The 1153433-nt window shown below is 49.3% G+C and overlaps 9 protein-coding genes, 2 non-coding genes and 6 pseudogenes across 15 annotated transcripts; 8 read left to right on the top strand and 9 right to left on the bottom strand.

Annotated features, from left to right (window-relative positions):
• Window positions 1-138, bottom strand: part of LOC142458592 (ATP-dependent RNA helicase DDX18 pseudogene) — a 1457-nt pseudogene extending 1319 nt beyond the window's left edge.
• Window positions 139-37558: 37420 nt separating this feature from the next.
• On the bottom strand, window positions 37559-37686 carry LOC142460486 (U8 small nucleolar RNA; annotated as a pseudogene).
• Window positions 37687-107280: 69594 nt separating this feature from the next.
• MAP2K3 (mitogen-activated protein kinase kinase 3) lies at window positions 107281-149142 on the bottom strand. Its single transcript, XM_075560926.1, has 12 exons — window positions 148921-149142; window positions 127537-127603; window positions 127090-127138; window positions 119959-120072; window positions 119507-119626; window positions 118547-118663; window positions 117796-117847; window positions 117050-117177; window positions 116621-116698; window positions 111358-111497; window positions 108828-108873; window positions 107281-108363 (listed from the first exon to the last, which is right to left on the bottom strand). The coding sequence occupies exons 1-12, from the start codon at window positions 148967-148969 to the stop codon at window positions 108280-108282; spliced, it is 1044 nt and encodes a 347-aa protein (XP_075417041.1). The 5' UTR covers window positions 148970-149142; the 3' UTR covers window positions 107281-108279.
• Window positions 149143-164151: 15009 nt separating this feature from the next.
• On the top strand, window positions 164152-181157 carry LOC142458591 (histone-lysine N-methyltransferase EZH1-like; annotated as a pseudogene).
• Window positions 181158-217027: 35870 nt separating this feature from the next.
• Window positions 217028-235489, top strand: NATD1 (N-acetyltransferase domain containing 1). Its single transcript, XM_075560925.1, has 3 exons — window positions 217028-217287; window positions 226925-227043; window positions 231399-235489. Exons 1-3 carry the CDS (start codon window positions 217182-217184, stop codon window positions 231513-231515), a joined length of 342 nt encoding a protein of 113 aa, XP_075417040.1. The 5' UTR covers window positions 217028-217181; the 3' UTR covers window positions 231516-235489.
• Window positions 235490-248743: 13254 nt separating this feature from the next.
• Window positions 248744-310354, bottom strand: USP43 (ubiquitin specific peptidase 43). The gene is made up of 16 exons (XM_075559571.1): window positions 309836-310354; window positions 303586-303717; window positions 294612-294715; window positions 290008-290100; window positions 286258-286393; window positions 284328-284463; window positions 283113-283227; window positions 280302-280413; window positions 270242-270345; window positions 269416-269493; window positions 268182-268308; window positions 267745-268093; window positions 263380-263538; window positions 259728-259892; window positions 254726-254730; window positions 248744-250346 (listed from the first exon to the last, which is right to left on the bottom strand). The coding sequence occupies exons 1-16, from the start codon at window positions 310352-310354 to the stop codon at window positions 249282-249284; spliced, it is 3399 nt and encodes a 1132-aa protein (XP_075415686.1). The 3' UTR covers window positions 248744-249281.
• Window positions 310355-317516: 7162 nt separating this feature from the next.
• Window positions 317517-382276, bottom strand: CFAP52 (cilia and flagella associated protein 52). Of its 2 annotated transcripts, none has more exons than XM_075560919.1 (14): window positions 381110-382276; window positions 359578-359777; window positions 358544-358680; window positions 353764-353892; window positions 346288-346387; window positions 345637-345753; window positions 343495-343595; window positions 340736-340906; window positions 338269-338417; window positions 337460-337605; window positions 335793-335944; window positions 328066-328168; window positions 319289-319400; window positions 317517-317895 (listed from the first exon to the last, which is right to left on the bottom strand). In XM_075560919.1, the coding sequence occupies exons 1-14, from the start codon at window positions 381177-381179 to the stop codon at window positions 317720-317722; spliced, it is 1863 nt and encodes a 620-aa protein (XP_075417034.1). In that variant the 5' UTR covers window positions 381180-382276; the 3' UTR covers window positions 317517-317719. The 2 variants fall into 2 exon arrangements, with proteins under 2 accessions (XP_075417034.1, XP_075417035.1); XM_075560920.1 differs by having other exon boundaries at window positions 381734-382275.
• On the bottom strand, window positions 357142-357268 carry LOC142460608 (small nucleolar RNA SNORA33; annotated as a pseudogene).
• STX8 (syntaxin 8) lies at window positions 381335-674531 on the top strand. Of its 3 annotated transcripts, XM_075560921.1 has the most exons (8): window positions 381342-382019; window positions 398405-398504; window positions 404450-404544; window positions 411570-411680; window positions 442254-442378; window positions 458559-458651; window positions 562758-562859; window positions 674356-674531. In XM_075560921.1, the coding sequence occupies exons 1-8, from the start codon at window positions 381805-381807 to the stop codon at window positions 674421-674423; spliced, it is 909 nt and encodes a 302-aa protein (XP_075417036.1). In that variant the 5' UTR covers window positions 381342-381804; the 3' UTR covers window positions 674424-674531. The 3 variants fall into 3 exon arrangements, with proteins under 3 accessions (XP_075417037.1, XP_075417038.1, XP_075417036.1); XM_075560922.1 differs by lacking the exons at window positions 562758-562859; window positions 674356-674531 and adding an exon at window positions 465015-466176 and having other exon boundaries at window positions 381335-382019; XM_075560923.1 differs by lacking the exons at window positions 562758-562859; window positions 674356-674531 and adding an exon at window positions 466231-468510 and having other exon boundaries at window positions 381336-382019.
• LOC142460354 (U4 spliceosomal RNA) lies at window positions 406158-406294 on the bottom strand. The gene has a single exon (XR_012786570.1). It is a non-coding gene; the product is annotated as a U4 spliceosomal RNA (small nuclear RNA).
• Window positions 601211-601323, bottom strand: LOC142460496 (small nucleolar RNA SNORA70; annotated as a pseudogene).
• On the top strand, window positions 623484-624351 carry LOC142458084 (small ribosomal subunit protein uS5 pseudogene; annotated as a pseudogene).
• A 6610-nt stretch (window positions 674532-681141) lies between the features above and the next one.
• On the bottom strand, window positions 681142-894798 carry NTN1 (netrin 1). Its single transcript, XM_075560918.1, has 7 exons — window positions 894437-894798; window positions 892903-893984; window positions 753282-753470; window positions 734360-734509; window positions 733036-733089; window positions 693358-693432; window positions 681142-684861 (listed from the first exon to the last, which is right to left on the bottom strand). The coding sequence occupies exons 2-7, from the start codon at window positions 893918-893920 to the stop codon at window positions 684533-684535; spliced, it is 1815 nt and encodes a 604-aa protein (XP_075417033.1). The 5' UTR covers window positions 893921-893984; window positions 894437-894798; the 3' UTR covers window positions 681142-684532.
• Window positions 894799-899449: 4651 nt separating this feature from the next.
• Window positions 899450-899556, top strand: LOC142460372 (U6 spliceosomal RNA). The gene has a single exon (XR_012786584.1). It is a non-coding gene; the product is annotated as a U6 spliceosomal RNA (small nuclear RNA).
• Window positions 899557-1021139: 121583 nt separating this feature from the next.
• PIK3R5 (phosphoinositide-3-kinase regulatory subunit 5) lies at window positions 1021140-1057550 on the top strand. Of its 2 annotated transcripts, none has more exons than XM_075559136.1 (18): window positions 1021140-1021245; window positions 1024035-1024135; window positions 1028814-1028882; window positions 1029547-1029685; window positions 1043482-1043551; window positions 1047680-1047854; window positions 1048315-1048468; window positions 1050066-1050149; window positions 1050422-1051142; window positions 1051239-1051413; window positions 1052087-1052209; window positions 1052692-1052817; window positions 1052993-1053086; window positions 1053219-1053295; window positions 1056005-1056098; window positions 1056174-1056256; window positions 1056770-1056882; window positions 1057004-1057550. In XM_075559136.1, exons 1-18 carry the CDS (start codon window positions 1021143-1021145, stop codon window positions 1057149-1057151), a joined length of 2649 nt encoding a protein of 882 aa, XP_075415251.1. In that variant the 5' UTR covers window positions 1021140-1021142; the 3' UTR covers window positions 1057152-1057550. The 2 variants fall into 2 exon arrangements, with proteins under 2 accessions (XP_075415251.1, XP_075415250.1); XM_075559135.1 differs by having other exon boundaries at window positions 1052689-1052817.
• A 34342-nt stretch (window positions 1057551-1091892) lies between these two features.
• On the top strand, window positions 1091893-1141768 carry PIK3R6 (phosphoinositide-3-kinase regulatory subunit 6). Its single transcript, XM_075559134.1, has 19 exons — window positions 1091893-1091905; window positions 1099520-1099603; window positions 1100104-1100195; window positions 1101679-1101747; window positions 1103542-1103674; window positions 1103824-1103893; window positions 1104179-1104362; window positions 1110870-1111035; window positions 1114935-1115021; window positions 1116002-1116425; window positions 1117343-1117421; window positions 1118790-1118912; window positions 1126212-1126322; window positions 1128965-1129055; window positions 1129684-1129754; window positions 1130258-1130348; window positions 1132971-1133086; window positions 1140819-1140931; window positions 1141612-1141768. Exons 1-19 carry the CDS (start codon window positions 1091893-1091895, stop codon window positions 1141766-1141768), a joined length of 2274 nt encoding a protein of 757 aa, XP_075415249.1.
• Window positions 1141769-1147562: 5794 nt separating this feature from the next.
• Window positions 1147563-1149314, top strand: MFSD6L (major facilitator superfamily domain containing 6 like). The gene has a single exon (XM_075559570.1). The coding sequence runs from the start codon at window positions 1147563-1147565 to the stop codon at window positions 1149312-1149314; it is 1752 nt and encodes a 583-aa protein (XP_075415685.1).
• Window positions 1149315-1153433: the final 4119 nt, after the last annotated feature.

The raw sequence follows: 1153433 nt of genomic DNA, 5'->3' as shown, positions 1-1153433 counted from the left end.
AGCGTGTGTCTTTCCTAGCCCGCAGAGTGTTTCCATTGACTAGATTAGCTGGGAAGTAAATGAAGTCTCTTCACATACACCCATCCGTTCCAGGGGCAGGCTGGGCACTTCCCCATCATCTTCCTCATCATCTGCCATTCCCACTTTCATTTCTGCTTCTGCCAGAGCCTGGATATCACCTTCTTCCAACCCCTCTTGGTCTTCCATTTTTGTTTGTTTGGTTGGTTTTGTGTCACATCGGGGGCATCCTCTATTTTTCCTTGTTCATATTCAATTCCAAATTGGGAGGCTCTGTTTTCTCTTCCCTATTGGATAAAATGGCATATTTCTTGGGAGATTTTAAAGGTTTCCTTTTTCCCACGGATCCCAAGAAGCCTGCCTTCGTAGACTGTGTTAGGGGGTGTTTATATTTTTCACCTCCTATTGTTTGCTAAGGCACGTCTCCATTTTCAGCTCTGACACTGCACACGCCCGATACCCTCTGTGGCTTTAGGTTTCACTGCCAAACATTAGGGCTCTGCCTGTCAATCTTGCGCAGGAGGCCCCGCAGCCTGAGTTCTTTGAACTTTGTCCTAAATGGTTGACTATTCTTCCTCGGGAAGTGAGTGCAGCCAAGCCTGAAGGGTGACTAAAGTCAGGCCTCGAGGGTCTCACGAGTCTCCAGTCAACCAGTAACTCTGATCTCTTTCTCGTCCATCATTTTGTTCCACATTTTCTCCCATGCTCCCCAGGACCTCCTAACATAATCCTTTCCAGAGCGGTTGGCAATGGTGGCCAGGTGCTCTTTAGGAGTGTGGTCACTAGTGTTCATGTGGTCCATTGGACTAAGTGATTCACATCTCTTTCAATTTTTCATCCCTCTTCTTTGCCATTGATAGGGAGAGACCAATAGTTACGCCTTATATGGCTGTGTGCGAGCTTTTAAGACCCCAATCACTACTCACCAATAGGGATGTGGAACTCTGTGACCTATGTTATGCCAATTGACCTTGGTATGCACTGAGACTACAGTCCCCGGTGCCCAGTGATTTATTTCCTCAAGGTATTCAGTTGTGGCAGTTACATAATCTACTGTCAACTTGCAGAAAGGGGTGGAGTCTAGCCTGTCAATCAGGCCATAGTCAATGAGGCCTCTTCATGGACCTGGCCTTCTCCTGAGAATTCTGGGAACTCCTGTCTTCCTCCCTGGAGGCAGGCATATTCTCTCTGCTTCATCTCCCTGCTGATAAGCCACATGGAGCTATGCTGATGGAGTCAGAGTCCTGGAGCTGGAGGAGCCATGTGGAGACCCATGCCAGTGCTGAAATGCTTCCACCACCACTGGATCCACAAGGCTTTCCAACCACTAGCCTGTGATCTTCCTGCACTCAACATCATTGCATGTATTGTGTGAGTCTGAAGAGGAATTTATAGACTGGTATCGGACATATGGGCTAATATCAGACTTATGGACTTAACCTGAACTGGGCTGATATATTATCTTACTACACAATTACTCTTTATATAAAGCTCTTTCTTATACACATATGGGTGTCCATGAATTTGTTTCTATAGTCAACCCAGACTAGCATGTCAGTTATGTTCAAGAATTTTCAATAACTTTGCCTCCTGTATGCTCCACCACATGTTTGGCTGTATTTGTGCAGGTAAATATATACATCTAGATGCCCTCTGTCAAACCTATGTCTGCCCATGGGGATTCTCCCACTCCTGTTCAGTCTGTGTGTCTATCCAAGCATCTGCTGCTAGGTCACCATTCTTGCAGGATAGTGTAGATAGGAGGGTTTGCCTCCCTTGCCCTTCATTCTTGCAAACCCCCCCATGGTCTTCCTCTGCCTCCATCATTTTACATCTCAAAAGACATTGACTAAGATACAACCTAGGCCTGCAGATTTTACCTGGCCCCATTAACATCACAGAGGTTAGGATTTATAGCACATTGAATCACTGCCTCAGCCATAAACTAGGGAGTGATGTCATACTGAGAATCCTGGGATAGCTAAGTGGACACATGCTTTGGGGGAGGTCATAATCTAACCCATGACAGCATCCATTTATCAATCGGCACTCATCCACACACCTGTCTTCCTGTCCATCCAGTTTGTTTCTCCGTCATTTACAGCATCAGATTTCTCACTCACTCATTTCTCATCTCCATAGATTGTTCTAGTTTTGGGACCCAACCTTCACAGCCAAAATCCCCTCTCTGCCTCCCCCTGCTGACAAATTCAACCCCGAATTTCAAACTTAGGAGGGACATGGCCCTCTGCACTGTTCTCAGTGAAGGTCCTAGAGCTCCTGTGCTTGAAGAAGAGGGTGGAGGAGAAAGGGGTGGTCACCCACCTTCAGCCCTTCAAACTCGTCACCAGCCTAGCCCCTGGGGCCATCTCAGAGCTGGCAGGGTGCGCTGCAACCAACCAACCAACCAACCAACCAACCAACCAACCAATAGTTGCTGGATATCAGGTGCTGTCCCGGATGCTGGGGACACAGCAGTGAACAAAGCAGACAACAAGCCCTTTCCCTGGTGGAGCTGAAGTTAGTGCAGGAGGTTGAGAAGAGACAAGCTGAGTGGAAGGTTAGGATAGGGCAGGGTTATGTAAGAGGAGAATACCAGGAAGAAGTGCCGGATTCTGAGTTGGCTCTGAAACCTTCACCAGAGCCGTCACCTTATGAGTATAGGTTTGGAAGAGGTTAGAAAGGAGGAGTCGATGTGGCTTTAACAGAGGATGTGAGGTGAGAGGATTGGGAGCTGAGGTGAGAGGGGTAACGAGAAGCTTGAGGCCATGGAAAACGTTGGCTTTGTGTCCAGAGGAAGTGAGACTGGAAGAGACTCAGCCTGAACTGCCCAAAGGGAGATATCAGGAGAGATTTCTGAAGCAATGATGTAAGCACAGATCTTGAGTCTCTTTAATGCTTTCCCAAGACCCTCTTGGTGGCTGGAAGCTCTGACTGTGGATCCTGCCATCTACTTCCTAGGATGTGTTTCTCTCTTGGACAGTGATGTCCACAGACAGAGTCAACATCGGTTCAGATTGTGGCACATCCCCAGTTCCCAGCCTGGGACATGGCACACAGAAGAGGCCGGGGGAATGCGTACATAAACAAGGAGGAGTGCGGAACAAATGATGTAAGCAAGAGAATGAATGGCTAAGAACAGAGGCAAGTCTTTGCGCTTCCTCTTCCTTCTCTCCTCCCCAGCCACACAAAACAAAAGCTCCCTGAGACCTTGCCTAGGCTGAAGCTTTGTCCTTGACTTTCCCACCCCTAGCAAGGAAATCTGTCCCTGCCAACCACCTCCCCTGGTGACGGACATTCAAACACTGCACCAATATAGTAAGGCTGATGTTTCCAGAGGCAGCATGTGGAGGGACACTGGTACTAAATTTAAGCAGACTCCTGGCTCAGTCTCTGAGACAGCTGGGATTTCGATCAGCTGCATGGGACAGCTATGAGACCTCCCTAAGTGGTCAAAGCAAAGAGGGGATTGTTTTTCTCCAGTAAGAAGAAGGCCTTTTGGACTTCCCAAGGGAATCAACAAGATCCCGGGGTCCTCTGAGGCTCATTCCTTTACTGCCCTCAGCCCCTGGCTTTCAAACTTACCGTTCCAAGGAGCTGGCCACATTTCCAGGCACTGTGCCCGAGACCTATGAAAGAAGAAAGGCAAACGTGCATAGCAGTGCAATCTGTCCTTTTGCATCTCAAGATGGTAGCTTCTTGTCTAGGAGACTTCTGCTTCCGGCCCACTGGTCACATAATGCCCACTGCAGGAGAGGCTGGGACTGTAGTCTTTCAGTCACCGTCCCTTTGCTGGACGGTCAGCAAAATACAGGACGGTCAGCAAAGAGCAGAAGGAGGGTCAGGGCAGACTAGCTAGCTAAGGGTGATTCAAGGATGGAGTAGAGGTGTTTCAAGCACAAGCAGGGGATCTCACACACACACACACACACACACACACACACACGATTTGTGGTAGCTAGGTTTTATGTCAACTGGGCCAGGTTTCTCAGTAGTTTGGCAGTAATCCCCCATGACATAATGTAACGCAACCTCATCAACTCCATGCTGGGAGCTAACATAACATAATCACCTCTGTGAGCAGTCAGTAGCTTTGGTGGCATGCAGTTAGGCCACAGCCTCGATGCAATTGCAAGAAAGACTCCTCAGGGTGTAGTCTGCTCCTTCTGAAGCAGACTCCGTGGCCAGGCTTCACTTGGGTTGGGTCTGGCTCTTGCATCTGGTTCATCAGCCTCCTACCATCTTGCTTGCTGAGCCCAGACGCCATCAGAACACTGCCGATCTGGAGTTCATTTGGCTCTTACCACCACCAATCGAGGTCTTCCCACTTCATCTTCTTGAGTTCTGATGCATCAGCACTCAGAGCTCCAGAAGTCACGAGAAGCCTCCAGCTTACCATCTAACCCATGGATTTGAACTAGACTGGACTTTCCTGCTTCCACAACTGTATGAGCCATGTCTGGATACAAATCTCTTTTAAACATAGAAGTGCCATTGGCTTTGCTTCTCTCGAGAACCCAGTCTAACTCATGCTGCATACACATACACTCACACAGTAACATACATACGCATATGTTCTATTGAGGCTCTCTCTCCAGAGAACCTGAGTGATGCCGATGGGAGATCAGGCTTAGCGAGACAATTATATTTGCTGTCAATGAGAATCTCAGCTCCTAGGGGCCGAACTGGATGCCAAGCTGGGCTGAGACTCTTGGCCCAGTCACCCTTCTGATGCTGCCTGGTCTTCAGAAATCAGCTGGTGGAGGTGTGGGGTCACTGCGCCCCTTCAATGCAGGGTCTGGTGGGCTCCCAGGGCAGGCTGGAGAAGTCTTCTCCAGAAGACTCCCAGGAAAGGCCTATTCCCATTACCACTGCCCAGAGAGGCTCCCACAGCCAAGGGGTTCTGGAAAAACACATCGATCACCCGCCCAGCTCAGCTACTTACTGTGAGCCCTCAGGCTGCCTCCCAACCACCTGAATCCCAGTGGCTCATCTGAAATGGGGAGTGATCCTGTGTTAGACCCGGCTGACTACAGCAACAAATCCAGTGGCATCGTCTATGTGTAACAACGAGCTTTCTATCAAGAAAGCCTCCCATCCCCCAGATCAAGTCCTTAAGTCCGATACTAGTCCATAAGTCCAATTCAAGCCCATAAGTCTCTCTTCAGGCTCATGAAGCCACATGCAACGATGCAGGAAGATCACGGGTGGGCCGGTGGGTGCAAAGTCTTGTGGATCCAATGGCAATGGATACATCTCCAAGACCCGTGCAGGTCTCACATGGCTCCTCCCCAGGAAGGTGAAGGCAGAGAGAGAGGAGGGTCCCAGGACCCTACTTATGAGAAGGTCCCACCCACAAGGAGGTACCATCAGGCTGTGACCTGATTGACAAGCTAGACTCCACGTCTACACTTACTTATCTTCAAGTTGACACGAAAGTATAGAACTACCGTAGACTCTGACCTCCCAGAGTCATGCTATCACTTTCTCATGGGCTCAGCTGTGGGGCAGTGGGGATAGCTCCAGAAAGGGGCCCCAGAGTGCGGACAGGTCTGGTTGGGGGCTTGGGGCACGATCTTGGCCTCTGTGCTGACATCTAATAAACAATAATTGGCCCGTGCTGTCGGGTGGCTGCCAGCAGGAGGGTACACCTCACACAAAGGTTTTCAAATCCCTCAATTCCCCAGCTCCAGTCTATGGATCAGCAAACGGAAGCAAACAGCAGCACTGACCCGGGCGGCCAGGCCTGCTTAAAGCTCTTCACTCTTGCTGGCTGGTCAATAGCTTCCTCGGAAGTGCTTCTCAACCTTCCTCATCCTGCGACCCTTTCATAGAGTCCCTCCTGTGTGGTGACCCCCAAACCATAAAATGATTTTTGTTGCTACTTCCTAACTGTCATTTTGCGACTGTGACGAATCGGGCAACCCCTGTAAAAGGGTTGTTTGACCCCTGTAAAAGGGTCGTTTGACTCCCCCCCAAAGGGGTCGTAACCCATAGGTTGAGAACCGCTGTTCAAGAGCAAACAATGTGGTAAGAGGAGCAGCAAACTATCATCCTGGGGCATTTACGCACGGGAGTGAATGGACACTCGGGAAGCACAGCATGCCTAGAACAGAGGCAGGTCATCCTCCAGGGCCCACACTCCTCCCGTCAAGCCTTTTCAGGAAGATTTCCATGACTCAGCAGAGAGGACGCTGCCCCCTTCCTTGTCCACCCTGAGGTCTCCTGCAGTGCTGTGCACAGAGGGTCATGGGGAACATGTTTACACTGGGACTACTTCAGGTCTAGCTGCTGAGTCCATGACCCGAGGCCCACTTTCTCCCAGGAAAGCCCACTCACAGCTCCCCTGCCCGCCCCCCTGACCCCCTTCCCCCTTGCCGATCCCTCTGTTGTAGCCACACTGGCCTTCTGCCTACGAGGGACTCTCCAGACATGAGCGAGCCGCCTGGACCGACCAAGGCCTCTGGAGGTGGGGCCGCCAGACCTGGCCGGCAGTGGTCCTGTTCTTGCCCCATGTGGAGTGAGAATCAGTTGTTCCAGCATCAGGGGAACCCCACTTTAGCTCGGGAGACCCTCAAGCCTGGCACTCTCTGCTTAGTAACTCTTCTTCTGTGACGGGACAAGCAGAGAGCAGAGAGGTCCTTGGCCAGGACACTGCCTTGGTTACGTTCTTGGGGGTGGGACAGGACCCTCTCATCGCAGGGAAGGCGCTCAGGTTGCTCTTGGCTTCTGGAGTTGGGCTGGTGAGACATGGGTAAGGTGTGAGCAAGAGCCCGGGGTCCACTCTCTGGGGCAGACAGTCTAGGAGACTACTCAGTGGAGTAGTATGGGCTCCCGAAGGGGGTTACTCACATTGTAGGCTGGGCTATTCAGGAACATTTCCACCCTTCCCGTCCCTCTGTTCCTTCCCTGCCTGCCTTGGGGACTGCATTCGAGGAGATGACAGCCCTAAACTTCCTCAGGCCCAATCAAGGCATGGCGTATCTCTGAGCCTCAGTTTCCCCACGCGGATCAGGGTTTCTCAGTCCCTCGGGGCTGTTCTTGTGAGGCAGGTCACTCCACCCTGGGATGGGAGAGAGGCCTAGCTGGTGTGGAAAGGAGGCTTGCCCAAAATAGCCAGCAATGGCAGGATGATGGAAGCAGTGCGGGGCCGGGTGGCAGGAGCCCGTAATTGATTGCTCTGCAGCAGACATGAATAAAACATCACCCCCTCTCTGCCTAGGGTTCATTTTTGTTCAGGGGGACAGACTTGTCTGTGAGGGAGAGACCCTCCGTCTTCCCTCCCTCACCACCCCTGACTTGGGTCTCCAGTATCCAGAGGGCACACAGAGACTGTCCGTGCGATGACCCGCTCTGTCCTTCCCAAAGCCAGAACCCTCACTGTTCCGAAAGCCCACCGAACCCTCATCCACTTGACCACCCTGTGCCGTCTCCTTTCCGAGAGGCCTAAGGAAGCCCTCCGCCAGGCTGTTGAAGCTATCTCTATGAGATGTTCCCTGTCAATGCATAGCTGGGATATTTCCCTGCCAATCCATATCCTACATCAACTTAAATGATGCCCCGATCAATTGGCAGGGTCGCTTCCCGTCAGAAACACCCACTCCCTACTCTAAAAATCAGACACCAAAGTCCATCTTCTCCATCAGACTGATGAACACCACACATCAGAGAGAGCACTTTAAGGCCTAGGAAAGTGGAAGCTTGCAAGCAGCCATCCAGGATACAAGAGTTGGTCTCAATTCCCTCGATGCAATATAGTAAAAGGAGGGTCCAGAATAGGAAAAGGATGTGGCATGTGTGCCTAACTGCCTCCATGAAAAACCGTCTCCTTTGCTATGAGACCAGAGTCGGATGGTGTCTAACTACTGAACATTTTGATCAAAGATTCTATAGAAAAAAAACTAGATCAAACGGGGGAAATGTAGTACAGAAAGTGAAACTCTCATGGACTCCAGATTTTCTGGAGCCGTGAGGTTGGATAAGTATCCAAAATTACTGTCCTAATATAATCTTTACGCCTTAAATCCAAAGTATCCCCTGAAGTCCTCATAAAACTGACCAATCGTGTCACTTAACTGGCGTGTGTGTGTGGATGGGTGTGGGTGTAGGTCTTTGTTGAGCATTACTCTCTTCTAAGATCTCTGTAGAGGGGATCAAATTGACAAAGCCACTCAAAGGCTAGCTAGGAGCTTAGAAGACTTGTGCTGATGAGTAGAGGAGCGTCTCAGAAAAGGAAGGTGAAAAATGTGAAAACTCAATGAATGACATCAGTGTCATTGAGTTATGCAGGTGGAAATTAAAGTGGGGTGTGATTCTTTTGTTCCTACTGTGTATATTCTCTGAACGACAGCAACAGAATGGAATAAAGTGGCTTATTTTTTAAGAACGGAAAGAAAAGTTCCATACACACGCTGCCTATGTTTAGAAGTCTTTACAAATCCCTACACAGGAATTTCAGTGGCTGCCTCTGGGGAGGCTGGGGACTCATATGGGACAACCCTGACCTCCCGGTAAATTCAGGACACTGTGCACACCTTGGCCATTGAAACGGCAGCATGCAAATACACCTACTAACCCCCAACCCTGGAGTTTCATCAGGTGACCCAACCCCTGTGGCAATCATGAGGTCACATCAAAGATGCAGGCTCACGATGCTCAATGGTAGCACCAACTCACAGCGACTCCTGTTGCAAGCAAAACTGCCTCGTAGCTTAAATGCTGAGCTTCGTAGTTCAAGGCTATGGATGACAGTGAAAGCCAAAATTCATTTGCAGGGTCCCCACCATCCCAATGGGTTAAGTCTCCCTTGAACTCTTTTGAACCATTGACCAGAGAGGTGAATTGTCTTGTCCTCAGACAGTGTGCATTGGAAAGTGGATTACTGCGGATATAGTTAGGTTAAAATGGAACATCTTTCCTTTTAACCCATTTTTAACTAGCTCCAGTTTTTATTCGTTTCTGCTTTCTTTGGTGTTTTATTTTGTTGTTGCTGGTGGAGGATGAGGTAATTAGTTTATTGTGCCAACCTGGTTGATAAACACATGTGGAGTTAATTGAAGGGTGGAGAGATAAATGGCTCAGTGAGCCTCACCTTTCTAGTTCTCGGGTCTCTTGCTTTGTGATGGTCGGACCAGGGTGAAGCTGCCTTAGCCAGTTCCCTGATTCAGCTGGCAAGGCTCACTTCCTGCAAGACATCCCCAAGGAGAAGCTGCATGGACCTACCCTGATGCAGCCCTGGGGCTTGAGCAGCCGTGTGGAGACCCCTGTCAGCGCTGAGATGTTTACACATTCACTGACTCAGCTTTCCTCCTGCAGTCGGCATCATGGTGTGTGTTTTGTGAGCTGGAGGAGGACTTTGTGGATTGGTGTCCGACATATAGCTTAATGTTGGACTTGTGGGCTTGGGCAGCACTGGGTTGGGATGTTTTCTTGATGTGCACTTAACCTTGATATAAAACTCTCTCTTATACATGAGTTTCTGTGGAGTTGTTTCTCTAAAGTACTCAGACTAACACAGAGGGGTTTTGTTTGTTGGTGTGATTTTCTCTATATAAAATCCAGAATAAGCAAGTCTCTAGAGGTCATAACTAGATCAATAGCTCCTCAAGGGCATGCTGGGCAGGTTTGGGGGGGAAATCGAGAGTTAATAATAAGGGGTAAAAGAATGAAGAAATGATCTAAAATCAAGTGTGATCATCATGCGACTCTTTTCCATGTATGTAAATCATAGAATCCTGTGGTACACTGATGTGAAGTCAATGAAACGGAAACAACAGGCAAACCAAAGCTCCCTCGTAGAGTGTTCCAGGAGTAGTGGAATGCAGGGGGTTCGAACCGCCAACCTTTTGAGCAGCAGCCACAGGGGCGGAGTTGTTGAGCATCAGGGCAGAAGGAAGGAAACATGGGGAGTAAGGGGCTGGGTGAATAAACCAGAACCACAGCCCCACGCAAGTCACACCTGTCCGGGTGGAAGGGTCATTTGCATAAGAAGGTTTTCCCCAGGAGTTCCTAAGTGAGAAAAGCAGTTAGCAAGTGCTATGGAAAGAAACAGGCCTCTAAACGCCTCGGAAAATGTGGGAAGGAAAATGCCCAAATGTTAACGAAACGTATCCCTGGACCAGGTCTTCAGCCTCTTCTTTTTGCCTTCTCTAAGCTTTTGAGAACTGTATTGCTGGTGGAATTGAGGGCATATTTATTGCCCCTCCAACCTGTTGGGACCACACAGCATCCCAGAGTTTGCCTGGCCATGACTCAGAATTAGCAGTGTGTGTGTCTCCCGGTTTGCATGCCTATGCATGTGACTGCGTGTATATTTGAGTGTGTGTATGTCTGTGTGTACCAGTGTATGACTGTGTATATATCTATATGCATGTATGTGTGCATCTGTGTGTGTGTATGTATGTACATGTACCTATTTCTGTGTCCTCACTGCTGGCTCCTCTAGGGCATGGCCTTATCACCAGGCTGCCCCCAACACAGTCTTGGCACAAGAAAGTCACCCCTGTCTCTCCATCAGCCTACACTCAGGCCTGCTACCCTGGAGCTGGCCGTTCGGCTCACATGGGCTGCTGCTCTCTGTGCTCCGAATCAAAAGGACCCCCCAAGGGGGCTCACATCCTACCCTCCCAGCTGACCCCCACACAGACATGCTGTTTGTGGGGAAGGTGGACGGAGCTCTCTGGGAACTTAGGAAAGGCCAATAGCCCAGCAGTACACCATGAGGGGCAAGATCAGAGGTCCTCAAACTTTTTAAACAGGGGGCCAGTTCACCGTCCCTCAGACCGTTGGAGGGCCGGACTATAGTTTAAAAAATATATGTGAACAAATTCCTATGCACACTGCACATATCTTATTTTGAAGTCAAAAAACAAAACAGGGCAAAAGCACCCAGCGGGCCGGATAAATGTCCTCGGCAGGCTGCATGAGACCCATGGGCCTTAGTTTGAGGACCCCTGGTCAAGATGGTAGTAGCAAAGTGTTCTGGGGGGTAATAAATGATTTAAACTATTGAATACACAATTGACGATTGACATGTAAAACCTCTACCCAACTCACAATTTAAAAAAAAATTTTAAGATGGTAGCGACAGTGAGTCTTGGTTCTACCTGCCACCCACCCACTTTTGAGAACTTGAGAAAGAAATGTGGTTTCCCCACTTGTAGAATGGGCTCTTTATGTCCCATTTTATGACAGAGTTCTGAGCTTCTGGGAGAAGAGGAAGGATTAAGGACCTAGGAAGGGGTGGAAGGCAGAGCATAGCTGAGGGTCAGGTGGTATGTGACCACAGGCAAGTGGATCAGCCTCTCTGGGCCGTGGGTGGTGGGATTCCATCAACTCATAGGCCTTTTTGCAGTTCCTGGAGCTGTTAATGTAAGAAGAGCCAAGTGGGACACAAGCCCCTGCTCAGGCCCTGCATGGCAAGTCACAGAACAGGTCTCTGTGAGCCCCCACCCCAACACCTGACCCCAAAGAACAGGCTTGATTGAAGAAGTAAGTCAGGTCCCGTCGAATGGGAGAGCTCCTTGTCTGTGTGAGCAAAAACGAGAAGGTATCCTGGGTCTGGGCCCAGGCCCCAAAACCATGGGGAGGGGAGCCGGCGAGGAAAGAGAACGCAGGTGCCCCGCATGGCACTCCTCTCTGCCTCCAGGAGCAGATATCAACATGCACCTGAGGGAGACTGGTGTGTCAGAGATGGCCCTCCCAGTCCCTTTGCCCCAGATGGATCTGCATCAAGCCTGAGCAGTGGGCCGCGGGGGCATCTGACCCCTGTCTTCATTGACAGAGCCCTTGGAAGTGAACATTTGACCTTGTTTGGGGAAATACGGTTTTCCTTGCCGTTCCTATCAGTTAAGTGCAGGCCATACTGAAGTAGGATGTGTCCTAATCCCTCTGACACCCGCAGGGGGAAGACAAACATCATCTGAAGATACAGGCAGCAAAGGAAGGCCAAGGAATGCTGGGGCCCATCAGAAGCCGAGACACATTCTCCCTCAGGACCTCAGGAGGAATGGGCATGGCCAACACCCTTGGTAGGTTCCTAACCTCCAGAACTGTAGCCCAGAATGTCTGTTCTAATTAACCCCCAGCTTAATGAACCAGCCACCATGGGAAAATACGGTAGGTCAGAATGTTGCCTGTGTACATGGCTGGGCAGCATAATGGACACAGATGTAAAGCCTAAGAGCCAGGACAGACTACCTACCATGTTCAGATCCCACTACTACCACCCATTCCCTATGTGGCTGCAGCAAGTGGCTCCTCCTCCCCGTGCCTCACGGTATCTATGAAGCAGCAGATAGTGCCAATCAGAGTACTCAACCCATGGGTTAATTGTGAGATTCAAATCACCAGCAGATGTGGACCTTACTCCCTACTATTATCAAGCTCTGTCCATTCAGGAAGAAATCAGATAGTGTTTGTCCTGAGGAAGCTCACGATTTGGCCACAGAAAGAGGCTCAGGGTCAGATGGTGGCAATCCGTGCCATCAGGACGTGGATCTCAAGTGAACCACCAGGAATTAGCAGCATGAAGCTGCTGGGATGGAAACATTCAAGAGAGATGGACCAATCAGATTCTGAGGGGGTGGGGCACGGGGGGAAGCGCAGTTCACTTGGGAGTGCCCGCTCAGCAGGGCTGTCTGATGGAGCTGGAGCCACAGAAGAGGTGTGGTTCTGCTGGAGGTCCAAGTGGGGAGATGTAATAGTCTGGGTACTTTAGAGAAACAAATCCACAGAAATTCATGTATGAGAGAGAGTTTTATATAAAGGTTAAGTGCCCATCAAGAAAACATCCCAACCCAGTGCTGCCCAAGGCCCACAAGTCCAACATTTACCCATATGTTCAACACCAATCCACAAAGTCCTCCTGCAGCTCACAAAACACACGCCATGATGCCGACTGCAGGAGGAAAGCTGAGTCAGTGAATGTGTAAGCATCTCAGCGCTGGCAGGGGTCTCCACACAGGTGCTCCAGCACCCAGGGCTGCATCAGGGTAGGTCCATGTGACTTCTCCTTGGGGATGTCTTGCAGGAAGTGATCCTTGCCAGCTGAAACAGGGAACTGGCTAAGGCAGCTGCACCCTGATCCGACCATCAGAAAGCAAGATACCCGAGAACTGGAAAGGTGAGGCTCACCGAGCCATCTATCCCTTCGCCCTTCAATTTACCCCACATGTGTTTATCGGCCAGGTTGGCACAATCAACTAACTACCTCAGCAGAGAAACATGCTTCCTCCCATCTCCAGACTCCGCCCAGTGATGATGCTGGGAAAGGAGATGGAGGGCAGGGAGGCTATAACTTAATTCCTCACCAGGGTGGCATCCCCACTGTCTGCCAGCACCTCTACCGTAGGCCATTTCTTGCCATTTGATGCATAATAGATACACAAACTATTTGCTGAGTGAGAACTGAATGAAGGTTGGAAGGGGAAATGAATGCAGAAGAAAGGAAGAAAGGGTATAGTTATCCACTAATGTTGTTGTTAGTGCCATTGAACCAACTCTGATGTGCAGGGACCCGAAATACAGCAGAAAGAAACACCACTGGGCCCTGCATCGGCCTCACACTTGTTCTCATGTCTGAGGCCATCGTTGAAGCCACTGTGTCCATCCATCTTGTCCAGGGTCTTCCTCTGTTTCACTGCCCTCTACTTTATCATGCATGATGTCCTTCTCCGGGCACTGTTCTCTCCTGATCACCTATTCAAAGTATCTGAGGTGAAATTTCACCATCCTGGGACTTAAGGAGCATTCTGGCTGTACTTCTTCCAAGACAGATTTGTTTGTTCTTTTGGCAGTTCATAGTATTTTCAATGTTCTTCACCAGGACCATAATTCAAACGCATCTATTTTTCTTCGACCTTCCTTATTGATTCCATGTGCAACATTCACAGGTCTATGAGAAGACTGGAAATATGGCTTAGGTCACAGCAAGTTAGTCCTCAAAGTAACATCCTTACTAGTCAACACTTTAAGGGGGTTTTATGCAGCAAATTTACCCAATGCAATGCTTCACTTGGTCTTTTGAGTACTGATTCCTTGAGCATTGACTGTAGAACCAAGCAAGATGAAAACCTCGACAACTTCAATCTTTTCTCCATTTTTGATGATGTGACTTATTGATCCAGGTGTGAGCATTTTTGCTTTCTTAACATTGAGTTGCAAACCCTACTGAAGGCTACAATCTTTGATCTTCGTCAAGGGCTTCAAGTCCTCCTCACTTTCAGCAAGCATGGTTTTGTCACTTGCATATGGAAGGGTGTTAATAAGTCTCCTTTCAATCCCGAAGCCACATTCTTCACTAGATAATTCACCTTCTCTGATTATTCGCTCGGCATGCAGGTTTAATAAGTATGGTGAGAGGACACATCCATGATGCACACTGTTCTTGACTTTAAACCATGCAGTATTCTCTTATTCTGGTCCCACAGCTACCTCTTGAACCTTACACAGGCTATACATGAGCACAGGAAAGCATCCGCAATTCCAATTGTTCTCAAGGTTATCCACAGTGGTTTTTTTTTTTATGGTCCATACAGTCCAATGCTTGGTATAGTCAATAAAACACAAGCAGACATCTTTATGGTATTCTCTGTTTTGAGCCAAGATCCATCTGACCTCAGCAATGATAACCCTTGTTTCACATCCTCTTCTGAATCTGACCTGAACCTCTAGCAGTTTCTTTTTTAACATTTTATTAGGGACTCATACAATTCTTATCACAATCCATACATATACATTAATCAATTGTATAAAGCACACCTGTACATTCTTTGCCCTCATCATTTTCAAAGTATTTGCTCTCCACTTAAGCCCTTTGCATCAAGTGCTCTTTTTCCCCTCCCTCCCCGCTCCCCCTCCCTCATGAGCCCTTGATAATTTATAAATTATTATTTTGTCATATCTTTCCCTGTCCAACATCTCCCTTCACCCCCTTTTCTGTTGTTCACCCCCTTTTCTGTTGTCCATCCCCCAGGGAGGGGATCACATGTAGATCCTTGTAATCGGTTCCCTCTTTCCAGCCCACTCACCCTCTTCCCTCCCCATATTGCCCCTCACACCCCTGGTCCTGAAGGAATCCTCTGCCCTGTATTCTCTGTGCCTCCAGCTCCTATCTGCACCAGTGTACAACCTCTGCTCTATCCAGACTTGCAAGGTAGAATTCGGATCATGGTAGCTGGGGGGTGGGGGGGAGGAAGCATTTAGGAACTGGATGAAAGCTGTATTCTTCATCGGTGCTACATCACACCCTGACTGACTCATCTCCTCCCCAACCCCACTTGACCCCACTGTGAGGGGATCTCCAGTGGCCAACAAATGGGCTTTGGGTCTCCACTCTGCACTTCCCCCTTCATTCACTATGGAAAGATTATGTTTTTTCTGATGATGCCTTACACCTGATCCCTTTGACACCTCGTGATCGCACAGGCTGGTGTGCTTCTTCCATGTGGGCTTTGTTGCTTCTGAGCCAGATGACCGCTTGTTTACCTTCAAGCCTTTAAGACCCCAGACACTGTCCCTGTTGATAGCCTCTAGCAGTTTTTTATCGATGGACTGCTGCAACCATTTTTGGAGGATCTTCAGCAAAACATCACTTGCCTGTGATCTCAAGGATATGGCTCTATAATTAATCTGTACATTCTGTTGGGTCATCTCTCTTTGGAATGGGCATAAATATTGGTCTCTTCCAGTCTGTTGACCAAATAGCTGTCTTCCCAGTCCTGCCAGGGCTTCGTCGGCTTGTGGAAACATTTCTCTTGGTATTCCACCAAGTCCTGAAGCCTTGATTTTGGCTTTGAACTTCTTCCTTCAGAGCCATAGGTTCTTGCTCATATGCTACCTCCTGAGATGGTGCGATGTCGACTAGTTCTGTTTGGTACAGTGACGCTGTGCATTCTCTCCACCTCCCCATCTTCTTCAGATGGTTCCTGCATCATTCAATATTTCGCTCACAGAAACCTTCAATGTTGCAATGTTGAATTTTTTCTTGAGTTCTTTCAGTTTAAGATATGCTAAGTGTGTTCTTTTTAATTTTGTTTTCCATTGATATGATTTTAATTCATGGGATCTTTGGTAAGGCCTCTCGATGCTTGCCTCATCTCTGGACAGGAAGCAAACTGCCAAGGGAGTTTCTAGCTTGGGCCCAGCACAAGCCATGTCTTCGTGCTTCCTTAAGCCACGGAAAAATCTGAAACGGGGAGTGTGGTGCTGCTCCTCAGTGGGTCTCAGCAGCACTGGGGGAAGTTGGGCTGGTTAGCAGCATTGAGCCACTTCTGGGTCTTGAGATAGAAACCACGGTGCTTAGGATCGACCGGTCTCGCTTCGGTTTGGGCATGCCCTGCAGCAAGTTGCCGGTGTAAAAGTAGACCTCGGGCCAGTGGGTGGACACTCCGAGGACTGTCCCACTCCAGCATGGTGGACTCCGGCACAGACATGGCGGTGGGAACTGTTAGAGTCCTCGGGGGACCAATACCTCTGTCCTTGACTTCGCACGAGAAAGAAATTCACACTGAAGCAGGGTTTGTGATCCAAGTGGCTTTTTACAAGCATAGACGAGCTTTCTGGTTTTACAGTTAAGTGACATGGGACTGCACCCCCACACACGTGGTGACCTGAGGCCCGAGAGAGACTGCGGCATGGCAAAGCAGAAAGAGGGGAAGCAGCCAGAAAAAGAGAGGGTGGTCTCCAAGTTCCGGCTTTTGGGGGCCTTTTAGCTAGGAAGCACGGTCGACGGCACTGGCTGACCCATTGGCTGAATTAAGCCCATCTGACCTGGTTTGGGCCGACCCACGTGTAATGGCTCAGGGCCCTGATATGGCCCATGCCCTTTAACCTTTACAGGCTTCCAACATCCTGTCGGGGGGCCCTAGGTGTGGAGAGGAACAACCCCCTACCTTGCTACCTAACAGAAGCAGTGATGAGGAGTCCTGGGGGGTGTTCTAAGCTCTACTGGCTTCCTCGGGTCAAATGCAGTTCCTTGCGCTGGTGCCATCTCTCCTGGAGGGATCAGGGTTTCATCCACAGGCAAAAGAGCAGCTGCTTCTATAGTAACTTTCTGGTCATGTATTTGTTGAGCCCTGGCTGCCAGTTTGCAGTAAGAATGGTTGGTCAGATGCACTGACTGGCCTGAGCGCTGTCGTTGACCACAAGCTCCCACCATGCAGCCTGAACCTCACCCAGACCTTCAGCTCGCCAGAGGAATCCTCCTCACTATGGGAACTGACCTGAGAGAACTGGACACCGTTTGGGAGACCTTGAAGAGTTCAAAGGACCTTATCCACCATTTAGAAGACTGTTTGGATCCACTGTTTGTGGCAGTTACATAATCTCCTGTCAGCATTCGAAGGGGTGGAGTCTAGCCTGTCAATCAGGTCACAGCTTGATGACCTCATTTGGAGGCACGAAGGAGATAGCTCCCTGGAGGCCAGATGCACACACTCTGCTTCGTATTCCTGTTGACAAGCCAGATGGAGCTATGACGATGGAGTCAGAGCCCTGGTCCTGGAGGAGCCATATGGAGACTCACGCCAGCGCCGAGATGCTTCTACTGCCACTGGATCCACAAGGCTTTTCCCCTACTGGCCTGGGATCTTCCTGCATTCGGTGTCATTGCATGTGTTGTATGAGTCTGAAAATGAATTTATAGACTTGTGCATATGGGCTAATATCAGACTTATGGACTTGGTCTGGACTGGGCTGGGAAGTTTTCTGAATATGCACTTGCTCTTTGATATAAAGTTCTCTCTTGCACACATATGAGTATTTCTGGGTTTGCTTCTCTAGTCCTCCTGGACGGGCACAGTTGTTGGCGGCCATGTTGTGCTCCTTCCCATCAATGTGAATGTTCCTTGGGCATTCCGCTGGGCCACCCTTCCAAGCGCTGCTTCAAAGCAGGGCTGCTTTGGGAGGTACCCTTCCAACTCAGCAAAGCCAAGCAGCACATCCAAGGCTCTCCTTGCAGGGCTGTGGTGGTGTAGCCCCAGGAGATAATGTCCACTCTCGGCTGGTCTAACTGCAGAATGAACTTCCCTACTCTTCCTGTCCCGCGAGGTCACTGACGCCCTGGAGGAAACTCCGTGTGCCCCTACTCCTAATCCAGCCAGCTCCCCTGTCCTTTCTTTTGCGTTTTCTAATTCTAAGTCTTTGCACATTTCATTATCACAGTTTACTTTGTCTTCTTGAACTGCTCTTTGAAAATTTCTGTTCAGCTCTTTGACTTCATCATTTCTCCCATACGTTTAAGCTCCTCAACAATTAAGAGCGAGTTTCAGAGTTTCTTCTGACATCCACTTGGATTTTTTTTCTTTCTTTATTGTCTTTTCAATGACCTTTTGCTTTCTTGATGCATGATGTTCTGGATATCCTTCCACAGCCTCTCTCATTAGTGTTCAATGTACTCCCAGAGCCTTCTGCCATTAGGGTGCAATGCTTTAAACCTACTCTCGAGAGGGTCTCAAAATTCAGATGGAGTAGACGCAAGGTCGGCTCATGGGCTAGCTTTCATTTGCTTCAGCTTCCACCTGAACTTGCATGTGAGCAATTGATGGTCTGCTCCACAGTCAGCCCCTACCCTGATTTTAGTTGCTGATGTTGAGCTTCTCCATTGTCTCTTTCCCCAGATGTAATCCATGTTACTTCTGGTATTTCATCTGGAGAAGTCCACGTGGTTAGCTGCCTATTTTGCTGCTGAAAGAAGGTATTTGCAATGAAGAAGTCATTGGTTTTTCAAAATTCTATCATGTGATCTCTGGCTTCACTTCGATCACCAAGACTTTATGTTATAACGAATGCTCCTCTTTGTGTCCAACTATTGCATTTCAATCACCAATAATTACCAATCCATCTTGATTGCATGTTTTATCAATGTCAGACTGAAGATATTGAGAAAATTCTTCAATTTCTTCATCACTAGCTTTAGCGGTTAGTTCACAACTTTGAATAACAGTTGTATTGACTGGACTGCAGTAAGCCACGTTGGTGTCACAATGCTGCCTATTAAGACAGGTGCTTGCTTTCCCACAGCTGCAGCAGATGTTCCCGGGGGCCACTGGTCAGGCTGGAATGCAGATCCTCTGGGGCAGAGGGCCATCTCTGAGTGCACTCCTTGTCCTTGTGATAGTTGGGTTTTGTGTCAACTTGACCGGGCCAGGATTCTCCCACGATGGTCCTAACATGATGTAATCTCCATGATGGGATGTTCTGTGAGCAGCCAAGCAGTTGTGTAAAGAATAGGGTGGAGTTCATAGACTTGATATGATTAAAATGACATGTCGTCGGAGATATTGCCTATTCTTATGTAAGCTGACACTTGTATAAGTTGGTGAAGCTTGCTCACATCTCGCGAGTCTGGATCCTGCATCTGGCTTATCGACCCATAGTGTCTGGGACCTATCAGCAGCCTGCCGTGTTGCCAGCCAATATTGATTCATCCACCTTTGTCTCTACCGGGACATGATCTTCTTGCTCCCTGGTTCCGTGATCCTGGCAGCAGAACCAGAAGCACAGGAGAGAACAGTGGGTTTCCCAGCCCATAGAGTGAGAAAGCGGAGTGCCTTTGGAGAGGAGGCTTACTTGTGGAGCGGGGTACATCCGGGACATTTTTCCGTGGAGCTAGTCTTGCCAACCCATTGAGCTACAGCGAAGTAACTTAAGGCTGAGGCTTCCTGGCATGGAGTGGCATGCCTTTGGACATTTATTGATAGTGCTGTGTTTTTATAAAATTGCCTGAGCAAGATAGAGGCCAAGGAACCAAGTAGCTGAGAGGCCAAGAGCCAGAGAGTGTCATGGCTGTGGGCATGGCTTAGAAGATGCTGCCATGACTGAACTGCCAAGAACCGTTTCCTGAGCATTTCTGATCCTAAATGATAACTTGTTCACCTCCCGTATGCAAGGACCTTCAAAAAGGTCCCAGAAAACCTTCGTTGCCTTTTAATTCAAATTTCCCCAAGCTTTTTGAAGTCCCCTGGTGAAGCCCAGAATCGTGAGCATGGTCTAGGAGTTCTGTATGGCCACTGCCATGGTTTAGCAAATCCAGCAGAGAAGCAGAGAGCGTGCGCCAGAGAGGGACGGTTTGTGTCGGACCGGGTCACCAAGGTTACAGGGAACGCATATCTGGCCTCTGGCTCAGGAATTAGTCTTGGGCTCAGGTTGAGTTTGATCCTACCGGATGTCATCCCCACAGCATTTTCACACAAGTCGAGTATGCTTCCATGTCCGAGCCTTGGTACTTGCTGCTTGCCCTGCCTGGACTTCTCAAGGCACCTCATGGTTCACTAGATCAATTTCTTCAGGCGTCCCCTAAGCTTAAGATGACCCATCCCAGAGGTGGAAAGGGGGAGAAGTGACAGGAACAGAGCCCCACCTTTCCCCGGGGGCTCTGTATGGAGAACCCTGTGGATGAAGGAAGACACAGAGAAAGAATGATGACGTCAGCAGTGACTAGAGATGGCGAGAAGCGACGACGGCAGAACCAGGAGACTGCTGGGAGTTCAGCAGCAGACAGCGGGCCTTCCTGGCCCACGGAGCAAGAAATGTGGGTAGCTTGAGGTGAAGCTAACTAGTAGAAAATGGTGCCTCTGGGTACTTCACAGAGAGAGAGAGAGAGAGAGAGAGAGAGAGAGAGAGAGAGAGAGAGAAGCTTTTGTAACGCTTGCCCATGCTGGACAAAGGGTGGGCTGAGGAGCAGAAGGACTGAGAAGTTTCCCCAGAGAACCACGTCCTAGGCAGTCCTGAACTCGGATTTTAGCCTGTGCCTTTTCTAGTAAGACGTACCACTGTCTGTGAATGCTGCATGGTCCTTGCAATGAACCATTGAAGCCAGCCGAGTAGAGAGGGCCATGGGAGGGGCAGCTGGCGTTACACTGATTAAAAGGTTGGAGGGCGGAGTACATGTGACCTTCACCTCATAGGAATCAGCCTTGATGTATTTTTGCAGGTAATGGCACGCCAATGCCAATACCTGCCCCCCCCCACTGTGAGGTTAGAGCAGGCCAGGTGCCTCCCCCAGGCCTTTGTGATAGCTCCCACTGCAGACCAGGTGGCAACCTTGGAAAGGCTCAAGTTTCCAGCAGTCACTCACTGGAAGCTGCCTTGGCAAGGCCAGGGCCCAGGTCAATGAGCAAGTTCATTGTTTGTTTCATAGACAGAGCTGCTCATGGACCACCATGAAGTGGAGCTAGGGTCCCCCAGGAAGGAAAACTAAGCGCCACTGTCCCCATTCACGCCCAGAACCTCAACCTGGCAGGAAGGTGTGAGTAAGACTGCCGTCTGCATGGCTGCCAGTTGGTGGGTTTCTTACCCATTTCCTGGGCATTTCCGAAAGCTCGGGCAGACTCAGGTGAGCCAGGGAGCATCCGGAAGTGATGCCTTCCTCTGCAGGGTGGGGGTTGCGATGACCTCTCCCAAACAGACACCCCGTGGCAGCTGTCAGGGCTTCAGACTGCATCACCCGGCAGCCGAAAGCTCTCCCGGCCGTGGCTTGTGTAGCACACTTCTCACTGGGCACACAGAATTCATGTGAGGCTGACACTCCACTGTCATAGCCACTGCACTTTGTGTATGCCTAGACTTCTCATCTCCTGCCCCACCTCCCAGGAAAGATGGCTTCTTTGGGGGCACAGGTTCCTGCATAGGAACATCACCTGCATATTTTCTTTTCATTTTGACTAAGACCGGTTCCCCCACTATCCAAAAGTAGGATGTCCCGATGAAACCGATTGTAAGCCAAAATGATATCTAGGAAAGAAGCCGTGCCATTCCTGTCTATGTGAAGACACTGAGCATTCCCAGATTGGGTCAGGCTGAGTTTTCTGGAGAAACGGAATAATAACATTCATCGATGAAGAATAAAGAACTTTATCTCATGAAACCAACCCAGCCCCCAACTCAGGTCCATGGTCAGATGCTAGCTCGGGACCCTCAGGCTCACACAGCCGCTGGCCAGTGTCGTGGGAGCTGGAAGATTGCAGAGCAGTGGGTGCCACCAAGTCAGATGGAGCAAGTCTGCAGGAACACGGGTGGGTGCTGACAGCTCCCCTCGTCAGCAAGCCACATGGGCCACCAATCCCGGCCAGGCAGTACAGGACCCAGTCACGCAGGAAGCCAAAGGCAAGAGCGGGGACAGTTGTCTACAGCATCTCCTATGGAAAGGCCACGTCTCCCAGGAGCCTTCATTTGGTTGCAACCGACTTTCACACAGGTGCAAGGTCACATAAAATCTAACCATCCCACAGATCCCCAAAAGAACCTACCAGGTCTACCACATCGCACATAACACCTAAATAGTACTAACCTATGGTGCCCGTGGATGGTTTAAAGCTACGGCAACTGAACGCTGAGATGCTGAGCATGGTCTCAGGGAGGAGCTTGGCCGGCCCACTCTCGATGCTCACGGGGCACTCTGCATCTTCAGCCACTCAGTGCAGGACAAGGCGAAAGGCTGGTTTCCCTTTCGTCCATGTTTTCATAGAAGCAAAAGTCCTGTTCGGATGTCTTGATGTTAGTGAGTCAGGGGCAGCCAGGCCTGATTTTGCTAAGCTTTGCTTTCTTGTGCTGCACAATGTGACACTATATTTTTACAGATCACGAGTTTAAGGCGACTGAGGGTTGAATTCTTTTGCCACCAGTTCCCCCACAGCACGTGCTCACCTGTCTCCACGTCACATTTTGGAAATGTTCACCATATAGGGCAAGCGTGATGCTCTTATGTCCTGGAAGCCAAATTCTTCGTGGGTCGCATTTTCTTACCACATTCATGCTATTGCAGTCAGCTGGAATTGAACCAGCAATATATCTGAGGGGTGACTATATTGCTATGGGTCTTTCACTAAAGGGAAGTGGTGTGAAGCCAACAAATCGCTCCATGGGATTAGCTGTACTTTTTCACAGTCAACATTCTCTTCCATTGTAGTCGGGTTATCCTGCTTCTGGTTTTTCTATCCCCTTATCTTCTCATCTGTGCTTTAAGATAACTGATGACTTTTGGGTGTGTAGGTTGTTTTTTGTTGTTTTGTTGTTTTATTTTACATTCAAAGATATGTTGGGACCTTTCTTGTCCTTGTACACAAAATATAATTTGAAAACCCAAATAACTCTCTTGACTTTATCTACTTGTACAGGGGAGACTCTGTGGCGGTTTTCTTAGTCACAAAGAATGCACAAATTTCCCCATTCTTGAGGATCACAGCCCAAATCAAAGCCACTCTGCCACTGGGGATCCTTAATATCCCCATTCTTATAACATGAGGCAGGCGTCCTCAAACCACAGCCCGCGGGCCACACGCGGCCCACAGAGGACATTTATCCAGCCCGCCAGGTGTTTTTAGCCCATTTTTTTTGTTTGTTTTTTACTTCAAAATAAGGTATGTGCAGTTTGCATAGGTATTTGTTCATGTTTTTTTTATAACTATAGTCTGGCCCTCCAATGGGTCTGAGGGACAGTGAACTGGCCCCCTGTTTAAAAAGTTTGAGGACCCCTGACCTAAGGTATGCACTGAAAGCCTGGAAAACTCGTTTGACTTCAGGTCTTGTGTTATCCTGATGTGTCCAGTGAGACAAACCAGTGACACTCATCTATGTACAAGAAAGACCTTGACATCAAGATGCAACTTGACACTGAGAAGGGTAGTCAAGTCAGCGGAGCGGCCACACGACTGTCATCATGACCATTGTCAGAGTCTTAGCCAGCAAGGTAAACAAGTCTTTAAAATACCAGGGACCACGACCCAGCAATTCGATTCCATACCCCAAAGCTCATATAGCCAACACTCACTGAAGCACTGCTCACAATAACCAAAGGTGAAAGTATTGATCTGTGGATGAGTGGCGAAACAAAATGTGGTCTAGCCATCCTATCATGGAGTATTATTCAGCCACGAAGAGGAATAATGTTCTGGTACATTCTGAGATGTAGATGAACCTGGAAAACATTGTGCTAAGTGAGAAAAGCCAGACACAAAAGGACAACTATGATACAATCTCATGTATGCGTGTATGAACTATCTAAACCAGGAAAGTCCATGGATACAGAAAACACATTTGTAGGAGCAGGGGTGGTGGTGGTGGTACACAATATTCTTTAGGGGTGATGAAAATATTTAAGGACTAGAGACAGTGGTTACACAACACTGTGAAGGTACGAAATGACTGAATGATAAAATAGCTAGGCTGTATGAATATTATCTGATGTGACTTTTACCTCAATAAAAAGAAAAATAAAAAACGCCAAGGACATTGCAGGACCAAGGTGGGAATACCAGCGACATAAAAATGGTCTGGAACCGTTGGTTCGAATCCTCGCTGGGCATCTATTGGTATGTGGCCTTGGCAAATCACTTCCCTTCTCAGAACCCTAAGGTCCCCTCCCTGTTTCACAGATGTGCCCAGGGACACAGGCCCGCCCAGAATGCGAGCTCCACCAGAAATGTCACACACTTCCTCCCAGCCCTTGCCCCATTTAGGATAGACCAGTGGTTTTCAATCTTCCTCATGCCATGACCCTTTCATACAGTTCCTCATGTGGTGACAACCCCCAACCATAACATTATTTTCATTGCTACTTCATCACTGTAATTTTGCTACTGTTATGAATCGTCCTGTAAATATCTGATAGGCAGGATGGATTTTCATTGTTACACATCGAACATCATTAAAGCATAGAGGCTCATCACAAAAACAATATGTAATCATATATAGTGAAATATTTATTTCGAATGACAAATCAATGACATTTTGTCGGGCAGCATGGTGTGGCGTGGGTGACAGTCTTCACACCGGGTACTCGTATGTGGGCGTATCTGCATGTAGGTGGACCCGCCTGGAGATGGACAGAGGCGCAGTGTCTCAGTCCCTAAGACCATTGGAAATATGTGTTTTCGATGGTCTTGGGCAATCTGTGTGAAAGGGTCATTCGGCCCCCAGGGGGTTGCGACCCACAGGTTGAGAACCGCTGGGGTAGACAGTGGCAACTCCCATTCTGCATCTGGGACACCAAGCTGGGGGGCAAAGGAATTTGCCTAAGGTTCCAGATGGGGTGTAGCTCAGCGAGGCTTTCAACCTGGGCATGCTGGTCAGGGGCTGCCCTTGACCGCCACCTGTGAGGGGGGTACTGTATTTACTGTTGAGGGTCCCGAGGGACAGGGAGGTTATGCACCTTGCACAAGAGTACACAGCTAGGAAGGGTGGGTTGGACTTGAACCCGTGCAGACTGGACTTCCTAAACCCCCGAGCCTTCTGGTGTTTGCGTGGGTCAGCGGCAGGTCCCTGTGCAGCCTCACTCCTTGACTGTGGAATGATCTGTCCTCTACGGTGGCTCTTTCCTGTCGCACCTGTCTCACTCACCTGGAAAGTGGGAGGCCCTGCCCTTCCTGCGACAAGGCTTTGCTCCCTCTGTCCAGGGAGGATCAAGCACATCCAAGCCCTCCCCACCACCACCACCCCACCCCCACTGCCTCTGGCCTCTCCTCCCTTTGATCTGTCTGTCTTGCTGTAGAGAGAGCTATTCATAGTCAAGATGATGCAAAATTTATAAAGCGTGGCTGGCAGGGCCGAGTCTGCCCATATTCAGGGGCCCTGCTGGGTCCCCACCCCCACCCGGGAGGCTCTTTCAGTGCACGTGCGTGCGTGCGTGCGTGCGTGCGTGCGTGTGTGTGTATGCGCGATGGCAGTTTCCCTTTCTGTTCTCTCCCCTAGCCACTTTCTTCCTGCCTCACCATCTTGCCAGACGCTCTACACTCTTGGGAAGATCCCGTGTAGCACAGAGACTCCAAGCCCGTGTGTGTCATTAGCCCCAGTGCCCTCTCCAGCTGGCTCCACCCGCAAGCCCTGCTTCCCTTACCCGACGGTAGGGAGTAACACAGCAGTCCACCCCTGGAAAGACCTCCCCTCACAGAGAACACACGCCGGTCTCAGGTCTGTGCCGGCTCATCTCATCCTCACCACAACCTGCCACGGAGCTGCCGTCACTCCGCTTTACAGGTGGGCAGACTGAGACACGAGAGGATGGCAGAGGCCACTAGGGCTCAGTGACGTGAGGGGACTTCTTGGACAAGGGTAGAAAGCTGGGCAACCGTGGAGTTGGGATTCCAGTACCCATCAGTGTACTTCACCTGCTCTGGGGGACCCATCCTCCATGCCTATCTTCTACCCCAGGGAAGGTTCCAGGTGCAGAGGTAGATGACTGACCTCCACCCCTCCCCAGGTGAGGAAGGAGGCCCTGAGAGGAGAAGTGGGCCCCTTGAACGACCCGAGCATGTCTCCGGCTCCAGCTTAGCTCTTGGCTCCTAGTGGCTCGCGAAGTCACAGCTGTGGTTCCGAGAGAGCCCAGGCTCTCTCTGCCAGCCCCCAGTCTGGCTCATGTCTCCACATGGCCACTGTGGCCCTTGTGGGGATAGCGCTGGGTTTGGGAGGGGGAGAACACGTGTGTGATCCTTGCTGTATGACAGGTGCTCCAGCCAGAGGGCTCATGCTTAAAGCTCTTGTTTTCATATCTGAAATGCTTCTCAGAACATTCTTAGGGCTCTGATGATTTGCAAAGGTTTATCTCCTCCGGGACAGTTATGGTAGACTTAAGTCTTGTTGTTGTTGTTGTTGTTGTTGAGTCGGGAGGGAGCACATATTGTTCTTATCCCCACTTTGTAGATGTACAGCCCTGGCTGTAACCCACACCATGGCCAGGCCAGTGGCTATCGTGAGGGGGTGCTCAAATGCCTACAGGCTCAACTGACCAAAAGAGGGGCTCATTCTCTCCAGCAGGATGTCTGGTGGAGGTGCCATGAGGCTCTGTGAGGACATCTGTCTACCCAACCACCGCATCCAGGCTCAGGGCGTCTCAGACCTCTGCTTAACAGCCATCATTCACGAGAGGCGGTGGAAGGACAGCAGGGCCACACGGAATGGTGGGAGAGCTGCCTGGCCAGGCCCAGATTGAGCGCTGTGCAGTGAGCATACACTGTGTACCAGAAACGGTTTCCAATGCTTTGTATGGATCAATTTAGGGAACTCGAAAGTCAACTCTAGGAGCAGGAATTGTCTGTGTACTCACTCCTCAGATGGAGAAACTGAGGCGGGGGTGGTTAGGAATTTGCCCCAGATGTGTCATCCTCCCATCCACACTGGCACCAGGCACTTTGGGTCCCAACTCTCTCTCTCTGGATGTAGGAGCTGTGTGTAATGGAGCAGGAGCTGACTGGCACGCACCACATCCCCAGCTTACAGGTAAGGCTGGTGAGATTCCAACCAGACAGACCGAAGTCTCAGTCTCCCAGGCATGAAGGATCCAGGGTGACAAGTGCAGGAGTTCAAACCCCTCTGTTGGCCCGGGAGATATGCCTCTAGCACAGTGGTTCTCCACCTTCCTCATGCCACGACCCTTCCATACAGCTCCTCATGTGGTGGTGACCCCCAACCAGAACATTATGTTTGTTGCTACTTCATCACTGTCCTTTTGCTTCTGAAAGGAATAGTCATGTAAATATCTGATAGGCAGGATGGATTTTCATTGTGATAAACTGAACATCATTAAAGCATCATGATTAATCACACAGCAATATGTAATTATATACTGTGAAATATTTACGTGTTTTCTGATGGTCTTAGGCAGCCCCTGTGAAAGGGTCGTTCGACCCCCCCCCCAAAGGAGTCGTGACCCCCAGGTTGAGAACCGCTGCGCTAAGTGTTGTTAGGTTTCTGAACAGAGTTGACCTCGGTTCCTTGCTTCACACGTTGAAAGCACTCACGCGGCAGAAGCGCTTTTGTAATCCAAGTGGGTTTTTCTGGAAGAAAGGGAAGTTTCGGTATGACAGTCTTGAAAAGATACATGCTATTTCTGGAAAGCTTGCCGGGCCGCATGGAAGCCTCCGAGGTTCACAAATGGGTGCGGAAAGCAACATGGAAAGCACACCAGAACGGGGAGCATGAGGGCCACAAGTTCAGAGCTGGGGATCATGGAGGCCGGGAGGCCAAGAGCCTCTGGACCCTGCGTAGGCCCAGAGTGAGTCCTCGGGGGGCACACAGGCTTGGGGGAGACACCCCCACCCTCCGCCAGCAACTGAACAGGAACAGAGTTTAAAAAAAGAGGGGGGGCTTAGCCTTCCCACAGCCAGGGTATTTCACAACTCTGGCTGGGCAGGCGTGGTTGAAAGTATTGGCTGATCTTATTGGCTGTGTGTAAATGGACCTGGCTGGTGTCATGGTTCTGGGTGGATGTAGTTTTTAGGTTTCCCCTGTGCTAGGGGGTGCTAGTCTATGCCTGCTCAGTTTGGGTCGTCCCATGGGTGCCCAATGTGTGCCTGATCTCTTTCCAACCCCTGGACTGCGCGCCCCTTTGCACTTATTGGAGAGAAACCTCGTTTGGCGCTGATCTAGCGACCTAATGCTTCCATTGTCGCCCTTGGAGAATGATTGTGGGCTGAAGGACACACAGCCCCTCACACAGCAGCGGCGTTCAGCGAGGCCCGGGAAGGGGCCGTTGGTAGTGCTGTTATTGCTGCTTCTGCAGCAGCACAGGGAGATCTATGATGCCCTTTCTGCTCTGGCCCTCAGACAGGATGATGGTGAATTCCAGCAGCCGGGGACTCACAGGGGCCCTGAATGCCCCTTACACAAGACAGATTCAGAGCCTTGGAGTTGAGATGTGCCACTCTCCGACGGGAGGGTCTGGATAATAGACCCCGAACTGCAGGCACGTAGAGCGTCTGGGTGCGATCGGCCACGAAAGACCAGCTGCCCTCGCTTCTCCCTGCATGCCTCTCGTCATGGCATCTTTTTCCTTTGCTCTGGCGAGGTCACAGGGGATGCTGAGGAAGCAACGTTTCCAGCATGAACGTAACCCAAGGCAGAACATGGCTCTGCCGGCTCCTCAGCCCCTGGTCCCTGGAGCATTCCCAGCACGACAGTAGGGACTCTTTTCAGAGTCCCAGTGGCTGGGGTGTGGATCCCCGGTCTGCCACATTCCATCTGTGTGATCCCGGGTCAGGTGACTCACTCTGTGCCTGGATAGTCCATCTACATCCTAACCTAGTAGATGATCACAGCATCCGCGTGGGAGATGAGTGTGCAGACAAGCTGGCCTGGTGCCCATCAGCCTGGCTCGTGAGGTCCGCCAACTCTGTGGGCCATGGAACCGGATATCTCTGCCGCCAAGTCAGCCCCCTCTGTGACCTTGAGCCGGCCACTTCCCTTCTCTGTGGGTCGATGTCCTCATTCGCAAGCAGGGTTAAGGAAGTTGTGGTAAGAACGAATAGAGATCATCCAGGACCAACGAACCCAGTTGCCGTCGATTAGAGTGGCCCACGGGGACCTTGCATGTGCCAGAATAGAACTGTGGGCTGCAGAGTCTCGATGGCTGTGACTTCCAGTAGCAGATTGCCAGGCCTTTCTTCTGAGGCACCTCTGGATGACCTCAAACCTCAGACTTATTTTTGGAAGCAGCCCAGTGTTGAGCTGTTTGTGCCAGAGACTCCAGCAAATGTTGCTGTTGTTGTTGTTATTGTTGCTGCCATTGTGCACGATGCGGGAAACACCAGAAGCCCATCCACGGCTTCCTACATGCAGGGCCCCAGCCTGAGTAGCTTTGAGCCTGTGGCTCTTGTCAGTCTCTCCTGGTGAGAGAAGCAGGCCTCGCCTCAGACTGGCACGGAACAGAGGCGGGCATGCCTCCTACAGTCCTTTTCCATCACAGCCGTTACATGATATAACAAACCCAAGAGGAAAGGGCAATTGCTAGCTGTACAGAGGCATCAATAGCAGAGCCAGAGCTAAGTGGGAGCTGGGGACAGACAGCACCCACCAATAATGGTCTCACACCTCCACATTTCTTAAATAGACTGCTTATTGGAACACTCCCACTGTCTGGATTTGGGGAGCTCCAACGGGTCCTCCCATTCCTCACGGCCCCATCCCCACCTGAAGTTCACTGGTCACACATACCTAGGCACCTCTGGGGGGCAAGGGGATAGTCTGGGAACTTCTCACCTGCTGGCAATGAGCCAGACGTGCTTGGATTCCAAACCTCAACCGACCCTGGGCCATGTGACTTTCCTATGACACAGATTTGTGCATACAGCAATAGGACACCGATGGTTTATAAAGCCCTTTACAGTTTATTCTTACCTGCTACTTCCATGACCTCATTTCTGGGTTAGGTCTATTGACTCCCAGAACCTGAGAAGCCCTCCCGGGATAGCCAGTGGCTGACTGTGGCTGACGCCTCTTCCGTTTAGAGGATCCTTCAGAACAGAAACCAAACAAGATTTCTCTCCGTCTGTGGGCCTAACAGAAGGCCTGGCATGTGTTGGGGCAGGGGGAGAGGGATACGCAGAATATGATAATATGTGTTGAATCAATGTATAATTGATCTTCACCGTGTGTAGAATGCAAATGTGGCCATAAATTCCATGAAACCAATCCCAGTGGAGGTAAAATCTACTCCCCGGGTCTTGAATTAGAGAGCTCACATGGACAATACCACAAGGGTTTGTGAATACTAAGACCATGTCTCCAAGGGCCTGTCTCTTCCCTCTGCTGTCATGTAGACTGGGCTGGAGCTGCCTGCTGGAGGGCAAAGTACAGATTGGTCCAGGGGTCCCAGCCAGTGAACAAGTCCAGCAAGAAGAGCAGAGTCCAGCCCAAATTTCCAACCCAGAGAAGTATGGGCTCTTGTTTTAGACCCTTGACTTTAGGAGCTATTTGTCCCGATGCAACTGCCATCAGCTATGACACCATCCCCCCATTTTCCAGGGGTGGAAAACAAGGTCTTTAAGGGTCAAAACTCAAGATCTCATCTCCAACTCTCCTGAGACTGCTCGTAGCACGCACACTTCTTCATCAAGGGGAATCAAGGGTCACAGCATAAGAAAACAGAAGTCCCCGCTGAGGGATGGTGACTTGGACAGCATGTCAACACTTTGTGGTTGCATCCTTAATCATGATGTAACTTTGCAATGGTTCTCCAAAGAATGAAGTACTTCGGAATAACCTACACAGAGAGGGGAGGGGGAGTACACAAAGAAAACGACAAAATACTACTGCAAGAAACAAAAACTGACCTTCATAAATGGAAAGACATCCGTGGTCATGGGCTAGGTGAGTTCACATTGTGAAATGTTAGAATTGTGAGACTACTCTGCTGAGGCTTACTGGTGGGCTGGAGTGCTTCGTGATGCTTGCCTGAGCAGGGAAGGGGGCCAGCTGACTCAAGAGGCCCAAGGAGCTGAAGGGTGGAAGGGCTGAGGGGTCAAGGAGCCAGGAAGCAGAAGCTGAAGAGACAAGGAAGAAGTGAGAGCTTAGTCTCAAAGTGTGGGGCCATTACTTCTGGGGTTTCTGATGGTGGGGCCACAGCCTCCTAAGTTTCAAAGAGTCAGATCTTCAGCGAAATTCTGGAATGTGGTTTGTGAGTGCCAAGGAGGTTGGTCTAGATGCCCTTTCCAAAGCTAAGGAGGTGGGGCTGCCATGCCCAAGGGGCAAAATCATGGGGCCTATTGGAGCCTAGGAGATGGAGTTGGCATTCCGGGTTGGCATGAATAGAATGGGACAACCCAAAAGCCAGGGAACAGAGGTGCAATGCACCAGACCAGGAAGGTGGAGCTGAAGCCCAGCAATGAAGGGGCTCCATTCAGAATCCAGAGCTGGTCCATAAGTCCTCTTTAACGTGTTGAAAAGCAAGGAGGTCCCTTTGAGGACTAAGATGCACTTGACCCAATTCAAGCTCTTTTCAGTTGCCTCGTTTGCGTGTGAAAGTTGGACACTGAATAAGGAAGACCGAAGAAGAATTGATGTGCTGGAATTATGGTGCTGGGAAAAAATATTGAAAGTATCATGGACTGCCCAAAGAACAAACAAATCTGTCTTAGAAGCAGTACACCCAGAATGCGCCTTAGAGTCACTGATGAGGAGACTCCATCTCATGTAGTTTGGAGAGACCAGTCCCTAGAGAAGAGCATCGTGCTTGATAAAGCAGAGGGGCAGTGAGAAAACAAGGAAGGCCTTTGAGATGTATTGACTCCATCACTGAGACAATGGAGGCAATCATAAGAGTAATTGTGAGGTTGGCACAGAGCCCTGTGGTGTGTTGTCCTGTTTGTACATAGGATCGCTATGCATCAGAGTTGACTCAATGACGCCTAACAACAACATGATACCAATGAGTCAGGGTTAGAGGTATTTATGTTAATGAGGCGGATACCAGCTACAACATTCTGCTGTATCTTGAGTCCGTCGCTTTTGATCTATAACAGTGAGCAGAGGAGGGACCTCAGTAGAACCAAGAGAGAAGAGTCAGGAGTTGAATGTGTCCTTTGGACCTGGGGTCCCTGTCCTAAGAAGGACTCAGGAAAAGAACTAGTCACATCGAGATCTCCCAAGGAATAGCAGACCCGGAGATGTTGAAAGAGGTGGACCTTCTGCCAAAGCTATCGAAGAGATGGGGGGGGGGGGGGGGGGGACGGACATACAACAACTTCCTTTATAGTTGATGCCCTGAATCTGGACTTCTAGTTTCTTAAACTAAAAGAGAATAAGTTTTTGTTTGCTAAATTAATTCACTTATGCTATGTGTTAATCTGGGTACTTTAGAGAACAAATCCACAGAGACTCATGTATAAGAGAGAGTTTTATATAAAGGGTAAGTGAACATCAAGAAAACATCCCAACCCAGTGCTGCCCAAGCCCACAAGTCCAACATTAATCCATTAACCCACATGTCCAACACCAATCCACAAAGTCCTCCTCCAGCTCACAAAACAGATGCAATAATGCCGACTGCAGGAGGAAAGCCGAGTCAGTGAACATATAAGCATCTCAGCGCTGGCAGGGGTCTCCACACGGCTGCTCCAGCACCCAGGGCTGCATCAGGGTAGGTCCATGTGGCTTCTCTTTGGGGATATCTTGCAGGAAGTGAGCCTTGCCAGCTAAAGCAGGGAACTGGCTAAGGCACCTGCACCCTGGTGCGACCATCAGAAAGCAAAAGACCCGAGAACTAAAGAGGTGAGGCTCACTGAGCCATTTATCCCTCTTCCCTTCAATTAACACCACATGTGTTTACCAACCAGGTTGGCACAATAAACTAACTACCTCGTGCTATTTCTATTATAGTAGAATTGGGGGGGTGGGACACAGAATAAAAATAATAGGGTAAAGCCAGAAAAACCAGACAAAGGTAGAAATGACACCAACTTAAAGGCTTATTTTAAAATAAGTAGCCATCTAAGTGAAGCATCAACTAAGTCCACATGGAAGAAGTACACCAGCCTACGTGATCCAAGGATTGTAAATAATATAATCCAAATCTAAGGAAGGAATGGTATCAGAGCTTAAATTGTAAACACTTGGTTTGCAGCAGTCTGTGGATGGCAAAGGAAACCCAAAATCTATTTATAAGGTCCACACATGGGTTTAGCCTTCAGTGAATCTTCTCTGAATCATAGTTGAAGAACGTAACTAACCCTGTTATAGGGCTGAGAGCATTATAAAGTTAATTATGGCACATGTAGTTATGCTAAAATGTAATAACCTTAGCATTTAATCTCCCTCTTGACCCACTTTACAGCTGTTTGTTTTTATAAAAAGTAAAGAGGATATAGGTGTGGATTAAACCCCGAGTGGATCCCTCTGACCACAAAGCAGGGGTGTAACTAGCCGAGACAACATGCAGAGTGCATTGGAAGGTGGACGGTTGCAGGTGCAGTTAGGTTAAAATTTAGCACCCTATCATTTCATATCCCTTATGGTCCATTTAAATTTGTTCTCGTTTTCAATATTTTCTGCTTTCTTTTCTACTGTGGTTTTTATCTGTTTTACTGTGTTATTGTTGTTAGTTTTGTTTGCTTGCTTGCTTTTTCTAGATATGAAATCCAGGGTAGGTGAATCTATAGATTGATAATTGCGTGGGGGTGTGGCAGAGGAAGTTGTGGGGGATGAGGGGCTAATAACAATGAGCCCAAGAATGAAGAACGTGCTCTGAAACTGATGGTGGTGATGATGGTTCTTGATGTGATCGAACCATCGAATTGCATGATTTGTGAATGATAGGCCAATAAAACTGTTGGGGGGAAATGACACTAAGTAGTACACAAGAATAAGGGACAATTTTTTAAAGCCACAACATACACAATTTAGCAGCAACAGGAATAAACAAAAAATTACATATGTAGTTCCATGGGTAGATGTGTGTGTTTATATACGTATAGGTAAGCACGTCTGGGGGCACAAGTAGAGGTTTTTTGCAAGTCGATGTATATACAGTTTGTGTGTGCTGCATATACTTGTTTATCTAGATATAAAATAAAACACATAGTGAACACAATTGTGTGTATTTCCTAGACAACCAAATACCTTGCAGGACTGAGGTGCTCTTAGGATCAGAGTCTTGTGGGGCAGTAGCAACTGGTATTAAAAACTTGTAAATGGGATTCTGGTTAAAGAAGTCTACATATAGACACATGAATGAGAAAATTTCTCTACAATAAACAACAGAGAAACAACACAAAAGGAAATCCACATTCCTGGAATCTTGGAAGACAAGATAAAAGATAAGAATCTGAAGCCTCCACACCCCAGAGATGTGGGTTTGGGCAGAAGAAGAGGAGAAACAGGTGAATTTGCTGTGCCTAGGAGGCAAGTGAAGAAGCAGGTAGCCAGCCCTCTTTCTCCAAGGATGCTGAGTGCTTGAAGGAGATGCAGGTCCCCCACCCCCCATTCACGGGTGAATTGGGGCCGCAGAGCATGCCTGAACCTGTGGAGTTAACAAGAAGTGATGTCCATGCGTCCCTGCCACCCTCCTGGCATGCTGATGCCTTTCCAGTGCACAGGTATTCCACCAATGCCCCAGCACTCTGGGAGCATGCCCAGTGACACCCTGGTGCTCCCACTGCAGCGCCTGCCAATGAATGCCACCATTGCCTCAACCCAGCCTGCACTCCTGCCTCCACTGGCCCAGACTGGGCTCTTGCTGCTGCAGGCCATGCACCTGCTACCCACAGACTGCTGTCATGATTCTGAACTACACGTCTACCACACCCATGCGCCCATCTTGACAGCTCGACAGTCCACAATCCCACGGCTGCTTGTGCTCCTCAACTCTCTACAACTGAGGGAAGAGTGTGCCACATCGTGCCTGAAAGTCCTGCCAACCTCTGCCTACAGCTTCTCCTGTTCTCTGGGCCTGTGTGAAATGCCCACCCAAAACAACTGAGCTTTTTAACTTAAAGTCTGTTTATTTCTCTTCTTCTTCTTCTTCTTTTTGTTTTGTGGTTTCTGTTACTCTTTTTCCATACCATTTGGTGCAGTCAACTGCCTCCACATGAACCAGCCATTTACCCACACCTAACAGATGCACCATCATATCACACTGACTGCAGTCAGCCTTAGCCCACAGGGAAAAAACAAACAAACAGGAAAACGAGGCACACAAAAAATGAACAACAACCAGATACAGAGAAATTCTCTAAAGAAGAAAAGATCCTGGAACCACCAGGAAAAAATCATAAGAATGATATTCAGGTATTTTCATGGATGAGGGAAAAGATTGACAGAGCTACAGAAAAACCAGAAACAATAACAAAAAATATATAAATTCAGAAGTTTAATACTAAGACAACATATTAAAAGATAAAAGTAGTAGAATTGGAGCGATGGGACATCAAATTAGTGAGCTTGAAGACATATCTCTCTACTCCAATCTATGTGAAAAACAACCAACAAGAACAACAAAAAGGCAAAAATCTGAAGGAAGCTTCAGAATTATGTGGAATATGATCAAGAGGAACGACCTACATCTTATCAGGATTCTGAGATAGGAAGTCACACACACCAAAAAGAAAAAAATCCACAGAGAAAATAGTACAATAAATCCTAGGAGAAAACTTTCCCAATACTATAAAAGTGGAGAAAGTAACTATTCAAAAAGCTTAGAGAACCCTAAACAGGATAGAGTTCAAAAGAAAATCATTGAGATATATCATAATCAAATTCTCCAGTATCCACAACGGCTGGAGCCAAAGTGGGTGAACAAGTAAATGTGGTGAAGAAAGCTGATGGTACCTGGCTATCAAAAGAGATAGTGACTGGGGTCTTAAAGGCTTGAAGATAAACAAGCGGCCATCTAGCTCAGAAGCAACAAAGTCCACATGGAAGAGCACACCAGCATGTGTGATCGAGTGGTCCCAAAGGGATCAGTTACCAGGCATCAAAGAACAAAAAATCATATCATTGACTGCACACCTCCATGATAGGATCGCTGAAGACAAATGGGTGCATAAGCAAATGTGGTGAAGAAAGCTGATGGTGCCCGGCTATCAAAAGAGATAGTGTCTGGGGTCTTAAAGGCTTGAAGGTGAACAAGCGGCCATCTAGCTCAGAAGCAAATAAGCCCACATGGAAGAAGCACACCAGCCAGTGCGATCATGAGGTGCCCAAGGGACCAGGTATAAGGCATCACGCAAAAAAAAAAAAAAAAGATATAAGTGTGTGTATGTATGTGTATATATGTGTATATGTATATATGTATGTATATATGTATATATATATCATATTAAATGAAGGGGGAAGTGCAGAGTGGAGACCCAAGGCCCAAGTGTCGACCAATGGAGATCCCCTCATAGAGGGGTTTAGGAGAGGAGATGGGTTAATTAGGGTGCGAGGTAGTATCGATGAAGAACACAGCTTTCCCCCGGATCCTGGATGCTTCCTCCCCCCAACTACCATGATCCGAATTCTACCTTGCAGGGCTGGATAGAACAGAGGCTGTACACTGGTGCATATGAGGGTTGGAGGTACAGGGAATCCAGGGTGGATGATACCTTCAGGACCAAGGGTGTGAGGGACGATGCTGGGAGAGTGGAGGGTGAGTGGGTTGGAAAGGGGGAACTGATTACAAGGATCCACATGTGACCTCTTCCCTGGGAGAGGGACAGCAGAGAAGGGGGGAAGGGAGACTCCGGATAGGGCAAGATATGACAAAACAACGATGTATAAATTACCAAGGGCATATGAGGGAGGGGGGAATGGGGAGGGAGGGGAAAAAAAGAGGACCTTATGCAAGGGGCTTAAGTGGAGAGCAAATGCCTTGAGAATGATTGGGGCAGGGAATGTATGGATGTGCTTTATACAATTGATGTATGTATATGTATGGATTGTGATAAGAGTTGTATGAGTCCCTAATAAAATGTAAAAGAAGAAAAGAGAAAAAAATGATTAGGGCAAAGACTGTACTGATGTGCTTTATACAATTGATGTATGTATATGTATGAACTGTGAAAAGAATTGTATGAGCCCCAATAAATTGTTAAAATAAAAAATAATTTTAAAAAAAAAGCTGCCAAGGTGCTACAAGAAACTTTCTAAAAAAAAAAAAAATTCTCCAGTATCAATGACAAGCAGAGACTCCTCAGACCAGGAGAAAAAAGGGGGAAAAAAGCAGTTATCGACAAAGGAAACCCAATTAAAATGAACTCAGTTTTTCAGCAGAAACCATGTAAACAAAAGGATAATGGGATGACATCTAGAAAACTCTGAAAGACAAAAATTGCCAGCCAAGAATCTTTTTTTTTTAATCAGACAAGAGCAAACAGGATGTTGCGAGTCCTGCTCACGTATCATCACGTATCATGAGAGCTCCGATCATCATTTTATCTCTGTTCTCCAAGAGGAGGAACAGGTAAGGATTAACCTTACTGACGATCCAGCCAAGAATCTTATATCCAGCAAAACTATCAAATATGAGTGAGAAATTAGGCTTTTTCCAGATGAAAAGAAATTAAAAGAATTTGTAAAACCAAGATCACCTTTACAAGGAGTCTTTGGGCAGAAAATCAATAATAATAATAATAACAGGTATAAATGTGAGGTCAACATACAAGATATCAACACTCAGAAAGCAACCACTCAACAAAAAACAAACTTACAAGACGAAAAATAGGAAAACAGATATCACACCTCAATGAACACAAATATAATGAAAAATTAGAGGAAAGTGTAAATATAAAATATTTGGATGGAAAAGAAGACAAAAGCAGTTCACAGGCAAGAATAGACCATCTTATGCTTGGCAAGAAAATAATAAATAACAAGGTAATGGCAAAGAAAATTAAAACAAACTTCATCAAGAGAGGAAAACCACAAAGAGCTAGAAAAAAATAAAATAAGAGCAAAGGCATAAAGGACAAGAAAAACCATAAACCAAAGGAATTCAGCACAGAAATTTAGGAAGAACAAAGAAAGCAATAATGCCACCAAAACATACACAACAAAATGACATCAACCAACCCATGCATATCGTAACAACACTGACTATAAATGGATTATGTCCACCAGTCAAGAGACAGAGGGACGCAGACTGGGTAAGAAAACAGAACCCAGATAAACAAGCGGCCATCTAGCTCAGAAGCAACAAAGCCCACATGGAAGAACACACCAGCCTGTGTGATCAAGTGGTCCCAAAGGGATCAGTTATCAGGCATCGAAGAACAAAAAATCTTATCATTGGCTGCACACCTCCATGATAGGATCGCTGAGGACAAATGGGTGCATAAACAAATGTGTCGAAGAAAGCTGATGGTGCCCGGCTATCAAAAGAGATAGTGTCTGGGATCTTAAAGGCTTGAAGGTGAACAAGCGGTCATCTAGCTCAGAAGCAACAAAGCCCACATGGAAGAAGCACACCAGCCAGTGCGATCACGAGGTGCCAAAGGGATCAGGTATAAGGCATCATCAGAAAAAAAAAATCTTATCATAGTGAATGAAGGGGGAAGTGCAGAGTGGAGACCCAAAGCCCATTTGTCGGCCACTAGAGATCCCCTCGCAGAGGGGTTTCCGGGAGGAGATGAGTCAGTCAGGGTGCAATGTAGCACCAATGAAGAATACAGCTTTCCCCCAGTTCCTAAATGCTTCCTCCCCCCCAACTACCATGATCTGAATTCTACCTTGCAAGTCTGGATAGAGCAGAGGTTGTACTCTGGTGCAGATAGGAGCTGGAGGCACAGGGAATCGAGAATGGATGATACCTTCAGGACCAGGGGTGTGAGGGGCGATATTGGGAGAGTAGAGGGTGAATGGGTTGGAAAGGGGGAACCAATTACAAGGATCTACATGTGATCTCCTCCCTGGGGGATGGACAACAGAAAAGGGGGTGAAGGGAGACGTCGGACAGGGCAAGATATGACAAAATAATAATTTATAAATTATCAAGGGCTCATGAGGGAGGGGGAAGTGGGGAGGGAGGGGAAAAAGAGGACCTGATTCAAAGGGCTTAAGTGGAGAGTAAATGCTTTGAAAATGATTAGGGCAAAGAATGTACAGATGTGCTTTATACAATTGATGTATGTGTATGTATGGATTGTGATAAGAGTTGTATGAACCCCTAATAAAATGTTTAAAAAGAAAGAAAACAGAACCCATCATCATGCTGCTTACTGGAAACACTCCTTAAACACAAAGACCAAAATAAACTAAAAATCAAAGGGTGGGAAAAATATACCAAGCTAATGACAATCCCCCCCTCTCAAAAAAGGCAGCCATGTCAATATTAATCTCTGATAAAATATATTTGAAGGTAAAATCCATTATGAGACAAAGAAGGACACTATATAACGATCAAAAGAACAAGAGGACAGATGTAATTATAATAAACACATACACACCCAATGAAAGACCCTCAACATACATGAATCCAACTCTCACAGAGCTGCAGAGCTAAGTAGATAATATAGCAATAATAGTAGGAGATTTCAATACATCACTCTCAAGGAAGGACAGCTCCCTGGGAAAGAAGCTTAATACAGATGCTGCACGACTAATAAACTTGACCTCCTAGATGCAGACAGCACGCTCCACTCAACAACCGCACAGTATATACTGTTTTCCTGTGCACGTGGGACATTCTCTAGGATAGACTGTGTGTTAGGACATGAAGCAAACCTCAATGCATGTTAAAATACAGAGATTTTACAAGCCATTTTCTCAAACCACAGGGCTATAAAATAAGAAATCAACAGCAGGAAGAGCAAGAACACAACAACAACAAGCAAATACATGGAAAGTGAACAACATATTGCTTACAAACTAGTGGGTAACCGATTAGATAATGAATAAAAGGTTTAAATGTCTTAAAACAAAAGAGAACAAACAAACAACATACTAAAACCTTTGGAACACAGAAAAAGAGTACACAGAAGACATTTTACCCCAATAAACATACACATGAAAAACGAAGAGGGGGGTGGGGGGTTGGGGGGAGCTGATAAAAAAGAAGAGCAAACCAAAATCAATATTATAAACCAGGGGTCCTCAAACTTTAAACAGGGGGCCAGTTCACTGTCCCTCAGACCCGTTGGAGGGCTGGACTATAGTTTAAAAAAAAACAACTATGAACAAATTCCCATGAACACTACACATATCTTATTTTGAAGTAAAAAAACAAACCGGGACAAAAACACCCGGCAGGCCAGATAAATGTCCTCGGAGGGCCGCATGTGGCCCGTGGGCCGTAGTTTGAGGACCCTTGCAAAACCAGCACCTTCAACAACAATAACAAGCACAACAAAATAAACCTTCCATCATCAGGAGGGAAAAAATACCCAAAGATTGGAGCAGAAATAAACTAATGAGAAAACAGGAAAACAATTTTAAAAATCTAGAAGTTGGTTCTTTGAAAGGATAAACAAAATTGGCAAACCACTAGCAAATTTAACAACGTGAAAAGGAGAAGGTGCAAACACCAAGAATAAGAAATGAAAGTAGGGACAGCCAGGGTCAGGGCCAGGAAAATAAAAAATAAATGAATGAATGAAAGTAGGGACAGCACAACAGAACCAAATGAAAATTTTAAGATAATAACACATTACTATGAAAGACTGTATGTCAACAAATTTGTAGTTGGAAATCCATAATATCACATGTAGATATTGTGCTACACAATCATGTAAATGAGACTTAATGGTCAACATTTACCCTAGACCAAAGGTGAAGAGGTAAGAGGGAAACAAGGAAGCTAGACAAATGGAAACAGAACAACCAAAATGGAAATAATGAGAATTCTGACACCCTGAATAATAGTCCTAAAAATACTTTTAAAGAGAACCTCATGTGTTATGTAAAAATTTCCCAAAGTTACAATAAAATATTTTTAAATAAGGAAGCATCAGTGAAGATACAGTTAAGCCAAGGATATTGTCTAATTGCTTCTTACATTTTGCTCATTGATCCAGCTGGCAGCCTGACCCCCACCAAAGTAAGGGGACTGCCTGTACCTCTTCTTGGCTGACTTCCTAGAATTTAACAACAGCAGCGCCATATTCAACGTACATTCATCTTCAAGGCCCAGCCAAGTTGGTGCCTCTCTCACTGTCCCCTGATTCCAGGTTAAATCTCTTTCCAAAGCCCGAGCCCTAGCTTCAGGTGCAGCCCTGAACTAAAAAAGCCCCTCTCCCAAGCCCTCTGCTGCCCTGCCTTCTCCCTCCATTCCTGTGCCCTCGGTTCTCCGTGTGTGAGCCAGCTCCCCTGCCTATGCACTCCCACGCCCTTGTACCCCTTCCATATAGGCCATCTCTCTATAGGTACTTGACAAATATGTGCAGAAGTGCCATGCCCATACCTAGACGTTCTGACTCAAAGTGACCCTGGGTTTCTGAGGCTGTAAGTCTTTACCGGAATAGGAGGCCCTGTCTTTCTCGTCTGCTGACCTTGAGGTGAACGGCTCAGCTTGTGACTCCTATGCCTCCAGGGCTCCTCGAACGATACTGAGACACAGGAAAATTAAACTCAGGGAGTCCAGATGACTTCGTCTCTCCAGGAGGTTGCAATTCCACTGTACTGAGATCCGTTCCAGCTGTTCCCAAACAGCCATGCATTCCAATCTCTTGCTGGAATCTAGGGTGGCAAGGGAGCTTTGGAGGCTAAAATAACAGTTTCCTGGGCCATACCCGGGCCCTCAAATCAGACTCGATGGGCAAGGGGCTCTGGAATTTGTATTTTAATAAGGCCGATGCCTCTCTTTCCATGAATTCTACACACAGAGGGCTGGGAATGGATGGGATGGGATAGGCCTGGTGCTCGGTCTACAGCCTGTTCTATATGGCGGGACTCTCCCTCACCGCTAATGAATTTGTTTCATTTGTATGGTGTGTGTAGAGGTACTAGTAGTTTGGGAAACAATTTGACAGCATCTGCTAAATCTAAGAGCCATGGTGGCATAGTGAGTTGTGCATTGGATGGCTCACCACAAGGTCAGCAGTTTGAAACCACCAGTGACTCTGTAGGAGGAAGATGACTCCGAGACCACAGGGTCAGTTCTACTCTGTCCTATAAGGACCACCATGATTCAGAATGGACTCGCTGGCAGTGAGTTTTTGTTTTGTTTTTAAATCCACATATAACTGTGGACTCAGCAATGTCAACCTTGAGTGTGAAACCAAGGGAACTGAAGACAGACGCCCACCAGAAGGTGTGTACCAAAATGAACACAGCGGTTCATTCAGAAAAGCCCAAACCAGAAGGCACCCAAATTGCCCATCGAGAGGAGTGGGTAAATGAGTCCATCCCCTGTCAGTGTTGTTGCGCTATGATGGCTTGCATGTTCTGATGATGCTGGATGCTATGGCACCAGTATTTCAGCCCAGTAGGGTCACCATGGTGCACACGTTTCTGTAGAGCTTCCAGACGAGGCGATTCCAGAAAGAACAAGCAGAAGGCTGGCGCTCGGCTGTCCACACTCAGCCAAGGAAACCACTGTGGATCACAGTCGAAGGTCATATGACTTGCTTGCTTCAGACATGGCTTCAGGAGAGATCGATCACTGGAGGAAGATCCTGTTTGGGGAAATCGAGTGCCAGTAAAGGTGAGGGAGACCCTCAGGGAGATGAACCAGCACAATATCCACAACAATGGACATGAACATGCAAGCAACTGTGAGGACGATGGAGGGCAGGGCCACATTTCATCCTGTTGTCCGTAAAGTCTTTGTAAGTCAGAGTGCTATTTGTCTGTCTGTCTGACTGACTACCTGATGACCTCCTATTCAATCAATGGGACACTCGGGGTATTCACAAACTACAAATCCCAACAACATGGATAAAGGACTCTCACAGACATTATTCCAAATGAGAGAGAGCATATGCAGAAATACACACTGGGTGACCCCGCTGATGTGTGAAGTTCAAGAATAGGCAAACATTGTTACAATGTTTCTCAGACTGGTGTTGCTGGAGGTGTCACCTAGGGGAACCTGCCAGTCTGTCTAGGTTTTATTTTTGACTTGGGTGATATCTTGTAGTGCATACACACATGCTCTATCATGCACAAGTGTTGTTCCTAAGCTCCGTACACTGCGTTTGTGTCCTCTTATGAGTTCTGTTACAGATCACTGGAGGTGAGGAAAAGATGCTAGGCCTGGAGTCTTCAGATCTTGGTTTTGAATCTCACAAGTCTTGGTCAAGTCATATCCCCTCCCTGGGACTCCAGTCCCTACGGCAGCGGTTAGGGGAGAAATCCCCTGCTAGTGGAACTACCAACAGCCATGTGTCCACAAATGCCCACGCACTGAGCCTTCCTGCTGACTTCCAAAGCTGGCACGAGGGCAAGTCTGCGCACACCAGCGATCACAAGGGCTCCAGGGTTATTTTTTCCCTCCTGGCCACTCTCAGTCAAGGCATCAAGGTCCTGCCTGGACACCCAGTCATGCTGGTCTCCTCCTTGTTCCCCCAGTGAGCTTTGCCGCACCTGACCATAGGCCCTTTGCACATGCCATCTCTGAGTCTCGACTTAATACTCTGTTGGCGTCTCTAGGCCTAGAGAGGTTATCTAAGTCCTCCTGACCCACCACTATCCCTGAAAGCATGCCTGATGACTTCTTTTGTCTCTGATGTCTGTCTGTCCACCCCACTTGGCTGCCTTTCATGAAGGCAAGTCACTCATGCCTGTGTCTCCAAGACAGTGCCTGCCTTACAAAAAGAGGGAGGGAGAGTTGAGTTGGATACATGTGGGTACAAATTGCCGTAAAAATGAGCTTCATCACTCAGAAACTTCTGAGCCTTACCAGCAGAAATGGAACAGACAGGGAGAGCTTGACCTACAAGGTGGGGGTGGGGGTGGGGGTCCCCCGAGAATAGGCTCAGTTTTCTGTTTGAGCCAAAGAATCTCAGTAGCAGCAGCTCTCTAGATGCCACCCCTTCCTGGAGGGAAACATTTATGCGCCCACACTCTGAAGCCAGACAGCCTGGACCCAAGTCCTTGCTCTGTAGCATTACTTAGCCTCTCTTTGTCTCAGTTTCCCCAGGCATAGAGGGATGACAATGGTATGAGCCACCTCATGTGGATGATATTCCTGCTCAGAGCAGCCAGTGCACAGGGAGGACCATAGGGCCGGCCCTACCACGAGACACAATGACCCTCACTGACCCCTAGCACTTAGAGGGATAACACTGGAGGCACAGTGCGAGAATTGTGCCCGATCTGATCCCACCACTCTGGGGTGAAATCCCAAGGCTGTGTAACAGAGCAGCAAGGGGAGCAAAGCAATGAAGTCCCTGCAGAACACCAAAAATAGACTTTGGGGCCAGGGCATGGCACCCTGTCAGGCTCAACTGGAAAACACCCCTAAAGGTCAACAAACAGACCTTGAACAATTTATAGGCTCTTTTTTCTTTTTGTCATCAGGTTTTGTTGCTTTCTTTTCTTTTGTTGCTTTGTTGTGCTCTAGTTTTTTGTGCATATTGTTATTTCTGCAGGTCTATCTAGATAAGTGAGGCAGGATAAACAATCTGGAGGAGAAAAGAATGGGACCCACAATTCCGGGGGGACATGGGAGAGGGGGAGGTGGGGAAAAGGAAGGGGGAAAGGGAACAACAAGTGATCCAAAATTAATGCTGAGGAGGGCGTAGGATGCCTGGTAGGGCTTGATCAAGGGCAATGTAACTGAGAGGAAATGAAAAAATGATTAAAAAAAGAAAAGTAGCCACCTCATGCCGTCACTACAAAGGTTAACAGAGTTAGTCTATAAAGTGCAGAGGACAAAGCTGGCTACACTCAGCACGGCACACTTACTGGTCGGTGTCTTTGAGTACGTACTATATTGACTATGGAAGAGCGAGCCATGGAGACTCAATGGTTAAGCTCTCAGCTGCTAATCAAAGGTCAGTGGTTTGAAGGCACAAGCCACTCAGAGGATGTGGCAGTCCACTTGGGCAGTCGACTTGATGGCACGGGGTGTGGTTTTGATGTTTATCGTGGCAGACACTGGGAGGTGATGCAGATGCAAATGAGGAGGCTGAGGCACATCAAAGTCACCGGCCCAAGGTTCCACTGCTTGTAAGTGGCAGAGTCTAGGCACAAACCAAATCCTGGGGCAACCACTATGGAAAATGACATGGAACTTCCAAAACAAAAAACAAGAATAAAAACTAGAAGTAGAAATCCTTTATGACCCAACAGCCCCACCTCTAAGTATATGTCCAAGAGACGGACAAACAGTGACACAAACAGACAACACATGCACCTAGGTTCACGGCTGCATTCTCCACGATAGCAAAAAGATGGAAACAACCGACGCGTCCACCATCAGATTGTGGAATTGACATGCAACGGGCTAGTACTCAGCTGTGAAGAGTGAGTCATGAAACATTTTACAACATGGGTGGATGAGGAGGGCATTTATTCTGAGATAAGAAATGACGGATATTTTATCATGCCACTGTTTTTTAAAAAGCAAGGGCAGACATACACAGAGAAGGCATTCTTTGATGGCTATCGGGGACGAGAGGTGGAGGGGAAAATCACTTCCTAATAGTAGACACTCGTGTTTAGTGCTTTCAGTGTGTTTTGCCTCACTCAAAACGCATTGTCTTCAAGTCAATTGTGGCATATGTGCGCATGCTCATACCTGTACAAGGAAGTTTGTAATGTCTGTATATGTTTGTGTGTTCTGCATAGATAGAGAGAGAGAGAGAGAGAGAATAAAGCACATCGCAGGTACAGTGACAGGTTCCCTGGACATATCTAAACAACTCAAGCCACTGGTTTGCTGGCTTAAAAGGCTGTCTCATGGGAAATCTTAGTCCACTGACATAGCAGAGTTCACAAAGTTAATGTTTTACACTCCAGATGGTGAGTAGCATCTGGCGTCTTGCAAGCTTGTGAGCAGCTGTCTCACAACTCTTGGTCTGGACTCATCCAGAGCAAGGAAATGAAGGAAATTCAAGACTAACAGCCACGTGATCCAGAGTCTCTTTTAGTGCCTAACTGCCACTACAGATCATTCTGACCAGAGACACGATAGAAGGTCCCAGATAGAATGGTAGAAAAATGTAGAACAAAACTCACCTGTTTTGCTGTCTCTCTCTCTCATCCATCCATCCATCACCTCTCTTCACAAAGGAAGAGGGCCTGCGTGGAGAGGAGAGTGGGAAGGGAGGGTGTATGTTTGAACCCTCATCCCCATCTCCCCATCTCTATGATGGCAGCGAATAATAAAACCTAAGCATGCCAAAGACAAACAAAACAAAACAAAACAAACCCTCACATTTCTAAAAAAAAAAGACCTAACCTCCTAGACTAATGGAGGCTAGAGAAACCTGCAAGACTAGTGTCTTAAAATACTTTTGAATTTGGGACGCAGTCACTCCTGAAGGTCACCTTTCAGCCAAATAGATTGGCTTATCAAGTAAACAATATTGCCCATAACTACCGCATCCCCAAACATTCGCCCATAGGAAACTGAATGGCAACACTCACTCGAAAGCAAAGAAGAGAAGGCAAGGGCTGAAAAGGAAACTAGATCTATGGAAACGGAACAAACAGAAGGGAAATTAAGGGAATGCAGACACATTGCAAAATTGTAACCAATACCACAGAGCAATTTGTATGAAAAATGCAGTTTAACAGCCTGTGTGATCACGAGATGCCGATGGGATCAGGTATCAGGCATCAAAGACCCAGAGCAAAAAAATCATGATGTGAATGGCAGGTGGGGGTGGAGGCCCAAAGCCAATCTGTATGCAATTGGACATCCCCTTACAGAAGAGTCATGGGGAGAAGACAGACCAGTCAGGGTGCAGTGTAGCACCGATGAAACGTACAAATTTCCTCTGGTTCTTTAATGCTTCCTCGCCCCCGCTATCATGACCCCAATTCTACCTTACAAATCTGGCAAGAGCAGAGCATGTACATGGGTACGGATAAGAGCTGGAAACACAGGGAATACAGGACAGATAAAGCCCTCAGGACCAATATTGAGAGTAGCCACACCAGGAGGGGAAAGGGAAGGTGAGAGGGGGTGAGAAATGGGGAATGATCACAATGACCTGTCTATAACCCCCTCCCAGGGGGACAGACAAGAGACAAGGGAGTAAAGGGAGACATCGGACAGGGCAAGACATGAAAAAAATATATAAATTATCAATGGTCCATGAGGGAGGAAGAGAGAGGGATGGAGGGGGAAAATGAGGAGCTGATACCAAGGGCTCAAATTTAAAATGCTTTGAAAACGATGATGGCAACATATGTACAAATAAATGTGCTTGACACAATGGATGGATGGATTGTGATAAGATTTGGATGATCCCCCAATAAAATAATTTTTAATGCATTTTAAACACCATGAGATCTAAGTGGCTCCTGGCTTCCACTGCTGGGCTGGCCATTCTGAAAGGGATCATAAGAGAGTGGATAGACTGCTAGAAACTCAAAATTGTTTTTAAAAAGGCCAGGGTTACTGATCTGATCAAGACTGGTGGAGCCCCCAAGACACCCTTACAGCCTAGAACTAAACTCACCCACAGTTAAACAGACAAACCTATCAGGTGAACAGTAGCACCAGAGAGCACACACTCCTTAGGACAGTCAGCCACAGAAATCAGGGATAAAGCTCAGAAGGCGGGAAGGGATGGGAAAGAAAGTCCAATGGAAATGATACCCACAGGGCAGCAGTGGGAAGAGTGCTGTTACATTGTGGGAATTACAATCAAGGTCACAAAACAAAAGGTGTAGGAATTACCTGCCAACCTAATTTGCTATGAAGCTTTCACCCACATCACAGTTGAAAATGAAGGAAAAATCAGAGGCTACTTTTCAAAGCCTAAAATGTTTGTTAGTAAGGGATGTGTGTGGGCGTGTGTGTGTGTGTGTAGAATATTTGAAAATTTCCATCTAGAAACCAATTGATTTTGGTCAACTCCTGGCAAATCTTTCGGAACCTGGTGCTGCGACAAACCATTGTGTATTCACTTTAAGTTCTTTTCTAAATATTACTTTCTATCTAAATCTACTTCCTATCTTATTTTCCCTTCTTTTTATAACCTTTGATTTGGACATAATTATTGACGGCACAAGAAGAGGAAAAAAAATACAAAGGGGTCCTGAGTACCCATCACACGTTTCCCTTTGTCAACATCTTACATATCTGTAGTATATGATGAAAACTACCAAATAGCTATCTAGCTGTAGTCTTTATATTTTTATTTCTTTGTATGCTGCACTGTATTAATGATCATTTTTGAATAATAAATTTCCAATATATCGGATGTGGCTCTTCTCTTCTGCCCCAATTAGCAAATCATAGCTGACCATTGTGCTTGTCTAGAATTATAAGTTTATTTTGAAATTCTGTAGGTCAACACAATCAAAAGTGTTGGAAGATTTGGGCCTTTTGTACTTATATTGTTTCATGTCTTCCTGACCTAATAAACCTGTACGTTTGTAGATAGATAGATGCTTTTTAAATTGTTAAATGGGGACCTAATTTGCTGTGTAAAACTGTCACCCAAAACACAATAAGATTGAAAACAGAAAGAAAATCCAGTCCTAACTCCAGTGCCCGGTGCCTAGTGGCTTGGTAATCCTTTGATCATCAGGCTGTGAGATACTAAGCAGGTGGCCACACACCTCTGAGGCTCAGTTTCCCTGTCCACCTGTTGCCCCACATGGCCCCACTCTGACCAGCTCACGAGACCACTGGCGCAACAGAGCTGGCCAGGAGCTGCCCTCTCTTCACAGCTCACCAGTCACTGGACCAGGTAGCTGCTTTTCCCACCAGCCTCACCCGTTCATCTTCATTGACCACGCACATGCCAGCACCGTCCTCTCAGCTCACAGCCAGCCCTTGGTTAAAAATACACTCAAATGATATTTCTATTGATTTTCCTGGAGTTATGTATGTGCTTGGCCTGCCTGACTTCGCAGGCTGGCGCCCAGCCCCAGCTCCAAGGCTGGGCGTGCCTGCTGTGAGGCCATGGGAGCCTGACTTGGAACACATCCCTCTTCCCCGCAGTGGGGGGCCCTTGCCTCGTGTGGCCTTCTCTCTCTCTCTCCCCTGTGCAATGAGCTAACTCCATAGTTCCCTGAACATCACACCTGGAACTGGGCTCCTCCACTCTGACCCGTGGGGCTCTAGGGGCCAAAGGCCTATCAGGAAAGGGCTCCGGAAGAGAACAGAAGATAAAATCGGCCTTTTGCTGCCTTGACCACTTGCTGGGAGCTCTCGCGTGGAGGCCCTCCGCTAGAGAGAGCCAAAACTTTTAACGAAAGCAGGATGCCGGAACCAGAGGATCTTTGGAAACATCGGAGAAGAGACTTGGCTCTCGGGAGCACCCAGGGTGGCCAGATGGTCTTGGAAAGAGCAGCCTCACGAACAACAGGTTCCAAAGGTGAATTCTCTCCAGCTTGCCTCTTGGGCAAGGAACCTAAAGTGCTGAGATTGTAGAAGTCCTCATTACAGCCCCCATAGCCTTGCTCCTGGGGACCTGGAGAGCCTCAGCCATCTCTGTCTTCCCTTTACCAGGATCCTGGTCTCATTTGGCTAAAGACCGGATGCCCACCTTCCAGAGCTGTGCCGCCCGTCATGGGGGTCACCAGCTTCATGCAGCTGCTCCAACGAGAATGAAAATTAATATAAATTCAGGCCCTCAGGCTCACTAGCTGATGGGGTCTCATCCAGCGAGACTCTCACACGGTGACCCGGAGGGGCAACGAACCTGGATGGAAGAAAGACACAGAGACATGGGGCAAGACAAGTGCTGATCAAGCCCATTTATTTTGCCAAAACTCTGGGTATATATTCGCAACAGAGAAGGAAGTGGGAGGCACATATTCCAATGAAGCACACTGTGTAACAACCGCACACTGTACAACAACCGATCAGCCACATGTTCCCCATAAGGTACAAAGGGTGCGCAACAGTACTCAAAGACGTCCGTGGTGACGTCTGCATGCAAATCAAGGCTTACCAGGTGAACTTATCACGATGTTCCTAACATGGTATATCTGCAGTTCAATGGGTGCTCAGTACTTTGACTAATGGCAACACGGTCAGTTATCGCAACTGCTCATGCTACTGAGCACGTAGCTTGGAACGTGGGGGCAAAGTTGGGCAGGAAACAAAGCCTTGCTGTTAGAAAGCGGCCAAGTTTCTGCTACGTGTCTGAGGCCAGGGTCTTAATGGCTATTGGCTCCCAACAACTAGCTATATTTCAAGTGACTAATAGTTCACATACCACTGCCACTGAGTCGATTCCAACCAATAAGGACCCTGGACAACAGGGTCGACCTGCCTCTGTGGGTTTCCAAGACTGTAACTCTTTACGGGAGTGGAAAGCCTCATCTTTCCCCTGGGAAGCTGCTGAGGGTTTCAAACTGCTGACCTGTGGTTAGCAGCCCAATACATAACCACTGTGCCACCAGGACTCCCATAGGTGACGTAATGACAGGATATTTTCATTTTCACAGAGTCTTCTTAAACCCTGGTTGGATTTTACTGGATTTCTATGTGTTGAACTTACATAGATGTCAGCGACTCTTCGATGTTTCTTATAACATTTGCAGATGAAAGATATATTGTGTTCCAAGTGTAAAGACAGAGCCATTAGAAGATAAAGAAGTCTGGGTGCCTGTGTAAACTTTATTCTAGAAAGAGCTTCCCAAGTTCAACACCAAAGACAGAAGCCACAAAAGAAGAGACCGACTTGTTTGAGGACAAAACAGTTAAACCATTTGTAATCAAAAGCATCCAAAACAAGATTTGAAATGCAAAGTAGACACCGTGAAACATTTAGGCAGCATATGAGGCACAAAAGGGCCTTAGGGGTCAGGTAAGGAAAAGATAATAGACAAAGAATATGACGACGTAGACACAAAGTGAGGAGTTCAAATACTAAACCGTGCTCTCACACTGGTAATTGGATTGATACACATCAAAACCAAATGTAATTCTCTGCCATCAAATTTGGGGAAATTTTTTTTAATCATTTTATTGGGGGCTCGTATAACTCTTTTCACAATCCATACACACATCCATTGTGTCAAGCACATTTGTACATCTGTTGCCATCGTCATTCTCAAAACATTTGTTTTCTACTTGAGCCCTTAGTATCAGCTCTTTATTTTCCTCCTCCATCCCTCATGAACCCTTGATCATTTATAAATTATTATTATTTTGTCCTAACTTACACAGCTCGACATCTTCTTTTACCCACGTATCTGTTGTCTATCTCCCAGGAAGAAGGTTATATGTAGATCCTTGTAATCTGTTCCCCTTTTTCACCCCACCCTTCCTCCACCCTCCTGGTATTGCCACTCTCACCACTAGTCCTGAAGGGATCATCTGTCCTGGATTCCCTATGTTTCCAGTTCCTGTCTGTACCAGTGTACCTCCTCTGGTGTAGTCCGATTTGTCAGGTAGAATTGGGATCATGATAGTGGGGGGGGGGAGCATTTAAGAGCTAGAGGAAAGTTGTATGTTTCATCATTTCTACCCTGCACCCTGACTGGCTCATCTCCTCCCCTTGCCCCCTTCTGTAAGAGAGTTGCCTACATAGGGGGTTTGGGTCTCCACTCTGCACTCATTTTCATTTACAATGATATGATTTTATGTTCTTAGATACCTGATACCTGATCGCTTCAACAGCTCGTGTTCACACAGGATGGTGTGCTTCTTCCATGTGGGCTTTGTTGCTTCTGAGCTAGATGGTTGCTTTTTTTATCTTCAAGCCTTTAAGACCCCAGATGCTATATCACTTGGAAATTTTTTAAAAGAATTTATTAGGGGCTCATACAACTCTTATCACAGTTCATACATATACATACATCAATTGTATAAAGCACATCTGTACATTCTTTGCCGTAATCATTTTTTTCTCCTCTTCTTTTTTTTACATTTTATTAGGGACTCATACAACTCTTATCACAATCCATACATATACATACATCAATTGTATAAAGCACATCCATACATTCCCTGCCCCAATCATTCTCAAATCATTTGCTCTCCACTTAAGCCCTTTGCATCAGGTCCTCATTTTTTTCCCCTCCCTCCCCTCTGCCCCCTCACTCATGTGCCCTTGGTAATTTATACATCGTTATTTTGTCATATCTTGCCCTATCCGGAGTCTCCCTTTCCCCCCTTCTCTGCTGTCCCTCTCCCAGGGAAGAGGTCACATGTGGATCCTTGTAATCAGTTCCCCCTTTTCAACCCACTCACCCTACACTCTCCCAGCATCTCCCCTCACACTCTTGGCCCTGAAGGTATCATCCAGCCTGGATTCCCTGTGCCTCCAGCTCCCATATGTACCAGTGTATAGCCTCTGCCCTATCCAGCCCTGCAAGGTAGACTTCGGATCATGGTAGTTGGGGGTAGGAAGCATCCCGGATCGGGGGGAAAGCTGTGTTCTTCGTCGGTACTACCTCGCACCCTAATTAACCCATCTCCTCTCCTAAACCACTCTATGAGGGGATCTCCATTGGCCGACACTTGGGTCTTGGGTCTCTACTCTGCACTTCCCCCTTCATTTAATATGGTATATATATATATATATATATATATATATATATATATATATATATATATACATACATATATACATATACACATACATACACACACACACACATATATATATTTTTTGCATGATGCCTTATACCTGGTCCCTTGGCACCTCGTGATCGCACTGGCCGGTGTGCTTCTTCCATGTGGGCTTTTTTGCTTCTGAGCTAGATGGCCGCTTGTTCACCTTCAAGCCTTTAAGACCCCAGACACTATCTCTTTTGATAGCCGGGCACCATCAGCTTTCTTCACCACATTTGCTTATGCACCCATTTGTCTTCAGCTATCCTATCATGGAGGTGTGCAGTCAATTATATGATTTTTTGTTCTTTGATGCCTGGTAACTGATCCCTTCGGGACCACTCGATCACACCGGCTGGTGTGTTCTTCCATGTGGACTTTGTTGCTTCTGAGCTAGATGGCCGCTTGTTTATCTTCAAGCCTTTAAGACCCCAGTCACTATCTCTTTTGATAGCCGGGCACCATCAGCTTTCTTCACCACATTTACTTGTTCACCCACTTTGGCTCCAGCAGTTGTGTCGGGAGAGTGAGCATCATAGAGTTCCAATTTAATAAAAGAAAGTATTCATGCATTGAGGGAGTGTTTGAGTAGAGGCGCAAGGTCCTTCCGCCACCTTAATACTTAACCTATAAATATAGACACATAGATCTAGTTCCCCATCCTCCTATATATATTTGCATGTACGTGTCTTTGTCTAGACCTCCATAAATGCCCTTTGACTCCTAACTCTTTCCTCCATCTCCCTTGACTTTCCTCCTGCCCTACTACCATGCTTTGTCACCACCTGGGCTAGAGTATACCTCTTCTCTAAGCAACCTTACCCTTGATCATTTCCCACCCGGCCTGCCACTCCCCCCTCTCTACCATTTGGGGTCCCATGTTTTTCCCTTGTCCCTGTGTTTGTTAACACCACTTCCTTACCCCCCCTACCCCCCCACCCCAAGTCCCCCCGGAACTGTCGGTCCCGTTGTTTTTCCTCCAGATAGTTCATCCAGCCTGTCCTATTCAGACAGACCTGTGGAGACACTAACATGCACGAAAACAAGACAGAGGAAAACAAAGCAACAGTATACAACCAGACAACAAAACAACAAAAACAAACCACTGACAAAGAACAGAACAAAACAGTTCACAAGAGAAAAGCTTATAGTTAGTTCAGGGATCGTTTGCTGGCCCTTAGGAACGTTTTCCAGTCTAGTCTGTTGGGGCACTACGCCCTGGCCCCAAAGTCCACTTTAAGCATTCCCTGGGGACCTTGCCACTCCATTCCCTTGCTGTTCCGCTGCACTCCCCCAGTGCTTTGCCTCGGTGTGGTGGGATCAGGTCAGGTGCAATTCCCACACTGTGTCTCCGGTGCAGTCCCCTGTATCGCCCTTAGTCACTGATTGGCATCATTTCTCATAGTGGGGCCAACCATGTTGTTCTCTCTGTGGACTGGCTGCTCTACTCAGGAACATCATCCTCATGGCCTGGTGGGCCAGGCTGTGCTCCACTCTCTCCTCCTGCCCCTTCGTCTGCTCCCGTGTGCTCTGATCAGATATGTCCATCTCCCGGAGCTGCAGAGTCAATGTCATCCTTTGGAACAAATTCTTTTCGGGGGAGGGGCAGGAATCCACTTAATTTATGGTGATGGGGCCAGCCTCCCAGACCTCTCCACTGGTTCCCTCCTCCGGGAACCAGTGCAACCAGTGCCGGGATATTGCATTCACACCTTGCGGCACTGGATTGAAGTCTGGTCCCACTTTCCCTGTGGAGATATAAACAATACCCTCCCCTTGGGTGGATTAATGCCCCATGACCCCACTACCCTTTTCTTCCTTATATTCATCCTTTTGTTTTCCTTTCCCCCCCTCCTCCACCATTGTCTACCATGTACATCCCTGGTTTTGGTCTGGTCTCTTCCATACTACAGTCTTCACCCCACAAATGCTTGTATACAGTAGCTTTTCCCCTATGCCACTTTTGCTTTTTAAAAAATTTTTTAATTCTTGCCTCAGCGGGCTCATGTTGTACTTGTCCTTTTGTGCCTGACTTACCTCGCTTAGCATGATTTCCTCCAGTTCTTCCCATGCCGCTATGTGCCTCATACGTTCATCACTGCTTTTTAGTGATGCGTAGTACTCCATTATATCTATATACCACAGTTTTTTAATCCAGTCATCAGTTGATGGAAATTTGGGTTGCTTCCAACTCCTTGCAATTGGGAACTGTGCCGCAATGAACATTGGAGCACAGATGTCTGGCCTTGGTTTGTTTCTTGCCTCTTCTGGGTATATGCCCAGTAGGGGGATTGCTGGGTCATATGGTAACTGTATTTCCATCTGTTTTAGGTATCGCCAGATTGATTTCCATAATGGCTGTACATACTTACAGGCCCACCAGCAGTGGATGAGAGTTCCTGTCTCCCCACAGCCCCTCCAACACTTGTTGCTTTCTGATTTTTTGAATTGGGCTACCTTTGAGGGTGTCAGGTGGTACCTCATTGTTGTTTTAATTTGCATTTCTCTTATGGCTAAAGATCGGGAACATTTTCTCATATGTTTGTTGGCCATTCGGATTTCTGTCCCTGTAAAATTTCTGTTCAGGTCCTTTGCCCACCTTTCAAGTGGGCTATTGGTTTTTTTCTTTTTGGAATCTAGCAGAGTATTGTAAATTTTAGTAATAAGGCCTTTGTCTGATGTGTCATTGCTAAAGATGTTTTCCCAGTCTGTGGACTCTCTTATTACTCTCATGGTGAATTCTTTAGATGTACACAAGTGTTTTATCTTCAGTATATCCCATTTGTCAATTTGTGCCTCCTCTGTGTTTGTGTCCTTCCCTATTTCTGATCGCCTGTGTATTCCCTGCGCTAAAGTTCTCAAGTTGGTCTCAATTCCCTCATTGATGGCCCTAATAGTTTGGGGTTTAACCTCAAGGTCTGTGATCCACCTTGAGTTTATTCTTGTGCATGGAGTGAGATAAGGGTCTTGCTTCATTTTTCTACATGTTGATATCCATTTTTTCCAGCACCACTTGTTAAAGAGGGCATCTGCTTCCCATTTGATATTTTTGGGACCCTTGACAAAGATCAGCTGTGTGTATGCTGATGCTTTTATTTCTGGGTTTTCAGTTCTTTTCCATTGGTCTGAGTATCTGTCATTGTATCAATACCATGCAGTTTTGAGAACTGTGGCTGCATAGTATGTGCCAAAGTCAGGTAAAGCAAGCCCTCCCACGGTGTCCTTCTTCTTGAGGAGTTATTTGCTAATTCTGGGCTTCTTCCCTCTCCATATGAAGTTGGTAATGAGTTTTTCCATTTCTTTGAAGAAAGATGATGGTAATTGTATTGGGATAGCATTAAACTTATATAGAGCTTTTGGCAGAACTGACATCTTAACTATATTAAGTCTTCCAATCCAAGAGCATGGAATATTCTTCCATTTGTTGAGGTCGCTCTTGGTTTCTTGTAATAGTGTTCTATAGTTTTCCCTATATAGATCTTTTGTTTTTTTAGTCAGGTATATCCCTAGATATTTCCATTTGTGTTTGGCTATTGTGAAGGGTACCACCTTTTTGATCTCCTCTTCTGTGGTCTTATCCGATGTATATAACAGTCCAATGGACTTCTGTTTGTTGATCTTGTATCCTGCCACTCTGCCAAACTCCTCTATTGCTTCCAGTACTCCCCGTGTGGAACTTTTGGGATTTTCCATATATAAAATCATATCATCTGCAAATAACGATAGTTTCACCTCTTCCTTCCCCAGACAAATACCTTTGATGTCACTTCTTTGCCTTATGCTGTTAGCTAAAACCTCCAGCACGACATTAAATAGGAGTGGAGATAAGGGGCATCCTTGTCTGGTTCCCTTTTTCAGTGGGATTGTGTTAGTCTTTTCTCCATTGACTATGACTTTGGCTGTTGGTTTTTCATATATAGCTTGTATTGTCTTGAGGAACTTTCCTTCCATTCCTATTTTCGCTAGTGTCTTAAACAGGAATTGGTGTTGGATGTTGTCGAATGCTTTTTCTGCATCTATTGATATTATCATGTGATTCTTATACTTTTTCATGTCAATGTGACGAATAATACTAATGGTCTTTCATATATTGAACCATCCCTGCATCCCTGGTATGAATCTCACTTGGTCATGGTGAATTATTTGTTTTATATACTTTTGTATTCTGTTGGCTAGTATTTTGTTAAGGATTTTTGCATCAATGTTCATTAGGGATATTGGTCTGTAGTTCTCGATTCTTGTGGGATCCTTGCCCGGTTTGAGTATCAGAGTTATACCAGCTTCATAGAAGGAGTTTGGGAGTTTGCCATCTTTTTCTGTGTTCTGGAAAAGTTTGTGTAGGATTGGTATTAGTTCTTCCCTGAATGCTTGGTAGAATTCTCCAGTGTAGCCATCTGGTCCAGGGGATTTTTTTGTTGGTAATCCCTTGATAACCTTTTCTATTTCTTCTATTGCTATGGGTCTGTTGAGATTCTTGATGTCCGCCGAGGATAGTCTAGGGAGGGATTGTTTTTCTAAGAATTTGTCCATGTCTTCCAAATTGTTGAATTCATTGGAGTACAATCCTTCATAGTATTGTGTAACTATCCTTTTGATTTCATTAGGGTCTGTTGTAATGACCCCTCTTTCATCCCTTATTCTTGCTATTGAGATTTGTTCCCTCCTTTCTTTGGTTAGGTTTGCCAATGGTCTATCAATCCTGTTTATCCTTTCAAAGAACCAACTTTTAGCGATATTAATTTTTTCCATAGTTTTTTTATTTTCCCTCTCCTGAATCTCAGCCCTGATTTTTAGAATTTCTTTTCTTTTGCTATTAGTAGGGTTGTCCTGCTGACTCAGCTCTAGTTTTTGTAAATTTTGTGTCAGTGTATCCGTCATGCGTCTCTCTTCCTTTCTTAGGTGTGCTTGTATTGCTATGAACCTTCCTCTGATGACTGCCTTTGCTGTGTCCCATAAGTTTTGGTACGTCGTGTGCTCATTTTCCTTCGTTTCTAGAAATTTCCTGATTTCATCTCTGATCTGCACCAGTATGCACTCCCTTTGCAGTAGAGTTATTCATCCTCCAATTATTTATTCTTATTTTCTTTGTCTTCCTTTTGTTGATTTCCAGTCTTATGGCACAGTGGTCAGAGAGAGAGGTCTGTATTATTTCAATGTGCTTAAATTTATGTAGATTTGCCTTATGCCCCAGCATGTGGTCTATCTTCGAATATGTGCCATGGGGACTTGAAAAGAATGTGAAATTTTTTTGTATTTGGATGAAAAGCTCTATAAATATCTATTAGGTCAAATTGTCTAATTGTGGAGTTTAGCTCTCTAGTCTCCTTGTTGAGTTTCTTTCCCTGTGATCTATCTTTCTCAGTGAGTGGTGTGTTGAAGTCACCCACTATAATTGTCGAGTCTGTGATTTCTTTCTTAATCTTTTGGAGTGTTTGGTTGACGTATTAAGCTGGTCTCTCATTCGGGGAATATATGTTTACAATGCTTAGTGGTTCATTGTCTATCATTCCCTTGAGCATTATATAGTGTCCCTCCATATCTCTTTTTATGGTTTGCACTTTAAGGTCAATTTTATCCGAGATAAGGATTGCAACCCCTGCTTTTTTTGTATTGCTGTTTGCTTGGTAGGTCCTTCTCCAGCCTTTGATTCTCAGCCTATTTTTGTCTGTAGCCTTGAGATGTGTCTCCTGTAGGCAGCAAATTGATGGGTTGTGTTTTCTAAGCCATTCTGCTAGTCTCAATCTTTGAATGCCTGAGTTCAGGCCATTGATATTCAGGGTTATTATCTCCATGTGCGGACTCTGTGATGCCATTTTATACCTTTTGTGTTAGGAGTTTTCCTACTTTCCTTTCTCATTAGTGTGTGTTTTGTGTGTGTATCATTCTTGACTTCTTTCCATCCTTAAGCCTTTGCTATCTTGGGTCTGTTTTCTCTTTGTTGTGCTCTGGGTGAGGTTGTTCTATGTGTTGGTCTCTTATTTGTGCTTGGTGAGTGTTGTTCTTCTGCCCATACTGAGTCGGCGAGGATCTTTTGTAAGGCTGGGTTTGTTGTAACGTATTTTTTGAGTTTTTCCTTGTCTGGGAAGACTTTTACTTCTCCATCGATCTTGATCGATAATTTGGCTGGGTAGAGTATTCTTGGATTTGCGTTGTTTTATTTCAATTTTTGGAATATGTTACTCCACTCTCTCCTTTTTTTCATAGTTTCTGCTGATAGGTCTGAGCATATCCCTATGTGGGAACCTTTATATGTGATTGCTTGCTTTTCCCTAGCTGCTCTCATGATTTTCTCCTTTCCCTCAAAGTTTGAAAGTTTAACTATTATGTGCCTTGGTGATTTCTTCTTGGGGTCCCGTCGTGCTGGTGTTCTTTCAGCCTCCTGGATGGTTGCTTGGTTTTCATTCATTAGGCTGGGGAAGTTTTCCTCCAAGAATTCTCTCGCTATTGTTGCAGATGACTTCTTTGTTGTGTCTTCCTCCGGTAGGCCAATAATTCTAATGTTGTTCCGCTTCATAGCATCAGACATAGCTCTTAGGTTTTCTTCGGCTTCTCTGATGCTCTTATTAGATTTTTGTTCACGTTTATTAAAGTCTGCTTGGCTGTCCTCCACGACACTGATGCGGTTCTCTGATTCCTCCAATCGATTCTCAAGGAACACGATTCTGCTATTGTTTTCGTTACCTGCTCCTCAAGCTCCTGTATTTTCCTTTGGTGTATGTCTTTTATCTCCTCTATCATTTCATCCTTTTTCTGTATTGTTTCCCTCATATCCTGCATGGCTCCAAGCAGCATTCTGAGAGTTTCTTTGTATGGCATCTCAATGTCTGCTTCTTCTATGTATGTTGCTATGTTCAGGACATCTTCTGCCTTTGTCTTTTGTTTCTCCTGTTTTTTCATTGAGGTCGTTGGGGGTGATGGCTGTTTGTGTTGAGTTGTTTTTGAGGGACCAGGTGCCATTTTCTAGTCTCTCTCTGGAAGACTTGTAGGAATGCTTCTTCGAACTGCCTACAGCTGATTTTGCTAGGTTATTAACCTACCACTTTATCTTCCTGTGGCTTCCCTATCAGGGGAGTGCCCCAGATCCTGCCCCAGTGTTGCAGAGGCTGGGCTAAAGTTCCCGCTATTGGTTTGAATATTGATAAGTGTTGGCTGAGCTGCCTTATGTCCCCAGGTACACAGGCAGGAACTCCCGGGTGAGAAGTCTGAGGAGTATCCCCTGGAGAGCAAGCAGGCCTTACCCTAGCCTTGGGCTATCTATGCAGGGTGGCGCTCACCTAGCTGGGTGTGACCCACAAGCAAATGCCCTAGGGCAATGGGAGTGGCCGTAAGTCCGCAATGGAGTGTGAGAGAGCAGGGCAGGAACAAGGGGGGGGGGGAGAGAAATCAAAAAGTGAGACTAGACTGTTCAGGGGTACTGGGAAGCGAGGGAAGCAAAAGAAACTATGTATCTGAGTCCCACACCCTGCCTGTGGATCTGCAAGGGCTTACTCCCTGCCCCAAGCCCCAGCGGTAGTCCACAGCTGAGCCCCAAGAAGGGTCGCAAGAAAACTGCTGAGCAGCCCCCAGAGAAGTGGGGGTACAGAGAGCAGAGATGTTAACAGACGCCGCAGTGTAGCTGAAGCTTGATCCCTGCCTATGGAGCTGTGGGGGTTTGGGTTTAGTCCCTGCTCAGACCACGCGGCGCGGCTGCGGCTGTGCCTTGAAAAAGCCCCTGCGCAGTCCTCCAAGGCTGTGTGGGAATATAGAGCAGAGACACAAACAGAAACAACAATGTAGCTGAACCCCGATCCCTGCCAGTGGAGTCGCCAGCGTCCTGTCCCTGCCCTGAGGCAGATAGGGGAAAACTGTGGCTGTGCTGAGACCAAGCCCTGCTACAGGCTCCAAATGGTCCCGGCTTGGGCAGATCCGGCAGCTGGACTAGGGTCGAGCCCCAGCCGGCTTCCACTGAGGTAAGCCAAAAGCCCCCAGCCCCTCAAAACCCCATGGATCTGTGCCTACTTATCTTTATGATGCACCTCTTGCGATCCAGTGGCGTTGAATTTCCCTCTGAGCAACTCTCCTGGGCTGGATTCTGCGGAGTCCCTCTGGTGTGTGTCACTCCGTCACCATCTTCCCGGAAGTCGCACTTGGAAATTTTTAAGACAATGAGTGATTTTCACATATGTCCAGTGCAACCATCTAAGAAGGCAATTGTGTTAGGCAGGGTTCTCTAGAGAAACAAAAACAGGACACTTATGATTTTTATATATCTAAAAGGATAGGTTTATGCAGCGAGAAGGAATATAACAGCTAATGAGTCCACACAGCAGCACAGAGGGCTCAGTTCAACTCATTTTCTTGGAACAGATAATATACTGGGCTGCCTTGTCCACGGTCAAGGAAACAGACAGCAAAGTCTTCTCTCAGGCAAGACAAGCAGCAGACAGCAGTGTGGGTCAGCAACAGTCAGTAGCACTGGAGCTTAGTGAAGCAGGCCCTGATGGGATAGCACACCCAAGCAATGCACGGTGACAGGATCCACCAGCCTCAAGCTCAAGCAATGCACACACCAGCAGCGTGACAAAGCAGGTCTTAAAGGAGCCTCAAGCTCTTGTGACATGATTGATGGGTTGGCTTGACCCACCAGTAGTGTAGCTCACATGTTGAGACAGAGAACTAGCTAAAGCAGCAGCACACTGGTCTGATCACCAGGGAGCAAGAGAAAGATAGGAAGCCAGTCATCTTCATTTATCTCAGTCACCCTCCAATCAAGCTCTGACCTCATCAAACTCTGCCCATATGTTCCTATTGGCCTATTTGGCACAATAAACCTATCACAGCAATATATATATATATATATATATATATATAGTCTTCAAAAAATATAATACTGTAGTAATCTTGTTTCTAGGAATTTTGATGAAGAAAACAATCAGAGATTTGCACTAAAATTTATCTGTAAAGGTGTACCACCATGTAAATTATCAGGGAAAATGGAAGTTACCTAAATATTCATTTGGATGGGGACATGCTAGCAGTTGTGATTGTTTGCTGTTAGTTGTCATTGAGTCAACTGTAACTCAACCTTACGTATAACAGAACAAAATGTTGCCCAGTCTTGTAATACTATTTTCGTGATTGCTGGTCTGTTAGAGTCTATTGTTTTTAGCCATTGTGTCCGTTCATCACATTAAGGGCTTCCCTAATTTTCTCGGATGCTCTGCTGAACATAATGTTTTTCTCCAGCACATGGTCCCTCTGGATGAAAAAGCGGGTTATGAGCTCATAGATTGTTATGTTGTTGTTGCTGTTAAATACCAACCCATAGCAAGGCTATTCACAACAGAACAAGACACCACCTGGTCCTGCACCATCGCCACAACTGTCCCTGTGCTTGAGCTCATCGTTGGAGCCAGTGTGTCCGTCCATCTTGCTGAGGGTCGTCCTCTCCCTCACCGCCCCTCCACTTTACCGAGCCTGGTGTCCTTCTCCAGGGACTGCCTCTCCTGACAATGTGTCCAAAGGAAGTGAGACGAAGTCTCGCCATCCTTGCCTCTAAAGACCACGCTGGATGTGCTTCATCCGAGACAGACTGGTTTGTTATTTTAGTCGCCCACGGTGCTTTCAATGGTCTTTGTCAGCACCACAGTTCAATCACATCAGTTCTTCTTCGGTCGCCCTCATTCAATGCCAGGCTGGGGGCAGAGGCATCAGAGTCCTGCTTTTCGACACTCTAAAGAGGTCTGTGCAAAATGACATAGTAACTTTGAAAGCAGTTTAACCATTTCTTCTGAAATCAAATATACACTTACCACACAACAACTGTACTCCCAGGTATTTACCTAAAATAAAGCTAAACGTAGGAATGACCCCGCATAGTTCACAAAGACAATGTTCTAGACCCTGTTTGGGTGAGGAGTGACTGGGGTCTTAAAAGCTCATGAGCACCCATCTCTGTTCAATTACTGGTCTCTCACTCACCAGAGGAAAGAAGAGTGATAAAATTAAAGACACGTGTAAACCATTTGTTCAACGGATTGTGAAAACATCAATCTCCACAACTCTGAGACCAGAAGAACTAGATGGTGCCCAGCTTCCAGCACCAACTGCTCTGGAAAGGATCGCATTAGAAGGTCCTGGATAGAGTGAGAGAAAATGTAGACACAAACCCCAAACCACAAAAGAAATCAAGCATACTGGTCGAACAGAGACATCACCCACCCCCGTAAGACTATGACCCGTAGTCATTCTCCACATCTGGAAATGAGCTCACCCTTGCAGCATTTCTCAACCCTGTGGGTCGCGACCCTTTGGGGGGTCGAAAGACCTTTCACAGGGATCGCCTGATTCATAGCAGTATCAAAATGACAGTAGCACCTGGAAAGTTGAGAACCACTACAAGGAAGCGGTCATTGAACTGTAGAATTATGTGACATCTGGAATGTGTCCCAATAAAACTGTTTGAAAGAGGAAAGAAAGAAATGCCTGCGATCGCTATAAAAAAAAAATCTAAAAAGGGAGGGGGGAGCGGGAAGGGAGGGGGAAAAAGAGGACCTGATGCAAAGGGCTTAAGTAGAGAGTAAATGCTTTGAAAATGATGAGGGCAAAGAATGTACAGATGTGCTTTACACAATTGATGTATGTATGGATTGTGATCAGAGTTGTATGAGTCCCCAATAAAATGTTTTTAGAAATAAAATAAAGTAAAAAATCTAAAGGACTGCATTTATGCAAGGGCAAAGTTCAGATGGTTAGGAAAGAAGGGGGAATGGAAACAGGAAAAGCAGAGAGGAAGTGGGATAAATGATGGGTGTTGAGGGAATTGCAATGGATGGGTTGAAGCAAAATGTATGTTAATTGTTGAGTGTAAAACTATGATCTGTCCTGTAAACCTTCACCAAAGCCATAACAGAACATTAGGAGCAAAGGGTGAACACGCAAAACTTGTACATAAATGTTCAGAACAGTTTTATTCACAAATTAGAGACCATGATTGACCAAAATGAGAGACAATACAAAAGTCCATAAACTTGAAAATTGATAAATACATTGTGATCCAGCCTTATAATGGTGTGGTACTCAGCAATAAAAAATACATTTTTATTAATCTCAAAAGCGTTATGCTAAGTGAATAAATCAAGAAACAAAAGGCTGCACTTACTATGATTCCATTTATCTGACATTCTGAAAACAGAAAATTATAGCAACAAAGCAAATCAGCATTTGCCAGGGGCAATGGAAATTGATTTTAAGGAACCAGAAACACGGGAAAGAAGCGTTTTCCCCTTGAATGGGTTTGCACAGCTGCATGAGCGTAAGCAAAAAAGGACAGCGACTAGGGCTCCAGGCCACCCATGTCCCGATCTATCACAAATAAAATGCATCCGAGCATGTTCCTGAATAGCTACAAGTTCTTAGAGTAATACACTTATTCTTAATCTCATTAGTATGCTTTCAACAACAACAACACAAAACCCAATCATTAACAACAACAACAACACAAAAGGCCCAATCAAAATAGTGGCTTCCTAGGGGACCTGCTGGGTTAGTTAAAGTCAAGGCAGAGAAGTCATCTCTGACGTGTATGGTGGATATTGGGGTGGGGGCGGGGGATCTTAAGTAGTACTCTTGATACATTTTCTCCAAAAACACAGGATGAGCTTATAATAAAGAAATTTGAAGAAACTTGAAAACTGCATTGATGAGGAAAACACCAAGAAAATTGCACCAAACAACTTTTTTTTCTATGTCAAGAATGCACCTACTTATTCTTCATGTGTAGCAAGGACTGTCCTACATGAATTTCACTGGGACATCTTACCCCTTCCCAAGAAAGAGTGATCAAATTAAAGATACATGGAAATAATTAGTCCAAGAGAGCATGCAAACTCCATTCTCCACAACTCTGGAACAAGAATTGGGTGGTGCCCAGCTACCACTACCAACTGCTCTAACAGGCTAACATGAGACAGTCCGGGTATGGTTCCCTCCTCTTCATCGTGATTCAATCAGAACTTTCGATCAAGTATCAGATGAGCACCATCTAGGTTTCTTTCCAGGACTTCGAGCACTTCATGAGCCACTTTGTGTAGAACATATTCATTGGCTTCGTCTCTTTGGTACTCCTCTAGTCAGCTAGAGATCATTCACTCTACCTTAGCTAGCCACTTGCAAGCTTTTAAGATCCTACAGAGAGGAGCAAATCCTAATGGCTCAAGTAGAAAATGTCTCGGAAATGATGATGGCAACACATGTACAAATATGCTTGATACACTGATGTATGGAACCTTATAAGAGTTGTAAGAGCCCCCAATAAAATGATTTTTTAATGAAAATTTTTAAAAATATCCTAGACACAAACAGTTCCAAACTCACTGCCGTCAAGTCAATCCTGGCTCATGGCAATTCTATAGGGCAGGACAGAACTGCCCCTGTGAATTCCTGAGACCAAGTCATTATGGGAAAAGAAGCCTCAGGGGGCGGCTAGCGGTTTCAAGTTGCTGACTGTGCAGTGGGCAGCCCACTTCATAACACACTGCGCAACCACGGTGCCTCTACCAGAGAGCTGTTTAACAACAACAACAAAAATTAACCGCCATCAAGTCTGTTTGTGACTCATGGCAATCCCACAGGACAGAGGAGAACTGACCGTGTGGGTCTCCAAGACTGTATATCTTCCCAGGAGTGTAACCTCATCTTTCTCCCACGGTACGGCTGATGGTGTTAAACCTCTGACCTTGTGGCGAACAACCCAACACATAACCCATTACATCAACAGGGCTCTTCGAACAGTGTAATCAATAGCTCCATAATAATACATAAAATTAAAAAGGGGTAAATGTGTAAGCCAAGAGTTGAAAGGCTTTTTGGTCCATGAACCTACATTTTCTAACCAGGGAAGCATTAAAAGAAGATGTAGTATATATTGCATCGCTAGCTTGAGGTTCTGTTAGAACCGTGTCTCAATAGAATGCCACTTTTATGTCATTAATATAGACGTGAGAGTTTGTTTTACCAGAGTAGAGACTTCTCCTTGGGAAGCAGGTAAATAATCAAGAGCTAATCTATTTGATAATGTAATTATTTGTGTGTTTTTCAGAGGGAGGACATAGCATCACCTAGATTATAAACAGACTTAATTTGTCTGACTTAATTTCCCATCTAATTTGTTTATTGTTTAATCTACACAGGTTAAACCAATTTCAGTAACGAAGGCCATTCTAACTGTTACAGAGAACACTAATTAATGCTCCCTTTGTCGATGGCCTGATTGATCCGTTGTTTGGGCTTTTTCAGACTTCTAAATTTCACTTTTGAGTAATCACTCGTGTATAGATGCCTACAGAACATAATAAACAATGTAACACTGAACCGTCCAATCTTCAAATAAAAAATGCACACTTGTCTGTAGATTATCCACCCCTCAAAAAATGTCAAATATTGGGGTACGTACATACCATGGAGTACTACTCATCTCGAAAAAGCAGTGCTGAACGCATGAAGCCCTTCACTGCATGGGAGGAACTGGAGGAAATCATGCTAAGTGAAGTAAGCCAAGCACAAAGAACAAGTACAACATGAGTCCACTGAGGTAAGCTTTAAAAAAATGCAAATGTGGCATAGGGAAATGGCTACTGTGTACAAAAATTCCTGGGGTGAGGACCAGGTAGTATGGCTGGGCCAGACCAAATCCAGAAATGCATATGGTAGTCAACTAACAAGGAGGGGGTGGGGGAGAAAAGAAAAAGGAAACAAATGGGTAACAGTGGGAAGAGGGCACTAACCCACCCAAGGGGAGGGTACTGTTTTTATCTCCACAGGGAAAGAGGGACCAGACTTCAACCCAGTGCTCCAAGATGTGAATGCAGCATGCCAGCATGCAGTAGGGAACCAGTGGAGAGGTCTGAGGGGCCGGCCCCAATCCCAACTATGTGGACACCTGTCCCTCCCCGCAGAAGAATTTATTTCAGAGGACAGCACTGAAGCTGTAGCTCAGGGAGAGGGACATGTCTGATCAGAGCACATAGGAGCAAATGAAGAGGGAGGAAGAGAGAGTAGAGCACATCCTGGTCCACCAAGCCTTGAGGATGATGTTCCCGCTCAGAGCAGCCAATTCACAGAGAAGACCATATGGCCAGCCCCACTATGAGACATGACATCCCTCACTAACCCATAGTCCTACAGGGGACAACACTGGAAACACAGTGTGGGAAATGCACCTGATCTGATCCCACCACACCGAGGCAAAACACTAAGGGCATGCAACAGAACAGCAAGGGGAACAGAGAAACAAAGTCCGCAGGGAATACCAAAAATAGACTTTGGGGCCAGAGCTTGGCACTCCATCAGATTCGACTGGAAAACACTACTAAAGACCAACAACAGTCCTTGAACTCACTACAGACTTTTCTTTGTTGTTGTTGTTTTGTTTTGTTGCTTGGTTTTGCTTTGTCTTGTTTTTGTGCATGTTATTATTTCCGCAAGTCTATCTAAATAAGATAGGCTGGATGAACAATCTGGAAGAGAAAACAATGGAACCAACAATTCCGGGGGACATGGGAGAGAGGGTGGTGGGGGGAAAGGAAGTGGTGTTAACAAACCCAGGGACAAGGGAACAAGTGATCCAAATCGGTGGTGAGGAGGTCTGGTAGGGCTTGATCAAGGGTAATGTAACCGAGAGGAATTACTGAAACCCAAATGAAGGCTGAGCATGATAGTGGGACAAGAGGAAAGTAAAAGGAAATAGAGGAAAGAGCTAGGAGGCAAAGGGCATATATAGAGGTCTAAATACAGACATGTACATATGTAAATATATTTATATATGAGAATGGGGAAATTGATCTATGTGCATATATTTATAGGTTTAGTATTAAGGTAACAAATGGACATTGGGCCTCCACCCAAGTACTCCCTCAATGCAAGAATACTTTTTTCTATTAAACTGGCATTCCATGATGCTCACCTTCCCGACATGATCGCTAAAGACAAAGCAGGTGAATAAGCAAATGTGGTGAAGAAAGCTGACGGAGCCCGGCTATCAAAAGATACAGCATCTGGGGTCTTAAAGGCTTGAAGGTAACAAGCAGGCATCTGGCTCAGAAGCTACAAAGCCCACATGGAAGGAGAACACCAGCCTGTGTGACCACAAGGTGTCGAAGGGATCAGTTATCAGACATCAAAGGGAAAAAATCATATCATTGTGAATGAGGCAACTGGACATCCCCTTACAGAAGGGTTGTGGGGAGGAGACTAAACAAGCAGGGTGCAGCGTAGCAATGATGAAATATACAACTTTCCTCTAGTTCCTAAATGCTTCCTCACCTACCCCTACCCCCCAACACATCACCCCAACTATCATGATCCCAATTTTACCTTACAAATCTGGCTAGACCACAGGATGTACACTGGTACAGATTGGAACTGGAAACACAGGGACTCCAGGACGGATGATCCCTTCAGGACCAGTGGTGAGAGTGGTGATACCAGGAGGGTGGCAGGAGGGTGGGGTAGAAAGGGGGAACCAATTACAAGGATCTACATATAACCTTCTCCCTGGGGGGCGGACAACAGAAAAGTGGGTGGAGAGAGACATCGGACAGTGTAAGATATGACAAAATAATTTATAAATTATCAAGGGTTCATGAAGGAAGGGGGAGTGGGGAGGAAGGGGGAAAAACAAGGAGCTGATGTCAGGGGCTTAAGTGGAGAGCAAATATTTTGAGAATGATGAGGGCAATGAATGTACAGATGTGCTTAACACAATTGATGTGTGTATGGATTGTGATAAGATTTGTATGAGCCCCTAGTAAAATGATTTTTTTAAATGTCATCAAGACCAGGATGAAAACCAGAGTTCACTATACCATTGGCTAAACTAATGATACTATAAATAGAATTATCTTATGCCCCATGGGGATGATTAATCATAATCTCTATCATACAGGGATAATGATGTCTCCAAAGTGAACCAGAAACCAGAAGCATATGAATGGATTTGGGGCTCGCACTTAATCATAGCCTGACACTAAGAACAATTACTTCTTATGACATGGCCCTGCTCAATACTCACCCTCAGGGGGAGATCACCGACAATATTGGTGCTCTAATAGCAAAGTGTGGTGAAGAAATCAGACGGTGCCCAACTATTGGAAAGAAAGTCTGGGGTCTTAAAAGCTTGTCTTTCTAAGAGAAGCGCCAACTAAGTCCACACAGCAGAAGCACACCAGGCGGTGTCATGCCAGGACGGAAAATAATAAAATCTAAATCTAAAAGAGGGGACAGTATCAGAGCTTAAACTCTGAACTCCTGGTTTGCACCCGGTATGATGACAGTGGCACCCCAAAGTCCATATGCAGGATTAACCCTCTCTGGAATCCCCTCTGATCATGTCAGGGGTGGGAATCGCCTCGCTGTCAGAGAGCACTGTAAAGTCCATACGGCAGCTGTGGTTACAAAATGGAATACTTTCTCATTAATCACCCCTTTGAACCATTTAATGTTTTTTTTTTCCATTTTAAATATTTTGTGCTTTTCAATTGAAGTTTTTTAGCTTTGTTTTGTCATTATTGTTTTTGTTTCTTATTTGTGTTTTGTCTGATTTTCTCTTTAGAAAATCCAAGATAGGTAAGTCTATAGAGACACTAACTGAATTAACAATTACCTAGGGTTGTGGCAGGGGAAGTCAGGGGGAAATGGGGAGCCAACAACAAGTATCAGAGAAAAAGAAAATGTTCTGAAATTGATAGTAATGATGACTGCATTACTCTTCTTAATATGATTGAACAACAAAATTACATGATAAACTAATGAAATTAGCACGATCCTTTAATTATGATGCCCATATCTATGTGGAAGCAAGGAGCTTGTTAGTGTGCTTATTTTTATCTCACATATGTTTAACAATCAGGTTTGTGAATGGAACCATGAATCATTGGCTTCTGACTTCATTTTTTAATAAATAATAATTTATCATGATTAAACCCCCCCCCCCCACAGAATTCAATAGCCTATAGGAGCTTGCTGTAATTCACCAAAATAAAATTTCTCAACACAACCCCCCTTCTCTTGATCAAAAGACAATCTCGAAGCAATTTTTTCTTTTTTTAAATCATATTATTGGGGGCTCGTACAATGCTTATCACAATCCATCCATCCATCCATCCATTGTGTCAAGCACATTTGTACATTTGTTGCCATCATCATTTTCAAAACATTTTCTTTCTACTTGAGCCCTTGGTATCAGCTCCTCATTTTTCCCTCCCCCTCCCTCCCTCATCAGCTATGCTGATGGAGCCAGAGCCCTGGAGCTGGAGGAGTCATGTGGAGACCCATACCAGCAAGGAGATGCTTCCACCACCACTGGATCCACAACACTTTTCACCCACTGGTCTGTGATCTTCCTGCATTTGACATCATTGCATGGCTGTGTGAGTCTGAAGAGGAATTTACAGACTGCTATCAGATAGATGGGCTAATATCAGACTTATGGACTTGACCTGGACTGGGCTGGGATATTTTATCAACATATAATTGCTCTTTATATAAAGCTCTATCTTATACACATATGAGTATATATATATATAAATCATGTGTATAACATACAAATCCTTGGATTTGTTTCTCTAGTCAACCCAGACTAACACAAGGGTCAAACATGATAGTGGGGCAGGAGGAAAGTTGGAGGCAAAAGCCATTGATAGAGTGTGTTAGTTTGGATAAACTAGAGAAACAAATCCACAGAAACTCATAGGTATAAGAGAGAGTTTTATATAAAAGTTAAGTGCACATCAAGAAAATATCCCAACCCAGTGCTGTCCAAGCCCACAAGTCCACCATTAGTCCTTATGTCTGACACCAAACTACAAAGTCCTCCTCAATCTCACTAAACACACAATGATGCCGACTGGAGGAGGAAAGCCAAGTCAGTGAATGTGTAAGCATCTCAGCGCTGGCAGGGGTCTCCACACAGCTGCTCCAGCACCCAGGGCTGCATTGGGGTAGGTCCATGTGGCTTCTCCTCAGGGATATCTCGCAGGAACTGAGCAGCTGCACCCTGGTCCAACCATCAGAGAGCAAGAGACCAGAGAACTAGCAAGGTGAGGCTCACCGAGCCATTTATCTCTCCCCACTTCAATTAATCCCACATGTGTTTAATGGTCAGGTTGGCACAATAAACTTTAACTATCTCAAGTTCAGAGAGGAGACTCAAAGCCCATCTTTAGACAATTGGACATCCCCTCACAGAAAAGTCACAAGGAAGGGTCATGTGAGTCAGCCAGGGTGCAGTATAGTACCGACAAAACACAGAACATGTCTCTAGCTCTTTGATGCTTCCTCCCCACCACTATCATGATCCTAGTTCTACCTTACCAATGTGGCTAGACTTGAGCATGTACACTGGTACAGATAAGAGCTGTTGACACAGGGAATCCAGGACAGATAAATCCTGCAGGAACAGTAATGGGAGTAGCGATATTGAAGGTAGAGGGCAGAGGGGGCGTGGGGGGAAGAAAGAGGAACTGATTGAAATGATCGATGTATAGCACCCCTCCCAGGGGGGTGAATAACAGGAACATGGGTGAAGGAAGATAGCAGACAGTGTAAGATATGAAAATAATAACAATGATAAATAATTTATCAAGGGTTCATGAGGGTGGGATGGTTGGGGAGGAAGGGAAAAAAGAGGAGCTGATACCAAGGGTTCAAGTAGAAAAAAAATGTTTTGGAAATGGCAATGGCAACATATGTATACAAGTGTGCTTGATACAATTGATGGGTTGTTAGATGGATTGTTATAAAAGCTGTAAGAGTCCCCAATCAAATTATTTTTAAGTGGTCATCATAGAAGCTTGGGTTCATTAAGAGAAATAATATTTAAACTTCTGTGAAGTTGCCAGTTCTCAGGAGAGCTTTCGTTGCCTGCATGTTGCCTTCATGAAGGAGAGACTTATACTTTGAAGATGCTGTTAGGTGGTGTAGAGTCAGTTCTGACTCATAGCGACTCTGTGTACAACAAGGAAACACAATGCCATCCTCACAATTGTTCTATGCTTGAGCCTACTGTTTTGTCTACTGTGTCTGTCCATCTGTCCCGGGCCTTCCACTTTTCCCCTTTCCCTCTGCTTTACCAAACATGGTCTCTTTCTTCCTGTTAACATGCCCAACACATGTAAGACAGTCTCTCCATCCTTGCCTCTAAGGAACATTCTTTGACTTCTTTCAAGTCAGGCATAATTGTCCTTAAAAAAAAAAAAAGCTTTATTAGCACTTCATCTACATATCATACAATTCAGTAGTTCAGTCATAACAAGAAAACTTATACAATCATTACCACAATCAATTTTAAAACATTTCCTTCTTCGTTGTACTCACTGTTATTTGCGTAAGTCCAATAACTTTTCAGTACTTTTATTAGCACCTCATCCACAATTCAACAATCCAATCATATCAAGAAGAGTTATACGATTATCACCAGTCAATTCTAGGATATTTTCTTCTTCTTTGTACTTATTGTTATTTGTCTAATTATTTTTTCTAATTGTGGCAAAAATATACACAACAAAACATTGCCCAATTCCACAATGTCTACATGTATAATTCAGTGCCATTGATTATATTCTTCATGTTGTACACCATTATTGATAATCTTTTTCCAAATTATTCCACTACCATTAACATAAACTCAGTGCCTCCTAAGGAACAACTCTTTCTCTTTCACCCATGGTGACAATGCTAAGTTTGGTTTCTTTTCTTTCTTTCTATCTTTTTCCATAGTTTTCTTGACATAGTATTCACAAATCATATACTTCCATCTTTAAGGTGCTTGTAAAGGGCTTGTATGCACATCATCACACTCTGTCCCAGTGCACCCCACATACACACTCTCATTGTTTGCTTCCCAAACCCCCTCAGCTTTCCCATGCCCCAACGCCCCCTCCCCCACCCGCCAACATCCCAGGTAAACCATTGCATCAGTTATTATCTCTGAGCATCCACTCCTGTGTTCCACACACTGTGAAGCCCAATAGAAGCAAGATAAAAACAAAGACAGAAAATGCAGCAAGAAGAAAATAATAATGTAAAGAAAAAATACAAATAAAGCGTAAGAAAGAAATGGCCATTGTCAATATTTAAAAAGCTAGAGAAGAAATTGCTGTTGTGGAACAAGCGAAGAGATACTTGAGCCCAGAGCAAATTCAGGCTGAGTCAAGAGGGAGGGCAAATGACCAAGTATCATGTGATACCATGGCTCGAGTCACCGTAATCGAGTTTACAATAATCTCTGTCTGATAGTAAAGCTGCTCGAGCCCCTCCTCTGGGGCCAGAGGGGATCTGCCAGAGGCATCATCTGACTCGATGCTCTGCAGATGGGTTTTGGGCTCCCACTGTCCTCCATGGCCTTCTACAAATCGGTATGCACAATTTAAGCTCTGGTACTGTTCCCGTCATCATATTTAGATTTTGTTATCATCATTTTTGGGTCACACAGGCTGCTGTGCCTCTTCAGTGTGGACCTAGTTGATGTCTCATTAGATGGCTGCTTGCTTGAATACAAGCATTTAAGACCTCAGACCCCATTCCCATTGATAGCTGGGCACCGCCTGCTTTCTTCACCACACTTTGCTGTAGCTTCCTCATCTTTAGTGATCGCTTCATGAAGGTGAATATCAAGCAGGAGTATGTTACAAGAAGTAACTGATCTTAGCTTGGGGCTAGAGTTAAGTGAGAGCCTGGGATCCATCAGCTGGTCCATGGGTTTTGAGCGACTCTGATTCACTTTGGCAGTCGTATTATGACAAAAACAAAAATGCACAAGAACAATAAAAAAACAAGAGGCAGAAAATTTTAAAAACCAAAGAAACAAAGCAGAAAAACATTGTTAATCACACCCCTGGGATATAGGCGATTGCTTTGATAACATCAATAATTTTTCCAGTGACATAGAATTGAAGACACTGTTGACATGAGAAGTTTACGTGCGTATACACCAATGACAAGCTGCGATCTATGAGTTGTTGCTTTGTATAAAATAATTTCTTAATTTAATGAAGACTGAGCATGATAATGGGACAAGAAGAAAGAGCTAGGAGGCAAAGGGCATTTATAGAGGTCTAAATAAAGGCATGTACATATGTAAATATATTTATATATAAGATGGAGAAATAGATCTATGTGCATATATTTATAAGTTTAGTATTAAGGTAGCAGATGGACTTTGGGTCACCCCTCAAGTACTCCCTCGATGCAAGAACACTTTGTTCTATTAAACTGGCATTCCATGCTGCTCAACTTCTCGACACAATTGCTGAAGACAAAGTGGGTGAATAAGTAAATGTGATGAAGAAAGCAGATGGTATCCAGCTATCAAAAAATATAGCGTCTGGGGTCTTAAAGGCTTGCACGTAAACAAGTGGCCATCGAGCTCAGAAGCAACAAAGCCCACATGGAAGAAGCAAACCAGCCTGTGTGATCATGAGATGCTGAAGGGATCAGTTATCAGGTATCAAAGAAAAAAAATCGTATCATTATGTGCTCACCTCCCTGATATGATTGCTGAAGACAAATGGGTGCATACGCAAATGTGGTGAAGAAAGCTGATGGTGCCCGGCTATCAAAAGATAAAGCGTCTGGGGTCTTAAAGGCTTGAAGGTAAACAAGTGGCCATCTAGCTCAGAAGCAACAAAGCCCACATGGAAGAAGCACACCAGCCTGTGGGATCACGAGGTGTCGAAGGGATCAGGTATCAGGCATCATCAGAACAAAAATCCTATCATTGTGAATGAGGGTGAGTGCAGAGTGGGGACCCAAAGCCCATCTGTAGGCAACTGGACATCCCTTTACAGAAGGGTCGCAGGGAGATGAGCCAGACAGGGTGCAGTGTAGCAAGGATGAAACATACAACTTTCCTCTAGTTCCTAAACGCTTCCTCCCCCTACACCACCCCCACTATCATGATCCCAATTCTACCTTACAAATCTGGCTAGACAAGAGGATGTCCACTGGTACAGATAGGAACTGAAAACACAGGGAATCCAGGGTGGATGATCCCTTCAGGACCAGTGGTGAGAGTGGTGATACCAGGAGGGTAGGGTGGAAGGGGGGAACCGATTACAAGGATCTACATATAACCTCGTCCCAGGGGGATGGACAACAGAAAAGTGGGTGACGGGAGATGTCAGACAGTGTAAGATATGACAAAATAATTTATAAATTATCAAGGGTTCATGAGGGAGGGGGAGCAGGGAGGGAGGGTAAAAATGAGGAGCTGATGGCAGGGGCTTAAGTGGAGAGCAAATGTTTTGAGAATGATGAGGGCAATGAATGTACAAATGTACTTCCCAATTGATGTATGTATGGATTGTGATTAGAGTTGTATGAGCCCCTAATAAAATGATTTTAAAAAATAAAAATACATAATTTCTTAATTTATTGAGGTCTGTTTACACCGAACTTGCAGATTGGTGCTGGGGAAATTTTCCTGTATCACTTCTTACAAATGCAGATCCTTGACTAACATATTAGAACCTGTCATATTAATTTTTATTGAATATATGGCGGTTCTGTGTCCACTTTCATTGGACACCCACTAAGCCAGGGGCCCCACCTAAGGTCTCATGACCACTATATCCACAGTCATGGTGTGACACCCTCTGCTTCCTCTCCCATCAGGATATTTCAGTCCTAAGTCCAAAGGTAACGGTAGCTTTGAGGCGAGGCTCAGTTTGTTCCCTTGGGCTTTTATGCGGAGTCCTTCTGGTGTGGCCCTTGGATGCTGTGTTGCCTAAAAAGCCATCATCTTAGATCATCGCGGTGCTTAGGCTGTGGCATGGGTCATTGAGGGTTGGGTAGAAATATATTTGTGGTGTGTATCCTGGAACATAAAATTGGGTTTACTGTCCCCTTAGTTTCCCTAAAATTATTCTTTAGCATCCCTTCCCGATGTGAGGTTGGTCCTCCCCATTTACCCACCATACTCACCAACAGAAATATCAGTGTCTACTCTAAAGTGTACACAGTCCCCTCCCCAGGTCTGAATCTGGTTTTCCAGTAGGTTCTCCTCCCATTCCTGTGGAGGGCCTGTTGATTGTCCCAACCTTGTCTCGTTGCTGTAGAGCCTCAAGTGGTTGGCCTTCTCCATTTTCCCACTTCTTAAAAAGGGATATCAGCCAACGTGAGGTCTCCTCTTTCAAGGTGTTTCTTATGAAGTACACATAAGGGGAAGTGATGTATGGTTCATGGCAGGTAGATAGTCTTTCGACCCTTTTGTTTGGGAAGTAGTTTCTAAGAGTTCTTTAATTGGTATTGAGTTAGTTAGTTTATTGTGCCAACCTGGCCGATAAACACATGTGAGGTTAAGTGAAGGGCGGAGGGATAAATGGCTCAGTGAGCCTCACCTTTCTAGGTCTCAGGTCTCTTGCTCTCTGATGGTCGGACCAGGGTGCAGCTGCCTTAGCCAATTCTCTGCTTCAGCTGGCAAGGCTCACTTCCTGCAAGACATCCCCAAGGAGAAGTCCCATGAACCTACCCTGATGCAGCCCTGGGTGCTGGAGCAGCTGTGTGGAGACCCCTGCCAGTGCTGAGATGTTTACATGTCACTGATTCGACTTTCCTCCTGTAGTCGGCATCATACTACGTGTGTTTTGTGAGATGGAGGAGGACTTTGTGGATTGGTGTTGGACATATGGGTTAATGTTGGACTTATGGACTTGCGCAGCACTGGATTGGGATGTTTTCTTGATATGCATTTACCCTTTATATAAAACTTTCCCTTATACATGAGTTTCTGTAGATTTGTTTCTCTAAATTACCCAGATGAACACAGTGTTTCTCCGTATTGTAGTGAACACATACAATATTTGCAGTTGACTTACTTCACTCAGCATCGTGGTATGCATGCAGTCATTCAAATAGAACGGGGGGGTTTGCATGGTTTAGAATTGGGAAAGGTATGTATTAGACTGGTGTTATTTCATTACATTTATTCAATCTGCATGATGAACTAATAATCCCAAGGAACTAGACTACATGAAGGAGGCTGCAGCGCGCATTCGAGGAAGACTCGTTAGCAACCTGCAGTACGAGGAGCCTTGAACATGTACTGATGAAGATCAGAGACAACCGCCTCCGGTGCGGGTTACAAGTCAAGGTAAAGAAAACAAAACTCCCAGCAACTAACAGATGACATCACGACGAATAGAGGAAGATTGGGTTGTCAGGTTTCATTTTACTTGGATCCACAACCTACCCCGTGGAATCTCTCTCACTGCCGTGGAGTTGATGTCGACTCCCAGCGATCCTATGTAACAGGGTAGAACTGCCCTCTGGGTTTCCAAGACAGTAACTCTTCAGAGGAGCACAAAGCCTCACCGTTCTCGTTCCTTCAGAGCAGCTGCTGTTTTCAAAATGCTGACCTTGAAGTTAGCAGCCCGATGTTGCCCTCTCCACCACCAGGGCCCCTGACTGACTGACTGTCATGCGGGCTTCCTAAAATAATCCAGAAGCACTTGTGGCATATCGGTTCCGACCAAGAGATGGCTGCCAGGAACGCAGCAGTTAAGAAACCAAACCTTGATCCGCATTGGGCAATTCCCATTGAAGTGTGAAAAAGCAAAGAAGTCACCAAGAGGAGTAAACTGCACTTGAACTAAGCCATCGTACTTTTCATCTCTTATGCATGCAAACGATGGCCGATGAATAAGGAAAGTGAAGGGACAAGGAATACTTCTGGACGGTGGTGTCGGTGACGTGTGTTCAGTTCCAGCGGACTGTCCTTGAAGACATCTTATCAGATACTCCTTAGACAGCAAGAGTTCGTCCCATCCACTTTGGACGTATTATCAGGAGGGACCAGACCCTGGAGCGAGAGATCAACAACAGCAACAACAGAGGAAGACTGTTGGATTGATTCAGTGGCTGCAAAAATTTGCTCAGAGGTAGCAATTGTAAGGATGACCCCAGGACCAGTATGTTCACCCATGACACTATTAGGGGAATTGAAGCCGCAAGCTTTTCGGTTAATAGCCAAGTCCTTAATTGTTGCACCATTGGGGCTTCTTACATGCAGGGGATAAAAGAAGTTAAGTGGAAGTTCTAAGTCCCCTGTTTTGATTACAAGTGCCTGTGGAAATTAATGGTATAGTGTAATAACTATCCCAATGCACCTCTAGCACCAGATTGTGGTTTCTCTAAAGATCATTGATCACAAAATACTATTTATCATTAAAAAGACCAAAAAACTCCTTGGGAAAAAATGGATAATTCCAGGTCTGAAGCAGGAAGCATATCAGACACACCTGGAACATCTTGCCAAACCAGGTTTCAGAACCATTTGAAGATTATTAAGATCATGTTAACAGGCCTCAAGAGTTATCCTATAAAATGGAACCATTTGACTCTCAACCAAGAAGAGTGATTGCAACCCTCTGGAACACACAAAATATTTTTGCAACAATGAGGTTGTAACGACTTCTTAACATTTCTATTCAAAAGACCAAATCAAATAGATAACATTCCTTCCATTTATAGATGGCACCACCAGATAACCAAGGAGTGGATGAGGGGACGTCTCTCTCTCTCTAGAAGCATTTTAGCTGCACATGAGGATGGAAGGATGGAATTAGAATATTGCCCCATTTACAGACATGAACAAATTCAGGCATCGTTAGCTGCTAGCACCAGAAAAAGAGAAATAACAGGATACCAGGCCTCCTGATAAGAATTCCAAAGGATGAGTGAACTACACAAGCCTCCACGACACTGAGACCAGAAGAAGTAGTTGGTGTTTGCTGACCACTATTGATGGCTATCAAAGGAAACATATTAGAAACTCCTGGCTAGAGTGGGAGCAGAACAAAGATCAGAGTCAACCCACAAAAGATCAGGCTTACTGATTGGATAGAGACTGGTGGAACCCATGAGACTAGAACCCTTAGTCACCCTTCAGGCTTGGATCTGAACTCACTTCCGAGGATCAATGGGCACATAGTTCTGTGCTCTTCTATCAAGAGGTCTCATGTCTTTTTCATAAGAAATCAACTTTTCTGTGCCTATAGTCACATGCAGAGAGAAAAGTTGGAATTTATATAAATCAAAATGGTAGCCATACAGTCTTTGCACTTCAGTTCTCTTGCCTTGAGGGTACACAATGAATGGGGAGCAGGGACTACCAAATATTTACGATTTCAATGCCCTCCTCGTTTTCTTATGACATCTATTAATCTGGTTGGCATGGTTCTGCTTTTGTTATTGAAAGTTTTGCCCTATCAAGAATCCCCATTGTGTGTGTAAACAGTTGTGTTAGACCAGGTTGACTAGAGAAACAAATCAAGTGGCATTCACATACATGTAAGAGAGAGAAATTTTTATCAAAGAGCAATTGTATATTGAGAGAACATCCCAGTCCAGATCAAGTCCAAGTCCATAAGTCCGATATTAGCCCACATGTTCGATATCAGTCTATAAATTCCTCTTCAACAAAAAAGCCCACATGGAAGAAGCACACCAGCCTGTGCGATCACGAGGTGCCAAAGGGACCAGGTATAAGGCATCATGCAAAAAAAAAGATATATGTATATATATGTGTGTGTGTATGTATGTGTGTGTGTATACCATATTGAATGAAGGGGGAAGTGCAGAGTGGAGACCCAAGGCCCAAGTGTCGGCCACTGGAGATCCCCTCATAGAGGGGCTTAGGAGAGGAGATGGGTCAGTCAGGGTGCGAGGTAGTACCGACGAAGAACACAGCTTTCCCCCAGATCCTGGATGCTTCCTCCCCCCAACTACCATGATCCGAATTCTACCTTGCAGGGCTGGATAGGGCAGAGGCTGTACACTGGTACATATGAGGGCTGGAGGTACAGGGAATCCAGGTGGATGATACCTTCAGGACCAAGGGTGTGAGGGACGATGCTGGGAGAGTGGTGGGTGAGTGGGTTGGAAAGGGGGAACTGATTACAAGGATCCACATGTGACCTCGTCCCTGGGAGAGGGACGACAGAGAAGGAGGGGAAGGGAGACTCTGGATAGGGCAAGATATGACAAAATAACAATGTAAAAATTACCAAGGGCACATGAGGGAGGGGGGAGCGGGGAGGGAGGAGGGAAAAAAAGAGGACCTGATGCAAAGGGCTTAAGTGGAGAGCAAATGCTTTGAGAATGATTGGGGCAGGAAATGTATGGATGTGCTTTATACAATTGATGTATGTATATGTATGGATTGTGATAAGAGTTGTATGAGTCCCTAATAAAATGCAAAAAAAGAAAAGGGAAAAGAAAGAAAGAAAAGAAAATGATTCGGACAAAGAATGTACAGATGTGCTTTATACAATTAATGTATGTATATGTATGGACTGTGATAAGAGTTGTATGAGCCCCTAATAAAACATTTAAAACAAACAAAAATAAATAAATAAAAGGATTACGCCCCCCCCCCCAAAAAAATTCCTCTTCAGATGCACGTTGCCACTTGCAATGTTAGTACATGCAGGAAGATCACAGGCTGGTGGGTGAAAAGTCTTGTGGATCCAATGGCAGTGGAAGCATCACAGAGCTGTCACCAGAGGTCTTGGCTGCATGACTAGCTCAGGTCTAAGTGTAGCTCCAATTGTTCACAGGAAGACGAAGGGAGAGAGAGAGAGAAAGAGAGAGAGAGAGACAGAGAGAGAGAGAGAGAGAGAGAGAGAGAGAGAGAGAGAGAGAGAGCGAGAGAGAGGCCCGCCTCCAAGGAGGAAGTGTAGAAGTTCTCAGAAACCTCGTGAGAAGGCCACACCTACAGGGAGGTATCAGGCTGTGACCTCACTGACAGGCTAGACTCCACCCCTTCACTCTTAATATCAAGTTGACACAGTTTATGTAACCACTACACTAGTGAACAGTCACTTAAGAGTTTAATCTGTACAAGCTAACTGTTCTTTATTTTGTAGTTTGTAGTGGCCTATACCTGTATAATTTGTCTGTCTCAGGAGTGGTTTAAACTCTCTGCCATTGACTAAATTAATGACATTATCAATAAAATCACCTTATGCCCCAGAGGGATGATTGATCATGTTCTCTAACATAAAATGATCACCCAGTTTAGAGAATGCTATTGATGATAGTGGAGTCCGTTTGCAGGGTTGCCACGTGGATTAAGCCTGAGGTGATTCCCCTCTGACCATAATGCAGGGGTGTGACTAGCCTGGCTATCAGACAAAGAACACTGTAAAGAGGATTATGGCCAGTGTAGTTAGATTATATTGTAATACCTTATCATTTGATCTCTCTTTGACCCATTCTAAAGATTTTTCCGGTATTAATATTTTATACTTTTTTATTGAAGTTTTTAATGTGTTGTCTAGTCATTGTTGTTGGTTTTTTATTTGTTTGCTTCCTGTCTGTGTTTTGTATGATTTTCTGTATATGAAATTGTATTAGTCTGGGTACATTAGAGAAACAGATCCATAGCAACTCATGTATAAGAGAGAATTTTATATAAAGGTTAAGTGCACATCAAGAAAACATCACAACCCAGTGCTGCCCAAGCCCACAAGTCCAACATTAACCCGTATGTCCAGCACCAATCCACAAAGTCCTCCTCAATCTCATAAAACACACACTATGATGCCGACTGCAGTAGAAAAACCAAACCAGTGAACATGTTAGGATCTCGGTGCTGGCAGGGATCTCCACACGGCTGCTCCAGCACCCAGGGCTGCATCGGGGTTGGTCCATGTGGCTTCTCCTTGGGGATGTCTTGCAGGAAGTGAGCTTTGCCAGCTGAAGCAGGGAACTGGCTAAGGCAGCTGCACCCTGGTCCGACCATCACAAAGCAAGAGACCCGAGAACTAAAAAAGGTGAGACTCACCAAGCCATTTATCTCTCCACTCTTCAGTGAACCCCACATGTGTTTATAAGCCAGGTTGGCACAATAAACTTTAACTAACTCAGAAACACAGATCAATTAAATCTAGAGACAGAAGCTAGATTGATCATTGCTTAGGGGCGTGGAAGAGGAGGATGGGGGGAAACCGGGAGTTAACCATAATGAATATGAGAAAATGCTCTGAAATTAATTTTGGTGATGACTGCACAAGTTGTCTTAATATGAAATATACATGAAGTCTGTGGCAGTAAAACAATTTTTAATGGTAGCCATAAAACATCCTTACAATGTGATTACATGTACATTTCCTTTAAAATTAATATATTGTAACACTTTTCAATGGACCAACAGTATTTTAAAGTTCAAGGTGAGGAAGATTAAATTAAGCTAGTCCACCTTGCCCACAAGGAAACAGTCTATCCTGTGCTCTGCAGGTGGACAGGTAGATTGGAACAAACAGGCCAGGTATCCATTTAACTGTACAAACTAGAGCCCACTTCTCTTCTGGAAATCTTGTCTAAGAAAATAACCTAGAATCTAAAATGTCAACCAAACTGTCTTCACGAGAATGCATTTACTGGACTGAAAACTTGGAATCACATGCCACATCCAACAACAGGGATTTGTCCATGTATTCGTGACAATGGAATATTAGGTAGCCATCAAAAGTGGTCATTATAAGGAAGAACATCGTCTGTCTGTCTAGCCATCTGAGTTACACACACACACACACACACACACACAGACTGTACCTCAAACTTCCAGGCAGCAATAAATCTGCTAATAATGAGTTCACCCGCTCCGTACGTGCTGCATTCACTTAGTATGACTGAGCCAGACACAGGAGACATTTACACAGTGCTGGCAAACTGAAAGTTATTATTATAGTTTATAGAAAGCAAATGAGAAATAATAGAAACAGATTACTTATTGTGAACCAATCCTACCTGTTCCACCCCCACCCCCTGTACTTGTTGTAAGAAAACCTGTTTATGTCTTTAAGAAGGGAGCTAAGACCAGGGGATGCACACTGGTACAGATAGGAACCAGAAACACAGGGAATCCAGGGCGGACGATCCCTTCAGGACCAGTGGTGAGAGTGGTGATACTGGGAAGGTGGAGGGAGGGAGGTGGGGTGGAAAGGGGGAACCAATTACAAGGATTTACAGATAACCTCCTCCCTGGGGGATGGAAAACAGAAAAGTAGGTGAAAGGAGATGTCAGACAGTGTAAGGTATGACAAAATAATAATAATTTATAAATCATCAAGGGTTCATGAAGAAGGGGGGAACAGGAAGGGAGGGGGGAAATGAGGAGCTGATACCAAGGGCTCAAGCAGAAAGCAAATGTTTTGAGAATGATGATGGCAAAAAATGTACAAATGTGCTTGACATAATGGATGGATGTATGGATTGTGATGAGTTGAATGAGCCTCCAATACAATGATTTAAAAAAAAAAAAGGAGATAGCTAGTTTAGCTTTCCCCAACTCACCCATTCCCATACCCCTAGCACTTAGCCAATGGGCATGGTTCAAGGCAGGTGCTGTGGTCACGTCACTGCTGTTTCTTGCCCCCATTCTTTTTCAGATGAGTGTGCAGGGACCAGGGGCAGCCAGCACAGGCACTCGCAGACCCTGCCCTGCCCTGCCCGGGCAGATGTTACCGTTCTCACGAGTGTGGTCTACAGCAAGTCTTCTTCACGGGCCCGGACTTCCATGGCTGCCCTCTTTGGGGGACCTCCTTATCAGAGACCCCTAGCTCTGTCTCTATGGGCCCACAAGCCCACCGTCTCTCTTCATCTGCAGTGTTACTGCCTTCAACCAATTGGGACGCCATGTTTCTGGACCTAGGAGTTTCTCCTAAACAGCAAAGCTGTCACGTTGACAACTAAGATCCAAGCTATGCTGTTTTCAGCTGCCTCACGTACATGCGAAACCTGGGCGGTGCAAATGGGGAAAAATAATAATTGATAAATTTGAATTGTGAGGTTGGTGAAGAATGTTGAATGGATATGGATGGATAGAAGCATAAACAAATCTGTCTTGGAGAAAGTACAGACAAGGTGCTCCGTAGATGTAAGAACTTGCCCCCATTCTGCTTTGCCTTTTTTAACTCTTTCCGTCTGCCTCCCTGGGGAGACCCTCGGGTGTACCAGCTCCACCTTCTCTCTGTAGGAGACATTCACTGGAAATTGAGGGAGGTGGTTTCATACCGGGAGCTGGTACACCACAGGCAGCAACTCTCTACTTCTGGCCCCTGACCCCCTCATGAGCTTGCTTCTGGGTGCTCTGGCCCACCAGGTAACTTCAGAATAGTTCTCGGCTTCCTGCATCTCCCCTGTACCATCCTGGTCTCCCCAAGAGGAGCTCCCTTCAGAGACGACAACACACACACACACACACACACACACACACACACACACATATACACGATATTTTCTTAACAGAGACAGGTTTCCCTAAAAGAATTATGACTCGGCTTTAAAGCAACATCCTGTCCTCTCTATTTGTGGTGGGAACTGATAGAAGCCCCCAATTTCTACTCCCTCTTCTCCTGTAGTCATAGCACCCAAAGTAAACCCACAAGCCAATTCCAATGCCCTTTAAGGCTGAATAGAACTACGTCCAAGGCTGTCGATCCTTATGGCCGCAGACTGCAAAAGTTTTCTCCCAGAGTGGCTACTGGCTTCTAACAGGCAGCCATCGGAGCTAGCAGCCCACTGCTTCACCACCGTGCCACCAGGCTCCTGCAGCCATGCAAACCCCCCAGTTTTGAGGTGGGTGCCTGATTGCCTGAATAAAAACTACACTTCCCAGCCTCCCTTGCATCCAGGGATGACCATGTGACTGAGTCCTGGCCAAGGGAAGGCGAACAGAGGAATGTGCCACTGCTGATCTTGTTCCCATCCCGCTGCCCAGAATGTGGATTTGAAGGCAAGGTGTGCATCTTGGGTCATGTGGGCCAAGGCATAAACCCCGCGGAAGGGAAGGACAACGAGAAAGCAGGCCCTGGACCATGTGGGAGTTGTGGACTGCTGGCCGGCAGGCAGACACCAAGGGAAATAGATGTCTGTGTGACTGGGATTTTGTAGCTCAGGGAGTCCCACGAGGCCCTACCCCTGAGAGCCCCCCACGCACGGTGTCCACTGTCAGTAGGCCATCACTTTATCAGAAGCAGACCCTGCGCTGAGTGCTCACAGGCTTGTCGCTTACAGAGAAGGGACTCCCAGCAGAAACCAATCAAAGGGAATAGGAAGGAGAAATGGAGAAAGCCGGTCCAGGATTGAGTGTCAGTCCTGGCTGCCGCCTGACTCAGAGAGGGGCTATGGGATATAAATTAAACCATGACTTTCACCAACAGAGTACAAGCCCCGAGGGAACTCTAACGCCTGCCAATAGCCTTGTGAGCATCGCCCGATTGAACTCCGCCTGCCCTCCCCTCACTCGTGCCTCCAGATAAGATGAATGACAGGGACATGCTGCCCCACCGCAGGGTCCCTCCCCACCTGTCTCCACAAGCCTTTGTCTCTGCCTCCCGGAGACTGCTGGCAGACATCATGGGACCTGAAATTCGGTTACCCAGTTTTTCAGATTTAATTTATAATACTTCTCTATGGCAGCACAAGATAACGAAGACAGAAAGAATTTGGCACTAACCAATAGATGCCGGTAAGAAAGACCTACAGTGTGGGCGTATTTTTGGAAGCGGGTACGAGGTAGAGGCTGGAGCAGCTTTAAGGGCCTAACAGGAAAAGCCCAGATTACCTCAAAGAGACTGTCGGTGAAACTGTGGACGTCAAAGGCAATTCTGATGAGGGTTTAGATTTGCAGGGGTCCTCAAACTTTTTAAACAAGGGGGCAGTGCACTGTCCCTCAGACCCGTTGGAGGGCCGGGCTATAGTTTTTTTTTTTTAAACTATGAACAGATTCCTATGTACACTGCACATATCTTATTTTGAAGTAAAAAAACAAACAGGGCAAAAACACCTGGGGGGCCGGGTAAATGTCCTCGGTGGGCCGCATGCGGCCCGCTGGCCGAAGTTTGAGGACCCCTGGTAGAAGGAAGGCAAGGGAGCAATAGGGAAAGCTGCTACAGTTTTAGAGAATACATATAAATGTTGCTAGAATGTGGAAATAAAATGTACTTCTGATAAGGCTATTTTAAAAGGCAATGATGAGCATGTGATTGGACAATGGGGGAATGGAAATGATTTTATGCAGTGACAAAGAACTTGTCTCAATGATATTCAAATGTTTGGTGCAAGGTAGCACTTGTAAGTAATGGACTCGGAGGACGGCTGTTAAGGTTTCTAAGCAAGATCTTAAAGGGCCGGTACCATTTCTCCTCGCTGCTCAAAGGAAAATTGGAGAGGAACGATGGACTGAAAAACGGACTGTGATAAATGAAAACAAACCTTGGGAAATTCTATTATAGAAATTAAAAATATATGCCCTGGAATTTCCAGGTCTGTGGCAACACAATAGTTCCCGAGAGAGTCGAAGCCTGTGACTGCTGGATCTGAATCCAACTACCAAACGTCATGTCCTTCAGCTCAGAGTGAAGGGGACCACGACAGAAGGAAAGGCAAGAATGCCGTCTGCCTCTTAAAATCCCACAGGCAGGAAGCAGGGCAAAGGAACCCACCATCGCGGGAGCAGCTCAAAGCCAGCTCACCTGTTGGAAGGAGCATGGGATGGAGGGCCGTCGAGATTCCACAACCCACCTCGGTCTTGGTATCGAAACCTCCCAGGTTTAAAAGAGTCGGATCTTGGCCAGTTTAGTTTGGAGTGTGGGGTGGTTCTAGAGCAGGGGTTCCCAACCTTCCTAATCCACCACCCTTCCATACAGCTCCTCATGTGGTGGTGACCCCCAACCAGAACATTATTTCCGTTGCTGCTTCATCACTGTCCTTTTGCTGCTGTTAGGAATCGTCCTGTAAATATCTGACAGGCAGGATGGATTTTCATTGTTACACATCGGGCATGATTAAAGCGGAGTGATTCATCACAGAAACAATATGTAATCATACCTTGTTTAATATTTATTTCTAATGACATGTAAATGAAATTTAGTCTTGAAGCATGATGTAGCATGGTAAACAGTCTCTATGCCGGGTGATGTGGGCATATCTGCATGTGAGCGGACCCGCCTGGAGATGGATAGAGGAGCGGTGTCTGGGTTCCTAAGACCATCGGAAATAAGCAACCCTTCTGAAAGGGTCATTTGACCCCCAAGGAGGTTGCGATCCACAGGTTGAGAACCGCTGTCCTAGAATAAAGGGTTGCCATCAAGAAGTGCACGGGCTGAGGCCACTGACCCAAATTAAGGAATTTCCATGCCCCAGGACATAAAAATGGGATATGCCAGGGCCAAAGGGGAGGGTCACTCCTCAGATGCACTTGAGGGAGCAAAGATAGAGCCCAGGGTCCATAGGGCTCGCACAGGAATACAGAGCCCGTGGCCACCAGCCTGGGTCTGGCGAGCAGATCCCCTGCCTGCTTGAGTTCAGGGAAGACAGGACTCTGTTCAAGCTCTGAAAGATTGTGTAAACTGTTCTGCTGGATTTGGGATGTGCTTGGGACCCATTATCCTTTCTTCTCGCCAATATTTCTCATTTGTAATAGAAACATCTACATTGTACATTGGAACTAGATGATTTATCATCTAGATTTCACAGATTAATAAACGAAGAGCAATTTTGCACCAGGGAGAAAGCACCTAATGTCCCACCTCTATTTGATTTAGATGACTTATAAGATGAGGATTTGAATTTGATGTTGATTTCAGACTCCTGGGATGATATGACGGAGTGCAGGTGTTTCGTATGAGGAAAGCATATGAATTTGAGTCAGGGTGGGAGGTGGGGAGAGCAAAGGGTGAGTTGTCATAGATTGAATTGTATCCCCCCAAAAAATGTGCTATAAATCCTAAACTTTATCTTGGTTTATCATCCCATTTTGTTGTATTTGGTACATTAAAGAGACAGGATCCATGTTGGGTGCGTCTTAAATCAATCTTTCTCTACATGTAAAAGAGATGGCACCATTGAGAGAAGCAGAGATGGGGTCAAAGAGATGCCAACTCACATAAAAATCCCCCAGGAGCAGAGGGTCAAAGAGGAGAAATACTTTCCTCCAGAGCTGACGAAGAAAGGGCCTTTTCCCAGCGCCGGCATCCTGACATTGAACTTCCAGCCTCCTAAACCGTGGGAAAATAAATGTGGTTGGTTAAAGCCACGCACCTGTGGCGTTTCTGATAGAACAGCACTCGGTAACTAAGCTGTCCAGTAAACCAAGCTGATGTTTGTTCAGAGCAGGCGGTCGGCCACCAACATGGCCCTGAGAAGCTAGAGGACCAAAGAGGGGCAGTAGCAATGCTCAAGGTCACAGGCGGGAAGGGGAGGAAGAATGTTACAGAAAAGCTTAACTCTGTGACGCTGAAGGAGTAGGCCATCGATGGTGTGGGGAGCCAGGAGCATGTGTCCCTGTGGGCAGGGATCTCAGGTCACAGTGACTGAGCACCACAGCATACTGACAACTGGATACCTAGTAATCCCTTCCGTCCCCACCATAATGCTTGGAGGTGCTGCCTCCTGAGACAAGAATGTGGGTGCAAATAGCATATTGGGGAGATGAGCCCAAGAAACACCCATGAGAAAGTATAGATGAGAGGCAAGGAAGGGAAGGATCCAATAGTCATCAATACATTATCAACATACCACTGGGGACAACTGAAATCCAGCCCTGCTGGGGAGCCCTGGGAGGAAGCATGGAGTATGCACACACAGACACCCCCCCCCCACACACACACACACACCACGGCTTGTTCATTTCCTAGCTTTTCTGACCTGCTTCTCACTCACATGTGGGAGAAAGACTGGGCTTTCCACTCCTGTGAACAGTTACTATCTCGGAAACCCACGGGAATCACGCTGAGTCGGCACTGACTCGATGGCAGGGAGTCTGGGCTTGGTTTTCTCATTGTCATAAAGCAACAAGCGCCGCGGCAGAGTGGGGTTATGGGGCCAACGCACCTTGATGTGGTGGGGCAGAGATCCGTTGTCTGCTACAGACAGGCACGTTCATTCTCTACAAACGAAGAAGCAGGCTCACCTGGGAGAAGTCTAGTGATTAAGGAAATCCTGACACCCAAACTCTTTCCACAGCCTGAGCTTCTCCCTCTGCATGCTGAGCATACCAATTCTCCCTGCCACTGAGTCGATGGGGGGCATAACAACCCTGCAGGGCAGGGTAGAACTGCCCCCGTGGGTTTCCGAGACCGTAACTCTTTGTGGGAATAGAAAGCCTCATCTTTCTCCTGCAGAATGACTGGCGGTTTTGAACTGCTGACGTTGAGGATTGCAGCCCAATGAGTAACCACTATGTGTGGTTTGTCCTTTTAACAAGTAAAATAATGAAACCCTGGTTGTGTAGTGGTTACACATTAGGCTGTGAACTCCATGGTCAGCAGTTCAAAACAAGTAAAATATTTGAATGTGTGTTAGCCCAGTTGACTAGAGAAACAAAGTCATATCTGTATATAGATATAGGTATATATATCCATATAGAGATATATGAAAGAGCTTTTGTGCTAGTCTGGGTACTTTAGAGAAACAAATTCACAGAAACTCATGTATAAGAGAGAGTTTTATATAAAGGTTAAGTGTGCATCAAGAAAACATCCCAACCCAGTGCTGCTCAAGCCCACAAGCCCAACATTAACCCATTAACCATATGTCCTACACCAATCCACAAAGTCCTCCTCCATCTCACAAAAACACACAATGATGCCAACTGCAGGAGGAAAGCTGAGTCAGTGAACGTATACGCATCTCAGCACTGGCAGGGGTCTCCACATGGCTGCTCCAGCACCCAGGGCTGCATCAGGATAGGTCCATGTGGCTTCTCCTCAGGGATGTGTCTTGCAGGAAGTGAGCCTTGCCAACTAAAGCAGGAAACTGGCTGAGGCAGCTGCACCCTGATCCGACCATCAGAAAGCAAGAGACCGAGAACTAGAAAGGCGAGGCTCACCGAGCCATTTATCTCTCCGCCCTTCAACTAACCCCATGTCTGTTTATCGACCAGCTTGGCACAATAAACTAACTATCTCAGCTTTATATCAAAGAGTAATTGTATATTACTATGTTAGTCTGGGTAGACATAAAGAAACAAATTTATAGACACTCATGTGTATAAGAAAGAGCTTTATATACATGAGCAATTGAATATTGAGAAAACATCCCAACCAATCCAGATCAAGTCCATAAGTCCAATATTAGCCCATATGTCCAAATCCAATCTATAAAGTCCTCTTCAGACTCACGAAACACATGCAATGATGCCGAATGCAGGAAGATCACAGGCCAGTGGGTGGGAAGTCTTGTGGATCCATTGGCATTATAAGCATCTAAGGATCTCAGCGCTGGCAGGGGTCTACATGGCTCCTCCAGCTCCCAGGGCTCCGGCTGCATCAGGGTAGCTTCATGTGGCTTCTCATCAGGAATGTCTCACAGGGAGTGAGCTGAGAGAGAGAGTGTGTCTCCCACCTTCAAGGAGGAATATCAGAGTTCCCAGAATCCTCAGGAAAAGGCCATGCCCACAAAGAGGGATCATTGACTATGACCTGATTGACAGGCTAGACTCCACCCTTCATTCTTAATCCTCAAATTGACAAATGATTATATAGCTACTACAATGACTCTTTGATATAACTATCCCAGCCCAGTCCAGATCAAGTCCCTAAGTCCGACATTAGCCCATAAATCTGATACTAGACCATAAATTCCTCTTCAGAGCCACGCAGCACGTGCAATGATGCAGACTGGTGGCAGCATCTCCGGGGCTCTCACGGGTCTCAGCGTGGATCCACGTGGTTTGTCAACAGAAACTGAAGCAGAGAGAGAGTATGGCCCACCTCCAGGGAGGGAGGAAGTTCCCAGAATCCTCATGAGAAGGTCACGCCCACAGGGAGGCATCATCAGGCTGTGATTGACAGGCTAGACTCCACCCCCACACTTATTTATCAAGTTGACATGAAATTGTGTAACTACCACGCACTGGCATGAAGCTTTTTAAGTTGACAGTATATCCTGTCTACTAGGCACCCTGAACCCACTTGGGAGAGAAAGTTCTCTGTCTTCCAGTGTCTGCAAGGCAGGTCCAAGGGCCAGCCGTCATCCTGAATGAGTGTGTGGGAATCAGGGAAGTCGGGGTCAAGAGCTGTGGATCCTTTCACTCTCCCGCCTTTGGAACCAGCTCCCGAGGTTTGAATCCAAGATCTACCCCATACTCGCAGTGATCTTGGACAAATGGGCTGACTCCCCTGTGTCTCAGGGTCATCAGATGTACACTGAGAACGGTAAGAGAGCCCACCTGTGAGAGCTTTCGTGAGACTTCAACACAGCCATCTCTGTGACGGGCTTGAACAGGCCTGGCACAGAGGATGCGCTCAGCAGAGGCTGGGTCACTTCTGCCCTCTCTGGGGTAGAGCCAGGCCGGAGGACCGCTAGAGCACAGGCGATAGCCACCCCGTAAGACTGAAGCCAGGCAGCGGCTGCCCAATGGGCAGGGAAGGCCTGGCAGAGGCAATAAAATTGGGTTTGTTGGGAGTATTTGTTTGTTTTAACATAACATAAAAATTAAACATTTTTTTCCACATAACATAAACGTCACCATTTCCAAGTGAACGATAAGGGATATTTACTACCTGTACAGTGTTCGGCGACCATACCGCTGTCTCGTTCCGGAGCGTTCTCCCCAAAATGAAACCCCACGACCATTAAGTACTTGCTGCCCAGGCCCTCTCCCCTCCTGCCACCACCAGCCTGCTTTTTGGTCTCTGGGGGCTTTGCTCTGATATTCTGAGCATTTCATGTCTGTGGAATCATCCAATACGTGGCCTTCCATGCCTGTCTGCTTTCACTCGGCGTGCTTCTGAGGTTCGCCCATCTTGCCCCACTTCCTAGTGCTCCATTCTCTTTGTGCTCCAGAATATCCCTTGGTTGGGATGAACCACAATTTCTTCCTCCCTCCATCCCTCCACTGATGGGCATGTGGATTGTTCTATTTTTTAATGTATTTATTCTGTATGTCCCCGAGACTCTATTTGCTGTTGTTGTACAAATCCACATCCACAAAGGGCCCACACAGTACAGCTATAGAGCTTTCATCTCTAGGGGCCACTGCATTGTTGTTGTTGTTGTTGTTTGGTTTGTTTGCTGGAGAAGCCATGTTGGTTATCATCAACTATTTCCTTCGGTCGAGATATGAGCCGCCGTGGGAAGCAGCGATTGATCGGGAGACCTGGTCCTCCCCCTTCCTGCAGGTCCCTTTTCTCTGCTCATTGAGCGCCCCTATGCAGGTGAGCTGCGCTGGGGCCTCTTGGCTCCATCTCACAACCACAAATGGAACCCTGGGCAGTGGAATATGAGGACCCAGTGGCTCACATAGGAGGTCTGGATCCCTGACCAGGTTCTGCCCTGTTCCACTCAGAGGTCCAGAGACCCCAAGAAGGACAGGCCTGGCCTGTCTGCCACAGCGATCCCTGAAATCTCTCAGTCCCTCACCAGTGGCTCCAGGCGGAGAGAGCAGGTTTCAAGGGCAAACCCATTTTACCTTGGCGCGCCCTCGGGGGACCTACAGGGCTTTTGGTTTAGAGGCCACTCTGAGACGGAGGATGGGCTTGAGTGCACAGAGAACGCCTTCCCTGGCTCGCCGGTCCCTCCTGGGAACGGCTCAGAAAGGAACAGACCCATTAGCTGAGCACGGCTGAGGGGCCTTTGCCCTCCGCTGGGCTTGGTTGGGATTCACTCACAACCCTGTGATCAGTGTTGTCCCCCACCCCCACCCCCCACCCCCACCGCCAATCGGCAGGTTAGAAGCCGAGTCTCAAGAGACGTAGGGCAGCATCTTCAAGGTCACACAACCTGGGAGTGACCAGGAAGACCCAGGGCCATCTGACCCAAGATTAGAGAGTGGGACAGGGTAGAGAATATAGCTTCAGAGCTGAGGGATTGGGGGACCAGGAAGCAGGACTTTGGAGGCACAAGGACATTTGCCTGGCGCTTCAGACCGGCAGTTCTTGCTATTCTTTGTGTAAATCAGATTCCATTCTCTACTTAAAACCTTGCCACCATCTCTCTTTGCCCGCGGCTCTCTGAGCCCTCTGGGTCTGCACTGGCACAGGCTTCCCACCCCCTCTGGCCTTCACTCAGCACGTCCGAGATGCAGTCAAATACTTAACAGGGCCCTGCTAGCCATGATCCCTCCAGCCATAACCCCTTAGGCGATGTACCGTGATGATCTCATTTTGGAATTTTGGAAGGAATGTTCTGTTGTGCTAACGTACAGGACAGCTAACTAAGAAGGTCAGCAATTCAAAACAACCAATCCTCCAAGGGAGAAGGTAAAGCTATCTAGCCCCCTAAAGAGTTACCATCTGGCGGCGGGGAGGGGGTGCAGAGATGGAATAAAAAAGAAAAAAAGAAAATGTCCTAAACTGACTGGGTAATGATTGCCTAATTCTTCGTGATATGATTGAACTATTGAATTGTATGATATATGGATTATGTGCCAAGAAAACTGTAAAGAGAGAGAGAGTGTGTGTTACACTCTTGGAAACCCACAGAGGCAGTTCTACCCTGTCCTGTAGGGTAGAATCGAAATAGACTCGATGGTAGTGATTTTTCAGTTTTAGTAGAGGGTGTAAACTAAGCCACCACCTTTTGTTTCCTTGGAGGTCTGGTTTGCTAAGGACAAGAACTATAGCTCCTTCAAAACTTCTGTGCATTTAAGAGCCATCGCAGAAGCAGGAACACAGAGATGCCAGCACCCTTGAACGTGGACCGTGTTTGCGACCTCTGAACGGGCAGCGGCAGCGGCCAGAGGCTGTGACCAGGAGATCGGGAGACAAGGCAAAGGAGCCAACATTATGGAGACTTGCTGAGACCTGCGAGAGCCCCTCTCTCTGTGTTCTCACCCTTTCTGTTGACGAGACATATCGAGTCACGCTGAGACCTGCAAGAGCCCTGGAGGTGCTTCCACCGCCACTGGATCCACAAGACTTTGCACCCACTGGCCTGTGATCTTCCTGCATTTTGCATCACTGTATTTGCTGTGTGAGTCTGAAGATTTATGGACTAGTGAGACCTATGGATTTGATCTGGACTGGGCTGAGATGTTTTCTTAATATTCAAGGACTCTGATATAAAGCTCCTTCATATATATATATATATATATATAAATGGTGGGGGGGACAAGGAGACATGAAACAAAAGAGCAATGTGTAAGGTATGTGTAATGAGCAATGTGTAAGCAGTGGGTGGGCTTCCAGGTCCCTTCCCCTGCACAAAGAGAGACCCAAGGGACCATGTGGCTGCGAGGCTCAGGACCAGAGAGATGTGGCTGCAGGCTGAGACTAGGTGCTGCTATGGACCAATGACTATAGTCTTGCTGTTGGCTGATCCTGACTTGTGGCAACTTTACTTCCCTAATGAACCCCCATCATGGTGAGCTCTGTGTGGCCACTGACATGAATGACCAAATCCAGCGGAGGGGTAGAGCGTCATGGGAGGAAGGGTTGTCAGAGAAGGGTGAAGAAGGATGGAAGGTGGTGTCTGTCTGGCCTCTGCCTTGTGGCAATGGGGAAGCCAGAAGTGCTTTTCAAAGTCTGTACTGTGCACTCCATGCTCCCCAGCACGGAGCAGAGCCCCTCATCCTTCCTGCTCTGCTCACTGTGTCTGGGGGGGTGGAGCGGGGGCAGGCGGGAATTCTTAGACATTACACTTGTGGGTGCCTCTCCAAAGCTCAACCCTCCCTCACGAAATCATACACCTTAGTGTTCATATCTCTTATGAAGAAGGAATTAAATTCAAACAACTTAATGACTTAATTTAACCACTTGGTTTTTTGGTGTTTTTTTTTTCCATTAACTGCATTTAATTAGAATCATTTGATTCATCAACTACGGCGTCCCTGGGATTTTCTCCTGAGGGAGTGATTAGAAGGAAAGCTGGTTGGGAATTTGGATCTGCGGAGTCTTGTCGTCGTCAGTAAGGGCGCCGAGGGCTGACCAGAGCTGAGTCCTGCCCTAGAACTCTCTCCTGGAACCCGGCCTGGCGCACCGGAGGTGCTTGCTCCGGTGATACGGCCAGGTGCTCGGCCCACTTAAGCTGTACAGGTTATAGAGCATCTGCTATAGAGCAGCCACACTCGGTCCCTTTCCCCTGGCTCTGTGGGCAGTGGGGAACCATGGGGGATTCGGGAGCTGAATGAGAGAAGTTTCTGGGCCTGTGCCCTTTCATGCAGCTCCCCGGCCTTCAAGTAGAGAATGGCTCCCAAGACTCTGTCCCCGCCTCCAGCCTGAGGTCAGGAACCGAGCTTCCCATGGCTAGCACCTCAGGTCAAGAACAGGGGTAGGGCAGGACCTGGACTTCTGGGTTTCCCTCGCTGGTTGACCTCGGGTGGAGCCTGTTGCCCTGAGCCTCTGCCCTCCAAAAGAACCATGGTCTTGGAAGCTCTGGCCACCCCAGATGAGGGGACATGTGAGTTCTGGTCAACAGAGTCGTCCAGGGTATATATGGACCCTCCCACCTGGCTTCAAAGGGACTCACAGCAGCTGGCACATGAGGCAGAGAAACAAGCCCTTGGTGTGAGCCAGGGGCTCCTTGCTGCGGGGCCTTAGGAAGATAATCCCTAGAGTAGCTGGTGGAACTCAGACCCAGACCTGGAAGCACATCGGGAAGGGAGGGAACTGGGTTGACCCACTGTGGGTGAGTCCCTGATGGCCCTGTGAGCCCAGGTGAGGAAGTGACATGGACCTGCCTGTCGAGATAGAGAAAAAACCCAAGACTGAGCTGGAGGTGAAAATCACTTGTCTGGTCCCTGTCTGGTCCCATCGTGGCCCACAGTGACCCAGGTATGTTTAGAAACTAGAACCCTATGGGGGTTGTGTTGTTTGTGTACAGTGATGAAGGCCTTGCCTGGACTTGCTGCCCTGAACTTGCCCTCAGAAGGACAGCCAGCTGGCAGGGTGAGGGCAGGCTCCCAGCTCCAGTGGCACTGGCCTTGAGCGAGTCCTACCCCTTCTCAGAGGTGCAGAATCCTCCCTCCATGCAATGAGGGGGTGGGCTTCCTCCTGGAGTGCCCTTAAAGGACCAAGACCCCAGAGTACGCACAGTACAGCACCAGCTCCCCAAGCCCTGGCGAGGCCTATCTCTGGGGCCTGCTGCCAGGTGTCTGCCTTGGCTCATGGGCTCGTGGGCTAGAGGGCCACTCCTCCTGTACCTGTTCTAGATGTTGGCACCACCAAGCAAGGCAGAGCCATGCCCCAGAGCGCTTCCAGTTGGGTAGCAGAGGCAGCCATGGACAGGGGCTTCCACAGCAGGCTGGTGTCAATGAGCCCAGTGATGAAACGATGGCTGAGTGGTCAGGGAGTTCTATAAGGAGGTGGCATCTGGGCAGAGGAAAGTCAGCCAGGACTTAAGATACAGCACGGCTGAGGCTAAGGAAGCGTGTGTATGAATGTTTCCTGCCCCCCACTATCATGACCCAGTTCTACCTTACAAACCTGGCTAGACCGGAGAGCACACATTGGTACAGATAAGAGCTCTGGACACATGGAATTCAGGACAGATAAACCCCTCAGGAACAGTGATGGGAGAAGCAATATCATGAGGGTAGGGGATTGTCAGGGAGGAGGAAGGGGAAAATGGGGAACCCATCACAAGATTGGACATATATCACCACCACCCCCAAAAAGCGACCAATGACAGGAATGTGGGTGAAGGGAGATAATGGGCAGTGTAAGATATGAAATAATAATACCAATATATAATTGATCAAGGATTCATAAGGTTGGGAGGGTAGAGGAGGGAGGGGAAAAAGAGGAGCTGATACCAAGTGCTCAAGTAGAAAGGAAATGTTTTAGAAAGGATGATGGGCACATATGCACAAATATGCTTGATACAATGGATGTATGGATTAATATAAGAGCTGCAAGGGCCCCAATAAAATGATTTTTTTAATGTGTGTCAGAGAGAGAGAGAGAAACAAAGAGAGGAGAGAGAGATAGAAGGTCACAGAGGACCAGATGGTAGAGAGAAGCGGGTGGGAGCCACAGCGAGGTTTAAGGAGGGACCCGAACTGACCCTCTGTGGCTTCCAGAGGGGAAGTCACCAGATCCTCTCTCTGAAGTTGCTGCCCTTCTCTGACCAGACCTGCTTTCTGCATTTGCAATGCGGTTGAAGGAGGAGGTTCCTGCCTAGAAGGGAAGCTGACTAAACCAGAATGCCTGCCCTCTGTCAGTTACGTGTCGGAGACACAGTGACCCCCGTCAGGAACAGGCGCATCCCCGCCCCTGCTGCTGGTGGGAAATGCTGACTTTCTGCCTCAGCAGAGGAGCCAGGCCACCCCCCACCCTCACCGCCACCCCAAGAAGGTTGGGATGAGGAGAGAGGACCCTGCTCCCTGGGACAAGGACCGGGGCGGGGGTGCTTCACTGAGATCACGGACTTTATAAACTGCCAGGGGCCGTGTAAATTCTCCCGTGGATGACTGAGCACCTCTTGTAAACACGGAATGCCCCATGCATGGCGACTGGCCCGGCCCAGAAACAACAGTGTGGGCAGCGATGTGTAAACAGTAGGCATATTTGCACACTGTAAAGTACCTTCTCATCTGCCAAGTACACAGGAATTAGCAAACGACTTGGCAAACCACCAAGTCCCTTATAACCAGGAGGTCGCTGCAAACGAAATGACTTTGTAAATTGTGCTTTGGAAACGGTGGAGTGCTTCTAACTGAAAAGTTCCTTGTAAACGATAGAGGAACTTGCAAACGGTAAAAAGCACTTTGAAGCTGTCGGTGTTTGGCAAATGGTAGAGTGCTTTGCAAACGATCGAGCCCTTTCTAAATGGTAGACATCTTTGTCAGCTGTAAAGGGCTGTGCCCCTCTGAGAAGCGGAGTGCACCGGGCCTCACGCCTTGTCAACCTAAGATAGATACAGGTCTTCGGAGTGGCTGCCGCCTGGATCACAGGGGACAGGCAGGCTGGTGCGCTCCAGTGCTGGGGCAGAGTGGCGCCCCAGCCCCAGCGCAGGTCCCCCCGCCCCTTAAAAACCAGCACCCATCCCTGTCCCCACATCCCACTCCACCACAGTGTGTGACAGTCTCTGGCCATCCCCAACTCTCTCAGGATCAAGTCAAGGTATAAGAGTCCTGGAAGGACTCAGTTCCATTCACAGGGACTCTGGAGTCTACAATAAGGTCCCGGCGCTGCTGCCCCCAGTGGCTGCAATAAGAAAAGACACCCTGGGCTGATGGAAACTGACACCCACAGGGTAGCTGATTCCCTCTCTCCCTTCTGCATTTGTGTGTGTATGGGGGGGGGGGAGGGGCGTGTCTAGGAATCCTGAGCGTGCTCTAGGATTCTAGTGGCTGGCATTCTAGGTCTCGATTCATCCCAATGTGGCAGGTGCAGTGGCGGCTCAACTTTCCAAAACAGGGTAAATCGCTCAATATGCTGGCCCTGGATGGAGGTGGGGAGTCAGGCACAGGAGGATCTAGGGGTGAGCCCTCCAGGCCAAGGGCATAGCCATTTGCAAAGGCCCTGTGATGCGAGCAGCCTGCATGTTGGAGAGGGCTGGCTGGAAGCAAGAAGTAGACTTGCTTCTGTCTCAGCTGAGGGTGGGAGAGTGTGGGGCAGCCACAGCAGGGGCAGCCCTCATGGAGACCCCTGCTTTCCTTCCGGGATGAAGAACAGGAACCCTGTTCTCATGAGGTTGGGCAACTCCCCACGGAAGCACCTCATGCTGCGGTCCCAGGCTGTGAGCCCTGCAGGTGACAGCTTCCCCGCCCATTCCCATGAGCAAGGCTCTCCTCCTAAGGCCAGGTGCGGATGAAATGGGCACAGGGGCTCCTGACGTGTTCTCCCGCGGTAAGAGGAATGCTGGACATGAGAAAACTAGAGCCCTAGCAGACACAAATTCTTTACGATATTAACAGCCCCTAGACCCAACTATGCCGGAAGCCAAGCGAAGTTCTGAGCAAATACGTGCCCTTCGGCTTTCGGCTGCTAGAGCAGTTTCCGTGCCAGCCCAGGCTTCCTCATAGAGCCAGATAGAAACCTGAAAAGGGGGCATGAACACGCTGCCCCCCAACCCCTGCCAAGCCCTATCCCAGGTGTACTTCCTGTCCTCAAACCTCCATGCTCCATCTGTGGTAAGGAATTAGGCACCATCTCCATGGGTACTAGATTTCTGGCAAGGTGACATACTTGGTAACTCATGTCACCCAGACCCTTGACAACCAAGACATGAGAGACCAATTGAAATGGGTGATCATCCCTGGATCCTCGAGTTGTGGAGGAAAGGACAGAGGAGCGGATGGGAAAGGGACAAGAAGAAGCTGGACAAAACAGCAAGAGAGAAAGCAAAGGAACAGGGTGCTTTGTCGGCTTGTCGACACACTATGTCCATTTTGAACTTTTACAAGCGCTTTCCATGAAAACATGGCAAAGATGCTCATACTGACAGGACGAATAGCCACCAGGAAGATGCTATCTTGCTTTTGTTCCCCACACCCTCCTGCTAATCAAAGGCATGTGACCATTCCACCCAGTGGCCAGTGACACTACCCTACTGCACAGGCCCTGCTCTGCCTGAAGTCAGAGTCATGCCCTGTGGATAGGGTGCCCGGGGCACCCCTCCCATAGGCGGCAGAAGCAGGCGGTGTGTGCCTGAGTACATTCCAATGTACAAGAATCAATTCGATACAAATACAACACCACAGCTTGTCAGGGACAACAGTTTCAGTTTGCAGAGGGAAAAAAAATAGGATGGTGCTAACAAGTGACCAAGATACAGAGCAACAGACCCTTCTGGGAAGAATTGCCCAAAAGAATGCTAGGTAGGTACTTCCGAGGGAGAGGGGAATCAGGAAGCTGGAGATGAATGGATAAAAGCAGAGAGATAACTTTAGAAAAATTTACAAAAACAATGCACTAGCTGACAAAATAAATGAAAAATCAAGAACCATAAAGATCAAGCTGATAAATAATAAGAATTTGGAAGTAGAAGATGCCTTTAAAAGAGGAAGGGGAAGAACCAAATCAGTGGAAAGTAAATCTCTTAATACTAATCTAGAGGGACCAGGAAAAATAAAACCTTTTTTAAAAAGCCTAAAAACTATGTGGAATGGCATCTAGAAGAATAATTTATGGGTGATCAGAATTCCAGAACAGGAAGGGATCAAAGAGAAAAAAATTAAGCACAGAGAAAATGTGGGAGTTGTTGGAAGAAACCCTCCTTATACCTTCTACCTGCAGATAATAGAATCTTCCACACCGAAGCCCCAAAGACACAGGACAATTCTGGAACTACTCCACTCAGCCACACACAGGCTGCAAGATCCACATACAGAGATCAGTTGGACTCCTTCACACTAACAGTTCCGAGCAGGAAATCGATAGCGTGTACAATGGCCATCCAAAAGATTAAATACTTAAGAATAACTCTAAAAATAGAAACAAAAGACCTATTCAAAGAAAACTGAATGTGCTAGTCTGGGTACTTTAGAGAAACAAATCCACAGAAACTCATGTATAAGAGTTTTATATAAAGGTTAAGTGTACATTAAGAAAACATCCCAACCCAGTGCTGCCCAAGCCCACAAGTCCAACATCAACCCATATGTCCAACACCAATCCACAAAGTCCTCCTCCATCTCACAAAAACACACGCAATGGTGCTGACTGCAGGAGGAAAGCCGAGTCAGTGAATGTATAAACATCTCAGAGCTGGCAGGGGTCTCCACACGGCTGCTCCAGCACCCAGGGCTGCATCAGGGTAGGTCCATGTCGATTCTCCTCAGGGATGTCTTGCAGGAAGTGAGCCTTGCCAGCGGAAGCAGGGAACTGGCTAAGGCAGCTGCACCCTGGTCCAACCATCACAAAGCAAGAGACCCGAGAACTAGAAAGGCGAGGCTCACCGAGCCATTTATCCCTTCGCCCTTCAATTAACCCCACATGTGTTTATTGGCCAGGTTGGCTCAATAAATTAACTCACTGAAAAACACTATTATAAGAAACCAACCTAAATGGAAGACAACATTGTGAAAATGTCAAAACTACCCTAGCACCCTACAGATACAATGCAATCCTGAACCAAATTCCAACATCACTCATTAAAGGATGGAAAAATGAATTAACCAACTTTAAACAGAAAGGAAAGAGGCCCAGGATAAGCAGAGCACTCTTGAAGAACAAAGTAGGAGTCCCCCCACCCCCACCCCACACCTGCCACCTCCAGATCTCAAAACCTAGTACACAGCCATGCTAGTTAACAACCTGGTGCTGGTAGAAGACAGACACGTAGACTAATGGGACAGGATGCATAACCCAGAAATAAATCTATCCACTCACCGATGGCTGGACTTTTACCAAAGGCTGGAACACATGACACAGAAAGACGTGGTGCTAATCTGCAAAAAAAAAATCCACAGGGCTCCTATCTCCACCCAGGAGCCCTGGTGGCATCGTGGTTATGCATTGGGCTACAATCAGCAAGGCCAGCAGTTGAAAGCCACCAGCTGCTCCAAGGGAGAAAGACTGGGCTTTCCACGCCTGCAAAGACTTACAGCCCGGGATACTCAAAAGGGCAGTTCTACCCTGTCCTGTAGGGGCGCTATGAGTCGGCATTGACTTGATAGCAGTGAGTTTGGGTTTTTTGGTGGTGGCTGTTTTAGAAATCATTTTATTGGGAGTTCTTACAGCTCGTATAACAATCCATACCTCAGTTGTATCAAGCACATTTGTACATATGTTGCCAACATCATTTTCAAAATATTTTCTTTCTAATTGAGCCCTTGGTATCAGCTCCTCTTTTTCCCTGTCTCCCCCACCCTCCCACCTTCATAAACTCTTGGCAAGTTATAAACTATTATTATTTTCATATCGTACACCATTCGCTGTCTCCCTCCACCCATGTTTCTGTTGTTCATCCCCCTGGGGGGGGTGCTATATATCAATTACTATGATCAGTTGCCCCTTTCTCCCTCTTCTCCCCTACCCTCATCATATTGCTACTCCCGTTACTGTTTGAGGTAGTTAGTTGATTGTGCCAACCTGGCCGATAAACACACGTGGGGTTAATTGAAGGGCGGAGAGATAAATGGCTTGGTGAGCCTCCCTTTTTAGTTCTTCGGTCTCTTGCTTTGTGATGGTCGCACCAGGGTGCCGCTGTCGTAGCAGATCCCTGCTTCTGCTGGCAAGGCTGACTTCCTGCGAGACATCCCTGAGGAGAATAGACATGAACCTACCCTGATGCAGCCCTGGGTGCTGGAGCAGCCCTGTGGCGACCCGTGCCAGCGCTGAGATGTTTACACATTCATTGACTCGGCTTCCCTCCTGCAGTTGGCATCTTTGCGTGTGTTCTGTGAGATGGAGGAGGACTTTGTGGATTGGTGTTGGACATATGGGTTGATGTTGGACTTGTGGGCTTGGGCAGCACTGGGTTGGGATGTTTTCTTGATGCGCACTTAACCTTTATATAAGAACTCTCTCTTATACATGAGTTTCTGTAGATTTGTTTCTCTAAAGTACCCAGACTAACACACTGTTCCTGAAGGCTTTATCTTCCTGGATTCTGTGTGTCCAGAGCTCTTGTCTCTACCAGTGTACATGTTCTGGTCTAGCCAGATTTGTAAGGTAGAATTGAGGTCATGATGGGGTGAGGGTGGGGGTGTAGTAAGCATTAAAGATAGAGGAAAGTTGTATGTTTCAGCAATGCTATACGGTACCCTAACAGGCTCGTCCCTTCCTTGGGACCCTTCTGTGAGGGGATGTCCAATTGTCTACAGATGGGCTTTGGGTCTCTACTCCGACCCCCCTCATTTGCATTATATGGTTGTTAATTTGGAGTCTTCTGATGCCTCATACCTGATCCTGTTGACGCCTTGTGATCACACAGGCTGGTGTGTTCTTCCATGTGGGCTTTGTTGCTTCCCTGCTAGATAGTTGCTTGTTTAACTTCAAGCCTTTTTTTTTTTTAACAATTTATTGGGGCTCATACAATTCTTATCACAGTTCATACATATACATACATCAATTGTATAAAGCACATCTGTACAGTCTTTGCCCTAATCATTTTTTTCTCTTTTCTTTTTTTACATTTTATTAGGGACTCATACAACTCTTATCACAATCCAATCCATATACATACATCAATTGTATAAAGCACATCCATACATTCCCTGCCCCAATCATTCTCAAGGCATTTGCTCTCCACTTAAGCCCCTTGCATCAGGTCCTCTTTTTTTTTTTTCCCCTCCCTCATGTGCCCTTGGTAATTTATACATCGTTATTTTAACTTCAAGCCTTTTAAGACCCCAGACACTATATCAGGGCACCATCAGCTTTCTTCACCATAATTGCTTATGCACCCATTTTCTTCAAAGATTGCGTAGGGAAGGTGAGCATCACAGAATGCCAGGTTATTAGAACAAAATGTTCTTGCGTTGAGAGTATTTGAGTAGAAACCAAATGTCCGTCTACTACCTTAATACTTAACATTTAAATATATGTACATAGACCTATATCCCTATCATTATATATTTGCATATGTTCGTGCCTATATTTCTACTTCTATAAATGTCTTTTGCCTCTTAATTCTTTCCTCTTTCCTTTTTTTTTTTTTATTATGCACGGACACTTCTCTCTTTCCCTTTACTTTCATCTGTCCCATTATCATGTTCGACCTTCGTTCAGCTCTCAGTAATTCCTCTCGGCTAAATTGCACTTGGTCAACCCCCACCAGGCGTTCTACGCCCTCTTGCCATTGATTTTAGATCTCTTGTAGTACCCCATTCCTTGGGTTTGTTGCCTGCCCCGTCTTCCTTACGCCCCACCTCCTCCTCCTCTCCTCTATCCCCACGGACCCATTGGACCCCTTGTTTTCTCCTCAGGATTGTTTAACCTGCCCATCTATAGAGATAGACATGCGGGGGTGGAAGAAAAGGGGGAAAAAGGGTCTATAAATAGTTTCAGGTCTGTCTGCTGACCCTATGAATGTTTTCCAATTGGGTCTGGTGAGGGCCACGCCCTGCCCACTGACTCAGAGGCCTGTCTGGGGATTCCTCAGGACTTCATTGCTTTGTTCCTCCTGCTGCTCTGTTGCTTTCCCGCCGTGTTCCGCTTCAGTGGGGGGGTGGGGAGGTCAAACCGGGCACCATTCCCGCACTGTGTCTCCAGTGCTGTCCCCCCTAGGGCTGTGGGTCGGTGAGGGGATGCTGCGTCTCCTGGTGGGGCCGGCCCTCCAGGGTCCTCTGTGCACTGACTGTTCCAAGCAGGACTGTCGGCCTTGAGGCTTGGTGGGCCAGGATGCTGTTCTCTCTCTCTCTCTCTCTTGCTATGGGCAGACCTGCCCACTCTCCCTTGGTGGTTGTTGTTGTTATTGTTTCCAGGCATAATCCAATTTTTTAAAAAGAAAAAATAATCATCTTATCTTATTACTAAATATAACAAATGGCAAGCCCTAGGGACAATGAGTTCAGGATTCTCTCATAAATGATTAACTAGTAAAAGTACTTTAACAAATGTGAAGCCATCATTCTGTTTCCCTAAGGGGCAGGGGGATGGGAATGGAGAGGCCAATGGGAAGCGGCACAAGACGGTGGGCAGGGCAGAGACACAGCTGTGCATTCAGTACAGGATTTGGGCCACTTTTCCACAGCATGGTCATCATTTCTGGTATCATCTTTTTGTTACACCCACAATAAAACCCTAAGACACAACTTTGCTAAACCTTCATTTTCAAGTTTTCATAAATCTATGCTATTCTAATGATAAAGCTTCCATGTTTCCCATGCCCATAGACTAACATCATAGACTAGTGAGTTTGGTTTCTGGTTTATCTCAATCCACATATGGAAATGAACTCAACATGGATCAAAGACCTAAATATAAAACATAGAGCTATAAGATCATCCCTGGGGAAATAGGGACAAAGTTCGGGGTCCCGATACATGGCAGGAATGCACTAACAAACAACTGAATATCGGACCATTGGGTGCATCCACATGATTGCGTCAAAAGAGAACCCACACTTTCAGAAAGACATTTTGGCAATGGCATATTGGCTCATCGGCTAATCTCAAAAACTTGAAACATGCAATACCTCAACAACACAAAGACAAATGATCCAATTTAAAAATAGGCGGAGAACATAGATAGTTCACCAAAGAAAACATCAGGCAGCCAACAACACACATGATCTACATATAACCCCCTCCCAGGGGAATGGACAACAGAAAAGTGGGTGAAGGGAGACATCGGTTGGTGTAAGACATGAAAAAATAGTAATTTATAAATTATCAAGGGTTCATGAGGTGGGGGGTGGGGAGAATGAGCTGATACCAAGGGCTCAAGTAGAAAGAAATTTTTGAAAATGATGATGGCAACATGTGCAAATGTGCTTAACACAACGGATGGATGGATGGATGGATGGATCGTATAAGAGCTCTAACAGCTCTAATAAAATGATTTTAAAAAGGGAAAAAGAATCGAGATTTTTAAAAAAGAATCCGCCTGGCCCAGCACCCCTCTCCTTAGTACCCGTCCTAGAGGAGGACGCGCTGGGGCATGGATTGACTAGGCGCCCCCGTGCTCACTGCAGCAGTATTCACGATAGCAAAAGGGGGAACCCCCTACTGCCCATCAGTGGAAGAATAAACAAACCCACAGTGGAAGGCCCATGGGGAGAATTCTGCCCTGTCCTCTAGGGTCGCTGAGTCGGAATCCACTCGATGGCAGTGAGTTGAAGTGGTAAGTAGATGGTGTGCAGACACGCAGGCTGGGAGGATGTGAATACGCCCACGGATCCGTACACATGTACAATAGAGGATATTTGTTCATGGATACTTAGCTTTGCGGCAAATAGATCCTCCCCGCCAAAAGGGGACACCAGGAGGTTTTATGGCTTGCTGGTAGGGAACTGGGCTCAGATTTGTCCATGGAAATAGGTTCCGTGGTGGTGGCTGGTATTCCCATCTGAGCCTTTCTTTTCCAAAGCCCCTGTCCGCATGCTCACAGGCCACACCCACAGGGCTCCCTCGGCCTCTGGGCCTCTGCATGTGGCCTCGCTGCCTGGAGCCCTTCTTGCCTCCCACTCCCGGCCCAGAACCCATCTCTGAAACGTCAGTTCAAGCATCACTTCCTCTCACTGCTTTGCACCGGCTTGTTGAAGTTTGGAACCCTGGATGTTCTCATTCATGATCAACATTCATCAAGATCCCCCAGGAGACTCTGGGATTCTTGGCTATACTAAAAATCATAGGATTCATGAGATCTAGAAGAATCACGGGCAACATGGAAGGAGCACAGCAGCCTGTGTGGTCCGAGGTGGCGACGGGACCGGTATCAGATTGAAAATCATTATATCGATGTGAAGGAGAGGGGTCGGAGTGGAGACCAAAGCCCACCTGCAGACAATTGGACAACCCCTCACAGAAGGGTCATACAGAAGGGACAATTCAGCCAGGGTGCAGGTTAGCACCGAAGAAACACACAACATTCCTCTGGTTCTTTAATGCTTTCTCCCACCCCATCATGACCGCAGTTCTACCTTACAAGTCCTGCTAGACCAGAGTACGTATATTCGTACAGCTAGGAGCTCCCAACACATGGAAACCAGGACAGATAATCCCTCAGACGCAGTAATGGGACTAGTGATACCATGAGGGTAGGGGGAGGATGGCGGGGGGAAGGGGAGAAGTGGGGAACCGATAGCAACGGTGTATATATAACCACCCACCTACCAGGGGGAAGAACAGAAACGTGGTAAAGGGATCCAGCAGATGGTGTAAGATATGAAAAAGGAATAATAATATATAATTTACAAGGGTCCACAAAGGTGGGAGGGAGGGCAATGGAGGGGAAAAAAGTTGATCATAGGGCTCAAGTAGAAAGATAATGTTTTGAAAATGATGATGGTAATATACGTACTAGTTTGCTTGATATCATTGATTTATGGATTGTTATATTATCTGTAAGAACCCCCAATAAAGATTTTTAAAAAAGAATCACCAGGCAATCCTGTTACAATGTAGATTCTGATACATGGGAGGTGACAATGCAAATTCCCAGCAAAGACTCACACTGGAATGAACGGGTTCAGAGCCAGCCTTCCGCACACCAGGTTCCCTCCATAGTTGCTGCCACGCAAAAGCCAGGTGACCCCTCCATGGTCACGTGGAAGCCAGAGTTGGGGGTGCAAAGCCTCCAAAGCCTGGCACTGTGCCTGACAAACTGTGTGGCTTTGGGGAAGTTGCTTCCCTCCCTGGGCCTGGTCCCCCTTGACCTGGGTCAGCACCACAGCACAGTTGCCGTTGTGACCTACCCCTGTGGGGAAGGCAGGAGACGAGCCACTCTCCCAACCCCGAGCTCTCACCTGTTCTGGCAGCCAGATGGCGCTGCACGCAGTTTCATGTGCATGTCCACCACGGTCTTGGTTGGTTGGGCAGAGGGCCCTGTTGCTGACCGTGCTGCCCAGTCTTGCCCTTCAGGAGCCACACATTCCCCAAAGGGTCTCTGTCTCACACAGTCTCACACAAGCTTTTGTCCAACTTTTTGAAATTTTTTTTTATTAAAACACCAAGCAGGAAGATAGCCCCGAATGGGCAGCCTTTTTTGCAAAAATTACATGATGGGTGATAGATAGATAGATAGATAGATAGATAGATAGATAGATAAATAGATAGATAGATAGATGGATGATAGATAGAGATCCCCCCCCCTTTTTTTAATAAAACACGAACTCAAGTCTACAGCTTCTATTCTGCCAGTCCCACTTGCCCATGCTGGATGGCAGCCTTGGGGCAGAGGTGACAAGCCTGGCCCACAGCTCCCTGAGAGGTCGGGAGAGAAGCAGCGAGCTCTGTGGGGTCCAAATCATGCAAGAGGAAAACAACCAAACCCACAAAGCAAAAGAAACCACCCACAGAGGTTACGTGGTTTGTGTTAAAAAGTGAAACGCTGCCCTCTAGAGGTGGAAGTCAGCAACGGGGGGGCCACGGGAGGCCACGTCTGCCAGTGCTGGTTGAAGGCCTTGGGCAGTCCGTGGGGCTCATCCTGTCAGGTCCCTTACAATGCTGGGCCAGCAGGGTGGGCCCACGTGTGCAAAGTCTATTTCGTCAAGAGATAAAAAAATATACAACTCGGTGGCACTGGAGACTGAGCCAGGGCGGCAGCTGTCCGTACCGGCCACCAGGGACCACAGTGTCCAGATGGGGACTTCAGCTGAAACACTACGTCCTTCTGTATCCAGGGGCTCAGGGGCTAGAGATGGGGGTCCTTGGAGCAGCAAGGACGGAGGCACTGGTACTGCCAGGGGCCTGAGGGCCCAGCTGGAGGGCCCTGACAGACAGGTGTTTGGAGCATCTGGAAGACAGGGACAGCTGGTTGCATAGCCAGGCCAGAACAGACCCCCAGCTCCTGCCCAGGCCAAGCGGCAGTAGCTTATAGACCAGGGTCCGCACTGCCCCAGCAGACAGGAGGTCAGGCGCTCTGAGGGCTGGGGTGTGGCCGTGGTGGTGTTGGGGAAGAGGGGTGTCCAAATCCCCACCCCTATGAGTCCTCTCCTAGGATCTCCTTCACGAAGGCAGCAACGTCCGTCTTCTTGGTTTTGTGCAAGGTGAAGAAAGGGTGTTCCTAGGGGGTCACAGGAGGAGGGCCATTAGCCGAGGCTAGGAGCTGGTCAGTCCCTGCTTGCTCTTCAACCCAGGATCCCCTTGCCCTGTGGACAAACACCTACTACTCATCTTTCATGGGCGTCTGTCCCTGAAGCCCGTCCTGAGTGATGGGGACAAGGTTGGGGGTGCTCCTGGCACCTGCCAAACGAAGCTGCTCCACGCTGGACCATCCAGCCTGCCTTCCTTTCTTTATCCTTCCCAACCCAGTACGAACAGCACTGACCCCTCACTGTAAAAGGAGTTCTTTCCCTCCTTCAGCCCCGCTGCACCTCCTGCACGCTGCAGAGCCTCGTGTGCGGCAGGGAGCCCCTGACCGACTCGTCCATCGATAAATGAACAAGGGTGCCTACCTCCAGGGACAGGGACAGCCCTTCTCCACAGAGACCCCAAAAGAAAGCAGGCAGGCATCGGCCCCACACTCACCATCAGCTCCAAGTAGCTCATGCGCTCCGTGGGGTTCTTCCTCAGGCTAGAAGAGACAAGGGCAGGCTAAGGCTGGGGGTTCAGAGCAAGTGAATGCAGCATCCCCAGGCAGGCCGGCCTGACTGGGCAGTGAGGGGGCACACCATACTGCTGGGTTCAGGGAGGGATGAGGGGCACATATGGGGCTCCCAAGGACAGAGAGGAACCTATGGTGCAAACAAAAGACCCTGGGGTGCATTTCCTTGTCCCGGCAACAATCTAGGGGACTGCCACAGGCAACTGCTGGTGGTGAAGAAGCACACTTACAATCTCCGCTTCTAGACTCTGGGAGGACAGTCCTCGCTGTGCGGTCAGCGAGGCTCCAAAGGAACCAAGGTGGGGGGGGGGGGGCTGGGGGCAAGTAGCCACTTGCCCGGCTCTTTGGCTTGTCTTAATTTCTTCTTTTTCTTATTTTATATCATTTTATTGGGGGCTCGTACAACTCTAATCACAATCCATACATCCAACCGTTGTGCCAAGCACATTTGTACATTTGTTGCCATCATCAATCTCAAAACATCTGCTTTCTGCTTGAGCCCTTGGGATCAGCTCATTTTTCCCCCTCCTTCCCTGTTCTCCCCTCCCTCGTGAACCCTTGATAATTTATAAATTATTATTATTTTGTCATATTTTACACTGGCTCGTCTTAATTTCTGATCAGAAACCAAGACTATCAGTTTTCCTACAATATATGGAAATTTTTGTGTTGGTATTTTGTGGTGATATTTTTGTCTCCCCAGTTTCACTTCTAGTCGCAATCTTATTTTATAAATGTCTCACCGTATATACTCGTATATAAGCCGAGTTTTTCAGCACTTTTTAAATGGACTTTTTGTGGTAAAATTGGGTGTCTCGGCTGATATTCAGGTCAGCTTATACTCGAGTATATACGGTAACTCAAGAGTTATGTATAAGAACTTCTTGTGGGTGAGGGGAAACAACAGACAGTGTTAAGACACAAAATAACAGTAATACTATATAATTGATCAAGGATTCACAAAGGCGGGACAACGGTGGAGGGAGGGGAAAAAAGAGGAGCTGATACCAGGGGCTTAAGTAGAAATTGCTTTGGACATGTTGATGTCAACATGTACAAGTGTGCTTAATACTATTGAATGATGGATTGTTATAAGATTTCTGTAATTTCCAGGTAGCTTTTCTTTATCTACTTTTATTGTTTTGTGGTCAGAGAACATGGCCTCTATGACCTACCTTAGGGTACAGATGTGGTCCATTAAAATAACCCTCTGGTCATAATCCTTTATGTGATGCACTATGAATTCTGGCCTCCACATCAGTCGCTAGCGCCTCATTTTGGAGGGAGTTCTGCTGTGCTAATGTTATTCTAATGGACAAGATGAAGGTGGGATTAAGTCTCCACCATAGTAGAGGCTAAGCACCCAGCCTGGGGGTAAGGCCTGAGGCAAGGCAGAAGCCACACCTCCGCCAAGCCGTCTCAGAAGCACAGCGAAACTCCAGGACCGTGGAAGAAGAACCACCTGTGCGGGCACCTGGGAGATAGGTCTCTGCATGGTGGAGAGGCTGGGATCGGAGCACTGAGGCTGCGGCCTGCAGCCCGTGAAACAGAAGCCCAAGCCCCAGGCCAGGGCTGAGGCTAGGAGACCAGGAGAGAGGGTCAACTCTGAGGCAGAGGGGGCAAGCTGGCTTCTGAGCCACGGAGGCGATAGGCCAAGAAACCACATGGCTGAGAGGCTGAGGACCAATGGCTACATCCTTACTGCTGACGGATCCCGCCCTGTGGTACCCGGTCGCTGTGCCTAGCCAACCCTCTCTAAGGGTAAGCACTGCTGTGAGCGCTGGGTGGCCACTGCAATCGACGAGCAAACCTCGGATAAAAGTACAGTCGGGTCTCAGGAGGAACCGCGGGAGACAGGCGGGAAGGAGGGAAGGTGGAGGCGGGTTTGACCTCGACTTGGTGGCACTAGAGAAGCCAGAGGAGGTCAGACTGCCCCACCCCCACCCCAACTGTTTTCTCAGGATAATGTCCTTGGGAAGCCCAAACATGCTGAATGTCCCCAAGAAGCCTATGGGCATCCATGAAGCTGGCACATGCTCAGCGTCAGGGAGAGCAGAGGTGTCTGGTATGTTTTTCAAATCACGCACATGTTTTTATTTTGGCCTGCTGCTTCTGTCCATTGTTGACCTGGTTGTTATTACACTCTCTTAAGAAGCCTGGCGGTGGGCTGCTAACCCCAAGGCTGGTGGTTCAAACCCTACCTCCCTGCAGGAAACAGATGCCGCTGCCGGCTCCCTCCCCTCTTCAGGGTTGCTAGGCGTCAGAATCAACTAACTGCCGTGGGTCCGGTTGGCTTTGGGTTTTACAGTTCTGTCAAGTCCTCCTTACACTCTCACACTTTCTGTCTCACACATGTCAGCACTACACTGTTTGGGGTGTGGTGCTAAAAGAGGAGACGGGGTCCAGGTCCAGAAAGGGTGCAGGGATGGGGCGGCTGCCGGACAAGAAACTCACCACTGCGCAGTAAAATCCACAAACTCGGAAGAGAAACGGTCCGCTGGGAGTTGAGGGGACGGCTCCTCTACCACCTGCTTCAGCTGCTGGAACGGGGTCCCCCAGGACTCGTAAGGGAATCGCAGGATCGCCATCTCTATCTGCAGAGGGACAGTGGCACCAAGGTCAGCATGGCCTTGGCCACCAGATGTACCCACCCTGCTCCTAAAAACAGGGTGCAGCGCATGGTGAGGACCTGCCAACCCCGGGCTGGCTCCCGGGCCGGGCCCCCGTACAGGCCACGGGGCTGCCTTGACTAACTTCTCTGAGGCCACAGCATGGGACTAGAGAGGAGAGCCAGGCTACTGGCCCCCAGCTCCTCTGACCCACTGGATTACAAGTGACCACTTTCCCCATCGTGGGCTTTAAAACCACTCTGAGGCAGAAGGGTGTTCGGTAAGGCCCCAGGTTCCTCTATCTGGAACGGTGGACAAGCTGGCACCCCTGGGCACCTCCGGCAGGGACCAGCAGACAGAGCCATCAGACCCGGCACCCACAGGCACGCCCTCCCCAGCTTCTCCCGAGACAGACATGGCAACCGCTGTCTAGCTGGGCTGTCACTCTGAACATCAGCAGAGGCAGGTGCAAAGTCGCATGACTCTCGCAGGTACGTCTCCCCCACGAGCCACCCAAGGGCTACTAGACAGGAAAGCACATCAGACTGGAGATGTCTACCTGGCCCCACCCCCCCTCCTCAAAGCCCCCACCTGCTCGTGTCCTCCACCCCTCCTACGGGATTTCTTTCCATTCCTGTCCTCATGACTGCTTCCCCCTGACCTCTTGGCCACGCTGGGTCTCATCTTCCCTGTGCCTGCTGTGGACACGTCTAGGCACTCAGCCCGAATGCCACCAGAGCCAGCATCGTGCAGTCTCTCTGGGCTCCCATTCTGATGGTTACTGGGAAGATAATGGGCCCCAGGGGCTACCCAGTTCAACTGGAATAACACAGTCCACAAAAATAATGTTCCGCACTGGGGTTTTCACGTGGCCGTGTAAGGTGCATGTACTGGCTCCTCCCTGTCCACAGACGAGAGGCGGAAGGACAATCAAAGACACGTGGAAACAATTCATCCAGCGAACTAACTGATCTCCACAACCCGGGTACCAGAACTAAGTGGCACGTGGCTCCTACTGCCAACTGTAGATCTGAAAGGGATCCCGTCAGAAGGTCCCAGAGGCCCACAGTCTCCAGAGACACCGAGGCCAATGGACATCCCATAGTTCAAAAGACAACGTTGTGGATCGGACATCTGTGAGTCGAGGCGGGGGTCTTAACAACTCATTAGCAGATACAGCTAATGTGCCACCACTGGCCTCTCCCGAGTGAGGAAGCGGAAGGAAAACGGACACAGTGAGTCCACTGGACTGATGGACAGGAAACATTGGTCTCCAGGATCCTGAGGCGAGAACTGCTGTGACCGGCTGCTTTGAAAAGATCACGTTAGAAGGACCTGGACGGGGGGGAGGGGGGGGCGGGTCGGGGGGGAGGGAATATGGAATGAAACTCAAAATCCCAAACAGAGACAGGCTCACTAGCTGGGTAGACATTGGTGGGACTCCCAAGACCGTATTAGCCGGTAGTCATCCTCCAGGTAGGGAAATAACTGATCATTTATAACCCACAGGGCTGCACTGGCCCAACAACCGTGTTCAGAGGGTCGGGAAAGGAGAGGTGGAAGCAGGAAGCACAGGGAGGAAGAGGGACACGTAATGGCCCTTCGAAGGGATGGCAGTGTGTGAGCTGAAGTAAGATGTATATGGATTACTAAATGTAAAAGTGATCATCAGCTCTGTCGATCTTCATTCATAACAAAAAGCTAAAAAAAATGACAGTCCTGGATAGAGTGAGAGGAACATGGGAGCAAAACTGAAAATCATAAGAAAGACCAGGCAGTGAGGAGTGGGATCCCTGAGATGACAGCCCTCAGCCACCCTCCCGGCTAGAAAGGAGCGCACCAAGCAACAGGCGACTAGCGGAATGCTACAGGGAGTGCAAACACCTCCGCAGAGCCAGCCGCCTGCCGCCAACAGGGCAGCCTGTCTGAGGACAACTGTTAGGAAGGGCTGGGAAAGGAGGCATGAAACCGGAAACACAGGAAGGAAGTGAGATGCGATGAGACAAAATGCACACAAATTGCTGAGTGGGAATGCTTATCTGCTCTGTAAACCTTCGCCCAATTCACAATCAAAAGATTTTACAAACTTGGAAGAGAATGACCTTGGTGAGCCCAGCCAGTGCGTGGAGGAACACAGGAATGACAGCCACAAATACCGCAACAAGCAGCAAGGGCACGGCTCGGACCACGGCACGGGCATGCCTGCAACTAGAGCAGCAGCCAGCCAGTGACCCTGAGGCAGGAGTGCCTGTCTTCCTGTTGGCCCACAGGCTCCTCTTCAGGCAAGACACAAACACGCATGCGCAGTGCAGCAATATGCGGTGAGGTGTGCATAGGAGCATGCATGCGGTGCTTGTGTGTGTGTGTGTGTGTGTGTGTGTGTGTGACTATCCTGCCTGTATCTTTGCACATCACTGTGGCGGGGGTACATCTGGGATTGCATGTTTGCCTGTGTGTGGTGCGTTTCTGTGCACCTATGTATCCACAGGTGTAAGGATCGTTGCACATAAACGTGGAGTGTGTACATTTGTGATTGTGTGGTGGTCTGCATGGTGTGCGTTTCTATGCACTTGTCTGTGTATCTTTGCATGTAAGCGTGGCGAGTGTACATCTGTGTACATGTATGTCTGTGTGTGGTGTGCTTCTGTACACCCATGTATCTGTATGTATATGTATCTGTGCACATAAACATGGCGTGTGTACATCTGGGATTGTGTGTATCTGTGTGTGGTGCACTTCTGTGCACCTATGTACTTGCATGTGGATTTTTTTTGCACATGCATGTGTGTGTACATATGTGTCTTAATATGGTACATTTCTGTGACCTAGGTATCTATCAGTGTATGCAGTTTCATGCCAAAAACCTCCTGAAAGAGGAATGTTTTCTAACAATGCCCACTGATCCCAACACGCGGGAGGGAGGGCCACCAGAGAAGGAACCAGCGTCTGCCAGTGTTTATACGAAGGGAAGCCGAGAACTGCCTAAACCTTTGACCAGACAGGCTGTGCTTGGAAGCGCTCAGAGAAATCACCCACAGAGATGAAGCAGGCAAGGGGGGACACACGGCGCTCAACAGCGCGCAGAGAGGACTCTGCACAAGAGCGGGGACAGGCGGGCAAGGATTTCTCACTGCTCTGTGCATGGTCACAATGACCATAAATATGCACCGCGAGCGCTGATAAATCTTAGCGAGTACCCCGCTTTGCAGGTCCCGGGCCCGCCAACGAGGAGAACCCGCCGCACCCCTAAACATCCCGAGCATTCACAGCAATACAAGCATAATCAACACTTGTTCAACACCGATTCTCGGCCAGGAACCTTCCAAATCTCCTACTCCCAGCAGCCAGCGGCCTGTGACTCAGGGAGCCCCTGTGTCAGTGGAGCTGTGCTCACTGGGGTGTACAGGGAATAAGTGTTCAGAAGTCGATCCCGGCAGGTCTTTCCACGCGGTGATGTGTGCAGCTTGGCCCCACCCACGGGCTCGGGAAAGAGGCATTGAAGGGCCAGAACAGCCACGCTCTAGAGATGGTATCATGTTACTTGGAGAAGGCTAACTGGGCGCAGGCTCGTGAGGCAACAAGAAAAGGTCCGGAGGGAATTTAGGATGGGTGGGGCGGGCAGGAAAGTGATTCCTTAGTAGAACAACAATGGTCTTTTTTTTTTAATTCCTCTTAATTTTCCACTGCCTCATTCTAGCTCATTAATCCCATAAGCTGGAAGGAAAGGCTGATCTGTGCGATGAATTATTAATATCCCAAGATGGTCCCCACCACCTTCCCCGTGCTCTGCAGGCCGGACCTGCCATGCCACCCACCACAGGGCAGGGTCCAGCCCCGTCCTTGAGTCTGGGCCATCCTTGGACCGCACAATGAAGTAGACGTGGTGCTGGGCCAGGTCCACTGCCAGCCCGGTGGAAATCTGTGGCCAGCACAGAGCTCCTACGTCCCGATCCCTTCCTGCTGAAAGGAGGCTCCAACCAGCCACATTACGAGGCCACGCGAAGGGGAACGCTGACTATAAGGTCACGCATGTGACAGTTTTTGTTTACCGGCGGAGCCTCCTCTCCAATCCCAAAGGGGTGGAGTGTGGGGGGAACTCCTCTGGGGCTAGGATCTCTAGGGCAGGGCCGGTGCTGACACCCCCAAAGCTCTACGGGGACACACACCACTCAACCGCACCTGCTGCAATGGGACAGACGGCCAACCTCAAGGAGACGTGGTGGCAGAGCGGGCTCTGCATTGGGCTGCTAACCACAGACCCACCAACTGCTCCACGGGAGAAAGAGGCGGCGTCTGTCTCCCATAAAGACGATCGCCTCAGAAACCCATTGTCAGTCAGACAAGACTCCATGGCGGGGAATTTGGCTTGAGTTTGCCTGACCCTGGCCGGGTGGAGCACCCACGCAGCCTTCCCTGCCCCTCCCCACCCACTCTCCACTGCTGCTAGAGCAAGCTTCCAAAATGCAAGCAGGATTCCCCTGACTGGTGCGAGGGCCGGAAAGCTCTAGGCAGGACAAGAGGCCCGCCCAAGCTTGGGGCCATACCAGTGACTTAACTGACCCAGAGACAAGTAAGGTACAGAGAGGGGGCACCCCATGGCTCGGTCTTGACAGGCATGTACCAGCCCACCCCTACTTGCCCCAGGGTGGCATTCCAGAGTCTGGATGGAGAAGACCAACAAATCTACCCCACGTACAGCACACTCCCCGGCAGGAGTGAAAAGACCGTCCTGATGGGGCTTGGCTGAAGCAGAGCAAAAGCAAGCCCACGCACGGAGGAAGCGCTCGTTCCGTTTCCTGTGGCGAGCTGCACTTTCTGAACAATCACTGCTCGCTCCTGGGGGTGCTCCCGGTGAGAAGTGGGGAGTGGGCAGAGCTCCTTCTGGATGGCACGGTATTTCTGTAGTGGCTGAATGTCACCGTTCAGGAAGGGAGGATCGTGTCACCTGCACGTGTCCTTAAACACGTGGCCATCTCAACAGCACCTGTCCTCAGAGTCTGAAGCAACCGTGAGTTCTCACTAGAACCTCAGCGCTGATCCGAGGAGCTGGTGGATGCGGGCACGGCCCCCTAGCCCACCCTGAGCAGCAGGGGCGGAACCCCTCTTACCATGGTGATGCCGAGGCTCCAGACATCAGACTTGACGTTGTAGCCCTTCTGGTTCAGCTCTGGGTTGATTCTTTCCGGCTGTTGGGGAAACAGGGAGTCGTGATCGTTTGTCCCCGGGTATAAGGGGCTAGAGGGGTCACCTGTGGTTCTCTGAGCCTTTCTCCTCATCCCCCAAATTAAGGATCCCACTGGGCGACAAGCACAGAGGCTAGGGCCAGGCAGAGCCAGGGTCCTACACTGCCTACAAGAGGGGCTGCGCACCCACTGCCCCAGCGCTGAGAGGAGCAGCAGCCCCACAGCACGTGGAGGCAGCATCTCCCCGAGTTCGGCCCACATGGTCCACTAGTCACACAGGGGCAGGTGAGGGAGCAATAAGGACATGTGAGGCAGGGGTAGTACGCCCCAGGCCAGGTGAATGGCAGGACTCACAGCCATGTAGGGCTTGCAGCCTGCATCCATGGTCTTTGCCACGGAGTCCACCAAATAGCCACTGATCCCAAAGTCGCACATCTTCACGTGGCCTTCCTTGTTAATGAGCACGTTGGAGGGCTTCACATCTGCGGAGACAAGGCAGGTGGTCTTAGCAGGCGTCCACAGGGCCCTCCCTGCTGCAGGGTGGCAGCACATTTGGGCCAGACTATACCAGGCCCTAAGAGCCCAGTGGGCAGACATCACTGATAGCCCATCCACAAGCGAGGGTCTTAAGTGTGTCGCCTGCCCGTGTCACAAAGTGGACGGTGGCACAGCTGGGTCAGGAGCCAGGTGCCTTTGATTTTACTGCCACCGGGCTCTGGAAGTTAGGAGTCCTCCCAGCAGCACTCATGTAGCCCAGGAGACCCCAAGATGGACAGGGTGCCCAGGTAATGCTGGGCACCACAGGTAGCACAGCCAGAGGAGAATGAGACCTGGACTGGACATTGGGCTCGGAGCCTGACACCCCACACCCCCCAGCCCCCCGCACATCACATAGAAGCCTCTCTCGGCCTGTTTGCGCACCTAGAAAACGAGAGACGCCCACCTGCCCAGGGATGTGGGGACGACGACAGACACCAACGGATCACGCGTGCTCCTCCCCACCATGAGACCCCACCCCTCACCTCCTGAGCCCCCCTCGGAGGCCCTTGCCTCATCCTGCTCTGTGCGGGCCCCTGGGGGCCCTCCCTGCCCACACGCACCTCGGTGGATCACGGAGAGTTTGCTGTGCAGGTGCTCCAGCGCCCTCACGATCTGCATTGGGGAAACAGACAAAAACAGAGCCATTGCATTACCCCCACTCAACCCGAGCCGGTGCCCTCTCCACAGGCGCACACACTCGCGCCTGAGACCCACGCCCACGCCTACCCCCAGCCCCTGGAGTCCCAGAGCCACCACGGACCCTTGGTCGCCTCCGGCTCCTCTCCCCAGCCCTGAACACACCAGGAGGGACGACCAGTCCCTCTCCTGCTGCGGCTGCACTCGCTGTCCGACGCCCACTCCCCGCAGGCAGCCTATGTTCCCGATGCTAACCTCTCCCCATTCGGCTCTGCTTTACCGGCCTTCCTGTTCTCTCATCCCGAGTCTACCCCTGTGAACTGCCCCAGGGCGCTCACAAACACGCAGTTCCTTCTGGGAAAACTTCCTAGTCCTGGGAAGATCAGGGAGGAGTCCTGGGGGTTGGGGTCAGGGGAGGAGGGCAGGGGCTGCGTGCAGAAAAGCTAAGGGAAAGGCTGGCGATTTGGGCCCACGAGCCGCTCCAGGCAGACCCCTTTTCAGGTGACATGCCATGTCTAGGTAGCCCAGGACCTCCTCAGAAAGCACCTCTGGTACAGGTGAGGCCCGACAAGTATTAGCCCAGATTCAGCTGATGCAAGGTGGGGCCAGCTCTCAGTACCCACTGCGGGGGGGGGGGGCGCACACAGAGGGGGAGGGTCCCGCATGATCACTTACTGACACCGCAATCTCCCCCAGAATGTCCTCTGGGATCGTCATGTTCTTCTCCAACACCTTCCGGTAGAACTTATCCAGGGAGGTGTCCATAAGCTCCATGCAGATCCACACGTCCCCCTGGAGTGGGAGACGCTCAGGCTGTACCCTGACCCCTGGCAGCCCAGCCACGCCCACCAGATGGAGTTCCCCCCTTCCTCAGCCTTGGCCAGCACTGAGCCCCATAACAGAGTCCTTCACCTTGCTCACAAACCGTCTCCATTCCCCCACCTGGCCTACACTCAAGTCTCCCCGCAGCTCTGCCGCCTCTGGGCTCCCCCATCAGGTCCCTAATTCTACAGCATTCTCCAGGGAGAAGGAGAATGCGTCCTCCAACAAGACTTCCGGGGCCAGCTGAGCCAGTTCAGCTGTGGCACGTGGTCCTGCAGCCTCTCTCCCTGCAGCTTCTGGGCCTGCACCTTCCCTCCCTCTGCTCAGATGCAGGATCCTACCCCGTAATGTCTCTGTTCGTGGACCCTGTGCTGACCACCCCCCTCGCTTGAGCGCAGACCCAGGACCTGGCCCTCTAGCCCTGCCCACAGCAGGCCCTGCACCCCTCAAGCCCACACCAAGTCCCTCTCCAGCGCCCCCTGCAGAGTACTTGCTGCGGACCAGGCCTGTGCTATGTCATCTACTGAGGAGGGCAGCTGGAGAAGGAAGTGGTCATTACTGGCCAAGTTTTACAGATGGGGAAACTGAGGCAGAGAGCCATAGCCAGAGGGGAAGCCAAGAATCTAGCTTCTAAGAACCAACAGGTTTTGTCTCTGAGAGGCCAGGGACCCATGCGCAGTAGGTTTTCTACATGGGCAAAATGACAGTCGGTTGCAGGCTGGACAGACGGTGGGGTCAGGGGGCCTGTGAGTGGTCCACCCTCCCCTCTCTCTCTCCCCCCCGCCCCACTACACCCACCAGCCAAGGCCATACCTCTCTGAAGAGGGCCCCATAGAAGGTGACGGTGTAGAAGCAGTCAACTGTCCGCATGTTGATGTCCAGGTCCATGAGCAGCCGCTTTTGCTCCTGGGAGTTCACGGTGGCTCGGATCCGCTGCAGGGGAGGAATGAGTAGGGCTCAGGGGGCCAGCCGCACTGGCCAGCAGCGAGTCCTGACAGCCACTGCCAATTGTCCTGAGAAGCACTGTCCCATCAGTGGCTCTGATGTAGGACAACCACTCAGCTGGGAGCCAGTCACTCATCCACTGAATGAAAGCCCAGGGGTCTCAGAGTCTGGCGCATCCAAGCAGCCCTCCTAGGCAACTCCTGCTCCACTACCCCCACCCCACCCCACCCCTCCTCCTTCAGGAAACCCTCCCAGGCGACCCCAGCTCCAGTACTCCCCAGCAGGGCAGGGCAGGGATGGGGGGGGGGCGGTGTGCTCACTTTCACGGCCATGATGGTGCCACTCTGGGCATGTCGCACCTTCTCCACTACCCCATAGGCTCCACGGCCCAGCTCTGAAATGGTCACCAGGTCATCCGCCTCCACCTCGAAGTTCTTGAGGGAGAGAAGAGGGTGAGAGGGCTGATGGCAGAGCCATGGAGATAAGTGGCACCAGTTAAAGAGCTGCCCCGTCAGGTCTGGGCTCAAAGCTCTCCCTGGTCATGCCCTGGCTGCATGGCCCTGCGAGGGTAACTCTGCCTCTCTGAGAACTACAGGGGATGCCTTCAGCACCACAGGCACCAACACCGACCTGCCGCTACCAGGCTTAAAGGTAAGCTAGCCCGTGAAGGCACCGCCTGGTGTGGGAGGCATGCCCCTCCCTCTTCCCTCCAGTCCTCACTCAGGCCTTTAAATGAAAGCATGCCTTCAACTAACAGTTATTGCGCAGCTGCAGCACACAAGCCCTACTTTAGACCACGGGGCGACCACGGGACAACCACGGAGGAGAAGAAAAGGTCCCGCCCCAATGGAGGCTGCCCCTCTGGAGAGAGAGAGATGGAGAGAGAGGCGGCGAAGCACTGGCGAGTGTCAGTTATCACTGCTAAAGGGCAGGGAGATGGGGCATCAGTGCAGCCTGGCAACTGTAAGGAAACAGTGCAAACTGCCCTTCTTGGTCCTTGGCATTCCCACAACACCCCCTGCAGGCGCATCCACCAAAGAAGAGAAGCCAGTCTGCAGAAGCTGTACATGGTCCATTCTGTATGATTTTCCTGGAAAAGACAGTACTATAGAGACATTGAGGAGGCTCTGGGTGGTGCTAACAGTTCATGTGCTTTGCTGCCAACCGGAAGGTCGGTGGTTTGAGTCCACCCTAGGCATCTCAGAAGAAAGCTCTGGCAAGCTATGCCCCACGAGAGCGTACACCAAAATATGAGACGCCATGAAAGCATGCAGGGAAGGTCTTCGAAACACACACACTCTCCATGAACTCAGGAAGACGGCAGTAACCTCAACAGACCCGTAACACGTGAAAGGTAATCCCAAATCCCCCCAAAATGAAAAATCCTAGACCATGTGGCTTCACTGGGGAATTCTACCCAACATTTACAGAAGTGACTTCAATCCTGCTTTAACTTTTCCAAGAAATAAAAGAGGAGGGGAGGGAATACTACCTGGCTCATTGGAAGGCAAGCTTTCGCCTAACATCCAAGTCAGAAAAAGATATCACAAGGGGAAAAAACAAAACAAAAACTCTGTAGTCCACTATCCCTCATAACATAGATGTAAAACTCTTCAACAAGATATGAGTAAACTGGGCCCAAAAACGTATGATAAGGATTTGATAGTACATAATGATTAAGTGGGATTTATCCCAGGAACAGGAGCATGGCTGAACAACCGAAAATGACTGCAACCCATGACACTAACAGAACAAAGGGAAAGAACATGACTACTTCAATCGATGAAGAAAAAACATTGAACAAAATTCCATCCTTTCATGACTAAAAAAAACTCAACAAGATGGGAATAGATAGGAAATCCTTCAATGTAATAAAGAACATTTCTAAAAACCTACAACTAACATCAAAGACCGAGCTTTCCCTCCAAGATCGTGAAGAGGAAAGGGATGCCCCCTCCACTCAACACTGTCTGGAAGGACGAGTGGCTGGGGAATGAGTAAAGGGACGAGTGGGGTCCACGTTGAAGGGAGAAGAAAGACCATCCTTTACTACACGACATGGCCTTTCACGTAGGCAATGCCAAAGAAGCCACAAGAACATCACGAGATATAATTAACAGAGTCAGCCTGGTGGCAGGGTACAAGGTCAACCCACCAAAATCAGTTTGCTTTGCTTGTTACACCTCTGAAAGTGGAGAAGGAAATTCGGGAAAGATAATATTTACGACGGCATCTGAAAGAGCAGAGTGGCTGGGTGTACAGTTAACCAAGGTGAAAGACTTGTACACAGCAAACTGTAAAACCACTAAAAAAAAAAATTAAAGAAAAGCTAAGTAGGGGCCGGAGTGCGCAGCCTGGGAGGTCAACAGATTCTTCTGCAACCATGCGAGCGGGACCACAGTCAACTGATATTGCACAGGGTTGCTAAGATTATTCAGAGCTGAAGACTATTCAGTGTCTACAATCGACGGTGGTGAGAACAATTAGGTTTCCACATGCGGAAGGAAAATCAGGATACACGTCTTACACTAAACACAAAAATCCATTCCAAATGGATTGAGAAACAAAATTTTGAAAACTGAAACCATGAACTTCTTAGAAGAAAATGCAGGGGCGACACGGTGGGACCCAGTTTTTAGCCACAGGCTACCAGACATGACAAGCATGAGTAGCAAATGGCAACGTAGATTCATGGGAAGAGGCACTTATACAAATTAAATACAAAGTATTTAAGCTACAGATCGGGAGGAGAACTCTGGGAACCAAACAAGAGCTTAACTTCTACAATATAAAAACGTTTCTGTAACTTAAGAATGAAAAGACAACCCAGCCAATTTTAAGATGGTCAACTTTTGCGCAGAAATTTCACCAGAGTGGTCACTCGGGGAGCCATTCTCAATTCCGGCTCACGGCACCCCCATGTGTGCAGAGGGGAATGTTTACGACTGTGGCCTTTCAGGAAGCAGATTCTGAGTTCATCTCTGGGGCAGTAGTCAAAAATATAACAGCTACTCAGCTTAGGGACTCCAAATGGCCACTAAGCAATACCATTAGCCATTAAACCACTGCTCTCAAGTAGATTCTGCCTCATAACGATCATAGAGGACAAAGTAGAAGCTCCCCATAGGGCATCCACGACTGTGCCTTATGAGAGCAGACTGCCACGCTTCCCATCCATGGAGTGGATTTGAACTGCCAACATTCCATGAACAGCCGAGTTCTTAAACACTGCCCACCAGGCTCCTTTCCTTTAGCCATTAAAAACGGCAATGATTTAAGGGGGGGTGCAGGGACAACTGACAGTCGTGAGAAGGCGGAGCAATAGGAACCTCATTAAATGCTGGTGGGAATGTACAAATGGACGGGAAAACCGTCTGCTGGCTCCTCAAAACACTGAACGCAGATCTGCCACGTGGCGCTGCGATGCGACTATTAAACACACACCCATCAGACAAAACGGACACGTGTCCACTGCAGCACACCACAACAGCCAAAGGGCGAAAGCAACGGAAATGTCCACCCACAGATGGACAGAGCTGAGCGTTCACGGTCCACCTTTACTGTACACCACGGACAAGGGGAGGCACGAGGACGAGCCACGAGAACAGAACACGCAGAATAGAAAAAATGAGAATTCTGGCACACTGAAAACTCTAGCCAATGCCACCGAATATTCTGCATAGCACTTGTTAAACGAGAACCTAACTTGCTCTGAAAAATGTCTCCAAAGTCAGAAGATAAATGACAGCTGAGCAGACAAAGTATGTTATGTACATAAAACGGTATGTTCGTCATCTTTACAAAACTGTGACATTCTGATATCTGCTACACCATGGTTAAACCTTGAAAACTTTATGGCGAATGAAATCAGTCACAACAGGACAAATGCTGTCTGCTCTGACTTAAATGAAATCAGCACACACATAAAACAAAGATCCGTCTCGGAAGAAGCACAGCCAGGGTGCTCCTGAGAGGCAAGGATGGGGAGACTTCGTCTCCTGCACTTTGGACCCGTTGTCAGGAGAGAGCAGTCCCTGAGGAGGACATCACGCTTGGTAAAGTGGCAGGGCGGTAAAAAAGGGAAAGACGTTAGACGAGACAGAATGACACAGCGGCTGCATCGGTGGGCTCCAACGTAAGCACATGGGAGGATGGCACGGGAGCTGGCAGGGTTTACGTTCTGTTGGACGCAGGTCACGATGACTCAGAGCTGACTCAATAGCCCCTAACATAATGCGGGGAGAGGGTACCACCTGTCTGCCATCAGTTTGCTGTACAGTGGAGGCTTGCATGTTGCTGTGATCCCGGAAGCTGTGCCACCAGTATTTCAATTGTAAGGTAATAATGTGACTCCAATGTTTGTACCAACTACTGTAGTCAAAGATAAAGAAATTGAAGAATTCTACTGACTTCTTCAATTATTCAGCCTGAGATGGATTACACATGTAATCAAGATGCACTAATAATCTTTGGCGACAGAAATGCAAAAGTTGGAGGAAACAAAGAGGAGGGCTCGGTAGCTGGAAAACATGGGCTTGGTGACAGAAAGAAACTGGAAATCTCACAATAAAATTTTACAAGATCAATGACTTCTTCATTGTAAATTCCTTTTTCCCAACAATAAAAATGATGGTTAAACACACAGACCTCACCAGATGGGATACACAGAACCACATCTGTGGAAAGAGACAAGGGAGAAACTCTGCACCTCATGTGCAAGTTCAGGTTGAAGCTGACGAAAATTAAAGTCAACAAGAGCCACAATATGACTTTGAGCACTCCAACATGAATTTAGAAACTATCTCAAAGATAGACTTGACACAATGACCAGATGAGTTGTGAAATGACATCAAGACTATCAGACATTAAAAAAAAATTTAAATAAAAATAAATTTATAAAAAAGACTACCAGACATGAAAAAAGCAAAAGGTCATTTAAAAGACAGAAAAGAAAAAGACAAAACAGATTTTAGAAGAGACTCTGAAAATCGCTCCTGAACATAGAGAAACTAAAGCAAATGCAAGAAATGATGAAAAGTTAAACGAATTTTTCCAAGGTCAGAATATCTAAGTAGTCTAATAAAATGTGCAGAGACCTAAGTTAGAAAACCAATGAGAGTTGGAAATTTTGATGCACTTTTCAAGCATCAAAAGAAGGTGGAAGGAATACGCAGAGTCGCTGTACTAAAAAGAACGCGTTGGCATTCCACCATTTCAAGAAGTAGCCTGAGATCAAGGGCAGAGGCTCTGAAGAAAGACGTACAGGCTGCACTGAAGGCACGCCTGGCCAGATGACTGGGAGCGCTCCGTATTTGAGTCCATTCCAAAGGAACGTGACCCACTAGAGTGCAGAAATAATCACACGCTATCGTGACTATCCCATGGAAGTAAGATGGTGCTGAAGATAACTTAGAAACAGTTGCAGCAGTTCATGGGCGGGGGCTGCCAGAAATTCAAGCCAGACTCAAAGAGGACAAAGAAGGAAGAAATCCATTGCCGATAGCAGGTGACTGGAAGCAGAGATCACCGGGAAGATGTTCACTTGTGTTTCATTGACTGTGCAAACGCATTCGAGGGGGTGGATCACAACAAACAAAGGATAACAAAGGATAGGAATTCAGGACACTTCTCTGTGCATCGATCAAGCAGCAGTGGAGGGCACACTGAGTGATCTAGAATCAGGAAAAGAGGACAGCGGGTTGTGCCCCTTCCCTATTCTCATTCCGTCTGCAGGCTGAGCAAGTAATCCAAGAAGCTAGACTTTATGAAGAAGAATGCAGCATCAGGATTGGAGGAAGGCTCATTAAGCATCTGTGATATGCAGCTGACATCGCCTTGCTTGCTGGAAGTGAAGAGGGCTTGAAGCACTGACTGATTAATATTTAATAACCACAGCCTTCAGAATGAGTTATAGCTCAACATAAAGAAAACAAAAATCCTCACGACTGGGTCAAAAGACAACTCTGATAAAGGCAAAGAGGGTCAAGGATTTCATTTTAATTGGATCCACAATCACTACTAGTTGAAGCGGCCGTTAAGAAATCAAACGACAGATTGCACTAGGCAAATCTGCTACTTAAAAAAAATCAAAGATGTCGTGTTGAGGCCTACGCTACAGCGGGCTCAAGCCATAGCATCTTAATTGCACCCTATGGAAGCTGGACGATGAATAGGGAAGACCACACAAGAATGGAAGCAGCTGAGCCACGGTATGGGCCAAGGATAGTGAATGGGCCACGGACAGCCAGACGAACCAACAAAGCTGCCCCGGAGGAAGGAGAGCTAGAACGCTCCTTAGAAGAGCAGAGCATGGCCAAGACTGCATCTTCCAGACTCTCGACACGTTAGTAGGAGGGGCCCGTGTCTGGAGCAGGGCATCATGCTTGGAAAAATGAAGGGGCAGTGACCCAGAGGAACGCCCTCCACGCGATGGGCTGGGACCGTGGCTGCGACAATGGGCTGGACATCACAGAGTGGTGAGGGCGGGGCAGGGCTTGCTGTTGTGGGACACAGAAGGACCTACAACAACGGAGTGGGGGTGACGAGTTGCTTAGGAGACATTTGACATTTGAAGAACAGAGTAGTGCATGGTTGCATAATTTGAAGGATGCCGTCCATGCCACCGACTGCACATGGGCAAATCGGTGAGAGGAGGTGTGCTTTCTCGGGAATATTTCCGCCTCAATAACCAGAGAGAGCCCTGGGAAGCACAATGCTGCTCCGGCACCTGCGGGCCGACCCCGAGTCAGCACAGAGCGAATGGCAACTGGTTAGAGACAATAGAAAGGTCAGAGGTGCCCAGGCGCTCGCTTAGGAAGAGGCGGGAGGGGCAGGCAGAGCGAAGAGCACAGGGTGGGCAGGGCAACTACTCTGCAAACTACCTGACCTGGTGCACGGGCCCCAACCCCTAGGCCCGTACGAGACACAGAGTGAACCCTGGTGTAAACTCTGGACTGTGCTGGATCCTGTTGCCACAACCCTGGTTCAGCAATGATGGCAGATGAAGGAATGCTAAGATGTTCCTACTGGAAACTCTGCAGGCGGGAGAAAGGCTACGGGGGGACCTAAAACCGCTCTTAAAAACTAACTAGTCTATATGCTGGAATAAATAAGTAAGGACACGGGTCAAAAGATCGCTAATCCTGCAGGTCTGGCTGGGGCCCAGCAGTCTGCATACTTTACACACAATCTTCACAGAAGACACGGTGCAGACAGGTGACCCTGTGGACGCCCCTCTGGGAACTCAGGCAGGAAAGGCCAGCAGCGACCCTGAGCTCCCAAGGGCGGCAGGAGACTAGTAGGCTGCTCCCGTGACATGGGAGAGCCAGAGAGGTTGAGCTTGGCACTAGGCCCAGTCATAATCCCCACCCAGTGGCCCCACACACTTGTCAGCTGGAGACATCACGTTCCGGGAAGGGTGGGGCCTGCCAGCGGGTGCTCCCAGCACTCACCCGGTCTCCTATGGTGATGAAGGTCCGGGAATCAAGGTTCCGGGGGGGCCTGTTGGGAGGAAGCAAACCCCGTGAGGTCAGAAAATCACACACCACCACCACCACCACCACCCCCCAAGAGAAGCGCACACGTGCCTGGAGAAGGCCCCGGCTTTTCCCAAGGCTTGGGGGGGGGGGGGCGTCTCACTCCTAAAATCCCCTCCTTCCAGCAGTTTTGAGCCTGAACTGCCTCCGTGGGGTCATAAAGCCAGAGCGGTTCCCACGTGGCTGAAGCCCACCCAGCCACCCGCACAGGGCCTTGTCCCCCTCCTCGGAGGGAACTGAGAGTGGGCGATGCCACTCATGAGCCTGCAGTCAGGAGGGTTGGTGCCACACAGGACAGCTACCGGCGGTGGAGGTATGCCCCTCTCCGGACTGAACCCCGAGGAGAAACAGAAACCTACTCACGTGGGGTTGGGCACTGGGGGCTTGAATGTACAGGATATCCACAAATCCTTCTTCCTCCGGGATTTTCCTAAATGAGTGAGACGGTGGGGTGTCTGGTCAATTGCTCAGCCAGTCGACACACCCAGTCCTCCCGAAGCTGGGCAAAGCTGGCAACAGGCAGAGCAAGGACGGGCACCGTGAAGGCTCCGATCGGTACTGAGCCGAGTCTGATTTACTTTTCAAGAGTTTATTCTGTGGTTGTTTCCAACAATATACGCAGCAGAAGAGACGCAAGTTTAACACAGTTTCCACGTGGACAATGCAGAGACAGTGCCTCCGTTCGTTCTTTCAAGCTGTTCTTTCCCATTTAGGGTCCTATCTGATCTTTAGGGAGTTGCGGCTGCCCGCTGGACCCCGCACAGATGGCTCTTGTCAAAGCACGAGGCGTAAGGCACTTTCTTGACTCCAACTCGAAAGCTCACTATTGTGGAGTCACTGTGGGCTCAAAGCAGCCCTACAGGACACGCTGCCCTGTGAGCGGCTGAGGCTGCAAATCTTCACAAGGGCAGGGCATGGCTGGGGGGTTCAAACGCCTGACCTGTTGTTAACAGCCCAACCCATAACCCACGGGGACTTCTTGTTCGCTGAACTCAATCTCGCTGACACGAACTCAGCTCCAGCTCACAGCGACCCCACACACTCGAACTGCCCCTCCCCCCCACCGGTTGTCCGAGATGGCAGCTCTTTCGTTTTTTGCCCAAACAACTAAAATCATTTATTTATTTTTAATCATTTTATCACAATCCATACATACATCAATTGTGCAAAGCACATTTGTACATTCATTGTCCTCATCATTCTCAAAACATCTGCTCTCTACCCAAACCCCTGGCATCAGCTCCTCATTTTCCCCCTCCCTCCCCTCTCCCCTCCCCCATGAACCCTTGATAATTTACAAATTATTATTTTGTCATATCTTGCCCTATCCAACGTCTCCCTTCACCCACTCCTCTGCCGTCTGTCCCCCAGGGAGGAGGTTATACGCAGATCCTTGTAATCAGTTCCCCCTTTCCACCCCACCCTCCCTCCATTTCCCAGTACCTCTTACAGGTATCAGAACGCTCCACAGTTCAATCACACCACGCATATTGTACAACTGCTGCCACAATCAGTTTCAAAGCAGTTTCTTTCTTCTTGAACGCCTTCATAACAGTGTCCCTCTATCCCCTCTCTCCCTGACCCTGACCCTGCCCCCCGCCCCCGGAACTTCTATTATTAGTGGGTTTTGCCATATCTGATACCATGCAATTTGTCCATTCACATACAGCTCTGTTGTTCACGCCCCTCGGGCGGGTTATACCGTCATCAATGCTGTCAGCTCCCTACCGCCTCCTGTCACCACCCCCACCTCTTTCTGCAACCTCGGAGAGCCATTATCCCTCCTGCTATTTCTGAAGGGTTATCTACCCGGCTGTCATGCATCAAACGATCGTGATCAATGAGGTAAAGCAAATAAAAAACCTAACAGTGAAGGCAGGAAATATGAAGGGACTAGAGGATAGTTATGTGGGTCATCAGTGCTGCACTGCACCCTGGGCTCATCATCCTTCCGTGTGGCCGTTCAGAGAGGGGCTGTCCAATTATCTCACAGGTGGCCTTGGTCTCCACTACATCCACACCCCTTCACATCAATTTGGTTGTTGGGTTTTGAACTTCTGATACCTTGTCCTGTCGACACCCCATGTTCACGCAGGAGACTGAAACTCTTTATAGGAGTGGCCAGCCTCACCTTTCTCCCAGTGGCTTCCAACTGCTGACCTTGTCCCCTAGTGATGAACCACACACTACACCATCAGGGTTCCTCCTTCCTAACTATGCTCACTTGGTTTTAAGAAGACTTCAAGAACTGACCACGTTGAAAGGTATACCATTAGAAGGTCCTGGATAGAATGAGAGCAAAACATGGACCAAAACTCAAAATCGTTTATATTTATATATATATACACACACATACACATATGCTACGTTCACTCATCAGAACAGACTGGTAGGCACCCCAAGACCATGACCCTTAGTCATCCTTCAGGCCTACACCTGAACTCACCCCAAAGCTCGATTTTTCAGCCCACAATAGGCAGGTGTATAAGATGAGTAATAACACCAGAGAGGAAAGCTAATTAATCAACCATTTGAGATCAAAAAGGTACCATCTGCCCAGGGACCAATTCCGGAGACAGGAAGGGTCAGGGAAGAAGGAGAATGGAAACAGGAAGCACAGGAGGACGTGAAGCAGGTCCATTGCAGGGAGTGCCCCCAAGGACATGAAACGACATGCGGGTGAACATTTGAATGGAAAAGGGAATGGCTCTGTAAATCTTCATCTGATTCACAATATAAAATTTAAAAAAATAATTAAAATAGAAGACAGTGACAACTTCAGCAGAAGTTTTCATTTTAAAGATAACCTCAGAGTCATAGTTTCAAGGTTTTATCCAGTCTCCGGGGCTCCAGAAAGTCTGGAATTCATGATATTATGTTCTTTGGCTCCTCTGTAGATTCTTTGATCAACATGTTCAGTAGTGGCAGCCAGGCACCGTCCAGTTCTGGGCTCAAGGTCAAGGAGGCAGGTGTTCACAGAAGCAGTTAGACACGAGCACTCCTTTTCTCCTCTTATGCTTGCCTCTCCTTCCTCCGCTGCCCCAGGTGAATAGAAACAACTGCACTTTGGATGGCGGCCTATAGCTTCTAAGACCCCAGGGCACCACACAACAAGCGAGGAGGTAGTACAGAAGCACTCTTCCCGATGCTAGGTCCACTGACTGCTGTCCATACCCTTAAACCTCCCAACCAGGGAACCCAAGCCCACCAAGTGTTTTGTTGTACATAAGCAGCCTGAGTTAGTTAAAGTGTATTGCACCAACCTGGCCGATAAACACATGTGGGGTTAATTGAAGGGCGGAGGGATAAATGGCTCAGTAAGCCTCGCCTTTCGAGTTTAGGTTGCTTTGTGATGGTCAGACCAGGGTGTAGCTGCCTTGGTGAGTTCCTACTTCCGCTGTCAAGGCTCACTTCCTGCAAGACATCCCTAAGGAGAAGCCACAAGGACCTAGCCTGATGCAGCCCTGGGTGGTAAAGCAGCAGTGTGGAGACTCCTGCCAGCACTGAGATGTTCACTGACTCGGCTTTTCTCCTGCAGTTGGCATCATTGTGTCTGTTTCGTGAGATGGAGGACTTTGTGGATTGGTGTTGGACATATGGGTTAATGGGTTGATGTTGGACCTGTGGGTTTGGGCAGCACTGGGTTGGGATCTTTTCTTGATGCGCACTGAACCTTTATTTAAAAGGCTCTCTTATAGATGAGTTTCTGTGGATTTGTTTCTCTAATGTACCCAGACTAACACACAGCCTCAGCACTACTCCCACCACCACTGGGACCATCAATATAACTTTCAAGAATCCAACTTTTTATAGGTGCACAACTTAAGGACGGCAAGAACATTAACTGACGGTGGATTAAAACAACGTTTCTATCACCATGTTGTGGACTGAATTGGGCTCCCTTACGTGTGTGTTTGTGTGTTATAAATCCTAATCCTATCCTCTCTCCTGTGGTTAAGGAGCCCTGGAGGCACTGACAGGTAAGCACTGGACTGCTAACCACAGGCAGGGTTCAAACCCACCAGCTGTGCATCAGGCGAAGGATGAGGCTGTCTGCTCCTACACAGATCTGCAGTCTTGGAAAGCGATACAGGGTCACTCAGGGTCAGCAATGATACCATTGCAGCGGGCTTGTTTGTCTGTTTTTATCCTGCAGTGCTAATCCCATTTGGGAATGAGCTGTCTTTGCTATGCTCATGTGCAGGATTCATGTGGAATGTGCTTTGCATGGATCTTTCTTGAGATAGGAAAGAAACAAATAAGCAAGTGAATAAGCAGGGCTGGGGAGAAGAAAGATGCCGAGCCCATGGAAATCACCCAGGAGCAGCATCACAAGGAGAGAAGGCGCTTCCTCCAGAACTGAGACCGCCTTCCCCAGAGGCAGCACCCTGAACTCACGGTCCACGCCTCCCAAACTCTGGTGAAAATACAAGGTCTGTTTGCTAAAACCACCCACGGATGATATTTCTGCCACAGCAACACGAGGGCCCTAAGACAGCCACACTCAGTGCTCAACAAGTAAGGTCGATCCCTACTCACCGTGTCCCTAAAGGACAGGACAGAACTTACTCCGGGGCTCTCTGAGAGACTGCACACTTTTATGGATGTACAGAGAGAGCCTTGCCTCTCTCCTGTGGAGGAGCTGATGGTTTCCAACTGCTGACCTTGTGCTTAGAGCCCACCAAGGGATCCACTATGCCACCAAGTGATCTACTACACCACCAAGCGATCCACTACACCACCAAGGGGCCCACTACGCCACCAAGGGACCCACTACGCCACCAAGGGACCCACTACGCCACCAAGGGACCCACCGTGCCACCAAGGGACCCACTACACTGCCAAGCGATTCACTACGCCGCCAAGGGATCCACCACACCACCAAGGGATCCACCACACCACCAAGGGATCCACTACACCACCAAGGTATCCACCGTGCCACCAAGGTATCCACTAAGCCACCAAGGGATCCACTACACCACCAGCATTCCTGGAGCAGTCACGACACCCCCACCCCCTCCCTAGGCTCCACTCCCTTCCACTTTGGTAACCATGGCTAATAAACATTTGTCTTTTTACATTTGCCTTGCCTTTTCTCTTGATGTACATGTGGTCATATAATGTTAGCCCTTTTGTGATTGTAAGCGGAGTCTGAAAATGTGAGTCAGGTAAGGAAACAGCTGAGTAAGGAGCTGGGACAGAACGTCTGAAGGGTTGGGTGAGGGCCAAGGCCAGAAGCCAGGGCTGTGCCCCAACTGAGCTTCCTGCACACCAGCTGGAAGAGAAGGCCACAGGCCCCCGGCTCAGGCCAACACCCACAGGTTTCTACTGCACACACTCGGGAGCCACCCTGGCCACGGAGCCCTAGGGAGTAGACCCAGGCAGGTCTGGGACCAGGTCCCTGCCTCCCATAGCACTCACCCTCATTTATCACACTAATCACAGGAGGGGGCCTAAAGTGGGCCACCATTCAGGCCCTGACTCCTCACCACTCTCAGTATCCCCATCTGTCTCGCTGGATGACTGAAGGTCTTGAGCAGACATGAGCTGGGGTCCCTAACAGGCAGGCAGCACAGTAGTAGGCACTGCGTTATTCCCTAGGTGTACCAACATGTTGGGTGGGCACCCTACATGGCAAAGTTCAAGGGTCTCCCCAGCCAGATGCACAGGTGGGGGCACTCTGACACTGACCATGGTGCGGCCAGCCCTGCTCCTCTTTCAGCTGCAGCTGCTCCACCTGAGAATCAAATCGGCAGCCTGTGAGGCTGGAGTTGCTGAACCGCATTGTACAGCTGGGCATTCCCATCCTGACCCTGGACACTGTTAGCTTCCTCTGAGCCAGGCTGGGAAAGTGAGGGTCTTGGGGTGCCTGGGAGACCTCACTTCACGTGGGCAGGGTAAGTCAACCAGGCCTGAGACTTGAACCCTCGGGCCTTATCTTGCCCTTGCCCACAACACTTCACATCTCAGGTGTCTCCCTTGGCCTCAGTTCCCCCTTCTGTGAGGACCATCCCCAGCTGCTTGCTAAGAGAGGGGAGTCCAGCAGGGTCCACACAGTCCCATAGGGGGTGTCATGGGGGAGGGGGACTAGAAGCCCATTGAGGACAAGGAGACTGAAGCTCCCAGAGGGGGAGTCTGGGGCCAGGAAGACCATGAACCCATTCACCTGGAGACCACTCCATGCCTTCTTCCCTCCCACCCCACCAAGTTCTACCATTTGCCAGCCAACCTGTCCAAGAGCACCAGAGATGATGCCCTGCTCCCTCCCCAGGTCATGAAGAGTTTGACCCCTGAACTGGCACCCTTGCTCACTAGGGACTGAGTGAGCTTGTCAGCGACCCATTGTCCACCCCTGCAGAGCTAGCCAAGGGGACTAAGCATGGCTCAGCACTGTCCCCGGGTGGCCCTGGAAGGAGGAGGCCATCAGTTGGGGAGCTGAAAAAGGAGCTGGCAAAGAGCTGGCCAAGGAGGACATGCAGAGTCCCAATCCCAGCTCCAGGAGGTGTGACTGTGCCCAAGGTCACTTAGCATGGGTGGCAGAGGAGAAGCTAAAATACTCCCCCCAACCACCATTCACACCAACCGTCTGTCACAGGAGCCTCCGTCTCCACATTCATTCCAGCCACCAGGCCTGTGTGTGACATGCACCGGGGCCTCTGAGGCTGGCGCAGGCGGGGCCCCTCCCACGTCTAAAATGCACAGGGCAGGCCCAACACCTGCGGGTGATCAGACGCACCTCCTTTCCTACGTTGAAAAGGCATGTCAACTTTAGTGAAGACAAGGCCCAGATCCAGCTGTCCTGAACCCGGAGGAAAGAGGACAGACTCAGGGATGCACAAGCCAGCCTCTCCCATGAGGGACTGACTCCAGAGACACCCAGAGGCCAGTTCCCAAGGCTGCGTGCAGAGCCTTCGCACTGCCAATATCTGCCCTGGTGGCCAGTCAGAGCCTAACCACAGTGTGCCACCGAGGTGGGCTGAGAGCTGTGGGTGCTAGCCTCTTCACCCGCTTCTGCCTACTCATTAAAGACTACAGACAGAAGCCTACTCATGCCATGATGGTCACCAAGCCTGTCAGAAGTGACCCGCAGGGCCCTGCAAGCTATCAGAGGGAGTGGGTGAGGCAGAAACAGGCTGCAGCTGCTATCACTGTTTGCCAGAGAGAGGGAGGCGGAGCCAGCTGGCCAGGCCACCCAGAGCTACTCAGGTGTGCCCACATGGTGACGGTCACCAAAACAAACAGATTCAAAGGCTGCCACCAGCAAGCGGAGGCAAGCATCGACCTCAACGCACAGGCCATCCAAGCACCTGGGGTGTCGCCAGGTGTCCTTGTGTCTTTGTGCTTGCACAGGCCTGGAGCTGCCTCGCGGAGAGGAGGCAGAGGCACTGAGCGAGAGAAGAATGCAGCAGCTGATTCGAAGCTACAACGATGTCCCCATGGGCGGGCAGGGGTCTCAGCAATCACACAGCCCCTCTCCCCAGCTCTCGTCAACTCAGACTGCACTGTCCTTCAGTGAGACACCTTCCTTTCCACCTCAGGGCCTTTGCACAAACTTCCCTCTGCCCAAAGCACTCACCCCTGGTATGCTACTCTTTGCTCCTGTACTCAGCGAGCCTTTTCCTGACAACTCAGCTCAGGCAGCCCACTGAGTCACCGAGGGAGTCCCCTTCCGGTCCCACGCACAAGCTATAGTTGCAGAGGCCCCGTCTCAGATGCACTGTCTTTGCAGGCCACCTCTGCCACAGGCCAGCTGTGTGCCCCTGTCGGGCTGACGCCGCGGTCCTGAGGACAACAGTGTGTCACCCGGGCTGTGAGGTTATTGACAAAGTGCTGTGAGTCGGCATCCACCCAATGGCAGTGAGTTGGAGGTGTTTGAGTTTTGACTCACAAAATGGAGTCTGGTGGCCTGGACTGCTAACCGCAAGGTCAGAAATCCGAAGTCACCAGGCACTCCGCGGGAGAAAGGTGAAGTGTTCTACTCCGGTAAGGGTGACAGTCTCGGAAAAACACAAGGGCAATTCGCCCTTGCCCCGCAGGGTCGCTGACTTGAGGGTGGTCAGTTTGGGGTGCGGGACTCACCAAAGACATGGCCGGCCAAGGGCAACCTGAGAGTCCTGAGAGGGCCCCGGGTTCTCAGTCCAGCGGCCCCTTCTTTCCCCACTCTGCAGCTCTGTGCCTTCACAGTCTCGGGGTGCTGGAGGCGTTCAGTGGAAATGACCAAGGCCAGCTCACAAGTGTCTGGTGGCCAGCGGACACGAAGATGCACCAAAGATCAAGTGTGAACAAAGCCAGAGGGGCTTCCCCGCCCCTCGAGGGTCCGAGTTCCTGTGGCTGCGCTGTCGTCCTGGGGCGGGAGGCGGGGAGCTTGGGGCACGTCGTGTTCAGTGGCTGCATCACTCAGTTCCACGGCCAACATCAACCTGCCCCTCAAGGCTGTCCCGAGCTCCTACTCTGGAGTATTCAGTGCTTCCCACAAGCGCTGCTTTCTCTGGAAAACCCAGAGCCCTGAGTGTTCCTAAGAAATGGTTTGTCCTCGGGCCCAAAGTACCTCTGGGACCAGGCTCTCTGCGAACAGGACGCAGCAGGGCCTTCCCCATCCACTCAGGCCCGGTCCACACACCTCCGCCCCAACACACTCAACCTGTCCTGAGGACAGGTACAAAGCAGCTAACCGCGTCCTCTGCACCAGTGGGGCGGCGGAGACCCCGAAGAAAAGAAGGGAAGCCTGGTGTAGGGCCTATCACCTTCCTAATGTCATGACCCTTTCATACAGTTCATGTTGTGGAGACCCCCAACCGTAAAATTATTCTTATTGCTACTTCATCACTGTCATTTTGCTACCGTTATGAATCGGGAGACTCCTGTGAAAGAGTCGTTGGACCCCCAAAGGGGCCGCGCCCCACAGGTTGAGAACCGCTGGTCCAGGTGCACAAACAGCTCCCGCTCCGTGGCTGTGCTGGGCTCCAGCCCGGCTGAATGCTCTGTCCTCGCAAACCCAGACTCAGTTGTCACACAGCAGCCCCACTGCGCAGGCTCGCTGGTGGGGCAGAGCCCCAGACGCAGCCCTCGAGCCCCAGTGCCCACTTTATAAGGCAGGACCACTGAGGCTCAGAGGCAAGCAACATCCCAAGGACAAGGCCCAGGCCCCATCTGCCTAATGCCTACATCATGCCCTGTGACGTCCTTCCTGAGACCCTGGGCTACCTCCAGTGTCAGCAAGGCGACAGAAGGAGCCCCTCAGAACGAGGCTGCCCCAGCACTCTGTACCCTCCCCACCCCCGCAGAGGTCCCGGGGGTCTTGCATAGGGGACTGAGGGCGCAGACGGAACTCTATTCCAGCTCTGGAACACGCCCTGCCCAGTGTACACCAAGGTGGACCCATCCCCCAGGTGAATGTCTCTGACCTAGACGGGTCCTCCTCTCCCCCACCCCCACCCCCCAGCTGCCTGCTACTCACCTGGCCAGCCAGAGCGCCTCCCCGACCCTGCTTTCCAAGCACAGCTTGGATGGGAAGCCCCCCTCGGGCAACATCACAGCGTCCAGTCTTTCCACATGCCAAGCCCACAGCCCTCCCAGCAAGGAGGCCCTGGAGCAACAGTGGTCCTCAGGCTAAGCCTGGCCCCTGGAGACACACAGGCGATGTCTGGAGACAATTTGGTTTTCACAACTGCGGGTACTCCTGGCTAGTGACGGGTGCTGCTAAACACCCCACAAGTCACAGGAAGGCCCCCAGAGCAAAAGATGATCCCAGAAGCCAGCAAAGGAACCTAGACGCACAGGGGAGACAGACTGACAGCAAACAAGGTCACAAAACTGACTCAGACAACACTCCCAGGTCATCCTCGGGGGGCTGTGTGCCAAAGGAAAAGGGTGCTGAGGAGGGGCCGGGCAGGTCCCCTCTGAGGAGATGTGGCCGTCATGGAGGCGAGGAAGAGGGCATTCTAGAGAACAGAGGCGCGCACAGGGGGCAGCTGTGCAGTCCCAGAGACCAGCGGGTGCCTGGGCCTGGCGCAGGGGGTGGCAGACAGGGGATGGTGCAAGAACACACTGCAATAATGGAACAATTCCCACAATGGTGGGGATTCAAAAAAGCAGGGCACAGGGTCCCCTCCGCAGACAGGTGCACCCACCTCTCGCATCGTTCATTTCTCTAGAAGGGTCAGCACAAGGATCCCCATGAGTTGCAGGTTAAAGATGCCCCAAATCTCCAACGTTTCCAAACAGCTGAACCAATCCATCGTCTCTGAGATCAACTCTCCGTCCTCCCTCAGTGAGCTCTCAGGTCCTCTTGTGGTTAAATGCCATCAAGCTGGTTCTCGCTCAGAGTATCCCTATGTACAACAGAATACAACACTGCCCAGTCCTGCCCATCCTCACCACCTCTCCTGGGCTTGTGCTCAGAGCTGCAGCCACTGGTCGACCCTCTTTTTCAGGGACCCTCTACGGTACCAAGCACGACATCCTTTTCCAGGGACTGGTAACAAGTCCAAAATTCATGAGACTCTCACTTCTTTTTGGGGGGCTTTTTTTTTAATTCTTAAATACTTTTACTGGGGGCTCTTACATCTCTTACCACAATCCATACATTCATCCATTGTGCCAAGCACATTTGTACGTATGTTGCCATCTTCATTTTCAAAGCATTTTCTTTCTACTTGAGTCCTTGGTATCAGCTCATTTTCCCCTCCCTCCCTCATGAACCCTTGATAAGTTATAGACTATTATTTTCATATCTCACATCATCCTCTGTTGCCCTTCACCCACTTTTCCATTGTTCGTCCCCCTGGAAGGGGTTATATGTTGATCCTTGTGATCGATTCCCCCTTTCTCCCCCCATCTTTCCCTCATCCTCCTGGTAGCTCTATGCTCATTGTTGGCCCTGAGGGGTTTATCTATCCTGGATTCCCTGTGTTGCGGGTTTTTGTCTGTAGCAATGTGCATTTGTAAGGTAGAATTGAGGTCATGATAGTGGTGGAGAGGAAGCATTAAAGACCTAGAGGAAAGTTATGTGTTTCATCAGTGCTATACTGCACCCTGACTGGCTCATCTCTTCCTTGTGACCTTTCTGGTGGGATGTCCAATTGTCTACAGATGGGCCTTGGGTCTCCACTCTGTGCCCACCCCCCATTCACAATTGGTATGATTTTGTTCTGGGTCTTAGATGCCTGATAGCTGATCCCATCAACACCTCATGATCACACAGGTGTGCTTCTTCCATGTGGGCTTTGCTCCTTCTCAGTTACATGGCTGCTTGTTTATCTTCAAGCCTTTAAGACCCCAGACACTATCTTTTGATAGCCGGGTACCATCAGCTTTCTTCATCACATTTGATTATGCATCCATTTTGTCTTCAGCAATCATGTTGGGAAGGTAAGCATCACAGAATGCCGGATTTTTAGAACAAAGTGTTCTTATGTTGAGGGAGTACTTGAGTCAAGGCCCAATGTCCATCTGCTACCTAATTCTTAACATATAGAAGATGTAAGTACATAGATCTATTTCCCTCTGTTATGTATCACTATATTTACATATGTACCTGCCTGTATTTAGATCTCTATAAATGTCCTTTGCCTCCTGGCTCTTTCCTGTGTTTCCTTTTACTTTCCTCTTGTCCCACCATCATGTTCGGCTTTCATTTGGTTTAGTAATTCCTCGCTGATACATTGCCCTTGATTAAGCCCCAGCCAGAGACATTCACTTCTTCTTCTTCTTCTTCTTTTTAATCACTTTATTGGGGGCTCCTACAACTCTTATCACAATCCATCCATCCATTGTGTAGAGACACTCCCTTCTAAGGAGCATTCTGGCTGTACTTCTTCCAAGACAGGTTTGTCTGTCCTTCTGGAAGACTGTACGTTCAGATATCCAGGATTGATTCATCTACAGTCTTCCTTATTCTTTGTGCAGCTTTCACATGCATGTAAGGCAACTAGAAAATGCCGTGCTTGGGTCAGGCGCACCTTAGTCCTCAGAGGAACGTCCTTGATCTTCAACACTTAAAGAAGTCTTGTGCTGCCCATTTCCCCAGGCAGGGCGTCCTTTGACTTCTTGGCTGCTGCTTCCATGAAAATTGAACGTGGTATCCAAGCAAATGAAATTCCTGATGACAGCAATCTTTTCTCATTTATCAATGATGTTGTCTGTTGGTCCAGTTGTGAAGAAGTGTGTTTCCTTTACATTGAATTATAATCCATACCAGGGTCTGGAGTCTTTGATTTTCACCAGCAAGTACTTCAAGTCCTCCTTGCTTTCAGCAAGCAAGGTGTGTCTGCTTTATGACAGGTTGTTAATGATCTCCTTCCCCTCCTGATGCCACATTCTTCCTCTGATAGTCCAGTTTCTTCCTCAGACAGTCCACATTCTTCCTCAGATAGCTCAGCATACAGACAAAGGGTGGTGACAGAATGGAACCCTGATGCACACCTTTCCTGATTTAAAACCACTCAGCATTCCCTTGTTCTGTTCAAATAAGATGTCTTTTTTTTTTAATAACTACGTCTTGATCCATGGGCAGGTACCACATGGGCACAATTAAGTGTCCCAGAATTCTCTTTCTTCCCATTGTGGTCCATAGTTTGTTATGATCCATATAGCTGAATGTTTTTACATAGTCAATAAAACACAAGTAAACAACTTTCGGATATCTCTGCTTTCAGCCAAGATCCATCTGATGTCACAATGATGTGATATCCCCCATTCCACATCCTCTTCTGAATTCAGCTTGAATTCTGGCAGCTCTCTAGGTACTGCTGTGACCATGTTTGAATGATGAGATGATAGGCTGGTGACAAGTTCCATGAACCAGGAGTCCAGTGAAGAAGAGCCAGGATGCAGAGTGAGTGAGAGAGAAAGAGAGAGAACTTTACCAGAACCTTCCTATATACTGGACGGATGCAGACTAACCACCAAAGCAACTAATGGTAGTGACTTGAGTCACACTCTCTAGCAAGGTGGCAAGTCAAGATACATCCCATCCTGATCCTACTTCAGTAACATAATGAACAACTCACTCTAAAATGAGATAATAAACAAAGGCATTAAAAACAAACAAATGAAACAAAAACTCTCTGCCACCGCGTCAATTCTAGCCTATAGAGCAACCTAGGGAGCAACCCAAACACCGTACAATCGTATGGGTGCAGACAGCCTCATCTTTCTCCCTCAGAGCAGCTGGTGGGTTTGAACCACAGAACTTATCCCAAGATTTACAACATATCACCAAATTGAGGGCAATAGCTAGAAATAGCATATTAAATAACTTACCACCCACTGAGAAGCTTTACCAAGAGCCGGGGACATCCCTAGTGCATCTGGCCAGACCTCCCTGGACTGAGCCTTCCGGGAAGCCAAAGGCTGGGCCGTGTCCAGCCTATGCAGCCTATAGTGACCTGCTCTTGATGCTGAAGGGCCTATGACTTCCCAAGCCGCTTCTTTGGAAGACAGCTTAAAGTCCCGAACAACCTCACTTCCCTTGGCCCAGAAATTCCACCTCAGGGAATTCATCCTTCGATGACAACTAACTCTCACGAGACGCAAAAAATAAATAATCATTACCGAGTGAGTGCCAGGCCTGCATTAATCACTTTAATTACATCTCCTATGAACTTCTCAGAGACTTTTGTGAGTCAGGTACTAGCATGATCTCCACTTTACAAATGAGGAAGTGAGGTCCAGGGGTTGTGAAAGCAACAGATCGAGAGAGTACTGAATTGGCTATGGGCTGGCTCAAGCCCTCGAGGGGATGCCGGGCAGTAACCCCTCGCAGGGAAGGGGTCATCTCCAAGACACAAGAAGACAAAATGGCAAAGCGTGTGGATGAAAATGCTCTTCTCTGCACAGAAGCTGCAGCCAACAGGAAACTGCTCGTGATGTCTAACCGCCTGTAGCACCTACCGCTTAACTCATCTGACGTCAGGCCGGTTCATGGTGGGCCCATGTGCGTCTGGGTGGGTTCAAACTGCCAGCCCTTCAGCTAGTAGCTGAGTGCTCAATCACTGGCTCTGGCCGCGGTTATGCAGAGCCTCTGAGTCATGCTGACTCAGTCTCCCTACGGACAACAGAACAAGACACTGCCAGCCCACCAGGGCCCCCACAATTCTTACGTTTGAGCCCCCCTGTCGTGGCCATCTCCTCGATGGTCTCCCTCTTTTTCGCTGACCTTCTACTTTAGCAAGTCTGGTGTCCTTTGCCAGGGGCTGGTCTCTCCTGAGAACACATCGAAAAGGATGTCAGATGTGTTCTAGGAGTGGAAGAAATGGGAGGTATGGGCGCCAGAGACCTGAGCCACTATGTCCCCCTCTTCAGGCAGCCATTTGACCTACAAGATTTAAGAGAGGCTGAATGCTACGGCTTAGGGTCCTGATGACCATGAGGGTTCAATCGGAGAGCATCTGGCCCAATCGAGGGCGTCTCGGGGATGGGGCTCATGCAAGGGCTCACTGAGGGCCAGACTGTGGTTGCCCAAGTCAGCGCAGCCCACCCAGCAGTGCATGCAGCCCCCAAGAAGGCCTGGGCATGCACCAAACAGCAGATGCACCGTCCCTTCACAAATGCTGCTCCTGTTTCTGCTATCAAGAACACTGAGATACCAATGGCCAATGGGAGGCAGCCATGAGGGGGGCTCCAAGTCAGAACTGGGCACCCCTGGTAGCCTTACCCCAGAATATATCCACCACTTCCCACCCTTAGCATCAGGCCGGAGGAAGGGACTGGGAGGGGGGGGGGGGTGACGCATCAGTTGTCCAGAGAAGGAGACAGATTCTGAAGTTGAGCTGGGACTGACTAGGTCAGAGAGCAAACAGGGCAGATGGGCCAGTCCCTCATGCTAGAAATTCTGAGGCCACCCAGAGAGCCTGCCCACCCCATCCAGGGCCAGCCACCCAGACAAGTCACCCCCAGCACACCCCCAAGGCGTGGTTCTCAGCCTTCTCATATCTGGGGTGACCCTAACACCTCACCTGACACTGCAGACCTTCCCTGAACTGACCCAAGGGCCTGAAGTGTCACTGCGTCCACAGGCTCCAGCAAGCCTCGGTTATCATAACAATGGGGTGCAGACAAGGAAAGCTGGGAGCGTGGGTGCAGCATGTGGGCCAGGCACCGTACACCTCTTAGGCCAACACTTACGCAAACAAGCACCTGCACATGCTGAGCCAGCCCTGTCATCGGCATTTCCCTCTACCACCTCACAGGTGCCTCATGCCAAGCCTGGCATCACCCGCACCGTTCATGAAGAACCTGAGGCAGGGTGAGGTTACAGCAAAACGCTCATGCGCAGAGAAGGCCCTAGATCCCTGGGTTGCCTGCTCCCAGCTCGTTCCAGCCCCACGACAGCATTGTCCACATGCATTGCTGCAAGCACGGCCAGGGCCACAGGATTGGGCATAAGCGTACCATGAGCACACGCCACAAGACTACAGTAACTAGTTAGGGACTGCAGTGGACGAGTGTATGGGGAAAGATGCAGGTCTGGGGGCTTCAAGGCCACAGTCACACTCCATTGCTTGACCTGTCCTGGGTATCAGCATAATTCATAATTATGCATAATTCACTTTATTTGGACTTTATAAAAATATAGAAATACCATAAGCCAGGCACTTTGTATTTGATGCACAATTTTTATTGTTTTCAAATAATTAAAACCAGTTCCCTTTTGAATATATTAAAAAGTATATATATACATGCACGTATAGAAACATCCTGAGTATTCTTTTGGCACCTGTCATGTATTTACAATAGAAAACAAATAAATAAATGGGTTGCCCTATGCCAGGGCTGGGTTCAACCAGGTGGCAGAGCAGAGGCAGCCAACACAGGGAGGGCCAGCTAGGTCACTGGAGGTAGGAGGGGCCATGGGAAGGGCAGCCCCTGGGATGCCAGCTCAGCCTGTGGCACCTCAGAGAAGACTCGGGGCAGGGTGATGGGGCTGCTCCTGCACCCAGGACTGAGGGGACAGGACGGGACAGAAAGGAGCACCCTCAGGCTACTGCTCCAACCTGGCCCGAGCGAGCCGATGCCCGGACAAGAAGTACTGCTGAGGGCACATCAACACGTGGCAGGGTCTTGGGAGGCTGCGGGTCCCAGGTGACGGGCTGGGCTCCAGCCAGGCCTGCCCAACTCCTACCTCCTAGGAGGGGGTTCCTGCTGGGATGTCCTCCTGCTCAGCTAGACTGGAATCTTCTGACAAGAGATGGCAGCTGCAGCTCTGCCCCATAGCCTGCCTCTCCTCCCAACCAAGGCCCACGGAGTCAGGGGTCACCAGCACGCCTGCAGCCAACCCAAGGCAAGCATTCACTGTGTTGCCCAGATGCTAGAGCTGAGCAACCAACAAGTACGGATGGGACCCATTGCAGGCACAGTCAGGTACTCCAGTGCACTGGGTCCCCATGGACCCACCAGGAAGACTCATAGGCAAGAGCGGGAACCTCCTGGGTCCAGAAGATAGCTGAAACATCAGGAGCCAGGAGCATGGGACAAAGTGGTCGACTTCCCAACCCACGGGGCAAGTCAAGCTGAGTGCTTGTGGACACAAGGTGCAGAATCATGGGGAAGAGGCCCTTGAGCCTGGCAAATTCTGGCTGCCATTGAAGAATCCTGCCACGAGGTGTGTACCCATCGGGCTGCTACCTTCAAGGTCAGAATCCTACCACCAGTTGCTCACAGAGAGAACGACCCTGAGCTACAGTATTGAAAACCCACAGGGGGACAGTTCTACTCTGTCCTAGGGTCATTGGGAGTCGAAATCAACCTGACGGCAGGGAGCGGGAGACCTCATGCCTACAAGTCTTGCTCATTCATTCCCTGCAGGAAGAGGAGCAGCCCAACCGTTAAAAAAAAAAAAAAAAAAGAGCCGATGGCGCCTACGTGACAAACACTCTCTTGTGTCCCCTACTACACTCCTGCAGGGCCAGTGAATGATCGTGCAGCTCTTCCAGCCAAAGTCTCTAACTCCCACCAGACGGCCTTGTCCTGCGTGGGTCTGATAAGAAAGGAGGGGGTAAATACTGATAGGATAGACTTGTGAGTAATTTCAAACAGGAGTCCCGAGTCCCGAGGGTGCTATCCTGTTGTACCAAGAGCCAGGAGCAGAGTGTATCCGAAGCAGAGCGTGTCCCCTACACCCAAGATCCCTGCACAGGGAACCTCCTGGATCCAAAAGACAGCTGTACATCAGAGGAGCCACAGCAGGACCAGCAGCCAGCGCACAGAACAGAGGGACGGACTTCCCAACCCACAGAGCAAGTCAAACTGAGTGCTGTTGTGCAGGTGAGGCTGGCTTGTGGCGGGAGGTGCCTCGGGCAGTTGATCTGGAAAGCTGGCCTTGCTGACCCATGGAAGTAGAGCCAGAGTGCCTTTGGGCTGAAGTTCACTAGAGTGGGTGCCTCTGAACCCTTAATTCAGGGAGCTCATTTGCTGACCTACAGAGCTCGCGGTGAATGCCTCTGAGCTGAGGCTTCCAGAGGAGTCGTAAGCTCTTTGGACATTTATTAGCAGAACTGAAAGAATTTTGCAACAGGTCCTGATAAACAACCCTCCTGAGCCTTTCTCGATGGCAGCACAACCTGCTAACTTCCTTAATCGACCCTGGATCGTGAATGTTGTGTATGGGTTCTGGGTAGCCACTGCCATGGATATTGGAAACCAGAGATGTAAAATAGAGAGCATTAACACTAATTAGGCCAACGGGCTGCCAGGGAAAGGCCTTTAATCCCGATTCACAGGTGACGAAAGGGAAGGTCAGAAAGGACACAGCTTGCTCAAGCAAGGAAGCAGCAGCGACGCACAGCAGGATTTGAACCCAGGCCCATCTACTCCAGAGCCCAGGCTCTCACCCCAGTCTGTGCAGGCACTGTGCTCCCCAGGCTGAGTTTGCCCAGAGCCTGCCCTCAGGAAGTAGGATCATGCTTTTTCATCATCAGTCTCGCAGCCACCAGCAAGGCAAGCAAGTGGGCCCCCTGCCCATTCTGCAAATGTGGAAACTGAGGTTTTCCAGCTGCAAGCTGAGCCATGCCGAGGAGACGTGAGCCGTTCACAGTGAGCAGAACCCTGCCTTTGACTTCATGTCGGGGATGTGCACCAGGCCCATGCGTTCCATCACTGTTGGAGAGCCCAGCCACCACAGGACATGGTTTCCTCTGCACAGCCTCTGCTTCTGGCCACCCTGACCTCCCGGTAGCTGTAGGAGCCGCAAGGAGTCTTCTGGACAAAGGCCTGTCAACACCCACTGACTGCCACCTGCGTGGTGAGCAAGAGGAAGCAGTCTTGCCTAATAAAGGAAACCCTTCATGGGCGAGGCAGGCATGGTGAGAGGGACAACCTAGGGGTCCCAGTCCAGCGGAGGCCCAGGAAGAGACTACCTCCAAGCCAAGTGCCAGCCTACTAGGCCAGGCACAGAGTCCCTCTCCCACCGGGCCCTTCAGGAACAGCCAGCCAGCTGGCATGCCCAAGGGGTGAGTCATCAGGCACTGGGCGCTGACTCACTCACCGGAAGCTTCCCGTTGCCCCAACCTCTCCCCACACCAGCGACTAAAAACTTTGCTCCCTTCAGCCCCAGGCTGGGGCTGGCTGATAGTTTCCTGTGCGTCACACCAGGGGTGGGGGAAATCCCATCGGACACCCTCCTAGCCATGGGGACAGCAGCCATGGGCCACGGCACTCAAGGTGCTCCCCTCAGCCTCCAGTCCTCGCGGGGAAGCTGGGGGGTGACAGGGAGGGGCTCCTCCAGGGCAGCACTCGGAAGGCGGAACTCAGATGCCTGTGGCATGAAGAGAACAGGACACGTGGGTGCCCACACATGACATGGAGACAGCACACTGGGTCGTGCTACCAAGTGTGTCCTTGCCCACTGGCCCTAGAGCCAGCGGCCAGAAAGATGGCGATGCGTGGAAGAAGTGGCACGGGCACAATGGGGCCAGGGGCTGGGAGCCTTCTGCCCCGGTGGAAAGCCCTCCATCTGAGGGCACTGAGATCATCTCCGTGGCAGGAAGGGAAGATGGAGACCCACTGCAAGGAAGACCCTCAAAGCATCTTCAAGGTCAAGTGCCAACCTCTTCTTGCTTTGTTCTAACCTCTCTGAGAAAACCGAGGCTAGGGGTCCTGTGCTTAGGCGGAGGAGGACACTGGGTCAGGACCCCAGCTCTGTGGGTCCAGCTCAGTACCTGCCCTGCCGGGCCTCAGTGTTATCCTCTCTTGAATGAGTCGGGCTGCAGTGAGCACACCGTGTGCCAACTGTAAAGAGTTTGCATGCTTTCGCAAAAATGTGGCCTCTGCCTCACTCGATCCTCCAGCTCCTGAGCTGGCCGGGAGGAGATGCTGGCTGGCACAACATCCAGCACAGGAATGGGGTGAGCAGGCGAAATGACAGAGACATGAGGTCCTGGGTAGAATTCTGGCTCCAAGCCCAGCAAGGTATGTAATGCATCTGGATCTCAGTGTCCTCATCTATGAAATGGGACAGGGGGCTGCATGCCATAAGTGACAGGATGCATGGCACAGGGAATGAGCCTCAGTAAGTCTTATAATTTTTGATGAAAGAGCACTACATCCTGTCCCAGGCCTGAAGAGGCTGTCAGGGGGAGACCTCTGACCTTCCAACCAGCCCACGCACATTGCCAGTTCTTGAATCCACAGGTCAGCCAACACCCCAAGCCAGAAATACATCCTATCCTGGTCCCTACAGGAGCCCAGAGGTGGGGGGGAGCACGCCAGGTCTCAAGTCACACAGCACAAGAACCCAGCAGGGCCCCCACCAACCATGGCCTCTGCCTTCATAGCCTTGCACCTAACTCCTGTTTTGTATTGACGGGGGACCCCAGTATGCCACAACAGTGCCAGTCCAGACCCCTAAGCCAGAAGGGGGCATGTCTTGCTGACTGGCTCCCAAACTCCACAAGGACTGTGCAAGGCATGCCCCTCCCCTGCCACCTCCTCCAGTGAGTGCCTACTAAGTTACTCACAAAAGTTGGGCAACGGTCAGGGATCCAGCCTCCCACTTATGTAAGATATAATTACCTTGACCACCCAGTCAAGCTCGGGACCACAGCCACCCCGAAGCCTCTAGCAGAAGGGGTGGACAAGACCACACCCACCCCAGGACCCCAAACAGCCTCCCATGGCCCAGTCTCTTCTGCGCCTGGGCTCACTAAGTGCTCCTGTGGGAGGGAGTCCTGGTGATGCTGAGGTAACACTGTTTGGTTACTAACCAGAAGATCAGCGGTTCAAACCCACCAGCTAGTCCACAGGAGACAAGCATGGCAGTTTACTTCCGAAAAGATTTAGTCTCAGAAACCCTCCGGGGCAGTTCTACTCTGTCCTACTAGATCGCTATGAATTTAAACTCAACAGCGTTGGGTTTTTAACTGCTCCTGTGACCTGCTTCACTCCGCAGCTGCAACTCAAACATAGGTACGTCCTTGCCCCTGTATGGTTATGATCATTCCAAACATGAAAACAGTAGCAATCGATATACACATAGTCCCCACCCCACCCCCACCCCTGCCCTTCCTGCACACCTCCCATGTGCTGGGCACCACACTGAGCTCTTCACACACACACTGGACGGTGCATTATCTCTCAACACAGTCCTGAGGTCCACGAAGGGACAGTGCCATCTCACTGAGGCCCAGGGGACCTGCTGGGGTGCGGCAGCCCATTCATTACAACTACGTCCGGTTTGGAAATCTCACTCACACACCCCAGCCTACTGAGATTCTAACACGTCAAAAACATCCTTTCCTATCCTGCAAAAAAAAAGAAAGAAAGAAAGAAAATCCCCTTTTGCTTTCCAGTCCTGTCCTCCCCACTCTGTATGACAAATCCTACTGCTGCCTCTGCGGCTGCTGTGGCCAGGTCACCACATCAAAAATTTCCAGGAACTTGGGAAAGGCAGAGCAAGCCCCTTTCCAGGTAAGCACCTCCGTCTGGCAGCTGGCCCGGGACTCATGGGCCGCCAGGCAGAACAGGCCTGGCAGCAACAAGCCTGGCACCTGGCTGAGGCTGAGCCCCAGGCCATGGCCCAGTGTGGAGTCCGGCACACAAGCATACAAAAGGGGCAGAGCGAGGAAGGGCTGCACACCAGAGAGGGAGGGCCTGAGGGCAGCCACGAAGGACCAAAGAGCCTAGAACAGTTAGAGGGTTCAGGGCTGCAGGGTGGGGTGAGGAGGGTGGGGTGCGTGGGGGTCTGGGGGAAAAGCCGTGTGCAGTTGGCAGGAATAGGGCCCACAGGAGTGAAGCTGCGTGGGAGAGAGGGCAGTTCAGAGCTAAGGGGTAGCCAGGGTACCTGCCAGGAGTGGGGATAAAAAGAGGTCCCAGCAGGGGAACGGGTCCAAATGCGGGAGGCGGATCAAACTTAAGTTACAGCTTGGACACAGCCCAGGAAACAAGGGAGAGCAGAGTGTGTCCCACATAGGTTCCACTAAGGACCCCAGCCTGTCCGGCCAAAATACAGACAGCCCTTAGGCCTCTATCGTGGGTCAGTGAGGACTCCAAATTCCCGACAGGAGAGATCAGAGTGTGGTCCCTGCCTCGGTCAGCCCCGGGAGCTCCAGGGTACACCCCAAGACCCACTTCGGGAGTCAGAGAGAGTCCAGCGCACTGGGATCTGGGACCAAATAAGAGTTCGGGGGCTGAGGCGCTGCCCAGATCCGGATGGGAGGTCCCCAGGGAGGCCAAGGTGGCAGGGCAGGACTGGGCTCTGCCGGGGGTGCTGGGGGGGCAGCGGTTCCACTTCTGGGCCCGGCTGCGTCCTACCTTTGGGCGGAGGTGCACTTGCAGGCTGGCTCGGGGCTGGAGACTCCATGGTTGGTAGGGTCCGGCGGCGCCGTAGGTGGGGCCTACTCCAGGGGGCAGCGGGCTCGACCTGGGCCGCGAGAACTCATGGCTGCGGGCAAGTGCCCCGGGCGCGACTGGGTAGCTGAGTAGGGCTGGCAGGAAGCGTTCGCAAAGAGCCGCACAGGAGCCAGACTGGGCAGTGCCACGGAGACCAAGCCTGACGGCGCCCGACGTAAGCCCCGCCCCGCACGCCGATTGGCTTCCTGTCTCAGGAACGCATCCGGCAGCCTATCAGACTCCACATCCGCCCCCGCCCGTCCAGCCCAAGACCCCGCCCACCGCTTGCTCAGAATTAGAGCCTGCCCCCTGCCTGTCAAGCCGGCCCACCACCCGGGAAACTCGGCCCAGCTGGGTCCCGCCCACTGTCAAGCCCCGCCCACTTCCCCGAGGAACATCCGAGCCCCGCCCCAAGCCCGTCCGGCTTTGGCCCCGCCCCGAGCGTCGAATGGCCAAGAGTGGGAGGGGAGTCCAGGAGCCTATCAAACTGTAAGCCCGTCCCTGTCCGTTTAGCCCGAGGCCCGCCCTCCATTCACCCAAAGTCAGGTCCTGCGCTCCGTCTTTCAAGCCCTCCCGTCACCGGGGAAACGCGGTCCAGTGGAGCCCAGTTCCCCCTCAGGTCAGAGCCGGACCCCGCCCACTACCACTCACAAGCCAAGCCCCGCCCTCCCCACCCCCACCCCCAGGAACAAATCTGGCATTAGGCCCCACCCACCTGCCTAACACTGGCCGTTCGGGGGCGGAGCTTGAGGTGAGTCTTCCGGAACACCCCCCCCCCAAGATCTCTGAACTCGGCCGGCCAGTCAGGCTGGAGCGCCCCCCACACCCTCACCCCAGCAAGGAGCGAGCTTGGCGTGGCGGTAAGAGGAGCAGCTCAAATGTACACCCCGCGGATAACCTGGGTTCGCCTCCCGGCTGCACCTTTCGTGGGTGTGTTTGTTCACGGAGTGCGTCCACGCACATGCACCTACACACTCTCTCCCGTGGACTCAGCCTTGGCGGACAGAGTGGGGTGCCCCGAAGTGCCCGCCTCCCTCTCCCTGGTCAACCTCTCCCCAGAGGGAGGCCAATGGCATTCAGTGGGTGGCACATTGTATCGAGTGCCCAGGAGGTCTGCTTGCTAGAGGCTCCCTGGACCCCTGTGGGGCAGTTCTCCTCTGTCCAGACAAAGGTCACTGAGGCAGACGGAACCTGCTAAGGCAGTGGGTTCACTTTGATGATTTTGGTTACTCAATCGCCCTTGGCCTGACCCCCTTCCCCCTCCCCTCTTTGGTGACTAGATGGACCCTTCTCCCTTAGGCTCCCACTTGGAACCTCAGGGAATTTCAGACACTGTCAACGAATCTGGCCGTGAAAACAAGTGACTCAGGATGTAAAGCGACAGGCTTAGAGAAGCAGAGGTCAAACGGGTCAGTCCCTTCCCTGGACTTGGCTTGGGTGTAGACTTGGATTGTTGAGAACCTCATGTGAGTCCGGCAATGGGGAAGGTAACCAGGTGACCGCTGCTTGCCCTGTTGTAAACTGGGTGACCCCACAGGGCTTTTCCTACACAATGGTGGGGAGAGTCAGATGTGATAAGGGGACATGTGAAACCTACTTACAATTAGCACTGTTCTTTGCTGGCCTTTCTGGCTCATCTTTTCCAAACAGTGGGATGGGAAACCTTGAGCTCTGGGCTCAGTCACAGCTTCAGATCCCCCACTCTGGAACCCACACAAGTTGTTGCACAGCTAAATGCCCCCATCTCTTGTGGGACAGTCCGAACTCCCTAAGTGCATGCCATGACCTCATGCTTGAAAGTGCTTGACTCCGAGCCTGGCAGACACTGAGCCCATGGACACACTGAGCCCCCTCCTACAGGCAGCCATCTAGGCCTACTAGGTGCTCAGGTGAGCAAGACCCAGAGGATGCTATTTCTAATGGGCTGCTTGAGCTAGTTGTTTCACCTTGAGATTTGCTGTTAACCCATCAGCAACTTGAGCATGCAGCAGTAGCTCCCTCCCTCCCCCCCTTCAACCTACTCGGGTGGTTTTTTTCATGCAGGTTCTGGCTAAGGGCCTCTGCTTGCTATCCTCCCTGCCTGTTACATCTTTCCCCCACGCCTTCCTCTGTCTCTCTGGAGGTCTCTCCAGTCGTTGCGTGATGTCAGTGTTTGTTCTCTGCCCAGCACCCACCCTGCTGATGCTATTTCTCTTTCCTCTGTCTTTGTTTTGTTTAGATTTTCATTCTGGCTCTCCTTCGAAAGTGGGCCCCTGACCCCAGCACGTGTTGTCTGTCTCACTCCTTGCTGCATTCCTGGATCATAACCCCGGCCTGGCACACATTGGGTGCCCCAGAACTATCTAAGGAATGAGCAAAGGAAGGAAGGAATTCCACAGCCATCCAGGGAGTGATTCCAGTCCCGTGTGGGCCTGCAGGACACCAAATGAATCAGACTGGGCCCTTGCATTCAGAGAGTTTATGGATTAGTCAGAGAGCCTGACAAACAGCCTGAGGATCACAAAACTTCACGTGACGTGCTATAAATAGACACATGAGTAGGATGCCAACAAGTTATCAGGAATTCACCTGGGGTGAGATCAGTCAAGGGAGGCTTCTCAGAGGAGGTGACTCTCAGAGTAGACTTGCGAGGGCCAGGAGGAGCTCAACAGACAGAATCAAACTAGAGCGCAGCTAGGAAGAGCAGCTGAGCATGGCCAGGGCTCCACGTGAAGTCAAGGCACCGTGAGAACCAGGCTGGAGTGTGAGGTGGGGTGGGTGTGTTCGAGTGGTGCCCCCTGGGAAAAGCCAAGGATCTCCTTTTTCTCTTGTCGGCCAGTTCCAGCAACACCGGGGGACCTGCTTCTCAGTAGCTGAGAGGCTCCAGGGAACCTCAGAACCAGAAAGGCCATTTGCTTGACAGGGGCCACTGCAGGCCTCTTACCCCAATTCCTAGAAGAAAGATTCCAAAGACTCCTCTCAAAGGGAAGAAACTCAGGCTCATAATGAGAAGGGGTATGAATCGCACCTCATGCTGAATCATTCCCCAGTGGCCTCAGCATCAGCCCAGGTCTAGGCTGGGCTGGAGTTCTGGGCTGAGGGAAAGTCAAGGTTTAGTCTGGAAGAGATCAGAAGCTAGTGGGAGCCTCTTACTCAAGGATCAGGGTCTAAAGTTGCAGAGCAAGGAGGAGAAAATCACATGGGAATAAAATGCCAGGGAGGGCAGAGGTTCCCCATCTTTAGATTAACTGTTGCCATGGAGATAGCCCCACCCACTGTAGACACGTTCACAGCCAAGAGGTGTTGCGGGTCCTGAAGCCGTCTGCATAGAGGCTGATATGCTTACGCCCACAGCGGCAGCCACTGTGTCTCTTCCCACCGATGGGCTCATCTGCCGGCGTTGAATTGGAGAATATTCTGTTAGCTGTGAGATTTTCACTGGGTAAGGTTTGGAAGCAAATCGCCAGGCTTTTCTTCTGAGGCCATTGCAGTTGGGAAGTTCTGCGGAAGCATGCCCATCACTGCGCTGGTATTTGAGATCCCATGGCATCTCGTTTTCAGCATCACCACAATACTCCAAACCACCACAGGGTGACAAACTGGCAAGTTTGCGGTGGATTGCAATTGTGACCCTCCTTTAATCTCTAAGGTTGGATGCATAGAAGTTAAATGACTCTGTGCAAGTGAAATCGCTACTGCACTATCAAAACAATCAGTGTCAGGCGCCTTTGTGGACCTCCTCCTCTTGACTCATCAGCTTGTCAGCTGCATGTGCACAGTGGCTTCGTTTGGGTCACCACGGGCCCTAAAGCCATCCATGGCACTCAGTAGATGCCAGTGGAAAGGGAGAGGCTCCAAACACCCCGGTACAGTCCACACAAGTATCACCTATCTCCATCTGTTCTGTTTAGGGAGAGAAGACAGAAAGCTTGGCTTCAGGGGCCACCTCATCTTTCCAAGCCTAGGGCCAGCACCACCTCCTCCAGAAGCGCTCTCTGCAATGCAAGGTGGGACAACTGCTCCCTCCTCCCTCCTCCCTCCTCTCCGGAAGGCCTGGACCTAGGGCCTCAAACAGAGTAGAAGAGAGCACTGGGGGAGGAGGGGCCCTTTGGAGTGGGATCCTGACTCCATTATCATTATGGATTGAATTGTGTCTCCCTAAAATATATGTTGTCTAGCCTAACCCCTCAGCCGGTGGTTAGAATCCCTTTTGGAGATAGGTTGTTATGGTAGTGAGGCAGACTTAGCCTAGGGTGTATTTGAGCCCATCTCTTTTGAGATTAAACAAGAGAACAAGAGTGGGGATAGATCTCCAAAGAACCAAAAAGCAGAGGCTGGGGAGACCAAGACCAGACCTTTCCCAGGAGCCAGCAGAGCAAGCCTTCCCCCAGAGGCAGCACCCTGATCTAAGCCTTCTGGCCTCTTGACCCCTGAGAAAGGACATTTTTGTTTGCTAATGTCACCCACTTGTGGTATTTCTGTAGCACTAATAACCAAGAGAACCATTCACAAGTCTGTGCTAGGAACTGAATCTTTTTCTTATCTGGAAAAAGAATTTAAATGGACTTTAAAAATAAATAAACAAATGGACTTTAAAGCGGTTAGGGCCTGTTGCTGTATATTTTTTATCACAATTACCCCCCTCTACACACACACACACACACACAGAGAGTTAGGTTGAGGCCATGTCTGGAATGTAGTTGAAACTCAAATACTAATAATAACAAAAACAAAAACCGGACTGTTAAGGCTTGCGCTGGCCTGTGGGTTCCTCAGAAGGATGAGCCTCTTCAGGGGCCTGAACAAACCAGACACAAGGCAAGAGTGGGGAGAGGGACTCCCCAGAAAACTGGGGCAGACAGGTTTAGAGAAGGGAAGAAGGGATCTCAATCAGTGGAATCAGAGAAGGCTTCTTACAGGAGGGAAACTTTGGGTTCAAAATTAAGACGATAACAAGTGAAAAATGGCTCCACCTTCATTCCCCACCCACACCACCACCACTGGGGTATCCTCCTCGAATTCAGCCATTGTACCATTTATTTTTACCTTTTAAATTTGTGATAAAATACTTATGACATCAAACGTTCACTACCATCAAGTTGATTTATAGTGACCCTAGAGGACACAGTGGAGCTGCCCCTATGGGTTTCCAAGACTGTAACTCTTTACAGGTAGAAAGCCTCATTGTTTTCTCAGGGAGTGGATGCTGGTTTCAAACTGCTGACCTTTTGATTAGGAGTCAAGCACATACCCCACTACGCCATTTTAACCAGATGTAAGTGTACAGCGGAGTGGCATTAATTACACTCACTATGTTGTGCAACCATCCAAAACCAAACCCTTTGACCTTGAGCCAATTCCACAGTGACCCCACAGGTAACAGATGAGAACTTCCTCGGCTACAGTCTCTGTAGAACCAGACCGCCACACCCATCGTCCACGGTACTTCAGAGTGGCTTCAAACCACCCACCTTTAGGTGAGGAGCCAAGCACATCCCATTCGTACAACCCAGGGACATTCACCACTATCTAATTGCACAACTTTTTCATGACCCAAATGGAAATTGTCTTCCCCTTAAGCAACAATTACCCATTCGTTCCTCCTCTCAAACCCTATTAACAACTCATCTTTCTATATGTATTTGCTTATTCTTGATATCATACATATATATACATATATACATATATACATATATGTGTGTAATAATATATCTATTCTTTGGTGTCTGGTATATTCCACTCAGCATACTATTTTCATGGGTCATCCAGGTGGTAGCATGTATCACAACCTCTTTTTCGATGACCATACACACTCCTGTGAGTGTGCGATACTGTCACTGTTTATCAGAGCAGAAAGCCAAGTCTCTTTCCTGCTGGTGGCTTCAAAGGGCCGTCTATTATTCCATTGCATGGATATACTATACTGTGTTCATCCATTTATCAATTAATGGTCACTTTAGCCCTTCCTGTCTACTGTGAGCCCTGCTGCAATGAACATTGAGTACAAGTATCTGTTTGGGTTGGGTACATACTCAAGGAAGGAATTGGTGAGTGTGTGTGTGAATGTGAGTGTGTGTGTGTGTGTGTGTGTGTGTGTGTGTGTGTGTGTGTAAGCACAGGTCCAGCTAGTGCAGTCTCTGGAAGAAAAACCTAGAGGCTGGGCATTTTAGCACTGTAAAGGAGCCTGCCTGTCAGCTACTAGCTCACAGTGATGCAGCTATCTGAACTAAACCACGGGAAGAACTGCAGGGTGCCTTCCTAGTGTCTCTTGCTCTCCATTTTAAAAATTGTAAATTGGGCAAAGGTTTACTGAGCACTTTCCACTCAACAGTTCACACATGTGCTTCACGTCCTGGAATTCAGTTCGCAATGTTATACCGCGTATCCCACTTTCTCCCTGTGTTTCCCATCCCAGCTCTCCTTTATGTCCTAGGGTTTTATTGGCATCTAATTCACATATCATCCAATTCAGTAGTTCGATCACATCAAGAAGAGTTGCACAGTCATCACCACAATCAGTTTCCGAACAGTTTCTTCAGTTGTGTACTCATCATTATTAGGCCCCATTCTCCCTGCCCCCTAGCCTCCCCTGTCCCCAAAGGACTATTAACCCTGTTACTTACTGTCTCTCTACATCTACCCAGAAAAACATAAAAAGCAAACAGCAACAAAACCTAACAAGAATAACAAAGTAAAGCACATAAAAACTTCAATTGAAAAGAAAGTAGAGGATCTGGTTTTTAATATATCTTTTTTGTCTTTATTTTCAAACGGGTTTATCTCTGTTATATTTTGTTATTGTTGGTATCCTTCTGGACTCGCTGTTCTGAGTTTTTCTATGCTTTTTTGGTATATGAAATCCAGGATGGGTGACTACAGAGAGATAATGACTAAATTAAGAATTCCTGCGGGGAGGGCAGAGCATGGTGCTGGGGAGCTGACATCAAGGGCTATCAGAAGGGAGAAAATGTTCTGAGATCGCTTGTGGTAACGCTTGCACAGCGCTTCTTAAGATGACACTTATTGAATGGTGGGATGTCTGGGTTATGCCTTAACAAAGTTATTGGGTTAAAAAAGAAAGCAGAAAAGATTAAAAACTAGAACACATTTAAATGGATCATAAGGAAGATCAAATGATAGGGTGCTGCATTTTAACCTAACCCCACCTGCAACAATCTGCTTCGGAATGCACTCTGCAATGCCAGGCTGTTCACATCCCTGGTCAGTAGTCAGAGCGGGTTCCTCAGGGGCTTAATTCACGTGTATTTACCCTTCCCTTTTTAAAAATTATTTTTACTGAAACGGCTTTAAAATGGGTCAAAAGGGAGAGCGAAAGATAAGATAATACAGTGTGACCTAACTCGGTCTGCCGTAATCAACTTTACAATGCTCTCTGTCTGATAACTCAGCTATGATCCCAGGGAATTCTCAAGTGACTAAATCCATGTGAGGACCCCATGAATGTTGGACTTCCACAGCCATCCATTACTCTATGCAAACCAAGTGTTCACAAGTGCAGCCCTGACGCCACTCCCTCCTTTAGATGTGGACGATGTTACATGATTTACAATCTTTGGAACACACAGGCTGGTGTGCGGCTACCATGGAAACTTAGTTGCTGCCTTCTCCTTCTTTCCTAACCTTTCCTAACGCCTTCTGAACTCTGGCCTGGGGCAAATGCTTCTTCCCCTTATCATCTCAAATAGTTGACTTTCTTAAGGACCTGTCTATGTATTGTTTGGCTGAAAATTGAGCCGCAGGGGCCAGTTCAGTGCAGTGCCAGGCCTGCCGGTATCGAAGAACCATAGTCTGGAGGGTTCTACCAGTGTCGTTGTGACCAATAAGCCTAATCTGGTTTTAGTGTTGTTTTAAATGGCTTTGAGCTCTAGACCACATTGCCCTCTCACTCTATCTTGGAGTATGACTTTGGTTTCCCCAAGAGGAGGATCCTGAGCACCCAGGTTCATTCCCTCAAGGTATTTGGAGATAACGTAGACATTTTCATGACTCTGCCCCATATGCTCTCCCTTCATGGACATGTTTGCAGCATAGTAGATACATATGTAGAAATGCCTTGTCAAACCCATATCATGTGGGAATTCTATGCCTAACTTTTTGGGAAACCACCACACAGTTTCCACTGTAGCATTCCCATCGGCAGCACGTAGAGCCAGGAGGTGTGCGGAGGCTTCATAGAGGGAATAGGTCTACAGGCTTGCTGTAGTTTATTGTGCCAGCCTGGCCGATTAACTGAAGGGCAGAGGGATAAATGGCTTGGTGAGCCTCACCTTGGTTGTTCTGTGCCTCAGTTTAAAGGGGTACACTACCTGTGGAATGCCTAGCCTGTGGACTGTGTCGCTGTAAGTTGAGGTCCCTTTAAGCCCACACGATTGGAATGTTCATCTCTGGAGCTGGGGACTGACAGTTGATGACAGTTGGGGACCTGCCTTGCTGTTTGCTGCCTGGGTATATATAGCCCAGCTCTCTCTACAGCAGGGGACTGGCACCTGGCAGCTCTCAAAACTTGAAGGACTGCTAGTGTCTCACTGCTTTATAATTTAACTGTTAATTTCTTGTATTATCTATCTGTACATTATTTAATGGTTTATTTCTCGAATTATATATCTATCTTTATAAATATATTTATATATAATTACTAGCAATCTGGTTTGTCTCTCTAGAGAACCCTGTCCAATACATTTTGGTACCAGGAGTGCTTCTAGAGAAATAAACTATAAATACGGATTTCTTAAATTGGTTTTCCAACCTATTTAGTCTTGACGGGGATACGTCTACTACCCGTCCTAATCCATGGTGTGAAATAGCAAAGATAATACCTAAAGTAGCACCTAAAGTAGATGATGTGCTGAATAAAGGAGATGCTCTAGGCAATTGTATATTTGATATTTTCCAGTAGTTTTGTGATAATGACAAGTATAGGGAAGCTGGTTGGCTGGTCCTTCGTACAATGGAAAGTATTATTAAGGAGAGGGATGATCTCAGAGCCTCAAAAGCGCGCCTCACGTGCAGACTAACAGATTTGAAAACTTCCATCTGTGCTACAAAGGAGAGCCTTCTCTCCTGTAGTAAAAGAGCTGACATTGCTGAGAACCAGGTCCAGAGTCTCATTATACGAGTGGCTGAATTACAACGGCAGCTGATTTGCAGATCTAGAGTAGTGTCTGAAACCAAAGTAAGGCCATTAATTGGGAAAAGTTGGGACCCTGAAACATGGGATGGGAACATATGGGCTGATGATCCAGAAGAAGAGGATATTGAGCCCTTAGAAACGCCTGAGCAGATTAGCCAAACTATTCGAGTTGATATACCAGGTGGGGCTGCATCAGTAGCATTACCTGAGGAAGAGGCCTCGCAAGATACTGCTGAGAGCACCCAGGAAACACCCTCACCAGCCATTATTTCCGCTAGACCTGTCACTAAAATTAAGTCTCAGAAACCTCCTAAAGGTGAGGTTGAGAAGATTATCCAAGAAGAAGTGCGCTACACACATAAAGACCTGCTTGAGTTCTCAAATACGTACAAGCAAAAGCCTGGAGAATACCCCTGGGAATGGTTACTCAGGGTGTGGGATACTGGTGCACGAAATGTAATATTAGACCGGTCTGAGTTTCTGGATATGGGACCCCTAAGCACAGACTCTTCTTTCAATGTCTCTGCGAGACAGGCTAAAAAAGGATCTAAGTCTTTATTTGGCTGGTTCAATGAAGCATGGACTGCCAGATGGCCTAGATTAGACCAACTTGAAGTACCTGACCTACCTTGGTACACTGTAGAGGAAGGCATCCAAAAGCTTAGAGAAATCGGTATGTTAGAATGGATCTATCAAGATATTCCCATAGATCCAAAAAAGGGGGTGTCCTGAAGACAGACCCTTTACCACAACCATAAGGAACAAGTTTGTGAAGTGGGCCCCAGCATCTCTTAAGACTCCTGTAATTGCTATTCTATGTGCACCGGGATTAACAGTGGGCACTGCCCTAAGCGAACTCCGACATTTGCCCACAATGGGGCTGATTGGTCCCCGTGATGGTAGAGGGCAGGTGTCAGCACTGAATCAACAGAGACAGGGTGGGCGTGGTCATAATAGACAACAAGTTTTCAATAATAATCAAAGCAACCTGTCTCATGTGGAATTATGGCATTGGCTACTTAGCCACCGTATCCCTAGGAATGAAATAGATGGGAAGCCTACTAAATATTTACGTGATCTGTACAGGCAAAAGAATGGTAGATCAGGTGAACGGCAGAATAGACAGTCACGATCGCTCAATCAATTCCCAGACCTGAGCCAGTTTACAGACCCACAACCCCTTGAATGAAAGGGAGGTCGGGTCCCTTGTAAGGAGGATCCTGCTACATCACTGAAGGTTTATACTGTTAGTCTTTCTTCTAGCCTTCCTCAAAGGGACCTGCGGCCTTTCACAAGAGTGACTGTTCATTGGGGGAAAGGAAATAATCAAACTTTTCGGGGATTACTAGACACCAGCTTAGAACTGACACTAATTCCAGGAGACCCAAAATGTTTCGAAGGCCCACCAATCAGAGTGGGGGCTTATGGAGGTCAAGTTATCAATGGAGTTTTAGCTCAAGTACGCCTCACTGTGGGCCCAGTGGGCCCCCGGACGAATCCTGTGGTTATTTCCCCAGTTCCAGAATGCATCATTGGAATAGACATACTTAGTAACTGGCAAAACCCCCATATCGGATCCCTAAAATGTGGAATAAGGGCTATCATGGTAGGAAAGGCCAAGTGGACACCATTAGAATTGCCATTACCTAGGAAAATAGTAAACCAAAAGCAATACCGCATTCCTGGAGGAATTGCAGAGATCAGTGCCACCATCAAAGACTTGAAAGATGCAGGGGTGGTGATTCCTACTACATCCCCATTTAATTCACCAATTTGGTCTGTAAAGAAGACAGATGGATCCTGGAGAATGACAGTGGATTATCGTAAACTTAACCAGGTGGTGACTCCAATTGCAGCTGCTGTCCCAGATGTGATTACATTGCTTGAGCAAATTAATACTTCTCCTGGTACATGGTATGCAGCTATTGATCTGGCTAATGCCTTCTTCTCCATGCCAGTCTCAAAGGACCACCAGAAGCAGTTTGCCTTCACCTGGCAGGGGCAACAATATGCTGTCACAACTCTCCCCCAGGGGTACATCAACTCTTCTGCCCTTTGCCATAATTTAGTCCGAAGGGACCTTGACCACCTGTCTATTCCACAAAATGTCACACTGGTCCATTATATTGATGACATTATGCTGATTGGACCCACTAAGGAGGATGTATCAAAGACTCTAGATTCATTGGTACAATATCTGCGTACAAGGGGTTGGGAAATTAACCCAACAAAGATTCAGATACCCTCAACATCAGTAAAATTTCTAGGGGTCCAGTGGTGTGGGGCATGTCGAGATATTCCTACTAAAGTGAAGGATAAGCTATTACATTTAGCTCCCCCAATGACTAAAAAAGAGGCACAACGCCTAGTGGGCCTCTTCGGATTTTGGAAGCAACATATTCCTCACTTGGGTGTTCTACTTCGACCTATTTATCAAGTGACATGAAAAGCCTCCATTTTTGAGTGGGACCTAGAACAAGAAAAGGCTCTTCAGCAGGTTCAGGCTGCCGTGCAAACTGCTTTGCCACTGGGATCATATGATCCAGCTGACCCAATGGTGCTAGAGGTGTCAGCTGTAGATAAAGATGCAGTGTGGAGTCTTTGGCAGACCCCTATTGGTGAATCACAGCGTAGACCATTGGGATTTTGGAGTAAAGTCTTGCCATCCTCTGCAAACAACTACTCCCCCTTTGAAAAACAGCTATTGGCCTGTTACTGGGCCTTGGTGGAGACTGAACGCCTCACCATGGGCCACCAAGTCACCATGAGGCCTGAATTACATCATGAACTAGGTATTGTCTGACCCACATAATCATAAAGTTGGATGTGCGCAGCAATACTCCATTGTTAAATGGAAGTGGTATATACGAGATCTGGCCAAAGCAGGACCTGAAGGAACAAGTAAGCTGCATGAAGAAGTGGCCCAAATGCCAACAGTCTCCACTCCTGTCACATTGCCTCCTTTCTCCCAGTCTGCACCTATGGCCTCCTGGGGAGTTCCTTACCATACTTTAAGTGAAGACCAAAAAAGTCATGCTTGGTTTATGGATGGCTCTGCACGATATGCAGGTGCCACTCGTAAATGGACAGCAGCAGCACTACAGCCCCTTTCTGGGATCTCCCTAAAGGACAGTGGTGAAGGGAAATCTTCCCAATGGGCGGAACTTCGAGCAGTGCACCTGGCCGTTCAGTTTGCATATAAGGAAAAATGGCCAGATGTGAGATTATATACTGATTCATGGGCTGTGGCTAATGGCTTGGCTGGATGGTCAGGGAATTGGAAGGACCATGATTGGAAAATTGGTGGCAAGGAGGTGTGGGAAAGAGGTGTGTGGATAGACCTCTCTGAATGGGCCAAGAAAGTAAAGGTGATTGTATCTCATGTGAATGCTCACCAAAGGATTACCTCTGAAGAGGAGGACTTTAATAATCAAGTGGATAAGATGACACGCGCTATGGAGACTGGTCCTCCTTTTTTCTCTGCCACTCCTGTTATCACCCAATGGGCACATGAACAAAGTGGACATGGTGGCAGGGATGGAGGTTATGCATGGGCATAGCAACATGGACTTCCACTCACCAAGGCTGACTTGGCCACTGCCACTGCTGAGTGTCCCATTTGCCAGCATCAGAAACCAACATTAAGTCCAAGATATGGGACAATTCCTCCGGGAGATCAACCAGCAACTTGGTGGCAGGTTGACTACATAGGACCACTTCCATCATGGAGGGGACAGCGTTTTGTTCTTACTGGAATAGACACCTACTCTGGATATGGATTTGCCTTCCCTGCACGTGATGCTTCTGCCAAAACTACTATTCGTGGACTTACAGAATGCCTCATCCACCGACATGGCTTCCCACATAGCATTGCTTCAGATCAAGGAACTCACTTTACAGCAAATACAGGGTGGCAATGGGCCCATTCCCATGGAATCCACTGGTCGTACCATGTTCCTCATCATCCTCAAGCTGCCGGCTTGATAGAACGATGGAATGGGCTCCTAAAGACATAATTACAGCGCCAACTAGGTAGCAACAACTTGCAGGGCTGGGGCAATGTTCTCCAGGAAGCTGTATACGCTCTAAACCAGCAACCAATATATGGTGCTATGTCTCTAATAGCCAGAATTCATGGGTCCAGGAACCAAGGGGTGGAAGCTGGAGTGGCACCACTCACTATTACTCCTAGTGATCCCCCTTGCAGCATTTTTGCTTCCTGTCGCAGCAACCCTGTGTTCCTCAGGCCTGGAGGTCCTGGTCCCGAAGAAAGGAACTCTCCCACCTGGAACCACAGCATGGATTCCACTGAACTGGCAGCTGAGAATGCCCCCTGGGCACTTTGGACTTCTCATGCCTTTGGATCAACAGGTCAGGAAGAGTGTCACTGTACTAAGTGGTGTGATTGATCCTGATTACCAAGGAGAAATTGGACTGGTGTTACATAATGGAGGTAAAGAAGAATATGTCTGGAATCCAGGAGATCCCATAGGCCGACTCTTAGTGTTACCATGCCCTGTTATGAAAGTAAATGGTAAGTTGCAGCAACCCAATCCTGACAGGACTTATAATGACCCAGATCCCTCAGGAATGAAGGTCTGGGTCACCCCGCCAGGCCAAAAACCACAGCCAGCTGAGGTGCTTGCTTAGGGCAAAGGTAATACAGAATGGGTAGCAATATAAGATAGTTCTACCTATCAATTACGACCACGTGATCAATTGCAAAAGCGAGGCTTGTAATTGTCAATGTATTTTCTTTGTATGTGATTATTGCATATATTTCCTTTGTTCAAGTATGTTATATCAGATATAATTTGACTCAGTGTGTTTTCATTTATATGTATGATAGATGATTGATGATAAGTATAAGTGTGATTTCATTAATATCTGGAAATTATATAAGTATGTATGGGTAAAGAATTATGTACAGGTGCCAGGCTGGCAAGGGGTGGATTGCTATAGTTTATTGTGCCAGCTTGGCCGATAAACACAAGTAGGATTAACGGAAGGGCAGAGGGATAAATGGCTCGGTGAGCCTCACCTTGGTTGTTCTGTGCCTCAGTTTAAAGGGGTGCACTACCTGTGGGATGCCTAGCCTGTGGACTGTGTCTCTGTAGGTTGAGGTCCCTTTAAGCCCACACGATTGGAATGTTCATCTCTGGAGCTGGGGACCGACAGTTGATGACAGTTGGGGACCTGCCTTGCTGTTTGCTGCTTGGGTATATATAGCCCAGCTCTCTCTACAGAAGGGGACTGGCAACTGGCAGCTCTAAAAAACTTGAAGGACTGCTAGTGTCTCACTGCTTTATAATTTAACTGTTAATTTCTTGTATTATCTATCTGTACATTATTTAATGGTTTATTTCTCGAATTATATATCTATCTTTATAAATATATTTATATATAATTACTAGCAATCTGGTTTGTCTCTCTAGAGAACCCTGTCCAATACAAGGCTCCAGCCCATAAGGGCTGTGCGTGTGGGTTTCGTGGTAGGTGACGGCTGGGCTTTTGTCCCAAGGCCTCCACCGAGCCTCCTGTCCAGCTCAGGAGTGGTCTGTCTGCAACCCCCCCCCATAGTCAGCTGACTGGCTATGATAAATAAAAGTTATAAACCACAAACATTACCAAGGGCCCTGGGGATCTTGGAATCTGAGCTGAGGAATATGAGTCTCATCTACAATGACAAAATATATATAGTATTAGTGGTTATGATGATAAGAGCACTCACTCTGGGGGCTTCTATGAGAATGTCTATTCCAAAACCATCCTGGGAGAAAATATATTTGTAAAATAAAGAGCTGATAAAAGGATTGTACCCGAAATATACAAATCATTCTTGCAATGCAATAATAAGAAAACAAACAACCAAATAAAAACCGTGTCAAAGACTCGGACACTTCCTCTCAGAAGATGCAGGATGGCAGCTAAGTACATGGAAAGATGCTCAGCATCGTGAGTCATACGGACAATGCCCATTAAAACCACAGGGAGCTCTTCCTCCACACGTGCTAGACTAGCGCATGTTGGAGACACTGCTGATGCCGAGGGCCGACAAGGACGTGCAAGAGCCACAAGCCGAGTACGAAAGTAACGTGGTACAGTCCTTCTGAAAGACAGCTCAGTCATCACTGATAACGTTCAGTTGACGTACGCCACACAATCCAGCCATTCCCCACCCACTAGAAATGAAAACGGTTCCCAAACTTATTTGGCCTAGCCCACCCCATTTTCAGAAAAAAAAAAAAACTGCTCATAGCCCCTTTGATCATTAAACTCGTGTACCAAAGTCCACCGTCCTGGGTAAAGTGGCGGTGTCTGCTTTTGCAGCCCACCCCTGGACTATTTCAGAGCTGCCTTGGGCGGTATTGCTTACTTTGGGAAACACTGATTTATACCAAAAAATCTTGTATGTGAATGTTATTAGCATATTTATTCCTAATAACTAAATCCTGTAGAGAACTCAACTGTCTGTGAACTTACAAATCAATAAACAATAAACATCAGTAGAATACTACTCAGCAAGGAAAAGGGAATGAAATTCTGACACGTTGCATCCCGGGTAGATCTAAAGTGCATGCTTAGCTGAGTGAAAGAAGGCAGACCACAGGGCTGCCTTCAATAGGATTCCATCTACATGACATTCTGGAAAAGAGAACTGCATGGACCCCAGAAAACCATGGTTTCAAGGGGCTGCGGTGGGATAAAAGAGCTAACTGCAAAAAGGAATCTGTGTCGGTTAGAGGAAATATTGTACACCATGGTTGTAGTAGTTATGCATTCCCCCCTCCCCTCTATTTTCCCCTCTTTGTTTTTTTTAATCGTTTTATTAGGGGCTCATACAACTCTTATCACAATCCATACAGACATCAATTGTGTAAAGCACATTTGTACATTCATTGCCCTCATAATTCTCAAAACATTTGCTCTCCACCCAAGCCCTGGCATCAGCTCCTCATTTTTCCCCTCCCTCCCCGCTACAGCCCCCCTCATGAGCCCTTGATAATTTATAAATTATTATTTTGTCATATCTTGTCCTGTCCAACGTCTCCCTTCACCCCCTTCTCTGTTGTCCATCCCCCAGGGAGGAGGTCATTTGTAGATCCTTGTAATCAGTTCCCCATTGCCAACCCACAATGGTATACATTTTTCAAAAGCCATCAAACTGTGCACTGAAATGAAATAATTTCATTGTGTGTAAATTATACCTCATTAAAGTTGGGAATAATTTTTTTATTAATCACTTTATTGGGGGCTCTTACAAATCTTATAAGAATTCATCATTCAATTGTATCAAGCACACTTGTACATATGTTGTCATCAACATTTCCAAAACATTTTCTTTCTACTTGAGCCCTTGGTATCAGCTCCTCGTTTTTCCCCTCCCTCTCCCACCCTCCCACTCTCATGAATCCTTGATCAATTATATATTATTGTTATTTCCTGTCACACTGTCCATTGTCTCCCTCAACATTGGGAATAATTTTTGCTGAGATAATTTTTTTAATTACTGTTTCAGTATATTGACAGGGAACTGCCAGAAATTCAAACTGGATTTAGAAGAGGCTGTGGAACAGAGACTATCATTGCTGATGTCAGTTGGATCTTCGTTGAAAGCCGAGAGCATCGAAAGATGTTTACTTGTGTTTTGTTGACTATGCAAAGGTATTTGACTGTGTGATCATCACAGACGATGTATAATATTGAGAAGAGTGAGAATTCTGGAACACTTCATTATAGTCATTCAGAACCTGTTCAGAGACTGAGAGACGGTTGTCTGGACAGAACAAGGGAATACTGAATGTTTTAAACCGGCAGAGATGCGAGTAAGGATTGTGACCTTTCACTGTATTTAATCCGTAGGTGCAGGGGGAAAACCTGAGAAGTTGTACTCGATGGAAAAGAATACAGCATTAGAATTGAAGAAAGGCTCGCTAAACAACCTGCAGTATACAGAGGACACAGCCTTGCTTGCTCAAAGTGAAGAGGACTCGAAACATTTGCTGAATATCAAACAGTACAGCCTTCAGTATGGAGTATAAGTCAATGTAAAGAAATCAAAAATCTTTTTAACTGGGCCAGTAGGCAACAGTCCAATAAATGAGAGAAGATTAAAGTTATCAAGAATTTGGTTTTATTTGAATCCACAATCAGCACCCATAGAAACAGCCATCAAGAAACTGACCCGAGTATTCAAGAAACCGAACTAAGTACTGCATTGGGCAAATGTGCTGCACAAGACCCCTTTTGAGGATGGAGGAGCAAAGCAGTCAGTGTTAGAGCTAAGGGGAAGTTGGCCCAAGCTAGGGCTTTACCCATTGCCTCATCTGTGTGTGGAAACTGGACGGTGCAAGGAACGCTCGAGAAAAACTGATGTGCATGAATGATGGTCTTGGCAGAGAATATTGAAAGTATCCTGGGCTTCCAGTGGAACAAACAAATGTGTCTCCGAGGAAGTACAGCAGAAATGCTCCTTAGAAGCAAGGATGGAAAAGCTTTTTCTCACCTACTTTGGACATATCACCTGGGAGGACCATCATGCTGGATAAAATCGAGTCAATGAGAAAGAGGAAGACCTTCAATGAGATGGCTTGGCACAGTGGCCGCCACAATGGGTTCAAACAACCGTAGCAACAACTGTGAGGATGGCCCAAGACCAGGTTGTGTTCCTTTGTGGTGTGCCTTGTGTTGCCAGGCATCAGAACTCACACAACGACACCTGTCAGCAACCAAGCATTGGAGTGAGGGGTAGCCTGTTCAGTGAAGGAACAAATGCCCTGAACCAGTGGGGTCATGCAGAGGAGTGATATGATTGGACCAAGGCCAGAGAAGAAGTGCACAGTGGGGTTGAACTGTGGCAGCACCAACAGCCACGTGCTCATCTTCTTTACCCTGTCTTTGCAGTGTCTACAGATCATCCACTGGTGGTTGATGTGCCTCAGTTTCCCATGCTGTAAAATGAGCCAGGCCAATAAGACAGATACACTCAGACATAATGTCGTTATTCAGTGGGGCTGCAGGAGAACACACAGCTGTGTCTGACTCAACTTGGGCTGGGCTGGGGTTTATCAGATAGGAGATATTTGATATTGGGCTTCAAAGGATGAATAAGAGTTTGCCAATAGGATGGTGGAAAGGGATGTTAGGTAGACTAGCTCAGGGTTGGGGAATGTCCATTAACACATGCCCAGAGAGCCAAGCCACGGGAACAAAGGAGTGGCGCACTGCACATGCTCAGAGGTTCAGGTTTCCCGCCTGTAGGCATGGGTAGGCGGCTAAACCTGAATTGGCCCACCTAGGCTACCTTGATTGGCCCACCTACGCCAGGTGAATTCAATTCACCCAATGGGGTCGATCAGGGGTCGTTCACCATGCCTCCCCGTGGAATCCTTGAAAAGGCAGGAACCTAGAGTCAAGAGGAGAGAGAACTTTGTCTGTGTGACGCTGAGCAGCTTCCGCCAGGCTGCATGGTCGGGAGGAGTCCTATGGGTGCTGTGTAAACCTGAAACTTCTAACTCTCATAAAACTCACTTGGATCACGAACCAGGCTTCGGCGTGAATTCTTTCTCGCGTGGAGCCAAGGACCGAGGTATAGATCTAACTCCAGAGAGATCTAACAAGGACATTCTCAATAAGGGACCAGAATATTCCAAATACCTCCCCAGTTGCCCTACCTCTTTCTTCCTGAAGTTACACCCATTAGTGTGTCCTTAGACTGCCTTGCTTGTATCAAATCTAACAGGAGAGGACTCTGGCCTCTGGGGGACCTAGAGGGGATTGAGTTATTAATCATCATGGTGGGTCTCAGTGGGGCTGGGCCAGGGGAGAGAAAGGCTAAGGGAAGGGACAGTGACCCTGCAGGGCAGCTGAAGGCATGTGATCCACTGCATGTAAGACAGAGGTGAGATGCCTTTTCACATAGTACTTCAAGAACTCCTCACCTTGATGCTGGACTCTGGAATGACTGCGTTCATTGTTCAGAGGAGGGAACAACAGCACAAAGATGTCAGGTGAGCCGCTTAGGGCCTCAGGGCAAGTCTGGGACAAAGCTAGGCCTGCTGACTCCAAAGCCAGTGCTCTTGCCCTGGAGACAGACTCTCTCTGAGACAGGAGACTCACTTTCCACAGACCCACTCTCCTAGATTTGGGTGTTACGGGGATTTTTTGGTTGGCTGTTTTTCACATAATATGAAAGGCCTGACTTGAACCAATTCATACACTCAAGTTCCCATAAGCAATAAAATAGGGTCATAAATCGGGGCTTGTAAAAATAGTTGCATAGGGATATCTGACATCTAATCCCACAAGGAGGGGAAGTCAAGGTCAATATCAGCTCAGCCCAAGGTTGATTCCTACAAGCTGGAGGTAGTTGTGTTGGGTTTTTTTTTTTTTTTTTGGAGGTAACTTTTACGGTTCTGATACCAGCTTCGCATGTAGAGGTACATCTGTGGCAATTAGTTCAAATTGCTGAATGATTTCTCAAAGCTGATCATGGAATCGGGGATGGCCAATAGAAACTACTCAGTGGCACTCCTCACCCCCTCAAGTGACACCCAGGGTATGTGTCATACCTGCATACCTTAGATATACCTTCAGCACCCTGGCATTCCCGACTTCTCTGCTGGGTTTCCATCATTCATTGCAGTGGCTACACAGAACGCAGTTCTGGGCTTTACTGGGGAAGTAACAGGTTATAACTCAGGATCAGAAATAACTCAGAATACAGGTCTTCAATCTGGACAGCCTCTTCTCAGCTGTGTCCGCAAATAGACCTAGCTCTCAACCCCTTAGGCCCCCAAACACTAGGTGTGGTCACTTCTCTATTTGGTATATAATTGTTATATAAAGTTATATAATTGCTATTTGAAGTGTTACATAATTTTTAAGTTTTCCAAATAAGCACTCGGGCACCTCACTCCACTAGTAAAACCTTGACTCCAAGACCCTAATCTCTCACACTCTACCATTCACTCCAGCCCCTGGCACCACCTTGCTTGTGAACCAGTAAGCCCATCAAGGCATCCCATGCTAGTCCCTTGGTTCTGATCAGGTTCTTCACATTCTTCTTCATCCAATCTAGCTTCTCTGATGATTTTCTGAGCATACAGATTGAACAAGTACAGTGAAAGGATACAATCCTATGGCACACCTTTCCTGTTTTTTTTTAAACTATGCACAATTCCCTGTTCTGTCGGTACAACTGCCTCTGGATCCATGCACATATTCCTCTTGAGCACAATTAAGTGTTCTGGAATTCCCATTCTTCTCGAGGTTATCCATAATTCGTTATGATCCACACAGTCCAATTCCTTGGCATAGTCAGTAAAACACAAGGAAACATCTTTGTGATACTCTCTTCCTTCAGCCAAGATCCATCTGACATCAGCAATGAGTGCCAATAAATCATGTGCAAACTCAGCCCATATTTTTGTAACTGCACTTTCCTCACTTCCACTCAAGACCTCAGGTGGTCACCACAAGAACACACAACAGGCTGAGTTGGCATTGACTCAATGGCAGTGAGTTTGGTTTGGTACTGACCTCTCTATGTTCTAATAATATCCACTGCAATGGCTACACCAAACTCACAGACAAAAAAAAAATCTATGGTTAAAAAGTTTATTAAGGACACTAACAAGTTGCAATGGCAGTGAAAAATGTTCAAGGCTGAGCTGTTTATGAGGACATGTCACAAAGTTCTTTCAGGTCTGCCAATAAATGTCCAAAGGGGCACACCATGCTCCACGGCATTCAGTTCAAGCCCCATGTGTCCTCAAGGCCAAGTTCCCCAGTTAAGTGCCCAAAGGCACCCTACTCCGCAAGTCAGTGTCATGCACAAAAGCACTCAGCTTTACTTACTCTATGGGTTGAGAAAGTTCATCACTCTCTTCCATGGTCTGCCTCCTGGTTCTGCTGTGGCTCCTCTGAGGTTACAACTGTCTTCTGGATCCAGGAGACAGGGATCGTGGGTCTAGACTAGAGGGTGCTCTCCACTGCTGGCTCTTGCTGGTAATTAAAGTCCTCCTCTGGCTTCTCAAAGGGCTCATTCGATACCCAATAAGCTGACACGCCACGAATTCTTGTTTGCAATTACTCACAGGTGAATCCTATCAGTATCTTAAGCTACCTTTTACCAGACCGATACAAGAAAGGGTCGTTTGGGGGGATGAAGAGACTTTGGCTAGAAGAACCACATTAAATAAATCCTTGGGCCACACTCACCAATTTCCTTTAGCTGTTTGTCCTGGAAAGGGATTCTGCTGGACACTGACTTTTCATGCCTGAAGGCACCCACTTGCTCAAAATTCAAAAAGCAAAAGACCTTTTTTTGTATTTCTTGCAGGTCCTTCCTTCAGTGCAAATTTCCTACTCTCCTTCTAGTTATCAGAGACTCTGCATGTTTTATCACTGTAAATTTCCTTATAGGAAAGTTTTCTGAATGAGACTGGGTTTTCCATCTAAAGCCCCAGGTCTCTATACACAGGGCTGCTGCATTCAAATCAACATTGTGTTTCTTTTCAAGCAAATCTATTTTACGTATCCATTCAAGTCTTGGCTGAAGGTGCAGTTACATGCTCTCAGTGTATTATCTACAATATCCAATATTTGTTTCCATCATACAGTCAGAAGTCTGTTTTAAAACATTAGACCCAAACCAAACTCATTGCCAGCAAGTTGATTCTGACTCACAGCAACCCAATAGGACAGGGTAGAACTGCCCCAGTGAGTTTCCAAGACTGTAACTCTTTCTGAGAGTAGAAAGCCTCATCTTTCTCCCATGGAGGGGCTGAAACTTTCAAACTGCTGACCTTGTGGTTAGCAGCCTAACATGAAACCCACGACACCACCAGGGTTCCCTGTATATTCAATACCCAGAGTACATTCAGATCAATGAAACATCCTGGTTACATCTTTTCCACACCTTGAGACATGTTTCTTTGCACCTCTGGATGGATAGAACCAGAAATCTCTGGCCTCCCCCCTCCCGTATACCATCTTATTTAATCAGCCTGGCTTTTGCCCCCAAGACTTCTCTCCCCTCAGCACCTCTGATTTACCTTTTAGACATTACAGATAATAGAGTAAGCATCCTAGAATCCAAAGTTCTACTTCTCATGCTCTCTGTTTTTCTTTAAAAATCCCATGCTTTCATATGTCTGGAGCCGCTGCAATGAATTCCACTGTGGATGCCAACGCTAGAAACAGTGAGTGTGTGTAGTCGATGGCAGTGGCAGGGGTGGTAGGGCCCAGCTTGACCTCATCTAAATTCATGAGGGGAGGGGTGGGGCTAGTGAAAACAGACTCTCGCCTAAGCTCTCCAAGCCTCTGTTTCCCAATCGTGCAGTGGGACCCAATGCTTTGTTTTGACCCGAATGACAAGGTGCAAACTGGGGGCCATTTCTGGCATCTACAAAATGTTTGGTTTGACCTGCAGTGTTCTTTTTCATGATCTGATTTTCCTGTACATTTTAAAAACACCCAATTGTGAATTAAGTGAGGGTTTACAGTTCAGATCATCATTTTTTAATTCAACAATTTAAACATCTTATCAAACCTCCCAATAACTTCCTCTGGTCCCCCTTTTTTCTATCTTCTTTCCCTTAAAGAATATTGTCAAACAAACAAATGAACAAAAGAGAATAGTTGCTTCTCCTTCACCCCGCTGGCATCGACCTACTCTAGCCCTTGATCCTCCTTCCCGGCCTTCTGTTCCCACCTCTGGGAGCCACCAAAGGCTATTTTTTTCATCTTTTTTTTTGTTTTTTTTTGCTTTTTAATTGGGGGCTCTTACAGCTCTTTTTAAAACATCATTTTATTAGGGGCTCATACAACTCATCACAATCCATACATGCATCCATTGTGTAAAGCACATCTGTACATTCGTTGCCCTCATCATTCTCAAAACATTTGCTCTCCACCCAAGCCCCTGGCATCAGGTCCTCATTTTAACCCCCTCCCTTCCCCCTCCCCACTCCCTCAAGAACCCTTGATAATTTATAAATTATTATTTTGTCATATCTTGCCCTGTATGACATATCCCTTCACCCACTTTTCTGTTGTCCTTCCCCCAGGGAGGAGGTCACATGTAGATCCTTGTAATCGGTTTCCCCTTTCCAATCTACCCTCCCAGTATCACCACTCATACAACTGGTCCTGAAGGGATCATCCATCCTGGATTTCCTGGGTTTCCAGTTCCTATCTGTACCAGTGTACATCCTCTGGTCTAGCCAGACTTGCAAGGTAGAATTGGGATCATGATAGTGGGGGAGGAGGAAGCATTTAGGAACTAGAGGAAAGTTGTATTCTTCATCATTACCATATCGCACCCTGACTGGCTCGTCTCCGCCCCGAGACCCCTCTGAAAGGAGATCTCCAGTGGCCTACAAATGAGCTTTGGCTCTCCACTCCGCACTCCCCCCCTATTCACTATGGTAAGATTTTTTGTTCTGATAATGCCTGATACCTGATCCCTTAGATATCTCATGTTCACACAGGCTGGTATGCTTCTTCCATGTGGGCTTTGTTGCTTCTGAGCTAGATGGCCGCTTGTTTATCTTCAAGCCTTTAAGACCCCAGACACTATATCTTTTGATAGCCGGGAACCATCAACTTTCTTCGCCACATTTACTTATGCACCTATGTGTCTTCAGAGATTGTGTCGGGAAGGTGAACATCACAGAATGCCAATTTAATAGACGAAAGTATTCTTGCATTGAGGGAGTCCTTGAGTGGAGGCCCAATGTCCTTCTGCTACCTTAATACTAAACCTATAGATATATGCACATAGATCTATTTCCCCATCCTCATATATAAATATATTTGCATATGTACATGTCTTTATCTAGACATCTATAAATGGCCTTAGCCTCCCAGCTCTTTCCTCTATTTCCCTTGACTTTCCTCCTGTCCCACTATCATGCTCAGTCCCCACCAGGGTTTCAGCAGTTCCTCTTTGTTACATTACCCTTGGTTGTGCCCTACCAGGCCTCCTACACCCTCCTCACCACCAATTGAGATCACTTGTTGTTACCTTGGCCCTGGGTTTGTTAACACCACTACCTTTCCCCTCACCTCCCCTTCTCCCATGTCCCTCCAGAGCTGTTGGTCCGGTTGTTTTCTCCTCCAGATTGTTCATCCAGCCTATCTTATTTAGACAGACCTGAGAAGATAATAACATGCACAAAAACAAGACAGAACAATATGCAACAAAACAACATCAATGACAAAAAAAAACCCAAAATAATACACAACAAGAAAGAAAAGCTTGTAGTTAGTTCAAGGATTGTTTGTTGGCCTTTAGGAGAGTTTTCCAGTCCAGTCTGTTGGGGCACCACACCCTGGCCCCAAAGTCTGCCTTCAGCATTCTCTGGGACCTCGCTGCTCCATTCCCTTGCTGTTAAGTTGCACCCCCTTAGTGTTTTGCCACAGTGTGGTGGGATCAGATCAGATTCAATCCCCACACTGGCTCTCCGGTGTTGTCCCCTATGGGTCAGTGAGGGGCATCATGTCTCATAATGGGGCCAGCCATGTGGTCCTCTCTGTCGACTGGCTGATCTAATTGGGAACATTGTCCTCACGGCCTGGTGGGCCAAGATGTGCTCCACTCTCTCCTCCTCCCTCTTCATCTGCTGTGTGCTCCGATCAGATATGTCCCTCTCCTGGAGCTGCAGATTCAATGCCATCTTTTGAAATAAATTCTTCTGAGGGGAGGGGCAGTTGTCCACTTAGTAGTTGGGTTTGGGGTCGGCCCCCCAGACCTCTCCACTGTTTCCCTACTCCACGCCGGCATCTTGCATTCACATCTTGGAGCACTGGGTTGAAGTCTGGTCCTTCTTTCCCTGTGAATATATAAACAATACCCTCCCCTTGGGTGGGTTAGTGCCCTATGCCCCCGCTACGCATTTCTTTTTTTCTTATTATTATTTTTTTCCTTTCCCCACCTCCCTTTTAGTTGTCTACCATGTGTATCCTTGTATTTGGTCTGGTCCCTGCCATATTACCTGCTACTCATCCCAGGTCCAATGGTCCTTTTGCATTTTTTTAAAGAAAGCTTACCTCAGCAGACTGATGTCGTACTTGTCCTTTTGTGCTTGACTTACTTCGCTCAGCATGATTTCCTCCAATTCTTCCCAGGCAGCGATATGCTTCATCAGTTCATCACCGCTTTAGAGTGACGCATAGTTCTCCATTGTATGTATATACCACAGCTTTTTAATCTATTCGTCAGTTGATGGAAATTTCGGTTGCTTCCAAGTCCTTGCAATTGTGAACTGTGCCTCAATGAATATTGGAGCACAGTTATCTGGCTTTGGTTTGTTTCTTGCCTCTTCTGGGTATATGCCCAGTAGGGGGATTGCTGAGTTGTATGGTAGCTCGATTTCCATCTGTTATACATATCTCCAGATCGAATTCCCTAGTGGTTGTACATACCTACAGCTCCACCAGCAGTGGATGAGAGTTCCTGTCTCCCCACAGCCCCTCTAACACTTGTTGCTTTCTGATTTTTTGAATTGGGCTACCTTTGAGGGTGTCAGGTGGGACCTCATTGTTGTTTTAATTTGCATTTCTTTTATGGCTAAAGATCGGGAACATATTCTCATATGGTTGTTGGCCATTTAGACTTCTGCCACTGTGAAACTTCTGTTCAGGTCCTTAGGCCATCTCTCAAGTGGGCAAATCGTTTTTTTTCTTTTTAGAAGCTAGCAGATTATTGTAGATTTCAGTAATAAGGCCTTTGTCTGGTGTGTCATTGCTAAAGATGTTTTCCCAGTCCTGGGACTTGCTTATTACTCTCAGTTAATTTTTTCGATGTACACAGGTGTTTTATCTTCAGCATATCCCATTTGTCAATTTGTGCCTCCTCTGTGTTTGTGTCCTTCCCTATTTCTGATAGCCTATGTATTCCCTGTGCCAAAGTTCTCAAGTTGGTCCCAATTCCCTCATTGATGACCCTAATAGTTTGGGGTTTAACTTCAACGTCTGTGATCCACCTTGAGTTTATTCTTGTGCATGGAGTGAGATAAGGGTCTTGCTTCATTTTTCTGCAAGTAGGTACCCATTTTTTCTAGCACCACTTGTTAAAAAGGGCATCTTCTTCACATTGGATATTTTTGGGGCCTTATCAAAGATCATTTGTCTGTATACGGATGATTTTATTTCTGGATTTTCTGTTCTTTTCCATTGGTCTGAGAATCTGTCATTGTACCAATACCATGCGGTTTTGACAACGGTGGCTCTATAGTATGTGCTAAAGTCAGGTAAAGCAAGCCCTCCCACTGTGTCCTTCTTGTTGAGGAGTTCTCTGCTAATTCTGGGCTTCTTCCTTCTCCATATGAAGTTGTTAATCAATTTTTCCATTTCTTTGAAGAAAGATGAGGGTAATTGTATTGGGATTGCACTAAACTTATATAGTGCCTTTGGCATCTTGACTACATGGGGTCTTCCAATCCACAAGCATGGGCTATTCTTCCATTTGTTGAGGTCGGTCTTGGTTTCTTGTAATAGTGTTCTGTAGTTTCCCCATATAGATCTTTTGTTCTTTTAGTCAGGTATATCCCTAGACATTTCAATTTGTATTTGGTTATTGTAAAGGGTACCACCTTTTTGATCTCCTCTTCTGTGGTCTTATCTGATGAGTATAACAGCCCAATGGACTTCTGTTTGTTGATCTTGTATCCTGCCACTCTGCCAAACTCCTCTATTGCAAATAACAATAGTTTCACCTCTTCATTCCCCAGACTATGCTGTTAGCTAAAACCTCCAGCATGATATTAAATAAGAGTGGGGACAAGGGGCATCCTTGTCTGGTCCCCTTTTTCAGTGGGATTGTGTTAGTCTTTTCTCTATTGACTACCACATTGGCTGTTGGTTTTCATATATAGCTTGTCTTGAGGAATTTTCCTTCCATTCCTATCTTCTCAAGTGTCTTAAACAGGAATTGGTGTTGGATGTTGTTGAGTGTTTTTTCTGCATCTATCCATACTATCATGTGGTTCTTATAGTTTTTCTTGACAATGTGATGAATAATGCTAATGGTCTTTCATATGTTGAACCATCCCTGCCTCCCTAGTATGAATCCCACTTGGTCATGGTAAATTATTTGTTTTATATACTTTTGTATTCTGTTGGCTATTATTTTGTTAAGGATTTTTGCATCGATGTTCATTAGGGAGATTGGTTTGTAGTTCTTGATTCTTGTGGGATCCTTTCCCAGTTTTAGTACCAGAATTATACTAGCTTCATAAAAGGAGTTGGGAGTTTGCCATCTTTTTCCATGTTCTGGAAGAGTTTGTGTATGATTGGTATTAGTTCTTCCCTAAATGCTTGGTAGAATTCTCCAGTGAAGCATCTGGTCCAGGGGATATTTTTGTTGGTAATCCCTTGATAACCTTGTCTATTTCATATATTGCTATAGGTCTGTTGAGATTATTGACATCTATCGAGGATAGTCTAGGGAGGGATTTTTTTTCCAAGAATTTGTCCATGTCTTCCAAATTTTTGAATTTATTGGAGTACAGTTCTTTGGAATACTGTGTAATTATCCTTTTGATTTCATTAGGGTCTGCTGTAATGTCCCCTCTTTCATCCCTTATTCTTGCTATTGAAATTTGTTCCCTCCTTTCTTTGGTTAGGTTTGCCAGTGGTCTGTTGATTCAGTTTGTCCTTTCAAAGAAGCAACTTTTAGGAGCATTAATTTTTTTCCATAGTTTTCTTATTTTCCCTCTCCTGAATCTCAACCCTGATTTCTTTCTTTTTTAAAAATCATTTTATCAGGGGCTCATACAATTCTTATCACAATCTATACATACATCAATTGTGTAAAGCACATCTGTTCATTCATTGCTCTCATGATTCAGCCCTGGTTTTATAATTTCTTTTTCTTTTGCTATTATTAGGAATCTCCTGGTGACTCTGCTCTAGTTGTTATAAATTTTGTGTCAGCATATCAGTCATGAGTCTCTCTTCCTTTCTCAGGTGTGCATGTCTTGCTATGAAACTTCCTCTGATAACTGCCTTTGCTTTGTCCCATAAGTTTTGGTACGTCATGTACTCATTCTTGTTAGTTTCTAGAAATTTCCTATATTCATTCCTGATCTGTACCAATATGCACTCCTTTTGTGGTAGAGAGTTATTCATCCTCCAATTGTTAGCTCTTGTTTTCTTCATCTTCCTTTTGTTGATTTCCAGCCTTATAGCCCAGTGGTCAGAGAGAGAGGTCTGTATCATATCAATGTGCTTAAATTTATGTAGATGCACCTTATGCCCAGCATGTGGTATATCTTTGAATATGAGCCCTGTGAACTTGAGAAGAATGCTATTTTTTTTGTATTTGGACGAAAAGGTCTGTAAATATCTATCATGTCAAATTGTCTAATTGTAGTGTTTAGATCTCTAGCCTCCTTGTTGAGTTTCTTTTCCTGTGATCTATCTTTCTCAGAGAGCAATGTGTTGAAGTCACCCACTATAATTGTTGAGGCTGTGATTTCTTTTTTCATCTTTTTGAGTGTTTGGTTTGACGTATTCAGTGGGTCTCTCATTCGGGGAATATATGTTTACAATGCTTAGTAGTTCTTTGTCTACCATTCCTTCAAGCATTATAGAGTGTCCCTCCTTATCTCTTTTTATGGTTTTCACTTTGAGGTCAATTTTATCCAAGATTAGGATTGCAACCCCTGCTTTTTTTTAAAATTGTTGTTTGCTTGGTATACCTTTCTCCAGCCTTTGATTCTCAGCCTATTTTTGTTTGTGGCTTTGAGATGTGTCTCCTGTGGGCAGCAGATTGATGGGCTGTGTTTTCTAAGTCATTCTGCTAGTCTTGGTCTTTTAATGCCTTAGTTCAGGCCATTGTTATTATCTCCATCTGCAGAGTCTGTGATATCATCTTATACCTGTTGTGCTGGGTGTTTTCCTACTTTCCTTTCTCATTAGTGTGTTGTGCATCTCTCTCTCTCTCTCTCTCTCTCTGTGTGTGTGTGTGTGTGTGTGTGTATCATTCTTGACTTCTTTCAACCCTTAAGCCAATGCTATCTTGGAGGATGTTTTTTCTTTGTTGCCCTCTGGGTGATGTTGTTCTATGTGGTGGTCTCTTATTTATTCTTGGTGAGTGTTGTTCTTCTGCCCATACTGGGTTGACAAAGGTCTTTTGTAGGGTTGGGTTTCTTCTAACATATTCTTTGAGTTTTTCCTTGTCTGAGAAGACTCTTCTCCATCTATCTTGATCGATAATTTGGCTGGGTAGAGTATTCTTGGGTTTTCATTGTTTTCCTTCAATTTTTAGAATATGTTACTCCATTCTCTCCTGTTCATAGTTTCTGCTAATAAGTCTAAGCATATTCTTATTTGGGAACCTTTATATGTGATTGCTTGTTTTTCCCTAGCTGCTCTCATAATTTTCTCTTTTTCCTCAAAGTTGGATAGTTTAACTATTATGTGCCTTGGTGACTTCTTCTTGGGAGTCTGTCTAGCTGGTGTTCTTTCAGCCTCCTAAATGGTTGTCTAGTTTTCATTCATTAAGCTGGAGAAGTTTCCCTCCAAGAATTCTCTCACTATTGTTGCAGATGACTTCTTTGTTGTGTCTTCCTCTTGTAAGCCAATAATTCTAATGTTGTTCTGCTTCATAGTATCAGACATAGCTCTTAAATTTTCTTCACCTTATCTGATGATCTTATTATATTTTTGTTCGCGTTTGTTAAAGTCTGGTTGGATGTCCTCCAAGTCACTGATGCAATTCTGATTCCTCCAGTCGCTTCTCGAGGTCTGTGAGTCTGCTACTGGTTTTTGTGATCTCCTCCCTAAGCTCCTGTATTTCCCTTTGGTTTATGGCTTTTATCTCTTCTATTATTTCATCCTTTTTCGGTATTGTTTCCCTCATATCCTGTATGACTACAAGTAGCATTCTGAAATTTCTTTCTGTGGCTGCTCAATGTCTGCTTTTTCTATGCATGTCATTATGTTCAGGACATCTTCTGTCATTGCCTTTTGTTTCTCCCATTTGTTGTTGTTGTTGTTGTTGTTGATGTCCATGGGGGCTGATGGCTGTTTACATTGTGTTGTTTTAGAGGAGCCAGGTGCTATTTTCCAGATAGTTGAAGAGCACTGGCTCTCTCTGGGAGACTTGTAGGAATGCTTCTTTGAACTGCCTACAGCTAATTTCACTATGGAATTAACCTACCACTTTATCCTTCTGTGGCTTCCCTCTCAGGGGAGTGACCCAGAACAATGGTGGGTTGCCTGCTTTGGTGTTGCGGAGGTTGGGCAGAGGTTCCTGCAGCAGCTTGGAACGCTGAGGAGTGTTGGCCGAGCTACCTTAGGGCCCTAGGCACACAGGCAGGAATTCCCCTGTAAGATGTTGAGCAGAGAACCCTCTGGTGGAGGTCAGCAGGACCCCTCTCCAGCAGAACTTCATGGTAGAAGATGAAACTGTCTTCTGTAGTATTCCATACATGGGAGATTAGGTGAAAGAAGAAGATGAAACTTTCATTGAAGAGCTGATCAATAATTCTGATGGCAAGGTCCGTGGTGAAGAAGAAATGACCCCTGGGTCCATCCTAGTCGGGGATGCCGTTTTCCTGGAGTTGGTAGATGCCCTGAATCAATACTCAGATGAGGAGGAGGAAGGGCACAATGATACCTCAGATGGGAAGCAAGGCGGCAGCAAAGGAGACCTGGTCACAAGAAAGTGAAAACGACATGCCATCAAAGGCAACAAAAAGAGCTCCAAGAAACAATTCCCAGATGACATGATCTTCAGTGCCATCGCCTCCATGTTCCCTGAGAACGGGGTCCTGGACGACATGAAGGAGAGGTACCGAGAACTATCAGAGATGTCAGACCCAAGGAGTTCGCCATCCTCCACAACCCTCGCTCCAAGTGCTCTGGTCGGTGCCGCTGCTGCCGGCACCACGTGTCAGTGCTTCCTGGTCGAGCACGTCTGCAGCTGCCGTGGCCAAGACAAAGGAAGGGCACAGTGACAGGGGCACAGGCAATGACTGGGCCTCCAATTCTTCAGAGGCAAACTCTCGCTGCCAGACCCCCACGAAACAGAAGGCAAGCCCTGCCCCAGCCCTGCCCTGTGTCGTGGAAGCACCCTTTAGCCTGTGCAATGGACCAGGGCTGAAGAATCTTCCACAGTACCTGCTTCAACAACTTCTGTTCAATAGCCAGGCTCCTGGGGACCAGGACGTGCAAGCAGGTGTTTCAGTTTGCAGTCAACGACTCCCTCATCCTGAAGCTGCCAACAGATGAGCTCATGAACCCCTCGCAGCAGAAGAGGAAGCACAGGCTGTGGGCTGCACACGGCAGGAAGATTCTGCTGAAGAAAGGTAACTCTTCCACCCAGGGGTATAACTACCAGCCCTGCGGCCACCCAGACCGGCCCTGAGACAGCAGCTGCCCCAGCATCATGACTCAGAACTTCTGTGAGAAGTCCTGCCAGAGTAAGCCGACTGCCAGAACCGCTTTCCCGGCTGCCCCTGCAAAACCCAGTACAACACCAAGCAGTGGTCGTGCTACCTGGCCATGCGGGCGGGTGACCCCGACTTGTGTCTCACTTGTGGGGCCTCAGAGCACTGGGACTGCAAGATGGTTTCCTGTAAAAGCTGCAGCATCCAGCGTGGCCTCAAGAAGCACCTGCTACTGGCCCCCTCCGCTGTGCCGGATGGGGCACCTTCATTAAGGAGTCTGTGCAGAGAATGGATTCATTTCTGAGTATTGTGGTGAGCTCATTTCTCAGGGTGAGGCTGATCGGCGCGGGAAGGTCTAATGACAAGTACATGGCCAGCTTCCTCTTCAACATCAACAAGAGTTTTGTAGTGGACGCCACCTGGAAAGGCAACAAAATTCGATTTGCAAACCATTCCGGGAACCCCAATTGTTATGCCAAAGTGGTCATGGTGAATGGAGACCATCGCATTGGCATTTTTGCCAAAAGGGCAATTCAGGCTGGTGAAGAGCTCTTCTTTGATTACAGGTACAGCCAAGCAGATGCCCTCAAGTCCGCGGGATCAAGAGGGAGACTGATGTCCTTTAGCGCACAGGGGCCCCAGGCCACCGCCTCTGTTAGCGGCACTGTCTCTGCTTCCGTGCTCACCCACTGATGCTCAGGATTCCTGCACTGTGCGTGCCCCACGCCAAGAACCCCAAACTCCCACCCCCAGCTCCCACCCCTGTAGCGAGGCCTCAGCTGTGTCGAGTGGGGCCCCAGCTGTCCGCAAAGGGAGGCTGGCAGCTCAGGCAGGGCCCCCAGGAGAGAGAGTGGCAAAAGTGAGGTTCAGAGGACGTGTGCTCAGCCTGGGGGTGGGAGGCGCATGCTTGACTTTTGTGGGCCTCAGGAAGACATGCGGGCACTCGCCTGCCCTCTTAGCTTTCCCCCTCCTGACGTCCCTGTGGCCCACCGTGCTGAGGGGGGCTGGCTTGGAGACAGACTTTCCTGCAACACAGATGGAATTTAGAGGCGAGTGAGCCACCCTGCTCCCTCTCCTTTGTGGCCAGGTTTCAGGAAAGGCTGGGCAAAGAAAAGTTAAGTGCCACCCCTCTATGGGTGGGGGTGGGGGTGCCCAAGCTATAAATTTAGGGCCTGGGAAGTCGTAGAAAGTCTTCTCTATGGAGTAGGTGCCACTGACCTGTCACCCCCATCCTAGCCCCAGGCGGGCTTTCTGCTGCTACTAAAGAAGGCAGGGTGGGGCTGGGGTGCAGTCGCTGCCTGGCCCAGGGAGCCACTGCCACTGAACCCTTCAGGCCAGGCCTAGGGAGGAGCATGGTGAGTGGCATCACACGCTTTCCTGCCTTTGCCACCTGCTGTGTGGAGAGGGGGAGGTGGATGAGGGGCCACCAAGTGGCATGTCCCCAGGATGACGTCACTGAGAGGCAGTGTGAGAGGCAGCCCATGGCGCCTCCTCTCTGGGACTAATGCAGAGCAGAGCACTTTACTCCTTCTTGTCGGTCTGGAAACCACAGGGTAGAACTTGAGCTCAGATCCTGGGGGCCCAGCTCACATCCCACTCCAGAGGGAGGGGGAAGACCCCAGAGCCCCCTCATCTCCCGGTCCCAGCCACCATGGCCGTGGCTTGTGCTGAGCCTGTCGGGAAGCAGAGTGGTGGGCTAGGGCTGGATAGACTTGGATGGGGGCAGGCTGATATGGGGAGCCTCTCCCCGAGTCTGTGCTGACCTGTTCATCCCTCCCACCACACCACCATCCTGGAGAGCAAGAAGTGGGGCTCCCTCCCCAGGCTGACTCCGAGGGATTTTAGGGGCCCTCACACACACTCGCCCTCCACACTTGTGCCTTGTGCCCTGGGCACACTTCAGCCGCAGTTTTCCCACTTGAGCCAACAGCAGCCAGGCCTCAGGGCCCTGCTTCTGCCCAGGTTTGTGCTGTGTGTGTCCACCCCACCCCACCCCTCCACTCCCACCCCCACCCCCCAGGCTCCCAGCAGACTGGCCTGGAGGCTCTGAGTCACTCAGAAACCCTGGTTCCAGGAGCCACCGCTCTAGGTGCCTGTGGAGAAGTGGCCAGGGAAAGGAGGTGGGAAAGGAAGTCGCCACACCCAGCCTCCCCACCCCACCCCACCCAGGCACACTGCAATGATGGATGGGTGGGGCTGGGGGCGGCAGTCTGTCTGCGGCTTTATTGCCAGTGAATCTCACGCACTTTACAGTCCTGTGGCTTGTGACCTCTTATGTCTGACCAGTATGGTCCACTAATGATGTTCTAAGTATCCAATTGCCCTTGGCAGAACATGTTTCTCCACCTCAGGTCCAGGTGTTGATTTGGGTTCTTCCTTTTCCATGTGTGTCTTAATTGCTATAAATTGCCCTATGAGTATTGTTTTTGCTGTGTCCCAAGGTTTGGGGATGTTTTCTTTTCAGTCTCATTTGCTTCAAGGAATTTTAAATTTTTATTCTTTATTTCTTTAATTACCCAGTAGTTTTTAAGTAGAGTGTTGTTCAATTTCCATATATTTCCCTTTTTTTCTCCTTGATCTTCCTATCGATGATTTCTAAGTTTTTGCTGTTGTTGATGATTTCTAAATTTTATAGCATTGTGATCTTAGAAAATGGTTTGTAGGATCTTGATGTGTTGAATTTGTGTCCTAACATCTTGTCTATTCTGGACACTGTCCCATGTGCACTAGACAATAATTACATTCAGTAATCATTGGATGGAGTGTTCTGCATATGTCTAAGAGGTCAAGCTGATTGTGTTACTGAGCTCTGGGTCTTCATTTAAGTTTCTTTCCAGGTGTTCTGTCCTTCTTTAAGAGTGGTGTATTGAAGAGACCTCCTGTTATTGAAGAAGCAACTAATTATCTCGTCACCACTATGAGTGTGACCCATGCATTGTGAGAGCCTTTCATTGGATGCAGCCATCTTCACTGTGGCTAGATCTTCCTGTTCAATCGCCCCTGTCATCACTATGTGATGCTCTTCTTTCCAGTCAGAATGGATTTTGCAAATGAATTTCTTATGTGAATTAGGTGAGGGGGCTTACATTTCAGACCATCACCTGTGCATTTAACAGTTCAAATCAACTGTCAAATGCCCCAGCACCTGCTTTTTAAACTTGGCATTAGCTTCATCTATTTTCTTCTACCCTTTGATTTTCACACTATTTTTGTCTCTCTGTCTAAGGTGTCTTTCTTGTAAGCAGAAGATAGGACCTATTTTTTTTTAATCCATTGTGTTACTCTCTGCCTTTTTCTATGTCTGGCAAGGGCGGTTGGGCTCAGGGCCGGGGGTATCCAAAAGTGGCAGTTGTCCCTGGTTGGCTGGGACCCAGCGAGGCCTTTCTAGCTTCCAACCCATTGTTCTAGCCAACCAACCAGGGTTTCTCTACGTCTGAGTTTTTAGCCAGCGCGTGGGAGAAGACAGTTAGCCAGTGCCTTCATGATGGTTCCATGGGAGTGGTGTAGTTCAGGATGAAAATACAGCATTGTCTCGCACCTAACACGATGCACACACCTCCTCCTTTGGCTAGAATCATATCCAAGGCCAGCCTGTTTTCCAACGTCATCCAGCTGATGGATCCCACCTGCTCAGAGATGCCCTTGATGGCATCTCTAGTATAATGAACAAATCCTATGAAGGGTCCTATCTTACCTTTACCAGCCATTCCTGGTCAGGCTGGGACTTTCATCTTAGGTGGGACACTTGGGGAGCCGTTCAAACAAATTTCTGGGTGATCCTGCAAAAAAAAAAAAAAAAAAGGCTGTGTAATATGGGACCTTGGACCACTGCAGAAAAAATCTGATTGCAAGATGGTCTTGTGTTCTAAGAGCTGCTTAGCGGCCAGCGCTCCCAGCCCTCCAAACAATATCCTCCCCGTCTCCCTCCCCATCCTGAACTACACCCCCCAAAGGTGCAAAGAGGGTTAACTATCTTCTCCCCTGAGCTGGCGCTACTGGAAAATACTCCTGTTATCTTTCCCAGGGAGTCTAGCCGGAGGCAGGCGCTGTTTAGCTCAGTTCTTAAGGATAGTTTGAAGGAGCTGCTCTGGGTCTCGGGCGAGACTGATTTTGTCCTACGATTGCAAGACCTGCAGGGAAAGGAAAAGAAATACGTGAGCGTGCAGAACCCGAAAAAGAAAAGCCCGCCTTCTTCGTCATTTTCTGACGTACGAACACTGGGTTCCCAAACCTACCCGTTTTAAAAGTTGCTAGTTCGTCCTAACTTAGGGAACACTGCAAAAAGAAAAAGATTGGGTGTGGGGAAAGGTTAATCCCACCCAGTGTCCTGGTCTGGAATTGTTCCCCGTCTTGAGGTGTCCCCCAGTACACTCAGGGAGCTGGACCTGAGTCCATATTGGGTCCCCTAAGAGCAGACAGCCACAGAGAAGGCTCCATTGCCAGACTTACGCACATCTCTCTTGGCATGTCTGTCTGCTGGACTGAGATGTAGCGGGGTACCCTGGTTAAAGATGCTCAAATACCCTCCCTGGGCTCATGGCTGAATCCCACGAAGGGAGACAGAAAAGGGCCACTTCAGTGAGTGTCTTTGGTTCGGGTGGTGGCAATGCATTTGGTGAAGGCGAGCCTTTAATTCCAGAGAAAAGAGGAGCCTCGGGGGTGGGCAAGGGCTGTGCAGCTGCCATGGGAGCAAATGAAGCTGTCTTGCTGGTTCCTCCTGCACTGTCAGAGACAAGGCAGCAGTCAGGGTGTGAGGTGCTGCTTGAAACCTGCCGACCTGCGGGGCAGACTCGGGTGAGGGCTTCACCTGTGGGTGCACCTAGGCTATATCCCAAGGGACTCTTGCAGAGGTGGTCTCAGGTGCCAGCCGATCACGGCAATTCAGAAGAACTATACCAGGCTAGGTTTGTCTGGAGGGACCTTTTCACAGCCTGCTGTAATAAGTCCCCAGCCAGGCTGCCCCGCCAGCTGGGAGCTGCTGGGGGGATCACCTTATCCCCTATGAGTCCATCTCACCCCGATTCTGAAACCAGGCAGGGGCAATCCCACAATCTCCAGTTTAAAAAAAAATCATTTTATTGGGGCTCATACAACTGTTATCACAATCCACACATACTTCAATTGTGTAAATCACACTTATACATTCGTTGCCCTCATCATTCTCAAAACACTCCCTTTCCGCTTGGGCTCCTGGAATCAACTCCTCATTTTTCTGCCTCCCCCCCAATCCCTCCCCACTTCCCCCTAATCTCCACTTTTTTAATGGGTCTGAGAAGTCCAGGGTTCCAAAAGGAGAGGGAGAAAGAGAAAGGGGTCTCTACATTACCCAGAGGATCCTGTTGCCAATTTAGTCAATCCCGGATGAGCCCCCAACATGTTAGGGTACAGTGACCCCTTTTCTGAGCGGATCCTAGCACCATGGACTTCTCAAGTAGAGTCGTGGCCTGGCCAAGGCTGAGACCAAACAAGCAGGGTAGGAGTAGGCACAGCACAGCAGGGTTATTGAGCAGTACAATACACGGGGCACAGACAACCCCCCCCCCCGCCCCCCGCAAGGGAAAGGGTGAAAGCAGTCAGGTGGCACCCAGGGCTGGCAGCCCCTTTTCTATAATCTGCCAGGGACAATAGAGCTCAGGGCTGGAGTTTTTCAAACAATGGCGGTGGTCCCTGCTTGGCTGGGACCCACCTGTGTCCTCACTGGACAAGGCTCTGGGTGGTCAGGCTCATGGCCTGATCTGCGGTGACTGATCATGGGCAGGCTGGTTAGGGTTTTCCTGTCTTGATCATTCTTCACGCCAGCAAAGACCATGTTTGTTCCAGGAATGTGGGATCCTTCATCAGCGTGTCCTCTCCCCAGGTGATACCTTTGTCCTTTTTGGCATCCGGGTAAGTCATCCCAGAGGCCTGACCGGCCTTCAGCTCAAACAAGCTATGTTGATTTGGCCCAGTCTTGTGTTTGGCCCCCACCCCCCCTTTCCACAGTGTGGCACTGGGCACACGTCTGAACAAAAATCTTCTTGCCCTTCTCAGTGTCACCCATCCTGAGTTCACTTTCATTCCGGCGTACGGCATGACTGCAACCCGTCACAGGCTGGATGGCCTGCTCGTTTTCTCTTTTAAAGGATGTTTATTAAAGTCTTAAATGGGACAAGGACAAGACTTAGATTACAAAACAAAACAAAACATATTATCCAGATGAGGGAGACCATTGGCACAGGTCATAATGGTGTCCAAGGCGTCTATTTTTTCTGACAAACTACTTGACTTTCTCTCCATTCAAGTGGAGATTCCCTCTTTTTTTTTTTTTTTTGGTCCAAACCACTTTATTAGGAGCTGCTGCAGACACCATCATTCCATACTTCCATCACGTCAAGCAGTACTGTACCATGGCTACCAAAATCAGTTTCAAAACAGCTTATCTTCCTTCTTGAGCTCCATGATATCACCTCCCCCTTACCTTAGATTAGATGTCTTTGTATAGTTTTCAGTTATTTATTTATTTTGTCAGCTTGCTCTTGCGGTGTTTTCCTCGGTTCTTCTACAGCCTTCATTTGTTGGTTTGTGTTTCCTGCCTTTTCAGCGCATCTTTTCATCTTTTTCTCCATCCATGGAAAGCACCTGAATATCATTCCTCTGAGCTCATTTTCTGGTGTTTCCAATGCCTTCTCTTCAGCCAGAAGGTCCTTTGGCTTTGTGTCTTCATCACTTGTGTGTCATTCTGTCTTGCTTCCTTGTGTGAACAGGAATTGACTGTTGTCTTCAAGACTTGGTGTTATTTATTCTCTTTTACTTCTCTAAGTTGGTCGGAGGTGGTGATCAAGGTAGTGGAGCCTGGAAGGTGTGGAAGTGGTGGGGTAGTGTTGGGATAGCTGACTCTGAGTCAGGCGGTATGGAAAAGGAAGAAAAACAAGCAAAACAAAACAAAGACACACACGAATAACAAGACTGAGCAAACACCTAAGTCAGACCAACAGCTGTGCTTCCTTCACAGCCTTTTTTTCTGGGCTGCTCTCCAGAGCCCATGCCTGACAACATAGGAGTGCAGCCTCAGGTGGACCAGGGTGAGGGCTGGTCATCTCTCTGGTCAACAGAGAGTTGTGGGAAGAAGTTAGGGATGGTTCCACCCCGGTTGTTGTGTCTGTCCACTTGTAGTTTATCAAAACCACCAAAGAAGAGAAAACAAACAAGCTCACCCAAATCTAAAACTAGAACCGGCATTGCCTTTTCTCAAGGCTCCCTTCCTGACCTTGACCTCCATGGTCGCTAGAAACTGTGGACACCTGAAATGATTCTGATCTTCGGTGTCTGTGTTAACAAGCAAAAAACCTGAAAGGCAAAAGGGAGAAAACATTCCCTTTCACCTGTGTTAGTCTGGGTAGACTAGAGAAACAAATTCATAAACACGCATATGTATATAAGGGAGAGGCTTATAAACAAGAGGAATTGAACACTGAGAAAACATCCCAACCCAGTCCAGTCCAAGTCCATAAGTCTGATATTACCAATCTAGGAAGTCCTCTTCAGACTCACGAAACACATGCAAAGAAGCCAAATGCAGGACAATCACCAGCCAGTGCCTAGAAAGTCTTTGGGTCCAGTGACGTTGTAAGCATATCAGAGCTGGCAGGGGTCTCTCTGTGGCTTCTCCGGCTTCCGAGGTCTGGTTGCATGCATATGGCTTGTCTTCTGCAATGTCTCCCAGGGAGTAGTAGAGAGAGAGGTGCCTTCCGCCTCCAAGGAGGAAGTACCCAGATTTCCCAGAATTCTCAGGAGGAGGCCATGCCCACACAGAAGTCTCATTGGCTATCTCCAGATTGACAGCCTAGACGCCACCCCTACACTCTTAATCCTTAAATTGACACCAGATTAGGTGACTACCACACAACCCCCCGACCCCCAAAAAAAGCAAGAAGGAGAAAAGTGAGGAGAAGTTGGGGGCGGGGAACTGGTCCTCTGGCGGCAGAGCCCACGCTAAAGCTTCGATGAGCTTTCCCTAAACTATGCCAGAGGGAGACGGGCCTGGTGGCAGAGGGTAGGCTCAGAGCCTGAACCTGTAGACCTGTGTCCCCGCTGGGCCCGCAGCGCATGAGAAACCTGGCATAATCCAGCCTCCTTGGCAATTTTCTTATATTGTAGAGATACCATCAGGTGCCCCTCCACCTTTAGAGCATACCCGCTGCCCCCATGCTGTGGAAGGAGGGGTACAACCGTCCTCTTAGTGGGCTAGATTGAACCCCAGGTATTTTTCCTTCCCCCAGGGGGAGAAGCCAGGGGTTGGCCGGCTCTCCGCAGTTGGGTGCTCGAAAAACTGTCCCTGCTGGCCGGGTGCTTGGTGATGGCGAGCGGAGGGCTTGTTGCTCCTCTCGATGTCTCCCCATGAGCCCTACGCTCCAATAGTCTCTATTGCTGCATAGCTCCCTTGGGTTTCCTTCCTCAGATATTCAGGTCTTCAGCTGTTTCCCTTCAAACCTGTTTTCTCCATGCCCTGCTTTTAGAGGATTGTGTAGCATATCTGTCTAAGGCACCATGTTGTAATGGAGGCTCTGGTACAGTTTCACTTGCTCATTTTAAATCATTTTATTGGAGGCTCTTACGGCTGTTATAACATTCCATCCATCAATTGTATCAAGCATATTTGTACATATGTCGCCATCATCATTTTCTAAACATTTACTTTCTACTTGAGCCCTTGGAATCAGCTCCTCTTTTTTCCCTCCTTCCCCCACCCTACTACCTGTGTGACCCCTTGATAAATTATACATTATTATTGTTTTCATATCTTACACCGACTACTGTCTCCCCTCACCCATGTTGCTGTTGTTCATCCCCCCCTGGGGAAAGGGGGCTATGCATCAATCATTGTGATTGGTTCCCCCTTCCTTCCCTCTTCCCCCTCTTGTACATTTTTATTATGAAATCTTGAAATCATAATCCATGCACACCTCACACACTATAGCTGGAGGTGGCCACACACAAGGCATGCTTTTCCACTTTTTCACTCTCCTCACTCTCCCTTTCTACCTAGAGATGAATCTTTATTATGACTTTGTCTCCTTTTTTATCGTTTTTTTATTATGAAAAAGCTTATGCTTACCAAAAAAATGTCAAGAATAATATTATGCATAGACATATGACCTTCACCCAGAGGATAGTCTTCTTTTTTAAAAATCATTTTACTGGGGGCTTGTACAACTCTTATCACAATCCATCCATCCATCCATTGTGTCAAGCACACTTGTACATCTGTTGCCATCATCATTCTCAAAACATTTGCTTTCTGCTTGAGCCCTTGGCATCAGCTCCTCATTTTCCCCTCCCTTCCTTCCTCTTGGACCTTTGATAATTTGTAAATTATTATTATTTTGTTGTGTCTTACACTGTCCGGTGTCTCCCTTCACTCACTTTTCTGTTGTCCGTCCCCGAGGGAGGGGGTTGTATGGAGATCATTGTGATCGGTGCCCCCTTTCTCCCCAACCTTCCCCAGAGGAAAGTCTTAACAGCTCTTGATATCTACTTTCTCTCCTGCTCTCTTTCCGAACTGAGAAATTAGTTGCAGACACACGTAATTTTTAAATTAGTTGCCAACATTTTAACATCAGGCCATCTCAGTTCTTTATCTCCAGATGTTATGGAAAAGGCAGACCCATCAGCAGGCCCCGCCCTTGCGACCACCCCATCTAACGGTCCGCTCCCATGAGCAGCACCGATACTTTGCCATACATGGAGCCTGGCTGTCTCCCTCCGTCATATGACCTGCCCCCAAAAGCGTTTCTCTTGCTGACTGATTCTAGACCCTCTCCCGCCAGGCCTATTCCTTTTGGTTCCTGTGTACTCCCTGGGGAACAGGATCATTGTGTTCAGGATGTCAGCATTATGATCCGGCAGCAGACTCTGCAGATGTTTCAAACCCCAGCTCCACAACATGCCATTACTTGGCTATAAGGTCCCTGCTACTCCGGTGCACACGAAGCATCCAACAGGGCACTGGGCATATGCGAAGCCCTATGCAAATGCTACGGTTGGGAAGTTTTTCTGAAAAGATGATTGGGCAGGTGGGCAAAGAACCTCATCTAAACGTATTTGTCTCACCACAGAGAAAATAACCTAAAAGCACAGCACCAGGGAACTAGTTAAGTCGTCATTGCGCAGCCGTGAGATGGGTGACTCGTGAGTCATGACAGAAATGCTGCATTTAGACAAACTACCCAAATGGCCATCCATAAAGGGCCGCGTCTAAACATAAGCAAGGGTCTTGTTAACTGCTAAAAGCAGCATGCACATCACACAAGAGGAGCCCTGGCAGCATAGTGGTTATGTTTGGGGCTGTTAACTGCAAAGTCAGCTGTTCAAAACCACCAGCTGCTCAGTGGGAGAAAGTTGAGGCTTTCTACTACCAATGAAGATTGACAGCCTTGGAAACCCACAGAGGCGGTTCTGTCTGGTCCAATAGAGTCACCAGGAGGTGGGAATGACTCAATGGCAATGAGTTTGAAGTTTGTTTGTTTGCTGTTGGTATTATAAGAGATGCAACAGGAGCAATGTTTAAAAGATATCTTTAAAGTCATTTATTTCACATGGTTGTGTTAATCTGGGTACTTTAGAGAAACAAATCCACAGAAACTCATGTATAAGAGAGCATTATATAAAGGGTAAGTGCACATCAAGAAAGCATCCAACCCAGTTCTGCCCAAGCCCACAAGTCCAACATGAACCCATATGTCTGACACCAGTCCACAAAGTCCTCCTCCATCTCACAAAAAACACACTATGATGCTGACTGCAGGAGGAAAGCCGAATCAGTGAACATGTAAGCATCTCAGCGCTGGCAGGGGTCTCCACTCGGCTGCTCCAGCACCCTGATGGATGCATTGGAGTAGGTCCATGCGGCTTCTCCTTGGGGATGTCTTGCAGGAAGTAAGCCTTGCCAGCTGAAGCAGGGAACTGGCTAAGGCAGCTGCACCCTGGTGCGACCATCACAAAGCAAGAGACCCGAGAACTAGAAAGGGAGACTTACGGAGCCATTTATCCCTCCGCCCTTCAATTAACCCCACATGTGTTTATTGGCCAGGTTGGCACAATCAACTAACTACCTCGATGGTCAAAGTTTTTCTGTCTAGCTAAAGTTTAATATGCTGATTTAAATTTTTGTCTGGAGGAACTTTAAAATTAATTACATATAAAACAAGAAATTGGGTTCATTGCCATTAAAGTAGCAATCGTTTCTTGATTGCTGGCATAAAGGCTTAATTTATTCATTGAATAATCTAGCTTCTAAAATAAGGAGAGCGACTGAGTCACTTACCGTGAAGTTGGGCGCTGAGAGCGTTGGAGTCAAGCCGGCTGATCAGGGATGTCCAGCTCGCCATCTTTGCCAACATGCTGAGCGCATCGCCCCCCTTGCTGGTCCTTCTCTATCACTTCTCTATCACTCAACAATCCGGAGAAGCAGGAGTGAGGGTGACGCTTCTCAGCCCCAGGGTTCCGGGACATCGTTGGAGGCCCGCCCTCACCCTTCCCTCCATCCCTTCCACCCACCGCAACATGCAAAGCAACTACACCCGAAGTTTTCCAAACAACTTTACTTCCTGAAAGTCTTCCTTAACCCTATGGAACAAGAAGCTGCCACTGAATAGGGGTTGCTGGCTTTTCTACCCCCCACCCATATAAAAATTTATATGGGCAACTTGGTTGTACATGGTTTTGAAAGCAGTTATGCTTACTTTGATCCTGAACAGTTTAGTTCATGAAACCTAGGAGTGATGAGCCTGTAAAGACAGCGAGCAGAATAAGGGTTTGGGGTGGGGGCTTCAGTAGTGGAGGGGAGGTGATGTCAAGGGGTCCATGCTTGGAAACTGATGGTGGGAGCAATTGTGCAATTCTGACGCATGTGACTGAACTATGGAATGATAAGATATGCCATAGTAATCAAACTAGTTTAAATAACTTAGGAATTGTTATTACTTGGTAAATTATTATAAACTACTAAAAATTTAAAACCTTGTGGGAAGCCTGGAAAGATTGTTTTCTATATTGTGAATAGTTTTACTTAATAATGTTCACAATTTTAGTTATTTTAAATTGCAAACTTGTTAGAAACTTTGTTTCTTTTGAATATTGCAACATAAAAGCCAATAGGTTTAGCTGGTAGAATCACTCCACTTTATAAAATTCAGATGTTTAGTAACTTGATAATTTGGTATTATACCTGAATTTAAAAAAAAGGTTAGTCCTTGAGTTAAAAACTATTTCTACCCAGTTCTTTCTGATGTAAATTAACTTTATTTGATTTTACATTATTTCTGTATTTAATTTGTATCAGGTCTTTCACTTTCAAAAAATTCATGTTTCCCCCTCTCCCCCTCACTATCATGATCTGAATTCTACCTTGCAAGTCTGGATAGACCAGAGAATGTACACTGTTACAGATAGGAACTGGAAACACAGGGAATCCAGGACGGATGATACTTTCAGGACCAGTGGTGAGAGTGGTGATACTGGGAGGGTGGAAGGAGGGTGGGTTGGAAAGGGGAAACCAATTACAAGGATGTACATGTGACCTCCTCCCTGGGGGATGGACAACGGAAAAGTGGGTGGATGAACAATGTCAGACAGGGCACGATATGACAAAATAATAATTTATAAATTATCAAGGGTTCATGAGGGAGGGGGGAGTAGGAAGGGAGGGGAAAAATGAGGACCTGATGCCAAGGGCTTAGGTGGAGAGCAAATGCTTTGAGAATGATGATGGCAATGGATATACAAATGTGCTTTATACAACTGATGTATGTATGGATTGTGATAAGAGTTGGATGAGCCCCTAATAAAATGATTTTTTAATGCTTGTTATAAGTTAACCATGGCCATATTAAGTTTTGTCATTTCAAATAAATGTTTGCTTGTGAAATTGCTAACACATTTTACCAACATATTCCAACTAAAAGATGGACTGTACCAGACTTCTGAGAAGGACTGATATTTTAAGTCTGGAGTTTATCAGACTGAATCAAGATTTCTACATCTCTGGAGGAGAAGGTAGTGAGTGGGGTTCATAAATGACAACTGATCCAAAACTCACCAGACATAGAAATCAGCCACAGTATAGATTAAAATGTTACTCTGGGTTCTTAGGTGGAAATATTACGGGCTTTTAAAGGTTCTTTTTTTCTAGATAAGATAAATGTTTTTTCTCTGTTTCTCTAACTTGACTAATGGGCTCAGATATTAGGATGCTCAGATTAAAAGGTTTGGGTAGTAATTTTAGCAAGGTTATAATAAAACATGACTGATGTCCAAGCTATGATTTTACAAAGTATGATTTTCTGCAATAAGATTGTTCTGCAAAGTCTCTGAAGGAATCGTCTGGTTTTGATCAATGAATATTTCTGTGTTCATGTTCATGCACAACCAGAGGTTTTCAAATTGTAGCTGCTACTGATGCTGCATATAGATAAATGCCTTATGGTACTTCTTTTTCAGGTCTGGGTTTTATAGGTTATTTCAGATAATTGACTTAATACTGTTGTTAATATTTTTATTCTACCTCTGGCTTTCATGGAAGTTGAGGTAACCCAAGCAGACCATTGCCCCTCAATGTCCTTTTAAACCTTGAGTCTTGGGGTGGAGGTGTGGGGGGATTGTGTCTAAAGGCTCATCTTTCATGATCCGGAGAAACTAACGAGATCCTTCTTTGCTTGGAGCATTGCACTCTGTTGAAGAATGACGTCTGTTTAGGTATCAAAACCACAACCAAACGGGCTGTCCTCAAATGTAAGGTTGCGATGACTTCAGAGGTAATAGACCCAAAGCAATAACAAACTCTGGCTGGGAATTTAGGTTTAGGGCAGATCAGTATTTGGTTTCCAAGACAATGTTATATGATATACCCGTCGAATGGTTGGAATCAAATATCATCCTCTTGGATCTAGGTCCTCAAAAGAGGTCTTACCTCAGCTTAAATCAATTTGGGGGGAAACCAAGTACAGTTTCGTCCTCACAGCAGGAGAGTGTAAGAACACACTCTTAGGATTGTGATCAATCTCTATAGAAATTCATGATCCGAGGACGGGAAGATCCGTGAGGGTGCCCCCAAAATCTTATTACGTTGAGCCTATCTAAAACGGCTGACAGGTCTAACTCAGAAGGCATTTTGTCTATTTCTGAGAGTGACTCAACCATTGGTGTGTGAACAAAGGAAACCCATCTGCCCTTGAGAAGAACACTCGATGTCTTTTATTTAAATAAAACTCCAAGCAAACTTGATACTTGGTCAGTTGACCTACTATTGCCCCAACCTGAGTTGGGTGCAAGTATTTCTTGCTTGTTCCATGATGAAAATTTCTTCTCCAGTTTTTTAATTTAAATATTTCTCTTCTTTTAATTTTATTGGGGGCTCTTACAGCTCTTATAACAATCCATACATCAACTGTATCAAGCACATTTGTACACCTGTTGCTATCATCATTTCCCAAACATTTTCTTTCTACTTGAGCCCTTGGTATCAGCTCCTCTTTCTTCCCTCCCCCCATGAACCCTTGATAAATTAATATTATTTTCCTATCTTACACCATTCACTGTCTCCATTCACCTACATTTCTGATGTTCATTCCCCCCTGCTCCCCCGGGAGAGAGTTATACTTCGATCATTGTGATAAGTTTCCCCTTTCCCCCCTTCTCCCCCACCTTCCACCTACCCTCATGGCATTGATACTTCCATTACTGTTTCTGAAGGGTTTATCTGTCCTGGATTCCGTGTTTCCGGTTTTTTTCTGTACCAGTGTACATCCTCTGGTTTAGCTGGATTTTTAAGGTATAATTGGGATCATGATAGTGGGGGGGCGGGGGAAGGAAGCATTTAAAAACTAGAGGAGAGTTGTATGTTTTCTCAGGCCTACACTGCACCCTGACTGGCTCGTCTCCTCCCCGTGATGCTTCTGTAAGGGGATGTACAGTTGCCTACAGGTGGGCTTTGGATCCCCACTCCACACTCCCCCTCATTGACAATGATAAGATTTTTTGTTCTTTGATGCCTGATGCCTGATCTCATTGACACCTCATGATTACACAAGCTGGTGTGCTTCTTCCATGTGGGCTTTGTTGCTTCTCAGCTAGATGGCCACTTATTTATGTTTAAGCCTTTAAGACCCCAGATGCTATATATTTTGATAGCTGAACATCATCAGCTTTCTTTGCCACATTTGCTTATGCACCAGCTTTGTCTTCAGTGATCCTGTTGGGAAGGTGAGCATCACAGATCTCAGGGCTATTAGAACAAAGTGTTCTTGTGTTGAGGAAGCACTTGAGTAGAGGCCCAATGTCTGCTACCTAAATACTTAACATATAAATATATGCAGATAGATCTATTTACCTATCGTTCTATATCAAGATATTTACACATGTACCTGCCTGTATTTAGACCTCTATAAATAATGTCCTTGACCTCCTAGTTCGTTCTTCGATTCCCTTTTACTTTCCTCTTGTCTATCATGTTCAGCCTTCATTCAGGTTTCAGTAGTTCCTCTGGGCTACATTGCCCTCGGTTAAACCCCACCAGACATCCTATGTCCTCCTTGTCATCAGTTTTAGATCACTTGTTTTTCCCTTGTCCCTGGTTTTGTTAACACCCATTTACTTCCCTCTGCTTCCCCCTTTTCCATGACACCCTCCCCCCCCACCGAACCATGGGTCCCGTTGTTTTCCCCTCCAGATTGATTATCCTGCCTATCTTATCCAGATAGCCATGCAGAGACAATAATAAACACAAAACAAGACCAAGCAAAATAAAACAATGACGACAAAAAAAGAAATGCCTATATATAGTTCCAAGTCTGTTTGGTGATCTTTAGGAGTGTTTTCCAGTGGAGTCTGGCCTCAAAGTCTAGTTTTGGAATTCTCCGAGAACTTCATTGCTTTGCTCCCCTTGCTGCTCTGTTGCACGGCCTTAGTGTTTCGCCCTGCTCTAATGGGGTCAGATCAGGCACAATTCCCACACGATGTCTCCATTGTTGTCCCATGTGCTTTGGGTCAGTGAGGGACATCGTGTCTGTATCTTGTGGTGGGGCCAGCCCTATGGTCTTCTCTCTGCATTGGCTGCTCTGAGCAGGAATATTGTCCTCGGGGCTTGGTGGGCCACGATGTACCCCACTCTCTCTCCCTCTCCCTTCATTTGCTCCTGTGTGCTCTGATCAGACATGCCCCTCTCCCTGAGCTGTAGCTTCACTGCTGTCCACTGAAGTGCCTTCTAAGGGAGGTGGCGGGTGGGGGTGGCGTGCTCACGTAGTTGGGATTGGGGCCAGCCAGCAGACCTCTCTATTGGTTCCCTGCTTTGTGATGGTTGTGTTGTATTCATGTCTTGGCACACCAGGTTGAAGTCTGGTCTCTCTCTCCCTCTTCTGTGGAGATATAAACAATATCCTCCCTTTGGGTGGTTTAGTGCCCTGTTTCCCTGCTACCCATCTTTTTTTTCCCCTCTCTTTTTCTTTTCCCCTCCTTTTTAGTTGGCTGCCATATACATCCCTGGAGTAGCTCTGGCCCCTGCCATAGTACCTGTACCTCACCCCAGGAATGTATGTATACAGTAGCTTTTCCCCTATGACCCCTTTGCATTTGTAAGCTTACCTCAGCAGACTCATGTTATATTTGTCCTTTTGTGCTTGTCTTACTTCGTTTAGCATAGTTGCCTCAATTCTTCCCATGTGGTCATGTGCTTCATATGTTCATCACTGCTTTTTAGGGCTGTGTACCACATTTTAAAAAATCATCTTATTGGGGGCTCATCACAATCCATACATCCATCAATAGTGCAAAGCACATTTGTACATTCGTTACCCTCATCATTCTCAAAATATTTGCTCTCCACTTAAGCAACTGGCCTCAGCTCCTCATTTTTACCCCCATCTTTCCCGCTTTCCCATCCCTCGTGAACCCTAGATAACTTATAAATTATTATTTTGTCATATTTTACATTGTCCGCCGTCTCCCTTCACCCACTTTTCTGTTGTTTGTCCCCCAGGGAGGAGGTTATATGTAGGTCCTTGTGATCGATTCCCTCTTTCCACTTCAACCCTCCCTCCACTGTACCACAGTTTTTTAATCCGTTTGTCCATTGATATAAATTTGGGTTGTTTCCAACTCCTTGAGATTCTGAACTGTGCCTCAATGAACATTGGAGTACAGATGTCTGGTCGTGGCTTGTTTCTTGCCTCTTCTGGGTATATATATGCCTGGTAGGAGGACTGCTGGGTCATATGGTAGCTTAATTTCCATCTGTTTTAGATATCACCAAATTGATTTCCATAATGGCTGTACATACCACTAGCAGTGGACAAGAGTTCCTATCTCACCACAGCCCCTCCACTTGTTTACTTTTTGGTTTTTTAAATTGGACTATCTTTGAGGGTGTTAGGTGGTATCTCATAGTTGTTTTAATTTTCACTTCTCTTATGGTCATGATCGGGAGCATTTTCTTATATGTTTATTGGCCATTAAGATTTCTGCCCTTGTGAAACTTCTGTTCAGGTCCTTTGCCCACCTCTTCAGTGGACAATACATTTTTTTCTTATTATAAGCTAGCAGAGTATTAGAGGTTTTAGTAAAAAGGCCTTTGTCTGATGTGTCATTGCTAAAGATGTTTCCCCAGCTTGTGGGCTCTCTACTTACTCTCCATGAATTCCTTCGATGTACACAGGTGTTTTATCTTCAGTATATCCCACTTGTCAATTTGTGCCTGCTCTGTATTTATGTCCTTCCCTATTTCCAGTAGCCTATGTGTTCCCTGTGCCAAAATTCCCAGGTTTGGCCCAATTCCCTCATCGATGACCCTAATAGTTTGGGGTTTTACCTCAAGATCTGTGATCCACCATGAGTTTATTCTTGTGCACGGAGTGAGGTAAGGGTCTTGCTTCATTTTTCTGCAGGTAGATATCCATTTATTCCAGCAACACTGGTTGAAGAGGGCATCTGCTTCCCATTGGATATTTTGGGGCCTTTATCAAAGATCAGTTGTCTGTATGCTGATGATTTTATTTCTGACTTTTCAGTTCTTTTCCATTGCTCTGAGTATCTGTCATTATACCAATACCATGCTGTTTTGACCATTGTGGCTGTATAGTATCTGCTAAAATCAGATAAAACAAGCCCTCTCACTCTGTTCTTCTTCTTGAGAGATTCTCTGCTAATTCTGGGCTTCTTCCTTCTCCACATGAAGTTGGTAATCAGTGTTTCCAATTCTTTCCCCCCCCCCCCAATTCTTTGATAAAAGACCATCAATTTTATATCTCTTGTTGTTCCCATGTCTCTGGGTTTTGGCCTCCCCTATCCCTTTCCCCCACCTCCTCCTCTCCCATCTCCATGGAACCATTGGTCCTGTTGTTTTCTCCTCAGGGAGTAAAATAAAAGCCAATAAATAGTTTCAGGTCTGTCTGCTGACCCTTATGAATATTTTCCAATCTGGTCTGGTGAGGTGCCAAACCCTGCCCTAGAGTCAGAAGTCTATTTTGGGATTCCTCAGGGACTTCATTGCTTTGCTCCCCTTGCTGCTCTGTTCTGCTCCCTTCCTGGTTCACCCAGTGTCGGGGGTCAGACCAGGCACAATTCCCAGTGTGGCTCCAGTGCTGTCCCCTGCAGTGCTGTGGATCAGTGAGGGGAGGTATGTCTCCTGATGGGGCTGGCTCTGTGGTCCTCTCGGTGCTTTGGCTGTTCTAAGCACGAATGTTGTCCTCAAGACTTGGCTGGCCAGGATGTGGTCCCCTCTCCCTCCCTCTCTTTCCCTCTTAGTTTGTTCCTCTGTGGTCTGGGCAGACCCACCACTCTCCTAGAGCTGTACAGTGCTGTCCTCTATAGTGTACTCTTCTGGTGGTGGTGGTCGGTGGGGGGGGGGGGTGTCAATGTAGCTGGGATTGGGACCAGCCCCTCTTACCTATTTTTTAAAATATTGATGGTGGTCTGTTTTTACTTATTCATTTTTTTTAAATATCACTTTATTGGGGGCTCGTACAACTCATCACAATCCATCCATCCATCCATTGTGTCAAGCACATTGTACATTTGTTGTCCTCATCATTAGCAAAACATTTGCTTTCTACTTGAACCATTGGTATCAGCTACTCATTTTTCCCCTCCCTCCCTGCTCCCCCATCCCTCATGAACCCTTGAAGATTTATAAATTATTATTATTTTGTCATGCCTTACACTGTCCCACGTCTCCCTTCACTTTCTTTTCTGTTGTCTGCCCCCTAGAGAGGGGGTTATATGTAGATCATTGTAATCGGTTCACCCTTTCCACCCCATCTTTCCTCCACCCTCCCAGTATCACCACTCTCAGCACAGGTCCTGAAGGGATCATCTGTCCTGGATTCCCTGTGTTTCCAGTTTCTATCTGTACCAGTGTACATACTCTGGTCTAGCCAGATTTTTAAGGTAGAATTGGGTCATGATAGTGGGGAGGAGGAAGCATTTAAGAACTAGAAGAAAGTTGTACATTTCATCGTTGCTTCCCTGCACCCTGACTGGCTCATCTCCTCCCCGAGACCCTTCAGTAAGGGGATGTCCAGTTGCCTACAGATGGGCTTTGGGTCTCCACTCTGCACTCCTCCTCATTCACAGTGAGATGATTGTTTTGTTCTTTGATACCTGATCCCATCGACACTTCAAGATCACACAGGCTGGTGTGCTTCTTCCACGTGGGCTTTGTTGCTTCTCAGCTACATGGCCGCTTGTTTATGTTCAAGCTTTTAAAAAATATTCATTTTATTAGGGGCTCATACAATTCTTTTCACAATCTGTACATACATCATTTGTGTCCAGCACATTCATACATATGCCATCAACACTCTCAAAACACCTGCTTTCTACTTGAGCCCTTGGTATCAGCTCATTCCGCCCCCCCATTCCCCACACCCCCTGCCCCTGAATCCTTGATAATTTATAAATTATTATTATTTTATCATATTTCAAGCCTTTAAGATCCCAGATGCTACATCTTTTGATAGCAGGGCACCATCAGCTTTCTTCACATTTTCTTATGCACCCGCTTTGTCTTCAACAATTTGTAAGGAAGGTGAGCATCACAGAATGCCAGTTTAATAGAACAAAGTATTTTTGCATTGAGGAAGTACTTGAGTAGAAGCCCAATGTCCATGTGCTACCTTAATATTAAACCTATGAATATATGCACATAGATTTCCCCATTGTAATATATATATTTACATATGTACATGCCTTTATTTAGACCTCTATAAATGCCCTTTACCTCTTTCCTCTATTTTCTTTTACTTTATTCTTGTCCCACTATCATGTTCAGCCTTCATTTGGGTTTCAGTAATTCCTCTGGGCTACGATCAAGCCCTACCAGGCCTCCTACACTCTCCTCACCATCAATTTTGTATCACTTGTTGTTCCTTTGTCCCTGGGTTTGTTAACACCCACTGCCTGTCCCCCGCCTCTTTCTCTCCCATGTCTCCCAGAACTGTTGGTCCTGTTGTTTTCTCCTCCAGATTGTTTATTCTGCCTATCTTATCTAGATAGACCTGAAGACATAATAATATGCACAAAAAAACCAAGACAGCAAAACAAAGCAACAAAATAAAACAACAACAACAACAACAAAAAACACCAATGGGGATAAAAGCCTGTAAATAGTTCAAGGTCTGTCTGTTTGTTGACCTTTAGGCGTATTTTCCAGTTGCGTCTGATGGGGCGCCACACCCTGACCCCAAAGTCTATTTTTGGTGTTCCCTGGGACTTCCTTGCTCTGTCCCCATTGTTGTTTTGTTGCACACCCTTCGTGTTTTGCCTCGGTGAGGTGGGGTCAGATCCAGCACAATTTCCACACTGTGTCTACAGTGTTGTCCCCGTAGGGCTATGGGTCAGTGAGGGATGTTGTGTCTTGTAATGGGACTGGCCATATGGTCCTCTCTGTGCATTGGCTGCTCTGAGCAGGGACATCATCATCAAGGCTTGGTGGGCCAGGATGTGCTCCACTCTCTCTTCCTCCCCCTTCATTTGCTCCTGTGTGCTCTGATCAGACATGTCCCTCTCTTTGAGCTGTAGCTCAGGGAGAATTTATGAAGCAACTTCTTCTGGGGGCACTTACTCATTATTTGTATTTTAGTCTTTATATTATTATTATTTTATCCTTACCACTTCAGTTTTTGTTTTTTATGGTTTTTGTTGGGTTTCCCAGCATGTGCAACACAGAAGGAGTGGATGCACAGAGACAATAACTGATGCAGGAGTGTCTAGGCGATGCATGGGTGAGCGGTGGGAGGCAGGGAGTGTGAGGGGATTGGGGGAGAATACAATAAATGTGGGACTGGGGGAGAGAGCACGATAACTGGTTGTGATTACACAACTCATTTAAAAAGCTATTTCACCATGGAAGTGTACGACATGTGAATACTGTATCAAGTAAACCACAGAAAAAAGAAACCAAACTTGACGCGTGGTTACCACGGGTGATGGGGAAAGAGTGGTTATGTGGGGGCATTGCGCTTATGTCAGTGGTGGTAGAATCATTTGGAAAAGGATACCAGTAGTGGCTGTACAGCATGAAGAGTACAATCAATGCCACTGAATTAAAGATGTAGACGTTGTGGAACTGGAGAATGTTCTGTTGTGTATATTATTGCCGCAATTGTAAAAAAAAATAATTACCATGGAAAAAGCTACTGTATAAAAACACTCCAGGGGTGAGATCCAGGTAGGATGGCAGGGGCCAGACCAAATCCATGGGTACATATGGTAGCCAACTAAAACGGGGGTGGAGGGAGGAACAGGGAAAGGAAAAAAAAGATGTGTGATGGGTGAATAGGGCACTGACCCACTCAAGGGGAGGGTACTGTTTGTGTTTCCACAGGGAACGGGATATAAAGCCAGTGCCAGACAATGCAGTGTGCCAGTAAGGAGTTGGGAGACAGTGGAGGGGCCCGAGGGCTCAGCCCCCATACCAGCTACATGGAAAACTGCCCCTCCCCCCAGAAGAATTTACTTGAGAGGATGGCACTGAAGCTGCAGCTTGGAGAGAGGGGCATGTTCGATCAGAGCAAATGGGAGCAAAGAAGGGGGAGGAAGAGAGAGTGGAGCACATCCTGGCCCATCAGGCCTGGAGGACGATATCCCTGCTCTGAACAGCCAATGGACAGAGTGGACAATGTGGCTGATCCCACTACGAGACACCCCCTCCCTTGATGGCCCAGAGCCCTAAGGGGGGACAACACTGGAGACTCAAGGCCAGGACTAGCCCAGACTGACCCTGTGCCACTGAGGCAAACCACTAAAAGCAGAGCAACTGTGGGAGCAGAGCAGGGAGCCCCCAAGGGAGTACAAAGGACAGACTCTGGGGCCAAAGCATGGTACCCCATCAGACCTGACTGAAGGACATGCCTAGAGATCAAAAGTCAGACCTTGATCTATTTACAGGTTTTCTTTCTTTTAAAAATGTTTTTAATCTTAATTAATTTATTCTTCTGTGGGTAATTGGTTTCCTTTTTTGTTGTCATAGTTGTGTTCTCACTCATTACCTATCTTGCTGACTTGATTTTTGGTGCATATTATTATCTCTGCAGATCTATCTAGATAAGATAGACTGGATGAGTAGTCTGGAGGAGAAAACAATGGGACCAATGGTTCTGGGGGGACACGGGAGAGGAGGGTGCAAGGAGGTCTTGCTGACCAACCCAGGGACAGAGGAGCAGTAAGTGATCCAAAATCAGTAGCAAGGAGGGTGTGAGAGGCCTGGTAGGGATTCAGCAAGGGCAAGGTAACCGAGAGAAATTACTGAAACTCAAATGAAGGCTGAGCATGATAGTGGGACAAGAGGAAAATAAAAGGAAATAGAGGAAAGAACTAGGAGACAAAGGGTATTTATAGAGGTCCAAAGACTGGAATGTACATATGTAAATATATTTCTATGAGTGTAGGGAAACAGATCTATGTGCATATATTTATAGGTTTAGTACTAAGGCAGCAGATGGACATTGGGCCTCCACTCAAGCACTTACTCAATGCAAGAACACGTTGTTCTATTAAATTGGCATTCCAGGGTGCACACCTTCCCGACACGATTGCTGAAGAAAAATGTGTGCATAAGCAAATGCGGTGAAGAAAGCTGATGGTGCCTGGCTATCAAAAGATATAGCATCTGGGGTCTTAAAGGCTTGAAGATAAACAAGCGGCCATCTAGCTGAGAAGCATCAAAGCCCACATGAAATAAGCACACCAGCCTGTGTGACCACAAGCTGTCGAAGGGATCAGGTATCAAGCATCTAGGAAGGAAAAATCATATCATTGAAAATGTGGGTGAGTGCAGAGTGGAGACTCAAAGCCCATTGGTAGCCAACCGGACACCCTTACTGAAGCAACGATGAAACATTTAACTTTTCCTCTAGTTCTTAAATGCTTCCTCTCCCACTATCATGATTCCAATTCTACCTTACAAATCCGGCTAGACCAGAGGATGTACATAGGTACAGAGAGCAACTGGAAACACAGGAAATCCGGGACAGATGACCCCTTCAGGACCAGTGGTGAGAGTGGCGATGCCTGGAGGGTGGAGAGAATGTGGGGTAGAAAGGGGGAACTGACTACAAGAATCTATGTATAGCCTCCTCCTTGGGGGATGGACAGCAGAGAGAAGCCGGGGGGAGACGTCAGACAGTGTAACCTATGACAAAATAATAATTTATGAATGATGAAGGGTTCATGAGGGAGGGGGAGCAGGGAGGGAGGGGGAAAATGAGCAGCAGATATTAAGGGCTCAACTAGAAGGCAAATGTTTTGAGAATGATGATGGCAACAAATGTACATATGTGCTTGACACAATGGATGGATGTGTAGCTTGTGATAAGAATTGTATGAGCCCCCAGTAAAATGATAAAAAAATAATTACATGAATAACAACTACAAGGAAGAAAATGTTCTAGAACTTAATATAATGACAGTTGTACAACACTGTGATAGGGTTGAATTATTGAATCATTTGGCATGTCTATAAAGCACAAAGAAAACTGTTAAATAAGTAAATAAATGGATGAAACTCCGACAGATCCACCCAGTATCATCTTGCTAATCATTTGTTTTTTATTTTTTAATTAAAATATATATTGCTAATCATTGATTTTTGACTGATTTTTTTTCTGCTGCTTTTTGTGATCCATGTCTCATACCATAACTACCTGAATGCAAAATGTCATAACGTCTTTGCTAGGTATGACAGGGTTGGTTCTGAGGCCGGATTGATTTCATTCAAAATACTATATATTGAAGGAGACATCGATAAATAACTCATCTGGAACACCATTAGTATAGACAAGGAGTTGGCAGACTTTTGAGCCGGAAGAGCCAATCCTGTCCCTCATAACAATTCTAAAAGTATTCAAGAGCCATAAATATAGTTTTACAAACTAATGAAACCATTATCTGAATAATACCCTTCAAATGAAACTATGATGGTTTTATGTTCATTTCTAATTTACTTCAGAGCCACATGTAGGTGTGTACGAAATGAGCGTTCATATTGTTCTGGGGTCACGGTTTGCCAGCCCCTGGTGTAGACCAAACTTTACTCTCTACCAATCCACACGCAGCCAAACCGGGAGGTGTTACACGCTTTCGTCACAGGTGAAAGGACTTACATAGGGACTTACAACCGAAACACCTTCTGTTGAGCAGAAGCAAAAGACTGCTTTCCCAAGGTGGTGAGCTTTGAGGCCACTGAATTTTGTTCAAATCTTTCTTGTTTGCGAGGTTGCCTTACATTGGCAAGTTGGGTTTATTGTTGAAGAAAAAATTTCTATGGAGACATTTAATATGTTTTCTGTCTATATTCATGTTCACTATTTTGTCTTACGTGCCTCTGGGTTCTATAAACCAATAGTTTTATCTTAGTGAATGAACGTTATTGAAATTATTGCTTTGTGCCAACCCTTCATTTTAGAAGTGGTTTTATTCTATCTCTTCAGTTTTATTAGTTACTATAGGCGAAGCTTTCCATGCATTTTGACAGAAAAAAATATCCTTTATATTTTTCTCATGAATATTTTAAATCAGTACTGTTAGCTAGATTAATACCGTTCTAGGGGAAAGATACTCCCAAATTCAAATAGCTTTCCTAGAGACCTCTTTCTTAAGTCCTAAACAAGACAAAGACAAACCACCTAGATGAGGTAGACCATCAGGATAAGGCCATCCAATGGTGTGCAAAGGATGCCGTCCTGTGGCTAATTATGGAACACGAAAAACAAAGGAAATCGGCACCAAATTCACGACAGGCTGCAGATCAATTCAGCATGGTTGCTGATGGAACAAGGACCATAGTCAGCATGTGTGCACTACTGCAGAGTAGGAACGTTTACGGAGTGGTTCTGAGACGCTCCAGCTCCCTTGGTTGGGATAGGACTCCTGACTATGTGATAGGACTCCTGACTGTGACCTCCGTACCCACATTTCTATTAAAGGCATGTCCGGGTAACCCCGTGCTGGCTAGGGAAGTCCTGTGATCTTCTTTCCCATCCGTAAGTCCTTGAGCTAGCCAGGGAAGCCTTCATTTTCTTCCAAACCCTGCTTGAGGTAAAAATCTTTACATGGTTGGTTCACGGTCAGAAAGAACTCAATGGAGGCTGAATTCATGTTGAGACTCAGAGTGGGGTCAAAGCTCTCTCACTGTCAACCATGGCCACCTGCTGAACAAGTGCTAAGATTATTCGCACGAACACAGTCCTATTCTTAGAATCATCAAATGCTGCTTTTGGGTTATTTGTAATTCCCCAGGAAGCTCATGTGTGGACTACACAGTGATTATATATGTGGCATTCTATAGATGGACTTAAGCTCCTACCTTCAGTTATAAGGACTAATCTAAAGATGAGTAGTTTTTGTAATGTGGCCCCACATGACACTGGCCTGCACGAAGTGATCACTAAATATTGGGGTGCTATAGTAAAGCAGGGGAGAAAGAAGAGGCTTCCTGCTCCCATGAAGAGTGACAGTCTGGGAAACCCGCAGGGGCAGTTCTACCCTGTCCTCTAGGGTCGCTATGAGTCAGAATCGACTCAATGGCAGTAAGATGGTAAAGCACAGGGAAGGAATCATTAAATTCCAAGCACTTGGTGGCCTGTTTACTTCTTATACAAACTCCTCTGATCGTGGATTTTATTAAAAATCCTCTGCTCACACTGAGGTTGGGGTGCCTTCTGCACAAATTGGCTGATGGCTCTGCTAGGTGACTACTTGCTTTACAACACGTCTCTAAGACACCAAGCACTATGCTTCCTGGTAGTCAGGTGCCACACCTTTCTAAGCATCTCATTTTCTGAAAAGGAGCCCTGTGGCGTAGTGGTTACACATTGCACTGCAATACGCATGGGTAGAAGTTCAAACCCAGCAGCAGCAGCTCTGCAAAGTAACAGTCTCGATAATCCACAGCGGGTCGCTATGGGTCAGTGTAGGCATTCAGTGGAGACAACGGCTTTACCCTGAATCTTTCTGCCTGTCAATAGGGCCCCAGAACTGATCTTAAACTTTCTAATCTGCAATCATGTATGCATCCCAATCCTCTCCCTACCTCTGTAGTCCTGTTTGTGACCGTGATGAGTTGATCTGCTGTCAATCATGATTTTGAGATTTGGTGACAATTTATTTTGTTCTCTAGAAATTATCTGTGTGTATATGAATCCTTCGGACACCATTATAGCTTGTGCTGGTGGTCTCTCTTATCTGACGAGTTGTCTTTGCCCTGTAGTTTAAGACGGAATAAAGGATCTTTAAAGAATATATTTTAATTGGGGTCTTTTTTCCCCAGTAACAATGATGTTATATCTTTAAGAAATGCCTTTGAAGGGTAAAAAAATTGGGGATTAAGGGGGTTGTTTCCACCAAATGCTTACACTAAACAAAATCATCTGGCCATGCCACAATAAAGGGGCTGGAAAGAAATCAAACCCACATTAGGCACCTAAGAGGACAATCCAAAGGTGGGCATGCTCAGACCACAGTGAAGGTCAACCTGGGCACACACACTAGGCACCAGCAACATCACTTCACAGGTGCACCTGAACTCAGCCACTAAGAATGCCCAATACCCACAGCTATGCCTTCAAGTGAGGGTGGGGGGGGGGCGGGCGGGGATAAAAAGCAGAGGCCAAGGGCAGTCACTCTCTTGCTGTGGTACTTCTTCCACATGGCTTTTCGGGCTCCCCTGTAAGTGGCCCATCTTCAGTCTCAAACCCTTGTGCAGTTCACTCCACCCCACCCCCCACAGCCCGGCGCCTTGCAGCGTGTGTTACCTGAACTTTCAGCTTGGAGAAGCAGGAACCGAGGAAACCCATGCCAGAAGCATACCACCTTCCCTACACGTTCTCAGGAAGTCTGTCTTAAGACAGGTTAATCAATACCTGGAAAACCTGCTTGCTATCAGATTTTGGAGAAAGCCTTACTACTGCACCTGCTTTAATGTGCCCAGGGGTTCTTGGTCTCTCAAATCGAAGAATGGACTCTTGGGCCACAGCCAGCCAGCGGAAAGCAAAGTGCATTTACAAAGGAAAAAAAGCAACTGATGCAGCAGGTGGGACTGCAGTGAGGAGCCACGCAATGAACTCCAGCTGGGGTGTGAGTAGATATGGGGCCGTTGCCTGTCTGTCTCCAGGTTATGAATGGACCACTCCCATTCCGGTCTGGTCACATTCCTCAGGTCCAATCATGTACTTGGTCTTGCTCCGTCTAGGCTGGGTCTTACACCGGTATGGACAGGGAAGCAAGCAGGCAATGGGTCAGCTAAAGGAGTCATGCGTTTGCAGCCCTTGGACTTTAAAATCAGCCCAGGGGGCTGGTGCCTGCTGATTTAAGTTTTAAATTATCCTAGGCTGCTGAAATCACCTCTCCAGACATCCTGCTGCTCCCAATGCTCCTGTCCTCCTCCTGCCTGGGATTCTTTATCTCCTGTCTCTCCTCTCCTGACATTTTCTCTCACTGGTCTACAAACCCAACTGTCAGCAAGCTGCTGGTTGTTTCGAACTGTGGACCTTGGTCAGCAGCCCAATGCAGTAGCTAATTAACACAGAAAAAGTGAATGCGTGCGAGAAAGACTACAGTACAGAAAAATGTTTGGAAAGGTATTTAACCCAACTGCGAATGGCTGTGGATCTTCGAAGGGACTTAAGGAGGAGTCTTCATCTTGGTCTTTTTTTTTTTTCTTTCCCTTGTTTATTGTGAAATTCTAAAATGAGTACGCTTCAAGTTTCCACTCAGGAAGACAACCCCAACAGTGCAGGCATTCACAGACGAGCAGGCCATTCCAGATGGGTGGGGGTGGCTGAGTTTTAGATAGACTACAGGCATGGGGGGGGGTGGTCCCTGGGGAAGAAGGCTGGGCTGGCGACTGGTGCCAGGGCAGGACTTTGGCCCCCCTTCTCCAACTCACAACGAATTCCTTCCTCGCAGGCCTTGATGAGTTAAGCTCACAGAGGGCGGCTGGAGCGGCTGCATGGGCACAGTCAGGCCTGGGAGCGGCTCAGAATGAATCAGGTCTGCTCAGCTGGGACGTGAAGTTATGCGTAGCCCTTGGCTCCATTTCCCATACAAGGATGCTGAGGCCCAGACGAACAGCACAAAAGGAGCTCAGTGAGGCTCCAGAGATACACAAACTCAGGCCCAAATCCTAAATGTCACTTAATTCCTATGAGGCCCTGACCACATCCTTCCCATACAGCCACGGTTTTCCTTTCCTGAAACAAAGCGTTTCACAGCCAAGCCCAGGAGTCCCATGCACACGGTGGGGGCTCCAGGCAGTGGTGGTGTGTCCGACCCCCAGGGCATGAAGTTCCCTGCTGCTCTGTAGAGCTCCTTCCTGGGAACTGAATGAGGAGGGGCAGGTGGTAAGGCTGAAGAGGCTGGGTTCGAATCTGACTTTGCTACTTGCCAGCGATGTAACCCAAGGAAGGTACCGGGCCTAAGCTGTGAAATGGGGATAGATAACAGGGCCTGCCATGTGATGGTTACAGCTATGTGTCACCTTGGCATGGTCATGCGTCTCAGTGGTTTGGTCATTTATGATATAGTCATTCCCCCATGATGAGATCTGCTATGAGCAGCCAATCAATTAAAAGAAGAGTTGCCTTGGTGATCTGGCCTCCTTCCAATACAGGTGGATGCTCTGACAAAGCTTGATTGCCTTTTGCTGATGTGGATCTTGCATCTGATTCATTGCCTTTGGATTTGAACCAACAACTTGCTGTATGGCCTGCTGATCCTGAGAGGCATTGGTCTCTGCTGGCGGGAATCGAGCATCTGACCTGCCAATCTTGGGCTTATCAGCCTTGGCAGTTACATGAGTCAGAACTAGAGAAATTACATCCTGACATCTGACACAAGGACTTGGAACTTGTCAGCCTCCGCAGGGGTGCCAGCCACGTCTGTGCGTCAGCGACTCTGTATATGGAAGTGGGGTGTGTGCGTGTATCTTGTTTCGGTTTTTGCGGGGAGCCAACGTAAGGCATGCCACACAGCAATGCTGCATCCCGGTGAGAATCAAAGGCCTTAGGGTAGGCTGTGCGCACACAAAGTACGCAATTAACATTGATGTGGTCTTTGATTCCCGCGGCTGTCTCAGTGAGTACCACAAACAGGGTGACCTATAAGGACAGTAATGTATTGTCTCATCGTACTGGAGGCTAGAAGTCTGAACTAAGCCAGTCACAGGACCAGACTGCCTCTAAGGCTGTAGGGGGGAATCTTTCTCGTCTCTCCCACCTTCCTATAGCCCCAGGTTTTCTTTGGCGTGAAGCTGTGGTGCCCCTCCATTGTCACGTGGCCATCTTCCCTCTGTCCTCTCTGCGTCTCTTCTCCTGTTATGTGAGCTGCCTACTCGGATCCGCATAGGCATGGCCTCTGACCTTGTTACCAGGTGCCGTGGATTCCAATGTTCAGGGACCCCATGAATGTCCATAGGGTTCTCCAGGCTGTAATGGATTGGAAATGGGTCTTCAGGCCTGTCTTCTGACATGCCTCTGGGTGGCTCATGTTATCTTAACAGATCTTAATATTTTCAAAGGGTCTATCTCCAAACAAGGTCACATTTATAAGTATTAGGACTCGATCTTCAGTATTCCAATACAGTAAATATTAATATTTCCCATCAGTATTATTTTAATTTATGTAACTGGTGAATTTCACTTTGTATTGTCTGTTGCACAGGACACAGTACATCTGTGCATTTATAATGGTAGCATTTATGAAATAAGCATAGAATTTGATTAAAGTCAAGTTTTCATTGTGGGAGATCAATGGAATTTATTGATTGTTGAAACAACTAAGTGTATTGACTTGTTCTCTTTGCTTTAGTAGGTGTAGAATACACTTTTTTATGGTTTTATTTAGCACAAATTCAAAACTAGCAAATGGGCCCTCTATTCATTTTCTGTGCTGCGCGGCCTGACTCTGGGACTGGTGATTCTAAGAGCCAGCTGGGCTGCTCTTTCTATGAGGCTCTTGTGGTTCCTGGAGGACATGTGAGCAATCTGCTGCCCTGCCCACGCCGTGACACTGCGGACCAGGCTCCTGCAGGCTCCACGGGGCAGCGCGTGCTTCCGTGGCACCCGTGGTGGGCATCAACGTCTGGCCCTTACATCTTCTGCACACCCTGTGGTCCGGGCCTCTGGGCTTGGTGCCAGATGAACCTCTTGGTCCCCTTTTGGACCATCTTCCGCTTCACCTGGAGTCTGAGAGCAGCCAGGAAGCCGGTGGGAGATGGCTGCCTCCGCCACAGGCAGTGCCGAAGAACAGCTAGACTAAGTGGGAAAGGATTCCAAGCACAGCCGCCACAGCAGCTTGGTGCCCTGCCGCCACTGAGCAGTTCATACTCCAGTTCATCTCGTCCGCTCACATGGCGCAGACCACGTCTGCCTTCCAAAGCGGATATTAGTCATATTTAAAAAGACGTTACATTCCAGATAGCTGATACATACACATACATCTATGTACATAGACACATGTAACCCACATACCACATTCAAATGCGAGAGAGAGTAAGCAGAGGAGGGACACCAAAGGTGCTCGATGCTGAGGGTCCGCACATGCCGCGATCCAGCCCGAGTCACTGTGGGGTCCCGTGGTGGAATGCTCAGGTGGCAGATTTGGGTTTGTTCCCAACCAATGCACTTCCTGAGCAGCCACCACGTGTCCCTCACTGGATTGTGTGTGGTGTTGCTGCTGCTAACAGATTTCAGTGGAGCTTCCTGACCCAAAGGAATGAGGAAGAAAGGGCTGGTGATGTACTCCAGGAAGTGAGCCCACAAAAAGTCCTGGATCAGTGTTTAATTCAACTGCTCATGGAGGGGGTGAAGGAACAGGGCAGTGGTTCTCAACCTTCCTGATGCCGCGACCCTTTTAAACAGCTCCTCTTGTTGTGGTGACCTCCCAACCATAACATTATTTCTGTTGCTACTTCGTAACTGTCATTTTGCTATTGTTATGAATCGGCATGTAAATATCTGATACGCAGGATGTAAACAAATTGAACATGATTAAAGCATAGTGATGAATTACAAAACAATATGTCATTATATATTGTGAAATATTTGTTTCTAATGACAAATAAATGAAACTTTTTCTGGAAGCATGGTGGAGCATGGGTAACAGTCTTCATGCCAGGCACTCGTATGTGGGCGTATCTGCATGTGGGCGGACCCACCTGGAGACGGATAGAGGAGTGGGGTCTCGGTTCCTAAGACCATCGGAAACATGTGTTTTCCGATGGTCTTAGGCGACCCTTGTAAAAGGGTGGTTCCACCCCCAAAGGGGTCGCACCCCACAGGTTGAGAACCGCTGGTCTGGGGCAACTTCACTGCAGTGAACAAACTAGAGGTAGGAAATAAATCCGTGGTTCAGGATTAGACACACTTAGCAAAACTTGTAGTATTGCAAATTTGAACAGGGTGGTTTTTACTGTATGAAAACATCTACAAAGGTTTTTCTCTTTTTTAATCTACAATGATTTTCACTGGGAATAAAAAAAAATGTCCTCAGCCATGCTGGGTACCAGAGGCTTATTTGCAGTATTCTCTTTGTTTACATGTATCTTTGAAATTGTCCAAAATTTAAAAAACAACATTAAGGGCATATGTGACTTGTTCTCCCATACTCCTCCCAAAAGTCCCACTTGGCCTGTGAGGGCCCTCAGTCTGTCCCCATCATTGCCTCCTCTTGAAAATATACCTCAGGGCCTTTGCACTGGCCGTTCTGTCTGCCTGCACTGCTCTTTCCCCGAATATCCTCCGGACTCTCTTGTCTTCTTCAAGTCTTTCATCAGAAAGCCTCCCTGGGAACTTTGGGAACTCCTGATCACCTTTCACAACTTAATTTCTTCCTATCAGTCCTACCACACATTCCTATGTTTGCCAAGCCCACTCCCTTCCACTGGAATGCAAGCTCCAAAAGGCCAGGGAGTCTCGTCTCTGGGTTACTGTTGTGCCCCCTAGAGTCGGCCTGGTACCCCGTAGATGCCAAGTGCCTATTGAGTGCGCAAGTTAAGGACAGACTGAAGAAGTTATATATAGGGTGTGCTTGCCGGGAGGGCTCTCGGCACCTGGGGCCCATCCACCACAAGCCTGTTGAGACTGCACACACAAGGTAGCTTCTGAGATCACACTCATTCCGGACCCCTTCCCAGAGGCTGCCTCTGAGCCTGTCATGCATAGGTTTCAGACAAGGCAGAGCCATTCAAGTCGGCAAACGGGAAGTCCTCGCCTCCTTGTTGGATTGATGTGCTGCTTTGTTCCAGAAGGTGGGGGACCAGCCTCCCCAACCGAATGGTGCTAAGGGGCGGTTGTGCCATTGAAGGGTAAATTACATAGACATCAGAGCTTGCAAGACAGAGACATAGAGACATACAAAGCATGCAAGAGCTCACCTCTTCCATGGAGACTGGAACCAGAGGGCGAATGTATTCTCCCACAGGCCTATATGTAATCATTGGCATGAAGGCTACGTCATACATGTACGTAACAGTACTAGAGGCACACACATCATACGAAGAAGAGGTACTAGGCGCACACATGTAACAAGAGGGCACACACACACAAGGCCAGCGGGTTCTAGAGTTCAGATGGCGACTTCATCCTGGCCTTCCCTGAGCTGCCTTGACCTTGGGTGTCCCTGAGCTCCTGCAGGGGGACTGTCTGTGTTCATCAGAAGGGGGAGGGCCATAGGGGCTGATTGCTCTCATGACCTTCAGAAGTATAGTAAGCAACCGTGAGCTTGTAAGAAGCATCTTAAGATGGGCATTATTCCGGGGAGACCTGGTGGGGAATAACTTTTAGTTTGGAGAATGTGACTGGGATTGAGCTCTGACTCACTCGTGTGAAAACCTCCACCAGCGTCTGCCTCCCAGACTCCTTCAATCTGAGTGTAGAGAATCTGTTCGCATACACCCTCTTTCCAGGTCTGTTTCCCCACCAGAAATGATTTCTGCAAGGTCGAAAACCAATGAGCTAAGATGCAGTTAGATGCAATTCCCAGGAAGGGTCTTGGGCTGCTGTGCTGGCCCTTACTGGAAAGCCATTCAGCGAGAAATCCCCGCTGGACCAAGGCTGGGTGGGAGGACAATTCCAATCTGCTGCAACAGCTGATGTCCGAGCTGAGGGCGTCCCAGAGCGAGGGTTGGCCCACACCGAGACCACGGAGGGGAGAGCTATCTTGCTGATGACACTTCTAGGAATTTGTCCTGGCCTCTCTATCCGCTCAAGCTCTTGAGAAACAGAGAAGTTATCTGAGCCACCCACCTTGCACCATGTCACAACTTGCTTGCTCAGAACTTCAGCCAGCTCTGACTCAGCAGTGTCAAATTCTCCCTGACCCCAGGATCCCTTCCTGTCTCCTTGTAGGCATGACTCAGTGTTGTTTCGTCTCCAAACTCTGAGACAGCACACGTGTGTGAAAAACGATATGTTAGAAGGTATTCTCAATAAACATGAATTCATTACCAAATTCTGACCAAGAATTCATTACTAAATGCTATAAAGCACCCCAATAAATCAAAAAGGGGAGAAAATAAATGGGCAGACTATTTGGGGAGGATGGGGAAGGTGGGGGGGGATGAGCTGATACCAAGGGCTCAAGTAGAAAGAAAAGGTTTTGAAAATGGAAAAAAAAAAAGAATATTTCATGTTCTTATTCTTATTCACAAAACGAGACCTCCAAATGAAAAGAGGCTCGGTAGCATCAGCTATCAGGAAAAGTGCACATTAAAGCTACTCACCAGACTGGCTAAAATGAAAAAGATGGCGACCACCAAGTGCCGATAAGGAATGAGAAGCAACTGAAACCCCCATCACTTTTGGTGGGAGTATAAGCTGGTACCCCAGGTGAGTATATCGTAATCGGTTGTGGCTGCCAGCTCCTGTGGAGTCTGCTGCTTGCTCACGGCGACCCCATGCACCGGGAAGGGTGCTGCCCAGGCCTGTGCCTTCCCAGGATGCGTTGTCGCTCGTAGGCCTTTCTTCCTAATCCAGCATAGCTTGAAAGCCCCATTAAAACCTGCTCAGCATTGAAGCAACACTCAAGTGTACTGATGTGGGTGGGGTTTGGGGGAGGAGTGGCACCTGCACCTGAGGTGCACTGGCCAGGAATTGAACCCAGGTCTCCTGCCTCCCGGACCAGACCAAAGATTTTAATCCCGGTCAGTGAGTCCATTCCGACTCGTGGTGACTCCATAGGGCTAGGTAGAGCTGACCGTGTGGGTTTCCGAGACTGTAACTCTTTATGAGAGTAGAAAGTCTTCTCTTTCTCCCTTGGAGAGGCTGGTAAATTTCAAACTGGAGACCTTGAGGTTAGCAGTCAATGTATAACCACTATGCTACCCAGGGGTCCTGGTCGTTTGCCTTTAAAAAAACAAACTCACAGCCAACGAGGGAAGCCAAACCATGGTGACAGCCAGAGCAGTGGAGAACTGTCCCTTTGAGTTTCTGAGACTCTAACTCCACTCCCCACCCACCCAGTTACATGGGCCCATAATCCACATATTATACAGTTCAATAGTTCAATCATATCAAGAAGAATTGTACAATCATTACTACAATTTCAGAACTCCCCGCCCTCCGTGGCTAAATCGTCTTTTAAATGAGTTGTGTAATCACGATCAATTCTAGTCCCACCCCCGTGCCCCCACCAGACTATAACTCCTTATGGGAGTAGAAAGTCCTGTCTTCCTCCCAAGGAGCAGCTGGTGGTTTTGAACTGCTGTCTTCTGCCTAGAGAGTGAGGATTCTACCCCTGAAACACCACTGCCTCACATATGCCCCCCCCCCACACACACACACATGAGCAGTCCCTTTCTGGCATGTACTTAAAGGAGACTACAGTATGATGTCAAAAGACATGCCCATGAACGTTCACAGAAGAGTTCCTTGTCCTAGACAATGAGAGACAAATGAAAGACAAAGGGTGGATGGATACCGTGTCGGCTCTGCACGCAATGCGATGGTACTCAGTACAGTACGAAATGATACACGCGACATGCCATTGGGAAAATGTGGGCACAACAGAAGACACTATTATTATCCCCTTTTTATGAAGTTCTAGAACCAGCAAATTGGAAAGTGATAGTACAAGTCAGGTGAGTTGCTGCCTCAAGGAATTGAGGGGCCTGGAGGAGTCCAGGTGGCGGAGTTGTTCGAGGGATCTGCTAACCAAAGGTCATCATTGGGAATCCACCAGCGGCTCTGCCTTCCAAATCAGTAACTTTGGGTTTATAACCGTGCCCAATGACTATGGGGTGCTTCTGCTTTACCTTCTAGGGTTTCTACGAATAGGAATTCACTCGATGGCTGTGGGCTTGGTTCTGTGGGGTCAGAGAGCCATGAGTGCCCCGCATGGTGTGAGCATCCAGGTGGTCATGATTCAATGTCCAGTTGTGGTTTGTATCTATGGGTGGGCTCGTGGGGCCGATTCATCCCACCCCTTTCAAATAAAAAGTCAGTGCCAGGGACTCCTTTGTGTCCCAGTGACAAGCAGGCACCACCCCCCCCCCATCTCTCTTTCGCTCTCTCCGGACTCAGTTTGCCCATCTGTGGAGCGGACCCAGGCAAGGTCCAAGCTCTTTTCTGTAGTTATGCCTGTGGGACCTCACGCCATCCCAAACAAGCCTTCACCTTAGAGGCGGCGACGAACGCGCTTCACAACGTCACTTGCACCACTGCCCCAGCCCCGCGTGACCTCACTCAAGGTCGCCGGCCTTTGGCCACTCTTTGCCCAGCTGCGAGCGCACAGGGAAAGGTCTTAAGCGCGGCGAGTACTTACTGAGCGCCTCGGCTCTGCACAGCCTGCGCTCCAAGCCAGTGCTTCCAAAGTGGGAGCACAGATGTCACTGCGGGTGCAGGGGTTCGGATGGGCCCCCAGGGTGGCTGTGGGCCCAGCAGGGAGGGCGTGGCCCCTTTAAGAGCCGGGTGGAATGTATCAAAACAGAGGCCGGAGCGCCCACTGGCCGCGCGCAGCACGTGACCGCACAGCTGATTTCCTGGCTCCGGGATTTTCTTTTTTTGTTGTTGTTGTTGCCGCCGCGGCCGCCGCCGCCGAGGGTCGTTTCCGCGCCGCCGCCCGCGGTCCCCACGCCTCGCCCGCGGGGCGCCCCGCCGAGCCGGGCCCCGGGCCCGAGGGCGCGGCGCGCACCCATGGCGCACTCGGCGGCCGCCGCGCCGCCGGGCGACCTGGAGCCGGGCTGCCCGATCCGCGTGGAGCACGACCGCCGGCGCCGCCAGTTCACCGTCCGGCTCAACGGTAACGCGGCCCTGCCCACCCCGCGCCTTTGTCTGCGCCCGCGCCCGCGCCCGCGCGGCCCGCCCCGCGCCGCCGGAGCCCTGCGCCCTGCGCCCTCGCCGCCTCTGGCCTTCCGACCCCCGGCCCTGACCCCTTGGCTCCCGGCGGTCTTCCGCACCTCCGTCTCCCGGGACCCCGGTGTCCGCCCCCCTGACCCCTGACCCAGGCCCGCGGCCCGGGGGAGGGGCGCTGCCGTGAGTCTGCGGGGGCCGCGGGGAGAGGCACCCTGCGCGGTGCGTTAGGCGCGGGGCAGCTAGGTCCGCGGAGAGCGGTGTTGCGCCCACTGTCACCATCCCCCTGCCTCGAAACCGCGGGAGGGCGTCGGGGGGACCCGCACCTGCTCCAAGCAACCATTGTCTCGGGCTGGAACCCCTAGGGCCGCCTCGCCTCCCAAGGAAGACTTGGAGATCCAGGGGAGGGGGTCCTGCCCTCCCCCCACCTCTTTCTAGTTAAACTGCTTCTTGGGAACTTTTCATCTTATCCGTCACCAGGGTTGGAGAAGCTGCTGAGTGGACTTAGGGCTGATGGGGAGCGAGGTACTCATTTCCCTAAGGGGACGTTTAGGAGAGGGGGGTTCAGAAACTTGGCGCAGGTAGGTCCTGAACCAGCATCCCCTCGTGGGAAGGAGGCAATGCAGCAAAAAGAGCAAGCTGGCAGGACAGTGCCCGAGCATGCCGCGCGCACGAACTGTTCATTATTTTTAAAGCCAGAGTAGCAGCGAGTCCTTGTGCAGGAAGGCCTCCTGGGCGCAGGCTCCGGTCCACCGGTGGGGTGGGTGGGGTGGGTGGGTGGTGCTAGACAATTTCCAAGCTTCAGGATTTCTTTGCATCTCCCACACCCACCCTTCTCCATGATGAGGCCCCTCGGTCCTCCCAACTGTGCTGTCGCAGGAGGGTGGCAACAGGAATGGCTTTTGGAGCCTCTATATCCATCTTAGAAGACAGGTTTCAAAGGGGGAATGGGGGGGGGCGATGGGAGAATTGGCATGGACTGGGGACAGAGCTGAGACAGGTCTGACTGTGAGCTTGGTTTGCCTATTTTGGGGCCACTCCCTGCCACGTCTGTTCCTTCATGGACTCCATCACAATAACCCCCAGTGCGTGGCATTGTCTCCCCACATTCCAGATGAGTAAACTGAGCCTGGGCTGCCTGGACTGCTCAGAAGGAAGTGACGTGTTCACCCTCACATGGTGCGAGAACCGGATTTCAGTCGCCATTGGACTGATCCCACAGCCCATGTTCATGCCTCATAGGGGCGGAGTCCTCTGTTGCTGTGGGTGCCTGGCCAGCCTACCCTGCCTAGACACTGGAGACCCTGCTGTCCTGATGTGAGGCCTGTCTGGGCCTCCTTTCTGAGCTCCGTTAGAGGTTCAAGAGGCAGAAAGAAAAAGTGAAGGGGCTGCATACCACTCAGGCCTTCTGCGGGTCCACCAGGCCAGACTGGTCTGGGCAGGTATCTGGGGACAAATATCTGCATCCCCCTGCCAGACAAGCCCTTGGGACTGACAACCCCTTGCCCTATACCCCCTAACAGATGTGACCTCTGAGACTTTCCCAGGCCCACACCCTGCCAGAGTTAGGCTGAGGAGCTTCCAAGAAGTTCTGGTTCCAGGTGATGGAGGTGTGTTGACACCTGGGTTTTTAGGCCCTGTGCACTTTGGCTTATTTATCCTCCTGCGCAATGGGCAGGGCCCGGGGAATGGCTCCTCTGGTTTTACTCGTGGGTCCACTGAGTCAAGGTAAAGTGACTTGCTCAGATCTTGCACCTTGAAGCACTAGAATTCATCCGACAGAAACCCACTGAGTACGAACTGCACGTCATGCCTTGTTCTGGGTGCCAGGGCCCTGCCAAGCTCAGGGCAGGGAAAGCCTGACGGGAAGGGAATCTTGGGCGAGAGAGTTGCTACTTAGAATCAGAGCAGGACGAGGGCAGACGGAAAGAGCCACAGGAGAAGACAGTAAGAGCAAAAAGGCCCTGTGTGTTCAGAGTAGCGGGGTGGTTGGGGGGCTGCAGCTGGAGGGTGAGAGTGGTCAGAGCGAAGGACGGGAGAAGTAGTGAGGCCAGAAGGGAGAGATGGTAGAGGGCCTTGGGAGAAGGACAAAGCAGGAGGTCGATGCCAGTGGTGTCACGGGACTTGGTAACACCCAGTGTGGTCACTCATGTTGTTAAGCACCCTGTGTGCACTGCCGACTGGAGAATCCCTGAGCATAGTGACCCTGACCCCACAGAAGACCTGAGGATGTCACCCTCCCCCCAAGTGCCTCTCCTCTGCCAGTGGCCCAAGCAGAGCTCCTCTGGACTCACAGGCACCCTGCCCACTCACCCTGCTCAGGGGATGGGAGGAGGAGAGAGTGGAGGAAGAGGGCACCGGTGGGGGTAAGGTACCCACCATGGGTGATGACCGCTCATGGCACCACTGCTTTGGCAGCCCCTTTCCTGGTGACCCTTGCCACTGCCACTACCAACCCTGGGGCTTTTTGAGGTCACCCTTGTAAAAGTGAGAGGAGGTGGGATCTACACCCCGCCCGTGCCCTTGTGACACCATTAGTGGTCCCTGCATCAGTCTGGCCTTTGGGAGTGGGGTCGAAGAGAAACAGGTGGGTTTTGGATCGATGTTGAAGGAATTTGCTAACATGGGGTCCCCGAGAAGGTGCTCGGGCATATCTGGTCCCCCAATGCAGTCTCTTAAACATTAGCATGTATCATCGCCATTTCCAAGACGAGACCAAGTCGCACGGCCAGAGGCAGCTAATCTCGCCCATACGGCTCCATCTGAGGCCTCATCATCTAAAGACAGGAGGAGCTGGAAGAGACCCCAGCCCCTGAGCAGCCCCCCCCCCCCTGACCTCAGCCTGGGCTCACATCCTACAGGAAGAAGGGCCAGGGACCGGAGTGTGGGTTCTAGCTCTTTCTCTGTCTGCATTCAGTGGGCCACTTTCCTCTTTGGGCTGGTACAGCAGAGACTCTGTGCCTTCCTGTGTTTGTCTTCCCCATGACTGCTGCCTGGGCCATTTCCTGGAGTCCTTTGTCCTGGGATCACCCTGCCGGGGTGCCGCCGGGAGAGGAGAGGGCTGTGGAGACCAAGGGAAGCCCCCTCTCCCTCCAGCCCTGAGCCTCCAGGAAGGAGATTGTGGTGATCATCCCAAGGGCAGATGAGACTCCCGGGCCCCTGAGGCCACATGGCAGAGTGAGGACTCACACTCAGGAGCCTGTCAGCCCTGAGTTCATTCCTGTAATGCCTGCCACCCTCGCTTCCTGGAGTGACAAGTACTGCTTTTCCCAGATAAGGGCCTGGTACCAGAGCTTGGGTACGCCCAGGTGGCCCTGCCCTTGCACTTAGAGCTCAGATAGTGGGACCCACAGGCCCAGCCATCACATGCACAGGGCACCAGGATGGCCTACAGTAATGCCATCTCTATCTGCCACCTCTAGGGCTGCAGCAACCTTGGGTGGAGCGGGCATGACCTCTCTGGGAAGGGAGGTTACACTTGGACCCATCTCAATAAGAAACTGATCCTTCTTGGTGGCACAGCAGCTACGACTTGGACTGTGATCCACAAGGTCAGCAGTTCGAAACCACCAGCTGCTCCTCGAGAGAAAGACAGGACTTTCCACTCCCATAGAGTTACAATCTCGGAAACTCTCAGGGGCAGGCAGTTCTCCCCTATCCTGAAGGGTCACTGTGAATCGGCATTGACTCGATGGCAGAGGATTTGAGGGTTGAGATCCGTTCTGTGATAAAGGAGCAGCAAGACTGGTGGAGTTTTCACGACCTCTGTGGCTGCTTCTCAGGGACTTAGTGAGGAGTGCCTACACAGGGAGGCCCCGAGCCTGCTGCAGCACCCCTGGGGCAGGTCACTAGGCCGAGTGGTGACTGTGGAGAAGAATCCATGGTCAGATTCATGGCCAAAGCCCTGCCGACGATATGGGAGGAGGAGGAGGCGAGGATAACCCAAGGTCTGAGCCCCGTGGGGTGGTTGGTATGGGGTCTGCAGGAATTTGTCATTGACCATGAAAAGGGAAAGTGCGCTTTAGGTCTTGCAGCAGGTGTGAGTCCTGATGAGAGGTGGCTTCTGAGGGCCAGCCAGCAGCGAGTTTCTGGGCCTCCCATACCCCGAGGCTGGCGAGTAATAGTCTGGTATCGCCCACTCAGTGAGATAGCGTCTTCCCCACCACGAGCAGGTCTGCAACCACCCTGCTGACCCCAGATGCCCTGAGATACTCTTCCAGCCAGAAACCTTCCGCGGTGAGCTCAGCCCCATGCCCACCACCTCCAGTCTGTAGGACCAGGCCCTCCTGGACCTTCGTTTTCCCATCTGCAAAGCAGGGATAGGAGAATCCTGTCTGCCTCAGGCTTATGAGGGAGCCTGTGGAGAGAGCTGGACCTGGTATAACGGGGGCATCGTGAGCACTCAGTGCAGCCAGTCAGGCCCGTGGTCTCCTGGTTGCCTGGGTGTAAGACCTGGGTGCAGGCCGTTCGGCCCACAGGCCTCTGTGCTGTGCAGAGAAAAGAGCACGTGCTTGTGAAAGAGCCATTCCCTGTCCATTGACTCTGACACAGGATGACCAGGCCCACGGGACCCCGGGTGGCCAGGGAGTCAGAGAGCCCATCACAGCCCAAGAGGGTCCTCCAGAAATATTTGTTGTGGGTGACAACGAACATAAGTAAATGTGCTAGTGCTTGAAGCCCCGCTGTGCAGAAATGAAGGGAAAGGTGAAATGTAGTGACCTTCCTCCGAGGCTCTGCCTGACCCGGTCAGTCCCTAACCCTCTGACTTGGCTTTCTCCCACCCTCGCACACTCGGGTCCAGCCACCTGGTCTGCGGGACAGCCACGTCGGGGCTTTGCTGTGGCTGTTCCCTCTTCCCCAAGACAGCCTGTGGGTCTGTCTCTCACCACTCTCAGGTCAATGCTTAAGAGAGGCATCTGTCCACCTTCTGAAATTGTCCCTCACCCTTTGCCCCTCTCCCGTATGGCAAGGACTCGGCCCTTATCCCCTTTGATTCCCTTTAGTACCATTTACCTTGGCCCTTTGTCTCATGTCACGTTTGCTCACCACTGCACACCTAGCACCTGACATTCGAGGAGCTTCTGGATGGCTAAGTAGTCAGGACAGGCGGGCAGCTCATTGGTGACCAGGTCAGCCCAAAATAGCCTCCTAGTCTTTGCTTGCCTGCCCTGGATGAGTTGAATTAACCTCGACAGGTGGCAGTAACTGAGAACCAAGAGCCCAGTCCCAGACAGTGTGGGGGAGGGGAGGGAGGGCAGGTGGGTTCGAAGGCAGCAGCTGGTCACACTGGTTCGGGCTATGGGCGCAGGCATGTGGGGCTACAGTTGGTCAAGTGAGGCTCTGGATGGGGGTAAGGGCTACCTTCAGCCCGCTCTGGGGCAAGTAGGAGTCTTGCCTGGCCCAAAAGGTAGGAGATGGGCCTTGGAGGCAGTGGGGATGGCTTGGGCACAGCCTGGACTTAAGATGGAGCCAAGTTCATTGCTTGGCTCCAAATACAGAGCCTAGACTCTCTCTGTGACCCTGGGTGAGTCAGTGCCCCTCTCAGCATCTCAGTTTTCCATCTCAGAAACTCACGGCTATCAGTCGAGTCTGACTCACAGCAGCCCTGGAGGACAGAGCAGAATGGCCCCTGCGGATTTCCAAGACAATCTTTACAGGAGTAGAAAGCCTCGACTTTTCCTCTCTAGTGGGTTGGTGGGTTTGAACGACAGTTAGCAGGCCAACACCAGTTTATATAAGCTAGACGGTAGCCTTGCCCTGCAGCTTTGGGAAGTCACCAGAAATAACCAGTCTTGTAACGGGTTGGACACCCTTCCAGGATCTGACTTACTGTAGGGCCCTGGGTGACCACTGCCTATCTTAGTCTGTGGTTCTGAGCCTGCTGACACCCCAGTACTGGCTGGGAGCCCAGTCAGCATTGAAGACTGGATTATCTGTGATGCTTAAACATTCAAATATATAAAAAGCAACTTTTAAGAATTTACGAGTCGTGTGACATTGGCATGACCTTTAGCATCAGTGAATGATGGGCCTTTGTGGCAACTATATCCTTGCCACATCTTTCCTGTTTCCCTCTGTAGCTTCCCTACCCCTTCCCCAGTTCCCCAGCTCAATAGCCCAATCCCCTCCCCCTCCAGAACTTGCTAGGCATAGTGTCAGACCTGATCTTACTTCAGGAGAATGAGAATTGGTATCGGCCCAAAGGTGCAGCCAGGACATACGTCCACTGTGCAGCCTCTCTCAGGACCATTTCTCATACCAGCCTCCTCCCGCTGCCACTCACCGCTTCTCTGCTGGGTTGGTAACGGGTTTCATGTTCGCACAGAATACACAGACCGTTCAATTAGATCGTTTATTCGGGAAGTACTAAGGGCTCGAGTTTAATTGGAAGCAAATGTGGTGAAGAACGCTGAGGGTGCCCGGCTATTAAAAGGCATAGCATCTGGGGTCTTAAAGGCTTGAAGTTAAACAAGCGGCCTTCTCGCTGAGAAGCAACAAAGCCCACATGGAAGAAGCACCCCAGCCTGTGCGATCACGAGGTGTCTACAGGAATAGGTATCGGACGTCCAAAATCAAGCAGTCAAATTAATGTGAAGGGAGGAGCAAAGGCAAAGTGGAGACCCAAAGCCCACCTGTGAGACCACTGGAAAGTCAGTGCCTCACTGAAGGGGCCCTTGGCAGGGACGATCTATCCAGGGTGCAGTGGAGCACCGATGAAACACACAGCTACCCTCTAGTTCTGTAATAGTCCCTCCTCCCACTCTTGTGGCCTTAGTTTTACCTCACTAATCTTGCCAGACCTGCATATGGACATTGGTCCAATTAAGGGCTTTCGATGCACGAAATCCAGGATAGACAAGCCCCTCAGAAACAGTAGTGATTCCCTGAGGGTACAGGAAGAGAGGGTGTGGAAGGGGGAGCTGATAGCAATGAAGACTGTCAATTCCACTTGAGGGGAACGAACATCGGAACTTCAGACGAATGGATACATTGGTAGGTGTAAGTTATGACAAACAAAACCCGCCCCTATAATATAAACATAATATATGAAGGGTTCAGGCGGGTGGTAGGGTGGGGCAGGGAGGCATAAAGGGGAGCTGATATCAAGGAGTTTAAGAAGAAAGAATCTTGAAAATGATGATGGCAGCAATTGTACAACTCTGCTTGATCCAACGCACCTATGGCTTGTAATTATATACGTCAGAGCTGCCAAGGTTAAAAAGAAAGGATGAAGCGGGAGCTCTAGGAAAAGGAGCCATGACAGGAAAGGTCTGGAAGGCTCCCCAAATGAAGAGCACCCGTCCCTTCCCTGGTGCAGGCCAGCAGGACAGCCTGCTCGTGCTTGCTTGTGCTCTCAGCCGCGCAGTCCCCTGGAGGGCAGGCTCGGGCCCCTGCCCTGCCTGGCCAAGTGTTCCAGCTCTTTCAGTCCCACCACCAAGTATCGGGGAGCACTCGCTCCCGCGGACAGCCGCAGGCCTCTCCCGCTGTGTGGGCTACGAAGGCCACTGTCGGCACCTCGTGTGTGCGCCAGGCGGCCACCACATGGTCGTCGTGCACGTTTCTCCTGGGTCTACGGGGTGCTCGTGGAAGGGATTCAAGTTCGAGAGGAGCTTTCTGCTTGATGGTAGTGAGGTCCCCTTCACTTGTGTGGGCTGGGTGCTGATGGAGGCCGGCGGCGCGATCCTATTGGGTAGATTCCCTGCTTGCTGCCCTGAAGATTTACAGCATAGGACCCCAGGAGGACAGTTCTGCCCTAGCCCATAGAAGCTCTATGAGTCAAAATCAAAGTTGGGGGTTTGTTTGTTTTTATGGGGTGGCATTTGCATAATAACTGGTCAGTCCCCTCTCAAGAGGTACCATGGGTTGTGCTGAAGCACTGCCGTGGTCTGTTGGCAGAGACGCCCTTTACCCTGGGCCACAGGAACAAGCTGCTGGGCAACGGTGGCATCTTCTTTGTCATGGAGCCGAGCCAGAGGTGGCCCAGGGAAAGGCATTGTAGCAATCCTCACCTGCTCCACCTGCCACCAGGGCGGCCAGCCTCTCTGACACTCCTGCCTCGGGGCCTTCCAGCTGGCTAGTCCCTCTGCGGAGAGCACTGTTCCCCGGTTACTTGACGACCAACTCTCCCTGTCTTCATTCCCAAGTGCCCTTTCTCTTCTGCTCTGTCTTCCCTTCTAGAACATCAGCTCTGTGGGGACGTGGGTCCTCGCCCACCGGGCTCCCTGCTGTACCCCTAGAACCACACACAGTCCCTGCAGCTCAAGAGACACTTCTTGGTCAGATCACTGGAACAAATCATTGTGGTTGAACAAACTTCAGCTCCCTTGTGATAGGAGGACTTTGGGGGTTGGGGGCACAGCAAGCCCTCCCCTCCCCTCCATGGGCCTCTGTCCTGGCAGACCTTTGAAGGATGAGCACTCGAGTGTAGATGTGGGAGGCCACACCCACTGCCTGTCCCTGCCAGGGAGACAGTAGTGCCCATGTCTTTCTGGACCCTGTTTCTCTTGTCTGTCTGTGCCCCGGCGGGGCTATCCTTGGAGAGGGCAATCCCTGAGATAGAGATTCATGGAACGGGGCCACAGAGGGGGTGAGGGGCCCTGAGATGCTAACACGGTTGATAGCAAAGTCTCCCAAGGTGCTTACAGTGATCTGCCGTCTCTCACTCAGAGCGGCCCCAGCGCTGAAGGATAGCTGCCCTGCAGGGTCTTCTGGGCCGTACTTGCTAGGGGTCTCTGCTCCCGTGGAGTTGCTGGGTGGTCACCGCCGCCTTTCGCTCTTCACCTCCCCTCACCATCAAGGCCCAGATGTGTCCTCCAAAACACCAAACTCACCGATGTCAACTCATATCCTATAGGGCCGGGAAGAACTGCCCCTGTGAGTTCTGAGACTGTAACTCAGTACCGGAGTAGAAAGCCTCGTTTGTCTCCTGAGGAGTGGCTGGTGGTTTTGAACTGCTGACCTTGAAATTAACAGCCCAACTCAGAACCACTGCACCACTATGGAGGACTCCTTTGCTATGTCCTAAGAACCACTAAATTTGGCCTTCTGCGTGGGAAACCTGGCCAGTACACCCCATCTCCCAGTGGAGGCCTGTGTGTCCCTGTGGTGCCGGACAGGCGTCCGTGGTGCGGCCACATTAGGCTGGACTCGAGAGGAAGGCCCGGCAATCTGAATACCGGCCCCCGAGAATCCCTCTGGGCCCCAGCGATGGTGCAGGACGGGCAGTGTTTTGTGAGGTGGGGGGTGGGGTTGCCGGGAGTGTCGGCATGCTTGCGGGGTATGTGTGTGTGGGGGGGGGGGCGTACAAGTCCATGGCAGCTAACAACACACTGCTCAAAGAGGGTTCTCAACACATCAAAGCAACGGTGAACTCATTTGACCCTCAGATCGGCCCTACAAGGAACCTGAGGAATGGTATCCTCACTGTACGTAACAAGCTGTATCCCTCCTGAGGCTCCGGGAGAGCGCAGGGGCACCCCAAGGTTTCAGAGGCCTCGCCTCCAAATCCCAGACCCTCGACCCACCCCCACTGTCCAGTGCGCAGAGGCCGGCAATGTCTCACGCTGTATCCATCTCTCTGGCCCCAGGATGTCATGACAGGGCCGTCCTGCTCTATGAATATGTTGGAAAGCGGACCGTCGACCTCCAGCACACGGAGGTCCCCGACGCCTACCGAGGGCGAGGCATCGCCAAACACCTAGCCAAGGTAGGGCAGCCAGGGGCGGGGCGTTGAAGGGTGGCGTCTCCAGCATCCAGCCTGGTCTTCGCATCGCCCACAGCCAGGTGTCCATGTTGAGCTGCAGCTGGGCATTTGGCAGTCAGTGTCACCCTCCCACCCCTGGGGCTGGCCCAGCTGCTGGGCTGGCTGAGAGGGGTGGCGCCCACCCCCACCCGACTGCGGAAGGAGGCCAGTACCCCTTGTGTCTGGGCCTCAACCCACTGCTCTGCCCTGCCCTGGCTCCTATGGTGCTGCAAGGCATGTCTAGGGCCTGGCAGATAAGGGACGTGCCCGGAAGCCACTGGAACGGAGCCGTGCGTTTCTGTTACCAGCTGCGAGAGGTCGGTCAGCAAATTGAAACAAAAGATTTCTGTGTGGGGAGCCTCCTGGGGTGAGAGCAGATGGTGTGATCTTGCTCTTCGAAGTATAGAAAAAGGAAAGAAAAAAAAAAACTAGGCAGGGAAAAAAACCAACACGTTTTCATCCTGGAAAGCAAGGAAGGGCTCGCTTGTCAGGTTCATCTGGCACTGTCCTGCGCTCAGGAAAAGGTGCAGGGGCTTGACTTGCATGTTTGAGCTGAGACTGGGGGAAAGGCCTCAATGGTGGGGGTCCGATGTTGGGGGGAGCACAGGCCCGTGCGTGCCACGGACGCTGTTTCCCAAGATGTGCCTGCCTGTGCTGCACTGCACTAATACCCAATAGCCAATCTCCACCCTGAGCCTGGCTCACACTAGGTTCTCCGTTAATTCTCCCAGTGACCCAGTGAACGAATGCATTTAAGTGGTCCCCTTGGGCAGACATCTCCCAAAGCATCTCCACTTGGACTTTGGGGGAGCTGGTTTGGGGCTAATAAGGAGCAAAGAGTGGCGCACACTTCCCTGGGGGCTGCTCCAGTGGGCTCTGTAGGCGTGGCAGGGCCCAGCGTTGCTTTTCTGGGTGTTTTCCTGCCCTCCTTTCTTCCAGAGGCCTGGGAAGCTTCCTTCCCCGCCTGTGTTTAGTTGGCTGGGCTGCTAGGGCCTTAGTTATCGAGGGCAGAAGTGGCCGCTGGCCTCTCGGCCTTGGTACCTGGCCCTCCTGTGAGCCCTGTCTGGGGAGTAGCCCAGGTCGTCCCAGATTCGGAAGCTGAGGCTCACAGAGGACTCGTGTCCTGGACAATGTGGAGAGATGACGGGAGCCTGAGTGGGAAGTGCCCCCCTCACCCTGAGCAGACGCTCAGCCCCTTACCAGTTTCCCGGGTGGGGGGGGGGGGGCGCAGGTGAAGGCATTCCCCGCTCCTCAAGTCCTTCCTGGTCCTGTGGCCTCCAGTGGTGCTTTCAGGGCTTTGGTATCTGAAACTTCAAAAATCGGGAGGGAGAGGTTTATGACCCCTGTGGCCAGGGCTCCAGTGCCTGTGACCCGAAGACGGAGCCAGGCCAGCCTTCAAGGCTGCAGGACTGCAGAGACCAGGCAGAGGATGAACTAGGCAGTGGGGAGGGAAGGCCACCTGCCAGCCCCACTCCACCCACCTCCTATGCGGCCTCCGCTGGGTCCCAGCAGACATTAGACACCCACTGAGTCAACGCAAGGAAGGGGACGATGACTGACTTCTCCCTCGCTGTCAGGGCTCAGGAACTAGCTAGAGAGACCTGGACCAGAGGCCACCCACAGCCCTCCAAGTGTCATCTTCCTGTGAGCATGGGCTCTGAGAACCTTTCACAGCGTGGCCTGCACTGGGGTACAGGGCAGTCCTAGAAGGCTGGAGCACCCTTCAGCACCCTGCCCAAGCCTCGGGGCCGGCTCTTGAGGCTTCCACATAGCAGCACCAAAGGAGCAGGGATTGGCAGAGGGGCCCCCTGCCTAGCAAAGACCCTGAGACTGGGAGAGGGTGGGGGTGTTGGAGCGGGCCAGGCACCAAAGCGGGGGCCGGTTCTGGCTCCTTACCTAGCTTCCATGAGCTGACTGTGCTGCCTTTTCAAAGACACGCATTTTACCCACACGCACCTCCGAGACCTTGCAGGGAGCAAGGCGCCCGTGCAGACTCCGAGCCCAGGCCCGGCTCACCTCTCTGGCTGGGTGGCCTTAGGCATCTGATCAAGCCACCCTGTGCTTCAGTTTTCTCAACGGGACTGCAGCTGGGGTGAGAGCGCTGCCCTGCCCCTGCTTCTCGGGGCGAGTCTCCTCATGACCTCTGGTGTTTGTCCCCCACCCCCTGCAGGTCTCCCCTGGCACTCTCATTTGGGCCAGCAACTCTGGCCTCTCCATCCCTTCTTCCCCCAAATTCTCATATCCAGAATATGTCTAATTAATCTCCTCATTTTCTAATTTGGAACATTTCCATATCTATGGAATCATACCATCTCTGCCCCTTTGTAACGGGCTCCTTAGTTACACTCGACATACTGTTTCCGAGGTTCCTGTAGCCTATGCCAGGACTTCCTCTGTTTTAATGGCCAAACTCTGCTCCATCGTAGCGCTTTGCCCGTCTGTCTCCCCGTCTACCCTTGAAGGACACGTGGGTGCTCTCAGCCTGCAGGTGGCCGAGGAAAGCCGCAGGGAATATGGGCGCCCACAGTTCTCAGGCCTTGCTAAGCCCAATTGTTTACAGTTTTATTAGCCCTTCATCCACACATCATGCAATTCAGTGATGCCATGCTATCAAGAGTTGTACAACCGTCGCCACATTCTAATCTAGATCTTCTTCTTCTTCCTTGTGCTCATCGTTATTCACGTGACTATTTTTTTCTAATTGTGGCCAAAAGATACACGCACAAAAGGAACATTCTCCGATTCAGCAACTTCCACATGTATATCTCAGTGCCGCTAATTATACTCTTCATGTTGCGCAATCATTATTGATACCCCTTTTCAAATTATTCCACCGCCATTGACAAGAACTCACTGCCCCTACGCGACAGCTCTTTCCCCTTCACCATGGTAACCGTTGTCAAGTTTGGCCTCCTCTTTAGTAGCAGTATCTTCTTGATGGTAATCACATGTCCTACACTTCCATGGTTGCATCACTTTTAAAATGAGTTGTTTCTACATCATCACCATCAATTCTAGTGCTCCCTCCCCCTCCCGCTTTCATTCTTTGCTCCCCAAGTCCCCTTTCGCTCCCCACCTCCCACCCTCTCTCCACATCCCCATAAACCACCGCATCAGTCATTGTCTCTGTGTCCCCGCTCCTCCTGTGCTTCACCCACCCAGCAGAAACAATGAAACGAAGTAATGTGCTGGAGTGCCCTTCTGTCACCCATGATCACTTCATGAAGGCGGGTATCCAGCCAGCCGTGGTAAAGGAACTTTTCTTGGATTGGGACTAGACTTAAGTGGGAGTCCAGAATCTATCTGATAAGCCCAATTAAAAAATTAAATCTAATTTTTCCTCCATCCTTGGTAGCCTTCTGAGTCAGGGAGGCTGAGTCAGATCTTGCCACAGGGGCCTGCCTGCATTCCAGGGACTGTGCCAGACAGAATGGGACAGTGGGGCAACCCTGACCGTGACCCTCAACCCTGAAGCTCCCCTACCCTATAGCCACAGCCACAAGCTTACCTCTGGGACCCTGCTGGGGCCGAATCACTTCAACGCTGAAGCCCTCCTGGGTCTCTAGACTACTGTCATGTACTCTTCCTTTTGACCTTCATCTTGCCGTTGGGTGAGACATGTCTGTCCTCTAGCATAAAAAGCAATATGACGGCCTAAGAACTGTAAGAGCTCCTGGCAGGCCTTTAGGGAGAGCAGTGGAGCCTGGCGTCTTGTGGAAACCGACACCCCGGGAACTGTCGCGGGTGCTGTCAGCAGATGCCCAGGAGAGCCGGCACGGAGTTCCTTAGGTGGCGCCCGTTGCCTGGGTCCTGGGAGGTGCCCCACACGCTGGGCGCATTGATTCAGGGAGCTCTGGCGGCAGCCTTGTGTCCTGGGGCCTAGTCCTCTTCCCATTCTGCTGGTGGGGGAAGGGGCTGTGAGGGGCGGGTATCACAGATTAAGACAGTTACCCACTTCTCACAGCCAAAGCTGAATTCTGGACCATGAGACACTGTGACTGGGCTTCTGCCACCCGCCCTGCACGGAACGGGATGGGGGATGCCATGCGTGGTCGTGTTTCCTCAGACAGATGCTTCTCGCTGATGCTCTTTGCAGAGTAGTGGGCTGGGGCTTTCTTGTCAGACACATGGGGAAGGGCGGTGTTGATACATCCAGCCTCCCCAGGGGTGTGACCAGGATCCTGTGGGCAGGCCAAGCAGGGGGGAGGAGGCAGCGGCCACCCCTCTTCAGTGAGTGGCTGCTGGACAGCATAGCAGTGGGGGGCACGCGGGCCTCAGTTGCGTGTCGTTGACCCTCTCTTCTCTCCACCGACTCCCAGGCTGCGTTGGATTTCGTGGTGGAGGAGGACCTGAAGGCCCACCTCACGTGCTGGTACATCCAGAAGTATGTCAAGGAGAACCCCCTGCCGCAGTACCTGGAGCGTGTGCAGCCGTAACCCCGCCCCCATGCGGGAGCACTCTGTCTCGGACCTTTCATTCGGCCTTCGCCCGACCATCGTGTCCTCTCAGGGAACCTCGGCCCTGCCAGGACCAGGCTCATTCCTCTGTATAAGGGCGCCCCTCTGGCCCGATCGCCAGACCACTAGGAATGCCCGTTTATTTTCACAGGAGGCCCAGGACACTCTTCCCGACCACTGTCCTCCCCGCCTCCTGGCCTTGTCCTCCCCACCACACAGGCCCCCTCCACAAACCAGTCTGGCCCCTGGCTCCCCGTTGCCTGCAGAGGGGCAGGGGGTAGGGATGGCAGGCTGAGAACAGCTGCCCCAAGAGAGCGGGGCTGGCGGAGGCTGCGATGGATGGGGGCCGGCTGCCGAGGTGAAGAGGGGGACCGGGCAGCAGGGGTCGTAACAATACTCACTCTGGAGGCTGCCCCAGCCTACTTTCGCCCGTGATGGGCATGCAGGTGAGGGCCAGGACACAGCGTGGACAGAGCTGTGTCTGCGGCCAGCCTGGGGAGCTCCCCTGCTGGTCTTGGCTCTGGGCTGCCTGGGGGGGCAAGGGATGGACCATGTTACCAGCAGGATGATTGAGCCGCTTCCATGCTCGGTGTCCTTTCTGCAGCTGAAGGGGGGGGGGGGAGGTCAGAGGAGCAATAGAAACCTTGTGTGCCAAATGTCGGGGGTGGTCGTGCCTGATGTTGGCCCCCACCAGGGCCATCCCTCTTTCTCCTACTTTATGCCCTGGGGTGGGGGTTGGGGGTGGCCAGGGGCAAGAAGCAGCCTGCCTGAGAAAGAAGGGATGGCTGAGCACTGGCCCAGGCCAGTGTGCACACTCGGCGCACACACAGGCATGGGCACACGGGAGTGGGCAGGTGTGGGGAGCAGGTGGTGCTGTCCCCTCTTCTGCCGCCCTTCCTCTGCTCTGTTGGCCTGCCTGCTTTGAGGAAGCAGCAGCCTCCGGTTCCTCCTCCCCACAGCCCCTCGCTTGTCCGAGGCCGGCCATCTGGGTACAGCTAGAGTGGCCACAGGCCCTGTGGCAGGGATCCCTCATCACTTGCCACTGACCTTTGCTGCCGCATGAGTGGGCACCCTCTGGGAGGGACAGAGGCAAGCCATCTTAAAATGCCCATCCGGTCACTTTGCCAAGGGGTTCCCTCTGCTGCCGTCAGACACCTGCCCGGGGCGCTGTGGTCAGGCATGTCCTCCATAGTGGCCTCAGTGTGCAGCCTGGCTGATCCCTGGGACACACATGGCTGTGGGGCACTCAGCTTTTGAGGTCTCCCTGAGGGAGCAGTGGGCACCCTCTGGTTTGGGGCCTTGCCTCCTGTCCCTTCTCTCCAGTGTTTGCTCCATTCACCGCCCCTGTGCACCTGGAGAAGGATCCTGGAGTCTGAAATGGCAGTGGGCACTCGGTCCCCTCTAGGCCTCCGGAACGTGGCTGCAGGTGGGCCCGTTGCATCTGCGCGGATAGAACCAGGAGCCCCTCACACGCCATCTTCCTGAGGGCCGGGGCAAGTTCCGCGGTGACTCCTGTCTGATGACCCCTCCCTCCTTCCCCTGACACTGATCTCAGAGGGCCTGCCTCCTGGTGTCTACATGCCTTCCGGCAGAGCCTCCAGCCGCCTCGGGATAGGCACTTGCTCGGCCCTCAGGGACCCTTGGGAGGGCTGAGGGCCAGCCCCCCTCCACTTTCCACCAGCCTCCTCAGCCCCAAGCAGCCCCTGACTGAGGTTGGCATCCAAGAAAAGAAGCAGAGATGGCCCGGTCTCCGGAAATAATTTGTTGACGGAGAGTGGGCTCAGCTGTCCTACGTCCGTCCCAAAACATCCTGTCCCTGGCACCATTGAAGAGAGGCAGGGCTGGCGGTGGAGGTGGGCAGCTAGCCAGCCCAGGTTGGATCTCTTCCCTGCTCTGCAGCCAGGCAGCTGAGCCTGCGCCTCCTTTCTCCTCCTCTGGGACTTCTCTCCGTGCACACAGACCTTCCAGGCCCACGGACAGATTCCTCCAGAAAAATCCTTCTCTCGCTTGTCCGATAGTTCCCAGGCAACTTGCAGGGGCCACTGGCCCCAGTAAGCCCACACAGGGCGGTCCCTGGACCCCCTGCAGGAAGCTGTGGAAAAGGGCTGGGCCCTGGAGAGAGGGGAGGTAGGATGCCGGCACCCCGGAGGAGTGGGTTTCAGCCTCAATTTTGGGTTCCACCCTGTGTCCTGCCTGAAGCTTCCCCCGTGCACACATGACACGCTTGGTATTTGGACACAGAAGCTGGACTCCCCTCTTGCTGCTGCCCCTGCTGGCTGGCAGTGCTTCCCACCCCGGGCGCTGTGTCCGGCAGACACTGCCTTGGCGCCCCCAGTGCGTGTTCCTTGGTGCTGATGCCGTGGTCCTCCTTCCCTCCACCCTGCGTGTCCTGCTCTCACCTGCGGGAAGCAGGGTCGGTGGGGTCATAGCACATGCCCAGGAGCAGAGGGATGCTCCAGGTGACTAAGTCCCCAGCCAAAGCCCCGTGCCCTGCAGTCAACCGCCAGCACTGGACTGTCTGGCCGAGCCATGCTTAGAGGGCTTCTCTGCCTGGTCCCAGGAGGGGACCACCTGTGCCTTTCTGACCTCAGATCTGTCACCCCTGATACGAGGCCAACGCTGGGCTCGGGGCCTTGTTCCCTGTCAGTAATTTTTAACTCACGGACGCCTCACATTACACTAACAGAGTGGCCTTTTCTGCCCAGCTTGGAGCCGCTCATCCCAAGAGAGGGGTCCCAGCCATCCCCGGGGGCCTAGTCTCATCTCCGCAACCTTACAGATGGCCCCCGCTTTTGCCAGCAAGGAAGCTGAGGAGCAGTGTAGGCAAGGGGAGAAGGCAGGGTCCAAAGATACTTCCAATTCTGCCCTTGGGGTTGAGCTCCTCTAAGATCAGGACAGCCCTGCGTGGTAGGAGCGGACCTGTTTCCCAGGTAGTGAGAACAGGCTTTGAGGCCACAGGGCCTGGCTTGGCCGACAGAGCATGAAAGTGTGGAGTTGGGATCCAGGTCTGAGGCAGGTGATGCTGATGTCCACACCTCCTTCACACCCCTTCTCACCTGCTTGTCCCCTGGTCTCCAGCACACCATACCACCCCCTACCCCTGTTTTCCCTGGGAGGAGGTGCAGCCACGCCCCTAGTACATGGCTCGCTGCCCCCCTCTGGCGGCCTTATAGTGTCCGTGTACCTGCCCTTCCTCCACAAGCTGCTTGCTACTCCTGGCTCGGCCTGGTGTCAGAGGCTGACTGAACAGGTGGGAAGGGTGAGCAGTGGCATTCTCGGGAAGAATAGAGTGGTGAGCCGTTCAGGGCACAGATCCCTGGTCGGAAATTTCCCCCTGGAGCTTGTGCTCGGGATGCCCACCCCGAAGCAGTGGGAACTATGGAGGCAGAGCATTTACTATGAGAAGACCTAGTTTCCAGACGGCGAGACTGGCCACAAGCCACCCAGCTGAGGAGGAGCCCGAGGCGTGAGTCAAACACAGATGAATCATACAGGTCACATGTCCACTTTCCATATGAATGATGTAGGTCATCTGTCCATGTAACTGATAGCTGCCAAGAGGAATAGATGAAACTGGCTGGGTAATGCCCCAGATCATGTGGAGGGCTGGGCTAGGGGTCCCTGTTAAGCTACACGACTCCTAGCTAACCAGGCGTAGCCTGTGTGGAGCAGATGGGATAAAGCGGGAGTAAGAAGCAGGAATATTCAGGGAGCACTTGCCCTATGCTCACTAATCAGTTCAGGAGTCTCCCGTTTGTTTAAATCCACCCACACGTCCCCTCGATTATACTCAGGGCCCCATTCCTTCGAAGCAGTGTCCTAACTCACTCAGATCCGGAAAGGCTGTGAATTCAACAGTGTTGTAACTCTGTACCCTGCAGAGTCAAACCTATATTTTCAGTTGTATTGATAGTATGGCTACAAGATATTAAAGAGATTCTTTTTCTGGCTGTCAAAAATATTCTCTGGTTCTCTGCCTTCGTCGGAGTTTTAAAGCCCTGAGTTATGCTTTGCTGTTCACTTCTATAGTGCAGTCAAGTAGCAGCTTACCTGAGAATCCTGGTCTCCAAAAACGTCACCCACTGCACTCTGCCACGAACTTCCAGGCCCCCCTTTCCCCTAGGCATTGAGGTTCTTCCTGAATGTGCCCCAGCCCAATCGGGTTAGCCGGTCCCGATCCTGGGTCCCACTGTTTCCAGCGGGTCGTTGCAAGAACAGTTTTAGGAAGATTCAGGAAAACAACCTTTCAAAGAGAGGGCATTCATAAAAGGGATTGCCTCCTGTCTTATCAGGATTCTGCATGGAAACTCTGGACAGAATATCTGCATGTGTGTAGAAAGGGATTGATCACGCGAATAAGGGGACTGGCAAGTCCAAAATCTGCACTCCGGGCAGCAGACTGAAACACCAGTAATTTTGCAACCGCTAGGTCGAGCAGATTGTGGACGCTGGCCGAGTATCTGTTAGTCTGGAGGCAAATTCCTGCCCTTTGAAAGCTTGACTTTTTGTTCTTGTGGAAGGTCATTTGCTTGATTTAAAGTCGGTTTGTTTAAACTTACACAAATATAGATGACCCCCAACAGTCGGCTGTCAGGCACCAATCTCGCAAACCAAAACCAAGCCCAGTGCCATTGCCGTCCAGTCAGTGCCGGCCCAGTGCCATTGCCGTCCAGTCAGTGCCAACTCATGGGGACCTAGAGACCAGGGTCGTAGAAATGCCCTTGCATTTCTGAAGCCGTAACTGTGTTCCAGAGCAGAAAGCTCTGTCTTTCTCCAGAGGAGTCACAGGCCATGCGTAACCATTACACTACCAGGGCCCCTGTGCCGCACAGTTGAAAATCCCTGAGTAATTTACGGGTTACCCTTGAACACGATGGGTGTGGACTTCGTGGGCCCTATGATAACACAGATTTACCGCCTGTTAGTATGGCAGCAAGTTCAAGTGCAGTGAGTATCCACTTGGGACACCCTGTGCATTGTTCATGAGCAGTTCATCTCTGCCTGGTGATGATTGTGCAACATTTTATTGTGATTCAGGTGAGGTTACCATTTCACATCATCATTGTATTCAGTAACCCAAACTCCTTCACAAAGAACTCCTGCATCCTTCTTTCTTCTTTGTCCCCTTCTCCCGCTCATGATATTGTCTTCCCCTTTGTCTAAACTCACACCTGTCTACCCCTAAGCCAATTGTTTCCCCCTCACACCCCTGGTCACCATCAAAGTCTAGTTCTCTTTGTAAGAAAAACCTTTGTATGTAACAGTGGTCTCACACAATACATGTCCTTTTGTGATTAGTCTCATTCACAGCAGTCTTGCTTCTGCAATTGCCAAATCCACCCATGTCATGAAATGTTTCACATTTCATCGTTATTTGTTAATGTGTGCTCTTCCATCGTGTGTCTGTACCAATGTTTGTCCATTCTTCCACACTAACACGGGTGTGTATATAGCTGTGTGGGCTATGGATCTTACTTCTCTAGAGCACACACCCAGAGATGTCATAGGGAGCTTCTGTTCTAGTTATTTAAAACTATACCAATTTCCACCGTGGTTGCACATTTTTACCGTCCCCACCCCCTCCAGCAGTTTATGAGGGCTCCAATTTCAACACACCTTCTCCAGCATTTGCTGTTTGGGTTTTGTGTTTGTTTTTAACTTTGTTGTCGGTGCTGGTGTGAGGTGGCACCTTAGCATTGTTTTGACTTGCACCTCTCAGATGGCTGGTGAGGGAGGGCAAGCCTCTCCTCATCTGTCCTTTGTCTGCCTGGAGGGCTTCTTTAGTGAGCTGTCTGTTCACATCCTCTGCCCAGTTGTAATTGCATTATGTATCTTTTCCTGGTTGGGGTATAGATTTTAGAGATTAGTCCCTTGTCCAGTGTATCACTGCAAAAATATTTCTCCCAGTCTGTCGGTCCTCTTTTCACTCGTTTGATGAAGCCTTCGGATGCAGGAGGCTTCTTTTAGGAGGACGCCAGTCATCTCCGTGTCTTCTGCTCGGTGTGTGCTTCAGTATGCGCGGCAGCGTGCGTATAGACTGTCTTAGAGTCCTGAAGTTTCTCCCGATTGTGTCATTGATGCTCTTTACAGTTCCATGGGCTCCATTTAGCTCCTTCAACCCACTCGAGTTCGTTTTTGAATATGGAACTAGGGATGGGTTCTGTTTCATTCTTCCGCCAATGGAACTCCATCTTCGCAAGCGCCATTTGTTGAAGAGACTAGCGCTTCCTTATTTAGTGTGTTGGGGCCTTTTGTCAAAACTGTGCTGTCCCTGGGTTCTCTATTGTCTTCCATTGGTCTACCCCTGGAAGACTGCGGTGCCAACACGAGGCAGCTTTGACAGCCGTGGCAGTGTGCTGGGTTCGGAGGGCTGGAAGGCATTGGCCCTGACTGTTCTTCTAAATAGTGATTGCTTATCCCGGTCTCTTTCCACTCCATAGAAAGTTGGTGATTCATTTTCCCATTTCTTTCCAGAAAGACACAGGGATCCCGGTTGGAATTTAATGATATTTATAGATTTCCTGGCATTCTTCCAGTTAGGTCGGTCTCTTTAGTTTTCTTGTAGTAGTGTTGTGTAGTTTTCTTGTAGTAGTGTTGTGTAGTTTTCTTGTAGTAGTGTTGTGTAGTTTTCTTGTAGTAGTGTTGTATAGTTTTCTTGCCCAAGTCTTTTATTTCTCTGGTGAGGCTTATTCCATCTTTTGTGTGGCGATTGTAATGATTCTATTGCTTGGTTTCCGTTTCAGAGCACTCTGGTTTGTACAGAGGAATCCGGCGGAGTTCTGTGTGTTGCTCCTGTACCCTGCCGTGTTGTCAACGCTTTCGATTATTTCCAACAACCTTCTCCACCACACTTTGCTCTAGCACCCGTATCTTCTGTGTTCCCGCCCTAGGGAGAGTACGGAGCACGGCAATGCTGTAAGAACTACTTTTTCTTAAGTTCCAGCTAGGATTTAGTGTGAGCTCCAAACCCATTCATGTTTTTTATCTGCCTTTGGCTCCCTTTAGAGACGTCCTTGTTAAATTATGGTAGAGGGTCTTAGCAATCACCCTGGAGCATAAAGATCTCCCAGGAATCTTGTCATCGACTAGCCCCTGGGTCAACTCTAACTTGCAGAGGCCCCTCTGCAGTCAGTCTTGTGACTCCAACCTGCCGGATTCACCTTTTCTCACTGTATTAGAGGTTACTGTTCATAAGGATTTAAGTGGGTGGTGCATTTTCAGTAGTTTTGCCTCTCCCTTTTCCTAGCTGCCTTAGTTTGGAAACTCTGCCAAAACCTGTCCATTATGAGTGATCCCGTTGGCATTTGGAGAAAACAATGGAATAGCTTCCAACATCACATCACCATGCAAGTCACCACGGTATGGCATTTCAACGGAGAGGAGTGCTCGACAGCTTGCAGGCAGCTGCACAGTGAACAAGTACAGTGGAAGCTAACAGGACGTCATGAATTCGTAATTAGGTATTGCTGTTACTGAAATGCTGGCCACTTGTATCCTGTGTCTTGCGGACGTTGCAGACACTGGCCTCACGTGAAACCCTCTTCACTGAAACGTGGCAGTGGTACTTTCTCACTTAAACTAGGCAGTAAACCTCAGCAAGGGAGATAGCAGCAACACGAAGAACATGAGGGACCGGGCACAGTTTTTTGTGTGTTTTTTGTCAGAGAAAAAAATGCATTTTCTTTACACGAAAACATGTATCAAAATGTCCCCAAAGCATCTATATTGCTTTTCTTTTTTCAATTTTTTAAAAACATTTTATTAGGGACTCATGCAACTCTGATAATCCATACCTACATCAATTGTGTAAAACAGATCTGTACATTCTTTGCCCTCATCAATTTCAAAGCATTTGCTCTCCACGTAAGCCCTTTGCATCAGGTCATTTTTTTCCCCTCCTTCCCCGCTGCCCCCTCCCTCATGAGCCCTTGATAATTTATAAATTATTATTTTGTCATATCTTTCCCTGTCTGATGTTTCCCTTCACCCCCTTTCTGTTGTCTGTTCCCCAGGGAGGAGGTCACATGTAGATCCTTGTAATTGGTTCCCTCTTTCCAACTCACTCATCCTCTACCCTCCCAGTATCGCCCCTCACACCTCTGGTCCTGAAGGGATCATCCGCCCTGGATTCCCTGTGCCTCCAGCTCCTATCTGCACCAGTCTACATCCTCTGCTCTATCCAGACTTGCAAGGTAGAATTCGGATCATGATAGTGGTGGGGTGGGGAGGAAGTCTTTAGGAACTGGAGGAAAGCTGTATTCTTCATTGGTGCTATGTCGCAGCACCCTGACTGACTCATCTCCTCCCCTAGCCCCCTCTGTGAGGGGATCTCCAGTGGCCGACAAATGGGCTTTGGGTCTCCACTGGGAACAGGGCACAGTTTTATTAAACATTTTTTCCCTACCTAATTGCAGGCTCCAACTTTCCAGACCTACCTCCATGTTCTCCCCTGCCTAACCACCAAACCAATGCTCCACATTTTAGGTTTTAAGGTAAGGGCAATACTAATTTCAGAATCCTAATTTCGACTTCAGAATACTAATTTCCTTAGCTGCTAGTGTAGCTCCTGCTGTAATAACTCAATCTCTACGTGAAGAATAGAAACATCACAACAATGTATTTCCAGCTCATAGCTAGAACCAATGTTCTTTATTTGGCAGGTAGTTTTTCTACATGCCGGGCGTCAGGCTCCCAGGTAGACTGCAGCTGGTAGATTAACCATCCCAAGTGCTTTGAGAAGGGACAGGGAGCCTGGAGTGAGCCCACCGCACTTAAACTCACATTCCGTCCATGTCAGACATGGGTCACCTCCTAGAAAGAAGGCTGGAACGTATGGTCCAGCGGAGTGTTCAAGGAGTGGAAATCACATTATCGATAGTGATCTCTAGCACAGCCTCCCAGCCCCACCCACCTCTCTAGTCTCACTTCTCGCCGCTCCCTCCTCTTGCCATGGTCAATTTCATCAACTGTCTCAGAGACGCCATGAGCACACGTTTCAGCCATGTTCATGTCACGGGGAAGGATGACTATCAATGGCACAAGGAAAATGAGATCACCACATACCAATGAACTAAACCCCATTTCTCACACGGTACATGAACCAGAGCACAACTCAAACTGGATCCAGGGCCCAAGTATGCCGATGAATTACATACTGTGCTTAGAAGAAAACCCAGGGGGTGACTTTGGGACCAGGTGTTTTACAATGGATTACCAGATAGGCCGGCAAACCCACAAGCAGCAAAACACAAGCTCAGTAGATGAGACCTACTAAAATGTTGTTCATCAAAAGACATCAGCCGAGTGAAAAGACAATTTCTAGAGGGGGAGGGATTTCTCAGGTACCCTGAATCTAGGAAGGATGTCATCTAACTTACTTATTGTAGTTTACCTCGCTCACTCCTTGTTTTCCCCTAGCAAATTAGCTTTACTTTCCCGTTTTCTCTGGCCCCACCTCAGTCTCTTTGGAATTGCTATGACTTTCTGTATTGCGTACAGGCCAGCGTGTTGGGCACAATGCCTCCTGGAAGGGGCAGATAATGCTGAGAATGATGAAGACACGGGAAGATCATGACAAGATTGCTTCGAGATCAGAAATGCCTCTCATTGATCTCATAGGATTGTTAGTAGCCAAAAAGCGAATTCCTGCTATCTGGTTAGTCAACAGAGACATCTTGAAATTACCCTAGCACTTAAGGATAATAGTCAGCGATTGTATCCTGTGATTATCCTGAAACGGGAGTTAATGTGAACGTCTGCATCTGATTTCCCCAGAGTGTGCGGGTTCCACAGTGAACAGGATGTAATCTCTAGGTACTCTGATTTTAAATGGGACTCTGCTCAGCTAACCTGCAGTGCTGTCAGACCACCTGCTGGTGTTCTGGGTGGGGGTGGGGGAGGGAAAGGAACCTATTTTCAAATATAGTTTATAGAGACCCGTTTATTGTGTCTTAAACAGGACAAGTACAAGACAAAAACAAATGATTCAGTGAAGGAGATCATCAGCCCAAGACCATAATGGCTGCTGAGGCCTCTTTGTCATTCAGTGATTTAAACAGGACTCGAAGAACAAAGGGAAACACCAGGAATGGTGATAGATGATGTCATCACATTTGTAGGCAGCATTACAAAAGCAGAGAAGGGCTGGCAGGTTGGGATATGTACATTCTTACAGATTAGAAAAATTCAGAAGATTAGTTCAGGGCCCTCCAACCAAGGCCTTCAGAGGATGACTCATGATTTATGTAATTCCCAACAAGGCCACACCCAGTACCCTTCCATAAACTCCACTGGCAGCTGCCTTTCAGGAGTTTTTCCCTCTACTTTGCCATTTTCTCTAGGACCTGACTGGCTTTCTCTCGACCATCAATTTCTTATCCTAACCTTGCCTTTTTAATATAAAACATTACACAGAAATTTCAAAGTAAATAAGTTCAGAGTTAAATAATATAATTTTTCCCAGTCATTTTATTGGGGAATCATGCAACTCATCACAATCCACATATACATCCATTGTGTCAAGCACATTTGTACATGTGCTATTATCATCATTCTCAAAACATTTCTTTCTACTTGAGCCCTTGATATCAGTTCCTCGTTTTTACCCTCCCTCCCTCACGAACCCTTGATAATTTATAAAGTATTATTATTTTGTCCTGTCTTACACTGTCTGATGTCTCCCTTCACCTACTTTTCTGTGTCCAACCCCCAGGGAGGGGGTTATATGTAGATTCTTGTAATCAGGTCCCCCTTTCTACCCCACCTTCCCTCCACCCTCCCGATAACGCTACTCGCACCACTGGTCCGGAGGGGTTCATCTGCCCTGGATTCCCTGTGTTTCCAGTTCCTTTCTGTATCTGTGTAAATCCTCTGGTCCACCCAGATTTTAAAGGTAGAATTGGGATCATGATAGTGGGGGTGGGGGGGGGAGGAAGCATTTAGGAACTAGAGGAAAGTTGTGTTTCATCGTTGCTACATCACACCCTGACTGGCTCATCTCTTTCCCGGGCCCTTCTGTAAGTGGATGTCCAATTGTCTACAGATGGACTTTGGGTCCCCTAAATCATCTAATTTAAATAAGAAAGGAAGCAGCACAGCATTTAAAAAGTTTTTAAGAATTGCAGTATGGGCCACACTTGAGATGGACGAGGAGCTGGATCTGCGGACACCAGGACAGGGTGGGGGAAGGAGATGCAGATATCTAGAAGCATCCGGAATTCTGTAAAATGTGAATTTTTTTAAAGGAGGTAAACTTTATCATTTCTAAGCCAAGACCAATGAACTATAATATTGGATATTGCTCAATGCAGTGACTTCTATATCACCATATTAACAAACCACTCTGCCATTGAGTCTCTGCTGACTCATAGCGACCACTGTGGGTTTCTGAGACTGTCAGTGTTGACGAGAGGTAGCTCCGGCTTTCTCCCGAGCTGGAGATGCAGCTGGTGGTTTTGAACCACCGACCATGCAGATCACAACCCTCACATAACCCCTGCACTGTACCACTTAAGACCCAAAGTAAATCTGTTGCCATGGATGGAGTCGATCTTGCCTCACAGGGACCCTACAGGTCAGAACAGAGCGGCCGCATTGTGTTTCTGAGGCTGGGCATCTTTATGGAAGCAAACCGCCTCATCTCTCTCCTACAGAGGGCTGGTGGGCTCATTGGTCCACCCACCGCACCACCCTTGCCCACCTACCAGACCCATTGCTGTTGAGTTGACCCCACATGGTGTCAGATAGCACCGTTTTCCACACCGTGTTCAATGGTCTGTTTGTTTAAATAAGTGCCACGCCTGCCTTCATGGGGTGCCTCAGTGTGGACTTGAACCACCAGCCTTTCAGTCAGCAGCCAAGTGCGTTAACCATTAACACCGCTCAAGGACTCTGATGCAGATACATTTGCGGTAAATTCTGCTGGAACGTTAGCGGCTATGATATTAAGAGTGTGCTGGTCTGGTTCACACAATCCAGAGCTGGCTGTAGTCAAACACCCAAACTCACTGCCATAAAGTCAGGTCTGAATCATGGCGACCCTATAGGACTTGTTAGAACTGACTGCTCAGGTGGGTTTCTAAGACTATAACTCTTCACCAAAGTAGAAAGCCTCATCTTGCTCCTTCAGAGCAGTTTATGATTTCGAACTACTGACCTTGTGGTCTTTCTGCTTGAGCCCTTAGTATAATCTCCTCTTTTCCTCCCCTCTCCCCCACTCTTCCACCCTCATGAAGCCTTGATGATTTATAAATTATTTTTATTTTCATATTTTACACCATCTGCTGTCTCCCTTCACCCACGTTTCTATTGTTCGTTGCCCTGGGTGTGTGTGTGGGGGGGGGCTTTGCACACCAATCATTGTGATCCGTTACCTCCTTCTCCCCTCCTCTCCCCTTCCCCTACCCTCATGGTGCCACTACTCCAATTATTGTTCCTGACGGGCTTATCTGCCCTGAATTTTGTGTGCCAAGAGCTCTTATCTGTATCATTGTACACGCTCTGGTCTAGCCAGATTTGTAAGGTAGAACTGGGGTCATGATAGTGGGGAGCGGGAAGCATTAAAGAACTAGAGCAGTGGTTCTCAGCCTTCTTAATGCCGCGGCCCTTTCAACAGTTTCTCATGTTGTGGTGAGCCCCCAACCATAAAATTATTTTCGTTGCTACTTCATCACTGTCATGTTGCTACTGTTATGAATCGGATGACCCCTGTGAAAGGGTTGTTTGGCGACCCCCAAGGGGTCGAGACCCACAGGTTGAGAACCACTGACCTAGAGGAATGATGTGTGTTTTGTCCGTGCTATACTGCACCCTGACTGACTCATCCCTTCCTTGTGACCCTTCTGTGAGGGGAGTTATGTCTTAATTACGATGAATAACCCCTAAATTTTCCAGGTTCAGAAAACTGGAACTCTGACATGAATCAGTGTCTTAACTTTTCACCCAACTCCCTGATCTGAGTCAGCTAGCAAATCCAGACTTCCTTAAGGGGCAGGAAGCACCATGAGGCAAAGATCCGATTATGGTACTGCATCTGTCCCATAGCACGTTCTATCACTCCCCAAAGAAGCCCTAGCCATTTACCTGGCTGACCCTAATCTCCGGAAACCCAGACCAGCACTGGGCTTGTCTGAGTGGGGCTGATGGTAACTGGAAAAATGGATGTCAACGAGACAGCAAGACTGAGGGGCAGTGACGGTGGAGCAGTGGGATCCTCACCTTCCATGTGGGAGGCTTTGGGTTCAATTCCTGACTTGCACACCTCGAGTGTAATCCCTACCCACCTCTCAGTGGAGACTTATGTGTTGCTATGATACTAAATAAGTTTGGGTGAAGCTTCCAGTCTGAGAAACTAGGAAGAAAGGCCTGGAAAGCTCTTTTCTAAAACTGAAAAATTAACACCTCACTGTCATTGAGTTGATTCCAACTCATAGTGCTGCTACAGGACAGGGTAAAACTTCTCCTGAGGGTTTCCCAGACGGTAACTTTTTACAGGAGTAGATGTACCCCTATTTCTCCCTCTCCTCCAAACTCGCCAAGGAAATCCCTATGGCTCACAACGGATCAAGGAAATAGTGCAGAGCCAGACAGCATGTTGCTCCAGTGTGCCGGTGGCTGTGCACTGGGGCAGACTCAACAGCTAACGGTAACCCCGAGTTTGCAGCATGGCAGGTGCAGTGCAAACAGGGCCCCTTCTCAGGGATATCTCAGCGTCCTGCGTGTCGAATTGACCAGATGGCCTGAGCAAGGAACGGAACATCCTCATTGGTTTCCCTCTGGCAAGTCTCACAGGATCCTATTTATGTGTGATGCTTAGATCAGGAGGGCAGAATGGTGAAGTATGCAACAAAGTCTATTCAAGGCACTCAGAGGCTTCCCTTGAGTTGAACAACAATGAATAGGGCTATTCAAGCGAAGACCTTGAACTTGGTGGCAATGTGAGTGACCCGAAGTGGCCGATCCTGGGTGATTGACAGCAGATGCCTGAGTCACTAGAGTCATCCTACTATAAGACAAAAGTCATGTAAGGAAATGATGGCAGGGGCAGGCAGACGTTGCTGCAGCAGTCCCTCCCTGCCGAAAACTGGATCAAAAACAACACTGCATCCCAGGAAGAATCAGAACGGAATGTTACCATGACTCAAAGCATGCTGTGTTCCAACCCTTTCACCTCTCCATTTGGTTCCACAGTTTTATTACCACAAAAGAGGCCTCGGTCTTGGGGAATGCGTGCACTCGTCAGTCTTAGGTAGTGAGGCCACCTGCAGGGGCTTTTGAGGGGATGAATGAAGGAAGGAACGAATGAATAAGTACAGCTCCTGTCATCAATCAATACAAGCAATTGGTCTGTGTGTTTTCCTGTATTTGGATGATCAAGAATTTCCAGAGATAAGGTTAATAAGGTTAAGCACAGTACTTCTGAGCATTGGATCCCAAGTCAGAATGTCCTGCTGTGCTAGGCCGGGTTGACTAGAGAAACAAGTCCAGGGGCATTCACAGATGTTTAGGAAAGAGCATTATACTAAAAAGCAATTGAATAGAGAAAACATCCCAGCCCAGTCCGGATCACGTCCATATGTCTGATACTGTGGGTACAAAAAACTTTATCCCCAGGGTGTTCCCCCATATGATATGCCAAACCTAAGATGCTGCTTGCTAACACATGGTCAATGTCTATACACTTGGAGTTCACCTGCTTAAAGATGATCTCCCTGGGGGTTATCAGCCATCTACAGCAGTCAGACTATTGTCTGTCCCACCCCAGGTGGTCTCCACTCCCTGCTGATAAGGATAGTGGATTATTTCCCTGAAGGGGAGCCCAAAGGCAAGGTTAAGTCAACTCAAGGATCTAGGTTAGGCTGCCATCTTGACTTTGGAGTCAGCCCATCTTGTCACATGTGTACCCCTAGTGCCTCCCCTTCCTATTGCGTGTACACCCCTAGCTTGTCCCCTCCTGGTGCATGTATGCCTATGGTGCAACCCCTTCCTGGTAGGATGTAAACAGGGGGGCTTGCATGATTGGAAATATATTTGCTCTCTCTGCAGGGACCTGGCTGCTGAGATCATGGCCGTCCAGGAGGTTAACAATTGTATGCCTTATCTTGTCTGATATCTAATTTTACCCCTCAATTACACAACTGCCCTTTGGGTCCATTTGATTGTGGGGGCTGGTACCCCACATGATACTAGTCCATAATTCTTCTTCACACTCACTCAGCACATGGAATGATGCCAAGTGCAGGAAAAACACAGCCTGGTGGGTGAAAAGTTCTGTGGATCCAATGCTGGTGGAAGCATCTCAGCACTGGTGCTGGCTCCTCCAGCTCTCTGAGTGTCTCCTCCACAGGAAGGTGAAGGAGAGAGAGGAAGTTCCCAGAATCCTTGTGAGACCTGATTGGCAGGCTTGTTTCCACCCCTTAATGCTTAATATCCTCAAGTTGACCCGAGATCAGCGACGTGAGCTTGAGTAAGTTACTTCATCTCTCTGTCCTTCACTTTGCTCCTCCATAAACAGAACTGATTGAGTGCTCAGAAGGCATTTAGGAGAGTTGCCTTGCACAGTGAATGTGTGACCGTGTTGGTTAGCAACAACTAGTGCATGTCTAGCCAGTGCAATCCAGCCAGCAGAGTCCTCGGTTAGCTCACCAACTCTCGGGTGAAATCCTGCTGTCAGGACCTGGAATGCCTGATGCATCACATACGAGGGGGCTTCCAAAAGTTCCCGAACATTTCCCCATTATCTTTTAACTCCACATGTTTCATCTTGCTCTCCAGCCTCCTGCCTGAAGGTGCCTAGCTCGCTTGCTAGGGTTTGGCAAGTGCGCTATAGTCGCTTCGCTTTGCGGGTTAGGAAGCCCATCGCAGGCTGCCTTGCACAGGTCTCCTGGTTCTGCTGCTGCTGCTGTTTCTCTGCCACTATTCTGTCTGCTACCACCTCTCACCATTGCACACTATCTCCAGTGTTACAGCTGTCTCCTGGGTCTAAGAACTCCCTCTATTCCTTGCTCTTCTTGGTGGTAATGGGGCCCTGTTCAGCTTCTAGGATTGGCTCCCTTGAGGCCCAGGAGCATGGGAATTGGTCAGTCTTCTTGGTGGGCCACAAACACTGTATTCGCACAGTTCCACTCAATCACTTCACGGAGTTACAAGACGTTGGCTAGAAGCGGGGGGCATAAGAAGGTACTGCAATGCATTACACTGACTAACTAACTAACTAACTAACTAACTAACTAACTAACTAACTAACTAACTAACTAACTAACATATAGGTCAGGACAAGAGTTTCCTGCTTTGTGATCTCAGTTACTTCTCCCACTGTTGCTCACAGCTCACGGACACAAGAGCCAAATCCACTGCCATGGACTCAATCCCAAGGCTGAAAATATCTCCAGAAGACATCGCCACCTTTCTTTCTTTCACCAAGTCAAGCCAGTTGCCACCCCACTCATGGTGCCCCCCCGTGGTACACACAGTACAGCTGTGCCCCAGGGGCACAAGCCTGTGGCCTTTTGGAAGCAGATCGCCAGGCCTTGTTCAGAGTCTCTTCATGGGTTTGGACCACCAACCCTTCCATGGCAAGTAGAATGCTTAGCTACTTGTACTGCACCCCCCCCCCCCCGTCAGTCAGCCACAAGGCTGCCTGACACGCAGCCAGTATAAGCCCTCAAGAGGGAGAGGAGTCGCTGGGGTAATTTGATGTAGCACCTATTTTTTTAGGGACCAAAGCCAGTATTTTCCATTGTCAAGTTGTGACTCTGAATCAGTAGCTAAGCTTCCACGGCAGGGCCACAGCGCAGTCACGTGTCACAAAGCAGCAGCAATTCACACAACCGCTCGCATATTTTCAGTGGTGGACTTTTATTAAAATTATTCATGGAGCTCACATTTATTATTATTTTTTAAAGTTTCTCTTTTCCTACTACCAAAATAGTTGTCTTTTTAAAAAATACCTTGAAAAATCTTTAATAGTTATTTTGTTATATATTAAATAGTCTCTTAAAATCACAATCATTTCTCTCCAACGCCCCCAAGCATTTTGACTTAAATTCCTGTTACCTTTATTTATCTCTTAAATGCTTTATCGCAGAGAAACACTGAAAAACATAGGCTACTCCTAATATATATATATATATGTGGATAAATATATATATACGTATGTATATATAATTAAAAGGAGTAGTCAATCACAACACCTGACATAAATAATAGTCATATTAATAGCGTTATATTCAAAGGTTTGCCCATATCCAAATGATTTTTTTGAACAAGTGTTCAAATCCTCAAAACTCACCTCCATTGAGCCAGTTCTGACTCATAGGGTCCTTCCTACAGGACAGGGTAGAATGCCCTGCGGGTTTCCAGAGTGTAAATCTGGGAACAGAAAGTCTCATCTTCCTGCCCCAGCAGGATCATTTAAAAATCAGGCTCACCCTGAAACGGTACTGCTGACCCAGCCGCCCCCTCTAGTGGCCCAACAGTGCGAAGCAGCCGACCACACAGAACCGTCTTTGGGTATGGGACATCCAACAGGAGTTGTAACATGCCCACTGGCTCGACAGAGCACCCCCTCTCAACCCAGACTGCCCCCTGGTGTGCCAGACCATGGCAGCTCCTCTGTGCAAAGTTGCAAGAATGTCAGCCAGTTTTACACCATCAAAAATGAAATCCGTGGGGGGGAAATCCCATGATCAGAAATCCGTTTCCACGAATTTTTTTTTTAGCCTTCCCGCCTCTTACTGGAAACAACTGTCAAAAGCTGGATTCTGGTAACGTCTTCTTCCGGCCCAAGGAAAAGGTGTGGTATTTCACCCTTTGCAGGGTGGTGCCGTAGGAAGTCTGCTCCCCGGGAACACGCCTCTGGAAAGAGCCCAAGGTGCTGCCGGTCGGGTGCCTGCTGGCTTTGCGTGGGAGGCGGAAGGAGCTGGGTGCTGAGCGCACATCCCTCTCCAGGGAGCCGCCGGGCGCCCGGGTCAGGCTCTCTGTGACTCCCAGGGCAGTGGGCGGGGCTCGCGCCTGCACCCCGGAAGCTGTGCCTGGCCTGTCCTGTAGCAGGGCACCGGGGGGTCCCTGGGGGCAAACCTCTGCCCCTTCGCCCTTCCTCTTGTTCTCTTTCTTCCAAAACACAGACCTCAGGAGGGTGAGTGTCCCCTGCTGGAAGCCATCAGAGTCCCTTTTCTCGGCGCCAGGCCCTGGCAGGGCCCCTATGTGGTGACTGTCCTTGCTGTTCCCATGGAGGCCCATGGTGAAGGGGGACGTAGTCCTGTTACTGCCCCGGGGGCTGCTCACCCTACTGTTCCCGGTCCTCTGGCCCTCCGGTCGGGGCCGCAACTCCCTCTCGCTCTCCGCGCAGGGCGTCACGGGGAGGGGCAGGTCAAACTGCCGGGGCAGCCTGATCTCCTGGTTTGCGCCTTCTCTTACTTTCCTTGCTGCGTTTAGACCATCGGAGTTCCCAGGGGGTGGACAGTGGTTGGGGTGGGGCACTGTGGCCTGGGCCTGGGCGCCCCCACCGGCTCGCTCCCTGTCCTCACCATGCGCATCCGGGGCCACATTTGCGCTGGGCGCCGCCGGCCTCCCCTGCCCAGCCGCGGCGCGGGTCAGCAGCGGCACGATGGACCGGCTGGTGGACCGAGGTCTCCGTTTGGACTCCAAGTACTCCACCAACTCCACGGACGCGCCGGGCGGTTTCTCCCGGGATCCGAAAGACCACCGGAGGGGCATGGTCTTGAAGGGCCCCTGCTTCACTCGGGGTGGGGTGGACGCCTTCACGCTGATGCTTCTGCCCCGGTTACCGCTCACCCGGGGCCTGGGCGGCAGCTCTGGGAAAACAGACACCAAGATCGTTAGTGCCCAGAGAATCCGCCTTGCACAACACAAAGCGCAACTACAGTGCTGCTGCGTATTAGACAAATACAGTCAGGCGCTATTCTGGATCTACAAGCCCTGGTTGCATAGTGGTTATGCATTGGGCTGGTACCTCAAAGTCAGCAGTTCAAAACCACCAGCCACTGGTCGGGAGAAAGAGGAGGCTGACTTACAGTCTTGGAAACTCACAAGGCCCGTGGTGCCCTGCCCTAGAAGGAAGCTATGCGTCAGAGTCAACTCAATGGCAGTGAGTGCCTGAGTGATTGAGTATCAGATGCCCCCAGGAAGCAATGAGTTACACATGGGCTGGTGTGTAACTTGCTGAGCAGATGCCAGCTTCATGCCAGAAAACAGCAGGAGGTCCGCTTCAATAAAGACTTGGAGCCCTCCCGATAGAAGCTAGATCAAATACATCATCAATAAACCAAGTTTGGGCTCAAGTGGAAGGCAAATGTTTTGAGAATGATGACAGCAACAAATTGCTCTTGGCGCGATGGATGGATGAACAGTGATAAGAATTGTACGAGCCCCCCCAAAATGATTAAAAAAAACTTTTAAAACCATTCTTAAAATTTTATTGGGGGCTTGCACAACTCTTATCACAATCCATCCATCCATTGTGTCAAGCACATTTGTACATTTGCTGCATCATCATTCACAAAACATTTACTTTTTACTTGAGCCCTTGGTATCAGCTCCTCAGTTTTCCCCTATCTCCCTGTCACCCTCCCTCGTAATCCCTTGATAATTTATAAATTATTATTTTGTCATGTCTTACACTGTCTGACATCTCCCTTCACCGACTTTTCTGCTGTCCGACCCCCAGGGAGGAGGTTATATGAATATAATCGGTTCCCCCTTTTTACCCCTCCTTGCCTGCACCCTCCCGGTATCGCCACTCTCAGCACTGGTCCTAAAGGGATCATCGGTCCCGGATTCCCTGTGTTTCCTAAAAACAATTTTTTTAAACAACCTTGGAAATTCAATGGTGCAGTTCTACTGTCCCCTAGGGTCCCTACGAAGCAGAACTGACTTGGTGTCAATGATTCATGTGGACACATATCGTGCCGATTCTGGCCATGGAGTGCCTGCGTGCCTGTGCTGCTCTGCTCACCTAGAGGCCAGAAGTTCAACCTCACACAGCGGTGCGGGGCTGGTGATCTGCCTATGTAAGCTTTACAGACTCGAGAACCCTGCAGAGAAGTTCCACTTTGTTACATCTGGGGCCAGGGCTGGAAGCCATCCGTTGACAACAGGTGTGCTTTGGAATTCTAAGCAGGAGGCATGGTTGGCTCCACGGTGGCATTCGTGTGGTTTGGTTCCCAGTCAGCCCTCCTCTGACACAGCGGCCACCTGGCTGTCACTGGCGGCATGTGTGTTGCTATGATGCCGGGCAGGTTTCAGCAGAGCTTCCAGACTACGACAGACGAGGAAGAAAAGCCTGGCGATCTACTTCCGAACATCAGCCAGTGAAAACCCTAGGGATCACAAGGGCCCAGCCCTCGCCCCGTCACAGGGCAGGTGCAAGACCAGGCAGCAGTTCACTCCATTGCCCAGGGGGTCACTGCCACTGGTTGGGGCCAACTCGACAATAACCAGCAACAATGACGTTGGGTGTTGAAGATACCAGGGAGCCAGACCATCCAGTTTCTGCCCTCATGGAATTCCAGTCTATTCACTCACTGTTCCAGGGGAAGTCCATTTACATCTATTTGAACCCACCAGGAAACTGGAAGGGGTTGACAGAGAGAGAGGGTCACTGTGAGTTAGCGTAGATTGGTGGTGGTGGGTTTGGTTTGCTGATTTGCAGTCCTGGAGAAAGGACCCATCCTTTGAAACACACAGCCCCTGGGGGACAAGGAGAGTCGCATGCATTGAGAGTAAGCCTCAAGGCTCAGAACTCCAGCTTTCATGCTCGGCAGCTGTCCATTCTCAACATGCTGGCTCATCAGGGGGCAGGATGAGTCCGCACCGCTGCCACACACCCAGGAAGCAGATGCGAGAGTCGAAGGCATGTGTCATCTTGGCTTGGGCTGGCCTCCCAGTCATAGGACCAAATACTGGCCTTGTTCTCCAGGAGTGGTTAGATGGGCTCCCCTGGGTAGAGCCGATTACCTTCCAGAATGGAATGCAGCAGCTGCTGCTGCGTGGTGGTTGGGGACTCATGACGACAAAATGCTCCCAGTCCTGTACCAGCCCCCCCACGATTATGAACCGTGGGGTCCCCCACTGGCTGATTTTCAGTGGGGGTTTCACAGAAGGGGGTGTTCTTTCTGATGGACCTGCTTAGTCTGGAAGCTCTCCTATTCAGCATCATAGCAACGCACAAGCTCCCACCGACAGACAGACAGACGAGAGCTGTGCTTGAGGTGCATCGGCTAGAACGGCACCCAGGTCTCCATCACACTGAAATGCCAGCTCTTCTTGGCCCAAGAGAACAGGGTAAAACTGCTCCTGTGGTACAGCCCTATCTCCGAACCACGATATAGCTCACGGACTGCAATGCTCGCCCACTTACTGCAACATCACGAATCCACTGAGCTCTGACTCCAGGTCAGCAGGGTGAAGCCAGCGGCCACTCCTTGGGAGAAAGACACGGCTTTCTATTCCCGTGCAGTGTTCCCATCTCGGAAACCCGCTGAGGCAGCGCTCCCCTGTCCTGTACGCTAGGAGTCGGCATCACTCAGTGAATGGTTTGGGGCTTATTTACCCTCCTGAGTATGATCTAATGCATTGCCATCCACGAGTTGAGACCAGACCAGTGTCAGCAGATCCACAGCCCAATCACTGATGAGTCATCAAAACACCCAAACCCATGTCCACAAGCGCCACGTGAGGATCACCCACAAGTTAAAGAACCAGGGAGGATCCAGAGCTACCGACAGGGAAGGCACAGACACTGTGGAGATCCTGGTTTGGGTTTTGAGCCACCGGAACTGTGAGAAAATAGCAACTGGTTCTCTAAACACCACAAATTCCTTTCTGTGTGCTTTGTGGGACCAAGCATGCACAGATGCACAGGGACCAAGGGGGCCCAGGCAGCTCTGGCCAGGGGGATGTGCAGTCCACACCAGCCAAGCTCCGGGGAAGGAAGGGCTGCAGGGGCGAGTACAGCCCACATCACAGGTGAGTTTGAAGGCCTATCACGGGCTCCTAAAGCCTTCTGCTTTCCAGAGCATCCACGGGTCTTTTTGTGATATTTTCTTTCTCCCTTTCTCCCCTCGGGATGACCAGCGCCAGACACAATTGCACTCCACACGCCGGTCATTCCGTCTGGATTGACCTTGCCCCTCCACCAGGCAATCCCATACCTCAGACAGAGAGAGTCTCCGGGCTGTGGGCCGCCAGTGAGATGCGTTCTCTCCCACAGTCCCGGGAGGGCCGGAAAAGGGAAGCTTTGTGTCAGGACAAAGCTGTGACTTTTAGCCTTTCCACACGCGAGAGAGGGAGAGACCGACGCCCCGCCGTGGGCTGCCGCCTGGCAGGTGGTTAGCTGACTTGGCAGCCGACTGAAAGAGCTGCCTTCCTTTCTTCCTGGTATGAAAGGCCCCGCTGACTACACGGCTTATTTCTCTCCTCCCTCTGTAGCCAGGGTCAGGGGTGCAGAAAGCCCCGGTCTGTGTGCTCTGTTTTCTTTCACGTTCCTTATTGGCTGGTTAACACGATCTGAGGGCGAGCTCTGGGCAGATTGCAAGGAAGGGCATCAGGCTTGGGGAATGCACTGGCCTGGGGGCGGGGCTTTCACACCCGTTCCAGCTCCGACTCAGGGTGACCATGTGGGGCACGGCAGCACTGGCTCCTCGGGGCTTTGTGAGCCCTGGTGGGTGAGTAGGTTGTGCATTAGGTGTGTTAGGTCAGCAGTACGAAACCACCAGGGGGTCCGTGGGAGAGAAATGAGGCTTTCCACTCCTGTACAGAGTGACCGTCTCGGAAGCCCACAGGGGCAGTTCAACCCTGTCCTCTTGGGTCAATAAGAGTTGGCACTGACTCGATGGCAGTGAGCTTGACTTTTGGTTGGTGGTCCGGAAGCAGGTCACCATGCGTTTCTTCTGAGGAAGCCCTGGGTGGACTCGAACCACCAACCAACCTTTTGGTCAGCTGCCAAGCCATGTTAACCCTTTGTACCATGGAGGAAACACGAAAACAAAACGAACTCACTGCCACTGAGCCAGTTTCAACTCATAGCGACCCTATAAAACAGGGTGGAGCTGAACACTGGGAGAGACAATGATTTAAACAAAGAATTTATCCCATGCCCTACAAAAAAAAAGTCTAACTTCGTAGACCAGACAGACCTCCCCAAACTCTAGGCAGCATTGATCAACAATGACCCCGCCTCCACCCCCTGGCATATTCTACAGAATAGCTGAGCTCCAAGGTCAGAGGGAGGCGCTTCCAGGCAGAACGCTCAAGTGACTCCCACGGGAAAAAACCCCGGCCCTGCCCTCATCACCTCCCACCCTGGGCCATGCCAATTCCACTCTGCCACCCAGAAATCCAGCAGGCAGCCAAACTACTGCTTAACCGTGGGTGCAAGGAAATATTTGAGGCCAGGGAGAGGTCTAGAGAATGTATCACCCATGTGCCTGAGAAAAGACACTGACATGCAGGAATGAATCAGACCCCTGCAGACAGGGGGTGGCCATGAGGGGGGCAGCAGTGTGTGGGGTTGGGGGACGGGAGGCATGGGCCCTGCAATTCACAAGCAGTCCATCCTGCCTGAACAAGGGCTCACGACAGGAGGCGCGTGGAGTGTCCGGTGTGCTTGAGCCAGACGAGCCCCAAGGGGAGCCGAACAGGGCGTTAGAATCCCAGTCTGGGCCAGCGAGCGCTGATCCTGCTCAGCAAAGCCAAGGGGCAGCAGGGGCAGACCTCAACGGCCCAGAGGGCAGAGGGTCCAGCAGACAGTTTAAAGTGCTCATTTCGTAGGGAAAGGCAGCGACCGAGTCGTGACAGGGAAGTCTGATCTAGGACTCATCTTATGGCAGGAGAGGGTCTGGTGGTGATGACAGAGTGACTTAGGAAACAACCAGTTGCCATCACGCCAGTCTGACTCACGGCGACCCAGGAGAAGAAGTATGTTCCATACCTACTAGCCCCTCAGGGAGGAAAGATGCACAGCCCGACTGAAAAACAGGCAGAGGACAGGACAGGCAGTGTACCAAAGAGGACATTCAGACGACCGACACACATGAAGAAATGCTCACCCTCACTAGCCACCAGAGAGATACAATGACGAGAGACCGCCGACCCACCCCCTCCCGCCCCAACCGGCAGCCAAGTTCAAAAACACAGAAAAGAACAAATGGTGGGGGTGGGGTGGGGTGGGGGGAGAGGCTGGGACCCTCACACACTGCTGGGGGACTGTGACACAGGACACACGCTGTGGAAAGCGGGGTGGCACTTCCTCCAACAATTGGGACAAGAACTACTGGAGGACCCAGCAATGGGCCTACTTCCTATATGCCTGACAGAAATAAAGAACAAAGTTGAGGTCAGAATGGGTAAATGAACGAACGCTGGTTTGTGCGCACATAAGGGACTACTGAGCCTCGCTAGAGAACCCGGGCAACGCTGTGAACCACCTCCTGACCTGATGGGGCTGGATTTGCAGCACATTCTGCTGAGGTTGCTAGTCCAACACAAAAGGGCCAATATTAGATGAGGCCAATGTTACTTTAAAAAAACAAGAAAAGGTTTCCATACCAAAAGAAACAGACTTTGACCTTACAGCGCACGAGGAGAGAAAAGGAAGCAAAAGGCAAGAGTGTAGACAGGTGAGGGACGGGGAAGATGACAATGTCACAGAACCCCAAAGTCAAGCTCACTGCCGTCGGGTCCGGGCCAACTCATAGCGACCCTACAGGACAGAGTGGAAGCACCCCTGTGAGTTTCCGAGACTGTCACTCTTTGCACATCCAGAAAGCCCCGTCCCCTGTTTCTCCGAAGGATGGCTAGTGGTTTTGAACTGCTAACCTTTCAGTTAGCAACCCAGCATGTATAACCATCAGGACTTCCCAAGTTACAAGAAAGGGATAAGAAAAAAGTTGTGGGGAAGGTGGAGACCAAGCAAGCCATTCGGATATTTGATACACTGTTACATTATACATGGATACTTTGTATACATTGTTTAAAATAAACAAACTCAGATGATAGGATATGTTAACCCTGAGTTAATTCATGAATAATATGTTTAAGGGAGGGTAAAAAACCCACCAAACCAGTAGTATACCATTGATCAGAAGTCACTTACAACTAACTCAAAAAGACTGGTGCAGAAAGAAAGATAAGGGTGAAGAGCTGGCCAGGGGATGTGTGCAAACAGAAAACGGGGCATGAAATTAGTCATCTGCACCAAGACAGGACTAAAAGTTAGAAACATAACACAGGCTAAAGGGCAACATTACGAATGATAAGAGGCGTGGTTCCTGGAGGTCGGTCATGAACTTGCTCACTGTCTATAGGCACACAGCAAGCCATATGCCCCAAAAGGTATTATGCTTCCTAATTCAGGCACCCTTAAACAAGGTGGGTTATACAGCGGAGGGGAATGGAGTAAGCTAATTAGCTAATCTAATAGCTAGGATGTAAAACTCACATCCCTCAGAGGGAGACGATCCATTATTTCATGTGCTCACGTGACCATGGACCATCCACAAAATCACGAAGACAACCCCCACCCAAGAGAGGAGCCACGTTGTGGCCTCCTGGGAATAAACATAGCAAAATGAGAAATAAAGAATGATGGGGTGACCCCACCCCACCCCAAATCTTAAGCCATTGAAACTAAGAAATTCTACCACCAGACAACTTTTAGATCCAAGAAGACAAAAATGGAAATGCTGTACTCTATGAAGAGCACTGGAAACGAGTAAAATAAAACCTTCAAGGCACAATAAAAGCCAGCGGCGGGACACTTTCTGATCGAGGCAGCTGACCAAGCTTGAGTCTTGGGGCCTCTTATTTACAAGGGACTCTGAGATGATTTTATAAAAATTACAAAATAAGATATATCTATCTTTTTTACTTCACAGAACTGAACACTATTTTCTTCTATTGCACACGAGGCTGCCACTCGTAAGGGCTGAAGGGAAGTTGACTTACAGGTCGTTTAAAGGCTAGAAAAGCCAAGAGTATGATCATTGTTCACATTTTCTCAGCTCTTCGTACAGTGTATTTTATGTAGGAGCTAGTAAAGGAAGAGAAATATTAACTGGAAAAACAACACAGCGGGATATTAAAATATTATGTGTCCACAGTTAAATTCACATATTCAATATGCTACATTGTATGAGGATAGATACACCTTCTATGGAGTCCCACCACTCCCAATTACAGTCCACAGATTCCCTGAGTGAGGCATTCCCCGTTAGTGCACTCAGCTGCTAATCAAAAGCTTAGCAGTGTGAGTTTACCCAGAGGCACCTCAGAGGAAAGCAGAGTCCGTCTCTGACACCTCCAGAGTCAGGTCATCAGGATGCAGAGCCAACCTGAGGGCCCTGGTCGTCTTGGACTTCCACACTTTAGTTTCACCCGCCCTCACTAGGACTCTCTCCTACCCTCACCCATCACAGAGCCACCCGAAGGATGCAGTGCTCCAGCTGTGTGGTGTTTCTAGAAAGAGGGCAGCTGCTTCGGGGAATGACAACTCTGTCCTGAGTGGGACCGTTCCCAGATACTGCAGGACACGAAATGCCGGTCTCCAGCCAGCATGCTCCTTAGAAGCAAGCTTCGCCTCGCCTACTCTGGGCTCGCCAATAGGAAAGACCAAACTCTAGAAAAGAAGGGCCCGTCTGGCGATGGGAAAGGTCCCTGAAATTGGGGGGAGCCCCCAAAGAGGTAGACTGACACAACAGCCACTTCAAAACACAAGCCTAACGAGCAGGCACGGCGTGGCACAGGATCGGGAGACATGCCACGCTGTTTGAAAAGTTTGTGGAAGAGTGGAATTAAAAAGACAATAGGATTTTCCCACAAGTCCTTTGAAGTTCCCTCCTACACAGTCACTCTGCGTTTACTTACCGGAAGCTCAAACTCACCACAAATGCCAGAAGCTTCCTTCTCTTCCCCGACCCCAACTGTAATAACCAAAACCAACTCTCCCACAGACATATTTCAGAACCCGTGTGGGACAGGGCAGTGACCACTGACCACTAATCTTCTAGACAAGGGGTCCTCAAACTTTTTAAACAGGGGGCCAGTTCACTGTCCCTCAGACCTGTTGGAGGGCCGGACTATAGTTAAAAAAAAACAAACCGATGAACAAATTCGTATGCACACTGCACAAATCTTAGTTTGAAGTTTAAAAAACAAAAAGGGAAAAAACACCTGGTGGGCCAGATAAATGTCCTCGGGGGGACGCATGTGGCCCGCGGGCCGTAGTGTGGAGACCCCTGTTCTAGACTGAGGTCTTGCCCAGGTTTGGGAACAAGCAGAGAAAGGCTGGCGAGCTTGATCCTAAGCCTTCACTATCTTCCCTGTTGCTCCAGGGAGGTTCCACCAGACCCATGCAGGGCCCTGAATTCCGCCCAGGTTCTGACTCCCCAGCATCCACTGCTAGTCGCCCCGAGGACCCCGGGGAGCTTACATTTGTCTCTCCGCTACCTGTGTCTATCGTTCAGAGGCGGCTGTCTGCCAGGCATCTCAAAAGTACCACGGCGAAGATTTCTTCATTTCCCTCCACGTTAGACTCTGCTCCTTCCCACTGTGTCCACCCAACGCAACACACGACTAATGATTAGGTGTTTCCTCACACCTCACCTCCCAAATCAGCAAATGTTCTTGGTCCTACCTTCAAAATGCACCCCAAATCCGGCCATCTCTTATGGAACATGCTAGCCCCAGCCACCCACTCCTCACAGGTGTGAGGAGTCGCAGCCTCCCCAAGATGCTCACTTCCACTCTTGTCCGGCACCCCCCGACTCAGCAGCCAGAGTAGATGCTTTGCACCTAGAGATCACACCCTACCCCACCCCTGCTCCAGGCCCTCCAGGACCGGCCCATGCACTTCAAGTACCATCAATGCTTGGTCCTAGGGTCCAAGAGGGATGCCCCGATCCAGCCCTGCTTGCTTAGAGCTTCCCCAGCAGGATGTGAACCCCAGAGGAGGAGAGCCAGCCGTGCCCGTGGCTGGAGGGCAGCGGATGGGGGAGGGAGATAGGCGAGGGCTTGGTCTCTTATTCGAGCTGACGAAAGCTCTCCTCCAGATGGACCGTTTGCATGTCAGGCCATCAAATGCTGGGGCGTCCATAAGCAGGAGACATGGTGTCTGTGGAATCCTCTGTCCAAAAGGAAAACGAAGCCACCATTTTAACCAATACGGCAAACGCATACCCTTCTCCTGGTGGAAGAGGCTGTTTGTGATGATGGGCGAGTCGGGCATGGGGGGCAGGGAGGGGCAGGGAGCGGAGGCCCAGGACAGCAAGCTCCCCGCCGCGCTGTCATTGTTGCTTCCAAGTCTCATGAGCCAGTGGTCGGAGATGGACGAGCTCGTGGAACCTGCGTGGAAAACAGACGGAGAAGGGTAGACCTCAATGCCATTGCGCCACGGTCCTAGGACAGCTTGTCCCTGGACCCCCGTCTCCAAGCCCCGGACACAGGCTCACAGCACGAGTCCAGAAATGCCAGGTTAATGCGATGGACCAACCGCCCCACGTGGTGCACAAGGCTCACATACTACAAAGGCTGGGGGTGGCGCCCGCCCCCCAGAGGTGCCTCAGAGCAAAGGCCTGGCCATCGGCTTCCAAACCATCAGCCACTGAAAGCGCTATGGAGCACAATTTGACGGTGACCATGTGTGGCGCCCTGAGTCGGGGTGGAGTCCCCACTGGCAGTGCCCTCTGTGACTGACAGTTGATGTCAGAGGTGTCTCGGTGTAGGCCCTGGCTGTGGCCGAGCCCACCCGTGGAGGGAATTAGGCCAGAATCGACCACCGTATCCTCTGACCGCCCTTCTGTCCCCTTGTCAATTTGTTCTAGCTCTTCGTGTCTTCTATTTCCTTCACAATGGAGGTTCCTCTCTGCTTTACTTTGCTGTTGTTCTTAGTTTTTCTGCAATGACATCCAGGACAGGGAGATCTGTAGAGGAGACAGTAGCTGGACCCGTGGCTTCTGGGGGCATGGTTGGGGTGGGGGGACTAAGGCGCCGATGACCGTGAGCACAACAAGGGAGGAGATGTCCGTAACGGACTGCGGTGATGCTCGTACACTCTTCCTAAGAGGCTCCAACTGTTGAATCGCCCGCGATGTGAGTTCTATGCAATAAACTGTTAAAAAAAACCCATTTCATTGAAATCTTTTAGGAACCCAAAATAAAAATCTTTTGGAGGGAAGAGAAAGAGGTGAAAGGACGCCGAAGTCCTGTTGGTGAAGTGGCCGTCACCCACGACAGCCTGGCGTCTTTCTGTCCTTCTCTCAACGCCTGTCTTGTATGAGAGACAATGGCTCACGCACTGGCTTTCCACCCCAGACTCCATGGCGAGGCTTGGCCTTATTTTGCAGTTTTCCAAAAACTGTTGTGGAGACGATCTGAGTAATCAGCAAAAATAAGAACAGAGGAAAATGTTCTCTCTTCTTCAAGGTGATGTATGAGAGAGTGAAATCAGTCATATACGAAGGCTGAGTGTGACCCCACCCCCCCTTTTCCAAGCAAACACCACTGGAATGTGAGCAAGCCGGAACCTTGCTTAGAAGAGGTCTGGACTCCCGATGGCTGTCCCCTTGCTGGAACGAGTAGCATAGTTTGTATGGACGGTCCAGCCAGCTACTCACCCCCGAGTCACTCTGCCAAAACGAACTGACCGACACTCAACCTATGAGCGAGAGCCAGTGGTGCTGAAGGAAGACGGGTTGGCTGCACTGGCCCAAAGCAAGGCGCCAGGAATGGCCGGAACACCAATGGAAACGTTTCCGCAAGCTGAAGGCGCGCGGGAGGCACTTACTCATACATGCCAGGAATTTGGGAAGACAGCTACTGGGCCAAGTGACTGAAAGAGAGTCATACCTGTACACATTCCAAAGAAAGGTGACCCAACAGAAGGCGTGGATGACAGGACAATATCATTAATAGCACACACAAGTGAAAGTTTGCTGAAGATGACCCAAACATGGTTGCAGCAGGACACTGACAGGGAGCGGGCTGGATTCCTCAGAAGACACAGGCTCATAAGGGATGTCAATGCCGAGGTCAGACGGATCTTGGCTGAAAGCAGAGACTACCAGAAAGATCTTGGCTTGTGTTTCACTGTCTCAGTCCAGGCCTTCGACTGCGGGGATCATCACAACCTCTGGCCGGTCCTGAGAGGAACGGGAAAGGCAGACACTTCCTCACAGTCCCGAGGGACCGGTGCACGGATCAAGGGGCAGTTGTACTCGCAGCTCAAGGAAATGCTGTACGGTTTACAGTCACGCAAGGTGCGAGTCAGCGCTGTATCCTCTCACCTGCCCATTCAATCTGTACGCCGAGCAAACGCTGAGAAACGGAGTGCAGCCTCAGGATTAAAGGACGGCTTATGAACCCCGCGATGCGCCAACGGCACAACCATGTGCACTGCAGGTGAGGGGGACTTGAGGCACGGATGGTATGCCTTACGACTCAATGTAAAGAAGACCAAAATCTCATAACTGGGCCAATAGGAGGTATGGCGATAAATGGAGAAAAGACGGCGTTGCCAGGGGTTTCGTCTTGCTTGGATCCACAACCGATGCTCATGGATGGAGGCAGCAGTGAACAGATCACACGACTCACTGAATTGGGTAAGTCGGCTTCCCAAGGCCTACGTGAAGTGTTGAAGAGCAAGGATGCCACTTTGAGGACCAAGGCGCGCCTGGACCCTGAACACTGAAGGCTGAAGGGGAATCGAGGCATTGGAATTGTGGTGCTGGCGAAGAACGCGGAAACCACCAGGAACTGCCAAAAGAACCCACAAATCTTTCATGGAGGAAGTACAACCAGAGGCTCCTTCAGAGGCAAGGATGGCGAGGCCCTTAGCACATGCTGTCACGAGAGACCGGCCCCTGGATAAAAGCATCACGCTTGGGGCAGCGGAGGGGCAGCGGACGAGGAAGGCTCCCCATGAGATGGCCTGACACAGCGGCTGCAGCCGTGGCTCGCAGTAACAACTGTGAGGACGGCGCAGGACCGGGCAGTGCCTCCTGCTGTGATGCACAGGTCGCACTGTGATGTGCGGACCCCTGATGGCAGCGGTGGCGTCGACTCTGACTCAGGGACCCCGCATGCGACAGAGCAGAACTGTGCTCCGTAGGTCTTTACGTGGTAGATTTAGTCACAGACCACCCGGCTTTTCTCCCAAGGCAGCGCTGACTGGACCACCTTGCTGTAAGTGGGCACGCAGGCATGTTTTCCTTCACCAGGTACGCCCGGGGACTGCTCAGATTATCTTGTAAGAGCATCGTTCACGCTGGCTGACAGGAGTAAGACTGGGAGGCACAGCTCTACCCTGTGTTTGTGTGGGTGTCACCTGCCCCAGAGACGAGCCCTGGCTCGCTCCCACTGGGGGTTTCGATGCGGATCCTTACAGCAGCGGTTCTCAACCTTCCTGACGCCACGACCCCGGAATACAGCTCCTCATGTGGTGGTGACCTCCGACCATAACATTATTTTCATTGCTACTTCATCACTGTCATTTTGCTACTGTGATGAATCGGGCGACCCCTGTGAAAGGGTCATTCCACCCCCAAAAATTGTGAACCACTGCCTTACAGCCTTAACCAACAGGCACCAGAGTCTCTATAGCCACAATCAAGCTTCTTCTTTCTTTCTTTTTTAAAAAATTATTTATCTATTTATTTATACCAATCTTTCTTTCTTTCTTTCTTTCATTCATTCATTCATTCATTCATTCATACATACATACCAAGCTTCTCCTTTCTGTCCCGTCCCTTCCTTGCCTCTCTTCCTTCAAGTTCCGCCGAGCAGCGCCCCAGCCCCTCATCCCCTCCCTCCCGGGACACGCGGCAGCACCTACCTCTCATGGAGCTGCTGGCCGACCAGAGCGGGATGCTGTTCCGCTTCTGATAAAACAGGATGTAGGCCCCGCGGGTACTGACCTCATCTTCCCGCAGTGGCTCCACTGTGCTGTCGTCGTAACTGTACCACTGGCCATCCAGAGAGTTCCGGCAGTAGGCTAAAAAGGTCAAAACCCCAACTCTCAATGACAGGAGCCCCCCAACGGCAAGAAGACATTCCCCACGGACACAGATGAAAACTGGAACCTGCTGGTAAGGGAATGGGAACAATCAGCTCCATGGTGGCCATTAGTGAACTTGCAGGATTGGAGTTCGATCGACAGGTGGCACGCCCACATCCTGACTCTCTCCAATAAATCAAAACCCACACTGAATCCCATCAAGTCGATGCCAACTTACAGAGACGCTATAGGACAGAGCTCGGGAGTTACAGTCACAGGCTCAGAAACGCACAGGGGCAGTTGCACTACATCCCCTTGGCGAGCTGAGAATGGGGCCCAAATTCGATGGCCGTGATAGGACAGAGTAGGCCAGGCCCGTGGATTTCTGCTGAGGTAATCTTCACAGGAGCACAAAGCCTCTGCTTTTTATCTCAAAGAGGCTAGTGGGTTCGAACCATTGACCTGTGTAACCCACTATGCCACCAGAGCTCCCTCCAGTAAAAGAGAGGCCTCAGGGATGTAGACAGCATTCCCTCTAGCTCTTGTGGGAAGCATTCCAAGTGCTTACCTCTAATGACATAGGGCACACAGTGGGATCACCGTGCACTTACAAAAATATCCCATGTTTTAAACGCGCCAATTGTCAATTTTGTCCTGGAATTGAATTGGCCAGGGTGCATTAAATGCAGGGTAAATACTTTCCACACGTGTGTTTGGTCTCTCTCCATCCATGCACACATACGAGTACAACACATCGGGTTGCAAGGACTCATCCAGGCTTGGTTGCTTTTGTCTGTCTTCTGAGAAACATGTGCTATCATTGGATGATGTCATTAACCGCTGGTGTTTGCTCGGGCGTTCTACATTCTGGTTTATGAAGAGACTGATATTAAAAGGCGATGGTAATGGAAACTGAAAAGTCAGAGCTGACATACGAAGCAGTGGTTGAAACCGGGCTAGTGCCAGTCGACGACTCCCTGTCCACTTTTCGATACACAGACTCTCACACACATGTATGTGTGTATTGTAAATGGACGTGTGTATTAACTAGGTCTTGATGCAACTGGGCAAGTCAAGCTATTGAGTCAGTCAACTTTTTGTTAGGTGGGTGTGGCAGTTACATAACTTGTCAACTTGGGAAGGGGCGGAGTCTAGCCTGTTGATCAGACCATGGCCAATGTGGGCCTTCTCCTGAGGATTCTGGGAACTCCTCTATCTTCCTCTCTGGAGGTGGCACGGACACTCTCTGCTTCATCTCCCTCCCAGACATTCCTGTTGACAAGCCAGATGGAGCTACCCTGATGCAGCCAGAGCCCTGGAGCTGGAGGAGCCACGTGGAAACCCACACCAGTGCTGAGATGCTTCCACGCCACTGGATCCACAAGACTTTCCACCCACTGACCTGTGACCTTCCTGCACTCAGCGTCATTGCATGTGTTGCGTGAGTCTGAAGAGGAACTTACAGACTGGTATCAGACATATGGGCTAATATTGGACTCATGGGCTTGATCTGGACTGGGCTGGGATGTCTTCTCAAGATACAATTGCTCTTTTATCTAAGGCTCTTTCTTATACACCTATGAGTGCTTATGAATTTGTTTCTCTGGTCAACCCAGAGTCACACAGTGGGTGATACGGTATCACAGAGTTTGACTTCATTTAAAATATTTTCCATTTATCAGTGATGTGTGAAACAGACACAGTGAATACAAAAATGCACCTATGGTAAGATAGCAGTAAGGTCAAATGCATGGTGTGGGGCAGCTATGAACAGCCAAGGGCCTGCAGTGTGGGAAGCACATGGCACACTTCAGGGGGGATGCATTGCATCCCCAGCCCTGCCCCCACTGCCCTCACATGGCAAGTGCTAGCTAGCATGCCTATGCTGCAGAACGCTCCCTGCAGCTCCAGGGACCAGGACCTCGTGGAGAGAGCTCTCACAGCAAAGAGCCATCTGGGTTGCGGAAACCCAGTTATATTTCTGAGCCTCTGGAAGTAGGAGCCCTGGGGGAAGAGTAGGTTGTGTACTGGGCTGTTGACCACCAAGTCAGTGGTTTGAAACCACCAAGCCACACTTTGGGAGAAAGATGAGGCTTTCTATTCCCATCAAGAGCGGCAGTCTTGGAAACCATCAGGGGCAGTTCTCCCTCGTTCTCTGGGGCCGCTTCTGAGTCAGAATTGACTCACTGGTGCTGAATGTGAGAGGCTGAAGCCTGCCCGTCCATGCCCAGGACCCTCCCAGGTTACCCTGGGCTGGGGGAAGGGAGAGGGAGGGGCGCACATCCTGAGAGCCTGGCTGGTTTGAAGGAGGCTCTGTGCAGCCCACCTCTCCTGGTTAGTAACACATGCTCCAACACAGGCGCTGGGCTTCCCGGGTCCCCCCAAGGGCTGAATCCCAGAGCGTGCAGCCTCTAGGTCACAAGGGGGTGGACAAACCTCGGCCCGGCAGCTGCGGAAGAACGGGATGGCGGCACAGCATGCAGAGAGGGCAGCAGTGGGCACACTACCATCTTAGGTCCCCTCCTCTGCAGTGTGCACTGTGAGGTATCTGCCTGGAGCTGCATCCACCCCCCCACCCCCCCGGAGTCTGTACTCGCTCCAATAGCAAGTCCTCCACCCAAACCTCTCTGCACCCTAAGGATGTCTTCTCCACAACTACCAGTCACCCAGAGACCAAGCCCACTGCCATGGGGTCAATTCCAATGCATAGCCCCCTACGAGACAGGGCAGAGCTGCCCCTGTGGGCGTCCGAGGGTGTTGATCTTTATAGGAGCAGGCAGCCACGTCTTTTCCCCTTAGAGTAGCTTGTGGTTTCAAACAGCTGGCCGAAGCTTAAGCCACTCGGCCACCAGTGCTCCGTAATCTGCCCAGTAGTTACTCTCGGGTACTGTTTGCTACTGCTGCTGCGACCACTTCCCGTTACGTCACTGTGCAGGCAGCAAACCAGCACGGAGTCACGCAGTGGCCACCATGGCACCCTCACCACTGCTTAGAAGGTTCCCACTCCTGCCATCGAATCGATTGACGCTGACTCACAGCGACCCCCAAGGGCAGGGCAGAACTGCCCCCGTGCATTCCTGAGACTGTAGCTCTTTACAGGAATAGAAAGTCTCTTCTCTTTCCCTTGGAGTCGTTGGTGGGTTTGAACTGCTGACCTTGTGGTTAGCAGCTCAACGTGTAACCACGACGTCACCAGGGCTTTGCTTAGAAGGCTAATCAGGCACCATCAAGAACACGGCCCCACTGTTTGCTTCTGTTCGTCACCAGCCGCCTGCTCGGAAGTGCCCCAGAGGGAGAAACAGACAGACCCCACGCCCAGACCCCACGCACGAAATACACAGAACAAAACACCACCCATCTGTTCATCCGTCAGGCTGCAGTGACTTGTATGTGCTATGAGGCCAGAGGATCTGGTACCGCAAAAGATCATCACAGTGGGCTGGTTCTGGCAGAGCGGACAGGCTACGCCTAAGCCAGGCCAGGGCGGAAGGCCTTGGGTTCTACGTCTCCCGAAAAGTAGCCAATGAGACACCTAAGGATCATATCCAAAGGCTGCCTGCCTATGGGGGGGATTTCGAAAAGCTGGTGGGACATTAGAGGATCTCAGAGTCCCTGACCAACTCTGAAGCCCCCTCATTATGCTGGAAGATAAGAGCCCCTCCATGGCAAGACATCAGGGGGCTAAAGAAAGCAGGTCCTCCTGAGGACCGTCGTTTCCTGTGGGCACGCGGTCGCACGGGTCAGAATCCGTTCCATGGTAACCAACAGCACCGAGCAAGAAACACCGCCCTGCCAGATCGCTCCGCCTGCAGCGAGCCCCGAAACCCACCCGCACGCGCAGTAATTCGACTCTGGCTCAAAGGGACCCTGTAGGACAGGGGAGAACTGCCCCTCCCCACATGGCTTCCCAAGGCTGGAATTCCTTACATCATCTTTCTCCCGCAAAGCGACTGGCACCTCGCCACGACTCCTCTCTCAGCTCCAAGACTACCATCCTGTCCTTAACAGGATCTCCAATTCGGGCGGCAATGAACTTGGTCTTCCCACCACTCATGTAGCTCTGCAGTTCGGCTTGGTCTCCTATGGCCCCCACCCTCCCGTGCCTGGTGTGCAGAGATGCCAGGGGGGCTCACCCTAAGCCCGAGTGAGCTCAGCACTCGAGGCTGCCCCGTGCCCCGCCGCGCCCCGCGAGATGAGGCTCACCTGTGTAATGCCCGCCCTGGAGGCTGCCGTGGTGGTTGCAGACCGCGTACAAATCGTACAGGAAGTCCCGAGGGTAGCCGTTGGGCAGGCGGGCGGGCTGCTTCCAGGAAGGCCAGGGGCCTGTCCTGGGCTGGGGGCCCATGCTCCTGGGGGCCGCGTGGGGCGCCATGTTGAGGCCGGCCAGCGGGAACGTCACCAGCGTGGAGAGCTTGTTTCTCCTCTCCCCGACCTGGCAGAACCTTTTGAGGTGGATGATGAGGATGTCGGGCAGGGTCCACAGGCTCAGCTTCACGGTGCCCTGCTGGGGGACTTGGCAATGGGGGCACTTCCAGGCATCGTCCTGGGTCAGCTGGAAAGGAAGCCACTGGGATGATGGGGCCAGCCCACCACAAAGCAGCCCCCACCCCATCCACTAGGGCGTGGCCCCAGGGCGGCACCTGCTCCTCCTTGGTGTAGAACTGAAAACACTCGTCCAGGGTGCAGCTGGACTGCTGGTGCACCTGCTGCTGCCGCTGCACGCTCTCAGCCTCCTGGACCTGCTCCTCCTGGAGGCTCCCAAAGAAGCTGCAGGGGTGGCAAACCAATGGGCATGGGGGCTTCTCATCCTTGGGGACCAACAGAGGAAGTCCCCCCTCCCCCATGTGGGCCATGGTACCCCGAGTCTGGAGGTGCCTGGGGCCCCTCTTGCATCAGCCTGTAGAGCTTCCCTTTCTCCCGAGTACCCTATCTCCCCGAGAGCCCAAGCATTTGGCTTATTCGGCTGCCTTCCTCACCCTACCCGGGGCCTGGCCCTTCGTGGGAGATCAGTCAAGTGTTCATTGGACTGAACAAAGTCCAGGAAACAAGGCCAAGGTCGTAGTGGTTACAAGGCAGGCGGCCGGGGATGACGACCAAGAGCACGGATGCCTCCTGCCAGACGGCCTGGTTCGAGCCCCAGCTTTGCTGTGTGACTCTAGGCAATGGCTCCACCTCTCTGCGTCTCGGTTTCCACATGTGGAAAATGTGAGTTTTTGCTGGGTTTACTGGATCAGGTGTAATGAACACAAAATTGGCACATATATATGAGCAGGCTTCCAAAAGGCCATGCGGAGAAGACAACAAATCCACTTATCTTTTTGGTCATTTAATAATAGAATGTTTGCCTTCAATTCAGTGTAGGGGCCAAGGCACTTTGGGCAGCCACTTCCCGGCTATCAGTGGACTTGTGTTCTGAAGCTGAACGGGCTTCTACACTAGCATTGCAGTTTCTATACTACAGCTGAGTTCCTACCCTAAGATGAGAAAGAAAGGCCTGGAGATCTATGCCTAAAATTCTACAAATCAACCGGTGAAAGTTCCGTGCCCACTGGCAGCTAATTGTGGGGGGTGGCGCAGAATCAGTCAGTCTTTATTCCCCTCTGCTGTCGATGGACTCCCCAGGAGCCTGGGTCAGTGGATGGCATGGACAGATCTCTGGGGCAGAGTAAGTGCTACGGGACTAATCTCCTTTACTAGTCACCACACGAACACTACCACCTCCACCATCGTCATTCTCGTTGGGGGATGGACGGCACAAGGGACCCGTGGGTGCAGCCTCATATTTGTGTTTGGGGAAAGCTGGGTCTGGGCAAGATGTGTCCAACCGGGCAAGCCCTGGCTTTGCTCGGCTCGGGGCCCTTCAGTTGAACTCACTGCTCTTTAGCACGGTGCTCCCATTCCACGGCCAGCTTGATGTGGGGGGGCCCTCCCGGCCTCTTAAGTTGCAGCACCCTGAACAGAGAGCAAGGAGATCCCTCAGGAAACAGAGTCATGCCCACAGCTCGACAGGCTGATCAGCCCCAGGCCTGATCTTCCCAACAGACACGCGCCAACTGCACCCCAGACTCAGATTCCTGACCCACAGAGCAATGATCTCTGGGACTCCTCACCGTTTCCACAGTGTGGGAGAGGGTGGGGAGGCTGGCAACTGGAGGACATTCCTGCAGAGAACACAACTGACTGTACTGGTGAGCTCTGGGGATTCACCTTGTCCTCACCCCATGGGGAGCTGGAGAGCCCCCAGGATCTGGGTGGCTGCAGGGACAAAGAACAGGTCTCCTACTGTAGCCCTAGCTATTTGCTTACCTGAACACCTATACCAATCTCCAGCCCAGACAATGCCTCGGCTGGGCTACCGATGTCCCCCCACCGGTGCAAAAAATATCTTTCCATGGTACCCATTTTCCTTCAGTTCTTCCTATAAAAGAGACTCCGTTCCCATGGTTTAATTCCCAGGACCCTCAGCTCTTTAGAGATGGGCAAAAGGAGGGAAGGGAGCAGGACTTACCCAAAAAACGGGCCTTGAACTCGATGATGCAGCTTATGGTGAGAAATCAAGTTTCTATTTTTCCCTTTAAATCCCATTTCATTCCCATGAACCTCTCAGAGGCCCCTCACACTTATGTGTGTGTTTATTAATACGCAGTCTCCAATAAGAGCACATCTGTTCTCTCACTAGGACCGGGACAACCCCTCTTACCTGTCAACTGTCCACTGACACAGGGGCCGGCCGGCCTGTGGGGACAAGTAGCTGCAGTTCGGGGAGAGCCCCACAATCCTAATGGAGAAGAGCTCCCCCAGGTTCTGCCAAGGCAAGAGCAGACGACAGGGGTCACCATCGAGAGCCGGTGTCGACTTAATGAAGACTCTGACGTGGCAGATGCGTGACACAAACATGCAATCATTGCTCCCGATAGTCGATTTTTGAGTATCCCCTTGAGAACTGGCATTCGAAAACCTAGACATCTACAAGGCTTTGGTTTTCAAAACTATCTACCTGACACCTGGTGATGCTGGAGCCAATACGATGTTTAACACATGAAACTTGTCCCTAAATAACGAACACGGCATAGTTGAACTGGAACAGCCCATGGAAAATACATCAACTGTATTACTTAACAGATCTTTAACTGACTTTATTAAACATGAAAGAGCCCTGGGGACAGTCAAGCAAGCATTGGACTGCTAACTAGGCCAGGGGTCAAAACCAGCCGGCTGCTCCTCAGGAGCAAGACGAGGCTGTCTGCGCCCCTAAAAATGTGTAGCCTCAGACCCCTCTGGAGCAGTGGTTCTCAACCTTCCCAATGCCGCGACCCTTTAAAAGTTCCTCATGTGGCGGTGACCCATCAACCATAAAATTCTTTCCATTGCTACTTCATCACTGTCATTTTGCTACTGTGATGAAGCGGGAGACCCCTGTGAAAGGGTCGTCCGACCCCCAAAGGTGGAACCGACTCAAGGGAGTCGATTTTACTCAATCGAGTACAATGATTATAGTGGATCTCCCCAAGTCAAGAAGCAATGATCTACAAGCAAGTTGGCAGTCTAAATGTATGTAGCATGTACGATAGACATGTGCGTGTGCTGTAAGATAAGCCACGCAGAGAGCACTTGCTGTTGTTCGGCGCAGCCAGGTCAGTTCCCATGGACAGCGGCCTTGTGTGCCACAGAACAGGACTTGGCTGGGCTGTGCCATCCTCACCACTGTTGTTTGCACCCCTTGTCGCAGCCATCTAGATGGCCCAGGGTCGCCTTCTTTCCCTCTGCCCCTCCATGGGACCAAGTGTGATGTCCTTCTCTAGGGACTGGCCTGATATGTCCAAAGCACATGAGCCAAGCTCTCGGCAACTTTGCCTCTAAGGAACATTCTGGCTGGACTTCTTCCAAAGACAGATCTGTTTGCTCGTTTGGCAGTCTACACCACAATTCGAATGTATCGATTCTTCATCAGTCTCCATAAAGAGCTCGCGTCTATTTTTTAAAATTAGAAATGCACAGTTTTTGTGTATTTTTCATGTTCTACTATGTCTGTGCAGTGCCAGGGCAGTGCACTCTGTCATTCAGCTGCTAGTGAAAGGGGTGGCAGATTGCGTCCACCCAAAGGAGGCTCAGAAGAGAGGCCTGGTAGTCTCTTTCTGAAAGATCTGCCACAAAAACGCAATGGAGTACAGGACCACTTTGGCACACGCAGGGTTGGCCATCAGTTGGACGCCACTCATGTCAATTTTCTTTCTTCTTGTTTGTCTCACTTTTCTTAAGTTGAAGCAAGTCCTTAAAACCAATGGTTTATTTCCATCGATGGCATCTGTGTTGGGCCCATTTGTTTAGAGAAACAAAACCTGTTTCACTCATCTATGTAAAAGAGAGAACGTTGTGTCAAACAGTAATTTTATGTCCAGGGGACATCCCAGCTCAGTCAGACTCAAGGCCAGGGGTCCGATGCTAGCCAGGACCCTCTTCAAATTCAGGAAGCCAAAGGCTGATGGCAAAGAAAGGTGAAATGAGATACAGGGAAACGCATAGGCCAGTGGGTGCAGTCTCATGGATTCAACGTGGTGGAAACATGCCCAGAGGTTGGCCCCAGTTAGGAGGAAGATGCAGGGCCAGAGAGAAAGAGAAAGAGAGCATTTCCTGGTGTCTCTCATTAAAAGGCCGCAATAACCCCAAGGAGGCATCGCCAGGCTATGAGCTGATTAATGACCCCGCTCCTCATTGTCACACAGGTACAAGTTGACATAAACTATAGCTGACACAGCACCTCTTTTAAAAAATAATAAATGGAGTCGTCAAATGAAGGAAAAAAGAAATGCTCTTAAAATTATTGTTGATGACCTGGGTTAAAACCAAAGGGGTGAAATATTTTAATTTCGGAATCTGACAAAACCGGAAATGAGAGAAAAATGTGGGACAGAACTCAACATCCTGAGAGAACAGGTTTGTAGGTCCGATACAGACTGGTAGAAGCCTTAAGAAAATGGGCCTTACCCTGCAGGTCTGGGGCAGAACTCACCTCCATATTTGTGGGGAGCAGAGAACGGGAAGAGAGTATATATGAATGAATCCTTTATTCTCATACATGAAGAAGCCTGGCAGGCTGGATTTCTGGGGTGGAAGGAGTCCATCGCCCTTGTGACTGGAGGCGAGTCCCAATCACAGTCTCATAACGAATATTGTCCCCATTAGATCCTCCCATAATCGTGCACGTGGTTGACCTGGCTGATGGCTAGGTAGTCGGAAGCTTTAACTAGAGAAGCAGACTTGTGCTGTTGCTGTCTAGGCTCTGAAGACAGCTACCCCCTTACCTGCCCCAACCCTGGTGTTAGGTCCCTCCTCCAACAATCTCAGGGACCTTGAAGGTTAGGGTAAAGCCCACTCTGTCACTTATGTGGTTACCTGTCATTAGGGGGCTTGCATGCCTCTAGAGTGTATATAAGCCTTCGTGGGAAATACACCTTCTCTCTGCTCAGGCCTGGCTCCTGAGGGCATGGCGGTCCTGGAGGTGAGCCCTCGCGTGCCTTCTCTTGTCTGGAGTCTCTTTAATTTTACCTCTCAATTACACAACCGCCCCCTTGGACCCATTTGATTGTGGGGCTGGTACCCCACACATACTGAAATAATCGCCTCGATAAGATCTGAAAGGCAGAATTTACCCAAGGATCAAGTTCAATCAAAGAAGGTGACATGGACCCCAGAAGCGGGATGGAGTGGGGGCAGTGACTGACGGCACACGGAGGGGACGGCGATGGCTGAGCGGCATCAGGATGTGGACGAACTGTCGCCTGGAGAGCTATGATCTGCTGTTAGCCTTCACCGTATTCACCATACACTGTCTTTAGCACACACAAAAATGGACAAAAGTAAACATCAGAGACTCTTACTTAAAAAAATTAATATTCAGGACCAGTGGTGAGTGGCGATGCCTGAAGGGTGGAGGGAATGTGGGGTAGAAATGGGGAACTGATGACAAGAATCTACGTATAGCCTCTTCCCTGGGGGAGGGACAGCAGAGAAGTGGGCGGGGGAGATGTTGGACAGTGTAACATATGACAAAATAATAATAATTTATGAATGATAAAGGGTTCGTGAGGGAGGGGGAGTGGGGAGGGAGGCAAATGAGCAGCCGATATTAAGGGCTCAAGTAGAAGGCAAATGTTTTGAGAATGAGGATGGCAGCAAATGTACAGATGTGCTTGACACAATGGATGTATGTGTGGATAGTGATAAGAATTGTACGAGCCCCCAATAAAATGATTTTTTTTAAAAGCTAGTTTGAACTCAGACAGGGATTGAAGGGGCAAGCACTCTCAGTCCAGTCCAGGAAAGAGGGACAGTGTCTGGGAAGGCAGAATGCGCCCAGAGGCAGAGCTTTGGTAGCAGTGAGAAGGTGGGCTGGGAAGTGCAGTGGTGGGATGAGGTTGGTCAGATGCATCAGAACCAGGCTCTAGAGAATGTTGCGTGTGAAGTCCAGAGAGTTACTGTTTAATTCACTGCCTCCGAGTCAATGCCAACTCACAGGGACCCGATAGGATAAGGTTACACTGCCCTGTGGGTTTCCAGGACGGTCACTCTTTATGGGAGTGGAAGGGCTCCTCTTTCTCCCTTGGAGTGGCTTGGTGGTTTCGAACTGCTGACCTTGCAGTTAGCAGCCCAACTCATAACCACGATGCCACCAGGGCTCCTTGGGATGTCTAACTGGACTAATAAAAACAATCAAACAAACAACATTCTCCTCGAGTCTCTGAGCTCTCCGGGGTTTTCTTGGCTGTCATGTTTACAGAAGCAGATTTCCAGGGCAATCTTCCATGGACCGCTGATTCGGTTTGAACTGCCAACCTTCTGACTGCTAGCTGAGCATGACACATGTGTCCCACTCAGGGGTCTTGAGGTGGGGAATGGCTGGCCAGCAGGGCGTCATCCATACCAGCTCACATCACACCCCTCACCAAGGAGAAGCAATCCCAGCCATCACATTCAGGGTGAGTTAATTCAACGCTTGACCAGAATGGCCCGAGGATGACGTGATAAATATCTAAATGGGCCTTGGCAGAAGGAGAAAATCAATAGCGGACTTCAGAGGGCTTCGGTTCCTGGCTGGCCAGCTGAGGGTGACCTTCATAAGGAGGACGCTGCTTAGATATGGGGACAACTTTGTTCTTCTGTCACCCTACTCTAAAGCCTCCTCACTGTTCAGATAACTAGCAGGGGGCAGCATCTCCAGAGTCAGCTTTCTCTGACCACAGAGTAAGATTTCAAGCTGGCTCCACACATCCAAGTTTACACACGGTGACGGTTAGAGTTTATGTCGACTTGATGGTACCTGTGTGGAGGTAGGGGTGGAGTCAGACCTTCTGGGGAAGTGACCTTGTAAAAGAGAGACACTGAGCACGGCACTCTCTCTAGCCTCTCTTCGCCTTTCTGCTTGCCGGGAGGGCGTGTCTGGCTCTGGGGCTGGTGCCCCATGCAGCCTGCCGGCCCTGGGAGCTGCCAGTACCTTGCTGTGTCCCTGCCAGCCTCAGATGCACGAGACTCTGAAGCCACCAGCCTGTGATCTCCCACCTCCCATCTTTGCCTTTCTGCTTCCAGCAGGTGCATGTGCCCGGAGGGTCTACAGCAGCGTCAGACCCACGGGCTTAAGACGGACTGGGTCGGTCAGCTTTCTCGATCTAACGTTCTCTCTGGATGTAAAGTTCTTGCTTCATACATGGACGAGTGACACTGGTGCTGCTTCTCGAGGAAACCCAGCCTAATACACACTCTAAAGACAAGCCATGGCCCTCGGAGCTGACTCAGACTCATCACATCCCTGGCTGGTGGAATCGGGTTGCACTTGGCTCTCGGGTCGCTCTGAGTCAACGGCAGTGGGTTTCGTTTTGTTCAGTTTCTTAACCGAAAGACCGGCCGTTAGGACACATCGGCCAGCAGTGCCGCAGAATGGCCTGACGTCTGTTTCCCTTAAGGTGACAGCTAGGAGATCCCATTGAAGCAGTTCTGCTCTCTAACACGGGGGTCACCACGGGGTCGGTATGCACCCAACAGACGCAGGCTTGGTTTGGGAGCCTTGGGTGCAGTTTTGTTTGTTTGCTGTAGGAAAATGCCGCCCCACCACGCATTTGTCAATGGACCTGTGGGAAAACGCCTCCGTTGCCAACTTGCCCGTGCCTGACTTTGGCTAGCTCCAGTGATGGCTGGATCAGAATAAACGGTATTGGATTGGGGGCGCGGCTGGGGGGGGGGGTGCAAGGGTGCTGCATGCCATTAAGAATCAAAGCTTGCTGAGCAAAATGCTCCCCTGAAAGTGGCTTCCTCCCATTTCAACCACCACCAGGAGGCACGCGGGTTGGAGGAGAGCGAGGAGCTATTATGAGATGCTCTGACCTACTTGTACAGAAGCGGAGCGGCTCTAGCGGGGGCACTCCGATAGATCTGCTTGGCAGGATGTACAGCGAGGCCCGCGAGAGATCACCATTGGAGCTGAGGCAGGAGAAGTCGCTAATGAAGGGATGGGTAAGGCTCATCCTGCATCAGACACCTGGCTTTCCCTGAGCAGGAAGGAAGTTATTATGCAGCTGAATCCCAGGAACAAGTTTGGCATCTTCCCTCAGCCCCTTCTTAAGAGAACAGCAAACAGATCCGTTGCTCTTGATGGATTCCGGTTCTTGGTGCGTCCATGTGCCGTAGAGCACAAAACTTACTGCCATCGTGGCGTTCATTCTGGCTCATAGCAACCCTGTAGAACAGAGATCTGCCCCTGTGGGGTTCTGAAACTGTAACTCTTTACAGAAGTTAAAGCCTCCCCTTTCTTCTGAGCAGTGGCTGGTGGTTTCGAACTGCTGACCCTGCTGTTAGCAGCCCAATGTGTAACCACTATGCCACCTGCTCCATGCTTTCTGGGCTGTCATCTTTATGGAAGAAGATCACTGGCCCCGTCCTTCCATGGCACCTTTCTTTAGGTCAAGTGCAAATGGTGTGTGCCACCCAGAAACCTTACTAACCCACACCAAGTCCATAGGCAAGCAGTCAATCCCACTCACGGTGATTCTATAAAGGGGTTTCCCAGGCTGGCAGTCATTTTGGGAGCGCACAGCCTCATCTTTCGACTGCAGAGTGGCTGGTGGCTTTGAATGGCAGACCGTTCCGTTAGCACCCAAAGCCTAAGCCCCAGTACCCTCTGGGCTCCTTCAGGTCAGTGCCAGCTGGGAGCAAACCAAATTTACATGGACTGTTCTCCGTCTTCCCCCCAGCCCTCAAAAGTAAAAAGAACAAAAGAAATTCAGCATCCATGCCAACCAAATTCCAGAATGCTTTCTGATTCTTTCGTTTTAAAACGATCAATCTCAGAATGAAGACTGAATACATGAAAAAGGAAAGGCCATTCCTGGCTATCTAGGAACCATCTGGGACAGAGAAATCCCAGCCCCATTGGCAGAAACATGTCCCAGACCTCTGTCTGAATGGCAGAGGCTCTGAGACCAGGCACCCCAGAGACCGTGGCATGGGGGCTCCGAGGAGCAGCCCGGAGACTGTGGGGCGCCTTCTCCTCATTGGGCTGAGACTGTGGGGCGGTGAGGTACAGCGACAGGGAGGCTGGCTTCCTGGCCAGAGAGGCAGAGCCAAGGGTGCAACGAGGCTGAGAGGCTGAACACCAGAGAATGCCTTGCTTGCTGGCTGCTGAGAGGTGTTGCTGTGGAGCCAGGCCTGTTACTGATCCTGGCTTATGGTAGGTAACCTATTACCTTCCCTAATATACCCCCTTTAGCATGGAAGACACAGAAGTAAGACCAACAGGTGTTTTCCCTGGAGTTTCCATCCCAGCTTTTCAACTACTGTACAAAATGATCTTAACACCTAGTGTGGTAGTTACATAATCTTGTCAATTTGAGAGGATTAAGAGTGGAGGGGTGGAGTCTAACTTGTCAATCAGGTCCCATCTTGACGACCTCATTTGGAGGCGTTAAGGAGATAAATAGCATGCTGGAGGCGGGGAACTCATTCACTGCCTGCCAGACATTCCTGATGAGAAGCCACATGGAGCTACCCTGATGCAGCCAGAGCCCTGGGAGCTGGAGGAGCCACGTGGAGACCCACGCCAGCATTGAGATGCTTATAAATCCACAAGACTTCCCACACACTGGCCTGTGATCGTCCTGCTTTCAGCATCATTGCATGTGTTTCATGAGTCTGAAGAGGACTTCATAGATTGGTATCAGACATATGGGCTAATACCAGACTTAATGGGCTTGATCTGGACTGGGCTGGGATATTTTCTCAAGATTCAATTGCTCTCGTAGATAAAGCTCTTTCTTAGACATAGATGAGCGCCTATGAATTTGTTCTCTGGTCTACCCAATCGAACACACCTAGATGTTCCCATTTGGACACATGTCTCTGTGACGGGTGGATGGCCGCCGACAAGCTGCCACAGCAATGCACTTGTCCTCGCCTGGCTAAGATGCCTTCGAAAAGAAACGTCCGATCAAGACCGTGGCTTCTCCAAGGATCTGCTGCTGGGTCGGGTCAAGTCAAGGCAGAGAGGTCAGCTCAGAAGGCGATGGTGACCGTGTTGCGGGCCCCCGGCGTAGTCACCATGAGGGATTTCCTCCACGGGTGCAGAACTGTCATGGGTGCGCATTAGGAGTTTGGAGAAAACTGACCACTGCACCCGTGAGACAAAGGTGGCAAAGTGACACTGGGTTTTCTGCCCTCGCCATAACATGCATGCTCCTCTCCTGAGGGTAGCCAGGGCTCTGCTCGCCCCTGCAAACAGCTCTTCTGCTCCCCCAACTCTAAGAACTTTGACAAGGAAGAGGATTGAGGCCCCCAAGGACACCCAATCGGCCACTTTGCCGTGGAGGAAAGCAAGGAGCGCAAACTTCTCCCGGGAAGGGCGTGGGGCGTACCCACCGGGGTGGGGGCCCCATTGAGAAACGACGGCTTCCCATTTTGATATTCTCGCTTCAAAAGTTTCTATAATCTTGTAGCAATATATCTATATTATTTACCCTCGTACTGTCTTCTAGGGATAAAAAAGAAAATCCTTCATATTCAAAATTGAGGGTAACTGTCAACTCCATTCTTGGGTCCAATCATGTTTGAGAAGTTTTAATAAGAAAAAACTCCATCCAATGAAAAGCATCTTGTAGCACCACCGAGAGTAAAAAGACAGTGATACCTCCATTGTTTAACTCAATTTGTCCCCCAAAGTTTGAGGATTGAACATATTTTTCCCATAAGAACTAATGGAAAACCAAATAATTGGTTCTGAGGCCCCAAATTTACGCTTATAAACTCATTTTTTCCCAGGAATTTAACACCAAGTTAACAAGCCCGAGGTTGTGGATCTACCCCCTAAACACAGTATATTAAACATCAAAACACAATAAATTCAAGTAACTTATTTGTTATTACGCTTCGTTGTTTCAAACCCAGTGGGTCTTCAGCTGGCACACGAACACGGGCTTCACTTTAAGAGCCCACCAGCATCCCACTCAACAACAGAGTGAGCCCATGTATCACAGCTCTGCGGCCTGGCAGTGCCTTTTCCTCGTTACTAATGAAGGTCCCATTGGGCATTTACCCCTCAAAGTCTGGTTTCATTCCAGTTGAACCCTTGCTGGGGAAGGAAGGGCTGAGCCCCGGGTAGTCAGCACATTCAGCCAGGACGGTATGCACTCACCCCTTCCCCGCCTCACACTCTGTCTCTGCCGCATCTGTCTGCATTTCTCCAACCAGCCGGGCAGCTTCGAACCCTGCGGACTGCTCAGCGCGTGCTCCTTCCAGGTGTCCATTCCGTCCCCTGGGAGGCTGCCAGCCTTCGCGCCCCTCACGGTCTCCGCTACCCTATCGCCATTGCGTGCTGTCGGATTTGTCCAAATCCACGGTCACTTTCCAACTTCTGCCAGGGCCTGGGTTCTTTGTTTCGTGGTTAATGATTTCACACTTTTCAACACATTAGCTGCTTCATCACACATTTTTTCCCCCAAAACTAGAAAATGTCAATTTGGCCATGTTGCATTCAACCGCCAAATCCGACAAGCGGCTACACCCGATTCAAATTTCTCAACGATTTCTTTCTTTCATTCATTCCATCGTGGTTCTCAGTTTTCCTCTGAGCTTTACAGCTGCTCCCACTGACTTTCGTTGGAGCTACAGCTACGTTATTTTAGGCAAATAAAGTGCAAGAGATCAAGCACAAGGATGATGGGGTTCATGCACTGCCACAGGCCCCACATGTGGTCTGAGCAAGGGCGGTGCTTGGACCAGTGGTTCTCAACCCTCCTAATGCCGTGACCCTTTCATACAGTTCCTCATGTTGTGGTGACCCCCGCCCCCCATACATCAAATATTTTCATTGCTACTTCATCACTGTCATTTTGCTACTGTGATGAATCGGGTGACCCACGGGTTGAGAACCGCTGGCTTAGACTGCAGCGTCACCCCATGGCGTTCTTGGAAAGTCACGGGACGTGGGTCTCACTCTTGGCCCGTACAGGTGTTTTTCCAAGTCGAATTTTCCGCAAAGTTGCATAAAGTTCAAACTTGGGGCCGTTTGACACCCGAGGTGTCCCTGAGGGTCATAAGCTGGGTACTTCCTAGCACATAAATACATCCAAGTTGTCTTATGTGCCCCAGAGAGCACTCTCACCAATAGCCAAGTCTTCTCTCTCATCAGCGGAGCCTAGAATCCCTGCCCCACTCCCAAGACAGACAGACAGACAGACACACACACACACACACACACACACACACACACACACACTTACCTGGGCAGGGGCCTCCCTCTTCATGAGGTAGCAGACCTTACTAAGAATACACCGCCGGAGCTGGGCCCAGGAAATGTCTCTGCCCTCCTTTACCAGGAAAGGCGGCCCAAACCTGGAAACCCGAGGACAAGATTATTTCAGTAAAAGCCAAGCCCCCAACGACCCAACAGACATGGATGTGTTTGCTCAGTCGGGTGGCGGGAGACGGAAGCACCAAACACATGACTTTGCTCCTAGCAGGTGCTCCCGTCTTAATGGCCAGCCACAGACCCAGAATCACACCACCCGCATGGAAAACGGAGGCCGGCTGCCAATGAGGGGACTTGTGGCTCTTGGGGACCCTGTGGGTGCTGAGAAGAACTGTCCCACTGTCCCTTAGGGTTTCCAAGGCTCTCTGACCTGGTGGACGCATGTATGCTTTCCCAAGGTGCCCCTGGGGCGTTGAGCCACTCGCCTTTTGGGGGCTAAAAGTCAAACAATTGTGTGTCCACATCACCCCCAAGGACCCTTCGAAATGGAGACAAGAAGACGTGAACAGAGGCCCAAAGAAATCAATTCATGGAGACACTGCGGTGAAAACAGGCTGCTGCGCTATGATCCCCGGGCTAATAAAGTCCCCCCGAGAGGAAGCTCCTGGGTCACACACTTAATTTCCAGGCTGCTGGCTGGAATGTGACGAGATGATGTAAGTTTTTGTATGTGTGTGTGTGTGTTTGTTTTTTTTGCCATTTGCTTCTAGTTTCTAATTTGAGATTTTTAAACACATTTCTTCTTCTTCTTTTAATCCCGTATAGTTCCTAACCTCAAGCCCAACCCATTGCCAAGGCGTGGCCTCCAGCCCCTAAAGAGCCCACATTGGGTTTCTGAGGCTGTACATCTTTACAGGGCAAGCGACAAGTCTCATCTTTCTCCCTCAGAGTCGCTGGTGGGCTTGAACTGCTGACCTTAGTGTTAGCAGTTCAAGTTCATCCAACAGTGCCCCTGCATCAGACATCAAAGGAGCCCACAACTCAAAGGCATCCATATTCCCTTTTTATCCTCAGTAAGTATTTGACAATTGTATAAGTATCTCTCCAGCCTAAAATTTACATAAGGGAATTTATGGTGGGGGGAAAAAGACTTCATAGAAAAACACAAATTAACCCAGCCTCGCTAATTAAATCATGCACTGATTCCTCAACAGTATTAAATACTGGGTTTTTTGTTTTTTCCCCTTCCTTAAAAAAAATTTTTTTTAAGTGAAATGGTTAAAGGTTCACAGGGCTACCAGGTTTTCCATTCAATCATTCAAACATGTTTCATTTCCTGTCATGGATTGCAAGCCCCACAATGTAACACCATTTACCCACTTCGTCCCTGTGTCTCTCCTTTCCTCACCCATCGGGAGCTCAGTCCTTTGGTAACAGCTGCCCTTCCGATCACCAGAGGTTGGTTATTCTAGCGCTGCTGTTCCCTCGACTACTGCTTGGGTGACAATGGAGCCGGGAGGGCCGGCTGGTTTCTAGACCTGAGGGTGAGGAAGGGCTGCAGTCTCGGGGTTCTGCCAGGCTCTGACCAGGAAACCCGATCGTCCAACGAAATACTGATTTCACCATTTAATAGAAGCTTAGACCCTGTGACCTGCTCTGGTCCCTTGACTCAACGGTATATTCTTCTGGCCATAGCATAACATCTTAATAATTAATTAAAACTTTGCCCCTTCTTAATAGTGTCCTCCCCCCTCCACACTCTATCCCTATGCTTTCTGGGTATTGTTACCAGTTTATTCTTTCAGATAAATCCTGAAAATGTTTTATCTAAACATTGTTACGGGAATTATAAGTGACCTGATTCTGCACATCCTTTATGGACCTGGTCGGGTCTCTTAAACTCATTCAGGATCTCTAATCACTTTCCAGGCCGTGGTTTGCTGAACAATCATATCATCTATAAGCAGATAACTTATCTGCTCTTTGGATATAGCCAAGGAGTCCTGGTGACACAGGTTACAGGTTGGGCTGCTAACCATAAGGTCGTTGTTCAAATCCACCGCCACTCTTTGGGAGAAAGATGAAGCAATCAATCAGCTCCTATAAAGATTCACAGACCTCAGCAACCCGACAGACGATCAACTCGCTGGCAGCGGGCTTTCTCACAGGCAGCTGCCTCTTCCTCGTCTTGTAATCCCTAGGCCTCACAACCTAATACAATAGTAGCCAGAGAAGGGACTTGTTTCTCCAATTCGTAGTAAAGTTTCCTTTGTAAGGGTGATGTGGGCCATCTGCTTAAGGCAGATTATTGTGGGTTGTCCTGATCAGAAAATAGTCCACCCCTCGTTTCTAGTTTGTGACTTGGGAAGATGCCGTTGCTGTCAGTTGCCATCCATCCATCACGAAGGCCCCAGCACTCGACGTCTCCATGGAGCAAAGTGGATCATGTTCTGCTTCCAACAGAACACAGCACTGCCCGGTGCCAGGCCCGCAGCCAAGAGCAGGTCAACCATGGTGCTCCACCGGGCTTTCCCTGGCAGATTCTCACAGTGGATCATCGTGAGACCATCCTTCTAGTCCATCTTAGTCTAGAACTTGGTCAGCATCAGAGGGGCACATGAGCCACTGGTGGGCATGAGGTGCACTGGCCAGGTCCCAACCCAGGCCTCCCACGTGGACGGCAAGAGTCCTGCCACGGAGCCCCCAGTGCCCACACTTGGTGGGGATATATGACTCACCTGATCAAATTCAAACCATCTAGAGGGAGCCCCAGGGACTGTCAACAAAGCTGAGGTCACACATGCAAAAAGCATAACAATCCAAAGGACGAAGCTGGACATACCTGCTGGCCTGCTTCCCTGATCCCACCAAGTTACAGAAGAGGATGGCCACCTTGGCCTCTCGCTGGCCTTCCCGGGGTGCCGGGCGTGGGGAGACGGGCAGGCCAGATGGGTGATCTGGAGGAGAGAAGGCGGCGTTTGCATTCGTAAGGGACCTCTTTGCTGGGTCAGAGCCCCGATCTCTCTGGTCCCTCTTTCCCCTGGAGCCGCTGTGAGCCACCCGTGGGATGGCACTGGCGGGGTTCAGGAGAAAATGAGAGAAGATCCATGGCATGGGGCCCCCGGGCACACAGACACCACACTCCCGGCGGTGGATTTGCCGTTCTGTCCAGTCAGCGCAGCAGCTTGCTTTGCAAAGGCAATCTGACCACCACTCCGAATTGTGTGGCTTGTTGCCACGACCAGAGAGCCCTGAATGGCCACTCTCTTGGGAAGCCAGGGCAGGAAGTACACAGCTATGGGCATCGCCGCCACTGGCGGGGGAGAGGAAATGGAGCGCCCTCAATGCCCCATCCGTGCTGAGAGGTTGGCTTTCGAGATAAATGCAGGCCACCTGTGACCGAACTTGAACGGCGGTTACAACACAATCAGGAGCAGCCAGTGTCTTGCTACGGAAGAGCTGCAGCATCCACAGCCTGTGACCTAGGCTGCTTGCAGGTAAGTGGCTAACCCCGGCACAGGATCCTTTAAACATGGTTTGCTGGTCCAAACTGTATACCTGAAATGGACCGTGTCAGCGAATCCCAAGTTTCAGGGAATGTAGGCATTTGGAAGTGAATTGTTAGCAAGAGGTCATTTAGCTCACACTGCTGCCCCTACTGCTCACATGGGGAGAAGGTGTGTCGCAAGGACCGACTGTGAAGACTAAGAGCACGGAGGACAGACAGTTTACCCTGCAGCTACACTGAACGGTGATTCTTAAACTCGGATCCCCAGCACCCGCTCCGGCAGCAATCACCTGGGTGCTTGTTAAACATGCAGATACCGGGGTCTCTCGCCAGGTGCACCGAATCAGAGGCTCTGTGGGTGGAGTCTAGCTCTCTGATCCCGATCCTCTCCAAGGCCTGAGCATCCTTGAGTTAGCTGAATACGCACATTAGAATGCACTTGTCTCTACACCACATCTTCAGTCCCAAGTACAACGTCCTCCGCTTTAGGAACCAGCGAGCGCCCCCTCAAGGACATCCAATACAGCCAGAGAGAGTGAAGCCAAGTACCCGAGAGCCGCGCCGGGCCAGGCGAGGCCGGGGCGTGGAAGGCATACACGTTGTCTCCGTCGGCGATGACATTCAAGTCCTCTTCATCAAAGAAGGACCGCTGGAATCCGGTGAGATGCAGTTCGGCCAAGATCACCTGCACGGAAGATCAGTTTCCCCTCTTAGTTTCTCAAAGGGACCTTAACAAATAAGACGTCTCGGGGATTGATAGCCTCACAGCTCCTTTCACAAGTGAAACACAGTAGGGGTGACTATTAGCCCGTGAAATATCACCCAAGTGCTAAGCGGGGTGGGAGGGAGGAGGGGGAGGAGGAAAAGCAGCCATGGCCATCTCCATGAGTGGACGAGACTTGCCAGCTCAAGGAAACAAACTTATCAAAATAGATTTTCGGTTCCAGCCAAACAGCTCCCCGGAGGAAGGCATGTGGTTGTTACTGGGCCTGACTCAAAGGGTCTCCCTGCTTGTGCCAAGCAGAACTGCCCTGGGGGTGGGGGGTGTTCAAAGGGGTGGACCTTTCAGAAGCAGAGCCCCAGACTCGCCAGTCTTCCAAGGCACCTCTGGAGGAGGGTTTGAACTGCCGACCTTTGTGGAATAGAGTTGAGTACCTAACTCAGTCATCTGTACCACCCAGAGCAATGCCGATGCACTCTGCTTCGCAAAGCCCGCCTGTGCTTCACCTCAATTATTTAAACTTGACCTCTCTCAGATGTTCTCCTTTCGATCTTTTATGGCTGCCCTCCCCGCAAATGCTGTCATCTTCTTGTTCTTTCAGTTGCTCAACAGAACCCTGCAGAGCACTTTCAGAGTTTACAAAGCAGTGTATGTAAATATTGCCCCTGCCCCCCCCCATTTGATCCTCAGAAGGAGCTAGAGCTCCCACAGAAGGACTCCTGAGATGATGCAAATCCGCTTGACAACCAAGGTGAATACTCAGGTAGCCCCAAAGGTGAAATTCGACCAACTCTAACTTTGAGAAACCGTGAACTTGACTGTGTGTGGTAGCTGAGTGAACCAGGGGTCTCCACGGGACACCACCTTGCTTTTCACCACCGTCACCCCCACCCCAGTCCTTACCTGCACTGAGGGGCCTACCATGAGTTTTGCTCTCCAAAGTCACATGGAATCCAGCCCGTTACCAGAACTCCCTTTAAAAACACCAGCCATCCACCTTCCCCTAAGACTCCCCCTCACGCTAAGCACCCTTGTCCCCCCAGAAGTTCCTCATTGTCCACGCTCTCCCCTTCACTCCGTCTCGTGGTCTATTTCCTTGGGGGTGAAACAGACTTGTAGCCGCTGAGGCGCAGAAGCGAACTGCGCACACCCACACCCTGCCTCCGCCACGGACTCACTTGGCCGCTCACTTGACTTGTCTCTTGTTCCCTCGTGGTAAGATGAGGATAACTGGACTACTGATGTCACAGGGTGGCGGTGAGGATATATAAAGTCCAAATATGAGTACCGAACACACAGGGGCTCTGGTGGCGTAGTGGTTACATGTTGGGCTGCAATCCGCATGGTCACCAGTTCAAAACCGCAACAGCGCCGGTTGACTGGGCTTTCTCCTGCAGTCAATGGCTACAGTTTCTGAAACCCACAGGGGGTCACGACCAGTCAGCATCCACTCGATGGCATGAGTGTGGCGTCTAACACACTGTAAACACCATGAGGGGTTACCTACTATCAGAATGAGTGCCGTCATCGTAACCCCCACCTTCTTGGAAGGCAAAAGAAGCCTTTGCCATCACTCTGTGTCACACAGGGAGGGGCCAAGGTCATCCCAGACCCAGACCCTCAGCAAACAGGAGCCCACGAATCACGCCGGAGTCACCTGGGAATCACACATTGGCCTAACGGGCCCAGTCAGCAAGCTGTCACCCAGTGAGCACCCCCTCTGGAAGTGTAACACACACACCCCCACACCACACATACCTCATCTGCTGGGATGTTGCCTTCCTCCGCAACCATCTTCCTCAGGGCAGCCACCGTGCTGAGGATGGGTACCGCCAGGCCAACCCTCAGGAGCCGCTGGCTCTTGGACGGGAAGACCAAGGTGACGCTCAGGAACCTGGAAAAGAGGAGGAGGGCCACGCACTCAATGCACTGCTAGGAACCTGTGCCACAGAGCCAACGCCTCCTGGGCTGCCTGCGCTGCGGTCCACTGTCCCCAGGTGCAGTGCAGAGCCCAGTCCCCCAAGGTCTCAACTGCTGTGCGGCAGAAAGATGAGGCTGTCTACGCTCATTATGATGGACAGCCTCAGAAACATTAGACAGGGTCCGTGGTGGCATAATGGGTTCTACGTTGGGCTGCTAACCACAAGGTCAGCAGTTCGAATGCACCAGCCGCTCCCTGGGAGAAAGACATGGCTTTCTACTCCCATAAACAGCTACTCTCGGAAACCCACGGGGAAGATCTACCCCTGTCCCAAAGGGTTCACTAGGAGTTGGTCATCAGCTGGATGGCAGTGAGAAAGATAGGTCGGAATCAGGCAGGTAGCAGTGGGTTTGTTGTGGTGTATGTGTATGTGTGCGTGAGTGTGTGCGAGCGATGGCTAACCACTGCTCAAGGAAAGGCTAATAGCTTGGACCCGAGCAGAAAAGCCTGGAAACCCGTTTCCGTCAAGATGAACCGTGGAGGAAGTTCTACCACCCCACTCAGTCTCTCGGAGCGGGAATTATTTGGGCAGCCCGCCACAAGAACCTCAGGACAGGCCCTTTTGTCTCTGACAGCTCTGGTCCCACTTGCTGCTGTTCTCCCAGCCAACCTACCACATCCCAGCTTCTCACCCCTCACCATGTTTCTCTGGTTCTGCAAGGCTCCTGGCACTTCAAGTAGCCTCTCTTCCCCCCATCCTCACCCCAGGCTCAGAAGTAGGTCTAAGCCGTCTCCATATGGACAGCTGAGGAAACTGAGGCACACGGAGTTGCAAGGCTCGTGACAGTCATATAGCTAATGGCAGGGGCGGGCAGGCTGGCTCCAGCATCAGTGCGCCTCCCCACTGTGCATTTCTGCCTGCAGTCGGGGACCTGAGGGCACGGCAGCTATGAGGAGATGTTATCCAATGACGTCAACGGTGATAACGGATGAGGCCGTGTGATGTGTATGGCGTTAGCCGCCAGTAGCACAGGATTTCAGAACTAAAGGGGTTGAGATTCCTTCCCAATACAATTGCCGAAGACAAACAGGTGCATATGCAAATGTGGCAAAGAAAGCTGATGGTGGCCGGCTATCAAAAGAGATAGAGTCTGGGGTCTTAAAGGCTTGAAGATAAACAAGCAGCCATCTAGCTAAGAAACAACAAAGCCCACATGGAAGAAGCACACTAGCCTGTGTGATCACGAGGTGTCAAAGGGATGAGGAATCAGGCATCGAAGAACAAAAAAATCAAATCATTGTGAATGAGGGGGAGTGCGTAATGGGGACCCAAAACCTATCTGTAGGCAACTGGACATCCCCTTACAGAAGGGTCGCAGGGAGGAGACAAGCCAGTCAGGGTACACTACAGCAACGATTAAACATTCAACTTTCCTCTAGTTTTTAAATGCTTGCCCCACCTGCCCCCCCCCGCACTATTGTTATCCCAATTCTACCTTACAAATCTGAGAATTTATATGGGTACAGATAGGAACTGGAAACACAGGGAATCCAGGACACATGATCTCTTCAGGACCAGTGGTGAGAGTGGTGATACCGGGAGGGTGGGGAGAGAGTGGGGTGAAAAGATGGAACCGATTACAAGGATCTACATATAACCTCCTCCCTGGGAGATGGACAACAGAAAAGTGGGTGAAGGGAGACGTCGGACAGTGTAAGATAGGACAAAATAATAATAATTTATTACTTTCAAGGGTTCACGAGGGAGCAGCGAAGGAGGGGGAAAATGAGGAGCTGACACCAAGGGCTCAAGCAGAAAACAAATGTTTTGAGAATGATGATGGCAACAAATGTACAAATGTGCTTGACACAATGGATGGATGGATGGGTTGTGATAAGAGTTGTAGAAGCCCCAATAAAATGATTAAAAAAGGCGGGGGGGGGGGGGGATTGAAATTAAGCGGCCAAGGAAGGCTGTGTGAAACGGTCCTATCTTCAGCTGCAACTTAAAAAGATAGGTCAATGGATGGAGGAAGAGATAAATGGTACCCATGGAGATGAGAAGCGGCTCCAACGAGGAGGCAGGTTGTCAGGACATGGAGCTACGGACAGAAGCGAGGAGCCCTGGTCACACAGTGGCTTGAGCATCAGACAGCTAACTGCAAGGTCAGCCATTCAAGCCCACCAGCCACTCCTTGGGAGAAAGCTGAGACTGCCTGCACCAGTAAAGATGGACAGCCATCAACACCCTCTCTCGGGTCTCGATGAGTCAGACAGGGCTTCAGAAAGGGCAGAGACCAAGGTGGCCAGCCTGACGACGTCAGAGAACGGTGAGAAGGGGTGGAGAGCTGAGGCTATAGACGTTAGCCAAGGCGCTGGGTTTGGCGTCCCCACGGAAAGATGAGCTGTTTGGCTGCCGTCGAGAGGAGTCTGACTCACGGTGGCATCCTGCGTGGCAGAACAGCACGCTGCCTGGCCCCACACCGTCTTCTCGGTGGTCAGTCTGTCCAAGCCCTGTCAGACAATACTCTGTTCTGATGCCCTGGGATTTCTCTGGCCAGTTTTAGAACCACCAGGCCTATCTTCCTAGTCTGTTGCAGCCTGCCCGCTCCAGTGAAACCGGTCCACCCTGTGGGACCTGCTGGTACCTGAAAGACCGGGGGCCTCGATTCCAGCCTCACGGCAACTCGCAGGCCACGTGGCATGACAAACTGAGTGACGGGTGCCGGGAAGAAAAATTGCTTCCATCTGGGAGCCCATGGAGGCACTGGAATCCCGTGGCATTGTCCCTGGCCATTGCTAAGAAGGGGCTTCTACATGGTCCTTACATCTATAGCGCCTGCCTCTCCCTCTCACCTAAACTCCTCTCTTCTTTCCGTTCCCCTACGTCTCGCCACATCCCGTCTTTACCCTTTGCTCCTATTTCCTCCCCGTCACAAAGCAAAAACAAACCAACAAAAACCAAACTCACAGTCCCCTCTAGCCTGAAAGGGCAGGTGTGCTTACAAGGCTGACCATCTGTACAGGAGGAAGAAGCCTCGTCTTTCTCCCTCAGGATGGCTGGTAGTTTCAAACTGCTGACCTTGAGGTGAGCAACCCGACTCGTGACCACACCGCCACCAGAGCTCCTAGACAAGGAAGACCACGGATCGGAAAGCACAGCGGGCAGAGCCGGGTGGTGGCAGAGGCTCTGGTTTGCCGGTCTGGCCGAGTGAGCCCATGGGCCAGGGCCAGTTTCTGAACGAGTGATGGCTGGAGTCCATAGGACAGAAGCCTTTGGTTTCCACTTTCTTCCTCAGGTCACAAAGGGCCCCAGGGACCTTCCGCTTCGTCAGCTCTGTGATGTGACCAGCTCTCAGAAAACTCCACTGCCATCACATGGATTCTGACTCATGGCAGCCCCATGGGTTTCTCAGCGGGAGCTCTTTCACAGAGGAGTCGAGAGCCTCATCTTTTTGCCGAGGAGTGGTTGGTGGTTTCAAACCGGCAACCTTCTGGTTAGCAGTCCACCGCACAACCACTATGTGACAAGGCTTACTTTCTCTAAGAAACACTGGCTGCGCAGCAGAGGTGAGAACTTTGCATACCTGGTCTGCCGTAACGGGATGGGGAGCGACACGCAGAGAAAGGGGTCGAAGGTGTTGCTCTGCTTCTGGCAGTGGGGGCAGGTCAAGGACGATCTGTGAGGGAGGGGGGAGAAAGAGGTTAGAGGTGAGGCACACTGATCAATGTCACCAAACCCAGAAAGCAAACCACGCCCACAGCCGCAGAGTCCATGCCAATGACGGAGGAGACCCTGTGGATCAGACTCAACGGCCTCCCCGTTTCAGAGTCTGTCGACCATTTCTTTCTCCCTCAGAATAACTGGGGGTTCGAATGGCTGCCTGGAGGGGAGTCGTCCAATGTTTAGCCCACAGTGCCACTCGGGTGGGGGGGGGGGCTCCTAAGTGTTGAGAAAACACTATGTTTAAAAAGTTGTCTAAAGCAAAGCTGTCACTTTGAGGACTGCCCCCCCCCACAGCTCCAATCGCCTCCCGTGCAGGTGAAAGTGGGAGTGCTGAGGAGGATGACAGGAACAGACACACGGCCCGAAGGACAAACAGGCCTGCTCAGCAGCCAGAGGAATTAGTCTGCACACCACCCCATCCCCAAACCCCAAGGGAGGGGGAGGGACCAGAAGAGTGGGTGGAGCAGCAGGAACCACCAGGCAGGGTCACCAGCATGGAGCCGGCCCCCAGTGGCCACTGCAGACTTGAAAAGCAAAAACCTAGCCACATCCCCCAGGAGCTGCTGGTAGTTTCAAACTGCTGACCATGTGGGTCACAGCCCTACAGGGAACCACTACACCACCGGGGCTCCCACGCACCCTCTTGAAAATCTGACTAGCTCAACTGGCACTTCCTGAGGGGGCCTCCACACTGAGGCAGGTGCCTGCTAGCGAGAAGTCGCCAGTTAGAATTCCAGGAAAACCCAGGTATCGCCCGGGTTCTTCCTGGACTTTCCTCTGTGCTGCCGCCCCCCACTCCTGAACCCATTACGAAGTCCCGTTGCCTCTGCCTTCAAAAGGTGTGTGGCGCCCGTCCATTCCTCTGGGTCACAGCGGGGCCCCGTGCAGGCAGGACCAAAATGCTACAGTCCTGTGGCTACCCAGCGACTAGACCAGCGGTTCTCAACCTGTGGGTCGGGACCCTTTTGGGGGCCAGAATGATCCTTTTACTGGGTCACCTGATTCATCACAGTAGCAAAATGACAGTTATGAAGTAGCAACGAAAATAATGTCATGGTTGGAGGTTCACCACAGCATGAGGCACTGTATTCAAGGGTGGCGACAATCGCCAGGCCTTTCTTCCGAGTTTATTTGAGCCCAGAAGTCCCACTGAAATCTGTTCAGCATCATAGCCGACACACAAGCCTCCTCTGAGAGATAGGGAGGTGGTGTCTGCCCATGAGGTGCACGGACCAGGAATCCAGCCCAGCTCCCTCACAGAACTGAAATGGAAACCAAACCCACTGCCCTCCAGTCAGTTCTGACTCATACTGCCCCCATATAGGGTTGACGTGGCCCTCCATCTTCATCTTTCTCCAGAGGAGCCAGCTAGTGGTTTGAACTGTCTACCCTGTGGTTAGCAGACCGGGAACCTAGCCTCACCCACAGTAGGTCAGAATCCTACCACTGACCCACACCACTACCTCATCCTTCTGCATCTCAACCCCTCCTCCTGCTTCTGTTCTCGATGTCTTCCTTCACCATGAGATCCAAAGGAGCTAGTGGGTTGTGTGCTGCTTTAAGCTGTCCAACAGAGTGAAGGCCACACTCCTTAGCCAGGCATCGAAGACCCTGCCTGCCCATCCAGCCTCATCTACCTACTTAAGACTCAGTCGTTACCAGGGCCATGCTGGTCCTTGACCTCACCAAGATCATTCCCACCTTGTCGGTTCCTCGCCCGGAAGTCTCTGTTCTCAATTATGTGAGTGAATGGTTGATTCCTTGTCACTCAGCTCAAATGTCCCCCTCTGAAAAGAGGCCTGCCCTGACCGCTTTATCTCAGATTGGCTGCTGACCCTACCTCCCAAATGACTCCTTATCATTTCCCTTGTCTGGGTCGCAAGCTGTCTGTTTCCTTGTGTACGATCTAACACCTTCCCCGACCAAACATGAGCTCCTTGAGAACAGGGACTGGGTCACGTTCACAGCTCAGCTCCTGCACCTCGGGAAGTGCCTGGCACCGAGGAAACCCAACCCTGTGGCACCAAGTCGACACCGGCTCATGGTGATCCCGTCTGTGTGAGGAGAACTGATGGGCCTTTTAAAAACAGTGTTATTGGCACACGAGTCACATAGAGCTCAGTAGTCCACTCCTATCAATTAGAATCGCACAACCGTCACCACAGTCACTATTGGGGCATGTTCTTTCTTGTGTTCATTGTGATTAACTCCCTATTTTGCCGCCGGTCTCCTCCGCCACACCCCGAAGAAACCATGAACCCAGTTTAAGGTGACCAGAGTTTAACGTTGGTAAAGCAGGACACCATTGATAAAACTCATCTCCTGGCGAAATAGCCACATGGCAGCCGAAAACCATATACCCTAGCTTGTCGTGCATTCTGTCCAAAAATTGGGACATTTTAAAAATGCCGCGGGACATGGGAAAATCTGTTCAAAAGCGGGACGTCTGGTCACCTTATTAACTAACTCTATATATCTACCTACCCTGGATTTCATATACAGGGAAACACACACACACACACACACACACACACACATACACCTAACACCAATAACAAAGTAAAGTAGAGAAAAACTTCAATAAAAAAGTGATGCAGAGGGCTTAAGTGGAGAGCAAATGCTTTGAAAATGATTAGGGCAAAGAATGTACAAATGTGCTTTATACAATTGATGTATGTATATGTATGGATTGTGCTAAGAGTTGTATGAGTCCCTAATAAAATGTTTAATTTTAAAAAAGTAGAACATATTAAAACTAGAACAGCTTTCAGTGGGTCAAAGGGGAGGTCAGATGATAAGGTGTCAATGTCCATCCTGGCCACACCTGCCACAATCCACTCTGCAAGGCTCTCTGCGCAATGGTGAGGCAGTTCGCAAACCAGCCTGTGGTCAGAGGGCAGTCACCAGAGGTTTAACCCACATGCATTTTCCCTCCACGTTTTTTTTTTAACTGAGACAAATTTTGAATGGGTCAAAGGGAGATCAGATGGTAAGATATTGCATTTTAACCCACCTTTGCTACCATAATTGCCTTTATAATGCTCTCTGTCTGATTACAAAGTTATTCACACCCCTTGACTCCGGTCAGAGGGGATTCAGCCAAGGCTCACTCTACGCGGGGAACCTCCAAATGGATTCTGGGCTCCCACTGTCGTCCACAGCCTTTCACAACCAGGTGTTCACAACCTAAACTCTGATACCATTCCCTACTTTGGATTTGATTATATCATTTACAATCCTTGGATCACACAGGCTGGTGTGTTTCCTCCATGTTGACTTAGGCAGTGCCTCACTTAGATGCTATGCTTTCTGATAGCCAGGCACCATCTAGTTTCTTCACCACACTTTGCTATAGGCATGCATATCTTCAGTGATCTCTTCTTCATGAGGGCAAGTAGCAAGCGGGGTCATGTCCTAAGAGCTTATTTTCTTAGATTAGGATTAGAACTAAGTGTGAGTCCATCCACAATATTTTCGATGGCTAATTTCTCAGAATTAGATCACCAGAACTTTCTTAAGCAGTGTATCGGGGCAGATCCAACCTCCACGCTTCCACGTTAGCAGCTAGGGGTACATCATAACTGTGCCACTCAGAGATATTCCACAGGGCACGGAAACCTACTTCTACTAAATTCCCATTCATAGTGACTCTATATAGGGTTTCCCAGACTGTAATTTAAAAAAATCATTTTATTAGGGGCTCATATAAGTCTAATCACAATCCATACATACATCAATTGTGTAAAGCACATTTGTACATTCATTTGCCTCATCATTCTCAAAACATTTGCTCTCCACCTAAGCCCCTGGACTGTAAATTTTTCTGGGTGTACACAGCTTCATTTTTCTTTCAAACAATGGTTGGTGGAATTGAACCACTGACCTTGTGGTTAGCAGCCCAACGCCTAGCCCACAGCCCCATCAGTAATGCTCAGTAATGGTTGCTGGACAAGAGGATAGACGGACCCTTGCTGACATGTAGTGGGTGATGAGCCGGGCTGCTAACCAACCACAAGGTTGCTCGTTCAAAACCACCAGCAGTGCGGCAGGAGACAGGTAAAGCTTTCTGGACAGTTCTACCCTGTGAGTCGGAATCGACTGGGCTGCGTGGGCTTTGTTTGCTTTATGGTAGATGATGCTGACAACTCTTGACTTCCTGAATTGGGCTCTCTGGACAAATAACACTAAATAGGAAGAGTCTCCCCAACTTGGCAGTGCGTGCTCGCCAGTCAGACCCTGGCTTCCTTGCCCACATTCGCATCCCCCTTTCCGAGGCGGAGAGGAAGGCACAGAAGCCAGGAAGATGGGAAAATAGAATTACTAGAGGTCAGATAGAGATAAGTGGATAAATGGAGAGAGAAGGCTATTTCTGGATTTGGTTGGCTTTTAGTCGGAGGGTAAATCTGGCAAATGATTTCACTGAGCCCTGTGGGAGAAATTCTAAGACATCCCGTCCCCTCTTACCTATATTGTGCTTGAAAGTGGTTTTGAACAAAGCTCTGCCCTAGAGGAAGTGGAGCAGTGGGTGGCGGGTGGCTCTCGGGGTTTTTACTGGCTTCAGGCTGAAGCTGCAAAGAAATGAGGGAAAAAAGGGAGATTAGCTGCGCCTCAGTCACTCCGCCCTTTCCACTCTACCGCCTCCGGCCAGGCCCACCATCCCTGTCTGGGCCCAGGCCCGGGCCCTGGCAGAATTTGGACCATAACGTCAGGCTCTTTGCAGTCCCTTCAGACTGAGAGACTGATGCCGGGCCCAAACCGAAGGAGGAACATGGGCGAGTGCTCATTCATTCTCACCCTGCTCCAACTCTCTCCAGTGTTGATGCCCCGCCCCACTCTGCTCTTTTCCTTCACCCTGCTGCCCATGTATGCCCACATGCCACTTGGGTGGACTGGCATCCCCTCAGAGGCACCCACACCAAATCTTCCTGCCTTCCACCCCCTAAGCTGTTTCTGGCCATGTTTCCCAGTGAGAGAGAAAGGGGGTAGATAGGGTGGGGTCGTGTGTGTGTGTGTGTGTGTGTGTGTGTGTGTGTGTGTGTGTGTAGCATTTTCTCGTGTGCCCCGGTGTGGGATGCTCCTGTGGCTGCCGGAACAAGTGACTGCAGACTGGCGGGTGAAAACAACAGAGACCCATTCCTCTCGCAGTTCGCAGGCCAGAAACTTCTGCTAGAAGTTTGCTGGCTTTTTAATTGGGGGCTGGTACAACTCTTATCACAATCCATCCATCCATCTATGTGTCAAGCACATTTGTACATTTGTTGCCATCATCATTCTCAAAACATTTGCTTTCGACTCGAGCCCTTGGTATCAGCTCCTCATTTCCCCCGCTCCCCGTCCTCCTTCCCTCATGAGCCCTTGGTAATTTATAAATTATTTAAAAAATCATTTTATTGAGGGCTCATACTATTCTTAATGCAATCCATCCATCCATCCATCCATCCATTGTGTCAAGCACATTTGTACATTTGTTGTCATCATCATTCCCAAAACATTTGCCTTCTATTTGAGCCCTTAATATCAGCTCCTCATATTACCCCCTCCTTCCCCTGTCCCCCTCCCTCATGAACCTTTCATCATTCATAAATTATTATTATTTTGTCATGTTTTACACTGTCTGACGTCTCCCTTCACCCACCTTTCTGTTGTCTACACCCCAGGGAGGGGGTTATAACCTTGCAATCGGTTCCCCCTTTCTCCTCCACTAAGCAGACACCAAGGCTAAGCTATCTCCACGGCTCCCGGGTGAAAATCTGCTCCTTGCCTCTTGGGGTGTGTGGTTTCAGCCAGCATTCCTGGGCTTGTGGCTGCATCACACTCACCTGCAGGGCTGGTATAGCCAAGCAGGTCTTCTTCCTCTGCGCCTCCCACTCTCCCTCTTCCTCTCCTGTGGGTAATCAATCTCCCCATCTCAAATCCCTTAACTTAATCATTTCTGCAATGTCTTTGCCATATAACACCCAAGGATTTGGATCAGTTATATCTGGGGAAGCCCATTCACTGTAAAATACATGGAATAAGTCCCAAAACCAAACCCACTGCCATGGAGTCAGTGAGGACTCATAGAGACCCCCATGGGTTTCCGAGACTGTAGCTGTTGACGGGAGTGGAAGGGCCAGTCTTTCTCCCGAGGAGCTGCTGTGGGTTTCAAACTGCCCACCATGAGGATCGCAGCCCGACACATAGCCACTGCACTAGCAGGGCTCCTCCAATGTGGGCACACAGCTCCATAAACATATGCTTTCATTTGTTCCACCTTCCTTTCTCTGGGGAAGGAACCTGTCCCAATTCTAGATAGGCCCATATCTGTTGGAAGAGTTCTCATGTTCCAGGTTTAGCACCCAGGAGGCCCCATTAGAATGACTCCATTCTGCTGGCCGCACGTCCAGGGATGGGCATACAGAGCAAGTTGGGGTCCAAATCCGTCAGAGAACTCGAGAGATGAGCATTAGCCCTGCAGAGCGGGCTTGTACCCCGTGTTCGGAGCTGGGCCCAGGGCCCGGAGGGAAGGGCTAGAGAGAGTCCAAGAGTGAGGGCATTGGCTGAGTCCCTCAGCTGGTGCCACCCTCACACTTCCTACCTAAAAAGCCAGGAAATGCCCTTCCCCTAAGTCAGAGCAGGTGGGGCTTCTGTCACACACAACTAAAAGGATCTGAGGACGACACCCAGAAAACCACCGGAAGTCAAACAAAACTCACCTATCACCCCCCCCCCCACCGCCACCAGGAGAACTCCGCATAAACGTTGAGTGTGCGGTCTTCCCGGGCTATGATGCTGGGGGTGGTTGGCCTTGTTCTGCTGGGTGCTTTCCGGGTGGTCTCTTTGTGGGTGTTGGCTGCCGTTGAGTCGCCCCCTGACGCACACACAGTGACCCCACACCCAACAGAACTGAACCCCGCCAGGTCCTGCGCCAGCGCCATGGTTGGTTCTACTCAGACAGTTCTGACTCAGGGTTTCCACTGGCTGAATTTCAGAAGTGGAATACCCGGCCTTATTCCAGGAAGCTCTGCTGAAACCCATCGGAGCATGAGAGCAACACACCTGCCAGGTGGGAGGTGGTTGCACCTGAGGGGCACCGGCCGGGAATCAAACCTGAGTCTCCCATGTGGAAGGGAAGAATCTACCCTGAACCACCACTGCCCCCCACCCCCCGCCCCCTGGAGATGCTACGGTTGCTGTTTTCGCTGCCACTGGGTCATCTGTCAAGTCCTGGTGACCCCGTGAGCAAGAGAACAGTAGGCTTTCCAGCCCGGCACCATCCCATGATCCACTGTAGTCGGAACCCCTGTGATAACCTGGTGTTGTAATGGGCTGATTGTAGAGAGTCGATCACCACGGCTTTCTTTCATCCGCATGAGAGAAATAATTTTAAACCCTTGCCAGAAGGGTCAATTTTGACTCAGAGTGACCCTATAGGGCGGAATCCAACTGGCCCGTAGGGTTTCTGAAACGGCAGATCTTTATGGAAGCAGACAACTTCGTTTTCCTCCCACAGAGCAGCTGTGGCTTTGAACTATTAACCTTGTGGTTAGCAGCCCCGGCACATAACCCATGGTGCCACCAGGGCTCCCATAACTGCCAAATTGCATCATTATCTAACTGCCAAACCAGTGAACATCCTGGTCCAGCCAGATCAACACAGAATTGGACCATCACGGTCAGCACTGCCCCAGCCTCCCTCTCAGCAGCAGTCAACTTGTGTGTTCATTAATACACAAGATAGTCAGATTTTTTTTTTACTATTGCAATAAATGTAAAATGTCAAATAGCAAGAGAGGCGTTAGTTTGACATGTAGGCAGACAGGAAATGGAAACAACCCTAAAAGCACTCCATAAAAGACAGTGGTTGGTCAGTGTATATAGTACTCTATGCGGGGTATACAGTATGGTACAAGCGGCATCTCATTGGTCCATGAATTTTGGCAAATTATCAATACTGTTTTAAGCATTAAAACTGTCTTTGTGGCGATATAAAACTATTAACTTTCAATAGCATCATATGATTGCCTGAAGTAGGCCTATTCAAAAGAACTCACATGTCCATCAACAGAAGGGAGGACAAGCAACATGTGGGCATATCCACACCATGCAATTCAGACACAAACAGAACCGGAGCGCCAGGCAAGGACGCATTTTGACAATCGTATGCTACGGAAACAAGCCAGACACAAAAGGACAAATATTACATGATCCATGGATATGAACTATGAAGAACAGGCAATTGCATCTAGAGACAAGAAGTAGGTAGTTAGTAGGGGGTGAGCAGAAGGGAAAATGGGAAATTTATTTCCAAAACCTCTTCTTTTTTTGGACAAGAAACTCGTGGCTTTTAATTCAGGCAGGACAAAGGATGGACAAGGACAAAGACTGCTACTGGTCTTCACCACTCTGGGGCTCCCAGTGGGGAAGGGGAAACTGGTTGAACGGAATAAAACACGCCCGTCCTCGCTGGCTGAGGTCTATTTTGCTCCAGACTCGAGGGAGGAGGATGGCGCTGTCTGAGTCAGCTGCATGGTGAGGAAATAGATGCAGGGGCGGAGACCGACGCTCAGAGGGGCTGGTAGCTGGGTGGGCGTCTGCGGACGATGCAGAAGGCAATAAGCACCAGGGCGAGGAGGCCGAGGAGAACCAACCCGAGGATGAGAGGCAGCAAGATGGACTGGGCACTGAGACAAGAGAAACTTGGTCCAAAGGCCCTTGTGGAGGACAGCTCCAAAGCTTCTTGATCATCCTAACATCCCCTATTTAGGATGATGAAAAACCAAACTTACTATTCCGATTAGCGGTGTTGCTGTAGGACAGGGTAGAATGGCCTCGGTGGGTTTCTGAGACTGTAACTTTTTGTGGGACTAGAAAGTCTTGACTTTTCCCCACAGAGCGGCTGGTGGTTTTGAACAGCGGACCTTGTGGTTAGCAGTCAATCCGTTTGGATTACCAAGAGGTTTGGGAAATAAATAGTGGTGATGGACACGCATGCGCGCACGCACACACATCCCTTCATCCTTGAGACGTACATACTTAGGTTCTTCTGAAAGCTGCAAGCTGCCATCGTGAAAGAGGATGACATGTAAGAATGCAGACAAAGTTGCCAAGAAGACAAAGAGCGAGCCTGCGTCCTGCATCACTCCCTTGTTGTTCAGAAGGCCGGACTCTGAACACATAGTGGAGAGATGGGAAGGGAATTGTTGATAGACCTACAAGACTTCCTAAGTGTTTTCTGTTCGCCTTTCACTGAGGGATAGGGTATAAAGTACCCAGAACTTAAAATCAAGCAAAACCCCAAAATAAACTGGGAAGGCAAAGCTCATGACTAGATCTGAATCTTTTCAAATTTTTTTTGTGCGGACAGAGAGAGCATCAGAAGTGATGCATTTTTTGCCTTAGTTATGTGAATTGCTAATGTGTATGACACATTTTCTTTAATGGTAGCAGACTATTCGTGGATAGTGCTCCCCAAACTCTGCTCACTCAAGTGATATAGAGTCAGTCATCTAAACTCTTGTGAGTGTGTGATGAAAGAATGGGATTAGACAACAAACAATCCTTGAACTAACTACAAACTTTTCTTTCTTTTTGTTGTTTTGTTTATTGTCATTGGCTTGTTGTTGTTATTTTGTTTTATTTGGTTGCTTGGTTTCGCTCTCTTTTGTTTTTGTGCATGTTATTATCTCTGCAGGTCTGTCTAAATAAAATAGAATGGATGAACAATGTGGAGGAGAAAACAACAGAGCCAACAGTTCCGGGGGGACATGGGAGAGGGGAAGGTGGGGGAAAGGTAGTGGTGTTAACAAACTCAGGGACAAGGGAACAACAAGTGATCCAAATCGGTGGTGAGTAGAGTGTAGGAGGCCTGGTAGGGTGTGATCAAGGGTAATGTAACCGAGAGGAATTACTGAAACTCAAATGAAGGTGGAACAAGAGGGAAGTAAAAGGCAATAGAGGAAAGATCTAGGAGGTAAAGGGCATTTATAGAGGTCTAAATAAATGCATGTACATATGGAAATATATTTATATATATGATCTATGTGCATATATAGATCTATGTGCATATATGTATAGGTTTAGTATTAAGCTAGCAGATGGACATTGGGCCTCCACTCAAGTACTCCCTCAATGCAAGAATACTTGGTTCTATTAAACTGGCATTCCGTGATGCTCACCTTCCCAACATGATCACTGAAGACAAATGGGTGCATAAGCAAATGTGGTGAAGAAAGCTGATGGTGCCTGGCTATCAAAAGATATAGCATCTGAAGTCTTAAAGGCTTGAAAGTAAACAAGCAGCCTTCTAGCTTAGAAGCAACAAAGCCCACATGGAAGAAGCACACCTGCCTGTATGACCATGAGGTGTCGAAGGGATCAGGCATCATCAGAACAAAAAATATATAATCATTGTAAATGAGGGGGAGTGCAGAGTGGAGACCCAAAGCCCATCTGTAGGCAATTGGACATCCTGTTATGGAAGGGTTATGGGGAAGAGACAAGTCATTCAGGGTGCAGTGTAGCAACAATGAAACATACAACTTTCCTCTAGTTCCTAAATGCTTCCTCCCCCTCCCTCCCAATATCATGATCCCAATTCTACCTTACACATCTGGCTAGAACAGAGTATGTACACTGGTACAGATAGGAACTGGACACACTGGGAATCTGGGAATCCAGGGTGGATGATCCCTTCAGGACCAGTGGTGAAAGTGGTGATACCGGTAGGGTGGAGGGAGGGTAGGGTGGAAAGGGGGAACTGATTACAAGGATCTGCGTACAGCCCCCTCCCTGGGGGATAGACAACAGAAAAGTAGGTGAAGGGAGATGTTGGACAGTGCAAGATATGACAAAATAATAACTTATAAATTATCAAGGGTTCATGAGGGAGGAGGGAGCAGGGAGGGAGGGGTAAAAATGAGGAACTGATGCCAAGGGCTTAAGTGGAGAGCAAAAATTTTGAGAAGGATGAGGGCAACGAATGTACAGATGTGCTTTACACAATGGATGTGTGTATGGATTGTGATAAGAGTTGTGTGAGCCCCTAATAAAATGATTTTTTTAAAGAGAGAATAGGATTAGAGCACAGCCCGTCTTTGATCGTGGCTTAGTAAAGTCCATGGGGAATCTAGCTGATGGATCAACTAATTGGTGGTGCATTGCCTTAAGCACTGGGTTGGTGGCTGGGAGGTTCGCAGTTCGAGCCCACGGCCACTCTGTGGGAACAAGATGAGGCTGTCTGCTCTCAGAAAGATTTACATACGGCCCCAGAAACCCTAGGTTGTCTTGAGGCAGAATCAACTAGACGGCCATGGAAATTACAGATTATTGCAGTACGATCTTCAACCCAAAGAAAGTTTGGGGTTTCATCACAATCTGAAAATGCTAAGTGTACACATGTAAAAAAAAGCATCCCTCTTCTCTTAGCTAAACACTTGCACACTAGCCATGCATTGGTGTGGCACAGCTGTAAATGTTGTAAGTATGCATTATGTGACAGTCATTAAAAATGGATTCTAAAGCTAAAAAAAAAAAAGCATCTCTCATGTCTTTTTTAAGGAGTTGGGATTGGCTGCCCTGTAGGATGAGTACCTGAGAAAGCACAATGGAGACGTCATCTGAAAGTCATAAGGAATGGTCCTACCGTCGGACGCTCAGGAGCACTCATGCATAGGATTTGAGGCAAAAAAGGAGGCTTTGAACCTGTTAGTCTATTGCATTCGTCCCTTGGTGTTGCAATCGGTCGGCTCAAGTCCACCCAGAGGCACTGCGGAAGAACGGCCTGGCGATCTACTGTTGAAAATCAGCACTGAAAGCCCTGCCACACACAATTCTACTCTGACAGATGTGAGGGACCTGCTCTTAGCCAGAGTTACCGGGATGGCAACAGGTTTGGTTATTTGTTTTATTGCTAGGAGCAGGAAGGATGAGAGATGCAGCCAAGAGGGGGCAGGGTGTGTAGTTTAGAACAAACAGCACAGAAAAAGGAGCAGGGAACAGCCTTGTGGAGAAAGCAACCAAACTAAACCGAAAACCCACACTCACTGCCACGGAGTCCATTCGGACTCAGATCAAGTCTCCCGGATAAAGTAGAACCGCCTCTCTAGATTCCGAGATAGTCACGCTTTACAGGGGTAGACAGCCTTGTCTTTCTTCCGTGGAGTCGCTTGGTGGTTTCAAACTGCTGACCTTGTGGTTAGCAGTCCAATGCATAACCACGATGCTACCAGAGCACCTACTGCTCCACCAGGGCTCCCGTATCCTAACTCACAGAGATTCCAGACAGGGTTTCCACGGCAGTGCATCTTTACAGAGACAGACAGCCTCTTCTGTCTCCCTTGGAGCGGCTGGTGGGTTTGAATCATCAACCTTGCTGTTAGCAGTCCAAAGCTTACTCAACAGTACTACCAAGGCTACTTGAGTTTCTATTCCTAAAACTCACTGCCATCCATCCATGCTGACACATAGTGACACTAGAGGACAAAGTCGAACTGCCCTTGTGAGTTGCTGAGACCGCAAATCTTGACAGGAGTAGAAAGCTTCATTTTTCTCCCAAGAAGCAGTCAGTGGTTTTGAATGACTGATCTTATAGTTAAGAACCCAAATGTGTAACTGCGGTAGTTACATAATCTGTTGTCAATTTGAGACTTAAGAGTGAAGGGGTGGGGTTTAGCTTGTCAATTAGGTAACAGCTTGATGACCTCATATGGAGGCACTAAGGAGATAAATAGCTCACTGGAGGCGGGACACACGCTCACTCCCTGTGAGATATTCCTGCAGACAAGACACCTGGAGCTCTTGCTAGAGCCCTGGAGCTGAGGGAGCCACGTGGAGACCCCTGCCAGCTTCCACTGAGATGGATCCACAAGACTTTCCACCCACTGGCCTGCGATCTTCCTGCATTCGGCATCTTTACATGTGTTGCATGAGTCTGAAGAACTCATAGATTGGTATCGGACATGTGAGCTAATATTGGACTTATGGACTTGATCTGGACTGGGCTGGGGTGTTTTCTCAATATTCTATTGCTCTTGTGTCGGAGGCTCTATACAAGACACAGGAGTGTCTCTCTGGGTTTGTTTCTTGAGTCTACCGAAACTAACACAATAACCCACTATACCACCAGGGCGCTTGGGAGTTTCTGTTTAGGGTGATGGAGAACACTTAGAAATGGATAGTGGGGAGGGCAGCCTAGCGCGGCAAGTGTAATTAATGCCACGGCCCTGTACACTCAGAATTACTAAAGTGACCGAGTCTTTGTTACATACATATACATATACATATACATATACAATTCGACAGACACACACATATGTAATTGCACACACAAACATAAACAATATATAGTCACAATGGAATTTTTAAATTATACAATTCTACAGACGCACACAGATGTACATATACGCACCACATACCATATATAGTCACAATGAGATTTTTAAATACAAGAGTAACCGACCTTCTCGGAGGTCCCCCTTCGGGAAGCGCCGTCCAAGTCCTCGTGCACACGATCCAGCAGCCAGAGCAGGAACTCCAGGGCGTCCTGCTGGGAATTGCCTTGGAACTGAGAGCCGTACTTGGAAACAGCATTCTGGAAACAAACAAACAAACAAACCAGACCTTCAGCCTGGTCCTTCAACCAACGAAATACACAGCCTGCACGCACCAAGTGTGCCAGTCTCTCTGTCTGTCCCTGACCTCGCGTGACGAGAGCAAAGTGCTGGGTAGAGCATGGTCGTGGCTGCTGCAGCCTGGGAAGCACCCCAAGATGGCCTGAGGGACTCTGCAGGGGGAAACCAAAACCCTTTCTGACACGAAGTTAGTCTCATCTGTGGTGGCGTAAATTCCGATTTATGCAAATTTTGTTTGGGCTGCTCACTGCAACGTCAGCAGTTCGAAACCACCAGTCGCTCCATGGGAGAAAGATGGGGCTTTCTACTCCTATCAAGATTTGCAGTCGCAGAGACCCACAGGGGCAGTTCTCTTCTGCCCTATAGCAGCAGTTCTCAGCCTGTGGGCCGCAACCCCTTTGGGGGTCGAATGACCCTTTCACGGAGGTCACTCGATTCATCACAGTAGCAAAATGACAGTTATGAAGTAGCAGTGAAAATGATTTTATGGTTGGGGGTCACCACCACACGAGGCACTGTATGAAAGGGTCGCGGCATTAAGAAGGTTGAGAACCACTGCCCTATAGGGTCGCTATGAATTAGAATCAACTTGTCGGCAGGGAGTTTGGTGGGTCGTTGGTGGTGGTGTACTTCATAACATTTTCAAAAGCTGGTATTTTCCCAGAAGTAGATGACCAGGTCTTTCTTCCAAGCCACCTGTTAGTGGTCAAATGCATTAACGAGCTGCACCACGCTTCATAGAAGAAGGGGAGCAGCCAGCACCCCAGTTCAAATTCTTGGAAACCAGCTCTCCCACGCAACGTTAAAGGACAATACAGACTTAAGGAGGCAGCCTGACTTTAGAATCTTCATCTGCATCCTGGTCAAGCAGATCAATTTCCCTACGGCCCAGCTAGATGAGCTCACTCCCCTACTCCAAATCCTTCCCGCTGCTCCTACCTGCTGCTTGAGAAGACTAACATGCAGTGACCTCCGATGTGTCAGCGTAGAACTGCGAGCCACAGGTTTTCAACAGCTGACTCCCCCCCCCCACACACACCCTGACACACACACCTTCACCCCCTACGAGCAGGTCTTAGGCCTGTCTTCCTCAGTGGCTGTGAGTGGGCTCAAACCCCTAACCTTTGGGAGCCTGAACATTTTTATGAATAAAATCTAATTTTCACACATTCTAGAATAGTTCTACTCTGCCCTCTAGGGTCGCCATGAGTTGGAATCCCCTTAATGGCAGTAGTTGAGTGAGTTAACTGGTATTGCTTCTGGCTTTTTGTATCCGGTATGTAGCCCCTTCTTGTGATAGCAGTCAGCATACAATATGCATTTCTATAACTTCGACAGCTTTCTTTCTCTTCAAAGCATTTTACTCCACTTATATTTCGTGTCTCCCTGTTCTGTCCAGAACACACGAAACAGTCAGAGAGCAAAGGAAGCTCCTTGGTTTTAAAAAGCAATGCTCCTTGTCTACCCATTGAGGCAGCTGTGGGAGGCAGGGCTAAAACGGAAGCTGACAGCATGCACGTAAGCCAGGGTAAATTCCAGATGGCTGGAGACCTGAATATAAACACAGAAAGACCAGAAATATACCAAATTGAATATTTATCCAAAGGTGTGCTATGAATAAGTGTGAAATGTCCAATTATCAGGTAAGGAGATGAGGAAGCAGGAGGCCCTTTGGAGGCCATATTGGGAGGAAATGTGACAAGGATTGAGGACGTATCAAGAAAAAAGACCCTTATGGGCAAAGCAGACCCTGCACAGGCAAGTGACACAGAGAAGCATCCCTGAGGGCAACAGTAAAGCAATCCTGCACCTTCCTCCGATTCAAAGAAATAAATGTCTTGTTCGATAAATTAGTAGGCGAGAAGACAATAAATATGCTGCGCAGGAAGGTACACACTGCTCTGAAAGCTAATAATTCTGGGGGAAGAAACTCATCAATATGAGTCCTAAAAATGGCTATGGCACCAAGGGGTAGGCAGTGGTTGGGTGGCTAGACGCAAGGTTGGAAGTTCAAAACTACCGGCTGCTCGGGGGCCGTGGAATGAGGCTGTCTGCTGGTGTTAGGATCTACAGTCTCAGAAAGCCTCTACAGTATGAACTCACTCTATGGTAGTGGGTTTTATATCCAGTAGAGCTGATATAAAAAGTAAAAGCAATACTTAAAATCGGGGTAGTAGTGACAGGTACATTTCCCAAACCTCTACACAGTCTACAGTGAAAACGGGGGACATGTCACTGTGTTTATCTCAGTCAAGTTGACTTAATAAATAAGAAAATAATAAAGTAGTCATATCTTTGCTTTGGCCATGTAATTCTATTTCTAGAACTTGTGGTTAAGACAATCATTGGAGCTGAGGACAATGATGGAAATGCAAAGCTGTCCAGTGTAGTGTGACCACTGGACACGTCTATCACTGTCTCCAGGAGGAGCCAGTTCCTTATGATAACGGAGTGAAATAATACACAAATATCAAGGTTTGCAAGATATTTTTAATGACCAGAAAGATGCCTCAAGAAAACACTTCAGGGAGGAAAGCAAACACTCGAATTTCATATCGTCTGCCCGGGCTTTGGACATCCATGTGTTTCCAGTGGTTTAACTCTCGGGAATGCAATTACAGATCCTTTTTCACATTTTTGTATTGTCTTTTCTCTGTCTCTCTCTCTCTCTCTCTCTCTCTCTCTCTCTCTCTCTCTCTCTCTCTCGCAATACCCATATTTAATTACCTATATACTCCAGTATAAGCCGACCCAAATATCCGCCGAGGCCCCTAATTTTACCACAAAAACTGCATTAAAAATGTGCTGAAAAAACTCGGCTTATGTTCGACTCTATACGGGACATCATTAGGGAAGCCAAGCACCACAGACCTGAGCAGGGTTGCTTTGATTTATTTACTTGCTCTTAAAATAAGCTGACCAGATTGTAACATTGGTAAAGCGGGACACCAGTGGGACACCATTGATAAAAGTCATATGCTGGCGAAATGGCCACATGGCAGCCGAAAACTGTATACCCTAGCTTGTTGTGCATTCTTTCCAAAAATCGGGACTTTTAAAAAATATTCCGTGGGACGTGGGAAAAATTATTAAAAATCGGGACATCTGGTCACCTCTTAAAACAAACTGTAGTCCTGCAGGAGGCTGGAAGACTCGGGGCTCAGGAAGGAAAAAGTCCCCAAACTCATTCCTTAACTCACTCCAGGATGCTGGCCCCTTCCTGGTTTCCTTCCTTCCTTTGTCTGAAGTGAACAATCTCTGAAAGATCCACCTCCGTGTGGACTGTAAGGCCTTATTTGACCTGTGCCCCTGTAGACTGTCAAGACCTCACAATCCCCATCCTCCCTAAGGGGTCCTTATTTGGCCTTCCCTCCTCTACCACCAACCTTAGACATTTGACTCACTGGCCTTCTGTGTATTTTCCCCTTTCTAGTGTCCACTGAACCCTGGTGGTGCAGTGGCTATGCACTGGGCTGCGATCTGCAAGATCACCAGTTCGACACCACCTGCCGCTCCACGGGAGAAAGGGCTTTCTGCTCCCTGGACAGTTGCAGTCTCAGAAACTCACAGGGGAAGTTCTACCCTGCTCTACAGGGTCACTGCGAGTTGGGCATTGACTCAGTTGGCACGGAGTGAGTATCCACCAGGGCTGGGGGCAGGGGTCATTGCAGCTATGTATGGGGCTGTTAACCACAAGGCCACCATGAGTAGGTAGCCCTCCATGGCAGTGAGTTGAGAATCCAGAGTATCTTTCCTTTCTAGCATCTGGCACCAGGTGCCCGTGTGATTATTTAATTAATCATCTCTCCCACTTTACCGTAAATCCCTGGAGAGCAGCCCCCAGGATCCGGTTTTCTACTCAACATTCATTGTGTATTCTTTCATACTCCAGGCAGTGTCTGAGCCCTTAAAAACCATTTGTTGAAGGAAATTAATGTTTCCTCCTCTGTAAATAAGAAGAATTCCAATCAGAAAGGTTTAAACACCTAGATTCTAGAATCCCCCAGGGCTTGCTTCCCCAAGGCTCCAGGAAACACCAGGATGAATCATCCCTCGATAACATATTAACCTCATGAGCACCAGTGTGCTCAATTACACTGCAACTCCCTGAATTCACACACCAGGAGTTCCTAGACCACAGAGACTGCAGAGCCAGCACACTGGAAGCCCAGGTGAGTCACCAAGGCTATTCACCTGATCCCTTTCCACCCCCACCCCCAAAGGACTCCAGCCTCTTCCATCACTGCAGTCACTGGATGGGAATGGATCTGGAAAGAGAAAGGCTACACAGAACCCTCCCTCCCTCCCTCCTCCAGGACTCTGCGGGTGAGAAAGTATATTAGTAATGACAACATCATGCATGTCCTATGGGCCAGACACCTGTTCCAGAGGCTGTGCTTCTGCAACTCACCCGATCCTGGCCACACCCCTCAATAAGGTAGGCACCATTACCAACCCATGCTGCAGACTACTACATTTAGTAGTTTTGTGATCCGGAGCAAGTTAAGTGGCACACTAGAATTCCAACTGTAACATTATACTGTCTCTCATACTACCCCTCCCCCCCACACACACACAAAGTAGCATAAAGGGTCAGCCATGGCATTCCCTTGATCCATTGACCATTCCAGAATGGCGCTTCACTAAGAGACACAGAGGGGAGGAAGGGGGTGGGGGTGTGACAGGCGGAATCTGGCCTCCTTGCCGGTCACAAGACTTGCTTTCCCGGGCTGAAATTCAAGAGCTCTGATGCTTGTGGAATGAACACTGACAGGTTCCTCCCCACCCCCCCCCCGCCTCCCCCCACCACTACACCCAGCAACAATTACTAGACTGTGGGGCCCTTCTCTGTCCAGGCTGTTGTGGTTTGTCAGCAGAAGCCAGCTGCATACATCACACATCTATGATCAAGAACTGGACTCCAGCTAGGACCCAAAGACTGCTCTTGAACTCTAGGGGAAGTGATAACCATTTACAAAGACGTCTGCCCGCCGAGAGAGAGAGAGAGAGAGAGAGAGAGAGAGAGAGAGAGAGAGAGAGAGAGAGAGAGAGAGAGAGAGAGAGAGAGAGAGAGAGAGAGAGAGAGAGAGAGAGAATGGATATGGTCCTGGGGATCCTGGATGCAACTCTGTGCTTGAACATAGTAGGGCAACAAATGGCACGCCAGCACCTGACCTGGGCGCTCTGTACAGGGCCTAGCTCACAGTGGATTGTTAACTTCCACTCAAAATTCCCTGCCACTGAATCAATTCTGACTCATCTATCCTATATGGCCTGCAGGGAACCTGTGGATTTCTGAGAACTGCCCCTATGGGTTTACTATACTATAACTCTAAGGGAGTCCAAAGCCTCATCGTTCTCCTTCACAAAGGCTAGAGGTTTCAAACTGCTGATCTTGGGGTTAGCAGCCCAATGCATAACCACTACACCACCAGATGTTTCGATAAAAGGCAAACTTGTTAGCGTAGCCCCAGAATCCATTCTTGATCCAGCCACCCGCATAGCCACCCCCATTAACTCCACCGGCAGGAGTTAAATTCGTATTTCCTTCCTGCCTCCAGTACTCTGCTTGGAGTTTTCCTGGAGGCTGGTCTGCGTCCTTCTCAGCACTGGGGTTCTCAGCTCACCTCCTCCTTCAGGGGACCCCCAGTCCTGACGCCCGTTCCCCACTCTCACTCCCAGACTGGAAACTCAATCCCCACCCTTAGAACAAGGTCTGGCCGTAGGCCATGACTCTTCCACAAATATATTTGTTAACTAGATGCAAATCTGCCAAATTGCCCTCCCCAACACGCCGCCTGCTCCCCGCAGCCATAAACCAGAGTAGGAAGGCCTGGTAGATCTCCGAGGCAGCCACCTCTTTCTTCCGCCGAAATGGCTGGTGGTTTGGGACTGCAGACCTGGCAGGGCGCAGTAATTCGTAATGAAAATATACGCAAGGGATACGACGGCAAACCCACAGACCAAAAGGGTACGCGACGGCGGTCAAGGGCATCTTTAGAAGGCCCCAGAGAAACCCTTGCCCGAGTGCACTTTTCAAAAAGCGAAAGCAGAAGGTCTGGAACGAGCCTGCCTTACCTTGAACTCCGCGGAAAGTTGGGGCGTGTATTCGCGCGTCCAGAGCGCGCGCACCAGCGCCGCCAGCTGCTTGGTGACCTCGGCGCAGCCGGGCGCCGCCTCGTAGCGCCCCAGCGCCAGGAACTCGGCCAGCAGGTCGGTGTTGCTGAGACACTGCACCACGGCGTTCATGAAACAGGTGTTGCCGTGGTTCTTCAGCCCCTGCGCGCCCGGGGGCCGCGCCCCGTCGCCGGCCGGGTCCAGGGGCAGGGGGCTGGGCGCGCGCTCCCCCGCGGGGCTCCCGGGCGCCGACGCGGCCAGGACCGGGCAGTGGGGAAAGCCCCCGTGGCCGTCGCCGGATCCGCGCCGCGGCCGGGGCGGCGAGTCCGCAGAGCGGGCGCGGCTGCCCAGCGCCAGCAGGAAGCGGCTGAGCAGGCGGCGCAGGGAGCGGCGGCGCCGGGGCCGGGGCGCAGGCTGCCCCTCTCGGGTCGCGTCCCCCCGGCCGGCCGGTTCCGCTCCCGGGCCCCGGTCCGGGTCCATCGCTCCGGTGGACGCGGCTTCCCGCGCGGAGCCCCCGGGCCCGCAGGGGTAGGGTGGCTAACAGGCCCTTACAGCCGCGGAGAGGAGCGGGACGCCGGCTACCTGCGGGCCAGGTGAGCCAGAGCGGGCGGGGGCGGAGCCAAGGGCGGGGCCGCCCGCCCCGGGAGGGAATCCAGCCGCCCGGCCAGCCCCGGGGCCGCTCCGGACAGCCTCGCCCCTGCGGCCGGCGTGGGAATAAAAGCGCTGGGAGACGCAGATCGGAAGCACTCGACCCTGTTTACGTCTTGGAAGCCACCGTAGATGTCACCCTTGCCTTGTTTCTCCCCCGCCGTAGAAAGATAAACTTAAAAGCGACAGTAAATAGCAAAGTCCAGGCTATCGGTGGCGGGCTGAAGCGAGGAAACAATTGTGAAGATAGCGCAGGATCGGGCAGTATTTTCGTTCTGAAGTGCATACACGGTCGGAACCGACTTGATGGCACCGAAGCACCACCAACAAACACACAAACCCGCTGCCACCGAGTCTGTTCCGGCTCATAGCTTCCCTACACAAGGTGCCCTAGTCTGTAGGTTTCTTGTCATTAGGTTCAGGTGACCGAGATAAAAAGGAAATGGGAGTGTGGCTTTGAAAGAGCAGCCTGGGGCGCAGTGGAGATAAGGCGGGCCAGGACTCGGAAGGGTGGAGACGTTTTGGGAGACACTTGGTTCCTAGGCACGCCCAGGTGTGTGCGGGCAGGTGGCACCACCTACTTGCAGCAAGCTGCCCCTTTGCTCCGCCGCGCCCCCCTGGGAGCCAATCTGGGAACTGCGTGGTGCCTGGGGTGGGTGTAGTTTGCTTTTGAAAGCACAAACGAGGCTGGAGCCCGTTTTCCAAAAGTTTGTGAGACTTGATCGTCCTCGTTGTAACTGGTGGAAAAACGGACTGACAGGTATAACGCAACTTGCAGGAGCTCAGCGCCCGGTGAGCACGCAACCGGAACTCGGTGGAACGGCCCAGCCCAGGGCCTTCCCACAACCTCGGTGTTTGCTTACCAGGAAGTTTTCCTGCTCTCAGGAGCGCCCCCTGCGCGCTCGCTGGTTCCTGGTTTAACACGGGAGCCTGCCTGGATTGTCGCCCAATCAGAATGAGTTTGGCTTTGCCCCTCCCCGCCCTGGATTCCCGGCTAACCCTGGGGGGTCCCCACCGACATCACCCTGTAACAGTCAGGTTTACAATTAACCAGGCAAGGTCTTGCAAAATGAATTTCTCATCACTTTTTTCCCTTAAAAAGAGATCAGCAGGTTGCATATTTACATCAATGCCCTGAAATTTACTTGCCATTTAATACATGATCATTTATGAAATATCCCTTCTTGGCCTTTCAATCAGGATAGCAGCAGTTTACCGGATCCAAAAATGATGTAGTACTAGTGAAAGCATAAAGAATCTTCGTAGAACAACATCAACAGACTTAGAGTGTTATGGGGGAAATGCCCTCACTGGCCCTCCGTGGGAAAGGTACCAGCTTAGATGAGTAATTCACAAGGTCCATGCCTTCACCCTCCTAGTCATAAGCACAGAAGAAAACTTTCGTGGCCCACTACCGAATTTCTGCATTCTCACCTTTGGCAGTCACCCCAAGCTTCCGAAAAAAACGCACGCTCCTCAACAATGTAGCCTTTTCCCATGCCAGCTCCCCGTGCTCTCATGCACCATGGTCACTTACCCTTGAGTTTGCGCCTTACTCCAGGAGCCCTTGTGTCTAACAGAAGGAAACGTTGTCTGGGCTTACACAATCTTCATGATCCTTGACATCCTCCGGTCTATTGTTGCCGCCCTGGTATCAACCCATCTCACTGAAGGTTGTCCTGGCTTGGGTTTGACCTCCACCTTACACCTTACACGCTGGGCTGCTAACATCAACGTCTGCAGTTCAAAATCACCAGCCATCCCACAGGAGAAAGATGGGGATTTATTCCCTAAAGAGTTTGTCTCAGAACCCCCCAGGGGCAGTTCTCCCCCCTCCTCTAGGGTCACTTTGGGTCAGTATCCACTTGATCACAGTGAGGTGAGTTACCAAACATGTTTGGTTTTTTAAAAAATCATTTTATTGGGGGCTCATACAACTCTTACCACAATCCATCCATCCATCCATTGTTTCAAGCACATTTGTATATCTGTTGCCATCATCATTTTCAAAACATTTTCTAATTGAGCTCTTGGTATCAGATTATTTTCCCCTCCCTCCCTCATGAACCCTTGATAACTTATTTTTTTTTAACTTTTTTTTATTCTTTTTTTTAACTTTTTTTTATTCTTTTTTTTAATTTTAACAATTTATTGGGGCTCATACAATTCTTTTCACAGTTCATACATATACATACATCAATTGTATAAAGCACGTCTGTACAGTCTTTGCCCTAATCATTTTTTTCTCTTTTCTTCTTTTACATTTTATTAGGGACCCATACAACTCTTACCGCAATCCATACATATACATACATCAATTGTATAAAGCACATCCATACATTCCCTGCCCCAATCATTCTCAAGGCATTTGCTCTCCACTTAAGCCCCTTGCATCAGGTCCTCTTTTTTTCCCCCTCCTCCCTCCCCATTCCCCCCTCCCTCATATGCCCTTGGTAATTTATACATCGTTGTTTTGTCATATCTTGCCCTATCCGGAGTCTCCCTTCCCCCCTTCTCTGCTGTCCCTCTCCCAGGGAAGAGGTCACATGTGGATCCTTGTAATCAGTTCCCCCTTTCCAACCCACTCACCCTCCACTCTCCCAGCATCGTCCCTCACACCCTTGGTCCTGAAGGTATCATCCACCCTGGATTCCCTGTACCTCCAACCCTCATATGCACCAGTGTACAGCCTCTGTCCTATCCAGCCCTGCAAGGTAGAATTCGGATCATGGTAGTTGGGGGGAGGAAGCATCCAGGATCCGGGGGAAAGCTGTGTTCTTCATCGATACTACCTCACACCCTAATTAACCCATCTCCTCTCCTAAACCCCTCTATGAGGGGATCTCCATTGGTCGACACTTGGGCCTTGGGTCTCCACTCTGCACTTCCCCCTTCATTTAATATGATATATATATACATATATATACATACATATATACATATACACATACATACACACACATCTTTTTTTTTTTGCATGATGCCTTATACCTGGTCCCTTGGGCACCTCGTGATCGCACTGGCCGGTGTGCTTCTTCCATGTGGGCTTATTTGCTTCTGAGCTAGATGGCCGCTTGTTCACCTTCAAGCCTTTAAGACCCCAGACACTATCGCTTTTGATAGCCGGGCACCATCAGCTTTCTTCACCACATTTGCTTATGCACCCATTTGTCTTCAGCGATCCTATCATGGAGGTGTGCAGTCAATGATATGATTTTTTGTTCTTTGATGCCTGGTAACTGATCCCTTTGGGACCACTCGCTCACTCAGGCTGGTGTGTTCTTCCATGTGGACTTTGTTGCTTCTGAGCTAGATGGCCGCTTGTTTATCTTCAAGCCTTTAAGACCCCAGTCACTATCTCTTTTGATAGCCGGGCACCATCAGCTTTCTTCACCACATTTACTTGTTCACACACTTTGGCTCCAGCCGTTGTGTCGAGAGAGTGAGCATCATAGAGTTCCAATTTAATAAAAGAAGGTATTCATGCATTGAGGGAGTGTTTGAGTAGAGGCCCAAGGTCCTTCCGCCACCTTCATACTTGACCTATAAATATAGACACATAGATCTATTTCCCCATCCTCCTATATATATTTGCATGTACATGTCTTTGTCTAGACCTCCATGAATGCCCTTTGACTCCTAGCTCTTTCCTCCATCTCCCTTGACTTTCCTCCTGCCCTACTACCATGCTTCATCGCCACCTGGGCTAGAGTATACCTCTTCTCTAAGCAACCTTACCCTTGATCATTTCCCACCAGGCCTGCCACTCCCCCTTCTCTACCATTTGGTGTCCCATGTTTTTCCCTTGTCCCTGGGTTTGTTAACACCACTTCCTTACCCCCCCTACCCCCTCACCCCAAGTCCCCCCTGAACTGTCGGTCCCATTGTTTTTCCTCCAGATAGTTCATCCAGCCTGTCCTATTCAGACAGACCTGTGGAGTCACTAACATGCACGAAAACTTGACAGAGGAAAACAAAGCAACAGTATACAACCAGACAACAAAACAACAAAAACAAACCACTGACAAAAAACAGAACAAAACAGTTCACAAGAGAAAAGTTTGTAGTTAGTTCAGGGATCGTTTGCTGGCCCTTAGGAGCGTTTTCCAGTCCAGTCTGTTGGGGCACCACGCCCTGGCCCCAAAGTCCACTTTCAGCATTCCCTGGGGACCTTGCCACTCCATTCCCTTGCTGTTCCGCTGCACTCCCCCAGTGCTTTGCCTCGGTGTGGTGGGATCAGGTCAGGTGCAATTCCCACACTGTGTCTCCGGTGCTGTCCCCTGTATCGCCCTTAGTCACTGAGGGGCATCATGTCTCATAGTGGGGCCAGCCATGTTGTTCTCTCTGTGGACTGGCTGCTCTACTCAGGAACATCATCATCACGGCCTGGTGGGCCAGGCTGTGCTCCACTCTCTCCTCCTGCCCCTTCATCTGCTCCCGTGTGCTCTGATCAAATATGTCCATCTCCCAGAGCTGCAGAGGATAACTTATTTTTTCCATGTCTTACACTGACCAATGTCTCCCTTCACCCACTTTTCTATTGTCCATCTCCCAAGGAGGGGGTTAGATGTAGATCATTGTGATGGGTTCCACCTTCCCCTTCCCCTTCTGGTATCACTACTTTCAATATTGGTCCTGAAGGATTTATCTGTCCTGGATTTCCTGTGTTTGCAGCTCTTATCTGTATCTGTGTACATGCTCTGGTCTAGCAGGATTTGTAAGGTAGAATTGGGATGATAGTGGAAGAGGAGGAAGCATTAAAGAATTAGAGGAAAGTTGTACATTTTATTGGTGCTATACTGGACCCTGACTGGCTTGTCTCTTCCTTGTGACCCTTCTGTGAGGGGATGTTCAATTGTCTACAGATGGGCTTTGGGGCTCCTCTCTGCATTTCCCCTCATTTACATTGATATGACTTTTTGTTCTGGGCCTTTGATGCCTGATACCTGATCTCATCCCCATCAACGCCTCATAATCACACAGACTGATGTGTTTCTTCCATGTGGACTTTGTTTCTTCTGAGCTAGATAGCCGCTTGTTTATCTTCAATCCTTTAAGACCCCAGACGCTACATCTTTTGATAGCCAGGCACCATCAGCTTTCTTCACATTTGTTATGCACCCATTTTGTCTTCAGCAATCCTGTCAGGAAGGTGAGCATCATGGAATGCCAGGTTATTAGAACATGGTCTTGCATTGAGTGAGAACTTGAATAGAGGCCCAATGTCCCATCTGCTACCTTGATACTTAACATATACGTACATAGATCTTTTTCCCTATCGTTGTATATACATGTATTTTAAATATGTACATGCCTGTATTTAGGTCTCTATAAATGTTCTTTGCCTCCTAGTTCTTTCCTCTATTTCCTTTTACTTTCCTCCTATCCCACTATCGTGTTTGGCCTTCATTCGGGTTTCAGTAATTCCTCTGGGTTATATTGCCCTTGATCAAGCCCTACCAGGCATCCTACCTCCACATCGCTATCAATTTTAGATCACTTGTGTTCCTTTGTCCCTGGGTTTGTTAACACCCACTTCCTTTCCCCCACTTCCCCTTTTCCCGTGCCCCCCTCACCACCATCGGTCCTGTTTTTTTCTTGTCTGGATTATTTATCCCGCCTGTCTTATCTAGTTAGACATGCAGAGACCATAGTAAGCATAAAAACAAGGCAGAGCAAAACAAAACAACATAAGAAAACAAACAAAAAAACCAACTATTTAAAAAATCGACCAAAAAAGCCTATAAATAGTTCCAAGTCTGTTTTCTTGAACTTTAGGTGTTTTCTAGTCGAGTCTGATGGGGTGCCATGCACTGGCCCCAACGTCTATGTTTGGTATTCCCCAGGACTTAATTGCTCGGCTCCCCTTGCTGCTCTGTTCCATGCCCTTAGCACTTCCCCAGTGTGGTGGGTCAGACCAGGCACCATCTCCAGTAGCACTACGGGTCAGTGAGGGATGTCGTGTCTCGTGGTGGGACCGGCCCTTTGATCCTCTCTGTGCACTGGCTGCTCTGAGCAGGAATATCATCCTCCGGTCTTGGTGGGCCACGCTCTCTCCTTCCCTCTTCATTTGCTGCGTTACCAAACACGTTGACCCGCACCAATGATGCCCCAGTCCTGTCAGGGGAGGCCTCCCAGCGAGTGCATTTTGGTGTCAATGTCCTGTAATCCACAGCATTTTCACTGGCTAATGCCTGGGAGTAGAGCTGCAGGCCTTTCTTCCTAGTTTGGGAGTCTTGGAGCCTCTGCTGAATCCTGTCCACCATGGGTGACCCTGTGGCCTTTGAAATTCTAGTGGCCTGGCTTTTAGCATCACAGCCACCTGCAAGCCATCACCGTGCAACAAACTGACAGCCGAGTGGTGGCTTTAAAACACAAAACCCACTGCTGTCGATTTGATGCCAATGCATCTCAACAGGCGAGGACAGGGGAGCTGTTCCCGTGGGTTTCTGAGACAAGTGAACTTCATGGAAGCAGACAACCTCAGAGCAATGGGTGGGTTTGAACCACCGACCTTGTGGTTAGCAGCCCAACAACGCATTACTACGACACTAGGGTTGCCATCACAAAATTCTCACAGTAATTTGTGAATGAAAATTTATTCACTTTAGAAAAGAGGAAACTGAAATGCAATTAGTTAAGAAACCTACTCAAGATCCGGATTCAAACCCACGGCTTGCCCATGCAACTTGATTACTAAAGTGAGGGTATTCACTGCTCTTGAGCCGATTCCAGGGAACCCCTAGGAGTAGGGGATGGTTTTGAACTGCTGACCTTGCAGTTAGCCACGCAAAGTGTAACCACTAAGCCACCAGGGCTCCTTGAAGTGACGCTGAGGAATGTAAGTTCACCTGACCTTCATTTTCAAGGGTAAGAGCCATGCTTCCTGGGGGCTGGGGTGGATCGGGAGGAAGGACGGTGACAGGAAACCAACAGCAGGCATTTATTCACAAGAGACAGGAACCCTTTCAAGGACAGTCTGGGTAAATTGCTCTCGAGCGCATTTCCATTTTAATATAAAAAGCTGAAGAGTGTAAAAATACATTCTACGAAGGAAAGGAGAAAATGAATCGGGAAATATTTTCAGGAAAGAACCAAACACTGGCGGGGAAATGGCGGCCGGTCTCGGAGGGAGGGAAGCTGCGTGTGCACACAGCTGTGTAAGGCCGTGCGAGGCTCCAGGGGGGCGGAGCTGCTTCACGAGGCAAAGGGGTACCTCCACCTCAGGATGGCTCCGTCCGCACTCACACTGATGATGTACTTGTTGCCGGGGCTTATCCGGATGCGCGTGATGTTGCCGCTGTGTCCCACCCCGACGTGGGTCACTTCACCCTCGTTATAATCCCAAATTTTGACCAGATGGTCATTTCCACCTGAAGAAGACAAAACAGTTAGGTGGCAATGCCCCAAGAGGGTCTGGGCAGAAAGGAAAGAATGCTGCTTTCAAAGAACTGAGCTGTCTTCTAAACAGTTGTCTTCATGGACCCACTGAAGGGGAAATCCCCGTTCGCAATAATGCTTTCCCCTGGTTATGAAATCCCTGTGCCCGTGAGCATAGCAGGAGCCCTGGTGGCGTAGCAGGTTCTGCATCGGGCGTCCAACCACAGGGTTAGCAGTTCGAAACCACCGACCACTCATAGGGAAAGAGCTGACATTTCTGCTCCCATGAACAAGCCTAGCCTGGGACACCCCCAGAGGCAGTTCTCCTCTGTCTTATATGGTGCTATAGGTCGGAATCGACTAGAAGACAGAGGGTCTGAGTTTGAGTATTATAGTACATTTAGGGGGAAAGTAAAGAAGTGGCATCACCCTTCCGTAACCACACACACACACACACACACACTCTTCACCTCTTCACTCTCATGTCAATTCTGACTCACAGGGCCCTCAGACTGGACTCCATCGCTTCATCACAGCTCCTGGCAAAACCACCATTAGCTTCTTGGCTTCCCTGCATCCCGTCTTTTGTCTGTAAGTGTTGTGGGCCACTGGGTGATGGCAACTCTGACAGCCCTCTAGGACTGAGTAGAACGACTCCCATAGGCTTGGTTCTGTTGTAAGCTTGAGCAGAGCAGGCGGCCCAGTACTTTCCCCTTGGACCTGGTGGGTTCAAACTGCCAACCTTACAGTTAGTGGCTGAGCACGTAACCCTTGCACCAGCAGGGTGTATTTCTAGAAGAGCGTCTAACTGGGATGGCCCTCCATGTTGGTGGGTATCTTGAATGAAGTTCATGGGTGTGGGAGCTTTCCTTCATCATCAAGAGCATGTGTTTGTCAGTTTCTTGAGAGACCCCTGAACCTGGCAAGAAACAATGTTGAATGGAATCCCATAGGCCTGCTTTGTGAAACTCGCTGGTGGACAGTGGACTGCACCTTGGGCTACTAACCCGAGGGTCAGCAGTTTGAGCCCAGCAGCCATTCGGAGGGAGAAAAATGGAGTTTTCTGGTTCCTGGAAGAGTTACAGGCCTTGGAAACCCTCAGGGGCAGTTCTACTGCAGGGTCACTTTACTCTGCCCTATGGGCCCTTTAAAGCCTCCTTTTGGTCATCAGTGACCACCCGTGTAAGGCTGGCCTTCTATCTGCGTCCCTAGGTCTCCTGGGCGCACGTTTCGTTTCCGGTCACCTTGGCCACCGCGTTCAAGCTTGAATCTCACCAGGATGGCCTTAGGTGGTCTCTTCAAATCACCTCCACCGGGGAGTAGCCCCATCCCGTTCCCACCTCAAAAGGCCAAGCTCCGTGTGCTTTTCTTGCCGGCAGGACTAACCTGTAACAAAGTGCACTCCTTCCACTGTAATGTCCATGCCATTTACTGAGCCAGACAAGGATCCTTCCAACTCTCTGATTACGGACCCGTCAAATACTTCCCAGTAGGCAATCTGGAATTCAGGAAAGCAGTGTTAGGCAGGAAGGACGCAGCTCAGTGGGATCATCCACGCACATACTGCGCCCGCACCCCCACCATCACCCCCACCCACCACCGAAGGCTCTCTTTTATGTAGCAGGCAGTCAAAAATAAACCGGGGGACGGGTGTGAGGGGGTAAGACCAGCTCAAATTAGAAAGAGGCAAAAAGCAGGGGGAGGCGGAACCAATGGGCTATTTTTAGCATTTCATCTTTTTTTACAGTCTATTTCAGGAGCTGTTGATATGCTGATAAACCTGGCTTGTGGCAGAAAGTGCTTTTGAGAGTCCTGAGGAGCAGGTTTGAGCCTGAAGCTGCAGGCGGCAGTGGTTCCGGCTTTTGTTCTGAAGCTTCAGGCTGGTGGCAGGAAAAAGGCCTTTCCTTCCTTCTGATTGGAAAGTGAGCCCAGTCTGGAGAACTTTCAGGAGATAGGGGGCTAACAGAGTCACCGTCCCCCTGGTCCTCCATGGCCGCCACCCATTGGAGTCTACCGGGCCACTCGGTGAGGGCCAGTGGAGGGCTGTGCTCCACGGGGTTTCCAGGGACTTCTTTTTCAGAAGTCCGCCTCCTGGCCTTTCTGCCGAGGCGCCTGTGGACACGGACTCACCCTCCAGCCTGCAGGTGCAGGGGCTCCCTCCTACCCTCCTTCCAAACGGAGAACACAAACTCACTGTCTTGGAGTCAGTGCTGGCTCATGGCGACCCCATTGGACTGGAGAAGGACCCCTGGGAGTTTCTGGGAATAGAGAGCCCCATCTTTCTCTCATGGAGCACCTAGTGGTTTTGAACTTCCAATCTTGGCAGTTGGCAGCCCAACAAGTAACCACTACATCACCAGGGCCTCTCTGGTGACCAAAGGGACCACCAACCTTGGGGTTTAGCAGCCCAATGCTGAATGCACTGTATCACCAGGGCTCTCTCACCTCAGCCATGCTTCAACATTCTCCTCTGCTTCAAAAGAAGAGTGCTTAATGGGGTAGGGTTTAAAGATGAACTCATAATCCTGAACCCCTCCCCAGGAGGGAAACTGGGACCTGGAGGCTGGGAGAAAGGCCCAGAAGAGGGACGAGCATTCCCTGAGGACCCTGTTGTTGTCCCTTTTGAAATCTGAACCTGGTGAATGTGTAACCTATTCAAAAATAAAATTTCATTTGGAAGAAAGGACAATGTGATCAGGACTCAGGAGTGTGAACTTGGGCCCGCATTACATATACCGATTTCTCTTTCTTTGTGTAGGTGGCTGGAACGATGCCTTGAGGTGCTAATCATAAGTTCAAACTCACCAGTATACTCCTCAGGAGAAAGATGAAGCTGTCTAGTCCTGTCAAGATTTAAAGGCTTAGAAACCCAAAGGGACAGTTTGACCCTGTCCTATTGGGTCGCTCTGAGTTAGAATCAACTCCGTGGCAGTGGTTTGGTTCGTTCACGTTGGTGTTGCAGACATTCTGCTACTAAAAAGCCTCCCCTCCTCTGAATCTAGCTACAAAGTGTGTATCCCGTTTAAAATACTTTTTGCCTGATGAATTATTTATCAGTCACATCTATGGATGCTTGAGTGCATTCATAAGAATTTCCGTTTTCCTGGGAGAACCACAAGGTCAGAGGAATAGTTAAGAGCAAGTCCACCTTCCCCTGGAGTCTCAGGCACAGAAGTAGCTGGAAGTTAAAGCGACACTTTCCCGGGTAACCCTAGCAGGGGCTCGGTCTTTCTCAAGCGTCCTCTGCCTGGGACACTCTTCTCTTGGAGCGCAGCTGCCAGATGCTCGTGTCAGGCAGGCCTCCGCGTAAATGTCGCCTCCGTCCAAGGAGGCGCGCATCCCTCGGCACCCAAGCTCAAGGAGCTTCCCACTCGTACCATTATCACTTGGTCCATTTCCAAAAGGAGCCTTTGTGGCACAGCTGGTTATGTGTTGGGCTGCTAACTTCAAGGTCAGCAGTTTGAACTGACCCTCCACGCTGCAGGGGAAAGACAGAACTGTCTGCCTGCGTGAAGATTTACATCTCCAGTCACGCTCAGGAGCGGCTCTGCTCTGCCCTATGGGATCACTAGGAGTCGGAATCTACGGGATGGCAGTGGGTTTGGGTTTGGGTCTGACTCATAGCGACCCTCCAGGGCAGGAGTGTGCAGGTTGGGGAGATTTTAACTCTTTACAGGGTAGAAAGCCTGCTCCCCCCCCCCCCCGAAGCTGCCGGTGCTTTCAAACTGCTGACCTCTGAGATGACAGCCCAACGCATAACCACTGCTCCAGCGGGGCTCCTGGTCTGGGTGGTCAAGACCATGCGTGCCCTTGGCTGCTAATGGAAAGGTTGGAAGCTTGAGTCCACCTGGAGGCGTGTTGGAAGACAGGCCTGGCAAGCTGCTGGAAAAGCAGTCACTGAGAAACCTGACGCACCACAGTTCTACTGGATACACGTGTGTTCCTCATGATTCAGAGGTGGCCCCAGAGAAACCGCTGTTTCCTTTGTAAGCTTTTTCGTCATCTTGTCTCATCCTGTTCATTGATCACCCATTGCTCATTCGTTTATTGACACGCGTGTGGTCCAAGCCCATTCCTCCCACCCCACATGAGCATCGAAATGGAAGACTGGATGAACAGGGACACTGTCATACGCCCACACGTAGAAGCACTCTAGCCCTACTCATCAGTTACAAGTCACAGAGTCAAAGTTCTCAGTCTCCTAGGAGGAAAACAGATGGTTCATGCCGTTCATGTCTCAGAAACAGAAGCCTGGCATATGGCAAATCTCACAGTAATTTAGAAACCCGATGGACCATGACATTATGGCTGCCCTTTGTGTTACAACATATATTCCAAACCGCCTGGGTTGTGAGGGCTGCGGCCTGAAGCACGCGTCTTAACTCTGTCTTGACAGAGTGCAGGCGCCGCTTGAGTCCTTTCCAAGCATTAAACAAGCCGGGAGGCTGAAGCTTAGCCAAATCTGGGCAAACCCGGGGGGGGGGGGGTACAGTTTGCCTTAGTTGTGGCCTTCCAGATTTGTCAAAAATATTGGCATATTGCCTAGTTTATGTTAAAAATTAGGGTCTTGGTGACTATGTCTCCTGCCCTGACCACCACCTAAAACAGTGGTTCTCAACTTGTGGGGTTGACCGACCCATTCACAGGGGTCGCCCCATTCATCACAGTAGCAACATGAGAGTTATGAAGTAGCAACGAGAATAATTTTATGGTTGGGGTGTCACCACAACATGAGGAACTATATTAAAAGGTCAAGGCATTAGGAAGGTTGAGAACCACTAACCTAGAATGCCCAGAACCAATCAGTAGCTTTTCTTAGCCTGACATTGTGTACCTATCCCCACCACAGTCCTTTCCCCACCTCTGCAGTGATGGACGGTACTAACCATCAGTCATGATCTTGAGAGGATTTCTTTGATTCGCTATGAGGTAGGTTCATGGAAAAATAGAATTACTAGATAATGGAATTTTTCCAAAATTTTTTTGAAGCAACCCTGTATATATGAGCCCATGGCCACACATCTCTTGGTGCTGGTGAAGAGCACTGACGTACTGTGGCTGTCAGAAGGATGAACAGATCTGTCTGAGAAGTGTAGCCAGAAGGCGCTGAAGAAGGACGTGAGACTCCTTTGGAGAGGCCGGTCCCGGAGAAGAAACTCAGGCTTGGTAAAGCAGAAGGGCAACGGAAATGAGGAAGACCTGGATGGACACGGTGGCAGAACAATGGACTGAAGCCTAACCATACTTGTGAGGGTAGCACAGGGCTGGGCGGCGTTTCCTTCTGCTGCGCATAGATAGCGTCACCATGAGTCAGAGCACACTTGACAGCACCTAACAGCAGCAGCAGCAACAACAACCACGTCAACTTGAGTCAGCAGATTCCATTCAGCCTCTGCACTGTGGGGGGAAGGGGGGGTGTTGATGGTTCTCCAGGGAGGATAATTGTTTTGTGTTTGTCCTGTCTAAATCTTAATAAAAGGATCTCCTGGGGTGGGGGTAGGGTGCTAACAATACTGAGTACAAGAATGAAGAAAATGTTCTGAAATTGATTGTAGGGATGATTGCACAACCCTGCAGTATGTTTAACCACTGAAGCTGATGGTGCCCAGCTATCAAAAGGTATAGCATTTGAGGTCTTAAAGGCTTGCAAATGAATAAGTAGCCATCTAACTCAGAAGCAACAAAGCCCACATGGAAGAAGCACACCACCCTGTGTGACCACAAGGTGTAGAAGGGACCAGGTATTAGGCATCAAAGAACAAAAAACCATTATCAGTGGGTGCCCACCACTGATCACTGAAGACAAATGTGTGCATAAGCAAATGTGGTGAAGAAAGCTGATGGTGCCTGACTATCAAAAGATATAACCTCAGGGGTATTAAAGGCTTGAAGATAAACAAGTGGCCATCTAACTCAGAAGCAACAAAGTATGTTTAACCATTGACTTGTGTGATGTGAATTCTATGTTAATAAAACTAAAAATTAAAACAAAACAAAATAAGATGATCTCTAAAGAGTTTGTGTCAAGGGTAGGTGGAAAGGGGGAACCGATTACAAGGATCTACATATAACTTCCTCCCTGGGGGACGGACAACAGGAAAGTGGGTGAAGGGAGACATTGGACAGTGTAAGATATGACAAAATAATAATTTATAAATTATCAAGGATTCTGTAAAAAAAGTTATCAAGGGTTCATGAGGGAGGGGGAAAATGAGGAGCTGATGCCAGGGGCCTACATGAAGAGCAAATGTTAGGAGAATGATGAAGGCAATGAATGTACAAATGTGCTTTACACAATTGATGTATGCATGGTTGTGATAAGAGTTATATGAACCCCTAATAAATGATTTAAAATATTTAAATATACTTTAAAAATACTTATATTATATATATTTTTTAAAGTTTGTGTGAACTTGGGGAGAGGGGGTTCTTTTCTCCCAAAGCACACCCTTGAACTTCCATTTCACCCCTATTCCACGCCGTGGTCTGTTGAACCCCAAGTCCATCAAGAGGCTCAGAGATCTGGAGCTACAGTCAGTTTGGACTGATGTGATCCAGAGACTGCCATGGCCAATTTTTAGAGACCCTCATGCCTTCCTACAAGGTCAGCAGTTCAAAACTGCCAGTCACTCCACGGGAGAAAGATAGGGCTGTCTGTTCCCACAAATATTTAGTCTCAGCAGTCCTATGTAGGGTTGTCTATAAGCTGGAATAGACTCCATGGCAGTGGGTTTGGTGTTTGGGGTTTGTTTTGGGGGAGGTCAGGGGTTGGTTTGGTTTTTTTCGGTATGCACATCCACAACATTCCAGCAGGGTGTGGAAATGGACAAATGACACGTATTCATTAAAAGGGATTGGCTACACTCAGTGTGGATAACTTCCTTGAAAGCAGTCTTTCAAATGCCAACCGTCACACTCAGAAGATAGCCAGCCTGAACCAGACGCTACTGGTTTGGGCCTCCACACATGCACAGAACAACTCGGCTGGCCTACTAAATCCCCAGGCAACACTTCCTCATTCCCCAGAGGACAAATCCTGGGACACTTCCTGGACCCTGCACAGTGACTTAGAAACTGCATGCCCCCCTAAATGCAAGCATACTTGAGTGTAGCCAATCCCCAGTCTTCGCCAATCCCTTTTAAGGAATATGTGTAATTTACTTGTCTATTTCCCTACAAGTCTGAGAAACTCCAAATATTCTGGGAGTCTGATCTGGGGAAACTCCTCCTGGCTCCTTGCTTTGCAATAAAGCTACTTTCTCTTTCTGCAAGACAGTGTAAGGGACCCTTTTAAAATATTGAATTTTATTATTTTTTCATCATTTCATTGGGAGCTCTTACAGATATCACAACATTCTATAGTTCAATCACGTCAAGCAGTATTGTACAATTGCTACACAGTCAGTTTCAAAACATTTCCTTTCTTCTTGAACTCCTGGATATCAGCTCCCCTTTATCACCGCCCCGCCCCCTGCCCCCCCAGGCACCCTTTTTGGTTTGTTTACATTCAGACAAGAGTTCCACAGGCTGGGTTGGTGCTGACCACCTAGGAGATTTAAGCAGGAACATGTCCCATCCCCCAATTCTGGTAATGAAGAAGGGGAGGGAATCAGTGCAGGGAGAAGGTGTCTTTTGTCACCCTTCTGTATGAGGACTGGCAGAAAGGGTGGCAATGCAAGCTGAGTGTTGTAAAGGCAAACCTCGATGTTTATGATGGCAATCCCGTTTGGGAATGGATTGTCTCTGATAAGGTCATGGAGCAGGATTCCTGCCGGGTAGATCTTGAGCCAATCTCCTTTGAGATAGAAAAGAGATTAAATAAACAAGCAGAGATCCCAAACCCAAACTCACTGCTATCCAGTCACTGTGGATTTCTAATGACCGTAGAGGGTAAGGGTAGAACTGCCCCTGTGGGTTTCTGAGACTGTAACTCTCTCCAAAAGTAGTCAAGCCACATGGACTTCTAGTCTCCTAAACTGTGAAAAAAAATCCGTTTCTGTTTGTAAAAGCCACCCACTTTGTGGTATTTCTGCTACAGCAACACTAAGTAGATAACAGGACTGCGTTATCTTGAGAAGAATGGGCATTCCAGAACATTTCGTTAGGCTCATGAGATACAAGGATCAAGAGGCAGTTGTGGGAACAGAACAAGGGAATACTGCCGTTTAAAATCTAGAAAGGTGTGCCTGGGGGTTATAGCCACTCACCCTTCTCATTCAGTCTGTACGCTGAGCAAATCACCAGGGAAGCCAGACTGTATGACGACGAACACGGCATCAAGATGGGAAGTGGGAGGGAGCCGGAATAGGGACTAAGGAGGGTTGTCTCCCCAATGCCCGCAAAGGGCCACAACAAAGGGGTGGGGAGAATCAGGCACATCCATTAGACACCTAGGAATGATCCAAACTGAGCATGCTCAGACACAAGCCCCTTAGGCGCAGGTGGGAGGTCCACCTGGGTGCATAGACTAGGTCACATGACATCACCCAGGCACTCTTAGAAACTCAGCCAATAAGGTTGTCCCATAGCTTCAACCACGCCTCCCCAGCTGGAGGAGATAAAAACCTGCCACAGCAACGCCAAGCCTCTTTGACTCTTCCCTTGTGGTGGGGGGCGGGGGGGGGCACACATGCGCATTCAAGGCCAGGGGCCTTTCAGTTCCCTTTCCGGCCGCTCTCTCAGGGTACTCTTTTGGGATTTCCTGTGAATTCTGAAATTTCCCTTGTCCTAAAAGCCACTTGGATTACAGACGTGCTTCTGCCACGTGACTGCTTTCAGCGTGAGGAAGCAGGAACCCAGATATTCCATTCCAGGACCCTAGGGAAGCAGGCCTTCTGAGATATGCACAAATGACACTACCGTGCTTGGCCAATGGCAGAAGAACTTGCAGCCCTTGCTGATGGAGATTAAGGATTAGAATGGATGACAACTCTATGTAAAGAAGACCCAGATCCTCACAACTGGACCAATAGGTAACATCGTGACAAGTGGAGAAAAGATTGACGAGTCAAGGATTTCATCTTGCTTGGACCCACAAGCAAGGCTTATGGGAGCAGCGGTCCAGAGGTCAAAAGACGAGTTTCATGGGGGTCAGTCTGCTGCACAAGAGGAGCGACGAGCAAACCTGCCCCTTTGAGGACTAAGGTGGGTTGCACCCAAGCCATGGGACAGCGCAGAAGGGAGAGCTGGAGAAGAGTGGGCGCATTCGAATTCTGGAGTTGGGGAAGAATGCTGAAAGTGCCACACACTTCCAGGAAGGACTTCCAGGAAGAAGGCCAGCCAGAACGCTCTGTAGATGTGAGGATGGTCTCCTGTACTTTGGGCATGTTATCAGGAGACCAGTCTCTAAAGAAGGGCCTCATGCTTCCATCATCCAGAAGGAGGAAGGTCTGCAGTGAGATGGTGGCACCGTGGTTGCAGCAGTGGGTTCGAGCCTAGCTAGAGGAAGGATGGCGCAGGACGAGGCAGGGTCTCCTGTTGCACATAGGGTCGTATGAGTCGGAATCGAGGAGCGCACCTAACCACGGCGCTGTGTGCCCGGCCGGCCCTGCTGTAAGTATTTCTGATATGGATGCTTTCCCTCCATCCAGCAGTTCCGCAAGGGCAGTGATGCCATCACATTCAGCTTACGGGCGAGGAAGCTACGGTACTGAAAGGGCGCATCGTCCACGAGAGAAAGAGTTGTTATGGAGTCCACTTTAATCCATGTAAAGTGTTCCCGGAAGTAGATCAGTAGGCCTTTCATTTGCAGAGCCTCTAGACCAGCGGTTCTCAACCTGTGGGTCGCGACCCTTTTGGGGAGTCGCCCGAATCATAACACTAGCAAAGCGACAGTGACGAAGTAGCAACGAAAATAACTTTATGGTTGGGGGTCACCACCACAAGAGGAACTGAAAGGGTCACGGCATTAGGAAGGTTGAGAACCACTGCTCTAGACGGTCTTGAAGCTACAACTTTTCAGCTTTCCTCTAAGCCTGTCAACTGGCTGTACCACTCAGGGACCCACGAGTGCATTGCAAAGAGGACATTGCATCCCTAAGTGACCAAGCTGACCAGCTGAACCAGCCACTGAACGGGGGCGGTTGGGCTCAAGGGCCTGCACCCTCAGCCACAGAGCTCCCTGGCGTTTCCTTTGTGTCTGGCGTCCTGCTGGGGGTACCTACCTTTCTGTCTGTTCCACTGGTGATGATCTGGAACTCTTCAGGGTGATAGCAAACACACTGGAATAAGGTATTGGCCAGAATCATCTGGTTCCTCCGAAGGCGCCTGCAGTAAAGGGATTCAAACGCAATGAAACTTGATTTTCTCTTCCCAGAAAAAAAAAATGTATTTACTATTCAAGCTAGAGTTGACGCAAGCTCCAGTTGGTTTATCTTGCTCAAACAGCAAACGCTGCTCAGTCCAGTGGCATTTGCATTTCCTCACAGTAGATCTCTGGTTGCTCTGTCCACTCCATTTGTGACCTGGCATTGCACCGAAGGGCACTGGCCAGGGCCCATTTATTTCTAAAGACAAGGCACAGAACACAATGGAAAGTCCAGAGTCTTACTAGAAGGAAGTAGGAGAAGCGGACCTCGGAGAGCCAGCCTGCGGGCTCCCACTCAAGCTATTGTCTCAAGGCCACCGTTTGGAAGAGGTCCGATAAGCTGAGTGGTCAGCTACGTGTGGGGAAGGGCTTTCGTTTTGTTTTGTTTTCCACTGTGGAAGATATATAGACAACAAAACATTGGTAATTTCAATATTTTCCACGTGTCCAATTTAGTGACATCGTTTGCCAAGTTGTTCCTCCATCACCATGATTTGTCACTACAATTCTCCATCACCCGTAATAGAAGCTCTGTGTCTTCTAGGCAGTGAGTCCCCAATCCTCCTCTCTTGCCTGCTGCTGGCACCCCCTGCAAAACATTGGCCTCTATAGTCAGAGTTCATGGGAAAATGAAATGAAGATCATGGAATTTTCCCACATGCTTCTATATGCCTCCTTGTACTTGCCTATTCTCTCTCTATATATATTTTCATATAAATGGACTCCTACGATATTTATCCTTTGGGGACAGATTTTACCCCACGTTTTCATTATTTTTTCATCCGTATTATAGCATGGAACTGTGCCTCATTTTTCTTTAGGGGAGAATAATTGTATGTATGGACTACAATTTGTTTATCTATACATCTATTGATAGACATACGAGTTGTTTCCATCATTTGGCTATTACGGAGGGTGTTGCAATAAATATTGGGGTTCAAGTATTTGTGCTCCTGCTTTCAATTCCTTTGAGGATCTATCTCAGTAGGAATTGCTGGAGCATATGGTAATACTATGTTTAACTTTCTGCGGAAACACCACACCATCTTCCACACGGTTGGCACTGTTTCACATTCTCACAGCAATGGATGACGCTGGAGAAGACTTTATCCAAAAGGGTCTCCTTGGGCTTCTCCTTCGGGAACTTGGATTCTGCCAGTGGAGATGAAGCCCACAGAGCTCCACTCATTGCTAGCCAGCCTCTTAATGGGTTCTTATGCCCACAATCAAGTGAGAAGCATTGCTTTAGACACCATCCCAACACATATAAAGATGTCAATTCTCTTTATATAGACAACGCTGCTGGTTGACCATTAAAAAAAACTTTCTGCCCAATTTCTTCTGTATTAGGGCTTAAATTATGATCAATCTGCTTCAGAAGACTATGGTGATAGTGAAAACCCAAAATCTGTTTACAGAATCCCCACATAGATTAAGCCTCCATTGAATTTCTTCTGATTATTAATCAAGGGTGTAGAATAGATAATCTTGCCCTCGAGCGGAGTGCATTGGAAAGTGGATTGCTTTCACCCCTCTCTAGTCAGACCAGGGAGGGATAGTCTCTCTGCAGGGCTTGCCTGGGTATCTCCTTCATGGAGATCACCCTTCTGAGGACCAGTACAGCTGGTGGGGGGCCTGGTCATGAATCATGCCTATCAGTCATTCCTTGAATGCCTTGGTAGGAAGGCCCTGGATTAATCTTATAAGCTCTTCTATCAAGTGCAATGTGCACATCCCAATCATGATGCTGCCATCCTTCAGTAACCGTGGGGTTCGCCCACCTGTAATTGTGATGTATCTCTCGGCCACCCATCCTGAGTTTAGGATGGTTCCCTGTGTCCCATGCATTATTTAGCATCCTGACTGTGACTGCTAGGACACCATTATGACCCCGTGCTAATGGCTTCCCTCATCTAGTTCATGTGTCTATGTCTTTATGTTGTCTTTGTCCTTTTTACCATGAATCATTGTCCTCCTAAAATTATTAAATGTGAGACTGTGATCTCTTTTATACCTTTAAACTCTTCTCATTATGGAAGTACTGAAGCATATCTAGGGGGAGCATTTTTAAGGATTTAGGCAGATATTAACCAATGATTGCTGCTAACCAACAGTGCTCTTAAAGATTTGAAATGGTCAAAACCAGCCATGGAAACAAGTATAGACATGTCCTCCTAGGTCAGCAGTTCTCAACCTGTGGGTCGTGACCCCTTTGGGGTCGAATAACCCTTTCACAGAGATCACTCAATTCATAACAGTAGTGAAATTATAATTATGAAGTAGCAACAAAAATAATGTTATGGTTGGTGGGGGGAGTGTCACCACAACATGAGGCACTGTATTAAAGGGTCACAGCATTAGGAAGGTTAAGATCCACTGTTCTAGGTAGATGTTTACACAATATGGAAGTTCAAGTGTGGTCCTTAGTCTGAGGAGCATCCCAGACATCATCTAAGAACTTGTTAAAATGGAGCCTCTCCGATGCCCTTCCAGGCCTAAGGAAACACTCTACATTTGAACAACATCCCCAGGTGACTGGGATGCAGAGTAGAGTTGGAGACAAACGAGACTAGAAGACAGAGGCTTGCTTTTGTTTCTTTTTTTCTTCTTCTTCTTCATCTATTAAATGAAAATCTCCTTGCCTTTTTCTTTTGTTCCCATTCTATGGTCTCCAATCAAGAACATTTTAAACTTCTTTGCTATATATAGCTCCTGAATGCATTTAGGGGTGGTACGGGGTGCAGTGCAGGGCTTGGTAGAATAGGGTCTATTTCTAAACTAAAAGCACACAGCAAGCAAACTGATAGTCAAACTCAACATTTACCCTGGAAACCTCGTTGTCCGTGGGCTTTAGTTGCCTTGGATCTGCTTACCAACTCCACTGCCACTGAGTAAATTCCAACTCATAAGCAACCCTATAGGACAGGGTAGAACTGTCCCTGTGGGTTTCTGAGAATGTAACTCTTTACCCGAATAGAAAGCCACATCTTCCTCCTATAGAGTGGCTCATGGATTTGAACTGCAGACCTTGTGGTTTGCAGCCCAATGCTTAATGCATTATGGGACTAGGGCTCCTTGGCTTGAATGTGTTGTTGTTAGGTGCCATGGGACCAGTTCCTACCCATAGCAACCCTATGCACAACAGAATGAAACAACAGATGGTCCTGCACCATCCTCACAATTGTTCCTATGATTGAGCCCATTGTTGCAGCCGTGGTGGCAATCTACGTTGTCGGGACCTATCTCTCTTTCCCTGCCCTCTACTTTACCCAGGATGATGTTGTTCTCCATGGATTGGTCTCTATTGGCAAGGTGTCCAAAATATGTAAGATGAAGTTGTATGGCCGGATCAATAACAGGCCAGCTTCTAGCAGCAAGTGACCTTGAATTTCCCCTACCCGTGCAGAGCTGACCAGAGCTAGTTGAAACAACTAGCAGTGAGTGATCTTGAATCTCACACACACACCTGTGGAGCTGACCATAGCTGGCTAATGGCCCGCTTTATTCTCAGCCCACTGCTCTGCACCCGGCACGGCCCGTTTGGCTCAGTGCCCGCTTTGTTCTCGGCCCACCACTCTGCACCCTGCATGAATACACCCGGAACCAGGAAGACACCTTACAGTCCAGAAACCCGGACATACCTGTATCTCCCAATCCCTGACTACTTTACCATATATCGACTCAAAACAGCCCAGTCACATGTTCCCTGGCCATATAAACACCACCCCTGTATCCTGGGGTGTAACTCCCTCGGCCCAGACACTGAAGACTGTAGAACTCTGCCCAGGCAGGGTTTTTCTCCCCAATAAAGCCTGTTTGTTTAAATTCGACTGATTTGGTCTCTGGCGCGTCTCGACTACCTTACAGAAGTCTTGTCATCCTAGCCTCTAAGGAGGATTGGGGCCATAATTCTAAGACAGATTGGTTTGTCCTTTAGGCAGTCCATGGTACTATCAATATTCTTCTCTAGCACCACAATTCAAATGCCTCAACTCTTCTTTGGTCTTGCTTATTCAATGTTCAACGTTCATATGCATAGGTCGCCATTGAAAGTATCATAGCTTGGATCAGGTGCACCTTAGTACTCAAAGTAAATACCTGGTTTTCGATACTTCGAAGAGATCTTGTGCAGCAGATTTACCGAATGCAACATGTTATTTGATCTCTTGACTGCTGCTTCCATGAGCAACGATTGTGGATCTAAGCAAGACAAAATCCTTGACAACTTCAATCTTTTGTCCATTTATCATGATGTGACCTATTGATCCGGTTGTGGAGATGATGGTTTCCTTTGCATTGCGTTGTAATCTGGATTGAAGGCTGTGTCAGAGTAAAACAGCCTCTAACAACTGAGAGGTCCACAGGTGCAATTGTACGGTTATCATATATAAAGATCATAGTAAAGTCATAGAAGATGGGAGAGAGAGTAAAAGAAAGGAGTCAGAGACATTTGGGACGTCAGGGATGGCCATGAGCTCAGCAGCCAGGTCTGCCCAGAGAGAGAGAATACATTTCTAACCAAGGCTTATATACACTTATGGGATGCGACAAGCCCCCCTATTTACAGGTAACCACATACATAACAGAAAGGGGCTGTCCAATAGGCATATGCGTGACAGGAAGTGGATGAGCTAGGGGTGTACACACAATAGGAAGGGGAAGGACTAGCGTACACATGTGACAAGATGGAGGGATACTAGCTTCAAGATGGCAGCCGAACTTTCCTTGAGTGGGCTTGATCTTGTCTCTGGGTTCTCCTTCAAGGAAACATTCCACTATCCTCATCAGCAGGGTGTGGGTCCCACCTACAGTGGGACAGACAGTAATGTCTGATTGCTCTAGATGGCTGATACCCTCAGGGAGATAACCTCCAATTTTCTTCAGCTCCCCAAATCATAGTTATTGGTGAAGAGTCTCTAGAATCGGAAGCTTTGGGGAGAAGGTACAGCCACACGCATATTGTTTTATCTCTCGATGTTAGCTGGTGCTGTCTGCTCCTGTAAAGGTTCATAGCCCTACATAAGGTGCTCAGGGGCTACTTCTGTGAGAGGCCAATTCCTTCTTTGTTGTCTGCTCTTAGTCTGGAAGCTGCTCTGAAACCTCGTTTTTTTCTTCACCTCTTCTTTGTCATCAGAGGGCTTTCTTTTCATGTCCCTCTTCATTCTTGGAAACAAAAAGAAGTCACACAGAGCGAGGTCAGGTGAAAAAGGTGTGTGGATAAGGTCACCAGATTTTAACATTGGTAAAGCGGGACACCAGCGGGACATCATTGATAAAACTCATATCCTGGTGAAATAGCCACATGGCAGACAAAAACCATATACCCTAGCTTGTCGTGCATTCTTTCCAAAAATCGGGACTTTTTAAAAATGCTGCAGGACACAGGAAAAAAATGTTAAAAATTGGGACTGTCCCGCCAAAAGCGGGACATCTGGTCACCTTATGTGTGGGGCATACTGTGTTTTTGCCCAAAACTGGCTCACTGAGATGGCTGTGTGAGCAGGTGTATTGTTGTGCAGGCCAAACTCGTCCCCCGTCTGCCACAAATCAGGCCTGTTTTTTGGTCACACTTTGTTATGCTATGTTTTCAGAACCTCTAAATAGAAAGCTTGATTAACAGTCTGACCTGGTGGAATGAACTACAAATGCAGTATTCCCCTCACCTCAGAAAAACAGATGAGCACCTACTTGATCTTTAATTTCATTTGAGAAGCTTTTTTGGCGTGAGGTGATGATGCCATCTTCCACTGGCTTGCTTGATGTTTGCTTTGGGGTTGCAGGAATAGCACTGTGTCTCCTCATCAGTAATGACCTTGGGGAAAAGTCTGGGTCAATTCAAAGCTGTTCTTTCAAAGCATGTCATGTTTCCACTCGACACTTTTTCCTGATCAGTCAGAACCCAAGACACAAATTTTGCAGCGACCTTTCCCATTTCCAAATCTTCTGCTAAAATTCACTGAACTGAGCTCCAAGATAGTCCAATAACTTCCCCATCTCTTCAATTGTCTGTCTTTGGTCTTTGAGCACAGGTGCATGAACTTTGTTGATATTTTCATCTGTTCGGACAGTTGATAGACGTCCAGAACAAGGTTTGTCATCAATCGACAGTTCACCTTTTTAGAAATGAGAAAATCACTCATACACTTTGAGTTTTCCCCATAGTGTTGTCCTTGTAAGCTGTGTTCATCATCACAACAATTTCTGCAGCATTTTTCCTTAGCAGGAAACAAAATTTCACAGCCCCACGCTGTTCTCTTAAATAGGCCATCATGAAACAGCTTTTACAAAAAAAAATTCACTGTGACCAGAGAGAACCTTCCCAGGCGATGTCACTGGGTGCACTAACTCCAAGCAAGTTGCTCAATGTTTGCCTAGCGGGAAAAGTACGTACTATAAAAGCTCCGCCCAGCAGAGCTTGCCCCCCTTTTCTGGGGGTGGGGAGAGGAGGTGGATCCCCTCATATGTATCAGAGAAGAATTGTGCTCCACAGTGTTTTCAATGGCTGGTTTTCCATAAGTAGCTTACCAGGTCTTTCTCCCCAGATTCTTCTGAATGGACGTTAACATTTGTTAGCAGCCAAGCACATTGACCATTTACAATACTTCCAAGGGCCTCTAGAGCCCCGGTGGCATAGTGGTTACATATTGGGCTGCTAACCGAAAGGGCAGCAGTTCGAAACCACCAGCCATCCGCTCCTTGGGAGAAAGCTGAGGCTTACTACTCCCACAAGGAGTTACAGGCTGAGTTTGAATGTATTTGATGGCAGTGAGGATTCCTAAGCATCCGCTGGGGGTAGCTCGCCTTAAAAGAAGGACCTGGGAATGTTGCCAACGGAGGGTGAGGGTGAAGTTATGCCAATGAGCTCAAGTGTAACAACTGTGAGGATGGCACAGGACTGGGCTGTGTCTCCTTCTGTTGTAAGTACAATCGCTTAGACTTGGACTTGACTCAAAGGCACCAAACAACAACCCCGTAGCCACATGCACCTCCTGGGCTTGGTGTGATGGGGGGAAGTGACAGCAGGAGCTGAGCTGCTGGCCTAACTTTAGCTCTTTCCCTTGCTTTCTTTCACTTCGAAGACTCGAGGGGAATCTAGGTATGTTAAATCATGCTTCTGTTGCAAATAGGGTCAATATCAAGTAGAAGCAACACGCAGGCACCCACCACTACCACCACCACTGAATCCAGCCTCACTCGGTCCATCCAGCAGTCGGCTTCTGCAGCCACCCAGACACTCTGAGATTCAGTGCTTCTAAAACCGCACTCTTCCCACCAGCACCTGTCAACACCGTGAGTGCCAATCCTGGCCATGCATGGCTCCTTTACTGATACCAGACATGAGATGTCTACTCTTCGCTTGGAGGGGTCCTGGTGACATCACGGGTTAGGTGTTGTGCTGCTAACCACCAGGTCAATAGTTCAAACCCATCCATCACTCCTCTTGAGAGAAAAATTAGGCTTTCTGCTCCCGTGAGGATTTAAAGGCTCAGGTTCTGCCGTCTTCTCCCAGGTTCAATAAGATGCTAAGGTCAAAGTGCCTTGTCTCGTAAATGCTGCTTCGCCCTCCCCCTCACTGCCACGTACACAAGGTCCCAAATGATGCAGGTCCCATCGGTGCTGGCCGTGACACACTCCTCGTTGTTCTTCTTCACCTTGATGCAGGACACGGAGGACTTGTGCTCCTTCAGGGCCTCCTCCAGCTTCTGGGTCTGACAGCCGACCTGCCACACCCTCACCTGAAACCCACAAAGCACCCCCTCTCAGGGCCAGCTCGGGCTGGGGTGGGGGAGGGGTGGGATGGCTGGTGTTTTTCCTCCTTCCCCATTCTCAGTAGTAGAAGATGGGAACACTAAATCGAAAGGCGGGAATACTCACGCACAACATGGAGCCGGTTGACCTGCACCCAGGTTGAAGTTCAGACAGAGAAATGGACCACTACTGAAACCAACCATGCAAAGGCCACTGTATAGTGACATGATTTGTCTCCCAGCTCAAGGCCACCGCCCTGGGCTTGGTTCTGACCCGTGGAGAGCCTATAGGCTTTCAGAGAGTAGGAAGCCTCATCTTGCCCCCACTATACCACCAGGGCTCCTTAATGGTTTTTCTATTCACTAGCAAGCGAGCCTTGCTCTCAAATTTCTGATGCTGCCAGGAGATTTCTGGACCATCCAGAGTTATGTACCATGAATCCTCATAGGAAGGAACAAGGCAGTTTCCACAGGCCAGGTGGTGAAAATAGGCATTATGGGAAAATAGAGGATTCTGGATTTTTTTTTCTGTTTTCAAACCAAAATTTGATATTTGTCTGATTTAAAATAAATTAGAGTCATAGAAATAACAACATCTAAGATGTAAGAAAATAAAGTACGGTCACAGAAATAGTAGCACTTAAGATGTACTAATGTATTTATCGCTGCTACGAGCTATTCCTCCTGAGAGAAGGAAGCTTCCAGGAGCCCACCTGGATGGCGCTGGGCTGGAGGGCAAGACAGGTGCCCTAGCCATGAGGGGGTTTCACACAGGGCTGCTAAGCACATCTCAGGAGTTTGAAAACACCAGCTGCTCTACAGCAGAGAGATGAGGTTTTCTGCTCCCATACAGAATTACAATCCCCAAAACCCACAGAGGCGGTTCTACCCTGTTCTATAGGGCCTCCATTAGTCAGTGTTGACTTGATGGCAGTGAGGCTTTTTTGTTTTGGTGTTTGTTTGTTTGTTTGTTTGTTTATTGGTGTGACACAGGGTTTGACTCCCTCCCCTTTCTCTTATGCTGGGTCAGAGTGTCTCTGACTGAGCTGCCCCAGGACCCCTCTCCCACCCCTGCATGTCTGATCTCCCTTCCAAGCCTGGTGAGCCACTGGGAGGGCATGGTGAGCCTGATCCAGAACCAAGGACTGCCTTCCTAGGGGGGAGCTTTAGGCCCAGGTCAGCTCACTTTGAAGTTTCATTAGACTTGCTCCCATTTCTTCCAAATACCTTCTTCTCGCATGCATCTTTTTTTTCTCCCTTCCCACCCCAAAAGTATTTTAGAACTGCAGGGAAGCTGGAACCCAGAACAGGTACCTGCTCGCTGACCAGCACTGGCCAGAGGAAGCTGTCTGGAAGCAGCTGGGTGCAGTGCTCACTGGCAAGAGGAAGCAGAGGGCTTGGGGAACAGAGGGACACCCCAGACCCTTTGTAGCCATTGGTGTCATACTTGCTCTAGATCAAGGGTCATATTTAAGAAAAACAATCTGCTTGTAAAGACAATACCTCCCCTTCCCCACCGCCACTGATGACCCGTTTACAGTCACTGGTGGTGGCGATGGCAGTCACTCCAATCCGGTGGGCATTGTTGATGATGTAAATCAGCCGGCCTGACTCAGGGGCAAAGGCTCGGATCCTACCATCATCCCACGCTGGTGCAAAACAGAAACAAACAGACAAATATCGGACAAAGTAAGTAGACTGACTCTCTCCTCACACAGAGTGCTGCCCTCCTAAACCATCATTGGGCGTCAGAACTGGGGGTGGGGATGGTGATAAAGAGAAAGCCCCCACCCACCAACTGACAGTAATCACATACCCTTCTTCTCTCCTGGCACCCTGAAACTGGTTCCCCTTGGTCAGGGGAAAAAATAATTTGTCCTGGTTTAACTGACCTCCAGGTGGATCCCAGTCCAGGGAAGGGAAGGAAGCAAGGAGGCTAGCTCCCAGCTCTCCGTGAGCTGCAGCCTTGGACATTTCAACAGTGTGGCTGAGGTCATTCCTTGGTTGTACAAGCTTCCATTTCAGAGGAAGCGCTGACTTTCTGCCCTGCATCCTTAAATCTCCTGCTCCTTACCCACCGTCTTCAGTATCTCAGCCAGCCAGCTGCACACACAAAGAACCTCAGGATATTATCTTTGGCCCATGAATTTGTTTGCCTTCCGGTTACCTTCTAGTTTACCCACATTTTGCCAATCTGAGTCCATTCTGGTCTCACACTGTCAGCTAAGCCAGCAAGGTGGACTTGAAGGAGAAAAGCAAGAACCAAAAGCATGTCTGGAACCCAAATCCAAATTGGGATGGGCGGATGCTACCTGAAATGATGCTCTTCCCGTCTCTCATGAAATCAATGGCGTGGCACGTCATGTTGGGCACGGTGACTCGCAGCAGCTCCCTGTTGGACAAGGTGTGCCACACTCTGATGTCCTTCTTGGCACAGGTAGCAAACAGCTCAGCAGTGCCACTGCAAAAAAGCCACCGGGAGACTAAGAGGAGCAGCCATCAAAGACAGTGTTTGTCACATGCACATTTGACAAGTGATGACCCATTCTGACAAGCAGTTACCCTACCCTTCCTAAAGGGAACGGACTACAAACAACAACAAAAGACCACACATTGTATGATGCTCCCCTTCCTGACATGATCGCTGAAGACAAACGTGTGCATAAGCAAATGTGGAGAAGCGGATGGTGCCCGGCTATGAAAAGATATAGCGTCTCGGGCCTCAAAGGCTTGTAGTTAAACAAGCGGTCATGTAGCAGGGAGGCCACAAAGCCCATATGGAAGAAGCACAGCAGCTTGTGTGATCTGAGGTGTCAACGATGGGAAGAGGTATCAGATGTTCAAAAAACATGCAACCAAATCGATAAGAAAGGGAGTGGATGTGGTGGAGCCCCAAAGTTCACCAGCAAGACAACTGGACAGCCCCTCTCAGAAGGGCCACATGGAATGTAAGCTAAATTTGGGGTGCTGTATGGCACCAAAGAGCCACATCGCTGTCCTCTTGTCCTTTAAGATTTCCTCTCCTTACTATGAAGGTCTTTATGTGTTATACCTCATTAATCATGTTAGAGATGCATTTGTTCATTTGTACATTTCAGATCCATTGGTACATGGTAGTCAAGGTAGATGTCCCCTCAGAGATAATGACAAGAGTAATGGTTCCCAAGGGAACGGGAAGCGAGGTGATGGGAGTAGATAGCATTGATGATTGTATAACCCCAACCGATGGGATTGAACAACAGAACTGTATTGGGAATGGATGGATGGAATGAGTGAGCTATGTCAATTAACATTTTTATAAATAATTAAAAAGAAGACCACAGATGAATTGCAGGCACCAAGTTATTTTACACAAGGCCTTTGTAATGTCTCAGGCCCTCAGGTAGTCAGTGACATTGGTGATGCGCCCTTTCCTGTACTTGCTGGAGCCCAGCCCCATGTCCAATGTGCATGGACCCCGCCCTCTGGATGTGCTACAGTGTCCAGTACATACAAATACATATGTAAAATACCCTATATTTACAAACAGACTGCCATGCGTCTTCTCACGTCTGTCTGTCTGGTTATGTCGACCTAGGTGTCTCCTTGTGGATGTTGTTCATCATTGCTATTGTTGCCAGGTTGTGCGTCTATTATTTACCTTTTCTCTGTCTTTCTCCCCATGTACCTCCAGCATTGCGAGGCCTGCAAGTTATTGTATATACTCGAGAATAAGCCGAGTTTTACAGCACATTTTTTTCAGAAATCATTTTATCGGGGGCTCGAACAACTGTTATCACAATCCATACATACACCCATTATGTCAAGCACATCTGTACATTTGTTGCCATCATCATTCTCAAAATATTTGCTTTCTACTTGAGCCCTTAGTATCAGCTCATTTTTCCCCTCCCTCCCCGCTCCCCCGTCCCTCATGAACCCTTGATAATTTATAAATTATTATTATTTTATCATATTTTACACTGTCCGTCCCCCAGGGAGGAGGTTATATGTAGATCCTTGTAATCAGTTCCCCCTTTCCACCCCACCATATCCCCACCTTCCTGGTATTGCCACTCTCACCACTAGTCCTGAAAGGATCATCTGTCCTGGATTCCCTGTGTTTCCAGTTCCTGTGTGTACCAGTGTACATCCTGTGGTCTAGCCAGATTTGTAAGGTAGAATTGAGGTCATAATAGTCGGGGGGAAGGAAGCATTTAGGAACTGGAGGGAAGTTGTATGTTTCATCGTTGCTACATCGCACCCTGATTGGCTTGTCTCCTCCCCACAACCCTTCTGTAAGGGGATGTCCAGCTGCCTGCAGATGGGCTTTGAGTCTCCAATCTGCACTCCTGCTCATTCACTATGATTTTTGTTCTGATGATGCCTGAGGATACCTGGTCCCTTGGACACCTCGTGATCCCACAGGCTGGTGTACTTCTTCCATGTGGGCTTTGTTGCTTCTGAGCTAGATGGCCGCTTGTTTACCTACAAGCCTTTAAGACCCCAGATGCTATATCTTTTGATACCCAGGTCCCATCAGCTTTCTTCTCCACATTTCCTCATGCACACATTTGTCTTCAGCAATTCAGCACATTTTTAACGCAGTTTTGTGGTAAGTAAAATTAGGTGCCTCGGCTGATATCCGGATTGCCTTATGCTCTAGTATATACCGTAACTTGTTCATTTGCGCTCCCTTCCCCTTCCCCTTCCCCAAGGAAAAGGATTACAAACAACAGAGGAGAGGAAGGCATCACATGTCATTTACACCGTGTTTGTACCTTTCCCGTTTGTACTCACAATGGAAAGACGATGTCCTGGACAGCCTCAAAGTGACACGTCGTAACGAGAGTCTCTTTGAAGTCTGTGAAGGTGACCCGGTAAATGTGCGATTCTTCCGTTCCTACGAAAAACTGGTGTCCTTCTCCCCGAAGAGCGATGGAAGTGATGCCCCCTTGTAATTGGATTTTCCTTTAAAAAAGAAGGAGGAGCCAAGTGGACCCATGGAACCGACGACTACTTCCTAACTAACTCAGAAGTGTGAACAACCAGTGTTGTGTTGTCAAGTGCGATTGAGTGGACTCCAAGTGCCGGCCCCACACAGAGTACATCCACACTGACCCACACGGTTCCTCAGGCTGCTCTCTTTGCAGGAGATGCTGCTCAGGCCTTTTTTTCTTCTGAGATGCTAGTGGGTACCATCGAGGGGTTAAACATTAAGGAATTAATGCCAGACGGTCACGTTGTGCATCCAAAGTCTGACCAACATTGTTCCATAGCACCCCGCCCCCGGTTCTTCCTCACACAACCACAAAACTGGTCAGAAAATAGTCTTAATAAAATCTACCCTCAGCCACCCTCATGGAACTTAACATTGCCACCTGCCCCCTCACTCCTTCACTCCTTTATGCCCTGATCTCCCCGCCCCCCTCGCCCCTGCCATTGCCCTACTCCATTCATCTCCACTATACTGATCATCCTTGAAAGCTAATTGCTTCACTTGTTTCTGTGGCTCATTAGGTATTGTCTTGTCCCTTCTGCGACAATGTCAGATCTCTGACATTCAACGAGGCAGGGACCTCTTTTCTATTTTGTTTGCTTTACTCATTGATCTATCAAGGTACCCAGGGCAGTGCCTGGCGCCCTGTGAGTGCTCAACACATACAAGTATTTGATGCTGATTTCTCCAATGTATGTGCTTTCTGGGAGCTAGCAGAGGCCATATGGATCATGTCCACAGGTGGCCTGCTTGTCATACCTGAGCTCAGGTCCTGCCTCCATTACTCCGTGAAGTCTCTTCGCTGTCTTGTCCAGCCCACGGTGACCACTGCCTTTGCTGAGCTTCTCAACACCCATGATATATTTTACCTTGTCTGGACCATCTGGTTTATGCATATACATTATCTTGCACTATAGTGACGATTTCATGGACATACACTTTTATCCCCAAATTAGATGATAAGTTCAAGAAGTCAAATACTAAATCTTATTTTTATTATTGTTTTAACAGCAGCTAGCACATTGGAGTCGAGTCTCATGCATTGTCTCGTGTACTTTGGGCATGTTTTCGGAGAGACCGGTCCCTGCAAAAGGACATCATAGTTGGTAGAGGGGAGGGCCAGAGAGAAGCAGGAAGACCCTCAGGGAGCCTGATGGGCACGGTGCCTGCCACAATTGGCTCCGACAGAGCATCGGTTGTGAGGGTGGCTCAGGACCAGGCAGTGTTTCCTTCCGTTGTATAGGGGTCTCTGCGGGTTGGAGCCGACTCGGTGGTGCCTGACAGTAACAGCACATTGGTTTGGACAGATGAGGTACTTGTTGATGGCACTACATCATGCTTTAGTTCATTTTACTTCAATGTCATATGCATGAAAAGTGCAAAGGATAGTTCCTGGCCGAGAGACTGCTGGTCAATTACGGCTATGTGTCTTAGGGTTTGCATTCAAACGTGTTAACTACGGGCACAGTGCTTGGCACAGAAGATCCATTGCTGTAGAGTCCGTTCCTGCTCATAGCAACCCTGTAAGACAGAGCATCACTGCTCCGCAGTCATGTTTTGGAAGTTGTAAATCCTTATGGGAGCAGGCGTCTGCATCCATCTCCCTTGGAATAGTTGGTGGGTTCAAACACCAACCTATCAGTTAGCAACCCAAAGCTTAACCCCCTGTGCCACCAGAACTCTCTCTGGGACATAATAGGCACCCAATGCACTTTGCTGAATAAACCAATCTTGAAGACTTTGAAATTCGGGGTTCTTTGGATACTGAGGTAGTTAGTTAATTGTGCCAACATGGTTGATAAACACATGTGGGGTTAATTGAAGGGCAGGGAGATAAATGGCTCGGTGAACCTCGCCTTCTAGTTCTCTGGTCTCTTGCTTTGTGATGGTCGGGCCAGGGTGCAACTGCCTTAGCCAGTTTCCTGCTTCAGCTGGCAAGGCTTACTTCCTGCAAGACATCCCCAAAGAGAAGCCTCATGGACCTACCCCAATGCAGCCCTGGGTGCTGGGGCAACCGTGTGGAGATCCCTGCCAGCGCTGAGATGCTTATATGTTCACTGATTGGGCTTTCCTCCTGCAGTTGGCATCATTGCGTGTGAGCTGGAGGATGACTTTGTGGATTGGTGTCAGACATATGGGTTAATGTTGGACTTGTGGGCTTGGGCAGCACTGGGTTGGGATGTTTTCTTGATGTGCACTTAGTGTTTATATAAAACTCTCTCTTATACATGAGTTTCTGTGAATTTGTTTCTCCAAAGTATCCAGACTCACACAGATACATTCGTCACATATGTTACCTTTATGATGGACTCAACGCAGTTGATTTATGTATTTATTTAAAGGACAATGTGGCCTCTTTGGTAATGCTGGACTACTTTGGCTTGAATCATCATAAACTATGGTCTTTTCATTGGCAAAGAAGCTACTCTTTACAATGACTTCGACTACTTTTAATGGCAGGGTAAAATTGTTTGATACAAATGTCAGTGTGGTCATATCAGTTACTTGGGAGCTCTAGAGGGTGTCTCCCCATCCCAGCCCTCAGGGGCCCCGAACTTACTTGATTACTTTGTAGCTGGGGCTTTTGCAGAACACCAGCAGTCCAGCTCCAGAGCCCAGCAGCAGGCCTCCCATCTTCAGGCATCTGACCGCTGATACTCCCTGGTTGGGGGTGGGGGGGGGGGAACAAAAGGTCAGCAGTCTCAATGCAAGAGCAGTGCCATTGCTGAGCGTTTCGATCAAAGACTCCACAGCAGAAACATTCGCAGAAGGGGGAAGATGCAGAACAAAGTTTCAAATCCCCCGCTCCAGACTTCCTCAAAACAGGACACTCACTGCCACAGAGCTGATGCTGATTCGTAGAGGTCCTCCATGGGACAGGGCAGAACGGCCCCTGTGACTTTCCAAGGCTTGTAACTTTTGTTATTGTTGTTGTTGTTGTAGGTGGTACTTTTATTACTATGACTTATTGCCAGCATCCATAATTGGGAGTGAAATGGAATTCAGTTCTTAATGACGATCAAGACATAATATTTTTCTTCAGCAAGTTCATGAATACTCAACTTTTATCCTGGTTCAGAACCCCTACTTTAGAGGTAAATTCTGGACATGATAGGACACATCTGGAAAAGTTTATCTAGACAGAGGCAAGATCTCACTCTAAAATTCCATCTGTGGTGCAAAAACAACAGTTTTTATTTTGTTTGCAATATTTGGCTTGTAACTCTTTGGGAAACTAGAAAGACTCATCTTTCTCGCACAGAGCGGCTGGTGGTTTTGAATCCCTGACCTTGCAGTCAGTAGCCCAATACATAACCACTGGAGCTGTGAAAATGGAATGAACCCTTAAACTCTTGCCCTGCACTCATCTTTAAACCTTAAACCAAAATATTGCCTGAAGTCTTCTTGAAACCAAACAGTACTTGAGCTTAACTAGAAAAAAAAAGTCTGCCAGCACTGGGAAGATGAGAGGGGGCCCTGCGTTTATGGTAATGAGGGAGGAGTGGCCCAGAAAAGGAGATTGAGAATGGTTGCCCAAAGGAGGAACAGGAACGGAGTCACAGTCACTACACAGTACGTGGACTCACTGTTACATTGGTGGATGTTTTCAACAACAACATTAAAAATTTAAAAATACATTTATTTATATTTATTTAATTTATAAAATAATTTATTACTAATAATGTATTGTGTTTATCTATATTAAATAAATTTGTTAAATAAAAATTTAAAAGATATATAATACATTTTATATACGTATATAAGCTAATGTAAGGACTGGTCCAGGAAGTACAGCCAAGTTCATGCCAATGTTACCACACGTTGTCTGGATGGTGTCTGTGATGTACTGGCAGGCTGGACAAAAAGGGTCACTGCCAACATGAGCTCTGACACCAGGAAGCGGGGTGAGATGGATTGGCACAGAGGCTGCATCAATGAACTTGAGCATTAGAATGACTGAGGGGGGAGAGCGGGGAGAGAGGGAAAAAAAAAAAGAGGACCTGATGCAAAGGGCTTAAGTGGAGAGCAAATGCTTTGAGAATGATTGGGGCAGGGAATGTATGGATGTGCTTTATATAATTGATGTATGTATATGTATGAATTTTGATAAGAGTTGTATGAGTCCCTAATAAAATGTAAAAAAAGAAAAGAGGAGAAAAAAAAGAAAATGATGAGGGCAAAGAATGTACAGATATGCTTTATACAATTGATGTATGTATATGTATGGACTGTGATAAGAGTTGTATGAGCCCCTAATAAATTGTTTAAAAAAAAAAAGAATGACTGAGGATGGTTGAGGACCAGGCAGTGTTTCCATAATGTGGCTACGAGTCGGAACCGGTTCACCGACACTGAGTAAAGCAGCCATAGCAGCTCCTTCCTCTGGTCTTGGACTTCATTGTGGGCCATCCTTGGGTTATACAGGCTGGTGGGCTTCTGCTTAGACTAGCGGAGAACTCACTTAGATGACTGCTTGTTTTAAGACAAGCCTTTAAGACCCTATTCACTATTCTTTCTGACTGCTGGGCACCATCTGGTTCCTTCACCACACTTTGCTAGAGCACCTATATCTTCAGTGATGGCTTCATGAGGGCAAGCACGGAGTAGGGCCGCATCCAGACTCCTTCTTAATGAGAAAGAGGGAAGAAAGGGCTAGAAACCAGGGGGCAGGAGAAGGCAGGGCCCAACGGTATAAACTCACCAGACTGAATTTGTCCTTCATGGGCCCAGTGTCCGTCAGCAATTTAGTCCTTGGGTTCATTTTGAGAATGTCTCCGGTTGTGGTGCCCAGGTAGAAGAAGTTGTCATCGTCTGCCATCTTGTGGGGGAGAGTAGCACATCGTGAGCACCATGGCCCGTAATGGGGCACGCATTCCCTGACGACCATGCAGACCTACACGGGTGTCATGGCTACTTCTGGTGTCCCCAGACTAAAGGTGCATTTGGGCAGTGCTGAGGAGAGCAGAACCCAGCCAAACACACATCTGAAGAAACTCCTAGACTGTGATCAGACCATGCATTTCACCTAAAGTTGGTGCACACGCTTGCCTTTACTTTTCTTCCCTCCTTTTCTTTTGTTTTCCCTGTGAGTAATTCACCAGACTGAATCTGTTTCTATTGTTCTGTGTCTGTGGGTTTAAATAGGGTCCCTGTGCCATCTGGCCAGGCCATCATCTCTCTTTCCATGGCTACTCTCCGCATCAGTAGCAGGAGGAGGAGACACTTCCCTTGCAATGCCCTCCAGCACACACACACACACACACACACACACACACACACTCCCCACATCTTGGTGAGGACTATTGACAGGAACATGTGCAAACAGTTACACTTTAGAAAGCCATCTGCTTACGGTGATGCTCATCACTATTCTTTTCATCTGTCCTGTTAGGCACTCCGTTGGCCAGATTTTCCTGTTGGGAAGATCCAGTTCCCAGACTCGAATTGTCCCACTGCAAAAAAGATGGCATGGTCAAGGACTTGCATGTGTGGTGGCCACGCCAGCTCTTCTCTGCTTCCTAAATTCTATGGAAGGAAGAGCCGAAGGAAAGAGAATTGGACGTTTCTTTGTTTGTTTGAAACTAACTGTGTGTCACCAAAGAACTTCAGTCGGTTTCCATTGGACCATTCTTCCTTTCCAGCGGTTAGGTCTGACGGGTAAGGAGTCTCTTTCTCTCTCTCTTTGAATTTTACTCATCAACTTTTTGGCCTTTTATTTGTGGAATCCAACATATAGAAAGGAAAGGCACACTGGGTGTGGCTGCATAGTTCATTTCATCACAAGCAGTGAAGGTTTTCCAGCGAACCCCCACGTATGTGAGACGTGAACATGCCTACGGGTTGCTAGGGCTAGATCCACTGCGACTTGCAGCCTTTCACGCTGTCAGTAGTCCTCAGAGGTGGGTTTGGCTTAGCAGAGCCGAGGTTTACAGAGTACGCGGTCTGTCAACTGTATGGAAAATGGACCAATATGCAAAGTCACTGCCATTCCATCCATTCTCCTAGTGACACGGCAGTGCAGTTGAACTGGTCCTAAAGGTTCCCAAGGGTGTGATCATTATGGGAGCAGACAGCCTCATCTTTCTCCCTGGGCACTGTTAGTGGGTTAAACTGTTGTTCGTGTTATTAGCAGGCCAACCAGTGACCCACTATGCCCTCGAGATTGCCTTCTTGAAACCGGCAGGCACACAAAGAAAGAAAGGAAGCAAGGAAGGAAAGAGTAAGCCAAGTGTTTCTTATAAGATTCTTAGTTTTGAGGAAATCTTCAAGAAGAGTATTTTAGTATGGGCAGCCTTTGGGTAGCACAAAGAGTCACATGCTCAACTGTTAACTGAGAGGTTGGGGGTTCAATTCCAAAGTACGCAGAGACACCTCAGAAGAAAGGCCTGGCAAAAAAATCAGCTACAGAGAACCCAACGGAGCACAGATCTGTTCTGAAACACACGCCATTCCTTTGAGTTGGAATTGATCTCATCGCAACTGGCTTTTATGTTAGCATGAAGACTTTGTTTTACTTGGCTCCACAATTAAGCCTCATGGAAGCAGCAGTCAAGAAATCAAACAATGTACTGCATTGGGCACATCTGCTGCGTAAGACATCTTTCAAAGGGGAGAGAACAAAGACGTCACGCTGAGGGTGAAGGTGCACCTGACTGAAGCCACGAGCTTTCAGTCCCCTCATGGGCCTGGGTGGCAGTGAGATTTTATGTCAATGGTCACCTGCAGAAAGGAAGAGTCCAACCTGCCAGTTAGGTCACGCCTTGATGATGCGTCCTGGGAGATGTGGCCTTTCTATAAGAGAGAACCGAGAACGTCCTTCCCCTCTCTTGTTCTTCGCTGTCAACTTTGCTGGGACTCCGTGCCTGCCTCCTGGGGCCCTCTGGGCCTGAGAGCTGACAATGCCCTGCCATGTTTCCAATGATCTTGGATCCATGGGACTCTGCAGCCACGGGCCTGTGATCGCCCAGCTTCCCGCTGCACCTTTGGGCATCATTGGCCAGCAGCTACCTGAGTCTGAAGAGGGGACCACCTTGCATCATAGGTATGCACTTGAGTTGGACTGCGCTGGGGTGCTGGCTGGATGTAACGTTGTCTCTTGACCTAAGGTTCTTTCTTGTACTTAGATGAGCATGCTGGCTTGTTTCTCCAGACAACCCAGCCTCACACAGCATGTGGACATTGGATGATGAATCAAGAAGAATGGAGGCATTTGAATTAGGGTGTCAGTAAAGAATGCTGGCAGGTCCATGGGCAGAGTAAAGCAGCTGCTAACAACCACAGGGTCCATAGGCGCAATTGTACGGCGATAGTACATAAAGATGACAGTAAGCTCATAGAAAATAGTAGAGGTAGCAGAGAGAGTAAAATAAAGAAGTCAGGCACATTTCATGGTAGCATGCTCACCTCAGCCCCTCTTGATGGTCCACGTGGAGGCGGGCGATGAGGAGAGCGACCGAGTATATTTCTAATCAAGGTTTATATACATTTAGGGGGCATGCAAGTCCCCCTGATTACATCTTGACGGAAAGGGGTGGTACCACAGGTAATACATGCAACGGGAGGAGGACAATCTAGGGGTGTACACACAATAGGAAGGGGAGGGACTAGGGGTACACATGACAAGATGGGCGGACCCTAGATTCAAGATGGCAGCCTAACTTGGTCGTCCTGAAGTGGCTTTGACTTGTCTCTGGGTTCTCCTTCAAGGAAACAATCCACTATCAGTAGGGACTATCTCTATCCACTATCAGTAGGGAGTGGGCCCCACCTAGGGTGGGGCAGGCAATAGTCTGATTGCTCTAGATGACTGAAGGCCCTCAGGGAGATAACCTCTAAGCCGCTTGCGTTGACCTCCAAGTGTGCAGTCGTTTTCCATGTGATGCAAGCAGTGTCTTAGGGTTGGCATATATTTGGGGAACAACCTGGGGGAAAACCTTTCTGTAGCCCACATTCCATGAAGTGCCGGGAGAACAAACAGATTTGTTTTGCAAAAAGCACAGCCGGGTTGCACCTCAGAGGCAAGGATGGCAAGACTTTGTCTCTCATCCTTTGGGCCCGTCATCAGGAGGGGCGTGGTTGTAGAGAGGGTCAGCATCCAGAGTTAGACACTCAGGGAGATGGACTGACACAGTGGCTGTGTCAACGGTGGGCTCAACCACAGCGAAAGGCGGGTGCAACCTGGGCGGCAGTTCCTTTTGCTGTCGGTAGGGCGGGGCAATGGAACTGACTAGAAGGTACCCACCCTGGAAACTTCTATCTTCGAGGAAGGGGATACCTCAAATATAAAACAGGTGGCCATCAAGTCATCTCGGACTCATGGCAACCCCAGGAATGTCAGAGTAGAACTGAGATCCGTGGAGTTTTCATCTTACTATTGTTGAGAATATTCGCAGCCAAATACTCACCAACTCAACAGCTTTGTTAGGCAGGCTAGCGCAGGGCTAAAAAATGTCCATTAACGCATGCCCAGAGAGCCAAGCACGGGGACAAAGGAGTGGCGCACTGCACGTGCTCAGAGGCTCAGGTTTCCCGGCAGTAGGCATGGGTGGGCGCTAAATCTGGATTGGCCCACCTGGGCCAGGTGAATTCAATTCAGCCAATGGGGTCGATCAGGGGTCGTCCACCACGATTCCCCGTGGAATCCTTGAAAAGGCAGGAGCCAAGAGTCAACAGAGACTTTTCTGTGTGACAGTGAGCAGCTTCCGCCAGGCTGCATGGTCGGGAGGAGTCCTGTGGGTGCCATGTAAACCTGAAACTTCTAACTCTCATAAAACTCACTTGGATCACGAACCAGGCTTCGGCGTGAATTCCTTCTCGCGCGGGGCCAAGGACCGAGGCGCAGCTCTAGCTGCAGAGAGAGCTAACAGCTTCTACCAGAACCCTCCGCGACACTGATTGTATGCTGAGTTACGCAATCATCACCATCCCTTTCCCTCAGCTGTCCTTTCCTCATCAATGAACACTCATTTCTCCCTGAGCTTCTGAACCAATCTTTTTAAAAACAAAACAAAACAAGTTTTATTGGCATCCAATTCACATATCATACACTCGAATTGTTCAATAATCTTAAGAAGAGTTGGACAATCACTTCCACAATCACTTTCCTCTTTCTTGTACTCATTATGATTAGCTCCCCATTTCCCACCAGCCCCCCCCCCCTTCCATACCTCCAAGAAACACTGGACCAGCTACTCTACAGATTTACCTACCCTGGATTTCATACACAGAAAAATAGAGAACAAAACAAAAACCCAACAATAACAAAGCAAAACAGAAAACCCTTACTCTATAGGAAACCTTACTCAATAGGAAAGCAGAAAATTTAAAAACCCAAATTGAAAATAGGTCAAAAGGGAGATCAAGTGATATTTAATCTTTCAAGTTGCTACTATTAATTGGATCCCATTAAAACAGCTTAGCAATCAAGGCAGACAGCTTTGCTGGCTAAGTTAAACCATTGCCTGGTTTTAAGATGACCATATTTTAGTTTATGGTTTAAAATTAACTCAGGGCAGTAGTTTCAGGGGTTCTTCAAGTGTTATGAGGTTCAGGAGAATTTGAAATTCTCTTCTTTCGTTTTCTCCTTTTTGATCAAGATTCTGCTAGAGAATCCTTGATCAACATGCTCAGTAAGTAATGGTAGCCTGGCCCCATCCAGTACTAGCCTCCTGACAAAGGTGGCAGTCGTTCTTGAAGCCAATGACCCAGACATCGCCTTCTCCGTCCTGACTGTGCGGCTCCCTCCATTGCTCCAGGCAATTAGAAACCCAACGCTGCCCCTGAATGACAGCTTGCAGGCTTTTAAGATCCCCAGCTAGGAGGCTGAACAGAAGCATGTTGTTTTTGACACCAAATAACTGGTATGTCCCATGAACCTATCATCCTAAACGTCCCAGCCGTGGGCCCAAATCCCATAAGGTTTTTGGTTGTACATAAACAGCCTCCACGACTGCTCTAAGTGTATCTAACTGCACACGTTTGCCAGTTAAGCCTCTTACAGGGGCACAACTTCTCCACAGCAATTGCAGCCCTTCCTGGAACAATTCTGCCTCTCTAGCTTTCAGATGTCACTCACCAGACAGTTCCTTTGAGGCACCTTTGGGTGGACTCAAACCTTTGACCTTTAGTCTAGCAGCTGAGTGAAAGAACTGCTTGCACCAGTCAGGCGTGCCACCTAGAATACAGATGGCGCTGATGTATCAAATTCAGTGTGACTCCTGGAGATATGTCTCCCATGGGCAGCCGAACGGGCCAATATGTGTGTCGCTTAAGCATCTGCTAAGGAACAGAAAAACACCACAGAACCGAGCCTTGGCCAAACCCCTCCGCAAACTCCTTCGGCAAACGCGAACAGCTACCTGCTCACTGGTGGGTGGCCTCAGATGACAAGGACGCGGCCAGCTGCTTTAGGATTAAAGAAGTGTCCATATAGGATTTTCTGCAGGGCTTAGGTTAGCCCATTGCCTTTTATGGCCTCTTCGTTTTCCTCAATTCACCAGGGAACAAACGCAGACTGCGTATCACAAGGTGCAGACAGATTAAGCCTCGGGTGAATTCCCTCTGGCTACAGACCAAGGGTGTGACTGGCAATCATGAAGAATGCATGGGAAAGTGGGTTATTACAGATGCAGTTAGGCTGAAATTCAACATCTTACCTTTTGATCTCCCTTTTGACCCATTTAAAATTTGTTCTAGTTTTTAATATTTTCTGCTTTTTAAAAAATTGAGGGTTTTCTCTGATTTACTTTGTTATTGTTTGTTTGTTTTAGTATGTTTTCCTGTATATGAAATCCAGGATATGTAAATCATAGCAACAGTAACTGGACTAATGGTTTCTTGGGGGGACGGCAGGGGAGGTTGGGGAGTGGGGAGCTAACAACGAGTAGAAGTTCATTGTGCTAATGCGTGTCCAGCTCTTCTTAATATAACTGAACTGTTGGATTGTATGATCTGTGAACTGGATGCCAATAAAACTGGTGTGTGTGTGTGTGTGTGTGTGTGCGCGTGCGTGTGTGTGTGCGTGTGTGTGTTAAAAGAAACAGTGTAAGATATGACAAAATAACGATGTATCAATTACCAAGGGCACATGAGGGAGGGGGGGAGAGGGGAGGGAGGGGAAAAAAAAAGAGGACCTGATGCGAAGGGCTTAAGTGGAGAGCAAATGCTTTGAGAGTGATTGGGGCAGGGAATGTATGGATGTGCTTTATACAATTGATGTATGTATATGTATGGATTGTGATAAGAGTTGTATGAGTCCCTAATAAAATGTAAAAAAAGAAAAGAGGAGAAAAAATGATTAGGGAAAAGAATGTACAGATTTGCTTTATAAAAAAATTAAAAGAAACAGTGTAGCTCTAGAGCAGCATAAATGCTCAACTTCCACTAGAAAAGTAACCAATAATGTGCGCCCTTCACCAAATGAGCGTCCTCAAGGACATACCCAACTTATACCTCAACACTGCATTTTCCAACGGACATAGAAAAAGGATGGTTTTATACACGTGTGACCTTAACTTCAAACTCTACGTAGGGCTCTGCTTCATGAATGTACAAATTCAGTTCTTCTGTTAGTCAGACCCTGGCCTCTGTTCAGACCTGCAGCTGGGGGTCATGCTTAGGTGGCTCTAGCCGATTCTCTCAGAAATTATCTCATGTATCAAACAGTCTATAACCAACACTCATGGAAGCCGCAGTCAAGAAGTCAAATGATCTTTTGCATTGGGCAAATCTGCCGCCAAAGTCTCTTTCAAAGGTTAAAGAGCAACATGTCATGTTGAGGCCTAGGATCCACCCGGACCCAAGAAGCCCTGGTGTCTTCAATGGCCTCGTTTGCCCGGGGAAGCTGGGAAATGAATAAGGAAGAATGGAAAAGAATTGATACATTTGAATTATGTTCTTGGCCAACACATGATGGCCCAGAATATTAAAAGTACCAGGGACGGCCAGAAGAAAAAACACATTTGTCAGCCAGAATGCTCCTTAGAAGGGAGGCTGGCAAAGCTGTCTCACACTTGTTTAGGGCACATTACCAGACACATCCAGTAAAGGACATCATGCTAGGGGGACAGTCAGTGAAAGGCAAGAAGACTCGCCGAGCGGGACTGACATGGTGGCTGCCACAACGGGCAGTGTGCCAACTGTGAAGATGGCATGTGGCCGAGGATAGCCCGTGCTCTGAGCTGCAAAGGGTTCCCATGAGCCTGACCAGCACCAGGGCACCCAACACCAACAAGAAGAGCTCAGGCGAATCTTCCTGGCACGCTTCATTTGCAAACTGTCATTTCATGGGTCGCTAAGTGTTTGGCTGCGAACCAGAAGGCTGGCAAATGGAAATGACCAGCCTCTCTGTGGGTGAAAGAGGTGATAGTCTGTTTCTGTCAAGATTTCCAGTCTTGACACATCTGTGGTCAGACCTACCTTGTCTTACATGGTTACTCTAAGTTGGCATTGACCTCATGACCATTGGTAAATCAGGAGGCGGAGGAATAAGAAAGGTCAACCAGCAGGTGAATCTCTGCAATGGTGCAGATTACTCTGTGAGCTTGGATTGGACATCACGTGTTCTCAGTAACAAACAAACAAACAAGAACCTGAAATGCATCTCACAGGTAAGCAGGTCTTTTTCACCAGGAAGCACAGGATTTCCCATCACCATGTTTAAAATCAATGACTTTCCAAGGAGGACTAAATCTTGAAGGTCACGGTATAAGGTATTTGTCCAGGATGAAAGACATATGCCCCCCAGACTGTATGGCAATTGCCTGGCGCCTTCTACACAAGCAAATCCAGTGGGTTCTGAGGTCTGAAGAGGCCCAGCCCTGACACGTACTTTCCAGCGGTAACAAACATCTCATCCTGGCACTCCGAGAAGATGATGGTGGTGGCGTTGCCCACATTCAGGCCGGCTGCGGGGCTGCCACAGATGGCGTCCCTTTTGTCTATGCTCCACACGACCACACTGCCAAGAAAAAGAAGACAAATGCAGCGAGGATTTCCATGGTCCCAGCGAGGAGAAATGAGGAAGGAACACCAAACAATTACACTGCCTCCCCCGCCCCACCAATGTCTCCTACAAAACCTTGGCTATTCTAAGACAAAATGGGGAGACCTCAAAAAATGTTTTTCTATTGCTTATTTATTTATTGAACGATCATTTTATTTGGGGCTGTTACGATTCTTATAACAATCCACACATCAATTATATCAAGTAGTTTAGTACATACGTTGCCATCATTACAGACATTGACTTTCTACTGAGTCCTTGGTATCAGCTTCTCTTTTTTCCTTCCCTCCCCTCCCCCTACCTTTGCGACCCCTTGATAAATTATAACTATTCTCATATCTTACACTGCCCGCTGTCTCCCTTCCCCCACGGGTTTGGTAGTTCATCCCCATGGAGGGGTGTGTTTGTGGTTATGTGTCGATCATTGGGATCAGTTCCCCCTTCCTCTCTTCTATTCCCCACATTCCCCCTACCCTTCTGGTATCACTACTCCCATTCCTGTTCCTGGATTCCATGTGTCCTGAGCTCTTATCTCTTATCTGTACCTGTGCACATGCTCTGGTCTAGCCCTGAGTGAAAGGCAGGACTGGGGTCATGATAGTGGGGGGTGAGGAAGCTTTGAGGAACCAGAGGAATACTGTGTGCTTCATCGGTACTGTACTGAGCCCTGGTTGACTCATCCCTTCCTTCTGTGAGAGGATGACCCATTGGTTACAGATGGGTTTTGGGTCTCTGCTCCAACCCCCCCTCATTCTCAACAATATGTTTTGTTTTGTTTTGGGTCTTCTGGTGCCTGTTACCCAGTCCCGAGGACACATTTGAACACCAATGATTATAAGGTGAGAATCCAGGTATCCTCCTCAGGCAGGTGTGATGATAAAGACATTTTGTAGCTATTCAAGGCACTAAGGTATGTCACCTATTATTCTGTGTAAAAGACTTCCTTGGGTAAGTATTTCAGCAAACAAACAAGCAGAAAAGAGAGAGAGAAAAGACACAAAGTAATGGAGAATTTAATAAAGAGGTTAGCCTGAGGCAGTGTCCTCAAGGCTGAATGCATCAGACTCACTTGGAGGGGCTGTGGGATCAGAGGCGTGGGCCCCCCTGGAGGGTTTCGGATTCCGGAAGTCGAGGCTGGGGCCTGGCAATTTGCTTTTCTACTAAGTCCAGGCGATGCGGATGCTGCTGGCCTGTGGCAGGCCTGAGAAGAGGCTTTCCTGTCCAAATAATTGTGTCCTGAGCATTTGTCACCTACTAATGGCCTTAATCTCCTCCCTGATGGGGAGCACTGCCTGTGACATGTGTGTAGACACTGCGATGATTAAGGGACCCGGCTGAAAAGCGGAGTGCTGTGGGCGGGAGAGTCAGTGTGGGAATTGTTAAGAGGACTGGAGGGTGGAGGTACATCTGGCCTCAGGCTCGCAGCACCTGCCTTGGGCAATCTTGATGCATTTACGTGTCCTTTTCCCTTGTCAAGTTAGAGGAAGCCCTGGTGTATAACGGTGATGTGTTGGGCAGCTAACCACAAGGAGGGCAGTTTCTCCAAGGGAGGAGAAGGGGGTTTTCTACTCCTGGAAACAGGTACGTCTTGGAAACCCACCCAGGCTCTTCCCCCGTCGAGTGGGGTTGGAATTGATTCGATGATGGCAGTGAGAGAGAGTTACTACAGCGTTAGAGGAGGTCAGGTGTTAGCATTTAAATTGGTGGAACTTTGTAGTCAAAACATCTTTCATGCCCATTGTGGGCCTTTGGGTCAAGTGTCAAAAATCGAGACCATTTCCTTTATGTAAATGCAATGTTTCTAATATTAAATGGCATTTTAAATGCACGATCTCATTCAAGAAAGGCATGCGAAGGCCAATCATTTGACGGTGTTGCAGAACTGATTGTGGTGAGGATTGTACAACGCCTCTTGATGTAACTCAACTAGTGAATTGGGTAGTGGTCATGTGGTGGGGTGGTTATGCGTTGGGCCCTACCTGCTAGGTCAGCAGTTTGGAACCAGCAGCTGCTCCATACAAGAAAGATGGGCTTCGGCTGACTCTCGTGAAGAGTTTCAGTCTGGAAACGCACAGGGCAGTTCTAGTCTGTCCTCTGGGGTGGCTGTGAGTCAGCATTTACTGCATGGCAGTGAGTCTGGCTTGGGTTAGTCCAGCGGTTCTCAACCTTCCTAAGGCCGCGACCCTTTCATACAATTCCTCATGTTGCGGTGACCCCTCAACCATAAAATTATTTTCGTTGCTACTTCATCACTGTCATTTTACTACTGCTAGGAATCAGGCAACCCCTGTGAAAGGGTTTTTTGACCCCCAAAGGGGGTCGCAACCCACAGGTTGAGAGCCGCTGGGTTAGACAGTTATTGCAAAGACTGAGGTCTAAATGTCTACACATAGACGCTGTCTTTGGCACAGACTTGCAGAGATGGTAACTGGATGAATGGGCCTTTGGGAGTGTGGCAGGGGAGGCTGGGGAAATGAGGAGCTCATACCAATGAGGACAAGAATGAAGACAACGTTCTGCAATGGATTGTGGTGATGACTGTACAGCTCTTCTGGATGTGACTGAGCTACTGAATGCATGATATATGGACTATATGCCAATAAAACTGTTGGGGAGAAACAGCTTCATAAATGGCTCCCCTCTCTGTGTAGAAGCAGCCAGCTGGCTTGGGGAGAACAGTGCACTCACACAAGCACACACACAGATTCCAGGCTGACCCTCGATCGTCCAGAACCATTTGGCACCGGCCTATCCTCTGCACAGTGAGCGCTCAGGGATGGGGATATTGTGTTTTCCAAGGGCAGCAAGGTTTCTTTTTCACGTTGCCTTTAGGATTCTCAACATTTCCCAGACTTTCTGGCAGCAACTTTTAGTGGGCCTAAAATCAAGCTTAACATTGTAGCGAGGAGAGGAGCATTTGGTGGCTCGACCTGGTGGAGGGGCCATCTCTCCTACAAGGCCCCTCCTGGCATCTTCCTGGCAAGGTAGGGGTAGGGAATAGGCCAATGGCTAAACTAGAATCTCTGTGGGTAAGACCCAGGCCACAGTGGAAAGCTCCCCAGGTGATTCCAATGAGCAATCAAGGTTGCCAACAACTGCTTCTAGATACACTAAGAATGTTACTGCACGATTTCTGGGCCCATTTCTCAATAGGGCTGGCTCAGGGGAGGTGGGATTAACGGGCCATCAGTCTAATTTATTTTTTAATGTAGCCACTTTCAGGGACCTTAATGATCTCAATTATCCTTAAGACTCGCAACATGGCTTTATTGTTATTGCCAGCTTTTTCTAAATTTCTGCAGAAACACATTCAAGTAAGCAGGTTTGGCAATCAGTCTATTAAAGGAGGGAATCTTAAGAACATTTTTTATTTACTATAGCGAGAGGAATTGTATATATTGAACCCAGAGTTGCTCTTGGGAGAAAGGCCAGGCTTTCTGCCCATAGGCAGGTGACAGCCTCAACCTCTGAAACCCTAACTAAGGTCACTGAGTTCGGAACTGACTCACAGCCAGTACGTGAGTTTTGATGTTCTTTGAGAATGTGCTTAGAAAGATGTATGTGCTGATTGTTCTTCCTCAGGGAATGCTTTCAGATAGACTTTTTCCAACCACAATATATGTGTCCTCTACCTAACTAATTTGATTTTGAGTTCATGGAGGGCAAAGATCATATCGTGGTGAGGGGAATTTAAGATGCCACCTCTGAGCACTGTCGCCTGCGCGGTGACTTGGTTCCTCATCTGTCCAATGGCATCAGTAGCTCCCAGCAGACTGGTTGTGAAGCTTAAATGAGACCATGCAGCTCAGGTGCTGGGGACACACGTGCCACCTAGTAAGTGTTCAATTAAAAAGAATTAGATCAATGGATGACAACAACGATGATGTCTCCTTAACAGCAGTGGCTCTTGGGTTTGGCTGCAAATTGTAATTACATGGGAAGTTATAAAACTCCTTACACCAAACCAATGAAATAAGACTTTCTGAAGGTGGGAGGCATGAGCAGTTCTCTAAAACTTCTTAGTTGATTTAAGGGGCCTAGATGGCACGTGTGTGTGTGTGTGTGTGTGTGTGTGTGTGTGTGTAAGCTAACCACAAGGTCGGTGTTTTCCTTGGGAGATAGAGGAGGCTGTCTGCTTCCCTAAAGCTTCAGAAAGTCTATATCAGCAATTCTGAACCTGTGGGTCGCGACCCCTTTGGGGGGTGTCAAATGACCCTTTTACAGGGGTCGCTCGATTCATAACAGTAGCAACATTACAGTGATGAAGTAGCAATGAAAATAATTTACGGTTGGAGGGTCACCCCAACATGAGGACCTGTATGGAAGGGTCGCGGCATTAGGAAGGTTGAGAACCCCTGGTCTATATAGACAGGGGTTGCTATGATTTGGAATCAGCTTGATGGCGTGCCGTGGGTTGGCTGACTTCAAGAGGAGGCTAGGCTCAAGAGCCACTGTTCTCTGGCACGTCGTTCTCATGGGTCTTTGGCACAACACACACTCAGAAAGAGATTGGCCAACCGAGACTGTGAGCCAGGAGAGGGAACGCAACGCTCACCTGTGGAAATCCCACCTGGTGGAAAAGCGGTACACGTGTTTAGTTCATTACCTTCCATCATCAGGGCCGCCTAGGGACACCAAGTACAAATCATTTGGCGAAAAGGCCAGAGCTTCAATTTTGCCCTTGTGAAGCGACAGCCGAGCAATCAGCTCCCTTTTCTTATAGTCCCACAGAATGATGTCTGCCTGCAGGAAGAGCATGCCGTCAGACACACAGACACCTTTTCCAGACGTCTGAAGACAAGAGCGGCCCGTCTCCGTGAGGAGGAACCGGTCGGAGTCGCTGCTCGAGGAGAAAGGAGACCGTGTTTTACCCGGAGCGCAGCCACCACGCAGGGAACATTTAGTAAGTGGTGACTTGGGCTCCGGAGCATTATTTGCCACAAGCCACAACACCCGGGGCCGAAACAGCAGACTCCTGTGCTCCCCCACCTGACAGACGGAGATGGGCAGAAAGAAGAGAGGAGGTTTTGAAATCAAGGAAGAAGAGAAGTACTCAGCCACACGGAGGTAGCAACCTAGAGTGGGGTCATCCCCGCCCCCCCCGGAATCTCTCTCGCTTTAAATCAGGGGTAGGGAACAGGTGGCCTGAGGGTAAACCAACCAACCAACCAACCAACCAACCAACCAACCAACCAACCAACCAACCAACAGCAAATTCACTTCCATAGAGTTGATGCCAACTCAGAGCAACCCTATAGGATAGCGTAGAACTGCCCCTGTGATTTTCTGAGACGATAACTCTTTATGGGAGTAGAAAGCCCCATCTTTCTTCCAAGGAGTGGCTGTCGGCTTTGAACTGCTGACCTTGCAGTTAGCAGCCCAACACGTAACCACTGTGCCCCCAGGGCTCCTTGTGGGCCATTCACATGGTTCTAAATCATCACGCCAGCCAGCATCACACCCCTCCCCAACCCAAAGCCGTTCCAGTCATCAGGTTATGACTGAGTTAATTAAACATGTGACCCGTGTGGCCGAGGATCAGGCCATCACTATCCAAATAGACCTTGGCAGATATAAAAAAAAAGGTCCCCCACCCCTGTGCTAAATGACTTCACAAAGAGTTCTCTTTCATTTGTTTACCTTAAAGCCCATGAAGGTGACTTGTCCGGAGGCCAGGTAAAGGCCACTCTTAGAGATGGCCACACAGGAGACGTTGTTACCGTGGCCATGGAGGAAATTCTGTTCCTTCGTATTGATTGACTGAATGAGGACTGTGCAACCCAGGGGGTAAATCAGATGCTCCTGGTCCGGGTGACACTTCAGGCCATTGGGCACATGTCCTAGAAAAGAGAGAAGAGGCAAAACTAATCACCCGGAACGGCACCGGCTGGGGAATTGCTTCCTTCAACACCCCACAAGGAAGGCTTTGCCATAAACCTTTATTGTAACTAAAGCTGGCAGGTGAGAGGCAATTGACAAGAAGATGAGTATGGTATGTTGTTGTTGGGTGCTTTTAAAGTCCTCTCCCGGACTCATGGGGAACTCATGCACAATGGAATGAAATGCTGTCTGGACCTGGGCCATCTTCATGAGCCCCTAGGGAACTGGGCTGCGTTAGTCCGGGTAGACTAGAGAAACAAATTCGTATGTATAGGAAAGAGCTTTATATACAAGAGCAGTTGAATATTGAGAAAACATCCCAGCCCAGTCCAGATCAAGTCCATAAGTCCGATATTAGCTCATATATCTGATACCAATCTATAAAGTCCTCTTCAGACTCACAAAACACATGCAATGACAGTGAATGCCGGAAGATCCCAGGCCAGTGGGTTCAAAGTATTGTGAAGCAAATGGCGGTAGAAGCATCTTGTGCTGGTGGCTCCATGTGGCTCCTCCAGTTTCCAGGGCACAGGGTCTATCAGCGTGGTGCCATGTGTCTTGTCAGTAGAGTCTCTCAGGGAGTGAGTCTTGAGTCTTGTCAGTAGAGAGTCTCCAAGGGAGTGAGCAGAGAGAGTGTCTGTCCCACCTTCAGGGAGGAAAAACAGGAATTCCCAGAATCCTCAGGGGAACACCATGCCTACACAGAGACCTCATTGGCTATGCAATGATTGACAGACTAGACTCCACCCCATTACTTGGAAGCCTCAAATTGACAAAGGATTATATAACTACCACATGAGCCATGGTAATCTTTAGGGTTTTCATGGGTGCATTTTCAGTAGCTCCCCAGGTCTCTCTTCATCTATGAAGAAATCCATTTAACATCAGAACAACATGAAAGCCTCCACAGAGAGATGAGTGATAACTAAGTCATGGTGCATTTTCCAGGAAGCAAACCCAGGTATTCTGTGGAGTCCCCACGTCCCTGCATAAATTGGTCCACAACAGAGCTTCTCAAGATAGAACTGCCTGAAACCTGTGGCTCTTGTTAGGCAATCTCAAGTTGATTCTGATCCATAGCAACTCAGAGGGCAACAGAACAACACACTGCCCGGGCCTGTGACATCCTTGCAATTGTGTGAGCCCATTGTCTCAGCCACCATGTCCATCCATCTTATGAAGGGCCTTCTTTTTGGGCCGACCGTCCCCACTTTACCATGATGTCCTTCTCCAGAGACTGGCCCTGCTTCACACTTCATGAACAAAATTTCACACATGTCCATGGTGCTGATGTCTTCTGGTTGGCTAGCTCTCTGAGTGGCATTGGCTTTGCTTCTGGAAAAAGCAACTTCCATGTGTGTTTGAAGCCCACTTCTGGTACCATAATGTGTTAGTCCAGGTAGACTAGAGAAACAAATTCACAGATACTCATATGTATACAAGAAAGAACTTTATATAAAAGAGCAATTGTATATTAAGAAAACATCCCAGTCCAGTCCAGATCAAGTCCATAAGTCCAATATTAGCCCATACATCCGATACCAGTCTATAAAGTCCTCTTCAGACTCACGAACACATGCAATGACACCAAATGCAGGATGATCACCAGCCAGTGGGTGGGAAGTCTTGTGGATCCAGTGGTGGTGATAGCATCTCAGCACTGGTGTGGGTCTCCATGTGGCTCCTTCAACTCAGGGGTTCTGGCTCCATCAGCGTAGCTCCACGTAACAAGTCAACAGGAATGTCTTGCAGGGAGACGAAGCATAGAGTGTCTCCCATCTCCAGGGATGAAGACTAGTTCCCAGAATCCTTTGGAGAAAGCCATGCCCACACACACAGAGACCTCATTGGCTATGACCTGATTGACAGGCTAGACTCCACCCCTTCACAAGTTGACAGATTATATAACTGTCCCAGATAACATCATGCTTTGGATAGCATGTCCAAAGCATGTGAGAGAAAGTTACAACCTCACTTCTAAGGAGCATTCTGGCTGTTGTTCTTTGGATACAGATTTGTTCATTCTTCTGGAATGAACATGGAAGTCCATGGTATTATTCGATATTCTTTGCCAAATCCACCCTTTAAAGGCATCAATTCTACGGTCTTCCTTATCCATTGTCCAGCTTTTATATGCGTAGGAAGTAATTAAAAATAACTTGACTTGAGCCAGGATACCTTAATTCTCAAAGTGACATTGATTGTTGTTTAACCCTTTGAAGCAGATTTGCCCAACGTGGATAGGTCATTTGACTTCTTGTCTGTGGTGTTGATTGTGGAGTCAAGTCCAATGAAATCCTCGGCAACTTCAATATCTTCTCCATTTAATCATGAAACTGCTTACTGATCTAGTTATGAGGAGTTTTGTTTTCTTTATATTGAGGTATAATTTTAACTCAAGGCTACAGTCTTTGATCTTCTTTAGTGCTTCAAATCCTCTTCAATTTCAGCCAGAATGGTGTGTCATTTGCATATTTGCATTTGATTATGGACAACATTGCAAAGCATGGAAATTCTAGAACATGTAATTATGCTCATGTGAAACCTGTCTAAACAAGAGGTGGTCATCTAAACAGAATGAAACCCTTACACCAGTATCCCCGTTCTATGACTCCCTGGTTGGTACTCTGTGGCCAACTCTTCTCTTATCTAAATCTTCCATTTTTGGAATCCTGGTTATCAGTACTCCATCCCGACGCCCTTCTTTAAAGAATGGTCTTAGACTCTTTCCAGTCTAAAGCAGGTCCAAGAGCATGCTCAGTCCAGGTAGTTGTCCTCTAATTAACCCTAAATCACTGGAAAGAACATATTACCTGACTTAATGTTCTCTCCAACCTCATATTCAAGTGAGAGATGCATCTAGAGAACATCTGGAAGAACGTAAGTCACCACTTGGACCTCTGTTATGGACAGGGATGGGTTAGAGGTTAGAAAGGGGTTGGAAGAAGTCAGAATCTTGGAAGCATATATCGGAGATGCAAGTGATCCCAACTCGGGGAAGCCTTTTGTAGTTTGGTCACGAGTCCTTTGTCTGCATAGACAATCAAGTCACTCTCTGTTTCTCTTGCATGCAGTGTCCTCTTTATTTCAATTGGCTAATAAAGAAGGACAAAGACTCATAGAACAAGAACAAAATAGTGTGTGTTTCACATCAGAGGTCAGAGTTGCATTCTTTTTTTTTTTTTTTAACATTTTATTAGGGGCTCATACAACTCTTATCACAATCCATACATATACATACATCAATTGTATAAAGCACATCTGTACATTCTTTGCCCTAATCATTTTCAAAACATCCGCTCTCCACTTAAGCCCTTTGCATTAGGTCCTCTTTTTTCCCCTCCCTCCCCACAGAGTTGTATTCTTTCATCACGATTATTCATCTATAGGTGTAGCGAATAATCCAAGAAGCTGGGCAAGATGAAAAAGAAGAGGCATCAGAATTGGAGGAAGATTAACTAACAACTAAATAAAATGCTGAGCAGATCCCTTAAAATATAGAATCTGATTTCAGATTGGAAGTGAGACCCAAGATTCTGCATTTCTCCTAAGCGTCTAGGTAACAGAGGCTGGCTGATTCATTGACCAGGCCCTAGCACCAGTTCCTGTAATCCTAAAAAGAATCACATTCCCTGCAGCCTGTCTGGGTGAGGGCACAGGATAAGGAGCATGAAACTCCATGAACTCAGACCAAACTTGGAAAAAACATAAACTTGGTTTCAGGGCAAAGAACCATCCAGCACTCTGAAGAAGCCCGGGACCCTCCAAGATATGACCCTATTCCTTACGCAGCTCCCCGTTCTTCAGTTAGGTGTCAAACCCCAGCTTAACATGCATAAACCTTTGTAAATATGCAGTGGATTTAGGGCCCCCATCAGTATACTTCTTTGGTCAGAATTGGCTAATGTTTTTCTTGCATATTTATTTTAATAAGGTACTAGCGCTTAAATTCTGGACATCAGGTTTGTAGATGGCTATGGATAAAATCCGTAAGTCCCAAGTCCCATGTGGATTAAGCCTGCATTGAATTCCTGCTGGCTTTTAACCAGAAATGTGAACAGTCCTGCCCTCGGGCCTCTGTATGAGAATGTGGGTTATCTTCATCTACCTCATCAGGCCAGGGAAGGGCAGTCTCCTTTGAGGGTTTACCTGGGTGTGTCCTGAATAGAGACTGCTGTACTGGGGTCACATAGCAATGAGTGCCTTCACTGAAAGGCCCTAGATCAATTTCTTCTTCTTTTTAAAATCATTTTATTGGGGGTCCGTACAACTCTTATCACAATCCATACATCCATCCATTGTGTCAAGCACATGTGTACATTTGTTACCATCATCATTTTCAAAACATTTTCTTTCTACTTGAGCCCTTGGTATCAGCTCATTTTCCCCCTCCCTTGCCTGCCCTCCTCCCTCATGAACCCTTGATAATTTATAAATTATTAATATTTTTTTCATGTCTTACACTGACCGATGTCTCCCTTTACCCATTTTTCTGTTTTCTGTTGTCTGTCATTGTGATTGGTTCCCCTTTGTCTCCCCACATTCCCCTTACCCTCCTGTTATGGCTACTCCCAGTATTTGTTCTGGATTATCTGTTTTTTTCCCCAACTCCTATCTGTACCTGTGTCCATGCTCTGGTCTAGCCAGATTTGGAAGGTAGAATTGGGGTCATGATAGTGGGGGTGGAGGAAGCATTAAAGAGCTAGAGGAAAGTTGTATGTTTCTTTCTTTAAAAAAAATCATTTTATTAGGGGTTCATACAACTCCTATCACAATCCATACATACATCAATTCTGTAAAGGAAAGTTGTATGTTTCATCGGTGCTATACTGTACCCTGACTGGCTTGTCATATCCCTGAGACCCTTCTGTAAAGGGATGTCCAGTTGCCTACAGATGGGCTCTGGGCCTCTACTCTGCACTCCCCCTCATTCACATTGATATGATTTTTTGTTCTGAGTCTTTGATGTCTGATACCTGATCCCATTGACACCTCATGATCACACAGGCTGGTGTGCTTCTTCCATGTGGACGTTTGCTTCTCAGCTAGATGGCTGCTTCTTTATCTTCCAGTTTTTAAAAGCATTGGGCATCACCAGCTTTCTTTACCACATTTGTTTATGCACCCACTTTGTCTTCAGCGATCGTGTCAGGAAGGCGAGCATCATGGAATGCCAGGTTAATAGAACAAAGTGTTCTTGCGTTGAGAGTGTTCTTTTTTTTTTATTAGGGGTTCATACAACTCTTATCACAATCCATACATATACATACATCAATTGTATAAAGCACATCTGTACAGTCTTTGCCCTAATCATTTTCTTTTTTATCTTCTTTTCTTTTTTACATTTTATTAGGGGCTCATACAACTCTTATCAGAATCCATACGTATACATACATCAATTGCATAAAGCACATCCACACATTCCCTGCCCCAATCATTCTCAAAGCATTTGCTCTCCACTTAAGCCCCTTGCATCAGGTCCTCTTATTTCCCCCCCCTCCCTCCCCATCCCCCCCTCCCTCATATGCCCTTGGTAATTTATACCTCGTTATTTTGTCATATCTTGCCCTATCCAGAGTCTCCCTTCCCCCCCTTCTCTGCCGTCCACCTCCCAGGGAGGAGGTCACATGTGGATCCTTGTAATCAGTTCCCCCTTTCCAACCCACTCACCCTCCACTCTCCCAGCATCGCCCCTCACACCCTTGGTCCTGAAGGTATCATCTACCCTGGATTCCCGGAGGGTGTTCTTGAATAGAGGCCCAATCTGCTACCTTAATACTAAACCTATAAGCATATGTACATTTCCCAACCCTACATCAATCTTATAAGTTCTGTCTAATGTCACGTGCATGTCCCGTTTGGGAGCAGTTTCCTGTGTCTGTAGCCCCATCTGTAACTGTACTGTGTCGATCTGCCACGAATCACGCTTTCTTGTCAGTTTCCTTTGACCTCACGTCCTTTCTGTGTGCTCCAATCTCTACAGACCCTTGGACACCACAGTGACCTTATTATTTTTTTTTTTACAGTGACCTTATAGCAACGAGCAACGGTCTTCCTAATTCAGATGACGTGTCTTTGACTCTGTCTTGTCTTTTCCTGCTGAAGACTTACTAAGTGTCCCCCTTAAATCCTGGAGTCTCCTTCGTGCCCTAAAACAGCAGCATAAATTTACAAGTCAGATTGCCTATTAAAAAGTCATCTTTGTATTTTTTACTGGAATGAGGTTAAAGACATAGATTAATTTAAAGAGAAATATATTTTATAAGCATATCTTATGGCACTTTCCCCCAAAGAGACTATGGTTTACCCTTAAGTGTCCTTAAAACAAAACAAAAACCTTTTCATTGTGACTTAGGGGAAGTTTTACAGAGCAGGTCATGAGTTTTACATGTAATAATTTATATACTATACTCATCCATTTAAATTCCCTCAATGTACCATCGCTTAACCTATTTCCTAACTCTCTGGACTTTGTCCCTGGGTAAATGCCGCCTATTGTTCACTGTCCTAATGTGAAATGGTTGATTCTTCTTTTTATTAATCATTTTATTAGGGGCTCATACAACTCTTATCACGATCTATACATACATCAGTTGTGTAAAGCACATTTGTACATTCACTGCCCTCATCATTCTCAAAACATTTGCTCTCCACGTAAGCCTTTGGCATCAGCTCCTCATTTTTTGACCTCCCTCCCTCAAGAACCCTTGATAATTTATAAATTATTATTTTGTCATATCTTGCCCCGATGTCTCCCTTCACCCAGTTTTCTGTTGTCCATCCCCCAGAGAGGAGGTTATATTTAGATTCTTGTAATAGGTCCCCCCCTTTCCACAACTATGCTCCCTCCACACTCCTGGTATCACCACTCTCACCACTGGTCCTGAAGGGATCATCCACCCTAGATTCCCTGAGTTTCCAGTTCCTATCTGTACCAGCCTAGCCAGATTTGTAAGATAGAATTGGGATCATGACAGTGGGTGGGGAGGAAGCATTTAGGAACTAGAGGAAAGTTGTATGTTTTACCATTGCTACACTGCACCCTGACTGGCTTGTCTCCTCCCTGTGACACTTTTGTAAGGGGATGTCCAGTTGCCTGCAGATGGGCTTTGGGTCTCCAGTCTGCACTCCCCCTCATTCACAATGATATTTTTTTTGTTCTTTGATACATGATACCTGATCCCTTCAACACCTCATGATCGCACAGGCTGGTGTGCTTCTTCAGTGTGGGTTTTGTTGCTTCTGAGCTACATGGCCGCTTGTTTACCTTCAAGCCTTTAAGACCCCAGATGCTATATCTTTTGATAGCTGGGCACCATCAGCTTTCTTCACCACATTTGCTTATGCACCCACTTTGTCTTCAGTGATTGTCGGGAAGGTGAGCATCATGGAATGCCAGTTTAATTGAACCAAGTGTTCTTTTTATTGAGGGAGTACTTGAGTGGAGGCCCAATGTCCATCTGCTACATTAATACTAAACCTACAAATATATGCACATAGATCTATTTCCACATCCTCATATTGGTTGGTTATTCTTGCATGAGGTCAGACTCCTTTTATATCCCTCAGTAGCAATTTCCAAGCCCTGGGGGCATGGTCAGTTAGGAGCTGGATGGCTAAAATCAACTATTTGAATCCATGTATAACCCTTTAATCCAAGTGTAATTCACGTATAACCTGCCTCCAGGGAGGCAGAAGAGGTTGTTAGGTGGTCAGAATGGGGACAGGGGGTTGTCTCCCCATGCTTGCGCAGTTAAACTGGGCATGCTCAAATTCAGGCCCCAAGTCAGGTGGATGGTACACCTGGGTGGCTCAAACTAGGCCCACCCTAGCACATCACCCAGAAGGGCTTAATTCAGCCAATGGGTCAACCCATATCTTCAACCACGCCTCCCCAGCCAGAGGTTTGAAATACCCTGGCGGTGGGCGGGCCGTTCTCTTTTGACCCTACACCCACTCTTGCCGTGCCCACGCGTTCTCTGGTCTGTGTGGCACGTGTGGGCACGCGGTTTCACGAGGTTGCTCGTGTCCAATCGTGAACTTCTGCGAGGCTTCCGTGAGGCTTGGCACGCTGCCCTTTTGAGACTGTAAGACCTGAGACTTCTCTCGTCCTTCATAAAAACGCATGCGGATTATAAAACAGGCTTTGGCATGAATTCTTTCTGTTCGAAGCCGAGAACTCGAGAAACCTTACAGGGCTATCTGTTCGGTAAAGATTTGAGGAGTTGGGAAGCATAGGGTTGGAATTGACTTAATGGTAGTGAGTGTAGGTATGTGTTTAATAGCATTTTCAATTTTTGTTTATAAAGATCTCAAACATTTCTTACTAAGTTTCTTGCTGACTTTTTGGGGGGCCCTCATTGTTGCTATTATCTTCCCCATCAAAAAGGACTGAAATGTTTATTAATGTTATGTCTGTCTTTTAAATGAATTATTTTTTTCCTATTTAATTCCTTCTGTAATTTATTTTGGCACATAATCTTTTTCTGGTATCTAAATTTTCCCTTCCCCGCTCCACGAATGACGGGATATAGTTATTGAGTAACCTACTCCTTTCATTTTAATTCTAGAAGTTTCTTTTACGCACTAAGTTCTTAGAATGCTCAAATTTGCCTTTTGAGGGGCTATTTCTCTTAAAATATATATTTAAACTCCCCACCCCCAAATTTCAGTCTCCTTATAAGCAATCATATGACTACCCATATGGGAAAACAGTAAAATTAGATCTCTATTTCACACGATTCAGGTACAATCCATTCAAAGCAAAAAAAAAAAAAAAACCACACACAAAACACCCCGAATTATTAAAAAACGCCAACGCTACATGCACACAGGTGGAGGAAATGACTTTTTAGTCATGATGCAAAAAGAACACATCAGAACAGGAAGGGCCAATATATTTGTGCAACAACATTAAAACTTTAAAGCTTTTTATGATGAGAGACAGAAGGCAAAGGAAAATCAGAGCCAGAAGAGATTTTTGATGTGTATGACAGTCAGAGGATTAGTTTCAGAAGCTAAAGATCAAGCGTAGTAAGAGCTCACACAAATCAATGAGAAAAACACAAAGAAGTGAGCAAAGGACTGGGGCTGGCATTTTATGAGAGAAGAAAGTACAAAGCCAGTAAATACGTTAATCAGGAAAATACATATTAAACCCCAAGTGAGATACCCTTTCACATCCATTATATATAACAGCATTCTTTACAGTAGCCAGAAGCTGGAGACAGGCAGGGGGGTGGGAGGGAAGAAAATGGTCCAAAATGGATTGTGGTACTGATTGTTCAGCAATTCTTGATGTGATTAAACTGTGATTGAATTGTGTGCCATGTGGATTAAGTGCCAATGAAATTGTTAAAAATAAAAAAGAAGTTGGAGAGTCGCCCCGCCCTGGGCTGAGAGGCACCTGATGGCGAAGTCAGGCCCAGGTGGGACCCCAGCAGGGAGGGTCGGGGTCCCTGGGAGAGAACAGTCCATGGAGGAGTTGCGGGAGAGCACAGTTGAGATGCTGACAGACTACATGCGACACTGTGCCCGGCTGCCCGGCACCCCACCCTGGGCGCCTCCCACCTTCGAGGCCGCCATACTGCACCACGCTGCCGACCACCAGAGGACACTCTGCAGAGTCCACTACTACAGTATCCGTAGCTACCAGGGAGACTACATCCATCTGGTAGCGGAGGTGGCCCTGGAGCTGTTGGCTGGCACCCCCATCACCTGGGACCACTTGGTGGACCTGGTGGCCCTCGCAGGGACGCTGTTGGAGAGACCTTTTCGGGGGGTCAGCATGGGTCCAGAGCAATGGTCAGTGGAAGCTACTCAGCAGATTGAGCTGGAGTGCCACTTCATGGCGAACGTGCTGTGCACCGTGTTGATGGAATTGCAGGGCACCTGGCTGATGGCGCAGGGCGGCTGGGATGGCTTCTGTCTCTTCTATATAAACCACATAATACTGCCGTCCTATTGGATCATACTGCTGATTCTGGTCTATGTGCTAACAGTTGTCATCAATCTCTGGGTCCCACAATAAGGGCTCCAACGACCATGAGCTCTGAGAACTGCCACCAGCTTCTACCTGCCAAGAGGTGTGAGGTGGGAGTGAACAAGAACAGAGGGGATGCAAGCAACCACCTCTTCAGACATTTTTACCTGGTTGCACACAAGGAGTCCTGGAGAGCCACAAGGCTCATTGCACCAAAGAAGTGCGGGCCAATCTGTGTTCCGGTTGAAGAGCAATACAGTGCCATCAGCTACATCTTGTCGAGTTGACAGCTGGCTAACTTATCATGGCAGCTGCTCAGGAACGAAAATGGTACCTCCAGTGGCCTGTGTTCCAGATTGTTAACCAAAAACTGCAATATTAAAACCTCTTGAGATTTTTAAGTATTTTTTTAAAATCTAGTTCCTGAGTTTCTAGGTCGCTTAAGGGCTTTTGTATTAAGAATCTATTTCTGATTTCAATACATTATTAAAAAAAAAAAAAAAAAAAGAAGTTGGAGACATCTCGTGCCCATCAGTAGGGAGCAGAGCGCAGGGCTGGGGCAGCTAGCTGTACACGGGAACATGGCACTGGAGTCATGTGATTTAAATCCACATCAGTCAACATAGACAGACTGTAAATGACCGAGTTAACAAATGCAGGTTTCAAAATGCACACTCAAAACACGACAAATTCCAACTCACTGCCATGAAGTGGATCCCAATTCACAGAAATCCTACAGGATAGAGTAGATCTGCCCCTGGGGGCTTCCCAGGTGTAAATATGCAGCAGGGAACCTCTTTCTCCTTTGAAGCGGCTAATGTAGTTGGCTTAGCAACCCAACACTTAACCCCAAATGCCACCATCCATTTCTGTAAGGCATTAAAGGATGGGACGTACACTGCGAATTGTTTATAAATAATATAAAAACTCACTGCCAGCAAGTATATTCTGACTCACAGTGACCCTGCAGGGCAGAGTAGAACTTCCCAGGTAGGTTTCCGAGACTAACTCCTTATGGGAGTAGAAAGCCTCTTGGTATATTTAATGTGATAGATAAATGTAGTGAATTTTAGAAAAAAGCAGCTGGCAAGGTGTCTCCGTGCTGTTATTTCAGAAATCCCACCAGTTGATGGCTTTACCAACAACATTTACCCTCTCACAGTGTAGGAGGGCAAAAGTCCAAATTCAGAGTGCCGATTCTAGGGCAGGGCTTTCTCCCTCAGCGCCGGGAAATGTCTTCCTTTCCTTTCACCATCCGTGGCCCAGAGGCCGTTGGAGATGAGCATGTGTTCGAGGTCGGGCTCCCATGCAGCAGGTATGCTCCCAGTTGCGCGCTTGACTCCCCTGCACTCTCCCACAACACCACGCTTCTCTGCCTCTTCCCTTCAGACTCAAGAGGTCCAAGAGTTCTGAGTAAGAACCTGATCGGCTGACCCTGTTATGTCACATGGTTCCGAATTGGCCGCCAAGGTGCTAGGAGGGGACGCATGCTCCTCTCAGACCCTCCTCAAACGTACACAACTACCTGTCTTGGGATCCTCTTCAAAGAAAAGGATTTTTCAGACGTTGACTAGCCAAGATGACATGTGCCCAGTGGGGGGATTCAAATAATTTAACACCAGTTAAGTCTGAAAAAAGATATAGCTAAAGATAGTGTATTACTTCCTAAGTTAATACTTAAGAACAAAACTAGATTGTTCAGAGTTTTACAATCTTAATGAAATATAGCAAATACCCATAAAACTGTTATTTAAGATATGTCCGTCTTGCTTCTTGATTGGCATCCTCACTTGCAATGTTCTTCGCCTTTCTCTGAGCATCATAGTCTGTGATCTATCCTTTACTATCTTTTTACTGTGGGAGTAGGCTCCCGTTTCTTTAGAGGCAGGCCCATTCCACCAGCGTCATTATGGTTGCTAAATTAGAAATATGTAACTTCTCTGAATGTATTATGTTCATCGTTGAGAAACATCTTTCTGCTTCTACTGAACGTAAAGCAATGGTTCTGACAGTATGTGTTTCTCAGCTCTTTTAACATTTTCAGGAATTGCATAATCCACTCAGAATACCTTGTGGGATTATGGGGCAGAACACAAAGTTGGAACTAACTAGCGTGTCACCCTCTGGCTGTTTGGCACTTTACCTCTTTATGTCATATGTGTATTTACCGAAGTAACAAACACAAGGGAATAAAAACGTAGTGCTTAGTCAAAAGCTAACGAATTTCATGAAATGAATAAATATTACAAGCATAGTTGTATGTAATTTTTTTAGACCACTACACAGCCACCCACCCTGATGATAAATACCATTTTAACACCCACTTTGCCCAACTCAATCAAAATGCAGGTATCGGTTCTGTTGACCCAGTGCAAACTGGCTGAATCCCATCGCTGCATCTGCCCAGCCTTTCCTCTTTTGTACATATACATACATGCTCTCTTCCCTCTGCGTGTGTGTATAAATGAAATACACAAACCAATCTGTCCTTGAGTCAATCATGACTCAGAGAGACCCTGTAGGATAGAGTAGAACTGCCTCCTTGGGTTTCCAAGGCTGTAAATCTTTATAGGAGTAGAAAGCCTCATCTTTCTCCTGAGAAGTGGCTCGTGGGTTTGAACTGCTGACCTTGTTGTTAGCAGCCCAACACATAACTCACTACACAAAGGAGAGTGTTAAAAAGACCTGTGTTGCTCCCTCAATGCATGAATACCTTCTTTTATTAAATTGGAACTCTATGATGCTCACTCTCCCGACACAACGGCTGGAGCCAAAGTGGGTGAACAAGTAAATGTGGTGAAGAAAGCTGATGGTGCCCGGCTATCAAAAGAGATCGTGACTGGGGTCTTAAAGGCTTGAAGATAAACAAGCGGCCATCTAGCTCAGAAGCAACAAAGTCCACATGGAAGAACACACCAGCCTGTGTGATCGAGTGGTCCCAAAGGGATCAGTTACCAGGCATCAAAGAACAAAAAATCATATCATTGACTGCACACCTCCATGATAGGATCGCTGAAGACAAATGGGTGCATAAGCAAATGTGGTGAAGAAAGCTGATGGTGCCCGGCTCTCAAAAGAGATAGTGTCTGGGGTCTTAAAGGCTTGAAGGTGAACAAGCGGCCATCTAGCTCAGAAGCAAATAAGCCCACATGGAAGAAGCACACCGGCCAGTGCGATCACGAGGTGCCCAAGGGACCAGGTATAAGGCATCATGCAAAAAAAAAAGATGTGTGTGTATGTATGTGTATATATGTGTATATGTATATATGTATGTATATATATGTATATATATCATATTAAATGAAGGGGGAAGTGCAGAGTGGAGACCCAAGGCCCAAGTGTCGGCCAATGGAGATCCCCTCATAGAGGGGTTTAGGAGAGGAGATGGGTTAATTAGGGTGTGAGGTAGTATCGATGAAGAACACAGCTTTCCCCCAGATCCTGGATGCTTCCTCTCCCCAACTACCATGATCCGAATTCTACCTTGCAGGGCTGGATAGGACAGAGGCTGTACACTGGTACATATGAGGGTTGGAGGTACAGGGAATCCAGGGTGGATGATACCTTCAGGACCAAGGGTGTGAGGGACGATGCTGGGAGAGTGGAGGGTGAGTGGGTTGGAAAGGGGGAACTGATTACAAGGATCCACATGTGACCTCTTCCCTGGGAGAGGGACAGCAGAGAAGGGGGGAAGGGAGACTCCGGATAGGGCAAGATATGACAAAATAACGAGGTATAAATTACCAAGGGCATATGAGGGAGGGGGGAATGGGGAGGGAGGGGGGGGGGAAAGCGGACCTGATGCAAGGGGCTTAAGTGGAGAGCAAATGCCTTGAGAATGATTGGGGCAGGGAATGTATGGATGTGCTTTATACAATTGATGTATGTATATGTATGGATTGTGGTAAGAGTTGTTTGAGTCCCTAATAAAATGTAAAAGAAGAAAAGAGAAAAAAATGATTAGGGCAAAGACTGTACAGATGTGCTTTATACAATTGATGTATGTACATGTATGAACTGTGAAAAGAATTGTATCAGCCCCAATAAATTGTTAAAATAAAATAAAAAAAAGACCTGTGTTGTTTGGGTTGAACATTGTCCATCTTTCTATCCATGAGGAGTCCTACACGGACACCAACACCAACTTCATTGCACCAACCGAAAATCATCTGCCATTGAACCACTTCTGACTCATGGTGACGCTACTGTAGAGCAGGCCATGTGCAAGAGGCAAGGCTTTGAACAGTAAGTCGTAACACTGAACTTCTGTGAGTGAACAGCTGAGGACATCAGAAAATCACAGGTGGTAACATGGTAGGTAGTACATACTCCTAATGATAAGGTCCACAAAACAAAAACAAAAAGAATGGTCAGAGTGTGGTGTTTCATAACTCCAAGAATATATAGTCCTAAATCTGGGACTGCCTGCACTCAATGCTGCTGCTGTAGCGTAAGTAAGTAAGTAAGCAAATAGATTATCATGCCAGTGTTTCAAGAAAAACTTTATTGACAAAAACAAGCAGTATGCTAGATTTGATACATAGACTAGAGCTTGCAGACCCCTGTTATATTTGGTTGTTGTTCTTTTAAATTTGTATGATCTCTTCATATAATAAGGAGCCCTGGGGGGTAGTGGGTCAGCAGTTTGAAGCCACCAGCTGCTCTACGGGAGAAAAATGAGGCCCAGAAACCTACAGGGAAATTTTATCCTGGCTCATAGAGTTGCTGAGAGTATGAATCAATTTGATGGCAGTGGTTTTTTTCTTATTGTAATAGAAAAACGGCAAGCTATTTATTTCAGTATATGGATGAATGTGAATATTCTTGGGTTAATACCAAACTCTAACAAAGTTCTACAGTAAAGTTTTCCTGTTCAACACAGCTATAGTTGATCTGCTTAAAGACTGAATTCCTATAAAAATACTTAGCTACCTAGTGGTGCTATAACAAAAATACCACCAGTGGCTTTAAAGAACAAAAATATATTTTCTCATAGTTCAGCTGGCTGAAAGTCCAAATTCTTTTGGTAGTCCCGTGCATTCCTTAGGAGCCCTGGCGGAGTCATGGTGACATTCCAGGCTGCAATCCACATGGTCAGCGGTTGGAAATCAGCAGCAGCTCTGCCGCCGGAGTAAATAGTTAACATCTCAGAAACCCACAAGGAGTCACGATGAGTCAGCATGGCAGTGACTTTGGCTTTTGGTATGCTTTCCTTAGCTTATAGCTGATCCTACAAGGGCATCTGTTTTCTCTCTCATGTGAATGCTCCCAGGACCCCTGGTGGCACAGTGTGTTAAGCATTGGGTGGCTAACCCCAAGGTTGGCAGTTCAAACTCACCAGCCGCTCCCTGGGTGAAAGATGAGGCTGTCTGCTCCCGTAAAGCTTTACAGTATCAGAAACCCTAAAGAGCTACAAGTTGCTATGAGTAAGAATTGACTTGATGGCTGTAGGGCGGGTGCATATGTTGAGCAGGCCTTGTGGTGCAGAGGTTTGAGTGCTCAGTTGGTAACCAAAAGGTTAGTGGTTTGAACCCTCAAGCTTCTCCGTGGGAGGAAGATTAGGAAGTCTGTCTATAAAGACTGATAGCCTCAGAGACCCTATGGGGAAGTTCTCTTGTGTTCTGTTGGGTTGCCGTGAGTTGGAACCTACTCAGGGCAATGGATCTGGGTTTTGATTGGTTCCGACTCTCTACGTCTAATCTGCTCCTTTGTAACTCAGAAGCGGTCAGGCTTCGAGTAGACCCCAGGCCAGTGTGGTTTCATTGATATAAGAAAGGAAACCTTATTTCCAAATAGGATGACGTGCATGGTCATATGCCTAGGTCATAACATAGGGTTCGTATATCAGTAACATATCGTTTTGGGGAACACATCTCAATCCATCAAGCATTCCGAGAAGAGTGGAAGTGCAGTAGGCAACCGATGGGTACTCTCCAGAGCTCACACAGAAATTACAGCTCTATGAGTTCTCGGGTGGCAATGATGGAAGCGACCGGCTTCTGCATTGCTGTAGAATCCAAATTCCATGACCTGGTCTTTCAGGCCTCTGCAAACGGTTTGCTGTTGACTGCTAGTTTAAAGCTTGGCAGTGCCAACCCACCCACTGACGCCATAAAAGAAATGCCTAGTTTATGCTGCAGGCAAACCCTGGGAAGCACGGTTCTGCTCAGACACTCCTGGGGCTGCCATGAGTTGGAATGGTCTTGGCGGCAATGGTAAATCCCAATCCAAGCCAACTGTCCTCGGCTGTCCCATTGCTCCCTGCCTCTGAAGCTATGCCAAGCTCTCTGCCGTTCCTCAGCCAGCCCATTTCCCCCTTCGCCTTTGCTCCAGCTACCTGGAATATTCGGACCCTCAATCTTTATCTTCATTGGCTCTATTTTTTTCTTCAAGAGGAATATTTGTTTTAGGTTGTACGCACACAGAGACTTACAACAGTTAACGCCTAGCATAATTCGCCGACTAAAGCATATGGAATTATACTACTTCAGGGGACTTCCAAAAGTTTGAGCAAACCTTCCATTCTCTTTTCATTCCAGTTTCCCCCAAACTTTGATATGCGTGCATGTAGTTGTTTCTGCCTTTATTATTTTTTCAAATTATTGTGATTTAGGTGAGCATGCACAGAGCAGCTCATCAGTTTTACATTCAACAATTCCTACACTTTTGCTTTTTTTCCAAAAATTGCATCAAAACAAAGCAGAGCTTTCACTAATGCAAGTGTTGCGTGGGCGTTAGCAGCGCTACCCTCACTACGCGTTCAGGAAAAGGATGGTTAATTCCTACACTTTTGCTTTAGATAGTCTCGCCGTGCCGTCAGTGGTCCCACTCTTCCCAGCGTCCCTCCCTTTCTAATCCTCGAGGCTTAGGTAAACGCTTTGGATCTTAAAGGGCTGACTAGTCTCTCATTCAGGTGAGTTCGGTTCCAGACCTGAAGGTGATTAAGGGGTATGGTCCTGGAGGTTCCACCAGTCTCTATGCAACCAGTACGCTTGATCTCTTTCATGATTTTGAGATCTGTTTGTGCTTTCCTCCCGCTCTATCCAAGATCTTTCCATGCGATCCTTTCCAGAGCAGCTGTTGATCGTAGCCGGGCACCCTCTAGTTGTCTGGTCTCATGGTGGTGGAGACTGATGTTTGTGCGATCCCGTAGTTCATCGGCCCCCACTGGTGCCCTGTGTCTTTGGATTTTCATCCCTCTTCTGTCTTCCAGATGGAGAGAGACCAATATTTCCACCTTAGCTGGCTGTTACCCTGTTTTAAAGATTGCTTGAATGAACCCTTCCTTAACTTCTCTCCAACCTAAAGTAGCATCTTTCTTCCCAGTGCTCATAAAGCTTTGCCTGTGCTCATTAATTAGAGGTAGTATAGCTTTCGGATCCCTGGTGGTATGATGATTACAATTGGGCTGGGATCTTCAAGGTCGGCAGTTTGAAACCTCCAGTCCCTCCTCGAGAGGACAGGGCCCCAGGAAGATACAGTCTGGGAAACGCACGGGGCAGTTCTACCCTGTCCTACAGAGTCGCTCTGAGTTGGCATTGGCTCGAGGGTAGTGAGATTGGTGTTGGTCTGAGGACAGTGTGGGAGCCCCAGTTAACACAGGCCTGGCTAACCAAAAGGCTGTGGTCCAAGTCCATCCAGAAGTGCCTCGCAAGAAAGGCCTGTTGATCAGTGTCTGAAAAGTGAGTCACTGACAAGCCTATGGAGCACATTTCTACTCAACGCACATGGGGCTACCATGAGTCAGAACTGATTCAATGGCAACTGATCTGGATTAGTATTTAGTAAACTTTAAAAAATCGTTTTATTAGGGGCTTATATAACTCTTATCACAATCCATACATACATCAATTGTGTAGAGCACATTTGTACATTCATTGCCCCTTTCACTGACAAAATGTAAAAATTCGGGACAAAAATACAAAAACACACAAACCACTAGAGGTCTCACTTAGTTCTCCTTTCCATCTCGAGCTCCCCAAAGGTAATCACGGTTTTATTTTTTATTCCTCTGGATTAGTTTTTCTTGTTTTAGAATTTTACATGAAAGGGACTGACTTTTTCACTCGACTGTGAGAGATTCATCCATCGTGCTGTTGCAGTAATTCTTTTTCTTTTTTTTCATTTTCTTAGGGGCTCATACAACTCTTATCACAGTCCATACATATACATACATCAATTGTATAAAGCACATCTGTACATCCTTTACCCTCATCATTTTCAAAGCATTTGCTCTCCACTTAAGCCCTTTGCATCAGGTCCTCTTTTTTTCCCCCTCCCTCCCCGCTCCCCCCTCCCTCATGAGCCCTTGATAATTTATAGATTATTATTTTTTCTTTTTCTTTTTTTAATTCTTTCTCTTTCTTTGCTCTATAAGTCTATTGCATCACTATACCAGTTTATTTCTCTTCTCTATTTTTGATGGGTATTTTGGTTGTTTCTAATTTTTTATATTATTAACTGTGCTGTTATAAACATTCCTGTATGTCTTTGATGCATATATGTAAACATTTACATTCCATATCTCATACAGCACTTGGAAAATAAATCAAGAGTCTAATACGTACTCAGCATTTTTCGGAAGAAAAAAAGTTACCAAAACAAAAGCTTTAGCTATGTAGATGTTCTTAGCATTTTCAGATAAATGCAAAAATGGAAATCATGCTAAGCTCTTAGTAACAAAATAGTACTTTACTATATTAGAGCATGTCTATGCAATGGGACATTATATTAAAATATGGCATAAAGGTGAAAGGAATTGGGAAATACAGGAGGAAGTGGGAGGCTGCTACATTGTGGGGATTGCAATCAATGTCACAAAACAAAATGAGTACGAATGGCTGAATGGAGAACCCATTTTTCCTGCAAACTTTCACTGAAATCACATCAAGATTTCCAAAAAACAAGCAAAAAACACCTTTCTTTTACATAAAAACAAGAAAAACACGTCATAGAATAAATTTGTTGCTAACAAAAAAATGTGTGTGGCCCCTTGAATACTATAAATCACTAAAAACAATGATGGATCCATGAAGCACCTCATGACATGGATGATCTGGAGAACATGATGCTGAGGGAAATACTCAGTCACAAAAGGATAAGTATTATGAGACCAATATTATAAGTGAAAACAAACAAAGAACAACAAACCAAGAGAAAGACATTCATGCCAAACGGACCAGACTCTGGAGACTGCCAAGGCTGAGAGGGGCAGGGAGGGCAGAGAAAGTAATGGACTAGGCAGGGGATGGGTGTGAACTTGGGTGAGATGGATAGTGGTAAACCACAGGAGGAAGAAGAGTAATCAAGGAGTGGATGGTAAACCTTTAGAGGTTTTGATTAGTAATTTATACTGTTGAATACAAAGTTGATTATCTGAAATGTAACCCTCCTGATTGATAACAATAACTAAATAAACTTAAAATTTAGGTAGGTGTGGCATACTACCATATGGAAAATAATCTGGTTTTAGGAGAGTATATATGCAGCATAAATCTATTTTAAAAATCTACTTTCACTAGAATAAATTATGACTGAATATATGAAAAGATCACACCAAAAGTTTAACAGCGTTATCTTTCAGAAATGCAATGATAGTTGATTTTTCTTTTCAATTCACTGTTTTTCCAATCTTCCAAACTCATTTTTCCCAAGTATGATGATGTCTTTATCCTGGCATTCTCACACATAGCGCACCATTTGGCATATATTTCTAAATAAATGTGAATATTTTGAAATATACCTATGTGAATAAATATTGATGTGAATAAATTTACCTATGTGAATAAAGATTGATGATCACAAACCAAGAAGGTAAAAAAAAAATCAAATCAATTGCACTGTTGGCCTCTTTACAAATGGCCTCATAACCAGTTCTGAAGCTGGATCCTTATCCTTGGTAACTAAGTGCCCACTTTTGATCAGAGTTTGTTAAGGTAAAATGAAAATGAGTCAAAAGTCAGGTCCTAGACTCTGCTTAAAACTTAAAAACGTCACTGATGTTTCTGCATCCTAAAGTATTTCAATTTTGGTTTTCAGGGATTGTAAATGCACCATTTTTTTAAGGCTTTGCTTTTTCTAAAGTGTAACCCTATGAATTTTCATCTCTTAACACCCTCAAACTCCCCTCAGCAAAAATTCCCCACAACATTTGCACCTAATCCAGCCCCTGCCCTTATGTTCAAAAGATTTAAAACAAACAAAACCCCCAGTAGTTGTCTTGTAAGCACAACCAGTGCTTACAAGGAGCACTGGTTGTGTGGTGGGGGTTTGAGTTGGGCTGCTAACCGTAAGGTCCGTAGTTCAAACCCATCAGGTGCTCTGAGAGAAGATGAGGCTTTCTGTTCCCATAAAAATTTACAGTCTTGGCAGGGCAAGATATGACGAAACAATAATTTATACATCATCAAGGGTTCATGAGGGCAGGGGGAGTGGGGAGGGAGAGGAAAAATGAGGAGCTGATGCCAGAGGCTTAAGCGAAGAGCAAATGTTTTGAGAATGATGAGGGCAATGAATGTACAAATGTGCTCTACACAATTGATGTATGTATGGATTATGATAAGAGGTGTATGATCCCCTAGTAAAATGATTTTTTAAAAATTACAGTCTTGGAACTGCACAGGGGTAGTTCCCCTCTGCCCACAGGGTCACTATGAGTCAGAATTGACTCGATGCCAGTGAGTTGTTTTGGTTTTGTCCTTTCGACCTATAGCAACCCTATAGGACATGGTCGGATTTCCCTATAGGGTTTCCAAGACTGCGATCTTCACAGAGAGAAGTCCTGGTGGTGCAGCGGTTAAGTGTTAGTCTGTTCACCAAAAAGGTGCATCGTTTGAAACCACCAGCTGTCCCAGGGAGAAAGACTAGAAGTCGGCTTCCGTAAAGATTTTACAGTCTTGGAAACCCAGGAGGTCAGTTCTGTTCTGTATTGTAGGGTTGCTATGAATCGGAAAAGAGTCCGAGTGGTGCAGCGGGTTGAGCGTTGGGCTGCCAACTGCAAAGCCAATCGTTCAAACCCACCCGTTGCTCTGCGGAAAAAAGGCGACTGTGCGCGCTTGTAAAGATTTGTCGGAATGGACTCCATGACGGGGCATTTGGTGTTTGGCTTGGTGCTAGGTGTCCACGGAGCTAGGAAGGTTCTAGCCCAAGCCTTCCAATGGGGCGGGTCAGGCAGGGACCTGAAGGATCAGGGCTTTTGCCCAGGGCGTCCTCTTCTGCTTCCCACCCCAGGCTGGACCAGGTGCCTGCCTGCCTGTCTGTCTGTCTGTCGGCATCAGCGCTCCACATCCCCGGAGACACTTGGGGGCTCACCATTGAAACCGATCACCGCCTCAAGCTCCAGTTCGGCCACCTCGGCCTCAGGCAGAGTTTGGGGCTCCATCGCCGGAGGACTCCGCGCCCTTCGCGTCCACTCCGGAGCCGGCGCCGCGTCCTCTGGTCGTTATGGAAACGGCGCCGCGCATGCGTCCCGGGTCCACGCTCCGGCAGGGAGCGGAGCCAGGGCACGTCGTCCGTCCTTCTTTCCCTCTCGCTAGCAGAAATCTCCTCACAGTTCTCTAGAAACCGAGGAGCACCTAAACGCCCGGCACGGAAATTTCCTCTCGCTCGTGTAATCTGTGCCATTCTTGAGAACTATGTAACCAAGCCGCAGAGCGTGATCTTCCTTCCTCACAGGAAGACGGGCGGCATTGCCCCTGACGGCCGAAACCAGACACACCACACTCCCAGCTGTCGCATTCGCATTCACGGTCAGCGTTTCCAAGGCTGTCCGTCTTTCGGCCGCGCTTTCCCCGCGCGGGGCAGCGGGTGGGGTTGAACCGGTCACCTCCTGCTCGGCAGCCCAAACGCTTCAGCAGTGCCCCCCAAGGGCTCCCTGAGGGGAACCCGCCGCCCCGAGCCTCAAACAGCCAGGAGTAGGGTCCTGAGAACGTCTACCTTGCAGAGAAAAAGCTTCGATTCGGTCCAATGGCGGTTGTCCTTGAACTTGCGTTGCTCAGCCGGCACGGATGGCTGCGCCCATGGGCGCCCCGCGGAGCGCTGCCCCTCTGGAGCGCGCGGCGGTCGGGTCGCTGCGCCGCGGGTCCAGGCGCCGGCGGACTGCGGGCGGCGGTCGCGCGCCGGCCGAGCGGCGGGAAGTGAGCCTCGCGGGCCGCCGTCGTCAGCCGCCGCGAGCCGGAAGTGTCCGAGGCGCCGGGACCTGCAGGATGGCACCGGACCCCTGGTGAGTCCCGGGTGCGAGCGGCTGTCTGCGGTGAGCCTCAGGGCAGCCCGGCTGTGGGGACCCGGCGGCCGTTGGCCTTGGGGCTGCAGGTCTCTCAGAGGGAGAGGAGGGGCCGCGAGGACGCTTCCTCCGTTTCGAACTGGGTGGTCTCCCGCCACCCTCGGTCCTTGCGACGCTGCCCGGGTGGGAGACCCGGTGGTCCCCTGGGGAGCTGCGGACGGGGCCGACTCTTTGGGCTTCCTCCTGCCGCGGGCATATCCCGCTCCTCCTGGCCGTGCAGCTGGCTGGTGCCGGCTGCCACGGCCCCCCGTGGAAGTGAAGTAGAAGAAATCTTTTTCTAGAATTTCCTTATGTCCCTCCTTGTCACGCAAACCAAGGTTTCGAAGCCCCAGTCCCAGCGACTTGGGAGTAGGACCTGCGTTTTTTTGTGGGCCGCATCGAAAATTTGTAGGAATCTGGGAGGGGGATGATGCACTTGTTTATAAGACATTGCACCCTGTTCTGTGTAAATAGCACGACTTGTTTCAGCCGCCACTTCTGCAGTCAAACACTAGCTGATAAGGGTGGCTAATTTAAAACGAGGAGCCATTCAGTTGCAAGGGATGAATGGTGGAAGACAAGTCCTAATTCCAAAGAATTTATCATTAAAGCAGATTGGATTTGAACTTTTTGGTTTAGGAGTTCAAAGCGTATTATATAGCTTTATAAAGTTCTAGTTGGAGTGTATGTTTTATGTTGACATGTTACATGTAGGTTATAATTGTGTAACTTGCAAGCAGCCTGGATGTTGGGAGGATGGAACCAAGATCAAAGTGAAAGCCGTGTCAATCTTTTCATTGAAGTATCACCAGTGTTAACAGGTCTATACAATCAGAGTAGAAAACATAGAAAGTAGGGAAAATTTGGAAATAGACACTATTGATTTTTAAAATGGGTATGTTAATTTAAAATGTACAAAGGATCCATCGTTTGTTTTCTGAAACTATGTGTGATACAGAGAAGCGCTTTTGAAATATGTGTATCTATGTGTATTACTGTGTATTAAATAGAAGTGCCCTGGCAGTGTAGTACGTTCTGTGTTGGGCTGCCAACCACAAGATCAGTTCAGAATTACCATTCACTTCCCGGGAGAGAGATGCGGCTTTCCATTCCTGCAAAGAGTCACAGTCTTGGGAACCCACAGGAGCAGATCTACCCTGTCCTATAGTGTTGCTGTGAGTCAGAATCGACTCGGTGGCCCTGACTATGTTATATAAGGAGTCCTGGTGGTATAGCGGATTACACTTTGGGGTGCTGACCACACGGCCAGCAGTTCAAGCTGGCCACTCCGAGGGAAAAAGATGAAGCTTCTGCTCCTGTAAAGATCTACAGCCTGAGAAACCCACGGGGCCGTTCTACTCTATCCTATAGGGTTGCTGAGTCAGAAGTGACTCAGTGGCAGTGAGGTTTAAAAATATAAATAATATACTCTTAGTATAATATACAATATTATATAGTAGTGTATACTATGTAATATTTATGCTAGAGCTTGCGTTCTGAGCACTAGATTTGCAGAAGGCTACAGCTAACAGTGAAAGCCCAAATCAGTTTGCAGAGCCTCCAGGTGGATTAAGCCTCCTATGACTTCCTCGTGACCATTAACAGGGAAAGTGAGCCGTCTTGTCCTCAGGCAGAATACATTAGAAAGTAGATTCCTCCCACTCTATAATTAACCCAGGGAGGGGCAGCCTCCCTTAGGGACTTGCCTGGGTGTGTCCTTGTTGGAGATTATAGTTCTGGGGTCACATCTTCAAAACATGTCCTGATGGCCTTAGTCAGAGGGCCCTGACCAATTTTGGAGGCTCTTCTGTAGCATAATATGAATGTCCCACGCATGGTCTCATTTCTCTTTCTGCAGTCCTGCCTGCAACTGTGATGCATCGCTCTGCCACTGGTCATGCTTCTGTGACAGTGTCCTTTGTCCTCTCACACCCTATTTAAGCCTCAGTTCTTTGTCAACCCTTGGACATCATTATCATCTCTTGCTAATGAGCTTTGTCTTTGTCCTGTCTAAGACAATAAAGAGTCTGCTTAAATTATATTTGAGTTTTGGGGTCTTTTGTACCCTAAAACACATTGTAGCTATTATAATATTACAAAAATCTTGTTTTCAGAGACTATGAAATCACCTAGAAAATTTCCCTCTGTTTTGGAATATATATATATACACACACACATATATAAACACCATATGTGTGTATATACATATAGACAAAATACATATGAACTAAATTGTTTATGTAAATGTGTATATACATGGATGCATATGAATATAAATGTATACACAAAACTGAAAAACCAAACTCATTGCCATTGAGTCAATTCTGCTTCATTGTTACCCTATAGGGCAGACCAGAACTGCCTGTGTGGGTTTCTGAGACGGTACATTTTTATGCAAGTAGAAATCTTCATCTTCCTTCTGAGGAGCAGGTGGTGGTTTTGAACACCTGACTTTATGGTTAGCAGTTCAATGTGAAACCCACCATGGTAACCAGGCTCTTCCAAATACTGACACGAGTGACATAGTGTACTATTCTTGTCTCTGTTAGATGAAGTAATTGATTAATTGAAAGTAAAATCCCAAAGACTAGTTAATTGTTCCATCTCTTCTTTAAGCAGACTTCTTGAAAGGGTACCTAGTGGATCCAAGAGTCCGAGTGTTCTTCAGTCACTGGGCACATACTTCTAAGCTGTTTCCACATCCTGGAAGCTAACCACCCAGGGTAGACATAAAACTCAAAATCAGTTGCTGTTAGTCAATTCTAATTCATGGCAACCCCAGGTGTGTCACATAGAGGTGTGTTCCATAGAGGTTTCCATGGCTGATATTTGGGAGGGACGAAAGGCCACATGGATTGCATGAAAACGCATTAAGATGGAACCATAAACAAACTAGAGGAAAGTAGGGATGAATACACAGTTTCTGGATGACAGATGTGTTCTGTTCTTAAATCTTTCAAGTCCAGTCTGTATGTAAAGTGGCAACGCGGAGGTATGGTCATCTGCTTGTCTTAGTATTTAGGGTATAGAGTCCTGGCAGTGTCGTGGTTGCAAACTAGTCTTACAAGGTCAGCAGTTCGAGACCACCAGCCACTTCACAGGAGAAAGAGGAGGCTTTCTACTTCTGTAAGAGTTACAGTCTTAGAAACCCAGAGGGCAGTTAGTTTTACCCAGTCCTATAAGGTCACTGTGAGTGTATTGGTCTGGGTAGACTAGAATAACAAATTCATAGACACTCATGTATAAGCTTTATATACAAGTGAAAACATCCCAGCCCAGTCCAGATCAAGTCCGATATTAGCCCATATGCACGATACCAATCTATAAATTCCTCTTCAGACTCAAGCAACACATGGAATCACACTCATTGCAGAAAGATCACAGGCCAGTGGGTGGAAAGTCTTGTGGATCCAGTGGCAGTGGAAACATCTCAGAGCTGGCAGGAGTCTCCATGTGGCTCCTTCAGTTCCAGGGCTCTACCGTAGCTCCATGTGTCTTCTCAACAGGAATGTCCCAGGGAGTGTACTTGCGTCCCTCTTCCAGTGAGCTATTTATCTCCTTAGTGCCTCCAAATGAGGCCATCAAGCTGCAACCTGATTGACAGACTGAGCTCCACCCCTTCACTCTTAAGTCTCAAATTAACAATAGATTATGTTAACTCCCACCGTGAGTCGTGATTCATTCCATGGCCATGAGTATCTTTCTATGCATAAGAAAAACTAGAGATGATAATCATTTCCAAGTACAGATGTTCGAAGGTATCTTTAGTGTAATACAGTCATAATAATATTGGTGACTTTGGGTGGTGGTCTCCCCAAAACCCTCACATTTTAAAACCCTCACATTTTATTGTGATTTAGCTGAGTAAATTAGTTTTCCATTTAACTATCAATGCACCCATGCTGGGTGGCCACTCATTCACCTGGTTGGTGACCTTGGATTTGGCATAAAGCAGTGGCTTGCTGGACCTTTCCATGACTAGAGACCAACGCTTGATTTGTGGCCTTAGTTTGCTAATAATAATAATATTATTATTGTAAAATGTAGACTATCCTAGTGACATTTGGTATCTCATATGGTTTTGATTTTTATTTCTCTAAGGAACCCTGGTAGCGGCTACACATTGGGCTTCGTTCCGCATGGTCGGCAGTTTGAAACCACCAGCAGCTCTGAGGGAGAAAGACTGGGCTTTCTACTCTTGTAAACAATTACAGTCTCAGAAACCCCAGTGGGTTGCTGTGCATCAGCGATGAGTTTTCAGAAGGAGCCATGGGCAGTGGAGGCTCACCATTGGGCTGCTAAGCACAAGGTTGGCAGTTCAAAGCCCAGCTGCTCCATAGGAGAAAGAGGAGACTGTCTCCTCCCATAAAGATGTGCGGTCTTGAAACTCTAAATAGGGTCGCAGGAGTTGGAATAGACTCAGTGGCAGTGGATTTCAATTTTGGTTTAATGGCTAAAGACATTAATAATATTTTCAGGGATTTGATAGTCACTTGAAGGTTCTCATTGGTGAATTTTTTTATCCCCCAACAGTTTTATTGTCATGTTATTTACATATCATACAATTGAATCGTTCAGCCGTTCAATCATATCAAGAATTGTACTGTCATTACCACATGAATTTTAGAACACCTCCCCTTGCCCTTGTGGTTAAATTGTCTTTAACATGTGTTGTGCAATTAGTCAATTCTTGTGCGCTCTCCCCACCCCCGGCTTTCATTGTTTAGTCTCCAAATCCCCTTTCCCTCTCTAACCACCCCCGCGTAAACCTTGTCCCAGCTATTACCACTATGCATCTGTGCTTCACAAACCTGGGAAGCCCAACAGAAACAATAAAAACAAATTAAGGTGGTAAGGATAAAGTAATAATACTATAAAGACAAATTACAAATAATTAGTAAGAAAGAAAAGACCCCCCCAGTCAGCATTTAAAAAGCCAGGGAAGACATTTCTGTCATGGAACAAGTAGGAGGTACTTGCACCCACAACACATTCAGGCTGGGTCTATAGGGAGGTCAGCTGGCCAAGTATCTAGTTCGATCCAGCAGAATCAAGATGACAATGGCCTCTGACTGACAGTAAGGCTGCTTGAGACCCTTGCTGTGGCTAGCGGGGATCCACGCCTCAGTCTGACTAGATACTCAGCAGATGGATTTGGGGCTCCCACTGTCCTCCATAGGCTTCTACAAATTGGGTGTTCATAGTTTTAGCTCTGGTACTTTCCCTTCGTCATATTCCAATTTTGTAATTGTCATCTTTGGCTCACACGAGCTGGTGTGCTTCTTCCATGTGGACTTAGTTGACTCCTTGCTTAGATGGCTGTTTGTTTGATTACAAGCCTTTGTAAGTCCAGGAACTATTCCAGATTAATAGTCAGGCTGTCTACTTTCTTCACCACACTTTGCTGCAGCACCCTTATCTTCAGTGATCATTTCATGAAGGTGAACATCGAGCAGAGCCATGTGATCAGAACTAACTGTTCTTGAATTGGGCCTAGAGTTAAGTAGGAGCCCAGACTCCCTCTGCTTGTCCCTGGGGTTTTCACATCTGTTTAGTTTGGAGGTTGTAATATGACAAAATCAAAATCCTATAAGACCAACTGCACCAATAGCAGCCATAAGCCAACCAGCAACCCAACAAACAGAACACACACACACAAGGGAAAAAAAGAAAGAATAGCAAAACCAAGTTACAAGCAGGAAAACAAAAGCCACATATAAACAAAGAAGTACAGCATTGTCAATGACCCCCTGGGGTATAAGCCGATTGCTCTGTCATCATCAATTTTCCCAATGACCCAGAACACCACACATTGTTGCTATGAGGTGTCTATGCAGTCCAGTTCCTTCTTGAGCTACAATCCATGAGTTTTTACCCTACACAGTTGATCTCCCATTCGACTGGGCTCTGTTCACCCTAAGTAAGGGGGGCCTTCCTGGATCAATTCTTCCAAGTGCAGATCCCTGCTCAATGAATCAGACCTGTGTTGTGCCACTGCAAGGTGGCATCGAGGTACTGCATGTTTGGTGATCCTGGGTCCCTTTCACCGAGCTGGGGGTTCCCCCGCAAGGTCCAATGCCTACCTGGGGGTGGGGCGGCGAGTATCACTCTCTGCTTCCTCTCCCATCAGTCCAGGGGTGCAGGCAGCTTCCAGGCAGAGTTCAGTTCATTTAGCGAGGCTTCAATGTTAAGTCCTTCTGGTGCAGTCCCTGTGTTGTGCCTTGCTGCCTGCAATGTCAGCTTCCGTGGTCAGCATGGTACTAAGTCCGTGGTGTGGGTCACTGAAAGTTGGTAGAAACATATTTGTAGTGTCTACCCAGGAGCATAAAACCTGGCGCATTGACCCCCCCTAGGTTCCCTACACTCTTTGTGTAGCATCCTTTCCTGCTGTGAGGTTAGTCCTCCCCATTCACTCACCATACTCACCAACAGAACTATCAACGTCTCTTCCACAATGTAGATGGTCCCCTCCCTGGTCTTGGCTTGAATTTCTAGCACCCTTTACCTTCCAATCCTGTGGGGTGGGGAGGGGCTATTGATTTGCCCCAGTCTTGTTTTGATGTTGCATAGCCTCCAGTGGGTGGTCATATCCCAGTTCCCCTCTCTTGAAGGAGTGACCCAGGCAATGTGGGGGTCTCTTTCATGTCGGCTCTTTGGAAGTGCACAAGTGGGAGATGATGGTTCATGGTTAGTAGGTAGCCTTCTCTCCTTTCATTCAGGAATTGGTTCCTAAGATTTGTTTAATTGCTGTTTCCTCTTATAGTAGTGGACTCATAAACACTTGTCCTTTTGTGATTGACCTCCTTCACTCAATCATGGTTTCCAAACCCTTTCATGTCTTCATGCTTTCATCGCTGTTTTTAGGGATACGTAGTATTCCATTTGTGTCTGTGTGTCATAATTTCCTTATCCATTCTTCAATTGTTGGACATTTGGGCCACTTCCAGTTTCTTGCTATTGTGAACTGTGCTGCTATGAATATGGGAGAGCACACCTCCACTTTATTGTGTCCATCATTTCTTTGGGGTAAATGCCTAATAGTGGCATTCCTGGATCATATGGGATTTCAATTCCAGTTGCTCTAAGAATTGCCATATCGTTTTCCACAGTGGCTGTATGAATTTACAGGTTCACTAACAGTGTGTACGAGTTCCAGTCTGTCCACATCCTCTCCAGCATTTGGTATGTTCTCTTTTTTTGATTTGGGCTAGCACTGTGGGTGTAAAGTGGTATCTCATTATGGTTTTAATTCGTATCTCCCAGATGGCTAGTGATTGTGAACATTTTTTTCATGTGTTTGTTAGCCATTTGTACTTCAGTTTTGGTGAACTGTCTTCAGGTCTTTTTCCCATTTCGTGATTGGGTCTCTTGTTATTTTTTTATTGAGCTTTTGTAGATTTCTGTATATTTTTGGTAAATGTTATTATTATTTTATGTTATTATTATTTTTTATCTTCTGCTGTATTTTATTGGCCAGGATTTTTGTGGGAAACAGAAGGATTTCTCCCAAGTTGTCTCCCCCAAATATATGCCAAACTTAGCTGCTTGCGAATGCCTATACACTTGGAGGTCATCAGAAGTAGATCAGGGTTAGTCTCCCTAAGGGCTATCAGCCATCTAGAGCAGCAGACACCACTGTTTATTCACAACAAATAGGGCCCATTCCCTTCTAATAAGGACAGTAGTTGTCTGTTTCCTTGTAGGAGACCCCAGAGAGGTCAAGCCCGCCCAAGGATGACCAAGGTTAGGCTGCCAGTGAATCTAGGGTCTGCCCATCTTGTCACATGTCTACCCCTAGACCTCCCCATTCCTATGGGCACACCCCGAGCTCATCCCCCTCCTGTCACGCTTATGCCTCTCACACATCCCCTTCCTACGATGTGTGTGCCTATGGTACTGCCCCTTCCTGTGACGTTTGGTTCCCTGTAATCATGCCCCCCCCCAAGAGATATAATGCTTGGTCAGCAGTAAGTGGGGGTCCTCCAGCCTTGCGCCCAGGGCTCCAGCCTCCGGCCCGGTCCTTGAGCCTCCTGCTGGGTCTCCACCCCACCTCCCCTCAACCTACGCTGTGCGTGGACCTGGCTGGTAAGATCATGGCCATCCAGGAGGTGAGCATGCTACCATGAATTGTGTCTAAATCCATTATTTGACTCTCTTCTATCTCTCATGCTCTTGATGACTTTAATATTTCTATATCTCAACCATACAATTGTGTTTATTGAGCCCATGATTAGTGGTGGGGGGCTGGCAACCCCCCAATCGTACTGCAGATTTTGTTGAGGGTTTCAGCGTTTATGTCTATGAGGGAGATTGGGCTATAATTTTCAGCCTCTTTCGGGTGTTTGCCTGGTTTTGGTATCAGTGTTATGTCGGATTTGTAGAATGAGTTTGGGAGTTTGTTGTCTTTTTCTATGTTCTGGAAGAGTTTGTATAGGATCTGTGTCACTTTTGGTAGAATTTCCCTGTGAAATCGTCTGGTCTGTTAGGTTGGTAGCTTCTTAATGCCCTGCTCTATTTCTTCTTTTGTTATTGACCTCTTGAGTCTTTTCAATATCTGTCTGCATTAATTTGAGTGGGTGAGGTGTTTCTGTGTATCTGTCTATTTCTTCTAGATTGTTGAATTTGTTTGAATACAGTTTTTCATAGTAGTGTGCTGTTATTCTTTTTATTTCACTGGGATCTGTTATTATTTCACTGTTTCCATCTCTTATTCTGGGTGTTTGCATATTTTCTTTTTTTCCTTTGTTAATTTTGCCAGTGCTCTATTTTATTAATTTTTTTAAGAACCAGCTTCTTGTCTTGTTGATTTTTTTAAACTTTTTTTCTATATAGTTTATTTCTGCATTGATTCTTTTAAAAAAAATCATTTTATTAGGGGCTCATACAACTCTTATCACAAACCATACATACATCAATTGTATAAAGCACATTTGTACATTCATTGCCCTCATCATTCTCAAAACATTTGCTCTCCACTTAAGCCCCTGGCATCAGCTCCTCATTTTTCCCCTCCCTCCCTGCTCCCCACTCCCTCATGGACCCTTGATAATTTATAAATTATTATTTTGTCATAATTTGCACTGTCCAACGTCTCCCTTCACCCAGTTTCTGCGCTGATTCTTATGATCTCTTTCCTTCCTTTATTGGAGGGATTGTGTTGTCCGTGTTCTAGTTCTTAGAGGTGTTGTGTTAGGGTGTTGATTTTAGATTTCTTTTTTTCAGGTGTATTGATATCTCTAACTTGCCCTCTGATTACTGCTTTCGCTGTGTCCCACAAGGTTTTGATATGTTGTGTTATCATTCTCATTTGTCTCAAGGAACTTTTAAATTTCTTCATTTATTTGCTTTATTACCCAGTTGTTTTTGAGTGTTATGTTGTTCAATCTCCATGTGTTTGTCTGTATGGTTTTACTTGTTTTACTGTTGATTTATAATTTTATAGCTTTGTAGTCTGAGAAGATTCATTGAAGGATCTCGGTTGTTTTTTTTTAATTCGTTGAGGCATGGTTTGGGGACTAGTATGTGCCCTATTCTTGAGAATGTTCCATGTGTGTTGGAAAAGAATGTGTACTGTTGTTTTGATGGATGAAACATTCGGTATATGTCTATAAGCTCGTTTTATTATTATTTTTAATTAATCATATTATTGGGGGGGCTCTTACAAATATTATGCCAATCCATCGTTCAATTGTATTAAGCACAATTGTACATATGTTGCCATCAACATTTCCAAAACATTTTCTTTCTACTTGAGCCCTTGGTGTCAGCTCCTCTTTCCCCCCCTCTCTTTCCCACCCTCCCACCTTAGTGAATCCTTGATTAATTATATATTATTGTTATTATTTTGTGTCTTATACTGTCCATTATCTCCCCACAGTTATGTTATTTGTCCCCCTGGGGGATGGGCTATATAGCCAACCACGTGATGCGCTATATAGCCACCCACGTGATGGGTTCTCACTTATGAACTTGTTTTTATTGCTGTTATTGAGTTTTTTTATGTCTTTGTTTTTTTCTCGACATCCTGTCTTTCCTTGAGAGTGGATTATTGAAGTCTCCTGTTATATTGTCAATGTGTCTCTATCCTTTTTCAATTCTGTGAGGATTGATTGACATATTTTGAGATCTTTCATTGGGTGCACATGTTTATTATAGTTATGGGTTCCTGAGCTATTATAGTTTTATCATTATGTAGTGAACATTCGTATCTCTTATTATGTTGTTTGTCTTGAAGTCCATCTTCTCGGAGATTAATACTGCTACCCCTGCTTTCTTTTGGTTGCTGTTGGCTTGGCATGCTTTTGTCCAGCCTCTGGTTTTTAATCTATTCATGTCTTTGTGAGGTGTGTTTCATGTAAGTAGCAAATTGATGGGTTTTGGTTTTTATCCATTCTGCTCCTATGTTTCTTTACTGGTGCAATTTATTGACATTTAGTGAAATTACTGATACGTGTATATTTATTACAGCCATTTTGCTTTATATATGTGTGTTGTGTTTAGTTTCTTGGTTCATCCTGTGTTATTTCTTTGCTTTGGGTGTTGGTCTGTGTGTATTTTTTTTGTGAGGAATTATATGTTGGTTTCAGGTTTGTGTGTTGCTACTGTTGGTCATTTGGACATTGAATATTCATTGAGTACTTCGTTGAATATTTTTTGTCGTGGTGCTGTTGATTTTGTGAATTCTTTTAGTTTTTTCTTGTCTTGGAATACTTTTATTTCACCATTATATTTGATGATAACTTTTCTTTATACTGGATTCTAGGTTGACAATTTTTTTCCCTCAAGTACTCTGTATATATCACGCCACTATCTTCTTGCCCGCATGGTTTCTGCTGATAAATCTAAGGTTATTCTAATTGCTGACCTTTGTATGTAATTAATATTCTTTTCTCTGGCTGTTCTTAGAATTTTTTCTTTGTCATTGATGTTAGATATCTTGACTACAACATGCCGGGGAGTTTTCCTTTTGGCTGGGTCCTCTTGGCTCCAGAATAGCTATATTTTCCTCCTTTAGACACCGAGGAAAGCTCTCTTTCAGGAGCTCTTGGACTGTACCCTGTGTGAATTTCTTTGCTTACTCTGCTTCTGGAATGCCTGTAAGACGCAGGTTGTACCTCTTAATTGTGTCCCATGTGTTCTCACATTTTTTTCTGCCTTTTTTGGGCATATTTTGTTGTCTGTTCTTCTAGTTCACTAATCAGGGTTTCTTCTCCTCAGTTGTTACTCTGTTCTTTTATAGCACTGTTCTGTTCCTTTATAGTGTTGTTTAATTCTGTTATTTTAGTGTTTGATTCTTTGTGTTTCTGTTTGGAGTTTTTCTAGGGGGGTTACTAATTTTTCTATTTCTAATATGCATGTATTAGAAATAGAATAAATTTATTCTATTTCTAATAGATTAGAAATCTAATATATAATCCCCTCCTTCTGGGTCCTTACCTATACCCACAAATGGGGAAGTCCTGATTGGGGATGAATTATGAGAACAATGCACAACTTTGTAAAGTGTAGGGGAGTATAAAGTGTTAGAACACAGACCAAAAACAAGTGGGTCCCACATTTGTCCTGGGGTGGGGAGGCGGCAGGACTGCTTGGGGCATAGATCTCTTTGGCAGTTGGGGACAGTGTTTGGTGGTGTGTTGTTTTACTACCTTGTGATCTTGTAGGGTGCCCGAGTAGGGTTTGAGATTCAGGCTAGGGAATGATTTTGGTGTGTGGTGTGGCTGCAAGTCCTGTATTCTTGTGATTTAATTATCTTGAGAGAATAGAGCTCTTGGGTCTGAGGGGTCAGAGGATGGATTTGCTCTTTTCAGATGGTAGGGGTTACCAAGTGGGGGTGGGGGGATGTGGTCTATTCCTATCACCTCCCTAGGTAGTCTAGGAGGGTAAAATAAAGCAATCACCTACTCAGAGGGCTAGTGTCTTATGTGAGAGGCTTGCTGTACTGACAACCAGATATGTGATGTGGATGCCCTCTGGGTCCCTAGGACTGTCTCCAGCTTAAACCTGTAAAACTTGCTGCTTGTAATGTGGCTGCTTGTAAAACCTGTTGGTTTCTCCCTGCTTTGTTATGCTAAAACTTTGTTAATGAACCAGGTGTGTGATGGAGGCAATCTAGGGGAGTTAAAAAAAAAAAGTCCCAGAGTGACCATGCTTTTTAAGGTCTCAGGCTTTTGGGGTGTTTTGCCCCTGGTGTGGGGTCTGTGTTGCTGGGCACCTCACATAGGGGGATTAGAGTTTTTGAGTGGGCCTGGAGCTCACTGGGCTGTGTTCTCACTTACACCTGCTCTTGGCTGCCCTGTTGACTCCCCGCCCCCCCACCGTGTGGCCGGGCAGTCTGTGTTGGTCACATTATTGGGGGCCCAGGTCTGTGGGGTCTCTCCCTGGGTTCTTCTGGTCTGGGCGGATAGCCACAGCTATTTATATTTTTATCCTCCCGGGGCTGATCTCTTATAGCTACATCCTGTCACTCTGCCTCCCCTCAGCCCCTGGTAAGTCCTTTCTGCTAACCCAGGACTCTGGTTCTGCCAACGAACACTGTGGGAAAATGACCACAGAGAGTCTAATAGGCTGCTCTCTTAGTAAATTGGTTCTACTTATTTTATGCTGAAAATCCTGTGGCCTGCAGTGTAGCATATTCCAGTCAGCTGGTCTGCGAGGTTCCCAGATTGGGGTACCATGGTGCTTGCTTCGAGCGTGGAAAGAACATATGTAGCATTAGCATGTGTGCAATTCAAGTGACGTTTATGAGGAACAGGGACGTTTCAGGTTTTACAGTCTCAGAAGCACACGCTGTTTCAGAAAGTGTACAAGGCTGCACGGAAACCGTGGGGTTCATGGCTGAAAAACCACGTGGAAAGTATACAGGAAGAGGGCACAAACTCACGCTTGCAGCACCAGGAAATCCCAGGGGCCCAGAGAGAGGCCTGAGGGGGAGGCCAGGCCCCAGGACCCGGGTGGCACATGTGCACCCTCATGGGGGAGAAATTCTCATGCTCCGCTTGCAGTCCGCAGCTGAACAAGAGCAGGGTACCAGAGAGACTAGCAAACTGCGGCCTGAGTTTACCCCTCTGGCTGGGGAGGCGTGGCTGAAGGTATTGGTTGATCTTATTAGCTGAGGTTAAGCCCATGTGATGTCATGTGAATGGGCCTAATCTGTGTACCCAGGTGGAGCTGCGACCTGGGCCTAGGGGGCTTGTGTCTGAGCATGCTCAGTTTGGATCTTTCCCATAGGTGTCTAATAGGTGCCTGATTTCTTTCCAACCCCTGCATTGTTTCGTTGACAGCTGATGTTCATTAGCACAGACATTGAGGCGACAACCCAGTTTGTCCCTTATCTAGCAAGCTGTCACCTGTAGAGCCCCGGCATACTTGCTATTCAGTCACCATCTTGCCCACCGTTCCCCTGAAATGTTTATTTTGACTGGCTATTTGTCTTTTGTTAAATGTATATGATTCAACTTTTGATGGCTATATGGTTTCCAAAGATATCCTTCATCATTACCTTGTTTTTTTTTCACTTGTTTAGGGGGAGGGGCGGGATATTTTTTATGATTCAATCCATGAAGATATAGCACTGCAGTTTCTGGAAGAACCACTTTTTTTTATGTGTCTTGTACCTCTCCTCAAATTTAACCTTGGGCTCTCACCTGGCCTTGTGTTCAAGTACAGTGGCTCTGAAGACATCCTTGTTGACAACAATTTTGTCCAATGGGATGTCCACAGAGTTCTTTGTGGGTATGAGGTGACTCTAGTTATAAATCTTCACAAAAGACTTGATCTTTGAGATCACGAAGTGAGTCCTCCCCTACTTTCGTCTTCTCTTTCAACATTGCTTTAGCTATTTGGAGCCTCTTGCCATTTCCTATAGTTAACAGTTGGTTCTTCCATGTCTGTAAAGAAGGCAGTGGGTGTTTTTATTGGGATTATATTGACTATAGAGAACACTTAGGAGAGTATAAACATCTTAACACTATTCAATCTTCCAGTTCACGAACGTGTAGCATCTTTCCATTTATTTAAGTCTTCTGTTATCTCGATTTCCACTTCTCCACACACATTTTGAAGTCCCTTCATTTGTCTGGAGCGGAATGCTGCTACTTAAGAGCAGAGAGGTTAAGGTACATACAGCTGTGGTGTCAGAATGCCAATTTGAAGTGGGCTTTAAAATGGAGAAAATGTTTTTAGTAAAAGTTGAGTCTGTTAAGCCTGGCAAAGCTAATTATGAACCCTAAGGATAACAAAAGCACCCCATCATGGAGCCCCTAGGTGGCACAGACGTTGAAGCAGCCTGACTGCAGACTGAGAGGTGCATGGTTTGAATACACCCAGATGCTTCTTGGATCTGCTTGTTCGAACCCTACGGAGCAGCTCTCCCCTGTGCACGTGGCATCTCCATGAGTTGGAATTGACTTGATGGCAACTGTCAACTTAGAATCTTTGTGACGTCTAACACGTAAAAGGCCCCCTAGCACCTGGCCCAGGTCAGGGGCTCAGCTGTTAGCCTATTGGAGATTGTTTTGTTTTCATTACAAGAAATATTGGTGTGCAAGTAATATGTATGAGTTCATTGTGAAAGTGATATGCAGGAGGAAGATTTTTTTTAAATGAGTGATTTTTTTTTCAAGCAAATATGAGGACAGCACAGTCCCTGCTCCAGGAGTAGGCAGTCTGTTAGGAGAGATGGAATATATATGCACACTATGGTGTTGTTGTTTTTTTTTCAAATTGGATCAGGACCACCAAACCCACTGCTATGGAGTCGATTCTGACTCAGAGAGATCCTATGTAGGGTTTCCGAGGCTCCAAATCCTTACTGAGACAGACAGCTTCATCTTTTTCTGGAGGGGCGGCTGGTGGATTTAAACTGTTGACCTTACCATTAGCGAACCAATGCTTACCCAACGGCTTCACCATAGGCTCCTTTCTAAATAAAACAGAAGAAGTAAAAATGCCTGCAACAAAACCAACACTAAGGGGGATTCATAGTGAGTCCAGAAAGTCCCATTATGGCGGGAGCTCAGTAAGTCTTTGTAGGGCATTCTGGGCAACATGGTGTCAGGCGGATGCGCCCTTGGTCCCCAGAGTATTCTGTTTTGGGATAAATAGTACTTGCCGTTTCTGTACTGTAAACTCATCCCTCCCTACCTCATGACAAACTTCTTCCCCCTGACCTTAAATAAAACCTTTATCCCATACAAAAAAAACATATCATAGCGAATGAAGGGGGAGTGCAGAATGGAGACCAAAGCCCATTTGTAGGCCACTGGACATCCTCTTACAGAAGGGTCTCTGGGAGGAGACAAGACAGTCAGGGTACAATGTAACAATGATGAAACATTACAACTTTCCTCTAGTTCCTAAATGCTTCCTCCCCACCCACTATGATGATCCCAATTCTACCTTACAAGTCTGGCTAGACCAGAGGATGGACACTGGTACAGATAGGAACTGGAATCCACACAGGGAATCCAAGGCGGATGATCCCTTCAGGACCAGTGGTGTGAGTGGCGATACTGGGAGGGTGGGTTGGAAAGGGGGAACCAATTACAAGGATCTACATAAAACCTCCTCCCTGGGAGACGGACAACAGAAAAGTGGGTGAAGGGAGATGTCAGACAGTATAAGATAGGATAGAATAATACTTTATAAATTATCAAGGGTTCTTGAGCGGGGGGAGCAGGGAGGGAGGGGGAAAATGAGGAGCTGATGCCAGGGGCTTAAGTGGAGAGCAAATGTTTTGAGAATGATGAGGGCAATGAATGTACAAATGTGCTTTACACAATTGATGTATGTATGGATTGTGATAAGAGTTGTAGGAACCTCTAATAAAATGATTTAAAAAACCAACCTTTGTCCCTCTCTTTCTTGTCCCTTGCTTTATGTATTTATGTTTTTAGCACATATCAACACCCGACACTGTCCATTGATTGGTTCTTTCACCCTTCACTGACATCTCAGCTCCTTGGATGCAGGGACTTGGTCTACTTTGCTCTTTTCTTCAGTCCTGGGAACAGTGCTCAGTATCTGTCTCTGGGATCTGACATCCTTGGTTGGAATCTGGCAGTTCCACTTGGTACCTCTTTGGTGCCACCTCTTATCACATGTGCAGATGGAGCTGCCTTGCTCCCCACCTCACGCTCTGTGTGTGAGCTGAGTCATTACACATGAAGAGTGCCTGGCAAAGAGTCATCTCCACTCCGTGCGTGCTTTGCCCATTTGTCCTTGTGTGTCTACTTCAAAAATTCACATTTGGCACTTGAATCGGAAACTCAAACTTAGGTAATATAGATTTTTTTTTGCATGTGAAGATCCTTAAACATTTTTTTCCATGTCTAATTATTCTGCAGGTTTGCCACATACGATTCTACCTGTCAAATTGCCCAACAGATTGCTGAGAAAATTCAACAACGAAATCAGTATGAACGAAATGGCGAAAACACAAGCAAGGTAATGCCAGGAGAGGATTCGCATTTAAAATGATTCCCATGAGCTGTGAGTTCTGATACTTACGAGTCTGTGCATTTTATGTGTGTGGACTGTCTTGTATGCAAATAATGCATGCTATATGGTTGTGTTTTTTTCAATCCGTGCAGTCCCCGTGCGTGTTAGTTTCTTAAGTTGAGCTATGCAAAAGATACAGTACAAGAGTGTAAGCATCCCAGGTGGCTTGGTGGTTAACGTACTCAGCTGCCAACTGAAAGGTGGTGGCTCAAACCCACCAGCAGCTCCGAGGAGAAAGGCGGGAGAGGCTGTTGCTGTGAGGACAACAGTCCTGGATCCCCCTGTCCTGTAGGCTCACAGCGAGTTGGCATCAACTCACCAGCCCCAGGCTGGGCTCCTTGAGGAGCTGGGTGTCATGCTAAGTGCTCCATCGATAACCAAAAGGCTAGTGGTTTGGATCAGCCAGCTTCTCTGAGAGAGGAAGGTGTGGCAACCTATTTCTGTAAAGATTCACAGCCCTGGGAACTGTGTAGGGCAGATCTGTTCTGTTATATAGGGTCACTATGAGCTGGGATCAATTTGATAGTAGCGGGCTTGGGCTATAAGAGTGTGCATGTATACAGTGATCTAATGACTTGACATAGACGCCCCGTTTCCCCAACCTAAACTCACTGCCATGGGACCATTCCAGCCCATAGTGACCCAGGGAGGGTTTATGAGGCTGTAGGTCTTTACGGAAGCAGATTGCCTCATCGTCCCCCTCCCAACCTTATAGATAGCGGCTCTGTGCTCACCAGACAGGCTCCACCAGGACTGCTAGTACTTAGTCACGAAGACTCTATGAAACGTGGAATTGATTTAAATTGGTCTGTTTAATCTTAAACGTTTCTAAGAGCTTTATCGTGCAGTTCAGGAGTTAGTCAACTTGCCCCACATAGTAAATCTTTTAGGCTTTGCAGTTCAAGGGGCAGTGACTTAAACTCTTTGACCAACTAGTCTCACTGAAAAGATAATTTAGTCCTTTATACATTTAAAAATGTAAAACCCACCTTTAGCTCTTGGGCTTTCCGAAAACAGCAGTAGATTTTGGCTGGGCCAGAGATGTTTAGAAAATCGGGAGTTTGTACTGATTCCTTCACCTTAGAGTCCAGTGCCACAGGCTTCTGAGCTCCCCCGTTCCATACGTGTGTTTTCCTTCTTCAGAAAGAACGCCGATTTCTGAGAGTGTCAGCCGGTCACATGAAAGAAAAAAAAACAGTGGGTTATTCACAATAGTTTTACTCAGCTGGTCTGTCTTACAATTTGCAAATAATAGTTTTGGAATTAGTCTCTTTTTGAGCCACGAGAAGCCTCATCCAGCTTATTCTGTTCAATTTATTAGAATGGATTCTTCTTTCCCTGTGTGCTTCATAAGCATATTCTTGGTTCCTGTCTGTGTTCATTTGTGGGATTAGTTTTCCCTTGCAGTCTTCTTGGTTAAAGGTAAAAAATATGATATTGTTCAAGAGCCAACATTGAATAAAAAGGTGCACTCAAAGTCTTACTCCATCTCTCTAGGTCCTACTCCTTCTTCATTTACGCTCTGTACGTAACTGTTACATTTGTTTCTGGCGTCTTCTTTCTGGGGTTTTACTTTTTGCAAGAATAAGTGTGAGTGTGTGTTTGGACAGGTGTGTGTTTTTATTTTCTCTTTTTAAAGTGGAGCCATATGCATGTTGGGTTGCTCACTGGCAACAGTTCAAACCCTCCAGCCACTTGTTGGGAGAAAAATGAGACTTCTTCTTCCGCAAAGATTTACAGTAATTTCCAATCTTGGTGGGGTCTTTTCCTAGTTTGGGTATCAGTGTTATGCTGGCTTCAATGAGTTTGGGATTTTGTTATCTTTTTCATCTTCTGGCGACAGTTCTTTTATGGGGTTTTTTGGAGGGACTGTGTTCAGTCTTGGGAATGTGTATTAAGATTATTTATATCTCATAACAGTGAGGGTCTTCCCCCACTGGAGTCGGCTTTGTAAATCCATAATTATGAGCACAGAAGATTTAGCAGCATTACATTTCATCCAGTCCTCAGTTTACCACCTGACCATACTTACTGCTGTTGCATTTAGCTCTTACACCTCTCCAGCATCTTTCCCTGCCTTCATCCATCCTTCTCTTATGGTGCATTACTTCCTCCACCACCCCCACTCTGGCTCAGTGTATGCCTAACCCTCGCTAACATCAAAGAGTGTTTCTCTTAGTGGGAAAATCCCTTCTTGAGTATTCACAGTAGTAGTCTCACTCAGTAACTACCCTTTTTGTCACTGGCTGTTTTCACTGAACAGAATGTCCTCCTGGTTCATCCATGTCCTGTCCTGATTTGCAGACTTACCATTGTTCGGTAACATTTTGTAGTATGTCACGTATGTAGGGGCCATTGATTACTCCTTCTTCCACTAATGGGCATTGAGCTTGTTTCCATCATTTTGCTCTGGTGAATAGCCTGCTGTTTTTTGCTTTTATGTGATCCTGCTGATCTCAGGAGGGAGCACTGGTTTCCACTGTCATTGTAGAATTGTTACTGTTGATAAAACAGAAAAGTAAACCTTTGATATTCTGTCTTTTCCCCCCCACCATTAAAAAGACTGCATTTGCATATTTTTATGCTGTCAAAACACATGACACTAATGTAGCATAAGGAGAATTCTTAAACAGAAACATTACAGTTTTAAAAATGTAAGGAAGATAAAAAAATAAATGCTGAAATTTCACTTATAAAAAGAAGTAGGGAACAGTTATTCCACTAGCAGTATAATGAAAGCACGTTTTAGCGACATTTTTAATAGCTTATTAATTCAAAATTCTATCTTAGAGAAGGAATAATTCCCTTTACATAAAGCCTAAATGCATTTTAAATGCATGGTATTATCATAATGACTAGAAATTAAATTAATAATACTAGAATAGTTACAATCTAATGTCGCCTTCTTAAATCTTTTGCATCTGCATTAATTATTTGTCACTCCTCTTGAACTCTCATACTGGCCTTTATTTTTTGTTTTAGCCTTTCAAAGATTTAAACAATTCTTTTAATTTTCAGTGTTTTTAAAAAAATCATTTTATTGGGGGCTCTTACAGCTCTTCTGCCATTCTATACCTCAATTGTATCAAGCATATTTGTACATATGGTGCAATCTTCATTTCCAAAACATTTTCTACTTGAGCCCTTGATATAATTTTCTCTTTTTCTCCCTCCTTCCCCCACCCTCCTACTCTAGTGTATCCTTGGTCAATTATATATATTTTATTGTTATTTCATATCTTACACTGTCCATTGTCTCCCTTCACCCACATTTCTGTTATTTATCCCCTTGGGGTTGGTGGGAAGGCTAGATATCCAGTCTTGTGATGGCTTCCCCCTTTCTCACCCTTTCCCTTCCCTGACTATCCCCCTACCCTCATGATATTGCTACCCCCGTTACTGTACCTGAGGGTTTATCTTTCCTGAATTCCATTCCTCAGAGCTCTTACCTGTAACAATGTCTATTCTTCGTTCTAGCCAGATTTGTAAGGTAGAACAGGGTCATGTGAGTGGGGAGAAGGAAGTATTCAGGAACTACAGGAATAATGAGTAATTTGTCGATGCTATACTACACCTTGGGTGAATCATCCCTTTAGAACCCTTCTGTGGGGTGATATCCAATTGTCTGTAGAGGGACTTTGGGTCTCCACTCCAACCCCTCTCTTTTGCATTGATATAGTTGTTTGTTTTGGATCTTTTGATACCTGATGCTCGATTCTATCAACACCTCATGATCACTCAGGCTAGTGTGCTTCTTCCATGTGGGTTTGGCTGCTTTCTCACTAGATGGCCATTTGTTTGACTTCAAACCTTTATGACCCCAGATACTATATCTTTTGATAGCCAGACACCATCAGCTCTCTTCACCACATTTGCTTATGTACCCATTTTGTCTTCAGTGATCGTATCAGGAAGGTGAATATCAAAGAGTGCCAAGTTATCAGAACAAAGTGTGCTTGTGTTAAGGGAGGCCTTGAGTAGAGACTGAAAGTCCATCTACTATCTTAATACTTTATCATATGAATATTTTTACATTGACCTCTATCCCTTTCATTATAAAATAATATATTTACATAAATACATGGCTGTAGCCTTTATAAATGCCTTTGCCTCCTAGTTCTTTCCTCTATTCCTTTCACCTCCCTCCTATCCCGCTGTCATGCTCAGCCTCCATTCAGCTCTCAGTATTTCCTCTCGATACATTGCTCTTGATCAAGCATTATAGGCCTTCCTCACCATCAAGTTTAGATCTCTTGCTGTCTCCTTATTTCTGTGTTTGTTAGCTCCCCACTTCCCTGAATGCCCCCTCTACTCCCATGTGCCCCCTGAACTGCCAGGCCTATCGTTTTCTCTTTAGGATTGTTCATCCTTATCTTATGTAGATAGACATAGGGAAAAAGAAAAAGAAAAGCAAATAAAAACCAAAAACAAAACATAATAAAACCAACAAACAGAACAAGAGAAAAACAAACAAAACAAAACAAAACCAATAGATAGTTCCAGGTCTGTCTGCTGACCTATGTGTATGTTTTGACATTCTGTCTTTTTAAAGCATTGCCACATCTCTGATTTCATCCATGGTGGATTCAGGAGTCAAAAGCCTCATTTTTCTCCTTTGGAGCAGCTGGTGGTTTTGAACTGCTGACTTTGCAGTTAACAGCCCAATGCATAACTATTACACCACCAGGGCTCCTTTAACTTAAGTAGACCATTTAAGTTTTCATATTTCCATATTTTGGAGGGGCTCTTCCCCACCCCTCCCTGTAATGTGACATTTCCAGTCACTGACACATGTCCTCTGAGCTTGTGGAATGATTGGAGGAAATGCACACACCCCGGGAAAAAGAAGTCACATGCGGCTCACCTTCCCCTTGTACAAAAGCCACCTTGCTCTGGAATTGTATCATTGGGATATAAATGCCCCCTTGCCTTTAGAGAACACTGGCCTGGAAAGCCACTGGGAACTTGAAGCCTCATTCCTTGAAGCTCGGCCTGAGGGCACTGGGGATCCACGACAATGTGAGCAGACAATTACTGAGACCAGAGTAGTTGACCATGGCCGTAGGACAGGCAATTACTGAGACCAGAGCAGTTGACCATGGTCAGTTGTAGGGCAGGCAATTACTGAGACCAGAGTAGTTGACCATGGCCGTAGGGCAGACAATTGCTGAGACCAGAGCAGTTGACCATGGTCGTAGGGCAGACAATTACTGAGACCAGAGCAGTTGACAATGGCCGTAGGACAGGCAATTACTGAGACCAGAGCAGTTGACCATGGCCGTAGGACAGGCAGTTACTGAGACCAGAGCAGTTGACCATGGCCGTAGGGCAGACAATTACTGAGACCAGAGCAGTTGACCATGGTCGTAGGGCAGACAATTACTGAGACCAGAGCAGTTGACAATGGCCGTAGGACAGGCAATTACTGAGACCAGAGCAGTTGACCATGGCCGTAGGACAGGCAGTTACTGAGACCAGAGCAGTTGACCATGGTCGTAGGACAGGCAATTACTGAGACCAGAGCAGTTGACCATGGTCGTAGGGAAGGATGCTGAGATTTTTCCTGCCGGGCCTGAGGTAGAGAAATAGGACCAGAAGGTAGAAACTCGGGACAGACCGCAGCTTTGTTATGAGGGCAGACTGCCTGAAGACTGCAGTTTCCAGCAGTCATGGGGGAGCTGCTGTACAAGTGTTAGGTGGGTTGGTCGGATAGGGAACCAGTTCAGGTCTTTTCACCCTTGAGTCTTTTTGGTCAGTTGGAGACTCAACATCCCTCCCGCCCCCTCCGGGTAGAACTGTAGGCTTCCAACCCAGCACTACGAGCGCATTATTATTCCGTAGACTGCATCCCTCTGGGCTGGAACGCTTAGGCTCTCTTCTTTTCTTTTCAGCTTTCGGTGACAATCAGAACGTTGTTGCAGAATCTGAAGGAAAAGATCGCCCTTTTGAAGGACTCATTGCTAAGAGCTGTGTCAACACATCAGATGTATCCTTGTAAACATTTCCACCCTTTTTTTCTAGAACGGGAGGAAAAGCAGTCAATTTTAAGAAGGGAAAGAATCTGGGCCACCCAGATTTCTTCCCCTCACAGCTCAGGGAAGGCCTGGCTTCCAAAATATTGCCTATAATCTTGGTTTCTATTTTTGTGTCTGTTACATGTTTTATAGTGAATGTGCTCGGCAGAGCAAGACTTACTGAAGGAATTAATTTGTCTGGGTGGAGCCCGTGCAGGGCAGGCAGCGGTGCTTTCAGTCAGTACTGAAATTCCACAGAGCTGTCTTTCTAGACTGCCTTGAAAACAGCTAGCTGCTCTCCCACCGGAAAACTTCTGTGATCGTCCCGAGCTGTGACTCGGCTTCTGATGTTCCCAGAACTTTATTGGTGCACTCTTTTCATGGTGAGACCAATGCCAGGAGAAACCATACAGCTTTCATTTTTTTTTCTCTGTAGTTTACGGAGATGTGACTTGTTTGCCATGAGATTCTAGAAACCTAGACTGCTTGACCGTTGGGGGGTGGGGGTGGGGCGGATACTTGCTTGAAGGTGAGTACCCTATCTCAGTCTGCCACCAACACTGTCCGGTATTACATTTAAAAATTATAATTTGATCAATTTAGGGGAAAACAGACCACATGTGATTTCTCAACTAAATTAAGTTTTTGAATTTGAGTTTGGTTTGAAAACGTCCACAAACTGGTCTTCCCTCATCTCATTGAGTTAAATTGTACAGTCTGTGCTAAAGAACCCTCCTCCCCTGAATTTTGATATCGCAGGAAATGGCTACTGCCTGGTTTCAAATATGGGGAAATGGAAGAATATGCATTTTTTTCTTTTTTTACATTTTATTAGGGGCTCAAACAACTCTTACCACAATCCACACATATACATACATCAATTGTATAAAGCACATCCGCACATTCCCTGTCCCAATCATTTTCAAAGCATTTGCTCTCCACTTAAGCCCTTTGCATCAGGTCCTCTTTTTTTTCCCCTCCTTCCCCACTTCTCCCTCCCTCATGTGCCCTTGGTAATTTATACATTGTTATTTTGTCATATCTTGCCCTATCCGGAGTCTCCCTTCCCCCCCTTCTCTGCCGTCCATCTCCCAGGGAGGAGGTCACATGTGGATCCTTGTAATCAGTTCCCCTTTTCCAACCCACTCACCCTCCACTCTCCCAGCATCGCCCCTCACATCCTTGGTCCTGAAGGTATCGTCCACCCTGGATTCCCTGTGCCTCCAGCTCCCATATGCACCAGTGTACAACCTCTGCCCTATCCAGCCCTGCAAGGTAGAATTCGGATCATGGTAGTTGGGGGGAGGAAGCATCCAGGATCTGGGGGAAAGCTGTGTTCTTCATCGGTACTACCTCGAATATGCTCTTTTAGGTAAAGCAATAGGAATGTTTACCCCACCCAAACTTTATTCCCCCAAAGAAGTGCCCTCTATGTCACCAGGGAAATGGATTAAGATTAGTTCCACGCTTTTTCTGGTAGTAAATTATTAGTCTACTAAGGTTTCAAATAGAAGCTAATTTCTAGAAACTTTTTAATATAATTGGGTATTCTGAGACATTTGGTGTGTAACATGTCTATCTCAATATCATTTGTGACTTCAGAATATTTTATATGGAGGTTTTATTTTGACCCAAATGAACAAGTCTATTTTTTTTCCCAATTAGCAATAATCGCGCCTCAGGTAAACCTCATTGGCTACTATATTGCCATTGCCCAAAGCTCAACAAGTCTTAATAGTAGACCCCAAGCCGTTTCAGATGGGTGCGGAGTACAAGAAGTCTGTCTGCCCAGGGGAGCAAGGTGTGCCAAGTCATAGTCGTGTTACCTGAAGCACATGCACTAGAAATATACCTAAATGTTTGCAGATATGATATTCGTAACTGTGTTTGCCATCTTCAATTGAGGGGACTGATTTATAAATTTATGTAATAAACCTAGTGATCAAGAATATGAGGGCAAATCATAACGTATCGCTCCTAGGGTTCTAGTTCCTAGACGCACAGTTTTATTTCAAACAGAACAGGTGAAGACAGGTCTCTGCAGGCAGTGGCTGCAGTCAGTGGATGGCTCCTCTCAGTGAGACACTTGTCTTAGTCTCATCAGAGTGCGTCACAAACAAGGTCCCAACAGAACAGTGGCTCGGAGGGGATCGACTGAGTCTTGCAATTCAAGACAGGGAAGTCAGCTCAGAAGGCTCGGGCCACTTATTGGGGACCCCAAAGGGGGTGATCTTGGTAGATCCTCTTTCAGGACACGATGGCTAGAGCGCTTAATTTAAGAAACTGGCAAACCGCATTGGTGAGAAAAAGGTAAGGAAAGTTGCTCTGAGAAATTGAGTTTCCATCATGATGACACCCCTGCTCCCCACCAGGCTGTCTTTGGGAAGCCTTACCCGTCCACCTCACAGTCCTGAGGTTGTTCGAGGATGCCCACAGTGCCATTTTGGCACGGTGCCCGTCGGAGAGCGACTGCTCTGAGGAAGGCCGGCAGAGCTGGCAGCGCTGCCCTGTAGGGTATAGAGCTGGGCGAGGGGATGTTGAGAGATACTAGTTCCACATTTTGATATGTTTGCTTAATAAATGTGATTGTGGTTTTAGAGCTGTCATGTTTAACTCACCCTAGTATGTACTGAATAAATTTACACATATTCATCTTACGGCGCCCTGGTGGTTCTGTGGTTTAGGCGTTGGGCAGCCAACTGAAAGGTCAGTGGTTCAAACCCATAGCCACATCCCAGGAGAAAGATGAGGCTGGCCTGCTTCTATAAAGATAAACTGCTTCTGAAACCCTCCACACAGTCAATTGGCTGCAGGAGTTATCAATTATGGACAGTCTCAAGCATATCAGAATCATAACTCACCTTGCTCTCTTAAATGCTTTTGGTCTGGATTATCTTTTGAAAGCTCATAGACTATGGTTTTATGGGGATCTCAGAACTAGCCCCCAAATTTGTTGAATGGATGTGCTAATGTCAGAAAACCCTGAACAGAAGTTATTAAAACACATTAGTAAAATATTTGGGGACTTTGATGGAGATGATTCAGGATTCCCTGAAAGATTTAAACACTCAAGTGGAATAGGAGAGTTCAGTTTAAAGCCTGGTTTATTTTCTTCCTGGTCACTGAAGAGTTGGGCCTGCTGCTCCCCGCACTGCAGCTCACACAGAGGGGGACAGTCACGTAGCCACCACATGGGGGTGCTCATCGGCCTCCGGGACAGTGGGAGAACGGTTTGTCTCGATAGAACAGAGAGGAGGAGGAGGTCGCCTAGACGTGAAGGCCTCTTTTTATTCTTTCGTCCCCTTCTGGCCTTCTCCTCCCCTCACCTCCTGCCTCTTCCCACACATCCTTAGTAATGCTGCAGGAGTTGGCATTCCTGTTTTGCAGAACCTCAGAGAGCCATCATCTGTGGGTCCTCTCAGTCATCTACAGTGTCCTTAGGTGTCGGTGGCTCGTCCACGTCTTTACAACACAGGCAGTGCGGCTCAGGCCAACCTCCAGTCACTGAGGAGTCGGAAAGAGCAGCTCATCCACCAGCAGGGATTTTTGTTTTTTGCATTCAGGAGAGGAGTATTTTGAGGACCTCAGAGCTGGAAAATGGAAAAGCGAGAATTCAAATAGTAGTCTATCTGGCCTCATCTTTAATAGAAATAATACAGTAAACCATTACCTGACATATCCTGTCCCCCCTGCCCCCCCCCACTTAATTGACAGGTCACTGTCCTGCCAAGCCAAACCCTGTTTACAATGCCAATCCCCGAGGGCTTTCTTAATCAGCAGAAAGATTAAAACAGTGCTCACTACTTTAACAGGGTTTATTAGGTCTCTCTTATGGATGCCGTAATTCTTAGAAAATTTTTTGTCCGTAATCATCAAGAGAGTGACTTTCTAAATCCTTTTTGGAGGTATCAATAGTGTTGGCAACTTTTAAAATTTGTGTTTCCAAAGCCCACATTCCCTGACTGTGCCAGGTAGTTGGGCATTTATCACAGTAAATGCCTGCCTTTCTGCACCTGTGGGATTTTCCAAAGGACAGTCTGGGCTGCCAGAAAGAGAAGCCCAATAGGAAGGCCCTCTACACCAGGTGTCCTCAAACTACGGCCCGCGGGCCACAGTTGGCCCGCCGAGGACATTTATCTGGCCTGCCGGGTGTTTTTGCCCCGTTTGTTTTTTTACTTCAAAATAAGATATGTGCAGTGTGCATGGGAATTTGTTCATAGTTTTTTTTAAACTATAGTCCAGCCCTCCAACGGGTCTGAGGGACAATGAACTGGCCCCCTGTTTAAAGTTTGAGGATCCCTGCTCTACATAATTAAACCCACAGAGGTTAGACAGAGATGCTTTTTGCTCTTTTCTGAGAAAAGTGGTTTTCTCGCGGCAAGAATAAATGTGAAATTAAAATAAAAGTCCTACACAGGCACACCTCACTTTACTGTGTTTTTGCTGTGTTGTGCTTCACAGGTACTTGGTCTTTATATATTGAAGGATTGTCGCCCCCCGCGTTGAGCCAGTCTCGGCGTCATTTCCCCACATCTGCTTGTACTCCCTTCAAGGAGCCCTGATGGTGTAGTGGTTACGCAGAGGACTGCAATCCACATGGCTGGCAGTTCCAAACCGCCAGCCGCTGCGCATGTTCTCCCATAACCAGTCCCGGTCTTGGGTACCCGCAGGGGTCACTATGAGTCATCATCGACTCGTTGGCAGTGCCAGGTTTTTGTGCTCACTTCATGTGACATAGTTTGCAATTCTTGCAATCTTTCATATTTTGCCATAATGCTATCACACGTTTCATAGAGCACAAGCTAGTGTACACTTGGCTTTTACATGCACGGCAAAGCAACCAACCAACAACAACAACAAAGTGTGTATGTGACTCGCTCTCTTGCATTGCCCTGGCCTGGAGCTGAACCCGCTAATCTCCAAGGTAATCCTGCACTTTCAAGTGAGTCGGCTTGCAATTCTGAAGCCAGTGTCTCTAACCAGAGTTTAAACCGCTGGAAGACATTAGCTTCTGTTCGCACTGTTTCTCTGAGGGGTAATTATAACGGCCTTGACAGTGAGGAAAGGTATGCACCGCGGGAGGCCGCCTGGAAAATGCCAGGTACAGCTACAATTATTCTTGGAATGGGCTTTCAAGTGAAGCTCGTCTCCTTGTTGGGCTCTACAAGGCAGGGCTTAGCTGGGAATGAAAAAAAATAGCTCTTTACAAAGGAGGTGCAGTGTCAAAAGGTATTTTGGTGTTTTGAGGGGGTGGGCTGCAGAAATAATTTTTAGAAAATCTATAGCTAACTTTCCTCCCCTTGGTATTTTGGGGTAAAAAGATAGCTCGCTAGTTAAGCAGGCGGGCAGGTTGGTAGGCAAGCAGGCAGACAGAGCGAGAAGGATCTAATTCTGGAGAGGGGCCAATGAAGTGCGTTTTAAAGGTTCCAATGGAAGTGAGGTGGTGCTCAAGCAGTGCCCTCCTCATCACACCGGCTACCATCCCTGGTAAACCTCAAAGGAAACCCCTGGCCACTGCGTGGATCCTGACACAATAGAACGGAGGAGAGCTGCTCCACAGGGTTCCCAAGGCTGTCCATCCTTATGGAAGTGACTGCCGCATTTCTCTTTCCCAGAGCGGCTTGTGGGTTCACACTGCCCTCCTTGGGGTAGTAACCAGCCGCTTAACCGCTGCATCACCAGGCCTCCTTGGGGCCTGGGAACATGAGAGAAAATAAAGATAAGATGGTGTTTATGGCCATGTGATTAAAAAAAATTATGTTCTTTTACTTTTTGCTGCTTAAAATCTCCTACCCCTTTTCACTCTGAGAGTCCAAGTAGATGGTAGTTTTTCGGTTGTGGTTCTGAATAGCCACACATGGCAAACTATATAACAGTAACAGCATAAAACCGTTTGCTGGGGAATTGGTTCTGACTCATGGTGCACCCACCCCCCATGTGTTGGAGTAAAACTGTATCCATAGTTTCTTTCTCTCTTTTTTTATTTGTATGGCGGGGGGTTGGGGGGAATTGTTGTAGAAATACAGATGAAACAACATTTGCCAATTTTCGCTGGATTTTTCATCCTTTAATTTTTTAGAATTCTTTCTTCTCAGGTGCCCCAGAGTAGACTCGAACCACCATCTTTATGCTAACAGCCTGCGCACCACCCGGGGGCTCTAACGCAGCATGAACTTTCCAGGGTTGGGAAATTACTAGTCCTTGGGATCTACTTGGACAATTTCTTTAACATTAAAGATCATATTTAGTTAACGGATGGGAACAATTATCAGAGTAAATTTGTTGCTTATAATTGCATTTTTCTAAAATGTATTTCAAATATGTTAATAGGTCTTAATATGAAAGAAAGGGCATCATATTAACCTAAACCCACTGCTATTGAGTTGATTCTGACTCATAGTGGCCCTTTGTAGAGTTTCTGAGGCTGTGAATCTTTATAGGAGCCTCTTGGTTCTCCCATGGATTGGCTGGTAGGTTTGAACCACTGACCTTGTGATTCGCATTCCAAAGCTTACTCACCAGCACCACCAGCACTTAAAGGGCATTATAGAGAACCTTCTCTACTCCCTGACTCTACCCTGCTGGTAAACATTAATGCCTTTTACGGCATTAATGCTCAGGCAAACACTCTGAGCACTGATACAGCTCAAAAGGCTAAGGTGTCGTGGAATCAGATCCTATTTGGACAGGAAGCGTCATTTGCATTTGGACCACTGAGAGGAAGAGCCTATTTATGGAGTATATTTCTCAATGAAATCTGTGTCATGAGTCTGTCAGTGTTTATAAGTGCCCCCAAGGTACTGTCAAAGTCTGTGCTTGATGGGTCAGTGCAGGTGAAGCTCAGAGTGGGAAAAAGAGACAACTGGGGCAGGTTTCTTCTGGATATTATTGATTAGAGTCTGTCGAAGTCGCCACTGATGTGAAAAGTTAGCTTCTTCATGTAGTAGGTAAAATGATGTCATTCATTCACCACTGGACCTTAACAAGCTCCCTGCAGAACCCAGCTTGAAGGGGACCGAAGACAGAACCTACTGGATGACCTTGTCACCCGAGAGCGACTACTTCTGGCATCCTTTAAGAACGAGGGTGCAGAGCCAGATCTGATCAGGTACGATGTTTTCACCTACACAGATTCCTTGGTGGGGGAACTGTGACTGCTTCCTGATTACAGCTGCTTCCTGAACGGCGTGATTTCTTTAACTGGTAGAAGAGATTCTGTTTCTCTGTAGTACTTGATTGTAAAGTTAATTAAATTTTATTCCGATTAATTTTATAGCTTCACCGGTAAACCAAGTATTTTCAGCTGGATTCCTCCTGAATAGATAGAATGCAAGACTAAGTCGGAAAATGGCCTTTTGTGTTTCTCGGCCTGCATTCTCTGTCTGGTCCCTGGAGTTAATCGTGCATCAAAACGAGTTGTTCGTTTTTAATTGGCACGCTGACGAAATGAAACCACAGCCCGGGGCTCGTGGGGCAGCTGGGTCAGTCTCCCTGCTCCTTGCCAGCGAGTGATTCACACCGCCCACTTGATAGCCTGTCTGAGCTCAGACCCAGACAAGTGGCCCAGCTCTTAGAGGCTGAGAGTAATGAACCATAAATTGTTACATCTTTAGAATCAACTCCCCCCACAGCTTCCAGAAACTCCTTCACTTCATTTTGGGAGCCAGAACAGAAGGGAAGGAGCCTAGGGTACGAACTGGCCTCTGGCCCTCTTCCCCACCAGGGGTGACGCCTTCATTTATGGAGGGGCAGCTTGTGTCGGCCCCCGCCCTGTGAGGACTGATACGGCCTCCCAAGGGGAATGGTTATATTACTGGACCCTCAACTCAGGCCAATTAAGTCTGGGGAAAAGTGGGTGGTGGTCCCCAGATAATTCAAATATGCAACTGGGATTGTGAACCACTACCCTAAGATTAAGAGAATGATTGGTCCCTGGCCTCTTGGGGACAGGGGACTGAGTATTTACACAAGGAAATTCTGCAATCTGGAAAGCTAAGATTGTTAAGTGGTTTCTTTGGGACCCAGAAAGGAAGGATGTGGCGCACACTGTTTGTTCTCTCCATGCCAAGCACCTTACTTAGCTCTTTTTGTGCATTTGTCAAGAAATCCTACAGCCCCGTGTTACAGAGGAGAAACAAAATTGAGAGGGGTCAACGGACTGCAGACCATCACCCACCGAGTCTCAGAGCTTGCCTTTCCTGTGGATGTGAGGCCTCCAATCTGAACTCCCCACTGCCCAGTACAAGGAGCTGGTCTTGGGGTTAGAAGTCTCAGCTGCACTGCTTACTCTTATTCCATCTTCTGGGCTTCCAACTCATCGACCCTAAATAGGAGCATCTAGCGAATTTCCTTGTTGTGAACATCAGATGATAGATTGGTGAGGGACTTTGTAAATACAGCAGTCTCTACTCCTATAAAAAATACCCTGATTAAAAAAAACCCACAAAAAACAAACAAAAAAACCCCCACCCTGATTCAAGGTGACTCTGCGTGTGTGTCAAAGTAGGACCGCGCCCCTCTGAGTTCAGGGGTGGATCACCAGGCTATTCTTCCAAGGTCCTCTAGATGAACTTGAATGCCCAGCGTTTTGCTTAGCAGCCTAGCGTGCTAGCCTTTGGGCTCCTCCAGGGACCCCCTTACAAATAGAAGAGATGTGAAACCAGCACTGAAATTCGTGGCCATCGGGCGGATGCCGACTCAATGGGGACTTTACAGGTCAGGGTAGAACAGGCCCTGTGAGTCTCTATGAGAGTAGAGCGCCCTGTCCTTCTGCCGAGGAGCGACTGGTGGTTTTGATTCGCTGACCTTGCAGTTAGCAACCCAATGTGTAACCAGTGTGCCACCAGGTCTCCTATGAGAGGTCTCGGATTTAATTATTGATATCCTGGGATGCCAGCAGACGAGTAGTGAGTTTTTTCTATCTCCTCACTTCCCAGAGGCCTCCTGTCCCCTCTTGATTATCCTCTCAGGTGCCCTCAGAAGCCTGACCTTCCACCCTCCCATTCTCACCTTGTAGTCCTAATTATTTGTCAGTTCTCCACTTCTGGCTCAATGTCTTCTCAGAAAACCGCGTCACATCCATTCCCGCAGGGCGACCAATGACTCCCTCGGTGGCATATCTTCTGAAGCCTCCCTGAACTCTAGGGCACGAACTAAAGTAAATTAATCGCTGGGAGAATTTTAGGGAATTTCGCTGGTGAGTGGAAGAGGTGTTTTGGATGGAGGCCTCCTGAGAACATCCTGAGGAGGAAGACCTAAAGGTGTTGCTTTTTGGAGAGTGGGTGGGAGTGGGGTGTGCATAAGCACGGGGAGACCAGAGGGAGAGATTGTGAAGCAAGGCTCGTTAGAGTCCTGAGGGTGTGAAAGAGTCAAGCTTCCTGACCACGCACATTGACATGCTCTCAAGATGAGAAATGAGGGCAATGTAGATGGGGGGGGGGGGTGTTTCAAAACATTCATGGAAAATGAAATGCAAAGATAATGAAACATTTCCATGAACTTTTTGAAGCCCCTCCTGTACAGGAGGGTGTTTTGTTGTTGTTGATCATGAGCAGAAATCTAGAATAGTTCAGAATAAGTTTCCATAAGAATTCTGTTTCAGAAACGTAGAAGTACTGTGGGGCAGTGTTTGCCAACATGGGCAGTACCGCCTCCTGCAGGCGCTGGAGTGACCCAGGGAGGCTGCAAAGCAGATAGATACCTACACTTTTTCTGGATTATAGGAGTCCAGTTCAAAAGCTTTCCATTGCCAGGGGGCTGCTGAGTAGTTTTCTTTTTTATTTTTCTGAAAAGAGAAGCAATAGGTCAAATAAGTTGGGGGACCCGTGCCATAGAGGTATAGCAGTGGCTGAAACAGCACTTAGGAGGATGGCGCGGGACTGGGAAGTGTTTCATTCTGATGCACACAGGGCCGCTGTGAGTCGGAACTGACTCCACAACAGCTCCCAACAACTAGTAGGGGAAAAACGATCCAATGCTATTCAAAGAAGGTAGACTTGGACATGAGGACGAGTGATGATCCATTTGAGATGACATGGGGTCTGGGCTAAGGTTAAGAAACCAACGTGGCAGAGCCCTGGAGGCAGAGGGTTATGCATTGGGCTGCAGTTGACAAAGAAACCAATGTGGCAATTGGCTGTTGGTCGCTTTTCAGAAAGTGAATCTTTGCAGAGAAAAAGAAGAGAGTAGTGTGGGTCTGGAAGATGAGTAACCCAGTCTTTTTTTTTTAATTGAATCATTTTATTGGGGGCTCAAACATATAACAGTCCATACACCCATTGTATCAAGTGGTCATGTACAAATATTGGCATCAACAATTTCAAAGCATTATCTTTATCCGCTCCCTCCCCACCCTGCCACCCCTGTGAACCCTTTTTATAGTATGGATTGCTATTTATACATACATGATTACATTTTTAAGGAAAGTATATTTTGTAAATACAATTTGCTGGTTATATCAGTGCAAGTATTTTAGTTCTGTTATATTTTGCTTTGTTTTCAGTCATTTCTACATTGTGGCTGACCTACTTTAAAATATTGAGTCTGCCAACTAATTTCTTTTTTTTATGGATTATTTTATTGGGGTTCTTGCAGCCCTTTTAACAATCCATCCATCCATTGTATCAAGCACATTTGTACATATGTTGCCATCATCCTTTTCAAAACATTTTCTTTCCACTTGAGCCCTTGATATCAGCTCCTCTTTTTACCCTCCCTCCCCCCTCCTAACCTCGTGAACCCTAGATAAATTATTATTGTTTTCATATCTTGCACTGTCCACTGTCTCCCTTCACCCATGTTTCTGTTGTTCATGCCCCTCAGTGGGGGTGGGGCTATATATGTTGATCATTGAGATCGGCTCTCCCTTTCTCTCCCTTCTTTCCTCACCTTCTTCCTACCTCTTGGCATCGCTACTCCCATTATTGTTCCTGAGGGGTTTGTCTGCCCTTCCCAGTCATCTTGGTGCATCCTTGTTGGGGAGGGCTATTTTAGACCCATTCTACCCACTGTAACTAGAATGTGTTCATGTCCTTAAATACCTGCCCAGAAAGTGGGAGTCTCCCCCTATTCCAGGGGAAGGTGGTCACTAAGAAAATGGGTCCTAGCTCATTCTCCAATATTGTGTAGAAACATCCCTGGGAAACGTAAGTGTTTCGAATGGAAATGGGCACTGGGATAGTGGTGAGAGAACTCACCAGAGAGGATATCTGGTGTGCACTGGCTAGAGGCGAGCATTGCCCGTAACCCCAAGTCAACAATGGATGGCAGCATCGCATAGACTGATGCAAGTAGATTGTCTTGAACTTGAGATCAGAGTTGCTGGTCTTTGACTTCACTCGTGTGTCTCGGCCAGAATGTTATTTTAAGTTTTTTTCTTTTTTCTTTTAAACCAAGAGCAAAACCCCCAACCCCATGTTTGAGGTCTCCCTTCCCATCCTCTCAACTTCTCATGCTGTGATCATCCTTTGGCTTAGATCTAGTCTTCCGGGGAGCTGCGTTTAGTTGTAAAAACCAAAACCCAACTGCCATCCCGTGGACTGACTCGGAGCAACCCTACAGGACAGGGTAGAACTGCCTCGGTGGGTTTCCGAGACTGTAACTTTTACAGGAGTAGAAAGCTTCATCTTTCCCCCCTTGGAGTGGCTGGTGGTTCTGAACTACTGACCTTGAGGGCAGCAGTCCAACTTGTAACCCACTATGCTGCCGACAGGACCAATTTCGGTTCACTGTTTTCGGTTCCATTTCATCTTTGTTTGCTTTTTCCTCTGCTTGATCTTTACGTTGTCTCCTCCCTTCTAACACCGACTGTCAGGGCGGGGTCTTTGGAGAAACCTCCTTTCCCTCTCTGCCACCTGGAATCTGCTGCCTTCAGTGGCTCCGCAGAGAGCCTCGGCCCTCCCAGCCACCCATTCCGATTTCAGGCTCCTCCACTTCTGCTTTGGTAATCTCTGATCTTCCAGAGGTCGCTGCTTGCTCAGACTCTTGGGAGCCCTTGGGTAAGCACTGCCCACACCCTCCCGCCAGGACTCTAAGATGCTATTGGCGTCCTCCCCACAGTGTGCCTGACCGTCAGTGCGATTCCGTGTGGAGAGGCCTCCTGGGATCACGGACAGCCGGGAGCGAGGTCCGCCAGCCTTCCCTATCTCACTTGGAGGCTTCTTCAGCATCTTCTTCCTCCTCCTCGAATCCCTTTCCTTGGATTCTCTTTCCACCATTTCCTCGGTGTCAGTCCCTCTCTCCTCCTTCAGGGCCCTCTCACCTCTGCCTCAACCCTTGTGTCCTCTCCGCCTCCCACAGCCCCTCTGCCTCCCCCTTTCCTCTTCATCCTCATCTGTGGCCTTATTAAGGAGAGAAGCGTATTGTCACACTTGAGTTTGGATTCGCCTTTCCTCTACGCAGACTTTCATGTGGTCATCACTGAATGCATACCGTCATGGGACGGACTCTCGGTTTTACCCAGGGATTACTGATCATTATTGTAGAGCAGTAACCCTTGATGGGAGGCCTTGGCTTAAGCAGCGATGGCTGACTAATTTAGGGTTGGGGAAGCTTGTTAAGGCGTCTCTGCGCGACAGTGTCTCCTAGAAGAAGATAAGTCCCAGCTTTAAAAAGCGGCGGCACAGCTTTTGATGGGAAATGCCACCGCCCCATTCTGTTCGTGAGCTCTGCGCTCACTCCATCTCACAATTAATGGAATCTTTGTCTGTCAAGAGAAGGGGGGGTGGCGTGGAATCCTTGTGTATGCCGCTGCTCTGTGCTCATCTCAAAGGCTGAGTGATTAACTTGGCTGTAGTGGGGGGCTAATTGGCTCAGCTTTAATCGTCACACCACTAGCTCTTGGGGGATTAGAGGAAAACGGAAGTTTGTGCATCGGTTGAGAGGGTAGTGTTATGTCAGGAAGTCTAGAGTCATCAGTAGAACTAAGTTATGAAAAGAAAACGAGAGTGTAGAAGATGATAAGGCCATCCCAAAATTCAGATACTTCATCTGGAGCTACTGTCAGTGCAAAAGAATTATATTTCCAATTTAGATGTCCTATTGGCCGCCAAGATGGATAAGAGAACCATTTCCATTAAAGCTGATACTAAAACCATCTTCCCTCTCCCATCCTTTCAGTCATTGAGTGTTTGGAGTTTCAGCCTGTTTTATAAGAAGGCTGGTTTGTATCTGCTAGCATACGGGTTTCATAGAGAATTATTGGCTTATGCCTTCAGTTGCTTACAGTTATTAACCCACAACCTACCTCATCCTCTCAAAAGAAAAAAAAGCCAAACTACTGCCATCAAGTCAGTTCCAACTCATAGCGACCCTAAAGGTCAGAGTGGACAAAGTCGGACTGCCTCAGTAGGTTTCCGAGGCTGTAAATCTTTATGGGTGCAGAAAGCCTCGTCTTTCCCCCACAGAGCAGCTGGTGGGGTTTCTGTGGTTGATTTTGGGTTCTGGGGGTTTTCAAACTGTTGACTTTGTAGTTAGTAGTCTAATGCACTAATGAGCCCTACTTAGTTCTCTAGAAGTAGGAAATTGCCAAGGAATATGACTATGAATCACTAACCTGTTCATGTGACACAATGGAGAAGCCATCTATCTCCCTTCTCTTCACATCCCAGGAACAAACTGCCTGGCTTTTCTTAATGCAAAACCCATGGCCATGGAGTCCATCCTGACTCGGTGTTAATTCTGACTCCAGAGGGTTTCCAAGACTGTAAATCTTCAAGAGTAGACAGCCTCATCTCTCTCCCTGCGAAGGGCTGGTAGATTTGAACTGTGGCCCACAGTCCCACCAGTGCAGAGCCCAAGGATAATTGAACTAAGAATGGATTAAGAGCAGTCAATAGAAGATTCCCTGCTAACTTAATGAACAGCAGGTCAGAAAGCAAACCCATTGTGATAAAGAGAAACCGTCTTTCATGAAATAATTCTTGCGTGCCTACAAGGGTCCACTGAGGGAACGAAGGAGTCACCCAAAAGTCTACTGTGCTTTGAGACGGTACCAAGGGGCAATTGAATTCATTAGGTAGGAGGCACAGTTTCGTTAACTGTAGTGTTTTCCCTTTACAGTGCATTTTGTTTCTCCATGTAGGGTTTCAGTAGCTCGAGGATAAGGACCAAAGCCTAGCTCACGATGAATAACTATTTACCCAGCGATAGACCGTGTGTGGTTGTTCATGCCTCTCCTACAGCTCCCAGCAGCGAATGAGGCATCTCATAAGGCACTTAGCAAGATGTTGACTGGTGGATTGAGTGAGTCAACATGTGGAGGGCTGTGCTCTAGACAACCCTTGAAATATTAGTGGGTGAACACAGGAAAACTATTTTGCTTTTCTCACATAAACCCCAAACCACAACCACTGCTGTTGGGTCAATTCCGACTCAGGGTGACTGTCTAGGTCAAAGTAGAACTTCCCCTTCAGATTCCATCTGTATAGAAATGGACCACCTCATCTTTCTCCCTCAGACAGGCTGGAGGGGGGCGGGGGTTCAAACCATGGACGTTGGAGTTAGCAGGGAGCACTTAACCCACAGTTCCTCCTTCCTGTATAATCTCAAGTCTGATGACTGTCCCCTGCAGGCGTTCAGGCGGTTCGAACTCATGGTTGTGCTGTCTCGACACAGGCCTCCAGGTTCACCCTGACGGTACTGGAGAGATGGAGAGCCCACGCCCCGCCTGTGCGTTGGGCTGCAACGGGCACAGGGGGCTTCTTGACCTGAACTAATCATATCACTCCAGCTTCTTCTTGGCTCAGGAAGCGGTCTTGCTGAAGCATACCCTTGTGCGTCTCTTACGCATTATTTTGGATCGATGGATGGAGTGTTGGGACATAGTCTCACCGCGTCCTTCATAAGAGTGGATTCAGCACCTCATGTGGTATTTGTTTAACATGTAGAAAGCCCACTCTCGAAGGCTCTAGTCAGGTGGTTGCTAGGTGCCGGTGAGTCCGTTTTGACAGATCCCCTTCATGACTAAAACAGCCTGGTAGCACAACAGTGAAGCAGTAGGCTGCTCACAGAAGGGCGGCAGTTTGAACCCGCTTATCCACTTGGCAGTGGTCTGTGAGGACTATGGCTTGCAGTGGCCCCACAGGGCTTTGTAAGCCATAGTCCTCACAGACCACTGCCAAGTGGATAAGCGGGTTCAAACTGCCGCCCTTCTGTGAGCAGCCTACTGCTTCACTGTTGTGCTACCAGGCTGTTTTAGTCATGAAGGGGATCTGTCATCAAAACCCAAACCGAGATATTTACAATGGAGTGAACTAAGTACACATGGCTGTACACACGTTTGGACGAGGAGATTGTCAGAGGAGGAGGGCTGGGTAAAGTCCCTTTAGGGGGACTGACGAAGGTGCTGGGGCCTGTTATTTTCAGTTCCCAAACCAATGCTATGAAGTGGGTACCTGAGTTTAGCTCCTGACACTGGTATAGCCATCAGGATGCCCTCGGGCACACGTAACAGACAAGCTTGCTCATAATGGCTTAAATGGGGGGAGAAACCCCCAAACCCTGGCTGCCACGGAGTCGATTCTGATTCCGAGGGACCCTCTATGTGGACTTGGTGGTGCAGCAGTTACACTTTGGGCTGCGAACCACAAGCTAGCAGCCACTCCGCAGGAGAAAGAGGAGGCGCTCTACTCCCATAAAGAGCAGCAGCTTCAGAGACTCAGGGGCAGCCCTACCCTGGCCTGTGGATCGCCGTGCGTCAGAATCAACTTAAAGACAGTGACTAACAGCTGTAGCTTAGTAGAGTTTTAGGTAGTTAAAAAGTTTATAGTGTACTCGAGGCTTTTAGGACATCTTCACCTCTTAATTAATAGACTTTGCATTTAAAGGTTTTTTACGTTTATAGAAAACTGCAGATAATAACGTATTCTCCTCTAATCCCTTTACATCTTTATAGTTTCTCCTATTATTAGTATCTTGTGTTAAAATTCAAAACTCAAACTCATGGCTATTGAGATTCAGACTCGTAGCGACCCTGTAGGACAGGGTAGAACTGCTTTTGTGCGTCTTCGAGGCGATAACTCTCTATGGACCTAAAAGGCTTCGCCTGTCTTCCTTCGAGCAGGATAGTGGTTTCAAACTTGTGGTTAGCAGCCCAACAGTAACCACAGTGCCACCAGCCCTCCTCCCCATCTTGCGTTAGTGTGGTACATTTGGCTATACTTGTGAAACCAACATCGATACATTCTGAGTAACGAACGTACATATTGCTCATATCAAGTGCTACTGTAATAGAAATGGCACAAGTGGATTTGCCCTGCCAGCTCTGGAGGAAGGTCCTTGTGACTTCTGAGCTCTTGCTCCTGGGCAACCATCATGTGGAGTGGCATCTCTCTTCTCCCATTTCTGCTTCTCAGCTTGCTTAGTTACTCTTACTTCTCAAATACTGACTCCACCCCCCCTACACTAACCCTGTTTTATTAACATAACAAAGCCAACCTATTCCCACACAGGGTGTTAACCACTGGCAGAAGTGTTGGGATTTAAAATACATATACCAGGGCAAGTAAAAAAGTATTGCGCAGGTGAAATCTAAGTAATGTATGTAATCTAGGTAACGGTTCTGTACCAGTGTCATTTACTAGCTACGGTACTGTATTATATGCATTATGTTACTATTGAAAGAAGTGTGAACAGTACATGAATTTATCTGTACTACTTCTGTCAGGGGAAGCCAGCCCCTAACACATCATTACGGGTCCGGTAGGCATAATTGTACAGCGATAATAAGTAAAGATCATAGTAAAGTTATAGAGAGCATGAGAGATAGAAGTAATGAAATAAATGGAGTCAGTCATGATTCATGGTAGCATGCTCACCTCAGCCCCGCATGATGGTCCACGTGGAGGGAGGGAGGGAGGGGGGGAGAGAGAGAGAGAAAGAGAGAGAGAGAGAGAGAGAGAGAGAGAGAGAGAGAGAGAGAGAGAGAGAGAGAGAGAGAGATTAATGCTAACCCAGGCCCCTTTTATATTCTTTGGGGACATGCAAGCCCTCTAATTACAGGTGAGGACATACGTCACAGGAAGGGGCTGTACTATAGGTAATACAGTAATCAGAAGGGGTGGTCTAGGGACATACACGCAATAGGAAGAGGGATTGGGGGCATACATGTGACAAGATTGGCAGACCCTAGATTCAAGATGGCAACCTAACCTTGGTCATCCTTGGGCAGGTTTGACCTCTCTGGGGTCTCCTACAAGGAAACAGACAACTACTATCCTTATCAGAATGGAGTGGGCCCTATTTGTTGTGGGATAAACAGTGGTGAATACTTGCTCTAGATGGCTGATAGCACTCAGGGAGAATAACCCCTGATCTACTTCTGATGACCTCCAAGTATAGACATTCCCAAGCAGCTGTCTGGCATATATTTGGGGGAGACAGCTTGGGAGAAATCCTTCTGTATCCCACACTACTTCTGTAAATTGCTGAGTCTATATTTCTAAATAACAATTTGGATATTTAAAAAAATAAGTGTCTTATCTGTGTGTGTGTGTGGGGGGGGAAATATTGCTACCAAAACATAAAACAAAAACTATAGGCACCTTCATTGAATAAAAATACTCAAATGTCAAGCTATCACTTTTCAGCATCTCCTCCATCTAGGTCTATACCCTTCTGAAGGTGGTGTTTCCATCTCTAGCCCATTCCCAAAGAATTCATGCTCTTGGGTACTACCAACAAACAGCATTTTTGGCATCCTCTAGAAACCTAACAGAATTGTCAAACTCTAGAACAATATCATTGATATTTTGCACAAGTAAAATTTTGCTGGAGATCATCCAACAACCATTGCAGCAGTACATTGACAGGGATCTGCCAGAAGTTCAGGCCAGATTCACAAGAGGACATGGACTAAGGGATTTCTTGCCTCAAAGCAGAGAATACCAGGAAGACGTTTCCTTTTGTCTTATTGACTATGGAAAGGTGTTTAACTGTGCGGGCAGCCTTGAGAAGAATGGGAATTCCAGAACACTTCTTTGTGCTCATGAGCACAATGCATCTTGAGGCAGTTGGATGAACACAAGCAGGTTTAAAATCAGGAAAGGCCTGTGTCAAGGTTGTGTCCTCTCACCATACTTATTCCAATCATCTGTATGCTGAGGAAGTCAGAAAAGTTGGCTTAGATGAGGAAGAATGGGGCATCAGGATTGGAGGAGGGCTTATTAAGAACTGGCGGTATGCAGATGACACAGCCTTGCTTGCTGAAAGTGGGGACTTAAAGCACTTGCTGATGAAGATCAAGGACTGCAGCCTTCCAAATGGATTACAACTCACTGTAAAGAAGACTGAAATCCTCACAACTGGACCAATAAATAGGTAACAGCATGATACATGGAGACAAGGTTCATGTCGTCAAGAATTTCATCTTGCTTAGATCCATAGCCAATGCTCATGGAAGCAGCAGTTAAGAGATCAAAAGACGAGTTGAATGGGGTAAATCTGCCCAAGACCTTTTCAGATTATTGAAGCATAAGCATGTTGCCTTGAGGACTAAGGTGCACCTGACTCAAGCCATCATATTCTCATTGGCCTCACACGCATGTGAAAGTTGGGCACTGCATAAGGAAGACCAGAAAACAGATGCCTTTGAAGTGTGAGGCTGGGGAAGAATATTGAAAGTCCTTTGAGCTTTTAAGAGGATAAACCAGTCTCTTTTGGAAGAAGTTTAGCCAGAGTGCTCCTTAGTGCCAAAGAAGGCCAGACTTCATCTGACAGACTCTGGACATGCTGTCAGGAAGGACATCATGCTTGGTACAACAGAGGGGCGGTGGAGGAGAGGAAGGCCCTTGAGGAGTTGGGTTGACACCATGGCAGCAGCCCAGGAACAATCGTGAGAATGGCACCCAACTGGGCACTGTTTCATTCTGTTGTGCACAGGGTCACTGTGGGCCAGAACTGATTTGTCAACTAACAGCCACAAATAATGAAGGATTGCTCTTAGGGTTCTAATTCGTCCAGGCTTGGGCTTATTTCAAGCAAACTTTGTAAGTTCATCCGTACAATCAGTGAATGGATGCAGACAAGTTCTTGGTAACACACTTGTCTTAGTCTTGCTTAGAGAAAAGCAAACCAAATTCACTGTCAATGAGTCCACAGTGACTCTATAGATCTGCCCCTGGGAATATCCGAGCCTGTAACTGTTTACAGGAGTGGAAAGCCCTGTCTTTCTGCCGAGGAGCAGCTGGTGGCTTTGAACTGCTGACATTGCGGTTAGCAGCCCGATGTGTAACTATCACATCACCAGGGACCTCCAATCTTTCTCGGTTGTCTTAGAAAGAAAGGAAGGAAGGAAAGAAAAAGAAAGAAAGAAAGTTAGAAAGTTCATTTAAAACAGTGACTCCCAAGGAGATCTAGGGGCCGGATAAATTCAGGACAAAGGGGTCATCCAAGAAAGTTATGGTGACTGTATTTTAAAAAAATCATTTTATTGGGGGCTCATGCAACTCTTATCACAATACATACGTACGTACATCATGTCAAGCACATTTGTACATTTGATGCCCTCATCATTCTCAAAACATTTGCTTTCTACTTGAACTATTGGTATCAGTTCCTCATTTTTCCCTTCCCTCCCTACTCCCCTTTCCCTCATGAACCCTTGATAATTTATAAATTATTATTTTGTCATGTCTTACACTGTCCAAAGTCTCCCTTCATCCACTTTTCTGTTGTCCATCCCCCAGGGAGGGGATTATTTGTAGATCCTTGTGATCGGTTCCTCCTTTCTACCCCATCTCCCCTCCACCCTCCCGGTATCAACACCCTCACCACTGGTCCTAAAGGGATCATCTGCCATGGATTCCCTGTGTTTCCAGTGCCTATCTGTACCAGTGCACATCCTCTGGTCTAGTCAGATTTGTAAGGTAGAATTGGGATCATGATAGTTGGGGAGGAAGCATTTAGGAACTAGAGGAAAGTTGTATGTTTTGTCGTTGATACACTGCACCCTGACTGGCTCGTCTCCTCCCTGCGACCCTTCTGTGAGGGGATGTGGGACTGTATTTTTCCAGTTCCAAAGAAGTTAGGTAGAGAGACTTTTTTCAGAGGATGCAGGACAATCATGGGGCCTTATTATGAAGAAGTTTTTAAACGTGGAAAGCTACTCCGATGAGACAAAGGCCAGAACATTGCTGTGCTGAGTTTCGTCCCATCGCAACAGTGCGTCTGTGCGTCCCGCAAGAGGCAGCAGGGGCTGTCCCACAAGAGTTCCATTTGGAAACCTTCCCTTACCCGCTCGACAGACAGCGCTGCAGACTTACTCATTTTCCCTACACTCAAAGAAACATGATGTGAGTCTCCCGAGAAAACCCAAACTGCCAGTTTGCCAAGTGCAGAGTTCTTTGGGAAAGGGTTGATTGGTGGAAACCCTGTCTTCAGACATGTGTAGGCCCGACTAAGGGCATGTCAAGAAACGGTAGCTTCATGTTTTGATGTTTCTCTTACATAAAGGTTTCTATGACTTCGTAGAAATACGTTTTGACGTGCCTTCCTGGTTATGATGACGCTCTGGTTCAAGCACACGCACAAGGTGTCATGCTGTGCTCAGAGCTGACCACCAGATGGAGCTATAACTCCGTGGAAGGAGAGAACCTTTACTGAGACCTTGCTCGGTATTAACATTTCCCAGTCTCCTCTGTTGAGAGGCTAGGCTAATTTGTGATTACTAACTTTATATCACCTTTATAAGGATCTCCCCATTTTGTTCCTTTTCCTTCCTCCTTGGCGACTCTTTGTAAGTTGTGTCCCACCCTTTGTTTCTTCCTGTTTCTCATTTCACCCCTTTCTGATTTTAGATTTTAGCGCCCCCTTCCCCCCTCCCCCCATTAGTTTAAAAAAAGAAATGCTTTCAGTTTCTTCTTCTAATTGTCGCTTGCCATGTGGTCAGGAAAGACCAGTCTCTGGAGAAGGGCGCCATGCTCGGTACAGTGGAGGGCAGTGAAAACGAGGCAGGCCCTCAGTGAGATGGCTGGACACAGTGGCCGTCACAGTGGGCTCGGCACAGCAACATTTGTGATGGCGCAGGACGGGCCAGTGCTTTGTTCCATTGCGCATAGAGTCGCTGTGGGTCGGGGGCTCAAACCTCCCCAGGCACCTCCAAAGACTGACCTGGCAATAATACTTCTGACAGACCACCACCTAGATGGCAGACCTAGTGACCACGACAGCCACACATCAATCCTTCCCATCTACGTGTTCTTGACTTAGGTATGTCTTTGTGCCTCCGTTGTGTTTCTGCTTCCTTCCCACCCCTTGTGGGGAGATGCACTTTCATTAGCTGCCTTGAGAGTATTGATGTGTTCTTCATCGTAACAAGGGAGATCAAAGTTAATGCTCTCACTTTCCCTCTAATGCAGTCTCTTGAAGTAACCTGAATGAACCATGTGGAGATTTTCTTTTCCCTCCTTTACCTGTGTTCTGTAAATATTTATAAATGTATTTGCATAGATAAGAGTTTTCTGACATTTTAAATGAAAATAATATTATATTATACATATCAATTTGTAATTTACCTTTCTCACTTAAATTTGGTCAGTTCTCCAAATCAACTGAGCTAACAAATTGTTCTCAATAGCTACGTAATTTTACAATAGTCATTTTTTTTCTCAAAAAGTCCTCATTTGATGGACATTGGAGTTATTTTTTAAATCATTTTATTAGGGGCTCTTACAACTCATCACAATCCATACATGACATCAATTGTGTAAAGCACATTTGTACATTCATTGCCCTCATCATTCTCAAAACATTTGCTCTCCACCTAAGCCCCTGACATCAGCTCCTCATTTTTCCCCTCCCTCCATTGAGGTTTTTTTTTTTTCTCTCTTGAAGAACAGCATTGCCGTCCATAGCACCGAGGACTGAGTACTCACAGTTTCACGGGAACTGCCACGTCTGTCTCAGCAGTGAATAGGAGACCCCTCTATCCAGGTGCTCCATCTGTGATGGTGCCCAGCTTGTCGGGGTCTGCTCCTCAGATGGGTGGAAAATGATAGCTTGTTTTGCATTGCAGTCCTTCTTAACGACTGGTATAGTTATGACTTTTGTCCAGAAAAATAGACGTTCCTTCCAGTTACGTGGGTTCCTGAGTCATCTAGACAGTCAACCACTGGGTTACTAGCTGAAGGGCTGAAGGGTCAAACCTACCCAGCGCCCCTCCAAAGACTGACCTGGTGCTAAGGCTTCTGACAGGCCGCAGCCTTGAAAAGTCACGGAGCCCAGCTCTGCTCTGGACGCATGCAGCCACCATGAGGGGGCAAATCTGGTGGACAATGAGGACACTTTAACAAGTTAATGGGAAAGCTAAAAAGTCAAAGTGGAAAAAGTAAGTGTTATTTATCAACACAATTTCCATCAACGCCAAGGCACATTTGTAAGTGATGACACTATTCAGTTAGTCTATCCCTAAAGAGCTGAGGGTCCTGTGAATTTAACCATACCAAATGTAGTTGTTTTTTTTTACATTATTAAATTACCTGAAGAAAAATAGGTGCCTAATCTTTAAAGACTTTTTAAGATCGAGAAACAGACAAAAAGTTAGAAGGAGCCAAATCAGGACTGTTAGGTGGATGGGATGCCTGGTAGTATCCCGCTGAATTTCTTGTACAGTTGCCTTTTTTAAAAAAATCATTTTATTGGTGACTCATACAACTTATCACAATCCATACATACATTAATTGTGTAAAGTACATTTGTATATTAGTTACCCTCATCATTCTCAAAACATTTGCTCTCCACTTAAGCCCCTGGCATCAGCTCCTCATTTCCCCCCTCCCTCCCCACCCTCTTCCCTCATGAACCCTTGACAGTTTACAAATTATTATTTTGTCATATCTTACACTGTCCGAAGTCTCCCTTCACCCACTTTTCTATTGTCTGTCCCCCAGGGAGGAGGTTACATGTAGATCCCTGTAATCGGTTCCCCCTTTCTACCCCACTCTCCTTTCACCCTCCTGGTATCGCCACTCTCACCACTGGTCCTGAAGGGATCATCCATCCTGGATTCCCTGTGTTTCCAGTTCCCATCTGTACCAGTGTACATCCTCTTGTCTAGCCAGATTTGTAAGGTAGAATTGGGAACATGGTAGTGGCGGGGGGGGGGGGGAAAGCATTTATGAACTAGAGGAAAGTTGTATGTTTCACTGTTGCTACACTGCACCCTGACTGGCTCGTCTCCTCCCCTTAACCTTTTGAAAGGGGGTGTCCAGTTGCCTACAGGTGGGCTTTGGGTCCCACTCCCCCTCATTCACAGTGATAAGATTTTTTTGTTCTTTGATTCCTGATACCTCATCCTTTCGACACCTTGTGATCACACAGGCTGGTGTACTTCTTCTCTGTGGGCTTTGTTGCTTCTAAGCTAGATTGCCACTTGTTTACCTTTAAGCCTTTAAGACCCCAGCCACTATATCTTTTGATAGCCGGGCACCATCAGCTTTCTTCACCACATTTGCTTATGCACCCATTTGTTTTCAGCGTTTGTATCATGGAGGTGAGCACACAATGAAATGATTTTTTGTTCTTTGATGCCTGATACCTGATCCCTTCGGCACTTCATAATTGTGGGCTTTGTTTCTTCTCAGTTGCTTGTTTACTTTCAAGTCTTTAGGACCCTAGACACTATATATTTTGATAGTTGGGCTCCATCAGCTTTTTTCACCACTTTTGCTTATGCACCCACTTTGTCTTCAGCGATTGTGTCGGGAAGATGAGCATCATGGAATGCCAGTTTAATAGAATCAAGTATTCTTGCATTGAGGGAGTACTTGTCTATCTGCTACCTTACTACTAAACCTTACTACTAAACTACTAGTATAAATAAATGCACATAGATCTATTTCCCTATTCTCATATATAAATATATTTACGTATGTACATGCCTTTATTTAGACCTCTATAAATGCCCTTTGCCTACTAGCTCTTTCCTCTATTTCCTTTGACTTTCCTCTTGTCCCACTATCATGCTCAGCCTTCATTTGGGTTTCAGTAATTCCTCTTGGTTACATTACCCTTGATTATGCCCTACCAAGCAGTTGCCCTTTCTTGATGAGAGAAATGAGCAGGAGCATTGTTCTGGTGGAGAAGGACTCTCAGGTGAATCTTTGCTGGGTGTTCTCCACCAAAGCTCCGGCTAACTTTTTCAAAACATTCTCACAATAAACTGATGTTGTTCTTTTGGCCTTCAACAAGTCAACAAGCAAAAATGCCGTGAGCAATTCAAAACACTGTTGCCATGACTGTGCTCTTGACTGGCCGACTTTTACTTGGACCGGACCACTTCCAAGGCGCCTTGGTGGTGAAGTGGGTTATGAGTTGGGCTGCTAACGGCAAGGTCAGCTGTTCGAAACCACTGGCTATCTGCACAGGTGAAAGATGAAGGTTTCTACTCCCATAAAGATTTATAGTCTCATCATGAATTATATGTCAAGTGTACAGTCTCAGAAACCCACAGGGGCAGTCCTCGATCTGTAGAGACACTGTGAGTTGGAATCCATCGATGGCAGTGAGTGTGTTTGTTGGTGTTTGGGGCCACTTCCATAGCGTGGTAGCCGGTTGTGCTTTGTCTTCAATTTTATATCTGTAAAGCTGTGTCTCACCTTCTCTTACGGTTCTTCCAAGGAATGCCTTCGGATCTTGATCCCACTTAACCAAAAGTTCCCATGGAAACTCCACTCTCATCTATAGCTGATCTGGGCACAAGGCAATCTTGGTACCCCTTGAAGTTGAACATTGGCTCAAATTTAAATCTTTTTTCCTAATTGTGTAAGCGGAACACAGGGGGATGCCTGTGGTGTTGGCCATCATTTCTGCTGTGAACCAGCGGTCCCCACAAATAGGGAGGGCCTGAGCAAGACTGTGGTCTCAGAAGCTGCTGTGGGTAGTGATGGGGGCCTGGCACCCAAGGGAAGCAATAGTAAGACTGAAAGCGTGAATGTCCCGTCTGTTACGGTATATTTTAGGATATCAATTAGATGAATTTGGCATAATAAAAAGTGAGGTTATTAAGTTGGGAATGATGTTTTCCAGGTGTTCCTTGACTTTTTCACCTCCTGAATGTATTCTCATTATTCCTTGCCACCTCTAACCATTGTTTTAATGTCAATTTGTGAGTGTGTGTGTGTGTGTGTGTGTGTGTGCATAAGTTCTGTTGGTCCAGCCAACCACTGAGTTTCACTAGTGTTGCCATCTTTGTCCCTGCGGCAGTGTTGATTTGCACAAGCAATAGACTATTTTATGGCATTTCCCCTTTATTTCTTAACGTGAGTGAAAACGGAAGCACACGCAAGGCTGATTCGGGGAAACAGACGTGAAACAGAGCTGAAGCCATCCGGCATCTTCCGAGCATCACATTGGTAGCCTCAGCGGACCCTAGCTGGATTTGCCATGTAACCGTTGTTTTCTCGTGAAGAGCCAAGTGGAAGAAGATGGACAGTGTTCCAGGATGGAACTGTACCATCTAAGACCGTTGAAAAGGCGCAGCTCTGGGACCAGAAGCTCCCTCACAGCATGGGTGCTGTCACATATCTGAGCCTATTCCCTATTTCCCACACTGTGTGAGGGAGGCAGGGGGGTTGGATGGTTCAGTCTGTGCACCTGAGTGTGCTTGGCTGCCAACCAAAGTTTGGAGGTTCTAGTCCACCTACAGGTTTCTTTGAAGAAAGACCCAGAGAACGACTTTTCTGTAAAATGAGCCACTGGAAAGTGGATGGGGGAACAGTTACAATCTGATACCTAGGGAGTCTCTCTGAATGGAATGGACTCACAGCAGTTGAGACCTTGGATTACTTCACATTTATTTTGTGTACAGCGTTGAGCCTTAATTGCTGACCAGCAGAGGGCGCTCAGGCTCCATGTATTTGGCAGAAGGCTTGTGGCCTGCACCTCTGACTTCATCCATCTGGAGTTCTTTCCGCTTAACAGCCGTTCTCCACCCTCTTCTGTTGTTATTTTCCCTCCCCTCTTTTTCTGTTGTGTTGCTTAGGCTATACACAGCACCACACCCCCCTCCCCCCCCCCCCCCCCCCCGTCTAACGATTTCTACACGTACGGTGTGTGGGCACTCGTTCCATTCTTCCAGTCTGCAACTGTTTCACGCCCTTCTTTTCCAAGTCGGTCCTCTCGTTGGCAGAAACTCACCTCCTCACTTCCTAGGTTTCTTTGATCGTTTTCTGAGCGGCTTGGTCAGTTGATTTGATCCCCCTCGAGATCTTGAAAGACATATTCAGGGGAGACATTCGTTATTAGTTAAGGTAAACTTGTTTGACTTTAGGCAGATTTTAGGGGATATTTGGGGTTTCGGGGTGAAGAGTCAAGGAGTGTCTCGGGGTCCAGCCAGCCTCCATGGCTCTGGAAAGCCCAGAATCCATGAGACTTTGAAATTATCTTCCATCTTTCTCCCTGTGGATTAGGATGCTTCTATGGAACCCTTGAGCCCAGCATCCAGCAGTGGTAATCGGTCAGCTCCCAGTTCTGGTCTCCCTGCGAAGGGGGCATTTGCTTACGAAGGCAATTAGCCATGTAATTAGCCGCGTGCTCCAAATCCTCCTGGGATCCTGACTCTCCCCTTCCTCCGTTGCTCCAGACAAATGGGTCTAATTGTTGTAACTTGGATGGCTGCTTGCAAACTTTTTCTTTTTAAAAACTTTTATTGGGGGCTCACACAACTCTTACCACCATCCATCCATCCATCCATTGTGTCAAGCGCACTTGTACATTTGTTGCCATCATCATTCTCAAAACATTTGTTTTCTACTTGAGCCCTTGGTATCACCTCCTCATTTTTCCTCTCCCTCCCCGCCCCTTCTCCTGAACCCCCGATAATTTATAAATTATTATCATTTTGTCATGTCTTATACTGTTCAATGTCTCCCTTCACCCACTGCTTGCAAACTTTACAGACCACAGGCACTATGCAGTGAACTAGGCGGTAGAAGGGAAGAACTGAATAGGATATTAGGTCCCTAACTTTCCAAACCAAGAAACGAAATCCCACAAGGTGGTTGGTTGTACATTAGCAAGCTCAGCAGCTGTTTTTTTTTTAAATTTTAAATTAATTTTTGCAGTGATTCTTTTTGGTTATTGTTAAGAGGATGTTTGCCATGTAATTGTTGCTGGTGAAACATTTACATACGTACAACATGGTGACAGCAGCGACACTGACTGGCTTTACTATTTTTCACTTCATGTGTTTTTCCGCTTGCTGTGAACTGAAACTCTGTGCTCCGTAAGCAGCAACTCTGCCTTCTGCCCCTGGCCACCACTAGTAAGCGTGGGTCTCTATGCATTTTCCTGTTTCTCTTTTTACTTCAGTGGGATGCTGCGATATTTGCTCTCTGGTGATGGGCTTATTTCACTCCGCGTCATGCCTTCCAGCTCTAGCTGTGTGGTAGCATGTGCCAGGACTTCATTTTGCTTTCAGCCGGTGCAGTGCTCCATTTAGCGCTGGTTCCTTTTTCTGTTGATGGCCGTTTATTCTGCTTGTGCCTTTTGGCTACCGTGGCCAGCGCTGTGGCAAATGTCGGTGAGGTTAGGTCAGTTTATGTTGCTGCTTTCAAGTCCCTTGGGTCTATTCTTAGAAATGGAATGGCTGCATCAGGTGGTGGTCCTGTGGCATACTGGATTGATTACATGCTGGGCTGCTCATGGCAAGGTTAGCAGTTTGAATCCACCAGCTGCTCCCAAGGAGAAAGATGAGGCTGTTTGCTCTTGTAAGGATTCACAGCCTCAAAGCCTGAAGGGCTCGCACGTTTGCTCTTCCCTGTAGGGTTGCTTTTGACTCTCGGCACTGAGTTTGGTTTTAGCATGGCTCTGATTTTAGCCTTGCCTTCCCCCGTGGCCGCACCATTTCCACTGCCAGCAGCAATCGATAAGGGTTCTAGTTTCACCACATCCTCACCCCCAGTTGTTATGTCATTTCTTCTTGTAGCCATCCTGTCGCAGTGAAATAGTACCTCATTGGAGTTTTGCAGTGCAACTTTGCGATGAGTAATACGATTGACTGTCTTTTTATGTGCGTTGCTGACCATCTAAATGTCCTCTTTGATGAAGTGTCATTTGTCTTTATTGGAGTGTGAAGTTGTCAAAGCTACACACACACACACACGTAGATATGTACTTTTGTATCTATCTTTATATGTATATGTATATACACATGAAGATGTGTGTGTGTGTGTGTGTGTGTGTGTGTGTGTGTATGATTCTTAAAGGTTTCTGAACATATTTTCCCAGGCAGTAGTTTGTCTTACTTCTTGGTTAAAGGTGATGGACCAAAGTGTTTCCAACCTCCTCTGCGGGTAAGGCACCTTGGCAGGCACACGTGTGAGGGAAAGAATAGTCTCTGTCTGGTTTGTTTGCTTGATGCGAGGTTGCCTGGAGTACCCTCAGGAATAGGAATCAGGGATTTCCGAAACCCAAGTTGGAGCCCAACACAATGACTTCTCATGGCCTTTTCCATCTCTCAGCTTCTGTGATCCGTTTTGTTAAGATTTTAATTTAATATTAAAACTTCTTGCTGGTAAATTTTCACACACACACCCTACCACTGGGTGATAGGAAATGGAACTGGTTTAAAATAGAGAAAGTACTTGATTGTGGTAGAGTCTCAAGATGCTATTGTATGGATTTCTGGGACTTATAAGGAAGAGACTTTCCAAATATGAGTTCTTGTTTATTTGGGTCTAATAACCAAGATTATTTATTTTTAAAATTATCTAATGTATAAAATATGTATCCCATGTTTGATGTTTATTATCCCTAGAGTGTCAGCTCTGTGAGGTCAGCTGTTTGTGTCTTTTATGCATCCCCAAGCTTAGATCAGTGCCAGCCACACAGAAGGTGCTCAGTGGGTGTTTATAAAATGGATGGATGGGTGGATGGGATGCGAGGAAGGGAATAGCACAGAGGACCGGACTTGAAAGATGTTAGCAATCTAACAGATGTGGCTACAGGTATCCATCCATCTGTAGATCATGTTCGTTTCCTTTTTTGTAGATCCAGTTCTTAAAGGAGCAGTTTTCCTTTGGGGCTCTTACAAGGAGCTTAAGAAAATCATGAAAGACAATGAACTTCCCCTTTCCCTACTGCCACGTTGTTGCTTTAGACTCCCAGTGACCCTGTAGGACAGGGTAGAATGGCCCCTGTAGGATTCCAACATCGCAAATCTTTTCAGGGGTAGAAAGCATCATCTCTCGCAGAGTGGCTGGTGGTTTCAAACGGTTGACTTTGTGGATAGCAGCCAGTGAGTAACCCACTGTGCCCCAAAGCTCCCTACGTCATGTCCATCCCCCCAACTCACCAGCCCTTTTAGGGTTATCCTCTGAATCTCCGCGTCTGTGGTCCATGTGGCTCCACTCCCTCTTTCTGTTTCCCTGTTCAGAGCCCCATCACCTCACCCTGGAGTGACTGCCCCAGCCTTTCGGCCTCCTTCCCTGACTGCATGCAGCCGTTTCTCTGGGTACCCCCATCTGCATATTGCTGCCTGACTTCTTGTCTTTAAAGAATTCATGCAGAAGAATCTATTTCTAATTGAAACCCGAGCCTCTGCTCATCTTCATAGTCACGAAAGAAGCTACCAAGAAAAAAAGGAAAAAAGCTTTCGAAAAACATGACTCCTTTCTTACCATAATAGCACTTTCACATCTACAGGCAAGCCTAGCTACGGAGATTTGCAGATTCCACACAAGTCACTGGTGCCCTAGAAATATCTCTGCTTGCTTCTAACTGCATGCCTCCCTGCCGTCTGTGACTCTTCACACACGGATATTTTTTCAGAGCAAACAAGCATTTTGTAGGGTCACTGTTTGATTTGTGCTTCCAGTCGGTAAGAATGCCTCCCTCTGATCTCAGACACCTGCTTTACTTGTTGTGTCGGCTGAGAAACGTGCATTCTCTCCTCCCCAAAGCACTGATACGGTCATTTGCATTGTTAATTATTTGCTGATCAGAAGTACATTTAGGTCTTTTTATGTGGCCATAAACAGTAGTCCTGGTGGTGTACTGGCTACAACCTGGGCTTCTAGTCACAAGGTCAGCAGCTTGAAACCACCAGGCGCTCTGTGGGAGAAAGATGAGGCTTTCTACTCCTGTAAAGATTTATAGTCTCAGAAGTCCACAGAGGCAATTCTTCTCTGTCTTGAAAGGTCGCTATGAATCAGCATTGACTCGATGGCAGTGAGTTTAGTTTTGGTTTGTGACCATGGAATTTTTGGTAAAGTCTTTGTGTGCTAAGTATTGGGCACATTTATTTATCCATTTGGTACTTATTTGATAAATTCCATTTATTAGCTACCCCAACCCCAACCCACTGCTATTGAGTCGATCCCAACTCCTAGCGACCCCACAGGGCTTCTAGGCTCCATGGAAGCCATCTCAACTCTTCCCTGACTTGGCGGTTCGCAGCCCAACCCTTCTCAAACAGCAGCACCTAGGCTCCATATTAGATCAGCTCCATCTTGAAAGAATGTGGATAGAAGGGATAGATTTTAAAGTTTTTTACTCTTTCCTGAACTCAAACCTGGAACATTCAGCATTTCCTTTCTTTAACTTAGGTTTCTAAGAAGAAACCCTTTATAATTCTAAAAGTGAGTTTATGCTGCACAGGGGCTTTGCTGAGAAAATTCCCCTTCGTGTCATCTTCTCTTCATCTGCCTGGACGTGGCTGCTGCTCTCTGTACTGCATGGGGCGGCCCTGGTGGCAGAGCAGCGAAGGGCTTGGTCACCTGTAAGTGATTCTGTAGGAGAAAGACTGGTGATCTAGCCCAGGAAGACACACGCCAAGAAAGCCCTGTGGCCGTGAAGTGAGCCGTATGGGACAGTTCTGCCCTGTCCCGTGGGGTTGCTCCATGTCAACGTGAACTCCTCAAGAAGAGTGGTGACGCACTCAGCAGCTAAGGGCAAAGCCGGCCGTTTGACACACACACACCCCCCGCCCCTCCGTGCTGCCACAGGATAAAGACTCGGCAGCCTGCTCCTCTAAAGATTGCACCCTAGGAGATCCGATGGCCCCCCCTCTCTCTCTCTCACCGCCACGGGGTCGATTCTGACCCGCAGGGAACTTACCCGACAGAGAAGGGCGGCCCCTGTGGGTCTGTGGTACTTTTCATCTCTACAGAAGCATACACCTCATCGTTCTCCTGTGGAGCAAACGGTGGGTTCAAACCACGGACCGTGGGGTTAGCAGCTTAATGCTTATCAGCCACTATGGCAGCCTGGGTTTCTGACGTTGTTGGTGTTTCACAATAACAACAGCAGTTGATTGAATGTCGTGTTTTGTTTTGCTTTTTAATTTTAGTCTTCTCTTTAACCCCTCAGGCTAAAAGTGTTAAATATCAAGCTCCCGTGGTGTCTCTCCTGCTTAACAAGCGCTGTGCTTCCCTGTTCGGCTCCCTGCACCTTTACCCAGGACTTTCTTCCCCAGCATGCTCCGAGGTGCCATCGCTGGTTTGTTTTTCGGTGCCGGAGAGATACACCTGGGTGTCGGGCGGCCCCTTGCCTCGCAGAGCTCGTAATTCAGGAAGGGAGACAGAGGAGTCAATACGGAGCTACCATCCCACTTGATAAATGCCACGCTGGGGTTGAGAACAAAGTGCCCTGGGAGCCGAAGGGTGATTAATTCAAGGGGAGGAGTGCGGGGAGAGACAGGAAAGACCCAGCAGCACACGTGACATGTGAGCTGGGCTCTAGGGAGCACAGAACTTTGCCAGACGGGCAAGTGGGCGGGCGTGAGGAAGCAGGGACCCTCCACACTTGAATGACGAGAGAGGGCAAAAGTCGGTGCCTTTGCAGACGAGGACAAGGCGCTGAGGGCACAGCAGGGTTTGGAAGGGTGTGGGGGTCTGAGTCCACAGAGCTACTTGGGGCTTTGACCCATCTGTAGCTGCTCGAGCCGGTAAGGCCCGCGTGGTGTGATACCTGGGCTGGAGAGATGAGATGTGAGGTGACCGGAAGAGTGGTGGGGCCGGGAGGGCCAGGAGGCCAGTCAGCAAGCTGCCGCTGAGTTCTCCACGAGAGATGACGGAGGCCTGAGCCCGTGCATGTCACCAGTGACGGAGACGAGGACACGGGTTTGAGAACCACGGAACTTGCCCGGGAACAGCCGAGGAAGTTGTTGCGTGGGTTTTGTAGGGTGGGGAAGAACCAGCGGCAAGCTCGAATGGCAAGATTCGGGATGAGCGTGAGACTGAAAGAGCTGGGATTCAGAGCTCCAGCCTCTTTCCAGAAGAGAGCACATGGTTTTCAATGACACGGAGCTTTCAGAAACAGGGCCAGGTCGTTCTTCTGAGTGCCTCTGGGTGGAGTCGGATCGCCAACCTTTTGGTTCGTAGCTGAGCACTTAATCGGTGGTTCCCAGACCTCAATAATCTGTCCCCCTCTTCACTTTTGTCCTGGATACAAGTGGGCGTACGTTCGCTGCCCTTTGGGCATCGTTCATGCTTTTGCCCTTTCTTAGAATGAGCCCCCCTCTCTCCCTCACACACCTAAACCTCACCCATACTTCCAGGCTGTCACGAGTCTCCTAACCTCTATGGAGCATCAGAAGACGTGGCGGAACCTCTTAGCTCTGCCCCCATGAGGAAGCCCATGGAGAAGTCACTTGATGTCTCTTTATCTTGGTCTTCTTGTCAGCAGTACCTACTTGGTTGACATGCAGGCCTGTTTACGATTCAAATGGGATCATGCTTGTGAAATGCCTTTGACCTTTCAAAACACAGCAGCAGTGTGTGATACTGTGGTTCCCTGACTGCTTTTTTAAAAAGTTTTTTTTTTTTTTTTGTGAATTGGGTGACAGTTTACAGAGCAAACCAGTTTTCCTTTTATCTGCCCATACACATTTTGCTTCATGTCCTTGCTTGTAATCACTACAATGTGGCATCAATTATCCCTCTTCTCTCTGTTTCCAGTTTCCGTTCCTCCTTCTTTCCTAACCTTGCTGAACTTTGTCCTTGGATAAATACTGCCTTTTTCATCTTAAATGGTTGATTATTCCAAAGTGTGTTGGGCAGAGTGGTTATGAATTGGGCTGCTAATTGCAAGGTCAGCAGTTCGAAACCACCAGATGCTCTGTGGGACTAAGACGAGGTTTACCACTCCTGAATAGAGAGTTACAGTCTGAGAAACTCACAGGGGCTGTTCTGCCCTGTCCTATAGGGTCATTATGAGTCGGCATCAACTCAATGACAGTGAGTTTATAGACCTGCTTATTGTTTGGCTGAAATTTGAGCCACTGGGTGAATCCAGTCTTGACCAGAGAGGGACTATGTCTGGACCATAGCCCACGGTTCCACCAGTCTCCATCTGACCAGTAAGCCTGGTATATGTTGTGATTTTGAGTTTTGTTCCACATTTTCCTCCTACTCTCTCCAGCACCTTCAAATGTGACCCCTTTCAGAGCCATTGGGAGTGGAGCTCTCAGCACCATGGGTAGTGGTACTCAGCGCCATGGGTAGAGGTACTCAGCACCATGGGTAGTGGAACCCTGAGCACCGTTGGGAGTGGAACCCTCAGCACCGTTGGGAGTGGTACTCTCAGCACTGTTGGGAGTGGTACTCTCAGCACCGTTGGGAGTGGTAGCCAGACAACCATCTAGTCGTTCTGGTGTCAGGATTGTAGAGAATGATGTTTGTGTGGTCCTTTAGTCCAGTGGATAAATTGTTTCCTTGGGTCTTTCCATTTCCACTCTTCTTCTTTCCTCTATATAGGGACAGACCAATAGGGAGGGGCTGTAGAGTGAGATGGCCTCTCATGAGCTTGAAGACCCTTGTTGCTACTCATCAAAATAGGCTGGAGAACATTGTGAACTGTTATGCCACCTGGCCATGGTGTCCACCGAGCCTGTGGTCTGAGCCTCTGGCCTCAGTGCATTTGGGGCTTGGTTATGGCGAAGAAGTGCTCATAACTGCCCCCCATGTGCTCCACCACATTCATGGAGGGCTTTGCAGCAAAGGTAAATGCACGTATCTCCCCTGTGAAGCCTGGATGCCTATAGATCTGTGGCTATCCCCCACTCTTCCTCCCACACCTCTTCTGCTCGCCTCTCTACCTCCCTCATGGCTCTTCGATCAAAGGCTGTCTCCTGCAGGTTGGACGGCATCACCATTAAGGGTACACTTTGATGGTTAACTTCCTTCCTCCTTTCCATTTCCCATTGCTTTCTTCCCAGGCCTTCAAAGATAGATAAAAAGGAAGAGATTGGAAACCTTGATAGTTTGGGTGCTTGGGGCCAACCGAGTACAGCAAAGCATGAAAGAAACGTATCTGTCCTTGAGATCGAGCAGAGGGGAAGATGTCGTTCTTGGGTTGACAAGTTAACGCTTTTGAGTAGACTAGCTCTGTGCTTCAATTTTCAGTCTAAGGAACCAAAAATTTCCCTTCAGTTTTACCTGGGTTTGCCTCTTAATATAGACTATGTTCTACCATGGGGGTTCCAGTTCTAAACCAAACATGACATTGATATGTCTTTTGGGGACCTGGGAGCCCTAGTAGCATAGTGGGTTATAAGTGGGGCTGCTAACCTCAAAAGTCAGTTTGAAACCACTAGCTGGTCCAAGGGAGAAAGATAAGGCTTTCTACTCTCATAAGGATTTACAGACCCAGAAAGGTTCAGGGGAAGCTCTGCGTGGTCCTCTTGGGTCACTATGAGTCGGAATCGACCTGATGGCCATGATTTTTGTTTTGGGACATATTCTTCTATTCAACAAAGGTGCCCTCTTTCATACAATACAACAGGTCATGATAGTAGTGAACGTGTGTTGAATGTTTGTTTGCCTCCCAAGCGCTGCTGTGTTAAGCATTGTGCATACATTCACACATCATTCCCCTGGACACGATGAAAGTCGGACCTCTAAAGAGAATGTATGCTTTGTAAGGACCGAGGCACTTGCTCTTTCATTTAGATTCTGTTGTCTCCACCCCCACCCGCCTTTGTTCCTGGTGATGGGAGCAATGCCTGCCACGTCCTAAGTGCTCAGTAGGTATTTTTCTAATAAATGACTTATTTTTTGTGGAGTCCTCACAAAACCCTTTCAGGAGATGCTGGTAGGTAGTAAAGCCAGGGTTCAAGTGTAAAATCTTAGCTCTGTACTCCATATTGATTGAGCGATAACTTACAGTTCTTGTTTTTAGCTAGTAGACATGAAATTTGTCTATGTAAAAAGGGAACACCCCATAACATTTTAAAAAAGGGAATTCATTTGGGCTTGCACTAAATACTAGCTCCATGAGAAGGAGCTTAATGAAATGAAATGATCACTGAAGATAAGGGTGCCACCACTTAGTGTGGTGAAGAGAGCAGATGGTACCCGCTGTCTGGGGTCTTAGAGGCTTGTACTCAAGCAAGCAGCCATCTAAGTGAGGACTCAACTTTAAGTCCACATGGAAGAAGCGCACCAGCTTGTGTGATCCAAAGATGACAATTACAAAATTTGAATATGACGCAGGGAAAAGTATCAGAGCTAAAACTGTGAGCACCTAATTGTGGAGGGCTATGGGGGATGGAGGGAGCCCCAAACCCACCTGCTGAGTACCTGGTCAGACTGAGCCACTGGCAGATCCGCTCTCTGCCAGGCAGAGACCCTTGTCATCCTGATTACGCCGGATGGAACTGGATATTTGGCCAGTTGGCCTCCCTATAGACTTGACCCTTTAGAAATTGTTCTGGGTGCAAGTATCCTGTACTGGGTCCATGGAAGAAATTTCTTCCTTGGCTTTTTGAATGTTGATGGTTTTTTTTCCTTTTTACACATTATTTGTATTTTGGGCTTTGTGCCATTATGACTTTGTCCTTACCACCTTAGTCTGATTTTGTTTTGTATTGTTTTCTGTTGGATCATGAGGAGTGGATGCATAATGGTAATAACTGATGCAAAGGGTTATAGGAAATACAGATGGGTGAGGCATGGGTGATAGGGAGGGAAAGGGATTTGGGGAGTAAATCATGAAATCAGGAGGGGGGCATCAAAACGGACTGTGACTGCATAACTCATAGGCACTGTGACATGGTGGGTGGGGGGGGAAATGCCCAAGAATTGATGTGGCGATGATCGCACAATTCTCCTTGATATGATTGAACTTTTGAATTGCAGGGTATGTGAACTACGTACCAATGAAACCGTTGGGGGAAAATAAGTGAAGCCATAAGGCATCAGTTATTTCTATATAAGAAATGTCGAAAGGGATAGGAAAAAGCAACTGAGGTATGAGTAGGTCCATATACGTATAACTCAAAGATGACAAAGACTTAATGTGTGTGGTAGTTGCATAATCTGGTGTCATTTTGGGACTTGAGTGGATTAAGAGTGAAGGGGTGGAGTCTATAGTCTGTCAGTCGGGTCATAGACAGTGAGGCCTCTGTGTGGGCTTGGCCTCCTCCTGAGGATTCTGGGAAACTCCGGTATTGCATCCTTGGAGGTGGGACAGACTCTCTCTCTGCTCACTTCCTGCAAGACATTCCAAAGGAGAAGCCACATGGACCTACCCTGATGCAGGGTTGGGTGCTGGAGAAGCCACGTGGATACCCCTGCCAGTGCTGAGATGCTTTTACTGCCACTGGATCCAAACACTTTCTACCCACTGGCCTGTGATCATCCTGCATTCGGCATCATTGCATGTGTTTTGTGAGTTTGAAGAGGACTTTATAGATCGGTATTGGGCATATGGACTAATATTGGACTTATGGGCTTGGACTAGACTGGGTTGGGATACTTTCTTAATATACAATTACCCTTTATATAAAACTCTCTCTTATACACATATGAGTTTCTATGGATTTGTTTCACGAGTCTACCCAGACTAATACAGCCTGCTCACCATTACAGCCACCACTCTGTCAGCATTATCATCATCATTGATATTTTTATGCCCAGAGTATCTGAGGTGCCCATGTCTGGGTTGAAGTGGTCAGAGATGCTTTAATGGACAAGGTGATCCTTGCAGCGGGGACGGAGAGGGAGCAAGTGGGGCCAGGAAAGGAGATCCTCAGGATGAGACGAGTCTTAGAAACATACTGTGGGCAGAGGCAGGCAAACGCCTCTTTCCGCTCCCTCTGACAGCGAGGATACCAGCAGCTGCCACGGGGGACATGGGAGACGCTCAAGAGAGTATCGGTTAAGAGGGACAGTGCACCATGGTTTATTATGTTTTGAATGTTCGCTGTCTTCTAAAAATGAAATGTGAAGCCCTGCACACATCTCTTCCTGGACAAATACTCTTGAATGCGGGACATAAAATGACGCCGTCGTTTCTCAGGCTAGGACCTGCTGTCACGACACTGCATCTGCTTGAGAAATGACACTGCTGCCATTGGTGGCCTGTGGCTGTGAGGCCAATTTTGTGCTAATAAAAAGGTCACTTCCTTTCATCCCTGTTTTTTGAAATTTAAGAACTTAAGTTAACCATCCTCTTCCGTAATGAGCGACTCAGCTGCGTCGGTGAGGGTTGGTAAGAGTTTATGGATGTTGCCACGGCTTCTTAGCAGCCTAGTATCCTCTCGGGGACCAGGTTTGTACCTTATTCATTCCTGAATCTCTTCCAGCACCGACACAGTTTTTGGCATAAACTAAGCACGCAGTAAATCGTGGTTGAATTGCCGTTACGAAGCCTGCGAGGCTGGCCGCTTCTGCACCTGTGGGAATCATTTGCAAGTGAGCTAGGTTTTTGTGTGTGCGATGTGTAACACCTGTAATATTGTTCGTAGGTCCAGCCTTCTGACTGGGGGAGCTCAGCGCCCAGCGCCCAGCCCGTGGCTCCTTGAGGAGTCGGAGGAGACTCGAGGCTTAGGTTTCAACGAAATCCGGCAACAGCAGCAGAGAATTATCCAAGGTACTGATACTCTGTGGAATGTGGCTTCAGAAACCCCGCCAGAGTTTGCCTCCAACCGTGAATATTCCTCATCCCCATGGAAAATTGGAGTGAAAGCTGTTGGTCTTGCAAAGCCCTTGATGTTTTTGTGCCCCAGTATACGTGGGGCTGAGACAGCTGCCCTTCGGCCTTGAGGGAGCTTGCTGACTTTCTCACTGGGAGAGTGAGCACATGGGAGAGTGGGGTGGAATCGGATCTGCCCAGGGGACTCCGGTGGATGTGCCCCTCCTGTCTCTCCACCACTAAGAATGGTTCTCTGAGCACAAGACTCCATCCTTTTTTCTTATATTAAAATAAATCAATTTGGCTTTTTCCTTTAAGTCCATTAAACCTACTGGCATTTGCCTTGTCCCCATTGCTGCATGTGTGCAATTCCTTGCCTTCACTTAGGTTCATCACATGCTGGTGCAGCCGGCACCACTCCCTGCTTCCAGCCTCGCTGAGTGGCACCTCTAATAGGAACTCGGCGCGTCCTGTGCAGTCACTTGCCGTTTTCTCCTCCGCCCGTCCCCTGGTAGCCTCCAACCTATCTGCCTGCTCGCGAGATGTGTCAGCGAGACCATGTGCTTTTTGCTCGTTTGCACCTGCCTTGTTTCCCTCGGTATGTCTTCCGGTGCGTCCATGCCATCGCATGGATCAAGACTTCATTGCTCTCTGGGACTGGACAATGGTGCAGTGATGGCGTTTGCCTCCTCTGGATCTGCCACAGCTTGTCCTGTTGCACAGTGAGCACTGGGGTGCAAGTAGCTACCCGTGTCCCTGCGTTCAGATCCTTCACGTGCAGTGTTTAACATTTGGGAGAACCGCCCAACTGCTTTTCCCAGTAGCCGCATCGATTTGCAATCCCACTACCCACGGATGAGGGTCTCAGTTTCCCCACATTCGTTGTCTCTGTTTTCTGATCACAGCCATCCTCGTGGATGGAAGGTCTGGTGGCTTAGTGGTTGCTAACTGCGAGGACAGCAGTTTGAAGCCATCAGCTCCGCCTCGGGAGAAAGGCAGATCTGTCTCCTTCCTGTAGCGTGTCAGTCTCAGAAACGTCCAGGCGCAGTTCTGCCGTGCCCTGTAGGTCGCCATGAGTCAGCATTGACGCAGTGGCAGCGAGGTGTTGGTTTGTTGGGGTGGGATGAAGTAGCACCTCGATGTGGTATTGATTGACTTTTCCCTAATGACATATGGCATGGAACATTTTCATGTACTTGCTGGTCATTTGCATAGTTTTTATAAGCCTGCCAATTAGTTTTTTAAAAAATTTCCCCCTACCTTGTAGGTTTCAGAAACAAGGCCTGGTTTTTATATAAAGCTCAGACAGGATGGAGCTATGGACAAAGAAAAGCTTGCCTCATTCCTTCTGCAATCTCCAACCATCGGGGTGACCATATGTAGTCCCCTGGCTGCGTTTCTGTGTGCAGTCACTAACACATGCGTCTGTACGAATGGGGCCGTGATTACATATTATTTTACAGCTTATTTTTGGACGCAGTGTGTGTCGTGGACATTTTTGATGCCGGTATGTTTAAATACTCAGACTGCTTGGTGGCGCTGGCTACTATCCTGGCAGTGCGTCAGCACTCTCAACCATTGCCAGCCACCTCACCCGCCAGAGGGCCGTCTGCTGAGCTTCCCTGCCTCTCCTTGCCTCCTCATCTTGTGTCTGGGTAATTGATGGTTTAAAGGAGCGCAGTTTTCACTCCTAGTTTATCTGTAGCCCTGATGGCACAGTTGTTAAAGCAGTTGGCTGCGAACCAAAAGGTCGACGGTTCTGAAGTCCGTGGTGAATTAAGAGCCATTGGGTCGGTCCTGTGGCGACAGAGTGAGACACTGCCCGGTCCTGCACCAGCCTCACAATCCTTAATGTTGTGTTTGAGCTCCGTGCTGTGGCCACTCTGTCAACCCCTCTCAGTGACAGTTTGCCTTTCTTCTTGCTTTCTGCGGATTCTCTACATTGCCAAGCACGATTTCCTTCTCTAGGGACTGGTCTTTCCTGATAACATGTCCAAAGTATATGAGATAAAGTGTCGTCCTCTCACTTCTAGTTGTACTTCGTTCAAGACAGACTTGGTTTTTTTCTTCTGGCATTTCATAGCACTTTCAATGTTCTTGGTCAACAGCATACTTTAAATGTAGCAACTCTTTGCTGCATCTTCTCATACTTGGTCCGACTTTCACATGCATCTGAGCCAACTGAACATACTGTGATTTGCCTCAAGCGCCCCTAATCCTTACAGTGACCTCTCCGCTCGTGGACACTTTCAAAGGCCTTGTGCAGCAGATTTGTTCACTGCAAGCTGTCATATGATTTCTCGACTGTTGCTTTTATGAGGGCTGCTTGTGGATCCAAGTAAAATGAAACTCTTGACCATTTCTGTCTTTTCTTTATTTATTGTGATGTTGTGTTTTGGTTCTGTTGTGAGGATTTTTGCTTTCTTCATATTGACTGGTGTAGGTCCATACTGAAGGGTGTAGGCTCCGATCTTCGTTGGTTAGGTGCCACGGACTCAGTTCTGAGCCATAGCAAACCTCTGCACAGCAGAATGAAGCACTGCCCGGCCCTGCACCGTCCTCACAATTGCTCCTGTGCCGGAGCTCGTTGCTGCAGCCACTGTGCCGATCCAACTTGTCGGGGGTCTTCTTTTTTCCATTGCGCCTCAACTTTGCCGAGCAGGATGTCCTTCTGCAGGGACTCGTCTCCTGATAACATGTCCTAAGCATGTAAGACGAAGGCTCACCATCCTTCTTTGTCAGCTCCACACTTCACACACATCGATCCTTCTTTGGTTTTCCTTGTTCAGTGTCCAACTTTCACGTGCATAGGAGGCAACTGGAACACCAAGGCTTGGGTCAGGCACATCTTAGTCCTCATGATCTTTGTTAGCAAGTACCCTATCCTTCTTACTTTCAACAGGAAAGTCCTGTTGTCTGCATCTTGCAGGTTGCGAAGGCGCCTTCCTCCCATCCCGAGTTCGTCCTCGTCTGGTTCAGCTGCCTGCATAATTGCTTAGCATTCAGATTGAGTAAGTTGGTAAAGGAGATATGCCCAAAGCTCACTATTCCTGTTGGAAAGGCTGTTTCTTGGTCGGTCTGCAGGTTTGTCACGAGCACAGTTAAGTGGTCTCGAATTCCTACCCTCTGCAGTGCTTCCATAGCTTCCTTCGTGCGGTCCGCACAGTGGGATACCTTTACACTCAGCACAAGTGCTTTACGTTCTCGTGGTGTTTTCTCTCAGCCAAGATCCTTGTGATGTCAGCAGTGATGTCCCTGGCCCCACACCCTCCTTTGAAGCTGGCTTGAATGTTCGGTAGCTTCCAGTGAAAGTATTGCTGTAAGTGTTTTTGACCTATCTTTAGCAAAATTGTACTTGCCTGTGGTCTTTTTGCTATTGTGTGACATTTTCCGTATTCTCTTGGATCACCTTCTTTGGAAGGGGCACAAATAAGGATCTCGTCCAGTTGGTTGGTCAGGTAGCCGCCTTCCAGATATTTTGATGGAAACTAGTGAGTGCTTGTAGTGCTGTGTCAGCTTGTTGGGACATTTCACTTTGTAGTCTGTCGATTCCTGGATTATTGTTTTCCGCTAATGCCTTCAATGCAGCTTGGACTTCTTTTTTCTACTGCTGGTTCTTGACCATATGATATGGTCTCATCACAGACAGCCAGTGTGCTTCAAGATAGATCTCAGAGCGGTGTTCTTTTTGAAGAGGAACGTGACACCATGCCTTTTGAATTTGTCCATCCTGGCAGAGTAAACCATAGGATTGTCAGATTCAGAATGGCCTAGTACCAGTCCATTTTAGATCACTAATGCCTAGGATATCAATCTTCATTTGATTTCACAATACAATGTTACTATTTTGGCTTTAGGCAATCTTTTATCTTTTAAAGACATTTACATGTTAAAAGCCAAATTCTTTTGCAAGTAACCACAAAATTATCATTTTTGGGTGCTTTCTATTCCTCTGTGTAGATGTTGTTTTCCATTTATCATTTTACTTCTGCTTGATGGACATTTTTAATGTGCCCCGTAGAACAGGTCTGTTGATAATGAATTCTTTTACCTTTTATAGGCCAGACAGACTTTCTTTTACATGTTTTCCCCTTTTAGTACATTTAGAAGAATTTATTTTGCTGATGATGTGGAGAATATACACAGAAAAACAGATACCGATTCAATGGTTTCTCTGTGTACAATTCAGTGACATTGATTATATTCGACACGTTGATTGACCTTTGCCCTCTCCTTCTCTGAGCCATCCCTCATGAACACAGACTCCGTGCTCGCTAAGGGTCCTGTCAAGTCTTCTGAGTTGTTGTTCTCAATTTGATCCCATATGGATACTTCTTAATATAGCATCATATTCAACACAGACTTCATTACTAGCTGCTGTTGGTCAGCTTTAAGATAACTTAAGGAGATATTTTTGGTTTAAAAATTTAATTTTCTTTCAGAGCAGTAGTGTTAGTGGTTCATCCACCCTGCATGGCTCTTAGAAAGTCTAGAGTCATTGAGAATTTGAAATTCGGAGGAATCCCTTTTGATCTAGATTATTCTCTGGAATTTTTGTTCGAAAGGTTCAGTAAGGGCTGCCAGGCCCCACTCAGCCTGGTGGCAGCTAGCCACACATCTCACATTCTGCCCCTACCCCTGACTCTTCTTCTTGCTTTAGGTGAATACGCACCAATTAGTGTGCCTTGTGTGACTTCTTGCCAGCTTTTCAGACCGCAGACCCTACACAATGAAGTAGGAGGTAGAGTAGACCACTGAGCACATCATTGAGTCAATCCATGAGGATGTTTCAGATCACTAGAACTTCAGACCGCCAAACCACAGAACCTACCTAATCTGACGTGTTGGGTGTACAAAAGTAGTCTTAACTTCTTACTTTTTTGTCGTAAATAGGTCTGTCATACAACTTTTGCAGGTTTACCCTTTTCCTGCCACATAGCTTATTAATAATTGCGAGAATCACTATGTAATTCTGCCTCAATCCGTGCATTTTCCTAATCTCATATACAGCAACTCCATCAGTAATAGCCCCTCTTTGTCCCTGGTAACCAGCACTTGGGATTCTATAGCTTTGTCCATATTTGTCTTACAGAAGTGAGGGCATGTCATTGTCCCTGTGTGATTAACTCGCTTCACTCAGCCTCTGTCCTCGAGCTCTGTCCATGTTCAATCATGATTTCCTTTCTTTCTGGCCGAGTAGTATGCTGTTGTACATAGGGGTCACATTTTGTGACTTCCTCCACTCACTGATGGGCATTTAGATTCTTCCACCTTTGGCAACAACTTCACCGCAGTGAACAGTGCCGTTCGTATGTCTGCTCTTTTACCGCTTTCGTGACCCTTGGGCGCATTCCTACCAGTGGGGCTGCTGTGTCTCGGGGCAGCTCTGCTTTGAGTCTCGTGCAGAGTCGCAGCCCTGTTTTCTACAACGGCTGTTCTATTGTAAGCATCCCAACCGGCAGTGGACACAGGGCCCAATATACCCACATCTCCGTCAGCCTCTAGGAGCCCTGGGCGCAATCAGTGGTGGTTTACACGTTGGGTTGCTAGCTGCAAGATCCGCTGTTCGAAACCACCTGCTCCCCTGCGGCAGAACGATGAGTCTTTCTCCTTCCAGAAGAGTAACAGCCTCACAAGTCCACAGGGCAGCTCTTCTAGGCATTACAGGGTTGTTAGGGCTTGGAGTCGACTTGATGGCTTTGAGTGTGGTTTGGTATGCCAATATGTGATTTTCCCCTCTTTTAAAATTGTAACCATTCTGGTTGGAGTTAAGTGGGATCGCACTGTGACTTTGATGTGCATCTCTCTGACGGCAGTTGATGTGGAACATCTTTTCATGCCTGCGCACGTCAGGGGCTCCAATTATATATGTATATCAGGGCACTTGAAAATTTCTGATAGCTTATTCTGTCTCTTAAAAAAAAGTGTTTTTTTTTTATTTCCTGTCTTTCATTTTGGGTAGTTTCTATTGCTTTGCCTTCAGGTGCACTAATCTTCTGCAATTTCCACCTGCCGTCAAATCTTTTCCGTCATTGTCTTCTCAGACATTGTATTTTCCATTTCTTGAATTTCACTTTGAGTCTTCTAAAAGCATCTTCTGCTGCCTTTCTGCTTGGCATCGCCTCACCCTCGGGCTGCTTGGACACACGGAGTAGAGTGAGAGTGACCGCTTGGCTGTTCTTCGCTACTAAAGTTCTCATCTGTTTCATGTCTGGGTTAGTTTCAATGGATTCATTTGTCTGTCATTTGAATTCCATTGTTCTATATCCTGGCGTGCACTGTTCACTGTCGGGTATTTTTGCGTTCCTAGAGAGCGTGTCGAGATCTCTTGCTGAGTCATTTGGGTCTTAGCCTGGAAGGCTGATCAGAGCAGCATTACATGTGGTGCAGGTCCGTGGGCCCAATCCGGCCTCACCACCTGCTTGTGTATGGTCTGTAAACTACGAGTGACTTTAACCTTTTTAAAACGCTTGAAAAGTGATCAAAAGAAGAATATTTTGTGACTTGGAAAAACTGCATGAAGGTCAAAATTTAGAGCCCATAAATAAAATGTTGTGGGACTATGGACACTCTTATTTATTTACAGACTGGCTCTGGCCTCTTTCCTGCCACAATGGCTGAGTCAAGTGGTCATCTTAGAGACTGTATCACTGTCAAAGCCTAAAATATTTACTCTCTGGCTCTTTACAGTAAACAGTTGCTGACCCCAATGTAGGGGTCATTTACCTTATAAACAGAGCCCAAACCAATCTGAGCACTCTTCCTTGCTGCTTTGTGAATTCCGAGCGACCTGGTTGGTGGGAATGAGAACTCTGCGAGCTCAGAAAAATCATTTCCTCCAACCCTTTGGTGGCTTCTTTCCCCCGCTGAAGTCGTTTACTTGAGTGGCCAGGTCAGCACTCCCTAGACTCAAAGTGGCCTCTCTGGTACGCTGTCATACAGACTCCAGTCACGTTGGCCAGTTAGGGCTCTTCTGGCCTCAGGGTGACTGCTGAGCTCCACCTGGGCTCCTTTTCCCTTTGGATCCGTTCAGACTTACTGAGTCAGGTTGCTGGAGAAATGAAGGAGGTTCCTTGGAGAAATTGTGAAATAGCAGCCCCCCTGTAGTCACTAGGTCTCTGTTTATGAGGCTCTTCATAACTTACCCCATCTAGGGTTTTAGAGAGCCCTGGTGGCAGAGTGGATCACAAAGGCTGCTGCTAACCACAAGGCCAGTAGTTCAGCGTCACCAGTTACTCCATGGGGAAATGACAGGGCTGTCTGCTCCCTTAAAGATTTACAGCCTCAGAACCCCAAATGGTCAGTGCTCCTCTGTCCTACAGGGTCCCTATGAGTCAGGATCAACGAAATGATGGTGCTGGTGGTGGTGGTGGTGTCTGCTGGAGTTTTTTTTTTGGGGGGGGGGTGGTGGTGATTGGTGGTGAACACATATTATTTACTTTTTAAAAATGCATGACAATTTATAAATTTTCTCCAGACTCTAATTAGTATTCAGATTTTCTTTTTTTCTTATCATTTTTTAAAGTGCTATTTTATTGGGTTTAGTGAAAGTTTGCGTGGCAGATCAGCTTCCTCTGTGACCATTTTTGTGCACATTGTGACACACTGTAGGGCACTGTCTCTGCAGAATGCCAGCATTCTCACTTTCTTCCATTCTGTTTGTTCCCTTCCCGTCGTTCTCGGCTCTTCCCCTCCCTTGCCTCTCAGCTTTTCTTCCCGGTCAATGTTGACAGTTTGGTTTGGTCTCGTGTAGCTCATTGTTTGTGGGAGCACATTATTCACAGGCGATACTGTTTCTTCTATAAACCACCTTTTTATTCCAGCTGAAAGTGGCTTGCCAAACTGGCTCCAACACAGTTTGAAGGGTATATTAGGGCTGTAGTCTCAGGGGTTCTTCTAGTCTCTGTTGGTCCAGTAGGTCTGGCTTTTTTTAATAAGTAATTTAAGTTTTGTTTTAACTTTTTTGTCATTCTGTCCAAACCCTTCGGTTGCATACCTGGTCAGAATGGTTGTTGGTGGTAGTTGGGCACCATCTAGCTCTTTTTTTAAAAAACATTTTATTAGGGGCTCATACAACTCTGATCACAATCCATACATACATCAATTGTGTAAAGCACATCTGTACATTCTTTGCCCTCATCATTTTCAAAGCATTTGCTCTCCACTTAAGCCCTTTGCATCAAGTCCTCTTTTTCCCCCTCCCTCCCCGCTCCCCCCCCTCATAAGCCCTTGATAATTTATAAATTATTATTTTGTCATATCTTGCCCTGTCTGATGTTTCCCTTCACCCCTTTTCTGTTGTCTGTTCCCCAGGGAGGAGGTCACATGTAGATCCTTGTAATTGTTTCCCTCTTTCCAACTCACTCATCCTCTATCCTCCCAGTATCGCCCCTCACACCCCTGGTCCTGAAGGTATCATCCGCCCTGGATTCCCTGTGCCTCCAGCTCCTATCTACACCAGTGTACAACCTCTGCTCTATCCAGACTTGCAAGGTAGAATTCGGATCATGATAGTTGGGGGGGAGGAAGCATTTAGGAACTGGAGGAAAGCTGTATTCTTCATCGGTGCTACATCGCACCCTGATTGACTCATCTCCTCCCCTAGACCCCTCTTTGAGGGGATCTCCAGTGGCTGACAAATGGGCTTTGGGTCTCCACTCTGCACTTCCCCCTTCATTCACTATGGTAAGATTTTTTTTTTTGATGATGCCTTATACCTGATCCCTTCGACACCTCATGATCGCATAGGCTGGTGTGCTTCTTCCATGTGGGCTTTGTTGCTTCTGAGCTAGATGGCTGCTTGTTTATCTTCAAGCCTTTAAGACCCCAGATGCTATCTCTTTTGATAGCCGGGCACCATCAGCTTTCTTCATCACATTTGCTTGTTCACCCGCTTTGGCTTTAGCGGTTGTGTCGGGAGGGTGAGCATCATAGAATGCCAATTTATTAGAAAAAATTATTCATGCATTGAGGGAGTGCTTGAGTAGAGGCCCAAGGTCCTTCTGCCACCTTAATACTAAACCTATAAATATAGACACATAGATTTATTTCCCCATCCATATATATTTGCATATGTACATGTCTTTGTCTAGACCTCTATAAATGCCCTTTGCCTCGTAGCTCTTTCCTCTATTTCCCTTGACTTTCCTCCTGTCCCACTATCATGCTCTGTCCCCACCTGAGTTTCAGCTATGCCCAGTAGGGGGACTGCTGGGTCGTATGGTAACTCGATTTCCATCTGTTTTAGATATCGCCAGATTGATTTTCATAGTGGTCGTACATACCTACAGCTCCACCAGCAGTGGATGAGAGTTCCTGTCTCCCCACAGCCCCTCCAACACTTGTTGCTTTCTGATTTTTTGAATTGGGCTACCTTTGAGGGTGTTAGGTGGTACCTCATTGTTGTTTTAATTTGCATTTCTCTTATGGCTAAAGATCGGGAACATTTTCTCATATGTTTGTTGGCCATTTGGATTTCTGCCCGTGTGAAACTTCTGTTCAAGTCCCTTGCCCATCTCTCAAGTAGGCAACTAGATTTTTTCTTTTTGGAGGCTAGCAGAGTATTGTAGATTTTAGTAATAAGGCCTTTGTCTGATGTGTCATTGCTAAAGATGTTTTCCCAGTCCATGGACTCTCTTATTACTCTCTTGGTGAATTCTTTTGATATACACAGCTGTTTTATCTTCAGTATATCCCATTTGTCAATTTGTGCCTCCTCTGTGTATGTGTCCTTCTCTATTTCTGATAGCCTGTGAATTCCCTGTGCCAAAGTTCTCAAGTTGGTCCCAATTCCCTCATTGCATTATCTAGTTCTTCTGGTCTCTTGTTAGAAGAGGTTGAGGTTTGTGTTGAGGGTTATTAGTCCTGAGGACTAGGTTCTTGAGCCTTTGTGTTCTCTTCTATTCCACACCGGTAGAGACCAGCACTTATTTATGTCTTAGAGGGACACTTGCAAGTATTTAAGACCCCAGATGTTCGCTACCTACTCAAAGGAAGATGTAGGATATTGTTTTCATGACTGTTATACTAATTGACTAAATGTCCCCCAAGACTATTATCTCAGTTCTTTTATCCCAATAAACAAATCCTGTGAGCTGTTGCGATGTGTCTACAAAGCTTCTTCATCTTATCATACTTATATAAATGTTCTTCCTAGCAAAAGGAGACAGCTATACAGTAGCTCTAGATTTCTGTATTCTTAGGACTGTAAATGTTTTCGTGTAGAATTGGGCTTGGAAAACGTGGCTAGCCTGGCTCCATTTTGTATTGGGCACTCTTAGTAGCTAATCTTTGCACCCTTGAAACCACAACCTCACGGACAACTTTCTTTGAACAGACGCTTATCTTTCATTTTAAAAAAAATCATTTTATTGGGGACTCATCAACTCTTATCACAATCCATCCATCCATTGCGTCAAGCACATTTGTACATTCTTTGCCATCATCATTTTGCAAACATTTGCTTTCTACTTGAGCCCTTGGTATCAACTCCTCATTTTTCCCACTCCCCACCACCCTCTCTCACGAACCCTTGATAATTTATAAATTATTATTATCTTTTCATGTTGTATACTAACTGATGTCTCCCTTTACCCACTTTTTCGTTGTCCATTCCCCAGGAGGGGGTTATATGTAGATCACTGTGTTATATGTAGACCACCTGCCCCTTCCCCTCCTGGTATGGCAACTCTCATTATTGGTCCTGAGGGGTTTCTCTGTCCTGGATTCCCTGTGTTTTCAGCTCAGACTCTTATCTTATAGCTGTTATCCACACCAGAAGGATTCCTTTCCTAAAATATTTAAACAAACAAAATGAAACAAAAACACTAGTTCTTAAAATTTTCCCTAAGAGTCTTTTCAAAGTAGTAATTATTTATCTACTGACCGAATCTTTCCCTCATTTCTTAGCTGTTGTCAAGTTGCTCTAGACTTATGGTAACCCTGTGCACCATGGGATTGGATCTTTGTGATCCATATGGTTTTCATTGCCTGATTGTCAGTAGTAGAACACCAGGACATTTTTTCTGAGTCTCTCTTAGTCTGGAAGCTCCTTATGCAGACTCTTTTGAAAATAGTCTAGTCTTCTTTTGTTTTTTTCAGATAATTAATTAGACATTACCATTTAATAGGTTCTCAGAATTAAAGCACAGCAAACGTATACTTGAATCAAAAACTTGATGAAATAGAATTTATTTTTTCCTTGGGTACATGGAAGTGGTTCAACCTCATTTTATGTTCTTCCTGGCATGGCTAAGAAATGTTACTTGCTCTTATTTATCCCATGGTCTACACTGGAACATGTCTAAGATGACTTCTCTCCTTGTAGGAGGCCACTTTCAGTCTGGAGGGACCTGGGCTACCAGAACGATTATTAACAAAACATACACAGCATTTTCATTATCTGGTCCTTCTGTGGCTTTTAATTATGGAATGGTAATTTGGGATAGCACTTAACATGGTAGAGGCAGTGCCAGGAACTCATAGCCCAATATCAACCCTCTTTCTGTTTTTTAAAGGATACTTGGTCACATAGTGGTTATGCATTGGGCTGCTAACAGCAAATTTACTGATTTGAAACCACCAGCCAGTTCCACAGGAGAAAGACAAGGCTTTCTGCTCCTATAAAGAATAACAGTAAAAAAAAATTACAGTCTTGGAAACCCAGAGGGGGCAGTTCTACCCTGCCCTATAGGGTCACTATGAGCTCAAACTGACTTGGTGGCAGTGAGTTTGGTTTTGTAGGAGAAAGAGGGACTCTGGGTAGTTGAGTCAGATAACAAGTCAAATTTCCTAGAGGAGAGTAAAATCTAGGTATTTTTCATTTATAATCTATGTCTCTACTCCATCAAGCCCATGCTTGCTGAAAGTGAGGAAGACTTGAAGCACTTGCTGATGAAGATCATAGATTGTTGCCTTCAGTATAGATTATGTTCAAAGTAACAAACACCAAAATCCTCACAACTGGCCCGCTAGGTAACATCATGACACATGGAGAAAGATTGAAGTTGTCAAGGATTCCATCTTGCTTGGATCTACAATCAGTGCTTATGGAAGCAGGAGTCAGGACAGCAAATAATGCATTGCATTGGGTAAATTTGCTGCACTTTTTTAGAGTTAAAAAGCATGGCCTCTTTAGAGTGTTAAAAGCAAGGATGTTACTTTGAGGACTAAGGTACACCTGACCCAAGCCATAGTATTTTCAATATTCAACTGAAAGTTAGACACTGCATAAAGAAGGCCGAAGAAGAATCGATGCATGGAATTGTAGTCCTGGCAAAGAATATCGAAAGACCCATGGACTTCCAAAAGGACAAATAAATCTGTCTTGGAAGAAGTACGGCCAGTCTACTCCTTAGAAGCGAGGCTGGTGAGACTTTGTCTTGCCTACTTTTGGCGTCTTGTCAGGAGAGACTGGGCCCTGGAGCAGGACATCACGATTGGCAAAGTAGAAGGGCAGTGAAAAAAGGAAGGCCTTCAATGAGATGGATTGACACAGTGGGCTCAGGCATGGGCACAATTCTAAGGATGGCACAGGGCCGGGCAGCGTCATTCTGTTGTGCACACGGTCGCTACAGGTCGGAGCCGACTCCATGGCATCTAACAGAGACATCAAGCAACTGTAGGACATTAATGACTCTTCCTAGCTGGAAACCCCACAAGAATCTCCGACACTTGACCCATCTATATAGATTATTCTTTGGATGCATTTGGAATTTTCCTCTAACATTTGCCATCTTTTAGTAGCACCAGGTTGAAGATAGATTTATCTTGGAGGCCATCCAAGAGGCTGTTACTCAAGACCCCAAAGAACCTCATTATAAAGTGATTTTGCTATAAAGCGACCCTCTAGAATGACCCCTCGAGACAGTAGACTATGTAGTTTTAAAAGTACAGAGTGTCAAAAAATGTCCCCAGGGGGCCCTTACCTCTCACACTATTAGTTTAAATAAATTCCAGATGAATTAACGAGTTATGGGTAGTGGTTTAATTCCATAAAAAAGATGAGGAAAAAATAGAAGTAAGCATTAATGTGATCTGGGGTAAGAAGACTTGCGGGATTGCTTTTTTATAGATAGGTGTATTGTTTTTAAACTTTTTAATTACAATTTGAATCCAACTTTACCGGGCAAATTAGTTTTCCCTTCAGAACCTCACACACATTTTGCTGTGGGCCACTGATTACAGTCCTCCCAGTTGAATGGCCCGCTTCCCGTGCTTCCTACGCGCCCCCTTCTTTCCTGCCTTCTGAGCTTTCTCCTTGAGCACACGGTTCCCTTTTGATGCCATGGTTGACTGTCCGAGGCATACGCACCTCCCGGCCGTTGTTCACCTTGTTATAACACAACCAAACAGAACCCAAACTCACTGCCGTCAAGTGAATTCCGATTCACAGCTACGAGTTCTTTTCGGCGCATCTTCTCTTGGTGCTTCCTGCGTCAGTATAGAATCTTTCAAAGTTGCAATTCAAGGCTTGAATTTTTTCCCCTTTCAGATATGCTGATCATGTTCTTCCTTTTTGTTTTTATAATTCAAGGCCCTTGCACATTTCGTTATAATGTTTGGCTTTGTCTCCTCGAGCTGTCCTTTGACATTTTCTGTTCCTTGATTTTATCCTTTCTTCCATTTGCTTTTGCTACTCTACGATTAAGAGCAAGTTTCCGAGTCTCTTCTGACATCCATTTCTATCCTCTTTTTCTTCCTTGTCTTTTTAATGATGTTTTGCTTTTCTTCGGGATTGATGGTCTCGGTGTCCTCCCACAGCTTATTAGGTCTCTGTCATTAGAGCTCCGTGGGTTAAATCTGATCTTGAGATAGTCTCAGAATTCAGATGTAAGGTTATATTTTGGCTCCTGAGAAATTGTTTTCGCTTTCTTCAGCTTCCACCGGAACTTACGTAGGAGCAATTGATGGTCTTTCCCACAGTCGGCCCCTGGTCTGGCTGTAGCTGCTCGTATTGAGCTGCTCCATTGCGTCTTCTCACAGACATGGTCACTTGATTTCTGTGTGTGCCCTCTGGGGAAGTCCATGTGTGTAGTCGCCTTTTGTGTGGTTGATAAAAGATGTTTGCGACCACCACTTGCCTGTCGCTTTGTCATACTGTGGTGGGGTGTGTGTTGCTGTGATGCTGGAAGCTAGGTCGCTGGTGCTTCAAATGGCAGCAGGGTCAGCCACAGTGAGCAGGTTTCAGCTTCCAGACTAAGAACAGACACTGAAGAAGGACTTGGCTCCCCACTTCAGAGGAAGAAGCCGCTGAAAACCTGAAGCACAGCTTTGAAGCATTCTCACATACAGAAAGTGTAATATCAAAACATGTTAATTATGTTAATGATTAGAGTGAGGAGAGGTGGATTAGTAAGAAGTAAAACCAGTAAGGGTTCTGATTCATGCCTACCCCACATGTTTCAGAGCAGAACTGTGCTCGGCCGAGTTTTCCAGGGCTCATTCTTTGGGGGAAGTAGATTACCAGACCTTTCTTCTGAAGCACCTGTAGGTTAACTTGATCATACATCTCCCCCCACCCTCTGACCTTTCAGTTAATCAGACAAGCACATTAACTGTCTGCATCACTCAGGGACTCGCTTGTAAGCCCCCTTTGACAAACTCTGGGGCTGAGGCAGCATGCTCAAGGAAGCACCCTGCACCCACAAGACTGGATCCAGACCTTGTTTCAAGGTCACGTCCATGATGCCCGGATACAGAGAACTTGTCACCCTGCTACTCTGCCCTTGTCAGAGCTTGCTAGGAATCTGTTGGGCTTCTAACCTCAAGCTCAGCAGTTTGAAATCACTAGCTGCTCGAAGAGAGAACGGTGAGACTTTCTTCTCCCGTAAATAGTTAGTCTCAGAACTGCATAGGGGCATTTTTCCATGCCCTGTCGGGTCACCATGAGGCAGAATTGACTCAGTGGCAGTAAGTTTGGTTTGGGGTTTTTGAGGCCCCCAGGGAAAGCTGTTCATGGAAAGGTGTGTCTCACTGGAGACAATCTGCCACAAACTGACCAAGGACATGGCATGTCAGCAGGTGTCGAGTTGGAGAGGCTGCTGGGCCCTGGGTGCTCTTAGCTGCTGTACATTGCAGAAGCTGACATTGAACGCCAAATGCCATAGGAGCCTGGCAGAGACCGGGCAGCAACCAAGAAGCCAACACCCTTTCTCACCTGCAGTGTCTCCCCAGCGACCTCTAGTGACAAAGCTGGCCTAGGAAAAATATTTAAGGTTCCAGACCCATTTTCGCTGAGCAGTCAAAAAGGTGGAACTTGGAGGAGAGAGGCAGGAGATTGATAAGTGGCACTGCAATGTCTTGGGGAATTTGCTTGTATAATATCACTACATATCATCTGAATGTGCTGGTACCATGAGGTTTTAGAAATATAAATGGGTAGATAAAAGATAGGCACAAGTTGCTCTCTAGAAAGGTGTATGAACTGACCCTCCCAAGTCTAGTTCTTCACACTTTACTTAACCCCAGGTGTTATCATTCTTATTAATCCTCACAAATGTGGTAAGAAAAAAATAACCCATTGTTTTCATTTGTACTGAAAAAAAGTAGTAGTAAAGTCATAAGACTTATTTTTCTCGTTATTTTCTTGTAAGTGTTCTGTCTCCTTTGCCCATTTAGAAACTGGGACAGTAAGTCTTTTTATATTGATTTGTACATGCTCTTTACATATTATATACCAGAAAAACATTTAACCGAATGTGATATTATTGTGTTTTTAATATTGAAAAACTAAAATAATCAGGAAACCATTTTAGTATTATTTTAGTAAGGGTGAGGTATTTAATTTTTCTTTGTCGTATTCCAGTATTTTACCTGATGTAATGACTTTATCTGAATGACTTACAAACCCAAACCAAACTCAATGCTATTGGGTCGGTTCTGACCCGTAGCAACCCTGTAGGACAAAGTAGACCCTCTCCCCGCCCCCCCCCCCCCCCCGTGGGTTCTGAGGGTAACTTTGCGGGAGGAGAAAGCCTCAGTGCGGTTAGCAGCCCAGTGCCACCAGGCTTCTTTGACTGCCTGCAGTGTTAGGCTGAACGCACATGGGACTGTGATACATACATGCCTGCGTATCTTTCTGCTTTTGAAATGTCCTTCCTTGGTTTTCAGCGAGGTGATTATTGTCTTTGTCTTTCAGAGCAGGATGCAGGCCTTGATGCCCTTTCCTCCATCCTGAGTCGCCAAAAACAAATGGGACAGGAAATTGGGGATGAATTGGACGAACAAAACGGTAAGGACAAGTCCGAGTTTAACCAAACATGCCGCTTAGTACATGTATGTCTATTAAAAGCCTCAACTGTCCGTCACTGTAATATTGTGAGTCGTGGAAAGTGGTTTAACATCGAGGGCTTATGGTCGTCTGGTGCACTTGAGGGTGCTTTGTGACAGACTGCGATTGTTGTGATGGTGGTACAGGAAGAAAATCTGCCCCAAAGTGCCGCTTCTCCGTAGCTGCTTGGAAAAGGCCTTTGCCTGGAGCTTGCCTTTCGCACGGTGCTCGCTGGCGTTGCTCAGGGCATGGGTCTTGCCGAGGCGGTGTGGGTCTCACCCCACCACTATACCCATGGCTCTCACTCTTCGTGCATCAGTACCAGGCGGGGGTGTTTGAAGAGTTTGTTCAGTGATGGGTGCAGAGAGGTTACACTGTAAATGTGAGCAGGGTTAGGCCAGGGAGACGGTCTGAAAGGCCCTTGTGTCTGAGAGGTGTGGCACGAGAGACGAGAGCCTGGGTGTGAGTTGCAGTGGTGGGAACAGAAGGGAAAGAGCAGATGCAAGAGTGCATTTGCTGTTACGAATAACGTCTGATAAATGGAAGGGGCAACTGGCTTGTGAGTTGGACCGTAGGTTCAGTTTGGGGCTGTGAGAGATCCAGGTGGAATCATCCCATAGGCAGTTGGAGCGACGCTACCAGGGCTCAGAGTGGACAGGGTCAACGGGCATTTTCACCTGGAGGCGATGTGGGAAACCCTGAGAGTCGTTGAGTTTTATGAAGCTAGCATTTATTGAAAGCCCTGCTTGTGTACTCGGAAGCACCTCCTGTGAGTCATTGTATTTCTTTTTTGTTTGTTTGAAAATAATAGAATAATTTTGTGTAAACTCAAGACTTCTTAAATATAATGAAGTATAACTGGGATAAAAAATGAGCTATACCAAGGGCTCAAGTAGAAAGAAGATGTTTTGAAACTAATGATGGAAACATATGTGCAAATGTGCTCGACACAGTGGATGGATGGATGGATTGTGATAAGAGCTGTAAGAGCCCCAATAAAATGTCTAAAAGAAAAAAGAATGAAGTACAACTTCAAGAAGTCAAGTAAAAGTAATATTGTTAGAAATGTCAACCAAATCATCATATTTCACCTGTATGGCGACATCCTGGTAGTCATGTTATCCATTTGTGAGAGACAAACGAAGCTCAGAGACTTGTCCTGTGTCTCTGAGGCACAGTCAAAGAAGATTCACGTTCAGGTCTTCTGATTCTCATTAGCTGTTACTTTTCTTTTGGGGGGCGGGGCACGTATGTTAGCTTCATCTCTAAGGAAGGCAGAGTCTCCAAAATAAAGCCAAACTGTACCGCCATTCCAGACTCATGGCACCCCAAAGGGCCGGGGAGAACTGCCCCTGGGAGTGTCCCAGGATGTAGTTCTTTTTTTAAAGGGGCTGAAACTCTTTATGGGAGTAGAAAGCCCCGTCCTTCCAGGAAGACAGAGAGAGAGAGAGAGAGAGAGAAGTCAAAGGTTCTGAGACTGGAGCTTTTGATGATCGTCCTCCTGGCTCAGAGAGCAGCACTCACAAACATGTCACCACTGCCTGTGTCCATGGCAGTTGAAGTTCTGGGGATGGCTGTGTACTCGCCTTTCAAGGGAGACCACGTTTGTGGAAACTGTTCACAAGGGGCACAGGCAGGAGGGCAGCGTGCTGATTTCTGAGGTGCTGTTGGGAATGTGAAGCAGGGAGGCCTGAGCGAGTCTGACTTGCTGTGCCCATTTTCTAGGGCTGGGGAGTTCTGAGTCTCGTCTCTGACAGGGGGCCGGCTTACCGCATTTCTGTCCTTTGTTGAGTAGGCAAAGTTTGCGTTTTTCTTTTCTGGTGAGTGTCTGCCTTCCATCAGTTCCAGCTTTTGCAGGCTTGACTGTAATATATTGCACATTAAGTATATATTGCATATGATTATTTATAATTATGCTCATTGCCATTGACTAGGTTTTGACTCACAGTGACTCTAGGTTTGTAAGGCTATAATTTTTACAGGAATAGGACGTCTTCTCTTTCTCTCATGTGGGTGGCTGGTGGTTTTGAACTGCTGGCTTGTGGTTAGCAGCCCAGTGCATAACCCACTACACTACTAGAGTTCCTATATATAATTATATTGTCATTTAATTCACTTAGTTTTGGGTCAGTTTCTTCCTTGAAAGACAGTATTGGCAAAACAATAAGCTCTATAAAAATCTGTTTAATTCTTGGTATGTAATTATTCTTTATGCCAAGGAAGCTTGGCCTAGGCAGTTTGGAAAGAACTTGTCTATAGCCATACCACCCTGAGCACGCCCAGTCTCGTCTCATCTCAGAAGCTCAACAGGGTCAGGCCTGGGTAGTACTTGGATGGGAGATTGGAAAGAACTTCAGCCACTGCCCTCGTGAAGCTTCCCCACCCTGTGATGTGTTTAGATTGTCCTTGGTGCGGTTATCTTAGAATCTCACTGCCATTCAGTTGATTCTGACTCAGTCTCCCAATAGGGCAGCGAACTGCTGCTGTGCATTTCCCAGGCTCTTAATCTTCACGGGAGCAGAGAGCCTCCTCTTTCTCCTGAGCAGCAGATAGAGGTCTTGAACTGCAGTATTGCGGTTAGCAGCCCAATTTACAATCTGCTTGGCTACCAGGGCTTCATATAGATGATGATTTACGGGGTTGACTTACTGATTTCCCCAAACAAATCACCCTGTGTTATTCCAGGAGAGGAAGCGCCACCATCAAAAAAAAAACAACAAAAACCAAAAAACCCACCCACACCCACACCCCCCTGCCATCTATTCTGACACCTAGAGACCTGATAGGACAGCATCAGACTGCCCGTGAGTGTTGTCAGACTGTAAATCTTCATGGACACATACTGCCACCGCTTTCTCCCTCAAGGCAGCTGGTGGATTTGAGACCTTTCAGTTTGCAGCTGAGCACTTTAGCCACCGCGCCACCCGGCCTCCTTGGGATGATCACTAGCTGGCCCCGATCATGTCTTTCCTCTCGTGCAGTGGTTAGCACACGTTGCTGCATATTAGAATCCCCCGGGGAGCTTTTAACCCCTCCAAAGCCCAGGCAGGCCACACCTGTGTTAGCTTTCTGTGGCTGCTCTAACAAGTCACCATACATTTCGTGGTTTAAGATAACACAAATTTATTATTTTATAGTTCTGTGGGTCAAAAGCCGGCCACGGACCTCATGGGTCTAAAATCAAGATGTCGGCAGGACTGCCTTCCTGCCTGGGGACTCTGGGGGAGAATACATTTCCTTACTTTTCCATCTTCCCGAGGCCACCCACAACCCTTGGCTCCTGTCACTCAGACAATGGTGAAGCCTTTTTTCAGTCTCTTTCCTCCATCTTTAGAGCCAGCAGTGAGCGGAGTCTGTTGTCACAGCTTCTCACTCCGGCCTCTGCTTCCCTCTTCTGCGTTCAAGAGCCTCTGGGATTGCCTGGGTGCGCACCCTGCGCAACCCCCGGCCCCCCGCCACCCCCGATCACCCAGGTTTTACTCTCCTTAAAAGTCCACTGACTAGCAACCTTCATGGCAACGAGAAAGTTAATTCCCTTTTGCTGTCTAGCCTAACATATTCTCTAGTTCTGGGTGACACTGTCCGGCAAGCATTGGACTGCTAACTCCAAGGTCAGCGGTTCAAACCCACTAGCCATTCTTGGGGAGAAAGATGAAGCAATCTGCCCCCATAAAGGTGTATTGTCTCAGAATCCCTGTCTGGGGTCGCTGTGGGTCGGAATCATCTCAGGGTCAGAGGGCTTGGCTTTAGGGGGATTAGGATGTGAACATTGTCGTTTGCTGTTGGCCAGTCACCTTCAGCTATGTGAACCCCATGTGCAACAGAATCAATTGCTGTCTGCTCCTGTGCCATCTCATGATTGGTTGTGATTCATAGGGTCTCTATAGACTGATTTCCAGTAGATCACCGGATCTTTCTTGCTAGTCCATCGCAGTTCAGAAATTCCCCTGAAACCTGTTTAGCATCGTAGTGCCTTCCCGTGGTGTGGATGAGGTGCATCAATCCCAGGTCTCCCACGTGGAATGTAAAGGTGGGTAATGCACTGTCGCAGTCACTGGGAGAGAGATGAGGCTGTCTACTCCTATGAAGAGTGATCGGAGTCTCGGAAGCCCCCTGGGGCAATTCTACCCTGTCCCATCAGGTCACTACGGGATGGCGGTGAGCTTGGCTTAGGTGTGGTCCTAGTCAGAGGGTGTGTCTTCTAATCACCTGTTTCACCTCTGCCCGTGCACGCCCCCCTCCCGCCTCCCCATTCCTCATCTCCATTTCAGACTCGATGGAGGCCACGGGTGCAGATGTGACGTCATTTCTCACGGGTTGTCCAAGTAAGCTGTGCGTCCCCTGCGGTGGCCGCCCAGAGAGATCGGGTTACGATGGTGGTTTGCAAATGTCACATTTGCTCCTCAGAAATAGGGCAGTGTCAGCCGTTTTCTTTCAAAACAACCAAGAGACTCTCTGAGGATTAAAAAAAAAGGATCTGCCTACCGAGACCATGTTTGTTGTTGTGAGGTGTCATCTGGTCGGTTCTGACTCACCGCGACCCCGTGCACCACCGAACGCCATGCCGCCCGCTCCTGCGCCAGCCTCCGCCGGTTCTCACGTTGGAGCCCAGTGTGGCGGCCGCTCTGCCCAGCCTTCCTGTCAAAGGTCTTCCGCTTCTCACTGCCCCTCCACTTCACCAAGCATTTACAAAGCTTTTATTCATTTCGTTAAAGTCCATAAAGGCCATTCTGTTTGTCTGTAGGTGTTCAGAGCGTGCTTTACTTAGAGCCAGTGTGTCATCAAGGGGTCCCGGCGACCTGGTGAGTTCCAGGTTGGTCAGCAATGTGACCCCCCCAGGTCAGTCCCCGGGACAAAGATGTGGCATCCGAGACCCGCGGGGCAGCTCTGCCCGTCTCCCAGGGTAAGAGCGAGTCAGACCGGTCTTGGTGGACACAGTTGCGTTGAAGGGTGCAATGAGACGTTAGTAACTCTGGGGGAGGGAGGGCGCTACTTTGTTGTAATGGTCACAGTGGTGGAACCCTGGTGACTCCGCGGCTTAAGCACGGGCTGCAAACTACACAGCCGGCACTCAAAATGACCAGCCCCTCGGCAAGTCACGCCTCTTGGTCATTACTATCTCCTCAGCTTTTTGTTTTTGTTTTTAAATTAAATAGTTTTATTGGGAGCTCTTACATCTCTTATCACAATCCATACATCCATCCATTGTGTCAAGCACATTTGTACATTTGTTGCCATCATCATTTTCAAAGCATTTTCTTTTACTTGAGCCCTTGATAGCAGCTCATTTTCCCCCTCCCTCCCCCACCTGGCCTCCCTCATGAACCCTTGATAAATTATAGATTATTGTCATACCTTACATTGTTTTCTGTCACTCTTCATCCACTTTTCTGTTGTTCATCTCCCTGGGAGGGGATTATATGTCGATCCTTGTGATCAATTCCCCTTTTCTCCCCCTACCTTCCCCTTATCCTCCTGGAATCTCTACTCTCCTTGTTGGCCCTGAGGGGTTTAATCTATCCTGGATTCCCTGTGCTTCCAGGTCTTATCTGTATCAGTGTACATGCTCTGGTCTAGCTGGATTTGTAAAGTAGAATTGGGGTCATGATAGTGGGTGAGGAGGAAGCATTAAAGAACTAGAGGAAAGTTGTGTGTTTCATTGGTGTTAATATTGCATCCTGACTGGCTCATCACTTCCTTGTGACCCTTCTGTAAGGGGATGTCCAATTGTCTACAGATGCGCTTTGGGTCTCCACTCCATCTCCCCACCCCCACCCCCACTCACATTGGAGTGATTTTGTTCTGGATCTCCTCAGTGTTTAGCTTGCGTGGCAGGTAGTTGGTGCTTGCTGCATACTTGCTCAACTGGTGAGCAAAGCTCCGAGATGGATGTTTGTTAGACAGCATGGTCATCACAGCTCACCGAGGTCAACTAGGAAGTGCTTCCTACGGATTTGCAGTACGGAAATTAGACAAATTTGCTGTGCATCTAGGAACAAGATGACCGCTTATGTGGACACTGTGCAAGCTGGCGGGCATGTGGACATCTCATATGAAGGGAGTCAGTCTGTAGAGTCCTCTTTCTGACTCTCAGTGCTTCGTCTCCGCACTCCGCCTCTGCCCCAGTTCACTGAGGCTTTGTTCTCGTGCTCGCCGGAAGCAGCGAGATAGAGGAATGGTGGTGACAGGTGGGCACACTAGCCAGGGAGGCAGGGCTCAGTGGCTCCTGTGGACAGCATCCATGCCGAGATGGAAAAGACCAGAAAACACAGAGCCAGAAGACATCACAGGCATCCCTCGGAGCTGTTGTGCGTTCTATTCCAGACCACCAAGATCAAGAGAGTCGTATGAACACAGAGACACCAAAACGTGAGCATGTTGTTGGACAAATGACGCCGAGAGCGTTGCTTGATGCCCTCTTGCCACAAACCTTCAGTCGGTCAGAAGCGCGCTCCCTGGGAAGTTGGTGACGTATGCCCGCACTGCCAAATGGCACAGCTCGTACGCAGGGAAATGTAGAACACTGAAGTGACACTTTATGAGTCTGTTACAATTTTTCACCCAAATTTCCTGCCAGGGGTGAGCAAAGTAATGACTAGTGCCCCCCAACTATATCTGCAGCTTAATCCCCATAGCCGGTGAGTGTTAGGCTATATATGGCTCAAGGGACTTTACAATTATGCTTATGTTCAGGATTTTGACGTGGGGAGGTTGTTCTGGGTTATTATTCCGTTGGGCTCTGATATAATCTCTGGTGTCCTTGTGGAGGCAGAAGGAGATTGGATTCAGAAGAAAGTAAGGTGAAGGTTAATGCAAAATGCTACACTGCTGGCCTTCGAGATGAATGAAGGCGCCACGAGCCAAGGGATGCCAGAAATGCAGCTCTAGTACCCAGAAAAGGCAGGAGAGATGGTTCGCCAGCGCCTCCTGGAACAGGGCCCTATGGACACCTTGCTTTTGGCCCAGTGTCCCTGATTACAGACGTCTGAATACAGGCAGGGCAGAGGCCAAAGGACCACATGGCTGAGAGACCAAGGACACTTAGCTGACAGTGCCACCAGGACACTTTGCGACTTGACAGCAGTGTACATTTTTCTTACTCAATTAAGCAGGAAAATAACAGAGAGTCAGTGTCACGGAAAACATCAAGTACATATGGACCAGGTGAAATCTGGACCTGGCAAAGATTCCTGAAGGTAGTGTTTGCAATGCTGATGCTTGGGAAATGGCACGGTGAGAAGATTATTTTGTGTGTGTGTGACTCTGGCGTGCTATAGAATGCGTCCTTCAGTTTGGGCCGTGCCCTGGAATTATGCCACGTGATTTACTATTTCCCCTCTCCCCCCAAATCAGAGCATGGGCTCCAGGGGAAGGCTCTGAGTGTCAGCTCTAGGGGAGCTCTGTCTCCTCTCAACATCTGTGGGCCTGGCACCCCTTGCAGGGTCTCCGTGTGTCTTGTCGCCAGTCTTCCCCTGGGTCTGCTCAGTGCAGGGGCCTGGAACCCAAAGGACACGAACCTCTCTTGGCTTGTCCTTCTTAGGTGGCAGTCAAATCCTTAGAAATGAGGATGGGAAGACTTCCCCGCACTTACTTTGGATATGCTATCAGGAGGGACCAGTTCTGCTTGGAGATGGACATCACGCTTGGTAAAGTAGAGCGTCATCGAAAGAGCAAGCTCCTCAACAGGACAGATTGACCCCGTGACTGCGACAATGAGATGACACGGCCAGGCGCGAAGGATGGTGCAGCATTGGACAGTGTTTCTTTCTGTCGCACACGGGGTGCCAGTAGTCAGAACCGACTCAATGCACCTAGCACTAACTGCAGCAGTCGATCGTCATTTATGCTATTTCTCTTTTCCAACTTACAAAAGGCTAGACATTCTCCTTCAGATAGTACCTCATGCACCACACAAATACTGATAGCTAGTGCTCTTATTATCATTCACCACTTGATATTGTATAGTTGCCATTTTTATCCTTAAGTCATTGCTTCAATATTGTAAAATATATGAACATAGGATTTTCTTTCTCATCTTTTTATTGTTGATTTTCTCATTAAAATGTATAAGGGTCATGTAATTATGCTGTGTGATACCATTCTTGTGAATTTATTAAGATTTCCTCTTAGATTTAATAGCAATAATTTTTAGTGATTATTCTCATGAGTGCCTAAGAAGACTATGTACTCTCTAGCCTGGAGGAGGCAGGGTCTGACATATTTTTTTAATTAGGCTTATTATTTATATTGTTTATATCTTCCAGACATTTAGTGTTTGTTCTGTCAATTTCTGAAAAATGTATTAACATCTCTATCAAAGATTATTAATTTAGCAACTTTCCTACATAATTGAATCAATTTTGTCTTCTAAATTTCAAGGAAGTGTTGTTAGGTACATATATATGCATGTTTTTTTGTGGCTTATGTTTGTATCACTATGGAAGTATCTTTGTGTCTAATGCTTTTCAGCTTTAGAACTATTGATCTGATATTAATATCACTATATAAGCTTTCTTTTAGTTAGTGTTTTATATATCAGTTCTCAAAATGTATTGTCTGAGATCTGTTTATATTCATGAAACATGTTGATAAGAACACAGAGCTTTTGCTTCTGTGGATTATATCTAGCAATATCTACTATATTAGTAATTAAAGTCGAGAAAGCTTAAAAATATTAATTCTTTTAAAGGCAACAACAATAAATCATTATATGACAGCATCTATCATTTTTATGATAAATAGCTATATTTTCCCCGATAAAAAAATATTAGTGAAAATGAAGCACATTATTTTGTGTTCTTACAGCTGTCTTCTATGTCTGGCATAATAAAAGACATGTGGGTTCTCATATTTGTACTCCTTCTGTCACAGTGCTTTGTTTTGATTGACGTATGTAACATATATAACACAGATATGTAATCGAAAAAGGGAGGAATATTTCAGTAGTTTTCCCAGTACTGTAAATATTCTTTTTTGATACTATGCCAAAATTTGACAAATAGTAGTTTCTTAACAGTTAGTTACAATGTGGAACTAAACCATCTCTCTGAACACGGTTAATTTTTTGTACTGTTACATTACAGTCTATTAATATGTTTTATACCTCAATTGGGTCTTTGTCCCATGCATGATTTTACCCATGTAAAATGCCATGACAATTTGAAAAATATTGATTCACTGAGTTATACAGCTCTTCCAAAGGTTGACACATTTGATTCCAAACTATAGCACACACGTACTCACCACTCATCATAAGGTAGCTACGGATCTGATCAGGAAAATCTTTGAGCATTAGAAACTTCCAAGCTCGTGGTGACAAGTACATGTTTTCCAAAATTCTCCTTTCCACTTGGAAACTTAAATTTTATTACAGCTAACATTGTTGATTGTTTTTTTGAAGTCACTGGCTCGCTTATTCATTTTCAAGAAATAGTATACCAAATGCAGAAGCTTTTTGAGCTTGCGAAATGTCTCCTCTTTCACCTTTTTTTGTACTTTAAATCCTAAAACTAAAACTCCCTATGCCGTCATTTTCAGAGGGTTTGATCAGAAGGAGCAGAGACCGATAGGTAGCCAGAAGTCAACCTATTTCTTTATCAGCATTGCTTGCTCTCCTTTGTCACGTCCTTTTCTTGTCTTATAGGTAGATTCCTTTCCCGGATCCTGCTGAGAGTTGTAAACATTTCAAACCCTTTTCTGATTGTGTGCTTACAATAAAGTTCCTCTGGAGTGAGTTGTCCTTTGTTGCGTTTGCTGATGTCTCTTAGAGCAGGACACCTCTCATTTGTCACCAGCATATCTTCAGGCAGAGCTGTTTTCTCTGGAGGGTCCTGCCCGCAGTAGGTGCTCCTAAAGCTGCTGCTGCTGCTGCTGCCAGCTTCTGAGGACCAGTGGCCACCGAGCAGCTTCTCCACGTGTTTCTGGGATTGGTTAAAAATTTAGATCCTTAGCCTCCTAGAGCACTGGCTAAGCCACCCAGCGTTTCCTGGACATCTCTCATGGGGCTTCAGACAGTTTTGGGGAAAGTGCAATTAAAAAAGAATGACATGTTCCTATGGAGTTTCTGAAGCCCCCTTTGGAAGCTCTACTTGTCTTCTTTTAGTGAGTTATTCAACCCTTCCTTTTTCATTTTAAAAAAGCAGTTGCGAGGCTGTATCTGTCAGGATATGTTAGATTATCCTGTGGTAACAAATAGCTCCCCAATGTATGTGGTTGACGATAACAAATGTTTTTGTTGTGTGTGTGGTTTTTAAAAAATTCTCTGTGTATGTCTGTACAAAGAGACTGGAAAGTAGAAACAGGAAATGGAAAAAGAACGAATTCCCTCCTGCCCCCACTAACTTTTTGAAGCCCGTGCCCCATAGTTACTTAAGATGCCTGGGGGAGTAGAACACCTACCATTTCACACCTTGCTGGTCCCTGTGCCCAAGAGACGGAGCCCTGGTGGCCTAGTGGTTACTCATTAGATTTTTTTTTTAAATCATTTTATTGGGGGCCCTTACAGCTCTTATAACAACCCATATGTCCATCGTGTCAAGCACATTTGTACATCATCCTTTTCAAAATATTTTCTTTCTACTTGAGCCTTTGGAATCAGCTCGTCCCCCCCCCTCCTCTGCTCTGTCCTCCCACTTTCATGAACCCTTGATAAATTATAGATTATTGTTGTTTTCATGTCTTACACTGTACACTGGTCCCTTCACCCACATTTCTGTTTTCCATCCCCTGGCAGCGGGTGGTGGTGGTGGTGGTTATATGTTGATCATTGTGATCCGTTCTCCCCTCCTCGCACCTTCCCCCTACCCTCATGGTATTACTACTCCCATTATTGCTCCTGAGGGGTTTATCTGTCCTGGATTCCTTGTGTCTAGAGCTCTTATCTGAACCAGTGTACATGCTCTGGTCTAGCTGAATTTGTAAGCTAGAACTGGGGTCATGGTAGTGGGGATTTCTAGGTCTTAAGCCACTGAGAATCAGCCAAGTTGACACACAGCTGTCACAAATACCTGTGATTGGAGTGTGCTTTATTATCTGCTGTATTTATAGGTGAACTTGATGGAAAATAAGGCAAAAAATTATAGGAATAAAAGAATTAGGCTATTTTTTATGAAATATTTGGTGGTGATCAATTCTTTATCAGAATGCTCATTAATTATGTATTTTTTTAAACCCAAACAGTGCTATTGAGTTGGTTCTGACTCATGGCAGCCCAGCATGTGTCAGAGTAGACTTGCGCCCCATCGTAGCTCCGTGTTCAGTTGACAAGTTTTGCTTCTGAGGCGCCTCCATTCAGATTTGAGCCTCTAGCCTTTCAGTTCGTAACTGAGGGCATTAATCTGTGTACCACCCAGGGACTCTTGTTGGATAGGAAAGCCCCCCACACAAGTAGGGTCTAGCTGTAGTAATGTAGGGAGGGAGGAGAGAGACAGAATGAGTGAGTTTGGGTAAGGAACCCTGATTCTATGCATTTCCTGACACGGCAAAGAAGAGACTTCAGATGTACATCCAGTATTCTCACGTGGCTTTGCTGTACACGTTAGTTCTGAAGGCGAACTGAGCTTGGTCTAGGATTTCCTTTGCCCTCCTGGCCTGAAACACCTTTATTTTTTCCCCCCACCAGGACTTCTTCACCCTGACTAGCTCACCAGTGTGAGGAGCCAGAGAGAGGCAAGGCTTTTCCAAAGGCAGAGTTGTAGAAAACTGTGTCCGGAGAAAGGACATTTAGCCTCAGGCCCGAAAGCAGCTGGGCTAGGCTACTCATTAGTCATCCTTGCCTTTGGGGCTTCAAACTTTTCAGATTTCTCTTTGATCTCAGAGAGAGGCTAGGGGAGGGAGGCCCGGCTGACTAGAGCAGCTGAGCTGGAGGAAGGCCTCTAGAAAGGCCAGCCAAGAGGAGAGGCCGTGGAGCTTCTCCAAGAAGACCAGTGTTCGAATCGCACGGATACACAGAGCTCTGGGCAAGTGGCACCGCAAGCCCCCTTCCACCCCTGTGGCCCAGGGAAAATAGCTTGTCTTCCCGGAGCGCCTTTGCTAGAAGGGAAAACCAGGAGCTCTTCTTAGAGGGGCCCCCAAGAGCACCCCAAGTGATGGGAGGGCAGGCCGCCCATAGCAAGTGTGTGGCTGCTCTCGCAGCTATGAGTGCATTACGGCGAGCCCACGCTGCCCCCGCCCCGTCCCTGGAGAGTCCCAGAACTGGCACTTCATCCCCCAAGCGACACGTTGTGACAGCATGTGTTAAGTGCTGCCAGCCAGGGGAGCTCAGGAGACACTCAGGCAGACAGCAAGCAAGACTTTTACTGGGTTGGGGGAGGGGCACGCAAGCAGCTCCCCTCCCCCCCCCCCTGTGCCTGGCCTGCACCCAAATTCCTGACTCCTTGGAGGGAAGCATTTGTGGAGCATACACTGTACTGTCGAGCCACCCTTCGTGGTTCAGGGGACCCCACCTCCCAGCCCCCCTCCCCCACCCCCACCCCGGGTCAGAGCTCCCAGAAGCCAGCCAGGAGCAGCCTTGTAAAGACACACAGGATGCACAGATGCATAAACCCCGCTGTGCTTCCACGGCCCAGGTCGCATCCCACACCCCGCAGAATCTGTTCCTGGAGATGTCCTCTGAGGCCGAGGAAGGAAGGAGAGGCTTGAGGAAGCAGGCGGATGCTCCGCAGAAAGGAGGGGCTCCAGGAGAAAGGAGGAAGCTACTGAAGACAAGTCTCAGCTCTTCAGGGCCTCACGGGGGGCCTTTGGGAGCTGGTGATGGCACTGAAGACTCCAGCTGAGCGTGGCCCCTGCTGCTCAAACTGGGGAGTTGTTCAGCGCAGGAGGGAGGTGGTGAAAGGGATCGAGGATAGGTAATAAAAACCAAAGCAGCAGGAAGGAAGTGATCTGATTAGAACCAAAAGGCGGCGGCAGCTGGGAAGCTGTGAAGTGCCCAGCAGTCTGCTCTTTGGGTTTGGAATCCTTAAAGGCGGTGGAGCTGGAAGGCACGGAGGTCATGGCCGTTTATTTGGGGGAGGGACCCCGCATTCTCATTCTACACTGGACGGCCCGGCCAGGGGCACAAAGTCTTGGAGAAAATATTTTGAACACAGTGAGCTGTCAAAAACACTCACTGCCATTGAGTCCACTCGGGCTCCGAGTGACCCTGCAGGGCATGCATGGTAGACGGAACTGCCCCCGGGGTTTCTGAGACTGGACCGCTCCAAGGGAGTAGAAAGCCTGTCTTTCTCTCTCAGAGAAGCTGGTGGTTTTGTACTGCTGACCTCACGGTTAGCAGCTGCATGGAATTAACAATGATCATCGAGAAGGTGACTCCCGCCAGCGGTCCTGCCATCGAGTGTAATTTCCAGTGGTGAGTGCTGTGTGCCTGTGACTAAGTGGACTTAAGGAGTCGCCCCCCAAATGTGAACCCCTTTGGGGCACTCAAACAGGAGCCCTCAGCATCCTGTGCGCAGGAGTGACCTCCCTTCTGCTTTTCAGCTCAAGCAGCCTCAGTGCTCATAAACTTGCTCTAAGTGTGGTCCTCTTTTCATTTTGTTAAATCATTTTATTGGGGGCTCATACAACTATCACAATCCATAATACATCCATTGTGTAAAGCACATTTGCACATTCATTGCCCTCATCATTCTCAAAATAGCTGCTCTCCACCTAGCTCCTGGCATCAGCTCCTCATTCCCCCCTCCCTCCCTGTTCACCCCTCCCTCATGAACCCTCAATAATTTATAAATTATTATTTTGTCATATCTTGCACTGTCCAATGTCTCCCTTCACCCACTTTTCTGCTGTCCGTCCCCCAGGGAGGAGGTTATATGTAGATCCTTGTAATCGGTTCCCCCTTTCCAACCCACCCTCCCTCCACCCTCCCAGTATCACCCCTCACACCACTGGTCCTGAAGGGATTGTCCGCCCTGGATTCCTGTGTTCAGTGCGGCCAGTCTTGGCCTCATGAGCGGGTGTGTGCTTTGGTCATCCACTGAAGGAGTATGAGGGGAGCCACTTGTGCTTTCCCTCCTTCTTAAAGATCATGCTTCCTCGGCTATTGTTCTGGCCATGATAGGTAGAGTCCGAGAAGAAGTGCCAGTAAGTGATTTGGGTGACACATGTGTAAAGTCGGCCCATGGAGAGATGGAGCTTGAAGTCAAGACTTGGGATGAGGTGGTCATGTTGGTTTTTCATCTTAAATCATTTTTATACATGTAACCTGATTAAGCCTAGTATGGTCAGGCCTTTGAAGAGGAGACATGGGATGTCTTCAGGATCGTGTGTGTGTCAGAGAGAGAGAGAGAGAGACAGGCAAAGGTGGCCCTGGACTTGGATTTGAATGAGAAACCAGCTGATGATCCAGAAGTCCACAGTACACAAGAAAGCCCAACTTGCCTCCCCAGTTATATGGCTCTGTTGTTCTTCCCCAGCCAATTAGAATAAACCAAAGGACCAACCTAGACTGAGTCTTTTTTCTCAATGTAATCTTAAGTCAGAATCCATTTGGCCGTGAGGTATTTTGGCTTTCTTTTGTGGAGTGGGGTGAGGGAGGGTGTTGGGATGAAGGTTGGATACCCACTCCAAACCAAACTCAGTGCCATTGAATCGATGCAGACGCAGAGTAAACCTGAGAGCAAGGCACAACTGCTCCCCAGGTGCTCTGAGACGAAATCTTCACAGCTTCTTCTTTCTCCTGTGAAGTGGCTGATGGGTGGGCTCAATCTTCTAACCTCCAGTTAGTAGCTAAGTGCATTAACCCTTTGCACCCCTGGGACTCTGCCTTTGTTAGTAGTCTTGCTAAACATATGAAACATTGTCTTTTCAGAGTTACTTACGGTCAGTGGGTTTTGTGGTGGGAGCTTTGTGTTTAAGAATGGACTTAGTTACAGCGTGCCCACAAACAGCTGGACTCTGTCAGATTTCTGTTCCAGGAATGTTGAAAAAAGGAAAAACAAAACAAAAAATAGTAGAAATGATTGGTAGCTAGATTTTAACAGCACCAATGTCTTACCATCTGCATTAATGTTCTTTGTGCATTAAGAAGAAAAATCACAGAGATTGTATAGTTTCCTTCTTTTAAAAATGTTACCCTTCATTCATAGCTCTTACTACCAATTCAGGTGAAAATGAAATAGGTGGATTTTTTACTGGAGATTGGCAAATATTTTCCCAAGAACATGTTTAAAGATTCCAACTTTCTCAGTTCCGCTGCAAAGAAGGTTTTCCTTAGCAACTTGGTTGTGTGCTCTCTCCCTTTTATTTTAAATAGAGAACAATAGCCACTTTCTCCGGTGTTCTGCTGTCTCCAATATTAACTGCCAAGAGAATGAATAAATCGGTCTTTGAAGAAATACAACCCGAATGTTCTTTAGAAGTGAGGCTGGGGAGACTTCGTCTTGCTTACTTGGGCCACGTCTTTAAGAAAGACCAGTACTAGGAAAGACCATCCTGTTTGGTGCGATAGAGGGGCAGCTAAAAGGAGGGAAGCAAGGCCTCTGTGAGATGGTTGACACAGCAGCCACAAAGGACTCACACGTACAGCTACCACGAGAATGGTGTAAGACCAGCAACCCACAGCAGTGTTAACTCACGGCCCGTTCCGAATTAGCATTTGTTACAGTGGTGGGTCAGTACTGCTATGGTTGGATAGAAAGAACCCTTCACACACTAGACACACCATTTGTTAGGCTCAGCTCTCTGGAGAAGCAAAACCAGTGAGGCTTGTAGGTCTATGTCTGTAGAAAGTTGTAGAAGTGGGTATGTCCAGTCTGGTTCAAGGCCAGGGGTCAGATTTAAGCTGGAGGCTTCTCCAGACTCCTGTAGCCGCAGGGGCTGATGAGCAGGAAGCATGAAGATGAAGCTGATGAAGATGAAGTAGGAAGGCCCCAGGCTGGTGGCTACAGAGCTGAATGAATCCGAGTGTGGCAGTCCATCCGCTGAGGGCTCCTGGGATTGGCAGGTGATGTAACAGGATCCAAGAGGAGAAGAACTGAGCTGGCTTCCATACAGTGTCTACCGTACTAAGAGCAGGCCAGGCCCTGAATAAAACCTCACTCGATTGCAGCAAGGCGGAGTCGGTTCTACCACTGCTTGGCCGCCTCACAGGAAATCCCACCATGGACTTGACCATCGCATGTCATGGCACCTCATGGGAGAATGCTGGCCCCGTCAGGTTGACATGAAGCCTAGCTCTCACAGTCTGGGAGTGTAAGAGCAGGAAGCCCCTGGACTTCCTGAATCTCTTATTTCTCTTTTCCCATGCCCCGAACCCCGTTGCCGAGTGGGCTCAGCCCCCTGCCTTTCTTATAAGCAGGAGCATATGGAAGCCATGGTTCCGGAAGTCGCTTCCATGTGGTTCACCTTTCTACCCCTTTCTCCTTCCTTTTCCAAGTGAGGACTTCTCCAGAAAGCTCTTCTTGCCTCAGGATTAACCCAGCACACTTCCCACCACTGCAGGAGAAAGGCGCTTTCCCTGCTGTGGTGTTGCCGGTGATGGGGTGAGTCACTGAGGATTCACTCTGTTCCCTAACTCTGGAGATGGCGGCGTCTGTTCTGCCAGACGGAGGGCAGAGACCAATGTTCCATGCCAGATACCCAGCAGTGTGATTGGAGTCGGACCTGGAGACTCACACATCCTCTGTGCGCCTCAGCTACCTCATCGTGTCTGCAGTGAAGAAAACGGTAGCGCTCCCTTCACAGGATGTGTGGTGAGGATGAGTTGAGGGACAATACGTAGAGACTTAACACTCTGCCTAGCATTGTGGAAGTGCTCACCGAGTGCTGGCTGTTAGCATCGTGTGTGAGGAGTAGTTGGTGAAGGTCTTTTGGATCGGGATGGCTCTGGTTCTCAGGAGCCACTGGGCTGCCTGCCCCTGTTCGTCCTGTCAGGGCTGCGGGGGCTGGCACAAGGGCATATTGGATGCAGCCTCTGGTGCTTTCCTTACTGGAAACTGGCTTAGGAATTTAAGCTTGTAATATCCTTTCTTGAGCTTCTGTTGTCTTTCTATAGAATCTGAAGAGCTGGCCAACAGGCCTCCAATGTGCTTGTCCGTGCCTTGTGTTGAAGTGCCAAAATGCCAACTCAAAGTGTTTTCCCTCTGGGAAGCAGTACGTAATTTACCTCTTAAGGTGATTAATGCCTTTAGTCTATTCTTTGGAACCAGGAACTCACACATTTCCCCACGTCATCCTGCACAACCTGTACCTGCTTTTGTCTCCGTGAATTTCCCATCTAACCTCACCAGCTCATTGCCTTGTCTTTGACGGCTGGGGGTTGGGGCATACTAAGTTGGGGGTGGGGGTGGGGTGGGCAGAGTGTGAAGAATACCAAAGCAGGGAGCATCTTCCAAGAGTTCATGGAGAAACTTTATCATCTTTACATTCCACTCTCCCATAGTACAGTAAGGAGCCCTGGTGGTGCTGTGGGTTAGGCGTTGGACTGCTCACTGGAAGGTCAGCTGTTCATCTCCATCAGTTGCTTTGGGGAAGAAAGAAGAGGCTGTCTGTTCCCATACAGATTTCTTGCCTTGTGAACCCTCTGCAGGGCCTCCAGGAGGTAGAATCAACCCCCTGGCAGTGGGTTTGGTTTGAGTGTTCGTAGTGGAATGGCTAAGAGCAAGGGCTTTGAAATCAGAGCCCGTCCGACCCATTTTCTAGCTGAGAGACCCCAAGCAATTGACTTGATCTTTCCACACCTCGTTCCTCACATGCTGACCAGGCATGAAAGCACTCACCCTTTGGGCTGTGGGGATTAAGCTAAAGGAGTGAATGCCTCATTGGCGCATGACCTATGACTGCCCCAACTTAAGTCCCGGAGCCCCGCACTGTGGCAGGTGGCAGCCCGGCTGTCCTGGTTGTCCCAGGCAGAGCTGCCCAGCTCCTCACCCTTGGTAATGACAGGCGCGGGCGGCAGCCTGGCTGGAACTTGCCTCCCCCTTTCCCCTGGCCGGTTGGGTTTGTCCAGGTGATCCGGCACACCTGCACTACGGCTGCTCTCCGGGTATAAATTTCCCCAGCTACACAGGCTTTGCTTTTCACCACGCACAGCTCGCTTCTGATATTAGGCACGGAACTCGGGCCCTTCTGGTTTTGATTGGCTCGCCAGGGTTCATGGAGGCACAGCCTCTCGCTCGTTCCCTGAGCCCATGCCATCTGTTGGGGAAGGGCGTGCTGGTGGGCCATGCTGGCCGCAGCGCCCAGCGGCCAAGGCTACCAGGCAGCAGTGGGCTGCCATGTGCAGCGGCTCCCGGAGGACAGCAGGGTGATTGATAGCTGAGCATCTTTGTTCTCTGTGCCGGTCTAGCATCAGAGCTGTTTAAATCACTCCGAAAATCACATGCCTGACATTTCTTCAGTTGGGGGGTTGGGTGGGGGACAACCCCTGGAGTCATCACCCTTTGTCTGTTCCTGAGGAGGAAGGAGGGCATGTTCTGGGTGAGAAAGGACAGAACTGGACGGCTCTGGGGAGGAGGGTAATTTGGACAGCTTCGTGGTGGGGGGAGCGAGTGCATTAAAAGCAAAGGGCTCCCAGACGTGACGGAGGGCGTGTATTTAAGAGGACCAGCTTGGCCTTGAAGACACCGTGTTTCCTCGCTCGACCCGCGTCGGGCTGTTATCGCTTGTTTTGAACATTCCTTACTTGCCCGCTTGGGATACGCTTCCCTCCTGACACACTCTTGAGGAGGTGTGTGTGCGTGTTAAGCACTTCGAGCCCTCCAGAAAATTCAGTTTTGTGCTTAGCTAAGGGCCAGAGATGGGGGTTTCATTCTTTTTTTATTTATTTTTTGGGGGGAGGGGTTCATTCTTACTCAGAAGACTTTTCTCTCCTTCTAAAGCAAAGAAAAAAAACGCTGAGCCATCACTCATCCAACACTCTTCAAGGTATTAAGGGACGTTGAAGACTATTAAGGACTACACCCAGCATGAGGCCTGGCGGTGTAGTGGTTTGCACATTGTGCTGCTAGCTGCAAGGTTAGCAGTTCAAAAACACCAGCCATTCAATGGGGACAAGACAAGGCTTTCTACTCCCTTGAAGACTTAGTCTTGGAAACCCACAGGGACAGTTTTAACCTGCCCTAGAGGGCCGCTTTGAGTCGGAATCAGCGTGATGGCAAGGCGTGAGTCACCCACCAGGAGACTGCTTTAAGATATAGGTGCAGACATTTGCATTGTGTTGGGCCCGTGTTTCTAATGTCATGATTGAGTGATCATAATTACATATCATAATTTCAGCCCTTCAGCACCCCTTTTCTATTTATAGGAGCGCTCTGGGGGGAGGCCTTTGGTAAGACAGCTGCTCTTGTTTATCATTGTTTCTTACCGCTGCCGATGCTGAAGGATTAGATCTGAGTATGTTGTGCTGGGGGCACCTCTGAGGGTAGATAGTTTCATTCCTCTGATCAGCAGATGAAATATTTGACTTTGAACTGCCAAGCTTTCATCATTTTACTTAGAAGAAGGAACAAGACTAGGAGTCTCTTACGGAAATAGATACTATTCGTTGAGACGTTTTGCTGTCAGTGACTTCATATGCGGGGAATCAACATAATTGCTACTGTGCGTGCATTGGGCCCATGGTTAACAGTTCAAAGCCACCGGTTGCACCGTGAGAGAAAGATGAGGCTTCCTACCCCTGAAGAGTTACAGCCCTGGACGCCTGCAGGGGCAGCTCTCCCCTGTTCTCTAGGGTTGCCATGAGGAAGGATGGACTGGAGGGCAGGGAGTGTTGAGACGGGAAAGCTGGACATGGACTAAGGAAGACCCACGAGGAATCGGTGGATTTTTTCAGTGTGGTACTGGTGAAGATTATTGAAAGTTCCATGGGCTTCCAAAAGAACAAACAAATCTGCCTTGGAGAAGTGCAGCCAGAACGCTCCTTAGAAAAAGGATGGTGAGACTGTCTCATATTTTGGACATGTTGTCCCTGGAGAAGGGCATCATGCTTGGTGAAAAAGAGGGCAGTGAGACAGAGGAAGGCCCTGGCCAAGATGGACGGACGCAGTGGCTGCAGCAGTGGGCGCAAGCATGAGAATGATGCTGAGGGTGGGGTGGAGCCGGGCAGTGTGTTGTTCTGCTATGGAGCAGGTTGCGCTGAGTAGGCATAAGACACACACACACCAGTTGAAGGCCAGCTGAATTACTGCTGTGGTGGAGATTAATTAATCGTCACGACAGCCACCCTACTGGCACTACCAGGGTCCAAATGATAGCTAAGGAAGTTGAGGCTGAAGGAATCGAGGGAACTTCCCGAAGCCAGACAACTACCAAATGTCAGAACCGAGCTCGGTCTGGGGACAAAGTGTGCTCTCTTATCCCTCATATGTGTTGATCGCTGTCCACGCACAATCAAAGGTTTATTGGGAACTGAGCGGTTCTTTCTACAAGATTCTCAACAGGGGCCCCGCCCCCTGGCCTCGTACTGGTGAGCTCCTTCTTTCAGATGTTTCCTCTTTAGGGCTTAATAAAGGGAACTTCTCTGAATCAAAAGTAAACAAGGCAAAGTAGGAGATACTTGGTATACAAATAGGATCGGCTTCTTGTCCAAACCCCAGGCTAAAACTAATGGGCGGGACAGTCCACCCAAGAATTCGGTACTGAACATTGCGACCTGAAAGGAGATCTGGTGGCAAGCTGTTGAGTAAGTGTGTGACTGCTCACATGTTCAGCAGTTCAAATCTACCAGCTGCTTCAAGGGAGAAAGAAGAGACTGTCTCCTGGTAATGATTTACAGCCTTGGAAGCCTGACGAGTGATAATTGCATCAATAGCAGTGTGTTTCATTGTGATGTGACTGGGGGTTGGGGTGGAGGGAGGAAGTAGGAGCAGCTCCCAAAACTAAATAAGCAATTCTAAAATGTAAAGCCCTTTAGCAAAAACCCAAACAATAAAAAAACCAAAACATAAAATACGTTGCAAAGCTCACTCACTTCCTTGATCAGCCTCATAGACGCACTCACTCACTGTCGTGAGTCATTTATTTACTTTTATTTATTTTTAATAAGCCATTTTATTGGGGCTCTTAGAGCCCCGTACATCAACAGTATCAAGCACATTTGTACATATGTTGCCATCATCAGTTTCAAAACATTTTCTTCCTACTGAAGCACTTGGTATCAGCTCCTCTTTTTTCCCCTCCTTCCCCTACCCCACCTTCATGAACCCTTAAATTATAAAGTATTATTATTTTCATATCTTATACTGTTGTTACCTCCCTGCACCCACATTTCTGTTGTTCGACCCCCTGAGGGTGGGGGAGGGTTATACATTGATCCTTGCAATTGCTTCTCCCTTTCTCCCCTCACCTTCCGCCTACTCTCATGGTAACCCTAATCCCATTACTGTACCTGCAGGGTTTATCTGTCCTGGATTCTGTTTGTTGAGATCCCTTATCTGTGTCATTCTCTGGTCTAGCCAGATTTGTAAGATAGAACTGGGTTAATGATAGCAGGGTGGGGCGCATTCAAGAACTAGTTTCTTCCGTGCTATACTGCACTCTGGTTGACTTGTCCCTTCCTTGTGACCCTTCTATGAGGGGTTGTCCAATTCTCTACAGATGGGCTTTGGGTCTCAACTCTGCCCTCCTTGTTCACAGTGATCTGGCTGAGACTGTAACCCTTTATGGATGCCCTAACTGCCATTGTGCACATTTTGATGTGATGACGGATATGTTGAAGTACAGTAGATTCACATTTTGATATTTTTCTTTTAAAAAGGCTTCTGTGATTTTGTAGGCACTCTGGTGGTTATGAGTTGGGCTGCGATCTGCATGGTTGCCAGTTCGAAACCACTAGCAGCTCCTTGGGAGAAAGACCAAGCTTTCTATTCCTGTCAACAGTTAAAAGTCTAAGACACCCACAGGGGGTCACTATGAGTCAGCAATGACTTGATGACAGGGAGTTTGGTTTGGGTTTACTGTGATTAAAAAATCATTTTATTGCAGGCTCTTACAGCTCTTATACAATCCATATATCAATTGTATCAAGCATATTTATACATATATTACCATCATCATTTTCTTTCTATTTTTTAACATTTTATTGGGGGGTCATACAACTCTTTTCACAATCCATCAATCCATTGTGTCAAGCACATTTGTACATTTGTTGCCATCATCATTCTCAAAACATTTACTTTCTATTTGAGCCCTTGGTATCAGCTTCTCATTTTTCGCTCCCTCTCCCCCTCTTACATGACGCCTTGATAAATTATTATTATATCTTATACAGATCCCTGTCTCCCTTCATCCACATTTCTGTTGTTTGTCGATCATTGCCATTGGTTCCCCCTTCCACCTGTCTTTCCCCCACCTCCCTCTACTCCTGTTATTGCTGTTCCTATTTCTGTTCCTGAGGGGTTGATTGGACCTGGATTCAGTGTGTTGTGAGCTCTTATCTGTACCAGTGGACATGCTCTGCTCTAGTCAGAACTGAAAGGCAGGACTGAGGTTATGATAGTGGGGGCTGAGGAAGCCTCAAAGAACCAGAGGAATATTGTGTTTCATTGGTGTTGTACTGTGCCCTGCTTGACTCACAGAATCCCTTCCTTGTGGTTCTGTGATTTTTTTTACCAAGACTTTTTTACTTACCCTTGTGGGTCTGTATAAAACAACAACAAAAAATTGCTATTTATGTGTGCTCTTCTGTGACACTAATTACACTTACCATGATGTGTAACTATCACTACTGCTTATTTCCAGAGGTGTTTTCATCAGGCTAATCAGAAGCTTATGGAGCCTGCCGGTGCCGTGGGTGTGGTTGGACTGCTAACTCTACTGTAAGCAGTTCAAGCCACCAGCTGTTCCACTTGAGAGAAAGACTGGGCTTTCTACTCCCCTAAAGAGTTACAGTCTCAGAAACCCACAGGGGTTGTTCGACCCTGTGCTTTGGGGCCACCATGAGTCAAAATGGACTTCATAGCCGCGAGGCGGAGTTTGGAAACAGAAACTCAATACCCATTCAAAAATATTACTCATTTGTCTCTCCGTACCCTTAGACTCCCCAGTCTCTCCCTACGGTAACCACTAGGAACATTTTATCTCCATCTGCTCTGCTTATTTCATATACATGGGAACATACGGTATTTATCTGTTTGTGTCTGACTTACTTCACTCAAAATAGGGGTTTCAAGTTCATCCGTGTAGTAACCTTTGTTAGGACTGCATTCATTTTTATTTTTGACTCATAACTCAATGGCTGCTAACAGCAGCAGTATTCCATTGTGTGTATTCATTATATGTATACGGCAGCTTTGCCCCGTCGCTCTATTGATGGATACTTAGCTTGTCTCCATTGTTTGTCTATTGCAAGGCTGCAGTGAGCTCGGTGTACAGATTTCTGTTTCGGTAGTTACAATTTTTTGGCCACACTGTCAGCGTTGAACTGTTTTCTTTAGATGATGAAATTTGGATTTTAATTCCACTTTCCTGGATTTCACTAGCCCACCAGTGTATCGACATAGCTGCTCGTGGCGTATACAGAGCTGTCTGTATCAGTAGAGCACTAATATAGTAAAATACGACTGTTAATAAGTGCAGACAGCTTCAGTGTTCCGAAAAGATTCATATTCATTATGACTCTTAGACATCATTTCAAGTTTCCGTCGATAGCAATCATGAAGCACCTCTCTCCCTGCCCCACACTGGGTGAATAGTGGGCACTTGAGCCATCTCAGCCAGTTAAACATGAAGGCCAATCTGCTGGAGCCCTTCTGGAAAAAGGCTCTTTGCTTTGAAGAAAGAGTCACAGAAAGCGATGGTTTTCTCTTTTCTTCCTTTGGAGGGCCTGTCAGGGTGTGACCCCTGAACCTCCTCAACAGTGTCACACAAGAGGAATCAGACTGAGAGCAACATCCCCGCTGGAGGTGGATGAACAAGGATTGTGGTAAAAATAAGTAACAGTCCCCCCAAAGTGTCCACCTTCCGTCTGTCGGTTTGTTGTATGGTGGTGGCTTATGTGTTGCTCTGAGGATGGAAGCTGTGCCATCGATATTTCAGATATTCAGCACCATCACCAGGGTAGACAGGTGTCAGCACAGCCTCCAGATCAAAGACTGACAAGGAGGAAAGACCTGGTGACCCACTTCTGGAAATTAACCAAGGAAACCCTTATTGCCCTCTATGGTGCTGGAATTGGGGTCCCCTAGGTTCGAAGGCACTCCAGATACACCCGGGCTGCAACAATGGACTCAGCATAGTGTGACGACCGCTCATGTCCTTACTCGACACGGGATCTCTGAGTGTCGGAGCAGACTGGGTGGAAGCAACGACAACAGCAAGAAAGATCCCCGTGTCCTAATCCCCTGAACCTGTGATGTGTGGCAAGAGAGACTTTTCCGATGGGATGAAAGACACAGGGCTTGTGAAGGGGAGCTGATCTTCAGTTATGTAGATGAGTCCAGTGTAATCACAAAAGTCAAACCCAACTCACTGCCAGCAAGTCCATCCTGGCTCATCGCCACCCTATAGATAGAAACAGCTGGGGTTCTGAGGCTGTAAATCTTTACCTCATCTTTCTTCAGAGGAGCAACTGGTGGATTCGAATTGCTGACTTGGTGATTATCAGACCAGCACATAATCCACTATGCCACAGGCACAGCGTTGTGCTAAGCCTGTATATATCGAGACAGTTGTGGCTGCAGGTAGCAGAAAATCTCCCCCAAAGTGGAATGTAAGCAGCCTCTCTAAAAGCAAAACAAACAACAAACAAACTCACTCACTGTCATTGAGTCAGTGGCGATTCATAGTGACCCTATAGCAAAGGATAGAACTGCCCCCTGTGAATTTCCGAGACTGTAACTTTACAGAAAAAGACAAGGTAATGATGAAATCTCCCCTAGAGCCTCCAGCAAGCAACACACGACTCCATGATGTCAGCCCAGTGAGACCCAGGTCAGAACTTTGAGATAATGCATCTCTGTTGTATTAATCCATTTCATTTAGCATAAATTATTGTAGTAGTCACGGGAAACTAACATAGACACAAAAGGGACCCAGGCTCTGACTCCATGGCTTGCGGTCCCTATAAACCAGCCCCCCCTGGATATCTCCTATGCACACGTTTCTTATCGAGCATCTGTGCAGTTCCACTCGTTTGAGAAAGATTTTCTCTGGCTTTCACTTGAATTGGTAAGTCGTCATTTTGATTAGAACTACTGGGGCCCTAATTTATACATACTCAGCACCAAACCAGACCCACTGGCATCAAGTAAATTCCAGCTTGTAGTGACCCTCTGCAGAGCGTCTAAGAGTGTAAACCTCGCTGGGAGCAGACAGCCTCATTCTTCTCCCCCGGAGGGTGGCTGGTGGGTTGAACCGCAAACTCTGAGATTAACAGCTCTACGCCTAGTCCGCAGTGCTACCAAGGTCCTCGTAATTAGCTTAGTCCCGTGTATGTGATTATCTTCACATTGGCTTGCAGTCCCTAAAGTAGAAGGTCATTGAAAAAGAGGAGGACCAACGCAAGGACACTGTTCCAATAACCCAGCATTCTGTGATGCTCACCTTCCCGACACAACCGCTGAAGACAAATGGTGCATAAGCAAATGTGGTGAGGAAAGCTGATGGTGCCCGGCTATCAAATGATACGGTGTCTGAGGTCTTAAAAGCTTGAAGATAAACAAGCGGCCATCTAGCTGAGAAGCAACGAAATCCACATGGAAGAAGCACACCAGCCTGTGATCATGAGTTGTCAATGGGATCAGGTATCAGCCATCAAAGACCCAGAACAAAAGATCATATCAATGTGAATGAGGAGGAATATGGAGTGGAGACCCAAAGCCCATCTGTCGACAACTGGGCACCCCCTTACAGAAGGGTCACAAGGAAGAGACAAGCCAGTCAGGGTGCAGTATAGCACCGATGAAACATACAACTTTCTTCTAGTTCTTTAATGCTTTCTCTCCACCCACCCCCCACTACTATCATGACCCTAATTCTATCTTACAAATCCGGCTAGACCAGAGCATGTACCCAGGTACAGATAGGAACTGGAAACACAGGGAATCCAGGACACATAAACCCCTCAGGACCAATATTGAGGGTAGTGATACCAGGAGGGGAAGGGGAAGGTGGGGGAGAAAGAGGGAACTGATCACAATGCTCTACATATAACCCCCTCCCAGGGTAACAGGCAACAGAAAAGTGGGTGAAGATAGACATTGGTCAGTGTAAGACACGAATAAATAATTAAAAATGTATAAGTGATCAAGGGTTCGTGAAGGAGGGAGGAGAAAAACGAGGAGCTGTGTGAGCCCACAATAAAATGATTTTAAAAATGATTCAAAAAGAAAAGAAACCGAGGAGACCCTGAACACGATGGACTGGCCCAGTGGCCGCCATTGCCGGCTGAGACACAAGGACTGTGGGGGGCGCAGGGCCAGCAGGCGGGACGCTCATCCGTCGTACAGAGAGTGGCTGTGAACTGGAACCAACACACCTAAGGACCACAAACACGGATGTTTGTGGAAGAATGAAAAAAGCAAAAGAGGTTGGAGGAAAAAAACCTCAGTCTTACATCTAAAGAAACAGGGCTGTTTTCTGAGTCATGCTAAGTGTAATAACAGAGTTGGTTTTTTTTTTTTTTTAATAAAAGACACAAAAGATGTTTGGAGGGACGGATAAATGGTTTGAACCTTGGGATGGCCTGGAACTTCAGCAGGTGCACTTTCAAATTGCCAGATTCATTTCCGATTGTGACCTCCAGGCATCCACATTCTCCTTTCCAAAATAACATTTCAGCAGGCTCTGTGAACAGGCCAAGACGTGATTATTTTTACAATTCCAGATGATTTCCTAATTTAGGATCGCTCCAGCGGAGGTAGAAATGAAGGGAAACATCCAACTCTTTTTTCCACCTCCACAGAGCGGGAACAGCCGTGGCACTGGTTTCAACCAAGTGCTGCTGACAAGTATGAAAGCATTTATCATCTGCCAGCTGCGCAGTGGCCTCGCTGAACCCCGCTGGGGTCCCAGCCCAGTTTCAGATCAAAGAGGCCAAAGATCAACTGCTATTTCGTGCTGGTTTCCAAGTCTTTTTCCCTACCACTTCTGGGTTTCCAATTAGTTGTTTCTGTAATTTTTGCTTCAAAGACCATCCTGAGGCCCAGGGTTACCCTCTTATTCTCGTCTCATCCCTCATCCCCCAAGCGCATGTGCTCAACCGGGCCTCCTCTCCTCCCTCCCCTCCCTATCCCCCACCCGCATATAGTTTCTTGAAAGGAGCCAGAGATCAATCTGGATTCCTGGGAACATGGGGAATCTCTTCTCTTGCTGTCTAGTCTGCCTAGTGGGGGCTCTTGGAATCGTTCCAGAAGCCCAGCCAAGCCACTTGCCAACAAGCTGATCACAACTCCTGGCGACCCCATGTTTACTGGAGTGGAACCACAGAATCCGGTCTCCAGACCTTTCTTCTGCGATTCTGCTAGGTGGCCCCAGTGCCCACTCTCAGGTTCTTTTGCTCAAACTCGTGAACTGATGGTTGTTGAGTCCATTTGGACTCCTCTGGACCCTGCAGGACAGAGTCGAAGTGCTCCCTGGGGTTTCAGAACTGCCAGTCTTCATGGCAGCAGACGGCCTCAGCTTCTGCAGTGGCTGATGGGTTCCAGCGGCCCAACGCTTGATCTGCAGTGCTACCAGAGCTCCTCTTCCGGTTAGGAGTTGAGCAGAAACCTTGGTGCCCTCCGGGGACCTTCCCCCAATCCACTTAATCACCTTGTTCATGCTGGTCCCTCCCTGGGTCCGAATCCTGTTCGACCATGGTTATATTGAGAGTATAGTAGGCGGCGGTGTTGGTCATGTGGCACGTTGCACCCCTAGATCCCCGTGAGTGATCAGCTATACACCAGGGAGGAGGTGTCGGTATAGCTTTTCTTCCAGGAGGTGGGAAGGCCCCTATTTAGGCTTTCTGGATGCGGACATCCATCCCTTACAGTGGTCTCGTAGGCACTTTTGAGGGAGTCTGGGGTAGATGCGATTTGGTGTATAGTAACTCCACTTTGTGGAGGCAGATGCACTCTCTCCAAAGCACATTTTATCGTGTTGCTACAGGGTCTTAGAGCTTCTCCATATTTGGGGTCCCTCCTTTCCTTTCCCTCCCTTGCACAAATATTTACCTATGCAAGTGTCTGCTTGTGAGATTTAACTTGCTATTTAGTTATAAATATGTAAAATAACTTTGGCGCCTCAGGGCTATTAACGCAGTGCTCGTGGTAGGCCGGCCAACCTAAAGGTTTGGAGGCTTAAGTCCAGCCGCAGTGCCATGGAGGAAAGGCCTGGTTATCAACTTCCAAAAATTCAGCCAGGACGACCCCTGGGGCACAGTTCCACTCTGAAACACAGGGAGCCACCAGGAGTCCGGGCCGCTCACGGACATCTGTTGTTGTTGTTACTGTTATGTTTTAAAGAATGAGAACTTAGTATATTTTGAGATACAAGCTTCCCACTTTTAAGTTTATGAACTATTTTTGCTCATGTTTGTCACATGAATCTGTGACAGCCCTGGTTTTTTTTCACTCAAACCTGCATTAAACGTAGCAGCATCCTACAACCTCCGGGTCTTTCTTCCACATTACCATCCATACTTCCCTGGGAGTGTGGACCAGAGGCTTTTATAGAAGAATTAACCATGTGAAAGGGCGTCAAAAAGTTTGTGGTAAAACAAAATGAAAAAATAATGGAAGTTTTCCACCGGCTTTTCAAAGCCCTTGTGTTAAGTCCACTCAAGGCAGCAAGAGATTCATGGTATGTTTTTATTGAAGAATTCACCAGCCATGTCCCCACCATCCCATAGGTGCAGGGTGCTCATGCTTTCCCTGGAGTTTTGCATTGGGTTGGATGCACCGATGCTGTGAAGCATTATCAGCGGGTTTCAAGGACATTAGCCTTTTGAATCACCATACAAGTTTCAAGCCAAGTGGGAGGCTAAGGGCATAGAAGGAGGCTGAGGTTCCAATGGTCTGCTCAGGCACTTGCACATCTGAGAATACTCAGGTAGACTTTTTGATCTTGAAGCTGTCAGCAGCTGAAGGGGCTAGGGAACACACATCACGCCTCTGAACCTTCACCTTGCTGCTTCTTCAAGGAAACTCCTCGTTCTCTGAGTACTCCGGCTTCTCAGCCAGGAGATCCAGAGATACCCAGAAGTCACGCTCCGCTTGGAAGAGCCATCGGCCCGTGCACACCACATCTGCTCCACAAGCCTTCTTTAGCGTCTTGAAGAGCAAGGATGTCACTTTGAGGACCATGGTGTACCTGACCCAAGCCATGGTATTTTCATTCACCTCCTATGCGTGTGAAAGTTGGGGGACTGAAGGAGGAAGACCAAAGAAGAACCACTGCATTTGAATTATGGGACTGGCGAAGAATGTTGACAGCCCCACAGCTGTCAAAAGAACACAGCTGTCTTGGAAAGAGGACAGCCAGGGTGCTCTTTAGAAGCGAGGATGGTGAGACTTGGTCTCACGTACTTAGGGTATGTGGTCAGGAGAGACCGGTTTCTGGAGACTTGGTAAAGTAGAAGGGCAGTGAAAAGGAGGAAGACCCCCAAGGAGATGGATTGACACAGTGGGTTCAAACTTATCAACTGTGAGGATGGCGGCGGCAGTGTTTTGGTTGTTGTGCATGGGAGCGCTGAGTCAGCCGACTCCACAGAACCTAGCGACAACCTAACAACCACCCGCCCCCTGTGCTGATTTCTTGGCATCAGTCCCCAATGTTGGGCACTTCTTACATCCACTGTACTTATAGGATAAGTCCCCTTCCCAGGAAACATTTACTGGACATTTAACAAAGAACACGTTTTAAAATAGGAACACACTTATATTTAAGTAGAGACTGTTTTTCTGTGCTTGGTCGCTGAAGTTCACTAAAGATTGAATAATTCTTTTTTTCCTTGCTCTTGGCTCTTCTTTCACCAGTGTCAGTTTTCCTCCCCACAACCATCCTTGCATTGAACGAGATGAGAAGTAGAGCTAATCATTTCGGGTCTTCCAGGGAACTAGAGCCTATATCAGGAAGCTCTCTAGAAGGCCCGGGATGGAAACAAAGTAGAATGCCTGCTCAGAATAAACCATGGATGGAGCCAGCTTCTCCAGTAGCTACCTCTGAGTAGCTTGGACTGGAGCCACCTCCTCCATGATGACACCGCCTTTGGGACACAGTTGATGCTTACGCGTCACTGCTGGACTCCAACAGCACAGTCCACGCACCTCACGTTACAAGTGCTTCTACAGTCAACCAAGCCAATCAAGGTAACTCAACAGGATCGAGAGAAAAACACATAGCAGATATAGCTGTAATTAAACCAAAGAAATAAAAAGCAAATGATCAAACTCAAATTTTCTAAACAATGAAACTTCTGTTCATTTTTCTAAGAATCCAGAGAATAAGTGTATACATGTATATATATGTGCATTTGTGTGTGTGTATGTGTGTAAGGGGACCTGGTGGCACTGTTGGGTAAGCACTGGACTGCTAGCTGCAAAGTGAGTGGTTCAAACCCACTAGGTGCTCCAAGGGAGAAAGAAGAGGCTATCCTCTCCCTGGTTGACTCATCCCTTCCTTGTGACCCTTCTGTGAGGGGATGTCCCCTTGTCTGTAGATGGGTTTGGGGTCTCTGCTTTGATCCCCTTCATTCTCAGCAGTGTGTTTTATTTGTTTGTTTGTGGTCTTCTGATGCCTGTTACCTGATCCCATCGACACCTCATGATCACACACACAGGCTGGTGTGCTTTCTGTGTGTGGGCCTGTTGCTTCTCCACTCAATGGCCGCTTGTTTAACTTCAGGCTTTTAAGACCCCAGATACTGTATCTTTTGATAGCCAGGCACCATCAGCTTTCTTCACCACATTTACTTATGCACACATTGTGTCTTCAGTGATTGTGCTGGTAGGGTGAGCATCACAGAATGCCAGGATGTTAGAACAAAGTGTTCTTGCATTGAGGGAGGGCATGAGTAGAGGCCCAAAATCCGTCCACTTCCTCAATGTATTGGCATATAAATATATGTACACATGGCAATAGCTCTACTTTTATTTAATTTTTTAATCTTTTTATTAGGGGCTCATACAACACTTATCACAATCCATACATACATCAATTGTGTAAAGCACATCTGTACATTGATTGCCCTCATCATTCTCAAAACATTTGATCTCCACTTAAGCCCTTGGCATCAGGTCCTCATTTTTTCCCCCTCCCTCTCCACTACCCCCTCCCTCATGAACCCTTGATAATTTATAAATTATTATTTTGTCATATCTTGCCCTGTCTGACGTCTCCCTTCACCCACTTTTCTGTTGTCCGCCCCCAGGGAGGAGGTCACATATAGATTCTTGTAATCGGTTCCCTCTTTCCAACCCACTCTCCCTCTACCTTCCCAGTATTGCCACTCACACCACTGGTCCTGAAGGTATCATCCACCCCGGATTCCCTGTGTTTCCAGTTCCTATCTCTACCAGTGTACTTCCTCTGGTCTAGCCAGACTTGCAAGGTAGAATTGGGATCATGATAGTGGTGGGGGGCGGGGCGGAGAGTAAGCATTTAGGAACTAGAAAAAAGTTGTATTTTTCATTGATGCTACATCGCACCTTGACTAGCTCGTCTCCTCCTCTAGACCCCTCTGCAAGGGGATCTCCAATGACCAACAAATGGGCTTTGGGTCTCCACTCCGCAACCCCCCCCCCACTCATTCACTATGATAAGATTTTTTTGTTCTGATGATGCCTTATACTGATCCCTTTGACACCCTTCCACGTGGGCTTTGTTGCTTCTGAGCTAGATGGCTTCTTGTTTACCTTCAAGCCTTTAAGACCCCAGACACTATCTCTTTTGATAGCCAGGCACCATCAGCTTTCTTCACCACATTTGCTTATGCACCCATTTGTCCTCAGCGATCATATCATGGAGGTGTGCACCCAATGATATGATTTTTTGTTTTTCGATGCCTGATAACTGATCCCTTCAGCACCTTGTGATCACACAGGCTGGTGTGTTCTTCCATGTGGGCTTTGTTGCTTCTGAGCTAGATGGCCACTTATTTACCCTCAACCTTTTAGGACCCCAGACGCTATATCTTTTGATAGCCAGGCACCATCAGCTTTCATCACCACATTTACTTATTCACTCGCTTTGTCTTCAGCGGTTGTGTCAGGAAGGTGAGCATCATAGAATGCCAATTTAATAAAAGAACGTATTCTTGCATTGAGGGAGTATTTCAGTAGAGGCCCAATATCCTTCGGCTACCTTAATACTAAACCTATAAATATAGGCACATAGATCTATTTCCCCATCCTCATATATAAATATATTTGGATATGTACATGTCTTTGTCTAGACCTCTATAAATGCCCTTTGCCTCACAGTTCTTTCCTCTCTTTACTTTGTCATTCCTCCTGTCCCATTATCATGCTCAGTCCCCAGTAGGGTTTCAGCAATACCTCTTTGTTACATTACCCTTGATCATGTCCTACCAGGCCTTCCACACCCACCTCATCACCAATTTGGATTACTGTTGTTCTCTTGTCCCTGGGCTATGGATTAACATATTTACATAAATGCACACCTATGTTTATACTTCTATCCATAGTTTTGCTACCTAGATCTTTCCTCGGTTTCCTTTTACCTTCCTCCTGCCCCACCATCATGCTCACCCTTCTTCTCCCTCTTAGTCATTCCTCTCAGCTAGATTGCTATTGTTCCAATACTCCTGGGCTCTCCATGTCCTCTTCATTGTTGACTTTAATTTCTTAGTTTTTCCCCTGTCTATGGCATTGTTTGCTCACTGCTCTCTTCTACCGCCTCCTCCTTCTCTCAAGTCCCTTCGGAACTGTTGGTCCCGTTGCTTTCTCCTTGGACTTGCTTCCCATGCCTATCTTATATAGGTAGGCAGACCAACAGTACAGAGAAAAATCAAAAAGGAAACAAACAATTGAATAAAAAGAGGAAAAAAAGCTAGCACAAAACTGAAAAAGCATGCATAGTTCCAGGTCTGTCCACTGACCTCTATAATTATCTTCCCACTGGTCCTGGGGGGTTACGGGAACTGCCCCTCTTAGTGTGAGTCTATTTCCTTGGGGGCTGTGTGTTTTTGCTTTGCTCCTGTTGCTGATCTGTCATGTTCCCTTCTTGGCTTGCCCCACTGTGGGGGGTTCAGACCAGACTCACTCCCCGCTGTGTGTCCACAGTATTGTCCTCTGTCACGGAATGCTCCAGTGAGGGGCTATCATGTTGTCTTCCCTACAGTGCCTTAGCAGCTCCAGGCAGGACATGGTCCTCAGTGCTTGGTGTGCCAGTCTGGGGTCTAGTCCTCACGCTGTCTCTTTCTTTTTTTTTTTTTTTAAACATTTTATTAGGGGCTCATACAACTCTTATTACAATCCATACATATACATACATCAATTGTATAAAGCACATCTGTACATTCTTTGCCCTAATCATTTTCTTTTTTTACATTTTATTAGGAGCTCATACAACTCTTATCACAATCCACACATATACATACATCAATTGTATAAAGCACATCCATACATTCCCCGCCCCAATCATTCTCAAAGCATTTGCTCTCCACTTAAGCCCTCCGCATCCGGTCCTCTTTTTTTTTTTTTGCCCCTCCCTCCCTACGCTGTCTCTTTCTTGGGTTGCTTCCGTGTGGGCGCGGCAGGCCGGCCCCTCACCCCAGCCTGTAGTTAGTGTTCTCCTGTGTAGCACAGACTTCGAGGGAGGGGTCAGTCGGCTCTGACTGGGGCCAGCCCTGCAGCCCGCTCTGTTCATGCGTTGCTCCTTGCGGTTAGGTGACCCTGCATTTGTTCCTTATAAGCAACAATCCATTGCCATTGAGTTGATTTTGACGTACAGCTACCTGATACAGGATTTCTGAGTCCATAGGTCTTTTTTAGGAGAGCGGCTGGTGGGTTTGAAACACCAACTTTGCCTTTAACAGCACAAAGCCTAAACCCACAGCACCAAGAAGAGGCCTTTGTTTCTGACAAAAGTAGTCAAAAACCAGTAATCATTTTGGGTGTTTTCCCGTTCTTCCTTAAATCCTTATGCTTTATTGAAAGAAAAACTTACATATGGGTTTACTAATAAAATTATAAAAGTAGCTTAGACATTTATGAGGGTATTGCTACCAAATTGTAAAGCCTTTCTTAAACAAAACTATCAAGTAGATAATGCCATTGCTTCTTAACAGAGCCTCCATTCAAGTGTGTACACTTTGGGGGGTGGTGCTTGCACCTCTCTAAGTTACCTGTAGTGTCCACCATGTCCAAAGGATGCAGATTGTGTCCTTTTAAATGTTTTTGAGTTGGGGGCAACAGCAAGAACAAAACACCCTGAAGGGATCAGGGCTGTAGGGTGAATAAGGTCAGGTTTCCCAATGAAATTCTCACAGGGCAGCCCTCAGCGAACCAGCAACAAGCAAGCATTCTGCAGTGGAAACAATTTCTCAGAGCAACTTTCCTGGCCCCTTTCTGAGCAATTTTCCTCATAAATAAACATGATTGTCTTGAGAAAAATCTATCATGGTTCTCCCTCTGGAATCCCCTAAAACAGCCATTGACTTGACCTGGTCCAGCAGATGCCTTGGTTTTGATTGCATAATTTTTAAGACAACCTAGTGAGACTAAGACAAGGGCCTGAGAGAACTTGTCTGCAGCTATACAGTGATCGCAGAGACATGGATAGACATGTTTTCTTTGGAAAAAACCCCTACAGATAGAAGTGGAGCTCCAGTAGCATTACTTTTTGACTTATCTTAATATAGAAGAGTTGTATTATAAATCTTGAAATAGGCATTCGATTTCCTTTGACTTGACACGATATAGGTAATATTTTAAGTAAGTTAATAGTCATCCAACTCAACTCACTGCCGTGATGTCTGATGCATATGAGTCAACTCATAGCGACCTAATCAGACAGGGTAGAACTGCCCCTGTGGGTTTCTGAGCCTGTAACTCTTTATGGAAGTAGAAAGCCTCATCTTTCTCCCATGGAGCGGCTGGTGGTTTCAGACTGTTGACTTTGCAGTTAACCCAATGCATAACCACTATGCCACCAGGGCACTTATACCAGAAGTGCCATTTCAGTGAGAACAATTGTGAAAACCAGGGACCCCAAGGAGAAGGAGTGCTTGCTTGAACTTTGAAATGATGCCTCTGTAAACTCTCAACCTGGACGGTCCATCTGCTTAGTCAGCACTCTCGGCAACAAAGTATGAGATGAGAGGATATGATGAAATGGCCTCATCTTAACCTGACCTGCCCGTCTCCCCCACCACTAGAAGAGAGAAATGGAATCAGACTGACTATTTGAGTCAGGCTTTGAGAAGTTAATGGGATTATGTTATGTTATGGATTCGGTCTGGGAGAAATGAATCATGCAAATGAAGTATTGGAAGGGAAGGGCAATATAAATAGAGAGTTTTTAAATCTGTGGCTGAAGTTTTGAGGGATGAAGTTCAAGTAGACACCATTGCTTTAAGAGAGGGGATGTGAGGTAAAAAGGGGGCGGTCTTACATGCCTGGGGCGGAGCATAGGACCAGGTACATAGTCCCTGCTCAGTGGATGTTGGTTGAGTGGCTGGGCTGGGGAGAAGGTGTCTGCTCTCAGGGACGAAGGCTGCTAAATGAGAGAGCTCTGCGAAGGTTGATCGATACGCATAACCAAGATCTAAAACAGGTCCGTCACACCCTTTTCTGGTCAACTCTTTCTCTCATCTCCATAACTGATCTGGTCACAACATCCCTGCTGTTTGGCCCTTCCCCAAATGGAATATAAATGGAAGCACACAGATTAAAGCCTTCCTTATTGTGCTACTTTCGCTAAGCTTACTGCAGTCACCACATTGTCCCAGGATGCTGAGAATAAGTCGACACCATAATTTGTTTCTCCTTTTCCCAGTGAGGACGTGGGGCTGGAATTCCCAGTCTTAGGACATGGGGCTGATTCCAGTTGGGGGCAATTTTGAATAAGGCCACTTTGAGCATTTGTGGTCAGGTGTCTGCAGCTATATTTTTCTTTCGCTTGGGTAACTAATTCCCAAGGAGTGAGACTCCTGGGCCTGTTTGATTTTTCAAAGACACCGAACTCCCCGTTTGCCGAAGTGGCTGCATCACTACACCGTTTTGAACTCCCATTTGCAACAGTGGAGAGTTACACTTGTCCGTTCTCCGTAAAGCACTCAACTGGGTATTTTATTTAAGAAAAACGAAAGAAAGAAAGAAAGAAAGAAAGTTTAGCCATTTTTTAGTACCTTTAAAAAAATTGGAGCCATGAATATTTTTAAAACTTTCTTTTTAATACCATGAATACGTTTTATGATGTAGAAGAACCGACCCTTCAAAAGGAAAGTGTTTTCTGCTCTGAGCAGCAAAGGCTTTGTATTCAGGCCATTTTAAAAAGATTTATTGTCATATTTTAAGAAGCACTTAAATTTAGTTCCATTTATCCAGGGATTTGGTATGATGCCAAACACACCTGATTTTATTTTTATTTTTTATTTTATAACTCCTATCCATCGACAGTAAAATCAACTCGTCAAACGGGGACGATTCAGTATGAAAGTTGCTTTAAAAACACCTCAGGCCAGTCCTGCGGTTATTGCCCTGTGCAAAAAAAACACCCTCTTGATTTTCCGTACAAAGATCCTGGTCAAACATATTAAGCAGACACTTCATTCTTGCAAAGTAATATAAAATGTTGACTCCGAACTTTGTCATGGTAATAGCTCTAGGGGATGGATTGAAACTCACAGAGACAGATTAATGCACTTACCAAACCTCCATTGCCTAAACGTAATTATAGGTTTTCTAGATTGACTGCCAATATGATATAGGCCCCAAAGAAATCACCCCTCTTTCCCGAGACAGAACAATAAATTGGTTTTCCTGAATACAGTGGGTAAAGAATCCAAGATCCTGACCCTGAATATTTCATTGGTTGTGCTTTATGCAGTAGGGAACAATCAGGATGACATTTGCTGAAATGTGGGAGATTTATAACATAATAGCTTGAGCATATGTGCCCCAAAATAAAAATCTTAAGTCCTATCAAATCAAGATTAATCACCTATTAAAAGACTAACAAACAGTCCAGTACAGGTGGTGTAACTAGCTGTCTGTCTTTTGTAACCATAGATGGTTGAAACATCAGGCATCTTCTGTCTCATACGAGGGGTAGGAAAACAGGGGTTGGGTGGAGTGGAGGGCAAACAATAATAACAACAAAACATCGCCCCCTCAGTCACTCCAGGTGTGGATTTTGGCATTTCACTGGGAAGTGCTGTCGCAAACCCTTTCAACGGAAAAGCATATGCAACTCCCGGGAAACGGCTGAATTTCCCGACCTTGTACTATGGCCAAAAAACTGTTGCTTCTCCCCGTCATTAACCACTACATATTTATTCCGATCAATCTTTCCGGATAGCCCACTCACACTTAAAGGAAAACAGTAGTCTGTGCCTCCCGGCCCTCCGCAGCCTGGACTAATGAATCCCATGGGCTGCGTTGTGCTTTTCTTCTTTCTCCCCAGCTTCACCGGGAGCAGTTTTAATGGTGGCCCGGGTGGAAGAACAGGCGTCGTGCAGTCAGGACTGTGTGCATTTTCAGGAAACGTTTTTGTTTGGTTTTGCTTTGCTCCTTGTAAGGTGTGAGACATTTGCTCGTGAACTTCTGCCAGGACGCCCACTGACATGATTGGGCTGACAAGTTGGTGACCAATCAACTCTGGCCCAGGACGAGCTCAGGTGTGTCAGGGCAGGGCCTTTTTTTTGGGGGGGGGGGTTGTTTTGTTTTAAACCTTTGCTTAATTTTAAGAGGAGCAGTCATATACATTACAATATTTGGCACTTTATTTTTATATGGGTTGACATTCTGCTACGATTTTATTTCCCTGGTTTGTTTGTTTTCAGAAACTGAAAACCAGGGGAAATTGAGGGTCATTTGAAAGTTGTCTTCGACATTTCCAACCAGCACCTGAGTCTTGCGGTAGTTACGCATTTAGTCCATCTGACCCAAAGCCAGCAGAAGTAGCTTTCCCCCCATCCCCACCTTCTGACAGCTGAAACCGCGCTTCAGGTGGCAGGACACATTTTAAAATCACACACCATCCTCCTTGACAATCGGAAAGTCTGAAGTGTAAAAAGTAAGTTGCCCTTGAGCTGGATTACCTTTTTAATCCTGGGCTTTTGATGACGGCCTTTCCGGAAGGAGATCACGGCGCAGAGCCTTCTGAGGCACCTCCGTGTGCACTCCCCCCTCTGACCTGGGCTAGCAAGAGAGGCCATGGCCTTGCGCGTTGGGCCTCCCACAGACAGCATACCTTTACGGGTGTCAGACATCCTTCGAAATTGTCATTCCTGGTCACCGCATAATAACGTGAAGTGCCTTTGGCTAAAGATGTGATTTTGGGGGAAGACAATGAAACTACTACTGAGAGATTGACGACCTTAAAGGCTTGCCTTGGGTTGGGTTGAAAGTGTTTTGTTTGTTTAAAATGCATTATTTGATCGGTACTGTTGTTGAGAATATGTAAAGCAGAAACTAGACCAGTCCAACCATCTCTACACGTATAACCCCGTCCTTGGAGCCGCGTGTCCATCCCCAGCCTGCTTACAGAGTTGTTCCTGCCAGTCAGTGTGAACTTCCTGACTATGACGTTCCCTGCCCTCTTCCGAGCTGCGGGCCCTTTCGGTCCCTCTACACAGACCTTCCAGCGTCTACTGTTCAAGGCAGACATTCTTTACCAGTTAAAGGCAGAAACTCTGTTCTATTTCGCTTTTTAGATTCTATTTACTTTGCTGTGGCTCGGAGTCTGTATAGCGAGACATAGCCCAACTAAACCGTTTTCCGCATGTACACTGCAGGCAGATTGGTTACTTGCTTCAGGCAGGGCCACTGTCTTTCCGGCCTGCCCCCACCCCTTTCATGAATGGCTCCTGATTGAGCCCTAAGACTCCTGGCTAACCTTTTGACAAGTTGCTGTTGTCAATTTGATCCCATATAAGTAGTTTATTGTGTGATATTTAAAAACTTTATGAATGTATTTATTTATTTTAAATCACTTTATTTGGGGCTCAAACAGCTTTTATCACAATCCATACATGCATCCATTGTGTCAAGCACATTTGTATATTTGTTGCCATCATCATTCTCAAAACATTTTCATTCTACTTGAGCCCTTGGTATCAGCTCCTCATTTTCCCTCCCTACCCACTCCCACCTTTGTGAACCCTTGATAAATTATAAATGACTATTTTCCTATCTTATACCATTCACTATCTCTCTTTACCCACGATTCTGTTGTCCGTCCCCTTTGGGAAGGGGTGGGGTTATATGTCGATCCTTGTGATCGGTTTCCCTATTTCCCCCTTCTCCCCCCACCTTCCCCCTTCTCTCATGATATTGCTACCCTCATTACTATTCCTGAGGGGGTGGGTATCTGTCTTGAATTCCATGTGTCAAGCGCTATTATCTGCCCAAGTGTACATGCTCCAGTCTAGCGGGTTTGTAAGGTAGAACTGGGAAGCATTAAAGAACCAGAGCAATGTATGTTTCTTCGGTGCTATCCTGCGTTCTGACTGACTGGGCCCTTCCTGGGACCCTTCTTGAGGAGGATGTCCAATCGTCTACAGATGGGTTTTGGTTCTCCACTCTGACCCCACTCGTTTGCATCTTTATAATTGTTTTGGGTTTTCTAATGCCTGACACCTGATCCTGTCGACACCTCATGGTCATACAGGCTGGTGTGGGCTTTGTTGCTTCTTAGCCAGATGGCTGCTTAATTTCAAGTCTTTAAGCCCCCAGATGCTATATCTTTTGTTAGCCAAGCACCATTAGCTTTCTTTACCACATTTGCTTATGCACCTATTTTGACTTTAGCAATTGTGTCATGGAGGTGAGCGTCATGGAATGCCAGATCATTAGAACAAAGTGATCTTGCACTGAGGGAGTACTTGAGTAGAGGTCCCATGCCTGTCTACTCCCTTAATATTTAACGTATTATATGTATATAGATTGATGTCCCTATAATTATATATAAATATATTTACATATGTGCATGCCTGTATTTAGACCTCTATAAATGTCCTCTGCCTCCTAGTTCTTTCCTCTATTTCCTTTTACTTTCCTCCTATCCCACTATCATGTTTGACCTTCATTCGGCTCTCAGTAATTCCTCTTGGCCATATTGTACTTGATTGAATCCCACCGGGCATCTACACCCTCCTCGCCATCGATTTTAGATCTCTTGCTGTTCCCTTGGCCCTGGGTTTGTTGGCTTCTCTCTCCCTTTCCACCCTTCCCTCTCTCCCCGTCCCTTGGGGACCATCGATCCTGCTGTTTTTCCTCAGGAGTGTTTATCTTGCCTGTCTTATATAGATAGACATGAAAGAAGACGAACAACAGCAACAGAGAGGGGGGTGCCTATAAATAGTTCCAGGTCTGTCTGCTGACCTTTATGTATGTTTTCCTGCCCTCCCAGTCTGAAGTCTGTTTTGGGGATTCCTCAGGGACTTCAGTGCTTTGCTCCCCTTGCTACTCTGTTGCATTTTCTTCATATTTCACCCCGGTGGGTGGGGTGGTGGTCAGATGGGCATAATTCCTGCACTGTGTCTCCAGTGCTGTCCCCTGCAGGACTGTAGGTCCCTTTCCTGTGGAGACATAAAAAATAAACAATACCCACATCTTCTCTCCCCACTCCCTCCTTTTTAGTTGGTTGCTATATGCATCCCTGGGTTGGGTCTGACCCCTGTCAGAGTGCCCTGGGAATTTATGCATTCGGTGGCTTTTCCCTATGCCCCTTGTGATTTTTAAGCTAACCTCAGTGGACCCATGTTGTACTTGTCCATTTGTGCTTGGCTTACTTTGCTTAGCATGATTTCCTCCAACTCTCCCCATGTAATGATGTGCTTCATGCGACCACCACTGCTTTCTTAGGGATGCGTAGTACTCCATTGTATGTATGTACCAGAGTTTTTTAATCCATTCGTCGTTGATGGAAATTTAGATTGTTTCCAACTCTTTGCAATTGTGAACTGTGCCACGATGAACATTGGAGCCAGGATGTCTGGCTGTGGTCTGTTTCTTACCTCCTCTGGGTATATGCCCAGTTAGTGGGATTGCTGGACCTTATATGACCAGGATTCTTCTGTGGTATAGTTAATCAAAACATTCGGTTGTGGTAGCTGGGCACCATCCAGTTCTTATGGGCTACTGACAAAGGAGACAATTGTTCACGATGGAGAGGAAGTGTGGTTTTTTTATGCCTTAAAAAGATGTTAAGTTTTGGAAATTTTAATAACTCAAACATAAAGAGTTAAAAGCAGATCACCAGGTTGTTGGTCTGTTTTTTCAAGTTGGTATCTTACATACCAGTTTGTTTGTTTGTTTGTTAACTGGGATCTACACTGTGCCTCGCCTGCTTGTATGGTGTTTGCTATAAAGCTGCTCCTTGTGTGAGCTGCCCTCATCCTCCTTCTCCTCCTCCTCCTCCTCCTCCTCCTCCTCCTCCTCCTCCTCCTCCTCCTCCTCCTCCTCCTCCCTGTTCTCAAAGAAACCCAGGCAACCCTGCCCCCTCGGAGACCCGGGGACTGCCCCGCTCCTCACTGTATAACAAGCTGCGCCCCCTCCTTTGTTGTCACAAAACAAACTCTCCAGCCGTGACATGAAATATCATGTCTCTTCTTTCTTGCTCGCAGTGGGAAAAGAAAAAGTTCCCCGGCCACTCTCTTTGTGGATTTTGGCATTTCATTGGAAAGTGCCAATAGGCATTCATTTTTTATGTTGTTCTGGAAAGCTGTAAGCGGCCTTCTAAGTCACAAAGCAAACACAGCCCCTAACGCTTCTCCAAAGGCAGGTCAGGAAGGTGAGAAACTTTATTTTCCTAGGCAGGGAGCGCATGAATAATGCACTTACAACCTGCTTAGCTTCCCCAGAGGCGTGCTCTTCAGCCGGCCTCTCCTCTCCAAGAACTGCACATCAATCTGTCAGTGATGGTCAGCGGCGCAGCAAAGAGCCAGTGTTATTGTGAACCTACCGCGGACAAACTAGCTTCCCAGCTGGTGATCAATCTGAGCTGGACGGCAACATGTTTGCTTCTACAAATGAGCTGGACCCCCTCTGCCACCCAGCTCTGCCAACTTCTGAAAGAAAGAGCCTGCTTCCATTCTTCAGGGGGAGGAAGGGCAAAAAAGTCTGCCTCCTGTTACACAAGCAGCTATTGAAGAATCCGTGCAAATATTCCCAGCCAGCATCCCAAGGAAATTGTCTTCAGGGGTCAGGAGACTCGTACTAAAAGCATTAATTAAAAATAGAGGGTGAGTTGGGGTTGGGGGGAGGACTTTGACATTTTTGTGGAAAAATTCTATGATCTCTTAATTCAATTTTTACCAGTTTTTAAAGCCCAGTGCATGCACACACTCGCGCGCGCACGCGCACACACACACACTCTTTCTCTCTCTCTCTCTCTCTCTCTCTCCATAAAATACATGTTACGGATTCAAACATAGCAACAGTTGTGAGGGTGGCCCAGGAGCAGGGAGCATTTCGTTCTGTAAGCAGATTGAGCCCACCATGAGTTGCAACCAATTCAAAGGCGCCCACCAACCCCAAACACATATGACAATACACGTGCACAGTCCAAGGTGACTGTCTTTCGTTGCTCTTCAGTAAAGATGATCTCCATAGGATAGTTGCTATACCATCTCCGGACACTAAACACTGATATAAAATCAAAAAGATCCTGGGAGTTAAGATGCAGTGATGTCACCACGCTCAAGGTGAAGTCGACCTTGATGCTCCAATGGAGAATGTGAGAGCATTTGAGGTCTGTGATGTTTATTATTGTGCGGCCGCGGGTGGTGCAGGTGGTCTGCACTTGACTGCTAATTGAACGGGTCGGAGGTTCAGACCCTGTAGAGGCACACTGAAGAAAGGTCTGTCCATCTGCTTCCATAAAGATTCCCGTCCAAGAGACCCCCCCATAGAACAGAGTGCCCTGGGGCCACCGTAACTTTCACTTGACTCAGTGGCAACATATTTGCTTTGGGCTTATTGTTATTGTTACTGTTATTCACTGAGCGACAGTGACAAGATCTGGGGCTGAAATAATGTAAGGAACACACCTCGTGTGCCTCAGCAGTTGTAAACTCTACTAGAGACCTTTCCACAAGTGGACCAAGGGCCAGTGTAGCCCAGCGTCCATGACATAGCAGGAACTGTGGCTGGTGGGTCTGAAGAAGTGACTAAGTGTGGGAAGCAGTCAGGACAGGCTCTGTGGGCGAGAGTGGCGTAGGGATGGACCGCTAGGTGAGAAGCGGAAGTGGAAGGAAGGGTTTTTCATTTTTAATTTTTTTATGCCAAACCAGCTGTGATCCAGTGCTACACCTGATGCACTCAGTGTGAGAATGTGTGGGTTGGTGATAATCCAGATGAGGGGCGTATTTGAAGGTAGAGGGATCCGGAGAAGAGGGGTCTATTATTATTTGCTGGGTACTTGGAACAAACTGCCCTTCCCTGTGTGAGATGACCTTAGCGTATCGGATACACAGTTGCCACTTAGTATCACAGTCTCAAGGAGCCGTGGGTAGTTGGAATATCCCATTTCTTTCCAGAGAGTAGGGATCAGCCGGCCCATAAACAAGCCAGGACAGGTGAGAACCTTCGGTCTCACCTCCAGCACATTTGCCCTTCAGTGGGACAAAGGTGAAGCTGCTGCTCTCGTAAAGATCTACAGCCTTTAGGCGTGTGTTAAGTTTCTGTAAAAACGGTTTAAATGTAAACTTCATGCTACCCTGGTCAGTTTTCGGCTGAATAAAACTATAGATTTCTTTAAAAAAAACAAACAAACATAAAACCTATAGATGCCATTTTTTTAAAATTGAGATTTCTTAAAAATAAAAATTTACAAACTCATAGACCATCTATCTATATAAGGGTCACTGTGAGTTAGTAGTTTACAGTAGTTTCCAAATTGCTTCCCTCATGCCATTACACTGAACGTATTAAAAGCGTTCTGGATTAGTTTACAATCCCCTCTCATACCACCCTTCCCTACACCACTCAGAAACTCAGTGCCAGTGAGTGGTTCTGACTCACACTGACCCTAGAGGACCGGGCAGAACCGCTCCTGGGGGTTTTCCAGATGGAGAAAGCCTCACCCTTCTCTCTCAGAGCAGTTGAGTGTTTCGAACTGCCGACCTCAGTTAGCAGCCCACTGGGTAACCACTACACCCCCAGGGCGCCTTCCCACTGCACCATTGCTAAAATTTGGAATTTTGTCTTTAGCCAGCTCTGTGTAGCCCCAGATAGTTCTTCCATCTGAAAGACTGTGCCGTTGGCCTATCACTAGAACTGCCCGAGGTTCCACCAGCTTTTGAGTATAAACATAGATATTATGTAAACATTAATGCCAGGTGAGGCTCTGTGACAGCGCTTCAAATGAATTCCATTTTTCCACAAACATGTTGAATTCTCCAAGTATTAGCATGAATGCCCAAATCTCCTTGGGTCCCTTACTTAAATGTTTTTTGAGTCCCCAAGGACTATCTCACATGTCCTCAGGAGCCTGGGCTGCTGGTAACATGACCTTTGTTGCCCCCAGATGATCATTTACATCATGTATACATATATAGACACGCACACATATATCACATATGTACATCATATATATAAATACACACACACATATATATACATCATATATATATAAGCATAAAGCTGACATTGGGCCATGTGGATGATGGGTAGGAGAGGGTCAGGATTAGGGATACGGGAGCCAGTGGGGAGGTATTTAAAATAGTTCAGTTATGAGGCGACTGTTAGCCTAGACTGGAGTGGTTAGGGGTAGGGAATGATGCAGAGAGAAGTGAGCAGATAGGAAAGGAAGTAAAACAAGGGAGACTTGCAGTAGATTAGATCCTGGCTTGTGCGAACACCCAGGTGGTCATGTCATTTCTTGATGGAGGCCACTCAGGACGAGCATGTACCTGGAGGTCCGGTGGGAAGACCTGGAGTTCAGAGACAGGGTCACTGCACACACAGGTATGCGAGTCTGGACCCGGGGAAGGAGTGGCCCACACTGGACGCTCCGCTGCGAGTCAGCTCCGATGGTGGCGTCTGAGCCATGGCGCTGAGATTGGAGATCAGCCAAGCTCGGAGGAGTACCACGAGCCATGGGAAGTAGCAGCCAGAGAGGCTTGAAGAAAATTAGGGAGCTTAGTTAACACGGTCAAATGAGATTGGACCAAAGCCCCCTCTCGCCCTCGTATTTGTGGAGTATAACCTGCACCAGGGAAAACAGAACAAACCCATTTGCCCCGCTCATCAGACCAGTGACCGTTTCCCAGTAAGCTCCCCCTCCCCGCTGACCTCCAGAGTCGGGCTCCAGAGTCGGGCTCTGGTGTGGAAAGCACGTTTCCTCGGGTTTTTCTGGTTTTTCTTTGGTGATAGTGGTGTCGTGCAGTGTTTGCCTTTTTGAGCCTGGCTACCTTTGCTGAGCACAATGTCCTCCAACCTCACGTGTGTCACTCGGGTTGGCGGCTTTGTTCTCTTTTGGAGATGCAGAATAGTTTCTGTACTTACCCATCCCTCCACAGACGGGCTTTTCGGGGTTGGCATCCCCTCGCTATTATACATACATAGTGCTGTGGGGAACATGGATGTGCGTCTGTCTGTAGCTTGTTCTTTATTTCTTTGTACCGAGCAGGGAGATTGCAGGGCTATACCGGATTTCTACCGGCACCGAAGCACCATACTGTTTCCTCTCATGGAGGGGATTTTTGACTGCATTTCGAAGGTGCCTTTTCATTTTGATCTGTTCTTTGCTATTCTCCTGTACCCATGTGAGCCTCTGCTTTTCCATACCCAAGGCTGCTAATTAATTACCTGAGTAGCTCTGTAGGCCTCTGTTGCACGAGGTGGAGATGCTAAGCAGAACGTGAGCAGTGGAGGGACCCACAGGAGTGCGAGGAGCCCCTGGCTGCTGGAGACCGGGGGAGGCCTGTCACAGTGAAGGGAAGGGTAGATAAGCAACAGCGCCAGGCTGGCTGAAGATGCGAAGAAGCCCCGGACGGGAGGCTGATATTTTAAGTGTTAGGAAGCCACTAGAGATGGTGTAGGACTCCAGAGGGACAAAGCAGAGCCAAACAAACCTAGACCACAGTGATGAAGTGTGGGTTTCATCCGGCGGCAGGTGTCAGTGAGGGAGTGGAGACCGCTGTGATGCGGGGCAGGTAGAATGGAAAGGAGAGATCACCTGTGAGATGATACAGGTGGCATCAGCAGGCTTCAGGATTGATTCCGAAGGTCGGGCCCCAGGGAAAGAATGAGTCAGAGCAAACTCCAAGGCTTTGAGCCCACATGACGAGGGACGCACATGGAGACCCACATTTGTCGTTGCCTGCCTGCCACTGCGGTGCTTGTGACTTGTAGTGACTCCTTGTGGTGCAGCCGACCCCCCAGAGGGTTTCCCAGGTTACAAGTGGGGCCACTAGCCGAAAGACCAGCCGTTTGAAACCCCCAGCTGCACAGCAGGGGAGAGAGGCGGCTTTCCACTCCCACGAAGAGTCACAGTCTCAGAAACCCACAGGGGGCGGTTCTACCCTGTCCTATAGGGTCGCTATAAGTCAGTACTGATTTGATGGCAGTGAAAGAGGTATTGGTCAACATTATTAAAAAAACTTCTTGTGAGAACCAAAAGCAAAAATGATCTCTGTTCTACTCTGATTTTTTATTGGAAAAAAATCACCCATTGTATTTGGTTCACTGATATGTGGTCCATTAGCAGACCAGAGTGCATTGTGTGGCCTTGGGAACCAGGCTCACAGGGAATCAGAAAAGAACACTCTGTGAAGCACCAGGGCACTGTTAGAGAAGGGGGCAGCCAATGCAACCTATGGGCCCGATCAGGCCTGCCGGCTTGCCTGCTCAATGGCCTGAGTGCTAAGGATGGTTTTCATATATATATATATATGTATGTATTTATTTATTTAAATCATTTTATTGGGGGCTCTTACAACTTTTATAACATTCAATACATCAATTATGTCAAGCACATTTTTACATATGTTGCCATCATCATGTTCTAAACATTTACTTTCTCTTTGAGCCCTTGGTATCAGCTCCTCTTTTTTTCCTCTCCCTCCCCTACTCCCACTCTCGTGATCACTTGATAAATTATTATTGTTGTTTTCATGATTTACACCAACTGCTGTCTCCCTTCACCATGTTTCTGTTGTTTATCCCCCTGGGGGAGGGGGGATTATGTGTCGATCATTGCTATCGATTCCCACTTCCACTCCACCTTCCCCCACCTGCCCCCTCTCCTCCTTGTATCGCTGCTCCCAATTCTGTTCCTGAGGGGTTTGACCTGGATTCCATGTGTCATGAGCTCTTATCTGTACCAGTGGCACATGCTCCAGTTGAGCCAGAACTGAAAGGCAGGACCAGGGTCATAACAGTGTGGGGTGAGGAAGCCTCAAAGGACCAGAGGCATATTGTGCGTTTCATCGGTGCTATGCTGTGCCCTGTTTGACTCGTCCCTTCCTTGTGACCCTGCTGTGAGGAGATGTCCTATTGTCTGCAGATGGGTTTTGGGTCTCTGCTCCAACACCCCTTGTTCTCAACAATATGTTTTGTTGTTGTTTGGGGTCTTCTGGTGCCTGTTACCTGATTCCATGGACACCTCACGGTCACACAGGCTGGTGTGCTTCTTCCATGTGGGCTTGTTTCTTCTCAGCTAGATGGCTGCTTTTTTAACTTCGAGCTTTCAATACCCCGGACGCTGTATCTTTTGATAGCCAGGCACCATCAGCTTTCTTCACCACATTTGCTTATTCACCCGTTTTGTCTTCAGTGATTGTGTCGGGAAGGCGAGCATCACAAAAGGCCAGTTTGTTATAACAAAGTGTTCTTGTGTTGAGGGAGGGCTTGAGCAGAGGCCCAAAGTCTGTCCACTTCCTCAATGCATTGCCATATAAATACGTGTACATAGGCCAATACCGCTATTTTTATGATTTTCATATTTTTAAATAGTTAAAAAATAAAAAGATCAACACGTGAAAGTGACCTGAAGTTCACATTCCAGTATCCGTACATTTCCTTCTTGTTTTTAGCTACAGCCACTCTGGCTTGGTTGTTTTTTTTTGTCAATGATAACACTTTACTTGGACCCATAATTTTTTTTTAATTTAAATCATTTTATTGGGGGCTCATACAACTCTTATCTCAATCATCCTGTGGTTGCTTGTACACACAATTGAGTAGTTGTGACAAAGTCCTGTACCTGCAAAGCCTGAAATAGTTACCACCTGGCCCTGGGCAGAAAATGTGCACCAACTGCTAGTTGACATGAGGCTGCCTGCTCCCGTATCGGTTTATAGTCCCAGAAGCCCTTTGGAGTAGTTCTCTGTCCTCTACGGCTCTATAGTGTGGGTCATAGTAGACTCGATATTAGTGGATTTGGTTTGGGGTTTAGTCCCCAGCAGTGTTTGCCCAAACCGTCATGTGGATGTGAATCACGTGGAGATCTTGTTCAACTACAGATTCTGATCCAGGAGTCTGTGGTGGGCCCTGAGACCCCACGTTTCTGACAAGCCCCTAGATGATGACCAAGCTACTCAGATCACACTTTGTGTTGTGCAATTTGGATGACGATCACATTTTAAAAGTAGAAAGAGGCTGATTCAACCCTACTGTGAGGAATCCTGGTGGCGCAGTGATGAACGTACTAGCAGCTAACCGAAAGATCAGTGGTTTTCAAGCGGCCCCTTCAGTCACGATTCGAATCCTGGAAATCCCGTGGGCATTTCTCCTCTGCCTGTGTCCGTCACTATGAATTGACTGTATACAATAGGCACTTTTCTCTGGATGCTGCCCCAGGACCCAAGGATCCAACTTCGGTTTTTACCTTAGGAAGAACTTTTGAATGACTGAAGGCAAACTGCAGATGCTACAAGCAGAGGCTAGTTTGGGAGCATCAGAGAAGAGATTCCCTAAGTTACCGTGAGAAACTGATTTACTGCTATTGAGTCCATTCTGACTCAGTGAGCCCAGCGGGCAGGGTAAAACTGCCCCTGTGGGTTTCTGAGGCCCTTGATGGGAGCAGAAAGTCTTCTTCTCCCATGCAGCAGTTGACAGTCCAACACGTAACCCACTAAGCGACCCGGGCTCCTGGCCGTGAGGAGGGAAGAGAAAATATGGAGGTGGCATCGTTGTTCACGGAAACAGAGCTTCCTCTACGGGTATGGTAGAATGCTTAGGGTAAGCTCTCCGAAATGGCACAGTCGCTGGCCTTTGTAGCAGGAAAAGCAGTCCTTAAATGAAACTCAATGAATAAATGTTGAGCAGCGATTTTTAAAAATGTAATGTGTACTTCATCTGTGTACTTGCGTCAGCTCTGACATACGCTGAAAAAAGGCTCCATTGTCAGATTCCCACGATTTCACCTCTTTACTGTGGACCATTGAAAATATCATCCCTCGTCAGACAGTGTCAGACATGCAAAATCATAATAATTTAGAAATTATCAAGGGTTCATGAGGGAGGGGTACAGGGAGGGAGGGAAAAAATGAGCTAATACCAAGGGCTCAAGCAGAAAGCAAGTGTTTTGAGAATGATGATGGCAACAAATGTACAAATGTGCTTGACACAATGGATGGACGTATGGATTGTGATAAGAGTTGTACAAGCCCCAATAAAATGATTTTAAAAAAAGAAAATCTCATCCCTGCCCTTCATACTGGCCAGGAGTCCTGGTGGTGCCATGGTTATGAGCTGGCGGCTAAGCTCTGAGGTCAGTAGTTCAAAACCACCAGCCACTCTGCTCCAGAAAGATGGGGCTTCCTACTCCTGTGTAAGAGATGGAGACTCAGAAACTCACCAGGGCAGTTCTACCCTGTCTTACAGGGTCCCTCTGAGTTGGCGTCAACTTCAAGGCTGTGAGTTTGGTTGTATTTGGTTTGCATCCTCTCCCTTTTTGGCTCATTTCCTCCCTCACGCCCCTCCCAGAAGTAACCTGCGCTGATCAGCCTTATGGATGGATCTAGGCCTGTAGGATCTCCCAGCTGCAAATCATTTGAGTCCTGATGAGCGAGTCCTCTTGTTAATGGCTCCTTGAAGAGGTGCATAATGAGAAGAAAAGAAAAAGGACTGGCCTTTGGAGGCAGCCGATGAATGTGGGAAATTGTAGCTCCGGGAGACAGAGGAGTGAGTCATGGCAGCCTTAAGCAACCTGATATCTAGCTATTGATGAATCCTTTGGAAACCATTAAAAACAACCCCCCATTACATTCCTAGTGGAAGGATCTGCTCAGGACTCCATGAGTGGCGTGGTCGTGGTCTCACTGTATGTTTCTACTTGGAGTGCTTTTCATTTCGACTTGTCACGGGCCTTTGCAGACATGATTTATGCTTCCTCATGCCCCGGGAGGTTAAGTATTTTCATATTTATTGCACTGAAGAGCATTCTGTGATTGCTTGCCTGGCCTACAATCTGTTTGGCTGGAAAAGGACACAAGAATTCTGACCTCAGCTCTCTGTCCAAACCAGGAGTCAGCGCTTGAAAAATGTGAATCAATATCTTGCCCAGAGAATTTGCTTCATTCCACTAACCTGGGGGTGGAACAGATGGTGGGAGGAGGCAGGACACAAACAATGCTGCTTTTTCTTTGGTAAATCCTCCTCGGTCCCTACGTCCCAGGGCATGGCCACACCAATAGCAGCCAAACATCTTTCAGCTCTTCCAGACTTTTTTTTTCCAGGGAGCTCTTCATCATCCACTCTATAACGTCTATCACCATTATAATGATTATCCCAATGATTCAAAACGGAGTCCCCCAAAGAGGCCAGGCTCTGCCCTAAGCATGTCGGTGATGGTACCTTCAACGGATGAGCTCGTGGATTGATAGTTTCCAAAACTGGGATCATTTTCACTGTCCATGCCCAATTCTTTTTTAATCTCAGCTGTGCCAGGTCTCTTACCACTTGGACACCTAAACAGACAACCTTGGCCTGTGCCCTCAGTCGATCCTGCTGCTTCCTCTTTGTCCTTGTAACTCTTGGGCTTTGTTAGGGCAACACCAAAAAGACACACAGCCCTTTCCAAAAATGAGCCAAGGACTTGAACAGCTAGGTGTTTCTCCCAGGGAGAAGTAAGTGCAGGTGACCAAGAAGCACAACATCATTACCTTCACTCACTGCCACCAAGTTGATTCTGACTCACAGAGACCCGATAGGACAGGATCGAACTTCTACCCCTTTGGGCTTCTGAGACTGTAGCCCTCTATGGGAGTAGAAAGCCCCATCTTTCTCCTGCAGACGGCAGACCTTGGGGTTAGCCCTCAGCAGGTAACCCAGGGTTCCTGTCATCAGTCAGTAGGAACATGCAAACAAAGACCACACGGAATACTGCTTTGTGTTCACTGGAATGGCTGTCATCCAAACTTCAGAAAATGACAAGTGCTACTGAGGAGGAGGGGAGATTGGAACCCTAGACCATTGCCAGGAGGAATGTAAAATGGGGCGACTCCTGTGGAAAAGGCTCGAGTGATTACCATAGACCTCGGGAAATTCCACTCCTAGGTATATGCCCAAAGGACTGAAACCAGGGACCTACGTAGATACGTGTACACCGTATTCATTCCGGCAGCATTCCCAATCTGTGCAAGCTGAAAACACGCCAAGTGCCTACCAAGAAATGAATGGATAAAGAAAAGGTGGTACAAACAGTGGAATATTATTCAGCCATAAACAGGGATTGGGGTTCTGATACAGGCAATGCCACAGATGAACCTGGGAAATATTGTGCTCCATAAAGTAAGACACAAAAGGATGACTATTGTTGACTCCATTTATATGAAGGATCTCGGCTAGGCAATGCATGGAGATAGAACATTGGTTACTGGTTATCATGGACTGGGTCAGGGAGAGGAGAGTTAATGCCTAGTGGACACAGAGTTTCTCTTTGCCTTGCTGTTACTCACTCTGACCCCCCACCCCCACCCCCGGTGGGTTTCTGAGACTGTAACTGTTTATGGAGTAGAAAGCCCGGTCATTCTCCTTTGGCTCACAGCCCAGCTCCTAACTGCTGCCCCATCAGGCCCCATGTTGTTGTCGCTAGGTGCTGTTGAGTTGGTGGTGACTGACAGCAACCCCGTGGACAACAGAGGGAAACACTGCTCGGTCCTGTGCCAGCCTCACACTTGTTCTTATGTTTGAGCACATAGATGCAGCCAGGATGTCATTTCATTTTGTCAAAGGCCTGCCTCGTTTTTTGCTGCCCTGCTACTATATCAAGCATGATGTCCTTCCTTGTCTTTCTCCAGGAGCTAGTGGCTCCTGCAAAGTTCCTCTTTAGGGTGATAGAAACGTTTTGTGAGCAAGCAATGGTAACAGTTTCATAACATTGTGAATATAGTGTCACTGGATTGTAATTTACCAAAAAAAATGGTTGAGAGGACAGATGTTATGTTTTATATCGTGTGTCACAGTTGAGAACAAACCAACAAAAGCAGCTCTGATTGTGCTGTTTCCAAGCTAAAAGCCTCTGGTGCCTTCCTGTCACGTGTGCAACAAATAGCAATGCTGGGAGGTTGGCATACTACAATTCACCTCAGGCCTAAGCCACATATCAGTTCTGTAGCTTCAGTGGAGTCACTAAATCATTCTTAAGGAGCTTGGTGTTGCTTCAGGCTATGTGATGGGCCATTTACTGTGAAGTGGTGGTTCAAATCCACTAGCCGCTCCTTGGGCGAATGATGAGGCAGTCTGCTTCTCTGAAGGTTTGCAGTTTCAGAATCCCCATATAATGTTGTTATGAGTCGTAATCAACTCAGATGCTGTGGGCTGAAACCTTCTACTCTTGCTTCATCTTTATGTTAAAGACACAGTCTTAGTCAAACACCATCTTCACCACAATAGTCCTTTCACACTCCCATAGCCATTCATAGAAGTTGACAGCTTTCTTTGGGTCCGCACGATACTCTGTAATAGATAGAGTCATTATTTAGCATGTCCCCTCATTTTAATATCTATATGTTCTTAAAGAGAAGGGTATGCATTTGCTTCATCTTTTAACTTCCTGGGAGCGTTATAGATTGTTGTTGATGGACTGAGGGAGGGAATGAGCCAGCGTGCAATGAGACACAGTGGGGAAGCCTTTTTGAAAGAGGATCAGCTAGACTTCCTGGAACGCTACCAGTGGGCATGCATTCAAGGCAAATGTGCACCGTAAGTCACTACATGGTGAGTTATTACTCCCATTTTGACTTGGTTAAGACCACACAGCTAGTAAACTGAAGGAAGCCATGCTCCGAACCCATACTGATGTGGGGTCCAGCCTCCTGCCTTGTGCCTCACCTCAAAACTTAGCATCAAAGAATGCACCCTAAGAGTATGTTGCAAGGCCCTCCAGGAGGCTAGTGACTTTCTGATTACAACGCATCTGGGAATCAGCAAAGGAAGCCTGTGGGTTTTTGGGGAATGACAACCCTTCTTTTTAGAGGACCAAACAGAATTCATCCTGCTTGATGAAGCAAAGGGTCAGTGGAAAGAGGACGACCGTGGCGGAGATGGATTGACACGGTGGCTGAAACAGTGGGCTCAAGCCTAGCAGCAGTTGGGAGGATGGTACCCGGCCAGTTAGTGCTCCATTCCCTGGGTCACTGTGAGTCAGAGTCAACTCAATGGCACCAAGCTGCAGCACTTTTTTCAAAACGGATTGCCCCGACGCACATGCATATCATTAAGGGTGGCCTTCATCTTGTTTGACCCCGAAGGGGAGCTTGCTGATCCAGAACGAGCCAGTTCAACTTTTCTTCTCCTCCATCTCAAGAGGGAGGAAACTGCAACCGCACCTGAGCGATAAACAATTTATTCTGAAGGTAACAGTGTTAGCCTTGCAGTATGTAAACCTTTAGCTAATAAAAATCAAAGTAGCCTAATTTAGAAAGTACACAGAAGGTTAGAGGGAGAGCTTGTAAATGCTTTCAGAGACTCTGTGTTTAGTTCCATCACCAGCTTCGCAAAATAAACAGCCAGCTGCAGCTCTGAAGCAGACGTGTGGGAAATGAAACGTTAATGGTTTAATGCACTGGTCAGTAGAAATCAAAAGGCACCCGAAGTGCACTTTCTAGTTTATGAGCAACAAGGTGAAAGTTCCTAAGAAACATTTGCGGTTACTATATTTAAAATCGCTTCCTAGGCTTTTATTTTAGTGCCTGATACTTAGTAGGGGGTGTGTGTGATTATGAGGGCTTGGTTTTGTTTGGGTTGGTCTTTGGTCCCTCTTTCCCTTCCCTCTTCTTATTGGGGTGCAAAACTTTTGGGATAAAATGGGGAGCAGGAAGCAAGAGATGTGAAATTCCACTTTTCCATGTGTCCGAGTCATTTGCCGGAGAGTGAAAGCTGCATGCCAGACCCTTCCGAGGAGTGGGAGGTTGCTCTCAATCATGTGCTGAGATTGACCTGGACACTTAGCCAAGCACATCTGCTTGCAAGCTCCAGCCGCATGTGAGGAGGTTACACTGGAATTAATTAACTCGGCCTAGCACTCGGCAAGGTTTGCCCCACGTCTTGTTTCCCCATAATAAAGCTTATACAACCAATGAGCACTTCTTTATTTTTCCTTGAGAACTTAAAACACACACACACACACACACACACACACACACGGTGCCAAAAGTCACCTGTAAAAAGCAGTTGTTTGCTTGCTTGAAATAAATGGTGGAGAGTGAGCATTGCCTTTGGGATTTTCACGGAACATGCCCTTGACAAATACGTTGAGCTTGCTTGTCAGAAAGCAAGGCAGGTGGAGCAGAGGGGAGGATACAGTTGTGTGCATGTATTCATAGCCGAACAAACCGTCTGCAGAGCCAAATGTTATCCCAGGAATGCTTCAGCTTCGGCAAGGAGAAGGAAGGGAGGAAGGATCTGGGAAACTCTTACCAACCCTGCCCCGACCTGTATTTAGAGAGAGTACAGCATGCATGGTCCAAAGGCCTGAATGCTGATCTTGCCTTTATTGTTGTTGTTAGTCTGTTAATGAAATAAGTCAGCTTTACCATTCTCACCTTTAAGCAAATCATCTTGTTTGAATTAATTAGTGAAGCAAGCCAATTAATTGAGCCTGTCAACTTGAATGTGTCACTTTCTCAGTTCGTCAAGTTTGGAATCCTAAGCTCGGGGTCTCTGTTGCACCAGCAGCAGCAGCATGGGCGGTTTGCCCTCATCCCCAGACCCTGCCACTGGATGCTGTTAGGACTTGGATGCTGTTAGGAGCTGATGCCCGAGTAACGAGTAACTGTGCGTTGGGGATTTCATTCTGAAATGGAAGCAGCCTCGGTGGTGCAGGGGTTAAAGCACTCGGTTGCAACCTGAAAGGTGGGCAGTTCAGATCTACCGAGTGACTCCACAGGGGGCGATACAGGGCAGAGTGGGGCAGTCTGCTGTGTAGGGTTGCTATGAATCAGAATCTACTCGATGACAATGGCGTTGGTCTGGGTACTGAAACTGACCGAGGGAAAGTACTCTTCCTTCATCAGGCTGCTTGTATCCTCTCTTAATTATATGTATTTAGAAACATTACACTTTGCCACACACAGAACGGCTGAGTAGAGGTGGCTATGGAGCACTTGAAATGTGACTAGTTTGAATTGAGATGGGTAGTAGACGTAAGATCCGACTAAATTCAGAAGACATGGTACAAAAGAACATTACATCTCTTGCTAATAATTTACAGGTCAAAGTGGTGGTAATTTGGAGATACTGAGGTAAATAAAATATGTAATGAAATATAGTTGTCTCTTGACTTTTCTAACATGGCTACTAGAAAAGGTGAGAAGACATCTGTGGCTCAGGATACATTTCTTTTGGATGGTGCTGGTCTAGAAACCAGACTCCTTCACCCAGCATGCTTCAAGGAAGAGGCAAGTCTTTCCTGATGACTTAAGTACGATAAAAAAAACACCGCTTGAATCAGTATGGATGATGAAAGAATTTGCCTCTGAAGGGAAGCTGTCCCTTGTTATCTAATTCCAGATACTGGGAAATGGCAGACCTGGGATTCTCCTGTGGTTTTTTTGTTTTGTTTTTATGGCTTTGGGTTTCTTTTTTAATTGTATTCTTCAACAAAATTTTTTTTAAAGATTTGGTTGAGATTTTCTATTATTAGTGCATAATTCATGGGTCTTACAACTCAAGAAGTTAGATATATTAACAGGAGTTGTGCAGTCGCCACCACAGTCAATTTTAGAGCCTCGTTTTCATTCTGGTGCCCATCGTTGTTAGCTCCCCACTTCCCGCAACCTCCCCTGCCAGAACCCTGTGAGACTCCTAATCTAGTTACTCTCTCTGTAGATTTCCCTCCTAGATTTCCTGTCTGAGGAGCTCTGGGGCTGAGTGATCCTAAGTTGAACTGCTAACCACAAAGTCAGCAGTTCGCAGTCACCAGCTGCTCCACAGGAGAAAGATGAGGTTTTCTACTCCTGTAAACAGTTACAGTCTCGAAGTCCCACAGGGGAGTCCTACTCTGTCTTATTGGGGTGCTCTAAGTTGGAATTGACCGAATGGCAGTGAGTTTAAATTTTAAGAATTTTCATATCAAGAAAACCATATGAAGAAAACCTGAACACTGCACAAGGAAGCCCCTTCTTCAGCAGGTGGTGAGCTTCAAGAGTCGCGGTCACTGGTCCCAGGAGTGCCCTGCGATCTGCTGTCCCGAGTCGTTCTGTACCAACCCCGGTGCCATCAAGTCATGCCCCACACACCCTTGTGGGTCATAGGGTTCTCCGCAGTAGATCACCAGGTCTGGTCTCTGGTGGCACTTCCGGGGGACTCAAACCACCAACCTTACTGTTGATAGCTTACCACATCGCCTTTTGCACCAGCAAGTTCACTCAGCTGAAACGTTGAAGCGGACTGGCGACATGTTCCAGAGCATCATTTTCTACGGCAGGCAGTGCCGCCCCCTTGGGTAAAGACGGCTTTCTACTCCAGTCACAGTTATGGCCTCCGAGACTCAAAGGGACAGCCCTGCCCTGCCTCATATGGTCCATATGAGTTGGCATTGACTGAGTGGCAGCGAGTTTGGTTTGGTTTGGGGGCCGCTGGAATGATCCAGGAGTGGGGATGCGGGGGTTGGGAGCCGCAAAAGCAGAGACCTGCGCTTTATCCTGGAACACGGGCTATCATAGAAATGTATTTCATTGCCATTGGGGGAAGCTGAGCAATTCTGTTTTTGAAAAGGGAGGAGAGGTCAAAGAAGTTTGGGAACCTCTGTTTTAGAGGATGGCTTGGTCCAGAGGCAGATTTTCTCTGGTGAAGGGAGCAAGAATCGCAGGTGGCAAATGACAGCCTGCAGCAGGAAGGAAAGGGCCCTTTCAGATCGCAGATGCCCTTTCAACTCCATCTTAAGAAAGTAACACATGGTGGACGCCTGCCCCAGCCAGGGCTCCCGTGCCAGAGAGGGCATACCCGGCCACGCGCCATGTGCGGTTCCAGGCAGGGCCTCCTCAGCAGCCCCCTGGGCTCAGCACTCTGCCCTCAAGCTTTGTTTAATGCCGGGAGGCTTCAGGGGCTCCAAGCTACCGCCCCAGTCAGCAGTGATTCTTTAGGTGAGCGCCAAGATCACAAAGTGGCAGACGTGGTCTTCCTGGGTCTGCCCGAACATCATTTTTCCCACTGTAGCCCTGTGATCTCCAGAGTGTGGTTTTGTGGGGTGTGAGGCTTTTCTGGGATGCGCACCTCACCTTAGAGCAGAAACACCCCATGTTTTTTGCCCTGTCCTTTCAGACGCCAACTCCCAGAAGGCCGGGACAATGTCCACTCCCCAGCGGGAAAGGTGTGCTCCTAGTGCCCAGTGTGCTGTGCGCGGTGTCGATGGCTGTCCGGTTGGCTCTGACACACAGCGACCTGCTAGAGAACAGAACACATTGTGCTGCCGCGCTGAGCTGCTGCCAGGACTGAGTCCCTTGTTGGAGCCGCCGGATCCACGCCTCCCATAAGGCCGCCTCAGCGCCGTGGACCGTCTGCTTTACAAGCCGAGGTGGCATTTTCAAACAACCAGCCCCAGTCGTGTGAAGACGATGACTCTTTCCTGGTGTCATTATTTACGAATCATTTTATTGGGGTCATCTTACAGTTCTTATCACAATCCATACATCCATTGTGTCAAGCACATTTGTACACAGGTTGCCATCCTCATGATCAAACCATTGTCTTAGTTAAAATTGAGGTGCCAGACACATAATCTAAAATTTACCATTGTACAGTAAACAGATTGATGGCATTTCGGGGTGCCACGACTGTGGCTATCTGGTTCCCAGACACTTTCACCTTATTAAAAGGAAGCCGTGTGCATTCAGCAGCTGCTCCCCAGCCCTCGACATTCACTAATCTGCTCTCAGCTTCTACAGATGGACCTATTCTGGGTATTTCCTGTACATGGAAGCTTACATTATGTGGTCTTGTTTTGTTTTTAATGGAAACAACTTTAAATGGATCAAAAGGGAGATCAAATGATAAGGTATTGGCTTTTAACCTAACTACATCTGCCATCGTAGACTTTCCGATGCTCTCTGTGTGACAGCAAGGCTACTCCGGACCCTAGACTCTGGTAGAAGGGAGTCACGGAGTCCTGATCCATGGGGGCCTGCACATAGATTTTGAGCTTCCGCTGTGATTCACAGCCGCCTCCTGAAAGCCAGGTGTTCACAGTATAAGTTCTGATACCGTTCCCGTCTTCAGATTTGCAATCTGTTATTTTTAATCTTTGGATCACACAAGCTGCTGTGCTTCTTCCATGTGTACTAAGTTGACACTTCATGGAATTGTGGTTTCAGTAGGTCTTAATGGGCTTCCTGGAAACCAGTCTGCCATGTAGATGCATTCTTTCTTTTGGAAAATATATTTGGTCATTCTTGATGCCTGAACAACCCAACAAGTAGTTCATTTTTGGAATTCATTCTATTTGTGAGTTGGCAAATGCCTGTAAGCCTGTCAACCAAACTCACTGCCATAGAGTCGATTCTGACTCACAGTGACTGTATAGGACAGGGTAGAATTTTCCCCATGAGTTTCTGAGGTTGTGACTCTTAGCGGGAGTGGAAAGTCTTATCTTTATCCTGAGCAGCAGCTGGTGGTTTAGAATTGCTGACGTCACAGTTAGCAGCTGTCCACCGTGTGGTTAGCATCTCCATTTGGAAAATGTCATCTTTCACCTTTGGAGTGGCTAGTGGTTCCGATCTGCTGCCCCTTTTGATTAGCAACCTAACACCTAACTCACAGTACCACTAGGGCTCCTGAGTAGAAATCAAACTTACTGCCATGGAGTCAATTCTGATTCATAGCAACCCTTAGGACAGGGTTGTGGTAGTCGAAAGCCTCAACTCTGTCCCATGGAGCTGTTGTGGGCTTTGAATCACTAACGGGCTTAGGGCCCAGTGTGTAACCTACTGCCTGCCTGGCCTCCTGGGCATAACCCTACAGAGAATTAAAACCTCTCACCTCCAACCAACCACTGGGTAAGGGGCAAGCAGGAAATGTAAACTTGAGAAACTGAAGATTGTTGTGGAAATCATGGGAACTGGAAAGTAATTCGTGACAAAATGGGAATTTTAAGCTACTTTTCTGCCTCTTAGCTAATTGCAGTCACAAACATACTTTAGGTTGAATTAATTTGTCTTCTTGGTTTAAAACTTCAGAAAATCTCCAGATCATACAGTTTCCACTCCAGTTCCTCATCAACACAGTGAGCATTGTTCGGAATGTAGAAATCAAGGATTTGGAGTGACTTAGGCACTGTCTGCTCCCATAAAGGTTTACGGCCCTAGGGGATGCAAAGGGGTAGCTGTGGTCTATCCTAGGGGGTTGCCCCGCGTCAGAACTGACTTGATGGCGGTGGCTGTTTGGGCACTATATCTAATTAAAAGACAAAGTGTCTACATTTTGATTAACACAGCTTTATTTTTAGTGGTTGACTTACTCCACTTGAGAAGAAAAAGAATGATTCTATGTTGTGACTTCAAAGCCATGTTTCAGCCGTGTGTGTGTGTGTGTGTGTGTGTGTGTGTGACAGAAAGACAGAGAGACAAAGGTGGGGAGGAGATTCTTCTATATAAACATTTGAGGATTACTTTTTAAAACAACTTTATTATGAATTGGATGAAGGTTTGCGGAGCAAATGACCAGTTTTACATTCAACAGTTCATGCACGTTTGGCTCATCTCGTTCCTTGCAGCGCCTCAGTGTACCATCGCTAACCCACTTCTGCCATGCATGTTTCCTGTTTTCCGAGGCCTTCTGAGTTTCATCTTGCATCAGTGCTGCCCTTTTGATCTCAAGTGATTGATTATTTCTAGATGTGCACACCTCCCTGGCATTATTGTCCCGCTAAAGCCCGGTTAATTGTTTGGTTGAAAACTAAGCCGTGGGGGTGAGCACATTTCCAAACCTACAGGGTGACTAAGGGCCACAGTCTTGGGGGGCCCACCAGCCTCTATCAGACCAGTAAACCTGATCTCTTTTGAGTTTGTTCTACATTTTTCTCCAACTGAATCCAGGAACTTCTACTGGGATCCCTTTCCGCGCAGTTGGTCGTGGTTGCCGGGCACCATCTTGTTCTTCTGGTTGTGCAGTTGTAGAGACTGATGTTTGTAGGGCCCGTTGGTCAATTGGACTAAACAACATTTGGGTCATGATATATAGGTGTATTGAGTTGTGGTTGTTTTTTTTTGTCCAAGCTATACTCCATCATGCCGGTAATCACTGGATTCTGAGCTAAGCGGACTCATTAGAAGACTATCTTAACCAGAAGGAAGAACTAAACCCTGCACTGCAATTCATTTCCAAGTGTTACTGTGGAGAACTTCTTAATAAATGGAAATTTTGCCCTTAGTGGATCAGGATAAACATTTTCAGCATGATTTACTTCTTACAGTTCCAGTCTTTGTAGGCAGCGATGTTTGGAGTCCATGCAGTGTGCAGTAGCTGCTGGTTGTTGTCCTGATGAAGAGCACTGGGTCCGTGGTTCGCTCCGGCTTCAGATGTACGTCGTTATTATAACGGGAGTCAAAGGATCATGCCATTGTCACACAGATGTTCATGCAGAACTGTTAAGCACGAGGACTCTATGGAATATAGTTTAATTACACTCCTGGAGAGAAAGGCCTGGGTGGGAGGGGGAGGACGGGACATTCAGCGTTTTTGAGATTTCACAATAGGCTGAAGGATGACTTCCTAAAGTTGTGCTTCCTTGGCACGGCACTAGATGATGGAGGAGGTCAGGCCAAAGCCAAAAAAGGACATGTTGACAAAAGACCAGATTTACTCACTGTTTACGCAAAGGATTTGAAAAATATACTTTCTCCTAGTCAGAAACTATGGCCCATGTCCCCTCCCCTTGGAAATCCTGATCATTCATCAATATCCACCTCAAAGCCTGCCTTAAACATGAATCTTTTCCTCTGTTTTCCCAGTTGGATATGATCTCTTTATTCCTTAAACTCCATAGCACTTTGGACCTCTCTTGTGTCATGTAGCATCCTTTGCCTTGAATTATTTACAGTTTTTTTTTTCTGAACTTGTATCCTCGCCACTAAATTTTCAACTCCTTAAGGGCAAGGGACTGTCCGATCTTCATGTCCTCTGTAGATATACAAAGTGCCTTGTGTGCAAGCGTCACCAGGACTAGATATTACTCTCCATTTTGGCTTCGTTCCTCAGTTAATTTCATTTTTGACTTGGAAGAAAAACTGAAAATATGCGTTTTGCCCCCAGTGACCTGTCCAGGATGTTTCTCTGCGAAAGTTGATCCTGTGCCTAGGACTTGATCAATAACGGGCCAAGTCTGACCCAGAGGGATGTGAGGTGAGGATCTGGAAACCAGAGTTCCATCGTGGGAAAGAGCAAGGAAGGATGGAGACCCGGGGTGTAGGTGAAGTGGGGGAGGAAGGCCAAGTGCTGGCCTTCACGAAGGTCTCAGAGGAAGCCCACGGCAGAGAGGTCGTGGCAGGCAGGGAGAGAGCAGTGCTGGTCAGTTTGGATGCTGACCATAGTATGTCGTCAGTGTGGCGGTCGCTGGCTTCCACAGCAGAGAACCAGCCCAAGGGGAGCAGGGCTCAGGACAGACCAGTTAGGGAAAGAAAGCAGGGTCCAATTTTGTGAGGGCTTCAGAACAGAGCAGAAACTTCTGCTTCAGAGGACAAGGAATGGACAAGCTCCTAGCACTGGGACACCAAGGCGGGAGGACTTGTCATCAGAGCCTGTAATTGAGAACAGGGTGTAAGCTCAGGATGCACAAGTGCCTGCTACTGTGCTGACGGAGGACTAGCTGAGCATCAGTCGTTCTAAAACTTAAGGGGTTCTGAAACGTAGGGGGTTACCCAACCAAGGGGCCACTTGTGTTACTACAGTTGAGGGAGGGGGAAGTACAGTCTTGGAGCAATTCTTTCACAGTCTGTGGTAGGTGGCAGTTTTATGAGGCCAACACATCTGGAAAACGTTTAGGGACCATTAGGGCACATAGATAAACCCTGCGAACTGACCTGTCATGGCTGACTTGGTATGGAAGCCCCAGTCTCCGCTGTGCCCAGCTCTCTGGCAGGGGAAGATTTGCAGTATCCTGTGTCTGACAGATGTGGCACGCCTTTCAATAGCAGTCCGCAGAAAACCAGCGTGGAAACCTAGGCTGATTGGCATGAGCCGGCAGGTAAGTATCTGACTCGTGGGAGAGTTGTTTTTTCTTTTTCCTTTGGAAGATCCCCGTCTTTCAAGGATAAAAACCAAAAAACACAATCCAGAGCTCATCAAAAGACATAACTTTCCTAAGATTTTCACCTCATATTTCTTTCTGAATTTTCTTTTCATCTCATTAAGAAATATCCAATTCTCATGCCTTTATAGATACTTTTCTTACTACATCTTTTTCATCATGACTTCTAAGTACAGAAGACTTCTAAGTACAGAGACGGATACATAAGAGAGATAAATGGACCATTGTTTCCTTGTTCAATTAACACCTATTGCTACTTCAAAGAGAGTCAAATATATATGCATATGATTGGGATTCTGGAGATTACAGACAGGTACAGAACAGAAAGCAAAACTTTCATGTAATTTTGGAGAAAATTGTACACGTCTCCATATGTATACTCATGTGTTATAGTTTTTTGGTTTTTTTAAAAAGGAAATATATACTACATTGTATACTGTGCTTATTTATATGTTACTTTTTTACACTGACTTTAGTTATATTAAAATTTTAAAATCATTTTATTAGGGGCTCATACAACTCTTATCACAATCCATACATACATCAATTGTGTAAAGCACATTTGTACATTCGTTACCCTCATCATTCTCAAAACATTTGCTCTCCACCTAAGCCCCTGGCATCAGCTCCTCATTTTCCCCCTCCCTCCCTGCTACCCCCTCCCTTATGAACCCTTGGTAATTTATAAATTATTATTTTGTCATATCTTACTCTGATGTCTTCCTTCACCCACTTTTCTGTTGCCCATCCCCCAGGCAGGATGTTCTATGTAGCTCCTTATAATCCATTTCCCTTCTCTACACCACCTTCCCTGTATCACCACTCTCACCACTGGTCCTGAAGGGATCATCCATCCTGGATTCCCTGTGTTTCCAATTCCTATTTGTGCCTATCTGGTCTAGCTAGATTTGTAAGGTAGAATTGGGATCAGGATAGTGGTTGAGGAGGAAGCATTTAGGAACTAGAGGAAAGTTGAATGTTTTATCGTTGCTACACTGCACCCTGACTGGCTCCTCTCCTCCCTGTAACCCTTCCGTAAGGGCATGTCTAGTTACCCACAGATGGATTTTCGTCCTCAATCTGTACTCCCCCTCATTCACAATGATATGATTTTTTGTTATTTGATGCCTGATACCCCATCCCTTCAACGCCTCGTGATCACACAGGTTGGTGTGCTTCTTCCATATGGGCTCTGTTGCTTCTGTTAGATGGTCTGTGTTTACCTTCAAGCCTTTAAGACCTCAGATGCTATATCTTTTGATAGCCGGGCACCATCAGCTTTCTTCACCACATTTGCTTATACACCCATTGGTCTTCAGTGATCGTATAGGGGAGGTGAGCACACAATGATATAATTTTTTGTTCTTTGGTGCCTGATAACTGCTCTCTTTGGCACCTCGTGATCCCACAGGCTGGTGTGCTTTTTCCATGTGGGCTTTGTTGCTTCTCAGCTAGATGGCCGCTTGTTTACCTTCAACTCTCTAAGACCCTAGACGCTGTATCTTTTGATAGCTGGGCACCATCAGCTTTCTTCACCACATTTGCTTATGCACCTGCTTTGTCTTCAGGGATCGTGTCGGGAAGGTGAGCATCATGGAATATCAGTTTAATAGAACAAAGTATTCTTGCATTGAGGGAGATAATAACATGCACAAAACCAAGCAAGAAAACAACAACAAAAAGTCAATGACCAAAAAAAAATCCCACAACACAACACCAAAAAAGAAAAGCTTATAGTTAGTTCAAGTTATGTGTTAATTTTTAAGGAAAAGGAAATACATACTGCAAACATTGTAGATTGTGCTTATTTATTTTTAACAAAAAGAAAAACATACCACCAATATTATGTACTGTACTTTAAAGTATTAAGGAGCAGAGAAGTCACTTGGAGAACTAAGGTGCAGCTGACCAAAGTCATTGTATTTTCAGTCACCTTTGTGTGCATAAGAAAGACCGAGGTTGAATGGATGCCTTTGAACCGTGGTCCTGGCCCAGAGGCATGGACGTACAGTTAACTGTTGGAAGAATGAACAGATATGTTTGGAAATACAACTAGAAGGCTCCTTAAAGGCGAGGCTGGAGGTAGTTCGTGTCGTGCATTTTAGACATGTTATCAGGAGGCATAGTCCTTGGTGCTTGGTACAGTAGAGGAGCGAAGAAGACCACAACACAATGGATGGGCACACAGTGGCTGCAACATTGGGTGTCACTCAGACGTGGCACATACCCCGCCAACGTTTTGTTTTGGCTTTTAGGCGGGGAGGGAGGTACTGCCAGAAGAAGATGGAGGTATGTTTTCTAGTAGAGCTCAGACTTGTAAACTTACCCACGGAGGCATACGGGCGTGTTTTCAGTTGTGCTGAGACCCAAGGCTGTAGGCGCTGCTTGTGGACGCAATGACCTCCAACAACAGAAGCATTTTCCTTCACCACTGGGAGAAGTCCTTGGCATTCTGGGATAGAGCCTTCTGGATGCTGAACATCTTTTCTACTACGTTTGGTCCTATGGCTACTGAAATCCACTTCGTTTGTCTGCCTCCTCCTGCTGTGTCCAAAATAGTTCGGTAGGTTGCATGTTCATGCCAATTTGCTTCAAGGACTTTAAAAAACATTTCATTCTTGATTTATTTTACTAGCTAGCAATTCCGTTTCCATGCATGTGATTTTCTTCCACCTTTGATCTTAACGTTGTTGATTTCTAATTTTATACCATTGTGATCTGAGAAAATGCTTTGTAGTATTTTGATGTTTTTGACTTTATTGAGGCCTGCTTGCTTGGTGGCCGCACATCTGGCCTGCTCTGGAGAATGTTTCCTGTGGCTGGAACAGAATGCGCATTGCGCAGTTGGTGTGTGATATTCTGCCTGTGTCCCTGTGGTCCAGGTGCTTGAGTGTGTTGTGTCATCTTCTGCATCTTTGTTGAGTTTTTCTTTCTTTTTATTCTGTTCTTCATTGAAAATGGCTTGTTGGAATCTCCTACTATAAAAAAATCTCCCACTGTTATATTAGAGCTGTGTTTCTCTTTTCAACTCTGTTGAAGTTTGATTGTGTTATTTGGGGCTCCTTTAGTGGGTGCACGGGTATTTATTATAGCGAATGCCCTCTTTTTGAATGGACCCTTAAATCATTGTAAAATCTTTCTGATCTCTTTTGCCACTTTGTGCCTTAAAATCTATTGTATCAGAACCACTCGTATTGTTTTTTTTAGTTGCCATTCCATGGATTTTTTTTTTCAACCTTTGATTTTTAGCTTATTTTTATCTATGTGTCTAAGGTGTATTCCTTGCAGACAGCATGTTGTTGGGCAATGTTTTCTTAGCCATTCTGCTAGTCTCTTGATTGTTACATTTAATCTATTTACACTGAGTATAATGATGAATAGTTCTACTTTCTCACTTTCTGCTACTATTTTGGTGTGTGTGTGTGTGTGTATGTGTGGTGATGTTTCTTCTGGGTATTTTTCTGTGCTAAGTTCATTTTGCTTATGATTTTTCTTCCTATTTCCTTACTGCTATTGTTTTAGTGTTTGCTGAATCTTTATGGTTTTTGTTTGTTTGTTTTGGTGAGAAGGTTTATTTGTTTTCTCTGAGATTCCCCTGCAATTTATTACTGTTGTCCCTTGTTTTTGTTCAGGACAGTCCATTTTCTCTTGCTTTCATCTTGACTTTCTCTTCATTTGGAACGTCTATAACCACACCATTTATTTCCTGCTTTTGTTTTGTGGTTGTCATTGTTTACAAATTGATGTCTCTGGTTTCCAAATTCTAGTCTTGTAGGTTTATTTTATGTTTCATGTTTCTGTATCCAGGTAGATTTCTGCTTGATGATGTCATGTGTCTTAATCTCAGGTGATTGCTATGGTTGGTTCTCTTTCTGAAAGACTCCTTTTCACTTGTTGTTTGGTTTTTGCAAATTCCCTTCATTTCTGTTTATCTGAAAATGTCCTAATTTTGCCATTGCGTTTAAGGGACAGCTTTGCTGTGTGTATATAACTATTGGTTGAATTTTTTTTTGTCTCTTAGACTTTTACAGTTATCATTCCATTGTTTTCTTACCTGCATGATTTCTACCAAGAAATCAGAGCTTAGTCTTATTGGGTACTTCTTTATATGTGACTGCTTGTTTGCGCAATTTGCTCCCCCATAACCCTCCTGTTTCTTGTTTTTGTTCAGTCTCTTCCTCTGATTGGTATCTGATCTGCTTCTTCAGCCTCTCTTTTGAGCTCTGGGTTCCAGGATTGTCATCTGCATCTGTTTCATGTGTACTCTGTGGCTTTGTCATAGAGGATCTACATAGCGTATCATCCTAGTCCCCATCTTGGACATACTTCTTATTTAATATTTCTTGAATAATGGCTAAGCTATTTAACGGTTAACTTCTTGGATTATTTATACTCGTGTTGTTTTTCATGCAGAACGTATGAAAATGGTGGTACAGCTTAGGTGTTTCAAGGTGGTTTACACAATAAAGTGGCTGGCCACTCCCCCAAGGTTGGAAATTCAAATGCACCCAGAGGCAATTCGTAAGAAAGGCCAGATATTCCTGCCTGTCAAACAAGTCAGCCATTGACAACCCTGTGGGGCGCTGTTCCCCTCAGAAACTCAGGGGCCACCATGAGTTTGAATGGACTTAGTGGCAACTCTTTTGGTTTTGTTTTTAAAATACCCCTTCGGATTGCAGTGGCCTCCAACATTTTTATATCTTGCATCCAATTCGTGAAAAATTGCGAGCACTTCTCTAGGGTATTTATTTGTAAACATTTTAAAGCATGCAGTCTGTTAGTTTATATTTCAGAGAACCCCTAAAACCAGAAACTTTTAAAGGATGCGAAATTAAAAACTCCATCCAGCATTCAAGGCACAGTAGTTGGTCTTTCCCTGTTCACTTGGAGGAAGGGAGACACCGCAGTAGGAGGAGGCAGGAAATGTGCGGCTGATTGCCTCTTGTGCAGCTGCCTCCTATGCCGGGAGACCCGAGAACAGCACTGAGCCCACCTACCAGGACTCATCATTTTGATCCAAGATTGCTTCGAAGAATCCTGATTAAAAGGAGGGAAATGCAGAACACAAATTCAAATTCTCATCGACTCTACTTTCTAGATCCATGGAAGGTAGACGGACCCCTGGAACTATTGCCCGGAGGACACCACTACACCACCCTAAACCCCAACTATCCCTTGATGTCATCTTAAAAGAGAATTGCTGTTTAGCTTCACTTGTCAAAAAGGTCCGCCTTGCACATTATGCTGCTTTCAGAACTATCAATGCAGGACCAAATCTGACAACTGCAGCGCCCAGGATGCGAGAGGAGCATTGGGGTGGTGAGCTTACGTGAACACAGGAGAAACAACTCCGAAAAGGAAGTTATGAATGGCCACACAACGCGGAAATGCCGTCAGTGTCACTGAGCTGCATGGGTGGAAACCCTTGAATGGTTGTATGGTTCGCTGTACGTGTTCTCAACAAGAAATTTATTAGTAAAATTTAGAAATAACTATACACAGTGTATGAATGAAATGTCTGTGGGGGTTTTTTCTTCCAACATTCAAATCAATAATCTTACATACCCCTGTTTGGAGATTATTGGCTTAAATTACTATTTTGGTTTAAATTTCTCCCACCTTTCATGACAGAAATAGTACCTCTTGAGGACACGCGACTATCATGTGTATTTTTCTAACAGTGATTATCTTGGGCAGTGTCATGTAGGAATTCTCTGTGTGCAATTTGGTAACAGCTGAACTGCTTCTGAGAATCTCAAAATCCCAGCATACTCGAACACTTGGTGATTAATAAGGCAAAACTCTCTTAAAGCAAAGCCATGGACTAAGTTTGTCTGAGGGTTCAGAGAACATTCATCTTATAACCAGGAATTTAACTCTCTCCCTGAACAAATGCTTTGTAAGACCGAGGCGCAGCATGTAAAATAAGGCTCTTTGCAAGGTGCTTGGGGAAGTTCTAAGTAGCTCCCAAGCCGGAGGCCTTTGTTCTGGGGGAGAGGCCCGACTTTCAGGGGTTAATCAGAGTGACACGGGGAACATCACTCACTGTTGCTGTGGGTCAAAGAGAAAAGTTCACATCTGGGTGTAACTGACCACCAAAGCCCTTCGCTTGTGGACCTTTCAGAAGTGATATATGGTTAAGCATCCCAAGAGCTGAGACCTCTAGGGTAGATTTATTGGGGGAAGGGAGGGGGGGAATGCTCCTTGTCCATATGATAAAGTTATATATGGATTTACTTTGAAACTCAGGAAGTGATGGTGAAGGCATCTGAGCAAATGCATTGGCGAGCAGTACTTGCGAAATGTTCACATTCACACCGAAGGCCGTGGCGCCTGACAGTGATTGTTGATTGCTGGTTGGAAGACATGCGTGTAGGCTCTTACAAGGCTGATTGGTCTTTCATTTCAGCAGAGTCGGTGAGGGTCTGCTTAGTCAGTCACTGGTGCTGAACTGTGCGTCCCAGGGTTTTTCGTTTCGCTTTGTTCTCCTGATAAGAATCGTTTTGCAACGGTTGAGGGAGGACTGTGTCAGAAGCAAATACCTGCGTGGGCTTTGTCTCCACGAGCGGTCTTTGGGTAATAGGCTTAAATTCTCTCTGTCGAGTTGAAGCGTAAACATGAGAATGTTTGCCTGTCCACACATGGAATTTGGTAATTTATATTTGGGAAACCCTTTTCAATTGGAGCCTTTTGGGGAGTGAGTTTTCCAAGTGTATTTCGCTAACAACCAGGAACAGCTGCCATTTGCATAGCCTTTCAGTTGGCTCTTCTGTCACATCTGTGAAAATAGACAGCTTCGGCAGCGAAGCATACCCGCATCGCACGGCCTGTTCACAGCGTTTCAGGATGTGTGGGGCCAGACCCTGGGCTGCAGTCTAGCGGAGTCGGTCCAAGCCGCCATTCCAAACGGAGTGCTGGTAGCTTAGGTTAAGGACCCAAACTTCCATGATTGACTCAAAGAGTTAAACAGTATATATATATATTCATGTTTAAGTTGGAGAGTTAAAAAAAAATAAAGGACAACTCCTGAATCAGTAAGTTTTATCCAGAGGGACTCTCACGATGCCTTTCCTGGCAGACTAGTTAGGATGGGGACCAGTCGTACTGAAAAAGGAACCCCAGAATCTTCCCCTCCATTCCGGCATGAAACAGGGTGGAAGAAAAACCATCTCTGCGTGGGATGAGGGTCAGCAGAGCAACACCTGCACACCGATCGCTTTTGTCTGTTCCCTTGCCAACACTTTTTTTAATGTCTTTTACTCAGGTTTCATTTCTCTCTCTCTCTGCTAGCCCCAACTTTCCATATTTACAATTCACAGGAAGAGACAAGATCCAGCTAGTCGTAATCAGCTAGTTGGTTATAGGCGACCTTGGGGTCGTGTCTAAGTTTCTAGATGTTTCCATGATGGATTGAACCAAAGAGATTTCTTCTGACTGTCTTAGCATCTACTAATAAAACCTTCACATGGGATAAACCACCAGCCTGGCGTTCTAAAAAGGTTAAATTTCTCTTCTCCTCAGTGCTTCCAAATTAGGGATCTATTATCTCATTCCGGATAATTTGAAAAGGCTATTCGAAGCCCTCCCCCGTGTCAATATGGCGTCTTTGCCTGCATTCTATTACTAGGCGTTCTGAACACATCTGGAGGGAAGGCGCCCCCGGGACATGAAAACACACTGTTTGGGTTGGCACGGTGACATCATAGTATATGCCAATTTGTAATGGCTCTTGGAAACAGGCAGGTTTAAACTCTCCCTGAACTATTCCCCCGAGAAATTATTCAATTAAGTACAACTAAAATTAATGCTTAGTATTTGGGGGTTTAACTAAAATCGGCAGCTAGGAAGAGAAATCTCGGCTTGCTCCCTGAGCGCAATCTCGCCTGGGAGGAAGCCGGCGTCAGCATCTGCTTCGCACGGTCAAGGTCGCCCAGGGCCCATGGCGCCCCCTGCTGGCCAGCTGTGACCATCTGCGTCGTCCCCTGCCAGCACCAGAGGAGGATCCCATGCCAGAGGACCCTTTTCTCCACCTTCTAAGCCAGCGCTTCTCAAACCTTTCAGAGCTGTGGGTTTCACCTAGGGATCTTGTTAAAGTGCAGGTTTTCATTAGGTCTGGAGCGAGGCCTGAGACTGGACATTTCTGAAAGGTCCCCAAGGAGAGTTATCCCTGCTGCTGGCCCCAGGACCAGGAGTGAGTGAGTGAGTGAGTGAGTGAGTGAGTGAGTGAGTGAGTGAGTGAGTGAGTGAGTGAGTGAGTGAGTGAGTGTGAGTGCAGTGGGGGATGTTTTTAATGGTGACACCTCGACTCAGCACTGATTTCCAATTTATGACCTGGCCCTGACTGCTGGACAAAGGTATATCCGACCTTTCTGCCTGGTCTATGCTCACTTCTTCCTCAGAACCGTTGTCAGAATCAACTAGATGGCAGTGTGTTTGGGTGTGGGTTTCACAGGGTCCCCAGTGGGCTGTTTGCTGGAAACAATTCTGATAGCTGAAGAGCAGGAGAATATAGCTTCCGCTCCTCCGTCCTGGGCCTTTCTGAGACCCAGATACATTTGTGACCTCCTATTCTCTGCTTTGCTTGTTACGTGTCATCAAGGACAGAGCAAGGCCCATCTGACACCCTTGGGATGTGGAACCAAACTGCTCTGCTGAGGGAGCGGTGGGTGAGTAAGTGTGGCTTTGAGGGCACAGCTGAGAACCCTGACTCCACAGCCTTGGCTTCTCTACTCTGCTCCAGAGTCTGCCTACTCCAGGGCGGTCGGACTGGGACCTGGTTAAAGTCCACACTAGGTGGAAAGTCTTGAAAGGCTGGTTTGTCTTTCAGAGTGGTTCTTTGTCCATAAATGGAAGGGGGTGTTGTACAAGAAAGACTATCATATGTGTGCCCCTGGCCTGGCTGATTCCTCCCTTGTGTTGACAACTAATTTGTCATTGGAATCACTGGAAGGACAGTCTGAGACTTCCCTGGAACGACCACCATATACCTCTCTGAGCTTCCCACCACAGAGTCCAGAATGTTCTTTGTCAGATCTGTCTGGTGGGCAAACCCTCCCTTTTGGGGGCCCATCTTTGTGTTGTTTGTTTCCCCTAACTCAATTGTCTTTCTGAAATACAAGGAAGATTTAACAAATTTTATGGAAAAATGCAATTAAAAGATAGTGGCATTTCCGGATGGACTGTTGGAAGTTCCATGTGGACCTCCAGTCTTGGGACATGGTTGTTAGAACCCTCCACGACTCCCCGTTGCCGGAGTCATGGTCCCCAAGCCTCTGTGACTTTGGCCATACTCGTCATTTAGTCAGTGCTTTTCTTTGGACTTAAATCTTTAATTTAGCTTTCCTCTTTATTGAAACCACACACTCTCTCTTTTTAAAAATCATTTCATTAGGGGCTCACACAACTCTTATCACAATCCATCCATCCATCCGCTCGCTACTTCTCCATGTCTTCAATCTTAGACATCTGTTGATTCCGACCAAGGAAGAAGCTAGTTTAATTTATAGCTGTCCCACACCAGCGCATCTTCTCCATCACCAGATCACGAATTTTGGTTAACTCCGTGTTAACTAAATAGTCATAATGACTACACAAGTACTGTTCAGAGCTGACCTGCAAGATGTATTACAATCAGATTTTATTTCATTACACTCGCTTCCCCTAAAGCCAGTGATGGTCTCTTCTTTCTTGTTTAAAATTTACCTAAATGTCTTTATTGGTGCTATTTCACACACACACACCCCTCTGACAGAATTGTGACACTCTCTCAATACAGGTAGTCCTTGCTTTAAGACATATTTGAGCTATGAGGAACCAGACTTAACTACCGTACAGTCTGTTGGTTGGTCGGGTTTTGTATGTCTTAAGGTTGGTAATACATACTATATACAATGTTGCAGTGCCAGATCTTCTGGTATTATCATTCTCGGATGTTCAATGTTAGGGGTTTATAAAGACACCGGTCACAAATGGCAATGAAAATGAAAAATAAATAGGCCTTTGGTGTGGGCAGTACCATGTTCGGAGGGAGTTGTCAGACAGAGTAGACAAAGCTTGTCTTGGAGACAAGCACCATCGGGCGTCCGTTGTTTATCGTGTGATTGGAGGACACCCCATCTGCCCCCCCACCCCAACCTTTGTTTCCCTCGTTCCGTCCGGATGGACTTCGGCTCTGCCTGGCGTTCTGATTTCCCTGCGCTCCCGTATTAGGAATGCCCGCTGCTTCCCTTTGGTGCCCCTGCTCTGGGTGCTAGATACCAAATCTCTCCTTTCTTGCTTGCTCCTCGCCCACTTTTGTATGTGTACGTAACAGTCGTCTCTAGGGCAGCGGTTCTCAACTGTGGGCCAAATGACCCCGATGCATGACAGTAGCAAAATGACAGTGATGAAGTAGCAATGGAAATAATTGCATGGTTGGGGTCACCACAGCATTAGAAACTGTATGACAGGGTTGCGGCGTTAGGAAGGTGGAGAACCACTGCTCTAGAGAAAAAGTGCATGGGAGGTAAAATGCAAAAATCACTTTATTCTCTCTTCATTCTTGTTGATGAAAGAACACAGTCCAAACTGGAAGTGTTTCCCCTCGGAAGTTGGAGGGCCTTGTTCCATTAGCTACTAGCTTTCAGTGCTGCTTTTCAAAAGTTTGCCATTTAGAGTTTCAGGGCTTGGAAGTGAGCTATCATTTTTCCCACTCTCTCGCTCTCTCTTTGAAATTTATCTTTTTATCTCTTGTGTCTTGAAATTTCCCAATGATGTGAAGGTGTCCCCCGCCCCATCCCCCTAGTCATTAGTCTGAACATTTGGTGCTCCTTTGAATCAGTGAGATCTATCCTTCATTCTGGGAACTTTTGTTGGATTATTTTGTTAATTTTCCCTCTTCTCCGTTCTCACCCTTCCTGTCATTCTTATTATCACTGGGCATCAGTTATGAATCCAGTTACATGGTCGAGTCTCCATTGCTTTCATTTCGAGATGTCTTATTGTATTATTTTCTGAATGATGACCTGGCCTCTAGATTGCTTTCAGTTCCACTTCCTTGCTAGGGTAGCTCTCTTTTTCTTAACTTTTTGTTTTGAAATAGTGATAGATTCACAGGAAATGACAAAGATAGTACAAAAATCCCCTGTGCCTCTTGCCCGGGGTTTCGCCGTTTCCTCTGATGGTTCTATAGTCGTCGGACGATGTCAAACAAGGAGTCTGCTGTTGATGTGTGTGGAGAGCATCTGTATGCAGGACGGGAGGCAGGCTTACATGTCTCAGAACCACTGTCCAGATACAGGGCTGTGGCTGCTATCCCAATTTTCACACCCAAAGACTCTCGGTTGTTCTTGGAATCTTCCTTTGCTTACCTTTCTGTTGTTTTGTGAATACAGTGTTTTATTCATTTTATTTTTTCAAGTTAATTTTATTTATTTATTTGTTTTTTAATACAATGTTTTTATTACCTCTCTGAGGGTGTGTGTGTGTTTTCTCTGTGGTGGTTCTTTTCCTCCAGTTCCTCCCTACACCCCACGAGTTTTGTCACCTCCCCCCAGAATACCTGCTGATTCTTGGCTAAATTGTCACGTTATTGAGGCACCAAAACGTTGATTGGGAAGACCATGTGCAGAGTCGCGTGTTAACTGCATTATAGCGCAGGGTAGTGGACGGGGGCCCGGTCCCTTTACTGTGAGGGTTTAGAGATCAGAACACACACATAGACAGACACACCTGTGTGTGTGTGTGTGTGTATATATATATATCCGTTTTTATGTCTTCTCTCTTGAGTCAGTCTGTCCCTGGAAAATAATCCCCCATTCTCCTCTTGGGGCTATCTCCTGCTAGAGTTCAGGGTGCTGGCTGGACAGAGAGGCTCAAGGGGTGTGAGGGGTGTGAGCTGAGCTTCCTGTGTGCCCTAGCCAGTGTACCACGGAGTACCTCTGCATGCCCACTCTCTTCTCCCTCCCCGCTGCACCGAGTGTTCTAGAGGCAGCTCCCAGCAGGGATGCAGACCTCGTGGGAGCAGGCATAGCCTTCTCCACAGCCCGTTAGATGGCAGAGGCATTAGCGGTGTTGCCGGAGCCAGAAGCTGGCCTGTGGGCACCAGGGGAGCAGGCAGCATTGCTCCCGGGTAAAGGTGAGCTGAGCCTGGCAGGCAGGCAGGCTCTGCAGCAGGATTAACAAGCTAGAAACCTTCCTCTGGGGTGAAAGCAGGTTGAGACACGCTGGTGACGCACAGAGGGAGTCGGGGATGTGGGCACCTGCTTCCTGGCAGGATATGGGAGGCCTCAGGGATGTGGTGCCCCTATCAGGAGGATCCAGCTGGCAGGGCCATCTCCAGGCCAGGGCTCTGGCTCCCTGAGGGATACTTGATTGCACTTACAACTGGGTGTGAGCACCACTGGGTGGTCTCGTCTCCCATCCCCACTGCTGCTGCCACACAATAGGGAAGAGGAGAAAAACACACCGACAACCCGGCATCCAGGAGGGGCCCCTTCTCCCTGCAGTGCCCACCAGCGCCCTCTACTGAGGAAGAAGAACATTGTGCGCAGCCCAGTGCCGCAGACTAGGTGCCCAGGGGTGAATCCGGAACTGCGAGGTCGCCAACTGGGAGATGGCACAGAGGAGTGAAAGGCAGTGCAGAGCACTAGTGTCTCATACAGTCTGTAAACCAGGAGCCTTTTCAACTTGGCCATGTGCCCCCCTACTCTCCACCCCACCCCACCCCCGTGCCCTGGAGGTTACGCAGCACATTGCCTTGGGATTGCTCTTCTGTGCTTGGAAAGAGCTCCAGGAAGCAGTCTCGGAACAAAATGAGACATTGCATACCTGAGATTTAAAAATACACACCTTCATTAAAAAAACACAGCTCAAGCGTTTATTGAAAGTCAAAGATGCAGGAAAGAGCAAGAACTTTGCCTAGAGATTTCTGCCCCAGGAAAGTGCTGTCACACAGTCTCTGGCCCGTCGACTCCCTGTTTCGGAATGGAGAATTTCAAACATTCCCCGAGTGTGAAGGCTGCCTGGAAAAAAGGAGAGAGTTTTTCTGCCCAGAAGAAATGCCTTTCTACATGGAGAAGTGTTTCTTCTTCAAGTTACTTACTGCTGCTGCTGCTGCTGTTTTAAGACTACATGGTCAGCTTCAACTTTCTGACTGATGGAGGTCAGGATCCTGACACACTCAGAGCCTAAGAATCAACCCACCATCTGGACTCTAGCAAGAGCTACTCTGAGAAAGGGAACGCCGGAGACATCAAGGTGATGGTCCCGTGGAATGGGAAAAATGCAGACTGTGTTTAGTCTGGAGTCAGACATAGACCTGAAACGTGAGACTCGCGAGGCACGAAATACCCGGCAGAGCATTTGGATTGGAATCCAGAAACCCGCCTTCTTGTGCCAGCCCTACCTGTTAGAAGTGGACTAACTCAGGCTAGCCACGTGCTCGGTGTGGACCCATGTGGACGTCTGGGAAACCCTTCAGCTGTCTCCCCTCTGCCCTGCAGGCTGGTCAGGAAGATCAAAGGAGGGAACCGGTGGTTACGATGCTTCCCAATGCCAGTCACCATCGCCCCAGAGGTTTTCAGTGCTTCGCCTTCCTCTGTGCTGGTGGTTGAGAAGACTCGCAGCAGAGCGTCCGCCAGCTCAGCCATCAGACCCTGGCCGTCCAGGGGTGGGGAGTGCGCTTGGACGTGTGTGGCCATTCCCACCATCGCTTTCTGCACGGTCCCCTCTCCATGAACCAACCGGGACTCTCCTGCCCTCTAAGATTCTTCCACAATCGTCTGAGCCGCTGTGCTCAATGTGTTCACATAAGGCTAGAGCTTAAAAGAACAGACATTCTTTTTAAATCATTTTACTGGAGGCTCATACAACTCTTATCACAATCCAGATACAACAGACATTCTTTGCCACCTAAGGTAAACTATTTTTGGTTTTTCAAAGACTTCAGGCATATTTTTGGTTTGAGGGCACTGCTTTCAGGGACTCTTCCAGCCTCCATGGCTCCAAAAACTCAGGGTTCTTTGAGAATTTGACATTTGGTTCTACATTTTCTCCCCTTTGGTCCAGCTCCCTCCTTAGAAGTGTTGACTATGGTGTTCAGAAGTGGTCGCTGGCACCATCCAATTTTTCTGAACCGATGGCAGAAGAGGCAGTTGTCCGTAGAGGTCATTAACCACACTCTCTTTTCCCTTTCCCTCCTTTTCTGATTCTCCTTCCTCTGTGGCTCCAAGTGACTGGAGACCATATATCGTACCTTAGGGCCGCGTGGGAGTCTGTAAGACACTGGGCACGACTTGGCAAACTTAGAAGTAGACAAGGAACTCATGCACCGTTATCAAGCCAAATAATTGTAACCAGAGCCCTGTTCCTCCAAATTAAGACACCAGCTCCCGCGAGGCGTTTGGTTGTGCATAAGTAGCCTCAGCATGTGCATTTTCCTTCTGCCCCTTTCCCCCTATCTACCCACCTACCGCCTCTATCACCCTTCCTTTCTGTTGTTGTAAGCCCATCTACCTTACAACCTTTTTGCATTTCAACTTTTCACAGGTGTAAAACTTCATCAGTTACGCTGTTCGGCCTGGCAATTGTCTTGGTAGGGTTCTCTAGAGGAGCAAAACCAACGAGCACATGTCACTATCTAGAGAGATTCAGTTCAAGGAAGCAGGCCACCCAGTTGTCAAGGATGGCAAATCAAAATCCTTGGGTCAGGCATCAGGCTGGAGGCTTCTCCTGACTCGCATGGTGGCAGGTGCTGGCAGGTCCCCAAAGCTGTAGGTCCGATGGCAGGCTGCTAGGTCATGTTCCAAGGGCAGGAGGTAAGAGGGCAACGAGTCAGATGTAGGACTGAGAGGAAGCAAGCTTTGCCAGAACATCCACATACATTGGATTCAGGCCACACCCCAAGGAAAATCCCCTTCAACGGATCAGCTACTCACATAGATCACAGAGTGATTGCCAAACCACTGAGCACTATGGCCTAACCAAGTCGGCATCTAACCCTGAGCATCATAGCAACACCATCCCCAATATGATTTTCCATCATCACAAACAGATCAGTGCTAATTAATAATAATTTCCTTCTCCCCCTTCCCTCTTGTCCCTGGTAGCTACTTTGTCATTGAATAGGTGTCCTTTTGTAATTGTCAGTTTTCATTCAGCATAAAGTCTTCAAGGTCCATTCAGGTAGCATGTATCAAGAATTCATTTTTCTTTCTGAGGGGTATTCCATTGAATGCAGGACTTTTAGGAACCAGATTTGGTCCACCCATTCATCTGTTGATGGGAATTTAGGCTATTTTCACCTTTTGGCTATTGTGAATAAGGCTACCATGAATATTGATGTACACAGATATGTTCTTGTCACCATTTTCAAGCATATTTGTAGCAGTGGTGACAAGAACATACTGGATCATGTGGCAGCTATGTTCTTAGTTTTGGGGGACTGTCACACTGTTTACACTGAGAAGGCTATATATACCATGTTGCATTCCCCCCAGCAATGGACAAGGTTCCAGTGTCTTCCACCTCCTCCCTACATCTGTTTTTATTGTCTTACTCATCCTGGTAGAAGTGAAATAGTATCACATTGTACTTTTGATTTGCATCTCCCTGATAGCTAAGGGCATTGAACACCCTTTTATGTGGTTAATGGCCATTCAGATATCCTCTTTGGTAAAATACAGACTAACGTCCTTTGCCCATTTTTTGATTGGGTTATTTGTCTTTATATTGTAGGGTTGTCCGAGTTTTAGTGTTTTTGTTGTTATTATTAAGATTCTTGTTGGAGATTTGGTTTCTAAATATGTTCTCCTAGTCACTAACTTGTCTTTTGGTATAGACTTTTGAAAAACAAAATTTTTCATTTTAATGAGGTCCTTTGTATTTTGCCTTTTGCGGTTTATACTTTTATTATCATATTAGATGATCCATTTTTATAAGCTAGTCCCAACAGCCTTGCCCCTGTAATTCCCTCTACTAATTTTATGGTTTTAATTTTCACATTTATGTACCATCATAAATATTTACATAAATACTTCATTTATTTAAGATTAAGATGGCAATAGGGAGGGTAAGCTATACCTTAGACATAATGTAGTTTTATGAATTTCATAAAAGGCTAATCTGTTTTACTGAAATCTAATGTGAAGAATCCAGAAATAATATCCAAGACTGTCTCCATTTCTAATGTTCTCTTTTTGTTTTATGCATTTTGTTATGACCATGTTACAAGAATTGTTGTTAGCCTTGCTTAGTCTAAAGAAAAGTACTCGGCAGACATTCTGTTTGGCTTGAGGTGTAGGCTATTTTTGGAAAATATTGAGGATTAATATTTTGGGTCTAGATATTTCATGAGAGACCATCTCAAAATTTAAGTGATAAAACAGAGATGAAAAATAATTGTCCAGGATTTCTATAATTAATTTTGAGGAGATAAATCATTAGGAAATGACCATGGGTCACTTTTGTTGATTGTATTCTTGGTCAGGGGCTTGTGATTAGATAAATCAAGGTTTTGACACACACAAAAAACAGCCAACAGCATAATAACAAAAACAACTGTACATATTTATAACAATTAAAATATATTTTTAGTTTTATGACATTTAAATAATTCCACTGACTATGCAAAAAAATCCCTTCAGTATTATTACAAAGTACAGATAGTCCCCAATTTATGCTGTATTCAAGTTTTAACGAAATGCACATAGGACTGTTTTCAGCTTTGCATATCTCATTGTTAGAAATATGTACTGTGCACAGTGTTGCAGAGTATAATGTTCTGATGTCCTTACATCTACAAGTTTATGTATAAACTTGCCCCCAAGATGAATAAAGATAGAGTTATAAAGAGACTGAAAATATAAGGCAATAATAATGAAAATTAAAAAAACAAAAACAAGATATCTGACTTAGGTCAGATCTGACATACAACAAAGTCATTGTGTGTTGTTTGTTGAACCCATTGTGAGGATTTTTCTGATTATACTTCCTAAAAGACAGATTTTTTTCCTGAAAGTACACGATATAGTCCATAGTCTTTGTCAGCACCAAATTTTTTATTAATCAAGACATAAAGTTCAACATATCTCCTACTCGAATCCACTTGTTAGAAGCCGTTGGGTCATCGCTGCCGCATAGCAAGCCTGTGTGCAGTGGAATGAAAGACTGCTGGAGAATGTGTCACCCTCATAATCGCTGTAATGTGTGAGCCCATTGTCACAGCCACTGTGTCAACCCACCTCCTTGAGGGTCTTCCGCTTTTTCGCTGGCCTTCCACTGTACCAAACATGATGTTCTTTCCTTAGCCTGTTCTCCTCTTAAGACGTCCAAAGTGGTTGAGATGAAGTCTCACCACGCGCACTTGTAAGGAGCATTCTGGTTGTTCTTCCTCAAAGACAGATTTGTTTGTTCTTCTGGCAATCAATACTACTTTCAATATTCTTCATCAACACTACAATCCAAATGCCTAGTTTCTTCTCCAGGTTCCCTTATTCATTGTCCAGCTTTTACATGCGTCCGAGGCGATTGAAAAGACCATGGCCTGGGTCGGGTGCAGCTTATTAGTCTTCAAACAGCTTATTAGTCTTCAAAGGGACATCTCTCTTGTGTAGCAGATTGACCCAGTGTGATACATTGTTTGATTTCTCCACTGTTGTTCCATGAGCATTGATTGTGGATTCAAATAAAAGGAGATTCTTGACAAGTTCATCCCTCGACATACCTTTATCATGATGTTGTCTGTTGGTCCAGTTGTGAGGAATTTTTTTCTTTACATTGAGTCATAATCCACACTGAAGGCTGGAGTCTTTGATCCTCATCAGTAAATACAAGGAAAGTTGTGTTATCTGTATATTGCAGGCAGTTCAAGGATACTTCCTCCAGTCCTCATGCCACGTTCTTCTTCATAGAGTCCACCTGTCCTGATTTTAAATCGTACACTATTCCCTGTTCTCTGCTGACTCCCGCATGTTTCTGTATGGGTTCCACGTGAACATCAACAAGTATTCTGAAATTCTCATTCTTCTCAATATTATCTATAGTTTGTTATGATCCACACAATTGAATGCCTTTCCATAGTCAATAAAAAGACAAGGAAACATCTTTGTTGTGTCTTCTGCGTTCAGCCAGGGTACAGCTGACATCAGCTTTGATGTCCCACAGTTTACATCCTCTTCTGAGCCTAGCTTGGATTTGTGGCAGCTCCTTGTCAGTGTACTGTTGTAACCATTTTTGAATTGTCATCAGCATGTGATACTAATGATATTATTTGATAATTTCTGCACTCTGTTGGGTCACCTTTTTTTTTTAATGGACACAAATAGATTTCTCCCAGCTGGTTGGCCAAGTGAATGTCTTCCAAATTTCTTAGCATAAACTTGTAAGTACTCCCAAAGCTGTATCAGTTTTTTGAAAATTTTCAATGAGTATTCCATCAATTCCTGGAGCCCTATTTTTTTTTTCATTAATGCTCTCAGCACAACTTGGACTTCTTCCTTCAGTACCATCAGTTCTTGGTCATATGCTACCTCTTGAAATGATTGAATGTTAACCAACTCTTTTGGTACAATAATTCCATCTTTTTTTGTTTTGTTTTTAACGCTTCCTTTGTCATTCACTATTTTGCCTATAGAATCTTTCAGTATTGCAACTCGAGGCTTGATGTTTTCCATCCGTAATCCAGCCCTGGTAGCATAGGGGACTATGCCTTGAGCTGCTAACACAAGGCCAGCAGTTATAACCCGTCATTCTCCTGATGAGAGAAAGGTGGAACAGTCTGCTCTCATAAAGATTTAACACTGTGGAAACCCCAAAAGGCAAGGTAGTTCTACCCTATCCTGTAGGATTGCCTTGAGTTGGAATTGACTGAGTGGCAGCGAGTTTTGAGTCCTAATCTATGGTCCTGAACTCTTGCTTATCCAGTCACACCCATGTGTCCAAATATACACTCACTTGACTGTACAAATACTTTCTGGTTGAATTCACTGTTGTAAAAGTTGATGTGTGATAGCATTACCATAGCTACCCCCCTTTTCTCATGTTCTTCTTAGTATCTTTATTTTTCTTGGTCACATTGTGACCCGTACTTGGTCTTCTCTTTTTGTTGTTGAAATTTTCTGTACAACTTAGAGGCTAAAACCTTTTCATATATGGTGTGACCAAAGTTCCCACCCCCACCCCAAATCTGTAGTTTCTCCTTTTACCCTCCTGGTAAATTTTTTGATGAGCATGTGCATTTAGTTTACAGGAGATCCCAGTGAACTATTTCATCTTGTGTCATCGGTGCACTTTCGGTTCTGAGTCATAGGCCATTTATTCAGAGAACAAGGTTCCCTGCCTAGATCCAACATTGTAAAGAAATAAACTTCCTGCTAAAGGGCTAGGGAACACAGTGCGGTTTTATTACCCCTGCTGCAGTGTTGTTTAATCCTACATGAGATAATATAGTATGTTTTTAGCACTGTCCTCAGCACAGGTGGGCAGGTGTCTTCTCTGGACTCTGAAATGTTTCATTGTTTTTGTGTTTCCATACCGATGGCAATACTGAAAAAATTAAAAGACTATTGTGGATCATCTGGCTGACCACCGTAAATCTGGCCCACATTGGTGTTCATGTATGTAATGACCGTGGCACCCAGCAGCACTTATCTGATGAGAAAAGAAGGTGTACCTAAGTTATAAATCAAGTATTAGCTTCCAAGTAAAGGTCCCAAACTATCATCCTGTACTAGGTAATGGATGCCTTAAAGTTGGAAGAACGAAATGTGAAGGAGAATTGAGTGTTAACCTTGCTTACTGCATAGGTTCTAGACCTTATTTGGCCTTACACACACACACACACACACACACACACACACATACACACACACCCATCCCCCTTAAGAAAAAAGTCACTCAGTGCCACTTTCCGTGCTCGCTCAGCAGTTAGAAACTCTTGTTCAGTAGCCAGTAACCCAGGATCAAGCGAAGGCACCTGCTTCTGCAGGTACCCACTTCCCGGATCCTTCCAGCGCCCCCACAGGATGTGGTGTCCCCCACACTGGGAAACACTGCTTTCCAGTGACGTAGCAGGACAAAGCCTGGATCATATTCGTGTTTTAAATGCCCATTAAGTATTCATGAAGCAAGTTTTACCTGTCAACATTATGGTCAGTAAGTTTTTACAACTAGTAATACTTATTTTTAGTACTGTGAAAAGCTATAAAAACAATGAGTCTTTGCTCTTATGTGCAATTAAATTATTGGAATAAAACATCACTAATAGTGATGTTTTAACTCTTTTTTTAAAAACATTTTATTAGGGGCTCATACAACTCTTATCACAGTCCATACATATACATACATCAATTGTGTAAAGCACATTTGTACATTCTTTGCCCTAATCATTTTCTTTTTTTTCCTTTTCTTTTTTTTTACATTTTATTAGGGACTCATACAACTCTTATCACAATCCATACATATACATACATCAGTTGTATAAAGCACATCCATACATTCCCTGCCCCAATCATTCTCAAAGCATTTGTTCTCCACTGATGTTTTAACTCTTAAGAGAGGTCTCTGTATGCAATTCAAGACTGAGAAACAATAGGTTAGCACAGGTATGTTTTCAGCAAATATTAGTAGTTATTGTTATAGTTTTCAATAATACGAGCTTTTGGAAATAATCTAGTCTAGTCTGGCTATCCAACTCATGATAACCCTGCAGGACAGGGTGGAACTGCCCCTGTGGGTTATCAAGACTGTAACCCTTTAAAAAATCATTTTAGTGGGAGCTTATACAACTCTTATCACAATCCATACATACATCAATTGTGTAAAGCACATTGCCCTCATCATTCTCAAAACATTTGCTCTCCACTTAAGCCCAGACATCACCTCCTCAGTTTTTCCCCTCCCTCCCTGTTCCCCACTCCCTCATGAACCCTTGATAATTTATAAATTATTACTTTGTCATATATTTCCCTGTCTGACGTCTCTCCTCACCCACTCTTCTGTTGCCTGTCCCCCAGGGAGGAGATCACATGTAGATCCTTGTAATCGGCTCCCCCTTTCCAACCTACCCTCCCTCCACCCTCCCAGTATCTCCACTCACACCACTGGTCCTGAAGGGATCATCCGCCCTGGATTCCCTGTGTTTCCAGTTCCTATCTGTACCAGTGTACATCCGCTGGTCTAGCCAGACTTGCAAGGTAGAATTGGGATCATGATAGTGGGGGGAGGAGTAAGTATTTAGGAACTAGAGGAAAGTTTTATTTTTCATCATTGCTATGTCGCACCCTGACTGGCTCATCTCCTCTTCTCGACCCTTATGTAAGGTGGTGTCCAGTGGCCTACAAATGGGCTTTGGGTTTCCACTCCGCACTCCCTGCCTCATTCACTATGATATGATTTTTTGTTCTGATGATGCCTGATCCCATCGAAACCTCGTGATTGCACAGGCTGGTGTGCTTCTTCCATGTGGGATTTGTTGCTTCTGAGCTAGATGGCGACTTGTTTATCTTCAAGCTTTTAAGACCCCAGACTCTATATCTTTTGATAGCCGGGCACCATCAGCTTTCCTCACCACATTTGCCTATTTACCCGCTTTGTCTTCAGCAGTTGTGTCGGGAAGGTAAGCATCGCAGAATGCCAATTTAATAGAAGAAAGTATTTTTGCATTGAAGGAATACTTGAGTGGAGACCCAATGTCTTTCTGCTACCTTAATACTAAACCTGTAAATATATGCACATAGCTATTTCCCCATCCTCATATATAAATATATTTGCATATTTACATGCCTTTATTTAGACCTCTATAAATGCCCTTTACCGCCTAGTTCTTTTCTCTATTTCCTTTGACTTTCCTCTTGTCCCACTATCATGCTCAGTCTTCTTTTGGGTTTCAGTAATTCCTCTTGGTTACATTACCCTTCATCATGCCCTACCCGGCCTCCTACACCCTCCTCACCACCGATTTGGATCACTTGTTGTTCCCTTTTCCCTGGGTTTGTTAACAACACTTCCTTTCCCCCCACCTCCCCCTCTCTCATGTCCCCCAGGAACTATAAGTCCCATTGTTTTCTCCTCCAGTTTGTTCATCCAGCCTATCTGGATGTTCATCCAGCCTGGTGAGATAATAACATGCATAAAAACAAGACAGAGCAAAACCAAGCAACAATGTACAACAAAACAATAACAACAAACCAATGACAAACAAAACACAATAAGAAAAGCTTGTAGTTAGTTCAGGGACTGTTTTTTGGCCTTGAGGGAGTGTTTTCCAGTCCAGCCTGTTGGGGCACCACGCCCTGGCCCCAAAGTCCACCTTCAACATTCTCTGGGGACCTCACTGCTCCGTTCCCTTGCTGTTCTGTTGCACCCCCTTAGTGTTTTGCCTCGGTGTGGCGGCATCAGATCAGGAGTGATTCCCACACTGTGTCGCCGATGTTGTCCCTTGTAGGGCTGTGTGTCAGTGAGGGACGTCATGTCTCATAGTGTGGCCGGCCATGTGGTCCTCTCTGTGGACTTGCTGCTCTAATTGGGAACATTGTCCTCATGGCCTGGTGGGCCAGGATGTGCTCCACTTTCTCCTCCTCCTTCATCTGCTCCCGAGCGCTCCGATCAGATATGTCCCTCTCCCAGAGCTGCAGATTCAATGCCATCCTTTGAAATAAATTATTCTTGGGGAGAGGGGCAGATGTCCACTTAGTAGTTTGGATTGGGGCCGGCCCCCCAGACCTCTCCACTGCTTCCCTACTCCACGCCAGCATGTTGCATTGTCATCTTGGAGCACTGGGTTGAAGTCTGGTCCTTCTTTCCCTTTGGAAATATAAACAATATCCTCCCTTTGGGTGGATTAGTGCCCTGTGCCCCCGCTACCCATTTCTTTTTTATTTTATTTTTGTCCTTTCCCCACCTCCTTTTTAGTTGGCTACCATATGTATCCCTGTATTGGGTCTGGTCCCTGCCATACTACCTGGTCCTCACCCCAGGAATGTTGTATACAGTAGCTTTTTCCCTATGCCCCTTTTGCTCTTTTTTTTTTTAAAGCTTACCTCAGTGGAGCCATGTTGTACTTGCCCTTTTGTGCTTGGCTTACTTTGCTTAGCATGATTTCCTCCAGTTCTTCCCATGCCGCTATGTGCCTCATACGTTCATCACTGCTTTTTAGCAATGCGTAGTACTCCATTGTATGTATATACCATAGCTTTTTAATCCAATCGTCATTTTTTTAAAACATTTTATTAGGGGCTCATACAACTCTTTTTTTAAAAACATTTTATTAGGGGCTCATACAACTCTTAACACTATACATACATCAATTGTATAAAGCACATCTGTACATTCTTTGCCCTAATCATTTTCTTTTCTTTTTTCCCCCTTTTCTTTTTTTACATTTTATTAGGGGCTCATACAACTCTTATCACAATCCATTCATATACATACATCAATTGTCCAATCGTCATTTGATGGAAATTTGGGTTGTCTCCAACTCCTTGCAAATGTGAACTGTGCCACAACGAACATTGGAGCACAGATGTCTGGTCTTGGTTTGTTTCTTGCCTCTTCTGGGTATATGCCCAGTAGGGGGATTGCTGGGTCATATGGTAACTCGATTCCCATTTGTTTTAGATATCGTCAGATCGATTTCCATAGTGGGTGTACATACTTACAGGTCCACCAGCAGTGGATGAGCGTCCCTATCTCCTCACAGCCCCTCCAACACTTGTTGCTTTCTGATTTTTTGAATTGGACTATCTTTGAGAGTATTAGGTGGTACCCCATTGTTGTTTTAATTTGCATTTGTCTTCTGGTTAAAGATTGGGAACATTTTCTCATATGTTTGTTGGCCGTTCGGATTTCTGCCTCAAGACTGTAACTCTTTACAGGACTAGAAAGCCTCATCTTTCTTCCACAGAGCGTTTGGTGGTTTGAACTGCTCAACTCAGTGGCATTGAGCTCGAGAGTTTGAGTCTGCTTATGGTCTCTTCCTCACATTTTGGCGTGAGGAATTCCTGGACATTGCCCTCTCCTTTTTCTTACCTCCCAGATTCAAAGCAGCTCTTAGCATAGTCAGCACCAATCGCTTGATTGTCTAGCCATTCACTGAAGCCTGTGTGCCGTACCGCCTTCTTTCAGTTTGTTTGTTTGCTTTTGTTAGTATTACTTTTACAACATATATGTACTCTTATCATGAGCAGAGTGAAGGTTTACAGAGCAGACCATCGTTTTATATTCCACAATTTATACACATTTTAAGTCATATTCATTGTTATCCCCTCAATGTACCTGCCTGTGCTTCCTGTTTGTATTCTTCCTTTTTCTTAACCTTTTGTTTTATTTGTTTTTATAATATTTTTATTGACATATCTTACTCATTCCAATATGTACATTCACATACAGTTCTGTTGTTCAGTTCCATCGGGTGGAGTTATACAATCACAATGCTATCAGTTTGCCTCTCCCTCTGCCCCCCCCCCCACTTCCCGTACCCTCAGGGAACTATTATTCCTATCAGTGTCTTTGAGGGGTCATCGATCTTGACTACCATGTATTGAGTGAGCTTAAATAATACAAATGAACAAACGCAAATCTAACATGATTAATGAGGTAGAACACATAGAGACCTTAATAGTAAGGGATGGAAATCTTACCCTTCATTCCATGTGACCCTTCTGAGAGGGACTGTCCGATTGTCTTGCTGGTGGACGTTTGGTCTCTTATTACACCCATCTCCTTCATATCGATTTGGTTGTGTGGATTTTGAAGTTCTGATACCTCTTCCCATCAACATCTCGTCATCACTCAAGCTGGCGTGCTTCTTCCATGTGGGTTTTGTTGCTTCCCTCCTGGAGGGCTGCTTGTTTAAGGAGAAGCCTTTACTAGCCAGTCAGGGTGCAATGTAGCAACAATGAAACATACACCTTTCCTCTAGTTCCTAAATGCTTCCTCTCCCCCCACCTAACCCCCCCCCCACACACACACACTATTATGATCCCAATTCTACCTTACAAATCTGGCTAGAGCAGAGGATGTACATTGGTACAGACAGGAACTGGAAATATAGGAAATCCTGGACAGATGATCCCTTCAGGACCAGTGCTGAGAGTGGTGATACTGGGAGGGTGGAGGGAGGGTAGGGTAGAAAGGGGGAACCCATTACAAGGATCTACATATGGGTGAAGGGAGACGTTGGACAGTGTAAGACATGACAAAATAATAACAATTTATAAATTATCAAGGGTTTATGAGGGAGGGGGAAAGTGAGGAGTTGATACTAAGAGCTCAAGTAGAAAGCAAATGTTTTGAGAATGATAATGGCAACAAATGTACAAATGTGCTTGACACAATGTATGTATGGATGGATTATGATAAGAGTAGTATGAGCCCCCAATAAAATTATATATATATATGCCTTTATGACCCAGATGCCATATCTTTTGATAGCCAGGCACCATCAGCTTTCTTCACCACATTTGCTTATGCACCCATTTTGCTATTGTGTCGGGAAGGTGGGTATCATGCAGTACCATATTATTAGAACGAACCATTCTTGTATTGAGGTCAGATTTAAATAGAGGCCCAAAGTCCACCTGCTTCCTTGTTTCATTTGCATATACATATATAAACAAACACACATATTTTTTCCTTTCCTCTTTCCCCCCCTCCTATTCCACTATTATGTTTGCCCATCGTTCACCTCTCAGTAATTCCTCTCAGATACAATTTGATCCATCAAACACTACCAGAAAAGCTACACAGTCCTCTTTGTCAATTTCAGGATACTTTCTATTCACTTGCACCTGCCATTATTGGCTCCCCGCTCACCTCTCCCACCCCCTCTCCTCCCATGGCCCCAACGAACTGTCCCTGTCCAGTCACTGTCTTCATAAGATTGCCTATCCTGCATGACTTTTAAAAATCATTTTACTGGGGGCTCTTACTGCTCTTATAACATTCCACACATCAATTGTATCAAGCATATTTGTACATATGTTGCCATCATTATTTTCTAAACTTTTGCTTTCTATTTGAGCCCTTGGTATCAGCTCCCCTTTTTTCCCTCCTTACCCCCACCCTTGTGACCCCTTGATAAATTATAAATATTATTATTTTCATATCTTACACCAACTGCTGTCTCTCTTCACCCATGTTTCTGTTGTTCATTCCCCTAGGAGAGGGAGGAGATTATGCATTGTATCCTGCATGTCTTATATAGAAAAACACAAAAAAAAGCCCCCCAAAAGCCACACCCGGATAGTCACAAGTCTGAAATTGAGCAGGTGAGCATCTCTCTGTTAAACAGAGAGAAGAGCGTGTTATAAACCATCACCCAGTCCCCATTTATTTCAGGGTTACATAACCTGATCCCACTATCCTAAGACACACACCCTTTCAGTCTTCAGCATTCATGTCCGAAAGATGAGCATCTTATCAGTTCACATTGCTATTCCCGCAGTCAGGGATGGAACGGTCTAGTCCCCCTCCACTCCCCCCATAAGCCTTTCAACTGTCAGTGTGGCCTCCTTGTGAGTAACCCCCAACCAGTTCAGAGGTTCAGAGGGGTGCCAAGTGCTGCCCCCAGTAGAAGTCTACAATTGGGATACTTGGGGGACTTTGTGGCTTTCCTCCCATCACTGGTCTGGTCTGTTTGAGCTCCCCTCTTCATTTGCCCCCATGCGGATGGGTCAGACCAGCTGCTCTCTTGAACTGTATCTTCAGGGCTGTCCCTGCAGTGCTGTCATCTAGGGAGGGGACATCATGTCTTTGAAACCTCCTTATTATTAATTTTTTCTCCTCTTAAGTCTTTAAGTACTTTGGAATTCTACCTTTATCCATGTTTTTCTTTGTTCATGATTTTTTTGTTTGTTTGTTTACTTTAATTTTTAAGTTAATTTGCAGTAGAATGAGCCTTTCATGTGGGCGCATAGCTTTGTGATTTTCTAACACATGTGGATTTGCAAAACCACCCCCACAAATAGGACTCAGAGTGTCGTCTATAAAGCTTCCTGGACCTCCCCCATCTCTCACTCCTGGCTACCGCTGACTGCTCTGTTCTCCATCACTGTGGGGTTTTCTTGTGGAGAATGTCAGATAAATGGAATCATACGCGTGGACTTTAAAAATAGCCCATTGGAAAAATTTCCATTGTGTGTTTCTTTTTGGTATTTCTTTAAATCCTTTTTTTTAAGTGGTTCAGGAATGACAATACACATGCTTGACATTTTATAGTCTATAAGAACCAACATTTGAACATTTTAAGTGGGATGTAGAAACCCTACCACCACATAGGTCCTTTATTTTTCCCCATTTATGGTATAGTTGTCATGTGTATTGTATTTACATACATTAGAAACCAGGCCTGTCCATTTTGCTCTCAATGGTCAGACACATATTAAAGCGTTCAACTGGAGAAGATCATCTGGTACATGTGCTCTGGTTTTCCCATTTCTTTTGTTCTTCCTTCTTCCCTATTCTTTCAAATGTTGCTCTGGTGTCATTTCTCGTCCGTCTACAGAACTTCCTTTGAGCGTTCGTTTCTTCTTCAGAGAATGTTTTATTTTGCCTTCATCCCTGAAGACGATTTTCAATAGTCCTTTCCTTCCAGCACTGAAAAAGGTCGTTCCGCTGTCCTCTGACGGTCATGACTTCTGGTGAGGAATCCACGGTCTTTCGGTTATTTGTTCCCCTATGAGTAACGAATCAGTTTTCTTTTATTGATTTCTGTGTTTGTTGCTTTTTGTGTTCAGCTGTTTACTTGTGATGTGCCTGAGCATGATTTTCTTTGAGTCTCTTTTATTTGGAGTTTGCTGAGCTTCTTAAATCCTTAGGTTTGTTTCTTCTTCCAACTTTAGGAAAATTTCGACCGTTATTTCTTAAGTATGTGTATATTCCTACACATACTTATATACATATATATATATATATACTCACACATATGTACATACAAACCCCAAAACTTACTGCCATCAAGTTAATTCTATAGGATAGCGCAGAACTGCCCCTGTGAGTTTCCACGACTGTAAATCTTTACTGGAGTAGAAAGCCTCAGCTTCTTCCTACATGTATATCTAAGGAGGCTTCAAACGTTCATAGGAAAATGGAATTAAAATATAATAGAAAGTTCACACGAACTTTTAGAATATGTGTATATTTGAGTATATATGTGTAGACATGTATATATGTATGTGCGTATGTGTTTACATACATGTTTCTCCCACCATACTTTTTCTGGAACTCTGATGGCATGAATTGTCATTTGCTGTTGTCCCACAGATCCCTGTGGTTCTGTTTGTCTTGAATAATTTTCCAGTCTCTTTCTTCTTATCATTCACATTAGATAAGTTCTACTGAACTATCTTCGAGGTCTCTGACTCTTGCTATCTCCCTTCTGTTATTGAATTCACTCGGTTTTAAAAGCTGGTCATTATTATTAACCATTGGAGTGAAATAGTAAACAAAAGGAGAGTTGCTTCCTCTTTAAAAGAAAACAAAACCTGATGGGACCAATCAAATGTTAAGTCAGTGGTTCTCAACCTGTGGGTCGCGACCCCTTTGGGGGTTGGAATGACCCTTTCACAGAGGTCGCCTGATTCATAGCAGTAGCAAAATTACAGTTATGAAGTAGCAACGAAAATAACGTTATGGTTGATGGGCTCACTTCAGCTTCAGGAACTGTATGTTGCTGCATCAGGAAGGTTGAAGGCCACTGTGTTAAGGGATGCACAGGTGGGGCTAAGTATGTGTAACTGAGGCCTTTGCAAAGCGAGCGCCCTCCCCAGCATCAACAGAGGGCAGGCGTGGGTTGCTGCCTGCAGATGAGCAGACAGACAGCAGGGAGACAGAGGGCTCAAATGGAGGGAACAATCTGAGCAAGGAATGCCTCCCCCACCTTCCTTTATCCTTCCTAGAAAACAAGTTCCTTCGTGAGAAGGAGAACTCTTAAGAAACTGTTTGATTTCTTTAATTTTAGACAAGATTCAAGAAGACACAAAATCAATTCAACAAAGAGCAGAAAGCCCAAATGAGGGAATTGGAAATGAATATGAATAGAAACACTAAACAGAAATACAACTGTCAAATTAAAACCCACGGCGATGGCAGGGAAGCAGGCTGTAAAACAGATGAGACTTTTAAAAAAATCATTTTATTGGGGGGCTCATACAACTCTTATCACAATCCATTCATACATCAATTGTGCAAAGCACATCTGTACATTCATTGTCCTCATCATTCTCAAAACATTTGCTCTCCACTTAAGCCCCTGGCGTCAGTTCCTCATTTTCCCCCTCCCTCCCTACTCCCCCCTTCCTCATGAACCTTTGATAATTTATAAATGATTATTCTGTCATATCTTGGAGACTTTTTATTTTATTTTTAATTGTTTTATTAGGGGCTCATACAACTCTTATCACAATCCATACATGCATCAATTGTGTAAAGCACATTTGTACATTCATTGCCCTCATTCTCAAAACATTTGCTCCCCACTTAAGCCCCTGGCAGCAGCTCTTCAGTTTTCCCCTCCCTCCCCACTCCCCCTGCCCTAATAAACCCTTGATAATTTATAAATTATTATTTTGTCATATCTTGGCCTGTCCGATGTCTCCCTTCACCCACTTTTCTGTTTTGCATCCCCCAGGGAGGAGGTCACATGTAGATCCTTGTAATCGGTTCCCCCTTTCCAACCCACTCTCCCTCTACCCTCTGAGTATTGCCACTCTCACCACTGGTTCTGAAGGGATCATCCGCCCTGGATTCCCTGTATTTCCAGTTCCTATCTGTACCAGTGTACATCCTCTGGTGTAGGCAGCTTTGCAAGGTAGATAGTGCCGAGGGGGTGGGGGGGGAGCATTTAGAAACTAGAGGAAAATTGTATTTTCATCGTTGCTACATCGTACCCTGACTGGCTCATCTCCTCCCCGAGACCCTTCTATAAGGGAGTGTCCAGTGGCCTGCAAATGGGCTTTGGGTCTCCACTCCGCACTAACCCCCTCATTCACTATGGTAAGATTTTTTTGTTCTGATGATGCCTGATACCTGATCCCGTCGAAACCTCGTGATTGCACAGGCTGGTGTGCTTCTTCCATGTGGGCTTTGTTGCTTCTGAGCTACATGGCCGCTTGTTTACCTTCAAGCCTTTAAGACCCCAGATGCTATATCTTTTGATAGCCGGGCACCATCAGCTTTCTTCACCACATTTGCTTATGCACATATTTGTCTTCAGAGATCATGTCAGGAAGGTGAGCACACAATGATATGATTTTTTGTTCTTTGATGCCTGATAACCTGATCCCTTCGATACCTCATGATCCCACAGGCTGGTGTGCTTCGTCCATGTGGGCTTTGTTGCTTCTCAGCTAGATGGACGCTGTTTACCTTCAAGCCTTTAAGACCCCAGATGGTATGTCTTTTTATAGCTGGGCACCATAGCTTCACCACATTTGCTTATGCATCCGTTTTGTTTTCAGCGATTGTGTCAGGAACGTGAGCACATGCAATATTTCTTACTGCTTTTGATTTTGTCAACTTAGTGTCATCCTTTTCTTGGTCCATTTTTCCATTCCATGCTAGACAGGCACACCGGTGTCTAAATGAACACAATATAGAAATACAAGCTCCTTCTTGAAAGCAGGAAGCCAGGTATCAGTTTCTCTTAGGAGGCTTTACTGTCAGGAACCTGAAATCATCAGCTGTCTGTTTCACAGCCTGTACTCTCAAACCTGTACTTAAGTTGTTCTTAATAGGTTGTGGTTAGGGGAATTTCCACCTTTGTAACTAGAGGTCTGCGAGGTGGGAATTCCCCGAGGCTCCCTGGCTGAGGAAATCTCCTTTTGAGATTGTAATGATTGACAAGTGGAATGAATGCTATCAAACCTTCCAACACTGGCGGTGAACCTTTAAACATATCACTTGGCAATATGGTTCAGAGTCCTTGCCACACCACTGTCACGATTACCCTTCCTTAACGTAAGGAAATGATCCAGAAGAAGAAAGTGATATGCTGGGAACTTTGAAGTGTGCGTTGCCTACTTAGCAACAGGGAAACATTCTCAGCGTCCAACAGTGTACCATTTTTTAATGAATGCTGATGTAATGATAATTTTAACCATTAAAAAGTATAGCTGAAGACTGGGTCATGACTTTAAAAGCTACAAATGATATCATATTAAGGGAGAAAAATGGCTTTTAGATTTCAATGACAAAACTATATGTTTATATGAAATTGTCCAAATGAAGTGGTTACAAAGAGTGATTTTACTCAGTCATTTAGATAATGGTTGACTTCCCCACTCTCGTTTTATTTTTATTATTTTTTCCTACTCTCATTTTAAACTTCTATTAGTCTTTTCAAATTAAAAAAATAGAGTTCTTTACAAGCAAACCACTACCACAACAAAACCTAGTTGTCAGAAGAGGCTCAGCAACCAAAATGAAAAACTGTTTGGACCGAGTAAAGAAAACATTAAGCCTGTCCGTGTTGACCACTGCTGATTAATGATTTTTGCTGATTGGTGGCGCAATTGAGTAAGCCTTTGGATTGCTCATTAAAAAGTGGGGTTCAAACCCACAGCTGCCCCGAGGGAGACAGTGGATGCTCCCTGCTCCCATAAAGATGCACAGCCACAGAAGCCGTGTCTAGGGTCACTGTGAGGCAGGCTGGACTAGATGGTGTGCGTTTTGGGGCATCCATTACAAAGGGAGCGCTGGTGGCTTGGAAGCTAACAGAAAGGTCATCGCTTGGAGCCAGCTGCTCTGCAGGAGAAAGATGTGCAGCCCACTTTGCTGAGAGTTGGAAACCTCTGGATGGCAGACCACAACACAGGACCAATGAGGACATTGGGGATGAGAGAGACTCAAACAATAGCCGTAAAAGTGGACCACAGCATTCTGCATGTGAGTGAGACACACGCAGGATTGGACAACATTTCATTCAGAATACATAAGGTCACCGTGAATCGGCAGCACTCAGCACAGTAGCATGCTTACGCATAGTCAACGTCTTTAAACCGTCGTCATTATTTTTGGACGCATCTTACACCATCCACTGTATCTATTTCCGTGCAATTCTGTTGTTTGCTTCCCTCGAGGGGGGTTATGTAGTCTTTTTAAAATTTGGAAACTTGAAAGTGAGCTGATACCAAGGGCTCAAGTAGAAAAAAATATTTTGAAAATTATGTGTGCTTGACACAATGGATGTATGTATGGATTGTGATTAGAGCTGTAAGAACCCCCAATAAAATTATTTTCTAAATAAATAAATAAAGATAAAACTGAACATTTTTTCCCAAGGTCGGTTGATATATACCAACCAAGATACTATAGTTTATATCAGATAAAGAATATTTTGCACTTGATTATCTTAGAATGGTTGAGGCTTTATTAAGCCTGGATTTATAGCACATATTGGAGCATTAAGCAACTCTGACTGTAATTACCTGCAAAAGAATGTGTATCCAGAAACTGTATAAAGTAAAACTGCGACGGGGAAATATTCTGTTAGAGCATGAGAAGTGGATCCTTAAAATACTGCTATCCATGCTACCATATATAATACACACATTCCGTTATCTTTTTGTTCTGTTTTGTACAACTGTTTGTGCAAAGTCAACCGAGGTTGAAGTCCCTCAGGGGAGATCTGGGACATTATCTTATGACACTTACGAATGCATAATGTGACAACGAGGAAAGGGCCCAGGGAGCTAACAATGCCAGATAGAGAGCACAGGAAAAGAGAGACTACATTATCTTTTAATTCCATTTTGCACAACCCCTTTGAAGTATCCTTGAGTATGTACTGCACATATGCTGCAGCAGTGTGTCTGCAGGGAACTACCAGAAATTCAAGCTGCATTCAGAAGGGGGCATGGGACAAGGGACGTCATTGCTCATATCAGATGGATCTTGCCTGAAAGCAGGGAATACCAGAAAGATGTTCACTCGTGCTTACTGACTAGACAAAGGCCTTCCACTGTGTGGGTCATGACAAGTTGTGTCTAGCTTTACAACGAATGGGAATTCCAGACACTGAATCCTTCTTATGCCGAATCTGTGTATAGACCCAGAGGCAGTCATTCTAGCAAAACCAGGGGCTGCTACGTGCTTTAAAACCAAGAGCGGTGAGTGTCAGGGCTATGTCCTTCCACCCTACGTAATCCGTCTATGTGCTGCGTAAAGAACCCTTCCGGGTGGACTACGTGAGGGAACAGCCTGTGATGCAGCACAGGACGCAACCTTGCTTGCGGAAAGTCAAGAGGACGTGAAGCCTGTCCTGTGGAGGGTAATGCCTTCAGGGTTATATCTCAGCATAGAGAACACTGAAATCCTCTCAACTGGACCAATAAGTAACGTCATGGTAAGCACAGAAAAGTCAACTTCATAAAAAATTTCATTTTACTTGAATCCATAATCAACAGCCTGGAAGCAGCCTTCAAGAAATCAAGTGATGTGTTGCATCAGATAGAATATGCTGCAAAGACTTCTTCAATCTTTTGAAAAGAGCAGGACCAAGGCTCTCCTGACCACAGCCGTAGTATTTTCAATCATCTTATGTGCCTGGAGGAGACCTGATGGTACAGTGGTGACCTGCTGGGCTTGCGATCTGCAAGGTTTGAAACCACCAGTGGAGCCTGGGGAGCAAGACGGAGCCTTCTAGTCCTGTCAACAGCCACAGTCTCTGAGACTCAGAGGGACAGTTCTACTCTGCCCTACAGGGTCTCTGTGCGTCAGTGTTGACTCGATGGCAGTGAATCTGCACATGCAAAAGCTGGACCATGACTAAGAGTGAAGAAGGGAAGATGCACTTGAATTGTGGTGTTTGTGAAGAATAGTAAATGTACGATGAATGGTCAGAAGAGTAAACAGATCTGTCTTGGAAGAAGTACAGCCAGAATGCTCCTCAGAAGCAAGGATGTTAAGACTTCATCTCGTACTCTGAACACGTTATCACGAGGGATCGTCCAAGTAGATAAAGTAGAAAACGAAAAAGAGAAAGACTGTCAAAGGGATGGAGTGACGCAGTGACCCCTCGATTGGCTCACTCAGTGCTGTGCTGTACATGACTTGTAATGACGCTGAGAACGACACTGGGTCGAGTGCGCTTGTGTTCTGTTGTCCAGAGAAAGTCACAGCGACTCAACAGCACCTAACAGTAACAATTTTTAAGTGTGCGTGTGTGTGTGTATGTGTGTGTACACAACCATATTCCATGCTGACCAGAAAAAAAAACCCCAACACGAATTGATATTTCTAAGTCCTTGTATCATGTTTTCGGGAGAATACTACCCAAACTTGGCATCAGGATGCCCCCAGGTCTGGTAATCACGTCCGTTGGGGATCTGCTAGTGTCTTGAGCATGTCTCTAGCTTAGAGAAGAGTAAGAAGAAGTATTAGGAGATTTGTCTTTTGCAGTAAGGATCACTGGTTTTGTATTAAGGAGACCCAGTGATGCTGTGGGTGAAGGGAAAGGTCAGTAGGGCAAACCCGCTAGCCACCCTAAGGGGAGAACGATGGGGCTGTTTGTTCCTGTCGACGACTGAGGGTCTCGGGAACCTTAAGGAGCAGTGCTATTCTGTCTTAGGGAGTCCAGGGGAGTTGTCATCAGCTCAGCAGCAGTGCATTTGGGAGATAGCACATAGAAGAGGTCCTGCTGGTGTAACAGTTGTCAGCCCAGCTGCTAATCAAAGACTGGTTCAGGCCCTCCCAGGGCTCTGTAGGACACAGACAGGGCCCCTGCGTCTATACAGACAATAGCCCAGGAAACCCTATAGGACAATGCTACTCTGTCACATGGGGCCGCTATCGGATGAAATGGACTCAATGGTACCTAGGAGCAACGTACTGTGGAGGACAGAACTAGAAACAGGAAGATAAGTTAGAACATTGTGTTCGAATCTCTGGCAGCTTAGAATGAAATAGGACCAAGAGGTATGAGGGAGGTGGAACCAACAACAGCTGCTGACAAATGGGCGATCAGACTAAGAGGCAGTGCAATGGAGAAGGCAGGGTAACTCTTAAGGTCTCTGGTTGGGCAAGCCCATGAATGGTGGCACCAGGAATTGAGCTAGAGGGTATAGGAGAGGGGACGAGTCATGTGTTAGAGCTATTGATTGTCAAATGCTTGTTGGAGCACCAAAGTGGCAGTAAGTCGTAGGCATTGACGACATGTTCAGAATTTTGGAGAGCCATTTATTGCAGAGGATGTCTCAGGTTTTCAGTGTAAAGATTGGTAAGTCAAAAGGCATATCAAACTAGTATGGTAGTACCACATAGTAAGACCGGAAGAACTCTGGGCACACCATATGCAAGAGGAAGAGGGCTCTGCACAGCACTTTGAGATAGTTGGAAGGAAAACTGGAGCCCGTGTGTAAGTGAATACATGGGAGTACAGCATTAGGAATGGATTTTTAACATACTGGTGAGAGATTGGTGTTGTGGAAATAGATGGAAGGAGCCCTGGTACACGATGTGTATGTACCGGCCAGGAGAGAGGGGTGGCTGTCCGTGTCTGGAACACTTTAAAGCCTCAGATGCCTCGCGCACCGCTCTGCTCTGTCCTCCGGGGTCCCAAGGAGTTAGTGTTGACCTGACAGCAGCACTCTTGCGTTTGCTGTTTTTATAGAAACAGTTGACAAACATGAATGACTGAGATCTACTGTTTTTAAAATTCCTCTTATTAGGGGCTCATAGAACTCTCATCACAATCCACACAGACATCCATTGTGTAAAGCACATTTGTACATTTATTGCCCTCATCATTCTCAAAACATTTGCTCTGCACTTAAGCCCCTGGAATCAGCTCCTTGTTTTTGCCCTTCTCTCCCTACCCCCCTCCCTCATGAACCCTTGATAATTTATAAATTATTATTATTTTGTCATGTCTTGCCCTGTCCAATGTCTCCCTTCACCCACATTTCTGTTGTCCAGCCCCAGGGAGGAGGTTATATGTGATCTACTTTTTTTAAGAAGCAACAACTTGCTTGGAAAATTGTTCAGCGCCTTTATCTCCTAAGCTCCACTCATGCAGTGCCTCTGACAGCCTTTCGTATTAATTTCATCTCACGATGTGCCGTGTGCTCGCTCAGGCGTATGAGAAAGTCAGTTTCTATTCTGGGGTGGCCATACTCCTTTTGTCAGAGACACACGTGTCAGGAATTGATTATAATGCAATATGAGGTTTCCTAAGGGCATAGAGGTGTGTAGGACATGTATGAGACAGGTACTTAGAACGACATAAAATTGCTGGGTGTCACCATTGCCTTAGACAACACAAACTGTTCTTTGTAGTGTCTCCCTTTTAAGGGTTCTGAGAGACCCCAACAACAAAAACAACGAGAAAGCTAGGAGGCGGGGGACAGAACCAGCTGGCTTACACAGGCCCAGATTGGGCCGACTTCCCGTCTTGGTGATACAGGGTTTCCAGGAGGCAGAATTGCCTCGATGGCAGTGCATTTTGGTTGCTCACCTGGGCTGGGGGTGCAGGGCACAGAGCCTGCCCTTTTGTCCTCCCGGCAGCCACCTTGAGACCACAGAAATTCCAAGAGCATACGTAGACCAAGATCTACTCAAGCCAGCTTCATTTTCGTCATCTAACAACTTCTGAGCCCTTACCCACCCCAATTTGACCCCCTCCTCAAGTTTCCCCACCCATGTAAGCTTTGAAGCCTCCTGCTCGCAGAGTTACCTCGTCTCCCCAGTCTTGGTGAGCTGCTCCTCGGCTTGACCAGCCAATTAGAACTTGCTTTGCTTTCCACCATTTTGCATCCCTGTAAGCTGAGGCAGGTGCGACCTGAGAGGCTGTGGGGACACGTCAGGGAGTCAGAGGGAAGAGCGCCCAGCTCTTCTGTGCCATTTACATGCTGTTCTTCTTTACTTAGCTTTGTCTCTTCCTGCTTCTCTACCCACATGACCTTTGAAAGGCAGCTTCAACATCATTCTGGAAGCTTTGGCATTCGTGCTTGGTTTAGTTCATTCTCTTAAAACTATTGGTCACTGCTATTGCATGGCACAGCTTTGAAACATTCACTGAGAGAACACAGAGAAAGGAAGAAGAAAACCAAAACTTAAAAACATGTCATCAAGAAGCTTCTTTTGTTGTGATAAGAGTTGTACAAGGCTCCAATAAAATGATTTATTTTAAAAAATCCACTTTCTAACCTTGATATTATTCAATAGCAAGTTATTTTCAGTGGGGAAAAAAATCATATCATTCACTTGCCAATGTGTTAGTCTGGGTACTTTAAAGAAACAAATCCACAGAAACCCATGTATAAGAGAGAGGTTTATATAAAGGTAAGTGTGCATCAAGAAAACATCCCAACCCAGTGCTGCCCAAGCCCACAAGTCCAACAGTAACCCATTGACCCATATGTCCAACACCAATCCACAAAGTCCTCCTCCATCTCACAAAACAGACACAACGATGCCAACTACAGGAGGAAAGCCGAGTCAGTGAGCGTGTAAGCATCTCAGCATTGGCAGGGGTCTCCACACAGGTGCTCCAACATCCAGGGCTGCATCAGGTTAGGTCCATGTGGCTTCTCCTTGGGGATGTCTTACAGGAAGTGAGCCTTGCCAGGTGAAGCAGAGAGCTGGCTAAGGCAGATGCACCCTGGTTCGACCATCACAAAGCAAGAAACCAAAGAACTAGAAAGGCAAGGCCCACCAGGCCATTTATCTCTCTGCCTTTCAATTAACCCCACATGTGTTTGTCAGCCAGGTTGGCACAATAAACTTTAACTATATCAATCCATCCCTTGACAACTTGACACCTGTACATAATTCTTTAGCCTCATGATTGCAATTAACACCTACACCTTAATCCTGTGAATATGTTCCCTCACCTATGAAAGTTTGTAAGCCAACCACTTCATGCCTTCATACCCCCACTTTAGGTTATCCAATTTCTATACTGCCCACTTACAACACAATGCTCTGAGGAGACAATCATGTTTTTCAACATAAAGAATCTTCATTCTAGTTGGAACCTTGTGAAGTCCACATCCATAAGCAAAGTCAAATCAGGCCAGGCCATCAATGAAGTCAGCAACAATATGCACCAGTTCACAGGCTCAAAAATCTCCATCTGGCCGGGTTCTGGTCAACTCAATGTCGGCTGCCTCACTTAGCCTCCACAGGGTGCCCATTGGTCGCCTTGCCTTTAGACCAGGGACTCTCACCAACTCAACAAGTCCAGCCCCCTCGTGCTAGGTCATGAACTTTAGACCAGTCAATCCACTCTCGTCTTCTTTTCTTCCTGTAAACCAAATCCACAAGTGTCAGTGGCCAAACAGCCTGACTCCTTATTGCTGCATTTCTCCCACTTCCACTCAAGTAGATGCAGGTGGTCACCTAGCAAGTATTTCAGCCTGCTCACAGGCTCCCTTCAACATTGAGTGCTAGAGAGGAGGTTTCTTCATGGTTCCAGGATTTTTTTCAGCTTTTTCCATCAAGAAGCTTCTTATCAGAAATTCAAACATTATAGGAAAACATAAGGAAGAAAATCAACAATCACCCAAGAACGCACCCCTGAAGCAATCATTCACACGAGGTTGAAACTATCCAGCTATAGCCCTTTCACTTTGTAAACATAAAAGTATGATTCATAATGCTTTTATATTGGGATCATAATACATGTGTGATTTCATGGTGAAAGATGAACATAAAAAGAGAAATGAAAATTACATAAGAAGTTGAGGGTTTGGTGATTTCAGAAAGTTACCGTGCTTCGATATGGTTCACTTTTCAACTGCTCGATGCGCCCTTTCCTGAAGGATGAAGCAGGTATCACCTTCATCTTCTTTCTGCCTTCCATCCCTCCTCAGCTACTTCCTGATTTGCCCGTTACAATGACTCTGTTGACGATTTTAATACTTACATACCCTCCTGTAACCTGATCTATGTATTTGTGTATTCTGGCTCGGTGTTTAAATGGACTCTGTTTTATGCTCTCTACGGCATCATCCCTAGCTTCTCTATTCTAGACTTGTCTTTTGTTGGTGCCGGTGGGTTTTTGTAATACACTCTTTTAGAGATGTGTAGGCATGGAGAAAATTGTGCAGAAAGCACAGAGGTAGCTCCAGCATGCCTCTTGTCCACCCAGCTCAGATATTTATCTATTCCCATTTCACATCGATGCAGCATCTGTTACGATGATGAACCAGCACTGATACATGATTGCTGACAGATGTCTATACTTGACCTTACTTAGGCTTTCCTCTTTGGATTGCAGAGTTCTGTGGGTTTTGACAAACGCATGATGTCATTTGTCCACCCTCTTTTCTAGAATGTTACATAGTTGACATTATTATAGTCTGTAGTAGTTTTAGACTGACACCTTTCACGTAGCAAACAACGTATAAGGGATGTACCATACTCGGTGGTTTATTCACTCACCCAATGGCTCAGTGGTTAAGCTCTCAGCTACTAGCCAGACGGCCTGTGGTTTGAACCCGCCAGCCCGCCCACAGAGAACGATGTAGCAGTCGGCTTCCGGGAAGACTTACAGGCTCTGGAAGTCCTAGGGAAGCGTTCTAGTGTGTCTGCCCTAGGGGTTTGCTCGCAGCCACAATCGACTTGATGGGCAGGAGATTGGGTTTGGTTGGTGAAGTACATCTTGGCTGCTTCCGTTTTTGACAGTTCTGAATAAGGCTGCAATGAGTATGCGCAGCGGGGTGTTGGTGTGAATAGAAGTTTTCAACTCATTCAGGTAAATGCCTAGGAGTGCCGTGTCTGTACCATTTTTCATTCCCACCGACAGTGAATAAGAGTCCCCGGGGCCCCGCACGTTTGCCCACATTTGGTGTCACCAATGATTTAGATTTGAGCCGTTCCAGTAGGTGTGTTTCTTGAGGTGGCGATGTTGACCAAGAGTTGGACTGCTGACTCCAAGGTCATTGGTACCCACTTGCTGCTCCGTGGGGGAAAGATGAGACTCCCGTACTCCAGTAAAGATTCAGAACCTCGGAAATCCTCCACAGGGTCATTCAAACTTGCTCAGAGGTGTCTCAGCAGAGTGGCCTGGTCCTTGACTTCAAAGGCAGTTCTACGCTGCACACAGGCTTTGCCATGAATCGGAATGGGTTGAATAGCAACTGGCAGGCCCTGTAGGTGTGTGGTGCATCTCATTATTTTCATTTGTACTTCCCTGAGAACCTATGTTGATCTCCTGTTCATAAGCTGATTTAGCTGTGTATCTCCCTGGATGAGATGTATATTCATATCATTTATTTCTTATTTTATTTTTTATATATTCATATATTTTGTCCATTTTTAGAAATCCAGTTTTATTATCATTCTTTTAGCTTTTTCTTATTGTTAGGTTTTAGGAGTTTTTAATATATCTTGGCTACAAACTCTTTTATCAGATGTGTGCTCTATAAATATTTCTATCCAGTCTCGGGCTTGTTGTTTTTATTCTCTGCCCAGTGTTTTTTGTAGAATAAAGGGTTTAAATTGCGACAAAGCTCCACTCATCAAGCATTCCTTTTTGTGCATTAGAGTTCTTCATTTCCATTCATTTCTTGGTCAGCTCGATTTCATTATCAGCTGGCCTCCCTAAGAAGACTTCTATACTGTCTGTCTGTTGCCGTGTCCAGAAGGGACAATTTGGGCTTTTTAGAAAATTATTTTATTGGGGGCTCATACAACTCTTATCATAATCCATATATACACCAATTGTATAAAGCACATTTGTACATTCATTACCCTCAACATTCTCAAAACATTTGCTCTCCACATAAGCCCCTGGCTTCAACTCCTCATTTTCCCCCTCCCTCCCCCTCCCTCATGAACACTCGATAACTTATAAATTATTGTTTTGTCATGTCTTACACTGTCCGACATCTCCCTTCACCCACTTTTCTGTGTCCGTCCCCAATTTGGGCTTCTTTACACTAGAATCTGTTGACATTTCTCCTCTGTCACTTAGAATCGTGGTAAACTAGTTCGGTTTTTTCCCGTACTGCTTTTCTTTGCCCTTTTGAAGGATCATTTCTGTTTCCAAAGAACATGCACACAAGTGCTTTATCTTGTTATTCTCGGGACTCAAGCGAGTGACTCCTAGGACTATACCACAGAGAGATGGTTTTGAAGGGGCCCTGGTGAAGCAGTGGCTTAAGTGCTGGGCTGCTAGCTACCAGGCTGCCAGTGCAACCACCAACCTACTCACTAGCTGCTCCTTGGGGGAGAGATGAGGCTGTCTGCTGCCCGTAGGATGTGCAGTGTCGGGAGCCCACAGGAGGAGCTCCACTCTGGCCATTGGGTCGCCGTGGGTCAGAGTCAACTTGATGGCAGTGGGGCTGGCGTTGGTAAGTTAGATGGTTTTGCAGTAAAGTAGAGCATTTTTGAAGTTCTCATCACACATCTCTGCTTTCCCCCTAGAGATCATTGATGACCTTGCCAACCTGGTGGAGAATACAGATGTGAAACTTCGCACCGAAACCAGGCGTGTGAGCAGGGTGGACCGGAAGTCGGCATCCTGTGGTAAGGCCGAGCTACTGTCCAGGTCCTGCTTCTCCCACTGTTTGTGGATCCACTGTGCTTTGAGTCGCCCACAGACTGTGGGGATTCCGTAGTGTTCCTGACTCGGATCGCCTCCTTTGACGGCACATCAACCTTGCTAAAAGACACTTGGGTTTGGTTAGAAGGAAATGAATTCTTTTAGACTCATAGGTGGTATAATACATGGGTAATTTTTTTAATTAAGAAAACTTTCTGCGTGTGAATAGAGAGTAATAGTTTTGGCAATTGTATGACATTCTGCAAGTGATTGATGGGGTGTCTTGTGTAGGGAAAGGTGATCTAACTCGGGTACCTTTTTAATGATAAGCTTCATTGTGAAACTTGAACTGTCAAGTAGTTAAGAGCCAGGTTCTGAAGTCCAGTGGGGCTCAAAGCTTTTACTAAGTCACATCTTCTTGGACAGGTCACTTTATCATCTCGTGATACTTCGCATGGGAGACCCCTGGTGCTGACTGGTTAAGCCCTTGGCTCCTAATGAAAAGATCGGGGAGTCACAGGAAGCAGCCCTCTGCCAGAGAAAGATGTGAGAATCTGACCCTGTGACTCCATAGGGAAGCTCTTCTCTATCGAGAATCCTATAGGATGAGGGTCCTGAGGGGCCTTTATCACCTGCTCCCCCATGGAGCCCTTGGGGCATAGTGGTTATGCCCTGGCTGCTAACTGCAAGCTCGGCAGTTCACACCCACCAGCAGCTCCGAGGGAGAGAGACGAGGCTTTCTACTTCCACAAAGATTTACCGCCTCTACTCCGACCTCCAGCATTCCTGTGAGTCAGAGTCACCTCAACGGCAGTGAGTTCCTTTGCTTCGACTCCCCCTCCCCTGGCATATCTCATCCTTCAGGTAGCGTCCACGCCATCTGGGTTCTCTTCCAGTGATCACGTGCTCATTTCTGCATCCTGGAAAAACCAAGCCACCCTGGCAGTTCTTGCGCGACCAGTCTTCTTACATAACTTCCGTCCACAGGAACTTGGTTGTTCACGAGAGACCCCCGAGACTTCGGAGACAGAGAGAAGTGGGTTCATACCCACCACTGCCTCTCTTTAAAAAAGCATTTCTAAATTTAAATTTTTAATTAATTGTGAAGGTTTACAGAGCACTTGGTTTTCCACATACCCTTCGGTGTGCGTTTTGGTTCATGTCGTTCATTGCAGCCCCCACACTGTAGCTTCGCCGCCCTCATCCCTCACCGTGGTTCCTGTGTCCGTTCTTCCTTCTTCCCTAACCTTTATGCACTTAGTCCTTGAGCAGATGCTCCGCCTTTGATCTCAGATGGTGTGGATGCCCCTCTAGTGTTATGGCTTGCCTCCAGGCGTTAGTCTGTGGCTGAAGGTTGAACCACAGGAGTGAATTCTTCTCCAGACCTGAGGGGTGGCCAAAGGCCATGGTCTCAGGGGTTCTTTCAGCCAGCTAGTCCACCGCTAGCCCTTGTGGTCTTTGATTTCTGTGGCAGCAGCCTTGTTAGTAATACAAAGTGTCTGACACTGCAGGCTTTCCGTACGTCCGTGGAGGGTGGGTGGTAGCGCGTGGGCTCTGTCGCCCGACCACCAAGCAGCCTGTACCTCAGTAGTCCCGCTTAACCTTTGCTTTGGTTACCTCATCTCTGAAGGGGACCAATAATGCCATACGCAACAGAGAAATAAGTGAATAGACACACCTTGGGTGCCATTTCCTTTATGTATATGTTTTATATATTCATGAGGAGACTTTATCAAGTTCAAGGGGAAAATCTCACTATCTTTTCACTCCGCTTTTCCCACGAACAATTTGAAGCCCCTTTGTAAAACACGTAGAATCATGTTTTCCACATTGCAAGCAGTCATCAAGTATTATGACGATGATTATTACTATTTACTTCAAGAAGGGAGAAGCCTTATAATTAAGTTACAACTTTCCTGGGAATCCTGCTTATTTGTTAAGTAATCATGTTTGCTGTATTTGGAGTGAACATTTTTATTGACATACAGTGGGGTTTTTTTTCTTGTGTTTTTTTTTAAATTTTAACAATTTATTAGGGGCTCATACAATTCTTATCACAGTTCATACATATACATACATCAATTGTATAAAGCACATCTGTACAGTCTTTGCCCTAATCATTTTTTTCTCCTCTTTTCTTTTTTTTTTTATTTTATTATTTTTTATTTATTTTTCCTCTTTTCTTTTTTTACATTTTATTAGGGACTCATACAACTCTTATCACCATCCATACATATACATACGAGCCCTGCTGGCACAGTGGGTTATGCATTGGACTGATAATCACACAGTGGTTTTTAAAAATGTTTTAAAGATAGTAGTCCTCAACACGTACTCTTTTCATAGAAATATTTTACAGAAAAGCCTCTGTCTTTTCAGTTCCTTTTTCCTACTATTTTCTTACTAGCTCCATTGATATCCCAGCTCAGCAACCAAGAAACTAGCCTGCTATCATTTCTGATGTCCAGTAGCTGGAAAGGAAAACAATTCGCATTTTTCTCAAAGGGAGAATTGCAGTTACATATGCATCCATTGCCCCGCAATGCTGGCTTGTGCATATCGATGAAGCTTCTGCATGCGACTGGCTCAAGCTCGTGGGAACTCAGCTTTGTATGGATGACACCCCACAGTGGCCTTCTAAGTCTTCGGCTGATCACCACCGAGCCTATGAACACAAGGTGCATTGTGGCGTTTCCTGGGTAGGCCCAGCAGCCCTTGGCAAACGACTGATCCTTGTTCTTGCTTCCAGCCTGTAAACTCATAGGTACTTTCCTGCCTGCTCCTTTCCTTTGTCTGATAAAGGCCTCTTGACTCCCACAGTCCGTGCAGGCAGGCAAGGGGTCGGTGGAGGAAATGCGGGCATTGGGAAGTGTCATAGTTGGGACCCCAGAGAGCCACACCAGCAGGGTAAGAGTGAACCCTGACTCAACTTTCCTTCTTCTCCCTGGGCTCCTCTCTGAGGTTGCTACAAGTGGGCACTGAGAGAAAAGTAGCATCCGTGACACGTCGTCGTGACAGAAAGCCTCTTGAGGGTTTATGCCCTCGGCGCACACATGCAGGGAGGATCAGCCCTGGGCTCACACATGCAGGGAAGGCGCAGCCCTGGGCACACACATGCAGGGAGGATCAGCCCTGGGCATACACATGCAGGGACGCTTAGCCCTGGGCTCACACATGCAGGGAGGCGCAGCCCTGGGCACACACATGCAGGGAGGCGCAGCCCTGGGCACACACATGCAGGGAGGCTCAGCCCTGGGCGCCCACATGCAGGGACGCTCAGCCCTGGGCGCACACATGCAGGGAGGCTCAGCCCTGGGCGCACACATGCAGGGAGGCGCAGCCCTGGGCACACACATGCAGGGAGGCTCAGCCCTGGGCACACACATGCAGGGAGGCTCAGCCCTGAGCGTACACATGCAGGGTGGCTCAGCCCTGGACGCACACATGCAGGGAGGCTCAGCCCTGGGCGCACACATGCAGGGAGGCTCAGCCCTGGACGCACACATGCAGGGAGGCTCAGCCCTGGGCGCACACATGCAGGGAGGCTCAGCCTTGGGCGCCCACATGCAGGGAGGCAGCCCTGGGTGCATACATGCAGGGAGGCTCAGCCCTGGACGCACACATGCAGGGAGGCTCAGCCCTGGGCGCACACATGCAGGGAGGCTCAGCCCTGGGTGCACACATGCAGGGAGGCTCAGCCCTGGGTGCACACATGCAGGGAGGCTCAGCCCTGGGCGCACACAGGCAGGGAGGCTCAGCCCTGGACGCACACATGCAGGGAGGCTCAGCCCTGGGCGTACACATGCAGGGACGCTCAGCCCTGGGCGTACACAGGCAAGTTGGCTCAGCCCTGGGCGTACACAGGCAAGGTGGCTCAGCCCTGGGCGCACACAGGCAGGGAGGCTCAGCCCTGGGCGTACACAGGCAAGGTGGCTCAGCCCTGGGTGCACACATGCAGGGAGGCTCAGCCCTGGGCGCACACATGCAGGGAGGCTCAGCCCTGGGCACACACATGCAGGGAGGCTCAGTAAACCGCAGCCACTGAATGGGGTTTGAGGCTGACTTGCCTGTTTTAGTCCCAGGTGCTGAAGCAAAGGAGACCCCTCTCTGGAGGAAGATTGGTGTATCCTAGGTCTCTGGGAATCCGCACAAAGTCAATTTTAAAAAGGCAATGACCAGCACCCAGTGAAAGATTTGTGGACCTGAACCAGCAGTCTATAGAGACTAGGCTGCATTGGTGGGCAGTAGTAGTATGAGCAGACATGGAGTGTAAAATCAATTATGCCTACTTCATGGAAAGGAATGTGCTGAGCTTGCAAGCATTTCAGAGAGTAGCAAACTTTAAAATGTACCATCAACAAAGAAAGAAAGAGATGAAACAGCACATAACAATAAATAAAAATTAAAAATCCCAAACAGCTGAAAATTTAAACTCAGTGGAGACATTTGGTAGCAGTAGTAAAGGCAAGCCACTGATCATAAAAAAATTAAACCATACCCCCTTTCTCTCAGAAGAGGAGACTCAATAGCCATGCACAGGAAGATAAGATCTTTAGGAGAAAGCCATTTGGGAGGCAGGAGATTGGTCAGAGAGCCTGAAGACATAATGCAGAGTTAATCTTTAGCATTGCCCCAATTCAAGGCTGGACTGATCATTTTGTATGTAACACACAAACAGGGTGTGTGTTTTAACTGGGTGGATGGTGTGGCACTCGGTGGGACTCAAGTGCAACGCGATGACTGCGCACAGGGCGTTCTGCTGCGGTGTAACCACCCGCCTCCGAGCGGGCCAGGGATAGTCATCCCTTGACTCAAAGGGGTACACAAATACACTGGGGACCATGAAATGGGCTTTTGTCTTCCTACCCTCAGCACTTCTTCCTCGCTGGTCTGATAGCTCACAAATACATGCTTTCGCAGTGAGGACAGCTCTAGTTGTAAATACAGACCCAATTGCCAGCAGGCCACACAGAAGAGGGACCTGATGATGAATTTGTTGATTCAGTTGTTAACAAAGACTCCAGGCCCTGCTTTGTGTCCTTTCACTGGGAGCCCGCACTTTAAATGTCTTACCCCTTTTACCCATCTTGGCATGCTTTCTCCTTTTCCTCGCCCCGTGGATGCTATTTAATATATATATATATATATATATATATATCTACATGATCATTTGTATCCATTCACTTATTTTTATTAATTTTTTTCTTCCCCTATCTCTAAAGGTAAATACAGAGACTGATGCTTGTCTGCTGGTACTGATACGTATTTTCTGATCTGAATCTCACATTAAACGCACTTTTATGGCTCTTGTGGGGGCCAGTTTAACTATTCATTGTGCCTCCGCCTCATTAGAATTCAAAATAGAGCCTTGTCTGCATCTGACTGGAGGAGGCAATCGTGAAAACTCAGGCTCTTCGTCCTGAATCCCCAGGCTTTGAAGGTTGAGTTTGCTTCTCTGCATCCTGTTGCGTTTGTCATGTTGCCCAAGTGCCCGCATCGGTTGTGCTTGTAGTGATGTTTCTGTTTCAGGGACGTGGTGGGGAACAAGCTCAGCTGCCGCAGCACCAATGTTCTCACAACCTAACCCCAAACCACACCCACTGCCCTCGAGTCGACTCCGCGTGCTGGGGACCCTGTGCAGGGCTTCCGAGGCTCAGTCTTCCCAGGAGTGGACAGCCTCGTCTTTCTCCTGCAGAGCAGCTTGTGGGTTGGAACCTCAGACGTGGTGGTCAGCAGTCCAGTGCATACCTTACAGGGCGCCTTTGTCACATCACAGCCTAGAACTGTAGAGTGTGGCGTTCAGCTCCTCCTGGCATTCTCAGTCTTAGGGCAGTGGAGGACGCTTAGGCCTGTGGGCATAGAGCCAGACAAACCGCGGTTAGAACGTAGATTACTGACCTGAAGAATTCCATGCTCTAAGTGTCAGTTTCTTGGTCTATAAATGAGGCCAGTGATGGCTAGAATGTACGGTGATGCAGTGGATTAGATGAGATCCTGTAGGCAGGTGTGACTGGTGTTAGTGGGTTCGCAATACTTGCCGGCTCCGTTAAAGGTCCACCCTCCTTCTGTCAGCTTGCCATACTGTGGTGACTTCTCATTGCTATGATGCTGGAAAGAGCCCTGCTGGGCACAGTGGTTACATGTTGGGCTTTTAATCACAAGGTCAGCAGTTCAAAACCACCAGCTGCTGCTCCACGGGAGAAAGGTGAAGCTTCGTACTTTTGTCAAAACAGATGGTCTCAGAAACCCACAGGGCCAGTTCCACCCTGTCCTACAGGGTTGTTGTTGTTGGTGTGTGTGTGTGTGTGTGTAATCAACTGGATGGCAGGAGTTTGAGTTCTGAAGCTGGGAGCCTAGATCAGAACTTCTTAATTAAGACAGACTAGGAAGAGAGGCCCGGTAGTTGATTTCTAAAGCAAGCCAACAAGAACCCTGTGAATCAAAGCAGGTGCTGGCTGTTCCAGTGCTGGCAGATGAGCATCTGAGGTTAGAAGGCTCTTTCTGGCCCCCATGTCCCCCCCCCCCATCCCCGGGCTCCAGCAGTGGCGATGTGTCAGGGGAAGCCAGCCCATAACACATCATTACGGGTCCGGCAGGTGCAATTGTACAGCGATAACAAGTAAAGATCACAGTAAAGTCATAGAGAGCATGAGAGATAGAAGTGAAGTATTGAAATAAATGGAGTCAGACACAATTCATGGTAGCATGCTCACCTCAGCCCCACTCGATGGTCCACGTTGAGGGAGAGAGAGAGATTTAATGCTAGCCCTGGCCTTTTATATTCTCTGGGGACATGCAAGCCCCCTAATTACAGGTGAGGACATACATCACAGGAAGGGGCTGTCCTATAGGTAATACAGTAATGAGAGGGCATGGTCTAGGGACATCTACACAATAAGAAGAGGAACTGGGGGTATACATGTGGCAAGATGAGCCTACCCTAGGTTTAGGATGGAGGCTTAACTTTGACCTGTTCCCTAGATCTTCATAGGAACCATTATCAGTAGGGTGTAAACCCACCTACTGGAACCAAATAGATGTCTGCAGGAGTCCATTGTCTTTAACAGCAGGGAGTGGGGCCCACTGCAGTCTGGCAACTGATCGCCTTCCGGGAGGATGCCTGTGAGCTGGCAGGGGGCCGAACAATGACCTTCTGTCCAACTGCGCATGGAGGAGGATCATGATCAGGGCTGATCTGACTCTTGTCACAACCCGTCCATCCTTGGTCAAGTACACTTGTACAGAGGTTGCCATCATCATTTTCAAAACATTTTCTTTCTACTTGAGTTCTTGGTGTCAGTTCCTCATCTTTTTCCCTCCCCTACCGCCCACTCTCATGAACCCTTGATAAATTATTGTTATTTTCATATCTTACGACATCCGCTGTCTCCCTTCACCTGTGTTTCTGTTGTTCGTCACCCCAGGTGGGTAGATGGTATACATCAATCACTGCGATCACTTCTCCCCCCGCCTTGCCCCTGCCCTCATGGCATCCCTGCTCCCGTTATTGTTCCTGGGGGTGCTGTGGGCTTTTAACCCTGAAACCAGCCCAGAAGGCCGCTAACAGTGATGACTGGGAAAATTAGAGCTCTTCCCAAGGTTGGCCGTTAGCATCCTCATTTGGTTTGAGATAGGGTTGGGTTTACCCCCAAATAAACTCCAAGTGAGAAATGGGTGGCTGAGGCCTCTGTGGGCTGAGGTGATGTTGGAGGAGCCCCCTTCACCTCCCGTAGCTCCCCACGAGCGTTTTCTGTTAGCAGCCCTAACCTTGTCCCCTTGGGAGACCTGCTCTCTCTTTCTTCCGGAATAAGCTGCTGTTTCCAGGTTGCCTGTTTTTTCCTAGTTCACAACTCCCATCATGCCTTCAGCTGCCCTTGAGGAACTAGACAGGCACGAAGGGAGCAGGAGTCCATGTTTGTTTTCTCCCCAGCAGCAGCTGTCGAGCCAGCATCAGAGTTTTGCCGAGTGGAAACGCCAGCCTGGGAATGCCCGATGGCCGGTGTTGCTTTTCCTTTGTGTTATGTTTTCAGAGAGAAACTGGAGCGTTTAGTGAAATCCCCAAGTCTTTAGCGTTGACAGTACATTCACATTTTAAACCGCATACCTTGAGGGACTAATAAAAAGCCGACCTGTGGTGTGTCCTGTGGAACTACTGTTTCACATTCACCTCCTTGTCCGTTTGTCCTCCTGCCAAAGCTGTTCTTATCTCTCTTCATGACTTTCTGTTCTCGCCACCCTCTTTCTGGTCCTTGTCATGTTTATGTGACCATTAAAAGTGCTCATGAGAGAGACTGGAACCTCCTCCCTTGCTGGAGGGAATGCAAAGTGGGGCGGCCGCTATGGAAGACCTTTCTGCCATCCCCAAAAAGTTCCACGGAGAAGTATGGCGTTGCTCATAGGTGCCCCTGAGTCGGCTCCGACTCCCAACAGAACAGAACACTGCCTGCGCCGCGCCGGCCTCACAATGGAGGTTTGAGTCCACTGTGGCAGCAACGGTGTCCATGCATCTCATCAAGGCCTTCCTCTTTCTCACTGCCCCTCGAATTTGTCCTTCTCCAGGGAAGGCTCTCTCCTGACAGCAGGTCCAAAGTCCGTGCGATTGAATCTCCCCATCCTTGCCTCTAAGGAGCACTTCTTCCAAGGTAGAATTACCAGGTGACTCAGCAATTCCACTCCTGCACCTGGACTCCGAAGCAGGGACTCAAACAGATTCTTATGTACCAATGTCTATTGCACCCTATTCACAACAACCAAATGGTAGAAACAACCTAGATGCTTCTCCACTGCTCCGCAGATAAAGAGAACATGATATACAATGGAACAGGATTCAGCCCTGAAGTCTTGTCGCAGCGTGGATGAGCCCTGAAAGCATTCTGTTGCGTATAGTAAGCTAGGCACCCCAAAGATCAAATCTCGTATGCTTTAGTTTTATGAAATATCTCACTCTCTGCCCTCGAGTTGATTCGGACTGACCCTATTAGGCAAGGGTAGACTGACCTTGTGACTTTCTGAGACGATAGCTCCTCACGTGAGTAGAAAGCCCTGTCTTTCTCCTTTGGAGAGGCTGGTGGTTTCAAACTGCTGACCCTGCCCCCCTCAGAACCCCTCTGCCACCGGAGCTCCTCCATGAACTCTTTGGAACAGGCAAATGCAGAGTCATGGTTGTTGGGGATCAGTGGGGGCAAATGGTGGTGGAATGAGGGCTTCATCTTTAAGGGCTATTGAGATTCTGTTTGGGAGGATCAAAACGTTTCAGGAACAAGTAGTGATAATTTCACAACAATGTGGCTGTAATTGATGCCGGGTTGTACACTTACAAGTGACTGAAATGGCAAAAGGCATATTACATCTTTACCAAAACAAAAACATAGAATAACTCAACAATGAGGAAGTCTTATTTATCGGCACAGGAAAATGACATAATTGTAACGTCGAGCATATTTATAAAGCCTAACTCCCATCTTGTGGAATTTATATATAAATGCAGCAAATATCCACCCAGTTACCAGTATGACAAAGATAAAGAAGACAAGTTTCTTTCCTTAAGATGCTGTTATTATTTAAACATGCCTTATTCAGTGGATTCAAAACTAGTTGCTCTTCCCCCCACCCCACCCCCAGACAAATCTGGAATATTTTAGGGTGGGGAGGAAAAAAGGCTGATTAATCCATCGTGGAGATAATAGTTAACTACATGTCGTTATCAGCTTCTGAATCAATCTCCATCCTCTAGCGTCCCACGCAGAGCACACCACTGTGATCCATAGGACTCTCCTTGGCTGCTTTCCAGAAGTGGATTGCCAGGCCTTTCTGGTCTCTCTTAGTCTGGAAGCTCCGCTGAACTCTGTTCACCATGACAGCAGCGCACCAGCCCCCACTGAGAGATGACTAGTTGCTACACAGGAGATCCATTGACAGGAGTCAAACCCAGTTCTCTTGTATAAATCCCAAAACCTCGCTGCCATCAAGTCAATTCTGGCAGGGTAGAACTGCCCCTGTGAGTTTCTGAGACTGTAACTCTTTGGGGAGTGGCAGGTGGTTTCGAACTGCTGCCTTGTGGATAGCAGCCCACCTGGAAACCACTAGACGATCAGGACTTCTGTATAGGAGATGAGAACTCCGCCTGTGAGCCTCCATTGCTTCCAGGTACTAAGTGTGAAAGTCTAATTGTGTGAAACTCATAGGGGACATGCTTGTATAATACAGGAGAATATGCAGATGCAGATTTTGGAATTGCTTAATTTCCATTTCAGGAGATACATTTTATAACACATGGACCTCCCCTCGCCTTTTGTTAGTACCCTAAAACACTCCCTTCCCATGCCTGTACAGTTCGTCTACAGCGCATGCTAAGTGTGTCTAGTCAGAATGCCTTTGATATGTGGCCCGGCACTGTTGTCTGCTCTGAGGTTTCCTGGGGAAAGCCTGCCCTTCTTTCTGCTCACGACATTGATTTGGGGAGTGGGAATGGGAGCTGTAAATTCAAATGTTGACACTTCAGCTTAATCCAGGCGAAATGAAGCCCCCGGGGCGCAGCACAGGATTGCAAAGCCTTCCTGAAATAGAGAGTGATGGATGCGGCTGGCAGCCTCCGGGACCTGCGCGCCTCTCATCATCCGTCCCGAGGCAGCGGCTTCTGCGTGCGTCGTGGGGTCAGAGAGGATCGCCACGTAGAATGATTTTTTGATGACTGTTTCGCTTGGGCTGGTTTGGAAAGATAAGGTGTGATTTCTAGGAGCGGTTTCTGTCCATATTGAGCAATGATTACACTGTATGGATCTTGAGCAATGAGATTACAGAGGTACATGTTGGTGCGTGCGCTCTGGTAATGTCTGTTTGCCGATGGATTCTTTGGCTTTCACCCACCCCTACGGGGCAGCAAATACTGGGTTCAGAAGCGAAATCAGTAGCTCAGAGTTAAGTATACCTTACCTATTATTTGTCCACTTATGAGAGTATCCCAACACCCACCCGCGTGTGAAGTACGCATTACTACTGTCACTCGCCACATCTGTTAATATCAGTGAAGCGGATCATGGTGATGCACACACACATGTCCACAATGTTGTCAACGTAATGCTGAAGCTCAGAAGAAAAGTTGCCTTCCTGGAGTATTTAAATTGCAGTCACTTAACCATTCTTCTTATCACTCTCCGACTTTATACTTTTTCTATCATTTCACTAACATCTACTATTTTTTTAGCCATACACTTTATATCAGTAGGAAATAGAGGAGGCCTTTAAACCCTTTTGCTACGTGAACTTTCCTTTCATTGATAGTAGGCTTCCCCAAACCTAGGGGGTACGCTTTCATGTTAGAAGGCAAAAGGCATACGGGACTATGACATGGTATTACTTGTTTTATACTGTCTGTTCCTTAGAAAGGTGAAACCTCTAGTTAAAAAAAAAAACAGAACCAAACAATGATCCCATTTGTATCCATTTTACATTCATAGCCACAGTGATGAGGGTTCTAATTTGCCTGTTCTTTTAGGTTGTTGTTTTCTTTCAACTCAGCCTCTCTCTCTTTTAAAAAAAGTGCTTTGAGACTTCATCCCATGCTTTTCCTCATTTAAAGCACTTCTTTTTTTAAAGATCATTTTGTTGTGGGCTCTTACAACTCTTGTTACAACCCATGTATCAATTGCATCAAGCATATTTGTACATAAGTTGCCATCGTTCTTTTCTAGACAGTTACTTTCTCTTGAGCCCTTGGAATCAGCTCCTCGTTTTGTTCCCTCCCTCACCACCCTCCTCCCTCCATATAAAGTACTTCTTAAGCTGCGCCTATACATTCTTGGTTACCTGTGATGGCCCCCAAAATATTCATGTATTTTATTTCATTTTTAAAAATCATTGTGAATTAGGTGAAGGTTTGCAAAGCAGATCATTTTTATATTTAACTCATCCAGCAGCTCCAATCCATTAAATGACCATAAGGTATTAAGTTTTACTATTGCTCCCTCCCCTTCTTGCTAAGAGCAGAGTGTAGGCAGTTTTCAAGTGGCACAGGGGAGAGCCTCCTGCAGATCATAGATCCGAAGTAAGCACCTTCCCCTCCACTTTACAAAATACAAATCATGATTGTCGAGTAACTTTATAGCTACGGGAAAAGAAGAGTCAACTATAAGAGTGTCTTTTTCTCCTATGGCTGCTTCTTCTACCCCTTGGCATGCTGACAGTTTGTCTTTAGCAAGTTAGACTGTTTTGCTCTTTAAGGCACATATAGGAGACCTGGTAGCGTAGTGGGTTGTGGGTTGGGCGACTCACTGCAGGGTCAGCAATTTGAACCCTCCAGAGGTCTCCTTTTCTTTTTAAAAATCGTTTTATTCGGGGCCCATACAACTCTTATCACAGTCCATACTTACACACATTTGTACATTCATTGCCCTCATCAGTCTCAAAACATTTGCTCTCCACTTAAGCCCCTCATGGTTCCCCTTCCTTCCCCGCTCCGCCTCCCTCATGAACCCTTGATAATTTATGTAATTATTTTGTCATATCTTACACTGTCTGACGTCTCCCTTCACTTACTTTTTCTGTTGTCCGTTGCCCAGGGAGGAGATTATATGGTGACCCTTGTAATTGGTTCCCCCTTTCCACCCCACCTGCCCTCCACCCTCCTAGCATCGCCACTCTCACCATTGGTCCTGAAGGGATCATCCGTTCTGAATTCCCTATTTCCAGTTCCTATCTGTACCAGTGTACCTCTTCTGGTCTAGCCAGATTTGTAAGGTAGAATTGGGATCATGATGTGGGGTGGGTGGGGGGCAGGTGGAAGCATTTAGGAACTAGAGGAAAGTTGTATGATTCATCGTTGTTACACGGCACCCTGACTGACTCATCTCCTCCCCGCAACCCTTCCATAAGGGGATATCCAATTGCCTCGAGATGGGTTTGGTGTCTCCACTCTGCATTCCTTCTTATTCACAATGATATTATTTTTTTTTGTTCTGGTGATGCCTGATACCTGATCTCTTGATCACACAGGCTGGTGTGCTTCTTCCATGTGGGCTTTGTTGCTTCTGAGCTAGATAGCTGTTTGTTTACTTTCAAGCCTTTAAGCTGTTTGTTTACTTTTAAGCCTGTGATAGCCGGACACCATCAGCTTTCTTCACCACAGTTGCTTATGCACCCATTTGTCTTCAGCAATCACATCAGGGAGGTGAGCATCATGGAATGCCAGTTCAATGAAAGAAAGTGTTCTTGCATTGAGGGAGTCCTTGAGTGGGGGCAGAGGCCTCCTTTTGTAGTGACTGATCTTTTTCCTGATGGCATGGCCTGAGTGAGTCTGCGTCTCATCATCCTTGAGTCTGAGAACATTTTGATGGCATTTCTTTTTAAGACCATAGTTCATTGTTCTGGCAGTCCACAGCATGCTTCGTAGATTCACCGTGCTTTGCCAACATCGTAGTGTGAATGCCTCAGTGCTTTGTCGGCCTTCCTTATAATGATCCACTTCTGCAAGAATTTGAGGTGATTGAAAAGTAGTCATTCTCAAAATAAAGACATCCTGGTGGTGTAATGGGTTTTGAGCAGGGCTGCTAACCACAAACGCAGCTGTTTGAAACCATCCCCAGGGAGAAAGACAAGGTTTTCTACTGCAGTAAAGACCTCGACTCTCAGACACCCACAGGGGCAGTTCTCCTCCGTCCCACAGAGTCGCTAGGAGTCCGAGTGGAGCCCACAGCAGTAAGCTGAGTTTTGGAGTTCTCAACATTAACCTCGTTGTTTTACTTTTCCCTAAGGCGAAATATAAACAAAACAACCCCCAAACACAATAAACCCCCTTGCCACTGAGTCCATTCTGACTCATCATGACTCTATAGGACAGAACAGAACTGCTCCACAGGGTTGATAAGTCTGTACATCTTTTGAGACTAGACTACCACATCTTTCCCCAGTGGAATGGCTGTAGTTCAAACTCCTTACCTTGTGATTAGCAGCCAGATGCTTAAGCCATTGTGCCATCAGGCCTTCCACATGAGCTGTTTGTATCTGCAGTACTTGATTCAGATAAACCTGGTCAAGCATCGCTGGTGCCTGGAGAGTGGTTCCATTTGTAGGTGACAAAAGGCAACAAGGTGTCTTTGGAGGATTTCCTTTAGGGGACTTGAGGGTCTCTGTGGAACCGTTTCTCCCAAGTCTGATGTATTTCTTTTGAGATGACTAACTCAGCAGAGACCGTGATAGCTTTTTCTCTCCATATGATTGATCAAAGTCTGGCTCATGGTCCTTCATCCAGTGAAGCATGCTAGAAAACAAGGGAGCTTCAAAACGTTTGTGGGAAATTTTAATGAAAAGGTAATGGGTTTTCTTCCCACAAGCTTTTTGGAGCCCCCACATAATCTGCACCAAATTTCCCTGAGCAGAGAGCTCTGGGCCTTCACACAGGGCCAGCAAGTGGCCTTCCTTTAGCACCTTTTAAGGTTTGTCTTGGACTCTGAAGTTCAGGTTCTCCCTCGTTTCCTACATTCCCTCCTCTCGCCCTTCCCTCTTCTCTATAACTTCCTTTGAAAAAGACATCTCCTTTTTTTAAAGAAGAGAAGTCATCTTCTTCTTATTCTTTTTTTCTGTCTGTCTTAGTCCCCCGTCTTCCTCTCCTCGCAGCCTGTCTCTCGTAACCTCAGTCAAGAGCCTTCCTTCCAAAACCCCCACGCCTTATCCCACCCCGTGGGCCAGCATCTGTGAGACCTTGCCACCCTCTCCTGTTTTGTCTGCCCCAGACAGCCACTTCCTCTCCTTGACGTGTCAGGGAGCACGCGGCCATCTGGAAGGGTGTTGTAGGATGTATCAGAAGTCGGGAATCATCCTAGAAACACAGTTTAAAAATCATTACGATATCATATCTTTATGATATACCCTGTAATTTACTTTAAAAATACCTTATGTGGTTCCTTTCTTGCCGTTTTCCTCACGCATTGCAAAGGTGTGTTTCTGATACTGAGGTAACCCGAGTGGGTTACCTCAGGCTGCCCCTTTGCAAAATTCATTTGAAGACTGACACAACCTTCTCTCAATGCAGTTTCCTCTCGTCACTAAGAGATAGGTCCTTTTCATTTTTATATTTATTTTGTCATGTTCCCCAAACAAACAAATAAGCACACACCCCGCCTCACTGGCATGGAATCGATGCCAACTCACAGCGACCCTGTAGGGCAGGTAGAACTGCCCCTGTGGGTTTCTGAGGTTGTACATTTTTATAGGAGCATCAAGTCTCTCCGTAGAGTGACTAGTGGGTTTGAACTGCCGACCTTCCAGGTCAACTCACTGTTATCGAGTGGATTCCTACTCATAGTAACCCTATAGGGCAGGGTAGAACTGCCCCTGTGGGTTTCTGAGACTGTAACTTGTGACGAGAGTAGAAATCATTTTTCTCCTGTGCCGAGGCTAGTGGTTTTGAACTGCTGACCTTGCAGCTAGTATCCCAATGTGTAACCACTACACCACCAGGGGGTCTCAGTTAGCAATGCATAACCCACCACATCACCAGGGCCTCCTTCTAAACTTAAAACTCACTGCCATCAAGTCAGTGCCAACTCTTAGGGACCCAATTTGACAGGGTAGAACTGCCCCTGTGGGTTTTCAAGACTACCTCTTTATGGGAGTAGAAAGCCCCATCTTTCTCCTGCAGAGTGGTTGCTGGTTTCAAACTGCTGACCTTATGATTAGCAGTCTAGAGCATCACTGCTTCACTATGCCACCAGGCATCCTCGTTAGCAATGTGTGCGCGCACACACACGCACAAATGCCCTTATTTTTGCATCTTTTACAACTTATGAAAGGGAAAGAAGATAAATTATTGTTTCAAACACCAAATGTTCTGCCATCGAGTTGAATCCATCTTACAAAAACCGAGACTCTAGAATCCCATAAAGAGTTAGTTCGGGAAATCCACAGGGACAGTTCTACACTATTCTGTAGGGTTGCTGTAAGTTGATGTATTATTCACTTCTGCAAGCAAATAGGTCTCCTCTTTAATTTTTTTTAGTGGTGGTGGGTCCTCTTTAATTTTTTAATTTAGTTCCCATCCCAGTAACTTTGCCATCTTTTAAAGATGTTTGATGCTTCAGATGTGCCTTCCCAGAGTTGGGCCGGACTTTGCAGGTTCAGAACATGGTCCTCCAGACTGCCACATCTGCCCAAGACTTCAGATCTCAGCTTCAGACCAACAGGCTGCACATTCAGGGAATCCAAACCACTACCCCCTGCGGGTCGCTGATTTGCTCAAATGACTCTGGGAAACTTGCTGAGTGTGCCGTCCGTAGGATTACAGTTTTATGATTTGGTGCAGAACTGGCAAAGGGAGACACCCCTCGGGTGAGGTCTGGGGCTCGTCGTTCTCCCAGGAGTATTTATTAAGGCATGCCACGTTTCTAGCCATACTAGCAAGCAGAGAAGCTCAACCAAGCCTTGGGGTCCAGAGACTGGGCATATGGAGCGCAGCTTTGGGCACGTGGCTGCACAGAAGCTCCAGGCCCTTCTCCAGTCTCCGTGGCCAGGGTGGTGGCAGATGGCTCAAGGCTCCAAACCTTGAATCACATGCTGCCCCACTCTCGGCTCCAACCCCAACTTTCCACCCCCCATCCTCAGTAATTTTCTTAAGAAACTATCCAGGAGTCCACCAATAACTATCAGGTGTGGTCTTAGAGACCCACAGTAAGTAATTGTGATATCCCAATCACTCAGGAAGAAGGGACTAAAGACGGTCAGCTTCTTTGTCCATGAAACAACTACAGTCAGACAAGACACTTCCCAGTCCTGCACCATCCTGACAGTTGCTCTTATGTTTGAGCCCATTGTTGCAGCCACTTTGTCGATCCATTTTATCGAGAACCTCCTCTCTCTCCCCTCTACTTTACCAAGCATGGCAGGACAGGTCTCTCCTGACAACATGTTCAAAACATGTGAGACGAAGTCTCACCATCCTTGCCTCCAAGGAGCATCCTGGCTGTACTTTTTCCAAGACAGATCTGCTTGTTTCCTTGCCAGTCCATGGGACTTCCCGTATTCTTCTCGAGCACCATAATTCCAATGCATCGATTCTTCTCCAGTCTTTCTGATTCCGGATCCAGCGTTCGTGTGCATAGTAGGTGATTGGCAGTACCATGGCTTGGTCAGGCACACCTTGTTCATCAAAGTAGCCTCTCTGCTCTTCCGCACTCTAAAGAGGTCTGTGCCGCAGATTCACACAATGCAGGAAGTCGTTTGATTTCTTCATTGCTGCTTCTATTGGCCATGAAACTTCTAGAGACCTTTTTAATTCCTGAGGGAGGCTCTCCTAGACAGGGAACAATTAGGCAAAGGAGAAACCACACTAAAGTAGCCCTCGTTATCTGCCAGGAGGAAACGTACTGGCCGAGTCACACCGACGGCCTGACAGTAGTGGATGCTGCTGGCTGTCAGGGTCACAGGTATGTACCCGACCTGGCTGAGCTGTGATTTCCAGTGGCACGGCAGTTAGGTGATGATATAGTCGGGCAGCATGCAGCTATGTCGTCACACTCACTCTGTGATCCGATGTGGTCAACCTGCACTTTCTCAGCAAGCCCCAGTTTGTGTAAGGACCTGTTCTTTGGAACCAATCGATCCATGTGGATAAGTGAGAAGCGAATGTCTTGCACCCAAGGGAGATTTAATACAGAGAGCTGGTGACAGCAGTGTCAGAAGAACTGAAAGAACGAACAGGGGGAAATTAGTCATTGTGTAAAGCAGCTGCCACCCCGAGACCCAGGAGAACGAAGATGTGGAAGTAGTGTTACCAGAGCCCAGGGGCGGATTCCCTGCTGCCTTCCTGGGCTTGCTGCTCAGCCACTGCTAGACCACTTAGAAGGGACTCATTCTGGGACCCCGAGGAGCTGCCACCAGAGCAGGGGAAGGGCTGCCTTGTTGGTGCTGGGGCTGCTAAGGAAAGACTGTCACAGCCAAAGGGAAGCTAGACACTGCCAGAGACACTGCTATGCGAGCAGCAGATGGGGAAAGTGAGGAGGCACAGCTTCACCCCTCTTCTCGCTATCTGAACCCCTGCCAGGACCTTATATTGGCAGAACATAACAGGAAGCCAGCTGGGCAGGGAGCCTGGGAAAAGTAGCTTGAAGACTCACAGCCCCAGTGCGACAGCAAAGTAAAGAAGGGGAGACCTGACAGACAGGTCATGTCTGGCTCATAGGCCAACCGTGGTGATCATGTCCTTCAGGTGGGACCACTGAGTTGGTTCATATCCATCTCATTAAAATCATCTTGGATGTTTTCTCAGACTCGGATGATCAGGTTCTAAATGGATCTGTCGCACTGGGCAAAGGTCAGTGTGCATTCTGAAGGACTGTCGGTTAGCCGCCTCCTTCGAATCATGTCGGGCTCTCCGACTCTCAAAATACCCCACAACCATCGCTTGTCCTTGACAGGAGGAGCAGTGTTGCCACATTGGTCTAGTGGAGGGACTGATGCCATTTCTCTTGCGGGTTGTGGCTGTGTACAGATGCAGTCATTCGACCTAATGCCGCAGCCTCCCCACTGAGTTCCTTCCTCTCTTGAAGAAGAAAGAACGCTGAGGGCAGAAGGATGCCCAGTAAGAGCTATTGGCCACCTACCTGTGGTTTTAAAGATGGGAAGGTTAAGCTAAGGAAACCTTCATCCCAGGATGTAGAAGCCAAAGACTAAACAAACAAACAAAATCCCACTAATCTGGAGTTGATTCTGACTCACGGTGGCCCTCCAGAGGGTGGCCAAGGCTACATGCTCATACAAAGACTGAACCAAACACCAAACTCACTTCCACTGCGTTTGTTCTGACTCATAGTGACCCTATCGGGCAGTGTCGAACTTCCCCTGTGGGTTTCTGAGATTATAACCTTACAAACAAAAACAAAAAACCCTGCCAGTTTTATTGGCACTTCATCCACATATCATACAATTCATTAGTTCCATCATATTAAGAAGAGTTATAAATCATTACTATAATCCATTTTACAGCATTTTCTTTTTCCTTGTCCTCTTTGTTATTTGTGCAAACATTATCTTTAACTGCGGCAGAAATATACACAACAAAACACTCTCCAATTCAACATGAGACTATAACTCTGGGAGTGGAGAGCCTTGTCTTTCTCCTGAGGAGGGGGTGTGGTGATTTAGAACTGCTGCCCTTGCGATTTGCAGATAATGCAAAATCACTGCGCCACCAGGCTCCCAACCTAAGAAGAAATGTCTATGCACTACTGAATAATAATAAAATTCAGAGATTAGAAGAGGAATGTGTCACTTGTGGAGGTAAAAAAAAAACAACAGAAGAAAGCGCTAAGAGAAGTGAAAAATGAGTATCTCTATTGATGGGGATAGTTTGAATGAGGAGGCAGGGATTGCTGGTTTTTTAAGTATGTATTATTATCCATTTTAGAATTATTTGATTTTTCATTTGTACATGAATCATTTTGAGAAAATAATTAAATTTATATTGAGAGTCTTTGGTGTGTAGATTCTGTGGTGTCTGGAGAGATAAACTTATAAAACAAAATCTATTAACTAAAAATAATAGAGTTCAGTTGGTAAAGATGCACTTAAATAAAATTCAAGAAATGCTTAAACAAAATACATTCTACACCTTTAGTTGGATGTAGTCTAAGGACAGTGAACTGCAGAAATCTTGAGCCTTACTCTTGGAAATGGTTCTAGGAAAGGAATTCTGAAATGACTTTGTGTGTTTATAAACCAAAACAAAACAAAACCCCAAACTCATTGTGATCAAGTTGATTCCAACTCATAACGACCCTACAGGATGGAGTAGAGCTTCCCCTGTGGGCTTCTGAGACTGTAACTCTTGGCAGGAGTAGAAAGCCTTGTGTTTTCTCCCTCAGAGTGGCAGGTGATTGCGAACTGCTGACCTTAAGGTTCGCAACCCAGTGTGTGCTCCACTTGGCTACCAGACTTGATGCTGTGGGGAGCCCAGGGGATGCAACTGAGAAAAGTGTAAGCTTGTTCAAATCTAGTTTTACATCCAAGGCAGAACTTTAAAGATAAATGCAATTTAATCCAAGCAAGCTGTTGACATAGCAAACATAATGGATGTTGTCTATAGAGGGTCAGGAGGCCCCAGCACTCAACAACACAGCCAGCACTGCTCCCAGTCTAAAGGCCTTTTCCAGTCGACCTTGGCCTTTAAGAAGGGCAAGACCAAAGCAATTCCAGTCCTTATTTTGCGCTAATATGCTCCCTTACTGGAATCCTTTGTGGTTTGAGCACTTACAGTGTAGATTTCCATCTTGAAAGTCACCGCACTGTGGTGCAGTCGTTTATCTTCTCACGACCTTCAGGCTCTTGAAGACAGTGGCAGTATCTTGTGGTGCTGATTCCCAGCAACCAGCAAAACGATTGCCTTTGAGTTGAATGTACATGAAAGGTGACTGAAATCACGTGGATGAAGATTTTCTAGGTCTCCCAACAATACCCTGATAGTTCCAAACCACAAACCAAACTCTGCCATTGAGCAGGCTCTGACCCATGGCGACCCCACAGGACGCAGTAGAACTTCCCCTGTGGGCTTCTGAGACTGTAACTCTGCAGGGGCTGTTGGATTTGAACTGCTGGCCTTGTTGGTAGCAGTCCAACTTGTAACCGCTGTGCCACCAGTGCTCCTAACGTGACAATGGCATGTTCTTGAGCCACGAAAAAGGAAGTGCCGATCCGTGCTGCAACATGGCTGAACCTTGAAAACATACTGCGTGAAAGAAGCCAGACACAGAAGTCCACATACCGTACGATCCCATTTATATGATGTGTTCACCTGGACAGAGAACAAGGCACCGGAACCTGGCAGATCTATAAAGACTAGAGAGTGGGTTAGAGGTTGTGGGGGTTCGAGCCCTGGGAGAGATGGGTGCAACGGCTCAATGGATACCAGGTTCCCATTTGGGATCATGAAACAGCTCCAGTCAGGCTTGTACCCAAAACTAAAACCACACTCACTGCCCGCGAGTTGATGCTGACTCTTAGCCGCTCCTCTAGGACGGAGGGCACTTCCCCTCTGGTTTCCCAGACGGGAGATTTTGATGGGAGTGGGCAGCCTCAACTTGCTCCGGGTGATGGTTTCAAACTGGTAACCTGGAGGTGAGCAGCCCAATACATAACTCACTGGCCTCCAGGACCCCTACCCACTATGCATAAAGAGTTATTTTGCTTGAATCCTTCCGTTGGAGGCAGCACCGGCAGTTTGAGAAGGCTTGGGTCCCCTGGTCTGACGATGAAGAAATGCTTTATATAGAATGAGGGGTGGGGGAGGTTCTAAGATATAGATGTAGTGGTGATTGTACAATTCCATTTGATATGATTGAACGATTCAATGATTCAATTGTATGATATGTAAATTATGTGTCAATAAAACTGTGGGGGGTGCTGACAATGTGTTATTACAGTAAAGGAGGAGGAAAAATTTGGGACACACCTACCCTTAAAAGCTGCTGACAAGATGAGGGGTTCCTTTCTGCCAGATGTCCCTCAGTGTCCCTGTCATGAAATTGCCAGGAAGAGCATCAGGTCTGACTCCTTGTGGTCATTTCTCTAGTTTAACTGTGGCCACTCAGCAAGTGAGGAGCCCTTAGGGAGGGAAGGCGGTGGGTGTGAGGGGACGGCAGTCTGTTCACTTTCTGACCTCCTGGTTTCCGAGTTTATCCCCTCCCCCAAACACTTGATTGGGGTGCATGCAGAATCGACCTAGAAGACCCCAGTTGAGTGCTTAATAAGGTTTTCCGAGTTTTATAAAAGAACAGGGTGACCAGCGTTCGTGGTTTGTGGTCATTGCTTGCTAAACTGCCTTTTTTCCATGGAGTCTTTCAAAAGTGCTTCATTTTCCATGATTCGTCAAGAAGGCACAGCAGTGGGCACTGAGGTCAAGCGGGGTGGACCGACAGCCTTCTGGGAGAGATGGGCTTCCGTGGTTGTACGTGGCCGAGTCAAGAAGAGAGAGATGGGGAGGAGGAAACGGAGAGAGTACGCAGAGCGGAGCCAGCCAGCCGAGCGGGCGCCGGGAGGCAGCGCGGAGTCCTCTGTCAGCAAGGCTCCTGGGATCCTGCAGGGACTCTGTTTTTAGCCTCGATTCTGTTCTCTGTGTGTCTCCATAGTGAAGGACTTAATTTTTGATGGCCCGAGTCAGTTCATGGTAACTGAAAACTGCATGTGTTCAGATCAGGCATTGTGGATGGCCAGATACCGGCGGCGCGGCACACTGGACAGCACCCTGTCCTAATGACTCGGTGCTGGAAGGCAGGGACCCCGTAAGCGGGTGCCTTGCACCAGCACATACTCATTTTCTCTCCGGGAGGAGGCTGGAGTCTGCATTCCGAGCCCTGGCTTTCTCTCCGTGTCAGCGCTCGGCGAGAACGGCCCTGGCTCTCCACCTCAGCTTCCTGCCTCCCTCCGTAGAGATCTCCGTGTGTCTTGGCATCTCCCTCACTCTCCCTATTCTTCCTGCTTGTTTAATCGCTTTTCTATCTCAAAAGAGATTGACTCAAGACACCCCCTACACTAATCCTGCCTCGTTAACATAACAAAGACAGCTCACTCCCAAATGGGATTATAACCACAGGCATAAAGGTTAGGATTTACAACACATTTTTTTTTGAGCTGCGAGGAGGGGTATAATTGAACCCATAAGGGCTTCTTCTCTTCACCTCTGTGGGATGCTCTGTTGAATTGTTCTGTTAGTATTAGGAAAGTCATTTAGGCCAGGCAACAGAAATTCAAATGCCAAGCCTGAGAAGGAAATGAGACATGCAGAGCAGGTACATGACAATGGGGTGGGGGCGGGGGAGGGGTGAGCAGAACTAAGCAGTAGGTGACAGTGGGAGCAGTAGGCAGTACGGTGAACTGAACAGTGGGGTTCCCTGATGATAATGCCCTGTCAACTGAGCAGGTATAACACAGTGTGGGCAGTGGAGTCTTGAGAACAGAGTGGGTATAAGACAGTGGGGAGCAGAAGATGCCCCTCATCTGAGCGGAGTTGCCAGAGTGGGAGTGGTGAGTGCCCTGAGAACAGAGCAGCTAGATTGGAAGTTCTCAACCTGTGGGTCATGACCCCTTTGGGGGACCGAATGACCTTTTCACAGGGGTTGCCCAATTCATAACAGTAGCAAATTTACAGTTCTGAAGTAGCAGTGAAAATCATTTTACAGTGGGGGGGGGGTCACCACAACATGAGCAACTATGAAGGGTGGCAGCATTAGGAAGGTTGAGAACCACTAGGCTAGATGAAAACGGCTGGGGGTGTGGGCCGGGGGAGGGCTCTCACCCCTGAACTAGGGAGGTCCTAGGGATGGGGTCTTGCTCGACACTCCCAGTGATTGCTGTCCTTGGAACTGGGGCCAGAGCTGCGGCTACTTTAGTTTATTTATTAACTTTTTTTGTTTTGTTTAGTTTTTGAGAGAGAGAGAGAGAGAGAGAGAGAGAGAGAGAGAGAGAGAGAGAGAGAGAAAGACCTGATTTGTGGCCAAATTTGTAACACTGGAACCCTGGTGGCAATAATGGATGGCCAGCTGGGCTGTTAACCTCAAGGTCAGCAGTTTGAAACCACCAGCAGCTCCAAAGGACCAAGATAAGGCTTTCTGCTCCTGTAAAGAGCTAAGTTCCGGACTGTCCTGTAGGGTCATGATGAGTCAGAATGGACTTGACGGCTGTGAGTCTTTTAAATTTGCCCAGGTCAGCACATACCTGCAAACCAGACTTGGCTCCTTTGCCAAGTTATGGTCCCTGTTATACGTTGATAAATTACTAGTACACATTTAAAGGTTTTTTGGGTTGGGGGGGGTAGGGATGATGGTGGTGTCATAGAGCTTGCTATTCATTTTAGAATAGTTTTTTTTTTTAATTACCAGCAAATAATTTCTGTTAGGGGAATTGGACCATTAATGAGAAAGTGACTTTTATAACCTAGGTGGGGAGCCAGGGGACTTTTATAACCTAGGTGGGGAGCCACTATATGTCTTAGCAGGTTGAGGACAGCAAGATGGCAGGGAACCTGGGGGGAAGAACACAGAAGGAAAGATGTTTTGGGTCAGAGACAGGCTGCCCAGCCTCAGCACTCTACCTGAGACCTTCCCAGAGCTCTCTCTCTACTTTGACACCCCAAATCAAATGGGAAAAGGCCCTTTGGCCTAAAGGGTGAAACCTACGTGGAGGTGCAGTGAAGGGGCCTGGACCCGAGGAGCAGAGATCCTGGGACACCTAGCACCATCGATTTTGCTTCACTTAAAGTGGTCGCCATGGCAGAGTGGGTTATGTGTTGAGCTGCTAACTGCAGAGCCAGCAGTTCAAAACCACCAGCCACTCCTCAGGAGAAGGGAAGAAATTGCACAATTATGTTTGACATGATTGAATTATGGGGGGGGGTCATGACATATGTATTGGCTCCCAAGTTACAGCAAATCCATAGCTAGATAGATGATAGATAGATAGATGATAGATAGATAGATAGATAGATAGATAGATAGATGATAGATAGATAGATAGATAGATAGATAGATAGATAGATAGATTTAGGGTCTGCACTAAATCCTAGCGCCAACCCCTGCTCCATACTCACCTTCATGAAATGATTCCCATGACTGTGAAGAAAGCAGATGGTGCCCAGCTATCACTTGGAAGAGTGTCCGGGGTCTTAAAGGCTTATATTCAAACAAGCAGCCATCTAAGCAAGGAATCAACCAAGTCCGCACAGAAGAAGCACACTAGCTTGTGTGATCCAAAGATGACAATTCCAAAACTCAAATATGGTGAGGAGAAAAGCATCGGAGCTAAAATTATGAGCACCAGTTTGTGGAGGGCCATGGGGGACAGTGAGCACCCAAAACCCACCTGCAGGGTACCTGGTCAGACTGAGCCACTGGCAGGTCCGCTCTCGCCACGGGCAAGCGTCTTGACCAGCCTCACTGCCAGGTAGAGACCACTGTAATCTTGATTATGCTGGATCGAACTCAACATCTGGCCAGTTGGCCTCCCTGTAGACGTGACCTGAATTGGGTCTGGGTGCAAGTATCTCTTACCGGTCCAGGACAGAAATGTCTTCCCTGGCTTTTTGATTATTGTTGGGGGTCTTTTCCTTCTTGCACATTATCAGTATTTTCATCTGTATACTATTTGCTTCTTCCCTTACCTCCTTAGCATGGTTTTGTTGTCAGTGACTTTCTGTGGGTCTCCCAGCTGTGAAGCACAGGGGCTACGAGGCATGATGAGAATAACTGTTACAAGGGAATATCGGGAACACGGTGGGGGTGCAGACAGCGGGGGAATGGAAGGGGGATTGGGGAGTAACTAATGAAGACAGGAGGGGGAGGGAGCCCTGGAGCAGATGCCAATTGCATGAATCATCTTTGATTTGACCATGGGCGAGGGGGATGTTCTAGAATTGATGGGGTGACTATATACTTCCTCGTGATTTGACTGAATGATTGAATTATGTGGTCTGTAAATTACTTGTGAATGAAACTCCTGGGGTGGAGGGGAGGAAGAATTACAGGCTTGGAAACCCACAGGACAGCTGTCCCCCGCCCTATAGGGTCACTTTGAGTCAGCATCAACTTGATGGCAGGGAGTTGGAAGTTTAGGTGTGGAGAGCTGGGTTACGCCTTGAGCTGCTAACTGCAAATTCAAAACCAGCAGCCGCTCGCTGGCTTTTGCTCCTGTCACAGCTACAGTCTCAGAAACTCACAGGGCAGTTCTTCCGTGTCCGAGAGGAGGGCCGTTTTGTTTCGGAATCAGCGCGATGGCAGTGAGTTTTGGTGGGTTGGTTTGTAACTTACCCTGGTGCATTCATTGTTGGTGGCTTGTGGACCACATTGAACTCCTCCTTAAAGGGAAAAAATAAATGAATAAAGGTCAAGGAGCCCAGCTGAAAATAGCCTTTTAAAATAGAACTTGATAACTTGATAGTTTAAAAAAGAAAAAGCGAAACCAAGATGCAAGAAGGCTTGAATGCACTGTGGCCCAGCGCAGTGGTGAGCAGGGCCGGGAAAGGCAGAGAAGCAGGGGGCCTGGTAGGGCAGATGGGGCAGCTGAGAGAGCATGCGGCAGGGCAAGGGTGGCAGGCTGAGTCTGAACAGGAGCAGCCTGGGAAAAATCTGGAGGCAGCTGCTGCCAGTGAACCTGAGTCTCTGTTCCCAGTTGGAGACGCCACTGTACTCCCCAGCCTCAAGCCGACATCCCTTTCCACCTTTGCTGCTGCTGCCGCGCTGAGGGCAGGATTTCCAGCTTGTTTCTAAGAAAGTGGGAAGAATGTGCAAAAGGGAACCGGCTGGCGATTGACGGGCCCAGGCCTGTTTGGTGGCTTATTTGGGCACCTTTCACTTTGGGGTTCTTTAGCAGAGAAGCAGGGCTGTGGCCAAGTGCAGGGTGTGGGGGTTGTGTTTTGTTTTATGAGGGAAGTCACTTATGTACAATGACCCCCTCTGGCTGTTTAAACAGGCCTGGCTTCAGTCATGGGGGCTCTTTGTCCCTCTCCTTAGACAACAGCTGCCGAGAACCCCTTTCCTCCTCAGTTGCCATCCCTGGGTAAACTGAGCCCCATCCATCACTCCAAAGGCAAAGTGAAAACTTGGGCGTTCCCAGGGCAACAGGTTGGTGGTTTCTAGGGCTACATGATGAAGCCTGGGGACGAGCAGGGGTGTCCCTGGGCTTTGTGGTGCAGCTACACAGAAAGCGTTTAGTGGGGACTTCCTGCAAAGTGGCCACAGATTCCTTCTTCGTGCTCTGTTCTTAGTCTGGAAGCTCCTCGGAAACCTGTTCATCGTGGGTGACCCTGCCGCCGTTTAAAATGCCAGTGACCTAGCCTCGCCCTGTGCTGCGTGGGGTCGCTATGGGTCAGAACCGACTGGAGGGCACCTAACAAGAGCAGCCTCATCCCCTCTGGTGCCCGCCCTTCTTTTTCAGCGATCTTGGCCACCTCTCAGCTCTGCTTGTCCCATGTTGCCCCTTTCGTCTGAGTGTGCTCTGGAACTACACGCCTTTCTCTCCATCCTCCTGTCATTTCCCAGCACTCAGGTCTGACGCCAAACTCCCAGCGCCCGCAACCGTGAGGAAACATGCACTCCACCCTAGCTGCACACGGGGAGGCTGGCAGAGGGCTGTCTCGCTCCATGGGCTGTGTGCGGTGCCAGCGTTCTCCCAGCGACTCAGGCTGGGCAACCTCGGCCACACACTTCCTTGCTCTGCCTCGCCCTTCATCACGGCTCACCCAGCTGTGGTGATTCTCACTCCCTAGGGGCTCTGCCCCCTGCCTTCTCGGAGGCACTGCAGCCCAGCCAACCATGAGACTGACAGCCATGCTCCTCCCTGCCCCCGCCCCACTCTCCCTCTCACTTCTTTCCTGAGAGGCTTTCAGCTCCGCTCGTGTTCTGTCCCCCCACACGTAGGACACCTGCCTGAGCTCCTACCTGTGCGGAGCACATAGCCCACACCTCCACGTCAGCCTTCATTCGCTGCGCCTCAGCAGTCTGCCCACACTTCGTGGTGATCCATAGGGTGGTTGGCTGGCTTTCAAATACAGGTCGCTAGGCCTTCCTTCACAGTCTGTCTGTGTCTGGAAGCTCTGCTGAAAGCAGTTTGGAGTCACGGCAACATCCAAGCATCCATCAACAGACTCAGTGGCTCTGCCTGAGGAGCATTGGCTGGGAATCAGCCCTGGGTCTTCTCTATGGAAGGCAAGGATCCTGCCCCACCCCTCCTGATCGCTTCCTTACTAATCCCTCCTCATCTCTTCCTTGCTTCCCCCAGCAGAGCGTGGACTTTCTGCGTGTCAGCATGGGCCCACGCCGATGCCCTGGCTGTTTCACATCTTCCTGCAGCGCCACCAGAGCTGTGTGCCTGCAGCTCGTGTTCCCCTTTCTCTCGGTGCCAATGATGTGTTCTTGTTCTTGGTATGGTAGAAATACAGGAGGAAGGGACACTGGAGGAGAGAGAGCGCTGTTGGATTCCAGAGCCCTGCTCCCTCACAAGGGGATGGCCACAGGCAATTGTAGTCAGGAGGAGTGTGAGTGGTATTGGACCTCCTAATTTTACAAGGAAAGCCAGGAATCTGATTGGCCTCATACTGTTAGGGTGGGTGCTGATCAGAGGAACATAAACCAAAACACAAAAACAAAACCCACTGCCGCCAAGTGGGTTCCAACTCATGGTGACCCAGAGTAGAGTAGAGTAGAACTGCTCCCTGGGGCTTACCTTCATGAGCACAGACAGCCTCATCTTTCTCCTGTGGAGCGGCTGGTGGGTTCGAACCACCAACCTTGTGGTTATCAGTCCAGTACTTAGCCTACTGTGTTACCAGTCCTCTTCAATCAGAGGAACGGAGTCCCTTAACCTTCTAGTTTAAAGATAACTTCATTGCAACATGGATTTACGTTTCAATTCAATGCGCAAATACTAAACAAAGCAAGTAGCAGTTCCACTTTTTGGAATGGGCTTGGGGTCTGTAAAAGTAGATTGTCTGGAAATGAGGATTTGTGCTCATTGATGAATCTGGGATTCAAATAAGAAGAGCGAAATCTGTCAGTGTTATCACTTTCACGGGCCAGTTTAGTAACAAAGCGTTTCCCTTGTGCACCTAGCCAGAAGCTTGTAATAAGTTTTCATTTTATAAAAGTGCAATGCAGTCAGATTGACATTCGAGGGTGTGTTTTTAAATAATGACTGTATTGCTTTTTTGATACATAAGTAATACCTACTAATCACAGGACAATCAGAAACGAATGAGCAGCAATAGTTGAAAGATACTCCCTGCCACCCACCCTTCAGTAATGTTGTTGTTGTTAGGTGCCATCGAGTCAGTTGATGCCATTCGAGGACCCTCATGTTGGTTCAGACCCCGAGTGGCCAGAGTCCACTGGTAGATCCACGGGCGCTCCGAGTAGGACAGAAGGGACCACTGCCAGGTGCGGGGCCGTCCTCACAGTGACTGCTGTGCGGGAGCCCACTGCTGCAACACCTGCATCATCCCATCTCCTGAGGGGCTTCCTCTATTTCCCTGACTCTTTACTTTACCAAGCATCATGTCCTCGTGTGTGTGTGTGTGTGTGTGTGTGTATAGGGGGTTCACAGCTTTTCCTGGTTCAATGGATAAAAAGAGAGATTGTAGCCCTTTTCGACAGGCTGAGAAAGCAAAAGTCCCCAACTCAGAAGATGTCCAGAGAATTTCCACCCAAGATTCCAACGAGTGCGATTCCGTTTGGACGCCCGTGGCATTGTGGTCTTTCACTCACTCATCACACTTCCACTGAGGGCCGGCTCAGGGCCGTGGCCTGCGGGGATACCAAGGTGCAGGAGCCACAATCCGGCTCGCCTCCAGCTTGCTTAAAGTCCAGCAGGCGGGACCAAGAAACACACAGCAATCACACCACACTGCAAGATGGACCCGCCGCCACCAGGGCCCAGGCTTGCTGTTTCTCCTGGGACGTGCAGGTGCCAGGGAGCTTGCTGAGTCTGAGCCTGTGCCCGAGGGCTCTGAGTGAGCTGGGTCAGGAGGAGGTGCCGTCTAAGCTGAACCCTGAAGTACTGAAAGCAGGCAAAAGGAATTGAGAGATAGGAATGGGGGTGGAGCAGGTACTGCCACCAAAATGAAAGAACACCTGAGGGGCAGAAGCATAGCTCTGGGAGAAGAGCACCATGAAGCCGATGCCGACTCATAGTGACTCCACAGTTCGCTGTCCTGTGCATGGGAAGTAGGCAACCTCGACTTTCTCTGACTGGTCAACGCCGACTCAAATGACAGCCCTGTGTGTCAGAAACTTTGTCTGATTCTGTGCCATCTTCCTGGTCATTGATAGGTTTGAGTTCACGGTTGGGGCTGTTAGATCGTACCTTCCAACCTGGGGGCTCATTTTCCAGTACCGTTATTGGACAACATTCATGTTACTGACTTACGACTGCCAGTGTACCTGTGTCCTTCATCAGACTCTTAGCTGCCCAGTGGTGTGGCCGAGACTAATAAGGTGTCAGTCTAGGAAACCCCGTGGGGGGAATTTTGCTCCGTCTTGTAAGTCACTCTGTGTCATCACATGTGTGGATTGACTTACACGCCACAACGCAGAGAGAGGCCCCTTCTTCAGAAGAGATGCATAATGCACCACAGCCTGACTTAGAACCCCCGGGGGCCACTATCAATCATTGCAAACTCATTGCCCTCGAGTTGATTCTGACTTAGAGACCAGATATGTGAGATTTCTTGAGTGGGTAATACCTTGGCTTTTGGCTTCGAGAATTCCTGGTTCTTGAATTGGAGAAAGAATTCACGTCGAAGCCTGGTTTGTAGTCCCAGGGGGATTTTATGAAGGATGGGAGAAGTTTCAGGTTTTACAGTCTCAAATGAGTACATGCTATTTCAGGGAAGCATGCCAAACCGCGTATAAGCCGCTCTGGAGCTTACCACTGAACAAGGGCAACCTGGTGGGACTGCGCACCCCACACGTGGTGACCTGAGGCCAGAGAGACCTCAGCACAGCCATGCAGGCACAGGAGCAAGGTAAAAGAGACTGCCTTCCCGCAGCCAGGATATTTTAAACCTCTGGCTGTATAGGTGTAGTTGAAGGTTAACCCCATTGGCTGAATCAAGCCCACTTGGGCCTAGTTTGGGCCACCCAGGTGTAACACCCACCTGACTCTGGGGGGCAGGGGGAGGGTACCCTAAATTGGAGCATGCCCAGTTAAGGTCTTTAGGGGTGGCTAATGGTCACCTGATTTTCCTTCCCAGCCTCCTGTAGGGGGCCTGTGCGGGCAGGGAGGGACAATTCCCCTGTCCCTGTCTGGCTAGCTAACAGATAGAAGGGACTCGTGCTGCCCCAGAAGGTTCTCAAGGCTGTAAACCTCCCAAAAGATAGCAGACGTGACATCTTTCTCCTAAAGAATCCTGGTGGGTTCAAGCTGCTGACCAACAACTGAGTTCTTTCACCTCAGGGCCACCAGGCTCCGTAACCCACCCCAACATCAGCCTTCACACTCAAGGAAACACCCCTCCACTGGAAATTCAGAGCAATACAAGTGGCGTGCCCAGTCAAAAACCAAGGCAGTCACAAAGCAGTCGAAGGGAGAAGGTCTCCCTGGAATTTTGTCCTGCTGTGGCCGTGGCCGTAGAACCTACAGTCCGCGCTCACCCACCTCGGAAACCCCGGTTTATACTCCAGGGACGCTGCTTTTTCCCACAACAGTTCCTGCTCCAACACTTGGTTTCTTTACAGGAGTCTGTTTTCCTGGGGATGGCTCAGATACTTTCCCCAAGGATGTTGGAGAAAGATGGAGCCACTCCTTTTAGGCATTTATTTGTCTCTTGGTGATGTGACCTGACTCTCTTTGATCAGTTCTCAAGCAGTTAGAGCCACCCATCCCCCTATCTGAAAGGTACACGTCCCAGGGACTGTTTTGAGTGAAAGAAGTCTGCTTTGTTTCTTATTGTCCTGTGCCTCACCCGCCCCGCCCGCCAGCCAGCCCCCACCCACCCTGCAGCCTTGTAAGCGTAAGGACAAACAAAAGGGGCGCTCACAGGGCAAGGCCTGGATAAGTAAATACAAGTACCATCAGTTACTTCCTTTCGACGTTTCTCTTCCCAAGCACATTTGCTACCTTAACTAAACTCTCTAAGGGCCTTATTGAAGGGGCACTGTCAGCTAGGCATTGGGCTGCTGACCCAAGGTCTGCTATCCAACCCCCCAGCAACTAACTCCATGGGAGAAAGATGAAGCTGTCGGTTCCCATAAAGACATACAGCCTCGGAAAACCTCTATGAACTCAGCTATACCCTGCATGGCTCAGACTTAGGGTTTCTACTACAATGGACTCCTGGCTGTGGGCTTGATTTTGGTTTAAGGGCCCAATTAAAATGCTAACGCAAGGGCTTCTCTTTCTAATTCCTGTCAGGGTCATTTTGGACCCATGGGTCTCTGCAGTTCTGTTTGACACCTAGGTAGGTCTCTGGCATTCCTTTTGACTGACTGGTACTCCTGATGGAAAGTCTTCTCACCGGGAGGTTGCTCGCAGCGTTTGCTTTTTCTTAGAGGTGTTGAGTCTTCATAGCAGAAAAAGTTCATAAGGCACTTTAGAAGCATTTTGAAATGCTAATTTACAGCTGTTGACAGGTACAAATACCCATCAACCTGGAATGTCACACCTATTCGAAGTAATTGAGCATCTTAGAATATAAACTCTCTTTAAAAACACAGAAATGTGAAACGGTGCTTCAAGCAGAGAGACTGAAAACTTCCTGGAGACTGATACAGCCATCTCCTCTCCAGAAGCAGCAATCACCTACCCATGTGCCGAGCTCCCGACGTATCACCACCCTCGACTGGGTTTCCACAATGGTGTCAACCTCAACAGGGGCAATCACCTTTCTCCCTCGGAGTGCCTGGTGGGTTTGAACCGCTGACCTTGTAGCAACCCACTGCCTAAGCCACAGGGCCACCAGGTCTCCGTTAAGTACCCATCGAAACCCAAACTCACACCCCCTGCTGTCTAGAGATGCCACTCGAGGGTTTGCAAGGCTGCAGATCCTCACAGGAGCGAAAAGACTCACCCTTAGCTCTGGTGCCATGCTGGTGGCTTCAGTTGCAGACCTCCTCCCCCAGTTAGCAGCCCGTGTGTCCTGCACCACGCCACATAGCTCCCGTCGTGCGTGCGTGCTGGTGTGTCAGCACAGACCACCACGGTGCCTGTTGTTCCAGAGCGGCGGTCACATCTCATTCAGAACATGTTAGGCAGCGCCCTCGCTGCCATCAAGCCCTTGCCGACTCTCGGCGACCCTAGAGACAGGGTCCACCTGCCCCATGAACTTCAACGGTCACCCCTTACTGAAGTAGAAAGCCCTGTTGTTGTTTTTCCTTTGGGGGGAAGGGGTGTTTTCAAACTGCCGACCTTGCCGTTTGTAGCCCAACTCGTACCATACCTGGATGACTTACTAGTACATTATCTTTTTGCAGAGGCTTACTGACTGCACATTTCCTGCGGGAAAATGGTGAGGTTGAGAAACGGCAACCAAAATTTCAAAAGGGAAAAAGAATCCACCGCTTGCAAGTAATCACTGTTACCACAGAGCATGTAATAAACTTTTCTACATGAACATAGATCAACAGCTGCTGCCCTTTCCAAAGCCAGTTCGCCAGCTTATCTTACAGCCCTCACGCGACTCGCTCTGTCCCTCTTCCTGCAGCCTGAACAGGCTCTATGCCGTTACAGTTTCCAGCCAAGGGCCTGCCGTCTGCTGACTCTCTGCGAATGTGCGTATATTACATATACTTTAATGACCTCCAGCTTTAAGCAAGAGTAAACATTTCTGGCATTTATTATAAGATCTATTTTCCTTGGAAAGCAGGGAGGCGTAGGAAACTTGGACGTGTGTGTGTTCATTTTCAGCGGAGAAGGCCCTTGACCTGGGAAGAATGACATCTTGTTCTCGTCTTGTTGTCTACTCCCAGTGGCAGCCGGAAGCTTTCAAGACACGATGCGTCGCCCTAAAGGCAGGCCCAAGGCAATAGTAATAATAATATCACGTGCTTTGACCAATGGTTCAAGGCTTCTTCTGGGCTCTGGGTGGGAGGGAGAGGGGACAACAGTGGTCCCTGCCTGGTGGAGCTTATGCCAACCGTCAGTCGCAGTGGTGAGGGAGAAGAGACACCGTCATCTCTGACTGTGATACAGCCCGGACAGCCTGACACTCCACACTTCCTGCCATCGAGTCCATGCCGACTCATAGTGACCCTATAAGACAGGGTAGAACTGACCCTGTGGGTTTCCGAGACTAACTCTTTATGGGAGTCAAAGGTCCTGTTTTTCTCCTGTGGAAACACTGGTGGTTTCAAACTGCTGATTCTGCGGGTCACCGCCCCATGTGTGACCACTATACCACCAGGGCTCCTTGCCAGCCAGAAGGCCTGGGAAATGACCTACTTCTGTACCAGCTGTTAATCCACAGCCTTAAGGGTGTCACTAGAGAGTGGCTTCAGTAGCAGAAGAGCGGTGCGGTAAGGATGGCAGATGGAATGTCCCTGCCTATGGAAGAGTCCCGGTTCCTCAGAAAGGTGGGCTGAAGATCTAATCTCTTGAGGAGGAGGAGCTGCCCTGCCCTCTGTTGTTGACTCTGGCGCATCCTGCCTTGCTTGCGTGGTGGGTGGTGTTCAGCGGAGCCAGAGCACTGGCTTGTGCTCTGTGAACTTCATCGTCGCCCTTTGCACTGGGGGGCGGGATGGAGGGAAACCGAGGAGCTCTCTCCCTTAGTCATTCTTGCCACCTCCAAAGCAGCCCTCTGTCCATTTCTCCCCTGTTCCCATCAAGAAGCAGAAAGGGCTGCTTAAGGCCTGGTTTATTTACCTAATAAACTGGCTCTTGTACTGCCTGGGAAATGCTAAAATTTTTCAGCCAAGAAATCCTAGTAACAGGCAAACAGACGTCCAGCAGTCAGGTCTGAAGAAGCAACGGCATGAAGGTCAGCTAAAGTCTCCATTCTTCTCCTTCCTGGTGGCCAAGGCAGCGTGGGGTTTATTTGAGGATCCCAGCCTTCGAATCATTGCTCGCATTGTTTGCTGCCCAAGTGTTCTCGCCGTGCCAACAGTTTCAGATATTAATGTATTCTGGAGATCAGTGAATGAAGAATTCCTCTGTACTTTTTCCCCCCTTTTTAATTTTTTTCTCCTCCCCTTCCCTTTTCCATCCACTTTGTTTGCCGTGTCTTTGTCTGTGCGACGTGGCTGGGCATTCTAATGAGAAAGTGAAGAATCGCAGAAGGAAAAGGCGAGGGGGGTAAGGGGTGAGGGAGGGAAGAGACGAAGAAAACCAGGGCGTGTTTAGCGTGTTAGCAGGAAGGTGACCTTTTTACAAGCTAGTCAGGTGCGCCTTTCCCTTTGGGGAGAGCGGGGATGGGGCCACACCTGCGGGAAGGGAAGGCTCATTTCTGGTAATGTGTACCTCATTGAATAGGTCCCTGCAACCCTAATTTGGGGGGCATCATTTTCCCTGCAGGACCCTGGCTTCAGTGTGGCTCTAGCATTAACTCCAGCCTTATTATCGTAGCTCCCTCGCCGCACCCCAACCCAGGCAGCCGCTTGAAGGGGCCAGGGGGTGAGGGAGAATTAAAGCAATTCATACTCCTGATGACTTACTGCCGTAAAATAACTGGTTTCTGTTCGCAAAGAGTGTTATCACAGCAAACCCCAGAAAACAGAAAGACCTGCCTGGGGGAGGGTGGGAGTGGGGGTGTTACTGGGAATGGGAGAGCAGGAGAAGGGTTGGGGGTGGATGAAAGTAGGGCGGGGGCGGTGCCAAAGCACATGTTTGTAAGGGGATCGACTAATACTTCCTTTAATGTCATTCCTCCATAAGAACTGTACTTGTATGACCTATGTGAATATGCTACAGGGGTCCCCCCCCTTTGGGTTGAGGGTATGCTTGGGTAGCATATTCGTGGATCCCTCATGGAAATGTTAATGAGACTGAACCAGTTGAAGGGCTCTTCAGACTGTGCCGGCAGCACATGGGGACGGGACAGGACGGCCAGGATGAAATGCAGACCTTCCCAGGCCTCCCCGGCACACAAGCAGTCTCTTTGTTTCCTGCTCCACAAACCAGAGGGGAAGGGAGAGCAGGGCCGAAGAGTCGGGGCCCAGGCCGCGCATTCTAGATTTAAACTGAGAGAGCAGACGGTGAGTTCTCCGAGCTGGGTTGGACAGGCGGCTTCACTGGGTGCTTTTGAAGTCCTGGGGCAGGGACCTCTGAAGATGGAAGCAGCCCCGGTCTTTCAGTCCGACTTAATTAAGGACCTTGCTGGCTTTGTCTGTGGGGGCCTGTGATGCATAGGCTCGGCCCCCTGTGAATAGGGGCCCAGCCCCCACCCAGCAGTGTAGACAGGCCACCCCGCCTTTGTGCGGCATTGCCAAACTGGAGGCAGGAGCGAGCGCAGAGGCGGCTGTGCCGGGGTCAGCAGTGTTGTTCATGGCCATGAACTCCACGGCAAGGAGCAGAAAGCCCATGCTAGCGGCCGGCGGGTTCTCAGGGACCTAGAACTAATGAACCTTTAATGAAATGAATATGGCCAACAACAACAAAAGTGGTAGGGGGTCTGAGCCAAAGGGAGGGGGTGTCTTCGCTTCCAGAGGCCCTCCCTCCGAGGTTCACAGATCCCAAATATTGGGGGGGAGGGCTAACAATCGAGGTAAGCAGTGTCCTTGAGAGCTTTGTATGTAAACCAGAAGGTGCACTGGGTGGGGGTGGGGGGAGGCAGGGAGCAGTTTTGCTGTGGTCACTGCTCCAATAACCTTGAGAATCATTTCCCCCTGGTGGGCGACTGTGGCTCCTGTATTTAGAATGAAGTTACTGATTGCCAGAGAATAAAGAACAGTGGGAAGGCTGTGAGCAGTGGTTAATCAGCTAATTCGCATTTCAAAAGGCACTAATAAGAGGTGATAAATGCAAATAAAGCCTAGCTAGGAGTGCTGGGAAGCGCACCGAGCCCCTCGCTGGCTTCGCTCCCCCCACCCAACTCTCCCATCTCCCCTTTCAGTTGGCCAGGGCACCCCAGGGTCTCTGCCCCCTTGCCTCCCTTGCAGGCTGTCTGTGGTTCGGCAGGTAGCTTCACCTTCCCTCTGGCTGTCATCAGGAACATCCTCTGCCCCTCCGGTGGGCCCTTTGGGGTTTGCTGCCACCCTAGCTGCCTTGCTCAGACTTGTCAGACTGCCTGTTCCCTCCACCTTGCTGGGACCCAACCTCTCATTCTGATCCTAGGCATCCGTCTGTTTCCCCCCCCCCCCCCCCCCCCCGTTCCCCACTGCCCACCATTGGCGGGTCGGTGACTTTGCTTCTTCAGCAGGAAGTGGGATCCCTGGTGGCATGGTGGTTACATGTTGGGCTACTGTCCTCAAGGTCAACAAAAACTACCAGCCACTCCGAGGGAGAAAGACGGGGCTTTCTACTCCCGTAAAGAGTTAAAGTCACCCTGTGAGAGCTGCCCCACAGCTCCTTTCCCAGTATGCCACCCTGACTTTGTGATTGCCCCAACGGACCCGGTGGGTCCCTGGGCGATGCAGGCAAGGACTCTGCCACTAATCAGAGAGTTGGGGGTTGGAGTCCATCCAGAGACACCTTTGGAAAACGGTCTGACCCAGTGGTGTGAGAGGCGATACTGGGAGGGTGGAGGGCGGGTGGGTTGGAAAGGGGGAACCGAGATTATAAGGATCTACATGTGACCTCCTCCTTGGGGGACAGACAACAGAAAAGTGGGTGAAGGGAGACGTCAGACAAAAATAATAATTTATAAATTATCAAGGGTTCATGAGGGAGTGGGAGCAGGAAGAGGGAAAAAAATGAGGAGCTGATGCCAGGGGCTTAAGTGGAGAGCAAATGTTTTGAAAATGATGAGGGCAATGAAGTTACAGATGTGTTTTACACAATTGATTTATGTATGGATTATGATAAGAGTTGTATGAGACCCTTATAAAACAGTTTAAAAAAAAGAAAACTGGTCTGACGATCTACTTGGAAAAAGTCACAGCCGTGGACAGTCGGGCACAGATAGGGTCCCCACCAGTCAGACTGGGCACAGCCACACCCGGCTGTGCGCGCTCGGTGGTCAGAGGGGACTCCACATGTCTCTGGGTGGCCCCCTGCCCCTCCTTGCTCGCCTGCTGTCTGACAGAGCAGCATGGGCTTCATCCCGATTTCCCAGGGGACCCCCTCAGACCCAAGGCCCTCCCCTCCACACTCCTGGTTCTGCTCTAGAACCATGCCATCCAGGCAGCAACTGGGCCACTACTCTGTCAGTTAAGTGGCCGCCTCCAAGGTCACGTGATTTCGTTTCAGCCATGAGTTCAGTTCAACTGCTGGGAAATGAACTTGTCTGACCGGGTCCCCCCACCTCTCCCAGCCCCTCATTAAGTTGTAGGATATTGTCGTCATTTTATTGTTTTCTTGGCGCCAGGAAGTTCAGTGTATTGAACAGGTCAGGCATAGGAAGGCATAGCACAGGTATAGGAAGACCTTGGTGAGTGCAGGGCCACCACGTGTCCACAGGGGGCCACACTTGGAGAGATACTTGACTCCACAACCACCGTGTCCTCAAACCCATCAGCGTCAAATGTAGTGACGCCCCACTTCCTGTTGATTTGAATCTTCTGCCGCCCAGGGAACTTGAACTTGGCCCTGCGTATGACCGCAATCACAGGCTCCTTGATGTGAAGCTTGGTGCGAATGGGCATGATGACCTGGCCGAGGTGGCCCCAAGCCACTGTGCCTTGCTTGGAGTTTCCCCAAAGCACCTCGCTTCCCAGGCTCATTTGGAGACTTGGCTAGGGACAGCAGAAATTAGCGAGGCTAGATCCAGAGGGCAGCAAAGGGCTGTCTCTGAGGTCCCTTAGGGCAGCCTGTACATGCCACCAGGAGGCTGCTGTATGAAGTTATTGCCCCAGTCCACATAGGCAGGAGGGCGCTTGGCTTCATTGGCTGGAGCGCCATCTCTTCTTAAAGCATGGTTAAAGAACGTGCCTTTGAAAAGTAAAGGCACCTCTTAACCTGACCCAAGAGGCCGCTTCGCCAAGACTGGCGTGGTGCTCGTGTTATTTTGTGTGCTGTCTTTCCTAGGCGGTCCCTGTCACATGCGTGAATTCCCTCTGGGGCTCAGTTCCCATCCCTAACATGCCTGGTATTTCACACTCTGTCCACGAGTGAGGTAGCACTGCCCTGCACCGCATCCTGACAATTTCAGGACAGTGAGGGATGGTCTCACACCCCCAAGCTGACCATTGGTACTTCTCCAAAAGGGGATGACTGGGAGCTGATGGACCTGGGGATCGGGTGGTGCCGCAGCCACCACCACTCAGGTGAAATTGCCACTCTCCCCTAGACACACTCAAGAATCATAGCAGCTGGCTGGAGGCAGGGGAATGCCAATATTTGGTCCTTTGGGCCTTACATCCTGCTAAGACTCTGGACGTAAAGACTTCCTCAGGTGTAAGAAATAGGTTCAAATGTGGGACAGTCGAAACGAAGTGGCTATTCAACCATCCTGATACCTGCAACCACAGAGTTGAGCCTTGGAAGGCCAAATATTATCGGATCCCCCTGATATGAAATGGACATCTGTAGAGAGGCCAAAGCTCACTCGTGGTTACCACGGTGGTGGGATGAAGGTGGGGGGGAGTCATTGTTGCTTAAGCGACACTCAGGTTCTACTAATAGTATGGGAAAGGAGAATAGTGATGGTTATAGAGCAAAACGAACATCATGTCATTGAAAGTCACTTGTAAAACGTCGTATTGGCAAAAGTTTTGGTTGACACTTTTTTTTTTTACCATAATGAGAGAAAAAAAAAAGGACAGAAATCCACTACAAATACCCAGCCCTATTGGAAATTGTTTGCTAGTCATGGACAGCATCTTCCTGAACTCCTTCTCTATTGAACCACACCTGCAGTTTGACCGCAGACCGTCCACATCAAAATGCAGGGTCGGTTGTTCAAAAACTGTGAAGACTGTCGAGATAGCAAGAGCAGAGCATTCAACTGCTGTATGGGAGGGGCTGTACAACCCTACAGCCCACAGGCTCTTTGTGGGCAGCTGTGGGCTGACCTCCCCACAAGGCCATAGATTCGCAGTTGGTCTCGGGCCTTTATGAGCCATCCAACTGGATTCTGATTCTGCTGACACCTGCAGTTGTTGTTCCATACAACAGCTTGGGATGTGAGTATAATTTCCCCCCATGCTGGCATTGAGGGTCTAGACTCATCACAACCCTATAGGATAGAGTAGAACTGCCCCATAGGGTTTCTCAGGCTGTTCATCTTTACAGAAGGAGAGACTGCCTCGTCTTTCTCTCACGGAGCAGCTGGTGGGTTTGAACTGCCGACCTTTCTGTTAGCAGCCTAGCACTGCACCATCAGGGCTCCCTACAGTGAAAGCAAATGAGCTAATGGACAGTGGAGCTGTGATTACAGCTCAAGTCTTTGACTCATAAGTTCTACACATACACCATGTCACTCTGGGCACCAGGTGCTTCCGGAGTAGAGCCGGCCAGCATCCCCTGAAATGCCCTTCATTCTGTCGGTGGTGATGGCCTGCTGACTGGTTAATGTTAAGAACAAAAACTCTACATCCAATCCCACTGGCAGCCAATCAATCCCAGCTCACAGCGACCCTATAGGACAGGGTCAGACTGCCCCTTTGGGTTTCTGAGACTGACACTCTTTATGGGAGTAGGCTCCTTCATCTTCTTCCTGTCTAGCAGCTGGTGATTTTGAACTGCTGATCTTGTGATTAGCTGCCCAACAGGTAACTACTATACCATCAGGGTTCCTTTCCATGTTAAAGCAAACGCGCCACTCGTTGGATTTAAAATATGACTTTGTATTTTATTTAATCCAGCATACACAAGATGTTATGGTTTCAACGTGGAATAAATATATACAGTCACTTTAAACAAAATAAGACAACCTTGCTTTGCGCTTTTAAAAAGTGAATTTCAGAGAAAGAAGTACTTACCAGCTGATGGCTCCATGACCTCCAACCCCTAGTTCCTTGATTACAAAAAAAGCACATAAACTACACAAAAATCATAAGACGTTCTTTCACATATAAATAACAAGTCTGTATGTGTGCGAGTGTGCGAATATGTGTATGTGTGTGTGTGCGCGCACGCATGAGCTTGAGTGTGTGTGTGTGTGTGTGTGAGTGTGTATGTGAGTGTGTGTGTGTGTGTGAGTGTGTGTGTGTGTGAGTGTGTATGTGAGTGTGTGTGTGAGTGTGTGTGTGTGTGAGTGTGTGTGTGAGTGTGTGTGTGTGAGTGTGTGTGTGTGTGAGTGTGTGTGAGTGTGTATGTGTGAGTGAGTGTGTGTGTGTATGTGTGTGTGACTGTGTGTGTGAGTGTGCGTGAGTGTGTGTGTGTGAGTGAGTGTGTGAGTGTGTGTGTGAGTGTGTGAGTGTGAGTGAGTGTGTGAGTGAGTGTGTGTGTGGGTGTGTGTGTGAGTGAGTGTGTGAGTGTGAGTGTGTGAGTGAGTGTGTGGGTGTGTGTGAGTGTGTGTGTGTGTGTGAGTGTGTGTGTGAGTGTGTGTGTGAGTGTGTGTGAGTGTGTGTGTGTGAGTGAGTGCATGAGTGTGTGTGTGTGAGTGAGTGTGTGAGTGTGTGTGTGAGTGAGTGTGTGAGTGAGTGTGTGAGTGAGTGTGTGTGTGGGTGTGTGTGTGAGTGTGAGTGAGTGTGTGTGTGTGAGTGTGTGTGAGTGTGTGTGAGTGTGAGTGTGTGTGTGAGTGTGTGTGTGAGTGTGTGTGTGTGTGTGTGTGTGTGTGTGGTGCCATGCAGTCCTGAGCTAATCAAGTCATTCCCTTCCCTTCCCAGCCAGCACTGTGGTTTCCTCCTCTCTTCCCTGGACCTGTCTTCCACAAGGGGATTAGTGCCTCTCTGCCATAGCTGCCCTGCTCACCCAGCAGGCAGCATTTCCCTGGGGATCAAAGCCCATGTCCTGGGTCACTGTGTCTTCTTAGTCTCCTGGCTCCCTTGCTCTGGCCCACAGAGGTGTCCACATGGCTTTGTCTAACTCCTGGAATGCCCAGCTTGCATCTTGCAGCTCCTGGGGCCCCTCCCTCACCAGCAGTACAGCTGACTCTGGCTTAGTTCTGCACAAGCCTGGGCTAAGGCATCCTGGAGCAGCTTGCTCTACCCCCTTCTCCGCCTCCCTTCTGTGTGTCGCTTCCCGCTTTCTTTCTGCTGGCCCGTCTACTACCCCGGTGCCCTCAGCAACCTCACCTTCTCATTTCACCGTCTTCTTATCTTTCTCTTTTTGTTTCTCTCCCCTTTCCTTCTCTTCCTTGGATCCCAATATGATTCTCAACTAGATGTCAACCATAGGATGTTTATGAAATAAGTATGATGTTATTTGACATGTGTTTCATTATAAACACACAGCTCTTGAACAAAACACAGCTCTTTTTGCAAAACTATAAGGAATCTAATGTTTTTATTACTATTATTATTGCTACGGTACGGAGTTCTTAATTGATTCCCCCCACCCCAAGGATTTTTTTCTCTTTCTTCTCCCCCCCACCTACCCCCCTTTTCCCTTGGTCTCTGTATTTTAAACCCAGGGAAGGAGAAATTTTCAAGGGTTATTAGTTCATTTGCTGTTAGAAGAAATAATTGATCTGTCAACTCAAAGGATTTATGAGGATTTGGCTCACAGGATTCGTGAAAGCAGTAGCATACGTTTAAGTTCTTGTCTCAAAAGAAAACGTTTCAGGAGGGGCTTTTCCTTAACTTAGTGCAAGATGAAAATTCGCATCTCCCCAGTGAGGAAAGACCCTGTTGTTTTTACAGCCCCGCTCCGCTAGCTCAGCTGCTCAGCTTCAGGAGCTGTGGCTGCAGGATTTGCTAGAAGACCAAGCAGTCATTGGAAGCACAGCCCCCCCACCCACCCAAGACCCGATTGTAAATGCCATAGAGCTTCTGGTTTCTCCTCCTGTTATTTTTCTACCCCAAAGAGCACAACTGACATTTCTCCACCTCAAATGAGCTTTGTTTTCTGTTTTTTTTTTTTTAAAGCAAATGTACCCAAATTGGGTTTGGTTCCCAAAGGAAAAGAATGAGCCAGAAGCTAACAGACCCATCACTAGCCATCCCTGCCTGCTTCAAGGGCCTCTCCCTGCCACCCCTCACAATGCGGGACGAAGGCCCCAAACAAGGGATCCAAGAGAACGCTGGACAAGAAATGTACAATGGAGTGGGATACATTTCTTTAGCACAAATAGCAGTCTCCAAGGGTGACTGGTGTGAATGGAGTCCTGCTGGGAGGGTCTGGGGCCGACAGAGGAGATCTGTGGCTTTAAGAGCCGTGGTCCCACCCCCTGGGCTGGGGAAGTGCCCGTCTCCCCCGCTGGGCCTCCTCTTTCCTTTCAAGCTGTGAGTCCTAAGGAACTCCCTGGCAGCTCCTCTTTCATTCTGCTGTGCAAATCCTTGAGCTGTTCCTAGTGCTTTCAAAAGAGAAATGTAAGACATTTCACTTACTCTGTCCGGCAGGAGCACAGATGTCTGCTAAGACCCAGGGTGATTCTGGCAGTAAGCCTGAGGGGGATCTTCCTCTCCAGGATGATTTGTAAGGGGAGTGGCCCCAGATGACTGCTAACCCACAGTTTAAATGTGCTATATCCTCTACCCCATGCGCCCCAGGGCGTGGCCAGGCGCCCTTCCCCTGGGGACTTGGACACAGCCATCCCTATCTGGATACCTAAGAACAGAAATAAGCGGCTCTCCTAGCACAAACAGGAACCTTGGCGGCATAGTGCTTCAGGCTGCGGCTGCTAACTGCACTTCAGCAAGGTCAGCAGTTCAAACCCACCGGCTGCTCGGGTGCAGAGCGATGAGGCTGTCTGCTCCTGTCGAGATTTATTTTCAAGGTTCACAGGGACATTGACTCGAGGGCGGTGGATAGGTACATACAAACGTCTGGAATGGTATTTATAAGGTGCTCTGGTGGCACAGTGGGTTTACACGTTGAGCTGCTATCTGCAAAATCGGCAGTTCAAATCCACCAGCAGCACCTCTGGGGAAAGATGAGGCTGCCTGCTCCCAGAAACCCACCGGTTTTTCCTCTTCCCTTCAGCATCTCTACGAATGAGAAGCAACTAGATGACAGTTGCTCTTGCTTTCATTTTTGACTAGTGTACAGAAGGAGGCCTGGTGGCATAGCAGGGTTTCATAAACTTCTCCCACTCCAGACCCCCATGTGCCTAAGAAATGTCCAACACAGGCAAGTGCTGCCAGAAACATCTCGGATTCATGATGTTTAATTTTGAATTAAACTTTGGTCACTTTGCATTCAGAAATCTTTTACTGTTTCTCTCTCTCTCTCTCTCTCTCTCTCTCTCTCTCTCTCCCTCTCTCTCTCTCTCTCTCTCTCTCCCCCCCCCCCCCCCCACAGTTTAAGAGGCTTTGGTATAGTTAGGTCAAATCCACCAGCCACTCTGAAGATGTGAAGCCTTGGAAACCCAAAGGAGCAGGTCCGTTGAGCAGGCAGTGTTTCTCAAAGGATCACTTTGAGTAGGAATTGACTCGCTGGCAGAGAGTGAAATAGTGAATTAGTAATACACAGGGAAGCCCTGATGCACTGTTGGGGAGGCATTGGCCTGCTAGCAGCACAGTCAGTGGTTCAAGCCTCCCTGCCGCTCCATAGGAGGAAGAGGAGGCTCTCTGTCTGCAGAGATGTGCAGCCTCAGGTGACATAAACTCAGCGCTATGGGTTTGGGGTTTTAGTAGTACATGCTAAAGCTTAACTTCTTGGCTGTCATGAGTCAAAAAATTCTGGTTCCAGAGTGCTTCTTTTCTGATCTTTTGCATGATCAAGTAATACATGCACACAGTTTGAACCCAAACCAGCCAGACCCCTGCTCTGGTCACTCCTTGTCCTGATCCCTGGCATCAGTCATTTTGGACCAATTTTGGTTTTACTGTTGGTAATTCCTTATCTATCACTAAATCATGTATTTAGAGCCACTATGTTTTGGCTTCTCAGCTTGGTTGATATAGTTGTTAGTTTCCTGTTTAACAGAACGAAACACTGCCTGGTCCTGCGCCGTCTGCTTGGCCCTGGATAGGCTGGATCCCAGAAAACACAAGACAGTCGGTAGCTTTCATGTTGATATGTATACATAAAAGACTGACAAGAATTGAGCCATGCTGACTGCATTTACTTCTCCATGATTCCAAGGTCAGAACTCCTATGTTCATCAAAGGATATTGTTACCTCCCATCATTGGCTTAGAACCATGCTATACTTAATTTTGCTAAAAATTAAAAATAATGTATTTGTTCAGATTTATGGATTTTAAAATTCTCATTGTTTTTGTTTTTTCTCTTGTTAGGGGAAGAAACATGTGCCTTTTTACAAATAATTTATTGGGGACTCATATAACTCTTATCACAATCCATACATACATCCATTGCATTGTGTCAAGCACATTTATACATTTGTTGCCCTCATCATTCTCAAAATATTTGCTTTCTACTTGAGCCCTTGGTATCAGCTCCTCATTTTTACCCTGCCTCCCCATTCCTCCCTCCTTCCTGAACCCTTGATAATTTATAAATTATTATTTTGTCATATCTTACCCTGTCCAATGTCTCCCTTCACCCACTTTTCTGTTGTCCGTCCCCCAGGGAGGAGGATATATGTAGATCCTTGTAATCGGTTCCCCCTTTCTACCCCACCTTCCACCCACCCTCCCAGTATCGCCACTCTCACCACTGGTCCTGAAGGGATCATCTGTCCTGAACTCCTTGCTCTAGCCAAATTTGTAAGGTAGAATTGGGAACATAATAGTGGGGGACGGGTATGAGAAAGCATTTAAGAACTAGAGGAAAGTTGTATGTTTCATTGTTGCTACACTGCACCCTGACTGGCTCATGTCCTCCCCGAGACCCTTCTGTAAGGGGATGTCTAGTGATCTACAGATGAGTCTGGGGTCCCCAATCTGCGCTCTCCCTCATTCACAACGATATGATTTTTTGTTCTTTGATGCCTGATACCTGATCCCTTCAGCACCTTGTGATCACACAGGCTGGTGTGCTTCTTCTTTGTTGCTTCTGAGCTAGATGGCCGCTTGTTTACCTTCAAGCCTTTAAAACCCCAGACGTTATATCTTTTGATAGCCGGGCACCTCAGCTTTCTTCACCACATTTGCCTATGTACCCACTTTGTCTTCAGCGATCGTAACAGGAAGGTGAGCACACAATGATATGATTTTTTATTCTTTGATGCCTGATACCTGCCTTTCCACCATCTCCCTGACATCTTGCAGCATTGAACTCAGTCTATTATGTAGAATTCATTATAAAACCCAGCTATCAAAAGAGATAGTGTCTGGGGTCTTAAAGGCTTGAAGGGAAACAAGTGGTCATCTAGCTCAGAAGCAACAAAGCCCACATGGAAGAACACACCAGCCTGTGTGATCACGTGGTCCCGAAGGGATCAGTTATCAGGCATCAAAGAACAAAAAATCATATCATTGGCTGTACACCTCCATGATACGATCGCTGAAGACAAACGGGTGTATAAGCGATTGTGGTGAAGAAAGCTGATGGTGCCCGGCTTTCAAAAGAGATAGTGTCTGGGGTCTTAAAGGCTTGAAGGTGAACAAGTGGCCATCTAGCTCAGAAGCAACAAATCCCATATGGAAGAAGCACACCAGCCTGTGCGATCACGAGGTGCCAAAGGGACCAGGTATAAGGCATCATCCAAAAAAATATGTATATATATATATACATATATATACCATAGTGAATGAAGGGGGAAGTGCAGAGTGGAGACCCAAAGCCCATTTGTCAGCCACTGGAGATCCCCTCACAGAGGGGTTTAGGGGAGGAGATTGGTCAGTCAGGGTGTGATGTAGTACCGATGAAGAGCACAGCTTTCCCCCAGATCCTGGATGCTTCCTCCCCCCAACTACCATGATCCGAATTCTACCTTGCAGGACTGGATAGGACAGAGGTTCTACACTGGTACATATGGGAGCTGGAGGCACAGGGAATCCAGGGTGGATGATACCTTCAGGACCAGGGGTGTGAGGGGCGATACTGGGAGAGTAGAGGGTGAGTGGGTTGGAAAGGGGGAACTGATTGGAAGGATCCACATGTGACCTCCTCCCTGGGAGACGGACGGCAGAGAAGGGGGTGAAGGGAGACTCCGGATAGGGCAAGATATGACAAAATAAAAATCTATAAATTATCAAGGGCTCATGAGGGAGTGGGGAGCTGGGAGGGAGGGGAAAAAAAAAGAGGACCTGATGCAGAGGGCTTAAGTGGAGAGCAAATGCTTTGAAAATGATTAGGGCAAAGAATGTATGGATGTGCTTTATACAATTGATGTATGTATATGTATGGATTGTGATAAGAGTTGTATGAGCCCCTAATAAAATGTAAAAACAAAACAAAAAAACCCTGTTGGCTCCATGTTCTAATTTGCTTGTTGTAAGCATCTTCTAGGAGCCTGGATGGCATAGTCGGCTAAGCCCTGTGGGCAAGTGGGCACAGTGGGTTAATTAAAAGATCAGCACTTCAAAATCAGCAGTCTCTCCTCTGGAGAAAGATGAGGCTCTACTCCTGATGATGGGAACAAATGTACAAATGTGCCTGACACATGGATGTATGTATGGATTGTGATAAGAGCTGTATGAGCCCCCAATAAAAATGAACTGGGTGGGGGGAAGATTTAGTCTTGGAACCCAACAGGAGCAGTTCCACTCTGTTCTGTAGAGTCAATGTGAGTCAGAGTTGACTCACTGGCAGTGAGTTTGGTGTTTGGTTTGGAAGTGTCTTCCTGTTGATACCAATAACTTGTAGTACTTTTTATAGTTCCTGGAGTTTCCAGTTGCCTTTTTATTTTTGTTCTTGCATTCTTTGCCTTTATGAGTACTGAAGTTTTTCAGAGCCGAAACCCATTTCTCTTGGTAACCTAGATCCTAAAGCCCTCAAGCTTCTCCTTCCAATCGGAGTGGCATTCAAACAAACCAAACTTGCACCATCACACAGTGACATCTTGTAGTGACCCTATAGGACAGGGCAGAGCTGCCTCTGTGCGCTTCCACGATTGTAACCCTCTATGGGAGAGGAAAGTCCTGTCTGTTGCCCACAGAGCAGCTACTGGTTTTGAACTGCTGGCCTTATGGTTAGCAGCCAACACATAAGCACGCCACCAGAGCTCCTATCTGGGTGGCATTAAGACTGTAAATACGGTATAGTGCTGAATTAAGTTATTATGTGTTGCTATTGCATCTTCTATCTCATCTACTATTTTCATTTTCCAGGTGTTGACAATTCTGTTTCTTTTGTTGGTTTTTAATGCACTAGTGAGAAATTTTTTGTTCAAGCACATCAACATCTTTATAAAATGCCTTCCAATACTGATTTCCACATGGGGACTTATAGCTCATCCGTGAGAGTATGTATTCATATTGTGGTTCGTTGTTTCATTTTTATTTTTCCTTGACTTTTTTCCCCCAGGGAGGGGTGACCCCTTCTAGATCCTTTCTATCCCAATTTGAACTATTGGGGTTTGGTTGCTGTTGTTTAATTCTTCTGATTTTGTTTTTTACTGGACTTATTAATTGACACGCACGCAATTTTATTTTAAATCTTCATTTTACTGAACTATATCTTCAACTCTTTTTTGTAAGGGGCTTCTCAAATGATATGCCTTATAAATACTCACATGTACAAAACTACTTTATTTCCTCGTGATTGATTGGTAGCTTGATGATGTATAGAATTCTGAACTACAAATGATTTTTCTTCATCACTTGATTCGATGTCTGACATTAGCTGATGTTTCTGATGAGAAGTCTGATGCTACTCTGCTCTGCCTGCCCCCTTGTTTCTGATCAGTTTTTATTTATCTTGTGATCGTGAATTTGTTTGTTCTGTACTGGAAGCTTTCAGAGACTTCCCTCCCCTCTTGCTGCCATTCTGAAACGTCCAAATATCTGCGGGTAGGCCGTTAATGCTCTCGCCGTGGGAAGGAAACCGCCTGGTCTGGCCCTGTTCTCACAATTGTTACGTGTGAGCCCACCGTGGCAGCCACCATGTCTGCCCAGCTCCCTGGTGGCCCTACACTTCTCCAGGCCCTCTGCTTTACCGAGGATCGTGTCCTGTCCAATGACTTAACAACGTAGCCAAAGTACATGAAACCAAGCCGCACCAGAGTCTCTTCTAAGGAAACCTTTGCTGGACTTCTCGTAAGATGGATTCGTTAGTTCTGCTGACAGTTCGCACTGTATTCGATCTTTGTCCCCAGCCTGTCAGTTCCTCAGTTTTCCTGTATGCATTCCCCAGCTTATAAGGTGCTTGAAAATACCCTGGCTTGGGCCAGGTGCACCTTAGTCCTCAAAGTGACAGCTCTTCTTTTGAATACTGTGAAGAGGTTTTTGGCAGTGGATTTGTCTGGTACAATGTACCTTTTGATTTTCTGACTGTTGCTTGTGGATCCAAGTAAAATAAAGTCAATATGAGAAGGGCCTCGGAAAGTTCATTGAAAAGTGGAATTGAATGATTATGGAATTTTTCCATGAGCTCTTTGAAGTCCCTTCCTATGCTCTCATTTTATCATGATACTCGGTTGTGAGAGTTCTTGCTTACTTGTTTTTTTGTCTTATTATATTTGGTTTTAAATTCTATTCTAAGGAGCCCTGGTGGCATAGTGGTTATGCATTGGGCTATTATCAGCAAGGCCAGCAGTTCAAAACCAGCAGCCACTCTGAGGGAGAAAGATAAGGCTTTCTACTCCATTAAAAGCCTACAGTATCAGACACTGGAGGAGCGGTACTACTCTGTCCTGTAAGGTCACTGTGAGGTGGCATTGACACGATGGAAGTGAGTTTGGTTTTGAGTTGTTTTGTTTTTAGTTTTTGTTGTTACTAGACATATCGCTATGTATCCTCTAGCGCCAGTTTTTCTATTTGTTTATCCTGTGCTTTCTATTGTGTGTTAGACTTTGTTCAAAAGTGAGATGAATCTGGGGGGAGGAGGGTCAGTTGATAGGCTGATGGGCAGCTCTGCATAAACAGATGGGGCTGGTTGAGAGATAGCCTCAGAGTTCAGGCTGCTTCCCTCCCCCAGCATGCCTCAAAGCAGAGGACCCCGGCTAGGGCAGCCACACCCTCCAGGAGCTCCAGTGCCCCAAGACACTTGGCGGAATGTCTATAGAGAAAAGGCTGTCGGTCGCTTCTAGCTGCCAGGTGGTTTCTCCACACCCCATGTAGAAGGGTTCCCGACAAGGATGGTTGATGGAGTTTGCTGTTTTGAGTCCCATGTCTCACACCTGCTGTCTCTCCTGGCTCGTACTTACCGGGTGTGTCCCTCTTCACGTCCGGCTCCCCTATTCCATTTGCCTCCAGCTTCCAGAAGTCTGTGGGGCCCTCTTTCTGTCACTGATTCCTCGCCAACTGTCTTCATTTTGCAGAAGTACAGACCTGTTTTTATTCCTCTCATCCGCCTGACCTCTTTTCAAGAAGGAGAGGCGACAAACATGGATATAGTCTGAGTTCTTAAACCATGTAGACGACATTCCTGCCCATATCTTTCATCTAGAAATCCAGTAGGTAGAGGTCCTTTGCAAGGCAAAGTCGAGGCCTGGCCACCTGTGCTAGCTAGCATCCGGACTTAGAGAAGTCAGTAAGAACCATGTCTGTGCTTCACAATCGGCATGCTGAAGCCCGTCAAGGCATGGAAGAGGTATTCCCGATTTCATCAGTTAGTGAAAAGCCCACCGTATAGACCGCACAGGGCCCGGGATGGTAGGCATGTGTAGAGGTTGCCGCTTGAAGCTCAGACAGGTGGGCTGGCTACCTGGCAAGCCTTCTCTTCACAGACATTTGGAATCTTCCAGTGACATCACGAAAGGCATGCAATTCATGCTTCAAAGAATGAGCTACTGTTCTAGGAACTGAAGAGCGCACAGGCGTGGGTCAGATAAAAGGTTATCCTGCAAAAAGCATCGGAACCTTTCTGAAGCAGAAACAGCAAAACCTAAGTGATTGTTTCTGAGCACATCCTCCCACTAGGTCTGGACCAGGGGGCGGCAACCTTCTGAGACAGAGGAGCCAGTTTACTTCCTCACAACAATTTGAAAATTGCTCAAGGGCCATACATATATTTTTACACACAAATGGAATCACCATTACCTGAACACTACCCTTTAAAAGTGTCGGTTTCACTTAGGGCCGCCCATATGGACCACCAGAGCCCTGCATGTGGCTCTGGGCCACCGTTGGCGGACCCAGCAGGCCGTGCTCCGTGTCTGTGCTCTCCATGTGCGCCATTTACAACCACTGCTCCAGCCCCGCCCCCAACATGGCGCCCTTGGCTTTCAACCCCTTATAAAGATGTCTCGTGCAAACATTTTTTTAAAATTATTTTATTGGGGGCTCGTACAACTCTTATCACAATCCATCCACCCATCCACGGTGTCAAGCTCATGTATATATTTGTTGCCATCATCATTCTCAAAACATTTGCTGATACCAAATGAGCAACTCATTTTTCCCCTCCCTCCCCGCTCCCAACCTCCCCCATGGACCCTTGATAATTTATAAATGATTATTATTTTGTCATGTCTTACACTATCCGACGTCTCCCTTCACCCACTTTTCTGTTGTCTGTCCCCAGGGAGGGGGGGGTCACACGTCGATCTGTACAACACGTTTCACGATGCAGAACATAGTTGGATTTCTTAATGGTTTCTACCATAAACATCGATGGTGGACCCAAATAAGATGAAATCTCTGATAATGTCTATCGTTTCTCTTCTTTTTATGATGTCATCTATTGGGCCAGTAGTGAGGATTTGGGTTTCCTTTACACTGAATTGCAATTCCTGCTGAAGGTTGCAGCCCTTGATGTTCCTTCAGTCTTCCTTGTAAGCAAGGTCATGTCATCTGCACATGGAAGGCTGTTAATAAGCCTTTCTCCGATCCTGATGCTGAGTTCTTCTCCATATAGCCACTCAGAGTACAGATTGAATAGGGATGATGGAAGGATACAACCCTGATACACATTTTTCCTCATTTTAAATCACTCAGTGTTCCCCTGTTCTATTTTCATAACTGCTTCTTGATTCATAGTCTGGTTCCACAGGAGCACAATGAAGTCTCTGGGATCCCCATTCTTAGCGCTATCCACAGTTTATTATGATCCACACAATGGAATGTCTTTGCATGGTCAATAAAACACAAGTAAACATCTCTCTGGTATTTTCTGCTTTGAACCAAGATCCATCTGACCTCTGCATTAATACCCCTGTGTCATATCCTTTTCTGAGCCCAGCTTGGCTCTCTGGCAGCTCCCTGCCAGTGCACTGTTGCAGCCATTGTTGCACGATCCTTAGCAAAGCTTGACTTGCATGTGATTCTAATGATCATTTCCACATTCTTTCGTGTCGCTTTTATTCGGGTTGGGTACAAATGTAGATCTCTTCCAGTCAACTGTCCAGGTAGTGGTCGTGCAGAATTCTTGTCTTCTCAAGTGAGCAGGTGCTTCCAGTGCTGCATCCAATGCCTGTTGAGACGTTTCCGTTGGTATGCCATCAATTCCTGGAGCTTTCGGGTTTGCTAATAACTTCAGTGTAGCTTAGACTTCTTCCATCAATGCCATTGGTTCTTGATCATATGATACCTCTTGAAATAGTTGAATGCCGCTGGAGACGCAGTGTGGAGGCATTCAAAGTGGTTCAGCATCTGACCCACCAGCTTAGGCTGTCCTGCAATACAGCCTCTAACAAAACTAGGCTGTCCCGAATCCCTGGTAACAGAATCGTTTACCTGTATACAAAGAAGGTTGGGAACGTGCCGAAATCTGCACGTGGCATGTGCCCGGGCCGACTTCGAGGGGTCCGTGCTGTGAGACCCAAAGTTCTCATGAGGTTGTTCAAGACCAAAAAACACGTCAGCAGGACTTATGGTGGGTCCCTGTGCGCTATGTGTGTCCGAGACAGGATCAAGCGCGCTTTCCTGACTGAGGAGCAGAAATCGTTGTGAAAGTGTTGAAGGCACAAGCAAAGAGTCAGAAAGCTAAGTAAATACAAATGAAGCTTGTTTGAATAAAAAAAAAAAAGGAAATTGTTGAATGCCAACCAGTTCCTTCGGGTGCAGTGACTGAGTGTTCCTTCCATCTTCTTGTGAAATATAATGTGATGTTGCTGCGGATGATTGTTGTAGGCAGTGCTTGAACAACTAGGGTGCTGACTCTTCTATCTTATATCATTTACCTTGCCTCTTTTGAAATCCCAAATCCGCTATATCCAGTAGTGTACATTGTGGTAAAGCATAGCAAACTTGGAATTGCAATTGGTACATTTTCTCTTGGACCTTTGATGATGAGTTTAGTGTAATGTTCTGAGTTGGGGTTCCAACAATCAGACAGTTCAGGTGTAAAAGTCAACTCTTGCATTGAGTCTTTGCACCCATTCCAGACCCCTCCAAGCTCCTGGTATTTCAGCCTTAAACTGGGAAAAGCCATGTTAAAAATGGAATGCAAACGGATCACCCACAAGGCTGATCTCAGCACATCACATCACCAACAGAACAGCCAACCAACAGCCCAGTGTCCTGGCGTGTGGCGAGTCCAGTGTGCACAACGTAGAACTGCTCCCCAGGTGTCAAGAGCTCGCAGAAGCAGGTCACCGCAGACCTTTCTTCTCAGCACCTCTCAGGAGTGAGTGAGTGATGTGCCTCATCCTTGGCACCACCAGAGACGACGTCATATCACATTCACCTCCCAAACGCAGCATGTACCCCGCCACAGAACCCTCAGCTCCAAGAGTATCTGAGCTGCCAGAAGGTTTCATATTGAGGCAGAGGGGCAGGCTGCATCACGTTCCACAACGTAAATCTTTCCTTTAAAAATAGTCACTGGTTTTGCACCCGCTGCCCCTTTCCCAGCAGCCCTCACCAGTCTCATTGGCCCTCCCCCTCCTGGCTCACACAAACCAGCCTCTGCTCACTCCAGGGCCTGGGCTTTACCCAACAGGTGGGAGGAAGCCTAAATTCCCCGGCCTCCAGGACTATTCCATTTACATGCGAAGCAGCAACAATGTTTCATTCTATTAAGTAGGCCCGGCTTTACTGGCCATTAGCTGCTGTCGTGTTGGTCCAAGACTCGTGGCAGCCCCATGCACAGTAAAAGATGTGTCCACTCTTCACCGGCGCCGGGGTAGGGAGCTCATCAGTGAGCATGGTCTGCTGGAGATGGCCCGTGTGTGGTCCAGAGGGTTTCCCTGGGTGCATACGTTCCACTGTGAGCCACAGGTTTTTTCCCCTGGCTGATTTTCAGTAAGTCACCACTGAAATGTGTTCAGCATCAAAGCCACTGCGAGGTGGGCAACAGCTGTGTTTAAGGTGCACTAACGGGGAATGGAACCCAGGTGTCTCACTCCGAAGGGGAGAATTCCACCGCTGAACCCACCAGCTTTCCTGACAAGCAAAACGCTGCCATCCAGTTGATTCTGACTCCTAACAACCCTATGAAGTGCTTTCAAGAAGATGCATCTTTACAGGAGCAAGATAACGCCACCTTTATTCCAAGGAACAACTGGGAAGTGTGAGGTTAACAGCCAAACAGCCAACATTCCGGGCCATTGGCGAGTTGGTGATGCCTGGAAGATTTCCAGGAGTCATTATGAGTGCTGAGCTTTATTTGGGGTAGCTCTGGTTCCCGTTGGGCCACCCTCCACGCCCCTCCCCAGTTTGTACCTACTGTTCCAGCTCAGTAGCTGCCAGTATAAAGTTCACGCTGAGCCTAGCAACCTGCCTGCGATGTTCCAGTCTTTCAATTTGGGTGATCAGAGCTCTTGTGTTGTTTATTTTTGCTTCTTGCCAATTTAGAGGGTTTCTTTTCTCTCTGCAGCTCATTTATCCCCATCACCTTCGTGGACACTTTCTTTCTGAAATGTCGTTCTAGGCTGTTCATCAACATGATCCTTAAAATACATCACCGTTCTCTCCAAGCAAGTTCTTGTAGGGGACAGTGTGCTGTATCGTGTTGATTGAAGATGAACATGAAATGGTTTCTACACACGTGGCATTCGTGAAGTTAACGAAAGGCAGTAAGGTCCTATTTTCCTAGGAGGCCTAGTGGTGCAGTGGTGAAGCGCTTGGCCTGTAACCAATGGCTCTGTGGTTCAAATTCGCCTGCTTGCGGCAGGACTGCAGCCCAGGAAACCCTGCGGAGGAGCTGGGACTCCTCTGCCCTCTTGATGTCCAACAAGGATGACTCATTTTGATTGGCTCTAGTGCTTGGACTTTATCTTGGAAATGTACAAAATCGTGCCAACCCAAGACCCTCCGAGAGCATGAATCTGTATGCATGTATGACGGATCGCACACATTGAAAGTAGAGAAGACACTGCTTGGGAAGTAAACTGAAAATCCTGCAGAGTGGGAGTACTTCTTGCCTCTCAAGAAGGTTCTTCATTGTCGACTACCGAGGAGCCAGTAATGAGTGTGTACTATCAGGGGCCAGGAACTCAGGGGGATGAATTTCCCAGGGTTTCATGATTTTATAAGGCCTCCGAGTGTGACTTTTCCCCCAATAATCTACTTATCTCAGTCATTTACCCTCCTCCCGCATTGCAAGGAAAAGAGCCTCCCAGGTTGTTTGCATGACAAGTAGCTGGGAATTGTGTGGGCCTCTCAAGAAGCAGCCTTGGTTAATTGTAGCAGCCTGAGCTAAGGGTTCCCATGTTCCTTGGCAGGGTAGGTGAGGAAGAGGACTTGAAAACGCCCTTTATCACAAGGACCAGGCATTTGAAAAGCTGAAATCTCAAAAAATGTCTGCTTCCTGGAGGATATTTTCCCTTGCAAATATCCATGGGTGAGAAAAGGGTTTTTCAGGAGGTGGGACGAGGAGCTTTGCAAATAGCCTTGGAAGGAGATTTTTGTTTTTAAAATGGATCACACTGATTTGTTGCTCCTGCCCCACCCCTCACAACACAACACTTAAAAAAAAGTTATGCGAAGAATATAAAGAACAAGATATTCATTGCAAGTAAACAATTGGACAAAATTCCCTGCAGGAAGACTTAACTGTGCTTCCTGAAATTTTCTGATTGTATTTTATTTTTAGGGTCATTTCCCATTTATTTCCTGGTCTTTTGAATGCATTATATATCAACTAGCATGTAGCCAGATAGCTTTTTCTATTTTTACATATTTATCATTAGAATTCAGTGTAGTCTGGAAGGAAGGAATCAGTCTATTCTACACTGTATCATTAAAGGCAAGGAAGGGAATGACCAGGCTTAAAAGGGGAGTGAAGGTGTGGAGTGTGATGAGATTGATTTATACCCACTTCTCACTTGTCAACATGGTTAGATTCCAAAGACTGGGTCATTAAGCAAAAGTTGGCATTATGCAAAAATGGTGGATGGAGGAAAAAAAAAGGATGACTATATTTGATTCCCCAAATAGAAGATGACTACATCATTACATAACTGCCAAATCATGTAACTGCCGAATCACTGACAATCCCAGTTGGCACATAACTTTAACCATCACAGACAGGGTTGCTTACTCATCTCGCACCTTGGGATTCATGACTTCCAGGTATACATTGTTAATGCACAACATATGCATGAAATAGGTTTTTTACTATTGTAAGTGTGAAGTGTGCGGTAGCAAGTCAGTCGATGAGTGAGGAGTGGATGTACTGTGTCTCCCACATTACACAGCCATGAGGTAAAACTCAGAGCTTGGAGGGCAGAGAGTTAGTTCCTGGCTGGCAGAAGGCTGTAGGGAAAGAAGAAGAAGCGCCGCCTTCTCTCTCTCTGTTCACTCTCTCACTTCCTCAAGGTAGCCTTTTGTTATTCCCATACTAGGGGGTCTTAGACATCTTTTCACATTTTCCCAATGGCAACTTCACATGCTTTATATTATCAAATTGTTATCTGTCTGCCCACCCCTCCACGTACCCCCACCCCCCGGCCAGTAATATCAAGTCCCATGAATATAAAAGGTAAAAGGGTCTTGTCTGCTTTTACACACCTTTGTAACTCCAATACCTGGTAGATGCTTAAAAATATATTGGATGGATGGGAGGGAGTATACTTGTTAGAAATCTTGTAGCCGAGAGAAAGTACTGAGAATGAATGAAGGTCAAGCAGGATAGTGGGAGAGGAAGAAAGTAAAAGGAAATAGAGGAAAGAATTAGGAGGGAAAAGACATTTATAGAAGTATAAATACAGGCATATACATATGTAAATATATTCATATATAATGGCAGGCAAAATGTCTGTTCATATATTTAAATGTTAACTATTAAGATAGAAGATGGGCACTGGGTCTCTACTCAAGTCCTCCCTCAACACAAGAACACTTTGTTCTAATAACCAGGCATTCTGTGATGATCACCTTCCCAACATGATCGCTGAAGTCAAAATGGGTGCATAAGCAAATATGGTGAAGAAAGCCGATGGTGCCAGGCTATTAAAACATACAGTGTCTGGGGGCTTAAAGGCTTGGAGTTAAACAAGCGGCCATCTAGCAGAGAAGCAACAAAACCCACACGGAAAAAGCACACCAGCCTGTGTGATCACAAGGTATCTATGGGCTCAGGCATCAGGCATCAGAAAACCCCAAACAAGGAAATATATCAATGCAAATAATGGGGGTTGGAGTGGAGACCCAAAGCCCATTGTAGACAATTGGACATTCCTTCACAGGAGGACCACAAGGAAGGAACAAGGCAGCCGGGGTGCAGCACAGCACCAATGGAACACACCACATTCCTCTAGTTCTTTAATGCTTCCTCCCCACTACTATTATGACCCCAGTTCTTCCTTATAAATCTGGTTAGACCGGATCATGTACACTGGTACAGATAAGAGCTCTAGACACACAGACTCCAGGACAGATAAACCCCTTAGGAACAGTAATAGGAGTAGCGATACCATGAGGGAAGGGGGAAGGTGGGGGGCGTAGGGGGAGAAACGGGGAACCGACTGCAATGATTGACATATAGCCTCCCCCCCCCCAGTGGGATGAACAACAGAAACCTGGGTGAAGGGAGACAGTGGATGGTATAAGATATTAAAATAATAATAATTTATAATACATCAGGGGTCCATGAGTATGGGAGGATGGGGGAGGGAAAAAAGAGGAGCTGATATCAAGGACTCAAGTAGAAAGAAAATGTTTTGAAAAGGATGATGGCAACCTATGTACAAATGTGTGCTTGATACAACTGATAGATGGACTTGTAAGAACTGTAAGAGCCCCAAATAAGATATTTATAAAAACAAATTGTTATCAATCATTTGGCAAAGGACAGTCAAGTGGGTTAGTTGGTAAACTGATGGAGACAAAAACACTTTTAAGAGGCTCATCAAAAAGGAAAAATCGGGACTATAGAAAGCCAAAGGATGCTTTGGGTAGATCACCCTGCATGTGTGTGATTCCGTGACTAAACGAGCCTGGAGCGCAAGCCTGAGGAAAGCTCACGGCGTGAAGGTGCTTTTGGTCAGAGACACACGAGTGGATGCGTCAGTGAGGGCTCCAGCTCAAAGCAGGTGGCACACGCAAGTATGAGCAGGGTCAAAGCCAACAGCACTCGCTGCCATCGACCCGTTGACTTACCATTCTCTCCTTTCAGGACACGTGCTTCTTTTCTGTACACCTGTTTTTAGCTCCCCATCTCCCTGCAACCTCAGTCTCGTTCGTAATATAAGATTTTGAATCATTGACTCCAAGGATGTAAAGGAACTCTTTAATGTTGGTTTGTTTGTGATTCTCTGGCATTTCTTTGGGTCTGAGATAGCTGACCTTGTGGTCAGGTAACCTCTCAACCAATCCCCTCCCACTCTCTCTCCTGCATCTCTCCTCCCCAGTACGATGGCTCCTTTAAAAGCATTCCCGACCCTTGTTAAGCGTGCGAGGGGCCACATTCAGAGTCCACTTCTGGACGCGATTCTGGCTGATTTTTGATACCTGACTAGATTCATGCTGCCCCCGCCCGCCAACTTACCTTGGGACTGCCCTGATACAATAGGCTGAGGCCATCATGCAGGAGCCTCTTTATTTGACTTCCTGATGTCCTTGAAGACAGACTGTACATACCGCAGTCTCATCTCCTGTTAGTTCAGAGGCAGCAGCAGTTGGCCTTTCCAGCCCTGGGAGGTCCCAGGTTGTTAGACTCTCTCTAGCCCCTTCCATCTCCTCCTGCCTGCCAGCCGGCCAGTGCTTGCCCGAGCACATTTCTTTCTTGTCATAGCATGCTAAGAATGAACAAGTTAGCTGTTCGCATTTATTTCTTCAAGTCTACCATGTGCTCATTGTCTCTAAATATAGTCACTTACATTGTGACAGTTCAGTTATTTTAATAGAAAACTATTATGTGTTCCCTTAGCACCTTGTTTTCAGGATTAAGTTGAGTGGGTGTGAATGAACTTAAAAAAAAATCAAACCTATAAAGAGATGGCATTGGGAGTGGGCATGGACGTGTGTGTAAGGTATTGACCATGCCTGTCCTGTTGCCGTAGAGCTGATTCTGACTCATAGACACCCTATTGGTTAACTGCACCCCACCCCCACTTTCCTAGTCTGGAATCTTTATGGAAGTAAACTGCTATCTCTTTTTCCTGTGGAATGAGTGGCTCATCGGTGAGAATGCCTACTTTTTGGTGATCAGCCAAGAGGGTAACCACTGTGCAACCAGAGCTTCTTAAGCTGTTGGCAGCACCCACTGCCATCATGCATATTCTGAGTCATGGCAACAGAGAAGCTCATTTCCTCCGTGTTACCGGCTGGTGGGTTTGAACCACTGACCTTGTGGTTCGCTTATTCCCTCCCGTGCTTATCTCACAGCACCCCAGGCTCCCTACATCGACAGGGCAGCTCATAAAGCACTCAGTAGAATCGGATGAGGGCAGCAGGGACTCGGTCATAGCGAGTGATTCTTACTTTGTTTAGAGGTTGCCATGGTAGTGCTTGCGCCCTAGTGGTGCCCTGTTTACACATGGGGCTGCTAATCTTGAGGGCCGCAGTTCAAAGCCACCAGCCAGCTCCAAAGGAGAGAGGTGAGACTTTCTACTCCTGTAACGAGGTACAGCCTCAGAAACCCACAGGGGCAGTTCTACCCTGCCCTGCGGGGTTGGCACGAGTCAGAGGGAGTCAACGATAGTTTAGGTTTGGTGGGGGGACGGCAGTTGACTGAGATGCTGGCGGTGTAAACCCACCAGCCACTCGTGGGAGAAAAAGGGGGTTGTTGGCTCATGTAAAGATTGACAGCCTTGGAAACTCGCTACAGAGACGCTGGGCATCGGAACTGACTCAATGGCTGCGGGCTTGGGTTTGGGGGAGGCTATTCCATCAGCTCAGAGAAGGCAAATGGAGCATCATCAATCAGAAAAGGCTAAGTTGTAACTTTGGCAAGAGGATGACTCCGCATGGTTATGAATTAGAGCCATCCCAGGAAGAGAAGAGCATCCACCAAAAACAGTGTCGATGAATTAAGGACTTCATAAAATCCAGATCTGGAAGTGGGATCAGAGGTTAAGTATGGAATACCCCGTTCAGAGAAGGCTCTAGATGACAACGTGAGCCCCAGATCCATTTGCAGGGTGCTCCTGAGGATGAGACCTCTGACCGTGACCGTGGTTCAGAGACATGGAGACCCTGCTGCCAGGCAGAGAACAGTGAGAAGTCAGTGATGACAGGGCAGTTAGGTTACAATGTCACACTCGGTCCTTGCCTTTTCATTCGGACCCATTTCAGATTTGTTCCAGTTTTCAATATTTTCTGCTTTCTTTTCTGTTGAAAATTTTCTGTTTTATTTTGTCATTGTTGTTTAGTAGTTTGGGTTATGGTATGTCTTTTTTCCTATATATGAAATCCAATACAGGCAAGTCTTAGAGCTGGGAAAGAGGGCTAGCAACAACAGCTTTAAGAAAGAAGAAAACGTTCTACAGTTGACTGTGGTGATGAGTGTACAACTCTTTCTAATATGATTAAACTATTGACTTGTATGATACATTAATTATATGCAGCATCTTTTATAAAAATAATTTAAATCAAACCAACCTAAAGAATGAAGAGCAGTGCATTTGAAACTTTATTAATAAGTCTAGAAACCGCTTCTCCGAGAAAGCACCAAATGGCAGGTGACGCCAGTGCAGCGGGAGGGCCTGGAGGCCCCAGGAGCTCGCGGTGGCTTCTGCGGAGGCTTCAGCAGCGGCTTGCGAGGACGTGGTTGCGGCCGGGGTTGGGGCCGTGGACGGGGCCACTGAGTTCGCGGGGGGCAAAGCCGAAGACAAGGAGTGGCTCCCTGTCACCAAGCTGGGCCGTCTGGTCAAGGACATGAAGATCAAGTCCCTGGAGGAGATCTATCTGTTCTCCCTGCCCATCAAGGAGTCTGAGATCATTGACTTCCCCCTGGGGATGGCTCTCAAGGATGAGGTCCTGAAGATCATGCCTGTACAGAAGCAGACCCAGCTGGCCAGTGCACCAGGTTCAAGGCCTTCGTAGCCATCGGGGACTACAATGGGCACGTTGGCCTGGGTGTCAAGTGCTCCAAGGAAGTCACCACCACCATCCGAGGGGCCATCATCCTGGCCAAGCTGCCCATTGTCGCCGTGCGGCGAGGCTACTGGGGCAACAAGATCGGCAAGCCCCACACGGTCCCCTGCAAGGTGACGGGCCGCTGTGGGTCTGTGCTGGTGCGACTCATCCCTGCCCCCAGGGGCACGGGCGTCGTCTCAGCCCCTGTTCCCAAGAAGCTGCTGGTGATGGCAGGGATTGATGACTGCTACACGTCGGCTAGGGGCTGCACAGCCACCCTGGGCAACTTCGCCAAAGCCACCTTTGATGCCCTCTCCAAGACCTACAGCTATCTGACTCCTGACCTCTGGAAAGAGACCGTGTTCACCAAGCCTCCCTACCAGGAATTCACTGCCCATCTTGTGAAGACTCACACCAGGGTCTCCGTGCAGAGGACCCAGGCTCCAGTGGTGGCTACCACATAGTCAATTTTATACAAAATGTAGTAAAGTGAATTGAGCCTGCCAAAAAAAAAAAAGTCTAAAAACCACCAACTTGGGCATCACTTGCTGCTGCTAAGTCGATTCTGACCCAGAGTTACCATGCAGGCCAGAGTCGAACCACCCCTGTGGGTTTCTTCAACTCTCTTTACAAGAGTAGAAAGTCTCATCTTTCTCCTGTGCAGGAGCTGGTGGCTTTGAACCGCTGACCTTGCAGTTATCAGCCCAATTCATAACCCACTACACTCCCGTGGCTTGCCAGTTTGGAACGTCTAATTAAATAGATGGGAAGGAAGGCCTGATGAACTGGCCTTTAAAGAAAAAATAGTCATTGGAAACCCTGTGGGCCCCAGCCCCACTCGGACCCACATGGGGGCAATGCAGTGATGCCTGGGGGTGGGGGGTGGGGGTGGAAGGATTGAGTAGCTAGATGAATGGCAGGTATGATAACCAAGGAAGAAAAAAGCTCTCAAAGTCAGCCTATGGAGAATGAGAGAGAACATCTAAACACAGATGTTGAGATGTTTCAGATCAGAGAATATGACAGCTAGGCATATGCTTGTTAATATAACTACATGAAGACTCTTTCTTGGAAAGGGCTAATTTCCAAAATAGTTTTCAAAGCAGCTAGAAAACTGGAACAACAGCAGTAACTGTGAAAGAAATTTGAGATGTATACAAAGCATTATCTCCCTCAAATGTGCTCGGGCAGTAGGCAGTTTTATAGGCACATTCTTGTCACGCTTTCCAGGCACAAATGCTTGCCATGTCTTATAAACTGGTCTGAAAACAGAAGAGAAGGGAAGCTGCCCACTTTACCGTGTGAAGTTATCAATGCCCAGCCAAGACGGCATCACTCACAAATGCCCGGGCCCATCTCACGTAGGAACGTGATTCGGAAAATCCCAAGTAAAACACTACCACACCGAATCTAGTCCCCGACTGAAAGAATGAAAACAGAACCAATGGAACCCTGTTTGTCTATGTCAAAACCATCTCAAGAATAAAAAGAGAGCTTATGTTAGGAAATGCATTCACATAATTACTAGGAATTTTTCATACAATTCATCCATTAATTAAAAGGCGTATGAGCCACTTAAACCAAAGAACCAAACCAAACACTGCCGTTTAGTCCATTCTGATTCACAGCGACCCTGTGGGGCAGAGTAGAACTGCCCCGGGGTTTCCGAGATAGACTGTAAATCTTTACAGCAGTAGAAAGCCTCTTCTTTCTCCTTCAAAGCGGCTGGTGGTTTTGAACTACTGACCTTGCAGTTAGCAGCCCAACACATAACCCATGTAGTAGATGCTCAAAAGGCATCTGGTGCAACTCAGAATCTGTTCTTAATTTTAAAACAGAATCAGGAACTAGACTTAAAGGATAGCTTGCTAGTAGGCTAAGTTTAAGTCACTCTCACAACAGCAATTATTCTAAAATATGCTAGTTACACTGAACACTGAAAAAGAAGGCCAGGACTTGGCCAGTCATGGGAGAAATATGCAGAAGTCAGTAGTTTCTTCCTAGCAGCCCTAACCGCGTAGAGAAAACGCCACGAAGAACCGGGCCCATTAACAATCGCAACCCACGCGTGACAAGATGTGTAGGCTTTATGACATAGACAACGAAATGTGATGGAGGTTCGAAACCCAGCTGAAGCTAGCTGGACCAAAATGAGTGGAGTGGGGCCCAGGGCAGTTAATATAATGGTTGAAGTCACAGCGCTAAGGCCCAGGGCAGCTCCACGGGCCCTGGGAACCAGAGTGAGTCTCCCAGCTCCCAGGCGTTCACGTTAGGTCTGCCAGGCACACTGGTGTGGAGCGCGCACAGAGCAACTGTCCCCCAAGGGATTGCCATTCGTAGTCATAGCCACCATGGCGCTGCCAGTTAGCGCCACCACTCCATGGCAAGTGTGGCAGGGTGCCGATTTCTACTTCGCACGGAGAGGCCAATGCGGACCCGGCAGGCCCTCCGTCGCCGCTCTCGAACTGGGCTTCACTCTCCTGCCGTGGGTTTGGCTTTACCTTGCTTCACGGCCACTCTCAACCCCATGTGTCAATGCTCCTGACTCTGGAGAGGATCCTTCCTTCCTTCCTACCACCAGGAAGGCCTGGCAGAGCCTCCTCTCTGGCCTGGCTGGACTCTTGCCTCTTCCTGAAACTGTCATGGATTTTTCTTTTCTTTTTTGTGGCAGGGTGGGGAGCATATCAAGGGGGGCAGCAGGGTGTCCTCTCAGGAGAAAGTTGGGTTAGTGCCCTTGGAAATGCACGAAGGATTCATATCGCGCCAGGCAGAGATTTGCAGCAAGGGGGAGAAATGCCACCTTCCCAGAGAAGTTGACACGTGGGAACGATAGAGATCCCCCTGGCTAAGCGTGGGGGTGGCACAGTCTGATCCAGAATTCCAGGGGCGCGTGGGGCGGCGGGACATCATGATCCTGAAGGTCCTGTGGAAGGACAGATGGGCTCGGAGAGACTGGCTGGGCAGATCTGCCAATGAAAGGGGCCGCAGGGCTGGGTGTGGTCCCTCAGTGTGAGCTCAGCGCGGACCCTACGCAGGCCATGCAGCCCCTTGTTGCCGCAATCTGTAACGCGTTTCTTCTCAGCACTTTCACTGTAACTCCAAGAATTCCCTGAACTGAGAAGTTAGAGCTCTGACGTCTGATACTCTGGCATCACGCAGAAGCATTTGACTATCCACTGTATATTAGTGTTGGTGGGATGCATGCAGCCGTCTTGGTAGCATTGTGTCAGCAGTTTGAAACCACCAGCCACTCTGCGAGAGAAAGACGAGCCTTTCTCTTTCTGTCTCGGGAACCCACAGGGGCAGCTCTACCCTGTCCCACAGGGTCCCTCTGAGTCGAAGGGACTTGATGGCAGTGGGTTTGGATTTATTTTGGAGCAGGATGCACTGGTGTTCCCTGAGGGGCGCAAATGGTTAACAAACTCAGCTGCTCACCTCAAGGTCAGAAGTTCAAGTGCACCCAGGGTCTTCAGGGGAAAAACCCACCATTGGGAATCCTAGGGGCCCCGGTTTGGCTCTGACACCCACGGGATCACCATGATTCACAACAGCCGGCCATCGCTGCCACTGCGGCTCGGTTTTAAGACACTTGGACAACACATCCTTTCCTGCGCACCCCTTGCTGTTTTAGGTCTTTCCAACCAAAGATGGTGTTAGACATTTGTACCCCTGGCCTTCTCACGTAAGGGTGGGGATATCAGTCTGTCAGAACATAAAGGTGCTAACGAGCTGACCTTTAACTGTAGGCACACACAAATAACTTGGGGGAGGCTGGTGAAGGGCTTTAGCCAGCGGCACATGCACCTGCAGCGGGCAGTGCACACGAAGCCGGCCCTCAGCGAGAAGGCCTGACACAGGGGCTGCAACAGAACAATTGTGCGCATGGGCCAGGACCGGTCAGTGCTGGTTCTGCCGTCCACGTAATCGGACCGGACTCAGCAGCACCTTGCACCACCAGCAGCACCGTGCAGGATGAGTGGTAGTGGAATGAGGGCGGGCTTAACTGTATTCATGAAGGGCAGTGTGACCCTGAAATCATGCCCCTGCTGTCGTGCCACTTCTGACTCACAGTGACCCTCCAGGGCAGGATAGACCTGCCCGTGGACTTCCCAGACTGTAACTCGACGGGAGTAGAGCCTCGTCTTTTTGGCGGTTTCAAACTGCTGACCTTGTGGTTAGCAGCCCAACGTGTTCCCCATAAGCCCCCGAGGCCCTAAAGAGACGAGGAGAGAATGTCAATTTAAAAAGCATTGGGAATCAATGCTGGTGAGAAAAATGACATTGCTGGTTTTGTTTTTGTATTTGCAAATGGCATGCTTCTGGGAGCGTACGCCCACATCTGTCACGGAAAGAGAGTGTGCCATGCGTGACACATCTTTATAAACATGTGTCCTGTCTCCTGTCCTCGGGCTTCGGAACAGTGGGGGTTTCGACTCTGGAAATTAAAACAACAACAACAAACACGGGTGAATTATACGTTTACCTTTTGTGATTTATGTCATGCGGTGCCTAGATTCAAAGAACTCTACTAGATAACCAATGAAAGTTCTCGTCCTCTCTGAAAATGAGTTGATTGAGGTCAAACCCAAACTCAGATGCAGGAGCTGACATGTCCATTCTGAGGGGCTGGACAGCCTGCTGGGCTCCGTTCTGGAGACCCTGAACCTTGCTCCTTCCTCTCAGGGGGGCAGGACCAGATCAGAGGAGGGTGAAGGAGTAGAAACTTGGTACAGGAATAGGCACTCCCCCCAATCTCACTCCCCATCCTCCCCCTCACCTCCCAAGTGATTGAGGCTGTACAGCTCAAATTCAGCTCTTCCATTTGCTTTACAAATGCTAGGCAGTGATGGGTGGTTGGTTGGTTTTTAAAAGAAAGGTCTGCATTCTGAATGGCGCATGTTCCAGATTAATCCTGTAACCACATTTGCACCAGCTGAGGTCACAGCTCTACACCAAAGGGTGGAAAACTGGTGAGATACAAATCTAAGAGAAAAGGTCTGCAAAGAGCTGCTTGTCCTGGTCCCCGGTGCCATCTGCAGCCCAGGGGCATACATGACCCCAGGGTGGCCCCCAGCCCCAGCCCCTTCCCGCCTGTGAGCCCTCCCCAGGCCAAAGGGAAATAACCCTGGTCCACTTGAAGAGAGGAAATGAGAGAGGGAGAGAGAGAAAGCTTGCCGAACCCCAACCAGAGAAAGACCAGGTGGCACGCTGAGTGCATCTGGCTAATTGGTCACAGACGAGAAGTTGCCTCCAGCATCTCTCTTTTAAGCCACATCTGCCCTCCTGACTTGAAGGACCTGGGTCTTTTGAGGAGTTGTAGATAAATGCTTGCAAGCACGGTGCACGTGTGTGTGTGTGTGTGTGTGTGTGTGTGTGTTTTAAGTAGACCAACTCAAGCGTGGAATTCCATGGACTTGGGGAAAGATAGGCAGGAAGGGACTCAAGTGAGGCAGAAGGTGCAAGGAAGGACCCTTTGGAAAGGCCAGGCTAGCTCCTCCACCAGCCTTTCCGTGGCCAAGCCTGTGGGTTCCAGGGCTGCCTCTGGGCAAAATGTTGGAGGTCAGAGAGATGTTCCGCTCTTGGACCCAGCCTTTCCCCCCAGTTCCGCCCTCCCGCCTCCCTTCCCACGCTGACCGTCGATCACAGACACCCTCTGTCAGCCGCTCTGTTCCTTCCTGGCCGTCCTCTTCGGCCACAGAGGAAAGGACTCCAGTGAACTGATCCACCCTCGATGAGTCAACCTGTTAGAGGCTGAATGTGTTTTTCCAGCCAAAAGTGTTTTTGTTTTAAATGGAAGCGGAGGACCAAGACCCAAACAGGAGTCCACCTGCTGGGGGGTGGAACTCCTGGTCCCAGCACTCTGCCAGGGAGATATTTGCGAACTCAGTCATCAGGTCAGGCCAAGGTGGGAAGCCACTCGATCTGGGCTTGTAGGGTCCCTGGAGGGCCCCTTTTCAGAAAATGGTATGTGATGGCTGTGCTATGTGGTCAGGCAGCAGGCACCCCTACAAACAGCTCAGTAATTCAGCGAAGCGAATTTCAGTTATAACCATAGCCAATACCTGGGTGGCGTAGGGGCGACATGCTGGGCTGCTCACCACAGAGTCAGCAGCTTGAAACTCCTAGCCCCTTCTCAGAAGAAAGATGGCGCCTTTTACCCCCATAAATAGCTGCAGTCTCGTAAACCCAGAGGGGCTGTTGTACCATCCCTTAGGGTCGCGATGAGTCAGCACCGGCGATGGCAGTGAGTTTGGCTCTTTTTAAACCACACCCTATGGACCCCCGGCGGCACAGTGGGTTATGCTCGCCACAACGTCATCGTGCTCTGGAGGAGAAAGATGGGACTGTCTGATCTCTGACAGACGCACCATGTCTGAAGTCCCCAGGAGCATTTCCACTTTGTCCTCCAGAGCCACCGGGAGTGGCGTCAACTCCATGGCAGGGAGCGTGAAGAACCGACACCTTTGATTATAGCTATCAAACACGCCGTATACTTTTTTTTTGAGGGGGTGTGTGTCAGTTTGTTTAAACTGTTGAAAATTATTTCAAAGAACCTGCTGACTGAGATTCTGGCCACTCGTTTGGGGTGGGGGTGACATGCTATTTTAACACCTAGTGGTATAGGGAGGATTCGGGGCACAGGAAGTGGACCAAACAGGTCCTGAAGGAGAGCCAGAGGACAGGGAGGGAGGGGACGTCTGCCTTTTGCTAATGGTAGCCCTCAGGGTGCTGCAGCTACAAGACTTAGCAAGCTAGAGCCCAGGCTGGGAGCTGTGCTGCTGAGGGGGTTCGAGGTCAGGGTTAAAAATGGGGAGCCTTGTGGGTTGGGGATAGGAGGGAGTTCTTCCTGTATGCCTGAGGAAGAAGCATGGTACAGATTAGCCATCAGTAGGTGGCTAGAGGAATGTTGAGGTTCTAAGGTGATTCCGGAGCACCCCGGTAGCATAGTGGTTATGAGTTGGGGGTACCACCTGCAAGGTCAGCAGTTTGAAACCACTAACCGCTCTGTGGGAGAAAGATGAGACTTCTACTCCCATGAAGAGTTAGTCTCAGAAACCCATAGGGTTTCTGTAGCGTCACTATGAGTCATAATTAACTCTGTCACAGTGAGGATTAAAAAAAAATTAAGGTGATTCTAAGGAGCCTTTGTGGTACAATGGGTAAGCACTCCGCTGCTAAGTACACCCATGGGAGACACTGTGAAGTGATCTGCCCCTGTAAAGACAAATCAAACTCACTGCCACTGAGTCAGTGGGACAGGGTAGAACTGCCCCTGTGGGTTTCTGAGATCCCCTTGAGATATAATTCTCCTCTGCCCTATAGAGTTGCTATGAACCAGAGTCAGCTCAGCAGGACACAGTAATAAAATGATTCCAAGGTCCCTGTGGGGGGACAAGCCATTCATTAAGAGTTAGCTACTAAGTTACACATTGGAAATTTTAACACCCCCGGCAGGACCTCAGAGAAAGGCCTGATGTGATAGTTAGATTAATTGTGCCAACCTGGCCAGTAGGAACATGTGGGATTAATCAGGTGGCAGTTTGATTGGAGGGCAAAGAGATAAATGGCTCTGCAAGGACCACCCCTGCCTCACTTGCTCCCTGGTGATAGACCAGCGTGCTGCTGCTTTAGCTAGTTCTCTGCCTCAACCTGTGAACTACACTACCTGTGGGCCAAGCCAACCCATGGGTCGTGCCGTTAGAGCTTGAGGCCCCTTCGAGACCTGCTTTGCCATACTGCTGGTACGTATACCGCTTGAGCTTGAGGCTAGTGGCTCCTGTTGCCTTGCCTTGCTTGAGCTCCATATGCCATCCGGGCCTGCTTCACCAAGCTCCCAAGCTGCTGACTGTTGCTGACCCACCCTGCTGTCTGCTGCCTGCCTTGCCCGAGGTCTATTTCCTTGACCTTGGAACCGGCCCTCCACATGACTTGAAGGACTTCCAGTAAATTAACTGTTCCACAAAAGTGAGTTGGACTGAGTCCTCTGCACTGCTGTGTGGACTAATTAGCTGTTATATTTCTTCTGGCTGTGTACATCATAAGTGTCCTGGTTTTGTTTCTTTAGAGAACCCTACCTAACACACCTGATAATCTGTTTCTATAAAGATCAACGTCAAGACCCCTCCTCCCTCCCCGGAGCTGTAGTGGGTGTTGTCACACATAGGATAACAAACGTATGGGGTTGCCATGAATCTGAATCACCTTGATTGGGAGATGTTTCATTTTGGGGGGTTAAGGCGGAAGTCTCCCCTTCCACGCAGGACCCCCACGCTTGATGCTCAGCCAGCATACCTTATGGCCAGCCACCACCCGTCCATGGTAGATGGCAGGCTGCTTTTAGTCCTGGTGGCGCTGTGTGTGTATTAGGTGTTGGGCTGGTACAGGCAAGGTCAGCAGTTCAAACCCACTGGTCTCTGCGGTAGAAGGATGAGGCCGTCTGGTCCCAGAAAGATGTACAGTCCTGACAACCCTCTTGCAGGGTTGCTGTTGAGTTAGAATCGACTCCATGGCAGTGGGTTTGGCTTTGGGTCTTCATGATGTCCAATAGATTTCTGCAGAGCTTCCAGATGAAGCTGGCCAGGAAGAAAGGTCTGGCAACCTGCTTCCAAATGCCAGCCAGAGTAAACCATCTGGATCACAGTGATTATTGGGGTGATCCGGGGCCGGACAGCATTTCCTTCTCCCTTTGTGTGTGGGTGGCTACAACCCAGGGGCTGACCCGACAGCTGCTTCCACCAGGAGGGAACTGTCTGGGTGCCCTGTCTGTGTTTTGTCTGCGGCAAAGGTTATCTTCTTGCCGTCGGAGTTGTGTTGTGAAAGAGACAAGTTTAATAAACAGATGCTATTTTTCACTCGGTTCTCCAGCACTTGAAGTCCCTGAAGCAGAACCCAAACCCACTCGGCACTGTGTGTGGCTGTGACCCTGTCCCCTTCCATGTGGCGTGGCGCACCTAAGCTGCAGGGCAGCCAGGTCTCCAGAGAGCCAGCCAGCCAGCACCCGAAGTCCTGCTGGTTGGCACCCCAGCTGGGGACTGCGTCACTGACCTTTAAAGCTCCTTTGCCCTGACCCTCACGTGATTCCTACATTCAGAGCATTTACTGCTGACCGTGAAGAGGGATGACCCGAGGGCAGGGACGGCTTCCATACACATCTGGCCTGGTCCTCACCTCCCAGATTCCCAAAGTGCATTGGCCCCCAGCTCGGACATTCATTCCTGAATTCTAGTTCTGGTCCAGTTAGTTGGCACCGCCATATCCAGTACTCAGGAACCCAAAGGCACATGGCAACAAGAAGGAGGGGGAAAAAATCCCTCTTTCCCGTAGGTTCAGCTAAGGCAAGACTGGAAGATCTCAAAAAGAACTTTTCCTTGGAAACAACAGCAAAACATACACAAAGGCATAAGTAAGTGGCTCAGTTCACGGGTTCAGTTTGCAGCGCAGAAAGCCCGCCCCACGCCTGCCGCTAGGAACGATGGGGAGAACGCCTAACAATGACGGCTCCAAACTATTTATAACTTGTAATCTGTGTATTCCAGAGAGGACTAGGGGAGCGTACAGTGAGAGACACATGTATAACCAAGCTGTGAAAGAAGAAAACAAAACTGTCTGAAGTAAAAAGCCAGAAAGTCTCCATCAAATCTGCTCCAACTCCTGGTGACCCATGCTTGCGAGATGGAAGCAATATAAATAGGATATTTCAAATGTGAATATTTGAACGAATGCCCAGGGACCCTGGTGGTGAAGTCGTTACATGCCGGGCTGCAATCCGAATGGTTGGCAGTTCAAAACCACCAGCAGCTCTTTGGGGCAAAAAAGGCAAGGCTTTCTACTCTTGTCAACAGTTGCAGCCTTGGAAGGCCACAGGGGGTCACTGTGACTCAGCAGTGACTCAGTGGCAGCGAGTTTGGTTTGTTTGAACAGATGTGCCACTCACCCATCAGGACCCCAGAGGACCGCCCTGTGGGGTTCTGAGGCGGTGCTGCAGCAGGCCTCCTCTTTCTTCCTCCGAGTGGCTGATGGGTTCACACCTCTGACCTTGAGGTTAGCAGCCCAACTCATCACCCACTGCACCACTAGGGCCCCTTAATAGAAAAGAAAATCAACACTGTCCCAAGAAAGCTCTTCCCTGGCCCTGAGTCTCGTCACTTCCTTGGGGATCTCGAACGCAGCGACGATTTCCTACACCACACAGACCTGTTCCGTTCGGCTGACAGCGAAGTTTACGTGGGCTGGCACTCCTTCTAGATCTGATGGCACCCTCGTTTCTGCCCAGGTTTGGTTTCCTCACTCACCCAGGCTGTGCTGCTGGGTCCACAAGCCAGGTTTTCCGTTTACCGTGGGATGTATTGGATGCACTGCAGGTGATGAAATTGATGGTGTCGGGGAACCTGGGCCAAACTGGGAAGAATGTACATCAGCCAGAGACCCAGGACACTTCCTCTGTGTACAGTAGGGAGATGGGTTCGAGACTTCCCTCCCCTTGGGAAGGAAGTGTGTGCAGTTTTGGTTGTACTTAAGGCAAAGAAAGCACATACACACACGTGCCGGCACCAGAAACAACCCTCTCCCCCAGAAAACCTAACCAAAAAACCCCAATTGCAGGCAAGTCCATTTAATTCATGGCAACCCCCATGTACCAGAATACCCTGTGCTCCATGGCTTTTCCACGGGTGTGCGTCTTCCGTAGAGCACCAGGCCTTTCTTGCCAGGTGCCCTGGGTGGGTTCCAACCACCATTCTTTTGGTTATCAGCCGCAGACTTAACCATTTGTGTCACTTAGGGTCTTTATCAGTCATGTATGGGAAGGTCATATTTAAGATAGATAGCTGTAAGTTGGATTGTGTGTGTGTGTGTGTGTGTGTGTGTGTGTTAGAGAGAGAGAGAACCACCTGGACAGCCAAGGGGAGGCTTGCATAGCCATCTCTCTCTTGTCTCTTGTACCCGATACTTGCTTGTCCCATATGGTTCTGATGGCGTGGAGACCCACTGCCCTCCTCTCCCACACCTGCCCTTGGTCCCCATGAGCTTCTGGGCTGGTGTTGGAGCAGAATGAAGTCCGGGCCTTGTTTGTAAAGACAAATGGTGCTACAGGGTGCATTGAAAAACAGAAGCTAGAAAGCAGCAGTGCCTTGCTCCAGTGTCCATGCCCCCAAGTGCCTCTCCCCCAGAGGCAAGTTCTTCTAAGTCTTTAATAAAATTTTCCCCCTGATTTCTCCAAGTAACATGCTTCTGAGAATGTGCTTGGATTTCCGTACAGTTTTCATGGTGTCTATCAACGTCCAGCTGTGCAGGATGCTGGTTTAGTCTCCCCTGCCCCCGCCCCCACCCGCACCCTATGTACAGGTTCTCTCATTGCGCCCTGCATGCTGCTCACAGGGTGAAGTCCCCCGTGATTAGATAAACCCTTAGTCAGTGTTTTCAGGATTCCTAATCATGTTTAAATTGTAAATTAGGGGGCTGGGGGTGGTCTACTATGATTACATCCCCTTTTTACATGCAGCATTTTATGCCACTTGTTATTTTTCTCCGACTCATAGCGACCTGCTACGATAGAGCAGAACTGCCCCTGTGGATTTCTGAAACTGGAAATCTTTACGGGGGTAGAAAGCCTCATCTTTCTCCCAGGAAACAGTGTATGATTTCAAACTACTAACCTTGCGGTTAGCAACCCACACACATAGCCCACTAGGCCAGTAGGGCTCCTGCTGTAAAGCTACGAAGTTCTTCTGGGATGATCAACACCCATCAAATCATCTTTCCCATATTTCCTGTGGGAGTCCACGCTAGAACCGTCTCCACTGTTCCGTTCCAGTTCAAAATGGCAGCCGTCAGGGTGGCCTCCTCTCCTGAGCCTCTCTCGTCCCAGAGCCCCCTCCGTCCTGGGACTCCTCTCGGATTCCTTGGCTCCCTCCCCCCCTCACTGTGGTGGAACCCGTCTCCTCCTGGTCTCCTGAGAAGTGGATTTCGTGTGCTATGACATCCCTGGAAGGATCTTTCTGCTTCTCCTTTCCCTGCTTGACAGATTGGCTTCAAGCAGAAGTTTAGGCTGGGAACAATTTGTTCCTGGGAGTTGGAAGGCTTTTTAAATTGTCTTTCAGCCTTCAGTGTTGATCTTTATGTCATTCTGATTTCCGAGCTGTTGTGGGCCCTGTTGGGCTTTTGCATAGCCTGATCCCAATTTCACACAGAGACCCTGCCTCCTTTTGTTAGGTTGGGTCCCCCACCCAAACACGCTGATCACCCGAATGAGCACACACAGAGGCTCAGCTGGCTGAGATGGCGTCACGGGTGCTGCCACCACGTTAGGCCGAGTTTGTCAGAACCCCTCGGCCCTCCATCAGCCTTGGCGAGCAGCCTCCTGACTGGAAACCAAGGGGCAGAGGCAGCACATGTCTCTGAGAGGGAACGCCTGGGTCCTCCAAGTCCGCTGGGCCCCGTCTGCCGGTTGGGCCATTGTGACGGCGTGCGCCCGGCAGGTCTGGCTCTGGCACTTTGGATGCTGGCTCTCTAGATGAGAGAGTCTCCACCTTGAAGTAACTGGCTTGATCCTCCCCTCGCTGGAGACCAGAGAGCTGCTGCCAGTGGCCGCTGGATGGGAGGGAGCTGCAGCTGGCAGGGTGGGGGTGTGGGGTGGCTGGGTTTGTGGTTGGTGGGCAGATGGAATGCTCTGAAGAAGCTGACCGGCAGGTCCTCGGTGCAATGACGGCTCCGGGTAGCTGGATAGTTGGGCACTTTGTGGACACTTCAAAAAGTTTGCATGTAGTTTAGCACTGATGGTTACCCACAGGTTTTCTTTCCTTTTGGTCTGCCCGTTCATTGGATGTTATGCTTCTTGGTTGTGTTTTTAGAATTTCCATTTTTTCTTTCCTCTTTCTTAATTTCTTTGTATTTTTGGTTCATTTCCAGGAGATTTCTTCTATTGCCTCTTAATAGCCTACTGAATTTCTTCGCTGCTACTGCTGTTTTATTTTTTAACTTTTCAAGCTTTCTGCTCTTTTAATGTCCATCTAGTGTGACCTCTTTGAGGATATTGATGAGTTTACATTCAGGAAGCTTTCTTTTGTTGTTTGCATTGTATGTTTTTGCTAAGTTCCCTTCTCTGTTTGCTTGGTGTTATTGTTTTGTTTTCTTTTTTATTTTCTTCCTCTTGTGATGTGTGGCATCCATTCAAGAGTAAGAAGGAAGCACTGAAAGAATGTCTGTAAGTTCTACGTGTATGGACAGGTCTACTGAGTTGTGGGTTTCACCGGAGGATTAGCTGATAGGGAAGGGCGTAGCCATTTCAGTAGGGTATCAAAAGGTTGTTTCTGGTGGGTTGGCCCACCCTTGACTGGTGCATAGCAACTTAGCCCGTTGCTTTGGGAATTCGATGGGGGAAGAAAGCTCCCACTCATGTGAAAACGTTTGCTTAATCTTCCTCTTTCCAGTCCTCTGCCTTTCCCCATGGCTCAGTCTCGAGGCGAACTTCTCCTAAGAGGGGAGGGACACAATAGTTTGCCTGCCGGTGTGGGATGCCGGAGGGGTGGTGGTCTGGGGATGTACCCAGACCCTGGTGGTCTGTAACTAAACCGGCAGTACACTCCATAGGGTTTTCATAGCCGTGGTCTGCAGGATTGCCAGGCCTTTCTTCTGAGGGTGGGCTTGAATCACCCCCTTTGAGCCCAGTGCGTCTAGTCTTTAACCAGCTCTCCCACTGTCAGCTCTGCCATCAGCAGTGCCTGCTGGGTCACCTCTGATGACCTCCCTGCCTACTCCTGATTCTGCCCCCAACCCTTGTGAATGCTGCTGGTGACCGTCTTTCCGTGCTCAGTCACTCCCTCCCGGTCACCTGTTGTCCACTGCCAGATCTGAGAGCACCTTCTTGCCTGTTCTTTCTGGTTTGAACTTATGCTCTCTTCACATGCACGCACACACCCCACCCCGCCCTCGCTTTGAGTTTTACATCAGAATCACCTGAATCTTGGTAAAATGTAGCTTCTGCTTCAGTATACTTGGGTTGGAAATGCCAATTTTAAGCAGTTCAGGTGGGGGACGGGGGACAGGGGACATGGGACGGCGTGCCGGGGGCAGTTGAACTGGTTTGAAATCTTGGCGACTAGTGTCTGATTACCCAATAACCAAGGTAAGCACTGGCGTACCTGTGCTTACTCATGAATCTACAGTGAGCAACTTCACCATATCGAAGATTCTGCGTCCAGGGATGGCTGGCACGTGTCTCTCTCCCAATCCCACAGCACCTCCCAACGGAATCAAGTCCTCTCTTCAAAGTTACAGTCCCGGACAGGATGACAGGAGCCCTGGTGGCAGAGTGGTTACAAATTGGGCTGTGATCAAAAAGTCAGCAGTTAGAAACCACCAGCTGCTCCTTGGAAGAAAGATGGGGCTTTCTACTCCTGTAAACAGTTACAGTCTCAGAAACCCAAAGAGACAGCGCTGCCGTGTCCTAGCGGTCACCATGAGTCGGCATTGACTCCGTGGCAGTGAATTTCGGTCTCACAGGGATGGAACACCCCGTTACTTGTGAGAGGATGGATGGACTGAGGTAAGCACGGTGTACACACGGGTGTTCTCTTGGTGAGGAACCTCAAGTAAGCCCATGTGCATGCTGCTTATTGGATAATCCGCCCCTGGAGGGGCAGAGAGATTGCTGTGGATATTCCACTTGCCAGTGTACCACAGTCCTCCCCTCCAGGCCTCAGGCCTGCCCTGTGAGGTCAGCCCGCCAGGTCTCTCTTGCCTGTAGGGAACTAAGACTGAGAGGTGGAGACCACAAGATCCATCCGTAGCCCAGCTGTTGCCAAGCTGTGATGTGGACCTAGGTACGCCTCTGCAGACCACACTCCTTCTGCCACATCAGACTCTTCCTGCTTTTCTGGGGTCGCTCAAGCATTCCTTCTTGCCACACCGAGCAACATTAATCAGTAATATATACCACACGTAATCCTGAGGGCCATGTAGTGCAGCTCACCGGGCTTGCTCCCTCCCTCCCCTTTCCCTCTCCTCTCCCCTCTCCCCCTCTCCCCCTCTCCTTCTCCCCCTCTCCCTCTCCTTCTCCTTCTCCCCCTCTCCCTCTCCTCTCCCCTCTCCCTCTCCTCTCCCTCTCCCCCTCTTCCTCCTCCCTTTGTTCCCTGAAGCAATCATTTCTTGACTTCATTTAAAGGCCTGGCCCCTGCAGCTGCGGGGGTCGGGGGTGGGGGGCAGGGGGGGCACAGCTCAGCATCATCTGGAGGTTTCCAGGCGAACCAAAGCCACGAGCTTATGAGCTATCAAACCTGAAAGATGTATTACAGTGAGGTACCACTGTAATGCCTCCCTGCCAAACCTTTTTTTTAAAAAAGAAGATCATTTTATTGGGGACTCTTACAACTCTTTTTTTTAAACCCTCATTCTTTAAATGCTTTTTGTTTCCGAAAGGAAGCCAACCATGTGTACTCTCCGTGCATAAAAATCCTCCATCCTAGCGTCTTTCAAGACAAGATGATGATGATTGCTAATTGCCCACCCTCACATAGCAGGCAGGCCGGCTTCCCAACTGAAGTGATTGTGCCGGGTGCGGTGATCCTTAGAAGTCAAGGGTCGGTCATCTGTGGGTGGGCCGAACCCTGGGCCTTGCCTACTCCCTTTTGGAGAAGAGCCCGCAGTTAACAGTTCAAAGACTTGGTTTTCATCATGAATATTTGAATTGCAAGCCTTTGGGCAGAGGGTGGACCCAGTGGCAACGGAGGCGCTTGGGAGTTCACCCACCTGGATGGGACGCTGACTTAATTTCCCGAGGTAAAGCCTTCAGGCGGAGTTTTTCCAGCTCATTCATGACCTTGCCTCCTTCTTCTGCCCAACCACGCCGTGCTGTTTGCCTTGGCGTTTCCCCAGGGGTCCGTCTATAGTTCCTGGCAAGTGGGGGAGGCCATAACCTGGAGATTCCAGCAGCAGCCCATCTGGCTCTTCAGAAGTCTTGAGCAAGCCCGTCCCTCTGGAAGGGAAAATGTGAGCAGGTACTGCCTGTCTTCCGAGTGTTTGTTTTCCCCAGCGGGAATGCCTTAGCAACTGGACGCAAAGGCAGGTTTGTTCCAGCAGAATCTGTAGTCAACAATGGATTCATTTATGACCAGGCTCGGGTGCCTGTCATACGTTTCTTTTGCGATTTTCAGGCAAGCTATCACCCGCCCAGAATCAGCCCAAGGCGTTTTGTTACTTTGTATGTATTTAACTACAGGGGTTTCAAACCCAAAGACTAGCATCCATAGGTTGTTCTAGATCTGTCTCATACGGGAACTGCTACATCTAAACCAGTACACAGTCGGGGTCCCCACGCCCACTGCCACCATGTCAGCTCCAAACCTTTGCAGGACCCGTTTGGGGAACAGACAGCCTCCTCTTTCTCTTGCAGAGCAGTAGCTAGGTTTGAACCACTGACCTTGCTGTTAGCAATTCATTGTTTACCCACATGTACCAGACACCCCTAGCAGTTTCACCCCAAGATCTCAAAGTAGCCATTCAAAGACACACCGGTGTTTGCTGTTGCCCAGACAGGGACAGCCCAAGTGCCCGTCAACGGTTGGGGGACAAGCAAGGTGCAGATGCAGCCGATGGCACACGGCTCAGCCGTAAAAGGCAGTGGTGCTCCGCCGAGACAGGCTGCAATAGGCATGGGCCCTGAGAGCAACAGACAAGCCTGCAGCTCGGCACCCAGTCCACAGCGTTACCACAGGGCCACCATCAAAGGTCTAGTGCCAATGTCATTTTTTTTTTGTATTTTTAAAAGCACATTTCAACACCTGGAAGAATGTGTTCAATATCACAAAACCTGTAGAAGCTGTGAAAACAAACAAGCGTGTTTCATCTGCGCCCTGACTTTGCCCAGGCGAGCCTGGCTTCTCAGGCTTTTAAAGAAACATTTAAAAACACCGGTCATTTCCCGTGGCTTCTGAATTTTCCCACCTGATCGTGATGTAAACTGTGAGCTTGTAAGGTCTCCCAAGAACATGTATTGCTCATCTCTGCATCCCTCCAGCAGACCACTGCCCGCCACATTAAGCGGAGGTTCTCTGGACCGAGGAGGGGATCCTCTATTTTCCGCTCTGAGGACCCCTTTGTTTGGCTAAGATCACGAGAGTGGACTTGCTCCCTTTTCTCTCTTCTCCTTGGTCTTTCTCTCCTTGCCCCTCCGATTGTACTCGTGGGGTAAGGCCTCTTCCATGTGCTTGATGGTTTTGCTAGAAGATTTATGGAGGGCAGAAGGTGGATGTTGCTGCAAAGCCAAGAGACACAAACCATACAGTGGTGCATACCTGAGCAGAGCTGTTGGGATCCCCGAGACCCTGGGAGGATGTGTCAGTGCAGACACGGGTTGCTACTCACGGATGGAAAAATGAGCCGAGCTGGAAGCCCGGCTCTCCAGTTGCATCAGCTCACAGAGTATTAGTGTCCTGGTTAAAATCTCAGCGCCATTAGATTAAACGGCCGTGACGTGAAACCTCAGGAAAGTCTGATTGCTGTCTAGAAAGATTGTGTACAGGTGTTGCGAGCCTCCTTTAGCATCATAGATTCTGTTTTAAAAGGGCTTAAAAATCATTTCCTCTCCTGAGGAAACGCACCCCAGTAAAGAGCCTTGCCCAGTTCTATAATCGCTGGTCGTTCAGCTTCAAAAGAAACCCCTGCCTATCCCGCTGGCTACAGTCTCCCTCAGACCCGACCACCGCTTTGTATATTTATTTTAGCGCACACACATCCATTTATTAATCAAAGGGAGGGTGCTAATCAAATTGACACTTGAAATAGTTGCATGTAAAATGTGTGTGATAGAAGAAATGGCACATAATAACAAAGGAAAAAAGCTATTTATTCCAAGCTCATGTGGTGAGAGACTTGTCTTGAGCTGGTACTTTACCCCCAATGAAATGAAGCTTCTTTAGAATTCTATTTCAGATGCCACAGTTTCAGGGTTTAAAGGGGCTTGGGAGAACCCCCCACCCCTACCCCACAAAAACAACGCTTCCACTTAAGTAAGTTCTATTGGCCCACAACTTGTCAGAGTAAAAGATGGGATTTGGTGACGGCCCCCTGTGACCTTCATCAAGGAGATTCTCCTCGGTCCTGATCACCTGGGGTCCCAGCCAAGCATGGAGGCTGCGCCACTGTCTCTCATTGAGGATACCTGTCAGGCTTTCGGGACTCTGGTTCCCTGGGACTCCTGGATTCCACAACAAGGGCCTCAGCTCTCTTGCTCCATGACTCCCCCCCCCCACCCTGTGCTCGCGTCATGGTGGATATGGCTGGCTAGAGGCTAGACAGGTACAGAGTGCAGTCACCCTTCCAAAACATATTCATCTCACGAATTCACATTTGCAAGCCTCGTGCTTGCCTAAGGCATTTCTGCAGAAGACTGGTACGCTTGAATGATGGTGGCGAGAAAAACGTTGGGGGGACCATGGCCGGCCAGGAGAACAAGCACACCTGCCTTGAAAGAACAGCCGGAATGCACCTGAGACGCCCCCAAACTCCTTAAAGGTTAGGCTGGTGAGACCTCATCTCACATACTGGGGACATGCTGTCAGGAGAGACCTTGGTCCCTGGGCAAGACCATCATGGTTGGTGAAGTAGATGGGCAGTGACAGAGAGGAAGAGCCTCAATACAGATGGATGGACAGTGGCTGCACAATGGGCCAGCTTAAAGCGGGGAGGCCCTGGCCGGGTTTCATCCTGTTGTATGTATAGGACATCTGACAACAGCCGACATTTCCTCTTAGAACTGTTCCTTCAGTTGGGTCTGTTGCCATCGGGTGGGCAAGAGAGTCTCAGTTCTGCTCTTCTTGGCCAAAAGCTTGACTAGCCCCAAACCCACTGCCATCTGGTTGTTCTGAGGCTGTACATATTGGCAGGCGCAGACAGTCTCCATTCTGAAGCGAGGCTGGTGGGCTTAAACCGCCCCGACCCAACAGACTGAACCAGAAGGGAGTCTAACTACGACAAGACCCCGTCCCTTAGCTGTCTTCCTGATCCTCTGAAAAGCCACCTAAGGATAAGGATCATTAGTTGCCCTTGGGGCAGTTGGGACTCCTGGTGGACCCTCAGGAACAGAACAGAACACCAGATTCGGTGTCTTCACCAGCCTCGGCACGCTCCGGTTCCTGTTGGTAGTGTGCTTTGAATGACCTTCAAAGTTAGGTGTCTGAACGAATGGCATGGAGGTGGCTTCTGATCTCCCCTGACTTCACAAGGCAGAAGGAGAATCCAATAGCAGCCCAAGACTGGTGGCTATAAGGCAGGTCAGACCTGCCTCTAACGTTCTGCTCCAATTCTGGCTTCCAGAAGTGGCACTCTGGTTCTCTGATGGGTTCAATCGTTTGTTTCAAAGGCCACAGGCAATCCACGTGCATGGGGGCTTCTTAGGGGGGTTAACAGGTTACAACGGCAATTCAGGATCAGAAATGCTCAGGACACGTTTCAGCAGCCCCTTTGAGGACTAGGCTGTGCCTGACTCAAGCCGCAGTATTTTAAATGACCTTGCTCCCGCCTGGAAGCTGGCCTGTGAGTCAGGGGAACTGGAGCATTGGTGTCACTGGCTGGTGTTGGGGAGGAATGCGGAATCGACTGTGAGGCTCCCAGAAGAACGGACAAATCTGTCTCAGAAGAGGGACAGCCGGAATGCTCCTTGGAAGTCAAGAGGCTGTCTCAGGGACTTTGGACGTGTCACCAGGAGGGACCTGTCTGGTTTGGTGTGAGAGAGGGTGAGCGAAGAAAGGGAAGCCCTCAGGAAGATGGGTGACACAGACAGCACCCAACGACATCAGGAACGACAACGACAAGATTTCATTGATAAAGCGAGTGGCTCCCGGTAACATGCCCCTTCTGTTGGAAACCTTCTTGCCTCCCAGGGGCTTCACAAAGCGCATGGAACATCCCATTTCATTCCACGTTTCCATGAGCCTTTGAAGCCCCCTTGTACTTTGAAGCACTTTAGAAATGAAGGCATGCACTCTAGGATGTCTGAGAGGTGGGATTGTGATAAGAAAATATAATCACGAATCGACCATCATGGACAAAAAGGTAAAAACGTGCACTGGGGAGTCCCGGGGTGAATGGGAGAAATGGGAAATGACAGCAATCTTGGGGCTTGTGGGGCAGTGGCAGAGTCCCCAGGGCGGGCCTCCTGGAGAGGCCCCAGGTGACACCAGGCCCTACTCCAGCCCTCCTAACGTGTCTGTGGTCACTTCAAGGAGCTATATCCTCTTGGCTTTGAGGATCCCAGTCTTGGCATTTAGTTCTCCCCCAGCCCCTCACCCCAAAGGGACATATTCCTCCACTGGCTGGCCATGCCAAGAGACAAGGCCCCTACAGCCCCCATGGAAGAAAAGCAAAGCAACCATCGTGTTGTTGAGAGCGTGTGTGCAGTAGTCCAAACTGAGCATGTCCAAACTGAGCTCACGGGCTCCTCCAGCCCTGCTTTTCTGTCTCGGTTTTCGACTGATGGGTGAGACCACCAACCACTCAGTTTCTCAGGCCAAATACCTAGGAATCCTTACTGACTCTTCCCTCTGGCTCGGCCCGCACATCCAGTCATGTGCCAGGTCTGGCCACGCCTCCCTCCTCAACTCTGTGTGGGATCCAGACCCTCCTGCCCTTCCCCTCACTGACCTCCCTGCTCCCTTCCAGTCCCTCCCCAAACATTGGGAGTTCTGGGAAATACAGATTGGCGTGGGGCAACCCACCCCCTCTAGCTTTCTCTCCCCTGAATACCTTTCAGAGCCCGCCCCCCCCCCCCTGTTGTCCTCCAGTCTTCTGACAGCACCCAGGACCCTCCATGACTGGCTTCCCTTCCTCTCTTCTGGACAAGTGTGCCCTTGTTGGATCGGATGGGCCCATTTCTGCCTGCAAGCAGCTCATTGCTTTCATGTTCTTAAACGGCTGGTGCGGGGGGTGGGGGTGGGGGGATGTGTAGTGTGTGTGTGTCTCAGACAGGAAGAGCAACATTCTACACTGGGTGAACATGATATGAATTTCAAAAAGCAGCGTCTGTAAATAAAGTTTTATTGGAGCTTTGCCACACACGTTCATTTCCATATCGTCAAGGGCTGCTTCCCACCCACAATGCAGGATTGAGGGGTTGCAGCAGGAGGTGTGTGGACCACGACGCTTAAACTCCTCAATAGCTAATCATGCGCAGGAAGCATCTGCCACCCCCTGAGCCAAACATCGAAGCTCCAGGAGGCTCCTTGCTCCTGCTTGCTTCTGATGGAAGGTGCCCTGGAAGCGTTTGGTGTGCATTGGCGGGTGGGCCCCAGGGGTGCACGCCAGCTCTACCTGAGCAGCTTTGGCATGTCAGTGTGTCTTCTAGCTGGTGGATTTCACGCTCGAAACAGTGCGTGTATGTACTTATTTTCCTCAAAGAAGGTATCTGTGCTCCATGGGCTTCCAGCACCCTTCCAGGCCTTTCTTCCAAAGCGCCTCGGGTGGACCCAGCCCTCCAGCCTTTCAGTTAGCTTTCTGCACCTTTTGCACCAACAGGGGACCCCCGTGCCTACCAGCCAGTGTTTAATCACTCTTTTTACCATCGGATTTAGCGGAGCGGCCTCTAAAAAGACCCATGGGGCGAGGGGGAGGAGGCCGCGGGGGAGGGCGGAACAAGGAGAGCTATGGGAAGTCTTGTGAAGATGCTGGCGCCGAGCACTCTGAGCCAGGGCTGGCGGGCTGGCCGGTGGTACTTTTCCTCTCGTCTTGGTTTGGTTTACTTTGGTTGTTGAGCACACGCAGTAAACCATACGCCAGCTCCTTGGTTTCTCGTGGAAGACTCAGTGGTGCCATCTTTGCCCTGCTTTCCAGGCTGCCCGCTCTTGCTAAGCACGCCCCCCCACACACACACACCGCTGACCTCTAAGGTCCCTTCTCACGTCTTTTTAGGCGTGTTTGCCGATTCGATCGTGTACAAACAAGCAGACACACCCACTGCCGTAGCGTCAATGCCGATTCATAGCGACCCTATGGGACAGGGCAGAACTGCCCCATTACGTTTTTGAACTTTCTACTTTTACAGGAGCAGAAAGCTCTAGCTGTCTTTCCCCTGAGGGGCGACTGGTGCTTTTGAACTGCTGACCTTGCAGATCACAGTCGGAGTCGTCACCACTACACCACCAGAGCTCCAGTAGATGCTCTTAAAGAGCACAGTGCTCAAGGAAGACTTCTGTTAACTAGTTACGTTAAAGTATCGTTTGTTTTAAAAATCATTTCTGGGAATATTTTGAGTTTAAAGATTACCTCAAGCTAATCGTTTCAGGGGCTCCCCCACCCTTGTTGGCTCCAGGAAGGCTGGCGTCCATAAGAGTTTGAAGTTCTGCTGTACATTTTCCTTCTTTTGATCAGGCGTCTTCTAGGAAATCTTTGATCGAAATAGTCAGGCATGGGAGCTGGGCACCACCAGTTCTTCTGGTCTCAGGGTGAAGGAGGCAGGTGGTCACGGAGGCAATTAGCCACACATTCCATGTCCTCCTCCTCTCACAAGCTTTCTGACACAGATTTTTAAATGTCATTTTTCTTAAGCACAACTGCCCTGCAGCTATTCGCTCTGACAAGACTCCAGGCCACTCTTCTCTGGGGAGGCCCTGGGAGGCAGGAGCTCTTCCTCAGTCTCCATTGGCTTGAGCTGTCATCAGTAGGAACCCGGTGCTCTCCCCAGCTTCTGAGGGTTTTCACAGGAAAAACAAGGTGCCAGACTAGTGGCTGGAGTTTTGGTGATTCTGAACCTAACCTGTTGCCATGTTTGGGGATGTGAGGAGGAAGTGCCACGGAGTCCATTGATGCCAGAGCCCTGAGAGCCAAAGGAGAGCTTTGAGGTTTGAGGGGCGAAGTCGTTGGCTTTCATTGTGGAGCAACTAAGGTAAGAGGTCGCAACCTCTCAGTGTGTCTTCCTGCGCCCTGCTTGAACTCACCGCTGCGGTGAGGTCCTGGTGGCCACGATGCCGGAAGGTGTGCAGCCAGTACTTCAGAGACCAGCAGGGCCACCTCTGAGGGAGATCCTGGTGGGCCTGAAGCTTCCATGCATTTGATTTTCTTCATACATACCATTCTTGAGAAGCAAGGAAATGTTGAAAGGTCCTCAAAAATAACTACTATCAATTATGGGTCCACCTTTCTGCTCTGCTTTTTGCTGTATACTGTTATCATTATTGATTATTATCTTCTTTATCATGATCACTCTTATTCTTATTTAGCAATAAGAAGCTAGAGCAGGCCATGCTTGGGTAGTGTGTGCTCTGTCAAAGAACACCGTGGGGGGAAACGTCTGTGTTGAGGACAAGTGGACCCTACAGTTCACCTTTTCATCTCTACGTGATGCTGTCGGTGTTGTCAGGTGCCATCGGCTTGGTTCCGACTCATAGTGGCCTCGTGTACAGCAGAGTGAAACACCGCCTGGCCCTGCGCACCCTCACAGTGCTGCTTGTGGCTGGGCCCGTTGTTGCAGCCACGTGTCACTCCATCTCGTCAAGGGCCCTCCGAGTTTCTCTGCGTCCTGTGACATTTTATATATGTTCATTTATTGAGCCGGCCCCTTATCGTTGGATAGCTAAGCTATCTTGACTTTCCCCACTTTTAGACAATTCTGCAGCCAGCATCTAGGTCCTCACATTATTATATGTCACCATCTTTATTTCCTAAGACTCAACCCACTTTTTTAACCTCTCCTAACCTGAGTTTCCTCTTCTTAAAAATGGGTATGGAAATAGTGGCCACAGACAAAATAATAGGCAAAGCCTTGAAACACCCAGTTGTTCTTTTCATTGTTGTTGATTTAGATGTTTCTACCAACATGAACTGACATGTTCACAGTGTGGAAGTCTTCCCATCCAGTGCTACAGGAGGGCTCCTCTGTGTGTCTTTGAGTAAGCGTGTGGCCTTTCACAAATGCCAGTCATACACATTTTTGTTCAGACCTCTGTCCTGTGTTCCTTATCTGGGTAAGCAGTACGCCTGATTTGCTGCTGCCCTAATCGATTGTGCTGGTTTATAAGAAAGGCTGGACATGTATATGTCGTTGGTTAGCTTTTGCTCTGTCAGATATTTTGCTAATTCCAGGTGATCAGTTCTTAGAATCTGCAAAGGATGATTTTGCCTCTAAAAAGAAGGAATGGTTTTATCTCCTCTAGTTCTTGCAGGAGACCTGGTAATGCAGTAGATTGCTTGTTGGACTTCAAACCGTAAGGTCTGACCTTCAAAACCACCAGCTGCTCTGCGGGAGAAAGATGAGGCTTTCTATTCCCATAAAGAGTTCCGGTCTCAGAAACCCACAGGGACAGTTCTACCTTGTCCTGTAGGTCAAAATCAGTCAGAATAGACACAGTGGTTCTGAATTTGAGTTGAGTTTTTGGAGGAGGAGCCCTGGTGGTGTAGTGGATTCCATGTGGGGCTGCTAACCACAAGGTCAGTGGTTTGAAACCACCAACTGCTGCACAAGAGAAAGATGAAGCTTTTTACTAAGCCTTTGTTTGCCCTTATTGGGATCTTTGGTTGAGAAAACAAATCCGGGAATCATTCACATGATCGTTAAAAACAAGTATGGTTTGCTCTAAGTCCCCCTGCCACTGTCATTGGGAGCTCAGGTGGCCCCGGCAAGCCTGCGTTGCTCTGTGCTTGCTAGTTTTATGCCAGAGAAAATGATTGTTTACCAGCTCAGCTTCATGTGCGGGGCTAAGCTGGGTCCCCGGCAGCTGGCCAGCTCGTAGATTGGCTGACCTTGCTCCGTGTGCCTGAGCCATCCATGGCTGGATGTCAAGGGCTGTAAATCACAGCTGCCTTGGCTCACACTCTCAGCCAGGCTTTTGGTCAAAACCGACCCCATTTGGAGGGGCTGTAGGTACGTCATCAATCATGTCTGGTGGAGCCCCCTAAGAAGAAAAGCCCGTGTTAATTGAGCACTTACTGGTGACTGTCAGCTAAGCATTGGACTGCTAACTACAAGGCAGGTGGTTTGAACCCAACAGCCATTCTTAAGGGAAAATGATGAAGGTATTTGTTCCTGAACGGAGCCCTGGTGGCATAGTGGGTTAGGTGTTGGGCTACTAACCTCAAGGTCAGTGATTTGAAACCACCAGCTGATCTGAGGGGGAAAAGATGAGGCTTTCTACTCCTGTTCAAGATTTATAGTCTGGGAAATCCAAAGGGCAGTTCTACCGTGTCCTGTAGGGTCGCTATCAGTTAGAATGGACTCAGTGGCAGAGAACAGGAGAAATATATATGCAGGTATACTTATATGCATCGACACATGCTCCCATAAAGATCTACAGCCTGGGAAACCCTCGGTAGGGTCGCACGAGTTGGAATCGACTCGATGGCAGTAGGCGGGTTGGGGGCATTGTGTTCCAGTCTTCCTAGCACCTTGTGCACACAGGAAACGGGTAGCTGGAACTCGATGGAACGGCCTTGCTTTTGACACAGTGCCGTCTTCCCATTCTTCCGTGGCTTGGTTCAGTGGGGATGAGACGACCTTTCCTTCTCTGACAGACTTCTGCCTACTCAGCGTGTTAGGGTGGGGTCTCCAGAGAAGAAAACTAGTGACCCTTGTGTGTGTTGTAGATAGAAAGAGGTTTATATCAAGAGGTGGCTTACCCGGATGTGGAAATAGGTAGGTCCAGTCTGGGTCAAGGCAGGCTTCTCTGAACTCATGGAAGCTGATAAACAGGAAGCAGGAAGATGAAGCAGAGACAGCAGGGGGCACAGGCTGGTGGATGCAGAGGTCTGAAGTCAGCAGAATGAATCCGCCTTCAGTCGTCGGCTGACTGTTCTGGGATTGTCAGGCGACAGATGCAACCGGAGATCCTGGAAACTGGTGCGAGCTCCAAAGAGGAGTCAACACCGCCCGGGCTCTCTATGTAATCGTTGGGTGGAGCTCCGCCCTGACCTTTACCTAGGAGTGTCAGACCCAGGCTCCGGCTTCTGCAGATCTTTGCTGTACTTCTGTAACCTTAATTTTACAAGCAAGACCCAGACAGACTGAGTGGTTTGCTGATAAATCACATAGGCAAGGGGTGTGCTAGCTGGGACCTGAGTCCAACCAGGCTGGCTCTGAAGCCATTGGGTGTGTGGGGTAGTTAACAGACTCCGCTGCCAATCCAACGGTGAGAAGTCCGAGTCCATGCGTAAGTGCCTGGTAATCTACTACTGGTAAACTGGCCACTGGAAACCCAGTGGAGCCCAACTTTCCCGTGTCTACCTGCAGCTGGTTACTGGACACAGGCCGGCGGGCCGGCGTGAGCGAGGAGAGGATGACAGCAGGTGTCCGTGGCTGAGGGTGGAGGTGGGGACAAGTCCCAAGAGGAAGAGTCAGAGAGCAATAAGCGTCCTTCTGCATCTGGTGGCCTGGGTGAGGGGAGAGCTCCGGCCGGGGTGCGAAGGAGACTAAGGAGAGGCCCTCATGGACGCGGGAGCGAGTGTGGACGCGCCGAGGAAAAGAAAACCAGACGTGGAGTGGACCACTGAGCCGAGTCCCGCCAGGCCCGGGCTGTGCCAGCAGCGGCAAAGAGGAGGAACAGGAGAAAACACCACGGACGCTAAGTAGTCGTGTGACTAAGAGCTGGGTGGCGTCTGTGGCCTGCTGTTGTGGTGAGGTGCCACGAGTGGGTTCCGACTCATGATGGCCCATGTCCAATAGGACGAAACACGGCCCGGTCCCGCGCCGTCCTCATGATTGCCCCTCCGCCTGAGCCCATGTGGCCGCCTCTGTATCCGTCCATCTCATCCAGGGCCCTCCTCCTTCCCGCTGCCTCGCGCCTGTGCTGTGGCCTGGCGACACCATAAAGAAAGGGTTGTATCTGAGAAGAGTCTGTGGCGTGCCTAAAAACGCCCTCCCCCCTCAACCCAGAATCCCCAACGCTCACAGCCATCGAGTCAGTGACGACGCAGAGAGACCCCTAGCACCGAGTAGGGCCGCCCCTGCGGCGAGTTTCTGAGACTGCGCTCTTTACTGGAGGAGAAGCCCCACCTTCTCCCTGCAGAGCAGCTGGTGGGTTCGAATGCTGGCCTTGCTGTGCCTCTCAGAAAAATCGATGGAGAGCTGACTGGCACCCCAGCCAACAAGCCAGTGGCCCATGTGAGCAGAAAGGCGGCATGAATCCACGAGTGCAGGCCCAAGCGGCCTCAGACGGCAAGCCCGGCGTTTCAACAGAACTTCCTCGCCCAGCTCTCTTGCAGAAAAGGCGCCCGACCAAACCCTGGCGATGGCCCGCTCCCAGAACCAACATGATACTGTCGTGATAACAGTGTGGACTGCGGTTGGGTTGTCTGTGGTGCCATAAACGATCGAGCGCAGGGAGCGGCACCCCCAGCCCCCCACCCCCAGGTCCCGGAAGCTGTCAGAGGAGCAATCAGAGCCTGGCTGCAGAGCAGGGTAGACGAGACCCCAGCAGAGATGCTCAATTGAGGTCTAGCCGGGTAAACACGTCTGCCCTGAGGCCAGGCCGCACAGCTTGGATTTCCCACTCTGGGCTCCGAACCCGGGGGACTCGCCAAAGCAGAAAGGCCTCCAGCCAATTATGCAATTAGCCACTAGCCTCTGCTGGCCTCCCCGTTTGTTTAGATACATTTTGAACTCATCAGTGGTCTCGTGGCCAGACTCCACCCTGTGTGAGGAGAAAGTCAGACTATGTAAACCTGCCTGGTGCCAAGGCGGACAAACTCTGCTGCCCACTCCCAGGCAGGAGCAAGAGTAGTCTGCAGAGAGACCGCTGTCTGTGGGTGGCCTGGCTGGATCCTCCCTAGAGTTTGGGGGAGGGTTGGTGGCGGGGGGAGGGGGTGTTGGGTAGGCGCCCCACCAAGCTGCCTGCCTGGCCCTGCTACGTGGCCCTGCTACGTCACGAGGCTCACCTTTGGTACGTTTGAGCCTACAGCCCAAACCCACTGCCACGGACTGGGTTCCCATGCACAGCAGGCTCGTGAGGGTTCCCAAGGCTGCCGTCTCTACGGGAGCAGACAGCCTCTTGTTTCTCCTGTGGAGCGGCTGGTGAGTTTGAACTGAAGATCTTGAGCAGCCCAGCACTTGCCCAACCATCAGCGCTCCCAGGGATCCTCTGGAACCTGCAGAGGGGACCTTGATTAGCAAAGACAGACTCCTGGAAAGGAGGCAGGGCTTAGCCCCTTCCCTTCCAGGAAGAGAGTCTTTTGCCTCCGGCTGGCAGAGTGGGCTCCAGTTGTGTTTATTGCAGGCGCTCACGGTGCTGCCCACGTAGCTCATTCACCCTCATGACACCCCAGAGAGGCGAGTTTGTTTGAGATTGGCAAAAAGTTATGATGACACCGCTTACAGCTTTGACTTCCTGCCCTCTGTCATTCTAACCAGCACCCCCCGCCCCCCGTCTCCTCCCCATATCTCACTCTTCTTCTTTTTTAAGCAAAAGGGAAGAAATTTATTGGAGCCCGTATGGGAAACCCTAGGGGGGCCCAGCATACCCTACTGTGTAGACATGACCAGCAAAGAGTCATACCATTCACTGTACCCCTATGTCCCCGAGGACCTCCCCTTGAGCCGAGCCCTAAAGCCCCAGGACTGGCTGAGGGGGGGGGAGACAATCTCACTCTTCTTAACCTAAGTCAGCCTTTTGGGGGATGAAACGCCCCAGGCGTTAGCCTCGCCAAAGGGTGGTTTGGTGTTTGGATATTTCACCCCTGTTCTTTTCTATCTTCCCCTCCCTTCTTTGTTGTTGTTCAGTTTGATATATGGCTTCACGTTGTAGCCAGGTTGATAGATGTTCAGGATACTATAAATAAGGCCGCTGGGAAAGATGGTGCTGAAATGCTGATTGCATTCCTAGAAAGAGGGACTCGGCGGGGCAGCGGCAAGGGCAGAGCGGGAGGGCCCAGCCCTGCTCTTTGGGGCCCTTCCCAGTGTCCGGAAAAGACAGCACCTCCGGGCAGAGAGGCCTTGCCTGGCAACCCTGCTATCAGAATGCAGGAGTGCTCCAGCCGTCAAGACCAGATCCGCAGAATGCAGGCCCATGAGGAACTAATCACCACCGCTCTCGCACCTCACCCTCTGCGCTCCCTCCGAGAAGGCTGGGAGGGAAGAGGCTGAGCCTGGCTTGCTGGGGCAGGCAGCCTGGGGGAGCACACCCCCTGTCCCTGACCGGCAGCTGACTCAGAGCTGGGGGGTGTTGGAGGAGGGTGTCTGCAGAACACCGTCATCTGACTTACTTTGGCTCCGGTGCTTCAAAACCCTGAATCTTTCTTCTTTGGGTGCCCTGGACATCCAGGGAGAGGCAAGGGGCTTCCAAAAATTTTGTGGACAGCTTCCATTTTCTTGCAATTCTATTCTTCCACAAAGGTTTTTGAAGTCCCCTCGTACAAGATTAGTATTTTAGGTGGGGATCTCCCTTCCTGGCTTATGGGTTGGGCCGCTAACTGCAAGGTCATCAGTTCGGACCCACCGGTCTTTCTAGGAGGAAGTGCAGCCTGTCTACGCCTGTAAAGATTTACAGCAGGAACAGGCAGGCAGGCTTTCTTCCCGCCGATATTTATAACATCAGCTTAAGCATTATCCTCCCGTGTTTTGGATCAAGGTCAAACATTTAATTAACTCACCCCCAATGTCACGATGGTGCCAAGTGCTCCTCTTTGGTGGCACATGTGATATTAGCTGGTATTGGTCATGCCTGGGGCCTTCCACGACCTGCCAGCTTCTCTGGCCCCTGATGTGTAGTTGCAGAGACCCACGGGGACAGTTTTCTGTGTCCTGCAGGGTTGCTGTGAGTCGGAATCCCCTTGGTGGCATTGCGTTTGTCTTTGTTTCAGTGAGGAAATAGGCTTCTCGAGAGGTCGTGGGTATCCAGTGATGACATCCAAACGGCTGCTTCCCTGCCGTGCCCCCACCCCCACCACATTGCCCTTCCTCATGGACAGTCCTTCTTGCACTCCTGCAAAGGGCCTTTCCAGAGGCTTCTGCGAGAAAGAAGACACAGAGTTCCGTCGTAGCTAAGGCTCCCTGTGCCAACCAGCGTGAGGCCAGGGGAGAAGTCTAGCAAGATGGTTGAAGGTCTTCTGAGCAAGAAGCAGGCCTTGGCTCAGCGTCTGCTGTTGTGAGCCCCACAGCCTTCCTCAGAGCAGAACTCTCTGGTCAAGAGGAAATGAGGCCTGGGCAGCATTGGCATGAGGTGGGGCGCTTGTAAGGGCAAAAGAGTTTAGAGTGTTATACACACCCACAGAGAAAGCCCAGAGAAAACCTTGGCTTTCTGTTCTTTCTTCCCTTTTTATTAGAAGATCATTTTATTGGGGGCTCTCACAATTCTTATTACCATCCATACATGTTGTATCAGGCTGATTTGTACATATAATGCCATTGTTCTTTTCTAGACAGTTACTTTCTGTTGAGCCCTTGGGGTCAGCTCCTCTTTTTTCCCCTCCCTCCCCCACCCCTGTGGCCCCCTGAAAGATTATAGATCACTATTTTCATCTCTCACACCGACCGCTGTCTCCCTTCCCCATGGTTTCTGTTGTTCTCCCCCCTGGAGGGAGGTGTGTGGTTATGTGTCAATCATTGTGATCAGTTCCCCCTTTCTCCCCTCCCCTCCCCCACCTCCCCCTCCCTTTCCGCTATCGCTATTCCCATTCCTGTTCCTGATTCCACGTGTCATGAGCTTTATCTCTTATCTGTACCTGTGCACCTGCCCCGGCCCAGTCCAGAGCGAGCAGCAGCACTGGGGTGACGATGGTGCGGGGAGGCTTTGCTCAGCACGCCCAGATGCCATATTGCACTTCCCGTGCTGAGAGCATGGAGCCAGCTTTTGGTCCTGTCCTCTAACCTTACCACGGTTCTCCAGCCCGCACCAGAAAAACCGCCGCTTGAAGGGTTTGTGGAGACACGGCCCGGGCTCAATTCCAGAGTCTGATTCATTAGGTGTGAGTCGGGCCCCTGGTTGGCTCTCAGGTGATGCTGATGCTTCTGCATGCCCGTCCCCCCACCCCTCACCCCCAGTCAGACGGTTCCAAGGAGAAACATTAGAATTTCCATTGTTTTGTAGTTTTGGGTAGTTTCCCAGGAATAGCTGCAACATAGAAAGCTTTATTAGGATTCTTTCAGAGAAAGAGAACCAGCGAGAGAGGGGGAGAAAGACGTTTATTTATGTTGGAGAATTTGGCTCAGACAGTCACGGGCACGTCCAAAATCCATAGGCCAGGCAATGGGCAAGAAGCTCTCCTTGGCGGGAGAGCTGTGTCCCAGTCTCCCAGCAGAATCCGTCTCTTCCGGGAAATCTCAGTCTGCTCTTAGGCCTTCAACTGATTGGGCAAGGCCCACCCACATTCTGGAAGATGCCTGCTTTAAGGGAGGCCTAGTGATTTAAATGTCAATCACACGTACATACCTTCCTAGAGACATCATTCTAGATGAATGCCTGACCTCACAGCTAGGTACCGCAGTATAGGCAAGCTGACGAGTAAAATTAACCCTCCCACAGTGATAAAAGGCCGTAGGGACTGAATGGAAGGTCAACTGGTGCGGTCCTATTAGACACTTTCTCAAAAGGCCCACTTGGCTGAACATGCTGAATTTGAGTCATCTGAGAGTTTCATCAAACTCCAAGCAGGTTTTCACATGAAGCAGTTTCCATTGCAAGTAGAGAAGGGCATGTTTCCAGTAATGTTTTGTTGGTTGCTTGGTTTACTTGCAAATATAGAATAAATTCTAGATGTTTACTTTCGGGTCACTGATCACCAGTGGGCACTACTTTGATTTTGAGCATGGCAGTACTGACTGTATCTACTTGCTTGTCCCAAGCCATAGTATCTTCAGTGGCCTCGTGTGCATATGAAAGTTGGGCATTGAATAAGGAAGACCGAAGAAGAATCGATACAGTTGAATGATGGTGCTGGTGACCAGGAGAGAAAGCCACGGACTGCCAAAAGACCAAAGCAAATCTGTCGGGGAAGCTAACATGGTGCGACTTCATCTCACAGACTCTGGACCTGCTAACGTCAGAGAGCAATCCCTGGCAAAAGACATCGTCCGAGGTGCCGTAGAGGAGCAGCAGCAGGAAGACCCTAGGAGGTGCTCCACCCTGTGGCTGCAGCAGTGGGCTCACCCTAACAATTGTGAGGATGGTGCAGGGCCGAGCCGGGTTTTGTTCTGTTGTACATCCGGTCGCTCTGAGACAGAACTGACTCAGTGGCACCAGGCACCAACAACAACATGCCACTTTGAGAGCAAGACATCTTCAGTGTTCTTCCCCAGCACCACAATTCACCTGCATCCGACCTTCTGTCTCCCTTACCCATTGTCCCACTTTCACATGCATGCAAGGTGATTGAAACCACCTTGGCTTGGCTCAGGTGCACCTCAGTCCTTGTCTTTCAACACTTTAAAGAGGTCTTGAGCAGCAGACTTGCCCAAGGTAACATGTCGTTTGATATTTTTACCTGCCGCTTCCATGAGCATTGATTGTGGATCCAAGCAAGATGAAATCTTTGACTAAATCTTTTCACCATTGATCATGACATTGTCTATTGGGCTACGTGTGTGGCTTTTGCTTTTCTTTGAATTCCCATACGGAAGGCTACAATCCTTGAGCTTCAGCGAGCAAGGCCAGGTGGCCCGCACGTCTCAGGTTGTTAATAAGCCTTCCTCCAACCTTGATGCCACATTCGTCTTCATCTAGTCCAACTTTTCATATGACGTGCTCGGCATACAGATTGAAAGAGTATAGTGACAAGATACAACCCCGCCACATACCTTTGCTGATGTTAAAGCTGCTCTGTAGTCCCATGTTCCATTTACATAACTACCTACTGGTCCGTGTTCAGGGTTTGTACGAGCTCAGTGAAGTGTTCTGAAAATTCCATCCTTCTCAATGCTATCTATCCATCGTTTGTTATGATCCACATAGTCAAATCCCATTGCCTGGTCAATAAAACACAAGACAACATCTTTCTGGTCCTCTCTGCTTCCAGCCAAGCTCCATCCGACCTCAGCAGTGATAGCCCTCTTGTCACATCCTCTTCTGAATCTAGCCTGAATCTCTACCAACTCCCCGGGTCTATGTACTGCTACAAACATTGCTGAACTATTTTCAGCAAAATTATACTTGAAAATGATATTAATGATAATTTCTTCATTCTGTTGGGTCACCTTTCTTTAGCATGGGCAGAAAATGCATCTCTTCCAGCTAGTTTTCCAGAGAGCTATCTTTCCCAATTCTTGGCACAGACAAGTGAGTGCTTCCAGTTGGTTTGGCTGTTAAAAGTAATCTCCCATCAGCAGCTCTAATAGCATGCGATCCCTCCCATGATCAGATCATCTGAGCAGCCAACCAATGCAAAGGAAGGTGCTTCCGGATCCGGTATGGTGTGCTTCCAATATAAGTGCATTCTATGGAAAAGCTTGCTTGCTTTTTGCTGGATTTGGATCTGGCATCTGGCTTCCAGCTCTCTGGACTTTAGCCTTGGGCCTACTGTCTTGTCTGCCCACCCTGGGAATCATCAGCATCTTGTCATCTTACCTGCCGACCTTGACTTCATTCTCCTCTGCAGCCTGAAGCCTGTCATCTGAGCTGCCCATTTAGTCCCTGAAGTGTGCAAATCAGGAGTGGCTTCCAATCTGACATCTGACCCACAGACTTAGAATGTGCCCACCCCTTCCACAGTGTGAGCCAATTCCTGGATATAAACCTCTCTCTATAGATATATACATATGCTTTGTTGGCTTTGCTTCTCTAGAGAGCCCAGCCCAAGACAAGTCCCTTGCACTGTGGGCGTCTTAAGAGGAAAGGACTTTTGCCTGGGTTGCTTTCCCTTAAAAGTGACGTTGGCAATACTTCTTAGACCAGCATCCAGGCTGGTTCCCTTGGGTGAAGCTGATTCCTAGACTCTCAGCTCTGCCTCATTGAAACCTTTGGCTTCAAATACTTCTCTTCATCTTCTTGCTGCTGGAAAGAACCCTTGTTTCATAGTCAGTTGAGGGTTGACCATATTCTAGAATCTTTGGTTGGCGGTTCCATCTGTTGGTTTTGGATGGGCTCCTGGGTGATGATGGCGAATCTGCTTGTAGAGTCTGTGGGGTTGTGTTTGAGACCTGGGGTGGGGAAGGCGGTGTTGGAGGGCACTGCTTCCGGCTGCACTTTGTCACTCGCGCACCCTGACCGTTGACCACTGCATGGACAGCCAACTCTGCAAATGTCAGCCTCCCTGTATTACAAGTTCAGATTCTCTTCCCAGAATGACTTCACTGGGGCTGGTGGGAAGTGTGTGTGTGAACAGGCCTGGGTGGTGGTGGTGCCATGCCATCGTCCTCTCGTGATGAAGGAAGGAGAAGCTTTCTTACCACACAGTGTGAACACACTTGTGTTTACACCTTGCATTTGGTGTGAGAGCCCTGAATCTTGCCTGGTTGCTCCTGCATATGTCATTTTACCAGCTTCGGGGTATCAGGAGGAGGTACTGTGGCCTGACCCAGGGTCGAGCAGCAGAGAACTGAATCTCCATTGCATCCTCACTCCACTGCTTTTGGACGTGCCTGTTACAGGGCCTTCAAGTCGAATGGCTCTCATCCTGCTGCAAACAAAGAGGTAGGACTTGGCCACTGTGCCGCATCTCCCAGCAGTGAAATTGTTGAGTTTGTGTCCAAGACTTGGAGAGGAGACCACCAGGACACCTTGGGTTGGCAGTACCTGTCCTTTCCAACGGAGTGAACATGAATTGCATTTTATGGAGACGCTCTTTCTCAATTCAGGTGTTTACACCTAGAGCAGCGGTTCTCAACCTGTGCGTCTTGACCCCTTTCACAGGGGTCGCCCGATACATAACAGTAGCAAAATGACAGTGATGAAGTAGCAATGAAAATAATGTTATAGTTGGGGGGTCATCACCACATGAGGAACTGTATGAAAGGGTCGCGGTGTTAGGAAGGTTGAGAACCACTGACCAAGAGGCAAGGAGTCCTAGTGTCGCAGTGGGTTGAGCATGAAGCGCTAAACTTCCAGGCCAGTAGTTCGAAGCCAGCAGCCACTCCTTGGGAGAAAGCTGAGTCTTTCTACTTCTGTCAAGGTTTACAGTCTCCGAAGCCCATGGGGTTCTACTCTTCTACCCTGTCCCATAGGGTCAGGTGAGTCAGAAGTGACTTGGCGGCAGTGAGTTTGGTCTTCATTTGGTTCTACCTCGAGGCACACAGGCTAGAGAAACCTGCTTTTGGACTCTGTGGTGTGCGATTTCGCCCACTGGTTTGGGGATGGAGTCTTTGAACTGGGAGTTGGAGAAGACTTTCCAGCAGAGACGGCAGCTGTGTTTGGCTGTCCCGAAGGGCAGTTATAGGAGCCCTGGGGGTACAGTGGTGACGCGTTGGGCTGCTAACCACAAGGTCATCGGTTTGAGAATACCAGTCACGCTGTGGGAGAAAAGAGTTATAGCCTCAGAAACCCACCGGGGCAGTTCTCCGCGGTCCTGTTGGTTTTGTAAGGGCAGTCGTACCTAACGGAGGGCAGGAGGCTGTAGGGGTTCCCCGGGCCCTCCTCTGGGCTTGCTGAGGTGTTCCACACTGGGGAGGGCATGGGCAGCCCTGGAGACGTCAAATCACACAAAGCAATGGCTCTGTAGCAGCGCCCCCGGGAGGTGATCCCCATGGAGGCTGGGTCAGTGTCTGCAGGCCGAAGCCTGGTGTTGGTGCATACTGCTTTTCCCGCACCATTTCCAGTAGGTACTTGCAGCGGCTAATGGCAGTGGGAAACTGACCACGTGCCAGGCAGTGCCAGGCATCAGCACCCACGGGGCAGGAAGTTCGTGGGCCGGAGACCTGACAGCCACTTAATGGAGGCCACTTGAAAGCTGAGCTGACCTTCTGAACACAGCAGAATTCGCTTTTCTGCCGCAGCGGTGGGTATGGGCTTCGCAGCCAAACCCGGTAGCGATGACAAATGTGCTGGGTATTTGGGAAGAGAGGCCGCATGTGAAGGGGCAGGACCCGTCTGGCCCGCTCTCGCCAGCCCCTTGTTTTTCTTCTCGCCCACAGCCCCACCCGCCCCCCTCCCCCTCCCCACTGAGACTCGTGTCAATGTACATGCCACCCTGGGAACAGAGGAATGCCAAGATGGGGTGTGGGGAAGGGCGGCCTCCAGTAGGACAGCGTGGCTCCCCACTCAAGAGGCTTCCTGAGCTCGTGGGCCCCCACTTCAATTGGGATGCATTTCTCCTAGCCCTGCCCCCTCTGAGGGACAGCTGATTTCGGCCCCACAAACTGGCTTTCTTTCCGTTTCAGCGACCAGCTGGTGGCCAGCCCTCCGCAGCGCCAAGCTGGGGCTGGTCTGAAGCAAAATGGTCCCCGGTCAAGGCACGAGCCACATGTTTAAGAAGCGCACGCTTCCGTCTGGGCCTGGCACTGCCCGAGCAGCCCTGAGACGGTGCTGTTCACCGAGACGCAGCCTGCCCCTCCCTGCTCTCGCGGGTCCCACGTCCCACCAGACCAAGCAGATCCCAGAGTTGGCCGGGGTGCCCCCGCCCTGGGGAGTGTTGGGAGCCCTCCCTCTCTAGCACCCCAGTTCTCCGCACTCTCAGTAAGCCCCGCTTTCTGCGTGCAGTTGTCATTACGTCACCCCTCATTCCAGCGAGCCCTCGTCATGTGTTATTTATTCCTAAGCTTACATATTATGAACAGGCAAGGATGGCAGTTTCCTGATGCCACGAAGGAAGGCACCCCAACCTCAGCCGCAGTGTTTCCAAACCCCCTGGAGGACTGCCCGTTTCTGGAACGTATTAGCACTCCCTCCCCCATCTTCCCCTAGAACACTGGGGGGAGGGAAGAGAGGTCTTGCCGCTGCCTTCGAAGCCACACTGTGGTAGAGTTAGGCTGTGTCTTCCTTCAGAGCTCCCCTCGCTGCACACTCTCGCTCACCCGCACCCCTGCCGCCACCACCCAAGAGTAAAAACCCCACGAGGACAGGGACCTCGTCCCTTTGGTTCCTGGCTGGCCTTCAGACAGCGCTGGCACCTGTAGATGCTCCCTGTGTTTTTCCTGGGAAAATTGAAGGCCACCATCGAGACGCACGCGAGAACAGCAGTATGGGTCATGCTTGGGCAGCCCCGGCAGGAGTGAGGAGCTTCCCTTTGTGTGTGGAATAAGCAGCCATGGAGCCCTGTCTGTGGAGCAGACATGACCGTGGACAGCTGCTGTCCTGAGGTTTGGAGCTCGGAGGCTGGTCCAGATCCACCACCCAGGGGCCGTTTACCACCGGTCCCGTGCTCTGCTTTTCATAACACACCAGAGAAGCATCTGGTGAGTTCAAGAAGCATGCCCTTGTTGGCCCTGCCCCTGTGCCCTGCCTTTCTCCACCTGATGGAGAACACTGGCACCAGTGCCCTCTGTCATCTGGCTGCATTATCTCTAACTGCTTCCAGGCTCCGGATCCCAGGCCAAGGGAGGCAATGGAAGGGATCTGACGTGGGGCGTCTAGAGGCCAGCTGGCGCCACCCAGAAATCTCTGGACACACAGTCAGTGGGGGATTGTCAAAACACGGTATTCCTCACCCCCGTTTAGAGGCACGTGAATCTCCGCCAGACTCCAGGCAGACCCACGTTCCCAGGAGTGATGCCCCTAGGGCGAGGGGCTCTTCCTCAGCAAGTCAGGGTGCCTCCGAGGGGCGGCATTGAGTTGTTGACCCGACCACTCCCCTTCCGCTGTTTCTGGGCTGCTGGGCGAAGGATGATCTACTTACAGGTGACCTCTGCAGCTGAATTTGCGGTGCTTGCTGGACGGAATTTCTTCCCGGGGCGGGAAGAGAAGAACCCACTCCAGCACAGATGGGGCCGGCACTTCTGCTGGGGAAACAACTGCCCGCTTCTCACACACTCCCTCTGGGAGCCATTACCCGCTGCAGGGTTTTGTCCGTTTTGGGGGCCCTGGGTGGGGTGGGGGTAGACGGTCCATCTTTCCTATGAAACCCCAAGGTCTCTGGAGAGCCAGCCGGGCACTTTTGCCCCTGGATGGCCTGCCCCATGGCGGCGGGGTGTCGTCTGCCAGGCAGCAGACCGGAATGCCGCCCTGGTCCCAGGCCCATGAGGTCTGCTGTGCGTCCACTGCCCGGTTTCAGAAGTAGATTGCCAGCCCTCCCTAGCTCGCCTTCGTCTGGAAACAGACTCGCTGCCCCAGGCAGGCAGGGGCTGGCCACACTCGAGGTGGATTGGCCAGCCCTCGACCCCGGATCTCCCGTCACAGGGGACAGGCAGTCTGCCACGGCAGTGACTCCCACTCCCACAGCCGCCCCCAGGGTATCCTAGGCCATGTCCACTGGCCTCCCTCCCGTGGAGACGCCAGGCAAGTCTGAACACCAAACTTGCTGTTGGCAGCTGAGCGCTTCACCGTTGCGCCCCGAGGGTCGTGGCACTGAGTGAGCAAGCTTCGGCACAGGCTGCACTGCATGGGTAAGTCTGACTCGGGGATGGTGCCTGTGGCCAGCCGCCCTTCGGGACAGCTTGCCCAATGGCCCTAAAGGCCTTTTGTCACAGCCTGACTTGCCAAAGGCCAGCAAGGTGAACTCTCACACCCAGGTGTCGAGAGCCACCTGACACCACGAGGTGCTTGGTCCTTAGGCCCCAGAACCCAGAGCTGCTTCTGGACAGCCACGCTGAGCAGCTTTGGCCGGCTCACATACTCCTTTTCATTTCCTGTTGCTAGGCGAGTCCTTGATCTCCCCCCACTAGACCCCTTTCAGGTCACCGCACCTCAATTCCCACTTCCTGCCCGAGCACGCTCTGCTTCTCTCTGGGCCCCATATGTCTCGGTCTCCGGGTGTTCCCACAGCAATACATCTTAAGGACCAGGCCAGGGGCTGAGGAGGTGAAATGCCACCAGATGGGGGCTTAGCCCCTGGGGGACAGGGCACACTGGGGGTGTCCAGAAGGGCCTCTCCATCCAGTATCACCTGTCCGACCTAGCACAGTCCCAGCCCCCCAGGCTGGCCACACCACAGGATGGCCTCAGGCCCACGGCTCTGACCCTCAGGACGAATTCTCCTCTTAGAGGTGCCGCGCTGTGCCCCTGGCAGAAGTGAGTGTCATCCCTTTCCGGCCCACGAAGAAGCCAGCCCACAGGGACCCTGGGTCACCGCCGCCTGGCCTCTCTGCACCAGCCTGGCCCAGCTGTAAAGACGGGCTGCTGGGAAGCCCAGCGCGGAGAACAGGAAGGGTGGTTCATTCAGGGGCTTCTTGGCTCTCCGTCAGAACCAAAGCACGTGCTGGTTCATGAATTCCTTCGAGGAGATGCGTTGTCGCTTCTGGGCCAGCAACCTGGGACTTCCCACCCTGACCCCTCAGGACCCCCATGGCCAGCCCCAGTCACCTGCTCCCATCCTGAGCCCCTGGCTCCCATGCAGGCCCAGCTGCAGCCTCTCCCTCTCAGAGCACCTCACTGCTTCTGCTGGCTGCCGGGTTGGGCACGAAGGGGACTGATTGCCGGCCTCCACTCTGGGCTTCGCTCACTAGAATATGTTGCTTAGCGTCCATGTCTCCCTTCTCATGCCTATAAACTGGGGGGTGGGGGGGCACTGTTCGTGTACCAACCTGTTGTTGCCTTACCGCGAGAAGAACACGGGGTTTGAGGGTGGTCAGCCTTTCTGGCAGTCACCGTGTTTCTTAAGACGCTGACTTCTGTTTCCTGTTAAAACTGGAAGCCAAACTCACTGCCATTGAGTCGGTGCTGACGCACAGTGACCTTTCCGAAAGACGTAGCCTTTCTATAGTGTACGAAGAAGGTATCCTTTTTAGAGTGTGTGCAGGAGCCCAGGACTGATGCTCATCGGCCCCCTTGTAGGGGGGATGAGGCCCACCTGCATCTGTCCCTACAGACTGATAGCCAGCGGGCACAGGGAAACACAGCCGGTCCCCCTGTCCTCACAGCTGTTCTTCTGTCTGAGCCCATCGTTGCTGCCACTGCGTCGCCCATCTTGCCCAGGGCCTTCCTCTTTTTCCTACCCCCCTACTTCACCGAGCGTGATGTCCTTTTCCTGAGATCAGTTCCAGAGTATCTAAGACGCAGTCTTGCCAACCTCGCTTCCGAAGAGCACTCTGGCCACGCTCTCTCCTGCAGCCTGGGCACGTGACCATTGTACCCACCCCTGCGGCCATCTGCTTACCCCTGCCATCCCGTTGACTCACAGTAACCCCCCAGGGCAGGGTGGAGCTGCCCCCGCTGTAAGTCTATGAGACTGTCAGCACTGATGGGAGTAGAAAGCCTGTCCCTCCTTCCGTGGAGCAGCTGGTGGTTTCAAACAGTGCATAACCGCTGCTTCTTTTCTGACTGCCGCTGTCGTTATCCCAGACGGCAGCCAGCAGAACCCCCGGAGTTTCCTCCCAGACCCTCCAGCTTCCCCTTGGAGTTTGCTCTGGGCTGTTCCTCCCAGCCTGACTCTGTCCCCGACCTGTGCTTTCACAAAGGTCTTTTCCATTTCCATTCTTCACAGCTCCTCTCACCTGGGACCCCCTTGGTAGAGGGACGCCTGCCTCCTGGCTACAGCCGGCACGGAGAGCAGCTGCCCATTCCGGGCTCATAACCAGAGCAGATGCCGCCAGACCTTCCACTCACGGCGCCCAGCCTTTCCTGGCCCAAACTGGCCTCTCTGCTTCTAAGCTAAATGTCACCCAGGTGTTGTTCCTGTTTCTGATCCCCTCCCCGCTACTCTGGAGCGAGCGACGTCTTATTTCTGTTGTTCCCCTGGGGCGGCTCTCTCTAGAACCTGGACGGAGGGTCAGCTGTGCACAGGCCCTGTTCTGGGGCCATGGTTATGGCCAGCATCACAGCTGAGGGAGACCCACAAGGGGTCGTTCCATTCTGACCTGCAGGGGCACTGCGAGTCAGTGTCGACGCCGTGGCAGTGAGTTCGGGTTGTGTTTTGCTTGTTTGTCACTGACTACCTAGGAGACATCGGGCAAGTCTCTTGACTCTCGGAGTTCAAGTCCACCCTTTGAAAAGGCTTGTTGTGAGGGTGTGTGTAGGACATGTCCCCAGCACATGACAATGCATGTGGCCTCTGAGCAAACCTTGGTGTTGTGAGTGTACATGGAGGCATCTCCCAAGCAAGTCCTGCTGATCTGATGCCCCATCAGCCCTGAACACTGTGGAACACAGTTCTTCCACACACCTGCCTGGAGAGGGAGCCCAGCGCAGAACCACGTGCCCACCAGGGCTCCGAGGAGTGGCTAGTGGTTTCAAACTGCTGACCTTGTGATTGAATAAATTCAGGTCTCCTGGACTCCAAAGCTGGGGCCCCTCCTGCCACACGAGACTGTGTGGTCCCTATTTGTGGGCGCCTCTGACCAGCGGGAAAGAAGCACACATTTAAAGGTGGACAGCAGCCAGGTGACTCAATGCCTCTATGACTTCAGGCCGGGTGAGAACTCAAAGGCAAAGTGGGCTGTGAGCTGAGGTGTTGGCCCTGAGGGGTGAGAGTAGAGTAGGGTCTGAGCAGAAGGGCAGGAGGATGTAAGAAGCCCCGCTCCCCACCCCCAGAGGTCGAGGACACGCCCAGCTGCACTGAGGGTTGAGCCAGGAGCAGAGAAAGGGAAGCCTGGAGGGATAGATTGGGGAAGAACCAAAACCAAACTCAAAAAACCGCATTGGACATCTGCACAGTGTTTTCCCGAGAAGCAAAACCCCCAGCCCTGGTGGGATAGTGGTTATGCATTGGGCTGGGGATCCTCATGGTCGCCAGTTCAAAACCACCAGCAGCTCTCGGGCGCACTATGCTGGTAAACAGTTGCAGCCCTGGCACCCCGCCGGGGGTCGCTGTGAGTTTGAGCTTGGCTTGGTTTGGCTAGGCCCAACAGGCTCCAGAGAGGAGGGCGCAGGGGAGGCAGTTGGGCGCCCCTCACCCCTCATCAGTGTGCGAGCAGACCCAGGACGTGCCACCTCCATCCTCCCGGACCCCCTCCCACCCTCTACCTCCAGGTCAAGGAGCAAAGCAGACACTGCTGGGCGTGGGCAGCAAGGGCCACTGCAGTGCTCAGAGCATTCAAGGCGAAACATCAGAATGTAAATGTGTCTGCCACCTCTGCATGGCGGCTCCTCTTCCCTGAGCTTATTTGCCTAGTAACGGGATTAAAGAGGACATTTACATGAACTTTTGAAAACAAATATCCCAGCTCTGTCTTTTCTCCTGTTTGTCCCCATTCCCCTCCATACCCCCCACCCACCCCCCCACCCCCCGCCCCTTGGCTCCAGAGGCAGGTCTATTTGGTCAATGAGAACAGACTGGGTAACTAACTCATAGGCACGGCTCATTGGCCCAGACTCTCCCAGGGCAGGCACACGAGGGAACTGGCCATGTGATTCAGTAACAGGCAGCCAGCATGGGCTTCCTCAGGAGGCCCTGGGTGGCCCAATGTGAACACATGTACTCCGAACCCCAAAGCTGGAGAGGAACCTCAGAAGGGAGACCCGGTGACCTCTTTTCAAAACTCCGCCTGTGGAACACAGGTCTGCCCTGGCACAGACAGGCTTGCTGTGCGGGAAGAGCCGACTGCTTGGCTTCCTTTCTCTGTAGGGGAGAGGGCCGTTAAGCAAAGGCCCGTAAAAACTTGTTCTGATAAATGGCCCTCCCATCTCCCTACTCTTCACCCTTCTGCCTCACCCGACCCCCCTCTTCTCCCACCAAGATTACCTTCCCACATTTCCTGCAGCCAAGGAGCCCTGAGGGCCTATGTGATGGACTTCCAACCTCAAGTTCAGCAGTTCGAACCTCCAGGCCCCCTGAAGGAGAAAAATGAGGCTTTCTACGCCTCTAAAGAGTTACAGTCCCTGAAATCCCTGCCCGATTTGATGGCAGTGATTTTGTTTTCCATCTGAGAAGGTGGCATTAGGTGAGTCCTAAGAGCCAGGCTCACCCTCTCAGAGGAAGCCAGCTCTGTAGCTGCTGCTCCCCCCGCCCCACCCCCCACCAGGGACGGCAGTTCTCTGAGTGCTCCCTGTATTAGAGGTGTTGGCAGCCTGCACAGTTTGCTGGTTTCCAGTGTTTCGATGCAGAACTAGAGACGGAGCTGCGCCATCCATCCAGATGAGCGGTCTTCAGGAAACCCAGCGTTGCTCCCCAGAGACGGGGGGTTAATGTCCTTTCCCCGTTTGGAAGGGGGCTTGTTTTCTTACATCTCTCTCCTAATTGCTCGGAACCGGCCTTGTCCAGCTCATAAGTGGTTGAGTACTATTCAGCTGGTAAACGGACCAAAGGAAGTGGACGTGGTTTTCCCCTCCGCTGAAACATCCCTCTCCTGCCCCAGAGGGAAACCCCGCCTCCGCGGGTGCCCGGAGGGCAGGCCGCGCGGCCCCTGCCAGGTGTTTTTGCGCTCGGGCTGAGGGCAGAGAGCAGCCATTGTCTATAGACTTGGCAGGTTTCCAGAAGTTCAGCTCTCTTTCCTCGTTCTGAAATGTCAAACATTTCCTTCGCTGGGGATGGATGAGGAGCGCCCCTGAGGTCTGAGCGCGATTCCTCCGACAGCAGAGGAGACTGCTCTCCGCCACACGTGACTACATTCTCTGCAGGTCCTCTCCGTGTCTGTCTGTCTGTCTGCGGTGGGGGGAGGGGGGGAGGGATGGGCGGTGAGGGCTGTCCGGCATCCGCTGGTGGGCTGGAACCACTTGCCCACGTCTGAGTCTGAGGCTCCTCCCTGACTCTTAAAAGTGGAAGCAAACCTACGGGCTCCATGGGGGAGGGGGGAGGTGGGGTGTGTGTGTGTGTGTGTGTGTGTGTGTGTGTGTGCGCTTGCACCCCACCTCCGCCCCTTTTCATGGGAGCCCTTGTACTAAACGAAAGCTTGGCAGTTTCTACCCAGAGGCACTTCAGAAGAGAAGGTTAGAGGGTTAAAGGTGGGCTTGGGGGCTGGCCCAGTAGGTTCTGATTCTAGCTCTTGTCTCACTGTGAGCTTAGCCTGGGGGCTGGCCCAGTAGGTTCTGATTCTAGCTCTTGTCTCACTGTGAGCTTAGCCGCAGGACTGTGGGCAGCTTCGTGTGTGAGAGGTGTCAGCCCCATCTCTCCCCATTGACCACCTTCTGAACCAGGCCAGCCGGAACCCTTGGTGGTGTTTCTTATCACTGTAACCATCAACCTATGATGAAGTGTAAGAACGGTTGTAAATTGCCTAGATCAGTGGTTCTCAACCTGGGGGGTCCAAGGACCCTTTCACGGGGATCACCGATTCATAACAGTAGCAAAATGACAGTGATGAAGTGGCAACGAAAATAAATTTTTTTTTGAAAATAATTTTATGGTTGGGGGGGGGTCATCCCAACATGAGCAACTGTATGAAAGGGTCGTGGCCTTAGGAAGGTTGAAAACCGCTGGCTTAGATGATCAGTATTTCCCAACGTGAGTTATTCTGCCGCTGGGGGTACTGGAACAATCCAGGGGGCTGTAAAAACAGATACCCATACTTTATTCTGAATCATGGGTTACCATACAAGCATTTTCTTATTGCCAGGGTGGGGTGCCCCATGTGTCTTGTCAGGGAGCATGGCAGTTGTACAGAGCCTGTTCGTGTGACTATCAGGGGACGGTGTGACATTGCCATCCTTGGCTTTTAAAAGGTCCCCCGCTCCTCATTCCGAAACACCTTCAGAAGATAACGACTCTGTGCAGGCAGAGTGCCAGGCTGGCTTGCATTCCAAGAAAGTCTGCCTTCTTCCTAAGCAAGGGTGGCGCGATAAGGTCTGTAGCATCTTCTCTTTGGCCAGAAGAATCCAAAGCGCTGCCGCGGGTCTTGGCTGATCACCAGCATTCACCGTGGCAAACCCGGCATTTTCTCACTTGACCCTCATGGCATCCCTGTTTACTTAAACCTGTTGGAATTCTCCTCCCAGAGGACCCCCTGTTCGCCCTGAAAGGGGTGTAGAATCTGAAAGTCCTATCTGTCTTTGCTTTGGCCGCCCCGACGATCACACATGGTCACGTTACCATCTCAGATGTCACCGCTGGGATGCATGTTCATTTTCCTGGGAGCCACACCGGAGGGCCCGGGCAGGGCACACTGGGTAACACGCTCGGCTTCCACCGAAAGGTTGGGGGTTCGAGTCTCCCTGGAACTGCCTCAGAAGAAAGACCTTGGGGTCTGCTTCTGGAAACCCAGCCATTGGACACTCCGTGGGGTGCAATCCTACATGGACACGGGTGAGATCACCATGAGCTGGGGCTGGCTACTCAGCAACGTAAAGAAAAATTTCAATGGTAGAACCGGCATCCTCCCCCATCTTGCTGATTGACCCATCAGTAGCTGTGAGAGACTCACTCTGTGGATAACGGTGCAAATGAACCTACCTGCCAGTCTGCAGAAGTGGTGCCATCGGAGGCCCCCGAACCCAGAGCTCCCCTCCACCCTCGATTGCACTCTGCTGGTTGATTCCAACCGCTTTTTAAATCTCCCCTTTTCCTTGTCCCCTGCATACCTCACCTGTCTGAATGGCTCCTCTTGGTCTTTCCAAAGAGCCAGTGCATTTATCCCCAAACTGCCGGGCACCTTGTGTGCGTGAGGTATGGTTCCTGGTCAGGACAGGCACCGAAGCTCACGTGCCAATGGAAGAGACGGGCAGGGTACAACTAAGCGTGGACACCAGGACTTAGGGCAGCTGCAGCAGAGTCCAGGGGATGGGAAAACACGGGGCAATGGAGATCGGGAAGGAGTTGCTTAGTAGAAACATTGAAGGATGTTGGCAGTAAGCAGGCCAATGGACTCTTGGGTTGGAGAGGCAGCTTGTGTGAAAGCCAGGGGCCGGGGAGGGGCAGGCCAGGCCGGAGGAGCAGAGGCCAGCATGGGCCTTAGCATCCTGTCCAATCAGACCTCCTCGGAGCCCGTGCTGGAGAAAGTCCATCCGCCTCACGTGCTGGCCCCAAAGCCCTCGGCCTGGGGCTGCGGGAACAGGGCCTTCTTCCTAAGACCCTGCTCACCAGCTCCCCGTGTTTTCAGACGGGCACCTTCTCCTCATTGCCAGTGGTGTCAGCTCAGGGTCTGGGGGGCCGTGAATGCTTCAGTCATGTATCCAGCCCAGAATGCCAACCTCCCCCAGCCCCATTATTTTCTCCGGAGGCCACAGAGGCTCCGCCCCCAGCCAGGAACAGGGTTTCAACCAAACCCCACACAGCAGCATGGCCAAGAATCAGTGGGACTCCTGCCTGGGTACAGCTTTGGGCCCCTCTGGAGATGTCAGGAAGACGTAAGCAAAATGAACCTCCGTTCCCTGGTTCTGGTGACAGGGTGGAATAAGATGACATCACCACCACACACATGCCTAGAGCCCTACCCCCAAAACACCAAACACTGGCACCAGGTCGATGCTGACTCATAGTCGACCCTATTGGAAAGGGTATACCTGCCCCTGTGAGTTTCTGAACTGTAACTGGAGTAGAAAGCCAGGTCTTTTTTCCCTCGGAGCTGCTGCTGGTTTCGAGCTGCTGACCTTGTGGGTCACAGCCCAACATGTAACCACTATGCCAGCAGGGCTACCTATATCCCTAAGTATAGGCATCTTGAAATGCTGGATAAAACATCTCATGTCCCTACCCCCAAAGTTAATGCCTAGTTGAATTTGTAAGGAAGTAGGGGATTCTCCCACCCCCACCCCCTGGGCTCGCCAGGTCTGCTCCATCAAGGTCCAGCGAGGAGGGACTTAGAGCCTGCAGGCGAGGTTCTCGCCCTCCTTTCCCTTCGACGGCACTATCGATAGTCGAGCGATGGCGGTGGCTGCAATTTGAGAGTCTTAATACAAATGTAAAAACCATCCTTAGTCGTAATGGAACAGCAGAGGGCCCATGGACCGCACTCTGCCAGCCCCTGAATGGACTTGGGTCTCTTCTCAGGAAGCCGAGAGAAGAAGCCTTAGTTAGGGGCTCAGAGAGAGGGGGGCTTCTCTGTGGTTAGCTCCGCAGAGAGAGGGTGCATTAAGAACACTGGATCTGCCCTCAAATGGGGGCACCCAGGAAGCCTGGCAGGCCTGAGGAGGCTTCAGAATGTCCTTGGGAAAATGCTAGCAAGACGCCACTATCTTTCCACTGACTTTCTTTCTTTCTTGCCATGATCTTGTTGAAACTCCATGGTATTTTGTGCACTTTGGACATGTCATCAGGAAAGGCCAGCCCCTGGAGAAGGACACTATTGTGCTTGGTCAAGTCGAAGGCCAGTATCAAAGAGCAAGGCGTAAATTGGATTTAAAAAAAGAAAACAGGCAGGCCCTCAACGAGCCAGAGGGACAGAGTGACTGCAACAGTGGGCTCTCGCATGGGAACAGTGGTGAGGCTGGCATGGACCAGCGCAGGACACAGGGATGGCCCCTGATGCGACAACATGGAATTTTTAAGTGCCTTCCACACCTGGGGCACGCCGTATTTCACGGTGACATGCCCGATCCTCACCCCCACCCCCCGACAGAATCCAGGGAGCCCAGGAACGTGGATGGAAAAGAGCTGGCATTTTTATTTCACAGACCTCTTGCTTAAGGGCCCTGGTGGCACAGTGTTTAAAGCACTTGGTTGGTGATTCGAACCCAACAGCTGCTCCTCGGGAGAAAGACGTGGCTTCTGCTCCCAGAAACCCCGGGTCAGCCTGCTCTGCGCCATCGAGTCTCTGAGTTGGAAAAGACTCGGTTCCAGGGTTTGGCTTGAGATGTAGTCTTGCCGTGAGCTGGGACCAGCTCAGTGGCAGCAGGCGCTTCGGCTGGCTTTCCATGTAAGACAGCATTTTCCTCCACGACAGTGCAGGCAGCACGCCACACTAGCGCGAGTATTCTTTGTGACTCGTCACCCGTGAGAGGCAGAGGCGCTTTCATCAGAGCGTAGTAAGGTGGATTGGCTCCTCAGAATGCAAGGAGGACATGCACTCGTTTGATAAGCAGGCTTGAGGAGAACTGACGCTTTTAACCACGGGGCCAGAGGAGAAACCGTCGTTGACAATCTCCAAAGAGCGTTCAGAAATTAACAGCGCTGACAGTGCTCCAATGGAAACGCACAGGCTTGGCAGGGAACATGTCGGGGAGGATGGACAACGAAGGAGTTATAAGTTCCACTTCAAAAGCCAGAGGACGGCCGATAACGGAAATCCAAAGGGAGCGGGAGAAGAATGAATAAAGACGAAACCAGCAGACATCACAGCCGGAAAGGAGGGAGTCACCCCCGGGACGTGGTCCTTGGAAAAGGGCAAATGGAAAAGCAAAGCTTTGGGAGGAGAGAACGTAACGGGTTGGACCTGAGAAGGAAATCGTTTAAAAATGAGAATGTGATGACCAGTTCCATGTCAATGATTTTGGATATCCAGGGGGAAAGGGGCCACGTCCTAGGAAAATAAATAACGCAGCAGGACCAGCCCAAGAGGAAGGGAACGCGGGATTCCCAAAAAAAAAAAACGGTCCCGTGCAGTGAGTTACAGCCACGGGCGGCCCTGCACTCGCGTGTCCGGCCAGTGCTTAGAGCGTCTCCCCTGAGCGCCAGGCGGCTTTGTGGATTGTGGCGTCACGTTACAGAATCCAACCCCCCGCCACCTCAGTGCTGTGTCCTGGAACCTTCTGCACCGACGGGAGCACGGCCCCGTCTTTGCCAGGATGGTGACCTTGAGTACTTGGTATTGCCACTGAGAAGCTGAGCATTTAATTTCATTTGAATTCATTTAAATTGAAATCACCTTGTGAGGCCCTTGCTCTCGTGAACTTAGCTAATGAGATAGACCAGTGAGGCGGCTTGGCCTGTTAGTGATGGGCCCTCAGGAGAGCAGCTGAAGTAGAGAGGGATCAGAGGGCCTCGGGAAGGGCTCAGATTTAGATCTGGTGCAGGAATCAGCCTCTCTGAGCCTGACATGGGCAGACAGATCGGATGCGGCCCACAAAAAGCAAGGAGCCAAAGATGGTGCGGGCCCAGCGAGGCTGCGGAGAGATGGGAATGGGGGGTGAGGCGCGCAGTCCGTGGCTGAGTGACTCACAAGTGCTATATTCTCTGTTTCCTGAACCTAAGACGTAAACTTGTAAATATGTTCAAGACCTCTCAGACCAAGATGGCCAGCAGCAAGAGCCAAGTGAGCAGGCCAGCCTGGCACGTGGCTGAGGCTGCAGGGAGGGCCGGAGTCCCCCGAAAGGAAGGGAGGCATCTGAGCAGTAGGTGGGACTTGACCCGGAAAAAGGAAGCGGGGGTCCTTGGAAAGGAGACTCGAGTGTGAAGGAGGAGCTTCCAAAGCTCGAAGGGACCTTCCTCTCACAGGCTGTGTCCAGAGGAGACAGCCTCGGGCAGAGCTGTCCCAGAAGTGGCCACACCCACCAAGTGGGGTGCGTGTTGTAGTCAGGTGCCACCCCAGCACGTGTGTGAGCTCTCTGCCTGCAGGGGAGGACCAGACACCTGCTCCCACATGCCCCCAAGGCCCCGCCCCGACATGCTCAGGAGAAGATGGTGTGGTCTGCCGCCCTCCGTGGAGTGCTGTCCTCGCGGGGTTTCTAGGGGACCTGGGGGACAGCCTGGCATCGTCTGTCCAGGGGCACTGTGCGTGAAGAGGGCCTTCCCCAGCCTGCACGCCCGCTTCTCCATGGCCTGGCGACAGGGAGGGGCAGGTGGGAGCACAGTGCTGAGCTGTTTGGCCTTTGACCCGTCCCTGAAGCAGCTCCTCAGTCTGCGGCCGGCCGGCTGGCCTGGGGGCTGAGTAGTGCTGCCCTGCGCGTTTGGCCTGGCCGTGCCTGAGGAAGCAGCTTCGGGTCGCGGGTCAGGACGCGTGCTCCTCTTCGCCATCCAGGGCCGTCGGTAGCCCAGGGGTCAGCCAGCAGGCGGCAGAGGCAAGGTGGTGTGGGACGCAGAGTGCGGTTGGCTGGAAGGGCTGATGTGCACCTGGGGTGGCTTCTAGCCAGATGCTTCAGGCACTAACACTGGAAAAGACCAATCCTGAAAACCAGGACAGATGGAGAAGCCACTCAGTTAGAGGGTGTTTGGATAGATGGGAGATATCTTGGGGTCACGAAGAAATGTGAAGCCACACCAATTTGGGGGGCAGGGATGGATTCTAGAATTCTACCGTCCCCTTAAGGAGGTGGTTTGGTGGCATGGTGGCTACATGGGGGCTGCTAACCGTGAGGTCAGCGGTTCTGAGTCACCAGCTGCTCTGCAGGGGAAGCCAAGGCTTTCTCCGCCTGTAAAGAGCTGTAGTCCTTGGCTTTGCCCACACTGCATCAGTGTGAACCCGATTGGGTCATGGTGGGGCGGGGCACCTTCAGCAGTCCTACCTCCCAGAGGCCTCCAGTCCTTCTGTCAGAATGCTGGGACTCTTGGAGGGGTTGGGCTGTTTCCACCTTCCCGGGAGCCCCTCCCTTCTCCACCAGCAGCCCGCAAAGCCAGGGGCAAGAGGCAGCCGCTGACCCCGGCTCCCCTCCCGCATCTGCCCCTCTTCCCAGAAGACTGTCCTCAGAGGGAGTGGGCATGGGGACAGCTGGGCCACCCTCCTCACATACACACACATAAGACAAGGGCGGGCTTCTGGGTAGGAATCCTTCAAGGGATGTTTTCTGCTTGTCTTCTAGGGATGGTCATGGTGATATTGCTGCTGCTGGTGGCCATTGTGGTCGTTGGCGTCTGGCCCACCAAGTAATGGCAGAAAAGGTACCCCCAGCAGTGACACCCACCGGCGTCCGATGAAGGCCCAGCACCCTCCTGCTACATGGACGCTGCCCTCAATAAACACCCTCCGTGCTCCAAACTCTCACGTGCGTTGCTTCAGAAATGGGGGATTAGGCCAGGTGTGCTGGCCCTTTGGGGTTCCCCCTTGACGGTTGGGGGATGTCACCTGGTCAGGGCCATAGAGGACAGGTCGTCCTGTGGGTTCTGAACAGGGGACCTCCAGCATCTGGTCTGCCTGAGGAAGTGCTTGTCCCAGGCCACTGGGGGTCAGGCAGAGGGCACAGCCAGAAGAGGGCGTGGGGAAGGGGTGACCGGAAGTGACCTGCCTGGGCATGCAGCCGCATACCAGGGAGCCCCCAGAGTGCTGGCTCTCCTTCAGGGGGGCTTGCAGCTACTGCTCAGGACACCTGGGCTCTGCTTTGGGGACCGCCTGCAGACCCCGGAGAACAATCTTTCCCAATTCCTCCATGACGGTGAGCCCTTATTTTCCAAGGTGGGTGGGTGGGCGAGGGTTACCAGCAGGCCAGCCATCCTGGGGCTTGGAGTCTGGAGACCAATGGTGTCTTTATTTAACTCCCGAACTTGGGGGTGGTGGTGGTGGTATGTGTAGAGTGAGCGCTGAGGGAGAATGGGAGTCTCCAACAGGCCACGCTGGGGAGAATGAGTTGCAGTTAATGGTGGGCAGCTTCCAAAGGTCAGGCTTCCATAGATCCCACCCTCCAGGCAAAGGAGAGGAAGCCCCACTGTTGACTCTGCAGATACTCAGTCCCCTCCGAAGTGCCTGCTCGCAGAGACAGCCACCAGGAGGAGAGTGGCCCAGCCTGGTGTAACGTTCTGGGCCCTTGAGCCCGTTGGGCCTGAGACTCTAGGTGTGCTGGGGAGAGCTGTGCCTGGCTGCCGTCAGAGGGCAGGGACCCTGCCCCCCTCAGCTTGGGGTGTTGGAAGCCGGGGGCCTCAGGGGCACTGTTCTCCCAGAGAGTGGTGGGATTGTCCAGCCCCACCTGCCTCTCAGCCGCCCGCTTCCATCTGCTGGTGACCTAGCACGTGGGTCAGGGTGCAGGCCCCGAGGCAGACCTGCCTACTTCTCCCCATGGCCCTGACCCTGTCAGCCATGGCACCCCGCACCCCAGCACCGCATGTGCACACAGGTCCTCATTCAGAGCCCAAGCCGGAGGGCTAGCCACCCTCTGCAGAGCCACAGCCTCTGGAGCGGCGGGAGGGGGGTTGTCAGAGGTCTCCAGCACTGCTGCTCACGGCCAGTGCTAGCGCCAGCCACGGCCCTGCAGTGCCCAGAGGCAGAGAGCCAGGCGTGTGTGTGGGGAGGGGAGGTGGGCCGGGAGGGGAGAGGGGACATGGCCCCAGGGACCACCACACCACTTGCAGTGAGGGGACTCCCTCGGAGTGAGGTGTCTGCTGCTTCTCATCTAGAACACAGGTAAGAATTGCGAAGAACAAAGAACTCAACGTCGACCCATGACCACACGGGACACGACACATCCTTCAAGAAAAATGAAGGAGCCGGCAGGACACCTCCACCCAGGGGAGCCTGGAGGGCGCCGTGCAGACGTTAGTCACCCGAGGACAAGTATTCTTTCAGACCACCACTGGTCAAAGTCAAGGCAATGTGCGCACAATAAAAGAAGCCTTCTCTGATGGCTATCCGGCGGTGGGCGGGGGGGGGGGGGGGGGGGGGGGGGGGGGGAGGTTACAGGTAGACAAGTGGTAGCTTGGGTAAAGGCGGGGAGGCAGCGGTTTTATTAAAGAGGGGGATTGTGAAGAGTGGGTGAGTAAACACATTTCAGCACTTGGCCCCTCACGTGGCCTGAGTGAGGGAAAGAATTCTTGCACTAGCACAAGTGTGAAGACTCCCTGAGTGTGAACTCCCAGGCACTCTGTGACTCCAGAGTACAGGGGTTCTAGGACAGCAGGCACTCTTGTGAAGGCAGACAGTGAGGCCGGGCAGAGAAGGCTGGGTCTGGGGGGTTTAGCTGGAAACCCACTGCAGGGCTCTGGGAGCAGGTTTCCCAGGCCACTTCAGCCCCCGGGGGAGGCAAAGGGAGGGGCACCGCCCTGTTGGGATCTGGTGGTGGAGGCAGGCTGTTGGAGACAGGAGCCATGGGCTTAGGGACAGTCCCAGGCCCCAGGATGCGTTTCCCTGTCGGGCGGGGTGGTTGCCACTAGATCGCCTGTTGGAGAGACAAGAATCTGCAGGGCCGCCTCTGCGTTTTGTCACGGGGATGGGCGGCAGTGACTGGTACTCCCCCAGCTCGGGGCTCCCGGGAGGCGGCACGGAGGGTCTGTTTGACTTTCTCACCTCCTCTTGACTTGCTCAGCACGGAGCCCCGGCAACTCCGGAGTGTCTTTGAGCCAGAGCCCCGGCGTCTTTGGCCCCTGGCCCACCAAGGCCCTTTCAGCCACAACACTGAGCCCGTGTCTGCACACAACGGCCTCTGTTCCTGGGCCCTGAATGCGCTGCAGGCTCGGCCCCCTCGATCCTAGCTGTGTGACCCGGGACACGTTACTGCCCCGTTCTGATCCCACAGACAAGCAGATGGGGAACTGCCGCAAGGCCCCAGGGCGGAAGCCCTAGGGGGCTTCGCTTGGAAGGGCAGCTGCAAGTGCTTGGGGCAGGGCACAGTCAGGGATCTGTTTCTCCAGACCCCTCTTAGGTTAAGGTGGCACTGCCAGCTTGGTTTGGCCAGGCCTGGCCTTCCCCCCTGAGGTGGAAGTCCCAGGTGGCCTACCGTGCTCACCTTCAGTCCTCAAGTCAACGACAGAGGCAAGACAGGGCCTCTGAGGGTCCCCTGCTTTTTTTACCCTAATGAAAATGCGCTGAATTAAAGTAACAGTGTAAGTACTGTTTAACTTAGCTGATTATTAATGATAAACATTTTGAGTCTGGAGACCATACAAAGAAATACCAATACCTGGGTACAGCTGGTGCTTTTTATTCCATTTAAACTTCGTGCTCACTCATAAACTAACTAAACCTTCGCTCTCCTTAGAGCTGTTCCAGGGCCCACCCCCACCCCGGGGCCTGGCCTGGACTCAGTCTCCCACTAGCCAGCAGTTCTTCAATGAGAAAGATGCTTCTGGCTTCTTTCCCCTGCTGCCCATCCTGAACTTCTCTTCCAGAGTGTTCCTCGCTGCTGAGGCTCAGCTGCCCTTTCCACGCTTCCTGGGCGGAACACAGAACCAGTGGAACCCCCAGGACTAGGGCCCTTAGCGCCGTTCAGGCCTGGACACAAACACCCTTGTGGCTCAGTGTTCAGACACACAAAATGCCAGGTCTCTGAGGAAGGCACACATACACACACACATCCGCCCAGCTGACCATCGGGGATCCAAAGGACAGCATTGATCCCAGGACAAAATCCAGCCCCGTTAGGAAAGGAGACAAGGAGTAGGATCAGGGGTGAAGACAGTGGGATCGGAATGAGGCAGTGGATCAGGGGTGGAGGCAATGGATTAGGGGTGGAGGCAGTGGGATTGGGTGGAGGCAGTGGATCAGGGGGTGCACCGGGGACTGCAGTGAGTGAGACACAGGTGCATGAACTATTGAATGTGAGGCTGGTGATCTGCTCCGACAGCCTTCTACCAATTACAATAAAAGTTCAAGGCAAAACCCTGCCGGGTCTCCCCCAGCTCGGCAGCCAGAGAGCCTGCAGGTCATACCAAAGGATGCTTTTCTCCTCTGGAAACCGTTCCTTTGCTTGTGTTTAAATTTAATACTTTTATTGGGGGCTCTTACATCTCTTATCACAATCCAGACATTCATCCAGGGTGTCAAGCACATTAGCACATATGCCACCATCATTTTCAAAGCATTCCCTTCCCACTTGAGCACCTGATATCAGCTCCCCATGTCTTCCCCTTCCCTCGCCTGCACCCCCCGCATGAACCCTTGATAAGTTATCAATTATTATTTTCATATCTTACATCATCTTCCATTGCCGCTCACCCACTTTTCCATTATTGATCCCCCTGGGAGGGGGTTATGGACTGATCCTTGTGATGGATTCCCCTTTCTCCCCCTACCTTCCCCTTATCCTCCTGGTATCTCTACTCTCCTTGTTGGCCCTGAGGGGTTTATCTGTCCTGGATTCCGTGTTGCGGGCTCTTATCTGTAGCAGAGTGCATGCTCTGTTCTAATCACTTCCTGCTGCTTCAGGTCTGGTGTCTCCCTGTGAGCTTCCGACCAGGTGTCCCCTCTCAGCTAGCCGCACTGTCGACTGGGCGCTGCTGCAGTTAAGTACTTACTGTCACACGATGTCAGGCTCACTCTGCAGCCCCGCGGAGGTCCCAGCCCTACAGACTCTCTTCCTCTCTCGCCTGGTTTCTCTTGGGGTGTTTCTTACATGCATTTTTTTTTTTTTTTAGCCTGGGAAGAAATGCCTCGTCCACAGAATCTGAAGCCTAGAGGTGCTTCTTCCCTGGGGGTGGGGGGTCGGAACAGGGATGGTTCATCCATGGTCTCTGGGAAGCTAAGAGGAGCTGCAGTGGGTGGCTGTCCATGGGTGTGAGCACCCAGAGCAGGAGAGCCCCCCCACCACCCACCCTCCACCCCGTTTGGGGTTGGGGATGTCAGTCTCCCAGGAGACAAGGAAAAAGAGCACCTTAGAGCACAGCTGTTGGCAACGGACATTCTGATGCCCGAGTCTGATCAACAGTGCTTGTCCCCTGGCCCGGGCACAGCGGGTGGGGGCTGGCTGTGCTGAGTCCCAAGGAAGCAGGGCGCCCTCAGGCAGAGAGGGCAGAAGACATCTCCATTTTGAGTGGAATGATGCAAACTTTGAGGCAAACTGCCAAGCCCCAGGCTCACAGGGGGCCTTCAACTAAGCACATGCTCCCACCGGGCGGGAGCCAGCCCTGGGGAAAGTCCCCTCCTTGGCCCCCGTGTCCACTGAGCCCTCCACCCAGTGTCCTCCTTACCTGCCACACGAGCTGCCAGGCGTGGCATTCTGGCCCTGACACCAAGACCACACATGTCCTGAGTGGCCTCAGATGTCACACCTGGCTCTCTGTGCACAGCCCCCATTCCTCGGAGCCCAAGCCTGGCAAGGGGCTGGTTAGACCCATTTCTTCCAGAGGGCGGTGGCTCGAGGCGCTTCCGGTCGGCCCTCCAGGCTGCAGGGCGAGGGCCATCCAGAGATCCCCCCCACCCAGGTCCAGCTGAATCCAAACGGCCAGGGGCCGACCATGACCAGGGCCGAGGCTGGTCTCCAAACAACTGGATGCGGAAGTGCCAGCTTCCTGGGGATAGCCGGCCCCTCTTGCCTGGCGCAGTGTGTGCCTAATGACGGCATCGTTTATTTAATATGGAGATCGCCCCCGTGCAGATGTTTAAATATAGCTGCTCCAATGCAGTGAGCTCAGCTCCTGGGGCTGCGTGGCACGGTGACTCCCAGCCCCGGCGCTCTCCACGAGGCTGCAGCAATGGCCCGAAGAAGAAGAAAAGCCCAGGCCACCCTGGCCCGCTCTCATCAGCTGCTTCTCTGTCCTCCCCCCCCCCACCCCCCCGCACCTCGGGTGTCTGCTTTGAAGTCTAACTGGTGTGGACAGAGGGAAACTGGGCGTGTGAGAGGCGTTTGAAAATCCCTGTCTGTGGGTTCTGAACCTCCAGGCACAGTCCCATCCTTGCTGCCTGGGGGTTGTGTATGTGTGTGTGGGGGGGGTGGGGTGGGGCTCGTGTCACTCTTCCCTGCATCCCCCCGCCCTCAGGAGTGGCGAGGAGAGTGACCCCAGGAGCAGCGAGGAGAGTGACCCCAGGAGCGAGGAGAGTGACCCCAGGAGCGGCGAGGAGAGTGACCCCAGGAGCGAGGAGAGTGACCCCAGGAGCAAGGAGAGTGACCCCAGGAGCGAGGAGAGTGACCCCAGGAGCGGCGAGGAGAGTGACCCCAGGAGCGAGGAGAGTGACCCCAGGAGCGGCGAGGAGAGTGACCCCAGGAGCGGCGAGGAGAGTGACCCCAGGAGCGAGGAGAGTGACCCCAGGAGCGAGGAGAGTGACCCCAGGAGCGAGGAGAGTGACCCCAGGAGCGGCGAGGAGAGTGACCCCAGGAGCGGCGAGGAGAGTGACCCCAGGAGCGGCGAGGAGAGTGACCCCAGGAGCGGCGAGGAGAGTGACCCCAGGAGCGGCGAGGAGAGTGACCCCAGGAGCGGCGAGGAGAGTGACCCCAGGAGCGGCGAGGAGAGTTCCTGAGGTCGTCCCTTGGGGAATGAAAAATAAAACCAAACCACTCACTGCCTTGGAGTTGATTTTAGCTCGGGGACCGTTAGGGCTGGGCAGAACGGCCCCTGTGGGGTTCTGAGACTGTAACTCTTCAGGAGAGCAGAGCCTCATTGTTCTCCAGAGGGACGGCTGCTGGGGTCGAACTGCCCACCTCAAGGTTAGCAGCCCAGCGTGTAACCCACTCCGCCACCAGGGCTTCTAAGTGACATACAGATGGTCCCGAAGGAGCGCCTTGTAGTTTCAGATCTCAGCACCCCTTAGGGCTTCCCAGCAAACCCCCTTGCGCTGCCTTCCTTGGGGCAAGTTAGGGCTCTGTATACTGACTGGACTCTGCATCACGCTGGGAATTCCTAGGTCAAAAGCCACATTCCTTAAGCCACCTGAAAGCTCCTCCTCTTCCTCCTCCCTTCCCACCACCCAGAGCCCAGGCCACCAAGAAAGACCCGGGGTCAGAGAACAGTGTACACGAGTTTATTGAACTGATATCTGAATTTAGTTCTACCATGTGGGGCCCACGTTACAAACTCCATCTGGGTCCATTACGACTCTAGCCAAAAACCGAAAAGAAAGAAAAGGAAGAAGAAAAAAAAAGGGGGAGCGGGTAGAGAAACTTTAAAAGAAAATGGACAACTTTTCCCATGTCATTAAATATATTCATATATAATAACCATAATATATTAGTATGCATTGGGGAGGAACACTGACCCAAACAATATGTCATGGTCACAGCTAAACATTTACAATTCTGAGGGGCTGGAAATCGGAGCCGTGGGTGGGTGGAAGTGCATCTGGGAGCAGGGACTGGGAAGAAGTGTCTGGCATGGTATCCCCGCCAGCAGACACATGACATGGCTGGGGCTCATGGGCTGGCCTGTCCAGGAGTCTTGTCGGCCCATTGAACCAGGGATGAGTCTAGTCTGACCACTCTTAGGCCTGGAGAGGAGGGGAGGGCTCCCCTTGGATGTTGAGACCCCAACATTCTTCCTGTTTCCTGGAGGGACCATTTCCCTACCTGTTGGAGTCTTTTCTTGATTTCAGTCTCCTTGCAACTTGGGGTGAACCCAACGAAGCTTATCTGGAGGCAGGGTTCTAGGAGGTCATCGGTGTTGACAGCAGATGTTGGGGACCCCGAGGATACTGCCTCCCACACAGCTGTCTCAAGACAGAGGACTCAACCTGCCAGTGGGCCCAGGACTCCTCCCTCCCCCAATGTCTTCCTTGAGTCAGGCAGGGGAGGGCTCGAGGCCCCCTTCACCTCAGCTCAAGTCCACCACGAGGCTGTAAGTAAAGTTGTCAAGGCCACTAGACCACCCAGCAGATCAGAAGAAAGGGCAACTGGGGTTTGTTTTTGTTTTTTAAGAAGACTAGTCTGGTACGTTTTTTCTTCAAACACCTACATAGCACAATTCTGGTTAATACACTCTGCAAAATCAAAACCTAGTCCCGTTTTACATCCCTCCCTAACTGTACAAACCGGAACTCCTCCTGGGGGCGGGGCTGGGGGCGGAGCACTGACCTGGGGACAGGGTCTCCCACTGAGGGTGAGGGGCTGCCTCCCAGGAGGGCTTGGCTCTGGCTGGGCACTGAATTAGGGACGGCAATCTGTGAAGTTCCAGGTGGTGGCCTCATCCCCTACCTGGCTGCTGGGGCCACTTGGCACCTCCCTTTTCTTTCAGGGGCTGAGTCCAAGGGCAAGGCTGGAGACGGGAGGGATTTGAACCAGGTACCAAGTTGTTAAGAGGCTACTGGCTGTGGAGCAGAGCAAGCTCCTCACTGACCCCATGGCGGAGGGTGGGAAGCGGCCCAGGAACCAACGCACACAGCCCCTATAGGGCGGGGTAGGATTGCCCCCTTGGGTTTCTCAGGCTGTGAACCTTTAGGGGAGTGGATGCCCTGGTCTCCCTCCCTCCTAGCAGCTGATGGTTTCGGGCTGCAGACCTTGAGGTTATCAGCTCAATGTGTGACCCACCATGCCACCAGAACCAACCAACCATCGTGGGCAGCAGAAGGGGGCACTCAGTTGGAGAGAGCCCCCCTCCCCCCACTCTCCTAGTCTCAAGGACCTGAGGACCCCTTTGAAGCCTCTCTCCCTGCACCTGAAGGTAGGCTCCTCCAGTCTGATGGTGGGATCTCCCCCCCCACACACACACATAGCCACCCCCAGTGGACCCTTTCCTCTGATGCCTCCTGGGGGCCACCAGGCACTGCCTTCCTGTGCTCAGCCAGCCAGCCTGTGTTGTCCTTGGGCGAGCCTATAACCTGCTTCACCACAGCCCCTGCGTGCCTCCCCCAGCCAGAGGCCAGAGTCAGAGGGGCAGTAACCAGGGCCAGTGTCTACCAAGAGATCCACCAGGTGAGAGTCTGGCTCTGGGGTCTGGACTCCATGTGACCGTGGACATGTGGTGACAACGAGGGGAGCATCCTGTCCCTTGGGGCTGTCGCGAGGCTGGGAGATCATGTGCACGCGAGCGGGTATTCAGTGAACGGCAGCGGCGTTGGGGGGGGGGCAGGGGCCTCGCGGAGGGGCTGGCCGAGTTCCCCTCCCGGCCTGACACCTTTGAACAAGCAGGCTCACTCAGGAAAATGAAACCAATTTCCTGACTGTGAGGGGAGCCAGGCTTCCAATTCAGCGCTGGGTGGGGAGCCGGCCAGCAGGCTGGGGAGGCAGAAGGCCCGGGGCATCAAGGCGGGGGCCCCTGTGTGAGTCATCAGGCCTAGGGCTGCCTGTTTAGGGGTGGGTAGTGTCTCTAGGAGCCTTGAAAGGGGGTCTTGGACACATCAGGAGAGGGGGTATGGGAGTCAGCAAGAGAGAGCCCAGGACAGCCCCAGGGTAGGAGTAGCTGTGCAGGCTTTCTTGGCCTAACCACCTCGATCCCTTCCCTTAGGGAGCCCAGAGTGAGGGCAGCATAGCAACACGAAGTGGTCATGGCCCCAGGAAGCCTGCTGCCCCTGCCCATGGCTCCTACCAGGTCAGCGAGCAAGCCCCTTCCTCCTCGCCAGCCCCACCCCCCCTTGCAGCCTGCATTCTGGGCCCTGCCAGCTGTTACATTGCCGAGGGGCCTGGTGGGAGCGCACGTCATTACACAAACAGTGTCACTGTGGTAAGCCAGCCAGTGCCTCCCCGTCCCCTGGAAAATGCCGTGCCTCCTCCAGCAGAAGCCCGTGGCCACCTGGCTCGCCTGCTCAGGGCTGCCCTGGGCCCGGTGCCCTCCAGGCTGCATGTCCACAGGGCCTGGCAAGCGCCAAGGACCCCCTGTTTCTCTCTGTTGTAAGACACCAACCCCCAACCTGCCTCAAGACCCCACGCAGGGAGGGCCGACTCAGCAGGTGGCAGTGGAGAGGGGGATGGGGGAGGGGCGCGTTTGAGGACTGCTTCTCAGTCCCCCAAATGCCTGCAGGATCCTCCTGGGGGGACAAGTCTGCACCTCCAGGTGCTCGTGGGAATTCTCGGAGGAAGGCACTCTGCTGTCTTCCCGATTTGGGGGTGGGAGGGCTGCTGGCCAGAGAATTCACAGTTCGTCCTCCTGTCCCCTTCTCGGAACCATGAAAGCGCCCACCCAGGCGATTCTGAGCCAGCTCCCAGAGCCCCTGCATGGGCCGCCCCCCCAGCCCTCCGGGGGCGCTCTCCCCTCTGGAAAGAGCCCCATGAGGTAGCTAAGTCTCGTCCTCATTTCTCCAGGGCCTCGCCTGCTCACACACGCGCAGGGCCAGGGGCACGCAGGGGGCGGGGGAGGGGCCAGGAGCCGCCCGCCGCCCCCTCCCCACCCCCACGGGAGAGCCGGCGCGGGCCGAGCCCCCACGTGGCTGTGGCCGTGGCCCCCGCCCGCCCGCCCGCCTGCCCTGCCGCGCCGCTAGGCCTTCTTGCACTTGCCCTTCTTCTCGCGCTGCTGGAACTTGCGCAGCCGCCGAGCCCACGTGTCCCGCCACTGGATGACCAGGCTGCTCTTGTCCGCCACGATGCCGCTCTGGTCGGGCGAGTCCTCCGCGTTGCCCAGGAGCAGGTATTTCTTGAGGGGCTTGATTTTGGGGCACTTGCAGGCGATGTCCCGCGAGCGGATCCACAGGCTCTGGTCACCCCGGCGGATGCGGCTCGTGCCCTGCTTGTACACGGAGATGATGTTCACCGTGAACTTCCACCAGTCCCCCGCCTTGTCCGCCTTCAGGATGTGGATCTGGACGGCTGTGAGGAGACACAGGCAGTGCGTGGGCTTCCGGGCTGCGCCTGGTCCCCCAGCCCCCAAGACTTCACCAGGCCCTGGGAGTAACTGCAGAGCATCAGGCGAAGCTGATCCTAGAATCCTGCCCCTCGCAGGTGCCTCCACTGTGAAGGGACTACCCAGGACTCCCAGCATCTGGGGACAAGATGCTGCCCCAGCAACTGACCACGCCCCTACCCAGGGCACATTTCCTCAGGTGTCCCCCAGACTCCTGATACCCACCACCCTCCACCCAAACTCAGCCCAACCAGTGCCCACAAGCCCAAAGTACTCCCTTCCTCTGAGGGTCACAGAGCCTCTCCCCATGTCTGGGCCTGTGCCGTCATCACCTCCCCACTCTCACTCCCAGTGCCCTGCCTGTACTTTTGTGGGAACCCCACAGAGAGGCCATGAAACCCATTCCCGGGCTCAGTCCCAGAGCGCCAGCTTACTGCAGTGCCTGGTCCCTGGGACATGCATTTCCGACACGTTCCCAGGAGCCCTCTCTGAGGACCGTTGCCCTAGTCCAACCTAGCTTATTCTGCCGGATGTTGAGAAAGACAACTGGAGGGGAGAGCCCTGGGCGGAGGGGAGGGACACTTGTACAAATAAATTAGTGAAGTACTGATTGAACGCAGCCAAGAAGGTTCCTGACTGCAAGACTGTCCTGAGCCCAAATCTATGTGTGTGCGTGCATGATTTTCACAGTGCCAACACTTTGGTTGGGGTGCATCTCAGGTCACCAGTGTACCATGCATGGACCCTACATGGGAGCTGCTGGTGGGGCACCCCTCCCCCCCACCTTTGCCCCATTAACCTCCATTCAAGGACAACTGGCAGCCCTCCCCTATCTCCTGGCAGAGCTCAGCAGAAGGCCTCTTGTCCCAGCTGAGCCCACCCACTATGCCCTGTCCCCTCCACCCCACTAGGTGGACGGGAGGCCAGTTTGTCCCTGCAGGTGTGGCAGGTTCCTCCACTTCCAACCAGGGCCACCACCAAGGACCAGATCACCCCCACTGGTAGCTCCCCGACTAGTGGCTCCAGGGCACATTACGCCCCCCCCCCACTCCCCGCCCTGTGCTGTCCACTCCCCGCAGGTCTCTGCCTTCCATCCTGGGCCCGCTTGCTCACGCTCGGCTCAGGATTCCAGGGAGGAGCTGGGCCCCGAGGGCCCCAGGCGACACCATCTGACTCATCCGTTCTGGGGACAGGGAAAGAGTGGGTTTTCCCATATTTTTGTTTCAGCTGTGCCTGGGCATCCTGACCTTTGCACTCTAGTCTGAGGGCTCCAAAGAATGGCTGCCATGGCAACCGTTTCCATGTTTTTGTGACCAGGAGACTCAACACTCAGTGTGAACTGGGGGGGGGTGTGCAAAAGGGGGGGGCACGGTTCCAGCCCAGGAGAAGGGGCTGGGCTGTGTGTGTTTGACTGTGCAGACCTCGGTCACCGTGGCAACCGAGTGCCCTCCACTCAGCCACAGGGAGTCCCCCATGCCCCACCCCCACTCCCTTGTCCCTGAGCGCCCTGGCTTCCTCTCCCCAGGGCTGAGCTGAATACAGAATGTGCACCCTCGGGCTGTGGCTGCCTCCCTGCTGGAGCCCTCTGCCCCAGCCACAGCATCCCCACTGCCTGCTGGCCAGATGGCGCTAGTGGAGGTTTATCCGCTGGGCACGGGGTAGGAAACTTGGAGCCACGCAGTGAGCATCCACTGGTCTGGAAGGTTCTGAGGTCTGGGCGGGGCCTTACCTCAGGCCCATAAGAAGGCAAGCTAAGGCCACAGAGAGAGCTGGCTGGCCAAGGTCTGGCCTTGCAAGTCCCCGGAGACCTACAGGAAGGTGACCTTACAGAGCAGGAACCTAGTGACCTATGGTCTTCCCCCTCCCCTCAATGGCTGCCCTGGAAAACCAGGTGGGATCCTCCCCACCACCCCAAGGCCTGCAGCCACATCATGCAGGCTTCCCCGGGCCGAGCCAGTGCAGGACTTGACACCTTGGCCCAGAGGGACCAAGAAGTGGACAGGTCAAATGGAACCGAGCACCTGGCACTTGCTTTCCTTGTGCTCCAGACCCTCCCTGAGTGGGAGCGGCCATGGTCGCTGGGCCGGAGGCCTGGCCCAGCGCAGAGGGTGGGCAGGCTCATGTGACCGTGCTGGAAGAAGTCCACAGTTGGGCTGCACTTGGCAGCACGCGGGACATTACACAGCCCACCAAGTATGAGCTGCACACGTAGTGCACGGGCCAAGTCCCCACAGTGCACACCCAGCTGAAGATATTCAGAATACACACTGGAGCGGTGACCTCAGCGGGCCTCCCTGCACACCCGGGAGGGGCCGGCGGCAGCCTAGCAGGCTCGTGGCCAGGGCCGTCGCCACCTTGGACCATCCCGTTTGGCTCTGAGCCGGCAGCAACTAGGGTCTCAGCCTACAAGGAGCCTGGGGCCCCGCCAGCCTAGATGTTGCTCTTGCATTGCCCAGCCCAGGGCTGGGCGCGTGGGGCTGTGGCAGCTGGGCCCCATCCTGTGACCCCAGCCACCCCTCCAGAGCAGGCCTCACGCGCACCCACACAACTGAAACGATCCCCCCTTCCTGCCAATTTATCTCAGCTCTGAGGACACCGGAATCCCCCACTACTGCTCCACCCAGCTGCCTGAGTGCCACACTTTGGGCCACATCTCCAGGCATCTGGCCACCCACCAAGGGTCCTCAGTCCTGTCCCCACCCAAGCATCCTGGTGCTAGGGATACTATCAGGCCACCACGCGCAACCTGAAAAGTAGGAAGCCCCAGTTCACAGCCGGGCGGTCTCAAACTCCAACTCCACGGCCATCAAGTCGATGCCGACTCAACGTGACCCTACAGGACAGGGCAGAACGGCTCTCGGATTTCTGAAACCAACTCTTTATAGGAACAGAACCCCCCTCCTCTATGCCTATCCCCCGTCTTCCTCCCCAGCCGGGGTGTGGGCACCTCCAAAAGGAGGCTTGCCACCTCCCACCCCTCTCCAGCCCCAGGAGTCCCAAGAGCCTGGTGCCTTCCAGAGCCTGGCATTGCCACCCCCGTGGCAGTGGCTTGATGTGGACTGACAGCCCGGCATGGGTCTGCGGGGCTCCTGTTGGGAGTGAAGTGCCTGTCTGGGCCAGGTTGGGTTCTAGGGAGCTACTTAGTCCGTGGGGCCCCCGATGTGCTCACTCATGGCCTGTGGGCTGAGAGCCACCTGCTGGGGGCTCTGGGCAGGGCTGGGGCTCAGGCTGATGGGAGAGGAGGGGTGCGGAACTCTGCCTCCCCGCCAGCCCAGCTCGAAACCTTCCTGGATTGGTGAGCTGCTCAGAATGCCTCCCCCACAACCCCCCCAAAAAGGGCTTGGGGGTGGTCAGTCACCGCCCACAACCCAGCCATACCTCCCTCTTGGGCCTTGGGCGTGTCCAGCTCGGGAAGGCCTGCCACCTACCAGGCTCGAGGACAGTGGCCACGACTCCATGTGGGGAAGGAGGCTGAACTCGCAGTGGCCAGTCATCAAACCCACGCAGCCCCGTCAACCTTCCGGCACCAAGGGGGGCCACGTGCTTCATCCGCTTTCATCAAATGCAGCTCGGCCACGTGCCCCTCAGCCCACGAAGGTAAGAGGCTGCTTGCCAGGCTGACTTCTGCCTCCGGGAGCATGTGAACAGGGTGCCAGGGGGTGCTGGGTGAGGGCATGAGGCAGGTGCTGGCAGAGGCAGGGGGTACAGGGCAGTTGAGGGGTCCTGGGCGGCCCAGGCCAGGTGGCCCTCTCAACCCTTCTGGTTGTCATTGGTGGGGTGGTGAGTGGAGCTCACTGGGAACAGACCGATCCACCAGCCATGGCCTCCTACACCCAGACGTCCTCGGGGATTGGGCTGCCACTTCCTGCTCTGCACCCCTATACCACACCTTGCCTGAGATCTTGGGAAGAGGGTACCCCAAACTTATTAGGGCTGCCAGTGGTCCCCCTCTTCATCTAGTGAAGTAATGATGTGTTCTCCTCTGACCAATGTAGTTCTGCCTCAGTTTCCCCTGCTGGAAGGGGGAAAGGTGCTTGAGGCCCTCAGTTTGACTTGGCTTGGTCCCTGCTCCTCAGGCTCTAGGGAAGAAGAGAGCAAAGGGCCCCCACCCTTTTGGTCACCAGGCTCAAGTTTGGTGGGAGAGGGCATTCGACCTTGCCCTAGCTAGGGTGCACTTATCAAGGGGAAAGGGGCTGTCCCCACTCCCTTTCCCAGGTGAGCCCACCTGATTTTGAGTCCACTGCTCTGTCCTGACCTTGAGGTGGCTGCCCAGACTGGGGGCACGGGATGGATGCCCGAGGGCCTGGCACAAACCATGACCTGGTCGGGGCTGGAAGGTTGGTGGTGCAGGGCCAACTGGCCTCCTAGCCACAGAAAGGACAGGGTGGAACTTGCTGGGTACAGGGAGGGCCTACCGAGAAATATTCCCCTAGACCAGGGCCCTTGGTACTAACAGGGCCAGCCTCTCTACACGGGCTCAAGCCAGCCCCTGCCCCTTGGGTCCTCCAGGGCTTGGCATCAGGGCGGCACATTCACAACCCTGGTGCAGAGGGAGCCACCACCTGCCTGTTTGTTTGCCACGCTGTGGTGGCTCACGTGTTGCCATGCTGCTGGCATTTCGAATACCAGGAGGGTCATCTGGGGTGGACAGGTTTCAGCAGAGCTTCCAGGACAGAGATGAGGAAGAAAGGCCTGGAGATCTACTTCACAACAGGGCCAATGGACCCCTGTGGGTCACACGGAACACTGTCCCAGAGAGTGCTGGAGGGGGAGGGCTCCCTAGATTGGATCTAAAACTCACTGCCACCGAGCCTGTTCTGACTGTCAGCCACCCTATAGGACAGGCCAGAACTTCCCTTGCGGGTTTCCAAGACCATAACTCTTGACAGGACTAGAAAGCCCCGTCTAGCTCCCAAGGAGCGGCTGGTAGTTTCAAACTGCTGACCCTGTGGTTCTCAGCCCAGGCTGGCAGGCATTCAAAACACACAGTGGCTGTCACCGTAGGCTTGAGGGCACCAGTGATGGTGAGGATGGGTGCTCCTGGGGTCGCCCTGAGTCAGCCACGTCAAAGGCAAACCAGACAGGGGACCCCTCGCCAAACAGCCCTGCCTATGACCTCACCCCAAGGCCTCCACTGCAGGAGAGCTAAGCAGACCCCTCTCCGCGCCCTGCGGAATGTGCAGGACAGCAGTCCCAGCCAGCTGGGAGCCCAGCCTGCTCCCGCGGCACGCACCCGCAACATGCGACGCACCTCTGAGCACTGCCCAGCTGGCCCTAAACAGCAAATCACCCTCCAGGGTGAAACCTGCCTCCTCAAGGAGCCACCAGGACAGGAGCCAGGCTCTGGACCCTGGAGGGAAGAGGAGAGCCTGGGGGAGGGGAGGGGAAGTGACTGCTCACTGAGCCACACTCTCGCCCATCCGTCAGCTCAGCTCAGCTCAGGTGTGTAGAGTGAACAGGTGGCACCTGATCAGGAGGGTGCAGCCTCTCTACGCAATGGCCCATCTCCCATCTCAGCAGTGGGTCTCAGAGTGGAAGCCTAGGAACAACACTTGGGGTGCCATTGCAGAAGGTGGGGCCAGAACCCACCACGGCACCTGGTACAGCTCCTGGAAGGATAGAACCAGCTCCCAGCACCTGGTGAGGGGACAGACCCGCTCTGTGATCATGAGGCCTGGGTCCCCAGCGGCCAGGGTGGGATAGTGCTCCGGCACCTCGGGCAAGTCCCCACCCTCAGCCTCAGGTCGCCAGTGGATGGCCTCTGTGGTCCCCCAGAGCTTTCCCCACCCACCCCTCTTTCCTGAAACCAAACTGTCTCCAGCAGAAGGGAGCTGGCTGCGGAACTATGAGGGGAAGGAAGGAGCCCCTGGGGGGACAGAGATTAGGGGCAGGGCGCTGCCCAGATCCATCCCGTCCAGGGCAGGCCACTCTGGAACCCACCAGCTCACCATGTCCTGGGGAGACTTGGATGAGGCGCTGGAAGAACTTGCTGTGGAAGGGGGGGTCCCTTTGTTGGGAAGGGCTCTGCCCAGCCCTGACTTGGCACTACAGAAGCCCCGCCACAGTCCGGCTGAGCAGCAGTATTTCCTGTGGGCTCCAGCCGTCTGTGGAGCTGCAACGGGCCTCCCTGCCCAAGCCGGTGGTCACTGCATCCTGCGACCTCGGGCTGACTCACGCCCAGACAGTCCCACATCTGGGCTCCATATGGGCTTGGTACTCATGGGGGGGAGGTCACATCTGGCTGGGGAAATTGGAGGATCCCCAGGGGGCCAATGACCCCCAGGAAAGGGTCAGTGACCCCCTGAAACACCATGCCACGTGCTGCTGGCTGGTCTGCTGGGGACAATGCCCTGGGGGAGGCGGCCTCTCCAAGCCACACTGCCAGCTGGCTCCCTGGCCTTGTCTGGGGTTCTGCCAACTGCCCGACTCCTGTACGGGCCTCCCCCTGAGGGGCAACCCCCTGAGTGGCACCAGCATCTGCGCACTAACCCGCGCTCCAGAGTCACGCCCTGTCCTGCAGGCAGTTGCTTCTCCCACGGAGCGGGAAGGCTGGTGACCTGTCTAGGCCTGGGCACACGGAGGGGCCAGCCCTGGCCAGGAATAGCTACTGACCTCTAGGTCAAGAACAGGAAGGGGAGGGCGCAAAGAGGGAGGCGAGGCCGCCCTTTGCTGAGAGGCCCATGGCCCTGCGGCTCGAGGCACACAAAAGGCTCCAGTCCTGTGACCCCCTCACACCCCAGCTCCCCTTTTTCCCACCCTTGAGGGCCAGACAAGAGCTGGGAGAAGGAAGGGCCCCTCTTCCACCACTGCTGACTCCCACCATCTGCCCCCCTAGGAGTCCACAGGCTGCCACAGTCGATTCAGCTCACAGCCCCAGAGCCGGGCAGAAAGCCTGCTTTGATGGATCTTCCTGGCTGCATGGTCTGGACACACAGGTCCCTGGGCCTTTCTTCTTCAGCTGGTCTCAAACTGGCAACCTTGGGGCCAGTCAAGCACAAACCGTCAACACCACCCAGGGTCCGTCATCTGCATTAGCACCATGGCTGTCGCCATCATTCCCCCTGAGCATCACCCCCACGGCCGCTGGGCTTCCCGCCGGCCACCTTGGATCTCTCCACAAACTCCCAAGGGCATGCTCATGGAACAGTCCGGCCAACCCTAGCCTCCCACCATGACTAGCAGCCCCCTGCCTTGCATCCCACTCTGGATGAGGGGAATCTCCGTAGCCTCTCTGCTGCAGCTGACCAGGAGGCCAGGGCACCACTGTCCAGGGGAGAGTCAGGGAACTCATGTTGGAGGCAGCTGAGGGGCTTCTGGGTCAACCCAGGCTGCTCAGGCTCTCCTCCATGGTCCTGAAGTCCCAGTCCAGGGAACGTCATGTGTCTGGAACTAGAGGGTACAAGCCTCTCCCTCCAGCTGTACCTATCTGTGAGGATCCTGTAAGCATGCCAGTGGAGCGGGGGTCATGCCCAGACCAGGGCCTGAGCAGGCTGACAGCCACTGACTGGGATACCCATCTCCCACCATCCCTGCCTGCCGAAGTACCAGAGCGCACAGGGAGTGGGGTGGGAACGCTGATGGAAATCAGACTCTCGCTGAGGCCCCCAACTCCCTCTGTCGGCGGCCCCCAAAGAAGTCCACGCTGGAGTGGGCATGTGCGTACACACACACACACGCAGCCCAGCAGATCAGCTTGGGCTGGCCCAGATTGGCCCAGGAGCAAGATGGGTGTCCCTCTCAAGATCTGGGGGCCCTGGCTCTAAGACCTCACCAGCCCAGGCTCAGAGCAGGGCCAGCACCTGCTGCCCCACCCACAGCCAGGTCTTGTGGTAGCACTCCTGGAGGCCCTGCGCCTAATATTTCCTTCTCCTGGCTGTCCCCCCACTCACCGCCTCAGCACAGCTGGGGTGAGGCTGCCCCCAAGCGTGCCAAGGACAGCTCTGGGATGAGGGACTCTGGGGAGTGGGAAGGGGCATAGGACCTCACTGTGAGGAACACTGGCCCATCAAGATGTGTCCACGGGATCCTCCTCAGGCAGACCTTGCACACGGTTTCCGAGGCTGCACATCTCCATGGGAGCAGGCAGCCTCATCTTTCTCCCATGAGGCTGCTGGGGTGGGTTCAAACCGCTGGCCTTGGGGTTGGCAGTCTCATGTCTAGCCGAGGTGGCCAGCAGGGCTCGGCACAGGGGAGGAAACCGGCAGCCCCAGAGGGAAAGGGGCTGTGACGCAGTACAACAGCCCCTTGGCCACTTGTGAGCCCCTCCCACCCCAGGCTCTGAGGGCCGAGATGGAAGGGAGGAAACGGCTGACTCTGCGATCCACCCAGCTTGGTCTGGGCCAGTGTCCACAGCCCAGGCCCCCGGCCTGTGGGAGCCCCACTGACCCAGGGCCACCTGCACCCCAGCCTCGCTGTCCACTGGCCCCCTCCTGCCCTCCCGGGGCAGCGGGCCCCTCACTCACCATAGTCCTTCTTGCAGTACTTTTTCATGTTAATCTTCAGCTTCCCTTTGGAGGCCTTGCAGTAGGAATCACAGTCTGGGGGAGAGGGGGGCGGCAGAAAGCACAGACAAAAACTAATTAGGCCTCCATGAATAGCCTAGCGGGGCAGGCGGAGGCCACCTCCCTGAATACGCGCGGCCCTGATACCCCTTGGCCAGCCAGGCCGCTGCAGCCCGGGCAGGCGGCCATTCAGGGCCAGCCTGGCCTTCTAAAGAGGTGCTGGGACAAAGGGGCCCTGCCCCCCCCCGCCCCCTTGTCCCCACCCTGGGCCTGTGGGCTGCCTCAGCCTCTGGGAGAGTGGGGCGCCGGCATTGAGCCACCAGAGTTGCAGAGCAGGGCCGCACAACCCCCCTGTTCTTAAGACGCCACTGGAGCCTGAGTAAAGCCCATAGAAGCCTCATTGTCACCCCCAGCCCCGGTCTGTGTCAGGCGCTGGCTTCCCGGCGCAGAGCCTCTAGATGGGGTCAGGCCCCAACAAAAGGGGTCACGGAGGAAATTAGCAGCCCGTGAAGCATTAGAAAGCCCCTTTGGTGTCCACTCTATTGGAGTGTGCAAATAGAATGCCCTGCGGAGCGAGTTCAGTTCTAATGGGCCCTACTGCAGAGAGGCAGGCCTGCCCAGTCTCGGGCGTCCAGAGCCCAGGCTGAGCGGGCAGGATGTGCCTGGTGTCCTGGGCCTGCCCGCGATGGCACCCCAAGATGTAACCTTCCGTCCCATCTCTCCCTGCTGCACTATTGTCACCAGATCCTGTGTCCAGTGACTCTCTTGGATGCCTGACCAACTGCCCCGACCCAGTCACTTCTAAACATTGACTTGGTCACAGTCTCAGAGCCATTCTTCAGTGAGTGAGCCACCTCCAGTCTGCAGGTAAGAAGGCAGAGGCCCCCAGAAGCTACGCCACCAGCTCAGTGTGTTGTGGACAGCTAGTGCCAAGGCCGACGAAGCCTGGTGGCACAGTGGGTTGCAAACAGGTCTCCTAACTGTAAGGTTAGCAGATTGAAACCATCCGTTGCTCCAAAGGAGGAAGATGAGGCTTTCTGCTCCATAACCAGCTAAACACTTTTAAAATTTTATTTCATTCTTTTAATTTAAGACCTTTATTAGCAGGTGATTGCAGCTCATTGATTTTTTTAAAACCAAGCTGTAAACTTTTATTACAAATTAAAAATATCAACTTGACCAGATATGAAACAATTTTAAAATCTTTAAAGGCGTATGGAGAAAAACCAGGTTTAAAAAAAAAAACCACGTTTATCATGACCGAAAAGCGACGTCTTTGGGTAAAAGTAATAAAAGCCCCGTGCTGTATAGACAGACAGTTCTAGTCGGGCAGATAGCCCCAGTTATCTGGTCAAGGGGCAAAAAGGCAAGCACAGAGCGGAAGGGCTTCAGCTCTAAGCTCTCGTTCATTTCGCATTGCTGGGATTTCATATTCACTTCTTCTCCTTGGACGAGGAAGCCCTCGGATCGGCTCCTGGGGTCTCCTTGCCATCTTACAGGTTTGGGTGATCTGGGCACCCACGTGGGCAGCAAGGAGGCCCCTGTGAAATCGTGGTCTATAACCTCAGTACACTCTCTGTCTCGCTGGTCTCCCTTGTTCTCCTGCGCCCAAGTGGTCAGCACCCTCCATCCCTTCTCCCGGCACAGGAGGGTTGGAACACGGTGGGCCACACCATAAGGTGTCCGCATGTAGTGAGGTGGGGGCCGCCGCCTGCGGGCGGGGCCGGCGCTGTTGGGGCCTGGTCTTTGGCGGCATTCTCCCATCCCTCCTCCTTTCCCCCACTCTCGCTCTTCTGGGAATTCTGCTGGAAATTGCGTGGAGTGGACAGCAGGCCCCAGAGAGCCCCGGGCAGCGCCTCGGCCCCTGCTGTGGCATCCAGCCCGGTGACCGTCACGACAGCCAGGAGCAGGGAGGCCGACACCCCGGCAGCCGTGCCGTCCCCGCCACGATGGACAGAACACAGCCTGGCTGGTCCTCCCCCCACGGTCCCACGGCCAAGACTGGGTGTGTGTCTCTGTGACTAGTGAGGAGATGCAGCTAGAGAGGTGAGGAGACACACTCAGGTGACTTCCCCCATCTTGCAGGGGACACAGCCTAGGCGCAGGAGGGCCGGGGAGCCTGGTGCCCCGCCTCAAGCACAGCGTCATTAGGGAAGAAGAACCAAACTGGAGGCAACCCCATCCCTCCCAAGCCAGCATCTTGACCTGAGGGAAGGGGCTGCCTCAATTCAAGGCCAAACAGCTGCTGCCCGCTGCCTGGGGGCCCTGGGCCTCGCAGCTTCCCTGCTGCCTCCTGCTGCTGGGGGACCCTCAGTTAGGGAGCAGGCTCAGTAAACTAGGGACAAGCAGCCCCTTTCCTGCTGTCCAGGGGGCTCCCCTCCCCACCCTCTTCCCAGGGACAGTCCCGCCAGCTGACTGGCTCTGGGGGAGGGAGGGTTTGGACCACCCAGAGAGAGTGCTCTTCATTCTACTGAGGCCAAGATTGAGGGGGCAGAAGGTGAGGGGGACACAACACGCAGTTCAGCGTATCACGGTCCCTGTCCCCTCCCACCACCATCACGCCGTCATGTCCCTGCAGGCTCACAGACTATAGACTCACGGAGCAAAGCCACTGCTGGGCGGAGCCCTAGCCACGTGTAAGTCCTGGTGGTCCCGAGCTACCTGGCTGGGCTGCCCCTACGGCGATGCAGCAGAGCCCAGGGACATCCTTGCCGGACAGCCGAGTCCTCTAACTTCCCTCTTGTTGGGTGCCATCGAGTCAGTGTGGCCCTACCTGTGGACAGCAGAATGGACCACTGCCCAGTCCCCTGCCTGTCACACATGTATTATGTTGGGGTGCATGGTTGCACCCCCCGTGTCTACCCAGCTCCTCAAGCGTCTTCCTCTTTATGGCCGTGCCTCTAATTTACCCAGCATGATGTTCTTCTCCAAGGACTGGTCTTAAGCAAGAAGATCCATGTGCAAAGTACGGGAGCCAAAGTCTCCCTCTGCGCCGTCCATTCTCCTCCTCCAGAAAGCCCCATGCTCCCGGCGAGACATTGGCTCCCGCCTGTAGGAAACCCCTGGGATGGGCCTCCTCCGCAGCTCAGCCCTGCGGTCAGCCACCTGGGTCCACAGTGCGCCCGTTAGCACATTAGTCCTTCCGAGTGTTGCTACATCTCTGAGAGGGAGGTGTCTAACTCTCCACTCAAAGAGGTATTCCCAACCAGGGCTCAGACGGGCATGGGAGATACCTGCTCAGAACCAACTCTGGGCTGTGGCACAGGGAGGAGATGGCTCGGCTGGCCCACCGCACCCTCAACTCCCTGCCTCCCCTTCCCTCTCCACCCTCTGCCGGCAAAGAGCAGCATTTTTGTTGTCCTTGTCATTGAATTGACCCCCATTCACAACTGAAATACTGCCCGGTCCCACAGAATCCTCATGAGGACCAAGATGCCTATGTGCGTCCAACAGAGAGAGTTTCAACAGAAGATCACGGGACAGACCCTGTCTTCCCTGTTTTGGTGTGGAAGCTCCACTGAGACCTGGGCCCCATGGGTGGCCCTCTTGGTGTTGGAAATACCAGTGGCGCAGCAGCTTCCAGCGTGAGGGGGAACACATAGGCCAGTGCAGTGCAACAACCCGACGGATGGATGGTGGAGTCCCCTGTCCCCTGTGAGAGCTCGCCTTTCCAGAGCCAAGTCTCCACCGGGGGCAGAAAGCATCCTAGAAAGGGTGGCATCTCTTGACGGCTGCTTTGCCCTGTCCTGACAAACCACGAGTCCCTCCACGGGGGAATGCTGGCTACCCAGGGTCTGCAGCTCAGGGTCAGCTATTCCAAACAACCAGCCTCTCCACGGGAGGAAGATGAGCCTTTCTGCTCTGGTCAAGAGTCAGAGTCAGAAACCCACAGCAGCAGCCCGACCCTGTCCTGCCGGGTTGCTGTGAGCGGACTTGTCTTGACAGCAGTAAGTCTGGGTGTTCAAGTTCTGCTGTGGGCTCCAACTACTGACCTCGCGGTTAGTGGCCCAACAGGTACCCCACCATGCTGTGAGCCAGGAAGACAGAACCCCGGGGTGCTGGCACCATTGGGACAACACGCATGAAGAGGCTTGCAGGGGGAGACTGCAGTGTGCATCCATGGGGAACGTGAACAACCGGCAGGACATGGATGCAGGGACAGCTTGTGGACTCCTCGGTGTGGTTGTATTCCATACGGCTGAGGTCATGGGACAAGTGACCCTGGGTGAGAGAATCATCCTTTGAATTCCCTGCACACACACACTCTTTCTCTCTCTCTCTCTCTCTCTCTCTCTCTCTCTCTCTCTCTCTCTCTCTCTCTCTCTCTCTCACACACACACACACAGCACTGGGAGCTGGCTTCAGGTAGACACACCACAGCTTTAACTCCTTCTTCAAACTGGCTCTGAGCTTGGCAGAAACCCATGTAGCCACTCCTAGTTCTCGCTCTCCAACAGAGCTATTAAGACAATGGAAGAATGAAAATTCACAGTGATGCCAAAATGGAACTGATAGATGACCCAATGCTGGAATCTGGGAGCAATCTCCTATAATGAGAGGCAGATGGTGGCGGGGTGAGCAAAACCTGCCCAGGCTTTACCTCCAGACACAGTTCTTTGTCTGAAAGACAGAGAGATCCTGGAAGCAGAGAGACAGCTCCAGGGAGACAAGTGGGCAGGAAGTGGGTAGTGGGCAGGGAGGGAAGGGGCAGGGGAGGGAAGAGTGCAGACGGGAAGGGCCGCGGTCATGGTGCACATGTAGCTTGCATCCCTCTCTGAATCACGGAGGCAGCGCATCAGACAAGCGGGCAGTGGTCAGTGGAGAAGGGTAGAAGGCTTCTATCTCCTCCAGGAAGTAGGAGCCAATCCAGAACAGAGTCCCGGGAACCTGGAACAGGAACTGGAGCTGGGCGTGGCCCTTGCCATCCAGCTGAGATGGGCATCTAGCCATTTCTATGGTGCAAGGCCAGGCTTTTTGACTCTGAAAAGGACCACGTAGGAATTTTTTTGTTTTTGTTTTTAACTTTACGGGTCACATGGCTTCTGTCACGACTACTCAACCCCCACCCCCCGCATGGTAAATTTGAAAGCAGCCATAGACGATCCGTAACCAAATGGACGTGTCCAGTGTGTAAAAAAAAAGGCACAGCCTTGTTGCACCGAGAAGAAGCCCTCAGGAAAGACAGGGCAGGCTGCAGAGCCCTCAGGACAGTGCACACCCGGCAGCACGTGGGGGGAGAGGCGCTGACGAGACAGAACCACACTCCTGGCCATGCAACGACAGGAGGCAGTTCAGGGATGTGGCGCCATGGAAAATGGGATCAGAAACCTGGGAAATGAATGGGGGAAGCGCTCACAGAGTGTAGAGGGGATGGAAGAGAAAGCGCTAAGGCTTCAAGTCAGAAGGTGAAATAAGCAACTTCCCAAACCAACCCCCTGGACATCCCACTGATTCCAACTCCTTTTAACCCTACGGGATGGAGCAGAACTGCCCCTTTGGGGTGTGGAGACGGCCAGTCTTCACAGGAGTAGAAAGTCTCACCCCTCTCTCGGGCAGTGATGTGGGTTCCAAACACTGACCCCCGGGATGGGATGGGCAGCTTGATGTATAACCACTGCATCACCAGGGCTCCTGACAGGAGGTGAAGGGATGACTAACCATTAAGAGAGACCTGCAGCAGAGGCTAAAAAGCTTTGGGGAAAGAAGCAAAACTATAATCTCTGAGCTGAAGGCAGACCCAGGAATGCATAAGGGAAATCCAACCACTGCCACCGAGGCAGTATGACTTGTAGAGATCTCGTAGGACAGAGCAGAACTGCCCCATAGGGTCCCCAAGGGAGTGGGCTGCTGCGTCTTTCTCCCTTGGAGTAGCTGGGGAGTTCAGACTGCAGACCTTCTGGCTAGCACTTAGCCATTGTGCCACCTGGGCGCCTTTGCAGCCAGGAAGGACTAATTGAATTCATGGGTGGGGGAAATCAAGAGAACGAGACCAACACCCACATGCAGGTTGGCAAATATATAAAATACAGTATAAGGAAAAAAGTGAAAAGATTAAGAAAAACGAGCAAACCAAAAACAAGGGGCCAAGCGACCACGGAGCAGTATCTAAAACACAGGTTTCCAAAGTGGGTGCTGGAACAATCCAGGGGGGCTGCAAAGGCAGAAACCTATACTTGATCTTTAATTATGGGCTAAAGTACAAAAAATTTTAATTGTCAGGGGGATGTTGAGTTTCTTTTCCAAAAAAAGGAGTAGGCAGGACAAATAAGTTTTGATACTTATGGAATACTAGGTTTAGTGGGTGAGTGGAGGGAAGGTGGGGTGGAAAGGGGGAACCAATTACAGGGATCTATATATAACCTCCTCCCTGGAGGATGGACAACAGAAAAGTAGGTGAAGGGGGATGTCAGACAGTGTAAGATATGACAAAATAATAATAACTTATAAATTATCAAGGGTTCACGAAGGAGGGGGGAGTGTGGAAGAAGGGGAAAATAATGAGGAGCTGATACCAAGGGCTCAACAGAAAGCAAATGTTTTGAGAATGATGATGGTAACAAATGTACAAATGTGCTTGATGCAATGGATGGATGTATGGATTGTGATAAGAGTTGTAGAAGCCCCCAGTAAGATGATTTTTAAAAAAAGATTTAAAAAAATAATTATACAAATAAATTGAAAATATAAAATATTTAGAGGGGGAAAAGTTTGTGACTCAAGAATTTTATACCTAGCTAGACTATCAGACATGTGTGCAGACTGTAATTAACAAATGCAAACAAACCCAAGCTCATTGTCATTGAATCCATTCTGACTCATAGTGACCTGGTAGGACAAGACAGAACTGCTCCTGAGGTTTTCCAAGACTGTGAGTGTGCACATGTGTAAAAAGCCACATCTTTCTCCTGTGGGGTGACTGGTGCATTCAGACCACTGACTTTGTGGCTAGCAGGCCAGCGTATAACTCAGGCTCCTTATTAACAAAAGACATTCTGCAAGGGTTCAGAAAAATATCTCAACATGAATTCTTTTCAAAGGAAGTACTTAAGAATGGTTCTCAATTGGCTATTAAGTGCCTCAGAATTAGAGATACAGAGAGAAAATTCAGGATATAAATGGACTAGTGGTGAGCACTAAACTGGTGAACATACACATTTCAAAGATAGTTTTAAAATGGAATGAAAGTGGTGTTAACAAACCCAGGGACAAGGGAACAACAAGTGATCCAAAATCGGTGGTGAGGAGGGTGTAGGAGGCCTGGTTGGGCTTGATAAAGGGTAATGTAATCAAGAGGAATTACTGGAAAGTAAAAGGAAATAGAGGAAAGAACTAGGAGGCAAAGGGCATTTATGAAGGTCTAAATACAGGCATGTACATATGCATATACATATTTATATAGGAGGGAGGAGTAGATCTATGTGCATCTATTTATAGGTTTAGTATTAAGATAGCAGATGGACATTGGGCCTCCACTCAAGTACTCCCTCAATGCAAGAATACTTTGTTCCATTAAACTGGCATTCCATGATGCTCACCTTCCTGACCCAATTGCTGAAGACAAAGTGGGTGCATAAGCAAATGTGGTGAAGAAAAATGATGGTGCCCAGCTATCAAAAGATATAGCATCTGGGGTCTTAAAGGCTTGAAGGTAAACAAGCGGCCATCTAGCTCAGAAGCAACAAAGCACACATGGAAGAAGCATACCAGCCTGTGTGATCACGAGGTGTTGATGGGATCAGATATCAGGCATCAAAGAGCAAAAAATCAAATCATTGTGAATGAGGGGGAGTGTGGTGTGGGGACCCAAGACCCGTATGTAGGCAACTAGACATCCCCTTACAGAAGGAAAAGGGGAGGAGACGATCCAGTCAGGGTGCAGTGTAGCAATGATGAAACATACAACTTTCCTTTAGCTCCTAAATACGCCCCACCCCATACTATCATGATTCCAATTCTACCTTACAAATCTGGCTAGACCAGAGAATGTTCATTGGTACAACTAGGAACTGGAAACACAGGGAATCCAGGAAGGATGATCCCTTCAGGACCAGTGCTGAGAGTGGTGTTACCAGGAGGATGGGGTAAAAAGGGGGAACCGATTACAAGGATCTACATATAACTTCCTCCCTGGGGGATGGACAACAGAAAAGTGGGTGAAGGGAGATGTCAGACAGTGTAAGATATGACAAAATAATAATAATTGATTAATTATCAAGGGTTCATGAGGGAGGGCGAGCAGAGAGGAAGGGGAAAAATGAGGAGCTGATACCAAGGGCTCAAGCAGAAAGCAAATGTTTTGAGAATGATGATGGCAACCAATGTACAAATGTGCTTGACACAACGGATGGATGGGTGGGTTGTGATAAGAGCTGTATGAGCCCTGAATAAAATGATTAAAATAAAGAGGAAAGAAAACTGAATGAAGACGTTAAAATAATTTTTAAATGCCTGAAAGGAAACATCCGACTTCGTATGCAAAGGTAACTATAAAATCGTAGTTGGAAACTTCCGAACGTATTCATAAAAACTAAATAGAACTCCTGGAGGACAATTGAAGCATTTACATTAGGGGGTTCTCAAACATTAGGGCCTGAGAGTGTCAGAAGAAGAAAAATCTCTCTTGGAAGAAGTACAGCCAGAATGCTCCTTGGAAGCAAGGCCGGTGAGACTTGTGTCATGTACTGTCGCCAGGTTACCCGGCGAGAGCCGTCTCTGGGGAAGGTTACCGTGCTAGCTCAAGTAGAGGGTCTGAGAAACAGAGGAAGCTCTTCAAGGAGATGGGCTGGCACAGGGGCTGGGACAGTGGGCTCAGCATAGCAGCGATGATGATGAGGGGACACGACCGGGCAGTGCATACATTCTGTGTCACTGAGTGGAAACCGGCCAGATGACACCTAACAAAAATAAGTCACATGTGCTGGGAAATGAACATTTGAAACTGGTTTTCTTCCATCGAGAGCATGTCAAAGATGTTAGTTTACATTTGACTCGGACACACCAGACCGAGCAGACCAAATGCCGCTTTGGAAACACTGAAACATACCCACAAGACACTGGAAAGATAGAGAATAAATATTGACAAAATATGTCAAGGGCGGAGCCCTGGTCGCAAGGTGGGTTATTGCGAGGCCAGCTGTTCCTTGAGAGAAAGATGAGGCTCCCTGCTCTAAAGAGTTAGAGTCCCGGGAACCCTGCAAGAACAGCGCTACGCTGACCTGTAAGGTCGCTGTGCGTCAGAATGGATTCAGTGTCGGAGTTTGGCTTTTGGGTTTGGAATGCGTCAGTCGAATAGAAGAATGAGAGGACATCTAAAAAGCAAGCATGCCAACTACCTACAAAATACAAAACAATAATGAACTCAAACTCTTCTGATTGAACACTGCATTTAAAATGTTAAATACTGGCATTTTAAAAGGGCCCGGCTAAGTAAGATGAACTTGAAAATAGAAGCTTACTCAATGGCAAGGGCACATCTGCCATGAAAACGGTGGATCTCCAAAGAGATCAACAGGCCCAATGCTAATCAATATCAGACCAAGTCGAATCAAGACAAAAGCATTGGAGGTGGACGAAGAAGGTGACCTTGCAATAAACATTGATTGTTCTGTCTGGAGAAATGTCTCATCGAAAGCGATATAAGCCCATCGTGACAGAGTACCAAACAATAAACAGAGACACTCTGGGCAGTGAAAGATGGGGAAGCGAATGCCAAGAAGCTGAAGCTGTGCAGGCCACCTTTGCTAGCTGGGGTGCAAGCACTGTTCTCTATGACTGAGCAAGAAAGCACCCAATACTAGGAAAATAGCATCCTCAGGTCTAGACGTTAGCGGATGTGTGTCCTGAGCCCTGGGAAAGGCAGGCAGGAGGAAGGGCTGAGAACAGAAGCAGGAATCCGAGTATTTGCTGAAGAAACTCTGAAATTGGAAACACACCCAAGAACGCATTTTCTGAAAGGCCCCAAAGCAAGCAAACAAATAAATAAGCAAGTCTAAAACCCTGTCATATCAAATTATGAGTAACAGAGAGAAAGCAGAGGCAGCACAGCGCTGTGAGGGGCAGGGCCCCCAGGCCGAGAACATCTTACAGAGCCGAGAGCTACCTTCTGCCATGTTAAGCTGAACTTGGGGAACTCCACAGGCACCGCTCTGCTTTTCGGGAAGGAAACTATGAATGACCAGGCTGAACTAAAGAAGAGGCATAAACATCTGATAGACCAAGAAATCTTAGAAATCACTGGCTCCAGTCAGGTTCAGACCAGGATCCACTTAACCACTTTCAGGGTGCCTCGTTTTCATGCTGTTTGATCTGTGTGGAACCAGAGAGAGAAGTGGGGAACCTCTTAGGTGGGATCGCCTGAGACTGCCAATAGCCAGTGACTTTTCAATTTAAACAAACAAAAGAGGTGTTTTAATGTGGTTCAGACTAAATGTACAAAGTGGCTGTTATTCTTGCTCAACCCCTCGCCCCCCCAGCCTCATGGCCTTTGAGTTGATTCTGAGTCATGGCAACTCTATAGGACAGGGAGACTGCGAGTTTCCCAGACTAGCTCTTCACCGGGAGTAGAAAGCTCCATCTTTCTCCCAAGGAGTAACTGGTGGTTTCCAACTGTTGACCTTTCAGGGAGCAGCCCAGCACGTCACCACTGCCCACCAACCCATGCTGACTCAGGGCGCCCTCTTGTGCACAGAGAGGGGCGCTCTGCAGGTTTTCCCAGGCTCAGAAGCGAATAGAACAAGACGAGCGTACTCTTAAACCCACAGAAACCCTGTAGGCCAACTGATAAGTCATGCGTGGAGATCGGTCCTTCCCCCACCAGCTGGCAGAAACCTGCCTTGTCCTTTGCCCAGCAGGTGCTAACTCTGCCCTTGGGGGCGCCTGTGTCCCACTTACTTGCTCAGGGGACTCTTAGGGATGACAGAGAGGATGCAGGTAAGTACTAATGAACCTGCAGGTGCCCTGCACTAGGGTCGCCCTCCTGCCCTCTGCCAAGAGACAGGGGCTGCACTGCCTGGGTCCCCACCTGCGCTCATCGGTCCCAGAGAAAGCCACCGAGTCCTGAGGCTGCCATCTGCCCAGCTCCCAGCAGGCCCATCCTGGCTGGCTGGCGTCCGGCTCCTCCTGGGAGCAGCCTGCCCTCCCACCTGCTCCCTGGGCCAACCCACAGCCAAGCGCCAAGAGGTGGCCCTGCAGGCCTACTCCCAGTGGCCAGCCTTCCCACCCTCTGCTGCCCGATTGGGTAGCTTGCCCTCCGGTCTGCTCCTGGGTCCCAGGTGCCAGAGCCTGCTGGGCAGCCTGCTCACAGGATCAGAGCTTATCCCAGCATATGGCAGGCAGAGCTCCTGCCCCAGCACCCAGAGCAGGGAGGGGAGCTGGCAGGGGTCTTGCTCACGAAGCCATGGCCTGCACAGCACCTCTGCTTCTGGGCTGTCGGGCTCAGGAAGGTGGGCAGTGGGCGTAATGAGTGGGGGACGCCTGGGCAACACCCTTCCTCCCCAAGGTAGAGAAACCTGGAAGGTTGGGGTTCAGCCATCAACAGGAAGGCTGGGGGCAGGGCAGGATTTCTGGGGTGCAAATGTTTAAGGAAAGAGGAGCAACCGACATTTTGACTTGGCCGTTATGCCCACCAGTAAGGGACAAAGGGCAGGGGTGGCCAGGCTGCCCAGGGGGAGTTTGGGCTCCACTGGACCCAAAGTAGCTTGGGACATCCCCCTACCCGACCCCCATCTCCCAGCCTAGTGAGCCCAATTTCCAATGTGGCCAATTGTCAGTGGCCACCATGGCCTCAGTGAGGATGGAGGAGGCACTTCCCGAAAGGCCAACCCTCACCCTTGGTCCTGGGCTGCAGGTCACTCTCCACCCTTACCGCCACCTTCTTACTGCGCTCACCTACAGGCACTTTCTGCAGTGGTTTGGCCGACTCCCTGGGAGAAACAAGTCTGCAGGCAGCTCTGTAGCCCCCACATATCTCTCTAAGCCTGGGCTGGGCTTGCCCACCCACTTCACTATCCCCCAAGCTCTCGCATAGCCAACCTTATAGGACAGTATAGGACCCCTATAGGACACAGGGGTAGAACTGCCTCTGTGAGTTTCTGAAACTAACTTTATGGGAGTAGAAAGCCCCTCAATAATATATGTGCATTTTCTTACAGATCTGAAGATAAACAAATAGCCATCTAGCTGAGAGACAACAAAACCCACATGGAAGAACACACCGGCCTGTCCCGACTCGATCGCTGAGGGCAAAGTGGATGCATAAGCAAAAGTGGTGAAGAAAGCTGATGGTGCCCGGCTATCAAATGATATAGTATCTGGAGTCTTTAAGGCTTGAAGATAAACAAGTGGCCATCTAGCTAAGAACAACAAAGCCAACATGGAAGAAGCACACCAGCCTGTGAGATCACAAGGCCTCGAAGGGAACAGGTATCAGGCATCAAAGAAAAAAAAAAAAAGAGAGAAAGAGAGAGAGAGAAAATCATAGCATTGTGAATGAGGGGGAGTGCAGAGTGGGGACCCAGGAACCATCTGTGGGAAGTTGGACATTCCTTTGCAGAAGGGCTGCGGGGAGGAGATGAGCCAGTCAGGGTGCAGTGTAGCAATGATGAAATATACAATTTTCCTCTAGTTCTTGAATGCTTCCCCCTCCCCCACTATCCTGATCCCAATTCTAGCTTACATATCCGGCTGGACTGGAGGATGTACGCTGGCACAAATAGGAACTGGAAATACAGGGAATCCAGGACAGATGAACCCCCTCAGGACCAGTGATGAGAGTGGTGATATTGGGAGGGTAGAGGGAAGGGGAGGGAGAAAGGGGGAACAGATGACAAGGTCTACATATAGCCCCCTCCCTGGGGGACAGACAGCGGAGAAATGGGTGAGGGAGACATCAGATGGTGTAAGATATGACAAAATAGTGATAGCTTGTAAATTATTGGAGGGTTTGAGGGGAAGGGGAAGCAGGCAGGGAGGGGGGGAAAGTGAGGAGCTGATGCCAAGGGCTCAAATGGAAAGCAGGTGTTTGAGAATGATGATGGCAACATATGTACGAATGTGCTGGACACAGTTGATGTACGTATGGATTGTGATGGGAGTTGTATGATCCCGTAATGGAATGATTATATATACATATATATGCATTTGCCATCAGAATCTGGGGCATAAAAAAACAAGACACTTCCCTCCTAATACAACAACAATAATGTATTTACTCACAATGGACTGACAACCAAATCACTCACAATGGATGGACTAGAGGGAACAAGTCTTGTCACTCACTAGGGTGAATGACAAGAAAATTAAGATTGGTGTCCTTAATATATAAACAGCTCTTCAGAATCAATAAGACAAAGACAGCAACCTCAAACGCAAATGAAAGAATAGGCAATGTACAAGAGGAAATAGAACAGAACCCCCAAGCCCGTGGCCACAGTTAATTCTGACTTATAGCAACCATTCGAGGGGGTACCCCCAAAACGGATTTTTTTCAAAGCTTTTACAATTTTTTTATAAAACAACCTTATCACCTTCACAGCACTCCCCATTACACTTAATACATTTGTCAAATGTGCGACTCCATTCTTGGAAACAGTTTTCAACCTCATGTGTCTGGATGGCTGACAGCACCTCCCTCGTTTTTTCCTTCATCTCCTCTACTTCTTCAAATCACTGTTCTTTCATGTCCCTTTGCATTCTCAGAAACAAAAAGAGGTTGCATGGAGAAAGATCAGGTGAGTCAGGTTCATGAGGCAAGAGAGGCATGCTGTTTTTCGCCAAACACTGGCTCACTGGGATGGCTGTGTGAGCAGGTGCGTTGTTGTGGTGGCAAAACCAGTCCCCCGTCTGCCGCAAATCAGGCTTTTTTTCTTGCACACTGTTTTGCAATCTTTTCAGAACCTCTAAATAAAAAGCTTGATTAACAGTCTGACCTGGTGGAACCAACTCCAAATATATTTTATCACCCTCACATAAACAAAACAAATTAGCATCATCTTGATCTTTAATTTCACTTGACTAACTTTTTGGGGGTGAAGCAATGGTGTCTTCCATTGGCTTGATTGATGTTTGCTTTCTGGGGTCATAAGAATAACACCATGTCTCATCATCAGTAATGACTTCAGGGGGAAAATCTGGGTCATGTTTCCATTCAACGCTCTTTTTCCTGGTCTGTCAGATGACCCTTCTCATCCCCAAATCTTCCATTAAAATTCCACTTTTGGGGGTGATATACCCCCTCATAGATAGGGTTTCCAAAATTGTGGATTTAAAAAAAATCATTGTATTGGGGGCTTGTACAACTCTTATCACAATCCATACATCCATCCATTGTGTCAAGCACATTTGTTGTCATCATCATTCTCAAAACATTTGCTTTCTGCTTGAGCCCTTGGTATCAGCTCATTTTCCTCCTCCCTCCCAGCTGCCCCCTCCCTCATGAACTCTTGATTTATAAATTATTATTATTTTGTCATGTCTTACACTGTTCAACACCTCCCTTTACCCACTTTTCTGTTGTCCATCCCCCAGGGAGGAGGTTATATGTAGATCCTTGTAATCGGTTCCCCCTTTTTACCCCACCCTCCCTCCACTCTCCTGGTATCACCACTCTCAGCACTGGTCCTGAAGGGATCATCCTTCCTGGATTCCCTGTGCCTCCAGTTGCTATCTGTACCAGTGTACATCCTCTGGTCTAGCCAGATTTGTAAGGTAGAATTGGAATCATGATATTCGGGGGGAAGGAAGCATTTAGGAACTAGAGGAAAGTTGTATGTTTCATCGTTGCTACCCTGCACCCTGACTGGCTTGTCCCCTCCCCACAACCCTTCTGTAAGGGGATGTCCAGTTGCCTACAGATGGGTCTTGGGTCCCTAATCTGCATCCCCCCTCATTGACAATAATATGGGGTTTTTTTTGTTCTTTGATACCTGATACTTGATCACTCTGACACCTCATGATCACACAGGCTGGTGTGCTTCTTCCATGTGGACTTTGTTGCTTCTGAGCTAGATGGCCGCTTGTTTATCTTCAGGCTTTTAAGACCCCAGACGCTATATCTTTTGACAGCCGGGCACCATCAGCTCTCTTCACCACACTTGCTATGAAGTTGTGGATTTGCATGTGAGCTGATGACCTTATCTTTCCCCTACGAAGTTACTGGTGGTTTTGAACTGCCGACCATGAGGTGAGCAGTCTAAGGCTTACCCAACAGAACCACCATGCCTCCCTAGAATATGCACAAAGAGAAGTGAAAAATGCTTATCCTCGCATAATCCAAGAGATACATACTCAATCAGCAGGAATACACCGTGTTTGGTTCGCAGGCTCTGCAAGGCAAACACACCCTCCGTCTGAGTAGCTGGCTTGATTCAGATTTCCTGAGCACTGGGAAGTGAATGTCGAAGTCCTGCAAACGCACACACCTTCGATGCAGCAACCCCACTTCTGCGAATATACTATCCTGTCACTCACATAAGCGGTCTTACTAGGAAACTCCATGGGGCTGGCTCAGGCGCCACTGTGTACATCCTGCTGTGAATGGCCAGTCACAGTGGCCTACAGCAAGGGCCCCATCAGTACCCTACACTAGGGGGTTGGGTGGTCGAATTTTCACCTAAGGATCCCTGGTGGTGCCGTGCGGTCAAAGCTGGGCTGCTCACCGTACGATCGGCAATTCAAACCTGCTCTTCAGGAGGAAGATGAGGCTGTCTGCTACGACCGACAGCCTTGGAAACCTGAAGGGGCAGTTCCACTCAGACGTCTAAGTTGGAGTTGACTTGACTTGAGTTGGAGTGGTGGGTTATGTGGACGAGTCGGGATAAATTCTAGGCCGATGAACTTCCCGTGCAGTCACCCCGCCCCCCTCTGTCAGTGGATGCTTATGTGTTGGTATGATGCTCTTGTCAGGTGCCGTTTGCCTCAGTCCTGGCTCATAACCGCCCTATGAACAACAAACACAGCCACGTCCTGTGTCATCCTTACAAGTGTGCTTATGTTTGAGCCCATCTCCGCAGCCACTGGGTCAGTTCAGCTGGCCCAGGGTCTTTGCTGCTCCACTTTACCAAGCATGACGTCCTTCTGTAGCGACTGGTCTCTCCTGAAACGTGTCGGAAGTACAAGAGACAACTCTCTGCAGCCCCGCTTCTAAGGAGCACTGTGGCCGTCCTTCTTCCACGGCAGATTGGTTGGTGCTCTGGCGGTCTGTGGTGCTTTCTGGATCCTCCTTCCGCAGCTGGCAGGGCTGTGCTGCTGTTCACAAGGTTTCCAGAGACCGGGCAGCCTGTTCTTTCGTCGCCGTCTGTTCTTAGTCTCGAAGCTCTGCCGAAGCCTGTTCCTTTCCAGTGACCTTGCTGGTATATTTTAAATACCAGTGACAATGCTTCCAGGCTACCATGCTCCCAGGCTACCATGGACTAGGAAGAAAGGCCAGGTGATCGGCTTCCAGAAAATCAGCCAGTGAAAATGCTGTGGCTTCGAATGGTCCAATCTTATTGTATATGAGCTCACCATGAGGTGGTTATTGACTGGACAGCATCACCAACGATCACATCGCAAGGGACAGGAAAGCAGCAAGCAGACAAGTTGGTGGAGAACGGGCGACAAGGGTGCATGCCTGCCTCGGAGTCACCCTGTGACATATGGGAGGGCAGCCTAGGCCCCTCAATGGGAAGGCCCACAGGGTAGAGAAGAAGCACTCAAAAGGTGGGAAGGGGTCACAAGACCAACCACGATGCCGAATAAGGACCAACCAGGAGGCAAGAATCAGTAAAGGCCAATGGGAAAGCAGGATCGGGGCTGAGCGGAGCCAATGGGGTCCCACCACCCAGCCCCTGTAAAATCCAGTGTCCTACCTCTAGACATGGCCAGTTTCCTGAATTCATGAGGCAACCTGCTGCGTTTATTATTAAATCTTTGCTTTGTTTTAAAAAGAAGAGGTGTGTATGAGCCCCAATAAATTGTTAAAAAAAAAAAGAAGAGGTGGGGAGGGCAGAGCCAGTGAGGGGAGACTTCAGTGTGGGATGGTACTATGGGGCTCACAGGGAGTCCTTGGGGTGTGTCAAGCAGGGCAGACATGTGAATTTGGTCCCAGAAGCCTACACAGCACACTGAAAGGTTAACAGTGGTCTCTGGGTGAAAAGATGACAGCTGGTTTCTATCCTCTTCCTTGGCTCATCTCTTTGTATCGACTGAATTTAATTTCACTGCAGGTAAACTATCTCTGACAAAAGACTTCCCTTCTAACCAATTTTTCAGCGTATGGTTCGGAGGCATCAATCACACCCACCTGTGTGTTTTCATCACGCCAAACACAGTAAAATCTCGGTACCCGTCAGCAGCACCTCCCCACCCCCACCCGAAGTAACCACGGTTCAACTCCTGCCTCTGCGTTGGTCTATTCTGTACATTTCATGTCAGTGGGAACACACTGTGTCTGACTTACATCTCTCAGCATAACGCTGTAGAACACTACAGAATGTGTGAAAACTTTATGGATAATGTTATAGAATGTATTAGAACTTCATTTCTCAAGTGACACAATCAAAAGGCCCATGAAAATAATTAGTCAAGCCCATTCTCTACAACCCTGAGACGGGAAGAACTAGAGGGTGCTCAGCCACCACAGCTAACTTCCCTGCAAACGATTGCATTAGAAGGTTCTGGAAAGAGTGGGGAAAACTGTGGATCAGAACTCAGATGCCAAAAAGAGGCCAGGCTCACTGGTCAGACAGAGACTGGTGGGATCCCCAAGACCCGGGCCCTGACCCTTCAAGTCTGAAACTGCCCTCACCTCCCCATTAGACCCCTCAGCCATTTAAGGCCAGAAGGGCAGCGTCCACCCCAGAACCAGGTTCAGAAGGGAGGAGGGAAGGGGGACTCAAGACAGGAAGCAGGAGGAGGGCCAACACTTGACTTATCTTCATTTGAGAATTCGCAAGGTGGATGCAACTCTTGTGTTTGAAACCAAAACGCCAAGCACTGAAAAGACGGAGGTGAAATCGCCTCTGGAGCGAAGAGGAGGTGTGCTGACTTCAGGGGGACAGGAGTCCTGTCATGAGATGACATCTGTGTTCAGGAAAGGTGACTTGTGTATTCTGAATACGCAGGACGATGGCGGCTGGGCAGTGCTGCGTCCTCTCTGAGAGAAGGTGTGTGTGTGTGTGTGTGTGTGTGTGTGTGTGTGTGTGTGTGTGTGTGTGTGTGTAAGGAAGAGAGAGAGGCCCCATCCTCTCCCTCTCCCACGGAGGTTTGTATTGAGAGCTGTCGCGCTGATCTGAGGGCACTCGCTGGCCGTGTTCTCAGTAGAAACTACAGACGTGATCCAAGTCACACAGTGGGTGGATGTGGCAGGGCTGAGCAGGGAAGACCGGCCAGCCCCCCAGTAGGAGTGTCCCTGCCTCTACGGGCCCTGTTGCTGCTGCTGTGCTGTGGGCCCAGAGGCCAGGCAGGAGGACGCAAGAGAGAAGGCGCCTAGGATACAAAGAGCATCCCTGTCCTGCCTGCAGCCTACAGTCTCGGACTATTTACCCCCTGATGCAGATGCGTGTTCTCCTCCATCCAAGCGACTGGTGGTTGGCTCCTATTGCTCAGGGGCGATCTGGAGCCTGTGGACGCAGGGAGTCGCTGGGGACACTCAGTCACAGGCACAGCCACACACCTGGCCCCTGACTGTGCCTTGCTGCTCCATGAATCTAGCACACGAGGACCCGACCAGCCACAGGGGGGATCCTCCTGTGACGTCTTTGTCTCCCTTCCTCTCCATCCCCAAGTGCAGATAACACCCCCATCTCCTGGCCCCAAATGCCCCCCGCCGGCTCCCCTACGGGAAGCCCAGCACCTAGCGCAGCATGTGGGTAGTGGGAGGCATACCACGGGAAAGCCCCTGGGACCTGCTGAAGCATCCACTCTGTGGAGGCACACACGCCTGAACAGAAACATCACCAACACAAGCCATGCAAACAAAAGGCATCATCGGCTTCCTTGTAAGGGGATCATCCAGGTGACAGCCGGGGGAAACCCAGGTCAGGGGCTCGCGTGTCTTTGAAACCCGCTAGCTCGTTGACAACACAGAGGGCAGGGGTGGGGAGAAGAGGGCTTGAGTGGAGACCACAGTCAAGCGGCAGAGTCGTCTCCTCAAGGTCCCTGCCCCTGTCAACGCATCAGGCGGTTCAGAGAGTGTAACATTATAGGAGTTGAAAGGCTCTTTCTCCTGGGGGGATGGCTGGTGGTTCTGAACTGCTGACCTTTCGGATCGCAGCCCAACACATAACCACCATGCCCCCAGCGCTGCACGCCTGGTACTAGACCTCTGGTGGGAAGGGTCACCTGCAGGGACTGGTCTGCTCGCTTTGGGGTGTGCTCTGCGGGGCACCGGTAGATGCAAAGGCAAGAGGCACCCTGGAGGCACAATGGTCTAAGCCCGTGGTTCTCAACCTTCCTAACGCTGTGACCCTTTCATACAGTTCCTCTTGTGGTGGTGACCCCCCAACCATAACATTATTTTTGTTGCTAGTTCATAACTGTCCTTTTGCTGCTCTTATGAATCAGGCAACCCCGGTGAAAGGGTAATTCAACTCCCAAAGGGGTCGCGACCCACAGGTTGAGAACCGCTTGTCTAAGCACATGGCTGTGAATCCAAATGTCCTTAGTTTGCACCCAACATCTGCTGTGTGGGAGCGAGCATCTGGCAATGTGGGTCTGTGAAGGCCACAGTCCTACGCAGGCCTCTGGGGTCCCTGAGTCAGATGGGACTTGACAGAGTACAGCACCACCTTGGACATGAGCCACTGTCCCAGTGAGCATGGTCCCAAGCTCCAAACACTGCTGTCACATGCTCATGCCACTAGGCTTCTCCACACCTAGGAGGCCCCCGCTACCGGCCAGGATGAGAGCCCTTAATCCTCTAACGTTCCTGCGCATGATAAATGCCAGGAAAGGCTCTTTCAGGGGTCCATGGCGCGTGCGAACGGTGAACACATGACTGCCAGTCAAAAAGTTGGCAGGTAAAGTTGGCTCAGAGGCACCCGGAAGACAAGCCTGGTGACGCGCTTCTGCAAAACTAGCCAATGAAAGCCCTATGGAGTCCAGTCCTGCCCTGACCTGCATGGGCTGCCGAGTCGAGACGGACACCAGCCACTGGATTTCATTACCATCGTTATTAGAATCAAGGAGACCCCAAACCCACACCTCATCTTGTGGGTTTCTGGCACAATCAGTTTGTCTCTCCAACCCAAAGGTAGTCCTCACTCACACATACACTTACGTCTCACAATAATGACCGGCCGTTGGCTGTTCCGAAAGGCCAGTCCATCTTCAGACGGCCCATTTCCCTCACAGCCTATGTGTGCTAGTCTGAGTACTTGAGAGAAACAAAGTCACAGAAACTCATGTATAAGGGCGTGTTTTATAGAAAGGTTAAGTGCACATCAAGAAAACATCCCAACCCAGTGCTGCCCAAGCCCACAAGTCCAACATTAACCCATATGTCCAACACCAATCCACAAAGTCCTCCTCCATCTCACAAAACACATGCAATGATGCCGACTGCAGGAGGAAAGCCGAATCAGTGAATGTGTAAGCATCTCAGTGCTGGCAGGGGTCTCCACGCGGCTGCTCCAGCACCCAGGGCTGCATCAGGGTAGGTTCATGGGACTTCTCCTGGGGGATGTCTTGCAGGAAGTGAGCCTTGCCAGCTGAAGCAGGGAACTGGCTAAGGCAGCTGCACCCTGGTCCGACCATCAGAAAGTAAGAGACCCGAGAACTTGAAAGGCGAGGCTCGCTGAGCCATTTATCTCTCCGCCCTTCAATTAACTCCACATGTGTTTATCGGCCAGGTTGGCACAATCAACTAACTACCTCACATGTTAAGTGTGTGTTGGCTTTGTTTGTTTACTGCCGGCTTTCCTCCCTGAGGACCAGAGCCCTTCCTGAGGCACAGCCCCATTCCCAGGGCCTGGGATGCAGAGCCCGCCCTCACTGAGTTCTTGTTGGGTGGGGTGGATCAAAGGGGGTCTGGAGGCCAAGGCCACAGTCAGCACTCACGGAAGCAGCAGGCAAGAAACCAAGCGATGCATGCCATTGCCCAGAGCTGCGGCACCAGGCTGCTTTTAAGTGTCGATGAGCAAGGATGCCACTTGGAGGACTAAGGTGCGACTGCCCCAAGCCCTGGGACTCCCAATCACCACGTGGACGTTGGACAACCAAAGAAGGCCCAACGCACTTGAACCACAGTCTGTCAGAAGAACAAACAAATCTGTCTTGGAAGAAGTACAGCCAGAATGGCCCCTAGAAATAAGGGTGGTGAGACTTCATCTTGTGTACTTTTGGGGCGCGTTATCAGGAGAGACCAGTCCCTGGAGAAGGACATCCTGCTCGGTACGGAGGAGGGTCAGGGGAAATGAAAAAGGACCTCCCCTGGGGGGGGGGGGACTGACACCGTGGCTGCGACACTGAGCTTACACCTGTGAGGATGGCCCAGAGCAGGGCTGTTTCCTTCTGTTGGCCAGAGGGGTCCTGTGGGACGAGCCGGCACTGCCACATTGTCAGCAAAGGCCCCAACCAACTGAGTCAAGGGCAGAAGGCACCAGGCTCCTCAGAGAGCCTGGCACCCAGGAGCCAGCCTGCACACACAGCAGGGAGCAGAGCCCTGAGCAGGGTGACAGAGACTGCAGAAAAGGCAATTCTTGAAAACCCTCGAGCCACACAAAGCTGAGGGCTTCGAGCGAGTGGCGTCTCAGGCTGGCAGTGCAGCGGGAGCCAGGTCTCTGCTATCTTCAGCGAGGGCCGAAGGACTCCGGCGTTTTGTTTGGACTTCAATGAAACAGATGTTAAGTCATCTGCTGTTGGAACGGTTGGAGGTTCAAACCCACTCGAGGGGACTTTGGAAAGGAACTAAATGCTCACTGCTATGGGGTGGCTTCGGTGGCCCAGCGGCCGTGGGGCAGAGCAGGACTGCCCTTTGGGGTTTCCAAGGCTTCATTTAGCTCTTCACGGAAGCAGAGTGCCAATGTTTGCCTGTGGAGCAACAATGGGTTCGAACTGCTGCCCTGCGGTTAGGCATTCCAAAGGAGAGCCACCGGGCACTCCTGATGGAAGAGCCCGATGCTCTGTTTATGAACATCACAGCCAGGGAATCCCAGAGAGCACAGGTCTAGTCTGCATGAGGGGCGGGGGCGGGGGGGGGTGCACTGAGCTGGAATCGACGTGACAGCAAGTGGTGGTAGTAGAAATATGCGCCCGTGGGCTTGAGGTCAGGGGCTTTGGATTCCGAGGACAGCTTTCCCAGGAAGGATCGGGAGGACTGGTGGGGTTGAGAGTACCTTCTCAGTTTGCCCAGCCTATGTTGGCTTGGCCTGGAACCGTGGGGTCCCCGAAGGAAGAGAAGAGAGCGGAGCGCCGGGCTTTCCCCGGGCTGGACAAGGCAGCCTGCTGGGCTTCCTCCCCTTGGATGCCAGCCCACGCCCCGCTCTGGACTCTGCTTCGCAGGGCAGGGGGTGTCCGGGTAGCGGGGCTGCACTGACCATGTGAGGGGGGACAGCAGCCCTTCGTCCCCACTTTGAACAAGGGGGTGTAAATGAGTCCCCAGCATGCTCTTTCTTCTTGCTGAACAAGATGGATTGGAAAACAAATTGGCTCAAATAAAGCATGTAATTAGATTAAAGCCTCTTGCCCAGAGAGTTTGGGACTGGGGAAAAATAAGCTCTCTCGACTGAAGGCTGGAGACCTCAGCAGACTGAACCAGCTCTGGACACCTAGACTTTTCTCTGGAACCTCGGCTGCCCACCGCCATCCTCCCAACCAGGGTCAGCTTCGTGGAGGGGGTTATTCAACCCTGCAGATCACCTCAGACCCGCCCTGCAGATCTCCGCCCTGTTCCTTGCTGGAGGATCCCGCCTCAGCCTTAGAGGGCAGCTGTGTCCAATTCACGATGGCCACCAGGAGCTCCAGAGGGGGTGCTGGAGACAACTGCAAGTCTATAGTCTCCCAGTAAAAACCATCACCGCCATGGCGACCGACCTCACGCGTGCCCGGATGAACTGCGCTCCACAGGGGACAGTTTTCAGAACGAGGTCACTAGCCGCCTTTGAGTGGACTTGAACCCCCAACCTTTCAGTGAGCAGCTGAGCACCACCCAGAGACTTCCCTACCCAGAATGCTTGTCACCAAGGATCTTGATGGAGATGCACACCCACCCGAGAAGTGGTGAGCAGGCCAGGCATCATCAGAGGTGCCGCTTCCATTGTGTGCATGGGAAACTGAGGCTCAGAAAGGTGCTGGAGGCTGGCGCATCGGCCTGAGCACCAACTGCCCTTCACGAGGGCAAGGAAGGCCCTCGCCAAGGTGAAGTGGCACAGTAGCTACAGTGATGGTTTCAAGCGCGCCAGCGATCTGTGGTACATCAGGTCACTGTGAGTTGGGGTCAATTATATAACCACAACAACAGCCACAATGTTAACCACGGCAACAGCCACAATAATATCCACCACCACCACAATATATAATCACCAATAATCACACCAAAAAACTCAACAACTCACTGCCATCGAGCTGATGCTGGCTCACAGCAACCCTTTGGGCTGTAACTCTTTACGGGAATAGAAAGCCTCATCTTTCTACCTCGAAAAGGCTGATGAGTTTGAACTTCTGACCTTGTGGTCAGCAGTCCAACACATGCCGTCAGGGCTCAAGTAACCACAATAGATAGCGAAAACCATAACTGTAATATATAACTCCAATAATCACTCCACTGTGTAACCACAGATCCAAGCACACTTTGGTGAAGGTGCTAGCAGCCTTCCCGTTCAGGCAGGAGCACGGCAAAGCTGCCTACAAGCCACAGCAGGGCATGGGCCCTGAGGCTGAAGGACACCAAGAGTCCCCTGCATCCCTTGGCCTCCATCCTTGTTCTCCGTCCCTGGTCATGCCTCGACCTCTAGCAAGATGGCCACAGTCGTTTTTTAGAGCAGCCTCTGGTTCCTATCCAGCTCCCTTTCTCCGATGACACAGCACAGGATCCCCCACCATGCACCACACTGGTCTTCCGGCTTTAGAAGACACCTCCCAAGTCCACTCCACCCTGACTCCCACCCGCCGCCACCCACAAACTGAAGGAAATGAAATGAAGCAGTAATGCGCATAAGGGGTTCATGCACAACCACGGATCTACTGGTCCCCCAGAGGACTACCTCAGACCTGTGGCTGGGAATTATCCAGGCCCCCCAGAGGTTTCCAGAACAATGCTAGTGGGCACAGGACAGACAAATCAGCTTTCACTCACAAAGCTCAGGACCCGCTGCCATCGATCTTATCTCAACTTACGGCGGCCCTATAGGGCAGAGTGGCACTGCCCCGTGGGTTTCTGAGACTACAAATCGGTACAGGAGTAGAAAATCTCATCTTTCTGTCGAGGAGCGGCTGCGGGGTTAGAACCGCTGACCTTGTGTTTAGCAGTCCAACTTGTAACTGACTACACCCTGTGAGTTCCTTGTTTCACTCACCCCCACCCCAAAATAAAAGGGCCAAACTCACTGCCATCAAGTCTGTGCTGCCTCATTAGCAATCCTAAAGGACAGGGGGGACTGCCCCTGTGAGTTCCTGAGACTAAATTTTTCAGGAGTGTAAAATCTCATCTTACCCCTGGAGAGCAGCTGGTGGTTTTGAACTGCTGAACTCGCAGTCAGCACAGGGGAGGTACATTTCTGGTAGCCCTACTCAGGAACGCTCATTAGCAGCTAGGAAACAGCTGGAGATCAAGGTGCCTCCCTCACTCAGAGCCTTCTGCTTCCAGGTGCTTCCTTCCTGGGGGAGTCAGGCTGCCTGGCAGCCCCCTGGTTCCATCCCTGCCCTCCGTCACTATAGCATGTTCCCCAACGCCTTCTGCGACAGTAAATTCAAACATTTTGTCTGAGTCCAAGTTCAAAGCCCTGCACTAGAGATATGAACTCTGTAGCCTCTGGTGGAGAATGGAATTCTGAAGATGAGCTACCTCGTTGGATAACGGCAGCCAATTGGAAGGAGGGAAAGGGGCGGGGCTCATCTGCATGAGAAAAGACTGGGAAACCAGATCCGCTCCAGAATCCGGATGCCGCCTGCCCACCATATCCTCAGTTTTTCCCAAGATACAAATTGCAACCATGTAAAACGAACTGGTTTGATGGAAGGCCTTAGATTTCCCACCAAGTCACTCCTGTTCTCTGTGTAGCTGTCATCTGGATCACTAGGAACCAGCAGCCGTAGGTGGGCAGAGGGAGGGGGTCATGAACCACCGAGTTGAAGCTTCACTCATTGGGCAGCAAGTCTGAGAGGGCGGTGAGCCAATGCCGGCCTGTGAGTGGCTCAAGCCCCCGGAAGGAAGGCCATGGGGCTGCGCCGGGGTGTGTGTGATGGACTGGGTGCTACTGTTAACTGTTCCCGGACTGACCTAGAGCACCTCAGTGTTCGTGGGCTATGGCCACCCTGCAGATTTCCTGAAGGCTGAGCAAACCCGCCTTAGAAGAAATACAAACAGAACGATTCTTAGAAGCGGGCATGGCTCGATGTCAACAGGCTTACCTTGGACCCGTCCTCCGGAAAGCCCGATTTGCTGGGAAAGGACAGCATGTCTGGGAAAGTCGGCGGTCAGAACGAATGAGGAAAGCCTCAGGGAGAGAGGAGCTAGCTCGAGCCACCATAATGGGCTCAAGCATACCAGAGCTCATTAATGAGGCAGAGCACCAGAGATCGTGCTGCTCTGTTATGCACACAGTCGCCATGAATCAGAGTTTAAAGTCCACTCAATGGCGACCACCACCGCTTTTATGACTCTTTCTCGCACAGTAAAACCTGAGTCCCAAGGCAGGGATCCGTGTGGAAAACCACAAGAAGATGACGAACAGACAGACAGGTATTATCTTGCCGCTCAGGAGCCTAGAAGGCCAAGTCCAAGGTGCCAGCCCAGGGGGATGGCTCTCTCCTTGTTGGCTCTGGAGGAAAGCTCCTGTTCCCTCTCAACATCTGTGGGCTCAGCACGCCTTGGCGTTCTCCAGGCTTTTGGCATCAATCTTCTCCTGGGTCTAGGAGGTTCCCAGCAAAGGTGTCCCAGGTTCAAAGGCTGTACCCTGCTCCTGGCTCTTCCTCCTTGGTGGCAGCAGGCCCCATCTCAGCTCATCTCACTCTCCTTGTGCTCTTCTAGGATGAAAGGGGATGCACACAACACCCCCAAGGAAGCTGGTGTCAATCAGCCCAGGGCTGACCTGAGTTCGGGTGCTGCATCCCACCTTAATCCCCCTTCAACTGATTGGCAGATCTCATGGGGGGGGAGCTGATCATAACATTATATAATTGCCAAATTACATCATTACATAACTGCCAAGCCATTGAGAATCAAGGCCCAGTCAAATCAACCATACTCCTTTTTTAGGGGTGCGGGGGTGGGAAGAGGAGATAATCCAGTTGCTGACATTCAATGTGGGGTTGACAAATGAATGGGAACAAACAAATGAACAAATGCACGAATCTCTGACCAGAATTCCCGAGGACTGCTGGCAGTTAGAGGCTGGCAGGGGGAGGGCAGGGAGTACCACAAACCACTACCAAGCTTGACTGAACAAGAAATTCCCCCATTTTCAGCCCGTAGCCCAGGCGACGCCAAGGGAAGGATTTATAGAGCACAAGGATCAGTATTTCATAAACCCCTCCAAATTGCAAAAAAGGCTACACCTGCCTCCATCAGTCTGCAGCTGCTAATCCGCTGGAAGGGCTCTGTGCCCTCCATTCTATCTCCCACTCAGTGGCAGGGTTATCCGGTGTAGTCCTCTTTAATAAGCTGAAGCCATTCGCTTGCTTTATTCACTGCTATCTGCTCCCATCCGGCCAGCCCCATGGGGTCTCCTTGTCGGCTTGTTGAGTGAACAGGGGAGTGAACAGGGGATTTTGTGTTCGGCAGGGAAAACAAAGTTGTCCCAATGGGGATGCAGTTGGCTCTGGATACGCTCCTCCAGTGAGAGCCAATGGGGGACACAGCCTGGTGGCTGCAGCCTGAGGTCGCTGTTGACACTGAAGGGTGATTCAGCCCTGCAGAGAAGGGGGAGGGGCTAAGCAGGGGCTCCCAGGGAAGGTGGTGGAAGGGAGGGATCTTCAGTCCGGTAGCATCCACCTGTCCAGTGGGTTAGCTGGTGAGTGTAGCTGGTTCAGCCAGTGCCAATGAGGTCATGACTTGGAAACTGGTGCCACCTTCGCTTACTCCCATGGGGGAAGCTATGCCTCAAACCAATGCAGCCATCAGGCCAGGTGCACCTCTGGCCAAGACTGGACTAAACTGCTCCCTACACAAAGAAAGGCCCCCCCAAGCTCACTTTTTAACATCAATGGCCAGGGCAGTGGGGTGGCCACCGATGCCCCTGGAGTCAGCTGAGTGAATAGAAGGGTGTAGAGCAAAGAGTATGTGAGTTTGGAGTCCTTGGGTAGCAGCTGTCACTAACTGAAAGGTGCATGGTTCCAACCCACCCTGAGGTAGCTCGGAAGAAAGGCCTAGCAGTCTGTTTTTGAGAGCGCCTTAAACCCTCCACCCTCACTGCCATCAAGGCGGGGCCGGCCCATAGCAACCTTGTCGGGCGGGGTAGGACTGCCCCAGTGAGTTTCCCTCGACTGTACTTCTTCATGGGAGTAGAAAGCTCTGTCTTTCTCCTGCAGAGTGGCTGGTGGTTTCAAACTGCTGACCTTCAGGTGACCAGCCCCATTCGTAGCCACTATGCAGAACCACAGGGTTCTGAAGATTCAGTCTTGAAAGCCCTCTGGAATGTAGTTCTATTGGGTAAACCAATCGGCTGTCCGTCAGCTAGAATCAATCCTAGCAGCCCAGCAGTCTCTACACTGGAAGAGAAGCGGACGTGGAAGAGCTTACGGGTCCATCTTGTAACCACTGTGATCTTACGGGTCCATCTTGTAACCACCGTGATCTAGGCGTAGATGCAATGATAGAGACGCAGGTTGAACGCCTTGCGCCAACATCCTTCCTCTCAATTGTTTCATTCCTGGCACAGCAAACCATACGAGCTTCTGACCCAAAATGGCCATTACCAATTCACTTTAGCTCACTCGTGCCTGGAAGGTTGATTTTCATGCGTTGCATTTCAGTTTTTACACCTTCCAATGGCCTAGATTCATACTTTGTACGTTTCAAGTTCCGATCATTAATTGGCGTTTGTAGTTGTTTCTCATTCAGAATGGCACCACATCAGCAGGTGGTGCCGAAGGCCTTATTCCTACAGGCTCGGCTCCATCCGGTTCATTCAGGTCACCGCTACCTAGAGAAGGCAGCTCTTCCGAGGCCATGTTTTGAATGCCTTTCGACTACGGGGTGCATCTTCCAGCACCATCTCTGACAATGTTTCCATTCTGTCCATAGGGCTTTCCGTGGCTGCTTCCTCAGAAGTGGACAGCCCATTCCTTCTTCACCGTCTGTTCTGAGCCTGGAAGCTCTGCTGAACCCTGTTCACGTTGGGTGACCTGCTGGCATTGGAGACATCGGTGAAATTGCCGCCGGCAACAATCTCAACAGCACACACCACAGTGTGACAAACTGACAGGCAAGTGGTTCTCAGTGGCGTGGCAGAAATCCCCAGGATGTGATTTGACACACCATCATGAGCTCCATGATGGGGTCTCGCAACGTAACCAACTCCGTGAGCAGCCAGCACCTTTGAGGGGGGTGCTGCCCCTTGATCAGGTCACGGCCTCTGAGAAAAGAATCCTTGAGGGGAGGGAGACCTGCTCTTCCTAAAGCAGATCCTGCTGGAAAGCTGGCCACTTTGCTGCGGCTTGATATGGCATCTGGTTTGGCGATCTCTTGCCACCTGCTTCTCTGGCCCTAGAGTGATCAGCAGACTGCAACCTTGAATCCATCTGACTTTGCATCCACCAGCTGGGGTTCTTCCTGCTTCCCCGGCCACACCCGTTAGGAGAAGCCTCAAGCTAACATCTGACCCACAGACACGACGGAATGGATTTACCATAGGCTCTTACAACAGAGTCATTTTTCTTGATACAAACTGCTCTTTATATCCCTATATGAGTGTCGCTCATTTTGCTTCTCTAGAGAGCCTAGCCTCACACAACAGCGTGGGAGATACTCAGAGATATATAGTGCACGAGCAGTCACCTTTGTAGCAAACACATCCATGGATGTTGTGACACTTATGAAAACGTCTTTGACATAACCTTGAAGGAAGGAGTCCCTGGGCCGGGGCTCGGGGGACACCAAGGTCAGCTGGCGTAACACAATCCACAAAGACAATGATCTGCACCCTACTTGGTGATTAGGGACTGGCGTCTTAAAAGCTCATGGATGGACATCTAAGGAGAAACTAGTTGTCTCTCCTTGTCTGGGGGAAAGAAGAGTGAAGAAAATCAAAGATGCAGGGAAACAATTCCATGCAATTACCAGTACAACTCTGGGACCAGAAGAACTAGGTGGTGCCCGGCGACTACTAACCAGTACTCTGGAAAGGTACCACTGGAAGGTCCTGGATAATGTGGAATGAGGGACAGGGAGAGAAGAAGGAAGGTAGAAAAAAACCATAAAAGAAAAATATATTGGGGAAAATCCGTGAACTTTTTGAACCTTGTACGTGTCTCCCAGGGAACAGGCTAGCCACTATCCCACCCTCCTCGCCTCTCCTCTTCATTCCTGTGGGGCTAGCACTCTTGCTGGTCCAAATCTCCACATGGTGCCCCCAGCACAGTCCTGAAGAAAGCCCCAGGCAAGCCCCTGGGTAGTATGCTCCAGCTGCTGAGAGGTGCACAGAGCCCCAGCAGAGACTGGGAAGGCAGGCAGACTAGGTAATCAACACCCAAACTCTGTGCAGATTCACGGACATCCTATGTAGGGTTGCCGGCACTAGAAAGCTTTCTGGGAACCTACAGCCTCATTTTTGTCCCTCTGAGTGGCTGGGGGATTTGAAGCTTGCAGGCGGCAGCTCAGCACTTGCCCCCACAGCACCGTGAGGGCCCACAGTTCCAAGCCAGTCTTTTGCAGCTCTCCCTCTGAGACCCAGTCATTCTTCAGCAGAGGCCAAGCCCCTGCCCTCCATCTCGTTGAGAAGACAGAGCCGGAAGCACTTTGTCTGGGGTGAGGGTGAAGGTCAGGGAGTCCTCAACACTCCAGAGCTGCAGGAGGAGGTGGAGTGTATATGGTCCCTGAGGTTGGCCTCGCCCACCTGGCGGTGGGTGTTTGTATCACTTGATGTTCAGTCTGCTTTCAGAGCGGGCAGAGTGCTCCTCGCCCCACCCCCTGGGGTTGTTGGGGTGGGGTGGAGGCTTTAGTTCCTCCAGGTTTGGGGCTGTGTGCTGAAGGTCTTCAGGATATGGTAACAGCTCACTGTGCGACCCTCCCCATCACAACCCAGCCTAGGACCTCAGCAGGAGTCCCTCGTGGGCAGAGGCCACCTTGGATGGTCCCTGTACCCACATGCCTGCCTCAGTCCAGCTCTACGGCCCACAAGCCCCCTTCTCACAGCCTCTGGATGCCATGACAGCTGTGTGACACGGGGGGGGGGGGGGGGGAGGGCCCTGGGGACCGTGATCCTCTCACTGACACCTGTCACTTCTCATTCCCATCAGCCCCACTGGGAAGAGCTCCCAAGAAAAGCTTGGGGCCCATCCCTCTGTCCCTTCTGGGCGGCCCGCCACTCCACCTGCAAGGTCCCCCTGACAGGGGAACAATGGGGTCCTGAAACTCACAATGCAAGGGGCTCCCTTTGTGCTCTGGGGTGGGGGGTGACAGGAGCTCCTGACCACAGGGTGGGGGCAGTGTGCTCTCCTGGCCCCTGCTCACCCTCAGCCTGACCTCTGCCCTGGTGCTTTGTGCAGCCCCTAGCCGGGTGGTAGAAAAGCTGGGAGAATGGGGCGGGGGGGAGGAGGCCAGGGAATAAGGGAGGCTGGGGGCAGGGGGACCCAGGGAGGAAAGACACAGTCACGAAGGTCTCTCAGAAGCAGGGGTTCCTGGCCAAGGGAAGCGGACGTTCAGTTGCACCACATGAAACTGCTAGTTTTGTGGGTTGTAAATGGGAAAATATTGGCAATTCCACATGGTTCAGCCTAGTCCACGTGGGCTCTGTCTGGTCTCCAGCCAGGGAGCTTCGAGCAGGCCCGGCTGCTAGAAAAAGGCGATGTTCCCTCAGGTCAGTCTCCGGACACTAGCTTCTAGTTGTGGGGACGTGAGCCCCGCATCAGAGCGCCCAGTTGGCAGCGGGTTTGTCCCCGGGGGACGTGTGGCAGTGTCCAGAGAGGATTTGTAGCAGCGGTTCTCAACCTCCCTAATGCTGTGACCCTTTCCTACAGTTCCTCGTGTGGTGGTGACCCTCCCCCCAGCCATACATTATTTCATTGCTACTTCATCACTGTCATTTTGCCACCCCTGTGAAAGGGTCGTTCGACTCCCAAAGGGTTGCGACCCCCAGGTTGAGAATGGTGATTTAGAGGATCATGTACGGCCAGAGGGCAGGACAATGGCATCTACTGGCCAGCACCCTGATGTCCCCATGACACACAGGCAGTTCTCACAGCAAAGGACCCCAAGGGGGCCTGGTGGTATCGTGGTTACACCGTGGGCTGCTAACTGCAAGGTCAGCCATTCAAAACCGTGGCCACTTCCCGCCCATCCGAGACTCCAAAGCAGTCCACACCCGGGGAAGATGTATTTCTAAGTAGCATGGCTAGAGGACAGCACAATGCTTTAATCACGGAGTCACGGAATCAACGAGCTACACAAGACTCTGGGCACAGCCAGGAATTCCTGAAGGTGGACTGTGTAGCACACCAAAAACCTCACTGCCCCCGAGCTGTTTCTGAGTCACGGTGCCCTGTGCGTGTGTGAAAGAAAACTCAGCCCCACCGTGTTTTATATGGCTGGGCTTGGGAGAGTAACTCACCAGGCCTCTTCTCCTCACGGCCACTCTGCGTGGGCTCCTCCCGCCAGCCTTTATGGGGAACAGCCAGCTGGGAACCTGCAACCCATCCTCAACAGAGCAGGCAGGTCCTCTGACCCCAACAGCGGGCACTTGGCTGGGAACCTGCAGACGGCCCCGCTGCACCACAGAGCAAAGGCCAGGCGATCAGCTTCCATCAAGACGACAATGGAGAAACCCGTCGGGACACAGCTCTATGCTGAAGAACACGTAGCGACCATGAGGAGAAGTCGATTCAGTGGCAGTGGTCTGGGTTCAGGTTTCCCCACACGGAACATTCTGTTTCGTGTTCAATCGTCCCTCTCGGGTGTTCTTGCTGGTTGGCATCCTGGGGTCAATGTCAACCCCAGGTGTCAGAGCAGGGCGCTTCTCTAGGGCTTTCTTGGCTGCTGTATTTCTAGAAGCAGATGCCAGGCCTTTCTTCTGCGGTGCTGTGGGATGAGTTTGAAACATCACCTTTTTTTCGTGACCAGCCCAAGGCAAACCATCTGTGCCAACCAGGGACCTGCTAACCAAAAAGCCAAACCACTGCTGTCGAGTCGGTTCTGACTCACGGTGACCCGTTTGGGACAGAGTGCAATCACTCTGCAGGGTTTCTGAGACTGCAAATCTTACTGAGCACCAACAGTCCATCTTTCTCCCTCGGAGTGGCTAGTGGATTTTGCCCACCAACCTTAGAGTTAGCAGCCAGACGCTTTGCCCATAGCACCCCAGGGCTCCTTGGGGACCTCACAGGCTTTAAAAAAGTGTCTCCTTATTCTTTCCCTGGTGACGGCGATTGCTAGGTGCCATCAGATCGGATCCAGATCAGCAACCCCATGTACCCCGGCAGAAAGCACTGCTCGGTCCTGCAGCTTCCTCACGAGGGTTGTGTGTGAGCCCCTGGTAGCAGCCTCTGTGTCAGTCCACCTCACTGAGGAAGAATGCCTTCCTCTTTCCCTCTGCCCTACTGCTTGACATCTTTTTTCAGGGATGGCTCTCTCCAGATAACCTGTCCAGAAGAGCAGAAGGTGAACCCTCGCCGTCCCGGCTTCTGATGAGCATTCTGGCTGTATCTCTTCCAAGATAAATTTGTCTGTTATTCTGACAGTCGTGGGGCTTTCGATAGCCTTCCCCGGCGCCATGATTCAAATGCACTGGTTCGTCCTTGGTCTTCCTCATTCAATGCCCAACTTTCTCACGCAGAGAAGGCGATTCAAAACGCCACGACTTTGGTCAGGCACACCTTATTCCTCAAAGTGTCACCTTGCTCGCTCTTCAATACTTTAAGATCGTGTGGTGGCACCTTCGCCCCCCCCCTCCCCTTTTCCTCTCACCTTCCCGCTTCTCGGCGCCCCGGGCCTCGCCCCGGCGCGACTCAAAAAAAAAAAAAGATCGTGTGCAGCAGGGTTACCCAGTGCTATGTGCCGTTTGACTTCCTGGCTGCACTTTCCACGAGCATCGGTTGTGGATCCAAGCAAGAGGAAATCCTTGACAACCTCAATCTTTTCTCCATTCATCACGCTGTCACCTATTGCTCCAGTTGGGAGGTTTCTGGTTTTCTGTACACTGAGTTGTCATTCACATCGAAGGCCACCATCTTTGATCTTCTGCACTTTCTCTGTCGCCTCTATTTAGTCTGGAAGCGCGGCTGAGACCGGCTCACCTTGAGTGACCCTGTGACCTAGCTTCCAGCATCACAGCTGCCATTGCAAGTCATCACGGCAGGACAGGCTGACAGACACGCACGTGGCTGTCCTTGATTATTAGCAACTGTGCTAATGTGTATCCCTCATGCCATGTTCATTTCCTCTTGTCTGAATTTCTAGTTCATCTTTGCAGCCTAATTTTGTGATAGGCTCTCTCTCCCTTATTGATTGTAAACCTTCTTATTAAGTGGGGGTATTTTGTGGCCTGCCAGTGGCTTTCTCAGCTCTTATTTATAAAGCCTCTTATTTTCTTTATAGATAATTTGAGGTGCAGAAGTTTCCCATTTTTATTCTTTCCCAGACTGTGGAAGGGCAATCCACCTTTTCTAGGCTTCTTTAAGGTCCTGGGGAAAGCAGCATCTTTGATTCCAGGACATTCTGCACTTCCATTGCCACATTCCTTGCTGTATGTTTGCTCTTTCCGTGGCTGCTTGAATCGAGGAGCATTTATTGAGGGGCATTTATTGAGCAGGCTCAGCAGCCCGATCTATCCCCACTCCTGTGCTTTAGTGCAACATGACAGTCGCGTGGCCGGCTACCACCGAGAGGAAGAAGAGTCACCGGCCTCTGGATGCTACGTTCTGTGACGGCCTCCTTGAAGAATGCCCTTACCAGCTTGATTTTCTGTCGACTTGAACCTGTGTGAAAGTGGGGGTGGAGTCCAACCTGATCCCTCAGGTCGCAGCCTGATGGTGCCTCCCTGGGGGGTGGCCTTTTTGTAAGAGGACACTGGGAACCTCTCTCTTGCCTCCAGAGGCAGCCCCATGTGGGCTGCTCACTCTGGGAGCTGTCTGCACCCACCCATGTTCCCCGACTTGGGATCCCTGTAACTTGCCGCCCGCCGTCTTCACCTTCCTGCTCACTGGCCGGCAGCGGCAGGAGTCTGCAGAAGGCTCTGGCTAGCCTGAGACCCACAGACTGGAGGTGGGCTGGGACAGGATGCCTTCTTGATGTAAGATTCTTGCTTGATATAGTTATTTCATATCCATCATGAGTATCACTGGTTTTATTTCTCTAGGCTACCCAGCCCCACACACCATTTCTGATCATTTTTACAGATTCACTCTCAGGATTTCGTTTGTTCTCATCATGTCGGACAAATGCTGTCATTCTTCGATGTGTGTGGAACAAGCGCAGAGGCCCTGCGTGCCCCACGCCTGACACTTTCCTTGGACTAGCAGATTCATTTATCCCAGCTGCAGCAGGGCCCTGAAGACTAGAACAGCAAGTTCAGCTAACTGGCCTGCCTGTGCCCAGAATGGACGGCCTCAGGTTGTCCAGACTCATGGTCCCAGCCGCCAAGCCCCCTGACAAGAGCTGAGGACGGTTTTGCTGGAGGGGCCACATGGCGTTCCCACTCCTCTCCGCATGGCTCCCTGCGTGTCAGAGCAGAGCTGGGCTCCACAGGGTTGCCTATGGCTGGCTTTGGGGCAGGAGCTTCCAGTCTTTCTGCTGAGGCACTTCCAAGTGGACTTGAACTTCACCTTTTGGTCAACAGCCGGGTACTATCACCATTTGCACCCCCAGGGAGAGCAGAAGACCAACATGCAGAAAACCCCAGCTTTTCTCTGGCTTCCTGTGAGCCAGGGGGGTGTAGTGATCACAAGTTGTGCCTGGTCGGCACTTTGAAACCACCAGCAGCTCTGTGGGAGAAGGGAGGCTTTCTCCTCCTGTAAATCGCTTCCGTCTCAGAAAGCACAGGGGTGCGACAGTGAGCCTGGTTTGGTGAACACACACCGCGGGGCAGGGACAGTGAACGTACTGGAAATGGAGTGAGCAACCTCCTGCCTCTGAGAAGAATAACATGAGGGTCAGTACCATTCACAGGCTCAAAGGCCAGGCAACCTGACTTAGAGTCCAGGGCCACTGCTCGCTCCCACGCCACGGCTGTCTCGTTGGCTCTGACTCCTACCAACCCAACAGGCCCAAAGCAGAACTGCCCCCGTGGGTCTCCAAGACTGTAACTCTTTCTGGGGTGCCTGGTGGCATCGTAGGTTAAGCCTTGAGCTGCTAACCACAAGGCCAACGGTTCAAAACCACCAGCTGCTCCTCAGGAGAAAGATGAGGCTTTCCACTCCCGTAAAGAATTAAAGTCTCTGAAACCCAGTTCAGCCCCATCCTCCAGGGACACTATGAGTCAGAATCAACTCGAAGGCAACGAGGGTTGTTGGTTCCAGTTAGAAACCTTTATGGAAGGAGGCTGCCTCATCGTTCTCCCTCGGAGCCACCGGAGGACGCCAACCTCTACCTTCCAGTCAGACGCCCAATCCCTGAAAGCCCTGTACCACCAAAGCTCCTGCTGCCTGTAAGTGCTTCCTACAAGCAGGGCCTCAGGGCCCTCGGAGGGAAGACGGACACTCTGTCCTTACTTCACATGGGTGAAAAGCTGATGAAATAGTTACCAGGCCAGAGCCTGACACGGAGAACATTGTACACAGGTTACCTCGGCTTTCATTTAGCTGGGGTTTATTTAACTTTTATTCTGTATGGGTCTGACCCAATCGGTCCTTGGCATAACACCTACCTGGGGGCTTCAGGACCTCACTGGCCCACGCTGGGAAGGGAGAGAGCCTGGCATCTTGTCTCCGTCCATATTCTGGGAGCCAGTGCGCTGGTCAAGTAGCATGCCCCTTCTTCAAGTGACCAGCACTACCTGCAGGGCCAGGGGCTCTATCACCCTCCAGCGGCCCCCTCTGTGGTCCCCACAGTTCCTTTTCTCCTGGACACCAGGAGCACTGATGGATCCTGTACCTGGGCCCAGGAGTAGCCCCTTCCCAGAGGCCTCCAAGGGAAGAACGTGGTGTCAGGCTATGCCCACTGCTGACCACAGGGGTCTTTCCAACCACCCTGTGGGTGTGTGCTAGGGGAGCTCTGAACACAATTCCTTTTGGGTGGGTGGTCTTGACCTCCACCCCCCTACCCCACCCCCAGCCTCTCCTTCTCAGATCGCCCACAGCATAATGCTCCTCAACCCCCTGCTCCATGGGGGCCAGGTGCTACCTCCGTGGGCAGGTGAGGACATTCCCCTGGGGGAGTTGGTCCTTTGGGGGGCGGGGCTCAGGGGGATGCAATGCCCTGCAGCTTTCAGAACAAACTGGCAGTTTACTTGTATCCCTGAGCCTCCCTCCTGCGGTGTCTCGACAAACACTGCACACTGCAGGCGCCCACAGGCTGGGAAGCACTGAGCAGCTCCAGGGCCTGCCCCCAGCCCACCATGGCCTGGGCTGTGGAGACAAGGCCAGCTCCGCCTCTGTGATGGTGGGAGACCGACACAGGCCGGCAGCTGGGTCTTAGGAGGGCCTGTGTTCTCCAGAGAGATGGCAGGAGGGGCATCCCGAGAGACCCCAGAGAAGGTCAGGAAGGGCTGGGCCAAAGGACCAGGGACCTGCTCACTTAGCCCCCACTGCTAAGAAAGCACTCTATCGGGGTACCTGTTATTGGTCCCTGGGTGGTGCCAATAAGTGGCCATAAACTGAAAGGTTGGTGGCCCCTACAGGCACCTCAGAAGAAAGGCCTGGCAGTCTGCTCCCATAGGACCACAGACTCGTGGCACTTGCTTTCGTTGGCATTGGGGTTTACAGACAGCTAGCTCCAAATCCAGGGAATGTGTTTAAAGGTATGGCACGAAGAGTGGGCTTAGCGGCACAATCAGAAAGATCTGAGAAGGTTACGTTGCTGACAAAGGAAAACACATCTTGGGGGAGGGAGCCACAAGTATCCATTAGCACTGCTCAGGAGCCTCCTCCAGCTGAGTGGACACGAGCACACCTTTCACCCATTCAGGGTGGCTCCCAGCTTGAAGCCCATCCCCAGGCCCAATGCCCTTGGCACACTCCACACTGGGGATACATGCTCCTTTTCTGCCAAAGACCCCTTTGACAGCCTAGTCAAGTCCATGGACTCTTCTCAAAATGGTCTTCTCCGTCTGACCAATATGGAAAGCAACATAGCGCCACCTCCAACAGTGGAGCATCGAAATCCCCTTGGCCCCGTCATGCCTCCTCTGTGTCTATGCCTTAAAGAAGTATGAGACACACACGGACAGATGCATGTGTTCCCATGTTCATAGCAGCACTGGCCACAATAGCAAGAAGTTGAAAACAACCCCCACACCCATCAGTAGAAGCCTGGCTAAAAAAACGTTGGTGTATACACCCAATGGAATACTATGCATCGCTGAAAAAGCCATGATGGAGCCAGGAAGCACCTCGCATCATGGATGGACCTGGAAACACTGTACAGAGTGAAGTTCGTCAGTCACCGAAAGACACATGTTTCACGAGACCACGAGCATCAGGATAAAAACCAAGACACAAACTGCAGACCAAAGGGACAGGCTTGAGGGCTCCCAGAGGACGGGGTGCAGGGGAGCGGAGATGACGCAGCAGACTAAAGACTGACAGGTACAGACTTGGGCATAAAGGAGAACAGAGGGACAAGAGAAATCAGGGGAGATGGTGGGTAGAAAACAAGAGTGGAGTTTGATGAGCTGTTTAACCTGTTGAACGCAGAACACTCTGAAATGTAATCCCCCCAACTAATTCACAATAAAAAATTCATTTTTTAAAAAGGAATCACATTCTCAAACGCATAAAACAAAGTACACAGATGACAAAGGAAACCAGTACCACCTACTCACATCTTTTCTTAAAACTCAGATTTATGGCACCCTGACGCTAGGTACTCCCTGCCTTATGAAGGCATTATAAATCAAGAGCTAGCAGGGGGCTAACAGTGACTGCGACTGCGGGGAGCTAATGAGCACGGACAGTGTTTCATGGTCTCAGCAACAGCTAGAGCGGGGCGTGGAGATCACTGTGATTTCTACTGGAGGCTAGGTCACAGGTGCTGCTAATCCTGCTGTGGTTTGTGACCCACCACGAAGGGACACCACGTTCCAGTTACACACACACACACACACACACACACACACACACGGCGATGCCCTCTGTCAGAATAGAGCTGGGACACACACACACACACACACACACACACACACACACGGCGATGCCGTCTCTGTCGGAATAGACCTGGGCCCCACATTGATCAGAGGCCGTTTCTTCACGTGTTCAGCTTCCAGGGGTCGCTGGCGGACTTTCCAACCACTGCCAAGAACGTTACCATGTGTGGCGCCCAGGGACATCCACGTGTCACTTGGCTGTGTCAGACCTGTGACCTTAGAGAGGGTGTTGCATCCCCCCCAATCTTCTCGATGGGGTTTTCCATCTCTCTCTGCTTCCAAGCTCCTTCTCCTTAATGGGTATATTCGGTGAGTCGTGTGTCCATTGGCTGGGCCAGCATTCTCAGTGGCTTGGAGATTAAGGCCTAGTAATGCCCTAACACAATGCAATCAGCTCCGTAATGGGAACTGTTATGAGCAGTCAGTCAGTTGTAAGAAGATTAGGGGGTGCAACCCAGCCTAAGACACTGAGAAATCCCCTCCCTGGTCTAGCTACACAGTGAACCTTCTCTGGTTTCTGCTTATCCCTGTGTGTTACATGATACACAGCCAACCCCTTCTCTCTGTCTGCTTCTGAGGAGTGGATAGGGAAGGAGAACCCCCAACTGCAGCATGAAAGAGGGGTGCGATCACCAGCCCTACATCACCTGCAGAGTGAGACCCCTGGGCCCGACTGAGACCCCCCCCCCCATTGAGACTACCCCTGCCCTGTTTCTTCTCTGTGTGAGTGAATCATTGTTGGAACCAGTGCCTGCTTCTAAGTCATGTCTTTCGGTGACCTTGGGAGAGAGGCATGGCATCCAACATCATTGCAAAGCAAAACAAAAACCAACCCACCCTTTTATTCTTGGAGGCGGAGTCATCAAAAAAATTTGAAAAATTAAAACACTCCATCCCTTCTCTCCCTCACCGCCCCGGGGCGCCATTCCACTGGGCTGAGATGGCAGTTTTTGCAGGTGTCTGTCCTTTCTAAGAGGGCCCCTCCCCAGCCCCGGCACCCCCCCCACTTCCCATCACACACGGAAGGCAGGGCATGAGAAGCAATGGGGAGACCTACCCTCAGGCTCCTCCACACTGCTGGCTGCTGTGGTCGGCGGGGCGACGGGAATCTCTTCGTGAGGTTCAGGGTCACGGGAAGAGAGAAGAAGGTCGGCAGATGTTATTTGTGATCTTACAGAGTCTGAGCCCTGTGTCAGCCTGCCTGGGGCCCTGTCTCCTTTTCCGAATCTACAGCTCACACAGGCCGGGAGCAGGATGTCCCCGGAGCAGGCTCCAGGGGCTCCAGGGGGCTGGCGCTGTCCCTAGGGCTGGCTGCTGGCGGGGCTGGCTGCAGAGAGGTGGCAGTAGCATGCTGGCGCGTGGAGAACCACCCAGGCCCCTGAGTCTTGAAGACGCCAGGGCAGCAGACAGGGGATTCACAGGCCCACCTGCTCACCGCTGGCCTCCGCTCCTTCCCTGGGAAAGGAGCTCGTGGGAGAGGATGGTCACCGGAGCCCGAGTTTGCCAAGCCTGGTCTTGAGAGGCAAATCAGGTCTTTGTGGCTGGCCTTGCTTGCTGGGAGTACTGCTTCTCCCACCCTTTCTTAGATGAAGTCAACCCAGCAGAAGGAGCCCCCAAGGTCAAGGCCAGGCTTGTAGTAGCTAAACCACCAGGCTGGATACTTCCAATCCAGGCTAATTCTCACCTCAGACTAAACTCACTGACATTAAGTCAGTTCATAGCGGCCCAAGAGGGATAACACAGGGTAGAGCTGCCCCTGCGGGTTTCCAAGACAGTAACTCTATTAGCAGAGAAAGACTCATGTCTCTCCCGCAGAGCAGCTGGTGGTTTTGAACTTCGGACCTTGTGATTGGCAGCCCACTGGTTATCCACCACACCCCCAGGGCTCCTGGCAGTAAACTACTGGAACCCTTCTGTGTGAACCTGCCATCTGGCTTACCACCTGACTATGTCCTATTGACTCAAGGGTCCCCCGGAGTCTTCCAAAGTGGTATCCTGGGGAGTGGGTGCCAAGCACAGGAGCTCATGTCCAGCTCCCCTCACTGCCTCTGGGTTCCCGTCCTTCCCACTCTGATCAGCTGGGGGCAGTGGGGAGCTGGGCAGCAGCAGCAGTAGTAACCCCTGGGCTGGGCCAGGCCAAGGTCTGGGTGAGGGCAGAAGTTGGGAAGTGACCCTGGGCTGAGATCAGAGGTTTGCTAGCACAGGCTGGCTCTGCTGACCCTATAGCTCCACAACCCACCCCACCCTCACACAGGGGTCCCCTTAAAGGCACTGGACATTGACCCACAATGACGAGCACTCAGCCACTGGGACACGGGGGACAAGCATCCTGAAAGGGTTCAGCCCCATTCTCCAGCCAGAGAAAGAGGAGGGGCACATACTTATGCAGGGGGCAATGGGGGAGCGGCTCTGCTGGTAGCCTTTGGCACAGCGGTTGCAGGTGATGCCCGTCACGCCGTCCTTGCAGGGACACTGGCCTGTGGTCTGGTTGCAGGTCTTGCCAGCAGCACCCACGGGATGGCAATCACAAGCTGAGGAAAGGACACAGCAAGGGGGTTAGACGGGCAAGGACACCCCTCCTCTCAAGATTAATCAGGCCCGGAGCACACACTTCCCAGGTCCTCCTCCACCCAGAAGCGCCCCACGGACCCCACCCCAGTGGCCTCGCAGCCCAGCCCACACACATTCCAGAAACCCTGATCCTGGCCCCTCTGGAAATGGGGACAGAAATCCAAGTGGCTGGACTTGCAAGGGCTGTGCCTGCAGCGGGAGGGTGAGGCCGGGGAGCCCGCCAGCAGGCCCAGAGGAAGGCCCATGTCGGAAGAGAGTTTGCGGAGTGCAGGGGGCACAGTCAAGTCCTAAGGGAGGAGGAGACGACCTGGGGAGGTGCACACTCCCGGCAAAGGCGCCTCCACCCTTTCCTTCGGCCCACAGGTCTCCCTCCTGACCCTCTGGGTGGGACTCATGAGGTCTCCGGTGAGGTGGAGCTGTGGGCTGGCTCAGGTCAGGGAGGTGCATGCAGCTCCCCCAGGCTGCTGCCCCCACCGCCTTCTGCTCCCCTTGGCCCTCCCACCCTACTTTGCAGCCAGGGAAGCCTGGCTTCTAGATCAAAAAACCCATAAACTGTAGCGCGGTGTCATTTACAATTTATAATCACAGGGATTAAAGGTGCAAACTAAGATGGGAGATTTACAGGACCATTCCAGGGGCTGGAAAGAGGGGACAGGCCCAGCTGGAGCTGAGTGAGGCCCCCCCGAGTCTCAGCCGATGGCTGCTGTGTCACCGGCAGGCTCCACATCCCTTGGCCCAAATTTGAAAGGAATAGAGGAGGGGTCCCCCCTGCAGGGCTGCCCCCCTCTCTGTGTTCTCAGCACCTCATCCCAGAGGGCTTTGGGAAGATTTCCCCACCAGCACGGTGACACTCTGGGCAAGCTGAGCTATGCCAGCAGGCCCCGCCTCATAGAAACCCTGTGGGTGTCAGAGTAGAACTGGGCTCCACGGGGTTTTCAATGGCTGATTTTTCATAAATCGATCTCCAGGCCTTTCTTCTGAGGGGCCTCTGGGTGGAATCCAAGGTGCTACCTTTCTGTTAGCAGCAGAGAGTATTAATTGATCCCACCACCTACCCAGGGACTGACTCCATCAACAGGTGAGGTCCCTGCCTACACCCTGCCTCTGGGTTTCCCGGGGAGGAGTCCTGGTGGAGTCATGCTGACGCATTTGGGTTGCCAGCGGCAAGGCCGGCAGTTGGACACCACTAGGCACTCCTGGGGGAAACGCGAGGCTTCTTATTCCCGTCCAGAGCGACAGTCTCAGAAGCCCACCGAGGCTGCTCTCCCCTGTCCTATAGGGTCACCATGAGTCAGTACGGACTCGGTAGCCATGAGTGTCCCCAGGAGGTGGGCTCAAGCCAGAGGGAGGACCAAGGAGGCCAATTCTGAGCCACCTTCCCCATGGCCAGAGATAGAGGAGATGGTCCCAGGAAGGGGTCCTGTCACCACCGGTGACACAAGCAGCTATTTGTTTCTATTTTAAATGAGAGGGAATGAAAGAACTCACTGCCATCCAGTCGGTCTGGACTCACCTGCAGGACAGGGTAGAACTGTCCTGGTTAGTGGCCAACACCGTCACTCTTTACCAGAGTAGAAAGCCCCATCTTTGTCCCCAGGAGCAGCTTGTAGTTTCAAGCTGCGGACCTTGCAGTTCGCAGTCCCACCCACCACCACTATGGGCCCAGGGGTCTCGAAATCCACAGGGGCAGCTCTGTCCTGCTCTAGGGGACTGCGATGGGTCCGACTCAACTCGATGGCCGCGAGACCTGGGGAGGGAACCATCCAAGAAAATAAGTGAGCGCCAAGATCACACAGGATCCAGCCCGGCCCAGCCTGAAGGCAGCAGTCTGCAGATGGAAACGCAGCCTCTCCCAGGTGGCTCTGGGCCCGGAAACGGTTAATGAGAAGTGGGAAGAGGAAGGAGGGTGGGAGGGAGGGAGGGAGGGAAGGAATGTGAGGAATTGTTTGTTGAAGGTGTGTCTGGACATGGGAGAACTTCTGGAGGCAGCCAGGGTCCTGGTGGTGGGTGCTCTCTGGAAGGTTAGGAAGGGGGCAGGGGACAAGTCCCAGGGCCCCAAGCAGGCAGCTTGGATGGCAGTAGATAGAACTGCCCCAAGTAGATAGGGTTCATATGGCCCCCCTCCCTTTCTTTAAACTGTGTTCAAAGTACCCATAAGCCGACAGACACAGATTCAGTCATTTGTCCATGTGCAATTCCGAGATCCCGACGACACTTTTCAAGTTGTGTAGTTCTCCTCACCCTCCCTTTCCCGATCATGCCACCACCTCTGACCACCTCAATGCCCTCTTCCCTCCAGCCTTGAGATCTGTTCATTAGCTTCAGCTTCTACCGTATATACTCGTGTATAAGCTGAGTTTTTCAGCACATTTTCAATGCAGTCTCTGTGGTAAAATTAGGTGCTGATATTCGAGTTAGCTTACACTCAAGTATATATGGTATCTGCTTATCTCATATAAGTGAGATCCCAGCAGTATTTGTCCTTTTGTGACCAACTCGTTCTGCTCAGAGTGATGCTCTTGCACCCGTCTGTGTGGTGATGTGCCTCAGGACGCTTCCTTTCTCCCACAAGGGGCCCTGGTGACACCATGGCTCAGTGTCAGGCAGCTGAACCAAGTGCTGGTGCTTGGAACCCGCCCACGGAGCCCCTGGGGAACAGAGACTTGGCATCTGCTCTCATAAAGATAGTTATGGTTGCCAGGGGCCACTGAGTCAGTCCCGGCTCACAGCAACTGTGTGCAACAGGACAGAACGCTGCCCAGTCCTGTGCCATCTTCACAATTGCTCTTAGGTTTGAGCCCACTGTTGCAGCCACTGTGTCAATCCATGGTGTTAAAGGTCTTCTGGTCGGGGCTGTCCCTCCACTTCACCAAACATGATGTCCTTCTCCAGAGACTGGTCTCTCTCGACAACCCCTCCAGAGGCTGCGAGACGAAGCCTTCAAGGAGCGTTCTGGCTGTACTTCTTCCAAGACAGGCTGTTTGCTGTGTTCGCAGTCCACGGTAGCTCCCACATCCCCCGCCAGCACATCACTCAAGGCGGCGATTCCTCTTCTGTCTCCTCACTCATTGTCCAGCTTCCACAGGCAGACGAGGCAACTGACAACATGCGGCTTGGGTTAGGTGCACCTTAGTCCTCAAGGTAATACCCTGGCTGTCAACACCATAAAGGCTACAGCCTCGGGACCCCTATGGGGGGGGCAGTTCGACTGTCACAGGGGGTGGCTGCGAGCCAGAGCCAACTGGAAGGCACATAGTAAGAACAGTAGCCCAATGTCACACATAAGGAGTACGACTATTTACTAGGAAGTTATGTTTGTTTGCTTTCAATTTCAACTTGACAGTAAGGCAGAGATGCTCGAACCCTGAAGGTCCAACCTTGAGTGTTGGGGTGCAGCAGATGATGACTGTGAGGAGGGCTGGTATGAGAGTGGGGAGCTGAGATGATTGCCTTTAAATGTTACCCCATTTCCCATTGCCATGGAGAGGACACCCCCTCCTGGGCAGCCCATGTGTGCCATGGCAGCACTGCACTCGATAAGCCTTCTAGTGAGGTCGGTCATACCAGGCCTTTCTTCCGAGTGCCTATGGAGTGCCATTCGACTCTCCAGCTTTTCTTTCAGCAGCCACATGCATTAACGTTTGTCCCACCCAGTCGAAGCCTCTTCCTTGAAAAAGAAAAAACCAAAGACCCACACTCACTGCCACTGAGTTGATTCCAATTCAGAGTGACCCTATTACGACACAGAGGAACTGCCTGCTATGGGTTTCTGAGACTGAGACTCTGATGGGCATCAGAATCTCCATCTTTCTCCCTCACACCAGCCAGTGATTTCGAACGGCTGACCTTGCAGTTAACCCAGCATGTAATGCACCAACCACCATGGGTCCTGCCGCCATGATGGGAAGGGTGATTGAGCATGGGACACAGCTCTAAGCTGCCCGTGTGAAAGCAGAGGGCCACAGCTGTCCCGGGCCACTTGACATGGGCGTAGACAGGGGCGGATGTGGACTCCCAGGCTCATGCCGGCTGACCTCCTTTGGCAGGCGTCACGAGCCTGCTGGTAATCCATAGCTCTGAGCCAAAACACTCTCCCTTTGGTGCTGATGGGACACAGCTGTGCACCAGTCCTTTCTGGGTCCCTGGACTTGAGTGGAAGAGATCACTGCCGGTCGCTCAGTTACTGAAGTGTAGAATCAAGCCCCACTCGGGCACCACCTTGGCCCAGGTCACCTCCTTGGGCAGGTGTTGACCCAGGGCAGAATGCGGGCACAGCACAGGAGGACAGGACTATTGTTCTCGCACACTGCCCTCTCCACTGGCAGGCAGTGGTGACTGGCTTGGCTGTCCTCGGGCATCTGAGATCTGCTGGGGCTGAGGGCATCCCCAGCAATGCCAGAGCAGCTGTGCCCTTGCATTTCCTGTGGGCCCGTCGTTTGATTCCAGGGGAGGGGTGCCAGCCACTTAGTTTCTAAGCCCTTTTCCCAAGATTCTACAAACTCACTCCAGTGGGCCCCTGGTGCTGTTGGCTTGGATTCCTGGTGATCCCACCACAATGGCACAAAACACTACCGGGGCCTGCACCACGCCCGCAATCAGTTGCTGGTCAGACCCTTGGGATCCATAGAGTCTTCACTGGCTGGTTATTTTAGAAGTAGATTGCCAGCCCTTTCTTCCTCGTCCATCTGGAAGGGCGGCTGGAACCTGTGCAGCAGCATGTTTACATGCCAGCCTCCAGGCCGAGGGCCAGGGAACTGAACCTGGGTCTCCTGTCTGGAAGATGGGAATTCTACCACGATCAAGGCCTTCTCTTGGCTTGCTCTGAAAGCAGCAGCCGGCTGACTTGTTCCAGAAAGAGAAGCAATCAGTGTCCCAAATGGTGGGAGTGGGTGAACTAGGGACAGCGTGGACGGAGATGAGGTCCCCTTCTCTGCAGGGGTGTGGTAAGAGGGAGGGAGTGCCTTTCTAGGTCTTGTGAGAGCGTGGGCCAGGTCCCCATGACTTCCAGCAGAGGAAGTGACTTCGGTGACTCCCGCTTCCCTGGAAATCAGCCACTTTGTCCAGAGGGGTCAGTCCTTTCCATGGAGGTCACGCCCGTGGAGATGGAGTCAGCCGTGTCAGGGCTTGGGAAACTAGCTACCTGAGGCCTTTCCCAAAAGAGCAAGGTGAGACCAGTCGGAAGCCCTGGGTCCCTGAGAACGAGGCAGAATCAGGCTTCTCACAGGCACAGCCAGCTGGAGGCCCTCCCGATGAGGCGGGGAGGACTCAGCCTGTCCTCGCTCTGGGTCATGAGATGGCGACAGACACCTCAGGAGACCCAAACGGATTCAGATGGGTGTCAGGAGAGCCAGGCCCGGCCCCGTGCTGCCAGTGAATCACACTGGGCCCTGGATCAGTGTCCTCCCCTCCAGGTCCCTCTCTGTGGCCCACGTGAGGACAGGGGTCCGTACTCACTCTGGTCACATCCAGTCCATCAGGCTAGGGCTTGGATCCATCCGGCCTCCAAAGGGACCAGGGTGGTGGCCGGTGCCCTGGGGCATCCCTCCCTCTACCCTTCCCGGCTGCATCCTGCCCAAGAACTACCTATACTGCAGGGCACTCAGGTCTCCCTTGAACACCTACTTGCCCCACACCATGTCCTGCCTGCGCTGACTCAAGCTCTTTTGGTTTGGGACTCGGTTTGACCATGAAGAACAGGACATCTTGGGGGGGTGGTCCCAGGTTGATACCACCCCCCTTGAAAAAGAATTTGTCAATTTGGCTAGGCCACGGTTCTCAGCGTTGCGCGACTGCCCTCCACCGTGTGCCCTGATAGAATTCTCCTCAACTGGGTGCTGTGCTATAAACCCTAGCCTCCCTGCCCGGGGGAATGAGGCAGGTCCCACCTCACTGCCACCCAGTTGGCTCTGTAGGATAGAAGGACACTGCTCCTTTGGGTGTCTGGCCACTAAATCTTCACAGGATCACAGCCTCATCTTTCTCCGTGGGATGAGCGTGCCTCGCCACCCTTGAGGTCAGCAGCCTAGTACGTAGGTCACAGCACCGCCAGGGCTTCATGAGGCAGGGTTGGGCTCTGGGTTAAGTGCTGAGCTGGGAACTCTAAGGAGGGAGGTTCAAACCTCCCCACTGCTCACTGCGAGAAAGACTGAGGCCGTCAGCTTCCACCGGAAAAGACTGACAGCCTCAGAAACCCTCTAGAGGGCCGCTTGGAGCGGAGGTGACTCACTCAATGGCAGGGACCCATTCAAAGAGGATTAGAGTGTTTTTGATGTGAATGAGGCACAAGTAGGGTAGGCTGTACAGTCTCGGAAAACCACCGGGCAGTTCTACCCTGTTCTGTAGGGCTGCTATGAATCGGCATCAGCTCCATGGCCGTGAGTTTTTTCTATCACCTTTCCTTGTATTCTCTCCCTTCCTCAAGCCAGCCCTGATTCCGTGCAAGTGACGTTTCCCCAGGAAGGGCCTGCATCACCTTCTTATCTTCTTGAAGCCAGACTCAATGCCATCTCGTCAATTCTGGCTCAGAGCCACCCAATAGGACACACTAGAACTGTCTCGGCTGGTGGTTCCGAACTGCTGACGAGAGATACAAGGAGAAAGAAGCGAGTAACGAGAAGGGGATCTACTACCGTGTTTCCCTGAAAATAAGACACTGTCTTATGTTTATTTTTCCTCAAGAAGAAACCCTATGGCTTATTTTCAGGGGATGTCTTATTTTTATTAAGTATGGTACAACAATATACATTTATTCCAATATAGTGAAGTCGTCTTCTTCTGGAACATCGACCCACAGTGCTGAGTCAAACAGCAGCCACAGTGTGATTTCTCCGCCCTGAGGACACACAATCCCTAAAGCAGAGCATCCTGCGGAGACGGACTTTCAGTTTCTACGTCTCCCTCTCTGCCTCAGCTTGCAGCTCGCACAGAACGACCAGGACCGGACAGGGGAGTCGACCTTGTGGATGGGGCTGCCCGTACTTCTCCGGTCCCCTCCGAGACAGCAGCTGATGAGAAGGGCTGCCCGTCTTCGTGACCCATGCGCTGGTGCGCTACAGAGCCACGCCTGCCACTGTGTCGTATTTTCGGGGTATGGCTTATATGAGTAAATGTTTAGAAATCCAGCTACGGCTGATTTTATGGGTATGTCTTATTCTCGGGGAAACACGGTAGTGCCAAGAAAGAAGAGCTGGGAGCAGAGTATGTCCGGTAGACCCAGGGCACCTGCAGGGAGAACCTCCTAGACCCTGGGGAAGATAGATGGCAAGGCACACGTAGATCCCTAAGGGAGGCTAGGCCTGCAGATGCGGAGGGAGACAGGGGTCGTCCCCCAGAGCCTCCCGAGAAAGGAAGCTTTGCCCTAGTGCGGGCACCCTGAATTGGGACCTTTCAAGCCTCCGGATCACTGACGGAATACGTCTGTTTGTTAAAGCTACCACTTGATCCGTAATAGCAGCACTAGGTCACTGCTCAGCTATTAGGACTTCCGAGGGCCCTGGCAAAGCTAACCGGGACTTGGATTAACCCATAAAACCAAACCCACTGCCACCACACTGGTTGTAGCTCCTGGTGGTCGCATGGGTTGCAGCCAAGTGCAGCGTGGAAGGGCTCCCTCCAGCGAGTGCTCAGGGCTGCGACCTTGCAAACAAAACTATCTTCAAAGTCACCTGAGGGAGTTACCTTTCGGAAGGTAACTGCTTGCACTCCCCAGGGTCTCCAGAAGTGCACTAGAAAACCAGAACCAACCAGCCAACGCACCCAAACTCATGACCCAACTCATGGCAACTGCGCTGTGCACCACAGGGGTTTCCATGGGTGCTATTTGGAAGTAGATCACCAGGGCTTTCTTCCAAGGTGCCTCAGGGCAAATTCAACCCTCCACATTTTCAATTAGCGGCCAAACTAAAAAAACTCACTGAGTCAATTCCAACTCATAGTGACCCTGTAGGACAAGGTGAAACTGCCTCCATGGGTTTCCAAGACTAAATCTTTTTTTTTAAAGCATTTTATTGGGGGCTCTTCCAGCTCTTATCAGCATCCGTACATCCATCCATTGTGTCAAGCACATTTGCACGTTACCATCATCATTTTCAAAACATTTTCTTTCTACTTGAGCCCTTGGTATCAGCTCCTAACTTTCTCCTCCCTCCCCACGTATCAGCTCCTAACTTTCTCCTCCCTCCCCACCCTCCCTTCTTCATGCACCCTTGATAATTTATAACACACACACACACACACACACACACACACACACACACACACACACTCCCGCCCTGCGTTAGACCAACCGCTGTCTCCCTTCACCCACTTTTCTGTCGTCTATTCCCCTGGGAAGAGGTTATATGTAGAACATTGTGATTGGTTTCCCCTTCCTCCCCTCACTTTCCCCTTCCCGGTATCTCTAATCTCATTCTTGGTCCTGAGGGGTTTATCTGTCCTGGATTCCCTGTGTTGTGAGCTCTTATCTGTAGCAGTGTACATGCTCTGGTCTAGCCGGATTTGTAAGGTAGAAGTGAAGTCTTGGGAGGTGGGGGAAGCATTAAAGAACTAGGGGAAAGTTATATATTTCATCAGTGCTGTACTGCACCCTGACTGGCTTGTCTCTTCCTTGTGACCCTTCTGTAAAGGGATGCCCAAATGTCTACAGATGGGCTTTGAGTTTCCACTCCACACCCCACACCCTTCACATTGATATGATTTTTTGTTCTGGGTCTTTGATGACTGATACCTGATCCCATTGAGACCTCATGATCACACAGGCTGGTGTGCTTCTTCCATGTGAGCTTTATTGCTTCTCAGCTAGATGGCCACTTATTTATCTTCAGGCCGTTAAAACCTCAGATGCTATATCTTTTGATAGCCGGGCACCATCAACTTTCTTCACCACATTTGCTTATGCGCCCACTTTGTCTTCTGCAATCGTATCGGGAAGGTGAGTATCATGGAATGCCAGTTTAATAGAACAAAGTGTTCTTGCATTGAGGGAGGACTTGAGTCGAGGTCCAATGACAAGACTACATCTTTATGTAGAGTCTCATCATGCTTCAATGGAGGAGCAAATGGTGTCTGAACTGCTAACCATGCAGTTAGCAGCCCAACCCATAAGCACAAGGTCACCAGGGCTCCTCAGTTAGCAGCAGAGCATGTTAAACATTGGCAGAGTGCCCTTTCCAGAGTGTCTCATGAGTGGAATTGTACAGTAAGTAACTCTGGAAGACTGGTCTCTTCCGTTCCATACGATGCATTTGGGAATCGGCCGGGCTGCTGGCTGAATCAACAGTTCACTCATCTTTGTTGTGGAGTTCCAGTGTATAGCAAGAGCATATCTTTTCATCAACTCATCTTCCAATGGCTGTTTGCGGCAAGTGAGTAATGTCGCCATGTTGCTGTCAGGCGCCATCAAATCGGTTCATAAGAACCCTCTATAAGATGGAACGAAACACCACCTGGCCCTGTGCCAGCCTCACAATTGTTCTTATGTCCGAGCCCACTGGGGCAGCCTCTGTGCCCGTCCATCTAGTCGAGGGCCTTCCTCTTTACTGCTGCCCTTCTACTGCACCAAGCATGAGGTCCTTTTCCAGGGAATGGTCTCTCCTGACAACATGTCCACGGTCCATGAGATGAAGTCTCGCTGTCCTTGCCTCTAAGGAGCATTCTGACTGTACTGCTTCCAACACAGAGCTGTTTGTTCTTCCGGCAGTCCCGGGGGCCTTCAAGATTCTTCGGCAGCACCACAATTCCAACGCATCCATTCTTCTTGGATCTTTCTTACTGAATGTCAAGCTTTCACACGCTGGTGAGACCATTGAAAACACTGTGGCTTGGATAAGATGCACCTTAGTCCTCTAAGAAACATCCTTGCTTTTCAATACTTTAAAAAGACCCCTTTTTGGGTGAACACAGGCAATCAGTCCCCATCTCCTGGCCAGGGAGGAGACCCTGTCCTCTCTCTCCACCTCCAGACGCTCTCTCTCTCCCTCACCTGCCTTGATTGAGACCAAGGGCCCACCAGGCCCTCTGCTTCCAGTCTTTGACACGTGTCAGTCATTCCCTCGCCTAGAATGTTCTTCTTGCAGCTTCCTCGCCCTCCCCAGCTTTTCTCCAGCATCTTCCCTTCAAAGGCTGCTACCCAGACCCTCTCCAGGCTTCCCACTTCATGAACTCACCACGGTCTGTGATAATCTTCTTGTTATGACCTTCCTCTTTATTGTCAACCCCCCCTCCCCCACTGGTGAGCAAGGTCTACATTCAACAATCATCATCATGAGACTCCCCTGCCCCTGAGTCCATCCTGACTCCGAGTGACTATCGGACAGAAGAGGGCTACTCTTTACGAGTTGCTGAGACTGTATATCTTTATGGGAGCGCACAGCCTCATCTTTCTCCTTTGGAGTGGCTGGTGGGTTTGAACCGCTGACCTCGCAGTTAGCAGGCCAATGTGGAACCAACTGTGCCACCTTCACGGCACCCAGCATGTAGTCGGAGCTCAATCATAGGTACCGAATGGATGGACAGATGGTTGCTTTTCCCATTTGGACATAACTCAGGGCAGAGATGTAGCCCTTTCCCCGAGGGAATCCGCCACAGCGAGCACACAGTACATCTGCAGGAGGGAGTGAAGGGGCGCCAGGGAAAGATAATCCCCTCATATCCTCGATCACCTGCAGCCTCCACTACGTCACACTCTCCCCTCTTCAATCCTCCATGCTAATGAGGGAGCAAGGATCACGTAAATCCGCAGATAATCCCGGGGCTTCATGTCAGCTGTCTGTGTCAACCTCCCGGGCAGCTCTGCCGGGCTCCCCCAGCAGTTGCTAACGAGGCACAAAAGAATGAATGTTTCAAGTTGCACGACCCCTCCTTTCCCCTGCCACTCTCGAGCAAGGTGCAGACAGCAGGAAGGGACGGGGGAGGGGAGGCCATAATCCCACACCGAGTTATTTGACCCTCAGTGATCTAGTTAACTAGAGTCTTCCTGCACCTGTTTCACAGCTGAGGCCAAAGGCACAGGTCGTACAGATGGTGGCCAGAGCCGGACTCTGTGCCTGTGTGTGTGTGTGTGTCCATGTGTCTCTATGTGTGTCTGTGGAGGATGTGTTGGAGTGTGTGGGGATGTGCGGGTGTCTGAGTCTGTAAGGGAAGGTGTGTGTGTCTGTGGGGGGATGTCTGTGTGTGTGTGTGTGTGTGTGTGAAGTGTCTTTGGGCGGGTGTGTTTGCATGTGTGTGTGCTGGCAGAGCTTGGAGCAGGTCAGCACTGGACAAACCCCTGAGGGAGTGCAAAGGGCACAGTCTTGTGCGGCAGGAGGGCAGGGTCAGCTCCGGCCCCTGCATCTGGTTTTGCACAGCCGCCTGGGGAGGGTACCCCTAGGATTCCTCCCTGCTCTTCTCAGAACCTCACTGGACTCGCAGGGATCCCGGCCCATTCCCACCTCAGCCAAGGCCTGAAGCAGCAGCTGCAGGGCACTCAGCTCTGCCGCCAATTAATTTATCATTTTTGCTACCAAAGCATGTAAATCCTTTATCGAGAGTGAGCCAATGCAATGGTGTTGAAGGCAAATCCTCAGGCCTTGGATGGTCCTGTGGGAATCGACCTTAAAGCACAGCCCACGCCCGAGCCCCAGCCTGAGCCTGAGCCCGCGCCCATGCCCTGTGGGGCGAGTGCCAGGCAGCAGTTCTCCCAAGCACTGGACTCGTCCACACAGTGCGTCTGCCGTCAACCCATGGTAGATGGTGCGACTGTTGTGTTGTCCTCGATCTGCACAAATCATGCTAGAGCTAGCACTGAGGGAGGGTCATAAACATCCGGAAACTTCTCAGACCTCACTGTACTGATCAACATCATAACCCTGGGAGGCAGCAGGGGGTACTGGTATACCCTGCTTATTGCGATCCACAGAATAATGCGTTTGGGTTGGGTTTGTTTCCAATCAAAGGTGGTGATACCAGCATTGAGCAAGCCTGCTGGTATCGCGTTTCCAATAACATGCGCTCTTCTGTGCGTCCGTGTCTCCAGCCGGTAGCTCTCACCCCATTTCAAACGTTTTGTAATGTTATGCACACTGTGGACTACAGGACCCACACAGGTCAGCATTACTTTTCTCTGCAGCGGCGAAGCCAAAAGATTCCCGAGAGACTTGCTTTTCGTGGTGAGGTCCGCCTTCACTGCGGTGGTCTGGAGCTGGGCTCGCAGTGTCCCCGAGGAGTGCTGGTAGTAAGGAGCCCCGATGACACAGGGACCTGTCGGGCTGCTAACGACACAATCGGCAGTTTGGAAACGCCCGTCGCGCTGCAGGAGAAAGACGAGGCTTTCTACTCCCGTAAAGCATTACAGCCTCGGAGACAAACCCACAGGGGCAGTTCTACCCCGTCTTATAGGGCCGCTTGGCATGGACTCGACGGCAGTGGGTTTGGTTTCGGTTTGGGATGCCTGAGTCATCCTCTGGTTTCAGGTGAGGAGACTGAGGCTCCGGGAGGAAGTCACATGCCCAGTGGTGGAACTTGAACTCCAGTCTGAATAACCACATGCTCCCTGCCTTTCAAAACAACTCACTCTGAGGGTGGTCCCTGGCTCCCGATGGTACTAGTCCCAGTGGGATGTCCTGACCGCTGTGGGGCTGAGCCGGGTCGGCCAAAGGTCTGGAGACTCCTGCCCACCCCCACCCCCTGCCCCAGGCATATCCCAGGCGCAGAATCCAGGGGAGGGGAGAGGACCGGGTGGAGGAGGGCGTGATGCCCAGGCCAGGGAAGGCCTTAACCACAGCTGTCCCCGCAATGAGCCACAGGATGAGGCCTGGGAGATTCGGATTCAGAGCAGTGAGCATGGGGCTGCACTTCTGGATTGGGGTCTCTTCCTCTGTACAGTCCAAGGAACACTCCCACCTCCACCTGCTTTCTTAGCTCTCCCAGCTCCCCTCCTGCACTGCTACAAAGAGCATCCTGCTGAACCAGGACCCAGGGAACTATTTCAGAAGGGTATGCAACGCAGGCTGTGCCCAAGCGGGAGGGTCTGGCTCCAGCTGCCTCATAACCTGGACATAGTTTCACAGCTGAGGAAACTGAGGCTCAGAGAGGCCAGGTGGTCGGCCAAATACCCCATAGGCTTGAAATGTGGAGTCCAAGCTGCGAAGGCAACATTCCTGACTTGAACTGCTCCCACAAAGGGGGCAGCAGGAACCTGACTCTCCCCCCCCCCCCGGGAAGGTTCTCCTTTCCAGGGTCCTGATCTCAACCACAGCACCTCTGGGGCTCTGGGCTCTGTCTGCTAAGCTGGGAGCTGCTCTAGCCACCTTCCTGCTTATGCTGACCAGCCCCTTTCTCCACAGCCTCAAAAAGTTAGGAAGGAAATGGAAATGTGGCAAGGGCCTCAGACCATGGAGGGACTCTACTGAGGTTTCTAGATCTTTCCACAGTGTGGATACAGCTTTGGCCTCTGGAAGGTCAGGGGGGGGGCCAACTCAGATTCCTAACTGCTTTGCCTGAAAGCACAGTGGATCCAAGTCTACACATGCACAGGTACACCCCACACATGAGCTTGAAGACCTGGCGTGAACATGCACATGCATGTGTACACATTCTCCCACACCCACATGCACACCCCTGTAGACACCACACATATATGCTCCGACACCACACAATCACACACAACCTGGCCTTGGCGAGCCTGATTTGGACACTGTAAGATCGGGCTGTAGGCTCAAGCGCCCAGCACTGCCCAGTAAGACTAAACTTGTAAACACCCTGGTTACCATTAACAAAGCCATAAAGGCATTCAAAATCTATCACTAATCGATCCCTGCCTCTTATCAACGCCAAGGGCAAGTGGACGCTCACTCTCATTGTGTATTCTTCAAGGAGCGTGATTCTCAGTCCTGACTTGGTGTTAGAACCAGCTGGGGGAGCTTTGAAAATGCCCAGTGCCCACCTCTTACCTGGATTGTGAATTAAACTGGGAGGGGGTACAGTAAAGAAGTGTTGGGATTAGTAGGACCCAACCATCAGTTATATTAAAATCTCTCCAGTCAGAGCTGGTCCTGGTTATGCATTGGGCTGGGATCTGGAAGTTCAGCAGTTGGAAACCACCAGCCTCTCTGCGGGAGAAAGATGGGGCTTTCTACTCCCGTAAACAGTTACAGCCTCAGACACTCAGGGGTCAGTTCTACCCCGTCCTATAGGGCTGCTCTGAGTTAGCATCAACTTGATGGCAGTGAGCCTGTTGGTTTTTTTAAAAAAAATTTCCCCAGCCATCATGAAGTCCAAGTTGAAGAGGACTATGCTGATCACGCCCTGAAGTGCAGGTCAAGCTTGGGGAGCTGACACCACTGTGCAGGGGCCTATGGGAGACGTGGCTAAGGATTCACATTCTCCCCCACTCAACCAACCCTTGGCAGACACCAGCAGGCCCTTAGCAGAAGGGGCGGGCCAGGAGTCACTCAGCACGCATTGGCCAAGACGGAGGCTGGGATCACGTGCTTCAGCTATTGACTGGGTCTTCCTGGGCCCTGGACATCTTTTCAGTGGCCTGCATTCTGCTCTGTTAGCAGCCGGCGTGAAGGGGGCAGGGCCGGGCCTGCAAGAAGCAGGCTGCTCAGTGGGATGGAACACGAGCCCTTTGTACCTCGGGGCTGGATGCTGCGGCTAATTTCCTCATTCTCATCGCGATTCGGCTCACGGGACACCCCCGGCATGTCTTTATCCATCACAGATGGTTTGGGAGGATGATAAATTAATATGGTTATCAATGGAGACATGGCAGAGATGGCTAAATGGCCACGTCTTCAATGGCGGCTCGAGAGAGAAAGAGCCCCCCGGTCCATAAAGGAGACAAACGGGAAACAAAACCGTCCCCTCTTCTGACAGATTCCCGGGCGCGGATCCTTCACAAGCGCTTCGGCGGAGAAAAGGGGGACTTTATCTCCTCTGACTCGGGCACAGGAGAGCAGCCCACGCCATAATGAGGCCTTCCCGGCGCTGTGAAATCACGCTGAATAGCCGCAGAGTGCAACCGCCTGTTCCCGGGCATGTTTATTATGGCCCTTTGTCCACCCCGGGCAGCGCCAGCCCCAGCCCCAGCCCCAGGGTGGGGATCAGCCAGGGGAGGGGAGACAGGACCCAGCCAATGTGTTGCTATGGAACTTCCTACCGGGACGGACGTTTGAAGCTGCTCTTGGCTGGGTGGAGGCCTGCTCTAAATATGGGTGGTCTCAGCCCATATGAACCGCTAACTTGGGAGTCCAGAGCCACTCGCTGTCAGTTGTCCTCAGCACCCCGCTCCCTGTGAAGTGTGTCTTAGACTGAGCAAAGAGGGGCAGCCTTCTTCTCAGGCTCGAACTAGGCTCCCTGGGTTGGGGAGGGGAGGGAGGACGGTTGGCTCCATTCCCGCACGATCTAGGAAGAGGACTCTGAGAGAAAAGGCTCCTTGGTGGAGAGTCGGGTGTTGGGCTGCTGGCACCAAGCCTGGCGGTTCAAACCCACCAGCCACTCTGAGGGAGAAAGAAGAGGCTGTCTGTTTCCTCAAAAATTTATCGCCTCGGAAATCCTGTGTAGGGTCCGTGTGCGTTAGAATGAACTCAATGCAGTGGTTTGGTTCCTGAGAGCAAACTACCTCTGGGTCAGAGACCAAGATGTCAGGGTCACTTTTTTCCCACCCAAGGAGTCATTTCCTTAAACCAGGGGTCCTCAAACTGTGGGCCGCGGGCCACATGCGGCTCGCCGAGGACACCCACCGGGTGTTTTTGTCCCGTTTTGTTTTTTATTTCAAAATAAGATATGTGCAGTGTGCATAGGAATTTGTTCCATTGTTTTGTTTTTAAACTTTAGTCCGGCCTTCCAGCGGGTCTGCGGGACAGTGACCGGCCCCCTGTTTAAAGTTTGAGGAGCCCTGTCTGAAACCACTCAGCCCTGAGAAGACCAGGGGGAGGACCACTGCCATGGAGAGTGATGTTCTCAGGGGAACACACGCCCCTGCGCGAGTCTCAAGTTGTACTTAGGGTACTGTCCAGAGCCCACGTCTGCTCCTCAAGAAGCTGGACATTTCCACGCTGTGACCCGGGTGGCAGAGCCCAGAACGGTGGCTCTGCAGGTTCCCAAGGCCCGCTGGCTCTGGTACCTCTGACTCTGAACAGTGAGAGGTAGGACATTTCCCTGCTCCTCAACCCAGCGCCAGAGGACAGGGTGAGCATGCAGGCGGCCTGGCGACTCCTGCCCTGTTCATGCCCACATCTCTGGGAGACATGCGTTTCTGGCGCCAAGAGCAGACACTGGCACAACAGTAAACACCGGCGCCCCTCCATGTGGGGAGCCACGGCAGCCCAGCACATCTCACCATGGGCACAGGGCAACCCACCTCTGTAGAGAGGCTCCCACGGCTGAACATTTCATGCCAAACTCCTAAGAAATCCATGTGCCCATGTGTGGCTTCTGAGACGCTGACCTCAATGTTTTTATTTACTTATTTGTTTTCCTGTAAAAGAGAGGTGGACACTTTGGGCACAGGCAAAGGTTTGGAGATCGTCAGGTATAGCTCCGAAACCCCAAATTGTTTCCCGATTCAGCATTGGCTGCCCCACCTCCTGTTCTCTGCCCAGAGTTCTCTGCGGAATTCTCACTCGGAGGTTGCTCTTTGGCCGGGAAACGGCCAGCTACCTGGCGGTTGGCATTTCTCTGGGCAAGCAGAGGTGGCCTCAATGCCGCAGACCTGGGGAGGGCAGCTGGCTCGTCTCTCACCCGTTCGTTCTGAATTGAAAAGGTTTCTCCTGCAGGAGTCAGGCTGAGGCCCTGCCTTTATTGGGCAGCTACTTGGGTGGGTGGCCTGTGCGCCGAAGGCACACACGATTTGAGCTTGGCCGTCACTATCTGAGTGGTGCCCTGGGGGCGTAGTGTTACAAACTGGGCCGAGATCTGAAGGTTGGCGGTTTGATACCACCAGCCACTCGGAGGGAAGAGGATGGGGCTTGTCATTCCCGTAAAGGGTCACAGTCTCAGAAACACGGGGGGCAGTTCTACCCTGTCCTAGAGGGTCGTTGTGAGTCGACACCGACTCCATGGCAGTGAGTTTAGCTTTGATTTGGTGGTCGCTACCCTGACATTCTTAGTACTGCTGCCCTGGGCTCCACAGATACGCAGTTGGTCCTACACACAAGTGCCCTCCCATAGATGGGTATCCTTCGTTCATCCAAAAGCGAGCAAGCATTGACCACGGCAGCCCAGAAGAGTTGGCCCTGGGCTCCCATCAACCCCATGCCCAGCAGAACAAAATGCTGCCCAGCCTGTGCCATCTACGTGACCACGGGCATGTCTGAGCCCCTGGCTGCAGCCGTTACATAGTGTCTTTCAACCTAGGGACCTCATCTTCCAGCCCTCTAATGGCCAGTGACCTGTTGTGACCCATAGTTTTCACGGGCTAATTTCCGGTAGTAGATCACCAGGTCTTTCTTCCTATTCTCAGTCTGAAAGCCCTACTGAAACCTGTTCGTTCAGCATTGGAGCAGGTGGCAGCCACACATGAGGTGCCCTGCCTGTACCTCTGTCGTGCAAGGCAGGAATTCTGCCACTCACTCAACCAACTCAAAAATCTCAATGCCATTGAGTCAATTCCAACCCACAGGGATCCTGCTGGGCAGAGTGAAGCTGTCCCTGTGAGTTTCTGAGGTTGTAACTCTTCCAGGGAGCAGACAGCCTCATCTTTCTCCCATGGAGTAGGCTAGTGGGCTCGAACCTCTTACCTTGGGGTTAGCAGCCCAATTCCTAACCCACTATGCCAACGCCTGGGTCTGCTTTTGCCGCTACCGAGTCCCTTCTGATTGCAACTCATGGCAGCCCTGTGTACTACAGAGCAGACCTGTCGCACAGGATTTCCCTGGGTGTGATCTCTACAGCAGCAGACCAACAGGCCTTTCTTCCATGCCACTGGGTAGGTCTAACCAGTCAGCCTATAGGTCGGGCACAGACCACCCCCAGCTCCTCTGGGTCCTCTCACCCTGGCTTCGTTTTTGTCGGTAGGAGAAAAACAACAGCAGAAAAAGTTAAAGCATTAGTACTTGGTTCAGTGACTGAAAACGGAGCTACCCATCTTAAAAAAAAAGGTTTTTTTGATCCCAAGAAGTCAACCTAGTTGCAGATGGATTAAATGCTCCTCCTGCTCCACTGCCCCCCTGCCCCCTAAAGCCGCTGACCTCAGTGCATCGGTGTGTCTATGGGGGTGGGGAGGGGGCGCACACCTCCAAAGCAGCACATCAGCCCCAGGCCTGGTAAAAGGGAGTCCTTTGTCCCCACACTAAGCCTGGTGAACATGACTCCCAGCCCTCTGGTATGCAGCACACCTGTGCGGATGAGAAGCCCTCTGTGGGAGGGGGGCTGGAGGCGCCCCCTGCCCCCGCCCTCCAAGAGCCCTGCACCTCAACAGGTATCACACCTTCTCCTTTCTTCTCCTCAGAGCTGTCTCTCCATCGCCTCTTTGTCTTGGTGTGTACCTCCAAATACCACGGAGGGTGCACGCATGCGTGCGTGGGTGTGTGACTGCCTAGTCTTCTGTGGCTCTTTGTATATGAGGATGGGGGAGGAGGAGAGGAAGGAAGGGAGGGAGGAAGGGAGGAAGGAAGGAAGGGAGGGAGGAAGGGAGGAAGGAAGGGAGGGAGGAAGGAAGGAAGGAAGGAAGGAAGGAAGGAAGGAAGGAAGGAAGGAAGGGAGGGAGGAGAGAGGAAGAAGGCGTTGGCAGGGCCCAGCCCGAGCGCCACCTACCTTTGCAGGCCTTCCGGTGAGTGATGGGCTTGCCCATGTCGCGGTAGTAGCCCTCCTTGCAGTAGTGGCAGTGGCGGCCGGCGGTGTTGTGGCGGCAGTTGAGGCAGACGCCCCCACTCTTGCGTCCCGAGAGCTTGTAGAGCTCCATGTTGAAGCGGCAGCGCCGGGCATGCAGGTTGCAGTTACAGGCTGCAAGGGGGGAGAGGAAGAAGCGTCAGGGGCAGCGGGCAAGTCGGGCGCGGGTGGCGGGGGGACCGAGAGACATCTCCCCTCCTCTCCACTGCTGAACCGGCTGCTGGGGCAGTTTGTTACAGCAGACGGCTTCTGCTTGGCCCCACGTTGAGGGACTCTGGCCGTGCAGTTAGTGCTTTCTGTGTGGGCTGCTAACCACAAAGCCCGGGGCGGAGACCACCGGCCCCTCCGGGGGAAGAAAGAGCAGGCTTTCCACGCTTGTCAAGAGTCCCGGTCTTGGAGCCCACGGGGCGGTTCAACCCTGCCTATAGGTAGGTGCCTATGAGTCAGGAAGGACTCAGTGGCAGTGAGTCTGATTTGGATGGGCGTCAGTAGGAGTCAAGAGCAACCAACGGGTCCCCCAGCCATGCCACAGGGGCCTGCTTTGCTCTCAGTGCAAAGCAAATGCTCCGCCATTCCAGGGCACAGAGACTCGACGAGTTTCCAAGACTGTGAACCTTGCCCGGAGCAGACAAGCCTCATCTTTCTCCCAGGGAGCAGCTGGTAGATTTGAACCAGCTTGCAGTGAGCAACCCAGCCCCTAACCCATAGCCCCCCCAGGAGGCCTTCTCAAATGGAAGTGATTCATTGCCCTCCACCCCACTAATCTCCACACCTCCCCACACGTCAGAGATCGGCAAAGATCCCGGCCCCTCCTTGTTACAAGAATGGCTTTCCAGGTGGTATGCATTCAATTGTGTGCCCCTCAAGAATACATCCAGACACCTGTTGGCAAAAAGCTTTGGGAGCTGTGAACCGTGAAGTTAATGAGGAGAAACCACTGTCATCCGGTTACCTGACTCACGACTATGCCACCTTCTCCCCATCCTGCTCCCTCACTGAGGCCTCTGGGGTGGCAGCCCCACCTTCCCTCCCACATCAACTTGGCTGGTTTTCCTACCATGTGGATGGCCCAGCGAACACCTGGTCTCTGGCTCTCTGTCTTTCCCAACAGCACTTTCTTTTGGGCCCCTAAATTGCCTCCCACCTTGCTGGAGCCCCTGGGAGGTACACATGGTCCCCATAGTTGGCTGAGAACCCAAAGGTTGGCTGTTCGAGTCCCCTCAGGATGCACCTCCGAAGAAAGAAGAAAGGTCGCTATGTTTCTGGAAGGTCACTGTCTGGACTGGCCAACGGAGCGCAGTTCTATTCTGCACCCGTGGGGTCACCGTGAGTCAGAGTCAAGTCCAAGGCAACTAACGTCAGTAACACACATGGATGTGTGTGGCAAAGCATCTGCCATTTCCACAGTCTCCGTGTGTCCAAGCCATCATGTTGTGCAATCATTGCCTTCATCTGTTTCCAAGCGTTTCCCTCACCCCTAACAGAAGCCGGGGGCACCAAAACCCTTTGAGGTTCTAGAATATGCTACCCCCTTTCGGGGACACCTTCCTCCAAGCCTCCCCCTTCACCTGGACTCATCCTCAGGTCTTGACTTCAAGCTCATTTCCACGACCCACTCACACCCCACTAGCCTCAGTTGGTTACACCAAGCATCCCGCCGGGCCCTGGGCTTCAATTCCAACACCTCTCATGAGCAAACCACCACCCTGTGCCAGTGGAAGCTGATGGGTTGCTAGGACACTGGGTGGGTCTCAGCAGGGCTTCGGACTAGTCTGTATCCTCGGCACCGCAGGGAGCACCGCGATCCTGAGGCGGGGACCAACCGGACAACAGCAAAAAGCCACCACAGGTTTGGGTGGTTTCCATATTTGCTACTTTTGGGAACCTCCTTTGGCTGCACCCTTGTGCTCTGCTCGGATGATTGCCGTCCTGCAAGCTCCTCTCGAGGGAATTGCTGGGCTAAGGTTGGGACCTGAACTTGGACGCCAAGTTTCAAACTGTCTTCAAGGAAGATTGTGTTCGCCGACACTCCCACCAGCAGGATATGACCGCCCTGATTCCACCACACCCTTGCAAAGAATAACAGCGTGTGTTTGGCATCATCATTCTACTTCCTTTTAGTTAATTGTCGCCAACGTGTCCAAGAGGAAAAGAAAGAAAACACACACACATCTGACTTTCATTTGCCTGCCTTTGATTACTAGTGTTTCTCCCAAGTGTTTATTTGTCTATTTATATTTCCCTTCTCGTGCGTTGCCTGTTCATGCCACTTGCCCAGTTTTCTAATACGGTGGTTTTCTGTGATGCTGAGGGGGATGCTTATACACGACGATAAAAACCATTTGTCTACCACACAAGTGGCAAGTTTGTTTTTGTTTTTAACTTCAGTTTCTTCCTCGTGTATTACTTTTGTGATTTAGCAAAACAACACATTGGCCTCTTTAATATTTTTCCTCTCTGACTTTATGATCAGCTTCTTTAAATGCTTTTCTGAGCATCATCCACATTTTTCATTCATTAGTCATTTCAGAAACAGGGATGGAAGTGGCCTTAGAGGAGGTGCCGTGTGACAGACCCCAAAGACTTGGCTCACGTCTTGGAGTCTGGAAGCTATGTCAGGCTAGAGAAGGGCTCCCAGGAGCCTCAGGCAGGGTGCCTCAGCCCCTCCCATCCTTGAGGCGGTGATCAGTCAGTTACAGAGAGATGCTTTCTACGTGGCCTGGGTATTGCTGGGCTCATCGGCTCACACAGACAGGGTGACGGAGGGGCAGGGGAGGATCTTGGAGAAGAAAAATAACCAGGACTATGAAGCCAATCACTGGACAGCGGGGCAGGACAGGCAGTGCCCGGTCTCCTGCTCTGGGCCCCCTTGGCCCAGTGGAAAGAACCTGCATCCATGGAAGTCACAGCCAGACTCTGGATCTTCCCTCCCCACACAGGGGTCTGAGTGCTGGGTACACCTGCCTAGGGGACAGGTATCCAGAAGGATTGTCCAGCCTCACGTCCTCAGGTCTCCCCTGGGCTGCCTCTGCTCCTTCTTGGAAGCAGACGCCTTGACCCTGGCCAGGTAACTCCAGCTATCTCGCATCTCCACCCGCAACCTGCTGGGCCTAGCCTCTGAGCTCTCCGGGCCCCTCTTCCCCACTCACCCCAAGGGAAAGCCGGTGCTGGGGGCTCTTTTCCTTACGCACCTGATCTTAACAAAGGACCCCTCCCAAGCCACTGGCTCCACAGAGGCTGGACCTCAAACGCCAAGACTGCCCTCCCTCTGCCCTTCCTTCGAGGAGCTGTCAGGAGGACATCAAGTGGCAGTTGCCCACGCTGAGACTTCTGCAAAGGATTTGGGGGCTTGTTTTCTTTTCTCTTTGTTTTATTTTCTCGACACGAAATGTGGGAAAAAATGCACTGGGCAGAGGGGCTCACATCTGGACCCGTCAGCTGCCCACAGAGGTGTCACCCAACTCCGCCTGGTTCCCAGCCCCTTCCTCACAGACCCCTTAATCCCTCATGCCTTCCTGTTTATCTCCTGCTTCTCTCAGAGGCAAAAATATCGGGTATGAGTTTCATGATCAGATTTCAAGCGGAGAAGGAAAGGGCAGCTTTGTGAGAACCCAGAGGTCAGGTGGATAATCTCGCCTGGCCTCCACTGCCCGGGCCTGGGCCTGGCCTGGCTGCAGCCAAACAAGAGAGAGGGCCCAGCAACTGTGGGGGGAGCAGCGTGGCACTGGCACTTGGAGCCCGTCCCCGGCTTCTGCTCTGATCCTAGGGACCCCAACCACCCAGAGAGAAGAGTCTGGTTCTCTCGGCTGCCATGTGGGAATCAGTGAGGATGGATTGCAGCCAGACCCAGGGGTGTAACGTGGAGCAGGAGGCAGCTCCCCCAACCTGTTTCCCACCCAGAAACCAGACAGGGACGGGTCCCCATGTCCTATTTGATCAGACGCTGCCGCTGGTATTTGCTGCGTCAGGTTGGTTCTGATGTGGGCATGACAATGAAGCTCACGGATGTACCAATTGGGCTCTCATCATTCCCTAGGCTTTCCCGAATGTCCCTCATCGGTGTGCAATGGTCCAACCCTCCACCACCCCCAGGCCAGTTCCCTTCACGCCTTTGGACCCCTGGGTGGCTCAGATAGGTAACATGTTTGGCGGGCAACCCCAGGGATGAGGGTCACCTCACAGGAAGCTCATGGCTCACTGCCATCGAGTGAGTTCCAAGTCATAACAACCCTGCAGGACACAGTAGAACTGACCCTGTGGATTTCCAAGACTGTATTTCTTTATGGGAAGAGAAAGCCTTATCTTTCTCTGAGGAGTTTTGAACTGCTGACCTCATGGTTAACAATTCAATGCTATCAACGCTCCTCCAGTCTCAAATGAAAGGGCTGGGAATTTACTTCCAAAGACCCAGCCAGCGAGACCCCTACGGGGTGCAGAGCTCCTCTATGACACACACATGGAGGTGCCGTGAGTGAGGCTTGACTCGATGGCACCTGGTGTCCAGGGTGCGTGAGGAGCCAGGCGCTATGCCACAGGGGGTAGGGACACAGAAGGGGACCGTGCATCTCGGCTCCGCAAGGGCCCTGTGTCACGGAGCAGGCCGACGAACACTCAGGTCAGCAAGCTCCTAGACAGAGTGAGGCAAGCACGCTCCCCAACTGGGCTGGTTCCCTGGGGCAAGGACTGCGCTTGCCCTTATATCCTGGTGCCAGACACAGTGGTTTTTGTTGTTGTTGTTGTTGCTGTAGCGATGAGAGAGACCGAGAACAAAATCAAATGAAAGAATGGGAGAGGAGATTAGACAGAAAGATAGGTGGATGGGAGGGTGAATGAGTAAATGGGTGGAAGGGTGGTTAGATGAGTGGGGTGGGTGGATGGGTTGAATGGGTGGGTAGATGGGTAGATGGATGGGTGGCTAGATAGATGGGTGGATGGCCATGTAAATGAGTGGATTGGGTATGCAGGTGGCTAGGTAGGTAGATGGATGGACGGGTAGGTAGATCAGTGCATGGGTGGGTAGATGAGTGGGTTGGGTATATAGGTGGATGGATGGGTAGATAGGTAGATGGGTGGATGGCTGGGTAGATGGGTAGATGTATAGGTAGATGGGTAGGTTAAGTATACAGGTGGGTGGGTGGGTGGGTAGATGGATGGATGGGTAGGTAGATCAGTGCATAGGTGGGTAGATGAGTTGGTTGGGTATATAGGTGGATGGCTGGGTAGATAGGTAGATGGGTGGATGGCTGGGTAGATGGGTGGATGGCTGGGTAGATGGGTAGATGTATAGGTAGATGGGTAGGTTAAGTATACAGGTGGGTGGGTGGGTTGGCAGGTGGATAGGCAGGTTGTTAGACAGGGAGCTGGGTGGGTAGACAGGTGGATGGGTGGGTAGGTGGATGGACAGGTGGATGGGAGGAAGGAAGGAAAGATCAGGTAGACAAACTGGAATGACGAACGGGAGAACGGAGAGAATGTGCAGACCCTGAGGAGACAAGGCCTTAGGGCCCGGGTGCTCTTTCTTTGCCAGTTACTCCCAACTACTTTAGTCCATCTTACTGCTTCACACAGCCTCTGCCTCCTTGGCTCTGGCCGGCCGCGGTGCTTACTGGAGAAAAGCCCACACCTAGGACATCCCGGGCTCTGCCTTGCCCACTGTAGGGACGGAGTCTGAACCCACTGCTGCTTCGGTGATCTCCCCCCAGAGATCCCAGTGAACTAACCCCAATGCCACCTGGACTATTCTAGGTGCAGAAAACACCCAGCTGGCAAGGTTAAGCTGCTTCTAAGGCTTCGTCTCTCAGGACTCCAGCCCTGCCCGCCCCCCGCCCCCCCAAACCTCACGCAGCAGGAGCTCCCTCCGTGGAACGCAAAGGTCGAAGGATGTCTCCTGTCCTCCAGCACACCGGGCCACCGCCACTATTCCTCTCTCCCTTCCAGACAGGACGTAACAGCAAACTTGGGATTTAAATATCAGCAATCCCAAATGACGGGACCCGTGATGCACTGCCTGCTGGCTGTGCATCACGCTGCCTGGGTGCCTGACCAGCACAGCTCGGAGGTCTGTCTTCACTCTTAGCCAGCTGCTAAGTGTCCCCGTTGCAGGGCACACTGGGGTGCACTGGGCACTTGCAGGGTTGGGGGAAGGGCTTTCCTCACTGGCTCCTTTGCTAATGACCTCTGGGTCATTACTACTGGGTAAAGACCACAAGACCCACTCATCATCCGTAAAGGGCTCTTACAACTTCTGTTGTCTGCAGGGCCACTGGGAGCCAGGGCTGACACCAGGCACCTCACAACCTTCCCATGAGGGGGGCGCAGCTAGAAGCACAGTGAGCCTCAGTGGCTACCTGGCCGCGCCTGGAGACATCGCGGTGGTCACACCGAAAGGTGTGCTGAGGGTGTCTAAGGGTAGAGGCCAAGGATGCTGCTAAACATCCTACAACGGACTCCCACCCTCCCCCAGCCCCCAGCTACAGGTACCCAGGCTCAAACGCTAACAGCGCTAAGGCTGGGAAACTCGGGATTAGAGAGACGGTGCCGTCCCCCTCTCCCCGGCTCTACAGATTTGTATACCTTTGTGCTGCTGCATAACTCACTTCTCCCGAGCCAATGCCGACTCAGAGCAACGCTACAGGGCAGGGAAGACCTACCCCTGGCTATGAGTTGGGCTTCAACAGCAAGGTCCGCAGTTCAAAACCACCAGCCCCTAGTTCTGCAGGAGAAAGACAGGCCTTTTCCTCCCATGTGGAAATGCCATCTCGGAACCCCACAGGGGCAGTTCTACCCTGTCCTGCATAGAGGGCCACGACTACGCCTTGGCATTGACTCTGTTGTCGTTGTGCTTTCTCTTAAACTCTTCACGGAGCAGAAAGCTCTGTCTTTCTCCTGTGGAGCAGCTGGTGGTTTCAAAATGCTGGCCTTGTAGGGGGCGGCCCAACGTGCAAGCACAGCGCCAACAGGCTCCTTGCCTGCTGCTACGTAAGAGCCTCCAAGGGGTGCCCACGATGAACTGGCTCCGCTGCTCACCAAGAGGGAGGAGGCTGAAGTCCACTCGGAGGTACCTCGTAAGAAAGGCCTCATGGGCTCTGCTCGGCCCTGGAAGCCCCGCGGAGCACAGTTCTGCTCTGACAGCCTCGTGGGGTCACCATGAGCTGATTTCACTAGGCAGCAAGTCACTTAAGAAACTCAGCGCCACTGAGTCATTCCAATATGGAGGGACTCTGTGGGACAGAGTAGACTCGAACTGCTCCTGTGGGTGTCCGAAGCTGTAACTAGACCGCTATGTCTGTCCCCCAAGAAGTGGCTGGTGGTTTCAAACTGCTGACTTTGTGGTTTAGCCGCCCAACGCATCATGCACGACACCACTTGGCTCTTGGTTTTGTTAGTTTGTTAGCTCTTTGTGATCTTCATAGAATATAGTACTAACACGTCATTGTCATAGGAGAAGGGAGCAAACAATAACGAGGACATTTGGTTCCGATGAGCTCCACATTCCTTTCTGGCCCCAAAGGTTCTGTAACCGCACAATGCCTAGTTATAGAACGTTGAGGCCCATCAGTTGCAGGAGCCCGGTGGCGCTGTAGGTTAAGTGCTGTACCACTAACTGCAAGGTTAGCGGTTCAAACCCACCAACCTCTCTGGGGGAGAAAGACGCAGCTATCTGCTTCCACAAAGACTTCCATCCTTGGAAACTCTGTATAGGGCCACAATGAGTTGGAATCCACCCCATGGCAGTGGGCTGGCTTTGGGGTTTGGCTTCCCACCAGCATCCTGGGCATTTATTTACTCGGGGACCGTGGGAGGGAAGGGAGTGCTTCAGATTAAGGTAATGATGCTGGGGACAAGTCACAGGGCGAGACTACACATGGCAGGTAGGAAGGCGTCAGACCACATCCAGCTGTGGAGTTGACTGGAGATGAGGCGGGTGGTCCTGCAGCTCTGAGAGATGTCAGTCCAGCAGACCCTCGGAGCTTCTGAGGGTGATAGCGGCAGCAGGGTAGGGTCCACAGAGCGAGGCAATGGTACTCTCTGGGGCAGTGGGAGTAGGTGGAGGGGATCTTCGTGTGTGTGTGTGTTATATGTAACAAAACATGTGCCATTTCAACAAGTTTGTTGTTATTAAGTGCCGATGAGTCTGTTCTATGAACAACAGAACAAAGCACCACCGTACCTCATAACTTCTTATGTTTGAGCCCATTGTATCCGACCACCATATTAAAGGCTTCTCTTTCACTGCCCCTAACTTTATCCACGCCTGATGCCCTTCTCCAGGGCTGGTCTCTAGGGACAACAAGCCCAAAGTACGTGCGCTGAAGTCTCGCCATCCTTACTTCTAAAAAGCATTCTGGCTGTTATTTCTTCCAAGACAGACTTCTCTGCTCTTCTGGCAGGCCACGGTACTCCTAATATCCGTCGTGGGCACCAGCATTCAGTCCTCTTGGCATGCACAAATCAGTGACATTAATGACGTGGATCACTTTGCCCAACATCGCCCGTGTCTGGTCCCCTAACTTCCCATCACCTTTCACCGAACACCACTGGCTGCTAAGTGTTGGGTCTTCCTTCCTGCCTGCCTGCCCCTGGCAAACGCCAGCCAGCTTTGCCCTCTGCACCCGCTTGCTCACGTCACTGCTGTCAGCGGGAATGCCTACTGGTCTTTCGTGACTGACTTATTCCACTCAGCAGGTCCGTCCACGACGCAGCATATCTTAGAACTTCCATGGTCTGGATGACCCCGTTCGCGTAGCCATCGGCCTGTGCATGGGCTGCGGGGTCTGATCCGCGTCAGGCTGTTAAGCACAGACTCAGCAGTTTGGAGACATCATGTGCTTGCTCCTCAGGAGAAAGAGGCTTTCTGCTCCCCGAAAGCTTTACAGACTTGGAAATCCAAAGATGTACTTCTATCTAGTCTGTCCTATGGGGTCAGTAGGAGTCAGAATCGACTGACTGGAAGGGAGTTTGAGAGTTTTGAGTTGGGCCTGTGAGGGGCTGGGTGATAGGCTTTTCAGGAGGTCAGCTGGCATCGGGAACCGGGCCCTATTCAGCCTGGGGTCCCTCGGACGCCAAGTTCTGACTGAAGTGCCCACTGGCTGCTGCGTGGCCTCTCTTGGAGAGTGCCTCCCCTTGGCAGACGAAAGGCCTGTGGTGTCACATACTTCTTTAAAAGCTCTGACTTGCCAAACAAAGTCTCTGACCCCTGACCTGTGCTTTATCTCCCTTATCAGAAACAGAATCTGACAAAAGGTGGGCCAGAGAAAATGAAGAGCCAAAGTGGGAAATGCTTTCAGCCTCCGGTCCCCAGTGTGGGCTTGCGGGGGGGCAGGGGGCTGGGGGGAGAGCCGGAGTTCCTCTGCTTGCCAAAGACCGGCTTTAGATGGTTCCTGATAAAGTCCCTGGAGATAAGTGGGCTGTGTTTGTCGAGGGCTTAGAGAGCTTTAGCCAAGTCTGAACACAAAGGGGCCCCCTGTCAACAGTCCTTCAGGCCACTCACGGGGCTGAGCAAACACTACAGTAACAAGTTCTTCACACCTGTGGGGCTTGGGAAAGGCCCAGGGCCCTTTGTCAAGATGTCAGACAAAAGCGCTGCTAGGGGTGTGGGCCCTCACCCAGCCAGACCCTCCTGGGCTTCTGGAAAAGGGATTGTAGGCAGGCTCAGTCCGGAGCCTGGTGGGTCTCCGTCTTCTTCTTCCAGTGGAACCGTGAACTTGAAAGAGGCAGGGAGGCCAATCCTCTGGGAACGCTGACGGAGAGTGGGTAGGCGAGGGCCTTTCAAGAGGTGGCGGGCAGGGCCCCGGGCAGCATCAGGGGGGCAGGGTCAGAGGCAACATCTTCTCAAAGGCCAGCCTGGGCCTGGTGGCTCTTCCTCCCTCTGTGTGGGGGCAACAGCCCCTCCCCGGCCGGCTGCAGGGCCATCCCCCAAATCCTCTTGCCCTCGCTGTCATTTTTTCCACTGATTTTTTTTTCTCTGTAAACATCTTAGCCCTTTCTTTCCCTGCCCTTTTTTGGCTGCTGCGTCTCCCCGAAGGCTGTGAAACCATCCCCTCCTAACGTCTCCCAGCCCTCCGCTGCTGAGGCGCAACTCCGGGCCTCTGCTGCACAAACATCTCCGTGCGCCGGCGGGCGGCAGGCCCCTCTCCGAGGAGGAAATGCCGAGCGGGCTTTGGTAAGCCCTGAGCAGCCATCAAGTCTTTGTCTGCAGCCTTCCTCAGATCCTCCCTGGCTCTGCGTTCCCTTCCCAGAGCCCGGCCCCAGGCAGCCTCGCCCTGCCACCGCCCTCAGGGACTGCAGCCCAGGCCCACTCTGTGACATTCCCAACTCTAGGCTGCCCCCACCGCCCATCATCCTCCACCTCAAATCCCTCCCTACATGTTCTCTGATGTTCTGGAACCTTCGGTGGCTCTCAGCCTGCCAAGTCAATGTTCAGGGGCCTTCCAAGGCTCTCAGCTCGTGGGTCCAATGTTTGGAACCTTCCGTGGCCCTAAGCTGGTCACTTCAATGTTCTAGATCCCTTATTGGCCCTCAGTCTATCATTCCCAATGTTCTAGACCCTTCTGTGGTTCTCAGCCTGTCATTTCCAATGTTCTGAAAACTTCTGTGGTTCCTAGCCTGTCACTCCCAGGGTTCTGGAACCTTCTGGGTTCTCAGTCACTCCAATGTCCTGGGACATTTGATGGCACTCGGCCTGTCACTACAATCCTCTCCAATGTGACTGCCTACGACCCATCAGATCAAACTGCCGGGCCCTTAAGAACACTGGCTCCCAAACGGAGATCCGTGCACAGGGTCTTACTTCTCCCTTAGCATGGGGTCCTGAAGGAACAAACACTCTACTCCATCCCCATCCAGCGCCCAGATCTGTCAGACAAAAGAAGGGAGAGGAAGGTGCCCACGGAAGGCAAATAAACAGACTCTCGGTGCTGGTGGGGCCTTCGAAGTTTCCCTAGCTTTGACCCTCTCTGGTCATAGAAAAGATGAAGGGTCGGGGAGGGGCCTGAGAGGCCAAGAGGCTTGGCCAGGGAGCTGGAACTAGCTAGGGATGACTTCTACTACCTTGCTCGGAGTGGCTAGGGTGGCATGGCCGTGGGCGGGAAGAGGCAGGCTAAGCTCCCCCGGGCTGTTGGCGTTCATCCCTGGAGGAAGGGCCTTTGAGCAAAGCTCCCCGGAGCCTTCTGCTGCCCTGACATCCTCAGCCAGAGGCCTGCCGAGCAGCCGAGGGGCTTGCTTCCAACCCCTTCCCCAGAGGTGGTGCGCACACAGGCTGCGCTTGATTAAACAGACATCTGAGGGTGGCCTTGCCAGCCCGGCAGGCCAGGCCTGGCTCCCCACTCCCTAGAGTCATTTCCCATCTGTAATGGGACCCATCTCTGGCTCGGGCCCGTGCCAGGTGGGCGGCGAGGGAGGCCTAATGACTTGCGGTCAACTCTGTTCCCCTAACACTGGGCAGGGAAACGTGTGATTCCCCATGGCCCTCACTGTCCAGGGGCCACGGGCAGTGCCCCTTCCTGCTTACTTAACTCTTTAGGTGGCACTGGGTCAGAGGCCAGACAGTTCCAGAAACCACGGCTCTGGCTTCAACTGCTCCCAGGATCCTGCGTTGCACACCTGGGGTTGTCAGCCCCATAGTGCCAGGCTCCCGAGGGTGGTTGGGGACTTGCAGAAACCAGGGTCCTGGGGAGCCACAGGCAGGCTGATGCTCATCAATTCATGTTCCAATGGGGGGGGGGCTGCCATATTCAGCATGCACAAACACAGGACGCCCAGTGAGATTTGAAATTCCAGATCCACAGTGAATAATTTTTAGTATAGGAATGTCACAACTGCTGCAGGACCGTCCACCTCCGGTACCTTCTTGACTTCCATCAAACATGAGCTTGGCCTACATACGATGTGTGGCTTAAAAACAGAGACTCTTTTATGGTTGCTGTTAAGAACATACACACCGGGACATATTCTGTTGCACGCATTTCTACATTCAGCGACGCTGATGAGATGCTTCGAGTTATCCAAGCTTCCTTCTCCTCCTCCTCTGAGTTGCTCCTGTCCCATGAACAGAAACCTCGGCCATCATCGGGGTTGCTGCTGCTTCAAAGAGCATCATGTTCCAGGCAGCCGTTCTCGACGAGTTTGGCTAAATGATTTAAGGAAGACTTTGGGGATATTTTGGCATTTACATTTTAGAGATGATCTCAGGGCAGTTGTTTTGGGAATTCATCCAGAAATCCTGGATTCCAAGAGAATTTGAATTTCTCCTCTGCGTTTTACCCTTTGGGATCAGGATTCTTCTGTAAAATCACAATATTCGGGTACCACCTGGTTCTTCTTGCCCACTACATAAAATGCATTATTTGACAAAACGGTTTTTATCAAAGTAACTCTAATTCTTCCAACACCATAAGTCCAAGAAAAGGTCACACAAAAAGCTGAAATGAGCCAGTCAGGGTGCAGTAAAACACCATGGAAACATTCAGCTTTCTTCTAGTTCTTTAATGCTCCCCCTCCCCCACTATCATGGCTCCCAATTCTACCTTACAAATTTGGCTAGACCAGAGCATGTACCCAGGTACAGATAAGACCTGGAAACACAGGGAATCCAGGACAGATAAATCCTTCAGGGCCAATATTGAGAGTAGCAATACCAGGAGGGTAAGGGGAAGGTGTGGGGAGAAAAGGGGAACCAATCATCATGAGCTACATATATCCCCCTCCCAGGGGGATGGACAACAGAAAAGTGGGTGAAGGGAGGCATGGGTCAGTGTAAGACATGAAAAAATAATAATTTATAAATTATCAAGGATTCATGAGGGAGGGTGGGGGGAGAGAGGGGAAAAATGAGAAGCTGGTACCAAGGGCTCAAGTAGAAAGAAAATGCTTTGAGAATGATGATGGCAACAAATGCACACATGTGCTTGACATGATGGATGGATGGATGGATGGATGGATGGATGGATGGATGGATTATGATAACAGCTGTACGAGCCCCCAGTAAAATGATTTTTTTTTAAACGGTCCCGGATAGAGTGGGAGAAAATGAGGAACAGAACTCAAAATGATGGAAGAGACGAGGTTCCTGGTCAGATAGAGCCTCTCCTCCAGACGAGCAGGAGAGAATAGGCCACTACTGGGATTGTGTGAGCTGGCTGCCCCTGGGTACAGTCAAGTAGAGGGCCCTTGAACAGGGGGTCAGAGGAGATCCCTTCCAATTCTGAGAGCCTTAAAAGAGACACACTTCTCTGCCCTGGAGTTGAGCAATCCCTCCCCCCCTCCCTGCCCCCCGCTATGGGCTGTGGCTCTGGGTAGCCTTGTTAACATCCTTAGCCCTAAGTTAGTCAGTGAAAGGGATGCCACGGTCATAACGTCCAGTCTACCCATGACCCTCAGTCTTCGGGGGTAGGGACAGTACACACTGGAAGAACACAGGCCAAGAGACTTCCCGCTGGGCAAGTGGGGCGTGGGAGATTTCTTTGGGGAAACTACGTGGTCCTTCTGGCATGAAGTCCTCCATTCACGTGACCAGGGAAAGCGCCTGCAGATGTTTGCACTCTTCCTCACAGGCAGATCGTGGCTCTGCGCACAGCTGCTCGGAGCTTCTGGACCTTCTGAGAAAGCAGCGACCGAGAGAGGGTGTCTGAGACAGAAGGACAGCAGTGGGCGGACCCTTTTTATAGAGGAAAACAAATCCCTCTTTTGGACGCTCAAATGCTTCAGACCAGGTGACGGTACCAGGGATGCAGCAAGAAGGCACCATGGAGCTGACCTTTCGGTGACAGGGTGGCACCATGGTGGTTAAGAGTTTCAAGCACCTCCCTGGTTTCAGAGATGACAAACTGACATACCGCCCCAGCTTCCCTAGTCCTGGCACGCCCCACCTCTCAGATAAGAACCAGCCCTTGGGGAGAGTTAGTCCCTGCACCTTCCTCTCCCAAGGGGTCAGCTTGGCTGAACTAGCTCACTAACCGGCAGAGGTAGGCTGCTGCCTGGATCCCCTCCTGAGCCACCACAGGCCAAAGGCAGGGCCAAAGGCGGATGATCCTTCCAACGATGCTCATTAGTGAGCAGAAGATGATGAGAGATAGGCGATAACTGGACTCTCCCTCCGGCCCAAAGCCAGCAGGGCCACTTGTTCTAGACCTCTGAGACATCCAGAAAGAGTGAGGGGGCTTCAGGAAGCACTAAGGAACTGAGAACAAATGCCAAGCCCCGGTCTGCAGGAATGGTGGACAACGATGTGGGAGCAGAGGCTGGGAAGAGGGAGTGGAAGACAGCACTTGAAGATGGAGTGCCCAGCCCCGAGAACTTCACGTCGGTCTCAACCAGGCACTTGTGCGCTAACTTTCAGAGCAGCACTGGGAACAAGAGCCCAAAGGTGAGAACAGAACACAGGTGTCCATCAAGAGATGAATGGCTTAAACAAAACTTGGCCCATGCAGATGACGGGCTATGATTCCGCCACAAATGCCGTCCTGGGACATGCTGGGGCAGGAGCAAACCTTGCAAACATCATGCTGAATGAGATAAACCAGTCACCCCAGAGAAACGTGGTGCCATCCCGCTTCCTCTGAAAGACCTAGTCTGGGCACGTGCATAGAGATGGCCCTGGCTACCGTGGAGGGGGCACTGCCGAAGGACTGAGTTCCCGTCCAGACTGACAAACGTGCTGGGGAATGTAATGAGTGCCGCTGAGCTGTATGCACTTACAAGTGGTTTAAATGGAAAATTTAGGATGGACCTATGTATTCAACTGTAATTGAACAGAAAGAAGAGGGAGCGGTTCTCATCGCCCATCTGCCCTCATCTCAGCCAATGAGACCGTAATAAGCGACCCGACGGGGTTATCACAAGGCACCAGGTACCCAGGCAAAACCAGAATGCCAAACACACAGCCCCTGACTCCTTATGAGACTGTATGTCTTTATGGGAGCAGACAGTCTCATCTTTCTCCCAAAGAGAAGCTGGGGGATTTGAACCACTGACCTTGCAGTTAGCAGTTGATGCTGAACTCCCACACAACCAGAGTACCTTGATACGATTTCATTTCTCTTCACAAGCTCCCCACAAAGCTGGGTTAACTCCTGTCTGCACCTGGAACCTTACTAAGCCCCTTCCCAGTCACCTCCTGTGTCCCTACCCTGCAGGTGTGTCAGGAAGATGTCGGAGGGTGCTTGCTGTGAAAGGCCTCCAGGCAATTAGCAACGTCACAAGCACAACCTTCACATCTCTCATCTGCTCCACAAGTTCAAGTCCTCTCCTAGAAGAAGTCTGTTGAAAGCAACTGCACATAAACAGGCTCTTCTAGACACCCCATGCATGACACCTCGACTTTCTACTCATTAAAGGGAGCAACTGAAAACAAAAGGGAGATACCCCCACACCCCATATCCCTGCATCCCCTCAGGGAGGAAGGCATTGTAAGCCCCATTTTGCAGATGGGCCTATGGCCCCGGCTGGCTCCTACAGCTCACAGGCCCTGTTAGTGTGGGGACTCCGCTCAACTCTGGCTCTAAATCCTGACCTGGTCCCACCTGCCCCAGACTCCCACCTTTCATCTCCCCAAGCCATCGCCGCAGGGACTTGGTTTCCTAACCAGAACCAGACCATTGAAGGCACAAACTGGGCAAGCTGATGGCTGTTTGAGGACAGTAAGTCCCCTTGGGTGAAGTTCTTTAAAAGCTTTTTTCTTGTCCTAAAATTAGGGGGTTTGGGGACCAGACAGGCCCCCCTGCAGAGGCAGGGGGACCCATATGTGAACGCCCCCGCATTTCTTGGCCTTGGTGCTTTGGATTTGGCGGGTTCCCCAGGCATCCTCTGTCATTCCACAGTAATATGGCTTTAATTGTCCCCAAAGCAGGACATTCTTCCTTTATTGTGCAGCAAATTTCCCTGCCGAGTTCGGGTTTCATGTGCCTGACTGACGGCGGGCGGGGGCGGGTGGGCAGCTGGCTGGTCCGGAGGGAGGCGCCGCCTTCGTCCTGCCTCACAGGCTGGCCAGTCAGGGCCCCTCTCCTTCCCTCTCCTTGGGGCCTGGAAGCAAGAGGTCTGTGGGGCAGACGTGTCAGCCCCAGGGGAGGGCCACACGAAGGAAGGAGGTAGGACACTGCTCTGTGGTTCTGTCTGGAAAACGAATTAAGGCGACAAATGAAAACAAGCTGCCACCGTGGGACTCATTAGGCCGGGCGTCAGGGGCAGGCTTCACCCACGGGCTCGTGTGTGCTTCATCAGCAAGCCACACAGAGGCAGGAGACTCGAGCCTGGGGCAGGTGCCAACCCACCTGCCATCCGAGTTACCGAGGCGAACCACCTGGCTCCCCCGACCAGATGTGCTGCAGTGGTCATTAGCTGTTGTCCAGCTTTCCCGCCTCAGGGCGACTCCATGCCCTGCCTGGTCCTGCGCCAGCCCCGTGGCTGGTTGGCGACTGGACCTTTATGACCCAAACCGTTTTTAAGAAGTAGACCGCCAGGCCTTTCGTCCTAGCCACCTTCGTCTGGAAGCTCCATTGAAACTTGCCCCGCATCCAAGCAACACAAGGCTGCCTTGGCAGACAGGTGTGACTGTGCACTGGCTGGCAGTCAAACGGGTATCCCCCACAGGGAAGGGGTGCATCGACCACTGAGCCGGCAACTTGGAGATAAAGAGGGTGCTCCTAGAGGGGGAGCAGCGATCCAAGTGGAGCCTGTCAACACAAGCCATCATGGGCTTAACCTTGAGCACAGTTGTTACCTTCTTGGTGATGCTGTTGCCAATCTGGGAGCAGGGCGATAGTGGTGCCTGCCCAGGGAAGAGCTCAGCTGAAGTTACTGTGGCTGTCCCTGACGGGACAGCCCCAGACCTACTGGAAGCTAGGGACACAGAGTAGGAACCAACTGAGGCCCTGGATGGGTCTGCTAGGACAAAGCATAGCCCAACATGGGTGGCGATGCAGCCAGCTTCCGCTGCCAGTACATTGCCACCTCCGTGGGTCACCATGGCCTCTGCAGGCCTTAGGCCTTCAGAAACAAGGGCACTTTGGCTCTCGGGGACCTCCAGGTTTGAGATGTGACTGTGTTAGCATTGGCCCGGCCTGGCTTGTGCCCAAAGTTCTAAGGATCTCCTATTGTGACAACCTTTTCTTTCCAGAACATTAACCTCCCAGAGCAGAGTCAAGAAAGAAGAGAATCTCTCGCTATATGAAGAGACCATGGACAAATGAAATGATTATGGAATTTTCCCATAATGTCTGGGAAGCCCCTTCGTTATGTCTGTACATCTGTCAGTAAAATCAAACCCACCGCCATCACCGTGGGTCCCACTCATGGTTTTACAGAGTGGAACAGCTCCGGCGGGCCTTCTTGGCTGTAATCATGACAGCGGGGGGTTGCTAGCTCTCTCTTCTGCTCCACCACTGGGTGGGAAATAACTGCAACCTTTAGCAGGTGGCTCTCTCTATGTGCCCACAAAGACCACAGAGATCAATGGTGGCCAGTGGCCTGGGGGCGGGGGCAGGTGGGATATAAAGGAGTGAGTTGGTGGAACAGGTGGGACTCAGACAGGGGTGAAACTATTTGGAGATGGTAATGGTAACATCTGTCAAAATCTTCTACGTGTTGGGCTGCTAACTTCAAAGTCGGCAGTTCAAAATCACCAGCCGCTCAGATGTGGAAAGATGAGGCTTTCCACTCCGGTAAAGAGCTATAATCTTAGAAGCCCACAGGGGCAGTTCTGCCCTATCCTTTCGGGCTGCCATGAGCCAGCAACGACTCCATGGCAGGGAGAAAGAATGCCAACTATGGAATTGAGTCGATAATGCAGCATTACTGGTTGACCCATTGTCATGAATGTACCACACCAATGCAAGACGCTGACAGAAGGAGAAATCACGTGGTGCAGGGAGGAGGGGTTCAAGGAACCACTATCCTATCCAAGGGGCCTGGTGGCACTGTAGATTGAGCAAGGGGCTGCTAGCTGCCATCTGTTGTTCAAACCCACTCGTTGGTCCCCTTGAGAGAAATGAGGCTGTGTGCCCCCACTAGGATTTAAAGCCTAGAACCCCCTATTACAGGGTTGCTGTGAGTTGGAATAGTGTCTATGGCAGTGGGCATCCTATCTGCCCGATTTTTTGGCAAACCTCAATCTGCTCTACAGATTGTCTGATCATTAATGACAAAGAAATCTGAGCTCTGCTACCATACTACCTACATTCCCCCTCAAAGTGGCCCTGCCCCAGACTCTCTTTGCTGGTGCTTCACCCTGTGGTTTAACACAGCTAGGAGGTACGAGAGCTGAGAACCAAATCTAGCAAATCCCTGGGAGGGCAGGAGAGAAGGGGCAAGCCGCTCAACAGACCCCAGCATTCCTCTGTTGCAGCAACAGGACATATTTGAGATTTACGGAGCAGTGGAGGAATCCTGGTGGTGTAGTGGTTACTCATTGGGCTGTGATCCACATGGCCGGCAGTTCGAAATCACCAGCAGCTCCTCGGGAAGAAGACTGGGCTTTCTACTCCCATAAACAAGCACAGTCTCGGAAATCCACAGGGGTCGCTGTGAGTCAGCACGGACTTGATGGCAGTGAGCGAGGATGCAGTGGAGCAGGTGGAATTGGCCGAGAGCTTTGAGAACGGCCCGACGCGCCCCCGACTTTCTTCTTTTTAAAACTCGTTCTTGTGAATTGGGTGAAGGTTTCATATCCAAACAATGCATACTCACGGTTTTTGTTCCAACTCATGCAATGGGATCCCTACAATGCAGCCCTCACTTACCTAACATGGAGGCGAGTTTCAGTTCCAGACAGGAAATATCTGGGGGTCCCACGAGTCTTCATCTCACCAGTAAGCCCGGGCTCTTCCACGATTTTGAATTCTGTCCCACATGTCTCATATTCTAGCCAAGCCCTCTAATGTGATCCTTTTCAGAGCTGCGGATGGTGATAGTTGGGCACCATCTAGTTCTTCTGGTCTCGGGGTCGTAGTGGCTATGTTTTGTGTGGTCCAGTAGCCCACTGGACTAATGGTTTCCAAATGTCTTTCTATTTTCATCAGTCTTCTTTCCTCCAGACTGGGAGACACCAATAGTTGCCTCTTAGATGGCTGCTTATGAGCTCGTAAGACCCTAGTTGCTACCCACCCAAAGTCAGGTGTAGAGCATTGTTATGCCAACCAACCCTGATGACCTTTGACAGCCTTAGACTTTCCAAACCGAGGAAAACATGGTCCGAGTATGTTCTAGAAGATTTAATCTTCCATCTTGAGGCTCATGCCATCTGACCCCGTCCCAGTCACATCCTCCCTCATCTTCATAGACATGCCTCTGCTTTCTCTCTGTTCCACACCCTACCACCACACTGGGTCCCATCAGCATCCAGGTGAACAAATAAGCCAATGCCCTAGTGCCTTCAGTCCATGGCTTCTTCATCTCCATGACCATCCTTCATCCTCCTCAGCATCGCTGGTCCTTCTGAAGAAAGTCATAATGCAGGAGAGATGGATCTATGCATAAATCCATGGCCATCCCTTTCCACCCAACCACACATCACTGCCCACCACCTCATACCTTACCTGTCCCTTCTTGACGAAGCATTCTTTGGCCAAAATTTTACAATCCCATCACCCTAACACTCCCGTATCCCTCATCTGCTTTTTGTTCCTTCAAAACATCTCCAAGTATGGAATCACCTGGCAGAAAATCGTCTGGCTCTTCAGTTTCGGTTTATTTCACGCCACACCGACACTGGAGGCCAAGGAGTAGGGGGTGATCAGACCTGGGGTCTGACGATGCATCTATTCTGTCCTGGCCACACGACGAGTCTGATTAAGGCCTCTGAAATGGGAAGCGCGGGGAGCTTCCCAGTGGTGACCATGTGTGGCCGAGAGTGACACTTCCCTCTTTGGGAACCAGACGCTCCATACTGGGATCCTTCCCAGACCCCACACTTTGTGTCTCTTTATTTCCATCCTTTCCGGTTATGATAAGACTGGCAAATACAATATCCAAATAATAACACAAAACTACCAAACCCACTGCCATCTAGTCGAGTCAGACTCCCAGACAACCTATTAGGGTTTCGGAGACTGTAAATTTTGATGGGACCAGACAGCCTCATCATTCTCCTCAAGCGTGGCTGGTGGGCTTGAACTACTGACGTTGCGGTTAGTAGTCCAGTGTCACCGGGGCTCCTTGAGTATGGTAGACTCTGTAAGTTGTTGAAGCGAATTACTCGATCCAAAGGGTCCCATAGATGGCTGTAGGGAGTCCTGTGGACTGTTGGGCTTATAACTGGTCCCCACTGATCTAGCCCCAGGTGGCTACAGTCAGGGAGAAGGGCGATTTCCACAGGATGTACTTGGTGTGCAGTGTGGGATCTGGTGCCCACCCCACACTTGGCATCAGAGAGAGTGGTTTTGGTCTCCTTAGACTAGTCCACGCAGCAGCTTACAGCACACATACATTACTTTACACACGGATCGTGTATTCGATGCTCCTCCATCTGGAATGGAAACTCCATGAGGGCAGGAGTGTTGTGTCTATTTTGTTCACGGATGGATTGTCAGGGCCAAGGTCAGAACCTACACATAGCATTCTTGAAGGAATGAACCAGCCCTTGAGACTTCCTGGAAATCCTGCTTCTTCTTTTTTTGGTCAGCTCTCTTCTCTCATCCCTATTCCTTCCCTACGTAGCTACACATCTGTTTCAAACCTCCAGCCCAGCCTTCCTCACATCTCACCGCCACACCTCCTACTTCTCAGAGGAAGGGGCTGCCTGGAGATTAGAACTCTGACCATCTCCTGGTCTGACCTTGAAGCCACTTTCACTAGAAACCACAGCCGCCGCCTCCCGTGTGTGGCCAGTCTCCCACTACCTGTGGGCCACACACCTATGCCTACCTCCTTCAGAAATACACGCTACCTTCTGCCCCTTCTCTTGCCCCCAGACTCCATCTCTCCTCCCCAGGCTCCATTTCTCCCCAGACCACGGGTGGCTACTTTGCTTAACTCGTTGTTGCTGTTAGTTGCCATGAAGTCAACTCGAATTCACAGCAACCCTGTGTCCAAGTGAACAAACTGCTCACGGCCCTTGGCCTGCTTGAGTCCATTGTTGTGGTCGCTGTGTGTTCTGACCACCTGCCCATCTAAGAAGCTCATCTTCCGGCACTCTGTTGGACCATATTCCTCTGTGACCCATAGGGGGTGCACTGGCTCGTTTTCAGAAGTAGATCCTCAGTCCTTGCTTCCTTATCTGTCTTTGGAAGCTCCACGGACGGAAACCTGTCCACCGTGGGGCGCCTGCTGATCTGTGAAATACCAGTGACTTTGCTGCCGGCACCATCGCCACATGCAGCCGCTATGGAGTGACCACGTGGTGGATGCTGTGAGTGCTCCCCTCATGAAAAGCTCCCCCTCTAGCCAACACCCCCCCACCCCCAGCTAAACCTCTCTGTTGCTTCATCTCTCACTCTCTCTTCTCTGCCTCCACTACTCCACCAGAACACGCAGGGTGTTTAGGTCAATCACGATGATTACATTGTCAACTGATGTTTCAACCTCTTCTTTTAGACTGCACATTAGGTTTTAAAAGTGCTCAGGGGCCATCTCTTGTCAAATTCCTCTCATCCTTTGAGTTTCCATATCAGCACCTAGTCTTTCCCTGCATCCCTGTTTCCCTTGGGTGGGCACTCTCTACCCTCTCGTAATTAAAGCTGGAGGCCTTCCCAAAAAAGTTGGGCTTCTTCTCCGCTCCCTCGGCTATCTCCCTCGGTGATATCTCACAATTCAATGATTGTTTTCTTGGGGAGAAATGGCTCTCAAGTTAATCTCTAGGATTAATCTTGGAGCTTCTGATACATAGACCCAACTGCCAACCCCACATCTTGGTGCTCTCAGGCACATTTCAAACTTCACGTGTTCCAAGATCACACGGGGTCATAATGTTCCCTCTCAAATCAGTTATCTTCCATAAAAGGATGCTTTCATCCACCCAAAAATGCAAGCTGAAAATCTAGGAGGTAACATTTGTCACTTCCCGCTCTCTCTGCCCTGTTATCCAAATCACTAGCACATCCTCTTTAGTTTTAGTTCTCAGACTGCTCGCAGATCTGTCCACTTCTACTCAAGGACAGGACGAAGAGCCCACATGAGCCCTGGTCTCTTGTAAACTGAGACCAGAAGAACTAGATGGTGCCCAACTACCACTGATGATCGTCCTGCCTAAAGACACATGCAAAGGCCCCTGGGTACCCTGGGAATAAGATAGAGAACCAAACACAAATGCATTGGAAAAATAATAAAGACCCAACTTGTTGGACTGACAGAGACTGGAGGATCCCCAAGCTATCCTCCTTAACCTGACATGGGAACCACTCCTGAGTTCACCTTCCAGCCAAACCATAGATTGGATTACAAAACACACAGTCTCATCCAGGACCAATATGCTACTTACATCATTAACTAGATGAGGCCACACAATCTATGTTTACCTGAAAGTGAAACTGAGCAGACAAGGAGGCGAAGGGAAGACGCTAGATCAGTGGAAGCAGCTCGAACAGAAAGGAAATCAGGAGAATGCTGACCCATGGGGGAAATTATAGCCATCGTCACCGGACAACTTGTATAAAAAATGGAAGCCCACCACATGGAGTAACCTTTCACCTAAAAGCAATGAAAGGTTGGGAGGGAGGAGTCAGTCCAGGTCTATCCATCTTCGTCATCTCTACCCTTGTGCAGCCACCATCTCGTTTGACCTGCCCCAAGCAGCTGTCCTGTCATCGCCTCTGAGTCATGGTGACAACTCCGTGCTCCATACCACTTCCAACCGTTGCCTTTCCAGTTGACCGCCAGGCCTTTTCTCTGACGTGCCTTGAGGAGGATTTGAACAGGCGACAACCTCGCAGTTAACACCCGAGTGTGGCAGCTGTCTGGGCCACCCAGAGAGTCTGCTAAGCTGCCCTGGGGTCACGAATTTGGGCCTCACCCCTACCTGAGGAGGGAGTCATGGTTATGGGTAACCAAGGGCCATCCCCTTTTCCCTCCACTCAGAGCGACTGGCAGGTGCTCTCCCCTCTGTAAGGCAGGTAGCGTTGCTCATGACCCTTCCGCCGAGAGGGCAGCCCTCCCTGGGAGACTGCTTCCTTTGAGAGAGCCTTGCTATAGTCCCTGGTCCCCGAGGTTCCCACAGTCATCACACAGAGGCTCAAGGTCACAAGAGTCAGAGAAACAGCTTCATGTGGAGAGCCAGCTCTATGAAATCTGCATTCCCATTTTGGACCTTGCCATGGTGATAGTGCAGCGGGTTGATCCCTGGGCTGCCACCCAGAAGGGCAGTTGTTCAAACCCACCAGCGGCTCTGAGGGAGAAAAACAGGGCTCCGTGCTCTTATGAAGATGTACAGCCTCAGAACCCCGCAGGGGCAGGTCTAGTTTGCCCTACAGCGGCACTAGGCGTTGAAATAAGCCCGATGGCAATAGGCTTGGTTTGGTCATTGTTCCTACTTACCTACCAAGTCAACATGAAGACACATTAACAACTGGTCTTGTAACTCAAACTCCTTCACAAAGACCAAGCTTTTTAGTCGTATAGAGACTAATGGACCTGAGACTATGGCCCTTCAGTCACCCTTCAAGTCTGCAAATGACTCATGCCCAGGGCTCAATTTTCAGCCAGACAATAGACAGGTCTAAAAAGGGGTATAACAGCACTCTGGAGGTAGCATTCTTTAGAATGATGGACCATTTGAGACCAAGAGAGTGGCATTCACTGAAGGACAAAGTTCAGCAGGGTCAGGAAAGCAGGGATAATGGAAACAGGAAACAAGGAGGCAGCAGGGAGAGTGATGTCACATTGTAGGGAATGCAATCAATGAGATGAAACAAAACACGTATGAACTGCTAAATGGGAAACCGATCTGCTCTTTAACCTTCATCCGATCGCAATAAAAAGTTGAAGCAAAGGCAAAACCCTGATCTCATTGGTAGCTCAAGCTCTGCCTACCATTAGTGAAAATGACTTATTTGGACACACGAGTCTTTGCAGATATAAGTCATGACCTTAGCGTGAGGTCACACTTGAGTAGGATGGACGTGAATCCAGTATAACTGGTGTCCTCATAAAAAGCAGAACATCCCCATGGAACATGAAGACAGAGGTGGAGAATGGAGTGATGCGGCTACAAGCCAAGGAAATCTAGGACCACCAGAAGTTAGATGGGCAAGGGAGACTCCTCCCCCTGGGACTTCCCAGAGAGCATTACTCTGCCCACACCTTGGTTTCTGGTTTTGGCCTTCTATTCTCTGTCACCGTGAAAGAATAAATGTGTTGTTTTAAGCCACCTACCTCTCTGTGCTTTGTTACAGCAGCTCACGGAAATGAACACAGGCCTCAGCAAATTCCTGTGCTCTCTTGCCAGCTCAGGGATGCATTTTTTAAAGCTGGGGGCAGAGGGGAGGGTTGCTGTTGGTTCATTTAAACTATTTTATCTTGGACTTGGTTTCAAACGTTGGCAGAGGCCAGGCATCTATTCTACCACACCGCCAGAAGTGGGAATGCGGGCAGCAGCGGGTGGGCTTTCCTGTGGCTCAGGAAACACAGCGACCGGAGCACATACACTCCACCACCCGACGGCGGCTTTCTGTACGCACAGCCTGTGATGTGAGTGTGCAAGCTTCCAGGATTACAGAAATCTAAAACAAAGGAATGTCAGCGTGGACCAGACATAAGCAAAGGGCTTATAAAACTTACTTGGATAAGTGGGTGGGTGGATGGCTGGAAAGGTAGGCAGGTAGACATATATACATTTGCTAAGTGCCACTGAATCAGTCCCATGGCCTACCAACCTCGTGTGTGACAGAATAAAGTGTTTCCCAGGCCTACCAACCTCGTGTGTGACAGAATAAAGTGTTTCCCAGGCCTACACCCTCCAGACAATTATTCTTCCATCTCATGGAGGAGCGGTCACTTGTTCTCTGACCATCTACCGTGTATGATGTCCCTCTCCAAGGGCTGGTCCAAAGCACAAGAGGGAAAAAAAGCTTCCCATTCTCCCTTCAATGGACCCTTAGCTGGGGCACCAGGCCTGGGCCACTCTTTGCTCCTGCTCCCTACTCCACTGTCCACTCGACAGATCTAAATAGTCTCTCGGATCAAACTCCCCGTCTAATTAGAGGCCTGTCCTGATCCCACAGGGCCCAAAGCAACCATCTAGAGTTCCTTAGTTTGGCATTCAGGGTTCTCCACAGTCTCACTCCGCCAACTCTGCCATTCTCATCGCCCACCCCCACCCCCCTCCACTGAGAATAGGGTCTCCACTTGCCTGCTTAGTCACTCTGTGTGCCCCGGAGACCATCTTACCAGGCTCGCTCCTTGGTGGTCACAGGCGAGCCCAGGGGCCTCCCCCACTGTTCCACTTTGGCAAACGATACTGCATGAACAGTGCACACAGGTCAACACACTGATCGGGACCTGAGCCCCAATCTGCTCACCACTGGACCAATCCAGACATCTCAGCATAGCCCCGAGGGGTGAGGGAACCACAACCCTCGGCAAGCTCAGCTCTGCGCCGGCTCCAAGACCATCTTCAAAACCCTTCTTCAGTCCTGTGTGCCCACAGGTCCGGCCTCTGTGTCTATCCCCAAAGCTCTTCCTGCCAATCCCCCGGGGTCACCTCATCCCTAACACAGCTGCCTTGTCTTGTCTGCCTGGGAGCCGGAGCTTTATCTCCTGAGTCTCCTGCGGCTTCGCTGGCCCCACCCGCAGCACCCAGGCTGTCAGGACCCGGGCGCTGGCTCAATAAGTAGGTGTGGATGGATTGACTGAGGAGCGGGATGCCGGGGGCCAGGTGGGAGCGAGGGTCCATCTGGCAGCTGTCTCCTGCCTGGGCAGGGCCCTTGGCAGCAGCCAGTGGGAGGAGGTGGGAGCAGGCTGAGGTCAGGGAAGGGCAGTGTCGGGTCCAGCCGTCAAGTCACATGGGACAGAGGTCTTCTGGAAGCACATTCTTGTCTTCCTCCCAAGGCCGTGCTCACTGCAGCCCTGACAAAGGATGGGGCGTGAGAGAATCGCAGGGGAGTGCGCTTCAGCAGACTGAACCCCAAGCAGGGCGTCTGGGCTGCACCAGGACAAGGTCTATTTGCGCTTCCTACACCCAGGGCAAGAGCTGGCCACTACAATTTATGCAAATGAAATAATGAGCCATTTGGGAAAAGGAATGAAATGCTGAGCAGTGATCCAAACCACCCAGACACCCGCCTGGAGGAGTTTGCGAGTTGAGCAATCATCGCCAAGACGGCTGAAAGTCACCGGCTGAAAAAACACACTGGGGCTCGGGCAGACCAGCAGAGCCCGGGGCGGGGGTGGCAAGGGAGAGAGTTGTGCCCACCATGCTGTGGGGGGCAGAGGCGGCGGGCTGGAGAGGTCATAAGGGGCACATCTTAGAGCTACCCAGTCCACTCTACAAATGGACGAGCCTGACATCCGGGAACCTGCCCTGGGCCGACTGAAGGGACACAGGCCCTAGCCTGGACATCCTGCAACACCCCCCCCCAACCCCCACCTCATTCCCAGAGTCAGACCCAGGGAAAGCTCCACGGTTAGCCAGGAAGGCCCCGGATATCCACCAGCTCTCACTTGTCAAGGCCTGCCTGCCTGCCTGCCTGGTCCAGGAATGGGCATTGTGAGACTCTGGGCACTCATCCATCCACTCAACACATCTCCACCGACTACCCACCGTGGGCAGGTTCAATGCTGGGCGCGGAAGACACAGAGGGCAACCGGTTCACTCAGCAAACACTCGCTCCACGTGAGGCATTGCCCTAGGCTGGGTGGGCAGGGTGGGCACGGCAGCTGCTGTCCAAAGTCGTGGGTTGCTGGTGTAAGGCCCCTTCGAGTCCATTCCAACCCACAGCAGGGCCCATGGACAACAGAAAGAGGCCCTGCCCTGCCCGGGCCCTCCTCGCACTTGTTACATTTGAGTCCACTGTGGCAGCCACGGTGCCCGTCCATCCTCCTTGACGCTCTACCTCTTTCTCGATGGCCCTCTGCTTCCCCAGGCCCGTGGCGCTCTTCCCGCGACTGCTCCCAGCCTGCGAGACACGCGCCCGAAAGGGCAGCCTTTACTCCAAAGGCTTGGGACAGAAGGTAAAGCTGACAGAGCTGCTCTGCCAGCCTTCCCCGATTTCCAATAACAGTTAAGATTACAAAGGACGTGAGACATCGTTAAACAGTTACACATGGGACTCCTGTAACACACCAAACCCACTGCTCCCAAGTGCCCCGGACTCAGCAGCCCTGCAAGACCTGCGCCCACGGGTTTCCGAGACGGCATGTTTACAGGAGCAGGCAGCCTCCTCTTTCTCCCACAGAGTGGCTGATGGCTTTGAACCACTGACTTGGAGGTTACAGCCCAATGCATAACCCACGGTGCCACCAGAAATTCCACGCTTTGGATAACCCCAAGTGAACAGGAAGCAGTGGTGCGGAGCCTGGAGCACTGAAGCCCTGCTCACAAAGCCCAAAGGCGGAAACAACCCAAGTTCCCCCAACCAACAGAGGACTGGACAAACAAAAAGGGGGTGCATACAACGGACTGTTACTCAGCCTTAAAGAGAAAGGACATCCCACGACCTGGCTGAACCTGGATAACGTGCTGAGTGAAAGATCTGACACAAAAGGACACAAACGGCGTGATCCCCCTTAGATCTCTAGGAGAGGTCAATGCATCAAGACCAGAGCTGCTTAGTGCTTTCCAAGGGCTGGAGGAGAGGTGAGCGGAAGGGTGCAATTATTTCAGGGGTACTAAGACAAGCCTCTCTGTTCCCCTAAATGTTTACAGTCTTGTAAACACATAGGCAGCTCTACTCTGTCCTACAGGGTCACTACAAGTCAGAAGCAACTCAAGGGCAGAGCGTGAGTTGTGGGTTTGGAGTCTCAGAGAATTTGAACATGGAGAGAGGTTGATGGTGCCTAACAGGGGGAACGTAATGAATGCCACAGAATTGGTTAAAAATAGTTAATATGGCAAATTGCATGGTCTACATATTTTACCCCTGTTAAAAAAAAAGTAAGGCACCATCCATCCATTGCTGTCTCTCCACGGTTGACAGCATGGTGGGAGCAGGCATCACTCAATGCCAGGCAGATGGTGGGCAGCCCTGAGGGTGAGCGAGGTGGGCTTTAGCCATCAGAGAGGCTGATTCTGACCGGGCGTCAAGGAAGGCTTCATACAGGTGGCACGGTCACTTTAGGCAGGGTTTGCCGAGCAGCAAGGAGCCTGGTGGAGAAGGAAGAGCAGCATTCCAGCCCACAAAAGGGCACAGGAAAAACGAAGACCGAGACAGGGATTCCTGACCACCAGACTCTGCTGACCCCTGACGCGGCCGAGGATTAGCTGGAGAGAAGTCCCTTTGTTTGTTTTTTCTTGCCCTCGCGACATTCCTCTGTGTGCATGGGTGAGGACCCCGGCTGGCTGCAGAGGCCCCCTCTGCCCTCCTTCCACACACAGGTAGAGGATGGTGGGGAAGGGCCTCAATCCCACCAGGTGAGAGAGAGCAGGTGGCTGGGCACCTGGGTCCCAGGACCTTTCCTCGCTCCACGATGAGTGTTTCGAGTTTGCAAGATTAGGTAGGACAGGGTCAGGGACACTTCCTTAAGACCAATTTCATATAGATATCTACATAAACTGTTAAGATTTAAATAGCCGGGGCGGGGTGGGGGCCACCAGCATTCATCACACTTCCTGGATCCCTAACTCTCTCAGAATAAATGAGGTGCTGGGATGTTCTTCTGTTTTTGTTTGTAATGGACTTGCCCTGTGCCCCTGTGGTAGAGTGAACACATTGGACCAGGCAGGGAGGATGATGATGGTAAATGTAAGAGAAGGCAGAGAGTTCAGTGGAAGGAGGGAGGGTCACAACAGAAGGACTTGGTACATCATTGGGTCCACTGAGTGGATGGGATGCCAGTTTCAGGGGTCTTTACCCAGAACTCAACTGCAGGACTTCAGTTCAGGCCATGAGAATAGAGGTTCAGGGGGCATCGGATTGGAGTGTCCATCCAGGAGGCAGCACCCAAGGTCTAGAACTTGGGGCACAGGTCTCTCAAATTGTCTCCCAAATTAGGCAATCCATTTCTGGAACAAATTTTCTTTTCTAAGCTCTCTCTGGGCCCAGTAACAAAGTTGGAGCAGAAAGAAAACTGTAAAAAATTAAAAATTGGTCATCAAGTCCACTCCAAGCCCTGATGGTGCGTCAGAGGAGAGCTGTCGGCCGCAGGCAGGGCTTTCCAGGGGGACTTTTCGAGAGGAGGCAACCAGGCCTTCCTTCTGAAGCACCCCTGGGAGGACTCGAGCTTCCAATCTTTCAGTTAGCTGAGCACGAATGGTTTGAACAGCCAGGGAATCCAAGGACAGGCAAGGACCCTTGATTGAGCACTGGTGATGGCAGCGTCCTCGCGGGGTTCGTTTCAGGTCAGCAGATGCAAGTGTCTAACAAACTCCCACCATTAAAGGAACCCTAGGCCTCAGGCTTAAGTGCTGGGGGGGAGGTACTCATGATAGAGGGACCACGGGGCCTGTTCCCCTTGTACCTGGAACGTGCTCAGCAGGGTATTCAGTAGCTGCGTGCTCACGGGCACCCAGCAAACACAGGGTTGCACAGAGGAACACCTGATCTTAGGAGGGGAGCAGACATCTCTTCTGATGGCTCCCCTTCCTTGCTACACAATAGACTCACACTAAAGCTAAAAAAATAAAATAAAAGAGTGATCTCCATCCCCAGCACCTCTCATTTCACTAGCCCTGAGAAAGGCACGGGAGCCTTGCTGGGCTGCTAGCAGCCAGGTCAGCAGTTTGAAACCACCTACGGCTCCACAGGACAGAGACAGGGCTCTCTACTCCCATAAAGAGTTGCAGTCTGGGCAGTTCACTGGGGCAGTTCTCCCCTGTCCTGGAGCGTCACTGATCTGAAGGAGAGAGGGGGGCAGTCGGTCGTCGCACTGCCAGGAGCACGCTAGTTTGGGGAGAGGCGGGCGAGCATTAGGATCACACAGAGGAGTGCTTGACAAGAAACCAGGCCTCAGAGGAGAGGCGAGTCTGAGTTCTCATCGGCCCAGGAACAAGAGGTCCCAGCCAACGTGCCTGCGTCTCCAGCAGGGTTTTTAAACATTCCCTGGGGAGACAGGTCCCTACAAAAGTGGAAGGTCACAACCCACCTGATTGCCAACCAGGACAAGAATGTGCCAGGGGGACCTTGCTTACAGGCCCTCATGACACGGCAGGTGAAGACACGGGTGAAGCCTGTGACGGGAACTACGGCCACCGGCTCAGGAGCAGCAATGACCTGGGAGGAGGATGGAGAGGATGCTCTGCACCCTGCTGAGCGGCCTGGATCATTCCACACAAACTCTCCCCCTGGCCCTGACTCAAAAGGTCCAGGGAGTGAGGAGAACTGTGGGCAAGCCAACCCAGGACAGAGGCCTGGAGCTGCCCACCTGTGTCCTAACTTCACAGAGGCCCAGGCCAAGGCCCAGGCCAAGCTCACCCATGGAGATGGGCAATATCCGAGCCCTCTGGGGGAAAGGAGAAGGTATTGTGGGATGGATCTTAGAGCATAGCTTTTGATCTATGAATATGTGACGTGACATAGTCACCTCTCATCATGTAATCTGATGTGATCCACCCACCGCAGCCACACCACGCACGTGAGAGCAGAATAGATGCAAAGATAGGCACTGAGGGAAGAACTCCAGTAGACGCACTCAGCCACTGCCATCCAGTCGACCCTGAATGAGGTTTCTGAAACTGTAAATCATTGTGTTTACTTTTATTTTAAGCTTAATTTACGCCCGACCCATAATCTTTTGATTTTAAAGTTTCTTCTGGCCTCTCTTCTTCTCCTGTGCAATCTCCTCTTCTGGTGTAGCAACAATGTGTCCCTTTTCAGCCAGGCTCGTTTCAATGTGGCAGGGGGAGCTCGGGCAGATGGACCTGACCAGGAGCTCCGGAAGTCTGGTGGCGGCAACTCTTGGAGCCTCTGTTCACCTGGCTGGGCTCACTGACCAGAGAATCCACACCGAAAGTCTTCAGTTCAGCATGACTCTCTGCATTTTTAAACATGAGCAGCAAAAACTCAGCACCCTTTTTGGGCCACCGACCCTGAGTCCACTCCCAACTCCACCGCTGTAACATCAGAAGGGATGCACTGGTTCTGCAAAGGGACATCCTTCAAATACTTGGTGCATGCCCTTGGTGGCCTGGGCACTTGCATGGGTGTTCTTAAAGTGGACCCAAAGATTCGACCCTCTTGATCTGCATGATTTGGGGTCATGCTTTCTGGGTCAAGTGATTAGCGAACCCTTTTGGAAGATCACCTAAGTCCACTATGGGAGGGGGAGGAGTGGTGGGCCCTGGGAGAATTTATGGTCACTCAACTTCAAGACTAAATCTTTAAGGGAGCACCAGCCTCTGTGATCCAAGGATTGTAAACAGTAAAACCCAAGACCGGAAGAGGGAATTGTCCTAGCGCTTAAATTCTGAATGCCCACTGTGCAGATGCCATGAATCACAGTGAAAGCCCCAAATCCATTTTCAGAGTCCCCGCGTGGAGAAAGGCTTTTGTGAGTCCTCTCTGAACCAGGGATGTGAATTGCCTTGCCCTCAGACAGGTGCCTCGGCAAGGGGGTTATGCAGACACAGGATAGAATTTAACACGTTGTCATTTGTTTTTTCTTTTGAGCCATGAAAATTTGTTTCAGTCATTATTCTCTCCTGCTTCCTTTTGGATTGATGCTTGTCTGCAGTTCTTGTGATTGGGCTGTTTTGATATGATGGGGGTTTTTGGTATATGAAATCCAGGAGAGGTCAATCTAGGGACAGGATGGATTTACACAGTGGGTGACCCATGGGCTCAAACGTAGGCACAACTGTGAGGCTGGCACAGAACCAGGCAGTGTTTCCTTCTGTTACACAGAGGGTTGCTATGAGCAGCTCGGAACAACAACAGGATGATGGCAGAGGAGCTGGGGAAAGAGGGGCCTAAAAATGAGCCAAAGCACGATGAAAAATGTTCTAAAACTGATGGTAATGATTTCACGGTTCTTAATGTATTTTAACGACTGAATTGTATGGTATGTGAATTATATGTCAATGATAAGGTTAAAATTTCCCAAAAAATCCCATATAAATAATAAGAAAAATTGTTAAGTGCGCAAACAGCCTCCTTTTTCTCCCACAGAGCAACTGGTGGGTTCGAACCCACAGCCACCAGGGCTCCTTACAACAAACATCACTCACTGCCATCAAGTGGATTCTGACTCACATCAACCGAATAGGACAGGGTGCACTAGCACAATACGGGCTTTGCCCTGAGTCACACCCTGAATTCAGACCCCTAGCTTCTGACCCGTGAGAAATAAATCTCTGCTTTTTAAAGCCCTAAAGCGCTAGGTGAAGAAGGCAGGAAGGACTTAGGCAGCTGCCCAGGGCTTGGAGGGGGTGCTTGAGAGACTGCTGGGGGTCAGCTGTGGTCAACGGTTAAGAGGAGGGAACCTCGTTTTATTTTATTTCAGTTGCTGGTCGGTTCTTTATTTTTTTTTTCAAGACCATTTTATTGGGAGCGAATACAGATATCGTATCATTCCACAGTTCAAAAACATCAAGCAGTACTGTACAGTTGCTACCACAATCCATTTCAAAACATTCGCTTCCTTCTTGAACACCTTGATATTAGCTCTCCTTTACCGCCCACCTCCCCCCATTTCCCCCCTAAGGAACCTTTATTCTACCTGCTGTCTGTCTCTATAGGTTCATCAATCCTGGGTTTCATATACCAAAAAACAAACAACAAAAAATCAAGAGAGCTACCCCAATGACAAAATGCATCGGAGATAAATCACATTATGAAGGGCAAAAAAAAAAAAAAACCAACCCCAAAACATCATACACACAGAAAATGTTGAAAACCACATCAGGCCCAACATATCAGAGGGGGGATCAAGTGACAAGAATTTAACAGTTCAAGTCAGGTTTATCATTTGATGTCCTTTAGTCAGCTCTCCAACACACTGTGTTTGACAGCCAGCATTATGCAGAGAGGGAAATCAATGCAGGCTGACTTCCTTCCTGTGTAAGATCCCACAAAATGGATTCTGGGATTCACTGTCATCCACAGCTTTCTGCAAACCAGAATCTCACAATTTAGGCTTCAGATGATATGATTTCCAATCCTTCAGTCTCTGATGTTGGTGTGCTTCTTCCATGGGGACTGAGTTGACGTCTCACTTAGATGACCGCCTGTTTGTAAACAAGCCTTTAAGACCCCAGGCACGGTTTCACCTGCTAGCTGGGCACCATCTAATGTCTTCACCACACTTTGCTACAGCACCCAGAGCTCCTGTGGGGCAGTTCTCCCCTGTCCTGTAGGGTACTATGAGTCCGCATTGACTTGAAGACAGCGAGTCTGGTTTTTGTTTTTGCTTTTCGGCCAGCACCTAAGATCAACAGCAGAAGCTGTGTGAGGGGATTGATGGCGTGATGGTAGACGCTTGCCTTCCATGCAGGAGACCCGTGCTGGATTCCCAGCCACCACCCTTGTGTCTGTGGAGACTTGATGTTGGGCTGATGCTGTTCAGGTTACCGTGGAGCTTCCAGAGCTGAAAGGCCTGGAGCTCTACTTCTGGCAACCAGCCAAGGAAACCCCTCGGGTTCACAGCAGAACACGCCCCGACATCATGCTGAAGATCAGCCTCTCAGGTTGCCACTCACTCAAAGCATACCGTGACGCGCACGGTGGACCTGACACACGGATGACTGTGATGATGGCAAAGGACCTGCGCAACATTTGGTTCCACTGTCACCAGGTTACCCGAGTTGGGGGTCAACTCAATGGCAACTAACTCCAACATCAAAGGGTGGACATATCCCCACATGGTGCCATCTGGAGGCCCTCGGTCGGCCAGAAAGAGCAGAAATCGGTGCTGCCTGCACACGTGTCAACAGGCATCCTGGTAACTCAGTGGCTCGGCCCTTAGCGGTTCACTGAGAGGTTGGTGGTTGGGATCCACCAGCTGCTCTGCAGGAGAAAGACGCGGCAGTCGGTTTCTATAACAATTTACAGTCTTGGAAAGCAGGTGGACATTCCACCCTGTCCTAGGGGGTCACTGCATCCAGATGGGCTCAGTGGCAGCAGGCTTGGTCCTCTTCCTTTTGGTTCGTGGGCATCGAAGCTGGTGGCTGAAAGATCAGGAGGCCTAGTGAGGCCTCCTTGAAGCGGGGGCCTATGTGCCTTCATGATGGCCCAGAGGATGACTGAGCAGAGAAATTCTTGGCATTGACGACTCCTAGCAGGGAGGTCGACAGATACTGAGGGTGACACGGTTGGGGGGAGGGGGGGTGTTCCTTATTGCATTGATTTTTTTCCCCTTTTAATATATGCACAAGTAAAAGAAACCTTGCTGTTGCTACTTGCCATCCGGTCATCCTCAGCTCCCAGCAGCCTGCATCTAATGGGATGAAACACTGCCTGGTCCGGCGTCATCCTTACAACTGTTGTTAACGTTTGGGCCCCTGTTGCTGCTACTGGGTCAGTCCACTTCATGCCGGCTCTCTCGTTTTCCCGGGCTCTCACTTTACCAAGCATTGTGTCATTTTCTAGTCACCCGTCTTTCACGACGACGCGTCCAAAATGAAGCCTTGCCAGCTTGGATTCTCAGGAGCATCCTGGCCACACATCCCCCAAGACTGAGTTGTTCTTTCTTCCAGCAGCCTGTAGCTACTCAAGATTCTTCACCAACACCACACATCGCACGCAAGTGTGCATTCCTCTCCGGGCTTCCTTTGTCACCGCCCAGCATCCATCTGCCTGTGATGCGACTGGAAGTGCCTTGGCTTGGGTTGGGCACACCAGTCATCCTCCAAGCGCCATCTTTGTTCTTGAACATCTCTGACGGTGGTTTGGTGGCACGTTCTCCTGGTGCAATGCTTACTCCTTGGCTGGCGGTTGGGTCCGTGGACACGGGCCGTGGACCACAGGAGAAAGAGCTCCTTGGCAGCTTCAATGGCTTCAGCAGAGATTCAGTAGACTGCACTGGAAACCGGGTTGGGAAGGGACCCTTCCACGCAGAGTGGAAACGTGATTAAGCGAATGAAAGTAGCCAGAAGCCAGACTCAAAAGCCACCGCTCAGCATTCTTTCCACTACATCAGGCACCAGGCACTCGCCTCCCCCGGCCCAGGCTCCCTGCCTCCATGGTGACTCTGCTCACCCCGCCCAGACGGCTCTCTGGGGCCCTTCAGGTAAAGTGCCTTTTAATGAGGCCCAAGGAGTCCCGGGGCTTTATGAATCATGGAGTCTCGGGATGGAGTCTCGGACGAGGCCACTGTAAACCTAGCTCTGCGCTGGCGCGAGAGTTTTCCAATTTCCTTAGTTCGGAGTCCTGCAAAGATGCAATTTAGGGTGTTAATCTCCACCTGCTCTCTCTGCTGCACGGGCAATGCAAGCGATCATGGCATCAGATAGTGTTACCGCAGGGGGAGGACTCGCAGACAAGAGCGCCAACCCCGTGATTCTGCCAGTGAAGAGGTGGAGGCCGCCTTGCCCGGCAGAAATGGGACACGGTCCTTCCTCCCTTCTCTTGCAGCCCCAGCATTTGGGTCTTTTAGCTTAATTCCTCGGCGGTGGCACTTCTTGGACATCCAGAGACTCTCTGCCCCTGGCCCCATAGCCTGAGATGGGAGAGAGGGCGTGGTTTAAGCACCCACGGGTGGGTAAATGGACCAACCAGGCATGCAAAGGGCCCTGAGTATTTCCTACTCTCAAGTCTGAGTGCAAGGAAAACATCCACATGCAGAAAAGAACGGTCTGGGGAAAGAGAGGAGTAGAGGGCGCCGATGGGGAGAGGTGGGGGCAAGCTCGTTGTTTTGCATGAGGACTCGAGGGAGTTCATGGGCGCAGGAGCAATTCAAACTGGGGAGGGCACCTCCTCTGTCCCTCCACCTATTTCCTTTGGTCCAAGGCTAATGGTTGGCAGCAGTTTGTTCGTCTTCCTCCCCACCTCGTTTTACTGGGGAACCACAGGCTGGATTTTATGTCAACTTGCCTGCGCCAGGATTCTTAGTAGCCCCCATGATGTGACTCAGCATAACAGAATCAACTCCATGATGGGCTCTCTTGTGAACAGCTAAGCAGTTGGAAGGAAGATCGGGGTGCAGCGCAACCTCTTTACTCAGGTCACGGTCCTGATGCACTTGGAAGGGCGTTTCCTTGGGGGTGTGGCCTCCATTCTATATAAGTTGACACTATGGGGAAGTTAGCTCCCTTCTTGCTGGGCCTGGGTCCGACATCAGGGTCATCGATCTTTGATTCTTTGAACTTGAGCCGATGACAATGAGTTCTATTGCTTGTGAACCGGGGAGCCATCAGCAGTCAGCATCTGACCTGCTGACGTTCAATTCACTGGACTCTGCGGCCACGAGCCTGGCTTGCTGACCTTGGATTCATCTGCCTCTGCCTCCACCAGCCTTCCTATTTAATTTTCATGCTTCATCTTCCTGCTTCCTAACTGATCTGCCTGCTTGCTGGTTTGTCCGCCCCAGCAGCCACACCGGTCAGGAGAAGCCTCCAGCTTGACATCTGATCCACAGACTTGAACCAGACTGAACTAGCCTGCTTCTATAATTGTGCGAGTCATTCTCCTGCGATATATTTCTCTCTTTATGTGTGTGTGTGTCCCAGGAGCTAGACGAGGCTGTCTACTCCCATAGAGTTACAGTCCCCAAAACCCACAGGGGCAGTTTTACCCTGTCCTATAGGGTCACTATGAGATGGCATCAACTCGATAGGGGTGAGTTTGAATTTAGATAAGTGTTTATATGTGTATGTGTGTGCATATATATCTTCTCTAGAGAGCCCAGCCTCACACTGGGGGTCAGATCAGAGAGTCCTGCTCCTGATCCCCAGCAGCCAAGGGTACCTTAGGATCCCCTTACATGAACATGAACGTTCTCTTTCTGAACCTTAACATTAAGTAACTGCTCATGACCAGTTCATTAGCAGAATCACTGGCTGTGGCATACATTTTCTCAGAAGACATCTTCTCCCCAGGCTGGGACCTGCCCCTCAGCCCCCTGGGCCCATAGTGATTTTTATGACCAAGTGTGTCCAGTGGGGCACAGGGATGGAAGCTGGTCCTGCCCTCTTGATCTGCCCCCTCTCCTGCCTGCCCCACGTTCCTCCCCATGGGCCCTGCACACTACAAAGAGTAACAAAGAGTCACTCTCATTGCTCCATACAAGACCTGCGTCTTTCGAGAAGTGACTGCCAGGCTCCAGGGTGACGACACAGCTCGTGGGAAGGGCCCGGGGGGGCGGGGGGCGCCTCTTTTCTCTTTCCTTTTGTTTCCACCAAGTCCTGGTGAGACCAGCCCCAGAGAGCATTGCAAATCTGCCCACGTCGTTCCATCATCACTGGTGCCCTGCGCCCCATTCCCCTCTCCTCCGGCCCCTCCCTCATCCTCCTCATCGCCTTGCCAATCTCCACCCCTGCCTCCTGCGTCGTCCGCTCTCCACCGGGCAGCCGCACCAGTCTAATTAAAACTCAAAAAAGGGCAAGTCACTCTTCCGCTTAACATGCACCCTTTCCCGCCCTTGCCCTTGACACCAGGAATAAAATCAAGATACCTTCACTAGCTGCACATATGATCCAACTCCCAGCTCCCTTTGGCGCCTCATCTCCCCCGGGCTTCCCTCTGACCACTCTGCGTTCTCTGTGGCCACCCCCACCCCACCTGGCAGCATGCTACCCACACCCTGCCCAGAGGTCATGATGATCCCATCAGGCCCGGAGTCGAACACCCATTCTGGCTCCTCATTGCCTACTCAGTCAACTCCAAACATGGATATTTTTGACTTGGCATTCTCCACCAAGGCCCTGATCTGCAACACCCCCGTTCCCCCTGCTCCCTTGCCCCCCGTGTGCTTGCCTCTTGTGGCTCCTGCTGCACATCTCCTGCTACGTTCCAACTACATGATGTCAGAGCCTAAGTCTAAGCCCTCTTCCTAGGAGCCCTTTCCAAAGAGCTCCAATCCCCCTGAGCAGGGCAGAGGGGACCTGGAATGGGCAACTGAGTGTTATAAGCCAGTGCACGTGCCAAGTACGTTCCACACCCTTTGTCTTCATTTATCTGGTAAAGGCAATGGCACTGGCATCCACTCAGCTCCAAAGAGCCTAGACTGTTCCCTTCCCCAAGTGGAGTCGATGAAAGTCATGCAATGCTCCATCAAGTCAGTGCAGACTCACAGCGAGTCCACGTGCAAGAGAACCAAATACGGTCTGCTTCTACAACATCCTCACAATTGTTATATTGTAGCCCATTGTGGGAGCTACTTTGTGGCTCCAATCCATTTCACTGAGGGACTTCCTCTTTTTGAGGGCCCCTCTAGTTTACCAAGCATGGTGTCTGAGGTACCCTAGCTCCCCGAAAATAAGACAGTGTCTTATATTAGTTTTTGCTCCCAAAGGTGCACTAGGTCTTATTTTCAGAGGATGTCTTATTTTTCCATGAAGAAGAATACAGTACACATTTATTGCTTTATTAAAAGAGACCTTGCACTTCCTGTCTGCTCTGGCTGTGCTGCGGCCAACAGTGAGCTGCATGGTGGCGCCTGCCACTACGGGCCAGAGTCCAGAGTTATGGTAGCTTCAGGGGCCTTATTTTTGGGAGGTCTTATTTCAAGGGGGTGCCTTATATTTCAGCAAGAGGCAAAACTGTAAGTGGGTCTTATTTGGGGGGGATATCTTACTTTTGGGGAAACAGGGTAGTTAGCTTATTTTGCCAACCTAGCCAATAAACACATGTGGGGTCAACTGAAGGGCAGAGGGATAAATGGCTCAGTGAGCCTCGCCTTTCTAGTTCTCGGGTCTCTTGCTTTGTGATGGTTAGACCAGGGTGCAGCTGCCTTAGCCAGTTCTCTGCTTCAGCTGGCAAGGCTGACTTCCTGCAAGACATCCCCAAGAAGAAGCCACATGGACCTACCCCGATGCAGCCCTGGGTGCTGGAGCAGCCGTGTGAAGACCCCTGCCAGCGCTGAGATGCTTACACGTTCACTGGCTCAGTTTTCCTCCTGCAGTCAGCATCATTGCATGTGTTTTGTGAGGTGGAGGAGGACTTTGTGGATTGGTGTCAGACATATGGGTTAATGCTGGACTTGTGGGCTTGGGCAGCACTGGGTTGGGATGTTTTCTTGAAGTACACTTAACCTTTATATAAAACTCTCTCTTATACATGGGTTTCTGTGGAGTGGTTTCTCTAAAGTGCTCAGACTCACACAGTGTCCTTTTCCAGGACTGGTCTCTCCCGATAACATGTTCAAAATAGGGGAGATGAAGCCTCGCCAGCCTCCGTTCCAAGGAGCATGTTGGCTGGACGTCTTCCAAGACAGAGTTGCTGGTTCCTGTGGCAGTTTGCGGTACTTTCGTTGTTCCTCACCAGCACCATCCTTCAGATGCATTGTGTCTTCTTTGGTCTTCCTTATTCAACGTCCAACTTTCACAGGCCTATGAGGCCATTGCAAAGACCACGGCTGGGGCCAGGCACACCTTAGTCCTCCAAGTGACCTCCTTTAAAGAGATCATGTGCAAGCCGCTGCACGTGCCTATGAGGCAACTGAGACCACCATGGCTTGGACCAGGGGCGCGTCAATGCTCAAAGTGACATCCTTGCTCTTCAATTCCCTAATGCAATCTTGTGCAGCAGATTCCGCCAGTGCAACACTCCGTTGGACTCCTCAAGTGCTGTCTATGTGAGTGCTGACTGGACCTAAGCAGGATCAAACCCTTGGCAACATGGATGTTCCCTACTGGTCCAGGTGTAAGGATGTAGGCTTTCTTTACATCGAGTTGTAACCCATACTGAAGGCTGCCATCCTTGACCTACAAGTCCTCCTCACTTTTTAAATGCCATGCGCCCAGCCATCATCTGCACATCCATCCCTCCAGACAAGGGAGGGAGAGAGGGGGTTCTGGAATCAGGCAGACGAGGGATGACTCTTGACCTGCTGCTTTGGACAGCCTTTGCCAAGTTACCTCAAGTTCCTTGAGCTTGGGGTTTCTCACCTGTAAAGTGGGCCCAGGACCTCACGGAGAGGCTCTGTGAAATTGCCGTCAGACAGTGTGAGAAGGAGTCCATCCGGGTAAGCGATTCAGAGGACTTTGCATGACTGTTGTCAATTCAGTGTGCACTGCTGAGAGCCCACTCTGCCAACGGTTGCGTGGTGGCGAATCCATAAAAGAGAAAATGGTGATCGAGGAGCTCTTGGCAGACCAGCAAAATAACACATGTATATGCACAAAGACAACAACCGCCACAACAAAGCCAGCACGCACTTACTATAGCACGTCCCCAACCCAAACCAGTTGCTATTGAATCAATTCCAACTCGTGGCAACCGTAACTGCAGCTGAGTCGAACTATGCTCGATTAAGGCTTTCAATGGCTTATTTTGGGGAGTTAGATCACCAGGCCTTGTATCCCAAGACATCTCTTGTTGTAGTCCTTGTTCTTAGGTGCAGTTAAGTCCATTCTGACTCATTGTGACTCTGTGCGCAACAGGAAGAAACACTGCCTGGCCCTGCACCATCCTGCCAATGGGTAGGCTTACGGCCACTGCTGCAGCACCTGTGGGTGGATTCAAACATCCAGCCATCCTCTTAGCAGCTGGGGCCACTGACCATTTGTGCTATCAGGGGGTTCCAAGGATAGGTCAGACCAAACCCACTTTCATCAAGTCAATCCCGACACCCAGCGACCCTACAGGACACAGCAGAATTGCTCCCTCGGGTCCCCAAGACTCAATCTTTATGGGAGCAGCCAGCCTCGCCTTTCTCCCCCAGGGTGGCAAGTGGGTTTGAGACACTGACCTCGAGGTGAACAGTGCCACAGTACCACCAAGTCTCCTGTAAAATGCAAACATGTACTGACTCACGCGATCCTCACCTGAGCCCTATGGAATACCATCCCCATGTGACAGAGGGGGCAGCAGAGACACAAGAGTGTCACAGCAGTGACAGAGTCATGGGGTGACCTTGAGGAAAGTTAAGTGATGCGATCGGTCACTTGGTACTTGTCCCATAGTCAGCTGGGCTCAAAATGCCAAGGGCCACACCCAGAGGAGCGGGGTTCTTACACACACCACCACCACCATTATCATTGCTTAGGGAGGGCACAAAGGAGGCAGGTACTTCATATGCTCTGAGACCAGCAGACCCAGGCCGGGTTTCCACGTCACCACCTTGGCTCCTGTCTGGTCACCACCAGGCTCATCACCACCATCACGTCGTCACTGGCAGAGCAGGCTTTCCTGAGCATGGTCTGAGGGTGGCCCAGGGGCCTTTGGGAGTCTGAGTAGACCACCCAGCAGCTTCCCACCCACAAGCTCCCCCTCAAGTTCCGGAGGTGGAATCTAGAGAGGAGCTGGTGGGAAGAGGGCAAGAAACCTCTCAGTCCCACCGACTGCCAGGGCAACTCCCAGGGGAGGGACGTCTAGCCTGCTCTGGCCCACTGTCCCCCACCGAGTCTCCACCCCGAATTCCCCACAAGGACTGTGCTCAGCACACCCAATTATGGAAAAAAACACTCGGCATCAGAGAACATGAGTCAGCAGAGCGGGGCTGCTGAATCTTTAAGAAGAGCGGATGTGATTATGGGATGCGGTGGTGGGCGTGGGGCGCCCATGTGGCCACAGGCCCAGCCATGCCTGGGTCATAAGGTAGAGTGTTTGTTGGGGGACAGGCTCAACATCGCCGAGACCCAACCACTCATGCTGCTCCCTGGACCTGGGATGAAGCACTTTAGATGCGCGGGCTGTTTACTCTCAGGAGCAAAGTCGGCAGATGCAAAGATGGGTGTTTTATGCTCACAAGCCTTCATGGAGAGACCACGAGAATCCAAACAGTGTGAACTTTCCAAAAGCGTGTGAACTGGCGTAAGAATAGAGAGGAAACGCAATCCAGTGGCAAATGTAAAATGAGACCTACTTATATGATAAGATGGAGGCAAATCGGGGAGAAGAGAGACAGATGGGAACGAGTCGGGCTGAGCAACTGACGATTAGCGTCTGAGAAGGGTCGACGTTCGATTCTACTTGCCCAGCAGGACCCCAGAGGTTTCAGACGGAGTCGAAGTTTCAATGGAAGAAATGAAACTGGAAAACATTCCTGGGAGAAAAGATAAGTAAATATTTACATCATCCTGGGATCGAGAAAGCCTTTCTAAGAAATGACACAGAAGCCAAAACCATAAAACGCATATCTGAATATACAATAATTTTTCAACTTCAGTATGTCAACAAGCACTCAACATGTTAAAAACCAGCCACCATCTGGCATGCACGCTTCAAAGAGGAAAGGTTCGTATCCGCAATAGGTAGAAAAGACAAACATACACGGTTACGGAAAATGCTCAGCCTTGCTAGTGACTTTACCAAAGTCAGACAGGTTAAAACCAGTGAGCATCCCGTCCTGACGTTCAAAGTGGCACAAGCTCTCTCTCTCCTAGTAAGCAATTCGCAGTCCGTGTGAGAATGTGATTGCCGCTGTTGTTAGGGGCTGCGGGGTCGATGCCAACTCAACGAACCTCTGGCCAACAGAACAAAAGCACTGCTGGCTCCAGCACCCTCACGATTACTGTTGTGTGAAGATATGGTGCTTCCATGACAGACTTCTAAGCTTCCATGTGGTAGGCCCAGGTTCAATTCCCAGTCAATGCCTCTCCTCCGCAGCCTGTCAGTGGTTTGCGTGTTGCCATGATGCGGAAGAGGTTTCAGCCGAGCTCCCAGACTAAGAGAGACTAGGAAGAAAGGCCTGGTTATCTTCTTGCAAAACCCAGGCGACGCACACCTTATGGATCACAACAGGACTCTCTGTGAGCCGGGAGTCGCCCCCACTGCAGTCAGGAACAACAAAGTGCCCAAAGGTCTCTGAGGCGACGCACACACTCATGTGGTTAGCTGTGACTTGCAGTTGCTTAGTTTTCCTTCGCTGGTATTTCCTCATTTTTCTACAATGACCAAGCACCACTTCCGTAACATGAAACCAAAACAATAACAATCATTTTATCTGAAACAAAAGCACAGGGCTGTGGGGGCAGGGGCCGTAGCTCGGCAAACCAACAATCCGTTGGTGTTTGATGCACTTTCCTATGCCAAACCCCACAGCACAGGGAAGCCAGCAAGTGGTACCGATGGACCATTGACAGGCAAGCTAGACGCCATCATTTCAGTCGCCCCGAGGGAGGGGATGGTGGCACAGTGGGGATGCATTGGGCTGCGATCCGTAAGGTCAGCAGTTCAAAACTACTAGCTGCTCCTTGGGAGGAAGACAGAGCTTTCTACTCCCATAAAGAGTTCCAGCCTCAAAAACTCAGAGGAGGGGCTTTAAAAGATTGTATTCAAACAAGCGGCCAGCTAAGCAACTAAGTCAACTAAGCCCCCGCGGAAGAAGTACAGCAGCTGTGTTATATAAGCTGACAACAAAATTCAAATGCAACGAAGGGCGAGGTGTCACAGCCTAAATTGCAAACACCCAATTTGTAGAAGGCTGTGGAGGACAGTGGGAGCCCAAAGCCCATCTGCAGAGCATCGAGTCAGATGAAGCCTCTGGCAGGTCCTCTCTATGCACAGGTGAGGGGGCTCACACAGCTTCATAGTCAGCTAGGGATCATTGTCATGGTGATTATACTGCATCAAACTCCATCCTTGGTCAGTTGACCTCCCTCTTGACCCACCTGAAATCCTTCTAGGTGCAAGTATTTCTTGCTTGTTTCATGACAAAAATTTCTTTCCTGGCCTTTTAAAGATTCTCAGTGGTCTTTTCTTTCTTACTCACTATTTATATTTTTATCTCTGTATTCTTATTATTTGATCCTTACAACTGCCCCCCCCCCCGCTGTTTTTTCTGTTTGTCACGTTTTCCGGTTTGCAAAGCCTGGCAAGAGCGTAGGCACAGAGAGAAGGCCCAATGCAGGGGGGTATGGGGCGCCGCACACCATGTAACACCATGTATGTGGGAGGGGGAGGAGCACGCCAATGGACGGTGAGCACACAATGCATTTTATTAGCGATTTCACCGGGGGGCGGGGCGGTAGATGAAAGCCTGCTCTAAAATTGACGGTGGTGATGATTGTACAATTCTTCTGGATATGACCGAACTACAGAATTATGTGATATGCAGATTAAGTGCCAATAAACCTGTGTTTTAAAAAGTTATTTAACCAGGTCGGGGTCGGGGTGGTAGTGGTGGAAATAATCTATAATTGAGTGTGGTAATGATTGTACAACTCTTCTTGATATGATTGAACTACTGAATTGTGTGATGTGTGGATTAAGTGCCAATAAAACTGTTATTAAAAATAAGAAAGCAAGCTCATGGAGCCGTTCTACCCTGTCCTGTAGGGTCACTAAGTGGACAGAGACTCGGTGGCAGTGAGTTTGAATGAGTGAGACTTGATAGCATGCCGTACTTACAGTCCTGTCAGATGAGCTTGGTGGTAATATTAATGAACGTGAGTTTGGAGGTATGAGCTTGTTGGAGCGTAAACTTGCTCTGTGCAACCAATTTGTTAACGAACACTCCCCAAGCCAGACCCACTGCCCTTGAACTAATACTAACTCAGCGTGGCCCTACAGGGCAGAACAGAAGGGCCCAGTGGGTACCAAAGGTTGTAGATCTTTACAGGAGCAGACTACCCAGGGGTGATCAAACTCCACGTCCAGTCATGAGTATTACTGCCCTCAGACTGTAGTCATCAGAACCACTGCCCTAACCCCCAAACCTCCGATCCCAAGTAAAACTGTGGAGGTGCCAGGGTGCAGGGAGAGGGCTGCTTCTTAGATTGTAACCCTAAAAGTAACTCTCTAGATCCTCCAAGATGCACAGAATGAGAGAGATGTTCTCCCCATGTGCCTTGACGAGTCACAATCCAGCTGTCCTTGGACCAAAAGGGCCAAATTGTAGGGTGTCAGGAGAAGGTGGTTGAACAATGAAAGGTCTGGAAAGGGCCCCCCAAAACCAAACAACCCAGCTGCTAAGAACCACCCCTGGGTCAGAGTAGAATTGCCCTCCACAGGGTTGTCAATGGTTGCTTTTTGTGTGTGTGTTTTTGTTTTTTTAATAGATCACCAAGCCTTTCTTCCAAGGTACCTCTGGCCAGACTCAAACCTCCCACCTTCTGGCTTGCAGCTGAGTGAGCTGACCAGTTAACTGCTTGCACCTGAGGCCTGGTTGGAGGACGCAGGCATGATCACCTGAAGGAGGAAACCCTGGGGAGGGTCCTAGTCTCTAAGCAGAAGTGCAGCTTTTGGGTAAAGTGGGTGGAGCAGGACTGAGAGGTCAGTCCTGACCAGGGCTGCCCACCCCTCAATTGGATTTTTGGTGGCTCCTCAGCTGACCAGCTGGGGGTGTGGGGGTGGGGATGCTGCAGACTGCATTCCTACTGAGGGCTGGGCAGGTGGCAGGGGATCAGCTGGGTGACTCCCGGGCACACGCCCAAAGAGAGCAGCAGGAGCACCCGCATACTGTCCCCTATAGGTCTGCACAGATTATGCGAGAGGCCCAGGAGGAAGTCCGCGGCTGCTTGGAGTGGGGACAATCACCAAGAAGGCGGGCTCGGAGCACGAGGAGCCGGGGGAGGAAATCAAAAATAGGATGAGGCACAATGGCCTGATGTTACACTGCAGAAAAGTCACTGCCCCCGCACAGCGTTGGGAGGGAGGCCCAGGAGCAGCTCATGCAAGGGGAAACGGAAACAAAAGCCACGGAGGAACTTGAACCCGAACAGAGATGACTTCTAGGAATAAAGGCACAGCGGTCCTTTGCAAGAGCATGGCATTTTAGCCTCACTGGGAACCAGGTCTGAGTGGACTCTCTGACCAGCTCATCCCTCTGGGGAAAGGCCACCCCCACACATGGCCAGTAGTGCCACCTCTTCATTGTCTGTTGCTGGAGCTCTTGACCTTGTCCCATCACACAGGGCCGCGTTCCCTCTGGGTGGGTGGTGGCTTCATCTGCCAGGTTCTGGGCATGTTACCTGTCTTGAAACTCCTGGCAGGCCTCCAGGGAGAGCTGGGGGACATGCCAAAGCCAAACCCAGCCTGGGACCAGTCACCCCCCAGAACTTACTGGATCCGCTGAAAATCCTGAGCATGTTTATATGGAAGGAGGAGGAGGAATGACCACCTGGACAGGCTGCAGCTGCTAGAAAGCAACACAGCAAGGATGGGGGACCAAGCAAAGGGACGCCCTGGATGAGGTCACTGGGACTCATCAGAAGGGTTGAGGGGTCAGCAGAACCGGGATGGGGCAGAACCTGGGGAACCCTGTGGGACCCTATCACCACTGCCCCGGTGTCCCGCACTGCCATCAGCAGGGTGTTTGAGGGTGGACAGACTCCAGATACTGAGCAAAACTGAGGTCATCACCAAGAGCAACCAGGTGAGGGCAGCCAGATGTGGCGGCCTGCAGAGACTTCGAGGAAACCACCCTGAAAAGGGTCCGGCGAGAGTCTGGCTTGCAGGAAGCTGGTCAAAGTCTAGCCATTTCCTTCTCAGTCCCGGCCATCATGTCGATTCTGACTCAGGGGCAGAACTGCCCCGGGCGTAACCACTATGCAGGTTCCCTAGAGCAGCAGTGTTTGAAGCCACTCCAGCATATCAATCCATTTATGCCCACTCAAAAGCCCGACTCACTGTCATCAAGCTGGTGCTGACTCCTAAGCACCCGTAGGTCAGAATGGCACTGGGTTTCCGGGGCTGTCAATCTTTCCTGGAGCGGAAAGCCTCATCTTTCTGCTATGGAGCAGCTGGTGGGGTCAAACCGCTGACGTGGCCATTAGCAGCCCACCTCATAACCCACGATGACCCCAGGGCTCCTTTTAGCCATTTATGCAGGTCCCCTCAAACCCGTGGCCCAGGCAGGAGGGAAACCTACCGTGCCAGGTTCCTGGGAATCTTCCTAACGATAATGTACACAGCACTTCCCTTGTGCAAGTCATCCTTCTAAGTACTTCTACAAACTCGCTTCCCCAAACACAAAAACAAAACACACTCACTGTGAGTCAACGCCAACTCACAGCAACTTCACAGGACAGGGCAGAGCTGCGTGCGGCGGTAACTCCCTACAGGCGTAGAAAGCCCTGTCTCTCTCTGACGGAGTGGCTGGCAGTTTGAAATCGCTGCCTTTGCAGTTAGCAACCCAACATGTAACCACCAAGCCTCCAGAGCTCCAGGACCAATGAAACAAACAAACAAACAAACAAACAAACAAAAGCGGGCAAAGAATCTGAGCCGCAGTTCTACAGAGAAGACCTAGGACTGGCCAATGTTCATCTAAAAAGACAAGTCAAGTTATTAGACCTCAGGGACATTAGATAGAAAATCCATCGAAGGCACCACTTCGCAACTCGCCCGGATGGCTGCTGTCACAGAGATGAACAGAGTAACAAGTACTGCACCAGGCCGTGGAGGAACTGGAAAGCCCATGCACGGCTGGCGGGCGTGGGAACGGTGCCATCCCTACCAACCATAGTGTGGCCGATCCTCAGCACGCGAAATACAGCTACCGCCCCCAAAGCTCACTGCTGTCCAGTGGATTCTGACTCATCGTGGTCTTACAGGGCAAAGCAGAAGTGTTCCGTAGGGGTTCTGAGGCTGTGCGTCTAGACGGGAGCCCAGAGCCTCGTCTTTTGTCTTGCAAGCAGTCGGTAAGTTTCAACCACTAACCTTGTGGTTAGTGGCCCAACGCGTAACTAACTCACTGCGCAATTCCATTTTCAGACCTAAACCCGAGAGAAGTGACAACACCCCGCTGTACAAAAACGTGTACGTGGAGGTTCGGCGGCACTAGACAAAACGCAGAAGCAGCTTTGGGCTCCATCAACTGATGAACGGATCAATAACATGTGGTGCATCCCTGGTGGCACTGTGGGTTAGGCATTCGGCTGATCACCAAAACGTGGTGGTTCAAACCCACCAGGGGCTGCTCGGGAGAAAGATGAGCTGTCTGCTCGCATGAAGGTAGACAGTCTCCAAAGGCCTCCACAGCGGGGCTAGGAGCGGCCAGGGCAGTGGGTTCGATCCCGACACTGGGCTATCATTCAGCTTTAGAACGGAATGAAATGCTGGCACACATGCTACCTGGATGCCCTGAGAACACCCTGCTAAGGGAAAGCAGGCGGCCACAAAAGACCGGGCATTGTGGGATTCCATCAATTTGAAGTGTTCAGAAGAGACACATGACAGAAAGTGGTGCCCCACGGCTGGGGCTGCAGAGGGCTAAGGTGTAGGCGAAGGAGGCGTTCGGCAGAAATGGAGAGTGACTGCTATTGGTCTGGAGTTTCTTTTGAGAGTGACAAAAACGACCGTGGTGATGGTTACACAACTCAGAGAATATGCGGAAAACCACTGTAAATGGGTGAATTATGATATGTGAATTTTATCGCCATAACACCTTTAAAAACAAGAACTGGACTCAATCTGTACATTCCTTTGAACTGGGTCCTGACATTTTCTCCCTGTTTAAAACAAGTTGGGAGAAGATCCGGTGGGGTAGTGGTTAAGCACTGAACTGCCAACCAGAAGGTCAACAGGTTGAATCCACCAGCCACTCTAAGGCAGGAAGATGAGGCCGTAAGGAATTCATCTCGGAAACCCTGTGGGACAACTCTACTGCAGCCTGCACACTCTCAATGAGCTGGAATCAACTTGGCAGCAGAGTTGAGGACACGGAGGCACAGACATACGGGTAGTCATTTGCCCAAGAGCAGGTAGTTAGAAAGGGCAGCGCCATGCGGGGTGGCTCCACCATGCACGTTCTTGCTCCAGCCCCGCTCAGAGCTCTGCCGCCCCTGACAGGGCACCTGGCTCCTTGTCACCTCCAACTTGGAGGTGGGGGCATATTCTGCTCACCTCAGGCCTTTCCAATAAAGGTTTCAGGTTTCAGACACGATGGCTCCCTTTCCACCCCTGTGGACCATGTCCTCCACCCCCCAAAGCAGAGGGGTGCATTTGGGGTGAGGGTAGGGGGCAGGACTCCTGTTTTGCGTGGCCAAGGTTTCTCAAGGGGACGGTTCATGCCTCTGGGTGCAAATTAGTAGTCCCTGCCTCGGCGCTGTGACCACTTCAAGCTTGGCTGCTGACCAGAAACCGTTGGGAGTTCGAGTCTACCCAGGCGCCTAAGAAGAAGAGGCTGGTCCTCTACTGCTGACCAATCAGCGGTGAGAGACGTAGGGGACACAGTCCCACAAGGGTCATCCTGAGTTGGGAGGGGCTGGATGGTGGCTGGTTTGGGCACAGACCACGGGCTGGATCCTGACATCTAAGAAGTGTCTGTCCACATTGCGTCTGCCATTCCGCAGGGCTCGCTGAGAGTCCCTGGCCCCGCTCCCTCCCACTGCCAGGCAGCTCCTGATGACCACCGGCTCTGTGTCCGCACAGCCGCTCTCTTGATCCACGCCGTTTCCTGCGACGCGGCATGTTTTCCTATAACATCATGTCTGACGCAGCCTTCTTTAAAAGCCCCCTTTCACTTCTTGCAGCTTCATCGGGCGTGTGTCACTCACCCACCTGGACCTCCACCAACGAGGGGGCCTCCCTGCCCCGAGCTCACACCCCAATCAGGAAATCACAGGACAAACGTTCATGCCATAAGCCACCCCTTACACTCTGGCCGCAAACCTTTCTTGACAGCTGAGGAGCTATTTCCCACCAGGGATAAATCACACGAAGAAGAAGGACTAGGAGGATGCCTTCAACCATTCAAAAGGTGCATGCCCCAAACGGCACATTCCTCCACCTCCTAGTCGACCTTGAAAGGGGCATGCTCAGGGGAGCGGGAGGAATTCTCCTTCAGATGCTGTGCAAGTGGTGACCGGGTGAGGTGGGGGCAGGGGGTCCTCAAGTAACAAGGAGCTCTATGGAGAGCCTTGGGCTCTGCAGGTGACGACAGGAACCTGAGGGATGGGAGCACCTTCCAGCCCTATTTTTCAAGTTAAGGCAACACGACCTTCCCCATCGCCGCGATCCATGGGAGTTCAGGGTTTTTTCAAAGGAGACGCATCGGCTTGCTTTCTTTGGACGTGGCTTGAGGAAAGACGAGTCGCGAGCAAAGGGTCTGCTTGGTAAACTGGAGAAGGGCCGCAGAAATGAGGGAAATCCTTCTTGACGGAGGCTGCCCCTGCGCCGCAAACCTCACCACTGACACGACCACGCTGCCGCCGCTGCCAGATCAGGCAGTCGCGTCCTGTTGTCCAGAAGGTCCTGTGAGCTGGAGCTGAGCTGACAGCAGCTAAGAGCAAAACAGTGAACTTGGGAGAAATCCGAAGGGGGAGATGATCCGGGTCAGGGGAGAGAGGGAATCTCAGGAAGAAGTCTGCCACCATCTCAATGGCACACCGAGCCAAACAGCTCGAGAGAGTCCGGAACGAACGCTGAAGAAGCTACAGCCCGGTGATGGCAAGGAGCTTTCTTGGGGCTATGCAGCTAGGTAGTGGGTGGGTGGAACCTGGATCACTGGGCCCTCGCCACCCGCAGGGACTCTGCCTGCTCGCCAAGAAGCACCTGTCTCTCCAGGCCCCGCCGGGCGTTCCCGGCCACTGGCTTCTGTGAACAAAGATCTGAATGGCTCCCAGTCGTCTGTCCAAGAACAACAGAGCCTGCGCCAGCACCAAGAGGCGGTGAGCCCGGCTAACCAAACAAGATGACGAGGCCCGCAGTCGGCTCCCGGGGCTCTAACGAGCTTCTGCCATCAGGCCCAGGGAAGACACAAATGCTCAGAGCTTGAAAGAGGCTATCCCCCACCCCCAGTCTGTCCCCGGGGCCTCCACCCTATAAACTCAGGTTTGGGTTACTGAGGAGAGGAAAATCCTCGTTCTGGTCATGAAGAGAGAGACACAAATCATCTAGCGCCAAACCAGTCTTGGCCTCTTTGGGCCTAGTGATTATGAGTTGGACTTGCTAACCGTAGTCAGGGTCAGCGGTTCAAAACCACCAGTCTCTCCACAGTGGAAAGACGAGACTGGTGTCTCAGACACCCACAGGGGCAGTTCTACCCTGTCCTATAGAGTTGCTATGTGTTGGAATTGACTCGATGGCAGTGAGTCTGATTGGGGCTTGGCCCTCTCTTTGCCTTACAGGCTGGTCTTTACTGCAGACAGGCTTCCAACTGACCATTCAGAAAGGTTCTCTCTTTCTCTCTCCCACAACACACACACACACACACACACACGGGCACACACTGGTTGGCTACTGTTGAGTCTGCCCGAAGCAGACGTGAAGAGTCCTGTACACCAGCATGAAACCATGATTGGTTGGGGATGGACGCTGAACCATCATGATCCATACCGTTTTCACTGGTTGATTTGCAGAAGATCCCTGAAGTCTTCATCGTCCATCTTAGCCGAGAAGCTCCGCTGAAGCCTATGCAGCCTCACAGCCACACACAAGCCCACCCTTAGCCCTACTTTTAATAAATAAATAAATAGGTAGATTTTTGAAGGAAAAAAAAAGCACTGCCAAAAGGAGCCGTGTGTGTGTGTGTGTGTGTGTGTGTGTGTGTGTAAAAGAGGAGCCCTGGCGACATAGTGGTTACGTGTCGGGCTGTGCTCCTCAGGTCAGCAGTTTGAAACCACCAGCCACGCCTCCAGGGAAAGGCAGGGCTTTCCATGCCCCTAACAGGAAACCTACAGGGGCAGTTCTCCCCTGTCCCATAGAGTCGGCAGTGAGTTTTAGTCTTATGGATGCCAAGTAACTTGCAGCCTTCCGTTCAATTCCTAACATAATATCCAGCACGTATACTGTTTTTAAAACACATTTTTTAATCTACCATCTCGTTTCATTTTCTTATTCTTTTTAAGTTGAAAAGAGTATGCAATGCCTTTGCGGATCATACATAGCTCAAGAGAGGGCTTTATTGGACCGCCTATTGCTGCACCTTTCCTCCTTTTCTTTCCTTTCTGCTGTTGAAACGACTCAACGAACCCTCAGCCTTGAGGAAGACCCACTCCTATGGCGTGACTTGGATTCTGGAGTTGCATTTTCTTGTTATCTTTTTCTCCATGTTCCACACACCCACTCCCCGTTGCCTTTCAGTCCCACTTCTCCACGGAAGTCTGTCTGCCTCGGTCCTTCAGAGAGCCTATCTTCTTGCCAGTGGAGGCTGCCAGTCTCCTGGCACTTTCTCCTCATGCTTGCAGCGGAGACCTGACAGATACCCTTCTCTTTCCTTTGTTCGGCAGCATTGTTCCGCAGGGCCTGTTTGTTTCCCCTTCTTCATCCCGCAAAGGGCAGGACCTGGGCAAGCTAAGCCTCTGTTAGCAGATTGGAAGGCTGGCCCTGGGTTCAGGTTCAGCCCACTCTGCAGAGGTGCACGCATGGCCAGGAATGTGCATGGTGCCGGAAAAAGACACCCGAAGAGTCAATAAACATATGAAAAGATGCTCCACCTCTCTAGTCATGCAAACTAAACATCCCATCGCCACCAAGTCTGTTCCAACCCAGAGTGACCTATAGACAGAGTAGACTTGCCTGCAAATGTCTACGAAGCCCACTGCCTCATCTGTCTCCCACCCAGCAGCTGGTGGGCTTGCCTGGAAAAAGCAGCTGAGCGCTGAACTCCTGAGCCATCCGGCTCCCTCTTTAATAATCAGGCATGGTCATAAGAAAACAGCAGCACCGACGCAAACTTCAACAACCCACCCGTCACATGGGCAGAAACACACAAGTCCAATAATCCCAAGTGGTAGTTAGCCAGCACCCGGTGAACGCAAGCCTCCGTAGAGAGCTGCTGGGACTGGGGCCGTCACTTCGGAGAGCTGGTTGGCAGTGGGAACCCTGGTAGCCTAGTGAGTTAGGTGCTGGCCTGCTAACCAGAAGGCCAGCAGTTCAAAACCACTAGCCACCCTTCAGGAGAAAAAGACCATGATTTCTGTTCCCATAAAGATTTATACTCTCAGGAAAGAAACTCACAGATTGTAAATGAGTTGGTATCAAGTCAATGGCAGTGAGTGTGTTAGTAGGAAGGAGCCCTGGTGGTCTCCTGGGTTAGGCGTTGGGCTACTAACTGCAAGGTCTGCAGTTCGAACCTGCCAGCTGTTCCAAGAGAGAAAGATGAGTCTGTCTGTCTGTTCCCATAAAAACGGAGTCTTGAGAAACTCTAAGGAACCGTTCTCCCCATACGCACTGGAACGAACTCGTCGGCAGTGGGTTTGGTTTGTTTTGGAGCAGGAGTTCTGGTGGCAGGTGGGGTTTTTGGTGGGAGTGGTTTAGAGAAGGAGTCGGGACGCAGAGTAAGGTATGCACGGAGTCGCTCACCACAAGCTTGGTCAGCACTTCAAAACCACCAGGTGCTTAGAGGGAGAGAGGTGGGGCTGCTGCTACCAGAAAGCTTTACAGCCCCGGGAACCCGATATGGTTGCTGTGAGTTGGGATCCACTGGACAATTGTGGGTAGATGAGGAGGTGGCTCTGTGAGGCAGGGGTTGGGTGCGTTGAACTCTCCATGGGAGAAAAGAGGAGGCGGTCTGCTCCCGTAAAGGTGGACAGCCTCAGAACCTTATAGACAAACGACTCGACTAGTCAGCAGTGGATTGGGGGGTTGGGGTTTTAGGTTTTAGAGTAGGACCTAACAGCGGCAATGGTTCCAGCACGCCAACAGGCATCCTCAAGAAGCCATCACTCTCATACTTTGGCCGTGTGGCCAGTCCCAGAGAAGGACATCAGCTGGATGGACACAGCCAGTGTCTGCAACAATGGGCTCAGGCATCAGAATTGTGAGGATGGTGCAGGGCCGAGCAGTGCTTCCTTCTGTTTGTACATGGGGTCACTGTGAGTTGGAACTGATTCAGCATTACCTAACAACAACATATATGGTTTACACATTGCTTTATACACGCCTATCTTTCTCGTACATACATTGGATTGTTTCAGACACACTTTGGACTAGTCAGGAGAGACCTGGCCCTGGAGAAGGGCATCGAGTTTGGTAGAGTAGACAGGGAAGGCTCTTAAGGAGATGGACCGACACAGGGCCTCAGGGACAGGAGCAATGGTGAGGGCGGCGCAGGCCCAGGCAGGATTTCACTCTGTTGTCCCCAGGGTCACTATGGGTCAGAACCAACCCAGCAGCACCGAACAACAACAGTCATGATGAAGGAAGGAGATTCGAACCGAGGCAGCAGCCCCTGGGGCTTGTTCTGAGGGGGGCTTGAGGAGTTTGCCTGGAGTTGTTTTCAACATTCCAAACCATCCTGAGAGCTACCCACGCGTTTCCGTGAGCACCTTTCTCCTCTACTTATATCCCGTTACGTGTGACGCAAACACCTACTCTCTGCACATACACTGGGGGTGTCTTTTTACCAAGCAGATGGACGTTGACAGCATTGTTGTCCTTAAGCATCCGCAGCCCGTGAGCTAAGATCCCTTACTGCCATGGTGAAAACATGCCTGGCAGAGGAGAGAACCAACCAACGGTTCTGAACCATGGACTTGAAACATGTATGCAGAAGAAACAACATTTAAGGACTCTGACGCAGGAAGATGATATCAGCCAGGAGTTGGCCAACTTCTGGGAAGGGCCAGGGAGGTGAAGGTGTCTGGCCTGGCACTGTTGCCACGACTGAACTCTGACATTGTAACGTGAACGCGTCCTAAGGGTGTGGATGTTTGCCAATAAAACTTTATTGACAAAACCAGAAGGCTGACCTGCTATTAACCACAGACTTGAGTTTGCTGGTCACCCTTGCTCCTGCCCTCCTAGGCTGAAAACAAAGACAGTCTATCAGAATGTACCCGACTTCTAGAGAGGTGGGGAGAAGTCAGCCATACCCTGGACATCTACGAATGGACAGTGATACTAACTGTATGTCCTCATGCTCACACCTAGCAGTTGCTCAGATTTCCTCTTTCCTTCAGAATGTCCAGCCTGGTACGAGTCACCACTGGGGAATGAGCACCCACATGCCCTTCACATTTTTGCAAGAGCATCAATCACATTTATGTGGGCATCTGAGTCTCTTTCTTTCAACTGCCTGGGCTTATGTGGAATTTCTATTTCAGTCTTTAATTAAAAGACAATGAAAATGCACGTGGGAGCTTAAGCTGATACAGACGCTCGCGCCTGTGTTATAAAATGTCTCGATCCACTTGAGCATATGGTAGTAATAACTAAACAGATCTGGCACTTCAGGAGCGCTCTGCCCTGGAGCCCTGGAACCGGGAGTGAGTCACACATACGCGGTGCCCTCCACTTTTACCTAGCCTCCTGGAGTGGAGGTAAGTGTGGCCCTCGAAGCCCAAGGGCCTTGATCCAAATTCCATTTCTCTTAGGAGCTGAAGGAGCGACTATCAGCCTGTAACAGATCTTTCAGAGCTTCAGTCCCCTCGGCTTCAAGTGAGATCATTATGTGGTTGGTACGATAAACGAGATCATGTAAGTGGGTGGCCCAGGGCAGGGAAGCCAGCAAACATTCCATGAATGGTCAGGGCTGTGATGATCAGCATCATGCTATGAAGCACTCATGTGTCTGAATCATGCTGCTGATGAAACATACTGAACATACCACAGGCTTCCAGAAGAATGAGCAAAACTGTATTAGAAGAAGCCTCGCCAGGACCCTCAACGAGATGGTGGGCACCGTGGGGGCCACAATGGGTTCAAACACTGCAGTGACTGTGAGGAGGGTGCAGGACCAGGCAGTGTTTCACTCTATTGTGCACAGAGTGGGTATGAGTTGAAACGGATTTGGTGCCAACTAGCGGCAGCGAGATGGCAAATGGTGGTGCCAAGGGTTAAGCACTCAGCTACTGACAGAAAGGTTGGCAATTCACCCAGAGACATCTCAAAAGAAGGGCCTGGGGGTTCACCTCCAAAAGATCACAGCTATTGAAAACTCTACCCTGACACTCCTGGGGTGGCCTCAACGATCACTGGTTTGTGTTTTGTTTTCTAGATGATAAACTAGTGACCACAATGAAGCCCACATGATTTAGGGTGTTCCACTTGGCAGGTTGACTCTGAGACAGGTCTACAACTTCACAATTCTCTCAACTTTCCATGATAACAGTTCACATAAAAATTCTGTCGCCAAGACACAAAACGATGATGGACTCACCCAGGCACAAATGGCCTCTCTACCAAGAGTCAAGCGCGACCTCGCTATCTCACCGAGCAGGCAGCCAAGGTAGTTAATTGGAATCCCGCCTCTTCAATTAAGCACTCTGTGATCATGAACACATCACTTCCCAGGGCTGGACTAAGACACTGTGGACTTCTTAAAGGTCTGTGTATGATTACCACCTGGGGTCTCATTAAATGCAAACTCGGATGCAGCAGATCTGGGGTGAGGCCCACGAGTCTGCATTTCTAACAAGCTCCCAGGTGATTCTGATGCTGCTGGTGTCTGGACCACTCTTGGTGAAGGAAGCAAAGGCCCAGAGCTGTGGGTCTAAGACACTGGGTTATTACAATTCCCCAAGGGCTGGTTAGACACATATCAAGGGTCGCAACAGCAGTTTCTGGTTCAGTAAGCCTGGGCTGGGGCCCAAGAATTCGCATACACACAAGCTTCCAAGTGAGGTTGAGGCCACTCGTTCTGAGAACTATGATCTCTTGCCTCCCCCAAGACTAGCAACTTTCGATCAGGTCTAGCAGGACCTGGAGAAGGACATCAAGCTTGGGGAAGGAGATTGGGGAAGGAGAGGGACAGAGAAAACGAGAAAGGCCCTTGACAAGATGGATTGACACAGAGGGTACCACAATGGAGTCAAGCACAGGAACCATTGTGAGGCTGGCACAGGACCAGGCAGTGTTTTGTTCTGTTGAGCAGAGGATGGCCATGGGTCGGAACCACCACGATGGTTGATTCCTTGTAACAAGAAGAAGATGTGTTAGCCTTGGGGGAAGTAAGGGATGATGGTTCCCTGGACCAGTAGCCTGGGCATGTCTAGGAGGTCTGGTGGCGCAGTGGGTTGGTTACCCACTGGGCTGCTGATCCTAAGGTTAGCAGTTCAAACTCACGAGCCACTCCAGAGGACAGAGATAAAGCTTTCTACTCCTATAAAGATTTATAGCCTCAAAAACCCACTACACTCGATGGCAGAGGGTAGGACATATCTGTTCATCATTAACTCAGCCCCCTTACCACTATTGTTTAGCCTTTGCCATCCCTGCCTAAGGCTCAGAGGAGGCGAAGAGTCTTGGTCCCTCAAGAACCAGTGATCGGATGGCCAGTCTCTCTCAATAGGGAGAGTACACCCAGGATGAAAGGAATCCAAACCTTTTCCGGCGCGGGGCTGTAAGGAGGATTCATCTGCTAGCTCTGTCACTGCACTGAAGACAGGGTCAATTCAGCTGCCCTGGCTAGCTGGGTGGGCGTCCCCTTCCTCGATTGATGTCCAGTGCGTGTCCCTCCCTATGCTGCTGCCTGGCTTGGAGAAGACGGCCTTCCCTGGGAGAGGAAGACCATCCTGCGGTTGAGAGGCTCCGCGGAGCTGGGCTCTTCTACTTAATCCTTCAGCCAAGCTCCAAAGCCTTTCAGAGGCAACACGTCCTTCCTTCGCATGGAGCCTGCTCCCACCCCACTCCACCTGCTGAAGCCGGGGTTCGTGTGACCAACCCTGAGGCACGCCTACAGCTCCATCGATCTCTACCAAAATTGTCTGCGAGGAAAACGACTCCGGATGGATGCTTCCCACATCCCAGCGGCCACCTGGAGGTGTTTTCTCAGGCCCCGATGTGCCTCAACCTTTACGGTCTTGGAAACCCACCCGGAGCCGTTCTACCCTGTCCTCGATGGTGACTGTGAGTCAGAATGGACAGGGTGACGTGGAAATGGAGGCTTGACCACGTTCCAGGTACCTTCAGAGAAGGCCTGGGGAAGCAAGTAACTGTGTGAAGAACAGGGAAGCAACAGAGCACCTGGGGGTGGGTGATATAGACAGAGAGTCCATTGACAGGTGGTGATATGCAGACAGCTCGGGCTGAGCTGATCCACTTGGGTTGGCCCAGAAGTTTAGGTGCTGAGCCTCCCTGTGGCTTCTGCCTCCATGTCATCTGTCAGAGGTGGCTTTTCAGGGGACCTGGTCCTTGTTGGTGAAAGGGCTCACATCATGCCTTCTGTATCTAAAGTGCCATCTCAAAGCAAGGCACCGGGGCACACAGCCTCGCCAGAGTCTGGCCCTCGTCAGGAAGCATGGGGGCTGCCTTGCAAGGCCCACAGGGCAATTCCCAGAGGGCGGGGTCTCTGAGGGCCTTGTGTAGACAGTAGGTCTCCCTCCCCACAGTGAGACCAGGGACCCCACCCGCCCCACTCACAGGCCCTCGCTATAACCTGGGGCGTGGGCCCTGGGGCTGCAGGGTAAGATTCCCAAGCCTTGAAGAATTTGAGGCTGATTCTGAAGTGCCCTGTGGGCAACAGGCCCCTGGCTGTCAGGCCACGAGTGTGGTCCCACCTTCTCACTCCACGGAATAAAACCCACATGGGAAATCCAGCCAGTCCACAGGCCAAATGCCGCCTCTGAAGCCTCCTCCATCTCCTGGCAGGGCCTGGAATGCCTCATTGGATTCCCAAAGCGGCCCAACCGGGGTGTTTTGGTGTTGCACATTTGGCCCTGGTATGCCGAGGAGAGAGCGGCTTCACTCCAGCTGGCATTGGCACCTTCAAGCGAGCCGGCTCCTGCAGGCCAGCCTATTTGCTCAGCAGTTCTCCCTCTGTTGCTACCCAAAAGGCCACATCCGGCCTGCTCTAGCGCAGAACATTGTCCAGGGTCCCTCGGCCTTGATGGCATTGACCACTTATCTCCCAACTCCTGGCGACCCTACGCACAATGACACGGAACCCTGCCCGTCCCGATCCAGCCCCCCAGGTTGGGTTTCGGAGCAGAATATTGGGATCCATAAGGATTTACCGGCTGATTTTCACAGACAGATCCCTGGGCTGGTCTTCCTATTTCTTCTCAGTCTGGAAGCGTCCCTGACACATGTTCAGAATCAGAGCAACAGGCAGGCCTTCTCTGACAGATGCGTGGTGGCCGCACACAAGGTGCAGTGACCAGGGCTTGACCTGGGGCCTCCCACATGGAAGGTGGGGATTTTACCACGGGACCACCAAGGTTCCTCAGCAGAGCTGGCTTGTATTGACTCATAAGAACATTGCTCAGAGAAGTATACTGCTCACAGGATTCAAACCACCCCTTCCACCGCCCCTACCCTTGCCCCATCTCGGGTAAGCAGCTTGCCAAATGCAGAGACGACCTTTGCCTGGCTTTCACTACGTTTGCATGTAGCTGGAGTTATCATTCTTGTTGCTGCATGGCAGGGGTGGGGAACCTTTTTCTGCCATTTGGATAAGTATCGCATCACTCGAGGGCGATACCAGTCCAACATGTCAATACCTCACCCCTAAGGTGATGACGGCCGGAGCTGTGGCGGGCCTTACACAGCCTGTGGGCTGGGCATTGCCCCCTCCTGCTGAATGGTATCGATCCCACTCTATGATAAATGGTGATTTATTTTCCTTTCCTATTCTTGATTGCAGAAGTCATGGTATAGCAGGGGCTATGTATCGATTGGGCTGTTTAACATAAGGTCAGTAGAGCCAGCTCTGCAGGAGAAAGACAAGGCTTTTACTCCCATAAAGGATTGCAGTCTCCAAAGCTCAACAAGGGCATTCGATCCTGTTCTACAGGTTCACTGTGGGTTGGCAAAGACCCAGTGGGAGTGAGTGAGTGAGTGAGTGAGTGCGTGAGTGAGTGTGAGTGAGAGTGATTGTGGGCTTATGGTGTTGGTGAAGAGAATTGAAAGTACCATGGACTGCCAAAAGAACAAACAAACCTGTCTTGTAAGAGTACAGCCACAATGCTCCTTAGGGGCGAGCGTGAAAAGACTTCATCTCACATACTTTAGGCGTGTTGTCAGGAAAGACCAGTCCCTGGAGAAGGACATCCTGCTTGGCAAAGTATCAGAAAAGCCCAAGGAGAAAGACATTTGTCGAGATGGATGGACAAGACGGCACAGGACCAGGCAGTGTTTCATTCTGTTGTGCCAAAGGTCGCTCTGAGTTGAAACCCATTCAACAGCACCTAACAACAACAACATTGTTGGTAGGTATTCCTGAGAATTGACTTGTTTCTATGTTGAAGTCCTAACCCTTGTAGCTGTGGGTGTGACCTTGTTTGGGGAAATAGCAGCTTTTTTGGAAGGCATTATAAGGAGTGGACAGGTCTTAGTCCCAATCCTTTTGAGTGGAATCTTTTATAAAAGGACAACAGGCATGAAAATACGGCCACACAAAGGAGAGAAACGGTATGTAAGGAACTGTCCACCAGTCAATGGCTGGAAGAGATCTGGGTCTTCTCCGAGAGCCAACACAGAAAGAGTGTAGTCCTGACTATTCACCGGGTTCAGCCTCTAGGACAGGGAGGCTAACCTAGACTCACTCAGGTTGCAGTGTCTTGTTATGGAAGCTCTAGGAAGCTAAGTCGGCCATCCGTGGGTACATCATGATTGAGATTATTGCTACAAACACTGTGGCTGCAAACATTCTGACACGTACGTTGTGGTGAGGACGTGTACATCTCTCGGATGGGTACAGACCTCTGAGCGGAATTGCTGAGGCACAGGGTCTATGTGTCAGCTTGAGCAGATGCAGGCTGCCAGTTTTCCAAAGTGGTCGTACCAGTTGGCATTCCTACCAGCAGAATATTTTGCCAACTCCTGATATTCCCTATCCTTGTTTCTTTTCTAGCTTTCCTGGTAGTGATGTAGCATTACTGCACATTTATACAAAGAGCATGCACTTCTAGTTTATTTTTTTGCCAACTGCATCCTCCCTCCATACAAGGTATTTTCATAAATTTGCCATGATTATATATATTTAATTTTTTAACCTGTTTTTGTCCCAAAGCTCACATAGTATGCCTCTGAAAACACCTTGGTGGGGAGGGTGTGGTTGGTCCCAAGCACCGCACGTGTGGTTTACATAAAAATACAAGTGTGTTTTGTGGTTTTAACTCGCCAATGACTGGTGGAATGGAGCACCTTGACATGTTTACTGTTTCCTCCTATGCTTTAGGCACAGGCCCTAAGTCCCCAATAAGAAGGGACAGCAGGGGCCCCGATGTCTTACATAGCTAGGTCTCCTCTTGGATCTAGCCTGGCTTGGGCTTTCACCCAGCCAAAGGATTGGAGATAAAGTTCAGGCTTGTGGTGTGTTACATAAGATGAGGTTATTTTCCCCACTCACTTGTCACTACTGACCCTGAGTTGAACCAGACATCATGGCTGGCCAGCTCCTTAATAACTGTTTGCCCATAACAGTCTGCCAGGGATCAGGCCTTTTGCCTAGAATGCCAGATGCCGCTGAGCCCACCGTGGCTTACACTGAGCTAAGGACGCCATGAATAAAAGTGTGTCATCCTTGGGAACAAGTGCTTCCTTGGGACACATAGCACAGCAATATGGAAAGTTCCACTAGCAGGAACTCAAGAATAGCCCCTGGGTTGAGAGCTCAACCAGCCTGCCAGCCCTGAGCTAGACCTGATCTTTACGTCTACCCCAGTTCACCATGATTCAATCTAGCACATACTCACTGCAATGTGCCAACCACCGAGTGGGATGCTGCTGGGGTCAAAGACGTGGAGGATGGTGCTGGCTCTGATATAAGGCAGAATGCAGTAACAAAGGTATAAGCCATGTTCATACATAAGTAATGTACGAAGGCAACATAGTCAGAGCATCGTGAAGATCCTGAAGAAAGAAAAGGGCTGGCTACAGAAAATCCAGGCGTCCTTCTGGAGGAAGAGGCTCTTAAGAGGAACTCCAAATACCTCTTAAGGTGGGAGGGTCCTTCAGAGAGGGGTACACCATTCACAAAGAGGTGGGAAAGTAGAAATCAGATAAAGCTTAAGTTTGGCAGGAGAACCGCAAAAGCAGAATACATGGGGTGGGGTTGGGGGGTGGGGGGGTAAGGGTGGCACACAGTAACTGATGAGATGGCATGACAATGAAGACCTCTGGATTACACTGAGAGAACAAGCTGCCAAGCAAGCATAATGCAAAGGCACACACCATGCTGGGAAAATGACCTGCAACACTTAAGACACGGATTGTGACCATCTTACTAAATCAGCACGCACCCGTCCCTCATTTCTTCCCACCGAATGCCTATAGCCTAATTCATCGCAACAGTTCCTGTGCATGCAGGATGTTTTTAAGCACGTGCTTAACATTTCAGGGGCTCTGGTGGTGCTGTCGGGTAAGCTGGAGGCTGGTAACGATAAGGTCGGTGGTTCAAACCTCTCTCTCTCTCTCTTCCGTGTCTGCCATTGAGTAATTCCAGGTCACAGAGCCCTTGTACACAGAACACATCCAGGAGGGGAGAAAAGAGGCTCCCTCGTGAGCAAACATTTGGTGTGAGACAAGCACCTTTCACTTCACTTCAATTTCTTACGTTTGAAATTTCACTTCTCTCGTGTTTGAATTTTTCTATGTTCATAAATTATGATTTCAGTCAAAACATCATTTCAAAAGCACAGTGGAGGGAGGAGGGAAACTTTCAGAAGTGGACCCAGTGACAACAGCCATCACTGAGAGCAGAGTGCTTGTAAGATAAGAGGTAGAAGAGAAAGTTTCCACAAGTCAAAAATGCCAAGCAGAGCGATTGAAAGTGTGAGGAATATGTAAGTTTGGGACTCTGCATCAAGCACGAGGGGCCTACAAAAAGACTGTGAAAGAATGGAATTTGAAAACAGTGGGGTTTTTCTGTGAACTTTTGAAAGCCTCCTGGTAAACTCACATACCATCCACATATGTCTGGTGATCTTAGTGCATTGCGGTGCAGTGTTAAATTAGGGCCATCAGCACATCTGAAACGCTAGAATAAGATCAGGTTGCACTGAACGCATTTTGAGTAGAAAAATTTACATCAGAGAGGTATTCCCACTTAAAGTCAGGATTAAGACAAAGACGCCTGCTATCTATCATTACTACCACTAACAATTGTTCCAGATCAGCGGTTCCCAACCTGTGTGTGGCCACCCCTTTGGGGATCGAACAACCCTTTCACAGGGGGCGCCCAATTTATTTATAACAGTAGCAAAATGACAGTTATGAAGTAGCAACAAAAACAATATGATGGTTGGGGGGGGTCACCACATGAGGAACTGTATGAAAGGGTCCTGGCATTCGGAAGATTGAGAACCTCTGATCTAGATGTTCTAGTCAATGCAATCAGACAAGAAAAGAGAAGGCCCAGCAGAAATGCAATAATCATGACTTGAAAAGGCTGTAATTATACAGTCATGTAATCCAGGAAGACAGTCTATTTGTTCAGTAAGAAAACCAGTTACTAAATAAACACGCGGAAACCAATGTCTTGGGTTGGTATCAGCAGGAAGCCATTAGAAGACACACTGAAAAGTCATACTTGTACCATAGCTGCAGACAACCCCGAATAGCTAAGTGTGAACTCAATGAGAAATGCACAGAAAACCACAGAGGCAGTTCTGATGGACATGCAACATTCCAGGTAAGGCAATTCGATATTATAAAGATTTCTAGCCCCTCAACATTCATCTATAAACTTACCGCCATTTCCATCAGAATCACGCGGGGTTTGTTTTCGTTGACCAAATTAATCTAAAGCTCATCTGAGGGAAAATGCAGGCGAATAGCCAAGACATTTTGTGATCACGGGAGTCATGCCCGAAAATAATGAAAATATTAAAACAGTGTGGTACTAGCAAGAGACTACAGATTCATATCACTGGACAGAAAGAACTCCAAGACCAGATCCAAGATGACAGGAAAATTAACATATGACAAACAGAGCACATTAAACCAGTGGGGAAAAGATGGGCAGTGTTAAAATCTAAGGTTAGGTCCTTTACCTCACACTAGATAGACATCAGGTCAGTTTAGAAATGATTCAAGATTTAACTGTAAAAAAAAATAAAGTTATTGAAAATGTTAGAATAAAATATAGCTGAATATCTACAACATCTTAAAGCAAAAGTCACAAGGAATGGCTCTGAAGACAAAAGTTACAAAGAAAATACTTCGAGGTATCTTCATGCAAAACAAGATTGTTTTTTCACCAACATTAGTCTCCACAACCCTGAGACCCGAAGAATTAGATGGTACCCGGCTACCACTACCAACTGCTCTGAAAGAAATCGCATTAAAAGTTCTGAATCAAGTGGGCAAAAAAGATGGAGCAGAACTCCAAATCCTAGCAGAGACCAAGCTTTCTGGTCTGAAAGAGACGGGTGGGACCCGAGACTACGGCCCTTAGTCCCCCTTCAGACCTGGCACTGCACCTACCCCAGTGGCCAAATAATCAAAAGGGCAACACTTACCCAACATGCAGGTTGCAAAGGCCAGGAAAGGGTGAGGAATGGACACGGGGAACCCGGGACACAGTGGAATAAGTAAGAGTACAGTGAGGGACTGCACTGGATGAGAGGAGGTAAACCGTGGGTGAACTATTAGATGTAAAACTGATGTGACAGCTGGTGAACCTCCACCTAATTCACACTAAAAAGGGTTTTTTCTTTTACGTGCTTGGTCTTTTTAAGTGATAAATATTGTACAATCCCACTTAGATGAATTACCTAGAAGAGGCTGGAGCATAGAGACCAGAGTCTATCAGTAGCTACCAGGGACAGAGGGGAGGGAGGACAGGGACGTGAAGACGTCAGGGGCACCGAGTTTCTGTTGATGGTGATGACACAGTTGGAAAATGGATCGTGGTGGTGGTTACACAACACGAGGAATGTAATGTCTGGGATCTTGTATCTATATTTGATCGTAAAAAAGGGCAAACGCTTTCTTTTTAATGTCAAAAAACAGAGATTGCGAAATCAAAAGGCAAAGGACAAGGGGAAATGATTTGCAATCGATTTCACAAGTGATTTACATCACACAGATGCTTAAAATAGCAATGCGCAATGGGAAAACACACAAAGCTCGGTGCAGCAGTCCCCCAAAGCAAGAATACAAACAGGTGACTGGGGGTGGGGGTGGGGAACCATTCCAACAAATTTATACTTTTTAAACCAAAATGCTATTTTGTTACCATTTAAAGTGGCAGTGTGGTCTGTTTGTTAACAAGACACGGTATTAGTGTGGGTATGGAAAAACCCAATACTCTTTAGTGTTGCTGGCGAATCTATATAAATAAGAAAAACTGAGCGGATAAGCATTTTGCCCATCTGTATAAAAGATTCAGGGGCCATGATGGTTTCGTGGTAAAATGCTCACCTTCCATGCAGGAGACACATGGTCCCTGCAGCCAAAGTACCTCGTGCATAGCCACTACCAGTGTCAGGCTTCTGTGCCCCCACCCCACCCCAATGCTGAGGAAGAAAGGTCTGGTGAACGACTGAAAACCAGCCAAAGTAAACCCGATGGACTGCCACGGTTCAATCTGCACCCCATCACATGGCTGGTGCCGGGCCAGGCAGCCTTTCCATCTGTTGTACCTGGTGTTGCCACGGGTCAGGGACTGACCAGAGGGCAGCCGACAGCGGCACCAACAAAATACAGATAACATCACATTCGCTATATCAACCACTTTCGAAGCGTGTAATTCAATGGCATTTATGACACCCACCGCATCGTACAATCATCACCACTGGCCAGTTCTAAAACGCGTCTGCTGTGCTTGAGTTAACCACATAGCAGACGCAGACTTTGAAATGTACTCCCTGTCCAATCGACCAAGTGTGGTTCTAAAAACAGATCCTAACTGTGAGCACATGCTAGCCCTCTGTTCTCATAGTTAGGGTCATTTGAATTTAGGGGACATCTAATAACAATGTGCTAAGATATCATTAAGAGGATGGTACAGCAAGAATCAAGGTATCAGCAAATTCTTAAAAGCAGGTTCCAAATAGTCTTTGAATATAAAATCCTGTTTTTAAAAACGAAGTCTCTATATGCAGCAATAACCATATAGTTATTGCTGCTGTTAGGTGCTGTTGAGTCCGTTCCAGCTCCTGGAAGCCTGTGTACAATGGAATGAAGCACTGCCTGGCCCTGTGGCAGCCTCACGCCTGTTCTGCTGGTGGAGCTCATTGCTGCAGCCCCTGTGCCACACCATCCTGTCATGGACTTTCCTCTTTTTCACTCTCCCCTCTACTTTACCCAGCAAGATGCCCTTCTCCAGGGACTGGCCTCTCCTGACCACATGCCCCAGGTATATGAGACAGAGTCTCGCCATCCTTGCCTCCAAGGAATACCCTGCCTGTAGTTCTTCCAAAACAGATTTGTTTGTCCTTTTGGCAGTCCCTGGTACTTTCTATATTCTTTGCCACCACCCCAATTTAAGCGCATGGATTTGAGCTATCCGTTAGGAAAACGTCTGTTGCTATCAGGTCAGTAAGACAGAACTGTCCCACAGGAACTTCCATTTTTACCGAAGCCAATTGCCATATCTGTCCCCCTTGGAGTAGCTGGTGGGTTCAACATGGACTCTTCAGTGAACAGCAGATGGAGGACATAACCACTATACCTTCAGACCTCCTAAAGACCAGAAGTCTCTCTAAATAATAGGATTGCAGGTGATTTCCTCCTTCTTGCTTATTTACATTTTCTAAATGTCCTCCAATGAATATACTTCTGATATAAGAGAAATTTTTTAATGTTATTTTTTCCTTGCAGTTCTTTGCGCTTGTTAAATTTGGTTTCTTTGTTTGGAGGTCGTGATTTCATGGGGCATCCAGTTAAATCAGTGGTTCTCAACCTGACGGTCGCAACCCCTTTGGAGGTTGAATGACCCTTTCACAAGGGGCACCTGAGACCATCAGAAAACACGTTTCCTATGGTCTAAGGAACCAAAACACCATTCCTCGATCCGCCTTCAGGTGGGTCCACCCACATGCAGATACACCTACATATGAGTACATGGCATGATGACATCATCACACCAACCCCATCACATATCCCCCTACAAATACAGGTATATATGACAGGGTTGGTGCCATAATGTACTTATGTGGACCAGTCACATAAGTAGAGATCAGCTACTGTGTAGAGAGCAGCTGCTGTGTTCAAAGCAACTACTCTGTTAAAAGCAGCTACTGTGTTGAAAACAGCAAAACTGAAGGTAAAACGACACTTCATGAATTATGATTACTGGGTTAATGTAAAATCACGTACTGTAAAATCATCAACTACTGCAAAAAAAAAAATATCTGTACCATGGGAACTTAATCTGGATGCTGATCGGTCTTTTTATATTCAGCTGTAGTTGTGTTCAATTTGTAATAATGAAAATACATCCTGCATATGAGATATTTATATGACATTCATAACAGGAGCAAAATTACAGTTAAGAAGTAGCAATGAAAATAATGTTATGGTTGGAGGGTCACCACAACATGAGGAACTGTATGAAAGGGTCCGTCTTCAAAGCTTGCAAAGAGCCACAACAGGCACAACTATTGGTTTCTATTCACCCGAATCAACAGAGGGAAAGGAGAACAGGGGATAGAAGGAGTACTAGGATGTGTGGCTAATTCCCGCCATAAACAGCTGCCTCCTTTGTTTTGAGACCAGAAGAACTGGATGATGCCTGGCTACCACTTCTCAGCATTTTGATAAAAGATTTCATAGAAAAATCCTGATCAAGAGGAGGAAACGGCGGGAGAGCATGTCAAATTCTCATGCATTCCAAACATTACGGAGGCTTAGAAGGAGGATGAAGCCCTGAAACTCCTGCTCAGAGATTCCTCTCTAAGTTTTAAACCCAAACTATCCCGTAAGTCTTCTTAAAACCAAACAACAGTTTAGCTTAACTGATCAAAAAAAAAAGTCTGCCTTACGCATTATGGTTATTTAAGAACTCTATAGATGGAATCAAATGGACAACTCCAAATATTAACGAGGAAATTTAGGGGCAGTGAGTTTCTGTTAATGGGGAAGGAACAACTCAGAGGGAGTTGCCCAGCATAAAGAACGCAGTAAATGTCACGACATTGTGTGCGTAGGAACTGCTGAATTGGTTTAGGTTTCGCTGCGCCTTTTCTCAATAGTGACAAAATAAGTCATTTTTAAATTCATGCTTAAAAAATAATGAGTTGTTTGTCACAGAAAGATTGACACATGAAATAGGAGACTCCCTTCAGAAAGTTGGTGGGAGGAGCTTGGATTCTTTGGAAAAGTCACTTAGGAAGAACAGCTCACTCTCTGATAATGCCAAAGAAAGGAGGTGTTATTGTAGACAGTGAGGCATCACCAACACCCTGGCGCCCTCTCATTTGGCACTGCCAACTGTAGCCTGGCATCCAGACCCTTTTTAAGCTGGCTCTTCTTCAGCCCGTCTCCCTTCGGTCAGCTTCCACCACCACCACCCCGGCTCCAGGGCTTAGTGGGCTCCTTGGGAGGATGCTGGGGGTTCCGGCCAGCCCCTCTCTGCCTCTCCCACGTCAAGCTCTGCAAACACCGCAAGAGCAGCCGCGCCTCCGAGCCTCCGGCCTGCCTCCCTGCCCCCTTCTCTTGGCGCCCAGGCCATGGAAGCATTTGACTTTCTAATTCCCTACTCTTTATAACAAAAAGCAAAATGTTCCCCAGGCACTTGGCCTGGTTTCTGCACCCGAGCAGAGACGGCCAGGGAAGGAAGGCAGCGAAGAAGCCAGTCCCCACACAGCCTCCCGAGCCCAGAGCAGCAGCCTTGCACCCATCGGGCTTCAGAAACCCGCATCGACATCCCACCTCTCAGCTCATACGTGACAGCAGACATTAAATAACTTCCTTGCTCAGGGTCCCCAAGGGTGACCCTCCTGGTTTGGGGAAAGTCGGAGAAATCAGCAGTCCACCACAGGAGGCCTGTGCCCTCCGCCTTCCAACCAGAGGGTGAAGCACTGCCTGGAGGAGGTGGGAGGCAGGTGTGAACACCAGACCCTGGCCACTTGCCCGTGGCCGTCCTCGGCGCTCATCTCCCTGCTGGCGGGGTGGGCACGAGGGACACATGGACACGTGGGCCTTGGATTTCTCAGGGACGGAAGAGAGTCCTGTTAATTTTGCTTGGTAACCACACTATGTTATAGCTTTATTAGTGTGATTGGAGAAAAAGAAGAAGAAGTCTGTTTGGGCACACTCGCCAGCTCATGCCAGACACTGCAGGAGGCTGGCAGAGAAAGCCAGGTTATAAAAGATGAAACCCCTGACTGGAAAAAGACCATCAGCGGCAAGGAGCTGCAGCTGCAAACACAAGCCCGTGTCTCCGAGTCTGTGGCTTTGGGGGAGAGCCGGGGGTGGGGGTGGGGGGGTGGAGAGATGGTCCCAGAGTGGCTGAGCCACTGGTGGCGCCCTTCTGGGCGGCCTCAGCAGGGAAGGGAAGTCCTTTGAGCAGGTGTCCTCAGAAAGGGTCATTAACACTTAGGTTACAACTGGGAGGGCGCAGCCCCACGTGGACCATCACCCCACCCCTCTCCAGGACCGGGAACAAGGGAGCATCTGAGAAAACGTTGGTGTTAGGCTGTTAACTGCAAGGTCAGCAGTTCAAACACACCGGTTGCCCCTATAAAGATTTATAGCCTCGGCGTGGACTTGATGAAAGTGGTTTGAGAGGTTCCGTTAATTTGGGGGTTCCAAAGAAGTTTTAGAAGTGAATAGGGGGAGATGGCTCACAACGTGGTGGAGGCCAATTAATGCCACTGAGCGGTACACTTTCAATTGGTTAAACGGCAAGCGTTACACAGGCAAACCCCAGGTTATGAAGGAGTTCCATTCCTAAGTCTGTCTTGAAGATTAATTTGGACTCGGTTAGAACAGTAGGGCCCAGTTCGTATCTCTCTTAGTAGACAGTGATCCTTTCAATACATTAAAGGACCCTTGGTACTGCTCACTGCACGGACAGCAGTTCAAAGCCACCAGCCACTCCCCAGGAGAAAGACAAGGCTTCCTGCTCCCGTGCAGCGTTGCGGTCTTGGAAACCCACACCATCACTCGCATAGCGTTCCTGCAGTGTCACGACGCTTCAGAGTTCACTTGATGGCCTGCGTCTTTGGGTCAAGTCACCCCACTCGCAACAGAAGGAGCAAGACACTTCCCGGTCCCGTGCCACCCCCACGGTCTGTTGCAGATCAGACCCTTGTGATCCACAGGGTTTCATTGACTGATTTTTCTAAGTAGATTGCCAGACCTTTCTTCCTAGTCTGACTTAGTCTGTCAACCCCAATGAAATCCGTACACCATCAGAGCAGCATGCCGACAACAGGCTCGTAGGGGCTGCACATGTAGTCTACTGGCCAGGAATTGAGCACTGGCCTCTGCATAAAGGGTAAGAATCCTGCAACGGAACCACCAAAGCCACACAGCTATTTTACCACAATAAAAATATCACCCCCTCGTGGCATTTTTTTTCAAAAGTGTGATATGAAGTAAAATAAAGATGCCATTTAATTTAAAAATAAATCAAACATTTATGACTATGCACTTTCTCAACAAGGAGATGTTATCGCCCATAACCTTGCTCTCACTTGTATATCAATGGATAAAAAGTAGAAACCAGTCATCAAAACATGAATATGCGTTGCTAACATATCAACAAAAAGGCATAGTGCAAAGCCTCCTGGTGCCCGGTTTTCTCAGGTCTCCACCACGTAGGTTAGCCCAGCTCTTGCGCTGGGCATGCTGACTTCAAATCAGCCACCATCAGTCCAATGGCGGGCACCCAAGAGCCAGGCATGGTGCTGGGAGAAATTAATCAGCAAACCCAACCATTTAAACAGTTCAGACACATCCCGCATGGCGGGGCTGAACAGGTGCAAGAGAGGGCTCTAAGAGGGCCAGCCACAAGGAGCCCAAAGCCTGGCTGCTACTCTGTTTGGTATTGCTCAAATCTTTGGTACTGGAAGAAGAACAGATTTCCAACCCCGAGGTCTTCTACGCCCGCCTCCAGCCAGCTCGGAAATCGTTACTGGGCTCAGCCAAGCTGCCAGCCCCGTCTGAAAATCCACAACCGGCAAGGAAAATAATTGAAGCAGAAAAATCCTCCATCTGCGCTCTCTGAACATGGTCCAGGCTTCCGGGTCTGCGCACAGGTCTCGGTCCTCAAAGGCACAGTCTGCCTGGGACACACTCTGAGCCCATCTGCCCATCTGTCCTCGGCACCTATTTGGGGCTCCTTGTTGGGGCACTAGAAGTTTCAGAGAACCATGCAGGACCTCAGCTGGAAGGGACATCAGAGGGCACCTCAAGCCAACATGGAGACTGAGGTCCAGAGAAGGAATTGGAAGGAAGGAATTGGTCCAACATGACCCAGTAACTCAGTGAGAAAACTAGGCCTGAGGCCCAGACATGCTGCCATCAGTTAATATGCTAGGCTGCTAACCACAAGGTGGTTGGTCGGGTCCACTGAGGGGGGTCTACAAAGAGAGGCTGGGAGAGCTACCTCAGGAAGATCACGGCTAGTGAAACGCCACAGAGCGCACTTCTACTCTGACGCACGGGGAATCGCCATGCGGCCCAGTCTACTCAACAGCAGCTCGGTTTTTGTGAACCCAGACCATCACCCACCTGTCGATTTGTCACATGCTGGGGACTTGTACGTGGCTATGATCCTGGAAACTCTGTCACCTGCCCTTCAAAGAGCAGAAGAATCACCAGAGCTTCCAAACTAAGACAGACTAGGAGGAGAGGTCTTCTCAAAATCCACGACAGACCGCTGTCCAGACTCAGCCTCGCTTCTTTGGACACATCATCAGAAGGAACCAATTGTTGGAGAAGGACATCGTGTTTGGTAAATGAAAGGCCAGGAAGGGTGAGGGAAATGCATGAGACAGAGAGAGACCAGAAGAGGAGACAGTGCTCCTGGTCTGAGCTGCCCATCTCCCCACTGGAAGGTGCGGTCCTTAAACTGGCTGAGGCTCGGGTCTGGTTTGTTTCCTGCAGAGTTCTCAGTGTCTGGAATGTCCTGGGAACAATGTAAGCATTCAAAACTTCTTCTTTCATTGGCTGGATGAAAACAGCCATCATGGCAGCTACCATCTAAGGATGCTACTATGTGTGGGGCACAGTGCCGATTTCCTTTCCTATATGGCACTTCTGTGATGTCCATTTCACGGATTAAGGACAGGAGGCTTCAAATGGTTAGAGTTAAGGACAGAGGGATCGTTCAGTTATTCTGACCAGGGAGGGGGACCATCTGGCTCACAGGTCGCCTACGGCCAGTGCAATCATCAACACCATTTAACATCGCACGCCTCACCACAGAGACGCGGTCCCAGCCATCGCATCGGGGTGAGCTAATTAAATGTTTGACCGGTATGGCTCCAGGATGACATTCTAAAGATCGAAGTGGCTCGTGGCAAGAAGAAGGTTCCCAATCTCATACAGACTTTGTCCTGGGACTGTCTTGCTGGCAGCAACAGTCAGTCATCCCAGTATCGATTCTCTCCCTTCCTCTGAGTTCTTCTAGCAAGTGGCCACCAGCCAGATCTAGACTTTGCAAGCCACCGTTCAGCTAGATGCAGCCGTGTGACGCAGAGGCCACGGACTGTGAGCAGAATGGATAGGTACAACTTCCACGCCACTTCCTTAAAGGAAATGGCTCTTCCGCCCCATCCGCTCTTTCTCTCTTCCGGCAGGCTGGAATGAAGACACTGGCTGTAACGATGAGGACCGATCTCAGAAGGTGTAGGGTGGTGGAGCAACAGAGAATACAAGGTTGGGTCCTAGGTGACAGCACGGGACAGAGTTAACTACTCCCCCCTTTTTGTTGCTACTGTTGGTTCTAACCCCAAATGAAGCATCACCGGGTCCGGCACAATCTTCACAATCATTGCTATCTTTGAGCTCACTGCTGCAGCCAGTGTCTGTCCATCTCACAGAGGGTCTTCTTCTTTACACGGACTCACCACCAGACATGATGTCCTTCTCCAGGGAGCTGGTCCCTCCCGATGGCATAATCCAAGTCCATGAGATGAAATCCCACCGTCTTCACTTCTACGGAGCATTCTGGCTGTACTTCTTCTAAGACATGTTTGTTCATTCTTCCCCACCACCATAATCCGTATGCATCACTGCTTCTTCACACTTCTAGCGCTCACATACACATAAGGTGATTGGAAATGTCATGACTTGGGTCAGGCTCATCTTAGTCTTCACGCCGACATCTTCTCTTTTTAATCGTTTAAAAGAGTCCTTTTGGGGCAGATTTGCCACATGCAGGGCATCATTTGCTCTCCTGACTGCTGCTTCCATGGGTGATGATTGTGGACCCAAGTCAAGTGAAATCCGTGACAGACTCCAGTCTTTTCTGTATTTATCTTGAAGCTGCCTATTGGTTTAGTTGTGAGGGTTGTTTTTTTTTAAATGTTGATGTGTTGTCCATACAGAAGGCTGTAATCTTCGAGCTTCATCAGTAAGTTGCTTTGAATCTTCTTCACCTTCAGTACGCTAGGTTGTGTCAGCTGCATATGACAGGTTGTTCACTAGTCTTCCTCCAGCCCCGAGGGTCACATTCTTCTTCATGTTGTCTAGCTTCTCAGGAGACTGTGTTGCTCGTCACACAGACTGAGTATGTGTGAAAGGACACAAACGCGATGCGTACTCTCCTAATTTTTAAACCTGTTTCAACAACGGTCTCTTGGTCTAGGTCTAGGTTCCATAATTAAGTGTCATGGAATTTCCATTCTTTACAAGATTAGCCAGAATTTGTTATGTTCCGCAGAGTCCAATGCCTTTGCATAGTCAGCAAAGCACAAGTAAGCATCTTCCTGGTGTTCTCTGCCTGCAATCAAGATGCATCAGACATCAGCAATGAGATCTCTTATTCCGCATCCTATTCTGGATCTGGCTTGAGTTGCTGGAAGGGCCCTGTCTCGCTACAGCTGCAACCATTTTTACATTATCTTTAACATAATTCTACTCAGTGAGAGAACCATAGATGTCCATCTTGCTTAATCCGGTTGGAAGTTCAAAGCCATCTAGCTACACCCAGAGAAGAAACATCTGGCAATCCACTTTAGAAAGATCATAGCCAAAAAAAAGAAAAAGAAAGAAAGATCATAGCCTTTGAAAACTCTTTGGAGCACAGTTGTGTTCTGATACACGTGGGGGTCAACATGAGATGGAAGCAATTCTATGGTGACTTGCTTTGGGGGATTCTGTTTTGGTTGTTGTTGGTGGTGGTTCTTTTTAATTTGCTTAAGCCATTGTGTCGGGGTGGGGGGCCCTCTGTGGACAGTGAGGAGTTCTGGAAGTGAAATGGTTAAGTGCTTAGTTGCTTAGCAAAATGTCAGCATTTTGAATCCACCAGCCACTCCTTGGGGAAAAGATGGGGCAGCCGGCATCAGTCCGTGAGACAGCAGTCGGGGAAACTCTGTGGGGCTATCTACTCTATCCTAGGGCTGGTGGGAGTCAGAACCAGCTCAAAGACCATGGGTTTCATTTTGGCTTTGGGGATGTCGAGGGAAGTTCCAGTCACTGAGACTACCTGTCCAGGTCACACGGCTCATTTTTTTTCCTTGCAAGAGTGTGCTGTCAGATTTTTATTTGGTGGCTTTGGAGCTTTAGGTAGGGGCTGAAAGGTTTCTCACTTTAGCTTTGCTCCTGGTACAAAGGCACACGGTGACTGGTTGCACACCTATTGCGGTAGTACTAGGACCCAAACTTAACTGTGGTCAAGTCCACTCCTGTCAACCCCATGCATGTCTGCAGGAGCTCCATGGGGATCCAGTGGCTGCTTTGGGGGGAAGTAACCACCAGGCCTTTCCTCCACAGCACCTCTGAAGTCGGTGCTAAAAGTTGCAAAGAACCAATCCCAAAGCATAAGAGACCCTTAGAGGGTGCCCACGATCCAGAAGTCTCCTCCCGCTGATGCCCTAAAGGGTGGCAGGAAAGGGGCGCCAACGTTCAAGGGCTCTGGTCCCCAGGTGGAAATCTGCACCGAGTCACTGCACACCCCCTCAAGGGCCACTGTGTGACAGCGTGCCGTGAGAGCAACCCTCCAGTGGCTGTTTGTGCACTGCGATGATGACAGTGTGTGTGTGGGAGGGGAGGCTCACCCGCCCAACCAAATGACCAGACCAATAGCTTCGTATTCCAGGCCTCCCGTGCCTTTGTGGGGAGCTGGCTCTTGCTATTCCCTGCATGTTCGAGGGGACTGCAAGCGTATCTTATCTCATGCAAGACACGTGCTCCTCCAGTTAACAACAGCCTGCACTTCCTCCAACCTGACTCTTTCAGAAGTGGATCTGATGAGCTTTCCATTGAAAGGCATGCTATTATGAGTCTCTCTACTGAAAAGGATCGCCGTCTCCATTGCATTTGCTTTTCAACCTGGGTTTCACATTCCTTCCCCAACCTAGCAGCTCCTTTTAGGTCACCTTGCCGTGCCCCTAGAAGTCCTTCGTTCACAAGAAAATGCAATAATCTCATGCCAAGGGAGGAAGGAGGCCCACCTCTATAACAGTCAAGACTCTCTATGTTCTCTAGTAGGAGCCTTGGTGGCGTAGTGGATTATTCATTGAGCTGCTGACTACAAGGTCAGTGGTTCAAAACCATCAACCACTCTTTAGGAGAAAGATGAGGCTTTCTATTCCTACCAAGATTTATAGCTTCAGAAACCCATGAAGGCATATTTACCCAGTCCTATAGGGTGGCTCTGAGTCAGAATCAGCTCCATGACAGTAAGGGTCTTTGTTGTTGTTTGGGGTATGTGTCCTGGTAGTACCTGGTTCAGTGCTCAGATGCTAACGGAAAAGTTGGCCGTTGAAACCCACAAGTATCTCTGGGGGAGAAAAGATCTGGCCACCTGTAGGAATGTCAGTCTAGGAAACCCCATGGGACAGTTCTACTCTGTCATACAGGGTCACTTAAAAGCAGGAAACAACTAGATCATGCACACACACACACACACACACACCAATAAGGGCCGGTGAATGGGTCGGTGATAGAATTCTTGCCCTCCATGAGGAGATGCATGTTTAATTCCTGGCCAATTCACTCATGCGGAGCCATCACCCATCTGTCAGTGGAAGCTTGCATGTTGTAGTGATGCTGAATGGGTCTCAGTGGAGCCTTCAAATTAAGACAGATTAGGAAGAAAGGCCTGGCAGTCAACTTCCAAAAATCAACCAATAAAAATCCTTTGGGTCCCACTAATCCATCACTGACCTTGGGGGTGGTGCGGGGCCAGGCGAGGTTTCATTCTGATGTATGGGAATCGCCATCAGTCAGGCTGAGTCTAGAGCGGCTAAAAACATGTGCCAAGTTCTGCCTGCCTTAGACAATTTGGAGGGTAACTGGGAGACCTGAAGGCAGAGCTAGGTTTGTTCCAGGAGGTCATGAAGAACTGGACTTATTCCATCTGTCCACGAGGCCTTCGTAGTGTTCATTCAATTCTTGGGTGGGGATGGGTCCCTTGTGGTGCGGAATGAATACACAAGTTGCATGCTTTGTTTCCGCACACCATATCGTCCAAGCTAAGAGAGAAGACCAGCTTCCAGAATCTTCCCTGTAGAGTTACCAAACCTACTGCCACGAAGTGGCTTCTGGCTCACAGTGGCCCTATAGGACGGGGTCGAAGCACTCCACGGGGCTTTCAAAGCTGCCAGTCTCTCTGGGGACAGGCAGGCTCATCTTTCCCAGCTGGTAGGTTTGAAATGCTGACCTTGTAGTTTAACAACCCATGGCCACACCAACTCTCCAGACAATGTGCCCCGCCCCCACGCCGCCATAGGCCACACCAAGTCACATGACTCTACCCGAGTCAATCGCTGTAGCCAGGGAAATACCATGTGTCGATTTGCTTAGACCTGTCTGTCTGAACCAATCCCTATAGCACATTAGAATGGTTGGAATGGGAAGGAGGAGGGATAGGCAGGGCACTGAGGAGTTGATCCGTGGCCCCTTCAACCTCCTCCTGTCCACAGAGCTACAGGGATCTACCCTGTTTCCCCGAAAGTAAGACATCCCCAGAAAATAAGACCTACTTACAGTTTTGCCTCTCACTGAAATATAAGGCATCCCTCCGAAAATACGGGTTTGGATGGTTATGATGATGTTCCAGAAGATGATGACATGACTGTCATTGAATAAATGAGTAAATGTACCACAGATTGTTGTACATGGAAATAATGGTAGTAACAAGAAATTCTTGATACTGTAGGATTCACAGTTTGTCTGGTTAAGCTGGTTTGTGATGACAACTACTACCGTACCGTATACAGGTAATAAATTTCCTTTTTTGTTGTTGTTCAACAATAAATGTGCACCATATTCTTCTTCATGGAAAAATAAGATAGGCCCTGAAAATAAGACCTAGCGCATCTTTGGGTGCAAAAATTAATATAAGACACTGTCTTGTTTTCGGGGAAACAGGGTAAGGTGGCACCAGCTTTCTTTGGCAGCCACCCTGCATGGCTGGCCCCTAAAAAGCCTCTTTTCAATGGAAATCCTGAAGTCTCTCACATACATGTGCTGTTGATACCATGAGTAGCCATCATGAGGTAGTGGTGCAATTCCATGTTCTTCCTGAGACTGAAGGCAAAGGTTTCCTCTATCGCCCCAGTTTTCCATCGGACCTGGGGGGGTTCCATCAAATTCGTGAGTCCAGATCACTTTGCACATGGAGGGTTGCTCAGACTTTACGGGGGAAAACAAACAGAACATGCATCTCGTGGCCAACTTCTACTCTTGACTCTCCCCAGATTCATTTGCTCGCTTTCTGTCGGGGTCATTCCCTTGTGCTGCCTCAATGACGACCACACCAGAAGAAAGCAGCCCATCCGGGTGGCTTTAGAAGGCAGGGATTAGGTTTCTCATGGGTCTGGAGGCTAAAAGTCTGAATTCCGGGCACAGGTTTTGCAGAAAAGCCTTCATTGGTGATCTCTTCAGCTTCTCGTCCACCAAACACAAGCTCTTTGCTGCGGAGCTGATTCTGACGCCTAGCCACCCTGTAGGGCAGGGAGAACTGCCTCCACGGGCTCCCAGGCTGTGGCTCAGCTACGGACACAGAGAGTCACATATTTCTCCCACAGAGCGGCTGGTGGGCTTGAACCATAGACTTGTTGGTTAGTAACCACTGAACTGACTGGTGGCAACCGCTGACGCCCCTGGGCTTATACCTGCATCTGCCTCGGTCATCCACGGCATCTCCCCCCATGAGTGTGTATCGGCGGCAACTCTGCTGCTCTCATGAGTCACTCCCTCGAAAGAGAGTCTGTGTGGCTCAATAAGAAAACCTCTGTTTGCAATATTTACAAGGATGAGGGTGAGGGTGTCAACATAATAGTTGGGGGAGGGGTTCCATTCAATCCATAACATCTGTCAGTCCCACCGGGAGTGGATGCATACAGACAATAATAAACAAAGGCTTATCGGGAACAGCAGAGTGGGGAGAGGCAAGGGGAATTGGGGAGCAAACAGTGAATGCAGGGGGGGAGAGGAGCATTAGAACTGACTGTGATGATGTATACACTACTCTTTTTAAAAAATAAATCATTTTATTGAGGGCTGTTACAGGTCTTATAACAATCTGCACATCAATTGTATCAAGTACCCTTAGACAACTGATTTTAAAAGCAACTTAACTAGGGGAGTGTATGATACGTGAGTATTACATCAAGGAAACGACTTAACAAAGAAAGAAAAGAATCCTGGCGTGGCCAATGGTCAGCATGGGCGCAGGAGGAGGAGTTGTTGCTGAGGAGCACGGAGTTCATGTTCATGGTGATGGAGTAGTTTGCAGAAGGAGCTCCACAGTCATTGTACAGCAAGAAGAGGGTAATCAAGGGCACTGAACTATACATGTGGAGGTTGTTGAATTGGGGAATGTTTTGTTGCATGTTTTTGCCACAATTAAAAATATAATTACACGAATGACAATGAGGCTAAAGAAAAGGAAAATGTTCTAAAATTGATTGTGGTACTGATTGTGCAAGTCTTCTTGACACGACTGGACTATTGTATTGTATGACAAGGGGACGAGGTGACAATACAACTGTTTTTAAAAAACGGGGTCAAACGTTACGCTATTTCTAGGAAAACTACACAGGCAAGATTCAACAGAAAGGAAGGCATCCATCCCTTTAAAAATTTAAAATAAGAAGTGCTATCTGAGGAGGGATGGAGGAGACACCCAGCAAAGGCTGAGGGGAAAGTCTTTCCTAAACGATGACTCTGAACTCTGGTAACTTGACAAGCTTCTCAGGGAATGCCTTCTCTTTGAGGAAACTAAACCAAAGGCTGTAGATTTGTCTAAGACAGACCACACAGGACCCTACCAAGCAGGTCCACATGCAAAGGAACAAGGCTTGGCTCTGCATCAAATGCTTGGCATTTGCATGTCTGACATTCAAATGAAATATTAAAATATCTCTCTGACTTACATTATCCAGCCAACTATTGCCTTCACCTGGGTAACATTAGAGCGTTTCCCCTATGGTTACCCCACGTCTCCTCCACCCCGGCTTCCTGCCATTCATAGATCTGGCCAGCCTGTCATCAATCTATTCCTCAAAGGAGGAAAACATGTCGAGAAAGGCAGTCTGAGACTAGAACACTCTCTGGGCCCCAGGTCAGCTTCCATGTAGAGGGCGTCAAGCTAGGCATTAGCAATAAGAATGGAAAGGGACATAGCAAATGGATAATCAAGACTGGATGCCTAGTGGGAAAGTCCAGAGAAGGAGGCAAACCTTCCGGAGGGTTTTCATTGGCAAAGAGAAGGGCCTTTAGGTTCACGTGATGAAAAGCTCCAATTCAAACATCCCGAGGTTGAGATAACAAGAGTTGATGTCTGAAGAAAGGCTGGAGCCTAGATGGACCATCTGGAACCATCTACATCTCAACCACAAGGGTGGATGAGGCTTTTGAGACAAACGGTGGGGAGAGTCCAGCAGAAGGCAGGCTTACCTTAGGAAGCCCCCCGCTTTCAGGAGCTGAGGAAGAAGGGTAGCCTAGGGGCAGACAGACCACACCTGAGCAGAGATGTCGAGTTGGGCAGGCAAGCAAGTCCTGAAACCAAGGCTGAAGAGTTTCATAAGGGAAGGAGAGGTCAATCTGAGCAGTCCAGCAGGGCATGGGCTAGATGGTGCCCTTGGCCTTACCCATCAAGGTCATTGGTTACTTCCGTTTAACACTTTCAACAGAGGAGAGACACGGCTGCCCGTGGAGATCTCCTCCTTCAGGTGCTAGTAAGGGAAAGGGAGAAGCAGAAGAGCAGCCAGAGGGCACCATACCCAAAGGTTGGTTTGCGAGGAAAAGGAAATGTAGCTTAGCACTGATGTCGTCGATGGGTGAAGGATGAAGCAAGCCCTCCACCTCATTCTGCTGTTAAAAAACAACAACCCCGAAGCTCAGGAAGAAGTGGTTCAGATGCTACGGCAGCAGCCAGGGCAAAAGGAGACGACGGCACACAAGTGGTCAAGGCTCTACACTGGGCATCTGCCACCTCCAACAGTGACTAACCCCATCACCATTGGGCACGTCTGCCAGGACCTCTGGGCTTCACAAAGGACTCTGGGAGCCAAGCACATTCAAATTTCTGCTTCCCTGCCACTGGGGACGTGCTTCCCAGCATTGGGTTTACTCTCCCTGAGGTCAAGGCCACAGTGTCTGGGAGAGGCTACAGAGAATTAGGGCCACAGAAGCTACCAGAAGCGTGCCTGGCTGTTTCATGTCTGTCAAAGTCAGTTTCTATGAATGCACCCTAAAGAAAGGATCCAAAATAAACCACAAGCCTATAAGGGAGGACCTCATGCTGAGACTTTCTCACGCCAGGTTAATATTCTAATCCATATCCATAGTCTAAGTGAATAGCCACAAAAGGTGGGTGCTCAGACCTGATCCCCAGTTAGAGTTAGAAATATCCCCCAGGTTGAAAATGCAAGCCTCTGATGGGTGGGTGGATGGATGGACGGGTGGATGGACGGGTGGATGGGTGAAGGATGGATGGACGGATGGGTGGGTGGATGGGTGAAGGATGGGTGAAGGATGGACGGGTGGGTGGATGGATGGACAAAATGATGGGTGGGTAGGTGGGTGAGTGGATAAAAGGTTGAAATTCTGAGTGGTAACCAGGAGTGTTTGAGCACTTTCTGGGAATGGGACCCATATTGTTGAATGAGGACAATTAAACTTGTCACTGCAGTTCATCATCTTCCTTGGGATGCATTTCATACTCCTAACACGGATCCTGGGGACCTGTTAAGTTTCCATAAAAACTCAAACAGATGATCCTTTAGCATCAGCTCTACCGTACCCCTCAGAGAGGGATTCTGAGCTTTCCTGTACATCAGAGTTTATTTTTGACACTTTGTTTAAAGAAAGCAGTGGGTTATGCAGCATTTCTTCTGTCTTAAATTCCCACCAATGGTATCGCTGCCATCTTGCCAATCCTCCTGAATACTCTGACTGGCACTTCGTCTTTGAACTGTCCTAGAGGGTTGCCAAAGGCTACCCTCTTCACAGAAGCAGACTGCTACATCAATAGCCCTCAGAGAGGCTGGTGGGTTTGAACTGGCAACCTCTCAGTTAGCAGCTGAGTGCCTAACCAAGGTGCCACCTGCCCCGTAAAAATGGACCATGTCCTCTTGGCCTTAATCTACTTGGTTCCCATACTGTCTTGTAGAGGGAGCTGGGGCTTAGTGGCTCATTTGACCGGTGAACAAGGTGAGGCTCAGAAAGGTGAAGTGACTTGCTCAAAGCATGAATATGATTGGATGGTATGGTCTAAATTGGAAATCAAGTCTCTTGATTCCCAGCCTGGTGCACTGGCTCCAATATCCTGTTGCCTCTGGACGCCCTCCCGCTCACCTCGAATGCATGGGACCTTATTATGTTCTCCTGGGTCTGCTCCTCAAACAACATGTAGCCCCAAACCTTGTCCGTCTTCTGGGCCAAAATCTACACAATCTCCTCCACATGGCTTTCTTTCCCTCTTGAATCTTTCCATTTCCCATTGGGGACTCAGAGCTGGCTGCCTACATTTGGGAGACACCTTATCCCCAGCTGTTCTCAGCCCCTTCTTCTCTCACTTCCTTTCTCTAATTCCAGTCTTAATCCTGATTTTCCCACAAAGCAGCAAAGGAAATGGGCGCCGGTGCACACTCTCCCTTCACCCAAGACCCAAACCCTCACCCGTCTCCAGGACAGGGCCAGACCCACTTCCAGGAAGGAGCGGGACAAGTAACAAGGTGACCAAGCTTTCAGCTCCACGTAGTGTGAGCCAAACATCCAGGCTTACCGGTGAGACATCCTCCCAAACAAGCTAAGGGGAGCGATGACTGTGCCTGATGCCTGTTTCCCACCTACAGGAGAATGGAGGAATAGGAAGGGCCTTTCTGTTCTTATCCCCTCTAGGCCTCAGCTCATCTACTTCTCCTAACACCTCACGCCAACGAGGGCTCTGACAGACCGCCTTTGATAGAGAACCTGAGACACAGGGAGGGAAGGTTAACCTGCTCAAGGCCATCCCATCGTGAAATGGTGGAGCCGGGATCAGAACCCACAGGGTTGCAGAATCCAAGCTCTGAATCACGATGCTCCAAGAGACTCTTAGGTACACAAATCACCCTGACGTTACTACCAAGTGGTATGGTTGGCTTTTTATTTTAACAAGCCAGCACATCCACACTCCACTGCACCCATTCATTTGAGTAAAACTCTTGGGTGTAGAGTGGGGACTGCGCACTCATTCCGTCAAGGGCACCGGTGCCCAGAACATATCCAGGGCTGGTCTTTGGGCACTGCCTTCAGTGGCCCCTCAACCTCCCAGGAGGCAGCTCCTCGTGCCTTAGAGCTGGGAAAGGCTTTTGCATCCAGCCCTAACCTTGAGGTGTCAACTCTGGTGAACAGGTTCTGGGGATCAGGCTTGGGTGATGTTGGTTTTGGATGAAAGGCACCAGTGGCTATAAAGTAACATGACTGGCTTCTCCCATGGGGATGCTAAACTGGCTCTCCAGGCCAGTGGGAGAAGTGCTGGGCCTCCCAAGGTTGCTACTCAAGGGAACAGGACATACAGCTGGATCTACTGATGCGGGTCTGTTGGGTGAAAACAACAAAAACTTCAGCTCCATCTTTGGCAGTCGCACCTCTGAAGCCAATAAGTCATGAACTTGGAGTTGTTTTTCCTATGGCGGAGATGAATTTCCACTGATTTGCACACTCGCTCAACCTGCTGGTAAGGAATGACACACATTTTCGAGAAGGCTGGCCAGGTGAGGAGTTCAGCCCAAGGCCATGTGCACAGAGACACTCGGTGACCCTTAGTGAGAATGAGTCACAGTGCTGAGCTCCAACGGAACAGAGCTGGCCGCTTCCCATCCCTAATCCTTCAGAAAGAAAAACGCAGTTGCTGATCTCATGCACCATCGGACGGGAAGCTACCCACGCCAACACCGCGTTTCCATCCGATGCCGATTTGATGTCAATGCAGCGAGGGGCCCACATCATTGCCTCTTCTCAGATCTCTCTCCATGGCTCTGAGGCCAGCAGGCCAAGCCCTTGAGTCTTCACTTAACATGACTACTCTTTCCTCGGCCTGCCAGGCTAGTCGCTCTCCCCAGTTTGGGGACACAGACTGATGCTTGGGCATTGGCATCAAGAATCACATATCTTTCAGGCCTTGTTTCCAAAGGGCTCCCCCCATTTTTTTTTGGTTTGTTTTCCTTGCCAGACCATTGAAGAATGGTGGTGGCGGTGGTGGGAGTGGGAAGGGAGGACCCAGCTCCAGAAAACACCCAGGGCGGGGATGCTGAGCCCACTACATCGAGGAGAACCGAGAACCTTCCATGCCAAAGAGAAAACAAACCATCATGTTCACCTCAAGTACTTCCCAACGATCGATATGTGTCGGGCACTGGCTAAGTTGAGGCTGCTCTTCTCTAAGTTTCTAGAAGGCACAACCTGGATCAAAAGGTGGAACCAAGTTCCTTCTACGGGCCAAGCACTGACCAAGCTGGACCACTCTACCTTATGTTCCAAGAGCGTAAATGCTTGCATCTGGATGTAACAATGCACAAGTTGGGTGTCGTGTGTCAGGTAAAGGGTAAAGAGGATTCCTGTAGTGCGGGGGGCAGTCAGATGTGAAATACACATCATCTTTATGCGCCCCTGAATCCCTCAAACCCACGAGTCCGTGAAAATCTAACTCAAAGACGCATGCAAGCAAGTCCATGCCCATACCCACCCACCCACCCCAACCCCTATCTATAGCAGTCCCCTCCCTACAAAAATAGAGGTTCCCATGTCAATGGGAAAGCTGCCCTACATCAACAGGTGGGCTTGGACCCGAGCCGCTGAACTCCCAGGGCAGGAGTGATGGAGAATTCTCACTGGGACTAGCCTCAAGGGCAGTCATTCCTGCTCAGAAAACTTGGTTTTAGGTTCGGCTCCCTGAATCGCCCCCACATCCACCTTCACCCCCAGTTCCGATTCCTCTCTCTACCCCACCTCCACCCCCTGGCCCCTGGTCCCTGCATCCAGGAAGCAGGTGCCTGGGGTCCAGGTGGGAGAGCGCTCGTCCTCCGAGCCACTGTTTGCACACCCCAGCCCTGTGCGCCTCCACTTCCACCCAGCCAGGCCTCCCTCGTGCAAAGTGCCGCCGTGCAGCTGCCAGTCTGCTTTCATATCCTCTGGTCCCTTGCTGCCCTACCAGCCAGACAGTCCCCCGGCCCAGCCCTTGCTCTTTGAAGAAAAGTGATTTAATTTCATGAGACTTCAGGGTAATCGTGTTATGATCTTCAACATTAACCAGAACCAACTCCCTGCTACAGGAGGGTGGGGAAGGAAAGAGGAAGAAAAAAAGTAAACAGTTCCCTCCACTATTGCCAGAACTGAGAGGAAAAAGAAAATCAGAGCGGCGGCCTTGCTGCGTCCACTGATGAGCCTGGCCTCTGCCAGAAGCTGGGCCACCGCGCCAAGGTTTCCAGAAGCAAGGAAGTTGGGCTTGGCAGGACCTCCTTTTCTACAGGTTAATCAGCTCCATTCTGGAGGAGGGCGAAATTGCTTTTCATTCTTTGGTCTACCTTCTCCTCTCCCCCCTCCTGTTCCCACTCCACCCCCAAGCCCCCACCCACTCATTTCCCATCCTGCCCTGGCCTGCCTGTCACTAGTCTCTCTGCTGGGGGCCTGGGCATCTCCCTGCCTCCACTGCGAGGCCAGAGGCAAAGCCACTTTGCGTACCAGGTCCAGCAGCCACTTCCTGAAGCGCTTCACCTCTGGACCTCTCCCGCCCAACGTGCCAATGCGCTCAGACAACCTGGATGGGAAGGCTAGATTGGAAGAAGGCAGGGATAAGTCAAGAGGGGGCTTTGGGCATGGGGGAAAGAGCCCGGGCCCCGAGCCCAGCACGGCATCTAGGGGTTAGCTACAGCCAGGGAGGATGCTCATAATCAGCGGCCCCTCTTGGCGAACAGTCACAGGGCGTGGCACACTCATGAAGAAACAACAAATAACCCAGGCTCCAGGGCCACCAGGAAGCGGCTGGAGCCAGGCGAGGGCCCGGGAAGTGGCAGATGACGTGGGGAAAGCTGCTGCCTGAGAACCATCTGCCAGGGCTCAGCTCTGGAAGTGGGGGAAGTTCGCCCACCCCGGCGTCCCTCCCACCTCTCAGCCTTGTTGTCCCCGCAGCCTCTGCAGGCAGATGTGGGCCCTCACCTCCCTAAAGGACGCTGGAATTGCAGCCTCTGTGAGATATGGGAGGGACCTCCTACCGCTCCATCACATGGCAGATCCCAACAACCCTTCCGATTTCAAGGCTGTGCTGGGAATGTCTTGGGGACTCTGGAGGGAATCCAGGCCCTCCGCAGGACTCTGCAGGCAGATGTTTGCCGCTTCAGGGCCTTTCTAGGGTGCAGAGGAGTCAGCCATCACAAGACAAGCGCAGTGCCCTCTCCCTTGACCTCCTTTCCAGGTTGTTGGGGGGTGGGTCTAGGTGGGCACCCCCGTTTAAGGCATTGCTGGTGGCTCAGGACTGTGGCTGCATTCGTTTCCAGCTGTGACGAATGGCCACCAACAAGGAAGCTCATGACAACAACACTCTACTTTCTCACAGTTCTGGAGAGCAGAGGCTGAAAATCGAGGTGTCAGCAGAGTTAGGTTCTTCAAGGGCTGGGGGTGGTGGGGTGGTGCTGGAGGGGGAATCTGTTCCCTGCCTCTCCTCTGACTTCTGCTGGTTGCCAGCAACCCCTGGTGTGTGTCTCTCGTCCTGTGGCTGCAGAACTCCAGACTCTGGCTCCCACTTCCCATGGTTGTCTGCCTCGTATGTCTGTCTGTCTCTGCGTCCAAACCTCCCTTTCTTTGCTCCTCAAAAGACCCCCAAATCCAGAAGGACTTCATCTCAAGATCCTTAATTAACCCTGTCTCCAAGTACAGCCACATGCTGAGGTTCGGGTGGCTGTGACATGGTGGCATACTGGGTTACATACCAGGCTACTAACTGCAAGGTCAGCAGTTCGAAACTACTAGCCGTTCCTCGGGGGAAAGATGATGCTTACTGCTCCCATAAAGACTTACAGCCACGGGGGGCTTGGTCTACTCGGCCCTTCTACTCGGTCCTACGGGCTCCCCAGGAGTTGGAAGAGCCCCATTGGCAGTGGGGGGGTTGGTTGGTTGACTGGATTCAGCCCTTGACAGGAGAGGTTCGCTAAGTCCCTTTGGCCGCAGTCAGGCCATAGTCCAGACTCAGAGACTAAAATTTATCTGAAGACTTATTTTCTTCCCTTTTGCAAATAATGTTTCTGTTCTTTAAACTTTACATTAAAATTTTAATTTAAGACAAAGGTCAAGCAGAGTAGAATGGAGGGATTACCAAGTCTAATTACAGATCATGTGAAAAGATATTATATTAGAAAAGTGATCAAAACAGGCTTAGAGCAAGCCTTGGAGCATGTCAGGGGCTTAATGCGTCCGTTCCAGAGGCTGCCCTTTAAGAACTTGAGAATTACTAAAGAAAACCACCCTGTCCACGGGCACTGGGGTTCAGTCCATCCAGGTTCGCTCAGAAATAGATCAGCGCCCAGACACTCCGCTCATGGCAACTGAGTAAGGTGAACAGAGAGCTGAGTTCATCATCCCTATAGCCTGCTAGCTTGTGGCCATGATCCCACATGGAAAGTTCTCAGGCGCGGGAGACCTTCTGGTCTGTGGGGCGTGAGGTCAGCTGCAGACCAATAGAAAGGCTCTTGTGGAAAGCACTGCAGTGGTCACACCTACCAGGGACATTTTGAGACTGAGTTGTGGGTGGAGCGCCCACAAAGCGATGGCTTTGAGATATCAAGCCTGCGACTTTGAGAAGTCAAGTACAATGAGTGGCAGCCTAGGTCAGTGATCAGACACAGGAGAGAAAGGTTCTAAACCTATCTTCCCACCGTGTTTCTGTCTCCCAAAGTCTCAGGGAATTCAACGGACTGACCTGTGATTTTGCTCTTCGGACCTCCCAGAACAGGGGAATGCATTCAGATGAAACTTGTTGGATTTTTTTCCATTCATTTTCTGTAAAGGAGGATGCCATTTTCCGAGTCTTCAAACCCAACGCTGCGGTTGTTCATTGCCATTGGATTGGTTCTGACTGGAGGCGGCCTGGCGTTCAGGGTCCATGATGCCCAGGCGGCCCCGGGCCTTCCTCACGATTGTTAATGTGCTTGTGTTCATTGTGTCCCCCCACTTCCCACAGAGGGTTCTGGTTTTCACAGCCCCTCGCAAACTAAGATAGCTTTCTACTCCTGTAAAGACTGGCACTCACTGCTTCATCTGCCCTGAGGGCGTGTCCCAGGAAAGCATGCTGCAGTCCCCCATCCTCGCTTCCTGGGTGAGGACGACGGCGTTGTTCTTTATTGAGAGCCTACCGGCTTAGGAACAGCACCTATGCAGGCGGTAGATCGCCAACATTCATCAAGTACTTGCTGCGAACACTGTCCCAACCACTTGAATGAGCTCATTGAAGTCACATGACTTTCCCAAAGTCCCAGAGTTACTATGACGTAGAACCGCGGTTTGAAGCTAGACAATCTGGTCCCCAAGTCCAGCTCTTACCCTACTTGAACTCACGGCCGCCGTCCGGTGTATTCCGACCCATAGCGACCCTGTAAGACAGGTCCAACCGCCCTGGGGGTTTCTGAGACTTTAACTCTTGACGGAAATAGAAAGCCCAATCTTTCTGCCACTGGTGGTTTCAAACTGCTGGCCTTGCTGTTAGCAGGCCAACGTGTAACCACTACCCCATCAGGGCTCGTCGAAGCCCACGCGCCTCCACAATCAACTAAGAAGATGTGAGGACAGGCTGTCCAGCTTGCTCCAGCGTTTGCATAGGAACACGGCTAGCCTGGTGAAGGCTTTTCTCCTTAGAGTTACTCATGCCTACCTGAGTTACCCACACTCCTTCCAGGAGGACAGTCCAGAGGTGATACGTGCGGCCTACGGCATGACATGGGGCCTTGGTAGGTTCAGCAAGGGGGGCGAGGTTGGGGGCATGACTGCAGTGGAGGAGGGAGCAGGGCTCCTCATGTTCACACAAAGGTCGGCCACACTGGTTGTTCTGCCTTCGGAGCAACTGAAAGCCCATCTTTCTCCTCAGTCTTCGCCTTCTCCTGCTCCCTGGCCCCTCGGGCCCCACACCCGCTCCTGGTGACAAGAAGCTGGGTCCCTGGGAAGCAGAGGGAGCTGAGGGGAGGGTGCTGCTCGGAAGAATCCAACGCCTCTGGAAAGGAGGACGCCTTCTTTGGCTGCATTGTTTTGTTTTCAACACGGTGAGAGTGATGAATCCACATTCAAACTAAAATAGCTCTGAGCTGCTATGGGTTTTTAAATTATGAAATATGAAAGGGGGGAACGCTCACTCTTCTGCTTTGGAATAACAAAAAGGCAATAAAGTGGAAATTAAACAGATCTTTAAAGAAGACCGAAAAGCAATGTCCTTAAAACTTAATTCCCACTCTTTCTTTTTTAATTCCCATAAACTTGTTGAAGAGACTCTTAAAATATTTTAATAGGAAAATTCCTGGGAGGGAAAGTGAGATTTTGGTGTCTAAGTGGTTCGTATTTAACAGTTGGGGGCGGGGGGAAGGTGTGTGAGCAGGGTGCCTGCCCCGCTGGAGACTGGGAAATCCAGCAGCAGTGGCAGGCTCCTGGTCCCAGGTCCCTACAAAGGGTGGAGAGAGCCAGGCTGGGGGGAGGCCAGGGGCTTCTGGCAAGGGTGGGAGGTTGCAGCTTCCCTGGTGAGGTCGCTGGGCTACAAATTGCAAGGTCGGCAGTTTGAAACCACTGGGTGCTCCTTGGGAGAAAGATGAGGCTTTACAACTGATGGTGTCGGACCCCCGCAGAGGCAGTTCTACCCTGCCCTATAAGGTCTCGGTGAGTCAGACTCGACTCAAGGCAGGAAACAGAATGAGAGTGAATACTGAGGAGCAGACACGGCTTCCCCTGTGTTCAGGGACATGTGTCCAGAACCCAGGTCCCCAGCCAGAAAGAGCACAGACTCGGTTTGTATCCTTGCCATGTGGTTTAGAAGCCAGTCTCTCTTTCCTCTGCATCTTACATCCTCCACTGGAAATCTGGGGCTGACACTCGGTTCCCTCCAAAGGTGGGGGGAGGCATACTGGAACTTTCCAGTGACACCAGAGAGCACGTCCCCAACCTCATCAGCCCCCTTTTTAGCCTGGCCGTTTATGCCTTTATCCAGTCAATAAACATTTATTAAGTGTCTCCGAGGAGTAAGGCGTTGTATGGAAAGTACCCAGGCACTGGGCTCAGAGACACGACCTGTACTTCATGGGGCGGATGCAAGTAGGAGGGGCTGTGTCAGCAGACTCCACATCTGGGCAGGGAGCCTCCTGGCTGGTGACCCACTGACTCAGCACTCATCGCCCCCCACCCCGTCTTACCTGCTGAAGGGTTAGACAGACAGCTGCCTGGAAGAGCAGCAGGCACAGGTCCAAGTGTGCTTGCACGGCACAAGCTTAACAGGACACGGACGGTGGCTGCGGAGGTTAGAGAGGCAAGTGCTTGGGGCTGACTGTGTAGGGATTCCGTGCTAAGGAGTCTGGACTTGATTCTAGAAGACACAGGCATGGTCAATGTCATGTAGGGCAGGTTCATGTGGGAAGGCAGCTCTGGTCACAGGGTGCCAAATGCCCAGCAGGGATACGGGAATACATCTGTGGTGTATTTAAATGTAATAGACATTATGCCCAGGGGCTCTCCTGGTGTTGGGCTGCTAACCGAAAGGTTGGCAAACTCCTCAGGTGCCCCGCCGGGAAAGACGAGGCTGTCTGCTTCTGTAAAGATTTACAGTTTCGGAAACCCTAAGACACAATTCTAGGAGCCTGGGTGGTGCAGTGGTTATACGTGGGGCTGCTAACCACAAGGTTACCAGTTCAAAACCACCAACTGTTTCTCACAGAGTAGGGGGTGGGGGAAGAAGTATTCTACTCCCATAGAAAGTCCCAGGCTCAGAAACCTACAGGGGCAGTTCTACTCAGTCCTATAGGATGGCTATGAGTCAGAATTGACTGGAAGGCAGTGAGAAAGGAAAATTCCACTCTGTCCTATAGGGTCACTATGAGTCAGAAACCATTCAATAGCAGTGGTGGTGAGTAGACCTGATTCCACCCACATATTTAGGATGCATCTACTCCTCTAGGCTTCGAGGACCAGTCATGATGTGGAATTGCTGTATTGAGGAGAAAGGGCCCTTGCCTAGGTGTGACACACACATCCGGCTCACTGACCACCACACTCTGTGCGTCTCAGCGTGTCTCAGGATACACATGATGTAGCATCTCCTTTCCCACTACTAAGCAGCCCACAGAAGTTGAGAGGGTTGAGCGTGGTGGTTGGTTGTCACCTGCTGCCTGCCCTGATGAGGACCTTTCTCATCTTCTGCAGACCTGCACGACCTCCCCAGTACCTTTCAGCCTCGGTCCAGTCTCACCATGACTTCACATCACATCACTGCCGCCCTGTGCCCTCCACGGCTGAACTGAGCCATCACAGTGAGCTACGCTGGTGAGCCTCTGCCCTTCAAGTGACCCCGTCATCACCAGGGCTTCCAGTGTGTCATCTGAGGATGTTTCATTTATGAGGTTGCTTAGGGAGCACTGGCGGGTTACATTACACTTTAGGCTTCTCACTTCAAGGTCAGAAGTTCAAAACCACCAGCCGCTCCACCAAAGAAAGATGAGGTTTTCTATTCCCCAAAACTGTTACAGCCTCAGAAGCCCACAGAGGCAGTTCAGCCCTGTCCCATTGGGTCACTATGCATCTGGATAGATTCCATGGTAGTGAGGCTTTGGTTTTGTTTTTTGCTATAGGTTGCTTAAGTAGTCATAGTGTCACTGTGCGGTAGGGATTGAGCTGCTGGCTACAAGATTAGTGGTTCAAACCCACCAGGTACTCCTCAGAAGAAATAGCCCATGAAGATGAACAGTCTAGGAAACGCCATATAGGGTTGCTATGAGTCAACATCACCTCAGCGGGAATCAGTTTAGTTTGTGGTCCACTTAAGAGGCTCCGCATTATGCAAATAGTTGCGCCCTTGGCTACTAACCCAAGGTCACGGCCTTGCCCGCCTTCCAGAGCGCAGTCCTACTCTGTAGCGCCTGGGTCCCTAAGAGTTGGAATGGCAGCTGGTCTGGCTCGGTGCTTTTATCGTTCAATCTGGGGCAGTGGTGGCATTCTTGCCTTCCCCGTTCAATTCCCAGCCAACACGACTCAAGCGTCGCCGACCCCCACCCGTCAGAGGAGGCCGGCATGTAGCTACGACTCGGAACAGGTCTCAGCAGAGCTTCCAGATAGATGAAGACAGGCTAGGAAGGATTTGATCTACTTTTAGAAAGTCAGTGACCACCTCTTAGATCACAAGGGTCTGATCTGCAAGGGATCACGGAGGCAGCATGGTTCCATCGCACGTGGGCTCACTCAGCAGCCACTCACAGCAGCTTGGTTCACCTTACAACCCAGGGCTCCGGGCCCTGCCTGACCCTAATCTCCAGCCGCCACCGACTGCGGGTGAACTCAGAGACCTCCAGAATCATGCCGGTGTCTGCTTGCCCGCCGGCATTTCACATTTCCACACTACTGACATTACCCAGTTCATGGGTTCAATCCCACCTTTCTGAATCTCTGCTACTGAGTTTCACTGGTGTGACCTGCATACCATCTAACCCAGGCAAGCCTGGGCAGTCTCTGACTGGACAGATAATAATCAATATGGATGCATTTCTGGCTGAGTGTGTCAAGAGCCCAGTGGTGCAGTGGAGTATGCACCAGGCTGCCAACCACAAGATCAGCAGTTTGAACCCACCAGTTGTTCTTTGGGGGAAAGATGAGGCTTTCTGCTCTCGTGAAGATGTACAGCCTCAGAAACCTGAAGAGGCAGTTCTGCTCCATCCTACAGGGTTGTAAGGAGCCGGAATCGACTGGTTGATCATGAGCGAGAGGGATGAAGTGGTTACATGCTGGACCGTGAATCAAAAGGTCAGCGGTTTGAACCCACAAGTCGCACCACAGGAAAAAGACGGGGCAGTCTGATTCCACAGGGTGGGCAACCTTTTGGAGAGTGGTATTGTCCTAGCTGGTCACTGTGACTCAGAGTTGACTCCAAGACGTGGGTATGGTCTGGGGTCTTTGAATCCACATTAGTGTCTTATTAATATCATCAAATTGGGACATTTGCTCAGCTGCATTCCTGTATGTAATATTGTGCGCAGATTTTATGTCTTTCTACACACGTGCGAGTGAAGATCATCTTAGGCTAAATATAGATACTCAAGCAGAGAGGCTGAATGGTAAATGAAGACTTTGCTCACTTATAGCCAACGTGAACCATGACCATCTACTTATGATAAGCTTTCCGGCCTCTGTAAGAGCTGGTCAGCGAGGTGTGCAGTCTCCTCTCACACTGTAGCATCACCAACAACTTCATGTAAGAGGCCCAGCGCAGTGTCCTGCTCATGGTCACTCCCGCTTCCCCTCAAGCGGCGCACAGCATCTCGCCGAGACCTCCTCCAGGCCTCTTTGTCTCTCGCAGGGTAGGATCCTTGGGGCTCACACAGAGATTGGGCACCATCAGCTCCAGACCGATTCAGCGGAGTCCATACGGAGTCCAGTGTCCAGCAGTATAGGAAGGAATCGACACCCACACACGACACAGATGCTGAAAACAAGATGATGTGATGATGCGAGGTACAGGGGATGCGGGGTGGGGTGTTCATGCCAGAGTGGGGTAGTCGGGGAAGGCCCCTGAGTGAGGCATTTGCACGGCAGTCAGAGAATGGGAAGGAATCGGCCTGAGGACGAGAGGAGGGCTCCATCAATGTGCAGGGCTCTGGGGTGGGGGTGGGCGAGAGGGAGAGGCAGGCTGGTGCCAGGTCAGGATGGGAGGAATTGGCACTGCAGGACATGGGAAGCTAGTCACGGTTTGAAGCAGGTTTTACTTTTCAGTGAGATCATGCTGCTGCCAGGTAGGAAAGGATCAAAGGGAGGTTCAGGTGGTCACCAAAAACCAGGCAGGAGGCCTCCACAATCATCCGGGGGCAGTGGTGAAGGCAGCTTGAGAGATGACATGAACTAGGCTGTTGAGAACCACAGTGAGAGAGTGCTCCTGAGCAGCACGGGGGAAGTCAGAGGAAAAGGAATTAAGGACGACTATGGATTTGAACAGAATCAAATCCTGTAAAGCTTTACAGGATTTGATTCTGTTCAAATAAATAAATAAATAAATAAATAAATAAATAAATAAATAAATAAATAAATAAATAAATAAATAAATAAATAAATAAATAAATAAATAAATAAATAAATAAATAAATATATATATATATATATATATATATGAATATGGGAGGGAGATCTGACTATGGGAAATGGTTCACGCAAGTCCCAAGAAAAGGCTGGTCAGTCCCAACTCTGTGTCTGGCATCAGCCTGGAGGCTTCCCTGACACACAGCTACCGACTCACTACCATTGGTCCGTTCTCGCTCAACCATAGGAGAGACTGTAAACCACTCTAAGAGCAAACAGCCTCATCTTTCTCCCTCAGAGTGGCTGATGGTTTTGAAGTACAACCTTGTTAGTAGCCCACTATGCGCCCCCCAGTGCCACTGCACAGCTATGGGGGCTGACAAATCCAAGAATATGGCAGGTAAAACGGTGGGCCACTTCTCACAGGCTGCAACAGGTAATGAATCCTGCGACTGGAAGGCAATGCCGCAGGCTGCTAGCTCAAGTCCAGAGAACCGGAGGTCAGATGATAATGAGTCCGATGCAGGATTTTCTTCGAGCAAAAGCCAAAGAGCTTTACCACAATATCCGCATAAGAGGGGGCTTCAAAAAATTCGTGGAAAATACAATAAAAATATAATGGAATTTTCCCATCAATCTTTTGAAGCCCCCTAGTATAGTGGAAATAGGCCAGACCCGCGCACGCCCTCCCACCCCCAGGAAATACCCTTTCAATGGATGGACTGCTCAGAGAGGTGAATGCATGGTATTAGATCTCATCATGGAGTGTGACTGCATCATAACTGGACACACAACCTGGACCATCACATCATGCACGCAGAAGTGAGAAACAGTAAGTTACTGGGTCTTGGAGCTCAGAAGATTGACCAGAACCAGAGAGGCAAAACTGGGAGTTTTTGCATGTGAAACCAAGTGGTTAGGTGAGATTCTCTAATGAAATGACGTGGAGACAGAGGGGCGGAAAGAGCCCAGGGGAGGATCCTAACATACAGAAGGAGCGAGGAGAGAAGCCTGCACAGGAAATGGATGTGTGGATGGATAGCCATGGATGGCTAGAAGGATGCATGAACGGTTATTTACCAATTACCATATCAGCAGAGCAAACAAGACTCAATCCACTAATTATCCTCACCATTGACTGATTGATACATACCAGTAATAGCTTCTCCTCTCTTTCCTACTCCTCCACAGAGAGCAGGCAACCACAACGACCCACTAGACCTTGGGCAGGAAACAAACGAGGGATCGAAGTAAATAGGATGCTCTGTGTTTTACTCTGAGTAAGAACCGCCTGGACAGCCATGAATTTGCTTTGGGCCTGGTGGCTTCCGCATTAGGCTGCTAACCCAGATCTAGTGTTCAGTAGTTCGTAATCACCAGCCACTCCACAGGAGAAAGATGAGGCTTTCTACTGTCATCCAGAGTTACAGTCTCAGAAACCCACAGGGGCAGATCTACTGTGTTCTACAGGGTCCCCGGGAGTCAAAGATAACTTGATAGCAAAGTGGAGTACTTACTGATATGAAAAAACAAGTCAATCGTATTGGATACCCTGAGCAAGTGATCAAGAGGGACTTTTTTTCTTTTCTAATTTCCAGAAGCAGTGGGCAGTGGCAATGGCTCCTTTCTGGGGACATGCACCAGCGTTAGCTGGAGAAGACTGTCAGACCCATGCACCTCGCCTCTCTCACAGCAGGGGGTGGGGTAGGTGGGTGGGTGTTGGCTTTGAATTGGGACCTAACTCCTGCCCGTGAGCCCAGACCAAGCAGAAGCCCCATCTTGTGCTTATTGTGGCAAAAATATTAAAACGTTTTCAAAGTCATTAGTGATGATGCCTGGGGCATAGGAGAAATGAAAATCAGAGTCTTTTTCCTTACCAAAAGGAAAAGGAAAAAAAATCAACCTTATTGATAGTCATTTCTGGACAGGATTTCTCAGTGGAAAACAAAAAACGTAGAAGTCAAGAATAGGTGCTTTTCAGGTTTCAGACACACGCATGAAGCCATTTTCTTCTAACCTATTCTGAACATGTCTGCCGCAATCCTTTCTTTAAAAAAAAACACGAGGACAATGCTAGCAAATCAGTAAGATTTCTGCTACCAGTTGACATTCTCACACCTACAGATACACTGGGTGTCAGCCAGCCGGGTCACGTGATCCGTGAAAGGTAGTGTCTGAAAGTCATTTTATGTGCTGTTTTCTGAGTGTTCACTTGAAGAGCGAGTGACTTCTTGGGTAGCAGCAATTTACCTTTCACACTTCTGTAATAATCAAGGATGCCTGATTGCCCTGAATAACATTCCAGGCTGTCAGAATATTTCATCGCCGTGAATTAGCATTTCAAAACCCTTTGAAACCAGAGGTAGGAGGGCTTTTTTCCCTTCCCTGAAGGTTCTGCTGGCGGCAAAGAAGCTGATGTGAAGTGCACACCTGGAGAAGCCATTGTTCTGCCGGCAAGAGTGGAGAGGGGCCTCAAACCGCGCCAGAAAGACTCAGCCTCAATAAACACAGAGCCTCAAAGTTGCAGAGAGGGTTGAAGCTCCAATTCTGCTCAGCAGCTTGATGGCTCTTCAAAACACCCCGAAAAATCCCCGTACTTTAGGCAGAGAAACAGCAATTCCTAGACTGCTTCTCCAGTCCAGGAAGGAACATAATAATCATTTGTCAGATCAGAGCTCCTAACTTGGAGGTGGGGAAACTCCATAAGAAAGTTATCAAGGGGAAATAAATCTACGTGCATCTATGTATAGGTTTAGTGTTAAGGTAGCAGATGGACATTGGGCCTCCACTCAAATACGCCCTCAATGCAAAAACACTTTGTTCTATTAAACTGGCATTCCATTATGCTCACCTTCCCAACACGATCGCTGAAGACAAAGCGGGTGCGTAAGCAAATGTGGTGAAGAAAGCTGATGGTGCCCGGCTATCAAAAGATAAAGAGTCTGGGGTCTTAAAGGCTTGAATATAAACAAGTGGTCATCTAGCTGAGATGCAACAAATCCCATATGGAAGAAACACACCAGCCGGTGTGATCACGAGGATCAGGTATCAGTCATCAAAAAACAAAAAATCATATCATTGTGAATGAAGGGGACTGTGGAGTGGGGACCCAAAGCCCATCTGTAGGCATCTGGACATCCCCTTACAGAAGGGTTGCGGGGAGGAGACGAGCCAGTCAGGGTGCAGTGTAGCAACAATGAAACATACAACTTTCCTCTAGTTCTTTAATGCTTCCTCCCCCCACTATCATGATCCCAATTCTACCTTACAAATCCTGCTAGACCAGAGGATGCACACTAAGAGTTGGAAACACAGGGAATCCAGGACAGGTAACCCCCTCAGGGCCAATAACGAGAGCAGTGATACCAGGAGGGAAGGGGAAGGTGGGGGAGAAAGGGGGAATGGATCACAAGGATCTACATATAACTCCCTCCCTGGGGAACAGACAACAGAAAAGTGGGTGAAGGGAGACATCAGACAGTGTAAGACATGACAAAATAATAATTTATAAATTATCAAGGGTTCATGGGGGAGGGAGGGAAAAAATAAGGAGCTGATGCCAAGGGCTCAAGTAGAAAGCAAATGTTTTGAGAATGATGAGGGCAACAAATGTACAAATGTGCTTGACACAATGGATGGATGGATGGGTTGTGATAAGAGTGGTACACGTCCCCAATAAAAGGATTAAGAAAAAAGAAAGTTATCAAAATATAACATTGTTCTGAAACCGATTAGAGGTTGCGCCTAGTCAAGCCAGTGGCCACAGAGTAGATTTTGAGTCATGAACTCTCTCTCTTACTTTCACACTCACTCACTCACTAAGATCAAGTCAATACAGACCCATGGCGACCCTACCCTATAGGACAGGGTAGAACTGCCCCTATGGGTTTCTAAGATGATAACTCTATATGGGAATAGAAAGTCCCATCTTTCCCTCACAGAGTGGCTAGTGATTTCAAATTGCTGACCTGGCAGTTAAGTATCCCACCACGTAACCACCGTAGCAGGTATAAAAATGCCTCTAAGGGGCCATGAGATGTGATTCAGGAACAAAATCATCTGCTTTGACCACCAGCATACTCATCAGCTGTGTCTCCCTGCGGAAAACAGGCACTCTGGTTCCCACCGCCTGTATCAACAGTTCTCAAATGGTGGTTCCCAAACCAACAGCATCAACACCTGCTGGGGACCTTGCCAAAAATGAAAATCCTGGGGTTCTGCCCTCAACCTTCTGGACCAGAATCACCGAGGGTGAAGCCCAGGCCTCTGTGACTGGTGCGTATTCACGATTGAGAACCACTTGCTTATATGAATCCCACATTCCTTTACTCGGCTGCCATCTTGCTCAAGCCTCTTGCTCTGCTGCATCCACCACCAGACGGTCCATCCCATTTGGTGCTTAGGTTCCAGCCACACGGTCTCATGGACCAGGCCAGCCCAGAATCTGCTCCCTTCTTCACCTCATTCTTCCACCTCCATTCAAGTCCTGTATTCTTAAGGAAAATCTGAGCCTCTTCTATCAGGGCTTCTCCACTTCCGTGGGATCTAGGGGGCTCTGCTGATTCTACCACAGGATTCTACCATCATAAACCGTGCCAACCAAACAACCCATGGTGACTGAATCAAGGAAATTAATGGCAGGAGTGCGAGCTATACAGAGTCTTCAGATGGTACAAGCGCACACATAGCTGCTACCCAAAGGTGGGAGGGCCAGGTCCACCCAGAGGCACCTGGGAAGAAAGTCCTGGTGATCGATTTCCAAAAAAATCAGTCACTGACCATCCTCGGGAGCAGGGTTTGATTCTGGCATGCACGGGGTCACCATGAATCAGAATGGGCTCCACGCCAACCACGTGTTTGGTCTGCTCATTTATTAGTTAATTAGTTGTCATCTTCTCACTTCCGTGCTACTCCTTGGATCCCTGGTGACAAAGCTGGTTATGACTTGGGCTGCTAACCGCAAGGTCAGCAGTTCAAAATCACCAGGCACTCCTCAGAGCACAATGAGGCTTCCTACTCCCTGAGTCAAGGTCTCAGAAACCCACAGCGGCAGGTCTACTGTGTTCTACAGGGTCTCTGAGTAATAATGGACATGATGGCACAAGTTTGGAGGGGGGTTCATAGACCTTCACCCTAACCTCTGTTGCCTATCTTTTCTAACCCGCTTCCACGGTATCGATGGACAGACCAGATGAAGCAAGCTGGTGACTCAAAGAGCATTCTGACTCCCTCAGTTGTCTTCCTCACATGCCCTGATGCCCACTGGGAATATCACTCATAGGTGGCCCTGCTGGCATACCAGTGGATCAGCAAAGTATGGGGACACTCTGAACTGCATTTTCTTCAGATATGAAATATGTTTTCATCTTTATTTTTCCTACCCTAATTACAATGCCTAATTACAGTCACATACATGTATACCACTTGCCAGTTTGTCAGATTATAGTGTATTGTTTTGTTACTAAAAGAAAACTGATATACCAGTAGGCTCACCCATGACAGGTTTTTTTTTTTTTACCCATGACAGGTTTTGCTCAAACTTTTGACTCAGGTAGACCAGGAAGAAAGGCCTGGTGATCTACTTCCAAAATTTGCTCCTAAAACCTTCATGGGTTACAACAGATTGTGGTCCAGCACTATAGTGCCCGGGGATGAGCCCCTGGTTGGAAAGTACTCAGCCAAAGCTGCACCAATTGGGCTGAAACATGCCAACAATGATGAAGATGGTGTAGGGCCGGCCAGTGTTTCGTTCTGTTGCACACTGTCATGAGCCAAAGCAAATTTGACAGCGACTGCCACCACCGCGAGGTGTCCAGGTTCCTGTGACAGGTGTCCTCTCTGGTTACCCACCCTCCTCCCTCCCAGCTCCAGTGCTCACAGGGCCCTCACTCACCCCTACATGGCCTTGGTGGTTTGGACTTGGCCTCTGCATGAAGTCACGTTTTGGATCTGTTCCATTTTGCCCCCAGGCAATCGGTGGGCCAGAATCAAGCCTTGGGCTCCCGCAGGCCCCAGCACTGTGCCTGCCCCACAGCAGGTCGCCATCCTAACTGATGCTGAGGCAGAGGTTTCCTGGCTGCCAGAGAGACCCCTGCTCGGCTCGCACGCAGTTGGATGCGGTCATCAGGAACTGGAATCAACTTGGTGGCAACTGGTTTGGTGTTTTCATCTGCTGCAGTGCCGGCCTCTCCTATATTCATTTCCCCACAACTCTTTAAGGACAAAAATTAAAGGGGCTGGGAGCTTCCCGATTACTCAGGACTTAAAAAAAAAAGAAATAAAATCAAGTTAAATCCCCAGCAACTGGATTAGTGGTTCCTTAGGAGTATGGCAGGAGGGGTTGGGGGAACTAGGGAGCGAATGATGATGAGTACACAGCGAAAAGAGTGTTCTAAAGCCCACTGTAACTCTTCTGGATGTGACCGAATTACTGGACGGCATGATATGTGAATTATATGCCAATAAACTGTTAAATTTTTAAAATGCAGTACAAAGAACTCATCATGGAAAACATCCAATCTCCTTAGCAACTGTTGCCATTTTTCAGTATTTTCTTTCAGCTGTCCTGTCCCTCACTTTCTCTAAGTGCCTCCACGAGCCCCGGCGGCAAAGGGGGTCAAGAGTCCAACTGGTAACCTTACCCAAAGTACAGTTCCACTCTGTCCTAGAGGGTCACTGTGACTTGGTGTCTCCATTGAGACCCCGGGACAAGTACGTCCTGCTCCTCGCAAAACCGTGCCGGTCTGTTATCCTCGCTTTAAGGGCAAGAAGAGTGAGACTTTGAACGCACACCAAGGTAACTCCTAGGACTCGGTCATGGGGGCCATTTCGCGACAGAACACAGTGGCCTCTGCATCTCGAGGCATTGCGGACACATGGTGCATGCAGTGACCATCCTACAGATAGGCTGAGGGATCGACTTTCTCTGCCATTGAGCTTCTCCTGCTTCGCCTCGTCATTGCTGTTGCTTTGTTTGCTTCCTCTGCGTTGTGTATGGTTTCCTGGTGGGAGGAACTGCGGACACCATAGTGGTACTGGTGGTTGCTCAGGGGGCTGGCAGGGGAGGGATGAGGGAAGTGGGGGGCTGACAACAATGAGCAGGAGTAGAAGAATGTTCTGAAATTGATTGGGTGATGATGCATAAGGTGTCTTCACATGGCCGAACAACTAAATCGCACGATATGTGAAGCACAGGCCGATAAAGCTATCTGGAAAATCAACAACTGAAAAAGAAAGTGTTAGCTCGCATTTGGGGCACTCTGTTAAAAAGGAGAGATGAGCATAAAATACACTGGGGAGAGACTTGCTCAAAATGACTAAGACGAAACAAATCGTGCCGCCCTTAAAGAAATCACATGTAACTTTCTGGAAAGTGCTCTTAAGCCAGGGGGCTTCCGAAAGTTCATGGGGCTTTGCCGTTTTCCCAAGAACTTTTGGGAGCCCCCTGGTGTGGCACCTCTCAACCCTACTCCTAGTCAGCCTGGTCACTGAAGCTTCACCATGGGTCAACAGTGCCACCTTCCAATCTGGGGCTTTATGGAGATGTTTTGTCAACTGCAAGTACATTACAAAAACAAGAAGTGAAATGGAATGGAAAACACCCAAGAAAACCAGGGGAAGCCGGGAGACAGCATCGTTTGCCAGAGTTCAGAAGGGGTCTGGCGGAGCGCTGGGCCCTGGAAAGCAAATGACCAGGAAGAGCAAAGAACAAAGAGACGTGATAACCAGGCAATCACTAGGAAGCAGACTTAGGGGTCAGTGGCTCTGTGTGTCATCAACCAGTCACATGGAAAATTGCGGATTAAGGGATAAAATTATTTCAGCCAACAGACCCAATTGTTTTATTGTTGACGTAACAAATTCAGGAAGGTCAGAAAACAAAAGGTTGTACCAACAATACCACAGGTGGTCTCTGATTGACAGGTGGGCTGGACACAAGGAGTCCCTGGGGGATTGCAAACTGGGAAGGTTAACATGCTCAACTGCTAACCAAATGGTTGAAAGTTCAAGTCTACCTATAGGCATCTTGGAAGAAAGACTTAGAGATTTACGAGGGGGTGCCATAAAAAAAGAATCCCCGCCAAAAAAGCTATGCACTTAATTTTTTTTTAACAAAACAACCTTATCACCTTCAAAGTACTCTCCATTACTTTTAATACATTTGTTAAATCTGCGATTCCATTCTTGGAAACATTTTCACACCCATCTGTTTGGATGGCAGACAGCACCGCCCTTGTTTTTTTCTACACTTCCTCCACGTCATCAAGTCGCCATCTTTTCATGTCCCTCTTCATTCAAGGAAACAAAAAGGAGGTGCAGAGAAAGGTCAGGTGAATAAAGTGCATGGGGCAAGAGAGGAAGGCTGTTTTCTGCCAAAAACTGGCGCACTGAGATGGCTTTGTGAATAGGAGCATTGCCACAATGGTAAAACCTGCAAGCACACTGTGACACAAGCTTGATGGACAGTCTGACCTGGTGGACCGAGCTCCAAGTACACTGGGAGTTGACATTTTCCCATTCAGAAAGTTGACGGATGTCCAGAATATTTGTCATCAAGCGACATTTCACCTGTTTGGAAACGAGAAAACCACGTGTACACTTGAGGTTTTCCCATAGTGCTGTTCTCGTAAGTTGTGTTCAACATCACAACAGTTTCTGCAGCATTTTTCACAAGCAAGAAACACATGCTGTTCTCTTAAATCGGCCATCACAAAAAAATGAGGTTCGAGTGAAACTGCTTTTACGAAAAAATTAACTGTGACCAGAGAGATCCTTCTCAGGCGACACCTCTGGGTGCGACTCAGAGCGAGCTACTCGATGCGTACCTGGTGGGAAAAAATGTGAACTGCGAAAGCTCTGCTCTGCCTGCCCAGTGCAATTCCAGTTTTGGGGGGTAGTCCCTTCTGGGGAAAAACCCAGCCACTGAAAACCTTAAGGGAGGAACCTAGGGGATGCAAACATTTCCATTCCACTGCTAACTAAAATATCAGACAGATTATTGCAAATTTGATGATGGTGATACTTGATCAATTGACCTCCCTCTTGACACAACCTGAAATATTTTTCACTTGTTCCACAACAGAAATTTCTTATCTGGCTTTTAAAATATTGTTGATGGTCTTTTCTTTCTTCCTCTTTATTTTTATATTATTATTTTCTTTCTGTTTGTTTTTGTTTTGATTGTTTCTGTTAGGTTTCCTATTTATGAGGCACAGGAGGGAAGGCACAGAGACAATCACTGATGCCACAATGAAAGTGGAAGGGGGAGGAAGCTCTAAAGCTGACCAATGGTTACCAAGAGTGAAGGAAGACGAGTTTTTACTTAGGAAACATTGAGTTTATGTTAATTAGGGTGAAATAATTTGAAAAAAATTTGATTATACACAGAGTATAATCAATGGAAATGAGTTATATACGAGAAATTGTGGAATTGGAGAATGTTTTGTTGTGTATATTTTTGCCACAATTAAAAAATTAATTACACCAACAACGAGTCCAAGGAAGAAGATAATGTTCTGAAACGGATTGTGGGAATGACTGGACAAGGCTTCTAGATTTGACTGAACCACCGAATTATATGGTACGTGAAAGAAGTGCCAATAAAATTTTTAAAAATAAAACATCGGCCGTTCTAACCTGCTTTGCAGTGGTGGAGAAGGATTACGGCCAAGAAAACTTTAAAGAGTTCAGGCCTACTTTGAAGCACCTGAGGTCGCCCCGCACTGGCACCAACAGCCCAGCAGCTGGGCTTTGGCTTGGGTGGGATGTAAACCCTCAGGACTCAGCAGCCTCCTGGTCTCCTTGCACTCGAAGCTGGTCATTGTTGTAAATATATCACACAACGTTTGCCCATTCTCCACAGAGTTTTTCAATGGCTGTTTTTCAAAAATTTCTGGAAGCAAATAGCCAAGTCTTTCTTCTGAAACATCTCTTGGTGGACTTGACCCTTCAACCTTTCAGATACCAGCCGAGTACATTAGCCATTTGTATCACCTACGTCCACTTGATTTGAGAATCACCTCCTATACTGCACGATCAGGAAACCTTTCCTAACCGTCCCAACCAGTCCTCATCGCGCCTCCACCACGTCCTCCATCCTTTCTTAAGATACTCATACCACATTTCTCTTAAGTCGGTCCATTATCCATGTGTCTTCTCCACTTCTAGACTGTACTCAGGAACTGGGTCTGATTGACCTCTTTTCAATTGAGGTTCAACTCCTGCTATCCCCCACCTGCTCAACTGAGTGGCCTTGGCCAAGTCAGGTGGCATTCCCGAGTCTCAATGAACGCATCTCTACAATGGGATCAGCAGTGGCTACTCTACAGCCCCGTTCTCTGCAGAGCTCAGTGAGGCAATGCACAAAATCATGCATTCCTTTTGTAACCCAATGTTCCCATCGTGTAACGGGAACAAATAACCCTTAAATCTGTTTGTAAATTTAAACAAAAGAAAAAAGCTCTCCATTTTCCCTTTACCCTCACACCCTACCCTACCCCAAACCCAAAGAGCTAGGGGAGAGTCCTGGAGCTAGAGGAAGTCTTGGGCGCTCCAGAGCGGATGCAAACTTACTGAAGCCTCCACTCCCGCCTGGTGCTCTTGTCCCGCTTCCCAGTCTCCCTTCTTCCCTCTGGACCTCCTCCGTCTCCCCCCTCTTAACTCTAACGTTCACGGCCAAGGTTCTCATTCCTCTACCCACCCTCACCTGTGTACTTTTGAATATCCATGACTCTCCCGGGAGCAAACATTTACTGACGCCTTCTTCTATCCAAGGAGCCCTACTGGCTCTACTGAGTAACCACTGGACGGCTAGCCCCAAGGTCAGTGGTTCACATCCCACCGGTAGCCGGGAGCACTGTGGGGGAAAACGAGGCAATCTGTTCCCATCAAGATTTATAGCCTCAGAAATCCCGGGAGTCAGGCTGTATGCGATGGCAGTGGATGTGTTATTCTGGGTGGTGGTTTAGTTTGTTCTGTTGTTATTTCCAAAGTACACACATAAAGGCCTAAAGCAGGACCTCACACACTGCCTCCCCAACAAGTGTGGCCCCAGAACCTCGGAGCGTCCCCCAAGACCTTTTAGCAGGTCCATGCGATCGCCCTTTGCTTCTCATGAGTGCGCGCAACAGTCTCCTAGCAGTTATTTGATCAACGGCAATCTCCTCCATGTGACTTTGCCCCAGTTTTAATCTCTAGCACAGAAAATGTTGGTCGGTAGAATCCCATAAGAAAGCTCTCGGGGTCCTGGGTAATGTGTAAGGGTGCAGAGGACTCCTGGACCTGCTGGGGTGGATGGCAGAGCAAGTAGCATGCCCCTTGGCTGTCATCCCATCTCCCCAGCTTCCACTAACCCCACCTTCAAAATCCCGTCTGCTGCCGGCTCCTCTCCTGAAGTCTAGCAACAGCCGCTTGCTCAAGGCGCCTCCTGCCATTGGTTCTCCCAACAGCCAGGGCCACCCTCCTCACTTACTCACCTGCCCAGAGCATGGTGTCCTGGTGTCTGCACATGCTCGCTGGCCTCCCCACCAGGTACCTCGTGCCCTCTGAGCCGGCTTCTTGCTCAACAGCAGCCTGGGCCCAGACAAGAAAGCGGTCCCACATCTTGGCTAGGCAGGCACTTTCTCTCTCCCTGTCCTTCCACACAACAGCTACGGCCCCTCAGTCCCCAGTGGCACTCGGAGGCTCCATGAAGTACCCTTGCCTGGCCAATGGGGGGGTGGGGTGGGGTTGGAGGGCGGGGGTGGGGGTGGGATGGGGTGGGGGGGTGGGGTTGGAGGGCGGGGGTGGGGTGGGATGGGGTGGGGGTGGGGGGGTGGGTTGAGGAAGATGCAGAACAAACAGCTGCTGAGGTGACACTATCCCTGGAAGAGAGAGAGGGCGCAAGGTGAGCTTCTGGGTGTGAGCACCTTCCCTTGTCAGTCCCCTTCCTCTAGCTGTCCCTGTGGGCTCTGCATCTTCACCACCTCTCAGCAGGTAGAAATGCTGGCTCTCAGCTCTGAGAAGACCCTCAGAGAGCTGAAGTAAACCAACACTCACCTGTTTCAGGTGTCTGATTGGAGCCTGGAGAATGCTCCCAATGAGCCGGGCAGGTGGCCCCACTTGTCTTCTAGGCACCGCCCGCCCTAAGCCCTTCCCACAGCCCTAGACAGCGTGGGAGCATCCCTCAGTGTACTAGCCACCTCGCTGTCTCAGACACCCCGGGCAGTCTGTATCTCATCCCATCCAGGCCTTCCTGCCCCTCCCATACATGCACTCTCTGCCTGCTGCCCTACAGCCCTGCTCTGCCAAAGCCCCTCCCACATGAAATCCAAACTCCTCACACGGAACATTCACTCTCTGCTCCTGGGAACAGAAAATGGTGCCGCCGCTCCAGAAAATAACTTGGAAGTTTCTTAAAAAAACTAAACATAGCCTTACACCACCCACTGCCATGAGCTCCATTCTAACTCACAGCGACCCTACACGGGGTTTCTGGGGCTATACCTTCTTACAGGAGTAAAAATAGCTTCATCTTTCTCCCACAGAGCAGATGGAGGGTTTGACCCAATGACCTTGCTATTAGCAGCCCAATGCTTACCCAAAAAGCACCGTAAAACCCCAAACCAAACTCACTGCCATCAAGTCAATTCTGACTCACAGCAACCTTATAAGACAGGGGAGATCTGCCCCTGTGGGTTTCTGAGACTGTAACTCTTCACAGGAGTAGAAAGCCTCATCTTTCTCCCTCGACGTGGCTGGTGTTCTCAAACTGCTGATCTTGCGTTTAGCAGCCCTATGCATAACCACTACCCCACCAAGGCTCCTTGAAAACACCATATAACCTGGCCATTCCATTCTCAGGCAAAGACCCCCCACACACACACATTTCAAAGTAGCAATTTAAATAAACACACCAGTGTTCGCTGCGACCAAATAACATGAGCAACCCAAGTGTCCATCAACAGATGAAGGGACAGACGAGGTGCATGTCCACCCATCAGCACGTCGTTGTTGTTTGGCGCCTTTGAGTCGGTTCCAATGCACGTGACCCTATCTATCTATGACTCAACCAAACACCACCCGGTCCTGGGCCTGCCTCGTGACCGGTGTTCTTTCTGAGGCCATCGTTTCAGCCACGGTGTCAATTATCTTGTTGAAGGTCTTCCTCCTGTTCGCTGCGCCTCTACTTTACCAAGCACGATGTCCTTCTCCAGGGACAGGATATTCTCTATCCGTACAGAGGAATGACGCTCTGATACCACAGAGATGAACATGAAAGCATCGTCCTGAAGGAATTAAGACACAAAAGTAAGAACAAAGACTGTGTGATCCTACTGATAGGAAAAACCTGGACAGGTCGAAAAACAAGGAGACGAAAGTAGAGTGGTGTTCACTGAGACGACAGGGAAAGAGCTCTGGTGCCTCCATGGGTAAGCTCAGAGCTGCTAACCACAAGGTCAGTGGTTCAAACCCATCCGCTACTGCACAGAAGAAAGATGTCTGCTTCCATAAAGATGTACTGTCTCAGAAACCCTAAGAATTTCTACTCTGTCTCTACTGCTGTTAGGTGTGGTCAACTTAGTTCCAAGTCACGGTGACCTGTGGACAACAGAACCAAACACTGCGTGGTCCTGCGCAGGCCTCACAATTTTTTTTAGTTGAAGCCCATCCATGCAGCCACTGGATCCATCCATCCATCCATCTTGGCCAGGGTCTTCCTCTTTTCTCCTGCCCCACTACGTGGCCAACCCAGATGTCCTTCTCCAGGGACTGATCTCTCCTGATGACATGTCCAGAATGCACGAGGCAGTCCGTCTCACCATCCTCGCCTCTAAGGAGCATCCTGGTGGCATCTCTCCGAAGACAGGCCTTTTGGTTCTCTGGCACTTCACGGTACCTTCAATCATCTTCGCCAGCAACACAACTCCAGTGCATCGGATCTTCTTTGGTCTTTTTATTCAATGTCCAACGTTCATAAGTACACTGATTGAGGCACCAAGAGTTGTTGGAATCAACCCAATGGCAGTGGGTAGGCAGTGAGGACTGAGGTTTGGGGGGGGGCAGGAGTTAAGAGGATTAAAAAGCTAAGTAAGGTTAAAAAAATGCAACCCTGCCCCCCAAACTTAACCTCCTCACCTTGCCCACAGAGCCCATCATGATGGTGGTCCCGTTCATGTCTTCCTCATCACCCCCCCTCCCTTCCCCATTCTCCTCATTGGCCTCTTTTCTGTTCCTGGAACATAGAAAGCTCCTCTCTGCATCAGGACCCCCAAGCACTGTCCTCTTGGCCTGGAATGGCCTTACTCCCAGTCTCCATACGGTTGATTTCTCCTCTTCCAGGTCTCGGCACCTGAAATAAGGCTGCCCTCCTATTGAGGCCTGGTTCTATCTCTCATTGATGACTTAAACTCTGCTTCCTCAGTTCAAAACCACTAGCTGCTACGAGGCAGCAAGATGAGCCTTTCGACTCCAGTAATGAATTATAGTCTCAGAAACCCACAGAGACTGTCTGGCCGTGTCCTTTTGGGTCGCTGTGAGTCAGACCAGCTCGAGGGCAGTGAGTCTGGTTTTAGCTCTTGGTCCCTCCTAGCACACCAGTGAGCCAAGGCCCAGAGTGGTGAATGGACGAGTAGAAGCCTGCCTGGACACAGGTTGCGCTATTGGTGGTGGGGTGGCTGAAGGACGGAGGAAGTGGATGCAGAGAGAGAGAGAGAGAAGTCCCTGAACCAAGCAGGAGACAACCTGGGGAGTTGTCATCAGGCGGATTCAGACTCAGAGTGACTTTCCTGTGTCAGAGAGCTCCATGCCCCACACCCAAGGTTTTCAATGGCTGATTTTGTAGAAGTTCTTGTAGCAGGTTATGCATTAAGCTGCTAACTACAAGGTCAGCAGTTCAAAACCACCACTCCCCTAAAGAGTTCCAGTCTCAGAAACCCACAGGGGCAGTTCTACTCTGTCCTACAGGGTCGCTATGATTCAGATTCAATTTGATGGCAGGAAGTTGGCTTTCTTTGGAGAGGCTCCTCTCTAGATGGACTTGAACCACCTGCCTCAGAGTGCGCGCCTCCCAGAGACTCCCACGCTCTGCCCAATGTGGCCATGCCTGGCCGTCCACAGCCCAGCCTCGGCTGAGGCTCTCACGCTGCTGCCAAGAGGCCATGTGGGCTCTGGTCTCCTTTTTCATAACACAGATACAACTTTTACACTGTCCATTTAAGCCTCCCATTGTCTGGTCCTCCCCAAGGAAACTTCAAACCCCAAATGCCTTTCTCCCCTCATTTTGCCCCTTTGTGGCGACAGAAACGCTCTATTTAGCCTTCTTAAAGGCCCATTAGCATCCCAAAGCTCTTGTTGTGCTGCCTGGCTGGAGGCCGGTGCTCCCCACCAGCGGGCGGGCAGGCGTTGGGGTTGGGGTTGGGCCTGAGCCTTGACCACTGGGGCCAGAAGAGACGCAGGGGCTGAACTGCATCCCAGGTTGCCCCCCCCACCAACAATTCCTCTCCCCTCGCCAAACTCCAGTGTGCCCTCACGGCACACAGTTCACATTTATTCCACCCTCCCGCTCTTGTGCGGAGGAATTTCTCTCGCACGCCCTTTCTTTCTGCCTAATAAGGGCACCTTTTGATACCACTGCGCGGGGCAACTTATTCCTGGCACTGAAAGACCCCTCTCCACAAGGCAAGATGAATATGCTGATTATGGAACAAACAAGTGGGGATAATCCTTCCTTGGACACCCCCCTCCTGCCTTCGCTTCCCCCTCCATTCCCCAGCCAGAGGAAACGGAAGCCAGCAGCAGCCCCTGCACCCTCGGGTCGCCCCCCAGAAGGCAGGCTGACAATCCTGGGCAGGAGACACCACAGTGAAGGGGCTGCCCTGCTCCAGAGACCCTCCGCCTTCCGGGCCTGGGGCTGGCCCTCAGAGGGACTGCCTCCTCAGGTGAGCATTTCAGCTTGTCAGGGCTGTCACAATGTGTGGCATATTGTTCCGGAGAGTCACCCTGCTGCTGAAATTAGCCAGAGAATGAGACCAAAAAAAAAAAAAAAAAAACCTTCTGGAAATGCTAACTCAGTTGCTAGGTTCCCCAGGGGAGAGAACCCTTTCGTTCCCAGACTAGAGTCTCCCTTTCCGAGGCTGCTGCCTGTGTCCTGCCTCACTCACCGTCATGAAGTTGCTCCAACTCCTGGGGACAGTAACTCTTTAAGGGAATAGAAAGCCATGTCTTTCTCCCGCAGAGCAGCCGGTGGCGGCTTCGAACTGCTGCGCTTGATGTCAGCCCAGTGCATCACCTACTAGGTCAACAGAGGCCCCCAAGTCCTATACACAGGCTAGCACATCCTATGGCAGGCCCTGGATGGAGACCCCTGTCCAGGCAAGCCCACGGCCACGTAGCTCCTGGGAAAAGCAGGTTACAGAATATGTCCCTGAAAGATGGGTGCGGTGTCTCTGCACGTGGATGGCAATTCGGGGCAAGCTGGGCCTGCTCCAAAGGACACTTGGTTCGTCTCCCCCTTCTCAGTCCCCAGGAGTCACTGCTGTTGGCCACCATCGAACTGGCTTCCTGGCTCACGTACCATGATGAACCAATATGATGCCCAGTGCTGTACTGGTTTGCAGAAGTATGATCTCCAGGCCTTTCTTCCTAGCCCATCTCAGTCTGGACACTCCCCTGAAACCTGCTGGGCATCAGAGACGCATATAAGCCTCCGCCAGTGGATGGGTGGTGACTTCCCAGGAGGTGCATCTCCAGGAACTGAACCCGGATCTCCCACAACCAAGCCAAACCCACAGCCACGGAGTCTATGCCGACTCCCAGTGACCCTCTCAGACAGGGTAGAAGCGCCTTTGTGCATTCCCAAAGCCGTACCTCTTCACAGGAGTGCAGAACCTGGCCTTCCTCCTGATCTCCCCCATGGGTGGTGAGAATTCTACCCCAGACAGCCAAGGTCCCCCTGGAGTTTGGAAGTGCTCTCTGCAAAAACAAACCTGAGGTGATGATGCTTCTGTTGTAAATTAATGGATTAAGGCCACGTCCTCCCTCTCTGGTGCAGCAATGACACGGGAAGCAAAGATGCTCAGGAATGTCCTTTCTCCCTAGACACCAGCTCTAGAACAAAGTTTGGAAGCTTTGTTTCTCCCCTGCTCCACCCATCAGGTGCCCCTCTGCACAGGGCAGGGCCGGTTGGGTTGTTATCCTTGCATCCCCTGGGCTTCTCTGGATGCCAGCGCTGCGGTGCAGGTGCTGCATAAACATGCGCTGGGCAAACACATCACTGACAAGTCTGAGAAAGAGGGTCACCATCTGGGTCTTGGCCTCCTCAGAGAGCACTGGACAGAAATCAAGGGATACCTGTACCCCAAACTGAACGGACAGAGGTATGAAAAGCCAACAAATGGCTCATGAGTCTGGTGGTTTTGTGGGCTAAAACCAAGCCAAAATCACAGCCATTGTCCAGCGACCTGACAGGACAAGGGTAGAACTGGCCCTGAGGATTCCCAAGACTGTAACTCTTTACCAGCATAGAGAGCCTCATCTTTCTGCTGAAGAGAGGTAGCTGGATTCAAACTTCTGGTTAACAGCCCACCGTGTAACCACTACATCCATGGGTTAAGGCTCCCTGACAAACAAAAAGCCCTCCCCCTAAAAATCCAACACTATTCCCAAGTCAATTCCAACTCACAGCAACACTGTATAGGGTTCCCAGGGCTGTAGATCTTCCCAGGGGTAGACAATGGAGGAGTGGTAGCATTCCCACCTGCCATGCTGGAGACCCAGGTTTGATTCCTGGCCAATGCACATCATGTGCAGCCACCATCTCCCTGTCTTTGGAGACCCGTGCATGGCTATGATGCTGAACAGATTTCAGCAGCACTGACAGACAAGACAGACCAGAAAGAAAGGACGGGCAATCTACTTCTGAGGAAGCAACCACGGAAAACCCAAAGGAACACAATAACTCAACCCATAACCAATTATGGGGATGGTGCAGAGCAGGCAGCACAGCGTCCAGGGCAGAATCTAGGGCAATTAACAGCAGCAGCAGCTGCCAAACTCCACTGAGTCAGACAGAACGGAGGGAGGAATTAATTCCTTTGCATGGTCTCCAGTGTCGGAGGAGGCAAGGGCGGTCTAGGAGAAAGGCTTAGGACTCCATCAACAAGCTTTCCGGACAGAGGGGGTAATAAATATTTCAGGCTGTGAGAGCCATGGGGTCTCTTGCAACTCTTCAATTACGCTGCTGACCACGAAAGCAGCCACAGACCACGCGTAAGCAAATGGGCGCGGATGTGCTCCAAAGCGAGTTTATTTACAAAAACAGGCAGCAGGCAGAATCGGGCCCAAGGACTGTATTTTGCCAACTCGGGTTTAGGAGTGATGGATGGCAGCCAGTTCGGCGCTGAGGAAGAAGCAACTCCAGGCTTGGGTCCTTATTAACGATTGCAGCAAACCCGGTCGCACACGGGCTGAAACAGTGCTGCTTCCAGAGTGGCCCCGAGGGCTCAGCACGTGTCAGAGCGGCACCAGGGGGGCTCAGCCACTCGCAGGAGGCAGTCCCTAGGTGTGTGTCAGCAAGCCGAGCTCATACGTCTATCAGACCGCATCTGCCATGGGCTACGGACAGCTTCCAAAAGTGAGCAGGAGAACCAGAACTGGTGCAGTATAGCACCGACGAAACACACGTCATTCTTCTGGTTCCTGAATACTGCTCGACCGCCCCCCCCTCCCCTACCGTGACCCAGTTCTACTTCAGAAATCCGGCTGGACACACATGGGTACAGATAAGAGCTCTTGACACATGGAATTCAGGACAGATAAAACCCTCAGGAACAGTAGTGGGAGTGGCAATATCAGTAGAGGGAGGGTGAGGTCCAGGTGGAGGAAGGGGACAGAGAGGGAACCCATCACAAGGTTGAGTATAGAGACCAAGTCCCAGGGGGACGAATAACAGGAATGTGGGTAAAGGGAGACCAACGAACAGTGTGAGACATGAAACAATAAATAATTGATCAAGGATTCACTAGGTGGGAGGTTAGGGGAGGGAGGGGAAGATAAAGAGCAGATGATCCCAAAGGGTCAAGTAGAAAGCAATTGTTTTGGAAATGTTGATGGTAACCTGTGTACAAGTGTGCTTAATACTACTGAATGATGGATTGTTATAAGATTTGTAAGAACCCCCTAATAAGATGATTAGTTAAAGAAGAAAGAAAGAAAAGCAGAATTGAAAGGCAATGGCATTTTCCCATGAACTTTTTAAAGCCATCTCACATATAGTATATTGGAAGAAGTCCAGCCAGAAGGTGCCTTAGAGGCAAGGATGGCGAGCTCATGTGCTCTGGATGTGTCGTCAGGAGAGACCAGTTCCTGGAAAAGGACATCAAGCCTGGTCAAGTAGATGGGCAGCAAAAACAAGGAAGACTGTTGACAGGATGATTTGCACAGTGGCTGCAATGATGGGCTCGAACCTAACAACAGTTGTGAGGATGTCGCAGCACTGGGTCGTGTTTTACCTGTTATGTACAGTGTCAGTCGAAGTCGGGACCAACTGGACGCTGACCATCGATGACTATATATATATATATATATATATATATATATATATATATATATATATATATATCATGGGGCCTCATTCATGAGAGCACATATAGATTTATATCTTCCTATATTATATTGCATTTCAGAACATAAATATACCACCAGCCTGCTTTGCAACTTCCCTCCTATTTTTCCTCTCCATTTCTTTTTCTTTTCTTTGTTTCGTGGGCAATTGTTGATAAACCTGGGACAAATCCACCTAACTCCGGATGTCAGCGCAGGCCTGCTCCATCGGGTTTTCAATGGAGATCACCAGGCATTACTTCCACGGCTGATTCTGCCAACACCTGGGGCAACGGATTAGAAGCACCACCCCTTCAGTTAGTAATCAAGCTCTTAAGCATTTCCTCCACCCCAGGATTCCATGTGTTTCTCTATAATGGGCACTGAGAGCGGGGATTGCCAGGTCATTGGAAACACGTTGAAAATGCCCTCGGGTTATCCCCAGAGCCCCTGGCTGATGCAAACAATGAGCACGCCCAGCCGGTAATCTCAAGATTGGAAGTACAAGGGCACCGAGAAGAACCTCAGAAAAGAAAAAACCGGGACGTGCACTTCTGAAAACTCAGCCCGTGCAAACCCTTTGGAGTACAGTTCGACTCTGACACCCACTAGGTGGTCATGAGGTGACTGACGCAAGAGCAAGTTTTTTTGTTTTGTTTCCTGATGATTCCTGGGTTGGATGATCGTGGCATTAACTCTAGCCCAAACCAAACCCATCCCCCTGCTGTCGATTCAAGATTCACAATGACCCGAGAGGTCAGGGGAGAGCTACCCGCTCGGGTTTCAGAAACTGGAAAATCTTGACGGGAGCAGATGGCCTCAGGTTTCCTCCGAGGAGCTGCAGGTGGGTTTCGAGCTGTGGACCTTGCAGTTAGCAGATCAATAGGTAGCCCACTACACCACACCGCCAGGGTGCCTCCGATGCCGGCCCACCAGTTTATAATTGTGCATCTTTGGTCACGTCGCGGAGGCAAGTGACAGAACACAGAGAGAGATGGGTAAAAATGTACAGACTAGACAAATACCCAAAGTCCCCGAGCCGTCGGGAAACTGAAACTACATGCTGTGCTTTATTGGGAATGAAGAAAAGCACCGTGCCCACAGACTTCACCCTGGCGCGGGACCCAAGACAGGTGGAGCTCGAATGCCTTGGTGGTGGAGCCTGTTGGCAGCTGTGAGCAGAGAGTGCCACGGCTGCACTGGCTATTACAGATTCCTGATGAACATGAACCTAGGCCCCGTGGAGAGCTCAAACTCCAGGTCTCGGCATTCCTGGAGTTGGGGCTGGAGAGCTCCCCAGGGATGGGAGCTCAGAAGAGCTGGATTTCTGGACTCGGATGCCAAGGCGGGCCTGGCACTGGCCAGGTTGAGCCTTCCTTTGTGTCTGAAAACCCTTTTTGTTTGATGTTGCTGTAACTTTAAGCAGCCTGCCAAGGAGCGCCTGTGAGCAAGTTTCCCAGGCCAGGCTGCTCTGCTGGGGCTGGGCCATTTCAAGGGTCACCTCCCCCACCACCAGCCACTTAAAATCCCTCCTCTCCCACGATGCACCTTTTTTCAGCAACCAAGCCAGGGTGCTTGCATGGCCCCCTGCCAGACCCAAGCAGCCTGTCCAAGCAGGATGGACTCCTGTCTCCTAGGGCAAGAGCGGGGCTGGGGCTGGAGGGTGGAGGGGATGTGTGCATCTCTGAGCAGACAGAACCAGTTGCCACGGAGCTGATGCCAACTCATGGCGACCCTGAATGTGTCAGTGGGTCCGTAGGATTTCAATGGCTGCGACCTTTCACAGGTCTTTTCGTCCAAGGTCCCTCTGGGTGGATTTGAACTGGTAACCTTCGTCAGTTAGCAGCCAACCATCGTAGCCCCCCGTATCATCCTCCTGGGACTCCCCCGAACAAGTACACATACATATACGCATTTCTTGGGCACCTGACACATGGCAGGACTGGACTTCCCACTCGACAAACAGGCTGTCCCTTAGGGTCAGACTGGGCAGTGGTTCCTAAGATTCTCTGTGTGTCCTGGGACCACTTACAGCTTTAGGGAAGGCACAAGATGCCAAGACTGTAGCCTCAGAGATTATTTTTTCATAAGACCAGGAACAGACTCGGGAACAGGCATTTCAATAAGCGTTTCCCCAGCAAGGTTTTCTCCCATTGAGAGATGTCACTTGGCCTGCCCTTTGAGAGTATCCATTCAGTGACTTTCAGTATAGTCACAAGGTTGGGCACGCCCCTTATGGAATCCATCACCGCCAGCTCATTGCCCCCACCAGGAAAGCCCACATCCGCCAGCAGTCCCTCTCCACTCCCCCAGGCCTTTAGGACCACTCCTTCTGGCTCTCTGGGTCTGCACATTCTGGGCATTGCACACAAAGGCGGTCGTTTGCAATGGATCCTTTTGCTGAGCATACTGCCGTCAAGGCTCGCCCATGGGGGAGTGGGAGTCAGCACGGCGTTCCTTTCTGATGGCAGGATAATATTCCATCCTCTTTGTATCGCTGTGGTTGCTGGTTGCCATGGGTTGATTCGGACTCGGGGGTAGGGCACGTCTGTTTATCTGTTCATCGGTTGATGGGCAATTTTGGACTATTTCTACTTCTATTTTGGGGGCTATTATGGACTGGATTACCGGTTTCTTTGGGTGGACATGTTTCCATTCTCTTGCTTAGGCCTGGGAAGAGAATTGCCGGATCACACGGTAACTGTGCGTGCGCCTGCATGAGAAACTGCCGCGCTGTCTTGAACTTCCCCAGCAACAGATGAGGATTCCACTTTTCCCACCTCCTCCCAGCCCTTGGTATTGGGCTTCCTATTGTAGCCAGCCTAGCATGTATAAAACTGCATCGCCCAAATGAAGTACAATAAAACGGTATCACCCTGGGGCTTTCATCTGAACAGGGGGAGTCAGAAAGTCTTGCTACAAAATTTAGAGAAACCTTTATTAAACAAAATATAAAAATATGAAGCGATTAGATCCTCCACCTTGACCTATGCACTTCTGAAGGCGGAATTTCTTCTTTCTAACCTATCCCCAAAGAAGTCTGTGCTGTGCCACTCACACCACGTCAGAAGGGAAGTTTGGGCATTCTGGGGATACTCAAGTTGTATGCCTTGAGTATGTATGTGTACTTGAGTATGTATGAATGTATACTCAAGTTTGGGAACCAAAAGAAGCAAGATTAGGGCTGCAGGGTGGGTGGGGTAAGGTTTCCCAAGGGAATTCTCATGGGACCCTTGGTACCCTGGAAGCGTGAGCAGGTGCATTGTCTTGATGGGAAAAAAGATTCTTCCATGCAACTTTGTGGCTTTTTGCTTCCCAAGGCAGGTTTCAATTTTCTTTAAACTTCTTCATAACAAGCCCCCGTGGTTGTCCTGTGTTTTTTTATCAAGAGAATCGATCAAGATTTCCCTTGAGGAAGGGCAAAGCAGTCACCACCACCTTCTGAGCTGATATCTCCGCCTTGCATTTAATGTGCAGCAGCTCCCCTGGGAAGCCACTGTTTTGACCGGGCTGTTTTTGAAGACCCCCCCCTAAAGAGACTATGACAAAGTGGATCACCGAGAGGACACTGGTCACCAAGACGTGTTTACCCGCATTTTGTTTGGAACAAACCCGTGAGCGTATGAAGTGGAATCTCCTATAGCAAGACGTTCTGACTCCCCTTCGTGCCTCCTTAATGACGGATGACGGTGAGCATTGTCTCGTGTACTTATTGGCCATTTGTGTATCTTCTTTGGATACACAAACCCTACTGAGATTTTATGCCCATAGCTACTGGGGTTGCTTGTCTTTCGTGTGCTGGCGGGGCGAGAAGTTCTGTAACCGTGCTGGATAGGATAGGGCGTTCCTGCACGGTGCAAATGGTTACCAGACTCACTGATAACTGAAAGGCTAGAGGTTCAAGGCAACTCGGAGACACCTCATTAGAAAGACCCGGTGATCGGCTTTCCTACCAGGGAGTCGCTGAAAGCCCTAGGGAGTACAGTTCTATTCTGGAAGAAATGAGCTCGCCATGAATTGGAGCCAACTCCATGACGGCTGTTAGACCCTTCTCAATGGTTATCAGTAGCCCCCACTGCCATCAAGTCAATGCCAACTCCCCGTGACCCTACAGGGCAGGACAGAACTGCCCATGTGCGTTGATGAGACTGTCACTCTTCACTGAAGTAGCAAGTCTCATCTTCCCCTGCATTTTGAACTGCTGACCTTGACGTTAGCCGCTCACTGTGTAACAATTTTGCCACCAGGGCTCCTTTATTAATCGTATGAGGCGCAAATGTCTTTCCCCTCCTCTGTGGGCTGTCTTTTTGTTTTCTTGAGAGTGTTATTTGAAGCACAAAAGATTTTCATTTTCATGAAGTCTAAGAGACCTCTCTGTGGTCCCAGACAAGGACTTTGGTTGAGGGGTTGCAGATTGTAAATGCAGGGGCATAAAGTTGTCTAGAGCATTACCATGTTGTTGGGTTTTTATGAAGGGTGGGGGCAGCCCCCCCTTCAATGAGTCTCACCACCTTGTCCTTGCAGACTGTCTTCTCAGCACTTGTGGAAAGACGGGGAGAAGGAGCCAAAGCAATAAACGCACCCCCACTGTCAGCTCAAAGAGCTACAACTTCCAGTGAGAAACAGGCCTGTCCTTGGCTTTCCTTCTAATCCAGCGTTTCTCAACCTATGGGTCTCAACCCCTTGGGGGGTTGAACGACCCTTTCATAGGGGTTGCCCGATTCATCACAGTAGCAAAACGACAGTGATGAAGTAGCAATGGAAATAATTTTATGGTTGGGGGGGGTCACCCCAACATGAGGAACTGCATTAAAGGGTCGCGGCATTAGAAAGGTTGAGACCCACTGCTCTAACCCCTACTTCCTTAATTGTAAGCCTCATTAACACTTAGCAGTGACCCCCAGGACCACCCTCACAGAATGTGTGTCCTGGAAGGGCCCTGAGAAGGAGACGGAGACCTGTGACCATCAGCAGTTCAAGTTCATGGCGCTGTACTCCTTCTGGCACCGGGGCAAACCAGCCAGCTCTGCTCAGAAAGCCAAGGGCCTCTGCTCCCATGTTGGGTTTTTGTTTTAATTTTTAAAACGTTGGTAGACTTTGCACTTAATCTGTTAAAGATTGAGAGAGCTGGTGGAGTCTCCTACTCATGGTGTATTTTTGCTTCCAACTGGCAAAGAGGAAGACCAGGAGGTAAGAAATTCTGAAGAATACAGCCACTAAGACCAAGGGCGATGCAGGGGACAGCACCGGAGACACAGTGTGGGAATTGCACCTGACCTGATCCCACCACACCGAGGCAAAGCACTGGGGGAGTGCAGTGGAACAGCAAGGGAATGGAGTGGCAAGGTCCCCAGGGAATGCTGAAAGTGGACTTTGGGGCCAGGGCGTGGTGCCCCAACAGACTGGACTGGAAAACACTCCTAAGGGCCAGCAAACAATCCCTGAACTAACTACAAGCTTTTCTTTTGTGAAGTGTTGTGTTTTGTTCTTTGTCAGTGGTTTGTTTTTGTTGTTTTATTGTCTGGTTGTATACTGTTGCTTTGTTTTCCTCTGTCTTGTTTTCATGTATGTTAGTGTCTCCACAGGTCTGTCTGAATAGGACAGGCTGGATGAACTATCTGGAGGAAAAACAACAGGACCGACAGTTCTGGGGGGACTTGGGGTGGGGGTGGGGTAGGGGGGTAAGGAAGTGGTGTTAACAAACACAGGGACAAGGGAACAATATGGGACCCAAAATGGTAGTGAGGGGGGAGTGGCAGGCCTGGTAGGGAATGAGCAAGGGTAAGGTTGCGTAGAGAAGAGGTATAGCTGTAACCCAGGTGGGGACGGAGCATGGTAGTGGGGCAGGAGGAAAGTCAAGGGGGATGGAGGAAGGATCTGGGAGTCAAGGGGCATTTATGGAGGTCTAGACAAAGACATGTACAAGCAAATATATATATGAGGATGGGGAAATAGATCTATATGTCTATATTTATAGGTGTAATATTAAGGTGGCGGAAGGACCTTGGGCCTCTACTCAAGCACTCCCTCAATGCATGAATACTTTCTTTTATTAAATTTTCACTCTACGATGCTCATCCTCCCGACACAACTGCTGAAGCCAAAGCTGGTGAACAAGTAAATGTGAAGAAAGCTGATGGTGCCCGGCTATCGAAAGAGATAGTGTCTGGGGTCTTAAAGGCTTGAAGATAAACAAGCGGCCATCTAGCTCAGAAGCAATAAAGCCCACATGGAAGAACACACCAACCTGTGTGATCGCGTGGTTCTGAAGGGATCAGTTATCAGGCATCAAAGAACAAAAAATCATATCATTGGCTGCACACCTCCATGATACGATTGCCGAAGACAAATGGGTGCATAAGCAAATGTGGCGAAGAAAGCTGATGGTGCCCGGCTATCGAAAGAGATAGTGTCTGGGGTCTTAAAGGCTTGAAGGTAAACAAGCGTCCATCTAGCTCAGAAGCAATAAAGCCCACATGGAAGAAGCACACCAGCCAGTGCAATCACGAGGTGCCAAAGGGACCAGGTATAAGGCATCATGCAAATATATATATATATATATATATATATATATATATACCATAGTGAATGAAGGGGGAAGTGCAGTGGGGAGACCCGAGGCCCAAATGTCGACCACTGGAGATCCCCTCATAGAGGGGCTTAGGAGAGGAGATGGGTCAGTCAGGGTGCAATGTAGTACCGATGAAGAACACAGCTTTCCCCCAGATCCTGGATGCTTCCTCCCCCCAACTACCATGATCCGAATTCTACCTTGCAGGACTGGATAGGGCAGAGGTTGTACACTGGTGCATATGGGGGCTGGAGGCACAGGGAATCCAGGGTGGATGATACCTTCAGGACCAAGGGTGTGAGGGGTGATGCTGGGAGAGTGGAGGGTGAGTGGGTTGGAAAGGGGGAACTGATTACAAGGATCCACATGTGAACTCCTCCCTGGGAGATGGACGGCAGAGAAGCGGGGGAAGGGAGACTCCGGATAGGGCACGATATGACAAAATAATAATCTGTGGATTATCAAGGGCTCATGAGGGAGAGGGGAGCAGGGAGGGAGGGGAAAAAAAGAGGACCTGATGCAGAGGGCTTAAGTGGAGAGCAAATGCTTTGAGAGTGATTAGGGCAAAGAATGCACAGATGTGCTTTATACAATTGATGTATGTATATGTATGGATTGTGATAAGAGTTGTATGAGTCCCTAATAAAATGTTTTAAAAAAAAAAAAGAATACAGCCACTAAGGTTGATTTTGAAAATACTGAACTCTATACCCTAAAAGTGAAGTTCTCCTTCAGGTCCCACAGGACACTGACAGAAGTGATTTCACACAGAGAGCCAGAGAGATGAGATTTTTCTAGCTAACAAAAGCCGTACCAAATTAAGCCCACGGCCTTGGTGGAGGCAGTTGAGACGGTGCAGTGTATAAGGAAACTGTAAGCAGCCAGCCTCTTCTTTCTCCCAGGGAACAACGGGTAGGTGTGTACTGCTAACCTCACAGGTAGCAGCCTAACGCCAAGCCCACGATGCCAGGATGCCACACCAGTTGTAATCAAGTATAATTATTGTTTAGGCTCTAATCCCTGAAAAGGAGCCCCGGGGGCACAGAGGGTCCCAAGCTGGGGTGTGAACCACAGAACCACTCAGAGAGGGGAAAATGAGGCTGTCTGCTCCAGTAAAGATTTATTTATTTAGAGTCTCAGAAACCCAAAGGGGCAGTTCTGTCTTGCTGTGAGTCCAAATTGACTCAACGGCAGCTTGGGTTTTGTGGGTTTTTTGGGTTTTTTTTTTTGCCATAACACCCTGGAAATGAACATCTATGTCACAAATAACTCCAGGAACAGAGAGGACACAAAAACTGCAATAAGGCAGCCATTGCAAAAACTGTGACAATGAGCAGGAGATGCAGCCAAACCATTCCAGAAATGGAACGTCATGGACATCACGGGCTTCACTGAGCAGGAATACAGCAAAGTGGTGACGCGGATGCAGCTGAGCATTCCACTCAGCGTGAGGAGCTCCACCCAGAAGCCTATGTCGGAAATCGGGGACGATGGAAGCAGAAACGAGAGAAGTAGAAAACAAAAGCACTTAGAATAAGTGGCAGTCTCAACTAGGAGATCCCAGCACCAGCAGCACTGGGGCAGACAGATCCTGTTCGAATTCCTGCTCTGCACTTGGCAGCTGTGGTGGCCTGCCAGGTAAGCGGTGGACTGTTAGGCGCAAGGTTGGCAGTTCAAACCCACCAGGCACTGCATGGCGGAAGATGAGGCTGTCTGCTCCCGTGAAGGTGTACAGTCTCATAAACCCGATGTAGGGTCAGAACCAACCCCGTGGCAGTGGGTGTGGTCTGGGTTTTGGCAGTAGGCAAGTGTAATGTCCCAATTTGTACCCACTTGTAGAGTGAGACTGACAGTACTTAGCTCGCAGAATTGGGAAGATTAAAAAAAAAAATTTAAACAGTGCCTGAAAATTACTTAGCACAGGGTCTCACACACAGCAAATGTTCCAAAAATAGTATCAGCCGCTGCTATTACCACCTTCAAAGAAGCCAGAAAAACACACGCATCTTGGAACAGGGATTGAAGACAGGACTACTGTTAGAAATTGGAAAGGTAATGTGGCCATGCATTTAAAAGAAAGCTTTTTGTTTTCAAGGATTACTAGAATGTTTTTAAAAATGAAAATCTGGGTAGAATGCATTCTTTTCCAAGAAAACAAATGACCAGATTTCACTCAAAATCAGTTGAAAATTCCTGAATCATTGGAAGAAACTGAAATAGTTATCAGATATCCCCTTCTAAAAATGGCACCAGGCCCAGAAGGACTAATTCTATCAAACTTCAATGAACAGCTATTTCTTGTGCTACTTAAACCATTCCAGACTGTAGAAAAGAGTAGACGTCCCCACTTCACTTCACGGGGAGAGCAGTCCTAAGTCAAAGACAATCTATGGAGAAAAAATGCTCTGACAACTCCTCCTTCTGAACATCATGTTAAAAAAAACAACCAATTAAAATATTAGCAAAACCGCATGGTCACCAAGTAGACTTTATTCCAAGAATGCGGGGACGGTGAAAACTTAGGGAAATCACAAAACCGCAGTGAGATAACACTTCACACCCACCAGGATGGTAACAATAAAAAAGAGGGATAATAACAAATGTTGGCAAGGGTGAAGAGACATTGGAATCCTCATACATTACTGGTGAGGTTGTAAAATGCTGCAGCCGCTGTGGAAAACCATTTGGCAGTGCCTCAAACAATAACACATAGAGTCACCATGTGACCCGCAATCCCCCCAAAAATTGAAAACATATGTCCACACCAAAATCTGTGCACAAGTACTCGTACGGACATTAATCACAGAAACAACCGAAATGCCCATCAACTGATGGACTGGAGGAATAACATATACATGGATACACAAATAGAGTCATACAATGGAGTATTATTCAGCCACAAAAAGGAAGACGGTACTGATACATGCTACAGCATGAATGTAACTGAACACATGAGAGGGAAAGGAGCCCGTCACAAAAGACCCCATATTGCTCAAGTCTGTGCCTATGGAGAAAAAGAAATCAGACAAATCTATACAGAGATCTAAAGTTGACGAGTGGGTGCCTAGGCCTATAGACAGGGCCGTAGGAGGAAACAGAGTCAATGGGCATGGGGCTTCTTTGTCAGATGAGAAAAAATGTGCTAAAATTGATTTCAGTGATGGTTGTACTATGAACACACAGAAAACATTGAACTGGACATAGCAAATGGATAAGCTGTGTGGTATATAAATGATACCTCCATAAAACAGGTTTTTGAAATTAGGAAATTAGTTAAATGCAACCCATTGCATTAACAGTCAAGTCAATGCAGAATCACTATGTGATCATTTGCTGGTCATCTAAAGGTCTAATAGCCGACGTATGAGAATATTCCTTTTTAAAAAATAGTAATAAAGCAAGATTGCCAGGAAACCAGGAACAAAGAACACCCCTGGAGGAACCATAAAGAATATTGATCTGAAACTACTTGATGATGATGTACCCATTTGGAAAATAAAATTAGAATAAGAAGAGTTATAAATACCCAGAAATAACTTTTTTGTGTGTGTGAGAGTAATACAAAGAAATGTATAAACTCTACTGAAACACATCAACCCAAACAAAACTCACTGCGTTAAGCATCAGTTCTGACTCTTAGTGAGCCTGTGAAAGGACAGGGCAGGACTGACCCTGTGAGTTTCTGAGGCTATAACTCTTTAGTGAGAATAGAGAGCTTCGTCTTTCTCCCTCGGAGGTGGCTGGTGGTCTCAAACTGCTGATCTTTCAGTCAGCAGCCCAATGCGTAGCCACTACACTACCAGGGCTCGTGAAACAGATAAGAAAAGGCATACCATATATACCCGAGTATAAGCTGACCCCAATATCAGCCAAGGCACCTAATTTTACCACAAAATGGCATGAAACATGTGCTGAAAACCATATATACACAAGTATATACGGTAAATAAATAAAGAGAAGTTTCATGCTTCTTGAAGGTATGACCTACAATGTAGCGGTATCAGTAACGCATTTATTTGGAGGGCTAAAACGAAACACAGATCGTGTCAGGTGTTGATAAGGATATGGAGGAACTGGAACTCTCAAGCACTGCCGGTATGACTGTAAAATGGTGCACTCGCTTTGGAAAATAATTAATTTCTCAAAAGTTAAATATACACTTACCCTAGCCATTGTACGCATAGGTAATTTTACCAAGAAAAATGAAGTATACACTCATGCAAAGACTTATGTAGGAATATTCACAGAGGCTTTATCTGGAATAGCCAAAACTCAGAAGCCACCTAGATGTCCTTAGCAGGAGAATGGGTAAATCATGGTAAAAGCGCACAGTAGAATCAAAATGGAGTGAACTATTCGTGACTACAACATGAATAAATCTCAAAATAACCAGGCAGCATCAAAGGAATGAGGCAATGAAAGAATGCGTAATGTACGTTACCATTTATATAAACCCTAGAAAAGCCAAACTAGTGTTTCACGATAGAAAGTCCAACAGTGGAAAGGCACTGGAATAATAATAAACAAGATAATTCAAAAAATCATAAATGTCATTGTGTTGATAGTTTCACGAGGATAAATATACATACATCTAAACATACCAAGCTACTCTTCAAATACACTCAGTCTATTGAATATCAATTGTACTCCAGTAGGCTTGTTTTTTAAAAATTCACCTGGAAGAATCTACATGAAGCACCTAAGTGTACAATTTATTTTTTGTCCAGACTTAAATTCTACAACATTGTAATATGATTACAATGAAAATAACACGAAGTTGTCTTTTTTTATGTAACCGAGTTACTATTTTATATCACTGTCATTACAAATCAATAGCAGTTGTATCGGAAGTTGACAAACTCATGTAAGGCCTACACATAAATCAATAGTAAGTAAGACTAGCAATGAGCACAACTGAAAAAGAGCACATTAATATTGAGCCCACCGGAAATTGAAATGCACTATCCAGACAGACAGAGACTGACAGGAAACCAGATCTGTGACACAAGATGGAAACTGCAGAGAGCAGAAGCAAGCTTATGAAATACTTGCACATTTCATAAACATGGTATCTCAGATCAGTGATCAAAGAATGACCCCCCCCCGCCCCATAAATGAAGAACTGGCTAAATCTTTGCTGGTGCTAAGACCCTTAGCTCACACCATATGTCACAAGTAATCCCACATTGATAAAGAAACACACAACTCTGAATGTGGACAATGAAGTCGGACTAAGTTAACACGGAGCCTCGACCACTGCAATACTAGATGAAATGCAACTTTTGATAAATAATGCATGCGTAGTGGGTCTCAAGAAAAAGAATGCTAGAAGAACGGAGAATCTGCAAGCCAAAGTACTGAGGGAAATGCGGAGACGTCAGCGCGACGGCGGAGGAGAAGCAAAAGAGGAAAGAGCGGCTAGTGACTAGACCTGGAAACGCGCCCTCGTGGCTTTAGGCTTGGGTTTTAACACTTAATCACAGACGTGAGCTGTGGCCTTACGTCGTTCAATGCCAGGAGCTGGAAGTGAGGCTCCCTGCACTTGTTCCTTCAGCAAACATTTAGTAAGTGCCTACTGTATGCCAGCCCCACTCCGAGCAAAACAAGGATCCCAGCCCTTAGGTAAATTTACATTCTAACAAAAGTTAGAATGGATCAAGTAAAATGGATCTCGCAAAGTTGGGTTCATCAGCAGGATCGATAACGAAAGTAGATAGGGTATAAGAAAGTGGTAAGGAGACAATAGGGCATGCGTGTATGTAGTGCCTGTGAGTGTTTGCCTGTCTATAAAGAGGACACCCAGCCAGCCACAGATAGAAGGTGGTTGCAGTACTCAGTAGGCTAGGCCTTCCAGAGAAGTCATCCATGTGGATAGCTGGGCAGAGGAAACCGCCAGTGCCAGGGCTAGAAGGTGCACGTCTGCCTGCCTGGCCTGTGAGAGCAAGGACGCTTGGCAGCTGGAACAGAGTGAGCAAAAGGGAGAGTGCTAAGAGACAAGGACCAAGAGGAAGTAAGAGGCAGACTACGTAGGGGCTTGCAGCCATTGCCTGGGCTCCGGGTATCCCTTGGGGTGCACGGGAGAAGAGGCACGGAAGTTCTCTCTGCTGTTGAGAACGGACGGGGGGCTGGACAAGTGTAGAGGCAAGAGACCAGTGATGATACTGAAGCGATAGTCAAGGCCTCTTAAAGGCTTGACCTTGCAATTACATCCTCAGTGAAAGGGAGACCACAAGCCTTTCCCCTCAGCCTAAGGTGACAGTCGAAGTCTGTCTCTTCCCCAAATCTCTGAGTAAGGTGGGGAAACGTCTGCAGTGAGAAAAGGAAACCCCAGAGCTGGAAGAGTTTGGGGGCCACATATAGATTACTTGTTTGATGCAGGAATTTCCACGATGATTAATTAGTGGGGAAAAAAAATCAATGCCCATCCAATGGCAGCTCTAACATGTTTGGCAGAATTAAACAAAGACTCACTCAAAAGGGTCATTTTCCTAACTAAGAACAGTGGGAACTCCACAAACTCCCACCTAAAAAGATAAATGTATCATCATAAAGTACCAAATGACGAGGACTCATTCACCATGTCAAAGGCCAGCAGACCAAAAAAGCAAGGCAAGCCGGACAAAGTGCATCCCCTCAAGAAGAAGGATGAGGGCGACAAATGTACAAACGTGCTCGACACAACTGGTGTAGGTATGGATTGTGATCAGAGTTGTACGAGCCCCCAATAAAACGAATTACAAAAAAGTAGATATCATCCATTATACAAAAAAGGGCTAGTCGTTCCATCTTGAGATGACTCGCTAGGAAATAACGTACCCAAGGGATCCACACAGTGCGATTCCATTTGTATGAAGTTCAAAACGAGGCCAAGCTGGAAGTCTAAGGTTAAGTGTCCTGGTGGTGGTTACATGAAGGTGTGAGGAGGGCTCTGGAGTAGTTCATTTCTTGATGGCAGTGCTAGTTCGGACAAGAGCGGGTTCATGGTGGAAATCCATCAGGCCGAATGACTTAAAGAGAGAAGACTGAATTGCTGGCTCACACGCAGGTCCTCCGTCGTCCATTTCTCAAGCGGAAATGCTTGTTAACAAGCGAAGGTGGGGAAATTTCCAAAAGTCCCCAAGGGCACTTATATGTGCTCCCCAACCCCCAATTAGAGTGTGGACCGTCTTTTGATGGAACTTCAAGGGAGTGGAGAGGATGGGAAATCTCGCCACTGGTGCTGTAGAGCTTCTCGGATTGCAAAGGGAATGATGAGATGGTGCGGGAAATGAAGATCCGAAAGTCCCCGGGAAGGAGACAGCATTCCCTGGGCCACGGAATACCGGAGGGGAAGCTGGTCTCCACCCTCATCTACAGAGGACAACGTGCCCCCAGGCCCTCAGCCCAGTATGAACTGTTTTCCCTGAGTGTATACAAATGACAGTGAGAAGCAGCCAAGCACCAGATGACAACCACACTCATGAACCACACTGCTTAGATTCGAATGCTAACTCATCCGGTTGCAACCTGGAGCCAAGTTTAGTTCCTTCACCTGGAAAGTGGGGATAAGAAGAGTCCCCATCCAATGTAAATCCGGACACTGCTTTCAACTAAATTGACCACCTCAACCTGCAAAAGCTGCACAGGTCCCTAGGACCCAGTAACTCCACTTCCAGATACAAACCCCAAAGAAACACATCCACCTGGGCAAACAATGGAATTGTGTGTGTACGAACGGCAGAATCAGCAAATGTTTTGTTGTGTATATGTTCACCATACGATAATCGAATTGTGTGTGTACGAACGGCAGAATCAGCAAATGTTTTGTTGTGTATATGTTCACCATACGATAATCGATAGACAGTAGATAAATCATATTTGTGCATAAGTATGGTCATAGCAGAGCCCGTTTAATAGCCCCAACCTGTTTCCAACCACATGCCTACTTAAGCAAAGTGGAGAAGTACGTTGTAATACACGTCCACTATTAAATGATACAACAATACAAGCTGGTTATTGTGGAGTAGTGGTTCTGCGCTGAGCTGATAACTGCAAGGTCAGCAGTTCGCAACCACCAGCTGCTCTGTTGGAGAAAGACCAGACTTTCTACTCCCACGAACAGGGATAGTCTTGGAAACTCACAGGGGCAGGTCTGTCCTGTCCTGCGGGGCCACGATGAGTCGGAATTGACTCCATGTGGCAGTGAGGTTGGTTTTTCGGTTGGTTATTGGATCCTGAATTCATGGCAACCCCATGGATAATCTCACAAAGCAAGTGAAAGGAACCAGACGCCACTCCACTTACACAGAGTTCAAAAATGACCAAAAACGATCTAAGGTGGGGAGGGGGTCGGAGTAACTGGAAGGGAACCCAAGGGCAGCTTCTAGGGAGTCGGGAAGATTCTGACTCTGCATACCTACAACTCACACGGATCATGCTGTTAGTTGCGGCCGGTCAGCAGAAGGAAGGGTGGCCAGGCCCTGTACTGTCTTCACAATAGGCTCCAACCCGTTGTTGTGGCCGCTGTGTAGTTGGGCTGCCTTCCAACGTAGGGCCTCGTCTTTGAGTATTCTACGGGACAATGATCTCTTGCAGTCCGTACTGCCCAGCGGCTTGTCTTTGGAAGTAGATCACAAGGAAAGCTCCACTGAAACTTGTCTGCCACGGGGGACCTTTCTGATGTTCCTGGTCTGTCTTAGTCTGGAAGCTCCGCTAACTCCTGTCTACGCTGGGTGACCTCATTGAAATACAGGTGGCTAAGCTTTCAGCATCAGAGTGACACGCAAGCCAAACTGATAACGAGGTGGTGGTGACTTACAATTATAACTGTACTTTTCTCTACATGTGTTACGGGCCAATCATCTCTTTTACTTGGTGATAATAACAGAGTCCAGGTAATCGCTGTAAAGTGATCAGCACAGAGCATAGTGTGATAGCCAGAGTGGCAGGAACATGGACTGATAAACGCAAAATACCTGGTCTCTTAACCCTGCCTCTAGGCCTTCTTCCCACTCCCCTGGCCTGAGCCCACTCCACGGCCCAATGCATGGGTTCCTGATGGCGCCAGCCCAGCCCAGCCAATGGGTCAAGGTGGCATTGAGGGGGGCTCCCACGGGCAGAGGCATCAGAAGCACAGATGTTAAGTAAGGACGTGGTTGTGGGACCTGACGTTTGAGGCCAGGCACTCTGAAGCTAGAGCTAGGCTTCTTTTGTCATAGCACGCAACCCCAACAAGCAAACGAACAAAGCCATCAATCCGTTCCGACTCACAGCGAGCGACGCTAGAGGACGGAGTAAATTGCGCTCTGTGGGTGTTTTAGACAGGGTTCTCGAGAGAAATAAAACCAGAATGCTAACAATTTTATATGTATTTATACAGATAGATAGATAACATAAGAAATAAACAGTTAATTAAATCATAAAGCAGTACAAATGGCTCAGTGCAACTCACTCCCATGAGACAGCTGTGAGACACTGGCAGTCCTTCAAGTCTTGAGGGCCGCCGGGTAGTCCTCTGTAGAACAATTCAGGCTATCGGCACAGGCAGCAAAAAGCAAGGCAGGTCACCAACAGTCAGCCAGATGACAGGGTCTGAGCCCAAGAGATGTAAATTCCAATGGTGTGGTGAAGCAGGTCTTGAAGGAACCTCAAATTACAGCGACACAGTCCATGGGTTAGGGGTCCCACAGGTAGTGTAGCTGCAAATTGAGGCACAGAACAAGCAAGGAAGCCGAACACACTAGTCCGATGATCAAAAAGCAAGAGACAAAAAAGGTGAGGCTCGCCGAGCCATTTATTTCTTCACATGTGTTTATCAGCCAGATTGGCACAATAAACTAACTACCTCAGTGGGTTTCTGAGACTTTAATTCTTTATGGGAGTGGAAAGCCTCATCTTTCACTCACAGAGCAGCTGCTGGTTTCAAACTGCTGATCTTGTGGGTTAGAAGGCCAATGCCCAACCCACTATGCCACCAGGGTTCCTACTTAGGCCCCAATATGCATATAACATTCCTGCTGTAACACCCAAGGCATACAATATTGGCATCTCATGTGTTACCAAATGCAATGCTACACTCTGCTTAGGATTTTAGAGCTCAAACCCTTCTGTGGATCAGGAAAACAAAGAGCTTGCCTTTACATTTCCATGTGAATTGTATTCTTCTGCAGGCCTCTTTAATTAAAACAACAGCACACCAACACACCCCCAGGTTCAAACAAGCTGGGGTGTAACCAGCAGAGGAAGGGCCAGCCTCATGCCTCTTGGCAGTTCTGGGTATCAGAGTGGCAATTATGTCCAAGAACGTGGTTTTGAAGGGATTGGTTTCTGTGGATTGGAACGAGAAGCAATTTCCTTCCTTGTGGCAGCTCTGAAGGCTGAACACTTTCTCACCACTGACTTCTCTGCAGGCCTGAGTCCGGGCTGGGTGTGGGAAGAAAGACTTGGCTGGGACCTACCACCTGCCCACCTCAGAGGTCTGGCTCAGGGAGAGGAAAACAAGTTGGCCACCGGACTGAAGGCTGAGGGCAGGGGCTGGGGGAGAGCAAAGTCTCCAACCGCCCTGCCCCGGAGGCCGCCCAACCCAAAGGTACTTTCATGTTGCAGATGCCAAATTCTGTATCTGTAAACACAATGTGTTTCCTTTTCCAAGCTGGGCTTGGAGCGGTTATTGTTCGGCACTTTCTGTGCCGGCCCCAATGTGAGTAGAGCGCGGAGGGAGGGAAGCCCTGTGAAGAGTCCTTGTTCCTCAGTACCACAGAGGGGTGGTTCAAGGCGAGAGACCCGCCTCTCGGGTGGGAAAAGCCACAGGAAGCCTCCTGGCTTGGGGCTCTGACCTAGACTGGGGCATAGCCTAGTTCTCGCCCAGTCTCAGGCAGCGCTCAGCTTTTTGTCTCCAGCACTAAGGCCATGCTGGAGCTCATCCAGCTCAGAGGATCTACCCAGGAACTGCAGCGCTGATATTCCCGGGAAGGCTGCCTTTTTCAGGGAATCACGCTCTGTCCAAGTCTGCACACTGGAGAGAACAGAACGCTGAGACGGAACAAGTGCAGGAGGAGAGCAGGAAGTGAACCGAACTCCAATCCCTCTATGGAGCAAGGGCCAAATAGGACAGCCTCCCGGCCTATTCTGACCACCACCTCCCCACCCCCACCTCTGGGCTGGCTTTGCCCTCGGGAGGCTCAGTGCCCCACAGGCACCCTGTGCACGCTGCAGAGTGCCTCACGTGTGTGTGGTTTCAGACGTGTGTCTACCTTCCCAACTGTAATGTGTACTCTGTGGGGAGAGACAGCCACGTCACACTTCTTTGCATCCTGAGAGCCAGCACATCCTCCTGAGGTAAAGGCTCCCTCAATATTCCTTTGTGGGGGCGTCTGCTGGGCAAAGGGTTAGTGGATCGAGTCCCTCTGTTGGCCGCATGGAAGCCGGGCACTGGAGAGAGGAAGCACTCACGATGGACTTTTAAAGAGAATCAGCCACTGAAATCCCCAAGAAGCAGTTCTTTCTCCGCACACACCCGGGGCGGGGGAGGGGGGTGCCCTGAGTCGGAATCCACTCAACAGCAATTGGTGTGGTGGTAGCTAGCCTACCCACAGAGAAACCTGAGCTTTCCCGTGGAGCACCTTTGCATGAATCCACTCCAGCATTACTGCAGAGAGCCCACAGATTCCAGTGGTGGAAGGCTTCGGGGCAGGGAATGGAGAGGCGGTGACCCTAATACAAGCAAAGCAAGAGCCCACTTCTCCGTTCCTTGCTATTACTTCTGGCCCTTCTGATGGCACCTCCCTTTGTCCTCTGATGGCCAGAGGACACCTCGGATAGAAAGAAACACTTCGAAGGAGGCTGCCCACCTACACATCAGAAGACCAAGCCTCTGATAAGAGACCATCTCGTTTGGCATCCAAACATCCTGCCACCGCAGTCTCCTCTCTCTGTCAGGGCTGGACACACTGAACTCAGGTTCCCCAGGAGCAGGGGATGGCCCGAGAGCAATACCTCTTGCAGGCAAAGATCTAAGAATCAAACAGAGCATATCTCTGTCTCCTGACATGGAAGACGTTCATGATACAGATAGCCTTATAAAGTTCAATGCAAATCAAATCCTGGGTCTCCCTTCTGCATACACTTTTTTTTTAAAGTAAGAACATGGAAATGCAATGCTGAACTCATACACTAGGTTGCACCAGCTGAATCTCCTAACACCAGGAAGCCAAGAAGTCACCATGTTTTTTCTTTGGAGGTCACAAATTCTAGGTCTGGCTGACTCTCCTGCAGTCAGCACGGTGGTTTCTAGCACCATTCAAAACAACCATTCCTTGTAGTTGGACACGATTTGGATGGGATGGAGGCACTGGTGGTCCCAAAGGAGAAGAATCCCGTCTCATGCAGAGGCTCAGGCTCACTTCCAGTCGATGAATTCCAAGCACAGCACAAACCCCAACTTTCTGTCTGTCCATCCGTCTGTCAATGGGGGCTTTGTGTGTTGCTGTGATCCTGAACAGTTTTCAGGGAAGCGTCCATACTAAGATGGGCTAGGAAGAAAGGCAGAAAGGCCTGGCATTCTACTTCTGAAAATCAGTCCATGAAAACCTTATGGGTCACAGCAGGCTAATCTGAAACCTATGCTGGGGTTGGCGCAAGCCTGGGCAGAGGTTTGTTCCTTTGTGCACGCGGACCTCCTGAGTCCACTCCCATCAAATCAAAACTGGTTCAGAGAGACCCTGCAGAACAAAGTAGGAATGCTTACGCAGGTTTCCGAGGCTGCAAATCTTTATAGGAATAGACAGCCTCACCTTTGTCCACAGAGAAGCTGGTGGGTTTGAACTACCGACCTTGCAACTCTAGCCCAACACTTAACTGACTAGGCGACCAGGGCTCCCTAGAGGCCCCCTGAATCAGGGCCAACTCCATGGCAGCTCACAACACATTTATGCGTTCAGCTTTCAAAATAAATACTGCTCAATACCCCTGCTGTCTCTCTAGGTAGGTCAGATTTTGAATCCACCAAGATGTGTTTCATTGGCTTCATACTGCCATTTGTATAAAAATTACCCTGGGTGTCGGGAACTCTTGTTTCTGAAAGCGATGCATTGAAACAAAAGTCTAAAACGATGCACTTAGCATCCTGGTGGCCTAGTGGGTTACACATTGGGCTGCTATCCACAAGGTCAGCAGTTCGAAACCACCAGCCACTCTGCATGAGAAAGATGAGCCTTTCTACTCCTGTAAAATGTTACAGACTCGGAAACCCATGGGGACAGCTCTCCTCTGTCCTCTAATGTCACTGTGAGTCAAGCTTATCCAATGGTAGTGAGTTTGGGTCTGAAAGCACATTAAGTAGAGATTTGTGGTCCAGACCCTTGCAGTTCCCCGGCCACCCAACTGCCTCCCTCAGTGGCGGGACCTGTAAGTGCTGACGAGAGTCTTTCCAGACAACAGGCAAAATGCGGTGGGCCGTTGTATCAGGATGCAACTGAAATCCTGGGAGTTTCAAAAGCCCTCTGAGACCTCGGGGTTCCTGTCATGAAAGGCACGGCTGAAGGCCCGGGTCGGATGATCACTTGGAAAAGGAGCGAGAACACACACACACACACACACACACACACACACACACACACAGGCGCACACAGTATCTGTACTTGTGCAGTCACAGATAAGGCTGCTTTAGAGCCCTGCTCCCCAGAGAGCCATTCATTTTGGTGCAGCCAGCAGACACCGTAGAAGCCATCAAGATAACACGAATAGCAACCCAGTGGACGTTTGAAGTGTAAACATAAAAGTCTATTAAGAATACAATGTTGGTTTAATCCCAAGACCAAAAAAAATGTCCTTAATGAAAAGCACAACTCATCTCAAGCAGGAAATATCGATCCCAGCTGTGGGCAGAAAACGAGGGGATTCCTTCCAGGGAGCATCTGAATTTTCAACCCACTGCCTTTCCAATATTTACTCTGGACATAAAGTCTCAAATACTTTCCCGAGGCTCTCATTCTCCTGCAGGAGGCGGTCAGGGAGAAGTCTGGGCAGGGTTACAGGGGAGCTTGGCGGAGCTGGACACGCAAAGGCCCACTCTAGGTTTCCACCGACAACCTCTACCTCCCTCCCTCCTTCTTGGGGTTTGAACAGAGAGCAGCCTCTTTGGACTTTAGGCCACCTGGGCACGGGGCCTGGCGGTTTCTGCCCACCCAGGGCTAACGAGGACCCTAGCATAGACCCTCCTCCCAGCTGCTGCTGGCACTTGAGAATAGCTCTGACCGGCTCTAAGCCAGTGACTAAGACATGCCACTCCCCACCACGCCACCACTCTCTTGAACTCCATGCCGCAACCACTTCCGAGACAGGCCCCACATGGTCCAGAGCAGCACTGGGATGCTCAGCACTGAGCAGGAAGGTTCTGAGGATGGGTTCTGTTTCACCACTTTCAGAGTGAGCACGGGCCTTGACCCCACGAGGCTCACTTGGGCATCGGCAGCACCCGTGGAAGCTAGACTCCGCGCAGACGTATTTCAATCACCTTTGCTTACAAAAAGGAGCCTTGCTGGGGCAATGTGGGTTAAGTATTAGGCTACTAGCCACAAGGCTGGCAGTTCAAATCCACCGGAGAGGAAGATGAGGCTGGCTGCTTCCGTAAAAACTCACCGTCACAGAATCCCTAAGAGCAGTTCCGCTCTGTCCCGTGGGAAGCCACTTGATGGCAGGGGCTTTGGGCTTGGTTGGTCCACTTAGGAATGGGTGTTCAGAAAGTTCGTGGAAGAATTCCATTATCTTTTCACCCCATGTCCCCAGTAACCCTCAGCTCCCACTTGGTCTAATGGCCAAAAGAACCCAGATCCAAACCCAACCCACGGCCACTGAGTCAATTCCAACTCCCAATGAGCCCAATGGGCAGAGCTGAACTGCCACATCGGGGTGTCCAAGGCTGGAAAATCTTCTTTCCTGCCCACAGAGTGGCTGGTGGGCTCAAACTGCTTACCTTTTGGTGAGCAGCCAAGCTACTTAACCGCTGTGCCACCAGGGCTCCCAGTGGATAAGATAACCTGCCACTGCTGTTGAGTTGATTCTGAGAGTGAAACTGTGTGTCTTGATGAGAACAGATAGCCTCCTCTTTCTCCTCAGGGGGGTTTGAACTACCGACCTTGAGGATAGCAGTCCAACGCTGAACACACGGCACCACTAGAGGTCCTTGACTACGATAAAGGACTTCTTATAGACCAGTTCCTATTTAAGCATGTATGAATAATATTAGAGGAGGCTTCGGAAAGTTTGTGGAAGAATTCCACTGTCTTGTCATTTCATTTCTCCACAAAGGTTTGGAAGCCTCCTTGTATACTCAGTCAGGGAACCACCTCCAATTCCAGCAAGAAATAATAGGTTGCTACAACTCTTCTCCTATGAGTATGCCTGCCATCCATCCACCTTCCCACTTACCCTCCATTCTTCGTTCATCCACCCACCCACCCACCCACCCACCCATCCATCAATTTATCCTGAGGAGAGGCAGCATAGAGCACACAATGAAAGAAAACAAAAATCTTAGGCTGGAGGATCACTTCCACCACCTACTTACTGGCTCTGTGGCTTTGGTCAAATCATTTAAAACCTCTGGGCCATGACTTCCCCACGGATCATAGGGCAATCAGAGTGCCTACGATCACCATGCTTGAATGGCGGTCAAAGAATAAATGCTTTGGGTCACTCATAATAATGACAACAACAGTAAGCATTCCTGTTGGTAGGTGCGACTTCAGAACAAAACCCTGCCTGGCTCTGCCATGACAATCACTTCTACTACTGAAAACATTCACTGCTCTGCAGGTAAGTGCCAGGCTCGGAAAGAGCCAGTACATCACTGGGGCCTTCTGGCCTTTGCAAGGGCCTTGAGCAGGGCACTAGTCTCCAAGTAGCCTCTTGCCAGCACTGGTCTCTGGGCCCAAGCACAGAGCCGTTTACAGATGGGACCACCCCCCTTCCCACACATCCAAGCCATGTTTAAACAATTATGAGCATCATGTTGCAGGTACCCGTTACCATAGGAGGCCAGCCCAGCACCGTGCTCATCTTGCAGGGACGTCTTTTGTGTGGGTTTTGGGTTACAGCTGGGCAACGCAAAGCCACGGAGTGAGTCGCAAAACTCGTTTTCATGAGCGCGCCTTGTCACAAGCCAGCCAGGGGCTCACACTGACATCCCCACAGTAAGATTAAACAGCATGCTTCGTCAGGCACTAAATACTAACACAGCTCCCACGTCAGGGGGACACTGATTAAAACTGATGTCAATAATTTATGAAACACAATATGGTCTTCAGATGCTCCTGGGAAAAAAAAAAGAAGTGGGGGGGGAAGGGGGGGCTAGCAGCCCAGGTGGTTTAAAACTGTTCATGCATTTTCTCTGGAACATACACCCCCTCACCCACACCATGCATGGATGATTCTTTACACGATGAATGTCAATGCACATGTGAATAAAGGCATGTGACCACTGCTAATACATATGGGCGGAAGAGCGTAGTTAGCTATTCCACTGAGAGCTGTCGAGGCTGTAACCTTATACATAGTCTTGTCTTTCATATTGTTTTGAGGTTGGTCTCTCTCCACCCCACCCCACCCCCGCCCTTTTCCAGAAGAAATCCAAAATTGCATTTAAAATAAAATTGAGATCTGAACCTTGCCACGCCACTCAGAAGAAAGAAGGACCCGAGCAACTCCTAGGGTACGTGCACACTGCACACGTCTCAAGGATCCCAAAGTATTCTGTCTGCACTCACTTGAAGAACCGTGAGTCCAATCATAGCAAGATGTTTTGAAGATTTTAGCTATTTTTTATTGTCGTTGGGGTTTTTTTTGGGGGGGGGGTGGTAGGTGAACCTTGGAAAGGATGCATGTCAATCTGTTATAAATCACGGATCATTACTTTTTAAAGCTAAAGCAGAATAATCCAGTGGTGTTGGCGGCTTCATTGTAATCCAGACTGATCTTTTCAATGAAAAAAAAATGTCTATATATATATAAACTTCTTTACTTTTGCCTACACGGTCAATTCTCTGCTTAGCTTGACTAGATATGCCAACGGTGTGAAAATCTAAAGATGGGATTATGCTGGGTGGGGGGAGTCTGGGTCAATGATAGTACAAACGTTAGTGTTTGAAGGATTTATTAATGCCCCCCCCCCCCGCGCCCCCCATCAGCACGGTGCCCTTTCTAGTCTGGGAACACCTGTTAGATACTAATTCATTCACAGAGCTCCACTATGGGGCCTTTTCCTAAAAAGCCCAACCTTTAATTGTAAATCACTTCTAAATTGTCCTTGCTGCCATTCCCTTTTGGCAGAAGGATAGTAGAAAAATCATGCAGACTTCAATTCAGACTTGAGGGGAACTTGAAGCTGGGGCTCCCAGCTATTAGCTGCAAGATATCAGGACAGCTCTTTAAAAAGGAAACAGTAACGAACTGTAACATAGTTGAATTGCCTTAGCTTTTAAGGATGGCTGAGTAATTGGCAAGCTTTAAAGATATGTTAAGAACTGAGAATGAAAATCACTTGGGTTAAAAACTAGAAAAATATTGTCCCCCAAATGTTTGTCATGTAGATTGCTTGGTGATTTGGCCTAATTAATCTTTTTTAAAAACAATAACAACAACAACAACAAACCCCGATTACTAATTACATTAGTTAATATGGTGATTGCTCAATTTGACCATAATGGTCAATCCAATTTGCGAGGCGACATTGAAAGCTTTGCTAAGTGACAGGGATGATTTTAAGGGAGTTGGCCGTCATTCTAAGCGTGTCGTGGAGAGACAGGGAAAGTGGTGAATCTGAGTCGTACCAACAGCTAAGACAAATCTTCAAGCCCCTATAATGTGACCGCAAGACCACAATCATTTGCTTCATTGAATTCACTTGATTTCGTCCAATTAGATCCCGCTAGTGACAGTACAGAGTCATCTTTCCTATGCACATAAGAGCCAAAACCGATAGCAAAGCCCTGGGACGCTCTTTAAATGTCAATAAAGGGTTTCTCCCGCACAAAAGAAAGAAAAGAGGAGAGGAAAGGGGGTGGGGGTGGGGTGGGGTGCAGGGAGATGGGAAAAACCAACATTTCTGAGGGAATTGAGCCGATCAAAGGATTTTATTCTTGAAGACGACTAAGTTGGGGCGTAACTACCACTGCTCTGTGGAATACTGAAAAGTCTCTTCAAATGCAACCCAGTTTCTGTGCCTTGAAGGAGGGTAAAGGACAATTAGTCTGCAAACACAGTGCAGAAACGGAGGCCTGGCCATGCCACAGGAGGCGAGGCGAAGGGCTGCAGGCAAGGCCCGGGAGACTGGGCCTCGGTGCTCACCCGGCCCTCCAAGACATGTTTTCCATTCGCCTGCTCAAAAGTCTGCACCCACAAGTCATGAGGCACCAACTATTCAACAACAACATGACACAATTAATCAGAACCAGACCTTAAAATGTGTGTTTGTGGGGACCAGCTAACTCTGCAATGTGCTTCTGTGAGTGAGTGAGAGATTGAGAGAGAGAGAGAGAGAGACAGAGAGAGGCATGTTTCGGAGGCGGTGGGAAAAAAATCCACGTGTTCACCCAATACTATAGTCATAAAGGAAAGGGTCATCAAAATAAAAGGCTAGCTGCTGTCCTCCTTCTTTGTCATAAATAAATAAATAATAGCAAATAAATAAATAAATAAAAGGAAGTTTACATCTCTGGCTGAACACTTTTTTAAGTACTTTTTTTCCACCGCTGTCCCCCACCCCTCTTTCTTTTCTTTTTTCTTTTTGGAGGGGAGAATACTGGCGCCTGAAAGGTCTATCTTCAGAAGCAAAGCTACAATTTTTTAAGCCTCATTTCTGACCCAACAGTATTCACACTAGTGCTCAGTTTTGTCAGATTTCTCTTTCAGGGGCTGGAAACGCCATTGAAAAAGAGAAGCTGGGCCCTTAGTTAATTCAAAGCTATTTGATTTCACCCAACCCTGAAGCAAGCTCTCTCTCTCTCTCTCTCTCTCTCTCTCTCACAAACACACACACACACTCACACACACACACACACACACACCACACAAATGTGCTATGATTTGGGGGTAGAGATCAGGATTGAATTAGTTTAAAATAATTACGGGCCTCGCCTTTGTAATCTATAGATAGTAATTAATTGAAAGCACATCACTCTTCTGCTAACACAAACACGCTGTTCAAAAGAGGGGGTAAAAGCATCATAATTCTTTTCAAACCAGAGAACGCAAGTGGAGGGCGTGTAAGTGCTGTTTGTCCAGTACCGAACTGGCCAACTGAAAACTATGCCTCAGCCATTCCCCAAGGGATTTGCGGCTGTGGAACTGGAACTTCCCGGAATCAAGCCGGAGTCCCAACCGCGCGCCCAGCTGCGGGCCCAGGAAAGGGGGCTGGGGGCGGAGGTGGGTCCCGGGTCCGGCCAAATTTAGGGGAAGGGAGTGGGGCGTCTGCTTTGGGGCCAGGAGCTCAGCGATCTGTAGGTAACATTTCTGCGCTGCATTTCTTCTGCTCCGTGATTTCGCAGCGCGCGCGCGCGCGCGCGAGCGCAAGGCACGCAAACCTGGGAGTCAACCCGCGCCACTCGAGTGGAGGCGACCCCCTCTCAGCCCCCTGGGTTCTGAATATCCCCCCGCCCCCAACGCACCTCTCACGAAGTCCACGCGGCTGCCGATGGCCGGTGGCTACCAGGCCCGGAAGCCTCCGCCCGCGTCCGCGCCCCGGCGCCCCACTCACCCACGCACTCGTTGGCTTCGCGGGCCGTGGCGCGCTGCCAGGGCCGGTCGTAGTGGAAGGGTTTGCAGCGGTCGCACTCGGGGCCCGCCGTGTTGTGGCGGCAGTCGCACACCAGGCTGTCGTCGCGGTCGCGCACGCAGCGGGCAGCGTGGCCGTTGCACTTGCACCGGCCGCCCACCTGCAGGTCGGACACGGCGTAGAAGTAGGAGTCGCGCGCCAGCTCCGAGTCGTCCTCGTTCTCGTCTCCGAACGTGTGGAGGCGGCTGAAGGCCACGCGGATGTCGGTGGCCGTGACCCAGTCCTGCAGCACGGGCGAGTTGTCGAAGTCGTGCGCCGAGGGCCTTCCGTCCAGCGTGCTGAAGGCGATGAGGCCGCCCGAGAGCGGGCGCATGTCCGTGTGCGAGTCGGTGCACACAGCCTCCTGCTCGTTCTGCTTGGTGATGGGCGCGCGGTGCGGCCGGTTGTACATCTTGCGGCACTGCGTGGAGTAGAACTGGAAGGGCACCCACGTGCGCCCGTAGTCCATGGACTTGAAGATGGCCATGGACTCGGGCCGCGGCGAGCAGAACTGCAGGCTCACGTAGGTCACCTCGAACTTCTTGCCCAGCGACAAGGTGAGCGAGACGTTGTGCGGGAACTGCAGGTAGTTCTCCGACTGCCAGCACGTCAGGTTGTGCGGGTTGTTGAGGTCGGTGAGGAAGGCGGGCGGGTGCGCTTTCTTGGGGTCGGACGCGTTGCAGAGGTGGCACGCGCGCAGCCGCTCCTCGCCGCGCTCGCTCACCACGCAGTAGCGCGCCGGGGGCCGGCCGCAGGTGCTGGACACGCGCACGTCCTTGCCGAAGGCCGCGTTGACGAAGTCCGGGATGCAGCGGCGCGGGTGGCCGTTCTCGTCCGAGCAGGGGTCCGGCTGCGCCGCCTGGCCGGCGAACAGGCTGAGCCCGGGCCCGCCGCGCACCGCGCCCACCAGGCACGCCACCGCCGCCAGCGCGGCCAGCGCCTCCCACACGGCGCGCATCATGCCGCGGCCAGCGTGCCCCGGCCCCGCCGCGCCGAGGAGTCGGGCCGCCCGCCGCTGAAGGCGCCTGCGGAGAGAGGGGAGCTGCGCTCAGACAGCCCGCCCCGCGCCCGCCACCCCCGGCGGCGCGGCCAGCGGGGACCCGCGCGGACGCCCGGCTGCCCAGCCTGCAGCCCGCGCCGGCCGCCCGCCTCGCTCCCCAGAGCCGCGCGGGCAGGCGCGTCCGGGGTGGGGTGGGGTTGGGGGGGCGATCCGAGCCCGCACCGCCCGCTCCCTGCCTCCGGCGGCGCGGAGAGTCGGCCGCCGCCTCCGCCTCCGCGCCTCCCGAGCGGGCATCCCTGCGTCCGCCGGCCGGTCTGCAGCCCGCCCGCCTGGCCCCCTAAGCCCCGGGCGCGGGAGCGCTCGGGTGCCCCCGAGCCCAGCTGGTCTGCGCCCCTGCCTCCCGTAACCGGGGACTCCCTCTGGGCTTCCTGGGCTCGTGTCCCCGCGGGGGCAGGCGGGCTGCGTTCGGGACTTTACCTCTGGAGAGGGCAAAAGAGAAAGAAAAGTTTGCCTGCTCCGGGCCCGGAGTCCGCGCGCCGGACGACGGAGAGCCTCTAGCTCGCGGTTCCAGGCGCGTCCTGCCTCAGCGCGGGCTTGCCAGCTCCATGCCCGGCGCGGCCGCCGCTGCCCAGCCCCGGCCGCCGCCGCCGCTCGCGCCCCGGTGACGCCCGGCTCCGCAGCTGCCGTGGAGGTCGGAGCCCTGCCCTGCCCGCGCCCGGGGCGCACACACTCTCCCGCTCACTGGCTCGCTCTCCCCTCTCTCTCTCTCTCTCTCACACACGCACACACATACACACACACACACACACACGCACGCACTCCCCCCGAAAGCGCCGCCGCCGCCGCCGCCACTCGCGCCGAGAGTGGGGGGCGGAGGGGAGCGCGGGGGCGGGGGGCGGGGCACCGGGCGGGGCGCCGACCAATAACGTCGGCGAGCAGCCGCCCGCGGCGGAGCAAAGTTATAACCCCGGGAAAGAAGAAAGTTACAGAGCAGCGGCTGCGGACGGCCAGACGGGGAGAGGGACCCGGCGGGCGGCGCGCGAGGGAGCGGGGACGCCAGCGGGTGGGAACCCGGGAGCCCGAGAAAGGGAAGCCGAGACAAAGAGAAAGCTAGAGGAGCGCCCGGGGAAGCCCCGGAGAGGGGGCTGGGCGCGGCGCGCACCCCGGCGGGGGCGGGGGGCGGCGGGGCCCGGACTGTCAGCCTCCCCCGGGCCCAGCGGCCCGAGATCCCCGCAGGTTTGCGCCGGCCCCCCGCCCGCCGAGCGCGCAGGCTTGGGGGGAGGGGACGCTTTTCTCCCTCCGGGTTCCAGCCAAACACATCTGTGTTTGTTTTCTTTGCCGCGCTGGGGTCGGGCCTTCTGCTAACCCAGCCTGGTGGCCCCGGTGGCACCGCGTTCTCGGCCCTGCCCTGGCGGGCAGACAGCCCGGGATCCTAGAAGAGGAGGCGGAGGTACCCTCTCTCAGCCAGCTTTCTGAGCTTGCCCCAGCCCCGGGGGGTCTCTCTAGGGGAGGATGATCCCCACCTACACACACACACACACACACACACTGTTGTCACTGTGAGGGTGGGTGGCCTATCTGTCCAGAGTGTGCCCTTGGCACTTGGGGTGCTATGATGGGCAGGGGGATAAGGGGTGAGAGTGAGGGACTCCCAGGCATTGGCCAGTGCCCCTCCTAAGACCTCTCTGCTGGGCCTCAGACCAGAGGCGGCCCAGCTCAGCACACATCACCTGAGGCACACCTGGATTCCTCCCGGGGTCTCCATGGGAGCATTGCAAACTCAGCATGTTGCAAATGAGGAAACTGAGGCCTGGTTCCCAGCGCGTCCACTGACATCCAGTTGCTTTCTACTTACAGTGACCCTCCAGGACTGGGTAGAATGGCTTAGTTTGAGACTGTAAAACTTTTACATCAGGGAGCAGACGGCTTATCTTTCTCCAGCGTGGCAGCCGGTGGGTCCAAACCACTGACCTTGAGATCAGCAACCCAACACTTAATCCATTATGCCACCAAGACGCCATTATGTCTCAGCTCCTACAGAACTTCTCAGACCAGAAAACTCCTTAAGGGAGTAGAAATTTCTAGCCTGGCCTTTCTTCCTCAGTGGCAGGTGGTTTCAAACTGCTGACCCTGTGGTTGGCAGCCCAGCTTAATCACACACCAGCTAGTAAACATCAAATGTTGGAATAAACACAGGGAGGGCTTCTCCCACTGGGCCATGTTTGTTAAATAGAGGATCCCACCCAATGTATAGCATCCTGGAGCATCACCCCCTCTCCCACCACCTCTCTGCCAGCTTAACGAAAGAAAAGCAGACAGTGACAGCATTCTTTGACCATCTTGCAGGAGTGAGCAAAGAGCTTTGAGAAAGAACACACTGGGCTGGCCTTTGGGAATTGGTGTTGCTGCTGCTGTGGTACTTTTCCAGGAGTGAGCTAGTAATAGACCCAGTTGGCAAGCTCCAGGTTCTGGTTCTGGCCCGTCAGCTAAGTCGCTGCATTAAGTGCCTCATGTTGTCACGTGGGCATTTTCATACACTCGGAGATTCTAAGCTTTGGAAGGGGCTTCAGGCTGGCCTGGCCCAGTTCAGTTTCTTTGAAGGAGCACCTTCCCAAGCTCCCTGGAGACAACACCCAAGTGGGAGCTCAGCACAGAGACAGAAATCGATTCCATTGCAGGGTGGCCCTTGCCTCTCTGTGACATTTGCCCCCTTCTTCACTGTTTCTGTGGGCTTGGCCTTGTGGCAGAGAGACCTTCAGGTGATTCGCAAGCATACGTAAAAAAATATGTTGATCCTGAATCACAGTGACCTTATGTGATAGGGTAGAAGCACCTGTGTGGGTTTTCAACACGCACTCTTTACAGAATTAGAAAGCCTCCTCGTTCTCCTATGTAGGGGCTGGTGGTTTTGAACTGCCGACCTTGTGGTTAGCAGTCCAATGCACAGTCTATGCCACTGGCAAAATGACATCAATTAGAAATGAAAGTAAACAACTAATTGGTGAAACGTTAAGATAAATCGGAACTGCCTCTGTTGATTCCCGAAACTAACTCTTTCTGGGAGTAAAACAGCTTATCTCCCCCCTTGGGATGGCTGGTGGTTTTGGAATGCTGACCTTGTGGTTAGCAGCCCGGTGTGTAAGTACGACTCCACCAGGGCTTGTTTGGACTACTGTTTGGTAAGCAATGGTAAACTGAAAGTCAGTGTAGCTGGCAAGAGGGCACACTTTGGAGCCAGGGTGGTGGAGTTCAAATGATCGTCCTCCTGGGTGACCTTGTCAAGTCTATTAATCTCCCCACACCTCAGTTTCCTCATCTGTAAAGTAAAACACAAAACCAAACCAAATCTCCTGCCACAAAGGTACTTCCAACTCACAGGGACCCAGAATAGTTTGAAAGATTTGTAGTCTTTACCAGAGCAGGCAGCCTCATCTTTCTCCCTTAGAGCGGCTGGTGGATTTGAAGCACCAACCTAGCGGTTAGCAGCCCAGTGTGTATCCCACAGTGGCACCAGGGCACCTTCATCCTTTAAAGAGGGACAATAAAGCAACCTCAAAGGATCCCTGGTGTCACTGAAAGCTAGGCTAACCACAAAGTCAGCAATTCAAACCCACTAACTTCTCCAAGGAAGAAAATTTGGGTTGTCTACTCCCGTAAAGATTTACAGCCTTAGAAATTATAAATAGAGTTGCTATGAGTTGGAATCTCTGGAGAAAGATGGGCTTTCAACTCCCGTAAAGATTTACAGCCTCAGAAACCCACAAGGGTAGTTCTTTTTAAATTAAATCATTTTATTGGGGGCTCATACAACTCTTATCACCATCCATCCATCATTCTGTTCTATCCCGTAGGGTTTCTGTGAGTCAGCATCCACTCAGTGGCATTGACTTGAGTTGAAATCACCTTGATGGCAGTGGGTGTAGTTTTGGTGAGCATCAAATGAGGCGACGTGTGAATATCACTGTTATATAAAATGTGTGTGTAGTATATAACACACACGCCTATCTATTTCCCCTGGAAATCCCTGAGTGGCGCAAACGGTGAATGCATTCGTTTGCTAACCAAAAGGTTGCAGGTTCAAGCCCACCCAGAGGTGCATTGGAGGAAAGGCCTGGCAAACAATCTACTTCCAAATCATCCTCTTCGGCCACTGACAACCAACCCATAGGGCACACATGTGTTGGAATACACAACACTGCAACTGGTTTTACGTTCACATGCATGCACATGTAAACATGCATCAGGTCAGACACACAGTAAGTGAAGGCGCAGAATGTTGGTGATTAGTAATGAATTACTAGTGCCATGTGAAATTTTAAACATCATGTCAAAGAAGAATGTTTAATTACATGGAAAGATCTTCCTGACGTACAATGGGGAAAAGTAAATCACAGTCCTATGCTTCCCCCAAAGCACTGTGTCATATATTTCATTTTAATTTTATTCCCTACTCCCCCCACCCCCCCAAAAAAAGGTAAGAGAAGGAATGTTGTCACTAGTGCTTATCTCTGGATAAGGAGATTGCAGGTTGTTTTTATTTGTTTTCATTTGTCTGCTCTAGACTTTACACCACAAAATAAGAATGAACGCGGAGGGGAGACAAAACTCAACAGGATGACAAAGCCGAGATTAGAATGAAGCAGCATGCTCCCTGGGATATGCCTAGTCACCTCCCTTGGGTGGGCCACAAATTTGTCCCCAAGCTTTCCAGCAGCCAAACTGAAAAGGAGATCATGTCAGTTACACAATCCCCAGTGTCCACGAGATAAAAACAGATCTATGGCTCAAGAGAATTACAACTGTTCTTGGTACTAAAATCAGACAGGAATTTCTCCTGGGGGCCTCATAAAGGAAGCACGGTGTGAGGTAATGAGCGGACAACCTTCCCATAATAGACACAGCCATGAGGCTGTTCCTGTCTTCAGCCCTCAACATAAGCCGATGGCATCGCGCGAAACCCCAAGTTGGGGGAAAAACATGCTGGCCCAGAGGGGTCCGGAAGAGTTATTCAGGGGTGCTCGGGCCACTGCTTACCAACGCGGGTGTAGTTAGAAGCATCTGGAGGGCTGGATTGGCAAGGACTCTTCTCCCAGCCTTCTCGCAGCAGAGCATTTGCTGGATCTTGCGTGGCGGCTACCGACCTCGCCGGCATAGCTAGGGGGGACAGTGGGGAACGGGGCAATGGGGGTGTCTCTTGGAGGCACTGTCCACTTTTGCTGTGGTCTCTTACAGCTGCATTTATTGCCGTGAGTAGTTCTCAATAGGCAGGGCCATCTCATTTCCTTTGGAAGCGCAGAACCTTCTGGAAGCATTAGAATTTCCCTACCACCACCACAACCCCTTCCCCCCTGGCAATTCTACAGTGGAACCAGAGCCAGCCCTACACTGGTAAGACGAGGCTCTGCTTCTTCGTGCTTTTAAAAGCAGACCTCTGTCATCACTCTGCCAATGTATGCTCTTGTATGAAAATAATAATAATTTATCATTTAAGTGCTCGCTTCGGCAGCACATATACTAAAATTGGAACAGTACAGAGAAGATTAGCATGGCCTCTGCGCAAGGATGACACGCAAATTCGTGAAGTGTTCCATATTTTTAAAAAAATTTTATCATTTAAGAAGGCGTCATGAGGTGGGGAGGGAGGGTAAAAAAAAGGAGCTGATACAGAGGACCCCAAAAGAAAGTAAATGTTTAGAGAATGGTGATGGCAACATATGTACGAATATGCTTGATACAATTGATGTGTGGGTTGTTATAAGAGATGTAAGATAAAATCTTTAGAATAAAATAAAATCTTAAAAAAAATTCTGCTCTTAGCTACACACTGAAAGGTAGGAAGACTGAGTCCTCCATCTAGAAGCAAGGCCGTCGTCAGAAGAAAGGCCTGGCCATCTACTCCCAAGAACTCAGCCCTGCGGAGCACAGTTCTACTGGGACACACGTGGGGGGCGCCCTGAGTGGCGGTGACTGACAGCTACCAGGTGGGTTTGGTTGGTTGGATGGTTTTATCTTGATTTCTCGCGGGGCACTGTTTCCCAACCACACTGCAGCCTCTCCCGGCGCCCTCTAACTTGTCAGCGTCCCTTCCGAAAGCAAGGCTGCCTTTTGAGGGGGGCAAATGAAAAAAGCAGATGTCCGCAGTGTTTGGAGAGCCTCTCAAAGTGAGGGTTATAAATACACACTCACAGAGGCATGTCGGCCCAGAACAGCAGGCTCCACGACTCAAAATGGAGTTCCAAACAGAACAGCGGCAGGGGATGGTGGGTGGCTGGGTGAGAAAGCACATTCCCAGGTGTGTCTACAAGGAATGCGTTGGGAGGGGGAGCCAGCCTTCTTGGTACACAGTCTTACCTGTCCCTGTGAGGTCTGAGGGATCGCCCGGGGAAGAAGAGAATGTGGCCCTTTCAGGGGAAGTAGACAGAGGAGGAGGAGGGAAGCCAGGTAAGTCAGGTGTGCGGGAGATCGCTCTGAGGAAGGAGGAGCCAGGCGCAGTGGAGCAGTGTCACCAGCCGGAAAGGTCAAGATAAGATCTGAGAAGAACCCCCGGGATTAAACTACAAGGAAGTCATTGGTGACCTTGACAAGCACAGTTGCAGAGAGTGGTGGGGACAGAAGCCAGACAGCCTGGGGTTCTGGAGTTCATGGGAGGTGAGAAAACGGAGATAGCGTTGCCTACTGCTTTCCAGAAGTGTGAATACGAGTGGTAGGAAAGAGATAGGGTGAGCCCAGAAAGGCAGACAGGGCACGCAGGGGAGGTTGGGATTCTTTTTTCTTGTTGTATAGAAGATAAGGCTATTTGAACATGCGTCAATGTTGATAGGAAGGAGCCGGCAGAAGAAGTGGTTGAAGACAGATAAAATGAGCCTTGTAAAATTAGTGCCCTGGTCGGAAGGCTTCTCTTGTTTCAACGAAGTCGGAAGTGGCACCGTCTGCTGAGAGGGGAGGAGGGAGCACCAGAGATGTAAGGGTGGAGCAGAATCCTTGGTAAGGTCGTTCTGGAAACGAGGATATCCTTGCTGAAGCAGATGCATTGGGCTAACGGTGAGGTCAGTAGTTTGGAAACCACCAGCTGCTCTGAGGGAGCAAGATGAGGCTTTTTGCTCCCAGAGAGTTGCAGTCTTGGAAAGCCCCAGGGGTAGTGCTGCCCTGTCCTATAGGGTCGCTATGACTTGGAATCAACATGATGGCAGTGAGTTTGGTTTGGGTCTTTTGGGGGTGGTGTAGTGGCTACACTCTGAGCTGTTAACCACAAGGTTAGCAATTTGAACCCACCAGCAGCTCCAAGAGGAAAAGATGAGGTTGTCAGTGTCTCAGGAACCCAAATTCTGTCCTATGTGGTTGCTATGGGTCAGAATCAAATCAGTGACATAATAAGGGATGCACAGGGCTGCTAACCGTGAGAACCCACCAGATTTGCCCTTAAAGATTTACACTGTCAGACTCCCTGTGCAAAAAACCAACAGACTCACGGCCATCAAGTCCATTCGGACTCATCGCGACCCCATAGGACAGGGTAGAACTGTCTCTGTGGGTTCTCAGAACTGTACCTCTTGATGGGAATAGAAAGCCTTGTCTTTCCCCACACTATGGGGCCTGTCATTTCAAACTGCGGACCTTATGGTTAGCAGCCCAATGCGTAACCATTGCACCTCCAGGGCTCCCTATAGAGGCGTTCTGCTGCGTCCTCAGTTCACTGTGAATTGAGATGGATTCGATGGCAGTGGGTATGATTTGGTTCGTTGCAGTGGAGGAGGCCTGATGGCACAGTAGGTTAAGCAAGGGGTTGCTAAAAATAAGATCGGTAGTTCAAACCCAGACGGTCTACTCCTGTAGAGAGTTTTAGTCTAGAAGATCCTACCAATGAGTCAGAACCCACTGGTCGGCAGTGGGTTTGATCTTCAGTTCTGGCGGTTGTGGAGCAGTCCCTGGGCAGTGCACACGTTGAAAGCTGCTCCCGGCAAGGTGCAAGTCTCCCCAGTGGTGTCTCTGAGAAAAGGCAGTAGGAGTGAACAGTACAGATTAGGAAGTAAGCTCCAGCTTGCCCTGCTTATTGGGCAATCTGCCCCATGCTTGAGTGCTGTGCTAAGCCAGGAACCACATGTAGTGGTATCAGTTTCCGCTTGCATTAATTAAATTTAAATCCAGCTTAAAATTCCATTTCTTCAATTGCACTAGCCCATCTTTCACTTGCTCAGAGGGGGCCCTGATTTGGACAAGGCAGATAAAGAACATTTCTGTCATCACAGGAAGTCCTGTTGGGACACAGCTGGTCCAGAGGATGCAGGAAGACAGGAGAATGGAAGGGGTGGGAACAACTGAGGTCGTTCTCAGACCCAACTGGATGCCTGAATGGATGCTTCCAGAGTTGGGACAGCTGTGAGTTCCCACCAGGCCCGAGATGGGCAAGATGAGCGTCGTTGTTACAAAGCAGAAAGGACGGCGATTGGAGAGGAGGAGGTCAAGGCATTGGAAGGTTGTCCGTCTGGGCACCCCAAACTCCAAGACCGGCATCAGCGCGTGGGGTAGAGATGAGGGTGAACCCACGTGTGGGTGTCTTGAGTACAAGAGACATGAATAAAGGCAAGGAGAGTCCAGGGAGACAGAGAGGGGGAATCGCCGCGTTTCGTTGTGGCCTTTTCAATGACGCTGGACAGAACCTTTGAGGACAGAGAGCGGTCACAGCTTCCCCTCCGGAAACTGGGCTATATTTTGCGTGGGAGGAAGGCGCCCAAAGGAGGGCCACATTGTGGGGTCCGCAAAAAGGTAAGGGTAGCCACCCGCGAACAGGATGAGGAAGTAGGGGAGGACTCCCTACGGGGCACTCATTAGCACTGCCTAATGGCTTGTGAAAAAGAAGGGTAAGAAGAGAGTAAAGGCTTAAGAGGAGTGAGAGGACCAGAAAAGCCTTCATCCTCAAATCAAGCATTCATAAACACCGTACCATGTGCCCCAGTGGTGTTGTGGGTGGCAAGTTGGACTGGGAACAGCAAGGTCAGCAGTTCAAATCCATCAGTTTCTCCCTGCGACAACCGTGAGGCTTTCTGCTCCGCAGCTCTACGTTGTCCCACAGGTGACTACGAATCAGCATGGACTTGAAGGTAGTGATTCTGTTTGTTTTGTTATTTTATGTGCAGGGCACTCACTCTTCTAAGCGCTTTAAAACCATTAACTCATCGTTATTTCATCAGCCTGGTGAGGTCACCATGGCATCATCTTCATTTGACAGGTGAGGAAACAGAGACCCGGGAGATCGTTTGCCAGAGGCAAGATCCCTCATGAACAGAGCTTGGCGCTCTTAATCAGCACCTACGGGCCACGCATAGGGGCCCCAGTGGCGTAGTGGTTATGAATTGTGCTGCAATCCAAAAGGTCTGCAGTTCAAAACCACCCGCCGGTTCTTGGGAGAAAGACGAGTTTTCTGCTCCTGTAAACAGTGACTGTCATAACAACCTATATGCAACCCTATGAGTCGGCATCTGCGGGATGGCAGTGCCTTAAGGGCCATACAGGGAGACGGTGGTGCTTCCATGATAGAATTTTCATCTTCCACGTGGGAGATTCAGGTTCCATTCCCGGCCAACCCACCTTATGCACAGTCGGTGCATGTCAGGGAAGGCTGAGCAGTTTCGGCAGAGCTCTCAGACTAGGGAGACAGGCTTGGCGATCTCTTCTGAAGATCAGCCAATTAAAACCGTGTGGGCTGTAACAACCAGGTGAGCAGGACAAACTGGGCTGATGATCAGCTTTCCAACAAAAATGGGTCCCAGACAGAGACGGGACTCCAATCCAAAGTGTGACTGTGACCTGGATTGATGGGGCTTCCAGATGATGAGGTCCCCGCTATGTCACCAGGGCGACACAATGAATAGATGGCTGGTGCGATCCTAATTCACCACCGATCCCTGTGGCCTGAAGCAAGGTGCTGTACCTAGCTGAGCATCCGTTTTCTAAGAGGGAAAGGGACATGGCCCACTTCCCTTATTATAGGAACTGTTTAATGCACATGCAAGGAAAGCAGCTGGCACACAATCGGTGCTCAATATCCCGTAGTTGGCTTTTCTTTGGGGGAGGGGTGTTTAAATAATTATAATTCTCAGATCGGGTTACTGGAAAAAGGAGGGGCAGGCCCCCGTTTCAGCCCAGTGTCCGGCTCACCTAACTGGCCTCCGGGGTGATGCTCAGGAGCCCCAGGTCCCTTGACAGGATCTCACAGGCTGTGCCTGGTCTGGAACCAGCTTTGGAGGCTGGGAGAACAGTTTTGCACCACGTATCCTTCTCCTTGGTGCTGTTCATCTGCATCTTCAGCCTCGGCCTCCCCCCTTGGCAGCCTTCTTGGCTGAGGGCTCAGGAGTTGGGCACAGAAGCCCTTACAAATGCCCAAATCTGCTAAATCCTTTAATCTACCCGAACTCTTTGAAGGGGTGAAAATGCCTGTGGATCAGGAGAACCGGCAGGGCAGATGTGCTGTATTTTCATTTGAAGAAAGAAAAGCTTTTGACAAGGTCCCCCCCTAAATGCTATTACAATAGAGAAAATGAGTCTCCATGGGGGAAGCTTTGTCATGGATGGAACCTAGGCCTTGAAGAGGGAGACAAAGGGGCCAATAAAAGGATGGTTAACTGGGTGCAGAAAATTGGGCAGGGGCTGGGGGGAATCCTCCAAAGTCAGGGGTGGCTGCACAGGAGGTTATGGTGGTACAGGGCTCTGAGCCCAGAGTTTGGGGCTCAGCTTATTGGTTATTTATACAAACGCTGAAAGAGGGAATCCTCTCAGGTGTGACCTTGGAGCTGAAAGATGAGTCTGGATGGGGTGTCCAGAGGAAGGTGAATGCACTGAAGTGGTTTTCGGGGATTTCTGAATGGGCTGCAGAAGCCAAACAGGTTTAGTTACAGATGCTGCATCTCAGGGTTGAGGCGGGGGACATTTTAAATACTCAGAGAATGAAAGGTTATCAGTTCAGATTTTCCCACTCACATTCAAACTATCTCCCGAAGGTCTTAGCCAGCACCTGTCTGTCAGGGGAGGCTTGTCTGTTGCTGGGATGCTGCATGGTTCTCGGTAGAGTTTCCAGACTAAGAAGGACTAGGAAGAAAGGTCTGGCGATCTACTTCTCAAAGTCAGCCAGTGACAACTCTAGAGATCCTCAATTCCCAGAACGACAGCTGTTTGTTCTGCGGTCAGGAGACGATCTGACAGCAGACAACAGCAACGGCAATTCGGAGAAGCCTCGAGATGCGTCCACTGAGGAAAGGAGCCACGGTGGTGTCATGGAGGTGGTGGGGTGATGCGTTCCAGGTAGAGGGAACAGGAAGAGCCTGGTTGACATCGGAATGGAGAGCAAAGAGGCTGGTGGGTGAGAGCGAGTGTTCAGCGAGGTGGTAAGGGACCAGTCATGCTGTTTATCCACTGGGACTCTCCCAGGATGCACCAGTTTGCTAAGGGAAAGAATTCGTGCTTCCTCCCCCCCTCTGAACCCCCAGTGCAAACCCGATTTCCTGGTAGACACACACTAGACACACACACACACACACACACACACACACACTACACATTCATGAACATACAGCCATCGAAGCCCACAGAATGGGGGACGATTGAAGGGATGACCAGCTTGCACGAGGTTGAGAAATAGCTCCGAGAAGATTCCCGCGTCTGACTTGAACCTGTGCGTGTTACCGTCTATGCAACATCAAAGAAAGAAAGAAAATAAAAACCCAACGTGGCAGAGGTGATTAAAGGAAGGTCCTTGGGATGGGGAAGTTCGTTCAACTGATCCTCGTGGACCCTGTGTGGTATCAAAGGTACAAGCAAGAAGCCAGAGAGAGCTTTGACAACACAGAAGGGAAGGACCTGGGAAGGTGGAGGCAGAGATCAGAGTGATGTGGCCACAGGCCAAGGGATGTTGGCCTGCAGCAGATGCTGAATGAGGCAAGGAGCAGGGAGAATTTTCTTCGGGATCCTCTGGAGGCTTGCAGTCCTGCCAGCACCTTGATTTTGGATTTGTGATCCCCAGAAATGTGTAAAAGAAAAATTTGTTGTTCTAATCCTCTGAGTCTGTGGAAATTTGCTACAGCAGCAAACCAAATGAATCCAGCTGCCCCGTTCCCCAAACGCTACAATGAAGGGGATCCTCTTCACACCTTAAGAGGCCAGGTTAGGGTTAATGGAGAAACCGCTGACACTCTGGTCTTGAGACATCCCTGAAGACTTCTTCTTCAGTTTGCTCCTCCTGAAGAGTGACAGCTCAATGTTGTTTAAAAACGGAAAGAACACAGTTGCATTGGGCTGCCATCCGGAAGGTTGGACGTTCGAAATCACCCAGCACTCTGTGAGAGAGAGACAATGCATGCAGAGGGACAGTCTCAGAACCCCCCAGGGCCAGTTCTACTTTGGCTGATAGGGTCGCTCTGAGTCCACATTAACTCCATGGTGGTGAGGACTGTGTTAAGGAGCCCTGGGGACACCGCGGACTAAGTGTTGGTCTGCTAACCAGAAGGTTGGAGGTTTGAACCCTCCAGCAGCTCCATAAGAGAAAGACGAGGCAGTCTGCTCCGTGAGGATGAACAGCTTGAACAGGCTAGGGAGCAGCGCTACTCAGTCCACTTAGGACCACTCTGAGTCAGAATAGATTCCGCAGTAGTGGATTTGTGTGGGTGTTTTGCCTTTTGCCATTGAGGTGACTTAACTTCACGGTGACTCCATTCAAGGGACTTATGGGCGGACTTGAACTTCCAACCTTCTGCTTAGGAAGAGTTCATCATTAGCACAATCCAAGGACTCCAAGACCAGTTTCCATCAAATCTATTTCAACTCTTGAGGCCTTACATGTGTCAGAGGAGAGCTCTAAGGGTTTTCTCCAGATCGTCCTTCTGCAGGGCCGCTCGGTAGATTTGAGCCTCCGACCTTTCCATTGGCAGCTGATTGGATTCACTGTTGGCATCACCCCTCATCTCCCCACAATACTGGGTGCCACATCTTCTAGTGCCGACTGGTTTTCTTAAGGCCTTGCCAACTCTCTTTTCTGGAGGCCAGGGTTCCAGCACCCACATCCAGAACACATTCCAGAAGTCAGGAGAGGGCCTAGCAGCCATTGGGGAGAACAGTTGTCCCAAGATCAAAGAGCTTCAGCTCACACATCGCTTTGCTTGGATGTGTTGGTAAGCTGAGGTCAGGCAGCTTCTGTGCTTCCTGGGTCACAGGGAAGCGTAGGCTAGGATCCTCAGGGAGCAGGTGAGTCCTGAGCACTGACAGGCTGAGAAGTGACAGCTGACAGGAGGAGAATCTGTCTCGGGCACCGTGGTGGAATTCAGGGCAGGCCCTGCCAAAGCCAAGCGTCCCTGGGGGACTATGGGATTTGAGCCTAGCAAGGTTGGAGAAGGACAGGAGGGTCACCTGGGGAATGTCCAAGCCAATGAACCCCCACTTTACAGAAGAGGGAACTGAGGCAAGAGAAGCTGGGCAAATCGTCCAGGAGCTGAGGCCACGTGCTGAGCAAACTAGGAATTACCCAAAGGGATGTGGACCACCCATTCACCCACACCTCGGAAGGACCTGCTACATTTGATCCCACGACTCAGATGGGGTGTGTGAGGCGGGGAATCATGATTTGGATGTTAAAGGTTTTTCCATGGATAACGATTAACGAGTTTTCAAGCTTGAAAGAGTAACTTTTCCCAAACTGCAGACATCGGTTATGTGGGACAGTTGATCTCCCCTAAATTCTAGTAAAAAGAGCTTTTCTGGGCTATCAACCACACAGGGAGAACACTGAGGGGGCTTAACTCCAAGAGGTGGTCTAGTGATGCTGGATGGAAATGGACATGGACCGCTGCTGGCACCCAGAGTGGGTAAATGCGTGGATTAATTGACCAATAATTAGGTGTGGAGAAGCAGAATGGATGCATTTGCACTGTGGTGCTGAAGAAGAATATTGAAAGCCCCATGGACAGACAAACTGAACTGTCTTGGAAGAAGTATGGTCAGAGTGCTCCTTAGAGGCAAGGATGGCAAGACACCAGCTCACATACTTTGGGCATATTGTCCGAGAAAACAAGTCCCTGGTTGGTAAAGTGGAGGGGCAGCGAAAAAGAAGTAGGTCCTCAAGAAGATGGATGGACACAGTGGCTGCAACAGTGGGTTCAGGCAGAGGACCAACGTGAGGATGGGCCAGGACCAGGTAGGTTTCATTCTATCGTGCCTCGGGCTACTTTGAGACAGAACCTAACCAGAGACAAGGTGCGAAAGGAAATGAGGTCTAGGGACAGAGTTGGAGATCTCTCCTTCACCTACAGAGGCTGACAGTACACAAGGAAGGCCATCTGGCCAGCCCAAAAGAATGATGCCAGAGACGAGGTACCAGGCATGACAGGCATGACAGACATGACAGGCATGAGCTTCCTAGCCTCTGACCCGGTTGATCCGGTCTCCCAGGAAGCCCTGGTTCTTAACACTTTGCAGGGAGCTTGTCGACAGGTCAGCAGGGTGAGGCAGGCCCAGCAGCACTAGAATTGTGGTCCTGTCACCCACACTCCCCTTCCTTACCATCTCCGTGATGTTGGGCTGGCCGTTTCACTTCTCTGAGCATCAACTTCCTATTCCCATCCCTGAACACTCTGGTTAGTAACCTGCCTTGCCTTGCCTTGCCCATGGACATCAGAAGACTTGGGTCCAAATATATATATATATATATATATATATATATATATATATATATATATATATATTTAAGGGATAAGGAAGTGTTCTGAACAAACATAATTTTTATAAAGTTATGTGGAACCTGATAAGCCAACACCGCTCCCATCACCATGGTTACACAGGGACGCCATCCTCTTGAGAGAATGACAAACTGCCCCGAGGAACTGCAGACCATATTCTGCCCAGCGAGCATGGCAGGCCTACAGAAACACCAGGCTTTAGTATTAATGAGCATCAATAATACATTGCTAAAATGATAAATAATTAATAAGACAAGGAGCATGAATAATAAATATCAATAAAAAGTATCAGCTTCACCTTGGGGTCAAGTAGATCCCTCAAGACAGGAATCATAGCCATAATGGTTCTTACAGAACCCTCGGTATCAGGTCTGGTTCTAGAAACTGGTATGTTGGGCCTCAGCTAAGGAGCTTGGTTGAGATGATGGTGGTGGAGAGGCTCGAAGAGAAATTAAGATTCTCTTCTTAGGGAAGACGGGGATGGGTAGCATCATCTGGGCTGCATGCAGGTCCAATAAGAATGGGTGTGATGTCTTTCTGTCGCAATATTTTCCCTAGCTCACGGCACAGTGTTTGGCACAGAGAGTAGGTGTATCAGAAAACACTTGCTAAATGAACGTGCTCCCCGCCGTCTGTCCGTTTGTTGTACTGTGGTGACCTGCATGTTGACGTGAGGCTGGAAGCAATGGCACCAGCAGGGTGACCCATCGTTTCAACAGAGCTGTCGGAAGACAAGTCTGGTGATCTCCTTCTGCAAAGCCACCAGTGAAGACACCGTGGGTCCCAACAGACTGTTGTCTGCTGGCACGCTAGGTTGCATTAAGAAAGACCAGTAACTGCTGAAGGAGAAGCACATCGTGCAGACCAGTCTGAAGCTCAAAGACTATAGCAGTCAGTGTGGCTTACATCTCGACGCAGAGGAAACGAAAATCCTCATCACGGGACCCGTAAACAACATCAGGATACAGGGAGAGAAGGTTGGAGTTGTCAAAAGATTTCACTTCACTTGGATGCACCCTCAGTGCCCAAGGAAGCAGCAGCCAAGAAAGCCAAGAACAGATTGCCTTGGGCAAAGCCGAGACCTCTGCAAAGGGTTTTTCAAAAGCAAATCTTCCATGTTGAGGACTGACGTGCACCTGGCCCAAGCAAGGGTGTCTTCGTCCACCCGACGAAACTGGACAAGGGGGAAGGACGAAAATGGAGAGGGGCGTGTGAATTACGGGGTTGGTGAAGAATGGGAAACATGCCATGGCCCACCAGAAGAACAAACAGGTCTGTCTTGGAAGAATTAACAGGCAGAAAGCTTCTTAGACGTGAGAATGGCAAGGCTTCATACCCCGTGCTTTGGGCGTGGTATCAGGAGGGACCAGTCCCTCATGCCTCAGAAGTGGAAGAGAGGGACGCACAGTGGCTGTACCAGTGAGCTCAGACGTGGACTGTCAGGTCGCTATGAGTCGGAACAGACTCCACATCACCTAGCACCAACAAACTGCAGGCTAGCGAAAGCCAGGCAAATCCTCAGCGATCCGAGACTGGACCACAGCGGCCACAACGATGGATTCCAAAGTATCGCTCATGGAGATGACGCGGGACCACACAATGTTTCACTCTGCTGTACGTGGGTGGCCGTGCATGGGAGTCGACTGGACAGCGGTTAACAACAAGGAATAACACAAAGAAGCGTAGCCAAGGTTGTGTGGACAGGGAACATGGACTTCTTGGTGTCCGGGAGCCAGGCTTGAGATGAATTGATATGATTAAGTTCCGCAGCCACTTGCCTTCTCCATCTGCCATCAGTGCGTCACCCACATAAACAAGAGTGCCAGTGCAGGTCACGTTGGCCTTGCACTAGAACTCAGATGGTACTTGGCATCATCAAAAGTTCAAACAGCGAGGTGCACCCGCTTCCCCACCCTACACACACACACACACACACACACACACACACACACACACACACACACACACACACACACACAATGTAGATAGTGGGCCAGACCTTTCCAATGGGAGCCAAGACCCCTCTCTGCACTGGGTGCCCTCACCCAGGATGCGAAGGGCTCAGGAGACAGCCCCCCTCTCCCAGGGCCCCCTCCACTAAGATCTGATTTTCTCATCATCTGGATAGTCTCAGCGACTTGCAGCAAAGGGATGAACCAGCATGACCTTTCTGGAGGTTTGTTTAAAGCAGAACAATGTTTGTCTTGTCCAAACACTATGAATTACTCCAGAGAATCCTGCCCAGTTTTACAATCCACAGCTACAAACGGCTTACATAAATAGAGACTCATCCCCTCCTCTCCCCCCCCCCCTCTGTTCCTAAGGGCTTCTCCCCTCATCCACTTTCTTCCACTCTTCCAGGCCTTCCTGGGGGCCCGAGTGGGGGTGGGGCGGGGCGGGTGGGGGTGGTGGTGGCTTTCACACCTCTTTCCCTCTGAGCCCCAGGGTGGTGAAGAGGCAGGTGTTGGGTATGCGGGCCACAGCTTGCACCTGGGTTATTGCTGGCACAGATCCCCCTGTGGCAGGCTGCTCTGTCGCCCGGGTGGGCAGGGTTTGCCTTGTTAAGGAGAACCTCTGGGCACATTTGCGCCATCTGTGTGGGCCTGCGGTGTGTGGTGTTGGGTCCAGCTGTGAGAGTGTGTTGCTAAGAGACCCATGGGTGTAGGAACTCAATGCCCAGTCTGCCAGTGGCCTGCCCGCTAATGCCCTACACCATCCATCCGCCAGGGCGTTGGGCTTCCTGCTCTTCAGCAGCTGCACTCATTTGACTGAAGCATCAAGGGGATCCAGAGGTATCCCCACCCCTGACAGCCGGGGGAGGGGCCTACGGGAAGCAAGGACAGGCCGAGCAAAAGCCGCTGCTGGGGAAGGAACCCAGTCTGGGTTGCATGTTCTTATGCACCCCCCCCCCCCCCCACACACACACTTATTTGACAGTGGATTGCGATGCTGGTGGCACCCCCTGTTGTTGGTAACTGTGATGCAACGCGATGGATGCGATGACGTCATTGACTTGTACACATGAAAGATGCTGAATTGGCAAACGTTGTATTTTCGGTGTTTTCACAACAATGCTGTTGTTAGGTGTCCTTGAGCCGACATTCTGGATCACAGAACAAAACACTGCCGGGTCCCGGGCCATCTTTCTTGCCAGTTCTCCTTTACTACTTTACGCGATGCCCCTTTCCAGGGAATGGCCCTTCTGGTAACACGTCCGAAGTATGGGAGATGAGATCTTGCCCTCCTCTATTCTAAAGATCATTCTGATTGTACTTCCTGCAAGACAGACTGATTGATATGTTCTTCTGGCCGTCTGCAGGACTTTTCAGATTCTTTGCCAAGGGCACAAGTCAAGTGCATCGATTCTTTACAACAACAATGTTCAAGAAATGCTTTGGGACCTTGTTTAAAATGCAAATGCCTGGCTTGCTCCCATCTCTGGGGGTGGAATCATTAGCATCGGAGCCTGAAGGCTGAGCTTCTCTAAACAGCAATAGTAAAATGAATCCAAACCCAGTGCTCAGATCCACAGTCAATGCTCGTGGAAGCAGCAATCGCGAAATCAAACGACACATGGCATTGGGTAACTCGGCTACACAAGGCCTCTTGAAGTGTTTGAAAGCAAGGAGGTTGCTTGAAGGCATAGGTGAGCCTGACCCAGGCCAGGGTCTTTTCAATTGCCTCATCTGCCTGTGAAAGTCGGACAATGAATCAGGAAGACCCAAGAGGAACCCATGCACTTGAATCGTGATGCTGGCGCGGAATATTGAAAGTACCATGGGCTGCCGAAAGAACAAACACATCTGTCTGGGAGGAGGCACAGCCAGACTGCTCCTCAGACGCAAGGACGGCGAGACCTCGTCTCACGTGCTTTGGGACATGTTGTCAGGAGGGAGCCGTCCCTGAAGACAGACATCATGCTTGGCGAAGTAGAGGGGCAGCCAAAAAGAGGAAGGCCCTCAACAAGATGGATTGATACAGTAGCTGCCAACGTGGGCTCAAACATAGGAACACTGGACCGGGCATTTTGGTGTACGTCCGTAAGTACGTAGGGCGGCTGTGAGTCAGAATTGACTCGATGGCACCTAGCAACCACAAACCCAGTGCCATTCAGATGATTCCAACTCACAGCGACCCCGCTGGGCAGAGCAGAAGGACTCCCTAGTGCTGAGTCTGCTGCGCCAGGGGGTTCCCACCGCCAGGGGGTTCCCACCGCCAGGGGGTTCCCACCGCCAGGGGGTTCCCACCGCTGATCTTGTGGTTTACGACCCGGCACCTCACCCACCACCATACCAGGGCTCCAATGCAGCCAGGAAGACCACGTTAAGGCGCCCCTCTTGTTAATGGAGGCTGGGGGACTGCAGGTCTCAGGCCTGCCATAGGTACAAAGGCTCTAGAACCCTGGAAAGGCCTCTTCCAGCTTTTAGAATGCGTGGCTTGAAAAGATGCAGACTTTGCCGATTAAAGAGAAGCCAGGGAGCCAGGGGGTGAGAAAGGAAGGAGTGGGGAAAGAAAATAAATAAATAAATCGAATTTATGATGAGACGCATAAATATCTTCTATATAATTGTCCTACCAAATTACATATATAATGTATTGACTGCTTAATGTAACATGTAAGATATATCAATTATCTATAATATAATATATCGATAATAACAGACCCGCACAGATACACAGCGAAACAGATAGATAGTAACTTGGATAGACAGTGGCATAGACAGATTTTTTTTTTTATAAAAAGACAAAACAACCTTGACCTTTGTCATGTTTTGACTTGCAGTCTGATACTTGACACCAAATTATAGGGATGGGAAAGTTGAGGCTCAAAAAAAAAGGATGTGTGGTTGTAAGGCGAGCTCTCTGGAAGCAGCAAGGGGTGAGTGGTGGGGCAGCGTACGAGAAACGGTGGGGTCTGATGTCTTGAAACTGCGCATCCAGCTGGATGTGGCTCATGGAATCCCCAGGCTTACAAAGCAGAAGTGAGTTCCGCCGAGTGTTCACCTTTGCCTCCTGCCTGGAGTGGACTTGACACCAGCTATGAGAGTCAAAAGAAAACCAAGCTGGCCGCCATCAAGTCGTTTCCAACTCGTAGAAGCCCCATAGGCAGAACTGCCACACACCCCCTATGGGTTTCCGGAGTAGGAAGCCTCATCTTTCTCCCCAGGAGGGGCTGTGGTTTCAGACTGCCAATGCCTAACTCCCTATGACACCAAGGCTCGCAACTGTAAGTACAATACACAAGCACAAGCCATTTGTGCCACTGAAGATGCTCACCAAGGAGAGATGTGGGTGTAGATTTGGGGAGATGCCAAGAGAAAGTGGGGCAGGATGGGTCACTGGGATGGGAGACACTGGGGCCTAGGGCTTCCCCAACACGGAGGCATTTGATCCTTCATGTGCAAAGGAAGGAGCCCTGATGCTGGTGTGATTCTGTGTGCGGATGCTAACTGCAAGTTCAGCAGTTTGAAACCACCAGCTGCTCTGCAGGAGAAAGATGAGGCTTTCTACTCCCATCAATGGTTACAGTCTCAGAAACCCACAGAGGCGGTTCTACTCTGCCCAATAGGGTCTCTCCGTGGCAGTGCGTTTGCTTTGGGTTCCAAGGAGGATGCTGAGCCTTGGATGGAGAAGCAGCTTCTCCTCCAAGTTGCTATCCTGCCCCTCCAACCCCTCCACTCCCAGCTGTCTCTCTTGGGACAGCAACCTCTCACCAATGCCCAGATTTGCCTTTGGAGTCATAGAATTTTCTCTTCCCAGGACAGGAGGGGCCCGCGGGTAGGAGGGACCCGCAGCCAAATCTTCCCCATGTGATGAACACACTGTGAGCCTGAACCACTGGGAAATCAAGGCCTGGAGCTTCCCACGGGATAGAGCGAAGCCTGCCCACCCACAGGCTCCCCAGCCCGAGTAGGGCAGGCAGCTGCCACTGGGGGTCTGCAGCGGCAAGGCAGCGGCCCCAGAGCAAGATCTCCTCCCACTAGAGGGCAGGAGGCGCCACCTGGGAAAGGCTCCGCTCTGAGCTCTTGATTGAGACTCTCTTGTCCATTTGCTGCCAACACTCTGGGCGACCCTGGGTATTCATTTTAAAGGGCTCAGAGGCTCAAAGTGCGGTCAGCAGACGTTCCCCAGCGGGCTCACTGGCCCGGGGCAGTAGTGCCAAGCAAATAGGAGGCCGCAGTGGGCTCTGGGTCAGTAACCTGGCCCCGCAGGACGGAGGAGCTGGGGGACCCAAAACCAAACTCATTGCCATCAAATTTATTCCGACTCTTTGGAGCGACCCCATAGGGAAGAGTAGAACTGCCCCTGTGGGTTTCCAAGGTTGTAACTCTTTTGGGGAGTAGAACGCCCTGTCTCCCGCGGAGCAGCGGCTGGATTCGAACTGCTGACTTTGCAATCAGCAGCCCAACACGTCACCCACGAGCCACCGGTTGTGCGGGTCGGGTCGGGGTGGCACCCGCCCGTCTCTGATTCTATGATCTGCACGCGACTCGCAAACTAGCAAGACCTGGGGCTTGCCCTGTACCTACAAGCGAGCAGTCGACGACGCTGACCGTCCGGTGCGAAGTGCACGCGGGCCTTTGGGACCGCGGCTCTCCAGAGTCTCCGCGCAACGTCGGAGACTCCAACTCGCCCCAGGCCGGCCGCGCCTCCTTCCAGTGGAGCATTTCATTTGATCAGCAAGCTCTTTGTCCCCCGTGGCCTCGCCGCAAGCCTCCCGGCTCCCCGCGTCCCCCGGCCCCGCCCGGGCCCGCTCTCCCCGTCGAACAGGAGAAGGCACTGGAGTGGGTGATTCCCGGAGCGGAGGGAGGCGCGGGCCGGCGGGTCCGCGGCGCGGGCCGGCTCGTATGGAAATGGCCCGAGAAGCCGGCGGGCGCGGCGGCGATTTATTCTGGGAGTGACAGCCCCTTTGAGCGCTGGGCGAATGGCATTTTCTGTCTGTGAAAGCCTTTCTTCCCACCTCTGTTCAGATTAGCCGGGGGGATGAATGCGCCCATTATCCAGCCCGCTGACCATTCTGAAACGCCAAATTAATTACTCAGCGCTGAATCAGGCGCCGGGACCCGGGCGCTGGGAGGTGCGAACCCAGCCGCGGCTGGAGCTGGGCGAGGCCAGGGGTGCCGCGCGAGAGGCCCGGCGGGGTGGCCCCGGGCGCGGGCGCGGCGGGGCCGGGCTCGGAGCGCGACCTGCCGGCGTGACCAGGGGCGACCGCGGGGCGGGCGGGCGGGCGCGGAGCTGGGGGGGGTGGTGGTGGATGGCGGAGCAGCCACCGGGACCCGGCGGGGTCGGCGGCCAGGGAGCGCCAAGTGCACGGGGCGCGGGGGTGCGCGGCGCGCCGGGGTCCTCATTCTGCAGCTCGGCAGGGAAGGTGTCCCCAGACGGTCCGGGCCCCCGCGGCCGCCCGGGCCATTCCGGCGCAGCCCTCGCGCCGCTTCGCGTGCCCTCCCCGGGCCTGCGCCAAACTTGGGGCCACCCCCGCCGGCCCGCAGCGCCCTAGCCGGAGCTTCCCGGGCGCGTGGCCGCAGCGGGCCGCCCCCATCGGCCCCGCTCCCGCACTTACCTTCCCCGGCGCAGACCCGAGAGGGAGGCGAGCTCTCCGCGGCTCCTGCCCGAGTGCGCGGGGCGCAGAGGAGCGCGCGCCTTTAAGACTCTTCCCGGAGACTCCGCCAGGTGGTGTCACGCTGGCCGGCCATCGCGGCTCCGCGGCCCCGCGGCCACCCTGCTCCCCAGCCCGCCCCGGGGAGGGCGGCCACTCGGGAGCGCAGACCCAAGGGAATGCCGCTCTTAGGACCCCTCTAGCTTTGGCTGCCCTAGAGATTGGAGCTCTGGTTATTATTGTTGTTTATTATTATTATTGGCCGGGGCTGGGTGGTGGGACCGCAGGAAGTGAAGTCCAAGGACCTGTGATGTGATTGTGTTTCTATGGTCAGCATCTCCCTTGACCCTTCAGTGGCTGCTCATCTGGTCCCTTCGCCCTTGCTCCCGGATGGCAAACTGACCAACGCCGCCCCTAATGACCACTGAGGTGACCGAACAGAAAGACTGAAAACTAGGGGGTGGGGGGCGGGGGAGGTGTGTCGTTCAGGGTCCAGAAACTTAGAAAGACGAAGAGGACCCGAGAGGAGGCTGAAAGAGACCTGGGCAAGGCGGAAACCTGCTGCTCCGGGTGTGTGCCTCTGCTACGTTTGGGTACCTGAGACAGGTCAGGGGAGGCCAGCCCCAGCTGAGAGGACCCTGAACAGACTTCAGGGTTCCTAGAGGCCCCAGGTTTGCATGGGGACATGGTTAATATTTTACCGCAAATGTCCTCTTTCACCAATTATTTTATTTCCCTTTTTGTCATTTGCCATTTGAGATCGCCACCTTGCACGCGCCTCCGTTTTTCTGTCTGCACTGTTCACTGTCATTTCTTTTATACCGACATCTTCTCATTCCCGGGCTCCTGTTCTGCGTTTAGTCACCCCCGGAGGTCAGCGGGGTACAGCTGTATGGGTAATGGACGCTTGCCTGACTGCGAAAGTCTGTTCATTTCTGCCTCCACACTGGCTAGATGTTGGATTTTAAGGTCATAAGCCCCCTCGCCTCTCTGGGACGGATTACCCAATATTACCCAATAAGCAAGGTAAGCATGGGATTACTTGTGGTTACTTCTGATGTGGTGAAAACCATGTGAAACTGTTGGCTACAGATTAGCAAGCAAACACAAGTAAGGCTGCACTTACTTACTGGGTACCCCGTCCTGTCATGGAGGAGTGAAAGAGGCTTTGACTAGGGAAGGAAGGTGCTGAGGGGTTGGAGCCGGACAGAGAGCAGCCATACCCAGAAGCAGAATTTCGGATGTGGTGGAGGTGGGGTTGAAATTGTTCACTACAGCTTCGTAAGCAAGCACATGTAAACGTGTGCTTTCCTTGTTTCTTTGGTGATCCCCTACAGCCTGTTAGCATGAAACAGGACGAGGTTGGATAAATGGACCTAGGGTTATTGCTTATCTTATCTTTGGATTTTCAGAGTGGCACAAACTTCTGAATCTTAAGAGGACAACTTCCTTCAGGCTCCTTCATCTGTTTTCCTTTGCTCTGGCCATCTGGCTTCAGTTTACCTTCTTAAAAGGGAACTAGGAATTCCAGGACCTACCTCGGCTACCAATTTCTGCCTGGGTTGGCTTCCTTCTCAACTCACCTTCACTGCTGCGCCTGTAAAATGAACCAATTGGGCCACACGACTGCGGAGGCCTCCCCCAGATCTAACAGCCTGGCTGTCCGTTCACGTCAAAATTCACTACCCTCCCTTCCAGTCCCTGCCAGCTCACAGCAGCCCTGCTGGGCAGAGCAGAACTGCCCGGGGAGGTTTCCAAGCCGGGAGTCTTTTACAGCGGGCACTCTGGGGGCATAGCTTTCAAAGTGAACGGCTATTAAACTAAAGGCCGGTGGTTCAAACCCACCAGTTCCACAGGAGAAGGGCGTGGCAGGGCCTGTTTCTGTGAAGATGTATAGCCCTCAGAAACCCAATGGGGGCAAGTTCTATTCTCCTTACAGGATCAGACTCCCATCGGAGTCCGAATCGACCGATGGCAAGGGGGTTTGGTAATCTTTACACATACACAGTGCCACCCCTTTCTTCCGGGGTGCCTCTGGTGGATTCAAAGAGCTGATCTTTCGGCTAGCAGGCCACACTTAACCACTGCATCACGAGGGATTTTTCTGGAAACCGATGATTAGTCTGTGATTAAAGTTAAGGCCCATCACGATGAGATACTTCTTCAGACCCACTAAGCTCCAAACTCCAACCAAATTCACAGCCATTGCATGGATTCTGACTTATAGCAACCCTAGAGGGTGAAGTAGGACTGCCCCTCTGGGTGTCTGAGGTTGTCAACCTTTCCTGGAGCAGAGAGCTCCATCTTTCTCCAGAGGAGCAGCTGGCTGTGGGTTTGAGCTGCTGACCATGCTGTTGATCGCCCTCTGTGCAGCCCATGTATGCCACCAGGACTCCTATGAAAGCGCAGAAGAAGCAACTGCAAAGAGACAGAAAGTGGACCCGACTGTGGGATGTCCACGGGGGCGGGGGGAATAAAGGCTGGGACTAACTGTGCGTGGGTCTGGATTTTTATTGGGGGAGGGGTGATACAAACGTACAGCGGTGTCAGTTGTACAACTAAAAGTCATTGGCTCATGACCCGTGATGCCTCCTGGAGGTCACTCATGAGGACTATGCTTCTTTAGAAGTTGAAGTTTTATAAGGAACATCTGTGCCTAATAAAGATTTCCTATGAGGCAAAAAAGTCATTGAATTTGACATCTTCAAGGAATGGAGTCTGTGGACGTGGATTCTATCTCGATAAATCGGCTGCCTAAAAAAATACTTCTTGAGCCTTCAATGTACGGAAGAACTGGTGACGCGGAAGTGAACAAGAGACGGGGCTTCTGCCCTCAGTCAGCCTGGAGCCGAATTCCGGGTTTTAACCAGGCCCGAGGTCTGCAAGGATCGTGGCCCTCAGTGTGCTGACAGCTCAATGCAAAGAAAGCAAAAATCCTCACAACTGGACCAATCGGTAACATCAGGATCCATGGAGAAAGATTGCCATTGCGAAGGATTGTGACCGCTTGGCTACCCAGTCAATGCTCATGGAAGCAGCGGGCCAGAGATCAAAAGACAAGTTGCTTTTGGTAAATCTGCTGCACAGTATTGAAAAGCAAGGATGCTGCTTGGAGCACTAAGACGTGCCTGGCCCAAGACATGGCATTTTCAATCGCTTCGTGTGCGTATGATAGTTGCACATTGCATAAGGAAGACCTTAGAAGTCGATGAACTCGCATGGTGGTGCTGGTGGAAAATGCTGAAAGTATCGTGGACTGCTGAAAGGACGAACCCATCAGCCTCGGAAATAATGGTGGCAGAATGCGCCTTAGAGGCAAGGATGGTGAGACTTGGCCTCACGTTCTTTGGACATGTCGTCAGGAGAGACCAGTCCCTGGAGAAGGACCTGATGCTTGGTGAAGTGGAGGGCGGTGAGAAACAGGAAGGCCTTCACTGAGATGTATTGACTGCAAGAATGAGCTCAAGCAGGGGATCGATTGTGAGGATGGTGCCGGACCAGGCAGTGTTCTGTTGTACAGAAGTTCCCTGTGGATCAGAACCAACCTGACGGCATCTAACAACAGCAACAGCAACAAGCTCTATGTCCTGCTAGAAGAATGGACTGTGCTCTTTCTCCATTTATCCCCTCTCTGCCTCCATTTTCTTATGTGGAACATGGGAGCAGCAGGGTCTACCTCATAAGGATTTTGTGCAGATGAAATGAATTGAGACATGTTCCATGGTCCCGTGTGGTCAGCATTCCTGAAGTGCTAGTGGACAGCATCATTATGCAGCTATTACTGTGGTCTGTCTGTAAATCAGTGCTTCAATCTCTCTCACAGGTTCAGTGACTCCGTGGCGGGCTGCTAACTGGAAGATTGACAGTTCCTAAAAATCATATCAATGGGTGCCCACCTTCCTGATATGATCGCTGAAGACAAACATGTGCATAAGCAAATGTGGTGAAGAAGGCTGATGGTGCCTGGCTATCAAAAGATATAGCGTCTGGGGTCTTAAAGGCTCGAAGATAAACAAGTGGCCATCTAGCTCAGAAGCAACAAAGCCCACATGGAAGAAACATATCAGCCTGTGTGACCACGAGCTGTCGAAGGGATCAGGTATCAAGCATCAAGGAACAAAAAATCATATCATTGTAAATGCGGGTGAGTGCAGAGTGGAGACACAAAGCCCATTGGTAGCCAACTAGACACCCCCTTACTGAAGGGTTGTGGGGAGAAAATGAGCCAGTCAGGGTGCAGGGTAGCAATGATGAAATATATAACTTTCCTCTAGTTCTTAAATGCTTCCTGCCCCACTATTATGATCCCAAGTCTACCTTACAAATCTGGCTAGACCAGAGGATATACATAGGTACAGAGAGCAACTGGAAACACAGGAAATCCAGGACAGATGACTCCTTCAGGACCAGTGGTGAGAGTGGTGATGCCTGGGGGGTGGAGAGAATGTGGGGTAGAAAGCGGGAACTGATTACAAGAATCTACGGATAGCCTCCTCCCTGGGGGATGGGCAGCAGAGAAGAAGGCGGGGGAAGATGTTGGACAGTGTAATATATGACAAAATAATAATAATTTATGAATGATGAAGGGTTCATGAGGTGGGGGAGTGGGGAGGGAGGGGAAAATGAGCAGCAGATATCAAGGGCTCAAGTAGAAGGTGAATGTTTTGAGAATGATGATGGCAACAAATGTACATATGTTCTTGACACATGGATGGATGGATGGATTGTGATAAGAATTGTACGAGCCCCCAATAAAATAATTTTTTTAAAAAAAGATTGGCAGTTCCAAGCTTCCAGTCGGAAGGAAGGTGTGGTGGGCTGCTTCCATTAAGATCTACAGCCATGGGGACCCTGTCGGGTGGTTCTACCTTCTCGTAGGGAGTCGCTACGATTGGACCCCAATGAGTTTTGTTGTTGACTAGCTCATACTAAACAACAACAACAACATTAACAACCCACCTCACTGCCATTGAGCCAATTCTGGTTTGTGGTGACCCTACGGAACAGAGTGGAACCGTCCTCGTGGGTGTCAGGGGCTGTCCATCTTGACCGGAGTAGAAAGCCCCGGGCTAAGGCATAGAGCAACTACTCCCCCATGGCCCACTAGGTGGCGCAGGCACACCATTTCAGGCAGAGAAAGTGACCTTTGGCTTGATTTGCACTGCACACGCCTCAGTGCTGTGGGGCGGTCAGGAGCTTCTGCGTGGCGTGTAGCAGCATCACCTAAAATGTAGTCACTTATTTCCCTCTGGGCCAATCACTGGAAAGGGGTCTCGTGGCGGCCTCCAACGCCACTGTTGCTTGTTTGTGTTCATTATTGTAAAAAAGCATCCCCCGCCCTTTCGTTATCCAAAAGAAGCCCTGGTGGTATAGTGGATTAGTCATTGGACTGCTAACCACAAGGCGAGCCTTTCGAAACTAACAGCTATTTCTTGAAAGAAAGATGAGGCTTTCTACTTCCATAAAGAGTTATTGCCTCAGAAACCCATAGGGACAGTTCTACTCTGCCCTATAGGATCCCTACGAGCTGGAATTGACTAGATGGCAATAGTTTTCTATAACTATAGAAATATAGATGACTATAGTTTTCTGTAACCATATTTTATAACACTTTCCCTGAGACGGAAATGAAATTTGTACATATTGTGCTCCCCACCCCCGTGCATTCTCGTCTCATATCAACACAATGCCTTGATGGTAATATAAGGGAAAAACAAAAATAATTTATAGTAAAATTACACACACTCACATTTCAACGTGTGAAGACTTGGGCACAACTCCATCCATGCGATGACAGAGTGAATAAAACAAATCTTGAGCGCTGGCATCTCGACTACCTGGAAGTATCTTGGAACTTGCCACCCAAAGGTCACAGCTTTGAACAGGCTGGAGTAATTAAGTCTACTCTGAACCCGTGGGTGCCATCACTCGATAGCAATACATTTGGCTTTTTTTGTTTGGTTGTGCATTTGTGGCCATCCCCAAACTCACCGCCATCGAGTCAACCCTGTCGCTGAACAAGGTAGAATTGCCCCGGTGAGGTTCCGATCCATAGGCAAAATAAAAATCAGGATCTAAACACAGATGATTTCTCACTCTGCATGAGTGTCCCCTGGAGTCATGTCAAAGATGTGAGAGAATGTTCCCCACCAAACAGAGGTCCATTTGACGCGGCCATGATTCGAGGTGGGTTGGCAGTGAAGCAATGATGCCATCATCCTCCAGCATGTCATCTGATGTGATCAGCCCCAGGGGGGTGACAAGGAGATTAGGTGGGGTGTAGCACCCTTACTCTGGTCACCTCAGCGTGATCCAATGGAATGGGGGGTGTCTCCTGGAGTGTGTTCTGTCTCCCCTTTTATTTGATAAGAGATAAAAGGAGAACAACACAATCAGAGAGGAAGGAGCTGGCCACTACGGAGCAGAACGAGCTAGAGTGGAACACATGCTTTGCTCCCAGGGTCTCTGCGCTGAGAACCTCCAAGACCCAAGGAAAGGCATGCAAAGATCTCCAAGTGATGCTGGGTCCCTAGATGTTGAAAGAAGATAAGGACCTTCCTCCACAACTGTGAAGTGACTGAGAGGGAATGCTTTCCCCTTGAGCTGGGGCACCTCTAGCCTCCTGTGCTGCGAGAGAACAGATCTGTTTGTTAAAGTCATCTACTTGTGGTATTTCTGTCAGAGCACTAGACAGAGAGAAAGAACAACTCCTTGTAGATGTTGTCCTGTATGTGCCATGCATTGCAGATATCTGGTCACTCTGGTCCCTGACTGGTAACTGATAGTAGTGCCCTCACCCCCAGCCATTTGTGATAATCCAAACCGCTTGGCTACATTTTTTCCAAACACCACTAGATCAAACAGTTGCATATTCATCGAGAACCATTTGTCCAGGACCAAGCTTGTTTGGGGGATATGACTAGCCAAGTGGGTGCTTGGTCTGCTTGGGGTTCAACTTGTAAAGTCTCTTTTCTCTCAAATCACTGCCATTTCGAGCCCATCTTTCTCATAGTAACCCTACAGGACAGGGTAGAAATGTCCCTGTGGGCTGCCAGGTTAGTAGAAAATCTGGTCTTTCTCCCAGGGAGCAGTTGGTGGTTTTAAACTGCTGACCTTGTGTTAGCGGCCAAACCCATAACCAACTATGCCACGAAGACTCCTTCTTTCTCCCGTCCTCACAAATATAGTTATTGGAGACCCAGGACTCCAGAGAGTTCAGAAGGAGGGAGACTAGGGGACCAGGCTTGTGCTCAGAGTGTGTCCTTCTACAGGTTAGCAATTGATCCAGAAAGGGGGACTCCGGGACGCTGGTTCTCCTTGCCTGCTTATCTCAGGCTCAGCCCCATGGTCTTTCTGAAGCTGTCCCAGACACCCATCTGAGAAGCCAGTCTGCACAGACACACTCCTGGTTTGGCTGCAGGGGTCAGAGCCACCGAACAAACTCCTGACGTAAGAGAATTTCCCACTGTACATTGGCTGGATGTGTCAACCCCAAGCTCTTCTCACTCCGTTCCAGTAGGGACAAGGAGTTGGCATGACAGGTGTGATCACTGTGTTCTGTTAATTATGCTCACCTCCACCTACTATGGGGACCTTCGCCACCCAAGCACCTGGAGCTTCCTTTCTCTCAGCAGTTTGGAGATTCATGCCCCCAACGTTTCACGTGTCTGTCCTGAGAAGCAGGTATGACATGACCCAGTCCCCTCGGTGGTATTCTTGGAATGCAGCTGACTGAACACACCAAGATCCGTGTCTCTCCCGGGCTGGGCAGCTGCAGCTCCCTGCGTGCATTCCATCACCTCTGCCCATTGATGTCTCAGGGCCAGCTGCTCACCTCCAACAAGGCTTTTGACACCTCAAGCATTTCCTCTCAGGCCAGCTGGTCTCAAAGGGACAGATGGAGGACCCAGAAACCTTCCCAGTATCAAACCAAAAACAGAGCTCAGAGACCAACAAGGCTGTTGATGTTTACTTATCAGATGACACTCCCAACAGTCCAAGAGGTTTCTCTCTCTCTCTTAATTACTTTTATTGGGGGGCTCTTATGTCTCTTATCACATACATTCATCCATTGTGTCAAGTACATTTGCACATATATTGCCATCATCATTCTCTTAGCATTTTCTTTCTACTTGAGCCCTTGATACCAGCTCCTCATTTTCCCCTCCCTCCCTCATGAACCCTCAATAAATCATAAATTATTATTTTCATACCTTACATCATCGTTGTCTTCCTTCACCCACTTTTCTGTTGTTTGTTCTCCTCTGGGAGGGGGTTATCCTTGTGATCAACTCCCCCTTTCTTCCCCTTCCCCTCCTGGTATCTCTACTCTCATCACTGGTCCTGAGGGGTTTATCTGCCCTGGATTCCTTGTATTTAGGGCTCTTATCTGTAGCAGTGTGCATGTTCTGGTCTTGTCAGATTTGTGAGGTAGAATTGGGGTCATGATATTTGGGGGTGGGTGGGTAGGAAGCATTAAAGAACTAGAGGTATGTTGTATGTTTCATCAGTGCTATACTGTACCCTTTCTTGTGACCCTTCTGTAAAGGGATGTCCAATTGCCTACGGATGGGCTTTGGGTCTCCACTCCACCGCCCTCATTCACATTGGTATAATTTTGTTCTAGGTCTTAGATGCCTGATACCTGATCCCTTTGACACCTCGTGATCACACAGGCTGGTGTGCTTCATCCATGTGGACTTTGTTGCTTCTCAGCTAGATGGCCGCTTGTTTATCTTCAAGCCTTTAAGACCCCAGACGCTTTATCTTTTGTTAGCCAAGCACCATCAGCTTCCTTCACCACATTTGCTTATGCACCCATTTGTCTTCAGTGATCGTGTCAGGAAGGTGAACATCACAGAATGCCAAATTATTAGAATAAAGTGTTCTTGTGTTGAGGCCCAATGTCCATCTGCTACCTTAATACTTAACATATAAATATAAGCTCATAGATCTATTTCCCTATCATTATATAGAAATATATTTACATATGTACATGCCTATATTTAGACCCCTATAAATATCCTTTGCCTCCTACTTCTTTCCTCTATTTCCTTTTACTTTCTTCTTGTCCCACTATCATGTTCGGCCTTCATTTTGGTTTCAGTAATTTTTCACTGTTACATTGCCCTTGATTAAGCCCCACTAGGCATCCTACGCCCTTCTCTCCATTGATTTTAGTTCACTTGTTGTTCCCTTGTCCCTGGGTTGGTTGGCACTCCCCCCTTCCTTTATCCCACCTCCCCTTCTCCCGTGTCCTCCCAGAACCATTAGTCCCATTGTTTTCTTCTCCAAATTGTTTATCCTGCCTACCTTATCTAGACAGACATGCAGATACTTTAATGAGCTCAAGAATGAGGCAAAGCCAAGCAAAACAACAAAGGAACACAAAACCAACAACAAGCAAACAACCAAAAATAAAGCTAATGACAACAACAACAAAAAAGCCTACAAGTAGCTCCAAGTCTGTTTTTTGACCTTTAGGAGTGTTTTCCAGTCGAGCCTGATGGGGTGCTACACTCTGTCCCCAAAGTCTATTTTGGGATTCCCCGGGGACTTCATTGCTTCACTCCCCTTGCCGTTCTGTTGTAAGCCCTTAGTGTTTCACCCCAAATGGGGTCAGGTCAGGCATAATTCCTGCACTGTCTCCAGCGTTGTCCCCCTTGGCACTATGGTTCAGTGAGGAACCAGTTGGTTTCTCTTCCAGGCATGCCTGCACCTGCAACTGTAGACGCACAAGGCGATCTAGTCCGCGAACACTTACTGAACGCCTCCTGTATGCTAGCTTACCGGCGGGAACTGTGCATATGTAGTCCTTGTTCTTATGGGGCATACAGCCTAGCAGGACAGGCAGATGTTCAACAGAACAAAACTCTGGCCATTCCTGCATCCTCCTCAGCATTGTTATGTTTGAGTCCACTTGTAGCAATCTTTGTGTCAATCCATCTCATCAAGGACCTTCCTCCTGGTTGCTGTTTCTCTACCAGGAGCCCTGGTGGTATAGTGGCTACAAGTTGGGCTGTCATCTGCGAGGTCAGCAGTTCAAGACCCCAGCCCCTGTGTGAGAGAAAGATGGGGCTTTCTATTCTCTAAAGAGATAGTCTCTGAAACTCACAGGGGCAGTTCCACCCTATCTTTATGAGCCAACACTGACTCCGTGGCAATGAGTTCTACTTTGCCAAGTTTGATGACCCTTTCCAGGAACCGATCTCTTGTGATCAGATGTCTAAAGGACAAGAGATGGACACTCTCCAGCCTTGTTTCTAAGGAGCATTCTGGCTGTACTTCTTCCAAGAGAGATTGTTGGTTCCTTTGGCAACCCATACGGCATGTTCAGTGCTCCTCGCCAACACCATAATTGAAGTGCACTAATTCCTCCATCTTCCTTCTTCACAGTCCGAGTTTTGCATCCACATGAGGCAATTGAAAATACCATGACTTGGGTCACAGGCACGTTCATCCTCAGAGTGACATCTGTGCTCTTCAACACTTTAAAGAGGTCACGACAGCAGATTTACCCAATCCAACACATGCTTTGATCTCCTGATGGATGCTTCCCTGAGCACTGATTGTGGAACCAAACAGGATAGATTCCCCAATAGTGTCCTTTATTGGGGAATCTTTTCTCCATTTATGATGCTGTTACCTGTCAGTCCAGTTGTGAGGGTTGAGGTTTTGGTTCCGTTGAGTTGTCATCCATATCGAAGGCTGCCATCCTTGATCTTCATCAGCTGGTGCTTCAAGTCCTCCTCACTTCCAGCCAGCACGGTGTGTCATCTGTGTATCCCAGGTTGTGGGTGACCTTCCCTCCAATCTTGGTGCTCCGCTCTTGGTCTTACAGTCCAGCTTCTCGGGTGATTTACTCAGCATGCAGATTGAAAAGGGCAGAGAAAGGATATCCTGATGCACTCTTTTCTTGCTTTTAAATGATTTCCTTGTTTTATCACAATGACTGCCCTGGGATCTAGGTTAAGAGGTCTGGATCTCCCATTTTTCTCAATGCTCTCCATAGTTAAGATCCACCCAGTCAAATCCCTTTGCATGGTAATAAACAAGTAAACATTTTTCTGGTATTGACCCAAGAACCATCTGATGTCAGCAATGGTATACCTTGTTCCATGTCCTCCTTTGAAACTGGCTTGAACTTCTGGGTGCTCCCTGTCAATGCACTGCTATAACCATTGTGTGGATGATCTTCAGCAAAATTTTACTTGCATGTGATATTATACTTGCATATTTGATACTTTCTGCATTCCGTTGGGTCAGTCCTGGTAGCATAGTGGGTGGCATAGTGATATCCCTACTCGATGGGCTACTGGTGGCATAGGGCTGCGAACTGCAAGGTCAGCAGTTTGAAACCAACAGCTGTTCTCTGGGAGAAAGAGGAGATTTTCTATTTCGGTAAAGAGTTACAGTCTCAAAAACTCACAGGAGCAGTTCTAGCCTATTTCATAGGGTCTCTTGCTGTGAGTCAGAATCGATTCAAGGACAATGAGTTTGTGTTTTCCTTCTTCTAGTCGATTGTCCAGTGAGGGCTTCATCGGCTTGTTGAAACATTTCAATTGGTATTCCATCAACTCCTGGAGTCTTGTTTTTGGCTGATGCCTTCAGTGCAACTCGGACGCTTTCATGTTTAGTACCGTTGGTTCTGGATCGCATGCCACCTCTTGAAATGGCTGCATGTTGACAGTCCTTTTTTGTATAGTGTTCCCTCCATTGCGCCATAACTTGCCCATAGAATGTTTTAATATTGCAACTCGAGACGAGAATTTGTCTTCAGTTCTTTCCACTTAGGCGAAGCTGAGCATGCTCTTCCTTTTTGGTTTTCGAACCTAGGTCTTTGCAGATTTCATCACATGCTTGACTTTGACTTCTCAAGCTGCCTTCTGACATTTTCTGTTTAGCTCTTTGATGTCATCATTTCTTCCATTCTACTCTATAATTAAAAGCAAGCTTCAGCATCTCTTTTGACGTCCACTTTAGTCTTTCTTTCCTTCTTTTACTTTGAATTATCCTTTGTTTTCTTCATATATGATGTTCTTTTTAAAAATAATTTTATTAGGGGCTCATACAACTCTTATCACAATCCATACATGCATCAGTTGTGTAAAGCACATTTGCACATTCATTGCCCTCATCATTCTCAAAACATTTGCTCTCCACCCAAGCCCTGGCATCAGCTCCTCATTTTTCCCCTCCCTCCCTGCTCCCGCCTCCCTCATGAACCCTTGATAATTTATAAATTATTATTTTGACATATTTGCCCTGTCCGACGTCTCCCTTCACCCACTTTTCTGTTGTCCGTCCCCCAGGGAGGAGGTCACATGTAGATCCTTGTAATCAGTTCCCCCTTTCTAACCCACCCTCCCAGTATCAGCACTCACAACACTGTTCCTGAAGGGATCATCCACCCTGGTCCCTGTGTTTCCAGTTCCTATCTGCACCAGTGTACATCCTCTGGTCTAGCCAGACTTGCAAGGGAGAATTCAGATCATGATTGGATGGGAGTGGGGGAAACATTTAGGAACTAGAGGAAAATTGTATTTTTCATCGTTGCTACATCACACCCTGACTGGCTCATCTCCTCCCTGAGACCCCTCTGCCAGGGGATCTCCAGTGGCCTACAAATGGGCTTTGGGTCTCCACTCCGCACTACCCCCTTATTCACTATGATAATTTTTTTTGTTCTGATGATGCCTAATACCTGATCCCTTTGACACCTCGTGATCACACCAGCTGGTGTGCTTCTTCCATGTGGGCTTTGTTGCTTCTGAGCTAGATGGCCGCTTGTTTACCTTCAAGTCCTTAAGACCCCAGACGCTATATCTTTTGATAGCTGGGCACCATCAGCTTTCTTCACCACATTTGCTTATTCACCTGCTTTGTCTTCAGCGGTTGTGTCAGGAAGGTGGGGTTCATACAACTCTTATCACAATCCATACATACCTCAATTGTATAAAGCACAAAACCAAGCAACGAAATAAAACAAAACAACAACAAAAGCCAATGACAAAGCAAAAAACACACAACAATAACAAAAAAAGAAATGCTTGTAGTCAGTTCAGGGACTGTTTGTTGGCCTTTAGGAGTGTTTCCGGTCGAATCTGATGGGGTGCCAAGACCTGGCCCAGAGTCTATTTTTGGTGTTCCCTGGGGACTTTGATGTTCTGTTATATATAATGTTCTTAATGTGCTCTCACAGCTCAACAGGTCTTCTGTCCTTAGTGTTTAATACAACAAATCTGTTCTTGAAAATCAGGTGGGAGGGACTCAAGGTTGTATTTTGGTTCTTATAGAATTGTTCTAATTATTTTTTCTAATTTTCTTCAGTTTCAACCTGACCTTACTTATGAGCAATTGATGGTTCTTATTGACTGTTCTATAGACAGCCTCTGGCCTGGTTTTGGCTGCCGATATTGAGCTTTTTCCATCATCTCTTCCCACAATGCACTCAATTTGACTTCTGTATATTCCATCTGGAGATGTTGATACATATAGTTGCCATTTATGTTACTGAAAAAAAGATATTTGCAATGAAGAAGTCATTGGTTTTGCAAAATTCTGTCATCCCATGACTAGCTTTGTTTCTATCACTAAGGTCATACTACTGTTCCTTTCTCTTTGTTTCCAACTTTCCAATTCCAATTACCAATAAGTATCAATGCATCTTGATTGTATGTTTGATCATTTTTGATCCGAAGAATACTGGTATTCAAATTTACTCATCAACCATGAAAGCCAATTGTATTAACTGAAATTTTCTTGTATGGGGATTGATATCCTATCACAGACAGCACTGTGCTTCAAGATAGAGCTTAATACATCCTTTTTGATGACAAGTGGGGCATCATAAATCATTTGATTGCCAGATTCAAAATGGCCAATCCCAGTCCATTTCAGCTCATTAATGCCTAGAACACCGATATTTCTGTGTTCCATTTCATTTCGGACAACTTCCAATTTTTCTAGATTCATACTTTGCATATTCCATGTTCTAATTACTAACAGATGTTTGCAACTGTTTCTTCTCATCTGAGTCATGCCCCGTCGGTAATGAGGGTCCCAAAGCTTTACCCCATTCCCATCAATATGATCGACGCCCGTTTGAGAGAGCAGCATTTCCTCGGTCATAGTTTCAGTGCCTTTCGACCTGAGGGGCTCGTCTTTTGCCACTCTCTCCGACAGCGCTCTGCTATTTGGGAAGGTCTCAGTATCTGACAGTTTCCCACTGTCGCTCTTAAGGTTTTCTGTGGGGCCAGCCCACAACCAAATGGGTCCTAAGGAGCAGTTGTACAATTGAAGGGAAAATAAAGCGACAACAGACAAGGCATGCAAGGGCTCACCTCTTCCATAGAGCCAGGAATGAGAGAGAGAGAGAGAGTTAGTTTATTCGTTAGCAGGCTTACGAGTCTTGGGGCTTGAAAGCCTCATCAATCAGTCAATCACATATGTAACAAAGTAGGTAGTGTCTTAACCCTGATATCCCTGGGCTCATTGGGAGAGAAACCTAATACTAGTGCCGGGGGCAGCAGAAAGGAGTTGACTGTCCCCTGAGTGGAGAACAATAGAAACACATCTGCTCCTATAGGTAAGGGCTACCCGCCTGCATAAGGCTCAGCCATGTGCTTGTAAGAGGTATTATTAAGGTAGCACTCTTATGGGAGATATTGTGGGGATGATTTTTAATTAGGAGAATGTGACTGGGACGGGTCCCCAACTCACAAATGTGAAGGCCTCCCTCCACCAGAATCCTGGCCTCCCAGGCTTCTTAATTATGAGTGTGGAGAGATGGTCCCCATACATTCCCTTCCCAGTCCTCGGTGTCCCCCACTTTTCAGTGGCTAACTCCTGAGCCGTGGGGCACCTATTCTTTTTCGTAGTCTGTTCCTAACCTGGAAGTTTCGCTGAAACCTTGGGTTCACCTTGGGTAGCCCTGCTGGAATTTGAGATACCAGTGACGTGGCTTCCAGCAGCAGAGCAACAGATAAACCAACGCAGTGGGACAAACTGACAGGTAGAGATAGCAAATGTCACTCATAGGAGTCCCGGTGACGTAGTGGTTACTCACTGGGCTGTGATCCACGAGACTGCAGTTCCAAACACCAGCCCCTCCAAGGGAGAAAGACTGGGCTTCTGACCCCTGTAAACCGTGATAGTCTTGGAAACTCAAGACGGGCAACACTGTCCGGTCCTATAGGACTACTAGGTGTCAGAATTGACTCATTGGCAGTGAGGATAGATAGATAGATAGATAGATAGATAGATAGATAGATAGATAGATAGATAGATAGATAGAATGAGGTTTTCAATTTCCATAAAGAGGTCCAGTCTTGGAAACCCACAGGGGCAGTTCTACACGAAGGTTGCAATGAGTTAGAATTGACTTTGATGGCAATTCTGAGTCTGGGCTGTTTTGTTTTGTTAAATAGCAATGATTATTCTTTTCTTTGTACTTTTCTTCTCTTGTACTTCCTAGTGACATCCTTTACCGTCATCAAGCTGTGTGCAGCAGGCGGGGCTCTCGAACCCTGCTGGTCTAGAGCTGGCCTTCTTAGCCCCTTAGCCACACAGCATCTCCAGTCATTTCCAACTGGGTGCACCGAACCGTGGGAGCTCAGGCGGGACAGCTCTTTCCCGCTTTGCATGCAGAGGCTGAGAGCATGATAGAAAGAAACTCGGTCCCGAAGGAACAGACTCCTCCTCCACTGTTCTGAGAGGCACTGGGCAGGCCCAAGGACTCTGAAAACAGCTCCAGGTGTGGGCAACTCACAGACCTTCATTCTTTGCCGAGGGACCCCCGAGATCCAGTGGTAAGATGGTTCCAGAAGATGGGAGACTATCTCTCTTCTTTATCAGGAGCTCCCCCTGTGAGCCCGAGCTGCCCATCACTGGGAACATAGTGGCAGGGGCTTGTGCGGTCAGCCAGAACTGGAGCCAGCAGTATTTCCAGGAGCTCTTGGTGGTCAGATCCCTGGAGTCACGGCCATCACTACAGCCCAGGACTAGGCCTGGATTGCTCTGCTTGGCACCTGCCATGTCTGCACACCCCTCTGAGTGGGGCCTACAGGTGATTGATTCACTCAGGAGACCTTCGGTTTAAGTGCCAGAGAGTGACGCTAGGAGTTGTGTCTCCACTGTCAACAGGATGTGGATGGACAATGGCCCGCCTGCACTCAGCTCTGAGACTTTGTTAGCGAACAGGGTGGGAGACAGCGGCAAGGGCAACTTGCTCTTCAACAGCCAGAGGAGCAGGCAAGCCCTTCTTTCTTAAATGCCAGCACCCCCTAGTGGGGGCGAGTCACATTCTCACGGCAGGGTTTTTAACCCGAGGACCCCGAATTTAGTGTCTTGCCCTCCTTCCCTTTCTGGGACAGAGTCGACGTGCTCCACGCGGATTCCCAACCTGTCGTCTTTCTTAACAGCAGTTCTATTGGCATTCCATCTACACATCACATTATTCAATAGGTCAATCATACCAAGAAGAGCTGTACTATCATCACCACTGTCAGTTTTAGAACATTTCCTTCTGCCTTATACTCATGGTTCTTCGTGTAATCACTATTTGTTTTGTTTGTGGCAAAAGCAGACACGACAAGACATTCTCCAATTCCACCGCTTCTATAGGTATCACTCTGCGCCATTGTTTCTACCCTTGGGGCTGCACAACCGTGACTGATACCCTTTTCCAAGTGATGCCACCACTGTTCAGAGAAGCAGCCTGCCGCGGCCCCGAAGCCCATCCTTCTGTGACAGCTGAGTGCTGGACCCCTGAAGCCCCTTCCCTCGAACTCAGGACGGGGTAAGAACCTGGATGGTTATTTTCAGTTGCCTCCGACGAACACTCAGCGCTTCTTTTCATGACAAACGTAAGCCACAGACCATGGCCGTACCCTCAAATAGCGCCCGGTGACTTTGTTACCGATCAGACCACAGGCTCTTTCTTATCACCGTACGGTTGTTGGAGGTAACGGGAACTATCGCTTAGGGGTATCCCTGCTTCAGGTTTCTATGAGGGCCACCCCTGGACCTTGTGGTGACTGCACTAACATTCAAAGACATAGACTCCTAGATTACCGATTTTCAATATAAAAACTATCATTTGGTACAATCGATTTTCTTTGTCATCAACTGTGTGTGTGTGTGTGTGTGTGTTTTGCACCTAAGCATTACGGTGGAAAGGTGCCCAGAGGCTTTGTTGGGTTGCCAAAGATTTTCGTGATATAAAAAGGGTAAAGGCTTCCTGCCTTAGAAGGAGCACCTGTGTTCATCAGATCCTCGCCTGCCGTTGAAGTGGGGGCTGCTGACCAAGTGGAGGCTGCAGGTGTGCGATGGGATGCAGGGCGGCTAGGATTCAGGTGACTCGGCGGAGGATAACCATGAATACAGTGACTTTGTTCGACAAATGCCTAGTCGGCACAGTCACTTGAGAAGAGACACAGGAATCTGGAATCCTGATCGTGTCGTGAGTGTGGCCGAGATCTCCTTTAGTGCAGCGGCTACAACATCTCTGCTACTGGGAGAAAGCAAGAGAAGCTTCCCTAGCGGCCAAGCAATTAGACCTAATTGAGACATGTGTTACCGACATGGCCCCCCAAGTTCAGGGCTGGGGGTATTTTATGGGCATGACCATTTGGGGCGGAGGTTTTAGGGGGGTGGCTGTCATCCGAGAGACTAGAAGGAGCAAATGATTGAGCACAAAAGTGGTGGCGTCTGCAGTGCCTATAATAAGGTGAAATGACAAAGATGGAGACGGTTTTAGCCATGCCATGTCAGAAATGCCCCCAAGGAACTTCCCTGGGCGTGTCAGGAGGGCCACATTTGGTCTTGGCTGCTTCCAGGACCCCAGTTTTTTGTCTGTCTCTTGTGGTTGAGGGGGTGTCTTAGCAAGAAAGTAAGTGTTTGAGCTAACCATCAGGAACAAGAGAAGGAGAAAGTTCTCGCTCACCATGAACACACCTTCTGGTGGCCTGGCCTGTCTCATGAGGGTAACAGTGGAGCTCTCCACCAACTAAACCCAAACTCACCGCCACCATGTTGATTCCAATTCAGAGCAACCCTAAGGATAGGGTCGACTAGGCCCTGCGGTTACGAGACTGTCAACTGGTAGGAGAAAGCCTCATCTTTCCCTGGAAGAGCAGCTGGTAGTTTCGAACTGCTGACCTTGCAAGTTAGCAGGCCAAGGCCTAACCCACTACACCACTCCCCACAGGTGCCAATAAGCACTGGAGATGATGCTGCCTTTGGAGAACAATGGTAAGATAACCAGACTGGTTTCAGTGGTAGCAGGAGGGGACAGTCACCCGAAGTGGGGGAAGGGCTTCCAAGTGGAGGGAGCACGCCACATGTGTTAATATAATTTTAAAAAGACAACCACTTTCAAAGAACTTGAGACTTTTATTCATGCTGAAATATGACATACATTCTGAAAAAGTCAGCGATAGCTTAATACTTATAAAATTTATAATTACTACCATGAAACACATGATTGCTTCTCTCTTGTATTGAAAATGTCTTCTCCAACTTTGAGATTTGCCACTGGACAGTATCTTGGCATGAAGAGAGATTCTTTACTTTAAGGTGATTGAAATTTATGCATCATCTCTTGGAGCTGGTGTAGAACATTAAAGATGCCACGGACTGTCCCACTTTGTGCATCACAACTATCCTAGGGGATAAGTCGCCCTGGTGGGGTAGCGGGTTAGACATAGGGCTGTTCATAGCAAGGCCAGCAGTTCGAAACCACCAGCATGTTCCTTGGGAGCAAGATGAGGCTGCCCACTCCCATAAAGATGTACAGTCTTTGAAACGCACAGAGGCAGTTCGGCTCTCTCTGTCTTATCCAGTCGCCATGAACCGAAATTGACCGGATAGCAGTGAGCTGGATTTTGAGAGGAGGGGATGGAAGCTTGGAAGTCCCAGCTTCCCACACAAGGGATCATGAAGTCTATAGAGAGAATCAAGTGGACATCCCAGAATGGAAGACTCGCTCTGAAATTAAGACCTCATTGGATAGAGTTACCACAAGAATCTAAGATAAGCGAACCCAATCAAACACAGCTAAACAGAACCTGAACTAACAGCAGCACCGACAAAACAAACACTGGGAAAGAAGGAAAACAAGGTTTCTTACGGACAACAGAATTGCCCACGTAGAGAGTTTTCTGAAGAGCCTTCCACTGCTGCCCAGGGCCTGTGTGTGTGTGTGTGTGTGGCTGGCAGTGTTTCACTCTGCCCTCGTTTTCAGTTCTTGCTAGTACAGAGGCTCAGGCTCAGTGAGAGGCAGCGAGCAGGGCTTCTTTGTTCTCTTGGAGATGCACATGTATGTGGCTGTTAGATCCCCATGAATAAGTCCAAGTTTTGAAAGCTCCTTTTGAATATCTCAAAGTAGCCCTGGGAGTGCAGTGGTGAAATGCTCAGCAGCTAACCAAAAAGGCCAGAAGTTTGAACCCACCTGCTGCTGTTTGGGAGAAAGATGAGGCTGTCTGCATTCAGGAAGATTTATAGCCTAAAAAACCCCAAAGGGAAATTGTACCCTCTGTCCTAGGGGATGCTTTGACTCGATGGCAGAGGGAGAGATGTCTTCTCGTGAAGTTTATAATCTGTATGTGGCTTCATGTTTTATTCTTTAATGTAATATAGACATGTTTATAATAGTCTATAAATTATTATTCTTAGAACACAATAAGAATCATCTTTTAAGAATATTAAGATATAACTCTTTATTCTTGCTGTTGTAAATGGGATCTTTTCAAGAAATGATATTTTTTGTTACTTGCCGGCATAGAGAAACCATCTATTTTGTACGAAGACCCTATAGCCAAGTAATTTATTAATTTTCATGACTATTTCTAATAGTTTCTCTGTAATTCTTTCTTAATTCCCATGTAGACGATCATATAATCTGTGACCATTGGTTTTTGTCTCAGTGAGACCCTAATACACTGATGAATTAAAGTGGTAATATTGTGCCTGATTCATCTATTTTTCATCCAGTGTTTTCATTTCCTAGTCACTGCCCTTTGCAATATCCGATTTCATTTCCCTTTTCAAACATTTATTGAGATAAAAGTCACATGCCATACAACTTGCCCATTTAGAGTAGTGTTTCCTGAAGCGGGCAGTACCATGTCCCTGCAGGGGTGCTCTGGAGGGGCCTCGGTGGCAATGGTGGGTTAGGGCTAGGCGGCTCACCTCCCAGCCACTCCGCGGGAGAATGATGACGCTTTCCACTCCCATAGAGTGCACTCTCACAAGTCCACAGGAGCACGTCTGTCCTGTCTTACCAGGTGGCCCTGGATCAGAATTGACTCCCTGGGAGTGAGGGCTTGGCCCGGTTTGGGGTGTGGGCCACTGAAAAGGCAGATACTATCTGCACCGTACCCTGGATTATGGGCTCAAATGCAAAGTTTTTAAATGCGAGGGGAACATGGAGTCTCGCTTGCTTTCTGAAAAGGGGGTAGTGGGTCAAATAAGCTCGGGAACCCGTGAGTTCAATCGAGTCGTTTTTTGCACACTCACAGGGTTGCACAATTCTCATCACCATCTCTTCCTCACTTCAAAAAGAAGCCTCATGCCGATGACCAGTACTTCCCATCTTCTCCCACTGCAGAAGTCCTTGGGGGTCAGGGGAGGGCACAGTCGTTCAAGTGCTTGGCTGCTAATGAAAAAGTCAGCATTTCAAACCCACTAGCCACTCTGAGGGGGAAAAACGAGGCAATCATGCTCCCGTAAAGATGTATAGCCTTGAAAACACTACGGAGGGTCACCGTGCATCAGAATTGACTCAATGGCAGTGGGTTGGGATTGGGGTTTATTATAGTATATTTTTAGATACACTTTTGAGGTTCAGAAAATTCTCTCTTGCTCTTCCTTTTGTAAGGCTTTTAAAAATTTTCGTATACTGAAAAATGGATTGCGTGCATCGCAGGATGTTTCTCCCTTTATATTGCTCATACGGCAAAGGGCACCTTACCAAGAGCAAAAGAATCAAGCCCGTTGCTGCTGCTGCTGCAGCGACTCCACATCACGATGCCCTCCCACGCTAGGGAGCAGAATCGCTCCTCCGTGTTCCCTTGGCTGCGATCTTTAAAGAAGCAGATCAGCACATGGCCCTTCTGTTGCACCGCTGTGTAGGTTGCGGTCTGCTGGGAAGCAAAACCGCAGGCACGTATGTGTGTTGACTATAGAAAGAGATGTATGTCAAGAAATGACTCACACAGTTGTAGAAATAGCTAAGTCCAGTCCGACTCCAGTCAGGCTTCTCCTGACTCCTGGCAGCTGAGGAACAGGAAGCAAGATGATGAGGCAGAGACAGCAGGGGGCACAGGTTGTGGAGGCGGAGGCCCAAAGTTGGCTTGATGTGTTCATCCAGGTGGACGAGAGAAACAAATCCAGAGACACTCATATGTGCAAACTAGAGAACTTTCTAGAAAGAGCAATTGTACATTAAGAAATCATCCCAGTCCAGTCCAGATCAAGTCCGTAAGTCCGATGTTAGCCCTTATGCCCAACACAGTCCATACGTTCCTCTTTAGACATATGCAGTCTTTTAATGATGCCAAAGGCGGGAGGATCACAGGCCAGTGGGTGTGAGGTCTTGTGGATCCAGTGGCAGTGGAAGCACCTCAGTGTTGGTAGGGGTCTCTACGAGGCTTCTCCAGCTCCAGGGCTCTAGTGTAGCTCCATGCATCTTGTCAGCAGGAAGACCAAGCAGAGAGTGTACCTGGCCTCCAGTGAGCTATTTATTTCCATGGCACCTACCTCTAAATGAGGTCATCGAGCTGCAACCTGAATGGGCAGGCTAGACACCACCCCTCCGCAAGTTGACAGGAGATTATGTAACCGTGACACCGAACGAATCAACAGTCAGCAGGGGTCACAACGAGAGGTTGAGGAGCCAGGCACACGATCTAGCTCCAGCAGAAGGTGAAGGGCTAAAGAGGATTGGAGTTAGTTCTGTCTCTCTTTCTTATACAGAAAGGGTTATGCCATCTCTTCAGACTTTGATGCAATCGCTGGGTTGAGTTCTGCCCAGGAGTGTCTAGTTGCCATATCTCTAACCACCACACCACCGAGTGGGTGTGAACCGCCAATCTGTGCATAGAGTCCCTCAGGAACCTCAGTGACAGGATAGTTTCCCTAATGTTGTCGTACCCTTATACTTTCCTAGCCGCTCTGAGAGCGAGAGAGATGCGGCTTTTTGTTCCTGTAGGATTGCTAGCCTCAGAAGCCTAAAGGGACAATTTTATCCTGTCAGAATTACTTGAGGGCTAGGAGTTTGGAGAATGTTCTCCATCTGGGCTCACAAATGACATTGCCTGTAATTTTCTCTTTTACCGTATCTAGTTTAGATATCAAGGTTCCCAGGGTTTCGTTCCATGAGTTGGGGATATTCCCTCCTGCTCCATTTCCGAAAGGTTTTGAATATCTTGGAGCCTTCTGTTTCCAAAGCTTTGCTGGAGCTCACCTGTAAACAGCTGGGGTTTGGGATACCGCTGGTGAAGAGATTTCCACGGCTGCCTCCGTGCTCCAGCACGTTTTGGACTCGCAGGTAGTCAATTCCTTCCTTCGCCAGCTGGTTCTGATATCATTATTATTATTTTTTTTTTTAGGGGAGAGCGCGAACGCAGTCCCCCACTACCACAAATTATGCAGTCGAGTTTCCCACATTTGGGGAAATCGCAGGGGTCAGCACATATATCATTATTTTAAGGGGAAAATGAACTGGGTTTCATCTAGGTTTTTTTTTAAGGGCGTTCGTATAAAGTACTTCATAGCAGTTCGTTATTATTGTTTGTTTCCTTTTAAATCTGCACCGCAAGGAGGAGCCCTGTGGCATGGTGGGTAATGTCTTGGGCTGCCAATCCTAAGGTCAGCGATTCAAACCCATCAACTGTTCTCTGATGTGTGGGCTGGGAGGGGTGAGGGATGAGATCCCCCACCCCCCACCCCTGAGATGAGCAGCAACAGGGCCAGGCTGCTCTACTCTGTCCTACTGGGCGCCTGGAAGTTGGAGTTGACTTTGTGGCAGTGCGTACAGCACCCTTGGCAGCTGTTGCGCCTTAGACAATTTCTCATGTTGCTCTTGTGCCTCTATGTCTTACCTACCCTGTCAGATGTGTTGATCTTTTCATGCAAGCATTACTCGTCATTCATTTGGCTTTCGCTGTTGAAGGTTTCCGATTTCATTGATTTATGCTTTTACTGTTCTTATCTCTCTTTTGTTGTTGTTATCCTGTTACACGTCTAACTTTTTAGACAAATGGTCTTTGACCTTTTTTTCTTTTCACAAATTAACATTTAGGGGGCTAGCCCTTTCCTATTAATATGTTTTTGCTGCCTTTCTCAATGTTTTTGTTTGGGGGAGAATGTTTTTAATTATAGATTTAGTTTCCTTAATACATATACCAACAGCCCGATGGCCCTTTTTAATGTGTCAGCCTTGGTTAGTTGTGTTTTCCATGACTCCATCCATTTCATCAAAAGTATTAAATTTGTGGTTCCTCATATTATCGACTTATATTTTTTATGTCTGCAGCATTCGTAATGATGGTGACGTTCACATTCAGTTCTTGTTTAGGGTTTTTGTTTTAATTGTGGTTAAAAAAGTTTTCCATCTCTGTCATTTTTATATGTACAGTTTGATAACATTGATTACATTGCTAATGCTATGTAACCAGCCCCACTATCCATGTCCAAATTATTCCACCACAATTAACAGAAGCTCAATACCTTCAGAGCTAGGACTCTGCTTCTCTCCTCCCCATCTCCTACGTATGACCAATAAACATTTGCCAACTTCATGTAAGTGGGATCATAAACATTTGCTCTTTTGTGTTTGGTTTATTTCACACAGCGTGTGTTTTCACGGCTTGTCCATGTTGTGGCGTGTATTGGAACTGAATTGGCTATAGAACATTCCACTGCATGTATGAGAGGGTGTCAAAAAGTTCATGAGAAAATGGAATGAAAAGATATCAAAACATGTCATGATCCTTTAGGAACCCTCTTGTATAGATTTCATTGATCCATTCATCTATTGATGGGAACTTTAGCACTTTCCACCTTTTGATGGCTGTTGTAAGTTGGGATCTCTACTGAGGCAAAACTAGTGATGGGTATGTATGTATATATACTGAGAAGTTTAGATCAAGAAAATGACTCACGCAGTTGTAGAAGTGGGGACCCATAGACCCAACTCTGTGGGTCAACGCTATGGCTGATGGCTTCTCTTGACACACTAATGAACTCAAGATTGGAGGGAAGATGACAAGCTGGTAGTTGCAGGGTGAATAAATTCAAGGTTGGTAGGTCAGATGGCAAGCCGCTGACAATACTCAGAATGGAAGGCAATATGGCAGGGCATTGGCTCAAATCTAAAGAACTAGAGGTCAGTTAACCAGATGTGGGACCCAGACCCATCTGGGTAAGCTAGTAAGCTTTTCCAGAACATTCACTTACATTGGAAGCAGGCCACACCACCAAGGAAACTTCTCTTGCATCCAGTCTATGAGCTGAATATAGGTGTTGTATTCGACCCTAATGTTCCTACAGCTGACTGGCCTCTCATAGCAGACCCCCCTTATGGAGGTGACTGCATTGGGTTAGGTCACATCCAGGGTAATTCTGCTGCACAGGACCTCTTTAAAGTGTTGCAAAGCAAGGATGTTACTTGGAGGACTAAGGTGCGCCTGACCCCAGTCATGGTATTTATTTTCTATTGCCTCATATGCACGTGAAAGTTGGACATTGAATACGGAAGACTGAAGACGAATTGATGCCTTTGAATCGTGGTGCTGGCAAAGAACATTGAACGAACCAAGGAGTGCCAATAGAACAAGAGTTAGCATGTTCCCAGGAGGCAAGGCTGGTAAGACTTCATCGCATGTATTTTGGACACGTTGTCGAGAGAGACCAGTCCCTGGAGAAGGACATCACGCTCGGTAGAGGAGAGTGGTCGCAAAAGGGAGGAAGTCCCTTGTGGTAGTTACATAATTTCATGTCAACTTGATTAAAAAAAAGTGTAGGGGTGGAGTTGAGCCTGTCAATCAAGTCCCAGCCTGATGATGCCTTCTTGTGGGCGTGGCCTTCTTATGAGGATTCTGGGAACTTCCTCTTTATCCCTGGAGGCAGGCCACATACCTTCTCTGCTTTCACATTCCTGTTGACAAGGCACTTGGAGCCACACTGAGACCTGTGAGAGCCCTGGAACTGCGTCCACTGCCACTGGATCCACAAGACTGCACTCACTGGCCTGTGATCTTTCTGCATTTTGTATCACTGCACGTGCTTCCTGAGTCTGCAGAGGATCTGTGGACTAATAGTAGACTTATGAACTACTATCGGACTTGTTGACTTGATGTGGACTGGGTTGGGATGTTTTCTTAATGTAAGATTACTATTTGATATAAAACTCTTTCTTATACATATATGAGTGTCCCTGAATTTGTTTCTCCAGTCAACCCAGCCTACCCCAGCCCTGATAAAGTGGCTATAATAATGGGCTCAAACATAAAAACTGTTGTAAAGATGGTATAGGACCAGGCTGTGTTTGGTTGTACATAGGGTCACTGTGTATCAGAACCAACTGGACAGCACCTAACAACCACGGTAGCAAGTGGGGAACCACTGAGGATCCTGGCCCTGCCAAACGTACACAAAAGCTTAACTATCACAATGGCTGTGAATAATGCTGCAAAGAACAATGGTTGTACATATTATCTACTTCAGTCCCCGAATCTGCTCCAGGGTGTATGTAACTGGATTGCTGGGGCAGGTGACAGTGTAGTTCTATATTTAACATTTGTGACAGGCAGGTCTCATGTCAACTTGCATGGGCCAGAAATCTTCCAGGAGATGATCTAACATAGTGTGATCAACTCCATGATGTGAAGCAGCCAACAGTCAATCTGGTCACAGTCTAGATGCATTCGAGGGAGATTTCATTCAGAGTATGGCCAACCTTTAGAAGAGACTGCCAAGGAATGGAAACTAGCCCACTTCTACTGCTGGATTTGGACCCAGCACCTGGTTTGTTGGCTCCTTTTTATATATCACCCACCAATCTCAGCAGCCTTCAGTGGACCGCCAACCTTGGATATATTTGGTGGATCTTGGATCCATTCAGCTCAGCCTCCACCAGCCTGTGGTCTTCCTGCTCCTTCTTCCCGTTCATCAGCCCTGCAGCTATAGGAGTCCGGAGTAGCCTTTAGCTTCCATCTGACCCGTGGGCTTGAACTGGACTGGGTTTAACCCACTTCTGAGTGAGCCATTTCTTGATAACACACAACTGGGTGAGCCATTTCTTGATCTAAATCTTCCTGTATAGACATAGACATACAAACATGTAACACAACTCCTTGGAAACCACTAACATGTTTCTATAGCAACTGCAGCGTCTTACAAGTTCACCACATCCTCTCCAGCAGTTCTTTTTTGAAAACAGCTGTAATGAGATAAAATTCACATCTGATACAATTTACCCAAAGCGTACAATCCGTCCGGCTTTAGTATAGACACAGATATGGACAATACTATAGCGCCATAACCTTAGAACATTTTCATCACTTCCCAGCACCCTTACCCTCCAGCTGTCCCCCACCAATCTCTGTCCCCAGCCCTACGCAACCAACCACCAAGGTACCTTCTGTCTCTGTAGATTTGCCTTTATTGGACATTTCATATCAATGAAATCACACTCGGACAACAAGTGATCTTTTGTAAATAGTTTTCTTCACGTAGCCCCATGTTTCCAAGGCTCACTCATGCTCATCTCTATTGATGCTCATTCCTTCATTATTACTATTAATACCAAAATGTTTGCTTAACTTTTGCTGAAGATCCCCCAGCACCCTCGCAGCAGTATATCGACAGGAAGCTGGATTCAGAAGAGGAGATGGAACGAGGGATGTCAAAGTTAATGTCAGATGGATGCTGGCTGAAAGCAGAGAATACCAGAAAGGCATTTACTTGTTTTCCACCAACTCTTCCAAGATGTTTGACAGTGTGGACCATAACAAACATACTGTAGCTTTGAGAAGAATGGAAATTCCAGAACACTTCCTTGTGCTCATGAGGAGCTTGTCCAGGGCTGCAGAGGCAGTTGTATGGGCAGAACAAGGGAACATTGCATGGTTTAAAATCAGGCAAGTTGTGCATCAGGGTTGAATCGTTTCATCATACCCATTCAACTTCTAAACTGGTCAAATAATCAGAGAAGCGGGATTATATGAAGAAGAATGCAGCATGAGGACTGGAGGAAGGCCTATGAATCACCTTCAGTATGCAGATAACACAATCTTGCCTTCTGGGAGTGAGGAGGACTTGAGGCACTTGCTGATAAAGATCAAGGATTGCAGCCTCCAGTATGGATTACAGTTCAATGTAAGGAAGGTCCAAATCCTCACAACTGAACTAAAAGGTAACTGAGGTAGTTAGTTTATTGTGCCAACCTGGCCGATAAACACATGTGGGGTTAATTGAAGGACAGAGGGATAAATGGCTCGGTGAACCTCACCTTTCTACCTCTCAGATCTCTTGCTTTCTGATGGTCAGACCAGGGTGCAGCTGCCTTAGCCAGTTCCCTGTTTCAGCTGGCAAGGCTCACTTCCTGCAAGACATCCCAGAGGAGAAGCCACACGGACCTACCCTGATGCAGCCCCGGGTGGAGACCCCTGCCAGCGCTGAGATGCTTTAATGTTCATTGACTCGGCTTTCCTCATGCAGACAGCATCATTGTATGTGTTTTGTGAGATGGAGGAGGACTTTGTGGATTGGTGTTGGACATATGGGTTAATGTTGGAGTTGTGGGCTTGGGCAGCATTGGGTTTGGATGTTTTCTTGATGCACACTTAACCTTTATATAAAACTCTCCATTATACATGAGTTTCTGTGGATGTGTTTCTCTAAAGTACCCAGACTAACCCAGTAACATCATTATAAACAGAGAAAAGATTGAAGTTGCCTTGCTTGGATCCATGGAAGCAGCAGTCAAGAGATCAAAAGATGTGTGGCACTGGTAAGTCTACTGTATAAGACCTCTGCAGAGTGTTGAAAATCAAGGATGTTACCGTGAGCACTGATAAGTGCCGGACCCAAGCCATGGTATTCTCCGTTGCCTCAACTGCATAGGAAAAGTGTACATTGAATAAGGATGCCCCAAGAAGAATTGACAGGTTGGAGCTGTGGTGCTGGAGAAGAACATTCAAGGAGCCTGGACTGCTAAAAGGATGGACAGATCTGTGTTAGAAGTACGGCCAGGGTGCTCCCATGGTGAGCCTCTGTCTTCCATCCTCTGGTTGTGCTGTCCGGAGACAGCAGTCCCTGGAGACGGATACCAGGCTTGGTGAAGCAGAGGGGCAGCGAATGAGAGGAAGCTCTCAGTGAGATGACGGACACTGTGGCTGCATCAACGAGCTCAAGCACAGGAACAATTGTGAGACTGGCGCAGGACTAGGCAGTGTTGTGTTCTGTTGTGCAGAGAATCGCTTTGGGTTGGAAGCAACTGGCCACCCAACGAACAATACCCCCCAAAGCAAACTCATTGCCATCGAGTTGATTTCAACTCATGACAGCAACCCTCCTGAGAGCGTAACTCTTTACCAGAGTCGTAAACCCTGTCTTTCTCCCTCAGAGAAGCTGGTGGTTGTGAACTGCGGACCTTATTGTTAGCAGCCAAACTTGTAACCACGATGTCACTAAGGTTCCTCATTAGACTTTCTTTTTTAGAGCAAGTCTATGTACGAAGCTCTCATATACTTCCTCTACCAACCTCTCAGTTTCCCCTGCTAGCTCCATCTTGTATTAAAGTGGTAGGTTTGCTCTACTTGATGAATCGATGTTGATACCTGTTTGTCAACTAAAGTCCTTAGTGGACACTAGAGTTGATGCTTGGTGTTGTTCAGTTTTATGTAGGCACCCCAACAGTATCATCCAGAATGGTTCCACTGCCTTAAAATCCCCTGGGCTCCACGCCCTCGTCCCAGTCCTGCTTCTCACAAACTCCTGAGAACCACTGACCTTTTCAGTCTACTTTCTCTGAAATGCTGACATCTCCAGAATGTTACACAGTTGGAATCATAAGTGAGATATCACAGTCAGCCAGGTTTCTTTCACTTAGCAATGGGTCCCTAAGTGTCTTCCATGTCTTTGGTTGGTTCTATAACTTACTTCTTTTCTATTGTTGAGTAGCACCGTGTGAAGGGCAATCTGGTTGTTTGGTTTAGGAGAAGTATGAGGAAGGTTCCTAGAAGTACCCATTTGCAGGTTTTTGTGTGGACATACATTTTCACCTCGTTTGGGTAAATAGTCAGGGGCATGATTGTTGAATAAGTCTACGTGTTAAGCTCTCTAAGAAACTACCAAAGTGGTTTCTGAAGTGGCAGAACCATTTTGCATTTCCACCAGTAATGGGAGTTCCTGTTGATCTACATCCTCATTAGCCTTTAGGATCGTCAGGTTTTTGGATCTAGCCATTGAATCGCGCGTGTTGGTAGCCCGTTGCTATTTTAATTCACAGTTCCCCAGTGCCATTGGAGGAAGAGCTTCTCATTTGGTTATTTCTCATTGGCGCTTCATCTTGGTGAAGGAGGTTTGGTGGGATAGTGGCTACGTGTTGAGCCTCTAACCACAAGTACAGCAGTTTGAACCCACAAGTCACTCTGAGGAAGAAAGATGAGGCTGTTACTATAAAGATTCAAAGTCTCGATAGAGGGGCTGTGGCCGAGGAGGCGGGCGGCAGCTCAGGAGGAGGACAGAGACTGAGGAGGAGGTCAGTTGGGCATTTGGTTGCCAGACTTGGCGCTTGCCTGAGCATTTCCAGCGGCTGCTGGATCAGTGGCTGCTTTGCCAGAGTAATCTCTACAAATGGACTTTAGTGTTAGAGGGATCCTGGCAAGATAGCAACCGAGTAGCACACACAGCAGGGACTGCACAGAGACCAGCGAAAAGGAGCCAGAAAAGGATATCACTTCCAGACCACAGGGTTTTCAACATAAGATAAGTAGACACAAAATCACTAAATTTCTAAGGAGTAACACAGGCCATTACAATCCCCTTGGTAAGCTTCCCTCTGCACCTCGCCACCTGAGGGCAGATTCTTAGGTCAGTGAATGGGGGAGCTAGCTGCACGGAGGTGTGGCAGAGCAACAGGGTACTACTAATTCTAGGAACCAGACTGGGACCAGGATGAATAAATTGCTTTGGCTCACTGCCCAGACCAGAGGCCCTCAGTGGATATGCTACAACCAGGGCTCCCCAATAGCAAGGACAACACAGATTCTAAGAAGTCACCCTCACACAGGACTTCCCCCTTTGTAGGTATGTGTAAGGATAGGGGATATAGATAGATAGATAGATATAGGTAGATATGTATAAAATTACTTTTTTCCTTCCAATTTAATTTGTCCATTTTCTAGTCCCCTAACACACCATCTCCTCAGAAGTAAGCACTCACAACAGAGACTAAGGTGCTGGAACCCAAACAAGCTTAGAACCCAAACAAATGTAACAGATCCCCTGCATCTTACTCTAGTATTATTTTTTCTGTTACTATTCTGAAAATGTTTGTCTCTTGACCCTTCCTTTAATTCTAAATATCTAAAGCTTTACTTCTAAAATATCTAAAGATACTTTCGCCTATCCTTTAGCTTCACTTTTCTTATTAACACTTTTCTTACTTTCGCATCCTCTTAAAACCAAAAGCTGACGCTATTACTACATTTTTAAAAAATCACTTTTTTCTAACAAATACTAGTACCCATACATTCATCACTGCAAATCAGCCATTTTGGGGGAGCCTAATCTCCCTTCATTTAACTTACCAAATAATACTACCTGATTTCTCTCTCTCTCTCCGTCTCTCTCTCTCTCTCTCTCTCTCTCTCACACACACACACACACACACACACTTTTTTACCTACTGAAATTTTGCCCTCCCTCCCCTATGATCAGATCACTCCCCTATCACCTAATCTAACACTCTTTCCTAGATACTTAACACAAACTGTCCATCATGGCTCTACTGCACCACCTAACAGAGCTAACCACTCCCAATAACACCACCTACCTAACATCCCTAAGAGTGACTCCAAAGATGCCAAGAAACAACAGAAAATATCGGTGCACACAAGAAACAAGAGAAAGAGAAACAAATAGCCGAAACCCAACTAGACAAACACAATCCCTGAAAGTGAACAGGCTGTGGACTTCCGAGGAAAAGAGTTTAAAGGAATGCTGATTGCAATCGTGCAGCGGCTGAAGAAAGAGTTGGGAGAAAAGTGAAATCATAGGAAAGTGCAGAACCTCACTAGAGAAATTCCAAACAGAAACACAAAAACTAACCACTAAAATAGCAGACTTAAGCAGCACTATAAAGAAACAGCACGAGGCTATAAAATCACAGAGAGACAGGCTGAGGAGATGGAAACCCAAATTAGTGAGCTGGAAGATAAATCTACAGATTCCAACCTAAACGAATAACAGATAACAAGGGATGCAAATGAGACCAAGGAAAGCTTGATAACAACAAGGGACACACTTAGAGGGACCACCTGCACCTTATAGAGATGCCAGAAGAGGGAAAGGCAAAAGAATCCACACAGAGAATAGTCCAAGAGCTCCCACAAGAGAACTTTCCTCAATGTCTAGAGGGGGAAACAATCATTATTTGGGAAGCTGAAAGAACCCCAGCCAGGAGAGATGCCAAAAGGATAACGCCCTAGTATATTACAGTCAAGATGTCTAACACCAATGACAAGAACAAAAAATTCTAAGAGCAGCTAGAAAAAAAAAAGATCTATTACATACAAGGAACAGCGATTAGAATAACCTCAGAGTTCTCAGCAGAAACCATGCAGGCAAGAAGACAATGGAGTGCCATATACGAGTACTGAAGGGGGGAAAAATCAACCTAGAATCCTGTATCCAGCAAAATTATCAATCAAATAGGATGGTGACATGAAGTATTCCAAGAAAAGGAGAAACTAAAAGAATTCACAGAAACAAGACCACCACTATGAAAAAAACACTACCAGCAGCAGCCCGCAAACCTGAAACCAACATACAAGACGATTCCTCACAAAAACCAACACACAGAGCTTCCTGCGTGCAAGGAAATGACACAGGAAAAACAGAAACTACCCACAATACACATACAAACACACAAGACACACATGTAAAAAGCAAAATGACAGTAGTAAATACATACATATCTATAAGTTCACTGAATGTTAATGGACTAAACACACCAGCAAAGACACAGAGAGTAGCAAAATAGATAACAAAACTAAACCCATCAAAATGCTGCCTACAAAAAACACACCTCACAAAGACATGAACAGATTCAAAATCAGAGGCTGGACAAAAGCATATCAGCAAACAAAATAAATAAAATAAAAATAAACAGCAATATTAATCTCTGATAAGATAGATTTAAAGGCTGGCCCCAGCAACAAAAATTAAGTGGATTCCTGCCCCTCCCCTGAGAAGAATTTGTTTCAAAGGACGACATTGATTCTGCTGCTCCAGGAGAGGGACATATCTGATCAGAGCACACGGGAGCTGATGAAAGGGCAGGAGGAGAGAGTGGAACACAGCCTGGCCCACCAGGCCGTGAGGATGATGTTCCTGAGTAGAGCAGCCAGTCCACAGAGAGGACAACATGGCTGGCCCCACTATGAGACATGATGCCCCTCAGTGACTAAGGGTGATACAGGGGACAGCACCGGAGACACAGTCTGCGAATTGCACCTGACCTGATCCCACCACACCAAGGCAAAGCACTGGGGGAGTGCAGCGGAGCAGCAAGGGAATGGAGCGGCAAGGTCCCCAGGGAATGCTGAAAGTGGACTTTGGGGCCAAGGCATGGTGCCCCAACGGACTGGGCTCGAAAACACTCCTAAAGGCCAACAAATGATCCTTGAACTAAAAAAGAAAAAAAGAGATAGACTTAAAGGCAAATGATGTAATAAGAGGTAAGAACAAACACTGCATAATGATAAACGGAACAATAGGTTAGGAACTCATAACTGTAATAAACATATATGCCCCCAATGTAAGACCCCAGAAATATGTCAGTCAAATCCACACAGACTTGAAAAAGGATATAGACAAATCAACAATAATAACAGGAGACTTCAATATACGACTCTCAAGGAAAGAGAGAACATCACGAAAAAAACTCAACAAAGACACAGAAAAGCTCAATAGTACAATCAATAAAGCAATCTTGTAGACATTTACAAAATGCTTCATCCAACAAAATAGCAGTATATATTTTCTTCCAACACACAGGGAACATTCTCAAGCATAGAACACATACTAGGTCACAAATCATGCCTAAACAAAATTTAAAAGACTGAGATGCTATAGTCAATCTTCTCAGACCACAAAGCCATAAAATTAAAAATCAACAATAAAATGAGCAGAAAAATAAAGACCAACACATAGAGACTGAACAACATACTACTACAAGATGATTGGGTAATAAAGCAAATAAAGGAGATAATTTACCAATTCCTTGAGACAACAGGAATGATAACACAACATATCAAAACCTTTAGGCAAAAGGAGTAATCAGAAACAAATTTATAGCTATCTACAAACACACGAAAAAAGAGGAGACATCTAAAATCAACACCTTAACACAACACCTCCAAGAACTGGAACAAGGACAATAACACAATCGCTCCAATAAAGGAAGGAGGGAGATCATAAGGATCAAAGCAGAAATAAATGACATGGAAAACAAAAAGGAAAAATTAAACAGGACAAGAAGCTGGATCTCTGAAAGGGTTAACAAAATAGACAGACCAACTGGCAAACTCAACAAAGGGGGGAAAAAGAAACAATGCAAATAGCTAGAATAAGAGATGAAAATGGGGCCATTAAAACAGATTCAAATGAAATAAAAAATAATAACACACTACTATGAAAAACTATGCAAATTCAACAGCCTAGAAAAAATGAACTCAAATTAATGCAGACAGAGATTGAAAAACTCAACAGATCCATAGCAAAATAAGAAATAGAGCAGGTAATTAATAAACTACCAACCAAGAAAAGCCCAGGACCAGATGGTTTCACAGGGGAATTCTACTAAATATTCAGAGAAGCTCTGACAGCAATACCACACAACTCTTCCAGAACATAGAAAAGACAATAAACACCCAAACGCACCCTACGATGGCAGCATAATACTGATACCCCAGACTGCAAATTATAGACCAATATCTGCCATGAACATAGATGCCGAAATCCTCAACAAATCCTGGCCCATAGAATACAGCAGCGTATAAAAAAACTAAGTCACCATGACCAAGTGGGATTCATTTCAGGTGTGCAGGGATAGTTCAATATTCAAAAGTCAATCTAATTCACCACACAAGGGAGGCAAGAAATAAAAATCCCGCAATCATATCAATGGATGGAGAAAAGGCATTGGGCAATACTCTACACTAATTTCTGTTCACAAAATAGGAATAGAAGGACGATTTCTCAACTCAATAAAAGCCTAACAAGAAACCACTGGCCACCATTATGCTCAAGGGGAAAAGCTAGAAACATCCCCACTGAAAACAGGGACCAGGAAATGATGTCCCCTGGACCCCCTCCTATTCAACACTGTGCTGGAAGTTTCAGCGGGAGCCATCAGACAACACAAAAGCAATCAAGAGAATACACAGAGGTAAAGACGTGAAATACTTGCTATTTGCAGACTGTGTGATCCTACATATAGAAAACCCAAAAGTCTCTACAAAGTGCCTGCTGGAAACAACTGAAGATTTCGGCCAGGCAGCAGGACACAAAGTTAATACCCAGAAGTCAATTGGATTTCTGTATACCAGCGAAGAGAGCTACAAAAAGATGTTAAGAAATCAATACCATTTACATTAACCACACAAAAGATGACATTCTTAGGGATAGATTTAACTAAAGAAACACATGAACTATCCAGAGAAAACTACAGAACATTACTACAAGAAACTGAAAAAGACCTACGTAAATGGAAGAATATCCCATGCTCATGGATAAGCAGACTTAGTGTTGTGAAAATGACAATACTACCTAAAACAATCTATAGATACAGTGCAATACCAATTAAATCCCAAGTAAAATCAAGGATGAAACAAGACCCTACTTATCCCCATGCACAAAAATGAACTCAGAATGGATTAAAGACCTAAATGTAAACTGCAAAGCTCTCAGGATCATCAATGAGAAGGCTGGGACAAACTTAAGGGCCCAGTGCAGGGCAAACATAGACTACTAAGTAATGGAGGATGCACACACAGCAGAAGACAAGATAGATGATTGGAACATGCTGAAATTCTATCACTTATGCACGTCAAAGGACATCATCGGGAGAGTGCAATGAGAGCCCACATATTGGGAAGAATGGTCACCAATAGCACATTGGACAAAAGGCTAATTATCAGAATATACAGACCTCTTCAACAGCCCAATAGGAAAATAACAAGAGACCCAATTAAGAAATGGGGAAAAGATATGAACAGATAATCCACCAAAACTGAAGTACAAATGGCTAACAAACATGTGAAAGAACGCTCATGATCACTAGCTATCAGAGAGATGCAAATTAAAACCATAATGAGAGACCACTTTACATCCATAATGCCAGCCCAAATTTAAAAAAAAACAAAAAAGAAAACAACAAATGCTGGAGAGGATGTGGAGAGACTGGAACTCGTATACACTGTCGGTGGACTTGTAAACACATACAGCCACTGTGGAATATGATATGCAAACTTAAAGCAACTGGGAATTGGAATCCCATAGAATGCAGCAATAACACTATTAGGCATATACCCTAAGGAAATAGGAGGCATAGTAGAGATATGTTCGTTCACCCACGTTCATAGCAGCAGAGTTCACAATAGCAAGAAACTGGAAGCAGCCCAAATGCCCAACAGTGGAAGAACGGATAAAGAACTATGGTCCATACACACAATGGAATACTATGCATCCCTAAAACCAGTGATGGAAGCAGGAAACACGGCATGACATGGAAGGACCTGGAAACCACGATGCTGAGTGAAGTAAGCCAATCACAAAAGGACAAGTGCTGCATGAGTTCACGACTATACGGAAAAACCCCAATTAAACAAATCTCAGAGACAAATTCCTCATCAAAAGGGGAGAAGGGTACCTACTGGCCATGAACCATACATCACCTCTTTTGCGCACTTCACCAGCACCCACTTGGAGGAGGAGACCTCACACTGTCTGGGGTCGCTCCTTCAAGAGGGGAGGGGAGGTGGGCAGACACCTTCCACTGAGGCTACACAACATTGAACAAGGCTAGGGGAAATCAATAGCCCCGCCCCAGGAATGGAAGGGGAGCCTTGACGGAAAGTCCAGCTAAGACCAGGGAAGGGGAGTACCTACATTTTGGAGGAGACACTGATAGTTCTATTGGTGAGTTTGGTTGGTGATTGGGGGAGAAGCATCTGCACATCGGGAAGGGATACTAAACAAGGATTGTAGGGAACCTAGGGGGACAGTGGACCAGATTTTATGTTCTTGGATATCTATCAAGGCCACTACCTCAAATACGTTTCTACCCTACGTTTCTATCTATCCAACCCCCAGTGAAACAAACCATGGACTAAACACCATCATGACCTTGGATGCTGACCTTAAGGGAAGCATGCCATAGCCCAGGGGCTACCCCAGAAGGACTTAATATAGAGGCCCAACAGAATGAACTGAGCCCTGACTCAAAGCTGCCTGCACCCTAGGACTGAGGACTGGGGAAGTCGGATGGGAGAGGAAACAGAAAGTGGCTGCCCTGGACCTGTGGGAGTGGTGGTGATTGGACCTTGCGGGGAAACCCTAGTTTTGTGGGTATCCAATGGAAAGGACCCAGAATCACCATATATTTAGTACCTCAATGCCTCCTTGTAGCGACATGACAGGTGTTCAACTGTCGGGTAGGGATTTGAACTTGGAAGAACTGATCCAGGATGTTTCCCTTGGCACCAACCCTCATGCCTACAGTAAACACAGCGCTGTTGAATGGGTGACCAAACTGTGTGGAGCAACAAGTCATGGTGGGACAGTATTTGCATGGACTTCTCATACCTGGTGTCCAGAGTGATGTGTCATTGGGAAAACTGATGATGTCACCAGTTCAATCGCCAGGGGAATGATTGACAAGGTTTTACTTCACTGTACCTATAGGGTTATATTTTCCTGCCTTTGGTTTGCTTGTTTTGTTTGCTTGCCTTTTGTTGTCTGCTAGTTAGTTTATTGCTGTTGTTGGGGTAGCTGGTCTTAGGGAGGTTTGGATTTGTCATAATACTACTGTCACAGTAAACCGGAGTCATGCATATCCCATGGATAAGCAGATGGATTCTGGAACCCCGCTGAATTCTAGCCCCAATCTAAGAACAGTTAGTTCTGATAACATGGCCCTGCTTGACACTCACTTATATGAAATGCCCACTGAAGGTAAGGGTGCTATCGCAAAGTGTAGTGAAGAAAATGATGGTGCCCGGCTATCAATCGGAATAGTGTCTGGGGTCTTAAAAGGCTTGTATTCAAACAAGCAGCCATCTAAGCAAGGCATCAACTAAGCCCACATGGAAGAAGCACATCAGCTAGTGTGATTCAAAAATGACAATGATAAAACTCAAATATGACCTGTAGAAAAGTATCAGAGCTAAAATTGTGAACCCTCAATTTGTGGAAGTCTCTGGAGGGCTGTAGGTGACCCAAACCCATCTGCAGAGTATCTAGTCAGATTAATCCACTGGTAGATCCCCTGTAGTGACAGGCACAGGTCTGGAACAGCCTTATGATCAAATATAGATGATTGCAATCCTGACTATGCTGGGTTCAAACTTGATACTTGGTCAGCTGGCTTTTCTCTAGACCCAACCTGATTGGTTCTAGGTGCAAGGATCTCTTGCTGGTTCCATGACAAGAACATCTTCCCTGGCTTTGAAAATATTGATGGTGGTCCTTTTGCCTTACTCGTTGTTTGTATTTTTAATCTTTAAATTACTATTGTTTTATCCTTACTACTTCATTTCATTTTTGTTCTTTCTTGTTTCTGTTGGGTTTGCCAGTTTGTGAGGCCCCGGATAGAACTGATGCTGATGCAAAGGTTTGTAGGGGGGTAGGGGTTGGGGTGGAGATGGAGAGAGCAAGGGGATTTAGGGGGTAAACAATGAAGGTAGCGGGGACTGAACACTGGAACTAAAGGTGATTACACAACTTATTTTAAAGATGATTTAATCATGAGGAAAAGAGAAATGTTCTGAAATTGATTGTGGTAATGATTATACAATTCTTGATATGATTGAGCTATTGGATTGTGTGATATGTGGATTAAGTGCCAATAAAACTTTTAAAAAAAAGATTCAAAGTCTTGGAAAACCAAAGGAGCAGTTCTACTCTGTCCTATGAGATGGAATCAACTCTAAGGCAGTTGGCCTTTTGAGTATATCTTCTTGGTGAGCTCTTTAGATATTTTGCCCATTTTAAAGTTTGTGTTGTTTCATTTCTTACTGTAGAGTTTTGAGCGTTCTTTGAACCTGTTTGGATACAAGTCGTTTAGCAGATATATGTTGTATAATGATCTCACCATGTGGGGCTTGTCTTTTCATTTGTCATCAGTATATTTTGTGTAAGAGAAGTATCACAAACTGGATGAGTCTAAAGAAATAGAATCTAGCCTTTGTTTTACTTTCATGCGTTGAACTTTTGGCATTTTATCTAAAACTTCATCATCAAGTTCCAGGCCGCTTATATTTTCTTCTATGCCATCTTCTAGTAGCTGTGCCACTTTATAGCAGCTACATACGTTTTACAATGAGATTTGTGATTCGTGTTGAGAGTCTTGTGAAAAGTGTAAGGTCAATGTTGACATCATAGGTTTCCCAAACTTATTTGGCCTCCCATCCCCCTTTTCAGAAAAAAAAATTACTCAACTCCTCCCTAGCAATTAAAAACTGTTGTCCTCTCCTCTCATCCCATGGCCTCATCGCTGCAGTCTTGAAAATTCACAGGGGCAGTTCTATCCTGTCCTACAAGGTCGCTGTGGGTTGTCATTGACTCAATGGCAATGAGTTTGTTTATTTTAATGGGCAGACAACATTTTGTTTATCACTTCATTCACTTATCGGCATTTTGATTGTTCTTGCCTATTGGCCATCATGAATCATGCTGCTATCAACACTCATGTCCAGGTTCTCATGTGGACACATGCTTTCATTTCTCTTGAGATGGTCTGGCCAGGTCCTTTGAACTGTGTAATTGCTTAAGGAGCTGCCAGACTATTTTCCAAAGTGGCAGCATGATTTGGCATCGCTCCCTGCAGTGTATGAAAGTTTCCATTTCTCCACATTTCCGCTGTTTTCTGACTTTTTGATCATAGTCTCCAAGTGGATGTGAAGTGGTATCTCATTGAGATTCTGACTTGCACTGCCGGATTTTGGAGGATGAATGAGTCAAGTTTTTGCCCTGTGACTATTTGCTACAGTATTACATTCTTTGAAGAAATGCTTCACAGTTTCTTTGCCCATTCCCCGATGTGCCCCCCCCCCCCCGAGTTCTTTGTCTTTTCATTATTGTTTTGTGTGTTTTCATATACTATAGGTATAAATGCCTTAACAGACATATGACTTGCAGAAATACTCTCCCATTTTGTAATTTGTGTTTTTATTTATTTCTTTGTTTTTTAAATCATTTTATTGGGGGCTCATACAACTCTTACCATAATCTATACATGCATCAATTGTGTACATTTGAACATTCATTGCCCTCATCATCCTCAAAACATTTGCTCTCAGAAAAAAAACCAAACATTTGCTCGCCACTTAAGCCCTTGGTATCAGCTTCTCATTTTTCCCCTCCCTTCCTGCTCCCCCTCCCTCATGAACCCTTGATAATTTATGAATTATTATTATTTTGTCATGTCTTACACTGTCTGACGCCTCCCTCCCTTCACCCACTTTTCTGCTATCCGTCCCCCAGGGAGGAGCTTATATGTAGATCCTTGTCATGTTTTTATTCTCGTATGGTGCTCCTTACAGCATAATGTTCTTCCCTTTGATGAAGTTCAGTTTGCCTGATTTCTCCTCCTCTATTTTTAGTCGCTCGTGTTTTCAGTGTAAGAAACCATTGCAAAATTCAAGGCAGCACAAAGGCTCCCTTCTATAGTTTAGTCTCTATCAGTTTTATACCTGTAGCTCTTAGTAGCTCATCAATTTTTGAATTACCTTTTGTGGCGGTGTGAGGTAGGGACCCAATAACCAGTTGTCTTAGCACCACTTATTTAAAGACTACTCTCTCCCCACCACTCCACAGGGAACCTTGGTGGCGTAGCGGTTATGTGTTGGGCTGCGAATTGCAAGGCCAGCAGTTTGAAATCACCAGCCTGAGGGAGAAAGACAGGGCTTTCTATCTGGTAAGCAGTAACAGTCTTAGGAACTTACCGGGAAGGGGCAGTTCTACCCTGTCCTGTAGGGTCACTATCAGTTGGCATCGACTCAACTGCAGTGAGGTTGGTTTGGTTCCTCCCCACGGATTTGCCATGACGCATCTGTCAAAAATCAGTCGCCTGTATGTGCCAGGACTTTTCTTAATCGGCAACTCCATTCCACCAATCGAATCTTACGCCTGCCTCATGCATCACGCATCTGATGTCAGTATCACACTGTTTTGATTACTGCAGCTTTGCAATCCGGCTTCATTCTTCCCTTAACAATTTTGTTTGAGCTCTTTTGAGTCCTGTGAATTTCCTATTTCCAGGCTGGGTTAAGCGAGCTCTATTTTCTATTCTATTTTGTATTTGGTCCTTGCTGATACAAAAGAAGATGACTGCATCTCCGATGTTTATTTCAGAGCCCAGCTTGACTTCCTGGCCTGTGTGCAACTCTTGAAGTAGCTCTAAATCCTCCTCAGCCCAATTGGCAAGCACGTCTCAGGTGTCCAATAGGACCATTTGTCAATAATGACTCTTTCTCCCTAAATGGATGCTGTTAGTTCTTTTTCTTCTCTGTTTTGCCGTGAGTTTCAGGAGATTGTCAAAACTCATCACAATTGTGAGCATCCTTCATCTTCCCAAGATGGCCTTTGTTAACTAGGCCCGCATCTGTCCTCCACCCCAGGCCATCGCTGAGCATCACCTTGCCTGCTGGCGTGAGCTAGATATTATCTATCATGGTGATAAACCCCCTTTTTATTCCAAGCTATTATGAGTTTAATCAGAGCGTCTTATCGGGATCATGCTATGGCTTTTCTCCTGTGCCCTATTAATGTGATGAACAACATTAATAAACTGTTAACATTTATACCTCCTTGTATAAACTAAGTGTCTCCCGAACCAGTGGGAACAATGAGCTCATGCTGGCTGAAAGGACTCGGGTTTCACGGCATCATGCTCCCACCTGTATAATATAAAACAGATGTCACAAGCCGAAAGCCAGTAGGTCATGTCTGGTTTGGCCTGCACGGGGTTTTAAATACTGTTTTGAATTAGTTGCCAGCATTTTAAAAGCAGGAGATCTCAGATAAGAATGCCAACTTCTGGCTGCTCAAAGACGAATAAGGTCTGACCACACCAGACCTGCATTCCCACTAGGCCACGGTGGGCTGTAGTCGGGTAGAGAGGCCCCTTTGGAGTCTCCCTATCCCTGCCTCATTTGCATCCTCTCCATCTCTCATTGTCTGCAACCCCTATTGTTTCCCTGACACCAGGGTCAAGGGGCAGTGCCAGAGTTTGCATTCCGTGTATTGTCTTTTTTAGACTGGAGGCGAGGGACAAGTAAAATGTTTTCTTCTAATTGTGTCCCCACTCCAACGTGGAAAAAAAATTGCAGAAAAACAAGCCAAGTGAACAACGTGCTTCAAGAGAAAAGGGAGCGGACACTTCTCGGGGAGGAAGTGGAGAATATTCCAGGATGGTTAATGCGCACAGTGTGTTTGTCAGAGGAATACAATGTAAGAAGCCACCAGGAAAAGAATTCACAGGCCAGCTCTGGAAAAGCTGCATGGGGTGGGGGGGAGGGGAGAAAATTTACTGAGCTGGAAAAAAATGGCGGACGCAGGGATTGTTTTCGGAGGCAGCCAGAGAGCGTGAGCAGTGTCGTGACATGTCATAACCTATTAAGTGAGCGCCATCTCACTGGCTCTGTGAGTTTCTATGGCATCTTTGGCCCTTGGAGACGTTTGAATTTCTTCCTCCTGCCTCAGCCCCCTTAGTTAGCTGTGGGAATCCCCAGGGTGGTCTCACAGGGGTGAATGGGCCGGGGTCAGGCTCCCACGCCCTGGACGGTGCAAGGCTTTGTGGTTCCAGTCAATGCTTTTCCTGAACCCTGCATGGGGCCAGATGGAGCAGAGGTGCTTCCGAGGTAGAATTCTTACGTCCCATGAAACCCAAACCAAATGCACTGCCATCGAGTTGATGCTGGCTCATGGCGACCCTATAGGACAGAGCAGAACTTCCTCCATGAGTTCCTGGCACCGCAGCTCCTTATGGGTATAGAAAGCCTGGTCTTTCTCGGGCGGAGTGACTGGTGGTTTCAAACTGCCTACCTGATGGTTAGCAGCCCAATCTGTAACCAACCATTTCTCCACCAGGGAGACATGAATGGATTCTTGCCGATGCCTATGTGTTCTTCAAATACAACCCCCCCCCACCCAATCTCCCCGTCATGGGAAGCTTGCGTGTTCCTGCTCTAATGCTGAACAGATTTCAGCAGTTCCAGACTTAGACAGGTTAGGGAAAGGGCCTGCTAGCTGCTTCCAAATATCCGTGAAAACCCTGTGGATGGCAGTGGTCTGGTCTGCGACTGATTGGCCCAGGAGGGGCAGTGTTTCATTCCATGTGTAGGGTGCCACGCCCAGTCAATGACAGCTAACACCACCCATGGGACAGAGCCAAGGTGTGCTCCTCTTTCACCCTCTTGCTTGACTGCCTTGCTGCTGTGACCCATGTCGCCTAGATTTCATGAAATGGCTCCGTTTGCTTCTGCCTGTAACGTAGCCCAGGGTCCAGTGACCTGGGACAGAAGTCTGGCCTCCTTAAGTACCAACACTACGGCACTGGCTTTGAGGAAGTGGAGTCAAAGGGTAGGCCCACGCCCATCAGGTACTCCCCCCAATACAATCGAAGTTTTAAAATTGTGACTCTAAGACTACCCCCCAGGATTCGTTACTGCGCTAGCACGCCTGTTGTGATGCCGCACCTATGCACTGGTAGTTCTAACACCAGCTGGGCCACCCTTGGCGGTGCTTTTAGCAGCGCTTTCAGACGAAGAAGAAGGACCTGGTGGTCTACTCGTGAAAACAATTGACCAGCGAAAACCTTATGAATAACAGTGGGGCACTGCTACAGTGCCAGAAGTGCATTTTGAGTGCCTCAGGTTGGAAGGCACTCAAAATACGACCAGGGGAGAGCTGCCACCTCAATAGGGCTAACCTTAATGATGTGGATGGAGTCAAGTTTTCAAAACCTTCCTTTATTGATATGGCATGAGTCCAAAGAGTAATCAGATAAAGTTCATTGTGCCAACCTGGCTGATAAACACATGTGGGATTAAGTGAAAGGTGGAAGGATCAATGGGTTGGTGGGCCTCGCCTTTCTAGTTCTCTGGTCTCTTGCTCTCTGATGGTCGGACCAGGGTGCAGCTGCCTTAGCCAGCTCCCTGCTTCAGCTGGCAAGGCTCACTTCCTGTGAGACATCCCTGAGGAGAAGCCACATGGTGCTACCCCGATGCAGCCACAAGAAGACCCCTGCCAGCGCTGAGATGCTTACACGCTCACTGATTCGGTTTTCCTCCTGCAGTCGGCATCATTGAGTGTGCTTTGTGAGACTGAGGAGGACTTTGTAAATTGGTGTCAGACTTATAGGCTAATGTTGGACTTATGGTTTGGACAGCACTGAGTTGGGATGCTTTCTTAATGTACACTTACCCTTTATATAAAACTCTCTCTTATACATATATGAGTTTCTGTGGATTAGTTTCCCTATTTTACCCAAACACAAGTAGAAACAGCTGCAAATATCCATTAATAATAAAAATGTGAAAAGTAAGAATTATGAATCTAGGAAAATCGGAAGTTGTCAAAAAAGGAAACGGAGCAGATAAAGATTAATAAGCTAGACATTAACACACTGAAATGGACTGGTATTGGCCATTTTGAATTGGATAATTTTATGGTCTACTGTGCCAAGAATGACAAACTGAAGCGAAATGACATTAAATTCATTGTCACAAGAGTATTTCAAGAGCTATCCTGAAATACAAAACCATCAGTGACATGAAACTATCCATATGCTTATAAGAAGGACCAGGTGATACAATTAGTATCAAAATTCTCATACCATGAACTAATGCCAATGGTGAAGAAACTGATCAAACATGCAATTAAGATGTATTGATAATTATAAGTAATTGGAGTATAAAAGTTGGAAATAATGAAGGATTTTTAGTTGAAGAATATGACCTCAGTAATAAAAGTGACACCAGAGAGCACATGATACAATTTTACAAGACTAATGCTTGATTAATTGTAAATACCTCTTTTAAAATCATTTTAATAGGGGCTTATACAACTCTTATCACAATCCATACATACATCAATTGGGTATAGCACATTTGTATATTCATTGTCCTCATCATTCTCAAAACATTTGCTCTCTACCTAAGCCCCTGGCATCAGTTCCTCATTTTTCCCCTTTCTCCCTGTTCCCCTCTCCCTCATGAGTCTTTGATAATTTATAAATTACTATTTTGTCATATCTTTCCCTGTCTGACTTCCCCCTTCACCCACTTTTCTGTTGTCCGTCTCCTAGGGAGGAGGTCACATGGAGATCCTTGTAATCAGTTCCCCCTTTCCAATTCACTCTCCCTCCACCCTCCCACTATCGCCACTCTCACCACTGGTCCTGAAGGGATCATTCGCTCTGGATTCCCTGTGTTTCCAGTTCCTATCTGTACCAGTGTACATCCTCTGGTCTAGCCAGATTTGTAAGGAAGAATTGGGATCATGATAGTGGGGGAGGAGGAAGCATGTAGGAACTAGAGGAAAGTTGTATGTTTCATCATTGCTATATCGCACCCTGACTGGCTCGTCTCCTCCCCGAGACTCTTCTGTAAGGGGATGTCCACTGGCCTACAAATGGGCGTTGGGCACCCACTGTAAATACCTTTTATAATTAAAGAGTCACTACACACATGGGCTTTCCCAGATGAATTGCACAAGAATCAAATCAAATATTTTTATCGAAAGAGCTGACAGAGAAGCTCAATTTCACCACTCCAGAACAAGACCAGGGACCAACTGTAGAACAGACTATCAATTGCTTACATGCAAGTTCAAGTTGAAGCTGAAGAAAATTAAAACAAGTCCATGAGAACCAAAGTATGACCTTAAGTACATTCCACCTGAATTTAGACCATCTCAAGAACAGAGTTGACACAGCGGACACTAATGGCCATGCATTGGTGAGGCCAGGTGAGCCGTAGGCTGACAGCAAGAGCACCTACAGGCAGAAAGAAGCAGTCATTAAAATAAAAACAAAACAAGACAGAGCACATCAGAATAGAGCCAGATGAGACTTGAAATTTGCTCTTGATTGGAACAAATGATGAAGCAGAAGAGCTGGCGAGAACATTTCAGAGGCCGTCTTGAGAAGATCAAGGTGAAATGTGCCAAGATCTGGAGTTAGTGAATCAAATGGGCAGAGCACATTCTCAATCTAAAGAAAAATAGCAAAGCCCCAAGTTGCCATACTGGATGATGCAGGCAACATCAAAAGAAGATGGAAGGAAGATACAGTCACTGTATCAAAAATAATTGGTTGGCAATTAACCATTTCAAGAGGCAGCGTACCATCAAGAGCTTATGTTCCTGAGGAAGAAGTCCACGCTACATTGAGGCGTCGGTGCAAAACACGGCTGTGGGAATCTGAAGGACGGCATGTTAGACAGGGTTCTTTAGAGAAACAAAACCAGAATGCGAATAATTACATATATCTTTATATAGATAGATCACATAAGAAATAAACAGTTAATTGAATAATAAAGCAGTACAAATGGCTCAGTGCAACTCACTCCCGTGGGACAGCTGTGAGGCACTGGCAGTCCTTCAAGTCATGAGGGCCACCAGGTAGTCCTCTGTAGAGCAACCCAGGCTATCCGGCCACAGGCAGCAAACAGCAAGGCAGGTCACCAACAGTCAGCCAGATGACAGAGTCCGACAGTCCCCAGCTCAAGAGATGAAAATTCAAATATTGTGGCGAAGCAGGTCTTGAAGGAACCTCAAATTACAGCAACACAGTCCACGGGTTTGGTGTCTCACAGGTAGTGTAGCTTGCAAACTGAGGCACAGAACAAGCAAGGCAGCCGCACACTGGTCCGATAATCAAAGAGCAAGAGCAAGAGAGGCGAGGCTCGCAGAGCCATTTCTCTCTCCGCCCTTCAGTTAATCCCACATGTGTTCATTCACCATGTTGACACAATAGACGTTAACTGTCTCAATCCACCCCTTGCCAACTTGGCACCTGTACACAATTCTTTAGCCATATATAATTACAGACATTAATGAAATCACACTTATACTTAACATCAAACATCTATCATACATATAAATGAAAACACACTGAGTCTAATTGTATCTGATATATCATACAATAACACAGGAAAGATATTCAATAAGCACATATAAAGAAAATACACTGATAATCACAAATCTTGCTTTTGCAATTGATCACGTGGTTGTAACTGCTAGATGGAACTACCTCCTCTACTACCCATTCTGTATTACTTTTGCTCTCAGCAAGCACCTCAGCTGGCTGTGGTTTTTTGCCTGGCGGGGTGACCCAGACCTTCATTCCTGAGGGGTCTGGGTCATTACATGTCCTGTCAGGATTGGGTTGCTGCAACTTACCATTTACTTTAATAACAGGGCATGGTAACACTAAGAATCGGCCTATGGGATCTCCTGGATTCCAGACATATTCTTCTTTACCTCCGTTATGTAGTACCAGTCCAATTTCTCAGGATCAATCACACCACTTTGTACAGTGACACTCTTCCTGACCTGTTGATCCAAAGGCATGAGAAACCCAAAGTGCCCAGGGGGCATTCTCAGCTGCCAGCTCAGTGGAATCTGTGCTGTGTTTCCAGGTGGGAGAGTTCCTTTCTTCGGGACCAGGACCTCCAGGCCTGAGGAACACAGGGTTGCTGGGACAGGAAGCCAAAATGCTGCAAGGGGATCACTAGGAGTAATAGTGAGTGGTGTCACTCCAGCTTCCACCCCTTGCTTCCATGAATTCTGGCTAATGGAGACACAGCACCATATATTGGCCGCTGGTTTAGAGCATATACAGCTTTCTGGAGAACATTGCTCCAGCCCCGCAAGTTGTTGCCACCTAGTTGGCGCTGTAATTGTGTCTTTAGGAGCCCATTCCATCGTTCTATCCAGCCAGCAGCTTCAGGATAATGAGGAACATGATAGGACCAGTGGATTCCATGGGAATGGGCCCATTGCCGCACTGTATTTGCTGTAAAGTGAGTTCCTTGATCTGAAGCAATGCTATGTGGGATGCCATGCCGGTGGATGAGGCATTCTGTAAGTCCACGAATAGTAGTTTTGGCAGAAGCATCACGTGCAGGGAAGGCAAATCCATATCCAGAGTAGGTGTCTATTCCAGTAAGAACAAAACGCTGTCCCCTCCATGATGGAAGTGGTCCTATGTAATCAACCTGCCACCAAGTTGCCGGTTGATCTCCCCGAGGAATGGTCCCATATCTTGGACTTAATATTGGTTTCTGTTGCTGGCAAATGGGACACTCAGCAGTGGCAGTGGCCAAGTCAGCATTGGTGAGTGGAAGTCCATGTTGCTGTGCCCATGCATAACCTCCATCCCTGCTGCCATGTCCACTTTGTTCATGTGCCCATTGGGTGATAACAGGGGTGGCAGAGGAAAGAGGAGGACCAGTCTCCACAGCGCGTGTCATCTTATCCACTTGATTATTAAAGTCCTCCTCTTCAGAGGTAATCCTTTGGTGAGCGTTCACGTGAGATACAATCACCTTTACTTTCTTGGCCCATTCAGAGAGGTCTATCCACATACCTCTTCCCCACACCTCCTTGTCACCAACTTTCCAATCATGGTCCTTCCAATTCCCTGACCATCCAGCCAAGCCATTAGCCACAGCCCATGAATCAATGTATAGTCTCACATCTGGCCATTTTTCCTCATAGGAAAACTGAACAGCCAGGTGCACTGCTCAAAGTTCTGCCCAATGGGAAGATTTCCCTTCACCACTGTCCTTCAGGGAGATCCCAGAAAGGGGCTGTAGTGCTGCTGCTGTCCACTTACGAGTGGCAGCTGCATATCATGCAGAGCCATCCGTAAACCAAGCATGATCTTTTGGTCTTCAGTTACAGTATGGTAAGGAACTCCCCAGGAGGCCATAGGTGCAGACTGGGAGAAAGGAGGCAATGTGACAGGAGTGGAGACTGTTGGCATTTGGGCCACTTCTTCATGCAGCTTACTTGTTCCTTCAGGTCCTGCTTTGGCCTGATCTCGTATATACCACTTCCATTTAACAATGGAGTGTTGCTGCGCACGTCCAACTTTATGATTATGTGGGTCAGGCAATACCCAGTTCATGATAGGTAATTCAGGCCTCATGGTGACTTGGTGGCCCATGGTGAGGCGTTCAGTCTTCACCAAGGCCCAGTAACGGGCCAACAGCTCTTTTTCAAAGGGGGAGTAGTTGTTTGCAGAGGATGGCAAGACTACTCCAAAATCCCAACGGTCTACGCTGTGATTCACCAATAGGGGGTCTGCCAAAGACTCCACACTGCATCTTTATCTACAACTGACACCTCTAGCACCCTTGGGTCAGCTGGATCATATGGTCCCCGTGGCAAAGCAGCTTTCACTGCAGCCTGAACCTGTTGAAGAGCCTTTTCTTGTTCTGGGCCCCACTCAAAATTGGAGGTTTTTTGTGTCACTTCATAAATAGGTCGAAGTAGAACACCCAAGTGAGGGATATGTTGCCTCCAAAATCTGAAGAGACACACTAGGCGTTCTGCCTCCTTTTTAGCTGTTGGGGGGTGGGGTGGCAAATGCAATAGCTTATTCTTCACTTTAGTAGGAATATCTCAACATGCCCCACACCACTGGACCCTTAGAAATTTTATCGAGGTGGAGGGTGCCTGAATCTTCGTTGGGTTAATTTCCTAACATCTTGTATGCAGATGTTGTACCAATGAATCTAGAGTCTTTGATACATCCTCCTAAGTGGGTCCAATCACATAATGTCATCAATATAATGGACCAGTGTGACATTTTGTGGAATACAGGCAATCAAGCTCCCTTCGGACTAAATTATGGCACAGGACAGAGAGCTGATGTACCCCTGGGGAAGAGTTGTGAAAGTGTATTGTTGCCGAAGGCAGACTACTACTGGTGGTCCTTCAAAACTGGTATTGAGAAGACGATAGCTGCATACCAAGTACCAGGAGAAGTATTAATTTTCTCAAGCAATGAAATCACATCTGGAACGGCAGCTGCAATTGGGGTCACCACCTGGTTAAGTTTACGATAATCCACTGTCATTCTCCAGGATCCATCTGTCTTCTTTACAGGCCAACTAGGTGAGTTAAACAGGGGTATGGTAGGAATCACCACCCCTGCATCTTTCAAGTCTTTGATGGTGGCACTGATCTCTGCAATCCCTCCAGGAATGTGGTACTGCTTTTGGTTTACTATTTTCCTAGGCAATGGCAGTTCTAATGGTGTCCACTGGCCTTTCCTACCATGATAGCCCTTATTCCACATTTTAGGGATCCAATATGGGGGTTCTGACAGTTACTGAGTAGGTCTATTCCAATGATGCGTTCTGGAACTGGGGAAATAACCACAGGATGGTCCGGGGGCCCACTGGACCCACAGTGAGGCGTACTTGAGTTAAAACTCCATTGATAACTTGACCTCCATAAGCCCGCACTCTGAGTGGTGGGCCTTTGAAACACTTTGGGTCTCCTGGAACTAGTGTCAGTTCCGATCCAGTGTCCAGTAATCCCGGAAAAGTTTGATTATTTCCTTTCCCCCAATGAAAGGCCGCAGGTCCCTTTGGGGAAGGCTAGAAGAAAGACTAACAGTATAAACCTTCAGTGATGTAGCAGGGTCCTCCTTCAAAGAGACCCGGCTTTCCCTCATTCAAGGGGTTGTGGGTCTGTAAACTGGCTCAGGTTTGGGATTTGATAGAGTGATTGTGGCTGTCTATTCTGCTGTTCACCTGATCTACCATTCTTCTGCCTGTATAGATCATGTAAACATGTAGTAGGCTTCCCATCTATTTCATTCCTAGACACACCGTGGCTAAGTAGCCAATGCCATAATTCCACACGAGACAGCTTTCTTTGATACTATGGAAACCTTGCTGTCTATTATAACCACGCCCACCGTGTCTCTGTTGATTCAGTGCTGACACCTGCCCTACCACCATGGGAACCAATCAGCCCCAGTGTGGGGAAATGTCAGAGTTCTCACTGTTAATCCTGATGCACATAAAATAGCAATTACAGGAGTCTTCAGAGATGCTGGACCCACTTCACAAACTTCTTCCTATGGTTGTGGTGAAAGGTATGTCCTCAGGACACTCTCTTCTTGGGTCTATGGGAGCAGCCTGATAGATCTATTCCAACATACCAATTTCCCTAAGCTTGTGGATGCCTTCTTCTATAGTGTTCCAAGGTAGGTCAGGTACCTCAAATTGGTCTAATCTAGGCCATCTGGCAGTCCATGCTTCAGTGAACCCACCAAATAACGAATTAGATCCTCTCTTAGCCTCTCGCACAGAGACACTGAAAGAAGAATCCGTGCTTAGGGGTCCCATATCCAGAAACTCAGACTGGTCTAATGTTACTTTGCTTGTACCAGTATCCCACACCCTCAGTAACCATTCCCAGGGATATTCCCCCAGGCTTCTGTTTGTACGTATTCAAAAGCTTGAGCTGATCTTTGTGAGTATAGCGCGCGCGTCTCCTTGGGTTATCATCTCAACCTCACCTTTAGGAGGTTTCTGAGCTTAATTTTAGTTACAGGTTTAGAGGAAATAATGGGTGGTGAAGGTGTTTCCCGGGTGCTCTCAGCAATATCTTTTAAGGCATCTCCCTCAGGCAATGCTACAGATGCAGCCCCACCTGGCATTTCAGCTTAAAGGTTGGCTAATCTGCTCAGGTGTGGGTTGTTTTATTGATAGTGGATTACTACCTTCAGCTGGGAGGGGTGGATCTATTGACTGAGGTGGCTCAATTGTTTCTAGGGGCTCAATACCTCCTCTTCTGGATCATCAGCCCATATATTCCCACCCCATTTTTCAGGGTCCCAACTTTTTCCTATCAATGCCCCCACTTTGGTATCAGACACTGATCTAGATCTGCAATTCAGCTGCTGTTGTAATTCCGCCACTCGCATAATGAGACTCTGGACCTGGTTCTCAGCACTGTCAGCTCTATTACTTGAGGAGAGAAGGCTCTCCTTTGTAGCACATGCAGAAGCTTTCAAATCTGTTGGTTGGCACCTGAGGCGCACTTCTGAGGCTCTGAGATCATCCCTCTCCTTAATCACACTTTCCATTGTAAGAAGGACAAGCCAACCAGCTTCCCTATACTTGTCATCCTTACAAAACTCCTGGAAAATATCAAACATACGATCACCCAGAGCCTCTTCTTTAACCAGAACTTCATTTATCGGTGATGATACTGTAGATATTAGCTTTGATATTTCACACCATGTAAGAGTGAAAGACTTATCCATGCCTTTGGGTGGAGAAATAGCATTATCAGTGCTGTTAAGACTAATCAGGCTGAAGAGCCAATTTAAGAAGCCCATATTTATGATTTTATTTCTCTACAACCACTCTCGGTACCAATTATGTTCTACAGGGTTCTCTAGAGAAACAAAACCAGAACACTAATAATTATATATATATATATTTATATATATATTTATATGGATAGATAGATAACATAAGTAATAAACAGTTACTTAAATTATATGAAAAATACAGCAAGATGGGAAAAAGGTATATGCATGGATTGTGATAAGAGTTGTATGAGCCCCTAATAAAATGTTAAAAAAAAAGATGGGAAAAAGACTCATGAAGACCTTGCCATGTGCAGATGACACAACATGGTTTGCCAAAAATGAGGAGGACTTGAAGAATTCCCTGTTGAAGCTCGAAGGTTACAGGCCTCCGTACAGACTCCACCACAACAGAGAAAGCCACAATCGTCACAACCAGACCCATAAGCCACATCGTGAGAAACGGAGACAAGACTGACGTTGTCAGGGGCTGCCCTGCCCTTGGAGCCACCTTCGAAGCCCATGAAAGCCACAGTCAGATGACGTATCGCGTAGGGCACAGCTACTGCCAAGCCATTTTTAAAGTGTTAAAAATCAAAGACGTCATCGCGAGGATGAAGGGGTGCCTCAATGAGCCATGGTATTTTCTGTGGTCTCATAGGCTTGCACAACCTGGTAATGAATGAGGAATCAATGTCTTTGAATTATGGTGTTGGTGAAGAACATGGACTACATATATTGGGTTACTTAGGCTTTGTGTCGACATGGCTGGGGTAGAATTCTCAGTATTTGGCATAATGTAATCAACCCCACAGTGGGATCTGCTGTGAGCATCCAGACATGGGAAGATTAAAGTGGAATACTATTCCCGTAATCAAGTCACAGCCCTGATGCAATTGGAAGGAAGTTTCATTGGGGTGCAGTTGACTCCTCCTTAAGCAGTTTCAGTGAGCGTCTGACTTATCTCTCCTTGATGGCCTGGATCCTGCATCTGTCTCATCAACCTCCAGTTCTTTGAAGTTGAGCCTACAGCCTACCACATTGCCTGCCGACCCTGGGAACCATCAGTGGCCTGTCAACCTTGGGTTCATTCCCCTCGGCAGCCACTAGCCTGGCCTGATGACTTTGGATCTTTTCTCTGGCTCATCAGTTCTGGCTGCTATACAAGTCAGGGAAAACTGCCAGCTTAATCCCGGATCCATAGCCTTGAACCAGACTGGACTTTCCCACTTATACAAATGTGTGAGCCACTTTATGGATACGAATGTCTTTCTTTGTCCATACATAAATACATCACAGGTTTTGCTTCTCTAGAGAATCCAGCCTAAGACACTCATGGACTGTCAGAACAAACAAATTTCTGTTGGAAAAAGTTCAGCCAGTATGCTTCTTAGAAGGGAGGATGGTGAAACTTCATCTCGTGTATTTTGGAGATGGTATCCCTGGAGAAAGTACAGCACACTTAGCAAAGTAAGGGTTAATGAATAAGAGGAAGTCCCTGAAGGAGCTGAAATGACTTGGAGGCTGGAGCAATGGTCTCAAACAGAGCAGCAACTGTAGGATACAGCAGGACAGGGTAGTGGTTTGTTCCGTTATACATAAGGTCCCTATGAAGTGGAACTGACAAGATGGCCACTTTTAACAACAAAATTATAAACTGAATCTGGAGCGTCCACTGGAGTCCTCTCCTTATACTTCAGGGCCCATTCATAAGTTCTCCTCCCAAGCCCCCGACTCTTGACTAGATCAACACATTCAGGCAAATGGTTGCCGGCCACCAGTCCCGCGCAGCACCTAATGCGTCTGAATTCCTTTAGGCTCCTCCAGGGTCTCAGCATTGCCAAAGGCCAAACCAAACCAACCAACAACCCAACCCCTGCTTTGTCACAGCACAAGGCAGCTTCAATCAAAAGCTGGACATAATTGGTGCTTTTTTCCCCCCTCCAGGTCTTAAACCTGCCTTATGGAGGAGATGGTGAGTAGTAATCATGTTGTTTAGTTTGAGTATAATTCATTTACAGTAAAATGAAATGGGAAGTGTGTAAAAAGTTTCTAAGATGTGCAACTTGTAGTTTTACCTTGCTCAAGTTTCTATTTTGAAATGACTTTAGATTTACAAAAAAAAGTTTCAAAAGCAGAGGGCCCATTTATTCTCTAACGGCTCCAAATGTTAATATCTTATGTTATATAGGATGCTTGCTGAAATCAGAAAATTAATATTGGTATTAATTTACAGAGCTTATTCAAACTTTGCCAATTGTCCCACTTAGGTCTGGGATCCAATCCAGAGCCCTTCCATGCAGTTAATTGTGAGTTACATCAGTCTGTGTCTTTCTTGACCTAGACACTGTTGAAGAAGGTTGTTGTGTGAGGTGTACAGTAGAAGGAAGCTCCACCTGATCCTTTGCCATCCTCACCATTGTTGGTATATTGAAGCCCATTGCTGTAGCCACTGCGTCCATCCATCTTGCCCAGGGTCTTTCTCTCTTTCACTGCCCTCCACTTTTTTACCAAGCATGATGTCCTTCTCCAGGGACAGATCTCTCCCAACATTACGTCCACAGCACATGAGACCAATGCTCACGAGCGCCGCTTCTAAAGAGCACTCTGGCTGTACTTCTCCAAGACAGAATAGCTTGTTTCTGTAGCCAAAAGTGTATCTCCCAGCGTTGATTGCCATTCCCCTGACAAGTAATGATGTCGAACACCTTTCCATGTGCCCCTCTGCCACCTGAGTGTCTCCTTTGGTGAAGTGTCAGTGCAAGTCTCTTGCTCCCTTTAAATCTGATTCCTTTTGGTTTTGAGTTGTAAGCGTTCTTTACTTGTTCTGAATGCAAAGTACGTGCCTAGCGGCAAGGTTTCTGGCTTTGAAAATGTGAAATGGAAACAGTAAAGATGTTAGCTGAGTTAGAGAAGGCAAGGAAAGGAGTTTGGGGGAGCTGGGGAATGCGTTCAGGATATGGGGGTGATTAAGTTCTCTTGAAGTTATCCACCAGGAATTCTGGTTCTAGAGCTCAAGAGAAGTCTGGGCTACCCATGTTGGAGGATTGATGGGAATGAATGAATTTCTTAGGAAGAAGAGAAGTGGCCTAATTTGGAGCCTCAGAAATTCCAATACTTAAGGAACAATGAAAAAAAAATGAAGCCAGAAAGAAAAATAGAAAAAACGTGATGTGACTTGGAGGAAGAGAAGCCAGAGGGAGAGGTCGTGTCACCTGCTGCAGCGGCGAGACTATGAGACCCCAGGTGCCACTGGCAACCTTTCTCAGATCCTTGGGGAAAAATACAGGTCGAGGATGCGGAGGCAGGGATTGACCCCTCTTTGAAATCAGTAGGCAAGGAAAACATGTTATACATGAAAGGACAGAGGAGCTGTTCAGAGTGGTATATCATCAGGTAATCAATTAGGAGTAGAGAGACCTTTCTAACCCTTACCAATGACCTTGAGGAACGATTGAGGTGGAGGCATGTACCTGACAGCTTTAGTTCTATCTTCTGGCCACAAGGTGTCAGGTGCTGACTATATGAGTATTTCTGGATGGGTAGTCAGTCCTCTAGGTAAACAGGTGGAACTACACATTTGAAGGTAAAAAGGAATATGCAAATGAGACCTACCGGCCACAGCTGGTGGTGGAGCAGGGAATGCCCATCTCCAGGGCATCTCAGCGTGGGGCTAAGTTAGCTTCATAGAATGCTGAGCTCCTAAAAGAGAGCACTCAGTCAGCAACTCTGGTTTGGTCTTTCCCCCATGTTCAGTTCTGGGAATCCCATGAGGACATGGCCCATGGCGGTTTTAAAAAAACCCAAAACTCACTGCCATTAAGTTGATTCCAACTCATAGTGAGTCTATAGGACAGGGAAGAACTGTCCCTGTGAGTTCTCGGGACTGTAACTCTTCATGGAAGTAGAAAATCCCGTCTTTCTCCCGAGGAGAGGCTGGGAGGTTTTGAACTGCTGACTTTGGGTTAGCAGCCCTAATATACCATCAGGGCTCCTTTGTCCCTATTGGTTACGGCGCTGTATCCTCCAACCGATTCCAACACATGATGACCTCACACACCCAGAGGAGAACAGATCACCAGCCAGGTCTTCCTTCCGAGGTGTCTCTGCCTGGTTTGAAGCACCAACCTAGTTTATAGTGCAGTCCTGAACCATATTCTTCGCCAAGGCTTTCCAGATGTGGAGTGGAGGAGGCTCAGTGGCAGTACATGGGTTGGGAGTTCTCCTCCGTTAAGAATATCGTTTCTATCCCTTTGAGGAAGTTGCCTTTTCTTGGCATTTAAAGGGTCAAGAAGAGCAGGCGCTGTCTCTTTCAAGGCCTCAGCCCACAATAACGTATGACCTTGTGGCCCATCCTGGATGCTTCTAACAGATGCTGTGACACGGACTCCTATTCAATCTGGAAATTCCGGCCTGACCTCGGTTAATTCTAAAATAAAAAGAAGAGCAACGCTATCCTCCCATTGCCAGGGCTGCCTGCATGCGCAGAAATCATTCCTATTTTGCTAATTCCTAACCCAACTGCGGAGACTTCAGGGACTCTGTGGGGGAGAAAGGCGAGGAGCCAGTGGTCAGCTTGAGCTTGGCGGCTGGCCCTCCCCAGGGGCCCGGGGAAGGTGGGTGCCAGTCCCGGGAGGGGAGCGCTGGGTCTGGATTGGCTGATCGTTCCCCTCCCTCCCTGGGGAAGGGGGAGCTCACGTCCATGCGCGCAGCAGGGGTGCGGGCACGTTAAGGGTTAAGAGCACCCACATAAAATAGAAGTAGGAGGAGGAAGTGGGGCGCTCGGTCGCAGCGAGAGAAGGAAGCAGGGCGTCGCGGCTTCCCCTTTCTCCTCCTTCCCCGAAGCCCCCACCCCAGGCCGCTCCTCTACTCCGCCCACCCTTCTGGCGGGGCGCAAGCGGTGCTTCCGCTGGTGGCCGGGTCACCTTACTGTGGGAGGTGGGGGGCGGGCAAGCGGGGTGATGGGGCGTCTTGCAGCAAGGCCGCCCACCCGCCTGGGCCTATTCCTTGCGAAGGAGGACGCACCTAGGGCTGGGAGCTGCATCTCTGACGCCCGCGAGCGCGGCGGGCGCCTCGCTGACTCTGCGCGGTCCCCAGGTGGCGTGGATGCGCGGCTGTGCAGCCCGGGCCCCGCTCGCAGCAAGCCCCGCCTCCAGGCCCCACCCGGGGACAGGCCCCGCCCCTCGTGGGAGCCGGCCCCGCCCCCCGCCTCGCCCAGGCTCGCCTCCCTCCGGAGGGGCGGGGCCAGGGCAGATGCCGGCACTTGCCGCGGGGCTCCAGACCCGGCGCGCGGGTCCCCCCTGTAACTGGACTTGCTGGGAGTCGCCGCAGAACAGGGGCTTGGCGCCCGGCGGGCACTGCAGGTGTGTGGTGGGGCTGTGGGTGGGCGTCGAGGGCACGGGTGGGGTTCTGATTTGCGGAACACGCTGGGGCCCGTCGGGGGAAAAAGGGGCGCTGGCAGGGGCGGATGGCCAGGTAGCTGGACAGATGGCGGAAGGGTGCCCCGAGGACCGCGCCTTGCTACCTAGGCGCCACCCGCTGACCTGCGGTGCCTCCTCCACAGGAAGCCTCACGTCTTGGGGTCCAAGCGCCTGCCCTCTTCCGGTGGGGGCTCTTGGTGAGCCTCGGCATCAGGGATCCTTTACCCTGAGGACCTGGGAGTCGTGGAACCACCTGCCTGGTGGCCCCCGTGGGGCCACAGCGTGCTCCCGGCCACTGAGTGTGGCCCTCTAGAGCATGGCCACTAGTAGAGAAGTTACTCCTACAGGTGACTGTGTGTGTGTGTGTGTGTGTGTGTGTGTGTGTGAGAGATCTGTGTTTACGTCTTGGGGGTCTGTACCTGGCTGTGGGGTGTATGTGTGTTGTTTGTGTCGACACCTGGGGGTCTGTGCATGGCTCTTTGTGTGTGTGTGCATGTATGTGTTGTGTGTGTGTACACATTCTGGCTGGCCTGTCCCAGGCCCAGGGTCAGTAACCACGACGTTCAGGTCAGTAGGAGGAAGGAGATGGTTCAGCGGGCCTAGGAAGGTGCCCTGAAAGCAGCAGGAAGTGGCACAGGGTGAGTTAACCAGCCTCAGCGAGGAGAGCAGCACTGGGTTTAGGCGAAAGTAGGCCTACTCAGCCACACCCCTCCCCCACAGGCCTCTGCACCACCACGCAGCAAGACCCAGCTCCCAGACTTCCTTGCATCTTTGGCTGGGGGGCGGGGGCTTATTAAAACACCTGCTTATCAGGCCTGAGGTGACCACACGGCTTTCCAAGGGTGGAGTCAACCCTGTCTACCTCTGGAAGTTTGGGATGGCGTATTGGTGCTGCGGTCACTGCTTGGGAGCCGTTGGGTCTGTCTGTAACATGGGCTCCAGTACTTAATGCACAGGGGCGGTGTTGACAATGAAATGAACCGTGTGGCCTAGTGCGCTCAAGGTCGGCAGCGCCCGCAGATGACGCGTTCTACTCCTGGAAACGTTTCCAGCCTCGGAAGCCCACAGGGGCACCTGGAATCCCGTTTGGTTTGGGCTTGGTGTCCAAAGTGGGTGCACGGGAAGAGGCTCTGGAGGTCTGCGGGACAGAGAGGGCCTGTAGGCTTGCTTGACCCTCACTGTGATCACAGGGACGTGGCTTGTCTCCCGCGTGGCTGTGGAAGACAGAGCAGTTTGGGATGGTCAAGTCCCGTCTAGCTCATTGGAGCCATGGTGGCTGGCAGGATGTCTCGATCATGTCGCCTGCTGTGGCCTTATGTGTATTTTTCGGCCTACGGATTGCATGCCTTCACCTCATGGTGTCCCATGGCTGTCAGCAGAACTGCTCCACAGGGTTGTCGTTGGCTGTCTTTTGAGAAATAGACTATTAAGGCTTTCTTCCAATGTGCCTCTGAGTGGACTTGAACATCCAGCCTCGTGGTTAGCTGTTGAGCAGGTGTTTGTACCACTCAGAACCTTCCTACGTGGGTCTTGGGAGCCCTCCCCCTTATCTCCAGCTGAGGTGAGAGGTGGTCAGCTTTCTCCAGGCTGCAGGGGCAGCAGACCACCTCTGCCTCCTTCCCATTGCTCCCCTCTTCCCCTTGTGCACCCTTTAGGTGTCCTTTAGAAGTAATAGGGTGGAAGCTAAATGGTGGTCCTGGGTAAGGAGCCTCCCTAGGGTGCGGCTGTAGAGGCTTATTGCTGGAGGCCGAGCCACGGTCGGATCAGTCGTTGCTTGTGGGACCTGCTGGCCAAGAAGAGGTAGAGGGAGAGGGCGCCCGTGGTCTTTTTGCCTGGGTAGCATAGAGTTTGGAAGTCCCAGCTTGAATTCAGCTGAATACTTATGCTTGGCCTTTGTTTAAAGAGACTCAGACCCAGGGCCCTGAGCTGGCGAGCCCTTGTGGATGGGCAGACCAAGCCAGGGTCAGCTTCTTTAAAAAGGAAACCTTTGATGGGACAAGATGGAGTGAACATTAGCATGGCAGGGCAAGATGTTTGATTTTCTTTGGGGGCCTCTGGGATAAGTAGAGGGACAAAGGAAAGACGGTTGATGATGCCTGCCCATGACCATCCCAGGATGACACACTCTCATAGCAAACCTGTCTTTCATCCTAGTGCATCCCATTGGCTTGAAGAGGTATATATTTTCACAGTTTAATAACACTGAAACCAAAAAGCATCTCACCATCGCCCTGCCTCTTGCTATTGTTAAAGGAACCCTGGTGGCACAGTGGCCATGAGTTGGGCTACTAACTGCAAGGTCAGCAGTTCGAAACCGTCAGCCGCTCCATCGGAGAAAGACAAGGCTCTCTACTCCCATGAAGAGTTACACTCTCAGAAACCCATGGGGGCAGGTCTAGCTTGTCCCATAGGGTCCCTCTGAGTCAGAACTGACTCAATGGCAGTGAGTTTGATTTTTTTCCCACTGTTGAATTGATTCTGACTCATGACGACAGCACCGTCCCAGACGTCCAGAGGAGAACTGTGCTCCCTAGGGCTTTCCATGGCAATGATGTTGTAGAAACTCCAACCCACCAGCCTTTGGTTAGTGGCTCAGAGCTTAACTCTTTATGCCGCCCACAGATCTTTACAATTCCAGTGTTGTTGGGGCCGCTGTTGAGTTGATCCTAACTCACAGTGAGCCCATGTGCCAGACCAGAACTGCTGCCATAGGTTTCCTTGGGAATCTTTACGGAAACAGTCAGACCTTTCTCCCGCAGAGCCACTGGGTGAGTTAGAACGAGCCAACCTTTCGGTAAGCCATCACTGCCCTCCCAGGACTTGTTTGCCTTTCTTTGTTAAGTGGCACCTGAAGTAATGGGGTGTCTTATAATTGATGGCATCTTTTTACTGTCATTGAGTTGATTCTGACTCATAGTGACCCTGTAGGACAGAGGAGAACTGACTGCGGACTCTAAGTCTGTCTGGGAGCAGACAGCCTCATTGTTGTCCTTCAGAGAGACAGATGGATTTGAACCGCTGACCTTGCAGTTAGCAGTCAATATGTAACCCACTATGCCACCAGAGCTCCCCGATGTCACCTTACAGCAAAACAAATCCACTGCCATCCAGTAGAGGCTGACAAATAGCGACTCTATAGGACAGAGTAGAACTGCGCTTGTGGGCTCCCAAGGCTGTAAAACTTTCCAGAGCAGATGGCCTCAGCTCTCTCCTGAGCAGTGAGTGGTGGATTTGAACCACTGACATTGTAGCTAGCAGCTCAAGGCATACAAAACCTGCCACATCATCTCCTCCACGACATCTCACCAAGAAACAAAAACCAAATTCAAACTCACTGCCATCATGTTGATTCTGACTCACAGGACAGGGTAGAAGTGCTCCTGGGGGATCCCAAGGCTAACTCTTGACAGGAGTGGAAAGCCTCATTTGTCTTCCTCGGAGTAGTTGGTGGTTTTGAACTGCTGACCCTTTGCGTAGCAGCCTAGCACCTTATCACTACACCATCAGGGCATCTTAGGTTCTGTTAAATCCAATATCTATTTTACACATCTCTTTGGATGCTTTAAATATACACAGCTACACACAGAACTATGCCATTCTCCTGTGAGAACTTTCATATCTTAAACTCTGCATCAAAATCGTTTAAAAGGAAATGTTTGTGAATTGTGACATGATTTAATCATCCTCTAGCCTCCCATCTCCGTTGCACCTGGAATCTGTCCAGAATACCTTCTCTGCCCTTCCTCTTGTCCATCTTTCCTTTGTCCCTTTCCCCATGAGCTGTGACTTCCTGGTGTTGAGCATTGAGGAAACTGAGGGCGAAGGCTACTAGAAAGTGCTGGAATGAGGCTCTTAACCTGGCATCTGCTCTTAACCAGACAGGATCAAGTCTGAGGGGCAGGTCTTCTTGGTGTGTGTCACCTGCATGACTTTTATAGGACACTAATTTGGGGGGATGTATTGTGGCTGTTCGCATGTCTCTTTTGTTTCCTTCTAAGTCTGCAATCAGGTTCTGGATATCTGAGACTATATTGATAAGGGACCTCTGGGTAAATGAGAATTTTCTGCAGGAAGATGTGGCTGAGAGGTGGGTGGGAGACTCTTTGGGCGATCAGTGGGTGATGGAGGCCTTCTGGAGTCCCTGCACTACCAACGGGGGGACTGAGCTTGGGGATTTGGAGTTTGCCATCAATGGGCGACCCTGCCACTTAGGTTCCCGGAGACACCAGGTGATTTCGGACCACCGGGCCTGTGTACCCAAGGAGCCCAGGTGGCCTCCTGGTCAGAGCTCCCCTGCTAATATAAAAGGGCAGCAATTTGAAAGTTACCAGCTACTCTGAGGGAGAGAGAAGGGGCAATCTGTCTCCATCAGCCACCGGGGCTCAGAGTAGCTTCCACAGTGGACTGCTAACTGGAAGGTCGGCAGTCCCAAACCTCCAGCCGCTCCATGGGACACCGATGAGGCTTTCGACTCCTGTAAAGAGTTAGTCTCCGAAACCTACGAGGGTCACTCTGAGTCAAAATCGACTCACTGACGGTGCCCTTGGTTTTAATACTGCTGAGAGGTAAGGAAAGGCTCCCCCAAAGAAGTCCTGTGCAACTTGAGACTGAAGAGATCTAAAATAGAAAGAAAACCATGCTGATGATAATACTATTACCTAATCATACCCGGGTTACCAATTAGACTGCTCACTACAGGTCAGCAGTTCAGCCTCATCAGACTCTCCAGGGGAGAAAGCTGAGGCTGTCTGATCCCATAAGGAATTCCAGCCTTCGAAATCCAAGGAGCAATGCTGCTCTGTACCCACGAAGAGAGCGTGCCCGGGAATCAGAGAGGTGCAGCCATGGCTGCTTTGCTCCAGAAGCTGAGAGCTTTCCTGAGATCCAGGGGTGTGGCACGAGGTTGGGGCTTTGTGTCTTCCTTATGTCACTTCTTGAGAACCAGGATTGTGTGTGACCTAACCAGCTACCCATTACGGAAGTTCTCTTCAATTCCTGCTTGTTGAGGATTGTGAATGGAAGTTAAGTTTGTCTGATAGCTTTTTTTTTTTTTAAAGCATCTACTGGGGGAATTTCCTCATTCTTTTGCCTTCTGATATATTTATGTGACAAATTCTGTTGTTCACTTCCTTCTATCGAGTTCCCTAGGCAGCTTGGGGGTGCATTCAATTTGGTCAAGCTAGTTCATCCTTTCCGTGAAAGGCTAGGTTAAGTTTGGCCTGTATGTCCCTGTTCTGTGCCGATTGTTTCAGGTTGTCATCTGCTTACTTTGCAAAGTGATGGTGGGACCTTTTTAACCTTCCTGCATGCTGGCTTCCTTCTAAAGCTTGAGCTGGGAGAGTGACTCTGGGCTGTGTGTCTTTTGCCAGTAGACTTGTGTCCTCCCCCTCCCCATGCCATCCTCTCATTCCCCCTTCTCCCCTCCTCTCCTCTTTTCTCCTCTCCTCTCCCCTCCTCCCCTCCCCTCCTCTCCCCTCCCCTCCTCTCCTCCCTTCCTGGGCACACATCTTTCACCTGAGTGGTTCCCAGCAAAGCTGTAGCGTCATCTTCGATTCTTGGTCTCCAAGACATAGTCACGAATTTCTATTTACTAGATAGATAGTGCCATCGAGTTGACACCAACTCACGATGACCTTGGGTACAACAGAATGAAATGTGACCTGGTCCTGTGCCATCCTTAAAATTGCCAGATGTCCGAGCCTATCCTTACAGCTATTGTGCCAACCCACCCTACTGAGGTTCTCCCTTGCCCTCCTCGCTGGCCCTCTACATCACCAGACCCCCGATCCCGCCTGATGGCACATCCCAAGCAAATGAGTTGGATGATGTTCTGTTGTGATCCATAAGGTTTCCTTGGGCTAATTTTCAGAAGCAGATTGCCAGGCCGTTCCTTCTGCTCTGTTGTAATCTAGAAGCCCCAACTGAAGCCTATCCACCCTGGGTGACTCTGCTGCCATTTACAAGACCAGTAGCACAGATTCCCGCGTTGTGGCGACACGCCAATTCCCATAGTACCGTTAATGTGATAGGCAGGTAGCGGCAAGTCCCATTAGCCCTCACGTTGTCTGCCCTCCGGGTGACAGGCAGACCTTTTTCCACGCTGAGCTTGTCAGATCCATCTGAAGTGCAGGTTGACTTCAGGCGCTGCACTTAGTGGGGACGTTGATGAACCGTTTTATGCTCAGACAGAAGTGAAGGTGGTGATGGCATCTAAGACACGATGAAAGAAGTAGAGATGTTTTCCTGTAAGAAGACCAAACACGGGAGGTCTGGCCATCATCTTTGGATGCTGAAGAGCTGTGTCCTTCAGAAGAGGTTAAGGTCTGCTCTGTCACTCCAGGACGAAACAGGGCCCAGAGAGGGGGAATGGCCAGGAGCTAGCTCTCAGGTTGCTACAAGGCACCTTTTGGAGAAAATCAGAGTGGACCATCAAAGGAATTGGTAGCCTTGTGGTAGTGAGTTCCCCATCAGGGGAGGTATTCAAGGGAAATGCATAACAGATCTTATAGCCATGAGAATGGAGAGCAAGTTAGTCTGAAGAAGCTCTTTTCCTTAGAGAGTCTATTTCTCTAAATTAGTGGTTCTCAACCTGTGGGTTGCGACCCCTTTGGGGGTTGAAGGACCCTTTCACAGGGGTCGCCCGTTTCATAAAAGGAACAAAATTGCAGTTTTGAAGTAGCAACGAAAATAATTTTATGTTTGGGGGTCACCCCAACACGAGGACCTGTATTTCAAGGGTCACAGCATTAGGAAGGTTGAGAACCACTGCTCTAAATCATAGTGGCTGGATCTGACCGATTAGCTGAAAATTGGTTGTTCTGAGAACATATTTCAAAATGTAAAGCTCAGCGATTTTGAATGAACAAAGCCCACAGGTGGCAGTTTCCCCATGAATCACACAGTAGAGTGGTTCCCAGATCACTCGTTCCCAGAGCGGGAACATCTTGGTAGTTAGGAAACCATGATCTTCCATGGCGAGAGGCCCAGGAGCCCCCAAGGAATTTGGGGATCCTTGCTCACATCCTGGGCGAGGGCGAGGACTTGTTCTTGGCGCCTCTGGCAACTGATTGGGCCCGCCTGCCTGCCTGCCCGCCTGCCTTCTTTTTTTTTTTTTTTTTAATTTTAACAATTTATTAGGGGCTCATACAATTCTTTTTTTTAAAATTTTAACAATTTATTAGGGGCTCATACAATTCTTATCACAGTTCATACATATATATACATCAATTGTATAAAGCACATCTGTACAGTCTTTGCCCTAATCATTTTTTTCTCCTCTTTTCTTTTTTTACATTTTATTAGGGACTCATACAACTCTTATCACAATCCATACATATACATACATCAATTGTATAAAGAACATCCATACATTCCCTGCCCCAATCATTCTCAAAGCATTTGCTCTCCACTTAAGCGCCTTGCATCAGGTCCTCTTTTTTTTTCCCCCTCCCTCCCCTTTCCCTCCTCCCTCATGTGCCCTTGGTAATTTATACCTCATTATTTTGTCATATCTTGCCCTATCCGGAGTCTCCCTTCCCCCCTTCTCTGCTGTCCCTCTCCCAGGGAAGAGGTCACATGTGGATCCTTGTAATCAGTTCCCCCTTTCCAACCCACTCACCCTCCACTCTCCCAGCATTGCCCCTCACACCCTTGGTCCTGAAGGTATCATCCACCCTGGATTCCCTGTACCTCCAGCCCTCATATGTACCAGTGTACAGCCTCTGTCCTATCCAGGCCTGCAAGGTAGAATTCGGATCATGGTAGTTGGCGGGAGGAAGCATCCAGGATCTGGGGGAAAGCTGTGTTCTTCATCGGTACTACCTCACACCCTAATTAACCCATCTCCTCTCGTAAACCCCTCTATGAGGGGATCTCCATTGGCCGACACTTGGGCCTTGGGTCTCCACTCTGCACTGTCCCCTTCATTTAATATGGTATATATATATATATACATATACACATATATACACATACATACACACACTTATATCTTTTTTTTGCATGATGCCTTATACCTGGTCCCTTGGCACCTCGTGATCGCATTGGCCGGTGTGCTTCTTCCATGTGGGCTTTTTTGCTTCTGAGCTAGATGGCCGCTTGTTCACCTTCAAGCCTTTAAGACCCCAGACACTATCTCTTTTGATAGCCGGGCACCATCAGCTTTCTTCACCACATTTGCTTATGCACCCATTTGTCTTCAGCGATCCTATCATGGAGGTGTGCAGTCAATGATATGATTTTTTGTTCTTTTGATGCCTGGTAACTGATCCCTTTGGGACCACTCGATCACACAGGCTGGTATGTTCTTCCATGTGGACTTTGTTGCTTCTGAGCTAGATGGCCGCTTGTTTATCTTCAAGCCTTTAAGACCCCAGTCACTATCTCTTTTGATAGCCGGGCACCATCAGCTTTCTTCACCACATTTACTTGTTCACCCACTTTGGCTCCAGCCGTTGTGTCGGGAGAGTGAGCATCATAGAGTTCCAATTTAATAAAAGAAGGTATTCATGCATTGAGGGAGTGTTTGAGTAGAGGCCCAAGGTCCTTCCGCCACCTTAATAAAGCAACAACAATAAAATCCATACATCATTCAATGCAATAGTTCAGTCACATTAAGAAGAGTTCTACAATCATTATCGCAATTAATTTTAGAACATTTTATTCTTTCTGGTTCTCCTGGTCATTAGCTCCCCGTTTCCCCCAAAGCCTCCCCTGCCATACTCCCAAGAAACCACTACTCGAGTTGTTGCCTCGATAGCCTTACCTGTCTTGGATTGCATAGACAGACGCTCATGCAAAACCCAAACCAAATTGTTAGTTGTAACAATTAATGGAGCAAAACCTGAACTGGGAAGGAAGTAGAAATATTGTAAAAACTAGAACAAATTTTAAAGGGTCAAAAGGGAGATGAAATGATAAGGTGTTCAATGTTCACTTCACTGCATCTGCCAGCATCCACTTTCCAGTGCACTCGGCATGAGAACAAGGCTCCTCATCCCTGGTCCAGGGTCAGAGGGGATTCCCCAGAGGCTTAATCCATGCGGGGACCCTGAAAATGGATTCTGGCGTCCACTGGTGCCTATAGCCTTCTGCCAGCCAGGCGTTCACAATTTGAACTCTAATACCATCCCTGCTTTCAAATTGGGATATCGGTTACCATCCTTGGATCACACAGGCTGGTGTGCTTCTTCCATGTGGACTTAGAGAACATTTCATTTAGATGGCTGCTTGTTTGAAGACAAGCCTTTAAAACACCAGACGTTGTTCTTTCTGATCGCCAGGCACTATCTCATTTCTTGGCCCCATTTTGCGCTAGCACCCACATTTTCAGTGATCTCTCCATGAGGGTGAGCATCCAGCAGGGCCAGGTCATAAGAACTCATTGTTCTTAGATCTGGGGTCCTCCAGCTTAGCTGTCTCTTATAAACTCTCCTGCCCAAGCTGCCCAAACTCCAAGTTGAGTAGTAACTCATAACCTCTGGTTCTTGGGGTTTTCTGGCCCGCATTTCACGGGGGCCTTTTCATTTTGCCTTCATTTCTCTGCTCACCACTTGGGAGTTTCATTTTGAGAAAACTGAAAGCTCAGGGCTTTCCTTGGACTGTCACCGTGCTTCAGCGAGCACCGGGGCTCGGTGGGCGCTGCCGTACTGACTCCTGGGTGGAGATGGGAGGTGTGCTCTCCAGTCCTGGCTGTCCTCTGATGCTTTCCGCTCTGGGCTCGCTTTCTCCTGGAGCAAATCCCCTCAAGTATCTCAGCATCCCATGACTTTTCAAAGCCTGTTCCCCGAGTGGAGACTGACACGAGCTGCTCCGATGGGCCGAACAGAGAGGGAAGCTACTCCTTCCTCCGTGGTGCCGCCTCAAAGCAGGGCTGCCAATGGCAAGGGCCACGGTGACAGCCATCCCACCCACGCTAAGGTATGCTTTTCCCTCGGGTGGCTGCCTCCAGGGTGGCTCTGTATGGCACATGCCAATGGCTTCTTTGCCACCTTGGTCTTTGACGCTCCTGGTTGCTGTAGCATGTGCTGCCCCCCACTCTCATATCTGTTGGTCGTTTACGTTGTTGATTCCTATGTTCGTTTCTTTGGGTTCTCTCACCCCTGCATCTCCTGCCGCTCCTCTGCTGACTCTTCTAACCCTCCCTGGTTGCCATGACTGCACTCGGCCCAAACCTTGTCTCATTAAATGCTGGTGGGTGTCCTATCATGGCCATTTGCATCTGTAGGACATGTCCACCACCTAACCCTTATGCCACAACGCAGACTTCCTCTGTGGACTTCCCCATTTCCGTCTTGGCTGAAGCCAAAGTCCCAGTCTTGAAACCGTGGAGTCATCTCTGAGTTCTCGGTCTTCCTTGTTCTTTGCGCTCCAGCCAGTTTGGATGGGACTTTCTTTTCCCATTTTCTTGACTCTCTCACTTCCCCATTGGTCTCACTGTCCCTCAGTTCAGTTTTCGTCACCATGGGCTTGGCTGTGGGCCTGCCAGACCCCGGTCTCTTCCTCACTCCACCAGATTCTTGGTCAGTGGACCCCTCTTGTCATCTCGTTTCCCTGTTCAGAAACCTCTGATGTCAGCCAGCACACAGGGAAAACCCCGAGTCCTTGGTCTCCTGTCCCGATGTCAAAGTCAAGTCTCACTCTTTTGTCCATGAGTTCTCACCTTCTCCTCCAGCCCCGATTGCCGGACTCAGTTGGCCCAAGATCTCCCTCCTCTGCGGAGGAACGTCCTCGACCGTTTTGTTCAGCAGGGGCCTTGCATTTGGTGTGTTAAAGAAGTGTGTGCTGTATTGTGTTCATTTTCTCTATCACTTGTGGGTCATTTGGGTGGTTTCCACCTTTGGCCAGTCGAGATGTTACAAACGCTCTTGTTTAAGTTTGTGTTGTAATTCCTGTTTGGGGTGAGGCTGCAGTGGGATTTTATGTCAACTTGACCCTGTCAAGCTGTCAAGCAGGTCTTAGTCTGCTGCTGCCTTCCTGGGGAAGGGAGAAACGGGGACCCCTCCTCGCTCTCTGCCTCATTCACTTTTCTGCTTGCCGGAACTCGGTGCCTGCCTTCCGGGGCGGCCCCAGGTGGGCCATCCAACTCTGAGAGGTGTCGATGCCCTGACATCTTTCAACCAATCTTGGATGCATCAACTCTGGACCTGCTCGCCTGTGAGCTTCCTGCTGCCTGCCTCCCCTTTCTGTGCCAGTGGCCTGGCACTGCGAGAGTTTGAAGAGGGCCCGGCTTTCATTGGCCTTATGGATTTGAACTGGACAGGGTGACGTGCTCCCTTGATACAAAGTTCCTTCTTATTTAAAAAGGAAACGAAAAGTGTGTGTTGGAGGAATGAGTGCCTGCTGAACCACTGACCTGAGGAAGTCTGGACTTTCGCCGCGGATGTCAGGGTGCCCCATCGGACAACTTGAGAGCTTCGTGGGGTTTCGTTGTCCTCCTCCTCTTCCTCCTCTTCCTCCTCCTCCTCCTCCTCCTCCTCCTCCTCCTCCTCCTTGGGGACTGTATCCAGTAGACCTCTCAGCAGACTGGCCTTCTTTGGGCATCTGAAGGGACTTCAGATACCTGTGTCTTGCCCATAGAGTATGGAACGTGGCAGAAGCTGCCTTCCGGGTGACTTCAGACGCCATGAGGCTCTGAGAGGCCATGGTCAACGCCAGATGCCAGACTGCTCTCCTTTGGGGTCTCATTCCCACCTTCAAATTAAGCTGAGCAGTTCCTGAAGTCTGACTACGGGGAAGCCCTTGGGGAACCTTCACCAAACAAGCCACTCCCAGTCTGGTGCAGAGGAGCCTGGGGAAGTGTCTGTTTGCAACATAGTGTTTACAAGGCCGGGGGACTTCCTGTCCTGCCTACCCAGCAGGCTGCGGGGCCACCAGGAGCTGTGTTTTTCGGGAGAAGCAAGGCAAGAACTGACTGGAGGTGGGGCTTGGGGGGGTGGGGATGGGATTCTTCCAACATCCGCAGGGGGTGCCTGGCCTAGTTGATGAGCTGGGGACAGCAGAGGAGCTGTGGAACCCCAGTTGTCGAAGTCGGAGCAAACAAAGCCTTGCCGGTCAAGATGATGGATTTGCTGAGCGTCCGAAGTGTTTCCCCCCCGTGCGGCCTGCCTAGTCGAATGGGGCACCTTGCTATCAAATAGGGGGGTGGGCCAGGGGGAGCAAGAAGGAGGTTCTTGGTAGTGGTGTTTTGGAGTGGAGCTCCGGTTCAATGAGGAAAGAGGGCTTTCGGTGGGGTGGGGGCAGTAGGGAAGGAGACAGCAGCGGAAAGGACTGCACTTACTCCTATGTAGCTTTTCTCCAAGATGACAATGTCACATACCTACATACATATATATCTCTAAGAAATGGAGGGAGGCCTCCAAGTTGTCTTCCCAGCCTCTGCAAGGAGCTATGGCTGGGCTGACCTCCCACCAGCCTGGGACGACCTCCACAGTGTCCACAAGAACAAGAGCTTCTGTATCTGGAAAGCCCAGGAAAATGTCGCAGACGCGCTTGCTCTGGGCCCAGGACTACCCCATGCTCCCCATTCAGTGAGGGGGGATAGGAGCCGTGCTCAAAGATGAGGCTTGCCTTCACCCCCTGACTGTGGAAGAGCCGAGGGTGTCCACTATGGCGAGTCTTTGTCCTAACGGAACATGAGCTGCCCAGCTCTGGGGCAGAGGGGCCAAGGCTCTGTCGCCTCAGCACCTTGGCCCGTGGGTTAAATGTGCGGATAAGGGTCTGTGTGTAAGATTTGCCATCAAGCAGGCCAAGGGAGGGACCCTAGCGCGATGGGCTGGCCTGTTGACAGGTGCAGTGAAAGAGGAAAATGAAATCAAAGAGTGGGTGAAGGGTAAACTGTTGGGGGGGGGTCTCATTCATTCTTTAACCATTGGGCTGCTAACCACAAGGTCAGTAGTTCGAACCCACCTGCCGCTCCACGGGAGGAAGTCTTGGCTTTCTACTCCTGTCAAGAGTTACAGTCTTGGAAACCCGCAGGGCAATTCTACTCTGGATTATAGGGTCGCTATGAGTCAGACTTGACTTGGTGGCTCCGAGCCTGGTTTTGGGTTTAAACTATTGAATACAAAGTCGATTAGCTGACATGTGAGCTCCCATCTAATTTATAGCAAAAAAAAATTTTTTTTAAAGGCTGGATGAAAAGAAATCAGGGAATGGTTCTCTAAAGGAACGAATGAGGAACAAAGACAAACAGCAGAGGCTTCCACTGGAGGGAAGGGGTTGGGCTGAGGACGGGGGTTGAGGGAAATGAAGGATGGGCTTGTGAAAGTGAACCTATTTCTGAACTTTAGAGGCCAAGCTCAGGCCCCACACATGAGAGGTGTTTGGGGGTCAGGTGGAAAGGTTGTTCTGGAAGGTGCTTGTTCTGCGTTGAATTACTTCCTCTCCAAACAATGTTTTCAATTCGATCCCCTATACCAGTGGTTATAGGCTTATATGGAAACAGGCTGTCTTGGTTATGTTAATGAGGCAGGATATATCTTGAGTCAATCTCTTAGGCTATATGAAGGAGAATAAACAAGTGAGAAGCGGAGATAAGAAAGGAAAGATACCGAGCCACATGAAGATTACTGAGAAACAAGCTCAGAAGCGACAAGGACCTTTCTCCGGGGCCAACAGAGAGGAAGCCGACCCCGGGAGCCAGTGCTGTGAATTCAGACTTCTGGCTTCCAGGACTGTGAGAGAATAAAGTTCTGTTTGTGAAAGCCACCCACGTGTGGTATTATTTCTGGTATAGCAGCCCGAGATGACTAGGAGAGGGCCCGAGTCACCAAGCAGAAGCTGGTGGACCGTGAGGGATTGATGGAGTGAGCCCTCCACGCGGGCCTCTTCCTCTCTCCACAGGGGAATCATGGACCGGTGCTCTCTGAGATGGATGTGGCTAACTTGAGAATGCCCCGTCTTAGGTCATGACTCAGCCTATCTGGGTTCCCATCCAGGGTCCTCTGTAGAAATGTTTGTGGGTCTGGACTAGGGCCACAACCACCATGTGATCATAGTAGCAATACTACCCTGAGTTCGTAGCTCAGCACCCCAGGGAGACCTGCCTCTTTTCTCCCCACCCACCCAATACCTTCAAGGATTGGGGTTTACTTCCCATTGACTACACCGCTAAGGCAGCTCATGAAAGGGACATGGGAGCATTACTACATGGTTTTAACTTGCTTCAAAGTAGGCATTTTTAAATACCCCTGATTTGTTTTCATGATATTGTCCTCGTAAGCAATCAAAAGCGATCTCGATGCATCGAACAGCATGCTCTCAACTGGAATTGCTTCAGTATTGGCTGGCCAACCCAGTTTATGCTGAAGAATGCCCGACTTTCTGTAAACAATGCCGTCTCCACAGCTGGCACCCCGTGGGGCAGAATACATAGAGGCATACCTGGTGTATTCCCAAGTGATTAAACAAAAACCTATTATGCTTCTCTGGAGAAGAGCTGCAGAGTTGTTGAAGTCTTCCTCAAGAGGATATTGGGTAGACTGTGTAGTCTCCTTTTTTATCTATAATTAAAAAATTTATTTTATTGGGGGCTCATATAACTCTTTATCACAATCCATACATCCATCCATTGTGTCAAGCACATTTGTACATTTGTTGCCTTCATCATTCCCAAAACATTTTCTACTTGAGTCCTTGGTATCAGCTCCTCATTTTTCCCCTCCCTCCCTCCCTTGATAATTTATAAATTGTTTTTTCATGTCTTACACTGACTGATGTCTCCCTTCACCCACTTTTCTCTTGCCCATCCCCCAGGGAGGGGGTTATATGTAGATCCTTGTGATTGGTTCCCTCTTTCTCCCTCCACTTCCTTTCCCATTCTGGTATTGCTAATCTCATTATTGGTCCTGAGGAGCTTATCTGTCCTGGATTCCCTGTATTTCCAGCTCTGATCTCTATCAGTGTACATGCTCTGGTCTAGCCGGTTTTTGTAAGGTAGAATTGGGATCATGATAGTGGGGGTGGGTGGGAAGCATTTAGGAACTAGAGGAAAGTTGTATGTTTCATTGGTGCTATACTGCACCCTGACTGGCTCGTCTCCTCCCCGAGTAGTCTCCTTTTTAAATCAGACCTTCCACCAGCAGTATCTAAATAATACAGAAACACACACAACATAATTTTGCTTATACAGATCACTCAGTATTGAACAGACTGTGTATAGGTGCATTGATTTGCCTCTTGTAGCAGAGAAAGCCAAAGTAATAGGAGTTAAAACAAGAGAGGCGTTTATTTCTCCCTCGAGCAGCAGTCTGAGTCTAAGTGATTCTGAATTTACCAGGCAGTGCCACAGGCAGGGACCCAGGTTCGTCTACCGTGTTGCTCCATCCTCATCATCATGTCGCTTGCAGCTCATGGGCCAAGAGGCCGCAGTGGCAGCTGCCACCGTCCGCACCGCAGCTCTCAAGAAGGAGAAACCGTGGAGGGAAGGACGTGCCTTTTCGTTAGCGGAACGAGTGGGAAGTTGCACTTGTGGGCTTCGACTCACCCTCCACTGACTGGCCAGGGTGTGGTTTCAGGCCCACGCTTGGCGAAAGCTCTGGAACGCAGACGCTGAAAGTGTCACCTCTGGAGAAGAAGGAAAAGTGGACGTGGAAGGGCAAGTTGGTAGCCCAGCCACGGAAGGGCTTGATAATTTAAGACATTCTTTCTTTAAGGTTCACGGCCACGGATATGCCTCTGTTTCTTCTTTGGGGCGGTAGCTATCTCCCACGAGCCCCACTGAAACTCAGTCAAAGAAACGACTTGGCATCAAAGACTCAAAGCCAGTTATCTTGCATTTTAGGGGAAATGTCCTGAGAGAGAAGAGGCCTCACCACTCTTTGGCCGTGAAGCCAGTCGTGAATCAGACAATCTGTGTTCCCATTCAGACATCGTTTTTCGACAGGGCCGTGAGATTAGACCACGATTTGCCAAAATCAGCTATAACATTTTTATGGTCTTCAGTTATTGTCTGGTTAATTAGTGAACCCATTAGAGCCCCTGGTGGTCTCTGAATCCCTTCCTAAATGATCACAGACTGTCATTTAATGATCTATAGCGAATGCTGAAAACAAACGAAACCGTTACCGGTAAGCCCAGCAGATGTCGCCCCCTTCTTGTGTGTGGGTAGGACTGCAGTTCCCAGGGTCTTAAAGGTCTGATTTGTACAGAAGCAGGCCTCCACATGTTTCTTCCAAGGAGGTGGGCTTGAATTGCCAACCAACCGTTTCCTTGGCAGTTCAGCACAGTAGCCGTCTACGCATCTACACCACCCAGTGACATGACCACGGGGCTCTTGGGCTCAGGGATTTGTAGTGTGCAGGAGTCTATCTCGCTTGCCCCAGGTCAGAAAAACTCTCTCGTTTCTCTTTCTCTCTGCCTCTGTGTCTTTCCCCATGTACATCTTTCATTTTCTTTGATTCTTCAGAGACTATCAGCAGAGTCCCCTTTCACAACCTCAAGTTCCTTTATGACTCTGAGGGGTCGTTGTCCCCAGACATCAGCCCTAAATGTGTTTGAACAAGCTGAACACCTTGTGGTGGCTGTTGGCAGGCGCTCTCTCGTCGGTTCTGACTCACAGTAACCTGATGTACAACAGCATGCAGCGCCTCCCAGTCCTGCGCCATGCTCACAAGGGGTTGAGCCCGCCGTTGTAGCCAGGGGTCCATCCATCGCGTGCAGCGCCGTCATCTTTTTACTGTCGCTCTCCTTTACCAAGGACGGTGTCCTTTTCCGGGGCTGGTCTCTCCTGACATCATGTTGGAAGCCTGGGTACCCTGTTGACTTCAAACCCCAGAAGCACAAATTCATTGCCATGGGACGTATGCACGCGGACTCGTAGCCATCTGATGGGGCAGAGGAGAACTGCCCCATGGGGTTCAAGGCTGTCAGTCTTTACAGAAACCAAATACCACCTCTTTCTCCCGTGGAGTTAGAGGCTGGGTACTTTACTATGTGCCCCAGATCCCTCTATACTTCCCCCCCTTCTCCCATCTACAATCACTGTGCACCCCAGTCTCCCTTCTGCACTCTCCTCCAAGTCCGAGTGTCGCTCGCCATTTCCACATTCAGTGACGGCTCTTGAGTAAGCCCTGACCCTCCCTAGTCTGCTTCCCAAGCCCTGTAGCCTTCTCTCCCAGCATTCCCCATGCCATCTTTATTCCGCCCCTAGGACTGAACTTGAAGCCCTTGGGCGAAGCAAGCAGTGTGTTTGTGCTGCTGCTTTGGCAGTGTGAGTGCACCTAGAGGTGTCTAGCTAGAAAGACCTGGGGACCTGTTTCTAGAGAGCCGGCCACTGGCCGTGCGGTGGCCTCTACTCATGGGCAGTTGGTGGGGTACTGGGGCTGATGGTGGCAGAGACTCGACTGTCCTCTCTCACCTCTTGCCTCTGTTCACTTTCTCACCACCTCCCTCGCATCTGCAGGCCGGTCCTCCTTCTTGAAGAGCTAGCTCAGGAGGTTCCCTCTTGGAGACGTTTGCGGATTGTTCACCCTCATCTTTTTATTGCATTTGTCCTCTGTCACCGTCCTCTGGGATATAGTTCTCCTCTGTCCTCTAGGGTAGCTTTGAGCCGGAATCGACTTGATGGCACTGCCAGGGCAGGATGTCTTAGCGCATCGAGTGACTGCTCGTAGGAAAGTGCTGAACTTGTCTGCTGAGTCTCTACCTAGGAGTGGGATGGGTCGGTCATGGCTCAGGTATAGTAACCAGTTGTTTTCTAGTCCATTCTGGCTCATGAGCATCTCCCGTGTGTCAGAGTAGAACTGTGCTCCATCGGGTTCTCATGACTGGCTTTTTGGAAGTAGATTACCAGGCCTTTCTTCAAAGGTGCTTCTGCATGGATTTGAGTCTCCAGCCTTTTGGTTACACCACTGGGGGCTCTTGAGTTAGAGTAAAACCTGCTTACTGCCATCGAGTTGATTCGAACACATCGAGCCCCGATATAGGTTTCTGTGGCTTTTCTTTGTAAGACAGATAGACTCATCTGTCTCCCAAGGGGTGACTGGTGGGTTCCAACTGCTAAACTTGAGGTTCGCAGCCCAACATTCCACCCACCACAACACCAGGGTGCCTATCCCACCAGGGGAGGCCTACCAAATTGGTTGGCATTTGGCAAGTGGTGAGCCATCCCAGTGCGACCTCCAGCCAGCAGTTGGGAAGTTCAGGTTGCTTTACATCTTCACAAAGAATGTTGTTCAGCTTTTGCATTTTAGCCACAGTGGTGGGTGTGTCGCGATATTGTGGTTGCCATTTGCGTTTCCCTTATGAATAATGAAATTGAGCACCTTTTCATTTATGAATTGGTCATTTGGATATCTTCATTGACTTTATGAAGTGTCTCTTTGAGTCATTTGCCCATTTTATTTGGTTGTCTGCTAATTTTCTTTCTTATTTTCTTATTCCTACCACTGTGTATGATAACGGCTCAGGGGTTGTCTTCATGAACTCCTTGAGATTTCTGAACACACCCACACACACTCACACACTCACACAATACCTAGTAAAACCTTTAAAATAATAGACCCTCTGTACATTCGAGGGGGGCTTTAAAAGGCTTGTGGAGAAATTCCATTATCTTGTAATTCCACTTACCCACGAACTTTCTGGAGCCCCTTCCCATTTGCCATTGACTAAATAAACCAGTTTTGACTCATGCTTCCCAGCTAAATAACCATTCTCTTTGAGCAAGAACAGACACAGAATAAGAAGGGGTCGTTCTACCTGCCCCCACGAAGAGATCACTGAAGATATGGGTGCTAGAGCAAAGGATGGTGAAGAAACCAGATGGTGCCCGGCTATCAGAAAGAATAATATCTGGGGTCTTCCATCAAAGCGAGGTGTCAACTAAGTGTATGTGGAAGAAGCACACCAATCTGTGTGATCCAAGTATCATAAACAATAAAATCCAAATCTGGAGGAGGGAACAATCTTCGGAATTAAATTCTGAACACTCATTTCGCAGAAGGCTATAAGGTCCAGTGAAAGCCCCAAATCCATTTGCGGGATCCCCATGTGGATCAAGCCTCAGGAGACTCCCTCTGACCGTAGCCCAAGGATGTGGCTAGCCTTGCTATAAGACAGCATTGTAAAGTAGGCAGATGCAGTTAAATTCAAATATGACATGCTATGATTTCATCTCCCTTTTGACCCATTTTCAAAGTTGTACCTGTTTTTACTATATTTGCTTTCTTTTCGATTGGGGGTTTTCTCTGCTTTATTTTGTCATTGCTGGTGGGTCATTTGTTTGTTTCTTGATTTTGTTTTGTATCTTTTTTCTGTATGTGAAATCTGGGATAGGTAAATCTATAGAGACAGTTACTGGATTAAGAATTATATAGATATAGGGGCGTGGCAGGGAGTTTGGGGGTGGGTGGGGAATGAAGAGCTAACAATAACTATAAGAAAGAAGAAAATGTTCTGAAATTGTGGTAATTTCCCAGTTTTTCTTAATATGATGGAACTACTACGTTGTATGATTTGTGAATTAAATGCTCATAGGAATGAAGAAAGAGAGAGAGAAAGAAAAGGAAGAAAGGGAGGGAGGAAGGGAGGGAAGGAAGGAGGGAGGAAGGGAGGGAGGAAGGGAGGGAGGAAGGAAGGTTGATTGTCTGGTTACAGGCACTTGTCAAAGCCCTCATATTCTAATGCGAGACAGACGGTTAAACCCCATACATAGTATGTAGTGTGTAAGTTGGGCACGAGAGGTGTGGAGAAGAGCAAAGCCGAGGTGCCCCAGGTGGGGATCGTGAGGCGTCCTTGTTGAGAACATCGCACAAAGCCGGAAGGTGAGCCGAGGAACCTGAGTGTCGTGGTCCCCGGGCAGAACAGACTGAGGTGTGACTGAGTAGATCCCAGTCCTCAGAATGTGGCAATTTCTGTGCTGCCATCAGCAAAGGCTCAGGACGTGAAATGAGACTCCACATTAGTCATCGTTGCATCGACTTCACCGCCCAGCAAAATATCTGTGGGTCATAGTCACTTGACACGAAAGTGGGTGTTTTTTTAAAAAAAAAACTTTTTGTTTTTTAACACCTGAATAACTGGATTTAGATCGGCAACCTTAGAGGGCATCTTAGCTGCCTGGGGTGGGATGGGGTGGGGGTGGCACCCACCTCTGAGTAGCTTCTTCGCCAGTGGCTCCATCTGGGCTCATCTGAACCCACGGTCCAGCAGTTTCCTTACTTGTGACCAGGTTTCTCTCAGGGCATGGGCTAGAGCATGTTCTAGATCCTGTGTCATGAAACAAACAACCCCCCCCCCCAAATGCAGTGATCCAAGGCTGAAACCATGGGGTTAGGCGCATGGGTGCTTTGGGTCATGAACTTGGCCCAGGTCCCAAGAGGCTGTGCCGTGGTGTCTTGGGCCTTGGCAGGGGAGGACTGGCTGGACACTGAAACGCCTCACTACACTGCCTGCCAGGATCACTCTGTGGTGTCAGGGCTTCCTGACATCCTGGCCACCTCTGGAGAATCACCTTTCTAGCACAAAGCTCAGAGCTCCAAGGGACAGGCTTCTAGCAGCCAAGACAGGGGACACTCGAGGGATTGCCTACTGCTGACCCAGCCTCTGTTGTCCTGGCGTTCAAGGCATGACTTCGGATCTGCGCGTCGAGCTAGACGGACACAGCTTTTCATCCCTGGGGGAGCGAGCGAGCGAGCGAGCGTGGATTACGGGGAGGCCTCTTGTTTGATTGGAAAGAATCGCCTCGGAGCTCGCATGCATTGCGTGCCTGTCCATACCGACTAGTTGCCTGGTCAAGGTTCTAGGGCCCTGGCTCAGATTTAGAAGTGAGTGGAGAGGACCCGTCCTTCCTCCAAAGTGAGGCTTGGGGGCCAAGCCAGGTTTGCATTAGATGTCTGGCTGAGCCTGAGCCTGAGGTTAAGCCGTCTAGGCAGGCATGTTGGGCTGCCTGCACGTCAACACCCCTTTCTCACCCCCCCCCCCCCCCGGCACCACACTGTTCCTGGGGAGGTAGAACTCTCCCATGCCTGCCCTCCCTTTTCCCAAGCTTATCCACCTGTTGTGAACCCCTTGGACACCGGAGGAACTGTGGGACTGATGTTCAAGGAATCGCTGTAGGCCCATTCTCTCTAGCCCCACAGCGCCCAGCCCAGGCCTGGGTCTCCGGATGGCATTGCCTGGGCGCTGCTGTGACCCGGCTCCTGAGCCCCGGGGTCGCAGACAGGACAGACCCAGCAGCTCAGGAGGAAGAGGAATATCCTTCCTTCTGCCAAGATACCCACTGAGGTCTGCCCTCTGGGGGGTGGGGGGCTGACGATGGGGCTGAGCTGGAGCCATGCACAGGCCTGAGTGGTCCAGCCTGAAAGGGTGAAGTGAGGGTGCTCCGTTTTCCCTCCAGATGAACCGAAAGAAGGCATCCTTTCTCAGGACCTGGGGCAGGAGGTGGGGGAGACAGGGCCTCTCAGAAAGGCACAGGGGCCTGTCCGACAGGGTCTATGTGGGTCGGCATTGACTCGGTGACAGTGAGTTTGGTTTTCGGTTTGAGGTCATCAGGAGCCCTGGTGTGTCATATGCTGGGCTGCTAACTGCAAGGTCAACGGTTCAATCCCACGGGCCGCTCCAGGGGAGACGAACGCTGGGGCTTTCTATGGCCATCAAGAGTTACAGTCCTGGAAATGCACAGGGGCAGTTCTACTCTGTTCTACAAGGTCAAGATCGACTCAGACCTGCAGGGGCCATTCTCCTGTGAGTCCACAGGGCAGATCCTGTCCCCCAGGGTCGCCATGAGCTGAGATCGACTCCAGGCCGTGAGTGGCATGGATGACATCAAGACATAGCTGGGGCCTTAGACATTGGGAGAAGGTTTGTTGAGGAGGGAGAATGTGGGCAAAGGAGGGAAGGGGAGATGGAGGCAGGGCTGAGGAGAGGCACCCAGGGGCAGCTGTGGGTTTCTGACGGGTCTGTCAAGCAGTGTTGGGTGTGGTTTCCTAGGGAGATTCTGAGAGGAGGAGACGGGTCAGGTGAGAAGGGGTGGAGGTCTTGGGGTCAAGAGACAGCTTTGCTACGGGGTCTCTCTACCCACCCCATAGGGGCTTTTGAAAGAGCCAGACCCTCTACACCCAGAGGGCAAAGAAGCTGGGTGACTGCTGAGGGCCCTGCCCTGAGCTGCCCACTCTCAGTCTCTGAAGAAACCCAGCTGCCCAGGAGCTCTCCCCAACCGCTGGAAATTCTCAGAGAATTCAGACAGATGTGGGAAAGCCCATATTCGCCCAGAAATACCCCCAAAGTCACTTCTGAGAACAGCGTGAGCTTTCTGTTTCCCCTCCCCCTGGTCTCACTAGGTGGATAGTTGTTCATGTTAGCTGCCACCAAGTCAGCCCCGGCTCACAGCCACCTCGGGGACGACAGGAGGAAACATTGCCCGACCCCATGCCATCTGCGTGAAGCTCGGTCCAGTGAGGTGGCCATTGTGTGCCTCGACTGCCTTCTAACGTAGGGGTTCCTCCTCTCCCTATCAGATGCTGTGACACATGGGGCTGTCACTAGAGAATCTTGAGCTGTAGACTGCCAGGCCTTCCTTCCTCGCCTGTCTCAGCCTAAATAACCCAAACGCAAACCACCAGACCCGAGCACACCGCCATCAGCTAGATGGCAATTCTACCCACATCGCTTTTCTAAGACTGGAGTGTGGCTGGTGGATTTGAACCTCCCAACTTCGGGTCTAGCCCACAGCTCAACCAGGGCTCTTTGTCTGAAAGCTTTGCTCAAACCTGTCCACCATGGGCAACCCCGCTGATGTTTCAAATGCCAGGGGCCTGGCATCCAACATAACAGCCACCCTCCTGCCACCACAGTACAACAAACACCCTGATGAGGGTGGTGAGCAAAGGATGCCTCCATCGTGCAGCAGGAAGGATTTAGGGAGGCCACAGGGCAGAACTGGCTGGCAAGCAGTGAGAAGCTCATGTCGACTGGCTAGATACAAGGGTGGCGAGGTGGCTGTGGCAGTCCTGCCCGGAGCTCCTGCCGGGCGCCTGCCTCCCCTGTGAGCTGTAGACTGGGGCTGCTCAGCCACATCCTGTGCCTGGTGGCCCTGCTCGATGCTCTCGAAGCACAGGCCAGATGTGCAAATTCTGCGGCTGTGCTTCGGGCCCAGCACAGCGCAGCTTGCTTTTCTTGGAAATCATTGGTGATTTGTTAGAAAAACAGGAAACATTGAGGCTGCTGGCATGCATCTTGACTTTTGGGGGGGGGTTGTTTTTGTTTTTGAACTCCTGCATCGACCTTGTCCTCTGGAGGTTTCAGAGTAGTCCTGCTCCCCCCCTCGCCCCGGGTGCCATCTCTTCCCTTTCTCTAGTCTTGTGTGGCCCCCTTTTACTCCCCTCTCTCCCTCTTTTCCTCCTCCCTAACCTAACTCTCCCCCCCTCCCGTTTCTGCTGCGGAGGTGGACGGGGCAGATCCAGGGAAAGCGGGTTTTGTCTGGATGTGTGTGTGGTGGGGAGGGTGAGCGTAACCATGGATGTGCACTTTTGTGGAGTGTGGCCGCCCTGCCTGCACCTGCCCCTCGCACCCCTGCACCCACCTCCGGCTTGGTCCTTGTGGTTGGACAGGAAGCAGAGTGGTCTCTGCAGCTGGTCAGCCGGGGGGGGGGCTCCCGTGGTTCTGCTGCTGACACGCTGAGCAGGGAGGCTGGGGTGGCCTGGGTCCGACCTGAATGTCACTTTGCCTATGGTGACACGGAGAGTCTCTCCCAGGTGTCCCCCAGGTACAGGTAGTGGGAGGTGACACCCCTCCCCCCAGTTCTGCTCGGACCCCGCCCCAGTTGGACTGTGTCTCAAGACTGTCGAGGACAGACAGGTAGACAGACCATGGCCATTTGGGTCACTGGGGAGTGGGTCACACCAAGCCCACTACCACTGAGTCAGTTCCAACACACAGCAACCCTAGAAAACAGAGCTGCCCCACGGCGTGTCTGAGGCTGTAAATCTTTCTGGAAGCAGGCTGCCTCATCTTTCTCCCAGAGAAAGTTCCAGGAGGGTTCAAACCAGCAACCTACCAGTAAGCAGCCCAACACTTACCCGGGCGGCGCCATGAGGGCTCTTGTTGTGCAGGCAAGCTCTCCGGCTTCCTGACATCCCTTGGGGGAGGGGGAGTTACTGGGTCTTAGCCTGTCCGAATTGGCCTTAGGGGATGCCTGGTGGTTGGCTAGGGGCTGTACTCAAGCCTCCTTGCTTTTTGCCTCATGCCCTATCCGGTGTCTGCTATGGAGATGACCCCTGCCCATTTTACAGATGAAGACACTGAGGCCCAGACGGGCTGCCCAGCTTGCTCCCTGCTTCCCAACCAGGCCCCTCTGTGGTGAGATGGCCCTGAGTGTCTCAGCGCCCGCGCCCCCCCCCCCCCTTCCTGGCCAACTCAGCCTCGGGCTGATCATCCTCACTGGGACCTCCAGATCTCACCTTTGGCTGGGGCCTCCCCCTGGCTGGGGGAACCTGGTGTGGGGGCTGCCCTCCTGAAGTCACGCAAGAAGTCTGAGATGAGCGATTCGAAACTCCCTCGGCTGCTCTGGGTGGGGGTGTTGTTTTCGAAAGGGCTGGATCTGTCCAGAGTGGCAGGATGTGCGGACCTGCACTGAGCTGGAGGGCAGCATGAGAAACCGAGGCACTCGGAAGGAAAAGGGGAAGGTTGAGAATCCCGGCCTAGGGAGGCACGTGGGTGGGAAGGTGAGTCCTCATACAGCACCCTTGGGTTCCCTGGGTCCCCAGAGAAGCCAGCTCCCTCCTCTCCCTGCCCACAGCCCCAGTCCTGGCCTGATGGCTCCTGGGGATCATAAGTTTGCACCCAGAGGTGTGGGGACCTGGTGTAAAAGACAGCCACCTGCATTTTCACTCACCTCTCCTCTCCTGGAAGTTTTGCATTGCCTCCCACCGTGAGCGCCTGCAGCTGATCACAGGGGTGGGGGTGGGGGGTATTCAGCGCACCTGTGGCTTTGTTGTCCACAGAAATCCAGCTGTTTTTACAGGTGTGGCAGGTATCTCCCATGCCATTGATGCTCTGTGCCACTTCAGAATGAGAGCAGTTTCGTGATCGAATGTGTTAATAGGAAGAATACATAGATTACCAGTTTACAACTGGAATTACTAAAAAGCGATCTTGCTCATTGAATTTCAGTATGATTCATTTCCTGTGCGCGTGTGTGTGATTAAGGAGCACTGGTGGTGTAGTTTGCTATGAATTGAACTGCTAACCACAAGGTTGGTGGTTCAAACCCACTAGCTGTTCTCTGGGGGGAAAGGGAGGCTGTTTGCTCTGGTAAAGGCTGGAAACTCACTAGAGGGTCACTGTGAGTTTGAGATGGACTTGATGCCAGTGGGTTTGGTTTTTTTTTTGGGGGGTGCAATTAACCCATGATTCTGAAGAGGTCTGTGGCCTTGTCCAGCCTGCCATGGTGCCGTACACAGACTCCTGGTACCAGGGCAAGGAGGTCGCTGCCTGGGCTTTGGCAGTAGGCACACCTGAGCAAAAGGCCTTTGCTCTCACCTGCCCTAGATTCTGAGAAATGAAGTGATTTCATTTCTCAGAGCCATATATATTTTCCTCCTGTGTGGAACCGAAATGAACCTCTCCCTACCCCCACAAAACGGATCATCCCATGTTTAAGTGCCTGACTAGTCCCGGGCCTGGCAGGCACGAGATCTCTATTGGGAGTAATAACTGGCTGGCAGGTAGACCTGCCCACTGTCACCAAGTCAGTTCCAACTCATAGTGACCCTCCTGAGAAGAGGAGGATTGGCCCCAGGGTTTCTGAGGCTGCAAATATTTATGGGATCAGACGGCCTCATCTTTGTCCCGAGGAACAGCTGGTGGGTTCGAACTGCCCACCTTGAGGGTGTATGCTCCTGGGGCTCCCTTTGGCTGAGCAGTTGGCAGCAGTCTGGTTAAGCCCAGGAGAGGAAAAGAAAAACGCAGGCAGTTGCCATGGAGTTTGTACCACCGCACGGCGAGGCCACGTGTGTCAGGGTGAAACGCTGCTCCACGGGGTTTGCACGGCTGTGGACTTTTGGGAAGCAGAGCACCAGGCTTTTCTTTCATAGTGGTTCTGGGTGTGTTGGAACCTCTAACCTTTCCGCTAGGGGTCAGGCGCTTCACAGTTTGCAGCACCCAGCGACTGCCAGGCTTGCATCTTCTTTTATCAGAGAAGGAACCCCAGGCCCAGTCCATTGCTCACGGGCCGTCATGCAGAAGGGTGGACAGGGCACACAGCACAATGCTTCTTGTCTTTCTCTTCCGCTCGGAGCTGGAGCCTGGAGCCTCTGGCAGCAATCTCAGTTCCTAAATTCAAGTCGGGAAGAAAGTGTTGTCAGTTACTGTCAGATCGGCTCCTACTCATGTGGTCCGGACCGCTATAACAGAATCCAGTGTTGCCATTTCCATCTTCTTTGTGGCATCTCCCTACGACAACTGATCATTGACGGATCTGCAGGAACGAGACCAGGGACGGGCTGTAATGTGAGTGAGCCTAGAAAGCAGCATGCCGACTGAAAGAAGCCGAATAGAGGACCGAACACACTGATAGGAGCTTCACTGATAGGAGCAGTCCTTAAGGGAGGGAGGGAGGGAGAGGGAAAGAGGGGAGGTTAGTGGAGGCTGAGAAAGGGGAGGTCCCTATTCTATTCTCTAGATCAGTGGTTCTCAGCCTTCCTAATGCCGCGACCTTTTTATACAGTTCCTCATGTGGTGGTGATGCCCCACCCCCAACCATAAAGTTATTTTCATTGCTACTTCACAACTGTAATTTTGCTACTGTTATGAATCGGTGACCCCTGTGAAAGTGTGGTTCCACCCCCAAAGGGGTCACAACCCACAGGTTGAGAACCGCTGCTCTAGATCAGCCTGAAACTGTGATGACTTGATCTGTCGCCAAAGGTGATTTTGTGACAGTTCCCTTTGTTCTCTAGGGCCTGTTTAAGGGGCCTCGTGTCTGCGAATCCATGCTGGCCCCATACTGATTCTCTCCCTCATCCGGAAGATTTGTCTTTGTCCCGTTTAATAACTGGGTCGCTATAAATTATACTTAACTCTGGGGTTCTTTTCCCCTAGAAGAGAATACATCTAGACCTGCATTGGGCTAGCTCGGAGCAATCGGGCAGTTATGAAGTGCTCAAGTCAGAAGCTTTGCCCGGCATCGACATTAAAGTGCAGGAACTAGCAATGCACACACACACACACGCACACACACACACGCACACACACACACACACACATATATTCTGACTGTGAAGCATATCTGGAACGGCTGTTAGGGTGGCGCTAGACCAGGCATGTTCTCTTACAGAGTCCCTGTGAGTTGGAAATGGCTCAAAGGCACTGTGTTAGTCTGGGTACATTAGAGAAACAAATCCACAGAAACTCATGTATAAGAGAGAGTTTCATATAAAGGGTAAGTGCACATCAAGAAAACATCCCAACCCAGTGCTGCCCAAACCCACAAGTCCAACATTAACCCATATGTCCAACACCAATCCACAAAGTCCTCCTCCATCTCACAGAACACACGCAATGATGCCGACTGCAGAAGGAAAACCAAGTCAGTCAGCGTGTAAACATCTCAGCGATAACAGGTCTCCACATGGCTGCTCCAGCACCCAGGGCTGCATCGGGGTAGGTCCCTGTGGCTTCTCCTAATAGATGTCTTGCAGGAAGTGAGCCTTGCCAGCTGAAGCAGAGAACTGGCTAAGGCAGCTGCACCCTGGTCCAAGCATCAGAAAGCAAGAGACCCGAGAACTCAAAAGGCGAGGCTCACCCAGCCATTTATCTCTCCGCCCTTCAATTAACCCCCATGTGTTTATCGGCACAGTTGGCACAATAAACTTTTAACTATCTCAATCCACCCCTTGCCAACTTGGCACCTGTACACAATTCTTTAGCCTCACTATTGCAATTAAGTAACACTTACACTTTAATCCTGTGAATATGTTCTCCCACCTATGAAATGTAAGCCAACCACTTCATGCCTTTATCCCCCAATTTTGGGTATCCAAGTTCTATACTGCCCATTTACATTAACCCAGTGCTCCGAATTCATATTTTTCGACATGAAGAATCTTCCTTCATTCCAGTGAAGTCTGCATCCATAAGCAAAGTCAAATCCAGACAGGCCGTCCATAAAGTCAGCAACAACAGGCTCAAAAATCTCCAGCTGGTCGGGTTCAGGTCAACTCAAGTGAGCTGCCTCACTCAGCTTGGTCACCTTGCCTTTAGACCATGGGCTGTCACCAATACTCAACAAGCCTAGCCCCCCGTGTGCTAGGTCATGAACTTTAGACCAGTCAACCCGCTCTCGTCTTCTCTGGTTCCTGTAAACCAAGTCCACAGGTGTCAGTGGCCACACTCAATCCTTCTCTTTATTGCTGCATTTCTCCCACTTCCACTCAACAGGTGGATCCAGGTGGTCACCTAGCAAGCATCTCAGCCTGCCCACAGGCTCCCTTTAACGTTCAGTCCCAGAGAGGAGTTTTCTTCATGGTTCCAGTTTTTTCCAGCTTCTGACAAAGACCATTGGTTCCTGAGTACTCCAAAGCACTGGATGGGGCATTTCTTTCTTTGCAGGCGTGGCCTAAACCCATTTAAAGATGAACTTTTAATGGCTGAAAGCACGTGGGCTTACTTACTTTTTATTTTCATACTTCGCATATTTTCCCCAGAAACCAACCAAGTAAATAGTGTGGCTTTACCTGACCTCTGACTAGACAAGAAACACTACCATGAGGGCGAGGTCAAACCAACATCTGCCCATGGTATGATTTGTTTCTCCAGTGCCCCACCCGGGCACGTGTCACTACCCACGACAACAGCAACAGCTAAAGCAAGTTCTTCAGCTCTTTTTGATCAGTAGTTCGTAGCTATTTTTGGTAAATCATTAAGGACTTGCTAGTCAGTCAGTTCATACAAGTTACTCTACTTTCAACCACATTCTCCCCGAGGACAAGCAGTTCCTCCCTTGTTTACTCATCCTGGGTCACCTTCTGTATTTGAACTTGGTTTTAGGGAGGATCGTGGCGGCCCTAATGCTATCCTGAGTCCTTCTGACCTCCGACCTCCATTGAGTTCTTTCTGTGCCATGCCATGTCCCCTCAGCAGGGTGTGTTTGAAGGAGGATCCCTGGGACTGCCCTGGGCAGCCGCCTGGGAATGGAGATCTGGGTCTCTAGGTAGCCTCTGCCTGGTACAAGGCTCCTCAGTGGGAGAGAAGGGAAGAGCCTGGGAGGGGAGAGGGGTGCCGGGGAGGGGGCTTCTGGGACTTAAAGCAGACTGCCTAGGAATGCTCCAGTCCATCACTGTCCTCAGCCCCACCCCACTCTGCTGCTCTCCTTTCCTTCGCTACTGATTAACCCCATTGGTGGCCTGTCCGAGTTTTTCGGACTGATCATGAGTTACCTTACCGAATGTTGGTCCTTTCTCTGGTTTATGCCCTCTGTCAGCCTGAAAACAACTTAGGTCTTTATAGGAGCCAACCGCCTAGGATAGTTCGGGCAGAAAGTAGCCAGTCTAAATCGAGTTCAGCACAGAACTCAGAAGAATCCGTTGCAGCGAAGGCCTGCATTCAGGAGGAGATTTAATGATGTCATACAATGTCCAAGGGGTTCGTCTTCAGAGGCCTCTGAGAGGAAGGGTTACAAAAACAGCCCATCCTGACCTGGTTTTTACATTCTTATTATGCTTTGGGCTGCCCACCTCAAAGTCAGCAGTTCGAAACCACTAGCCATGCTGAAGGAGACAGGTGAAGCTTTCTACTCCGATGGAGAGTTACGGTCTCCACAACTTACAGGGGTCGTTCTGCCCTGTCCTGCAGTAGGCACAAGTGGGTTTTCCTTTTGTTTGACTCATGGTGCTTGCTTGTGTTAGAATAGGCCAAATGCCTGAAGAACTCATAAGTCTCAGGAACGGATGAATTTAGATAAGACCACACTGGAAGCTTGTCACCATCCAATTTCAGAGACAGCAAACTGGTGATAGAATGAAATATTGAATTCCACTTGAGTGGACCAGGATTTGAGCTTATTTAATAAAACCAACTTCAAATGTAAAAAAAAGAAAAAGACAGAAAGGGGAGGTCCTGCTAATCAGCATGGAGTTTCTTTTGGGGGGAGGTGTGTGGAAATGCTCTGCGATTAGGGATCATAGTCATACAACTCTGTGGGTATCCTCACTCACTGCCATCAAGTCGATGCTGACTCATAGTGACCCTACAGGACAGGGGAAAACCGTCCCCATGGGTTTCCCAGACTGTCACGCTGTACAAGAGCAGAGCCTCTTCTTTCTCCCACACAGCAGTCGGTGCATTTGAACTGCTGACCTGGCAGTGAGCAGCCTCACGAGGAATCCCTCCCAGGCGCCACCAGGGGCCCTGTGAATATCCTAAAGGGATCATTCCTGTTCCCCAAATCCACTGTGCTTGATATCCAACACTGAGCTCCTTTCTGCCAGGACCTGGCCAGGAATTGGGGTTTTATACTCTCCCTGCTACAGATCTCCCCGAGACCGGTGACTGCCCTCACCTGGGGGTCGGATGTGGGAAGGCAAAAGTTGGTCTGGAAGGAAAGAAACAAAGTGCCCCTTGAACTCCCCCTGTGGTCCTCAGGCAGAGTCTCTCCCTTTGGCCCCAGAAAAAAGGAAACGGGGATAGGAAGCAGAGTCTCTGAGGTGACCTGCCCACCTTGGTTGGCCCCAGCGGCTTGTTCAGCACCTTGGTGGCTGACTGAGTGGGGTTTGGCGGTAGATGAGATTTCCCCCTGTGGCCCGAGGACTGTCCCTTGACTTGGGCCGCTGTGGTACCTAACTGTGATGTCACCCTCCTGGGAGAGATGTGTCTGGGCCCTGCACCAGATGCTGGGGTCAGCATGGTTCTAGTGGTAGGAATGGAGAGTCCAGTCTAAGACACAGGTGATTACATACCAGAGGACTGACACAGACATGAGGGACAGGCCATGGGAGCTTCCGGGAGCCGAGGTGTCTGCCAGCCTGCACTGCGGGCAGCGAGAGCTTCCCGAAGCACCCAGCTGGGCAGGCACACTGACTCCGCTCCCTGCTGAACCCCGTGGGCCGGTCAGAGTACAACTCCAGAGTGGTCTCAGGACTGACTTCGCCAGGCCCTTCTTCCAAGGTGCCTTAGGGGCAGGGAAATCTGTCCAGAAGGTAAAGGAACAGACAGCACCTTACATTATCCCTGCAGTCCTCAGGAGCAATTCCCGGAAGCTTAGTTCTGACCTTTGGGTTGGCACCGGAGCAGGTTCAGCATTGCACCACCAGGGCTTCTTCCTGGGAGACTCTCACTGCCATCAAGTCGATTCTGACTCCCAGCGACCCCGTAGGACAGGCAAGAACCGCCCCTGTGGGTTTCCAAGACCCTAAGTCCGTCCAGGAGTGGAAAGCCTCATCTTTCTCCCGAGGAGCAGCTGATAGTTTTGAACTGCGAACCTTGCGGTTAGCAGCCCAACGCGTAAGCACCACGCCACCAGGGTTCCTTCTTCCTTGAAGTAACCTCTGGATAGAGGGATGATGAGGGTCACTTTGGAGCCAGGTCAAAATCAGGGGACAGTGATAGGGATGTGGCAGGATGAGGCTCTATATGGAGAGGGAAGACAGGGGGTCTGAGACTGGCCAGGGGGACAGGCCTCAGACCAACTAGGTATTGGGAACTGCCTTAGGGAGTTGGTCTTCATCCCACACAGGTGAAAAACTTGCAATCAGATGATCTAATCAGATGTTTTCTTTCAGCGGGAACTCTGTATGGAACAATGAGTCTCCTGGGATCCCATTTGTAACTAAAAATCAAAACCAAGAGGCAAGCAAGTGTACAAGGACAGTCGGTTTACCCGATGTCGGGGAGTGTACCCCCAACTCATGGTGACCCCCTGGGTGTCAGGGCTGAACTCTGCTCCACAGGGCTTCCAAGGGCTGATTTTTCCGTCAATTGCCAGGCTGTTCTTCCGAGGGGCCGGTGGTGGGCCTGGTTAGCAGCCGACCACTCTGTGAGTCAGTCACCTCGAGGGCAGTGGGTATGGCTTGGGTTTGGATGACATCACACAGTGGGGTGGGAGAGGATTGCTCGTGGATGTTTCAAAGCTCCCTGCCCTCAAGTCTGTTTCCCTAACCACAGGCTGGTTATTCGAAACCACAGGCTGCTCTGCAGGGGGAAGATGGGCTTTCTACTCCTGCCAAGATCGACAGCCTTGGAAACCCACAAGGGCCGTTCTATCCCTCCCCATAGGCTTGCTCTGAGTCTTGACTGTCTGGTAGGGACAGAACGCTGGGCTCCTCAGAGCTCCACACTGATATCTGTGCCCGTCGGGTGCTCGCCAGGGCAGAGGAGACGGGCATCTCACTGTAGCCTGGACAGAGCGGAAGCCTAGGCTCACTACTCAGCTTCTGCTTGTGGGGCCGGGGCCCCAGCTGTCTCCTGTGCTGTTTGGTTGAGGGGAGAGCAATTATTGTCCCGCTCAACTGCCCTGCTTCCCTGGTCCTTTGGCGAGAGAAACAGACTTTTCATGCAATTTTTGGTGTTTGATTTTATTTTCTCTAAACCTAAAAAAAACTTTAAAAAATTGTGAATTAAGTGGGTATTCACATAAAGATCGTCGTCTTTATGTTCAACAATTTTAACCATTTACCAGCCCTCCCAGGGGCTTGCCCTGTCGGTCACCCTGTGCTCAGGGCATCGCCTACTACGCCATCATGTCGTCTGTGGAATGGCCTTGGGCAAGTCCTTTAGCTTCCAGTAGCGGTTTGCTCCCCATCCGTGTATGTTCAGAGGGAATGAGAGACTGCGCTGAGAGCAACCAGTGCTCTGTGCACATCCTTAATCATCTTCTCCCCTTCCTCACCCCCATTTCTTCTTGGTCTCAACTGTAACGCCAGTCTTTCGGAGCACACTGCACCGCTGCCCGAGTCCTTTCTTTGGTAAAGAAGAACGTGATCAAAGTTGGGGAGTGGGCAAAGCACCCATCTGTGTTCGCTTAGCTCCACTGCCACTGAGTCCACTCTGATTCAAAGCGACCCAACAGGACCGGGCAGAATTGCTTCTTTTGCACACTTTGACCCCATCCTCCTCCTTCCCACCCCTACCCTCATCCCCACCCACCTTCCCACCTTCTCTCTCTCTTTTCTGGGCCTGGAATACTTATGGTGCCCGCTCCCCATTATTGCTGGCATCTAGACTCACTTGGTGGTTAAATGTCCCTCTGGAAAGCTGACATCCTGAAAGATAAGCTAGGACAGAGACAGTGAGCAACCTTAGCCCACCGAGAATGGAAATGCAGGGAATTTTTGTGTAAGGTATTTTCCCAGGCTGCCCAGTTCATAGCGGCCCTGTAGGATCGAGGCAAACTAAGCTCTAGCAAGTCTGAGGCTTTACACGTCTCACAGGAGTAGATTCCTCCACCTTTCTCCCACGGAGCGCCTGGGGTGTCTGAGCCTCGCCGCTCAGGTTAGTAGGCCAAGACTCCCTGCTAGACACCTCCAATTGTAACATGGGGGTGGGATAGTGTACTCAGCCCTTGGAGCGCTTAGAAGACAATGGAACCTATTCCCTGTGAACACAATGTAGGGAATGAGGGTGGGCTTGGGAATCAGGCCAACTTTGGATGAGCTTCCAGCTTAGGCCATACGAACTCTACCCACAGGACCTTGGGCAGAGACATGGCTTACCGCCCATGAACTCGGGAATGGAGGTTAACGATGATTCTAGCGTAGGGTGATTAAGATCATTAAGACAGGTAATCGAGGGAAAGTGCCCCAGAGATTGCCAGTCTCAGAACAGCTGTTAGACACTCACCACCCTCTCTTCCCGCTGCCTTTCTCCCCTCCTTCCTTCTTTGCTGTGTTCCTTGCTGAAATGTATCCGCACCAACATCTTGACATATTTATTCTTTGAATACAGTTTTCTTTCTCTTTGGAAGAATAGTTTGTCAAATTGAAGCAGCTTCTCTTCTGAAAGAAACAGACAACATCTTTGGATACTATGTGGAATTACTTATTAATGGTCACCACTGCCCTGTCAGTTTGTCATCCTGTGATGGCCTGTGTGTTGCTGTGATGCTGAAGGCTAGGTCACTGGTATTTCAGATATCAGCAGGGTCTCAACGTGAACATGTTTCAGCAGAGCGTCCAGACTAGAGGACAGCCTACGAAGAAGGAATAGGTGTCCACTGAGAGGAATTAACCACCGAAAACCCCGTGGGTAGCATGGAAACATTGTCGGTTACTGAACACCTAATGGATCGAAGCAAAACACTGTCAGAGATAGTGCCAGAAGAGAAGCCCGCCAGGTTGGCAGGCGCTCAAAATATGACCAAAGAAGAGCTGCCTTCTCCAAGAGTCCACCGTCAGAACACGATTGGAGGAAAGCCTATGGGAGTAGCGCCTTCAGGACCTTCCACTGTTGGTGCACAGCTCAGAATGAAAAGAGACAGTTGCACATGTTCATTAATCCTTGGAACTTGGACTGTACAAGGTGTGGATCCAGGGAAATTAGAAGTTGTTTCAAAAATGAAATGGAGTGCATAAAGATATTCTAGGCACTGGTGAGCTGAAATGGACTGGTATTGGCCATTCTGAATCCGAAAGTCATATGGCTTTACTATGCTGGAAATGCCATAACCAAAAGGAATGGTACATTTATCATTAAAAAAAGACATGTCAAGATCTATCAAGTATAATGCTCTGTGTGATAAGATTATATCTGTCCACTTTTGTGGCAGGTACATAATATTATGTCACTTGAGGGTATTAAGCGTGAAGGGGGTGGAGTCTAGCCTGTCAATCAGGAGGCCTGATGTTGCCTCCTTGTGGGCATGGCCTTCTCATGAGGATTTTGGGAACTTCTCTTTCTCCTTGGAGGCAAGCTACACTGTCTCTCTGCTTCACTTTCCTGCTGTTGAGACACTCAGAGAGCTGGAGGAATCACATGGAGACCCATGCCAGTGTTGAGATGCTTCCACCACCACTGGATCCACAAGACTTTTCAACCCACCAGCCCGGACTCTTCCTGCATTTGTTTCATCGCATGTGCTACATGACTCTGAAGAGGAATTTATGGACTAATATCGGACATGTGGGCTAATATCAGACTTATGGACTTGATCTGGACTGGGCTGGGATGTTTTCTTGATATACAATTACTCTTTGATATAAAGCTCTTTCCTATACATCTATGAATGTCTCAGGATTTATTTTGATAGTCGGCCTGGTCTAATACACTTTCAAGGAAAGCCAGTCAATACAACTATTATTCAAATGTATGGACCATCCCTACAGTTAGTGATGAAGAAGTTGAAGAATTCTACCAACGTCATCAGTCGAAAGTTGATCAAACATGCAGTCAATGTTTCTTCGGTCTTCCTTATTCAATGTCTAACTTTTAACGAAATTCATGCGAAGCAAGTGAAAATGGCATGGCTTGAGTCAGGCACACTTAAGTTCTCAAAGCAGCATCCTTGCTGTTCAGCGCTTTAAAGAGGGTCCCGTGCAGCGCATTTGTCCCATGCTTGACTGCTACTTCCATGAGCATTGGTTGTGGGTTTGGGCACTATAAAGTCTTTGGCAACTTCAATCTTTTCCTCATTTATCTTTGTTTGTCATTGGTCCGGTTGTGCGGGCTTTTGTTTTGTTGACACTGGATTGTAATCTATACTGAGGCAGCAGTCCTCGATCTTCATCAGCAAGTGTTTCAAGTTCTCCTCACTGTCAGCGAGCAAAGTTGTAATATCTGCATGTCTCAGGTGGTTAATAAGTGTTCCTCCAATCCTGATGTTGAATCACATAATCCAACCTCTCTGACGATTATCTCAGTAAAGCTTGAATAAGTATGGTGAGGAGATACAACCCCAAAGCCCACCTTCCCTGATTTAAACCATGCAGTAGTCCCTTGTTCTGTTTGCACAACTGCCTCCTTGTCTGGGTAGAGGTTCAGAATGAGCACAATGAAGCACTCTGAAAACTCCATTCTCCATACAACCCATACTTTGTTGTTAACCGCACAGTCAGATGCAGCTTGTGTTTAATCTCAATCAGGTAGAATTGGGGTCACGATAATGGGAAGGGGAGCAGGGAGGGAAGCATTTAGGAACTAGAGGAAAGCGGGATGTTTCATCATTGCTACACTGCACCCTGACTGGCTAGTCTCCTTCCCCAGACCCTTCTGTAAGGGGATGTCCAATTGCCTACAGATGGGCTTTGGGTCCCCACTCTACCCTCCCCCTCATTCACAATGATATGTGATTTTTTTGTTCTTTGATGCTTGGGGTAGTTAGTTTATTGTGCCAACCGGGCCAATAAACACATGTGGGGTTAATTGAAAGACAGAAGGGATAAATGGCTCAGTGAGCCTCGCCTTTTGAATTCTCAGGTCTCTTGCTTTCTGATGGTCGGATCAGGGTGCAGCTGCCTTAGCCAGTTCCCTGCTTTAGTTGGCAAGGCTCACTTCCTGCAAGACATTCCTGAGGAGAAGCCACATGGACCTATCCCGATGGTGATGGAGCAGTCATGTGGAGACCCCTGCCAGCTCTGAGATGTTTACATGTTCACTGACTTGGTTTTCCTCCTGCAGTCGGCGTCATTGCGTGTGTTTTGTGAGATGGAGAAGGAGTTTGTGGATTGGTGTTGGACTTGTGGGCTTGGGCAGCACTGGGTTGGGATGCTTTTTGAAGCTCACTTAACCTTTATATAAAACTCTCTCTTATACATGGGTTTCTGTGGATTTGTTTCTCTAAAGTACCCAGAATATCACAATGCCTGATACCTGATTTCTTCGACTCCCCGTGATCGCAAAGGCTGGTGTCCTTCTCCCATGTGGGCTTTGTTGCCTCTGAGCTAGATGGCCGATATTCAACTATTTCAAGTGGTAGCGTGTAGGCAAGAACTAATGGGACCCAGGGAAGAAATCCAAGCTGCACGGAAAGCACTAGCCCAAACCAAGGCTCCATTGAAATGTTTCAACAACTGATGAGACCCTGGAAGCGCTCACTTGTCTATGTCAGGAAATTTGGAAGACGGCTACTTGGCCAATGGACTGCCCAAAGAACAAAGAGATGTCTTGGAAGAAGTACGGCCAGAATGCTCCTTCGAGGCAAGGATGGTGAGACTTCCTCTCACGTGCTTTGGACATGTCAGGAGAGAGCAGGCCCTGGAGAAGGACACCATGCTTGGTAAAGTGGAGGGGCTGTGGAAATGAGGAAGGCCCTTGACTAGATGGACTGACAGCGTGGCTGAAACAGCGGCGTCAAACACAAAACCAGTTATGAGGAGGGTGCACGGCCAGGTGACGCTTCCTCCTATTGAACATAGTGCACTATGAAATGCAACCAACTGGACAGCACCTAAGAACAACAACAATAACAACATTACTTAACGGGACAATTAGCACATATGAGATTGAACCATGGTTTAAACAATGTCTCACAGAACTCCTAATATTGCAAAATCTAGGTCAATGTGCAAAAGAATGAGCAAATAGGAAAATCAGCAGATTCAAAATGGAATGGGACCAATTGGAGGAGTTGGAGCAAATAATTTGTTTAAAAAATAAGGCGACTTTAGCCAAATATTCTATGAGCATTCCAAAAGACATCACATGCATAAAGAAAGCAATTAGACATCCAAAAATAGTTTTCATGAAAAAGATGACTAGGTTTTAAGGAAGAGCTAACCAGTTGAATCTTGCATAAAATGGACCTGAATCATTCAACACAAACTCAGCCACACGTCTAAAAACGTAAAGGAAAAAGATAAACAGCTGCATATGATGGTAGGAAAGAGCTGAGCCAGAGAGGCGAAGTCCAGCAGGACAAGCGGGAGGATGATGGGAATCCCAAAGGAGAGGAAAAGCTAGAAGGAGGAAATCCATGACCAAAGAACTGCGTGTGTGTTTTAAATTTCCACGAGGAGAAGAGAAACTCAAAGGGCTCATTGAATACCAGGTAAAATTAAACACAATATTTGCATAAAGGAGTCTTTTCTCAAATAGCTTCTGGGTCTATAGTTATCATAGATATCATTAAAAAGATCTTTCCCACTCTGTGATGACAAGCTAATTTTCCTGTGTTTGCTTATGGTTTCTATTTCCACGTATATCTTTGCTAGTTTTGGTATTTGCCTTGGTGTATGGCATGGATCCATTGTCTCCCTCAGACGGCTACCCAGGTGTCTAAACACCCTTTATTGTCTGTCCCCAATGGTTTGAGATGTTAACTTTCTCTAGAGTGTGCGCTGCAAATCCTGAACCTCTCCTTTACCAGTTGTGTGACCTCTCTAGACCCCACAGGCGTCATTGGTAAAAATGGGGATGATAAATCAGGCTTTCCTTATACATAAGTCAAAAATACTACTGCCCATATCATAGAAATCTGTGCTGAACAGAAATATCAAAATGGAAAGCCATTGTTTCTCAATATATCCTCCACCTGGGTCTATATAATTCTGGTGATGGTGTTTCCATCTCTCTAATCCTTCCCCCAAATTCTATTCCCTTCAATTTGCACCATTTCATACCAGCAGTTGAGGCATCCACAAAGGACTCAAGTTGTGGTTCTTTGAAGTTGGGCAACAAAAAAAAGCTTGATCAAGGCTATAGGCTATAGGCAAGATGCGGTTATAGGCTATAGGCAAGATCAAGGCTGTAGGCTATAGGCTAGATGCAGCTATAGGCTACAGGTAATATCAAGGCTATAGGCTAGATGCAGCAAAGAACCCCACCTTTGCGGCCCTTGAAAATTGAGCAGGTACGTGGTTGTGATTAGGGGAAAAATAATCCATTCACTTTTCTCTTCTTTTTCTCACCAATGTAGTTTTCAACTTTCTTAAGACTTCTTCCTAAATAAGGCCTACCCTGTGGTAGTCTTGGGTCTTCAAGAACATCTATCAAAAGGTCCCGTTGTGGCTCCAAGAAATAGTGCCAAAACTTTCTGAGCTGGCGGCTTTGCTCTGGATTCAGTTGGCCCAGCATGTCTCAGAAGCAATGCTGGGACCAGACCTTTTGGTTAAAGGCATCCTCAGGAGACTGAGACAAGTGTATCCCTGAGCCATCCACTGATCGCAGACCCACGCACAAACATGTTTTGTTTGGGATAAACCCATGCGTATTTGAACTGGAGCCTAAGTAGCAACACTTCTGACTATACTGTGACGATTAATAGGACTCTGCCAGACAAGAGTGAGCTCCCCCAAACTGGTAGCTGATATTCTGTATATACAATTCCTGGATATTTCAGTTTCATTTTTCTGGACTTTCTCTTTTATTCTATTGATCTGCCTTTTCAGGGAATAACATCAGATTGTTTTACTTATTTTGCTTTATGATATATTTTAACAATTGATAGGGCCGGTCTCTCCCTCATGACTCTCATTTTAAAGAGTCTTTCTGGCTTTCTCATTAATTACCCAGAATAAAATTTATCATCAATAAGGCAATCCCCATCCCTACCTCAAAATCCCTTTGTGTTTTAACTGGTATTCTACATGTAGATTAATTTATGAAGTGTTGACACTCAAAGTTCCTATGTAATATCAGAAAGCTGTCCATTGAATCTTTTTACTATTGAATCGCCCTATTCAGTATCACTTGTTTGTGCCTTCCTTTGTGTGCCTCATGGAGTCCTGGTGGCTTGGTGGATTATGCATTAGGCTGCTAACCCCACAATTGCCGGTCTGGAACCAGCAGCTGCTACAAGGATAAAAAAGGAGGCTTTCTGCTCTAAAATGTGTGGTCTCAGGAGGACCATAGGGGCTCTGCTCTTCTGCCGTATAGCGTTTTCTACGAGTTGGAACGGACTTGAGAGCTGTGACGTGTGTGTGTGTGTGTGTGTGTGTGTGTGAAAACAATTTTTTTGCAGGTTGGGAGGCAGGGGATTTGCATTCCCCCCAAATTTTTGTCATTCATCATTTTGCATATTGCGTTTGGTTTGTTGGAAACCAACTGGTGTGCCACAATCGAGTCGGTTTCGGTTTTACTCATCCTTCTTTTACAGCCGCTCAGACCAACATTTACATCTAATGGGTAAGGAGACGGAAAGGTTTTTAAAGCTGTGACCCTTCCTTCCCTCTTTCACGATTTTATATATATATGTATATATATAATTATTCACTAAAAGGAAAGCATACTATTCGACGTGGTTGCATACCCCGGTGTAGTGTCAAATCAGTGGCGCGTCCCACTAAGCCCCTTATACAGTGTTTGCCCCTTTCTTTCTCTCTCTCTTTCTTTCTTTCTTTCTTTCTTTCTTTCTTTCTTTCTTTCTTTCTTTCTTTCTTCCTAATCGCTCTCTTTACTTCCAGTCCCCTTCTTCTCTCCTGCTTCCTTGTAGCCTTTAAAGTCTTACCCTTTGGTGTGAAAATGGTTTCTCTCCCCCCTCCCCCCTTTTAATAATCGTGTCATGAAATATCTCTCTGAGACTGATGAGCATAACTTTGGTGAGCATCGTGTTCTCTGCTTTTGTTCTTGAGGGTTGACAGGCGTACCATTGATTCTGAAGGGTACCTGAAGTCCACGGCAGGAACGCATCAAGCTTTGATGGTTTCCGCCGTTTTGCTGTGATAGAGATTGCTGAAATAAACACAAATGCGCATATGTCTGTCTGCGGTTTGTTCTTTCTTTACTTAGGGTATGTACCAAGTGGAGCGATTGCAGGATTATAAGGTCTTTGCATTTGTTTGAGGATGATCGTACTGATTCCCGTAGCACGTGTAGAAGTCTCCAATCCCCCGTCAATATATGAACGCCCAAGCTCTCCACAGCCACTCCAGCATATAGGACTTTCTGCCCTTTTGACTGTTGCTAAGAGCGTTGGTGTCAGGTGATGTTCCGTTGCTGTTTTAATCTGTGTTTCTCTTATGCTGATGAAGGCAAACATTTGTTCCTATGATTGTCGGCCATCTGGATCTCAACTTTAGTAAACTGTCTATTGTATGTCCTGTGTCCATTTTTTGATAGTTATTTGCATTTTTTCTTATTAAGGTGCTGTAGTTTTCCATACATTTTTGAAATTATTCCTTTATCTGAGATATCTTTGCTAAATATTTTTTCCCTAATCTTTGGATTCTTGTTTAACCCTTTTGTTGAAGTCTTTTGATGTACATAATTGTCACCTTTTTTTTTTTAAAAAAAAGAAGTACCCAGCCCTCTATTTTGTTTTCTATAGTGTGGATATTTTTCATTATGTTTGGTAGTCTGTTGTCCCTGTTTTTTTCATTGATTCTCTTGTGGTTCTAGGTTTTATAGTTAGATCTCTAATTGATCTTGACTTTGCTTTTGTTCACGGTTGTGAGGTACGGGTCCTGTTTCATTCTTTTGCAGATGGAAATTCCATTTTTCCAGTGCTTTTTTATTGGAAAGGTTGTTTCTTCCCCACTTCATATGGTTTAGTTCTGGATCCTTAATTCTCATTCATTGGTCTCATGTCTGTCCTTGGACCAGTACCAAGCTGTTTTGATGACTATAGTTCCTGTTGCATATTCTTACAGTTTATTGTTTGCTTTTTCCTTTCTTTTTCTGTGGCTAGGATTTCCCCCACCACTCCTGAATAGTCTTCATTCGTGTAATCAAAGACTATTGACCTCCGTGGTAATTTTATACCCACCACCTTACCAACTCCTATCATTACAGTAATTCTCAGTAATGTTGAGCTGCTCTAACCATGTCTAAGGTGAAACATTGAGTTATGTCAGTTCTAGAATTGGAAAAGCCTCAACGACTGTTACATGAAGTCACAGCAAGTACTCCATCCACACACCTATCCTGAAGTTACTCAGAGTGCCCAGCCAGAAACGACTCCCAATACAGAATAAGCAAGCAAGCAGCAAACAAACAAACAAAACTACAGTACAAGCAAATAAATAAACAACAGCTAAAAGCCTGGCTCTGAAGACTGCTGTTGTGTGGTTACTGAGTTGAATTCGAATAGGTAAGACCACTCAGAAAGAATCAGGATGTGTTCGCCGTCAGATGCAAACCCCACCACAATGAGATACCATCTCATGCCCACAGGAAGGCTCATTGTATATGAATGACAGTCCAGATCTTTGCTAGTGAATTATATAACCTTGATCCTTAAAAGATGTTAAGGAGATCATTAAGTCTTTTTCCAAGGCACCTCTGGGTGCATTCAGCCTACCAGCCTTTGGTTCTTACAGCCAATCCCTTAACCATTTGGACCACCCACGACTCCCACGGGAGGCAGCGAAGGTCTTTTTCTCCCTGTCGCTTTAATCCAATCCAAACCAAACTCACTGTTATTGAGTTGATGCCGACTCATGGCGACCCTCTAGGACAGGGTAGAACTCCCCCTGCGATATCCGAGACTAACTTTCTATGGGGGTGGAAAGTCCGGTCTTTCTCCTGAGGAGCAGCTGGTGGTTTCTAACTGTCGATCCTGAGGATCGCAGCCCGACTCATAACCACTACGTCCCCAGGGCTCCTTCTGCCCCCTTTAATAGAGCTGTGTTAAACATTTGTCATGTGCTCGAGGTAATTAGTTACTTTTGTGTCTCATTTTTCAGCCCCTCATAATTTGGTTGGCTTGAAACCCAGGGTCACCCGGTCGATGTGTTCTGACTCATAGCATCCCTGTATGGAGGTTCTAATCGTTACGGGAGCCGATAGCCTCATCTTCCTCCCAGGGATCACTGGTGGGCCTTGAACGGCCAGCTTTGCCATTAGTGATCCAGCAGTAGGTACCTGAAGCACAGCGGTGGTTCAGAGTCAGAGCTAAGAGGTACCCTCAGAGCAGCACAGCCCCCTCTTTGTCCCTCTTTTGTCCTTCCTTCCGTCTTCTTTCTAACCCTTTCCCATCTCATCCTACACAGGTGATCAGTGTAGGACAAGGTGCCTTTAGCCTGTGGTCCTTTCTGTATGGGGAATTTGACCACAGGAGAGATTCTGCCTTGAGCGATCCCGAGGAGTAGAGTATGGGTGATTGGAAGGAGAAGAGGGGGCATGGCCTGGAACTGGGGTGACCAGTGAGATAGGGACAGAACCACAGGCCCTGGTACTGTGCTTATTCCTACCTGTGGAACTAACGCTTCAAAGGTATGGGCCTGGAATATTCCAGAACAACCAGCCAGCAGTTTGGGCTGCTAGCCAGGACCTGGAGACCCACTTCTCCCTCCTTATAAGATAGGAGCCCTCCATTAAAGTGTTCAAAAGCAAAGGTGTGACTTTGAGCATGAAGGTGTCCCTGACCCAAGCCATGGTATTTTCTGTTGCCTCCAATGCCTGTGAAAGTTGGCCACTGAACAGGCTGACTGGAGCAGACTGCATTTGAATTGACTGGAAGAACCATGGAGCCAAGGACCAGCTACGTCTGCCTTGGAAGCACGGATGGTGAGACTTTGTCTCACGCACCTTAGCCATGTTGCCAGGAGAGACCAGTCCCTGGGGAAGGACATCCTGGTTGGTAAGGTGGAGGTGCAGCTAAAAAGAGGCAGGCCCTTGAGGAGCTAGATTGACATTGTAGCTCCAACCCTGTGCTCAGGCACCGGAACAATTGTGAGGATGGCACAGGACAGGACGGGGCCGTGTTTCCCTAGGGATGCTCTGGGGAGTCGAGGGGCACCGAACAATAACGGATGGTTTCAGAAGCCCCTCCAAGGTATGAAGCCCCTCTCTGCACTAGGGGGGGGGCTGCCTCAGAAAGATGAGGGCACCACTGGGGCCCCGGCAGACCCCATTCTCTGACTTGCTCTACTCATTAGAGCTAGCACAAGGGGGTCATGGCAACATGTGAAGAAGGGGGCAGAAGAGGCCCACCTCCCCCCTGCAATTCCCACTCACCCCGTGTCCAGGGTCCCCAGTAAGGACTGAGTGTTTACTGCTTCGGAAGAGGAACTTGGCAGTGGGGACTGGCCCCATGGTTGGATGTTTCAACACTGCTCCACCACATTGCGGGCAGGGGAGGATGCGTTCCCGGCAGCAGCTGGGAATTACACAACTTGAGCTTTTCTTAGGGGGCAGCCAGGTGGGGAGGAGGGTCTCAGAGTAGGATGCCAGGGAAGCTGGGCCTTGTTGCAAGCCTCTGGTAAATGCTTGCAGGCAACATATTGAGGGACGAAGGAACCACTACCCCCACGAGCCTGGTCCCCTAGCTGGTAGGGTCCCACTGAGCTGAGAAGCCACAAGAAATGGCTGACAACTGACTCATCATAGGGACTCAAGTGTGTCAAGGGGCAGGCACGAGCTTTGGGGTGCTGTGTCTGACCCCACAGGCAGCAGGGATTTCCCCACATTGACTCTCCCTCCTCTTGTCCCCTCTCAAGGCTCCCAGCCCCAGCCTCTTGGGCAAATCTTGCCTCTGAGCAGTAGGGTCCAGCCTGAGGTGGCCTTGGGTACCAAGCTAAAGGTCTTGATTGTCCCCACTGGACAGGAGGGGGTCAGAAGATCACATCCCACCCCCCGGCAGGATAGAAGGGTTACAGAGGCGGTTGGGGAGCCCTATTAGCCCTCTGGGAAGGCAGAGCAGCCGTCTCAGGGCAGTTTGAGGCTGCTCACTGCAAGGTCAGTAGTTCCAACCCAGCAGCTTCTCCTCAGGAGAAAGATGAAGTGTCTGCCCCCATGAAGATTTACAATCTCAGAAACCCTCCAGACAATGTTCTCTGCCCTATCTGACCGATAAACCGAGCTGAGTCAGAATCGATTCGATGGCGGTGGTGGGTTCACTGACAGGAACAGGCCAAAGTGCTGCTGGCCCAGGGTGTCCATTTGCATCTGGTATTTGCATGTGTTACAATGCGGGACATTGTCAGCAGGGTGACTCACTCCTGCCTCATGACATGGCTGGCTGGTCCACTGCAGACCTGGGGAGAGGCCGTGTTAAAACCCAGTTTGCCTAGGTCAGCCCTTGCTCTAGATGGAGAGATGCCCAGACCGTGCCAGCTACCGCGACTTCTGGGAGCTCTGGTCTCTTAGGAGGAGGGGCAGTGGAGGGTGGGCAGCTGGTGTAGACAGACATGGTGAGTTCCAAATCCCTAGCCGGTTGCCTTTCAGTGGATTCTTGGCAACTCTACATGTGTCACAGTGGGTTTTCCATGGTGGATCCTTTGGAAGTAGATCTCCAGGCCTTTCTTTGGAGGCATCTCAAACTTATCACACAGGGGTGCTCACCCTTTTTCACCTACTTATAAAATGATCAAGTCACAATGATCTACCAACTACAAAAATGCAAGACATATTTATTTTATGTATTTATTACATTGATTCATAAATGCATTGAGGATTCTTTATATGTACAATGTATGGTTATGTACCTTGCATAACCACATGAGTCCATATTGCACAACACAACACAATGAACTGTGTACGTTTTTGTCATGACCTGAGTTGACTCTGATGACTTGCACTGAATGGAATGAGCCAGGGATGCAGAGTCCGGACAGCAGCTGCTAACAGCCAGCCTCCAGCACACTTCCAAATGTCTTCAGTCACAGTGGAACGGCACTTGGACCTCATGATCTCGATGGGGGAAAAGGCTGACTCACACCAATACGCAGAGCCGAATATGCAGTCAAGGAGGGAGCCCATGTTCTCACGTTTGGGTGCTTTCCCTCTGCGAGTAAGTTCCAGAACTGCTCACGCGCTCTGGGCTTCAGCTGAGTGTCGGCTTGTGGTGTCAACATCTCCCATTCCGTGTGAAAGTGATACGTTTGTGTCTTCTTACTGGGTCCAGCTCCCCACTCATGTTAATACCCTTTCTTACGTTGAAGAGAAAAAAAACTAAGGTCTAAAAATTGGCGATAATTTAGCTTGTCAATTTTGCTGCACGTTGCGCGGTTGTTTGCGCATGCGTCTGACACCTAAGATTGCATCTGATTGGCTGTGCTGTATATCAGTTAAGTGACAGGATTGATGATAGGCTTACATCTATTTTTTAAAAACCACGCGACTACGTTTTTTTAATTTGGTATTTATCTTTCTTTTTTAAAATCGTTTTATTAGGGGCTCATACAACTCTTATCACAATCCATTGTGTAAAGCACATTTGTACATTCATTGCCCTCATCCTTCTCAAAACATGTGCTCTCCACTTAAGCCCCTGGCATCAGGTCCTCCTTTTTGCGACTGCATTTAAAAATGCCCACACTACGTATGCAATGGATCGCGATGGACGTTTTGAGCTCCCCTGCTCCAACACTTCAGTTAGCAGCTGAGCCTGTTGACTCAAGGACTCCTAACCTGGAAGCTAGGCCAGCCTCGAGCAAAATCGTGGGAAAGCCCACCGAGCCTCTTTCTGGTCCGGATGGACTGGGTGGCAGTGGGCGTGGCTGGCACAGAAAGTAGGTGGTTGGTAAGCATCGTGGAGGATGAACGAATGCATCCACCCTCCCTGCCTCGGAGGGCATGGACCACTGGAGCGGGCAGTCAGAGGATGCTGAACAGCTGACTACAAAGGGCTATTTCTTCCTTTGACACACTTCCTCCCGGACTAGGGAAGTGGAAAGATTTGCCTACAGAGGGGCCTCCCGGTGCCGGCCAGGCGGCTGGTTTGGTGCTGATTTCATTTGCATGGCTCAGCTCTCTGCTGCTGCTCCTAGCGTTCCAGTACGTCCCGGCTCCGCAGAGTGGGACCACTCCTCCCCGGGCTTCTGCTCATGGCCTGGCCTGACTTGCTAGAGATGGAGGTTCGTCTAGAAGGGCGTGAAGGCAGTGTTTATGGCCAAGGCTGGAGTGGGGGTGCCAACATGGATTGGGAGAGCTGGCTCAGGACACCCGCCGTGTCATTTAGTCTTCCCAGTGCCCTCAGAGGTCAGTGCCATCGTCAACCCATTTTACAGATGTGTCCATGAAGGCTTGGGAAAGCTCAAGAATTTGCCCAGCATCACGTGGGCCAAGCGACTATGACAGTTAGGGCTTGAGTCTGAGCCTGCTGGTGGACAGAGAGGCATCAGACATCACCACTGGGTGCACGACCTTCACACCTAACTGGCCTCACCTCGGTCGGGTGTGGAGCAGGTGCCAGGAAGTCTTTGAGTTCAGGGGTGGGTCTGGGAAAGGAATGACAAGTGGGGAGGTTGGGACAGAACAGAAGCAGCTGCCTGTGGCCTGGGTAACCCACCCACAGGATGTGGTGGGCGGGGGTGGGGACGGGGCACCTGAGGACAGCTTGCGCTAGTGTCCCAACCCTGAACTGCCCATTCCTTGAGGAGATTCCTGGGGGCTTGTCCTCAAGAGCAGAGATTCCAGGCCCATTCTTGGCCATTCTTGGATGCAGAGGGGATTAAAATTAAAAAGTCCCCACACGATTCTGATCTGCCCCTGGGGGTCCTTTTGCCCAGCCCGTTGGGGTCTGGTGACTCTCTGGCCTGTCCCAGGCTCATGGTGACCCTCAGCAGTTCCCTGTGGGTTGGGGGGGGAGACATACAGGTCCCAGTCTAGCTGTCCACTTGATCCCAGATTCCTCGCTGCCTGGAACGCTGCACTCGCTCCAGCTTACATGCTTCCAGCAGACACCTGGAAGGTTCCTATGGTTTCCCCAGCCCCCACCCCTATCTCCACCCTCAGCGCCGTTAAGGAGTCAAAACGATGGCCTAGGGCTGAGGGCCCGCGCAGTCTGCTCCCCAGTGGAGTGCTCTAGCCAATGGCTGGTGTCTGTCCGCTCTGCAGGCGATGACTCAGGATGCAGCCAGGGGCCACGACATGCACGGAGGACCGCATCCAGCACGCCCTGGAGCGCTGTTTGCACGGGCTCAGCGTCAGCCGCAGCTCCACTTCATGGTCGGGTAAGGTGCCAGGAAGCTGGGGAGGCGATCTTAGGGAGCCTGTGGGCCTGGTGAGCACTCTGCCAGGTGCTGGACCCACGCGCCTCGGCACAACACCTGATGAATGTAGAGGAGGCCTTGGGTAGAGGGGCCCCATGACTTTGTCCTCATGGCCCCGTGCTGGCAGCCGCCATAGCTGCCTGGAGCAGACACGATCCTGCTGAGTGACACGTCGCCTTGCTCCAGAGCGCTCCTGTTGCCTAGGAGTCTAGTTCCTTCTCCGGCCCCAGCTTCCCCTGTGGAAGGGGGTATCTCAGCGCTCGCCAGCGAGTCGATTTCCTTGTCCCCCAGGGCTGGGAACCAGATGTGTCTGCAGGCTGGGGTCCTTGTGATCCTTTTGCTAGTAAACAGTCGCTCTCCACCCCCCCCCCCCACCTTCTCTCTCTCCTTTGCTTCACCAACAATTCCATGAGAAGGGCAAGGTGGGCAGGATGGGCTGCCTGCTTCTTAGACATCTCGGGGTCCTTCCCGCCCCAGAACCCTTCTCCTGCCTGGACGTCCTCCCTCAGGACAGCCCATAGCTGCTTCCTCCTCTGCCAGGTCAGGACTTGCCCTGGGCCTTGGCATGGGGTTCCGGTTCACGCCGCCGCTCACAGCTACGCAGCCTTGTCCCTCAGCCCCACCGGCGCAGTCTGTGCAACGGGAATGGTGGCGAGGGCAGCAACAGGAGACACCAGGGGGACTCAATGGAGATCATGAATGCAAAGCCCTGGTGGCGCCATGGTTAAGTGCTCAGCTGCCAACTGCAAAGTGGGCGGTTCTGACTCAGCTCGAGATCCACTTCTATAGACCAAAGCCTTGGACGCCCTTGGGGCAGGGGAGACACTCAGTACATAGTCGTTTTCTTCCTCCCTACGTTGTACCTGGGTTTTGAGGAGCCCTGGTGGCCTCATGGTTACACATTGGACCACCAGGTTAGCGGTTCAAAGCCACCAGCCATCCCAAGGAAGAAAGATGAGGCTTCCTGCTCCCTGAAAGAGTGACAGTTTCAGAAACCCACAGGGGCAGGTCTGCTCTGTCCTACAGGGTCGCCACGACTCAGAATTGACTGGGTGGCAGTGAATTGTTTGTTTGGGGAGGTTTATAGAAGGGGGCGGTCGTGGTTCAGTGGTAGAAGCCTTGCCTTCCAGGCAGGAGACCCAGATTCGATTCCTTGCTGATGCGCTTCAAGTACAGCCACCGCCACCCACCTCTCGGGGGGGCTTTTATCTTGCTGTGATGCTGACCAGGCTTCAGTGAGGCTTCCGGGCACAGATGGACTAGGAAGAAAGGCCTGGTGGTCTGCTTCCAAACCCAGCCACAGAAACCCCTCGCGGGCACAGCTCTGCTCTGGACACGCGTGGCACTGCCATGAGTGGACACTCACTCGGGCGCAGGTGGTTTTGAAGCTTTTCATTGTGCAGGGCCTAGGAAGTGTCTGACTTCTGAAAATGTTTGCAAGACCTACCGCCACTTAGACCCATTCCGAGAGACCTCCGAGATATGGGAAGGAGCCTGCGCACGCGAGGGGCTGGGGCGTCAGGGCATTGACTTCCACCCCGACTGCTGTGCTTCCTCTCTCACACAGAGAGAGAGATCCGTCTAGTGTTCAGGGGTTTACCCTTGCTGACAACAGAGAAACAGAGATCCCAAATAAGAAAGCCTGGGGAAGTGTCAGTGACAAAGTGATCATCTAGCCTTTAAAATAGAGATGAACGTAGCTTGTTCTTCCTGAACTTCATTGCCTGCCCCTTGTGGAAAGTCCCACGGCTGTCCCAGACTGCGTCCCGGGCCAGAACTCCAATGGCTCTCCTGCTTAGTCCTCCAGTGTACACGGCCTCTACCCTCCTTCCCTGAATCTAGAGTTCGGGCCCCCCACCAGAAGGAACCAGGGCAGGTGAGGCGAGGGAAGAACAGGTGCTCTCCAGAGCCCGGGGACCAGAATCAAGCCTGCCTCATTGGCCTCGAAGGGGCCCTCCACTGGAATGCTAGGCTTCTGTCTCTAAAGCCCCTCACCGATGTAAGAAACTTACTGCTATGTCTTGATGGCATGCGGTAGGGTTGAGACTGGCCTGTGCTCTTCTCCAGGACTCTCTTGCTGCCTTAGAAAGGAGTGCTCTCGGGCAGCCCCAAGGCTGCCCTCCATTTCTTCCCTCCCCTCCTGCCTGTGTAAGTTGAGTAAACAAAGGAAATAAATCCACAGAAACTCATATATGTATAAGAGAGAGTTTTATATATAAAGGGTAAGTGTACATTTAGAAAGCATCCCAACCCAGTCCAGTCCAAGCCCATAAGTCTGACTTAACCCTTGTATCTGACACTGATCAACAAAGTCCTCCTCAAACTCACAAAACACACAATGACACCGAATGCAGGAGGATCACAGGCCTGTGGGTAGAAAGTCTTTCAATCCAGTGGAGGTGTAAGCATCTCAGTGCTGGCAGGGGTCTCCACGAGACTTCTCCAGCACCCAGAGCTGCATCAGGGTAAGCCCATGTGGATTCTCCTCAGGGATGTCTCACAGGAAGTGAGCCTTGCCAGCTGAGGCAGAGAACTAGCTCAGGCAGCCACACCTTGGTCTGGCCATCCGAGAGCTAGAGACAAGAGAACTAAAAAGACGAGGCTCGCCGAGCCATTTCTCTTTCCACCTTTCAATTCTTCCCATGTGTTTATAAGCCAGGTTGGCACAATAAACCTTAACTATATCACCTCCTAAAGGCTGCTGAAAGACCCCCCAGCTGACCCTTTACTTATCTCTTTCTTCCTTTTAGCTGGGTTATGTCTGAACTGCTGGAGCCTCCAGGAGCTGGTCAGCAGGGACCCAGCCCACTTCCTCATCCTCCTTGAACTGATCCTGAAGAAAACCCGAGAGGTGAGGGCAGGGCAGGGATGGACGAGCAGAGCAGGAGCCACCTCCCAGAATGGAGCAAGCGGTGCCCCAGAACAACAGGTCTGGGGTGACCAGACCACCAGCAACTTTTGTCAAGGGTCCCGGGAAGTCGTGCGTTTGTGCTGACAGAAGCACAACAGCGTTTCTCAGAAGGGGTGTTGCCCCTGAGGGGTGCAAGTGGTGAGTGAGCGTGGTGGCTAACCAGAAGGTTGGCAGTTCAGGTCAACCCAGATGGGCCGTGGATAAAAGATCTGGCAACCTCCTTCCACAGAATGGGAAAGCTGGGGCGCACACAGCTCATTTCCTGTGACCCCACAAGTCAGGGTCCCCCATGGCAAGTGGTCACTGGGGGAGAAGGTGCGATACGTTTGACAAAAACAAGACTCTTGTACGGCAGTGAGGGGCCTGCGTTGAAGCTGCTGCTGCTTCGGGCGAGGATGGCTTGTCATTCAAGGCATTGATTGGACAGGACAGAGGAAGCCTGGTGGAATTCCTTTCCTCCGAAGAGAAAAAGAAGTGCAGGAGACAACCCATGGGAAAGGATAGAAAAGTAAACCCAGGCCTTCTCAAACACCCATCCTGGGCCTTTTGTGACCCCCAAACCCAAATTCACTGCCACCAAGTTGATTCCGACTCATATTGACCAGCTAGGACAGGGTAGAACTGCCCCTCCGGGTTCCTGAGGCTGAAAATCTTCAGGCGAGCGGAATACCTCCTTGTGCCGTAGAAGGACTGGGGGCTTCGAACTGCTGACCTGGTGGTTAGCAGCCCACTTATAACCCACGCTAAAAAGAGGGGTGCATATAACACGGAGCGGGGCTGGGAATCCAGAATAGATGTGAATCCCCAAAGGAAAGACGAGGGTCTCTCGGGGAGCTAGCTCTCCCAATGAGAAGAAGGTCTTTGTCCGCCCCAGGGGATGATGTGGGCACCGTTGAGCTGGTTCTACATCCTGAAGACCATGGCTGATGTCAGGTGGGTCTTGGCTCGAAGCAGAGAATGCCAGAAAGATGTGTACGTGTGTTCCATCGACTGCAAAGGCAGGCGCCCGTGTCGCCATCCTAAATGGCGGATAACTTTGGGGAGCATGGGAATTCTGGGGCATTTCAGTGTGCTCATTCCAAACTTGTACTTGGATCAAGAGGCAGTTGTGCAAACAGAACAAGGGACAAGCACATGGTGTAAAATCAGGAAGGGTGTGCGCCCGGGTTGAACCCTTTCACCGCGCCTGCTCAATCTGCATGCTGAAGGAATCATCAGAGAAGATGGATTATATGCAGAAGAGTGTGAAGTCGGGCTTATTAATAACCTGCGAAATACTGATGACACAACCTCGCTTGCTGAAAGTGAGGAGGACTTGAAGCATTCGCTGATGAGGGTCCTGGATTGTAGCCCTCAGCGTGAATTGCAGCTCATTGTCAGGAAGCCCAAATCCTCATCCTCACAACTGGGCCAATAGATAGCATTGGGATCCAAGGAGACGAGGTGGGAGTTGCCAAGGATTTTGTATTACTTGGACCCACAGTCGATGCTCACGGAAGCAGTGGCCTCAAGAGATCAAAAGATGCAGTGCATTAGGTAAATCCGCGGCACAAGGCCTCTGTAGACTATTGCAAAGCAAGGATGTTACTTTGAGGACTAAGGTGTGCCTGACCCAAGCCACGGTCGTGTCCAGTGTCTCACATGCATGTGAAAGGTGGACACGGCCTAAAGACAACTGAAGAATGGCGGTACTGGAATTGTGGGGCCGGAGAAGAGTGCTGAAAGTACCAGGGACTGCTCAAAGGACAAGCCGGTCTGCCTTGGAAGAAGTAAGGCCAGAGTGCTCCTTAGAGGCAAGGGGGGCACAACTTAGTCTTACAGACGTTGAAGGCATGGTCATGTTTGGTAAAGCGGAGAGTCGGCCTCGATGAGATGCATTGCCCCAGGGGCTGAGGCAGAGGATCCATTCGGAGGCTGGTGCAGGGCCATGCACTGTTTCGTTCTGCTGTGCTAGCGTTGCTGTGGGCCGGTGCTGACCCGATGGACCTAACAACCACAATAGCCATAGCAACGACAACATGTCCGAAAGGGGCAGAAGACAAGGCTCTTTACTCCTGTGAAGAGTTACAGCCACGGAAATCCACAGGAGCCGTTCCATCCTGTCCTGCAGGGTGACGAAGAATCCGCTTGATGTCAGTGAGCTTGGATGTTAGACACCCTGAGGAAGGAGCCCCGGTGGCATTGTGGGCTAGGCATTGGGCTGCCAACTGCTAGGCCATTGGATCAAATCCACCAGCCGTCTCTCTGGAATGAACTGAGGCTGTCCTCGTAGAGATTGTCCATGGTAGGAGACTTGATAGCAGTGAGTTTGGGGCAGGGGCATTCATTAGACCCTGGACAGTGGCTGGGTGGTACAAAGGTTTGCTCCTGACTCGGAGCCTTCAGGCTGGCGATCCAAAGTCAGCCAGCAGAGCTGTGGAAGGTCTAGCGATCTGGTTCTGTCCAGATCCCACAGCCAAGAAAACCCCGTGGAGCTGCTGGACTCAGTATCAGGGGGGATGCACTTGGCGGCAGTGGGTCGCTCGGGTTTGGGTTTCTCAGCCCCTGGTCACAGCAGACTGACACAGAGGAGGGAAACCACTTCTCAACCCAAAGCCATGTAGCAACAAGGGAGGGTGTTCAGCATGTTCTTGTGGGTTGGGGGAAGGTTACAGAGGACAGTCGTTTCCCACGCAGCCATCGGGACGCGTTACATTTAGTAGCGGTTGCGCCGAGCCCTTCAAAGCCCATCGCTCTTCCCATTTTCTCCCTGGGTTCTTCACTTCCCATCGCCTTGTTTCCTGTCCCTTCCTGCCTTCTGAACTTTGTTCTGGGGCAAATGTTGCCCCTTGGGTCTCGAACGGTTGCTTGTTCTAAGGAGCATATTCTTCACAGGATGTTACAGGCTTGTCTATTGTTTGGCTAAAATGTGATATTAGGGAGTGGGCTCTGTTCCAGGTTCGAAGGGCCAAGTCTTGAGGGTTCCTCCGGTCTCAATCAGGCCAGTAAGTCTGGTGTTTTTTGTGATTTAAAATGTTGTCCTGTATACATCTTCCACTATGTCCTGGACCTTCTACAGTGTTCCCAATCAGAGTGGTCAGTAGTGGTGGCTGGGCACCATCTAGTTAGTTCTGGTCTCAGGTTAGTGGTGCCTGGCCGGAAGAGGACAATTGCTGTGTCTTAGAGGGCAAGGTTTGCCGAATGGACTCAGCAGCAGGTATGGAGGACATGTCTTCGATTCAGGTTACAAAGAAGGAGGATTCAAAATTTGCGTGTGTTGAGTTACCAAGTGCAGCAGAGAAGGTGGGGAGACTTTCTCCGCCGCTAAAGTGCCCCAATGAACCAAGCAATTGAACCAAAGATTCTCTAACTTGGTCCAATATGTGTCTATGGCGTGGTAGGTTCTAACTACATGCTTTCAAAAGGAAGAAGTAACTCACAAAAGAATGCATAGAACTTAAAAAAATTCTCACCTCAATGATAATAAAATGAACTCAAATTAAGACCATAAAGGTATAGCATTTACCTAGCAAATTTGCAAAAATTATAATAACCAATTTAGCGAAGCAAGTGGTGCAACTGGTCCTTCCATGCATCGCAATATTATACATGGAAAATGCTTTGGAAAGCAATTGCTAATGTGCTTCAAAGGTCCTGTTTGTGCTTTTAATCTTTAAGTCATTGATTTTACTTATTGAAGGATAATAATCCAAAGTATAGCGAAAACGGACATGCCCTAAAGTCTTCATTACAGCAACCTACAGAAGAGCGAGAAAATGATCTCACTGTTTAAATGGAGCTGATGAAATTAGGGAGATCCAGCAGAAGGAATCGTGCACGGCTCCTAAAAATGATGGGGGCGGCAAGGGCTTCGACAAACTACAATCTCTAACACAGCGCCATCAGTGAAGAGTTCCCAAGACGACAGAGAGGCAACCAACTACGCACTGGGTGAAATACGAAGTGAAGGGTCTAGCTTATCTCACAAGGCAGAGGAAATTCTAGCTGGATGAAAGATTTAAACGTAAGAACATTAGAGGCTTCGAAGCAAAGAAGGAAAATATCCGAACATGCATATAATCCTTATGTGCCAAACAAAACCCATAAAGGAAAAGCTAACTCGTACATTTTCTGCACATCAAAAAATATTCCACAAAATTAAAGAATACAACAAACAGGTAAAAAATAGTGTGTGTGTGTATGTGTGTGTGTGTGTGTGTGTGTGTGTGTAAGTCAGGGTAGGGAGGGAAGCGATCTTAGACACCATGTAGGAAAATAGAAATTAATTTAAAGTATTGTAAGTAAAAGGCATCAAGAGTAAACTGCTCGCCTATTATTATGATTTTACCGAAGAAAATGCATAAGGAAAACTGGGATAAGGAAAAGCACATTGGAAACATTAGCTGTGGTTAACTTTGCTTTGAATCGGAGGGTGGAGGGATTAGCTGTGGTTAAGTTGGAATCGGAGGATGGTGGGACAGTATTGTGATTTTTTTTCCTGTCTGTTTTTCAAATGCTATGTCCTGTGGTGGCATTACTTTAAAAATGCAAGCAAGCCAACAAAACCGAAGAGGACTGGGATGAGACGGTGCCACCCCGCGCGTGCGCCTCACCTCCTCTCTGCCCTGTCGTCCCACAGGTCCAGGAGCAGGGCACCTACGACCTCCTCGCCCCTCTGGCCCTGCTTTTCTACTCTACTCTCCTCTGTGTAAGTCCCAGAGGGGCCGGGCGGGAGAGGCAGGGGGACAAGGGAGCCGGGAATTGTCACCCAACAGCCCTCGCCCCTTGGGGGAAACCCAGAGAGTAACTGTCAAGCAGCGACTTGAGAAGGGCGCCAACCCACACAACGACAGCTTTCCCTTCCGAACAGCCTCCCTGAAAGACCTCCCGTGCTCCATAGAGACACCACTGTGCCCGGCGCTCTGGTCCTCGGTGCAGAAGCCACGGGAGCAATCCTGTAGACAGATGTACAGCCCACTTCATTTTGTGCTTCCATGATTTCCCCCAATGTGGTCGCCCCCTAATTCACCAGACTGGTGGATCTAAATGACCCCATTTATGTGAAATCAATCTGCCCTCAAAGAATAAGCCTTCGGCTTTGCTGAGGGTATGTTCACAAAGGTGGCTTTGGTTTGAAAGGCATTGCCCCGAGTAAGTAGCAGTACGGTTCTTACAGTGGACACACCCCGGGTGCCATCTTGCCTTTTGTAACCCTGCCTCTGTGGGTGGCTTCCAGTTTTGCTGGCCTGGTCTTGGAGCAGTTCACTGCTAGGAACTGTAGAACATTCCAGAAGAGGAGCAGGGCCTGCTCTAGCGTATCAGTGAGCCTTCTCTCATCCAGACCTCTGGTTGCTGCTCTCTCTCCATCCCAGACGCCGCATGTCCCGCCCAACTCGGATCTCCTTCTGAAGGCAGCCAGAACCTACCACCGGTTCCTCACCTGGCCCGTTCCTTACTGCAGTATCTTCCAGGAACTTCTCACCTTCATCGATGCTGAACTCAAGGCCCCAGGTGCGTGTGAGGTGGCGGCGCGCGGGGCCTGGGCGCTGGGGCAGGATGCTTCCAGCTTTTCTCCCAGGTGTCTTTGACCGTGACCCTCCTCCACTTGCTCCTCTCTGCTTGTGTGCTGGGGCAAAGCCATAGAGTCTTCTCTTCCCGGTGCACATGAGGGGAGGTGGCTGGAAATGCACAGGCTGAAAGCAGGAAACGTGGAAGAGAACTCAGGACGGGATGCTGTTGTTTCTCACAGCCCTATGGGCATGGAGTTCACGTATCATATATCACATATCACACATATCATACAATTCAATAGTTCAGGCCCATCAAGAAGACTTGTACAGCCATCGCCACAGCCACTCCAAGAACATTTTGTCTTCTTCGTTCCTGGACTCATCGTTATGAGACCCTCATTTCCTCCCCATCTCCCCTGCCGTCACCCCAGTAACCCAGCTATGGACCCCATAGATTTACCTATCCTGGATTTCACACATAGAAAACATCCAACACAGAACTAAACTAGCAGCAATGGCAAAGTAAACCAGATAGAAACCTCCATCGGAAAGAAAGTAGAAAATATTCAAAACTAGAACATATTTAAACTGGATCATAAGGGTGATCAAATGATAGTTGTAACCTAACTGCCTCTGCGATAATTCACTTCCCGATGCATTCTGCACAATAGCAAGGTTGTTCACATCCCTGGTCCGTGGTCAGAGGAGATTTAATCCACAATTATTTCCCCATCACTTTTGTGTGTTTAACTGAAACGGGTCCAAAAGGAGGTCAAATAATAAGATGCTACATTTTCACCTACCGATGTCTGCCATAATTGATTCTGCACTGCCTTCTCTGACAACAAGGCTGTCCACCTCCTGCAGCTATGGTTACGGGGACTCCCCAGAGCTGGAGTCCACGTGTGGGCCCCATAAATGGACTTTGGACTTCCAGTCATCCACAGCCTTTGGCAAACTGGATGTTCACAATTTAAGCCCTGACACCATTCCCTCCTTTGGCTCTGGATTTTATTACTGACAATCTTTGAATCACACAGGCTGGTGTGCTTCTTCCATGAGGACTTAGATGGCTGCTTGTTTGAAGACAAGTCTTCCTTTTGATAGTGGGGCACCATCTCCTTTCCTCACTACACTTTGCTTTAAGACCTCTTCGTGAGGGCAAGCCAAGGTTGAATTCTCAGAGGAACCTGGAGTCAGAGGTTCAGGACAAGGAGACCCCACCACTTGACTGCCTCGTCTGGCTAGTCAAGACGGAGAAGGCCCACAAATGTGGACGAGTCCTGTGCTTCTGCTCGTTGCCCTGGGTAGACTCAGCTCTGGCTGGGGATGGTGGCTGGGGCTAGGCATGGCAAGGTCAGCGGGTGTCAGAAGCGGGGACCATGTTGGGTGTTTCTGGGTTTGCCCAGGCAGGGTCTGAAGAGGAGCTTCCTGAGAAATCGCAGGTGCCGTTACAGACCTGAACATGGGATCTAAGAAAATGTTATAGAGTAAGAGAAAATATGATCAAGTCGGGTTTACCAAAATGATTAGAAAATATATTAATATAATTCACCATATTAACAGCTCCAAGAAATATAATCATATAAACAGGTCAATGCATGCGTTGAAGACATTCTGTCCAATTCAACACACATTCTTGATCTTCGAAACTCCTCTCAAAAACCAAACCAAACTCCATGTGGACTTAGATGGTCGCCGAGTTGATTCTGACTCATGGTGACCCTGTAGCACAGGGTAGAACTGCCCCTGTGGGTTTCAGAGACTGTAACTCTTCCCAGGAGTAGAAAGCCTCATCTTTCTTCTGCAGAGTGGCTGCTGGTTTCGAACTGCTGACCTTGCAGTTAGACCAACGTGTAATCACTGTGCCACCAGAGTGCCTCCCCAGAACTCTTCTGGTTTGTGGAAACTATTACTCTATGGAGCGAACCATGGTGGTCCAGCAGTCAAAGCAGCTTGGGATGCTAACCAGCATCTGATACCTACCAGCCGCTCCAAGAGAGAAAGACATGTCTATCTGCTTCTGTAAGGCTTTGCAGCCCGAGAGACCCACAGGGGCAGCTCTGCTCTGTCCTGGAGGGTCACTGTGAGATGGAATTGGCTTGACAGCCATGGATGTAGGTTTCTTGCTTTCTTCTGGTTTATTAAGATCTGGGAGTTTCCTTCATAGAATAACAAGCCCAGGTGAAATGCCGGAGGTATTTGCATTAATATTGACCATCTTTTTCTAGGCAAAATGGGACCTGGGACAGTTCTGTTGGCATATAATTCACATATGCAATTCCATAGCTCAAGCATCTTAAAGAGTTGCATACTCACCAGGCTCGATTTTAGAACATTTTCCTTCTTTCTTGTACTCATTGTTATTAGCTCCTCACCACCCCAACCTCCCCTGCCACACCCCAAGAAACCACTAACCCAGTGACTATAGATTTCCCTATCCCGGGTCTCATATGCAGAACACACACACGCACAAAGGCAACAACCATGTACAACAGAAGAACCTCAATCAAACATAATGCATAAACAATTAAAAACGAGAACAAATGGGTGAAAGGGGAGATGGAATGATAACAGTTAGCTTGTCCACTGCCTGCACCAGTTATCCACTTTCCAGTGTGTTCTGCATCCTAGGCAAGACTAGGCACATCTCTGATCTGTGGACAGAGGGGATTCACTGGACCCTTAATCCAAATAGATTCTCCCTTCGCTTTTTTTTTTAACTGTAAAACTTTAAAGTGGGTCAAAAGGGAAATCAGAGAATAACCTCAGGTCCTGCTCGATGCTCACCCTCATGGAGAGATCACTCAAGGTAAGGGTGCTATGGCCAAGTGCGGTGACGAAGCTGGATGGCGCCGGCGATTAGAAAGCGTCGTGTCTGGGGTCTTAAAGGCCTGTCTTCCAACGAGCAGCTAGCTAGGTGAAGCATCAACCTGAAGAAATTCACCGGCCTCTGAAACCTAAGGATTGCAAATAGTAAAATCCAAATCGAGAGGCTGAAATGGTACCCGAGCTTAAATTGTGAACACCTGGTTTGGAAACCGCTATGGATGATGGTGGGAGCCCAGAATCTATGTGCAGGGTCCACACGTGGCTCAGCCTTCCGTGGCTCCCCTCCGACCAGTCGAGGGTGTGAACAGCTATCGGACAGAGGGCACTGTCAAGTTGATTGGGGCGGGGGTGTGTGTTGTAGCTTTAATAAGGTATTTTGCTTGTGCTAAAGAAGAAAAACAACAAAAGTAAAGAATATTTTCTCTTACAGATAAGGTACATTTTTAAAATATTTACCGGTCCAACAGCTACTTACCTATCCAAACCATGAGAATGTCCTGAAGATAGCTTTCCCACATACACTTAACTAGTTTTGTTTTTTTTTAAAAGAAAGAAAAACCCCAGCTAGAAATAGAAAAGAAATGTGAATAGCCTACATAGAGGAAATGATTGAATTTTTAAATCTTTATTTATTTTGGTGGTGGTTGTTGAGCACAGGAGGCCTGGCTGTGTAGTCATTAAGTGCTTGCCTGTGAACCGAAAGACATGTCGTTCAAACCACCAGCTACCAGCAGGGAAGAAGGCGTGGTCAACTTTGGACATCCTGTGGGGCAGTTCTGCTCTGTCCTATGGGGTAACTATGAATGTACACAACAACCTCACTGCCACCAAGTCTATTCCAACTCAGAACAACCCTCTAGAACAGAGTAAAACTGCCCCGGTGGGTAACCTTTAAGGAAGTAAAAAACCTCATCTTCCACAGAGTGGCTGGTAGTTTCGAACTGCCAACCCTGCAGTTAGCAGCCCAATGCAGAACCCACTGTGCCACCGGGACTCCACATCCACAGCAACACATCCACCCATCTACAGTTTCCACGTGTACAGCTCAGGGATGTTGATTACTTTCTTCGAGCTGTGCAAACATTCTCACCCGCTTTATCTGAGTTGTTTCTCTTCCATGACCGTGAACTTGCTGCCCTCTAAGGTTCCTATCTAATCTTTTGAGCTGCTGTTGTCAGTTTGACCCCCAGTAGTTGATTCTGAAGAGATCATAATGCTCAAGGGAGACCTTTGCTTTGCTGCTAGTTAAGCTAAGCTAGAGGACAGTCGAACGTCGCAGGAATAAAAGTACTTCAAGAGGCAGGTTGCAGGATTGAAGGAATTAACATTACCGTGTTTCCCGAAAGTAAGACACCCCCCCAAATAAGACCTACTTACAGTTTTGCCTCTCGCTGAAATACAAGGCATCCCTCCGAAAATAAGGCCCCTAGTAATAAGGTCCCCCGAACTGGACTCTGGACTGTAACGGCGGGCGCCGCCACACAGCTCACTGTTGGCCACAGCGCAGCCGGAGCAGACAGGAAGTGTGAGGTCTCTTAATAAAACAATAAATGTGTACCGTATTCTTCTTCATGGAAAAATAAACCACCCCCTGAAAATAAGACCTAGCGCATCTTTGGGAGCAAAAAAATTAATATAAGACACTGTCTTATTTTGGGGGGAACAAGGTATAAGCATTTCAGGTGGCATGAACATAAATATCAGATCAGACAAAATACCAAAAAGGCCCTTTAACATTTGGCAAAGCAGGCAACGTCTTTTTGAAGCAACAAATACTATAGAATAACACTCATGTGCATTTATTATGTGTTTTTAAATTAGAGATTAAGAATGAGGTGTTTCCCTTTACGTCTTTGAAGGTATGATCAGGTCCAACAATAGTACATTATTGGTATAAGAATAGGCAAATGGAACAAAATTTAATTCTTGACACAGATGAAACATTAAAAAATTTATTATAGAAGAGTATCATCCTCAAATCCATGATGAAAAAGCGGATCATTAAATAAAAGGCTATCGGGATCATGGCAGGAAGAAGGGGAAAAGAGCTGCCGTGTGACTTTAAACAGATGAAATGAAGAATTTGAGGAAACGGCGTGGAGGCCACATCTGATCTCCTCTGGCCCCCAAGGTCATTTACAAAAAGGCAGAGGTCAGAATTCATTGCAATAGTCCCAGAGAACTCGTGGACCGTACTCCTGGGGTCTAGGAGGGAAGTTAACAAGTTACAATTCAGGATCAGCAGTGCTCAGGATACAGTTGTGCAATGGGAATAGTTTCTTGTTTGCTGTGCCAGCAGGTAGGCATCTTTGGCAGGACCTTGGATTTACACCAGAGGGCTAGTAAAATGCTTCCTTCTTACTTTGCAATGGGTGGTGTCGAGCTTGGGTTGGGGAGGGTGTCCTCTGTGGGGAGACTGCTTCCCAATTTCAAGTAGAACCAGCTGGCTCCCCTCAGCTGAGGACACGCTATGCCCTGAGACACGCTTGTGGCTGACTGGGTGGGAGCTCTTTTCTGGGTAACCCAACCAGCGGATGTGGAGCCTTGAGGTGGGCTGTGGTGAGGCCCAGAACCGAGGGGCAGTGGGAGTCGAGGCCCGGGGACAAGAACCCCGCAGAGCAGCATCTGGAGGTGGCAGTGGAATGAGGGTTCTGTGGCCCAGCCTTTGTCGTCCTGGGCCTTCCCTTCCCTCCCCAGGGCTCCCCTGCGAGCTGTGAGGAGACCTGCTGGCTGAGGAGAAGGCAAGTGCGTGGAGAGAGATGCTCAGACCACTTTATCTGCTCCAGAAACTTCTCCTCTGAGGGAGGGAAAGCAGAACCGAAATAGGAGACCATATTCGCTCTCCTTCGTGTCCGGGGACTATTTCCAAACAGTTAAGCGCCCTCACAAGATAGAGTGAGCCACTTTCAAAGACACAGCCAACTCACTAAAGAGGGGCCAGTAGGGCTGTGGAGCGGAGCTGAGGGAACCATGAGGGTCCTCAACAGAGAAAAACCACACTCACTGCCACAGAGTTGATGCCAGAGACCCTATAGGACAGCGTAGAACTGCCCCTGTGGGTTTCTGAGAGTGTAACCCGTTCCAGGAGTAGAAAGCCCCATCTTTCGCTGGCAGAGCATCTGGTGGTTTTGAACTGCTGACCTTGCATTTATCAGCCCAACGCTTAGAGCTGGTTTAACAGGAGGCACAAGAAATCGATCTAGTCCATGGCGGGTGAGGGGGGTGGGGGGAGGCAGTGCTGGATGGTGCTGAAGGTAAGTGTTGGCTTGCTAACTTCAAGGTTGTCGGTTCAAACCCACCAGGTGCTCACAGGGAGAAAAGATGAGGCTATGTGTTCCCATCAAGATTTAGTCTCAAAAATATACAGCAGTGGGTTGGGTTTGGGTTTGGAAACAAGATTATAAAGCTGGAAACTGAACTAGCTAATAGCTGTTTTTTTTAAAAAAAAACCAAATAGCTGCCATCAAGTCAATTCCAATTCATGATGACTCCAGGTGTGTCACTGTGGGAAAATTCCCAAAGGTTTTCAGTGGGTGATACATATATTTTTAAAGATCATTTTATTGGGGGCTCTTACAGCTCTTAGAACAATCCATACTTCAGTGTATCAAGTATATTTGTTTGTATGTTGCCATCATTATTTTTTAAACATTTATATTCTATATGAGCCCTTGGTATCAGCTCCTCTTTTTACCCTCCCCCTCCCTTCCCACTTTTGTGACCCCTTAATAAATCATAAATGATTATTATTATTTTCATATCTTACACTGACTGCGGTCTCCCTTCTCCCACAGTTCTCTCCCCCTGCCCAGCCCCTCCCCACCTTCCCTCTACCCTCCTGGTAGCAATACTCCCATTTCTGTTCCTGAGGGGTTTATCTGACCTGGATTCTGTGTGTCCTGAGCTCTTATCTGTACCTGTGTACATGTTCGTGTCTAGCCCGACGTGAAAGGCAGGATTGAGGTCATTATAGTGGGGGGTGAGGAAGCCTCAATGAACCAGAGGAATAGTGTGTGTTTCATCAGTGCTATACTGCTCCCTGATTAACTCATCCCTTCCTTGTGACCCTTCTGCAAGGGCATGTCCCATTTTTTACAGATGGGTTTTGGGTCTCTGCTCCGACTCCCCTCATTCTCAACAATATGTTTGATTGTTTGTTTGTTTGGTTGGTTGTTTTGGGTCTTCTGGTGCCCGTTACCTAACCCATCGACGCCTCATGATCACACAAGCTGGCATGCGTCTTCCATGTGGGCTTGTTGCTTCTCTGCTAGATGGGCACATTTGCTTGTGCACCCATCTTGTCTTCAGTGATCGTGCCAGGAAGGTGAGCATCACAGCATGCCAGATTGCTAGAACAAAGTGTTCTTGTGTTGAGGGAGGGCTTGAGTAGAGAGCCAAAGCCCGTCCACTTCCTCAATGTATTGCCATATAACTATATGTAACTAGGCCAATAAGAACCTCTGTTTTAAGGAATTAATATATTTACATAAGTGCACACCTCTGTCTATACCTCTATCCATAGCTCTGCTTCCTAGATCTTTCCTCTGCTTCCTTTTACTTGCCTCCTTTCCCGCCATCATGTTCGAGTGGCTGATATTTTTGAAAGGCGATCATGAAGCCTTTCTCTGGAGGTGCCTCTGGGTGGACTTGAGCTCTGTCCTGTCAGGGAGGCACACCTGTTAACTGCAGAAGGGAGTGAACCTGGGAGTGGGAGCTGTCTTTTCTGCCAGACACAAATCACTTACACTGGGTCACACTCTTCCTAATGAGCGGACCTCATACCTTATGAAGCCTGAGGCCTAATCAATAGCAAAGTGTAAATCAAACACATCGCTCTCTTCTACCTGACCCTTGAGGATCCGTGGTGGTGCAGTGGGAACCCCTCCTTGAGAGAACGATGAGGCTACTCACACCTGGAAAGATGGGCACCTTGGGAACTCACAGGGGCAGTTCTGCTCTGCCCTACAGAGTCCCTGTGAGTCAGAATCACAGTGAGTTTGGTTTTAATTTGATCTGGCTCTGACTTAAGTGAACTTGTTAGAAAAATGGGTTATTATGGGGTTTTTTTTCCCCAAAGGTACTGATTGTTGTAGACTTGGGGTTTTTGTTGTTGTTGTTTGTTTGTTTGTTTGTTTTTGTTTGGGGCCTTATTTCTGAATATTTTTGGACCCTGATCAGTTTTCTTAACATCACCCTGCTGCTGAAAGAGGTGCCGTGTGGGCATGGGAGAGGGCTGGATGGAAGCCAGGGAATGTGGGCTCAAAGAGAGAGGAGGGGAGAGAAAGGAAAGGGATGCGAGGGAAGGGGATAGAGGAGGAGAGAGAAGAGGGAAAGAGGAGAGGAGAGGAGAGGAGAGGAGAGGAGAGCAGAGGAGAGGAGAGGAGAGCAGAGGAGAGGAGAGGAGAGCAGAGGAGAGGAGAGCAGAGGAGAGGAGAGGAGAGCAGAGGAGAGGAGAGCAGAGGAGAGGAGAGGAGAGCAGAGGAGAGGAGAGCAGAGGAGAGGCTGAAGACTCGCTGGTTGCCAGTACTTGGCACCAGACTGTCCTGGTTTGAAATTGTGGTTCTTCTGCTCACCAGCTGACGGGGCCTTGGGTGAGCCAGTGACCTTACCTGAGGCTCAGAGTGCTCGGCGGGAAGAGAGGAGTGAGAATGCCTGCCTCTTAGAGAGTCATGCTGACCTTGACTTCAGAGTTCCTGGTCCTGTTTTCTACAAGGGGAAACAAGTATAAGGTGAAATGGCAATCTAAGAAAAGGATTTGCAACTGACAACCAACTCATGAAGCGCTCTTGCCAAGTCTGTCTGCAGCTCGGGGAAGGAGCGGGAAGGCCGAGATCCCAGCACAGCCCTCGGTGGCTGACCAAAAGGGTGGAAGTTCTAGTCTGGCCACAGGCACGTGGGAGCAAAAGAGCCCTTTCATCTACTTCAAAAAAAAGAAAAAGGATCCTCCATGGAAAACCCTCCCAGAAGCTCTGGCCATGGAAGCGGGCCATCTAGATAGCGTGGATTTCACAATCCCCCGGGGAGCTGTGGCCCACTGCTTGAGAAACACCATGTAGGGTGTCCTGAAAGAGACAGGGCCTGGCACGATCACAGGGCGAACATGACAGGGACTTGGGGAGCTGGGTGCTCCACCCCAGGGAGCCCTAGTAAACCAGCTGCCATGGCAACAAGCGAAGCAGCTCATCCTGCTTTGATGTGGCTGGGAGGACACCAGCCAAGTGAGCAAGCCCATGCGCCTCCTCCTTCTTCCGGACCTAGAGCGTGGCCCACCACCTCCACTCTGGGGGGGGGGGGGGCCACAGGAAACCTCATGTTGATGCTGCTGGTTCCCGCCTACCTCAGTCCTCTTGGGGCTCAGCCCAAGTGTTTACGAAATATTCTTACTCCACGTACCACGTACCCAGGGCCAGATTCACATGAATCAACTTACCATCTTGAGCAGCTGAGAGGACAGCGTACATGTGTGAGTTTCTCTACGATTTCCAGAGCACACGGACCTCAGTAATCACATCTCCCCCAGACAACAGCCCTGCGGGGGTGGAGGGATGATCTATACACCAGCAAAGCAAGGCCCAGGGCGATGCAAAGCCCCTTGCCCACACTTGGAAGTCCAGTGTGAGAAGCAGTCTGAGCCCCTGGGGATGATAGAGACCATGGAGCAATGAAGAGGGAAGAGGGAGAACCGAGGCATCCGGGTGGCTGTGAGGCTGAGAGTCCTGAACATGCCCCAGACCGCCAGCAGAACGAGCCAATAGGTCCTAGAAGACCTATGACCGCAGAAGCCGCGATGGCGGACCTTCATCTTGCTTGCTTTGGACCTGTTATCAGGAAAGACCTGTGGCCAAGAAGGGTCATCGGGTCTGGAAAAGAAGAGGACCAAGCGAGGATGAGGGAAATCTTCATTGTGCTGGACCGGCACAATCACTTCAACAATGGACTCAGATGTACCGTGCTCATGACGGCGGTGTGGCCCAGGCCGCATCTCTTTCTGTTGTGTGTAAGGTCACTCGCTGTGTGTTGTAAGAGCCGGAGCCGATTTAACCCCCAAATGTCTCGTTTTGGAAGATCTGGGATTCTTCCCCCACTTCTTATTCACCCCGTGGTTTCTGGGTGTGAACGTGGCACCTTGTATGAGGAAGACAGTCAGCAACTTACCACACTCTGCCCAAGAATCACACAACAGCCTAACATGGACCTGTCTGTGTGTCCCTCTCGCCGCCATCAAGTCCATCCTGACTCGTAGTGACCCTGTGGGTCAGGGTAGAGCTACTCCTGTGGGTTTCTGAGGCTGTGACTCTCTACAGGTGTACAGACCCTTGCCTTCCTCCTGCATACCCTGGGGGTTTCACACTGCTGACCTTGTGATGAGCAGCCCCAATGTTGGTGCTTACAGGGGTAAAGAAGATGAGATTCAACTTGTCTCGGCAAGGTACTTGAACTTCACCATGACTGATGTCCTGTCCCCAGGCTTGACCCCTATAGGCCGGATCCTCTTGACTCCCTGGGGGCTGTTGAAGTTCAGTGACAAAATCATTACTGTCCATGCAGGTGACCCAGGCTTGGGTCCCACATCATGTACCTCATGCCCGGTCTCCACCCATCTGTCAGTAGAGCTTGCTTGTGGCTATGATGCTAAAGAGGTTTCAGTGGAGCTTCCTGGCTGGTACAGAGTAGGAAGAAAGACCTGGCAGTCAACTCCCCGAAACAGCCAATGGGATCCTGATGGAGCACAATGGTCCAACCCCTTGTGAATGAAGTTACTGCCTTTAGACTTGGTGCTTGATAGAACCTGACAGGGACACATTTTTCTGCTGATGTGCAGCCCTTGGGCCAGTCTGCATCCATCAGAGCAAGGCATTCCCTTCTGCTAAGGTGACCAAAGAAGGGTGTGATCTAAGAGCCAGGGGACAGAGGCTTCCATCAGCTCTAGCTGCCTGATTCAAACTCCATGTGAGGTTGAGGAGTGGCCCTGGGCTGAGGGTGCACACCCCACTGTCTTGCAGAATCATGGGAGAGACTTCTGACATCACGGGGAACACCAGCAAGTGAGGGGTGGGCAGTGCATGTTCTACACCCAGCTCGAAGGAGTCAGCTGAGCTGAGCGAAACCTCTCTGCACATGGCACTATATCTTCTAATCTGTTCCCCGGCTGGCCCAGCCCCACCAGTCCATTCCCTCCCCGCTCTCCGAAGTCACATCTCCTGATAGGCAGCAGGGGCCATGATTGAGGAAATGGATGCTTGTTTAGGATAGGCCTGGGGTGTTCCATCTCTCAACCATAAACCCCTCTTAGTGATGTTTGGTATCCTGGACATCCATCGCCAGCCAGACGCCCTCTGAGACACCCTCTGAGTCAGGGTGTGCCAAGAGGTGCCGTCGGTGTTGTGGTCGTTAGGTGCCACCTGACCCATAGCCCCCTGACCCATAGCCACCCGACCCATAGCCACTCGACCATAGCCCCCCGACCCATAGGCCCCCAAACCATAGCCCCCCGACCCATAGCCACCTGACCCATAGCTCCCGACCCATAGCCACCCGACCCATAGCCCCCCCAACCCATAGCCACCCAACCCATAACCACCTGACCCATAGCCACCCGACCATAGCCCCCCAACCAATAGCCCCCCGATGTACCTCAGAAGGAACACCACCCAGGGCCGCGCCATCCTCACCGCTGGTCTTGTTTGAGCGCAATGTTGCAGCTGCTGTTTCCGTCCGCCTCGCCGAGGGCCTTCCGCTTTTTCACTGTCCTTCTGCTTGAGCAAGCATGATGTCCCTTCTCCAGATATGGGTCTCTCCTGAAAGCACGTCTCATAAAGAACGCGAGACGAAGTCTTGCCCTCCCTGCCTGTGGAAAGCATTCTGGCCGCGCTTCGCCCGGGACCGATTTGTCTGCTCCTTTGGCAGTCGGTGGTCCTTGCAGCATTCTTCGCCAGCACCACAATTCAAATGCGCCGGCTCTTCTTCACGCCTCCTCATTCAGCGGCCACCGTTCACATGCATGGGAGGTCACTGAAAATACCACGGCGTGCGTCAGGGGTACCTAAGTCCTCAAAATAACATCCTTGCTTTTCAACACTTTACAGGGATCTTGTGCAGCAGAATTACCCAAGGTAATTTCTTCCCTGCTGCTCCTGTGAGCATTGGTTGTGGATCTGAGCAAACTGAGGCCCTTGCCAACTTCTCTGTTGGCCATGATGTTACCTATTGGTCTAGTTGTGAGGATCTGGGTCTTTAGATGGAGTTGCAATCCATACTACAGGCTGCAATCTTTGATCGTCATCAGCAAATTCCTGAAGTGCTCCTCAGTTTTAGCAAGCCAGGTGGTGTCGCCTGCATATCATAGGTCGTTAAGAAGCCTTCCTCCGATCCCGATGCTGCAAACTTCCTATATTGCAGCTCCTGTGATCACTCGCTCAGCACACACACTGAATAGTGTGGTGAGAGGACGCGCCTCTGACACGCACCTCTGCTGATCTTAAACCATGCCGTAGCCCCTTGTTCTGTTCGAACAACTGCCTCTTTCTTGATCCATGTACATGTCCCGAAGGAGCACAATTTAGGGTTCTGGAAGTCCCGTTCTTCTCACGGCTATCCGTAGTGTGTTGTGGGCCACACAGTCAAATGCCTTTGCGTAGGCAGCGAAACACAGGAAAACATCTTTCTGGTGTTCTCTGCTTTCAGCCAAGACCGTGACATCAGCAATGACTTCCCTTGTTCCAGGTCCTCTTCTGAATCCAGCTGGAGCCACTGGATCATTTCAGCAAAAATTTACTTGCACGTGACATGAATGATATTGTTCTGTAATTTGGGCATTGTGTTGAGTCACCTTTGTTTGGAATGGGTACAATTATGGATCTCTTCCAGTCAGTTCACCAAGTAACTGTCTTCCAAATTTCCTGACGTAGATGACAAAGTGCTTCCAGTCTTCATCAGCCAATTGGAATTCCAGTTCTATCTATAGATACCCCTAAACCCCAGCCTTAGCTCTGAATCTAAAAATAGGGATTCCCTTCTTATTCCAGCTCCTACCAAGTTCAGGATGATGGTCATGATGACACCCATCATCCTGGCTCTGCCCCCTGTCAGCCCAGCCTGGTTTCCCAAGTGATTGTACCCAATAATGTCTACCCCTGTAGAATGGGGAAGCTTCTGGCTTATTTCTGCTCAGCGTGCTTGGATTCAAAGGACCAGCCAAGCTGACAGTCACCTGAGAGACTCTGTGGGCATTAGGGTGGTGAGGTGGGGAAAGGTGAGAGCTCCCACTACCTGGCTTATGCTGAGACTGAGCTGAGTCTGAGGGATGGGAGAGGATGCTAGGGAGCAGGAGCAGGAGACGGGAGCAGTAAGAGGAACCTGGGAACACTCAGCCAGCTCCCAGAATGCCTTGGCTTGACATGTCAGGGAGCAAACCTTTACAGGGTGTGTCGAACTTTGAAATCATAGAACTGGGAAAGGACACAGAGGCCAACAGTCTATTCTGCCACTTTCAAGGGGGCCTGAGGCCCAGCACTGTGCCGAAGCCACACAGAAAGGTCAGGCAGGAACTGGAGCTCCTTCCCTGAGTGTTTCTCCCTTTAACCCCGTTCTCTCTTAGCCAGTCTGCCCTGAGCCTAAGAATCAGGCACGGGGAGAGTGACCAAGAGGGCGATTAGGTAGGTGGGGTTGGGGGGGGGGGGGACAAAGAGCAAGGAAAGCGATTCAGGACAGACTCGTGGCCTTGGAGGCTGAGTTTAAAGAAGGAGGGTGGGATAGGGTTGTTTCTGGTGAGAAATAAATAAAATGAAGTCCCAGACACACAGGAGCTAGCCCAAGATTACCTCCCTTTCTCCCAGGTTCTCCCCCAGGAACCTCGTGCAGAAGCTTTGGCACTCAGGTTGCCTGGGGCCTGGCTTCCGGAGAGGCTCCAGAAATGACCGCCGAAGGAACAAGTCAGCCCACGGACTCGCTTCTTTTACCCCACAGGAATCTCCTACCAGAGGCTGGTGAGGGCTGAGCAGGGCCTGCCCACGAGGAGCCAGCGAAGTTCCACCATGTGAGTGTTCTGGGGAAGGAGATGGGAGGAGGGGCGGGAGGGCCGAGAGGCAGCCTTATGGGTGAAGGAGGGCTCACCCTTCCCGCCCTTCCCCTTCATCACTGGATCTCCTCCCACCCTAGCCCCAGCTCCATTCGAAGTCGTCGTCATGTCACTGGGGGCCGGGGGTGGTTCCGTGGCAGAATGCTCACCTCCCGCGTGAGAAAGTCAAGCTGGGTTCCCGGCCAATACGCCTCGGGCGCAACTCCGTCCTGAGCACGAGGCTTGGGCGTGGCTCTGATGCTGAACGGGTCTCAGTGGCGCTTCCAGACTAAGAAGGACCAGGAAGAAAGGCCTGCTGATGATGTGCTTTCAAAATCCAGTCAGTAAAAACCCCGTGGCTCACAATATACCCTGATCCACAGCCACTGCTAGGGGTGGCACAGGATCCGGCAGGTGTTGTGCGTGGGGACGTCCCAAGTTGGAGCTGGTTTGACAGCAGCTAACAGCACCACCACCTTCATTTACCTGCGCTCCGGCCACAGGATTCCTAACCGAGGTCCATGGACCAATCAGCCTCCCACGACCCTGCGAGTCACAGGGGATATTTTGTGCGCATATTTCTTGCAGGGGGTGGGAGGGGAGTGCTGAGAATATTAAAGGGATCTGATACTTTAAGAGAAAAAAGGATTAGCAAGCCCACCCTACCACGTCAGCAGCATCCGGTCTCTACCTTTTCTCCATTTTGCAGATGGAAAAAGTAGAGCCCAGAGAGGTCCAGTCACTTCCCTTGAAACCACACAGCCAACCAGTGTCTGGAACCTCAGCCTTACTGGATGTTTTTTCCACGACGTTTGTTTTTTTTTCCTGCCTGGTATTAAACCAGTGCTTTCCTTCCCCCGCCCCCCCGCCCCGGACTGAAGCCTACAATTAAAAAACTTGAAAACAAACAAAAAACCCCAACCTTTTACCTGCTAGCCTGGCATACACATACCCTTAACATCTGAAACAATCCCACTAAATGAAACTTTCCCTGTTCGCACAGGGTGAGCTCTGCCCCAGTCCTTCAAGTGTTTAAAAGACAATCCTGGTTGTGACTCACAAACATTGATTTCATCACCCACCAATGGGCGCAGCCTGCCGTTTGGGAAGTTCTGGAGAGAATGCCATCCATTCAGAGGCATCTAAGGCAGCTTTCTGGTCTCTGTGGGCTCAGAAATTACCGTTACCCTCATCCGTCTCCCTCCTAAGCCCCTGGGTTTCATGACACATCACTAAGCAAATATGCCTCAACCTCCTTCTAGGCCAGCGTTTCTCAACCTGTGGGTCGCGACCCCTTTGGGGGGATTGAACAACCCTTTCACAGGGGTCGCCTGATTCCTCACAGTAGCAGAATGACAGTTATGAAGTAGCAACGAAAAAAACTATGGTTTTAATACAAGGAACTGTATTAAACTGTTGCAGTGTTAGGAAGGTTGAGAACCACTGTTCTAGGTAAACATATGCAAAAATCAAAGACCAAAAAACCCCAACCACCACCACTATCTGTGGCGGATTTTGTGAAAGGCAGAAAAGGACCCAAAAATCCCGTGCTTGCTCCCATTCCGTGACTAATAGACCCTCAGGGAGCTGAGGAAGGGGTTCCAGTGGCGTTGTGGGCTACGTGTTGGGCTGGTAACCCCAAGGCCCGGGGTTCAAACCCACCAGCGGCTTCAAGGGCGAAAGAGGAAGCTCTCTGCTAAAATATTGGCAGCCTTGAAAACCCACCGGGGAGTTCTGCCCTGTTTCTACAGGGTCGCTATGAGCCGGAAATGGTTTGATGGCGGCAAGTTTGGTGTTTTGAGGGGCTGAGGCAGACAAGCTGGGGTAATCTTGTGTACTCCCTGTCTTCCCCTGGCACCGTTCTAAGTACCAAGCGTGTTATTAATAAGTTTACTCCAGGTGATCGCTCTGGGAGAAACTGAGGCCGAGAGGAGTTAACAGAATAAGGAAACTGAGGCAGAGAGGAGTTAGCAGGAAGAGCTAGGGATTGGAAGACAGGCTCAACTTTAGTCTGTATGAATCAGAAGAGACAGCAACTTCTTGAGAGAAAATATGCCAAGCTGTGAGGGCGGGAACTGGCTTACTGGTCTTGTCCTAGCCGTCTGTCTGTCCATGGAGAGAAGGGATCCAGGGCTCCAAGGGGCTCAGGGAGGGGCTGCCTATGTGAGCTGCTTGCACCTTTTCTTACACCTGGAGAAATTAAATGTAGTTTCCACCCAGTGGATGAGGACTCTGCTGGACTGGGGTGCTGTCTCCATTCCCTGGATCCCAGAAACTCAGCTCTGGGACAAAAGTTCACAGAGACTGGGGGAAATGTCCCCTGCCGCAGTGCTCTGTTCAGAAGCAGCAAAGAATTGTATGCACGTGTGTGTTGAGAGAGAGCATGTGTGAACCGCCTTCAGGCGGATAGAATGACGTGGGGGGGGGGTGGAATTTGCTTCAGAATCGCCCAGTCGTGGAGGGGGTAGCATGAGAATGTGAGAAAGACCATGTGTGGCTAACTGTTCACCGAGTCCCGGGCACCTGAGGTTCACTCTGCTCTTCACATGGGGCATGCTGGGAGTGGTCCACCGCAGCCCCGCAAGCAGAGCCAAAAGGGTAGCTTTGGGTAAATCTGAAAGAGGAGTCTGTTCCGAGTGGTGGACCCAGGCTCAGCCCTGAAGTGATGCCCCTCCCTCAGGCCAACGCCACCCCCATCCCCGCCCGGAGGCTTGCTGGAGAAATAGGCCTGTCACAGAGTACACCCCAGAAAAACGCAGCTTGGCTCCAAATCACCTGTGGGAAGCACAGCCCTTGTTTCAGCGATCTTGCATCCTGTGAGAAAGGTGTTTAGAGAATTCGTCAGGGGTCAGTGGTAACAGGGAGGCTATCAGCAGGTGCTGCTGCTGTTCTACTTTAAGACACTTGGGTCTGCTTAGCTTTGGAGTTGACTTTCTCGCCGCCAGGAAGTAGGGGCTACCCCTCCTAGAGGGTCTCTCTGGTCTCTCTGAGGACTTCTTCCTGTGCTTGTTATTTGATGGCCATGTCAACTAAGTCCACAAGGACATCAGCCTGGATGATCCAAGGGTTGTAAATAACAAAATCGGAATCCAACGGAGGGAATCGCATCAGAGCTTACACTGGGGTCGCTCGGCTTGCAGAAGGCTGTGGACGGCAGTGGAAGCCCCAAAGCCACGTGCAGGGTCCACACGTACACATCAGCCCCCAGTGAAGCCCCGCTGACCACTGTCAGGGATGGGAGAGCCTCGCTGTCAGACAGAGAGCACCGTAAAGCCAATTGAGGCAGGCGTGGTTAGGCTAAAATGTAACACCTGGTTATTTGACCTTCCGGTTGGCCCATTCTAAAACTATTTCATTGTTTCATGCTTTATGCTTGAGCTATGCAGACAGTAACTGGCTCCATGCTAGGGGTGTGGCGGGGTGGGGCTGGGGGTAGGGTGGATGGGGAGATGGGGGGGCGCTATGGAGGCGGAAATGTTTGGTGGTGGCAAAATGTTTGGTGGTGACGATGGCTCAAATCTTCATACGATTTAATGATTAAATTCTCTAAAGTGAAATGTGTGCCAATAAAGCTTGTTTAAAAAGAAATATGCTTAATGAAAAGTTTAAGGATGAATTTTGCTGTCAAGAATTGAATTCCATTTTGAAAAGGCCCTGATGGTGGAGTGCTTATGTACTGGGCTGCTAGCCCCAAGGTCAGCAGTTCGAAACCATCAGCTGCTCTCCAGGCGAAAGATAGGACTTTCTACTCTCATAAACCTTACAGTCTCAGAAACCCACAGGGGCAGTTCTGCCTCCTCCTACAGGTTCTCTGAGTCAGAAGTGAACCTGATGGAAGTGAGTTTAGTTTTTCGGTTTTTAAAAACTTAGAAGAAAAAAAGGGCAAAGGCAGACACCAAGTTTCCTCTGGGAGTTAGTGCCCTTGAACGTCACCCCACCCTACCCCTACCCTGTGTGCCTGCACACACACACACACACACACACACAGCCTCTCTGGGACTGAGTACTATCAGGTGTGAGGGTGCGGGCCCACATGCTGGCGTGCTGTGTTGTCACCTCCCCCCTGTCACCCTGAAGTGTCCATAGCCTTGTCCTCTGTGCCCCCAGCACGGTGCTGTTGCTGAACCCCCTGGAGGTACAGGCCGAGTTCCTTGCGGTAGCCAACAAGCTGAGCACGCCTGGGCACTCGCCTCACGGCGCCTACATCACTCTGCTCCTACACGCCTTCCAGGCCACCTTCGGGGCCCACTGCGACCTCCAGGGCCTGCACTGCAGGCTGCAGGTACATTCTGGGAGCCTTGGGGCCTAGCGCTGCTCTCCCCCCACAGAGCATGTCTCTGCCCAACCCCAGAATCGGTCTCCAGGGGGCATAGTGGGCCACTGAGAGGGTTTCTATGTGCTGGCACCGTGGGGCGCCCGTGACTGGTGCCTCTGAAGATGGTTTAGGCTGGAGTGGGTAGAGGATGGGAATTAGCTTTGGGCTGAAGCTAGGAATTCCGAGTGCCTATGCTGGCTTACTGATGGGTCCATTCTGTGGCCCTGGGCAAGTCCCTTCCCCTCTCTGGGCGGCAGGGATGAGCGCTGAAGTCCTTGCTCTCAGGCCCATTTTCTAGGCAGAGGCAGAGGGGAAGAGAGCTGGCTCCCTGGCCTGGGTGGGGTCTGATTGCAGTGAGCTCCTCAGAGCTGGATAAAGGTGAGTAGGCAGACCTAAGAGTAAACCCTGTCTCCTGCTGGGCTTGCAGTCCAAGACCCTGGAGGAGCTTGAGGACATCTTCATGGAGACCGCGGAAGCACAGGAACTGGCTTCTGGCGTCGGAGAGGCAGCTGAGGCCCGGCAGTGGCTCAGGACCAAGCTGCGGGCAGTGGGAGAAAAGGCTGGCTTCTTGGGCATCTTAGGTGAGGCTCTTAGGGGAGGCTCGGCCTGCCTTCCTCGGCGCCTGTTCTTGCTCCCAAGGCAAGTGGTCCAGGTTTGTCTGGCGGCTCTGTACCACATCGTCATGCAGGAACTCGGGTTCTTTAATATCTTCTTGCTCTGCCATCCTCTGGAGCAAGGTTCCCATCTACAGAGTTAGGATTGGGTGGCCATCACATTCCAACTTGTGGGAAGAGGGAAGGAGAGCATGAATAGAGAGTGGGGGGTAGCTCAAGAGACTGCACACATCACCTTTGTCACGTGGCCACAGCACTTGCTCCTACCACCTGTACAACTCTATGACCACGGAAGGGAAAAACCAATGAGGGAAAGCATCTAGCGGTCCCATCACAATATTCGAGGAGCCCTGGCGGTGTAATGGTCATGTATTGAGCTGCTCACCACCAAGTCAGCAGTTCAAAACCAGCAGGCACTGCAGGAGAAAGGTGAAGCTTTCTCTCCTGGAAAGAGTGACAGTCTCGGGAACCCACAGGGACAATCCTACCCTGTCGTGTAGGGCCACGGTGAGTTTGAATCGACCCCATGGCAGTGAGTTTGGTTGGAGTATTTTTTAATCACAACATTGAGGAGCCCTGGGGGCATGATGGGTTAAGCATTAGACTGCTAACCACAAGGTTGATGGTTCGAACCTCCTGGCTGCTCTGAGGGAAAAAAGATAAGGCTGCAAATCCCATATAGATTTAGTCTCATGAGACCCCAAGGAGCAGTTCTAAATTAATCCTGTAGGGTCCCCATCAGTCCAAATCGACTTTCTGGCAGTGGGTTTGGTATCACCAGATATTAAGGGAGTCCTGGTAAGTGCTGAGCTGCTAGCCCAGAAGGTGGGCGCTTCCAACCCACCAGCTGCTCTGCAGGAGAAAGGTGCGTCGGCGTGTCTCTAGAAGGGCTACAGCCCTGGACGCCCAGGAGGCAGGTCTGCTCTAGCCTATGTGGCTGCTGTGAGACAGACTTGATAGCACCAGGTCGGTGTGCCCTTATCACAATGCCGGTGTGTTTCCGGGTGGTTCCAACAGTTACCACACTCAGCTGCTACGCAGAAAGCTGGAGGGTCAAGGCCACCCAGAAGTGCCGCTGCAGAAAGTCGTGGCCTTACGCTCTGGAAAGCCTGCCATTGATAAAACCTTCTGGAGCACCGTGCCACTGGGCACCCACGGGGTGGCCATGAGGTGACACCGACTCAGTAGCAACTGGTGGTAGCAGACCACCGTCTTCCTCACCAAACCCTGACTCGATCGCTCCATTCTCACCCCATTTGGACATTGTCAGGGGGCGCTCAGAGGTTGTGAGTTGGCCACATGCACCCAGCTAGTAAGGGACACCGGTGGCTAGATGGTGTGCTTTAGGGAAAAATAAGCAAACCCCAAAACAAACACAGGTCATCTCATCAGGCTGGTAGCCAGGCTGCCTCATTGCTTCTCACCCAGCCCCCAGCCCCACCCATCCAGCTGTGGCCTGTGCGGCCCCTTCCTCAACCTTGCTCTCTGCTGTGAGACAAGGAGATGGAGACTGGACCGCCAGTCTCCTCTGGGCCCCTCACTCTTGCCTGCCCTGTTGTTACAGACACTGAAAGCCCTGGCAAGCTCTACACTATCCCCATCCCGGTGGCCAGGTGCTACACCTACAGCTGGAATCAGGACAGCTTTGGTAAGGAGCCACTGGGCCAAGGTGTGGACAGCGGCCCCTGTGGGGGTTCTCAGTCTGGTCTGTAGCTCCCACGCCCGGCAAGAATATGCCCACCTGGGCAGGTTTTAGTGCCACACACCGGGACTGTTTCTGTCCTTTCTCTTTCTCCTCCTCCTCCCACCCCCTCTTCCTTCCTCCTCGGGGATGTTGTGTCTGAGCCGGTCCCCAGAAGGGTGAGCAAGAGAAGGCAGAGAAGGGAACCCTCAGGTGCCACCTCCCCCGCTTCTCTGCAGACATCCTGCAGGAGATTCTGCTCAAGGAACAGGAGTTGCTCCAGGCAGGGATGGCCGATGATGATGATGATGAGGAGGAGGAGGAGGAGGAAGGCGAGGAGGACGTGGACACCGGGCACTGTGCAGAGAGGGACTCCCTGCTCTCCACCAGTTCAGTCACCTCAAGAGACTCCACTCTGTCCCTGGCTTCCTCCCAGGCCTCCGGGCCTGCCCTTTCCCGCCAGTTGCTGACCTCCTTTGTGTCGGGCCTCTCGGACGGCATGGACAGCGGCTACATGGAGGACAACGAGGAGGGCTTCCCTGAGCGGCCCCCGAAACCTGGCAGCCAGGACCGCAGGGGCCAGCGTCGGTCGGGACCGAAGTTCAACCGGATCTATAAAATCTTCAGGAGCACCGGCCAGCTGATGCTGCGGAGGGACTCCCGGGGCCTGGAGGGCAGCGGGGACGACACCGGGCTCCCGCTGCGCCGAGCCGGGAGCCTCTGCAGCCCCCTGGACAGCATGGGCCCGCCACCAGCCCGGCCCCAGCGCTCCCGCTCCCTGCCCCAGTCCAAGCTCAGTGCCCAGCTGCCCAGCTGGCTCCTGGCCCCCGCCTCCCGCCACCAGCGTCGCAGGCCCTTCCTCAGCGGGGACGAGGACCCCAAGGCCTCCACGCTCAGGGTGGTGGTCTTTGGCTCTGATCGGATTTCGGGCAAAGTGGCCCGGGCGTACAGCAACCTGCGGTAAGAGCCGTGGGCGCGCGGGGCGCCTCCAAGGCCTGAGGCTTCATAGCGCCTGCGGCAGTTTGGCATCTCACCCTCTCCCTCTGCCCGTGCCAGGCGGCTGGAGAACAATCGCCCGCTGCTCACCCGCTTCTTCAAGCTGCAGTTCTTCTACGTGCCCGTGAAGCGGGGCCACGCAACCACACCCAGCGCCTGCCCGGCCCCACGGAGCCAGACGCCCCCGCCCCCCACCGACTCCACGCGGCACCCCAGCCCCGCAGCAGGTCCCAAGGTCAGATCCAAATGGGGTGACCAAGTAGGGTGGACCTAAGTGGGCTCGCATTACCGGAAGGGGCAGTCACCAATCACCCATGTTTATGGGGCCGGGGCACTGTGAGCAGTTAACCAGCTTGGCAGCTAGCCAACCGGCTGGAAGTTCAAGTCTACCCAGGGGCACCTCAGGAGAGAGCACAATCCATTTCTAGGAAGCAGTCACTGAGAGCCGGGTGCAGCACAGTTCTGCCCTGACACACCAGGGGGCATCGTGAGGCCGTTGAAGTATGCTTTTCTGCTTGGGCCAAAGGACCAGCCTGGCACTGTTGCTTAGGCATGGGGCTGCTGTCCTCATGGTGAATTCAAACCCACATCTGCCCTTCAGGAGAACGAAGAGGTTGTTGGTTCCAGTAAAGATTTAGCCTGGGGAACTGTAGGGTCACTAGAAGTCCGAATGGACTCCACATCAGTGACTTCTTTTGGTCTATGCCTGGCCCTGGCTCCCAGTGTCGGCCCCCCCGCCCCTCCCCACCAGCCCTGCCCTTGGCTGTGACAGATAGTAAAAGTGGTCAGCCCTTTCCAAAAGCAAGAGAAGCTTAAGACTGGGACACCGTGGCTGCCGGGCTCCTGAGCCTGTCTGTGCTGGGCAGGCCTTTGGGACCTGGCCGTGACCCTTCCTCTTCTGCCCGCAGCTGGGCGCCGTGCCCTGGGAGGAGAGCACCAACGATATCTCCCACTACCTCGGTATGCTCGACCCCTGGTATGAGCGCAACGTGCTGGGCCTCATGCACCTGCCCACGGAAGTCCTGTGCCAGGTAAGTGGCGCTGGGGGCAGAGGGGCTCACTGGCTGAGGGCACTGGCCACACTTAGTTAGAATACCCGGGGCTTGGGGTATCCAGCTGGAGGGCCCCCTAGGGGGCCAGGTCTTACTTGGAAAAGATCAGGGAGGGGAAGTTAGGGGCAGGGCAATCGGAACTCCAGAGGGGGTGGGACAAGGAAGGGGCTTCGTTTTAGCTGCCTTCCTCAATTCCTCAGAGGCCTGCCCCTCACCTGAGGAAGAAGGGGTGGCGGGTAGGGGCAGAGGGAGGGGAGTGCTGCCATTCTGTTTCCCCAGTCCACGTGCCCATCTCCCCACCCTGGTGGTGGACCTCTGCACGTCTCCCTTATTTCCTCTTGTGCGCGTCTCATCCGTCTGCGTGGCTGCCTCTGCTTCCCTCTTCTTTCCCTCACTCTCTCCTCACTCGTCCCCATTTCACCACGACCACCACCCGCCGCCCCCTTCCCGCCCGCCAGCAGTCACTGAAGCCTGAGTCACAGCCCCTGGCCGGCTCTACAGCCCAGCTGCCCATCCTGGCTGACATGCTGCTCTATTACTGCCGCTTCGCCACCCGCCCGGTGCTGCTGCAGGTCTACCAGACAGAGGTACGTCCGTCCGCCCGCCCCACGTACCTCCTAGCCCAGCTCCCCGAGCACTCAGCCGCCCTGGCAGGTTCTATGGGACCCCTCGGCCCCCTGTAGCCCTGCGACAGCCTCCCAGCAGCCTGGTGGGCAGGCGTGGGGAGAGGGTGGTCCACATGGTGCCTGTGGCTCTCTCCAGCTGACCTTCATCACTGGGGAGAAGACCACCGAGATCTTCATCCAGTCCCTGGAGCTGGGTCACTCGGCTGCCACCCGGGCCATCAAGGCTTCCGGTGAGCACTGGGGAGCCCAAGTGCAGGCACAGGGGGGTCCGGGGAGGGGGAGGGGCGGGGCAGGGTGACCTGATCTGTGAGGGGATGGACAAAGTGAGAGGGTGTGTGAAGCGTCTCTTGGTTATGGTGCAGGTCCTGGCAGCAAGCGACTGGGTATCGATGGCGACCGGGAGGCCATCCCGCTAACACTACAGATTATTTACAGCAAGGTAAGTGCTGGGCCGAGACCCTGGCCCTCTGCTGGCACAGAGTCCCCCCCCCCCCCCCCCCGATGACCTTGGGCCCTGTCTTCAGGCTGGGAGGCGGTGGTGGGCTCCCCGGGCCCCCTTGGATGCTGAGAGAGCACACTGTTCCCTCTCCCGCCACCTCTGCGCTCCTAGAAGCTTCCGAGTGACTTGCTCGGGGGTCTGAGGGGCCACTGTGTCCGCTGGGTGCCTGTCGGGATGGGATGAGGCAGGGTAGAGGCCAAGAAAGGCTTGTGGTCACAGATGGGAGAGCTTCTTTTCTGTCTTCTTTCAAAATATCTTTATTGGTGATGCTGTGGGCTAGGCATTAGGCTGCTCACTGCTCGGCTGGTGGTTCAAATCCACCGGCCACCCCACGAGAGAACAATGAGGTGCCAGCTCCTGTAAAGACTCACAGTCTTGAAAACCGTGTATCTGGTTGCTATAAGGTTGAATCGACTTGGTGACAGTGGGTTTCATGCAGAGCTCCCTTCTGGGAAGAGCAAAGAGAAGACAGCGGGGTGTAGGGGGAGGGTAGGGCCCCCATTTCACTCTGCTAGAAGAGGGAGGCCTGGTGGCATGGAGGGTTACATGTTGGCCTACTAACCTCAAGGCCAGCAGTTCAAAACCACTGGAAAGCCGAGGCTTTCTCCTCCCATAAAGAGCCATGGTCACAGAAACTCACAGGCGCAGTTCTGTTCTGCCCTATAAGGTTGCTGTCACTCGGAACCAACTCAGTGGCAGTGAGAGCTGGGAGACAGACAAGAAACAGGTGAACAAGTCTCTTTCAGCACGCCATGGGAGGCCAAGCCTCTCAGAGAGCTGCTACAGAGACGCTGGCTCCTGGAAATCTGTGCCTCAGGAAGTCAGCAGGAGGGGCCAGTGTGCACTGGGCGCTGACCGGGGGTCACCTACTGTGCCCCACGCTGTTCCAGGCACCGGAGTGAGCACAGACTGAGCGTAGACCCGAGACAGGCAGGGTGGTTAGTCATGGGCCCGTGGCATCCACATGATAAAAGCACAACTGTGACAAAGAGAGCATGCAGGACCATGGGGATCCCTACGGGACGGTTCCATCCCCGCAGCCAGGGAATCTGGAGAAGGCCCGTCTGAGAGGAGATCTGGATCCGATGTGTGAAAGACGGGGTGTTCATGAACCTGAAAGAGAGCCATAGACTCTCTCAACGTAAAACAAAAGCAAAACCTTGCCATCATCGAATCAATTCCATCTCACACCTACCCTATAGGACCGGATACATCCGCCACTGTGGGTTTCCAAGACGGTAGCTCTTTGCAGGAGCAGAAAGCCTTGTCTGTCTCTGTTTTCGCATGGCTGACCCTGCAGTTCGCAACCCAGCATGTGCAAAGGCCCTGCGGTGTGAGGGAGTGTGCACCTCCAATGGCAGTGAAAGACAGCCAGAGAATCGAGTAGGAACGTGAGGATATAAAGGAAACCCAACTCGCTGCCATTGAGCCAGTGCCAACCCATAGCCACCCCCCTGGGTTAGCCACACCCCCTGTGGGCTAGCCACCCTGTGGGCTTCTGAGAGGGTCACCGTTTATGAAAGTAGAAAGTCCAGTCTTGCTCCTGCGGAGCTGCTGTTGGTTCTGAGCTGCTGACCATGCGGGTCGCAGGCCAATGCATAACCACTACCCTCCAGAGCTCCCCCAAGAAATAGGCAGGTCCAGAATACCAAGGGCAAAGAGGGGGGTCTTGGTTTAAGAGCAATGGATGTCCTGGAAGGGGTTCCTGGGTGGGGTGGGGTTGAAGGGGCGTGGCATGATCGGGGTCAAGGTTTGGAGGGGTCCTCCAGCCGGGTGGGAAGGCCCATGAGGAGGTGGTGTGCCAGGAGAGAAATGGGGCAGCTGCAGTCAGATGAGCGGGCCGGGCAACAGCCCCCGGCCTTCGAGGCGATGCTGACTCCTAGCGACCCTCTAGGACCGGGTAGAGCTGCACCTTTGGGTTTCTGAGACGGGGACTCTTTCCGGGAGGGGAAAGCCTCACCTTTCTCCTGTGTAGCCGCTGGTGGTTTCGAAGTGCAGACCTGGCGGTTAGCAATCCAACGTGTCACCACCACGCCGCGAGGGCTCCTGATGATAGCGGGAGTGTGTCTGTGGATTCGCTGTGCCGCATGCTTGGCAATGGACTAGGAAAAGGGAGGCCCAGACTTGGTACTTTCATCTTCCGCCACTGGCAGTCCCAGGCCCTGACCCAGGGGCACCAGCGAGGCCCGGGGTTGGTGGCGGAAGATCAGGGGTTGAGCCTGAGAGGTGTGGGGAGAAAGACCAGAGTAGGCATTTGCATGTGTGGACCTGAACTCTGAGGTGACGTATGGCGATGGGTGCATAGGTGGTCATGGAAGAGGAAGCTGGATGGGAGTCCCTAAGGGAGAGCAGCCTGGAATAAAGAGAACAGAGGCCCTGGCAGAAGCCTTGAGGACCCTCCTGATGTCATGGTGGCCGGGGGGATGGGACTCCCACAGGGCAGAGAAACAGAGGTGGTGGGAAACCAGCAGTGCACCTCACCGAAGGCCCAGGAGTGCTGGAATCCCCCCGCCAGCTCTCAGGCCCCCACAGCCCTCCCATAGGGGTTCATAAGAACAGCACCCTCTCCTGGCGGGCCTGGAGCCGCCTCGCTTTGGAGAAGGTGCAGGTGTGGGGGCTTCTGGACAGGGGGTTTCGCTGCACTTTCAGGGCACCATCAGTGGCCGGAGCCGCTGGTGCAACATGGACAAGGTCTGCACGTCTGTCAACCTCAGCAAGGCCTGCCGCAAGCAAGAAGAGCTAGGTGAGTGGGCGGGCAATGGGGCTGGTGATCTAGAGAGCTCGGTGGAGCCTGGCCTGAGCCCACCTTGCCCCTCAGACTCCAGCGTGGAAACCCTGACATTGACCCTGACCGAGGTGGTAAAGAGGCAGAACTCCAAATCCAAGAAGGGCTTCAACCAGGTGAGTGCTTCGCTCCTCTTCCAGGTACACCCCTGGGCGTGGGGGAGGAGAATGTGGGGGTGGGGGTGGGGGATGTCCCAGGGCAGGGCTAGGGCAGGTGGGTGGGAGAGGGTGAGAGGCAGGGGTTGTGCACCTGTGTGGAGTGGTGTGAAGTGCAGGGGAGAGCACCTGTGTGTGTGAAAAGGTTCCCTGGCAGATATCAGGTGGGCCTGAGCCCGAAGTCGAGGGACTCGGGGACCCTGTGGCTCTCGCAGTGAGGGCGGGGGGTCAGGCATTCTGTTCTCCAGCCACCCTTGCTTCGTCCAGATACGTGACAGGGCCGAAGCCAGAAAGATGGCAGGCCTAGTGGAAGCCCCCCGGACCCCTCCCCTGGCCTGGCCCATGACCTGAGAGCTGCCATCCAACGCCCCCATCCTTCTCCTTCAGACACCATGGGCAATGCCCTGGGAAGGAGCTGTGGGCCAGCAGCCGGGTGACCAGGGCGCTGGGTACTGACCCGGGGCTTCCTTCCAGATCAGTACATCACAGGTCAAAGTGGACAAGGTGCAGGTCATCGGCTCCAACAGCTGTCCCTTCGCCGTGTGTCTGGACCAGGATGAGAGGAAGATCCTGCAGAGTGTGGTCAGGTAGGACGGAGGGGTGGCTGGCTCCGCCTCGGCCAAGCAGGGTCCCAAGGAAGGGTGAGGAGGAGGCGGAGGCCTGGTCTTACTCCTGCCCTGCCCTCCACCTCCACCCCCCACCCCGCAGGTGTGAGGTCTCACCCTGCTACAAGCCAGAGAGGAACAGCCTCCACCAGCCACTTCAGAGGCCCTCCTACCCGCTGGCGCAGACTGCACCTGACCTCTGCTCCCTCCTCTGCCTGCCCATCATGACTTTCAGCGGAGCGCTGCCCTAGCACAGCCGTGGCGCCAGGCTTCACAGGAGACCCTGGGGCAGCCTTCTCCGAGCCCCCACTTCCCGGGCGCTCCACAGTTAGCTGTGAGGGTCTCGCTCCCGTGGGGCCCTGGATGACCCTGCGCCAGGCAGGGCCAGGGATTAAGATGGTCTCCGGGCACCTTTGGCTTTGGGGCTGTCCTGGGAAAGAAGCAGAGTTGGCCAGAGAGAAGCTCAGCTGCATAGCCCTCAGCCTCCACTCACGAGCACGGGCTGGGAGTCTTTCTAGAACAATGTGAGGCTCTGGGGTGGGGCTTAGGCTGCCTCCTCCAACCATCCTGAGGCCCACATTGTATTTGGCCAAAGACTGGGAGAACCCGTTTTATCTGGAGTTCTGTACCTTCTGCCCTGAGACTCAGATGGTAGAAACGCCGATGAGATCTCTCTTTTCTCTCTCTCTCTCTCTCTCTCTCTCTCTCTCTCTCTCTCTCTCTCTCTCTCTCTCTCTCTCTCTCTCACACACACACACACACACACACACACACAGAGATGGTAGAAACATCGATGAGATCTCTCTTTCTCTCACACACACACGAGCCCACAGAAACAGATACTTACACACATATAGATACACATATATACACATACACACAGACTCTCTCTCTCTCTCTCTCTCACATTCTTTGGGCCTTCTGAAAAACAGCACTAACATTTGACATGTCTCCTGTCAGTTCCTGGTGCAGGGTCTCTCTCAAAGCCCTTACTGGATCCGAGATCCCTGGGAGATAGGACGGGCTCAAATTTAGTACCGGTTCAGCTACCTTTTAGCTAAATGACTGAGAGGGACGTTAATTAGCTTATTGCCTCTGCACTAAAGTGAGGGAAATAAAGCCTCAAAGTGTTGCGGACATCGCACGAATTGTTTGCACTTAACTGCCAAGAGGCTGGCAGTTCAACCTCCCTGTGGTACTGCGGAAGCTAGGCCTGGTGGTCTTCGTCTGTGAAGGTTCTAGTCGAGAAAACCCTTTAGGATCACTCTGAGTCAGAATCCCCTGGTACGCAATGGGTTTGGTGTGATCTTCAGAAAGGATTGAAAGGAGCTTATCTGCAAAGCATCCCTCCCGGTGCCTACCCCACAGCAAGTGTTCAGTAAAACGAGGGGCCGGAGGCCCTGGTCTTGAGCCACCTGATGACCGCCTTGCCTCTGGAACATTCTTCATTCACTCCTTTCTAATTCACGGATGAGAGCAACCCAAGACTGAGGGCATCAGCAGGGATCGCTTTGACAGTCCAAAGAAGGGAGTACTGTGTTGGGGTGATGGAGTTTGCTCAGGCGTCCCCACCCTTCAACCCTTCTCTACCAGGTGGCCCCAGAACACCCTATGCCTGCCTCACTTCTCAGACCGCTGCACATTGTGTGCAGACTCATCCATCCCCAACAGTTCACTGGTGAAACTTGGGTGCCTGGGCAAGACCCTGGGGGAGTAGAGGACGGAGGGCTGACCCCTGGTTGGGGGAAATGGAACCCATGCCTGGGAAATGACCATCCCACAAGGGCTTGACATTCGATCTGTCAGATGGGAAGGGCTTGAGAAATAAATTGGCACTAAAGTGGTAGGGCAGGATTGGGGACCAAAATTTGAACTGGTGTAGAGTGGGGAAGGTAACTATGGAAGCATGATATGGTCTCCCGCACAGAGCCCTTCTCCGCCCCCCTTTCCCTTCCCCAAAGGCCATGGGCTGACAAGAGGCTGTGAAATCCCAGCCCACAATGCTCGTAAGTTGAGAAGTGGACAAAGTCAGCTTTCACCCCACAGCACCCTCCATCCCCTGCCCTAACCATCTGTGCTTAGGCTCCAGAAGAGTGGCCAGCCCTAGACCTTTGATATTTTTGTTGTGTGTGATTTGTTATCCTGCTCCTGGCTCAGCAGATCTCCAAGAATAAACGAATGGAATTTAATATTATTGTCAAATAAAACTTGATCTGTTCTATAGTTGTTGGTGCGTGGTGATTTCGCTGCAAGACAGCTGCTTGTTGGAGGGCTTACATAATCACTTGATGTACAGCAAGAGGAAGATTCGTAGTGCATCAGCTCATGTGCCTTTTTACAATAATTTTATACTCTACAGAGAAGATTATCTTCCAAAATTTTCCCCGAGGCTCTGTTCTAAATTCACTGGTCCACAAAATAAGTCATCTTATCCCTAAGGACACTTGGGTTATGCTACCTCACTTGAGACCCAGAGCCTCAGTGGGGGGCTGGGGGGTGCTAAGGCCCTTGTACCTACTGTGCTGCTAAGAGGAAAGAAAGGGACACAGTGATGGGCCTCTCTTTCTAGACTTGACCCATATGGGGAGGGGAGGAGAGGAGAGAAGAGGAAGATGAGGACATTTGTGACTCAGGATAACTTGGAATAAACACCAAGTTCTCAGACAGGAAGATAGCCTGTGAGGTGCTCTTAATTCTGCATCCCCTGTGGGTGTCTCTGAATTAAGATTTTGGTCATCTATTGTGCCTTCTAGGGTCATCAGAGCCAGGCAAGGCTCAGAGTGGCTTGGCTCTAAGACAGGTTGGGTTCGGGTCTACTCTGTGTGTATGTCTCATCTTCCATGGACCAGCATGCTAGCACAAGAGGATCAAGCAGACATGTGACACTTCCCAGGGCCTGGGCCTAGAGCTGGCACACTATATCTCCTGCCAACACTGACCAAAGTTCATGTGCTTCAACCCACATATTCCAGACGCACAGAAAGTCTCATACAAGATAAAGGCGAAATCAAATGGGAACACTTCTTGCATCATTCTTTCTAAAACCCCGTGACACCAGTCGCCTTTTGAGAATAACATCAGACAAACCTATATTGGAACATTCTGCAGGATACCTGACCAGTGTTCCTCCAGACTGTGGAAAACAAGGAACGACTGTGAGATGTTAGATCTCGCAGATCAGCTAGGAATGTGACAGGGACACACCTGATGGAAGGTGAGACATCCACAGGGGTTTGGCAAGCTCTTTGTGCATCCTGGCTTGACTGGAGGCTATACAAATGCTTAGCAAAGACCAGCGTAGGCCTCGGCTACCTAACCACCCCTGGCCGATGGTGTCTGATGTACACACAGAGGCTAGCCAAGAGAGACATGCAAAGAAACAAAGGGGACCCAGGCCTTAGGAAATAATAATACAGTCAATTGAAAGGTTTCTGTGTGTCCCAGATGTTAATTTAGCATCAATACCTATTGTAAATATGTCTAGAGAACTAGCAAATTAAGGAAGTTGTGATGACAATGAATCAGCAGATACAGACTCAATACATTAAAACAACAGGGAAATTCTGGAGTTGAAAAGTACAAAAATGGAAATGAAGTTTTGGGTTTTTTCCCCAGAGTGGCTCATAAGCAGCTTTGAGATGGTAGAAGATGGAACCGGTGAATTTTAAGGTAGAGCAATAGTTATCCAATCTGAAGAACGTAAAGGAAAAGTCAGATTGAAGAAAAGGTTAACAAAGCCTTCGAGGTGCTGTGAGACAACATCAAGTAGACCAACGCCTGTGTGTTGAGGGTCCCAGAGGGCATCAAAGAGATAGAAAAGTATTTGAAGACACAACAGCCGAACACTTGCCAAATTTAGTGGGGGACAGATCTAAGAAGCACAATCCAAGTGAAATATCACACCTATGTACAACTTTTCAAAATATTGAGAGGCAAAGAGAAAACTCTGAAAGTTGAGAGAAAAACAATGCACCGTGAACAGGGGACAAGTAACGGGACTCCTCAATGGAAGCCAAAAGACACATGATATCCTATATTAAAAATACACCAGGAAAGGGGGGGAAAACTGTCAACCTAGAATTCTGTATTCAACAAAACTATCTTTGAAAACTAAAGGCAAAATAAAAACATTCCCAGATAAATCAAAACAAATCAACTGCAGCTGGCAGACCTACCTTACAAGCTATACTGAAGGAAGTCCTTGGAGCTGAAAGGAAGTAGCACTAGGCAGTGTGTCAAATTTGCAAGGAGAAACAAAAACTGCTGGAAATGGTAACTGGGGAAATAGAAGACTAAGCGAACTTTTCCCCATCTCGTTATAACTTCTTTAAAAGACATACGATTTTACAAAGTGATATTATATTGAAGGCTTTACAACCTATACAAATGTAAGTATATTATTGAATAAAAAGAACCATGGAGGAACAAAAGGAATAAAAAATTTGAGGCAAATAGAAAACCAATAACAAGACGGCAATTTAATTATATTAAATGAGAAGGGGCTACACATCCTACTTCATCAGCAGGACTGCCAGACTTGATCAAGAAGAAAAGAGAACCTAAATCTGTATTGAATAAGAGACACGCCTTAGAGTCAAGCCCCCAAATAACCGAAAGGAAGAAGAGGACGAGGGCATACCATGCAAACAGTAGCGACGAGATGTGGATTGTTGTTCGATGTGCCTCCGTCAACAGAACAAACATTGCCCAGTCCTGTGGCATCTTCATGCTCGCTGCTATGGCTGAGGGCGTTGCTGCAGTCACCGTCTCGTGGAGGGTCTTTGTTGACCCTCCGCTACTTTACGCAGCATGATGCCCTTCCCCAGGGACTGGCCTCTCCTGGTAACATGTGCAGAAGATGTAAGAGGAAGTTTTGCCATCTTCACTTCGAAAGAGCATCTGGTTGTACTTCTTCCAAGACAGGGTTGTTCTTCTGGCAGCCCACAGCCTTTCAACATTCTTCCTAATGCCATAATCCGTCCGGATTGACTGGAGAAACAAATTCATAGACACTCATATAGGTGCAAGAGTTTGATATAAAAGGGCAATTGTACATCCCAGCCCAGTCCACATCAAGTCCATGAGTCTGATAGTAGCCCATATGTCTGATACCAGTCTATAAATTCCTCTTCAGGTTCACGTAACATGTGCAATGACGCTCAATGCAGGAAGATCACAGGCCAGTGGGTGGAAAGTCTTGTGGATCCAGGTGTAGACTTCAGTATTAATCACCAGCTAGCCTATGGATGGGTTGACTGTGAGTCGGGTTCACACCCTAGATACAATCACCAGGATCCATGGATCCAGTAGTTGCAGACTAATGGGGCTCTGAGCCAAGCTGCATCCTCCAGTCTATGAGCTCCTGTGACCCAAACCCCTGAACACTGTGGAAGAGGACCAGAGTACTAGAATCCCAGGTGAGCCCGACTATCGGCAGGTGAAAGTTAAGGAAGGGGCCTTTACTGCTCAGCTTCCCACCTTCTTCCAACTAGACCCTCGCTCCGCTTCATCACCTCACCACGGACTGAAGACACCCTTGAGGACTCTCACTGAACTCACCAAGGACTTAATTTCTGCCCTGAAGCCTTCACCGTCTAGCCTGGGCGGTACTGCAAAGGGATGCTGTTCTCCAGCTTTGGGAGGAGAGATAGGCCAGTCTCCTGTTGCTACCTGCTGTTTCCTAGAAGGGCACGCCTCGGCTGGAGGGCCCACTACCCGGGGACTCGTGTGTGGGCTGTGGAAAGGCTGCTCTCCCCGCAACGCCTGCCCATGCTTCTGAGAGTCCTTGTCTGCCTCTTGTGAGGAGTGGGAGTCCCATGGGCCTACTTTCCCTCTGCCCTTCAAACTCATCCTCTGGGAGCAGGGAGGACTGGGAGGAACTCTCCTCACCATGTGCCCAAGCTCCATCTCCTCGCCTGTGAGAGGGAAGCGACATTTACTTTGCAGAGCTCCCGTGGAGCTTGTCAGAGGCAGCCCTTTGACAGGGAGTGGTGTATCGTGTTATCCAGAAAGCTCACTCTGGCTATCTACCCCCAAAGAACCACCCTGCCCTTGCAGTATTCTTTGCCAGCGTCACCATTTAAATGCATAAATTCTTCAGTTTTCTGCCAACAAGCATTTGTACCCCAATGTTCACAACAGCCAAAGGGTGCCAACAGCCTAACTGTCGACCGGCAGATGAATAAAATGCGGAGGTGCTTGTTGGGAATCAAGCTGGTTCCAACTCATAGCAACCTTATGGACAGCAGAACGAAGCACTGTCTGATCTGAATTTTCCTCGCAGTTACTGTTGCGGCCGCGGTGCCAATCCATCTCATGGAGGGGCTTCTCTGGTCCGTTGCTCCTCTATGTTACCAAGCACGGCGTCCTTCTCTAGGGATGGGTCTCCCCTGACAACATGTCCAAAGCTGGTGAGAGGAAAGCTCATCATCCTTGCTTCCCAGAAGCACGCTGGCAGTACTTCTTCCAAAACAGATTTGTTTGTTCTTTCGGCAGTCCAAGAATGCTTTCCGTATTCTTGGCTAAGACCGTAATTCAAATGCATCAATTCTTCTTCCATCTTCCTTATTCAAGGCACATGTGTCTGAGGCTAGTGAAAACTCCACGGTGGACACTTTTGACCTGATTTCTATCCAGCGCCTGGTGACTCAGGTCACGGTCTCTTCCTGGTGCACAGCATCCTTCGTAGGGCACACCAGAAGGATCTAATTTGGAAACTCCCACTGGGCTTTTCCTTAAACTCACCTGTAGCGGGTTTAAGCAACTGAAACATTCCTTTGAACTTAAGTTGAAACCCCCAAGTGTGAGAAGAAGCGGACGACTGCAATGGCAAGGTTATGGATTTGTTACTTTGTTTCAGATCACTTGCTTTGAGGATGCTCAGTGAATGGTAACTTGGGACTACCATATGTTTGCTATTTTCATGCTCTTGTCACCTTTTTATGACGTGTAGTACTCAACAGATATGGTTCTGCCTTTGTGAGTGTTGCTGAAAAGTTTGCCCTCCTTCCAACCCTCATCATAGTTGAGGTAGTTAGTTTATTGTGCCAACCTGGCCGATAAACATACATGAGATTAATTGAAGGGCAGAGGGATAAATGGCTCAATGAGCCTCGTCTTTCTAGTTCTCAGGTTTCTTGCTTTCTGAGGGTCAGACCAGGGTGCAGCTGCCTCATCCAGTTCCCTGCTTCAGCTGCTAAGGCTCACTTCCTGCAAGACATCCCTGAGGAGAAGTCATATGGACCTACCCCGATGCAGCGCTGGGTGCTGGAGCAGCCGTGTGGAGACCCCTGCCAGTGCTGAGATGCTTACACATTCACTGATTCAGCTTTCCTCCTGCAGTCAGTGTCATAGTGTGTATTTTGTGAGATGGAGGAGAGCTTTGTCGATTGGTGTGAGACATATGGGTTAATGGGTTCATGTTGGACTTGTGGGCTTGGGCAGCACTGGGTTGGGATGTTTTCTTGATGTGCACTTAACCTTTATACAAAGCTCTCTTATACATGAGTTTCTGTGGATTTGTTTCTCTAAAGTACCCAGACTATCATAATAGTGTTCACTCATGTAAGTTTTTAATCTGTATATGCCAATAATCCCTGTATTTTTGGACTAAAAAGCTTTCATATATATGTATGTATGTATATATATATATACACTTTTCTCTTCTCAACAGTTTTTTTAAAATTCGATACCACTGACTAAATGATACTATCAAAAAATTATCATACACCCCTTAGAGATGATTGTAATGTTCTCCAATAAAACGATGATGATGTCTCTAAATGAACCTGGGACATACATAAATCATCAATATATAAATGGATTTTGAGCTCCCGCTTAGTCATAGCCCTAATCTAAGACCAATTAGTTCTTAGGACCTGGCCCTACGCTATACCTGCCCTCATGAAGAGATCGCTGGAGACATGGGTGCTGTAGCAAAGGGTAGTGAAGAAATCACATGGTGCACAGCTATCAGGAAGGATAGCATCTGGTGGCGTAAAGGTTTGTCATCTAAGTGAGCCATCGATTAAGTCCGCACGGAAGAAGCACACCAGCCTGTGTGATCCAAATATTGTAAATAATATAATCTAAATCCAGAGGAGGGAATGGTATCAAACCTTAAACTGTGAGTACCCAGTTGCAGAAAACTATGGATGACGACGGAAGCCTGAACTCCATTTTCAGAGTCCCCGAGTGGATTAAGCTTCCAGAGAATCCCTTCAGATCATAGACCAGGGTGTGAGTGGCCTAACTACCAGACAGCATGCATTGCAAAATGGATTGTTACAGAGGTAGTTAGGTTAAAATGCAATACCATATCATTTGATCTCCCTTTTAACCCCTTTCCAACTCATTCCAGTTTTTAACATTCTCTGCCCTCATTTCGACTGAGGCTTTTCTCTATTTTCATTTTGTCCCTGCAGTTAGTCTTTGCTTTATTTTGCAGGCTTCTTCGTATGTGAAATCCAGGATAGGTAGGTCTATCGAGGCGGTTCCTGGATTAACAGTTTCCTAGGGACTTGGCAGAAGCGGTTGGGTAGAAATGGGAAGCTTATAACAATGAGCTCGAGAAAGAAGAAAATTTTCCAAAGTTGACTGTGATAAGGATTGCATAACTCTTTAATATGATTGGACTATTGAATTGCGTGATATGCAAATTGTCAATAAAACTGTTAAATTCTTTTCCCATGACTTAGGTCAGGTTAACTTTAGTCTTCAAAGTGGCAGCTTTGGTCTTCTACGCTTTAAAGAGATCTGTGCAGCAGATGTCCCCAATGCAGTGTGTCTTTTGATCTCTCAACTGCTGCTCCCGTGAGCGTTGATTGTGGATCCGAGCCAGACGAAATCCTGGACAACTTCACTCTTCATCCTGATTACCTACTGATCCAGTTGTGAGGATTTGGGGCTTCTTTACATTAAGTTGTTGTCAGGGGAGCAAGCCCCTAACAAATCATCATGGGTCCGGTAGGCACAATTGCACAGTGGTGATAAGTAAATACTATAGTAAAGTCATAGAGAATAAGAGAGATTGGAATAATGGAGTCAGACACATTATGGAATAACGGAGTCAGACACACATGGTAGCATGCTCACCTTAGCTCCTCTTTGTGGTACACGTGGAAATGGGACATGAGAGGGCAGGAGAGAGAGCGATTTATTGCTAACCAAGGCTTATATATCTGGGGGTGTGCATGCCCCTCATTACAGGTAAGGACATATGTCTCAGGAAGGGGTTGTACGATAGGCAATATGAGCAATAGGAGGGGGATATACAATGGGCATAAGAGTAACAGGAAGGGGATGAGCTAGGGGTGTGCACATAATAGAAAGGAGAGGGACTAGGGGTACACATGTGACAAGAAGGGTGGACCCTAGGTTCATGATGGTGGCTTAACCTTGGTCACTCTTGAGTTGAGTGGGCTTGACCTCCATGGGCAATCCTACGAGGAAAGAGTCTACTACTCTCCTTATCAGAAGGGAGTGGGCCCTTCTTAGTGTGGGACAGACTATACAGTCTGGTGGCTCTAGATGGCTGATAGATAACCCTTAGGGAGAATAACCTCTGACCTACTTTCATTAACCTGCAAGTGTACAGTCATTTGCCATGTGTATCAAGCAGCTAAGTTTGACATATAATTGGGGGAGACGACTTAGGAGAAACCTTTCTGTTTCCCACAAGTTGTAATCCTCACTGAAGGCCGCAGTCCTTCCTCTTCATCAGCAAGTGCTTCAAGTCCTCCTCACTTTCAGCTGGCAAGGTCGTGCCGTCTGCACAGCTCAGATTGTTAGCCAGCCTTTTCCCAATCCTAATGCCACATTCTTCATGTAGCTCAGCTTCTCGGACGATTCACTCGGCATATAGCATAAGTCTGGGGGAAGGACACAACCCTGACACACACCCGTCTTGCTTTGAAACCATTCAGTAGTACCTTGCTGTTTCAACAACTGCATCTTGCTCCGTGTACAAGTACCTCATGAGCACAATGCAGTGCCTTGGAATTCCCATTTTTCTGAATGTCATTCATAGTTTAAGATCCACACAGCTGAATGCCTTTTCATAGTCAGTGAACAAGTAAACAAGTTGCTGGTGTTCTCTGCTTTAACCCAGCTTCCGTCATTGACATAGATCCATTATTGATACTGACATTTGACATCTTTGACACCCTTGTTCCATGTCCTCTTCTGAACCCAGCCTGGATTTCGTCCTGCTGCAACTGTTGGTGAGTGATCGTCAGCAAAATGTTCGTTGCATGTGGTAGCAATGATTCCGTTCTATAATTTGCACACTGTGCTGAGTCAGCTTTCTTTGGAATGGATTCCTACTAGGGGGTTGGCCAGATATCTGCCTTCCAAATTTCTTGTCGTAGGTGAATGAATGCTTCCAATGCGTCCTCATCTTGTTGAAGCAGTTTGGGTGGCATTCCGTCAGCTCCGGGAGCCTTCAGTGCAGCTTGGAATTCTGCCTTCAGTACCATCGGTTCTGGGCCATATACTATCTCTTGAAATGGTTCAATGTCGGACAGTTCTTTGTGTTACAGCAACTCTGTGTCTTTCTTTTGGTACTTCCTGCATTGTTCAATATTTTGCCCGTAGAAATTTTCAATACTGCAACAAGGGCTTAAAGGTTTTTTTCAGTTCTGTCAGCTTAAGATAGGCTGAGCATGTTCGTCCTACAAAATGTGCTCCATACATACAGCGGGACACTGTTGTTGGGCGCCATCGAGTCGGTGCCGACCCTGTGTGCGGGGGACCCACTGCAGAGTCATCGAGAGAAATAAAGTCCGGATGCATGCTACGTCAGGAATGAACTTTGAGAACTTTATGCTGAGCTAAATAAGTCAGTCACAAGAGGACAGATACTGTATGACTCCACTTCGACAAAGTATGTAGACAAGGCAAATGCTTAGAGACCAAAAGTTAAAGATGGTTGTCAGGGCAGTTGTTAAAGGGAGCCTGAGAGCAGGCTGAGACGCTTGCTGGGTGACCACCTGGATCTACTTGTTGAGTGGAAGTGGGAGAAATGCAGCAATAAAGAGATGGGTTGAGTTTGGCCACTGACACCTGTGGACTTGGTTTACAGGAAAAAGAGGAGAAGACGAGAGTGGGTTGACTGGTCTAAGGTTCATGACCTACCACGAGAGTGCTAGGCTTGTGGAGTATTGGTGAGAGCCCGTGGTCTAAAGGCAAGGCAACCAATGGGCACCCTGTGGAGGCTGAGTGAGGCAGCCCATATTGAGTTGACCAGAACTCAACCAGATGAGATTTTTGAGCCTGTGAACTGGTGCATATTGTTGCTGACTTTATGAATCATCTGTCTGGATTTGACTTTGCTTATGGATGCAGACTTTACAAGGTTACAACTAGAATGAATATTTCTTCATGTCAAAAAATATGATTGTCTCCTCAGAGCACTGGGTTGATGTAAGTGGCAGTATATAAATTGAATACTTAAAATTGGGGGATAGAGGCATGAAGTGGTTGGCTTACACACTTTCATAGGTGGGGGAACATATTCATAGGATTGTAGATTGAGGTATAGGTGTTGGAGTGGGGTCCGAATTGTGAGGCTAAAGAATTATGTACAGGTGCCAAGTTGGCAAGGGGTGGATTGAGTTTGTTAACGTTTATTGTGCCAACCTGGCTGATAAACACAGGTGGGGTTAATTGAAGGGCGGATGGATAAATGGCTGGGTGAGCCTCACCTTTCTAGTTCTCGGGTCTCTTGCTTTGTGATGGTCGCACCAGGGTGCATCTGCCTTAGTCAGTTCCCTGCTTCAGCTGGCAAGGATCACTTCCTGCAAGACATCCCCAAGGAGAAGCCGCATGGACCCCCCCCCCCCGATGCAGCCCTGGGTGCTGAACAGCTGTGTGGAGACCCCTGCCAGTGCTGAGATGCTTACATGTTCACTGACTCTGCTTTCCTCCTGAAGTCAGCATCATAGTGTGTGTTTTGTGAGCTAGGGGTTGGACATATGGGTTCATGTTGGACTTGTGGGCTTGGTCAGCACTGGGTTGGGATGTTTTCTTGATGCGCACTTACCCTTTATATAAAACTGTCTCTCATACATATGAGTTTCTGTGGATTTGTTTCTCTAATGTACCCAGATGAACACAGCAGTAGAGCGGAGGGCTCATTGTTGAAGGGACACTGAGCGTCTGCTGAGGATGATGGGAGAATTTGGACGTGTGTGGTGGTGCGGGCTCACGGCATGATGCGTGTGATTAACGTCACTGAACGGGACAGGTGGCAGATGCTGAAATGGCAAACGTTTTGTTACTTACATGTTTACCACAATTAAAAAAAATTCTTTTCTGGAGGAGCTCTGGTGGTTTCCGAATGGAAACTTCCTCAGGAATGGCCCTGTGGGAGAGGGAAGCAGGGCTGGCGGGATTCCAGGAGGCCAGTGCTGTCACTGTTGAGGGGGAGGGTCCTCAGGAAGGAAGCCTTCCCTGAATGTAGCTCCAGGCTCCAAAGCAGGTGAGCTCCGAGGAGAGGGAAGTAGGAGAGGAAGGGGGGGTGACCCCTTCCATCACCAGAGGCCTCTGAACAAAACTTTGGACTCAAGTCTCTGAAGCCAGCACCAGAATCATTTGGGGGAAGCTGGTAACTGCTTTGCAAATATGTTTCCCAGCCCATCGGGTGACAGATACCAGAAGAGACCCAAAGGGGAGCAGGCACCTGCTCAGGGCCCCACTGCTAGAGTCACGCTGAAGCAGGAGCCAGCCAAGTCCCAGGTCTCCTTTTTTAGGAAGTGTGTTCGTGTGTGTGTGTGTGTGTGTGTGTGTACTTGAGCGTGTGCGCGCGCGCGCGTGCAGGTGGAAGGGAACAAGCAATCTGCAGAAGCAATAAGAAGTGAGTCTTCAAGTTCCGTCACTAATCTCTTGGTCGACCCTCAGTGATCCTGAATGACCAGCCAGTTCCTCCTCCTGGTGTGAGTTTACTTGTGAGAAGGAAACAGCCCTGAAACATACTTTGTACGGATCAAGGGGCTCCTAACACGTCTTCGGGATTCTGGGGAAGCTTGTTGGCCTGCTCGGCACTTCTAGCCAAGATCTGCAGGGGTGAAACTGGTGGCTTTGGGGACATTAGCCACCACGGGGCTACACTGGAGGTGGGAATGGGGAGTTCATTGGTCTCCTCTGCAGCTGAGGGGACAATGGGGAAGGAGGAAGAGGTGGCAACCCCAAGCACTCTCTGCTCCCGAGAGTCTGCGTTTTGTCCAGGCTGGGATAGAGGAACCAGGGAGAAGTTACCTTGGCCATGCCCAGGAGGGCAGCCTCACATGCCAGATGGAGGTGGCAGGGGGAGGAGGGGTGGAAACAGATAGTGTTTGATCACTGAGTGACTGGCTCTCATCCATTGTCACCCCACAAGAATATCAAGGCATTAGTTGTCTCCCTGGTAAGTTCTCACCTCTTACCTTGGCGATCCAGGTTTGAGTCCCGCCCAACACCCCTAGTGGCTGTCCATGAGCATCTAGAACAGGAAAAACCGGCCACACAAGTTTCGGCAGTGCGTCCAGATGATGACAGACGAGGAAGAAAGGCCTGGTGATGAACTTCTGAAAACCAGCCAGCCACCCCCCTCTGGATGGTAACGGCTTGACTGGCAACGTAGGGAGGCGGCGGTATAGTGTTTTGTGGGCAGTGTCTCGTTCGTGGCTGACTCACCCGTGGCAGCATTGGGGAAGTCAACAAATGGGGTCTGGGAGATACTACAGTTAAGTGCGGGGGCTCTGACTCTTTCTTCTCCAACGCTGACAAACTCTCACCCTGGGCAGGGTGGACGAACCCCTCCTGGGGGGGATTCGCTGCTGCTGAGAAATCTGGTGACAGCGCAGCCAGCAGAGTTCAGCTGAAAGAAAGCTGTCTGTGTGCAGGGGTGGGAAGCCGTCCCTGGGGCTGGTCCTAGGGACAATGCTGCCTCTCCTTGAAGGTGCTGGGACTCCTCTTTGCAGGGGACAGCCTGGGGCCGGTTGCGAGTCACCCCGTAGCCCCCTCTGTGGCTCCACACCTAGCACCTTGGCAGAGACAGCAGCGGGTGATAGGAAGCGCCTCGAAGCCACAAGAGGCCAACATCAACTTGTGATTTCCGATTCAGTTAGGCTGACGCTGATAAGGAGAGTGGGCTGCCCCCAATGGCCACGTCTCCTGGCTGCTGCCGAGTCCAGGACTTGCAGGGGCTGAATGCTCAGCCCGCCAGCCTGCCCTGGATCGACTCATTCATTTCTGCAGCCCTTCACTCATTCCTTTGGTGTTCGTTCCGGAGCCAGACACTGAGCGAGCCCCGCGACGGAGAGACTAGTGAAACAAGGTCTCCCCTGCTCACAGAATTTAAGCCCAATGGGGCAGAGAGGAGGGACGAGGCAGATGCAGGGCCTACAAACTCAAAAAACAAAGGGGGACAGGTGGGAAGTAGACAGAGCCACGCAGTAAATGATTTGGGTTTCTAAGCTTTCCCTTTTGTCTTTTTAAGTCTCCTTTCAGAAACCAGTCCAGCCCCTGCAGACGAGGCGAGGACTCTAGATCCCCAAAGATGAGTGACAGAAACCCAGGTCTAGCCCAAAGGAGCCTTTTCCTGGTTCCTGGAGTTGACCATCTCAGGGCAGGTGTAGACAGCAGGGTTTCGGGTCTAGCTGAAACCAGGCGCTCAGACAATACTGTCAACCCGCTCTGACAAGGAGTTCTCTTTTGAGTCATTTACCCCGTAGGCCCAAGGGGGTGAGGGCGTGGGGTTGTGAGCTTTTCAAAGTCTAGAAATACGCTTGAGGTCTCCCTGCCACCTCCAAATACCTCTGAGCTTCCAATGGAAAGAAGAAACCAAAAACAGTGAGCTCGCCAAGATTTCATTTTGGAATGGTCGGTGCTTTCACCAGCCGCTTCAGATGAGGGGGAGCTGACTCTGACTCGTGGCGCCCCATGTATTTATCAGTAGAACTGCGCTTCCCGTGGTCCTCCAGGCCTGATTCCCCGGCAGCCAATTGCCAGGCCTCTGGGTGGACTCAAATTTCCAACCATTCATTTGCCAGCCAAACCGTGTCCTCTCCTAACGGCAAAGGTCCCCAAATACCTTGCGGTTTCCTGTCTGCAGTTCTTGGCTCTGTTGGCCACCATCCCTCTGCTACCCCGGCCTCGAGAACACAAGACTTTCCCTCCAGCCCCCCTGACTGGCTTTCCCCATTCCCCCTGGCTGAATGCTCTCATCTGCTGAGTGATGGGTGGCTAGGAGCGAGACCACAGCAGGATTCAAAAGAAAGTTCCAGGTCGGGTTGGGAAGAGAATTCCACAGCATGAGCTGGAGGTAGGAAGCAGCCTGGATTTTTAAGGAACTGCAGTTGTTCCGTATTTCTGGGAAGCGCTGACGTGAAGCAAGAGCGTGTGTGGTCAGAAGGAGGAAGAGACCAAGGACGACTTTCTGAGTCGTGTCAAGGAGTTTGCCTGTTCTCTTGAAGGTAATAGGGAGAAAGCTATAGCAGGGGAGCAATTGGCCGTTCTGCGGCAGACTTCTCACTCACCTTCCCTGGGAGGGTCCTGTTTGAGCTCAAGTCAGCAGACTCCCGTCACAGTCACCACCTCGCTGGTAGTGGAGACTTACCTGGGCTGCCCGGAGAACATACACAGCCAACATGCTCCTTAGAGGCAAGCATGGCGAGACTTGGTCTCATGTTTGGAACACGATGGCAGGCGACCTGTCCCTGCAGAAGGACGCCATGCTTGGGAAAGCAGAGGGGCCGCTCAAAAGAGGGAGACCCTTGACAAGATGGATTGACACCGTGGCTGCCCTGAGGGGCTCAGACCTAAGAACCTTGTGAGGCTGGCACAGGACAGGGCAGGGTTTGGGCCAGCTGGACACGGGGCCGCTGTGAGTCGAACCTGACTCAACGGCCCTGAACAACAACAACGTGATGTTCAAAAGGCGCCAGCAGAACGTCAGGACTAAGAGTGGCTAGGAAGAAAGGCCTGGTGATCTACTTCCGAAAAACCAGTGAATGGAAGCCCATCATGGGGCTGATGCAGGATCTGGAAGCATTTTATCCCATTGCACATGGGGTCACCGTGAGTCCAGGGTAACCGATGGCAGCGGACACTGACAACATGATCAGACTTGCGTGCTGTTCTCAGGCAGTGCCCTTAGGTTGCTGGCTGCTGGCAGGAGTAAAGAAAGCCATCAAGCGAAAGAAATTGGGGCAGTGAAGTCGGTGAGGGTGGCGGGGCTGGGGAAGCGTGCTGTTTGAATAGGACTGGGTGCTGTTTGGGTGAAACAGTGAGTGGGTGTGTGGCGGTCGGGGCTGGAGATTCAGGATGGTGCCTGATTCTGAGGTGCAGGAGAAGTGCCATAGAGGGGGGATGATAAGTTGATTTGTGCATGTGGAGCTGATGGTGCTTCAGGGACACATGTTGGAGGGGTGCAGAGGGCGGTGGGCGGGTGAGCCTGGACCTGGGGAGAGAGGTCGAGGTTCCCTGTGGAGATGCCCCAGTTCATCTGACAGAGCTTAATAAAGAGTGGCTGGGGGTGGGGGTGCTCCCGACTTCTCTAGGAAGCAGACTCTGCAGGATGTGTTCTGGGAGGCGCCTTGCGGCTCTGAGGAAGGGGAAGGAAGAGGAGGGGACAGAGCTAGGCTTACGTGAGGTTGACGTTTCCCCAGTAGACCTCTAGACAGCGGTTAAGACTAAACACGCCCTGCGGGGGGCGGGGGAGGGGGTTCTTCTGTGGTGGCTGTTTCCCTGGAGCTAGCGGTCTTCTGGGGCAGGACGTGGGGAGCTGAGTAGCTACAGCCAAGCCCAGGTAGGTGCTGGATGGTTGTCTGTCTCCAAGAAAGGCATGGGGAGGCCAGTTGGAGCAAGAGCGAGGGATGGTGATGCCGGGGGGCTGGTGAGGGATGAACACACCCCTGACTCTTAAGAGCCCAAGTATGAAGCCTGCCCGAGATGGCTACTCTTAATGTGGTGCCTGTCTCCAAGTTAAAGGCTGTTCAGCAAAGGGTAACCCATCCCACTAGAAGTCTTCTCCTGTCTTCTCCTGGAACTCAGTGCATGCCGATCCAAAGAATACTGATTATCCACATTCCATGCGATAGCGTCCACCATTTTTTAATCCATGGAGTCCACTCATTTTTATCCATTAGATTCTCCCAAGCAATTGGGCATGGCCTAGATAAGGGTTATGGTGCTCGTTTTACAGGGCAGGAGATTGAAGTTTAAGGTCGTAATACAGGCTCCTGTCTGTGCCTCTCCTGGCATGCCCCCTGTCTGCCCATCTCTTGAAGAAGTTAGTGCATTTCGTTTGTTTGCGGCTGAGCATCTTGTCTGTGGGCAGCTGGTGCCTGACTTCCACCAAACCCTGGTCCCACCCTGAGGTTGGAGACATGGCCACACGTAGCTAACGCCAAGTGGAAGGCGCTGAGGTCCTCAGAGTGGCAAAAGCAAGGCAAGTGGGCACAGGAGGGAAAGGAGATCGTCCCAGGATCCAAGAAGGTCATGGGGAAGCAGTGGCCCCTGCGCTGAGCCTGGAGGGAGAGGGGGATCTGGTGGCAGAGGAGGCCGCAGGCCAGGTGAGGAGAACAGATGGCTCAGACACACAGAGGGGAGAATGCGGAAAGTTGTCAGCTCGGGGAAAGAACAGTTAGAGATTCTGTGGGGCTCCTGAAGTCTCAAGTTTATTGGTGTTGGGAGGGAGACTTCTGTTTATTTATTCCACAATGGCCCGCATTGGCTGCTGTCATTAAAAACCAGTTGTTGTCGAATGGCCTCTAGCTCATTCGACCCCATGGGTGTCAGAACTTGGTCCCAGAGGATTTTCAATGGTTGACTTTCCAAAAGTAGATCTCCAGGCCTTTCTTCCTGGGTACCTACGGTGGACTTGAACTTCCAGCCTTCTGTTCAGGAGCCAAGCGAGTTGACTCGTGTGTACTGCCCGGGGATTAGACGCTAATATCAGACTTCCTTTAAAGACAGGCACAACCATGCTTTTGAATCACCAGCCCAAGTGGCCCAAAGTGATAGAGACAGGTTTGAATGCAGGCAGCCTAGCACCAAAAACTGCCTGCCTGGTCACTCTGCCACCTAGCCCCTCTCTGGGGCGTGTTACCTCTGCTTACCCCTGTGAATGCCCATCAACCCTTCTCCAAGGGCTTCCCGGTTCTGCACACAGGCCCCACCCTGACAACATTGATGTCTCCCCACCTCCACTCAGCCTTTCACAACCAGGTGCTTTCTTCCCAGACAGTGTGGGGAAGGGGGCCTGCTCTGCTCCACAGGAGGCTGCCGGGAGGCGGCCCTCACCTCCTCGGCCCCTGAGAATCTGAAAACTCCGTGGGGTCACGGGAGTAAGCAGCAAAGGACAGGCCTCAAGCACTAACTCCTTGCTCCCCGGTCGCTGTGAGCACACTGACCGCACACAAGGGGTGTTGTCCAGTGAGTGTTTGTCCCGGGAGGTGAAAGGAGAGCACTTGAAACAGCTGGGGCGTGAGGCAGCGCTGGTGGGAGCTGGACAGGAAGGAAGGTCATGGTGCGGAGATGAGAGAGGTCCCCTCTCGGTGCCAGGCGGCCGGGTGGAGGAGGACAGGTATGGCCTCTTTGCCTCCCAGGACATAGTCCTGAAAGGGCGGCTAGAAGGGAAGTCTGGGCCGTGAGGTTCTGCTGAAGGTCCGCTCCAGAAGCCAGGCTCCGGGCTGAGGCTCCGGGCTGGGCAGGGGAGTGTAAGGAGGTGCTGCCTTCTTCAATTCCTACGTCTTGCCCAGACTGGCTCCTGGCTTCTTTCTGCTTCCCCCTTGGAGCCACTCCTGCGAGGTCCCTGTGACCGGTTCATCCCTAAGGACAGCTGCTTGCCTTGTGTTTGCACCTCCCCTGCAGACGGGAAGCTGACGCCCTGTATTTAAGGAAATCGTTGTTGGTTCCAGGTGGCTAGGACGCATAGCGACCCCACTGCCACAGAGCCAACCGCTGCCTGGTCCCAGGCCCCCTTCGTGACCCTCACGTGGCATGTTTCCGTGCGCGGGTGCAGCCAGTGTGCAGTGCCTCCCAGCGCTGTGCCGGCTGGCATTGAGTAGTGAGACCTTACGGGCTTCTGCGGCTAATTTTGGGCAGTAGATTGCCAGCCCTTTTTTCCTAGCCTGTCTCAGTCTGGAAGCCCCACTGCAACCGGCTCCCCCACCCCCGCACTGGGAGTGACTCCCCCGGTATGGGAAATACCATTGGCCTAGCTTCCAGCATCATTCCAACCCGCGAGCCTCGCGGTACGTCAGACTGGCAGGCCAGCGGAGGGTTGAAGGAGCATGGCCTTCCAAGTTCTAAGTCAGCCACTCGCTCCTGCATCCCTTCATCTCTGTCTCCGACCTTGGCCCTCTGTTGAGAACCGTGAAGGAGCTGATCTTTTACCCTATTGGAAAAGCCAGCTAGATGGCCTCCAATTTCACGGATGCTGGCAGAGGACGGGCGATTCCAGAATCAGAGACAAGGGACTGGCTGACCCCGGCACCGACAAGGAGCATGGACTGCCCATGTCCATGGGCTTCTCTTGTCCCCACTTCCTATGAGCCAGATCCAGGCAGATACAAAACACCGCAGCCAAGGACGCCGAGGCTAGGAGACCCCAAGTATTCACAAGGGGCTGCGAGAGACCCTGCCATCCCTTGCCCCGGGAAGAGCCATGATTAGCTTCGCGATTCTGGGGGAGAAGTGCATCTGCCCTCGAAGGAGAACGCCCCAGAACGCCAAACTCTGTGCCGTCAAGTCCATGCCGGCTCGTGGCGACCTTTTCTTCCCCTAGAACTGGCCCTGGGAGTCTGCGAGACTAACTTTTCACGGGAGTAGAAAGCCTCTGCTCTTTCTCCAGAGGAGCGAGCAGTTGGTGGTTTCGAACCGCTGGCCTCTCGGAAGCTTGCAGAAACACAAGAGACCTGTGGGGAATCTGCTCCCCACACCGTCACCTACCTCGCCGTAGACGTACCAGCCCTTGGAAACACCCAGCCCTCTCCCGCCTCAGGGACTTTCTTGGAACATTTGCCCACCACCGTGCCCCCCTCCCTCCCCGCCTGCAGATGGTGCATGCTTTGCTTTCTTGCTCCTCCTGGTACGTTCTCAGCATCACCTCCACTGTGCCCTCCTCCTTGACTCCTCAGCCCCGAGCCTGACATGCCTCATTCCTCTCCCAGCTGGGTGGTCACAGCGACTGTCACAGTTATGTCCCTGAGCTCATGTGCTCAGCCTGGGGATGGCCCGGGCCACTCAGAGAGCAGTGCCTGGGGAGAGAGGCCTGGTGCTCTCCTTCCCCTGGGACCCGATAGAGGGGCACTGAGTGGGCGTCAGTAGTGGTGGGATGGCGTGAGATGGCGTTACAGCTCCAAGAATGTAAACAATGTCCCCGGATTGTCTGAGTTACCTGTAGAAACTGCTGAGTTGGCGTACGCATTGTTATGTATCTGTTCGCTCATATTCTTAACATCTAAAGGAGGAAACCAGAAAAGAAGACTCTCCAGGGCACAGTTCTGTCCGACACACATGGGGACGGGGTGGCCTCATGTCAGTTGACGCCACAGGAGCTGGTGACCGGTCACATACTAGGAAAACCCCAAAAACCAAACCCACTGCCATCCGTTCTTATCATGACCCCTACGGAGAGTGCCCGAGGCTCAGTAAAGCTCCATGGCATAGGCAGCCTCATCTTTCCCCCTTCAGAGGGTGTGGTGGGTTTGAACTGCCGGCCCTGTCGTGAGCAGTCTCAACGCTTACCCGACAGCACCACCAGGACTCCTACCTGCCTCGGGTGTCCATCGGGGTTCCTCAAGCAAACATCCAGTGTTTAGAGACGTGTTTTGGTACCTAAAAGGGCTAACTTTCGTCCCATGAGAAATCCACCAAGGTGGAGCCTGTCATTTCCAAAGTGGACACACACAGGAAATTAATGCGTTTGGAGAACAGGCTGAGTTCTGTTCTTTGCCGTTTTCTGCTTTAGTGCAACCTGGGCCCAGTCCTGGGCTGCGGGGGGTGGGGGTGGGGACTCTCCCCGTCTCTGGTGTGGCTAGCAGTCTGGACGGAGTGGAAACAGATGACAGGGGTATGCTGAAGAGGAGCAAGAAAGTGACAGAGCCCCAGCTGAGTGAGCTCAGGACCCCAGATGTATGCCACTGCAGGACTCAAGCCCAGAGAGCCAGGCTCCCCAACCAGGGCTTTGCCCACCCAACACCTTCTATCGCTGGGAGTGGAGAGGATTTCTCACCTGCAGCTGCTCCTGAAGAATCCGGGAGTAGCTGCACAGACCTCAGGGCGAACTCGCCCACTTTCAACCAGCTCAGTATCGGTTGGCTGAGGTTGTGACAGGCCTGAGCACCGACCACCTGCACATGAATTGAATCTGCTCCCACTCGTGCCAGTCTTCCACCCCCACATGCGCCCTACGCCAAAGAGTGCTCGTCTTCACGCCCTCATCCCCTGCACAAATAGACATAAACACGGGATGGATGCCGGGTGAATGGGGAGGTAATGACCACGGAGGCTTCCTCACGATGGCTATTCATGCTTCTTAGACTTTCAGTTCCAATTACAACTCACTTCACAGTAACTCGCAGCTTTGAGCCCGGACACAGTAGATGCTCAATAAAAGCATTTGTTGGGTGGTTATGGTCTCTCCTTTCAGTCTGTATCTGTGTGAGTTTGTGGCCCTTTGAGGCTTTTCGATGTTCAGTATGGACGCTACTCGGACAGGAATGTTGCCTGTATGTTGATTTTCATTTATCAGGGCAGAGGTGCTCAGCGAGGGATGAGTGTGTGTGTGTGTGTGTGTGTGTGTGTGTGTGTGTGTGTGTGTGTGTGTGTGTGTGTGTGTGGTGGGTGGAGAGGAACAGAGACTGAGGGCAGGACCCCACTTGAGAGAGCTGAGCTCTGACTCTGCTTCCCTCTGGCCCATGTGACTGGGCATGATTCTTCCCCTTCAATCATTCAGCAAATATCCAAGCAAAAGGTCTAGACTGTATCTACTAGGGACCAGCCCTGCCCCAGGTGCTGGGATATCGTTGACCATGACCCAGCTTTTCTGCTGCCCGACTTGTTTGCTTTGGGCATTTCATCCAGAGTAATGGATATCGCTGGAGGAGGACCCCATGCTGAGGGCGAGCAAGGGCAGGCAGACCTCGGTGGGATCGGTTTGGCACAATCGTTGTAAGATAAGCAATCACATGCTGGTGATCATGAGGGTGACGCAGGATTTGGTTCTGTTGTACATGAGTCATGCAGATAGCAGCTGTCATCTGTCTGCACGCATCTATCTATCTTTATTGAATCATCGATCGACTGACCAACCACCAACCTATGCTTACTTTCCTACCTACCTATCTACCCGTCCGTCCATTGGTAACAGTCCCCATTTTAACTAATAGCTCATAGAGGGACCAGGGAATACTGGGTGCCTGGACTCCTTTGGGAAGTTCTCCAGGGCTCCTTCTCCCACTGTATTCAGAGGCAGGACTCAGACCTGCCCTGTCCCCAGCTGCCTGGCCACCCTGGATGGTCACTCAGAACACGCCAGGTTGGCATTTTTCAGCTCCCCCTGGGATCGGCTTTCGTTCAGCCAGTCGCTCGTGAGTGGATGCAGTCTCGTGGTTGAACTTCACAGTTCATTCCGGTTTCGATGGCTCCAAATCATGAAAACGTACCATCAAACATTTTTACCGAGATCAGGATCAAAGGCTGCCACAGGCTTCTCGTTAGTGGAGCTTCAGATCCACAGCTCCACACCCAACCCTTCTTAACAATTGTGTCCTTGTGTTCTCCTTGGTGCTATGTACTCACCCCCAGGATGGGCTCAGGCCCAGAGAGGCCAGCAATGGATGGCGCAGCCTAGGGTGGGACTTGAACCCAATTGTATCCTCCCCACGGGTCAGAATGGGTTAGCCTCACAGTTAGGCATCCCCTTGGGCCCAGGGTGGGCAAGAGGGCTATTGTTGTTTGTTTGTTTGTTTGTTTTTTTCCTTCCTGGTTTTGAGTTACTAACACAGAGTAGTGTCATGGTAATGTTCATAAGTTGGGTGGTGGGTTCCCAGGGGTTCATTTGACTAGCAGACAAGGCCATCACCCAGGTGGTTTCGGAGAATACAGCAGCGGTTCTTTACCTGTGGGCCGCGACCCCTTTGAGGGGTGGGTGGTGTCGAATGACCCTTTCTCAGGGATCGCCCGATTCATCACAGTAGCAAAATGACAGTGATGAAGTAGCAACGAAAATAATTTTATGGTTGGGGGGCGGGGTCACCACCACACGAGGAAGGGTGAGAACTGCTGGGATAAAGGATTATTTTCGAGCTCGGGAACTAGCGTGATGTGTTCTGCTGGGTCTGAGACTTCTCTTCCTTTCTCCAGTTTCTCCCACTTGTAAGGGAAAGGTCTACCTGGTGCCTGTTCCAACCGGGCCCTTTGGAAGCAGACAATTTGAAACACACATGTCACAGCACACAGATTAAAAACACACAGCAAATTGTCGCGGATCAAACATGTCTGCGGCCTCGCTCATATTTGATTTCTAGGATTCAAAGATGAAATTTTGGACTTGGAGTTGATTCAAGACTTTGGAGATTAAGGGAAAGACTGAATATAGGTTGCATGTGGGGAGGGCCTCAACCAGTAGAGGACAGCAGGAATGTCACGGATTACATTGGGTCCTCCCAAAATATGTATTGTAAATCCAAACCTTATGCCTGTGGGTCTGCTATTCACATTCAATGCATCAAATATGTTCTTGAGATGGGCTCTGAATTCTGGTGGAATATACTCAAGGTTGTATTTTGGCTCGTGTGGACTTCAGCTTTAACCTGAACTTGTCTATGAGCAATTGGCGCATCTGTTCCACGCTGGGCCCTGGCCTCGTGCTGATGGTATTGAGTTTCACCGTCCTCTCTTTCCAGAGATGCAGTAGATCTGACTCTCTGCATTCCATCTGACAAGGGCCACACGGAGGGTGTTGATAAAAGGTATTTTCCATAAGTTGTCCCATGGGTCTTGCAAAATTCTGTAAGTGTTCTCCAGTACACTTTCTGTCACTGAAGCCATCTTTCCCAACCACTGTGCCTTCCTTCTGTTTCCAGCTTTTGCATCCCAATCAGCAGTAATTATCAAGGCATCTTGAGTGCTTGTTAGATCCATCTCAGATGGGATAAGTTGGTAGGTCCTGTCATTTCCTCATCATTGACTTTTGAATGACTCAAGACCAAAGAGCTCATCCAAAGACCTCGAGAACATCATATATGAAGGAAGCAAACGCTTGTTTGCTTTGCACGATGGTGTTCTGTAGGCTTTTCTGTGAACAAAATCCAGAATTGGTGGATCTATAGAGACAGTAACTGGATAGGGGTGTGGCAGAGGAGGGTGGGGGGAAGCAGGGCGTCGACGACATTGAGCAGGAAGAGACTGTCCTGAAATTGATTGTGGCGATGATCGCACCAATCTTCTAATTATGATTGGACAAGCGAATCGATGATATGTGAGCCATATGCCAATGAAGCTATGTTTTGGGGACGAAAGACGAGAAAAAAAGAAAAGTGCTCCTTTTGAAGGTCAGTAGAGACTCTTGAACTTAAAGAATCTAAAGTGAACGGAAGATTGAATGCAAAAGAGCTACACCGAAATGTTCCAAGCACAGATAAAAAAGACAAAGTAAAGAATCATCAGGACTTGAAGTTTGTCCGACCGAAGGGAAGAACATCTCTGTGCTTCTCAAGGTGAAAGATCTGAAGAAAAACTCAAGCCTTTGAGACACTGACGGATCTACAGACAAAATATTAATAACACAGGAAGCAGCAAAGGAAAATGGAAGAAACACACATGATCACTGTACCAAAAGGAATTGGTCGCTATACAGTGAAGAGGTAGCCATATGTCCAAGAATCAATAATATTAAAGGGAGATGTATAAGCTGCCCTGAAATCAATGGCAAAAAGCCAAAGCTCCAGGAATGCATAAAATGTCAATAGAAATGTTTTTTTAAAAACGGAAGCACTCACAAGTCTACTCCAAGAAGTGTCAAAGCTACCTGGCCAACAGACTGAAAGATTCCCATTCATGCCAATTCCAAATAGATACGACCCAGCAGAATATGGGAATTGTGGAGCATTATCTTTAATAGGCATGCAAGTTAAATGCTGCTGAAGACAATTAGAAAACGATTGCACTAGAACACCAACAGGGAGATGCCAGAAATTCAACCTGGATTCAGAGGAGGACGTGGCACGAGGGGTGTCATTGCCAGTGTCAGAAAGCAGAGACTACTAGAAAGAGTTCCATTTGTGTTTATTGACTACGCAGAGGCATTCAAGTGTGTGGATCATAGAAAACTATTGGCAACATTAAGAAGAATGGGCATTTCAGAACACGTCATTGTGCTCATGCAGAAACTGCATACAGGCCAAGACCCTGCAATGCAAACAGAGGAAGGGATCTCACATGGGATAAAATCAGGAAAGGTGTGTGTCAGGGTTATAGGCTTCCACCTTGTTCATTCAGTCTTTATGCTGAGCAAATGATCCACGAAGCTGGACTGGTGGAAGAAGAGCATGCTAGCAGGATTAGAGGAAGGTTCGTGAGCATGCAGATGACACAACCTGGCTGGAAACAACCAAAGACGCTGTCCTCAATGTGGAATGAACTCGGTGTAAGGAAAACAAACATCCTCACAGCTGGACCAATGAACAATATCGTGATAAACCGGAAGACAAGTGAAGTCAAAGATACCATTTGACTTGGATCCCTAATCAATTCCCCCTGGAAGCTGCAGTCCAGAAATCAAGCCACCGCATGGCTGTGGTTATAATCCTTCTGAAACGGAATGGTCTTTGTTAGAGTAGTGAGGCAGGATTAATGTAGGGTGCAGTTTAGTCAATCTCTCCAAGATATGAAAAAGATTAAATGCAAGCTAGAAGCAGAGATGGGGTAAAACAGATGCCAAGATTCTCAGAGAACTCCAGGGAACCGAGAAGCAGAAGCTCAAGAGATAAGAACCTCCCTCCGGAGCGTCACTTAGAGCGGGACCTTGAATCGGCATTTCTATCTTCCTCAACTGTGAGAAAAGAATTTTCCGATGGTTAAAACTGCCCACTTGTGGTATGCCTAAAATAGCCGCACTAGATAACTAAGACAAATGATTTGAAAAGCAGTGTCTAATAAAGGAGCCCATCCCCCTTCCTACCCTAGTTCCCCAGCGGCAACTAGGTGCCGCATTGTGTGTATAAAGAAGCAGCCTCTATAAAACTAGGAAGCCACCGCTGAGCGTAATAAGCCAATATTGTGAGGTTGACGGGATGGAGGCCATTCTCTTTTGATTTGGGTGTTTTATTTACTCTCCTTTTTTTTGTAAATTCTAGAATTTTATAAAAATCTATGTAAACTCATAAGCATGTAATGCCAGTCACAATTTAAGATGTGGTCTCTTCTTGTTTAACACTGTTTTTTAAAATGTATGTACAGTAACATCGATGAGCTTTAGGTTTAGCTCCATGAGGTTTAGCACTTGTCGAGATCTAGCCATCCCCAGAGTGAGGCTACAGAGAAGTTCCATCACCCCAGAAAGCTCATGGTGCCTCGCTGTCAAAAGATATAGCATCTGGGGTCTTAAAGGCATGAAGATAAACAAGTGGCCATCTAGCTGAGAAGCATCAAAGCCCACATGGAAAAAGCAAACGAACCTGTCTGACCACAGGTGCAGAAGGGACCAGTTATCAGACATCAAAGAGCTAAAAATCATATCAGTGGGTGCCCACCTCCCTGATAGGATCAATGAAGACAAACGTGTGCATAAGCAAATGTGGTGAAGAAAGCTGATGGTGCCCAGCTATCAAAAGATATAGAGTCTGGGGTCTTAAAGGCTCGAAGATAAACAAGTGGCCATCTAGCTCAGAAGCAACAAAGCCCACGTGGAAGAAACACACCAGTCTGTGTGACCACAAGGTGTTGAAGGGATCAGGTATCAAGCATCAAGAAACAAAAAACCCTATCATTGAAAATGTGGGTGAGTGCAGAGTGGAGGCTCAAAGCCCAGTGCTAGCCAACCGGACACCCCTTGCTGAGGGATTGTGAGGAGGAGATGAACCAGTCATGGTGCAGGGTAGCAACGATGAAACATATAACTTTCCTCTAGTTCTTAAATACTTCCCTCCAGCCCCCCACTATCATGATCCCAATTCTACCTTGCAAATCTGGCTAGACCAGAGGATGTACATAGGTACAGATAGGAACTGGAAACACAGGGAATCCAGGACAGATGACTCCTCCAGGACCAGTGAGGAGAGTGGCGATGCCTGGAGGGTGGAGGGAGTGTCGGGTAGGAAGGGGGAACTGACTACTGGAATCTACGTATAGCCTCCTCCCTGGGGGAGGAACAGCAGAGAAGAGGATGGGGGGGAGACATCAGACAGTGTAATATATGACAAAATAATAATAATTTATGAATGATGAAGGGTTCATGAGGTAGGGGGAGTGGGGAGGGAGGGGGAAATGAGCAGCAGATATTAAGGGCTCAAGTAGAAGGCAAATGTTTTGAGAATGATGTTCTTGACACAATGGATGGATGTATGGATTGTGATAAGAATTGTACAAGCTCCCAATAAGATGATTTGTTTAAAAAAGAAGTTCCATCACCCCCAAATATTCCCTCTGCTCCTCTATAATCAACATCTCTCCCTACCTCCAGGCCCTCATGACCACCGATTTTTTTCTTCATACTTTCTTTTATTTTTATTGAGAATACACATAAGAACATACATCGAGTCTACAATTCTGCAGTCGCTACATGCAGGTTCACTGACACGGTCTCTGAGTTATTCCTCCCCAGTTAACACCTTAACCCCCCATCCCCCACCCTTCCTGTGTTCCCTATCTAATTACCTCGGTTACTGTCGTCACTTTGATCCCGTATTATATATCTCCAAAAAAGTACCATACTTAAGGTGTGCATTCTTCACTGATTAGGCTAGACTATTGTTTGGTCCTAAGAGGGCTGCCGGGGATATTGATCTCAGGGTGATAATTTCAGGGGGTTATCCAGTCTCCATGGCTCCAAAAAGTGTGGATTTCATGAGAACCTGAAGTTCCATTTTGTGTTTTTTCCTATTTGATCAGGATTCCTCTGTAGAATCTTTGACTGAAATGTTCACTTATGATAGCTGGGATTCTTTGGTCTCGTGACAGAGAGGGCAGCTGTTTGGGGAGGCAATTGGCCACGCGTTCGGTTTCTCCCTCTCATTCTCTAACCCCACCGCAGCGGGCAGATCTGCTGCACAAGATCCCTCGGGAATGTTGCCGAGCAGGGAGGTTACTCTGCGGACTACGGAATCACGTGACCCAAACCATGGTATGTTCAATGGCCTCATATGCATGTGAAAGATGGGCATTGAAGAAGAAAGATGGAGGAAGAATCGATGCCTTTGAATTGTGATGCTGGAAGAGAATATCGAAAGTACCATGGAGGGACACACACACACACACACACACACACACACGACAAACAAATCTACTCTGAAAGCCATATGACCAGAGTGCTCCTTAGAAGCAAGGACGGCAAGACTTCATCCTATATGCTTTGGACTTGCTAGGAGAGACCAGGCCCTGAAGAAGGACTTCATGCTTCGTAAAGTAGAGAGGCGACAAAAGAGGAAGGTCCTCAAGGGGCCAGACTGAAGAGGTGGCTGCAACAATAGGCTCAAGAACAGGATGAGGATGGGACAGGACTGGGCAGTGTTTCGTTTTGTTCTTCTTAGAGTCCCTATGGGTCAGGACTAACTCAATGGCACCTAACAACAACAACATATGAGGGGTACCCCCCCCCCAAAAAACAAACAACTGAAAAAAACTCCACTGGGTGAAGCCTTCATAGTACACATTTTTCCCGCTAGGCGAGCAACCTCGCTCTGAGTTAGTGCACCCAGTGGCATTGCCTAAGAAGGTTCTCTCGGGTCACAGTGAATTTTTTCGTAAAAGCAAGTTTCGCGCAAACCTCGTTTTTTTGTGTGTGATGGCCGATTTAAGAGAATAGCATGCAGCTGTGAAATGTTGTTTCCGTCTCAGGAAAACTGCCGCAGAAACTGTCGTGATGTCGAACACAGCTTACCAGGACAGCGCTGTGGGAAAACTCAAGTGTACGAGTGGTTTTCTCATTTCAAAAAAGGTGAAATGTTGATTGATGACAAACATCACTCTGGACGTCTGTCAACTTCCTTAATGGATGAAACTGTGGGCAAAATTTGTGCACTTGCGCTTGAAGACCAATGAGGGACCATTGAAAAGATGGTGAAGTTATCTGGACTCTCTTGAAGCGCAGTTCAGTGAATTTTAACTGGAGATTTGGGAGCAAGAAGGGTCACTGCAAAATGTGTGCCTCGGGTTCTGACTGGCCCGCAAAAAAAAAAAAAGCGTGAGTGGAAACGTGCCGAACTTTCAAAGAACAGCGCCTACGTGACCCAGACTTTTTTCCCAAGGTCATGACTGGTGAGGAGACATGGTGCTGTTCTTATAACCCTGAAAGGAAACATGAGTCAAGCCAGTGGAAGATGCCATCGTCACCTCACCCCCCAAAAAAATCTCATCCAGTGAAATCAAAGATGAAGACGATGCTCATTGGTTTTTGATGTGAGGGAGATAGTGCATTTTGAATTCGTTCCACCAGGTCAGGCTGTTAATCAAGCTTTCGTTTTAGAGGTTCTGAAAAGATTGTGTAACAGCGTGTGACATAAAAAGGCCTGATTGGTGGCAGATGGGGGACTGGTTTTGCCACCGCGACAACGCACCTGCTCACGGAGCCATCTCAGTGCACCAGTTCTTGGCAAACAAAAAAAACCAGCATGCCTCTCTTGCCCCATACACCTTACCCACCTGACCTCGCTCCATTTTTGTTTCCGAGAATGAAGAGAGGCATGGAAGGACAGCGATTTGAGGACAGAAGAGGTGAAGGAAGTGCTGTCAGCCATCCAAACAGATGAGCTTGAAAAACGTTTCTAAGAATGGAATTGCAGATTTGACAAATGTATTAAGTGTAATGAAGAGTACTTTGAAGATGATAAGGTTGTTTTGTAAAAAAAATTTAAACACGAGCTTTGAAAAAATATTCGGGTTTTTTTTGGGGGGGTACCCCCCTTGTACTTTAACTTTCCTCCTTTCTATTCGATGCCAGATGAATGACCAGTCTGATCCATTTTTTGGCCCTGAAGCTTTGCCTTTTCTAGAATGTTCCATAAATGAAATCGTACAACATGCAAGTGTTTTAGTCTATCCTCTTCTATTCTGTACGATTCTCTTGAAATGTGTGCGTATCGTTGTCTGAATGAATAAAGCAACCCCTTTTTAATTGCTGAGAATTCCATTATATGGAAGGATCCCAGCGTGCTTATCCATTCACCCACTGAAGGCATTTGGGTTGTTTCCACTTTGGGATGTTATGAATAGACTTGCTATAAATAGCATTGAATAGTTTTTTGTGTGAGCACAAGTATTCATTTCTCTCTTGAAAATAGGCAAGGTTCAAGCGGCAGGATCGTGCAGTGAGAGATGTGACGCTATAAGACATTTGCTCCAGAGTACCTTTACCATTTTGCAATCCCACCAGCAGTGTACGAGAGTTCCCATCCCTCCATGACCTAGTATGGTCGGTTTTCAGATTTCACTCATTCCAGAGGGTTTGTAGGAAGGAAGCCTGGGAGTGCTGTGAACTGCCCATTAAGCTGCGAACCATAAAGCCAGCCGCTCAAACTCATCGCCACTCCCCAGGAGCAAGACACGGCTACCGTCCCAGTGAAGATTTCCACTCTTGGAAACCCTACGGAGCGTTCTACTCTGTCCTGTATGCCGGGCTGCTGTGGGCTGAAATCAGCTCGATAGCAGTGGTTTTAATAGCAGTGTGTAATGACAGCTTGTGATTTTAATGTACATATTCATGGAGGCTAATGATGGTAAACCTGTATTTTTTCATGTGCTTTTGGTCATCCATCGATCTTCACTGGTAAAAAATGTCTGCTTAAATCTTTGCTCATTTAGGGATATGATTTGTTTTCTTATTGTTGAATTTTGAGTTTTGATATACACTCTAAGGACCCTGGTTCGAAGCTATATATAAGGTTTTCAGTGGCTTCTTCCTACAAAGTGGGGAGCAAAGTCTTCTTCATTGTCTGTTCTCAGTCTGGAAGCTCCGCTGAGACCTGTTCACTGTGGGTGGCCCTGCTGGCATTTGAAATACGGGGAACATAGCTTCCCACATCACAGCAACACACAAGCCACACAACAACACACAAGTACTACAAAGTAACAGACAAGGAAGGCATCAAAGTAACAGACAGTGGCTGTATCAATGGGCTCAGAACAATTGTGAGGATGGCACAGGACTATGCAGTGTTTGGTTCTGTTGTTGCTGTGGGTCGAAGCCAATTTGATGGCACCTAACAATAACAACAAGGAGCCCTGGTGGTGTAGTAGTTACGAGTTGGACTACTGATTGTGAGGTCAACTGTTCAAAACCACCAGCCGCTCCTCTGAAGAAAGATGAGGCTTTCTACTCTTGTAATGAGTTATGGTCTCAGATACCCACAGGGGCAGTTCTACCTTATAGGGATGCCATGAATCAGAGTTGACTCCATGCCAGTGAGTGTGGTTGAGTTTATGTACCTTGTTATGTACCCTGGATTCAAGTTCTTTGTTGAATATGTGGTTTGCGCGTCCATAGAGTGTCCTTTTTACTTTTTAAAAAGTGTCTTTTACAAAGCATGTTTCCAATTTCAATAAACTCCAATTAAGCAGATTTTCCTTTTTAAATGAATTTTGCTACTGCTATTATTTCTAACAATTCTTTCCTTAGCCCAAGGTCAAGAAGAAAATTTACTCTTATGTTTTTCTCTAAAAGTTTACAGTTGCATATTTTGCATTCAAACTTATGGCCCATTTTTAGTTATTTTTGTTAAAGAAGTGAGTTTAGTTCAAGATTCTTCTCTCTCTCGCTCGCTCCATATTGTTGATAATTGTTCTAACACCATTTGGCAAAGCTGATGGGTCATCTCAGAGTGGGTTTATTTTTAGTTTTCTAAAATTAAACCGCATTCTATTGATGTATGGGTCTGACCCTTCAACAATAGTGCACCAATTGTAACTTTATTTTAAGTCTTTTCACAGGAAATGTTAATCTTCCAATGTTACTCATAAGCAAAATTGATTGGTTCTTTCAATTCTTTTAACTCTTCTTTATGTTTTATCATTTAATTTCATGAACCTATTAAAAAAACTCCACTGTGATTTTTGTTGAAATTACATGAAGTCTGTGAGTCAGTTTAGTGAGCACAGGTACAGATCTCCATTTGCTTAGGCCTTTGATTCCTTTGATCAGCATCTTGTAGATTTCATCATGCAACTCCTGCGAATGTTCTGTTAGAACTATGCCTAAATATTTCCATTTAGTTTGAGGGGCTATTGTAAATAGTATTGTGTCTTAAGTTTTAGGATTTCAATGGTTTATTGTTAGCATATTGAAGTACGACTGATTTCTTTAATGCTGACTAGATCATGTGACCTTGTGAAACTTAATCTAGGAGATTTTCATAGATTAGAATCTTTGGAATTGTGTGTGTGTGTGTGTGTGTAGACAATTACATCATTTGTGAATAAGAGTCTGTTTTATTTCTGCCTTCCCAACTTGGATACCTTTATTCCTGTGTATGGCACTACTAGACCTCCAATACAATAGTCAATAGGAGCGGAGAGAGTGGACCTTCTTGCCTTGTTTCTGATCTTTTGGAGAAACATTCAGTTTTCCATCAGTAAGTAGGTTTGTGTGTGTTTGTTTTTTAATGCCCCTTTTCAGATTAATGAAATGTCATTCTATTCCTACTTCGTTGGATGTTTCTTATGATGAGCGGATGTTGAACTTTGACTGCAACGGTTGGCATAATCTTGACTGTTACTCTCCAGTTTTTATCATGATGAGCAATTTTTCAAATATTGACCCAGGCTTGCAATCATTAGCTAACTCCAACAGGCTGTGGCTTATTCTTCAGATATATATATATATATATGTATGTATGTATGTGTGTATATATATGTATATATATTTAACTCAACTCAATTTGCTAGTATTTCATTGAGGATTTTTACATCTATATTCATAAAGAATTTTTGTCTGTAGTTTTTTTCCTTTTCTTGTACTGTCTTTGTATGATATCAGGGTGATTCTAGCTTCATAGGATGAATTGGGAAACATTCATTTCGCTTTTGTTTTCTGGGCCCATTGATTGTGTGAGAAATCTGCTGTTTAACATCCAAGCATTTGGAAACTTTCCAGGTATCTACATGGTATTGATTTTTAGTTTTATTCCATTATAGTCAGCGTGCATACTTTGTGTGATTTCAATTATTTTAAAGGTATAAAGGTTTGTTTCATAACTTAAAAGCATGCACACACACGTGCAGCTCACTACCATTGAGTCTAGATCAACGCACAGCATCCCTATAGGATGGAGTAGAACTGTCCCTGTGAGTTTCTGAGACTGGAACTCTTTATGGGAGTAGAAAGCTATGTCTTTCTCCCAAGGCCCTGCTGTGGCTTTGAACAGCTGACCTTGCAGGGTAGCAGCCCAGCATGTAACCACTACATCCCAGAGCTCATTTTCTGCCCTAAACTATGACTTTTCCTGATGAATATTCATGTGCCCTTAGTCTGATGTCCTTGCCTGTGGCGGTCTACATGCCAACTAAATCCAGTTGCTCGGTGGCCTTAACTCGGCTGATTGTGTCCTGCTAATTACCGAGAAAGAAATGTCTGCGTCACCAAGTGAGCTGCGACTGTCTCTCTGTGCCCTCTAATCCTGTTAGCTTTCCCTGGCCATGAGCGCTGCGAGTTGGTGTCCACACTGACAGGGGTCGGACTTTCTTGGTAAGTGGACCGTGCTGTCACGGTGCAATGTTCCTCTCTAGTCTAGGCCCTCCTTGCTTTGAAGTCTAGCTTGCCTGAGAAGAGTACCCTGGTTAATCTACCCACTAACCAGAGGTTCCTCCTGGGGTCTAACTCCCCATCCACAGAGCTGCCCGTGTCTGTCGAGCCTCGGCTGAAGCTGCCATTCCCCCATACCCACCTCAAAACCAACAACAGAGAGAGGGAGAGAGAGAGAGAGAGAGAGAGAACAAAATAGTGCCATCAAGTCCGTTCTGATTCACAGATACCCCTAGGCTGACTAAGACTATACTTTTTATGGGAGCACACAGTCTCATCCTTCTCCTATGCAGGAGCTGAAGGGTTAACCCACCCGCTTTGGGGTGAGCAGCCCAGTGCTCACTACACTATATCACCACCACACTACCTACCACCAGGGCTCCTGGGTAGTGGCTGGCACCTCTCACTCAAAACACTCACTGCCATTGAGTGGGTTCCAACTCATAGCAAGATCCTGTAGGACAGAGGAGACCTAATTGGGCCCTGGGTTTCCAGACTGCCAGATGGGAGTAGAAAGCCTCGTGGTTCTCTCTAGGAGTGGCTGGTGTTTTGAACTGTTGAGCTTGCAGGCAACAGTCCAATGCATAAACCATTATGCCACGAGGGCTCCTAACCTAGGAAGGACCGTATAAGTATTTCTTCAATAACTATCAGCTTCCTTCCACGGTCTAAGGAGCTGGTGGCACAATGGGCTACGTGCTGGGTTGCTAACGACAAGGTCAGCGGTTCGGGCCCAGCAGCTGCTCTGCAGGAGGAAGATGAGACTCTCTGCTCTCATAATCATTTACAGTCTTCGGAGCCCTCTAGAGGGTTGTTATGGTTTGGAATTGACTCACTGGCAATGTGTAGGAGGGGTCCCAGGGTCTTGGATGCCCAGGTCCTCTAAGAACTTCTCCACACACCTCACCCCACCCCCAACATAGTCTGTACCTTCTCACCACTTGTATCAACTGACTTATTTTTGCAGAGCCACCTCTGGGTAGAAAGAAACTGCCCTGCGCTCCACTCCACTGCCCAAGTCAACCACATCCTCTTCACCACCCCCGCAGGCTCCCATGGAGAGCTCAGGTCAGTATGTGGGCAGGGGTGGGAGGGGTCTCCTCGGCCTGGCTGAAGAGCTGGTGCAGAACAGCTGCTCTCTTGTGAGTGTGAATGCCCCTCAGTGCTGGAAGGACCATCTCCTCCTAGACAGGCTCTGAGATCGCAATTCAGCTCACACGTACCTGTATGAGCCTCCACTGCTCAGAGGCCACCAAGCAAGCCAAACTCACTGACATCGGTGGCTTTCCAAGACTGTAACTCTTTAGGGGAGTAGGAAGCCTCGTCTTTCTCCCACAAGGGTAAGCATGGGCAAGATGCATGACTAGATATTGGATCTGTGGGTCACGTTTCATTTATTTGACCCACGTGTAGATAGCATTCCTCGGGAAGTACTGATAAAAGCTTTGGACAAATACCAGCCCGTCTAGTCTTTGTAACATCCCATTGGATAGGTAGTGTTCTGGCTCCCTGTGTCCCTGTGTTAGGGCGGGTTCTCTCGGGAAGCAAACCCAGAGACGCTTGTGTGTGTTGCGGAAAGAGACCTACCCTGTTTCCCTGAAAGTAAGACAGCCCCTGAAAATAAGACCTACTTGCAGTTTTGCCTCTTGCTGAAATAGAAGGCATCCTCCCAAGAAGAAGAGCTCCCCGAAAATAAGGTCCCCGAAGCTACCGTAACTTCCGCTCAGCTCACTGTTGGCCACACTGCAGCCAGAGCAGGCAGGAAGTGCAAGGTCTCTTTTAATAAAACAATAAATGTGTACCATATTCTTCTTCATGGAAAAATAGGACATCCCCTGAAAATAAGACCTAGCGCATTTTGGGAGCAAAAATTAATATAAGACACTGTCTTATTTTCGGGGAAACAGGGTATATCAAGAAATGGCTTACACAGTTGTAGGAATGGGTAAGTCCAGTCCGGGTCAAGGCAGGCTTCTCCTGACTTGTGGAGGCGGATGAACAGGAAGCAGGATGATGAAGCGGAGACGGCACAGGCTGGTGGATGCAGGGGTCCGCAGTCAGTCCAATGAATCCGTCGTTGGTAGTTCACTGACAGCTCCTGGGACAAGCAGATGATGCATGCAACCGATCGAGGGGCCCAGACACAAGATCCAGCTCTGGCAGAAGGTGAAGGGTCAACGAGATTTGACTGGTCTCTCCCTTATGCAAATAGGCTGTTATGAGGCGTCATGAGGCTGCAACCCAACAGAGAGGTTGGGCCCCTCCCCTCCCCTTATCCTAGCATGTCTACTTGACATAATCCCTAACCATCCCACTCTCCTTTTACAAAAAGGGAAAGTGAGGGACAGAAAGCCTAACAATCCCCACCAAGGCCACATAAGGTATTCTATGCGGCAGTAGAATCAGTATCTGAATCAGCAGCCTAGCTCCAGTGCCCGGGTTCCTAATGGTGGGTCTTTATGCATTGTCTCCTGAAAATCTCAGAAGATTTTGAGCATTAGGGCTATAGAAGATTAATTATTATCCTCTGGAATTCAGAATACTGAGGCTCGGAGAAGTTAGGCAATTTTCTCAAAATCACACAGTTCATATGTGACCAAGGCAGGACTGGAACGCAGAGCTGCCTGATTCCAAAGCCCAGACTTTAGGCTCCCCAGTCACCCCAGGACAAGGAGAGAGGACCCTTTCTCCTAAGATGTATCTCATCCAGCATATCAGAGACCCTTTCTCAAATCACCAGACACAGGCTCTGGGGTCCTCGGGGACCCTGTCTTGGGGAAGGAGAGTAGATGTCCCCAGGTAGGGACGACTACGTGGCTGTATTCTTCCCCATCCCACTCACCTCAAAGAGCCTCATCCCATCAGAAGACACTGTGTATCAGGCGACTCCAGAGAACTTGCTGGTGACACCGTCTGAGTGATCTGGAATCAGCTGGGGTCTGAGCTGAGAGGATAAAGCTGGGGCAGCACTGTGAAAATCGAATCGTTTTGAAAGCACTCTTAATCAAAACTATAGATACACGCCACGCTGGCTTGGAGAAGACAGGCCTTTCGGTAACCGTTCTTTGGATGCAAGCAACAGAAATGGATGGGGCTATTCTAACTTTTAAACAATGGCCAAGCACTGAAGGAAAAGCCAAAGCACTGGAGGCCAGAGAGGGCGGAGGACAGGGAAGAGCTGCCCCCAGAAGAGGAAGAAAAAGCAGGGTCCTCGGAGAGCACTTGAGCGGCCTTCCCTTCTTGCCGTCCCTCACCTGGTGAGAGGTGGTTCCGCCCTGGGCTGCTGACTGAGAGGCCGGCCGTTCAAAACCCCCAGCCGCCCTATGGGCGAAAGATGCCAAGCACACTGCATGTGCATTAGAATCCAGCCCAACGGAGGACTGCGATTGCCAAGTCCCAGGAAAACTCTGAAATGACCTGAAGTTGAGAAGACTATCCTGGGCTATGGGGTTTGGGCCTGGTCAGAACCCTGCCAGTCTGCCTCCCTCCCAGGCGTGGAGCAGCATCACTTCCACCCACAATTCTGTTGGCCAAAGCACAGCCACATGGCTCCTAACTGTAAGGGAGTCTGGGAAATGTAGTCAGCCTGCCTACCTAGGAAACGGGTCATGCACAGGTCTTGCTACACTGATGCAAGACTCTGTGTTTCTGCATTCCAAGTATGATTAAATTTTAGATAGGACTCATGACATTCATACCTAAGAGTCATATCCCCTCCTTCTTGCATAGAGGAAGGGGTAATTTACTGAGGTCAGGTTTGAGTCAAGAATCATGCTAGATGTTCATATCCTATATGAACAACTTGAAGTATAAAACCTATCCCATTCCTTCCTTTAAATCGAATCAAACCTAGCTTCTACCTCTCATCTTCCAAGATCAGTAAAAAAAATAATAATCCATATCATTCCTTTGAAATTCTTTCCCCTTCTTTGGGCTCTTGTGCAAAGCCCAGGGCTTCGGAACTCTGCTCAGTAGGGACTCCTGCGGAGCATTGCACGGTCCGGAGGAGGATGGGGCGCTCCTTTGGGTCACTCTGGTTCTGCAGCGGAGGTGGCCGCAGGAGGTACTTGCTGTGGCTTTCCGGGGCACAGAGTTGGGCTCTCTCTTAGTTGCCTAGTGCTGCTGTTGTGATGGAGCTACCTACCAGGCAGAGAAATGCAGTGTCTCGTTGGCTCCAGGGGGAGGTACTCTCTCTGTCAGCTCTGGGGGATGGTCCTTGTCTGTGCCCCCATGGCCCTGATGAGGTCGCTCAACTCCTCCGTGCTCTCAAGTGGCATCTGTCTTCCTCCCCTTGTGCCGGCTTGTTTCCGTGTCTATGCTGCATCTTATACTTCCGAAGTGATTCAATTTAGGGCATGGCTACACGATTATAATCTCGTTAACATAATAAAGAAATCCTGTTTCCCAAGAGAATGACATCTCTAGAAATAAAGAACACACAAACTCACTGTCATTGATGAGACAATGCCCACTTGCAGCGACCCTATAGGGCAATGTAGAACAGCCTCTAGGAGCTTCTGAGACTGTAACTGTTTACGAGTGTCGAGAGTCTCATCTTTCTCCCTCGGAGTGGCTGCTGGTCTTGAACTGCTGGCTTTGCAGTTAGCAGTGAGATGTGTAGCCACGACACACCCAGGCTCCATTCTACAGGTATGGAATTTAGGATTCAAATGCCTATTTTGGGAGGAACACAACTCAACCCATAACAAGCACTTATCTGCCCTCCTCTAGATCTTTGCCAGTCCTGGTCTTGGCCATACCTTGGGAGCCCCCACCCTCTGTGCCCTCGTAGTCTAAGGAGACCTGGCACCCAGCCCTTGGGTAGGGCCATTCCCCTTGTTAAGCATCAGCCTTCGTTCCCAAAGCTTTTGAACAATCCAGCTTACTGTCTCAAGCAGCAAGACCAAGGGTCTCCCACCCAAGTGCTTCCACGGGCCAGGCAGATGATGTACACGAACAAAACAAGAAGAGTTGGAAATGTGAAGAAGCAGGGAAGTTGTGCCCCATCTCAACAAGGCGGCTGCTCTCCAGCCCCTACCGATTGTCACATGTGAAAACGGGGGCCCAATGTTGACAGAGTCTCCGATTTCCAAGGGATTCCAGAAATGAACACTGTTATGCAAAATATCTTGATTCTGAAATGTTGGCAGCTATTTTGATTTCTTTTTGTCAAGACACCATGTAAGCCCAAACAAAACAGATCTGTCCACCAGATGTGGACCACAGCCTGAGAGTTGGTTTTAGCTGCCTAGACTTTCGAAAACAAAGCTGATTTGGGGTTGTCTCACGGGGCCACTGGCAGCTTCTCTATTTTTCTCTGAAACATAAAAATCTTGACTCCCTTGGCAGAGAAGAAACCAGGGCTCAGATCACAGAGCTTTGCTTGTCCTTCTGATAACCGGGAAAGGGGAGAGTGGATATGTTAAGTCTTCCCTTGCAGTCTGTCCTGGGAGAAAGGAAGGAGTGAGAGTGGGGAGGAAGAGAAGAGAGAAGAAAGAAAGACAAAGGAAGGGAGGGAGGGAATAAAAAAGGGCAGGAAAGCATAGGAGAGAAAATGGGAGAAAGGAAGGGGGAGGGAAAGGAAGGGAGGGAAAGAGAGAAGCTATGAAATGGATTGCTTTTGAAGCAAGTCGTGCGGCATCCGCTCATTCGCTCATCTTCTTGCTAGGAAGTCAGAGGGCAGGTGATGGCCAGCTCTCGTGTTGGGTGGTGACTTCCTTGCCCTTGTGGGGAGATGCAGCCCAGCAGAGTGGCCAGCGGGGCAGCCATGGCCATACCATGCCCATGGCTGGAGAAGAGCCAGGGTCAGATCTTGATGGGGTCCAGGAGGCCAAGCAAGAGTCAGATGCCACAGGGAGAGGTGAGAGATGTCAGGGGCCCTGGAAGGCACTCAGGGGCCAGTGCATGGGCACCGGGACATGGGTGTCAGCCTGAAGAACTGTGGGCCCCTGAACTACAACCCACCAGTGTTTCCTTTGTCGACTCTATTGTACCCACTCTCAAAGGAATCATGGGTAATGAAGACATCTGTTAGGAGCCTCGAAGGGGTGGGCTGATCTTGAGTCTCCTGAGTTGGCTGGGAGTTTCCTGTGGTTTGCACTGTCTCCTAACCGAGCAACACACACAAAGGCAAGCTCGTGGTCGGAGCCCACCACAAAAAGGGCTTTTATAACAGGGAATGCCTTCTCCATGTTAGTCCAGATCCTCCAAGAAGCAGACGCCAGAGTGCGGTTAAAGATTTATTAGGCGACAGAAAATGGAGTTGGGGCTGGTGAAGCCTGGGAGCGCTCTCAGACCCTGCATGGAGGGAAGAGGGAAGAAGGGGCGGTGGACACGTGTTAGGCTGACGGGCAGCCTGAGAAAGGCTCGGCAGGGCCGTGAGTCAGGGGAGTCCATCGGAGAAGCTCTGCGTCTTCCAGGGGAGGTCCTGCTTTAGAATCCTGTGGCACTCCAGAATGGACCGGCAAGTAGTCTGGCTTTGAAGTCCCTGATGTTAGAGACCCCACCACCTGCCTGCCAGTTTGTCACCCTGTGGGAGCCTCGGTGCTTACGATCCCACTGGTACTTCAAATACTCGCAAGTTCACCCAGGTGGACAGGTTGTCATGGAGCTTCTAGACTGTGACCGAGTAGGAAGAAAGGTCTGGTGACCTACTTCCAAGCCTTGGCCAATGAAGACCCGATGGGTCACGGTATTGTCTGAGATTGTGCCGGAAACTGTGGCCTCTGGATTGGAAGGCACTACAGAGCCGCAGCAGATGATCAAGTAAGCCAGCAATCCCGAAGATGGCACAGACACGCGCTCTGTATTGCTCGACTTACACGGAGTCACTATGAGTCAGGGCTGACAATGGCAACTGGCAGCGGGGTTGGGATCTAGTGAGGAGTGCTCTCTGGGCTACCACCCTTTCCCAACGCAAGCCATGTGTTCTGCACCACCTTCCCATCGTTCCCATGTCAGTACCACCTGGCCTGGTATTTACTTGCCATTTTTTCTTTACACGGGCGTTCACTGAACTTCCTTCTTAAGCTCCAACTTCCTCTTCAGCAATAGCCACGTGATTGTGCGTTGAAATCCTACTTCTTTTTTTAAAAAAATCATTTTATTGGGGGCTCCTACAACTCTTATCACAATTCTTCCATCCATCCATTGGATGTCAGGCACATTTGTATATTTGTTACCCTCATCATTCCCAAAACATGTGCTTTCTACTTGAGTCCTTGGTATCAGCTCATTTATTCCCCTCCCTCTCTGTTCCCCCTCCCTCATGAACGCTTGATAATTTATAAAATATTATTATTTTGTCATATCTTACACTCCTTTCACCCACTTTTCTGTTGTCCATCCCCCAGGGAGGAGGTTATATGCCAATCTTTATAATCAGTTCCCCGTTTCTACCCTACCTTCTCTTCACCCTCCAGTATCACCACTCTCACCACTGGTCCTGAAAGGATCATCTGTTCTGGATTCCCTGTGTTTCCAGTTCCTATTTGTACCAGTGCACATCTTCTGGTCTAGCCAGATTTGTAAGGTAGAATTGGGATCATGATAGTGGGGGACGGGGGAGAATGGAAGCATTTAAGAGCTAGAGGAGGGTTGCATATTTCATTGTTGCTACACTGCACCCTGACTGGCTCACCTCCTCCCCACGACCCTTTTGTAAGGTGATGTCCAGTTGCCTACAGATGGGCTTTGGGTCCCCAATCTGTACTCCCCTTCATTTACAATGATAAGATTTTTTGTTCTTTGATGCCTGATACCTGATCCCTTCTACACCTCGTGATCACACAGGCTGGTGTGCTTCTTCCACGTGGGCTTTGTTGCTTCTGAGCTAGATGGCCGCTTGTTTACTTTCAAGCCTTTAAGACCCCAGATGCTATATCTTTTGATAGCCGGGCATCATCAGCTTTCTTCACCACATTTGCTTATTCACCGCTTTGTCTTCAGTGATTGTAACGGGAAGGTGGGCACACAATGAGGTGACGAAGACCTGCTTCTTGTTGTTGTTTGGAGCCTCGAGTGGGTGCTGACTCGCTGTGAGCCGACACTGCTGGTCCAGCACCATCCTCACAATTGGTTGAGCCCATTGTTGAAGGCACTCTATTAATCCATCTTGTAAAGAGTCTTCCTCTTTTTCACCGCCCATTCTACTTTACCCAGCATGATGCCTTTCTCCAGGGACCTGTCTCTCCTGACCAAATGTCTAAAGCTAATTAGATGAGTCTCTCCCTGCACCCACCCAAGATACATGAAAATAAGTGTTTAAATATTCAAACATTATGGTTGTTTGTGTGCCTCTTAAAGTCACCCGTGGTGCCACTTAAAGGTACTCATTCTGCATGCTGGTCACCAAGACACAGAGACACCCATAAACCAAGACCAAGCAAGCCCAAGAAATCGACAACTCACCGTGACTTTGGGAAGCAGATGGCTTTTTCCCAAGGGGCTTGGACTGGGGCCACCCACCTTTCAGTTTCCAGTCGAGTGCTTAAGAGCTGGTGCCATCCCCAGACCCCCAGGCCTGGCAGCAACAGGCTGCCCTCCGTCACTGGTCAACATACTGGCTGTCAAGTCCACTCTGATGATTACCCGCTGACACTCTTAGGAGGTCCCAGAAGTGGGATCGAGAGCAAGGCTAGGTGGGCCCAGCTCTCTGACCATGGCCTCCATCCCTCCTCGCAGATGTGGAGCTGGACCTGCTGAGGAGCGTTCAGGCGGTGCTCCGGGAACTCAGCACTCAGGCCCCCATGCTGCAAGGCAATCAAGGTAAGGAAAACAGGTGTCTGTCCGTCCGTCCGCTCTGTCTGCCTCCCCAGCAGCCTAGTCAGCTCCTTCCAGTGGCCTGATCTGGAGCTGGTGTCCCAGGAACCCCCTTCCTGCTGGAAAGGCCTGGGGTCCTAAGGGTGGAGACCTATGTTCCTTGCTCAGCTCTCCATGTACCGTTGTAGGTTGAGGGTCTGTCTGCTGCTGTCTGTTTTAACAACCTTCCCCATGTACACATCCTTCCCCACGTGCGCCTCCCTCAGACGATTGACCCAGGAACATAGCAGAGCATTGCTTCTGCGGGAGCCGTTTCCTTCCCTGGTCCAGTTGGGGCTGCCCCTTTCCCTCCTTCCTGCCCCTAGAACTCCTGCGGATAGGAATTCACCCAGGTGTGAAAGACCAGCCTCTGGCTGAAGGTCAGCGCTGGGTACAGTTGAAGGCATGGTGTGGGGCTCCTGGGCTCAGCGATGCTCCCTCTAAAGCTTGCCTTCCTCCCGGTCCAGGCATGTGGAGATGGTCCCTGCACAAGAAGGTGGAGCGAGACCCAGGGAAGAGCCCGGCTCTAGTCCGCATCCTGCTCCGAGAACTGGAGAAGGTGGGTCTGGGGGCTTCTTGAGGAGGTAGAGGGGATCAGCAAAGAGGGGGACCGATTGGACGGGGGCCCAATTGGTGCTGTGCCTTTGAGATGTGGGTCATTTGCGTAGCATCCTGGTGATTCTTACCATACACCAGGATAAGTCAGAAGTATCACTACAAAGTCTTAGAAACTTTTATTAAACAAACAAGACAGAAGACGTGTCCTTTCCCTAGGCCTGCCTGCTCTGAGGGTGGCGTCTCTGTCTCTCTGACCCGACCTCAGAGAAAGAAGTCTGCGCTCTTCCACTTACAGTGCAGTCACGCAGCAGTGAGAAGACGCGGGGGGCTTTTTCCTGGCCTGTTCACCCCAGTGCAGTTTTCCATTTTCCAAAACTTCTCGATCATCGGCCACCCTGTGTCCTTTCAGAGAATCTAGCCAAGGAGCTTCCTTTGGAATCCCCACCCCCACCCCCAGCCCCCAAAAGTCCCCCTAACCTTCGGAGCTGACCTCTCTGCCTGGAGTTTAGCAGTCTGCCACCTCAGAAGCCACTCTTCAGTTGTTTCTAAGTCGCCCGAACAGCGCAGAGGGGACTTGACTGCAGCCATCCACTGGCCAGAGAGCCACGTGTAATTTTCTTTCGCCTGGGAGTGTGTGAACTGAAACCCCACTCTCGAAAGGCCTGGCTTCCCCTTCCTGCCCTTCATGGTCCGGTGCTGGAATCCCACCTTTGATGCAGAGGACCTGGGTTCGATCCCTGGCCAGTGCACATCGTGAGCAGCTCCCACCCTCCCATCACCGGAGGCTTCTGTGGTGCTGAAGAGGCTTCGGGGCAGCCTTCCCATGGAGATGGGCTACCGGGAAAGGCCAGGCGACCTCCTTGTGAAAGTCAGCCAGTATCAACCGTATGAATCGCCAGAGCAATCGTGCGGATGGTGCAGGAGCAGGCAGTGTCACCGTGATTAGGGTGCATCTCCGGCAGCTAACAGCCGGTACTTTTACACAGGCACTGTTTTCTTTCGATGTCTCGTTTGAATGAGCATATCTTAAACACGAACCTTCTAACGTGGCCGTAAGTGGAAAGCCATTATCACTCGTCATACACAGAAGGCACCCGTAGCCACAAGGACATATCGAGTCCCACTTTTTCCAATGATCTTTGTGCCACCTGAAAGTTTCCTTCACCCCCCTCCCCACCCCGGCATTCTGAGTGGGGGTCACTGCCATCAGGGCGTCTCTAGGTTGGGGACTTAACTACTGGCTCTTGCCCTGAGTCAGGTCCACAATATCCACAGAACGCCAGGAAGCCCTGTCCACCCTCACCCGCTGCCCTCCGCTCGGAGACTTCACCCCTGTGTTCCCTTCCCACCCAACTCTCTTTATCGCCTGGTGCGACACGGTATAAGCACTCAGTTGCTACCTGGAAGGCCGGCCACTCGTGTCTGACCAAAGAAAGCCAGGTGATCTCTCGCTGGGAAGTCAGCCGCCATCTCCTGTTTTCTAGGCGGAGCGTGAGGACCTCCGGCACGTCCTTATTCCCTTGCTGCACACACTAATGTACGTGCTCGTGAAGGTGAGCTGGGTTGACTGAAGGGAGGTGTGGGGGGCGGGGGGCAGGCATCAGCGCCCAACATCCTAGGCATGAGTGGGTTGAGATGGACTGGCACTAGCCGTTTAAAATTAGACAGTCGCATGGCCCACTGTGGTGCCAGTGACCAGCTGAAGAGGAAGGGGGCTGCACATATCTATAGCATCCATACGCCTACGAGGAAGATCAGTTCATAGACTCTTATTCAAATGTATGCACCAATCACTAAGGCTGGAATGTTAAAAAAAAAAAAAGAAGAAGAAAAATAATTTTCCTCCAACTTTCGCAGCCTGGAATTGACCAAGCCTGCCTTCCAAATGCTAATTATTGGTGATTGGGATGCTAATTATTGGTGATTGGTGATGGAAACACAGAAGGATCTATCGCTGAAATCGTGCATTGGAGATAAAAGACACCGGATTGCAAGTGACAGAATTCTGCAAGACCAGCAGCTGGATCCTCAAAGATGCCTTTGTCACTAGCATAGATGGTGGCTCTATAGGTGGGCCTCACCAGATGGAATACCCAGAATCAAGCTGGCCACATCTTTGGAAAAGGAGGATTGCGAAGCTGACTGTCATCAGTCTGGGGTTGACTGCAGAACCGACCGTGAATTACTCATATGTGAGTTCAAGTGGAAGGTGAAGAATGCTGAGTCAAGTTCATGGGAGACAAAAGTATGGCCCTGAGTATAGCCCATCATCTCAACAATAGAGTTGAAGGACTGAACGCCAGGGACTGAAGACCCAATGAGATGCAGGATGACATAAAGTCTCTCAAGTCACACAGACTTTCTCTATAGCGCTCTCCACCCGCTTCTGAGTCCTAATCAGAATGCCTATGACCATCATAATTCTACCAGGAGTGTCTTTCCAAGGCAATGTAGGTTTTCACTATTACCCCAAACCAAACCTGCTGCCACTGAGTCCGTTCCAACTTGTAGCAGGTTTCTGAGGCTTTGCATTGCTATGGAAGCAGATAGCCTCATCTCTTCCCCTTGGGGTGGCTTGTGGATTTGAACCATCAACCTTGCGGTTAGAAGTCCAACACTTCCTCAACAGTGCCTCCCTTAAAACTCTTCCAGCCTGGACCCATTCCTCAACTCTAAAATCTCTTCCACATTTTAGCTATTTGTTAGAGCAGCACCCCCACTTCTTGGTACCGTTCTTAGTTATCCAATACTGCTGTACCAGAAACACTACAAGTGGGTGACTTTCACAAACAGAAATTTATTTTCTCACAGTTTAAGGGGCTAGAAATCACAATGCAGAGCGCCGGCTCTAGGGAAAGGTTTTCTCTCCCTGGGTCGCCTCTGGAAGATGGTCCTGACCTCTTCGAAGTTCCTGCTCCTGGGAGATCTTCAGGTGGCTTAACAATTCGCTTCCCCCATCTCCACTTCCTATCTTGCTTATTTAATCTCTTCTCGACCTCAAAAAGAGATTGATTTAAGACACACCCTAACAAAGGCCAATGGGGTTAGAACCACGGGCATGGGGGATAAGAATTACAACAGTACTCAAAATGAGGGGGCAGGGGACACAGCTCAATCCATAGCGGTCAGTTTGCGATGGCCAACCAGGAGAAGCTGTCTCCCAGGGCTGGGAGAAGACTGGAAGCTGTAGGTTTGGGGGGTCACAACAGGTGGGAGAGTAGAGAGAGAAGTTTGAGTCCCACCCTGGTGGTCAGGTCTGCCCTTCCTCCTCTCCCCCCTCACCCTGCCTCAGCCCAGGACCCTTCATGAACTGTAGCTCTGGCACCCCAATTCCTTCTCTCTCCCAGGCCACGGGCATCACAGAGGAGCTCTATCGGAGAACCTACACTTTTTGCACCAGGTTACTGACCCTGCCCACGCCCTACTGCACAGTTGCCTTGGACTGTGCCATCCAGCTAAAGACAGAGACGGCGGTGCCAGGTAAGAGCGGCAGGTGCCTCGCTCTCCAGACAACTCCAGTGTCCCTTAGTGCTCGGCTCACTCCAGGCTGCATGGGAGCTCGGGAAGTCTCTGCAGCTGCTGTGGAAGGTTGGGGGGACGGCCGGTTGGCTGACATGGTCTACTTGCAGGCACGTTGTACCAGAGGATGGTCCTGGCGGAGCAGAACCTGATAAGTGAGCTGCATCCCTACCAGGAGAGGTGAGTGACCAGAAGGTTGTGGCCTTCAGCCCTCAGGTCTGAGGAACAAGACAAAAGAGGAGGATGGCTTGGTCCTTCAGAGCTCCCCCACCGAGCCCTCTGTCCATCTCATCTCAAGGGTGGATGAAATATATTCTCCTCTGGATACCATCAAAGGCAGGACATAGTCTCTTGTAGGGGCGGATCCCAAGAGAGGGCGTCCACTGTGTAACTGGGGAGGGGGACGTCTCTGGGGGTGCCCATCTCCCGTCAATCCTCCCCATATCTGCCCACCTCCATCCTCAGGGTGTTCCTCTTTGTGGACCCCGAGCTGGTCTCCGCCTCCGTGTGCAGTGCGCTGCTGCTGGAGATCCAAGCCGCGGAGGTGCAGCAGACTCCGGAGGCATGCATGCGCCACGTGGTCTCCCACGCCCTGCAGGCAGCTCTCGGGGACGCCTGCCAGGCAGCCACGGTGCACAAGAAGCTGCAGGTAATTGCTCCGCCCCAGGATTCCCCTTGTCAGTTCCTTGCCAGCTCCCTGCACACCCACGCCAAACGCTCGCTCCACTCCACTCCACTCCCGGGATTCCCCACTGTCCTGCTTCACGCTGTCTTTTTCCCTCAAAGAAATCCATGGGCATCCACTAAGGAAAATTGGGGCGGGGAGTGGGGAATTGCAGACTAAAGGGGAAACAAACCCCAAACTAATAGCACTCACAATCCATCTGTATAATCCATGCTTAACATTGGGGGCACATAGGTGTTTAATAAGACCAACCGGGATCATCATCATTCTGACCCAAACCCTGTGGGTTTCTGAGACTGTGTCTTCTCGCCGGTATCGAAAGCCTCATCTTTCTCCCGCAGAGCTAGCTGGTGGATTTGAACCGCTGACCTTGTGGTCAGCCTAACAAGTAACCACTATGCCACCAGGGCTCCTACCTGCATCACCACAACCCCGGGAAATGATCACCATTGACAGGTGGGGATTAAAGCACAGGGAAGGTGATAGGAAGTGGCGGAGGGAAGATCGGAACCCAGATCTCTCCCACTCCACCTCTAACTTATATTCAATTGCCTTCCCATCCCTGCATTCCCTTTTCAAACAGAGTTGTCAAACTCTGCACACGGTGTTCTAGCCCATAGATGGGGCGCCTTTGTGATCTGGTGCTGCAATAACAGAAATCCACTTTCTCACCGTGTGGGAGGCTGAAAGCCTGGGCGCAGGCATTTCTCTGTGCGTGTTGGCTCCAGAGAAAGGCCCTTGTCTCATGAGCATCTGCTTCTGGGAGATCTTCATTTGGCTTGAGCATCGCCCTCCCCCACCTCCGTGTACTTCCTCGCTTACTTGCTGTGTTCAACGGGGTTGCCCAGAGAAACAAAACCAGTCCCACTCACAGATGTAAAAGAATAGACTTTACATCAATAAGTCATTTTATATCACGAAAATATGATGGGGCCGTCCGGGGGCAGACACGGATCCAAGCACACAGGAGGGTGAAGGGAAGAGAGAGGAGAATTTCTAGTGTGTCTCTTGTGAAAGTTACCGTGCGTCAGGGGCCAGCTAGACGTCAGCTAACAGCTGTGTGTGCACATAGACACGGCATGTGTGTGGGCGCATTTTAATGCTGGTGCTGAGAGAGGCTACAGGAAGTCCCGTGGACTGCCCGACCGACGGACCAGTAATTCTACTTTGGAAGAAGGACAGCCAAAATCCCCTTAGAAGCAGCGATGTCTAGATTTCATCTCACATACTTTGAACAGGTTATCAGGAGAGATCAGTGCCTGGAGAAGGACTTCATGCCTGGTCAAGTGCAGGGCTCATAAAAACGGGACAGACCCTTGATGAGATGGATTGGCCCAGGGGCTGTCACCATGGGCTCATTCGGTTGTGCATAGGGTCACTCAGTGGCATCTAATAACAACAACGTACAATATTCATTTTCCCATAACACGTAAAAAGTCTCTGGGAACTCCGTTTATTTAGGCACTCCTCTGCTTCCACGGTTGGGCATCTAGGCTGTTTCCAACACATCCCCCTTGTTATTTCCTAGGCTTTGCCCTTTGGCAGAGCCTCAACCCACACACAAGGCCCCGGAGAGTTGTAAGTTAGAGATTTTCTGGCCACATACCAACGTCAGCTGTTTGAACCCCTTGGATGGGGTGTTGCTCCCCAGGGACAACTTAGAAGGGACTGCTTTGTGGGGTGATGTGGCAAAGACTCCTGGTAGGCTGGACCGAAGGATGGCTGCATTTCTGAGCTGCTGAGGCTCAGGGTGTGTGTGTGGGGGGGGGGGGGAAGGGGGCGTGTGCACGCTGCCATGCAAGAAGGAGCAGGCATCCAGAGAGGGAGGGTGTCCTGGAGGGGTCAGTTACCCTCTGACTGTTTGGCCCCAGGAAATGGCGAGACAGTCCTTATCCCCAGCCCATGAGTCAGTCCTTGCTCTGTCCACCAAAATGCACCGGATGCAGCTCTCCCTTCCCGTGGTGTCCCATCTGGAATTCTTCAGACTCTGGATCCTATACCTCCCGACCTCCCAGGGGCAGGTGCCTCTTCTGGCCTGCTGTGTTGCTCTTGTGTTGGACAGTGTTCTTTGTTTTTATCTCATGGAAGACATCATTCATGTCCTGGGGGTAGCGTTCCTGGTGACTCGTCAATGGCTTGGCCCCGTTGAGGGTTCTTGACTTGCCCCCTGCTTGTGCCCCACCAACCTTGACCTCCTTTTATAACAACCCCCACCCCACCCCCGCCCTTTGGGGAGTTCCCAGCACATAGCTCATACTTACGTGCTGATCCTACTTGTACTGAACCATCAAGCCAAGTCCAAGGCTGGAGTTGCCAGAAGAATGCAACACACAGGCATTCATTGAAGAGACGGGGCAAGGTCAGTTAAGTACTGGGCATCAGTCGGTCTCCCACGACCAGTGGGTCACTCCCTGCATCAGCCAACTCAGGGACGATGGTCTGCAAGCAAGACAGGGACTCCATTCCCAGCCCCCAGCCCCGCTCCCAGGAACAGATGTAAAAGTGGAGTTGGCCAGGTGGCATAGCATGCACAGGGTCAGTGACGCAGGTCCTGGGAATGTAAGCATGTGCTCAGAGCTGGAAGGGCAGGCCGTGACAATGGGCCACCTGCTCCTGTGGGATGTGTTTGGGGTCAAGATGCCATGTGACAGGGATCCATCCTGCCCAAGAAGCCAGACTGACACCTCCGGGTCTGAGTTCAGGGCTCCTTCAGGGGTCACACTAAGGTAGAGCACAGACACGGATGGTCCCTAATAGGGGACACTGTTTTCCTGCCTGACAATTGGATATTGTTGTTGGGTGGGGGTGGGGAGGGGAGGAGAGTTGCCCTCATCCATGTTTCCCAGTTACCCAGTAGCCCCTGTGGTCCTTCTGCGTCTTTGGTGATTGTTTCTGGCTCACAAAACAGGGAATGTGGATGATGCCATCTTGACCCAACTTGAGGCAAATATGGAATGCCACTGTAAGGAAAGTGGAGCTTCCAAACCTCACGCCATCCCTGAGCTGGAGGCTGCTGAAGTTCAGGGAGAAGGCTAGGGATGAAGCGGGGTAGGTTTGGGGGTACCCGGAATGGAGTTGGTTTGAGAAACGCCAACTCAAGAGTAGGGCTCAGGGTCAGAGCGAACAGATCTGTTACATACATTTACCATGGAAGAGTCAAGTCTGAATTTATTTTTCAGGCCTAGTTAAAATGTTATAACTCACCCCCTCACCCCCACCACCATCTCACTTTCTCTAGAACCTGAGTCTAAACCTGTGTGGAGAGAGGATTGTGGGGGTGGGAGGGGGGAGAAAAGAGGAGCAGGGATAGTCCATTGAAACGCATGGTTGATCTTAGAGACCCAGTGGGGCCTTGGAGAGATGAGTCAGCCAGACAGAAGCCCCCAGAGAGTCCTTGTCTAACCTCCAGGCCACATCCTGTCTGCTCAGGCCTTGGGTCTGCGGCCCAGGTGACGAATTGGTTGATCTCTGCACCTGTCCACCGGACGGCCTTGAAGTCTTAAGAGTGGAAGGTCAGCATGGAACAGCTCACCTCGATGATACCATGTTCTGGGCATGGGAGGCAGTGTCTCCAGGTCCAGCTGCTCAACCTGGGCTTAGGGCTGTGAGGACCAGACAAAGCTCCTTTGCCGCTAAGTTTGAAGTCGGGGGGTTTCTGGAGGAGCCCTGAGGAGAGGCAACGGAAAGGAGTCAGCAAATCTAACCTTGAGAGCCTTCACTTGAGAGCAGCATGACTTTGAACTAGCCACAGCCCTCCTTCTTCTTTCCTCATTTCTCTAGAAACAATTCGGCCGCAGCCTTACCCCAGGTCAGCCCCGTCCCTGCTGTTCTTCCACGCATTCGGGGAAATCCCTTTGGGGTGGGGTCATCTGCCTTAAAGGTTCCCCACTGAACCCACCTTCAGACCATGGGCAGGATCCAACCCCTTTCTTCTTTCCACTTTAACTGCCGCCCCCACTGGGTTCAGCCAGTGTCAGTTCTGGGTGATGACAGCAGCTTCCTGTCTCCCTGCTTCGACTCTTGCCCCAGCCACCTACTCTCCATTCTGCGGCTGCTAAGATGGGGGTCACCTCATGCCAGCCCCACAGCCCCCATCTGTCAGAGGCCAGCTTCCCTGGGAAGTCCCCTCTGATGGGGTCAGAGTCCTTAGGGTCAACCCCGACGGACAAAGCAATGGGCGGAGGGAGAAACTGAGCTGGCACGTAGTTGCTGGTCCTCAGGGAAGCTCCGAAGCTGGCGGGTCTTTGAGAGTTGTCTAGAATTAGCTCGAGGGGGCAGGCCCTTGTATCTCCACATCAGCTAGTCATTGGATGGGTGGACCAGCTTAGGAAGGGGACATGACCTGTGTAGAGAGAGAGAAACAGCTGACCACTCCCAGGGGAAATGAGTGCCTCAGTCCAAAAGGGGGGCCTCTGAGAAGCTACCACTCCCCCTACTGAATCATCTCCCTCAAATCAAAACCAACTTCATTACAAGGCTCTATGAAGCCCCGTGAGCTGTCCCACCCCCTCATTCATTCCCCTCCCACCTACCTTCTGTGCTCCGCCCTCCCACTGACCTCCTCACTATTCCTCGAACAGCCAGACATGCCCACTCCAGGGCCTTCGCCCTGGCTATGCCCCAAGCTGGGAATGTCCCTCCCTTCCCTTCAGGTCTTGGCTGAAAAGTCCCTGTCTCAGAGAGAGTGCCTTTGACCACAGTCTCCAAAGCTCCAGCCCCTCTCCCATGTTCCACGCTGCTCCCGCCTACCTGTTTGATTTTTCCCTTCTGTATTTCTCATTCTCCATCTTAAAAAACAAATTTCACTCATAGCGACCCTACAGGGCAGGTTAGAACGGCCCAGGGGAGTGTCCGAGACTGTAATGCTTTACGTGTTTACTCTCCAGGAGCGGCTGGTGGTTTCAAACTGAGGACCTTTCAATCGGTAGCCCAGATACGTAACCACTCTGGCACCAGGGCTCCTTGCTATCCATCATATGAAACATTTTACTCAGTTCAACAGCCCGTAGGAGCCCCGAGGGCAGAGTGGGTTACGCCACTGGGCTGGTCACCACAGAGTCAGCGCTCCGGAAGAAAGACCCACAGGGGAGGTTCTGCCTTGTCCTACAGAGTTGCTATGCGTCACAATTGACTCCATGGCATTGGGCTTGGATTTTATGCGTGTGATCATCACACACACACACAGAGAGCCTCATGAGAACACGTTGTTTGTGTCTGTTTTGTTCCTTGCTGTATCTCAGCAGTGTCCGGCTCGGAATGGGCACTCAATGGATATTGTATGTAAGCAAGAGTTGATGAAGGTAAAGCCAGGTCCGAATTGGTTCTTTCAACAGTATCGGACCTTTTGACAGTTAGTCAGATGGCCTGCAGACCCTTGATCTGAGGCGCTAAGCTAGACCCAAGATTAGGGAGTTGCCTGGCATCCTGGCCTTGGCATTTGTTCTGACTCCTGCATCTTCAGTTGTTGGGGGGCTGGGGAACAGGTGCTGAGGCAGGAGGTCATGGGGTGTCTGGCTGTCGCCTTAGAGCGTTGAATGGCACGGAGACAGTAAATACTGCCTTGCCTTCTCTTTCAAACCTGTGTCCAGTAAGGAGAAAGACTCAGCTTATTCCAATACCCTTCACCTTTTCTTCTTCCAAAAAGCTAAAGAGAGAGAGAGTCTTAAAACCTGGGCAGGCAGCAAAGCCTGGTAGAATTGAAGAACAGTGCTCTGTGATGACATTCATTTTAGATCTCAGCTATTGATGACAAGAGACACTTACTTTATGCAGTGTTGACATGGTGTCCTTCTGAAATACTTTTGGACCCCAAACGCTAGTGGACGTGGTGCGTCAAAGCCAAACGAACTGGCAGGGTATAAACCCACTGCCGTCGAGTTGATGGAGACTCAAGCAACGCTTGAAGGGTTTCTGGGACTAAACATCTTGACTGGAGCAGGCAGCTGCGTTTTCTTCCTGGGAGCCGCTGGTGGGTGCTAACCTTGTAGCCGGCAGCCCACTGCCTAGAACATACTGATTCCATAAACACTGACTGAACACCCACTATGTGCAGGAACCGGTCCTAGATGCCGGTGAAGCTGCTGTAAAGCAAACAGACAAACTCAAGCGTGGGGGTGGGGGTGGGGTGGGGATCAGAACACTGGTCCAAATGCTTGGGGGTGGGGTCAGAAGCCATCCCCGCCCCTCTAGGTTACTGACTTGGCAGAACACCAGTTGTCTTTCAAACCTGCCCTACTGGAGTGGGGGGGCGGGTGTGGTGGTGGTGCTGAAGCTGGGGAAGGCGGGGCAGGAGGGACCCTCCCCCCCCATTTCAGGTGGCCCGATCCCTTCTGCAGGGAAACTCTGGCCAGACGCCTCTGAGTCACCAGGGGAGGCACCGCGCTCGGCTGCCCCGTCCCTGGGGTGTTGGTTTAGTGGCTGGGGTGCGTGGATACTGGCTCCCAACTCAGGATCTCACGTCCCTCCCGCCAGGCCAGCCCCCGCCGCACCCTGGAGCTGTATTTCCACGCCGTGGTGGCCGCAGTGGAGCGCATGGCCAACGAGCCCAGCCCTAACCGTGCGGGTCACCAGGAGAGACTGGAAGAGATTTACTGCTCGCTCCTGGGGCCCCTGGCGGCCCCGAGGGGTCCCTGCAGCTGTAAGTGACCCCGACCGCGTGTAAGATTGAGAGCAGCAAGGGTGCCCCAGCCCATACCGCGAAGCACCCGCCCCGAGGTGGGAGGGAGCCCGGGACCTGGGCGCGCAGGCTGGTGGCTACCAGAGAGCCTGGTTGCAAGAAAACTCCTTGCCTTCATGTCGACGCCTACTCATAGCAACCCTATAGGACAGGATAGAACCGCCCCTTTGGGGTGTCTGAGACTGTAGCTCTTTACAGAGTAGAAAGGTCCACCTTTCTCCTACAGAGGCTGGTCATTTCGAACTGCTGACCCAGGAGTAACCGCCTCTACTGCACCAGGGCTCCTGCAAGAAGACCGTGCTCTATCTCATTATGGTAACATTCAGAGAACAGCCCCAAAGCATCTTCTCTATATCCTCCAGGTGTTGTTCTGAGCGCTGTGCCTACTTTAAATGCATTGCTTCAGCGAAATCAATTGGTCCTCCCTGGGACCCTATGAGACTGAAACGATCATTATGCCCATTTCACAGATGAGAGAGCTGACAAAGGGAGTAAACTACTGGCCCAAGATATCACACACACACACACACACACACACAAACACACACACACACACCCCAGAGCGTGGCAGAATCAAGACACACACTCAGGCTGCCTTAGTTCTTCACCTGGATGGGTACAACAGGTTAATCCCCCTGGCTGTAAACCACAAGGTAAGAAGTTGGAGTCTACCCTGGGGTGCCTAGGAAGAAAGGCCTGGTAATCAACTGGAAAAAAACCCACCATTGCCAGCCCTCTGACCTCCATGGGGTCGCCGTGAGTCAGTGAGTTGAACAAGCGCACTGATCGTCTAAAGCAGCAGTGGAGTCAATATTGTGTCGGGCAGCACCCTTGTTCTTTCGAATGGCATTTTCGTCATATAAGTGGTGACCAGAGACAAGACCACTTGGTCTCACTTACTCACTTCCACTGGTCAGGCTCTAATCCACAGCGACCCTATAGGACAGGGTAGAACTGCCCCTGTGGGATTCTGAGACTGTGACTCTTTATAGGACTGGAAAGCCTCGTCTTTCCTCCAAGGCACTGCTGGTGGTGTTGAACTGCTGACCTTGTCGTTAGCAGCCCAATGACTGTCACTGGGAAATCCTAAATAGCCCAGTGTTGATTTCTGCATGTGACAGGACAGGCATGATTGGTGCCCTGTTTCAGGGTCACCCAAAGGACCCACAGGATTTGTCAGGTAGCAACCTGACACCCAACCACTGGCTGGCACCCGTAGTTACTGGGCATGGGCTGCGGACCAGAAACCACCAGCAGGAGTCTGCAAGCGGGTCCCAGGTGTGAAATCTGGCAGCCTGGCCCTCCCCCAGGAAGGGGAGAGGCTGCAGCTATCTGGGCAAGGCTGGCAGAAGGACCCTGGCCTAAAGGCCCCACCTGTTTTCTCGGTGTTCTCTAAATAGTCAAAGGATTTCTGGTCACCTCGTGGAAATGGTTCCCCAAACTGGGACAAACCCTGGGCACCACTTTGGCAGTAGCTCTGCCTGGATCCAAGGGGACACAGTCTGGGCCACTGTCACTACCACCATCCAGCTGACAGCCAGGGACCCTGGTCTCCCACCTGGACTTGGTAATGCTTAGCCAGCCCACCTGCTGAGCCTTTGCTCCAATGGGCCGCGGTGGGGGACAGTAGGCAAGAGCAAGGTATGGTCGAAAGCTAGGGGAAGTGTTGAGTCCCTGGTAGAATTCACACTCTCTGCTTAGGAACCCTGGAGTTTGATTCCCAGCCAATGTACAGCCTCCACTTGTCTGTCCGTGGAGGTTTACATGTTGCTAAGAGCTTGAGCAGGTTCCAGTAGAGCTTGGCGGTGTAGTGGTTACATTTTAGGCTGCCAACTGCAAGGTCGGCAGTTCAAAACTACCAGCTGCCCCATAGGAGACTGATGAGGCTTTCTACTCCTCTAAAGACTTACAGTCTCTGAAGCCCACAGTGGGGTGTTCTACCCTGTCCTATAGGGTCACTATGAGTTGGAATTGACTCGATGGTGGTGAGATGTTTTTTGTCTGTTTGTCCTGGTTAAAATGGAGTAGGAAGAAAGACGGTCATCTATTTCTGAAAACCCTATGGCTTAAGGCCTTCTGATCCATAACTGATCGTGACAATGGTACAGGACCAGGGGCACTAGGTCACCCATGAGTATGGGGACCGACTGGTAGCCACTAATAAAAGCAATAATCAGGGTTAAGATGGGCTGCCTGGGCTTCACTGACGGTTCTGACACTTATCCTGTGACCTTGGACCAGGTAGTAAGCTCTCAGTGTCCCCGGTTCCTTCTCTCCCAACTTAGCATAGCAAGAGGAGTCCTGGTGGCATACTGGATTACACATTGGGCTGCTAACCTCAACACCAGCAGTTCAAAACCAGCAACAGCTCTGCAGGAGAAAAACAAGGCTTTCTACTCCTGTAAAGACGTACGGTCTCAGAAACGACCGCGGGCCTGCCCTACAGGGTTGCTATGAGTCAGAATTGACTCGATGGCAGTAAGTTGAGACACAGAGCTGTTGCCAGGGCCCGTCCAGTGGGCTGGGGCTGGCAGGGGTTTGGAAGCATTGGCCTCGGTTAAGGAGGGAGTCCTGGCTGTGTAGTAAAAGGGAATAGAGATTTAAAAACAAAACCAAAGCCCCTAAGCCTAGTTATGAAGTGTGTCTAAGGTGCAGACTGTGAGGTTGGCGTGGGAAGGAGTAGCCACGTGGCTAGAGTGGTCTGGAAGGCTACCCGAAGGAGAAGCAAGAGGAGGGACTGGCTCACCGCCTCTCTGTCTCTCTCACCTCTTCTGGTTCCTGCTGCCCGGAGTATTTTGCTGTCTGTTAATTGCACATGATGGCATAGCGGGCTGCTATCTACAAGCTCAGCAGTTCAAAACCACCAGCAGCTCCACAGGAGAAAGACAGGGCTTTCTACTTCTTTAAAGAGTTACATACAGTCTTGGAAACTCGGGGGCGGGGGGCAGGTTCTGTCCTGTCTGATAGGGTTACTATGAGTCAGCATTGACTTGATGACAGCGGGTTTGGTTTTGGTTGGTGGATGCTAAGGAGCCCTGGCGGCTCTGTGAGATAAGCACTGGGCTGCTAACGGCATGGTCAATGTTTCAAACCCAACAGCCACCCCAAGGGAGAAAGATGAGGCTGTTTGTTCCCACAAAGAGGTACAGTCTCATAAACCCACAGGAGCAGTTCGACTCTGTCCTCCAGGCTCTCGATGGGTCAGAAGTAACTTCATGCCAATGGGTTTAAGTGGGTGGGCTGCCAATTACCAGGTTAGTGGTTCAAATCTACCAGACTCTCTCAGAAGAAAGATGAGACTGTCTGCTCCTATAAAGACTGACAGGCTCAGACACTCTCTACAGAGTCACTGTGAGTCAGAATCCCTCAGTGGCGGTGAGTGTGGTATCTGGGGCTGTCTGCAAGATCCTGCCGGGGCCTGGAGGTGAATGGAAGTCTCATTCTCCTGGTCTGGACACAGACCGGGTGTTTGGGGTGCACTGGGGTCTGGGGCCAGGAAGGGGCAGAGAGAGCAGCACAGGGGAAGCAGGTGTAAGACACCGCACACGCTGCTGGTGGGGGACGGGCCCTGACTGCTGGGCAGGGAAGTGTGCAGGACACAGACAGGGAACCACTAAGAACTCTTGGGCAGCAGGCTGGCAGTGTGTTAGACCGGGTTCTCTAGAGAGACAGCTTGTTATTAGGCTCTGGATGAGCCGACAGTGGCGGAGGTGGGAAGAAAGGGAAGCCACAGGGAAAGACAGGTTCAGCGAGGTCAAGTGGGGAAAAGGGTGCAGGAGCTGGGGCTGGGGGCGGGGAGGGCACTGAAGAACCCCATCCTCCTGCCCTCTATGGTCTCCACAGCCTGCTCCTTCCTGCAGGTGACCCGCCCCCAGACCGGCCACCAAGCATCCCCCTGCCCAGCCCTCACATCACCTTCCACCTGTGGACAGACGAAGAGCAACTCTGTAAGCACCCTGATTGGACCTCGGTGTGTCAGGGGGGTGGGGGGTGGGGGTGGAGAAGGCGCCTGAGTGGGCACCTGGCTGCACAGGCTGGTGTGCTCTCTGCGTGTGTGCATGTACCCCAGGCATGTGTGTGGGTATGTATATGCATGTGCCCATGTGTGTCTCTGCTCCTTGTCTCCTGCCCTGAGTTGTTCCACACATCGGTGGAAGGACACAATGTATTAGCCACTAGCCTCCTGTGCCCATTAAGTGTCACAGGTGCCCGATGATGCCAACAGATAATGTCCCCAAGGATCAGGCTCACTCAAACTCATGCCATCAAGCTGATTCGGACTCATCGTGACCCACTAGGGCAGGGTAGAACTGGCCCTGAGAGTTTCTGAGACTACATCTTTATGGGAGCAGACAACCTCATCCTTGTCCCGAGGATCGGCTGGTGGTTTTGAACTGCTGACCTTTCGATCACAGCCCATGGCATAACCACTAGGCCACCAGGACTCCTTTGTGGAGGAGGAGGGGAGAGAACATTCAGTCCATAACATAAACATATATGAAAAAGAGGATTCCGGAAAGACTGGGAGCCCTGGTGGTATAGCGGATTACGTGTTGGGCCACTAACCGCAAGATAAGCAGTTTGAAACCACCAGCCGCTCCACTGGAGAAAGATGAGACTATCTGCTCCCATAAAGATGCACAGCCTCAGAGACCAGATCTAGGGTCTTGAGGAGCTGGAATTGACTTGAGGCCCATGGGTTTGGGGTACGATGTTAACCAAGGGCCTTCACAGGAGGTGGCAGACATGGGAGGGGTTAGCAAATGGTGCTGACCTCAGACCATTGGTTGGTTGGTTTAGCATTTTTTTTGGTGGGGGTGGGTGGGGTGCTCCAATCTGCTGGAGCAGTGTTTAAAGAACATGAGTTGATGCTTTCCTGGGGTGAGACCTGCTAGTCTCAGGTGACCCCCATGTCCCTGCCTCCCAGGGAAGGAGCTGGTACTCTTTCTGCGCCCTTCGTCCCACCTCCACCTCAGCGCTGACCTGGAAGCCTTGGATCTACAGGGCCTCCCTCCAGACCGGGAGCTGGCCCGGGTGTCCGTGCTGTCCACGGACAGCGGTATCGAGAGGGACCTTCCTTCAGGACCCGATGAGCTGCCTGCACCCAGCAGCCCTGAGACGGAGCGGGCCGGACTGCAGCGCAAGGGGGGCATCAAGAAGAGGACATGGCTGCCTGGCCTCCTGCTGCCAGGCAGCTGGCTTGGGGCCCCGGGGCTGCACCAGAGGACTGGCGGGCCCGGCGGGGACGGGGAGCTGCTGCCTGGAATCTCCCGGGTGCACACGGCCCGGGTACTGGTGCTGGGTGATGACCGGATGCTGGGGCGCCTGGCCCAGGCCTACTACACCCTCCGGTAGGGCACAGGGAGCCTGGTGTGGGCTGGGGGAGGAGAAAGGAGTGGAGGGAGGGGCTGAGGAGGCAGAGGCCAGGGTGGGATGGAGGCAGACACTAGACACCACCCTTCCACCCTGCCTTAATGTGTTTAGCGCCCTTAGTCCTTGTCACCAGAGTGCCAGATGGCTTGTTGTTGCTGTTTCGGACTTTTGCTGGTGAATTGGGTGAAGCTATACAGAGCAGACCAGTTAGTTTTGCAGCAACGTTTCAGGCACCTTCTGTGTCACGTCACCGACTGCAAGCCTCACCATGAAACATGGCTTGTCCCACTTCCTCCTTGCGGTTCCTGTTCCCATGCCGCCTTCTTTCCTAGCCCTTCTGAACTCTGCCCGTGGGCCAGTGCTGCCCTCTGGATCCCAAATGGCTGGTCTTTCCAAGGAGTGGGCACCTCTCTCCCAGTGTGATTATCCCCCTTATAAAGTGGAGAGTAGTTGGGGTGGAAATGGAGTCTCTCTGACCACTGGGCCTGGTCTCTTGTACGATTTCTAGTTCCCTTCCACCGTGTTCTCCCACTCTCTCTGCGACCTTTCCCTAAGAGGGTCCCTTTCAGAGCAAGGGGCGCGGTCGCGGGGCTCCTGGCCCTTCTGGTCTCAGAGTGGTAGAGACGGGTGTTCCCGTGTGGTCCAGCCATCCCTCGAATGGATTGTGTCTCTATCTTTTTTTTTTAACTTCTTCTAGCTTTTATTGTTTTCTTTCTTTTTCTTTTTTAAACACTTTATTAGGGGCTCATACAACTCTTATCACACCCGTTTATACACGAGAAAACACAGACTCAGAGAGGTGCAAGGTAGAGAAAAGAAACGGCTTCGCTGGGACGTAGGGCTGAGTGTTCAAATCCCCGGCTCTGACCCACTTTGCTTTACCTTCCACTGCCAGGAAACGGGAGACTCAGAAGTTCTGCCTCACTCCCCGGCTCAGCCTGCAGCTCTACTATATCCCCGTGCTGGCCCCTGAGGTGAAGAGGATGAGGGTGGGGGAGGGAGGGAGGGGAGGAGGGAGGGAAGATAGGGTTAGGGTCTGGGCAGAGGAAAGGTGGGATGGGCGAGGAAACACCTTCAGCCTCACGTCCCTGAGGCTCCCACATGGGAGCAGTCACTTCCCCTGCAATATGGAGCCTGGAGCCTTCCCTCCCCAAAGTTCCCACCACCCCCACCCCCACCGCCCGGCCTGAAAGTGGCCCGAGACACTTCTGCCTGTCCACCACGGCTCTCTCCTTTTGCTTTACTGGGACTCATTGCAAGTGTCTCCTTAAACCTGGGCCCTCAGCCCCCAGTCCTGCTCCCACAGGCCAGCAGGCACCACGGCTGTGTTGTTCCTTCACACTGGTCCAGCATTGGTACCTGTGCACCACCAAAGGGGAAGGAGCAGAGGATGCTGTGGAACTGCCCCTGACCTGGGACACAGTCTCTCTCACACACACAAGCCCACACACCATTCGTGACATTCAAATACCACACACATACCTCATGCTCACTCCCATACTGATATACACACACCATATGCAGTCCATAGCATGCACTAGATACACATATACACACTGATACACACGTACTCCATGCATCCCTCACACTCACTCACACACAGCACACATTCAGTACCACGAGTGCCTCCCTACTCACTCCCCTGCGGCCCCATTCTGATGCACACGCCACATGCAGCCAGTACCTCACACTTACACCCATGCACACTGACACACAGTCACCCCACTCCCACACACATGAGATGCTCAATAACACACATCGACACTCACATACACACCGCACACTCACACCCGTACACATACCACAGACTCACCTCCACACTCTGACCCTTGCACACGCATACCACACGCCAGATTCAAAAAAAAAAAACACATCACTCCCACACCCATCCACACCTACCACACTCACTCTCACACATGCCAAACACACACCACGTCGTACACATTCCACACACACAATCGCACGGAGCACATAGGCCATTCAGGCCCTGGAAGCCCAGTATGAAGGTGCTCCCACCCTTTCACTGTCCAAAGCACACTCCTCCCATCAGCCTGCTGAATCTCCACTCAGGTCACCGTGGCCGTCCACTGCCCCATTCTATAACAGTTCCTTTTTCAGTATTCTGGGAAAACGTCCCTTCATGGGGCTATTGCAGGGACCTGGGGCATGAAACCAGCCAGCCCTCTTCAGGAGGCAAACACGAAGGGGCGGGAGGTCATGCAGTTGCCCACATTCAGAGCCAGCGGGCCTGAAAGCCGAACTAGGTGGATGGCTCCTAGGGGCCCACCAGCTGGGAAAAGGGGGGGCTTAACCAGGGGTCTGTCCCATGCTGTTCCTTCCAGGGGTCCTCCACCTCCAGGCAGCTGGAGCTGGGGGAGCTGGCCGCATTCCTGGGCCGCGCAGACAGATGGTACCACAGCACAGTGAACACCCTGTGCCCCGCCATCCACAAGCTGGCTGAGATGGTAAGGGATGGGGGGAAGGGGGGGTTGGAGGGGACACGGTAGGGTGGATGAGCCATGAGCGGTAGGGAGGGTAGCAAAGGATAGAAGTGGGGGTGGGGTGCCTTCAGAGATTGCCAGGGACCCTAGCTCTCCAGAGTCAGTCCCCAGAGCCCAGGGCAGGTGAGGCAGGTGAGTCATGGGCAAGGAGCCTGAACCAGTTACAAAGAGAAAATGGAACTCAGAGCCATCGAGTTGATTCAGACTCATCGCGACCCTGGAGGACAGAGTGGAGCTGCTCCCTCCATTTCTGGAGCTCTAAAATCCTCTCCTTTCTCCTGCAGAGCTGTTTAAACCTATGGCCTTGCAGTTAGCAGCCCAATTATATATATATATATATATATATATATATATATATATATATATATATATATATATATATATAAATTTATTGGGAGCTCATACAGCCCTTGTCTTGGGGGCTGTGTTAGTCTGGATAGACTAGAGAAATAAATTCATAGAGGCACTCATGTGGGTATAAGAAAGAGCTTTATATACAAGAGCAGTTGAGCATTGAGAAAACATTCCAGCCCAGTCCAGATCAATCCATAAATCCAATATTAGTCCATATGTTCAATACCAAGCTATAAAGTCCTCTTCAGACTCATGCAGCACATGCAATGATGCTGAGTGCAGGAAGATCACAGGCCAGTGGGTGGGAAGTCTTGTGGATCCAGTGGTGGTGGAAGCAACTCAGTGCTGGCAGGGGTCTCCACGTGGCTTCTCTGGCTCCCGGGGCTCCATGCATCTTATCATGTATCTTGTCATCTAGGACGTCTCGCAGGGACTGAGCCTCTAAGGAGGAATACTGGAGTTCCCAGAATCCTCGGGAGAAGGCTGTACCCACACAGAGGCCTCATTGGCTATGACCTGATTGACAGGCTAGACTCCACTCCTTCACTTTCATCCTCTCAAACTGACAAACGATTATAGAACTACCACAAGGGTGCATACATCGATTGTATCAAGCACATTTGTACATCTATTGCCATCTTCATTTTCAAAACATTTTCTTTGTACTTGAGCCCTTGGTATCAGCTCCTCTCTTTTCCCTCCTGCCCCCTCCACCCTTGTGAACCCTTGATAATGTATAGATTATTATTGTTTTCATATCTTACACCATACACTGTCTCCCTTCACTCATGTTTTTATCATCCCCCCCCCTCAGGGTGGTTATACATTGATCCTTGTAATCAGTTTCCCCTTTCCCCGCCTTCTCTCCCTACCTCCTACCCTCATGGTATCACTACTCCCATTGATATTCTTGGGGGAGTTATCTGTCCTGGATTCTTTGTGTCAAAATCTCATCTGTACCAGTGTACATGCTCCAGTCTAGCCAGGTTTGTAAGGTAGAACTGGGGTCATGACAGTGGGGGTGGGAGGAGCATTAAAGAACTAGGTGGATGTTGTGTGTTTCATCCGTATTATATTGCACTCTGGCTGCCTTGGCCCTTCCTGTGACCCTCTGTGAGGGGATGTCCAGTTGTCTACAGATGGACTTTGGAGCTCCGACTCCATTTGCTTGCCACAGCATGATTATTTGTTCTGGGTCTTCTGATGCCTGATACCTGATCCTGTCAATACCTCGTGATCACACAGGCTTGTGTGCTTCTTCCATGTGGATTTTGTTGCTTTCCTGCTAGATGACCACTTGTTTAACTTCAACCTTTTAAGACCCCCAGACACTATAGCCAGGCACCATCAGCTTTCTTCACCGCATTTGCTTATGTGCCCATTTTTCCTTCAGTGATGGTGTCAGGAATATGAGTATCATGAATTGCACATTATTAGGAAAAAACCATTCTTGCACTGAGGTGAGATTTAAGTAGAAGCCTAAAGTGCATCTGCTTCCTTGCTGCATTCTTATGTTTATATATTTTTTCTTCTTTTCTCTCTTTTCCCCTCCCACTCCACTATTATGCTTGTCCATTGTTCATCTCTCAATATTTCCTCTCATATACAATTTGATTGATCAAACATGACCAAAAAAGCCACAGCCTCCTTACCATCAATTTTAGTACACCTATTATTCCCCTGTACCCATGCTTGTTGGCTCCCCTCTCACCTCCCCATCCCTATCATGCCCCCAAGAAACCATTGGTCCAGTCACTGTCTCCGTAAGGTTGCCTAGCCTGCATATCTTGTACAGGTAAACACACACACACACACACAGTCACCAGTCTAACAGGGATCCTGACATAGAGCAGGTAAATATCTCTGTTAAATAGAGAGGACGGGTTATAAACCATCAATCCAATCCCCTATTATTTCAGGGCTACAGATCCAGGTTCCGCATGCCTGCAACACATGCGCCCTTCTATCCTTCAGCACTCCTGTCTGAAGGACGAGCATCCTAAAAGTCCCCATTGCTATTCCTGCAGTCAGAGAGAGAGCAGGGGGTCTAGCGGTCCCCCACCCCCAAGCCCCCACAGTTATGTGAGCTCCAGCTTCCTTTCTATCGCCAAGACCATATTTTCCAACTACTGTTCCTTCCTCTTTGTTCCCAACTTCTGCATTCCAATCTCCAATAATTATCAATGCATCTTGATTGCCTGTTTGATCGACTTCTGACTGAAAATGTTATTAGAATTCTTCAGTTTCTTCAGCACTGGCTTTTGGGGTTGGTGCATCAAGTTGACTAATGGTGGTATTGACTGGATTGAAGGTGGGTAGAGTTAATCCTGTTACAGACAGCGTTGAATTTCAAGATGGATTGTGCAATGTCTTCCATTCCTCTTGATGGCTTTATCCCAAGCACAGCACTGACTGGATTATACGATCGGATCGTAGGATTGTCTGATTCACAATGGACGATACCAGTCCATTTCCGCTCACCAATGCCTAGGATATCAATCTTCCTGCGTTCCACTTCATGTTGGATCCTTCCGATTTTCCTTGATTCATACTGTGTACATTGTAAGTGCTGATTATTAATCAATGTTTGCAGCTGCCTCTTTTTGCCTTGCTTCCTGCCCCATCGGCAAATGAAGATGCCAGAGCCTGCCCCACCACCGGCTTCACACCCTCCCCGTCACCGTGGCCGGCTCTGCGTTGAGAAGGCAGCTCCTTCCTCAGTCGCTTTGGTGTGCTTCCGACCCCAGGGGCCCAGCCTCTGGCCCTTCGTCTGACACCGTTCTGCTCCCACACCTGACGTCCTTTCTGTGTTGTGCATACGATTCTCAGAGGCTGCCTCTGGCAAAGCGGGAGCCAAGTGCTTACTCAGCATCGTCTGTCCTTAGCCGAAGCGCTGCTGACACCCACTCACTGTGGGAGGCCCTGCTGGCATTTGAAACACCACTGGCAAAGCTTCCAGCTCCCAACAACACATAAGCCACCGCAAGGTGACAAACTGACAGCCAGGTGGTGGAGCAGCCCTATGGGACAGAGCGGAACTGCGCCTGTGGGTGTCTAAAACTGTAGCTCTTTATAGGAGTAGAAGAAAACCCTGTCTTGCTCCTGCGGGGTGGCGGGTGGTTTTCAATTGCTAACCTTTCCGTTAGCAGTCTATTGTGCAACCCAACAAGCTCCACCCACCAGCCCCTAGCACCCACCAGCAGCCTTCTGTATAGAAGCACTTGTCTATCATTAATAGTTCATATAAGCTGAACACATTCTCATAACCACAAAGGGTATCGTTGCCCCACGCCCCGAGCTACTGGCTGCGGAATAAGCTCGTCTGTACAGGATCTGCAGAACCAGAGACTAAACTCACTGCCATCAAACAGGTTCTGACCCATCTCGACCCGATGGGACAGAGTAGAACTGCCTCTGTGGGTTTCCAAGGCTTGAATTCCTCACGAGAGTAGGAAGCCTCATCTCTCTCCCAGCGGATATGCTGAGGATTTTATAGCTTAAGAGCATCTGTCCTTTTTGGCTACCATACTTGTTGCAGGCCTTTTCCCACTTTGCTTTTCAATGTTGCCAATTATGCTTTAAACATATATATTTATATATTAGATTGTTATAATGATATTATTATATTATAATTATTATACTATTTATATATTTTGATTCTTCTAGGATTTAAATTTTTTAAATCATTTTATTGGGGCTAATACAACTCTTATCACAATCCACACATGCATCAATTGTGTAAAGCACACTTATACATTCGTTGCCCTCATCATTCTCAAAACCCACTTTCCTCTTGGTTTCCTGGAATCAGCTCCTCGTTTTCTTTTTTCCCCTCCCCCTCCCTTCTGCCTCCCCTCCCCCCCCCCGAACCCTTGATAATTTATAAATTATTTTATCTTATCTTACACTGCCTGGCGTCTCTCTTCACCCACTTTTCTGTTGTCCATCCCCCAGAGAGGAGGTTATATGTAGATCCTTGTGATTGGTTCCCCTTTCCTACCCAACTTCCCTCCCAGTATTGCCACTCTCACCACTGGTCCTGAGGGCTTCATCTGTCCTGGATTCCCTGTATTTCCAGTTCCCATGTATACCGCTGTGTATCCTCTGGTCTCACCAAGTTTTCAAGGTAGAATTGGGATCATGATAGTTGGAGGGAGGAAGTGTTTAAGAACTAGAGGAAGGTTGTGAATTATTGCTACACTGAGCACTGAGTGACTCACTCATCTCCTCCCCACTACCTCTCTGGAAGGGATGTCCAGTTGTCTACAGATGGGCATTGGGTCCCCATTACATGCTCCCCTCATTTATGATTATATGATTCCGCCCCCCCCCCCCCGCCCGCCTTTGGTGCTTGAAACCTGGTCCCCTCAGCCCTTCAGGATCACATATGTTGGTGTGCTACTTGCATGTGGGCTTTGTTGCTTCTGGGCTAGATGGCCGCTTGTTTACTTTCAAGCCTTTTAAGTCCCCAGATGCTATATGTTTGATAATATTATATATTATAGTTATTGTAATATATCATATTGCTATATTATATATGTTAAAGATATATATATATTTTATATATATATTTAATATATATCTTTAGGAGAAAGAGGCGGCTTTCTTCTCCCATAAAAGTGACAGGTCTTCTTGGAAACCCACTCTGGCGTTCCACTTTGTCTTTCCAAGGTTATGATGAATTGGCATCAACCTGACGGCAGTGAGTTTAGCTGGTTTTTAATATCTTTCCCCAAACAAACCAAATTTACTGACATCGAGCGGATGCTGACTGACGGCCACCCGATAGCCCAGAGGATAATTGCCCCTGAGATGCTCTGAGACTGTAACTCTTTAAGGGAGTAGAAAGCCCCGTCTATCTCCTGAGGAGCAGCTGGTGATTTCGAACTGCTGGCCTTGGGCTTAGCATCTCCAGACATAACCACTGTGCCCCAGGGCTCCTTTGTGATATATTTACACGGTCGAACACATGTTGGTGCTGTTGCTAGGTGCTGTCGCGGCGATTCTGCCTAGCAGTCATGTAGTCTTCATAATTGTCACCTGTCACAGGCTTTCTCACTCACCTACATTGTGTTCTCACCCTTTTATTGTTCTGAATTTTCCTTTTAAATCATTAACCCATCTGCAATTAATTTCTGTCTTTCATGGACAGGGGTGTGTGCATGTTTTGGTTTGGGCAAGGGTTTAACCGGTTGTCCTAAAACTACTTATTCCATCAGCCATCTTGCTCCGTCCATTGGAAATGCTACTTTTGGCACGTACTACATTCTTACAGAGTCGTGCGCGTATTTCTAGATAGCTATTTTTTCTGGTTGCTCTATTCATTCCCTCACAATTAACATGGGTTTCATTTCTGGCCGAGTAAGCTCTCCTCGTTGTTCTTTCTGTTGCTGTTTCCCCCAATCCTCTCAAGGCTGTGCGTGCGTGTCCCACTTTCCAGGTAAATTCTAGAACCTCATTACAAGCTGGGGCTCTGTTCACTTGTTTGCCCGCATTGGAGTTTTAATTAAAGTCTGGAGGAGAAGGACCGCTCTTTGCATCTGAAAGGTATCGCTCTTCATCGATTAAAGTCACCTTGTATGTCCCTGGCCAAACTCACTGCCATCGGGTCAATGCTGACTCATAATGACCCCTCTGGGGTTCCAGGACTGTAACTGTTACTATGGGAGTAGAAAGCCCAGTCTTTCTCTCAAGGAGCTGCTGGTGGTTTTGAACTGCCGACCACATGGGTCGCAGCCCAAAGCATGACCATCACCTGTACTTGTGCCCATTTTTTCCTAAATCTGGTCCTCATGTCTGACTTTTTTCCCTGTTGTGAGCGGTAATTCACGCCTATCACATTTGGTTAGTACTTATTGCCAGTCTATTGATTGCATACGTGTTTACATTTCAGCGTGTCACTTTCTAAGCTCTCCCTTTGGCTTCATCGCCTGCTTCATTCCCATGCCCTCTTATACTTTGAGTCAAAGCCATAGGGGGTCTCTTTTCTGACTGCTGGCGTATGTATTTGTATGTACAAGGCAGACATTTGAGCCGGGTAGGAAAATGCTTTGCCCTCAGAGCTTGACGGATACTTGATACGAGGAAGCTCTGGGGCAGGCCTCGTTTGTGTTCCTTTGTTGTTGTTTCCTACCAGGATTCATATGTAGGATTTGAGTTTGACGCTCCTCTACCTTATAATGAACAGTGTGAGCGGCCTTTATACCTGCTCCAAAAGCAGTTTCCACAGATGGAAACATTTTAAGCAAAGACAGCCCTATTGGAATAAGTTTATCATCCCTCTGTGTGACCTTTCTGACGGGAGCATATTGCAACAGAGCAGGTGTGAGTCAGAAAGGGTAATATAGGATTGGGTATGAGTTGGATAGGCTACATCAACTCAAAATTTCATGGCAACTGTTATGTTCTCTTACGCTTTATAATCATAGAGTTGAGGGAGGCCGAGGGGATGAGGCATTAGTCCCTTCCCAGCCACATGCAAATAGCAGTTTATTATTCCATTCAGAGACCACCAGAGCTGAAAGAGACCTCCTCTCATCTTGTTCAACCTCTCTTTTTCCCGAACCTCGGGCTTGAAGAGCTGGGTAACCTGTCCAAGGTCATTGGTCTAGTGTAGGCTCTTTCATCGTGAGTGACATGTTCAAGCATCTTGTGATTTTCAAAGGCCTGGCACAGTGTTTAGCTGTGCACAGACACTCGAGATTTATTTGTGGAGTTGAATCCAGAAGATGAGGCTCTGGGTGGGAGGAGGTGGAAGCTAGGTGGTAGGAAAGACTTCGAGTTTTTGAAGGATCAGCTGGATTGGTGCACTACAGGGGGAATGGTGGAGTTTGGGAGTTTCTCCCATAAGAGCGTGGCACCTTCCGCATGGAGCGAGGTGACGGAAGACCGTCTCTGCCTCACTTTCAGCCTCCTTCCTGGGATACGTGCCAGACTGTGGACCCTTTCATCCTCGATGCCATCACCTACTACATCCGCATGGGCACCCAGCCCATCTACTTCCAGATCTACGCAGTCAAGGTAAGCTTCCTGCCGGGGCAGCAAGAGTGCCACGACAGCCCGTGGGATCCCACGACCCTGCAACCTAAATATTTTGGCTCCGAGGGAGAATAGCGACCAGGGTACAAGTAATAAACAGACCCAAGCACTCTTGGATATTCATTATTATCTTCTTCATCTCTGGATGAGTCACATAAATGTTGCTTTCTGAGATCTCAAATCCAAGCAGAAGTAGATCTCCTCAATGTGGAAAAGTCTCTTGAATCCTTGATCCCTTGGGATTGGCCACTGTGGGGGATTAGGAATGAGGAACTGGTTGGTATGGGAGTCATCATTGGGAATTGCTGCGTTTCTGGACTCCCAAACTCTGGCCAGTGTTTGATCACACACTCTCGTCCCTCCATGGCCCTCCTCCCACCACACTCCTCACCCGCTCCTAGATACTTCCAGGGCCTTCCATGTGCTCACTGCCCATCATCCCCGTCTCCTTTCTTCTGTCAGAACCACGCCCCCCTCATTCTTCCTCTCCCCTTGCATCCTTTCCCTATTGTTTTCTCAAGCCCAGACCAGGGCTTCTGTGCACCTCTCCCTTTGAGAAACCTGCGCTTTTGAGCAGCGCCTGGCTGGGGGTGGGGAGGTCCAGTCCAATGCCCTGGGTCTTGACCTCTCTGCACATTGTGGTGTCCACCCTCAGCTGGGCCCGCAGTGCCCCCTTGGCAAGCCCCTTTAACCTCTGACAAAACAGCTGTCACAGCCTCCACCGTCCTTCTCAAACGCGATCCTTTCAGCCACTGCGCTTTCCGCTAGATCACTGCGGGGGGGCAATGAGATCTTTCCACACTCCCTGCCCCTGCCTCCTAGGGTATCCACACCCATCCCCAGCTTTACCTGCTCGGTTCCAGGGGACCGCCTCCAGTCCATAACAAAGCCCTTCCTTCATCAGTGCCCCTGACCAATCTGCTGCCACCTCCTGCTGGACAGCACCCCTTCCATCCCAGCCTGTGGCATTTCCAATTGTCTTCCTGTGTTGCAAACGCCACAGCGGGCTTGGGGGGGGGGGAGGGCGGGGCGGGGGGGGGGGGAAGAGCCCAAGGGTGAACGCTCCTCAGCGCTCAGTCTGTTAATCTCCTACTGTACGTTGACGTTCCACACCCTAGCTAGCGTTAAATGGAGGTAGCAACTTTCGTTTAAAAAAAAAGTTAGTTGTTGACTTATTTCCCCCTCCCTTCGTTCCTTCCCCCACCATCCCAGACCTCTGCCAGTTTCCCTTTTCTCAGTGTGGTTTTATGTGATCCCTTTCTTTATGAGATGGACTAACTTTGTTGAGCATCGTGTCTTCCAGATCCGTGCAGGTGGTGGCATGCCGGACCGTTTCATCGGTGCTTTTCAGAGATGTGTGCCACCTGCACTCACTAACGTCTGGTCGATGACCACGCACAGTCACCCTGCAGGACACAGTAGACCTGCCCCTCGGAGTTTCAGACCCTGTAACTGTTTACACGAGTAGAAAGCCCATCTTTCTCCCAAGGAGCGGCTGGTGGTTTCGAACTGCCGACCTTGCGGATCACAGCTCAGCACATAACCCCTACGGCACCAGGGCTTCTCCAGAGATGCGTAGTGTTCCGTTGTATGTATGCTCCAGAGTCTGCTGATCCATTCCTCCACCCACAGGCACGATAGGTGGTCCTCTTTTTGCTATGGTGGATAGCGCTGTGACCAGCATGGATGTGCCGCGTTCTGTTCGTAGTTGGTCCTTTGCTTCTTTGGGGTCTCTGCCGAGTACAGAGATTGCTGGGTCAAATGCATTCTATTTCACAGTTGGTTCCGTAGTGGCTGAACAGAATTTAGCTTTTTAAAGACCGTAGTTCCCAGGACTGCCCAGGGCTTATCTGCTCATACAGACAGAAAGGGCCTCGCTTAGAAGCAGTATTAATATCTTCTTCCTTCTCTGCTTGAAGACTGGCTCGCTTCTCATGACCCTGGTCACTTTCTTGGTGCAAGTGCCTGGAAGTGGCCGCCACATTACTGCACCCGAGCTTCATTCTATCAACCCCTTCAGGCTCCACCTCCAGAAGGGACAGGGTCCAAGTTCTGGGACACAGTGGACAGCCCCTTAACCAGCCGCTGTATAATAGAGGTCTCCAAATTCCCATCCAGGGACGGAATGATTCTCCCTCTTCTCCACCCCAGTTGCTGTTGTTGTTGTTGGTTGTGGTTGTTGTTAGGTGCCGCTGAGGCAGTTGCAACTCACAGGAGCCCCATTTACGACAGGGCAACACACCGGGTTCTGCGCCATCCTCGCCACTGGTTTGGAAAGCATTGCCAACCAGACGTCTTCTTCACTCCTCCTTTGATGTGAACTTTGCCCTTGGGTCCTCGGCGCCCCACCCTACATACACACATCCCCTCCCCCCACACACACCCATTAGACAGTCGAGGCTACCTGTAGTTTGGGTCTTCATCCATAGTTTACTTGACGACTTATCAGGGGCTCATATGTCAATGGATCGATAGATTGATTCAGGACCACTTTACGCAGCTCAGCATGGAATGTTGAAGGACAGGTTGGGGACACCATGTGGGCCACTCTCTCCACCTTTGGGCTGGTGGCGGGGCTGGGGCTGGGGCTGGGGGGCTGCTCTCCAAGCCACCCCTTCTCCCAGATCTTCTTCAGTGACCTGAGCCGGGAGCCTGAGGAGGATGTCTTCCTCACAGAGCTGAAGGCAAAGATCCAAGACTCCAGATTCCCCAAAGGTGAGCTCCTGGCTGCACGCTCCCAAAGCTCATCGGGACTCAGCCCTCCCAAGACCCTTTTCAAGAAAGTCCCCTGCCCCACCCCACCACAATCATGCCTGCTCTCTCCCACACTGCTGCTCAGAATCCTTGGCTCGCCACAGGTTCTGCTGGGCCCTGCTGAATGCTTCTTTCCACTCAGAGAGGCAGAACACGGAATCCAGCATCTCAGCTACAGCCGCAGGGAGGTGGGGAAGCCGGGGTGGACGGGTAGTCATGGAGAGGAATATGAAATCTGCCACGGACTGCCAGGAGACCAGACAGCTCCTGAGAAATGCAGATTCCAAGACTCTGCCTCCTGGGTTAGTCCAGGGAGACTAGAGACACAAATTCATAGACCAGCGGTTCTCAACCATCCTCATGCCACCACCCTTTCAGACCGTTCCTCATGTGTGGTGACCCCCAACCATACAATTATTCTCGTTGCTCTGTCATCACTGTCATTTTGCTACTGTGATGAATCAGGTGACCCCTGTGGAAGGGTCATTACACACACACACACACATACACACCACCCCCCCCCAGGCCCATCGTGAGTTGGGATCGGCTCTCAGCACCCAGGTCTTGTTTTGTTTGCACCTGCTCTCAGATGGCTGTCCAGCCAAGAAGAGAGGTGTGGCCGAGGGTCAAGGCGCCGAGCTCTCCATCTGCTACCAGAAGGTGAGTGTCCGAGACAGGTGCGTGAGTGTCGGGGCAGGCGGTGGCCAGCAGGTGCCGCTGGCTGGAGCGAGTGGGGACAGACAGAGCCAGAGGAACTTTCTGGCCCCTTTTTTGTGGCACCTGCCACACCCGTCTTCAGAGAGTTTTGCACTGAGGGATGGGCTGAGAATGACCTTCAGTACAAACAAGAAGGTTGACCTGAGATAAGGGACAACAGAGAAGGCCGCTTGCTAAAAAGATCTTCCTCACCCACTGGCCATATGCTTGCAGGCCTTCCACTGGGGGGTGTTGTCTCAATTTGGAGGCTGGAGATGCTCGGTCATCCGGGGCTCCAGATATTCGAAGCCTGCCTCAGCTGGCCCCCTGGGTGGAACTTAGTGGAACAGAGAAGACTTGGGGGCATGGGCGGGAGGCAGGGGAGAGAAATGCACGTGGCTGATGTGAGGATGCATAAGGGGCTTGTCCTGAGGGACCCCTGTCTGTCCCTGCCTCCCCCTCCCCAGGCCCTGCTCAGCCACCGGGCACGAGAGGTCACTGTCTCCTTGCGGGCCACAGGACTGGTCCTGAAGGCCATTCCAGCCAGCGACACTGAAGGTGAGGAGCTGGGCAGACAGCACAGGGGGAGAGGGGTCACAGAGGAGGAAGGCAGGAGAGTGAGGGACCAGGGGAAGGAGGCCTTCCACCATCACCGTCATTACCCAGCAAGGCTAAGCGCCGGCCAGTGCTGAGCTCAAGACGGACACTGGATCCCCCTGAGAAACAAGGCCTCCGCCCTCAGGCTGCGTCCTCTCTGATGACCACATCGGCAGTGAGGAGGGGCTGCCTTATGAGCAGGATCCGTGCCAGAGGCTTGAGAAGATGCACGTTGAAGGGGTTGTGGGTGGACCTGTATCGTCCATTGCATTTTATCTAGAACATATTGTTTGTCCCTTCCTCTCAGGAGACAGGCGGTCTCCAGTTCACAGAAGGCACCGCCGCCAGTCCTACTAACCGAGCTCTGGCCAGGCCTTGGGGGAATCTGAGTGTGCCAGCCCGGCTCTCTGGGAGTAAGGCCAAGGCTGGCCGCCTGGGGTAGCAACCACTGGGCGTGTTTACGGGAGGTCACCCTGCGCGAACCTGCGGCCCACATGCACCTGTGTGCGAAGCACCTTAGCCCCATCAGAAAGGTCTTCTGGTGACCAGGGGCCTTCACAGAACTCGTGGGAATGTTGAGTTAAAAGATGATGGAATTTTTCCACGGACGTTTTTGAAGCCCCCTTTGAGCAACTTTTCTTCCTGGAAACTGCAGCAGAGAGCCAATTGTACATGCTGTGAGAAAGGGCGGGACCAGGCACAAAGCTGGGCCGTGTCACACTCGATGTCATGCCTCTCACCCTGGCGCCACCTGCCCCCACTGTGAGTCCAGCTCTCTGAAGGGAGGCTGCCCGGGGTGCTTGGTCCACCCAACGAGGGCTCTGTCTTGTCCACCCCTCAGTCCTCTCAGTAAACATTGAGCTACCCAGTAAACATGTACTGAATCAATGAAGTGCTATTTTCTATCCCTACACACACACACACACACACACACACACACATTCCAAAATGGCTCTATTTGGAATCTTCCAGAAGAAATAGCTAAGGAGCGTACACATAAACTGTGCTGGGAAGCCATCTCTCACTCAGCCCTTGGCGTCCAACTGGAAGTGATCACCGCTGTTTCCGAAAGCCCAGGGGGTGGGGGTGGGGGAGCTTTGCTAGCATCACACTGGGGCCACCTCTGTCTGCAGTGGGTGTGTGGCCCATCGCTCCTAAATGACACCACACTTGGCCCAAAGGCAAAACTCGAGGAGCTGCATCCATTGCATCACCTCGTGAGCAGGTGAGAGGACCTTGCGGATGAGATGAAACAGTGTGACAGCGGTTTTTACTGGGACATCTCCATGGCCACAAGGGGGAGGTGCGATTCTGGAAATAACTCATCAGCCAGGGGTGTTGATAGCACGGTGGGTCAGTGGAGCACAATCTAGAGCTATATTACTGAACAAAACAAAACAACAACCAAAAAAACAAGCAAAACAAAAGTGGAAAACGGACTGCCATCCAGTCAATTCTGACTCATGGTGACCCTATAGGACAAGGTAGAACTGCCCCTGTGTGTTTCTGAGAGTAGAAAGCCTCATATTTCTCCCACAGGACACCTGGTGATTTCGTTGACCTTGACCTTGAGGTTAGCCACTCAATGTGTAACCACTATGCCACCAGGGCTCCTCGGGTTCAAATCCCAGCCTTGCCAACTATTGTCTGTGACACTGGGCAGGTTACTTGTGACTCTGTTTCTTCCTTTCTAACATGGAACAATGACATGTACATGTAGAGAGCCCACTGCAGGGACGCCTTGGTGGCCTAGTGGGTTGTGTACATAGTGAGCTGGTAACTACGAAGTCAGCAGTTCAAACCCACATGCCACTCCCTGGGAGAAAGGCAAAGCTCCCTGCTCCTGTGAGGAGGGACAGCCTTGCAGTTGCACTCCATCCCACAGAACCCACTTGATGGCAGCAGGTCTGGAGTCCTGTGTGCTTTGGTTTTCTTGAGTAAATAATCAAATGTTAGCTTCCATTTTTTAAAACTGTCTTTTGGCTCTCTCTTTCACGAGACTCTTCCACTGCCTGACCAACCCAACTCCGACTCATGTCCCACCCCAACATTGTCCATCCCCAAATTCTACAAGAACTGGTATTTCGGTACCAGAACCCTCCTCAGAGGCAGGAACTGGGAAGAAGCCTCTTCCGTGGGCCAGGGAAACTTCACCCCACAAAGCCAGGGAAACCCTCTCAACCCCCTGCGCGCCTCCCTCGGAGCCTCTGTTGTGCACAAAACCCTGCGCTGGGTGCTCTTTGCCCTCTTGGCATGGCCAGTTGGCATGAGGAAGGCCAACAGAACTTTCTTCCCTTGAAAAGTGGGTGCAGGCTGAGATGAGGAGAGGGTGGTGGGTGGGGATTTAGGCCGTGGAGGGTTCTGCTTGAAGATACGGATGCTTGGTGGGTTCACCAGGAAGAGAGGTGATCTGGAAGCTGGTAAAGGTGCCATCTGGGGGAGGGGCTACGCAGGGTGTGGGGACGGGGTGGGGAGGGTGTCAAAAGACCTGTATGGAGGCCTTCTTAGGACCTAGCCCCTCCGACTTCCTTACTTCCCAGAAAGGCCATTCAAACCTTCCCCTACACCATCTTCTCTGCCCCCTCTCAGGACCCACCCACCCGCCCCGCACTGCTGCTCCCGTGACAGACCACACGTGCCTGAATGTCAACGTGACTGAGGTGGTCAAATCGTCCAACTTAGCAGGAAGGGCCTTCTCGGTGAGTGCTGGGTAGAAGGAAGGAGAACCGGTCGATGGGAACGTGGATGCGTAAGCAGGGTACGTGGCGGGGCACCCACAGAGAAGGGGGGGCTAAAGAAGGAGGAGCAACTTCTGAGCCGTCTTGAGATTTCACTGTGGAAGTGGGTCTTGCGATCAGAATGGATCTGCTTGCCTAACTGGCTGGTTGAAATATTGAATGCCAGCTAGCTGTGTAGGGGGCTGGAGGGGTCAGAGCCCTGCCCTCCGCCTGCTGAGTGTTTAGCAGAGGACCCAAGGCACAGCCAGATGGCACCTGCTCTTACCCTCCTCAACCAGCCAGCATCCAGACTGCGGAGCACACCCAACCTTTGGCCATATCAAACCAGCTCTTTCAACCTCATCGCCCTACTACCGCCCCCTCCTCCTTACCTTACTGATCCTTCCTGGCCGAAGACCATCCATTTTTCCCCCTTTCTGATGGATTCTCTGGAATTCACCTCCCTACTCAACTTGGCCTTGGATCCCCATGCAGATACCTGAATCATGTTCTCATCAAAATTCCTGTTTCCCATGTACCATCCACCAAGCGGAGCCCTGGTGGCATAGTGGGTTACATGTTGGGCTGCTAACTGGGAGGTCAGTAGTTCGAAGCCACCAGAATGAGAAGACTTTCTTGTAAAAATGGACAGTCTCAGAAACCCAAAGGGGCAGTCCTAGTTTGTCTTGGAGGGTCGCTCTGAGTCAGAATTGACTCGATGGCTGTGGGTTTGGGTTGGGTTGGAGGGCCACTAAGCGGTACGCTGTACGTACCACCAGTTCAGTCCGTTTGCCCCAGGCTTGAGTGCTTCTGGGAGCAATCCACTTAGGGGAAAACCATAGCAGATGCATGGCTTCACACCCCACCTGGGACTCTGGTGTCACTCAAAACCCTTTCCTCTTCCCTCTCCTCCGGGCTCTTCTCCGCCCTTCAAAAACACACACTACCAGTCAGAGATGCCTGCCTGTTATTGTTGGACTGATGCGAACCCCAAGTACCACAGACTGGCACCTGCTTGCCCAGGCCTGCTCCGTCTGCACAACTCGTGGCATGCTCTCGTCTGTGTTGTCATGCTCTAGCCTGTGTTGTCATGCTCTAGTCTTTGTTGTCATGCTCTAGTCCGTGTTGTCATGCTCTAGTCCGTGTTGGCATGCTCTAGCCCATGTTGTCACGCTCTAGTCTTTGTTGTCACACTCTAGCCCGCATTGTCATGCTCTAGTCTTTGTTGTCATGCTCTAGCCCATGTTGTCATGCTCTAGTCCGTATTGTCATGCTCTAGCCCATGTTGTCATGCTCTAGTCCGTGTTGTCATGCTCTAGCCCGTGTTGTCATGCTCTAGTCCGTATTGTCATGCTCTAGCCCGTGTTGTCATGCTCTAGCCCGCATTATCATGCTCTAGTCCATGTGGTCATGCTCTAGTCTTTGTTGTCATGCTCTAGTCCATGTTGTCATGCTCTAGCCTGCGTTGTCATGCTCTAGCCTGCATTGTCATGCTCTAGTCCGCGTTGTCATGCTCTAGTCTTTGTTGTCATGCTCTAGTCCGCATTGTCATGCTCTAGTCCGTGTTGTCATGCTCTAGTCCTTGTTGTCATGCTCTAGTCCGTGTTGTCATGCTCTAGTCCGTGTTGTCATGCTCTAGTCCGTGTTGTCATGCTCTAGTCCTTGTTGTCATGCTCTAGTCCATGTTGTCATGCTCTAGCCTGCGTTGTCATGCTCTAGTCCGTGTTGTCATGCTCTAGTCCGTGTTGTCATGCTCTAGTCCGTGTTGTCATGCTCTAGCCTGCGTTGTCATGCTCTAGTCTGCGTTGTCATGCCCTAGTCCGTGTTGTCATGCTCTAGCCCATGTTGTCATGCTCTAGTCTTTGTTGTCATCCTCTAGTCCATGTTGTCATGGTGTCTTTTGGGTGCCTTTGAGGGGACTCATCTTCCAGCACTCGATCGGCCAAATTCTCTTATTGCCCCAAGTGTTTCCACTGGCTTATTTTCAGAAGACCATCACAAGCCCTCTTTGCCGAATTTACCCTAGTCTCAAGTTCTGTTGAAACCTGTCCACCACAGGTGGTCCTGCTGGTCTTTGAAATGCCAGTGACCTTGACTCCAGCTTCATAGCAGCACTCCAACAGATGGGTGGTAGAAATCTCTTTCTAGCTGTGACTTTATCTCCTGTCTTTGCTTCTCAGCCAAGCTTTTGAAAAATACATCCAGAAGAGTTTCCAGCCCCTTACCAGTAAATCTTCCCTCCACTACCATCTCCCGACAGCCCAGGGCACATGCTGCCAAGACCACCTGTCCTCTCTGAGTCCTTGCACTGTTGGTCTGTGTGATGCGTGGCTAGGAGTCCTGGTGGCGTAGTGGTTATGCGTTGGGCTGCGGATCCACAAGGCTGGTACATTGAAACCACCAGCCACTCTGTGGAGGAAAACGGGGTTTTCTATTCCTGGGAATAGTTAGTCTTGGACACTCGCAAGGGCAGTTCCGCTCAGTCCTCTAGGAGTTAGAATTGACTCCAGAGCAGTGAGTCTGGAGGGACTTTTTTGTGTGTGTGTGCTGTGTGGATATTATTCACAATTTCTTTACCTTATGGATTTGGGGGAACTACAAGGGAGTACAAGAAGCCCATTCATTCCCAAGTCCCGTTCCCTGGAAAGGATGACTGCTGGCATTTTGAGGGCTGACATGCAGCCTTTTAAAAATACATTTTTACATAACTGATAGCTATGGTACATGCTGGCCTCTAACTTGGTGTTCTGACACGTAAATGTACTATGAACACTTGTGTGGGCCATTAAATGGTTGTATATCATTCAATATATTGCATGAAATATTTATTACATAAACTCGCTGCCAACTCATAGCGACCCTATAGGACAGGGTAGACCTGCCCCTGCGCATTTGTGAGACTGTAACCGTTATCAAGAGCAGAAAGCCCCGTCTTTCTCTCCTGGAGCAGCTGGGGTTTTGAACTTCTGACCTTGTATACTACACAGTGACCTCATCTGTCTTGAGGATTCTTTCATGGATCTCTTGTAGTTCAATTACTATTATAGGTAACACTGTAAAGAACATGTTCAGGGATAAATGTTTGCATAAGAAGCATGGTCATGGGTTGGTTTTTTTTTAAGTGCCTAGAAGGTGAATCATTCAGAAAGCATGTGTCTTTTAGGGCTTTGGATACTTTTGCCAACATCCCCCCACCCCCACCCCATAAATTCTCTAACAAGTTCTGCTTTCTCAGTAGAGTTCCAGAGTAGAAAGTCAACATGTTTTCACACGTCTTACCTTGGCAAACTTGATTGTCGACATTTCCGTTATTCCAGCATACCCTGTTTTGATTACAGGTGAATGAAGCTGAATAAGACTTTCTTGAATTTGTGGATGCCTTCTGTATTTTCTGGTCCATGTTTCCTGTGTTTATTCTTGTCCTTTCTCGATGGTGTGATGCCTTATTTCATAACGCAAGAATATTTGTCCCCCGGTTGTCATTTCTTTTAGAAATGACTTGCCCAGTTTGTCTGTTTTTTGGTGATTTTTTTCACCTGAAACAGTTTTATGTTTTTATGTTGCACAATCTACCAGTTGCTTTCTTTGGTGACTTCTGCCTCTGGCATCATTTTTCCAACCCCAATATTGTACATGATGTCTGATTCTTTTTCACATATCAGTGAATGGAAAACATGCTATTTTACGTACCACTAAGTGAGAAATAGGGAGCCCTTGTGTTGCGGTGGCTACGAACTGGGCTACCAACCACAAGGTCGGCAGTTCGAAGTCGCCAGCTGTTCCTCAAGAGAAAGATGAGGCTTTCTGCTTCCATAAAGATTTACAGACTTGGAAACCCCCAGGGGCAGTTCTGCTCTGTCCTACAGAGTACTGATGATTCAGAATGAGTGAGGCAGAAGAAGAAGAAAAAAGAAGCTTCCTAAACGATAAACAGCATTTTATTTATTTCTTTTACTTTGGTGGAAATGTACTCACCAAAACACTTGCCAACACAACTACTTCCTCGTGTGCAGTTCCAGGACTCTGCTTACATTTTCCACCTTGACTGCCATTATGGTTATCCTTGTCCAATCACTATCGGACACTACAATTAACAGAAGTTCGTTACCCTCTCCTTTCCTCCCACTCCTGGTAACCATTCGTAAATTTTTGGTTTCTATCAATTTGTTCAAAGGCGCTTTGGTGGTGTAGCAGTAGCACATGGATCTGCTAACCACGGGTCAGCAGTTCAAAACCACCAGCAGCTCTGTGGGACCAAGGTGAGACTTTCTACGACTCCCGTGGAGTCACAGACTTGGAAAGCCACACGGGCAGTTCTGCCCTAGCTCTATGGGCTCTCCATGGGAGACAGGTGGGGCGGCCTGCTCTAGGAAAGCTCTGTCGTCTCGGGAGCCCGACAGGGGGCACCTGGGAGTTGAACTAGGCTCCGTGGTGGTGGGCTTTACATGCGCGTACTTCGTAGGAGTGAGATCAACTGTGTTTGTCCTTTTGTGACAAACGTATTTTGCTCAGGGTGGCGTTTTCAAGGTTCAACCATGAAGAATTCTTTCTTGTCGCTCTGATTGTAAAATACTTCAGAACTTCAGAACACCAAAATCGCTGAGTTGCCATCGAGCTGATTCCAACTCATAGGACAGGGTAGAATTGTCCCTGTGGGTTCTCTGAGACCGTGACTCTTTATAGGAATAGAAAGGTCATCTTTCTCCCGCGGAGCGGCTAGGGGTTTCGAACTGCTGACCATGCAGTTAGCAGCCCACCTTGTAACCACTGCACCGCCAAAGCCCCTTCCTGACTCCAAGGAGCGGGGAGGGAAAAGTGCTTTAGGACCAATGGGAATGATATGCTCAGCTCAGGGCTTAGCTGCTAAGCCAAAGCTTGGCAGTACAAATCTACCCAGGAGTGCCTCCAATGAAAGGCCTGGCAATCTGCCTCCCACATCTCGGCCCTTGAAAACCCTGCAGAGTGCAGCTCGACTCTGACACACATGACGCAGAGGGGGCGTACCCTGAGTGGACATTGTCTCTGTGAGGACCTGATTGGGCTTTTTCCTGACGCTTCTTCTTCATGTTTGTGGTTGTCTCTCTCCTTTAAGGCCTTATGCATTTTCCACGTTTTCCTTTTGCAGCCTGGCTGATAGAATTCCAGTCTGTGTCGTCATTGAGGTGCACTGGCGGCATAGTGCTGCACTCTGCGTGGTCCGCAGTTCAAACCCACCAGCTGACTCCATGGGAGAAAGGCGGGCTTTCTACTCCTGTAAACAGTGACACTCTCAGAAACTCACAGGGGCAGTTCTGCTCTGTCCTAAAGGGTCGCTCTGAGTCAACATCGACTCAGTGGCAGTGAGTCTGGTTTGGGTTTTTCATCAGACATCTGGGGATCATCTGCCTCCTCTTTCAACCTCCCGTGCTCTGCTGGTTTGACCTCTCCCACCTCTGTCTTTCTGGTCCAGCTAGGTTGAGCAGCCACGGACTGATCCTAGGATTGAGGGTCTTCCTGGGACATGGGGTTTTCAATGCTGAAACGGGTATAGAAACTTGCCAGGCAAGTCGGGATGTGCTGGCCACCCGTGGTTCAGACCCTCGTCCATCCTCATTCATCCTCTTTTCTGAAGAGATGCAATCCCCTCCCAGCTGATCTGATCCCTGATACCCCTCCTAGTCTGCTTGCATCCATTTTGCACACTTCTGCCCACGTGATCTTTTTAACAGACCTCTGACCGGTCACTTTGGACTAGAAGCCCCTGTGCCATTCCCCAGTCTCCGTGGCACGAGGGCAGGAGCTCTCTTGGTGGGGCACAGCCTGGCTCCTGTCTTCTCCAGCCACTACCTGCGGCCTTTTCACCCATGGTGTGCGGAAGTGCCCAGGGGAGTCCCCAGAGGGTACAGATAGTTCACATGCTTGGCCGCGAACCGAAAGGTTGGAGGTTGCAAGCCACTCAGAGGTTCCAAGTCCACCCAGGGGAGCCTCAAAAGAAAGTCCTAGTGACCTACGCCCCCAAAACATCTGCTCCTGAAAGCCCAATAGAGCCCAGGTCTCCTCTGGCACAGGGGCTCACTACAGCAACTGGGTTTCCTGGTTAACTCCGGGCCTTTGTGCACGCTGTTCGCTCCGCCTGCAATCAATCCTCCTTCCCCTTCTCCACCTGCTGTGCCCACCTCCTACTCACCCTTCGAGATGAAATGGAGGTGTCGTGTCCCTGGGCGATCTCTCCCGCTATTCCTTCTTCCTTCCACATTCCCCCCTCCCCTCTGAGCTAGGGACCCCAACCCCTGGGCTCCCGCAGAACCCTCGGGGCACAGCCATGAGTCATCTGCAACACTGGGGACAACGGGGCCTTTCTGTCTATGTTAACAGGACATGAGCTCGGGGCCCCCTTCTTCACCCATTATCCCCTGCACTCACTGTGCTACCTCGTGCCTAGTGGGATCTGCAATCAGATCGTTTGATGTCAAGGTGCTGCCGGTTCTGAACTCAGGGCCACATCGCCTTCATCCCTGTTACCCCACCAAGCCATTTATCTCTCTGCCCTTCAATTAACCCCACATGTGTTTATAGGCCAGGTTGGCACAATCAACTAACTACCTCACTGGTCTTTGTGAGCTCCAAGGTCAACAGGTGTGTTACCTTGGCAGGAGGTTTAGAGAGTCGAGGGAAGTAAAACCGGAACAACAACATTTGGGCTTTGGGGTGTGGACGTCAGGAAGCCACCAACGGAGAACAGGAGGCATTCTGACCATGTCCTCCTCCTGTGAGACTCCAAAGTCCAAACTCACTGCCACCAAGTCAGAGACACGATAGGACGGGGCGGAACTGCCCTGTGGGTTTCTGAGGCTCTAATTCTTGACAGGTAGCATAGTAGTTGAAAGGTTGGGGACGGAGGCGCAGAAGGAGACAGGCTCGGTCAGGACTGGGAAGTAGAGAGAGCTTTCTTAAGGCGAGGGGAGACTCCTGAACAAGCTCCGCAACTCAACGAGTTAGGTCAGGGGAGTCGTGCCCGGCACTGGGGCGGCAGGAGATATGTAGGCTAGGAGCCAAAGGCATGTGGGCCCATAAGGGGAAGGGAGGTTTCTTGTGCTGCATTAGCAGGTTTCGGCTGGGGGTGCAAGTTTCGGGTCTGGAGATGATCTGTTGGCAAAGCATCTTGTTCTTTGAAAACTTGCTTCCTGGAATGCTAGGGAGAGGGGGCTGTGTGAGCCCTGCCCGGGGAGATACGCTCTGAAATCCTGGAGGCAAAGGTTACGAAGTTCAGCAGGTCACTTGTCTTCTTGAGAAGCTGGTGCAAGGGGCTGCCTGGTCAGACCCGGCCCAAACAGTAATTACCCACTGGACTGCTAATATCAAGGTCAGTTCTTCAGAGATGAGGCTTTCTACTCCCGTAGAGATTTACAGTCTCAGAAAGCCACAGGGGTCAGTTCTCCCTGGCCCTACAGGGTCGCCATGAGTCGGAATCCACTTGATGGCAGTGAGGAAGTGGGTTCACAAATGGGCCACCGGCTTCGGAAGAGGACGGGGGTGATGAGAGACTCGGCGATAAAGGATGCTTAGACGCAGTTTGTAGGGAGAGAGCCTGCCACCCTAGGTCCTGATCGGACGAAACATGCAGCTTCAAGGGTGGGGGTATTGGCAGGGACAGGTGAGGGGTAAAGGTGACCCTCAAGCAGCACTATCTGCTGCTGCATACACGGCCTTCACACGTGCCGTCTGTCCACCACAGACAGTGACAAACACCTTCCGGACAGCCAACATCTGGATCCAGAGCCAGGACCAGAAACTGCTGACACTGTGGCTGGACAAAGACCATCGGCGGACCTTCAAGGATGTGGTCAGGTGAGGCTGAGCCTGTGCCACTCTGGGGGCACCTGCCATCTCCTACTTCCAGCCCAGGACCCCGAGGCAGATCCTCAGCACAGGTGGTCGGGTGGGTGGGAACTTGGGCCATGAGTCCAGGAAGAAGACGCAGATGAATGACAGACACTGGGAGGCCGCTGAGATTAACAATGTCCCGGCGTTTCTATAGATACATTCAGCATGCCGCCCTCCACGCTCCACCCCTCTACCCTGCTGGTTACTGGTCTGTCCAATTCAGGAGGGCCTTTTGTGGCGTCTGTGTCTTGGGGGCGTTGTGAGTTTCAAGGTTAGCAGTTCAGAACCACCAGCCAGGCGGGGCTTTCTACTCCCTTAAAGAGCGCCAGTCTTGGAAACGCACAGGGGCGGTTCTGCCCTGTACTGTAGGGTCGCTGTGAGCCAGAATCATCTCAGTGGCAGAGTTTGGTGTTGGGGGCGGGGGGTCAGTTATTTTTGAGTGACCTAGTGGGTGTGCTCCTTCCTGGTTTCTTCCTGAATCACACTTCTCCCCCCCACACACACACACACAGGTTTCAGTCACTCTTCCCTCTGTGGGGCCCCTTCCTCTATGTCCCCAAGACACCAGGCCTTCCTTTAAAATGCCCTGGGCAGACTTGACCTCAGAGCTTTGTTGCCTGAGCTGGACTCTCCTCCACTCATAGATTCGAGGTTACTCCCTGCCCAGAGCCGTGTTCCGGGACCCAAAAGTCTAAGGCCTCATGGTTGGGATCACACCAGCAGAACCAGATGGAAGCGACCAAAGCCAACCCCACGCCTCTCCTGATGCCCATCAATACGTTCTCCGGCATCGTCCAATGAGCCCCACGGGTGGCCGAGGAGCAGAGGGCCCAAGAAGAAGGATACACTAACGACCCAGGCCCCGACAGCCAGGGCAAGGCCAGCTCTCTGGACAACTGCTGCCCCTACGGGTGGGCTTCCGGGGCCTGAGGCACAGGGAGCCTGGTCACTGGGTCCTTAGGGAGAAGGACCTGCGGAGTGACCCAGCAAAGCTGCAGGCCCTTCGCGAGAGAGCACACACAAGGACATTGTTTATTTTCAATCGCCTCCTCTCCCACTCACGGTCTCTGCCTACCCAGCACTTCCTTAGACCCTGGTTACAGCTGCTGGCTCAGCCCTGACTGGGCCCGAGGCATCAGGCACTGGGTAGTTACAGGAACTGCACCTCCTCCCTCCCAGGTTTGCTCCCCTCCCACCCTGGGGTCCCTGCCCACCCCACCCACGTGGGAGGAGAATGCCAGGTTCAATAAATGCACACTAAAATGACTCATCCAAAGGTATGGGTGTTTGGATAGAAGCCAGGAGCGGGGCACTGAACAGAACCTGATGAACACACTGCCGCCCACTGAGAGTTCTGTGCAGTCTTAAAGGACGCATCGTCCAGCTGCCTGGGGCCACCTCTCCTCAATCGTGCCAGACCAGTGTGGTCCAAAATGGAGTGGAGGATTCTGGCTGCTTTCGTGGTGGTCAGTCTAGAGATGTCAAAGTGTCTGGCTTTTGACTACATCGTCTGTTTGGATTCCCCATGATGTGTCTGGGTGTAACACGGGAAAGAGAAATGACAAAGTGCCCGTGGTCCCACTGGCAAGGCTAGGTGAGGAGTTGAAGAGACTGTCAAGTTGAGAGAGCACTGCTGTAGGGCACCGAACCTGTAGAGAACGGTGTCTTAAAAGAGGCAAAGAGAACACAAGGACACAGACACAGCACCCGGATGAGGGAGGCCACCAACACTAGGTGGAAATGGTGTCCACGGGCTCATAAAAGGGCCTGGGTGGGCAAAGGAAACCGTCCCAAAGACATGATTGGTGGCAGGTCAATACAGAAGCAGGGCCGAGACCATGATTGGGACTCGTACATCCTTAGATAGAAAAGGCTTACAAGATTGGTCCAGGGCCTTCCGACCAAAGCAGTCAGGATAAGATTGACAGGGCATGATCTTGACTATATGTCCCCCTGTACTGTCCCCAGGATGATTATTTCCATCAAGGACACACATAGACAAGCCCCTTAAGACAGAGACTGGCCTCCCTGGGCTGCCAGAGAGGGGTGGAGGCAATCCGCTCTCCAAGGCATTCTGTCTGAGGGTAAGATGATCTACATCCTTGGTGAATGATCTGAAAGCACTCAGTGGAAACTTAATCTACGTGGGGACTCTGCGAATGGATTTGGGGCTGTACTGCCAGCCAGCCATAGCCGTTTGAAAGCCAGAGTACTCATCTAATGCTGCATAAAGACCTGGGCTTACTGAAATCCATTCCATTTCTGATAGGAGTCCCAGAGGTCATGGGGTGGCGGTGGGAAAATGCCTTTAAGGTTTGGCAGCCCAAGAGTGGACGGTTGGACACACTTGGTCTTGTGGCGTCGGGCATGGACGCAAGCCCCAGAGTGCGTCCTCCAGGGCTGGAAGAACAGTGCAGAGGAGGCTGCCAGGGTTGCCCCAGCTGACGGGCCCTGGGACAGCCCGAGAAATGGCTCCTGGGCTCGTGGACTAGGAGAAGCAGGCAGGGGGATTCTCAAGCAAGCAGACCAGCCCCAGGGTCACACAGTTCTGACAAAGGTGCGCAGCTGGGGCAGCAGGGTGGACCGTGGGACCACAGGACAAATGCAGAGCTCATGCAACCAATGGACACCTGCTGGAAGGGGGGCCTGCCCTTCGGGGACACCAGCCCAAGGCAAGACCTTGGAATGGGTGTCATAAGATGCCCTCCCTGGAAGCCAGCCCCCTAGAACCCCGGGAGCGTGGTGGGGCCAGTCCTCTATGACAGGGGTCTGCAAACTGCAAACACCATATGCAGCTCTCTCAGTAGTCACATGTGGCTCCAAAGTAACATTGAAGATGAAAGTAAAATGATCATAGTTTCATTTATAGATGTTTTTTGAAAGGATCTTTCCCAGCTAATGGTGATGTCATTGGTTTTTAAGATATATTTATGGCTCTCAAATGATTTTTGAATTGTGTGAGAGACAGGAATGGCTCTTTCGTCTCAAAAGTTCGCCGTCTGTCCCCTGCTCTATGTTCCAGAGTTGGTTTTTGAGCCTCACTGACCAAGAACTCACTGAATTTTAATGTTGACCTGGAAATTTCTCGGACTTTTGCACTCCTCTCAGACATTGGACATGATGTGAATTGTCTTGTGTTAGTCTGGGTTGACTAGAGAAACAAATTCATAGACACTCATATGGGTATAAGACAGAATTTTAGATCAAAGAGCAGTTTTACATTAAGAAAACATCCCAGTCCAGGCCAGATCAAGTCCATAAGTCTGATATTAGCCCATATGTCAATACCAGTCCATAAATTCCTCTTTAGACTCACACAGCCATGCAATGCTGCTGAATGCAGGAAGATCACAGGCCAGTGGGTGGAAAGTCTTGTGGATCCAGTGGTGGTGGCAGCATCTCAGGGCTGGCATGGGTCTCCACATGGCTCCTCCAGTTCCAGGGCTCTGGCTGCATCCGTGTAGCTCCATGTGGCTTGTCGGTAGGAAGACAAGCAGAGAGCGTGAGTGTATCTGGCCTCCAGTGAACTATTTATCTCTGTGGTGCCTCCAAATGAGGTCATCAAGCTGTCACCTGGACTTCACTCCTTCACAAACTTACAGGAAATATGTAACTGCCATAAGACTCGAATCAGTTTGGGGGATCTAGTAGTGTGTTATGCATTGAGCTGCTAACCACAAGGTCAGCAGTTCAAACTCACCAACTGGCCCTCAGGAGAAAGAAGAGACTATCCACTCCCATAAAGACATAAAGTCTTGGAAACCCAAAGGAGTTTCTGTCCCATAGGATTGCCATGAGTCAAAACCACACCCATCTATGGCCATGAGGGTTTGTGGTTTGTTTGTTTTTAATCTCTATGTTCTTATTCCCTGGTCACACAGGGGGAAATCCCTCTTAAATATTGGTAACTGTCTCACATGAATTTGACACCACTGATTTCACCAGTAGAGAAGCATTTCTGATATTGATTAGGCCCATTAATGAGAAGGGGAAAAACCACATTTCTGTTCATTTGAAATGGAAGATTTTTGAAGCACTTATTTTAGCACTGGGGGGGTGACATTTTGATTAATTCTAGTTACCCAACCTCTGCAGAAGAAAGGTCTGATGATCACTTCACACACACACACGCGCACACACACACACACACACACACACACACACACACCATCAGTCAATGGAAACCCTATGGCTCCCGGTGGTATGGCTACCCTGGGGGTAACAACTGGACAGAGCCAATAACAACTACAGGTGGCCACGCTTAGATGTAGATTATTGTTGTGAGGTGCTGTGTTAGTCCAGGTTGACTAGAGAGACAAATGCATAGACACTCATATGCGGATAAGAAAGAGCTTTATCTTAAAGGCTTGAAGGTAAACAAGCGACCATCTAGCTCTGAAGCAACAAAGCCCACATGGAAGAAGCACACCAGCCTGTGTGATCACAAGGTGTTGATGGAATCAGGTATCAGGCATCAAAGAACAAAAAATCATATCATTGTGAATGAGGGAGAGTGTGGGGTGGGGACCCAAAGCCCATCTGTAGGCAACTGGACATCTGGCCCATTACAGAAGGACCTTGGGGAGGAGATGAGCCAGTTAGGGTGCAGTGTGGCAACAATGAAACATACACCTTTCCTCTAGTTCCTACATGCTTCCTCCCCTACCCTCTACTATCGTGACCCAAATTCTACCTTACAAATCCAGCTAGACCAGAGGATGTACATTGGTACAGATAGGAACTGGAAACACAGGGAATCCAGGACAGATAACCCCTCAGGACAAGTGGTGAGATTAGCAATACCAGGAGGGTGGAGGGAAGAAAAGGGAAACCGATTACAAGGATCTACATATAACCCCCTCCCTGAGGGCGTGGACAACAGAGAAGTGGGTGAAGAGAGACGTTGGACAGTGTAAAACGCGACAAAATAATAATTTATAAATGATCAAGGACTCATGCATGAGGGAGGGAGCATGGGGGAGAGAGAAGGAAAAATGAGGAGCTGATACCAAGGGCTCAAGTAGAAAGCAAATGTTTTTGGAATGATGAGGGCAACAAATGTACAAATGTGCTTGACAAAATGGATGGATGGATGGATTGTGATTAGAATTGTATGAGCTCCCAATAGAACTTTTTTTTAAATACCTTTATGTCAAAGAGCAGTTGTATTTTAAGAAAACATCCCAGCCCACTCCAGATCAAGTTCATAAGTCCAATATTAGCCCTTATGTCCAATTCTAGTCCATAAATTCCTCTTCAGACTCACACAGCACATATAACGATGCTGAATGCAGAAAGATCACAGGTCAGTGGGTAGAAAATCTTGTGGGATCCTGTGGTGGTGGAAGCATCTCAGCACTAGCATGGGTCTCCATGTGGTTCCTCCCAGTCCAGGGCTTTGGCTCCATCAGCTTAGCTCCATGTGGCTTGTCAACGAAAATGTCTCACAGAGAGAATGTGTGTCTCTCCTCCAGGGAGGAAGACAGGAGTTCCCAGAATCCTCAGGAGAAGGCCATGCCCACACAGAGGCTTCCTTGTCTATGAGCTGATTGACAGGCTAGACTCCACCCCTTCGCTCAAGGGGACAGGAGATGACGTCGCTGCCACAGGTACCACCAAGTCCGTTCCGACTCATAGCAACTCTGTGTGCCACAGAATGAGTTTGCAATTCAGGGAGCAGATACAACTACCTAATGCAAAGCCATTCCGTGCTGGAAACCGTGATCTGGTCCTCAGATCCCCAGCCAGCTCCTGCCCGATGTGTGACTGGAAGACAACCCTTAGCTGTTAGCCCTCTTGGGAGATTGTCTGGGCAGAAGAAAATGGTGTCTGTTCCAGGGGCGGTTTGCATACAAGGAAGCAGCTCTAGACCACAAGGAGAATAAAGTTCCCTTCCTGAGACCGGCTTTGATGGAGAGCGACCGTGAACCAGAAGAACAAGTGGAGTGTAACTCCGTGGTATGAGAAAGATACCTGTGATGGGTAACGATAAAGCAGGCATGGGGCGTGGGGGGGGAGAGAGAGAGAGAGAAAGAGTGCCCCCCGTTTTGGAGTGGCCCAGACACTGTCAGGGTAGTCATTGCTCAGGGATCCTTGAAGTCAAGATCCGAAGGAGCTTCGTGCAGGTCATGAATTGCCTTCTCACTCCCGCTTCCACACTCCTTCCACACTCGGAGCAAGTCTGCTTGCCAGACGCAGTTCAGGGATCGGGCCGGTTTCCGTGGGCGGGCCTTGTGGCCTGCAGGCGACACACCTGCGCCCTGCACACCTGCGCTCTGCGGGGGACGCGGCACTGCAGGTGCGCCGGCCCCGCCCTCGCCCCGCCCCGAGGGGCGGGGCCACTTCCGGGGCCCGCAGGCGGACGTGGCGGGGGCGGCCGTTGACCTGGTGACTACGGCGCTGCCCGCGGCCTGAGGCTCCCTCCGGCCCGCTCCGCGCCCCCAGCCCTCGAGCCTTCCTCCGGGGGGGGCCATGGGGCCGCGCCCCCCGCCGCCGCCCACCGGAGACCCCTGAAAGGTCACGTGCGAGGGCGCCGCGCCCACTCTGCGCCCTGCTGCCCCGTCTGTGGCCCGGGCGGGCCGGTGCCCCGACCGCCATGAGCGCCAACCCCCAGTGGGACATCAGTAGGGCGTTGGGGGTGGCCAGGCTGTTCCACCTGGTGTGTGGGGTCCGTGATGCCTGCGTGATTCCATTCCTGACCCTCTACCTGAGGCAGCTGGGCCTCACGGCGCCCTGGGTGGGCATCCTAATGGGAAGCAAGCACCTGGTCACTGCCTTCTGGGCGCCCTTCTGTGCTTTCCTGGCCAAGAGCTACCAGAAGAGGAGAGTGCTGCTCATTGGCTCGCTGCTGGGCTCGGTGGGAGCCAGCCTGCTGATGGTCCTGATCCCGCCCATGGACAAAGACCTGGTGTCTCTCTCCTGTAATGGAAGCAGCCGCATGACCACCACCGGCGTGCCACGCGGGGTCTCACGGACGGTGAGCATCACTCCAGCTCCAGAGTCGGTCTCGCCCCACCAATTAGGACTTCCCAACCACCTCCTCGGCAAGAGGCCTGGGGTCCTGGCAACGTCTGGCAACAGAGCAGGACCAGCACATGAACGTGACCCATGGCCCAGCCATTTAGTGAACTCTGCGCAGGGACTCAGGACCACGCCCCAAGCTCCCCTGCTCCTCCACCGCCATACTTCCTTTGGGGAGGTCAGTACTGCCTGGCCTGTGCCTCCTGAGCATCCAGAGCTGGGGCAGCCATCCAACGTGTCGGTGGTCAGGGAGAAAGCCCTGGCCCTTTCCTTGGGAGGGTTGCGGTGGACCTTCATCTTCTCCTTGGGGTCCTTGGTCTTCTGGGAGCTGCTTTCTGCCCCCCTGGAGCAGGTGGCAGATGACACCCTTTATGAATACCTGGACTTTGTAGATGCCACTGACCGCTACCGGACCCTGTGGGTCTGGAGGTTGCTGGGCACGTCGGCCGGGGTGTGCGGCATCGCAGCGTTGGTGGGGCAGATGGATTGCTACCTGGTGACACGTGGCCCCCGGGGCGTGGTGCACTTCTACGGCTACTCGCTGGTCAGCACCCTGGCCCTGCTGGTGAGCACCGCCTTCCCCATCCCCACCTGCCGGCGGCGAGAGCCCAGCCACAGAACCATCAAAGCCTTGTCCCTTCTGGGGGCCAGCCCCCGGCTCCTCCTCCTGGCCTTCACCGCCTTCTTGGCAGGAGCTGCCGCCAGTACTGTGCAGAACTTTCTGTTCTGGCACATGGAAGACCATGGCAGCAGCGAGCTGGTCATGGGTTTCTCGGTCGCCCTCGGCTTGCTGGGGGAGATGCTGCTTCACCCGTTCAAGGTGGCACTGCTGGCAAAGCTGTCCAGGGTGGGCACGGTGGGGCTGGGGCTGGCCTCCCTCGCCGGGCAGGTGATCTACTACTCCTTCCTCTGGAGCTGGTGGTCTGTCCTCCCCGTGCAGATCTTGAGCGCCCTCAGCCATGGGGCTTTCTGGTGGGCAGTGGAGGCCTGGCTAGAGGACCTGGCCACTCCTGGAACAGAGAGGTGTCTGAGTGCCATGTTCCGGGGTCACTTGTACAGGGGTGGGGCTAGCCTGGGCAGCTTCGTGGGGGGCTTCGTGGTGATGCGCTCCGGCCTGGCTGTGCTCTACCAGGCCTGTGGCGTGGCCCTGCTCCTCTGGCTGGCCCTCTTCCTCGCCATCCAGGCCAGGCTGCCCCGAGAGCGGAGAATCAACTACTCAAAGCTGCTGACCATGGAGGTGAGCGATTCCAGCGACTCAGAGGAGGGGACCGAGCGAGACTGGCTTGTGAAGGCCATGAGGGAGGAGCACTTGGGCCGGGCCGCTTGAGAGAACGTCCCCACCATGCTGGTCTGAGAAGGAGCCGAGGGTCAGGCAAAAGACTCGAGTCTGTTGAGGGCAGGATCCTGCCGTGGATGACAGGGACCCTGCAGGGGAGCAGGCACATCTGCTGAGGGCCCCAGAGGACCCCCTGGCTGCATGATCTTCTTTACTTCCATAGTAAAGCGAGATTGGGGTTTTGCTGTTTAGTCTTTTTTTAAAAAAAAAATAATGGATGATGAATGCATTTGTTTAAAAGAAGCTAAACACAAACAAAAAATCTCTTTGTAATGACTATTTCTATGCGTAAGGTTTGTGGGATGAGAGCTTCCTTCCGGAGGCTTGATTTCGGTGCTGTGGAATTCACCAGCAGCTGAAATGATCAAAAGGCAGTGGGCCGCACCGGGAAGGCAGCAGCAAGGACTCCGTTGGCAGGGAGGGCAGCTGGCTTAGATGAGTCATGCACACCATGCTGTGGGCAGGTGGCCATAGCAATGAAAACCAAAGCCCTCTCGCCCTCCTCCCCCGCCTAGGCCCCCACACACACATGCAGGGCCTTTAGTTCCCAGCAAGACGAGCACCTGGGGAGCAGCACCTGGGGAGCAGCGGGGTACCTAGGGTTGCTCTCCGCCTCCCTCCCCCAGTATCACGGGCCTCTTCCCATACCAGATCCTGCAGCTTATCAATTTTAATCAGAGACGACTGTGTGATAAATACTTAACTGAACTCTTTCTTAGCTCCCATTAATACTAGCAACAAAATTATTTTTGTGCCTTCTCTATGCATGGACGTAGAGCTTTTGACTAAGTAGAAACCAGCCTTTTATGATTTCTCTCCTTTCAATTCCTACTTCATTCTCAAAAAAAAAAAATTATTCAGACAGGTTCACACAAATGCAACTTACCACAGTCCTGTAGCTCCAGCACCAGGGAGGATTGCGGCTGCAGTGACTAGCGACACCCCAGCAACAGGGAAACCACAGTGGTGCTCGTCGTGGCGCGGCTGAAGCCAGGCGCGTGTGGCATCACTGTCCCTGAGTCATAATGACAGCTCCGGCCACGGCACAGCCCTACTACCGGCCCATCTAGTCCAGCTCAGGGGGCAGAGCAGAACTGCCCCAGGCTTTCCTAGACTAAACGAGCCTCATCTCTCGTCTTCAGCGCTCGATCGCTGCTTGGTTCCAACTGTTGGCCTGTGGTCAGTGCACAGCTCAAGACACAACCCGATGCATTCTTACAAAACCAACAGCAACAAAACACCCAACACTCACTGCCACCATTTCCAGCCCCACTCATAGCGGCCCAATTCGGCAGAGTAGAACTGCCCCCTGTGGATTCCTGACTCTGTCTGAGAACGCCCCGCTTCTCTGCTGACTTTTCAGTGATCGCCCCATCTCTTCACCCGCCACACTGCCGTGGGCTCCTTCACTATCACACACCGTGAGCGTCAGCTGGTTCTGTCAGGAGAAAGGGGCGCCTGGGTGAAGAGGGTGGACTGTCGATGTCTGCCACAGCATCAGAAGTGGAATTCACATCCCGATCTGTGCCATTTTAAGCCCCCCCCCCCAGGGGTGACTCTAATCACCTGGCTCCCACAGCAGCCCTCTGGATAAATCAAATTTGTTTACTGTATGAACATCAAAGAAAGCTGAGCCTCAGGAAAGGCATTCCTTAGGTCAGTGGCAGAAACGACGGACGCCAGTGTCCTGATCTCCCTGCCCCGCACTGAGTGCACGCTCATTCCCAGACCTCGCTGCCCTATCCCAAACCACAGACCCCTGGCTTCCATCCAGATCTTCCAGAGGGAGGTTCAGAATTGTGTTTTATTTAGTCAAAAGCAGTTGCCAATTGACATTCTGATGCGGCCAGGCGCCGGTCGGCTTGGTTCCTCTTCCCAGCCCCTTATGTCTCAATACTTCTTTGCCAAATGCTCAAAGCAGTCTTAGGAGATCGCTCCCCTCGACCCACTCTGTCGCTGCCCGACCCATGTGGCCAGACAGAGGGGAAGGGCACCCTGGGGTTTTCCGCGGCTGTGAGTCTTTACAGAGGCAGGCTGCCACACCTTCCTCAATTGCTGATCTGCTGCTCCTCCGGAGAGCATGTCGTCTCCACGAACATCGCTAATTTACAGATGACAAAACCGACAGTTACCAGCTTCAGGTCACACCACAACCAGTAGGTGGCAGAGTTGGGATTCAGAGCCAGCTTATGGCTCCAACGGAAACCAAACCAAAAAAAAAAAAAAAGGCAGATCTTGGCCACGTGGCCATGCAGTCCCACTCAAAGCAACACCATGAGACCAGGTAGAGCTACCCTCAAAGCCCCTGAGGGGTTCTGAGCCTGGAGCCCATGGGAGGTGAAAGCCCCATCTTTCCCCCGGGGGAGCCTAATCACCAGGCTCCCCGCAAGGTAAGTAGGGAAAAGTACAGGAAATGGAATATTAAGAGTTTAGGCAGCTATCACTTGCTACTTACTGGATAGAAGTAGCTCGCTAATGTTCACTATGCTGACGAAACATTCAATGATTCCAAAGTACAGATGCACGTGCCCTCTTACCAGAAACAAAAGGGCAAGGCGCAGGCCTGGACGTAAGAAAAGAGTTATCCAGCGGGGTCTCCTCTTGGGCAGCGTCATGGGGTGGGACTTGCTCGGCTGTCGTGCATGCACATAAAGTGGATGCATCGCAGACGCAGTTAGGTTAAAATTTAGCACATCATTTGAGCTCCCTTGGGATCCATTTTGAATTTGTTCTAATTTTTAATATTTTGACCTTTTTGATTGAGGTTTCTCTCTGGTTTATTTTGTTATTGTTGTTTTGTATGCTCCTCTCGATGAAATCCAGGAGAGGAGACTCTATAGAGACAATAACTGGATGGGTGGTTCCGGGGGGGGGGGGGGGCGGGTGGCAGGGGAGATTGGGAGAGGGGGGGTCGGGGGGCTCGTAACCATGACTACAGGAAAGAACATGTTGTAAAGTGATGGTGGTGATGATTGTACAGCTCTTCTCGATGTGATGAAGCTACTGAATTGTATGACATGTCAATTATGTGACAATAAAGCTGGCTTGGTTTTTTTTTTAAGAAACGAGTTAGTACAGTTTTGTGTTACGAGGAAGAAGGTGCAGAAGGGCGAATGGAAGGAGACCCAGGTCTGGGGGCAGGGCAGGGAAGGTGGAGAAGGGGAAAAAGAAGGCCAAGTGATGTAAGCCTTCAGGGGTCTCGATCTTCATGGGAAGGATTTTATTTTATTGTCTTTAATGGTTGGGTTATTTAGTCCATATGTGACTTCCTTCTGTTTGTTAAAAAAATGTGCCACTTTCCTAGAGACTACAAGAACGCATAAACTACAGTTCCTACTCTCAAGAAGCTATGAGTCTGACAGAGAGACGGACGTATACACACATACTCACGTCCATAAACAAACATTGGGCACTGACAGGCGCTTGGGTATCTGACTCAGGGACTCAGTGGAGGCTCTTAAGTCGAGCCTTAAACTAAGCCTTGACGGATCGGTGTCCTTTTAACAGGCAGCGAGAGAACGGTACTTAAGGGGGGCGGGCATTCTAAGCAAAAGGAACAGCATGAGGAAAGCTCTAGAAGCGGAAATGGCGTGAGGTATAGTTAGAAAGTAGCAAGAGGTGGGTCCCAACCCCTTTGGGGGTCCAAACAACCCTTTCACGTGGATCGCCCGATTCATCACTGTAGCAAAATGGCAGGAAGAAGCCACAAAAATAATGTTATGGTTGGCGGTCACCACAACATGAGGAACTGTATGAAAGGGTCGCGGCATCAGGAAGGCTGAGAACCGCTGGATTAGAGCAAAGGGTTTGTTCCGGAAAGTGCTGAAAGACAAGGGTAGGAAGAGATATTAGATCCTGAATGACCTTGGTTCTGTGGACTTTGGGTAAGCCATGGATGAGCTGACATAATAACCGGCATATTTAAACTATAACTTGTTAAGCTTTGACCTAGGTCTGCTGGTGAGACAACCAACATTACCATCAGGATAGTGACCAGATTCCTCATCTCCGGTCGCTATTTATTAGTTTGTATCATTTTAGACTGCAGCATGTAAAGACTCTTTCCAGTCTGACTGTGATTGTTGTGAGCTTCCCTGTATCGCTGGGTGT

Source organism: Tenrec ecaudatus, chromosome 10 (genome assembly GCF_050624435.1).
Source record: "Tenrec ecaudatus isolate mTenEca1 chromosome 10, mTenEca1.hap1, whole genome shotgun sequence".
NCBI lineage: Eukaryota > Metazoa > Chordata > Mammalia > Afrosoricida > Tenrecidae > Tenrec > Tenrec ecaudatus.
This window is presented reverse-complemented; position numbering and strand designations above follow the sequence as displayed.

Coding starts and splice junctions, on each gene's coding strand:
- MAP2K3 (XM_075560926.1), bottom strand. CDS start 148,969: ATGGAGTCTCCAGCCCCGAGCCAGCCTGCAAGTGCACCTCCGCCCAAA. Junction 118,664..119,506: donor ATGGGGCCCTCTTCAGAGAG/GTATGGCCTTGG, acceptor CTCCCACTCCAG/GGGGACGTGTGGATCTGCAT. Junction 117,848..118,546: donor TGGGGGAGATTGCGGTGTCA/GTAAGTGATCAT, acceptor TCCCCAATGCAG/ATCGTGAGGGCGCTGGAGCA.
- NATD1 (XM_075560925.1), top strand. CDS start 217,182: ATGGCGCACTCGGCGGCCGCCGCGCCGCCGGGCGACCTGGAGCCGGGC. Junction 217,288..226,924: donor GTTCACCGTCCGGCTCAACG/GTAACGCGGCCC, acceptor CTCTGGCCCCAG/GATGTCATGACAGGGCCGTC. Junction 227,044..231,398: donor TCGCCAAACACCTAGCCAAG/GTAGGGCAGCCA, acceptor ACCGACTCCCAG/GCTGCGTTGGATTTCGTGGT.
- USP43 (XM_075559571.1), bottom strand. CDS start 310,354: ATGGACCCGGACCGGGGCCCGGGAGCGGAACCGGCCGGCCGGGGGGAC. Junction 286,394..290,007: donor ATCCCGTTACGGCAGACCAG/GTATGCAAAGTT, acceptor CCTCTTTTCCAG/GTTCCTGAGCGTCACCTTGG. Junction 263,539..267,744: donor CCAGGGCGGGCATTACACAG/GTGAGCCTCATC, acceptor TGACCTTTTTAG/CCTACTGCCGGAACTCTCTG.
- CFAP52 (XM_075560919.1), bottom strand. CDS start 381,179: ATGGAGCCCCAAACTCTGCCTGAGGCCGAGGTGGCCGAACTGGAGCTT. Junction 346,388..353,763: donor ATGTTTGTTACCGCTGGAAA/GTACGTGTCAGG, acceptor TCTTTTTTGCAG/TGGGACAATTCGAGTCTGGG. Junction 328,169..335,792: donor TGCATCATTTGGGACCTTGT/GTACGTGGCAGT, acceptor CCTTTACTGCAG/GCGCCTTCGGAGGAACCAGA.
- STX8 (XM_075560921.1), top strand. CDS start 381,805: ATGGCTGCGCCCATGGGCGCCCCGCGGAGCGCTGCCCCTCTGGAGCGC. Junction 458,652..562,757: donor TGAATTGGACGAACAAAACG/GTAAGGACAAGT, acceptor CTTTCCCCCTAG/AGATCATTGATGACCTTGCC. Junction 562,860..674,355: donor CCGGAAGTCGGCATCCTGTG/GTAAGGCCGAGC, acceptor CTTGTCTTCTAG/GGATGGTCATGGTGATATTG.
- NTN1 (XM_075560918.1), bottom strand. CDS start 893,920: ATGATGCGCGCCGTGTGGGAGGCGCTGGCCGCGCTGGCGGCGGTGGCG. Junction 734,510..753,281: donor TCACCGGAAGGCCTGCAAAG/GTAGGTGGCGCT, acceptor TCCTTTCCTCAG/CTTGTGATTGCCATCCCGTG. Junction 684,862..693,357: donor GTACTGCAAGAAGGACTATG/GTGAGTGAGGGG, acceptor GTCTCCTCACAG/CCGTCCAGATCCACATCCTG.
- PIK3R5 (XM_075559135.1), top strand. CDS start 1,021,143: ATGCAGCCAGGGGCCACGACATGCACGGAGGACCGCATCCAGCACGCC. Junction 1,047,855..1,048,314: donor GCCTGCACTGCAGGCTGCAG/GTACATTCTGGG, acceptor CTGGGCTTGCAG/TCCAAGACCCTGGAGGAGCT. Junction 1,052,210..1,052,688: donor CCACGGAAGTCCTGTGCCAG/GTAAGTGGCGCT, acceptor CCCGCCCGCCAG/CAGTCACTGAAGCCTGAGTC.
- PIK3R6 (XM_075559134.1), top strand. Junction 1,103,675..1,103,823: donor GACAGAGACGGCGGTGCCAG/GTAAGAGCGGCA, acceptor GTCTACTTGCAG/GCACGTTGTACCAGAGGATG. Junction 1,129,056..1,129,683: donor AGACTCCAGATTCCCCAAAG/GTGAGCTCCTGG, acceptor ACCTGCTCTCAG/ATGGCTGTCCAGCCAAGAAG.
- MFSD6L (XM_075559570.1), top strand. CDS start 1,147,563: ATGAGCGCCAACCCCCAGTGGGACATCAGTAGGGCGTTGGGGGTGGCC.